Source organism: Vanacampus margaritifer, chromosome 15 (assembly GCF_051991255.1).
Source record: "Vanacampus margaritifer isolate UIUO_Vmar chromosome 15, RoL_Vmar_1.0, whole genome shotgun sequence".
NCBI lineage: Eukaryota > Metazoa > Chordata > Actinopteri > Syngnathiformes > Syngnathidae > Vanacampus > Vanacampus margaritifer.
Window position 1 is genome coordinate 16,366,576 of NC_135446.1, and position 1,138,852 is coordinate 17,505,427.

The 1,138,852-nt window shown below is 41.8% G+C and overlaps 63 protein-coding genes, 2 long non-coding RNA genes and 2 other non-coding genes across 121 annotated transcripts in view; 24 read left to right on the forward strand and 43 right to left on the reverse strand.

Moving 5' to 3' along the window:
* Positions 1-31,506, reverse strand: part of LOC144034819 (dachshund homolog 2-like) — a 34,425-nt gene extending 2,919 nt beyond the window's left edge. Inside the window, exons 1-11 of the mRNA XM_077543893.1 lie at positions 30,766-31,506; positions 13,482-13,591; positions 8,738-8,845; positions 6,707-6,910; positions 5,957-6,120; positions 5,721-5,826; positions 4,685-4,759; positions 3,033-3,136; positions 2,815-2,962; positions 2,550-2,711; positions 1,346-1,405 (exon numbers count right to left, since the gene is read on the reverse strand). Coding sequence (XP_077400019.1) covers positions 1,346-1,405; positions 2,550-2,711; positions 2,815-2,962; positions 3,033-3,136; positions 4,685-4,759; positions 5,721-5,826; positions 5,957-6,120; positions 6,707-6,910; positions 8,738-8,845; positions 13,482-13,591; positions 30,766-31,364 — 1,840 coding nt within the window. The 5' untranslated portion in view covers positions 31,365-31,506. The remainder of the gene's footprint in view (positions 1-1,345; positions 1,406-2,549; positions 2,712-2,814; positions 2,963-3,032; positions 3,137-4,684; positions 4,760-5,720; positions 5,827-5,956; positions 6,121-6,706; positions 6,911-8,737; positions 8,846-13,481; positions 13,592-30,765) is intronic.
* A 7,009-nt stretch (positions 31,507-38,515) lies between these two features.
* On the reverse strand, positions 38,516-64,651 carry dennd4c (DENN/MADD domain containing 4C). 4 transcript variants are annotated; one of them, XM_077543890.1, is made up of 34 exons: positions 64,345-64,651; positions 55,272-55,584; positions 54,344-54,596; positions 54,192-54,261; positions 53,929-54,098; positions 53,196-53,437; positions 53,036-53,102; positions 52,892-52,950; positions 52,309-52,453; positions 51,796-51,971; positions 51,610-51,710; positions 51,320-51,544; positions 50,580-50,725; positions 50,355-50,393; positions 50,052-50,182; positions 48,528-48,660; positions 48,233-48,439; positions 48,004-48,132; positions 47,763-47,910; positions 47,571-47,684; positions 47,360-47,479; positions 46,102-46,233; positions 44,974-46,034; positions 44,463-44,655; positions 43,586-43,683; positions 43,331-43,506; positions 43,111-43,266; positions 42,838-43,033; positions 42,642-42,752; positions 41,246-41,383; positions 41,051-41,168; positions 40,261-40,417; positions 40,134-40,198; positions 38,516-40,038 (listed from the first exon to the last, which is right to left on the reverse strand). In XM_077543890.1, the coding sequence occupies exons 2-34, from the start codon at positions 55,568-55,570 to the stop codon at positions 39,902-39,904; spliced, it is 5,712 nt and encodes a 1,903-aa protein (XP_077400016.1). In that variant the 5' UTR covers positions 55,571-55,584; positions 64,345-64,651; the 3' UTR covers positions 38,516-39,901. The 4 variants fall into 4 exon arrangements, with proteins under 4 accessions (XP_077400016.1, XP_077400017.1, XP_077400015.1 ...); XM_077543891.1 differs by having other exon boundaries at positions 42,844-43,033; positions 47,571-47,687; XM_077543889.1 differs by having other exon boundaries at positions 47,571-47,687.
* A 243-nt stretch (positions 64,652-64,894) lies between these two features.
* Positions 64,895-71,780, reverse strand: haus6 (HAUS augmin-like complex, subunit 6). The gene is made up of 16 exons (XM_077545673.1): positions 71,451-71,780; positions 70,394-70,489; positions 70,245-70,323; positions 70,043-70,175; positions 69,838-69,982; positions 69,529-69,591; positions 69,401-69,452; positions 69,161-69,334; positions 68,905-69,089; positions 68,190-68,319; positions 68,003-68,105; positions 67,864-67,924; positions 67,460-67,589; positions 67,299-67,385; positions 67,096-67,231; positions 64,895-65,652 (listed from the first exon to the last, which is right to left on the reverse strand). Exons 1-16 carry the CDS (start codon positions 71,573-71,575, stop codon positions 65,159-65,161), a joined length of 2,193 nt encoding a protein of 730 aa, XP_077401799.1. The 5' UTR covers positions 71,576-71,780; the 3' UTR covers positions 64,895-65,158.
* Positions 67,699-67,829, reverse strand: LOC144035739 (small Cajal body-specific RNA 8). The gene has a single exon (XR_013288496.1).
* A 295-nt stretch (positions 71,781-72,075) lies between the features above and the next one.
* plaa (phospholipase A2-activating protein) lies at positions 72,076-78,242 on the reverse strand. Its single transcript, XM_077545446.1, has 13 exons — positions 78,009-78,242; positions 77,045-77,238; positions 76,593-76,814; positions 76,280-76,447; positions 75,872-76,007; positions 75,622-75,791; positions 74,635-74,786; positions 74,330-74,549; positions 74,135-74,200; positions 73,995-74,066; positions 73,807-73,914; positions 73,552-73,716; positions 72,076-72,747 (listed from the first exon to the last, which is right to left on the reverse strand). The coding sequence occupies exons 1-13, from the start codon at positions 78,167-78,169 to the stop codon at positions 72,179-72,181; spliced, it is 2,403 nt and encodes an 800-aa protein (XP_077401572.1). The 5' UTR covers positions 78,170-78,242; the 3' UTR covers positions 72,076-72,178.
* An 801-nt stretch (positions 78,243-79,043) lies between these two features.
* rcor2 (REST corepressor 2) lies at positions 79,044-85,792 on the reverse strand. Its single transcript, XM_077545286.1, has 14 exons — positions 85,572-85,792; positions 84,231-84,377; positions 83,283-83,339; positions 82,931-83,005; positions 82,803-82,855; positions 82,559-82,720; positions 81,978-82,102; positions 81,849-81,915; positions 81,538-81,777; positions 81,390-81,467; positions 81,245-81,302; positions 81,012-81,079; positions 80,764-80,913; positions 79,044-80,636 (listed from the first exon to the last, which is right to left on the reverse strand). Exons 2-14 carry the CDS (start codon positions 84,352-84,354, stop codon positions 80,298-80,300), a joined length of 1,596 nt encoding a protein of 531 aa, XP_077401412.1. The 5' UTR covers positions 84,355-84,377; positions 85,572-85,792; the 3' UTR covers positions 79,044-80,297.
* A 904-nt stretch (positions 85,793-86,696) lies between these two features.
* On the reverse strand, positions 86,697-134,930 carry LOC144034866 (protein phosphatase 3 catalytic subunit alpha). 3 transcript variants are annotated; one of them, XM_077543969.1, is made up of 14 exons: positions 134,576-134,929; positions 114,105-114,305; positions 109,412-109,536; positions 108,016-108,127; positions 107,750-107,895; positions 106,531-106,670; positions 104,690-104,767; positions 103,847-103,941; positions 99,582-99,707; positions 99,426-99,497; positions 96,981-97,065; positions 96,564-96,661; positions 93,133-93,162; positions 86,697-88,357 (listed from the first exon to the last, which is right to left on the reverse strand). In XM_077543969.1, exons 1-14 carry the CDS (start codon positions 134,634-134,636, stop codon positions 88,152-88,154), a joined length of 1,575 nt encoding a protein of 524 aa, XP_077400095.1. In that variant the 5' UTR covers positions 134,637-134,929; the 3' UTR covers positions 86,697-88,151. The 3 variants fall into 3 exon arrangements, with proteins under 3 accessions (XP_077400095.1, XP_077400096.1, XP_077400097.1); XM_077543970.1 differs by lacking the exon at positions 93,133-93,162; XM_077543971.1 differs by lacking the exons at positions 86,697-88,357; positions 93,133-93,162 and adding an exon at positions 93,235-96,327 and having other exon boundaries at positions 134,576-134,930.
* A 9,774-nt stretch (positions 134,931-144,704) lies between these two features.
* LOC144035058 (transmembrane protein 151B-like) lies at positions 144,705-155,054 on the reverse strand. Its single transcript, XM_077544416.1, has 6 exons — positions 153,499-155,054; positions 149,581-149,922; positions 147,360-147,494; positions 147,059-147,198; positions 146,951-146,990; positions 144,705-146,874 (listed from the first exon to the last, which is right to left on the reverse strand). The coding sequence occupies exons 1-6, from the start codon at positions 153,565-153,567 to the stop codon at positions 145,717-145,719; spliced, it is 1,884 nt and encodes a 627-aa protein (XP_077400542.1). The 5' UTR covers positions 153,568-155,054; the 3' UTR covers positions 144,705-145,716.
* Positions 155,055-155,191: 137 nt separating this feature from the next.
* On the reverse strand, positions 155,192-176,050 carry spag17 (sperm associated antigen 17). Its single transcript, XM_077544415.1, has 47 exons — positions 175,830-176,050; positions 175,175-175,315; positions 175,020-175,079; positions 174,820-174,948; positions 174,591-174,723; positions 174,021-174,203; positions 172,767-172,951; positions 172,550-172,702; positions 171,263-171,317; positions 171,062-171,180; positions 170,790-170,984; positions 169,423-169,527; positions 168,537-168,687; positions 168,269-168,475; positions 168,161-168,198; positions 167,991-168,080; positions 167,762-167,916; positions 166,634-166,734; positions 166,488-166,546; positions 166,166-166,405; positions 165,975-166,089; positions 165,494-165,658; positions 164,378-164,583; positions 164,211-164,307; positions 163,998-164,131; positions 163,838-163,922; positions 162,544-162,701; positions 162,185-162,469; positions 161,955-162,110; positions 160,327-160,445; positions 160,136-160,266; positions 159,937-160,070; positions 159,668-159,841; positions 159,495-159,602; positions 159,346-159,397; positions 159,186-159,276; positions 159,067-159,117; positions 157,343-157,436; positions 157,126-157,243; positions 156,748-156,808; positions 156,505-156,560; positions 156,311-156,447; positions 156,059-156,237; positions 155,913-155,973; positions 155,696-155,843; positions 155,373-155,537; positions 155,192-155,286 (listed from the first exon to the last, which is right to left on the reverse strand). Exons 1-47 carry the CDS (start codon positions 175,938-175,940, stop codon positions 155,258-155,260), a joined length of 5,919 nt encoding a protein of 1,972 aa, XP_077400541.1. The 5' UTR covers positions 175,941-176,050; the 3' UTR covers positions 155,192-155,257.
* Positions 176,051-176,510: 460 nt separating this feature from the next.
* Positions 176,511-179,356, reverse strand: LOC144035149 (DNA damage-inducible transcript 4-like protein). Its single transcript, XM_077544620.1, has 3 exons — positions 178,253-179,356; positions 178,038-178,148; positions 176,511-177,652 (listed from the first exon to the last, which is right to left on the reverse strand). The coding sequence occupies exons 2-3, from the start codon at positions 178,126-178,128 to the stop codon at positions 177,162-177,164; spliced, it is 582 nt and encodes a 193-aa protein (XP_077400746.1). The 5' UTR covers positions 178,129-178,148; positions 178,253-179,356; the 3' UTR covers positions 176,511-177,161.
* A 442-nt stretch (positions 179,357-179,798) lies between these two features.
* On the reverse strand, positions 179,799-186,971 carry LOC144035195 (uncharacterized). Its single transcript, XM_077544709.1, has 12 exons — positions 186,771-186,971; positions 184,296-184,373; positions 183,945-184,046; positions 183,783-183,884; positions 183,616-183,699; positions 183,502-183,546; positions 183,382-183,426; positions 181,649-181,690; positions 181,461-181,565; positions 181,363-181,387; positions 181,190-181,272; positions 179,799-180,260 (listed from the first exon to the last, which is right to left on the reverse strand). The coding sequence occupies exons 1-12, from the start codon at positions 186,826-186,828 to the stop codon at positions 180,250-180,252; spliced, it is 780 nt and encodes a 259-aa protein (XP_077400835.1). The 5' UTR covers positions 186,829-186,971; the 3' UTR covers positions 179,799-180,249.
* Positions 186,972-187,300: 329 nt separating this feature from the next.
* krcp (kelch repeat-containing protein) lies at positions 187,301-192,617 on the reverse strand. 2 transcript variants are annotated; one of them, XM_077544705.1, is made up of 13 exons: positions 192,399-192,617; positions 192,018-192,179; positions 191,376-191,457; positions 191,256-191,303; positions 190,886-191,132; positions 189,826-189,951; positions 189,559-189,746; positions 189,288-189,484; positions 189,117-189,211; positions 188,966-189,020; positions 188,776-188,873; positions 187,587-187,662; positions 187,301-187,547 (listed from the first exon to the last, which is right to left on the reverse strand). In XM_077544705.1, the coding sequence occupies exons 1-13, from the start codon at positions 192,536-192,538 to the stop codon at positions 187,451-187,453; spliced, it is 1,611 nt and encodes a 536-aa protein (XP_077400831.1). In that variant the 5' UTR covers positions 192,539-192,617; the 3' UTR covers positions 187,301-187,450. The 2 variants fall into 2 exon arrangements, with proteins under 2 accessions (XP_077400831.1, XP_077400830.1); XM_077544704.1 differs by having other exon boundaries at positions 187,301-187,662.
* Positions 192,173-195,231, forward strand: LOC144035193 (uncharacterized). Of its 2 annotated transcripts, none has more exons than XM_077544708.1 (4): positions 192,173-192,276; positions 193,657-193,830; positions 193,956-194,195; positions 194,279-195,231. In XM_077544708.1, exons 2-4 carry the CDS (start codon positions 193,670-193,672, stop codon positions 194,754-194,756), a joined length of 879 nt encoding a protein of 292 aa, XP_077400834.1. In that variant the 5' UTR covers positions 192,173-192,276; positions 193,657-193,669; the 3' UTR covers positions 194,757-195,231. The 2 variants fall into 2 exon arrangements, with proteins under 2 accessions (XP_077400834.1, XP_077400833.1); XM_077544707.1 differs by lacking the exon at positions 192,173-192,276 and adding an exon at positions 192,605-192,713.
* Positions 195,232-195,490: 259 nt separating this feature from the next.
* On the forward strand, positions 195,491-200,145 carry cct7 (chaperonin containing TCP1, subunit 7 (eta)). Its single transcript, XM_077544703.1, has 12 exons — positions 195,491-195,593; positions 195,883-195,966; positions 196,036-196,105; positions 196,178-196,284; positions 196,958-197,136; positions 197,209-197,380; positions 197,460-197,624; positions 197,696-197,884; positions 198,052-198,149; positions 198,221-198,353; positions 198,431-198,637; positions 199,555-200,145. The coding sequence occupies exons 1-12, from the start codon at positions 195,495-195,497 to the stop codon at positions 199,780-199,782; spliced, it is 1,731 nt and encodes a 576-aa protein (XP_077400829.1). The 5' UTR covers positions 195,491-195,494; the 3' UTR covers positions 199,783-200,145.
* hspa12b (heat shock protein 12B) lies at positions 200,090-212,462 on the reverse strand. 3 transcript variants are annotated; one of them, XM_077544701.1, is made up of 16 exons: positions 209,891-210,012; positions 209,357-209,438; positions 208,980-209,222; positions 208,018-208,081; positions 207,582-207,664; positions 207,344-207,468; positions 207,088-207,274; positions 206,019-206,123; positions 205,836-205,952; positions 203,973-204,150; positions 203,033-203,119; positions 202,470-202,574; positions 201,991-202,249; positions 201,769-201,872; positions 201,125-201,315; positions 200,090-200,900 (listed from the first exon to the last, which is right to left on the reverse strand). In XM_077544701.1, the coding sequence occupies exons 3-16, from the start codon at positions 209,109-209,111 to the stop codon at positions 200,436-200,438; spliced, it is 2,202 nt and encodes a 733-aa protein (XP_077400827.1). In that variant the 5' UTR covers positions 209,112-209,222; positions 209,357-209,438; positions 209,891-210,012; the 3' UTR covers positions 200,090-200,435. The 3 variants fall into 3 exon arrangements, with proteins under 3 accessions (XP_077400827.1, XP_077400826.1, XP_077400828.1); XM_077544700.1 differs by lacking the exons at positions 209,357-209,438; positions 209,891-210,012 and adding an exon at positions 212,302-212,462; XM_077544702.1 differs by lacking the exons at positions 209,357-209,438; positions 209,891-210,012 and having other exon boundaries at positions 208,299-209,101.
* LOC144035197 (uncharacterized) lies at positions 200,783-201,726 on the forward strand. Its single transcript, XR_013288387.1, has 2 exons — positions 200,783-200,902; positions 201,130-201,726. It is a non-coding gene; the product is annotated as an uncharacterized LOC144035197 (long non-coding RNA).
* On the forward strand, positions 210,008-214,412 carry paip2b (poly(A) binding protein interacting protein 2B). Of its 2 annotated transcripts, none has more exons than XM_077544711.1 (4): positions 210,008-210,196; positions 212,447-212,613; positions 212,689-212,868; positions 212,956-214,412. In XM_077544711.1, the coding sequence occupies exons 2-4, from the start codon at positions 212,458-212,460 to the stop codon at positions 213,010-213,012; spliced, it is 393 nt and encodes a 130-aa protein (XP_077400837.1). In that variant the 5' UTR covers positions 210,008-210,196; positions 212,447-212,457; the 3' UTR covers positions 213,013-214,412. The 2 variants fall into 2 exon arrangements, with proteins under 2 accessions (XP_077400837.1, XP_077400836.1); XM_077544710.1 differs by lacking the exon at positions 210,008-210,196 and adding an exon at positions 211,004-211,371.
* nagk (N-acetylglucosamine kinase) lies at positions 214,105-216,877 on the reverse strand. The gene is made up of 10 exons (XM_077544706.1): positions 216,744-216,877; positions 216,429-216,513; positions 216,258-216,356; positions 216,034-216,175; positions 215,766-215,876; positions 215,563-215,675; positions 215,397-215,484; positions 215,220-215,317; positions 215,078-215,156; positions 214,105-214,991 (listed from the first exon to the last, which is right to left on the reverse strand). Exons 1-10 carry the CDS (start codon positions 216,770-216,772, stop codon positions 214,750-214,752), a joined length of 1,086 nt encoding a protein of 361 aa, XP_077400832.1. The 5' UTR covers positions 216,773-216,877; the 3' UTR covers positions 214,105-214,749.
* Positions 216,878-218,467: 1,590 nt separating this feature from the next.
* Positions 218,468-222,977, forward strand: dok1b (docking protein 1b). Its single transcript, XM_077545175.1, has 5 exons — positions 218,468-218,853; positions 219,816-220,133; positions 220,418-220,505; positions 220,583-220,755; positions 221,020-222,977. The coding sequence occupies exons 1-5, from the start codon at positions 218,797-218,799 to the stop codon at positions 222,388-222,390; spliced, it is 2,007 nt and encodes a 668-aa protein (XP_077401301.1). The 5' UTR covers positions 218,468-218,796; the 3' UTR covers positions 222,391-222,977.
* Positions 222,978-224,479: 1,502 nt separating this feature from the next.
* On the reverse strand, positions 224,480-233,955 carry m1ap (meiosis 1 associated protein). Of its 4 annotated transcripts, none has more exons than XM_077545177.1 (12): positions 233,871-233,955; positions 232,480-232,715; positions 232,210-232,401; positions 231,250-231,427; positions 228,554-228,700; positions 228,334-228,466; positions 227,683-227,824; positions 227,300-227,351; positions 226,900-227,054; positions 226,677-226,795; positions 226,502-226,589; positions 224,480-225,989 (listed from the first exon to the last, which is right to left on the reverse strand). In XM_077545177.1, the coding sequence occupies exons 2-12, from the start codon at positions 232,708-232,710 to the stop codon at positions 225,798-225,800; spliced, it is 1,629 nt and encodes a 542-aa protein (XP_077401303.1). In that variant the 5' UTR covers positions 232,711-232,715; positions 233,871-233,955; the 3' UTR covers positions 224,480-225,797. The 4 variants fall into 4 exon arrangements, with proteins under 4 accessions (XP_077401303.1, XP_077401304.1, XP_077401302.1 ...); XM_077545178.1 differs by lacking the exon at positions 233,871-233,955 and adding an exon at positions 233,584-233,854 and having other exon boundaries at positions 226,683-226,795; XM_077545176.1 differs by lacking the exon at positions 233,871-233,955 and adding an exon at positions 233,584-233,854.
* An 11,778-nt stretch (positions 233,956-245,733) lies between these two features.
* sema4f (sema domain, immunoglobulin domain (Ig), transmembrane domain (TM) and short cytoplasmic domain, (semaphorin) 4F) lies at positions 245,734-274,477 on the forward strand. Its single transcript, XM_077544698.1, has 15 exons — positions 245,734-246,407; positions 265,730-265,875; positions 265,959-266,018; positions 267,664-267,765; positions 267,839-267,950; positions 268,032-268,151; positions 268,225-268,379; positions 269,112-269,293; positions 269,480-269,609; positions 270,884-271,097; positions 271,165-271,274; positions 271,367-271,518; positions 271,606-271,661; positions 272,047-272,237; positions 273,374-274,477. Exons 1-15 carry the CDS (start codon positions 246,320-246,322, stop codon positions 273,992-273,994), a joined length of 2,439 nt encoding a protein of 812 aa, XP_077400824.1. The 5' UTR covers positions 245,734-246,319; the 3' UTR covers positions 273,995-274,477.
* A 2,163-nt stretch (positions 274,478-276,640) lies between these two features.
* Positions 276,641-281,215, forward strand: syt4 (synaptotagmin IV). 2 transcript variants are annotated; one of them, XM_077545579.1, is made up of 5 exons: positions 276,641-276,879; positions 278,060-278,652; positions 278,929-279,252; positions 279,324-279,456; positions 279,564-281,215. In XM_077545579.1, exons 1-5 carry the CDS (start codon positions 276,843-276,845, stop codon positions 279,881-279,883), a joined length of 1,407 nt encoding a protein of 468 aa, XP_077401705.1. In that variant the 5' UTR covers positions 276,641-276,842; the 3' UTR covers positions 279,884-281,215. The 2 variants fall into 2 exon arrangements, with proteins under 2 accessions (XP_077401705.1, XP_077401706.1); XM_077545580.1 differs by having other exon boundaries at positions 279,324-279,444.
* A 2,294-nt stretch (positions 281,216-283,509) lies between these two features.
* On the forward strand, positions 283,510-292,152 carry LOC144034789 (urea transporter 1). Its single transcript, XM_077543841.1, has 8 exons — positions 283,510-283,697; positions 285,451-285,640; positions 285,805-285,933; positions 287,636-287,825; positions 288,755-288,902; positions 290,075-290,209; positions 290,296-290,345; positions 291,513-292,152. The coding sequence occupies exons 1-8, from the start codon at positions 283,571-283,573 to the stop codon at positions 291,693-291,695; spliced, it is 1,152 nt and encodes a 383-aa protein (XP_077399967.1). The 5' UTR covers positions 283,510-283,570; the 3' UTR covers positions 291,696-292,152.
* LOC144034787 (protein O-GlcNAcase) lies at positions 291,767-301,297 on the reverse strand. Its single transcript, XM_077543839.1, has 17 exons — positions 301,113-301,297; positions 300,124-300,175; positions 299,271-299,368; positions 299,073-299,203; positions 298,824-298,995; positions 298,232-298,330; positions 297,728-297,997; positions 297,491-297,577; positions 296,970-297,424; positions 296,698-296,872; positions 295,785-295,841; positions 295,625-295,710; positions 295,444-295,548; positions 294,687-294,778; positions 294,420-294,603; positions 292,957-293,116; positions 291,767-292,896 (listed from the first exon to the last, which is right to left on the reverse strand). Exons 1-17 carry the CDS (start codon positions 301,150-301,152, stop codon positions 292,760-292,762), a joined length of 2,400 nt encoding a protein of 799 aa, XP_077399965.1. The 5' UTR covers positions 301,153-301,297; the 3' UTR covers positions 291,767-292,759.
* Positions 299,769-304,924, forward strand: LOC144034788 (zinc-binding protein A33-like). Its single transcript, XM_077543840.1, has 7 exons — positions 299,769-301,692; positions 302,052-302,384; positions 303,349-303,582; positions 303,654-303,795; positions 303,886-303,912; positions 303,987-304,132; positions 304,201-304,924. The coding sequence occupies exons 2-7, from the start codon at positions 302,055-302,057 to the stop codon at positions 304,618-304,620; spliced, it is 1,299 nt and encodes a 432-aa protein (XP_077399966.1). The 5' UTR covers positions 299,769-301,692; positions 302,052-302,054; the 3' UTR covers positions 304,621-304,924.
* A 542-nt stretch (positions 304,925-305,466) lies between these two features.
* Positions 305,467-316,745, forward strand: rpgrip1 (RPGR interacting protein 1). 2 transcript variants are annotated; one of them, XM_077543838.1, is made up of 31 exons: positions 305,467-305,684; positions 305,768-305,936; positions 306,011-306,064; positions 306,883-307,000; positions 307,088-307,293; positions 307,369-307,474; positions 307,546-307,674; positions 308,212-308,317; positions 308,384-308,407; positions 308,477-308,623; positions 308,698-308,771; positions 308,841-309,052; positions 310,200-310,285; positions 310,374-310,424; positions 310,505-310,678; positions 310,758-310,875; positions 310,956-311,119; positions 311,199-311,538; positions 312,759-312,919; positions 312,992-313,224; positions 313,304-313,419; positions 314,423-314,568; positions 314,645-314,701; positions 314,778-314,881; positions 315,264-315,330; positions 315,414-315,498; positions 315,576-315,649; positions 315,717-315,906; positions 315,998-316,082; positions 316,166-316,293; positions 316,396-316,745. In XM_077543838.1, the coding sequence occupies exons 2-31, from the start codon at positions 305,849-305,851 to the stop codon at positions 316,608-316,610; spliced, it is 3,858 nt and encodes a 1,285-aa protein (XP_077399964.1). In that variant the 5' UTR covers positions 305,467-305,684; positions 305,768-305,848; the 3' UTR covers positions 316,611-316,745. The 2 variants fall into 2 exon arrangements, with proteins under 2 accessions (XP_077399964.1, XP_077399963.1); XM_077543837.1 differs by having other exon boundaries at positions 305,788-305,936.
* Positions 316,746-316,891: 146 nt separating this feature from the next.
* Positions 316,892-320,865, forward strand: fam113 (family with sequence similarity 113). 3 transcript variants are annotated; one of them, XM_077543844.1, is made up of 10 exons: positions 316,892-317,109; positions 317,285-317,366; positions 317,505-317,584; positions 317,662-317,894; positions 318,863-319,013; positions 319,078-319,318; positions 319,390-319,443; positions 320,313-320,438; positions 320,531-320,568; positions 320,602-320,865. In XM_077543844.1, exons 2-10 carry the CDS (start codon positions 317,294-317,296, stop codon positions 320,689-320,691), a joined length of 1,086 nt encoding a protein of 361 aa, XP_077399970.1. In that variant the 5' UTR covers positions 316,892-317,109; positions 317,285-317,293; the 3' UTR covers positions 320,692-320,865. The 3 variants fall into 3 exon arrangements, with proteins under 3 accessions (XP_077399970.1, XP_077399969.1, XP_077399971.1); XM_077543843.1 differs by having other exon boundaries at positions 320,531-320,865; XM_077543845.1 differs by lacking the exons at positions 316,892-317,109; positions 317,285-317,366 and having other exon boundaries at positions 317,509-317,588; positions 320,531-320,865.
* Positions 320,866-321,866: 1,001 nt separating this feature from the next.
* On the reverse strand, positions 321,867-330,339 carry dctn1a (dynactin 1a). Of its 6 annotated transcripts, none has more exons than XM_077544151.1 (31): positions 330,220-330,339; positions 328,734-328,799; positions 328,459-328,653; positions 328,280-328,361; positions 328,154-328,185; positions 328,047-328,067; positions 327,606-327,629; positions 327,369-327,455; positions 327,032-327,175; positions 326,710-326,907; positions 326,398-326,602; positions 326,233-326,311; positions 326,009-326,168; positions 325,835-325,939; positions 325,569-325,760; positions 325,378-325,494; positions 325,165-325,317; positions 324,924-325,084; positions 324,670-324,838; positions 324,517-324,585; positions 324,201-324,413; positions 323,960-324,121; positions 323,756-323,887; positions 323,556-323,681; positions 323,348-323,490; positions 323,098-323,264; positions 322,903-323,021; positions 322,630-322,825; positions 322,473-322,546; positions 322,323-322,412; positions 321,867-322,257 (listed from the first exon to the last, which is right to left on the reverse strand). In XM_077544151.1, the coding sequence occupies exons 2-31, from the start codon at positions 328,773-328,775 to the stop codon at positions 322,120-322,122; spliced, it is 3,795 nt and encodes a 1,264-aa protein (XP_077400277.1). In that variant the 5' UTR covers positions 328,776-328,799; positions 330,220-330,339; the 3' UTR covers positions 321,867-322,119. The 6 variants fall into 6 exon arrangements, with proteins under 6 accessions (XP_077400277.1, XP_077400275.1, XP_077400276.1 ...); XM_077544149.1 differs by having other exon boundaries at positions 322,903-323,024; XM_077544150.1 differs by having other exon boundaries at positions 322,903-323,024; positions 328,734-328,794; positions 330,220-330,315.
* A 479-nt stretch (positions 330,340-330,818) lies between these two features.
* On the forward strand, positions 330,819-341,477 carry tdrd7b (tudor domain containing 7 b). Of its 3 annotated transcripts, none has more exons than XM_077544156.1 (20): positions 330,819-330,975; positions 331,754-331,963; positions 332,106-332,250; positions 333,230-333,413; positions 333,916-333,998; positions 334,100-334,302; positions 334,385-334,699; positions 334,799-335,157; positions 335,222-335,405; positions 335,995-336,106; positions 336,201-336,403; positions 336,476-336,610; positions 338,209-338,292; positions 338,377-338,511; positions 338,595-338,705; positions 338,792-338,940; positions 339,030-339,244; positions 340,337-340,520; positions 340,597-340,757; positions 340,839-341,477. In XM_077544156.1, exons 2-20 carry the CDS (start codon positions 331,757-331,759, stop codon positions 341,051-341,053), a joined length of 3,384 nt encoding a protein of 1,127 aa, XP_077400282.1. In that variant the 5' UTR covers positions 330,819-330,975; positions 331,754-331,756; the 3' UTR covers positions 341,054-341,477. The 3 variants fall into 3 exon arrangements, with proteins under 3 accessions (XP_077400282.1, XP_077400283.1, XP_077400284.1); XM_077544157.1 differs by having other exon boundaries at positions 335,222-335,399; XM_077544158.1 differs by lacking the exons at positions 330,819-330,975; positions 331,754-331,963; positions 332,106-332,250 and adding an exon at positions 332,471-332,791.
* Positions 341,478-341,523: 46 nt separating this feature from the next.
* Positions 341,524-343,934, reverse strand: LOC144034947 (calcium-binding protein 5). Its single transcript, XM_077544159.1, has 8 exons — positions 343,767-343,934; positions 343,628-343,690; positions 343,404-343,545; positions 342,709-342,739; positions 342,358-342,501; positions 342,171-342,280; positions 341,793-341,940; positions 341,524-341,722 (listed from the first exon to the last, which is right to left on the reverse strand). Exons 2-8 carry the CDS (start codon positions 343,687-343,689, stop codon positions 341,694-341,696), a joined length of 666 nt encoding a protein of 221 aa, XP_077400285.1. The 5' UTR covers position 343,690; positions 343,767-343,934; the 3' UTR covers positions 341,524-341,693.
* Positions 343,935-346,600: 2,666 nt separating this feature from the next.
* Positions 346,601-709,979, reverse strand: nrxn2b (neurexin 2b). 4 transcript variants are annotated; one of them, XM_077544145.1, is made up of 27 exons: positions 709,703-709,979; positions 709,578-709,631; positions 669,323-669,476; positions 667,313-667,423; positions 663,604-663,831; positions 620,228-621,377; positions 598,031-598,051; positions 569,529-569,558; positions 555,588-555,605; positions 520,720-521,021; positions 513,653-513,676; positions 509,476-509,637; positions 505,078-505,516; positions 502,899-503,282; positions 500,591-500,794; positions 498,093-498,119; positions 487,804-487,923; positions 486,811-487,192; positions 485,115-485,305; positions 478,420-478,593; positions 476,462-476,581; positions 400,878-401,059; positions 372,087-372,258; positions 365,442-365,531; positions 355,844-356,166; positions 353,923-354,001; positions 346,601-348,865 (listed from the first exon to the last, which is right to left on the reverse strand). In XM_077544145.1, the coding sequence occupies exons 6-27, from the start codon at positions 620,937-620,939 to the stop codon at positions 347,985-347,987; spliced, it is 5,037 nt and encodes a 1,678-aa protein (XP_077400271.1). In that variant the 5' UTR covers positions 620,940-621,377; positions 663,604-663,831; positions 667,313-667,423; positions 669,323-669,476; positions 709,578-709,631; positions 709,703-709,979; the 3' UTR covers positions 346,601-347,984. The 4 variants fall into 4 exon arrangements, with proteins under 4 accessions (XP_077400271.1, XP_077400272.1, XP_077400273.1 ...); XM_077544146.1 differs by lacking the exons at positions 498,093-498,119; positions 500,591-500,794; positions 502,899-503,282; ... (11 more) ...; positions 709,578-709,631; positions 709,703-709,979 and adding an exon at positions 491,373-491,431; XM_077544147.1 differs by lacking the exons at positions 476,462-476,581; positions 478,420-478,593; positions 485,115-485,305; ... (16 more) ...; positions 709,578-709,631; positions 709,703-709,979 and adding an exon at positions 443,613-445,089.
* An 8,533-nt stretch (positions 709,980-718,512) lies between these two features.
* On the reverse strand, positions 718,513-736,414 carry LOC144035141 (RAS guanyl-releasing protein 2-like). Of its 3 annotated transcripts, none has more exons than XM_077544607.1 (17): positions 736,077-736,414; positions 729,806-729,916; positions 729,618-729,720; positions 729,479-729,535; positions 729,265-729,396; positions 728,081-728,231; positions 727,829-728,002; positions 726,385-726,501; positions 725,350-725,631; positions 725,199-725,273; positions 724,266-724,388; positions 724,073-724,188; positions 723,846-723,987; positions 722,701-722,737; positions 721,249-721,407; positions 720,063-720,124; positions 718,513-719,198 (listed from the first exon to the last, which is right to left on the reverse strand). In XM_077544607.1, exons 2-16 carry the CDS (start codon positions 729,873-729,875, stop codon positions 720,066-720,068), a joined length of 1,797 nt encoding a protein of 598 aa, XP_077400733.1. In that variant the 5' UTR covers positions 729,876-729,916; positions 736,077-736,414; the 3' UTR covers positions 718,513-719,198; positions 720,063-720,065. The 3 variants fall into 3 exon arrangements, with proteins under 3 accessions (XP_077400733.1, XP_077400734.1, XP_077400732.1); XM_077544608.1 differs by having other exon boundaries at positions 718,513-719,180; positions 724,266-724,385; positions 736,077-736,413; XM_077544606.1 differs by having other exon boundaries at positions 718,513-719,180; positions 736,077-736,413.
* A 236-nt stretch (positions 736,415-736,650) lies between these two features.
* alpk1 (alpha-kinase 1) lies at positions 736,651-744,614 on the forward strand. Its single transcript, XM_077544603.1, has 14 exons — positions 736,651-736,705; positions 736,799-736,908; positions 736,976-737,130; positions 737,238-737,436; positions 737,505-737,564; positions 737,637-737,723; positions 737,800-737,876; positions 737,953-738,048; positions 739,625-739,729; positions 739,797-741,207; positions 741,283-741,430; positions 741,496-741,658; positions 743,760-743,946; positions 744,045-744,614. Exons 2-14 carry the CDS (start codon positions 736,800-736,802, stop codon positions 744,233-744,235), a joined length of 2,988 nt encoding a protein of 995 aa, XP_077400729.1. The 5' UTR covers positions 736,651-736,705; position 736,799; the 3' UTR covers positions 744,236-744,614.
* A 1,597-nt stretch (positions 744,615-746,211) lies between these two features.
* Positions 746,212-749,233, forward strand: epdl1 (ependymin-like 1). The gene is made up of 6 exons (XM_077544616.1): positions 746,212-746,363; positions 746,456-746,490; positions 746,569-746,703; positions 746,775-746,958; positions 747,971-748,058; positions 748,134-749,233. The coding sequence occupies exons 1-6, from the start codon at positions 746,297-746,299 to the stop codon at positions 748,249-748,251; spliced, it is 627 nt and encodes a 208-aa protein (XP_077400742.1). The 5' UTR covers positions 746,212-746,296; the 3' UTR covers positions 748,252-749,233.
* Positions 749,234-749,249: 16 nt separating this feature from the next.
* On the reverse strand, positions 749,250-750,630 carry cskmt (citrate synthase lysine methyltransferase). Its single transcript, XM_077544615.1, has 2 exons — positions 750,379-750,630; positions 749,250-750,002 (listed from the first exon to the last, which is right to left on the reverse strand). Exons 1-2 carry the CDS (start codon positions 750,455-750,457, stop codon positions 749,332-749,334), a joined length of 750 nt encoding a protein of 249 aa, XP_077400741.1. The 5' UTR covers positions 750,458-750,630; the 3' UTR covers positions 749,250-749,331.
* Positions 750,631-750,738: 108 nt separating this feature from the next.
* otub1b (OTU deubiquitinase, ubiquitin aldehyde binding 1b) lies at positions 750,739-752,676 on the reverse strand. Its single transcript, XM_077544614.1, has 7 exons — positions 752,616-752,676; positions 752,114-752,175; positions 751,922-752,020; positions 751,733-751,851; positions 751,575-751,659; positions 751,307-751,501; positions 750,739-751,233 (listed from the first exon to the last, which is right to left on the reverse strand). Exons 1-7 carry the CDS (start codon positions 752,656-752,658, stop codon positions 751,036-751,038), a joined length of 801 nt encoding a protein of 266 aa, XP_077400740.1. The 5' UTR covers positions 752,659-752,676; the 3' UTR covers positions 750,739-751,035.
* On the reverse strand, positions 752,677-765,375 carry LOC144035142 (nectin-4-like). Of its 3 annotated transcripts, none has more exons than XM_077544611.1 (13): positions 765,277-765,375; positions 764,607-764,711; positions 764,350-764,433; positions 762,601-762,792; positions 762,342-762,509; positions 760,408-760,689; positions 760,205-760,322; positions 755,754-755,908; positions 755,384-755,543; positions 755,236-755,311; positions 754,913-754,963; positions 753,974-754,108; positions 752,677-753,901 (listed from the first exon to the last, which is right to left on the reverse strand). In XM_077544611.1, exons 3-13 carry the CDS (start codon positions 764,402-764,404, stop codon positions 753,545-753,547), a joined length of 1,749 nt encoding a protein of 582 aa, XP_077400737.1. In that variant the 5' UTR covers positions 764,405-764,433; positions 764,607-764,711; positions 765,277-765,375; the 3' UTR covers positions 752,677-753,544. The 3 variants fall into 3 exon arrangements, with proteins under 3 accessions (XP_077400737.1, XP_077400736.1, XP_077400738.1); XM_077544610.1 differs by having other exon boundaries at positions 764,579-764,711; XM_077544612.1 differs by lacking the exon at positions 764,607-764,711 and having other exon boundaries at positions 765,277-765,330.
* A 56-nt stretch (positions 765,376-765,431) lies between these two features.
* On the reverse strand, positions 765,432-767,217 carry fcer1g (Fc epsilon receptor IgFc epsilon receptor Ig). The gene is made up of 5 exons (XM_077544618.1): positions 767,051-767,217; positions 766,472-766,563; positions 766,185-766,232; positions 766,089-766,112; positions 765,432-766,011 (listed from the first exon to the last, which is right to left on the reverse strand). Exons 1-5 carry the CDS (start codon positions 767,115-767,117, stop codon positions 765,958-765,960), a joined length of 285 nt encoding a protein of 94 aa, XP_077400744.1. The 5' UTR covers positions 767,118-767,217; the 3' UTR covers positions 765,432-765,957.
* Positions 767,218-767,383: 166 nt separating this feature from the next.
* On the reverse strand, positions 767,384-770,666 carry ndufs2 (NADH:ubiquinone oxidoreductase core subunit S2). Its single transcript, XM_077544613.1, has 14 exons — positions 770,500-770,666; positions 770,087-770,190; positions 769,822-770,012; positions 769,633-769,753; positions 769,452-769,564; positions 769,312-769,386; positions 768,787-768,864; positions 768,620-768,705; positions 768,429-768,548; positions 768,232-768,361; positions 768,067-768,162; positions 767,807-767,890; positions 767,571-767,628; positions 767,384-767,492 (listed from the first exon to the last, which is right to left on the reverse strand). Exons 1-14 carry the CDS (start codon positions 770,613-770,615, stop codon positions 767,455-767,457), a joined length of 1,410 nt encoding a protein of 469 aa, XP_077400739.1. The 5' UTR covers positions 770,616-770,666; the 3' UTR covers positions 767,384-767,454.
* Positions 770,667-770,833: 167 nt separating this feature from the next.
* kirrel1a (kirre like nephrin family adhesion molecule 1a) lies at positions 770,834-796,788 on the reverse strand. 2 transcript variants are annotated; one of them, XM_077544605.1, is made up of 15 exons: positions 796,517-796,788; positions 783,213-783,362; positions 780,778-780,927; positions 780,501-780,658; positions 780,268-780,418; positions 780,023-780,128; positions 778,762-778,910; positions 778,555-778,682; positions 778,345-778,471; positions 778,159-778,259; positions 776,255-776,471; positions 776,059-776,166; positions 774,936-775,063; positions 774,657-774,734; positions 770,834-773,010 (listed from the first exon to the last, which is right to left on the reverse strand). In XM_077544605.1, exons 1-15 carry the CDS (start codon positions 796,563-796,565, stop codon positions 772,327-772,329), a joined length of 2,484 nt encoding a protein of 827 aa, XP_077400731.1. In that variant the 5' UTR covers positions 796,566-796,788; the 3' UTR covers positions 770,834-772,326. The 2 variants fall into 2 exon arrangements, with proteins under 2 accessions (XP_077400731.1, XP_077400730.1); XM_077544604.1 differs by having other exon boundaries at positions 774,657-774,770; positions 796,517-796,787.
* Positions 796,789-797,806: 1,018 nt separating this feature from the next.
* Positions 797,807-802,657, reverse strand: LOC144034627 (uncharacterized). Of its 2 annotated transcripts, none has more exons than XM_077543531.1 (10): positions 801,511-802,657; positions 800,961-801,106; positions 800,662-800,785; positions 800,489-800,588; positions 800,215-800,402; positions 800,002-800,135; positions 799,025-799,148; positions 798,854-798,950; positions 798,704-798,785; positions 797,807-798,583 (listed from the first exon to the last, which is right to left on the reverse strand). In XM_077543531.1, exons 1-10 carry the CDS (start codon positions 801,581-801,583, stop codon positions 798,476-798,478), a joined length of 1,176 nt encoding a protein of 391 aa, XP_077399657.1. In that variant the 5' UTR covers positions 801,584-802,657; the 3' UTR covers positions 797,807-798,475. The 2 variants fall into 2 exon arrangements, with proteins under 2 accessions (XP_077399657.1, XP_077399656.1); XM_077543530.1 differs by lacking the exon at positions 801,511-802,657 and adding an exon at positions 801,257-801,501.
* trnar-ucu (transfer RNA arginine (anticodon UCU)) lies at positions 798,101-798,174 on the reverse strand. The gene has a single exon. It is a non-coding gene; the product is annotated as a tRNA-Arg (tRNA).
* Positions 802,658-808,461: 5,804 nt separating the features above from the next.
* Positions 808,462-841,323, reverse strand: dock11 (dedicator of cytokinesis 11). 3 transcript variants are annotated; one of them, XM_077543527.1, is made up of 54 exons: positions 841,091-841,323; positions 839,343-839,459; positions 838,792-838,881; positions 836,404-836,486; positions 836,246-836,312; positions 834,964-835,059; positions 834,758-834,892; positions 834,268-834,451; positions 833,048-833,127; positions 832,844-832,927; positions 832,616-832,756; positions 831,170-831,430; positions 830,942-831,064; positions 830,775-830,857; positions 830,574-830,696; positions 830,378-830,454; positions 828,179-828,363; positions 828,038-828,103; positions 826,421-826,513; positions 825,950-826,073; positions 825,758-825,870; positions 825,598-825,681; positions 824,490-824,579; positions 824,300-824,421; positions 824,142-824,211; positions 823,455-823,580; positions 823,277-823,348; positions 823,058-823,204; positions 822,905-822,988; positions 822,719-822,830; positions 822,376-822,414; positions 821,533-821,714; positions 819,979-820,080; positions 819,822-819,897; positions 819,606-819,694; positions 819,151-819,274; positions 819,003-819,069; positions 818,867-818,914; positions 818,630-818,775; positions 815,960-816,075; positions 815,747-815,884; positions 815,479-815,661; positions 815,298-815,411; positions 814,083-814,298; positions 813,952-814,009; positions 813,138-813,244; positions 812,938-813,060; positions 812,751-812,864; positions 812,526-812,672; positions 812,239-812,449; positions 810,813-811,003; positions 810,647-810,744; positions 810,401-810,539; positions 808,462-809,280 (listed from the first exon to the last, which is right to left on the reverse strand). In XM_077543527.1, the coding sequence occupies exons 1-54, from the start codon at positions 841,193-841,195 to the stop codon at positions 809,191-809,193; spliced, it is 6,255 nt and encodes a 2,084-aa protein (XP_077399653.1). In that variant the 5' UTR covers positions 841,196-841,323; the 3' UTR covers positions 808,462-809,190. The 3 variants fall into 3 exon arrangements, with proteins under 3 accessions (XP_077399653.1, XP_077399655.1, XP_077399654.1); XM_077543529.1 differs by lacking the exon at positions 822,376-822,414; XM_077543528.1 differs by lacking the exons at positions 808,462-809,280; positions 810,401-810,539; positions 810,647-810,744; positions 810,813-811,003 and having other exon boundaries at positions 812,301-812,449; positions 812,751-812,832.
* A 366-nt stretch (positions 841,324-841,689) lies between these two features.
* haus4 (HAUS augmin-like complex, subunit 4) lies at positions 841,690-844,126 on the reverse strand. Its single transcript, XM_077543532.1, has 9 exons — positions 843,970-844,126; positions 843,742-843,881; positions 843,499-843,630; positions 843,265-843,405; positions 843,076-843,172; positions 842,840-842,985; positions 842,622-842,752; positions 842,460-842,528; positions 841,690-842,362 (listed from the first exon to the last, which is right to left on the reverse strand). The coding sequence occupies exons 1-9, from the start codon at positions 844,034-844,036 to the stop codon at positions 842,179-842,181; spliced, it is 1,107 nt and encodes a 368-aa protein (XP_077399658.1). The 5' UTR covers positions 844,037-844,126; the 3' UTR covers positions 841,690-842,178.
* A 1,908-nt stretch (positions 844,127-846,034) lies between these two features.
* fxr2 (FMR1 autosomal homolog 2) lies at positions 846,035-856,976 on the forward strand. Its single transcript, XM_077544678.1, has 17 exons — positions 846,035-846,700; positions 848,367-848,419; positions 849,155-849,248; positions 849,354-849,425; positions 850,911-851,059; positions 851,155-851,248; positions 851,721-851,837; positions 851,919-852,089; positions 852,185-852,263; positions 852,352-852,509; positions 852,811-852,897; positions 854,299-854,518; positions 854,599-854,778; positions 854,879-855,073; positions 855,157-855,264; positions 855,351-855,439; positions 855,534-856,976. The coding sequence occupies exons 1-17, from the start codon at positions 846,650-846,652 to the stop codon at positions 855,642-855,644; spliced, it is 2,028 nt and encodes a 675-aa protein (XP_077400804.1). The 5' UTR covers positions 846,035-846,649; the 3' UTR covers positions 855,645-856,976.
* Positions 856,977-858,341: 1,365 nt separating this feature from the next.
* LOC144035150 (RNA-binding protein 4.1-like) lies at positions 858,342-862,291 on the forward strand. 2 transcript variants are annotated; one of them, XM_077544622.1, is made up of 4 exons: positions 858,342-858,557; positions 858,919-859,347; positions 859,648-860,328; positions 861,833-862,291. In XM_077544622.1, exons 2-3 carry the CDS (start codon positions 858,939-858,941, stop codon positions 860,319-860,321), a joined length of 1,083 nt encoding a protein of 360 aa, XP_077400748.1. In that variant the 5' UTR covers positions 858,342-858,557; positions 858,919-858,938; the 3' UTR covers positions 860,322-860,328; positions 861,833-862,291. The 2 variants fall into 2 exon arrangements, with proteins under 2 accessions (XP_077400748.1, XP_077400747.1); XM_077544621.1 differs by lacking the exon at positions 861,833-862,291 and adding an exon at positions 860,576-861,239 and having other exon boundaries at positions 858,353-858,557.
* Positions 862,148-863,268, reverse strand: tifa (TRAF interacting protein with forkhead associated domain). The gene is made up of 2 exons (XM_077544623.1): positions 863,138-863,268; positions 862,148-863,065 (listed from the first exon to the last, which is right to left on the reverse strand). The coding sequence occupies exon 2, from the start codon at positions 863,052-863,054 to the stop codon at positions 862,446-862,448; it is 609 nt and encodes a 202-aa protein (XP_077400749.1). The 5' UTR covers positions 863,055-863,065; positions 863,138-863,268; the 3' UTR covers positions 862,148-862,445.
* A 513-nt stretch (positions 863,269-863,781) lies between these two features.
* rbm4.3 (RNA binding motif protein 4.3) lies at positions 863,782-866,270 on the forward strand. The gene is made up of 4 exons (XM_077543344.1): positions 863,782-863,917; positions 864,402-864,820; positions 864,898-865,543; positions 865,789-866,270. Exons 2-3 carry the CDS (start codon positions 864,412-864,414, stop codon positions 865,515-865,517), a joined length of 1,029 nt encoding a protein of 342 aa, XP_077399470.1. The 5' UTR covers positions 863,782-863,917; positions 864,402-864,411; the 3' UTR covers positions 865,518-865,543; positions 865,789-866,270.
* Positions 866,271-867,728: 1,458 nt separating this feature from the next.
* Positions 867,729-870,614, reverse strand: LOC144034526 (uncharacterized). The gene is made up of 6 exons (XM_077543345.1): positions 870,457-870,614; positions 870,052-870,375; positions 868,425-868,748; positions 868,233-868,352; positions 868,110-868,156; positions 867,729-868,041 (listed from the first exon to the last, which is right to left on the reverse strand). The coding sequence occupies exons 1-6, from the start codon at positions 870,497-870,499 to the stop codon at positions 867,916-867,918; spliced, it is 984 nt and encodes a 327-aa protein (XP_077399471.1). The 5' UTR covers positions 870,500-870,614; the 3' UTR covers positions 867,729-867,915.
* Positions 870,615-870,774: 160 nt separating this feature from the next.
* LOC144034527 (G-protein coupled receptor 4) lies at positions 870,775-874,709 on the reverse strand. Its single transcript, XM_077543346.1, has 2 exons — positions 874,120-874,709; positions 870,775-872,761 (listed from the first exon to the last, which is right to left on the reverse strand). Exons 1-2 carry the CDS (start codon positions 874,698-874,700, stop codon positions 872,359-872,361), a joined length of 984 nt encoding a protein of 327 aa, XP_077399472.1. The 5' UTR covers positions 874,701-874,709; the 3' UTR covers positions 870,775-872,358.
* Positions 874,710-875,638: 929 nt separating this feature from the next.
* On the reverse strand, positions 875,639-878,440 carry ugt5g1 (UDP glucuronosyltransferase 5 family, polypeptide G1). Its single transcript, XM_077543343.1, has 2 exons — positions 878,293-878,440; positions 875,639-877,228 (listed from the first exon to the last, which is right to left on the reverse strand). The coding sequence occupies exon 2, from the start codon at positions 877,223-877,225 to the stop codon at positions 875,639-875,641; it is 1,587 nt and encodes a 528-aa protein (XP_077399469.1). The 5' UTR covers positions 877,226-877,228; positions 878,293-878,440.
* Positions 878,441-879,790: 1,350 nt separating this feature from the next.
* On the reverse strand, positions 879,791-883,109 carry ponzr4 (plac8 onzin related protein 4). Its single transcript, XM_077543349.1, has 4 exons — positions 882,963-883,109; positions 882,675-882,833; positions 882,300-882,454; positions 879,791-880,197 (listed from the first exon to the last, which is right to left on the reverse strand). Exons 2-4 carry the CDS (start codon positions 882,781-882,783, stop codon positions 880,078-880,080), a joined length of 384 nt encoding a protein of 127 aa, XP_077399475.1. The 5' UTR covers positions 882,784-882,833; positions 882,963-883,109; the 3' UTR covers positions 879,791-880,077.
* A 671-nt stretch (positions 883,110-883,780) lies between these two features.
* On the reverse strand, positions 883,781-887,179 carry LOC144034528 (cornifelin homolog B-like). Its single transcript, XM_077543348.1, has 4 exons — positions 887,118-887,179; positions 886,455-886,576; positions 886,219-886,373; positions 883,781-883,957 (listed from the first exon to the last, which is right to left on the reverse strand). Exons 2-4 carry the CDS (start codon positions 886,555-886,557, stop codon positions 883,781-883,783), a joined length of 435 nt encoding a protein of 144 aa, XP_077399474.1. The 5' UTR covers positions 886,558-886,576; positions 887,118-887,179.
* Positions 887,180-888,009: 830 nt separating this feature from the next.
* LOC144035493 (uncharacterized) lies at positions 888,010-890,332 on the forward strand. Of its 2 annotated transcripts, none has more exons than XR_013288451.1 (3): positions 888,010-888,301; positions 888,621-888,788; positions 889,280-890,332. It is a non-coding gene; the product is annotated as an uncharacterized LOC144035493 (long non-coding RNA). The 2 variants fall into 2 exon arrangements; XR_013288450.1 differs by having other exon boundaries at positions 888,015-888,301; positions 888,497-888,788.
* A 144-nt stretch (positions 890,333-890,476) lies between these two features.
* cldn7a (claudin 7a) lies at positions 890,477-894,725 on the reverse strand. The gene is given in 5 exon segments (XM_077545224.1): positions 890,477-891,279; positions 891,349-891,433; positions 892,427-892,591; positions 894,216-894,684; positions 894,687-894,725. Coding segments are annotated over 5 exon segments (927 nt in total). The 3' UTR covers positions 890,477-891,110.
* A 2,509-nt stretch (positions 894,726-897,234) lies between these two features.
* Positions 897,235-902,716, reverse strand: chrnb1l (cholinergic receptor, nicotinic, beta 1 (muscle) like). The gene is made up of 11 exons (XM_077543927.1): positions 902,686-902,716; positions 901,653-901,786; positions 901,503-901,547; positions 901,144-901,253; positions 900,956-901,064; positions 900,733-900,880; positions 900,478-900,663; positions 900,172-900,395; positions 899,223-899,401; positions 897,938-898,076; positions 897,235-897,423 (listed from the first exon to the last, which is right to left on the reverse strand). Exons 1-11 carry the CDS (start codon positions 902,714-902,716, stop codon positions 897,283-897,285), a joined length of 1,446 nt encoding a protein of 481 aa, XP_077400053.1. The 3' UTR covers positions 897,235-897,282.
* A 1,008-nt stretch (positions 902,717-903,724) lies between these two features.
* chrnb1 (cholinergic receptor, nicotinic, beta 1 (muscle)) lies at positions 903,725-910,073 on the reverse strand. Its single transcript, XM_077545223.1, has 11 exons — positions 909,892-910,073; positions 908,301-908,434; positions 907,975-908,019; positions 907,796-907,905; positions 907,587-907,695; positions 907,353-907,497; positions 906,375-906,560; positions 906,063-906,286; positions 905,567-905,745; positions 904,520-904,667; positions 903,725-904,427 (listed from the first exon to the last, which is right to left on the reverse strand). Exons 1-11 carry the CDS (start codon positions 909,950-909,952, stop codon positions 904,290-904,292), a joined length of 1,479 nt encoding a protein of 492 aa, XP_077401349.1. The 5' UTR covers positions 909,953-910,073; the 3' UTR covers positions 903,725-904,289.
* Positions 910,074-913,615: 3,542 nt separating this feature from the next.
* Positions 913,616-953,225, reverse strand: fgf11a (fibroblast growth factor 11a). 2 transcript variants are annotated; one of them, XM_077544967.1, is made up of 5 exons: positions 952,127-953,225; positions 928,838-928,948; positions 924,046-924,149; positions 916,567-916,765; positions 913,616-914,874 (listed from the first exon to the last, which is right to left on the reverse strand). In XM_077544967.1, exons 1-5 carry the CDS (start codon positions 952,317-952,319, stop codon positions 914,732-914,734), a joined length of 750 nt encoding a protein of 249 aa, XP_077401093.1. In that variant the 5' UTR covers positions 952,320-953,225; the 3' UTR covers positions 913,616-914,731. The 2 variants fall into 2 exon arrangements, with proteins under 2 accessions (XP_077401093.1, XP_077401094.1); XM_077544968.1 differs by lacking the exon at positions 916,567-916,765.
* A 14,048-nt stretch (positions 953,226-967,273) lies between these two features.
* Positions 967,274-972,608, reverse strand: tmem102 (transmembrane protein 102). 2 transcript variants are annotated; one of them, XM_077545485.1, is made up of 6 exons: positions 972,398-972,608; positions 970,995-971,209; positions 970,574-970,912; positions 970,107-970,300; positions 969,818-970,030; positions 967,274-968,837 (listed from the first exon to the last, which is right to left on the reverse strand). In XM_077545485.1, exons 2-6 carry the CDS (start codon positions 971,197-971,199, stop codon positions 968,244-968,246), a joined length of 1,545 nt encoding a protein of 514 aa, XP_077401611.1. In that variant the 5' UTR covers positions 971,200-971,209; positions 972,398-972,608; the 3' UTR covers positions 967,274-968,243. The 2 variants fall into 2 exon arrangements, with proteins under 2 accessions (XP_077401611.1, XP_077401610.1); XM_077545484.1 differs by having other exon boundaries at positions 972,375-972,608.
* Positions 972,609-973,711: 1,103 nt separating this feature from the next.
* On the reverse strand, positions 973,712-974,906 carry tmem256 (transmembrane protein 256). The gene is made up of 4 exons (XM_077544792.1): positions 974,551-974,906; positions 974,444-974,481; positions 974,270-974,350; positions 973,712-973,966 (listed from the first exon to the last, which is right to left on the reverse strand). The coding sequence occupies exons 1-4, from the start codon at positions 974,627-974,629 to the stop codon at positions 973,823-973,825; spliced, it is 342 nt and encodes a 113-aa protein (XP_077400918.1). The 5' UTR covers positions 974,630-974,906; the 3' UTR covers positions 973,712-973,822.
* A 4,683-nt stretch (positions 974,907-979,589) lies between these two features.
* nlgn2a (neuroligin 2a) lies at positions 979,590-1,048,340 on the forward strand. Of its 5 annotated transcripts, XM_077545221.1 has the most exons (9): positions 979,592-980,262; positions 1,003,960-1,004,656; positions 1,013,809-1,013,862; positions 1,022,908-1,023,057; positions 1,039,465-1,039,650; positions 1,041,671-1,041,936; positions 1,042,006-1,042,159; positions 1,044,329-1,044,695; positions 1,044,811-1,048,340. In XM_077545221.1, exons 2-9 carry the CDS (start codon positions 1,004,194-1,004,196, stop codon positions 1,045,637-1,045,639), a joined length of 2,469 nt encoding a protein of 822 aa, XP_077401347.1. In that variant the 5' UTR covers positions 979,592-980,262; positions 1,003,960-1,004,193; the 3' UTR covers positions 1,045,640-1,048,340. The 5 variants fall into 5 exon arrangements, with proteins under 5 accessions (XP_077401345.1, XP_077401344.1, XP_077401346.1 ...); XM_077545219.1 differs by lacking the exon at positions 1,013,809-1,013,862 and having other exon boundaries at positions 979,590-979,797; positions 980,147-980,262; positions 1,041,671-1,042,159; XM_077545222.1 differs by lacking the exon at positions 1,013,809-1,013,862.
* A 332-nt stretch (positions 1,048,341-1,048,672) lies between these two features.
* pop7 (POP7 homolog, ribonuclease P/MRP subunit) lies at positions 1,048,673-1,050,332 on the forward strand. The gene is made up of 3 exons (XM_077544742.1): positions 1,048,673-1,048,690; positions 1,049,120-1,049,203; positions 1,049,398-1,050,332. Exon 3 carries the CDS (start codon positions 1,049,412-1,049,414, stop codon positions 1,049,868-1,049,870), a length of 459 nt encoding a protein of 152 aa, XP_077400868.1. The 5' UTR covers positions 1,048,673-1,048,690; positions 1,049,120-1,049,203; positions 1,049,398-1,049,411; the 3' UTR covers positions 1,049,871-1,050,332.
* A 70-nt stretch (positions 1,050,333-1,050,402) lies between these two features.
* On the reverse strand, positions 1,050,403-1,062,469 carry epoa (erythropoietin a). 3 transcript variants are annotated; one of them, XM_077544922.1, is made up of 5 exons: positions 1,062,309-1,062,469; positions 1,053,989-1,054,119; positions 1,053,839-1,053,925; positions 1,053,592-1,053,756; positions 1,050,403-1,051,536 (listed from the first exon to the last, which is right to left on the reverse strand). In XM_077544922.1, the coding sequence occupies exons 1-5, from the start codon at positions 1,062,355-1,062,357 to the stop codon at positions 1,051,384-1,051,386; spliced, it is 585 nt and encodes a 194-aa protein (XP_077401048.1). In that variant the 5' UTR covers positions 1,062,358-1,062,469; the 3' UTR covers positions 1,050,403-1,051,383. The 3 variants fall into 3 exon arrangements, with proteins under 3 accessions (XP_077401048.1, XP_077401050.1, XP_077401049.1); XM_077544924.1 differs by lacking the exon at positions 1,062,309-1,062,469 and adding an exon at positions 1,059,379-1,059,672; XM_077544923.1 differs by lacking the exon at positions 1,062,309-1,062,469 and adding an exon at positions 1,059,013-1,059,178.
* Positions 1,059,222-1,067,056, forward strand: ufsp1 (UFM1-specific peptidase 1). Of its 4 annotated transcripts, XM_077544918.1 has the most exons (5): positions 1,059,222-1,059,480; positions 1,061,666-1,061,724; positions 1,064,491-1,064,602; positions 1,064,705-1,064,883; positions 1,065,627-1,067,056. In XM_077544918.1, the coding sequence occupies exon 5, from the start codon at positions 1,065,695-1,065,697 to the stop codon at positions 1,066,514-1,066,516; it is 822 nt and encodes a 273-aa protein (XP_077401044.1). In that variant the 5' UTR covers positions 1,059,222-1,059,480; positions 1,061,666-1,061,724; positions 1,064,491-1,064,602; positions 1,064,705-1,064,883; positions 1,065,627-1,065,694; the 3' UTR covers positions 1,066,517-1,067,056. The 4 variants fall into 4 exon arrangements, with proteins under 4 accessions (XP_077401044.1, XP_077401045.1, XP_077401047.1 ...); XM_077544919.1 differs by lacking the exon at positions 1,064,491-1,064,602; XM_077544920.1 differs by lacking the exons at positions 1,059,222-1,059,480; positions 1,061,666-1,061,724; positions 1,064,491-1,064,602 and adding an exon at positions 1,062,331-1,062,696.
* A 439-nt stretch (positions 1,067,057-1,067,495) lies between these two features.
* gigyf1a (GRB10 interacting GYF protein 1a) lies at positions 1,067,496-1,085,707 on the forward strand. Of its 5 annotated transcripts, none has more exons than XM_077544992.1 (25): positions 1,067,496-1,067,734; positions 1,070,014-1,070,693; positions 1,070,766-1,070,829; positions 1,073,951-1,074,080; positions 1,074,197-1,074,292; positions 1,074,393-1,074,510; positions 1,074,713-1,074,821; positions 1,077,054-1,077,253; positions 1,077,319-1,077,548; positions 1,078,055-1,078,175; positions 1,078,277-1,078,462; positions 1,078,708-1,078,865; positions 1,080,077-1,080,254; positions 1,080,341-1,080,642; positions 1,080,778-1,080,878; positions 1,080,958-1,081,058; positions 1,081,156-1,081,229; positions 1,082,176-1,082,316; positions 1,082,401-1,082,604; positions 1,083,248-1,083,450; positions 1,083,539-1,083,693; positions 1,083,768-1,083,931; positions 1,084,008-1,084,052; positions 1,084,132-1,084,276; positions 1,085,551-1,085,707. In XM_077544992.1, the coding sequence occupies exons 3-25, from the start codon at positions 1,070,795-1,070,797 to the stop codon at positions 1,085,616-1,085,618; spliced, it is 3,264 nt and encodes a 1,087-aa protein (XP_077401118.1). In that variant the 5' UTR covers positions 1,067,496-1,067,734; positions 1,070,014-1,070,693; positions 1,070,766-1,070,794; the 3' UTR covers positions 1,085,619-1,085,707. The 5 variants fall into 5 exon arrangements, with proteins under 5 accessions (XP_077401118.1, XP_077401119.1, XP_077401122.1 ...); XM_077544993.1 differs by having other exon boundaries at positions 1,082,404-1,082,604; XM_077544996.1 differs by having other exon boundaries at positions 1,080,341-1,080,564.
* Positions 1,085,708-1,085,789: 82 nt separating this feature from the next.
* wrap53 (WD repeat containing, antisense to TP53) lies at positions 1,085,790-1,098,949 on the forward strand. 2 transcript variants are annotated; one of them, XM_077544073.1, is made up of 12 exons: positions 1,085,790-1,088,202; positions 1,088,280-1,090,758; positions 1,091,727-1,092,057; positions 1,092,136-1,092,316; positions 1,092,389-1,092,484; positions 1,092,578-1,092,686; positions 1,093,066-1,093,154; positions 1,093,607-1,093,830; positions 1,096,051-1,096,265; positions 1,096,369-1,096,472; positions 1,096,539-1,096,676; positions 1,098,474-1,098,949. In XM_077544073.1, exons 3-12 carry the CDS (start codon positions 1,091,844-1,091,846, stop codon positions 1,098,703-1,098,705), a joined length of 1,602 nt encoding a protein of 533 aa, XP_077400199.1. In that variant the 5' UTR covers positions 1,085,790-1,088,202; positions 1,088,280-1,090,758; positions 1,091,727-1,091,843; the 3' UTR covers positions 1,098,706-1,098,949. The 2 variants fall into 2 exon arrangements, with proteins under 2 accessions (XP_077400199.1, XP_077400200.1); XM_077544074.1 differs by having other exon boundaries at positions 1,091,727-1,091,988.
* A 2,420-nt stretch (positions 1,098,950-1,101,369) lies between these two features.
* Positions 1,101,370-1,138,852, forward strand: part of efnb3b (ephrin-B3b) — a 65,112-nt gene continuing 27,629 nt past the window's right edge. The window contains exons 1-2 of one of the 2 annotated variants that reach the window (XM_077544564.1): positions 1,101,370-1,102,514; positions 1,131,039-1,131,328. In XM_077544564.1, coding sequence (XP_077400690.1) covers positions 1,102,399-1,102,514; positions 1,131,039-1,131,328 — 406 coding nt within the window. In that variant the 5' untranslated portion in view covers positions 1,101,370-1,102,398. The remainder of the gene's footprint in view (positions 1,102,515-1,131,038; positions 1,131,329-1,138,852) is intronic. The other variant, XM_077544563.1, reaches the window with a different exon arrangement.

Consider the following 1,138,852-nt stretch of genomic DNA (forward strand, 5'->3'; position numbering starts at 1 on the left):
GCAGCACCCCTCCCATTCCTCACCTCCCGTCCTCTATCTGTTACGCTCAGGATATTTTTATCCTGACCCGTTCTACCGGCATCTTGCGCCTGGTGTAAAAGGTGTTTGAACGTGCCACATTGTGCGGCGTGACGGTAAAGAACTGAATGGGAGGCGGAGAACACGCTGGCCACATGCATGCATTCTTTATCCTCTACACAAAATGACTAATATTGCGTCATCTTACTGAGGCACGTAAAGTTGTAGTAGTAGAAGAAGTGTATTTGTTGGCGCGCTGCCTCCTGGTGGTCAAGGCGAGAAGTTGCCAGGTTATCGTTTAATGATGACTCCGTGTTGTTCTTAAGTACGAGACTTACAAAGCGCAGTTTCGTTCCTTTTACCGTCACGCCTCGTAATCGTCATTAGCATGCTTGTAGGTGCGCGTGTCGCCCGAGTGAAAAATGGCACTGACCCGCCTTGTTAAAGTCTATCAGCAGGTTGCCGTAAATGTCAGCGGGTCTGGCAACAAGGTCACATTTTTCAACTCCCCCCCACCCCACCCCACCTGCCCTCCTTTGCCTCGACTTCCTCCACTCGCATCTCCTCTTCATCGGTGCATTTTTAGTCGCAACCTTTCCCATAAAAGCTCCTCTTCCTCCCCGCATCTCTTCGGGTTCTAATGCCACATCTTTCTTTGTATTCAGCACTTTTCTCTCCACTCGTTAATTAAGAGTGTGGAAGGTGAGTGGCGAGGGAGGTTTGCGGTGCGCGTGAGCGCGTGTGCGCATTAAAATCACTGTAGGTGCAAAACGCTTTTATGGAAGTAGGCATGATTGTGTGCGTGTGTGCGCGCGTGCGTGTGTACAGCAGCAAACGGGTCCTCGCGGGCCAATCAACATTAATGAAATCAGGTGGGTTTGCGCGTGCGCGTGCGTGTGCGTGCGTGCGCATGTTGGTGAGCGCTGGCAGAAGAGTGGGGATCTAAAGGGGTCTAAAGAGGAGAGAGAGCTAATTAGAGTTTGCTGTCTCACCCAAGTGTGGATCAAACACACACACACACATGTACACACACATGTACACACACACACACAAACACACACACAGGGAGCGTAGCGATTTTATACACACGCAGCGTTTCAAAACGAAGCTTCTCAATGTCAGGCAGGACTGAGCACAGCTGGTGAAAGGAGGACGACACACGCATACTAACGCGCGAGCACACACACACACCTAAATGGCTTAATCCTGTTATGATATCAAATCACCGACAGTGGACTAAAATCTGTTTCCTGTCAACATCGCCAACTTACTAAACACACACATACACAAGTGTGCTTTGTTTTACTGTTTGTGTGTGTGTGTGTACCTTGCACTCCGTTGTCTTCCTGGTTCCCGTTCAGTTCATCCTGCTGGTCGGACGCAGCGTCTGCGTGAGACAGATGGGACAGAATGATGACAAGTAGTCATTTACTCCTTCTGGTGTTAATTCAACATCTACAGAATTGATTGTAACACTTCAAATCCACACTAAATGTAGTTAGAACAACACTGAGAGTGTTAGTAAGCCGGTGTTAATTCAACACCTACAGAGTTAAATTTAACCCTTCAAAAATGTTAATTTTCACACAAACTACAGTTAAAAGAACACCAAAAAATGTTAATCTTTTTACACTGACATGGAGTTAAACAACACAGAAAGTGTTAGGAGTGTTAGAATGCCGGTGTTAATTCAACACCTACAGAGTTGAATTTAACCCTCCAAAAGTGTTGATTTTCACACTAACTTCAGTTAAAAGAATACCAAAAATGTTAATCTTTTTTCACTGGGATGGAGTTAAACAACACAGAAAGTGTTACAATGCCGGTGTTAATTCAACACCTACAGAGTTAAATTTAACCCTTCAAAAGTGTTAATTTTCACACTAACTACAGTTAAAAGAACACCAAAAGTGTGTATCTTTTTACACTGAGATGGAGTTAAACAACACAAAGTGTTAGAAGTGTTAGAATGCCGGTGTTAATTCAACACCTACAGAGTTAAATTTAACCCTCCAAAAGTGTTAAATTTCACACTAACTTCAGTTAAAAGAATACCAAAAATGTTAATCTTTTTTCACTGAGATGGAGTTAAACAACACAGAAAGTGTTAGAAGTGTTACAATGCCGGTGTTAATTCAACACCTACAGAGTTAAATTTAACCCTTCAAAAGTGTTAAATTTCACACTAACCACAGTTAAAAGAACACCAAAAGTGTTAATCTTTTTGCACTGAGATGAAAGTAAACAACACTGATAATCGAAATGTAAGACTAGTCAACACTGGTCGGTGTTGATTTTACACTACACTAGTGTGCCGTGTTAGAATATACTTTTTAACAGAATGAGTGCCTACAAAAAGTTGGACTAGTTCATTGCGTGAGAAGGGTGGGAGAGGAAGTATAATGGATGCATTTTTTTAGGGTGTGAATGAAGACAAAGAATATTAAAATAATTGCTTTGACTAAGAAAACGTAATCGTGCGATGTCAAAATGTCATCCAGGTCTGCCAGATTTTACGAGCGACAAAATACCGGCGCCGTTGTCGTCGGCGGCGTGCAGCGGCTCGGGCGAAGACGAGGACGAGTGTTTCAGGGCGTCCTCCCCCCGCTCCCGCCGCTTGGACTCAAACTCCAGCGCCTCCTGCAGCTTCCTCTTGGCCTTCTTCTCCTTTTTCAGACGTTTCTGGATGGACGCTGCGGGCAGAGGAGGAAGCCGTTTGGGATTGACTACATTTCCCAGAATGCATCTGGGCAGCTTCCAAAACCGGCAAGAACGAAAAGCTTAAGCGCTTAAGACCTCTGCTCTGCAGTTCCGACGTGAGTTGCCGCTCCAGACTCTCTCTCATCTCTCGTTCCCGGTAAAGCTCCATCTTCAGCTCCCGTTTCTCCGCCTGGATCTGCTTGTCCTGCACGCGGGCGTTCTCCACCGCCACCTTCAGCAGGCCCTGAAACACACACGCTTCGTTGAAGGGTGCAACGTAGAAGATAAAGAAAAGGAGCGCCGCGGTCGCGCACCTGTATGTTGGTGAGGAGCGTATCCACCGACGACAGGCCGTCGGCGAATAGGAACGGGGAAGGGAAGCCGGCGGGCAGGCCTTGACCCAGCGAAGCTTCTTCTTCTGCGGACAAAACAAACATGGACTACAGTGAACGATCATTTCTTTTTTTTGACCGTTGTATCTTTTCAAAATGCTGGAAAGACATTTCAACACACTTTTGGGATACTATACTATACTACACAATGTTAGAGAGAAATTCTGTTATTATTTTAGTTGTAAATTTCGCATATCTTAAAAAGTTTATTAGTAGCAGCAGTGGTAATCCCCATTCTTCACATCCCACCTCTTTTTTCGACTTTTTCCCTTTAAGAGCATTGTGGGCCATGTCAAAATAAATTTTTAGCACATACATATATATATATATATATATATATATATATATATATATATATGCCATGGGCCGCCCAAAACGGACGGTGGGCGCCAAATGGCCCCCAGGGTGTAGTTTGGACACCACTGTCTTAAATTAACGCAGCGCTACTTAGCGTTAGCATGAAGCTAGCTAGATGTGGTGATTTGAAATACCCAAGATTTCATTCACTACGTTTTGAGTTGAGTTTATTAGCAACAAACAGCTTGAAGCCTTTTTTTTTCTTTCTTTTTTTTTTGTTAGACGACTCGCTCGCAAGTCAAAGCTAAGTCGTATCTCGAGGCGCTGGCAGTGTTCACTTCTCCCCCCACCCCCCGAACACGCGCCAGTCAGAAGTTGAAGACTGTTGTTTACTAAAGTATAAAAGTCAATGATGCAGCATCGCGGGGATCAATTACGCTCGACACGCCCGCACGTCATTAGTATTCACACAATCATGTGAGGTACTAATTGGCAGGGATTAAAGACACCCTTGATTTAAACGTGTGTGTGTGTGTGTGTGTGTGTGTGTGTGCGTGCGCTCATTGCGAGTGCGTCACAGTGCCTGCTCAGCCCTTAATGCCTAACACACTGACAACTGAGTTAACTCTGCTGTGAAATTAACGCTGATGAAGATGCACTCTACAGCCCTCGCTCGCGTGCGCGCGCGCACACACACACACACACATGCGCGCGCGTGCGTGCGTGTTAATCTCCTATCTGCCTCTTCATCCATACTTCTCCTCCTCTGCCACATGCGCTTATCTTCTGGTTGTTTGGAAGAGGCGGGTATCAGGGATTGCGTCGCCTTTCCAAGGATGGAAAATAACGGGAGGGGCGCAGCGTGCTTTTAGTGGGGCGCCCCTTGACCCCTTTTAGCCCTGCCCCATTCACTTTATCTCGCCCCTCTCTCTCTCTCTCTCTCTCTCTCTCACACACACACACACACACACACACACAACCATCCTCATCGGTCTGATTGATGGCTCAGAGACAGGTGATCAATAGGAGCGGTGGAACATCCTGACACTTCAGTTTGTGAGTGTGAGTGTGTGTGTGTGTGTGTGTGTGTGTGTGTGTGTGTGTGTGTGTGTGTGTGTGTGTGTGTGTGTGCGCGTGTGTGTGTGTAAATACAGGAGATGAAGAAAGTGCGGATGATTTGTCAGTTGTCAAAAGGAAATGGTTGAAGGTTCGGATAAAGGTGCATAATATGCTGAATATTTTGACATGCAAGTGTGTGTGCGTGTGTGCGGTCTAACCTTTGTCCTTTGTGATTTTCTTGATGGGTGTTGCAACGTTGGCCAGTGCGACATCTGCATCAGCCGACAGCAGGCCTGAAAGGGGAAACCATAGTCAGTCTGTGTATGGATTTTTTTTTATTTTATTTTTTTTTATTTTTTTATTTTTATACACAGGGGACAGGTACCGTTACAATTTCCTTAAAAATAAACGGAATAAAAACAACTCACAGGTTCAAGTTAGCTCCTCCCCCTCATACAAAGGTAGCCTCTCTGTCAAGATGTCATTCCAACATGCATCCTATTTATGATAGTTACCATCTAAGCTAAATTGAGTTAGCGTATTAGCTGCGCTTCGCATTATAAGTTAGCATTAAGATAGAGGACGTTTGTTGGATGAAAATATATGGTGTGGTTGAACATTTTGCTGTTTAAACATGTTCATTTGTCTTGGTTTTCAAATGTCAGCTTAGTAGTAAACAAAGAAGCAGCTTGAAGCAAGCACACTTGACCTCTATTTGCAGATGTCGTTTTGTGTGTAAAGAAGGGGTGTGCCCAAAAAAATCGATTCTCATTTAGTACGATTCAGAATCGATTTTATTAAAATTATTTTATGCTGTCTTGCCTTTATTTGTGTGTGTGTGCCTTTATTGGGAGCGCTGTTCATGTTGTACTCGATTTGGCCACTTAGGGGCAGTGTGGTTCCACGCGGTCTAATAATACACTGTTAAGTTGTAGCCACATTAGAGAGTAGAAGGAAAAAGTCACAATCAAGTTATTCCAATAAAAGTTGTTTTTTTGCAGCGTGGAGCCGTTCTTTTGAGTGATAAAAGTGCCGCGAGTAGAGCGCTAATTAGCATTAGCGAGTCAGACTGGAGTAGATCATTACGATTCACATTTATAAATTGAAGCAAAAATCATTGTCAATCAAATCATTTTGAACCAGAAATCGTTCTTAACCGAAAATTGATTCTGAATCTAATCGAAGACCCAAAAATCGGAATCGAATCGTGAGACATTCAAAGATTTTTTTTTTAAATAAATAAAAACTGCATACCGAGTCTTTCCGGCGAGCTGGAGGCCGAGCTACTGGGCTGCGACTGCAAAGGAGTGTTGGTCTCGTCAACAGAGGGCGACAGAGAGGGACTGTCGCACACCCGTTCCTACCCGACACGCACACATAAACGAGTAAAACAAAGCATCTTCGAAAACAAACAACTAACAAACTCACTCTAAAAACAACCAGAATTTAAATAAAAAACAAAACTATTAAAACCACCAAGCGGGTTCTACCTTGATGACGGGCGCCCGGTGCACGTGTATCTGCTGAGCGGCGGCGGCCATGTTGGCGATAGTGCTAAGGTGGTTCATCTGCGACATCGCCATGGCGACGGAGGCGGGCGGCAAGCCCATGGGCAGCAACGGGTGGGGCATCATCATGAAGGGCAGGTCCAGTCCTGGCACAAAAAAACGATGACGCAGGAGAAGAGTCAGGCAAGCTAACGGCTAACCAAGCTAAGCGCATTTCCAAACAAATCTAAGAGGCTGTGTGACCCGCCGTTGACCCTGCCTTGGCGCCCCGGGGTTAAATATGAAAGGTGAACTGTTTGGTTTGGTTTCAGAACGCCCCCCCCACCCCCCTTCGGGAACGCGCGTGTGGCCAACGTGAAACAATAACGCTGATTGCTGTTGTCCTGACGACTCGAGAGATACAATCATCAATGTGAGTGTTTGTCACCTCCCGCCGCGTGCGTGCGTGTGTGCGTGCGTGTCAAACACACGACTTGCAATAAGACGCAACGCTTGCTTGTGTGTGTGTGATGTTGATGAATTGAGTCATTTAGTTGAGTGTCTGCTGATTAATCCAGGCGGAGTGTTAATACAGGAGATGGCAACAGATTAAATGGCGTACATTAACAAATATTGCCTGCCTTTTCGCACGCGCGCGCGCACACACGCGGACCTTTTTCTGTACGCGTTCATGAATGGTCGTTTTCAAAGTTATCTTTGGGTCGGCTGCGAAAGGTGAGTGCGCTCGCTCACTGTTGGCGAGCAGCTGCTGCTGCTGTTGTTGGAGTTGCTGTTGATTGACAGCGCCCAAAACCGGGCCCCGCCCTCCTCCGCCGCCACCGCCGCCGCCGCCGCCTCCCGCCGGGATGGCCCCGCCTCCTCCTCCGGGTCCTCCGCTTTGTGCTCCGGCCGGGGGGCTGCTCAGTCGCTCCTTGTCCCAGGAGCACTCGCTTCCTCCTGGGCACACATGACGAAGGCGTGAAGACGCGGCAACTTCCTGCAAAACTTGTCGCTCACTCTCTCTCTCTCTCTCTCTCTCTCTCTCTCTCTCTCTCTCTCTCGCTGTGTGTAACACTGCCTCGCTCGCCCGCCCGCTCCCTCCGCTCGCCTCTTCTTCCCTCCCTCATCCATCTTCATCTCCCTCCATTAGTTTGAATTAGCAGCCGTCTCTCTCTATTATTGCCCGCTGAATTCTCTGCGCCGTGCACGTACACGTGTGTGCACGTGCGTGTGTGTGTGCGTGTGTGACAGCTGGGCCTCATCCCCTCTGCGCTCACACCAGGAAGACAAGAAATATAAACAGATGGGCAGATGTTCCCCCTCTTTCTCTCCCTCGGTATGTACACCTTGTGGTCGTGGTCACAACGCAGATTTCTTTTCCCGCAAAAAAAAAAAAAAAACGCCACTCCGAGTAGGATTTTTATATTTGCAAGATTTTTTTTTTTCAAAAAATGGTCCTGCCGGCCATTTGGCGGGAATGGCTCGCCTTTCCTTTCTCCATTCTGCTTTTTTGTTTTGTGTTCTTTCAATAATTCACACTGCGATATAATGGACTCTTTGTTGAACGCACGTCAAGCGTAAGCGCACGCACGCTTGACATGTCGTCCGTTGCGATTCCAAAAAAAATACAATCACTCCATAACAGAGGTCTCCAAGTCTGTCTCTTTTCGAGGTCTCCCTGCTCCGACACGCGTGAATCAAATGATCGGGATTGTTATCAGAGCTTGCTGATGAGCGGATCATTTGATTCAGGTGTGTTGGAGGAGGCAAGCGTGGGAAACAGGTCAGATTTGGAGATCCCTGCTCTATAATAAAATAAATAAAATGACGAGGAATGGGCGAGGAGTGCCTTATTTGACGGTATCACTACTCAGAGAGGCTACCGATACAAGTCACTGATACTTAAATCAAACAAAGTCTGACATGGAATAAATCCTACTCTGCGGTAGGTGGAGATGGCTGTTAGTGATGCAAAACGTCACAATATGATAAATATCGCGATATGAACCTCACGATACGATAATTTTCGCGATACTGAGGAGAGGTTGTAACCTGGCAATAGCTAGATTGATAATTGTGATTTACTCATGGGAGTTCTTCACATTATAAATCCGGGACTGCTCCACGGTGATATATAGAAATAAAGGTCACAATACTGTATTGTAAAAAAAATAAAAATAAAAAATTAAAATAAAGCACAATATTGTGTTTTTGTACATAATAAGAGTAGTGACAAAGAAATTGGCTTGGCCATGTCACATGTCATTGTCATGTGCTCCTATTGGCTCAGCTGCCCAAAGCATCATGGTCTATGTAGTTCACAATGCTGTGTTTGGCTGAAACAGGCCAAAAGTGTTGAACAATATTTGCTGCCACGGTATGACTGATTCATGGGAGTGATAACCGCCAAAGTGGCCAAAACATTCCTAATTAAAATTAAACTGCACTCATTAACTAACCACCGGAGGGTGCTAGAACTGCACAAATGGAATGCAACCTCGTCCTTTAGCATGTGCTGCTTTTTTATATCGTAACATGGCGGACGATGATATTGTGGCAATTTTAATATCACGACATCGCCGTTATCGTTACATCCCTAATGGTTGAACATGGATGTAGTCTTTGCAGAGGATAAAGAACATACACCTGTGAGGTTTGTTATATTGTCTCTGTCTACATGTGCTGCTGGAGGATTAAAACGCACATAAATGCTTGTTGAATGTTAGCCCTTTGGCGCGAATTCTTAGCAAGTCGAAATAATGTGCGGGTGCGAGTGTGCGTTACCCGCATTGGAGTGCAGGTCGTCGTCCGACTCGTTTCCGTTCTGCAGACTCATCATCATCTTCATCTTGTGCAGCTTCTGGAGCTCGGCCATGGCGGCTGCTGTCAGGCCTGACGCACACACACACACACACACACACTAGTCATTACGCGCTCCCTCCTGTCGCCTCCAGGGGGCGTCACCGAGGTGCGCCCGAGTGACACACATGCCGACTGCCATTGTTGCGCGCGTCGCCTCCGAGTGGTTTTTGTTCAAGTGTTTCAGACGCCCCGAGGACACATTTGCGGATCGGCGGCGAGACAAAGCGCACACGCATGCATGCACACGCACGCACACGCACGGTGCACACACTCTTTTGTACCGACTAAGATCCCCGGCCCAGCGCGCTGACCTGGAACTGACTTCTATACACAACAACCAGCAGAGTGAGAGAGATGACCCCGAGTGTGTGTCTGAAGGAATGCATGCATGTTTTTCTGTGTGTGTGTGTGTGTGTGTGTGTGTGTGTGTGTGTGTGTGTGTTGATTTTGCCCCAGTCACGGTTGAGGGCCTTGGAGGAATGCTCATTACACACACACACACACACGCACACACACACACACACACACACACACACACACACACACACACACACACACACACACACACACACACACACACACACACACACACACACACACACACACAAACACAACACAAAACAGTACAGTTGTCCGACGGGGACATGCGTGGTTGCAACGTTGTCCGAAATTTGCGGCGCGTCGTCGGTGGTCCAACTTAAACATCGCGGAGACCGATTCGCGGCCGCCGCCGCCGCCGACAGTTGGCCGTTCGGAAGACGATCGATAGAATGGGAGCGCCACGATACTGTTCTCCATCATGACTATCAAACGTGTGCACGCGCGCACGCACGCACGCACACGCTTGCCGAGATCGATGGCTTTCCGCTGTGTCCACGGTTACCGAGCATCGACCCCCGTCGCTAATGGCGACCGAGGAACCTTGGGAATTAGCGCGTGATTGATTGACGGACCGCTTCAAAGACTTGCATCATCACAACCTGCGCGTGCGTGCGTGCGCGCGTGCTCACAATATGGTTACACTTCTCTTTATTAATCGGCAAATACTCTTCATTTTCCATGCTCATAATAATTATCCATGTCAATCATTATGAAATATAGATCTTTTCTAAATGTATTATTAGAGCGTCTGACATTAATATGCGTTTGATTAATCCCTGATCAATGTTTCAGTCTAACGAGAAAGTGTATTTTGTTTTACACCACTCGTTTTTGGACAAAAAACATCCACTGTCAGCATTTTTTTTTATGCTTTTTCACTATTTTGATTCAACAGTATTGTTTAATGGATTACATTGTAGAGCTAATTAGCAAAGCTAAATTCTTTCGAAAATTATTTAAAAACAACAAAAAACGACTTAATATGCTAACATGTTTGACCTTATCGTCTCCTTGTTGTGGCTGACGTCTACCAAATTAAAGCGAATAATGTCCGGTTTTGTACGTGTGTGTTCTGCAACTATGGTGTATACATTTCACATTAGCTTAGCAATTAGCATGGCTTGCCTTTTGACTTTTGTGAGCATGATAATTGTCGCGAGTGTAACTTATTGACGGCCACTTGTTAGCGATTTTGAGGAGTGGATATGAAATGTGGATCAGTATTGTTTAGCTGCCCTAGCAAGCTAGCCACTGTGCTAGAAAGTTAGCTTGGCGCCGCCGCTTAGCTTTTCCCTGGTAGTTGGCGAACACAACGCTAAGTCTCCTTGTTGTGGCTGACGTCTTTATTACCAAAACAAATCATTTCCGTTATGGTGTCTACTTTTCACATTAGCTTAGCAATTAGCATGGCTTCTCTTTTGACTTCTGTGATCATGATAATTGTTGGGAGTGTAACTTATTGACGGCCACTTGTTAGTGATTTTGAGGAGTGCATATGAAATGTGGAACGGTATCGTTTAGCTGCGCTAGCTGCTTCAATAGAAAGTTAGCTTAGCGCTGCCGCCTAGCTTTTCCCGATAGTTGGCAAGAACAATGCAAAGTCTCCTTGTTGTGGCTGACGTCTTTATTACAGAAACAAATCATTTCCGGTTATGGTATCTACATTTCATATTAGCTTAGCAATTAGCATGGCTTCTCTTTTGACTTATGTGATCATGATAATTGTCGGGAGTGTAACTTATTGACGGCCACTTGTTAGCGATTTTGAGGAGTAGATATGAAACGTGGATCAGTATCGTTTAGCTGCACTAGCTGCTTTGATAGAAAGTTAGCTTAGCGCTGTCGCCTAGCTTTTCCCGATAGTTGGCAAGAACAATGCAAAGTCTCCTTGTTGTGGCTGACGTCTTTATTACAGAAACTAATCATTTCCGGTTATGGTATCTACATTTCATATTAGCTTAGCAATTAGCATGGCTTCTCTTTTGACTTATGTGATCATGATAATTGTCGGGAGTGTAACTTATTGACGGCCACTTGTTAGCGATTTTGAGGAGTAGATATGAAACGTGGATCAGTATCGTTTAGCTGCACTAGCTGCTTTGATAGAAAGTTAGCTTAGCGCTGTCGCCTAGCTTTTCCCGATAGTTGGCAAGAACAATGCAAAGTCTCCTTGTTGTGGCTGACGTCTTTATTACAGAAACTAATCATTTCCGGTTATGGTATCTACATTTCATATTAGCTTAGCAATTAGCATGGCTTCTCTTTTGACTTATGTGATCATGATAATTGTCGGGAGTGTAACTTATTGGCCGCCACTGATTAGAGAATTTGAGGAGCGGATATGAAACATGGAACAATATTGTTTAGCTGCGCTAGCAAGCTAGCCTCTGCGCTAGAAAGTTAGCTTAGCGCCGCCGCTTAGCTTTTCCCTGGTAGTTTGCAAGCACAACGCAAAGCAAATACGAACTTTCGAACATTGGGACAGAATATGTTTTTTTTTTTTTTTCATTCAGACGTAGTGGAGCGTCTTCTGGACTCGACCCGCTCCCCCGCGTTAGACCCCACTCGCGTGAAACCCGGCCCATTTGGCTCCTCAATATTTGATGGTGCGCGCCGCCTCCAAGCGAGCGGACGAGCGCACTCTGAGAGACGGAGTGACACTTTGAATAAAACAAACAGCAAAAGAGAGGAATTGCTCTTTGTGTTTCTGGATTTAGAACAGCACTATTCTTTTCTTTTTTTTTTATGCTCCCGTGAGCGCCGAGTCCGACAGGTTTAATGGCCGCGCGCCGGCACTTAAGTCGGCCATCTTTAGCTCGCTCCGGAATGTCCGAGACGCCATATTTTTTTTTTTATCATCGTCGTCGTTCTTTTTTGACCCCTCCCCCAATTCATTTGAATGGAGAAAATTGATTTGACATGTGAAAACAAAGGATGAGCAGAGACGGAAAAAAAAAAACCATTAAAACCACTTTACCCTTTCTTACACCCACTCCTCACGCACACACACACACACACAGTGTCGTCAGATGAGTAAATATTCTTTTCACGAGAAGACCGAAAGCGCCTCACCTGTAATCAACACAACCCTCGTGAGTGCGTTCGTATGAGTGTGTGTGCGTGATTATCGGTGCAATAAGTTGCCGCGAGCATGCGCTGCGGATTTCTGCATTCTAGGAAGTGATGCGCGCTTGTCGACGAGACAAGGCCGAGCATTGAGCGGTTTAGAGCGCACGCGCGCGTGTGTGCGTTGTGCGTTGAATTAACAATTCAAATGAGTGGCACAAAGAGTGCCCTGAAAGGTTAGCACGCACGCACTTAAGCTGACCATCGCTGCGGCGGAAACATTTTCAAATGATCCCACTCCTTGGAAATCACAATGTCCCATCGCTGTCAACTATTTTTAGAACAGGCCTACAGGCTGCCCGTGTGTTTCTCGGGTGCGGAAGGTTGACTTCATAATCAAAACTCTCTCCTGCCCCCCCCCCCCCACCCGCCCCAAACTGCCTCTTTGCGCTCGCCGTTTTCCAGCCGTGTGATAAATGTCCATCTGTGATTGGCCGACGCCTCCCGCGCCCCCACCCCCCCCCCCCCCCCCCGCCGTCGCCGCTGAGCCCGCGAGGTCGTAAACAACAGCTCGTCTCCCCCGGCAACCGGGCGTCTCCATGGACGCGAGGGCCGGGCGGGCGAGGTTGACGTGTGATGGCTGCCAACTGTGCGTGTGTACTAATGAGCGATCATAAGTGAGCAAATGTTTTCTCTGGGATCCGCTAATGTTCGCCAAACACTCTCACTTCTGCACACACACACACACACACCTGACGCGCGCGCGCGTGTGTGTGTGTGTGTGTCATTAGTATGCCACAGTGAGCCGTGTCCATATGTCACTAAACACAAGCATGTTTTATTAATCCTGCGGCGGGGAGGAGGAGGCGCGTCGGAGAACTCCGAGGAAGTTGGAAGGTGGAAGACGAGAGGAGGCGAGGATGTAGAAGAGGGGGGGGGGGGATGGACAGATGGAGGAGTGGGACCCAGGAGACGAGTCATTCATCACACCAGCACGCCGCCTGCACTCGTTCACCTCCTATCTCTCTCTGTCAGGTCTTTCTCTTCCCTTCTTCCATCTCCTCTTACCCCCTCTTTAATCCCTTCCATCTCTCCAGCCACTTGCTTGTTACTCCACACATCTGGTCGAACACCCCCCCCCCCTTCCTCCCCCCCCCTTTAGTCACGTCGTCCTCCTCCTATAAAGAGAGGCAAGAGAATGGAAGGGCGAGATTCTGACCGGTGTGAGACAGCAGGTTGGGGGACAGCAGGCCCGGGTGAAGCAGCCTCGGGCTGTCCTGGATGCCGGCGCCGGAAGAACAACGCTTGGGAGGACGACCCGGACGAGAGCTGCGGGCGGGAAGACAAGGAGAGGACAAATCAGCATCGGTCATTGCAGGAAATAGACACGGTGATCCGTTTTTTGAAAAATAACGTAAATTGCGATTGTGGTCTTTTTTTCCATGTATTATTTAACAAACAATCGCATAGTTATTATACATAAATGTTTTAGTCTCTTTAGGTTAGGCTAAAATACTGTAAATGCAAATGAACCGTGAATATGATGGACGGTTTATTTATCTACTTCAATTACAGTTGTTAACTTACTAAACACTTTGACTTGCAGTCTCAAGCGTTCACCAAGACAACTCGGGCCTTGCCGATTAGTCGGCTGACCAATTTAATATTAGCACTTTTAAAATACCCCAAAAACGGGCGTCATTTTCTTTCACCACGATCACCAAAATCAATAAATAAATAAATAAATAAGCAAGCTGAATTTTGTTTTGTATTAAGTATTGTACAGTTATCGTTAAAAGCATTATTTTATTTTTATTTTTTTCAGGTTAATCAGCTGATTCATGGGTTATTACAATATAACAAAATCCAAATCGGGTGGGCCTGAATGATTAATCGACCGTTTCAATTTGGTCGACATAAGACAAACGATGGCATTCAAACTTTCAAAAAATATATAAATATAAATAAATCATTTGTTTGTTAAAAGTTAAACGAATGCTCAAATACAACGTCGTGTAAAACAGATGTCGATAAAACATAAAAAGGAACAAAAAGTTATTTTATTCATTATATACTTTTTTAGGTTAATCAGCCGATTTCATTGTGTTTCGGAATTATCATACCAAATATTAGAATCTGCAACAGCCCCAAAAAAAAAAAAAAACTGCGTTGATAGGGTCTGAGTGACGAATCGGCTGGCTAATTTAATCAGCCATTATAAAAATCGGCAAAACTTTTTGCAGATTTTTAAAAAAAATTTTTTTAAACACATTTCAACATAAGGCAAAAATAATGACATCCAAACATTCCACTCCGCCTCCCCAAAAAATACTCATCTTAGTATCTTAGGCCTTAATTTTTTTAAAAATTATTATTATTATTTTCTTTGTTATTATTTTTCTTCTGGAGTGGGGGTGGAACAATTTTTAACAGCACTTCCCCTTCATTTCAACCACCACTGAACCTGTCACCCCTTGACCTTGGCCGCACTTTTATTGTGAAAGGAAAAGCGGCTACACGCACTCAAACACGGCCGCGACGCGCTCAGCTGACAACTAAACATAAAACCCAAGCAGGCCAGCTCGCGGCGGGGCGGCTCGCTGTAACAGATGGCTCCGCAAAGTCATTTACACCTCGCGAGGAACCAAAAAAATTATAATAATAATAATAATAATCAGCCAGAGCACCAAGATGCATCCCTGCAAAAGATCGCCGTGGTCATGTGACTCCTTGGAAGGAGGGCCCGCCGGGAGGAGGGTGTGAAAAGATGTGGCACCGTTTTGGGCAAACGCACGCCGTGAGAGCGAAGCAAAGCAGCACGAAGGAGGTGACCACACGAACCTTTACTTTTCATGTGAACTCGGATTCACCTCTCTACGTCATGCTACTCCACGAGCACATGTGCGCGTGTGCGCGTGTGTGTGTATGTGCGTGTGTGTGTGTGTGTACAAAAGACACATGATATCGTCTTCTCATTACAGTTCTTTGTTCTGTGTGTGTCCCGTCGGGTTGCCATATGTCGGGTATTAATCCTTGTCAATGGTCCACTCGCTCTTCCACACAAAGAGCAGGTCACACACACACACACACGCACACACACTGACCTACATTCATTTGTTAACCTTGATTGTAGCGAAAGCCTTAAAAAGACATTTGTCCTCCTTGCCACGGGGGCCGGCAAACTGACTGCAGCCGGCAAACAGTCGCACTCAGGACGCGCGGCTACACCGCTCTCTTTTTTTTTTTTTTGTTGTCTCGAGGTGCGCGCACGCGCACGAGCACACACTGCGGTCTGACGAGCCACCTTGAAGTAAGTCTTCCCACCGTCTCCTGTCCTCCCAAATGGCCGTTTCTATGGCGACGGAGCCGTGATCAATACTTCGTCATCGGCTCTGATGGCCGGTCAGGGTCGGTCGCGCGCACACACACACACATACGCGCACACACGGGCATGGCGGTGAATAGGCACGGATTGGCTCACCCGTTTGACGGATTGATTTAGCAGGAGACGAGCAGAGGTCACACACATGCGCGCGCGCAGACAGCAGTGCAGTTTATCAAAGGCGGGTACGGTCAATATGTTGGGCCGAGTGAGAGGTCGCCCCTCTTTAGCGAGCATCTTTCGTCTTCCTCGCGTCCCGCCGTCTGTCCAGCTTATCTGTCCATTTCCTGTCTGGGGCTCTTCCTCATTCCTCCTCAATTCAAGAGTCAATAAGTGCTAAGATAGACCGATACGCTTTTATCAGGGCCGATACCGAATATCGGTGGTCAAGTAGGCCGATAACCGATGTTTGAAGCCGATTATTCATTTGCACACCAAAAAAAAAGAAAAAGTTGGTGTCAAAATTTTTAGTAATAAAAACTTGCGGGCTAACTGTTAACGCGCACGCTAACTCACAACTAGCCGCTAATTCGCAAGCTAACGGTTAGCTCGCAGGCTAACTGTTCGCCAGCACATTACTCCCAAATAATAGTTAATTCGTAATCTAGTGGCTAGCTCAAGGGCTAACTTAGCCCGCACGCTATTTCCCAAATAGCCGTTAATGCGCGAGCTAGCGGTTAGCTCAAGGGCTAATCATTAGCCTGCACGCTAACTCCCAAATAGACGCTAAATCGCGAGCTAACGCATTGTCAGCTAGCAAGGGGCAACTTTATTTAATACAAATAGTCGAAATTTTAAGTTACCTTTTTAACTGCCCGGTGAGCATCTAGAGAAGAGCCGAGCTTTTGCTGCTTATTGGCTGTTAGCACTGCACGAGCAACCAATCAGATGGTGCTGTGGGCGGGCCAATGCTGAAGGGAGTCAACAGCCACCGACTCAGAGTAGACGAAACAGAAAAGCGCCCGTCGAAGCAAAAAAAAAAAACCTGTTTTTAATTCATCGGCCATCAAAACAAAAAAACAGGCCGACGCCTTTTAAAACCACACACATTCAAAGTCACACATACAAGTGACTAAACGTGAGGATGGAAATGCCAAGTGTTGTTTCGCAAAGCAAAAAATCCATTTTTATCCGATTGATTGACTTGGACTGGACTTTCATCACATTACAGTCGACAACAAAAATATCCCCCACATCATAATCATGGACCCTCGCACGGTAAGAGAGATGGATGTTTACTTTCCTCCGAGCTTCTGCTTCTTTGATTGGACAGATGAATGACTTCATTGTCCGCGTGTGCGCATAAATGGGAAAGGAAGACAGACGGCCGAGGCGGGCCGATAACAAGTATTGATCGCTAAGAGAAGTAGAGCGCAAATAATTTGAGGGGGGGGGGGGGGATAGCACCTTAGAAGAAAGACGAAGAAACAGGAAGTTGAATTGACTGATGATACGCCTCACTTCCTGCCCTTCCCAGAAGATCTATCCATCTATCCACCCTTTCTTATCGAGGAACAGGTGTGCTTCGGGACAGGAGGCAAAAACACTCTTGCATATTTAACTAGAACCCATTAAATATTAAACACCTCACACACACACACACACACACACTCACACACAATTGCTGACGAGACAAGTTATACAGGTCGATGGGCTAACGTGTGTCTGCATGTCGGTACAAACGTGTGCGAATGTGTGTGCTGGCTTCAAGCGTCATTAGCTGACTTCCTCGGCATGTTGGCAAAGGCGCACGCGCGCACACGCGCACAATGCTCTCACATGTTAGCATTTAGGAGGCAAAATTACAACAGACCGCACCCCCACCCCCACCCGCCTTTTGAAGTTCCCCAAAACAAAGTGGGAAGTTTTCATGTTGCGAAGGAAGGGCACACATGGCGGCGGGAGGTCACAGGCGATAATAATGTCATTTTCAAATGCAGCCTTTACGATATGAAAATTGCATTCTATCAAATTACAAAGTCGATTTAAATTCGATTAATTGCTCACCCTTACATAAGATAAACAATAATGACCAAATGAGCCCAGTTCCAAATGAGGTTAGCAACATTTATACCTGAACATATACTACTTCCTGTCTTATGCTCTTATTTTGAAAGACAAAGAGGACCACTTCCGGAGTGGTCCATCCACTAATCTGTATGTATTACTGGATAACCGATAGCCCATCCACGCCCATGCAAGCCGTTGAAGCCACAGGGCGGCCATCTTACCCCTCCCATCTCGCGAGCAGACTACTGTATATAAACTATTCGTACATGTACAGAGAGGACATTTACAGCTCGTAGGCTCTTAGTATAGGGCGGGGGGTGGGTGGGGGTCCGGGGGGTGACTATTTTTTAAAAAGTGCTGCTTTGAACACCCCCTTTTTCTTTTATCGCTCAGTTCCTTAAACCTCAATATTAGATTAGGGAGAGGCATTTTTTGCTGAATTACAGGTATAATTCTTTAATAATAATAAAAAATAGACAGCATATAATTTAGACATGTATTTAAGGCAAGTAGTAAAATGTCCGAAGTCCTCTTGTTTATGTTTAACAAATGTAAAACATAAATCATGCTGTTTATACTAAGTACTGAGAAACGTTTCTTGGGAGGAGCAATATGACGGCCACGCGACTTCAAAATTCTTGGCCTATCGACTACTCAGTAATATATACAGATCAGTAAAGCACCCCAGAAGCACATTCTGGCTAATCGTGCGTCACTGACGCTAACAATTTCAGCAGTGGCTGCCCTCTTGAAATCATGTGACTGGAGGATGCCTTCCAATTGGCCACCTGAATTTCTGCCCTCAGTACGTAGCTCAAGTACACACCAAGTTTGAAAACTAGCGAAAATTACACACACACTGCAAACTAAACCAGAAAATGGATGCTAGTTTCCGTTTGTCGTTTCGCATTTTATGTTAGCATTAAGCTAGTAGCTTGGAATGAAATGTTTTACACTTACTGTACTACGCATTTTATGCTAGCAATTTTTGCCGCATTTTATGCTAGCAATTTTTGCCGTTCAAATATATTTACAATGCTTTTAAAAGTGTGTTTTAACAAGTTTACATCATTGGTCAGTGTAAAACTATATAAAAATGTTTCTATGGTCTCTCTCTGTCAGGGTCCACCCGCGACAAATGGGGGTTCACTGTAGTTAATTTTCAGCCTCTCGCACCCCCTCTCACCTGTCCTCCCCCCTCCTCCCCTGGCCGTTAAGTCAGTGTAATGTAAATGATGTGCCATTGATCGCCCCTGACAGTGCAAGGACGCTCACCTCTCTCCTCTTCCTCCTCCTCTTCCTCATCGTCCTGTCATCTCTTCCCCGAGCCCCCCCGCCGCCGCCCCCCCACCCTCACACACATCTTTCATCTCTCTCTCTCCATCTTCCCTCCCATGAGTCTATGCCTCGCTCGCCCGCCCGTCGCCTGTCATCTTTCATCCCTCCGTGTTCCTCCCTCTTGCCATCACTTAAGTCCTCCTTCACTCCTCGGTGCCGCCATCTTTTATCTCTCAGTCGGCTTGTCAGCCAAGCCAGGTGGGGATGGAGGCGTGGAATTGGCTTTAAATGAAAGGTAAACTTCACGTCGAGCGACATAACGGTCGCACGTGAACAATGTGTCAGCATCGGGAAAGGTTGGAGGGGGGAAAAAAAAAAAAGAAAAAAAAAAAAGAGTAGCCAGCCTATTTTTGACAAAAGTATAGCGGAAAATAAATCGCTGTAAATGGATACAGAACAAAATCTATTCAACCATGTGTCATTCAAAGAGTTTTTTAATGCCCCCCCCCCTTCCCTCTTCCCTACCACCCTATGACATTCCTGTCCGACTCAGAGGGTGTCATCCTTCTTTTCTGCTGAGTCGGTGCTTCACACACATGCGTGCACGCGCACACACCACAGCTGTTGGGAGACAAGTGTGTGTGTGTGTGTGTGTGTATGGGGGGGGGGGGGGCTTTATTGGATTGTCTGTGTCCTCTATTTGGATAAGGAGAAGCGAACGAGGGAGAAAGGCGGTAACAAAGGACGAGAAGAATCAGAGGAGGGCGCAACGAGAGATGAAAAGTCAAATTATTGTGTCGTCAACTTCAGGACGACTACCCAAATTGGAGTATGTGTGAGAGTGTGTGTGTGTGTGTGTGTGTGTGTGTGTGTGTGTGTGTCTTTTAACATGTGCTCTCTGTCCACACGCACGCACTGAGAAGGTAAAGCCTGGATCCTACAATAAGTCCAGTTTTATGACTCGTGTATAACACCAACAGCTGAATCAATATTAGTTTACACTGGGTCACAGTGGACACACACACACACAGATGTCTCTCTCACAGTGCTTTCATGAACACACATCACATCTCCCAGAATATATTATTACTAAATTAAACACTCGCATCATTTTTGGGGTGTGTGGGAATAACGTGCTCATTTAACAGAACACACACACATTCCAAACTTAAGATAAGCACATACACACGCATTAAACTTAGTATGATACACACATGGATCAAACTCAGTACAAAGTGAAGTAATAAAACTAGCCAGAGTTGTAAAGTTTTACAGTCTTAAACTAACACGTCTGGCGAATGAACAGACAAATGGACAAAAATAAACAACAAAAGCCAGGAAATGTAGCGGATCTACATCACAAAATGCTACACATCCAATAAGCTAATCAAGTGGCTTCCAGCAGCGGGCGCTCTCGTCTCTGGTGACCACCCCGTAAGCCGGTGAAAGGTCCCGGAAGGGGAAGTGGAACGTTCCGCTCCAAAAGACAAACGTACATCACGTCAAGTGGCACGGCGTTCCCGCACCAGCAGACGTGTCGTTCCGCATTAAAGGACGCGGCGGCGAGCTGAAAAAAAAACAGGAAGACGACCGTCGAGATGTGTTGTCACTTCCTCCATCGACCTTGGCTTCGAGCTTTAAGTAGCCGGCGCGCTCGGGGGTGGCCCACGTGATCGTTTTTGCCTTTCCGGGCACAGCCACTCGGACCCAACTCCGAGGCTGCTGAGTCAACGTCCGGTCGCTTTAATGGAGTCAGCGTGTCTCCCGTGTTCATTACAGCTGACTGAAAGTCTGAAGTATTTGGTTGAGACGGTGGGCTGTGAATTTGATCGTTGCGCCTTCAGCGGCGAGTCACATGGTCGGAGGTGCGCGGGCTAGCGCTAGCTTGACATGGCAACACGTGTGTGAAATCTGATTGGACGAAAAAAATATAATGCACACAAGAAAAAAAGACAATTGGATGAAAATGAGTAAGCAAGCTCTTTAGCGGTTAGCATGTAGCAGAGGGAGGGCGAATGTGGTGCGCCATTTTGTAGGTCAATCCAAACAACAGCACAAAATCATTTTTGCCGTTTTTATCCACCGCGGCAGGAAACGCTGCTCTTCATGCGTGCGTGCGAATCCAAACACAAACTTTCTCATGTTCGACACGCACGCGCCGATGTCCAAGCGCGCAAAAACAAACGGGGATAATCGCAGGGACACACATTCCATCTCTCTTTACATACCCGTGCGCAAAGGGAGGGAGGGTGTGGGGGGGGGGGGTTAAAAAATCTACAAACATGGCTGAGATTTGTCCAATCCCGAAGGAATGCAAACAACAACAGTGCGCACATAAAGGGAAGGAAGGAAGAGTGGAATAACTCAAAGACGAGGGAGAAAACTAAAAGAAAGACGCTTGGAGAAGGAATGAATCATCTGGCGGAGAAGAGAGGAAGACAAAGATGTGTGACGGGCGAGCTGAATGGTTGAAGGAGAGAAAGAGAAGTGGTGGGAGGGACTGATTAATGAGCAACCACCAGGAGGAAGACATTCAGTCCGGTCAATCGCCACAAAATGCTCCAAAACGCTGACTCTTCCCCCCCCCCCAAATGTCCCAACTTTCTAACCAGGTTAGAGAGTCGCGACAAAGCCGTCAAGTTTCTCCCACGTGTTCGTCTGGGTTCAAAGCCAAGCAGATCGCATTTGGTTTGACCCTGTGGAACTGCGAGCAAAGAAAATAAGCCCGTCTCGTGGGAGCCTCCAGGAAATAGATGGTGCTCTATTTAGGAGATTTGGGTCCACAATTGGAATCACTTCAACAAGGAGGATGTGAACAAAAGCATGAGAAACAGCACATTAGGCTATATTTGACACTGGCGTTCCGCAGGGCTCTTGTTTAAGTCACCTTCTGTAAAGAGGAGCCTTACTCTTGTCTTGGAATCACTTCAAAAAGGAGGATGTGGAAAAAAACGCGTGAGCAACAGCAAATTCGGCAGTGATATCTGACACTGGCGTTCCGCAGGGCTCTTATTTAAGTCAACTACTGAACAGTTTTCCTTTTGTTTTTGTATTCAGATAGCACTGACTGAAAAAAAAAAAAAAAAACGTGAATATGAGCTTCCCCGGGTGGACAATGGAGCTGCTGGAGCATGAAACCACACAGAAAGACGGAAGAAGAAAAATGGATGAGTGAAAATGACACGGCGGGAAAAGTGAGCGAGAGAGCGCCACCAGGTCACCGCCAAGTGGGGGGAGTTTTTTTTTTTTTCAAACCAAAAAGAAACAGACACCAATGTCATTGTTTTCATTGTCTAATTCCAAGCACAGGGAGGAGGTGGAGGAGGATGGAGGGATGGGGGAGGAGGAGGCGGCAACATGAGACCTGAGAGGGATTCACATTCTTGCCTTCACTTTGGACACTCCATGATTCCATGACACAAATCCAAGTTGTCGTTTTTAGACCGTATCACTGGCCGTGCACGTCACACGGTCCTCGCAAAAGTCCCAAACTAAGTCTAAATCTACTCCACAGAGGGTGTGGGGTGTGGGGGGCTTCACAGAAGCAAATATGGCCTACGTCAACAAACGTTATGTCCACGTTAGGCCACATATTTACACCAGAACTTTCCCAAAAACTCTTGCGCCCACCCACTCGCCCCCCCAACAATTCTAAACATTCTAAAGGGGCTGTCAATTATTCACGGCGTTCCGCACAGACCCCCCGGCCGCAATTATTGCCGTGACAAAAGCTACAGCGAGCAGCAACGCTCAACTTTGATATTGAGAAACGAAATCCACAGTGGGTGCCGTTTTTCAAGACAAAACGCGCGCGCACGCACGCACACACACGCGGGCTTGCTTACATAGACGCTCTTGCTGTCTTGTAAACCGCAATAAAGCCAAACACACACACACACATACACACCGTAAATCTCCCAATAATACGTCCTCTGAGTGTAAGTGTGCGTGTGTGTGTGTTTATGCGCGTGTCTTTTATAGGAGTTGTAAATTTGGCTGCCGGCATTGTTTTTATCAGCATATTTGCAAGCTGTTTAGCCAACGGTGCAGATGTCACTATTACGACCGCACACACACACACACACATACGCACACGCTAAACAAAATACACAAGGCATTCGATTTGGTAGTGTACGTGTAATCCTCTATAGGTCCACCTGGCTGACTATTTAATGTTTGGGCAGGTCTCACACGCACACACACAAGTAAGCTAACACTTTTTCTCTCTCTCTCTTTTTAAGCAGATGCGTGTTCAATGTGCACGCAAGCGGGTGTGTGAAGGTCAGCACTAGTGTGTGTGTCTGCGTTATTTGATTAATGCTGAGAACCGCGCAGTGTTTAGAAAGGAGGTCGCAACCTTTCGGCTTCCATTCAATCAGACGGCGAGCGGGCAAAAACCGCCATCTTGCCAGCATGCGCACGCGACATGCTAACCGCGATTAAGCTCAGGTGCGGCCACAGTTCTGATGGTTTGCCCAATTCCAAAGCCTATTTTGCGTCTTTGTGGTTGCAAATAAAGTTGTTGTTTTTTTAGGGCTGTTTGTTTTGTTTGTGTGTGTGGTATCAAATAAAGTTTTTTCTTTAATGACAAACTTTGGCCTCTTTGAGCTGCTGATCTTCACTTTGTCTGAGTCGACACTTTCGTTTTTTTTGGCCCTCCCGCCTCATCTTCGCTCTCTTTCTTCATTTGCTCGCCGCGGCGCTCGGCTCTTTGAAGCCCCCCCCCCCTTTTAGCCCCCGCGGCCCCAGCCAATTACGCTCTGTTTGTCCACCCGTTTTCAATAAAAAACGCTCCCTCCCGCCCCCCCCTTTGCCCTCCGTCCACCCCCGGCTGCTTCCGTCCACTCCAGCCGTCCTCCTCCTCCTCCGCCCGCCGCGCTCCTTTTTCATTTTTAATTAACTTCTTTTGTAACTTGAAAGCGACCCGCCCCCAACACCCCCTCACATACACACACACACTCCTTCACACAGTGCCTCTTGCACACGCACACAAATACACACTCGTGTAAGTGGAGGTTAAACAGGCTATTTACATTTCAGTTACGGGCAGATAGCAAATAAATGATTAATGAGGCCGCAAATTAGCTGTACGGCGATTATTTTAGCCTAGCTTTAGCGTTTAGCCTTTTTATTTTTGAACGTTTAGCATTTGTTCTGAAGACTAACTTGGCTACAGTGCAGGGTTATTATAGTTTTAGAATGTTCATTTTAGATTCGATTTTTTTTTTTTTTAGTTTATTAGTTTTAGTTATTTAATAAATGCTTAGTTTTAGTTTAGTTTTTTTTTTGTTTGTTTGTTTTTTTAAAATGGGTATTACTTGTGCGCAATATTTAAAAAACACCGTGGGAGCGACGCCATCTGAAGGTGCTTTTCTATTGGCTGCTGCTAGATGATGTCACTTCTGTGCGACACACTTTCAAATGTCCTTATTCAGGTTGGTATCTGAATAAATCATTTTTAAAATCAACCCCACAGGCTCATGCATTCAATTTATTACCAAAGACTAAAATGAAGGACATTTTTGCTATAATTTTAGTTAGTTTTGTAAACATAAAATGTAGTTTCAGTTAGTTTTCGTTTCTTAAAAAGTTTTTTAAATTTTAGTTTTTATTTTAGTTTAACGAATTTTTTTTTGAATTTTAGTTTTTAACCTTGCTTCAGTGACTTACATTAGCTTAGCATGTCAGATTTACAGCTCTCACTGAGAATCACATAAAAATACTTTTGTTTTTGGCAGGTCATTGAATTAGCTGTAATTAAAGCGTGTGATGATGTATTTATTGCAAATCAAAAGGATTCTTGGTACATGGATTTACGTTCTTTTTAGTCATCAAATGAACTTTAGTTTCAATTCATTTTCACTATGACGGATCATGACATCAAACTTTTAATACAATCTCTATCAAAATCAAATCAAGCATGAATCCAAAACTATCAGGATGTAAACATGCTTTACTAATAAAAGTTGAGGAGGTTGTTTGTTTATACTACACAAACAGAAATCAGTTAATAGGAAAATATTAAAAAATAGAGTCTGGACATTGATGGCATTTCCAACCATCTTTGCCCGCCCTGCTGCCCGTCGCGCTGATTTATGGGTGACACCAATAAGTCAAAGATGGAGGATTAAAGAGCGCACACACACACAAACACGAGGTAAAAAGCAGGAAGTTACAAACTGAAAAGACGAGGACACATTGTTCACTGTGAGGAGAAAATTATAGTGAGCGTGATGATTCTGTGACAAGCTATCACAAACCACACACGCGCACTTTTTTTTTTTTTTTGCGCTCAGGTAATAAACGTGTGTCTTCATCAAGACCACCACAGCACATTTGTCTTCATGTTGTCGCCCACCGTCTTGGTGGGAAAACAAAAGAAACTACAGAAATAAATGAAGGGGGCTGGACCGTCACATTCAACACACACACACACACACAAATGATGAATTTAACCACTGTTATTATTCTAATCATGATGACATGTTTTTAAATGGATTATTATACGTTTTCATCAATAACACGCTGTCTGGTGGGGGTTCTTGATGGGCACGCACACACCAAATGATAAATAATAACCAAATCTACACTAAGTCAGGAAACAAAAAAAAGAGGAATAAAGTTTGTCAGAACACACACACACACCTCTGTCATGTGTCCACATGCTAATTAAAGTTTATGTTAATGACACGCTGTCTGCAAGTGAGGACACACGCACACGCACACGCAATAATATTTAATTGATTTCGGCTGCAATTATTCCGCAGCAACACTTGGACTGACGTGCGCTTGCTCGTCTGAAGCGGGTGACATCTTTTCAATGTTTTCATTAATAACAACTTGTCTTTCGGACACGCCCGCGCGCTGAATCTGTCGCTTGTGCGGATGTTCGTTTTGAAAGGTGTGCGGGGCGGAGGCCCGATGAAGGAGGGAATAAAAGCAGTGTTTGCGATCAAACAGGAAGTTTGTACGAAAAGGAGGAAACAGGAAGCCCGTCAAAGGAGGAAACAAACAGGAAGTTTGTGAAAAGAGGAAAAGGGATGGAGAGATTACCTGGCGGACGAGAGGAAAAGCCATTGTGACACTCCCTAATGCCATTTCCAAAGCAATCTGCTAAGTGCACCAAAGTGCGCGTGTATGCGTGTGTGCGTGTTCGCGGGCATCCAATAATAATCTTGTTGGCGACGACAACATCCCGCTCCCTGCTCCTCTCCCTCCATCACCTTCAATCCCTCCTTTCGGCCATTTTTAGTGGCGCTGCCAAAGCAGTGTGCTAAAATTTTAACACCAAAACCAGTCGCCTTTCTATTACGTCATGGGGTCATGTATACACGCAGCCAGGTTTTTCGCAAACGGGAGATATTTTTCTGCTGCTTGCCTGTCATCCATACATCCGCGGGGATGTTTTCATTAAAAACGAAGGTTTCTAAAAACTCTGGCCAAAGTGAAGATTTGCGTATTTCTTCAGCTCGGCGGGCGCGTGTTCGGTCGGTTAACTGAAGTTTTTCGTCGTCCTCTACACACGTCACTCAATCGCACACCTCAAGTTGTTAAAAAAAAAAAGAAGAAGAAGAAGACGGGGTGGATTCGCTTCCCTACAGGGGAGACCATGTTTGTATGTGTGTGTGTGGGGGGGGGGGGGGGGGGGGGGGGAGTGAGTGGGAAAAAAAAGTTGTTAAAAAAAGACAAGTGAAGCTTTTTAAGATTTGTATTTGATCCTCTTTGTTTTCCTCTATGCTCCGTTTATGATGTACTCATTTACTGTTTACAAGTATTCTTTAAAAAAATAAAAATAAAAAAGTCTTGTGTGCGCTGACAGCACTGATCCGCATATATACAGATCAGCGGCCAGTCCGTGCTTGTGTGACGTATGGTGAAGTCACGTCAAGACGAGCAGTATTTGGCTGACTACTGCCGTCTAGAGGCTTGGAATGCATCTCATTGTAGGCCCAATTAGTGGAAGTGGCGTTGTCAAACGGAGGCGTACTCTGATTGGGTAGGATTTGGTGAACTGTTTGGTCTGGCATTGTTATGAACGTACACATTAATGCGGTTAGCTGTGAATGTTGACTTTCCAGTCGCAAATAGTGTGAGATAGGGATTGTGCTGGCCCGCGAATAGCAAAAATCTGCGTAGAATTGACACCCATTGAAGTTGAAATTAGAAGGAAAAAATATACAGTATATATTATTTTCTAAAATATTGAAGAAGGAAAAAAAGTCAGTGAAATTGCTGAAATGCAAGTATGGGGGGGGGGGGGGTTTCCACTGTACTTACACAATACTTTGTGGCTTTTTTTTAAAAGTTGCATTTGACAAATACACCATAAAGAAATAAAACTAACATTAAAAATAATAAAAATGAAGCACTTTTGACCAAAATAAATTAAAACGATACACTCTAAAAAAATTTTTTTTTTTTTTAACTAACTGACTTAAAAAAAAAAAAAAAACTATAATGAAAAATCCATAGCTATTATAACACTGCTGCAGTATCGCAATTACAGCTCTAAAATGGATCATTTGGAGAAGTTTGGATAAATAACTTTTTTTTATTGCACACGCTCCGTATGTACATTAATACGAACAGCAGATTGAGAAGAACTGAACAAAAAATACAAATAAAAAAATCATGTATTTAACCAAACCATAAGTTATGAAAGTCCGCTAGTTGAACGCTAACACACCATGCTAAACGGCTTACCGCAATGCTAACGAAATTAGCAACGACGCAATGGCTATTTGGACACAAATGATCAGCAACACATGTAGACAGAAAATTAATCGATTAATCGACAAGTAATCAGTTATCAAATTAGTTGACAACTAATTTAATAATAGAGTAATTGTTTGGAGCCATTTTTTTTTATTTAAAATTGTCCAAATCCTCTGATTTCAGCATATCAACAGTGATTGGTCAATGATTTCTGTAGTCCTTCAAGAAAGAAGACTGATTATATTCTGTGTTTGATCAAAATAAGCCCTTTTAAAAAAAAATCACTATACGATACGAAGTACGAATTAACCACCAATTGAATGGTTAATAAACGGGGGGGAAAACGCTTTTGTAATGCACTTAAATGCAAAATTAAAATGAATACAATTAGTCGATTAATCGATAGAATAATCGATAGATTAATCGATTTAAAAAAATATCCGATAGTGACCGACAATATAAGAATAGCTATAACAAGCATACATTATTTATCCTCAGCGAAAACTCAATATTACTGCAGCTTTTTGAATGTCTGCATTGTAATTTGTTTGAACTCCGATCCGTGCATCCTAAATGTCATCTTCGGACCAAGACTATGTACCATGTAGTTAGCGGCCTACTCAAAAAGTCAAACACACACATGCGCGCGCGCACACACAGACACACACAAAAGCAGAGTGGATCAAGTTATTTTCTACGGTGCAGCGGGTCGGATTTCTTACTTTGATCTCCACCTCTCTACCCATGATCCCTCACTCCCCGCTCATCTAACAATACAGAGTCAACGAGAGAAAGAAAGAAAGAGAGAGAGAGCACCTCGCAAGAATTCCCAGAGAGAAACTGACATCGCTGTTAAATGCCACAAACGGGAAGCGCGGTCGTCGGGTCGCAGCCATCGCGCGCCGTGAGACGAGCGCGTTCGAGATCTCGCGCGAAAGCCGTCGCGCGAGGGCACCTCTACTCGACTGGCAAACGACACATGCAAACTGATAGGTCGCTTTGTACTAGACACACTCACGCATACTGCATGTGCACACTCGGGCAGTTGCGTTGCCTTCTGGCTGAGGTGTGCGTTACCATCCACTCTGCTCCATTAAAGCAACTTAATGCTCCTTGGAAAAGAATGGAAAAAAATGCCAGCTGATCTAAAACTGGTTCAAAGTGAGTCCACTTCGACAGTGATCAATGCTCTAAAATGGGTTATTTTGAAATGTTGGGCTAAATCACTTTTTTCCCCATTGTAAATGTTACTGTATGTAAATTTGTTAACATAAAAAAGAAAATAAAGAGTTGTATTTTTCAAAATAAAATCTAAATGTAGTACAACCTTAAAAGTAGTTCACAGAAAATTAGTAGCAACGACTACTCTTTTCCCCAAACAAAACAAACAAACTGAGGTTAGCCATGCTAGCTCACTAGCTAGCTAGTAATCCGCCTCAGTAGGAGATTCTGTATACGTTTCAGCAAAAACATTGTGGCTGAACCATATGGCAATATTAGCTAAAAAAAAACCTAATATTTTGAATGATTTTAAAAGCGTTTTTACATAGATAAAATCAAAATGGAGCACAACAGTAAAAATAGTACGACGTCATAGTAGAGATGAACTGATGTTAGCCATGCTAGTTAGCTAGCCAGCTCCGCCTCAGTAGCAAGGTTCACAAAACCTATTTGTGAATTGGCAAATTGGTTCATTTTAACAAAGGAAAAATATCTTATCGTTATCTTGAATTTGTCGGCGTGATGGGTAGCGCTCTCGCAAGATGTCACCTCTTCAATGTTAAAGGAATACTTTGACTCATTGAGACATTTTCAGCAGTAGTCGACTGAAGATGACATCACCTGTGCTGAGGAAGTAGGTAACGACCAATCATGGCTCAGTTTGCTGACCAAACCCAGAAAACAGGCGAGCCATGATTGGTCGTTACCTACTTCCTCAGCACAGGTGATGTCATCTTCAGTCGACAGCAAGTGGAAAAGGCATTCATTTCACATAAAAAACATTTTAGTTGTCAAATTAATTCTGGACATTAACAAATTATTAACTTTTTACTGCTGAAAACGGCTCAATGAGTCAAGTATCCCTTTTTTTTTTTTTTTTTTTTTAAAGCTAACCGACTGTCCACAAAAACAACCTCATACCTGGGTCTGAAATTGTGGAAATAAAATAGTTAACTTATACTTAATATTTAACCAAAATTACAACTCGGTCACTTGCAAAATATACAAGTTATCCATTTGCTTCGATGTCTAAATATGTTTTTACGCTCCAAAAAATATCAACGATGTCATCAATTAATTGACTTTGAAACGACATTAGCGGCAACTATGCAAAAAAAAAAAAATCTTTAACCGTGTGTGACCGTGTTGCTTCATCTTCTGAATGTGTGTGTGTGTGTGCGTGTGTGTGTGTTGTCTCTAACAGCCTGTCGTGATAAGAAGAGCCCAGAATAACACTTCGACATCAGTAAGCCCTCTCCTGTCACTCACTATCCATTCACACGTACACACACACACACACACACACACACACACACAGCTTCTTCCTGCTTAAAGGGGAAAACAGGACGTTTTTGTCCCGCCTTTTCAAATGATTTAACAAAATAAGCTCCAATTGTCTTCTGACTGACTCCATTATCCCCCCCCCCCCCCCCCAGTTTTGTCAAACTTTGGTTGAGAAGGTGCACCTGCACTGTGTTGACTGCCAGGCGCAGATGCACGCTCAGTGGCTGAGAAGATGAAGCCCAGTGGGAGTTCATCTTTTTTTTTTTTTTTTTTTTCCTTTCCCAGCTCATGATTTGAAGAGAGGGTGGGTGGATGGATTGGGGGGTGGGGGGGTCACTGGAGGAATGTCAATATGATTTAAAAGGGTAGGGGGAGTGTGTGTTCAGCAACAATGGCCCTCCAGCTGTGTTGTTGCATGTGCATTCGCATGATTCATTATTACCTCTGACATGTACCGCTGTGATTGTGGTGGACGTGAAGAACAAAATGAATAATTGTACATATTTCCAACTGAACGGCGAAAAAGGAGATACATTGGAATAAATCCACACAATTGACTTCTTGAAGTTTAGTTGAGGAAGTTGCTTTGAAATAGTCTACATTGTGAACTCACCTGGCGCTGGTGCAGTCCTGGTACAGGACCTCAAAGTCCTTCCTGGAGATGAGCTTGCAGCGGTTGACCCCGGGCTGGATGGCGCCGAGCCCCCGCAGCACGCGCACCTGCTCCACGGTGCACACCACCGGCGTGATGTCCAGCCTCTTGAGTTTGGTGTAGACCGTGTGCAGGCCGCCCACCAGGTGCTTCAAGAAGAGGTCGAACACCTGCGGCAGGCAGATGAGCTCCTGGCCGTGAACGCCGAAACTGGCCACCTTGACGCCGTGCACTTCCACCAGCTTGCACTCGCCGCACGGCCCCTGCCCGGACGAGCTCAAGGCGGACGAGCCCAGCGAGCCCAGTCCGCCGAGCCCGGACACCAGCGGGGCGGCGGCGCCGTTACCCAAGCCGGGCAGGAAGCCGCCGAGCACGGTGCCGCCGCCGCCGCCGAGCCGCGGGGACAGCGAGTGCGGGTGGGAGTTGATGTGAGCCGGGCTGGAGGTTCCGCTGGGAGCCGCTGAAGTGTGGACCGTCTCCGGAGGCGAGCGGTAAAGCGTGGCCGGAGTTGGGGCGCCCGAGCTCGCCGGGAGGAGTGAAGGGGAGCCGGGGAGCGACATGCTGGAAGTCTCCCGGAGTCTCGTGTTCTATTTTGGTTTGTCCTCTCGTTGAAGTCGTCGCGGGTCTCGCGTTCCACCGTCGCGCACTTGTGCCCTACACGTCCGCTCTGCGAGTACAAACCACTCGCTTGGAAGCAGACGCACAAACTTGGCCCCGCCCCTGCCAGGAGAGCGACATGCGGCTAGGCCAATCAGAGACGTCGCCGTGCAGGACAGCCGCTGCGATTGGTCAGGAGGGGAGAGGGTTGGATTTGTGAGCCAGATGCTCTGGAAGAAAGTTTGTACAGTGGACCCCTGCATACTCGCGGTTAGCCACCCGCGAATTCACAAGATCTTTTTTTTTTTTTGTTCGCTTTTTGGGGGAAGTGGAGCCAACCAACCTCGCATTGTGTAAAACATATTAGAGGTTTATTATTAACATTTATTATTATTATTATTATTATTATTATTATTATCAAATGCATTTCAATTAGTATTAATTATTATGCAGATATTCACTATTCATGGGTCGGCCCCTAGTGGGTTTATGAATTTAATTTGCCACCAGGGGCAGTGTATTGCAGAAATTCATAAAAAAACAAAGAAGAGTTTCACAAGCGACACTGTAAAATGCAGTAATTGATTTGCAGAGGATAAAGAATATATGCCTATAATTATTTAATATTACTGCTACATAGATGCTAATTGTTGTGTCTATTATGTGTTAGCATAAAGATAGTACATTGTGTGGCTTCTCATTTTTTATGTTTTTGACAATAAAAAATAACAGAGGCGCTAGTAAATCACGTTCCTGCTGTATTTGATACTTTTGCTGTGTTGTTAATGAACAAACAGGCTCTTTACATCCATTCCTAATGCACGTGGGCGCGCAGCGCCGCTCACGTTGACCTTTGATTTGCTGAAGGTTGAATATTTGAGGGTGGGGGTTGAAAGCAAACTAATCGACACCAGGAGATGGTAGAAGTGAAAGAAGATTAAAAGCAGCAGCGAGGAGGAATTACTCGTCCGTAAATGGGATTGAGTGGTGTGGATTACAGACCGGCTGCTTTTTGTAATCCCGTGTAATCCCATTACACCGAGACGCTGCGACTGAATGGGGGGAGAAAAAAAAAAAGGAGGGCGCTGTTACCTCACGGAAGATGAAGCGCACGCTTTGGACAACATCAAGCGGCGGCGAGAGAGAGAGCGATGCCACGGCCAAATCGCGAGGAAAGTATCTCATCGCGACGAGAGGTGACAAGAGCAGCAAAAGGAGCAAAGTGGGAAAACCTGTCACAGAAATTGCTCTCGGTCCCAGGGGGGGATGAGGTTGGGAAGGATGTCGAGCTAATGTCACACGCAGCGGTCTGAACATCACTAGAGGCCTTTGCTATTTTTTTATTAATTTTTTTATGTGAGCTTTAAGTCCGACCGTCCGTCTCTCACTCACACACATTGTAGCTTTCATTAGTGTGTGTGCATGTCAGCAAATTTATGATGATCCACCGGAGTTCTGTAATGGCAGTCGGGGTCCGTGGCGAGAAACCAGGGCTAGTTGAATGCTAAATGCTAACGGATGCACAAACTGCCTACGCCCTAATCGCTATGTAAAGATTGTTTGTTGACTTTTTTTTTTTTTTAAGGTCCATTATATAAAAATCCTTATATGGGTCATTCCAGAATTGGAGGACATTTTACGTCCCACCCGTCAAATTTGAACTAATCCACATACAAAATACTAAAACATGCCGTTTGTGGTTTTGTGGCTAGGATCTGATTCCAAAGGTAGCTTCAGTCCCGAAGCTGCGTCTCTACTTCCTGTTCTTAAAATAAGTTGCAACAAAGATGCTTTTTTTCTTCCTTTCCAGAACCTTCCGGCCGTGGGAAACAAACTTTGATCGTCAAAAGCATTCAATACAAATTCCATCACAAACCTCCCGGTGCTTCCTTCCTTCCTTCCATCCCTCCGTCCGTCCTCCACCTCTCCTTCCCGCTCTGCCCTTCATCCCCCGCTCCCCTTCTTTATCACACGCCACATAAAAGCCGCTCATCCAGAAAGAACAGACTTGATAGGAAGCGCGGAGGAAGAGCGCGCCGGGAAAGATGGCGGGATGGGATGATGTCAACGAAAACTCGTTGGAGCTTTTGACCAGTCGTCGTCAGACTTCGTCCTTTACGTCAACTTAACTCACTTTGGTTCGCCTAAATGAAAAACACGACTTTTCTATTCATGATGCCTTTGCCGGCAGCCATGTCGGCACACTGATTGATGACGGTTGCCGTCGGTTACCGGAGTGTCCTGGTTTCCGTTTATACCAGATACTTTCTTTCTTTCTTAAGGTTAAAGGCCTTAAAGGCCTCAAATGAGCTAAACTTGCACTTCCCAAAAGTTGGGTTCGCCACCACATTCCAAATGACAGCTACCATTAGCCACACTGTTTCCAGTACGAGACAAGCGACGCACCGTCTCCAAAAGCAGCCCATGGTTAAGGAGCTTTAGAGGATATTGTGTCATGTTAATTTCATTATTAACGTCTAATCAGCGCCATCCATCACAATGACAGCCCCCTAGTGGCAGCCTGCTGTCAACAGCGATGCCCAACCAGTACTTGGGGAGGGGTCACATGGGTCCACCGAGTGCGCTCAGGCAGTCCTGCTTTAAAGAGGATCGGTGTAATCATATATTTTTTTAAAGATATATTTGTTTTCTTGAGCATTTTTCAACTGACAACTAAGTGGCTCAGTAAACCGCAATCACATTTGTGGTTCTTCGCAGAGGATAAAGAGTATAAGCCTGCTCGTTGATGCTCATCAATGGCATTTTGCATTGTGTGTTAGCATTAGCTGCAACTTCTTGTATCTCGAGTCAAGCTGTCTCTGTACTTTGACTTTTACCTTTCTTTAAACAAGTATTGATTACTTACAGTAAATACGCAGTTTGAATACTTTTTCCACCATTGATTAAATCGGATCCGGCTGATTGGTTGACGGGAATGCTCGTTTGAAGAGTTTCAAAACTATTACCAAAGCCGACATGAGACGACTGAGTCCGAGTGCCTTCAAACAAACAAAAAAAACATGGCGGGCCCAATCGCCGCCGCCAACTCCCGTCAAACTCAACGAGGACGCGGGATGTGGCATGGGAAAAAACTTTATTGATCCGAATGCCAGGCAAAATTACAGACTGGAAGCGGGCGCTTTGAAGAGAAGTTTCACTGTCGTTATCGTATGCCGCTATAATCCATCATATCTGCCAATCAAATTAACATATTTACACACACACACAAGCACACACACACACACACATACACGCTCTGAGGCCAAATGATTAGTGCTAGGTTAATTAGCGTTATAATTAATAAGCCGGCAGACGTGCGTGTGTAACGAGCAGTTAAATCATATTCATTCCAACATTGATAAAGCAATAAAAAGAGACTTTTAACTAGAAGGGTGGATATCACTTCAGCACACAGCCATCACCATTTATATCGATGTATTAATTAAGCGCGTTTGTGTGTGTGGTGTGCGTGGACGGCATCAGACCCGCCGGGTGCGATAAGGCAAGAAAGGGAGGGGGTGGAGCATAGACGCCATTGAAGGAAAACGGAGAGGACGAACGGATTGATGCGATGCAGTAAAGTGTGACCTGTTAGCTTGTGCTTCGGGAGTTTGTTAAAAATATGGCGACACATACACCTCTGGAAATTTTTTATTTTTTTTTATAAAATAATTTTCAAAACAATAATATTTAGTGTAAAAGTAACACTCCATGAAGAAAAAGAAACATTGCAAACAAGGCTTGTTAAAGCGCTATCTTAGAATTGCTAGCGCTGCTATTTTATTGTCGTTTTTATTTATTTGTTGTTGTTGAATCTTGTGAGCCAGTTTTAACACCGCAAACTTCACCTAGAAGTGTACAAAAAGGAGTGGACACTCGTAACTTTTGTTCGTCATCGACTAATTGTCCAATTGTGCCTGCGAAAATGAAACAGCAAAACATGCTTGGTTAGCTTGCTTAGCTAGCATGTCACAGTAATGGCTAACTTTGCTGCTATATCCGATTAAAACGAACAAAATTCTTTTACCGTTAACTAATTAAAAAAGTGGTAACTTCAGTAGAAAACGACCTCATAAGTGCCCAAACTTTTCGCCACGACTCCGAAGCGGTCAATAGGAAGCAGCGTGGAAATGATGGCGTCCCGAGAACCTTGTTGCCGCGCCACCGTGAGTTATTGGCCCGCGTTCGCCCGCCAAGGTCGAGCCGGGACCCCGCGAGGCCTCCGTCAAGGTGAGCTCAATAAAACACTCGGAAGGTGAAACCTGCCGCCGGTCTTATCGGCCACCATCCCTCCCTGCGCTTCTGTCGTCCTAACGACCGCGATGGAAGGCCGGGGTGGGGGGAGGAGGGCGTAATTCTCGCATCTTTATCGGCACAATCACGGACACGGGGAGCCACACAAAGACAAGTTGCTAATGAAAACACATGCGAAAAGTACTACACTGGACCACAAGAGGGCACCAGTGAGAAGGCACCTTTTTCCTGCTGTGCTGTGGGGTGTTGGAGGGCGAAAAATGATGAGAAGATCAATCATGAGCTGTCAACGGCGATTAATAGCGTATGAGGACAACATATTAATGATACACACTCAGAATTTAATTGCTTTTAGGGTCAGAAAGCAACACAAAGTCCTTAACAGGCCGCATAACACGACAAAAATATCAAGTGGGCAACAACAATGAAATTAACGATCTCAATGAATTTTGCTTGTTTCAAACATTTTCTTCCATAAAAATAAATAAAAATCAAGCTATAATGCAGGCTGTCATTGTGATTTTGATACAAATCTACAAAATAGCAACCACATAGATGTATAGAGTTCCATCACAGACCGGAAGTACGTATGGCGTGTGAAGTAAAAAGCAAACAAACCGGGAACAATGTCGTCTGACCTGCTGGAGGATCCGTTGCCGAAGCGCGCGCGCGCGCCTGTGTTATGGCGCGTGCGCGCGTGCTGACCTTTCGCAGCGTTAGCCAGTCTCAGCCATCACAGGAGGTATTAATGCACTAATCACATTAAACGGAGCGTCATTAATCATCTCCGCTCAGCGCTGTCACCGCCACGCAACGCCTAATCAACTCTATTGTTTACGGAATGCACACACACACACGCACACACACGAGTGCGCTGGGAATTGCAGAGTACAATGATAACATCGCATTATAGCAATTAAACAATATAGATAAACAGCAAGAAAATCAGTGACCATCTTTTGGCAATTGCTGGGGACGGCCGGTCACATCTCCTCAGTAAATGAGTTGTTTTCCATAGAGGATGATGAATATACGCCATCGAGTACTTTGGATCGATGGATTTTGTTTCATGTTTTCCACCTTTTAAAACACGAGCAACCTGGCTTCTCTCTTTCTCCCCATCACCCTTCAACTTTCATCCTCTTCACTCTGCAAGCCGGCTGACTCAGCAGCAGCGTCATTAAGTACGGGCAAAGGAAAAGATGTGCACCCACACACACACACACACTGCATCTTTAATGATCACACACACACAGGGTGGTGCCCTCATTACGACAAATATATGCATGCGCATCCGTTGCTCCTCCTAACAGACACCCTCCATCTTTGCAAATTGACTTTATGTTATATATCCAGGTATGGCATTCTGTGTGATAGAAAATATGATTTTTTTCCACGTTGTGTGACTCACGTGACTGTTGATTTGGTCAAACTTTCTTCAAATCGACATGGAACAAACATGGTCTGCGGTGCCCCCTGGTGGCCTAAGGGCGAATGGCTATGACACCCGTGAAAGTGAAATATTAAAAGTAGGCAAGTGGACTATTCTAGTTAATTTTGTGTGTATATTTTCATTTTTATCAATGGAATGCCATAATTCTGCTATTGGTGGAAATGCTAAAACCTTAAATATTAGAACTTAATTTGAGCTGTTTTTGGTTAGCTTGCTTAGCTAGCATGTCACAGTAAGGGCTAACTCTGCTGCTAACCCCACACGTTGCTGCTATAACCGACTAAAACGAACACAATTCAAATTTGTTGTCGCTTATTGTTAACTAATAAAAAATAGTGGTAGCTTCAGTAGAAAACGACCTCATGAGTGCCCAAACTTTTCGCCACGACTCAGAAGCGGTCAAAAGGAAGCAACCTTAAATATTAGAACTTAATTTGAGCTGTTTTTGGTTAGCTTGCTTAGCTAGCATGTCACAGTAACGGCTAACTCCGCTGCTAACCCCACACTTTGCTGCTATAACCGATTAAAACTAACAAAATTCTAATTTGTTGTCGCTTATTACTGTTAACTAATAAAAAAAGAGTGGTAGCTTCAGTAGAAAACGACCTCATGAGTGCCCAAACTTTTCGCCACGACTCAGAAGCGGTCAAAAGGAAGCAACCTTAAATATTAGAACTTAATTTGAGCTGTTTTTGGTTAGCTTGCTTAGCTAGCATGTCACAGTAACGGCTAACTCCGCTGCTAACCCCACACTTTGCTGCTATAACCGATTAAAACTAACACAATTCTAATTTGTTGTCGCTTATTATTGTTAACTAATAAAAAGAGTGGTAGCTTCAGTAGAAAACGACCTCATGAGTGCCCAAACTTTTCGCCACGACTCAGAAGCGGTCAAAAGGAAGCAACCTTAAATATTAGAACTTAATTTGAGCTGTTGTACATTCACAGCCTTGGTTGATGTGTATATCACCATTCTGTCAATGAAGAAGAAAAAAAAACTATCAGGATTTGACTTTTGTTACCCGATTTTTTTTTTGTCCCATCCGACTCCTCGTCCATCCTGCAAACACAAAACGAGTATAAAATCATCAAAATGATACACAAACGCAATACAAAATGATTAAATCATACTCACCAAGTGATGCTGAGTCAAACTTGACTGTAACAAGTTTTGATCTTACCAATCAAACCCAATTGATTAAAGAAACGGTCCCATTGCCAATACAGTTTACGTAAAATGGGCCAGCACTACTAAAAACTGGGCAGATTAGTTTGACATGGCAACACAGAGGATGAAATCTGATTGGACATTTTTTTTGTCCAACAACCCACACTTACTGGAAGCGGTGCCTCCAAGAGAAACAAATACAATTTCATGGTTCCCAATAAAAACACATTTGCTTTCAGTCTGTCACATACTTGTTTATTGCAGCATATTTCTATGTAGACATTCAATTCCTTACCACAGGACGGTGAGAGATCATGTATGACAAATCAGTACAGGTTTCAATCTCTCATTCAGCATTAAAATGCTTATTAGTCATTAAAAAAAAGTAACTAGAATGACTGCAATTCATATGTCAATAATACAAAAATAAATAGAGAAACTCTTTTTTTGAGTTAAGACTCCGAGGTGACGTCGCCTGATCTTCACTACGGCTCGATCAGTTTAGAAAATGGAATGTGTTCGGTTATGTCCGTGCTCCTTCTCCATCGCAGCACACGTGGCGTGGAATGTTTTTAAATTGAGAAATCAGCAGTACTAAAACAGCCCCCCCCCCACCCCAAAACACTTTACTAATGTTGCCATCAAAAGAGTGTGGCAAGCGTAAAAAGGCTACGCGTCAAATACGGGGCAGGGAATAGCACGTGCGAATCAATGTGTTACCGGGAAAACACTTGTGACTTTTAATTAGCGATTGTCTGCCTCTTTTTACAAGTCGACGTGGATTTACTCATCCAACAGGGGCTTGAAAATGCATTAAGACGTGATCAAACAAACCGGAAAGGCAGACACGTGCCCCACATCAAAATATGTTTTCATATATACACACACATGACAAGTGAACTTACAGAGCCCCAGATGTGAAAGTGGAGGGGAAAAAAATTGCTATAACGTGCGCGCAAAAAGATAACTCGTCAGCACGAAATCCTAATTTGTGAACACATATTGCTGTAAATTGCACACAAAATGCTATTTTTTTTTAGCATGAAATCCTAATTTGTGGCTACAACATAAATGCAAACATATTGCTAACGTATGAGTAAGTGTGGCTCCATAATGGACAGTTTTGCCATGTACATGTATTTCATGGATGCATTTTGTTCACACATTTTATGGATATTGTGGCCACAATTTCTTCTTTTTTGCCCCCATGTCATTTCTGGAGCTCCATCTTAATGTGAGCAACTGCTTTTTTTATATATATTTTTTTAGAAAGTGCACTAAGAACAGTCAACGTCTAGATAACCAACACGCACAAATCGGTCACGTTCTGCCCAGTGAATAATCTGTCAGCAGAGAAACAGTGCCACTAACAGGCACTGCTCGGTATTGCATCCTCAGCGGACGAAGTACCGTCAAGGCGTTTCCAGTTCACTATCTGACACCTACAGAAAGCCGATTGAGCATTTATTCCATATCTTTGAGATCAAGCATAACATAACTTTCCTTGTGCACTGAATTGTCTTACTAGTGAGGAAAAAAAGCACACTAGTACGTTAAGATGGATATCAAGGACATAGAATAAATCTCCAAACTGCTTTCCATAAACACCCACTTGTCAAAAGCGTTTAGATGAACGGGGTGCCGAAACATTTGAGGCAGCACTGGACGTTGGCACTGGGCGGCCGATCCATGTGGTGCAGAGACTTGAGCTGCTCTGCGCTAAGCTCTTCATAGGCCAGGTGGTACTCCCTGTCAAAAGCCTCTGCGGACACAGCAAACCAAAAGTCCTAATTAGAACAATGTAAGTAGATAGAAAAAAAAAAAGAAAAAAAAAAAAAAGATGCCGCATCCACTCACCCACGTCGATGTTCTCTCGTCCCAACGCCACAAGGGAGAGGAATAAAATTTCTCTGTAAATACTCCTGAGAAGGAATGGGCAAAATGAGACGACAAGTCATGGACATAAAAGTGAGAAGGGGTTTACCTCTGCCGCTTGACGCCTTCCGGACGGTGTTTGAGCTCTCGGATCAGCAGGTTGATGGGGCCGTAGACGTCGTTGGTCTGGATGTTGCGGACGATGGTGTTGAGGAGCGTGCGGATCTCCTGGTGATCCGTCGGCCCCAATGTACCCTTCTTTTCCACTAATAAGAACCAAAATAAAGCCAAATATGCTTGTTGTTGACATTGCTATTCTTTTCCCTGTTAACTCATTAACTGCCATTGACGGCTTTAGACGTCAAAATTCATTTGAACTATTTCTTATTAGTTTAACATGTTTCCATTTTTGTTAACAAGAGTATGAAAATCTAGAATTGTTTTTTTTTTGTACATTTAGAACAGATCTAACATTTGTGATTAATCGTGAGTTAACTAGTGAAGTCATGTGATTAATTATGATTACAAATTTTAATTGCCTGAAGCCCCTAATTTTTAATGTTTTCTTTTTAAATATTTTCTTTTTTATTTTTAACAATCCTTTTTTTTTGTAAGGAAAAGATTATTAAAAATTAGGGGCGTCAGGCAATTACATTTTTTTATTGTAATTAATTGCATGACTTTACTAGTTAACTCACGATTAATCACAAATTTTATATCTGTTCTAATACAATAAAAAAAATCTAGGTTTTCATACTCTTGTTAACAAAAGTGGGGAAAAATGTTAAACTAATAGAAATAGTTCAAATGAATTTTTGACGTCTATAGCCGTCAATGGCAGTGAATGAGTTAACCTGTTTTTGCTTAAATTCACTTTTTTTTTTTTCACTTTCACCCACATAAGGTCCTCCAAAGCTGGTAAAGGGGATCTCCGGCCTCTTGGTGGAGGTTGATGTTGTCCCACAGGATCTGGATGTATACTTGCTTACTGTCCTGGGACAGCGACGTCAGCGGCAACTACGCACACAAACGCACTTGAACGCCTCACAGGAAAAAAAGACGAAAAGCACAACGACCCCGAGAGAGCGTCCAACCTGCATGCCGTTGTTGCAGTGTTCGGAGGTCAGGATGAGGCCGGGTAGGTGACTGGGCAGGTCCAAGCGGCGGAAATACCACACGAGGTTCCAGAAGATGATGGGATGCTGACTGAGGAACTTGTGGGTGTAAATCACCTGTTAGGACAAAGCAGCAAGGTCACATCTCCATTTTAATTGAATTTTAATCATGATTTAATTTGTTCTTCTGTCGTCACCATATAAAACTAATAAACACACAACAAAAAGAAAATACACACATTTTATATTTAATACATTTTATATCTAAATCCAATTGTTTTAGGTACATTGCCAGCTTAATGCTATCACTCAATGGAAAACCCTTTTAACCAGCTAGCAAAAATTAGCATTCGACATCACGGGAGGGATTTACCTTCACTTATAATATAACAATATTCTCGGCCATATATTCGTCCTAATCTGTGAAACACAAGTTGTATTAACTTATTTGCTCCCAAACACATATAAAAAAGTTCTATTTTAAATATTGTCATGGTCCCAAAAACGTATTTATACATGTTTTGTTTTTCATGCTATAGCATACAGACGGCTTTGATGCAGCCTCTGAACTGAAGTGAACACTTAAAGCAATGGTAGTTATTACAAAAACATCCAGCAGGTGGCAGCAGAGTATAAGAGATCAACTAAGGCCATGTTGCAAAGAGGCTCTTTTTTTCAGTGTTTTAAACAGATTTGGGAATAATGATAAAATGTAACTATATTCTAATGCTAATTGCTGCAAAATGGAAACATGTTTTTTTTTCTTGATGAAAGCAGAGACTCCAATATTTCTTTTGGTAGGTTCCATGTTTTTATAGCAATAGAGCACAAAATTCTGTGGACCTTGCAAAATCAGTCAAAATCCAGTAAAACAGCCAGGAGCAAAGGGGGTTGCGTCAGTGAAAATGGCTGGGAGTGAATGAGTTAATAGTACCCCCCCCCCTAATTGGCCAAGTTTTTTTTACTTTTAATTTGTATTTTTTTTTTTGCTTTTCTATTATTTCAAATGTATTTTTATTTTATTTCTCAGTAGGAATAAAATAGTAGGAAGTTCCTAAAATTTTATTTTCTGGATGTTCTTTTAAGTTATATTTAAAGTTGAGTTTATGGTAGTTGAATAAATACTATACTTTGAAATTATATAGTAATGAACAATTGTGTTTAATATCAATTAAAATAATAGGGAAAGTGAAAAAAAATTAACACTTAAAGCACTATTTTTCTAATTTTTGCTATTTTTCTAATAAAAAAAACTGATTTCAAATTTTTTTGTTTTTTTGGGGGAAGGCTGCACATGGTTAATGGCATTTCCATTCAATGGGAATGATGATGCAAAAAATAATCATATATGACCCGTTTGGAAACTCGGTCTTACCTGGTCTCCCTCATTCTCCAGAAGAGTCTCCAGTTCCTTGCGCAGCACCAAGGGGCTTAGGTACGGCACGGTCACGGGCTTGGGGTTCGGCTTTTTGGCCGCCATTCCATCCTGTTGGTCGATCACAGTGCAGTTTAGCAGCAGGTACTACAAGACATGTTAGGAGAAGCTTTGGAGACATTTTTTTGGTACCGACCGACACCTCGTGCAGGCTGCCGGGGAGGCTGGTGGTGGAGACGCCGTGACCGGGTCGCAGTGGGGAGTCCAGGTTCTGTAGCGGGCCGCCAATGCTGTTGCTGCGTGTCAGCGACGTGCCGCCGCTGCTTCTTCTTGCTGACGCTTGGTGCTCCAATAGACCAAGTGGGTCGGATTGCGCCGGCTCTGGAACCAGACTGCAAACACAACGGGAGAAAGTTGACAATGGTTAAATTTAGTAAATAACAGAGGACATATAAAATTAATTAATTACCTCTTATGTGTTCCGGGACTGTGAGCCAGAGTCTCTCTTGGTTCCTCCACAGGAAAACCGACGTGGTCTTGTGTCTTCACGTCACTTGACGCTGTTGGTTGTCCACCGCTGGAACTGTGAATACTGTCTCCAGAAGCGCTGGGATTCATGTAGAACCTGAACAAAAGAGCGGCTACAAATAACTGCATTCCAATTTGGGATGCACGTCACACATTCATACCCGGTCATAGCGCGCAAGTCATGAAACTCAATGTGCAGCAAGGGAAGGAAGGCCGCGCGACAGAAAGGACAATTTGTGTTGAGGTTGGAATCGTTGGCCGTCCATCCCGACATGATCTCCTCATCGTACACCAGCGCTTCGCAAGAGCGACACTGCGAGCAGCTGGACATCAGCACCTGTTGGGGGAAGACAATCATCAAATGTGAAACGAGCGTGCGCGAGGGAGATGGGAAGCGGCTCGTTTCCGCTTTTCACCTCCAGCGCGTAGTTCTGGAAGATGCTGGAGGAGGAGGCGTGGTGCGAAGAGCCTTGCTCAGAGTCGGGAGCTCTGCCCGCTCGCCCAGGGGTTGCATCTGCAAAAAAATTAAAATAAAACTTAGCCTAGTTGGAATTTACAAATTGGTTCAAGTTCAAAATCAGTTTTGCTATAAAAGATGTGTCATGAAATCATTTCACTTTAAAATGAGTCCTTGAATCATAATGCACCCCGTATCGCGAGATATGTATGAGATCGTCTTTTATTGGCAAGATGCACACTAAAATGTAATTCTTCATTGTCATTACAAATTATTTTCATGTCTTAAAAGTCATAGTTGCAAAAACACATTATTATTATTATTTTTTAAAGGCAATGGAATGGACTGCTATTTAAATAGTGCTTTTTTTTAGCTATACTGCCTGGTCTCTCACTTCTGCATAGCAACTGCCTCAGCCAATCATCTCTCTTACTGTTGAGCTCAACTCATCCCATTTTTGTCTTGGTGTACTCAAGGCTTGGCCTATGTACGGGCGGCCATCTTGGCCAATTGATTAGGTACGCACAGGATTCTCGCCACTCCGCTCGCCCAGGGCGGCGGCCATCTTGGCCATTTGACTACTACTAAAATTACTACAACTACAAGTACTACTACTACTACGAGTACAAGTACTACTTCTTACTATTACTACTACAAGTACTTGCTACTACTATACTACTACTACTATTGCTACAAGTACTACATGCGTCTTTCCACCTTGCAAGAGTCAGCAGTCCCATTCAAAATTTCCGCGGAAATTTTTCTAATTGCATCATTTATTTGCTCCACCATAGTGCAGAAAGCCATTGAAGGCTTCCGTTTGAGTTGCCGCCTACGTGTGTGCTGCGTCCCTCGGCCCGTGTCGCTGCTGCCGCTGCTGCTGCCGATGCTGGTGCAGCTCTGGTTCAGGCCGTTGGCCACCAAACCCGGGTTGGCGCCTCTCTCCGGGCCGTTCTCCACATCGGGCCCGGTCAACATGTGTTCATCCAGGCTGGCGGGGAAGCCTCCTCCGCTTTGACCTTGTTCTTCCTGCAGGAAGATGAGATTCGATTAAGGACGAAAGAACCGGAAGAAGCCAAAGTTTGGGGGTCCGCAATATTTTTTATTTTATTTATTTTATTTTATTTAAAAAATATATATTATTTTTTAATTTTTTATTTTTTTAAATTATTATTATTATTATTATTTTTTTAATTTTGAAATTTTTTCTTTCTCTTATTTGGTAATTTTACCGATTTGACATGTCATCATGGGGGTCCGCAATATAACAGGTGTACATAATGGTAGTTGTCTTTCCAGCATGGGTGTGCATTGACCCCTAAAATATTGACCCCTAAAGATCCTCACCTCATCGTCCGAGTACGAGTAAGCGGTGGCGACGGCCACCCACATTTTGCTGGCTACGTTAGCCGCCTGCTTCATTCCAGACTTGAACACGTCAATTTTAGGCCCCGACAACAAGTTGTCCATCTTGATGGCTGAAATGGAGTTGATGACCGAGCCCAGCGAGCCCCCCTGGGAGGACTTGATAAGCGGCGCCAGGGAAGACGACCGTACGGCCGGGCTGGCGGTCCTTTTGACGGGCGGTTTGGTCTTTGCGGCAAATGTTTTGGAGCGAGTGACGGCGGCGGGGCTGCGTTTGGGGGTGTCGGCCGGCGAATCCGTCGGAGTTTGTGGCGGAGGCGCGGGAAGGCTGGACCTCCGTTCCAGAGACGGTTTGGACTGCGGACCGTCGGTGGAGTCGCCCTGCGCTTGCTTGAGTTCCATGCTGGTGGATTTGGCGCCCAGGGGGCTTCGCAGGCTCATGTACATTTCGATTTCCTCCGCTAAGTTGCGAGACACCACGGGGGGTACGGAGCGTGGGGGCTCTTGGCTATTTACGGAGGTGGACTCTTGGCCCTCTGACACCAGGAGGGAAAGCGGATCCGCGCCCACTTCTACGTCCGCCCTCTCCAGGTTCACGGGCCGCACTCCAGACTCCTCCTCATTTGCTTCGCTCCGTTTCCTTTCCGGCTTCTCGGTCGTTCCTTCATACTCATCCACATCTTTCTCTTCCTCTGCCGTTAGCGTCCCTAAAACCAGGCCCTGAAAGTCTTCAGGTTCTTCCTCCAAGTCCTGAAAAAGAGCTTTGGAAGCACCGGCGGGGCTGTTTGCAGCCTGTCCAGTGGAAAGCGCCGCGGCCAGGATGCGGGCGTCGGCGCCGAGCTGGCCGGCCATGTGGTCGACGCCTTTCTCCGAGAGCATCCCGGCCCGTGTTTCAGCGCTGAAACTTCTGCTGCGCTGGGCAAAGGCTTTCTTCCGCTGCTTGTGCGGCTGATCGGCCGCACGGCCAGCTTTGGGCGAGGCGTCGTCATCGGGAAGAGACACGTCATCTGCCTTGCTGTGCCGTCGGAACAGCTTTCCTTTAACTGCGGAACGTGAATATTTATTGTCATTTCTTGGTTCAACCTCAAGCCCCCCCATCTTCCCTCTTACCTGATTCGTTGCCAGCGTCAAAGCTCCCAGTGGACAATTTCACAATACTGGGGACAGGCGCGTGTGCGTCGATGGGACTGGGAGGTTCTGCCACCGCCACGGCGCTGTCCACTGATCCAGAAATGTCACCTCCTAGTTTAAAATATAAATCCACCAACGCATCAGACAGAAAATAGTATTTGATTTATTTCATTATAGTTTGTTTGTATTTCCTTTTGACTTTGTTTTTGTTTTTAAGTCAGTTCGTTTTTTGAGCAAGTTTGTTCGCTTTTATTTATTTATTTTCAAAAATGCTGTTTTAGTTGAGTTGAGTTTTTTAATTTTATATATATATATACATATATACAGAGAGAAAGAGAGAGAGTATTTGTTGAGTGCAAGATTTGAAAAAAAGTCACTATTACATAATAAAATAAACTAATAACCTTCCTTCTGTACTGAACAGCAATACCAAAATAATTACATAAATAATGTGAAATTAACACCAAAAGCTCATGCATGATAATAACAAAGATGGAAACAAAGGACATTTTCACTATAATTATATTTTGATGTTATTTTATTTTATTTTTTATCTTACTTAGTTAAGGAAAATATTTTTTCAATTTTAGTCTTAGTTATTTTGTACATTTTCGTCAACTATAACTTTGGACAAAATATGAAACGAACTACAGGCTCTTTTTATTAGAAATTTACAACTCACTGCACTAGTTAAAAAAAAAAAAAGGAAATTTACAAGTGAGGACATCTGGTATGCCACAACAAATTATCCAATGTCACTATCGGTCGGTGCAACCCGTTGTGTTCTTCTTGTTTTCATTCTTATGAAAGGACAGCATTTGCGATTCGCATTTACATCCGCGAAGTTGTTCATCAGCAGTTAACATTTTGAATAGCCACAAAAGCCACTCATAAGAACATGTTGCACGACCCTGCACACTGTGCAACAGTTCAATCGCGTTACTCGATAAGCTGCAGGCTTTAATTGGTCGGAAAATTACTGACAGTAATTACTACATGTAATGTATTGCTCATCTACCAATGCCAAAATGTGTGTGCCAGGCAGAACAATTCAAATCTCTTCCACTAGAGGGCAGAAGGTCCATTTAACCAACTTTTGCCATACATGCAACAGAAATATTCCAAGCCAGTTTCAATGGTATGAGAATAGATTTTTTGATTAAGACTACTTTGTGATCAAATGTGCTTTAAAAAAAATATTTGATTAAAAAAAAAAAAAAAAAAACTCGTTAAATACCGTTCTGCTGCGTTCTGCCTTTCCTTCTCTCCTCAGTAGGAGGGTTCACCGAGTGCGACTGGTCAGCAATCTCTTGATGCAGCTCGTCCTTGGAGCCGTAGCCCTGATCGGAGTGTCTACCTGTGGTTGGTGGAAATAAACATTTGTAACAAAGGATTCCTACTTTATTAAATGCCACCCGGTTTTATGACGGAAGTTTGACTCATTTGACCTTTCTTGTGCCCGGCATCTCCTTCGTGCTGGCTCCGAGCAAACAGATGTTCCTCCATGTTCACGTCCCCCGAGCTGTCGGCGCTGCAGTGACTCAAGCGGTCCGATGACGCGCCTTCTAGTGTTAATCAGAACAATTGTGCTAATTTGGTCCGAGGACCTTTACTGGGGACTTATCGCAGACCCAACCCACCTGCGTTTGCCACTGTGGGTTTCTTTCTGGATGAAGATTGGTTCAGTGCCTGCTTGAACTGAGCGACCCCGCGCAGCACATTGCGAAGCTTGGTCCACATAAAGAGGCCGCTGCGGTTCCGGCTGGGCCACGGGCTCTCTAAGGCTGCCTGCGGGGGGGAAAAAAAACGCACACGCTTAGACTTTGGAGCGTTTGTGCGGCGTCTGCTTAGTTTTAACAAGCGAGCGATATCTCACGAGACCTTGTTGTAATATCCGTATGTGATGGCGTTGGGATGAACGCCGGCTTTCTTCATCTCAACCAGAACGCGCACGGCCATGACGGGAAGACCCCAAACGCCGCAGAGCTGCATAACTACTCTGTAACACACCTGAGAAGGAAAAGAAAGGAAAGGATATCTTTAAATGATACCACATAAAAGCTGACAGCAAATTATGTGACGTACCCCAAAGCTACGGTACGATACGAACCTCATCCAACACCTCCACCTCAGTCGTCCTCATTTTCAAGAGGACATTGTAGGCCTGCTGCATGGCGCGGCTTTTGGACTTGGCCAGGCGGACGGCGGCTGGCAGGCAGATGAACCACAGGCTGTAACAGTGACTGAACAGATAGCGGGCCCACAGCTGAGGGTCGCTGTAGAAGCGCTTGGCCATTTTGTATGCCAGCTTGATCTCCTGGTGGGGTTCGAGCACAACACTGTTAGTTTTAACAGCACAGGTGAGAGGGAGGGATGAGGAGCGGGACCGGGAATGTTGAATACACCTGCTTGGTCCGCTTTGCCAGTAGTGCGGGGCTGCTGGAAAGGCTGGCGCCCGCTGCTCTGCTGCTGATTGCGGGCCGTAACTCCCTGGGACGGTCAAATAGCTCCATCTTCAGCCAGGGGAAACCTTTGTAACTGGAGGGCCAACATAATGCGCGGGAAGTTATATGATTCATGATGACATGTCGACTTATGACTGATGTGATGGCACGTCATGTCATTTCTTTATTATTGTAACCCCCTCATGCTAACTCAGTCAAGCAAAAAAAAAAATGGTCGGATGAATATGTGCAATATAAATTCACGTGTATAACGGAAGATATGGTGTTCCACAGGGTTCAATTCTAGGGCCTCTGCTGTTTTTAGTGTATCCGTTTTTTTTTTGGTCACAATTTGATACTGATGGTTAGTCCCTATGTGTTATTTGTTATAGACGCTCCCCTACTTACGAACATTCGAGTTGCGAACAACGGTACATACGAACATTTCTGCGCGTACAGTATGTCGAAAAATGTTTGGAAAGAAATGCTGTAAGTTAGATTTTTGTATTGCGCGTTAGTGCTTCTTTCCGCCGCTAATACCGACGATTGGCGCTGTGAGAGCTCATTGGAGGCTGAGCAACGTGGCGAGGAGGAGGAGGAAGAAAACGCCGGTCCCCATGAAGCAGGAAATAACTTTTGAAGCCGATTCCAGCGACGACGAAGAATCTCTCATGATATAAAATCCTCCTCTTCCTCCTCCTCCATCATCTCCTTAAGCATAGAGTACATCTTCCAAAAGTAAGTTAAACTTCATTTTATTTATCTTATTACGTACATGTACATACTGTGTGTGTGTCTTTCGCTCTCTCTCTCTAACATACGTAGTACAGTACAGTACTGTACGTATTCTCTCCATTTTATTAAAAGTTTTTTTCAGTACAAACCAATGCAGGTTACTTGCACAAGCCTTAAACATACTTATATAAACCTTCAATATACTTATATAGGCTTTAAACATAAATTATAATACAAAATATAGCACTGAAGCAACTTACGAACAAATTCACCTTACGAACGATCGTCCGGAACGTAACTCGTTCGTAAGGTGGGGAGCGTCTGTAAATATTATTATCTGATTGACAGATTGAAACATTGAAGCAAAAAGCTAACAGGTAAATAAATACATTGCACGTAAAATGTGTGTATTTGAGAAATCTGGTTTTCTGATTATGTGCCTACTTAATTGCCTGAAGGCAGAAGGATCTGTGTGTTATGTAACTTGAAATGGCAAACACTGACTTTTTTGACCTCGCTCTCTTTCTCTCTCACATTTTGCTGCTTTATTCACCTCATTCTTCACTTTTATTATTCTAGAATAATATTTGTATCATTTTTCTTTTTAATTTTTGGGAGTCCACTGCGAACAAAACCAAAAGGAGCCGCTGTGTTTTTGTTTCCTTCACAAAGTTGCAGCTGACAAAAGGAACCACTTGAACATTTCGGCTTCAAGGTGTTTGAGTGATGCAGTTCAAAAGTATGTCTCACGTATATTTAGGGTGCGGCTCGTCCCCGTCCTTAGCCGGCGGCTCGGGAGGCATCACGAAGACGGTGTGCTCGCTCTTCTGCGACTCGTCCAGCTCCAACAGTCTGGCGTCCTCCGACAATTCTCCCTCGACCTCAATACGAAATGCCAACTTTTGAAAATGTTGCTCCAGATTAAACCCCCCAAAAAATTATTCATTGTCATTAGGAATTAGGGAAAGAGAAGCAGGAGCGTGAATGCCAAATGATAAGTTTATTTACAGTATTAACGAGAGAAAAATATTTGAATCCAGCATAGGAAATTACCTTGGTGCCCTTGTCGGTGATTTTATACAAGGGAAAGAGCTGCAGGAGGTAGAAAGACAGTAAAAGAAACAGAATGGATCAGAGAAAACTTCCTTAGCCACCCATCAGACCACAGTAATTGAGTTTTGAAAACAATCACAACGTAAAGGTTTTTGTGTAGAAAGACGGATCAGAAAAAGAGTGGAAAAAAAAAGCAGAACACACTGATTGAGGTCTTACAGTCACCTTCTCAACGCAGTCGTCAAAAAATGCCAAACCGGTGTCTTTATCGCTGACAAAAGTGCATTCTTCGATGAAGCGGATAAATATTTGGGTCTTGGTGAGCTGAGAGTAGAACTTCTGGTGAGCACGGTCTCTGCTTTTGAGAAAACCTGCAAGGAGGAAAGAAAGCTGTGTGATGATTTTCTGCTCAGCTTGGACTATAAGAGAGGATGGTCGAAATATGTTGATGAAGGTTACGTTGGTCAGCAGGTTGAAGCAGAGAGCAGCAAGGAACGTTCCTACATTAGCCATTCATTGGATTCATTTGATTATATTTTATTCTTACTTTTTTTTTTTCCACAGGGGTCCCACAATCCATATTTTTTACCCAAAATTTCCATTACCACGATTCAACAAAAATTCACATAATTTTTGTTCAAATTTCTTAATGTTCTGCTCATTCAATTTGCACTAGAAACTATTTTTCAGCATGTGGAAAATGACCGCATTTAAAAAAAATCAATATCATCATCATTCCATTTTTCAGTATTATTCAATATCCTTCAACATTCCATATCTTTCGGTACATTAAATTCATTCTTTCACCATATATTGGACATTTTCACCAATACAATTTCACGTTTCAATAGCATTCAATATCATTCTATAGATGTCCGTTTTTTTTCCCCATTCACACACAATTTCTTCAGAAATGGCAATATTTTATAACAATTTGTTTTTCAACATTTAAGACATTTGTTTACCTTGCAGATCGTACAGGGAGTCGGCAGCCGTGGCCTTCTCAGACGGAGCCTGCGTGATGGGCTTGAGGTAGGAGCGGTAGCCTTTCAAAATGGAGGCCATGAAGCGCAGGAAGGCCTCCTGGATCTCCATCTCCAGGGCGGTCTTCTTCTTGTGCCAGGTGAAGTCGGCCTCGATGGGTGTCATGTCCACCGCAGAGTCCGTCTGCGCCGTTTGACGGACTGAAACTAAGACAGAGGAGAGCCAAAGACATTTTTGATTGTATTTTGGTTCAACCGTGTTCTATTTGTACCTGTCGCCAGCTGGCGGTGCAAGTTGCTCAGGGAGTTGACCAAGCTCTTGCAGGGCTTCTTCGGGAGGTTCTTCCAGTTGTTGTGCTTCTTCTCGTCAGACCTGGAAGTCACCAGGAACAGATATATGTGCACGATGCGCTTTTTTGGAGAAAGAGAAATGGGAGTCAAAAGAAGCTGCGACGCACAAGTAGATGGTGTTGGTGTCCAGGTCTACGCAGACGACATCTGGCGGCGGGTCGTAAAGGTCGAAGTAGCGGGAGTCGACGCCCACGATAAAAGGACATGGGGCGTTGAGGACCCCTGCCAGGGAGAGCGGGCACAGGGGGATGTAGGGACACTGCCACTGGAAGGGGAAGATCATCTGAGGAGAGACATGGGATCAATTTGGTTGACTAACCAAATATTAAAATGAATTTAAAAAATATTTTTGTGCGGCCCACTAAAGCAAATTAAATTCAGTCTACTTCATGTTTTTCCTAAAATTTGTTCGCTAAAATGAGCAATATCATTTATAATTGGTTGTCACCATTTTAAATTTTCCAAATGACCAAATTCAATTTCTTGTTAAAATTATATACTGGTAATAAAGTACATTAAGGGCCAACTGTGTACATGTAATAATAGCCCCAAGTAAAAGCTTGTTTGGATTATATTTCTTCCAAACAATACATATGGCTATCTTTAGCCTAGCTACCCACCGCCACCACAGCCTCCGCCACGCCGGTGAGCACCGCCGGCCTGAGCGAGTGCAGCAGAATCTTGTTCTCCAGCAGCACAAAGTGCAGCAATGTAGCACAGTTTTCAGATCCGAGATTCATCAAGAGGGTGCCATAATCCGCACCGCTGGTGATGAGGAAGAGCAGAGCACAGAGAGAGGTCACCGGGTCAGGAACAGCCAAAGCTTCGTTCTGTAGACTCTTAGGGCTTTTCATCTATGACTTGAGGAACTGATTTCTTTGCAAGTTGTTAAAGGTTCGGAGAGTAAAGAAGCTCCTAAAAGTTGCATGAATGTCTGAGGGAAAACACAGATTTATCGCTGCAATGACACTGGATTGCTAAAAATAAATAAATAAATTAATTAATTAATTGCAATAAATAAATTAGCGAATAGTTGTGGATCGATTCCAAAGGGGGGGAAAAAACTTCAAAGAATTTGTGAATAGTTAAACCCGATTACTGCATCAGAGTGGCCTGGAACCATGACATATTTTGAGCAAATGTTTTACTGTACTTAGGGAAATAACAGGGTTTATTTATTTTCAAAAAAGTTTCCAGACTTACCTGAGGGGTAACGGTGTAGAAACAGGCTGGGAGAGCATCAAGGTGTCATGTGCAGAGAGCTTCAAGACAAAACAGAGGCGATCGGTCAAAAGCAGGTACACTGCTTGGAAAGTCGGATCGATGTGAGGATAAAGAACAGCTCACTTGGACGAGGATTCGAGGCCTTTGTGGTGAAGGGAAGGACACGTTGTGCATGAAGTGTGAAATGTGCCTGTGGACACAAGGGGGGGGGGATATGACAGTGACTACACAGAATGCAATGTCAAAGTGTGTTGAGTTTGTTTGTTTTTAATGAAAAGCTCACTTTTCAATTGGCAGCGGGTGCGGGCCCGAGACGGACAGCTTGTAGAGGAACATCAGGAATTTGCGGAAGGACTCAAAGAAGGGCCAGCGGGAGAGCAGGCAGATGCATTTATTGGCGTTCAAGTGACGGTTGGGGATCATCTTCTTTTCCACGCTGGTGAGCAGGCCCAGGTGGATCTTCTGCTTCTCACTCAGCAGGTCCACCGAGTACGGCTCGTAGAACTGGATGGCCGAACCGTACACCTGAGTGCGACGCGCACGTCCGTGAATATGAAGACCAAATTCAACACACAGTACAGTACAAGTCGTGGATGGGAAAACCAAGTCGAAAATTTACACTCAGGGGTGTAGTCACTTTTGTTGCCGGCGGTTTAGACATGGCTGTGGCACTGACCACTTTATACTACTGTAATCTGTCCAGTTATAAGGGACAATTTCAGAATTTTTTCCCAGCATGTTTTAATCGTCGGATCCCAGATTACGGGACTGCAAGGTGTCATTTGTCAGAAGTGTACTTACACACACACTCGCACGCACATACACATAATCACCCACATACAAATTTTTTTTTAAAAAAAATTAAAAAAATTTAAAAAGGAGAGCAATGATGATGACATGCCAAATCGGTAAAATTACCGAATGAACAATACTGAAAAAAAAGAAAAAAAAAAGAAGTGTACTTACTCACTTTTGTGAGAAACTGTAAAAGAAAAAAAGGAATCAATGTCTCTCACCTTTTCCCCAGAGCCGATGGTCAACACAAATGTAGAGAAGACAGGTAGAGGGTCTCGGGTGTTTGGCGCCCAACATTCGATCTTGGCTCCCATGGGCAAGCAGAAGAGGGGAACCGACTCCGACAGGGGGAAAGACTCGTAATCCTCCTCCGGGTAGCGAAATATGAGACCTGAGGAAAAAGACGAAGCATGATGCCAAAGCGCAGGCAAGCGTGGACCAACAATGACGGATGTTTGTGAACTGGTGTGTGGCTTTGACTCACCAGCTTTGTACGTGATAGAAATGGACGCCGATACTGATTTCTTATAACACAGAAAGACACTTGAGCCCCACTAAAGGACAAAAATAAAAAAATTTTTTTTTTACTTGATTACATTTTGTCCCGTTTGACATTTTTCAACAGCGGTGACCCACCATGCCGCAGTTGAGGTTCTTGTCCACCTTGCAGAAGGTATGCGGCGGCGTCTCGCCCTTGCTGGTCACGATGACGCAGATGTCCGTCACCGCCAGGGAGTTCTGGGGCCGGACGGGCGGGGCGCGGCGGAAAGTGACGAAGATGCGCTGCGAGTTGGCCGAGCTGTTGTTGACGTTGGCGCAGCGGCCGTAGGGCGTGGCCTGGATGACCTCGCAGCCCTGGATCAGGCGCTCTTTGCCCTCGTACAGGACGCTGACGTGACGGGAAAACATCAGCGGGCGTTATCATAGTTTGGGGATTTTTCATTATAAGTTTTGACTTTTGTTTTTGAAATTTAACCCTGGAGAACCCACGGGGTCAAATTTGGCCCCTATAAATTCTGCTACTCAAATAACAAAGAACTTTTTTTTTTATTTTTTTTTTTACAAATTTAACTTCAAAAGTCCAGAGTGCCACTTCTGACCCCTGCATGGGGCCCTCTAGTGGAGGAATATTGCACTTACATGAGCCAGAGTGGTGGTGACAAGATGGCTGTTTTGTTGAGCTGGAAATCAATCCAAACAAAACCATCTTCTCAGCAAACCATCAGATGGTAAAACTGTGTTTTTTTTGTTAATCTATTTCATATCATGTTGCAGAATGCCTAGGAGTATGTTTTATATATATATATATTTTGATAAATTAGCAACTCTGAGCTAGTTAAAAAAAAGGGTTAAAATTGAAAAAACATATTTTGGTGTTCAGTTAATTTATAGCAGTCATTTAATGTATAATTCATAATTTTCCAAAGAAGAAAAGGGTTCTTGGGTTCTCCAGAATTAATTAGCTCGAGTTTTAGAGTGTGTTTGTTCATTTTTATTTCATTCACGAATTAGCTGCAGCTATTTCCTTAGTTTTCATTAACTCTAAAAACTTGAGTTTAAGTACCCGACATCAATGAGCGGCGGCTTCCCACGACTCCGTTTGTAGCACAGGAAGAGCTCGGGGCTCTTGAGGCTGCCGTGGTTGAGGTTGGCCGGCTGGCCGCTGTGGGTGCTGTCGATGCAGGTGAAGCCCTCGGGCACCGCCTCGCCCGCAGACCTGTTGATGATGGCCAGGTCGGTGATGGGGCCTTTGGGCCCGCTGGACTTAGCCTCGGAAAGGTCGTGCTCCAGAGGCGCCGACTTGTCCGTCAGTCCGGCCACCACAAAGTAGTCGGTTACGCGGTGACCTTTGTCCTCGATCATGGCTGGACGTGCGCCTGAATAAGGAATAGACATTTCGTTACTCTCAGTCATTTTGTACAAAGACTTACAAAATCTATAAAACAACAGCATAATCCGCAAAGGTTAAATCGAGGTAAATTGTTGTTTTACAACAAAAAATTACAATTATGTTATTTAGACAAACGATTTGTGACTTCACTTTGCGTGAACATTTTCTGTACATTTCCAGAAATGTGTCTTTGGGGAATTTGGAAATATGCCACATAGAAAACTTTTCATAGGATTTTTTAACTTGGAATTCTGATTAAGCTAAAGGAATGGTATCATATTGTTAGAAAAATATATGCCTTTGCACTTCTAACAGAATCTGAATCTCTTTTTTTTGGGGGGGGGGGGGGGGGCAAGAATGTAAACACACTAGGAATTTGTTATGAGCTAATATTGAAAGCAAGCTTTTAGGTGAGTACCAATATCACGCATCGGTTATTTATTATCATTTACTTATGTGAAGGTGTCGGTTCTTGCAACAGCGGCGGGTGGAGCTGTTTTACGATCAGGAACTAGAAATTAGAAGAATAGAAAAGTGCTGTTAATTTCATGTAACTTAAAGGAAAAATGCCATATTGGAATATACAGGGCTTTCAGTCTGAAAAAAAAAGTGGTATCAACCATCCCGAATTCTACATTAATTATAACATCAGAATTTCTTTGTTTTAGAGCAGGGTTTTTTCTGTATACAAAATTCAGAGGCGGCCACCTCCACCTTATTTGCTCGAAAAAAAAAGAGAAGATTTTTTTTAAAAAGATAATTAAAAATAGTTCAAATGAATTTTTGACGTTTATAGCCGTCAATGGCAGTGAATAAAAAAATTTAAAAAAGATAAAAAATTTGGAGACTTCAGGCGATTAAAATTTTAAAAATTTAAAAAAAAATTAATTTGAACTATTTCTATTAGTTTCACATTTTTTCCACTTTTGTTAACAAGAGTATGAAAACCTAGATTTTTTTTTGTATTAGAACAGATATAAAATTTGTGATTAATCGTGAGTTAACTAGTGAAGTTATGAGATTAATTACGATTAAAAATTTTAATCGCCTGGTGCCCCTAATTTTTAATCATCTTTTCTTTAGAAAAAAAGAAAAGATTATTAAACATTAAACAAAAAATGTGTTTTAAAAAAGAAAAAGAAAAGATTATTAATAATTAGGGACATCAGGCTAGTAATCATAATTAATCGAATGACTTTAATAGTTAACTCATGATTAATCACAAATGTTATATCTGTTCTAAATGTACAATAAAACAATTCTAGGTTTTCATACTCTTGTTAACAAAAGTGGAAAAAAAAGTTAAATAAATAAAAATAGTTAAAAATCGTTTTTGACGTCTATAGCCGTCAACGGCGGTGAATGAGTTAAAATTGCATGAAGTTAATGGCAACTTTGTATTCATAGAACTTCTCATGTCTTGGCCCCGATTGTAAAACGAACGGTATCGATCACCGCCGTGAGTACCGATACCTTAAAATAAGACCGCTATCGGCACCGATACTGTCACCCATCATAGTCAGGATGATACCGCCTCTGCCTCAATTTGAGCCAGGAAAGGCCCTGAAACTTGCGATATAAAAAAAAAGCAGGAAATGATATGACCTTTTTTTGTGCTTATGTGCTAGATGGGATTCTCCATATCTCATATTGCATAACAGCCATCGTGTGATGGAAACTTTTACAAAACATAGCCATGTCACACACACACACTGCAGCCAAAAAGTGACTTTTTATGGAAGCAAAGAAGCCTTGCGACCCCGCTTGGGAAAGCAGGCTGGTCAGAAAATAAAAATGAAAAGGCACCAGTGCAGCACATTTGAGCCATAAGTTCTGGAAACTCAACTCGACAGTGCATTTGAAAAGAGTTCACTTTTTCCAGTGGTGAGTCAACGGAGCGAGGAAGTAACTATTTCAATACCCCTGGAAGTCATGACGCACTGGATTAATACTTTGTTTTAGGAAGCATGCCCAAATGAAATAGCGCTTCATTCTTTAGGTGCGGCTAATCAGAATTATTTATTCATTCAAGCTTGAAAGTTGGCGCCGTGCCCGTCCGTGTCAATCAATGGCTCGTTTGAAGTGCCGCTGCCCGCCCTGCCTGAGAGTCCAGGTAGTTGGAAATGTGCCTGGAATACGCCACATTCCTCGTTCCCGCCTTACAACAATGTCAGGAAAAAGCTCTTGTAAAAAAAGAGAATTGAGTGAAAACAAACCATCAAATCTATGCTAATGTATGTTAGCCTGTTTGGCATTAAGCTAGCGGATGTTCTAGTTGTATGTGTTCAAGTCGCAGTTGTTTGAAAGTCTATTAAGAGGCCGGAGATCCCCTTTACCTGCTTTGGAGGACCTTATGTGGGTGAAAGTGAAAAAAATTCAAGCAAAAACAGGTTAACTCATTCACTGCCATTGACGACTATAGACGTCAAAAATTCATTTGAACTATTTCTATTAGTTTCACATTTTTCCCCCACTTTTGTTAACAAGAGTATGAAAACCTAGAATTTTTTATTGTATTAGAACGGATATAAAATTTGTGATTAATCGTGAGTTAACTAGTGAAGTTATGAGATTAATTACGATTAAAAATTTTAATCGCCTGGTGCCCCTAATTTTTAATCATCTTTTCTTTAAAAAAAAGAAAAGAAAAGATTATTAAACATTAAACAAAAAATGTGTTTTAAAAAAGAAAAGATTATTAATAATTAGGGGCATCAGGCGAGTAATCGTAATTAATCGCATGACTTCACTAGTTAACTCACGATTAATCACAAATTTTATATCTGTTCTAAATGTAAAAAAAAAAAAAAATTCTAGGTTTTCATACTCTTGTTAACAAAAGTGGGAAAAAAATGTTAAACTAATAGAAATAGTTCAAATATTTTTTTTTTAGGTCTATAGCTGTCAATGGCAGTGAATGAGTTAATGACCGTAACGTCGATGCTAATTTCTGTTAGCACATATATGGAGGGAAGTTAACATTAAGTTAATGGACTTTTGTTACATTATGATCATTTTGCCATTATTACAAATTTGTTCAATTCTCTTTTGCTTTATGTATCAAGTTTATATGTGTTTAAAACTTTTCATCCGTTTAAATGTGCTCAAAACGTGGGGAAATGTAACACATTTATATATTTTTTAGATATTATTATATGGCGGATTTTCACCTGGGGGGCGGGGGGGTCGGTGTTATGGAACGGCGATAAACGAGGTTTCGCTATAGAGCACTCCCATGTCAGAGTGACCGTGGACACGCTCGTCATCGCCTCCCTCCGCTTGCCACACAAATGAGTCTTTGTGAGGACCCCCTGATAGTCAGGCATCGCCGCCGCCATGGCGACTGAGCCCCGACAATGCCAGGCTGCCTTGAGGAATAAAATGTGTTGTTTTTTTTCTTGAACCCGTCCACTTTCACATGATTTATATCAACCCCTTGAGTGGAAAACTAATGTAACGGAGGAGAAGTAAGGTCAACCCGCACTGCCACGTGGTATTGAAACAAACACACTCTCAAGAAATCGTTTTCGATACCCTGCATATGTTTTTTTTGAATGGATTACTAAATACAATACAATGGATATAAACTCTGTTATTGAAACTAAAAAAATATAACTAGTAGGGGTGTGCCAAAAAAAAATAGATTCTCATATTCTCATATCGATTCTCGATTCCTTGTCTGTGTGTGCCTTTATTTGGAGCGCTGTTCATGTTGTACGCGATTTGGCCACTTGGGGGCAGTGTGGTTCCATGCGGTCTAATACACTGTTAAGTTGTAGCCACATTAGAGTTTTTTTCTCCCCGAAAAAAAAAAAAAAAAAAAAAAAAGAGAGTAGAAGGAAAAAGTCACGATCAAGTTGTTCCAATAAAAGTTGCTTTTTTGCAGTGTGGAAGCCGTTCTTTTGAGTGATAAAAGTGCCGCGGGTAGCGCGCTAATTAGCATTAGCGAGTCAGGCTGGAGTAGATCATTACAATTCCTTGCACATCTATAGATTGAAGCAAAGGTCATTGTCAATCAAATAATTTTGAATCAAAAATCTTTCTCAATCGAAAATCGATTCTGAATCGAATCGCAGGCCCAAAAATCGGAATCGAATCGTGAGACATTCATAGATTCCCACCCCTAATAACTAGCTGGTCACTGATGAAGAGACTGCCTTATTCTAAAAACAGCGACAATGATATTCATTAGCCCGTCAATGGTGTTTTCAATTGTTTGTTAGCATTGAGCTAACAAAAAAAATATAAGGCAGAGCTACGTGGATGTTTAAAATACGTTGAGTTCATTGCTACCATATAGTGCCAGGGTTTTTCCTGTGTACAAAATTCAGAGGCGGCCACCTCCACCTTATTTGCTCGCCACCTCCAGCCTGGGTGACTGCTAATGAATGAATGCTTTAACATGATAAGTCACATTCTTATTGGAACTATTATTATGATTATGCCGTTGTTTTCTGAAAATGACACAATGGCTCAACTTGCAAATGTCACCTGACCAAACCCAGAAAACAGGTGAGCTGTGGCCATTGTTCCCTGCTGTAATCTAAACCTTCGACCTTCAGGTACTGGCCCTAACTTGCTCGTAAATGCTACGATGGATGCGGGCAAGTCCAGTACATGCTACTTAACGTGTGTGTGTGTGGGTGTGGGGGAGGGGGTGTGGGGGAGGGGGGGGGGTGGTCCACTATGATCTAATCTCTTTCACACAAAAGAGCCAAGCAGCCAGCGTGCCTGTCCACTTGCAACAGCTGAGCGTGGCATTTCACCACGTCACACTTACAAGTGACACTCACATCCCCATTGAGATGGAGCTTCTTTCAAATCGGCGAAAATCTGATGATTTTTTTTCCCTCTACATTGTCAAGTTAAACCAATACGAAAGGAATATGTAATGGCAAACAACTCAAATGCTCTGCCTGTAATTACGTTATTGTATTCATTATATATTAGGGGTGTTAGAAAAAAATTGATTCTGCAATATATCGTGATATTACAGCGCACAATTCTTGAATCGATTCGATATGCGGCCGAATCGATTTTTAAACATCAATTTTTTATGGGAATATTTAACAAAACGTCTTACTTAGGGTTAGGGTTCGATTAGGGTTAATGGAACATTAAGCCTTAATATTTTATTTTAGTGCTGTTCAAACATAAAACAGACTGCAACCTGAATTTTCAGATAAATAAATACATTTCCATACAAATCTTACAGTGTACATGTACAAGTTTACTGATTAGTATTTTCTAAATTTGAGTGTAAAAAAAAAAAATCGCAATAATCAATTTATAGATTCGTATCGGGATTAATCGGTATCGAATCGAATTGTGACCTATGAATCGTGATACAAATCGAATGCTACTAGGCAATTCACACCCCTATTTGTATTTATTTATTTTTTTTAATTAGTCGGCTGACTAATCGGTATCTTAACCCCCCCACCCCCTCACCCCAAAAAAATCCATATCAGTTGGGTCAACTGAGCTCAATATTGACAAGGAGTCCTAACCAAGATGAGACATCTCAAATTGACACAATATACGAAAACACACAGCAACGCTCACCATGCCGCTTGTGTTTACTCAGCTCAGGTGTGTAAAAAGGGTGCACAGGTGTGAGATGTAGGTCACGGGGGTCAACCGTTAAACCAGCAAGAGTTAAGAGTTACTTTCTCGTAACGTTATTATTCACATGAACAAGCAGCTGAGTAAAAAGTCGCTCATGTATCAGCTGACTTATTTGAATACGCGACGGCAGTCCAAAAATGAAATCCTTTGGCAGCCGCCGCGTTGTTCGTCTACTTCCTCTCCTCGGGCCACCTGACATTTGAGCTTTTTCAGGGCGATCGAGTCCGATGAGGGCAACCGCCGCCGACAAATTTTACCCGTAGGTACATGTAGACGCATGTGGCATTCACCGAAAAGATGACTTAAAGCCGTTTTTTTTCTTCTTTTTTCTGATGATGCAAGAGTACACGCACGCTTCTTCCTCCCTCTGCTATTCCAGGTAATGACACGCCTAAGCCAACATGACAACGCTCAACAGGAAGTGGGAGGAAAACAGGGGGACAGAAAAATCGCAAAGCTCTTCCAGGCCGCTTTAAATGCTTTCATAGCATAATAATTTAGAACATTGTTTATTGAACCGCAAAATCATGGTGCGATTGTCAATGAAGAATCAGAATGCCACGATGACAACAAACAGACAAGAATAAAGGAGAGTGTGACTATTTCGGCAACAGAGAACATGAAATTAGAAATATATTTATGAATGATTGTAAAACACTATTTCTGGCACGTGCATAAAACTAAGGTATGCACCGAAATGTCATTTTTGGCGGGACACTTTGAGGTCACTTTGAATGTGAAGCAGTACAATGCGCCTGAGAGCAAACACCTGCCAGGCCACAACGCAATCAGGCGTCACAAGGTGGGCCGGTGGGCTGGCCGGGAGGGGGGGAGCGGAGGTGTTATATTTCCAACCGTTGCATCCGACCACATAACTAGGTCAACGTGGAGACGAGACGTTGCAACAGGACGGGCAATGCAGGCGAGAGGCGAGGGCCGCGATCCAAAGGGGCCCGAGAGAGATGATCGACACTGTTACGTATCAATGACAAAAACAATGGTTCTGCTGTAGTCGCTGCAACTACGGCTAGTCGGGAATTCTCCGTTTTTAATTGAAAATGTAATTTAGTTCTAGTAATAATGTTGCCGTCTACAATCTAGAATGACTGAATTAAATATAATAATAGTAATAATAATTAAGGGTGTTAAAAAAAATCGTTTTGGCGATATATCGCGAAATTACCGTGCACAATTATATCATATCGATTCAATATGCGGCCAAATCAATTTTTAAACATCAATTTTTGATGGGCATAATCAACAAAAGATCTTACTTGAGGTTAGCTTTTAAACCAAGAGTGCCATCTAGAGGAGTCCAAAAATATCACAGGTGCTTCATGAAACTTCATTTGTCCGTCTGTCCGTTTGTCTGTCTGGTTAGCTGTTTAGCTAGCTAGCACCTTTAAACGAAGAGTGCCATCTAGAGGAGTCCAAAAATATCACAGGTGCTTCATGAAACTTCATTTGTCCGTCCGTCTGTCTGTCTGGTTAGCCGTTTAGCTAGCTAGCTAGCTAGCACCTTTAAACCAAGAGTGCCATCTAGAGGAGTTCAAAAATATCACAGGTGCTTCATGAAACTTCATTTGTCCGTCTGTCCGTTTGTCTGTCTGGTTAGCTGTTTAGCTAGCTAGCACCTTTAAACCAAGAGTGCCATCTAGAGGAGTCCAAAAATATCACAGGTGCTTCATGAAACTTCATTTGTCCGTCTGTCTGTCTGGTTAGCTGTTTAGCTAGCTAGCTAGCACCTTTAAACCAAGACTGCCATCTAGAGGAGTCCAAAAATATCACAGGTGCTTCATGAAACTTCATTTGTCCGTCTGTCTGTCTGGTTAGCTGTTTAGCTAGCTAGCTAGCTAGCACCTTTAGAACAAGAGTGCCATCTAGAAGAGTCAAAAAATATCACAGGTGCTTCATAAAGCTTCATTTGTCTGTCTGTCTGTCTGTCTGTCTGGTTAGCTGTTTAGCTAACTAGCTAGCTAGCTAGCTGGCCCGTTTAAACCAAGAGTGCCATCTAGAGGAGTCAAAAAATATCACAAGTGCTTCATAAAGCTTCATTTGTCCGTCTGTCTGGTTAGCTGTTTAGCTAGCTAGCTAGCTGGTCCATTTAAACCAAGAGTGCCATCTAGAAGAGTCAAAAAATATCACAGGTGCTTCATAAAGCTTCATTTGGCTGTCTGTCTGGTTAGCTGTTGAGCTAGCCCATTTAAACCAAGAGTGCCATCTAGAGGAGTCAAACAGTATCACAAGTGTTTCATGACGCTTCATTTGTCTATCACTACTGATTAGTATTTTCAAATATATATTTTTTTAAATCGCAATAATCGACTTATAGATTCATATCATGATTAATCGGTATTGAATCGAATCGTGACCTATGAATCGTGATACGGATCGAATCAGCAGGTACGAGGCAATTCACACCCCTAATAATAATAAAAGAGTGCATGTTTTTGTATTGTACTTCTAAACGTAGAGGCTGATTTGGATGTAAACACCCCCAAATTGAAGCTAGGAGTCGAATGTCTATTTTTTAAGTAACTTACTTATTGAAATGTAAAATCCGGCCAGCATTCTATATCTTCTTTTCGACTGACACGTCATACGTTCAAATTACGGCGGTAGAGAAAAAGGCTAAAGCTATTTACAGTTTTGCCTTCCCAAGTTTGTTTACTAGTGGGGTTACGTCACGGTGAACGACGGGGTTCGGAAATCTCCCACATGGGGCCTCTCTAATAAACGTTTGTTTTGCACATTTCAATTATTATCTGTTATTTACGCAATGGGTGTGAAGTTTGCTTTTCAGTGTTGGTAGACCGGTTATTTTAAAAGTATTTCGTTTGCCCATTTATTGTCTTGTTTTTAGTGTGGTCGGGCTCCAAGGTCCTTCTTGCATGTGACCCCATTCTACCAAGAAACGCCCCTAGGCCAACGTAATTGTAGGAAATAAACAGCATTCAAAGGAATACAATTGTGCACTTGTGGATACGTGGCTGAGTGTCTCCACTTCCAGTCGAACGGTGAAAGTAGCTAAAGAAGCTCAAAAAGTCGTCTCGCCTGTACTTGCATTCGCTAAAGTGTCTCATAAGTAGACGCTCGATAGGAATACGTCGGTACTTACCGGCTGTTTACACCGCCGTGGAAGACAATGTTGACATGTAAGCAAGTTGCTGTTTAGCCCGCTCGCCAAGTTCCGTACTTCGGACGGGCGCGCTTTTAGCTCGACGCTCGGTCCCAAGTGAAAGTTCGCCGGTGGGTGACTTAAGCTTGCCACACTTCTCAACCGCGGCTCTTGCTCGGGCACGCCGGCGCCATGTTTGTGTCTGCGCTGGTAGTTTTTGTCGCTGAGCTTTCTTCCTCGGAAGCTCTCAGCCAGGACGGAACCGCCCAGAGTCGACAGGAGAGGAGACGCGGAGACACACGCAGGCTCCGTCAAGCTAGCGAGTGTGCTTTCTTCCGGTTTAGGATTTCAAAGTAAAGCCTTGCAGCGGAAATACATACTTTTTTTTAACAATAAAAGTGTAATAATTGGCCTCACTTCCCTCAACCGCATTGTCAGTGAAATGTAAAATATCCATGTTAATCTAGCACAAAAAAATGGACACCTTTCAAATATGTAGCATTGAGATTAAACAAATGTTAAACTTTTACTTATTAACTACAAACATGCATTAACCACATGACATCACTTTATTAACTTCTAAATACAAACATTTATAGCATATCTTTACAACTTTTAGTCAAGAAGCAAAACCAACATAAACGGAACTGACATTTCAACTGAGTGATTGGATTACCATCTTTGAAATAATTTGAACTAACAACTTTAAACAAAGGAAAACCGTGTCTTCCATAGTAAATGATGTATATTTAAATTGTGAACGCGAACAAATTTTGACAAACTGAGGTGGAATATGTGAAACTGGAACAATGAGTTAATGCACTTCAGACAACATCTTCTGCTTCTCGTCGTCTATCGGGGAGAACGTAATGAGTTGAGGGAGGCAGTCGTGCTTCTTTAGTGGTGAGATCTTCTCCAGTGCCTCAAGATCCAGTGAAAAAACAACAGGTGGCGACGGCTGCTCACCGCTTGCAGCCGAAACATCACGAGCCAATAGAAGGTGCTCGGGTGAGCCGCCATCGCCTCCTTCTTCCTCGTCGCTATCGAGGCTCAGCGGACTGTCGCAGCTCGGCAATTCGGGCAGCGTTTCTTGCTGCAGGCTGAAAGAGTCTGCTGTGTCCAAGGTGCCCCAAAACGACTGCCGTTTGCTGCGATCTGAAGCGGTGCCGCTGCATGAATCTCCGGGCTGATGCGCGACCTCGCCGCAAGGCTGCGGGTGGGGAGTGAGGCACCTGAGCACGCTCTCCTCGCACGTCTTTGCATCGTCTTCCTCCAGCGCCTTTTGCCAGGAGCTCTTCACATCCAGAACTACAAAAGGGAACAGGAAAAAAAGAATCTGTTTCATGACACTCTTTCGTCTGAATGATTGTATTATACTGCCCCCTTGTGGACACGGCAGGCACACCAGGATGAATTGAAGCATAAAATCATGACACAATGTTTATTTATTTTTTTTACATCACTTTTTTTTAATCAACATAATTGTCAATTAATTTGATAATTGTTTAGAGGCCTTGCGCAACTTAAAATTGCCTAAATAATCCAAATTTCAGCTTATTAACAGTAAATAAAGTGCGGTTTCTAGAGTGACCCATGAAAGTAGTAGTACCTTTGCGTTGGATCCAAATAAGGCATTTGCCAGATGTTGGCAGACAAAAATACTTCAACACTTTTGCTTTTTTCTGACATCAGGGACCAAATCAGAAGCTGAATCCTCGATTGGTTTCAGTTTCAAATGCACCATTTTTTAAGAAAGGATGGATTTTTATTCATTCTAATTTTAAATGGCAGTCCTAATTCTCCCCAAGTACCAAAGTCACTGCCCCCTTGTGGACACGGCAGGCACACCAGGATGAATTGAAGCATAAAATCATGACACAATGTTTATTTTTATTTATCAACATAATTGTCAATTAATTTGATAATTGTTTAGAGGCCTTGCGCAATTTAAAATTGCCTAAATAATCCAAATTTCAGCTTATTAACAGTAAATAAAGTGCGGTTTCTAGAGTGACCCATGAAAGTAGTAGTACTTTTGCGTTGGATCCAAATAAGGCATTTGCCAGATGTTGGCAGACAAAAATACTTCAACACTTTTGCTTTTTTCTGACATCAGGGACCAAATCAGAAGCTGAATCATCGATTAGTTTCAGTTTCAAATGCACCATTTTTTAAGAAAGGGTGGATTTTTATTTATTCAAATTTTAAATGGCAGTCCTAATTCTCCCCAAGTACCAAAGTCACTGCCCCCTTGTGGACACGGCAGGCACACCAGGATGAATTGAAGCATAAAATCATGACACAATGTTTATTTATTTTTTATTTTTTTTAAATCACTTTTTTTTATCAACATAATTGTGAATTAATTTGATAATTGTTTAGAGGCCTTGCGCAACTTAAAATTGCCTAAATAATCCAAATTTCAGCTTATTAACAGTAAATAAAGTGCGGTTTCTAGAGTGACCCATGAAAGTAGTAGTACCTTTGCGTTGGATCCAAATAAGGCATTTGCCAGATGTTGGCAGCCAAAAATACTTCAACACTTTTGCTTTTTTCTGACATCAGGGACCAAATCAGGAGCTGAATCATCGATTGGTTTCAGTTTCAAATGCACCATTTTTTAAGAAAGGATGGATTTTTATTTATTTTTATTTTAAATGGCAGTCCTAATTCTCCCCAAGTGCCAAAGTCACCGAATGAATTCATCTCCCGGCTCTTGGAAAGTGACGGGAACAGCGGCAAGCAACTCACTCAAACTCTCAGGCGTGCGAGGAAGCTGCTTTCTGGTACCGAAGGGATCTCCATGAAGGATGCTGAGAATGTTCTCCAGTTCCAAACCTGCCGGCCTGCCTGCTGTCGGACTGGCTGTGATTACAGCATCTGCAAACTTTTACACAAACGTTATCAGGGCATTGTTGTTGCTTATTTGACCCCCCCCCCCCAAAAAAATATACCTGGTCAGCCAGGTTATCACATTCCATGTCTAATATTGGTTGCATCGTCGCCTCTGAATGACCGCTACCGGTCGCCCCCGCGGTGGCCTGGCGAGACGTCGCGAACGGACAATGAGGATGACACGAAAACAAAAACCGTCAAAACAAAAGTGAAACGGCACCTGCGGCGGCTCGGGTGACGGCGACTCTCGCCGAGCAGATGGAGGAGGCACGTCGAGAAGCCAGTCAAGAGAGGAGTTGAGTTCGGACGGCTCGGCGGCCGGGCTTCCGACTTCTGCTGCTGGATAACTGCTGCTTCAAAACAAGATGGCGGTAAGGAGCGTTTCATGTCTGGAAACGCCAGTGTAGTGAAGAACGATACAAAATTGTGATCTGGGAGGGGGTGGGGGGGGGGGGGGTGTAATGTCTGCTCCGTATCTGTCTGTGGTGATTTCTCTTCACTCACCACAGTCATCAGAGAGCACGGATGCTATGGGGAGGACTAGTGATGGACAGAGCATGGCTTAGGACTGCCCAAGTATCTGCCTCCCGACACAGAAAAAATAAATAAAAAAATAGGCTGTACCTTTTGAGGTCCGAGGAAATATTGCTTTCCTCCTCCGCCGGATGACACTCTGAAGACTTCTCTGGAAGTTGGCACGAGCCACAGGAGACGTTTACAACCCAACCCAAGTGGACGGCAATCGCCGTTGGTCGTCACTCACCGGGAAGCTTTGCGGGAAACTGGGAGAAGACGCAACTGGCGTTGCTGGCGCCGACCGCTGCTCCAAACGACAGGGGAGCCATTGGTGAAAGAAAGCCGAGTGCCTTTGAAGAAGAAGAAGAGGAAAAAAAGGATTTAAAAAAATCATACTTCGTTTGGAAATGTGTCAACTTCAAATGACCACTCACCGGATCGTCCCCGAGCAATGGGACTAAAGATGCGTCTTTAAAAGAGTCGGCCCACTTCCTCTCCGACTCGGCTTCCAGCTCTCCGATGCCACTCATCACCTCAGGAATTTCCTCCTTGGAAAGCTTCAGTCTGTTTTATACCATACAACAAATGACATACGCAACAAAAATAACGACTCCCACCGTATATATAAAAATACTTTTGTTTTAGAAACATTTACCAGAGCTAACGCTGGAGTCAACAAAAAATCCCTTGACGGGCTAATAGAAAATTAGCGTCAATTCCCAGGAGTGATATTCCTTCAAATAACCAATACTATGTTTGTATGTGAATAACATATAAATATACTCAAAGGTATATTCTTGCTAATCTGTGGGGGGGAAAAAAGCCATTCATAAAGTGAAACAGCCACTTCTTCTGCGCATGCACAGAACCACACTGCCCCTATGAGGTCAACAAATGCACAGCAGGTATTTAGTACTATTATTTTACTTTTTTTTCTTTTTTTTTTCCTTCAGGAGAGCTCAGTATTGTTCATTCGATTTGACATCATCATTGCTCTCCTTTTTTTAAAAAAACAAACAAACAAATAAATTTAAAAAAATTAATAAATGTTTTTTTTTTTTTTTTTCTATTATTTTACTTTTGTTACCAATGTCTTTTCTGGCTGATCTGATTGTGTTTATTAATCTTTTTTTCTCCCGCACAGCTTACCTCAGCAGCTCAAGTTCCCGCAGCTGACGGGCCAACTGCTGCTGTTTTTGCTGCAACTGTGGCAGGTTGAGCCGCGGCGCGCCACCGCGCGGCTCCTCCCTCAGGAGGCGCAGGGCGTGGTTCATCAGCTCCAGGGGACACAGGAGGTTCAGCCGGCCCGCCTCGTAGGCTTTCCCCGAGCTCAACTGCCAAACGCACATCGGGCGTCACGCAGCGTGCCGGGCAAGTCGGGAAGAGCGAGCGGCGCCGCGCTCACCTGCTGAGGGCGCTGCTCCACCTTCTCGAGCAGGCTACGGGGAATTTGCAGGGGGCGGCCCGCGCCGTCTAGCGCGTACTGGTCCACTTCTCCCGCCAGCACACTTTCCATCGCCCTTCGGTCCGGCTCGGTCGTCGACATCATTCCGTCCACGGCCGCCCACAGGGATCGAACCTGAACGCAGCGACTTGCTTTCTTATTTCCCGCCGACGCATCTCACATTTTAAACATTGCCTGTACCGTTTCTGGTTTATCAGCAGAATCCTCTTGGACAGAATCACCAACGTGGCGTCTGGAACATCAAACCATGAAACAGACTGACCCAGTATCGTGTAAGAATAACAGCTGAGGGGAGGGGGGGGACCTACTCGAGTAGCTCGTCATACTTCTTACTCTCAGCTGTGAGCTCTTGCAGAGAATTTATGATGCTCCTAAAAGACAAAACACACACTGAACTCATGACGGGAGTGTGAAATATTACACCAAAATATCAATTTATAATAAATCTGAGATAATTTTTTTTATTGCAATACAGATTAATTTATTACCCGTTACCGTTTAAAAAAATACAAAGGGCATTGAAAAAAAAAATTGCATCTTAACTGTCAACTTTTAATAAAATTAAACAATATAATGATTATAAACGTTTGAATTCCGACACTCAAGAAAGGCCTCACTGGGTTTTTTCCTGCTCCTCCAGAAAAACGCGATCCTGATGCGCCACCTCTTTCAAAAAGTTCTTTTTGATCAGGTGGAGTCTCTTCACCGCCATACCGTGCGAAGACGTCGGCTTGGTGACAGCATCGAGAACGCAGCTTTTATCTAAAAGAAACACCCGACGATAAATCCCAAGATTTTTTTTGTCGCTGAATAAGGGCCTACCTGTGGTGAACTTTTTCATTTCCTTCAGCATGACTTGCGTGGCTAAATGGAGCATCAAGCTGATGAATTTGGGGCCTCCGGGCGAGAGTAATAACGACGCGAGAACTTTGCTGCCTGGGTAACCAGTTTCAACCTATAAGAACACACAAATACAAAAAAAACCCAATATGCATCAAGAAGGTCGAGGAAAAAAAGACCTCACCATTATTTCTCGCAACCAATCGCAGGTTGCTTTGCGAAACTCAGCATCTTGCTTAGAACTGTAGGAAGGTAAGCAAAACCTAAAAAAGAAAGAGACTTCATGAAAATGAATCCACAGGGACACGCGTATCCTGAAAGATGTCTCCTTACTTGTATGTCTGCTGAAATCGTGTTGGGTCGAGTTTTTCCAACAGAAATTGGGTAACAATGTGGAATGCATCCTTGTTGGGTTTATCAAACATATTCCTATTAAGCACAAGACAATAAAAGCGTAAAAACAGTAGCTTGAGAGACTATTTAGACACGTTGCTATTAATTATTAGGTTGCAACCTCCTATCCAGTGCGTTTTCAATGTCTCCTTCTTCCAACACACATGAATCAAATAATAAGGATTGCCATCAGGCTTCCGCAGAGCTTGTTGGCGAGCTTATCATTTGATTCAAGGATGATAACACGGAAAACAGGCAGGATAGGCCCTCTTTAGGACCAGACTTGGGCACTCTTGAATACGCTAAGTCGCTAACATAATTGCGGATTGTGGATGCCAGCACATGGCGGCAAATTACTATCGCGGTGGTTATTTTGCCGTGACCGGCATATCACCACACCAAGTACAAATTCTCCGTCTGTGAAATGTGTACAATCTAGTGGTGTTGTGGGGAGCGCTTTATTTAATTTAGTATATTTCCAATTTCTTGCAGTCAGTCGGGAGTTGTAAACGAGCCGTTTTAGTGAACAATTTCGATGTAGCTTGCTTGTGACGAATCTGCCGAGAGGAAACACAAAATGACTGGACTGATATTGCCTTAACGGCCACAGTTGGAATCGGGAGTTGAGAAGTTGAACCGTGAAACACGGCAGCCCACAAACAGCTAACGTTAAGATAACCTATTCACGGCCAATCTACTGTAATCACGGTAAAATAGCAGATTCATGGCTGGCCAATAATTCCTCGCTCTGGCGATTGACCGATCAAAGCCGTTCACGGCAAAATAACGCTAGCAGGAAAGTTGCCGGTCAGGGTAAAATAAGCACGGCCAACTTCTGTCTAAATGAAGCTCCCCAACTCGCTTTGATGCCACCAGATGCAGAATTTTACGGTAAATCTTAAAGCGTTGAACCGCCATAAGTCACAATTTTAACTTGCATAGACATTTACTGGAAAGTTTCAGGAAATATTCTACCAAAGACAAAGGTAAGACTTACGGTCCCAGGTTGATGTGTTTTGAGGCGGTCTTGATGAGATTCTGGTGCTCTTCAGGCTCAAAGCCAAGCTCAAGAAGACTAAACCACAAATATTTGCCGTTGCGTTTTTGCATTTGGCTCGCCATCGTTACTTCGGGGGGAAACGGCACAATAAACAGCTTCGTTTTGCTTCAACAGCCAACAACTTCAATTCAAAAGTAGAATGAGACAATCGTCAATTTATAAGGACTTTCCTACATGTTTGTCAAGAATGCCTTACTGCACGCACAGCGTGAATATCAACCAGTATGTAGGTCCGTGAAAACAACCGCCAAACTTTATATATATTGAAAAAAACCCGGATGTTGTCTTCTTCGGTGGTTGTGTTGTGACGTACTTCCGCTATTACACATTTGACAAGGCGCTCCCAGCGTAGTGGAGCTACAACGCAGTACATAATACACGTACGTACGTTTGTTGTGGAAGAAATGATTTACGTATAAGTTGTTTTAGGAAACGTTTTCAATTGCCAGCGTGATGTTTTAATTTTAGGTTTGATCCCTTGATAACATGTTACATAAACACATACCGTATCATTCATTCAAACATAAGTGAAGGCTATTTGCAAAGGAATATATAGAATACATAACCTTGAAATTTGTCCTTTTATTAACTGCAGAACATACAAGTCAGTGTTTCATCAGTTCATCGATGTCAGAAAGATATTTTTCACAAGATTGTCATTCTTATCATTGCAGTTCTTTTAAAACCAGTTGACAACACTCGCCGAGCTTGGAGGGATCGGACACGGAGGAGTACCGGGAAATCTGTGTGTTGACCCCCAGGGAGCGGGCCAGGTCCTGGGCCGTTTGGTCGGAGGCCACGGTGGTTCCCAACGCGACCAGCAGCCGAAACACAGCTTCCTTATCCTGTACGGTCTCGAGAGCTCGGCTGGCTACAGAGAGGCACTGGGCTTTGGCCTCCAGGTCGGGTTGGTTGTGCAGGCAGCCGGCGTAGTTCAGCACCAGGGTGGCTAGAGCAATGTGGATGTTCTTATTGCACACGGTGGCCAAGTCGGCCGCCCGCGACAAGACGGTTTCGCGCTGGGCCATGAGGAGCGCTTGGCCGTGGCTGCTGCTGAAGCAGTTGCACAGGATCCGCAGCGCCAGCATCTGATTGGCTGCGCGGCCCTCGGGCCTCATCAGGCTCAGGAGGTGGTTGCACAGCTGGACGCCCTCCGCCTCGCCGCACAGGCTCTCATTGACCTGCGGGTGGCGCACAGCCAGCCGTAGAATGTCCAGGACTGGAAATACAATATCTAGAGAAATGGAGAAGAAACACTCATTTTCAGCTCCAAATCAAAACCTGGGCTTTCAGGTGAACTTTCAAGATAAGGCAAAAATGCATCATCAATTTTCTAGTATAGCTACCACAAGTCACTCAGGGGTGTGGGGGGGTATTTTTCAAAACCGTCGCCCCCAGAATCCACGTTCAGTGGGTACGTTCAGTATGTCAGGCAGTACAAGGAAAGGAGACGTTTTTCTTTTTAACATTCTGAAATTAACTCATTCACTGGCAGCCATTTTCACTGAAGCAACTCCCTTCGCTCCCGGCTGTTTTACTGGATTTTGACTGATTTTGCAGGGCCCACAGAATATTGTGTGCTATCGCTCTAAAAACACGGTACCTACCAAAAGAAAAAATAGAGTTTCTTCTTTCATCAGAAAAAAAAAAGGATATTTCTATCTGTTTCCATTTTGCAGCAATTTAGCATTAGAATATAGCTAAGTTTCATCATTATTCACAAATCTGTTTAGAACTGTGGTTAAATGAGCTTTTTTTCAACATGGTCCTGGTTGATCGATTTTGCTCTGCTGCCACCTGCTGGCCGTTTTTGTAATAACTACCATTTCCTCAACTGTTCTCTGCAGTTGAAAGGCCGCATCAAAGCCTTCTGTATGTTCTAGCATAAAAAAATAACATTAAAAAATGCATAAATACGTCTTTGGGACACTTAAAACATTTCAAATAGAACATATTCATACGTTTTTGGGAGCAAATAAGTTAAGCTTCAATTTCCCCCATAAGCCCAACACACTTAAATTTCTTGCAGCTCATGTACCTTCAGGCCAGTGCGAGGCCTTCCAGAGGAGGTTGATTTGTTGAATAGTTGGCGGGCACTCGTTAGGGCCGCAGACGGACGCCAGCAGCCTCTCCAGACTTTCCAGGAAGTCTTCGGAGAGCTTGTGTTCCTGAGGGGCCCCTTCGTTCAGCTCTTTCAGCTTGCCTGGTCAAGAAAGGAACAAATCCAGACTTCTCACAAACATGTCACAAAGGCCAAAGTTTTCATCTGCGGCTAAACATGCTCATTGCTCACCAACGATTTGTGAAATATTGGCTTGCTCAAAGGTCAAGCCATCAGTCATAGGGAAGTAAATGTTGGTGCTTTTCTGTCTTGGTGCTTCTGAAGAATAAGCACCCCCACCTGTCAATGAAATCAATCAAAATCCTCGTCTAAGTTTTGGCTTTTTGTATCCGATTGGGTCAGTTGAGAAAATGGCTAACCTGTGATGGGATCTGCCACGCCTTCAGGAGCAACTAAAGCAGGGTCAGATCCGGGGATGTAACGCCCAGAGCCTAGGAGAGGTTTTCAGGCCATGTCAGTAGCGAACCAAACCTGTCCGTTTTCAAGCCAAATACTGCACCTGTGAAGGGATCGCCTCCGAAATTTGGCCTTCCATCCGTGGACCCTGGGATGTAACGAGCTCCTCCTGCCGGACCAACAAACAAGAACATTTTGACACAAGAACAAGGTACGACGGAAAGTCCTGGACATTTTCCGGCCCACCTCATATGTGACATCGCAACACATCTTTTAACGGAAAAAGTGTCTTCCTCACCAGTGAACGGGTCGCCACCAGCGGGTTGTGAGGGCCCCACTTCGTGTCCTTTGGTGTTCTCGATGATAAAATTAGCAACCTGGTCCAGAAACATGGGGCTGAGGTCGTTCTTCTGCAAAAAGTTGTGCGCCGTCAGCCAGGGGTCCTCTGACACATTGTAAGGCAGCTTCATGGACGGACCGCCCTCGTTCACGTCAATTGTGAAGACGTAATCGTACTCCTGCAGGGTTACAGCAAAACACAATGTTCCTGAAAATAAAGTCTCATGTGTATTAAGCTTGTTATCACCAAGCACAAGGCCTCACCTTTCCTTCATACATGACACTTTTGGAGGTCTGCTGGTTTGAACCACCGACCACATCGCCAATTTTCACCCAGCGACTCTCGCTGACACTCCACTGGTATGCCTCCACTTTCTCCCCATCTTTAATCAGACGTGTCTGTCCATCGCGATTCCCTGGAACAACAAAAATGTCAACAATGTGGCCTCAAAGATATGTCCATAAAAATCAAGATATAGTGCTATGCTTGTCACTATTCAATCTTTTTTTTTAAATCAATGATAATATCGATTATTCAATCAAATAATTGATGAATCTAGTTTTTGGGGTAATCCACTAAGTTGAATTGAGTGGACACAAGCACTCATAATTTATTATTTTCTATACATATGCTTTATTAAACACCAACAAAATTAGTCTATGCTAAACGGTTAGCAACCGCGATTAGCATTAGCGCGCTAGCGATTACCACTTAAGGTAAACAAACACCACCATTTAGCTCACACATACATTATTATATCTACATTACACATGTAACAGTGTTTTAAAAGTGACTTACAGACGACGTTTCAACATTATTCCATGAGTAGACAAGGGTAGAGCTAGCTGTTAGCTGCATGAGGTCAACAACTGCCTGTTTCAGTCTTCTTCTGGCCACGTTTAGTGCAAGACTGCCCCCTACTGGTTAAGTGATGAACACCTCAAACTGAGTGGCAGGTGATATTTTGGAATAATTACAGCCAAAATGCTTTTTAGGAAGTTTAGAACTTCCTCTCCTGTGTTTTGGGTACGCTCAATTTGCTGTATTGTCTTTAATAATAACCCACTAACTAAATAAACAATGTCAGTGAGCGTTTTGAAGTAGACGTCCACCATTTCGGCCACTAGATGGTGCACTAACGGAAGAAATAAAGATCAAATCACAGCCAACCTATTTTTGAAGTCGATTTATCTGACTTTCTCCCTCCAGCCCTACTTTTCAATAAAAAATATTTCCTTTTAAAGCAATACCAGACTCGTTGAGGTGTTCCCTTCCAGGAAGCTCATCGACTTTGATGTCTCCGAGGTCTCCCGTTTTGGGATCGATAATGGCATTCGAGAGCTCATCCTCAAAAGCCTGAAGATCCTGAGCGCTCGCCACACGGTCCTCGGCCTCCGTAAACACTCGAATGATGCCGTCACTTTGGCGGGACAAGACAGTGAGCCAAAAGATGCATTTAAGAAAGAAAGGGGGGGGAAAAAAAGCTTTGGAAAGATTTACCTCGCTCCGACTGCAATGTCGCCGTTGGGTAGGATGCAGCAGCACCACACGGACTGAGCGGGCAGGCGGATGGTCTGCATACACTCCCCGCTCCTCCATATTCGCACGGTTCGGTCCTCTCCTGTGCTCACAAAATCTAGCGCAACGAGCAGGGAAAAAGCCAGATTACAGTCAACACACATTTATTGCAAAGCAGAATTAAAAATTTAACATTTGAGCTTAATGCTAACAGATAATGCAAAACACAATGAAAGGGCTACTAGAAATTAGCATATATGCTCTAATTTTCAAACAATTGACACACATGGGACAGCAATACATACAAACAGATGCATTTTGTCCCAGTAAACTACACTAGTGGGTGTCCATTTTACTGTGTTTTTAAAATCTAATACCAGGCTGACAAACCTTGACTATTGGGGAAGAGGGCAATGCTGTAGATGTAGTTAGTGTGTCCGTAGTACACGTGTGCACATTCGCCTGTCACCAGCCACCTCCTGATGCTGGTGTCATTGCTACAAGAGAAGAACTCAGTGCTGCTGATCACCACAAGTCCTCGTACGCAATCCTCATGACCTAAAACGATACAAAAAGTCATTTCTGGATGATGAACGAGAGCCGGGTGACTATAAGCGATTGCGGTTACATCATCTAGCAAAACTCTTTTTCAAATGTCTTAGAGCCATGACTGATGCTAAGAAGTTGATGTGGTGCCGGCTACCTGTAAATGTCCTCTCGCATCGTCCAGCTTTCCAAAGCTTTATGGTTTTGTCTGCCGATCCAGACAGCATGAGGCCTTGCTCGGGCAACAAGGCAACTGCCCACACCGCTGCGGAATGGCCCTGCAGCGTCATCATGCATTTTTCATTGAGCCAAACTTTGGCAGTGGTGTCCCAAGAGCCACTCAAAAGTGTCCCGAACTTCCCAGAGGAGAGAGTGCAAACTGTGGACATAACATTTGAAAGCTCACACAGTAGATATGACGCTGAGTTATATATTTGCATGATACCCCTAAATAGGGATTAGGGGGTACGGATTGAGCACTTATTCCCTACTCCCGAATATAATGGTGATATTTATATAGTGGACTATAAATTCAATCATTAAGTCAAATGAAAAACATTGGTTTCTCTATTTAATGGATAAGGAGTCATTTAAAATGGCCATGCTCACCTGTGTTTTTGTGACCTTTCAGCGTGTACAAGGGCTGTGGTTGGTCCGGTGTGAATACGCATATGTTATTATCGTTCCCCCCTGTGGCAATGAGTCCTCTGGGGTACATTTCACTCGGGGCGATGACGCACACACATGATACAAAATTTGAGTGGCCGGACATACATTGCATCTCTGTGAAAGCGTTGTCGGGGCTGTCAACAAACAGGAAACAACAAGTGAATTTTAGTGTCATTGGAAGGAGATATGCGCTTCCAGCTGTTGGTTGAATGGGACAAACAGCATACACCTGCAAGGAGCATGGTCAACATATTACTCACGCGTTACTTTAAGGAATTATATATATATATATATATATATATACACAATTCCTTAAAGTCCTTTTGTGCTCTTAAAAAAAAGAGAGACCAAAACAAATAATTTAAAAATGTTTTTCATCATTATTAATCTGAACTGAACTCAACTGACCTTAAAAAAAGAAAGATGAATAGCATTTAAATTAATTAATTGGGAAAATTATAGCTTTTTAAAAACACAGAAGCAGAAAGATTTCATTTTACTTTACTAATTTTATGTTTATTGTGAATTTAACTTTGGAATATATAAGCATAGTACGTGTATTAAAAAAAAAACATGATATATACTTTGTGTTAAAGGCTTTTTTAAAATAATTTACATAAATAGGTAATTGTGCGTTTTGCTGAATTACATATTTATGCAATATAAAGTAAGTACAAATTAAAGTGTATGTGCAGGACAATAACAAGTGCTCCAGCTGAATGAATGACAAAGCTAATTCGGATAGCACTTGTACAAACGCGTTCTAGAAGAAATTAGAGCATTTTAAAGCAGCGAGATGAAAAGCGCTTTATTTGGTTATTCCTCGTAAGATGTTTATGAACTATTAGGACAACACAGTCACTTTATAAGCTGTTTTGTAGGCTAGCAAGCTAACGCTAGATACCTTGAGTTTGGGACCCAGATCCTTCCGGTCCGGTCTCTGGACACAGAAACAAACGCTCCTTCCGGCGAAACAGCAGCCGCAAGTCCCCGAACGTCCATTTCGTGAGCCGGAATGGAACACCTGAGTCTATAAGAGTTGGATGATGCCGTGTTTTCTTCCATTTTGACGGTGAAACCCAGAAGAACCGTGGGAACTCTGACACGATACCGCCAGGGGGACGAAAGCTAGCGGAAGCAGAATGACATCATCCGGGTTCCGCTCATTCACCGAAAATATTTGTATCCAAATCGTTTTTGTTCTTCTTGTTGCTGTTTAAATTAGTAAGATACGAAATTATGCATTCATATAATACATTTTCACAGGTTATATTTATATTGTTTGTAGCGCCTCGCTCAGGGGGTTGGCCCGTTGCTGCGATACGTCAACGCATGCGCCATGTTGGATGGGGCAGAGTCTCGGTAACTCATAACTTGAGAAACCGAACAAACACAACTGGTTGCTTTTGTTGATGTGATGATTATGAACTTTCGTTCTGTCTGATTTCTCAGTCCTATGTAGTGTGATACAAGTTAAACAACTAACAATTAAGGAATTCTAAAAGGTCAAACAAGACATCGTTGGTGCTGAGTCTGAATATCTTCTTCCGTCCTGCCACTTTTGACACATCAAATATGGCGGCGACAACACCGTACATTTTAATGATCCACACGGCATCTGCCTCAACCACTAATCGACGCATTGCCAATTAAAAGCCTACTTGCACGTCATCCGTTTGTTTGGCCGCGTGAGTAAAGCAGACGAGAATCCGTCCAGTTACAAGTGAACCACCCTCCAAATGATAAAAGCATTATAGGCAACGTAAGCGCACTGACGACTTGAGCAGTTGTGAGCAAAGCTCGTCATCTGCAATCGTTAGAGTAGAGCGAGTCTGTAATGTCCGTCTCAAATTCCTCGACTGATTAAAATAGAACTACAGGGTTATATATCGTTTTACATGCAACAAACAAATCCAATGATTACTATTGGAAACTGAACTGTGGTCATTTCTTTATTCTAGAAAAACAAACACATGGAAACGTAGAACAATTTCTCACGAACACGCCGTTTTTTTAAATGAAAAGTAAACTTAAGAAGGGAATCAAAGCCAAACGTGTATAGAATAGAAGCGACTTGAGATCCCAGTAGCGGCCCTTTAACGTGCTCTGGCAGGTTAGTCCTTAGTCGGCCAAACATGCTACCAATAAAAATTAAATGCAACAATTTGGACAAGGTTCCTGTATCAAAACACTTTAGCAGCTGTCATGAGAAAGTCAAAGTCTTTTTTTTCCTTATTTGTGCTTTTAAAGCGAGAACTGACTTTGGCTGAATAAGTTGTAGGAGACGAGGTAAGACGACTCACAACTCAAGTCACACACAAAAGGCTCCTTAGTGCTTAGTCAATAATAATAACAATAATAAACCTAAACTATTATCTACCGAAGAGCTCAGAAGTGAAAGATCCAAATGTCTAGTAAAAAAAATAATAAAATAAAAAATCACTCCAGTTCAGACCAGTAGGACATGGCTGCAAGAAGAGGAAGCTTAACTTCCGTTGCTCTTCTTTTTCTCCACAACCCATTCTGGAAAAGTTTCCCCTCAGCTATTCAAAACTGGTCAACATTGTACCTGCTTTTTTTTTTCCCTCTTTGAGGGTTCGTTCCACTTGTAAAGCAAAAGCTGTTCATACTGCAAGGGGTTAGATAGTGTTTGGTGAGCTATTAAATATGTGTTGAATAACAGTGGTCTGGAGGTAGGTGTAAGAGTGCAGGTATAATACAAACACTTAAGAGCTGACATTTTGGACTACAGTGCTCACAAGATGCTGTGAAAACATTTTGTGTGGCTCAAGGGTTACAAATTTCCAAAGTGGGAAACTTTCCATTGGAACTAATAGGGATAAACCTGGATTTTTTTTTTCAAATTTTTAAAAGGTTGGCTCCAAAGAGGAAATGTCTTCTTCTTTTTTTACATTTTTGCATAATGCTGAGTAAGTACAATATTTACTCAGAAGGGAATTTAAAAAAAACTAAAGAACACCAACTTGTGAAAACAAAAGAGTTCTGTTGTGGTGTGTGTGAGAAAAGAAAATATTTATGCTCTAATGTGAAATCTCTCTCATTCTCAATCCTCATTAATTGCCCATAGAAAGTTTCCAATTTGGAATATTTCCAACGTAACTTCCCGTGTAAAATTCCCAGAAACTTTTCTGGAAATGTACTGAAAATGTCCGACCCGTTTTCGTTTCTTCTCCTAATGCGAGTTGGCCTGCTCCACCTTGATCCCCACCAGTGACGGTGGCATCTGCATGGCGGCGGAAGGCGAAGAGCTCGGCGGAGAAGCCCGGAGGCCGGAGCCACCGGAGGAAGTGACGGCGGGCCGGATGAGGGGCGGCGGCGGGTGGTTGTGAGGGGCCCGGTTCTGCAGTGGGCGGGTCTGCAGCGGCGGGGGCTGGCGCAGGAGGCTGGGTGGCGCGGAGGGCGGCGCCGGGCGCAGCAGCGGGGGAGGCTGGGACAGGGACGAGGGGGTCTGGGTGGAGGAGTGGGGTGAGGAGCTCCCGGTTGCGTCTGGAGGGGAGTCCTCCATCTTGACCTTGAGAAGAAAAGGAGAGGAAACAACAATGAATTTTATGCCTGGTGGGCGTTAAACGCTAGCAATGATGCTATGTGTACTTTTCTTTTTGATGACTTCCCCCCCCCCACCAGTGGCAATTCCTCACCTCTTCCTCCTCTGCTCCCCCTTCTGACGGGGCCACAATCTCCTCACCGCCTCTCCTCAGGTCCTGGGTGGCCACCTGCTCGGCGGCCCACTCCCTCAGCACCTCATCCAGGTTGAACCTGCGGCGGTAGCTCACGAAGAAGGAACTCACCTGCGAGCGTGGGACAGAACAAACAGTGAAGGTTGTGTAGGGTGGAGAACAAGTGTGTGTGCGTGTGTGTGTGTGTGTGGGGGGGGGGGGGGTCTCACCTGAGGGGACGTCTTGTTTCCGATCACTTCAGCAATGGCTGTGAAGTCTTTGCCATAACGGCGGATCGCTGAAAGGGATGCATGAGGAAGAACACCGGAATTGACACTCATTGTTTTTAATGCATGTTTCTACTTGATGCTAACATACAAATGGAAACTCCATCGGCACAAAGGCTAACAGTTAGCATCTATGTGTTGTTGTTCAGATAATACTCATTTCTCCTCATGCTCACCTTGCACAGCCAGCAGCTGCTCCTCTGTAGTCCAGCGAGCGTTCATCTTGGGGGTGGGCTGCAAAAGAGGAGCGCGTCGGTTAGGAGGAAATGGTGACATCCTCTCAGCAGGGTGTGGCGAGGGGGGGGGGGGGGCAAATAGTACCTCGGTAGGTCTGAACGCGTCGACGCTTTCATTCAGACTCAGTTTCAAGCTACTGTTGCTCTGTTTAATACTTTGGACCTGAAAGAGGACGTCAAGAGCCTGTTTAATTGGCGGACAGACGGACACGGACATCCAGGACGCCTGTCACCTGTCGCTTGAGTGACACCAGCTGCGCGTCCAGCTGCCTCGTCGTTAGCACGCCCGAGTCGTGCGAGGCCGACAGGGACGTGATGTCGGCCTGCTCCAGGTGCATGCCCTTCGGCGGCCGGCGGCGCGCTCGGAGCGGGTGGTGGCGGTACTGAGCCCCGATGTTCTCCTTCTTGATCGGGCCCGAGCGACCCGGGATGACCTTGTCCGAGGCGGCGCTGTTGGAGTTTTGTTTGGCCGCCTGTGCGGACGCGGGATCTCGCTTGATATGCTTGCTTGGTGGTTGTGCCATGAGATTTATTTTCTGCTCACCTCCTTCTTAGCGACAAGCTCAAAGTCAGTGTCGCTGCCGGGATCTCCTTCCTCCAGCTCGTCATTGCTACATTTGAAGAAAATTCATTGAGCTTTTTGTTGTTGATCCAAAACGCCGTTTGTTCTCACCTATCATCTTTCTCCCTCTTGCTGACCAGCCTCCTGGCCTGGCGGTCCATAACGGAGGTTCTGGTTCTTGTCTTCTTCCAGCTGTAGTAGTACTTCACCAGACTGGAGATCAGCTTGTCTGGAAGCTAAAAACACAAAATTGTTCAATGTTAATAAGGGAATTCGGCGATTGCAAGTAAATGAATATTAACTCATTCACTGCCATTGACGGCTATAGACGTCAAAAATTAATTTGAACTATTTCTATTAGTTTAACATTTTTTTCCACTTCTGTTAACAAGGGTATGAACACCTATAATTTTTTTTATTGAACATTTAGAACAGATATAAAATGTGTGATTAATTGTGAGTTAACTATTGAAGTCATGCGATTAATTACAATTAAAAAAATTAATCGCCTGACGCCCCTAATTTTTACCAATCTTCTCTTTTTTTCCCTCAAAAAAGATTATTAAAAAAAGTCTAGGTTTTCATACTCTTAACAAAAGTGGAAGAAAATGTTAAACTAATAGAAATCGTTCAAATGAATTTTTGACGTTTATAGGCGTCAATGGCAGTGAATGAGTCACGTGGTGTCTCACCATCTGCTGTATGCGGTGGAAGCTCTTGCCGTGGAAGCTGAAGGCCTGCTCGAACAGCACTTTGTCCTCCACCGTCCATTCGTCGGGGAACGGCGTGAAGTTGGCCAAGTCGGCCAGCGAGCGCTCCACGTCGTGCTTGTGCCACAGCAGCATGCCCAGCGCCTGGCGGCAGCGTTAACGTTTTGCTCTGTGGCGCTCACGCATTCTCCGATACGACGGTTAACCACAGTCCGGTCTACTCTACCTGCTCCATGTTGTAGCCATGTTTCTCCTTGGCCATCAGGATGTATTCGTCCACTGCATGTGACAACGTAATGAGCGTCACCAAAGCGTTACGATCGGGCGGTATTTGGTCAAAGTGCGAGTACGTACGCATTGCATCCGACAGCTGACTGTTGGGACACCAGACCAACATGCTCCTCTGGTCCTTCTCATTATAACGGCTGTCTGAAATTGAGAGCAGATTTCAAGACACTGAGAAAATAGGTTTTTAGCGATCAACGCTCAACACAGTCATGACATCCGTCAGTTTTAGGAATGTAGCCGTACTGGGCAGTTTATCAAATCAATTTTCCCCATTGAAATGAATTGACATGCTATCAATCTTGGCTTCCTTGGCTACTAATCATCTGTTCTGAATACCATTTTTTGGTATCCCTGGTAGCAAGTGATGTCAGGGCTGGGGTAGTATGGTTGGGTGTTTTTTAAAAAAAAAAGTTTTTACCTGGTTTGAACTCCGGGATCTGGGCCTGGTAGTCTCCTCCCACTCGAATCATGCTGTCTGTGGAAAAGTGAGATAACAAAAAGGAAAACCTTAGAGGAAGATGTGGGCGCGTTAGACAACACGACCGCCGTTCAAAAAGTAGCTGGGCGGGACAGACAGGATTGGGACAAGACAGACACGACACAGAAAAACGAATGCATTATAAAACATGACACTGTCTCAGTGGGTCGACTATTTTTGTTTATATCCAAATAAACTCAAATTCTGGTCAAGCCAAGTTTACATTTGTTTTCAGCAGCTGACATCTTTTCCATCCTCTCTATGCCCATTCAAACACAATGTATACGTTATTTATTTATAAGGTTTATATTTATGCTTAGTATGCATTACGGGTGTTAAAATTGCCATTAAAGGGAAATGCCACATTGGGATGTATAGATCTTTCTTTAAAATGTTCCGTCATTGTGTTTTGGGGGTCAATTTTATGTATAAAATGTATTCGTAGTATCAGTGACTATTCAAGACTTTGAGTAAAAAAAGACCTAATCAGGAATTTTCCTGGTTAAATAAATAAATTAAATACTTTTTTTCCATGTTTTTGTAGTTCTCTGTTGCAGTAGTGTCGGCTTGTAATTCATGTCTTTCTTACTGCAAGCATTAAAAGACCATTAAAAAAATCTATTTTATATATATATATATATATATATATATATATATATATATATATATATATATATATATATATTTATTAAATAACCAGCTCAATAATTTGCAATGTCCACAAAAAAAAAAAAAAACTCTAATCAGTCGGCCTCATTTCTTTCTGTGGTCTTTTTTTTTTAATACTAGTATTATGAAGGAATTGCACTTCCCTAACATGGATGACACAATGTGAATTCAAGCCATGGCATCACACGCGTTAGTGTCAGTGTGTGTGTGTGTGTGGACCGTGAGCGTGCTCCTCATCGCTGCTCTCCTCCTCTGAATGCGGCTGGCTGTTGCCGTTGGTTACCGTCTTGGCTCGGCTTCTGGACAGGACGCCGGCCCCAGAGCGCTCCATCACCGAGGGCATGGCTTTGCGAGACACCGCAGACCCTGCACACAACCGCTTGTATTTTAACTCTTTGAAGGTTTAAAACAAATGTTTGAATTGTTGCACTAAATGTTCCTCCCCCTTTTATTTCATTTTTTGGTTCAAAATGTGCATAATGTTACATTGTACTTGGATATTTAGATTTTTTTGAAGTGATACGTCATATTAAGAGTTTTATAACCGTCAGACCAAAACATGTAGACCAGCAGCCACATGACATGTCAAGACGAGGGGAAAAAAGTGCACAATGTGCAGCAGCCTTGTTACACTTTCAAGCCTTCCTCCATCGGTCACATGAGGACACTAGCATCCAAACAACTCAAATTTAGAATGGGTGGGGAATAAGCACTTCTGTGCCTAACTTCCCCCAGTTTGCCTTGCACCTCAAAAAGTGTTTAAAAACGAAATGTAGGACAATGCGAGGCTCTCTGAGGGGGCCTTTGTCTCTCATGATATCCCCCCTCCTTGCGCAATCCCCCAACTGCAACAGCTGTCCTGACGACCCGAGTAATACTTCAAAATCGACATTTACGACGTTTCAGACGATGTTTACGGCTGGGGGAATGACGAATCTAAAGACAATTGTTTCTTCTTTTTTTTTTTTTTAAATGAGTTAATTAGCCTCGGTCATCCCGATGGTAGCCTCGAGCACAATGATCAATACAATATTTATTGAAACGTGATTATTTATATATAAGACGTAATGTCAAGGTTTTAAGTGTTGTTTTAATCGCAATTATGTGTCTTCTTTACCCCCGCAATAACGCCGAATGTACTAATTAGTTAAGATGCCGATAAAGCGAACGATAAACAAATTAAGCCATAAAGCATTTTAACAATAAAAAATGCTTTGTTTTTGTTATTGTGTCAAACACAAATCCGCCCCTTTTGTTTTCAGCAAGCTGAACGTCGCCGCGGCAGCGACCGACTCTCGTGGAAGTCATAAAAAAAAGTATAAATTTTTTCCCTGATACAATAACTCATTTTATTTCCCTTTCGCGGTGTTACGTCGCCTCGTAAAAAGTGGATATATATTTCAAAAGTGGAGCCGCAACCTCCTTCCAAGTGCGGTGTGTGTGCGTATCCAAACATAGTTGGGACGCTAGCGTTAGCCACTTAGCTCGTTGAGGCTAGCAGCACCTCCGCGTTACATTAGTAACGTTTACTCCGAGTTGCGAGTCAACATAACGTTGTACCTTGCGTGCCTCGTTCCTCTGCCGAGCCCCAAACTTATATATATCTCCCTCTTTCACGGTGGCTTTGATAATCTCCTCCGGTGTGCCAAAATAAAGTCTTATTTCCCAAATGACGCTTTAATTCCTCCAATTGAGTACAATGAAGTGAAACGGCGGCGTGGAGCACAAATGGAAGCAGCCGGCGAGCCGTACATCTCCTTAGGAATTGGGAGGTGCGCATCCGCCGCCCGGTGCCTCTCCCAGGCTCCAGCTTCGCCATTTGGACTGAAAAAGTAGTTCGGGAAAAAAGTCGCTAATTGTCGCCCATTCGGCTTGAATGGTGACAGTGTTTATGTATGTTAAAATGCAAAGATGTGCGTTGTAGACTTTTTTGCACACAAACAAAATCATCAACTGGGGACTATTTGCCGGTGTGTCCGCGGAGGGATGCGTCAAGTGTGCATCTCTGTGCCGAGGCAGGCTGTCCAGACTTGCACTGATGTATGCACGGTGGGGGCCGGGGAGTGTGCGTGCGCGAGTGTGAGTATTGAAGGGGGGGTCCACACACTATGAAGCAGCGAGAAGAATAAACTGTTTTATGATTCACGCCTAATTTCAATTAGTGGCTTCTTGCTGCCTTTGTGTTGTCTCACACTTGATGCTGGAACACACACACACACACTCTCTCTCATTTAAGCATGATACACACTTACAGATACTGCCATACTTGTAGACACACTGTCACACTCGTTTATTCTCCATGAGGCCTCTCCCTCTCATCCTCCATCCATGTTCCTGTTGCCTTGTCACTCCCCAGGCCTTCTTTCCCCTCCCCCCCTATTGCAACCCAGTGCTGCTTCTTTCCTCTTCCCTCCATCTCACCTCCTGCTCTCATTAGTCAAGTCCAGGATGCTCCAGCATTCCTCCTCCTCGAACATAGATTCACATGTGACGGATTGAAGTCTTCCTGGTTGCTCTCAGTAAAGTGGGTGTTAAGTGACTTTCGACGTGCAGGTAAATGTGAGTTGTAAATAAGATAAAATTATATTTGGTTTCAGCGCGCCCCCTTGTGGAGAAAGTTGGAATTTATCTCGACTATTAAGAGACCCTTGAGTATGATCAAAATGCAAAACGAGCACAACAGGATTGTTCAAGTTGAAATTCATGCACATTTTTATTGAACAGTTATATAAAATACTAATTTTTCATAGTTGCAAGTGCATGCCTCATCTGCCAACAGTTTCGAAGTTAAATTACAAAAAGCAAGGCTTCATGTTGTGTAGTGAATTACTTGGGCACTTAAGCAGTTTCTTAAAAAAGATCAACATATTTTTGTTTAAAGTATTGAGCAGTATCAAACCTGTAACTGATATACAAAGCAGAGTTCCAAATAATAATAATAATAATAATAATAATGATTAGGATATAAGGACCAAATGACAATTTCTGTGGCACATTTACAAAACTGAACAAAAGCCATAAAAAAAAAAAAGAAAAAGAAAAAAAAATTGAAACCTGTTATATGACACCAATGGCTAATCATGCATTTTTGAGCTCCACATTGTAACCACACACCTCACAAGAATTGTCAAACATGCTTAATTGGACTGTGTGCACGTACAAGCGCCGCTTAAAAACAGGAGTTGTTGTCATCTTAAAAAAGAAGGCATAGCGCATTGTGGTGTTCATTGAAAATATGCAGGTAAATGTTTCCAGTATATGTTCACTAAAGAGCAATATAGTTCAAATATTTATATTTCCGATCTTCTTCTTCAGTTCTTTGACTTTTATAAAACATGCATAGGCAGACACTGTATTCTTTTTTTCTTTTTACACAATATAGGTTTTCTATTCTTACTTTGTTCGTAATACTTAAAAAGAGAAAATGAACACTCATTTCCAGCAAGCCTTAATAAATCTAACCTTCCCTTCCAAAAAAAAGAGACAAACAAATAAACATATTAGCAAATGATAGGTAAATGTAAATTCCAGTTATGAAACTCAAGAAAATAGGTATTCATTATCGAGTTGTTTAGCCATAATACAGAAGAAAAAAATAAATCAGGTCAAAGCACACACCAAAAGAACCTGAGGTAAGCGTAATATGTACATAACCATAAAACGTTCCATTATTTGGCATTTCCACAACATTCTTTTTAAGACTGCCTAATTCATTTCAGAGCTATTTTATAAGAGGAGAAAAAAAAAGAACAAAAAAAAAATGATCAATAAATAGTTCTTACTTAGTTTGTACACCCTTAACATTTTTAAAAACGGCATCTCATGTTCTGTCCTTTTTAGTGCTGTGTTCTTGTAAACGTACAATAGCTAGTAAGAAGATAAATGAGCAAGGGTCAAAAGAAATGAAAGAAATAGCCATCCTTATGCATCTCTCTCTCTCACACACACCGCGTGCGGAGTGGCGTGTGACCGAGCGCGCGCGAGGGCGCGTCCCGCCGCTTTTAGCAATAACTTAGCAGATTCGACTAATAATTCCAAGGCATATCCAAAGACTAGCAAGTGACATGACACCCCCCCCCCTCCCCAGTGTGACCCATACATGCCTGACCCCCGCTTCCCCGTCCGCTCTCTTCCCACCCTCTACTGGATGCCTTCGCCGCCGCCGCTGGTGCTTCCTTTGCTGTCCGTGCCGTTGGTCTCCGAGGACAGCGCCTTGTTGAGGGAGTTGAGGCTGGCGTCGGAGGGCAGCGCGTCCCGCCGCGGCGGCATCCTCTCGTTGATGCGATCCAGGCCCTTGGCCTCCTCGAAACTGGTGATCTTGTGCTGAGGCGAGAAGCCCTTGATGGCTGGGGGAGGAAAAAAAAAAAGACGGTCGGCTGTGACTTCCGGAGAGGGAAAAGTGAAAGGACGCCACAAATTTGACTCAGGGTAGTGACATCGTCCCACCTGCACCGATTGAAACATTCCCTATAGACCTGTTCATAATGTTTTTTTTAACAATACAGGGAGTCCTCGAGTTACGTCGTACGCGACCGACGTCGTTTTGACTTTACGGCACCCGTGCCTCGTCCGTACCACATTATTTTTCGTTAATTTCTCACAGTAATCACGCCATTTTAAAGTTATGTTGTTGTTACCTCCAGCAACGGACATCCATCAGCAGGTCAACTCGCCATCAGGCGCGTCACATTTCCGTGTTTAAGTTCGCCATTAGCTGCGGTTTACCGTCCGTCAGCAATGAATGTCCGTGCGGAAACACGAAATAGTGCTTCCGGTTCTTTGTGGTTGTACGTATGTTTTGAAGAGGGTCTTCTGCCCAGATTTAGTCATAACTGTTTTAATTTCCTTATTTATTTCCTCAGTAGAACTTTTAATTGTGGATGTGTCTTTGTGAGTGCTGTCGCGATTTCTGCTCGTGCCGGCATGTCTGAAGGGCCTCCTCTATTTCCACAACAATAGATCATTTGTCTGTGTTTGAAGTCAATGTGTATTGAATGATGTCTTTAAAAGTCTTATCTCATGTCTGGTGAACTCCGGGCCGGCTGAGGGGCTTGGGGGTTTTGTAGTACCGCCCTTCAAGATAGTATAAGAATGTTGCAAGTCCTCTGAAATCTTCGCACTAGTGAGAGGCTGCAGCCATTGTCTGGATCTCATTTGTGCCCGGAATATTTTGTAGAAATAAAATCTCCAGCCTGCATTCGGATAACCAACATTCTCACTACCCGAAAGAAAACGAACACGCGGAGGAAAAGATCATTTTCTCCAACAGTTTTTTTTTTTTATTACTGTACACAAAATTATAATGTAACTATGGACTTTAACGGTGAAATCCGACTTAAGTCAAAATCCGGGTTACATCGCCAGCGTAGGAACGGAACTCGTCCGCAACTCAAGGACTCACTGTGCATGCCGGGGTAGTTCCCAGTGGCAAAAAGTGATTTTGCCCGTCTTGGCCACCTAAATGTCATGTGACTACGGTGGCCGACAAGAGTAAACGTGCCGCAAAACCCAAAACAGCTTAACACAGAAAACAAATACAACAGAAAAAGGCGGCAGGAGAAAAGTGCTGCAACCACAGAAAGAAAGCACAAGCAAAAAAGTGAATAAAAAGAAAAAATGCCGTAAATCCCCAAAACACGCAAAACCCCAAAACAAGTGAAGGAGAGGCAAAAAAAAAAGGTTGCAAATTTAGTCCGCAAAACGGAAGAACATTTTCCTTGATGAAAAAACACTTTTGTTAACGAAATGAAATAAAAGCAAAAGTACTTTCCAAAAATAATAACAAACTACATTTTATGTTTATAAAACTAAATACAACAAACTAATTAAGTTACAGCCAAAATTACTTTTATTTTTGACCTTTGGGATTTGTTTTTAATTTTATTACACAATACTTATTGACCTTTTTTTTCTTTTTTTTTTTTTTTCTTTTTTTTTTAAATCTTGCACTCCACAAATAATTCATATGTTAAAAAAAACTACAATACAAAGTAATAAAAGCTAAACTAAAAGAAAGCATTTTTGAAAAAAATTAAAACTAGTGTTTTGTAACTAGTGAGCAAGGGACTAGTATCACTGTATTGTAAAAGAAACCAGCCAAGTGTAAAAAAAAAAAGGGGGGGGGGATGTACTTCCATTTTGTGAAGTGAATTTGCAGCACATTTTGGGGTTTTGTGTATTTTCAGCATTTCTCTTTTGCATTTGTTTCATGGGTTTGCGTGTTTTTGGTTTCGCATCAATTCTCTGTTTGCAGCGTTTGGATCTTGTCGGGCACCAAATGGGAAAACCTCGGAATGTTCTGAACTCCTGTTTTCATGCCAGTGTAGAATAAATAATGGCCACAGGTGTCATGTCGTACTTCTCGATGAGACTGAATTGGAATTGACCATGGAGCCCATTTGAAGCGGGTTTGATGCTTGGACAGAAAAAAAAAAAAAAAAACAATTTCAAAAGTGTAACAGGACGGACAAGAGGATTTGGAAATCCCTCTATGAGCGCTACGTCGGAGGCCGTCTGGCGTCAGGGTGAACAGGCTGCCTTTTGTGAGCATTTTGGAGGTGACGCGTGGAGGATTTTGGAGCGCTGCTCATTTCCAAAAAGGCGCCCGAAGACCCCGAAGAGTCCAGACGGAACCCGATACGTCACAGCTTGGAAAAAAAAAAAAAAAAAATGAACAGAAGGGGGGGGTGGGGGTGGCGGGGGCGTCTCAGACAAAGACGAGAGGAAAGAAACGAGTCGTGGAGCCCACTGAGACGTTCACGTCCACAAACTGGAACCACGTTGAGACTTGAGCTCACGTACAAAAGACACTACAGAGGAACTCGGGGTGCTAAACACTTGGCTCGTCTGCTTGGAGCATGCAGCAATTTGGGTTCGTCGGGTGAGGAACAATAACGTGAAATCTTTTACGGGGAAGGGGGTGGGGGAGGAGATGAGTCAAATCATTTTTTTAAAAGTCTAATTTTCTGACGCCCATCATTTGTCAATCCTCCTCAAAGTGTCTAACAATGGAAAGCCGTTTGAGCATTAATTGATGTCTACTCGCTACTAGTACTACTAGTGAAATACTGAATGTTAACTACTAGAATTTTATGTCACTGCCAGTACTAGTAAGCCGCAGTTTTGTCTCACTAATAACTAGAGCTGTCAAACGATTACATTTTTTAATCAGATTAATCACATCTTGGAATTTTGATGAATCACGCTTAATTTAAAAAAGCCTTTTTTTTTTTATCAAAATTTTTTGCTCACCAAATTTAAAGAGCATCTGTTATGTGTCAATTTTTTTGACATTTACCGGTAATGTTATGAGAACGTCTTGATTTTTTTTTTATCACCCTCCTCTTTTTCTAATCAGTTATTTCTTGCAAAATTTTAAATGAAAAAAAAAAATGACCCCAATAATTTGACATGAACAAGTATTCTGAATGTCATACGCAAACATTTATGAAATGCTTTACTTTAATGTATGTAGTTATGCTTATTGCTCAAACGCAACCTGTGCTACCTTTAACGTGACAATCCGCTGTCAGCTAAAGGATCTTCTGCGGTCAAAATTAATAGTGTGAATAATCAGCGTTAATGCATGATTAATGCGATCAATTTTTGTGATTAATTAATTAGTTAATGCTAGTTGTTTTATGAATTGTATAGTTTTAAAATTAATTGGTTATCAGAATTTTATTCTGCCAAAGATTGGAATCAGCATCAGGCACCAAAAAAAATCCATATTGGTACTCCTACACTTCAGGCTCTGACTGTCAATACGCAATGCTGAAGTTGACTAATGAGTCCAAAAAGTAGACAACAACTACATGTTATCAGTTTGGCATACCTACTGGCGGACATTTTGCAGAAACAGAATAAATGCTCAAAAGGCTTTCGCTAGATCTGGAAATCGGCATGTTGGGTAGTTGCGTTGCTGCATAGCACAGGTCAGACGCAGGTTATTAGCACACGACACAGCAGGGCAACAGAGGAACCACATAGAAGAGGAAGCTGAGAAGGGCTCCACTGGGCCAGCGACGAAGTAACCGCGCAAATAGCAGCTTGGCAAACTACTATTTAGCACACAGTTGACATTTGTTCTTGCCCAAGTGGCCAAGCAGGGAGGAAATACGAAAAGTCGTTTGAGCATTTGGCCGATATACTCGGCTCGTGCAACCTTAGCTGGATGACAAGGATGCACAATAGATGCTCAAACGGCGTTTCATAAGGGGACCAGTTGGAACGTTAAAGCAATTACAAGGCACAACTGCTTGAGTGGTTTCAAAGGGGGAAGTTGCGTAAACTGATGGAGGCATCTTATCAGGATGCTGTTTACTTTTTTTTTTTTTTTTTTTTAGTGCAGGGATGTCCAAACTTTGTCCACTAAGAGCCACGTACAAAAAAATTGAAAAGAAGGCAACTTTGTTTTGTGATCACAAAACATGCTTAAACAAATTCAATTAGTTAAGTTAGAGATCCATTTTATTAATTGTTTTTTTTAAAAAGTGATATCTGTTAACATTCTACTTTTGAAAATACAAAACAGTTATGACATAATTAAACAAAGCATTGAGGATTAAACTTTAAAATTTAGCACCTTTTTTCTGCTGCAATTCAATGGCTGTGCTGCTGCTTCTTCTGGTGTGTGCATCTTAGCCACCAGGGGGCAGTATAATATTGACATACAGATTTAGCACATGGAGAAAGTCACAACTAGTTATAAGCTGCAGTAAAATTTGAATATTTTTTTTACTTGCAAGTCAAAACAAAAAATATATATTCCATTTCCCCAAAAATACCGAAAAGAAAAAACAAACATGCTATCCTCCTATCCTTGCTTCAGTTTCTGATCTGACCCCTGAAGTCAGCCCAACCCCCAAAAGTGGCACTTGGACACCCCTGGTTTCTCGCCAATCAAACAGATTTCATCGAAACGTGCGCACTGAGGTGGTTCCCCTTTCAAACCCGCGTGGCCACGGGGCTTCCTACGTCCGCACGACTCTCTCACAGCTACCACGACGCCACACGTGGCTGTAGCCCAGACACCCCAACACACGCTACTCAAGCACCAGCGAGATGGATGAAAATCCTGCACAGCCCCCTGTGCAGTGCAAAACAAGAGCTCGTTATTTACCTTCGTCAGCCTCAATAGCTTCAATAGTAGCTGAAGAGAAGAAGAGGGGGGTTGCAAAACCAATGAGAGAGGTGAGCAAAGAGGAGGTCATTTTGTCAATGAGCACAGCCAATGCTAACAACACTCATTATCTCCACATTTCTCGTCACGTTAGCGAAGAGAAGCAAGAGAGAGACATTGACAGAGAGAGAGAGAGAGAGAAAGAAAGAGTGAGAGAGAGAGAGAGAGAGAGAGAGATGAAGTGCTTTACAGGCCAAAAATATCACAATCACCAAAAAAGTTCTCTCACATACACACAAAACCACCCAGACCAAAACAAAAACAAAAAAAAAACAACTCTTGCACACATCAAAAAACCTCTCATTCTCACACACAAACACTTAACGATCACATAAAAAAAAACATCTCACACATAAAAATAAAAATAAACTCACAGGGATGATAGAAAAATCTGTCACACTCACCGAAAATCCTCTCATACACATTAATAAGATCTCACATAAACCAAATACTCTCTCACTCGCAACAACAACAAAATCTCACCCCAAAAAACATTTACACACATAAAATATGCACACACAATTTTTTTTTGTTAACCCTAAAAAATAACTCACATAAATTTCCCTCTCATGCAAATAAAAAAAGTAAGACATCAAAAAACATTTTGCACACACTCTCACACACACATATACACAAAGCATTAAAAAAATACCAACAAAAAAACACTAATAAACTCACTTATCAAATACGAAATACACTCGCACACCAAAACAATTAAATTTGTAAAAAAAACAACAAACATGCAACAATAAACTTCTAAGACTCATCAAAAATCTTCTCACACATACCAGCAAATCTACTCATCTAAAAAAAACTCTCATTCACCAAAAATCTCAAATTTTTACCTAAAAAATTCTCACTCATACAGAACCTCTCACCTTCGAGGCAAAAATCTTCTCAGTCACAAAAAATATTCATTTAAAAACATTCAACAACAAAAAAAATCTCACAAAAAAACAAACAAAAAAAGAGTGAGTGTGGGACAGTTTTTTTTTTTTTTTTTGAGTTTGTGAGATAAATTATTTTCGGCCTATACGGCACCTCATGGAGGTTTGGAGTACTTCTGTAAAAGGGGAAGGTGACAAGTTAGGGTTGGCCTGGACCTGCCAAATGTTCTCTCATGAAGCACAGATGAACATGAGTGGATGTATTCACACGTGAAGCAGCAGAGCGGGAGGCGGGCCGGCGCCGCATCTTTTGATCGGGCCACATCAAAAGTGCAAGGGCCTCCGCCGCGCGTTCCTCACTTACCGTTCGTCTCGCATCTAAACAAACCGCTCAATGGGTCGGCTTTGGCGCGACACTGAGCCGAGAAATGGCACGAGGGGGACAAATACAGACTGAAGAACGAGGAAGATGATGACGTCGACAATGTAAAGCGGCACGCCGGCGTCCGGTCATGTGATCGTACCGATGTGCGACGGGAATCCGACAACCTCGCTCTGCCTCAAATAGGACTTCTCTTGAACTTCATCGGCTTGATTTACATTTTTTTTAAATTCCATCATCCGAATTTCTGAGTTGGAAGAACCTGCTTCTTCTATACCGGGGTCCTCAAACTTTACAACATAATCAATTAAATCTTTTTTAAAAATTTTAAAACTATAACAAAAGAAGCTAAGCCTTTCCATCTTTTTATTTGATATTCTAAAATATATTTCTACATTATTTTATGAGCCCTCCTATGTATTGGTCAAGTCCACTTTAGCCCCAAGCGAGAAATCAATCCTGTTACTTTCCGTCCTCTGACCCAAGTGAGGAGTTTCACTAAAATAAAATAATAACATAATAACATATTAAAAAAAATGTTTGAGATGTGCCAATACACATTTTAAGTTTAACACTTGGAACTATCAAATTTACAATTGAAAAGAGTCAAATTTAAACATATTTTGAGAATATTACAACAAGGAAATTTAGCCGATTCAGTGAGTTTTTTTTTTTTGAAGAACAGAATACTCCCAGGATAAAAGGTGTACTATTAAAAGAATAAAGATACATTTTTAACCCCTATAACGAGTATATAGGTATATGATATAGGTGCACGTGGTTATGTTTAATTTAGGGACGTCAGGTGATTACATTTTTTTAATTGTAATTAATTGCATGACTTCAATAGTTAACTCATGATTACTCACAAATTTTATATCTGTTCTAAATGTACAATACAAAGTTACATAAAAGTGGGAAAATATTAAACGAATAGAAATAGGGCTGCATCTTTTTAGTCATTAATACAGTAATTGCATAATAATTCATCAAATTGAGTTAAAATTAAAAATGTGTAGTGTGATATTGATTTGTTTTGAGGTCATTTTTCTGCCACTAGATGGCATAATTGCATTTGTAAGACGTTAGTGACAGCTCAGTGCATTTTTCTTTTAAGATTAGGATCTATCCCATCTTTAACATGAAGTAAGTTGTGAAATTCTGCACAATTTTAAAATTGTAAAATACAACTTGACCACAGTCTCCACAAATATATGCATTATTATTACTACATTTATTACTGCTAAATTTTGACGTGGCCGTGTCTGCTGCATTGCGACCGGAATTCCCCCAGTACAGGTTTTCCAAGTAAGGGGCGGTTATTAATCGCGCATTTAAAAAAATGTGTGGCATTAAAGGAACTCTAAATTAACTCAAAATTAACACACTAATTTTGACAAACACAAAAAATCCCTGAAGCAAAAAAAGTTTGAGAACCCCTGTTTTAGACTCTTTTTTTTTTTTCCACGACTACAAATGTATTGACTATTCAGTCATGGAGATCCTGTGAGAGCAGAGCCAAGTGGAGCGGATTCCTGCTTGGATTTGTGGATAAAAAGGCAGTCACCTCCCTTTTCATTCACAACTGCTGGTCCATTCCCAACCATCCACTCACAACAGACATCTAACGTTTGCTTACTGCTGAGATCCAAACTACTACTTGGTCTTTCTTTTTGTTTTTCCTTCAAATAAGAACATGACTGTTTCTTGTGGCAAATTGGTGGTACTGTTTGGAATTCAACATATGAGGGTGAGCGGGACGTCTAAACTGGTCTTACAAAATGAGGAGGGTAGGGAGGTGGAAGTAGGGGTGGGGGGAGGGGGGTGATAGCGGAATACTTGCACAACCAAATATACCTGCAGTTTCTAGGGAGAGAGAAAAAAGAAGAAGAGATAGATGATATTTGAAAGCCAACCAGTAGAACAGACAAGGAGAAGTGCTGTGCTCCTTTGAGACTTTCACATCTTAGCAAAAGACATCTCCACAGACATGGTTAGGGTGTTAATCTAGCTTTTTTCCACAGGTTTTTGCCCGCCGGGCGCCGGGCGTGGGACCTGTCAGTGTGCGAGGATGCCTTCCGGTGGCGCACATGCGAGCTTACCGTTCTGCAGCTTCTCCTTGCCGCCGGACAGCACGCCGCTGGGGAGCATGCCCGTCGGGGTGAGTCCCTTCAGCGTCAACACGCTCTCACTCTCCTCTCTGATGTACACACACATACACAGTATGAAATTTATGATTAAAACGTATGCACCCGCCCCCCCCCCCCCAAAAAAATGATTGAGGCTTGGTTGCTGGTGAGGCCGCTTAAGGCTCATTGCAGAAATATTTTGGCAGATAAATAAAACATTTTAGAGCTGAACAACAAAAATCAAATTATGATTTTTTTCCCCCTCAATATTGCAAATGCAATTTAATATTTATAATCTGGCAGAGAAACCATTTACTGAACTAAAAGCTTTTCATAGCGTGACACCATCTCATCAGAATGCATTCTACCTGTCACCAGAAGGGGTCCTACCTGAGCACAGAGAATACCCGGGCCATCTTCCCAATGGCGCGGATCTTGTTGCGGATGACTTCCTTGCGTGCAGAAGCCGTGGCACCTGCGGGGGCCAGACGTCACAAACGATCAGCCGCTGATGACGTACGCATGCACGCTTCCGAATTGCGGAATGGACCGAACGGTTTTCAAACTGAGCCACACATCACAGCAACGACGCATACATGCCACCGGTGTTACATCATCAATCACAATCCCTGACAATCTTGGTAAGTGTCTTTTAACTCATTCACTCCCAGCCATTTTCACTAACGCAATCCCCTTCACTCCCGGCTGTTTTACTGAATTTTTTATTGATTTTGCAAGGTCCACAGAGAATTGTGTTCTATTGCTATAAAAACATGGAACCTACCAAAAGAAAGATTAAAGTCTTTTCTTTCATCAGGAAAAAAAGTATACTGTATTTCTATCTGTTTTTGCAGCAATTAGAATTAGAATATAGCTAAATGTCATCATTATTCACAAACCTATTTAGATTTGTGCGTAATTGAGTTTTGTTTTCAACATGGCCCTGGTTGATCTCATATACTCTGCTGCCACCTGCTGGCCGTTGTGTAATAACTACCATTTCTTCAACCGTTCTTTGCAGTTGAGAGGCTGCATCAAAGCCTTCTGAATGCTCTAGCATAAAAAACATAAAAACATACAAATACGTCTTTGGGACAGTTAAAGCATTTAAAATAAAACGTATTCATACGTTTTTGGGAGCAAATGAGTTAAACATCGGCGGTATAGATACAGAGGTACCTTGAGTTTTTAGCACCCTATCTTGGAAGTTTTCCACGCCAGTGCTTGATCAATTTTTTCTGTCCTTTGTGTTGAGAGCCAAAATCTGAGCGATGAAACCCTTTTTTAAAATTTGTATTCATTTATTTATTTATGAGCGACGAAACCCAAAGAGACTGAACTGGACAATCGCGAAAAAATACAGTCGGTAAATGGAAAAACTGCGACACATTTTGAGGTACCTCATATATAGGTATACGTACTGACTATATTATCTTCTTCATTGAACAACAAACATGGCACGACTTTCAAGGACGAACCTGATTTCACTTGCCGATGAAACTGTATCATAATAACACAAAAAGAGCAAATGGGAGAGAAAGAAAGGAAAATGTGTGCATAATTGCCTTTCTCACTGACTGCTTTATACACACCGACAGAGACTCTCCACGCTTCACTTTTACAGCCTCAGGTACATGTACAAAATGACAAGTAACCGCTGTTAGCTACAGATACTCCCATTCAGACTAATCTGGTCCAGTTACTGAAATCACTCCCTAGGCCACGCCCCTTAAAAGTAGGACTCAGGAACTTTTCAACCTTAATAAAATATTTCCATAATTCTTCTGATGAAACATTGACTTAAAATTAGTTGAATGGTACCTTCTTTTTTTACTGGCACTAAACAACTGAGGAGGATGGTAGGAACACTGCCACACACAAAAAACTACAAATGTGCTGACTGCTTTACGGCATACGTGACTTCCCCCTTTACCAATTTGTTCCAAAGAGAGAACTCAATTTGACTGTCATGAGCTAAAAAAACGACACAATGTGCTTGTCCTCATGGGAAATGTGGTCTTCCTTCAGGCATAACATTATCGCTTTTGTCCATATGGCCATTGTCCATAATCAACAAAAGTGTTGCTTTAAGGCAGCATGTACAGTATGCTTTGTAAAAGTAGTTTATTTCACATTGTTAAAAAATTAATTCCAATAACGGAAACTGATTAAGTCAATCGATTTTAAAAATTCTTTTCAGGGTACCACTGTAGTTCTAATTGAAGCATTTCCTGATTTTCCTGACAGTAAGGCACAATGACGAACCCCAGACACAGATTAGTTTTCGTGTGAAAAGCAGAGGGCAAGCGCCTGATAAACCTGCTGCACAGACTGCACACACTGGTGTTTGTACCTTTTTGGGGGGGATATATTAGCTGTCCTTCTCATGAAACACCCCCAGAAGAGGAGACAAGAAAAAGGGGATAGAGAGGTCAGTGGATGGCTGCGGCATGAAAGAGGCAGGTGGTGGCGAAGGGGAAGGGGACAGGAAGCAAAGAGAGCACGACAAGCATAAAGAAAAGCGATGCCTTGAACACAAAAACTCTGGAAAACAGAGAAGAGAAATTAGATGAAGTAAAAACAAGGACATCACGGCATGAGAGAGCGAGGAAATGATTACATGAAAGAAACAAAGAGGTTGTGATTTGAAATACACTGCTGTAGCAAACGTGAAAAATGAGTTCATGAGTGACGGAAGCCTCCAGGAGGAGAGGACCATGTCAAAACAAAAGAATGAACTAAGCATGAGTGAAAAGATCAATAAAAAGAGAATAAGGATTCTATCCCTTGACCACCTGTGGGGGCATCACAATACATTCCAACTCTGTCGCTTACCATCCAGCTCCTCATCAGTCGTCAGCTCGTCGTTGGAGCAGATGCTCAGGACGTTCACGAGCATCTCTGTCACTGCAGAGGGGAAGGAGAAGACGTCTTTGGATCTCATCAAGCTGTATGAAAAGAAAGAGTGGGGGAATAGGACAGCTGGCTGACCCTTCTCGCCGACGAAGGGCAGCGACCAGGTGAAGACGTCCATGAAGTTGGGCAGCCAGTAGGGGTGAGGCGAGCAGTTGAACTGTCGGATGTTCATCACGTTGTTCTCGTACTTCAGCACGGCCGCTGCAGAAAACAAACAAGGGCTTTTTTTTACGTCGTAATATGGACCAATTTAAAATGTTGAAATTAGCTTGGAGGGGGGGGGGGGGTATATTTCCTGAATGTTGAAGTGTTGTAAAACTCGGCCTCAACCTTCACTCGTGGATATGTCACCTCAACATTGAAAGTCTGGATGTTTATTTTATTTTATTGGGTCATTTTAGCCGTAAATAGCTCCGATGATAATCTAGTATGCACTATGTGACCTCGGTCATGATTAAGGGAGCACAAGAGGGTGCTAAGGGGACTATGAGAGATGCCAAACGCTGCCGGATGAGCAGTCCAGATCGGGCGTAAACAGACACCGCTGCTGGGTCAACGCAGGGGACTTTCCCACCCCACCCACAAGTCATCAGCTGGCCTCTCAGGAGGCTATCACCTCGCTAGCACGCAAAACGGGGTCAAAATGCATCTTGCCAAGTTGAGCATTGTCTCGTCCGGTGTGTGTCAAATCAATGAACATTACCAAGTGGTCCCTTGCCAAAAACGGTGAACCCCCGTTACAATATATTGAGGTTGATCATTCTCACTCCCAATATAAGTATTGTTTTTAGCAATTTCAATTGTTTACAATTATTTACATTCAAATGTAGGGATGGGCGAGTACCAGGCAAGGTATCGGTACTCACGACGGCAGCCAATACCGTATCACCCGCCCTCTTGTGGCCGTTTTACGACCAGGAACTAGAAATTAGAATAGAAAATTGCCATTAATTTCATGCAATTTTAAGGAAAAAATACTACATTGGGATATATAGGTATTTCTTTAAAATGATCTATAATATTTTTTTTGGGGGGGGGGGGGGGGTTATTGAATGTATCAAAAGTACTAGTGGTACCGGTACTTGGTATCAGTATCTGTGACTACTATGATTACTTGTACTGGTATCAGTCTGAATAAAAGTGGTATGGAACATCGCTATTCAAATGCGAACATCTCCTTAATAATGAAAATAGCTGCATGATGAAAATGGCAAAACCAGGAAAGTGGTTGCTAGCTTTGTTTCGCTTGTGCATTACACGACGGCGTCTGCAAGCACGAAAGCGATCGAACGCGTGGGTAGCCGCTGCATAAACATTACATCGTGCATTAACATCATCAAGGCGGCGTTTGATTGAATGCAGCCATGGACGTTGGCGAGGAGGCAAACGTTAAGGTCAGCGTTCCCTCAAGGCGCATTCCCTTTAAAGGAACACAAACCCGCCGACAACCTGCGTTGTACAAAACAAACATGTCCCGCTGTTTATTTTGGATGTTGTAAAAACAAATGTCACTTCTCGGTAGGAGGGCCCGTCCTGCTAATTTTAACGCCACATGTCAGCCACTAGGGGTCTCTGCTGAGCCGACATTGTGGGGTAGCTGATGCCAAGACCGCTGCCACGGCAACAACGAGAGGCTACGCCTGATCATTAATTATTTATCCGGGAGTGCCTCGTGCCTGTTTCCCCGGTAACGGCTGCTGTTAATACTGCTGCTGTGAGATCCGCGGAGATTCCCAACATCCTGGCCTGACTTAATGCACGTCGCATGTGCCCCAGAGGCCTCCCGGATCAGGTTGCACTGGTTTAGTTTCGCTGTGTTAAAAAGGCAATGGTTCTCAAACTCATTAGGATCTTGACGGATGACATAGTTAAGTAATAGTTATTGCTCACTTGAAAGCAGAATGGCCCCCTTATAATACTGTTGCATCTATAGAACAACATTTCATATTTGATATCATATAACAGTTTTTGTAGCTTAAATAGTTCTTAAACTTGTTGGAGGTACTGAACCCCACCAGTTTCCTATGCGCATTCTTTATTGAAAAATATGATATATGTATTTTTCAAATCCAAGATATATGTATAGGGTTTACTGGTGAACAAAATTAACAGGGGGAGTAGCCCTTTCATCAAATCTGGCTCTCTTCACCTTGAATTCAGAAAGCGTTGTGTTCTTGTATTCCCCATCGTCATGCAGCTTATGGAAGTGTTCCTTTAGCTTTGCTCGATAGCTAGTTGTGCTGGACTAGAATTGCTCTCTATAAGAACACTTCAAAACAACCAACGCTATTTTTTTAAAGATGTAACCCAGTGGCAGCATATGCAATGAAAACAGCAGAGGCTCCAGAACTGAACCCTGTGGAACACCATACGTTCCGTTACGTGACGTCATGGCGAAATGCCCTCCAGGCACGTTAAATATCAATGGGGTGCTGAGACAAAGTTTGATCCAGTCGCTGGTGTCCCCTGTGACACCATTGTTCTTCATTTCTGTGTGACGCGGTGTCAAAGGGGAGAAACATGGCTGCAGGAAACAGAAGGGAAGCCTGCTAATGGCCAGAGTGATAACAGATGGGCAGGCATCTGTAGCAGGGAATACTCCTCTGTCAGGGGGAGGGGGGCTGCCTGGAATGAATCCCCCTTTGAGCATACTTGCCGCCAAGCCAAATGACAACACGCCAGGAAGGGCTCACTTTGACCTAACTTGTGCTCCATCAATCCGTTCTGGCTTCCAAAAAACAAAAGAGAAGGAAGACATTTATTCGCTTATGTAAGCTCTGACAAATTGAGTCCAAAGCCTGTGATAGCGATCCACGAGGCGATGTTTTTATTTTATTTTATTATATATATATATATATATATATATATATATATATATATATATATATATATATATATATATATATATTTTTTTTATTATTATTATCATTGCTATTGGCGCCGGAAACCTTTGTGATATTTCGCTTTTATTACAGCCAAGCAGCAAAACCATTAAGGGTTGTTGGCTTTCGGGTGCACTCAATAACCATGCAGCTGAAAACATTCCATTAATTTGAAACCACAAGCAATATTGCCAACTCCCCCACCTCACTCCCCTACCCTCCAACACACACACACACACATGCGCAACAGCCTACACTCCGCCCCCTCCACTGCAGTTACTTCAGAACTCAGTGAGTGAAAACCACAATGAAAACACAGAGCTACAGTACATTTACAACCTAAATTCTAATATTTGTTCCATTCAATTGTGTTAATTGATTTCCAATAGTCTATTAGAGGGGTGGGCGAGTACCGATACCAAGTATCGGGCCGATACCAAGCCTTATTTTAAGGTATCGTTACTCAGGATGGCGGCTGATAATTAGAAGAATAGAGAATTTAAGGAAAACACTGTATTGAGATATATTTATAACTTTCATTAAAATGATGTATTTTTTTATGCATCAAAAGTACTAGTGGTGTTGGTATTTGGTATCAGTACTATGACTACTCGTGAGTTTAGAATTCATTTTGGTATCAGTCTGAAAACATCCCTCATCTATTCTCGTCATTTGGCAGTGTTAGATTTTTTGTCCAATCAGATTTCAGCCATATCAATGATTTACTTTCAACATCAGCAGCGCTGAATGCTCCATGCAACTTTTACCAAACACAATTTAACCAATCATAATTGGATTTTTTTTTTTTAAAGAAAAGAATTTACCTCACAGCTAGCCCACAACAATGTTAACCTGCGCATATCAATTCATTTAATCTGTGAAATGTGTTGTTTTTGTCACGCTATTAGATAAATACTGATTGCTGCAGAAATGGCTAGCATGCAGAGAAACTGGACTGAGGCCCACCTAACTGTGTGCGTCAGCATATCTACGCAACAGGTTCTCCCCTGCCGCCTGTTCCTTATTGACAGGCGATGCGCCCCCCCACCTCTCATAGAAAAGTCTTATTTCGTGCATCGTGCCGACTCCCAGCGCTGGATTGATGGGACCTACCGATGCCGCCGCCCTCCCCCTCAAGATTTATGTGCACACTTGATTGCCCATCAATCACTGGCTGTGCGAGATGCTCAGAGCAAGAGGACTCATTACTGAGGCTCGCTTTGTTCAACCAGTGGACCCCATTCACATGGCTGATTAGAGGGGCATCAACAGGTCCGACCGACCTGGGGTCTGCGAGATGAAGCTTGGGGTCTAATAAACCATTTGCAATAAATGACGCCGTGTTTTTAAAAAAGTCTTTCCTTAGCATTATGGCAATTAAAAGTTTTTTTTTTTCCCAGGAAAAAAAATCCTACAACAAGGGGGCTGTGCTTCTTATGTTCTAAAACATCTGCCTACCTTTGTTGTTGTAGACATCAAGGTAGTTGGGTGCAGAGAAGATGGTGATAAGGGACGGGAAGCCAGTGGTCTGACTCTTTCTGTACATGCGATATCTGGTGAGGAAAGAAGAACGTGAGGTTGAGTTGACTCGGAATCAAATTGGCCGCTCGCCGCTTCCCCTTCGGGATATGCGGTCTCTTGTTTTTACGGTGACGGTGGCCTGTTTGTCTAGTAAGGTGATGCATAAGGCAAGGGGGGACCTGATGTCACCCCAGGAGATCAAATCCCTGTCCTCACCACAAGCAAACACAAGTGTGGCTCCCTTGCAACTTTCAAGGAGTGTGTGCTGACTGGGCATGGTGCAATGTTTTCTTTAGCTGCGGATGATTTATGCACTCTATCACACCCTTGCAGCAAGTTTATTTTCTTTTTCTTTTTTCCAGATGCAGCGCTTTCAAAGCAAATGCGACTGAACGGTGGGTATGCCCCCCCGGGGCAGCAGCCTCATGTGGCGAGTTGTCCCACGTGACCCATGCTATAGGCGTGAAATGATAAACAAGTGCGCTCGGAGAACGCAGGCCATTTAAAAAAATGACTGAGTGGGTCAAAAGCTTCAATCTTGGATCTTGGACATATCAATAAATGTCACCAAGAAGAAAAAAAAAAAAGAATCCTCCCACCACCGTGAACTTGCTCCACCTCAGTAATCACGATAAAATGTCGTACCGCTTCGCTTCGAGAAAATCTACACGAGGCGCTCTCCTCATTTCGGCCTCGCTCCACACGTTGACTGCATTTTGTTGTCAAACATCACCAAGCAAAGCTGCCATCACATGATGAGGGAAGACGCCCACAACTCACCCAGCATCCTGCGCTTCATGGGCCCGGATGATAGATAATAAATTATTGTGATGTAGGAAGTCACAAACGGCAGGGTAGCTGCAGCAGAGAAAGAGAGAGAGAGAAAAGAAACAAATTCAGTTTATTCTCATATCAAGAAAAGCCAGAATGAGGCACAGCATAGGAAATACAAAACACTGGATAGTAAAAATATAAAGCACAACCAGAGGGGCCACTTTCAAATAGTGACTTTTATTTTAAATGGAAGCTTAAATGTCAAGTGTGACACATGAGTCACAGTTTGGTGAAGTGAGAGAGGGGGAAAAAAAACATTGGCTGGCAGTGTTAAGAGTGTGTTTTATGCTTGCGCTGATGTAGTCAAGAGAGGAGAGAGCTAAAACCTTGATTTAACTTCTCAAATGATAACTATCTGGAATATTTTGCCACATAATGAGTGGATTATTTATCTCAAAATGGAGCAGCCGAAAATGCTGACATCCGTTAAACCTATTTGAGGTGTGAATGACAAAATACTGCATTGCTCAGATCACTTCACGTTTTTAACATTGTTGGAGATACTAAACCGCACCAGTTCCCTATGCGCAGTCACCGAACCCTTCTTTATTGAAAAATAAAATACGATTTTTTTTTTTTCAAATTCAAGACATGGGTATAGGGTTTACTGGTGAATAAAATGAACAGAAATCGAATTTGGCAACCGTTGTGTTCTTATATTCCCCAACTTCATCAACTTTATGGAAGTGTTCCTAAATAGTTTTGCTAGATAGCTAGTTAGCTAAAAAAAAGTACAAGTATTGATTCCTGAACACCATTACTTCGGTAAAAGTAAAAACAAACAAACAAAAAAGACAGTAAGGAGTCGGAAGTGTAGTGTGAAAACTAACAAAAATGACACCTTCACCATCAATAGAAGTGGCATTTTACTTACTTCAGCCAACTGATACAGCGATACGGAGAGACTGGAGTTAAAGAAAAGAATACAAGTGGACCTCAATTGAAGAAGAAAAAAGCATTGTTCATTCATGAATCATGAATCGGGCAAACGTGCAAAAATGACTAAAGCAGTGAACAGTTGGGCATTTTAAAGTTAATAAAAAAATTACCCATAAAAGCTAATAGCACATTTTCAGTTCGTCCCTAAATTGAGTGTACCATTGCCACCGTTGACCATAAACGCGGCATGACATCACCAAAATGGGACTTGGAAAGGCTATCCGCAATATTAGCTCGCTGCAGAAGAAAATGCATGCTTAGCCACTGGAGGCATTTCTGACTGCTTGTGCTGGCTCACCGCAGGCACGCCACAGCCAAGGAAGCATCACTCAGGCCGTAATGAACGGCGGGGACTGCTGAACGCATTAAGAGGGAGGGCTGCGCCTCGTGGCGACGTGCCAGCTCATTACATTCTGTGGCGGCCCCAGCCCGGCCTGCTCCTTGCATTTCCTCTGTTTGTTCAGTTACTTAACTCTATTGAAGCTAATGTGGGCTACATAAATCTTGCCTTACAGTCTCGCGAGCGTCTGTCTGCGACAGCCGACTTTACAGGATCAACAATATGAGGACGCAAGAGATGACAATTTGGCAAGAAGGGTATGTATGAGATGGAGGATGGATGATGTATTTTTTTAATATTTTGCTTTTATTACCTTTATGTAGGCTATTTGATCTGGGTGAAATAAGGTAAAGCGTGACACATGATTAGGATAGCATTAAGCTAGCAGACTTTCCTTAGACAAAATGTAATGGTTTGATTGAACATTTTGTTTTATGCGTCAGCAAGATGTCGCCAAAGCAACAACGTGTCTATGACACTGCATAAATAACCAGCTAGCAATACTGACCTGTAGAAGTAGGAGCAGCCCCGCACTGTGTTATGTGTGAAATGCTCCTGGCTCTTCTCGTTCCCAAAGTCCTCCAGGGGGTCGGACCACAGCAGATCACACATAGGTCCGTACGCTGGAGGCTCTTTGAATCTATCTAGCTGCGGATGGAGACAGTGGACGTCAGCAAATTTGGACATTCGTCATTTAAAGAGCCTGTAACTTGAATTTAGATTTGTTTGTTGTTTGTTAGCTAGCTAGCAACTTGATTTTTCCTGACTTTGAAGCCTCATTTTAAATACTTGCCGATTTTTTTTTTAACCATTCAAATTTGGCAGGGTTGGTGACATTTTTATTTTCACTTACCAGAGACTTTAAAACTGCAGTCGGGAATAATACGTAGCTTTATTTTGAAGTCATTTTAATGTGAAAGGGCATGTTGAGGTGTCCCGGCTTGTCCACTAATTCTACACAAATCTATATTCACCATAACTGCAATAGGAACACACCTACTAATTCCAAGCGTCTAAATTATGGACATGATTAACTCATTCAGTGCCATTGACGGTTATAGATGTCAAATATTCATTTTAACTATTTCTATTAGTTTAACATTTTTTTCCACTTTTGTTACCAAGAGTATGAAAACCTATAATTTTTTATACATTTAGAACAGATATAAAATTTGTGATTTCAATAAATAACTCACGATTAATCATACATTTTATATCTGTTCTAAATGTACAATAAAAAACATTTCTAGGTTTTCATACTCTTGTTAACAAAAGTGGGGAAAAAAATGTTAAACTAATAGAAATAGTTCAAATGAATTTTTGACGTCAATAGCCATCAAAGGCAGTGAATGAGTTAAATAAGATACAATCGCTACATATTGTTGCTTTAAGTTGTTACGTGTTGCTTTGAGCGAATGAGAGGTCCTTCACAAACAAAAGATTGCAGATTACAGCTTGGGTCACATGATGGACACTTGAATATGGTAGAATCTATGACGCATGCTCACTGATTAGACACCCACATCCCATTTGGAATTATTGAATTAGCCTGAGCACGGCATCCAGGTCTTCAAGATGTTTTAATTAGTGCAAAGATTCACTGTGCCTGAGCAGCATATGAGAGCCTTCTTCCCCTAAAGTATGTTTACCACCAAGGTCCACCCACTATTAAAACACACACAGGCAAGAAAAACAAAACAAAACAAAGTCTCACATCGGCCACATACTTTCCTGATGTCGTCAAGATTCGTGATTTCTGGAGAAAGTCCTCCATGTACACAGAGAAACTGCTGGTTCATAAGTGCAGCCAAGGGAAGGCAGTCGAAGGCGTCCATACACGCGTCATACACCCTCTCTGAATACTTAATTCTACCTGGAATATAGATGGGGGCGTGGAGTGGGGGAAAAAAACACACGCCAAGTCAAACAAGCCTGCAGCAAAACGGGACAACAATCATTGTCACAATTAGGAATAAAAAAAAGGGCAACTTACATTCCTGCTTAAATGTGAAATACTCTGTTAAATGTCTACATTCGTGGTTCCCACGCAGCAAAAAAAGGGTTTTGGGGTAGAGGATCTTTAAGGCCCACAAGTACAGCACACACTGTGGACGGACAACAACAACATGCCGTTAAAGACACAAAGCATCGTGGTCTGTTCACCATGAAACATTCACAATACATGTTGCGGTTTGTGGTTGGAAACTTGCTTCCGCGGACGACCGACATATTTTATTAATCAAATCCTAATATGGAAGCAGGAGTCCTATTGAATGCTTGCATTCTAACCCCAGCAGTTTATAAAAAAAAATACACTGTGATACTTGCTATTTAGCCTACATTTATGAAAGAAAAAAAGCCCAGGAGCATACAGCCACTTTTTATTAATTTCACACTATCAGAAGCACTGACCTACATTTACAACCTAAATTAAAAATGTTGTTCCATTTAATTGTTTTAATTTATTCCCAACACCCTATTCTCTTTATTTGGTTGTGTTTCTCCTGATGGTACCAGTTCCATCCAGAATGTGGCTGGTAGATCCCCCCCCAATAATATTTAATGTACATGGCACAGTTGAGTGCTGTCATACTGCGTTTTGGTGTACAGACGCTCCCCTACTTACGAACATTCGAGTTGCGAACAACGGTACATACGAACATTTCTGCGCGTACAGTATGTCGAAAAATGTTCGGAAAGAAATGCTGTAAGTTAGATTTTGTATTGCGCGTAGTGCTTCTTTCCGCCGCTAATACCGACGATTGGCGCTGTGAGAGCTCATTGGAGGCTGAGCAACGTGGCGAGGAGGAGGAGGAAGAAAACGCCGGTCCCCATGAAGCAGGAAATAACTTTTGAAGCCGATTCCAGCGACGACGAAGAATCTCTCATGATATAAAATCCTCCTCCTCCATCATCTCCTTAAGCATCGAGTACATCTTCCAAAAGTAAGTTAAACTTCATTTTATTTATCTTATTACGTACATGTACATACTGTGTGTGTGTGTCTCGCTCTCTCTCTCTCTAACATACGTAGTACAGTACAGTACTGTACGTATTCTCTCCATTTTATTAAGTTTTTTTCAGTACAAACCAATGCAGGTTACTTGTACAAGCCTTAAACATACTTATATAAACCTTCAATATACTTATATAGGCTTTAAACATAAATTATAATACAAAATATAGCACTGAAGCAACTTACGAACAAATTCCCCTTACGAACGATCGTCCGGAACGTAACTCGTTCGTAAGGTGGGGAGCGTCTGTACTATTGATGGCTTCTATAATTGCAATGTGATATTACGATTCGATGAAGTCAGGTAAACCTCAACTGAAGGCCCTGGTATCAACGATAAAGCACAAAAAAAAAAAATCCCCACAGCACTCACTTCAATACTGAAATAACCTCTGTCAACGTAGTCCCCCAGGAAAAGGTAGCGCGTGGATGCCGGTGAGCCTCCCACTTCGAAGAGCTTCATCAGGTCAAAGAACTGCCCGTGGATGTCGCCACACACTGAAAGTTGAACACACATAGTGTATACACGAGGAAGACGGCACATAAAAGCCAACACAACACTGGGAGAAGCCATTTGCTGATTTCCATATTTCCAATCATGAGTGCCGCAGTGCAAGCTACAGGAGAATAATGGAGGCATTGTTTCACATTTTGGACCAACTGTTAACTGGTGCTTAATATTCCAACATTTCAAAACAGTGTGTACAGTGAAATCTACTAAGACTCTAACTTTGGTTAATATCCAGTAGAATGTTCTTATGTATTGTATATGTTCGATTATTCTATGGACTTTGTGAAGCATTTTGAACATTCCTCCCTGTGAAAAGTAAGCATGTGTCTCTCTCGGCCTACTGGAGACCTTGAAGCCATTCAACAGCCTCGCCAGATTTAATCTGAGCACACCAGGCCTTGCCAAACACACTGAAAGTCCATTGGCGGAAAGCGCTGGAAAACATGTCATCGCCTTCACAGACAGATACTCGCTTGGAGAAATCCATCCCGATGGTGCCGAGAGTCTTTTTACCCCCACTTGAATTCCTCGGAATACTTCATCTAGCGCGATTAATCCCAGTGGGCTCCCCTTTGGATTTCTCCGATGCAGCAATTTAACATCGCGCCAAACACGTTGAAATACCTTCTGGTTGGCGAATTGGGACCAACGCCACGAGACGGCAACCGCAAATCATTCAATGCGTATTAGTTTCCTGTAACCTTTGTGACCTCACACTCCATTACTCCCCGGAGAGGAGGTGAAAGGGGTGTCAAAGGCAGGCCTGTGATTTGCGTCAGCTGCCTTTGCTCGTGAGCAGCTCAGATTCAAGCTTCGCGGGTAACTTTCCGTGGAATCTGTAGATTCTTGACTGTTACATTTCACCTGAATAAAACCAAAGCGTATATCCAGTCCTGTATATCCGATCAACAATTGTGTAGAAGAGCAATTAGTAGCCTCAAAATTGGATTTCCGCATCCAAAGTCTACTTAACTGGCAAACAAAAACGTTGGAGCAATAGGTTAATTAAGCGACTAACAACGGGCCGGGTACAGTGAAATGTATTTGCATAGCATTCTGGCTTTTAGTGGCTTTACGAGGCGCATCTACAAATAAAAGGAAAAGGAAACCAATTAGAGTGAGCTGTACGACGGCGTTGAAGAGCAATTAAGTCCTGTTATGAGTCTCACGAGACGGCCGAGAGAATCAACTCTCCTAGAGTGTATTGCAAACCTCCTTGTTACTATTTATCTTTCATTATACCCACACTGTGACACATTTTGAACTTACACCCCAAAAAAAAAAGAAGAAAAACAAACACAAAAATGGAGCCAATTTGTGTCAGATCTCTAAAAATGTCCTCACTCCCTTCTGCAGTCAAGCCAGCACTACGACAATGGCGTCGCGCCGGACTATTTTAGATCGCTTGTTAAGTTCCTGATGGCGCAAAAATGGCTTCAGTGAAACAAATTCAAGCTCAAAAGCAGTTGAGTGCAACCTGCTACTTTTACCGAGGGGCTGGTTACTGTCGCTATGGCGTCAACAGGAAGCGTCACTTCTTCATTTGCGACTGGGCTTGTGAAAGGAGCGGAAACCTTTTACAGGAATCAATAAATGCTCACTCCACGATGTGCATTTAAGACAAGTGAGCTTCTCGATAGTACCGAGGTGCGAGAATAATACCGGAGCATTGACGGGCAAGGAGCCACGATGTACACACACAATGCAGCACAACAAATCAGGGAAGCAATAAAGAATTTCTATTCAGACAAACCACAAGAATTTCCAGGCAGGTGATTCATCTTGGTTCATGTTGTGAAGGATGCTTATTGCTATGGAAACGCCTGAGTAATTGAGTCTTTTGTCATTGAGAAAGAAGTAATCTAAGGGTGGACGAGTGGAGGATGCAATAGTGGCACACTCTTGTGCTTTATCCTTGCAGAGAAACAATCTGTCCGTCACTCGGCTTCAGTCCACCTACAGACGTGCGCCGCCCCCTCCACGTCGCTGCAAACGCGAGGCGAGAAGCGAGCCCACATAAGAAGAACAGGTGGGAGTAAATTAACCGGAGCGAGAAACAATTCGTTCTGACCAGAGCCTGCTTGTTGCGCTAAAAGCGAGCTCCCCGAGAAGCGGCACATCAGCAGGCTGCAGCTACTGTGAGTGGGCGGGCGGGCGGGCATTACACAACGTAGCTTCAGAACCTACACAGGCCACTCCAAGGCCGGCCGGGCTCATTGAGCGGCAGAAGACTGGGCCGTACCCAGGCGCCATCACAACAACAACTGGGTCTTTTATCATGGTGCGCTCCCTCGCTCATATACTGCAAGGTGTGCACTTAAGAGAGCAAAGGTGTACAGTAAATGGCGAGCGATATAAGCCAGACCCACTACTAATTTTCTAGTTTAGAAAACAGTGTTTTAGAACAGCCGTAATATTATGGAAACAAATATTTTTCCATACTCTATTTTTCATATTACATACCTTTTAATACTTGGAAATTGATCAAATTTACTTCAATACTACCATATTTTCCATACTTGCAAGACAATGAGGCGCTCTAAAGCGGACATGTCAGCCCGAAGCCCCAGTCCACTCACTGGCTGTCACCTCACGACACGTCAGACTTAAAAAAAAAAAAAAAAAAAAAAGAAGAAATAAATATTCTGCCTTACTCTGTGTGACCTGCACTCATGGCCAACAATGAGGCATTTTAAAGCGGCCACACCAGCAAACCATCAGTCAATGGAAATAGATGTGTTCCAATTAGAAATATGTGATTAGTGTGGCTTTACTGTCCTGGGGGAAAAAAGAACTTCCCCCACTCTTCCATCTTCTCTCTGTGACGTGCAAACCAGGGTTATTATAGTTGTGGAATTTTTCCTTTTATTTCGTTTTGGTTTTTAAATTTAGGTCGTTTTAATTAGTTTTCAAGGTGGTTCTGTTAGTTTTTATTAGTTTTAGTTATTTCATAAATGCTTAATTTTAGTTTAGTTTTAGTTAGTTTCAGTATTAGTTTTAGTTTTATTTATCTTTTAATGTGTATTACTTTGCGCACTATTTAAAAAACGCCATGAGAGCAACGTCATCAGAAGGTGCTTTTCTTTTGGCTGCTGCTGGATTCAAATGTCCTTATTCCGGTTAATATCAAAAAATAAATCATCCCCAAAGGCTCATTCATTAAATTGACTACCAAAGACTAAAACGAAGGACATTTTTGCTATAATTATAGTTAGTTTTAGTTAGTTTTGTAAACATAAAATGTAGTTTCAGTTTTCGTTTTTTGAAAAGCACCTCCGTTTTTATTTTATTTCGTTATCAAAATTGTTTTTTTGAATTTTAGTTCGTTTTCGTTAACTGAAATAACCTCGGTGCAGACTCATGGCCGACAACAATCAGTGGATAAAAATAGATGTGTTCCAATTAGAAATCCGTGAGTAGTGGGGCATTACTGTACTGTCTGTAAACAAACATGCAGCCTGGTGATGTGGCTCTACAAGCGTTACTGACAGGCAATACTTTGTGTGTGTGTGTGTGACTTGTACTCTAATTGTCAAAGAAAAAACCTCCATCGACCATCTGGCGTGACCAGGAAGTACAAGTGTGAGCGCGACAAGCACAAGAGGAGCGAGAGTGGCTACGTGTCGTGCTTAATATTTACATACTAATTCACAGGCCTTGTGTCATGTGGGAATTGGGTTGTGTTCACGGGAGGAGCTGCAAACAAATACTTCATCGCAGGTAATAATAATAAAAAAAAAGTAATGACTTTTTTTCCCCCACTTAGCACACTTTGTAACATCTCATTGCCCCAACTCAGATCTTACATAAGAAATGCTGTCACTTCTTTTTTGCCTCTGGTGCACTCTATGGTGGCACCCAAAAAGCCTCTAAGGTTCAGTAGCGGGAACCTACTCGGAATATAATGAGTCGGTGGGGGGGGGGGGGGGGGGTAAATAATGAGGGTGTGTGATGGGTTGTTGCCATAGATCCTTTGGTAGATTTGAAAAGCATCAAAGAAGCCTCATTACAAAGTCAAATAGAGGAAAGAGCACTTGACCAGGAAGAAAGGCACCAATAGCAAGCATCATGCGCATCAGTGAGCCTCCTTAAATGTGGCATTGGTTAAAAAAAAAGTGTCCATTTTTAATAAGCTTGTACAGCAGTGATTGATTGCTTAAACATTAGATAGTGCTTGTTTTTGGCTTTGGGTTTCATCTATGAAAAGTGCATTTGCTGTTAAGCAAACATGAAGACCAGAGAGCTGTCTGTTGGAGAAAAGCAAATCATTTTGACTATTAAGTGCACATTTAAAGTTGCACAGACGTTTGTATGTGTTGCTGCTCTGTGTGTGTGAAAAGTGGCAGTTGTTTGAGTGTATATAATTACCGTAACATCTATGCTAAATTACATTAACCCATCTGTGAATAGCCTGAGTATATTTTGATAACATTTTCATCAATTGTGAATTGGTCTGTAAAGTATAAACAGGGGTTCACGATGCTATAATCTGCTGTCCATATTACTTTCATGTCAAATCCAAAACATGAATGAATAATTACCACCCCCCTCTGACCTGTCACTGGGGCCTCAATGTCTAGCAGGTTCTTCTCCGAGCGCAGGATGGCGGCACCCTCCCTGATGAGCCTCAGCGCCACCGCCTCCTCCACGCGTCCCTCCTTGGTCAGGTGGGCTTTCAGCACGTCAACTTTGGGCTTGCCCTCGGCGTCAAACACCTCTTTGGCCGTCAGTCGATGGCTGGGTGGGAATGGAACGGCTGCAGGGGGGGGGGCGAAATGAGAATGTTAGACATCTCTATTTTTAAAACTGCTTGTCATGCCGTCACGAACACTTCATTATTCCATAACTAAATGTTTATTCACTGCTACTGCCGCATGCGTTTAAATGTTGAAAACTCTTCCTGTCTTAAAAATAAGACTTCACTTTGCGCAGGCTTTGCACATTGAACAGGTGTGACGCTTAAGCCAAGACTCGTGCGCTGCGGGCTATGAGTGAGCGCGTATGCTAACATCCATCCTTCCTGAAGGTGACATCAGCAGTAACCAGACCTGTACTTTGGCATCCCCTTGCTAAGTGAAACGATATTTGGTGTCCCAACTGACCCATTTTTAAATCTATGTAACAGCTGTGTGTTAAAACAGCACATTTATATAGATACAGAAACGTGATATTTCTACCGGAACAAATGAATTTCTCCAACCGTGCAGGAAATTGCTAGCTTCTATCTAGAAACTAAAGAGCTCGATCACAGTTTTTTCCCTTTTCACTTAAATCCATGACTGGCAAAATTGAATTCATTCACCACCATGTGTTTGTACTTGTCATCTGGAAACCAACCATTCACTGCCATTGACGACTATAAACGTCAAGTACGGGTAGGAGGGTCTCGCCCAATTTGCCTGTGAATATCAATTTTCTAAACCCCAGTAATGACCAATAGAACCAGATAGATTGCTAATGGTGTGTTTCTTAGTTGTTTATCTGTAAATTAATGATTACTTGGCTCATAAAAATTCCATTCTCAGTCTTGTTTTTTTTTTTTTTTTATCATTTCATAGTTTTAAATTTGAAGAGTCACATTTAGTTTCACAATAAAATGGTTTTCTATGCTTTTTGATAAGGCGGCCACACCAGAACAGCATCTTAGGGAAACAAACTTGTGTTCTACTGCAGATTACTAAAGAAAGGAAAAAGGCTGAAAAACGATTTTCTTGTGTAAAAGGAGAATCTATTCTTTATTTTGGCGTCTCAGTGTACTGTCAAAGAACAAAATATTCTGTAGGTCTTGAAAGATACACTCAAAATGTTCTACAGCGTCTTGTTTGCTCTCTGTCCTTGGCCTGCTTGAAAATGAAGGCTAAGCTTTTGAGATTTATACAAAAGGTTTGAAATTAAATTTAGCCAGCTTTGCTAAAGGACAGAGTACTTGAATGCACCTTTCCCTTTGAATTGGTGAGCTACAATCTGACTGCTTGTCAACATCATGCCTCCCCCTCAGGTATCTGGGGCAATGACAAACCAGCGTCTAATATAGAATTACACAAGGTCCTGGGTCGGCCTCCCCTCAGCACCTGTTGCGCAACTCAAGTCTGAAAGCCCAGGCCTTCTGATCTGAGAGGCCGCAGCCGCTACCGACGCTACTCTTTGACGCAATACTAGAGCATGGGATCGTCAAGTCAGAAATGGTTAACTGTTTGCTGTTTTGCCGCCACTGACACACCCAGTGCAACAATGCGCCCCTTTCAGATGTGGCCACTTTTGCTCGGATGGGAGTTCCCACAAACCTGGGAATAGTGAGCGGGCCGCCGAGGTGACATAACACTTTGTAAAAGAAGAACACTAAACCTCAGCAAGAATAACCCCAGAGAAAGACATGCTTGTTGCCCTTAACACATCCTCCTTTCATTGCCTCCAGTCGAAACAGACAGTGGAAACACTACTTTCCCTTTGCGGAATTTTCAAGCGGCCTCTATTAACGCTTACTTCTACCAAACCATTACGTGATACATCATAATGGTCGGCTGAATGTGTGCTTGTTCAAAACAAAAATGTGATCGCCAGCGTAGCGCTATAAACAAGACATCCGTCCATGTGTTTGTCCATCATTTTCACAGCTGCAAGAGCGTCGAAAAATCTGAAGCGTGACTGTCAATGCTCTATTAGTGCCTTGCTTTTATTAATTCAACCATCCGTCCCTTTGCGGGTGGAGACTGCGAGCTGCATTGCGGGCTTGAATCTGGAGTGAGAGCAGCAGTTGGAATGAACTTGCCGAGGTACATTGCCTCGGATGAAATAAAACGATGTGGACTGGTTGCCAGCGTATTGATCAGAGAGATGAAGCCAGTTACAGACTACAGATAGACAAATGGGAGAACTCATTCCAAAATGAGTCCCGGTGAAAAAGCTGACAGTGCTCGGTGCGGAGCCCCCCCGCAGGATGGGCAAGGCTCGGCTTGTCACTGTCCACCAAACAAGCCGCACCCAACAAAAGGTCCGTTCAGAATTTCAAGAATAAATGGATGAGTGGCTGTACTGTTATTAAGCATGGTCAGCACAATCTGACCTATAGCTTGTGAGAAATTGCCCAATATACTAATTAAATACACTGAGTCACATCTATTCACTGGAAAAGAAACAACTTGAGGAGCTTTTTGATAATGAAACTCTCGGTCCAAAGCCTTGAATAGGCCAACATCAAGTGCCACTTCACTCTCCCGAGATTAATTAATGTTAATTTTCTTAATTGAATAACATAACAATGAATCCCAGCTGGGTATGCTTCATTGTCCAAAAATGTATCATATTCAACATAAACATTTAAATTCAGTTTTTTTTTTTTTTTCAATGATGGGCACACTCCCATGGCCTTCTGCATTTCTGCTCAACATGCAAGTTTATCACCTCTTTTTCAATTTTATTTGATTGCACATTCCCAAAAAATAAAACTTTGTAGCGGCCAGTCAACTTTATAATGGGATGGATGTTTTAATCAAACCCTGGGCGCTGGTGGCAAAAAAGCCACTTTAGAAATTTGCGTGCAGCACTTCATGATGCATTAGTGATGGAAGGCGGCCTGAGCAAAACGCTTAGCAGAGCGAAGCTTTGTAGCTAAGTGTATTTGAGTGAGCTAATTACATCTGTGTGCCGTAAGGGAACGATGCCATGCAGCGGGGGATAGCAGCAGGTGCCTTGCACGGATGGGCTGAGGTAGTAACGGAAAAAGCCCAGAAAAGGGCTGCTGGGAGCATCAGAGGCAATAAAGACGCAAACGGGAAGTGAAGACAAGTGCCGCGAGGGAGCCGTATCAAAGATGACTACCTTTCCCAAGTCATAATACGCCCTCACCACTTTATTTGCCCTTTGCAAGCTTTAATTCATGACTGATAATCATACACCTGGGATTAAATTAGCAATCAGTGGAGCTATAACGTCACAGTCATTTATATTCAACACCCATCAATATGCTAACTGCAATAATAACATAACCAGCGGAGACTTACAGCCCGGTGGTCTTAATTTGCAAAAAGACACTGACAGTTACACAACTCGGGCGGATAAAGAGCCACATTTTTTTTCACCTGGATGCAGACTATTGTGGAAGACGTCAAGTGAGGGATTAGCACTTGGTACTGATGCCTGCTGACGTATGGTAACCGGACGGGCGCCAGATGACGCGTGGATGCTGTGAAATAGAAATGCTCGATTTGATACCACCTTTTTTTTCCTAGACCAATACCAGTGAGAGTATTTGTTGTGCCACACTTTTTACTACAACCCTGTGCTCTTCCAATGCAGCCATTGGCTTGGAATGGACAGGCCGTAGGGGAGTTTTTACGAAATTCCCGATGGCCAACACACCTGTATGTGCGTTTGCGTTACTAGTTGTTGAATGTGTGTCATATTTAACTGTCACGTATGTTTGACTTTTGTTCCGCTATGTTTTTATTGTTAATAAGACTCATATCTGTACTAGCTGATATGTATTGGTCCATACATTAAAGGATAATCATTGCACTCATGAAAACCTTTATCTTGTCAGATTATTTAAAATTACAGAAATTACGTTAAATCACTATTAAAGCTGCAAAACTGTAAATTTGTCGGATGATGAAATAATGTTTGTTTTGCATCCAAGCAGATCCGATTCCTCAGAAAAATTTAGCGCTACACATAACATTGTTATGTTTGAGGCTTTTCAGGGATGTGTTGGCGAGGTGGCAAAAAAACAATAGTCGCTGCCTTCAAATAATTTTTTTTTTCAACGGGGCTAAATGAGGGAGAATCTGATTATGCTCCATGTCAAACTAGAAAACAAGCACCTAAATGTCAAATTTGAAAACAACTTTACTGATGCCCAACCACCAATAGATTACATCATTGCCCCATTCTATAAGAAATAAACACAGTTTGAGAGTCCATGGAAGTAATGGCTGCGTTTTGTGCAACCTACATTTTTCTACTGTCGATTATAAAAGAACGAGACAAGGCAGAAAGGCGAGAGTCTATGCTAGCATTTGTCAGATTTATAATTATTGAACATAATATCGTGTGGGTATTGGAAATATTGAAATGTTCTAAAAATGGATGACAGTGAATGTGTTAAAGAAGGCATACGCAAACGTGCTAATGATCAGGAATCTCTTCCTCCATTTGAACTACGAAAAACCCTGTCTTTATGTCAATTATGCAATTTTCTGTGTAACGCGGTTACAAATTGAAGAGCCTTTCACTTCATTAGAATAACCTGGAGTCAATGTCATAATCAATAACGTTCATTCGCGCCTATTAGTGTGCTGCTAACAGTTCTTGACCATTGCAGCTAACATGCAAGCGCTTTCTGCAGCATCAACAAGCAGGTGAGGAGATATTAGATGAAAGTGAGTAAAGCGTGTTGCCAGGGAAACAGCCCCGTGGAGTCAAAATCTTAATCTTTTATCCATCAAAGCTTATTATGTGACGTACGAAAGAGATCCAAGGCTGAAAAAAAAATGGGAGCAGCAAATGTATGCCACACATTCTCTAATGTTAAATAACAAACAAAAATTGTATTTCCTGGTTAAGATCAAGGCACTGATAATTTGCACATGTGAGTGTCACTGGCTAAAATGAACTCATTTACATCATTGATTTGAAAAGCCCCAAAATGAATGTTTTATGCGTAGGTTTTGCTTTTCTTAAAAATTAAAAATAAAAGACTTCTGTTGTTCCCATCAATGACGGCTATCTAATCGGCTGCTGGTTATTAAGATGGACAAGTGGACAAGTGAACGTGAGCGCCAAGCCCGGCGTCCATTGTGGCACAGCTGTCAGGCCCATCAAGCGCTGACAGAAGCCGTCAGTGCTTTTGAGACCCGTGTGACATGTGAGGGCGAGCGGCGACTGTTAATCCTGCTGTTTGCGCAACAGATTTAACTGCAGCGAGTGCACAGTGGCGGATTGATCAAAAATCCCCTCCATCAATTAGTGCAGCAAGGGGCAGCGGCGTGGGAGGCGCCATGGCTGTTGAGTTGAGTATGTATGCAAAGTAAGGAGGGATGACAGGAAGTAGGTGGAGGATGATGGGGGAGGGTTGGCTGGGGGTGGAGCTGGATGGTCACTGTGTGAGGGAAGTCCCTGCAGTGGATTCCTGCTAGAGATTGGGTGCATGCGGCGTGCCATCATAGTGGCAGCGGATCAATGACACAGTTAGAGGCCGCCAGGGACCCCTGTCACAACTGCCATATACGACAGCAGTGACGCTGGGGTGGAGGGCGCAAGCCTGAGAGCTCAGTCAATGAACTGAAGTGCAGAAAAGGGAACAGAAAGAAAGATCATACGGCACCATGTCCCCCAGCTATGTTGCGGTTCATCATTTGCGCCAGACTTTAAAGCGACATGGGTTCTGGGTTCAAAAATGTCCTGCTTCAGTGTCCGAGAATCATGGGAAAGGTAGTCAGTCAGACCGAACGCGGGCTGAGCGTTTGTGGCAGCACGTATCCAATGTTACAATGTGGGAAAAACGGGACCGAAAATAAAAAGGTTAGATAATGATGAGTGCATTGACTTGTTTAGTGCTGTTGAACGGTCAACCAAGATAGCATTTAGTATTAGCTAAAGTAGTAACATAATTTACCAGTCACCAAATTGACTCCCGATTAAATTTGTTATGAATAGTTCCTGGTGAGACTATATTGCAAACTTGATTTCTGCTCAGCTATTTTGAAATGATGACTTTTAAAACCACTGCACACCTTGAAAGCGGTAACTGGCCCATTCAGTGTACGGAGGAAAATCCCCTGCCATCCCATCCAGGTAGCTATACTACGGTTGGCTTTCTTGGATCCGAATCAGTCAGGACCAGTCTGTAAACATCCAGTTTGTAAACTTTATTCTGAATGAAAAATATTTAAAGGGTCCACTGATCTCACTAGTGAATTGACACATTTAATCAGCCGAGCAAAAGGTCAACATCCATGAAAAAAAGCTCCCAGATTTGCAGGTTTGTAGCCAGTATCGCATTTCCTGCGAAAGCCGTTCTGACAGGTCCTGAAGAAGACGTTCCCTGCTGGTTTCGCCTCGCTGAGGTCTGCACCCGCCCCCTCCCTACACAATGCCGTGACACAGGATTAGCTTTCATTAGAGACGGAGCTGTAATCAGCTTTGGAGCATAGCGGCAGCGGAACAATGGAGGAGGTAGAAAGGATATGGAAGATAGGGAACAGGTTTTTGCCTATATGCTAACAAGAAAACCAGCAGCCCCGAATAGCGAGACCGCTTCACCTTAATAAAACAAGTTTTCAGGACAAACGTGGCAGTTCTCTAACTGCAATTTTGAGGGCATCCAGACACTAACAGTATTGCAGTGTCGCCTGCAGGGTTGGCGCTTGCTGGAAATGATTGGCAGCAGATGATGAGAGAAGAGTTTGGCCCAGTTTGTTTAATTGAATTTCTATTGAGTCGAGAGCTTTTACTCATCCTCAAGCTAAAGGCTACTTCCAGTGGAAAGAAATGCAAATGCAGTTATAAGTGAGCCACGTGGGGAATATATTCCTCATCCACTTGCAAGGGGTGAAAAACTAGCGATTCAGAGAGACCGTATCAAAACAAGCTTCATGGTACTTTGACACACACGTGCAGCGCGACATACAGTCCAAATAGAGCTTACAACGAGAGACACAGCTCAATCTCTTTGCTCTGTGGCAACAATGACTTCTGAAATATAGTGGAAAACCGTCTCGGTCTCTTCTTCTGTCTGTTACTTGTGCTCTTCCAGTAGACCTCAGCGCTGCCTGGCATTTTGAACCGCAACACTGGGGACGCACTGGATAGTGAAGATAAAAGCTGTCTTTCCATCTGATATGACCACAAGCTATCATTTGACAGCTTTAAACACGTATTACATAGCAAGGCAGGAAGGGCGGGATTTATAGGCATGTTTGAATCCCCGTCAGGGCAAAAATAAGGCTATTTATTGCACACGCACAGGCCACCTTTGTGAGTTGGCCCGTCACTCTCTATCAAGCTGTCAACTGGTGCTTGTAGTGGGAGGGACTGACAACACAGTTCTATTGGGAACATATGTCCCCCACTAACCCAGCTAGTGGTCCTTGTTGTTTGAATTACATGCTGATGGGGGACGTGACAGCCTGTTTGCGGTTCAGTTGGATTTCTCATCACTAAATCCACCGACATCAGAAGGTTCTAAGGCAGTGGTCGTAGCTCCGTCCCGTGACAGCTTTCTCTGTCATGTCTTTTTTTTTAAATTCTGCCTTGAAGAGAATGGTTGGCGACAAGAACAGCCAATTTCAAAGAAAACAGGAGTCACTATTTTTTAGACTTACAACTTGACAGACTCGTCCACTATAGACTTGACTCTGACTTCTTTTGGGACTCTCGAGCGGCTCAAATGCCGGCTCGTGAATTATCCTTCTCTCTCTCACCCTACCTTTCTCTATGCCCTAGCAACATCCAATGTTAATAGCGTAGAGTTTTGAAATTCGACAACAACACACAAACAAGTCGAAGTTGACTGGATTTGTGGATCCAAGACTTCAGACTTGACTTGGACTTGTGCCCATTGCTGTGCTCATCTCTTTAAGGCACAGAGAAAGTTGAAGTGTTCAAGAAATCAGAGGTCATTAATCAACTAGAGATGCTGAGGACTATGCAAAGTACGAAAGAGATGACAAAGAGGACCGCGTCACCAATGTTGTTCACATTCGGAAGAACCGTTAATGTTCTGAACTGTTATTAGTGAAGATTGAGAAGATTAGATTAGCTATAGAGTACCTTTTTTTTTTTAAATACTTGAACCCCTTTTTTGTGGAATACTTGATATGGCCCAGACACAGACTATACAGAGTTCCCCATGTAAGTTGAGTTTGAGACCCTTGTCCTAAGGGAAAACTGCATAAGAGAGCGATCAGAGCAAGTAAAGATATCTCTTTGACTGCCAAAAACGTTAAATAACGTTTAGTAAAATCCTATGGAGGAGTGCCAAAGACCTTAAAAGACGTTTGTTTCAAAACAGAGGTGAAACTAACCATTTTCTATTGTTGATTACTGAAAAACGGAATAAGGTAGAAACAAACTTTTTTTTCTGATAAAAGATGAGAGTCCAATCTTTCATTTGGTAGTATGTGTGTTTCCATAGTCCAAACACAAAATTTTCTGTGGACCTTGAAAGATCAGTCAAAATGCTTAAATCGGCTGGCACTGGCAACATCCCGTTTCTGAAAACGTCTGGCAGTCAAAGAGTTAACAACAATTTCACCTGACAGCTTTCTCGGAGTCTCATAGTCCATTCTACAGACATAGTCTAGGAGTTTGGTATGACAAAAGTTTGCATTTCTCTACTCCACTATTTTCTGTATTCACAGTTTGTCTCGAACGTAATATGCTTGAACAGGCGTGATCGCACCTCTTAAGGAAGCCTCGTTGGCCGCTGAGTTGTAGACATTTCTCCACTGCAATTACAATACTCATACAGACAGGGTGAGGTCGGTCTATATTTGCACCCACGCTTACTCAACGGCGCATACCGGACCCAAGGATGACCCAAATTAAACACCAGCCTTGAGCCTGAAGATACACTAACACCTGCTTGTCCGAAGAAAAAATAATAATTAAATACCATTCTCCAACTATCACGCTGGTCTGTTAATTGGTGCAAGCCCTACGAAGGATGCAGGAATAGCACCCTCAGATATGTGAGAAAGCATTTCACCAAGGCACGGCAAAAAAAAAAAAAAAAAAGCCCCAAGAGTGCCATTTGATTGAAATGTGCATTGTGCCTCATCGTAGCATACAGTGCATTTAGAGGTTAGCTTTTATTTCTGGCATAGTGACAGCGGTTTTTCAGAGGACAGGTGGTGAGGCAATGGGATGGCGCAGCCAGCCACCTCCTCCTGCCTCTTGCCAAGACAACAAGAGCTCTAAAAATCCCCTGTCCCTTAACCATGGCTTCCTGATCCGCCTTGCCCACTCCCACTTATCGAGCTCATGGCCATGATTGTGTGGGCGTGGCAGGTTCTCCCTTTCCTGCCAGGAGTACCCAACGGCCAAGAACCAAAAAGGGGGGGGAGCATGACAAGGGTGGCCGATAAAAGACTTGTACCTCTAACAAGCAAAGGAATTCTGAGTCAGCATCGGATTAAGTGAACTCACACACCTTGTCTCGCCATTACCAGCTCCCCAGTGGCGCTACATATAACATGAGAAGCTGTGACGGAGCCCCTGAAGTAGCTGCGATTATGCAAGCCCTGTGGGCTAAAAGGGACTGTAGAGTAAATCATCCTCTTCTGCCGCCAGCCTGACCTCCATACTGCAGCGAGAGCACTTTCCAAATTCACTGGCAGCGTATTATGCAGAAGGCACCATCTGTGCAGGCTTTACCGGCAGCCACGAGATTAAAGGTAGTTAGCGTCACATTCGCGACCCGCCGTTCAGTCAGAGGAAGGCGACGTCACAGAGGGCCAGGGCCTTCTTTCAAAAATCCAGGTTGTGGCTGACCAGGTCATTGCGCTGATCCCTGCAGTGAGCCAGTTAGTTTATCACTGCGATTAGGGTTTTTTTGGGAGGGTCCAAACTCTGTCTCTGCAACTCAGTCGTGTAGGAAGTTGCTAACACCACTAGCTTCCAGGGTTGTAGAACTCGAGTCCGAAACATTTTTTTTGTTGCCTCGGACATGACTCAAACTCCTTGGCATTTGACTCGGACCTGGCCATTGAACTCATAAAATATTTTTATCAACACGACCGAGTGCACCTTTGTTTTATTCCTGAAAACAAAGTTTTTCAGATGATCAAAATAGACCGGCATTGACACTGGCCACCCTGTAACCATAGCTACCGGGCAGCAAGCCATCTGATTGGTTAGCCTGGCCATGAGTGCCAAAGCGCACAGCCTATTTCTTTCATTCATGTCAGCCAACAGTGGGGTTATAAAATAACTCGATAGATATCAATCTGCAGATTCTGTAAGAAGACAATTTCGGTCAAATATGGCACCACGTTTAACTTTGTTCGATACTTCTAAAGTCGCCGCCCATCAGTATTCTTTCTATTAAAACCCGTATCCCACTGAGAGGTAAATGTTTGCGAATTTTGGCAAAGGTAGCGAAAGCGCACTTGTTCGCCAAATGTTTGCCGTTCATTCACCTCGAGTTTTAATGGTTTTTCGCAAGGAATTTTCAAGCGGAGAAAACAATGCAAGCTTCATGTCTTCACATTTTTGTATTTATATTAGGGAAAGTTAAATAACATGTTTACCATGAGAAATTTCTAAATTTTAGGGGTCTTGAAAATAATATTTTTCTGTCTTAAGGTTTACTCGATCTGATCTAGACTTGGACCTTTGTGGCTCCAAGTTGACTTGTATTAGGACCTTTGTAACTCCGACTTGACCTGGACTTGGACCATTGTGCTTTGTGACTCGAACTTGACTTGGACTCAGTAAAAGTGGACTTGACTACAACCCTTCTAGATCCCACTGTTCTTTTGTATTTCATCCATGTGTTTGACAAAATAGGCATTACCTCGACTGAGTCTAACTTACAAGTTTCTCGAGAAGTCGTTGCTTGCTCGGCAAGTGAACTACTTTAATTCCCTCGCATGTGGGCAGGAAGAGCCAAAGTTGCAGATGAACTTTCAGCTGATCAAATGACTCAGTCAAACACAGGGATAGAAAATGAGAGCACTTGCAAGGAGCTGCTGTCTCTCACCCAGACACTCACACTGAAATAACCGACCAACCCGACTCCAGCTCCTGATGTGACTCACTAATTCTTCTTGTAGCTGCTGCAGCATTATTTCGGTCTCCTCTTCTGTCCAAAAATGGCCACTCCGGGATGTCACTTTTACTTCTTCTCTTTCTCGAGTGTCATGTAAACATACTTAGGGACTAGAGCAATGACTTGTTCAAATGGCAAATGTGCTCCCACCTACACCCCCCACCCCCACCCCACCCTTTGTGTGCACATGGATCTACTGGTTGTGTCGGACAAGTCTTTTGACTAATAAAAAGAAGACAATATTGCACAACTGACATTTCAACGTGGTTCTTAAAACAATTTCCTTCACTGGCTTACAGACCATACGGTAGGTGCCCTGGTAGTTTGCTGTTTCACAACACATTTTTATTTATTTTCCTTCAAAGCAAATAAGGCTGAATAGAGACGGCCCTGTATGTATACTCCATCTGTTTGGGCTCAAAAGAAGGGCTGGCTCTAAAACAAACAGAAATGAAAGACAGCTTAATGCAGCTCCCAGATAATGTCACATACTGTCTTTAGAAGAAGTATACAAGATGGAAAATCACCATGAATGCGGTTTTGGGGATGGGGGAGTGTTAGGCGAACTGGATTTTTCCTTAGCTGACTGCAACCCGAGCACTGGCTTCAAATCACTTAGTTACACTATCTCTGAGCGAGCCGGCTGATTTGTACTTCACTTTGGCTGTGCCCAAAACTCACCGCATTCCTCCAGGGGGATCGGATTACATTCTATACAGGGAGACGGGGCCTGAACTGAAGCATCATGGGTGTTCAGGTATTACAACATGGGCTCAGAGTGCAAGTCGTCCACTTGACTTTGCTCATTTTCATAAACGTTTGGGTTCGTGAACGGAGTTTCGGAATGGATCGAGTTTGTGATCCGTGGTTCCAATGCATCTTCATTAAGAGGTCTCATTGCTTGCAGTGATACTCATGAGAGAGGGTGTTCCCTGCCTACAAGCTTGACTGGTTCTACTCTGAAATGGAGTGAGACAGCATCGGGGATCAAACAATTGCTGAGTGCAATGCAGGACTCCCCAGCGATGCTTAGACAGGCAAAGAAGAATAATCAATGAGAGCCGAGGGACATACTAACCTCCACACAATCTGGCTAACGGAGGCTCGCTGTAAGGCGGGCTGATGAGATATGTGATTGCCTGGCAACTGTGGAGGCCAACTCTGAATGAGTGGGCTTCATTTCCAGGGGGGTTGGGACACTCTGCTCCGCCTCGGGCTCACGGCAAAGCGCACTTTATCACACGCAGCTTCAGTGCAAAATTCATTTAACTGCAAAGCAGAGAAATTGAACATACCAGGAGTGAATGAGCGTGTGGCGCTAATGAAATTTCACATCAAGGGCAGAGCAGCAGATAAGCACCAAGTCCTGCCTTGACAACAACAACACACACACACATATATACACACCTCGGTCACGATTCTGCCTCTTTTCAGCCTCTGCAAAGTTTGTTTTGAGCGTGTGGGCCAGGTCCTCATCCCTCTTCCTGCCACGTGGGCAGCAAAGGCTGAGTGGCCTGGCTCAAATGTTCCCAGCCCTCTACCTTTTCTCATCTTACAGGACACTCAAGTCATGAGCACCATCCAAACGATGCCTCAAACGTAGGGCTGAACAATTAATCAAATTTAAATCGACATTGCAATGTGATGGAATGCAATTTTTAAATGGTAAAGGCTGCAATTTAAAAAGAAACTGCCGCTTCATTTCGCTCGGTTTGCAGGCTTTATATTTTAGTCCTTCATTTATATAGTGCCTAGCAGAGGTGCAACGATTAATTGGCAACTCATCGATTATCAAATGAATTGATAACTATTTATGATAATCGATGACTTATGTAGATATATTTTTTAGTTTAAAATTGCCTTGTAATTATTTTCTAATTTCTGTAGCCCTCCATGAAAGTGGACTGATTACCTTTTATTTTGAACCAAAATAAAACAATTACTTTTACTTTGGAAAAAAAAAAAGATCAACAATTTTGCCCATTTTGCTCACATTACAGACCAAATCAGTAAACTGAATCATAATTTTAATTCGCGCACTGTCAATTTGAAACAATGTCCTGATTTTGAAAAAAGGGATGGATTCATCGATTAATAAAAAGAAAAAAATCAGCAGATTAACTCTTTGACTGCCAGACGTTTTCAGAAAAGGGATGCCGTGGGTGCCAGCCGATTTTAAGCATTTTGACTGATCTTTCAAGGTCCATAGAAAATTATGTGTTTGGACTATGGAAACACACATACTACCAAATGAAAGATTGGACTCTCATCTTTCATCAGAAAAAAAAGTTTGTTTCTACCTTATTCCGTTTTTCAGTAATCAACAATAGAAAATGGTTAGTTTCACCTCTGTTTTGAAACAAACGTCTTTTAACGTCTTTGGCACTCCTCCATAGGATTTTACTAAACGTTATTTTAAGTTTTTGGCAGTCAAAGAGTTAACCAATTACCGGAGTAATCGTTAGTTAATCAATTCAATGCTTAAGAAGTGCAGTCCATGTGGAAGTGGATAAAAAAATTGAAGTCATAAAGTCCAGATTTGTTTGCATTATTGTTGTAATCTGATTTATGACTTACTGATTTACGTTTGGTAGAATTTTGTGACAATGTCGTAAGGAACAATTAAAGACTGCAAGTCAAAGTGTTTAGTAAGTTAACACCTGCAATTGAAGTAGATAAACTTCCTTTCATATGAATTTAAGGCTATAATTTGCCTTTATTTTAGCGCAAGCCAAAACTACAAGCCCAAAACATTTATGTTGACAAATGTACATGTGAAAAAAATTATGGTATAGTAAATCGCAATATTAAGGAAAAGCTCTATTGTACTTCAGTGGCCCATAGGTGAGACTTTGGGCTCTTGAGGGTTAGTTAATGGGTCACGTTTATTTGTAATTTTTCTTAGTTTTTTTGTGGCTTCTTTGCAGCATTTACTTCAAAAAGCAAAACAATGTCACGCATGGTGTGTTGCTTTGTTTTTGTTTTTACTGCAGTTAATGCCTGCCTTGGCCATTACAATAAAGAGCGCTTTCTGTTGTTTTCATGTCAAAATATTCATCCCCATCCCACCCAAAAAAATCTAAGAGCTGTCAGCCGGCATCAAGAAATGCAAATGCTAAAAAAAGAAAAGAAAAAAGAAATCCCAAGACCGCATCCCGTCAGGCTGCAACTCTCCAGCACCACGTGGAACAAGAAGCTTCAGCGAATGCCAACCAAAGTAAATAAACCTTGAGGCCTGCACTCACCTCCAGCTGTATTTGTATAGCTGGAGTTTCTCGTGTGTCCACACAATGAGGTTAGTGAGCTAACGACACCTGAAAGACAGGAAAACTTCTCCCTCGGGTTGTCATTTCAAACAGCAGGTGAAGCAGGGAGAGGGAGGGGGTGAAAAAAACACAACAACACTGTAGAATGGTGAGCATTACCCAACTATAATTAGGGCTTTTCTCAATTGGCCACATTTTTTGCTCATTTGCTTAATGGCTGTGAGATATAAAATATACAAAATCCTTGCTGTTAAAAACTGCAGCCTCATCTAAATGCCATTAAAAGCCCTCGATGCCATTAGCAGATTAAAAACAAAACTAGTCAAACTCCAAAGAGAACCTGCAGTGGAATGCGGTGCTACACGCCCCTCCAGGACAAATGGGAATAGCGCTACTTTGACAGCTGATACGCTGTATTTAACAACCTGAAAGGAATGAAATACAGAGGTGGGGGTGAAGAAGGGGGGGGGGTCCGTGGCTTCAAACCTCTGCGTGCTTTCACCGACAGAAATCCAATAACAGGTTTGTCATTTGACATTTCCTCAACACGACTGCGGTGACATGCAAGTGTGAGATCAAAATGAAAATCCGGTTCCAAAGGAGCGTGCAGGGGCTTGCCCATGTTCTGCTCACCATAGAATTACAGGGAAGGTATGTTTTCCCCACATGATAATATGGGCAAAGTCAGAGGTGCGTGTGTTCTGAGATGACATAAACAGTCGGACAACACCAAGGTGTGGCATGTGGTTTGTTAATATTTGAGATTGAAAAGCTCAAGATGGCATGTGTCGAAGAAAGGTGACATACTGACCTAATTCCATCACATTAAACGTTCAGCCTGCTGGTTTGCTTTTGGTGATTGAATCTAAAATGTTCAATAAATTCCCTTTTGTTTTATGTCTTAGTTTGATAGTAAACGCAAGCACGCTTTGTTTATTTTTGTTTGAATTTTGAACAAAAAACAACACAAAAGTTCCCAAGTTTTAAATTGAACTCTTAACTGCTGACTCGCTGTGACGAATGCTTGCAAAGATATTTGTCAAAATGCTAAATATCGGCGCCGCTAATGGGTCTATCCCTCATTCAGCCCCCCCCCCTCCCTACAAAAAAGATCTGTCAATTGATCGATTATCAAAATTGTATTCTGCCAATATCAGAATCAGCTTAAAAATATATATTTCAGCCCACTATAAAATGTGTTAAGTCTGTATTTCAAAGGCAAATTTAACCAATTGTGGTAGAGTGTCCGACCTGAGACTGGGAGGTTGTGGGTTCAATCCCCGGCCGGGTCATACCAAAGACTATAAAAATGGGACCCATTGCCTCCCTGCTTGACATTCAGTATAAAGAGTTGGAATTGGGGGGTTAGATCACCATGTGATTCCCGAGCGCAATCATTGCTGCTCACTGCTCCCTCAGGGGATGGGTCAAATGCGGAGAACGAATTTCGCCCCCACTTAGTTGGGTGCGACAATCAGTGGAATTTACCTTTACCTAACTTACTACAACCCTGAGATTGACAGCCGTAACCCAAAGTGTGAGCGCACAAATCCACACAACCGCATTAAACCAGCGCCTATCCCGTCAGGTGAGGAAACAGATTTACTACTAGGACTTGAACCCGCTAGCCGGCGGTTGACGGGTTAAGCCTCTCCTCTGCCCAAAAGTGCACTTCGGCGTGGTGTACTGTACTGTACTGTACACACACATCGTCTTGATTGACAGGCGGACTACGAGACAGAGGCATCTACTGACACGCCAATATTGTCTCCCTTCTACACGCTCACAAAAAAAAAAAACGAGGCATGTTAATGTCTCGCGGCCATGAGATGAAAGTTGCCGAGGGTTGCGTCTGCGGCGAAGACAATCGCAGATGTCAGAAGCGCGCATTCAATCTTCATCTCGTCATTCCACAAACCGCTCCTTCGGCTTTTTGTCGCCACGCGTTCGTTCATTCACGTGAATTAGCAAGCGTCATGCACAGAGTCGGATTACAACCTCAGAGCCGAGCCGCCTTTATCCCCCTATATGGAGCTTAATCTGGTCAAATCCGTCGCTTTGCCATGCCCTAAATCCACAACAGAGCCTAATTCCTCCTTAATCTAATGAGCGGCAAAGGTTTGAGAAAGATGCACCTTCACAACACATTGACGCAAGTGAGAAGTTGTCAGTGTCTTTCATGTCGGTACCAATTATGGGACACGAGAAGTGTCAAATCCAAAGTCGTATTGATTGAGTCGCATTTCCATTTTCATTATTAAACAAACGCATATCTACGGTTGCTTCCATCCTAATTACTTTAGACCAGTGCTTCTTAATAGGGCCCAACCGATTAAATGGTTAAATTATATAATTGACCTTCAAACATTGGGCCAAATGTCCGATTATTTCCCCCTTAAAACCTTATCGAAGAAAACCAAAGTTTCCGACGCTGTGAAAGTACCATGAATGCACAATTTTTGCTTGCGTAGCATGAGCAATTAGCAAGTGTGTAGCGTATGATATTATTCTGGTTATTCTGTTGCATTCACCGAACCCTTATTTAATTATTGAATAATACCCCCCCCCAAATTCAACATACAATGAAAACAACAGAGGCCCCAGAATTGAGCCCTGTGGAACACCATACCTTCATTTATACTTGTGAATTCATATTGCACATTTGTCCGACCACTTTTTCTTTTTTGCTCGACATAGTTATTAGTATGTAGGATTACAATAATTCAAAATTCACAGCCCCAAGTCAACTACTCAGCAAATTCCCTGCAGCACCTAAACAATGCAGCATGACCACCTGCAGCCAATGAGGGCCAAGTGGGGCGTGTTATCACAAACCATTTGAGTCGGATGTGTGTCTAGAGCTCCGCCGAACCCCTGGGGTACAATGGAACCCAGGTTAAGAACCACTGCTTCCGGGTTAAATGTCAGTACAAAATGCTATGGTAAGCCTCTCTTGGCGGAGGAGGAAAAAAATGGAGGATCAATCGCAATGCGAATACATCCCAAAGTAATCCCAGTCCACTTCTAACTATAAATACACTTTCAGAATCTATTTTAAGCTAAAAGACAGAATACAAATATGCACTAGGTGCTAGACACACAAGTAGAGGCGTCCGCTGATGATGAGGATCAAATACGTGGCTCTCGTTCACGTTCTGGGCTAAAAATGACTGCGGTTGGCTGCCGGTTTTCACTCACTGCTGCAGTCAGCACCGTGAGCTCTCAAACACACGCACCGACACGCACGCGCCAGGTGGGCTCCCGGCAAAAGTCAAATTGTCACATGTGATTTGGCTCTGCTCGTGGTGATGCGGACCCCGGTGCGCCTTAACAGAAAAACACCATTGCTGCCATTTGGAATGCGGCAACTGCCAAATGCGTGTTTAGCATCCAGATTTAGTTGAAGGGAGCAGTTATTAGGATAAAAGTCACTATACATCAGTTAGTTTTGGGTTCTTCATTATAGCGACTTTTTAAATGTTTTGACCTTTGCTTTTGTTTTTATCAGTTTTAATTAGTTTTAGAGCAAGTTTGTTTTCGTGTTTTTTTTATTTTATTTTGGGGGAAATGGTTTTTGTTTTATCAGCTAGTTCTAATTAGTTTTTAGAGGGTTTTTTTAATGAGTTTTTTTTGTATTTATTGAATTTAATTTTTTAATATTTGGTTAAATTATTTTGACTTTTGTTTGTTTTTACCAGCTAGTTCTAATTAGTTTTTAGAGGAGTTTTGTTCATGTTTTTTTTGGGAGGGGGTTAAAATGGTTTGGGTTTTTTTGTTTTTGTTGTTATTTTATTTTATTTTAATATTTGGTAAAAAAAAAAAATTACTTTTATTTTTGTTATTTTAATCAGCTAGTTCTAATTAGTTTTTAGAGCAGGTTTGTTTTTGTTTATTTAGTTAGTTTTTATTTGGGGGGGGATGGTTTGTGGGGTTTTTAGTTTTAGTATTAAAAAAAAAAAAGTTTGGTTAAATTGTTTTGACTTTTTTTGAAATCAGCTAGTTCTAGTTAGTTTTTAGAGCAGCTTTTTTTTTGTTTTTGTTTTTTTTTAAATATTTTGGTTAAATTGTTTTCACTTTTGTTTTTGGTCAGCTAGTTCAAATTAGTTTTTAGAGCAGGTTTGTTTTGGGGTTTTTTTTGGAAAATGTTTTTTTTTGTATTATTTTTATTTTATTTTTAATATTTGGTTAAATTGTTTTGACTTTATTTTGTTTGTTTTTTATCAGATAGTTCTAATTGATTAGAGCAGGGGGGTTTGGGGGGGTTAGTTTTTTTAGTTTTATTATTATTATTGTTATTTTATATTGAGTTTATATATGAGTTTCGCCCCAAACGTAACAATTTTTTCCAAATATAAGATTGGATCTCATCAAAAGCACATCACTGGGAAGGTCAAATTGTGCGGTTTCCTGCGCTCCACCTCATAGTGATGAATACATCTTGAGCAACTCAACTAACAGGAAGGGACACAAGCAAGAAACGAACAGATGATGCAAAAAGCTGCTTGTTGCATTCTCAGTCACGAGGCTACTGAGCAGTGCCAAATGGATTCAGAGTTGGACCGAAAGAAAGCTTGCAGCGGGGCCAGATAGGTGGCGGACAAACAAGGAACTTCACACCTTTAGCCTGGAGGAATTTTGGAGAGCTGCTTTGTACACACAAAGCAAAAGCACCTGTGTTGTCACAATAAACGAAACACACGCTTTTCCAAATGGAGTCAACAATTCCGGGTGCCCAAGTAGCTAGAAAACAAACACGTGACACGGGAAAACATCTCGTCAAAGCATCTTGAATATACTGTTAAATCTCTTCAAAAGCCATACTTGTCACATCTATTTTTAATTAGCTTTCAAGTTGCTGGAGTCTGTCGTGGGGGGTGATCTTTTGAAATATTCACAAGGAAAAAAGCAACCGAGACATGATGTGTCTGTCCCTTTGACGTTCAGAGGTGGAAAAATTTGGAATGTTTTCAACTGAAAAATCCAACACACTTTTCATGACGGGGCTTATTTGTTTTTCTCAAATGAGTCTATCCTATAGAACTTTTTTCCCCCGCGTTTTTTTGTTGTTGCATCAATTCAACTGACATTGTACTGGGGGCAGTATAAGACAGTTGTACTGTGCATGAAGACGTTCAAAGCACCTCAGTATGCTGCTGAAATAACCGTCTTTCTCTGCAGATGATAAAGAATATGCCTTCCATTACCGCAACACAGGTGCTATTCATTAGTGTTTTGCCTTGTTTAGTAGTATGTCAACACACGTTTAATTTAGTCTACTTTGACAACAAACTCAAATTTGGAGTGGAACTAATCAGTTTGAAGCCTCTTTTTTCTTCCCAACTGCTGCTTGTTGTCAAGTGAGCGGGTTAGATACTGTACACACACAATCCCCTCTTGTAGGGCAGATTGTAGCAAAGTGTGGCACGTCACACTCAGTTTGTGGCTAAAAAAACAAGGCAGAAATGGGGAGGGGATGGGGATTGGTGTGTGTGTGTGTGTGTGTGTTAATCCTTGTCAGCATGAGAGGAAAACTCGCATGCAACTGGCTGCATTGCTTCTGTGCGCACAAACCGATTGTGATCTTTATTGCGTTCTTCTGCTAGATTGCAAAGGTGGAATGTCAAACACAGACAGGATCAGTGTAAATATATTTTTTTAAAAAAACAAGCAACGGTAGGGTGAGAAAATAAGCTCTAGTAAAAACTATGGTTGTTGGTGCATGCTAAATGAGCTTCCAACTCGCCCTCAGGTTGAATGCACAATGTGTCGTACTTGCAGGCTGCAATGGTGGCTGGTGAAAAGGTAAATATGGCTCATACGGAGCCCGTTTGTGTCTACCCACTAGGAGTGAGGCTCACTTCCTCGTACGGAGCCGCCGTCACCTCTCGGCTAACACCCTTCTTCCTCCACAGCCAGCCAACCATCTCGAGCGTGAATCCACTCGAGGCGGGGGGTGGGGGGGAAATGTCAAAGAGCAAACAGAGTACTCACATTTCACCACCCTGTCCGTCGTCGATAACTTGGGCTCGTCATTCGGCTTGTTTTCGGACATTTCCAATGTGAAAGAATATTGAGCTCGAGCAGAAAGTAGGCGGAAAACGCTTGGCCGCGTCGCTCTCGCCGGACAAGTCTCTTTCTTGGTGGTTCCAGCCGAGGAAGGAAAGACAGCGCCGGGGTCTCAGTCGCGCCTGTCAGCGGCCAAAAATACAGCGACGAGGTTTACAGGTTTTCGGTTTCACTGCTCCGGCTGCGAGGTCTGATTTACTGTTACTCCGCTTACAGTTGCCTCAACGCAACGCGGAGAGAGACGGAGACAGAGCGGCAGAGGCAAGAGAAGCGCACGCAAACCTGCTGGTCCGTTGAGCCCGCCCACCCGGAAAAATAAACAGCTCCTATTGGTCCTGAGCAAACAACGCCACGCCCATTGTATTGCTTTTGTAAAAGATACGTTTTACATCTTAAAAAAATAACAATTGTTACAAAATAACTTTCTGATAAGCAAAAAATATCTTATTGAGCCACACACACACAATACTACTAAGTATTTCTCTCAATCTGGTTGTTGTTGTTGTTGTGGGATGACATCTTGTAGCATAGCATGATATCGTAGCCAGAGATTTCCGTCTTTAGATATATAGTTAAAAACTATTGTGAAGTGAGACCAATGTCGTGATGTCGTTGATTTTTGTTTAACGAATAAAGTTTTCATTAACGCACAGTTTTTAGCGACAAAGATGGAGCTCCACTTTGCGCCTGTGTAACGGTAGCGCCGTTCAGACAAGGGCTAATAGTCAGAGCTAACATGGCTGACCTTATGCTCTTCCACAATCATCGTAGTCTCAGACCAATGCAGATGTAAGAACACTAAATTAATTAATGCAAAGGGCTACAAGTTTGATACACACTTCCAAAATCACTAACTTACTCAAATTATTTTTAATTATATTTTATTAACAGTGATATTAATCTATGTGAAGACACACTAAAAAAAATTAAAATGCTGCTTGTAATGGGCAAAACTTCACGTTGATTGCATGTTAACGTGGAGTTGATCAAGTCCGCACTCGAGATTCACTTTCAACGTGCAATGTGACTCAATAAGTCATCAGATATGAGAGTTAGAGAAATTAGCCAATTGGCCGTCCCCAAACCTTTGCTTCTAATTGATCTGCTGCACGACTTGGAAAGACGGCCGGTAATTCAATCTGCCTTGTTTATGTGCACCCCGTGGAAATGAAGAGATGGCAGATTCCAGCCACTTGATTTGATTAACTATCTTTTGCTGAAGGGACAAATGCTGGGCAATCCTTTAAACCTATTTTCCGTTCATTCATCTATCCATCCATCCATCCATCCTTATGCAATGACGTGCACCGCGTGGCTCCAAATTGTAATGCATTCTTGTTGCTTCCATTAATTCCTGGCTCATTGTGCTCAAGATTGATGGCTTCATCAGCTTCTGCCATTGATCCTCAACTCTGCTAAAAAGGGCACAGCAATAAGTTCCCATGAGGCCAATAAGTGCCTCCAAGCTCTCTTTAATTTACTTTCCTTTCTTTTTTTCTTTTGAGATTGCTAAACATTGCAGCTGGTCAACTTCATACAGCTCATTGCTCATTCACTTCCTCGCAAGTTTCTAGCTGGCTGACTCCAAATAAAAGTGCAATACTAAAGTTATGTTCAATGGAAATGGGTTTTTTTGTCCAATCAGATTTCAGCCTGTGTTGCCATGCCAATGTAATCTGCCCGGGGCTTTCAGAATCAACAGTGCTTGTCCATGTAATGTTTACTATTTTATCAATATGGGCTGTTCCTTCAATCAGATTTCAGATTTGTCCTCCCAGGGCCAGCAAGCTGGTCTTCAATGATGTTAATACTTTTCCATCACTGAATCACGATTGCAAAGACATAACCGTGTTTACACAACCCAAGTAATTATGAATCTAACTAAAGCTCTAAAGCTATCAGCTGTTCCTGTTGTATAAAAGCCTGCCTTTTCATCCTCATCTTCTCTCCAAACTTTCTCTGAAGCATCGGCTCATTGAGGATTGCCCCTCCGGGGAAATTTGGACAGTGTTGCAGCTGTAGCAGATGTATTTATCTCCCCTAACAACAGTGCTAATTGAGAGCGAGAGTGCAGACGGAGCTGGTTTGATCAGACGGGGAGTCAAAGAAGTGCATAGAGAAGACAGACCAGACATTTTTGGACTGTGGCAGCTCCGGTTGAATGGCCCATTGGCAGGAGTCATCAATGTGGGTGTTTATTTATTTATTTATTTATTTTATCTCTGCAGTTTCATTAACTGATCCGCTAGACTCCAATTAATCAAGCCATGATGCATCTGTGATTTGGGGCGTCAGCGCAGCAGTACTGTCAATAAATACGAGACGGATCGGTCCCCTGCTTCACGCGCCGGCTGAATCACTCACAGAACCTGCGTCACATCCACTAGTGACTAGTGGGCCCTGGCACCACGCTTCTTTGTTAATTAGCTGTGAACTGCTCCAGAGGGGGAAACTGAATTATTCAGTTTAGAGCACAATAAGCATACAAATATAGCAACGGCAACAAAATTGCTTGGCGGTTGATTGCACAGGTGTCAAACTTAAAGCCTGTGGGCGAGAGCAGGCGCGCCGTTTTATTTTAGTTATTGAATTTGATTTTTTTTTTTATTATTATTTTTCAATCAAGAAGAGTGTACCATGTACCACATTTTGAGAATCACTGATGTATTGTAACATGCGGTGGGTAGAGTAGCCCAAAATTTTACTCAAGTTAGAGTAGTGTTACTTCAAAAATAATTTTACTCAAGTAAAAAGTAGTGTGCGGTAAAACTACTCTTGGAAGTTCATTTTTTCTCAAAAAGTTACTCAAGTAAATGTAACAAAGGAATTGGAAGTCCACAGGCTCACTTTATTAAAAGGGAAACAAAAGCAGTGGACATGTCCACGGAGTCAAATACAGTGATGGCCAAAACAAAAAAGTGCTGCATATGCACAACAAAAACAAGGAAGCGCCACCCAGTGGCGCGATGCCACACTACAAATTGTTCCAGTATATATATGAGGTGATTAAACATTTATGATTCAGTCATAAAGACCCTAGAAAGGAAACCCATAACTACAAAGTGAGCCGCCATGAAAATGAGTTTGACACCGTAGCGATTGTGTCCTCTACCCTGTGCTCCTTTGTGTTGATCACCAGTCCAAACACACGTTGTGTCCTTATTTAACATTTCACCGCCTGGCAACAAAAATGGCCGAGTGCCACTTGGCATTTACATGGACTCTGCACTCCTATCAAGATGCTAGCATGTGCTCTCAGTCGCGCAGAGGAGCTTGATAAATACAAATTGGCCCGCCCACGTGACTACAGGGCACTTGTGTACGCTACATTTCAACATTTAGTACTAGACACAGAACTCAATTGGTTTGCCTGTTTTTGCACCATTTGGTCTATCCCTGCTTGTTTGTCGGGAAATTCCAGAGACAGAACAACTAACAGTAAATTTATAGTCGGGAAGTTTTACGTACATTTGGCCCGTCTACTGAAGGAGCTGATGAGCTAATATGCAGAAAGTGTAGTAATGAAAAAAATAATGTTACTAATAAATCAGCAGTTCTACTTGTGAGGGCAAAGAGTGAACTAGAATATGGAAGAAAAGCTCAAATGGCTTATAGCATGGAACACAAAATGGTGGGCGCTTTAATATACAGCCACTGAAAAACAATTGTTGACCATTGCAGTCCCATTGGTCATTTAAGGACAATACATGCTGCGGTTGCCACGGCAACCCAGAAAAACACCGGCGCAGTGCCCGTCAGTCCACCCCCACCTCCTCAAGTCGGCTTCATCCTTGCGCCACTACGTCAAAAAGACACCGACTGACACTCCCCATCCTGGCCAAAACCACTCGGGAGTGCTTGTGCTGCAGACCGGCCGATTGCGCCCGCTGTTCTTTTAATACCAAATCGAATTGATGCGGCACCTGCAAAAAAAGCCATTCAGCAGTTGTGCTGCTCGTAAATAAACATAAGGCGGATAATAGCTCACTGCGCTCCTCTGCTGCATCCACCCATCATCATAATATAAAGCTTTGTGTGTATATATACACAGTACACCTGTTGGGTCTGTTATGGACCTCTGCTGTTCGCTAATGCATTCCTAGCAGCCAAGAAGTAATTCAGAGGACTGGGAACGGTGTAATATTGTAATTCAGCCATGACTGCCTGTGTTGCTTGGAAACTGCACGCAGGGCATGATGGGATTTATCCAGGATGTCTTTACTCACATAAGTGAGCGGCATCTCATCATATCCTACAAAGAAATATTGATGCTGGATTTGGATCTGCATTGATGCTAACGCTGGAATATAAAAGCCACTCTTTGCAAATGTGCGACCACGTGGTTCGTATTGAACCGCTCGTGTGTAAATCAAAGCCATGAGCGTGCAAGGCTGAGATGCGGCTCCGATTACTCCCTAAATGATATGTTTGGTCTGAAAAGGGGAAGATGTCTAATTTCATAATTACCCTGATCTTGCCCCCAGTCTGTCACTCAGTACGCTGTTAGCAAATTGGCCTTGCTCTGACAGAGAGATTACTGTTGTTGGGAGTGTGGATACAAAAGGTAGCACAGTAGGCAAGTGCAGGAATGATGGGAAGTGGCTAAAGCAGGTAATGGAACTCTAACATCATTTGTTCATTTTCCCATCAAGGAAACATTTCCGAGGCGCCCAACAAAAACGTCATATTGTCGCAAATGATGTGTACGGATTGAAATTGCTGTCCACCATGACATTCGGGGGTAATTGTCCCTTTAAGAAACCCACACATGTTTTAGTGATTAGACGAGCATTTTTGTTTTTCCTTCAAGAGAAACACTGATATAAAGAACTCTCAGTCAGCTTTCTAAGTGAATTATATTGCCAAGTCAAGGTCCACCATGTGCTCATATTAGCCCAAAATATCCACCCTGTCATCTCCACCCTGTCAGTAAGTTCACATACAGTATTTTGCTGTTTGTTCATGCCTGTTCATTTTTTTTCCTTCATAATCATAATAAACATTTTAGCATGTGTCTCCGAAATGGTTGTCCACCCTGTCACCCTTTAGTCTCGGATGTTTTCAGTGACATTACAACCGGCATTTTAACTTTGCGCAATGAAGGCTAAAACAGTGGGTAGTTGCAAGAATAAATATCTACGCTTGAATCCATGCGCTTGGATGTTGTCAAGTTTAACGTATCCACCCTGTCATCGTGAAATAGCGTACGAGTTGATATGACATTCAATCGCTGAGATCCACCGTGTGCTTATTTAACTCATTTACTGCTATTGACGGCTATAGACGTCAAAAATTCATTTGGACTATTTCTATTAGTTTAACATTTTTTCCCACTTTTGCTAACAAGGGTATGAAAACCTAGACTTTTTTTATTGCAAATTTAGAACAGATATAAAATTAGTGATTAATCGGATTAGTTACAATTAAAAATTTTAATCGCCTGACGCCCCTAAAAAGGGCGAATTAAATGTTTTAATCGTAATTAATTGCATGACTTTAATAGTTGACTCACAATTAATCATACATTTTATATCTGTTATAAATTTAGTTTTCATAAAAAATGAAATTAAATGGAAAAATATGTTGAACTAATAGAAATAACATAAGTCAAAATGTCCACTCTGTCATTGCCCACCCTGTCAGCAAGTTCAAAGTACTTTGCTGGTTGAATGCTTATTTATATTTAAACAAAAAAAAAAAGTGAACTTGAGAATAAAACAATGTTTACATTTACCTAATGGTGATATTGACTCGTGTACTGTACATACCTTTGTCCACAGAGCGTATGACAGAGTTGATCAGCGCTTTGCTTTTGTCAGCGTGAACACACATCACACAGCCTCTCTCGCTTTCTCCAAACCAGAAACCACATTCACGACTTGTCGCTATAAAACAAACACAAGGGAGGAAGGGGGTTGGGGGGAGGGGGGGGGATTACAATAGGAGCCCGCAGCCTGGAACTGTTCAATTTCAAAGCCATGAATATTTCACAGAGATTAAACTTCCAAAAGTGACTGGCGTTATTAAAGCTTATAAATAATTGAAAAAGCAGTAATTGCCCTATTTTCATCTTGCAAATGCAAACAACCTGCTAAACAGTATCCTACTCTCTGAGCCGCCACTTCAGGTGCATTCAGGCATTTTATTTGCACCTTTTAGTACTGTAACTTGGGAGTCCAGTGGGACTCACAAAGCGAAGGGGGTGGGGGGGGGTCGGGGTGGGGGGAGACTTGCACCAAGGAACTACTGCTTTGCCTGCCATCTGCAACCAATCTGGGACTGGCTAGAGTCAAGCCAGCCGGAATAAGTCATTACACATGTTTTCCACCGTCCTTGTCCCCAAAATGTGCGGGAGACGAGACTATCGAGTGACGGGAGCTTCAAATCGCATCACATGGAGCTTATACGATTCCGTTAAACAACACCAGGGGCAGCCTGTGGATTTTGTAGATTGGCCTTCATGTGGATTTAAACCACCACAATCAATATATATATATATATATATATATTTATTAAGAGTGTGCCAAAAAATCAATTCGCATTAGAATCGCGATTCTCATTTAGTACAATTCAGAATCGATTTTAAATGTCCCAAAATCGCTTTTATTTAAATTATTTTATACTGTCTTACCTTCGTTTGTGTATGCCTTTATTGGGAGCGCTGTTCATGTTGTACCCGATTTGGCCACTTAGGGGGCAGTGTGGTTCCACGTGGTCATTAGAGAGTAGAAGGAAAAAGTCACGATCAAGTTATTCCAATAAAAGTTTTTTTTCCCGGCGTGGAACCGTTCATTTGAGTTATAATTGAGGTATAATTTTTTTGCCAGTTATTTCTTGTCAATTCAAGAGTTAATTCATTAGTGTAAAAGATGCAACCATTTATCTAGTCGTGTAATTTTTTTCCCGCTTTTATGTTAAAAAGAGTATGAAAACTTAGAAAAAATATTTTACTGTACATTTAGAACAGATATAAAATTTGCGATTAATCGTGAATTATATATATATATATACATACACACACACAATCTTGAAATGATAAATAGCATGAACACCAAAGGACGACGTTTTATGAAGCAGACTTTATTTGCATCCTGCACGTTTATTGTCATGATCCGTTAACAGTGTCATGTCACCACCGAATGATCATGTGATCACAAGAACGCCCTCACGGCAATCTTTAGACCATTTAGCGCATATTGCTGCAGGTTATTTGATTCTATTCAATTCCCCCCTTGCTCGTTTTGTGTCTGACTCTTTACAATATGCTAACCTTGCATTGGTCACATAGGTGGCAGTCTCATTCAAGATTATAAAAAATACATCGCTGTGATTTTGAAGAACGCGTCACATGATTGCTTTTTCCGTCAGACCTGCTGTCTTACACCTCAGTGACGTCACAGTGCTTTTTTTTTTATTTTATTTGTGGTGTTGATCAGCTGCCAAAGACAAACGACGTGCTTCATCTTCACTGTGTGCAAAAGAACCGGGCACTAGTTGATGTCTGTGGGCTACTAGTACTACCCCTGAAGTGCCAGTAGGTTATTTATTGTTATTATTTTATATATATAAATATTACTAGTAGTACTAGTAGCATGCAGTTGTCTCACTTATAACTTGTAATTGTCCTACTAGTATGCCAAAGTTGTCCTACTAGTACATGGACTTTAAAATGGATGTCAATGGAAAGCCATTTGAGCATTACAAATCACTTTAATTTGAACAGTTCTTAAAAAAAAACGATTATTCGAGACGTTTATTATTGTTGATCAAAATGAACAGAACATACAACAAAACTTTGCCCTATTTGAGTCTGTTAGCTTAATGCTAACAAACAATGCAAAACATCAAACATACTCCGGAGTTTTGAGCGTCTCCATGTACCGTATGTTTGTATTATACTGTCCCCAGGTGGCCATTTTGAACACTAAAAGGAGCAGCGATAAAAAAAATAAAAAATAAAAAAAAAACAATGCTTCACTTTCTATTTAATTATGTCATTGCTGTTTGTTTTTGTGAGCCTGTTTTGTACATCATGTCATTGAACGGGATCTTTTCTGGGAATTTTAATGGTGAAAATGTTTAATTCTGTCAAGATTGCGCTGAATGATTTAGAATTCAAATGGCGACCTAATGTCGAATGTGCCATTGGAATGAAAGATAAACAATTCTTGGGGGAAATTCGGCGCCATTGGAAATAAACGGGGGGGGGGGGGGTGTAGCAATGATGATGACATGTCAAATCGGTAAAATTACCGAATGAACAATACTGAGCTCTCTCTCTCTCTCTCAAAAAAAAAGAAGGAAATACATGGTGAATTTTGGGGGTAAAAAACAAAATGTTTACTTTTGGGAAAACCGTGAATGTTTGGAATTAGAAAAATACTAGCCCCTATGGCGTGACTTTTTGGAATACGTTTAAATTTGAATTACATGAATCGGCTGAATTATGTGGAAAGAGGTGCATGTCAAAAGTGTGAGGAATGAAAAATAAGCATGTGTGAAGGCTGAAGGGCTACACACACAGAGAGAGAAAAAAATGCTCAAATGACTTTCCATAATGTCAGAATCTGTTCTACCCTGTCTGAGTAACTGCAGCCTCACTCCCCTTAAAAGTGCTTTTTAGATCTTTGCCGCCCTCTAGTGAACACAACTCTCTTTTCACGAGTTTCATCAGCCTCCTCCGTCATGAAATATTTGAGATACCTCAAACATCCTTATGTCTCGTCATGATACAGTGCATCCACTTTTTTTTCCGGGCTTCTTTGGGTGTCAAGAACGGAAGCGGATGTCACAAAAGATGCCAGGTTGAAGCGGTGGCAGACATCAAGGCAACGTAGGAGGACATTTCCATGCTTTCGGAGAGTGCGCGCGAGTGTGCGGAAACACCTGCAAAGGCGTTCGGACGACCTCCACACTGTCGGTAAATAGAAAAGAAGCGCGAACACTGACTGAGTCCATGTTTTGGAGCCGTGGCTCGCATAGAAATGTCAAAGCGTGGTTGCGTTTAAGTGGCCAAGTGGTTACAGCATATGCACAGAATAGATTATAGATAGAATACGGTATTGTATTGTATAAGTGCTTCCCATCAGTACAATCATATAATAATAAAAAATAGTTTGTGTTCTTCTGATGGATGGATGATGCACAGTTGTTAAAAACAAAACAATTCTCATGTCAGATTTCATCTCATAGTGGCTGATTCGAGTCCTTTGTGCAGCTCATCTTCATGTTGCTCATTATTCATTGTGTCCTTTTGCACACGGTGTTACACGCGTGTGTGTGCTTTACATATAGGTGGAGCGGGGGGGACGGAGGGGGGTGATCCAAACAGCTTAGCAGGTGATGTGCTAACTTGTTCTCGAGCGTTCTAAATTTTCCTCCAAATTGAGGAAGGAGGAGTGAGTTTGGAACATTTTTTTCCCCCCAGAAGATGCTTTTGTGTTCCGTCAGTGCACAATGCAAGGTTCATGAAAGGCATGCCTGGATCAGTTTGGTGTGGAAGAACTGGACTGCGGGTCACAATATAGTAGTAGATGGTTTCCCCTCCTACTCCTGTTCTTGCATAGTTTTATCTCTGTGGATGTGTTTGGAATCACTCTCTGCATTTGTTTTTGTTTTTTTTACCCTTTGTGCTATCCACTATTATTTGCTGAAAAAAATGCATTTGTGCTCAGGTGAAATGTAAATAAAAAACTATTGCTTTGGTTATACACTCTTAACCCATTCACTGCCATTGACGGCTATAGACGTCAAAAATTCATTTGAACTATTTATATTAGTTTAACATTTTTTTCCCCATTTTTGTTAACAAGAGTATGAAAACCTAGATTTTTTTTTACTGTACATTTAGAACAGATATAAAATTTGTGATTAATCGTGAGTTAACTAGTGAAGTCATGCGATTAATTATGATTTTAAAAAAATAATCGCCTGACGCCCCCTAATTTTTTAATAATCTTTTCTTTAAAAAAAAAAAAAAGATTAAAAACAAAAAATAAAAATACTTTTTTTTTTTAAAGAAAGAAGAAAAGATTATTAAAAAATAGGGGCGTCAGGCGATTAAATTTGTTCTTAATTTATTGCATGACTTCACTAGTTAACTCACAATTAATCACAAATTTTATATCTGTTCTAAATGTACAATAATTTTTTTCTAGGTTTTCATACTCTTGTTAACAAAAGTGGGGTTAAAGAGGAAGTCAACCCCACACTGTAGTCTAAATGCGGCATTCTGATTAATTGTATATGAATTAAGCAGCTAACCGTACCCATTTTGTTCCATCTCAGAGGGCGACCATTTTGTAACATTCTATCAACTGAAAATGACATCACAGTTGCTCAACGCAGGTAACGACCAATCACAGGTCAGATATGACTGTCACATGTTGACAGCAAGTGACAAAATGGCCGCCCCATGAGATGGATAAAACGGATTTTGCTTCTTAACTCATATTCCACAAACAAATATTAATCACAATGGCGTGTTTACACTAATGGGGGAATATAAAACGTAAAAAAGCACATTTTTGGTTGGCTTACTTTTTAAAAACGCTGGGTTAAAAGTAACCTAAAATAGGTGAAATGGCTAACCCAGCACTCGGTCCAAAAGGGAGAGAAACAATTATTATTATTATTTTTTTTATATCTCATGCACTGGGTTGATTTGACTCAGCACATTGGGTCAAGATTTTGATCCAAAAAGAGGTAAAAACTACCCATAGTGATGAGTTACAACTACAAAGAATTTGATTACCCGGTACCCATCCAAAATGGCGATCAGTTTCAGCTCAACACAATCTGCTGGGTCAAAAATAATTAACCTTACCCAACCTTGGGTAAAAGTAACCCAATCTGCTCTACAACTAGTGGGTTAGGAAAACAACCCAGTTTTTGTGTGTGTATGTTGTTGTCTTAACAAAAAAAAAGTGCTCCTCTGCCACCTGCTGGCATCTATCAGCAACTACAAAACATTTTGTGTGGGGTCAATTTTAATCTCAGCAGATGAAGTAGTGAATGAGTGAGTGATTCCAAACACAACCTGTGCCATCCCAAAATGTTTTGGAGGTTTAGAGGCGGTCGCCGGCATGGCAGCTCTCGTCCCCGTGGATAATAAGCACAGGGAAGAAGAAGGCATCCTGGTAAGAAGGTGGGCGATCCCTCTCAACCACGCCTCCATCTTGCTCGCCGTCTTCGTCCCTCTCTCTGCCGCCATCTTCCCCCCTCCTCTCCTCCACCTCCTCCTCCTGCTCGTCATCCTCATCGCCTTCGCCCTCCAGCACGCCTCGGGTTTCCTCGTCGTCCTGCCTGGATCCCAAACCCAGGAACCCGCCCGCGCCCCCTCCCCCGGCTCCGCTTCCTGCTCCGTCCTCCCGACTTCCCGCCAGGCCTCCGCCCATGCTGCGCGAATGCAGCAGGCTGTTCTGTCTCCCTCCTCCGAGCCTCCCTAAGGAGAACCCGCTTCGGCTGAGCACCAGCCGTCCCCCGATCCCGCCCCCGCCGTGCCCGGCCGCCCTCAAGCCCGCCACGGTGGCGTTGAGCAGGGCCGTGGTTCCCATGGGCGCCCTCAGTCGGGAGGGCAGACTGGAGCTGGAGCTGGTCCGTCGACATCGGGGGCAGCTCTGGAGGAGGTAAGTCGAGTTGAACACCACAGGCAGGGCCAGGGGAGGCCGGTTCCCCTCCAGGTTGGGGGTGGTGCCCGGGGGCCCGGACACGGGCGTGTAAGCGGCCGGGTTCGTCCCCCCGCTCGTGTCCAAGTCCATGAGGATGGCCTCGGAGTAACTGGGAACCATCTGTTGGTTACAGCGGATGTGCCACTCCAGTTCTGTCATGTCCACCGTGTTGACCCGGGAGATGGCTCTGTAGCTGGACCCGGTCATCCCGATTCCCACCCCTCCGTTCTCGGTCTCCCCTTCCCCTCTCCCGCCCGCTCCCGGCCCGCCGGTGCCACAACCGCCCCCTCCGCCGGGATCCTCGTCCTCCCCGAACAGCTTCTCCACGTGGTAGTGCACGTAGGCCGTGCGGTACTCAGAAACCACGCGCAGCGGCCACGAAAGCAGGAAAGCCGAGGCCAGCCAGAACACCCTGTACCTGGAAAACCACGGCTGGTGGGCGGGGTCCGGGAATGCCAGGATGTGTTCGCGGAAATCCACGTTCTTCAGGTGCATGCCCTCCCTGGCCTCCATGTAGTCGTCCAGGCCCTCGTTCTCGCCGAAGAAGCGAGCTCGCTTGGGGCAGAAAGTAGAATTTAAGTCAAGTCACATGACTCCAACCCCCACCTTTGCTTTTCCCCTTGTCACTTACCTGTGTGAGATAGGCAGCTTCAGCACGTGCGCTGGAGAAGCTGAGGGTGCGAAAAATTGGTCAGCATTCACAAGAAATCGCAACAAATGAATAGAAAGCGAGCCTCACCTGAAGCACTTGGTGAAGCGGAGGCGAACCGCCGAGTGCAACTGCAGATCCAGCAGCTCCTTGGACACGTCTTTGACGCCGTAACGGGCGTAGTCAAACTCTGAGCTGGAGGCATGAGTGTTGACCCGTTCATGGTACACCTGGAAAAGAAAAAAGAAAAGTTCCTTAATTGCAAAACAAATAGCAAAGTTAAATACAAATGTACTGTACCGTATAAAATAAAATGTCAAGCCACTGTAACATTATGCAGTTTAATACACGGATTATTTTGGTGACCACTAGAGGGAGCCACATCCCTCACCTGTGTGGTTGTGTACGCGTCTCCGTTGCGGTATCTTGTCACCTGCCTGGTTCTCCTCACATAATGATAACTGATGGCCTTCCACCAGATGCAGGGCGTGGCCTGCTGGAGCCGCTGCACTCGCTCATAGACATCCTGCATGCGGACAAAAAAAAACAAAAACACTTGGTCTTAGTCATTTTTCAGGGAAACGCGATCTCTTCTTTTTACACTAAATACGACGTCAAAAATATAAAAGTACAATAATAATAACCAAAATTAAGTTGTTTTTTTTTAAAGTACACTTAACTCATTCACTGCCATAAATTAATAAAATAAAATGATTATAAAAAAAACTAGGGGCAACAGGCGATTAACATTTTTAATTGTAATTTAACGCATGACTTCACTAATTGACTCATGATTAATCACAAATTCTATATCTGTTCTAAATGTACAATAAATTTTTTTATAGGTTTTCATACTCTTGTTAACAAAAGAGGAAAAAATGTTAAACTAATAAGAAATAGTTACAATTATTTTTGGCCATCTATAGCTGTCAATGGCAATGAATGAATTTAAAAAAAAAAAAGAAAAGAAAACATTATTAAAAATTTGAGGTGTCAGGCGATTAAAATTTGTAATCATAATTAATTGCATGACCACTAGTTAACTCACATCTAATCACAAATTTTATATCTGTTCTAAATGTACAATAAAAAAGTATAGGTTTTCCTACTCTTGTTAACAAAAGTGAAAAAAAAAGTTAAACTAATAGAAATTGTTTAAATGAATTTTTGACATCTATAGCCGTGAATGAGTTAATATTGTTCTAAAAAATTATACACAACTTGAACATTAAAATTAAATACATGTGTGTGTGTGGGGGGGGGGTGTATCACACAGAAATATTTGTAGTACTCAAGTAAAAATTGTGGAAATCAAAATAACATACACATCTTGAACATTTAATTCAGTGATATTTTCATGTACCACTAGAGGGAGCCCCACCTACCCAAGCCAAGTGAAAATGAATAGCAAGTGAGCGATGAGTATTTGAATATCCAATTTTGACCCATTTTTTTGCACATTTACAAGGGTCATACTTCTGCCTCCTTGTCCTAGACGGTTAACCCGATTGACTACAAACTTAAGCTGTACCATCTCAACACCTGGTACAACATCTGGGAAAAAAATATAATTGTTTTGTATACAGTATATTAAAATATTTTTCTTTAATTAAATAAAGTATTTAACATAAATATTTTTTTAAGTAAACCTTATCAACACTCTAAAAAATTAACCCAACTATGGGCCAACAATGGACCGATCCTCTACTTGGGTCAATTTGACTCAACTTTGAGTCAAGAAATGGGTCTTTTAGTGTAAAATAACTCCTAAATATTAGTCAGATTCTTTCCCTGGATCAAAATATTGGGTCATTTTGTATAAAACCTCCATAAAAGTTGGGTCAAATTGACCCATGATGTGGATCAGTCCATTTTGGATCCATAATTGGGTTACTTTTGACCCAACTGTTTTTAGAGTGAATGATTTGGCAGATTATTTTTTTTTACTTAATTCACCGCCATTGACGGCTATAGACGTCAAAAATTCATTTGAACTATTTCTATTAGTTTAACATTTTTTTCCACTTTTGTTAACAAGAGTATGAAAACCTAGAAAAAAAATATTGTACATTTAGAACACATATAAAATGCTTGATTATTCGAGTGTTAACTATTGAAGTCATGCGATTAATTACAATTAAAAATTTTAATCGGCTGACGACCCTAATTTTCAATAATCTTTTTTTTTTCTTAAAAAAAAAAGATTTAAAAAAATGTCTAGGTTTTCATAATCTTGTTAACAAAAGTGGGGAAAAAAAGTTTAAATAATAGAAATAGAATTGAAAATAAATTTTTGACGTTTATAGGCGTCAATGGCAGTAAATGAGTTAATTTACTTTCAACAAGCCTCATTTAATCATATTCAATCAAAATTATTCATATGATTATTTTTACATCTCTGAAAAACGTAGCAATTTTGTTGCAATTTTATTTTTGTGTGCGTGTATTTTATAGATGATATTGTTGTGTCTCAAATGCTAAAACTAACACATTATCCCTTTAAATGAGACTTTTATTTTCTCAATAAAAAAAAAATTGTATACAAACAAACGTCTATCTGGTTTCACTCTTCGCCCATCTTTTAGCAACAAACAGATGTGCCTTGAGCAAACCTGGAATTCGGCGTGAGCCAACATGGCCGTCTTCGAGAAGCAGTGCCAACACTCCACCAGGTAGACCACGTAAAGCATTGCCAAAAAGGCCAGCGGGATGTAGAGGTAGCCGCTGGAGCACGGACTCTCCAAGCGCTGCACGTCATTGTAGTAGGCGGCCGAGGTGGAGTTGCCGTCGGCGGTGGTCACGCGCACCGGCGACGAGCTGAGCACGGGCACGCGGCACAGGGCGCACCAGATGAGCGTGGCGAAGCAGCCGTACATCAGGAGGGTCAGGAGGAGGCACTTCCAGTGGGACTCCCGGCACAGGGACGACGCCACAGACTGCTGGATCGGACGTTGCTGCGGAGACGGAGACACAGACACGCGTTCGTCCAATCACATTTTCGTATGTATCCGTCTCCGTCGGCGGCCATTTTGCCACTTGCTGCTTGGTCATGTGATGTTCGCATGCTCAGCCGTGATTGGTCGTTTACCCGTCCACACAATTTGGTTGAATTTGACACGATTTCAATCAAAACTGATTTCAAACCCGCTTTTGTTACGCCCCTAACAATTATACGACCTTCCTGCTTGGTAAAGGGTGTCACATTTCGTAGGGTGTAAGCGTGTGGTTGTGACCGAAACGGATGCATTACCACCCTGAATGTATCACACACACAATTTACACACACACGTACACAGTTAATGCTTGGCTAAGTGCACACGGCCTCACTTGCACCCTTGGAGTCCGGCATCGCGATGCACGTGAATAATTTAGTCGCTTGAAGGATGCTTCGAGATGTTTTGAGTGGACCGGGCTGCTCTGGAGGACGTCGAGCACAACGCGGCTCTTTAGACACTCGCGTCTGGCGTTTACGAGCGCACTCGAAGGGCACACGCCGACAAGCTATCGTCTCTTGGCTAAGGCCTATTTAAAATCATTCTGTCAGATCCCATTGGACTGACTTGTCTTATCTGTACACCCTCCTACCTTTGCTTATGTAATCACTCTCCTTCCTTCGAATTTCCTTCCTCCTCCTCCTCCTCCCCCCCCCTTCCTTTTTCTTTCTAAGAGTTCACTCTCCCTCCTAGAAGTCCTCACCCATCGCTGCTACATCCTGCTACATCTGTCCTCTAAGTGGATTGGAGTGGGAGTGTCACAGGCAAGATTGAGAGGAATGGTTGTGGGATTTGTCTAAAAAGCCACATTTACAAGCTAAATTAACTTATTTACTGCCACTGACGGCTATTGACGTCAAAAATTAATTTGAACTATTTCTATTAGTTAACCATTTTTTTCCACTTTTGTTAACAAGAGTATGAAAACCTAGAATTTTTTTTTATTATACATTTAGAACAGATATAAAAATTATGATTAATCGTGAGTTAACTATTGAAGTCATGCAATTAATTACAATTAATCGTAATTAATTGCATGACTTCACGAGTTAACTCATGATTTATCACAAATTTTATATCTGTTCTAAATGTATAATAATTGAAGTCATGCGTTTAATTACAATTATTGGAATTAATTGCATGACTTCACGAGTTAACTCATGATTTATCACAAATTTTATATCTGTTCTAAATGTACAATAAAAAAAAGGTTTTCATACTCTTGTTAACAAAAGTGGGAAAAAATGTTAAACTAATAGAAAAAGTTAAAATGAATATTTGACGTCTATAACCGTCAATGGCAGTGAATGAGTTAAAATGATTTTTTTCCTATGAAATTGTGTTACATTTTGAGTCTCTTCTCATTTAGTAACACAACCCAAGTACATTTACGTGGATGTGAGCTATTTCGTCCAATCAGATTTCAGCCTCTGTGCGTTGCCATGTAGCTCTAATCTGCCCAGGGGCTTGAGAATCGGTAGTGCTGGCCCATTTAACTTTTTAACCAATCAGATTTCAAAGTTGTTCTCATAGTGGCCTCAAATGTTCCCATACTTTGGTCGGTCAGAGCAAAACCTGTTCAGGTTCATTTCATAAACACTTCATCGTCATCAGGATCTCTGATGAGTAAGATGCATTTTAGTTCAATGTTTTTGTCAGGTTATTAGATAAAGATTGACTGCTTTGTCCACATAATGTGAGGCCTACACCTGGTTTTCAAGCGTAGTCCACGCGGGCCGTTATTACGGTTAAGCGACATTCACTCTCTCCATCTCCATGCGATTCCGCTGCTGAGGTGTGACTGGCGCGGCTATAATTAGCAAATCCCGGCGTGTGGGCTGCCAATGAAGTGAGGATCTGGAAAATGGGCTGCCGAGGAGGTTTGCAATGCATTGAAAGGGGGGGGGGGGCGAGCGTTGGGTGATTGTTAACCGTTGCGCAAATTGCTAGCGGCGTAGAAGGACGTCATGTTCATTTTTTTGGTTAGAGCGCAACCATGCTTGCAGTCATGACACGAACTGTAATAAAACGAATGAACGACTTTACTGCACTTTAGCAGCTGACTATTGACTAAAGGTAAATGAGATAAGTGCTTGAGTGGAACGTTGGGAGGATGAGGCCATATAGTCCACGCTGCGCCAGCCCAAAACAGGAAGTGAGGGTAATGGCGGCACACTCGATCCGATGCATTACGGCTGCACTCGCAAGATGGTGAGCGAAAGAGTGAATGTACTGAGTGAAATGGAGCATTTAAATATAGGCTACAACGTTTACATTTTACATTTAAAATAAAGCAGCACTTTGACAAATAGTGAACATTTAAAAAAAAAAAAATCTTTCTAGATGTTTACGGCACCTCCCAGTTGAAGTTTACGGTAAAAAAAAACAATTAAAACAAGCAAGCTACATTACTTTGGGACCGGCTAGCTTAATGCTAAAATGAATGGAAAATGCCATTGACACTAGCATCGATATTTGAAATAACAAAATTTACAGGCATATTTTCTTCATTCCCCTTGAAAAATCACTCCTAATACAGCAACTTAATAAGGAGTAGTCGAGTAGAAAAAGTCTATTCTTCTTCATTCACGTCTGCATGACTGTATTACACAGTGCTGCCTCCTGGTGGCCAGAAGGAGCAGCAGACTGAATTGGATGTACGTAGTCAAACCTTGATGGAAAAACTGTTTCATGCTTTAAATCCTATTAATACTATATGTGCAATGACAAATCAATGAATTGACAACTAATTGATTATCAAATTAATCGATAATCAACTAAACGTTTAGATACCTTTTCAATTTAAAATTGTAATTTAAACAGTAACCATTATCAGATTTCTGTAGTCCTCCATGAAAGCAGGCCTTGTGTTGAATCAAATTAAAACATCTGCTTTTACTTTGGAAAACAATAATCAACATTTTTTGCCTATTTTTCTGATTACGGATCAAACTTGAAACTGAATCATAATTAGTTTATGTTTGTGCACTGTCAATTTAAAATAATGTCCTGTTTTTTAATAAAAGGATGGCTATTTACACTTTTTTTTAAAATCCAATACATCGATTAATCCCCAGATTAATCTGTTGTTAAAACTATAGTTAAAGTTGCAGCTCTAGTTATTGTGTTTTATCAAGTAGCCTACTATATGACATTGTGCTGTATTATTCAAAACAAAAACACGACAAATGGGTTTTATGGGGGGGGGGGGGCTGGAACAGATTGAAAAAGGAGGAGAGCATGACCGCTAGCCAATATTCATTTCTTACAGCATAACTATTACTTAATACATTTATGTTTAGCGAAAAAGCTCAAATCTCAACTTTTTGGGCGAATATGTCTCGAAGGCCAAATATGTCAACAACATTGAAGGGTTGATTGCATACGTGAATGTGTTTAATAATCATTTTGTCTGCTGCTGGCATCGACTGCATCATTTACGTGCACGAGTGTCCTTGACCCAGTGACGATCCGCTTCGCTTTTCAATGACACGGCGTCCGCCGAAAGGTGAGTGCGCAACTTATCGGCGTCCTTACCTGCTCTCGTCCTGACCCTTCCTCCAAAATGGGCTCTTGTGCGGCGGCACTCTCCTCCTCCGTCCGCATCTTCCCTCCTGCCGCTCCTCGCCTCCTCCTCCCCCCTTCTACAAGCGGGCACAGGCGGCGGCCGCGTCCGAAGGCAGGGACCTCCTCCCGGGTGGAGCAGCGGGCTCGGTCGCCTCGGTCACCCCATCCGCCGCAAGTCGGTGTCCGGTTACACGATGGCGGCGCCTGCGGCAAACGGGCATCGTCGAGTCCGCCTCTTGGAGCTCACGGTTCCTCGGCCGGCTCCGTCATTCTGCGCGGAGTGAAAAAAAAAAAACACAAAGTCACGCGGCGTCCTTCTTCCTGCTGCTGCCAAAGAGACGGTGGCGCAAAACGGGAGACGCAAATTTGACAGCGCCGTAAAAGCGGAGTCGCCGAAGATGCCAGACAGCGCCGATTCTGCTTTTGCACCTTGTTGGCTTCTCTGATGTCATCGCTGTTACACACGGAGGCGCGCGCTCACTTTGAGCGTGCGCGCGCTCACTTTGAGCGTGCGCGCGCATTGTGCACGTTGGTACGCGAATGACGATTGCGTCTTAATTAGCGACCTTTGCGAATTAGGCCCCTTTAGTTGCTGCTGTACGTCAACCCATTTTCATCCTTTGTCCCTGTGGAAACAGGATGCAATTTGATTAATTAAAAAAGAAAAGAAAGTCATATCATAAAATCATTCTATGAGATAACTACTAAATGTAGAAATACGGAGAAAAGTGATTATTTATTAAAACAGATTCGCATTAGCAATGCTAACTTGGGTGTAGCCTAAAGCAAATAAAAACATGACAAATTGATGTGTGCGCGTACTTGACCATTTAGGCTGTATAAAATGAAAGGTAAATACTGTAAATAAAAGGTTCAGAACATGCTTAAAACTAGCGTAGTGATCATATACAGTATTGCTCAGTAACTTTTAAAATGATATTGGGATGAACCATTAGCACCAGTTAGCCTTAGCTTAGCTGGCATTGTAACTTGGGTTCTCATCACGTTTCTGCAGGTATCATAAAACCTAATTTAATCCTTTTTAATGCAGTTTAAAAAAAAAAATGCAACTTCATACTGCATATACACGTATATACACATACACGCAATCACAGTCCATTACAATTCTAATCACATAATTTTCATCGTTAACTCACGACTAATCGTTAACCGCATGATAAATCTGTTTTGAATGTACAATAAAATATATATTTTCAAGATTTTCATACTTTTATTAGCATATAGGTAGACAAATATGGTTACCACATATATAGGGGTGTGAAACATTGAATCACAAATTTGTATTGAGCTAGTTTTCTGCCTCTAGGTGGCATTAGAGTTTCATGTTGGATGTTGGTGATAGAAACATGACATTTTTCTTTTCAAATTCGGAGCAACATGAAGCAACTCATGGACTCCAGGTCATTTTTTTTTATTGTAAATTACAAGTCACCAGTGACTTGCATAATGTTTTTTTTAATGACCCACAGAAACCCTGCAGTAGCATAACATTAGCATTTGGTTTACGAGATTAACAAAAGAATAGTTTATATGAAGTCAGCAGTTTACCTGGTGTTCCTGTCGATTCGAATAATGACGAGGTGACAACTTTATCCAGACAGCATCCATAAAATGACAATTTAAGCAACTAAATAGACACACACACAGTTGACCGCTTTTTATTTGAAACAGACTTTACAAACAGCTTTTTGGTGGATTGATGCATTCTTCACAGACTAGCTGTGCGTTTATGGTGCCCTGTAAAAAAAAATAAAAATAGAGAACAATACTCTATCTAGCAAATGGTATATTCCAAGTTTTGGTTTAACTTTCCGCACAAGTACCTGCGTTTGCAGTGGCCGCGGGCCCCCGAGAGCCGGGCGGGTTCTGCTCGTGCCCGTGGCACGCTGGGACACTGCGGGACTGTTTAGGGGCTCGGGAACGTCTCCTGCTGTATGAACTGAAGTAATCTCTCATCCAAATGTCATAAAAGATTTCAGGAAGGATGGGTGAATTAGTCAAGGATGTGAACACACCGGACTTTGGGAATAAAGGGGGTACAACAGCCATTTTTTTTTTTTTGTGAAGTCAAATTTATAGCCCGCCACAATTAAATGAACAACTGGCAAACTTACTTGACGCTTGGCCACGCGTATTTGAAGGATATTGGCCGTGACAGGCAGATAGAGGATGTCGGTCTCTGTGGGGATGATGATGTCGTGGGAAATGTACTTGGTGGGATCCATGTAACCCTCGTGTGCCTCGCACATGGCGTACAGCTCAATATTCAGTTCGATGTGCAAACCTGCCGGCACCTAGACAGACAGACGGACAGACAGACGGAACAGACTGAATGTGTTTGTGCAAGCCATCTTTGAACTTACAGGTCCCGGCTGGTACTTGACTCGGAGGCCCGAAGAGATCGGAGGCTGCTTGACGTGGAACCTGGGAGGGAAGCCGAGCGTGAGCCATTAAGTAGCAAACGCGACCTCTACGCCACATCCGGAGGTAAATACCGACGTCATCTCACCTGCAGGTGTCCACACCCACGTTCTTCATGACCACGGTGACGACCGATAACATCCCGTCCCTCTGCAAGCCGAAGTCAACGCTGGACGGGCGCAGCTCAAAGCCCCTGGTGATGACGTTCGGGTCGGCCAGTGAAATGGTGCGACACCGGCGGCGCACTGGTTCCTCCACAGAGCGGAACTGGGGATGGAAATCACGGGTCTGATTCCACACTGGTATGTATAACAAATACGTGCGCGGCCGTCTGTCTTACGTGATGATTGGGCACACTGAAGGGTTTGGAGCTGATAATTGAGGGTGGAAGTCTGACGCTTGTCCGCCTGGGCTGCCCGATTACATTCACGTGGACCGACTTCAGAGGCTTGCGGGGGTCCGTCCCAAAGCTGACCGCTGGTATGGACACTCACGTAAACACACCGCGGGGCAGTCAAATTCATTTTGACGTACCTGCTGCGATTGGAGGAGACATGCCGGGCATCCTGCTGCTCCTCGCTGTTGGGCGACTGAGCATCAACACGGAAGGCTAACGTTAGCTTCTTATTATGATGTGAAAAAATATATACATATTTTAAAAAAAAAAAGAGAGCAATGATGATGACATGTCAAATCGGTAAAATTACCGAATGAACAATACTGAGCTCTCCAGAGAAAAAAAAAAAATGATGTGAGCTGACTGTGCGGTTGACCAACCTGGTAGAATAAGGTGTTGGGTGCAAGGGCGGCGGGGGCGGTTCCACAGTGTCATCTAGAACTGAAATTTCAGAAAGAGTTCACAGTTAGATATATTATACTGTACTATACTTTCCTTTGGTCCTTCCTCTGGTCTCCTGACGGCCTCACGACTCTGGCTGGAAGCGTTCGGTTTAGGTGAACGGTATGGGATTTTTTTAAAATAGGTTTTAGGTGAACTAATGAATACACACACACTCGCACACATACAAAAAAAAAAAATTGAGAGCAAAGATGATGACATGTCAAATCAGTAAAATTACCGAATGAACAATACTGAGTTCTCCAGAAAAAAAAAAATATATATATATATATATATATATTATACTGTATACTTACGGTACTCTTTTGGTAGGACGTCCCTCTGGAAGGCCTCTTCCGTATAATCGGACCCGGAAAATGTTGGGCTGCTGAAGACTGGCCTCGTAATGTCTGGACTTCGACGCAGGAGATAATTCTGGAATACAGTAACGGTAAAAGTAAGCAGTAACGCACACTGTATGAGCAAACGTGGTTATGATCGGATAGTGGTTAACAAGTTTAGGTTAACACTTTCCTGGTGTAATAAGTTGTTCTCTGGGTGAAAGAAAGGCACGATCATCTTCTTCCTCAGCGCTTCGACACAAGCCCTCACTTCAAACAGCTCCTGTCTAAGAGACACACGCATACAGGAAAACAAAAAATCTAAATTATGGCCTGTTTTACTGCCTCTCCCTTCCCCCTCTCTTTTGTAATTACTAGGGACGTCAGGCGATGACATTTTTTTTAGTCGTAATTAACTCATTCACTGTCATTGACGGCTAAAAACGTCCAAAATACATTTGAACTATTTCTATTACTTTAACATTTTTTTCCCCTCTTTTGTTAACAAGAGTATGAAAAGCTAGAGTTTTTTATTGTACATTTAGAACAGATGTAAAACTTGTGATTAATCATGAGTTAACGAGTTAAGTCATGCGATTAATCACGATAAAAATTTTAAATAATCTTTTCTTCTTCTTCCTTTTTTAATTAATTCACTGCCATTGACGGCTAAAAACGTCGAAAATTCATTTGAACTAATTTCTATTAGTTTAATTTTTTTTCCACTTTTGTTAACAGGAGTATGAAAACCTAGAATTTTTTTTCATTGTACATATAGAACAGATATAAAATTTGCGATTAATCGTGAGTTAACTAGTGAAGTCATACGATTAATTACAATTAAAAAATTTAATTGCCTGTCGCCCCTAATTTTTTATATATATATTTAAAAAAAAAAAATGAATTTATGGCAGTGAATGAGTTAATTGCATGACTTCAATAGTTAACTCATGATTAATCTCAAATTCTATACAGTATCTGTTTTAAATGTACGATAAAAAGTTTGCATACCCCTGTTAACATAAAAGTGGGTAAAATATTAAACTAATAGAAATATGGCTGTATTTTTTGTCATTAATACAGTAATTTCATAATAATTCATAAAATTTAGTTAAAATTAAAAATTTAGTTAAAATTAAAAAGATGTACTGCAGTTTCAAAAAAAAAAAAAAAGAAGCTAAAACCCGACAATCTTTACGGTATTTACCTGTAATCCACGTAAATACATGACGAAACATAGTTGCTGTAAAAATTTAAGTATTTGACCGCTAATTATACAGCGAATTACCGTACTTTGTTTTTACCCATAATGCACTTTTTTACCCATAATGAATTGCTGTATACAGTTAAATACTGTAAAATTAAAAAGCAAGAAAATGCTGTAATTTTTTGTATATTTTCCAGAAACTTGTTACATTGTAGTCTTGATACAGTAATTTCATATTAATTCATAAAATTTAGTTTAAAAAAAAAGAAGTACTTATTGTAAAAAAAAAACTAGTGTGATATTGATTTGTGTTGAGGTCATTTTTCTGCCACTAGATGGCATAATTGCATTTGTAAGACATTGGTGACAGCTCAGTCCATTTTTCTCTTCACATTAAGAGCTATCTAATCTTTCACATGAAGTAAGTTGTGAAATTCTGCACATTTTTTAAATTGTAAAATACAACTTGACCCCAGCCTCCACAAATATATGCATTATTATTGCTACATTTATTACTGTTAAATTTTGACGTGGCCTTGTCTGCTGCAGGAATTCCCCCAGTACAGGCTTTCCAAGTACGGGGCTGTCATTAATCGCGCATTAAAAAAAAAAAAAAATAATTAACTCAAAATTAACACACTAATTTTGACACCCCTAGTAATTACACAAAGTATGCTTGACTTGAAAAGCCGAGCGCCATGTCTCCCAACCTGTACTGTTCCAACGTGTCTGTCCACTTTGACTCCTTAAAATGGGTGCAGCTGCAAAAAAAGACCACACAACGATGAGATCCCAAAGACATCACGTTAAGTACCAAAATGGCCTCTACCCGATGCTGGCCGTCATCGTGGTGTCCGTCAAATCATCCAACAGCTCGACTGGAGCTTGCACCGCCTTTCTGTACAGACTGCCAATGTCCCCTGTGGACAGACAGCCGCCAATGAGACAAAGGGACATTCCATTCAGGCATGACTAATGACTCCCTTTACCTGGGGTCCTTTTTATACTGGTGCGGGCTTCATCCGCTTCCTCTGAAAAAGACTTTGTATACAAGAAGCAGTAGTGTAACATATTTGCTCATTTCGGTTAGCCTGCCTATAGGGTTTCACATTATACGTTAGCATCAAGCTAGCGGCACCTGACTAAGCAGAAACCCAGCGTGGGCTCGCTCCACTTCAGTGCGAGGCTCCTTCAGCATCACGTCAGCAGACCATTGCGACTTCTCCATCAAAGTCTCAATATACTCCTACAAGGTGAAGTTATCAAAATCTTTTCATCAGACAAACGCGGCGTGCAACCGTCAGTACTCGCCTTCAGTCGCGTGTCCACCAAGTTTTTGAGCTTTGGGCTTAAATCCCTGTGCTGGTAAATTTCCCGAATCTCCAGGATTTTGGGGCAGTTGCGGACATCGACACTGGCGACCGCCCGCTTTCCCACGCTGTGCCCTTGTCCTGCAGTGGTCACAAATGAAGGACTGCGAGGCTTCTGTGATAAACAAAAGGTCGAGTTTAACCAAGTAAAGGCTGAGAACTAAGTTGAGGTGCTCCGTCAAGGGATCGTCGCGCCATATTGTCCAGTACCTCAACACGAGGGGAATCTTGCGCAATGTGTTTCTGGAGGCGCTGAGGTATGACGTCAGGTTCCAGCTTCACGTGGACCCAATTGGACCGAACGCTCTCAATACTGGGCTTCAGGATGGTGATGCCAAACTCGCCTGGAGCAGCCCCAACACATTTTGTAGCAATAAGTCGTTACAGCGTGGGATGAACAGTCACTCACCTTGTGTGTCTGGCAGCGGGTCTTTCAGCAGAACCACACTGGGGTCCGAGTGGGCCTGGCACAGCAGCTCCTCCACAGCTTGCCTACAAAAGAGCTCGGTACCGGAACCGTCCTCGTGCACCAGGAACAGCCTGCGGACAAACAAGCAGTAAAGTGGAATATCACACTGAGTGTGTGTGTGTGTGTGTCACCTAGGACAATGGTCTTGGGGCTTTGACATCATCTCTTTGTCTTCATCCTCCTGCTCCATTTGCAGCATGCTCGAAGCTGGTCCGACGACGTGCGCGGTCACCTGCCCGTCTTCCAACACCTGAAGAGAATGTGAATCTTTAGTAGTCCATAAAAAGGTCTACGTTGGTGCATCAAAGGGGATAAAGAATCAATGCATTTGTTTTTTTTAATTATGTGTCTACAGGACAGGTGTTGGTGTTGTCATGTTTCAGTTCTGTTGGGTTTTTGTTTGATTTTGGATGTTCATGTTCTTTGTTGTGTGTGTTCAGTGTTCCTTGTCTTTCCCTTTGTCTCGTTATGTGTAACCACGTCCACCTGTGGGTCTTCCCCAGATGTGTCTTGTCAAGTAGTTAGCAGAGGTGTATTTAGTTTGTGGGGCTTGTTAAGTCAGTGTGAGAGCATTGTCGACGTTATGTGTGGAAGTTCGTGTGTCTCGTCACAGCCAAGCTTTTGTCACAGCCACAGCCAAGTCAAGTCACAGTCACAGCTAATCAAGTCAAGGCAAGTCAGGTCACGTCACTGTTATTCACGTCGTCTTGTCTAGTCGCCATGACCTGTCCAGTCCTGACGACCAGTCTAGCCGCGACCAGTCCAGTCTTGACGACCAGTCTAGTCGCGTGCTGACGTGTCCTGACGACCAGTCTAATCGCGTCCTGGTGACCAGTCTAGCCGCGATCAGTCTAGTTGCGTCCTGACGACCAGTCTAGCTGCGATCAGTCTAGTTGTGTCCTGACGACCAGTCTAGCCTCAACCTGTCCAGTTGCGTCATGACGACCAGTCTAGCCTCGACCTATCCGGTCCTGACGACCAGTCTAGCCGCGTCCTACACGGTCCTGACGATCAGTCTAGTCGCATCCTGACGCGTCCTGACGACCAGTCTAGTCGCATCCTGACGACCAGTCTAGCCGCGATCAGTTCAGTCGCGTCCTGACAACCAGTCTAGCCGCGATCAGTCCAGTCGCGTCCTGACAACCAGTCTAGCCACGACCAGTTTAGCCGCGACCAGTCTAGTCGCGTCCTGACGACCAGTCGAGCCGCGACCTGTCCAGTCTTGATGACCAGTCTAGTCGCGTCCTGACGACCAGTCTAGACGCATCCTGACGACCAGTCTAGCCGCCACCAGTCCACTCGCGTCCTGACGACCAGTCTAGCCGCGACCAGTCCACTCGCGTCCTGACGACCAGTCTAGCCACGACCTGTCTAGCCACGACCTGTCCGGTCCTGACGACCAGTCTAGCCGCGTCCTGTCCGGTCCTGACAACCTGTCTGGTCACGTCCTGTCCACTCCTGTCGACCAGTCCAGTCACGATGTCCAATCCTGTCCAGTCACAGCAACCATTGTTGTCTGTTCATCTTTTTTTCCCCTGCGTTTGATTAAAGTTCTACATATTGCACTTCATTCACGTCTCACTGCCTTACTTCTCTGCATTTGGGTCCACCTTCCCCCAACCAATCATGTCCCTCATGACAGCTGTATTTTAATAGCTATTCCTTATTGGGTAACATCTCCACATAGATGCTAATTGCTAGCCCGTGTGCCAATGGAGTGTCCCATAGAGCACCTTTTAAACTCTGAACTGCAGCTCACCTGAAAGTAGCTTCCATCCAAGTCTGTTATGTCACAGGCCACTTTGTCAGTGTGACTCATGACGTAAGAGGGGAGGCCACCCTGAGGGGGTTCACTGGAGTACATACACTTGCCATCACTTTGGATGTGCAGGAGCCCGACGCTGGATGGGACCACCTTTGACAAAAAAATAAAATTAAAATCAGAGTCCATACAAAATAATTGAGGAACTACACAATGATACACGTTACCTCATAAGCTCCCTCGTTGTTCCCGGTGATAACAGTCCCATCCGCTAACCAGATTTCAGCCACGTGTCGTTCTGGGAACATCACCACAGTGGCGCAGGCCTCGTTCTCCACCACCACCACCCTCTCGCTCTCCTCCTCTATCTGGGTTTCACATCCTTCCTCACCCATGCTTGGCGGCCTTTCTTGGTAGAACGTCGTGATTCTCGTTCCATCCGCATGATCCACACTCACAGATCCGTCTGGCTTCTGCACCGTCACCACCAGATCTTCCCGGCTCAGCATCACCTGGAAGTGAAGCGAAGAAACCCGAGACGATCAAGCAAACGAGGCCGCCTGTGTAGCAGCAGTAGCACTCTCACCTCGTGAGTGACCGGGTCTGAAGTCTTGTAGGTTAGAAGAGAGCAGGCGGGGTTCTGTTCGTGTGTGCTACCGACAGTGCAGATGCGAGTACCGCAGGGTGTCGTCGTTGCCCAAAACCCTCGAGGAGGAGACGTAACCTGGTTCTCTGGATTTTGTTCTAGAAGTATATATATATATATATATAGGTCAAAAATTCATAAATTTAACTTAATAATAATTTTGACAGCCCTAATATATATATATATATATATATATATATATATATATATATATATATATATATATATATATAGGTCAAAAATTCATAAATTTAACTTAATAATAATTTTGACAGCCCTAATATATATATATATATATATATATATATATATATATATATATATATATATATATATATATATATATATATATATATATATATATATATATAAGACCCATCCACCCGTTTTAATCCATCTCAGCGGGGGGCCATCTTGCCACTTGCAATCAATTGAAAATAACATCACAGTTGCTCAGGTAACAACCAATCAGGGCCCGCCTGTTTTCTCAGTATGGTCAAGTGACATTCTCAAGCTGATCCATGATTTGCCGTTACCTAAGCCCTGAGCGACTGTGATGTCATTTGGATGATGGCCGCCCCCTGAAATGGCTGACGATGGGTGGATTTTGCTGCTTTGTTCATATTCTACAAGCGCAATATTAACTCATTCACTGCCATAAATTCATAAAAAAAGATTATTAAAAATCAGGGGCAACAGGCGATTACATTTTTTTATTGTAATTAAATTGCATGACTTCACTAGTTAACTCACGATTAATCACAAATTTTATATCTGCTCTATATGTACAATAAAAAAAATCTAGGTTTTCACACTCTTGTTAACAAAAGTGGAAAAAAAATGTTTATATAATAAAAATAGTTTAAATGAATTTTTGACATTTATAGCTGTCAATAGCAATGAATTAATAAAAAAAGAAAAAAAAACATTGTAAAAAATTGGGGGCGTCAGGCGATTACAATTTTTAATCATAATTAATCGCATGACTTCACTAGTTAACTCACAATTAATCACACATTTTATAGCTGTTCTAAATGTACAATAAAACAATTCTAGGTTTTCACTCTTGTTAACAAAAGTGGAAAAAAATGTTAAACTAATAGAAATAGTTCAAATGAATTTTTGACGTCTATAGCCGTCAACGGCAGTGAATGAGTTAACCAGAATACTGTGTTTCGATTATCGGGGCTGCTTAAGAACATATTAGTGTTAATTTTCAGTGCAATTTCCTTGCCATCTGTGGTGTCTTCTTCTATTTCTTGTACCCACACTGGGCCAGAATCTAAGCTGGAACTGACCGCGCCGTCTGCAAAGAGCACCTGCAACACACACACACACAAAAAAAAAAGTGAATTAACAACCACAGAGAAACATGTGCGTGCTGGCGTGTTTACCTCACTGGAGCCATCCCTCATGTATCGGATCACGGCTCCCTGGCTGGTGACAATGCGGGACGCCTCTTTGGCAAAAGAGGGGTCCTGGTCACCCGTGGCGTGAAAACTCAGTCGCACCAGCATATGCTGCTTCTCTGAGGACACACTTTTTGATTTCGGTATGGCAAACAAGTGAAAGTTGAAAGAAAAGAAGAAGACGACGACATCACTAACCATCTTCGCGCATGAACTGCACAAGTAAGCCGCTCGGGATGGACAAGCTGAGGCTGTTTAGTGGACTTGGGGGCACTTGTGGTTGGCTTTCACACGGCTTCACGCAAGAACACGTTCACAGTCAATATATACACGGTCATCTACATCCGATCATATTATGTACCCACCTGCGCCTCCGCAGAGTTGTTTTCGCTTTTCGAATCGTCGACCAGCTCCGCTCCTGCTGACTCTTGCGTTTCCTTGAGATTCTCTACTGGGGCTGCGAACTCGGTTGACTCTTGTGGCTCTTTCTCGGTTTCCTTGAGACCCTCTGCTGGGGCGACCAAGGTTGTCGACTCTTGCGACCCTTTCTCTGTTTCCATGAGAGTCTCTAGTAGGGCAGCAAAGTAGTGGATTTTTTTTTTCTCATCATCATCATTTTTTTTTATCATAGATTGCAATGTATCTCTGAAAATGTTGTCCTTTCTTGTTGTGATTTAAAACCATCTAAAATCGTATTTAAATCGGTATAATGTGTTTTTAATCAGGAAAAAGAGCACTAGGAAATGTATTTAAAACATTGTTACGACATAATTCAATATAATTCTTAGGGGGGCGGCCATTTTGCTACTTGTCAACTGAAAATGACATTCCACTTAACTCATTCACTGCCATTGACGGCTATAGACGTCAAAAATTAATTTGAACTATTTCTATTTAAAAAAAAAAATCCCACTCTTTTGAGAAAACCTAGAAAAAAATGTTTTATTGTACATTTAGAACAGGTATAAAATTGGTGAATATTAACTAGTGAAGTCATGCGATTAATTACAATTAAACATATTAATCACCTGATGCCCCGAATTAAAAAAATAAAAAATAATTAAAAAATTAGGGGCGTCAGACGATTAATTTTTTAAAATCGTAATTAATCGCATGACTTCAATATTAACTCACGATTTATCACAAATTTTATATCCGTTCTAAATGTACAATATTTTTTTCGAGGTTTTCAAAAATTAATCGCCTGATGCCCTTAATTTTTTATAAAGGGTTTTTTTTTTTTAAAGAAAAGTAAAGTTTATTAAAATAAATTAAAAATTCATTTTTTTTAATTAATAAAAAGAAAATTGCCCTTAATTTTTTATAAAGGGTTTTTTTTTTAAAGAAAAGTAAAGTTTATTAAAATAAATAAAAAATTCATTTTTTTAATTAATAAAAAGAAAATTGGGGTCGTCCGATGATTAAAAATGTTCGTAATTAATTGCATGACTTCACTAGTTAACTCACGATTAATCACAAACCTTTGCATTTCTCTGGTGGTGGGTATTCAAAAGTATAAGACAGCCGGATGCCATTATCCAGCAAGGCCGAGAATGAACGCTTGGACGCTGTATGGAGAATATGGTTGATGTGCGTGTAGAAGTGGTGGCCATCTTTCTTCACGGCCACTTTCAGCATGCTGGAACCTACGGTGGTGACATGTCTTTCGTGTGAGTTGCAGTGGCGTCAATTACAGTAAATGCTGCTCATCCCGGTGGTTGTGCCCGCCTTGGCCACCTGGTGGCAGTGTTGCAGCAGCCAATCGCAATGCAGTGTGGTAGGTCCTGCCTAGAACTCTGGGATTCTTTAGACAATTTTTGGGCGGTTTTAAACACACCAAGTGTAATTGTCTTTCAATCAAAGCAACAACAACAACAAAATCAACTCACTCATATCTCAAGGCTGTTAAGTGTCAAATATAATCAAATATAATCAAGCTATAAAATGTGTAAATAACTTTACCTCCAACGTAGCTGATGGTCTCCACGGTAACATGCCCACCGGATGCAGGGAAAATGTACTGGAGACACCCTGACAGATGGACCAACAATCCATCCATGTGGAAGCCTGTGAATCCCTAAAAGTGAGGCACATAAAGCTAAATATCACAAATATTTTTGGAAACACTTTGCACGGCTCGTCCGTGCTCGTACCTCGTCGGCCTCATCTACGTCGTCCCCTTTACTGGAAAACGATTGGTCGGAGCGAGAGCTGTTGGAGCTGTTGGTGGTAGTTCTGCTCCTCCCCGTGTTGCCAGATCGGTCGCTTCTCTTGGCCTCCGCCGACTTTGCGTCCTCCGCCGGCTGCGGCTTTTTGCCCGCCGGCGGCTTTGCCGGTTTCTTGCCTTTCTTGGATTCCTCGTCCTTCAGCCGTTCCTCCTCCAGCTTGGAAGCCTGACAATTGGAATTACTAGTCAATTTATATTTTTTGTACATGCGTGCTCTTTAGTTTTTGTGCGTGCGAGTCGCTACAAACTTTGAGTGAATTTTTGGTGACATACGGCTCCGGGGGCTCATCATCTTCCACTGTTGAATCTGTAATGTTTTTTTTTATCAAATCCAAGAAGATCAATTTATTCATTTATAATGTGACGGTACTCTCGTTTTTATGCTCAGCTGTACTTTCTGAAGATTGCGTAGGATTTATCTCCAACGGCTGCCTCTTCACTTCCTCTTTCTCAATCCAGTCTCTGATTGTGGCGGCCACATGCTCCAAATAAGTCCTATTAAAATAAATAAATAAATAATAATAATAATAAAAAAATACAAATCACACATTTATCTACTCCTCCACGTTGAGAGGAACCAGTTGAGGTGGCTCGGGCATCTGGTTCGGATGCCTCCTGGAGAGGCCCCTGGGGGAGGTGTTCCGGGCATGTCCTTTTTTATTTTTTATTTAAAAAAAAATTCTGGAGAGTTCAGTATTGTTCATTCGGTAATTTTACCGATTTGACATGTCATCATCATTGCTCTCCTTTTTTTTATTTTTTATCTTTTTTATTTTATATATATATATATATATATATATATATATATATTTTTTTTTTTTTTTTTTTTTTTGGGGGGGGGGGTATGTGGGTGAATATGTGTATGTGCGTGCGTGCGTGTGTGCATTCATTAGTTCACCTAAAACCTATTAAAAAAAATTTTTTAAATCCCATACCGTTTCCCTAAACCGAACACTTCCAGCCAGAGTGGTGAGGCCGTCAGGAAACCCGAGGAAGGACCAAAGAAAAGAAAGGAAAGTGAAATCCAGCACCGACCAGACACCACCCACCAGAGTCCTTCACCAACCCCAGAGACATCTAAATTCCAACAAATCAGGGAGACCTCAAGAGACCAAAGGAGAGACTGAGGAAAGGAAGGAAGGACAGACGAAGCGGAGTGAGATCCACAGACATCAGCCTCCACCGATTCAATGACCTGAGGAAGATTGTGTCTGAGTTTCGATAGATGCTGGTGAGGGTGGATCTGGCGTGGATGAAAATCTCCACCAAAGAGGGGAGCCGGCGGGAGGCCCCGGGGACGACCCAGGACACGCTGGAGAGACGACGTCTCTCGGCTGGCCTGGGAACGCCTTGGGATCCCGTCAGCGGAGCTGGCTGAAGTGGCTGGGGAGAGGGAAGTCTGGGCTTCCCTGCTAAAAGCTGCTGCCCCCGCGACCCGACCCCCCCGGATAAGCGGAATTGAAGACGGAACGGAACGAAACATTTATCATGTTGCAAGCAAATCCAACAACTGCACTCTGACCTGAACTTGACATCCGTGTGAATGGCCACATCCCAGAATTCCTTGCACAAGCGATCGGGACTCATAGGATTGTGGCAGAAAATGTACATGACATTATTATGACTTCCTCTGAGTGTGTCCAGACAGCGATATTGCTGGGCAGCTGATTGGAGGGCCTGCGCCAAAAACGAAATGTCACATGTAACCGACAAGTCACGAGATCACGATCTCATCTAAAACCGGAGGTCACCTGAGGTAAGATGGCCGCTTCATAGTGTTCAACATAGTGCCAGTCCTTGAGGGACCTCAGTCGGCAACTCTGAATGTCGGATAGATCCAACTGGGCGGAGAGAGAAAAAAAAAATCTCTTAAAGTGGCACTTAGATCATAAAAGACACGTGATGATTAAAATACAAACACCTCTGTAGAATCAGCGTCGTCTTCTAGAAACTTCGGCCCTATAGCGAAGAAAAGTCAATAATGACAAAAGTGAACCCAAACGGAAAACATTTCACCGAATAAACACACATTTCTTGCGCAGGCCGCGAAGTTTCTGCTTCGCAAAGGACAACGGGTTGTCCCAGGGGTTGACGGGTTGTTTTTTGGAATGATGCACCATTCCCAAAGGTCTGCAGTCTTTTCCCAGAACGCCCTCGTCGTCCAATCCAGTCAGCAGCATGCTCTCAAACACGCTCTGGTGAAAGAAGCGCTCCGCCAGCGGCCATGACACTTCGTCTGCGGAGCAAGATTCAGTTAAAAAAAAAAAAATAAAAATAATAATATTTCTATTTCAGACCATTGGTGCATTGGCGTTGGAGCTGTTGTTTGATGGCCCGCCAGCAGGAGCTGTTGGAACGCCGCTGAGCCACGGAGTTGATGAGCTTCCACTCGGGCGATCGTTTCATCATGGACGCCTCCTCCTGGGCTGGATCCAAACCTTGAACCCCCTCCACAGCAAAAAGTACATTGGCGATAAAATGTCCTTCATTTTAGTCTTTGGTAAGTCATTTAATAAAAAAAATTAAATGTGATTTTATGGTAAACGTTTTAAGGTAAATTTTTTCGATATTAACCAGAATAAGGACGTTTGAAAGTGTCACACAGAAATGACGTCATCTATGTCATATATGTGCAAAAAAAAAAAAAAAATTAAAATAAAAAAAAAATAATAATAATTAAAAAATTAAAAATTAAAAAAAAAAAAACTTTTTTTTTTAATTTTTTTTTTTTTTTAAAAAGGAGAGCAATGATGATGTCAAATCGAATGAACAATACTGAGCGCTAAGGGAAAAAAATTAAATAAAACAAATAAAAAAATTAAATAAATAAAATAAAAAATAAATGACGTCATCTGGCAGCAGCCAATAGAAAAGCATCTTCAGAGGACATCGCTCCTCGGCAACACTAGGTAAGAAATGTGTTACTTTACTTGCACACAAATACTACACTTTTTTTTTAATGAAAACTAATACTGAAAGTAACTTAAACTAAGCATTTTTTTTTAAATAACTAAATGAATACAAACTAATAGAACCGTCCTGAAAACTAATATGAAAACTCCAAAAACTATAACAACCCTGGCTTGCACTTTAAACAATCGGTAATTAGTCATAAAACTCACCTTTTGGCATTTACGCAAAGCCAAGAAAGGCGGACACGTTAAATTTGCACATTTGACTTACAGTTATGCCAATCATGCGCAGTGCCCTTTCATCATGGTGTCTGATAATGACGGGCTGATTGGACCTCCTTGGCGTCGTCTCCACCCCAAACTCCTCCTTAAGCATCTGAATGGAAAATAACCATGGTTTGATATGTCCTCATGTAACCTCTTATATAAGGCTGAACTGTTGGCGGAATCGAGCCTGGGAACTCTTGAGTCGAATGCCTTGTTTATACTGCAGTCCTCCCTATTTCAGAAACATGTTTCCGAGGCAGGACACGACTCATAGAAAGGGTGCCTGGGAGAGGGCTTGGCCAGCCCGGCTTCTCACGCTCATCCCTACTTGTTAAAGAATAAAAGACGGAGCGGCGCGCGGTCTGGGTAGAGTCAGCTGAGGGAAGCGTACGTTCGCCCAGCCGTTAAGCAGCTCGTTCTACCCGGACCGTCGGCTCTCCGAGCCTGGGGACTCTTAAGTTGGATGCCTTGTTTATACTGTAGTCCTTCATATTTCGAAAACATGTTTTCAAGGCAGGACACCTGCAGTCCTCCCTATTTCAGAAACATGTTTCGAAGCAGGACACGACTCATACAAAGGGTGCCTGGGAGAGGGCTTGGCCAGCCCGGCTTCTCACGCTCATCCCTACTTGTTAAAAAATAAAAGACGGAGCGGCGCGCGGTCCGGGTAGAGTCAGCTTAGGGAAGCGTACGTTCGCCCAGCCGTTAAGCAGCTCGTTTTACCCGGACCGTCGGCTCTCCGAGCCTGGGGACTCTTAAGTTGGATGCCTTGTTTATACTGTAGTCCTCCCTATTTCGAAAACATGTTTCTGAGGCAGGACACCCGCAGTCCTTCATATTTCGAAAACATGTTTTCAAGGCAGGACACCTGCAGTCCTCCCTATTTCAGAAACATGTTTCGAAGCAGGACACGACTCATAGAAAGGGTGTCTGGGAGAGGGCTTGGCCAGCCCGGCTTCTCACGCTCATCCCTACTTCTTAAAGAATAAAAGACGGCGCGGCACGCGGTTTGGGTAGAGTCAGCTGAGGGAAGCGTACGTTCGCCCAGCCGTTGAGCAGCTCGTTCTACCTGGACCGTCGGCTCTCCGGTCTAGTGTCAAGGTAAGCACTGATGTGATTATATTATGCTGCTTAGCGTTGAAGTGTGTTGATTGCTGTTTGCGGGGGATAAAGGACACAATTATTCTAGCACAGTATATCAGTCTCTGTGTATTCATTGTTGCCGCCGATCACTCACGATCCTGCATAAAAAATATAAAAGTAAAGTAGTGTTTTCCACAAAACAGCATCTAAGACGGAACGCGAGTGGCAATATGAGGAAGACATCATCGCCGTGTTATTATTTACAATATGTCATCCCCCTTCCTGCACCTCCTTGTCTTCTTCTCTCTCTACTGTGGTCAACAAACAATGCAGCAAGTCTCTCCTCTCATCTTCTGCTTCAACCTGAGGCAGGATGTTGTGCAGCATTTGGGCCACCACGTGATGATCCAGACCGGGAGCGGCCTGAGGCTCAGAGTCGTCCGGAGCTTGCGGTGGAGGGGTCTGCTCGCTTGTCAGCACAACCTGTGGTGAAGGCCCGGGTTCTTAATGCACCACGGCGGCAATGATGGAATCTGTCAAATGTCTGAAGACGCGCAAACCTGCTCCAGCATGCAGTGCAAGATGAGTGGCACCGAGCAGGCCTCGGCCGGGACGTGCTCCAGGAGGCCGCTGTAGTGATTCATGTCCACGTCGGTGGTCAGGGATGACGGCGGCTTTTCTATTTCGTAAATAAAACAACAATCAAGTCGGCTTGTGATGAACATGATGATGATGATGATGATGATGAAGAATGCTCTTACTTGGAGGTGCCGGGCGCCCTGACTTCTTAGAGCGTGGGGACACAGTAGCTCCAGTCTGACAGGAAACAAAATTAAATAAAAAACGTCTGGGAATAGTGTGTGTGTACATCACATTTATAGAAACTAAGAATCGTGATTCTCATTTAATACGATTCAGAATCGATTTTAAATGTCCCAAAATGGATTTTATTTAAATTATTTTATACTCTCTTCCCTTTGTTTGTGTGTGCCTTTATTGGGAGGGCTGTTCATGTTGTACCCGATTTGGCCACTTAGGGGCAGTGTGGTTCCACGCGGTCTAATACACTGTTAAGTTGTAGCCACATTAGAGAGTAGAAGGAAAAAGTCACGAAGTTATTCCAATAAAAGTTGTTTTTTTGCAGCGTGGAGCCGTTCTTTTGAGAGATAAAAGTGCCGCGGGTAGCGCGCTAATGCTAATTAGCGTGTCAGACTGGAGTAGATCTATACGATTCCTTGAACATCTATAAATTGAAGCAAAAATCATTGTCAATCAAACCATTTTGAATCAAAAATTGTTCTTAATCAAAAATCGATTCTGAATCGAATCACAGACCCCAAAAATCGGAATCGAATCGGGAGACATTCAAAGATTCCCACCCCTAATAGAAACCAGCCAATCAGACGACGGAAGGAGCAAAAAATGTAAATCTGAGTCTCATTGCTCTATTTTATGTAACATGTACCGGTAAAACTGATTACACTCTAAAAACAGTTGGGTCAAAAATAACCAAATTATGAGTCACAAATGGACCGGGCCTCTACTTGGGTCAATTTGACCCAACTTTGAGTGAAGAAATGGGTCTTTTAGTGTAAAACAACCCAGAAAATTAGGTCAAATTGATCCTTAAAAACTCTTTGACTGCCAGATGTTTTCAGAAAAGGGATGCCGTGGGTGCCAGCCGATTTAAGCATTTTTGACTGATCTTTCAAGGTCCACAGAAAATTATGTGTTTGGACTATGGAAACACACATACTACCAAATGAAAGATTGGACTCTCATCTTTCATCAGAAAAAAAAGTTTGTTTCTATCTTATTCCGTTCTTCAGTAATCAACAATAGAAAATGGTTAGTTTCACCTCTGTTTTGAAAAAAAAAACGTCTTTTAACGTCTTTGGCACTCCTTCATAGGATTTTACTAAACATTATTTAACGTTTTTGGTAGTCAAAGAGTTAAAGTTGATTGGCCCATTTTTGAACCATAATTGGGTTATTGCCAACTCTTTTTAGAGTGTATGAAGGCCCGCCAGTGGTGTGTGTGTGTGTACCTCTACAGGTGACGGAACATCCTGCCCCGAGAGTACAGAGGGCACACGAACAAAGTTGACGCTGTCCAAATAGTGCTGATGCTGCCTACGCCAATCCAGACAGTCATAGATGAGATTGGCCACGCCGTCAAACATTTGGGTGGCCACGGAAATCTGCGAGCAGACGGCAGCAGACGTCAGCGCCAAAGACTGTCACAGGAAGTGGGCGGTAACGCACCAGAGCATCGGGATCCTGCGGGTCAAAGGGCATCAACGAGTCTGGGACGGAGTACTCCAGCTGAGCCACGTTGTGGAGTCTGGAGTTTGCCCCTCCGTTGTCTAAAACTTGTCTCAGAGCCGACCAGAAGTTGTCTAGAACCTTGGCCTGAGCGGCCTGAGCCTCTTCGGCGGCAATTTCGTCCGCTGATGGAAGACAGAAAAGTAAAAATTCACAAGGTGACGATGAGAAGATGGAGGAAACGTTAGTGTTTTTAGTCAGCATCCAATACTTTGACATTTTCTTTTTACCTCTTTACGTCTTTAGTTTTGGATTTTTGTGTGTGTGTAATTTTTCATACATTTAAGACTTTATTGCCTTTTTGGCAATTTTATGGACAAATTATAGTCATTTTTTCCCCTCTTCTTTCTGTTTTGGACATTTTATGTCTATTTTTTAATACATTTTTTGCTGCCTTTTTGCCAGTAAATTGGATATTTTTGGCAATTTTGTGGACATTTTAATGGAATTTCCAGGATTTCTCCTTTTGTTTTTGAACATTTTATGACTATATTTTTAATACATTTTTTTGCTGCCTTTTTGCCAGTAAATTTGATATTTTGGGCAATTTTGTGGACATTTTAATGGAATTTCCAGGATTTCTCCTTTTGTTTTTGAACATTTTAGAGTTACTTTTTACATTTTTTTCCCCCTGCTTTTTAAAAAATACATTATCTGACTTTTTTTGGTTGCAATTTTATGTACATGCTATGGGAATTTCTTCTTTTGGTTTTGAACATTTTATATTCTGACTTACATATTATACATATATAATATATACATATTCGGACTTTTTGGGTATTTCCAAAAACATTTTATGGTCATTTTCTGCTTTTCTTTTATTTTTAGACATTTTAGGTAATTTATTAACAACTTTTTCCCCACAACTTAAAAATTTTGACTCTGATATTTTGGGTATATTTACGTTTTTTTAACATCTAAATCATTAATTGATTTGAAGAATATTTTATCTAAAAAATATACAAATAAGTAAAAACAATTATTAATTTATAGGTTTTTTTTCCAGATGCACAGGTAGCCACAGGAGAGCCACATGTGGCTCCAGAGCTGCAAGTTGCAGACCCCTGCTCAATTTACTTGTATTTTTAACTTTATTATTATTATTGTTTTACCTTTCACTATCCGTCATTACCATATATACATATAAACAAAAGTCCATCATTTGTAATGAGCAACTCATTTTCTCCCACTCACCGCTGGGCTCAGAGATTTCCTCATCCTGCTCCGGGAGGTCCTCGTCACAGGGTGCGTGCGTGCCGCTCAGCCTGATGACGTTGTCGACGTGGACGCCGGCGCCATCCAGTGTCCCCACCAGCCGGGGCTGGTGGAAGCCCACCAGCAGGACGTAGTGTTGAGGGCCGTCGGCCGGCTCATCATCTTTGCGGCGACACAAGCAAAAACAATGTCAACGTTCAAAGATAAGCACCGATACTTGTTATCCAGCAATCGTTTTAAAACTTTCGAAAAATAATCAATTCTTACGTAATTGGTGCTCGACATTCAGAATGATTTGGGGAACCGACCCTCCTCTGTTATTTACCAAAGCAATAAAAGTAGTGCTTTGCCACCTTTATTTGGCATCTTGGTAGAAGGGACTATGTTGATGTACATTAAGAAGTTTCATTTCAACAAAAGTAGTACTTTGCCACCATCTTGTGGCAACTTGTCAAGTGCTTTGCCTTTGCAGCCATCTTGTGGCATCTTGTCTTCAGTCAATTACCAAATATTTTAGGTAATGATAATAATAATAATAATAATGTTTACTTATGTACTTGGGTGGCTCGACATCATCCCTGCGTTTAAGTTTTGTTTTGGGTTTAGGAGGTGGCTCATCCTTTACATTCTTGTCTTTGCCTTTAGCTGCTGCTTTTTCCTTGGCAGCAGGAGCAGCTGCAACCTTTGATAAAAACAACAACAACAAAAAAAGACATACTGAACAGTCAACAAGAATGTAAAACTAGGGTTAGCACATTTTTGCTCAGGTCTCTCTTACTTGCTCTGCTTTTCGCCTCAGGTGGTCATTGTCTTTAATCTGTAGAAGCATGAATTTGACGATTTGCGCCATGAGCTCAGCGGGGATCTCCTCTCGGGCCTCGAGCAGCTCCCTGGCGGGTTCTGTCACCTGCGGGAGCGCACGGCAAACATTTGCAGAGGCGAAGGAGAGACGACACTTGATGTGTCTTGATCACAAACCTCATAGTACTGAGGAAAGGCGTCACGTTTTTTGGCTTTGGGATTCCCATATTCACGAATCTGTTCAAACACAAACGGACAAAAAACAAACAAAATGGATGCACGGATAGATAAATATACATTCAAATTAATACAATAATTCAAATGTTAGCTACCTTAGCCTCGGTGTCCTCCCAAGCGAGCGAGGTGAAAAGTTTGCGTTGCGGTTGCTGCACAGCCCGAGCCAGCATCCGGATCAGCTCCTCGTCATGTGGATCTCGACCCACCAGCACGCACACACACGCTTTCCAGTTATCCTGCAAGGACATACAACAGTTACAAGTAAAATAAATAAAATAAATAAAGTTATTGGAGACATTGACATGGAACGAGGTGGTTTCTTGGATGTGCACTATGTGGGGGCAGCACAGGGCAACCTGCTGGGGCGTTTTGAAAAGGCTTCGTGAGAATTTGCGCCCCCTTGTGGAGTAGATGACAATTTTCAGGAAGTTTCCTTTGTCCAACGTCTTTTTTTGTTCTACTTATTCTTGGTCATTGCTTATTTCCTTAGAATTCACTGTACGTTATTTTAAATAAATCTTTTTTTGCCTAGCCTATACATATGTATGTTTTGAACACCCTGTACATAAACAAAACAAAAAGCATTATCCTATGTGTTTAATGGATTTATATGAAGTCCACTTCTTGAACTGAACTTTTCCGCCTTATTCTGATTGATTGAGATGTAGCTGAATGAAATAATATACATAATACAAAACGCTTGAACAGGTCCTCCAAGCAATGTTTAGCGTTTAACACTAGCATGCCAACCTCGTCAAATTGCGCATTGGCGAGGCCGCTCTCCCATGTCTGGACCTCCGGGCCCTGTGCGGCGGCGGTCTTCTTGGCTGCTGCGCCTTTTTTGGCAGCCTTGGGTGCCATTTCGCTTCAAACAGTTGCCAGGAATGCAATTTAAACACAAGAATTAGCGTCAAAAGCCCCATGCGCGACCGTCTGGCATCTCCCAGCGTCCGTGTTGCCCATGACAACCACACAGGAAGTCAAACGGCAAGTAAGCGACACACTTCCGGAAGATTTCAAAGTAAAATAAAAAATGAAGCGCTAAAAAAAAAAAAAATGGACTACGTTTGGGTGGCTTAATTACATTCGGCAACCAATCAACGACTCTTTACGTACACCCAGTGACACAAGGACCAAGTTTGTTTTATACAGTACTTAACTAGAGAAGGTGGGTAGGGAAAAAAAAAAGTAAGCAAGGATGCAGGGAAGTTACTATGTAATACTTCATCCGTGCGCTAGCATAATGTGCCAGTGACCTACTTTTGTATTTCAAATATCTCATCTATGTGTCACTTTGCCATTTCATGTTTTAGTATACAAGCTAACTTTTTTCAGTTTCGTAACATATACATCAAGTACTAAGCACTTCTTGTTAAACATGACTCACATGGTGCAATGCAATATTACCTGCAAATAAAAAAGTGCTGTAAATGAAGTTAAAATGTTTTATTGTCTGTGAGACAGCAAAAAGCATTTCAAACAAATGCAAAAGTGGATTTCAAAATGCAAACGTTGGCATAAAACAAGTTTAGCTATAGAGAGAGAGAAAAAATAAAAGCTCACACGGCTGCGATGAGGCCAACAGCTCATATTCATGTTGACAACTGTTGCCAAGCAATCATCGCATTGACAAAGTGAAATTCATCTAGTTTAGCGTACTTGTTAAAATTGCATATTAGAACACTGTTGCTGAATTAAAAAAGCATGAGAACTGCAGACAGTAAAGTGAATTAATGTAACGTACAGCTAGAAAAAGTCTACCCATCTCAGTTCAAATGCTACGGTTTTGTGATATGAAAAATGAAACTGACAAGATTAACCATTACCTAACTTTTCACACCATCAATGTGACCTATAATCTTGTAAAACTCAATATGGGGGGGGGGGGTGTTGTTGCACAATTGCACTGTACACGTCACGATAAAAGGTGGAAACATTTTGAAATAATTTATCATGGTGCCATTTTTTATATCACAAAAACTTTGCATTTGAACGAACACGTGTGTAAAAAATTTTTTTTATATGCATTGTAAACATTTGAGGTAAAGTGCATGTATCTGGAGAGGCAGAACATCCCGTCGTTCAGCACTCCTCGATCACGGTACCAGCCGAGGAGGAGTACAGTTTTTTCTTGACAAGTCGGAAGCCACGACTCAGTTTCAGCACGCGTCCGAAGGCCGGCGCAAAGCAAGTCCCCATGAAAAGCAAGTCCCGCAAGCTGGGCCAGGCTTTGGTGTCCTGCTTCAACACCAGAGTTAGCTCAAAGGTGGGCACCACGCTGGCGTCGTACACCAACCGTTCCAGCCGCTTGCAGCCCTTGTCCACTTCCAGGAGCACGTGCAAGACGCAGCCGCGCAGGCCACACGGCTCGCAGGATGCCAGCTGCAGCACTCGGCCCGCTATCCGCCGCGTGAGCTGCTCCGGGACCAGCACGGCGGAGCAGTGGAGCGTAGACCTTTTGGCCCGGGACAGGCAGCACTCGAGTGTTTTGGCAAGCCGGTGGCAGCTTCCGTCCTTGATGGCTTCCGAATTTCTTGGGGATTCAGCCGAGCAAAGATCCCACAATTCTGGTTCTAAAGAGTCAATGCAAATATTTTATCCAGGACTGGAGGATGTAGTAAAGAGTGTATTTTCTTTTTCCTGTCTGATGTTGCATGATGGCATTTTGAGCAGTGACATTGTGACAAAGGGGTGCTGAACTGTGTAAAACTCATTCAGTCCACTACATACTGTATACATTTTATTAAAATACTCAACCCCATCAAAAACTTTGATAAACAACTCCATACAACTTTACAGGTATCCATTGTTTTGCTTTAGATAGAGGTTGAGGGAATTTATGGCACAATGACGTCACCCAGGTGCGCAGCCTAATTAGCACCAATGGCTGCTAGCGTCTTTTGGCAATTATTATTATTAATAACTATAGGTAGCTAGAAAAAGGGCAACAAAACTCACCCTTTTCGGTGGAAGCCTGGTCGTATCTCCACTCGGCCACGTTGGAGACGCACTCGCTTGGTTTAGGCTTCAGGGTGCTTGTGGCAACCATTTTGACTTTCTTCTTCTCTACTGTTGGAAATTAAAACAACAATAATGGAAATTAGCTCAAAATTAGCTAAGTGGCTAACTAAGCTCATGAACTTGAACATCACACAGAAAAAAAAATAACTCACCTTATGGTTCGTACACAAATAAATTACTTTTGACGGTTTTATTTTTTCATAAATTACGTCACAAATACATAAAGACGTTTATAGGTAATTGAAGACACACACAGACGAAAACAAAAACAAAACCCAACTACAACGGGGAAAACGCCTCCTGAATCAATCCCCGGCCACGGGTGCCGGTTTTATATTCCTCGTGGTCAGCTGACCCTGGGGCTTGACCAATCAGCTGCCGCCGTACTCTTCGCCTTCCTCATTGGCTGCTCAATCAAGCTTGGCATGAAATCATTGGCCAATACTTGATAAGAACACTTTGTATACAGCTAAAATAAAAAGAGCGAACCCAACATAAATAAATGACTTCATTCATTTTTGTCTGGTAAAATATTGTCAATAATTTCTATTTAGTACCCCACCCCCCTAGTGAAAGTTAGCCACACCACAGCGTGATCCCTCAGTAAGTGGAGCTTGTCCCCGAATAACTCAGCTGGCTCGGGGTCAAGGAAATCTGAAAGACCAGAGAGTGTTTCCAGCAGTCACATGCAGCTGCCTTTAAACACATGGACATAAACAGGAGGGGGGGAAAAAAGTCACTGCGTCTACTATGTCATCCGTCTTGAATGATGTTTAACCCAAATTAACGGTGGCTTTACAACCACAACGGCATTGACCTACATTTTATACCTAGTCATAAAATCCTTACAAGCATATTAACTGTACATTATGTGGCCAAATGACATTGCAAACTTTGCTGTTCTACTGTAAGTGAAAAATCATAAAAGCAAGACTGCTCTTTTTTTTTTTTTCACATCAGCCGCCGAGATCTCACTCGCCCATGTCACCAGCCTCACAAAATGCCTGCTGGTAATAAACACTGGCTCATGAAAAGGAGGTCATCCTGCACTTGCGTCCTTGTTTTGGCAGTTCATCTTCACTGAGTGGTCTATAATTTAACTCATTCACTGCCATTGACGGCTAGAGACGTCAAAAATTCATTTGAACTATATCTATTACTTTAACATTTTTTTTCTACTTTTGTTATCAAGAGTATGAAAACCTAGATTTTTTTTTTTAAATACAGATATAAAATATCGTGAGTTAACTATTGAAGTCATGCGATTAATTACAATTACAAAATGTAATCATAATCAATCGCTATAGACGTCAAAAATTCATTTGAACTATATCTATTAGTTTAACATTTTTTTTCACTTTTGTTATCAAGAGTATGAAAACCTAGATTTTTTTAATACAGATATAAAATATCGTGAGTTAACTATTGAAGTCATGCAATTAATTACAATAATTTTTTTTAAATCGTAATTAACCGCATGACTTCAGTAGTTAACTCACAATTAATCACAAATTTTATATCTGTTCTAAAAGTACAATTGAAAAAATATAGGTTTTCATACTCTTGTTAAAAAAAGTAGAAAAAAATGTTAAACTAATAGAAATAGTTCTAATGAATTTTTGACGTCTATAGCCGTCAATGGCAGTGAATGAGTTAATAATACAACATCATTGTAAATATACACCACAGGAAAGAGGGTCAAATTTGGCTTAGATTTATTTGACAACTAATTCCAGCAATTAATTCTACAAATGCCAATATTTCCAAACATAAAACTATGAAATACTGTATTTGCGTTATGTAGCTTATTTTTAAAAAAATTTTTTACAACAAATATGAATTCAGTTCTAAAATAACATCACTATCATTTGTGAACAAAAACATAAATGTTAGAACTCAACTGTAGCATACATGATCATGAGTAAATACATTGCATAAGAGAAGGATGTGCTTCTAATTGGGCTTACCTTTGGTGACGCACCACTAAAATAAATTCACATAAGATTCAAAGAGTCATACAGTCTTTTTTTTTTTATTGTATTCTATTGTGGAAATGAGCTCACGCGGCCATTTTACTTCCTGCATCGTGAACATGAAAAGGTTACTTGAGGTCAAGGGGGCGCTTCACTTTCTTGATGCCTGGGCCTCTTCATCTTGAAGCTGCAACATAAAAGGGAAGAAAACACGAGGATGCGACTTGGTGTAGTTTCTCAAAAAATACACTAGATGGTGATGTTGCACAACACACAGCAAACCCTTTTCAAAATGGACGAAAAGCAATTCAGGCCGTTCTTGTGTCATATAACTGAATTATCTCTTATTGATCTGTCTGGAGTTTGTTGTAGGCAGAATTTCGGAATGTGTTTCCGAAGGAATCCGACATCCAGCCAAGGCATAAACACTTTCTTCCTCTGTTGAATTCCTCAAAAATGTCTCAACTTCCCTGTGACGCTCATGGCCAAGTGTTGTGCACGTAAACCACACAAGATGCATGGATGGGGGCACACACGCACGCACACACACACAAGGTTTGTTTTACTATCTTTGTGGGGCCATCTCATTGACATAATACATTTCCTAGCCCCTTCCCCTAACCCCAACCATGAAAAATGATTGCCTACCCCTATTCCTTACCCTAACCTCAACCATAACTCAATTCAAACCTAAACTCTAAAACCAAATCTTGACCCTCAAAAAGAGGTCTAAACTTGCGGGGCCCAACAAAATGGCCCCACACGGACGGGTGGGCCCCACAACTCTGTGAAATCCCGAAATGTTGGCCTCACTTTGTAACAAAAACGCACGCACACACACACACACATCCGCGCGTCTGGGCCACGGTGACATTTCGTAGGCACACAATAGCCCCTGGCCCAAACAAATCGGTGTTTATGTTAGGAAGTGGCTATCTTTTGGGCCCTGCCGCTGGCCGGAGGGCGGCTGCCCCAAATCACAGGAAACACCTTCTGCGGCTCAGTCAAGGCCCGAAGCCGCGCGCAGCACAATAAGATATTAAAAGTCGGCCACTTCCCGCCTCACCGAAAGGCCGGACGCACGCCACGCACGCACGCACGCAGAAGACGGCTCACCGTTCTCCTCGCCGCCTGACGACTTGACGCCGAGAAGCATGACGCCGTCTTTGGTGCTCTCCGGGCGGCTCTGGAAGGACGCGCTGCGGACACACAGGAGACGAGGGGCGGCGGGTGGCTTTGTTTGTAGGCGTTGCAATCAACACTTACGCACCTTCGCGCTCGCAACTTACTTCTCAGTTCCGGTGTCAATCGTCTCTGTTGAAAAAAATTAATTAATTAACAACATAATTGACGATTTCACAATACGTGAAGATTTTAACATCCGTACCCGTGTGGTCGTGGATCTTCTTGCATTTGAACTTGAGGATGATGATGGCGGCGGAGGCAACCAGCAGGACGAGCAAAGCAATCCACCAAAGTCTTTTGTCTGTACCTGAAACCGAAAAAAAAAAAAAAGATCTTCCTGTAAGCCTGCCGGAGCTGCCTGGCATAGTTGCACGCTGCCCAGTCCCTCACCTGCTTTTGCGACTTCTTTGTCACCGCTGCCAGCCTGAGGACCTTTCAAATCACAATCACAATTGTCTTTTTTTTTGGTTCAAACCCAGCAAGGTTATTAATTAAAGTAAACATATTTCATGCGTTTGAACATACATGCAAATGTAACACAAACACAAATACGTTTAAATGTATTTGTAGGCTAAAGTGCTAAAAAATTAGCATTTTTTCGTTTGTACAGAAATTTAAAAAAAACACACATTTGCGCGATCCGGAAAAGCCGGAAACAATATTTCGTGTTTCCACACGGACGTTCATTGCTGACGGACGGCGTGAAAACCTAAACACGTAAATGGGATGTGCTTGATGGCGAGCCGACCTGCTCGATTGATGTCCGTTGCTGGAGGTTAACAACAACACAACTTTAAATAACTTTACTGTGGGAAATTACAAAAATAATAATAATAATTTAAAAAAAAAAAAGTGCTACGGATGAGGCACGGCGCCGAAAAGTCGAAACGACGTAGGTCGCGTATGACATAACTCGAGGACTCAAACTAAAATTGAAGAGAATATGAAATAAAAAAACAAAAAAAGCCTTTAAAAAAAATAACTAACTAAAAACTTATCTTTATAAAGCTAACAAGCTAACTATAATTACAGCAAAAATATCTTTCTCAATAGCATTAGCTTTTGCGGTGCATTTTAAATTGAGTTATTTTGTCCGTACAGAAGAAGCAATGTCAGTCGCTTGAAATTTAGTAGTTTACTTTATTACACAATATTTATTGATTAAAAAAAAAATCTTTCTCTCTCTTAATACTAATAAAAAAATACAATAAAATGACCCATTAAAAAAAAAAAAAAAAAACTATGATTAAAACTGACTGAATTAAAGCAACTATAATAATAATAATAATAATAATAATAATAATAATAATCCAAAACCACTTGAATCCTGGTCTCCAGTAGTTTAGTAGCAGTGGTTAATGTGAAGAGTTTGTGACACACAAATCCCCTTTCACTATGTTACTACTACGTGAAGACACCGACCAGGCTAATGATTTCCCACAATAGTTATCACAGGGATGTGATTTGACCAAAGTGAAATTATCTGAAAATTTAGCCGGGGGTCTGGGGGCTCATGGGTTTTCCGTGTTTTTAAGTACTTTCAATGCACTCACATGACAAAGAAATAGACAAAACAACAGCATAAATTTTCAATGTATATTGAACTATCCCATATAAAATGGCAGTTTTAGTCAACTCAAAATCAGTCACATTCAAAAACATTGGACTGCCTTTGCTTTTAAAAACTATCACTGAGAATATCATCATATCTAACTCATGTGATTACTAAGTTAACACATAAATAATGTTGAAGAGTTCAAATTTCATGAACAAATAATTGTATCATGACCAAATGAAAAGTAACTCATATTAGAGCATACCACAAATGTCTTTGTTATAGCAGAAGATGTTATCTGTCGGAGTCATGTGCATACACAATGAACTACAAAAAAAAAAAAATCGAAAAAAAAATTTTTTTTTTTGGGGGGGGGGGGATAAAAAAAGCGGAATTAGCGGAAAAATCACATCCCTGTTATCAACAATAAGTGAATCGTTATATCGGGTGTGCAATATCACTGGCGAGCTAGTTTTAGAACAGGCAAAAAAAACAAAAAAACAACAACAAATGTATTTTCATCTTCTGAAAGTGAATTTGCATTAGAACGGCTTCTAAGGCGACCTACCATGACTTTTCTCCGTGGTCTGGCCCGTCTCGTGCCGAGGCATCGCTGAAAGTGCAACGGATAGTTGTTGAAAGGAAAACAACATCATGATGAACCCATGTGGAACATACGCTACAGTACCGTTGTCAGGTTGCAGTGGCGCCAAAGTCGGGCTTGCTCCTATTTCTATTTGAAAAGCATTTAGTCGTCTGTTTTGCTTCAAGTCAATTGTGTGATCTTCTTTGCTCTTTTTACCTCCAGTCTGGTTGGTCACAACGTCCGTCTGGGAGCCGGCGCTCCTCGGCTGAGTGCTGTTATTTGGCGCCGCTTGTGTTGGTGCTGATCATGAACACACAAAATACGAATGTAGGACCAATTCCTTGCTTAAGCGAGGCTCAAATACGGGAGCAAAAAGCTCTAACTTTTTTCGTCCATTCTGGCTGCTGGCGACGTCACGTTGGGCTGCGGCGGCATCAGCGAGGGAGTCGTTGCCGGGGTCGTTGCCACCGCCTGGACTGGTTTCGCTGCGGGAAAAAGGTCAATATTAATATTGCGCAGCCTTTTAAGGTCTTTGAGGCACTCACTGCTCTCAGCAGGTGGCCTGGTGGTTTCTGCCGGAGGCGCGACTGTGGCGGGCGCTCGGCTTGTTGTCGGTGCTGCGCTCGGAGCTGCGGGCGCTGTCGGTGCTGATCAAGGGTACAAAAAAGCAAAATAAACAAGTGGGCAAAACTCAAGCGGTGTAAACAAGTAAGTCATCCAATATGGATTTTTTATTTTTTTTGTGGCAGGTGACAATTTGGCAGACTAAAATTCCCATAAACAATTAATCGGACAATGTGTGTAAAAAAATGGACGATTTTTGATTATTTCAAAATAGCTAATATCAGCTAATTAATAGTTCGGGCCCTCGTAAACAATGCAACATTTCTACTTACCCTGGGGGCTTTTTGTCAACGCTTTGGCCAATGTTGAACTCTCCGCCTGCTGGTTCCCGACAACATCATTTGTTGACACTTTGACCAACATGGAGAATAAACGGCACAAATGAGTTCGACGCCAGGTTAACAACATAGCATTAGAACCCAATTAGTTTTTTTGCACACAGTGGTGCCTTGAGATACAAGTGAGCCAACATAGCATTTTTTTAAGAAACTAACACATAATGGTAAATTAAATAATGATGATAATAATAATAAAATGAATAATTTTTGAAAAAATATATAATAATGATAATTTAAAAAAAACAAAAACTCACAAAATAAATCAAATATTACAGTAAAAATAGTAATAAAAAAAAAATTTAAACAGACATTTGAACACAAACAGTGCATGAAGCAATCATCTCATCGGCGTGTATTCTTTATCCTCTGCGAAGAACGATTACTATTACTGCAATTTGGCTCACATGGCCATGGTGCGCACACCAGAAGGAGCAGCACAAAGTCTTTTGAAGTCAAGTAAAAAATGTAGCAAATATTAAATAATGTCTTGACATTCTGTCTCACAATGTCATAGTTTTATGCTGTGCTATCTTTCTCATTATAAACGAATCACGTTTTTTTGTTGTGTTTTGGGAGGGGGAGGTAAATTAACACTATAAAGCCAAACGTATCATATTAATATACAAGACATTTTGAGCCCTCTATTTCACGAGTATAATATTTTTTTTTTCATTAAAACCCTGACGTATATGATCTGACACATGCATTGCACGGATAATCCATTAGGGGGCAGTAATTACCCATCTGATGGCTTTTCCAGCAAAATTGCAATTAAGAACGTAGAGACACGTATACTTATTAATAGTGGGAAATGTTCTTTCTGATTTTTGGAAATACTAATATGTTCCACATGTCTGCTTATTACTATTACTATATTTTTACTGTTATAAATGTAGAACTAAAGCTTTGTGACCGAATGTATCAAATATGACACAAATCAAGTCATATGTGGACAGAGGTGGCAAATCCAGGTCCAGACAATAAAAACCCTGCCACAGTTTAGCCCTTAGTGCTAGCTAGCTAGCTAGCTAGCTCCCTAGCAGGTAAACGAGCACCATGAGAGCTAGCTAGGGAGCAAGCTAGCTAGCACCTGAGGCTAAAGCCAAACTGTGGCAGGATTTTTACTTTCTGGACCTGGACTTGCCACCTCTGTCCACATATGACTTGATTTGTGTCCTATTTGATACATCCAGTCGCAAAGCTTGAGTTGTTTAGTTGGATTTATAGGGTTAAGTTCACCAGTAAATGTTATAGTGCTTTTTAGGTTCGTCTGGGAATGAATGTTGTGAGTAGCATTTATGCAACAATTGTGTTATTTTCGAATTCTCCATCACTCTTGCCTCCTTGTCAATACAACTGACATCCTCTGCTGGGATCCTCCTCGCAGACTGAAGCTGCATCCTGTCCTCCACGCTATTGTTGTCCCCCTGACCTTTGAATCGGCACTTCCTCCCCTCACACTTGTCAGTTGTGAGGACATCCCCACAAGACACTCGAATCTTGTATTGCTCCAAACATTATTCGCTCGCTTCAAACTCAAAGCCGCAACGTGAGTTGCTAAGGTGATTTCCTCCAGATTTCGCCTGCGGGGACATTTTGATGCCCTGTGAGAGCGCCGGCCCTTTGGTTCCCAACGCTATCTGCCCCTGAATCATTTATCGGACCCGCGCAGAGCAGATAAAAAGCTCTTTTGGCGGCACAAACAGAAGATAAACAAATACATCAAGGGACTTTTTCCTCTACGTCAACCAAACGACTCCCATTGTCGCTCGGTCCCTCGAGGCCTCATTTGTGCGCGCGTCTGCTTTGATGGTTCAAAGCGTGAGCGTTTCCCGGATGGACAAATCAACAAACTTGCATTCATTACATTGGAGACAGTCAAAATTGACCAACGCTGTTTGTTGATTGGCAGACAGTAAATAATTCTTCAAAATGGAGACAAGAAGCTGTTTACTCCTGTTTGATAAGTAGACAAGTAATATAATATTTAAGTGTTTGTTCTTTATCCTCTACAAAGAACAACTAATAGGTGAGCTGCCTATTTTTTGTGACTGCGTTATACTGCCCCCAGGTGGCCAAAGTTAACACACCAGGAGTAGCACAATGTCTGAATTGAAACAAAAAAAATGGGGAAAACACTGTTGGAACTTTTGACATTCTATTTAATTAACTCATGAATATATTTTTTTATAAAGTACATTACAGAGTTCTATTTTTCTTATTAAAAACCTTAGAAAATCCGAAGTCCCCACCGTATGCATCAAAATAAATTTGGGTAGTCCCAATATTAGGTTATTAAATATTTTTCAAACCATAACTCCAATGTGTTCCGCAATAAATTGAGTTTGATACACCAGCTTGTAGATGCTCTGAAAAAGAAAAAAAGAACAATGAAGCTGATTCTCTTACCTGGCGTGAAGACGTGCGCTGATGTTAGCAGGAGGACAAAAACCCTGATGGTCTTCATGGCGACTTTGTGCCTGTGACTCCGTCGGAGTTGCGCGTGGAGAAAAAAAAAAAAATCGGTGTTCAAGCTGGGGTGAGCCGCCGCTCCTGCTTATTTCGGCACTTCCTTCCTTCCTCTCCCACGCTGACGCAAGGCACAGGGGCGGCTGCGGAGACCAGCAGGAGGGACGAAAAAAGTGGAATTTAGAGAGATGGACTATTATACACTGTTCAGGTCAAATGTAACACGTTTTGACATCACTAAAAACTGCTGGAAATTTGGATGCCTTTTTCTCTACTGGTCCTAGACAAAAAGATTCCAAAATGTCAGATGTGTTTGCATGTAAATGACACACCATAGATAAAAAAATAAATAAAAATTAAGTAAACTTATACAGTACCTTTTTTGTGTCATCAAATGACCAGTCAGTGACGCCCAATAAGTAGATTCATTCATTTTTCTTTCCACACACAAAAAATGTCCTTTCAAATTCACCCAATTTATTCATGCAAATTGATATAAAAATACACTTTTTAAAAATGCAACTCAAATATACTACAAACATTTAAAAAAACAACTTTTTTTTTTTTTTTTTTTTTTTTAAAGAGAATGAACCAAAACTTCCGTGCGTGCCGTGAAACCGTCAAAGGAGAGCGAGCAGCTCTTTCACGGCGACGGCGGTCACGTCGGCATAAAAGGCGCCCTCGTTGTCGCCGCCGCCGAACACAAGCAGCGTTTTGTCCGCTCGCTGCTCCGCGCTTTGCCGGGCGATGGGCGTCTCCATGGCGACGATGGAGTGGCCCGCCCGGGCGAGTGACAGCTGCGGGAGCGTCACCTCTGTCCAGATGTTTGTCTCTGACGTCAGGAAATGAAAAGGTTGGAATTTGTGCATTGTGACGTACACTATTAACGACGTATAGTATTTATATAGCCCAGGGGTCGGCAACCTTTAATGTCAAAAGAACCATTTTAGGCCAAATAAATAAACAATAATCTGTCTGGAGCCACAAAACATTTGAAGATTGTGATGAAGGAAACAGTGTTTTAGTGTTAGTTAGTCGAATGTACTGAGGGCCTCAGACAGTGCCAATTTGAACTACCGGTACACCATAACAGAAAAATATGCAGCATCCAATACTTTGAGATTAATTTTCTTCTACCTGTAATCTTCTGTTTTTAGATTTTATCCCCCCCCCCCCCCAGACATTTTTAGACTTTTCTGCCTTTCTGTCAAATTTCTTATTTTTGAACATTTTATGGACATATTGTAATTGTCTGCTTTTTCTTCCTTTTTTTTTTGGACATTTTATGTTTGACATTTTTTCTGCCTTTTTGTGTTAAATTTTCTGACATTTTTTTGGGGGGGCAATTTTGTGGACATTTTATGGTAATTTTATGCTTTTTCGCTTCCTTTTTTCCATCTATCTTTTGTCTATCTTTTTCTGAATTTTTATTTTATTTAATTTTTTTAATAATGCATTTTATTTATAGGCGCCTTTCTGGACACTTTTAATATTTAATTATTCTTTTTTTTCTAAATCATTAATTAATGTAAATAATATTTTATCTAAAAATAAAGATAAATATGTTTGTTTGTTTGTTAAATCTAAGTTTGTTTTTTATTTTTATTTTTTTTAGATCCACCGAAGAGGGACTAAAGAGCCACATGTGGCTCCAGAGCTGCAGGTAGCAGACCCTTGGTATAGCCTACGTACCGATATCACTTTTTTTTCAAACCGATACCAGTACGAGTACTCAATTTGAGTAATCACCGATGCATAAAATTCCACCCCCAAAATAAACAATGACAGATTATCTTAAATCAAGATCTATAAATCCCATAAAGCATTTCCCCTTAAAACTGAATGGAATTAACGCCAATTTTATATTCGTCTAGTTTTGAATTAACTAGTTCCTGATCGTAAAAGAGGGCGGTTGATACTGGTCATGACGGTAATGATCGCTCACCTGTGTCAAAAACAAAGGCGTCGCTGAGCGAGTTGTTTCCGTTGTAGCCGCCGTGAATCAGGAACTTTGTGGCTGAGATGACAGTGCTGCCGTGCCAGCTGTGACGGGGCACACACGAGATAGACAAACACACACTTGGTAAGACACATTAAATGTTTTTAGATCAAGTCAACTATCCAGGTGAGTTTACCATCGAGGGGAGGGGATATGTCCACTTGTTTGAACAGCAGAAAACTCCATCAGACCTGGGGGGGGAGAAAACAAAAACAAAACAAAAAAACGTCATGTTAGTCATGTAGGAAGTCGTAAGTACGGTACAGGAAGTCGGACGCGCGCCTCACCGAGGTCCAACACGAACATGTCGTTGTAGCACACAGGTGTGTCCCACCCGCCGAATAGGTAAATCTTCCCCTCCGGCATCACACAAGCCGAATGACTGCAACGCAAAATGGGACTGAATCGTATATTTCAAACCGAGGTGAGGGCAGCAGACGAAGCGGCGGCGGCCTTACCCTGAGCGTGGGGACGGGATGTCGCCGATCACAATGGGCTGGTACCAGATGGACAGCTGGGGGTCGAAGATGTACAGGGAGTCGCTGCAGCCGTCTGGCTCTGGGTTGGGCCGCGGGAAAACCCCTCCCAGCACGAAGAGCTCCCCGCGAAACAGGCTGCAGCTGTGGTAAGCTAGCGGGGGGACCTTCCCTTGGGCCTGAGATGCACGTTTTGAGTGGAGTTGACCGTGTCACACGAAAGGAGACCTTCAAATTGATCCGGGTTCCTGACCTCCACCATGCTCCACTTCCAGCTTTGCGTATCCAGGATGTGGACGTCGTTGAACCACTTTTTGTTCTTGGAGCCGCCGAACACGAAGATGCGATTGGAGTCCGGGTCGTAGACGGCCGTGTGGCCGATCCTGGCCTCGGGAGTCGGACCCTGCGCCAGAGTCTCGGCCGCCACCCAGGACAGGTCCTCTGCGGGACAAGAACGTAAAAATATTTTGCATCCTGTTTTTCTAAAATTCAAAATCTTGCTTTGATACAAGAAACAGACCTGTGCAGAGCTTCCACAAGGGATCTTTGCAGAACTGCATCCTGGCACCTTGACCTCCAATCAAGATGGCCGTCTGGGCATCGATGGGGCACAGCATTTGTCCCCAACGACCCGACGGTGTCACTGCTGGAACGTCATAAAAACGGTATACTGAAGTTTACTGTCGAACTAAAACAAAGACAATTACAAGTTGTGTATTTCAAACAACCACTTCGCTCCGCCTTTGGAAATTCATCTTAGCTTAATGCTAACAAGAAAAGCATGGTTTCTTTGTTGTTTCCCTGAGAAAAACAACTAATCTTACCGGAGCTGAGCGAGTTGTTGTGACCATCACACTTGGACTTGTACTAGACGTTGAAGCTCAGTCGCTGTAGTATTCTCAATAACCAGTCTTGTATTTATTTATTTAATGTAGCAAACATGGACTTAGCAAAGCGCTATAGCATGACGACACATCAGATTTCTGACTTGTGATTTTGCCACCAAGTTCAGATAAAAAAAATCAACTGGTTCGGTAATTATTCTTAAATGTTACTTGAATCACTCTTCTTGTTTTCCTTATACTTAATGAAAAGAATCATTAAATTATGAATGTCATACTCATACTGCAGCAGGATTGGTAACAGGAATATGCTACCCCTTTGCACCCAAATGAAACTCCATTTTGATTAGCCCTGTGATGTGTGATTAGTATTTTCGTTCTATTTGGTCATTTGGATTCATTTTAATAAGAACACAAGCATCCGCGTAAATGTGACTAGTGGTTATCTTTATGTTACTTGCAAGCAGCTGATTTTACTTGTGGACAATAATGACATGTTACAGACTAAAATAGTGACTGAATCATAATTTGTCAATTTGAAGAAATGTCCTGTTTTTGAATAACGGGATAAAAATGTAACAAAAGTTGTTGTTTTAAACCTGATTAATAAATTATTATATTTTTCAATCAACAAATACAATGGAAAATTTGACACCGAATCCATGCGATCGGTATCGGCTGATCGTATCGACAGCTTAAAACCCTGATCGGAACACCCCCACTTTTCCACAATCTCACCTCCTTGACTTGTGGCTGAGTTGACCCTGCCCAACAAAAGCTTCTGCCTGCCTTTGGTGTGCCGCGGTACTTTTCGCACAGGTGTGATTTGCTCCGGGCCGCTGTTGGGATACACGTTCTCCGTCTCATCCTCCTCACCCACCAACATCCTGGCATCCTTGGCCGCGTCACGCTCTCCGGCAGCGGCTCGCTTTCTCTTCCTCTTGCAGTTGAGCTCCTGGGCTGCAAGGGGAAGGGCAACGGCATCCTCGGAGCAGAAAGAAGAAGAAACTCTCTATTCATATCTTTGGCACCTTGTGCCGTCATCCACAGTGATTTAACAAAATTAAGGAGAAAGTACACAGCTACTTAAATATCACCACTGTATTACCTTTGGTGTTTGCTCCTTGGCGGCCAAAATGAGAGCCGGTTCTTTCACCTGAGGAGAAAAACAATTTCTATTTCTATGGGTTGTGCTTCATGACCGTTTTCCATCAATCCCATTATTTACCATATGTCCTCCTTCCAGTGTAACATTCAGGGTAGCACCATTTGTCCATGTCTCTTCTTCCCGCTGCTCCCAAGACAGACATCTATAGGATTCCCAGAATAAAAACATGATGAATCTATCAGAAAAACTGTTTTACTAGATATTTCTGTACAAGTAAGACAACAATAGTAGGTATAAAAGACACACTTGCTCAAATGCCAGTCTAAAATAAATGAGAAGCTCAGTCAATTTACCATTTATTTTGGGTTCGAGTAGTACTTTCAGTACTTCAGAGTTGTCCAGTATACAGGTGATATGCATGATGGAAAATTTTTTATCTTGTTTTTGAAGTCACAAAAACCTGCGATTTGAATGGGGGTGTGTAGACTTTTTAGTATCCACTGTACACGATACTAGTGAGGCAAAACATTGCACTTGTTCACATCTGCACTGTACTAATACTACTAGTGAAGCTCTAGTAGTTAACTAGTTGACTTTTAGACCGTCACTAGTCATGCTTAAACACCCGGTTGTCGAATTAGTGCGGTTTTGACTCACTTATAATAATACTGGGTAGTCTGAGGACAAAAAGCATACTAGCCCATGAATATTAAGGATATAGAATAATTAAATACCCAAACAGCTTTCAAATAGGCGTCTAACCTGTTATAAGGAGTCAGCTTCCCGATGGTGATGAGGGTCCGATGAGCGTCGTAAAGGTCCGCGTTGACGCAAATCCTCTCGCCCCAAGGCCCGCTGCTGAACAGCACCACCTGGTGGACGGTCGGCGGAACGACAACAGATATCTGGCGGGGACACTCCGCGCTGGCACAAAAAGAGGAGAGAAATGTGAAAAGTTTCAATTTTGGGAAACTCTAGAAGTTCTATTTTTTGGGCTTTTAGAAGAAAACGGCGTAAAATGGTTAGTTCTGAATATAAATCTACGGTGAGCATTAAATAACCATTGTCAGACATTTAGCATGCAATTGTCTTGAAGCTAATTTTAAACAATATTCCTAGAGTTGATGTTAGTATTCGACGTACCTGAGCAGCTGTTGAGGTGACGCATCTACCCCAAATACCGCATAAACTCCAAATTCCTCCATTTCTCTACGCGGAATGTGTATACATATGTTTATTGCAGATTCCGTCTCCCGCCACAGATTCGTGGGTACTACATTCATTGATTTGTTGCTTCATGTGTCTGTCAGGGCGGTGTCTGTAACGCTTTCGAATGTGCTCCGAAGACGTGTAGTTTGTGTGCTGTAGTAAATCGAGCGCTTCTCAAAGATAGTGACGCACGGGTCTCGAACCAATGAGTGGCCTGCATTCGTCCGCGCTGAAAAGACGTCACCAAAGGTGCGTTCACGAACACATTGTCACCTCGAATATTTTGTTACAAGCAACTTTAACAAAAAATACTGTGCATCGTATACAGCTGGGAAATTGTATCTTTATGACCCTATAATCATAGCACAATAAATTCTATGCAATTTGTTACTTGTGAACATTTCACAACAAACTAGTAAACTGGCGCAAAGGCCTCATTCGGACATGGACAACTCCGAGCAAGTCAAAAATGGTGTTCCTACCAAGGACGCTCTCAGCTCATTGAAAAGCATTGGGCTTTGGATTGTTGTAATTTGATTTGTAAAGATTGTTTTGAATTCAAAATGTGTTGAAGTTTGACTACTATAACAATCCGCTTGGTTTGTATTCTAGTTACAGGCAAAAGTAATACAATACGCCGTTTGTTTTCAGTCACCATGTAAAGGACGCGTTGCATTGTGGAAATATCATAAATGCTCGGATATTCAGAATTGTCCATTCCCCTATCGTAGTAATTATATCTGGATTTCACAATTATGAAGAGTTTTTATACCAAACTACAAACTTCCTCCTTACTACTAAGTTAAATTTTTTATGGTTTCTTTTGAAATAAGTAACTACAGCCTAATTCTTCTTAAATGCAGTGTGAGGACTTTCCCATCTCTGCTCACATCACATAAACATTACAAAGTGAATTTTAGGTGCATTCAGGGGCCCATACTTAGCATGAAGCGTGTCTTTTCCTGTTCAAGCTGAAAAGCCACCTGCCCAATATCACGCTGCCATGCAAATCTTTTTGTTGTCAGTCATGCGTGTTTTAAAAAGCTATACCAACAAAACTTTCTGTCCCCAGAGAACACGAGGCGAGGTCTGCCTTTTTGCTATACTGTACTCGTTTCGTTCTGTGATTGTGCTGCTTTGCCAGGGTTCAAACAATATCATCTCCAAATAATTCATACGGTTTTCTCTGCAGGGTTTCCACCACAATGAATGGATCGTTATATTACTGGTATGACTGCGATCCTTACGACGCTGAATCTGGAGAACCGTCTGCGGGCCTTGTCGTTCTCTTCGCCACCCACGTGTGGGAATTTGTCTTCAGCCTCCCATCAAACCTTTGGCTTGCCTGGTTCATCCTCCATAGAAGGTTGCCAAATCTCGAATTGATGGATAATGAGGAGGGGTGATGGAGAGGAGAATGCATAATTAGTATTCTGGGTGATTTGTTTTCCATTCGCACCGACTGTTGAAATGTCTTTTCGTATGTTGAAGGTCCAAGGTTGATGGCATTTTAACTGGAGACTTCTTCCCATTCTGCTTGGTCCTCGTCAAATTGCCTTTCTATGTGATGGTGCCCGCGATACTGGCTAATCACTTCCTTTGGCGAGATTCTTGGCTGATGGCCGTGACGGCAATTGTGTCCTCTTCCATGACCATCGTGAAGCCGATGCTCATGTGTGTGGTGTGTGTGGAGAAGTACTTGGCTGTGGTCCGTCCGTTGGCCTTTCTAAGGTAAAACCACTTGCTCATCTATAAACACATCAAAATCAGCACTTTTCATTATGTGACTTCATTTGATGTCTATTTGCTGGCAGGTTCAAGGCCTTAAAGTACAAATGGAGAGCTCTTGTTATTATGTTGTGCTTGGGCACCTGCATTTCCGCCTCTGCTGTTTTTCAACAATCCATTGTGGCGATCTGTTTAATCTTCCCTCCTGTCCTGGCTGTGGACACCTACTGTTGCGTGGCTGTGCTCAAAGCATTGAGAAAAAGTCCGCCAGGAGAGAGAGAGGAAGTCGGCAAGGAGAAGAGCCATGCGGTGGGAAATACAGAGTTGCACGGCATTAAGAGAAAAGCCTTCATCACTATCCTCGTCATCCAGGTCACGCATGTCGTCAATTACGTGCCCCTCATTGTCACCATTCCGATGTACGGCCGGGTCCCTGCTCGGGTTTTGAAGTGTCAGTATATGCCCTTGGGTTTTGCTGCGGTGATCAGCTGCGGTTATCTGCATCCGCTCTTCTACCTGTGCAACGACCTGCAGTACCACAAGAAAACAAAGACCAAAATATGACCATCTCTTTTTTTCTTTCAGTTTAATGATAAAATTGATAACTTTGTTAGAATATTGCATTGAGTACTGCGATGATTTAGCCAAAGAGTGTACAGTATTCATGTACAGTATGTAAAAAAAAAAAAAGATCCTATCAAAAATGTCTTTGGAATGTGAGGTAGGTTGCTTCACTGATTCTCATTAACATGGATTTCACTTTATTTAAATTAAGTTTTAACATATAAACACGAAAATGCCACATTAAAAAGGTAGTACACATTAGCCCTGAACATACCGTAGAACCAAAATATTTACCTATGACTTCTGGAAAGTACAGTGCCTATGCATGCAAATTCGAATAAATAAGACAAATTTATTTAAGAGGAGAAAAAAAATGCAAATGATTGAGTGACGGGATGCTGTGTTTGCACCACAGTATCCAAATTCTGCCTTAAAACCTATACACTTACTAATACGATTTTTTTTTTAAAGGTAATTGATAATCTTCTTAACATTATTATGTATTTAATATAGGAAACTATTATTAATATGTATAAAATCTTGTCAAGGAATTTATATTTTCTGTTATTTCTATCGTTTTACTTGTGTCTGTTATGTTATGGCTCTCGTGTATCATATTATTGCTTGGCATAATGTAAAGTTTGTTTAATTAAATAAAGTATTTTAAACAAATAGTACGCCTACTATTATCATTATTATTGTTATTGAATATGTCGCCACGGTGATAACTTTATTACAATGAGTCCCATTCCCACATGCTTTGTGAACGCACCACCGCAAAGCATTGTGGGATTTCATGCCGGTCCGAAGCTTCTCGAAGGAACTGCAAAAATGATGGTGAGTTCAGTGGCCACCATGCCGCTTTTTCAAGTACAATCCATCCCCATCGTAGTGTTTCGCGGCGTGGCTTTACACTCCAAATAACCCAAGATGAAACACGAATTCGTTCTCGTTAGCGGGAAGCCATTATTTCAGGAGATGACGATGTAAAACGCCTAAGAATACCGTTAGCATTGGAAGGCTAACATCTGTCAATGGGCGTATACGACGGCTTGTCGGCTTCGTACGATGATAATAACACGACAAAATTGTTGTTCATTGTGATACCGATTCTGCTTGTCCACAGCCCACACCAGTGATCCTGCTGAAGGAAGGGACAGACACGTCTCAGGGAATCCCCCAGCTCATCAGCAACATCAATGCCTGCCAGGTCTGCAAATCTCGACTTTTGTGTGTGCGGGGTTCATCTGAAGTAATCATGCCTACATGCGTCTCTTAGGTTATATCCGAGGCTGTGCGGACAACCCTGGGTCCCAGAGGGATGGACAAACTCATGGTAGACGGCAGAGGTGAGACGGATTGGCAAAGGGAACAGCTTGAGCACGCGGCGCCGGCGTTAAAACGAGCTTTGTGTTTTCCAGGTAAGGCCACCATCTCCAACGACGGGGCCACCATCTTGAAGCTGCTGGATGTGGTCCACCCTGCAGCGAAGACTCTTGTGGACATTGCCCGGTCTCAGGACGCTGAGGTCTTGTTTATATCTAAACCTGCAAGGGTTGCAAAATTCTAGGACTAATAGTTGTTATTTCTTGAATATGATACCTTTGTTTTGAATTAACCTCCCAGTTACAGGGATGTGATTTTTCCGCTAATTCGCGAGTTACTTTTCATTTGGTCATGATACAATTATTTGTTCATGAAATTTGAACTCTTCAACATTATTTATGTGTTAACTTAGTAATCACATTAGTTAGATATGATGATATTCTCAGTGATAGTTTTTAAAAGCAAAGACAGTCCAATGTTTTTGAATGTGACTGATTTTGAGTTGACTAAAACTGCCATTTTATATGGGATAGTTCAATATACATTGAAAATTTATGCTGTTGTTTTGTCTATTTCTTTGTCATGTGAGTGCATTGAAAGTACTTAAAAACACGGAAAACCCATGAGCTCCGGGGGGCTTTGCCCCCCGTGTCCCCCCACCAGGGCACTGCCCTGGACCTAGCTGGGTGCCAGCGGCCCCCAGACCCCCGGCTAAATTTTCAGATAATTTCACTTTGGTCAAATCACATCCCTGCAGTTAGTTCCACTAGAAAATAATACCAATAATTGTTTTAACCCTCGAAGCAAGGTAGTAGCTGTCTCCCATCAGGATTCCAGCCCCCAGTTTGAAAATCTCTTGTGATACCGGAATTCAGGTCGGAGATGGCACCACCTCGGTCACACTCCTGGCCGCAGAGTTCCTGAAGCAGTTGAAGCCGTACGTGGAGGAGGGGCTCCACCCTCAAACCATCATCCGAGCGTTCCGTACCGCAACCAACCTGGCTGTCAACAAGATCAAGGAGATCGCCGTGCCTGTGAAGAAAGGCGATAAACAGTGAGTGCTCGGGTCGACCTTGAAATCCTGCGCAAATGTTTTTTTTTTTTCTCACCTATGCGGTGTCCTCAGAGAGCAACGGCAGTTGTTGGAAAAGTGTGCAGCCACGGCGCTCAACTCCAAGCTGATTGCCGGTCAGAAGGAGTTCTTCTCCAAGATGGTGGTGGATGCCGTCATGTCTCTGGATGAGCTGCTGTCGCTCAAGATGATCGGCATCAAGAAGGTCCAGGGAGGAGGTCTGGAGGTGGGTCTCCTTTCTTTTTCCTCCTCCAAAGCACAACTTTTGACTTTGACTCATGCGTGTCTTGTCCCCCCCCACTCAGGATTCCCAGTTGATTTCCGGGGTGGCCTTCAAGAAGACCTTCTCCTACGCCGGCTTCGAGATGCAGCCCAAGTGTTACGAGAATCCAAAGATTGCGCTGCTCAACGTCGAGCTGGAGCTGAAAGCCGAGAAGGACAACGCGGAGGTTCGGGTGAAGTCTGTGGAGGTATGGAGAACCCCCCGGCGGAGGACAGCCGAGTCCCCTTTTGTTATTCATCCTCTTCCTCGCATCTTCAGGACTATCAAGCCATCGTGGACGCGGAGTGGAACATCCTTTACGACAAGTTGGAGAAAATCCACCAGTCGGGAGCCAAAGTGGTTCTGTCTAAACTGCCCATCGGTGATGTGGCCACGCAATTCTTTGCGGACAGAGACCTGTTCTGTGCCGGGAGGGTCCAGGAGGAAGATTTGAAGAGGACCATGATGGTAGGACACCAGAAATCCTGAAGTGGTTCCCTTCCTAAAATGTTCTGTAACCTTTAAGGTGAAAAGTTTCACTCGAATGCATTTGGTGAGAAAATTGGGCCTGTTTCGTTGAAGACAAACTAATGTTTTATGAATCTGAAAACGACATTGTGCCATGTGCCATCCAGGCCTGCGGGGGCTCCATCCAGACTTCAGTTAGCAATCTGACAGATGAAGTCCTGGGCCTGTGTGAGCTCTTTGAGGAGGTCCAGATGGGAGGAGAAAGGTAAGAATTTTCATCTTCGTAGTTTCTGTTTTGTGCCCAGCTATCAATGACAACTTTTATTTCTGGCGCAGGTATAACTTGTTCAAGGGCTGCCCCAAGGCCACGACGTGCACCATCATCCTGCGAGGCGGCGCCGAACAGTTCACGGAGGAGACGGAGCGCTCGCTGCACGACGCCATCATGATTGTGCGCAGGGCCATCAAGGTAGAAGAAAAATCGGTGTCAATATTTGCCAGGCTTTAGTCAAGAGGCTTGACAGCCTTTGGACTCTTCTTTTGCAGAACAACTCAGTCGTTGCAGGTGGAGGAGCTGTGGAGATGGAGCTGTCAAAGTACTTGAGGTATTATTCCAGAACCATTCCGGGGAAGCAGCAGCTGCTGATCGGCGCCTACGCCAAGGCCCTGGAGATCATCCCCAGACAGCTGTGTGACAACGCCGGCTTCGACGCCACCAACATCCTGAACAAGCTGCGTGCTAAACACGCTCAGGTAGGGAAGCCGTCCAGACCAGGGTACTTGTATATTTGATTACATTACATAAATACATCAGGGTTTCCGTGGGTGATTTAAAAAAAAAAAAAAAAAAAAAAAAAACATGAAAAGTCATTGAATGGATGTTGCCGAAATGAAGGCCCCTAAATAGTATAAGATGTCCAGGGGCATTAAAAATGTAAATACAGTTGTTGTAAAACATTGTTGTTCATGCTTTATTTTGCAAATGTTGTGCAAAGGAGTCACTATAACACAATTTAGCAATAATAAATGTGGAAAAAATATGGATTTGTGGGTGCTAGTGATTAGTTGTATTTAACAAATGAACCAAATGGCCTGGAGTCCACGAGTTGCTTCATGTTCTAAATACCAATTGCTCTGAATTTGAAGAAAAATGTGTGACGCTAAGGCCACCTGAAAAATACCTCAACACAAATCGGACTCAGTTTCACACTCCTTTAACTGTTCATCTTTTTAACTTCAAATAACGTGAACATTTTTTACTTATGAATTACTGGATCAATGAACTAAAGGATACCACCACATTCAATTTGGCAACTATATTTGTTGATTTTTATATTAAAGATTATGAACATCTTGTAACCAATTTTTGTTGTGGTACATTTACAACAGAAATTACGTGCAATTATTTGCAATTAATCGTGACTTAATAATGGAAGTAATTACAAATTTACAATTAAATATTGTAATCGACTGACAGCCCTAACCTATAAACAGTATGCATGTACATGAAGTACAACGTGGGCATTGAATCAGTTTTAGTTTGTATTAAAAACGCCATTAAATTACATTGCCGATACCTGCAGAAACCCTGTACATACACATATTGTAAGCAAATTCATATGTAAGCGTATGGAAGTATTTGTACTATGTTACTTCGCACCACCTCGCAGGGCGGCATGTGGTACGGCGTGGACATCAACAACGAAGACATCGCCGACAACTTCGTGGCCTGCGTGTGGGAGCCGTCAATCGTTCGCATCAATGCGCTGACCGCAGCCTCGGAGGCGGCCTGCCTCATCCTGTCTGTCGACGAGACCATCAAGAACCCGCGCAGCAGCGTCGACGGACCCCCGGGCGGCGGGAGGGGCAGAGGTCGCGGAAGACCTCACGCCCACTAAGGACCCCCCCCCCCTCTTCCATTACTGCATTTGAATTACATTGACACACACACACGCGGGAAACAGCAGGTGTTATTGAAACACAAGTTTCAGATCATTTTCTTTATTTGAAGATGTTTTTTTCCCCCCCACCTGTGAGTTTTAGGCTTCATCGTTTGTGGTGTGACTTACCAAGCACCGCCTTCGTCAGTTGTAGGTCTCTCCTCCATCCTCGGGGGCCTCCTACTGCCGCTCGCATTCTGAAACCACTCATCAGGTTTTGTGTTATGTAAGAAACATTGAATGAAAAGCACTGAAAGGATCTGCGCCGTGTGCATGTATTTATTGGACCAGTCTTTACAATAAATGCACCGCTGAAATCAACTTACCGATGGCTCGCGTGTTACTTTGGGACACGGCAATCCAAAATGGGGCATCATCGAGACATATAACATACTTGTCACGTCGGTGATTAAATCTGTAACGTAAGTCCGTTTCACCATAAAAGTCCATGAATGGCTGATGTTGATACATTCCTCATACATACAATTCCTGCTATTAAAGAGGACAGGTCCTCACATTCTGAGCTTCTCCCAGCTTGATTTCACTTCACGGGGTCTTTAAATGCTTTCTTTGCATCTTCAAACCAATTTATACTTTGGAAATCTTGCCCTTCAGTTAGACAGGAAGTCAATTGAAGCCTTCACGGAGCGTTTGGACAAGACATCCACGGCTGTAACTTTGATTTCTGTATCCCCAAACTGCATGGTTGCCCTGATCTCCCTCCTCCCCGCCGGGCCTCCAGCTCCCGTGTTGGCCGGTGGTAACGGCTCCGGCAGTTCCAACGTGACCATTCCACACTTCCTGACCCCCGGGTCCGAAATGTACGTGACATCGTCAGTGGCGCTGCAGTAGATGTTGATGATGATTTTCCTTTGGCACGGGCGTGCCGGCGTGTAACTCCGCCTCACCACCTCGCCCAGAGCCACTGATTGGTCTACGGACACGAAGCGGTCCAGGATGTCGGTGCACCACTGTCGGTCGTCCTTGATGAGGAGCTTGTCCCGGGGATGGCGTCCCTCCACGAAGCGGTTCAAGACACCCACGCCGTACGTCAGTGGGCATCGACGCACTCGCACCTGTGAGGGCCCAGTCTTGCAATGAACTATTTTAAAGTTTGGAAATATCGTGACCACCCACCACCACTGCAGACTTTTTAAGAGCTATGCTAATTTCTGTTAGCCTCTCTATAGCATTTCACATTCTAGGTTAGCACTAAGCTAGCAAGCTTTCAATAATTATGGATTGATTGAACATTAACTTTTGTCTTTTGTTTCATATGTCACTATTTGTGTGCCCTCACCACAGTGGGGTCCAGCCCAAACAGCACTGCCCCCTTGAGGATGGTCAGGCCTACGTTGTGGGGGATGATGATGCGGCAAGTGCGTCCCAGTGCTTTGTGGATGGCTTTCTGCAGCATGGGCGACTCAGCAAATCCGCCCACCAGGAAGAGGAAACGCACGCCGCGCACATCTGGCTTCGACATCAGCTCCTCTACGACGGTGAAGCAAAAAAAGATGTGTAAAATCAAGTCATCTTTACTATACTTATATAGAAGACATCTGATTCTCGTACAGGTTTTGACTGCTGGATTCATCCAGCAAATGAAAACGTTTGTAATGTGTTTTTATAATATATATTTTAAAATACTCCATATTATTGTAATAAAATAACGCCACACACGGTAAATACATTAATTGAGCAACATTTTTTTTATATTTTCAAATATAGCTTTAATTCAATGAATATTGTGCTGCTGCTTCTCGTATTTACACCTTGGCCACCTGGGGGCAGTATAGTTCAGACATGTCTATGATGTCGTGCATTGCTTGTTAGCATTAAGCTAAACAGATTTATTTGCCTTCTGTATGAACGGTGAATGAATAAACTTGCCTTACCCGTGTACTTTTTTTTATTAATTGTGATTAATAATATCCTTATTCTCACCTATGTGTCGCACTATATTGGCGATTGTGGGCTGGAAGAGCTCGTTCATGGCTTCCTGGGTAAGTCGCAGCATGCCCTGCGATGACCACTTGACGATGTTCATACTAGAACACACAAAAGTTGCTGTCAAGCAAAAAAAAAAAAAAAGGGAACTAAAAATCCCTCTATAGTGATTCAGGAGTACATAGTGGACAGGGAGTGATTTGGAACACAGCCACTGACTTGCTTCTCCTCAGGGCGGCCTCCACACTCTGCCCCTTGTGTCTTTTGTAGTAGTCGATGAAGGAGAAGGGCAGGGAGATGTTGAGGGCGTTGGCCCGGCCCGGTGCCGCCGTCCGCTTCCTGGCCTCGAACGCAATGGTGAGGTCCACCCAGGCGGCCGGCCGCTTGGCTTTGAAGCTCTGGATGAAGTCGTCCCCAAAGATTTGGCTGAGCATGGACTCGAAAGCCAGGTCCACGCCAACGGCGCCGTATGGACCACCTGAGAGGATAAAAAAAAAACTGTTGGAAAGCGTCTGTAGAATCCGTGTATTATTTTGTGCTTTTCATTTTTGCATTTAATGACTCATTTCTTTCGCTTTTTGTGTTGGATTAATCAACAAAATATGGAGTCGCTTCTTCATTGCCAATTGGAAAATGAAAAGAACAAATGACATCATGCAGATTCTGGAGGGACCCCTTCAGAAGTGAGAAAATAGCACCTGAGGCCTTGTAGAGTTCTTTAAGCGTCCCTTGCGGCTGCTCGATTTGATGGACCGTCAGATCCACTGTTCCTCCCCCGCAGTCTGCCACAATGTACTTGTCACCTGCGCGACACGTTAGCCGTCAGTTCAAGTACTATTTGATACAAAGAACGCAATGTTTTTTCCCCTTAATTTGCCTCTTCGACCAGACCAACACAAACAGCCTACAGGAATCTTAGATTACTGCGCTCCTTGTGCCAGTGTTTATGATATATCCCGCGATAAGGCTCGGCTTTTGCTTCAGGTATGCTGAGTGCAGCAGAAAAGAACATTAAAGTGTGTGTGTGTGTGTGTGTGTGGACAGGAAGGGGAGCTATGAGGGTCAGTGGGGGGAGTGAGTGGTTCTGAAAAAGGCATTTAAAAGCAGAAAAATGACACACTCACTTACTTTCCCATTATACAATGCTTTCATTTGAACTGCGGCCATTTTAATCCTCTGAGATCATGCAAATGTTGGGTCCAAAGGCGGAATAGCTGTCTTAACAATCAACCAGCGATGGGGTAACTGTTCAAAACCTTACCGGTCTGCAGCTCGGACCACAGTTCTCCAGTTCCGCTCTCCACTATGAAGGTCCTGCTGTGTCTGGATCGCCTCAACTGCTCCCTGGCTGCGACGCACAAAGACAACAAGGCTCGAACCTGATTGGCATTCATTTATTCAACAATGTTTACCCTCATCATTTTCACACTCTATTCAGTCCACACGTACAGAACAGGCCGAGCAAACGCAATGAGACGTCACGGCTTTGAGACGATTAATAGTTGAGGACGATGTGGAATTACAAAAATAAACATCCAACCCAGTGAAGGGGTGTGCGCGCGTCCAATCAGGTATAGTAGTGTGGAGTGTTTGTGTAAGTTCCCTCCGAACCCCCTCTGGCCTGCGGAGTCGGAGTAATAAAGACCAACATGTGATACGTATGCGATTGAGCACAGTGACTTTTGTGCTTTGAGGTCACGCGTGTGGTCTGCATGTGTGTGTGATGCAAAACAAAGAAAAATGCAATCAGCCCATAAATGTGTGGATGAGGAGTCTGGAAATAATTTAACATAAAAAACAATTGTGCATTTGTGTGTGTACAAATGGCTCCTCTGTGTTGTCCCTGGGGGGGAAACTGAGGTGGAAGGAGAGCTTAAGATAGCAAAATTGTAAAAGTACAGCAAAAAACAACATCATATAGGGAGTGAGAGTGAAGAGAAGGAAAAGAAATGGAGTCAAAATGACAAGCCAGGAGTGGTGAGATCATAGTCTGGCTGCACCTTGTTCCAATTACAATATCCTGTGTTTAGTGTACGTATGTGTGTGTGTGTGTGTGTGTGTGAGATTGAACGGTCTCGCAGCCACTTGTAAGCGGAGCTGAGCCGTGGTTAGGGGAGAGGGGGTCGGCGGTATTTGGGTGAAATATTCTTAACGCTGAATAACGTGTTGCCCCTGTTGTGGAAACACACTTGTCGCTCTACCTTGTCTGAAGCCGGAGTCAAAAGGTCGCAATCCGTTCACATCCACGCCGTTCGCGATCGGCTGCAGGCTCAGGTCGATCACCTGGTGGAGGCGGAGCTTGCGGCAGTAAATGGAGGCGGCCTCCGGTTCGAGAGCGATGAGGAGCTGCTCGGGACAGTCGGGAGACGCCAGACCGGCCTGGTAAGAGGAAGAGGAAGAGGAAGAGGAAGGGTCAGTATTACTAGAAAGTGTCTTTGGCGTCCTTATCACAAGTGGCTTTCGCACACGTAAGTGCAATCATGAGCCTCTTAAAATGACTTTCCTCAATTAGAAACCATTTTCCCCCATTGGATGTATCTTATTGCAGCATGTCCCACACACTATTGTATTCTCCTAACTACACTCTCTGTGGTGAAAGGATTCTCTATTTAAAAAAAGCAAAAGTGTCCACCGTGTCATTGTCCACCCTGTAAGCAAGCTCACCTATTATGCTGTTTGATCGCATATTTCCAGTTTTCATAATCACACTGAAAATCCTGTCCACCCTGTCATTAAGGGGTTACTGCCCCTTTAAGAGACCGTCAGTCTTCAGTGGCATTATAACCAGCATTTTGTCTTTCTTAACTCATTCACTGCCATTGACGGCTATAGACGTCAAAAAATCATTTTAACTATTGCTATTAGTTTAACTTTTTTTCCCCGTTTTTGTTAACGAGAGTATGAAAGCCTTGAAAAAATATTGTACATTTAGAACGGATATAAAATTTGTGATTAGCCATGAGTTAATATTGAAGTCATGCGATTAATTCCGATTTAAAAAAAAAATCGTCTGACGCCCCTAATTTTTTAATTTTCTTTTTTTTTTAAAATTAGGAACATCAGGCGATTAAAATGTTTAATTGTAATTAATCACATGACTTCACTAGTTAACTCAAGAATAATCAAGAATTTTATATCAGTTCTAAATGTACAATACATTTTTTGAGGTTTTCATACTCTTGCTAACAAAAGTGGAAAAAAATGTGAAAGTAATAGAAATAGTTCAAATGAATTTTTGACGTCTATACCCGTCAATGGCAGTGAATGGGTCGATTTTCAATTGAAAAGACTTGAATCAGTACTTGTACAACATTGATGTCAAATTCAGTCGACAGCAAGTGGCAAAATGGCCGCCCCCTCAGATGTATAAAAATTGATGGATTTTGCTTCATTACTCATATTCTACAAATGCAAGATTAATCAGAATGTCATGTTTACACTAGTGAGGTCACATATAACATTATTGTCAAGAAATGTTTAACGTTGACTTCCACTTTAAACAGTACGGCTTGCTAACATGTTGCTAATGTGCTCATTAAATGCTAACATTAGCCAAAAATGTCCACTCTGTCAGCAAGCTCACATATTTTGCTGTTTGCATGTACATAGTCTGCTAGCTATTAATTAATTTTATACAAATACATTTCAAACAGCATCTTTTTAGGGGGGGGGTGAAAAGGGGAACTCTCAAATGCATCCTTATGATGACTGAAATCATAGCAACTTGATGGAGATGAAATGGAGGTCAACAAGGGGTGGCTAAACATACAAGGGTTCATAAACAGGGTGATAGGTAGAGTGGAGTGACGGGCTGAGGAGGCGTGGACATACGAATAATTAGACTGCACTATACTGTACATACTGTAGGTGTGTGTGTGGGTGAGCGCAGGGCGGTAACTGCTCACAACTTCCCGTGTTTGTGTGCCGGTCTCGCTCATTGTTCTGCTGATGACATCGCGACCAGCAGGAAGCACGCGCGCACACGCCCCAAAACCGCTCAGAGCGTGCGTCCAAACGCAGGTGTAGCTATCCAAGTCTTCTGATTGCGAGTTTGTGGCACTAACCAGGTAGGCGGCCTCTCTCATGAACTGCTTGGCAGGTTGTCGCCACACGGCAGGAACGGTGATCACCCATCGGATTTTGTCTCCTCCCAGTACGGAGGTGGTCTGCTCCTTCACTTCCTTAAAACAACACCTGCTCAGCTTCCTTTGTCAGCGCTAATGTTGCGCATTACTAGCGTGTCATACCTTTAGGGCGTGCTCCCTGAAGAAGCGCAGGGCGTGAGCGAACACCTCAATGGCTGTCACCCGCCGGCCGTTCACCGCCTCCAGCTCCGTCTCCATCGTGAGATCCTGCGGCAAACACAGGATTTACAAGAATACGCTTCAAATATGCGTGTAGCAGTACTTAAAAAATATATACATATTTTTTTCTTTGTATGACCAATCACAGCTCAGCTGCTTTCTGAGTTTGTTTATGTGACGTTCGCAAGATGAGCATGATTGGTCATTACCTGGGCCGTGAGCAACTGTGATGTCATTTTTAGTAGACAACAAGTGGCAAAATGGCCGCCCCATGAGACGGATAAAAACGGGTGAATTAAATTAAATTTAATGTAATTCTTCACAATTTTGAAGCTTATTTAATCAATCAAAATGACTAGAGTTGTTTAAATGTCGAATTTACAATACATTAACTCATTCACTGCCATTGACAGCAATAGACGTCAAAAATAAATTTTTAACTATTTCTATTAGTTTAACTTTTTTCCCCGTTTTTGTTAACGAGAGTATGAAAGCCTAGTTTTTTTTGTACATTTAGAACAGATATAAAATTTTGTATTAATCGTGAGTTAACTAGTGAAGTCATGCAAATATTTACAATTACAAATTGTAATTGTCTGCTGCCCCTAATTTTTAATCTTAAAATATATATATATATATATATATTTTTTTTTTTATCTTTTCTTTTCTTTTTTTTAAGAAAAGATTATTAAAATTTGGGGCATCTGGCGATTCCAATTTTTAATCCTAATTAATCGCATGACTTCACTAGTTAACTCACGATTAATCACAAATTTTAAATCTGTTCTAATACAATTTAAAAAAAAATAGGCTTTCATAATCTTGTTAACAAAAATGGAAAAAAATGTTAAACTAATAGAAATAGTTAAAATTTATTTTTGACGTCTATAGCCGTCAATGGCAGTGAATGAGTTAATTTTCAGTTTAAAAGACTTGAATCAGTACTTGTACTTTCATCAGTATTTTTTTCCAGCGTGAGTACTTTTTGCCACTTCTCTCCCAACATGCTCACACAAGTGCTGTGGATCTTCATCTTGAACTTATCAAAGTAGAGCCAGTGCCGGGCCTCGTCTGGATCCAGGTCGTGGTAAAAGTCCCGCGCAGCAAATCCGAAACTGTGGAAGCGCAAGTCGGGGGTCAGCAGCAGACACGTGGGGCTCTTCTGATTGGCCACGCCGGGGTCCCCGCCCTCCCAGCGTCTGCAGGCAACAGATTGGCACAACAGCATTAGGGTGGTCAAATAGATTAAAAGCGAGGAGGTTCCTTACTTCATCATGTGTATGGCTTCTGAGTCCTCCGTGAAGCTGAAAGCGTAGCCGCTCGAGGTCGTGCCAAAGTCTATTGCCACAACGACTGAGAATGGGCAGGCCATCCGTGGTCTTCCTTCCACCCTCTTCGGATCAAAAACATGAAGTTAATAATTATTTAAGTAATGACTCCGTTGTTCAAAGTTTTTCTTTTAACATCTGGTCTTAAATATGACAAAACACTCGTGTGTGTCTTTACAGGTGAGGGAGACGGCGTGAGGGGTGCGATGCTGCAGTCACTTCCCAAAATGGCTGATGACGACGGCACTGATAAACTGTCGCCTATGAAGACAGGAATGGGTGAGAAGTTGATGTGCTGAATGCCTGGAAAAATTCCACATCGGAACATCCATTGAAAAAGCGAGTGGAAAGTCTTATCGCAGGGGAAAAGGAAGGCTGACACGCATGATAAATACTCATTAGCGCTTTAGCATGTAAACACACTTGTCTTGAGATGTGGGATTAAACGAGAAGAAGCCACTGGAATGTCTTCGGAATGTGAATTGAATAATCAGGCATGAGAAGCGCATGCAGAGAGGTCATCGTGTGTTCAAGATACAGCGTGACGTTAATCCCTGTCGGGTTGGTCAGGTTGCCATAGCGATCACAAAGTTCGCTCTGGAAATGTATCTCACGTGACAATGCAAGGCCGCTGGGGTCCGGCTGCTCCGTGTCAGCCATCTTCACAGGTGTCGCGATCTGGGAGGGGAGACAGGAAAAAAAAAAAAGTCATATTACTAAGGAGAGGTGTAATTAACCACATGTGAGATGTGTTTATGTGAGTAAGTAAGCAACATTACATTATATGCACGATTATTTATGAATAAAACGCCTAATAAATAAAAATTTGCATTCACTCATACTGTACTAATTTGAATCCCAAAAACATTCGTAGCTAAAGATTAGAAACCCTCACCCTGCTGCAACTCTTTGCGCCCTTGAGGAGTGAGGATGCCTTTCAAATCCAAAACTGTGGGAGAATTTCTTTCTCTAACAAAAGGTCCACTTTTTTTTTCCCGAAGGGGGGTGGAGGCAATCAGTGAGTGCAGCCTCGAACCCTCCTCTCCACTGGAGGGGCAGAGAAAAGTGGTGAAGCACACACGAGTAACAGGAATGGGAGGACTGTGACAGCACAGTTGAGGGGAGTTACCTCCATTTGAGTGTGTGTGTGTGTGTGTGTGTGTGTGTGTGTGTGTGTGTGTGTGAAATGGAGACTGAGCGTGCTCTATTCTTGAGTGGAGGGGAGGGTTGCATCGCGTATCACGTCGTGTCATTTCGCCCTCTTTGCATTATCTGCCCTTCCTCCGTTGAATTGCTTCTTCCTGTCATCTTTTTGCTTTTGTTTACAAGAATGTAAAGTACAGATGTTTTACATCTCATTTCCCTCCATTAGTTATGAAATACAGTCGCTGGCCAAAGGAATTTGAGGCTCTTGGCTGCACGACACACAGCAGAGTGATTCAATTTCGAAATCTGGAAACCATTACCTGGCATTGCCCCAAATCCAAGGGGCCCCGATACAGACCCCATGTCACATTGCTTTTCTTCTATGTAACCCATGCTCTACTGTGCCTTTGTGAATGTATTTTACGCTTACGTTTGCCGTGTTTTGCATGAGCTGTGATGAAACGAGGGCCGCCAGCCAGCTCCGAGACACAAAAACATAAAACAGATGCCGGCTCTGATGATCTGTGTTGCGCCTTCGAGGTCGACGCAGGAAGCCAAACATAGGAAGTGATGGGAGTCAGGTGACAGGAAGGGACCCATGCACAGCAATCCTCTCATGAATTCCACATTATCTTTGGGACCCTGGAAGTCCTGAGCAAACCGAGGCACACCCCTAACACACACACAAACACACATTCAGTTATGTTTGTAGAAACATTTTGTATGATCAGACAAAATGTAGGAATATGCTTTCATTGCTGAATAAACACTAGGTCAAAAAAAAAAACTCATACAGGAAGTATGCACCTGCTTGATGTGTGGCATTGCAACTAGCAAAAAGTTATCCAAAGTCCAGTTTACACGTTCTGGGTTTTGGTACACCTCAAGCCTGATATAAAAAAAAAGAAGGCCAAACAATCAAACATTGATACGTGTGTTTGCATCATCAGGAAGGTCACGGGAAGGGTCAAGTGATTAAAACTATTTTATTCTCTGCATCAGAGTCCCCCTCTACTGTAGATTTCAGGCACTACATCCCTAAAGAAGATTAAATCCAGATGTTTGCAGAGTTTAGCACCTCTGGAAATCAAACCTATGATCGTACGACTGAAAATCTGCAGCGAAAACCACTACCCCACTTGTTTAAAAAAAACATATTGCATTTTTTGGCCAATTTCTGCAGGTGGTAAAATAGCTATTACAGCATTAATTATAGGGACTAACATGCTAGTTAGAAGCAGTGGCGTAAAGTCTGCTACATAAACATTCACTTTGTCAAATATTAACAAGCCTCATAGATTAAAAATAGCACAACAAGAACATGGGGTATATTTTGTTTACTTATGTGAATGGGAGGAAGGGCGGGGCATATGGAGTGAATTGCCAATTGCATTGCGCCTATGAGTTGATTGACGTCCGTTTCGACCAATGGGAAAATAGTTCCTGCTGGACAAACGCGACACGGTACAAGGCTCGTCTCCCCTGAACGCTGCGCTGAGCTTTCTCTTGCTTTAACGCCAACAAGCTGTCAAAGAAGACGCGTGTTCGTTGAAAAAAAGTTGAAAGTTATCACTGCGTTACGTCCGGGAGCAGAGACGATCGTTTGTCCAAGTGGATTCGCTCCGTGTTTACGTTTCAAGTTGTTCGGTGAGTCCGTTTTGTCTGCTTGTGAGAAGTCAAGTGAGAACTTTGCCACATGGAGGAAAAATGGGGAGAGAATCTGGCTCTTCCAAATGTAGAATAACTACTTCCCTCGTGTGACTGCATAAACTGCAAGACTTTTTAGGGCAATTCCACGGGAGCCGAACAAGTCAACATGTGGCAGCCTCCCTCACACATAATTGTCCTGAAATAGCTTATTGTTTGCTACGTCTGCTGTATTCATTATTAACAAGTCAAATGAAATCTAATCCACTGGGTATTTGGTGATGGTCAAGGTTTTATGAAGCCACGCAGGCATTTGTTTTTGGTGTGTGTAATGCCGCGTTCCCGTTTCCTCGGAATTTTGGGTCATCGTGGCGTCACAACCGAGCCATCAAATGAGCGGGCAAACCAATCCCTTTTAAGAAAACGATCACTCTTATCGACATCATGGTCATGAAAAGCAGTGTCTACATAAAGATCCAAATGATCGCAGTATCACAGCCATAAAAGTCAACGACAAATGTAGGCATCACAGGATCAGATTAGCGTTACGTCACTCATGCGTGAACGTGTACCGGCTTTGAGACATTTAAGTTTCTATAATTATTTCTATAGTTCATCTTCATCCAAACAGTTTTGGTTTTCCATACTTTACCACCCCAAAAACCCAACTAGGACGTATTTAAAACGCGATGTTCAAAGGGGCGTTCTGTTGAAGAAAGCTACTATTAAACGGAATGTGAACGCAGCACGAAGAAAGAGACGGACGGCATGTTTGTTGCATGCTGTATTAAATTCCCCCTCTTGACTCCGTATTTTTTAAAATAAGACTTGTAAGTACAGTATTTTGCTTTATGGCAAGATTGAACCCAATTAGGTAAAATATTACGAACAAACGAATGACCAGTGTTCGAAAACGACAACGTTACAATAGCATTACGCAATAACATTCGAAAAGCAAAAAATGCGAAAAGTCATTTTCACGAAACACGTCAACTAAATACAGATCACGTGACGATCGCAGTTCTCTCGCGCTAGCAAGGCGGCTAACAAGATTTAGCTAACTCGCGCACCATTGCTTTGCTGCGCTGAAAGCCAGACGGAAGCGACGCTCAGCGAGAGAACCGACGTTTGTGTCACGTCACGTTTGGAATCGCACTTGGAGAACACGATGCCAGGTAACTCGGAGGCCCTAACTTGCCGTGGCTGTGTGTGGTTTATGCTTTCGTCGGTGCAAAAGTGACTGCAATCCCGGAACGCTGCCTTGTTTTTGTTGACCTGCCTCGGTGATGCTGCCATGCTGTTAGCATCGTGCTAACACGTAACTGATCACTCGTCTTTTGTTTGCCTCGCACCGCGATCAAGTTTGGCCTACGGTTGTTTGGAGGTGTAGTGACGTTGTGTTAGTTGCGCCGTGTGTGTTTGAGCAACCGCGCGCGATAGTTTGTCCCAGCCTTTTGTTGTGATGGGATGGCGGCCGTCTTAAGGCCTGCTCGCTGACAGCACAGGCACAGCTCAGCGTCTATTTGTAGCTAGCCTCTTAGCACCACCCCCGGCTAGAAGATCGACAATCCCTTTACCAACTTGGCAGGTAGGCCCGGGCGGCACCTGCTTTAGCCCGTTAGCCGTGTGCAGATGCTAGCAGGCTCGAAGCCACGACGACGACCGCGTTATATAACCTGTTATGAAGCCTTGGATGCTATGCGCGGCGAAGGCGTCTGCTATTTATCACTTGAACTCTCCACCGTCCCCCTGACATCACCGTGGCCTGATTTCATTTGTGTTTATCACCTTTTTATTTTAGCACGTACAACAGCGTTTGAGTATAGTATAACCGTTCTGGTACATATTCGAATGCAGTGTTAACAAACCATTGTTTACATGTTTTCATTGGAAGGATTCTATACAAGAATGCTCATTTAACTGTATGTGACATCCTAGTGGAAGAGCATTAAAATGTTCTGTCTGTCTCAATACGTTGCTGACATAGATGAACAATTCAAAATTTGTTGTCAAGTTCCAAACCAATTCAAATAATGCACATTTGTATCACGTGTCAATATGTCGATAGTTGTTTTTGTACAACTCTTAGGACAGATGTTTCTTACCGCCTCGTGACACGACAGGCTGTTGCATGTTTCTTCTTCTGTGACAACTCTGTGTAGGGTGACGCATAATGTCAGGTTTTATAATCTTACTTATTCCACACTAATTTTAACAACTTTGACTGTGTCATCAAACCCCTTGGTGCAGAGCCGGCTGAGATGAGTGGTCCCGAGGTGGCCAAGACACCGGGTGGAGGCGCGCCAGGGAAGGAGGGCAAAGAGCCGGTGGCTAACGGGCATGCGGGCGACAGCAATGACGCCAACCCCTTTGCTGAATACATGTGGATGGAGAATGAGGAGGAATATAACAGACAGGTTTGTATGTAGTGTATTTGTATTGTTTTTTGGTTTTCTTTTAGTTCCACTGACATTGTTTGCCCCTCTCTGCAGGTGGAAGAGGAGCTGCTGGAACAAGAGTTCCTGGACCGCTGCTTCCAGGAGATGCTGGAGGAAGAGGACCAGCACTGGTTCATCCCATCACGTGATCTCAACAATCAGGGGGTGGATCAACTGCAGCAGCAACTCAACGGCCTGTCTGTCAGCGAACACAGCAATCTCGAGGAAGTGGCGGTAAGAAAAAGACAGGCGGGGGGGAGGGAGGGAGGAGAAACACATTCAACATCCGACAACACCAATTTTCTCCCATCCTTTCTACAGAGGAAGAGCATTTTGAACCCCGAAGCAAAGGAGTTCGTCCCTGGGAAGAAATACTAGGAGTCCCCCTCACCCCCATGGAGCCTTCACACATGTGCACACACAAACACATACACCAGTCCTCACATTGTCAGAGACTCTGGCGGCCATGAGTGAGCACACTGATTCTTACACGCACACACACACACACACACTTGAAGTACCACTGTGTGATTAGGCCCAGTTGGGGGGTGGGGGGATTATTTCTTCATTTTTTCCCTTTCTTTTTGTTTCCTGTTTGTTTCTTGTAAACCGAGTGACATTTTGGGGTGGGGGTTGTTATCACATGTCCAGCCCGACAGTGGGCGAAAGTGCGTCACCGCACTTCAGAATACACGTCAAGGCTTCACAGAGCACGCGGAACCCCCACTGACGTCCCCTGAGAAATGAGGCAGCTACCTAGGAGTGATGCCAGAGTCAACTTGAATCCCCCCCAAAGTGTAACAATAAACTTGAAAATTGACCTCACGTACATTTTGTGTTTCTTCAAATTGGGGATAAAAGCCAACGAGGTTGGAGGTTTCCATACCAGCGAGGTGACTTCTACTTGTACTTTTGGGGGACGCAGTGGACGTCTTGCTGCTCTGTCCAGCTATCACAGGCCAATCCGTTCAGGCCTGTGATGTCATGAACTCATTGTGATGTCATAGGCTGCAAATTTGCAGGATGCTACTCGGGTACGCAATAGCGCAGAGCCAAACCAAATACTCGTGCAGGACCGATTTATGTGGAAATCGGGTCATTCCTGCTAAGGGGGAGTGTTTGGTTTGGAATGCAGACATTGCTTATTTGTTTAGCATCCCAACAAGTGTCCATACTCGCATCAGGTTTCCTGTTTGCTTTTTATCCTTCTCATCTGTTTCGAGGACAGAGGTGTTTTGTGTCTACTGGGTACAGTAACCTGGGGTGTCCGCTCAGTCCTGTAACGTGGGGAGCTGTGAGGGCATATTGTCACCGTTTGTCATCCGCCTGGTTTGAATTCCGTTAAGTGGTGGATTGCATGGCCCTCTTGTGTAAACCTGGTTATTTGTATGAGGAAGTTCTTCTCAGGAGCCCGATTTGTTGTAAATCATAGGAAAAGGTTGCACAGGTAAACAAAAATGTCCTATCGGGTTCATTTCTCAATGTTTATTTTCTGTGTCATGAACATGACTGTTAGGTAAAAACATTTCACTTTTGACACTGTCAAGTTTAGTTAACATTCAAGTTCATGCCGCCCGGGTCAAAGCAGAACTTCCTCATGTGGCGTGGAACCCCGGTGAAGTTAATAGGAATGTTTGCCAGGTGGGTTGTGCAACATGAAATCATTTTTGGTGATTTTGTTTCAAGTTAGTTGACAGAAGCCGTAAAAGTAAAGAGGTCCAAAGACACACAGAGTATTAATTTCAATAAAAATAATGAATAAAGATGTTAAAGGCAAATGAGTTTGGAGTTTTCTTATACATGTCAACTGTGAAAGAAGTCTGTTGCATTGGAATTTACTATTACAAAAAGATTCATTCACTGTATATGCCAAAACAAAGTGATTCATTTGGTTTTGTATTTAGCACCGTGCATGAACACTTTTTCACACAGCCGTTCCATCCTGAGTGGCGTGCAACGCTGGAAGACTGGTGTACAAAAGGAATAAGAATTTGTAGGAATTCCTGGAATTATGTTACATTTGAGTCCCTCTTCTGGATGATTTGACATCACAATATTGTAAGTAACGCCTGAGGATCAGAGGTGATTTTGCCACAAATATTGGCACTTCAAAGATCAAAATGTGCTCTTACTGCCAACGTGGATGATATCGCCCTGCTTACTATTATTGCAGGAGTGACGATAGAAGACGTTGACGTTGGCCGCGTAGTCCATCTTTAAAACTGCACCTAAACGCTGAGCTCCCAGACTTGCGCCCCCAAGCGCCGAGGACTGCTTCAACAGCAGGAGGCTGTAGCCGTGGAAACGGCCTTTGAACTCTTCGGACGATGCCGCCTCATCCAGGACCTCAATGAAGCCTGTGAAAAGGCACAATGAGAGGAGAGCTTCAGGCGCTATTCTGATGGCGTTAAAAGGGCAAAGTTGACGTATGTTGGATGCTGACCTGATTTCAGAAGCTCCCAACTCTTCCACACGGAACCCACGCACAGGATGGGCAGGCCGAGGTCTCCGTTCAGTAGAGGCTAAGGGAGAGAAGTGTTAATAAAGGACACCATTAAAGATGCAATGTAACGTGTGTATGTCACCTCCTGTGCTGCAGGTAGGACGGTTCGCACGTGTTTGGCTAGGACTCTGCCAGCTTGAGAGAACACGTATTGACAAAGAGCATCCCCAGCCTCTGCACCTTTGGAAAAACAACCATGGATGGACTTCTTAAAATTTTCTACTAATTCTATTTGAAACTATAGCGACTCATTGCCTACCTTCAGCCAGCTTCTTACAGAAACCAGCAAAATGGGACTTCTGGAAGTTTCTGTAGAGGTGCGGCAGCATTCCCATGAGGTCAGACACCTACGAAGAATCCCTCATGATTTGTAATCTGCTATTTTACAAATCAACGGTGTTTGGCTGATTTGGATCAGGTCTCACCTCAAAATATTCCTCCATGGCCTTTCTCACATAGGTGTCATCGTGAGGAGGTGAAGCCAGCTTGTCTCTGGCATCAAACACAGTCTTTACCGCCAAATGAGCAATCCAGAATGCTGGGGATAAAATGTTACGAGGATTTCTGACCCATCAATTATATTGCATACTGTACAGTACATAAATAAATGCAAAACTGGCCTTCTTACCAGATCCTTCATCACCCATCATGTGACCCCATCCCCCACAGCCAATCTGGGACCCGTCTGGATTAACTAATTTGCAATTGGAGCCGGTTCCTGATATCAAGACAACACCACCTGGTGAAAAAGACAAACCTTTACACTGCAGTTACAGTCTCTTAACGGTGCAGATCTGACCAAGCAGTAAAATTGACAAGAGATAAAGCCACACCTTAAAGGCGCAAAGTATCAAACCTGCTTTGACAAATGTGTATAAAGATGGTGTTTTACGTACCACGATCACTAGCAGTAGCCATGGCACCGATAGCATCAGTCGTGATAAAATAATGTTGGCTAAGATTAGGAAACAGGCCTTTCATGTGAGCAATCAGTTTGTCGATGGCATCCTTCTGTTCGCCCCCACTCAGAGACATGCCCTGCAAACACAAACACACATTGAAAAAGACAAACAAACAAACATCACATTCTGCTGTGTGGAAAAAAACTAATTTGGCAGACCAGCAAACGCAGCGGCATGTTTGGATCCAGTCCTGCCTCCACCTTGGCTCTCTGGACCATTTCGTTGATGGTTTCAATACATTTGTCCACACCCACTAACTGTATAAACACAGGTGAAGTTAATAAAACAATTAGAATACACACAAAGTAATAAGAATTACTCAAACGCACCCAGTGGTTGGTGGAGGGTCCCTCAGTCTCTGCAAGGATTCTTCCATCTTCTGCTACCAGCACCGCCTTGGAGTTTGTGCCCCCACTGACATAGCACCACCAGAAAGCGTTTCTTACACTTTTAAACTAAATAAATACTGTGGTGGCAAAGTCTGACTAAATAGGAGCAGTGGCTATCGAGGAAATTTAACAACCATAATCTATGTCATTAGGAATCAGGAAATAATTCTAAAACTAAACGCTTACAACTAACAATAACAACATTTGTACATTTTTCCCCCAAAGTGTAGTTAGTGTTTTCGTTTTAAATCTCACCCTTCTACGCCGCCGAATACTGATGCCATGGTCCTCTTCCTGTTTCACTCTTCATGACTCCGGTGATCTCGTGAGACTTCCCATACTGGGTTAGATTCTGCGTTGCTCACAAATGACCAATAGGAGGCAGCACGCGCGGACAAAATCAACGCGACGCGTCACGTCGCAACAATAAAGCCATCTCTTAAAGATTATTTAATTTTATTTGACAAATGTTTGAATGGTACTTGTTCGACGTACGTGATCCTGATTGTAAATTGAAATTATTGAATAAAGTTAAAAAAAGGAGAAAAAAAAGCTATCTCTTAAAGAACCAAACAAATAAAATACACCACTTCGTAAACTTATTTTAAATATTTACGTGTCAAAGTGAATTTGAGTTTGTTTTAAAATGATTTACTTATTTTTTCAACCGACTGATTAGACCGCCTCTACTTTCCATGTCGTGATAAATGCAGAGGGTTCACACTGCTTGTTTTGGGTTGGAATCAGGGGAAAACGCTGAGAGCCAACATGAGGCATCTGCAGCTCATTAGAAAGCGATTCTCGCTTCTCCTGCCAGAGTGGCCAGTCCCCCTGCGACTTTTTGTTAAATTATCATAAAAAAGAAACGTATAGAGTGGAAACCACGTCTACTTTGTAGTCGTATTAGTGTTTTTAGTGTGAACACCTTAACATGGTCAATAAGGAGTGCTAAGTGTGGCCATGACAGAAAAAGAGACGTTACGCAAGAGTGAGGAGGTGGGACAAGAGGAAGAGGAGCGCACGTCAAGCGTGAGTGCAAAAGCGGATACGAAGCATGTAACCTTCAAAATAAAACATCATTATCGCATCCATTAGATCAGTGGTGTTCAAACTTTGTCCTCAAGGACAGGTCCCGCAGGTTTGGGATGTTTTCCATTTCCAACACACCTGAAGTTCATCAGCAAGCTCTGCATAAGCCTGTTAATGATCCTGTTCATTGGAGACAGGTTTGTTGGCGCAGGGAATCATCCAAAACCTGCAGGACTCCGGCCCTCAAAGGACCAAGTTTGCACACCACTGCATTAGGTCAATGTTTCACAACCTTCAGTGAGCCATGGCACCTATTTTGCCTAAGAAAAATGACCCATCATCCCCCTCCACACCGTAAAGCGAAATTGCCACAAAAAGTAAATAAACAAAATAACTATTGATTTTATTTCAATATATCCACAACTTGACATTTGCTTACGTAAGTGTGAAAGCCAATAAACACCAAGGAGATATATTTCGCTGGGATCGGGCCGAAACCTCACGTCACAATTTGTTAAATGTAATAATAATAATAAAAAAAAAATCTATACTATTGATCTGTCAACATGACACATGGGTGTTATTTTTTTTTTTACAAATTTTGATCAATCTTAAGTATTGAAAATGGCTTGCTCTCTTTGGTGATGCAATGTTAATGTCTGAACAAACATGTCTCCGGAAAAAAGATGATTTTGGAGGTACAAGGTTTTGGCCTGACGCCAGCAACTTGTAGAACTAAAAAAAAACATGACTTATTCTGTTATATGAATGAAAAGTGGATACACTGGTTTATTATTGTACATTATTGTAATGTAAGAGCATATTGTTGGATATGTCATAATGTCATTGCCATTAAAAAGAACAAAAATTTACACTTTTATATTGAAAGGTTGAGGAGAATATTGATGTCGTTAGTGCTAGCTTTTCCCACTGCCCACTCTCATAGCAGCCGTCAGATGCGTCAAGTAGAGGAGTAACTTAACGGTCAAGGTTTTGGACCTTTCTGATCCTTGACGGGATCACCCCGTGTTTGGTTGGGTCTTTTATTCCTTTGAGCTATGCCGCTTTGCACCGCGCCCCACAGCAACAATTTTCGCCCTTTCACGGCCAGGCAGCGGAAGTGAGAGAAGTGGGGAAGTTGCTCGGGGATGTAGAGGCGCGGGGGGCGGGGGGAGAAAAAAGAACAACAAACTCAAAAGAGGATATTTTTTTCCCCTTGCTGTCAAGTTTAAGTCCAATTTGGGCTAACTGGAGGGAAGAGTCCCTGGAGGCCGCGGGCATGGACACCCACGTTAAAGAGGGACAACTTTATGTACAGCATCTGAAGTTTGGCAAGGTAATCTTTTGCTCTTCTTACCCTAGCCAAACGTTAATAAACCTGTACCACATTAGTCAAATATCCCAAATAAAAACTTAGGTAGGTATTCCTGGGATATTCTAGAGATAGTTCCTAAGCATGTGTGCAACGATTGTTTGATAAGTGGTCTAACTTTAAAGTCCTTGCTATGACGTAGGCAGATGACAAATAAAAAACAAAAACAGAACAATTGCAGCTGGCCTTGTGATGAGCTAAATTTAGTGTGTGAGCTGCACACAGCTACACACGGAAGAGAGTTTTTTTTTAAAAAAAACGTACACCTTTGTTCATTCTTTTCACACCTTCTGCATTTTATCAGGAAACGATACCATTCAGACAGTGTGAGGTACCATGGACGCTCATTACACAAACTTGTGTTTGCTCGTAATGCAACGCTAGATAAGAACACATCTCTCCTCATGGGGATTTGAAAGAGGGTCTTTGTCTTTTACGCGCCTCTTTCTGGTCATATGACAAGCACCAACAAAACATTTGGCCCTGGTCACTACTTCACAATAGACATTAGTAGCAAAACTCAAATGTGAACGCCTGTATATAATCCAAAGTACTTCTCTACGGTGCAGAACTACTTGGAACGAATACATTTTTTTCTGAGATCAACACTGTGACCGCACATGGTTTTTAGCATGTTCCTTAACCCACACAGGCTCCCAAATCTCGCCTGCACATCTCCTTCCCGAGCTAAGCAGATCTGTACAGCGCAGATGTGTTGGGCAACATTTTCAGTTTCAGTTTTGTCCTTTTCCTGTCGCTCATTTCCTGTCTTCCACCCATTTTTTTGTGCCAAATGGACACTCTTCTGGCATTAAACAGAACAGAACAAAACTGCTTTTAGCTCATTGGCATGTCAAATTTAGAAAAAAAAAAATAGATCATGTCGAGGATTTGACAATGGCTCATTATGTTGTTCTGTCCATCAGAAATGGAAGAAGAATTGGTTTGTCCTCTACCCGGCCAGCCAAAATGGCATTGCGCGCCTCGAGTTCTTCGACTCGTCCGGGTCGGGAGGTGTGGGTGGCGGCTCGGGCGGAAATTCAAATGAGAGGACCAGAAAACTGGACAAGAAGATTATCCGCTTGTCCGAGTGCATCTCCATCCTGCCGGCGCTGACGGAAAGCTGTCCCAAAGACAACATGGCGGCGTTCTGTGTGGAGACCAACGACAAGACCCACGTGTTCGCTGCTGAGAAGAATGCCGCCAAGGAGTGGATGAATACCATGTGTGACATTGCATTTCAGGTATCCTTTTTTTCTTTGGCTCCTTTTGGTTTGCTTTTGTGTGCCAATGGCTACAAAAAGTTCCCTTTCACAGTCAAATATTTTTATGACCGACTTTATAACCATCAGAGAGATCCTTTGATATACTGCTGTCATTACCACTTTGGCATTCAAATTAGAAGGTTTGCATTGCACAATGCCCTTCAATTGTTATTCATCATCTACTTTTTCAAAAAAGGGAATTGCCACCAATGTTGCAGTCAACTGAAAAGACAATTCATGAAGACAAATCTGTTTCTCTACAGGGTGGAAGCCGTGGCAACGGGGATTTAGACGGGGAATCCCAAGACCTGAAGATGTCCGAGAACCTCATCTACTACTCCCGAGAGGAGGGTGAGTATGCAACACAACCAGAAAGTTGTAGCACAAACAAATCATTCCTAAACTGTGAACAAAAAAAATGTCTGTAGTGAACGAGTTCTGGGTGAGCGTTCAGCGAACAGAGGCTTCGGACCGCTGCAGGTTGTCGGGCAACTACTGGCTGAAAGCTGAAAGCAACGTCCTGATCTTAAAAGAGCCCAAAACGAAGAGGAAGGTCTTTGTCTGGCCGTACAAGCTGCTAAGGAGATACGGGCGAGACCGGGTGGGTGCAAGAACACGCTAAGTGTGTGCGCATGTGGTCAGACCATCTTCTGCTTCAGAGGCTGTGGTTGCTCTTTGTCACTTTGTTTCTGCAAAGTGTGAAATACACTAAATGGTGTTTAAAATTCCGCGAGCAGACTAGACATCTGTCTGCTCAAGAAAAGGTCGTCAAGGTGTTAAAAACTATTTTGTGGGGATTTTTTTTGAGTTTGGTAACTGGGGTGAAGTAATGACTTGACCTTTTTCTTTGTTGTTGCTTCTCCAGGTGATGTTTTCCTTTGAGTCTGGCCGCCGCTGTGACTCAGGCCCCGGTAACTTCACCTTTGACACAAAGCAAGGTAACGAGATTTTCACCCTCGTGGACCAGGCCATCAAGTCCCAGAAGGCCCTGGCTGAGGAGCGTCCTCTCAGCTGCCCCGTCTACTTCGACCCGGAGTGCCCGCCGTCGCTGCAGCACATACGCAACGCTGGCGCCGTGGCGCCCGGAAGCGGAGACAGCAGCAGCTGTAGCAGCTGGGAGGCCGACGGCGATTCGGGCGGCAGCAAACCGGGCTCTGCCGATGGTGTGCTCGGGAAGCGAGAGGGAGGAGATGGAGGAGGGGGGGCGAGAGGGCAAGCAAGCGGTGGTGCTGAGAGACACAAAGGGAGGAGTTTACCAGAACTGCCTGCCATACTGGGGGTTGCGAGTGGCGGAAACACACCTCCGCGCTCTCCAAGAGGCCAAGGGGCGTCAAAGTGTTCTTCCTCGGCTGACCAACAAGCTGCTCTTTATTCAGAGCCGGCGGATGCCGTTCGTCTGCCTCTGCACACGGCTGATGGCCTCTACTCGGACCCAGTGGACAGCATTACATCCGCGCCACTAGTGCAACCCCCTCGCCTGAGACCCGGGGGTGGCGAGTCCTCTGGAGGTGGGGTCCACACAGAGCATCACCATGGTAACCAAAAGAAAGCCCAGGACCTATATTCACATGTGTATGATCACATCAGCCTGGAGCTGAGCCATAAGATTGATGCAATGAGTCTGAATGGGGCTGGGATTGCAGGAGCAGGTGGGAAATGTGGAGGCAGAGGGGTGAACACTAATAAGCGAACCCCTGCAGTTCAAGCAGAGGGAACTCTGTCGCCCGCTGTTCCTTCTCTGGAGCATATTTACGACGAACCAGAGGGTTGTGCCAAAGGAATTTTGAACTCCAGCAACACGTTGGTGATGAGTATTTACAACGAAGCCCGTTTGGAGCCTTACAGCCAGAAGAGGCAGGAAGAAGTGGCTGCCCCAACAGGACTGGAGGGAAATTACAGCACCCCCACCCACGGAAAGTCTTTAGAGTCTCACAAACATTCTCCCCCGAAGGGAGGACAACACCCGCCGACTCCAAGATGGCCCAAACCGGTCACCGCTCCCAAACCCAGCAGGGGCAATTTAGCTCGGAAGGAGCCCGTACCGTTGCCTCCTGGGAAGCATAGCGAGCCTGACAATAACGTGAACAACAACAACAACATAAGGGGCAGAGAGGGCGGAGGGGAAACGGAGCTGTACAGCAAAGTCTCAAAACCTTCTAAATTGTGGTCAAATCAGTCCAAACCAACACCACTGAGCTCACCTGATATTATCTATGACAACTTGGGAAATATTTGACGGTCGCCATAGATAGGCTGTGAGGGATAAAAAGCAGTTTTTTTAAAGCACATTTTTCATTTCTGTTTATCCATGCTTCGTGTTAGTGCCCGGCTTAAGTGAGAGCCAAGCGAGGGCAAAAGAAGTGCAAAGTGTTTTGGGCGGTCTAATCCATAGATGGCGAAGCAAACTGTGTTTTGCCGCCATGCAACCAGAGATTTTCAATTATGTGAGCGAGGGTTTACTGCAACAAGTCATCATCTTAAATGCTACGAATCCAAGGAGACTTGCACATGTTCAAGCCCACTGAACTAATATGGGAGGTGCTTTATTCAAAGGCTCCATATGGTGGCAAAACCTTTGCACGGATCAATGTTGTGAACTCCAAGTCCACATTTGGGTCAAGGAAATTGACAAAAAGCAGTCACGTGGCTGTTAAACTGCAGGGGGAAGTTGTTCAATGTTATTCCACTCCTTTTTTTTTTGCATCAACATGAGAGACTTTGCAATTACCGGCAATATATATATGTATGTGTAAGAAACAGCTGTGCTGTCTTTAAATATAACTAACAATAAAAAATATATTTAAAAGATTCCTCCATAGTGTACATCTGCCACAAATGTCACAGTTATTCTTGGTAAACAGACTTTCTGTTCTGGGCGGAGCAAGTCTGACCTCATCCTCAACTTCCCCTCCTCTGCCACTGTTTTTGTTGTTTCAGTCCATTTACAACCACTTAAGCGCAACAATAAGGCATGATTGTGGTTTGTGTCTTGCATTTCAAGTGCAAAAGGTAGATCCAACATGAGCTGGAAAGATAAGAAGGGGTCCACCCAAAGCCAAAAGCAGCTAAAAACAGGATAAACAATCTTAAAGACTTTCTCCAGCTCTTACAATAGGCGAGATGAGAAAGACATTGACACGATGAATGCTGGCAAGAAAGCGCTGCATGTGTCAGTTGGCTTGCAAAACAGGGACAGACTGTTCCAGTCGCAGCCCCAGTTCTGTATCCCGTTCATCCCTCTGCTTTCTATTTTCCCAACTGCTGCCGAAGTTGTTTGTGAACAGCTTCAGAAATACATTTTTAAGGTCTTCAACTATACCAGTCCCCCATCTCTGTGCTACATCAGGCGGGGCAAAAAGCAAAAGGAAAAGCAGCAGTAAATTAACCGAACAACAGCAGACTTGACATATTTAGCGCATGTTCGCACATTTACTGATTTCTTTTAGCCTTTGTTTCCTTTTTACATGACTCAACACTTATTTGTTGATATCCAAAGAAGTATATATTTTTTTTCCCCCACCCGGCCCTCACATGGCCACAAAAGTAGGGCCTGTTAGGAAATTTGACCTGGACAGCAGCCACAGTTGACATTTTAATGGATTTATATTGCTCTTGACCAGTTTAAAAAGCAATTTTTAAGAAAAATGTATGTGGAGACAAGTTGGTCAGTATGTGAGATGAGAAGGGCCTAAACAGCTATAACACAACAAACAAAAAGTCCTTGCATACCTTTGCTTGAGCTCAAGGCAAAGTGCAGTATGTGTTAGCGGGGGTTCCTTTTCAGGCGATTCAATGATATCTACATCATTCTATTTTTCAACTTAACTGTTATTTGGTCTGCAAACACACATAAAATGTTCTCATGCAGACCACCAACTTCTATTTTTAGCACTGCGTGGGCAAGTCATTCTATTGGTCTCCGAAGTTGCATTTGCTCTGTCTCGGTTCGTGGTTATAATTTCATTCACTTGCTTGTTTTAAGCATGTACTACTAAAATTAACTCTTTAAAAACAACGTAAGACTAATTAATTGAAATAATCAAATGTATGGTACTTTCAACTGCTTTTCTTCAATTCTCTGACTGCACAGGCATACAACATTTATAAAGATTTGGATTTCTGTACCTCCTTAAAGTAGATGCACTTAATTGTTTTCTTTGACATGTACAGCATATGAAGTGTTTTTACTGCTATTTGTATTGTTTTTATCACTAAGGTCAGAACAGACAACTGCAGGAAAGACACAGCATGTGTCTAAGCCAGAGATAAAAACTAAAAAAGTGTTCTTCCGTGCTGCCAGTGCTAACACAATGAGCTACAGTGTCTTTGAAGTCTCAAGACAATTTATTGACAACCAAATTAGAACACTGTCACAACTACAATAGTTCACATTTAAGGGTAGCAGTTTACAAAACAGCAAAAATAATAAAAGTTGATATGTGAAAGCTGAACAAGAAAACGCTAAATGCTTTCTTTAAATCGCATGTGCGTCAAAAAGTTTCCCAAAAAATTCAGCGGTCTTCAAACTTAACTATGAAGATGCTCTTCAGTAGAATTCAACACACCCACCCACACAAAAATCACACTCTTGCTATCCCGGTTCTCTTTTATGGTTAACGGTATGAAAGAGGAACTTCAGAGTTTTGACCTTTTAGGTTTCAACTCAAACAACAGTTAATTTATCAGAGATACTCAGGGTTTACAAAAAAAAATGTAGCGATGGGGAAAAACAACACGGAGCCAGAGAGAGAAGCAAGTGAAATGGCAGCTAATTTACTCAAATTCTCCTTCAAGACAAAAGAGTCATTGTAGTTGTCATTTCTCAATGCGGAAGTTCTGTGACATCACAACGCCGTGAAGTAATGTGTCACTGGGCTGTCGCTTGTGTTACAAGGTTCAACATGGGAGTGGAATGGCGGGAGACTAATTAAAGTATGATTTTGTGTGTGTGTGTGCGTGTGTGTGAGTGAGAGAGAGAGAGATGAGACTCTGTGTAAGGAATAGATTAATAATAGCGATAATGGATGTGTATCAGAAATATGAGCATGACTCAATCTTACAGTATATGTAATGTATGAACTTCTATTGACTGTATGACAATGTTTTATAAACAAAGAGGGCAATTTTATGTGTTGTTGTCCCAAATCTAGAAAATCTACTTCTCTGATGTTTCCAAAGTTACTACCCTTCTCCGTATGCCACCTTTTAGAGGAGAGCCTTTTGAGGGCCGCTGAAGGAAAACAGAGCCATTTGTCTGCTGTGCATACTTGTCTATACGTTTCAGATTGATATGTAAATGTCATTTTCTCCTTGCTTCTCCCCTTTTTTAAGTGCACAACTGCAAATTTGTCAACACACGCAGACATACAATTGCACACTCAGAATGGTCAGTGTGTGATTGTTATTATTATTTTATTTTATTTGTTACTTCAGAAGGATGTGTTATTATTACTAGAACCTTCAAAGAACACAGCTCTGTATATTGAAAAGGAAACCCTAACTGTAGGAAACGCTTTTAACTGTACGCCAGAACTTTTATCAAGGATGTGCTAGCCAACCACTTGACTATTTGCTACTATATTCCTTTTTTTATCTTTCTTGCTTTCACCACCATGCCCCCATCAGTGCGTTCCCATACCTTTGTCAGAACTTTCTTGATGAGCGGAAAGGGGGTGAGCTATCACGAGGCACTAAGCGCAAAACTCGACGTGGTCTCAAGACAGGCGGGGGTCTCAGCAGAGTGGGATTGGAAGAATTTGGCGGTGTTCTCAGCGAAGAAGAAGGACTGGGGGCCACAGTGGAAGTGACCATGTTGTACATTCCAAGCTGGTGAGCCTGGTTTAGAAGGAAGGCAAAATACCATGCAATAATTAACTAGAATGGTACTACTCAGTGTAGCATAGGTCAAAATTTAGACCAACTTCTAAGTGTGCCACGTATGCTAATAAAATTTGTTAATATATTGCATCATTCACATACTAATAGGAGCGTACAGAAGAGGATTATCTACTTACTGTATGCTTATTTTTAATTGAGTGACTGAATGTATCAATTTGACTTTCAACTTTCCTTAGCATAGGAAGAAATAAAAGCAGTGCGGTTAAGTATTTTTTCCGCCTTTCAAACTATTTGCATGTCAGCAGCCTTATCAGACAGACCCAATGAGTCACACAGCCAGCAGCTAAGCGCTTTTAGGTCACTACAGGCTTCAGCTGACAAAACACAAACTGTACTAAAGTTCCGAACCATCCACTGTGCATAAATAGATTGACAATGGATTTAAGATTTATTACGAGCAACTGATATATTGCCTGAACTCAATTGTATGGAAAAACAAAACTGTTAACCTGATAGGGTTGACTGATGGCTGTGGCTACAGCACTCCCTGGTGGTTGACGTTGGTATGTCTGGGTAGCAGAGTGCACATTTGAAGCACTAAAAACAACAGACACATTTGTCACATGTTCACGACTCACAGCTAAAGCACATATATTTAGCCTGATGAGCCACATTTAATATTACCCTGACCCCAAGGGGTAGTGTAGCTTAGTGACCAGGATGCTCCTGAGATACTCATAGAGGTTGCTCTTCAGACAGCTGGGGCTCAACTCAGCCACATCTTTTATCTGCACGAGGCAACCCTGATAGAAACAGACATGAAGCACGAACCAAACATGCCTCTTTCTGCATCCGACCATCCATTTTGGTTAAAATGTAATTTCAGAGAAGACAAAGGTCCTTTTACCTTTATAAGCTGCATGGCTTCAGGTGGAGGCTCCTGCAGTGGATCAGAGTATGTGGCAGGCATAAACAGTTCCTTGCAGACAATCGGTTTCAGGAGCATGGCGCATTTTGGAGAGGGGTAGAGGGCATAGAAAGAACACAAATCTGTGTCGCATGCTAAAGGAGACACACACAGGACACAGAGCATGAATACACGTTGCATACATTTATGCAGGTTTGCGTTAAAACAAGAATTTCAAAAGCAATTACTCATCATTAGCATATCCCGCAATAATAATTAACCACGTGAAGATATTCTGGTATTGTTGCATCCCTAATACCAAAATCAAGTCAGGTTTTATCCATGTCTGCCTCAAGTCCCTCTTCGGATCATTAAGGCCAGTGTTTAATAAGTCACGCACCTGGGCCTCCATCTGTCAGTGACATCTGCAACAACAAAACCTGGTCATCATTCTGAAAAAGAAAATGAGAAAGAACATCACTTAATTAATACGGAAGCTGAGACAATAGTTGCATTTTGTCACCTTCTTAAAATACCAGCGTAAGTCATTTTGGCAATTTTTTATTATTTTTTGCCTTAACCACAGGGTGCTGGCCAGCTTTGCTAAAACCAGTTACAACACCGGTACATCCTTTGTTCATTCAATTCTACCCCTGAAAATAAATTATTAATAAATATAACGTATTTGCCTCAGTTTTTTGTGTTTTCTGAAACAACTGAAAAAATACCATAGGACATTATTTTAGGATGGTGACAATTTGTATTTACAATGCATTCACACACCATCAGTGTGCAGTTGAGAGCTTGAAATATGTGCTGGTTGGTCTCAATCTCATCCCAGTTCAGCCGCCAGTAGGTGGTTGGGCTGACAGTTAGTGGGAGTCCATATAGCACGGTTTCACACATGGTCGCATTTTCCAGCACCCTAAAGGCAAGCATACACACAGAGTATAAACACAGACACAAGATTATGGTTTGTTTGTTACAGCACGGTTTAACCTTTTGTGCCTTTGTTCTAACCTTGCTCTGCAAGATGAATTCTCGCGGTATTTGTGAGCTCACAAACTCCAGAGAATACATCTTGTGCCGAGCCCCTTGATTTCTACCAATTTGAACCGACTAATCACAGAGCGACGTTGTGTTTGGGGCGTGATATGCAGCTGTGACGAAACCAGGAAGCCAGCGCGGACGCTGGTGGAAACAAACAAACCTAACATGGACAAAATGGACGCTGCAATTAATTCTGTAATTCTTCTAGAATTACTCAGTTTCCTTGTTGAATGTTGAACAGCGAGAGGCGCTTCGTGCATTTTTAGCTGGTAAAAATGTGATGATGTATGTGATGATCAAAAGATGATGAAGGGTGGATATAGGCTACTTCCCCCCCCAGCTACTTGAGTATAAATCAATCACTTGATTAGTCCTCAATCTTACTTGATTGCTCTCAACTTCCGTGGTACTTGAGAGACAGACATGATGTCACAAAGGCTATCTGGCTTCTCTGCGGGATTCAGCGGGAGGAGGCTGGGGCTGATGACACGCTCCTGCATGTCGCACTTTAGGCACACTATAGATAGCAGCAAAAAGCCACAGTCACGTCGCTCACAGCATGGATGACAGTTTTGCCTTGTAATCGGTAGGAGTGGGGACTAACCTGGACTGGTACTTCCCAGTGGGCTTGGCAGGACAAGGTGGATGCGTTCATAGTCCACTCCATATTCTTGAAGCCATTCCTTAAAAACTCCCTCAACTGCAAAAACACAATTGTCCACCTGTTGCAGTTCCACCAGCACCCGACTCTCTGTAAGAGGAATTTCACTGATGTTATTGATCAGAATATTTTTTCTCAATCCAAATTTAAGTTGGACTCCTGTTACTGAATTGTATTCCAGAGGTTAAAAACCAAAAGAGACAATGTTCCATTGTGACCAATAGATGGCGACATATGACCACAGGGATGTAAATTTGGCTTATTTCAACTCCTTATGTAGTTGGTGGATCTCTTCATTGTGGTAATAGAGAGATAGGAGGGAAAACCTTAGGCAGTGGTTGGAGATGAAAAAAAAAACCACCAGTTAAATTAAATCGATTGTCTCCAATAATGTGTGCCTGCCTGGGAGTGGGAAAGCAGAAATGTGGAGCTAGAGTAAGAGTGAGAGAAGAATTATGATAGCAGGAGACCAAGTAATTGTAAATGTCGGCCAAGGAAGGGAGGATAGAGGGCAGAAGGAGAGCTAGATGGCAAAGAAGAAAGAAGGCGGATAGAAGTAGAATAGATTCAAATTAAGGGGGAATTACAGAAGCTTCTGTATGAGATATTCTTTTCACAAAGAACTTTCTTGGTAGGATGGGTGACAGTCATTAATCTCTAATGCACATGCCTTTTGTGCCCAAATCAGCATGCTGTATCTAAGGTACCTGAAAGGACATATACAATAGCCATAGTCTTTTTTTGTGTGGCCTTACGCACATGACCACACTAACAGCACACACCTCGTCCGTTGGCAAGCTGGTCTGCATGAACACTTGTGTAACACAGCCGTGAATAGCCCATTGATGTTGTTTGAGACTGTGACAAATGCCACATTGATCGTCCGGCATGCAACATGGGTGCTCGACACACTAGTGGCAGTGTGACCTAATTGCCTCACAGGCACGTTAGGGCGGATATTTGACAGAGACTTGTAAAGGACACTAGGATAAAGGCGAAGACAACAGCGCTGTGTATTCTCTGAAGAGGAGGACGAGGAAATAGAAAATGACACTCCAAATAAAATGCTAGGGAATCCTTACTTACGACTGTAGGCATCTTACAAATATTGTTTAGCACATAGAAAAGGAAAAAATACAGACAGGATGGGCAGTTGTAACACACAAAAACATACAACTTTAGTGTACGTGTGAGTAGAGGGGGTGTAAAGATGGCCTCAGCGCTTCTGAGGGGGCAAAGTAGGAAACGGGATAAACAATTAAAAATTAAAAAAGAGTGTGAGGCTGTATGCTATTACAAGCAACAGAATGCCCACAATCTTGGGTTTCATCTACAGGATTACCCATGATGTAATCCGATGTTAAATTTCTGACAGGTAACCTCATTTCGACGACTGCTTTTGATCGATTGTCATGTTAAAAGTGCATGCATTGTACTGGGTGGTAGACTCAACATGCTGAACTGGCACATCAAGTTGAAGACTGCCGACAGTCTAAAACCAGGATCTTTTTTGAAATTACATTACAAGTGATCATGGCCGGAGTTTGGCTTAATGCTACATGAATCAGCGATAATACAAGAGATATGGAGAAAGACGATAAAAGCAGATAGGAAATTGACTAGGATGAGATATAAAATGGGAGCATAGGAAAACACAGATGTTCTATTACTCCTCGTATAAAGAGATATATAGAAGGAGAAAAGGAGGCGGAGACAACAATTTAGTCACTGGGGAGAAGAGCAGGAAAAAGGGAAAAGAAGCCCTCTCATGTAAGGCTTTGATGGTGTGAACAAGAGGCCCTGCAGCAGACTTTGATTTAAGTGAAAATGATAAGGTGTAATTACAACTGGTTGGGGCCACACATACATTCCCCTCTGATTAAGATAAAAAGTTGCAAAGAATCAGTCATGACTGCCATCTGTTCATTGCAACTGTAAATTGGAATTCTTCAAGCAGCATGATTGAACGGAAATGACGTAGCCGCAAATAGCACCTACCTTAAGCTTTCAGGGCTGATAGAGCAAACAATGGAGGATTAGGATCCTTTGCTTTAATTGGGACTGACTTGATGACATTACCTGGTCCCCTTAAACAAAGTACACATTTTTTGTTCCTGCTACTTTTCACATTATTTTTTTTTTAACAAAAAACAGACACAATTAAACAATGTTAACATCGCGTCCGAGATTAGTCAGATAAGAGTCCTGTCTTGCTAACTCGACTCCTTCGTTTGTTTGTGTTGCTTTTCCTCTTTTCATGACCCATTTCTGTGTCTTCTCTTCTCCCAAGAGTCCAACAGCACGGAATGCGTACTGAGGCCCCTTAACAAACGCATTTGATCCTTTTTTCTAATTACTGTAAGGGTTGACTGCTGCCTTGTTCTTGTGTTGCGGAACAGCAGAGAGTTTGTTCCAGCAGCGACTTTAGTGGCTTAGAACACAAGAGAGAAATTGGCACAGGTTCTATGGGTGTGTGAGGCAGACACAAATACGAGTGTAGATGGGTCACACATGGTCCTTCCCGATCATGTGGAGCGAGCAGGGTGGGAAAAGTATGTGGAATTTCAGTGGGAGTAAAGTCTGCTCAGGAAAGAGATAGCAAGGAGCCAGTCTGTTTGTGTTTGCATCCTCCTTCCTACCTCCACTATAAGGCTGAGGTGGGTCTTGAGGTGGGAGTAGATCTTCTTGACCCCACTCTACCTCACTGTAGAACTGCACCACCATGAAACTATGGATCGGCAGAAGGTCATCATCCTTGAGCACATTTTTCAAAAGATGAACCATGCCTCTTCCTGGACGGCTGGTTACCACGGTAACCTGTTAATAAAAAAAAGAACATCCACTTGAATCACTGGCACTTTCTTCTGCAAGCTTACAGCTGGTTTCTCTTTCATAAACCACAATTTGAGGCCAAGGTTGCACTTTGGGGACACGAGAAACAATAAAAGACTGTTAGGAAATGTTACGTGTGTGTGTGTGTGAGGATTTTAAGACAAAAACAACAACTATAACTATCTCATGTTGCAACACAAGGAACATAACAGCTGCTGGCGAAGCTCTGCAAGAAAATAGATGTGGTCTCTTGTGCAATTTCCCCTAATGAGAACATCATAAAAATAATTATCTTAACTGGATTATTAAAGGATGTTGCTGATCTCAAAATAGAAGCAGCTGGTAAAACTAGACTCATACCCCCACTCTCCCCAGATGATAGTGTGAGATAATTATTTGCAACAAGTGGGTGTAAACCCAGGAGTTAAGCGTTTGATAGGACATTCTGCCACAAGCTGATAGGATCTTCAGGCAGCAACATCTCTGCAGACAAACAAATCCCCACACACAGAGGGCTCAGCGGCGGATGAAACGAGTCCATTTACTGCACTAAAGTGTACATTAGCAGCCTCGAGGTGCATGACCGTACTGATAGAAAGAGCAAAGGTTTTTTTTAGACCAACACTCACACTAGCTTGATAACCCTTTTTAAAAATTTTAATTTGTATCCCTCACTGGAACAAGCTGCTGAAGAGGTTTTCAACAGCCATTTCAAACTAAAACAATCCGTACATAATAATCTTGTTTGTTGTTCTGCACTGCCTCACCTCAACAGATATGTTGGCCTCGATAGCGACCCCACTGAAATTCCTGTAAAGGTTAAATTGCCGCTGGCTCTCCAGCACGGCCTGTCGCAGCATTTTGCCTACACTGGCCAATTCTGTGGTGACACCTACGCTCGGGATGGACCGTAGCGCTTCCACGCAGGAAAGCAACCTGGGCAGGTTACCCTGAACTCTCTGAAAAGACAAAAACAAAAAAGGATGAGAGTAGGAAAGGTACGAACGGAAGTTTTGATGAGAGAATGTGCCCATTACCACAAAAGGGAGCAGACATTCCTGCTGACTGTTGATGACAAACACGCTGAGATGAGGAAGCCTACAAGGTCCCTTCAGACTACAGACTAGCGTCAGGAAGTTATCAAGAGCATCACAGAGAACGGTGTGGGTCTCGGACCACCAGGGCGGCACTGCCTCAATGATCAAGACCCTGGCTGGTTGTAGCAGAAATGCAATGTTGGAGAAAGCAAAACTCCTTTTGTGATCCATGCCACCTGAAAACATGAAAAAACGTGTTTATATTGACTACTGTGTTCTAACATTGGGTGCATAAAATCTGTAAAAAAAGAAAAGAAAAAAAGGCTGAGTTGAGAAAAAAAAGAAGCTATCGCTATCGGACCACGAGGAGACAATGCAAACTAATCATAAAAAAATATGCAAAAAAAAGCAACAACCCCCACCAGTGCAAAGCAATAGAATAAAAAAATGCAACTAAGAGCTTTGCTAAACATGTAATAAGTAAAAACAGACTCTAGTTTACCAGTGGCTCACGCTTCTTTATTGATGGCTTGACTTGTGAAATGTGTTATTTTTAAATTCACCAGTAAATCAGTGCAGCATGTGTGTTTCACGGATAGACATGGTGCTGTTATTTTTTCATCTTTCTGAGGATTAAATGTTGAATTCCATACAGACACCCGTCCTGTTTACAAGTTTGGGACTTGGACTTGATTTAAGATGCATAGCAGAGTCAACATGTCAACCAATTTAACTGTGACGTCACTTTACAATGGGAAATACTGTCGAATTAAGTACTGTTCTTTTGGCTACTTTATATACACACATACAACACCTTATACTGTATATAAAAATATACATATACCCCCCCAAAAATAATAATATAAATACATAAATAAAATAAATAAATTACTCATTGGATTACTGAAAGCCCTCTTTGTTTCAGAGAAGTTACATATTTTTTGTTTGGTTTGGTTGGTTTATTGAAAATATAAACATAGAAAAACATAAAACACATTACAAGTAAAAAATATAAGTTGAAGGAAAAAAGAAAAAACAAGAATAGGAAGAAAGAAAATAGTTTACATGTTCAAAAGGGAGTAGGAAGAGTTTATATGTACTAACCAGCGGCAACGTCAAGGCAACAGAGTATTGAAGTCTGTTTGGTGTTCCTATCTGTCCTTTTCACAACCCACAACACGTTTTTATGAGGACAAGCGGTCAAAAAAAAAAAAACGGCTGTGTGGATTATCCCACCTTTAGCGTAATGCTAATGACGAATGCTAACGTTCACCCAAACAAGCTCTCCTATATTAACATTACATAATATCAAAAACCGTTTATATTACATTTCTCCACACCTCATTACTGCGATTGAAGACAATATCAGCCATAAAAAAATATTTGTTTACCATTCAGCAGACAAACTTAGGTTAGTAGACTCAGCCAACTCAACCAATGAGTGAATGCCCAAAATGGAGGATTCTTTTCAGATAGGATTGTTCACTCACTCTCCACTAGGGGTGCCAAAATGTCCAGGTAAAATCTACGTTGATGTCAAACCATTAAAGCTACAGTAAATGGAGAACAATTTTAAACGAATAATTAAGAGAACACAGACCAAGTTATAAATAAAATATAATAAATAAATTTACATACTAAAACATGAAATAAGAAAATACATAGACGCATTTATGTATTTCATGAAATATAAGAAGCTGTCGACAAACATTTAATCGCACGTTATAACAATTATCACAGCATGATATTAAATGATAAAACTCTTAACACAACACATACTGCACCTGCAGGTTCACAACAGCATTTTAAAATTTTCTAACGCATTCTTTGGGCTGGATTAAACCCCCGAGCATATGCTTCATACCTATGCTCACTTATATTAATTGGACACTTTCATAAAAGTTGAATTTAACAGTTTAGCGTTTAGAAATTCAGGTGCATATAATGGAATGGAATTGAAGAGTTTAGACTTAGGCAGAGTCATAGGAATACTCTCATGAGCCTTGCCATTTAGTTGTGACGTGCACAAACAATGAGAGCTTTTTAGCAGTGCAGTAATCCGGTATGCTGCGGTAAATATACTTTCGGGGGTTTGAGGGAAAGTTTCGCATGTACTTTAGCTTGTCATTTTACACACCAGCTGCTTCGTTTTAGACTAATGCTATACGATGGAAAGTTTAAGCACGACTCATCTTGTGAGAAATACTTGTTTGCAGTTTGACAGCATTCTTCTCATAAATGCATTGACTTTTACTGTATTACTACAGCAAGATCAAATTTCGGGCGGGGGAAAAAAAATTGTGGATTGTCATTGTGTGTTGAGTTGAGTTGTGTTGTGTTGATTTGAGCCTGTTGGTGATGAATGTTTGTAGTTTTGTGATGAATATTTTGGGAATATGTTTGGATTTATAGCATCCTATTTTAGAGGCTTGTACTAATCCGGGTGAAAGACATTTTAAGCGCAAGACGGTTTAGCTTGGATATTGTATGTGTGTTTCTCACTTAGAGGCAAAGCTGAAGTTGAATAGGCAGGCACACAAACGGATGGGAGCGTTTTAATTTAGGGATGTAACTTAATGGAATAATGGCAAAAGGTGTGTCAGGACTCAGTGTCATTTAGGGGAGCTCATAGTTTTTTTTCCCAAATCAATTGATTATAGTTAAGTCAACATCATGTTTTTTGGGTGTCCATGCATTCTTGTCATGACATAGAAAACAGCACAAAAATAAATAAATAAATAATAATAATAATAAAAAGCAACAGAAAGCAGAAGCCATGTTCCTAATGTGCCATATGAACACAAAATGATTCCTTTATGACTGGGCTTCAACAACCTTACGGTTAATGGCTACTTGTGACATATTTTAACAGTAATAAACCCTGATGTCAGCGGATCGGATGGACACTGTAGCGTTAACTGTACAGCAGATGCTACCGAGCTGAATGGTGTCATGTGATCTGCTCAATCGTCGTCTCAATTGTCCTCCAGGCAGTAGCATCCAAGCTGGGTCAGTTCGTCAAAAAAAACTTCAGAAAGGATTTAACACTTGCAGATAAAAAAAAAAAAAAAAAAGCTTAATTGAAGTATATGGAGAGAGAATTTTAAGAAAATAAAGAGAATGACAGACAGTCTTCGCCTCAACCGTGAAACCTGCTCCCACAAGATCAATTGACTTCCTGGCTGTGCTTTTGGAATTTGTGGGAGGCAATGCTTCTGCCTGAGAAAGATTAGGCCGGGCAGAAAAGAAAACAGCATTAAAAATGTCAAGGTGTTCTTTTAACTTCGCCTCCAGTCATTCAAATGTGGTACCTGCTTCAAATTTGATTTTGCATCCTTAATCTCTCTCACTCTCCAACACAAGTTGTGACTTGTCAACTATTTAGCTCAGACGATTTTTTTTTTTACTCTTACTTGAGTCTTATTCCAAAGTAACAGTTCTCTTACTTGAGTACAAATTGTGGCAACTCTACCCACTTCTGGCTGTTGCCCAAACTACCTCAAATCTTGAGTTTCATCTGACTGCTCCGCTCCATCACTTTGCTCTTCCTTCGCTAATCCTTGGCCCTGTTGTCATGGAAATTAGGCTGCCGCTCTGCACCGATCCTCGTACAAAACAAGAATGATGAATATTGTGTGTGTGCGTATGTGCGGTGGCAGTTTAACAGGCAAACATTGGCAGTTTATCATTCTTGTCATTTCAGCAAAACAGCAAAAAGGGGAATACGGCAAGGAGAAAAGGAGCTGTGAATGAAGAAGAAAAAGCTGAAAAATCTGCCCATTGATTTGATCCTCTATATATTGAACTGCTGGCGGGGCTTATGCGTTATATGTAATTGCATTGGGCTAAATCATGCTCAATCCACAATGAAAAAACAACAACATTTAGGCTTTGGTGCTTAGCTATCTCAAAATAGATGGCACTGAAGGCCCTCTCTGTGTGTTTGGTGCAGATACAAAATGGACTGTTTTAATGAGCGGTATAAAACTGAAAAGCGAAGACTGAGTGTGGAGAGAAAATAAGTCATTACTCTCATTTGTGTTGTCATCATGTTGTGATTCAATCACCCTCCGTATTTAGACGTAGAAGTGACATCTGTGTGGCCCTCTCACAGAAATAATTAATTTCTATATACATTCCTCCTAGGACAACTGAATACATTTTTTATTTTCATCCCTTTCCATTTGACTCCTCATCACTCTTCTCAGCCCCTGCGCCCCCCCTCCCCCTTCCCCGCCGAGTCTATCATAAATGGATCGGTGTGCCCACTTGAAAGGAGTGAAAGAATCCCTCCTGCTAATCCCGCTGTGGGAGAACAAGGGCCAAGGCAAAAAAAAGAACAAGAAAACCACAGTCCACGAGAGCAAGTGACATTATTTCTGTGCGGGGGAAAGAAAAGCTTATTTGAAGAAGGAAGTGACAAGAAGAGAGCCATTGAGGGGTCTTTGTATGTGTCCTGTTAAATCAGGCATGTCACGGCGCCTTTTGTAGCAAAACCTTTTTCGACTGCTGCGATAAGTGGCACAAGACATGAGCAAGGTGGAGAGGGAGGGAAGTATTTGCCCAGCAAAAAGTTGACTTTGCTAGTGTTGAAAATGGTAAAGGGTTACAAAATCCACTTTATCATGCCAACTTTTGGCAGTGGCTAACATGACCACATGTATTTTCTTTTATGAGTCCCTTGAGATAAAAGTGTCTTTATTTACCACTTAAGTTTCCTGTCAAATTAAACATAAAACAACAAGAATCGCGTTTATCTAAAACAACCACCCAGCTCAGCCTTTCAGTCTGCTAGCTTAATACAAAATAGTAGGGGTGTGATTCTCATTTAATATGATTCAGAATCGATCTTAAATGTCCCAAAATTGATTTTATTTAAATTATTTTATACGGTGTGTGCCTTTATTGGGAGCGCTGTTCATGTTGTACCCGATTTGGCCACTTAGGGGCAGTGTGGTTCCACGTGGTCTAATACACTGTTAAATTGTAGCCACATTAGAGAGTAGAAGGAAAAAGTCACAATCAAGTTATTCCAATAAAAGTTTTTTTTTTTGCAGTGGAGCCGTTCTATTGAGTGATAAAAGTGCTAATTAGCATTAGCGAGTCAGACTGGAGTAGATCATTACAATTCCTTGCACATCTATAGATTGAAGCAAAAATCATTGTCAATCAAATCATTTTGATCTTAATCAAAAATCGATTCTGAATCGAATCGCAGGCCCAAAAATCAGAATCAACTCGTGAGACATTCAAAGATTCCCTCCCCTACAAAATAGTGTCTATGTTGCTTTTTGAAACTTCGCCCCTCTTTTCCCTCACACACTCATCACCCAGCAGGCACAAACATGATTCCCTTTCATTGCCTTCACTCCCATTTTAATCTCTTCGCTCCCACCACTCTTCGCCCAGTGGGAGGCTGAAGAAGATTTATACAGACTCAAGTGATACCATTGTGAGCGTCCTCTGTTCTCGCAATGTGCATGAGAGAACATCTGCAAACAGGTGACACATAAATAACACCAAGTGGATGTGTGTGTTCCCACACCCCAGGGTGTGTGTCTCATGGCTGGCCAGCTGTGTGTTAGCGTGTGATTAAACTTGTGTTTGAGACTTGTGGATTTGCACTTGCACACTTGTTGCACAGTATTTTCACATTTTTCGCCAATTCATCGTAAAACACGTTGTATTCAGAAGCAAATCGCTGACTTCACTTCACAGTGTCATTAAGATTTGTTTCACTGGATTTCACTTTGCTTTCTTTTCTTTGGTCCTTCCTCGGGTCTCCTGACGGCCTCACGACTCTGGCTGGAAGTGTTCGGTTTAGGTGAATGGTATGGGATTTTTTTTAAATAGGTTTTAGGTGAACTAATGAATACACACACACTCGCACGCACACGCACGCACGCACGCACATACACATAATCACCCACATACAAAAAATAAAAAATAAAATTAAAAAAATATATATAAAAAAAAAAGGAGAGCAATGATGATGTCAAATCGGTAAAATTACCGAATGAACAATACTGAGCTCTCCAGGAAAAAAAGAAGAAGATTTGTTTCATTTAGAATGTGCAGGTGTACCTAATGAAATGGCTGTCCAGTTTAAATCTGCAACGTTCGTCAGGTTCAGTGAAGTGGAGCAGTCTCATCACCTAAGCTGATTATTTAGGAAGTGTTTTTTTGGAGTGAGTGGAGAAAGATGCTTAAAAAAAAAAGGAGGACAGGGGGTATTAAGTTGTTTTTGTACATGCTACGGCAATCCAATTGTTATGAGACCTTTCAAGGCATCAATGCCATTCTTGTTGTTGGGGTGTTTTGAGGTGATTTGCAATATGGCTATTTGTGTCACATACACTAATACCTTGTGGCCTTGTGGCCTTGTGGCTAGTTGTTGTGTTCTTGATGTTGTTTTGGTTGGGTGTATAATACCATATCCCATTTGGCTCATATTTAGAACATTATATACGTATTAGGTATGGGCGAGTAGCGATTCCAGGTATCCATGTCATTTCCTAGTGAAAGTATTACAGATAGGAATGACATTTTCAGACACAAATCTTGCCCTGGAAAAGCCTTGGGAACATTGTAAAGGACATTGATTTGTGTCAAACTGCTTCAGTGCATCTTGCATTTTCTTCTGCCCATATAACATCTTAACCTTTAGCTGTGAGAGGAGCCTGGAGCAACTACTGCTCGATGATAGTCTGCGATAAAAAAAATAAATGAAAAAAAGTGAGGGTTGCAGATGGTCATTTATCTTTCATGCTTTTTCCAACCCATCTCGATCACTTTACCACAAATTGTCTGAGCTTGTCAATATGCACTTGTGTGTGAGTGCACTGTTGATATCGACAGTATTGCATGTAGAGTGCTTGCCGTTGTATTGACCGATGCGGAGCTCCCATTTGTCCATCAGGCCCGTGCGCAAAACATTTTGCAGATACTTTACAGAGGCATTTATGACATTTATTTTGATTCAAGATATTTAGCGACACATTGTATTGATCCTGTCGTACTGTCGCAATGAATGGGTCAGAGGAGCATTGATTTTGTAAGTGTGGTTTTTTTTTTTACTGCAGCTTTTTTTTGTCCGATTTTCAAGGTTTTTGAAAGATGAAAATGATCATTTTTTACACAAGATGCTACCACTCACCAGTAGAAGACTTTCCCGTCACCTGCCCATCTTTAGGAAGATTTATTTTTCTTACATAGCTGTAAAACTCACTTGAGCGCAACCTCCCTTCCCCCCCACGGCGGGAAATGTCAGAAATCATTGATGCAATGTGAACAGGAAGCTACAAGCAAATTCACGTTGACTGAAAAAAGGAAATGGGTAAAGATTAAAGCTTGTGTGTGCACGTTGCCTTTTTATGAGAATTAAAATGACAAATTGGTTCAATTCATTCATGAACCTCTCACACACGCACGTGCGAATCTCTCTGTTTGCAGGAGGGGCCTTGCTCGCCTCGGTGTTGAATTTAATCTCACTTTAAATCCACTAATCCTGCAGATTAATAAACCCCTCTCTCTGCTCCATGGCACTCACATATTAGCATTTCCACCATTGTTATTGTATACTAGGACCTCCACCTAACACTAGCTGTTACATGAACACATATGAATACATTATCATAATCCGTAGCATTAAACCATGTACTGTATCACATAAGCATCATCACTAGACATGTAACTCCACATTCACCTCACAGGACACACGCATGTCTATAATGATCCTAGTTACGTCTCATCAGCTGCAAATTTAAAACAGAGCTATTGAAGAATGAAATCAGAGTTATAGCGATACACGAGTGTGCCATGTAATCAATCACATGGAATTTGCAGCTACATAGTCAATTTACATGAAAGGGACTCCCTTAATCCTTTTGGCCTGAAATAGAGGCCCAACCATAGATGCAAATTTTGTCATCATCAGTCCAAAATCCAGACAAGGGATTAATATAATCGTATTCATTGGGGATGCGATGCAGTGGGGAAATATTGATCTAAAATGGTCACTTATAATTGAAAACACAGCACCGCGATTGCATGCATATTGTCGACGCAGTGTGTGAAATAGTCTGCTTTTAGACATGAAAAAAAATCAATACAATAAAAAAAGTGAGTGCTTGGACCATGCGTAACCAGGCGGCAATCTGGCTCAGCGCGGCTTCATTGGACTGGAGCCAAGATGGCAGATGGCCGCTCGTCTGCGGGGCTTGGATTCCTACAGGGCCTTGAACACGGCAAACACAGACAACTGGCGGGAGGAAGACTCCGGGATGATGATATTTATTGTTTCCATCCTTGTTTAGCTTGTTTTGACAAAATATGCCCGTCTTGGTTGCAACTTTCAAAGTCAGTCTTAGGTCTCGGCATTCAGTCTAATTGGGGTCCCGTTGTGATGTTTTTGTATTAATTCGGCTGCAAAATTATCACCATCCACCTTCTTTGAAATGCTCCTTATGCTTTCCCATTCTCTTCCCTCTCAAGTGCATCCCATTCCTTTTCACGATTTGTCTCCCTCAATGGTACGTGTGTACACCCGGTTGCCACGGCAACGGGAGCAGGCCGCATGAGCGAGTGGATGAACAAAAGACCCAGAGACCCTCATCAGTAGAGAGAGGGAGGGAGAGAGACATGGATTCAGATTTTATTTTTATTTTTTAAGGGGCTTGGCTGTGTGCAGGAAAGGAAGAGGTGAGGGACAAGGTGGAAGGGGTCGGGGGGGGGGGGGGGGGGGAGGCTGATGTCTTACATAGGTGAGGTGAGTTCATAGTTCTTCATGAACAAAAGGGGGTTGTGATATGTACTCAGCAATGGAGGATTTTGGTCCTGTGATTAAAAACAAAAAAAACAAAAAACATAGTTAACCACATAAGCAGCAAAAAAATGATTGACAACCCCCCCCCCCCCCCCCCACCCACACACACATACACACACAAAAGGCCCTCTATCAATTAATTATTCTTTATTCTTCTGATAAACACATGACCTACTGGCAATTGACAAAATAAACATATAGAGATTCAAGAGAACCCTGAGGGTACTCAGTAGGACAACTACTAAATAATAGAATAATGCATTTTGGTTGCATAACCTATTAAAATTTTGTCATGCGTATGCGTGGTGTGCCCTGCAACAATTTGGCCTTATGCAAATATTATTACACCAATTAAAACGCGGCAGTGGCCTGGAGGGGTTTGGTTGAAAAGACTGGCAGCAGTCGCACGCGCGCGTGTGTGTGTGTGTGCGTGTGTGTGTGCGTGTGCATGAGAGAGAGCGCTTTCACACCTATATCTCTGCTCCGCCCATCAGCATCACTCCCTACCCCCAAAGCCTACTTTGCGTCTGTCTTCAGGGAATCAGAGGAGAAGAGCTTAGGGAAGACCGGAATGAAGATAGAAGCCTGAAATACTTAAATAAATAAATAAATCAAGCACGTACATTTGCACAGAAATGCTTCGAATATAAACAGAAAGCGTTGACGTTAGAACAGGGGGGGGGGGGGGAGTGACTGAACGCTTCAACTCATTTAACGTGTTCTGACATTTATCGGTGATTTTTTTTTCTTTGCTTTATTCTCCAACCCCCGTTTTTGTTAGTACAAATCGGTATTCTGCCATTTTAGCCCAAGGGGAAGCACCAGCATTGTCAGGTTGCATTTAACTACCTGTTTGTAGCGTCTAAAGAAATGTGTCGGAAAAAATGCTTTTCAAACTCATTTTAACAGGAGTTGAGAAGTCGTCACAATGCAGAGGACATGATTGTATTGATTTCATGCCAAAAACGAGCAGTTTATGAGACGTTTCCTTATAAAACAGACAGATTTTAAAGCAGTTTCTATTGCAGTAAACAGGGCAAATATTCAATATTTAATTCCTGTACATTTGTTCTGGAGATGACAGCCCGAGGTTTATTCGAACTGCACAGTGCACCAAATTAGCTCATCAGCGCTTTATCGTGCGCTAAAATCTGTCGTCAAAGACTGCATGAAGTCATGTAATTACTCTGTGTGATTACAATCTCATTTCCTTTCAAGCAGCTTCTGTGTACTGTAATTACGTGATTCCACACAGCTACAGTGTAACGGCATGTCTTTTTCCTGTGCTACAATTTGGTTTCAAACGTTTTAATTTTATTTTAATTTTGAAACTGCCTACAGTAGAACATGAGTTCAATTTCAACTTTGTGCAAACAGTTTGGGGGAAGTTGCTTTTCCGTAGCAGCATGACAAGGAAGGTACACTCGGATGAGTTTGTTGAGAAACTTTAACCAACACTTTCATAAGGAACTAGAACTGAGAGTATTACGAGCCAGGCCTAACATCTGTCTTGAAAAGTGGAAGCTGTACTGTTCAGTGGTGCATTAAATACAAATTGAAATTTTATTAATATGCACCAGCACTCAAAACAATTACCCAATAAGGCAACAACTAAGAATAATATGGTGGTGGATATTTCAGGGTATCAATAAAAGGTAAATGTGAATTTTGGCTAACGATATCAGAACTGGATATTTGCACATTTTGACCGAATATTACGTCACACGGTCGCACATCTCATGGCGCAGTCTCTTCTCCAAAGTGGTAAAATAATACCAAATAGAAAATTTCTAAGGCAATGTTTGGTTGTTTGAGATCCACAACTTGCAGTTCTCTTTGTTTCATGCTAAGGTTTGACAGTAAACTTCATGTGGGAGTGGCGGTACACATCTTAAAATTAAGCCTTTTTTTCCCCCTTAAGACTCAGTTACTGTCTGAGGAACTATTATGAAGTGAGTTGAGCTAATTTTGCTAGCACCAAACAGCGCTAATTCGTAGCGGCCATTCCTTTCTCAAGGCGCCACTGTAATAAAAAGCCTTCATGATTTACTGCAACACTGTCAAGTGTTTTTTCCTCTCACAGGCAGCTGGCTGAAGATCAAAACAAGATATCAAGAACATCTTAAGTGATAGTAAGGAAGACACTTAAATATCTCGTAGCCTATTGACGTCGATATCATTTGGGTAACCCAAATGCTACATATAGTCCATTAGTATACATCACCGAGTTTGATCCTCCATTATCCACTTTTTCAATCCTGTTTTCGGGAACTCCGACCATCTCGGCCAACCCTCTCGGCCTCTTCCACGCTGTCAGGGTGGCCTTATTGGATTAAGGGGACATTTGCATTGGGATCGGTACAAGGTCGACAATTGCTGCATGGTGGGGATGGCACTTGGATTGCTCGCTGCGTGGTGTATTTAGGTCACATTTAAACATCGCATACATTAAATGAGAGCACAAACACCCCCGGGGATGTGAGTGACAGGAGCGAAGGATGGATGGATGGATGGATAGGCTACTGAAGATAGATAGAGAGAGAGAGAGATGACTGAGTGAGTGTGGATGTTAAGGGTGGCGATGTTGGCATAATCTACTTAATCTGATTGAGGCCAGTGTCGTCCTCTCGGGTTCAATAATTGATATCACCATCTGCTGCGGGATCAAATCCCCCGCAACGTGACACATTAGGAATCGGGTTAGAGAATTTCTGGCTAATTTGGATGGAAAGTGGTCAAAAGGGACAATTGGACAGAAAAAGTATATGAGTCTTTTATAGGGGGCCGGAAGTTACATTTTGTAGTGACAAGCAGGATTCCTTTGGGTGGAGAGATTTTTAGGAAGATGCATAACAGCCTATTTGCAATTTCAAGATACATCATCAATCTTTGTGAAAGAAAAATTCATGTGTTGAAGGACGATTTTGTTAATCAAATGCTTTAACCTCAGCACTAATCCAATTTTGAGGGGCTATCTGTGTTTAAAGTTGAGACCTGTTCTATTCACAACACAAGGGAGTTATTGTTAGAGGATTAGAGCCAGGCAAACTTTAGAGCTCCTTGTCCCAGTGACTAAACTGAAGTGCAATTTTGAGGGTTTTTACAAATATAGAAAAAGGAGGTGGAACGTGAGGTCAGAGGACGTTTTCAACTTAATTGATTGCTCTATGTTTGCGACGTTTGTTTTTCGGTGAGGCACAAATCCAAAATTTGTACCAAACACAAACATCCAGTGTATAACACAAATATTCTGTGCCTTTGATAATGCCATTCCCTGATTTATTGTTGTTATACACTCACAATGTATGCTAATGTACAGCAGAAACTCAGTCAACATCTATATAACACACTCTGTCAAAAGTTAGACCTTCAAAATAAAAGCATACATCACAACACAGTTCTACCACACTTTATTTGTCACTTGGGTATCTTATTCAATAGACACACTCAATAAGGAACCAAAAACAAAACAGTGCGAATTTTTGTGTGAATATTTTTTGGGTGTTTGTATCATATTAACTGAATTTACATAATTCTTTATGGGAAACAATTATTGTTTTGGATATCATACGATTCGGTTTTAGTCAGACTTTCTGGGACAGATTACTCAAGGTTCTACTACTACATATTATTTCTGGAAATGCAAAACACTGGTTGTGATGTTTTATCTTTAAAATGTAGCCCTAGATGAGATGTGCTTATTGTGACTTCAATAAGACTTGATTAGAGGGCGCCATTCACATTTTTGGCTTTTCTTCCTCACCTTTGACCTCTCTCGTCCTTGCTCACCATTTTAAAGCCTTGCAAATCCTTTAATCCAGACTCCAACGTGACCCCTATCTTGTGTCCCGGACTATGGGTACATGTCTTCTGCTTTGCCCTATGAAAATGGTCCCTCTGTGTTGGAGGCCCCTTTATCAACGGTAGAAAGAAAGTGCCGGGCAGCACTAAGATGTATTGGAAGAGATGTAACGTAAATAAGAGCAGGAAGAAATGGCAATGATCCCCTAGTAACCTGCAGTAGGCCTAATAGTTCATGAGTTCATTCAAGAGCTGCAATCGGCCACAGCTCGAGTCCAGTCACTTCACACGCTGACTGTCCTCCTTCCCTTTCATCTGAAATGTTCTTTATTCTTTTGCTCTTCCCATCTTCAAAGATACCAAAAACACACTTATGCTAACTCAAATAAAGAGCAACTTTTAATTAGCTTACGGTTATACAACGATTTACTAACATGCTGGGAAGTGTTAATTGCTTCATCACTACAATATAATATATATTTATAATATAATATAAAAATATATATATAATTTTTTTTCAAAAGCGGTGGTAAATATAGAAAGTTTTAGAACTACAAAATAAATGTATGGCTTCTACGTCATCATTTTTACCTGTTGTGCGCTGCCTTTTCCGGGGGGCGGAGTCTCCAATCCCCATGTAGGCGTTCAGTGGTGTGCTGGCTGCTGAGCAGTAGCACCAGCCTGCGCGCAAACCTTTCTGTCAAACGCCGTTTCTATAGTTTCCTATTCAATATCCCCGCGTATCTTTCGAAACAAAACGCGCGAATTGATGTGTGTTCGGCCGGTGGGACTGGCGTCGGCACATCCGGTTGGCCATACGCGCGACTCTTCGCTGTCTCGTCCAGGATGTTACGCGTACCAAGATGACGCCACTTTGGATGACTTTTTGTTGCAGTTAAGTGATACCGCTCGACACCTTGTTTTAACGCGGGGATACAAAACGACACCTGTGCAATGAATGCACCGCGCACTCCTCCTCCGGCTGCTTTTGCGGAGCGCACCGACGCGAGCAATGTGGCGGCAGCTCTGGGCGAAGTCTTCTAACAGGAATCGCGCTCGGCTTGATCATCCTGTGCTATTCTTAACTTGGCCAAGAGTCAACGCGAGGATGCCCTGCAGCTGAAACACAGGCACCACACGTGGAATACATATCCCAAAAAAAAAAAGCGAGTGGACCTCCATCCGACACTTGGACGGGACAGAAGCCGAGTTCGGATGACTCCTGCCGCCGTGATGTTCCTCCTGCCGGTGAGCTGTCTGCTCACCGGAGCCGCTTGGGCAGCGACTGTGAGCGGTCGGCAATGTAAGTAGATGCCTTGACCACAATGTTGGGTGCACCTGCAACAAATACTCTTGTCTTTGCAAAGTTGACTCATGCACAGCTAAACAATATTTGTGCTTTGAAATCTTTATCATATTTTCACTTCACTTTAAAACAGTAGAAACTAGGGACTTATTTCAGACCTAGTATGAGTAGTAGGGGTGTTAATAAAATCGATTGTGCAATATATCGCGATATTACAGTGCGCAATTCTCGAAATGATTCTTTTTTCTTTCTTTTTTTATGGAGTGCTCAGTATTGTTCATTCGATTTGACATGTCATCATTGCTCTCCTTTTTTATTTTTTATTAAAACATTTTTTAATATATATATATATATATATATATATATATATATATATATATATATATATATATATTTTTTTGTATGTGGGTGAGTATGTGTATGTGTGTGTGCGAGCGTGCGTGCGAGCGTGTGTGTATTCATCAGTTCACCTAAAAACCTATTAAAAAAAAATCCCATACTAATAATATAATATAATAATAAATTGCCAAATGCAGAAACATCAATGTAAGTTATCACAATGTGGTGGCTCTCGCTAACAGGCAAAATTAAGTAACCAGAATTAGGTTAAAAAATTCTATATGCGTAGACCATGTTTCTATAAATTTTGATATTTGGTTTTTATTTGAGGCAGATTTTTTTTTTTCTCGAATCGATTCACTATGCGGCCGAATCGATTTTTAAACATCACTTTTTGATGAAAATATTCAACCAAAAAATCTTACTTAGGGTTAGGGTTCACACTTTAAGCATGGGAGAATGTTATATAAATGCAACATTAAGCCATAATATTTTATTTTAATACTGTTCAAACATGAAACAGACTGCAACCTGTTTGTTGTTTCAGGTAAATAAATACATTTTCATACACATCTTACAGTGTACATGTACAAGTTTACTGATTAGTATTTTATAAATTTGAGTTAAAAAACAACAACTAAAAAAATCGATTTATAGATCCGTATCGGGATTAATCGCATCAAAATGAATCGTGACCTATGAATCGTGATACGGATCGACTCGCCAGGCACTACGCAATTCACACCCCTAATGAGTAGTAGGCCTACTTATTTCAGTCCTTGCCAATACATAATAAAGCAGCATCTTGCAATTGTCAACACAAACATGGCATGGCGAAAGTCTCACAAAAAAAAAAATACACATTTTTAAAGCAACAAATTGTCATTATGGACATTTTAATATCCAATAGTATTTCCTAACAATCTTTCCACACATTTCACTTATATGGTGTCTCAGGCTCAACATTAGAGGTTGCAATGCACACGGAAGGCCGATTTAGCCGAAATGATATGAACATGTAAATAAAATGAGAATTTATTAGTACAAATACTAGCAAAATTGTATTGAATCTTGTTAGCAGTCAGTGTATATGATGATGTCCCTGGCAAGTGTGCAGTTGAAAATCCGGAAAAACAGCACACAAGGCGAAGTGAATTCAGCATTTCAGTGCTCCTGTTACACGCTCGGGGCACAGCGCCAGTACTCTGCCTCCTGCTTTTTTTTGGTGGCATGATAAATGGTGATGAAGGAGACATCAACAACCAGTGCACAGACTGGCCAGAAACACCAGAATAAGAAAGAAGTCAAAGGCTTGGATGAAATGTTAAACCAAAAATGCAAGCCTGATCGCAAGACAGGACTAACTCTCAAACAAGCTCCCTCTTTGTGTTGTGACTGGCGAGGTCACACATTTGCCAGGCTTCCTGTTTTCTGGAAAGTGGAAGGACAGTAAGAATGAGAGGAGAACTGCGTGATAACGCAATCATTCATCACAAGTTTGCTGGTAAAAAGGCCGGGGCCATGTGATGGCGTTTGCACCCCGAGGCAGTGATGAGGGAAAAGATGTTGCCTCACTGTGTGTGTGTGTGTGTGTGTGTGTGTCCGCTGAGCAGTCTTCAGCGTTGCTTTTATACTTGTGTTATCATGTCGCTGTAAACACAGTGAGACAAAATAACAACATGTGATGTCACAGAGTCAGCGTTATGTAAGAGTGGTCAGGTGTGTATTTGTTTGTGTGTGTTTTGCCTAGTTTGAGTCCACACTCGTGATGTATCTAACTGTTGCTTTCTTGATGAAACCCATCTTGTCGCAGATTGTAAGCAGTCCAATTTATGGGATTTTAGAGTACAGAACTCCTTTATCTATTTATTTTGTAATTTATAAAAAAAAAAAAAAGTTTTATGCATAATACAAAACGTGTATGTGATGTGATGGGAGATGCAGCTATTGTTTGGTGTTGACTTGGAGTTGCCATCCTCACGATGTAGTATCTGTGACTTTGGATGTGTGTGGCTTTGGATGTGTGTGGCTTCGAATGGTGAGTGACAGAGAAGTCAGCAAATTAGAGTTTAGTGTTGGTTGGCTCTTAACTCTGCTTGTTGAGTACCGCTGGGCGAGCAAGTGCACAAATGGAATTTAAAAAAAACACCCCCAAAAATATATTTCTATCTTCTTCTTTTTTTTTTTTTTACAGTTTAGATACAGTGAGACAGCAAAAAGTGAACTGCTAACTTAGAGCTGCACGCTTTGGCATAGCACTTGTTCATAATCACCATAAATCTAATGCTAATTCCGTTAGCCCTTCTCTGGGAGTTTACATTATATGTTAGCATTAAGCTTGCGGACTTCAAATTTATGACTACAATAATTTGTTGTTTGAATTTGATGATTGTTTCATTCTGTTTTCTGTGTCAGTTTTACAGTTAGCTTAAACTGGGATTGACAAGTGAATCAGATTTGGGTCTGGAATATAAGGCTCGCGTTAAACGGGGTTTGACTGCTCTCTGTTGCTCCAGTGGCTTCCACTACTTGAGCCACCCTTTTAATGCCCCTCACGTGAAACTCGTTAGACCCACAAGTGGGGGGGGGGGGGGTCGGCAGGCTCCCAGCAGGGTGGCGGCTGCACGGATCCATTTACAGTTGAGCTCCAGGCACATACGATTAATGGGCATTATGTTGTTCTTTATGCTATCCTGCGTCTGTCTACTGCCAAGCAGTCATTCTTTTCCCATGTTTATAGTCAAGTGCAGCCTAGTGGACTTTCTATTCAAACAGGAGTCGCTCTAGCAGCTCCCGAGATGCAACATGTATTGCTTCATTTTGCTTCAGTGCCAACATTTTCACTTGGCTAGCGGCGAACTATGTGTTTGTGTGGGCGTGGATGGTGATTCCTTATGAAAAAAAAAGAGGAATTAAGTCCCACTGAAAGAAATGTGCCTTTCAGCATCGTGGTTGGAGATAAAAACAGACACCGGGAGATATTCCAAACAGCAACAAGGAGGATTTGATGCTGCTGTCCAGTGTTTTGTCCAGTTGTGCTCAGATAAATCCTCTTCATGACGTGCTTTGCCTTTGACACACTAAAGACTCAGGCTGAAGGACGCTGGCAGAAACGCATATGGGCTTACAGTGGATTGTGTGTTGTCACACGAGTGGGAATAAAAAGGAAGCCTTATATGTCAAGACAAAAGAAGTGTTTTTCATCCCTGCATCTCATTCTTCTACCCTCCGCCCATTATTTTCCCATCATCGTGATACTGAAAGAGGCCAGTGTGGTTTTAGTTTGAGGGCTTTTATTTCGTGCCTGTTTTAGTTACTTCTGATACGCCTCACTTTTGACCATTTCGCCTTTGAGTGGCCCTCCCTTATCTGAATTTTTTTTTTAAGCGCTAGCAGTGCGAAGCTAGCATTAGCACTGTAAATGAGCAGCGTTAGATAGCCTCGTGTTGGCGAGTGCCAATACCAGGTATCGTTATCGGGCCAATACGAGACGCTCCCCAACTTACGAACGAGTTACGTTCCGAGCGATCGTTCGTAAGGTGAATTTGTTCGTAAGTTGCTTCAGTGCTATATTTTGTATTATAATTTATGTTTAAAGAGAATACGTACAGTACTGTACTACGTATGTTAGAGAGAGAGAGCGAGAGACACACACAGTATGTACATGTACGTAATAAGATAAATAAAATGAAGTTGAACTTACTTTTGGAAGATGTACTCGATGCTTAAGGATTTGATGGAGGAGGAGGAGGAGGAAGAGGAGGATTTTATATCATGAGAGGTTCTTCGTCGTCGCTGGAATGGGCTTCAAAAGTTACTTCCTCCTCCGTAACTTCAATGTAGGAAGAAGTTGAGGGTCGCGGAGAAGAAGATGAGGGTTGATGAGTATCTTCCTTGGAGGATTTACTAGAAACTGGCCGAAAGAAGCGATTTAACGACGATTGCACAGTTTTCTTCTTTTTTCATCATAAATGATGCGGTAGCACTGTATGGCATCATTCAATTGATTTGCAACCTTTGTGCAACATTCAATATTTGGGTCTTGCTGCTCGAAGAGTGCGATGGCTTTATCTATGAGCGACAGGCGTTTCTTGTTCTTCCTCCTCCTCGACACGTTGCTGAGCCTCCAATGCTGGGTGAGCTCTCACAGCGCCAAGCGTCGGTATTAGCGGCGGAAAGAAGCACTACAGTACTCGGAAAAAGGTGCGCAATACAAAATCTAACTTACAGCATCTCTTTCCGAACATTTTTTGACATGCGCGCAGACATGTTCGTATGTACCGTTGTTCGTAACTCGAATGTTCGTAAGTAGGGGAGCGTCTGTACTGGCCATATTTCTTAAAAACAATGACAGATATTTTTTAAAGAAAGCCATAAATATATATCCCAGTATAGCATTAACATTGAATGAAATCAATGGCAATTTTTGTGTCTTTTAATTTGTAATTTCTAGTTCCTGATTGTAAAAGGGCCACAAGTGGTGGCCATACTGGTATCGTCCATTGTCATGTGTACCAATACCTTGAAAAAAAGGCTAGTATCACCGATACCGATACCTGGTAATGATATACGGATCACGATGCACCACATATATGAAGAATACACTTATTATGTTTTAATGTTTTAAACACAGTGGACATTAATCCCACCCCGTCCAAGAACAACACACTGCGTAGTGCGTCCATGTCCCTGTGAGCGGGTCCAAGTGAAGGTCACCTCGAGCCAGACGTAAATAAGGCTGCTCGGTCTAAAAAAAATCCAGTAGATCTTGTGTCGCTTGTTGATGTTTATCTACTGTCTTCACCCCCCCACCCCCCACCCCTATGTAAGAGCCACAGCGGGTTTCAGAAGATTGCACCAAAAATCATTATTCATCCGCTCATTGGAATTCCTTCCTAGCAACCCCCCGGCCCTCCCATCAGATAGAAGTTGAAACCAATTATTATTCATAGAGAGCCATTTTTGAACATTTAGACACAGTCAGGTACACTCAAGCGGAAGAGCGTCTTTTTTTTAATCTAACTTTGTGAAAGTGTAGCATCTTTTTCAAGCCATCCCAGAAACATTAGTGATTTAAGGTGTAGTTGTGGCGCTTATGGACTTTTGGCATCATCAATCATGCTAATCGTGTTTTGTGTTTGTTTTTATAGCCTCTTGGCAGTGGTGTAGTCCAGTGTATTAACGGATATACCCACTTTTTTTTTTCTTCCAATCAGCATGCGTACACACCCACTTGTAAATCATCCCTGACGCACACTGTTCAGTAATATATGTGAGTCAGACTACCCATTTTTTTACCCTCCTCTGCCTCTAATTGGCTCATACTTGTTGCCTTCTCTGATTAGATTGGCTTACTAAAAGTCTACGTATATAGAATTTTTTAACCTAATTGCGGTTACTTAATTCTGTCTGTTAGCGAGAGCCACTACATCGTGATAACTTACATTGATGTTTCTGCATTTGGCAATTTATTATTATATTATATTATTAGTATGGGATTTTTTTTAATGGGCTTTAGGTGAACTGATGAGTGCACACACGCTCGCACGCACACACACACACACACGCACATACATATACTCACCCACATACAAAAAAAAAAGTATATATATATATATATATATATATATATATATATATATATTTATGTGTGTTTTAAAAAAAAAAAAAGAAAAAAAAACATTTATTAAATTTTTTTTAATTGATTTGTTGTTGGGTTTTTAAAAAAAAAAAAAAAAGGAGAGCAATGATGATGTCAAATCGAATGAACAATACTGAGCTCTCCTGAAAAGAAAAAAAAAAAAAAAGATTGGCTAACTTTAGGCATGAGGACTAATTAACCAATCGGAGGCAGAGTAAGGTGGGACAAGCTTGCAATCACTTCAAACGGCTCTTAATCATGTCATGATAATTTTATCATCATAAGCAAGCACAATTAACGGATTTATCTTGTGTCACCATTTCTAGAACGGGACGGTTTTCTACTTTAAAAAAAAAAAAAAAGGCCACAGCACTGCTCTCAAGGTGCCGCAAAGGAGAACAGTGATTGTCCAACATGGTGCAATCAATAACTAAAGCAGAAACATGAAATGTGTCACAAGTGTTCAATATTGCTAAAAATGACCTACACAAGATGTTTCTACATTCTGAATTTGCCTCATTCTTCCTAGACTCTTTGCTTTTTGCGAAACAATTCCAGACAAATGCCCTCTTACAAGCGCCACCTTGACGCAAGCGCACACTTTCACTCTCCGGTCAGGTCGAACCTGTTCGCAGCTGACCCGCAAGCGCCTTTGGCTGAACCGGTTTGGAAAGAAAACAAGAGATGCACTTGAACTCATTTGCAGCTCAACGAAGCGCACACTCACACACACACACCCAAAGCGCAGGCGCTCCCCGCCGCCATGAGTAATGGATCCTCGACAGTAAACTGGCGTTATTGTGCAAAGGCTGGAGGGGTGTTGATAGGTGGTTGTTGGTGGTAAGGAAATCCTTAAAGACAGGAAACTGGCAGAAGCTGACACAAAGGAAAAGCCATAGAAAGAGAGAGCTGTAGAGTAAAAAAAAAACAAAAAAAAACATGTTGCTGTTAATTCCTGCTTGTGCTAGCAAGAGTGGTCTTTAAGTGTGTGCATGTGTGGGCACACCTCTCATTAAATACCACCTTCTGTGCCTCCCATTCCGAATCCCCCATTGTCCCTACCCGCTCACCATATAAGCTTTCTTTACTGTGGTTGCTTTTAATTGGAGCGTCAGGTGGAAATGAAAGGCACCAAGGGAGAAATGATCCTAAACTGTTTTTCTCAGATCAGCACTGGTGGTAGGAACACTCCCACTGTTTAGGGCTTTGCGTTTTCATATCGTTTGCATTGCAATGTTAGGCAGGTGTGTTTCCTAAATAAATGACCCCACCGATGTGTTTCAAAACAAGACGCGCAACTTGCGGGCAAAACATGGTCAAGTGACGTGTGTTTGACTTTGGAGTAATATTCCGCTGCCCGCCGGCACTGTGACGTCAAGGAGCATCTTGAGCAACCTCATCAGTTTAAGTGCTTTCTATATAACAACCCCCCCCTCCCCCCCAACCCTCATTTCCCACTACACCATTGACCCAAATGGGATCCCAGCAGTCCAGATGAGATTAAAATGCTTCTTGTCGTGATGACTCACAACGGATGCAACGCAAGATTAGTTGGTGTACATTACAAGCATGGATTCATCTTCTTACATAATGAATGTCGACCAATGAGATGCTTGCGGAGGGCAAAATGTCACAGCCGGGCACGGTCACTAATTTTATGACATTTGCTGAATTCAAATCCATGTAAAGTGAATTGTAGCCATGCCTATCCCCTGAAAAAACGGCCTCCCTTCGGATAGTCCACTAGTGTGGCCACTTTAGAGTGCCTCGTTGTCGAGTTGTGTGCACAAGTACTCTACTTTTGAGTATTCACTGATACCGATACCAAGTACTGATACCACTAGGGCTTTTGATACACAAAATTTCTAGGGATGTTCAACACTCCTTTTTTTTAGGCCGATACCACTACGAGTATTCAACTTTTAAGTAGCCACCGATACCGACTCAAGTACCAATAACCACTAGTACTTTTGATACATAAAATGTCCCCCCCCCAAAAAAAAAAACAATGACAGATTATTTTAAAGAAAGACTCATATATCCCATTATAGCATTTTCTCTTAAAATTGCATAAAATTAATGGCAATTTTTTTTTTCTAATTTCTAGCTCCTGATCGTAAAACAGCCACATATAAGGCTGGTATCTGCCTTGTATACCAGATATCGGTACTTTCCCCATCTAAAAAAATTTCCCCTACAAACCAGTGACTGGTAATTTTAAGTACTAAGAACTGACACCACTAATACTTGTAATACATAAAATGTACAGATAATTTTAAAGAAAGATCTATTTTTCCCAATATACACTAAAAACTGTTTATTCAAAAATAACCCAACTATGGGTCAAAAATGGACCGATCCCCTACTTGGGTCGATTTGACCCAACTTTGAGTCAAGAAATGGGTCTTTTAGTGTAAAACAACACATAAATATTGGTCAGATCCTTTACTTGGGTCCAAAAATTGGGTAATTTTGTATAAAACAACCCAAAAAGTTGTGTCAAATTGACCCATAAAGTGGATCGGTCCATTTTTGATGCATAATTGGGTTACTTTTGACCCAACAGTTTTTAGAGTGAGCATTTTTCATTAAGATTGCATGAAATGAATGCCATTTATCTTTTCTTCAAATTTCTATTTTCTGATCGTAAAACGGCCTCAAGACCGCCACGAGTACTGCTACCTTGAAATAAGACCAGGTATTGACCTGATATCGAAAGCTGATATCTGTACTCGGCCGTCCCTAATATGAGAGATGTTTGAAGTAGTGGCCTCCATTTTTCCTGGTTTCAGTATTTGTAGTTTCAACATACACAACCACAGTGCTTGAACAATTATCCATCCATTTTTCACTATACTTATATAACATACACTAAAGGAATGAATGCAAAACAATCTGCTAATGAGACTGTTTGTGAATTTTATTTTGAAAGCCTGTCTTAAGCGTGAGTGATGTATAGTAGCTAATGCGTTACACTTTGGGGCGATGTGGATTTATCTTCCTAAACATATGGGTCAGCTCATGCTGTGTGTGTTTGTGTGGACTTAAGAGTTAATTTCTGGGCGTGGCGGCCACTAATAGGCTTTTAGTTTGAAACATGATGTCCGTTAAAGTAAGCCTGGTTTCCTGACGTGTGAGTGCTGCTTTTGATGATGTCATTGCGCACACACGACAGACAGCATTGTTCAAGCCTGATACCGAACTTTTTTTTTTTTTTTTTTTTTCCTGGAGAGCTACCCGGATACCGAACTTGTTTGACAAATGATTAACAGCGTTAATGGCTTACCGACAGGGCAAGCGCGCACCTCGCAGATTTCCTAGTGTGCTGCTTCCCTTTGTTCACTCGCATGCAGCTGCGCGTCCAAAACGTTTTGTCACTCAGCAGTGACAGTTGCGCTCACGGTGTGTTTCGCTGCAATACGTGATTGATGCATCAACTCCATGGGCCGACTTTCCCATGAGTCATTTAGTGCGAACGCTATACACGCACGATTGCGGCGTTGATGGCAAATATAAGGTGGGGTCGTCATTTCGTCAGTCTAGTTCTCGTATTCGTGTACGGGTGTCGGATGCGTGCGGTGTAGCTTGCGTGAGACACAGCGACATTGGAGCTGACTGACCTTTTATGTGTCAACACAGAACGCACTGGCAGGAAGCTTTTGTTAGTTCTCCGCCTTTGTGCTTATGCTCACCTGTGTCTGTGTGTGTGTGCCAGCCAGGGTTATAAAGCAGTTAGTTGTGTTAATCAACCTAAGGTAAACATAATATCCACACAAGGTGAGGATGGTTATCTAACAAGCACAACATGTTCCATCTGAGCATTATTTATATGCCCCTCCCATAAAACCACACTACCATGTGTGTGCGTGCACGCTGTGTTGTGACACTTAAACCGGCTTCGCCACTGAAATTCCACATTGTCCAAGGATGTCCTCAGCTGCACTTGTTTTTGTGGCGAGCAAGTGTGTACTACATACACACACTCACACGTGCTTGTTTGGGTGGAGGAGCAGTTTTTTTTTTTTGTTTTTTTTAGTTTAGATCTGAGGCCTTTTAGCGCTGTTGACAGCAGGGGGTAGAGCAGATTAAATGCGGCTTGACCTTGTTCAAACAGCAGAAGAAAGGCTTGTTATTTAATTAAACAATGTGTTGCTGTGTAATGCGCTTTATCACACTTTAATTACACAATTTGTTACACAAGCTCTTCTCAACTCATCAGTACGGCACTAATATTAGTCATTCTATGCAAAGGATAAAGAATGTATGACCTTGAGTGCTGGTATATTGTCTGTCTAGATATGTTAAGACCATGAATGAGGGGCGAAGATTTGCAAAGTATTGAATGTTTATTTCTCGTCAGGGTTCGTTGAAGGTTGCTAAACGTTCACCAGATGTTCGCCAACAGTTTTTTTCTTTTCTTGACGCAAGGCGATTTTGAGCGTGCTCAAGACAACAACAAGAAAAAACATTAAAGCATTAGAAAATCTGATGAATGTTAAGAGTACGTTTGGCGAACATTCGCTAGCTTTGCAAATGTCGCGTCCCCTTCAGCGGGATACGGGCCTTAACGGCCCACCATTTGGGTTCAGCTCGTTGCTTAAAGGGTTAAAAAAAAACATATGCTAATTAGCGCTAGCATTAAGCTAGCAGACTGAAAAGCTATGTGGTTGTTTTAAATAAAACAAAACAAATAGAGTTACACCTTGCTATTTGTTTATTTGACAGTCAAACTAACAGGGTTCAACATTAACAGTGACTCACTGGGCCAATAATATGTAAATGATAATAATAATAATAATAATAAATAAATATGATAAAATAAACATTTCTTTCTTTTCATTTTTTTTAATATTGTAAGTTTTTTCACCTTAAATTGATCAATCATCATTGATATATTTACTACAGTTTTTTTTTTTTGAATGCCATGTTAAATCCTTCTATAATAAAAGGAATGAACATAATATAAAGCCCAGAGAATGGCAAAGCTTAAATATTCAGTTTGATCTTATACTGCAAAAAAAAAAAAAAGCGAGAGGGACGGGGGGGGGAAAAGCATGCAAAAAAAAAAAAACTGTAACTGCACATGACAAAAGTCCCATTTTCCAGGCTAGCATAACATGGCTCAAAAGCTTAATGTAGCACCCTGATTTAAATGTTTCAACTCCTCTATTATCTCATTAGTGCAGCACTAATATTACTTGTTCTATGCAGAGGATAAAGAATATATGAGAGATTTTGATCACGCGAAAGCAGTTTGTGCTCAGTCTGTTCCTTAAAGGGTTAATGAACCCCAATTTAGATGCTAACTAGCATTAGCATTAAGCTAGTGCACTTGTCTTTAAACTGGAAACTGGATGAGCAAAGCAGGCTTCAGTGCTCTTCAGGTTGAAATAAATAATGTCAGCTGAAGTGGAGATGAGCTGTCACCTCGGCCCGAGAGGAGATGAAAAGGGAGGTCCATCTCTCCCGCTTTAGGTTTAATCGAGCAGACAGTTGGTTTGAGCGGTTGGCGGGGGCGAAATTTATCATGGGTGGTGGTTAATCTCGGCGACGGGGGCTTATTAGACGAGAGTGACCACCCCGGCCGACCCACGGGGCGCTTGTCGCTGAGGAACACGGAGAGAAGTGGCCGAGGGGAAAGTCACAACACTGCGAGGTGGCGCAAAGAAACGGACGCGATACGCGGCGGTCAACATCTTGATTTGCGAGGGAGGGAATAAACATCCGTGCGTGTGTGCGTGCGGATTATTTCGAGTGTTCCAGCTTTTACACATGAATGACAGATCTGATTACGTAATGGAACAGCCGCTCACAGCCGGGTAAAGAGATGGCAAAATAAGACTCATCCTTTCAATACTTTATTAAGGCCAGGCTTTTTCTTTTTTTTGTTTTTGTTTTGCTGTGTGGTCTGGCCTTTCTGATGTGGAGGGACTTAAAGCACACGTGTTGCGGTTACTCAGCGTCCTGTGAGATGTGCTGACGATGCTAAAAATATGCTGGACGACAGTACTTACATGTTCACACTGTTGTAAAAAAAAAAAAAATTCACGCTGCAATGACATAATTAAATAGAACGAACGTAAAGAAGTTAAACATGCCTTGGCCACCTGGGGGCAGTATACTTCAGTTCTAGTGTATGTGTCCATGGAGACAGTCTCAGTTCCTCAATAGGCCGCGGTATTATTTTATTAATAGTTTACTTTGTATTTCATTCAAATATACATTGACACAAATGGTATTTGTGAACGCGTCAATGTTTGTTAGCCTTAAGCTAAAAGGACTTTTCTAAAACTCCAAGTTGATGATTCATACTTCAACGGTATTTTTAAAAATAAATCCTCTCTACGGCATTTATTTCTAATGGTAACAATACACGATAATACAATTACAGATGCAACCATTAACTCATTCACTGTCTATAGACGTCAAAAATTCATTTGAACTATTTCTATTAGTTTAACATTGTTTCTACTTTTGTTAACAAGAGTATGAAAACCTATATTTTGTTGTTGTACATTTAGAACAGATATAAAATGTGTGATTAATTGTGAGCTAACTAGTGAAGTCATGCGATTATTTACGATTTAAAAAATTGAATCGCTTGACGTCCCGAATTTTTTAATAATCTTTAAGTTGCGTCAGGCGATGAACATTTTTAATTGTAATTAATTGCAAGACTTCAGTAGTTAACTCACGATTAATCACACATTTTATATCTGGATTTCTAAAAAATAAAAAAAGGTTTTCATACTCTTGTTAACAAAAGTGGAAAAAAAAATTCAACTTATAGAAATACTTCAAATGAATTTTTGACATCTATAGCCGTCAATGGCAGTGAATGAGTTAATTGATGACGAACCAAATTAATTGATAATTATTTTTTTGATAATTAAATAATCCTTCATATATCTTTTTTTAAATTTAAAAAGGTCCAAATGCTCAAAATTTCTGACGTCCTTCATGAATACAGACGAGTTGTTTTGAAGCAAAATAAAGCAATTACATTTGCCTCCTATTTTCCTCACATTACAGACCAAACCAGTAACTGAATCATAATTAATTTATGTTGTGCACTGTCAATTTAAAATAATGTCTTGTTTTTAGGGAAAAAAAGTACATAAATGTTAATCTTATTTTAAAAAAATCAGCTTCATTTATTAATAGAAAAAATTATTGCCAGATTAATCGATTACTGAAGTCATTAGTTGCAGCCCAAGATACTTTGTTTTGGAATCATAGTTTGTGGTGTATTTACGGTTTGAATGTTGGCGATTATAAATATTTATCTACTTGTATCACCAACTGTTAATTTCTACCTCCGAATCAAATCTTGCTGCGCTGCCACATGCTTATGAATGCACACGTGCACTTGTGAGACAGGTCGTGCAAGGTGTTTGTCACTGGCGGGAAAGTGAGAGTGGGCAGATCGCACCTTGGGGATGGGAGGTTCGCCGTTTCATCCTCTTGGCAAGTGTTCTCATAAAACGGCAGAGCCGCTTTATGTTTAAGTTTATGTTCCAGGCCTCTATTGTATTGACCAGGAAGGGAAAGCCACGCCTCCTTTTTCCTCCTGCCGTAGTGCAGGGTGTTGATGGCATCACAGGAGGCATCGTGGGAAATGCCCTTTTGACCTCTCTCCAAATAAAGTCACATGTATGTGTATTTAATGCGAATGTGAGTCTGTCTACAGACCTAATGCAGCCAATGAATAAATAACAGCATCGGCGCTGATCTATCGTGTGCGACAGATGATCACGCATGCAGACGCACACCCTGATCTCTTGGCACATGTTTTATTCATACGTGAATGCGTGTGTGTGTGCGCAAGTGTAAAAGAGGTGCGGCACTCAGGGTGTTTCAAATAGATGCAGAGGGAGACGATGATTCCGGGCCAGGGAGTCGTGACATAACACGTGCATGCACATACTCTCATGCAATATGTGTTTATCTCTGACGTGACTGTGTTTGTGTCACACTCTCTCCAGGGATGCTTGAAGTTCACACAGTGCATCGGCGTCGTCTTTCCCGTGCAATTTGAGTGGCAGTATTTTTTGTCGTAATAAAACATACACACATACGTTATAAACATATACATGCATACTTATACAGTATATATATACAAATATATTAGGGATGTGTGAGTACCTGTACCAGGTATCGTTATTAGATGGCCTTATTTTAAGGTATCGGGTACTCGTGGAGGCTGCTGATACCAGCCACCGATACCTTTATGGAGAGAGATTTGTCTCAAAATTATTCACAGAAATATATTGGTGATTTTCACGTTTTTGAGATCCTCATATATTCGCGTGTCTAAAAGCCTGTTCCTCCTCCGTCCAGTAGGAGGCAGTGTTGCCGTCTCCATTGAACAGGAAGTTTCCTTGTTTAAAATTGGAAATTGAAAAATGGAAAACAAGCCTTTATTTGATCTCCTATTTTGTGTTTATTCAACACACCTCGGGAAACGAAATACGACTCTTACAAACATTTACAACATGTGAAAATCACGGATATATTTGTGGATCTCAAAAACATGTAAAAATTATATATATATATATATTGACACATTGGTGAATCATCAGCGGCATCGGAAGTATGTCTCCAGACCTAAACCCTATTGAACATCTCTGGGACCAGGGATGTGATTTTTCCGCAAATTCGCGGAATTCCGCTTTTTTTATCTCCCCCCCAAAAAAAAATTTTTTTTTTTTTTTTTTTTTTTTTAGTAGTTCATTGTGTATGCACATGACTCCGACAGATAACATCTTCTGCTATAACAAAGACATTTGTGGTATGCTCTAATATGAGTTACTTTTCATTTGGTCATGATACAATTATTTGTTCATGAAATTTGAACTCTTCAACATTATTTATGTGTTAACTTAGTAATCACATTAGTTAGATATGATGATATTCTCAGTGATAGTTTTTAAAAGCAAAGGCAGTCCAATGTTTTTGAATGTGACTGATTTTGAGTTGACTAAGACTGCCATTTTATATGGGATAGTTCAATATACATTGAAAATTTATGCCCAAATGGACCTAGCTGGGTGCCAGCGGCCCCCAGACCCCCGGCTAAATTTTCAGATAATTTCACTTTGGTCAAATCACATCCCTGTGGGACATCCTCAGTGGGAAGGCCAGTGGCAACCTGTGTAGCTCTAGTGAACTCAATGCCGAAGAGAGTTAAAGCAGTGCTGGAAAAATAATGGCGGCCACACACACTTTGGGCATTTTCACTTAGGGGTGTGCTCACTTTTGTTGCCTGGGGGTTTGGTTATTAATAGCTGCATTTTGAATTATTTTGAAGGAATGGTAAATTTACAGTACACTGTTAGCTGTGCACTGACTAGATTGCATTGTGTCAGTGTCATTTGTTCAGTGTTGTCCCACGAAAAGATATCATTAAATATGCAGAAAATGTGAGGGGTGTGATTACTTTTATGAGATACTGCATACAGCATCTGCTGATGTACAGCTATTTAGCATTTATTTTTTTTTCATCGACCCATGTATCACCCACTGGTAATAATAAAGCCGTTAATCCCCCTTGACTTCATTCGGTCGAGACTGATGAAGTCCTTCCAGCATTTCTCGTGTAAACTACAGTGTGACATTTAATTAAAATATAGAGGTGAAAGGTCAACACTGTAAATGTGCTATAAGCTAAACATTTCTCCTGCATCTTATTTAATCTCAGCAGATGTTTTTATTACGCAACAGGGGGGGGGATGTGTACTATAAAGATACAAGTAGCGGGATTCTCATTCACTGAGAAAGTTGGTCATGCACGAGTACACATTATATGCGCGTACCGCCCTCGCGAGGGCCGCTGCGGGCTCCCACGCGCGCGCACACACAATCCTGGCGGCCATGGGTGAATTTAGGGCAAGCCTGATTAGTAGTGCTACTGCTTATCAGCGCGAGCCAGTCACCCGCTGGCCTGGAGAGAGTAGAGTGTCGGGGGAGGAGGAGGAGGAGGAGGAGGAGGAGGAATTGGGAAGCGGAAAATGACAGGCGAGGTTGGAAGCTGGGATTTGTTATGTGAAAAAGAAAATGCAGCGCAGGGAAGAGCTCTCTCATCCTTGACCTTGTCGTCCACTTTCTGCTTAAAACGCAAGGACCTCTTCTAAAAAGAGTTATCGTGATCATTTGAAAACGTGATATTGATTAAAAAAAATTCCATGTTTATCAGTTTCCCAATTATAAATAATCATAATTATATTTTACACAGAAGTAATGACTGTATTTTATTTTGAAATTTGCATGGTCAATTTTGACTTCCTGTTTTCGACACACTTCCCGTTTAACACAGTTTGCACATTAGCAGCTTAAGTATGGTGAAAAGTTTGCTTTTCCTATTTTAAACTGTGTGTTTTGTGTGATGATTTGATGTTTATTAGCACTTGTGTTTCAAAATGTGAACGATAGTTGCGAATGAGTTGTATGTGTTTTGAAATGTGTTTTAGCTCTTACGGTGATTAAGCCACGAGTCTTGTATGAAGTTAAAAAGTTGCTCAAAATAAAAGACAAAAATCATCAGTTTCTTATGCCATACTTATCCTTGTTCGGAGGGCACACGACACCAATTATGAGAAATCATTAACATGGTCACTGAATATCATTAATTTATAATAATAAACTGATATGGATTTATTTTTTTGGCGTGTGGCGATTCCGATATTAACTCATTCACTAGCAGCCATTTTCCCTGAAGCAATCCTTCGCCTCTTTACTAGATTTTGACTGATTTTGCAAGGCCCACAGAATATTATATATACCAAAAGAAAGATTATAATCTCTTCTTTCACCAGGAAAAAATATATATTCAAATTAGCATTAGAATATAGCTAAGTTTTACCTATTATTTACAAATCTGTTTAAAACTGTGAGTAAAAGTGCTTTTTGTAACATGGTTGATCTCTTATACTCTGCTGGCACCTGCTGGCCGTTTTTGTAATAACTACCATTGCTTCAACCATTCTCTTCAGTTCAGAGGCTGCATCAAAGCCTTCTGTATGCTCTAGCATTAAAAAAAGAAAAAAAAAACTAAAAACATATAAATACGTCTTTGGGAGCATGGTAATATTTTAAATAAAACATATTTATTTTATTAGACTAATTAAAAATATATAATGAATAAAATCAATAATTTTTTGCTCCCTTAATTTCCTCCCTTACAACAATAAAATATGGGACCAACATTCAGAATATTTGACTGTTTTACTTTGCTGAGGGGAGAATATCGGCATGTGCGTGCGTGCGTGTTTCACAGCTGTGTCCTGTCTCACCTCAGGGCTTCGTTGTGTGTGTTTCTAGTGCACGTGCGCGCTACTCCGACTCTCCTGTCTCCATGCCGTCACTCTTGATTGACACACGAAGCAGGCAGGCTGTATAATGATCACTTCCTGGTTGGTGCAGGCCTGCGATGCCCTGCAGACAGAAACACGCTCTGCATGTGTTGATTATCTCAAATGATAGGCTTCAATTGAAATGAATGAAAACGCCAGTAATCCATTGCAGCATCGACAAAAACGTGTTTTTAATTCTAAAATGCCACTCTCTTTTTTATTTATTTTCTGAGGTACATAAACACATGAACGCTGACTCCCACCCTGCTGGCCCGAGTCATGTTTAATGTATGATGAATGAATGATTAATGCCAGGGAAGCGAATGTTTATATTTTAAGACTACTGATTCATTTATTCACTCAGCAGTGTGATTTTTTTTTTTTTTTAAGGTCGCAGCTACGTTATCGTTAAAATGCCGCATATGGTTGTTTTAACGCTCTTATTGTCACAAGCGATGCTTTTTTTAGTTAAAGTTTGCACGAGCAAGTGTGCGCGCAAAGGGCAGACGGTGTCGCCCGAGGATTGCGGTCGAGGGGGAAGTTTCGCAGGTTCGACGACCGGCTCCAAAGGACGTTCCGGAAGACCTTGCCTTTGGCCTCTGTCACCAGCACTCACGTCACCTTTGCGCATTATTGCGTGTGCTTGGAGTGGTTGAGGAAAGACAAATCACACCGATTGAATGAATTAATGATACTTTTGTATTTTCTTCATTGCGATTCCCTCGCAGCCCATTATATGCAATATTGCTGCCTGACAGTGTGTGTGTGTGTGTGTGTGTGTGTGTGTCTGGTTGCGAGGATCCGTCTGAGCGCTGGTGGCTTTTAAAGTGCCAGGAGGCTTTTAGTTAAACAGATGGCTCCTTGGTGAATGAGAAATGACATTTTTGCAAATGGAAACAGACACACACTGACTGGGTGGTAGATTGTGTGTGTGTGTGTGTGAGTATGCTTTTGTCTTTGCTAGAAATTGTGGGGACATTTTGGTGGTCCCCACAAGTTCAAATCTCTTTTTGAGGGTCAAGACTTGGTTTTAGAGTTTAGGTTTGAATTTGGTTATGGTTGAGGTAAGGGTAAGGAATGGAGGTAGGTCATTATTTTTGATGGTTGGGGTTATGCATCATGTCAATGAGATGTCCCCACGATGATGCAAAGACAAGTGTGTGTGTGTGTGTGTGTGTGTTATAATTTACCATTTTTCTCTTTCAAAAATGACTTTGGTTCATCATCTTCCCGAACTATTTTTCAAAGGTCTTAGAGCCATGAGTGTTTCTGTATTGTCTAAAAAAAAAAACATCCAGAGATTCAAACTTGAGGAGTCGTAAAACCACAAGGCTCCCACAAAGTGACGAAAGAGGCGGAGTTTCTCAGTTGACTGTTGAAGAGAGTTAATTGATTTGTTTGTCATCACTTTATATTGTTTTTTTTTTTTTTTTTTTTTCTTTTTACAGGAGAGCTCAGTATTGTTCATTCGATTTGACATCATCATTGCTCTCCTTTTTTTTTTTTTTTTTTTTAAAATCCAACAAATCAATTAAAAAATTTAATAAATATTTTTTTATTTTATTTTTTTTAAATACATATACATATATATATATACACATATACACACATATATATATATATATATATATATATATATATATGGGTGAGTATGTGAGTATGTGTATGTGCGTGTGTGTGTGTGCGTGTGTGTGCGTGTGTGTGTGCGTGCGTGCGAGCGTGTGTGTATTCATCAGTTCACCTAAAGCCCATTAAAAAAAAATCCCATACTAATAATATAATATAATAATAAATTGCCAGATGCAGAAACATCAATGTAAGTTATCACGATGTAGTGGCTCTCGCTAACATCACTTTATATTGGTTAATAAAGCGTCAACATTACTGGCAACGTAGGGATAGAAAAATAGTATCAATTTGTGAAAAATGTGAAAATGACCATATTTGGACATACAAAGGTTTCAGTTAGCTTTTTTTTTTACCCACAGATACTCTTTTGGGTGAGCGAGAGTTTGGGTCCGTGTCCAACTTCAGCGCATTCCTGTTGGATCCCGCGTCAGGTGTCCTCTTCCTCGGCGCCAGGGACACCATCGTGGCAGTGGACACCAACAAGCTGAATGAGACACCGCGCGCGGTGATTGAACAATAACGATCAATTCGTAGAGTCATGGCAGTGATGTGAAAATGATTGCAATTTGATGGTTTTGGCCGTTTTAGGTGATTTGGGACGTGCCGCAGGAGAACAGAAATACTTGTATGACGAAAGGAAAGACAGAGGTGAGAGACCCTTGATGTTTTGCATGCGTGACAATCAAAAGACAGACGGGAAGTGGCACGGTGGCGGCTTGAGCCGAATGATGCCAAACAGGAACTGCTGAGTCATTCTTCATCTCACCACATCTTGCACTTCTGCTATCTGTTGAAGCAGAGGTGCATCTTAATACATTTGTGTTTGCACATTTGTATATTACACAAATTCTTGCGTCCTACGAAGTGGCGGATTTGCTTTGTTTTTTTTGCTTCATTTCCTGTACATTTTACGTAACATATTACAGCATTTTAACGTCAAATCTTGATGAAATTAACAAAGATATACTGTATGCAACTGTTAAGTCATGTCCACAGTTATCGAATATGGTGAACATTTTACACTCCTATGTTGACACTTGAAGTTTCTTAATTTAATTAAGTATTGTTCCGCTTCTTTGCCTTGTACTGTACAGTGTATATCAATGTTTTTATTTCATATTGGCCGATATATTAGATTTTAGCAACCTTAAACGTTTCTTGACAATAATATGTTATATGTGACCTCACTAGTCTAAACATGACATTATGATTAATATTACATTTGTGGAATATGATTTATGAAGCAAAATCCAGCCGTTTTTATCCATCTCAGGGGGCGGCCATTTTGCCACTTGCTGTCGACTGAAGATGACATCACAGTTGCTCCGGGCTCAGGCAACAGCCAATCACAGATCACCTGTTTTCCGAAGCTGCGCGGTGATTGGTTGTTCCCTGAGACCTGAGCAACTGTGATGTCATTTTCACTCGACAGCAAGTGGCAAAATGGCCGCCCCCTGAGATGGCTCAAAACAAATGGATTTAGCTGTTTAATCATATTCCGCTAACGCAACATTAACTCATTCACTGCCATTGACGGCTAAAAACGTAAAAAAATAATTTGAACTATTTCTATTAGCTTAACATTTTTTCCCACTTTTGTTAACAAGTGTATGAAAATGTACATTTAGAACATATATAAAAATTGTGATTAATTGTGAGTTAACTAGTGAAGTCATGCAATTAATTACGATTAAAAACTTTAATCGCCTGACGCCCAAAAATTTTAATAATATTTTCTTTCTTCTTTTTTTTTTTTATTAAAAAATATTTATTTTTTTTATTTTTTATTTAAAAATCCTATAATTATATAATAATATATAATAATATAATAATATATATAATATAATATAATAATAATTGTACATTTAGAACAGATATAAAATTTGTGAATAATCGTGAGTTAACTAGTGAAGTCATGCGATTAATTACAATTTAAAAAAATGAATCGCCTCATGCCCATAATTTTTAATAATCTTTTTTTTAAATGAATTTATGGCAGTGAATGAGTTAACCAGAATATCATGTTTAGACTAGTGGGGCTGCGTGGAACATATTATTGTTCCCCAAAATTTTGGGGTTGACTTCCCCTTTTCTATCAACCCCCAAAATCCCAAATTCACCCAATAATTTATTGACAAGACTTTGAACATAATTCTTAATTGAAATGACTCAAGAGGTTATCTTGTCAGTGTTGCTGAGGTTAATTAAGCTACTGTAACCACAAAATGATGCGACTGTGAGCAGACGGCACTCACGTCTGTACTTATTGATTGTTGTTTGTCTCTCTCTGCAGGGTGAGTGCCGCAACTACATCCTGCTTTTGGAGTTTCACCCGGACGGACGGCACATCTACGTGTGTGGCACGTACGCCTTCGACCCAAAGTGTGCCTTCCTGGTGCGTATGTTTTTTTTGTCAATATTTGTAATTTTTGGTCATTTGGTTAAACATGTCAATGCCACCGTCGCAGGAGATGTCCACCTTCACCCTGAAGAAGGATGCCGATGGGCAGGTTACCAAGGAGATAGGGAGGAAGAAGGTCCCCTTTGACCCCAGGAAGCGATTCACAGCTGTGATGACGGGTGAGTCGCTGCGGGTCGTGATGCCATTGATTTTGTTTTCGTAGCAAAACCGCTTTCTTTATCCTACTGTCGTTTGTTAAGGTGACGTCCTGTATGCCGCCACCTCCATCAACTTCCGCGGGACGGAGTTCGATATCACCCGGGCAACGGGGCCGGAGCCGAAGCAGGTCCGAAGTGAGCAGAAAGTCCACTGGCTTGATGGTGAGACCTTTGTGCAATCGGACGAGCCAATGTGGAGAGCTTCTCTGATTTTTTGATTTTTTTTGCCATGCAGAGCCCGACTTTGTGAGCTCAGCTGTCGTGGAGCTGTCGGCTGACAACAACGTGACGGGAGAGGATGACAGGATTTATTTCTTTTTCAATGAGGCAGCTATGGAGTACAACTTCTATTCCAAAGTTCGAGTGCCCAGAGTGGCACGGGTGTGCAAGGTGAGGCTCCAACTTGGGTTTTAGCGATTCTTGGTGTGAATGGATTCCTGGAGGCACTTGGCTCGTGAGCACTTACTTTACGTATTTGATATGCCACTTAGCTTTTTAGTTGGCTAGCTTAATGCTAATTAGCATCTGTGGATAGTAGGGTTATAATAGTTCAGGATTTTTTTTTTTAACTTACTTTATTATAAATAGTTTTTAGAGCATGTTTGTTAGTTTTTATTCTTTTTTTTTTTTTAAATGCTTTCATTCAGTTTAGGTTTTGTTTTGGTATTAATTTTAGTTTCGCATATTTGTTGAGTGACTAATACAAGGGGCATTTTCGCTATAATAGTTTTAAGAAAAAAGCATTCTCACTTATTTTTATTTAATCAATACGTTTATTCAATTTTAGTTTTAGATTTTTTTTTGTTAACTATGATAACCTTGGAAGACAGACAACATAACAGTACATTCTCACATTCATTTATTTTTGATCCTCTGCGTAGATCAACAAATATTAGTGCCGCACAGGTGAACTGAGAGAGAAGTTAATGCGTCTCACTCAACCGTTATTTTGAATTCCACTTGAGTTCTAAGCAGGACATGCCCCACCGTGTGCGATCAGGACAGCGGGTTAAATAATGACGTCTCAATGAACAGCATATCCATCGTTTTATACTGCCCCCAGCTGGCCAAAGCGAGCACACCAGAAGGAGCAGCATTGAGTTGCATTTTGCTTCCTTTCAGTCTGACGTGGGAGGTCTCAGGACCCTGCAGCAGCATTGGACCACCTTTCTCAAGGCGGAGCTGGTGTGTGAGGACAAACTCCAACATCAGCGTTTTGACATTTTGGTGGACGTTTTCACATTGCGACATTCACCCCAAGAAGCCACCAGCACACACTTCTATGGACTTTTCACCACACAGTGGTAAGATGAAAGGGGGTACACAAATCATCTGTATCAATTTAGCCATTGTTTCTTCTCGTGCCTGTTTTTTTTCCAGGTTCAGATGGAGTTGGTCATTGTTATTTTTCTGTTTTTTGGACGAGCTGTGAAATTAAATTTTTTTTTACGTATTTGGCCAATAACGACGATTCTGATTTTGTGCTCTAGGGAACCCAAGCAGTCAGCAGTGTGTGTTTTCAGTGTGTCAGACATCATCAGAGCAATGAACGGCCCCTTCAAGAAGCGCAATGACAAAATTGACACGCCCACACCGGTGGCCTCGCCGAGGCCTGGCCAGGTACTGACCTCTCCACATAATGTAACCCAACTGTTATTATTTTTAGGGATGTCAAAATTAGTGCGTTAATTTGAGTTAATTTTAAGTTCCTTTTACACCACACATTATTTTAACGCACGATTAATGACCGTTCCTTACTTGGAAAGCCTGTACTGGGGGAATTCCAATCGCAACACAAAATTTAGGAATAATCAATTGAATAATAATGCATACATTTGTGGAGACTGGGGTCAAGTTGTATTTGACAATTTTAAAAAAATGTGCAGAATTTCACAAGTTATTTCATGTTAATATATCTCTTAACTCGTTTGCTCCCAAAAACGAATAAATACGTTCTATTTTAAATGTTTTAATTTATACGTTTTTTATGGGTTTTTTTTATGCTAGGGCATACGAAGGCTTTGATGCAGCCTCTCAACTACAAAGAACGGTTGAAGAAATTGTAATTATTACACAAACGGCCAGCAGGTGGCAGCAGAGCAAAAGAGATCAACCAAGGGCCATGTTAGAAAAAAAAAGCTCATGTACTCACAGTTTTAAATAGATTTGTGAATAATGATGAAACTTAGTTATATTCTAATGCTAATAGCTGCAAAACGGAAACAGATAGAAATACAGTATACTTTTTTCCCTGATGAAAGAAGATACTCTAATCTTTCTTTTGGTAGGTTCCACGTTTTTATAGCAATAGAACACAATATTCTGTGGACCAGTCAAAATCCAGTAAAACAGCCAGGAGTGAAGGGGATTGCTTCAGTGAAAATGGCTGGGATTGAATGAGTTCATAAGAAAACAAATGCACTGAGCTGTCACCAACGTCTCACATATGCAGTTATGCCATCTAGTGGCCGACAAATGACCTCAACACATATCAATATCATACTCATTTTTTTTACAATACTGTACTTTTTAATCTAACTTAATTTTATGAAATATTATGTAATTACTTTATCAATGACTAAAAAGATGCAGCCATATTTCTATTAGTTTAACATTCCCCCAAACACACTTTTGTTAACAAGAGTATGAAAAAAAATTTTTTTTTTATTGTACATTTAGAATAGATATGAAATTTGCGATTAATCGTGAGTTAACTATTGAAGTCATGCGATTAATTATGATAAAAAATATGAATCACCTGACACCCCTTATAAAAAAAAACAACACTATGCAGTATCACTAATGGATGGATGGATATTGGCCAATGCTTGTCTTCACGTGACACAGTCACTTGAAATGTCTCATGGACTTTTATTACCTCCCCCAACATTTAGTGTCTGAATAATGCGCTGAAGTCAGAGGGCATTGACTCCTCCCTGAAAATGCCTGACAACCTGTTGGCGTACGTAAGGAATCACCCCCTCATGCAGCAGAGTGTTGATGCGGCGCCCCTACTGGTCAGAAAAGGAGTCACGTACACCAAACTGGCTGTCACGCTGATAGGCCGCAAGGAGGGCCAAAGGGAAGCAATGTTGCACCTCGGTACAGGTAAAAGCTCTCAATATTTGAGAAAAGTCGAAATGTAGAGATGAGTTGATGCGTGTTGCCTCACCAGACTATGGAGAGCTCCATCAGGTGGCAGTAATAGGCGAGAACGCCACTTTACTCCGCGAGCTTCCTTTATTTGAGCCGACAGAGCCGGTCAACAATATTTTGCTGCACCAAGTAAGTGGCGTGCGTTGCATCTTCACCAGCACGCACACTGCATGTCATGCGCTAATCAACTGGCTGGTATCTTGCCGTTTCCTGTTTGTCAGGGTTGGGTTGTGGCGGGCAGCCCGCTGTCGCTAGCTCGCATCCAATCTGAAGAATGCACGCTCTATTTGAGCTGTAAATTGTGCGGCCAATTCCGAGAACTGGGCTGCGAGTGGGATGCCGGCAAGGAACGCTGCGTTCGCTCCACAGTGGCGTAAGTGTGGCCAGTCACTATCCAAATCCAGCTGCCTCGCTAATATGCAATGATAATGCTATGTGTGTGTGTGATGTGTGGGTTCAGGCCTGCCAGTGGAGATATAATAGAAGAAGCATTAAGGAAATGTGACACCCAGGAAGGTATATTTATCACACTCATACTTGATAGAAATTTGTCATGTCCGTCCGTCCGTCTTCTTCCGCTTATCCGGGGTCGGGTCGCGGGGGCAGCAGCTTTAGCAGGGAAGCCCAGACTTCCCTCTCCCCAGCCACTTCAGCCAGCTCATCCGACGGGACCCCAAGGCGTTCCCAGGACAGCCGAGAGACATAGTCTCTCCAGCGTGTCCTGGGTCGTCCCCGGGGCCTCCTGCCGGTAGGACATGCCCGGAACACCTCCCCAGGGAGGCGTCCAGGAGGCATCCGAACCAGATGCCCGAGCCAATTTGTCATGTGTTGCTAAAAATCATTTCCATTTCATTTAAAACTTTCTGTCAAACTAAAGTCCCATACAATTCTCTATCCCCAGAGCGCTGTTCTCCGCCCATTAAGGAGCTACGTGTGTCCCTGGGTCTGCGTCTCCTGTTGCCGTGTGCTCAGCTGTCTCCCAGGCGCTGCAGCTGGGAGCAACCCCACAACAGTCTCACCAAGCTGCACCACCCTGACCTGGAGGTGACCGTCACCAAAGACGGACTGGGGAGTTACATCTGTGCATGCCAGGTACCTTGATAGAAAATGAACACACAAGCATAGAGGTGTCATCATTTTTTTTTATCATAATTAATCGCATGACTTCAATAGTTAACTCACGATTAATCGCAAGTTTTATATCTGTTCTCGTTGTACAATGAAATGGAAAAATTGGAAAAAAGGTTAAACTAATAGAAACATGGCTGCATCTTTTAGACATTGATACGGTCATTTCATAATAATTCATAACATTGAGTTAAAATTAAAAAGATGTGGTGTTATATTGATTTGTGTTGAGGTTATTTTTCTGCCACTAGATGGCATAATTGCATTTGTAAGACATTGGTGACCGATCAGTGCAGTTTTCTTTTCATATTAGGAGCTATCAAATCTTTAACATGAAGTAACTTGTAAAATTCTGCAATTTTTTTAAATTAAAAAAATACAACTTGACCCCAAATATATGCATTATTATTGAATTTTATTACTGCTAAATCTTGACTTGGACGTATCTGCTGTGTTGCGACTGGAATTCCCCCAGTACAGGTTTTCCAATAAGGGGCGGTCATTAACTCATTCACCCCCAGCAATTTTCACTGAAGCAACCCCCTTTGCTCTCAGCTGTTTTACTGAAAATAAAGATTAGAGTCTCTTCTTTCATCAGGAAAAAAAGTTTATTTGTATCTGTTTCCGTTTTGCAGCTATTGGCATTAGAATATAGCTAAGTTTCATCATTATTTACAAATCTGTTTAAAACAGTGGGGAAAGAGCTTTTTGCAACATGGCCCTGGTTGATCTCTTATACTCTGCTGCCGTTTTTTGTAATAACTACCATTGCTTTAAGACACCTCTTCAGGTCAGAGGCTGCATAAAAGCCTTCTGTAAGCTCTAGCATAAAAAACTAAACAAAAAACTTATGAATATGTTTTGGGGTCCATAGCAAAAATAAAAACGTTTATAATAGAACGTTTTAATACGTTTTTGGGAGCAAATGAGTTAAAAGAAAGAAACTTTAAATTTACTCAAAATTAGCGCACTGATTTTGACACCCCTAATAGATACATTTCTATAGATAGATTCTAGACACACACAGATACATACAGAAATGCTACTAATCCTCTAGTCACTCACAAAGGAGCCAATAAACGTCTCTCTTCCCTGAACAGGAAGGCCAAATCCATGACCCCACTCCTTGCCGTCGAGCGGCCTATCAGCTGACACTCGAGGGCCCGAGCACTGCGGGATCCGTGGCGGGATGCACTCGTCACGTGGTGGCCTTCTACGTCCTCTTTTTCTTCGCGGGGTTGCTTTTCGGCCTGATGATCTTCCACTTTGTCAAACGTCGGCATGCCAGCGGTCTACGGGAAGGGGTGGGGCGGAACTTGCTGGGCTCTTCCTCCGACGCCCCGCAACCAGGGTTCTGTTTGACGGAGAAGCGCAACGGGATCGCGGCCACGGCCGGCGATGCCAGCCAAGTCCGGAAGCAGGGAAACGGCAGTCACCACGGCAACAGTGTGAGTGCCTCGACTGCCGGCAACAAAGCCAGAAACGGAAGCGGGACCACTTCGTATGCTAACTACAACATTTTATCTGTAGACGTTCTGGACGGACGAACTGCCAGAAGGGAGGGAGGAGGTTCCGAGGGGGGGGAGAGGGAGTCAATCGAGGGGAATGAAATGGATGACGGCCTAGGGGAAGTGATGACAGGACTAGAGGAAGAATTTGCCAACTTCCCCGTGTTTAAATCACCAGCGCCCCTCGCGCCATGTGAAGAAAGCTCCATTTGAGACGCATATTCTGCATCTGGAAGCCACTGGGAGCTAAAATAGCCCACAAAGTTGTCACTGCCGTTGGATGGTGTCATGAAGAGATGCCACACGGATTGAAAAGAGAAACTCTTTATTGGAGCGGACTGTGCAATCGGAGCGTGTCTGAAGGACTCAAAGACATGCAAAAGCCATACTGTCCTCCCTCATCCCGCTTTCATTCTTTCCTCCAAAGAGTAATGCACTGCAAAACACAACTTCTCTCAATCTGGGACCCTCGCCGATCCGAAAGGCGCCAAAGGACTGCCGAGCTGTAAAGTGACCACGTCGGTATTCGCTTTTCGGGAACTGAAAGGTCTTGCGATTTCGATGGCGTCCTCCCGGTCGGGTTTGAACCGGTGTCCGAGACGCAAGGAGTAACTTTGTTCTGTGGAATCCTATGTATTGTTTTGTCTTGTTTTTTTTTGTAATAAATCTTATTTGGAAACCCAAAGACAAGGCAAATGCGGAAGGATTCTCTTTTTTAGCCAATTATGCATTAGAAAAAATCTCATAGTATCCCACCAAACATTGTGGAAACAGATCACTGTCATTGAATGGAAGAGCATTTACAGTAATTGTTCTGCTTGTCACAATACGTCACCGGCATAGATACTAGATAGATGACAAAGATACTTTTTTTTTTTTTGTAAATGTAATTTTTAGTCTACGCCTTTTTCCTATTCTTATGGTTCTGACGTGCTTCTACTTCGACATTTATAGAATGATTGTCCTCTTTCCAGCTTCAACATATTAAAAAAAAATATTATAATTATTACTATTACTATTACTTTTTTCATTCCAAAAATTCAGTTTTCCCACAATTCCACATTTTCAGCCCCCCCAAAAATAAAAATAAATCCCCATTCATTCCCAATGACACATTCAAAAACATGATAAATTCACATCAGTCCTGTTTATAGTACAAAATGTTCAGCTCATTTACTTCACATGGGAATGATTTTCAACAACTAAATTTCCACATTTTTCATCAACATGCGTTTTTTATTTTTATTTTTTACCAAAATCAGTAAATATAATTCAATATTAGTGTATTTTTAATATCATTCCACATCATTGCACATTTCCCCCAGTATCATTCTACATCATTACATATATTTTAATAACATTCCACATATTTGGATATCATTCCACATTTATCACAAATATATTGCACATTTTTCATCAATATTCCACCAACATATTGCAGTTTTTTTTTTTGTTTTACATACAGTATGAGTCCATATTATTTCATTCCATTAATTAACATTTAACTCAATAGCATATTATTCTATATTTCAATTTCTTAAGAAATTCTAATAGTTTCTCACAGTAGACCAACAGAAATACTGAGCAAGAAGAATCATTTCCTTGTTTTCATTTCTATGACCGCACTGGTTATTTTGTAACACAGCACGCACAGCTGAAAGAATAGATTAGACTCATCACTTCACCCTGCTGACAAATAGGCAGCAACTTAACACACCTGAGTACATGTCATTACTAAAAGCAGCATCAGATTTATTGTCTTATGATAAAATATTCCATGAACCCTTTAAGTTAACTCTTTTACTGCCAATAACGTCAATTGACGTCAACTACGTTTCGTTTTCGTTTTGTCAATGTGCAGCGCTGGTACATCTTGCCAAGTGATCCAGATTTACCAAGCCCTTTTTATGTTTTGGTTTCAACAAAATCCTATCAGCAAAAGCAGTAGGACAGGCTCTGAAAATATTTTTGGTTCAAGTCCAGTCAGTGAAGAGAAGAGATATTACTCACAAATTTTTTTTTTTAACTAATTAATCCCACAAGATTCCGTAATTTTCGCAATTAATCACAATTTTCTGCTACTATTTTCTAAAAAGCTAGTAATGGATATTATATGGAGGCAAATTGTGGAATGAATGTAAAAATCACCAAATAAAAAGCATATTTAGGTTCAAAGACTTGTGTTTCTTTGGTCCTTGAATAGCCCACAATTCTTCTGTAAAATACAACTGATCAAAACAGACTCGCTTTACAAATCAGGCATCTTCTCTTATATATTCTTCTCATACGAAACAGTTCTCAAAACATCTCGCTGCAGGTTTAATTCCGCCCACGTGCATTACTCTCTCCAGCATTGGTTTGCGAGACCCCACGGAGGTAACTTGAGCAGGGGATTTGCTCCGAGACCATGCACGTAGTTAGCCATAACCACGCATATACATGAAATGAGTCATAGTGAAACACAATAACAAACCCACTGGCACTGGCAATTTGGAAAATTCCATTGAAGACTGCTTTCTACTTGATGAACACCAGATGTCAGCAAGGACATTGTAATAAAACTGCCTGTCTACGTCCGTTCGTCCCAATCATTTATTGTAGCAAAGTCCACAGTCACACATTATTTCTGCCCCCTGGTGGAAAAGAAGAAAAAAAAAGAGTTTCGTTTGTTATTATATGTCTCTTTCCTAGGTAGATAATAATAATAATAATAACGAATATGCATTGCTTGGAGTAAATAAATCATTTTAGGGCCACAACAATGACGGAACCAATGCGAGGCAGGCTCCGTCACCACTGCGTCAGCACGCGCATGAGCTCATGACGATGTAGGGAGGAGGACGGGTGGGGTGTGGGACGCACACATAAACGCACACACACACAGAGGACAGTAGCAGCAGAGCGGCGAGATTACAACAAACAACAACCGTCTTCATCTTGCTTTCAATTATTGACTTGCAACCTCATTCATTATTTAGTGGAGTCAAAGCTCCCACTCGGCTGCTTCCAAGGGGGGGAGAAGAAGAAGAAAAAAAGAATTCCAGCACCTCGGATAGCGACCATGGCGCCGATGACGCTGGAGGATGGAGCCCAGCCTGGTGAGTCTGCATCCTTTTGGACTTTTTGCCACACCCCGAACACCGTTGATTCCTCGTACGAGAACACTTTGTTTGGATGTCAAAATGGCCGTGGCCTGCCCCCCACCCCACCCCTCCTCCGTAATAACTATATCAGTCATGTATACCGCACGCGAGGTTGATTAACTTTCATTTGTCTGACTTAAATCGACTAAATGAAGCAAACTCCAAGTGGAGTGCTTAAAAATGTCCGTCCCGTTTATAATCGATGATTGTTGGGCTTTAATTGTGCGCTCTACGCATATTAGGGCGGGGCAGCTAATCAACAAACAATCAAAGGACCAAATATCAATCAAGACAAGTCGTGGTAAAATAAACATGTTCAGTAGTCAGTACTATATGGCCACTATTTCTTTCTGGAGAGTGGAGAGCAAGAAACAGCCATTGAAATTGAGCCATCAGGACCCGAGGAATGCGTGTTAAGGCCTGGCTGTCGTTCTGTTGAGTCACACCCGAAGACAAGAAGCTCACCAGTCACAAAATATGGATAGAATGATGACATTTAATATGAAAAAAAAAAAAAAATGCTGGTTAAAACGTTGACCGGCTCATCCTTAGCTTGAACAAGTGCACTCAGATGTGTAATTAAATCCCCATTGTGTATTACATAAAACGCTGCTTTTTTTTTCTTTTATCATGCATCCAAACAGCTGTCCAAAAACATGCCTGTTGTTGTCTTTACTAGTAGCAGTATTAGCGACTCTGGGATAACAACAATTGAAGCCCCCTTTTCATTCCAAAATCCCAAATGGTTATCAAATGGCTAAAAGTTTAGCAAAACCAAGCTGGATCCAAGTAAGACTTTTGAAGAATGCGAGACATGGAATTTGTTTAAAATGGCTGCTTCAAACCAAAATGGCCGGCAACTCCACTCTTTTGCTGTTATGGATAATAACATTAATCAACATTTAACATACTTCATAATTTCCACTGCCTTAAAACATGCACATTAAGAAGATGTAAGATTGCATGAGAATCACAATATGTCAATATAAATACTGAATGGTATGAGAAATGTCTAAATCTAATCTGTGTCGATTGTCCATTTTAGTCGCTTCGCTCGGTGGTCGGCGGACTTTAGTTTTATAACGGCCGATATGCACCATTTTTCATGTTTTTTATTCCCTTTGCTGCTCTCCAGTGGTGGTCCCAGCAAGTGTTGCGGTTGTGAGCGTCTTCGGCCTGATCTTCACCGCGTCCGCCTTTGCGTGGATCTGCTGCCAGCGCAAAAACACCAAAGGCCAGAAGACGCCCCCGTACAAGTTTGTGCACATGCTCAAAGGTGTCGACATCTATCCAGAGAGCCTCAGTGGCAAGATGAAGTTTGCCTCCACCACCGGCATGACAACCAATGAAGCCAGTAAAACGGACGTTAATGGAAACTGCCACACAGCCATGACGCCCACGGCCAGTCCGAAGCTGCCGTCGAGTCCCAGCGGCTCCAGACCGGCCCTGCATCTGGACCTGGAGCAACGGGACCTCAACGGCAACTTCCCGACCAAACCTTTTCACCACCACAAGGTGCGCAGTTCACCCGACTTGGAGCTGCCCTCGCCACATGCCGACTTCACCCAGCCTGGCGTGATGGACCGTCGGGAACCCGCTTCACCGTCTAGCGCCACATCCAGCCAGGCCCAGACTCCGGCTGCGGACGAGAGAGAGGGGAGGCTTGGCACCCTCCATTTTGCCTTGGAGTACCAACCAGAGAAGAAGGCCTTCATTGTCCACATTAAGGTAAGCCTTTCCCAGCTGGATTACTGTAATGCACTTTGGAGTCAGCCAGCACTAAGATTCTATTTGTTTTCAAATCTCCAAATGGTCTAGTTCTGCCGTCATCGCTGAGCTGCTCTATTCCAATATTCCTAAATGGTGCCATGACAATCCTCAGTCCGTTTTAAAACACAATTTTTATTCCTTGGCGTTCCGCAAAGCACAAGACTTGAGCCCTTATTTTTGTGTCTTATTTGTTGTTATTGTTTTTAATTGCAATGTTTATATTTCTGACTCCAGGAAGCTCATGGCCTGAGCCCAACTGATGAGCAGTCCTTGACCTCGGACCCATACATCAAGCTGACCCTACTACCAGAGAAGAAGCACCGGGTGAAAACCAGAGTGCTGAGGAAGACTCTGGACCCGACTTTTGATGAAACCTTCAGCTTCTACGGGATCCCGCTGCCCAGAGTGTCGGAACTGGCTCTGCAGTTTATGGTGCTCAGCTTTGACAGATTCTCCCGGGATGAGATCATCGGCGAGACCCTCGTCCCGCTTTCAGGAATCGACCTGTCTGAAGGCCGCGTGTTGATGAGCCGGGAGATCATCAAGAAGAATCTCAAGGTGAGGAATGCATGGTTCAAGTGTCATATTTAGCAACTTTAAATAACTTGATCTTGTTTGTGTCGTCACAGAAGTCGCCAGGCCGAGGCGAGTTGCTGCTCTCCTTGTGTTACCAGTCTACCACCAACACTCTGACCGTGGTGGTCCTCAAGGCCCGTCACCTGCCTAAGAATGACAACAAGGGACCGTCAGGTGCAGTAGCTGGTATTTTGTACTCTTGACACTTACACGCAAACTCATCGAAACATAATGTAATTTCTGCTGAGTCATCGTGTTATAAGTTCCATGGTTTTCTCCTATTCCTTCCATAGATCAATACGTCAAAGTCAACCTGTATCATGGGAAGAAGCGTGTGTGCAAGAAAAAGACCCACGTGAAGAAATGTGCCCCCAACCCCGTCTTTAATGAGCCCTTCACCTTTGACCTGCCCTCCAACGAGGGCCTGAGAGACACCAGCGTGGAGCTGCTGCTGATGGACTCGGACGTGGGCAACTCCCGCTGCCCGAAACCGGTCCGCGGGCGCCTGCGGATGGGCACGACGGCGGCGGGCACCGCCGGTGAGCATTGGCGGGAGATCTGCGAGCACCCGCGGCGCCAGATCGCCAAGTGGCACGCCATGTCTGAGGATTAAGATGGCGGGAATGCGTGCTCAAGGTCCCAAATGGTTCAACCGCGAGAGCGACTGAATGATGAAAGCGCGATCTGGCGTCCGGCTAGCCATTGGACAGTTGAGGGAGGGGGGGGTGTCATAAATCAATCAATCAATTAACCGATCAATCAATCACTCGCTCATCTTGGAAGTGACAGTGGTACTTCGACTTACTACTTTTTAAGTTACAAGGCGTCGCTTGGTAGAGTTCTTCTTTTTTTTTTTTTTTTTTTTTTGCTGTCTGTCGCGAGCCAAAATCAACCATATTTAAACAATACTGCCAAAAGTAGAAGTATCTTTGCTGTCAGGCGGATTCTTCACATCTCCCAAAATGACTACTTTTTAGAAAATTTACCGCAAAAGAAAAAAAAAAATCATCGTCTTCACAAACTCTTTTTTCAAAGGTCTTTGAGCCACGAGTGACGACGTAAAACTGACTAAGCAGTTTGATAGGTGGAAATGAATCTGGAGATTTTGCTTTCATGGCCGACAAGTTCCTTAGATCGATTTGCTCAAATGTATCCAACCTAGCTCTTTTCATTAAAAAAAAAAAAAAAAAACATATAGAATTACAATCTTAAGGCGACATAATGACACACGGCTCTCGCGAAGTGTGTGTGTTGGGGGGTGGACGAGGTCTTACAACACTTCTATTAATTCCATAGAGTTAATAAATTTGTTCTCAAGCTATTTTCAAATGAAATTGGTTCATAATATATAAAAAAATAACAGACCAATAGTATGGATTTGTTAAGAAAAATAGATGAAATTGACCATATTTGGATGTATAAATAGCACGTTTGGCAATATAATGTATCTTTAAATAATCCAAAAGACTGTCGCCTAACATCACCTGGTTACATCATTCAGGTTGTCATGGTTACCGTGTGCTTAAACATCATCTTAATTTCTTCCTCTTTAAATTGAGCTTTGCCTTTTGACCAATATCCCCCCCCCCCCCCAAAAAAAAATCTCTTAAAAAAAAAAATACATTTATTATTTAGAATGAACAATTACGTTATTTCTGTTTCTTATCTTTTTTTTTTTTTGTATTTCTCTGGTTGGACTTGTGGAATATGTTTTGTAAGTGCTATTTCATATAAAGCCTAAATTAGGTGATTTGAGCTTGGACTGCAGTGAGGACGCGCCACGATGGTGAGAATGTTGCGCAACTGTGAGTGTATGTGTGTGTGTGCACATTACAATGTTTACTGTCTGTGTTTTGTCCCCTTAACTGTGAGCACAAAGACAGCTGAAATGAAATATAAAATGTAAGCACCCTCAAATTAAACAGATCACGGTATGACAAAATAATCCGTTTGTGTTTATTTCTCTGCTCTGCTACACTCAGTGGGATTATAGAAACTGTCCATACATACTCGATACAAGTTTGAATCATTCCAAATCCAATTTGTATCTCAAATCATCTTTAGTCATAGAAATGAATGGAAATGCAATTAATCTGTTACAGCCCCGCCCAAATGATGTTGATTGTGTGCTATAGATGTGTTTTGCTAGTGGCACTACTTGTTGTATTTTTTTTTTAGATTTTAACGACAGAAACCACCTATCATGATTCTGAAGGCTTTGGGCAGATTAGATTCACATGGCAACACATAGGATCTGAAATCTGATTGGATGAAAAAAAAGCTCCTTCCACATTCATTTGTATTTAATCTCCCCTTGTGCACCGACTCCGAACCATTTATCACGTCTGCCTGCACAAAGTTGGTGCATGCTGAGTGCAGAGGGGATGAGTCATCATGGAAATGCTCTTCACGCTGGCAGACGGTTTCTATGCCCCCCTCGCACCCACACGCTGCACAGCCAACCCTGAACGTCTTTTAGCAACGCGACAGCCGCCATCCATCTCCACGCGGCGATTTATTGGTGACGCAAGGCCGCATGTTTATCAGGAAGTGAGCAATACTTCCCAATGGGGGCCCACCCGGTGCAGGATCATACTGGTTGCCATGGTTACAGCATGTAGGCCACAAGTGCCGATCTATGGGCAAACCGACAGACACAAACATCTTATTTTGTTGTCGAGAAATCATCTGAGTGAGCATGTGTGTGTGTGTGTGTGTGCGTGTGTTGGCAGTGCACAAACAAGCAAGGCCCTTACCTCTGGCGCCATGGCAACAGAGGCTTTCAGTGGGAGGGAGTGAAGTGAAAGAGAGGATAACAAATGGAGGAAGCTTCTCCGGTTCTTTACAATGTTGAGCCCATTTTGAACATTTATCGAGCGCAGGAGGGAAGTCAAGAAAAGAGTCCGAGTCCAGTGTGGAAATCTTCGGAACACTCATGGAGCCTGGGGGGTTGGGGGGTGGTTTTATTAAACGGCGTCCATCATGCCATGTCACTTCCAATCCTCTTCCTCACCCTTGGCCTTTAAACCGAGCCAGCATACATTCATCACCCCCTCTGTTATTGATTTGTTCTCACTTGGCATGCTTCTCCTGACCTCTGGATGTGGAACACACACACACACACACACACACACTCTGTAACAATGCAGTGTGGCACCGCGCCACCGGGTGGCGCTTCTTTGTTTTGTGTGTGCATGTGTAGCACTTTTTTTTGGGGTGGTGAATGTTTTCTTTTGATGCCATGGAAGCAACCATTGTAATGCGTGGTGGCGCCGAGCCGATTGTCTTTCTTTCGGCTTAATAAACTGAATCCGTGGACTGCCAATGCTTTTGTGGCTCTCCCGTTTTTTTTTGCTGACCCGCTGCGCTATCCATGGCCGATCGGCCCGCGCGCGTTCCAACACATGCATACTTGTATTTGAATCCATCAGGGGAAAGAAAAGAAGGCTCGGTCCCACTTGATCCTTTAACTCATTTGCTCCCAAAAATGTATAAATACCTTCTGTTTTAAATGTCCCAAAAGTGTATTTCCACTTTTTATTTATTTATTTATATTTATTTTATTTGCTAGAGCATAAAGAAGGCTTTGATGCAGCCTCTCATCTGCAAAGAACGGTTGAAGAAATGGTAGTTATTACATAAACGGCCATCAGGTGGCAGCAGATCAAAAGAGATCAACCAGGGCCATGTTGAAAAAAAAAGCAGTAAAACAGCTGGGAGTGAAGGGGATTGCTTCAGTGAAAATGGCTGGGAGTGAATGCGGTAAAAATGAAGTATTATACAAAATGGAAATAGGCTTCGCTATTGGTCAGCTCAATCCTGCAAATGTTGTTTGTTGGCTTCGCAGTCACCCGTGTTTCCATCGAAGAAGCTTCCCTAAGATAAACCAAGATGTGGTTGTGGTGTCGAATGTTCATTACCGTGGAAACGAAGTCAGACGAGTCATCGTCCTCGGGTGCAACAGAAGCGTAGGGTTACATATTACACCTTTTTGAATAAACATTGCACACTAATAGCTTTGCAAATGAAGCAAAGAGAGAAACATTGAGGAAGGTGCTGCCATAAAAAAAGGTGGATGAGTAGCCTGAATAAGTAATAGGTGACGAGATGATAGTGACATGCACGGCCTCATCTCGCTTGAACTTTGCTCCTCTCGGGCTCATCCAAAGCGGAGTCAATGCGTTACCCGGTCTACCAGTTTATAAGTCAACAGCAAGGCAGCGATGGGAGAGCGGATGGGGAGGTCCTCGGAGGCAGACGCAGAAGACAACATTTCAACTTTTCACCAGAGACTCCCGCCATGTGGACGGACGGTAAAACAGACATGCAGGACGCCGGCAGGAAACGAGCCAGCAGCACCGGGCGTGTCATCAAAAGTCTGATGGCACTAAATGGGGACATGGCGCACTTGGATAAGTACATGCAAGGTATGGGAAACTCGCCGACGTATCTGTATTGCAGTGGTGGGTAGTATCCAAGTACAGATTTTAGGTGTCATGTGTCCCTTGTGTCTTCCAATCTGCAGCTTTTAATGTCCAGGTGTTTGTCATTATCTCATTAGTTTTCTATTTAGCTCCCCCTCCCCCCTTCCCAGCAGTATTTATTTGATAGATAGCCTACAGTGTTCTTTTGTTACTTATTTTGCTACTTTAGTAGTTCCTTGTTTGCCTCTAGGTTTTTTCTTTTAGAGATAAAATCCATTTTTGTTCTGAAATCCTGCTACCTAGCCTCCTCGTCTCCCTGCGTCCTGCATTTGCCCCCCCCCCCACCCCCCTTACACACACACACAACCTAACAGGATGAGCGTTAATAAACTTCCATTCACAGACACTTATGTTCATGCTTTATGGTTATGTACTCCGGTTATGTATTTCTGGACTAAAGTCTTAGAAAAACTTTCCGCTATTTTGGACTGTAGGATACCTTTATCTCCAAACTTGTGTTTGCTAGGTGACCTAACAACAACTGACTTACCACATAAACAATTTCAATCTACACTTGTAACCCTTACTATCGCTAAAAAAACAATTCTTGTTAACTGGAAAAATAAACAAACTCTGAATATCGACCAATGGTCTAACCTCCTCATGAATCACATTTTAATGGAAAAAATATCTGCCTCAAATAAAAACCAAATATCAAAATTTATAGAAACATGGTCTACGTATATAGAATTTTTTAACCTAATTCTGGTTACTTAATTCTGTCTGTTAGCGAGAGCCACTACATCGTGATAACTTACATTGATGTTTCTGCATTTGGCAATTTATTATTATATTATATTATTAGTATGGGATTTTTTTTAATGGGCTTTAGGTGAACTGATGAATACACACACGCTCGCACGCACGCACGCACGCACACACACACACACACACGCACATACACATACTCACCCACATACAAAAAAAAAATATATATATATATATATATATATATATATATATATATATATATATATATATATATGTGTGTATATGTATATATATATGTATGTATATATATTAAAAAAAAACAAAACATTTATTAAATTTTTTTTAATTGATTTGTTTGTTTGTTTTTTTTAAAAAAAAGGAGAGCAATGATGATGTCAAATCGAATGAACAATACTGAGCTCTCCTGAAAAAAAAATAAAAAATAAACTTCCATTCATCCATTATCTGAACGCCTTATTGAATGACTAAAAAACAAACAAACAAGTATTTGGAAGGAGGCTTTAAAAATCACGAAAAATCAATCACTCTTGCCGCAACAACGAGGCACTCTAATGTGTCTAAATATATATACAGTCGGTACGTTAAGGGGTTAAAAAAAAAAATTCTCCTCTTTGCTATCCTGCTGTTCTCTGCGTGACCTGTGCACACTCAGGGCTGACAACGAGGCGCTCTGTCAGACTATTCAAAGGCAAGATGTATTTATGGAGTGGAGTGTAGACAAAGCTAAGGAGTTAAATACAAAAAAAAAAATGGTTCAAGATCATAACTAGTGTGTCACACGGCGCCATTTTAGAAATAATATTCCTCAGCTTTTGTATGTTTTCAAAAATTATATTCAAACATGTGTAATGTATTTCAAAACAAATACATCACTTTACAGTTTCTCTTTAACAATGTCAACAGCTTTGAAGCTAACCAAAATGACTGCTACATTTTCTTCGTGATCGTTCACGTGTTTTTCCAGACAAGTGGTTTGTGCTGCAGCTGGCCGTGTGGGCCCTCCGAGGGGTGACGCGGGTGATTCTAGCCAACAACCCGCTGAGTGGTGCTGTCATGCTGCTTGCACTCTACTGGGCCTCCCCCTGGCAAGGCCTGCTGGGAACGCTGGGCGTGCTGACCGCCACGCTCGTCGCGGTCATCTTGGGACAAGACAGGTTGAAGCCAGTCTGCTGACACGACAAGCTTTTTTTAAAAAAAAATAAATATTCCAATCATATTTCATATGACTGGATGGTCTCCCACCTCTGGGATATTTTGAAGTAAGCCTTGATTCCGTGACAGTTTTGGCCATTAAATGTCACTGTTTATGTGTATGCAGTGCAGAAGTGTGGGGAGGACTCCACGGCTTTAATGGAATGTTGGTTTCCCTGCTCATGGGCGCGTTCAACAGCGCCGGGGACTGGTACTTGTGGCTGATGCTGCCCGTTTGTTTGGGATCGGCTACAAGGCGAGACACACGCACACGTCAATAATTGTGTTTATCATTAGAGCCTCACCGATGAAATTTTTTTTAGACTGATGCCAAGATTTGACGGGAAAAAAAATCTGTTAGCAAAAAACTGTAACTTGAAAACTTAAACTTAGTTTAGAACTCTATTTTTAAACTTTGCGCCTCGTTTTAAACCCTGACTTGAAAGCCCAACCCTAGTTTGAAACCCTAATTTGAAATACTAACCCGAGTTTATAAAACTACTTTGAAACCCTACTTTAGAAACCTTGGCCTTACTTTAACCCCTAATTTGAAAGCCAAGTACAATTTTTAAACACTAACTTCAAACCCGAAATCTGATTTAACCCCTCCCCCTTTTTTTCCTTAAACTACTACTTGTTTGAAACCCTAATTTGAAACCTTTAAGAGGATTCTGGTTAATATTACATTTGTGGAATATGAGTTACGCAGCAAAATCCAGCCGTTAGCTAGCATTAGCGCTGTAAAGAAGCTGATGTTAGCCGCAGTTGCTACATTGGTAGCATGACGTATTTGTAATGACAGTTATGGTAATGCTAAATGGTACTGCTGTGAGGTTTTATTTTTGGAATTTCCAATCAATAGGTAATAAATAATACCTGTTGGATGTTGCTAATTCCGTGTCGTGCCAATGAAACCCCCAAAAAATTCTTGACAATAATATTATATGTGACCTCACTAGTGTAAACATGACATTCTGATTAATATTACATTTGTGGAATATTAATGTTAAGCAGCAAAATCCAGCCGTTTTTATCCATCTCATGGGGGCGGCCATTTTGCCACATGATGTCGACTGAAGATGACATCAGTGTTGCTCAGGTCTCAGGTAGCAACCAATCATAGCTCAGCTACAGCATGAGCTGTGATTGGTCGTTGCCTGAGTCCAGAGCAACTGTGACCGTCTGTGGCAAAATGGCCCGACCCTAAGATGGATGAAAATGGCTGGATTTTGCTTCATAACTTATGCATATATAATATTGATCAAAATGTCACGTTTAGACTAGTGAGGTCCCATATAACATATTATTGTCAAGAATTTTTTAAGTTTGACTTCCACGTTAAACCTATTTTAAAACACAGTGACTTTTTTTGTGCTAAGTTTGGTTGGGCAGGGAAAGCTTGAATATTGTTACGTTTTCCCTGAGTGTAATGTGTTAAGGCTGATAACAATTAATCATTCAAGCCGAATTAACTCATTCACTGCCATTTGACGACTATAGGCGTCAAAAATGCATTTGAATTATTTCTATTAGTTTCACATTTTTTCCCACTTTTGTCAACAAGAGTATGAAAACCTAGAAAAAACATTTATTGTACATTTAGAACAGATACAAAATGTGTGATTAATCATGATTTAACTAGTGAAATCATGTGATTAATTAAAATCAAAAATTTTAATCACCTGATGCCCCTAATTTAAAAAAAAGATTATTAAAAATTAGGGGCGTCGGACAATTTAAAATTTTTATTGTAATTAATCGCATGATTTCAAAAGTTAACGCACGATTAATCACAAATTTTTATATCTGTTCTAAATGTCCAATTAAAAATATATAGTTTTTTTATACTCTTGTGAAACAAATAGAAATAGTTCAAATGAATTTTTGACGTCTATACCCGTCAATGGCAGTGAATGAGTTAATCATATCACTTCCTTTGTTTTCCTTTTCCACCTTAGTGTCTTCTTCTTCAGTGGTCTCTCGCCAGTGCTGGACCGCTGGGACTTGCCAGTTGCGGTCTTTCCCTTCAACATGGTCATCGTCCTCTACTTCCTGTGCACTGGCCCTGATAACCCGCATTTCCCACACCACCTCGCCGTACCGCCGAGCTCGGCGCCGCCCAACGTCACAGCGCTCAGTGCAGCGCAGGTATCATTTTCGGGGTTGGCTCGCTCTGACCAACTAATCAGAAGATGGGAAAATGCTGATGTTATTGGACTGGATAAAGAAGCAGTCTCATCGCTTTTGTAGTTCTAACTTAAATGGGCCAGTAGTACACATTGACATAGAGTAGCGACACACAGCGGGTGAAATGGGATTGGACAAAAAAAGTCACATGCATGTATCATTGGTGACCTAAAATAGTGTTCATCCAGTCTATCTTTTTTTTTTTTTTTAGCATCAATTGAGGATTCATGTTTACTTCTTCATTTCCTTCCTGTAGTTCCTCAATTCCCTTCAAAGCATCTGAATGCTGAATCTCCCTGCTCATATTCCTCGTCCCCTCTCCATCACTTCATCACCACCTCACCACCACTCTCCCCCCCCCCCCCCCCCTTTCCATTTCTCATTTCCATTTCCTGGTAGCCGAGATGATGATGACGCGGGTCCTATTTATATTTCATGTCTTCATCTCGCACTCTAGCCAAGATGGTTGCTCAACAGCGCATCACACCGAAAATGCATTGAGCGGAGTCTGGTCGTGGCAGCTGCCATGGAAACAGGGCATTTCCAGAGGGTTGCAAGTGATCAAAATATTACATTGTATATAATTAAATGACAGTCAACAAATTTTATTCATTAAAAAAAATGCCATGTGGACTATATGAGGCTTCAAAATACACACCACGCCATTTTTTTTATCTGTTAACTCTCAACAAATACAACTAGTAGTCCTGGAAAAATGTGACATATCATTCTAATGCATATAGTCCACCCAGTGGCTGTGGGACAAAAAATATATAATAATAACAATCACACCTCCTCGCTCTTCCATCTTTCCCCACAAGACATGCATACTTTTGGTCTACGAGGCACTCTAAATATATTATATCCCCCGGATACTCTCTGGTGCACAGGTGTTACAAGGTATCCCCCTCGGCGTGGGCCAGATATTCGCTTGCGGCTCCCTGGGTCCCTCGCTGCTCATCCTGGCCGGACTCTGCCTTTACTCCCCGCTGCAGGCCGTCCACGCTCTGCTGGGCTCGGCAGTTGGAACGCTGGCTGGTGAGTGTCAGCCGCCAAAATAGAGTCGAAGGCAATTGAAAGGAGGGGAAATGGGGGGATATTTGGGATCCTGAGTTTGGATTCTCTTAAATTGGGTTTTTCATTGCAGGTTTATTAGGTTGCTTAAGCTGACACCCACATCACTCACCAGGCCAGGCCCCTCCTTTTAAAACCATACGCATTTACAAGATAATACAGTTATAAAGTAAGGATGGCGACACCAAGTGGACAAACATAGCACCTGTATGATTGTGTTTAATAATCCAAAACACATCTTGATCTGAATACTCAAAGTATTTGTTGGCTATGGGTTGAGCGACTAAGAGAAGAAGGCAAAAGGTCTTTGGCCTCCTTCTCTGGTGCACCTGTGTCAACATGTCCCCATGTGGATTTTGTCTCCTGTGGACACGTGTCAGATGGCAGACGGGTATCTGAGGAGCCATGAGGGACATGCAGTAATTCAGGATTAGGCTACCTCTAATATACACTATGAAATGCTCTAACCCGAAATGAAATTATTTTGCACGTTTATGCTCTTTATACAGTACGTGGACATTCTCATGCAATTTCACAAAATTACTTCAGCTGAATAGCCTTGCTAGCAAGCTGAATTATGTCGGTATTTGTGAGTTCACAAACTCTTGCACCGCTCCCGACCTTTTTTTAGGTTGGTCCAATCAGGCGTTGTTTAGGGCGGGACGAAACCAATATGCGCCCAAGCTCGGGGGGTCGGGAAGACAAGCCTAACAGACGAATGGACGCTGCAATTAATTCTGTTCTTACAGAATAACTCATCGTTTCCTTGTTGAAATTTAGTGGCGCTTCGTGCATTTTTATCTGGTAAAAATGTTCGTGCTTCCCCCCTCCCTAAACCGAGACGGAAGACATTCTCATCCGTTGCCTTGATTGGTCAAAACAAATATGCCGCATCCTCCAATCAGCTCAACGTATTGTACAGCAAGTCCCTCCTTTCCAGAACGGATCTACCGAGTGAAGTCCCAGATTGATAATGTGAAGAACTCCCTTGTGTGAATCACAAAATAGGCATTGGTAGAAAAATGCTGTTGTTTTGTGTGAAATGCTGCCACCGTGTGGATTGTTTTATTACTGACAATTGAGCTATGTGAGTGGCAGTGAGTTGGAACCATGATGCATGTTTGTTGTTTGTGCAGGGTTGTCCATGTCCGTGCGCCACGAGTGTCTTTATACCGGCCTGTCCGGCTTTAATGGAGCTCTGGGCTGCATGGCTGTGGGAGGGCTTTTCTTCACCTTCAGCTGGAGGACCCACCTGTTGGCCATCGCTTGTGGTAAAATACACACACACACGTGCATGCTTAGGGCCTGTGGTATTAAGTTCTCCTTGAGGCCTTCACGCGTGGTGTGTCCTCCACAGCGTTCCTCTCTGCTTTTGTCGACATCGCTTTGAGCAATCTGCTTGGATCTGTAAGTACTATTCAATGTATTTGAAGTTTGAGTGTCTTAAAGGGGTTTATGCATAGCCTATATCGCTATTGATTTTTAGGAGGAAAAAATGGACATGCAATAGATGGAAAAAATTGGCGCGTGTGTTTACTCAACTGTATGTTGTGAAAATTGAATATCGAAAGAAATTAAGTGAAATTATGACATGCCATATGACATATAGGCCGATAACATTCCCGTCACACACCAAAAAAACATTCTTACAAACATAAAAAAAAAACAAAAAAAAACTCACATTCACCAGAAAACTTCTCGCAATCACACATATCAAAATAACCTCTCTGAAAAAAAAAACTTTCAACCAAAAATACCTCTTTCATTCACATTGTCGCACTCACACAAAAAAAAACTCTCATTACCAAAAACCCTTCATACAAATAAAAAACTCATTCTTGAAACCATCAGTTACTCCACAAACTCTCATGCTCTGATCCCCCCCCCTCCCCAAAAAAAACCTGTCACTCACCCCAAAACTTCTCACGCTAATCAAGACACTCACCTCTGTAAAAAACAAAACTCTTATCTCTCACAAAACTCTTACAAATCCGTCGTCACACTTACACCAAAAAAACTTTCACACTCACAAAAAAAACCTCTCACTCAGACAAACAAAACAAACAAAAAAAAACACTCACAGGAACTCTTCTGCACCCCCCCCCCCAAAAAAAAAAACTGTCACTCAAAAAATAGCCCCAAAATAACACTCACTCACCCCAAAATTCCCACATTAATCAAAGCAAACTATCACACAAGCCAAAACACCTCTCTCAGTAAAAAAACTTTATCACACACAAAAGCCTCACTCACAAATAAACTCGCACGCTCCCAAAAACCTTTGTGATGCCAAAAACTCACACTAAAACAAACAAAAAATGTCAGACCAAAAAACTCTCACAAAAAATATCTCCCACAAAAAAAACCTCTCACACATACACACCAAAAACATCTCATTTACACTCAGCAAAAGACTTCTCTCATGCACATACCAAAAAAAACTCATTTTTTGAAAAAAAAACAACCTCCCTCTAAATACCAACATTTACACATTGATCAGAACAAAGATAAAAAACATTTTTTTGTGTGTGTAAAATGTTGTTGTTGTTATTGAAACACGCCTTCACTTTTTAGATAGGCCTGCCGGCGTGCAGTTGGGCAGCCACGCTGAGCGCTACGCTGATGTTGCTGCTAAGGGGCAGTTTATCGACGTACCGAATCCCCCTGGCTCGGGTCAAGGCCCCCGAGCGGAACCTGTGCTCCCGCAGCCGCTGGGAAGCTGGCAGCACTGTGGAAAGAGATAGCACCGACGTGTAGCGCCGGGCACTTTCGCCATAAATCGGGTCGAGGGGATGAATTGGAGTTTCACAGTGAAGGCAACTCACAGGTGACAACTGAAGGCAACTTTTATTATTACTGTGCACAAGTGAAGGAATAAGTGTGTGTTCCTTTCACACAATGTTACCATTGAGGAAGATTTTCAACATATTTCACAGCATTATTCCCTTAAACACTCATTTTAAATTGCTTCTATGATGCTAATGAGCTTTTCTGCCACAGTGCTTTTATATTTTATTTTTGAAGTCAACATGCTATCAAATGACTCGATTCTCTTCTGACAGACGGCGGTGACGTGTTTGGTCATAAGAAACATACAAAAGTGCTTTTCGTTTTCAGTCTGTTATTGATTGATTGGTGGAGTGTGAATTGTGTAAAAAAAAAAAAAAACAACAACAACCAAAAGCAAAGTATAAATATAAAATACTTGCACAAACGTTTTGTCTCTTGAATGAATGAACATTCTTAGTGTGTACTTTCAGTTGAAGGGTGACGTGTGAGTGCTGTTGTGCTTCTTGTCGCGTTTTTGCTCATTTGGTTAACTTATGTTATTTTACGAAAATGGTAGAACAAATGGCAGACCTACACACATATACAGGAAACATACTGTATGTGTGTGTGTGTGTGTTCCTGTTGTAATTTTTATGCACATGCACTAGCATTTGGAGTGTTCTCTCCTAAATCTACATCAAAGCTTTTTCTACATTTCATGAATAGCCACAAACGTTTCATGCATGTAAACACCATCTAAACTAAGCACGTGTAAAATCCTCGCCCTATTTTGGATGTACCATTTCACCGGTCGGGTGTAATTAAAGTAATTTTCATTCCGGATTCTTCTCCCACGACGTCTAAAGATGAAAACATTCTGCAGTGTTTGATTTTGAAAATACACCAGGAAGTACATCAGTTGCACTGCCAAATTACTGATTACAGTTCCTCTGTGTATCCACTGCATACGTGCAAATATTACATGTCGCTGTGCGCGTGAGTGTGTTTTGAAAGTGACTTTTTTTTTTTTTTTGCGTGCCAGTGGCGACGTCCTAAAGCAGCCTGGCCATCACCACCCCCTCTCTGCTCCTGGCTTCCCCTCTGAGAATCTCCAGGAAGCCCAGTTTAGTCAAGAACTCCAACCTCTGGCTGTCCGTCGGCTGAACCTCGCAGAAAACACCCTGAGAACCTGCACAAATGCACCCGAGTTAGTGGGAGGGTTTACAAATTTGGGACATATCGTCCTCACCGTTGGCCTTGAGGGCCACCAGGAGGGTGACGAGCAGGGTGCGGCTAACGCTGACATCCACCAACTCGGGCAGGGTGTCAAGACGTAGCTGAGAGGGGAAGTGATAGAGGAGCGAGTCCGGATATTCGCCCTGGTCCTCCTCCATTAGCTTAATTAAGTCCTGTGAGGGGGGAAAAAAAGGGGGTGTTTACTTACTCACTTACTACTTACAACCAGCCAATACATTTCTTGGCTCAATTATTGTGTGTTTTTAGTTTAGCATAAAGACACTCTCTCTCTCTCTCTCTCTCTCTCTCTCTCTCTCTCTCTCTCTCTCTCTCTCTCTCTCTCTCTCTCTCTCTCTCTCTCTCTCTCTCTCTCTCTCCTCTCTCTCTCTCTCTATCTATCTATCTATCTATCTACACAATTGCTGCTCCACTTCCTTCCTTCCTTGTTTTGGTCACTTTGTCAGTATGCTTCAGCTAACCCTTGAAAATTTTGACAGCAGTCACAATTTTGTTAAAGTGGAAGTCAACCTTAAACATTTCTTGACAATAATATGTTATATGTGACATCATTAGTCTAAACATGACATTCTGATGTGTGGAATATGAGTTATGAAGCAAAATCCACACGTTTTTGTCCATCAGGGGCGGCCATTTTGAGACAGTTGCTCAGGGATCAGGTAACAAGCAAAGTGAATGCAAAATCCGTCAGCCAAAGCCGTTTTCATCCATGACAGAGGGCGGCCATTTTGCCACTTGCTGTCAAGATTGAAGGTGACATCCAATCATAGCTCGGCTTCAGAAAACAGGTGAGCTGTGATTGGTCGTTGCCTGAGGCCTGACCAACATTGATGTCATCTTCAGTCGACACTAAGTGGCAAAATGGCCACCCCCTGAGATGGATAAAAACAGCTGTATTTTGCTGCTTAACATTAATATTCCACAAATGTAATATTAATCAGAATGTCATGTTTACACTAGTGAGGTCACATATAATATTATTGTCAAGAATATTTGGGGGGTTTCATTGGCACGACACGGAATTAGCAACATCCAACAGGTATTATTTATTACCTATTGATTGGAAATTCCATAAATAAAACCTCACAGCAGTACCATTTAGCATTACCATAACTGTCATTACAAATAGGTCATGCGACCAATGTAGCAACTGCGGCTAACCTCAGCTTCTTTACAGCGCTAATGCTAGCATTGTTTTGCTAGTGCTGCTCTTTTGTTGACGCTGGATTGAATCTGACTGTCCAGTAAAAAAAAAAAAAAAAATCTCCTCCAGATCCATATTTGTAGCGTAGAGGACATAAAGGACAATCAGCATGTGCTTTGACGCACAGTGTGGGCAGCGACGATGAAGCCAAGTCATCTTTTAGCTCGGCGTTCTGCCCATGTCTAACCTACTTGTGTTCTATTTTTTGCTCCCATTCAGCATCCAACCTTTTCAGCACCCACACATGTACGCACCTGTGTGTTTGAGTGCCCCCCGTTGGGTAGGTACTTGTCCCTCATTGCGGGCAACCAGCTGGCCTGACACCTCTTGGCAAAAGAGCGCACGTCCAGGATGCCCAAAATGCAACCGCACACGCCCAGTTCATCCTCCAAGATGAAGCTGTATTCGGGGCACAAGGCCAGGCATGGTCCCAGACACCTGAGCAAGCAAAATGAAATCTTGTGGCTCTTATCGGGGTCTGTGCAGGGAATCTGAGGAGATCAAGACCTTTTGATACGCACCTGTCTCCGACAACATCCGGATGAGACGCACCAGAATCTTTGCCACAATGAGACCTTAAGTGAAGCTGACGCACCATTCGGTACAACTCCACCTGTGAGAGATCAAATTGTGATGTTTGTAAACAATGAGTGTGAATTTTGTTCAAAAAGAACTAAATCCAGGATGTTACCGTAATACTAGGATATCAATATTATATTAGTATACCATTTTTTAATCAGTTGATTTTTGCAGTTTTTTTTCTTTTCCACTTATACACCGTACAACATAATAAAAAAAAAAAGACTTTTAAACATTACCCATCCACAAAAAATTGGTCGATTTTTTTGCCAATTTATCAAAATGGGAAAACTACAATAGGACAAAGTACTGTAAAACAGCCAAATGTTCTGTCAATTATTTCATTCATTTTATTTTTTTAAATTAATCGGTTATGAAGATTTTATTTTGGCAAATATTGGAATCGGCATTGGCCTAAAAAAAGTATTCTTTCTAAAAAATAAGATTAAAATCAATACATCGCCCCAAAAATTTGTACGCAAAAAAAAAAAAAAGGTTATGTCATCTTCCCAAAATCTTTTTCAAAGATCTTAGAGCATTGAGTGATGCAATAAATAAAACAATGATGAAAATAAAATGATGAGCTAAGTATTTTAATCTGCACGCTATTGTACCTTCATGGCGGACCAGTTCCCCCTGCACTGAAGACATCGTTATATCCCTGGTGGGATCACATAACCAGCCGCATTAGCTCCCTACCTTGTCCTTACTGTGGTAGGGCCTGATGTTGTAGAGACGTGAGGTGGGGAAGAGAGGAGGCGGGTGAGTGAAGAATTCGTTGTTGCTGCCTATCGGGAGAAGCATCTGCACGAAATGTACGTGAGCTGAGTATAGGAACAAAGCGAGTCATCTCGTGAGAAAAAAAACCCCGATGACAAACCTGCACTTCCCCGGACACGCCTCCTTTAAACGCCCATGGCTCCGACTCGTCTCCCAGAAGCTCCGTTCCGGTCGTCTTTCCGCACACTATCTCAAATCAATAGCACTTTTTGGTCAGACAATGGGAATAATAATAATAATTGAAAGATGTGATTACTCACACTGGAAGCAATTCCTCCAGGAAGCCAAGGTGGCGCTGTCGTTGAGGACACGACCGTCTGAGTGACAGATGAGGGGTGTGTGAGAGCAGCTTATTATTACCGAACCACCCAAATCATGTAAAAATCGAGTGAAACACAAAAGTGGTGCCTTGACATACGAGTGACTAACGAGTTTTTCAAAATACGATCTGTTGTTTGGACTGTTTCTGGCTTTGACAAGTTTACTGCCATTCTGAATTGATGCTTACTATCAAAGTAAACCTAACATAAGCCAAATGACATGTTGTGTATTTTAGCAACCACATAAGGGCTTTAAGTCCGCTAGCTTGATGCTAACACATAATGGGAAACATCATACACAGGCTACAAATAGCATCAATGTCTCAGTGTTTTAACGCTTTCAGCAACAGATATGTGACCACTGTGTATATCCATATGTCTAAATTGTACTGCCCCAAGTGGCCAAAATTATTATTGTTTTTTTAGGGAGGGAGGCTAGTAAAGATCCATGGCATTTCCATTCATTTCAATAGGGAAAGATGATTAATTATTAAAGTAGAAGTCAACCCACCACATTTTTTTGACAATATATTCTATGCAGCCCCATGGTATGGTATTCTGGATAATATTGCGTTAGTGGAATATGAGTTAAGCCGCTAAATCCGTCAGCCAAAGCCGTTTTCATCCATCTCACAGGGCGGCCATTTTGCCACTTGCTGTCGACTGAAGGTGACATCAATGTTGCTCAGGTCTCAGGTAACATCCAATCATAGCTCAGCTTCAGAAAACAGGTGAGCTGTGATTGGTCGTTGCCTGAGCCCTGAGCAACTGTGATGTCAATGTTTAAGGTTGACTTCCACTTTAAACTTGGATATCAAGGCACCATTGTCTTCTTCTTATGTACATTCCTCACCCAGCCAGTATACGAAGGCCTTGGCCACAAGTGCCATGTTCCTCAGATCCCACACATACGGGTAAAGGTCATACAGCACAGCCCGGTTGGCCCCGCCCACCACGCTACAGTGCAGCTGTGCAATGTCGTCGCACAGAGACAGGAACCCGGCGGCTCGGTCCCGCCATTCATCCACCTGTGGACACATGCCACAATCACACACTGGGTCCAAACAGAAGACGGGACGGGCCCTATCAACGACCCTTTTCTCAATGCAGAGAAGTTTTTTGGACCTTGTGAGGTGAGTTCTTCTTGCTGTTGGCGCTGACCAGGTGGCAGTTGCTTTTGAGCCAGGTCAGATCCTGGAGAAGTTTGTGGGCCGATGGGCCGTGCTCGTGAGGCAGATAATAGAGGCCCACCAGCAGCCGCACCTGGGCCTCACTCAGTAGACCCTTGCCACCGCAGAGGCCTCGACCCTGGGCCTTAGGTCCACGGCCTCCCCCTGATGGAGCCGCAGGCCTGGGGGCCGGAACCTGGCGGCTGGCTTGACCGGGCTGCCGTTTCTCGCCCTCTCGGACCGCACTCTCCCCTTTGCCCTTGGTGGGTGAGGGAGGGGGGGAGCTTGAGTTCAGGGGGAAGACGGGGAGTTTAGCCACCGCCACCGTGGAGGTCCCTCGAAAAGTGCTGTCGGATCTATCTGGGGTTTTGGATCGAGAACTGCGATGATCTGATCGTGCACTCTGCCGACCTGAGAACAAAGTCATATGTGTAGAGTGGAAACTTTCGCAGTTATACTATATTTACTAATATTTACCTGCTTGTAGAGGTTGGTTGAGTTCTTCCATCCAGTCATGCAATGCAGCAGACAAAGCTCTGTCGGGACAATAATCTGTCTCCTCATCTAAAGGATCAATATTACTGCGTTATTATACTTTGTTCACAGATACATCCCTCACTTTTTAATCACAGCCGCTGCCGAACGGTGCAGTTAATCACTTGGGAAATATACTACAGGATATTCTATTTTCGCCTTGTATCCATGCAACGTCACCTTTTCTCTCCTGGCTTCCAGCTCGGTACCAGTTTGCCAGCGTGTGAAGCGGGATGTAGTTGGCCTCAAACTCGCAGTTGGGATTGAGGAGGAGGCCCCTGAGGTGGCCCCTCAGCCACGGCTCGCGGCCCTTGAAAGGACCCAGGAAGAGCCGGCGGGAGTCGTAGTCGTTGGCGTGAAGGTTGTCCCAGATGAGCGGCGGCCGTTGAAGGACGGACTCCACCTCAGCCAGGCGGTCCACGGAGAGTTTTCTCGAGATGACCTTGGTACCTGCAAAGCCACGCATCTGAAGTTTTTAAAAATGTTCCAAGAATTCTGGATGCTGTAGACTTTCAAAGACTGTATCATTAATGATCCCCAGTTAGCACAAGGACTTAAACCAGTCGTTCCTAATATGGGTTCGATCAGACCCCAGGGGTTCGGTGTTGGGATCCCCGTCCGCCAGAGTTGCTTCCGAATCACCCTGGCGATGTCTAAAAAGTGTTAATAAAAACAGCACCTCACCTGTCCATATTACTGTGATGTTGGGAAGCAAGTCCTCGCCAACAGTCTGCAGGTAAGGAGACTTCTGCACGCTGGGGGAACACAGAGAACCGCAGTACTCTGAAAAAGAGAGGAAGTTAATTGTTAGAATAAATGTACTTAAGTTATCCCATATTTACTCATAAGCATTTTAGTCAGCGGTATAAACTGTTTGTACCTTGTACTTGTTTGCAGCTGCAGGGCAGGAACTGTGCATTATCATAAAATAGCGGCTGAAACACTTTGTGAATGAACTGTTGAAACCTTCAGTGCTGTATTATTATCTGCATAATGACTCATATCCTTGAAGGTTGCTGCTATGTGTGCCCCCTCCCCTTTAAAGCAGCAACATCTGCGTAAACTAGGGAAAATCCTATTAAAAAGAGAGGACTCGGCGGAGTGTGCTCAGAACGGGTAGGAGATTATAATCTGTGCACATCTCTGTCCGCTCTCCTGGCCAGCAAAAATAATCTAAATCTCTTGTCTTCCTTCCTTGTCTATTGCTTATTAAATATTCTAGGTTGACTGAATCTGACATTACTGAAGCTTTGAAAGAGTTTTGCAGGACGCGTACCTGTAGGGCAGAACAGGAAGACTGGCGGCTCCCCCAAGAAGCGATAAATCTCATTGGTTACGGTGACCTGAGCATGTGCGAATGAAGAGAAGGCCTCGCTGTCAGCCTGACACAAGGAGTGATCGATGTCGTCGAACAGGATGGCAAACGCCTGGCAACCGAGGTCGGACACCTGCACGCAATCCGCGAGAACGCAAGTTGGTGGAGTCAAAGTGTGCGAAGCATTGTGAAGTCTAAAGTGTTACCAACTTGTCTCAGTTTGCGTTTCAGGAGAGTCAGGTCACAGGGGGACGAGAAGACGATGTCTTGACCCGGGGAGAGGGCGTAAACGAACCTCAGGCCTCTCGATTGGGCCTCCGTGATGAGAGTGCGCAATTGCCCTGTGAGGGCGGCATTTGAACATGAAGAAGAAGAATCTAGACACACGGATGAATGCGATGCTCTTACCTTCCTCTTCAGGTGAGTAGACTTCTCTCCACAACAATCTGTGCTTCAGGTCATCTTTTGGACCATACAGGTAAGTGTTCAAACCCCAGTTCTGCATCCTAGCACAGATAACACAGATCTAACACAGATTTTGATCTACAAATATGTAAAAAAGAATTTGTATCTGAAGTCACAAATGCGTAACGAGAATCTACAAGACTTTTCCTGGTGTGACCGGGAAATTGTTAATTGATTGCCACAATGAATCAGAGGGATTGCCCAATGTTGTTGTCATATTTTTTTTTATTTAATAGATTACATCAACCACACACGTCCGCAGAGCGCCAAATTTGTCTGCCATAATCGCGTTACACCACTTGCGCCGCTTGATAGACCTGGTTTTTGCAAGTCTAAAATCTAACCTGTTTTAATGCCAAGTCTATGAAAATAGAGCCCAATATCTGTCGCAGGTAAACCATATTGATGTTGTGGGTAATTTACTGGAAATTACCTCCCTAATTATGAATAGCATGGTTCTATCACAGGAGAAACATTCATACAAACAATCATGTTTGTTTCTATTGTGGGCGCATCTCATTTCCTGAACAGATGCTACGTATTGTGCAGTCATCCACCATCTCCTCTCGGTCCCCACTGTGCCAAACTTACGCAACCCTGAACACCGCCTCCGTTTGAGCCTAAAGAATTGGATCTATAAATAACCGCAGTGCCCACACTCCACGCTCGGATGCCGCTACGCCAACACGGTGACGGAAGTCTTTCTAAGTTTGTGTCCACACACCAAGGGCGAGTAAACATGACTTTATGTAGAACAAATGGAAAATGTAACAACACATGATGGTGGCTTGCTTACCACTGGAAGAGAAATCTCCTCTGGTCCATAGACCATGGTCTCCCATAGAAACCTGGAGAAGGTAGATAGGTCATAATGTACAGTAGTTTTCTGTTTGTTTGGGTTCCTAGACAGGATATTGAGTCTCATTTATGCACAATCAATGAAACTGCGTCATTTCACACCACCATAGCTTAATGCTGCTGTGCTATTATTCTCTTTAGCAATATAGTAATTCAACCTTATGTGGTCAAACTCATCCATCCTCTCATATCATGTTTACCAGAGTGATCATCCCTGGCTACGCTCTCCATCATGCCCGCTATTTTTAGAAATTGGAGCATATCCAGTGTTTCCCTCCTCCATTTGTAATGTCTGAATATGTGTGTGAACATGGAATGTTGCCTAGTGGCGATCGGATATACAACCGTGCTTCTCAGTTCCTTTCCTTTCTTCGGAAGTTCCTTTCTTTCTGATCTGTGGGGAGTGGTGTGTGTGCAATGTGCATGTGCAGACCTAATTACCGACAGTACAGGGCACCACAAAGGAAAGTAGTAGTATTTATTTAGTACATGCAAAAGCCTAAATTTGCAATGATAGAGATTGAGACTTGTTCACCTCCATCATGCTGAGAGCTATTTTTATTCTCCGCTCATGGAACTCCATGAGGCAATTAGAAACCCACCTCACGATCAATACTTATCTTTAATTGTACACATCAGCATCATCATTATTATCACCTCAATACATTTGCAACATCACTATCCCTATTTCTATCACAACCATGGCTACCAGCGCCTTTTCTTGCCTGAGCCTGCATACTGAGACCGTCCACATCACAGGTAGGATGATCATCCCATGTCTTGGTGCATGCATGCGGACTGGAGTCAAGGGAGCCACACACAAAATGTAGGTCAAACGAATGGAGATGGTTAGAGAAAAGGGGGAGGGGGAAGAAAGAAGTAAATCACCCGATGTGACGGGTCAAGGATGCTGATTACCGCGCTTACCTTCCACCACCCCGCAAAGAAAGTGCTGCTTCTCCTCCATCCTGCCTCCCTTCCCGCGTCCAAGGCAACCAGGGAAGCCGCCGTTAGAGTCTAATTGATGCTTGAACGCTGCATGCTTCTTCCATCCTGCTCCTCCTCCTTCATCCTCTCCTCACTGCCGCCGTGCTCACGACTGGATCTTGGTGATGCGTTCAGGTGCACAGCAAAAGCTCGTTCTTTCTAGATGCCTCAATCGCCTTGCTTTTTGCCCGTTTCCACACTTTTTTTTTTTTGTATTTAAACGCGCATATTTTTGAAAAAATACCTGAATAAAAGTCTTAATCAGGCTTAGTCAACCCGTCAGTCCTTTTTCTTTTCGGATATTGATGATGTGGGTAAATGATGTGTTGGAGGTCTGTTGTAATAACATGTCCGAAAATAAAAATAAACAAATAACCTGAACTAAACGTATTTACTCCTCCCTGTGTGGAGTGAAACGTTCGAGATCGGTGGGCGTGGCTGGGCTGAACAGTGGAAAAGTGCAAGACTTTACAACTACAAGTGTTTGCTACAAGGGTGTATTTTCCTTTCGAACGTCAAGGTAGGACCACTGCAAAACCTCATTTACTTCTGTCCTAACTTCAACTAAATAAAAATAACTCGCTTATGAATGCCAGCAGGCAGGTGAAATGCAAATTCAACAACATTAGAGAGCAAACTTTCACATTTCACGTTCATGCGAACATGCTGGACTTTGAACAGCTTTGAATGTTAGTTAATGATAAGGAAGTTGTGTTTTGTGGCTCGGTAAATGCATCTAGTTTGAGTTTCTTGTTCCAGTTAAAAGTCTCTTGTAATCCCACTCAATTAACACCAGTGGGCCCCCAAAAGCAATTAAGAACACTTATCTAAGAGATTTCATTTGTTGTTGCAAGTTATTGTTCATTAATATTTGTCAAGGTCATGGCCTCCCCCAGCACTCTCTTGTCAGAAGCGCTGCTCCAGTGTGGCATCTGTCAGGATGTGTTCTCCGATCCAGTGTCCATTCCCTGCGGCCACAGCTTCTGCCTCGGCTGCATCACATCCCGCTGGAACCGAAGCACCGCCTCCAGCTGCCCCAAATGCAACACGCTCTTTGCCAGCCCGCCAGAACTCTGCGAGAACTCTTTCGCCAGGGAAATGTCCGAGCGTGTCCGAGCCAGAAGGAAGCAGATGGACTCGGCGGTTCAAGAGATGATCCAGGACAGACTACAGAAGGTGGATGAGATCAAACACTGTGTGAAACTCAGCAAAGTGAGTTGGCCGAACACAGAAGATGGTGCTACAGCTCAGAAACTAGGAAAGTAGTAATTGCCTTCCAGGAGGTACTGTATGTTGAAGTCAAAGTGGCACATTTTATCTGTTTAAAGGCGAAGTGAACCCATAATTTATTTATAATAATATGTTATAATAACACAGTGTTGATATTATTATGCATTCTAAATTTTACACACCACAAGAGAAGATTTGTAAACAATCTTTGTCTCAGATCTTCACAGAGGATAAAGAAAATGTCTGGATGTCTTGTGTAGAGCTGCAGTTATTGAATATTTTGGTAATCAGATATCCTACTGAAAATTATTTTAGTAGTAGTAGCCGGATAAAAATACAAATATTTATTTTTGCTTTGTGAAAGGAAATAACATTTCAATTAATGAGCGACCAAATGGTTTTAATTTTTAATCAACATGTTCCTAATCAAAATTTAAACTTCCTTAGAAGCGTGAGATTTTGGGCTATGAGATGGTGTGATGACAGAACCAGGGTAGCAATAATGCTGGCTAAAGCAACACATTAGAGTAAGCATGATTTGTTAAAAATGTGATCAGTAGGAAGTGCAACTGTGTCAGGCTGTCAGCAAAAAATGTGCAGTCATTTACGCTTATTAAATTAACCTGCCTTTGAAAAGAAATCAAATATTTCTTGCTAGCCTTAGCGGCTAAGTGCTAGCCACTAGACGCTAACACTGGCAACAGGTGTCATATGTCAATGTCAGCATATAAATATATATTTTTTTTTAGCGTCCATAATTAGCAATTGAACATGATAGATTTCAGGATAATGTTGGTGGCAACTGTTTGTGACAATATAAACTAGTCAAGAAGGTGAATAAAGATACTCAAAGTATTAAGTTAACAATAGCATTAAGATAGCGGACTAAAAGTTAATCTATCTCATTTTAAATTTAAATTACAACTACTTTCATTTATGTGTACAGGAAAATGCCAAGTTGGAAATGGACCACAGTGCAGAGATCTTCTCTGCTCTGTTCCAGGCTCTTGAGAGAAGCCGGTCCGAGCTGCTGGAGACCATCCAGAGGCGGCAGGCCGCGATGGAGCACATAGCCCAGAGGCTCACGGCGCAGCTGGAGATGGAGGTCGACGAGCTGGAGAGGAGAAGGAAGGAGATGGAGCAGTTCCTCCACACAGATGACCGCATCCTTCTTCTGCAGGTCAGCGGCGAGCCCAGCTGGAAGTGGTTTGCTTTTCAAATCTTGCATACATTTCAATTTGTGTGTGTCAGAGGTCTTCAGCGTTGCCTTCAGTGTCCGAGTCCTGTTGGGACGGGGTCATCCACTCAGATCCGTGTCTGGGGATTGTGAGGAGAGCTTTGGCCCACGTTGATGAACAACTTTGCTCTTTTTTAAAAACGCTTTCAATTCAAGGTCAGGCGAGTTGCACGTTTTTTTTAAAGAAACTTCTTAACACAGGACTGCTCTCTTTCAACTTTTTTTTTTTTTTTTTATAACTTGCAGAGCATGACATGATGTTGCAGTATTCAGGTAGGCAAACATTAAAGGTAAAATAATGTTCATGTCCCAGAAATGATAATATCAATTATTGTGCTCTTTTGTAGCTGATGTTTATTTAGACCCTAGGACAGCCAACCCGTGGCTCACTCTGTCTGAGGACGGGAGACAGGTTCGGGATGGAGATGTTGAGTGGGACCTACCGGACCTGCCGGAGCGCTTTGACACCGCTCCATGCGTGCTGGCCACCAAGGTAACACCAGACTGAATGGAAGGAGCAGGAGGGACGAGTTACAGGAGACAATCTGTCTTTTTACGCAGGGTTTCACCACAGGGAGGCACTATTGGGAGGTGGAGGTGGGGGACAAAACGTCTTGGGACCTGGGGGTGGCTCAGGCGTCCGTCAACCGGAAGGGCTTGGTGACACTCAGTCCACAAGACGGATACTGGGCAGTGTGTCTGCGACGGGCCTCAGAGTACCGGGCCTGTGCGGCACAAGCACAGCTTTTATATCTCCCCCAGAGGCCGAAGGTCATCGGCATATTTCTGGATGTAACGGATGGAACGGTGTCCTTCTATGACGCTGAGGCCAAATCGCACATCTATTCTTTTACACACGTTCACTTCACAGAGGCCACATTTCCACTTTTCAACCCGGATGTGAGTGACAACGGAAGGAATGGCTCACCGCTCATCATCCGATCTGCGGAAGGAAGCATGAATATAGATGTCACAATATAATTGAGCTAATACAGACAGCGCAGAAACATTTGATTAATATTTAGTTTAAAACCCGCAGTCCATATTAATTAACAATTAAAATAGCGGCCCCATTATTGGTCGTTTAAAAAAGTAACGAAATGCTTGATGGGAAAATTGTGCCTGCTTATTGCAATGGCTGAAAAATATTACATGATTTTTCCATGCCGGGACAACGAGGCGCTCTAACATGGCCACACCGGTGACAAGCCCCAGTTCATACGCCTGTCTTGACAGATAGCTTTTTTTTTAACTCCCATTTATGGCTGTCATCTAATATTTTTAGAATTGTTGATTTTATCATTTTTCAAGTGATTGGATATACAGTTTGTTTGTTTTTATAAAAAAAAATTCATGATTACTGTTTATCAACCAATTGTTCTTTGGTATTGCTTAGTGATGAAAATAAATCTGAAAAGCAATTGAGCAGTATGAGGAAATCTGATTCAGTGGCTGGTTCAGTTGTTATTTTCCAAAGTAAAAGCAGATATTTGCAAATGTCTTATCTTATATGATGTCAGTCAATAATCAGTCTAATCAGGCTGAAATCAGACGATTTGGACAATTTTAACTTAAACAATGGCTCTCTAAACGATTACTTGATTATTAAAATAGTTGTCCATTCATTTCACAATCAATTAGTTGTTGATTTTTTTAAAATTCTAATTATTACTAACCTCTGATGTAGTTTACAGTGGCTGTTGTTTCCTTTGTTTATAGTATATACTGTATATTTTCATATCAAAAGTGGAATGCCTGTCATATATGTGATTACTTCCAATCAAACCTGTTTTGCAAGTCTCACCTTGAACACAGGCCCCAGACCAGCGTTCGACTAAAAATGTCTCTGCCCGCCGCTGCTAAACTGACCTGGGAGCACACATTGTAATCTGATTAGTGCACAGGCAGGATTACCCACAGAAGCAGATGGAGCCGTGAGGTGGTCTTCGGGTTTACTTAGCCAATGAGAGCAGGATGAAGATGGATTAAAACTCGCCTTGTCCAAGCGGAATGTTCACATGTCTCGGAATTGTTGCAGAAGGAAGGTAAGTTCCAATATATCCACTTTGGTATGATTCTGTCGCGTGAACTTAATGAAGTGTCCTACGTAATAAAATGACATGAGCAGATACACTCATGTTTTAATAGTGCTCTCGTTGGTCACGGCCTTTTAAAACCCCATCCTGGTACCATATGCTGAGTTGGTGTGATGTCGCCCATGGTGGACGAGACTGCGGGGGATCTCCCAGTAAGAGACGTGGGTCTGACGAAGGGAGGACTCATGCCCACTCTCCCAGGTATGTCCTGACCTGTCCAGTTGAGAGGTTTAAAATACCAGGATTGCATTTGTGAACATGTCTTGTCTGAGCAGATGCCATAAGTGATGTGAAGCCATGGAAGAAGCATCATATCATGATTACAAAAGGTGAGGGCATCTTAACTCTAAAAACATTTGGGTAAAAAAATAGCCCAATTTAGGTAAAAAAAAAGAAAAAAGGACTGATCCAGTACTTTGATCAATTTGATCCAACTTACTCGGTTGTTTTGTACAAGACGACCCATTTTTGTGTTATTATTATTTTTTTATATATACAAAATTACTTTATATATATATATATATATATATATATATATATATATATATTTCATAAAAAGACACATTTTTGTGGGTTGTTATATAGAAAGTGACCTATTTGTTTTTTGTTTTGTTTGTGTTTGTTGGTTATACATAAAAACCCAATGTTGTGGTTGTTTTATTCAAAATGACACCCCTTTCTTTATTCTTTTCTCTTTAAAAAATAAAATAAAATAAAATAACCCAATTTATTATGTTGTCTGGTACAAAACGACCCATTTTTTTTTGTTGTATGAAATGACCCAATTTTGTATTTGTTTACTGTATTTTAAATGCAAAAGACCCAAATTATTATGGGTGGTCTTATACAAAACGAGCCAATATTGGGGTTGTTTTATACAAAATTTGCTAATTTTTTGGAGAGTTGTCTTGCACAAAACAACCTACCGGTAATTTTGGGGGGATTGTCTTGTGCAGAATGACCCAAGTTTTTTTTTTTTTTTTTTTTTAAATAAATAAATACACAATTTACCCAGAAAGTTGATTCAAATTAACTTAAATATTGAATCAGTCAATTTTTCACCCAAATTGCATTATTTTTGACCAAATCTTTTTCTTTATGTTTTTGTTTTTTTTTTATCAAGTGATGTTCTCTCCCGTCATTCCAGATCCTCAGCGGTTATTTCGCCTCCCCAGGGAGCAACTGGAGGATCTATGCTTTAACATGCAAGAAGAAAATGTTGTCCTAAGAAAGCACACACGAGCTCAGGAGCAGAAGATGCGCAGGTGATAGTCAAACACAAAGCAACACTTAAAAAGTCTTGAAAAAATGAAACTCTCAAGTGTTCTGAGTAGTTAATTTTCTCTCCAAAGAATGTCTACTAGACTGATGCGTCTCCGTCAGGCGGGGCCGGGGTCCGGCAGTACTAAGGAGAAAGACATGGAGGACGCGCTGCAGGAGTTGGAAAGTCGCGTGGCCTCACTGGAGAGCCAGAAAGTCATTTTACAAAACAAACTCGGCCTGGCCAAGCAGCACATTCTGGATCTTGGGGGTCGCACACCATACAAGTTCAGCAAAGGTGTGCTATTTTTCTATACAGAGGTGCTCCCATCTCTTCAGAGTAACAAGACACTTTCTTTCTTCTCCTCCAAAGGTACAAAAGGTACGGAAGTGTATGGGGGAGTCAATAGGGTGGCCCACACAGCCCCGCCCCGCTACTGTCCCCCAATGGAGGACACCAGAGGAGACATGGACAAATTGTAAGTGAGAAATAAAATGAGAAAGTTTCAAGATCATTTCCAAATCTCCGTTCCGCATCCTTTCCTCCCAGCAACGTAAGCGAGCAGATGAGGGTGACGGAGCTCGAGCTGACCGCCCAGACCCTCCGGGAAACACTCCGAGATAAAGAGATGGAGGGAACCGTGAGAGAGATGAAGAGGCAACAGGTGGAAAAGCACAGGTGAGGAGGCCATAAATATGCAAGAAGATTTTGCAAAGGTTGAATGGAGATGTGAAAATTCCACACAAAAAAAATTTGGGATTAAAGGTGAAACGCCTTCAAGTGACTAGAGAAATTGGAATGGAACCATTGTTGCAATGATGTGGAATGATACCGAATGATGTGGAATGGGATTTTTTTTGTGTGACTTGGAAATGTTGAAAATCGTTCTCAAGGTGATTTGAATGAGCTAAAAGTTGTTATGTGAATCTGTTATGTTGAATGTCCCATTGGGAATGAGCGGGGAATTGTTGGTGGAAAATGTTGAATATTTGAAAAACTGTGCATCTTTGCAATGAAAAAAAGTAATAGCCCGCAAGGCGTGAACTTTTGGAATATGTTGAAATTAGAATGATGTGAATCGAATGAATTATGTAGAAGTAGATGGATGTCAAAATAATGGGCGAAAGAAATTCAAAATTTGCAGATTGCCGTGACCTGGATGACTGAAAATCGACACGACTGTACTAAAATTTTACATTCTACTTATCTGCTCAGGATTAACATCAGAGAGAACGTGGACGTCATCTGTCTCCAAAAGCAGCTTTCTGAAAAGAGCGCCACCTTGAGGGTCACACAGGAGAAGATTGTCGATCTACAACAGGTGCGGCGCTTTCGGACACAACATTCAGTGACAATATCAGTACATCATCATGTTCTTTCTTTCCAGGCCTATGAGAACCAGCTGGAGGAGGTAAACACACACTTCACCATCTCACCGAGTCCTGGTATTCATTATTTAAGCATTTCCTTTCCGTTCCAGAGTCAGAGGTCTCTTCAGGAAAGTCAGACACTTCTTCTGGAGAAAGTGGAAGAACTGAGCGAGCAGCTCAAGCAGGAGAGGCACCGAGCACTGACGTTGGAGGCTGAACTGACGACTGCCGGCCTGTCTCTACAGAACCTGGACACGGTCCGCAGCCACCAATGACCAGGTACGATTTTTATTGCAGGTGCCGTTCAACAACAGGATTGTTTATATTCCAGCTACAAGAGCGTATAGCAGACCTGGAGGGAGAGAAGGATCGGATCAAAGAAAACTATGACTCCTTACTTGAGAGGTAACACTACAAAATATATCCAGTGCACTTCAAATGCTTCATTCAAATTAGTTTCTCTCGCTCCCTTAGCACGTTATCGACTTACACCAGCCATGACGGCCACATGGACAAACACAAGGAGGTCAACGTGCAGAGGGATGAGCCAGAGGACGACGTCTGCAGGATGGACAACCAGATCCTGGCGGCAACGCTGCAAATCGAGAGGGAGGAGCGAGGCAGACTGCAGTCAGAGGCGGAGAAGCTCAGACAAGAGAAGAAGACGCTGGAGGGGAAACATAATGGTATACTGACCATTTAGTGTTCATCGTTGTTTAACTCATTCACTGCCATTGACGGCTATAGACGTCATCAATTCATTTGAGCTATTTCTATTAGTTTAACATTTTTTTTCCACTTTTGCTAACAAGAGTATGAAAACCTAGAGAAAAAAAAATATTGTAAATTTAGAACAGATTAATAGTTAGTTAACTAGTGAAGTCATGTGATTAATTACAATTAAAAATTGTAATCGCCTGATGGGCCTAATTTAAAAAATATATATATTAAAAATAAGGGCCATTTAAATTGTTATTAATCGCATGATAATTTTATATCTGTTTTAAATGTACAATAAAAAAAATCGCGGTTTTCATAAAAAATTAAATGAAATGTTTTTTTTTGAACTAATAGAAATACTTCACATGAATTTTTGATGTCTATAGTCGTCAATGGCAGTGAATGAGTTAATATAGTAAGCTATGTAAGGATTCACATATCAAAGCTCAAAATAAGTTTTGATAATGAATGACTTTTACTTGGGGAGCAATTTTGTAATTTTACACAACAGTTCTCAGGTTAATTACAGAAACCTGAAGCAAGGCAGCAAAATGTCAGTTTAAACTTAATAGTTCTGAATGGGTTCATTTCCGTTTGCAGTCCTGTTAGCTGTGTGGCGTAGTGAATAAGACAAAGTCGTATACTCCGCACTTCTGCGCAAATTGTAGTTGATCACCCAAAGATTTAATTCCAGTATTTTGCGATTATACGTCAGTCTTCGATTAGCTTAGCAATTAGCATAGCTTCTCCATTTTTCTTCGTCATCCTTTGGTGACGATACTTGTCAGCAGTGTTGCTTATTCTCTGCCATGGACACAATGACTTAGGAACAAGTCCACAACATGTTTAGCTGCACTAGTAGCTAGCTGAAGCTCGTGGTTAGCTAGCTGGTGCGGCTTAAGTGGTACCTAGCTTGCCTTGATCTCCAACTACTCGCACATAGGTGGTGTGCGTCCAGCTCAGCGAAACTTTTTGGTTTAGTCTCGGCGGTTCTTTTTCTGGAAAAAAAAAATCTGTGATTCCCAGTTTTGCTATTCATTGTTTTTTGACGAGGTGCAAAATGCTCATTTTCACATGCAAACTCCTCTCGATAGCGTCTTTGTTTTTGTGTAGTTGAACTAAAACATCTGGAAGAGGAGATTCTTCATCACAAGGAACAAATATCCTGCCTGCAGAGCAGATTGGACTCGGTCACCAAGGTTAAGAAACACAGAAATGACGCACTACACACTAGCATGTCATTGTTTGACTTCTCTGAAATGATTCATTCTCAATCTCGTCATCAAGGATTTCGACATGAGCGATGAAGAGCTCAGCGAAACACTTTTACAGATCAAGGTGGGGAAGCGAGGAATATCTGTTTTTATCTAAATGTTGGACTTTTCCAGAAGCTGTCTTGTCTTCCCACAATGGGGCAGGCCTTCCGGATGCAGCAGGAGAGCAGGGAGGGTTTGCGTTTCCTTGGGCCTGACGGCGGGAAGGAGGACCCCGAGCTGACCAACATCCAAGCATCACATGCTGAGACCGTGCTGGAGTTGCAGAAAACCAGGAGCCTCCTTTTACTGGAGCACCGCATCAGCAAAGACCTTCAGGTGCCTTCACGCCCTCAATATGAGTAAGACACAAAACTCACTCTTGCCCTCTTTAAAAAAAAAGCATTTCTACCTGAAGGGGGAGTTGGACACAGTCAAGGAGAGGTTTGAGACAGAGAGGAAGCATGTGAGGATGGCAATGGCAGAGAAAGACAAAGTTTTAGCCAAAAGAGCTCTTCAAGTTAACACTTTACAAGGTAGGAATCACCCAATGGGTCACCTTCAAACATTCATTTCATGGAAAGAAAAATTCATTTGACCTGTTTGTGTCCTAAAGCCCAGTTGAAAGTATTTGCATACGGTACCAAAAATCACAAAGGGACCATGCCAATACAATACACGTGGCCATCGGGAGACCAGGAAGTAGTCCAGGGCTTTGAGGACGACATTTCGTGTGCTCCTCTGAGGCTTGGAGAGTCCCTACTGGAACTTCATATAAAGGTAAAATCATATTTGTAGGATTGTGTTAATGGTTGGATGGAAGCCGTGTGTTATCTAATCTGCTGTCCTTCTACTTCAGGCTGCCACCTTTACTCCAGGCGGCCTTCGGAATATGAGCAACCTTCACGCCGGCCAAGCTGAAGACATGGTGACCTTTTGCACCTACAGCCTTTTGGACTTTGAAGTTCACTCCACGCCTATGGTGGCGGGAAGCCAGCCCAAGTTTGGCTTCACCTCCCATTACGCTTTGACAGCCCGCGATCTGGGCAGGCTGCGGGTTCAGGGTGCAAGGGTCAGAGTGGAGCTACACCAGGCAATTGGGGGTGTCCGCTTTGTGACGCACGGAAGTGGCCACTTGTCCCTCACGGGGGCCATGGAGAGGAGAGGGGAGCGCACGAATGGCCGTGTCAACATCACAGGTACACAACAAGGTTATCAGAATTAACTACGGCTGTTCAATAACACTTTTTTTCAGACCGACACCGATTCAAGTACACAACTTACTCGTTGATATCGATAGTACTTTTGATACATACAATTTCCTTTTTTTCCTTTTTTTTTGAGAAAATTTCCTAAAAAACAATGACTTATCATTTTAAAGAATACCCTATATATCCCAATATAGCATTTTCCCTTGCATTAAATTAATTGGCAATTTTCTATTATCTTTTTTCCGTTTGTTCATAAAATAAAATATTTTGTAAAGAACACACAGTAAAATTAATTTTAAATAAATAAAATGAAACTAACAATCCAGTGTCCAGAAAGTGTAAAATATGTGGTTGTATATCTTAATGGGCGTCTGTCATACAGTACATGTGCCTTTAGTTCCTGATTGTAAAACGGCCACAAGAGGGCGGCCATTGCTGGTAACGGCTGCCGTCATGAGTATGGGCTTGCTTGTACTTGACAAACACTAAAATGAATAAAAACTACAATCAAATAAAGGATTTTAGAAAGTTTCAAATAAAGATAGAATAACAAAATAAACAAATAAAGCATTTTATAACAAAAAACTTGGTTTAGATGGGAGGTTAGGTTGGGGAATTTTCTGGAAAACTTTATTCCAAATTAGATTTGCGCAAAATGTTTGACTTTTAATTCATTCACTCCCAGCCATTTTCACTGAAGCAACCCCCTTCGCTCCCGGCTGGTTTACTGTATTTTTACAGATTTTGCAAGGCCCACAGAGTATTTTGTTCTATTGCAATAAAAACATGAAACCTACCAAAAGAAAGATTAGAGTCTCTTCTTTCATCTGGAAAAAAATATGTGTTTCCGTTTTGCAGCAACTAGCATTAGAATATAACTAAGTTTCATCATTATTCATAAATCAGTTTAAAACAGTGGATGAAAGAGCTTGTTTGAAACATGGCCCTGGTTGATCTCTTATACTTTTCTGCCACCTGCTGGCCGTTTTTGCAATAACGGACATTGCTTCAAGCATTCTCTTCAGTTCAGAGGTTGCATCAAAGCCTTCTGTATGCTGTAGCATAAAAAAAACACACACACATGAAAATCATATAAATACGTTTTTGGGAGCATGGCAATATTTAAACTAGCACATATTTATACGTTTTTGGAGCAAATGAGTTAAGCAGGGAATTTTGCAACCCTACATTCTTGTCTCTCTGTCAAGGTCCTGAGGGGGAAGTAGTCGGTGTTATGGATTTCTGGGTGCGATTGTTCCGGCCTGCAGAGCCCATGGAAAGCATGGCGGCGAGAGACAGTGATAGGATCACAGCAACACAGACGATACCTACTCACATCACCCTGGGCTGGCGAGAAGGCGGACACGAAGTGAATATTATCGTTTAACTTCAACAAAACAAAAAATCCCATCTCTGACTTGTCACTTTCTACCCCCAACAGGAGTTGTACGACTACGGCGGCGGGATCCCCAATGAGCTGCTGCTGCTGCTGGACCGCTGTGAGGGTCTCAGTGGGCGATGGCCCGGGCTACTTCCTGATGCATACCTGACCTACAGGCTCTACGACCTGCAGCCACACGTGTCCAAAACTGTCCCGGGCGCTGCGGACCCAGTCTTCCATGACACTGCCAGATATCCACTTGCAGTCACAGCAGATGTGTTGCGATACCTGCGGTACGCTGTGAGAATGACATTTCATATTTAAGATGCTTTTTGGCGAAGTGTAAAAACGCGCATTCATTTATTCGCGCAGGTCGAGCAGTCTTTGGGTGTATGTGTTTGATGATAGCGATGACCAGATCCCTCCAGCCTACTTGGCTAAAACACCCATCCCACTGAGAGCGCTGGCTACGGGCAAGGAGATCACAGGTGTGTTCTCTTTGAAAGCAAAAAATACTCAGGAAATTAATTCAGAAATACAAAGGGGTCTTGTTCTTTTCATTATATAGTAGTACCTTGACATGCCAGTGAGTTTTTAGAGCTCTAAGCTGACAATTAGCAGCAATATGACCCTTTAATCATCAGGTATTTGAAGAAAAAATTGTCCAGAAACACATGCAGGCAATAACAATATTTACAGGAATATGTTCTTTATCCTCTGCGAAGAACAGCTAGTATTATTGCTGTACTGAGAATCCAAGAGAGGAGCTAAGGCTCTATTAAAGTCTATCTTTATTTATCTACTTTACAACGCAAAACAGAGATGATGACGTTCAACCCCAATAAACAAAAATCACCCAAATTTAAACAAATACTAAAGGAGTCGAACATTCTGCCTGTAATTAACTCATTCACGCGCAGCCATTTTCACTGAAGCAATCCCCTTCGCTCCCGGCTGTTTTACTGAATTTCGATTGATTTTGCAAGGCCCACAGAATATTGCTATAAAAACCTGGAACCTACCAAAAGAAAGATTAGAGTCTCTTCTTTCATCAGGGATTTTTTAAAATATTTTATCTGTTTCCATTTTACAGCAATTAGCTTCAGAATATAGCTAAGTTTAATCATTATTCACAAATCTGTTTAAAACTGTTGGGAAAAAGAGCTTTTTGCGACATGTCCCTGGCCCTCTGCTGATACTCTGCTGACACCTGCTGGTCGTTTTTGTAATAACTACCATTGCTTCAAGCATTCTCTTCTGTTCAGAGGCTGCATAAAAAAAACATTTAAGAAATTTATAAATACGTCTTTGGGACACTTCAAACATTTAAAATAGAACTTATTTATACATTTTTGGGATCAAATTAGTTAATATCTATATTGTTGTAACCATAAAGGGAATGGAAATCAGTTATCAGTTTTATTGTGCCAAATATCGGAACCAGCCTCAAAAAATCCAAATCAGTAGGACCTAAGCCTTCCTCTTTTCCAGGCGACTACGTGCTACGTGATCCAGCCGGGGGTCCTCGGGGCACGGTCAGGGTGCTGATTAAATGGAAATACCCATTTCAACCGCCAGCGAACGCCAGTGAACTGAGGCGGGAAGAAGAACAAGGGTCACTAAGGCCCAGAGTCAAGGTATTGTTCACTTTCTTTCTGCTAAATTTGCCAAATGGCTGCGATTATGCCATGATTTACTCGTTTCCCCCCCCAGACGCAGCAACTTGGGCCAGGAGAACCCAAAAGAAGACAAAAGAAGACAAAAGCTTGTGTGAGGTTTTATAAGCATGACATCAGGGTACACTAACGGATAATGCTCAAGTTCTGAATACTCTTGTGTGTGACAGCCTGCATCCGACTACATAAAACCATTCGACGCCAAGCGATCTGGCCTACGCGATAAGGGACCCCCAATTGCGCTGACCATGTGGTCTGATCTACCGATGACAAAGTAAGTTACACCTACAAGAGCTAAAGGGGACGTCAATCCAAATGTGTTTTATGCAGCCCCACTAGTCTTAACACGGTGTTCTGATTTATATGGCGTTTGTGGAATATGAGCAGTAAAATCCACTCGGTTTTATCTGTCTCGGAGGGCGGCCATTTTTCCACTTACTGAAAATGACATCACAGTTGCTCAGGTTGAGAAAACAGGTGAGCTGAGTGACAAAATGGCTGCCCCCTGAGATGGATATAAACGGGTGTATTTTGCTTCTTAACTTATATTCCACAAACGCAGTTTTCATCAGAATGCCGTGTTCACCGGGTTCACTTCCTCTATAAGTTTATGGACACCTCAGCATAACACAACTCTCTTCATTCAACCCTTAAAGAGCTCCAGAAACCACTTCCAGAGAGTCTCCGGCGAGAAAGAGATCTGCTCGTGAGGGTGCTACTCTGGTAGGAAGCCACGGGAATTTGGTCAAACAACATCATCGTCATGTATCGGAGAAAAGTTATATGCGCTGCGGTTTGATTTTCAGAATATTCCCTCTGTGGATGTGGTGTCAGTGGATGAAGTGGAGGAGCTCCCGGAGGAAGAGAAAAAGGAGGATAGGAGTGAGAGTGGTAGGAACAGTCTGACTTTGCATATTGATCTCATCAACAGAATAGTGGAAAGCATTTTTATTTTTACTGTGGAGCAGCTGAAGAACCGTCAGAGTCTTCGGATACCTCAACAAGCGACCTCATCATCCCATCCAAACCAAAGAACAGACAGGTCAAATTAATCGATATGAATCCTTTTAAAAGCATCCCATGGTAAAAATCCATTTACCTCCCTTCAGGGAAACAAACTGAGAGTGGAGATCCTATCCTTGACCTTTGAACCCTCCTCGCACGTGGCGCTGGACGACTCGGTGCAGCGCGTCTACGTGGAATATCGACTGCTGGGCGTCCCCATGGAGACCACCGAGACGCCCGTGTCCCTCCGCAAGCCCGCGGCCGGGGAGGAGATTTACTACAACTTCACACGAGGTGAGAGCAGAGAAAAATAATGCCTTTGTGTGTGTGTGTGGTTTCAAAATGTTCTTTTCGCTGATGGTCAAATCCCTCTTTTGCTCTGAAGTCATCTACGTGGATGGTTCACAGTCAGCGCCACTCAGACGGTATCTGTACGCCATGGTGGATGGCGGTGACCCTAATAGGCGCCGGTATAGTATCTCACGTTGTTTGAAAACTGTCAATTTTCTTCATGTATTCCTTCCTTCACACAAATTTTGGCGTGCTCGTGCAGGTTAAAGTTCACAATTGTCAGCGAGCCGATGGATGACGACGAGGAATGTGCCGATGTCGGCTATGCTTTTCTGGATCTTCAGGAGCTGCTGTTGACAGGAAATGATGTCATTGAACGGCAAATTGACAGTAGGCGTTTCTTTGGCAGTTTATCGCTGTGAAATGATGAAGCGCATTTGGCGTTGGATTGCTCGGGGAGGTCTCACTGTTTCATTTGCATGTTTTCTCCAGTTGTGCGTGTGGATGAAGAGCAGGAGGTGATTGGATTCTTGAAGGTTTCACTTGAGGCAGCGAAAGCCCTGAGTGGTATTTACAAGGAGTTTCACCAGCCAGAGGATGCTGAGGAGGACAGCGAACAGGAAGCAGAAGAAGAAGAGGAGGAGGAAAAGGAGCAGAACGAGAAAAATCACATTAAAATCATTGAAGATGGTGACAGTGACTTCTAAGCAAAAAAAAAAAAAAAGTCAGAGTATTGTACAGATTTTGTAAACCCTGTGTGCAATTTTGATTCCTGTTGGTTAGTGTACTGTGTATGTGACTGAACAGCAACTGTTGAAGCCTTTGTATTTGTCATTTTACTGTTACATAATAAATCCTTAAATTTTAGAGCTAAAGCTCAAACTCTTTCTTTTAGTGATTGTGTGGCTGTGCTTCTGAATATACAATTATAAAAATGTTACGAATTTTCAGATGAGACAACGTCGTTTGATTTCCAACGACCCCTGAACGCTTCACTCGTCAGGACAATTTTTAAATCAGAGTCGTACCTGCTGTGTTTTTTCCACCACGATAAGGCGTTTAAGTAATAGTGGTAACATTTTGTGTACTTTTAGATGTTTGTTTTTTTCTAAAACTGAAGTGCGGGTAAATTTTAGACTACCTAGAAACTTAACTCTCGTTTGGGGTCACCTGAAACAGAAAAAAACTACGAAACTATTTGCGACGGTACGTATCATTTATACTACGTTAGCATTTAAGCTAATAGCAGTGATAAACAATAACAATCCATTCCATTTTGCATATTTTTTGCTGCATAGGCCTATCTGTAATTATGGTCATGAATATTAAAATGATGAAAAGTCTTTAATGAAAGAAATCTGGGTTATTTTTAATGATGAAGAAGCACGAAATGAAGTTTGTGAGCCACCAGCAAGTCCGCCAGCTTTTCCACAACAAGTTCATTGTGGTGTTGGGAGACTCTAGTAAGTATTTTACTCAATATTCATAGATTTCTTCACATATAAGGGTGACAAACATGAGCATAAAAAGCCCAAGACTGAGAGGCTTGGCCTTACCAAATTAATCTTGAAGAATGTCGTTTGTGTCCCTATAATCACCAGTTCAGCGGTCTGTCTACAAAGACCTTGTCAAGCTTCTACAGAAGGACGAATACCTCTACGTGGAACAACTGAAAAGAAAAGCAAGTAATCATAAGAGATGTACAGTATAACTTGTCCTCATTGTTTCAGTTTCTCTCTCATATCTGTCTTTCTGCAGGGTGAAAGGAGCTTTGAAGAGGACTACCTGGTGGAAGGGGGTTGTCTGAGCCGCATGACCAATGGGACGGGATACCGAGAGGTCCGGCAGTACCAGTCCCGCCACCACCTGGTCCGCTTCTACTTTGTGACCAGCATCTACTCCGACTACATGAAGAGCATCATGGAAGACTTCCGCCATGGGTTTAAACCAGATTTGGTCATAGTCAACTCCTGTGTTTGGGACATTTCAAGGTAAGTAACAAATCCAAATCTTCAGTTTCCACTTGCCACTTAATAGCACAGTTTCACAATTTGCAATAAACAATCAAATCTCAACACCAGTTGAAAAATAGCTAGAATTTACTCTTTGCACATTTGGATCTTAATGAGGTTTTAAGTAGAGCTACAATATGCAAAAGCAAGAAATGGGAGTGTGACAAAAAACACTTTGAAAAATAATTTATTAAAAACAAACTCAAATAGGCTGTTCATCAGCTAATCAAAAATTTAAGACCATGGCCCAAAAAATTAAAAAACCTCTCTAAACCCCAAAAATTTATAAAAATCTCAGTAGGGCTCAATAATGAGTAGCTCCACCGTTCTTCAAAAAATAATTTGGGCATGCTTGATAAGATTGTTTCCAGTAGGCTAGTGCGATCATTGTTCCAAGTGGTGAAGATGGCTTCACAAAGGGCATCAACTGTTTGGAACTGAAAAAATTTCACTTGCCATCCATCCCCAAATGTTCGTAACCAGCCGCCGTTTGACGACCCTCCACCAGCATCAAACATTGGACATTAAAAGGTTGAAAAAAGTTGTATTCTCTGATGGGAAAAGAATAACCTTGATGGTCCAGATGGCTTCCAACGTTACTGGCATGATAAGGAGATCCAACCTGAGATGTTTTTTACCCGGCACAGTGCAGATGTTGCAGCGAGCATCCCTCATGACTGAGGGGCCTTGAGGGTCTGTGTTTTTTTGTTCTGGTTTGGAGAGGCATGATCTTAAACATTTGATCAGCAGATAAACAGCCTATTTCGGTTTGTTGTTTTCAATAAACTTTTTCAGAGTGCTCCCGCTTCTTACTTTTGCATATTGCAGCTCTACTTAAAACCTCATTAAGATCCAAATTGTAGCTATTTTTCCAACTGGTCTTAAGATTTTGAACAGGTCTCTATATCTCAGCCATGCTACCACTTGCTTTCATTGAATCTCTGTAGGTACGATTTAAAATGGGTGGACAGGTACAAGGACAACCTCAAGAGTTTCTTTGAAGAACTACTTGGGATCCTGCCAAAAGAAAGCTTGGTCTTATGGAACCTCACAATGCCCCTGGGAGCTCGCATCAAAGGGGGGTTTCTGGTTCCTGAGGTACAGTAAAACATAATGAAATGATGTGAAGGGCAACCGCTGTTGTCGCTCTCCTCCGAAGCAGATCTCGCACAAGGAGGCCCACTTGCGTCACGACGTGATCGAAGCCAACTTCTACAGCAGAGTCCTGGCCGAAGCCTACAAGGTGGACGTGCTGGATCTCCATTTCCGTTTCCGCTTCTCCTTGCAGAATCGCACCAGCGACGGCGTCCACTGGAACGCTCTGGCCCACCGCCAGATAAGCACCCTGCTGTCGCTGCACGCCGCAGACGCCTGGGGCGTGGAGCTGCCACTTAATTCTCTTGGTGATGACAAAGACACATTGTGAAGGGGGCTGGTCTTATTCGTGCTGACTCCTTTCACTTTGTTCTTTTAGCGGACGTTTCTGATGCTCATCAGCTGCCAGGCCTGAAAAGCACTAGACCTGTTGGTAAGATACACTGGAGTCAAATTAGCATTTTATTCTATTAATTAACTCATTCACTGCCATTGATGGCTATAAAATTCATTTGAACTATTTTTATTAGTTTAACTTTTTTTCCCCACTTTTGTTAACAAGAGTATGAAAACCTAGAATTTTGTATTGTACATTTAGAACAGATATGAAATTTGTAATCAATCGCGAGTTAACTACTGAAGTCATGCGATTAATTACAATTAAAACTTTAATCGCCTGACGCCCCGAAATTTTTATAATATTTTCTTTCTTTTTTTATTTTTTATTTATTCACTCCGTTGACGGCTATTAACGTCAAAAATGCATTTTAACTATTTCTATTAGTTTAACATTTTTTTCCCACTTTTGTTAACAAGAGTATGAAAACCTAGAATTTTGTATTGTACATGTAGAACAGATATGAAATTTGTAATCAATCAATCAATCGCGAGTTAACTACTGAAGTCATGCGATTAATTACAATGAAATCTTTAATCGCCTGACGCCCCGAAATTTTTATAATATTTTCTTTATTTTTTTATTTTAATATATTCACTCCGTTGACGTGCATTTTAACTATTTCTATTAGTTTAACATTTTTTCCACTTTTGTTTACAAGAGTATGATTTTTTTTTTATTTTTTATAATCTTTTTTTATTTTTATGAATTTATGGCAGTAAATGAGTTAATACAGCATATATGTTAAATGGTGGCTTCCGCTTGATTATGGAGGAAAATCAAATTTGCAGTTCACGTTTTACAAATTCACCTGTCTGCGTTTTTTCCTGTGGAACCTATCCTCAGCTGTTTGTGTTTTTTTTTTGTTTTTTTTAATGAATGTTTGCTGTGATTCCCTTCCACAGTGAGGCCTCCAAGAGTCAACTGTTTGCCTTATCATCCCCATAATGGCTATATAAAATCACCAAATAGGCACGAGAATGCTGCTTCTTACCACATGCCTTACTCTCCTCATTACTCACGTCCAACTGGTATGTAACACCTGACAATGACACTCTGCTAATGCCTGCTTGACGGGTGTGCTCGTGTGTCCACTCAAAAGCCCGGGTTCTACATGTTGCAGATTACAACAGGTCCAACCCAAACATGATGAAGATGAGGCACGCCAGATACCAGGACATGCCATACACTCGTCACGCCAGATACCAGGACATGCCGTACACTCGTCACGCCAGATACCAGTACATGCCGTACACTCGTCACAGGTCCTATCAGCATTACTAGACTTCTACGAGGTGGACCTTTTTCTTATCCGCGTGAAGTTTCTGCACATAAAGGGAGCAGAAGATGTTCATTCTGTGGTCAGTTCTCCACTTGTAAGTGTAAGTTTTATATTGTTAATATTGTTCATTCGCTTTTAAATTCATGTTTCATATTAAAGGTGCCTTTCTATCATAAGCCATTTTTTTCAGTTTTATAAGCAACATGTCAAAATGAGTCTGTGACCTGACACACATAAAACGAGAAAACAGATGCTCATTTCGAACCCAAATTATCTTGCAAAACAGATGAAAAGATGTCCACGATTAAAAAACAATTGCATTTTGAATGTTAATTTTTGCTATGTTCAAATTCTGAAATTCAGAATGTTAATTTTAGCTATGTTCAAATTCCAATCACGTGACCGGAAATCTGGCCCTGATCACGTCATTTTCAGCTAATCGGAATCCAGGGTAAAAGATCGTTTTTAAATATATTATTTTTATTTTCAAAATATTTTTAAGGGCTACAAAACAACAAAAGTACGACATTCCCAAAAGAAAAAAAATACACTACTCAAAAAGTTAGGGATATTTTGGCTTTCAGGTGAAATTTAATGATGAGCCTAAAATGCATTGAAATCTTTACAGGCAAATTTAATGTGACCTTCTCTAAGCTTTTGAGTGCACATGTCCAACTGTTAAATGTTTTAGTACTTTTTGCACAAGTTGCTGTTCTCTAACGAGGAGCTTAACGGCAAAATTCACAAACGACAATGCTGCAGCTCATGGAGGTGGCATCATTATTATTAAAAACCCGTGAGATCAGCAGAGTCGCCGTGTAGAGGTACAAAACTGCACCCCAGAACCTCAATAACCTGAGTGCTGGCCCTTTAGGAAGAGTGGAATGCAGTCAATTAGTCAACTTGTGAACACTGCATGAGACGTCATCAAGCTGTAATTGATGCTCAAGGGCTTATGACGTTGACAATTTTTTGTTGTGGTGTACCCACCATTGTTAGCTTGTTTCAATGAATTGTTTGAGATGAGGAAATCACGATGCATGAACATTTAAAAGTACTACCAAGTGAATTGAATACTACACATTATCAACAGCAGTCATAATAAGTCATGTGAATAACATTTTCCCCCTTTTTTTTTTTAAGGCTCAGTAGAAACAGGCAAAAAAACTGCCAGTGGTTCGTTGAACAAGTGGTTACTTTTTATTATAGGATTTGTACATGCAGTACAAATATTTGGTACAAGAAGAGTATAAATGCTAAATGATCTAACATCCCCTGTAAAGTGAAAGAGTGAAAAAAATGTTGACGTGTGTAATCATTTGGTGCTTGTCCAAATGATCACGTCTTTATTAGTGCCATTAGTGCTAACCACGTCTTAACAATACAAAAATTTAAAGTAGGAGCAGGAATACAAGAAGCAACAAGCTGCCTCAGACCATGAGGAGGCGGTGCACTTGTTGCAGTTGCTGCTGCGACAGGACCACGCGGTGGACTTGTTCTTGTCCACGAGTGCAAGGGATGGCGACGCGGCCCACAAACACGGTCTCGCCCTTCTTCTCTTCTCTTGCCTAAGAGAGAACACGATGATTCGTTAGTTTGTGCGCGCGTGAGTATGTCGAACTTTTGATCTCACCTTGACGAAAGAAGAGACTGGGAAGGTTGCGAAGTCGGAAGCAGCTTTCGCTCCAGGTTGATGGGACACAACGTGCTCAGCTACTTCACCCTATAAGAAGATAAATATTCAGATGCGCATTCAAGTGTTGCTCATCCAAATGCATTTTACCTTGAGTTTGACGAGAGCGTTGCTGAGATTTTGCAGTCTTGCAGTCTGCTCCAGCAGCTGGGCACTGGCGCTGACTGGAGGAAGACATACTTGGGCATTATGAAGGAAGAAAAACAACAACAACAACAACAAAAAGCAATCAGATGTATCCACACACCTGGCGTCTTCCCAGTGATGTCCACCACTTTGACTTCTGCGCTCAGCTTGAGAAGGGTCGTCAGCAGCTGGTCTGTCCGGCGGTAGATGCCCACATTCAGGCCCTCTGGCGGCATGGAGCTGTCCTTGGACACCTGGCGCAGTTTGGCGGGGCGAAGTGGCGGCAGGGAGGCCAGCTGGGCACTCATCTTCTCCGCCTGAATATGGCAAACACACTCTTGGTCAAGCGAAGAGAAGATGGATTCTAAAATGAAAACACTGATCTCAGTTCTACCTTAAGTCTGACGTTTTCGGTCTTGAGGTGTTTAATGCTCAGCCTCTGAGCGTCAAGCTGCTGCTGGAGGAGAGGCGAGTCCACGACTTGCATTGGTCCTGCGAGTGATGCAGACATGCCTACTGGAGGAGGACACAGTCCCAGTGACTCCAAGTTGAAGTGATCCAGCCTTCATCTCAGATATTACAAACGTACCTCCTGCTGGCCCTTGAGCAACGGAAGCCATTCCTGAAGCAGGCGCACCTCGCAAGCCCTCGATGGTCATCTTTGATTGGTTATTGATGCGCTGTTTCAGCTCGGCTTTCTCCGCTTCCAGCTGGTCGATGTCGGCTTGCAGAGCGTCCATCGTCTCCTCAAATTCCCTGCGTTGTAAAAGGCGAGGGAGCGAGTTAGTGACTGAGCGTGAGTGCACATGGTGGCACCCGAGACAAAATGTTCATCTCACTTTTCTTTTTTCTTCAGCAGGTCGAGATTCTTGTCTAGTTTGGTTTGGATTTTCTCCACACGTTCATCTGCGTCCTTGGTGGACGTGTCCAGCTTCTTCTCCAGCATGCTCAGGCGGACACTGGCCTCACTCAGCTCTTCTCCCTGCAAGAAAGAAATGTTTATTCTTGAACTTGTGCACCAAACGAGCCTTTTCGACCTCCTCCCACCTTAATCTTGAGGGACTTTTTGAGCTCCTTGATGGCTGCTTCTCTGTCCTCCAGCTTCACTCCGAGACCCTCGGCATCAGTCATCTCAGCTCTAACCGTGGCTGCTCTCATTTCCACTGGAGGATTCTGACGGGAGAATCACAGGACGAAAATGACTACAATGTCCTGGCTCATAAAAGACACGAGGGACACACAAATACCTTTCCCTGTGGTTTGTCTGCATCATACTCTCCTTCCTGCATGGCGGTGGCCATCTTGTTCATAGTTGCAACAATAGCGCTGCATGATTGACGCAGGCACTCGGTGCCATTAAGACCATGAGCGCCATACACCTGTGTGAAGGACAAAAGAACTTCTTGAACCCACTTCCTGGTTGAAAGTGAATCTTTGAAATGTTTCCCTACTTGCTCCACAGCCTGACACATCGTATCCTCCAGTTTGAGCGCATTCAGTCCTTCCTGCTCAGTCAGCGGTGCGATCATCTGAGCGCCGGCTGCCGCCACCTCCTGGAGCACCGCCACCACGCGGGTCAGCTGCCGTCTGCAATCGGTCAGCGCCTCAGACATCTGATAAACAAAAAAGCCACACACGTTCTGGCTTCAGTATTGTAATTAAGCCTCATTTTGAGTTTGTGTATTTTCTTACCTGTAGTCCAAAACTGAGCGCAGCTGGGGTCCCGACGGCATCGGTTCCAGGCATTCGACGGCGGATCTTCTTACAAAACTGCTTGATGTCTGAGCAGGACGTGTCGAGGTCCTTCAGGACGACAGCCAGAGTCGAGTTCTGCTGACCCGGTGCGAGGAACGCGCGCAGACGGGCTACCTCCACTCCCATACAGTCCAGGGCGCTCTGGGTAAACTGAGGGTGAGAAGGTGAATTGACTTGGCATGCTTTGAAACCTGCTTTTAAAATTTCTTCAAGGATCACATGTTGAATTGTGCCACTAAAGACCGACTGGTACCTTAATGTGGTCCGACAGCTGCACTGTGCACTCCTCTTTGTGGTCCGTCAGATGAACACTGTACAATTGCTAGGGCGCACAGCAAAACGGACTTGTTAAGATTCTATTATCAAGGAAGAGGATGCTTCTAAAACGTAGAGCAAGTTTTGTTACCTGATAATACTTGATGGCTTTAGTCAGCGGTTCCACCTGAACGGTCTCATCCAACTGGTCTTTGTGCAGCAGGTCGATGAAGTAATCCAGAGAGCGCTCGTGAAAGCTCATTTCCGAGTAGAGCGTGCCCATGCGCTTGAAAACCTCCACTGAGCACATATTCAAAGCTCTGGAACCAGACGGGACAGACTCCATTCATAAGCGCTTTCGGTTTTGATGCAGAAATGTTGTGACGTGACGACTTTGTGGCTTACTGTTCATATTTGTGCAAGGTGGCCTGCAACAAGCTAAGGGAGTACACGAGTCCAGAGGCAAAACTGCGTTGTTCTCCTGGTGGGCCTTTCAGTGTCGCGCCTTGGGCCACGTTCCCGTTCAAATCAAACTTCTCCTGCGCCTGTTTGCTGATGAGCTCGGCCTATGAGGGTTCAAGTGCGTATGCTACGTAAACGGGATGGACACGGCAAACAGTGTGAAGGTGCGCTTGTTTTAAATGACCTTGCAAATGATCCTGGGGATGAGCAGGAGCACCAGTATGCAGTCGTGGTCTCCGCCGTGACGAAGGAAGGAGTCCGGCATGAAGGATTTAAGAAGAGCCACTTCCCGGTTCAGCTGAGCCACTTCCATACTCCTCAGCTCCATCTCGATGGCCTGAAAGACGCAGATAATTGTTTAGCGCAAGCAACTTTCCTTCAGCTTTCCTTCACCTACCTTGGCGTATGCCTTTGTCTCTGCAAACTTGATCTTGAAGTCAAACAGCTCCGCGGGAGCTTGTTGCACTTGTTCACTACTTTCATTCTGCTGGGTCATCAGCTCTTTGTTGGCCTCCTGGTGTACAAAACCAAATCAAGGTCGGAGCGGCCACGGTACGGTAAGTGCGCCCATCTGTGATGCGCACCCACCTGCAGTCTGTTGGTGAGCTCTCTGTATTTGTTGATGGTCTGCTGGTAATCAGCCACTGTCTCCTGGGCAGCCTCCACCCTCTTGTCCGCCTCTCGGACCTTCGCTCCACTCATGTCCAGCTGCTCCCTCAGTTCCATTTCCGTCTCCCTGGCGTTCTCCTGAAGCTCGTCATTCATTTCGTTGATCGCCTCCTAACGAAGCAGAACAATGACTTGATGACACGGAACGATTGGCTGTGAATGCTATCCGTAAAATCCAGACTGACCAGATCGGTAACGGTTTCTCTCAGCTCTCTGACTTTCTCTTCTAAGTCGAGGTTCCTCTCCGTCAGCGTCTCGACCATCTCCTCTGATCCCAGGGCGGCGTCCACCTGGTAAACGACACCAACACTCAAGACACGGAACATTTTCACATTTTGGAATCTCTTCGCGAGCTTCACCTGCTCCTTCAGTTCATCGACTGTGGCCTCGGCCTGCTTGATCTCCTCCTGCAGTTTTTCCCTTTGAGTCCTCAGGGTCTCCATCTCGGAGTTCTTCTTCTCCATCTGCTTCTGCAGTTTCACGTGCTCCTGTTTCTCAGAGGCAGACAGGTCGCGCATCCTGAGGAAGAAAGTTGTTTAGGAAAAAGATCATTTGGAACTGTTGTTTCTGCGTACCTACTCACCTGACCAAGGCCTCCTTTAGTTTGCTGTTCTGCTCCTCGAGCTGTTTAACATGGTAACTGGAGGCCGCACCATCTGAGCCTGCAGGAGAAACAGACACAGACCGCGTTATCTTTGTGTCACCCCACGATGAGACATTTGCGTGACGGAGCTTGTAGAGAACAGACCTTTCTCTGAAATGTCATGTCTAAGGATCTCCAGGTCCATAGAGAGCTCCTCCACTTTCTCCTTTAGCGTGTCCACCTCCACCTGCAGCGACTCTGCTCGCTCTTCGGCCATCTCTTTATCCAGAGTGGCCATCTCAATGGCATCTGCTGTGTCGGACATCTCTTCCATGTAGCGGTCCTTCGCCTCCTGAGCATCACGTGCTTCCTGGAGGAACAAGAACGGAGCGATTGTCGATCCTCTTAGGTTTAAAAATCCACATTTTCATTATTTGCACGCCAAAGTCAACCAATATTTGTCATAATTGATGTCACCCTCTTGGCTTCTTTGAGATTTTTCTGTAGCTCGGCCTGCTGCTCCTGCATTTTGGTCTTCCACTCATGCAGCTGCTCCAGTTGGATCTTGTGCTTCTCCAGCTCCTTCAGCTTGGCCTTGTCCTCCGTGCGCTTGATTTTCAGTGTCTCCAGCTTCTCCTCCAAGTCCTTGACCTGCACGCGCAGTGATTCCTCCTCCTGGAAGAAGCACACAGGTAAGGAAGATGCACAAGACTTAGTGTGAATAAAATGGTTGGGATCGTTTCCGATGAACCTAAAAGAAAATTAAACAAATCTTGACCAGCGTAATTCTGTGACCCACCTTGCCCGGTGTAGCCGGAGCCGAAGTTGCGGTTACCTCTGTCAGAGGCCCAAGTTGAGGAGTAATAGGAGCACCAAGCGCACCCTGGTGGGGGGATAGGCCCACTTCACTGACATCACCAGATGACAGATTCTCACGAGATGCCTGACAAAACAAGGTGTGTTCGAAAAATCATTACATTCGTCATTTTATTTGGATATAGTCTCAATATTTCACCACCCCTCCGTGCCCTCTACATGAGTAAATCGCACCACTGAGCCAAACAGGCCAAATACACCCGTGTCCATGGACCATACACTTCACCACTTCCCGTGATACGTGACGTGGCGGAGCATACCATGAGCGGCAGCCTGGAGCGGCTCGGGGGATGTACCAAGAGGGAGGGGAGCGAAATGGCTGATGCCAGACGCTTTGGTGTGGTCCACTGCCACAGTACCATCATAAAGAACGTGTTACTACATGTATCAAAAAGGTAGCCTGCTATATGTCGTGTACAATGCATGGAGACAAATCAGTGTCACTTCCTCCCTTCAAAGTGAATCCTTGAAAAGATATAGTTCCACCATTATCTCACCTTGGCAGAACGACGGGTAGAGGACTGGAGGAGAGTAGGAACGCGCACACACAGCCAGCGTCGCAAGATAAGAGATTAGCAACACAGGAACAGCAAACCATAAGAGTGTATATTGAATGTTAGTTAAAAAAAAAAAAAGACCCAGTCACTGCCACAACTTAGAAGAATAGTAACATGTCACCTCATGCAACTTGCCAAAGTGCGAGGAACGCCTCACAATCTCGCACAGAATGCGTGCATGCGTTCACAAAAACACAACAAAACGTGCACATGCAAAAACAATGCAGTTCTGTGCAAGACTGAGTGACCAAAGAAAAATATGTTGCGTTTGCCTTTTTTTTTTTTTTTTTTAAAGGGAGGAGATTAAGAATGTTAAAAGTTATATAAATGCAGTTTACACAAAGTGAAACAGAAAAATAAGGCTGTCAAGAACATGTCTACCTTCTTTGCGCTTATTGGGGCCTAGAAAAAAAAATGAAACCAAGTGCTTTGTGTTTAATTGTTAAATGATGGACTTCTAAATCTTGCTCTTTATGATGATCACATACCAGTTTTGTTGTTTTGGGGGTCTCTGATATATCTGGTGAAAAAAAAAACAAAATCAAATTTCAAGAGATGATTTTACTATAACTTGTAAGGCTCTATGAATGAATGCATGAACACAAAATGGCCACCTTTTTGTTTAGGGATCCTGGAAGCGCCGGACTCAGGAGTGTCTGGAGATGTTGCACTCGAGCCATCGTCCACCACCTGGATCTGCACGTGACATATGGAGCGATGCAAACACACGGCAAATCAATACTAATGTTCACTTTTTATCAGGCATAAATTGCAGAATCTACATTTTACAAACCTGAGTCTGTCTGACAAATATTCCATGGTTTTCCTCACAGGTGAAATAGCGTTTCCCCTGCACAGTGCCGTCATTCTTGCCTTTGGGTTCGTTGAGGATGACACCCACCCATTTCCCGGAGGCAAAGAGGGTCGCTCCAATGAAGGCGACAGTGCCACGCTGACCCTTTCCTATCACTTCCACTACAGAACCAATCTAAGAGAGGGCGGCAGGTATTAAGATGGAATGCTTTATCGTTCCTTATTAAAATATTTTTTTCTGTCAATGTTTGCAACCTTTGGAGGTTTTCCACTTTCTATAGTTCCCCCGCTGCTCATTCTGCTTATCAATGGGCTGCTGAACTGATGGATTTTGGAAAAGGAGAACAGAAAGCAAACAGACACCAATGTAGTTAATATACATTTCGCATCATTAGAAGTGATGAAATTAGTGATATTGGTTAGTTTCATACTATTGATATCATTTTGATCCATTGCCTTCAAAAGTTTGGTCAGAAAAAGATGTGCAAACATCTTTTCCTAGTCACATGTTACGGACCACAGAAGACGGCATACAATTTTGTCTTTTACTTGCCCCAGCTCATACAAAGACTCCCATTCACAACAAAGCAAGTCATGTTAACTCATGGCGCCGGATGACTTTAACCACAGGGGAGAAAATAGGATAGAAAAGGGTTTTCTTCATAAAAACAGGAGCAAAAACATAGTTAACTATTATTCATAAACTTGTATGAATTAAATTTGGGTAAAGTTGCTTAATTTTCTCTTTCTCTACAGTAACCAGATTTACGTTCTCACACACATGAAGACATACAGCGAGCTGACTCGCACTTCAATACGGTAAGTTTCCCAAATTAAATATTTCAATTCTAAATTATGAAATGTTGTGTTTTAGTCAGGGCTGATGTTATGTAGTCAATAGATTGATGTTAGCATTGAAGTAACTTACCTGGGGCGTATAAGAATGTCTCCTTCCCATAGCCATTGTTATGAAAATTAAATTAAACAAATAGTGGTTCCAGAAACAAAACAAAAAAACTCCAAGTGTTGTTTTTTTTGCTCTTAATGCTTTTCCTTTCTACGGAAAAGGACAAGCATTTAAAGGAGGGGCCTATGTTATGCATCACTAAACGTCACAACTGAGAGTAACAGGGAAAGGGAGGGAGAGATATTTATTTCCCATGTCAATATTGAAACAGCTGTTGAAAAGGTTAGGTGACAGTACTAGAGGATGCCACTTTTAATTCAAGATTATTTATACAGGGCCAACGGAAGTTATAGTTATAGAAACCAATAATACCGTTATGGCAATGACCATTATTGTAGCCCATTGGTTGATCCACCCCCGTTTTGTCCCGTTTATCCATGCTCGGTGGATTTGGTGTCATTTTATTTTCTGTCTGTCTGTTAGGTCAGCTGACAACGCTTTCACGAAATTAAAAATGAAGTGACAGACTTACCGACAGCGAAAAACACATGTTCTGGCAGATATTCCAGGCAAGCTAGGTTGTGTTACTAACCCGTCATGAACCAAAGTGCCGGTTTACATTAAATATAGCTCAAATCCAATTTACACACACAATACGACAGCTGCCATGTCTGTTGACGTTCAGAATCACATTTCTAATCATATCCCTCTCCTCGATTAGTATTTATCCTTGTTATGCTAATGTCAAGTTAATGTAACGCATGACTATTGTTTAATTAAATAAGGATGTATTCGAGACGCTAGCAGTTTTAAATTACGCCTCTTCACACTTACGCTTAAAATACAACCTTTAGGTGTATCTCCTCGGAATGTTGATTCAGCTTCTTGTTGCTATTTTTCCTTCTTTTCCTTGGTCTTTTCCTTGCTCGTCTTCTTCTGTGGCCCTTCTTTTTAACTGATGGGTTTGGTGCGCATTACTGCCACCTGCTGGCATGGAGTGCCAATCAAGGAACTGCAGTACTGTTACTGACTGGTTTGTTTGTGGGCGCTGTATTTCTTTATTTTCTTTTTTTAAAGAGAGATATAACGACAGTTTTCCTGGTCTATTACCACTACATGTTATTTTATGTAATTGTGAAATTATGATTTATTTAACAAGAGTTAAATGTCTTCTTTACTGGTGGCCTGACTGACTAGCACAGTTTGAAAACGCGCCCTCTTGCAGTCAGTAGAGGTACTATGCACATTTATGACATTATTTTTCAATGGTGTATCCGTTTCCTCAAACCAATAAGCATTATAATTACAATTGTGATTTAAACTATAATAATTTGTTTTCGTCAGTAGTAGATGTGTTGTGCGCTATGCACGTCCATTTGTCATGGTCCCGAGGCCCAGGCTGAACTGACCAATCAGGCTGCGGAGGAGAGGCAGTGCTTGTTGCGGTTGGCAGCCACACACACCGGCTCAACAGCTCCAGACAGAGCTTCGGCCGGGCAGCTCCGTGGTGGTGACATCGCGTCACGACAGCGGCTGGACCTGAGCTGTCAAACTTGGAACTGTTGGGCGAAAGGTGGAAACACTTTGAAAGTGAGTTACGGTGACTTTTTGTTGTTGTTGAAAGTGCTTTTGGTTCTCTGTTTACTCTTTTTTTTTAACATTATAAGGGTGGTATTTTCAAGCTAACAAAGTTAGAATTTAACTTCCTGTTTTGATTTCAAAATAAAGTTACGTGGATTCAAACCGGAAGAAAAAGAAGAGCCGTTTTAAGTTTTCTTTTGAAGGAAAGATCTGGTTGGTTCCGGTTTTCTGAACAATTCCCAAAGTAACTTGCCACTGTACCATTTGTGGCAGGAAGAATTTAAATTCCCTGCCATTTAAGCGTTCCGGTATTATGTTATAATAATGTTTATCGTGAACGAGGCAGACCATGCATAAATATTTGCGACTAATTTAAGTTGTTTTAGACTCGCACAAAAACAAAATTTAGGAAAACGTATCCAAATCCTGTAGTTTTTTTAGTGTCTAATCTAGGGCGTGGAGCTGAAGTGTGACACGTTACGTCATTCTCAAAGTTTCATTTTCGCGTGCACAACAGTATGATCGAAGTTCTAATTTCTTCCTATAGCCACACAAGCGTAAATGTGGAAAGTTATTAGTTTTTCCCATTACGTTCTTGAAAATGCTTTCATAAAAAGCACCACCTTAAATAGGCTTCCACCTCATGTAATTCTAATAGTGTTCAAATAAAAAAAGAATACAGTATATATATATATATATATATGTATATGTGAAACGCTAACATTTAACCTTTCATGGACCGGTTTGAACATTTTCTGCTTGTGTATTTTTGCACTTGTTAATTTAGACCATGTCTGACGGCGAGCTGGTGAAAAAAATGCTGAGGGTCATCCTCCAAGCCAACAAGGGTGGACTGTCGCTATCCCGTCTGCAGTCTGAGTACAAGGAACTGACCGGTGAACAGATTCCACATAAACAGATGGGACACAACCATCTGGACACCCTCCTGACCAGCATGCCCTCGGTCGTTCGCGTGGAACGCAGCCGCTCAGGAGAGGTGTGAGGTTGCTTGCAAACGGTCTAATCCGGTCGTAGGAGAACACTTAGAAGATTTAGAAAACTGAGCCTTGAAGCTCAGTCACATCCTCACAGATCAAAGTAGCCAGTCATTACTAATAGCGTTTGTCGTATGTCTACAGATAGTGTATTTTGCCTCTGTGGACAAAGAGACGGCCCATGTTGCCAAGGTGATGACTCGCCAGCGTGGTTCCAAGAAGACCGGGCGACCCCACATGGTGAACACCCAGATGAGGGTTAAACCAACAGCTCTGCTTGTCTTTAATGGTATAATCCAAGTTTTTTTTTTTTAGGTTTATGGTTAAACTTCAGATCAGATCCGAGCTTTTTATATTGTGGACAGAACAAAAACAGAAGGCATTGTGTAACTTAAAATCAAGTGTTTGTGTGATATTTGTTAATTATACACACAAAAATTAATATGCTTCATAACCACCACCCCCCCCCCCCCCCGAAAAAAACCTCTAATATCTGTGGTAGCGCAGTCAGATCCATAACCATGCGACACAGACGTTCCTTTGGTCCTATCGTTTGCAGCGCCTCCACTAGAGTGTGTGAGTCTGCAGAATATTCTCGGAGTCAGAGAAGCTGGTGGTGGGGAGAGGACGAGACAGCAATTCAAGGAAAAAAAAAAGAAACGCAGCACAATGCCGGTGTAGGGCTTGAGCATGTGGTCGAAAAGGAGCCAGTGAGCCTAAAAGGCTGAGAATTCCCCGCGAGACCACCGCAGCTGATTCATGCATCAGCCTCTCCATCGCTCCTTCAGCACCTGCGATTTTGTTATTCAGGGAGAGTAAGACCTCAGACTGTGAGTTTGCTGACGTGATTCCCGTCTGTAAGGATTGAACAATTTGCTTTACGTATGCGTGCCTGATGATTGATTGACTCTAGAAGCATTTGGAAAAGATGCTAAATGAGATCAAATGGAGAAGCAGATTGTGTTTATTGATCACGGTGACTCGATTGCGGGCTCCCTAGATTGGTCGAATAAGACTCGCATGCACACCTACAGTCACTGAACAGGAATGAATAAATCTAGGTGAGGAATATGGGCAATATATGTTAAGGCGGGGGTGGGGGGGGGTATTGTAATATATAGGAGGAAGAGCTTTAAATGAAAAGTGTACTGTTGATAGTTAACCTCCGGTGTCTCCTGTTTGACACGTGCCCTCCAATCCAATACTATCTCGTCTCAGCATTCTGTGTGTGTGTGTGTGTGTGTGTGCGCGCGTGTGCTTCGACGCAGCGAAACCTCAAACCTCCCTGAGGCAACCGAGCTACCGCGGACGAGGCGGCGGCAGAGGCGGCGGTGGCGGCCGAGGCTCCGGACATGGAGACTTCAGACAGTCAAGGGACGTGAGGGACGGACAGACGGAGGGCAGGACGGGGACACAACAGCCGAAGATGTCCAATCAGAACACCGCCAACAGGTAAATACACACGCGGCTCTCTGGAATCGGCTCCAGCCACAGTTTCCTATTCATTGGGGAAAAAAACAACTGACATCACCACGGCCCTCGGCGGCACAATGGGGCGTCCTGGTCCCAGCCCAATGCATTGTCGGGGTGGGGTGGGGGGGGGGGGGGTAAACCTTCCTAATCCCCTTCTATTCTCTGGTAGATTAAAGCATCTAAACCAATACAGAGTGAATCAGCAAATCTAATGGAGCCTTCTCGATCTTTCATTGAGACAGCGGGCGAGTTCTATCATGCATTTGGTTCTGTCGCAGGAAGTACTAAATTCATCACCATAGAAACGTAGTATGAAAAAAAATGCAACTTGATGTTGATGCTGTCCTGCATCTGTAAATTAAAATTTTGTGCGCTAAAACCGTACTGACTTTTAGGTGTGGGCTCCTCACGATGTGACACGTAGCCAGTACTAGCTAATTTTGGAAGACTAAGACTAAGACTAAGGTGCCGTCCCGTCCAGGTCGGAAAAGAGGATGACACTCCCATCACGCTTTCAGAAGGAGGTACAAGCTCACCTTTCCAGAAACTCCCAGCTGACAAGTCGTAAGTCTGATCACCAATCACTTTGTTTGATCTCACCAAGAACAAAAAAAACATCATCATCATAAACCAGTTTTATCCTCTTGTGCACTTGCATCCTCCAGCACCTTCACATTTAAATGCGAATTTGGATTCTGGCAAAGTCTACAACCCTCAGCAGGTCCAGAGCTGCATCAAGGACATCTTGTCCCAGTACAGCAACGGCTTCTGGGTTTCCAAGCTGCCTCAGATCTACCAAGAGCTTTATAAACAGAACCTGCCAGCCGAGGCCCTCCGAGATCTGGAGACCTGGAAACACATATGCACTGTAAGTTCTCTGAAAATGTCATCCCACAATATAATCAGCCTAATATCGTCTAATCATTTTTTATTTTTTTATTTTTTTCCAGGTAGAGCGAACATGCAGCAGCAACCCATCCGAGCTGCTCCTCTACCCCGCCAAGGAGCAGACCAGCGCATCCGCCCCCGCTTCCGCTCGCCCCCCATCAAACAAGCCCTTGCAGTCCCCCGACCGCCAGAGACCCCAACTCAAACGCTCCGGCTCGCACCCTCCTCCCTCAACGTCCTCGTCGTCCCCCAGCCCCCCTTCTTCGCCCGCTTCTCTCAGCCCCGAGTTGAAGCATAAGCTGGAGGAACTGCTGCTGAAGTACCCCAACGGCTTGTGGGCTCACGCGCTGCCTAAACTCTTTCAGGACACCTACAAAGTCAGTAGAGAAAAAAAACAAAAGTCAGTAGAGAGAAAAAAAAACAAAACACCATGAAGCTTGCATTCATGTATCGTTTTGCTTTTTTTGTTCGATCAGACCAAACTTCCCGGCCACGTCCTCGATAACCTTCACCTCCTCTCTGACATCTGCACCGTCGACTACCCGATGCCCGACAACCCCAAGAGGGCCATCATGTACAGGAGGAGCAGCAGCAGCAGTGGCGGAGGAGGAGGAGGAGGAGGAGGAGGAGGAGGAGGAGGAAGAGGAGGAGGAGGAGGAGAAGATGAGAACTATAACAGGAGAGGCTCGTTGGCCAGCGAAGAAGAGCAGAGAGTGAAGCAGGAGGCGGGGAAGAAACCATGTGATCACTCGGTACCTCCCCTGCAGATCCCCAAAGAGGAGTATCCCTCTGTGCTGGTGGTGGAAGCCGCAAACACCAACGAAGTCGTCTTGAGGTACATGAGAAGGTTCGAGGCAGATTTCATTGACAGCTCACACGGTGTCCTCCTGTGTTTGAAGGTACATCGGTGAGAGCTACTCGCGGGCTCAGGAGCGCATGGAGGATGAAATGAGGGAATTTTACAGCAAGCAGAAATCGATGCCTTGCTCATCTCCGTCGCCGGGCCAACTTGTGGCCGTCAAAACCGAGGAGGAGGAAGTTCTGAGGACGCAGGTGTGCGAGCTCGTGGCAGATAAGGTGAAGGTGAGAGCTTCTCCAGCGCTGTTTTCCAGCACATTAACCCTGGAGAACCCAAGAACCCTTTTCTCCTTTGGAAAATTATGAATTATACATTAAATGACTGCTATAAGTTCACTGAACACCAAAATATATGTTTTTTCAATTTTAACCCTTTTTTTTGAACTAGCTCAGAGTTGCTAATTTATCAAAATATATATATAAAACATACTCTTAAGCATTTTGCAACATGATATGAAATAGATTAACAAAAAAAAACAGAATTTTACCATCTGATGGTTTGCTGAGAAGATGGTTTTGTTTGGATTGATTTCCAGCTCAACAAAACAGCATGTTTGTTGCCAGCCATCTTGTCACCACCACTCTGGCTCATGTAAGTGCAATATTCATCCACTAGATGGCCCCATGCAGGGGTCAGAAGTGGCACTGTGGACTTTTGAAGTTAAATTTGTAAAAAAAAAAAAAAAGGTCTTTGCTATTTGAGTGGCAGAATTTATAGGGGCCAAATTTGACCCCGTGGGTTCTCCAGGGTTTTAATGTCACTTTGAAGAGTTTACATCCCAATTTTTTTAATCGCCCCCCTGTGGATTTATAGGTTCACTTTGTGGATCATGGCTTCTCAGAAGCTGTCAGCAAAGCCAAACTTTTTGAGCTGCACGAGAACTTCTTAAAACTACCTTTCCAAGCCACCAAGAGCAGACTGGCAGGTGAGACGAAATCATAAGGACAAGGAACAGAAAATGCACCCCTTCCATTGCTAATCAATATCCAGCATCCATTATGGATTTTTTATGTGTCCAGGCCTGGAGCCCTTCAGTCGGGAGCCCGCCGTGCTGAAGACATTGGAGTCGATGGCGAGCGGCCGGATCCTTTTGGCGGAAATCCTGCAAAGAGGGCAGACGCCTTTGATGGTGTTGTACGACACGTCGCAGGATGACGACGTCAACATCAACGCCGCCTGCATGAAAGCCCTGCAGGACAAGAGCCTCAGCAGCCCCCTGCAGGTCAAAGGAAGAATTTGTACGCGCTCTGTATGGAAGTACAACACGCTAAGGCTCATTGGTCGCATCCCTCAGGTTGACAGCGCTTACATGAACGTGACCGTCACCAGCGTCTGCTCCGATGGGACCATCTACTGCCAGATACCCTCCAGAGGTCTCGCCAAACTCAAAGAGATCCTCGAGAACATCGAGACATATTTCCACTCGCAGGTTAACATGATGTTTAACATCTTGGCCAAATGATGATACTTTTATAAAGTTAAAGAATACTTTGTTCATGTATTCCTGTGGAACTGCCAATGTGGAGCAAACATTTTTGACTGGCAAATATTGTTTGAACATAATTGCAAATACATTTAAACGTAATTGTAGGCTAAATGCTATAAACATTATTTTTTTTTGCATTTGGCCTACTATATACAGAAGTGTATAACATTCACTTGAAAAAAAAAAGTCCTGTTTTTCTGAATAATTTTTGGGGCTAGCTTTGTTTTTTTGAGTATTTTTTGTTTTATTGAATTTTTTTCCCTTTTTTTTTTTAGTATTTTTTATTTTTTTTAAAAAGATATATATTTTCCTCTGTTTTTCTGACTATTTTTTTCAGTTTTTCTGAGTAATTTTTCCCTGTTTTATAAAATAATTATTTTTTTAAAGGGGTTTTCCCTCAGAGATTAGAGAATAAACCACAGTACAGTATACACATTCATTCCTTTATTGAGAGCCAGTAAGCAAACATGACCATCTTATTGCATATGGAGGTATGCGGGAAAGTGTCTGTTTCCGCTATTAGCGAATCTGCAACAAGTCACTTGGAGTTCAGATGTAAAAAAATAAATAAAATAAAATTACTCTAAAAAACAGAACACCAGCTCTGTTTTTCGGATTTTTTTTTTCTGTTTTTTTGAATATTTTTTTTTCAGCCTGTTTTTCGGATTTTTTTTCCCCAGTTTTTTTGAATATTTTTTTTCACCCTGTTTTTCAGAATTTTTTTTGGACAGAAAAAAAAATTCAATAAAAAAGAAAAGAAAATTCAGAAAAACAGAACATTAAAATAAAATACTCCAAAAAAACCAAAGCTCCCTAAAAAAATTAGTCAGAAAAACAGGAGTTGTTTTTTTTTTTTTCAAGTGAATGCAATACGCTTCCGTAACTATATACTAATACATTCGAAAATGACAAATAAACATTGTTTATTCGTATAGTGCGTGATATCAGTTCAGCATTTTTTTCCCATGATGCCACTGGTTGTACTCAAGTCAATAACTAATGGTATTATGGGAAAAAATGCTGAATGGAAATCATGCACTGCAGACATAACAAATTTCAATCAAACATTGTTTACTTGTTAATTGCAAATGCAAAAAAAAAAAAGCGCATGCCTAAATCAATATCCCGTGGCATTATGGGAAAAAATACTTTTTTTTAGCATTTAGCCTACAAGTACATTGAAACGCATTTGCGAATACATCCAAATGTTGTTTGCTAATAAAAAATATTTGCCAGTCAAAAATGTTGACTCCACTACGGCTCGTTCCAGGCTTTAAAGGCGTTCCAGCCTCGGAAGTCTTTTGTGAATGTGTCTTTGCCGTCTCAAATTAGTGGACAGATTGAGATTAGTTTGATAATCTGGATTTGATGCTTCGCCAAAGCCACTTAGGATGTGAGCGGTGCATTGCCACCGCCAGTGTTTAGGTAAACACGGCTTTAACCATGCGGAGGCATTGCAAAGAAAACATAACGCCCGGATCACTTCCACATCTTGAGTAGCATATATTATAATTATAATTATAATTCGAATTTTCTCCCAGGTAACGTCAGAGTTCTTGGTGTCCAGGCCATTCTGCGGCAAAGGATGCGTGGCTCGATACAAAGGCAAATGGTCCCGCGTGGAAGTAAGATTTATTTATAAGAAATTGGGCACTCTGAAGATATTAAAAAAAACTGCATTCCATTTATTATTTGCTTTATCTATTTAGATAACAAATCTACACGGTAGCAGAGTGTTGGACATCCTCTTCCTCGACGTGGGAGTCCAGGCTTCCGTCGAAGTGTTTGAGCTCAGGGAGATTCCGCAAAAGTTCCTTCGTGACATCATGGCCATCCCACCACAGGTTGGCATGAATAATAATAATAATAATAATAATAAAAAAAAACAGTGATGGGGGAATAAGCAATTCCCTTAATCTGTGTTTAGGCTGTCAAGTGTTGCCTGGCAGAACTTTCTGTCAGCGTCGGATCCTGGACTCCAGATACTGTCCAGTGGCTTCGGGAGAAAGTTCTCAACACCACCGACTGCAGCATAAAGGTCATTCTTTAGTCTTAATTAGCTTATGAAAATGTTCATGCTTTGTCTATAAAATCTCTCTTCGCACGCTAAATCTGCACCTCAAGGTGGCCGAGGTGGACAAAAGCAAACAGTGCGTCTACGTTCACCTTTTCACCGACAAGAACTTCCACGACCCAGCCTGTAGTCTCAACCACCAGATGGCCCGCTCGGACTTGTTCAAACAGAAACCCGACGTCTACCTGACAAGCCACAGGTCAACTTTAACATTTTTGAAAAAAAAAACAAAAAAAACTTTTCTTCCACTTAAATTTATTCCTGTTATTTTGGTTATTACTCTCGCAGTCCCATCAAGATCTCCACACTCACCGCACCCACCAAGACATCGAGCGGCGGTGACATCACCAACGGCAGTCCCAAGTCGGCTTCGGTCGCAGCCAAGCCTCATCTTCGAAAAGTTCCTTCCGGACCCAAAGGAACCGCCAGCAGCCCACCTGGGGCACAGTCAGTCCCCTCGTTCACTTACCAGCTGCCGCCACTGTTAACACTGCCCCCTGCAGGTCATCATCTCCATTCACTTTTGAGTTCAGAATTTCCCGACTTGATACAAGAGTATGAAAAGCTAGAAGTTTTTTTAGATTGTACAATTAGAACAAATATAAAATTTGTGATTAATTGTGTGTTAACTAGTGAAGTCATGCGATTAATTATGATTAAAAATTTTAATCGCTTGATGTCCCTAATTTTTTATAATCTTTTCTTCGTTTAAAAAAAAAAAATTGTAATTATTTTTTAAAACATTTTTAATAATCTTTTCTTAAAAAAAAAAAAAAAATATATATTAAAAATGTTTAAAAAATAATTTAAAATGTCTTTAAAAAAAACGAAGAAAAGATTATTAAAAATTAGAGGCGTGAGGCGATTAAATTTCTCATTAAATTACACTTAATCACCTCACGCCCCTAATTTTTAATAATCTTTTCTTTGTTTTTTAAAAAAAAAAATTTTGATTATTTTTTAAAACATTTTTAATAATCTTTTCTTTAAAAAAATATATATATTAAAAATGTTTAAAAAAGAATTTAAAATGTCTTTAAAAAAAACGAAGAAAAGATTATTAAAAATTAGGGGCGTGAGGCGATTAAATTTCTCATTAAATTAAACTTAATCGCCTCACACCCCTAATTTTTAATAATCTTTTCTTCGTTTTTTAAAAAAAAAAATTTTGATTATTTTTTAAAACATTTTTAATAATCTTTCTTTAAAAAAAAAGAAAAAAGAAAATATAAAAAATGTTTAAAAAATTATTTAAAATGTCTTTAAAAAAAACGAAGAAAAGATTATTAAAAATTAGGGGCGCGAGGTAATTAAATTTCTCATTAAATTACACTTAATCACCTCACGGCCCTAATTTTTAATAATCTTTTCTTCGTTTAAATTATTATTTTTTTAATTATATTTTAAAACATTTTTAATAATCTTTTCTTTAAAAAAAAAATATTAAAAATGTTTAAAAAATTATTTTAAATGTCAAAAAAAACGAATAAAAGATTATTAAAAATTAGGGGCGTGAGGTGATTAAATTTCTCATTAAATTACACTTAATCACCTCACTCCGACTTGATGCAGATTTTTTTTTTTCTCACTTCCAGGAAACAACATGGACGTATACATATCAGTGGCGTGCCATCCAGGCCATTTTGTCCTCCAGCCCTGGAGGGATATGTACAAACTGGTGGTGCTGATGGGGGAGATGATCCTCTATTACAACCAAAGCGAAGAAAAACCTTTGAACGTGCAGAACAATCATATCTACGCTGCTAAGGTGGAGAACAAGTGAGTTGAAGAGCTCGACAACTCAGGCCTAACGCTAGAACTCTCTCTAAATGTGTGCGCTCCTCCGATTGTGCAGCTGGTATCGGGTTTTAGTGAAGGGGGTTCTCACCAACGGGCTGGTGTCCATTTACGAGTTGGACTACGGTAAGCATGAGCTTGTCAACTGTACGCAGCTCCGAGCGCTTAACAAGGAGTTCCGACAGCTTCCCTTCCAGGGAATCACCGCTCAGCTGGCCGGTGAGTGTCAAGGCCAAAACCTGACGTAAGCGCCAAGCGGCCACGTTCCCTTTTACCCAAATAGATCATCTCGGCCCTCAGGAGTGAAGACGAGGCAGTGGTCCGAGGAGGCCGCCATGGTCTTCAGGAACCACGTGGAGAAGAAGCCCCTGGTGGCCCAACTTGAGGCGGCGCAGGAAGCGGCGAACGCCTGGGACAGGAAGCTGACCGTCTTCCTGGTGGACACCTCGCAGCAAGATAGCGACATTTGGGTGCATGACATCATGGCGGAGTTTGTTGACGAACTCCCCGACTAATGTTTTGATCCATTTTTCAAACAATTCCCGGGACTGAAAGTAGAATGGAAAAGAGAGACCAAGGGCAAAGTGGAACAAAAACAGCGTGGGTAAAATATTGCCCCCTGCTGCCCTTATTTGAAACTACAACTAGGACTTGACCTTTAATGTGATTTGAGTGACTGCAGTGCCACAGAAATAGTGTGAAACGCTGCTTAGCCTTGTTGTTTTAAATATTTGCATTCTTTCCAGGCATTATGCAGATATTATTTGGAGCTGATGAATGCATGTCGATTTGGAAGTATGCGCCACATTCCACTGTTGACCGGACAAAGCTCTGAGCTGCACTATGAACTAATTTATTGAATGAAATCTTACACTGCTATTTGCATTTTTATTTAACAATAAGATATAAAGAGTTGTGGAATAAAGATTCATGCGAGAAGAGTAGAATCTTGTGTTCTTTTCTTCATGAAGTCAAAATGGAAAAAGACTGTTTGGATTTCTTTATTAAAATAGCAAAACATACTAAACCTTCTTTAACTTTATTTACACGTTACATCAAATTGCATTCCATTCTTTCAGTTATCACAATTAGGCACACGATACTGTGTATGTTGCACTATGAACAGTTGATCAATTATTGTTGCAGAAGTGGATTCTAGCGGATGGAGAGCATCATGACAAACTCTGAGGAAGAGCAGAGAAACAACTTGATGTAAGTGAAAAGCAAAAAAGGGTCAACTTGTGCTACTTTCACCTTCAAAGTCAATATTTCCATCGGCGTTTATGTCCAACTCTTTCAAGATCTCCTCCAGCTCTCCTTTCTTCAGCTTCTCCCCCAGGAGGCCTTTGGCCGCCTCCTTCATCTCGTCCTGAGTGATCTTCCCGTCTCCGTCCAGGTCAAACTTTTTGCAAGACGGCAACAAGATGGCGTAAGTGACATGAAGCGATATTTGGCTGATGTTGCGGTTTATTATTATTATTTTTATTTTTTTTGCCCTTTTCTTTCCCTTTTTTTTAATGTTGCGGTTTATTATTATTTATTTATTTATTTTTCATGATTTTTCCCCTCCCCCCCCCTTTTTTTATTATTATTATTCTTTTTTTTATGTTGCGGTTTATGATAGAAGGCCACCTGTAAGAATGCTGACTGGAGCTCTTTAAGTCCCAGCATGCCCGCAGTCTCGCCCATCATTCTGGGTCCCATTAGTTCAGTAAAGTCTTCAAAGTCCATGAGCCCGCCCACTAAGGAGGAACACAGCAGTATAAAACCCGCTACATGTCATCGTGCTCAAGTGTGCCAAGCGCATTTGTGGCCTTACTCCTCATTTTGATCTGCTGCACGATCTCCAGCAGTTCCATCTCGGTGGGCATGTACCCCATGGTCCTCATGCATTCAGCCACGTCTTTGTAGTTCAGGTAGCCGTCCTGGTCGTAGTCGAACTCCTTGAAGGCTTCTTGCAGCTCTGCAAAAAAAAAAAAACAAGGCGATAACCTTGAGAGCGCTTCCAGGAACGACGGATTAGCGCCGCTAAAACTTTAATTGGGCCGGTGATGCGGGAGAACTTCCAAAATACAGCGGCCCTGGATAACCTTTCACGTGACATTCAGGTAGCAACCAGATTATTAAAAAAAAAAAAAAGTTTTTGTATATTTGATTAAGTGAGACTTACCATCTAATTCGCCTTGTGCTAATTCTCTCTCCTGTAGGAAGAAATCAACACCATTTTTCAACATTTTTCACATGCTTATACATTCAGTGGCATAGATCACGCGCATATACTCCTCACAGCAACTTGAAATCACCTTTCACTGAAGCTAACCAAGTGTGGCGTTAAGCGGCAGCTAATGCTGCAGACAGCAGTCTTACACGGATCAGCCCGCGCGCTGCTTGCTTGACACCACCCTGATGTCTGATATTTGTGCACAGGTGGCGAAAATACTCATACAGTTACTTAAATACAAGTTTCTGATAAAAAAAAGAAAGAAAAAGAAGAATGGTAACAATAATACTGATTTAAAGATGTAGCTAAATGCATCATGGTATAAGGTTTGCTAATGTGAACTGACAAAAAGAAGAAGAAGCTAAATTAGCTAATGAAAACAGCAGGGAAAAAATACCTAATTTGAGTTTTTTTTTTCTTCAGATTAGACAGTTTTTAGTTCTTGGTTTATTTTTCCCCCGTTTTGCAGTCATCTTCTAAATAATTAGCCTAATTTGACAAGGTCAGGATTAGAAAACTCTAAAGTATTTGTACTTGGTTACTTCACATGACTAATCTGTGCGCATGTTTAAAACAATCGAATCATACACCAACAGTCATATACATTTATGTGCATGAATATAAAGACAACGTCGTCTACTCACAGCGCCGAAAACACTGTTCAGCACAGAGTTGTAGACTTTGTTCATACTCTCGTTGTTTTTCTTGGACTTTTTGGAGGACTTCTTCGGCGTCCCGGACACCGAGCCCGATGGGGACGCATGAGACGAGGCCGTTTCACTATTGCTGGACCAAAACACAACTAGGGGTGACCGCTCATGTTTTTTGCGTGCGTGCACATCATTTGAACGTCACGAATGAAACGTACCCATCAGTTGCAGTGGAGTCTGCGGAAGTAGTGGATGTAGTTCTCTCTCCTGCCTTGGACATGCTGAATCAAAAGAGATTTATTTTTTATTTTTTTAAATGTGTTACCTGTAGCTTACACTTGTCTAAAATGTCCTTACCTTTATGTGCCCCCCCGCCAGTGTGAGAAAAGGAAGCAGGACTGTGTCCAGTGTTGTTTCTCTTTTCCTACTCTTGATCTCTTGTGCACGTCTTCTGCTCTTGACCCGCTTCCTTAGGAGAGGCTTAACAGGTAATTACCGGGTTGAACGTGCTGCCAAATAAAGCAAAACATGGGATAGCCGTGTGACTGGCTTGGCTCGGAGGATGCCACTTCACCCAGCGGAAGTGTTTCCAACGTGGTGAATCGCGATATAACAATAACCACAGATAAATGAGTCAGACCTCTTATTTGATTTCAAATCTTGTAACGTCCCGCGTAGAACGACTTGAAGAAGTTGAGCCAAAGAACAATGTGTAGTTATTATTGATCTGATTATTAATATTACTACTACTACTACATGCCATTATCCACAAACCAACATTATTATGGCATTTTTCCCAGTAAATGTGTAGAAAGTTTTTTTTTTGGTATTATTATTATAATTTAAAGAAAAATACATGTACTGTGTAAGGCATTATTTAGTAGAAAGTGGACATGATGCGAGGAAATATATTTTTTAAGATAAACATGTAGATGAATGCATTTACAAAAAAAAACATGTATAAGGCGTTCTTAAAATAACAATTTAACCCCAGTTAATGCAATGGCGTATTTTTTAACAAGTCTTTTTATCGCTCAGTTCCTTAGACCCCAATATTAGAGCTGCCAGAGGCATCTTTTGTTGAATTACAGATATAACCCTTTAATAAAGATATCCAAGTTTCCCCCTGTAAACATCATTAAGCATATCATTTATACATGTATTTAAGGCAAGTTATAAAATGTCTGAAGTCCTCTTGTTTAACAAATTTAAAACATCATAAATCATGCTGTTTCTAGTAATATGGCGGCTTCAAAAGTCTTGGCCTATCGGCTATCCAATAATATATACATATCAGTGCGTGTCCCTTAAGTGCAAATCTTGTAACAAGCAAAAATGATGTCCTAGAAACGGTGTCAACGGCAAGACAAACATTTGTTCGTGTGTTCACTTGCCGGTTGAGTTTACTTACTTTGCACACTAGCGCCATCTGCTGACAGGTCATGATGACTGCTTTGGCTCACCGCGGGAATTGTTGCTTTTTATTCCAGTCAAGCAAGCTTCACCCACTGCTGTTTGGCGACGTCGCAACCCTTTTAGACTTAAAGGCATCTATTGAGGACTTTTGATTATCTAAGTATCATGTTGTCATGAAGTCATGCTGACTTGGTGTATTGCCTACTTAAATTGCATTGAAGCAACTGCTGATTATAAATTAGTAATTCAGAGAAGCTTTTTCACACTACGTGGAATAAGTGCATTTCCCTAAAGAGAAAGGCTGAAAAATACATTAGAATTTTTGCATCTTTTTCACGGTATAGATGTCAAAAATTCATTTGAACTATTTCTATTAGTTTAAAATCCCCCCCCCCCCCCGTTTTTGTTTACAAGAGTATGAAAACCTAGATTTTTTTTAATTGTACATTTAGAACAAACATAAAATTTGTGATTAATTGTGATTTAACTAGTGAAGTCATGCGATTAATTATGATTAAAAATTGGAATCGCCTGACGCCCCTAATTTTTAATCTTTTCTTGGTTTAAAAAAAAAGAAATTGTAATTATTTTTTTTAAAACATTTTTAATAATCTTTTTTTTTTTTTTTTTTTAAAAAAAATAAGATTATTAAAAATGTTTAAAAAATAATTTAAATTTCTATAATTTTTTTTGAAAAGATTATTAAAAATTAGGGGCGTGAAATTTAATGAGAAATTTAATCGTCTCACGCCCCTAATTTAAAAAAAAAATTCTTTGTTTTTTTAAAATAAATTTTAATTATTATTTTTTTTAAATAATTTTTAATTAAAAAAAGAAAAAAATATTACAAATGCTAATTTTAAATGTTAAAAACAATATTTTCTTTTTTTTAAAGAAAAGATTATTAAAAATGTTTAAAAAATAATTAAAATTTATTTTAAAAAAAAAACGAAAAAAAAAAGATTATTAAAAATTAGGGGCGTCAGGCGATTTTTTCTTTCTTTTCGTAATTGCATGACTGCACTAGCTAACTTACGATTAATCACAAATGTTATATCTGTTCTAAATGTACAATCATTTTTCTCTAGGTTTTCATACTCTTGTTAACAAAAGTAGAAAAAATGTTAAACTAATAAAAATACTTCAAATTAATTTTTGACGTCTATAGCCGTCAATGGCAGTGAATCAGTTGACACTGATGTGCTTATTATTTTTTGGTATTGTTCTTCATGTATCGTTTCATAATAGTATTCTGTGGAGTGTGAGTTATCTGCTGGCCCTGTTTGTATCGAATGGGTCTTTGCACAGGGCTTAGGCAGCTCTTCATCTTTGGGGTGTGGACAATACTGCGTCTGTATTTGCATTCATCCAAAACATTCTCACGAGGACGAGGATGGTGGTCGCCATGGTAACTAGGCCAAAATAGTCCAGGGATGACCTAGACGCAAACCCTCTCTCATCTCTGCTCGCAGCACTCGTTTTTCTACTGCTTTGAAAAAAACTATACGCCAACAATGTGACTATTCACGGGCGTTATTTTACATTCTGCATATGCTTTATTATTAGACCTGCAAGTTGCACTTTGCCCAAGCGGCGTTGCCAAAATGATAATAAAAATCAGTTAGATTATTTAAAATTAGCAAAAAATGACCTTGAACTCACTCACTGCCAGCCCAGTAAAAAATAGAACCTCGTTATTACAACCTACCTTGATAGCAAACTATTGTGTTTATATTGCATTGAATGGGGGGGAAAAAAGTGCACCACACAGGAAGTAAGAAGTATATAACCAAGTGTATTCCCTCTGTTAATGTACACATATTTAGAGTCATCTCACTGGAACACTTTACAATAACATTTAGAAAGAACGGGGGAGATATCGGGGGGGGAGTATGAGGTGAGGCGGAGAGTACGGAAATAAAAAGTGGCAGCGGAATGATGGCGCAGGTCTGTCAGTATACAGACACAAAGAGATAGAAAAGCAATCATTAGAAAACAGTAGGGTGGAGAAAGGGACATACAATCTGCCACACACGGAGAAAAGAAACAAATCGCAGGACCCAAAAAAAAATAGATTTGACTAAGCATGATGAACAAGTACATACCCCAAATTTACCAAAGGCAAACCCAAAAACAAGAAAAAAAGATTTTCCTCATTTTTTTTCTTCTTTTAGCAAACAGGAATGATCGTCAGGAAGGGAACACATTTCTCTTTGTGATGGCAAATATTTAGACATTTCACAAACTTTTTTCGGCTTTTTTTTTCTTATCTTGGTACATTTGTCTTCTTTTAATAGAGCTGAGAAAATTGGAACACTAGAGTACTTGATAACTCCCGTCTTCCGGGGAGCTGACAAAGAACCGCAAAGGCTGCTCTTCAGTCCGTTCAGGCTCCGGGGAGGCCCTTCGGGGCTCGCTCTCCGCCGCAGAATTCCCATTCGGTCCTTTCTCAAAACCAAGAGAGTGACCGCCGCGCGGTTCCTGACCTGGGCAGCCTCTGCGGATTTCAGGCGGTGAAATGGTTCGGACGTCAACAGAGTCAAAGCTACACTGTCTCGGCCAACTCTCCGTGTCTGTCCCTAGAGAGCAGAGGTCGACTGGTTGGCGAGCTTTTTCTCCCCCCCTCGCTTTGATGGTTGCTGTAGAGACAGTTTTTCCACTGGCCCACCAGGGGGTGCCAGAAACACGACACAGACGTCCGAGGGGAATTTTGGCCATCCTAGTCTGAAATCTTCCGCGGCGGCATCGCACGTGAATTGCTACTATGTTTTAGTTTTTTTTTTTTTTTTTTTTAATCTCACAACTCCACGGAAAGAAAAAGTTAATTTCTTTGTCCTCGATGAATACTACATGCTTGAAACACGGCAGAGTTCGCGTGGCGCCATCTGCTGAGCGCCGTAGACATGGCAGGAGGGCGAGCGAGAGAGAGGAGAGAGATGGCGAGGACGTGGCACTGGATACTGATATCGAGGATACTGATGGTGTTTCTATACAGTACTGGAGAAGTAACTGAACCCAATCGGTTGTTGGCACAGGAAACGTCGAGAGGTGACTGAGCTCTGCCGTCGGTTAAGATGGTAGCGATGTGGCATTTCCCGCCTCTCTCGTTCTCTCTCTCCCAAACGCGAGCGGCCTCCGCGTGTCGTGGCCGGCGCTCCCTCAAACGTAGTACTCTTTGTCTTTGTTCTTCTTGTTCTTTGGAGCCGTCTTGGCGGTGCTCGGCGGCTTCTCCTTCACCAGCGTGCCGTTGCTCTGCGTGGCCGAGTTGCTGATGTAGTTGCGGCTCTGGTCCACCTGGTAGGAGCCCTCGTCCCGGTTGCGGTACTTGTACATGGCGTAGAGCAGGATGAGGATGCAGAGGGCGGCGGCCGCCACGATGCCCACCACCATCCCGGTGGTGCTGCTGGACTGCTGCACCTCCACTGCGCCCGGTAGACCTCTCTCGGGGGACGTGGGGTCTGGAGTGGGAACGTGGGGGAAATCGGGAGGGTAGGTTATTCCCGACGCTCTGCGGTGGCCCGGGTCGGACGAGGGCTGGGCTGGCGGCAGCAGCACCTGATCCCGAGTGTTCATTTTCCCGGCCGGGATGTTGTTGCCGCTGCCGCCGCCGGCCGCCCCCTTGACGCGGGGGCTGAGCTGATCGGGGTCGGCCGTGGGGGTGGAGGAGGCGGGCGGGCGGTGGTCGTAAGGGAGGCGCGAGAAATGGCGGTCTCGGGGGTTTTGGCCCTCCGCCCCCGGGGGAGGCGGCAGGACGGTCCTGTCGGTGACCAAGGGCGAGTTTTTATAATAGTCCTCGTCGTCCGACTCGGTCATCTCGCCCGAGCCGTACGCGGACACCTCCACGTTTTCCTCGCAGTCCTCCTGTTCCATGGGGCAGGGGGGGCGCATGTTGGGCAAGGGGAGGGACTCTTTGGTGGTATCGAGTAAGGTGAGGAAGGGGCGGTAAGTGGTGAGGGGTGGAGGGATTACTGGGTAGCGGGTGGCCATGGAGGGGGGGTTTATCGAGTCCACCGTTATAATGGGCAAGACTATGTCACCTCCTAGGACAAGAAAGAGAGAGCGGAGGGGGCAACGGGTCAGAAGTCGAGACGCAACTTGAACACGCCATGAAAACAGAAGCAGTATTAGTACAGCACTACAACTTGACATGATGTTAGTTCTACTCATTAAGGCTAAGCTAGCTCATGAGTTGACTGACTGAGCTAAGCTACAAGATGTCGCTACAACATTGTCTATCCTAAACCTGGCTAACGCTACATGCTATGTCAGTCATACAGTTTAAAAAGCAGACTACAAATTACACTGAACAATTATCAAATGCTAAACTAGAAATGAGGCTGAGCTAGCACTCTGATGTGTCTGCTGTGATTGGTTGAGAAAGAGAGCAAACCACGAGGTTCAGGTCACTTACATCAACAAATTGGCCGCATGATTTTTGCATGAAAAAAAAAAATTACAAAAAGAAAGCTGTGTAAGATTGTTCTTGGATAGTGATCAACATCCCCCCTCCCTTCTTTACCTCCACTTTTACCTTCAGCGTCCCTCCGCCAAACTATCGTGCAAAAAAAAAAAAATCGCTATAGTTCGGCCTTAAGGGCTTGCGTGTGTGGCTCGTCTATAATTAGCTTCATTTAAAGATATATCAAACTGATCAATAACGTGCAAACACAGCCCCGCTCTTCCCTCCCAAAAGCACACGTAAAACAGGTCAATGACATTCCTAATTAGCATTCACTAAATAACAATTTCTTAATCATCCAATTTATCGTTAAGCCACTGTTACGTCATTAGACTTTAGCTCTCCGTCTAATGCCCATTAAAGCGCAAGTAAAGCAAGTGTGGTTAGAACAGAAGTCAACATGAGAACAGCACATTTTGGAGGGAGTGTTGGGGTGGGGGGCGGGTCATGGGAAGGGGGGGGGGGGTTGTTGAAGTTCATAGCAACACATGATCAGAAGAAGAAAAAGCATCAAATCACGATTTCACGGCTTGGTTTTTACTTGGGGTGAATCGGGGGCCGCTCAGAAGGGAGAAGGGGACGGGACGCCCGCCTCGGGTCAGCTCAGCCCCCGCCCGAAAACAAACATTTTTCAAATCATAAATTATCAGAGTTGATGCATTCACAGCCACAGAAATGTCAGCACACAACCCCCCCCCCCCCTCCACCCCCACCCTACCCCAAGGCCTTGAAGAGAAGAGACATGTGAGAGCTGTGAAAGAAACAAACTTCAAGCATATTTTTCCCCTCATACTTTTCACTTGCGGAAAAAGATCGTTTCCATGGCAACGACGTTCATTTCGCCCGTTTGCGTTCCTTTTGCTCTTGTGTGTTTGCGGGCTGCGTTTCACCTTGACGCCTGAGAGGACACACGATCACCTCGGAGGAACAAAAAGACGAGCGGCACAAAGTAAAAGTCGGCTGGATTAGTTGAGACTTTTTTCCTTCTTTTTTTTTTTTTTTTTTTTTTAAGTCAGCCGCGTTCCCCGAACGAGGCGGTGCAAGTCGCTCGACCATTTTGGTCCTGCTGCTTCGCTTTGGAATGAGCTGAAGCGGCGAAATGGCGACTTCACCCTCAAACACACTGAGAGCAAACTCATAGCCCACCCCTCCCGTCTCCTCCCCCCCGGCCCCAAAACGACTGCGCCCGAGGGCAGTTCGCACCCTCGTCCCTCGTTATGCACCTCGGACAGGCCAGGAAACCCAACGGCGGACTTTCTACATCGTTCATCAGGAATAATAACGTGCGATTGTCTCTGTCTAACGCCGGCACATAAGCGATAAAACAGGAGAGACGGCGGGATATTCAGGCTGATTGATTGGGCTCGACTCCCGTGATTGGACGGCGGTGGAGCCGCCGCGTTAAGGCCGCACGATGAAACATTTTTCTTTATCTCCAGCGCGCACGGCGATGAGTCACCCGCGCTTCTGTTTACTCGGGAACGGCGCGCGGGGCAGATGGGCGCTGATGCGGCCGTGTCGTCCTCCTGACAAACATCGTTAGCCCGCCCGTCACGTCGGGGCCGCTGGCGGCCGTTTCAAATATTTACAGCGAAAAGGTTGTCGGGAGTGCGAGGCGCTCGGTAATTCGGCTGTGATTGGGCTGCAGATGGGAAAAAAATACGCAGCGGCTGCACGCCGGCTTCGTATCGTCGGCGCGATGGCGCTCTTCATGAGATGTTTACAAATGCGGCGGGATGACGGTGTGCCGTTTTATTGAGGAGCTCCTCAAAGCTCTTCTCTTCCCGTCATGCTGAGGACTTACGAGTGCCTCGGAGATAAGCGAGATGAGGTCATCCCGAAGTAGGGACTGTTGAGATTAAAATGGCAAATCCAGGTCCGGAAAGTAGAAATGCTGCCACGGTTTGGCCTTCTACTCGACCGGGAATGGATCTCATCAGACCGCAGATGGAGTATATTAGCAGATATTAGAGCATTGGTTCTTCACCCGGGTTTGATCCAACTCCCAGGGGTTGGGTGACAGACTTGGGCCAAATAGTGGAACCCAGAGTTTGAAGTAAACACGGTGAAGCTGCATATAGCTGTTGTGCTGCACACAAATGGCATAAGTTGCCAACAAAAGTGAAGTCAGCCCCGAGTGTAAATACTTTTAAATCCAGGTTAAAACTTTGCTTTTTCACATAACTTTGATTAAGTTCTTTTAACTCATTCACTGCCATTGACGGCAAAAATGTATTTGAACTATTTCTATTAGTTTAACATTTTTTCCCCCCACTTTTGTTAACAAGAGTATGAAAACCAAATGTTTTTTTTATTGTACATTCAGAACATATATAAAATGTGTGGTTAATCATGAGTTAACTAGTGAAGACATGCAATTAATTACAATTAAAAATTTGAATCGCCTGACTAGATGATTGTTAAAAATTAGGGGCGTCAGGCAATTACAATTTTTAATCGTAATTAATTGCATGACTTCAATAGTTCTATCGATCTGTTCTTAATGTACAATAAAAAAAGTCTACGTTTTCATACTCTTGTTCACAAAAAAAAAAGTTCAACTAATAGAAATAGTTAAAATGATTTTAAATGTACGTTTATAAGCGTCAATGGCAGTAAATGAGTTAAACATTTTTAAATCATGTTATTTTTTAAAACTTCCATACGCTAAATGTTTTTAAAGTTTTCTGTCATAAATTGTCAATGTATGTTTTAAGTCAATTTAGTAATTTAAGAAGGGTTTTCATATTCTGGACCCCCCTTCACACACCACACACACACACTCGTTAACATTAAGCCAAGGTTTAATTGGCTGATGTAATTACAGCTGCCCAACAAAGTCAAAGTTTAAATAACCTTCCGGGGAAGGCGGGAATTTCCACCTCTCGGTCTCGCCTGTCTTCTATCGCGAGCCGTGCTTCTCCGCAATTAATGAGGCTTAGTGGTTAGCAACGTAGCGCTTTTTATGCTTCCCCTCCTCCGATCTGCATCGGCTGCTTCAACCTATTAGCATCCACTGAACTTTTTTTTTTTTTCTTCCTCTTCGGTAGCGCCTTTCTTTCGGCTTCTATGGACTGCGAAAATGTTGAGCTGTGGCTAAATTATTCACGGTAAATTCCAATGCAGATATCCGCCATGTGGACGTAACGTACTATAAGATACATTCATGACTTTCAATCTCAGTAGAGCCGATCGGACTCGTTTGGCTTTTGCCTGGCTGGCGCCGGTTTTAGCGTCTGGAGGGCGCGATAGTGAGCAGGTTTGGTATTTCGCCATTAAAACTTCCAAACACCCACAAAGGGATCTTGAAAGAGAGAGACATGCAGGTGTCTTTCCGCGTAAAGGAGCAGCCTGTCTGCCAATCACCGTGTGCAAGCACCTGTGTGGGCATATCTGAGAGTTAGTTGAGCTTCTCCACGGGAGATTAAGCCCGGGCGTAGCATCCACCTCCAAAAGAAGAAGAAAAAAAAAAAAAATCATTCCTGCCTTCGATAAGGAGAGAATCGAGTCTCTATTTCTGTCTCAGCCACCTACGGAGCATGTTACACTTTGAGCTTCCCAGATCCCTTTTACCCTCTATATATGCATCTCCAAGGGCAAGATGTAGAAACAATGTTTAGGTGGGACGAGGTGCATGGTGAGTATGCTCGTCTTTATTTGGAAAGGCGCAGCACACATTATGGGACTTCTTTGCGTTTCGATTGGCAAAAGTTGGGACTAAAATAAGGGAGCGGTGTGATCCTTTATGAACCGCAGCAGGAAACTGAAATTAACTCATTTGCTGCCATTGACGGTTATAAACGTCAAAAAATCATTTGAACAATTAGTTGAACATTTTTTTTTCTACTTTTGTTAACAAGAGTATGAAAACCTAGACTTTTTTTTTTTTTAGAACAGATATAAAATTCGTGATTAATGGTGAAGTTAACTATTGAAGTCACGCGATTAATTACGATTAAAACTTTAATCGCCTGACGCCCGAATTTTTTATAATATTTTCTTTCTTATTTTTTTTTAATTCATTCACTGCCGTTGACGGCTATTAACGTCAAAAATTCATTTGAACTATTTCTATTAGTTTAACATTTTTTTCACTTTTGTTTACAAGAGTATGAAAACTTATAATTTTTTTTATTGTACATTTAGAACAGATATAAAATTAGTGATTAACCATTAAGTTAACTATTGAAGTAATGCGATTAATTACGATAAATTTTTTTAATTATTAATTATTTTTTTAAAATTGTAATTAATCGCATGACTTCACTAATTAACTCACGATTAATCACAAATTTTATATCTGTTCTAAATGTACAATATTTTCTCCCCTAGGTTTTCATACTCTTGTTAACAAAAGTGGGGGGGGGGGAAAGTAATAGAAATAGGTCAAATAAATTTTTGACGTTTATAGCCGTCAATGGCAGTGAATGAGTTAATTAGCTAAACCAGACATGACTTTTGACTTCACCATATCATAATGTTAGAAAAGTCACCGGAACCGACGGGCTGGACCTTGGGTCCACATCTGGCCAGTCCCAGCTGCATAACGAGAGTAGCGCAGTCGCGTACAAGAATCCCCAAGCCGTACAAGCTCACTTGGTAGAACGAGCGTCACAACCCCCCACCGAGTCGACTCACCGTTTCCAGGCTCGCACTCCTCCAAATCTTCGTCATCGCTCGGACACTCGGCGGAAGCTACCAAAAGTTCATCCGCATTCTGCAAATACACAAACACAAAGAAAAGAAAAACGGTTGCCCATTGAAATGTTTCTATTCCATCAAAACGACTCAGAGGATGACTTTTTTTTTTTCTCTTAACTCAGGCCCACAATAAATCATTGTGCACTTCTTACAAGTAAGCAATAAATATCCTTGACTCTTTGTTTTAAAACCTGTTTTTCTTTTTCCAGCTTCTGGCGTCTTGCTGGCTGCATAACAAAAGCCTTGTCAAAAAGCACTTTCAAAGACCCCAATGCAGTCCCCTTAAAACATCTTGCATTGGAATTGTGTTTCCTGTGTTTCTGGCTTTTGTCACAAATGAGGCCGAAAGGAAACAAGTTTGCCTCAGAAAGCTCTTGTGACAGTTATTTAGGCCAGGATCTTAGTTGTCCAAGGTTCTGATAGCATATCCAGGTCACATCTCTCTCATTTTGATTCAAAGTGTCAGAGCGTATTATTTCACCTGTGATCAAAGCTATCAGGGTGGAAAGCCGCTCAGAGCTCGTGGAGGAATTGAAATTTGGGTTGGCCCCGAATACGCTCACGCTTTCTTTAGCAGCCCGTGCTCCATCAGCGATAAAGTCAGAACATGAATTTCAACACGCAGGAATATCAACCTATGGGGCACACCTGTGCTGTGCCGTGAGACACTTTCTGTTCCTTAGCCAATTTAAAATGCATCAGCAACTGATACAGATTTTTTCAGGTCCGATACTGATGGCGAGTATTAGTAGTCAAGGACGCCGATAACCGCTATTTGGAGCCAATATTTATTTTCTAAAAGGGAAAATAATGGCATCAAAATTTCTAACTCCAGCTCTTAAATTTCTTCGAATTTTTTAAAAACGATTTTCCTCCCAAAAAACGCATAAATCCGTTCTATTTTAAATGTTTTAAGTGTCCCAAAGACGTATGTATACATTTTTATTTTTATGCTAGAGCATACAGAAGGCTTTGATGCAGCCTCTCAACTGCAGAGAACGGCTGAAGAAATGGTAGTTACAAAAACAGCCAGCAGGTGGAAGCAGAGCAAAAAAGGGCCATGTTGAAAAAAGCTAATTTACCAACAGTTATAAACAGATTTGTGAGTAATGATGAAACTTAGCTATATTTTAATGCTAATTGCTGCAAAACGGAAACAAATAGGAATATACTTTTTTTTTTTCAAAAGAAGAGACTCTAATCTTTCTTTTTAGGTTCCATGTTTTTATAGTAATAGAACACAATATTCTGAGAATAGAAAAAAAAAATCTTAGTCAATAGACATTTTTGTTTGAAAAAATTAACAAAAAGTTCAGGAATCTCCCTGGGGTAGTACCATGTTTTCAAAAGTTAAATAAAAACTTAATAGCTCCCTATTGTTTTTACAGTAAATACATTTTTCCACAATTTAAAAATATCTCAAGTACTGTATTAAAATTCTACTTATCTTAGTTTTAATTTCAAACAAAAACAGAGGGTGCAGGGCCAGCAAGATCTCTGGAAATTTAAATAGTTCCCTATATAGTTAACACTTTTTTTATTTTTTTTTAAATAAATTTATCTATTATCGGGCATATGATTATTCAAAATGGCCGAAGCCAATATTTGTCAAAATGCTGAATACCAGCGCCAATAATCAGCCCAGGCGATAATCGGTCTAACCCTAGTTGACATGTATTGTAGACCTTTCCATGTGCATTTATGACAACAGCCACTAACGATACTAACACACAGGGCCAAATCAAAGTGTGGTAGCTACTCTATAAATTACATATTGTTAATATTTCCGGGAGCCTGGAACAGATTCATTGGATTTACATTATTTCCTATGGCAAATATTGGTTTGGGTTTGACCCACCTGCGTGACACTGTCCCTGATAGTGGGCGAGCGCTGTTTGCGGGTGGTGGTGGTGGCCATGGTGGTGGTGGTCTCCATGATGGTGGTGGACATGTCAGCCAGCGGCGTGGTGGAGGTGGTGTCGGTGGCGAGCACCGAGGGCACGTCGCCCACCAAGCGCAGGCTTCCCTGCGTCTGCACGTTGGCGTCGCCCTCGGCGGCCAGTTTGAGCACCTGCAGGCCGTTGTAGTACAGGCCCGAGATCTGGCCCTGGAAGTGGCGGCCTTTCTCGCCGCCGCCGATTTTGATGAACGCTTGGCTGTTAAAGATGGTCAGCTGTCGACCTGAGAGGATGCGAGGAGGAGGAAAGGGAGTGAAAGTGGGGGGGGGGGTGGACATGAAGAAGAGAGAGGAGAGAAAGTGTCGAGAAAGGAGAGCGCAAATAAGTCACAAACACCCAAAGTGGCAAACATACACTCGAGCAAAGACATCAAAACTCTTCCACCAAGCAGCATAATTTGTGTTAATCAAAAATAACAGCTGAACTGGACTGCTTGGTGGAGGTTCTGTCCAAATAAACAGGGGGCTTTGCTGATAACACTTAAGGGCCACTGTGTGGTGGTTGTTGGGTGGACAGTCGACTTTGATTAGGGGTGGGCCGCTGCGTGTCGACCTTACTTGAATTTACGCAAGGGAATGGATCTCATCAGACCGCAGCTGGAATATATTACAACAACTCCGGCTCGGTGTTATTGACCTCCAATACAATGGAGCTGCGCAATGATAAAGCACTTCTGCCACTGGGGGAAAAAAATATGGTCAGGCCGGTTGTAGGTCATGTTTAATTCAGCAGGGCTTGCTCATTACCCTTAATCGGGATGGATGGATGAAGAGGGAAGGAGCCTGAATGCTTAACCGTCACTAGCACTAACGTGACACCAGGAAAAGGTGAGGCCAATCGCAGGATTCTGTCATATTCTCCCTCGAATACCAATAATATAGAGCTCGTGGGAGGGAGATGAGGCATAATCAAGGTGGGTTAAAAAAACAGCGTTGACGAGGTGGACGAGCCATTGTGCTTTCTCATGAAATCAATCCGTGCAAGGGAAGAGCAAAACGCATCCAATACCGAAGGGAGGCTGTAATATTTATAGATGATGCAGACTGCTGAAATGAGAGAAGCTTTGGGAGCGAGTACCGCCGTCATTTTACACCCCGTGCAGACGGCGAACATTAGCGTTTAATAAAGACTAATTAATTGTTTAAACACAGTTGCAATATTGCTTTCCGGTGGCGTTGGAAGCGGACGCACACACAGCAACACCAGGAACAAGACGTCTAATGAGAACAGTGGGCACGGAAATGTCGATGACTCTGTATAATCTTGATTCTTTGGAAAAGCACAATTTTCTGATAGGAGTCTTAGAAAAAATTCAATTTCCATATAGTTTAACATCAGCCCCCCAAAAAATTCTTGAAAAACATGTTCTATGTAGCCCCACTAGTCTAAATACAGTATTTTGGTTAATTATTGCGTTGGTGGAACATGAGTTAAGCAGCAAAACCAGCAGTTCTTATCAAGATCAGAAGGCGGCCATTTTGACACTTGCTGTTGAGTGAAAATGACATCACAGTTGCTCAGATCTCTGGTAACAACCAATCATATAGCTCAGCTTCAAAAAAACAGGTGAGGTGTGATTGGTCGTTGCTTGAGCCCTGAGCAACATTGATGTCATCTTCAGTCGACAGCAAATGGCAAAATGGCCGCCCCCCCGAGATAGATAAAAAAGGCTAGATTTGACTGCATAACTCATATTCCACAAATGTAATATTAATCAGAATGTTATGTTTAGACTAGTGAGGTCACTTATAACATATTATTGTCAAAAAATAATTAACGCTGACTTCCTCTTTAACTCATCCAAATCCAAAAACGTATAAATACGTTTTTCAAATACTTTGTCCTTCACTCAAAAAACATTTCTAAGTTTTTATGATTTTTATTTTTTAATGCTAGAGCATACAGAAGGCTTTGATACAGCTTCCGACATGAAGAGGTCGCTTAAAGCAATGGTAGTTATTACAAAAAACGGCAGCAGCGTATTAGAGATCAACCAGGGCAATGTTGCAACCACCTCTTTTTGCCAGTGTTTTCAACAGGTTTGTGAATAATGATGAAACTTAGCTTTATTTTAAAGCTAATTGCTGCAAAACGAAAAAAAAAAAAAGTGTTTTTATAGCAATAGAACAAAACATTCGGTGGACCTTGCAAGATCAGTAAAACAGCCGGGAGCGAAGGGAGTTGCTTCAGTGAAAATGGCTGGGAGTGTTTTAAGTTTTAAGAAGGAAACACAAACATCACAAGAGAGAGGACCATTTTTGTGCAGGGTCCTCGTTAAGAGGACAGCCTGGAGGGTCTTTCATTTCATGCAATCAGGCCCAAGTGGTCCCCAATACTCTCAAGTGGAAGGCACCCAGAGGGTGGCGGTTGGCTCCGTTTCGTTGAAGTTGCTCTCATAAAGAGACAGCTTTGTGTATCGCATGTTCGGTTGCACTGCGAGCCAAAGTCCGGTAATCAATATTGCAAAGAGCTTAATTATTATAATTCATTTAAAGGTGAGTATCCATCGTTGCATATAAAGTAGCTCTCTTTTGTTTTTTTGTTTTTTTTTGGAATAGGGCCCCAGTCTCTTTGGGGGTGACCTACTTACACACATGTCATGGAACGCGCTTGATGATTCTGGAAAGCGTTTGTTTTGATTGAGGCTCCGATGAAGCGATCTTTTTTGTGGGTCAAGTCAAAAGTGAAACCGCAGCATTATGAGCCAATTTGTGGTTTGGGCTGGTGCATTTTTGAGCAGCCCTGGCCCGAAATGGCTAGACGGCGTGCGGTGAATAGTGGATGAAAAATGCCAATGAGATGACCTTTCGGGTGTGATATCTGCCCTTTGCGACGTAATGTTTATTTACACCCTTTACCTTTGTGTGTACATGAGTGCGTGTCGCGCGCTAACAAGGAGCAGTTTCATGGGTTTCGGGCTACTCCTCCCTCTCTCCGTCCCTCCCTCCCAAATCTTCGCCAGGCGAGGGCAGCAGGCAGCCACGGCTCTCATTATAGCAGACATCCATTGCTGTGCACAAAGCTTTAATTAACTGTAGTGACGGTCGGCCTGGTGCTATGAGCCACCAAAGGCTATTGGAAATGGTGTCGTAAAAAATCTTTACAAAGATAATTGTCATTTTTTGAATGACTTGGGTCAGAGATATTACGTTTGCTATATGTTTGAGTTTGCTGCACTGCATCAGACTGAGAACTAATATTATGGCAAGGCAGTATGGTAGACTCCAGCTCACCAAAGAGCCCAACGAGGACATCGTTCCTGTCAATAAATCGAAATGTAAATATAACATCCGACCCAAATTAGCTTTGTCACAATACCAAAATTTTGACTTTGATACTACAGTTTACCTGCATAAAATACCTCGATACTGAAACGGTACCTCGACAAAAATCTAAAACATCAGCAAAATTAAAACTGATGAAAGAACTTGTAATTATTTATTTATTCAAAAATATTAGGATGTATACATGTTAATTTATGTAAATACTGTATATTTATGTATACAGACGCTCCCCTACTTACGAACATTCGAGTTACGAACAACGGTACATACGAACATTTCTGCGCGTACAGTATGTCGAAAAATGTTTGGAAAGAGATGCTGCTGTAAGTTCGATTTTGTATTGCGCGTAGTGCTTCTTTCCGCCGCTAATACCGACGCTTGGCGCTGTGAGAGCTCATTGGAGGCTCAGCAACGTGTCGAGGAGGAGGAGGAGGAGGAAGAAACGCCGGTCCCCGTGAAGGAGGAAATAACTTTTGAAGCCGATTCCAGCGACGACGAAGAATCTCTCATGATATAAAATCCTCCTCCATCATCTCCTTAAGCATCGAGTACATCTTCCAAAAGTAAGTTAAACTTCATTTTATTTATCTTATTACGTGCATGTACATACTGTGTGTGTGTCTCTCGCTCTCTCTCTCTAACATACGTAGTACAGTACAGTACTGTACGTATTCTCTCCATTTTATTAAGTTTTTTTCAGTACAAACCAATGCAGGTTACTTGTACAAGCCTTAAACATACTTATATAAACCTTCAACATACATGTCAACCCTAATTTGGTCCCACCTGTATTACAAACCCATAAAATCCTTATTTTCCCATAAAAATCCTTATGTCAGTTTTATCAATACTAAAGCTGTTTCATGCAATAACATTAATCTTACCTTACTTTCTTTCTTATATGAAGACATTGACAGTATCTTGTTCCAAATGACATTTTATTGCACAAAGAAAAAACAGATTTCTAAATATCACAGGGACGGTTGACTTTTTTGTTGCTTCACATTTCTCTCGTGCAACTTTGATTTCAAATGTTCTTTGACATCGTAAATGCCAGATGCCGCAACCTTAATGTCCCGTGAACAAAGCGAACATGATGCATACTCTTCTCCAAGTTTTGACGGACCAATTACCTTAAATAAATCCGTCCATTCCGAACGAAAACGTCCGGTGTATCTTGTTTTTTTGGCCGGCCTGTCCCCCCCATTTTCTCAACCACTGCGAACGACTCGCAATTTTCGCGCTAACACAAATTTCTTAACTGCGCATGTCAGGAAACTGTTAGAAGTCTCGCGCGATAGACGAGATTTTGTTGTTTAAATCGAGCTTATGCACACGTGTAGCACGTAGCCGACAGTAAATACTAAATAAATTTAAAAAGGGTAAGCAATATATACTAATATTATTATTTTCATGAAAACAGTTAAATCCGTATTCATTTCCAAATACGCCCGTATGCTTTTGCAACACTTAAAAATCCGTAAGAAATACGGACAAACCTTATGGGTTGACATGTATGCTTCAATATACTTATATAGGCTTTAAACATAAATTATAATACAAAATATAGCACTGAAGCAACTTTACGAACAAATTCACCTTACGAACGATCGTCCGGAACGTAACTCGTTCGTAAGGTGGGGAGCGTCTGTATACTACATCACATTGCATGCCATATTCTTGAAGTACTGTATTTGACTGCATCCGTTTGAAATATTGGTAATACAGTGGCACTCCCATGACTCAATGTAACGTTGCTCGAGTGTGCGTGCATGTTTTGCTCTTCTCCATTACGCTCCCAATTAGTCAAATGCGTAATCAAGTACTACAAACTGGGAAGAAAATAATTCACACTCGGCTTATTTCCAAATGTCCAAAAATGCGTCACAACCTGTCGCTCCGTCTGGGCTTTTTCTATGCATACCTGCGATTTCCTACTGCGTGCCCGTTCTTGGAACGCACCTTGAGCCCACTGCAGGAGTGATTGTTACTTTTTCTTCTGCTTTTCCGCGAAAAACATTTGCTCTTGTTACAAAGCGTCATGTCGGTTGGCTTGCTGTGGCTGTCGGCCATGTAAAAAAAAAAAAAAAAAGCTCCATATGACACGTTGCGCGTCATACTTCTCAACGAAGGAGTGGACGGTCAGCAGCGCTTCAGTGTTCAGTGCGTGAAGCCAACTTCCTGCGCCGTCTCGCAGGCAAGCTGAAAAGAGGCGTGCCGTTGACTTAAGGCGTTTTTCCGCATATGGGTAGACAGGCGGCCATGCATGTTTTTGACGCCAAAACATTTAGGGGCGGTACTGGTACGGGTATCCCGTGCAACACTAACCCAAATAGAGGACAAACTAACCTCCCGTACCCTGAAGCCAAGCGTATATCAAGGAAATGACGACTTCTTTCAGACGAAAGGGTGACAGGACGCATGAGGGAGGACATTGTAAACGGAAAGTCCTGCTTTCCCCTCTTTATGTCTCAAATCCCGAATGCAGCCTCCGAAGCGTGTCGGAATAATGACATACTTAACCTTGGGGAAATGGCAGGATTGCTTTGTGTTGAAGCAGACCACACAGGCATATATTGTGAAGGATTTTTACATTCAGCTGTCCGCAATATTTGGCACACGGGTGCAGAATACAAGAGCTGCATCAGATAATAATGCTCAATCTCAGATAAGAGGAATTAGTGTGCCAGGCCAAGGGGGCTGACTCGCTTTGCTAATGCATGGATAGCTTTTTCAGAGGGTGTCGAATACCGGCTGCGGATGTACGCTCCGTACTTTAACCCTCCACGATCTGGCATGAGGGATTATTTGTGGGAGGTTGGAGCGAGGGATTGATGCTCTAAATGGTTGGTGTTGCGCGTCACTTCCTCCTTCCTTACCATATAACAGCAAGGAGATTTTCACTCTTTAAAGTTGGCCCCATACTTAATGGCTTTGTGTTTACTAGTAACGCTGCAGCCTGAAGGGTTCCATATAAACAAATGTGAACTTCCTCCTTAGATGAAAAAAATCAGTCAGAAGAGAGTACAACGGAGGCGGGGTGGAGTTCTGACACAACCCATTACGAAGTGTTCCCAAGTTATTCCCAAAGCGCAACACTCTGGTAATTAAGAGTGTGTGTTTTTTTTTTAACTCCACAAAAGTGGGGCGGATTTCGTGGTCGAGCACCGTGGATAAATTGTGTCTGACAACGGAGACAAGTGGCTAAACACAGCATGAAGTTAAGATTGAAAGCCCCTGCGAGGTGGCGGCCGGTCCCCGAAGGAGGGGACCGAGGGTGCTGCGGATGAGATGACCAATCGCATAAAGTCCCCCCCCGGGAGAGGAACGATTGAATCCGATGTAATCTTATTTGATCGACATACCCCGACGTCTGCCGGACGGCCAACGCTGTCGGGAGAGCGTCATAGAAGAGACAATGCTGGTTGGTTCAAGAAATGGACTTTGAACGCAAAAAGAATGGAATTGTAATGGAAAACGTTAGTGTAACTTGTGTTCCTTGGCCCTCAACACTCAATTCAGGGATGTGATTTGACCAAAGTGAAATTATCTGAAAATTTAGCCGGGGGTCTGGGGGCCGCTGGCACCCAGCTAGGCTAGCTAGCGAGTACTTTAAGTACTTTCAATGCACTCACATGACAAAGAAATAGACAAAATAACAGCATAAATTTACAATGTATATTGAACTATCCCATATAAAATGGCAGTTTTAGTCAACTCAAAATCAGTCACATTCAAAAACATTGGACTGCCTTTGCTTTTAAAAACTATCACTGAGAATATCATCATATCTAACTCATGTGATTACTAAGTTAACACATAAATAATGTTGAAGAGTTCAAATTTCATGAACAAATAATTGTATCATGACCAAATGAAAAGTAACTCATATTAGAGCATACCACAAATGTCTTTGTTATAGCAGAAGATGTTATCTGTCGGAGTCATGTGCATACACAATGAACTACAAAAAAAAAAAAAAAAAAAAAATTTTTGGGGGGGGGGGAGATAAAAAAAGCGGAATTCCGCGAATTAGCGGAAAAATCACATCCCTGTCAATTGGAAGGAAGACGCGAGACCCCCCTCGATGTTCTACCAAAGTGCTGCCATGCTGTTTCCTCCCATGCTGTTTTATTGGCTGTCTTCTTACTATGTTTATTCTTCCAGCCCATTTACACGAGGGCAGGTATAAAATCTGTGCCTGAAATCCCCTCTGGGCAGATACTGACATACTGCCAGTCACTATTTTTACTCTGTTGTCTGACCTATTTGCAAAAACCTTTAAGTCATTTTGTCTGCTTTTGATTTATTTTAGGTTTTCACTGTATCAGGTGTTTTTTCCCGCCCCAAACAAATGATGTCATGGCATCGTCTCAAAGCACTTCTATGTCATCCCGACGCTGCTTACCACACTTGCTTTCATTTGGCTTTCATATACTGTACACGCAATTCCTAAAAGAATGCCAATTATTTGCTATTATTGTAATTTTCTACTCAAGGGAAAACGATACCGGGAGCGGAGCTGCGATTGTCTGAGAGGATCTGAGGAGGAAATGTAGAGGGCAGATAAGGATGACTGATCCATCACCGCGCTACAGAGAGATGCAAAGAAGAGAGGACTGAAAGTTTCAGACGGAACTTTGGAGGCTCTGATTTGTTCCCTTCATTACTTCCCCGCAATGGCTGCCGCTTTGGATTTAGTCAGCTGGCAGGGAATAGGAAGGAGATGCTCACTGCGATCTGGATCAGGCTCGACAGGGATGAGATTGGGAAGATGTGCGACTCGGGTCGCTGTTCAGTGGGCCGAGCGGGATTGGGTCTTTTTTTTCCTAATGTGGGGCTAATGGTTTTGGGCACCCGGGGTCAAAAGGTTGAGGCACTGATATAATGACAACAAAGCCAGGTGGTACCAAAACCTGGACCATTTGGGAATGATCCAAGCTCTTTACCAGCATCATTCAAAAGAATCCAAACAATGATACACAAAACATGCTCCATTTTCTCAGTGTTGAAAACAATAAATGTTAAAGGGACAGGAGTTGAAAAGTCGCCGTCGAATTCGGAGCTGCTTTTGTTTTAACCCTCTGAGTCTTCGCACGGGAGGATGATTAAAGAGAAGTGCGTCGCCACTTGAAGGTGTTCATCTTTAGAGTCAGTTAGAACTTTGTTAGCTTTTTCTCGAGCAATCGCTGTAGCTCGTCCAATGAGGTTTATAAGAATTTATAATAAGGTTAAAACTGAGGGCTTTCAGGGCAAAGGTGTCAAATCGTTCCTACTTGTCATTGGAGACGCCCTCAGTGGTTAGTGTGTTAGGTGGTTAGATTCTGCTCGAGACTTTAATAACCCTTTGAGCGCGGACGTAGCCCCCCCCCCCCCCCTTACTCCCGCGATCGTATACAATCAAGTTCACAAATAAGCGAACACCTCTACCAATAGGCATGTCATGCTAAATAAAGGGGGGGGGGGGGGGGCGATGATTCATTTAGTCCTCACGTAATCCCAACGCATCCTCTTGAAGATGAAAGGGAATAATGCATGCGCATTTGGTGGCACGCACAAATCATTCGGGAAGTGGGCGGCTCATCTCTTATTGATCCGCCGTTTCGCTCGACTTTCATCTCCCGGGCCACCTCTGATTGGGATTTGTGTCGGAAGCAGTCAGAGCGGAGGTGACGCGGGGCGACAAAGAACCGCTTTTGTTTCTGTGAAATAAACATGCGGGCCTTCATCTTGTTTGCTCGACGCACGAAGCTTATGATTCTGGTTCGAGCACCTTCGTTGTGGTGGTGGGCGGGCGGGACGTTCGGCACTCAAAGGGTTAAACGAGCATCACTTTGGACAGTCCCTTTAACTTTTAGTGACTTTCTCGTGTTATTTCCCCCCTAATAATATATTGATAGTCACATTCATCCAACAAAAGACACAGGAATAACACAAAAAGTTTTTTTTTGTAAGGGGAAGGTGGGGTTATGTCAGGTTATTTGGGGGTTAGTTCTCTGAAGAGATGCAGTCCAAGTTTAAGGATTTGCTCACCTGGGCGCTAACAGAGAAACTTGAAATCCCGATTGCATCACTTTGGAAGACTTTAAAAACTTGACTCATTGGTTAGATATGAGTAGGGGAGGGGGCGGAGCTCCAGGTCACATGGTTCTGCATCTCTTCCAGAGCAGCGGTTAGCGGTAGATCATTAGTGGAGTTAAAGTGATTTTATTACCTTTGTCGAGTAGCCACTCGTCAACTACCCGACCGAGGCGGTATGGGATTCTTTGTCTAGCAATAGCCAGGCGCTCATTATCAAAGTTCCCTTTAAGAAATTTGGAGAAAAATTAAGAGAGGTTACAAATAATCATAATAAGACAAAGGAAATCTGGAAGTTAAAAGGTTAGAGGTTAGAAGGGCAACATGGCAAATGTTTAGCATAAAAGTTATGTGCGTTAAAGGTTTTAGTTAGGACATCAAGAGCTTGAGGTTTTGGGGCTGCTTTGTTTGCTTGGTTAGTAACACTCTAGTTACCATGTATTTATATGCTTTTAACTCACGAAGACCTAAGACAGTTTTATAAAGGATTTAGACAGATTGCATTTATAGAAGTGCCCCCACACAGTATTAAACCTGTCCCACATTTAGTACACTTAAATGCATTTGCAGTCACGTAAATAAAGCCAAGCAATCATTAGGATAGCAGGATAATTGCACTCAGTGAATAAAACTGCAAATTAAACAGTTCACATTCAGCAATAAAACATCTTTCATGGTTGTTTCAAGGAAGACATTTTGTTAGTTCAATACCTTGCGGTCACTCACTCGCCCCCCGTTTTAGAAATGAACTGAGAGCGCACGACAATTAGCATCTCTCAAACAAGTTTCGCTCCTAAAGCGCAAACTTCTCCGACAGTTCACTCACGTATGCGGCGACCGGGTCAGAGGTGGGCGTTGCTGTAAATAATTAAGAATTGTGCGAATGCAAATCGAACCCTTCAAATGCTCACATTTCAATTACTAAATCAGACCCGTTTTCTTATTACATATGCACTGAGTGCATCTTCCACTGAAAACTGCTGCGCTGCCGCAGTGATCCAAAGTAGGCTGCTTCACCATTCTGCACTTCCCGCTTCCGCTCCCCAGGGGGCTCTCTATCTCCGCCAGCACAATCCGACAGGAAGCCCGTCCGAGCTCACACACATTGAGAAAGAGGAGCAGAGAAGAATGAAGCTCGGATGGATTGAAGAAAGGTGGAGGCACACGCGAATGGCCGGAAGACACAGAAAGTGATACGGAGCCCTGGAAATCGTTCAGTGTGTTGCTGTGTCCTGTTGACATATAATGGTCACTTCCAGTTCCCATTTGGGCAGCAAACTAATTGGGCATGAATTAATTGCGCCTCCTGTTGGTTTCTGACAAATAGCGGAAAAAAGTCCGACCTCAGTTTTGTTGAACAGTTGCAATTAGGAACTTGTCTCGACAGGATACTGGATACTAAAATCTGCCTTATCAGTGCGGATGCATTTCTTCACAGAGGCTTAAGTCCTAGAATCGTCCTCTTCCCAGCTGAAGTGCACTTTTCGAAATCCACGTTGCCTTCTTCTGGGGGATCTTTTCTCTTTCAATTGTGTCCTTGTCCTCGCCAAAGAATCTGTCCTTTTAGTCTTTTCTCATGGAGACGAGGGTGTTTTGATCTCAGGATGAGTCATGAACCATCGCCTAAGTCAGGGTTAGGAATACAGACGCTCCCCTACTTACGAACATTCGAGTTACGAACAACGGTACATACGAACATGTCTGTGCGCATGTCAAAAAATGTTCGGAAAGAGATGTTGTAAGTTAGATTTTGTATTGCGCACCTTTTTCCGAGTACTGTAGTGCTTCTTTCCGCCGCTAATACCGACGCTTGGCGCTGTGAGAGCTCACCCAGCATTGGAGGCTCAGCAACGTGTCGAGGAGGAGGAGGAAGAAGAAACGCCTGTCGCTCATAGATAAAGCCATCGCACTCTTCGAGCAGCAAGACCCAAATATTGAACGTTGCACAAAGGTTGCAAATCAATTGAATGATGCCATACAGTGCTACCGCATCATTTATGATGAAAAAAGAAGAAAACTGTGCAATCGTAGTTAGATCGCTTCTTTCGGCCAGTTTCTAGTAAATCCTCCAAGGAAGATACTCATCAACCCTCATCTTCTTCTCCGCGACCCTCAACTTCTTCCTACATTGAAGTTACGGAGGAGGAAGTAACTTTTGAAGCCCATTCCAGCGACGACGAAGAACCTCTCATGATATAGAATCCTCCTCTTCCTCCTCCTCCTCCTCCATCAAATCCTTAAGCATCGAGTACATCTTCCAAAAGTAAGTTAAACTTCATTTTATTTATCTTATTACGTACATGTACATACTGTGTGTGTCTCTCGCTCTCTCTCTCTAACATACGTAGTACAGTACTGTACGTATTCTCTTTAAACATAAATTATAATACAAAATATAGCACTGAAGCAACTTACGAACAAATTCACCTTACGAACGATCGCTCGGAACGTAACTCGTTCGTAAGTTGGAGAGCGTCTGTAGGTGCATGTGTTTACGGAATTTTTGAGATCTCGCCAACACAAGTCCTGCTGTCATATCCGTTTTAGGAGCCAGAGCAGAAACTCAAACCCTCCCAATCTCCCTTATGCTGGTCGCCCGGAGCAATAGCAGGATTTACCGCCGTGATGGGCCCATATCCCAGATGCGGATGCTGGGGGGCAGGGCAAGGGCATGCTGATTGACTGGCACCTATGGGAGGCACAAAGCAAGGTGGAGGACAGGAAAGAGACTTTTCCCACAAGGCGGAAATTGCTTTTCTGGGATCAGGAAAATGGGTTTGCCAGGTGGCGCTCTAACAGCTAACTGTAGAGCAAATCCAGTGGAGCCTTGATAGTTCAAATCATTTCCCCAATGAAATGCCACCACTATAGAAGGTATCAAAAAAAAAACTAAAATTACAATGATTCAACCAAGGATTGAGAAGCGTAGTAAAGCAAACTTCCTCCTCATTCCATAATCTAACAATGATTTCAGCCTTTATGCACCCCCTTAAAAAAGATCCCAGTGCACATCCACGGATGTGCTGAGGCTCTCCAAGGCTGTATATCATGTAGCTCTGCAGGCTGCCAGGTGTCCTTGTGCAGGACACCCACATCGGAAATCCATCAAGAAGGGCGGAGATTACATTGTAGACGATTGGCCGGCAGCCATCCGGCTCTCTCCTTGGCTGTCACAGCAGCCTCTCTCTCCTTGTCAGGCCGGCCCTCCTTGCCTTCAAGATTTTGGTAACTTTAGATGGATCGCTTTCATCCTCCACTACAGGAATAGAGCAGAGGCTCCGGCGCTTTGCGTCTCTGCATGAAGAAGTCAAATCGTGCAAACAAACTAAATGATTCTGAAGCACAGGAAATTTGGCTTTCAGGGCTCAAAATGGATGAAAAGGTTCCAGGCAAGGCGCTGTTTTGCACAGTGTAAACACTGCGCCCATTCCGGCTCCGCCGGTGCATGCCTTCAACACACACGTCTTCTTAACGACATGCTCATCTTTCATCCGTGCCGCCGCTCTGAAGCCTGCGGGGAGTTTGATTTTTCTTTTCTTCAACGGGATCCTTGCCACCTTTAATCTCGCCCTCCTGCGGTGGGCACCCCTGCGACTCGTCTAATTTGACCCAAAGCTATCGTTTCCCAGTCCGTCGCGTTCCCTCCCCGTCCTCAACGCCACCTTCCAGTCTCTGTGTCTCCATCATCCATGGGCCACAGGCCAGTAATTGGATAAATCTTTCAAGTGTGTAAGAGACCATCAGAACAAGTTGCGAGAAAACCAAATAAATAACCTTCTGAATTCTGACCCTTTGCCCAAAATACACACACTATCTTTTTAATGTTTTTTTTCCATGCATGGTTGGAGAGGGTTCACCAAGATACCTCTTAATGAACTCTTCAGATATTTGGATTAGTCCCTTGAAGACATTTTGGACAAATGCATGCTTCCTCCCGAAGTTTGTGGGGAAAGCTTTTTTCCCCAGTGACCCATAAAGAAATGCTTGCTTGAATTTGTTGTGCAAGGATCTGTTGAACGGACCAAAAAACAAAGCGGAAGCAACCAGCTCCATATTTTTCATCCTAGTACTTTGCGTCCAAACTGTGTCCCTGCAGCATCACCCTGTTGTTTTTACCATTTAATTTGCACTGCTGAGTAGTGCTTTTACAGGAAGTATGTCCCCAGGGTTGCCTGCACCTCCCCTTATAAGGTCAATGGACATAATGGAAAAAAAAAAAACAGCAGAGAATGGGAGAGTGCATAAAACAAAAACTTCCAAATGATTAGAGGATGACCAACTTCTTCTCCACAAAGCTGCAAACTGCACATTTCAGCATGGAAATGAAGTAGTAAAGATTGTGTAGGGGGAGGGGTGACACCAAGACTCTGCTTCTGTCACTTTGGGTTTGCAGGAAGTTAAAAAAGAAAAAGAGGTTGTGAAGGAGCCACCAATGACACCTGACACGCTGGATTAACTGGCCAGCTGCTCCTGTGACACTTTTTCCCCGCTTTCTGGCTACACACACACACACACACACTTTGCCACAGATAAATGTTGACACACATCATGTCGTGCGGGGCCATCAGGAGATGTGTGGCTATGCCCTTAAAAGTGCTTGAAGTGTAGAGGCTATGTTGGCTGTCATCCTCCTTTCTGTCGCTCCAAATCATGGCCTCGGAGCAATCTTCAAAATATTTTTGATTAAAGTGCAGGTTACAGTGAGTGGCAGGGGAAAAAAAAAAAGACCGTGTCAGCGTCTTTCTTGTGAAGGATAACAGGTGTACCTTTTTCCCTCTGGGAGCTTGTACAACTCTTAGGATGTGGTCTGCGAAAGGAAAAGGATCCCAAAAGTGACTTCCTGAGAGCACAACGCATTCGGCTGGGCTCACGACTGCCTCGGCATCCCAATGCGGGAGCCTTCCGCAGGTCAGAATAGCCCAGAGGGACGGCAAATTCACCACAACTTTTGTTTAGATTGATGGGAACAGTCATTCCTCATGGCGGCATCTTGCACTCAATCTGGCAACATGGACATTTTGATTCAGGCGTTCCACAAGGACCAAAAATTACTCTGATCAAGATGGAGGAAATCAAATAGTCATGCATGTGTTCCCAAAAGTGTCGACTTTGAATGTTTTGTTCCACTTAGAGAATCAAATGATCTGATGTGGGTTACAGGAACTTGTTTCATTCGCTCTCCGTCGCCACGCATTTCCTGTCTTGGCGAGGGAGATGAGCCTTCATCCGTCGCTCGTCTTCCTCCGCCCCATCGCACCTCAGCCCCCCGGTGTGAGGTGTTTGCTCCCTCAATGCTGCTTCTCAAGCAACAGTCTGAAAATAGATTGGAGTGTGAATGAGAGAAGCACCCCGCCCCTTTCCAATCCTCCTTTTTCTATTTTGTTTCCTTGCATCTTCCAAAAGCTCCAGGCGGGCTGCGGCCTCCTTATGCGGGCAAAAGACTCATCTTGCCAACCAACAAACAACTAAAAGCACAATTTTTGATCAGCAGAGGAACACGGAGAGTAGAATCTGACAACAACAACCAAAAGTAACTTGCTCAAGGACACTTGGACAAGGTAACGAGCCAGAGATCTAACCCACAACCTCTGGGTTGGGAGACGACCACTTTACTACTGAGCCATGCCACCCCCCAACATGACTGCTCTCTCGCCAATGCTAACAGGCCTTTTAGCCATCCGCTGATATTTTTTTTGTGGCAGGCTATAGATTCCATTAGTAAAAACAACCGAGAAGAGTGAGCTGTCTCCGTCTTCTGTCGGGCCGCTCAACGCTGATGGATGAGCGAGTCTCCACACTTTTGTCAATGTCAAAACAAAGGCTAAAAATACAGGATTGCTGGTGTGATGGAGAATTTCACATCAATGCATTATAACTCAAAATCTACATGACTAATTGCACTGCATTATGAAAAGTAGGGCTAATTCCTTACATAGAGCCAGAATCTGATACATGGTGGTCAAAATATCCAGGTCACTTGAACAATAAGGTTGATCATAACGCCAAATGTTTCCATACAGTGAAGATCTGCCGAGTGACCTTCCCCCTCTTGTTTTGGATTTGATTAATTCGATTATTGACAGGATACTAGGAGGATCCCGCCCACTTTACAGGTGAACAAGACGGGAGCGCACAATGTCTTCCTTTAAACAAGCATGCCAAGCAGCGGTAAACACAATTGTGAGAGAAATGCGGCATGCACCCAAAATAGCCTTGCAAGCGAGGCCTAAATAGAATAGCACTGCTCGTAGTGACTCATCATGGATGTGAAATGATCTGCTTTCATCTTTCGGAACCAGCGTGTTCTAAAAGCATCAAGTGCACTTCCTCTGTATACCTCTCCAGGTGCACCAAATGGTGGGCACACATGCACGTGTCGCCGATCTAGGTTCAGCTCTGAATTTCAAGAGAGCCAGGAGCTAACTACAGAGCAATATAGCATCAGCCAAAAATGGGATAGTGCTTGCCTCAGGAGTGCTGCTTGCTTCTCTTTAAAGTTATGATGCAAGCATGACCTGGATACGAACATCTCACGAGCACATCTCAGCAGCATAATCAACTGATTTCTCCTGGTCAGTTCAGAAATGTAACGAGGGGGGAGAATAACAATAAAAGGCTTTGAAGAATAATCTGTCATCTAATTTGTCGGAGTCTAAGGGGGTGAACTATTAAATTAAGCTCCACCATTTCTCTCTCCATTGTGTTTCTTACAAAGTAAAAGAATCCTCTTCATGTGTAATCTTTTATAAGGTCCCCCCCGCATGATGGGTTATGTCCCTACCTGAGGGGAAGCGCTCAATGACTGGCTGGTTGTCCACCTGTAGCGTGGCGTTACCACCACTGCGCGTGAAGCGCACCACGTGGTACTTGCCGTCGCTCACCATCACCGCACTCTCCTCAATGGAGATGTCGTCCGTTCCCACGTTGAAGATCACGCCGATCCTTCCTCTCTCCTGCGGATAGAGAAGGACAGGGGAACGTGTTGAGAAGGAGAAAGAACCAACAATTGTCAACCTAAACCGGGTGATTGCCAATGCCATGGGAAATTATACAATCTGGCAATTTATTATTATATTATATTATTAGTATGGGATTTTTTTTTAATGGGCTTTAGGTGAACTGATGAATACACACACGCTCGCACGCACGCACGCACGCACGCACACACACACACACACACACACACACACACACGCACATACACATACTCACCCAAATACAAAAAAAAGGGTATATATATATATATATATATATATATATATATATATATATGTGTATATGTGTATATATAGATGTATATGTATTTAAAAAAAAAAAAAAAAAAAACATTTATTAAATTTTTTTTAATTGATTTGTTGGATTTTTAAAAAAAAGAAAAAAAAAGAAAAGGAGAGCAATGATGATGTCAAATCGAATGAACAATACTGAGCTCTCCTGTAAAAAAAAAAAAAAAAAAAAAAAAAAAAAAAAAAAAAGGGAAATTATACAATCTCACAAAAATGGTCCTAACATCTGTGTGTGTCTTTCTTAAGACTAGTGAGTATATCAGCTAGTGTTGTCGTTCTCGAAATCGGCCTTGGTTTCGAGACTGGTCTTGACTACTTTTTAGTGCAGGGGTTAGAAAACTCGGTCCTCAAGGGCCGGAGTCCTGCAGGTTTTGGATGTTTCCCTTCTCCAAAACAGCTGATGTATGATCAGCTCATCAGCAAGCTCTGCATAAGCCTGATAACGAACCTGTTGATTGGAATCTGCTGCGTTGGAGCAGGGAAACAGCCAAAGCCTGCAGGACTCCGGCCCTTGAGGACCGAGTTTGCCCTTCGCTGTTTTAAGGTATCTGGCTTTTCTCGAAATATTGAAGGTATTTTTACTCTGTCTTGTCTCAGTCTCAGACAGGGCATATTTGGGATTTAAAATGACAGGCGCTGCGCTGCCTTGCAGGTGTTGCCTGGAGTGCCACGACCCCTAGATTTGAGATTTGTTTCAAATCACTATTTAAAAAAAACCATACCAAGTATAATTTTTTTGTTGTTGAAAACTTAACTCTTTGACTGCCAGACGTTTTCGGAAAAGGGATGCCGTGGGTGCCAGCCGATTTAAGCATTTTGACTGATCTTTCAAGGTCCACAGAAAATGTTGTGTTTGGACTATGGAAACACACATACTACCAAATGAAAGATTGGAATCTCATCTTTCATCAGAAAAAAAAAGTATGTTTCTACCTTATTCTGTTTTTCAGTAATCAACAATAGAAAATGGTTAGTTTCACCTCTGTTTTGAAACAAACGTCTTTTAACGTCTTTGGCACTCCTCCATAAGATTTTACTAAACGTTATTTAACGTTTTTGGCAGTCAAAGAGATAATGGGGAAGAAAAGATACCGGTCATTATGTTCAGGTTTTTTTTTAATGTTTTTTTCATATATACACAATCTTTGTCTCATCTCTGTCTCAACCTCGAAAAGTCTTGGTCTTGTCTCGGACCTGACCTCGAAAAGTCTTGGTCTTACTAGGTCTCGAGCTCCAAAAGTCTGGGTCCTGTCTTGTTCTCGACCTCCAAGTCTCTGTCTCGATACTCTCTAGTCTCGATGATCTCTTTTCACGCCGAGTCAGGTGAATTTGGTTTAGGAACTCTGTGCCAGACTCAAGAAATGACACCAAATGCTTTTGAGCTGCGTTAGGCCTCACTGCCTTCAACACAGTAGGAAAATCGGATTTGCAGCACAAATCTGATCCCAAAATTCTCAAGTCCGTGATCAAATTGGTTTTGTTGCATCTGCACATCAGCAGGAGATCCAATTTGAGAAACCAGAGTGGACTTGTTGAGACTCCGAGTATTCATCAGGCGGCTGACCTGTGCCCTACCCTCGCCATCTATTAGCACTTACAGCTGCGCACTGCTTTGAGTCTCTCGCAACTGACTGCCTACTCTGCGCCCCCCCTAACCCACAAACAATCCCATCTCCTCATCATTTGCTGTCGTGAGTCGGACCAAAGGTCAAAGCCGTTTACGGCGCTTCAGAAGCGGAACAGCATCTCAGTTGCACGGGTGTAAGATTATGAGCAATATTACTGCACTTTTGCACGCTTAAGGTCAAGCTCAATTGCAGATGGGGTCATCTTCCGGAAACAACCCAACATCATTGATTTCATGTCCCATGTACTTGTACATTTGCTGCTTTTGATATGATCATATTCCAAGGTGAATTATGTGACTGCTTCCTTGCAGCTCTTTCCCATTATTCGCGGCTTATTAGCTATTTTTAAAGAAAGGGAAAATAAACCAGCGTGATGCTAACAGAACCATAATGAGTAAGTTAATTGAGTAAACAAGCACAGAGGTTGTACAGTAAGTTAATGGACAGTAACATCACAGTTGGAATTACGGGCATCCTAATCCCCATTTGCTGCTAAAAGTGTATTATTCAGTCAAGGTCGAAGTATTCAAAAGATGCAGTGGCAGTCTTCCATTATATGGATCCGCTTAAGAGGTCAGCTGATGCTGGGAACCTTGCCAACACATCCACTGAATGCCTCAGTAGAATCTATGATAGAGAGCTCAAGAGCTTTCTAGACATTTTCTTGTTCAAATAAGAGCCGGTCAGGAAAATATACCAACACTGCAAAGGAATCCTAAAGGAACATCGAATCTCCTGCAATGCTCATTGGTCTTTACAGCTTGCGGCTGAGGAAAACATTCACAATATTTGAGCATGTTTAACTCTTTGACTGCCAGACGTTTTCCGAAACGGGATGTCGCCAGTGCCAGCCGATTTAAGCATTTTGACTGATCTTTCAAGGTCCACAGAAAAGTATGTGTTTGGACTATGGAAACACACATACTACCAAATGAAAGATTGGACTCTCATCTTTCATCAGAAAAGAAAGTTTGTTTCTACCTTATTCCATTTTTGAGTAATCAACAATAGAAAATGGTTAGTTTCACCTCTGTTTTGAAACAAACGTCTTTTAACGTCTTTGGCACTCCTCCATAGGATTTTACTAAACGTTATTTAACGTTTTTGGCAGTCAAAGAGTTAAGATTTGCTCGATCTCCAACAACTGTTTGGGCCTAATAAAATTAGATCCCAAATAGCGGATGCTAAACTGCATATTATATGAGTTTTGTGTTTTGTTGGTATGGCATGACTCCAAAGAAACTCCAAAATATACCACATTTATTTTTATTGGCTACTCAAAAATGTTCTCCTATTTCGTGCACTTGTTTGCACCTGCTTTGCATAGACGTAATGCTAAGTCCAACTGTGGATGTTTAGGGTTATACAGAAACCGAAGACTTTGTGATGGTACTGTATTTTGATAGGGTGAAGAGATAGTACAGTGATCTGTAGAGCACACATTAAGCAATGGGCATTGAATCAATTATTCAACCAAAGCCCACCAAGATGGCTCTCCATTTGGCGGTGCTTGACGGGCACAAATGATCTCACTCCATAATGAGGGTTGAACGTCTCAAATGGCAAAGTGCTCTTCCCTTACAGTCGGGAGCCACTTAATCAATAGACTCATGTTATGAACTCACCAACCGCAGTCTCTCTACCCATGCACAGTGAAACTCAATACTGATCCAGGGACATGAATATGAATACTATCAGCAGGGGTGAGGGTGGGGGGCAGCAAGAGACACGCAGGTCCAAGTTGAATGACACCTATTGATACCTTTTAGATGCAAGAATGAAGAAAAAAAAAGACAACATGGGAGTGGGAATGCCATGGGATCATCTCCATTACAGCCCCTCACGCTAGGCAGCTTAGAATAATCACAACACCCTTGGCAGGAGAATTAATTCAATCCGTGCTATTAAAACTGTAAATATTAGTCAAACTCACTCTCACGTCAGCTTTGTGGCAGATGAGCATTTGTGTTCTGCAACATTAGCGTTGTTCCCGGTGCGGGCGGGAAGTGTGCGCGGTTGTGGGTGGGTGGGTGTCGGAATATTACTACAGTGGCAAGCCGGTGCTTCTTTGAGACAGGGGACCGCTATGCAAGCGTCTCAACTACTTTTGAGTACCCACTTAATGGGCTGGAGGTGTCAGCTAATGCTTACAAGGAAATGTTATATCCTTCATCCAAATATGTTCCAAATGTAGAATGAAATGGAAAACTAGTTACTAGGGTTTTTCGGCAATCTTCCTTGCATCTTTTCCATCAAAAACGGTCAAATATGACCTTGCAAAAATCACTGCTCGAGATGGAATAGGAATGTGTAGGCTATGGGCTTTTGTATGTGCCCTCAGAGAGTTCTCGCTGATTGCACAAAGCAGAAAGAGGAGTGTGGGGTTGGGGAAGTGAAAATGGTCCAAGGGTTAGATAGAAACATGTTCTGATTAAAAGGATGTTCAGAAACCTTGATGATCCTGCAGGGCTTTTTGGTGCTTTGGGATAACGGCGTCCGCCTGGCGGTGTTGAAATTTGTTTTAATAAGGAGGTTGCAAGGACAAAAGAATAAATACTCTATATTGTCATTAGTGTGATTCCTGGTTATGTTTTCGCACGGACCTGATTTTCCTCACTAATTAGTGTGAGTGCCACAAACAAGTGAATTGGAAAAGAAACTAACAGAGATGAAGATTGATAAATGTTCAGTCTCCTCTGAAAAACATAAATATGAGCCTATGGAGCAAACTAACTAATCAGTTCCATGCCGGCTTTCTGATTAAATGCTATTCTTAGTGAGGGATTAATATTTTTTGTCAGACGTCCCAACCGCACTCACTGAACTTGACGTCTTAGTGCCATATCGCTACGGCGCATCTCCTCTGCGAGGGTAATTCTGGCCTCGTGCGCCTTATCCTGTCAGTACGCACCCACCATGCCTCGCAGCACACAACAGCTGCGGCATCGGCTGCAGGCTTAACAGTATGGGGGCTAATCCTCCATTCTGGAACCACGGCGTTACGTAAGAAACCAAAGCGACGGCCGTGCGGCCTCCTTGTCGGTGCGATCACCTGATGTCTCCTGATGGGAAAACGATGACCTCCTGTTGCAAGGGTAAAGATGCAGACGAGCGGACGCTTGTTATCCATCTCCATTTTTCAAGCCAGCCAACTCATTTGTATGTGTTTGTGATCTGTGCCAGTCACCTTGACGCTGCCCGACATCTCCACATCTTAATAGCACGTTATCCATCTGTCTGCCTTCCGTCCTACTGTGCATAACAGCTGCAGTTTGTGCCCGGACCACTCTCGCAATACCAAATTCGCTTACATGCAAACTTTTGGAGCATGGGTGCAGCAAAGAAAACAGAACCCAATCTAGGAATAAAGGCAACGATAGGATCTCTAGCAGTCTTTCACACACTTGGCCACCCGGGATCAATAAAGATACATAGCTTGATATACTGTACATGGACATCTGTACATTACAGAACTCTCATCTGTCTTAGCTACTGTTTTAGTTTCTCGAGATTGGTCTTGTCCAAGTCTCGGACAGGGCGGACTCTGGATTTTTTTGATCAAGATCAGTCAAGACTACACCAGTGCTACTGTGATCAGTGAGAAATGTAGAATCTCTGTGTCACCTCGGGTGATAGCCACTGGACACAGAGAGTGGATGAAGACGACGAGCAATGCAATGCCTTCGAAATTTTTTTTTTTTTTTTTGGGCAAGTAGTTTGGTTTCCAAAACCACAAGGAGTTCATTTGTAAGTGAAAACACTCAAAAACAACATAGCAGAATTTCCGTTGTTGATATATAATTTGATTTGGTATATACAGCATTGATCTTGTCTCGGTCTCAACCTCCAAAAGTTTTGGTCTTGTCTCGGTCTCGACCTCCAAAAGTCTCGGTCTTGTCTTGGTCTCGCCCTCCAAAAGTCTTGGTCTTGTCTCGGTCTCGATCTCCAAAAGTCTTGGTCTCGACCTCCAAAAGTCTTGGTCTCGCCCTTCAAAAGTCTTGGTCTTGTCTCGGTCTCGATCTCCAAAAGTCTTGGTCTCGACCTCCAAAAGTCTTGGTTTTGTCTCGGTCTCAACCTTGAAAAGTCTTGGTCTTGCCTCGGTCTCAATCTCCAAAAGTCTTGGTCTTGTCTCGGTTTTGGTCTCCAAAAGTCTTGGTCTTGTCTCTGTCTCAATCTCCAAAAGTCTTGGTCTTGGTCTCAATACTTGTTGAACTGCACTCCATTCATTGGCCAAAACTAGCTACACACTGATCCACTGCGCAGGTGTACCTACTATTATGAACTGTGAAACCAAAGTGTGAGAACAATGACAAGTCGTCACACACCAGAGAGATTAGACACACGAACACCCACACGCCCCCTGGAGTTCTCTCTTTATCTTGTTCATAATCCCATGTAATTAATTTGCAGTTCAGAACTCAACAGCCTCAGCGAGCATTCCCGAATTCCATTTTTATTTGCGACGACTGCCAAGAGTCATCGCTACCTTCAGGTTGCGTACAATCCCATTCTAAATAATTACTCACTATCACTGTGTGAGTGTGTGTGTGTTTCAACTTGTATTGCAGGTGCCTCGTGGGAGTCAACACAAGACGAAGAACAGGCTTTGATTGCGTAAACAGTGGTGCTATTTTGTTTTGGGGAGTGCGGCACATGTGGAGATAAAGTCTGCTTCCCTGTCACGTTTCATCTCCAGTTTGCACGAAGCGTTTGTCAGGCGGGTGGAAGCACGTTGAGGGAATCCAAAAAATAAATAAACTTAAACCGGAGATTACTTCTTCATTCTCCTTTTTCCATTTGATGTTTTTACACTTTGATGGTGTAACAGTGCATGTAGCTAAAGGCGAGCTGTGCGTTTTGAACTCTGGCGTGTGGCTGAAATGGAAAGGGAACGACTGTGACCTTTGCAGGAAATCAAGAGGAAAGTGTTTTCTGTCTCCATTGTTTTCCGCTCCTTGCCTCATTTCCCTTTGCCTGCTCCATCTCCCTTCCTGTCACTCCGCGGCGGATACAACAACAACAGCACAAATCCTTTTAAACTTTAAAAACTTTCTTCTCTGGCGTATGTGATCTGGACTTAATAAAGAGTCCACTGGAGTGCTTGCATCAAAACAAAGATCACGAAAGGAAGCAACATGCACATCGGTTCCTTTTGCACGTCGGACGTTTGCGCTCACATTTTCCTCCCCGTGGTCAAGCCCAGTGGAGAGGCCGCCAAACAAAAAGGGGCTAATATTTGCGCTGCGCTAAACTGAGCAAACACGGATAAAGAGAACACAATCGCGGGCCGCCCGCCGGGTTGGCCTTTCATCTCTCCTGACAACATCACACCTCCACACAGGAAGAGGGATATATATATATATATATATATATATATATATATATATATATATATACATACACACAATCTTGAGGCGACTTAATGCAGCATAGCTACAATGCAGAAAACGGATCCGCCCGTACAGCAATGTTATGCAAATCGTGTGTCATTGAGGAAATGAATGAAATACACAATATTCCCGTTGGAAGTCATTATTTCATTTTTACAGCTTGACAACCTTCCCAGCATGCATCATGATTCCTCTCGCAAACGCAATTGCATCATCTTCTGTTCGAGCCTTGTGCACACGACACCTGTGTCTCGTACCACCACCTGCTGTCGGTTTGACTTAACTCTTTGACTGCCAGACGTTTTCAGAACCGGGTTGTCGCCAGTGCCAGCCGATTTAAGCATTTTGAGTGATCTTTCAAGGTCCACAGAAAATGTTGTGTTTGGACTATGGAAACACACATCCGACCAAATGAAAGATTGGACTCTCATCTTTCATCAGAAAAAAAAAGTTTGTTTCTACCTTATTCCGTTCTTCAGTAATCAAAAATAGAAAATGGTTACTTTCACCGAAATTCTCTGTTTTGAAACAAAAAACGGAGAAAAAGAGCTTTTTGTGAAACGATGTTATTTCATGCACTCTAGTGAATTGTACACTTCTTTTTGTCCATGAATGATGCCACAAACACCTAAATAGTGCTTTACTTCTGCAAAACGCTTTCACCAACAATGAAAAAGTGTTTTTTGATTGCAAAATACGTTTATTTCCATTCAACAGTGTAACAATTTGACAAAACAATTTCGCAAACTATTTACAAATGTGTGCAACTGTGGTACTAATTACAATTATGTGGATGTTTCAAATACAGTTTTTCCTTTTGTAACGCTCTCCTGCGTGCAAGGAGACGCCAGGACTCGCACAACAGTTTACTTTCACTTTCACATTGGTCCGTTTTGCGTGCAAACGTTACACTTTCTTGACGGCCTTTTTTTCCGGGGAATAAAAAGCAAGTAGCAGATTGTACACACTTCCTCCGATGAATATGCATTGGACTCGGGGCACTCTCCGTCGTCCGATCGACCGTCCGCCTGTGCGTGCTCGGTTGCGCTCCGCGTTACGACACCGTCATAGCCGCCGCGTCAGCGGTTCCAATTTCGCCGTCAAGCTCGGATTCACCTTCATCATCATCGATGATGATCATCGTCGTCATCAATGTACTATTTTAGCGTTGGTCGATGCCTTTCGTCTTGTAAGTGTAGAGCTGCTTGCAAACGCTCGCCATTGCCCGTTCCCTCCTCCATCTAGCTCCATCTAACGTCTTCTACTGCCGCGTCAATGCTTCCCAACCACGGAGTCACCACCCTCATCTTCATCATCGATGATGATCATCGTCGTCAACAATGTGCTCTTTCAGCGATGCTTTTGGTCTTTGAAAAAAACGGCTCGGGCGTGAGCTCCTCGCGACCGGCCGCCATTTTTTCCTTTGTCTTCCATTCTCATCTCCTGCTCGACGCTCTAGCTCCGCCTCTACTGACGCCCACCCGATCTTGTCAAAAGAGAGTCATCGCTGCCCTCTAGGGGCCAAAAATAGTCATTAGGCACAACAGACAGGCTGGAAACTTTCACCAGACATGCGGAAGGGTTTCCTCTACCCGTTTAAAAAAAAATAAAATAAAAATCATTGGATGACGTCTTTTGACGTCATTGGCAGTGCTCCGTAGGTTTTTACTTGACGTCTTTAAACGTCAGTGGCAGTGAAAGAGTTAATAGGTGAGGATTTTTGTTGTTGTTTTATCCAAATGCTGCACAGTCAATTCCAGGACTCGCACACAACACGCTGAGAAAAGATTTGGGGGCAAACCTCCCCAAAAAGTCGTGTAAATGCTAATAATGTCGGTGTTAATTAGTTGACAGCGTGCATCAGTGTAAATGTTAGCACTCGACAAAGATCACACTCAAACAGTTGATGCAGTGTTGCATTCTGGGTAACAATTAAGCTAATTGGGGAGTGTGTCAGGATGTGCTGTCTAAAAAATCTCAACGGTGCGAGAGACAAGACAAGAAAATGATGACTGTCCCTTGCTAGAAAAGAACAATAAACTTTCCCTCCACCAAGTTAATTAATCACTTAATTAGAGAGCGGTAGGACTCTTGAAATTTGTGTGCCTCGATTTCTTTGCCATTTTCTTAGCCTTAGTCTTTTGCAAGCACCAACACAGTGAAGCAGTAAGTGCCTCATTTGCATATCTCACCACCAACAGTACAAATTAAAGAATTGGGGCGGGGGCGGTCATCTGCAATTAATTGACAAATGAAAGCTCCCCCAGCGTGGGGTCACATTGTTGCTGTCAAAACAAAAACACAACTCCAATTAATTGTTTTTCTCATGTGATGCTGACAATGAATTACTCAAAAGGTCTCCATTTCTTCATAATTGCAAAATCCCAATTAGCATAAATAATAGCTGGCCCCTGTTGATTGTCATCGCCTGCCCCGTCTGCCGTTTGTCTCCCCTTTGCCATTTTGCGCCCTTCCTGCTCCGCATCTGTGCAATGTGAAGCGACGTCGGGACGGATGACATCCTGCTTGGGTGTATAAATAACAGCGCGGCGCGGTTAATGGCTCTTCACGTGGCAGATAAATGTCTACATTTATATTCATTGCGCTCTGTGTAGCTTGTGTTTGTCTGCATGCGTCAACATGCATCGTACAGTAACAAGCTTGTGCAACACAAACACAACGGTAATATAGCTGACTTAATACGACAGTATATGTCACGTTAGGGGGGGGGGGTGTATGGTAAGAGTAAGAGGAGGTACAGTCACTATTTTTTTAATTGAAATAATTATGGTGAGTCAAAAAAAGTCTTTATTTTTAATAGAAACAAACTTTGTTCTTTATTGTTACTGTTAAAAACATACTTCCAATTAACTCATTCACTCCCAGCCATTTTCACTGAAGCAACCCCCTTTCGCTCTCGGCTGTTTTACAGGATTTTGACTGATTTTGCAAAGCCCACAGAATATTGTGTTCTACTGCTATAAAAACATGTAACCTACCAAAATAAATATTAGAGTCTCTTCTTTCATCAGGAAAACAAAGTATATTTGTATCTGCTTAATCATTATTTACAAATCTGTTTAGAACTGTGGGTAAATTAGCTTTTTTCAACATGGCCCTGGTTAATCTCTTTTACTCTGCTGCCATCTGCTGGTTGTTTTTGTAATTACTACAATTTCGTTAACCGTTCTCTGCAGTTCAGAGGCTGCATCAAAGCCTTCGTTATGCTCTAGCATACCCCCTCCATCAAAAACATATACATACGTCTTTGGGACACTTGAAACAGTTAATTTAGTAGAACGTATTTATACGTTTTTGGGAACAAATGAATTAAGTAGCAAAACAGTATTTTTTTTAAAGTAACAAGTAATTTAACTTAGTTACTTTTTAGAGCAAATTCTGAATTAGTAACTAAGTTACTTTTTGAAAGGAAGTAATCAGTAATGCTACTTTTTGATTTTTTTACCGTAACCGCTCCACACTGATTAAGACGCACACACACACACACAAAATAAAAATGTGCGTGCACTATTACTCCCCAATATCAAACATTATCAAACCAGACACAAGCAATAGAAAAGAATCTGGAAGAGTTAATGGTCCATAGATTGCTTCATGTTCACCCTCCAAGCTGCCAAAACGGGACCATTGGGGGCCTCATTGTGATCATGGCAGTGAAGAGGAACAATTTGCAGCGCGTGATAACTTGCCGCAGCTGGTGATCTGACAAGGCTGCGCGCACGCCAACAAGACGACCGTTAAAAATGTGGATGAGTTCATCTTACTCTCTCGTTTGTCTGTGTTAAACGTTTGACTTTCTGGACACCTCGGGGTCAATGTTTAAGAAAGTAAAAAATGAAAAATTCCTTGTCGTGTGATTGTGGCCTTCGTTGATACAGTAGTGAACATCAAAATGATTATTTAATGCCAAATGTTAGACCTGTCCTGCAAACAATCCACACATTCTCCTGTATTATCATTTGTTTCCTCTCTTTGCAACATTCCTCCATGACAATCGCACCATGTTTTTGCGGTTCAATAAAGATGAACACAGTACAGTATATCAGTACATAAATTGAGCCTCAAAGTCTGATACAGGGTCACAATTTTGCATTGTAATGCGACAAACTAGTGCTGTCACTACCTAATATTTTTAGAATAGATTATTCAGTCGATTAATTGCATTTCTGAGATGCATTTCTATTTTGAATTGAAGTTTATCACCAAAACATTATTTTTAACCCCCGAATTTCTATTTATTAACTAATGTTTGTTGTTTAATTTGTATTTTTTTTTGTGATTAAAATGTACTCGAAACTGATTCAGTCACCAGTTTGGCTATTGTAAGTCAAAACAGATGTTTGCAAATGTCTTTTTGGATTAAACGCAAAAGCGAATAATTACTGTTGAGAGGCTGTAATCAGAGCATTTTTTTTTCCCACTATACCAACGCTAGGTGAGGCTGTCATAAAGCACAAAATAGATTTTCTATAGGAGCCATATCGGATCGGACTCTCAGTTCTGCCCACCCACGTCGAGCCAAAAGCTGCTTGTCAGGTTTTGTCTTACAATAGATAGCCTTTTGCTACCACACCTGCAACCTGACCCTTTTATCAATATTTGAACACGCCGGCTGTAAACAAATAGATTTGAAGACGGGAGGTTGAAAAACACCAATTTCACATCCTGTGCTACTTTTTAGAGAGAGAAAATACAACAGTGAGATGCTCTCAATGGGATGTGTCCTGTGTATGTTTTCTGGGCTACAACTTTCTTTCTATTTGGATAAAATTGACTCATCGACAAAAACCCTCGTCATTTCCAGACGAAATCCAGGACCAGTGCAGCTGCCAAGCACACAGGAAGTACTCGAGCAAAGCAAGACAAAATGCACAGCGCGACTTCCTGCAGAGCTGATTGGCCATTAATGGGAAGATGGATGCTTTTTTTTATTTTTTAATCCCCTTTCCTCCCACCTCTCTCCGTCAACATTACGATGCTCACAGGAGGCCAGCAAATCCGATGATACATGAATGCTCATCTGGGGAACATTAACGCCAATGGTAACCATTTTGGTGCCATTATTCTCCATAAAGCACAGGTCAGCGCGCCTCGAATGCTCGCAACACTGTGCGCCATGCATCGATAAAAAAAAGAAAAAAGAAGTGTTGCTAGCTGAGATGAAGGAGAGGCCGCAGCCTCCTGAAGAGAACTAAATATACACCAAATTGAAAATCCAGACCAGAGTTGTAATAGTTTTGGATTTTTCATCATAGTTTTATTTAGTTTGGACTCTTTTTCCTAATTAAGTTGGAGTTTTTTTTCCTGAAAAGGCTTCATTTTAATTTTGATTATAATTTGAGTATTAGTTTTAGCTTTTTTAAAATTTCCTATATATATATATATATATATATATATATATATATATATAAAGCTCACTAAGTATTGTGTAATAAAGAAAATTACAATTCTCAAACAACTGTTTGACCTTCCTTCTTCTATAAAGATGTACAGCAATGTTGTACCAAAAATAAATATATAAAAAAGGAACCTGAAAGGTCATGCATGAAAGGAAAAAGACTAGTTAATTTTAGGTTTAATTAATTTTATAAGCCTATTTTAATTTGTTCGTTTTCTAAATTTTAGTTTCAGGTGTTTCAAAATAAATACCATATATTTAAAAAATAATCCCAAAGCTAATGTATAACAGTAATCGAAAAAGGCAAAAAGGTAGCTTTAGTCAATTTGATAAACAATTTTAGTTTGCGTTTCAAGGTATCGGTACTCGCTCGATCAAGAAAGAGAAATTTTAGAAATGAAAAGAAAAGAAAACCGCCATTCATTTCTTGCAATATTGGGATATACAGTATAGATCTTTCTTTAAAATGTTTTTTGGGGGATAATTTTACAGCTCAAAAATACCAGTGGTATCAGTCCTTGGTATCAGTATCTGTGACTACTCAAGTACTCATACTGGTATCCATCTGAAGTACACTGTTGAAGTATTTGTACTTAGTCCCATCACCATGCAGGGTGGGCGTCTGAGACTCCTTTCCATCAGCGTCACATCAATGCGTTCAATTGTTTCTCCTGCCGCCGCTGGGCTGTGGCTGGGGATTGGAGTCCTGACCCGATGTGTGCAGAAGCTTCTCTATCTCCCGCTGGCATCCGACAGCCCATAATGAAAGCATTTGAGGTCTTCATCCCCATCCTGAATTTTAAGCCCGGCCTTGTACGTCTTCTTCTTCTTCTCCGGCTGTCTTCGCTCGTGTTTGCCAATCAGTCTGCTGGACCCCGAAGTGCAATCTTGCCCAAAGCGGGGTCCGTCTTGCTAAATTGTAGCCTCTTAATGAGCTGGCTGCATGGTGGACAAGTGATGAAGGGCATTTTAAGCACCGATGGGTGCTCTACTCCATTCCTGTCCACTTTGTGTATCACTGATGTCGCCAAGCAGTTCATTTTTTCCCCTTTTGTAAAATACACTTAAGGCAGGGTCATAAATCTTGCCGCAGTAATATTATGCACACAAGGTAGCTGACAAAAAAAGTCTCCCCTGTGTCCGTGGATTGTGCTGGCAATGAATGAGATGGGCTGGCAGGATTTGGGAAAAGACAGATCGCCTGGCAGCAACAATTCCAAACGTGGACGATGCGCACCTGTCTGTACTCCAGCACTCCAGGGATCGAGCTATCTTGTAATGTCATAAACGGGATATCAAAAAAAGCCGCAGAAGAGTTTGCTCCCGGGTACGGTTCGAATCGAACAGCGCAATAACATCCTGCCCAACTCAAGGAACGCATCACAGTGGAACATAAAGTTCTGATAATGGTTGACTGCCAAATATGAATAAGGGGCAAATTGTGACACTTAAACACAATAATTGCAAGTTGAAACCCTGTAACAATTAAATTGTATCATAATTTCATGCTGCAACCCAATAAATACTGTGTGGTGCTACTAGTGTGCCAATGTTGGCCACCAGGAGGCAATATTATAAAATACAGCCATGAATACAAACGAAGAATAGAGTTCTACTACTTGGTAAGGTGCTGTAATATTAAGCCATTTTTCATAGATAATAAAGAATGTATGCACGTGACTATTGTGTCCACGTGTTCACAACTATCAATGCTAACCATTAGCATGTCAAACATCTCCATTTACAGTATGTTGGCATTGCTAATATCATACAGTTTTAAAACCTTTATGCCCAGACGACCCTCCAACCTTGTGTGTCCCACAGAGATTGAATCAAGAAAAAGAAAAGAAAAAAAAGCTATTGTTTATTTTTTTGAACCTGTGCTCTGGCATAGAAGAGGCACAGGATTAAATTAAAGTGCAGCAATGCGGCTCATAAAATCTCCCAATACCGCCTTCTTCCTATGGGCCTTTTTTTCAATATCTATGTCCACATTGATGTTAGTATCTAGCTTCTTTGTACTTTAACTTTGGAACTTTCACTGTGGCACTGCACCAATGGAGGAATAATGCACACACGAAGCATGCTTGAAGAAAGGATATTGTAAATTGAGATTTACTTGAAAGGTTAAGATAGTGTATTTTAACCAAGGTTCAATCAAAACCCTTGGGTTTGGTGAGCCAGTCTCAGGGGTTTGGCGGAGGTCAAGACACACACTTGACTCAAATGATACGTGATGATATGCTCCGCTTGGCCATCATTGCTTGGCCTATATGTGCTGCGGGGAATTTGGTGCGCTCAGTAGTCGACTTGCGGCTGTTTTGATGCACATCGTGTTATTTCTTTATTATTGTAATCCAGTTGGACGAATATGTGCATATGAATTTACATGTATAAGTGAACGTATGGTGTTCCACAGGGTTAAGTTCTGGGGCCTCTGCTGTTTTTTATTGTATCTGTTGACCCTGCTGCTGCCGACTGCATGATTTGCAATGCCAAGTTGAGCAATTCTACTTTTAATGTCTCAACTTTGAAAAAAAAAAAAAAATTATATTCAGGGATGTGATTTGACCAAAGTGAAATGATCTGAAAATTTAGCCGGGGGTCTGGGAGGAGTTAGCAGAGTACTGTTTCAAGTCGTATCATCGGGAAAGAGCGGCTCGGTTTCTGACTACTTTCTGCGATGGTACATAATTAAAAACAGAACTTTGCCAAATAAAGCAGATTTATGCATGACAATGCACCTTCTTATGAAATTCAGGGATGTGATTTGACCAAAGTGAAATTATCTGAAAATTTAGCCGGGGGTCTGGGGGCCGCTGGCACCCAGCTAGGTCCAGGGCTCATGGGTTTTCCGTGTTTTTAAGTACTTTCAATGCACTCACATGACAAAGAAATAGACAAAACAACAGCATAAATTTTCAATGTATATTGAACTATCCCATATAAAATGGCAGTTTTAGTCAACTCAAAATCAGTCACATTCAAAAACATTGGACTGCCTTTGCTTTTAAAAATTATCACTGAGAATATCATCATATCTAACTAATGTGATTACTAAGTTAACACATAAATAATGTTGAAGAGTTCAAATTTCATGAACAAATAATTGTATCATGACCAAATGAAAAGTAACTCATATTAGAGCATACCACAAAAGTCTTTGTTATAGCAGAAGATGTTATCTGTCGGAGTCATGTGCATACACAATGAACTACTAAAAAAAAAAAAAAAAAAAAAATCTGAATTTTTTTTTGGGGGGGGAGATAAAAAAAGCGGAATTCCGCGAATTAGCGGAAAAATCACATCCCTGTATATTTTATTTTTCAAAGGGTTCGGCGAGGTGGTGGGGTTCAGTACCTCCAACAAGGTTACAAACCACTGGGTTGATTACAGTAATGCTGTCGTGCCACCAAGGCGCGGCGTGACGGAGCACGGCCCGGCCATGTTCGCTTGGCCACGTTTCAACGGCACCTCTGTGTGATGGCGCCAAGCCTCCACTCATGTTTTGCTTATGTAATGAGCTCCCGCCACCGCTCAAACGCAATCATCACTGGGCCTGACATTCAAATGCGTTTTCTCGCCTTTGGCCACTGATGATGCTATTTAAAATTTGGGCAGGAGGAACACTTTGGAAAAAGAAGAAGAAGAAAAAAAAAAGCTTGATTTCTCTCTCTCTATCTGCTGTTGTCCTACTTTTTGGGCGGGTGAGCCGGAAAGGCGCAGAGGAGGAAGAGCTAGACGGAGATGGGCGATGGAGGTGGGGGAATGAGAGGGAGGAAAAAAAAGCGAGTGTCTGCGAGGATGCGATAATGAAGACAGTTAATTCGGAAGGAGGCAGCGATTACGCCGCGAGCGGCGAGATGCAGTCGGCAGATTTTCTGCTCTGCATGGCTGTCACCCAGGCTGAGGGGTTCGGGACCCGAGCAGGACAGGAGCGACACTTTTAATTAAGGAGGGAAAATACACTCACTCACTTTTTTTTCAGGTCAACTTGTACTGCGTGGGAGATGCACAAGAGGAGAAACATGGTGCGTTGAAAGCTTCTCCTGTGCTCAAAACAGATTGTACACAAATAGAACTTCATTTGGCTCCTCTTTGTGGATTTTTCATCGAGGGATTAAAGAAAATTACATTTATGCGTAAACGTTATTGCAAACATGCATTGTCACGGAAAGTTTTACTTGTGAAACTGACCACATCTCACTCATTTCAGATCATTATCTCTCAGCACTGGCCCAAAACCCCTCTTGCTGCCTTTTGGTTTGCTCTGTTCCTAAACACTACGCTTTTATCTTCATTTTTTTTTTTTTACTTTATCTGTCAAATCAGCGAAACACAAGTCACACTCCTCAAACTGAAAAAAAAAAATATAAAGTTAGAAAGTCTCTCGAATCGGGCCAGATCAATGGATAAGGCTTGGCAGGCAGAGTTAATGGAATGCAGCTCGTGACCTAGATTAGGATGTTTTCTTTTTCACTTGGCGGTCCTCACACCACCAGTCGGTATATATATATATATATAAAAATCAGCTTACTTGTTGAGAGTCTGAAACAAGCAGGGACGATGGCTTTTTAATGGGCAGACTAGATTCGCTTTTGGTATTTGTGCTTATTTAGAGGTGAAACAAAATGTGTTTCTCTAAAGAATAAACACGAAATGCTTAGCAAAATTTGGCACAAATCTCAAAATGTGCCAGTATGAATAGCAACCATTCAGTCTTAACTCAAAACTCATCACAATCAAAGTGATTAAAAAGACATCATGGAAATGTCACCGTGCTCATAAAAATAATCAACATTTTTGGTCTGGCTAATGACCTAAATTCAGGATAGCCACCCATAACTTTCCTTCAAATTGGCCAGCGGGTGCCCGGTGAGATTCCGAGATTAGATAGGTAGTCACATTTGGAGAAAGTCATTCGTGTCTCCCACAGGAAAGGTGGCAGAGTGGGGTGGGGGCCAAAAGTGAGCAGCCAAATTCCATTTTAGGAGCATATACACAGGAGCACTTTCAGAGATTAGCTGCCCAATTTGATCCCGAAAACGACTTTATAAGTGCGCATGCAACGGTGCCAATCAAACACCTAATTACTGGCTATTAATCACAGTTAAGGGATGTGGATTCTGTAGGTTGATGAGGCTAATGTAGCCGCAGTGACAGAGCACAGGCACTCGCCGGAATGGACTTGACAGATCTGGAGCACATAGATATAGGTTGGGTAATAATAGAAAAGAAAAGAATGGAGTGAAATGTTACAGAACGCAGAAGAGCGGCATATAATAAAAGATGGCCAGCTGGGCTAAAAATACATAAGCGATAAGAGAGGTCGCATGTCATGTTAGCATTTGGTGTGATAAATTGGGCCAAATGATTTTATTGATGTGGGACACTCACCCTTGGAATATATATATTTTTTTTACATGAGTATTGTTCACTCAAATTTTGGCCAATTTAAATGAGTTAAGGCGGCTTAACGCCTCTAAACTCATCAGCATGGAACTAATTAATACTGGTCGTTCTTTGCAAAGGATAAATAATGCATGACTGATTACTGTTAGATCAGTGGTTCGTAACATTGTTGGGGGTACTGAACCCACCAGTTTCCTATGCGCATTCATTGAACCATTTTTTTTAAATTGACAAATAAAATGTAACTTTTTTTCAAATTCGAGACATAAATATAGGGTTTACTGGTGTACAAATTGTAGAAAAAGGTGAGTAGCCTTTTCATCGAGTGTGGCTCCCGTTGTGTTCTTGTATTCCCCATCTCCATGCTAGTGTTCCGGTTGTTTTGCTAATTGTGCTTGTACTAGAATTGCTCAACTTGGCATTGTCAATCATGCGGTTAGGACGCTGACTCCCATCACTCAACTCAACTCTATATTTTCAGAGCACTTTAAAACAACCACCGATGTTTTCTTAAGATGGAGTCAGCAGATACAATAAAAATAGCAGAGGCCCCGGAGTTGAACCCTGTGGAACACCATACGTTCTATTATACATGTGAATTCATATTGCACATATTCGTCCTACCATTTTCTGTTTTTGCTCAACAATGGACTGCAATAGTAAAGAAATCACACAACGTACCATCACAACAGCCACAAATCGACTATTGAGCACACTGAATTCCCTGCAGCACAGATAGGCCAGGCAATGTAGCTAATCATGGCCAAGCAGGGCGTATCATGTGTGTGTCTTGTCGTCCTCCGCCGAATCCCTGAGACTGACTTACCGAACCCCCTGTGGTTTGATTGAACCCAGGTTGAGAACCACTGGACTAAAGCAAAGACCAAGTCAAAGCGGTTGAATTCTCATCCCAGCAATAGTGACAATATCGCTTGTACAGAAAAAAAGCTATATCCATGACTTCTTGGGAGTTCAAACCCTTTCAAAAGTAGTTCAGCTCTACCAGGGTCCACACATGTGAATGGTAATCAAGACACATGGCCCTTTAGACACGCGCCGACATTTATACTTAAGAATACGATTGCTAAATCTGTGATGTGAATGTTTGGGAAATTCAATGAGCGCTCCATCGCCAGCACTTCCAGGCAGGATGTGCACTGTAAGCGTTCTTGGAAGCAATAAAGGCTCATCCATCATCGAAAACTCACTTTAGGTCCACGCTCTTTCCTCTTCTCTCCTTTACCGCGCTGCACCTGTCGACTCGCATGTGCTAGTATTCCGATCCGGATCTACGCATCGGTGATCCCTGCCTACGGTATCCGCCGTCTCTTCTACATGCTGGTTTTACATTGCACTTGTGTTTGCCTTGCTGTGAGGAAACCTGAATTCTGCGCACACTCACACACAAACGGTAAAACCAATTTGTGCCACAAGCCAACCAAGAATCCATTTACTGAAAGTGGCTAAAATGAAAGCCGGGATTAACTGCAGCCCAATTAAAAGAGTGGACTCAACCCTGTCTAACCGGAACAAATAATTCGACTTTAATTGAACATGCTTGAGGCTCATTGACTTGCGATGGCGCGGAGGACAAGCTTTCATCGGTCCAACATGGTGACCTCTCAAGAAGTGGAAGTTTTTGTAGCCACAAAGGTAGCAAGACAGTTTAAACTAACTGCATTTCTTCACTTTTGTCCTTGCACTTATTGTTATGTATGACCGGAGAACATTGAGTTGGTTGTTGAATGTGAAATGCGGTGGGCTGACCTTTAAGGGGGTTTGACTCGGAAGGTGCAAACAAGTAAAAACATGGCTTGTTCCAGTTGGCGCTAATTAACTCTTTGACTGCCAGACGTTTTCAGAAACGGGATGTCGCCAGTGCCAGCCGATTTAAGCATTTTGAGTGATCTTTCAAGGTCCACAGAAAATGTTGTGTTTGGACTATGGAAACACACATCCGACCAAATGAAAGATTGGACTCTCATCTTTCATCAGAAAAAAAAAAATTGTTTCTACCTTATTCCGTTCTTCAGTAATCAACAATAGAAAATGGTTACTTTCGCCGAAATTCTCTCTTTTGAAACAAAAAACGGAGAAAAAGAGCTTTTTGTGAAACTATGTTATTTCATGCACTCTAGTGAATTGTACACTTCTTTTTGTCCATGAATGATGCCACAAACACCTAAATAGTGCTTTACTTCTGTAAAACGCTTTCACCAACAATGAAAAAGTGTTTTTTGATTGCAAAATACGTTTATTTCCCTTTCACTTTCACATTGGTCCGTTTTGCGTGCAAACGTTACACTTTCTTGACGGCCTTTTTTTCCGGGGAATAAAAAGCAAGTAGCAGACTGTACACACTTCCTCCGATGAATATGCATTGGACTCGGGGCACTCTCCGTAGTCCGATCGAACGTCCGCCTGTGCGTGCTCGGTTGCGCTCCGCGTTACGACACCGTCATAGCCGCCGCGTCAGCGGTTCCAATTTCGCCGTCAAGCTCGGATTCACCTTCATCATCATCGTCATCAATGTACTCTTTTAGCGTTGGTCGATGCCTTTCGTCTTGTAAGTGTAGAGCTGCTTGCAAACGCTCGCCATTGCCCGTTCCCTCCTCCATCTAGCTCCATCTAACGTCTTCTACTGCTAATTTTCAGGAGAGCTCCGCAAGCCTTCCCAGCACCCGTTTCAAAAAAAAAAAATAAAAAAAAAATGGGAGGACGTCTTTTAACGTCTTTGGCGCTCCTCCGTAGGTTTTTGCAGAACGTCATTTAACGTCTTTGGCAGTAAAAGAGTTAACAAGAACCCATGTGACCTCCCTGTGACAAGCTGCTACCTGGATGTTGTCTAATTGCTGGTTGCTAAGGCCAGTATAAAAGCGTAGGTCGGATAAACGAAGAGTGGCGAGGGAAGTCGATGACTTGACCTCTCGCCCAGAGATACCACAAAACTACAAACGTCTCAACATCGAAATCATTCTGTCTGGATGCAGAATCACGTCAAGTCATTACACAGTTCCCCGTCTGAGTCAAAGCGGACTCTTGACATTTTTCTCCCTCTCATTTCAGTCCGTAGAATGAAAGCTGTGAACAGGCTCCAAAATGTGCGGCCGTGCAACCTACAGGATGTAAATACGGCCCAGTTGGGAAGTTCTAAAACCAGACAACTTTGGCCCAATGCCAACGTCACATAATTCCGTCGCATTGCCAAGAACATGAGTGGAAGAACATGAGTGGAAGTACAGTCGTGTCTGTAACTCAAATTCAAGGAACAAGCATTCCCAAACCAAATTTGCACATTAACTCTTTGACTGCCAAAAACGTTAAATAACGTTTAGTAAAATCCTATGGAGGAGTGCCAAAGACGTTAAAAGACGTTTGTTTCAAAACAGAGGTGAAACTAACCATTTTCTATTGTGGATTACTGAAAAACGGAATAAGGTAGAAACAAACTTTTTTTTTTCTGATGAAAGATGAGAGTCCAATCTTTTTTTGGTAGTATGTGTGTTTCCATAGTCAAAACACATAATTTTCTATGGACCTTGAAAGATCAGTCAAAATGCTTAAAATCGGCTGGCACCCACGGCATCCCTTTTCTGAAAACGTCTGGCAGTCAAAGAGTTAAACACTGGCATCGACATAATATCTGGCCGAGCCTCTCGATCATTGGGCCAGATGCGCAGATAATTGTCCAATTTGTGAAGCAGAAAAACACCTGCGATCCTCTCCAAGTCGAGATGTCATCAATGGGGATGTAACGTCCATTTTTTACATGTCGTGCATCTTCTGGGTCACACATACATCACAGTTACGCAGGAAAAATTAACACACAGAACACATTATACTATTTTTCAGCAATCTTTTATCCGCTCCACTATTTGGCGCCTCGAAACGGCAACATTCTGACGAGATGCAGACATTTATAAGCCTCTTTCGCAAGTGCGATTTTGTATTGGCGGTGCCTCGGCCATCATAAAATTGGGTCTTTTGAACGCTTTCACCTCACCAACCTTTTACGCTGCCGGGAACACAGAGACACACACTAAAATAAGATAAATACATAAAAAAAAGTCTCTGAAGATTTATGAGAGCAATACAAGCGATGCTGCGAGTAAACATTATTTGAACCTTATTGGTAGGATGATAGTGCATGAAAGGTTTAACTTTGGTGGGGTTGTACGGCACAACTGGTCAATGTGATTACAGCTTATGTCCATGCATCAGTAGTGTAATTCAGAGATTTATTTCATAAATATGTTATACATGTTTGAATATAACTGCTGAAAACGTGTAAGGACTGAGAACAATGTAGTTCTCGATTGTGGAGATTTTGTGTTAAATTGTTTTTCACCATTTCAGTTTTCACAATTATGATGAGCGTGGTTAAAATGGCGCTCGGCAACATGCAGTCATTTTGCTAGCTATAACTACAGTCTGAAAATACACAGTCCCTTTGGAGAGTCTGGTGGCATGGCTGCTTATAAGTGCCTCGTTGTTGGCCCTCAGTGTGTGGAAGCCGCAGAGATAATGCGAAAGAGTGAGGGGGAAAACAAATTGTCAGACTTGACAGGTGGTGTGTGGATCGTGGCTTCAGTATGGCAATAACTGCTTTAGAGTGCCTCGTTGTTGCAGCATGGAATTGGCAGTTGACAGTTGAGTGTGTGTGATTTTTGTGCTTCTTTTTGAAGCCTCATTTTATTGTATACTGTACACTGATTTTCTTAATAATTCAAATTTGTGAACACTTATGTGGTGTGCCAAATTTAATTTACTTTACTTCACATCATGTCTCATCTGTAAACAGGCCCTAACAACACATTTTAGATGCATCACACTTCAAAACATATGAAATCTGCAGTCAGTGTGATTTATATATAACAATTCTCAGGACAAGAGACAACAAACATGCAGGCTTTCTCGTGGCTGTGAAAAAGTGAAAAAAAAAAAAAAAAGATAAAAAATGAAAAAATGGTTTGGTTTGCCTTTCACGGGTGATTATTAGAGGCATATTTGGATCCATACAGTTCTTGTCTATGACCTTAATAGCTTATTGATTCAGAACCACTTTGCTCTCACAGGATATATCAAGAGTTTGAGCAAGGTGAACAGTGACCTACAAGCATCTTGTTCACTAAACTATTGTGATGGATTCAGCAACAATTTTAGGGATTCTCTAACTTTCTTTGGCAAATTGTAAGGTTTGCTTTTTCGGGGGTCTTACGTGCAGGTTGAAATTGCACACAGGTTGTGTTGTATTGGTATGCGACTTATACTGTTGCTGCTCCATCAGAAACAGCAGCAGCTGCCCTTCTCTGCATAAATGGAGGTTTTTAATCATGGTGCACGTCTGGTGTCAGCAAGGCTGCTTTTTTTTCAAGGTAACTTAAGGCCGCAATATGCTAAACAGGGTTGGGAGGGTTACTTTAAAAAACATATTCCGATAAAGTTACTACTTTATCCTAGTTTCCTGTAAAAAAAAATGCAGTGAGTAACGCAATCCAAGTACCATAATATGAAAGTAATGTAACTTGATTACTTTTGAATTACTCAAATACCAAAGATATTGGCCAACAAGTTTGAGAGTGGGCGGACTCGACTAAATATAATCCTGCAAAATAATGTATATTTTATTAAATGTAAGCGACCTGTTATCGTTTTTTTTTTCTCCACATAACGTGAGGTGAGAAAGTGGAAATGGAGGAATCGGTGGTCCTTTTGCAAACTGGAAAAGAATATGACTGGAAATAGAAGACAGTGTCGCGTGTGTTCATTAATGACCCTGTTCACGAACAAATCATAAATGTCTGGGGTTTACTAAGTATACTTTTTGGTCTCCATCCCTGAAACTCAATTGTCTTTACTCTTCCACAGCATAAACGTCATTCTCAGGTACTTGGCTTTTGCTGAAAATGAGCTCTCGGAACGACTCCAAAGTGAATAGTGCAAGTGATTGTGCTATTAGGAAGCCTAATTGTATTACTGTTGAAAAAAAAAGACGGCGATAACAGTAAACATGACAATGACCCGTAACGTACTTTCGATTTTGTTAGTGATTATCAAATTAGTTTAACATTAGCTTCTTGCTCCATTCAAAATGAAGGGACATACAAACTCTAGTCACTATTCTAAGGCTTGTCACATGCTGGAGGAAGGCTGAGGGGGTCAAAACGATTCAATAAAGTCATGTTTACCCCTTCCCAACTGTGCCCTGCCCAAAATGGGCCGTTGCAGAGAACAATTGCTCCCTGATTGACAATCAGGGGCAGCCCTTATTTAAGGTTATGAGCAGGAAGTGGACAGGAAGTGATAGTTACTCTAAGAGGCTTCCCGTGCGCTGGCCCATAACGGCAGATGAGACACTTCCAGAAAGGCATTTAATGCAACACCTTGCCTTGCAATAAACATAATGACCGGCAAGTGTGAGGGGCTGCTGCCTTCATTAGCAGCAAACAGACAAGTCCAAAAACATAAAGAACCCAGAGAACGCTACGCTAGTTTGCAAAGTACGAGGAGAATCTAGCATAAGTACCTCAACTTTATTCAGTCCATCTATCAAGTCTTTTACAAAGTTTATTAGTGCTTCATAAAGTGAATGACTCTGATACTTGCTTCTTTTCATCAATGACTCATCTCTCTATGCATAGCAAATAACCCACATTGGCTGCCCTATTACTTGGACTCGGAGTGAAAACAACTAAATAAAACACTCCATGTCAACTGTTCCCCGGCAAGTAGGAGTACTCCCGCTCATATTAAAAAGCCAGCATGGCCTATTTATTGCTTATAAGCCATGAAGCCACAAATAGGCCCCTCTAGTAAGGTATTGCGTGTATTGTAATAGTGCAGAGTAGTTTATGCACAGCAAGAGGGCTTCTAGTAACTTCCCTAGTGGGCCGGTTGGAAGTGAAAAATCATAAAATGTAGCAGCATTTTTTTTTTCTTTTTGGCTTCAGGGCTCCCCTACAGTAATGAAGTATAAATGGTGGATAAAACTAACTCAATAACCAAATATGATAACACAAAAACACATTCATGAGTGTCCTGGCTGGTCCATAAATATTACAGACAGTGAAGCAGGGTTGTTATGGTAACAATAAGCTGTAAAACAACATCTTTCAAACACATCTACCATTTCCTGAAATTTCACTGTCCCTCTGGCGTAAATGTCCACAGCAATTTGCATTTGTAGATCCTCCCACCCGAGGCCAAGAACATGAAAACGTCAACGAGATTTTATAAAGATAAAATAAACAATCGCAAAACTGAGGCGCTGCTTGCCCCAGAGGGGTGCGTACCGTCGTGTGAAGGATAGAGTGAAATAAAAAACGGACAAGAGTGCTATCACCTGTCGCTTTCTGTTTAACTGACAATCTGGAATTACACGGACTGTTGTGGCACGATTATGCGAAGTGTGACACTTAACCGAGAAACAACAACGCTCTTTTGGTTTACTCATACTTGTTATCATCTGGTGCGGCTGGTTGGTCGTCAGGGGGCAGTGCTCCAGAATTTACTCAGGAGTGACTCATTCCTTATGGCCTTTTCGGGTAACGATTTAAAAACAACAACAACAAAAATAGGCCTTTTCATCAGAGAGCATCCCAAACTTTGCCACACTTCTATACACACCCATAGTCAATAATTAGTGCACACAAGGATATATTGTGAGGATAACGTGAGTTTACACAAGCATTATACGCCCTGTCCACCTGCTGTGGTCCTATCCCCCTGGTCATGATGACGGTGAGTGTCGCTGTGTCAGGTAAATGGACGGCAATGGAAAGAGAGAGTGACAGGAAAGAGGATAAAGGCAAAGGAAGAAGGGAAAATAATGAGAACGAGATAAGAAGAATTCTCTCGCTGTGGCATGCTACTATCAGCTCTGCACACCCGTGGTCATATTTCGATCACCACGGGAAGGGATCTATCTTTGAGGTAACACACCCTCTCCTGACTAGAAGTGGATTGTCGTCCATAGGCGTCAGGGCATCCGAGAAGCACTTATGTCAATTGCCATTGGACCACAGCTACTACAATACGTTTACATTATGTTCCCGGCAGCCCGTCAACCACGTTTGCTGAGTCCCGGAGGCCAAAATGCGCAGTATGCAGGGATGTGTTTTGACCAAAGTGAAATTATCTGAAAATTTAGCCGGGGGTCTGGGGGCCGCTGGCACCCAGCTAGGCTAGCTAGCGAAGCCCCCCGGAGCTCATGGGTTTTCCGTGTGTTTAAGTACTTTCAATGCACTCACATGACAAAGAAATAGACAAAACAACAGCATAAATTTTCAATGTATATTGAACTATCCCATATAAAATGGCAGTTTTAGTCAACTCAAAATCAGTCACATTCAAAAACATTGGACTGCCTTTGCTTTTAAAAACTATCACTGAGAATATCATCATATCTAACTAATGTGATTACTAAGTTAACACATAAATAATGTTGAAGAGTTCAAATTTCATGAACAAATAATTGTATCATGACCAAATGAAAAGTAACTCATATTAGAGCATACCACAAATGTCTTTGTTATAGCAGAAGATGTTATCTGTCGGAGTCATGTGCATACACAATGAACTACTAAAAAAAAAAAAAAAAAAAGAAATCGGAATTTTTTTTTTTTGGGGGGGAAATAAAATAAGCGGAATTCCGCGAATTAGCGGAAAAATCACATCCCTGAGTATGTTTCGGACAATGGCTTATCACAGATGCCAGTATGTTCCTTCCGATGACGTTCCTCACTGCCTCTGAACTTCAGAGATCTCTGCTGTTGCATGCTCTAATAGTTGTGAACAGGGTTGAGGTCAGGGGCCCGATATGGACCACACAATTGAGTTTCTTCCCAGAGGTAGTCCTTACAGAATGAGATTGTTCACTAATGAGCGCCATACAACTCTGGACGGTCCAAGACTGCAACGTCAGCAAGGAGTTAGCAGAGTAATGTTTCAAGTCGTATCATCGGGAAAGAGCGGCTCGGTTTCTGACTACTTTCTGCGATGGTACATAATTAAAAACAGAACTTTGCCAAATAAAGCAGATTTATGCATGACAATGCACCTTCTTATGAAATTCCGCTGCAACATGGGCTGCTATGGGCATAAAAGAAGAGAAACTTGTGTGTGGCTCCCATCCTCTCGTGACGATCAAGCATATTGAGAACCTTTGAAACATCCTTTAAGCACAACATTTTACGATGGTAGGAGGTAGTAGCAAAAGATCTATGAGGTTGGGAGGCAGTTTGCATCCAAACAGACGCTCTGAGAAGCTATTCTGACATCAAGCAGAAGACTAGCCTCCAATTGCGAGGTAGGCTTTGTAATCAAATGGAATTTTCAGAACTTCGTTAGTATGCAAAGGGGGCCATTTCTATGTTTGCTGTCTCTCCTGACAAACAAGGAGAAAACAATCATACCGAAGAAAATTCATTAAAATGTCCCCAAGAAGTTTATGCCACGCGCTGGTATGACAATGTAAAATGTCTACTTTTCTTCCCTAGCTACTCTACGTAGAAACCTCTGGAGGCTGAGGTGCTCTCGCTGCAAGTCACTGGTGCTTTTAAAAGAGAAGTGCAGCATAATTAAGAGGACCCAAATACCCGGCGCCGGCTGAAAGGAGTCATTTAGGGGAATGGCTCAGGAGGAACGGCTGCAAATGAAACGTAATTGCAGTGGGAGCAGAGGAGGCGGGCCGTTGCATCCGAGGCACTCGTGTGTAGAAGACTGAGCGGCAGGAGGGAACGAAGGGATAAATGAGTCTTCCCTACGTTTGACAGAGGATCCACTCCTGTAAAACAGGGAGGGAGGCGAACGACTAATGAGGGAAAATAAAACGGGACCTCACCTGTACCTTTTTTTTTTTTAATGGCAATCAAGAGGAAAAAGTTGCATTCTGATCACAAGCATCAACTCACTTGAGCAATGTCTGCAACGCCTCTAGTTGACTTTCCCCATTATCGCCTGCACTAAGTATTATTTATCACCCAGCATTCAAATTGGCCTTGATGTTCCATCAGGGGTCAAAGAGACAATCAGAGCCGGTGATGGTGCATTTAATGTGACTGCCGTCTCTCCCTTTAATTGTCATTTAAAGTTGTCATTAGCGCTGCTTTTTAAATGACCTTTAAGCGTAACATATGAAAGCAATAAAGCCAGATGAACGAGACTAATTGCTGCACATGGAATGAGGTGTTAATAAGCTTGGACTCCTGCCAGTCAGTAATACATAAATGCCACTAATGATACCTTTTTTTCCCCCACATCCGTAGCAATTTCTACAGACTTAATCTATCTGCAATGTTTCAAATTCAGTGGATCTAAAAAAAAATGAAACAACCAAAAAGCCTCCAAAGTCACGCCCACCGCAACCCTTGCCCCTCCGGCACTAAATAGTACATGTTCACATGTTCATTCATCAACAACATGAAGGTTTGTTCTTACAACGTGCAGCTCCAGGTAGTCGCCCAGTCCCTTGGCGCTTTCTACCCTGACCAAGATGGCCTCCTTCAGCTGCGTGCTGAAGCCTACCGCCAGCCGGTCTGCCCGTGTGCTCGGCCGGTCGTTGGGCGGCCACGTGTATGTGATGAGGGCCCCACCTCTGCCAAAGATGTATGTCGTCCCAGCTGTAACACACAGAGCAGAAACAGGAACATTTACAATACAGCAACAACAGACGAATTACGATAAGACACTGGAAAAAAAATGCTTTAGTGTATTTCGGTGTGTTCTTTGGTTCCCAATAGTTAACTCTTTGACTGCCAGACGTTTTCACAAAAGGGATGCCGTGAGTGCCAGCCGATTTTAAGCATTTTTGACTGATCTTTCAAGGTCCATAGAAAATTATGTGTTTGGACTATGGAAACACACATAGTACCAAATGAAAGAGTGGACTCTCATCTTTCATCAGAAAAAAAAGTTTGTTTCTACCTTGTTCCGTTTTTCAGTAATCAACAATAGAAAATGGTTAGTTTCACCTCTGTTTTAAAAAAAACGTCTTTTAACGTCTTTGGCACTCCTCCATAGGATTTCACTTAACGTTATTTAACATTTTTGGCAGTCAAAGAGTTAATCGTAACACTGGATTACAGGAAAAATTTATTTCAAACAACCGTTGACATCTTACTTAAAAGGAAGTGCTATGGAAAAATTATTGACCAGTATGGCCTAAGGTCTAAGATCATGTGACAGTGTTTTCTGCTTTCCTTGGATTTTCTTTTTGGCCATTGACTGATTCAAGGTAAAAAAAAAAAAACTGAAAGTCAACAGGAATCCAGTAGACCTCGTTAACTCCGCTCCAAGATCATGAGGTTAAACCTAAAAACAGATGATCCAACCACACTCAGGTCATAGATCAGTGTTTCCAAACCTTTATTGAGCCAAAGCACATGGTGATATTTGCAAAATCCGACAAATAAAAACAGAGGATAAGCGGCAGTAAAAATCCAGATGTAAGGCATTAAAAAAAGCACGAGTTGCATATCATTTGTGGTTTCACCAAACGTGACTTGAAATGTGAAATAAGTCTGAAGTCCAGAGTTAAACATTTCTGTAGAGGAAGCCATTCTAATTTCTGTGGTGAGGGCGCTCTAGGGTATACCAGCCTGAATAGAGAATTCTTTAGAACCAACTTCTGTTTTAGCTCACCAAAAGACCAGAATGTTGTAAGCAAATGTCTCGGAATGTAGTCATTGGTAAACGTATAATTTCTTGTGGCACATCTGATGATCTCTCATGGTATACCAATGTGCCACAGCACAGTTGTTGGGAATCACCGCCATCGAGGGACTGAGAGACAGACAGGGACATAGAGCAATTACGATACCCGAGCCAGACCGATTATCTCCAACGACACCAAGCTACGGCTCTTCAACACCAATGTTAAGACTAACCTACTCTACAGCTCTGAAACGTTAAAGACTACCATAGTTCTCACAAACAAGAGTTAGGTCGCTGCTTTACATTCTTCTTTTTTTTTTTTTTTTTTTCCGGGAGAGCTCAGTATTGTTCATTCGATTTGATCATCATTGCTCTCCTTTTTTTTTTTTTTTTTTTTTTTAAAAATCCAACAAATCAATTAAAAAAAATTTAATAAATGTTTTTTTTTTTTTTAAATACATATACATATATATATATACACATATACACACATATATATATATATATATATATATACCCTTTTTTTTTGTATGTGGGTGAGTATGTGTATGTGCGTGTGTGTGTGTGCGTGCGTGCGAGCGTGTGTGTATTCATCAGTTCACCTAAAGCCCATTAAAAAAAAATCCCATACTAATAATATAATATAATAATAAATTGCCAGATGCAGAAACATCAATGTAAGTTATCACGCTTTGCTATTATGCTTTACATTCTTCTAAAGGGTAAAGAGTCATGATGACAGTCAGTCAGATTGTAGGAGAGTAGTTTCCATTATTTCTGGTCAGAGCAAAAAACAGCAGCTGTAAAGATGTGAAAAATCTGCAAGCATATCCAATGAGGAAGGAAACCCCTACCCATTACCCTTAGAAATAAGCATCTTAAAGATGATTTTATTTTGAAAACATGCACAGAAAGAGCCCATGTATATACACATTTCGCAAAGACTTTGTTGTGACTTCAACTAACAACCTGTGCTAAACTTAGCTCCTACCCTACATACAACGCTCACCTCTCAGTCAAGATTTATCACTTCATTATTCCTCCTTGATACACTCTTATTTAGACAGGGTTTTGAAGGCATCTTTAGCACCTTAGGGTGTTTCAGAAAGAGCACAAAAACATGAATAGGTGATGATGTGACTAGTGAACTGTGAATATGCAGGGGATTGCAATACAATTTCTGCCAACAAATTCTATAGCAAGTTGCTCTTTGAATTGTTAATCTGGCCATCCGGCCGCTGCGAGGCTCAAGTTGTAGTCGGGCTGCGTTCAAACAGGGGTGAGCAGACACACTTTTTTGCTGTTGACGATGCTGTCGGTGAAACGGGCACGTCTTAACGTCAACGGCACACGTTTTCTTAGATCTCGCTGTGAAAGGAACTCCGCATCAGCATTCCGAATCCTGAGCCTTAATGAGCTTGGTCCACAGATTTCACACAGATTTAAAAGCGTCTCGACAGCGCCATTGCTGCAATGCTTCGACAGGAAGTGGAGTTATGGCACCCTAGTCAATCGCATGCTCGCTTTTGTGTATTTTTGTGTGATGATTACAGAATTCACTTCACAACAATGAAGGCTTGATAGACTGTCCCGAATATTTTTCACATTTCCCTCCGAAATCTAGAGAAAGCTGACCGATTCAACTATGGCTGATGGAGGTCTGTGTTCTCATGAATGCAACTGGAATTGTTAGCAAAATAAGCGCCTAAAGTTCACTACTAAAGCATACACACACACACCCTTGTTATCTCCTAGGTGGGCTGCAATCAGAGAACAAAGAAGTAACTGGCTGTGATAGCCGCAGGGCCAGTAAGCCATCAAACAATGGACACACCAACATACACAGCCACCTGACACTTTCACGATCCAACATTTGTCTGATAACAATTTGAAACACGCTGACACATCCTCTCCCCTCTCTGGAATGCTCCTTTTTCTTCCTCCTCGTCATTCTCCTTCATCACGGCGCGGGCTCAGCCCTTTGCTCGCCTCTTGTTATTCTCTGGCGGCTGTATTATTTCAGTGCTGACTAATTATCGCAGCATGACAGCGGGGGCTTCGAAGCAGGGAGGAGGAGGTGTGCCAGAGGAGGGCAGCCATGCAGGAGAGGATGATGAAAGGCAACAAGGTGTGAAAACGGCGAGCGAGTGGTAACGTGATGGCATGGGAGCAAACTGCAAGGGGGACAAGCGGGGGAAAAAAACTACAAAGTAGACGGAAGGGGAAGAGGACACGATTGGGTCAAAAAAAAAAAGGCTAAAGTAAAGCTAAAGTAGCATTAGTAGTGCAGAAATGCTGAAGAGCACTTACTGTACTGTATGCTCTTCTGCACCTACATTCTTTATTTGTATAACTCCATAAATTTCTAATTCAAGTTTGTTTGTGTTCCTCCACTGTTTGGAAGCTTAAGATGTTTGGTTCTTTTAAATGCAAATCAAGTATTTCTCTGAAGGTATATTTTGCATTCATTCTCGAACAAACTAGAGCTGGGTATTGCTAACAATTTCACAATACAATGCGTATTATATATACGTACGATATGTATCACGATAAAAACAATACGTATCACGATACACATGCATCCCGATATCGATGTGATATGTATCCCAATATTTTATATTACTTTACATGGATTTTTAGGAAAACTGTCATGTATACGAAAACTATGTTTTTTTTTTATAGTGGACGGCAAAAATGTTTTCTTCTTCTAATGTTAGCAGCACTTCCTGTTTATGCTAGCGCCGTGCCACGTTGAAAAGTGTGCACGCTCACTGCATGGCGAGGAGCAGCTTTCACAGATGCGCTGGGAAACTTTATGAATGAATGTGCAATGTCGATTTTGACACCTCAATATACTGATATGTATATTGTAAAGAGGCCCGTAACGATATATTCTCGTATCAATTTATTGAGCGCCCCACTACAACAAGCTGTTACATTTTGCTCATTTTCTAGTAGAGATCCACAAAATGAGTCACTGGGCTGAAAGTAGGTCTTGTGCACATGTCACTTGCACGTGCTGAGCACCAACAGGGAAGTCAATTTAGTCAATTAACACCCTGCATGCTCGGCATCTGCCGTATGTCCCGTGCCTGTCACAGTCACCGTTTTGTGCGTCTTCATCTTCAACATCATCACTTTGCTGCGAGGGAAACGGGAATTGGAATCCCATCGCCTCCCTGCGTCCAGCCACCTGCTTTGTTCAGATGATTTTTGCTCCCTGCTATTCTACGATCATGTGTGTGCGTGTTCACTTCTTAATGAAGCGTGGCGTCCCCAATGAGTAGTGTCTGATGGGGGCATCCATGTGACACTGTTCTCTCCCAGCAAAACACCTGCTGCTCGGCTTCTGACAACATCCACCTTACGCTTGGAGGTGGAGGCGGAGACAAAGTGGGGGTACATATCTTTATTCCCTGTGGTGCCGTAGCTGGATTATTTCATCACAGAAAATCTACAGTATGCACTCTGGCTGGTCGTCAAACAAAGAAAGCCCTATAATTTGTGACTCTTCCAACTGACAAAAGTAGGGATTTCCACGCAGAATTTGATTAGTTATCAACCATAATTTGAGATTGAGGATGGAGGTTGGTTTAGAAATAGCTGGGGATGCCATTTTGTGACAATAAGGCCACACATGCAGGTAAACAATGTATGGCAAAACATCAAGCAGAATTGCACATTGTGTATTAAAAACACCCACAGTTTATCCTTTAGTACGGTAGCGTAATGCTAATGCTAACAAATGGTGGGAACTGCATATATAACCCTTAAAGCAACTGATATTTGAACATAATGGCATTGCCATATTCATACAATTAAGATAACAGCCATACATTCTTTATCCTCTACAAAGAGCTGAGTGGAGCCAAGCTTACACTGCCCCCAGGTGGCCAAGGCGGACAATTTATTTTCTTTCTATTTAATAATGATATTATTGTACATTTTTTTGTATAAAGTACAATATTATACAGTACTATTTTTCTTGTTAAAAAAAATGAATTTATTACGCATGAATTAAAATAGCGATTGAAACAAATTAAGAAAGCTTATGCATCCACATGGTGTTTAAGTCAGATAGAAAAAAAAAAGGAGAGAAATTGACCTTTCTTTCATGACTTTACTAAAAAAAAGACCAATTCCAAAGTGAATTTGTGCTGCATCACCTTGCAAATAAAGCAAGTATAGATCTGTCTGACCTTTAGTCTAACCAATAACCATGCTGGCCTTTTGCTCATATAATGATGGATATTTCACACCCACCACGTCTCCAACTGCCTCCACCCGCTAAAAACGGTCAAAATATTTATTGCTCAAGCTCAATTAGCTCCGGCGCCATCGACCAGACCAATCAATTTTACCTGCTGTGCCGCAGGATGCCGGATTAATAGTTCGATGATGATTTCCCTTTATAGATGAGGGGAAATTAGAAATAGATACCAGTAATAGTTGTGACGAGCTCACAATCACGACAGTGATGAATTCCAACGCACACGCAACACATTAATGCCTTTTTTCTTGCCATGCTAAATATAACCACTGAGTGTATGTAATTAAAAATGAAAGGCACTCGTCAACACAACACCTTTCAGTTTTTTTCTTTACAAGTAATCATCAACCTGCATTCAAGCTCAAGTTTTGGTTTGTGCAGTTTTACACACTGTGGGGGGTTTGCAGTGGTGTTAGAAATGTGTGGCATCCTGCTGAGAGCTGTTTCCAATATTACTTCCATCCATCATGTAGCTAAATAAGCCAACCAAAATACTAGCAACTACCGCAATATTAAACATATCATAAAGGCAGACGAGCTCTTATATTATGTAGCATACACGACTGCAGCATTAGCACCTTAAGTGCGTAATATGCACTCATTTGCATTATCTTTCAACATGCATGCAAAATATAGTCTATGTGTGGGAAGCCACTGTGCGACTGCGTATTAGAGCTGTCATGCTACTGGTAATGCATAAACGCCAAAGAGGAGGCTATGATACCGCAAGTTACGTGCAATAACAAGCAACAGCCACACACACATTTTCAATTAAGTCTTCTAATAACATGCCAATCAAGTGGCCGACTGGCAACATTTACATGAATATTTCAGCAGTGCAACGTCATGGCTTGATTATTCATTAAGTCTTTCGGTTCCACGTCGCCATATTGACCCATTAACTGATGCTAAAAATGCTCTCAGTTCAGTTTCCTATGTACAGGGATGTGATTTGACCAAAGTGAAATTATCGGAAAATTTAGCCGGGGGTCTGGGGGCCGCTGGCACCCAGCTAGGTCCAGGGAGCTCATGGGTTTTCTGTGTTTTTAAGTACTTTCAATGCACTCACATGACAAAGAAATAGACAAAACAACAGCATAAATTTTCAATGTATATTGAACTATCCTTTTTTTACCCTGTTTTAGTCAACTCAAAATCAGTCACATTCAAAAACATTGGACTGCCTTTGCTTTTAAAAACTATCACTGAGAATATCATCATATCTAACTAATGTGATTACTAAGTTAACACATAAATAATGTTGAAGAGTTCAAATTTCATGAACAAATAATTGTATCATGACCAAATGAAAAGTAACTCATATTAGAGCATACCACAAATGTCTTTGTTATAGCAGAAGATGTTATCTGTCGTAGTCATGTGCATACACAATGAACTCCCCAAAAAAAATAAAATAAATAAATAAAAATAATCAGATTTTTTTTGGGGGGGGGGGGGGATAAAAAAAAGAGGAATTCCGCGAATTAGCCGAAAAATCACATCCCTGTATGTACATTCACCGAATCCTTCCTTATTGAAAAATAAAAATTGTTTTAAAATTCAAGGCCAAGAGTCGGTCGGGTGTGTGTTGACCTCCACCGAACCGCTCAAACTAATTCACCCATCGAAACCCTGGTAAAAAAAAAAGTAAAAGATATTTAGGACAGTAAAGTTGCCATTGCTGTAATGGACCTTGGGTACAAGCAGATTGAATTAAGAGCGTTTAAGCCAACACTTCTACAATTAGTTTGTCCAAGGCTGATATTTGGCAAGTCAGAAAATGAAGCCCCTGAGACCGCAGGTTAGAGCAACACAGTTTACTCCAAATGTGTTCTGCTTTGATGAAATGAACAGATTGTGCCTCAGAGCGCTTGGCAGAATAAAGAGTTTACAGCGCAGATGAGCGGGCATACAGAGGGAAATGGAGAACAGAAAATGCAAAGTGTGGAGTCGGATGGGGAGGATCTATGTGAAGCCTCTTCCACAGAGTGAGAACTTCGTTGACATTCCCCAGGACTGTGGTCTTCCACATCAAAAAGTGGAGGCGGATCAAGTGGGGAGATGAAAGACGGACATGTCTGTGGTGGATGAGCAAAGTGAATACATCACATGGCGTATGCGGTGCATGTGCAGTGTCAGATCAATCCGGTTGGGATTAATGTTGCACCAGTGAACAGCCAACATAATAGATCCATTTCCTCAGGGATGATGGACTTGTAGCATCAGGTAAGTAAAAAGACCACAAGCCAGAAGTAAAAACAGCAGTGGTCCAGCTTCCTTTCATGTCATTCTTTGCCTTGCTGGTTATTGTGCAGTCGACTGCTTAACACTTACAGCGCACGGGGAGTCTTCAAAGTGAATTTTTGGGGTCAAGAAAACCTGTGGGAAATCAGATTACGGGGAAAAACGTTATTGGTAGGAAAAGGCGCTATGAAAACTATTTGAACGTGGATAACAAGGCCAAAGCATTTATAAACATACCTGCTTTGAAATATTCAGTTGCCGTGTTCCTAAAGAGGTGGCTAATAGTGCAAAGCCAAACCAAAAATGGATATGTGCCTCAAGTACTCTCAAATGTCTGAATGAATAAAATCCAGTTTATTGTACTCCTTTTATCGCTCCCCACTCATTGTACTGACCCCAAGCGATTCCTGGATCCGGTCTGGGTGGCCTGCCACTGTGATGATATCTAAGGGGAGCAGGGAGAAGCCTGAATCCAAATAAATGACTTTTCTGCTGAGAGTTCTTCATTGAAAAACAAATCAAGCTGAAGCAGTGATGTGAAGAGACAAAAACCCAAAGTCGAGGACAGGGAGGGGATATTTGCTATGCGCCTTGTCGAGACCCCAAACTTTTTAGCCAAAGGCTACTTAGTGTGTCTGTTTCGCCAGCCTCCCGCCTCATTTCCTCACCTCCTTTAATCTTCGTTCGTATCCACTCAGCCCATCTTTTTTTCTATTGCTCTTACATGACCGACTACTATGTGAGAGGTTCTCAGAGAAGAATCTGTCGCCAGAGCACGAGCACTGAAAAGGTGCCCTAATGAACGGAAAATGAGAATCCACAGATGCGTGGAAGTCCCCTCAAATGGGAGGATAGCAAAAAGCATGTTGCTGGTAGTTGTCGTTATTTAAGAAACCTGACTTTTAAATATGTGCTTCATTCGAGGGCATTTACCACATGTGGCCCAACTGGCAGAATTGTGGCACTGAGTCGTTCCGCCAAGATTCTTCCTTTAAAAGGTAGGATCAGAGCCGTAAAAAAAGCCGGGACGATTTACGCTTCTTAAATGTCATGACAGCTCAGTTCTGCGCGGGGAAAGAATTTGATCAGTACTGAAAAGAGCGAGTCGCGCTACACCATTGTGATGACATAATCTAAACGCTCATTCAAGTACAAAAGAGCTACAACGCGTTCTCCCAAAAACGATAAGATGTGTTCCAGCGGAGTGGTAGCAGAGCTTGACTAAAAGATACGCTGAGAGGTAAATAAAGTGCATTCATATCTCGTCTTGGCAATGGTAGCGAGCAGATAAGAGCACAATAAAGGTTGTCCATAAAGGTTGCTCACAAAGATGGCAACCATCCAAATGTTGCTGCTCCCAAAAACTAAATACAAAAACTTATTTGTGGATGTCATGAAAGAAGAGAAGACAATGATTTTAAGGTTAGTGCCACCAAAAAGTTTGGTCGCTATGTGTTCAACAAATGGCAAACAAAAGCAAAACTAATAAGATCAAGCAATTTCGTACTTCCTCTGCCCCCTTTTTCTTCCCCATCATTGCAGTCAACAGATTTAGGAAAGTTTCACAGATGTCAAGAAGCATTAGCTTCTCGCGTGAGGCGATGAAGATGAAGGGAACGACCTGCTAATCCTTTCTTTTCCCTCCACAACGCTCAATTGGAGCTCCCCGCACTGGGCATGAGCTACAACAAGAAACATTAAAGCAGGAGAAAACAGGTTAAACGAGAATAGTAAAAAGAGGTGAAAAGAGAAAAATTAAGAATCTAACGAATAAGACAATTGAGTGGGATTTTTGTTGTCGTCGATTGACCGCAAAGTTCCAGAAAACCACACCATGAAACCTAAAATGAAGCGAAAGGCATTGCTGCTTTGAGGAATTGAACATAGAGGACGTGAGATGCATCAATTGCACCCAAGGCTCAACGATATATGAAACACTAGAAATTCCTCATTCTGTGTTGCACATGCGAACGAATGAGATGACAGCAGGTGTGAAGCTGGCATGTTGGGGAGCAGGCTGACATTTTGCTCCTTGTTTCCTCTCACAGCTGTTTCTGACAAGATGGAGAGCAGAGAGGGAACCCGAGCAAGAGGTGGAGAGCTGGGAAAAAAACAAGATTGCTAGGCGCCACCTTCTTTTTGTTGTGCATCGCCTCGCTGCTCTCCTTATTCTCTCTGTACTTTGCCACCGTGGACAGAGACTGCTCTGCAAGAGGATTTTCTGTAGGAGGCGGCTGAAGCCTTTCTTTCCTAATGAGGTACCATAGATGTGGTTTCAAACAATCCCCTCACCTTTGGAACACTGGCAGAGTAGCATGAAGTGAGGAGATGGAGTAAATGAGGGGGGATCTAAGAATCAGGCAGACCAAGGAAGTAGGATGCAGCTTTCAAAAAGGCTTGGCAAGGTATTGATACAGTACAGTCTTCTAACAGGTTTTATCTAACATGGAAGAATTGTCCTCAATTTATTTGGGGGGGGGGGGGGGGGGTAGAAATGTCAACCGTAGAGAAATAACGCAAAATATTGTCAACACTTAGTTCTGTACATGAAAATAAATTTGACATTTGTCTGAGGAAACAATTCTCTTATAAGCGGACTACTTAAAATCAGGAAAAACAAGAAAAGAAAAAGATGAAAAGAAAACTGAATAATTCATTTGATAACTGCTTTTCCAGCATTTTTGATGAATTGTATAATATAATAATTACCTCCGTAAATGCTCCAGAGTAATACGGTCACTTTGCCACCATTGTGTAACTGTACAAAAACATGTTTACACAGTGAGCTTCTTTTTAACTCCTTTGACTGCCAGACGTTTTCAGAAACGGGATGTCGCCAGTGCCAGCCGATTTAAGCATTTTGACTGATCTTTCAAGGGCCACAGAAAATTATGTGTTTGGACTATGGAACACACACATACTACCAAATGAAAGATTGGACTCTCATCTTTCATCAGAAAAAAAAGTTTGTTTCTACTTTTTTCAGTAATCAACAATAGAAAATGGTTAGTTTCACCTGTTTTAAAAAAAAAACGTCTTTTAACGTCTTTGGCAATCCTCCATAGGATTCTACTAAGCGTTATTTAACGTTTTTGGCAGTCAAAGAGTTAAGTGGACAACTCCCTTCATAGACTAGAGCAGTGGTGCCCAAGTCCGGTCCCTCAAGACACGCCTATCCAGCCTGTTTTCCATGTTTCCCCTTCTGCAGCACAGCTGAATCTAATGATCAGCTAATCAGCAAGCTTTACAGAAGCCTGTTCATGAATCAGGTGTGTTAGTGGAGAGAAACATGGAAAACAGGCAGGATAGGGGCTCTCGAGGACCAAACTTGGGCACCCCTGGACTAGAGTGTCCAGGACTTGTCAGGTTTCCAAGATTGCAAGAATAGGAGTGGGGGGTCCTCCAATTGTTTCAACATTGAACATGGATTAAAAAGTGTGTTCGGTAAATATCACATTGTTACCTGCAATCGCCTGTGTCTACATTACTGCGCCATTTATTCATGACATATTGACATTGCAAGCAGGATGTGCTTGTTGCAGGAGCAGAGATTAAAGTAGGTGAACCATTTTTTGGCCAGTGCAAATGGAAGGGGATGATAACCTCGCCAGCCAGATTGATAATTGTGACTCACTCGAGGGAATTCTTCTCATTATCAATCTGGTACTTCACTAGGCAGGCTCGTTCGGAAAAGGCGGGGCTTGCTGTACATGAATGGATGATGCGGGATCTTTGCACATTTTGTTTTGCCCAATCAAGGCAACACATGAAAATTCGTCTTAGGGAGGGGGGGTGGAAGCATGAATATCTTTACCAGATAAAAATGCACGAAATTCCTCCCGTTGTTCAAATTCAACAAGGAAACGGTGAATAATTCTGCGAGAACATAATTAATTGCAGCATCCATTTGTGTGTTAGGTTTGTTTGTTTCCCCCCCGCCATCGGTGCTTATTGGTTTCGTCCTGCCTAAACAACACCCGATTGGTCCGATCTAAAAAAAAGGTTGGCTGCGAACGTATCAGGGGTAGCGGTACAAGATGTATTCTCCGGAGTTTGTGAACTCACAAATACCGCGAGAATTCATCTTGCTGGCAAGGTTAAGGGGATGATGCCCACTCATCAAATCATCTCGATGAAAGAACCCCCTCCATCAAAAAGGTTGGATGTGGTGGTGGTGCTGGGGGCTTGGCTTCATGGTAGAATTAACTAAGGCACACCAAAGAGTTAAAGTTGCTTTGTCTCACTGAGCAACTATACAAAAACATGTTTCCATAGTGAAGTTACTTTTAACAGAAACGCCTCTCTCTCATCGGTCCTAAACCTGATAGGGTTTCAAGATTCCAAGAATCAGAGTGGGTGTATAAAAATAGTCTCTGTGTATTGAGTAAAGATCAAGTCATGACCCGTAACATCTGTCTTATTGAGCCGTTTATTCACAACACTTACAAATAGTCAACGCAGTCATGGCCATTACTCTTTGACTGCCAAAAACGTTAAATAACGTTTAGTAAAATCCTATGGAGGAGTGCCAAAGACGTTAAAATACGTTTTTTCAAAACAGAGGTGAAACTAACCATTTTCTATTGTTGATTACTGAAAAACGGAATAAGGTAGAAACAAACTTTTTTTTTCTGATGAAAGATGAGAGTCCAATCTTTCATTTGGTAGTATGTGTGTTTCCATAGTCCAAACACATAATTTTCTGTGGACCTTGAAAGATCAGTCAAAAATGCTTAAATCGGCTGGCACCCATGGCATCCCTTTTCTGAAAACGTCTGGCAGTCACAGAGTTAACTATTGTGGCTCACATGGCATTCCAACCCCATTTAGGGCTTTTCCTACTTCAAAAAAGTGTGAATTTTGACACAGTACATAAGGCTCAATAATGAAAGCATAGCGCAAACAAAAAAATGTACAAGCTAAACGGCGAAAACATCGCCTTAATCTCATTAGTTGCTACCGCCATGGTTAATTTAACCAGCAACTATGGCCTAACATGATAACATTTTCAAATGTCCCTGCAGCTTTCTGCTGCTGCTGCTGATTTCGGCCTCAGTATGTCGTCTGAGATGTAAACAATACACTTGCGTGCCAACAACATTAGGGATGCCTGCTCAATCCGATACGAGACGATAACGCTCACTTTTTGATTGACGCAACCTCGAGCTATCTCACATAGGAATGCGACAGCAGCATTTATAATGCATTCTTCCTTGAGAGGAAGCAGAGGAGGCAAAGCAATGACAAACATTGGCCTTAATAAGAAACACAGTGTTGGCTTCCTTAAAAAAAGAGAGCAAAAGGGGTGATAAGGGGACAAGCCGACATTAACTCTTTGACTGCCAGACGTTTTCAGAAAAGGGATGCCGTGGGTGCCAGCCGATTTTAAGCATTTTGACTGATCTTTCAAGGTCCATGGAAAATTATGTGTTTGGACTATGGAAACACACATACTACCAAATGAAAGATTGGACTCTCATCTTTCATCAGAAAAAAAAGTTTGTTTCTACCTTATTCCGTTTTTCAGTAATCAACAATAGAAAATGGTTAGTTTCACCTCTGTTTTGAAACAAACGTCTTTTAACGTCTTTGGCACTCCTCCATAGGATTTTACGAAACGTTATTTAACGTTTTTGGCAGTCAAAGAGTTAAACACAAAACAAAAACAACCTTGACAAATTGGGGGGAATGGGTGATGCAACTGAGTCCGTACTGCAGGTCACTATACTTTACTGTACTGTGAGAGCAGTGAAAGCAGCAGGCATTTTGTGCACCAATTCCAAGATTAAAAGTCAAGACAAGGGAGTAAGAAGGTGGACGCATGACAAATGACTGTGCCTGCACAGCTTACCCTTAAAAAATGTCAATTTGCACCCACCCCCCCTCTTTTTTAATTTCAAATGTTTGCCATCTTGCCCCCTGACTTGTTTAATATTCTCATGTTATGCAAAATCATCTGCGATATGCATTCGGTGTGGTGTCCCTCGCTCTCGCCGCGCCCATAAATCATCGCCTCCTGACTCCTTTATGCTCAGCCGGGCGTCGCCGTCGACAGCACTTGCCTGGCCCCGCCCCTGGCTTGCTCTACCACTGGACAGACTTGAGGGCTAATCATCAAACATGGAAACTTTCAGTTGCAATTACATCTGGCTTGAGCACTTGACGACTTGTGTAAAAAAAAAAAAAAAAAAATGCTAATGAGCACTTTCTTGCTGCTGTAAATAAAACATCCCCAAATCTTGCTAAGATGCCGTTTGCTGTCTACTTAACTGCACATGAAAGGATTTGGAGGTAATAAAGTCATGGGAAAAAAATGCATCTATGCCTGGTCAATGGCTCACTTAGCTGCAACACTCCTATCAAAAGTTTCAGCATGAGGACAACCCTTCAGGAAAGTTAATTAAAAAAAAAAAAAAATTGCCGGCCGCATTACATGTTTCTCCTCCACTCGCCACCGGCGAAGAGTGAAAAAGCAAAGCGCTAATTTGAAGCTATTGGGGGGTAAGCGGATTGCACAGAGTGAGGCTCGGGGCTTAGTGCAGATTTCAGGCCAGTGTGTTTAACGCCGGAGAGATAGCGGGGGAAGCGCCACCGAAACTGGCCGACCGGGCCCCTGCGGCGACGGACCCTCCCGCCAAGTCTCCTTCCCGCTCATCTGTCCATCTTTACGCTCTTTTCCTCTCATGTCGACATGCTTTGGCTGTACAACATTTACCTTCTAGGAAGATGGAATGCAATGAGAACTACTGGGAATCCTAACAAAACAGACTTACCTTGTTATGGTTGTATTCCGGGCATCAGCGAGAGCAGAAGAGAAAAGGATCTTAGCTCCCGCACGCTTCTACACAATGTACAAACATTCCACCAGTGATAAGCGTGACACTCATTTGTCATACTTAGTCGTGGCCTGGCTCTCTTTAAAGCACATAATAGCCGGCGTCCTTTGCACAAAGTCGATCATATGAGACAAAGAGTGTTTGGAAGCACCACACATAACTGTGGATAGCAATGTTAGCTCCAGTGCTAACTCAAAGCCGGAGTATTTGATGCGGCTCCAACGATATGATAGACAGCAGTTTCTGTAGGGTTGCCATGACAACAAGAGTTATTCTTTTTAGGAAAACCAGCGCGCAAGAAGACACTGAAGCAACATCGTCAAAGATTTGACGTTTTGAAAATATAAATTTAGATGATACGGCGCATCCACGTCTGAAGCCCTTTGGTCACCTGACCTCTGAACAGATGAAAAGAACAAGAAGGACCACCTCTCGATTGCAATAATCCCACACTTATCATCGGGGGTTACGTCCTACATGTTCCACACTTAAGTAACTACGACTGTGAAATCCTTTAAAAAAAATGGGTGTGGTCAATTGAGTGATGTAGAGGTGAATGTATGAGGATGTATGACGAGGGCATTAGATGCTGTGGTGTTCAGTGACGATGTCAATTGAGGCTAGCATCAGGTGTGCTAATGAAGTACTTTTGACTACTGTTATTTTGTCGTTTGTTTGAGTCTGTTTCCATCTTTCCTCTTTATCAACCACCTATCGTGCGTTACAATTTGTTCTAAATAGAGGTGGGTTATTATTAGGGCCTGACCAATTAATCAGCCAATGGCTTACATTCATTTACTCTAACCATCTACAGCATTTGTACACAAGTAAAACTAGTCTGATTATTTATTGTATTACACGGAAATATATACAATAACCTTGCATCCCTAAAAATCGAATATATACTGTAATGACATTTGTTGATAAGGTCATTCTATAGACCTGACATTCAAAATAAAAGAAATTTAAATTTTTACAAGCAATGCTTCGGTGGGCAATGAAACTGACCTGGATATCACTATTTTACACAAAACCTAAAGTCATGGTTTGCTTGAATAAAATAATAATAAATTAAAACATCAAACATAAATGTGTTCAATAAAACACACATTCAACTATTGGTAACATAAACACAATATTGTTGGGATGAAACCAAAATAGTCACCCAAAATTGTATGTCAATATCATTATCGTATTCAATATATATATTAAAAAAAAAAAATCAGCCAATTAATCTGTGATCTATATTTTTTTTATGCCCAAAATCTGCATTGGCTTAAAAAAAAAAATCCAGATCGGTCAGGCCCTAGTTATTTCGGTTATTATTATGAAAATTTAGTAGGAGTTAATACACAAAGTTTATTGGCGGAAATCATTTGACCCTTTTTTCATCAGCCTGTTGGCATTGCGGAGGCAATGAAGGATGTAGTCCATAAGTAACACTCAGGCTTCCCCCCACAGTGTGATGACCTAGTTTGCAAGTGCTGGGGTGCTTCCTTCATGTCCAAATATTTGTAGCGCAACATGCCAAAGAGGGTGCGATAGCTGGACTAAATCAACGTTTCACTCATTCGCAATTAAAATTGATAATATATTTCATCCCGGAGACCATAACGATATATTCTCCTACAATTGTGAACATTAGATACGCCTCCATAGTTTTCTGTTGTTGTATGCAAATGCCCATTGCAGCTGTCTATTTATGCAGAATCCATTTTTTTTTTTTTGCTCGTGTAATGTTTTTCCCCTCATTTATCCCCACTTCTCATTTTCTAGGTCAGTGATGGCGGACACTCGGAAGTAGGGAATAAAAAGAAGGGTAGGGGTTTATTGGTGTTTGTAACTGCTGATTGCCTCCCATTTTTTCCCACAAAATATGGCAGGTGTTGCGCATCGCCCTTTTGTTTATTAGAGGCCAGCGTCAGGATTCTCACATCAAACGTGACCGCGCTGTGTTATAAAAAGACTACGGCGGCAAATTTACGAGCTAATTCTAGCAAGAGCGGATAAATAGCGTCACTTTAGCTGCACTGCTAGTCCAGCTCACTCGCAGACAATTGACATTTTGCATTTCTTTCCCTGCACACACACCCTCCATCACCACGTCCTCGCTTTTCGCCCTCTAAATGTCAGGTGGAGCCTCACGGGGAGTAATAGTGTTTGTAGTCCATAGACATAATCATAACCATAAAACCATAACAATGGGGGCTTTAAAAAAAAAAATGGTGCATCGTGCTGCTCTCTCGGGGCACTGGAAATACAATTAAATGCTAAATGAGAATAGCAAATGCACATATAATTCAGAGTACTTGCCAAGCTTGGGGGGGGTCTATCAGGACCTGTGATGAGAGCCAATTATCAAAGAATAGCTACACTTAGTCTTGCTTGGCTTGCCCTCTTGCTTACCTTTTAAGTCAACAAAGGACATTGTAATTTCTAAAATATTTTCTTCAGGTAAAATAGTTGCTATGCTCGCCAACGGATCCTTAAAACACACACACACAGGGCTTCATATTCCGCTTGTAGGTTGCAGTGGTTGCGCTGTGATTAGCTGGGAAAGGCTGCAGTCTCAACTCAACTTTATTTATAGAGCACTTTAACAAGAACCGCAGCTGTAACAAAGTCTCTACTGAGAGCTGTCCATAATATTGTCCCTCTTCTGTAGCGAAATAAGGTCATATTCTATTTTCTCAATGTTACACTATAAAAATAAACCAAACCTTTTGTGGTAATGACTGTATAATTCTTGATATCGAAGCAGATCACCTAAGGGAGGGCATCTACTAGGGGTGTGCCCAAAAAAAATCGATTCTCATAGGAATCGTGATTCTCATTTAGTACGATTCAGAATCGATTTTAAATGTCCCAAAATCGATTTTATTTAAATTATTTTATACTGTCTTGCCTTTGTCTGTGTGTGCCTTTATTTGGAGCGCTGTTCATGTTGTACCCAATTTGGCCACTTAGGGGCAGTGTGGCTCCACACGGTCTAATACACTGTTAAGTTGTAGCCACAATAGAGAGTAAAAGGAAAAAGTCACGAGTTATTCCAATAAAAGTTTTTTTTTTCCCCGCGTGGTGTCGTTGGAGTGATAAAAGTGCCGCGAGTAGCGCGCTAATTAGCATCAGCGAGTCAGACTGGATTCCTTGCACATCTATAGATTGAAGCAAAAATCATTGTCAATCAAATCATTTTGAAAAAATAAATAAATATAAAAATATTGTTCTTAATCAAAAATCGATTCTGAATCGAATCGCAGCCCCAAAAATCGGAATCCAATCGTGAGACATTCAAAGATTCCCACCCCTAGCATCTACTGCCATACCGTGCTGTTTTTTTGTATTTAAAAACACACATGAAACACCTTTTTTTTTTTTTAAAGCAACACTAAGGAACTTTTCAACCATCATAAAATCTTTTCATAACTCTTCTGATGAAACATATACTTACAACTAATTGAATGGTACCTATGTCATGGCCAGAGACGGTCTGTATCACGTTTACTGGCACTAAGCAACATTGAGGAGGGTGGCTGCCACACAAAAAAAAAAACTTTCAAATTTGCTGACAGCTTTACGGTATATGTCACTTCCTCCAAAACACTACTGCTTTTGTCCAAATGGTGCCGCCATGATCAACAAAAAAAGTTCTTAAGTGTTACTTTAACATTAAGGGAAAGTTAGTCGACCCAATTATTTTTTTTTTTAAATAATATGCTGTTTGCACACCCACTCATCTAAGCATGACTTTCTGATTATAATAATATTGCGTTTGTGGAATAATGAATTAATCAGCAAAATCCACCTGTTGTTATCCATCCATTTTGCTACTTGGTGTCGACTGAAAATGACCAATCACAGCTCAGCTGGCGAACATCACATGACTAAACTGTATCTCGTGACCAAACTCAGAAAACAGGTTAGCCGTGATTGGTTGTTACTTGAGCCCTGAGTAGCTGTGTTGTCATTTTCAGCCGACAGCAAGTAGTAAAATGGCCGCCCTCTGATGGGAGTTGGGGGTTTCAGCAGCACATCAACAGTGATGATCATGATTAAAAACACCAGCAAATCCCAGTGTGACTCCTCTGATGTATTTCTTGATCTCCCATTTGATCTACATGCGATCCTGTACATTTAGCCGTAGGAAACACGTGGAGGAACATGTGTTTTTTTTTTTTTCATTAAACACTCCGCTGACGGGGTATGACAAGCTCACCCTGCTTTTTAATTTAGCACCCGCAGATGACAAGACAATTAATTGTGTTTTACCAGCACACGGCCCAACTCTTTGGGGACCAGGATGGACTTGGGTCTCGCATTTAAAACATCCACGTGTGAGTGACGCATCATGGTTTAACAAATGTAGCTATTGTTTTGGTGCTCATAAAATGGCTTGCAGACCTTCTCTTTGCCCCAAATTAAATGATTTAAGTTTTGCTGCTGCTGCACCACAGGCTGATTTACATGCATAGTGCTTTGCGCTGGCTTGTTCTCTGCTGCCTCCCCTCGCTCTGATCTCCACGCAAGCACACATAATCACAGATAATCTCACCTCTTCTCTCAATCACTGTGATCTGCTCTGTTTCGGTGTCGTTAGATCGCCCGACTCAAGCGCAACCCCTCGCGCCCACCTCCTCGCGACGCCTCCTGTCACTCTTTGCATTCCAATTTTCTTTCCCCCCCCTTCCCGCTCGGCATGCTATCTCCCTGTGAGCATCTCTGGAGTCAGGTTCAAGTGGCCTCTTCCTCTTGAATTCGTCTCTCCAATTCACTCGTGTGTTTGTTTGAGAGAGAGAGAAAAAAAAAGAAGCTGCATCCAGGCTGACATATTGTATTTAGGCACAGCAATAATAAGTTGCGAGTGGAAGGAGATGGGGGTGGGGTGTGGGGGGGGGGGGGGGGGGCAGGCTGGGGGGGGGGCGTTGGCGAGCAATGTCAGTAATATTGAAATATCAAACAAGCGCGTCAGCCTCCAGTGAGGCGAGCGCACAATGAAAGCAAATAGTGCTGGCCGCATCTGCTTTACATCAAAGGCCAAAGCGCCAAGACGGTCATTACTGGCACAAATCCTCCACCCTCCAGCATCCATCCGTCCTCCTCCCATCCCATCGCTTTCATCCCCAGGCCAACCACCTCCCCAAAGCAGAAAGCAAAGACGCCGCAAAGATCACTTCCAAAAGGGAGCTGCTTAAAGCTCCGATGGGTGTAAAATAATTAAGGCGTGCGTGGCAGATAATGAGTTTCGAGCATCAGTGGCTGCGCAGTATTCCCCCATCTTATCACCTGCTACTGTCACTCACTAATGAAGTTGCCTTTTCTAATTACTGCTTCGTATTAGAAGTTTTTTTTGTAATTATTTTTTTACTGTTTATTGTGACTGCTGCCGAACTGCAAAAATGATGCACAAACTCATGATCCATCATTAAAAATAATTACTGCTTTGATCTGGAAGAAAAATAAGGATACAATGTTGTGTGAACAATACAGTCCTCTTTAATGAAATAGTATGAGTACATGTACTTAGAGGTGATGAAAATGATTTAGTTTAATCAAATATTGTGAAAAACAAACTTATGTTGAACATGGCAAGAACTTCAATGTAGATTTGATAAAAAAGTTTTGTTTTTCCAGAATAGATGTGTCTGCGTGTATTGTTACATAGTTTAGAGGAGGTTCAAGACACACCTTTTTAGTTTGGCTTTTAAATGAACTATTTAATTAAATAATCTTACTCACTTTTAGTTTTTTTTTTATCTCCTTTTATCGTATTGTCCTTTAGCTTTACTGTCAGCCTTTTATTTAGTTGTCTTTCAGAGGGGGGGGGATCGGAGGTCTCTGGGATGGAGGTGGATGAGCTCCACTTGGGTGCTTTTCCTCACATTGTTTCTCTGTGCCTCGCTATGTCTTTTTGCATAGTCCTCAGGTTGTGTGTGTGCTCATGGGGATGTTGGGGTTTTCTTTTTACATTGAACTATGGGTGTTTTTTTTTTTTTTTAAATTACACAACACTTTTGAGTTGCATTTTAATGTCTGAAAAGTGCTATATAAATAAAGTTTGATTTGATTCTTTCTGTGCTGTACATGTTGCTGTGACTTTTGTGTTCAATTACTCATTATTTAAATGTTTATACTGATCTGTTAGCCTGCCTATGGCCTTTTGCATAATAATAATAATTATAATTGTGGTCAAAGGCAGAGCTATTACTCAAACAACCCCAGAAATAGGCAATAGACACTTTTACAACTACTCTGTATTTTCTCATTTCATGCCCAGTTTTACTGCCTTAATGACATGTAAGGTACAAAACTCCTATTTGACTCTCAACCCCTTTCTCGTCGTTTCATCGTCCTCACGTCTGACAGCACACAGTATTTACGATTCAATCCATTCTTTTTCTTGAAATCTTTCCGCTGAGGAAGTGTTTATAAAAAATAATTGGTAAATCTTGAGATGGTATAAGATTATGATAATTACAGCAGTCAGCCTCCAGATAACAACATCAGAGGGGGATCAGATTTACTAAATGCAACGTTGGATTAGCCAGTGGCTACTCGCTGCTCGTTGCTCGTTTACTCTATAGAGGCAACTGCATGCTTCTTTGTGGCAGCTTTGGCATTTCGTGCATTATGACTACAATATAGTGCTTGAAATTTTGTACATTTTCCAACAAAAAAAAAGCTAAATTGTACAATGCTCCGATCGATCATATGTTTGTTTGTAAGCTGCTAATTACCGCACAGACCATGTTTGTCAACAATTGCCTGTTATTGACTTCACGCTAGGCAGGATTTTTGTCTTATCATTTTCAGAGCAGCACGATATATCCTTTGTCTTCCACTGCAGCTATCAATAATCAATTAATAATCATGCATAGCATTGATTGTGTCAGTCTTGGGAAGCTATTAACTGAAGGATGTCAATGCATGCTCCCAACACAAAGCAGCCGCACGCTGGACGCTAAAATCAATGCTATGCAGGTGCGCTTGTTGGAGCCCGCCGGGACCAGACCACTGCATCGCAATTCATACTTTGTACTTGCAGTATAGCTCGCTGAGTGACCTGATTTGTAAACAGGCCTGGAAAAGGTTTTGCCTCCTCCTTGGAGGGTTTCATTCATGGGCCAGTGGCTGCCCATAAATTACAGTTTGGATTAGAATACAAACATTCTCTCTTATGGCCTTTAAGCTTCTCAGCACACATCGGCATGATACAGCTGTAAAGGTTTGCTAATACACAAGCCTGCGAGCATATTGTTGTTGTTTTTTTGCTAACTGAGAGCAGAATTGATCAGTGGTCTAATTAGTATACACTAGCACTCAGGGGCGGGCTGTGTATTTGGTACCTGGGCCTTCAGTAGGGATTTACCCGACTTAATCCACCTCTTAATACCACCACTACCACACCAGTATTATGAAAATATACTATGTACATGATCTTGAAATAATCATACTCACCTGAGATGATTACCAAATATATCAATTTGTGCAGATCACTACAGATATGTTTTGCTATAGAACATATGGAGCAGAACAACTGATTCTGAAGGCCCTGGGCAGATTACATTGACATGGTAACACAGAGGCTCAAATGTGGTTGGATGAAAAATCTAATACGTACTGGAAGCACTGCTGTCAAGGAAAATGAAGACACAGCTGGGAAAAAAATATAAGTAAGAGCTATTTGCATTGTCGTCAATGTATTACTGTATTTGGTAAACTTTATTTTGAAGTTTGGTTTTAGCCTGTTACGTTGAGTATGTTTCAGCTTCCTTGACATGTCGTATCACAATGTTATCGACTGTGAATGTGCACTTTATTTTTGTTTTGTTTTCCCCCCACCAACCAATCTGCAGATCGGGCGTGAAACGAACCGTTGGGGCCTGATCTGAACCGTCCACGGATCAATGATGATCCGTTGCATCACTACAATTAACTGCCAGAAATATCAACATCTCTAAACCTAGAGGCAATTCAAAGAAACAGATGGGGGACCGTATTATACACAAGTACCGAAAAAAAAAAAAAATGCTATTTAAGGATGATTTTGAGGGGGCGTATTATACACGGGATTTTACGGTAATGCAATTTTAGGCGTCAATATTACAATTGAATCATAAATGTAGGTCAGTGTTCCTGATAACGACTAAGTCTTGCTGCTATCACTACAAGAAAAAAAAAAAGAAGCAAATTAGGACCAAAGAGGAAGGTCACGGTACGAATGTGACTGTTTGGGAAGTGTAAGCATATTCATCTTAAATACTGGGGCCATGTGTTGTGCTTTCTCAGCACCAGTACCTTGGGGAACCTCCCAGCAGTGGGCATGGAAGGGGACGTGAAAGCCTTGTCTCCAGTGTTTACAACACAAAGACAACTGAATTGTTGTACTCGTGTGTAGTGCTGTGTAGTGTTGCACATCCCCTCAGAAGCACTCAGCACTGTCAATTAAAAGTGTCTTCTAAGTGCATTTATGCAAGTTATTCTTCGTGTCACGCATGTTATCATCACTAAAACCATCCCCGCATGTGGTTTAAAACTAATATGGATTGTGTAATTAACGCAAATGCAATCCCAGTGGGCAAAGACATTTTTTCATTTTGTATGCACCCTCAGGCGAGGAAAAGGGCTGGGGGGCAGTCGAGTGAATAATTCATGCAGTGGCCGCAGTTGAGAGTTGAAGGCAACACTTTTGCGTCCACATGGCCAAGGGTCAGGCCGCTTTACCCAAAACTGAAATAAAAAAATAAACAGGGATGTGATTTGACCAAAGTGAAATTATCTGAAAATTTAGCCGGGGGTCTGGGGGCCGCTGGCACCCAGCTAGGTCCAGGGCGAAGCCCCCCGGAGCTCATGGGTTTTCCGTGTTTTTAAGTACTTTCAATGCACTCACATGACAAAGAAATAGACAAAACAACAGCATAAATTTTCAATGTATATTGAACTATCCCATATAAAATGGCAGTTTTAGTCAACTCAAAATCAGTCACATTCAAAAACATTGGACTGCCTTTGCTTTTAAAAACTATCACTGAGAATATCATCATATCTAACTAATGTGATTACTAAGTTAACACATAAATAATGTTGAAGAGTTCAAATTTCATGAACAAATAATTGTATCATGACCAAATGAAAAGTAACTCATATTAGAGCATACCACAAATGTCTTTGTTATAGCAGAAGATGTTATCTGTCGGAGTCATGTGCATACACAATGAACTACAAAAAAAAAAAAAAAAATAAATAAATAAAAAAAAAAAAAAAAATCAGAATTTTTTTTTTTGGGGGGACATAAAAAAAGCGGAATTCCGCGAATTTGCGGAAAAATCACATCCCTGAATAAAAATAAAAAACAGCCAGGGCTTTACATGTGGTTTCAAACTGTGTTTCTCCCACTCACGGTCAATTTGGCGTTACTTACTCCCGGTTAGACAGAATCAGGGGCGTGGTCCTTGGATGAAAATACAGCCATCGGAATGCACGCGAAGTGACAATACAACAGTTTATGTCTCCAATTACAGCCATTGACAGGCAATTTTGTGTGGAGCCGGCAGCCATTAGCGAGCCTTCACCTCCCGCAAGCGAGCCGGCGACCCCGCCCACCCCACCCGGGGAGAGGGAGTCAGCACACAATGACCTCTGGCACACTCAATTATGGAATCATAATCCAGGCAGCGCTGGGCACGCCTGACTAACTTCTAATTGGTGGCTTTTTTTTTTTATGTATGAGGTTGACTTAAAGATGGAGCGATGGCGCTGTGGGGAAATCAAGGCCCTTCGCCAGGCCTGTCACTCAAACGCAATTGCTTAGGACTGAATTCATTTCCATCTTTAAACAGACCGGGTCATCGCCGCGCATTCCCTCAAACTCCCGCTTCCGGATTTTACAAACAGGCACTCTCTGGCACCCATATTAACTTTGATGCATGTAAGTCACCACAACCACCATGCCTGACCCCAAACCTCGTGAAGGAAAGGAAAAGTTCTCTGCATGTGGATCCAGACTTATCTCAACTAACGCAGGTCTAAATATTTTTTGTAGGAGCAGCATTGGAAAGGTCAGGCTGTGCCATTCAGTCTCTGTGGATGCCAATTTTCTGTATGTACAACTATCGTTGTTCCCTATGAAATGTATTTTTTGTTCATATGCTTTGGTTTTCATACCATTTGGTTTTAGTCCTAATCACAAAATCAGAGGTTCCACTATATCGTTTTTTTGTCAAACAAAGCAGTTACACAAACTTGGTTGCTTTTTAATGAAAAGACCCGCAAAGTTACATGAGGTCAATCAAGATGTCGAGGCACAGCCACCATAGTCGGGAAGGGGGGGGGGGGGGGGGGGGGGTTCAGGGCAGTGATAGTTGGAGGTATCCTCTCTAAAACCTGTCAGCCTGACACAGACAGACGGTAAACACTGTGATTCAAATCTAGTCAAGTGTCCAACAAATGAAAACTATGGAAACTGGGGAATGATTCGGGGGAGCGGCAAAACTAGTGGAATGTCAGCTTCAATCAAATGTGAATGACAGCCTTCGGTGCTGCACTGAAAGCTTTATCCATCCACTCAAGTCTGTTTCCAAGAAAAACTCCCTTCGCCACAGGTTATTTTTTCTTTTTCTTTCATTACGGTCTTATACTCTTATTTTCCACTTTGCTACAGGCCAGCTCGAGTGTAGACACTGAATAATGTGTCAAGTGGCGCCAGTAACCAACCAACTACTTGACGATGGCCACTTCAAGCTCAGCTTTGCTGAGTACAGCATCCTAACAGAGAACACTTTGAAATTTATACTATTACTACTAAAAGAGAGAAGTAAAAACAATGGAAGTAGAGCTTCTGGTGTCATCTTGATTCTGGGACCTCAAGTCCATACTTGGTACTGATGCTGCTGTACACTATTCCTGCTACCTGGTTGTGACGATCCATGTATGCCTTGCTTATCAGCATCTTACACCCTGCTCCGATATGCTGCACCATCTCTGGGGCTTCTTTGCATAGCCTTGATTGATGTGTTTAGGGTCTGTTCCTGTGCTGCCATGATTAGTGCCTCCGTGCTGTTTTTGAGTCCAGCAACTTCTTCAGACTTGTCTATCTATGGCAGCCCATCTGGCTCCTTCTCCATATATTCGGACAATATTATCAATATTATCAATATTTTCTCTCTCTCTCTCTCTCTCTCTCTCTGATAAAATCTTGATTTTTTTATTGATTCAGGATGATTAGGATTTTAATCAATTTTAATCTAATAAACACTACAAACTTTAATTAAAGGTTTCATTTATTCAAAAATAATTCTTAATGTTCAGACAACAATAATGTATACTGTTTTTAAATCAGTTTTAACTTAACTTTAACTTAATATTCCTAGTTTGTGCTTAAATGCCACAGTTAAGTAGTTGGTAGGCTATCTCCTTCCTCAAAGCATATCGCGCTTGCATCTGTGATGTCACTTATAAGCATGGCCTAAATTATTGTTCATTAGCAATGTGATGAAGTCGATTCTATTAGCTGGAGCAGCTTGTTTATCAAATAGCATGCTGTGCTAAATGAGTCCAAATAGTTCAGCCTACAGGAAGCGCGCGTAGCATTAAGCCACAGGGGTGAGTCCTCCTCATCCTTCTTAAACGTGATAGATCTGGGTGAAGCTTAGCACTACAAAGGCCATTACAAACTGTATATTTTAGGGCAAGCGTACGCCATTGCAGTCGATGCACATTAAATGTGGAGAGCTTTAAGGCTTGTGACGTGCACGGCAAAACGTGTAATTAAATGCGCCCACATGCAAATGCATGAAGTCGTCACTATGCTCCTCGGAAACACATTGCCTTTGGGTTAGCTGCATATGCAGAGAGATGCAAAGAGGTATGAAGGGTGTCCTACATACCGTGGATATAAAAAGTCTACACACCCCAGTTTAAATGGCATGTTTTTGTGATTATACCAAGATCAATCATTTCACAACTTTTTTCACCACTAATGTGAACTATAACCTGTCCAGTGAAATAAAAGCGTGAAATAAACAGGTGTGATTGCACAAGTGTACACACCCCCTTGTATAATTGGGTATGTGGCTGTGTTCAGGAACAAGCAATGACATTCAATTATTCATGCATTCATTATTATGATTTTATTTTGTTGCCGTTTGGGTTTTTAAAATGATTTTTTCGTCTCATTTCTATATATCACAAAACCCTGACATTGAAGTCGTCTTGATATACAGTATATATATATATATATATTTTTTTTTAAATATATCCATAGTCCATGTCAGTACATGTACAACAAGGACGTGTACTTCATGCTCAATATGCAAAGGTTAATCAGCCCTTATGTTACTTCCTCATTCAGGCTGACTCGGGCATTCCATTTGTATCCTTCAGAATAACATAATCATCAGTACCTCTGCCATGGAGGTTATCTCCACTGAAGCCATTTTGTGGTTTGTTTGCATAATTACTAATTGAAGTGCAACAAAGGGTCACACCTGCTAGCCTGATTGCACCTCATTTGCAAACTGTTTTGCAGGTTTGCGCTAAAGCTATTGTTACCAGGTAATATAAAGTCTTAGCTGCAACGGGACAATACAGATTCCAAAGAGGCTAAATAATGGGGGAAGCCAGGTGGAAAGTCAGCAGCGCTAAATGCTGCCCAGGGACGGGATGAATTTAGAGCTTGATTTCATTCACCGCGGGGTGTTGCATAGGCCATTAGGCTTCGCAAGCAGCTTTTTGCCCTCTGCAGCCATTCCATCTCGTCAACTAGACGGCCACACAGGGTAACCGGCAGTCTTCCCTCTCCATGTACCCTTGCAGGTAACGCCGTCCACATCAGTAGGGCTCCTTTGGACAGGAAACATTTGTCTTGCACTCCGGATGCCCCGTGGAGACCCGGCGGTCAAGTCAAGCATCTGATAGTGTTTGTGCGAGGGGATGAGGTCAACAAGAACATGTTCCTCTTTTCAGTGACCCCAGAAAAATGCCAAGGACGGTCGGCAAGTTGTTTGGTCAAACAATTTTTAACGGGACATTTTTCACTATATGATTCAACTGTACTCACCCCTCTCAATAAGGATGATATTGCACGGTTACACACAACTGCAAATTACAACCACTAAAATATTCACTTAATTAAGCAACATTTTCCATGATAAATGAATTTCAACCTCACTTCATTAAAGTGTTTTGTTGAATGTGGTACATCAAAACAAGTGCAATAAATCATATGCTAGCATATTACAGTCCAATGAACAACAATATTAGTAAAGCTTTATCATGGCATTATGAGTTGCTTTTAGGTGCAAATTCTGCCTTTTCCAGAATTTAAGCAGAAATATTTTTGCAGCTCAAATACTAATTCCATGTAGATATAAGAAATACACTGGCCTTATTTTCCAAAATTGGTTTGTGTATTTCCATTTGGTATCACAAATAGACACGTATGACTTATGGAGAAATGAAGGTAAAAGTATTTCTAATGGGCTTCATAGTTAATGACAGCGATTAGGGAGTCCGTGCAATTCATACAATTCACTTAACGCCAGCACCTTAATTGCAATTGTTCTCTTTCTAATCTCCATAGTGCCTTCACTTCCTTCTTCCTCACAGTAATCACCTCCTGTCTTTGTGCGTCTCTTTCTTTACATCTCTTTTCTTCATTCCACTTGACGCGCCCTCCTTGCCGGCCCCTCGAATCTCATGAATATGCAAGCGGAGAGCTACTGTAACTGCGTTAAGCACAGCTCAGGAAATTAATGGCCCCCTTGCGATGTAACAGTACTGACTACTGTAATCTATGCGTGCACGCCTCGATAGAGATGCTGATGTCGTTAAGCTGCTACTACCGCTCCATTTCATCGATTAATTTGCTATTTTTTTTTAACGATGTACCTAAAGAAAGACAACTCGCGTTCCTTGGTTTTTAATTGGGGGAAACCTTTGTCATGATTGCGAGCCCATTTTTTCAACTAAAATGCCACTCAGGAATACACCAATTAAACACCTGTGACTATTTGAGGTACACTTGCACCTGTCAAACAACAGCCAAATCAAAAACTGTAAAAAGCTATTCGTAATGCCAAATTTGTTTAAAAAAAAAAAAAAAAAAAAAAAGCTCCAGCCTTCAGTCCAGCGAAATGCAGTTCTACAGCCAGAGCTATATTGCGAAGAAGACAACGTAGGAGGTGGCACGAACAAACAGACTTGATGCCATATGCATGCCTAATGCACGAAGCTGTGTGGAATGTGTAAATTGTGCATTAGGTCCATCATTTTTTTCATCCACTCCACTGAAATTCTCTTCATTTATTTTAAACACATCATGAATTGATGAAATGATGTAAAAAATTGATCCAAATGATATTTTCTGAGTGAAAGAGTGCCCACAGCAACCATCACTCTTTTCCAAGCTCCTCCATTTTTCCCCACGAGAGCCTTTTGAATCTGTCGAGGCGGGCTCGTGATTTATACATTTTAGCGTGAATAATTACGCCGTCGCCAATTTCCTCTCCATCACCAGCTATGAATTCCCTCGTTTGTGTCTGCTTCCACGCCGTTTCTCCGTCGTGTTCCTCCAACCTTGTCTCCTCCGCCTCCTTCATGCTTCTTTATCTCCGCTTTCTAGACACATCTGTCTTTCTCTCAACCAAGCCTGAAGAGCAACATATCTTGGAAGGAACAAGCCAAGCAAGCAATAGGGGTGGCAGTCAATCACATAACATGCTGCAATCCCCACAAACATCCGCACGCTGAGATACTGGCCTGAAAAGTGGGGCTCTTTATTACATGATTAGACTATTTTACAGCAACATGAGTATGTCTTTTCAACTCCAGAAAAAAAAAAAATCGACAGAAAAAAGGGTTAATCTTGCTATCCAAAATCCAACACATGAATACTTGATTGATGGGTTCATCCATTAAAACCCGAGCTTACGTCTTTACTTATCCATTATGGAAGCAAAATTCTCCAGTAAGGTGGTAATGGCTGTCTGTCACTGGAATCAGCCTACTTTTGAAAGCCCAAAATGCTTTTATAGATATACACACACGCACATGCAAAATTTGCTTTAATACTTACACACTCCCACCTGACACACATTTGACAGGTCTTACACTGTGAACGTCAAATGTTGCCTGCGCTAAGAGGATTGGCTGACTAGGACTTTGAAGGTCCTGCATGTGGGCCAAGGAGGCGGCGCAAGCAAGCCAAGAAAGAACCTCAACCAGGTGTAACAATCACACAAAAGAGTTGGCTAGGAAAATAAAAGCGGGTTTATCTGCCACAAGGGATATGACGGTTAGCCTTTATCTTCATAAGGCGTTGGGCAGTATTATTATTATTATTTATTTATTTTATTTTTTTTTATTTTTTCAGGAGAGCTCAGTATTGTTCATTCGATTTGACATCATCATTGCTCTCCTTTTTTTTTTTTTTTTTTTTTTTAAATCCAACAAATCAATTAATAAAATTTAATAAATGTTTTTTTTTAAATACATATACATATATATATATACACATATACACATATATATATATATATATATATATATATATATATACCCTTTTTTTTTGTATGTGGGTGAGTATGTGTATGTGCGTGTGCGTGTGTGTGCGTGCGTGCGTGCGTGCGAGCGTGTGTGTATTCATCAGTTCACCTAAAGCCTATTAAAAAAAAATCCCATACTAATAATATAATATAAAAATAAATTGCCAGATGCAGAAACATCAATGTAAGTTATCACGATGTAGTGGCTCTCGCTAACAGACAGAATTAAGTAACCGGAATTAGGTTAAAAAATTCTATATACGTAGACCATGTTTCTATAAATTTTGATATTTGGTTTTTATTTGAGGCAGATATTTTTTCCATTAAAATGTGATTTATGAGGAGGTTAGACCATTGGTCGATAATCAGAGTTTGTTTATTTTTCCAGTTAACAAGAATTGTTTTTTTAGCGATAGTAAGGGCTACAAGTGTAGATTGAAATTGTTTATGTTAATGTTGGGCAGTATTATGATATAATTGATAACATGTTTTCTTTTAAGATTTGAAAATTGATTTCGTACTATGACTACGTCCGATGATATCATAGAAGGCTGGACAGAATGCTAAACATGCTAAAACTGTCATACTTCATATCTCACCTTTGTAGAAAGTCTTCCCAAAAGTGTGCAAGTGGACCAACTCCACACTACGGTTATAATATTTTTTGGCCCATATGGAGAAAATGCTCTCACTCGATCAATAAAACGGGGCTTGTACTCAGGTCACATCTTTGTTTCCAGCACTTGTGACAGATGAGTGCTTAGAGCAGCCAAGCATACCGGCAAAGGAGACAGGTATAGATGCATTCACATTCCTTCGTGCTACGCTCTGCTGAGCTAACATTTCTTTCAGCGCAAATGCACAGCCATCTTATTTAGGTCTACCTAAGAACCTGCTTTAAAAATCTCTATTTTCATGTTTTGGTTAGTATTTTGTCTCATTGGGTTATGCAGGTGGACCTCAATTTGAGTCAGCGTTGTGACTATTTCTTGACCTGTCATCACTCAGATATCTCTGCCATTTGTCTTTTGGGCGTGACAAACATTTCAGCGGCAACGTTGGTGCCAAAGTCGTGATTACAAGGTTAGAGTGTTCTGTCACTGTCAGTGGCGGCAAACAACAGCGGGCGCCGATAAGCTAGAACAAGAGTGAGACTCGTCAAATCGTCTAAAAGTAAATGTGATGTGAAGGAATACGCTTCAAACGTGTCCGCGAATAACCGCGGGTTGTTTTGTGGCAAGTCATAGGTCCATTTGTGGTCGCATCAAGCCCAGCATGCCAAGCATTTTCCACACGCCCGTATTTATTATTCAGTAGAGAATAAGCAAGTAGACATGAAGTCCATAGATTTTGGCAGTAAATTCCTCAACCTCTAACCTCTTTCCATCAACCTCAGCTTTGCTTTCTTGTCTGTCTGCCTTTCAAGTCATACACATAAAACATCCTGAATGGTACACTGTGCGTCAGACAAAGGCGTGCTGAATGGAAAATCAATTAGTGACTATGGAGAGTGAGAGGAGGCTATGACTGGGATGATCTATACCGCTTGCTTGGGCCGCCGATCAGTATTTAGTTTCAGATCTAGAAGCTAGCAAGAAGCTAATGTAGCAGTCTTCAAGTCTGCTTGAAAGTTCGAATGCCATTTATAAGATGAATGTATTTCTCCTGTCAATCGCCCAGGCATGATCATCAGTACAAACATCTTTGACTTTAGGCTACCCCAAGGATGCAGCCCACCACTGCTAGGAGAAAACAAGTGAGGTAAAAGGTCAATCACCACTCTAAGGCCGTCTGCCTTTAACCAAGAAATTCACTGGAAATGCCAGGCTGCCAGCAGCTATGAGAAAAAAAAATTACATTGTCATCAACATGCTCTAATTGGCAACAAGTAGAGCGGCTTTAAGTTCTATTTATGTTTGCTTCTAGTAGAGAAATCAGTGACTACGTTTACATGCAGTCAATAACCATTTCAAAACTCAAATACTTAAAAAAAAATGGAAAAAGTCCCTTGGGATACCCTTTTTCCAACCTGAATACTGTAATTGGTCATATAAACACGTATCTGGTACCTAATTTGAACCAAACTTTGGTTTATGTTCTGCGCATGCTCGATTTGCAAGATATCTTTGTCAAAACTACAGTACTTGCATGCACAGCGGCCATCTTACGTTGCCACTCGCTAAATGATCCTCACTTGAATACATTGATTTGTCTGCGGTGTTTTCACATTATTTTCTGTCTCCACTGCGAAAATGCCACACTGTGTGTGTGTAAATCTATGCATCGGAATATGTATGTGGGAGTAACTCTGTCCACTCACGAATGTAACATGTTATCCCAAATGTTTCCGAAAATGGAATTTTAACTTTAACTCTTTGACTGCCAGACGTTTTCAGAAACGGGATGTCGCCAGTGCCAGCCGATTTAAGCATTTTAACTGATCTTTCAAGGTCCACAGAAAAGTATGTGTTTGGACTATGGAAACACACATACTACCAAATGAAAGATTGGACTCTCATCTTTCATCAGAAAAGAAAGTTTGTTTCTACCTTATTCCATTTTTGAGTAATCAACAATAGAAAATGGTTAGTTTCACCTCTGTTTTGAAACAAACGTCTTTTAACGTCTTTGGCACTCCTCCATAGGATTTTACTCAACGTTATTTAACGTTTTTGGCAGTCAAAGAGTTAACCAGTATATTGACGGCATGTAAATTAGGGATGTAACGATAACGGCAATACCGTGATATTGTGATATTAAAACTGCCAGACTATCGTCGTCGTCACGCCACTATATTAAAAGCAGCAAATATGTTTAAAAAGTCAGCTTGTTTTCCATTTGTGCAGTTCTAGCACCCTCTGGCGGCTAGTGTTTCAGTGCGGTTTAATTTTTACAAGACATGTTTTGGGCCCTTCTATGTTTAAAATCCACGCTACTGGTCAGATGAAGAGGAAAGTAATATGAGTCAATAAGTATAGGAGCTCAATGTGTGTGTGCATTAGCAAGTAAGTGCTTGAATGTTAAGCGTTATTAGAGATTGTAAGTTGTTTATATGTACACAATCACAATATTGTTTTTTTTTATTTTTTTTAGTATGAGCTCAGTTTTTTTTTTTTTTTTTACAATATTGTGACATTTTTATTATATCGCCAACCTCCCCACAATATTGTGATAATTATCGTATCATGACCTTCATATTGTATCGTGATGTTTGGATATTGTTACATCCCTAATATAAATGTAGTCAATGTCAAATGTAGGAAGGGAGGACACCATTAAAATAAGGCCTTGCTGACTCTACTGAATCAAAATAAAGTCATAAAAGTGTGCCAGAGAGAGGGAATCTCTCTGCATTCTGCTGAGACACCATCATTATTTTGGTCGCGTTGGACCTACTTGAAATGTTATGAATTATTCCTCCGCCTATTTCATCTCAAGTCAGCTCACGTTTCAATTAACAGCAGCATAGAAACAAATCACACAGAACTCCCCCCCCCCTCCCCGCCCCAAAAATTCCTATTTTTTTCCGCACCCGTTAACAATGGCATCCAATAAGTCTGGGCTCAAGTAGGACAAGAGGCGGAGAAAACACAACACAAGTGCTGCGATTGCATTCGACTCTAATGAGGGAACCGGAGAACAAAGATAAAGCCTCTTTAATGCAGCAGTGGGCAGAGAGAGGGAGAGAGAAAAGCAAAGCAAAATGAAAGGAGGAGAAGGTAAGGAAATAGGATGCAAGGATGAAATCTCCAAAATTTTGTAGAGAACACGCAAATCCGCCCATTCCGTAATTTGTATGTAAAGTAATAACCAGACCGCAATACAGACAGGTTTCCAGCTCAGATGATGCCTTCATTATTGTTTTATTTCAAAGTGGACTCCGCTCATCTCTGCACTGGCAGTCCGGTTCTGCATTGCTGGAGGGCCCAGGAGAGCCAATTACCAGTGACCACTGCATTGGTTGTCGTGATGAGGGAATACTGCGGATCTGGCTTTGAAGCGCACTGTATGCTCTTTGGAGGAAATTTGGGACTTTTGGCTTTGTGCGCAGTTTAATCAGTAAACATACATTTGGTGATAACCAGCACAGGTCTATTAATTCTGTCAGTGAACTGAATTGAACATTGATTTTAGTTGTTTTCGAGATTATTACAAGGTGATGGCAGTAGTGTGTTTTATCTTTATTTATGTGCTATTTTGTGTAAAATCTAGAAAGTGCTGGACTAGAGGGGGTCCAGCTTCGGCTCAGCTGGCTCCAGAGTCGGTTACTATGGCAACTGCTTTTAGTCTGCCAGTTGGATGAAAGCTGCCTGTGTTAAATGTACGGTATACATTGTTCATGCAATAGAGAAACATAACTTTGTTTCTCATTTATACTGATGACATCACTTTTTTTTTTTTTTTTACGTCTCAATATGTTATTATTCCGGCTGTAGGAGAAAATGGCATGTACACAGGTGTACTTTTCACTCGGCGTGTTTGCAAGATGTGGAATAAGCAGCATCAATTCAGGTGCTACAGTAATCCCTGAATCCTGAGCAAACACGAGCAAAATGAATTATTATGTATGTATCACAGAACAGGGCTTAGTGCCTTATCACATGATGAAATGAAAATATGGCGTGCACATCTTGCTTGCGAGCGGCGGCGCAGTTCTATTTCAAACGAAACTTGACCTTTCTCGATGCTCGGAGGAGAGCAACACATCAACACTCCCATGCAGCTCACCATGTGATAAACCTCAGGTTCCGTATGGACCCGAGACGGCATCTGACAGCGCATGTCATTGCACAACACACACAGAGCGTGTGGCATGACACGATCACATCCAAAACAGATGCACCTGCACGCTGCAGACATGCTCTCTCTCGCCTCCGTGCTTCTCTTCAACAAAGGAAAAACAGTGCAGCACTGAGGGAGCAGTTGGAAATATCCCTTTGTGCCGGTTTGCTTATCAGCCATTCAGAATCCAAGTCAAGTCTGGCCCAACTGCACTTGCACAAATACGACTGAGAAATGAGTGTCATTCGGAGGTGTGATTTCAAAGCGCCATACGAGCTTCAAATGGCACGTCGCTGCTCAAGTGAGAGTACAGAGACGAATTCATCCCAACTACAAAGTATCATGTCAGGTGTTACAAATAATATCTCACGATTAACTCGACTGTGAACGCTAATGGTGCGGTCGGAGACACAAGAGCAAGAACGCTCAAAGTTAATCGCGCGGCTCGATGGTCCACTTGAGAAGGAGGTTATGCAGCTGGTTGTGTTGACCTTGCAAGCTCTCATTTTGCTGCGAAACAACAAGGGTCTGCTAATTCCAAAAGGAAGAAGAATAGACTCGACTTCATAGGGGCACAACAATCCTTTCTCTACTGCACCGCACTGCACACCCACGCTGCAGACATTAATCAAGGGAAGGAATTGTTTTGTCTCCACAGAACGGCACAAAAAAATAAAACTTCATCTGAGGCAAAGGGGGAGAACAAGGGGGGGGGGGCTGGGGTGGTAATGTTGCGTGACATTCTCTTCATATCGTCGAGCTAGAGGTCACCTCCCCGCGCTGAGAGGAAACGACGAGCGAGGAGGGAAATGACACACCCCGTCTCTCAACGGCAAGCATCAATTTAAACTCCTGTCCTTTCGACTGGGTCTCTTTGGGAAATGAGCTTGAAAATGCTAAATTATGAGCAGGAACTGTGATGTAGATGATTGCAGCTAAGCCATAACGATCACAGCAAACTAATTTAAAAAAATGGCACATTTAACCTGAGTGTTGGGACACACAGCAATTAGCTGATTTGCAATAACCGTGTGAAGGCTAATTTCAATATATTCCAAAAATTCACACCATGAGGGCTTCCCTTTTGATTTGTTCCAAAAATTCACAGTTTTACCAACATTTTTCTCCAGAAAATTCCCCATTCATTGCAATTGAAGCCGGAATTTCCCTCAAAACATATTCACCGCTCAATTTCATTGACAAAAAAAATAATAACAGAAAAGAAGATCCCATTTGAAATTTAAATCATTCTTCTCATTAAATTAACTTTATGAAGGATTTTCAACGTGTAAAAATTTTCCCCCTTTTTCAGCCAATTCATTTTGATTCAGTTCGATTCCATGCACTCGGCTTTTAAAAGAAAAAACGATTTCCCGTTCAAACGGATTTTTGTCACACCCTTATACTTCCACTTTTTACATATATTGACTGATTAAAACCATTCCAACTTCAACATATTCAGCTTATTTCATGTCATTCAATATCATTCCACATCATTCCAAATAATTTCACATGCTTTAATGTTTTTTTTATTCAGCCTTCAGACACAATTTCTCCCAAAATTGCAAATGTCTGGTTAATCACATGTTTTCCGATAATAACAGTTGAATTATAAACTGCCTTTCACCCTCGACAGTGTAGGGATTTGTGATGCTTGCGTCTAATGTTATGGTCATTGCATACATGCATGGCCAATATTGGACACAATAGGCAATATCTGAATGCTACTAAAAGACAAAGCGCAATAAAGAATCCATTAACTTCCACTCAAGCGCTAGGAGCCAGTTGTTTATTACTCATCAATAGCACTGACCTTTGCATTGTCTTAGTAATTCTCGTGGAGAAAAGTGTTGGGGAGCGCCAAGCTATGACAGTGAAATACAATTATTACCTGGAGAGAGCACTCTGGGAGAGAGAGCATTCAGGAAAGGGAAATGGGGCTATGATGGAGGAAGGCAGATGAATGACTGAGACGGGAGAGAACACTCAGCTGCCTCAGCGACCAGCATAAGATGTCTATAAATTAACCCGTCCACTCGTAGTAAACAGACTCTCTAACAAAAGCAATTGATGCATTGGAATAAATAAATAAAAAACCTGCTGAACTGAATAAAACTCTGGGAAGAAAATTGTTCAGAGAAAATACAAACTAAAATGGAAATGAAAAAGTTAGACTGGATAAACTTGGATCCAGCCTGACAGAAAATTTTGCTCCTCGAATGAAGCATCTGTAAACAGGATGTGCAGGCGTAGGTTGACGCTTGTACTAGTGTCGGCGGGTGGTTGAGCTATTCGCCTTCCATAAAGGCCACAAGATAAGCCTCTTGGTTGGCAGATAAAGGGCCCCCATGTTACGGTTATCATCACAGACAGATTATACCACCCCAGCTTCAGCTTTCCGATCTGTAAATCCAAGATCTGTGTTCGTCCATGATTGTCCATCCCTCTCTCTCTGCTGCCGCCATTAAGAATGCACCGGGTTGCGCTGTGATCAATCTCGTTTACGGCCGCTCCGAGTTATCGCTCTCACTTGACTCCCTCTGAGCCGATATTGACCCGAGCTTTCCCTCAATCCTAAAATGGAACAGGCTGTGACCTTGTCCTCACCAAACCCAAAGACTCGAATCTACGGATCTGATAAAGGCAATTGCGCAATACATAATGTTGTCCCCAGTTCCCATCAAGCTGACTGCTCAGTTACATAGTACGGACCCCCCACACACACTCTATTGTAATGCTGTACACAGAATGCATACATGGATGTGCAGCAAGTGAAGACAATTTCTTTTCCCAAAGAATGGTTCCAAAGAGGAATATTCTACGGTGCTCTGATTACGGCTAAGGGAAATCAACACGTAAATAAAGTGCCTAATTGCATCCTGAACTGCTGATCATTTAGTGCCACAACGAGGCTGAATGTGTCCTTGGTTTGCGCCACTTACCAGGCACGTAGCATGTCCTGGCACACACTTATCCCTGCAGTGAAATGATGAAAGGGTTCATAGGAGATGGCAGCGGTGGAGCAGAGTGGCAAGTAGCAGGGATTTGCCTTTATTTCTTCCTGGTTCCGTTCCAGTCATGCCTTGACTCATGTCTCCAGCTTCTCCCAAGACCCCTGGGAGAATTTTCAAGTGTGTCAAGGCAACATCAGTTACAACCTCAAGTGCATTCCTTCCTGCACAGCTTTGCCTTCATCCCAATTAATTTCAACCTCTCTATTTTTTTCTTTGCGCCACATCTTCTCCATCTTCTTCCTGCTTACAAATCTCTCTGGTACAGAGGCAGCATAGAGGGACGGAAGATCGGTTGCGGCAGAAATTGAGGCGACGGAAGAAGCATCTGTCATTCACGGGAGTCTTGACACAGATGTGTCAGCTCAAGACTCAAAGATCCCTGAGGTAAACACAAGCTATGCAAAGTGATTTTTTTTTCTCTCATCGTAAAACTTGTGTTGGAAACCCGTGGTGAACAAGCTAGCTTTATATGACGGAATATAAGCGGCAGCGAGGAATAATTAAGAAAATAAATCATCAGAGCCACTTGAGGGCATTAAAAAGATCTTGGATATGATATGTACACTTGGACAACATACCGCACCATCGCATCCTATCCCATGGGATAGTCGAGCCTCCCTTCTTGCAGATGGAATAAACAAAATTCAACATGGAGAGTCTTGTTGTGACGTCTGGCTCGCAGCGAGTGTTCTGTCAAGGAATTTGCATTTTGTAGTGAATAATTGATGTCAACACAAAGCGAAGGAAAAGCTTTTTTAAATACAATGAAGTGCTACGCAGAGCAGAGCGGAAAGGCCAGCTGAACGAAACCACTTCTTTGGATGAATGATTAATGACCCTCGCTGTGTGCACACAATAGGTAGGAAGAAATAGGACAAACAACACTGATGGGGAATATCTGAAATCCTTACTTGCCCTTATGTGAAGAGCCTGCTTATTACTTTGCAACTGAAAATGCCATGCTTGTGCGCGGCAGCGGTTCATGATATTTTATAATGGTGAGCTCGGGCACTCGGATGCCTTATATGAGCCCGCCACGTCCTCCTTGAGAAGTACCCTGAGCTTCAATAATTCACACATCACAGAGCCCTCTGTAGTCGAGGCACCCTCGTCTACAAAGCCAAGGTGCAACTCCAACTGAAGTCTTTCATGACAGTTGGTGAGGTAAGCTAGGCTGAGGCAAGCTAGGCTGAGGCATCAACCTGGCCATGGCCTCCCTAAACAAAGTGAAGCTTCAGCCAACAAACTTCCATCGCGAATTACTGCCCACCCGATGATAAATATACAGACGACTAATCGGTGCTTTGTCAAGAACAAGCGATTGAATGGCATTGCGATTCATATCCATTGGTTTGTGACAAATAGTTTGTGACTCATTGTGCATCTACAGGGGGATTAAGCAACCTGATGCGGGGGAGAATCAACAACGCCTCGTGGTGTGCTATCAGCCCCCTTTGCGCTCTTTTGACAGATTGCAACCATTAGACAGAAGAAATCCATTTGCCTCTTAAAACAATCACTTATTGAGGGGTTGGCTTTCAGATCTTGACTGTCAGCACAAATAATAAAAACCGAAGCATTCAGCCGACTTTGGACACATCTTCAATCTGTTTTCTCATAATGTCGCACAGGTGTTGAAGGAGGTAGGGTGCGAGGAGGTGGCGTAACGGGAAATGAAAAAAATGTCAAGACAGCAAGCTTATCTCAACTGTCCAGGACACCTGAGGCATCCTTTTTGCTTCTCATCAGCGCGCAGGTGTCCATGCATTCGCTTGTGCGCCTTTGCACGTTGTGTGGGGCCCGCAATCATGAATACTAATGGCGCCCTGTGAAAGACTGGGGCTGTGACTTGACTTTAAAAAGGAGACAGTTCAACGTCCACACACACAAACACACTGCAGGCGGGAGATAAAGCGGCAATTATCAAATACAGCAGCTTGTTACGCAGACAGTAACATCGTGATCGAGTACCATTTTAGATTTGAGGGCTGAAAACTTAAAAGGAGAGTGAGTGCTGGTATTCTTATTTTCCATGTTCGGGACCAGGGTACAGAAGCATGTAGTTGCTGACGTCATTAGTATTCATGTGTGGTTAGGCAAAACAAAGCAGAGATGCGGAAATCGCAAGCCGAAACTGTTCTCTCAAAATGGCAATCAATGCTTCAAAAGACGGCAGACAAAGGCAGAGAAATAGAAAAAAAGGATCATAACACCTGCAGAAGGAAAGTAAGAGGCAAATAAAAGCACAACGGTGACAGTTAAGCGAGCATAGCATCTCGAACACCGGTGTTTTAGCTAATTGGTGTGAATCAATGTGAAAATTTTTCTACAATTACCTTGAGAGCATGGAGACGCGTTGCCATGATTATGGCAGCGAGCCTGCAATTAACATCAACACCGTGCAAAGCAAAATATAGAACAAGGATGATTTCACAGCTTGGTTTGATGTGTTGTTACTGTCATCCGGTTGCATTTTAGCACAAAATATTACACGTTTATGTCGTGATTATAGTTATTAAGTGTTGGACGCAGTTGTCCTTGCCTGTTTTTTTTTCCATTTTATTTCGACTCATTTCGATGAAAGTCGAATTTTCCATTCATTCCAATTGGGGACGAACACAAAACAGGACGAGGAAGGGTTGTTTTTTAATAATACATTAGTTTGGCTTGTATCTGATTGGTAATGGCTACCCTAATGTTCAGATTACCCCCCCACCGGTACTGTGCTTTCATATCCTGTCCACTACCAAGGACAAACTGATGCAGCCGGCAGTGAAATGGCTTGGAAGTGGTCCATGGGAAAACATCAAAGAGTTCCTGAATTCAAATGAGCTATTTAATCTCTTTAGTCCGATGCAATGGGGCGTTCAAGTCGGATTACCTCGACATGGCAAATATTTCGCTCGGCATCTTCCAATTGAACCATGGAAATTATGGCATAAGTAAGTGTGTTTGTGCGTCCAAACGAAGATGTGTTGATAAATGAAAACCAGTGAATAAACGCAAACAAAGCAGGCAAGCCAATAGTCAATAAAAGCAACGTATAAACCTCGGCCTAGTGATGTTCTGATCCGATATTCGGTAGCTTATTGTCTCTCGATCCAGCTCATTTTTTGAGTATCAGAGACAATCAGACCAATTTGAGATTTACAAGCACAAAGTGGCAAAAGCCACAGCAGCAAACACTTGTAGAGGCATTTCAAAATTGTGACAAGTACAAGAAAATAACAGATTGTCAAATTCATTGCTTTAGACGATCGACCACTGTCTGTCGTGGGAAACACTGGCTTTTGTTTCTTTTGTTTCTATTGGACTTTTGGAGCAAAGGTCATAACTACATTCTCCACTCATTAGGGTTGAAGTAAAAAAAATAATAAAAATAAAAAAGGATCGGTAACGTATCTCTATCGGAAAGAGCACGCCTTAAAAAATCAGATTGGAAGCCAAAACGTCTTGACCTGGGACATCTCCAACCTTGGCAGTGCGTATTGATTTACATTTGGTATTAGAATAAGAGCCCATTGTGGCAGGAAGCGCCCCCTGATATTGAAATACAAGTCACACTGCTTGCGCCAAGCTTAAAATAGACATCATTACTACCCCATTGTATGTGTTTCTATGTGGTGGCAGTGTGGGCATCCCACTAATCACCAAGCAGACTCCCAGAAATGCCACAGTTCAGTGGTCAAGACTCTTCAATTAGCTGTAATCTGCAAGCAATGTGGGTGAGGCACTCTAAATAAACTGCAGTGACAGCAGCTCTGTGCACTAAACAGTCTCAATACAATACACGACATTGGGCTACAGTCTTGTATAATGGGACCGTATTCTTTTGGTAAACCAACGTTGTAAGAAGCAATTAGGCTCTGATTTCCGATTGTGACATTAGTGTTGGTAATATATTGTTGACACCAGAGAAATCGGACATTTTACCCAAAGAAGCGTTCTAAAACGACAGGTGTCCACTGGCAGTAACACATCTGGCACAAGGATTCAATTTTTGTGTAAGTTATGTGCACTGACATAACTAATATCAAGACATGAGAGGAGCAATCCAATTATACAAGCTTGTCAAAGGAGAATGATAACAGGTGATGCTGCTTACGCAGCAACACACATGACAAAACACTTACATCCACTCACTTCCATTCCCCGAGTCAAGTAGGACCCTCATTTGTGTGCGCCGTCACACCGCTGTAGGGCTGGTGTTGAATATGAAAACCATAAATCTGATGCGGCAGGCAGTGGGAAACAGCAAAGAGGTCACGCACTGATGCCTCTGGAAGCTCACCCCAACCAATTGACCTCAGAGAGCGCAGTGGTGCTCGTCGCACCAGCCAATGCCAACCTTACAAGCCTTCCATGACAACAAACTGATTGATAATGATTGGACATAAAGTGAAGAGAGAGAGGAAGAACACTACATGAGCATGAAGATGGCTGGTTAAAAGACTGATGCAACGTGCAGTCCCCAGTTGTGATGTCTCTTTTGCGATTGAAACTGCAACCACAGTCAGTCATCATACTTCGACTGCACGTAGCTGCTGAACTGTTTGGGTTGTATAAAAAGAAACGCTAGCCCATCGGGAGCAGAGGCGGCAAGGTCGGCCTCCTCTCAGCCTTTGCAAAAATAACAAGGATCAATAGATGGATGAAGCAATTGCCTGGTCTTATGTGCTCAACTTAGAACTCATTGCCACCATACATTAACCCTTTGAAGGCAATTAACTCCCTCTGACCCACTAAATCCACAAAGTTCCGAGTCTAGCATCCACATGTCTCACTGAGCAAACTCCCTGTGCTCAAGTGTTGGCCAAAAAACAAAATGGTCTTACCATGGCCCCCACGTGTCAGAAAGGGCATCCGGTTGATGGCAATGGGCACGGTGCCGTGCTTGTTGTGGAAGTGGTGGACGTGGTGGGTGGTGCTGAGGGAGGAGGAGACTCTGGCGGCCACGGCCGGGCACGGGAACACCAGCAGGGCCAGCGAGAGCACCAGCCTGAGCAGGAAGGCCGGACTGGCCCAGACTGCGGGCGAAGCCGCCCCGGGCCTGGGTACCACCAAGAGCCCTCCGTCCACCTGCACTTCCACCTCCTGCTCCATGAGGGTACGGCCTGAGTGGAAGAGGAGGCCCCTCCCTCGCACACGACACAAACAAGGAAAGAACATCTCAATGGGATCCGGGCCCCACCATCTCCTGCTCTTGAGCCCGGGCAGGTTGGGAAATTAAAAAAATAAAGGAAAAAGCCAAAAATGAAAAAAATCCTCCAAAAAAAAAAATCCTTGAAAAAAAAAATCCTTCCTGAGCCTCCAAATCCCCAGTCTTGTATCGATATCCAAATGTTATATCCCGCCAATGTCCTCCCTAATTTAAATGAAATCCAACATTTTTCTTATAAGTAAACCTCCATTTGTTATCCTTTCCAATTTTGTTGTCTACATTGACTTAGTTGTTTGACGCCGTCTCCTCCACCCACAAGTCAAGCCTACATAATGAGGAGAAACACTCCTGCCATCCCTTTGGAACTTTTGTCTGCAGATGAATGAATCTAACGCTGGATGCTGGCAGAATACCCTCGATGGACACCGGGGTGCGATGGTTACGTAGAAGGACGCCGATAAAAAAAGGAAGAATCCAGATGTCGGGTTAAGAATCCCACAAGAAGCTCAGAACCAGTTTTTGTGAGAGAATTAAAAAAAAAAAAAAGAAGCAGGACAAAATGGTTGGTTGCTGCCTCCTTGTGCTGTCCTTTTCAACTAAGAAGAAACCAATCAATATTAGTAACGGAATGCTCAGCAGCACCAAGAAAAGAACGGCATCAAATCATCACCAGGAGTCGGGCACAACAAAAATCGGCCGATGCTGAGTCTCCGGACGAGGCTCTGTCCTTCCACTTGCTGAGAGAATAATTCCTGCGTTTCCGCTCCTGGCTGTTCCCTCCTGCCGCTTGAGCTCTCCAGACGAGTCGAGACTGGTGTTTGTCTCGCTGGAGCTCCCAGTTAGACTGCCGCAACTGCTGCATTTGCTGTGAAATTCATGCTAATCGAATCAAAAGCTGCAGCGGCGAGAGCATCCTTCCCTTTCCTGCCTGCACACTTCGTCAGTCTCCCTTTTCCCCCCCCAGCTCCTCTGGTCAGCTCATCTCCCCCCCCCCACCTCGACGGCTGAATTGCAGGCGGCTCCTCCGCACAGAGCGGGGCAAGAAAGCGAGCGAAAGGTAGATGGGTGGCGGTCTGGGGGAGGGGGGCAGGTTGGCGAGGTGAACACACACTCAGCCTTTGAAAACACAAGCAATGACTGTCAGGCAGAGCGCTGTGTGCGTGCGTGTGCGTCTACAGTGGTGGGAGGAGGAGAGGGAGGGCGGGAAGAGAGAGAGTGGAGATCGAGTGAAAAGAATCAGAACGTAACAGGAAGATGGGAGGCACCCATTCTTGAACACACACACAAGCCAAAACATTGGGTCCAATACAATCAAGGGCTCACTTAATTCTAACATTTCACATTTTAATTGTGAATGTGCATCATAATGGAACCACTCAATATTTTGGTTTATTGCCTGATATAGCCTAAATAAGGAAATGGGTTTACATATGTGTGGACAATATATAGATGTAATTAGGTAAATTTATGCTGTAAAAGTGATTAAATGGTTTTCTTAAAAGAATAGCCTTCAGACTTGCCTCCCTCCCCTATCGCCCAGATATCGTACATATAAAGAAGACATATCCGGTACTTGCTAGAAATTCCTGCAGCTCCTCTTAAAATCGCCCTGATGATTTTTCCTTTCATATTTGAATCAATTAGGGAGAGACAGACATTTATTTACAGGGATGTGATTTGACCAAAGTGAAATTATCTGAAAATTTAGCCGGGGGTCTGGGGGCCGCTGGCACCCAGCTAGGTCCAGGGCAGTGCCCTGGTGGGGGGACAAGGGGGAGCTCATGGGTTTTCCGTGTTTTTAAGTACTTTCAATGCACTCACATGACAAAGAAATAGACAAAACAACAGCATAAATTTTCAATGTATATTGAACTATCCCATATAAAATGGCAGTTTTAGTCAACTCAAAATCAGTCACATTCAAAAACATTGGACTGCCTTTGCTTTTAAAAACTATCACTGAGAATATCATCATATCTAACTCATGTGATTACTAAGTTAACACGTAAATAATGTTGAAGAGTTCAAATTTCATGAACAAATAATTGTATCATGACCAAATGAAAAGTAACTCATATTAGAGCATACCACAAATGTCTTTGTTATAGCAGAAGATGTTATCTGTCGGAGTCATGTGCATACACAATGAACTACAAAAAAAATAAAAAAAAAAAAATAAAAAAAAAAATCGGAATTTTTTTTTGGGGGGGGAGATAAAAAAAGCGGAATTCCGCGAATTAGCGGAAAAATCACATGCCTGTATTTATCACTGTGTTGTGCCAAATTATTTCCACTCCATGATCACTGTCTTCACTCTGTTTGATGTTATAGTTAATGCCTTGGGGTGTCCAAGCTACGACCCCAGGGCTATTTGCGGCCCGCCGTCCATTTTCTAGCAGCCCTCAGCATGTATAGAAATAACTTTTAAAACGGCCTGTAACTGTGTTAAATGTGAGTGTTGAAAAAGTGTGTATCCGTGTGTGCTACTAATAAATTTGATTTAAATAGCTTTTCGAGCTATGCAAAGAAACTAAAATAACATTTATTTTTATTATGCCTCATGAATGAACATTTGAGTTTCAGAAGCAAAAATATATTTCTGTTTAAATGTCTGATTTGTGAACATATATAATGAGCAATTTCCTTAATTAGTTAATCTGGCATTAAAAATTGTCATCTTATTAGCAATTTCTTTAGTTCTGAATGTGGAGATCTGCGCTAACCTCACAAGCCAGATTGATAATTGTGATTCACTCAAGGGAGTTCTCCACATTATCAATCTGGAACTTCACTTGGGAGGGACATTCTGTACAATATTTCGAGCTGATTGGACGATGCAGCATCTTGTGCATGCTTGTTTTGACCAGTCACGGCAACGGATGAAAATGTCGTCTTCGGTCTCGTCTTAGGAAAATTTGAATTAATTCTTGTTTTCGTCCCGCCTTAAACAACGCCTGATTGGTCCGACCTAAAAAAGGTCGGTTGCGAACGTGTCAGCGGGAGCGGTACAAGATGTAATCTCGTAGTATTTGTGAACAAATACCGCGAGAATTCAGCTTGCTGGCAAGGTTAGAGCTGCTCAGGGCAGGGGCGGATCTGTTTTAGTGGGATACAGGGCTGTGGACCACCTCAAAATCATGAAAAATCCCAAACTGTTTTCCTTTCAACATAAATAAATTAAACTGCTAAACTAAATATAATGAAATTGCTCGCCCGATTGGTTTTAGCGTGTTTAATAAAGTCGGACAATGTCAACGGATCCTGCAATATGTGGACACCCCTAATCAATACAATTACATCAATTAGATACAGAAATAGTAGTGATTTAAAATCGAGGGGGAACAAACCATGCAAGAAGTAAGATGTACGTGGCGTGGAATGTCGATGTTTAAAAGATTAGATACAGGATTAGAAAAAGAGCTACAATGCAAATGAGCTGAAGTGTGTGTGTGTGTGTGTGTGTGTTGGTGGTGTGAGAGGGGGGCGTGCAGCAGAGCAGAGCAGAGATGGAGTGAGATTGCGTATCAGATGAATCATGGCCGATAGAGATCTAAAATGAGACCCGGGGAGGAAGAGCAACAGAGAGAAAAATTGCCCCAAAACAGAAAAAAGCCAGCAAACGTCATCCGCAATGATGGAGGGAAGAAGACTCCAGAATGCAAATAATCACGCGCACGAGCACACGCGCGCACGCACGCACCAACTGACAGCAGATGAAACATCCCAGGGGAGACCCGGGGTGCTTGCTCCCGTCAGGGAGAGCATGAAGTGACACCCAAGGGTGATGGCGCCGCATCCTCATTTTGCACCAACACTGAACTGCTGAACTCAGACAAAGGATTATACTATCTTCAAAAATACACACACACACACACACACACACATATACCCTCCAATAAAAAAAATTAAGTTGAAAAAGGTTGCAGCTTTCTGGAAGAAGCGCGCCTGCTGTGATTTAGCAAAAAGCGAGGAATGAAAGTCCAAATATACAGATACAAAAGGATCATATAAATGCAATATGATAAATGGGCCTCAAGCGATGCCAACTTAATTATCAACCCTGGCAGAATTTAACGTATTTTAAAGGGCCCTCAAGTGAACACATCATAGGCTTCACACTGACCATCCTTAATGCAGATCAGCATGGAAAATATGTTTTTAAAAGTTTTGACTGAATGTGCTTTTAGGTTTACTGTGTTACCAGAGTGCTTTAGGCAAATTCATTTTATGCAAAGTAATTGACAAAAGAGTCTCTTATCCTTATCTTAACTGCTTCATAAAAACTGGGCTGTATTGCTTTTCATAAAAACAGCCCTGGCATTATTTTAGTATAAAAAAAAAAAAAAGCCTCTCTCATTATTCTGCAAATACATGCAGGTAAAATGTGCTTTTGTTTTATTATGAGGCTGTCACTGACACTGTAGAGGTTTCATTCAGGGGACTGAGTGTAGTGGGACCTCATTATTGGAGAGCTAAACACCTGCTGCCGCAAAGAAAAACAAGCAGCATACACACACACACGCACACGCGCACACACACAAATCTTCAGCGGCGTGATGCAACAGCCATCATCCAAAGGCCACGGGTCGTGCACCCAAGACTCCAAATACTCACTCAAGTCCACAGGGAGAAATGTCAAAAGAGGATGCCATCCAGAACTTCACGTCATCACCGTAACCACGAAGAAATTTCCATTGTAGCCGTATTTATACGTACCGCAAAGACAGCACAAATTCCGTCTTTCGCATTGGGGCTCAAATACGAAGGCGGGTTTTGGGGCTTGAAAGTCAGGTCAGGAACCTGAGATGAGCTAAGTAAGTGATTATTTTTTGGTCTTTGGAAGCAACTTGACAACGTGATTCAAATGCAGCACGATGCTTCTTGACTGGGCTGGTAATTAGTAAACAGAATATTGTGTTCTATTGCTATAAAAACATGGAGCCTACCAAAACAAAGATTAGAGTCTCTTTCATCAGGAAAAAAAACAAACATTTGCATCTGTTTCCGTTTTGCAGAAATTAACATTAAAATATAGCTAAGTTTCATGATTATTCACAAATCTGTTGAAAACACTGGGAAAAAGAGCTTGTTCCAAAATGGTCCTGACTGATCTCGTACACTCTGCTGCCACCTGCTGGACGTTTTTTTGTAATAACTACCATTGCTTCAAACGATCTCTGCATCAAAGCCTTCTGTATACACTGGCATAAAAAAAAACATAAAAATGGTATAAATATGTTTTTGGGACCATGGTAATATTTAAAATAGCATGTTTCTATACGTTTTTGGGAGCAAATGAGTTCAAAACACCTGAAAATCCCGTAAAAAATGTGTGGATCTATAGAACACGTGAAAATCTCACATATTTTTGTGGGTCTGAGAAAAACTTGAAAATCAAGGATAACACGTGGATCTCAAAAACACTTGAAAACCGCGCATATATTTGTGGCTCTAAAGAACATGTGAAAATGACAAATGTATTTGTGTGAATAATTTTGAGACAAATCTCTCCCCAAAGGGGACCAATGCACTACCAGACATTGCAGCAACATGAATGGGAAGCTACGGTTGAATTAACGTGCATTTTAGGAGTTCAACATAGAATGACAGAACAATAAGACTTTATGGTGAAAAAAGCAGCCTGGAAATTTGCTTTAGGTTACGTTTTAAGGACTTGAATTCTCATTCTGATTCATTCAGAGAAAGGCCGAGATCCAAGTGAATGGGATGAGTTGAGAATAGGAGAGAGGGAGAACATAGCATCAATCACTCCCCTCCTCTCATCGCCATGTCTGCCATTCCTCGAAGATTCCATTAACTAACACGCTCAGAATGGCATTGCCAATCGTGTGTCAGTTTGGCCTGTTCCTCCCTAATTGTCTTTCCGTAATTACACCAATCTGATACATGTCAGAGCGCAGGTTAGAATTGCTGAATTTTTAAGTAGGACAGGCAGGTGGTGATTAAGATGCCTCATCAGCTCTTTTTGCTCAGCCATGCTTGAAGTCATGTGCTCAAGAAGCAATGAAGTGGTTTAGCCGGGAGGTATTCGTGGCACGCGTTCCATTTTAAGACGTCCCCATGGCCAAATGCATGGGAGTGGACCTGTCTCCATTCCGTTCTTCCCGCCCCTCCAGCCATCCATCCATCCATCTCTGCGGTAGAGACTAGTCACTACCCGCAGCTGCGGACAGCGGTGGACAGATGTAGACAGCTGTGGACAGCTCACCCTCCAACATCTATTAAATTCTATGTGGCCGTTAACTATAAGACCCTGAAGCTGATCACAGAGAAACAAAATGTCATCGCGGCGTCACGTTTCTCTGACGAAAAACACACACAAAAAAAAAAAGAAAAGGAAAAAAAGATTTACACTTAGCCTGGGACCTGAGACTATTTTCTTTTGCTTTCCATTGTGAAGGTAATAATCAGGATAAATGCTGGTGGGCAGGGAAGGAGCGCGCCTGCTTAAGCCATCCCATAATAATACTGGTTTCACAGTAATCTCCTGCACACAGGGAGACATTTTGACATGGATTGCAGGATTTTAAATACAATTTTTAAAGTGTCAAGGCCCAAAAATGGTGCTGAGGAGAGCTGGAGACAGAATGTTCGAAGAAGGACAGCATCTTAAGGGACTAGGGAAAAAAGTCATCCTCTTTCTCAGGGATACGTTCCAGCATTTATGAGAAAAAAAAATAAATCATCGAATACAAGAGAAAAAAAAGACAATGGGAGTGCTGTGCGTATTTGAAGAGAATGTATGGTGGTGTCCTTGCAGATAAGCAGCACAGCATCCATCCTCACTCTTAGGCAGATTTCCAAGCAACAACAATATGAATTTTGCAGGTAGACCATTGGGGAGAAAATTGCCTTCATGCAATTCCAGAGTCCGAGCGATTATACCGCCAACTGATTTTATCAGTCTTTATTAGCCCTTTTCAAAATAATCACAATCAGCTGGACCTTGTCTATTAAACGCCGATATTATTGGAGTCGCTCGGAATGATGCTCGGGTGCCGTTTGTTCACTAGATGGTGCTTTCAATCCATTTAACTCTTTGACTGCCAAAAACGTTAAATAACGTTTAGTAAAATCCTATGGAGGAGTGCCAAAGACGTTAAAAGACGTTTGTGTCAAAACACAGGTGAAACTAACCATTTTCTATTGTTGATTACTCAAAAACGGAATAAGCTAGAAACAAACTTTTTTTTCTGATGAAAGGTGAGAGTCCAATCTTTCATTTGGTAGTATGTGTGTTTCCATAGTCCAAACACATAATTTTCTGTGGACCTTGAAAGATCAGTCAAAAGATCAGTCAAAATGCTTAAATCGGCTGGCACCCACGGCATCCCTTTTCTGAAAACGTCTGGCAGTCAAAGAGTTAATGTAGCACACATTGTTCCTGAGAATACATGTTTTTTGTGTGTCAACTCCACCGACATTTACAACAAGCACAGGAAAAATCCCCCTTTGACCATCAGCAATAAAATCTGAAAAGTCATCGGCCTAAAATAAATAGATAAATAAATCCATATCGGTGTCCGTGCCTCTTTTTCTCCATCTAAGAAACTCAGGGCGCTGATTAGCGACATGCCAGGCTTCCCGTTCTGTCTCCCTTTGTTGGCCATTGTTTTTTTCATGTTAATTGGACGAGTTATGACTGCTTAGGTGAATTTTCGTTGCTCTGTACTTCTGCATGTTGTGCAATGATGACGTTTTCATTCAATTTGTTCAATTGTCTTTTTTGTTTCTTGTTTTCACGTAACCTTAAAGAATTCAGGCTGTAAGCTAATGATGCTTATGTGAGAGCAGCTGCTTGCTGGTGTGATAAGCATGCGAGTTATGTACAGTATGATCCAACTAGTCGACTATTGGAAAAAATAATTGTGTGAAATTTTAATTTTAATCTGTGCCCTCCCAACTGAATCTCCCTGCCACCCCAAGTAAAATTGTGTCGAGCCGCCACTGGTCGTGCACTAATTCACCAATGTAGATGGTTTAAAATGTAGTCAAAATTGACTAATGTTTTCGACAGCTTTTGCCATTTTGGCACAAAATAAAACGTGTAAAACATCATTTCGGACAGCTCAACTGGGGTGTGTTTGTAAATCAATATGGGACTCGCCTTTCCTCCCCTCTGCCACGTCCCACTTCTTTCTTGATATATATACAATTTTAATCCTCAAGGCTACCATGAACAGCAGCTTTTAAACCTCTAGACTTTATCATTCGCTACCTCTGGGAGGCACTTTCGTCATAATCCCTCTTTGGAATGTCTGTGGCTTCTTCCCGTGTCATGTCTTATCAATCGGAACCCTCCGAAAACACTTTGCCGGTCTGTGCTTCATGTGTGGCTGAAAATGCTCCTGCTGCCGCTGCTACACAAGGAAGGCAATACAGTCAAGTCATCCTAAATGCACAGGGGGGCTCTACAATGTCTGATGACATTGGTACACGTTTTTTGTTTTTTTTATTGTCCTCCATGAACTGGTTTACACTTGTTCCAGAGCCCTTATGACATTTACGTGTCCTCTGTGTTTGTCCTGCTGCCTTGAGTTAAAAGAAGAAATCCATGGTGCCGCTATGTGTATGCGGGCTTTTTCTATTTGCTTTTGTGAGGAAAGCTCTGCGCTGTTTGATAGCTTGCGGATGGATGCAGTCCGTCGAGTGGGGCCTTTACAAACATACAATTGGTTTCTTCATAGCAGTGATTAAGGGTCACTATGAGCTTTTTTTCTCACTAGTATATATATATTTTTCCTTTTTAAGTGTAACCCTCCAAATTGGAGGCTTTCCACTTATTATTTTAGATCCTAATATATCCAATGTACCAGGGAATTTAGCATATAGACAGACGTTACACAGGGGAAATTAACTAGTCAACATATTATGTGCTATTTACATAAAAACATTTTCGCTGTGTCGTACAGTAAGTAAGAAGTACATTATGCCACTAAAGTTCCCATGGGAATTTAAGCAAAAAAAAAATCTAAGCAATTGCGACAAGGAAACCATGGAAAGATATTTCAATGAGTGCCTCACATAAATAAGTTAATGAAAAGTAGGCATATTGTGTGGAATGTATAATTGTGAAAAATCCCAAGTCACAAAGATGGGATGTTGGAAATCAAATATGCGAGCACATTGCCACATACATAAATTCTGATTGTTCCCTTCAATTTCTTGTTCATTTTAATGTCTGGTGTGACTTAGCTGACAAAACATGGAATGTCCAAAAGCATCGATTTTGGCAGTACAATGCTATACCTATTAATGTTAAACTGATTTTGGTTATCAAGAAAATGTCTTGATTAGCTATTAAAGGGGAAGTCAACCCCAAAATTTTCTTTAGAATATGTTCTACGCGACCCCACTCGTGTAAACACACATTCTGATTAATATTGTGTTTCTGAAACATGAACACTAAGCACCAAAAATGACTTTCCATTTTCTGTTGCCTGAAAATGACATCACAGTTGCTCAGGGCTCAATCGTATGATTGGTGGTTACCTGAACCCTAAGCAACTGGGATGCCATTTTCAGCCAACACCAAGTGGCAAAATGGCCGTCCCCTGAGATGGTCAAAAATGGGTGAATTTTGCTGCATAATTCATATTCTTCAAATGCAATATTAATCAGAACACCATGTTTATACTAGTTGGGCTGCATAGATATAGCGTAAAAAAAAATTGGGGGGGTTGACTTCCTCTTTAAATTCAACTCCTATGAGCTGTTTTTGTTGTCAATTAATATATTGGTCCAAACAAATATACCACCAATATATATAAACCAAGACCCCACCCCATGGCTGTATTACCTAAAATGATCTTGGAGCATGAGAATCACCTGAAGCGATGAAGAAGCTCTCCAAAGACGGTTGTTTTGGCTATTTTGTTACCTGTTATTTTGTTCTTTCAGACTCTGATGATAAATATGTTTTGCCCAGTCTGTTTGCAGGTGTAGCCTGATGGATGCAAAACATCAATCTTTTTGGCTCCTCCTCCTTGCTTTGATGGCCAACGCTCAATAGAGGACATTAGCAATCTGACCGCCAGCTGCCGATCGAGCTCCGATAGCAGAAGCTCATCGGGCAGGGGGAGGGGAGGGGAGGGAGAGGAGGTTTGATGAAGACATCAAGTTGGTGAGCTTGCCAAGACACAAGGTCGAAGGGTTAACATGTCGGGGTGATCAACAGCATCAGTGGGCGGCCTACTCAAAATACACGCGCATCGCCCGCCGCCATCACGCCTTCGACTGCGCCTGTCAATCAGGAAAAAAATGCTACGCTGTGCATTTGAATGTCGAAGAAGGAAAAAATTTGTAAGTATATTCCACAGTTACTCTGGCCACAAAATAACACTTATCAAATGCGTGTGCAGCTTGTGGGATTCCCATCTACAGCTGCCACCATTCAGCAAACTACTGCATTTCCACATGGAAGAAGCAACTCCGAGTGCAATTGTTTGACTCGCACGACTGAACGCAAGACTCTGAGAAAACACTTTCACAGCAACACCCCTATTCGTTCCCTGCTTCCTTCCGTCCGTCATATCCTCTTACATGTGCCGTGCATGACACGACATCATTTATTGATGGGGAATGCTGGACAAGTAAACACATCACATGTACGCGCTCAATAATTTAGACCCGCTAAGAGGGCTGTGTGAGCATTTTCGAGGTGCGATCCATATTTGGAGATTACCTCGGGTAAAGTCATCCATCTTGGCTCTGAGATACTCTGGTGTTATCTGTCAGCGTCATGTGCGAGGAATTTGAATTCGAGGATCACTAATCTGAGATAACTAGTGGAGACTAGAGCAACACTTGAAATTAAAGTTAAAATTATAGCAGGAGCTGAACATGGCTAAGACCTAAAAGGGGAAATTCTTTTTATGATGTTGACATCTGAGTGTACTTTTAATTTGTTGTCTCAACACCTCAGAGGAGGCGGACTGTTCTCGCATATCAAACAACTTTATTGAAATAAATAGAGGAGACTTGTGTGGCCTGTTCTGTCTCATTAGGTTATTTTCACTGTCTCGGCTGCCAAGATTCTAGTTAGTATGTTTAAATTATTCAATTTGTGATACCTAGCTAAAAAATGGTCTTACTCGCCTCCCTTCTCAGTGTGAGATCTCTTTTTTTCACTCCATCTGTCTCTACTCATTAAAAACAGCAGATACCTCGGATTTGTTTGGTGGTGATCTGAAATCTGAGAACAGGCTACAATTAACGGCCAACATCCTCGATATAATGCACAATGTCTGCTCACTGAAAAGTCATTTTTCTTGCACATAGGAGATGCAACCCTGTGCAAGGACAAAGGGGTGGCAGCTAAATCAGAGCAACGGTGATTTACTGCTCAAGCACCCGCCAGGGGCATTTACATCTCTGCAGCCTCATAGGTCAAAACAATGAATAAATCCATGTTATTTTTCATTCATTAGTGGTTTCCGGACGACAGCTTGTGAAAAAGGCAAATATGGACGTCAGGTTGAGGGGCTGGCGTAGCTTCACTACCATGATGACCAATTAACAGCTAGACGCAAGCAGGTGAAAGTGCACCTTTATTGCTCCATCCTGTGATGCCATCCCATTCGCGCTCTCCTCCCCGTCAAGGGCCAATCATCTCGCAGGGATTTCCCTCCGAGGGCCCGCCCGCCTCCTGTAAGTCGCCAGATGGTGTTTGCGTCTGTGTTTGTCTGTATGAGTGCGTCCGCCGGAGCTGCAGGGCGGCTTTGGTGCATGGAGCCACTGGCTCTCACGAGAGGACATGCTGGAACATGCCAGAAATTTCATGCATGCTTGCAGACAAACAAACACAATTCTCTCATAATGGCTTCATTAAGTGTGGTTCGATGGCAAGCAAACACCGGGAGAACAAGGCAGCAACGATTGGCAGATTCCCTCTGTGATTGGTCACCTGTATATAGCTGGCCTTTTGGGACTGGCACAGCATAGCCTTAAGACGAGGTGAGATTTTAATGAGGACACTGGCAAACTGAGATGAATGCTAATATTTAGCCCTGATCAAAGCTGATTCACCCTTGTGGAGTGTAATTAAAGACGCGCGTGCCCTTGAGTGAAAGTTCCCCGCTATTTGTCCACCAGTAGAGTTTTATTGTTAATTTCCTATCATGTCTTAGGTTACACAAGTCATTTAAGGCTGCGATGGTGAACGATTAATTACAGGTGCGAGCGGCACCCGAGGTTATTTTTCACTCCTGTGTGGCTTCTTGGCAATCATTGGTCATCTTCAGTAACTCTACCACCTCAGCCCAATCTACTATTATTATTTATCTTCCAGTGCAGCATAACTAAAGCTTTGGTGCAACCAATGACTAAGTTTACATGCAGTCAATAACCCTTTCAAAACCTGATTATGGTGTAATAAAATAATTATTTTTTGTGTGTTTTAAAGTAGCGACTTTTATGGTGGTGTTGTTCTGATGTTGCACAAGGGTAAATTATAGCAAAATAAGGTGTAATATGGACTTGAACGATGTGTTGTTGAGTATCTGCAGCAAGATGGCAGTTCTTTTAATTTTTTTATTTCCGCTCGACGATGATACGTAGCTCGTCGTCACTGAATATTTGCTAAGGCTGTCAGAATTAGCAAATACATATCATCTACCTCACTTTCTTACTCACATACTAACTACAAGACGTCAACGAGTACAAGCTTTTTATTGCCTTCCGCTTCCTTGATTCCAGCCGCTTGATCCCTTCTCCAACTTTAAACCAGTGGACCAAGAGATCCATGCTTTTTTCCTTATCGGGCACACAGAGAAATCTGACTAAGCAGATACTTTCTCAGCATGAATTATTCAATGCAGACGGAGAATACTGTGATTCACAGTCATAATAGGAGGTCCTGAAATGGCACACAGTCGCGCACTGCCTCATATATATTTCAGACCTAGGCATCGAGGCCCTCTCATGCAAGAAACCACTGATGGGAAAAGCCGCCGCAATGGAAAATGACTTGGTTTTAACTACAAAGATTCCCACTGACACAAAGCCAAGTTCCTGATGATCTTTGTGTGCTCAGTTGGATGCGCATTAGTCCTGACGGTTGAGATTCATATGATATGGAAATGGCTAAGTGTGGAGTGTGTATCAGGCCTCACAAGGTGAGAAATATCACTAAATTTTCTATTAACTTTTTTACTGCCAAAGACGTTAAATGACGTTCTGCAAAAACCTACGGAGGAGCGCCAAAGACGTTAAAAGACGTCCTCCCATTTTTTAAAATTTTTTTTTTTGAAACGGGTGCTGGGAAGGCTTGCGGAGCTCTCCTGAAAGTTTTAAGCAGGTCTCGTGAGCCTAATGACTATTTTTGGCCCCTAGAGGGCAGCGATGACTCTCTTTTGACAAGATCGGGTGGGCGTCAGTAGAGGCGGAGCTAGAGCGTCGAGCAGGAGATCAGAATGGAAAACAAAGGAAAAATGGCGGCCGGTCGCGAGGAGCTAACGCCAGAGCCGTTTTTTTCAAAGACCAAAAGCATCGCTAAAAGAGCACATTGTTGATGACGATGATCATCATCGATGATGAAGATGATGGTGACTCCGTGGTTGGAAAGCATTGACGCGGCAGTAGAAGACGTTAGATGGAGCTAGATGGAGGAGGGAACGGGCAATGGCGAGCGTTTGCAAGAAGCTCTACACTTACAAGACAAAAAGCATCGACCAACGCTAAAACAGTACATTGATGACGATGATGATGAAGGTGAATCCGAGCTTGACGGCGAAATTGGAACCGCTGACGCGGCGGCTATGACGGTGTCGTAACGCGGAGCGCAACCGAACACGCACAGGCGGACGTTCGATCGGACGACGGAGAGTGCCCCGAGTCCAATGCATATTCATCGGAGGAAGTGTGTACAGTCTGCTACTTGCTTTTTATTCCCCGGAAAAAAAGGCCGTCAAGAAAGTGTAACGTTTGCACGCAAAACGGACCAATGTGAAAGTGAAAGGGAAATAAACGTATTTTGCAATCAAAAAACACTTTTTCATTGTTGGTGAAAGCGTTTTACAGAAGTAAAGCACTATTTAGGTGTTTGTGGCATCATTAATGGACAAAAAGAAGTGTACAATTCACTAGAGTGCATGAAATAACATCGTTTCACAAAAAGCTCTTTTTCTTCGTTTTTTGTTTCAAAACAGAGAATTTCGGCGAAAGTAACCATTTTCTATTGTTGATTACTGAAGAACGGAATAAGGTAGAAACAAACTTTTTTTTTCTGATGAAAGATGAGAGTCCAATCTTTCATTTGGTCGGATGTGTGTTTCCATAGTCCAAACACAACATTTTCTGTGGACCTTGAAAGATCACTCAAAATGCTTAAATCGGCTGGCACTGGCGACAACCCGTTTTTGAAAACGTCTGGCAGTCAAAGAGTTAAGGGGGTACAAAAATAAAATGGAAAAAAGGCAGGCCGAGAGAGACTTCTCCAAAAACAGATCATATAATGTGACACCAAGCTGGCCTTGGCTATTGGTAGAGTGATACATCAGAAAGCAAAACCTCCCTCTTTTCCACCCACACGCCAAACACTCTCAGCCTATTAAGTCGCCCCTGTTAGTGTCTTCTCTCTCATTGCGCAGGCAGACCAAATTGTCACCGAGAGGTTTGCACTCAAAAGCGGGAACAAGATGTTGTCTATGTCGACATGCCTTCTTCCGCTGTGCAATTTTGCCTGCTTGCGGATAATTGCCGTATGGATGGAAGACGCCTCTGACTCGTAACGAGCAAAAAGTTTGTGTGCTTCGGGTACAATTGTGTGAATGCTGAGTGGGCAAGAGCAGACAATAACAGTCGACTGCGACCATACTGATTGTTTGCAAGCTGGGGGACAATGTTTATTTATGTATTTTTTTTAAAGGAATTTAGTATGACCGACTTCTAAATAGACTTTACGCACAATACTGAATCTTGCTCTACTTACACAGTATATAAGCAAAGTAACAAGCTTATGATTGTAAATGCAAAGTTTGTAAAGTAGTATTTGACCTTTTGTCACAATCCTCTAGAGGACAAAATCTAATATAATGCCAATGCCTACAGTACATGAAGACAATGCAGTCGCGCCAGGATGGTGGCAGAGGTGCACAGTGGTGTTTCCATGGTTACTACGCAGGGAGCATTTTGTCTGCCAGTCTATTCAGTGAGATTCAATCAGGTTTGCCCGCCGCTCTCAGCCAGAAAAGATTGTTTGTGATTAACACCTATGATTGCTGTGATCTGCATTCCACTTTACTGTTACAAAAGGCACGTATGCAATAGCTGCAACTTCATTTGTCTCTATCTGCACATGGGTCCTCTCATTGAAGCTTTGTCCATTAGCCCAACGCATTACATGTGGCCAGCTAATAGCAGATTGATTAATGGTGAGGAGGTGAAGCCATTAGCAACATGAGCCCTCTTAGGAAGAATCTACGAGGGGGTGAATGCTTTTGAAACAGGAAGCATCTATGGGACGATGAAAAGAGCAAGCAGTGAGAACGGGACTTTTTACGTAAAAATCCCTGCTTTTACGTGAGGGCATTATTAAAATTCACAACATCCAAGATAGTTCTCTAAGAATCGCATCACTCTCAGAGGTCATAATCAAATGTATCAAAATCGGCTTCAACACTAGCGTGAGGGAAGTGCAATTCATCACGGCTTCAGCTGCACTGTATCAGCACTTCTACTGACACACACTCATTTCAGCAACTGCCCATAGGCCCGAACAGATGCCCTAATCAGATCAAGTCACGGTTCTGTTCTCTTGACTTCTCAAATTCCAGTTATGAGATCCATCATTTAATGAGCACGCCTCCGAAAAAAAAAAAAAAAAGGGTTGGTGTTCCATGAACTTGCAATCTCTGCGCAGAGGGCAAAGAGTTGCGCTGTTGGGGTACAAAAGACTTAGTGTGGTACAAGTGCATCATTAAATGAACTGAATACTAATAACCACAAGAGTTTAACAAGGAAACAGGCAACTGCAAGAAAAAAAAAAAATAGGAGTCATGCGATGGCAAGAAGAGTGCCTCAGTGTTTTCTGTAGCATCATCCACCCATCCATCCACTTTACTTTTAAAATTCTCCATCAGTTTCTCCCTCCAATTCAGACAGATTAAGATTCAACGGCCAAGGCTCTGATTCACAGCACCCTGTCATTAAACCCTGACGTCTACATTTTGTCCTGTTTTTCTGCCACCTCTCCTATTTCCTCCCCCGTTCCTCTACTGCTTAAGAGGGACAATCAAAGCGAGGTTGTTTCTGTAAGGATTCTGCACTGACCAACCGGAACCAGATCTGAGGTGGACCACTACCCCATAGCTGTTGCTGGGGAGGATTCTGCACTGACCGACCGGGGAACAGAAGCTACCTGTGTCACTTCATTTGACAAAACGGACTCTTACGCTGGTTTAACTAACATTGGAAGGGGGGATCCCTTCATCTTTTATGCTTTCCTTTCCTTTTTTTCCCCTCCTTGCCCGGATGCCAGATTTAGACCAAGGACTATCATCGCTAATTTTGAAAATTTGACTATGTGAATCCCTTTGACTTTTGTACTGTATAAAACTTGGCTTAAAAAAACAAACATTTTACAGAAGGTTTAAAGGAAAGCCGAAACGCCTATGCAAATATAAAACCTTTAAAAATGTGGTATCTTGCCTTTTCCCACAAGCAAATAGTCAGTTGCTGAGGTTGCTAGGCAACAAGAGTAGTGTTTAGGATTGACCAACTTGCTCATCCATGCTTGCTTTTGCCTATCCTGGCTAAAAAGAAAGATAAAACACACAACCTTCCAATGACACGATTGCTGAAGCTCAGCGCAGCTTTTGCAAGGCAGATAGATGATTTGTATTCTAAAACAAAACAGAAAGCTCGCGTCATTACACTGAGGCGAGAGCACAGCTGTCATCACTCTTGGAGGAGAGTGTTCATAGCACTTCAGAGTGACAATTCTTCAATGACAGCCAGGTGCTGACATTGATTGAAGAGCTGTTACCGTCTAAATAAATCCCATTACCCATCCCACGCATGACTCCACTATTGACAAACATATGATGGGAACACAAGAGCTGAGGCATCCTGGAAAAAAATAAGAACAAGCGTAAAAGCTACTTTTTGTTGTTTGTTGGTGAAGAATGAAGGACTAAAAAACAAAGTAAATGGAAATACGCACAGAGAACTGCACCATCTATTAATCCTTTCATTTATCAGTTCATAGGGCATCTTGAGCCAATCTCATCCAACATCGGGCAGAGGGAACCTGCGCATGCACTGCTTTACACAGGGATGTGATTTGACCAAAGTGAAATTATCTGAAAATTTAGCCGGGGGTCTGGGGGCCGCCGGCACCCAGCTAGGTCCAGGGCTTAAGTACTTTCAATGCACTCACATGACAAAGAAATAGACAAAACAACAGCATAAATTTTCAATGTATATTGAACTATCCCATATAAAATGGCAGTTTTAGTCAACTCAAAATCAGTCACATTCAAAAACATTGGACTGCCTTTGCTTTTAAAAACTATCACTGAGAATATCATCATATCTAACTAATGTGATTACTAAGTTAACACATAAATAATGTTGAAGAGTTCAAATTTCATAAACAAATAATTGTATCATGACCAAATGAAAAGTAACTCATATTAGAGCATACCACAAATGTCTTTGTTATAGCAGAAGATGTTATCTGTCGGAGTCATGTGCATACACAATGAACTACTAAAAAAAAAATATATATTTTTTTTTTTTTGGGGGGAGATAAAAAAAAAAGCGGAATTCCGCGAATTAGCGGAAAAATCACATCCCTGTTTACAATCATTTAGCTGAACAATGTTTTGTAACCTAACCTAATGAGTCAATATTACAATTTAACGTCACTTCAGGGCACATTTAGCTAAATATCACCACATCTCAAAAACACCGTTATGACAATCATACCACGACAGCCTGCGTAATGGCAACGACTGCGTAATGGCTGTACAATGGCCTCCAAGGGTCACTGATTGCTGAGGCACAGGAAAAAATTTCATGAGTAGCACATTAAAACAGATGTAGCTTGCCAGCTAGTCGCAAGGAGACGGTCTAGCTTGTTATTTAGCCAGCGATGGCAAGGCAACAGTAGGAGGAGAGAAATCATTGCAAACAAACAGTCCTGCTGAGAAGCCATTAGAGGATGGGAAGAGAAATTACAATGTTCAAGTAAAACTGAGTACACAGCTTGTATAATGGTCGGCAGGCATCTTATTTCATTATAGCAGTCTGATATTTTTGTATCTAACTGCAGACATCAGCGTTGACAATCAAGTTCATTGTAGTGTCAACACCAAAAGAGATGATTACTCACAGAGTGTTAAAAACCAAGATGGTACTCTTGGAGCTGTAGGCTCTTCTGGGCTTAAGGCAGAGATTTACGATGTTGACATCCGACTCAATTTATGCCCTTAGTCACGTAGAAGTAAGTCGGAAAAGTTTCCGTGATAATGCCATACATATCCAAATGGAAAGCTCTCAGGCAGATATAGTGGGATTTTGAATAGCTTAACTCTGAACTACTATATGAGAGAGTTCTCTTCAGTCAGCCTTCCACACGATTGATTGTGCATGGACACAGGAAGAAATAAGAGGAATGAAAAACGTTTCTCTCAATTAACATCCACATCCATTTTTTCTCTACACTGTAGATTCAGTCTTTTGTGAGTAAAAAACTAAAAAACGCAAAAGGAAAAAAGGGCCAATTGACTGCCACCTCAGCCCTCCTACGTTCAAAGCAATAATCGTGGATTGGCCTGGGTAAGTCGAAGTCAGTTGAGCTGAAGCCTTGGATATGACTAATGAAGTTATTACAGGAAGCCGTGGGAAAGGGAGATTGAGTTGGGCTTCTGTGAGTGAACATTGACTCCTCATTTGTATCTCAGCATATCAGTGACGGGGGAACTAAGCTAAAGCTGGAACCTGTGAGTATGTTGGGCTGTGACAGGCCACTGAATACTTAACAGAGTTCTCAGGCGAGGCGTTTAAGGTGACCCGGGGGTGCTTTGCAGTAGGCAAAATTCAAATATGGAAGAAGTTCACCACACATCTCAGCTCAAAACTGTTTAGATGGCCTCAAGTGAATTTGTTTCACTGAAAGACTGATTTCTGAAGAACCACTGCATCAGCCGGTGTGAACTCTTGGTTAGGCTCACCATCATTTGTCAAGCATAGATCCTTTTGGCTCATCAAATCGACTACCTAAATTGGCGGGATCATGCTGGGAATGCCAAATAAGCGAAAACAAGTGGGAACTACACAATGACATGCTCCAAATGCATTGACCAATAACAAGCTGTGAAGGGAAGTCAAAGACTCCTTAAAAGTGGTAATGGTGATATTCCACCTTAACTCTTTTACTGCCAAAGACGTTAAATGACGTTCTGCAAAAACCTACGGAGGAGCGCCAAAGACGTTAAAAGACGTCCTCCGATTTTTTTTTTTTTTTGAAACGGGTGCTGGGAAGGCTTGCGGAGCTCTCCTGAAAGTTTTAAGCAGGTCTCGTGAGCCTAATGACTATTTTTGGCCCCTAGAGGGCAGCGATGACTCAGTAGAGGCGGAGCTAGAGCGTTAAGCAGGAGATCAGAATGGAAAACAAAGGAAAAATGGCGGCCGGTCGCGAGGAGCTAACGCCAGAGCCGTTTTTTTCAAAGACCAAAAGCATCGCTAAAAAAGCACATTGTTGATGACGATGATCATCATTGATGATGAAGATGATGGTGACTCCGTGGTTGGAAAGCATTGACGCGGCAGTAGAAGACGTTAGATGGAGCTGTGGAGGAGGGAACGGGCAATGGCGAGCGTTTGCAAGCAGCTCTACACTTACAAGACAAAAGGCATCGACCAACGCTAAAAGAGTACATTGATGACGATGATGATGAAGGTGAATCCGAGCTTGACGGCGAAATTGGAACCGCTGACGCGGCGGCTATGACGGTGTCGTAACGCGGAGCGCAACCGAGCACGCACAGGCGGACGTTCGATCGGACGACGGAGAGTGCCCCGAGTCCAATGCATATTCATCGGAGGAAGTGTGTACAGTCTGCTACTTGCTTTTTATTCCCCGGAAAAAAAGGCCGTCAAGAAAGTGTAACGTTTGCACGCAAAACGGACCAATGCGAAAGTGAAAGTAAACTGTGTGCGAGTCCTGGCGTCTCCTTGTACGCAGGAGAGCGTTACAAAAATTAAAACTGTATTTGAAACATCCACATAATTGTAAGTAGTACCCCAGTTGCACACATTTGTAAATAGTTTGCGAAATTGTTTTGTCAAATTGTTACACTGTTGAATGGAAATAAACGCATTTTGCAATCAAAAAACACTTTTTCATTGTTGGTGAAAGCGTTTTACAGAAGTAAAGCACTATTTAGGTGTTTGTGGCATCATTCATGGACAAAAAGAAGTGTACAATTCACTAGAGTGCATGAAATAACATCGTTTCACAAAAAGCTCTTTTTCTCCGTTTTTTGTTTCAAAACAGAGAATTTCGGTGAAAGTAACCATTTTCTATTGTTGATTACTGAAGAACGGAATAAGGTAGAAACAAACTTTTTTTTCTGATGAAAGATGAGAGTCCAATCTTTCATTTGGTCGGATGTGTGTTTCCATAGTCCAAACACAACATTTTCTGTGGACCTTGAAAGATCACACAAAATGCTTAAATCGGCTGGCACTGGCGACAACCCGTTTTTGAAAACGTCTGGCAGTCAAAGAGTTAATGAAGTTTGATATTGGATGTCACTGATGCCAATGTCACCCTTTATGTTGTATTAGGCAACATTTTACATCTTGTCTTCGGACCATAGTGCCATATACTGTATAAAAAAAAAATAAGCACAGGCTGAATCTATATTCTTTCTTGCATTAAATAACGCATAGCATTAAACATTAAAGGGCCCTCGACAACCAAGACAAGGTTTCTCGAGTAAACATGAATTGCGGATCAGAATAATGTGAACGACTGAAACATGAGACTGTAAATGCGACGGCTGTGTGATGCCACTCTATTTGTGTTGAGTGCAACAGTATTATGTTACTCAAAGAAAGTCGATCGTAAAGGTTCGGCTGGTGGAGGCCATTGATCCAAAGCAGAGGAAAGGAGGAAAGGAAATGAGAGAAGAGAGCAGAGAGCTTTGTGACCAGAAGTTGTCATCCTCAATAGAATTACTCATCTCATTAACATATTAATGGGGATGTTTTTGTATATATGAGTTGCTTTCTCTGATTAAAAAAAATGAGTGATGACAATTTAATGTGATGCTTGGAACTGCTTTCGGGCTGAGATGAAACACTCTAAAGTTGCCTTGAAATAATGTTGGCCGTGATGCGTTTTCATTTCAGTATGACCTCATGCATGTACAGACGCTCCCCTACTTACGAACATTCGAGTTACGAACAACGGTACTTACGAACATGTCTGCGCGCATGTCAAAAAATGTTCGTGAAGAGATGCCGTAAGTTAGATTTTTTATTGCGCACCTTTTTCCGAGTACTGTAGTGCTTCTTTCCGCCGCTAATACCGACGCTTGGCGCTGTGAGAGCTCACCCAGCATTGGAGGCTCAGCAACGTGTCGAGGAGGGGGAAGAAGAAGAAACGCCTGTCGCTCATAGATAAAGCCATCGCACTCTTCGAGCAGCAAGACCCAAATATTGAACGTTGCACAAAGGTTGCAAATCAATTGAATGATGCCATACAGTGCTACCGCATCATTTATGATGAAAAAAGAAGAAAACTGTGCAATCGTCGTTAGATCGCTTCTTTCGGCCAGTTTCTAGTAAATCCTCCAAGGAAGATACTCATCAACCCTCATCTTCTTCTCCGCGACCCTCAACTTCTTCCTACATTGAAGTTACGGAGGAGGAAGTAACTTTTGAAGCCCATTCCAGCGACGACGAAGAACCTCTCATGATATAAAATCCTCCTCTTCCTCCTCCTCCATCAAATCCTTAAGCATCGAGTACATCTTCCAAAAGTAAGTTCAACTTCATTTTATTTATCTTATTACGTACATGTACATACTGTGTGTGTCTGTCGCTCTCTCTCTCTAACATACGTAGTACAGTACTGTACGTATTCTCTTTAAACATAAATTATAATACAAAATATAGCACTGAAGCAACTTACGAACAAATTCACCATACGAACGATCGCTCGGAACGTAACTCGTTGGTAAGTTGGGGAGCGTCTGTATATTTGACTGAATGTGTAAACCAGGATTCCCATTCCTGGTCTTGGAAGACCAGGAATGGGAAGCCTGATGTAAACAGACACAAGTAGATGAGGTGGACTTTTCATAATTTTACCTAATCAGAAGCTTGAAATAGTTTCCAGAAAAGCCCACTACCATGAAGAATGGTGAATAGAACAAAAATGGCGACCATGAATATAAAAGCCTGACACCAGACTATTTAGTTGCACATTGCACCCCCAGGTTGTATTAGTATTCTATGTGAGGAATAAAAGAAGAATCGTGAATGCAGGAGGGAACGTGGAATGTCTGCCTTCAACCGCTCACAAATTGTTTAGTGCCCTCGCGTTCATCGCGTCTCCTTCTCTCACGCTCGTCTTGTTTACTCTCTGACAGCCTAATTGGCATGCAATCAATGCCTTACCTGCACCTCCACAACATACAAAGCCCTGGGAAAATTGTACGATGAGCACAGATCCACCTCCAGTGGTATTGATTCGGAGTCATCATACCTTCAACATATGACAATTAGCTCCCGTCAGTTATGAATGTTATTTTCTCATGTCCGTGGTTGGAGTCATATGGGGAAGGAATGTGTTTTTGTGAACTGCGAGGGAGCTCCAGAGTGGGACATATTCTGCAGGGATCTTTGCAAACCCAAAGACGTGTTTTCGATTTATTTTTTCCAACCAGCAAACATGATTCCCAGAATGTCTCCAGAGTGTCTTAAAACTCAAAGAAACAAACTTCAGCGCCCTGATTACATGGACTTGTAAAAATAACATAAAAGCGGCGATGTAGTTGCTGTGTCTTACTAGCAATAACGTGTATGCTCAGTTCAAAGCTTCAGCTTTGAATGCACATTTAATTCCATCTCCTTCCACTTAGATCCAATCAAATCGTCGCAACCTCACGTTGTAAACGTACATCACTATCCATCCTCGAACCCATCAACGAGTCGTGCCACGGCCGAGATACAAATCAGAATGGGTGATTAGTACGATCTGGCCTGCTGTTGCCTGAGGGGTAGATTGTGGGGACGTTGCCGAGCTGAGGGAGGTGTGAGAAGGGAGGTGGTTGTTTTCTAGTTAGCCTTCAAGGTGGCAACTGTCAGTAGTTTATCTGACAGTTACTCATTACATGTGACTCTGATTGATAAAATGGCAGTTAGAGGTAATTAGCATTTCCTTTGATGCCAGGATACATTACAAGGAGGGAAGTCAACGGGCTTACTAGTTGTCATTCATTGACGCGGGAAGTCAATGTGCACAAATTAAAAATTATTATTTGGGGGGGGGGGGGGCTTAGCCTGGTGGGGGGCAAGGAAAGCCTGGTAGGCCACGGGGCTAATAAAATGCTGGAGGAAAGCCTGGGAATGACCAGAGAGTGGCAAGGCGTGGCCAAGGCTCACCGTGTAGCTCCGGCACTGATAAACTACAGTGATCGTGCTGCAGTAATATTTGTATGTCAATGACTGATTATGCTTTATATATTTTTGAAAAAGATTTTGTCTGCTAACATAATTAGTAGCAGTAGTAGTGGCAGTTGTAGATTTATTATTGCTTGTTATGTTCCATCTTATGTACAGCATTTGGCTTCAGCTACGCTTGTTTTTCCAAAGTGCTAAATTAATTAATTGGGTTGAGTAAATTTGTGAAATGCAGCATTAAGAGCATAATTGTATTGTAGAGGTGGTAAAAGAAAAACGCTCGCCTCTTGACACATTAAAATGAGTGTGACAAGCTTCAGTAATTACTCCTCTCTGCTGTAGTTTTGTCAGCAGTCTTTTGTTGCCCCTCACTCTTTATTGTTTATCTAATTTAATGGGACAAAGTAATTCCACATTTGTAACCATATCAAAAAGCAATTAGAGTGCGACTATAAGCCGCTGAACAATGTCGGCAATCTATCACGGCTGAGGAAAAAGGCACAAAAATGAGGTATGGGGATATTTTAGCCTGCTTATTTCCCCAATGTGCTGCTCAGCTGGACATGTCATCAGGTTAACAGCTGATTGGCATCAGTAAAAAAAAGAGCACCAGCAAAAAAAAAAAGAAAGAGCAAAAGTCCATTGTCTTATTTACAAACTTAAAATGGCATCATGTTACTACGTTCATAGGTCTTAGTATTCACTCCTGCTTTCCACTTTGGAGATGAGAGCAAGAAGCAGCGCCTAAGGTGTCATTTTCATTTTCGATCGACTTTCCTCTCACGCAATATAGAGATGAATGTGCGTCCGCGTGGGCAACGTCTGAAAATGTAATTCATGTGCATGTAAGTGATTGATCGTTTCCACCTTAGGCATGTATTGGCAACTGCATAACACGGTGGACGCTGATTTTGGCCATTATTACACTCGGCATTACAAATACAAAACATGCCTACGGAGTGGACATACTTGTGGTTGTGATTGGACAAAAAAAAAGGTCGGCTTTTAATAGGCAAGTAGCATTTTCAAAATGCAACACTTGACTTTGAAGCAACGATGACCGAAGGCTATTCTGGATCGATTTCAGAGGCAGGACGCCGTGAAGAGCGCATCAAGCGCCTCTCAATCTGCCTGCCTGCCTCTGACATTTTCTCAGGTTAGGGCATGTATTGACAGTCTATTCCTCCCTTTTTTCCCCTCGCTCTGCTATGTTTCCATCTGCTCTGTCTCGCACATTATTGTACAGGCCATCAGTAGGAGGGAGGCGGGGGGGGGGGGTGGAGGCTGAAGGCCCTGGTGTCCTTCTGCAGGCTTTGTCTCAAAGAGGTGACACTCCCAAACTGCCTCTTTAAGATTCCAGGCACGAAAACAACAGCATGTATGGATGGGTGAGCAGGGAGCAGGTAGCCTGGGATTTACCTCAGGGATTGAGGCCAGCTCCAAGCTTTACGATGAGGAAAAAGTGACAGATCCCTAAACATGAGGGCGGAGATGCTCAGGCACACCCCTGTGGTCCTACAGGTGCAATGCTAAGAACCTCAAGCTGCAGCATCTTTTCTGCTCGACAGTGAGCTTCATGGGAAGTGGCAAGGGCAGCCATGCATTTTAACACGCTGTCTCTTTGCAGTCTTTTTCGCTCATTGCCACTCTTCCTCGCCTTTGTTTTTGGTTGGTATGAACACAAAGACACATGAGCGTCACTGTTAAATTGAACTGAAACAAGCCAGAAACCGCGAGCAAAATAAAATGAAGGAACGCCAAACACTGCGGCTCTCTGCAGGCTTATTTATTATTCATATTCAGTTATTTGTATGATATTGAATCAATGTTTCTTGAGATTCTTTTTCATTTTCAAGTTTTGCGACCATCTTCATTTGGAGCTTGTAACATATTTTTGTATATTGGATTTTTTTTCCAAGGGCAAATCTTTTGCCTCTGCTATAGAAGTGCTTCTAAAGTGTTTCAAAAGAGCACCCATTATCCATGCTATGGCCATTGCTCACTTTGGCTTCACTCTCTGGACACTGACTCAAGCATCCTGTCCATAGATGCGTGCGATCAATATGCTGGATACATTTTTTTCTTTTCAGATTCACCATCTCCACACTGGTTTGTCTGCCCCAAGTCTCTCATTCCTCCATTTCTTCTTTATTAATAAGGATCCTGTGTGAGCTACAGCAAACAGAGCCGATGACTAACATTCCCCCTTTAAGCCTATCATTAATAATTTACTGTATTTTTGCCAGGCAGGCATTGGCATCCCGCTGCCACTTAACTGCCTCCAGGACTGATTGCCACACACAAATAAAGCCTCCCAGGAAGTCCTTAATGTTTTTAGAAACAATAGTAAAACATGCAACAAAGTGAACTCAACAATTAGAGAAACAAAAAGTAAATGTGGAGACAGGGTTTATGAGCTAAGCAGGATGTGAATTCCGTCTTAATCATGTGATTTGACCAGAAGACGTAAAGCTATTTAAAGAGTAAAGAGTTGTTTTTCCTTTCAAGGACATCTAGCTCAAGAGATAATACTCACGCTAACTACCTAACGAAATACACTCCTGCAACCATGGTCAGCAACAGGAGGGTTCTGTAGGGTCAGCTCGGTCTAATCCAGCGGTTCTTAACCTTGTTGGAGGTACTGAACCCCACCAATTTCATCATTCACCAAAACAAAATGTGATTTTTGACTGCTGTGCGCACCAAAAATCCCCTGCAGCACAGATAGGCCAATCAAGTACATCATGAATCACACGAGTCGGGTCCCTGAGAAACCCCTGAGAGTGACTCACCAAACCTCTGGGGTTCGATAGACCCCAGGTTAAGAACCACTGGTTGCCTATCTGAACCCAACATGCTCTTTACGGGTTAAGCTCCACATTAAAAGGTCCACAGAAGAAAGTGGAGATGTAGGTGGAAAGGCTCAACTTTCATCTTGAAGTGTAATATATGAACACTCCTGACTCTGCTGTGGGCTGAAAACGGTGTCAATATTTTATAAGAGCAATATAGGCCAGGCAAATACATTTTGATGTTGTTTTTGTCTTCTTCCTCTGGTCCTTGAAGGCCTAAATGCCGGTAATGAAAAACAAGGATGTGCTAGGAAATGCTGTGTGGTATTTTAGTTGTTTCACACCACATTTTCATCTTTCGCAAAAGTGTTTCCTGCAAAAATAGCAAGCAGGGGGGTTGCACAACATTCTTTAGCCGACGGATCTTAGCCTGGTTCAATTAGCACATCTTTTTTTAAATGCAGCAGACAATCCCTGGCGTGCGATGACTTTAAAGGGCAGCGCATGGTGGAAACAAGGAGACATTCCATTCCTAAGGACGCCTTTTGTTTTTGTCTTCCCTTCTTTCTATTGCCTTTCTACAAGATTGGAAATATGGACTCTGAATTGTTTTGGTGGACTCAAATTAAAAGTCAGTTACTTGCACCCAACTCAGATGCGATGAAGGCAGCCTTGTTTCATTACAACTTAACTGTCGAATTGATTCGAGCTGCAGTGGCTGTCGATGCAAAGCCAACACACACCAAACAGAACACAGCAAATGTTCGCAAGAAAGGGCGTGTGTATCTCACAATTCTAAAATGAAGAGAAGGACAAGTTTACCCTTTGAAATGAATCAAATTTAAACTGACCTTCACACAAGGTCCCAAACATACTCTTTAATGGATAACACACAGTGTGTTGCAGTCCAGCTGTCCATCAATGAAAACGAGCCATTCATAAAATATCAATATATTTTTCAATCAATCCAAATCAAACAAAGATTAAAACGGTGCAGATATGCTAGAAAGGCCTTCAATTTAGCTACACAAGTGACACAGCATTAAGGTCCCCTGAGCCTCAACATGCCATCACGGGCAAGCGACCCGCCCCGCTTCGCCTCTTGTTCTCCCCACATGCTTCTGAAATGGCGTATGTTGATCAAAAGTGAAAAGCTAATGAGATGGAAGTAAAATTGCCACCCGATGCAAACATATGGGCAAAGCATGTGAGGAAACAAGACTGAGGGACAGAACGGGACTATTGATCAAAGTGGTGGGCGGTGTGGCTGTCCATATTGGCACCATTCCTGGAAGAGTCACGGCAGAAAACAGGGGAAGCAATATTTATTACTCATACACGTTTTGTCTTTTTTAGACCAAAATACACATTTCAGGAATCTAAGCAAATCTTTTAGATTAATAGAGTAAAAAAAAAAAAATGCACAGAAAAAAGGAGCACAGATTATGCCGTTTTTCCCCCCCCTCCCTCGTTCCATTTTTTCTGTCTAGAATCTCGAGGCGCTACCTAGCAAACTGCCAGGCTTCCCGTTCTGTTTTTTTTTAATTTTTTCGTGTTTCTTGAACGGGTTGTGACCGTGAAGACAAATTCCTTGTATGTTTTTACATACTTAGCCAATAAATCTGATTCTGAAAAAAATATGTTGCTTCTAATATTTAGAATGTGCATGCAGATTAACCTGACCATAGATATCCTCCTTTCTCTCTGCCAGGCTAATTTGCGCATATGCTGAGGCTATCGTTTACAGCACAACTACAGTACTGTATAATCAGATGAGCTGCGTTTGGATTGCAGCATTCCCATTCTCCCTAAAGGATGTGCGACATGACTGGCAAAATTAATTAATCAAATGTGCATGGGGAAAGGAACTCAAACATAATATAATATAGTCATAAAATGCAGCATATAAAAGAAAATCCTTCTCCCTGTTGTGTTGGAGTGGAAGTGCTGTAGGGGGGAAACGTCTGCCTTGACTTTTATGTTACAGTCGAACGTTCCCATGATGGATGAGGAAGAAAGTCTTTGAAAGAGCCCTGTTTATCCCCTCACGCGCCTTCCACAGATACTTGAGTGCATGTAGAATGTCGATCGTTAGCAAGAAAAGGTGAAGGCTACCAAATAAACCGATCTGAACCATGCAATGAAGAGGCGGAGCTAGACACAAGGCAGCTGAGTGGTGGGTAGAGATTGGAAGAGGAAGACAACCAGAAACTCCCATGTTCACTGTGTCACATTCTTACACTGACGGTAAGGTTGTATAATTCCATCTGGGAGACTTAAGCCCAATAAAATCCTTCCCAGGAAACTCGAATCACCACGAGGACGCATGATATTCCATACAGGGTTTTGGCAGAAGAATCTATTAGAACGACTCCGCGATGGGGAATGAAAGATTATCGCCCTCTTGGAAAGTCACCATTTATCACCTCATTGGCCTCCGTGTTCACGCCCGCCTCAGCGTCGCTGTGCTCATGCTACGGAAAATCCATTACTGATCTCAGCACAGGGCGGAAGATAGTTTTAACAAGCAGGAAATATAGGGAGAGCTGTGATTCCATGGGTAAGAAAATGGTTTTCTCACAGGCCTAAAATATGACTACCTTCCACTAATTACTGCAAATTATTTTGTGGACAACAAAGCCGTTATATTTACATGAGCTCTCAAAATGTTACTACCTCAAAGCAATTGTTCATTAGCCAGTAGCATTCATGCTTTTTTTAGAGAAAAAGATCCGCTAGCATTGCCCATTGTTCCGTGTTAATGGCTCTTTTTTTTTTAAAAAGAGATAATAGGCACGTCTTCGTGTGGATATTTCCACCACCACTGCGGGTTTCTAGGTAACACAATCAATTTGGGCTTCTGGAAAGCACGCAAGGCCACGCTGAAGGACGAGTATCTGCCGACTGAATCTTTCAACTTAAAAACTCAGGGGAGCTGATTGGATTGCTTTGGAGAATCACGATTGATGAATGCCATCCCAAAGCTATAATTAGCATTATGTTGTGGACAAAATGTGCTTGGATTAGCCCATAAAAGTCTGGTGCAGGTACAGACGGTATTGGGATATTTCCCCCCTCCCCAAAAAACAATACCAACAGTTCTTCCATATTGTCTTATGCTCTTTTCAGTCTTTGCAAGCAAGAGTAATAGGAGTAAGTAGAGAGATGAAGGCAGAAGAGGACACGGGGAAGTGGAAACAGCAAGCTCTACTTTATCAGCACCCACGGGATCAAATCTGAGGAAGTCATACAGTGTCAGTCAGGATTTTACTGATAAGACACACCTGAGATATAATTCAACCTCAAATTCAAACCTCTATTATATTTGTATTCTTCTTCTCTCTTCCTCTACGCCTCGTGTTCTCGTTCCAAAGTGGAGCCGAGGGCTTTGATGATGTTTGCATTTGTCTTGAGTGGTCTCAAAGCAATTAGTAAGCCTTGTTAGTTGTCCTTTAATGCACATTGTGGCTTAAAAGCCATCCCGTTCTTTAATTAAACCCAGGAAAGCAGTCGAGGCACTGCGCTGGATCGACATTGAAGCAGAAACTCATCAAGAGAAAAGCTAAAGTTTCAGGCGAAAGAATTCCTTGTCTGTCTACGATACAAGAATGATGGTACAATGGATGTACAACATTGAAGGGATTTCGGTGCTGCAGACATCCATCTTGACATGTTGACTTTTAACATCTAGTGCAGGGGTGGCCAAGTTCGGTCCTCGAGAGCCACTATCCAGCCTGTTTTCCATGTTTCTCTTCACTAACACACCTGATTCATGATCAGGATCGTTGTCAGGCTTCTGCAAAGCTTGCTGGTGAGCTGATCATTAGAATCAGCTGCGCTGAAGGAGGAAGACATGGAAAACAGGCTGGATAGTGGCTCTCGAGGACCGAACTTGGCCACCCCTGATCTAGTGGGTTGATTTTTGGGGAAAGCCAACATTTCCTTCCCAGTCAAGTGTCCTTTCATAGGCTTGCCCATGCTTTTGCTCAAACGTCTGCATGCGGATGATAAAAGCATGCCAGGCAATTATGCACGCATTCGCACCGGGTTCGGCTAACGAGGGGGCCGATAATTGCAGGGCCGCTTGGCAAATGGTGGAGAGAGGCAAGACGAGGTTTCAGGAGGGAGAATCACTCATCAGAAAACACACACAAAAAACGAAGCTCGCCAACAAGATGAGTAGTTTAGTTTATTTTTACCAGTTGAATGATCTGGCTTAAGAGTGTTACAGCTTTCCTTCTCGGAATTGGTGCGCAAGAATATTGTGGCTAGCCTACACTGTGTGCATTACCCTAATCAGTGAGGGCATGATGAAAAACGGTTACAAATACATTCAATTAGCATGGCCAGCAGCTGGCTTCACTGTAAATGGGCACATGCCTGGCAGACCCCAACATCTTAAAAGAAAAAGGGAGAATTGCCCAAATCGGCTTTCCCTGTCTCCTTCACTCCCTCCCCCTCACTTACAGCCTTCCCGTGAGGCCAGCATCTCCCTCTGCTTCCACTGGCTCACAGAAAAACAAGAAAGAGAAACAAAGGTGTATGTTTGTGCACCATTTCCATTGAAGTGGCTTTCAGATTAATAAGGCACAACACAAATGGACGAGTCAATGATAATCATTGCAGACCGCTATTAAATAACAAATGCTTTGTATGAGTGACGGCACATGTGAACTAACTGCAGGATGCCTCACATCATTTTCCCCTAATTTATTCTTTCAAAAAATGTGAGCATAAAACAACTGAATTTCATTGGAAACGCATTTCGACCATTGACGACTGCATAATGTACTTCTGTGCAGTCTAATCCAACAAAGAAATTGCTCACATTTATTCCAATGTTTTGACATTAACTAATTAGCACCATTGTTATTTTTCAATCAGTATCCCAATAACAATAAATATTACGCTGTCTCATCATCCCTGCTCACCATGCATACCACCACCCACACTCACCATTCCAGCATCTTTGTTAACTGTCTGGTGCCTGGCCAGCATTGCAATGAGAATATGTTTTTGATTGCCTTATCTGGGTAAAAAAATAATAATTCTCTCTCTCTTTCGCTCTCGCTCTCTCTCTCTATATACATCACACACATTTACAATGCTCGGTAAAAAATGCTTGTTATTGAGTTGTTATCTTGTCTGTGGTACAGTATATGTCCAGTTTAAAAGACATTTATTTTGACTTTTCAGAGACTAAGTTTTCAACTTACCACTTATCATTTTGGACAACGGGAAGCTGCAGCAGAACGCCTCATATCCCGTTAGTTTCGCAGGGAGGTTTCTGTGATTTATGTGGGCAGGCCTGCTTCTCTGCTCATGAACAACCACAAGCTCGGCGTGCAACCAACAGTGTTTATTAAGTCATAAAGCACAGCTGCTGTGTTTGCCCGCAGTAAGACAAACAGAAATATGATTTAAGGTAGAATACCAGAGTGCAATTAAGTGTTTCTTAAGAGACAAATAGGACAAAAATAGAAGAGGTGATGACAAAGATGACGCAGAACCATTCTGATTTGCACACACACACAGATTGAATACCCTACCTTGGTTTCCAGAGAAGGACAAATCTTCGATAGCTGTATGACTCAGACACAATTTGTCATGAGTCAGCTGACGCCAAGGACAAAAGGCCAATCATTTGGCTGGGAAAGTAAAGAAGGCCAGGAAAAAGAAAGGGGCGGCTATAAAGAGAACAAGGTGATGGATTAACCCAGCTCCATTTGGGGTCAAGTGGATGAGATATTGGTAGTGAGGGATCCAAGCTGGCATGGAGGACACCAAAAGACCCCAAAGATGTGACGACTTCACAAGGGAGGAGAATGTGTACTCCGATACACACATGAAAAGTGTGTGTTCTTTCTCATCTTAAGGGATGATGAAACTTACCTGGGTGGTCCGCATAAGTCTATAACTTGCTGTTCACTTGTAGTTAAAACATTCATGCGATAAATCACAACTTAAACGTTTTCCTGTGGATGTTTATCAGAAGCCAGCAATACCGTACATTCCCTGCAGGGCATTCACACGCACACGCACGCACACACACAGTAAAAAGTCAGAGACTCACGGTCATTGCAAAATGAGCCACCATAGGACGTCAAGGTGCAGTCACAGGTGAAGCCCTCCCACTGCTGGAGACAAACCCCTTGATGGTAGCAGGAGTCCTCCGTACAGGTGGTACTTGGTCCTAAAGAGAGAGGAGTTTCAGGTTTGCAGGTGAGAAGATTACTCATTAAACAGCTCATTATGATTTAAGCAGGGATAGACTGATTACTGGCCGGCCCAATTTTGGGCATTTATTGTGACAAATATCGGCATTTGCCCTTTTTTTTTATAAATCTGAAGGCCGATAAAGCTGGTATCTGAGCAGCAAATGCTTGTGAACACGGAAATTTTTGGGTTTCCATTAGGGTTTGTAAAAGGATGTAGATTGTCGTGAAACCCGCAACATAAGACAAACACGCACGCATGTACGCACATGCTTCAGTGCCGGGACTAATTGGCTAACAAGTAGAACAGATATCTTCCTGTGAATAGATTATTCATTACAAATAAATCAATACATGGTGCAGGAGATGTGTTTATGCTAGATAATACTTAAAGGCAATTTGTTTAGTTTTTCAAATTGCGCTGCTGTTGGAGCAGGCTAATTACCCGGCACACTAATAAAAGGTTGCCTTAGGGAGTTAATTAAACATTGTGTCATATTAAATAAGGGTTGACTATTGATCAGCTGCCTGAAAAGTCACAGTCAGTCCACATTCCCAAGATGAGCACACGGTGTAAATCTTGCTAAAAAAAAAAAACAGAATAAACAATATGGCTGTCCTGATAAAAGATAGTGGGCTGAAAATTATGACTTGGGTAATTTTGGTCTTACATGTCTATTGACATCTATTTACTTTGCAAGGCTGCTAATAAAGTAGCACAGAATCAGAACCAGGGACAGAAAAACCTTGATTTAGAACCACATTTGGGAAAACATTTGCTGCCAAAGAACATTTCAAGGGAAATGGTAAAACTTCTACAGGTTTACGTGCACAAAAGAAAGAACCGTCTTTTTCGTTCTATCATTGGCTGGCAAGGAAACAAAGTCAAGAGAGGACAACGGTGCTTGCCGGGAAACAAACAGTCGTAAAGTAAGAGATCTGTTATCTTCATCAAGGCACTGTGCAGTTTGAGTTGGACTGCACAAATCTCAAATCTCGCTGAAGGCCGTTCAGGGCTAAGCTGGTTGGAGTACAGCGGCTCAGCTCTCTGGCACATCCGAATATATGCTAATATTAGCACTCGGCAGCATTTTGGCACAGGTGGGAGTTAGCGTGACGTCTTCAAGGCGTGTTTAACTGTGTATGAAGTCAGGTAAATGTGTTGTATACCTGTAGGCAGGTAATAAGTCTGTCTGGCAACAAAAAAGTTGGATCAGAGCCTCATTGTGTCAGCCAGTGTGGCCCTGGGGGAAATCAAGCCTGTGCTCTTTGACGCTTAGCACACCGTTGAGATGCGTTGGAGGGATAAAGGAGGAGGACGGTGGGGCAGGAGCGTGGGGCGCGATTGCCAAAATCCAGTGATATATCCCGGATTTAACCGGCCTGACTCTACGGGCGCATGAGGCTAGAGACTGCGGCGAGGAAAGTATGAGCAAAAGCAGAGGTAAACACGCAGGAAATGCAAGATTAATGAGGCACGCGGCGAGGAGGGCGGGGGCATCGCTGAGATTAGCTACACTGAAAGATTCTTCGCTCATGCAGGTTTTATGGTGCAATAGAGAGGATTTACAGATGACAGGGGCTTAGACTGCAAAGGCTGCCCGGGGGTTGTGAGAGCATGGGCGTGGCCACTGGTGTATATCAGTAAATAACATCCACACAAGCGTACGCTGATGCCAGGCTCGGGGGATACGGCTCGGGCAGGGAAAATAAAAACATTTACTTGGATTTAGGACGGAATAGGGCTGGGCCGGTGATTTCAAACATATCAAATCATGCACGTTGCCTCTCTTTTATGCAAAGGCAACCCACTTACCATCGCAGCCTCGGTCCACCTGGCCCACCCTGTGGAGGGCATCTGCAATCATGTCAGGGAGTCTCCCGTTCAAGTCGACAGAGGCCAGGCAGCCCTGGTAACCGTCCCGGGACGCAATTAGCTTGGGCAGATTACTGTACATGTTCTTTATCACGCCACCGATGTACAGCTCTCCTGCAAAACACAGTACATTACATCAACATAAGCAAAACAAATGACCCCACTTACGTGTTTTTCACACTTTTCACACTCCCTGTTGATTTTTTTTATTTTGTCAAACTAAACATAAAAAAAACTACGGATCCCCTAAGGTGACAAGCTAGGGAAAGAATAATAATTTGCGTTCCCTCGCAAAAAACTTTGACAACAAGATAACGGCAAAAAAACTTTGCGATAGGACACTTTTTTAAAAAAATTTTTAAACAAGCTGATGTGCTTCCGGGTCATCTTCCGTGTGACCAAAAACGACGAGGATGCAGCGGGTACTGGTGACACGCTCCACCCTCGTCACTTTTGGTCACACTAAAGATGACTCAGAAGTACATTGACTCGTTTTAAAAGAAAAAATTGTGTCCTCTCACAAAAAAACGTTTGCGTTATCTCGCAATCATTGCGAGGGAACGCAAATTTTTTTGGGGAGGGAACGCAATCTTTGCGAGAAAAGTTTTTTGTGAGGGAACGCAAAGTATTTTTTTTCCCCTACCATGTCACCTTAGGGGCTCCGTATAAAACTATGGATGCGTATTGCATTCACTTGGGGCTGTTTTTTTTGTGTATTATTTTTTTTTTCTGAATATTTTTTTATGACAGAAAAAAAATATTCAGAAAAACAGGAGGAAAAATTACTCTGAAAAACTGGGGCAAAATTCGGAAAAATGGGAGGAAAAAAAATTGAAAACAAGAAAAAAAAAAAGAAGAAGCCAGTGCTCTGTTTTCGGAGTGAATGCAATACGCTTCCGTATAAAACAATTAGAAATACCGTACACATTATTTAAGACAATAAAATCAACATTGTCTAAAAATGTCCCTCTCTTACTTAATGCTAACATATAACGGAAATTGCCACGCCATTTTTTCAACTTTTTGTAGATTTTTATATCATTGGAAAAATTGACGTTTATCCAAATTAGAAATGCTTGGCTTTGGATGAGATCTGCGCTGCAAATCCTGCCACCGCCATAAGACAAGATGTCTCCCGGGAGACATCCATGTGACAAAATACTCATGGCAGAGGTGCTGAGAACATGATCTCATGGCTCCACAATCCAGCGAGGGAAGCTTTCTGCTCGACATGAGCTGATTGTACCACGACCAGCTACATTTTTGTAAGTGACATGTAATGCTTTGAAAGATTCATATCCATACCTCTGGGGTAAGCCATATTTCATGAGCGGTATTTGTCAATCCTGAGCAAAATAATGTTTTAGTAAAACCTAGAAATTAGGTAGTCTTAACTCGTGTATATATAAATTTGGTCAAACCTTCCAAAATTTTAGTGCCACAAAGGCTGTGTGCCAAACTTCAACTTACAGCCTGTTGGAAGCAATGAGCCAAAAGGTCAATTATGCGTGGACTTTGTGTAATGGAATAAGTCAATGATGTTTGCAAACTTCTCTCCAGAATTAATGAGGACTTGACACTTCATGTTTCCCCGCCTGGGCCTTACAATCAATATAATGAATTCATTAGTCTGACAGAGTGATGCGGTGAACTCGCAGCTGGGAGAACCATTTAGCAAATATGAAATTATCTGTATGGAGTTAATCTCCAAAGAGCAAATGGCGCGCTTTGTTTGAGACGCCGCCGGTTGAATGCACCGCTGCGGAAAGAGGGATTTGCAAGGCGTAGTGCGCACTGCAAAAATGACTTTGGCAAGCTGTTTTGCTCTTTTTTTTTTTTAATGATTTGTGCAAAGGATTCTTTTGTGGTAACTGTATTCCACTGCATTTTTTCAACAATGAAAAACACTTTTCACTAAGTCCTTCTATGTTAATAAATAAACCAATCCTGCCTTTGCAATGGCTCAACCTTGTTGGAGTTAACAAAAACGGTCGAGGCCCCAGAATTGAACCCTGTGGAACACCATACGTTCCCTTATACATGTGAATTCATATTGCACAATTTCGTCCGACATAGTAGGAAGGGATTACAATAATAAAGAAATCACACAACGTACTATCACAACAATCACAAGTCGACTACTGGGCGCACCAAATTCCCTGCAGCCAAGCAATGTACAGTAGCATGATTACCTGCAGCCAATGATGGTCAAATGGGGCGTATCATCACAAATTATTTGAGTCGGGTGTGTGTCTTGACCTCTGCCGAACCCCTGGGGTTCGATCGAACCCAGGTTAAGAACCACTGGTTTAAGGTAATCCGCATTCTTCGGGAAGATTGCGTATCATAAGAATTGCTATCCAAATGTGATATTTTACCTGAGCGGACAAACTTTTTGCTCCACATTATGTACTGTGTGTTACAGTGATGAGTAACCACTTTCCCGAGTGCCCTGGCCTGACTCTGCTGTCCGAGCGGTGATGAATGCTTGTGCTGCAGAACAGCACGGAGCGATCCAAAAGGCACGAGCAATTATAGCCGTGCAGACATCACCAGAGACCGAACACCTCCGCGTCTCCATGGTTACCGTAATGACCTCTCATGGGCCAGCGGAGGGAGTCGGGGAAACTAAGATGCTGAGCTCAAACAGGCCCCTGACAGCAGAACGTGCGGGACCGTGCTGACATAACATTTATGGAGGCCAATCAAGAGTTTTGGGAGGTAGCTTTCTGCACGTCTTGTTTATCGCAACTTTAAGACGAGACAATTTTGTCCACTGAACTTTCATCAGTTCGGTGGCAGCCAAAAGATGACCCTTATAAGATATCCTTGGCCTGTAAATGGGATCTCCATGTAGAATCAAAGCAAATGCATTCGTTCTTGTTTGTTGAAGATGTTTGACGACAGGTGATGCCGCAAACCTCCTCTGTTTAGGGAGGGCTTTTCTAATTTGACATAGTTTGACATCTAGTCCTCCATATCCAGAATTTGGACATCGTCATTCGTAAAAGGACTAAAGGAATGTCCCTCCCTGAAACAGAAAGGAACCACTGACTCTGGACCCGAAGAATCTGCATGCCGTTGTTACTCTATATGCCTGCTTAGTCTCTCCAATTTACTTTATTTTACATTTTACTTACAAAAATGCATAGATATGGCTTTCATGGACATGCTCTGAAGTGGCTTAGTAATGATATACATAATAGATTGGAATATGTCAGTATAAAAGGTATAGAGTCTGAGAGGCATATGATACAATGCGGGGTACCACAAGTTTCCATTTTAGGGCCATTTTTTATTTTTATATATAATCTTGCTGCGGTATTAAACACTATATGTCCAATATTATTTGAAGACAATCCGATTTTTTTCTGCTCTCATGAAGTTAACAATGGCCTTGATGCATTTTCAAAATGTTTTCAAACAAATAAGTTGGCATTAAATGTGAACAAATATAACTTTATGGTATTTTCAGGGAAAATGAATTATAATTTGGATTCAGTGAAAGGGCATATTGCCTGCACAAAGAAACCAAGAACTCAATTCCAACAGAATGCTGAGCGGCAAATGCGTGATGCCCCGACCACTGTGCTCATTTTGCATGACTGTTTTTGCATTCCGGGGGATTGCGCGACAAATTGGTATCAAGTATTTAACATGCACACTTTACCACCCACAAAAAGAGCAGAATAGAGAGTGGAAATTAGATTGGCTACTAGTAGCTATTGATCAGTTAGGTAGTTGGCATTCATTGACCAAGAAGCAGTTTAGTCTTTCACCTTTCAGGGGAATCTTCAAGTTACTGCTAACTAATGATGCGTTTCTTCCTTGTCAAGGCGGTCAAGAGGGTTGAAATATGTGGCGAGGAAGGAAAATTAGTTATCCTGCATGGGCTTTATACTAGACAGTGTAATCATGTGACATGTGCCATGGCACTTATTTTGGCATTAGCCAATCAAGTGGCTGGAATAATGATGCCGCAGTGTGTTTTGTAAGCCTCCATTTAGTCAGACTGGAGTGCGGCTTTGGTTCCAGATTGTGTCCTCGGCTGGTGTCACCATGTTTTTGTAGCCAAGACTGAATTTATTCTCCATAAACACAAACACTATTCATTTAAAAATATATATATTTTATTTCCGCCCATTCAGCGTCTTCATAGAGTCAAACCCCCTGCGGGCTGTTGTGTTAAAACTGTTCAAGCTGTGCCTTACTTCTGCAGAGGGGAGTGTATATGCAGACAGAGAAAAAAAAACCCACATAGAGTAATATAAACAATATACAGTACATAGAGGTATTTTATTAGAACATTTCAGTGAGTCTTTCAGGGGTTTTAAAATGGTTCAACGCTCCCTCTATCAAGGTTATTACTGTTAATAAAAACAAAACAAAGCAAAACCTAAAAATAAAATAGTTTTGCTACCGAAATAGATTAAATCATTCACTCACAGCCATTTTCACTGAAGCAATCCCCTTCACTCCTTACTGGATTTTGACAAATTTTGCAAGGCCCACAGAAAATTGTGTTTCAATCTGTTTCCGTTGTGTAGCAATTAGCATTAGACTATGGCTAAGTTTCATCATTATTCACAAATCTATTTAAAATTGTGAGTAAGTGAGTTTTTGGCCAGTGGCCCTGGTTAATCTCTTTCGCTCTGCTGCCACCTGCCGGCCGTTTGTGTATTAACTACCATTTCTTCAACGGTTCTTTGCAGTTGGGAGGCTGCATCAAAGCCTTCTGTATGCTCTAGCATAAAAAAACATAGAAAACATATAAATACGTCTTTGGGACACTTAAAACATTTAAAATAGAACGGAATTATACGTTTTTTGGGAGCGAATGAGTTAAAAATGATACTGCTTCAGAAAACTAACAAACTGGAACTAGATTTTATGTTGATGAAACTAACAAAAATTATAGTGAAATTAATTAATCAATTAATATGAGGTTGGGTTCAAAACAAACATGGTGAATCAGCATTTTGATGTTATGCTGCACGCAAATGGAATAGGTTGACATCGGAAGTTAAGTTAGCTCAGAGTAGAAAGGTTAAGAGCATTCTCCCATTCCTTTGATTAAGGTGTGTTAAGCATTTTTAAAATCAATTTCACTAAACGGTCTTCAGGAATTTCAGAAAGATACTTTTTATTGATTTCTTCTGCTTTTAAATCTCTTTAAATCTTTTGTTATGTATGTTAATGCCTTGATGTTGTGCTTGTGACTGTTGCCTTGCATGAAAGTGCTCTAAAAAAAAAAAGACACTGTGCCTTTCTTGTGTGGTTCATTTTGAACACATTTATTTTGGTATTGCTGTAACGCCGTACAGAAGAACAAAGGCAAATAAACAAAATAACTACTACTACTACTATTGCCCTCGATATGAGATGTCTATCTGGTTCAGTGTCTTTTGCTTTTGCCTTGGCTGAGGCCCCTCAAGTGCTTCATTTGACCCGTCATTCCGCTTGCCCATATTTATCATAGTTGACCCTGTTGTCATACATCTCCATACTTCACACTTTCCTTTACTTGATTCTTTTCCTACCAGTTTTATATCCACCATCGCGGCTCATTAGCTCTAAAGATCCCCCAGTAGATATAAAGTAGCCTGTAATTGACTTTTCTCATGAGTGCACTAAAAGATACATTTGTCACAGGAGGATGAAAAATGACATTCATATGTGAAATAAGACTCATTGTCAAGTTTCCTCGATGATGAACACGACGGTGGCCGTTCAAACCATAATTGATAAGATCGACCGTCAGCGATCAAACCGAACTCGACGGCGGCACGTGACGTCAACATATCTCGCATGGTCTCCTCGCCACCCGCGAAGTCTCCGATTACGCCAGGCTGGAGTTGAGACGTTCATACTATCTGACGTGAGGCACTAATCCAGTTACGTTGCGTGCGATTTGTTTGGCTATTATCATGCAAATGCATACGAGGCCTGCTTTGACAGGGCTTCATTACAAAGCCTTCACCTGCGTCATTTGCGATTCTACACCAGGTGCAAATTGAAGCGCTGTTCAAAAGGAAATTATTCAGAGGTTGTATTGCATATCCAGTGCAGGCATCACACTCATGTAATGCTTATTTATTCAGCCCACAACCAGATGTAAACAATGTTCGGTTTATTTATTTATTTTAATGAACGACTGCACTTGAATCACTTGTATGTTCAATATGACTATGGCTTGTTCTCCATAGCCTTTTTTTTTTTTTTTTTTTTTAAAGAAAGATAGCTGGAAGGTTCTTTTTGTTTTTATTTTGTAAACACACACAAAGAGACTTTCTACAGGCAAGATAAAGCTCGGAGAATTGTTTCTTTTCTTTGATACACAGGTAGAAGCATGCCTGGGAGATTGTGGGAATTGCTATATCTGTGTTTCAGTCCCAGACTGCGCTGTGTGCATTGAGCATATTTCTATAAACGTACAAATTGCTAGAATATGCGCCGACACATTTGTCAAGAGGATTCCTCGAGCTGTGTTTATTCTGCAGTGTAATTCCAGTGGACGTTAATACTGATGGGCTAATTAAATCCTTGTACAAACAGGATAGATATTTCAAATGGTTCCAATTGAGCTGCCATTAAGAGGCCAGATGCCGGCCAGCTGGCAGGAACCGACTTGTTACCTTTGAGGTCCAGGTTGCGGGCTCCATTGGAGTGCTGCGTCACGGTGCGCGAGTCGATCTTGAGCGTGTGGATGTTGTTGGCGTCCCGGGACACCACCACATTGTGCCACTGGTTGTCGTTGAGCGGCTTGTCCGAGTTGCCCTTCATTAGCGACGGGCCGTTGCCAAGGTCAAAGACGTAGTGGACGTATCTGGGGAGGGAGGCGGTAACAATGACAAAGATGATGATGATGCCCGTGTGTGTGTGTGTTCCAAATGTAATTCAGCTGCCGTGCTCTGTGCCCCTTCACGCCACACCAATTTGTCTGGAGGTGCTTTAAGATGGATGACACGTCGCTCGCAATGCCTAATGGCTCCATATTTTCCATGTCACCAATTTGTTTGTATTTTATTTTAAGTGTACATCACCTGCTCATTGGCATGCACATGAGTACTCAGCCTTAAAAAGGAAATCAAGCCCAAAATGTTCTTTACTTTTTTTATTTTTTATTTTTTTTTAAGTCCAGCCCATGGGGGCGACCATTTTGTCACTTGATGTCAACCCAAAATGACATCACAGGTGCTCAGCGGTTAGGAAAAGACCAATATCAGCTGACCTGTTTTTTTTTTGTTTTGGTTTTTGAGTTTGGTCACGTGACGTTTACAAGATGAGTTGTGATTGGTTGTTACTAGAGAAAGACCGATGTGGGTTTTTTTTCTGGGCCGATACCAATTATTAGTAGTCAAGGATGCCGGTAACCAATATTTGGAGCCGATATTAATTTTCACGAAAAGAAAAAATATTGGCATCAAAATAAAAAATAAAAAACGAAATCCAGCGCTTAAATATTTAGAATTTTTAAGAATATACTTATTGAACAACTTTTAGAGTTCGTAAAACATTGGTGTAAAAAAACAAAAAAATCTCAATAAATAGACATCTCCGTTTTAAAAATCGAACAAAAAGTTCAGGGATCTCCCACAGGCAGTAACATGTCTTCAAAAGTTAAATAAAAACCTAAGTAAATAGCTCCCTATTGTTTTCTACAGCAAATAAAGGTTATTAAAATTTAAAAGGTGTAAGGAGTTCCCAGGGTCCGCGGCATCACTGAAAATTGAAATAATTAGTTCCCTGAAGTCCCTGAACACTTTTTTAAATGGATCTATTATCACCCGTATGATTCTTCAAAATGGCCAATGTCGATATTAGTCAAAATGCTAAATATCGGTGCCGATAATCGGCCCAGCTGATAATCGGTCTATCCCGAGTTGTTACCTGAGCACTGAGCAACTGCGATTTTCAATCAGCAGCAAGTAGAAAAATGGCCGCCCCCTGAGATGGATTAAAGCAACTTGATTTTGCTACTATATTAATTTTTCACAAACACAATATTAATCAGAATATTGTGTTTAGACTAGTGGGGCTGCATAGAAAATATTATTTTTACGGAATTTTTAGGGTTGACTAGCCCTTTAAGATTAGTGTCATTCCCCAACTAGCTGTGTTTTTTTTTTTCAGACATAATTTGGGTTTTGGGCCGATGCTATTTTGGCTGTTGCATTCAAAACGAGCGCAGCACCAAATCCTTGGCTTTGTCTTCATAACACTGCTAAATAGGGAACACGAGGAAGCAAAAGCCTCTTTTCTCGTATCATTATAAAGAGCTTTTAGGGGAAAATAGGTTTCTACTGAATTCGTCCTTGAATGCACGCTCACCCTTTGACAAGCTCCACAACAATGAAGTCGCTCCCATCACCAGAGTTGAAGAGCATCAGCCCGTCGGGCGTGGTGGTTTTAAACTGGAAAAACAGGTGCATGGACGCGTATGCCTGCAGCGTGGCCAGCGCCAAGTAGCTGCCTTTGGTCCGGAATGCCACCGGGTCGGCGATGATGTGGCGCATGCCGAAGCGGGCGTTGAGCTCGCAGTAGGAGATGTCGCCGTTCTTGCACTGGTCGAGGTAGGGCACGCCGTTGAAGGTCAGGCCCTGGAGGTGGCCGATGAAGTTTGACGGCACCACCGAGATGAAACGGCGCTCCGTCATGATGCCCGTCTCGATGTTGTGGAACTCCAGACGTGTGTGGGCACCAGTCATCTGGCCTGGAATGATGATGATGATGATGAGGGACTGATAAACATCGTTCATTTAGAGAGGGCGAATAATGACGCCGCGCTGCTCTGCTTCAGGCAAACGGAATGTTTCGAGGGAAATATTGAGCTTGACGTTAGGCGAACATGATTACAAGTTCCATCAGGGTGCAAATTAGATATTTAGTTTCATTTGCAGTGCAGGAAATGAGACAAACATTACATAAAGCATGGATGTGATTATTAGTTTACTTGGATTTCGGAGTGTTGTGGCTGCACAGGATGGCAATTAAAAGTTCCAGGATTCCTTTTTTTGCCTCATAAAGCAGGCCGTCCTTGACAGGGTCATCCGTTGCTCCCGGACGCACCGCACCCACTCCATTCCCTCCATCCAACTCGCACCTTTTTCTTCGCCTCTGTCCTTATCCTCAGCTACAGTCCTTTGCCCAGGGCCACATTATGTGACTCCGCCTCATCTTTTGACCGTTCATCCTTCCACTGGCTCTTTTGTTCGCAGTCCTACCGCCGCATACACCTCAGAGCTTTCAATACAGCCGAGACCGATTTAAAAATAAATGTGTTCTTTCTCCGCCGTCAAGCGCTTTTGATAATACACAACTAACCTTCCACTGTGACGTTGTCCACAGACAGCTGCAGGCTCTTGCCTCTTCGCACCACCTTCACCGTGTGCCACTCGTTATCGTTCAGCTTCTGGCCCGCAAACAGTGTCTCGGGTCCTTTGCCTGTGGATGAGCGAGGAAGTGAAATCACGGCATAGCAGTAATTGTGTGTACGTGTGTGTGTGTGTGTGTGCGCACGTGTGTGAGAATGTGAGTGCTCCATTAACGCGCATGTTTTTTTCTGCACAGTCGGTGACAAAGCAAGTAGAGAAAACCCAGAAAAGTTGATGCGAGTTTTTCCAACATACATACTGGAACATGCTGCTAATTAAAAATAAGTAAATACTTTAAGCATATAAAAGGGCTACAAAAATGATGAAAAATCACGTTTTTCTCTCCGCTCTGGGATGTATCTGCTAAATGCGCTGAAATCCCGCCCCCCACTCAACGGTTAATCAAGTATGACTTGAGACCAGGGGTGGGAATCTTTGAATGTCTCACGATTCGATTTGATTCCGATTTTGGGTGTGCGATTCGATTCAGAATCGATTAAGAATGATTTTTGATTCAAATGATTTGATTGACAATGATTTTTGCTCCAATTTATAGATGTTCAAGGAATCGTAATGATCTACTCCAGTCTGACTCGCTAATGCTAATTAGTGCTCTACTCGTGGCACTTTTATCACTCAAAAGAACGGCTTCACGCTGCAAAAAAACATTTATTGGAATAACTTGATCATGACTTTTTCCTTCTACTCTCTAATGTGGCTACAACTTCAGACTGCGTGGAACCACACTGCCCCTAAGTGGCCAAATCGGGTAGAACATGAACAGCGCTCCCAATAAAGGCACATACAAACAAAGGGAAGACAGTATAAAATAATTTAAATAAAATAGATTTTGGGACATTTAAAATCGATTCTGAATCGTACTAAATGAGAATCGCAATTCTTATGAGAATCAATTTTTAGGCACACCCCTACTTGAGACCCTTACAGAAAACAATACTACTTCTAGCACAGTGATTCTTAACCTTACTGAACCCCACAAGTTTGCAAAATAAAATGTGTATTTTTTGAATTCTCTTCACCATGAATTTAGAAAGTATTGGGTTATTGTATTCCCTATCTCCATGCAGCTTAAGGAAGTGTTCCTTTAATTTTGCTTGATAGCTAGTTGTCTCAACGATTTATAGAGCACTTTAAAACAACCACCCCCGTTTTTTTTAAGATGGAACCCTGGAGCAGCAGATACAATGAAAACAGCAGAGGCCCCATAATTGAGTGCGATGATGCCGTATGAGTTTGCTTTTGTTGTTCTTAAAAAAACGTAGCGTTTCTTTGCTCTTTTCCATCTAAAATTACATTAATATTCGCTTCTTTAATTCCAAAATTATTTCTGTTTCGTCGTCCCCCCAAACATTCCTTACTTTATCGTCCGACATTGCTTTGGGACTACAAACGTTCATGTGACGAAATATCCCGTCAAAACGTGCGCAGTGTATGCGGTCTTGCTAGCGGTTATTCGCAAAACCTGTTTCCATAGCCAAAATTTTTCGATATGCTTCCAAATCCACCCATCTAAGCGTAAAAACTTTTTGGGCGAATTTTGGGCCCTTTTTGAATTTCTAGTGTTTCCATTTAGTTTTATTCTCGCATTTCTTGAAAATTCCAATACAAATGGGTGAATGGAAACCCAACTTGCGTAACATGCACACACACTCAGCCGGTAACAAGACACTCTAAAGCAGTCTTCATTGAATCACTTCATCCACCAGATTGGGAGTGACAAACATCCAAATGTGCTTATAAAGATGTTTTCAATCAAAAAATAGGGATGTTCGATATCACTATTTTTTTTCAGAACAATACCAGTATGAGTACTCAACTCTTGACTAGTCACCGATACCAGTAGTACTTTTGATACCTAAAATTTGCCAATAATTTTAAAGAAAGACATACATCCCAAAATAGGATTTTCTTTTTTTAATTGCCAATACCTTGAAGTGAGGCCTGGAATCGGCCCGATACCACTAGCCCATCCCTAGAAGAGACCTTAAGCATTGTGTGCTCTGCTGAACATATTGTCAACTAAATGTGCCAAAATCACACGTGGACCACGAGGGCTGGCAGCCAGGCTGAGAGTAATGATCAAAACAACAATGGCACACAACAAGAGGGGCCCTGGGCACTTCCTGGCAAGACGGCAGCTGAGCCAGCCGTGTGACTCACGGTCACACATGGTGGCGGGAAGGAGGTGGTGGTGGTGTAGACATTTGTCAGGGTCACTCAAGCATATGCAGGCAGCATGTCGAGAAGCGGAGGAGTCACGGGTAACTGTGGGGGGGCGGCGCCAAGTCAAAAGGTCGACGTTTGCTTGGAGGAATATTTTGAGGCTGCTAAGCTAACACGACAGTTTGGAAAACAAATAAGTGGTTCAAACAAGAGGAACAGACCTTAATCTTGGTCAACAGGCTGGAAATAGGGCATCTCTGGAAATGTACACATGCCGCTTTGGGGTTTATTTTTGTTCATCATTAACATCACCTGGTGATGAACCTCAGGCAGACAACCCCCAACACTAGATTACGGATTTGATGGTTTATATATGATTATCTGCTTGTTGCAAACACAAATGCATTTTTTATTCTGTTGGTAAATGTACATTGTCCCAAAAAAATAAAATAAAATACAAATATATGCCAACAGGCACTAGTAAGCCCCAAGGACAACATGAGTAGCCCACGGTTCTGAAAAATGGTAACATTTTTTATTTATTTTTTTAAACATAACAAGGTACAATTTTTTTCTGTACCAAATATTTTGTTTACAAATGAAATAGATTGTGTTTATATTTACCCAAATATTTAAAAAAAGATCATTTTAGAGCTGCCATTAGAGCTAAGAATTCTGCTCCCGCTTTTTATACCGTCAGAATCTAATATCGTGCCATGCCTACTTTGCATACACCTGGAAAAGTTTGTGCACACACAAAATGCTTCGATTGCAATTTGCAATAGAAGAACCATGCGCACTATTGGCAAAGTATAATCAGAGCAATCCGATTTTCGATTCACCAAACTTGGACATCACCTAGTTTTAGAGTGACGTCGGTATTTTTCCACAATTGGTTGATCAACGCTAAATAGTCTTGCAATTTGGGTGGAGGAAGACAAAAATTGGATGACATTAAAAATGTGTTTCAAGGCCGACTGGACATGTTGGCCAACATTGTACCTGGCTGCCTTGTTTCAACCAGAAAAAGATTTATCCATCACTTAGCTAGTTTTTGTCAGCTTAATGTTTTTGTCATATTAGAAAAATATTTATTGTGAACTACTCCAACTTATTGTAAAGTTTCGGGGTCATTTGGATGACATTAAAGGGGTAAATATGTTGCTTTTAAAGGATAGCAAGATAGCTACTACTTATGTCCTTGTACACAATTCACACAAACTTCTAACAAGCACCATCAAGCACATGAGTGTTCGCAGCCTAATCAGCATTAATATTAACAATGACTGCTGTAATGATAAGTGAATTAACCCGCAGGCATGCACTTAGCGTCACCTTGTTTGTTGTGCATCCCCCTCATGGCGGCGGTGACTTCCTGCTTGCTGCAAACGAGCAGATACTCATTCACTCGTTTCGTTTCATCGCCCCCTAGTGGCGCCAAGTTGATCAGCCACTGGCTCTGCTTGGCTATGTGGGCACCCAAGTGCCAAGTCCACTTACGGCAGATGGGCTGGTTCTGCATGGTATCGTGCTGGGCGACCTGGCAGCATATTAAACAGGAGACTCCGAGCGGGCCCGAGCATGCCAGGCACATACGCACTGTACTGCAATTTAGGAATATTCAAATTGGATGGGCAGACGGTGAGCGCATGAACACACGCACGCGCGCACAGCCCTCTGTTTCTAAATTTGGGAGGTTAATGGCCGTTTAGTCCTCACAACCTTCACGCATGATTACGCGGGGTCGGCTGGTGGCGAGGCTGAGGCCAAAACATCTCCATGCTAATTTTGGAGTGAATAATGTTAACTTCTTAAGAAGTGTGTACACAGGGCAGCAGTGACTAATACATACATGTCCAAAAATTTCTTTACAATAGTAAGTTATTTGCGCCCCACTAGTCTAAACAAAGCATTCGGATTCATATTGCGTTTGTAGAATATGAATAAATTAGCAAAATCCACCAATTTTTTTTATCTCGGGGGCGGCCATTTTGCCATTTGCTGTCGACTGAAAATGAAAATAGGTGGCTTTTGCTGCTTAATCCATATTCCACAAATGCAATATTAATCAGAATACCATGTTTAAACTAGTGGGGCCGCCGCCACATAGACCATATTAAAGAAAGAAAATTTGAATAATTCATTTCTGCATATTAATACCCTAAATGCACCAAATGACAATCTAGTCCAATCTCCTAAAAAAATACTTCTATTACGACTAGTGATGATGATGATGATAATAATAATAATAAAGATATATCACTGTATAGTGTATAATATTGTACTTGCTAAAAATGAGGTAATGACAAAAATAATGTAATCTGGGGGCAGTAAAAATACAGACAAACCGGCTGCAGAGGATAAAGAATATATGCCTGTAAAGGTTGTTATAGGATCTGTCTTTGTTAATCCTCCATTTGTCTTCAAATATTTGTTGCTTCAAGGATTACAACACCGCAACACTATCCGTTAGCCCGTCTTTTATTTTGTTAGCATATAGCTGGAAAGATTTTTCCAAGGTAAAGTGATGTGGCTGTTTTAAATACCAGTGAAATTTACTAAACATGAACTCTGAGTGGGAAAAAAATCAGTTTGATGTCTCTTTTTTGGATTTTTTTTTTTTTGCTGTCTGCTGACCTGTTGCTTGTTGTGATGTGCGCTTGCATAATTTCCTTTATTTAAGCAGGTAAGAAACTCATTTAGATTAATAATAATTAAAAAAAAGAGTGACCTGGCCACAGGGGCAACAGCGACGCACAATTGTTACAACAATTTAAAATAGACAACAACATACATACAAAATCCTAATCATTATGTCAATAAATTCAACAAGTTTGCTCAATTTTAAAAACAGTTACTAAAACTAAAAACTTTTTTTTTTTTAAACAATGCTCCATCTTTCACAGAAAACTCACACATCCCTATGGGTGGTAAACAAACACACGCACAAAACAACATTTGTGAAATTAAATGAGTCTCCTTCCAGGCAAACACCTGCTCGGCTAAAATGGAACGTCAGCATGGTCTATGAAAATAAATTTAGAAACCCCAGTGGTCAAACGTTTGCATTAATGGCCAGCCACTCTGTGAACTGACTGCAAGATTTTAATGTGCCCTGTTTAAAAAGTTGGGCAGTTAGAAATACATGTGTTTGAGTCAGGCTAGATCGAACCAAATGGCGCGCACACTAGGGGTGTGCCAAAAAAATCGATTCTCATAAGAATCGCGATTCTCATTTAGTACAATTCAGAATCGATTTTAAATGTCCCAAAATCGATTTTATTTAAATGATTTTATACTGCCTTGCCTTTGTTTGTGTGTGCCTTTATTTGGAGTGCAGTTCATGTTGTACCTGGTTTGGCCACTGAGGGGCAGTGTGGTTCCACGCGGTCTAATACACTGTTAAGTTGTAGCCACATTAGAGAGTAGAAGGAAAGTCACGATCAAGTTATTCCAATAAAAGTTTGTTTTTTCAGTGTGGAACCGTTCTTTTGAGTGATTAAAGTGCTGCGAGTAGCACGCTAAATAGCATTAGCGAGTCAGACTGGAGTAGATCATTACAATTCCTTGCACATCTATAGATTGAAGCAAAAATCATTGTCAATCAAATCATTTTGAATAAAAAAAAAATCGTCCGCAATCGAAAATCGATTCCAAATCGAATCGCAGACCCAAAAATCGGAATCGAATCGTGAGACATTCAAAGATTCCCACCCCTAGCACACACACACACACACACACACAAACAAACACAAGCATACATTTTTCGCTGACTTTTTACTGCTGTGCACAAGCCGCTTCGAGGGGGTTGAGAGTACAGCCAAGTGACCCATGAGGACTTGTTACATGTGTTTCTCCCCCCCCCCCCCTCCTCCTCCTCTTCTGCCACTAAAAGCAGAGGCCTGCAATGGTTATATAAGGCTGCACAAGTTAATGCGCTGTTGTCTTAACAAAAGACAGGATTTACTCTCCGCAGCTAGAAGGCCTCCTTTTTGATGATGATGCCATTTGGCTCCTATCTTAAGATATCACATTTTCCATCTCGGGCACATTGCCGCCGGTCTAATGAAAAGCTGTGTGCTCGATGTGTGTGTGTGTGTGTGTGTGTGTATGTGTGCGTGTGCAGAAAAGCCATCCAAAAACCACTCTGTCAGGAAAGACATGGGAATAAAAAGATGTGTTCATCATTAATTATAGAGGTGGTCCCTGGAAAAACTGGGGCATATTGTATGTGGTCATGATTGAATTGGAGGGGGTTGTATATACTGGCAAACATCATTGATTTAGCATCCCTTGGCTAAATAACTGCCGCCGATATCTCCTGCATGCAAATGGCTGCCGCCGGAAGACATTCTCGGCACTGCTCAGTGAAAGCAGGGTATTAATCCTACTTCACACGCTGCATAAATCCTAGTTGATTCATGATTTCAACCACATTTCCTCGGCCATCTTGTCCCGCCAGATGAGATGGGTCTCGACAGCTCCCTCGTTACACCCACTGTGATCAAATCAACCTGTTTGCGATGCCATGTAACATAGTAGTGATTGATTGATTGACTTGGCCGTTGCATAGAATTAGACTTTTTTTGCTGGAAAAAAAAACTTACTGTTTGGTTGCTTTCAGAATATGCTTCGGGTCATTGTCCATCAGTACTGTGAAGCGCCATCCAATAAGTTCTAACCATTTGACTCATTTTTACCTATTAACTATTATTACCTAACATCTTGAGTCTAATTTTTGGCCACTCCAGGTGTGCCTTATGATGTGGCCAGGATCGTAGGAAAAGAAACTTTATCCTGTACGTCTGTTGTTGAAAATATTGATCTGAGTATCACATTAGTGCTTTTCCAGTCACCAGTGGAAGCAAAAGGCAGTAAATAGCGACCAAAAGCTCCTTTTACACTGACCCAACAATGACCTATGACCCATTTTTTTTTACCTTTACAATAGTGTTAAAGCTTAGTAGTTGACTGCAGGTGCACTTAAATGTCTTGTAAAATAGATTTAAAAATTCTGCTACTGGCTAATAAATCAATGAATGGTTTTGGTCGTGGGTACATTAAAGAATGCTGATTGAATAAAAAAATCAAGTATGGTTCTGAGTCTGCAGACTCGGATCAATTAGTAGTGCCTACTAGGGGTGGGAATTTTTGAATGTCTCACGATTCGATTCTGATTTTTGGGCCTGCGATTCGATTCAGAATCGATTTCCGATTAAGGACGATTTTAGATTCACAATGATTTGATTGACAATGATTTTTGTTTAAATCTATAGTTGTGCAAGGAATTGTAATGATCTACTCCAGTCTGACTCGCTAATCCTAATTAGCACGCTACTCGCGGCACCTTTTATCACTCAAAAGAACGGCTCCACGCTGAAAAAACTAATTTTTATTAGAATAACTTGATTGTGACTTTTTCCTTCTACTCTCCAATGTGGCTACAACTTAACAGTGTATCAGACCGCGTGGAACCACACTGCCCCTATGTGGCCAAATCGGGTACAACATGAACAGCGCTCCAAATAAAGGCACACACAAAGGCAAGACAGTATAAAATAATTTAAATAAAATCGATTTTGGGACACTTAAAATTGATTCTGAATCGTACAAAATGAGAACCGCGATTCTTATGAGAATCGATTTTTTGCCACACCCCTAGTGCCTACAGTTTAAAGCAAATATGGTGAAGAGGCATTTTGCTTTTATGTTGCGCAGAAAAGGAATAAGCTACCAACAGAAGTGAAATTAGCCCAGAGCATAAATGGTTTTCAAATCCAAGTTTACTTTTCCCATACCTTTGATTAAGGTATTTAAAAAATATATATATTTTCCACTGTATGGCATTTTACTAATTATAGAAAAAGTTCTTTAGAAAGTCTTCTGTTAACTTGCTCAAATGCTGTCAATGTACATTATTTTTAGTACATTTGGTAAACTACTTTTATTTTCTCCCCGCTTTGCTTTTAAATGTCGTGAGCTGTTGTGTTTGAAAATGCTTTTAGGTGTTTCTTTGCATATTTCCTTGAAATGTCCTATATAAAGGCAGCGGTAGAGTTTTACCTGTTATCCGTAAATCAAAACAATATACAGTTTAATTAACTGAAAAACAAGTGATGTTGATGTCTCTCATTCTGATCCTGGTGATTATTTTTGACATCAATCTAAATATTTTCAAAAAGGTTCAGTCTCCTCTGCTGGCGCATAGATGTGAGAGTTATTATGCAAGGAGAATATTATTGGCCAACTCCATCGTATGTGGCCTGGAGTGGTGGGAGATCAAATGAAAATTAAATTAAAAATGTCTGGCCTCCATTTGAGCGTTAAATTGCCTTAACAAATCAAAACCCAATTCAAGCGTTTTCAAAATACATTACATACAAGTTGAAATCTAACACTAATGGGTGATCTGTTCTCAGTGCAACTTTTGCACATTTTTGGCAAAGATATCTATTGGACATGATCCGTCCCCAAGAAGATCACCATGGCAACAAATTAACTTATTCTGGTCTCCAAATCCTTGTAAAATTGTGACTATCGACCTTAGAAAGACATTTTATAGACTTGATTTAATGGCGCTGATGAATGACGCAATGAAAACAGAAAAAGGTGAGAGCATGAGAATATAATAAATATTAATGGAACAGCGGCCACGACAAATTTGCACTCACTCCAAATTACATTCAGCAAAGCACTATTACAATGCAAAAAGGCTGCAGAACACGCAATGCGCCATCACTGAATAAATGATACATGGATTGTGCTACGTGTGTTGTGAGCACATAGTGGAGGAACATCACGCCGATGTGAAGAAGGTATCACATCACGCCTGTATTGCAATATACAGTGGATCTTCGTTTTTCCTGATTTTTCAAATCCAGAATGGTCTGACTAAATCCAAAGTACTTCCCAACTGAAGGTAGTGACAAGCCTCCTGTCAAAATAGAAGGCCTTCAAAATAAAAGTATGGCTTGTATAGCAGCCACACGCAAACTACTGTATTTGGCGCTTGTTTATTTAAATACGCCCCCACGTTCCTCAAGAAAGTGATGTGAAATGAACAGCCATTGTGTTAAAAAAAAAAAAATGAAAGCCAACAAAATGCAGATGGAAAAAAATCCTCTAAAATCGAATCATACGAAAAATTTAAATAAAAAAACGGTCACATGGCAGCCATATGTCATACAATAAGAAAGGGCTGCAAAACTGATACTATCACACCCTGACCCGACTCTGAAATTAGGTCTTTGAGGTGATTTATTTTTCACTTTCAGAGCCCCTTCCTCGCACACAGTTCTTTTACAGCGCACGACTGACTGACCATAAAAAAGTTGCTCAGTCAAGTTGGGAGATACATAACATCAATTAGTCTGTCCTGTAAAGTAATTAAATGACCACGCAATTTCCAAACGTGCACGTTGATGGTTCCTTGCACCCGCAAAAAAACAGTAAAATCTGTTCTCTGTCATTGCCTGACATCTAGTGGTCAACCCGAGTGGTGCATCCTATGAGTAGTGCACTTCAGGGCCTTCAATAGACATTTGACTTCATCGATTATCACCGAGGAAAGGTTAAAAAAAAGAAAAGAGAAAAAAAAGAAATGCAACGATTATGTATGTGGATTTTTTCCCCACTCTTTGTCACCGAGCTGACTGCCACCACTTACCTGCTTCACAAACATAAACACTTCTACCCATGAGAGGCCAAAAACAACGCCTGAGAGATAATTTAGCAGTGTGTGTGTGTGTGTGTGTGTGTTACATCTTGCATAGTCGTGTCAAGTTGCCCTTTTCTGAAACAATGAGGGACGTTAAGGGATGAATTGAATTTATTTGACTGATTAATCGTTGTAATTGTGTTTGGATATCTATAATAGAAATGAGGCAGAGAGACAATGCATGCGGTTAAGAAGAAAGTCTGCAGAGTAATTGGGGGGGGGGGGGACATAATGAGGTGTCACTGATAATTAGATCAGGAGGGAGCAGAAAAGGGCCACCGCACTGATTTTGTATAAGATGATACATTTGAGTCATAAAAATGGATAGAACAACTTACTGAGGCTACAGTCTATCCTGATACAATCTGGCGGGAAGAGAGAGCGTAATGGTGAGATCAAATCAAAAGAGTAAGAGAGAGAGAGAGACAGAGAGAGAGAGAGAGAGAGAGAGAGAAAAGACATTTTACATCCTTCAAGGTACATTCTGCAGACAACCAAGTATTGCTCTGGGCCACCATCCGGGGACGGCTCTGAGTCAGGATCACCCTTTCACTTCATCAGCCCCCGTTGCACCCCCTCAACGTTTCCGGCCACCGACGTGCAGCAGAAGGCAAAATTGCACCACAGGGTCCAAGTTTGTCGGTCCCAATGTATGTACTATATGTAAATGTGCGGTGTGTGCGCACCTCAGCTGCAGCTGAGATCTTTCCTGTTACTGAAAGTTCTAATATCTTGGTATTCTGATATCCTGCTGCAAATTCTATTGAATAATCGGGCATTCAGATTAAAAAAAAAAAATACATATACATATATCTCTCTAAGAATTCTCCCCATAGATTTTAGTCTATGGGGCGAGGTGGCGCCAGAACTATTGTAGCAATTTTGACGGCTAAATCACCACATTTGAGTAAGCCTGAACAAAAAAAAAAGATCAGCACAGCAACTGTATCGCAGCTAGCGCATTAGCAGCTAGCGCATTAGCAGCTAGCAGCATTAGCATTTAGCGGCAGCTCTGCTAAAACTGATAGCTGCTAAATGCTGTCAACAGGCACCATTCCAATACAATATCAGTTTAATTAAGTCCAGTGAGCTTGATTTTGAGATGTGTTGACATGTATGGCATGCTAAGGTTTATTCTGAAGTTGCCTTCTCACCGCGCGTTACTGACAAAGTGTTACTGCAGCTGGTTTGACTGTCTTCCTGACAGTGTATGCTAATTAAGCGAATACTAGAGTCATTAAAAAAAAAAAAAGCCTTGAGCATTTTTTTAACCGAGGTACTCGAATCACTGAAGGACTCGTTTCACCTCCAATTGCATTTCTGGCACAACAAGCCAAAAAAAAAAAAAAAACAGCCAAAAGAAAATAGATCTTGTGAGATCTCAACACATCACACTATTTTGCCATAAAAATCTGTTTCTCAGTCTTGCTTTGTTTTATAGTTTTTTAGTTCGAGGTGTCACAAATGCAAAACACTTTAGCTGTTAGTTTTTAATCTTTTATTTAGGTGCATATAACTTCAATGTGTCTTAATGATACAACAAAATAATGTTAAATATACCTTTTTTAAATCAGCATTTAGGCCTACTGAACTACTGTAATTTCATTTTGGTCATTATGATTGTCCTCGAAAAAATGTAAGTATTAATTTAGGTATGGTGAAAAAAGTTTGACAACCGCTACACTGACGTTTCCATGCGAACAATGTAATTCTATTACAAGCCACAGCTACATGAAAATAAACATCGCATATAAAAAAAAAAAAGAAGAAGACATTGTTGCTTTTAGGTGTCGTGTTGTATTCTGTCATCCGTATACAAGTAGAAAGTGGTGCATTTGCCTCCTGCAGCACTTTTGGAGACCCAAAACAAACAGTGACAAGAAAGGGTGATCTGCACACCCCAGCCACTTCTTTCCTGCTGCACATATGACAAAAGACTAATTGTAAAAATGCTATAAATATCATTTTAAATTCAGCGTTAAAGGTCATTTTCTGTGTTACTACTAGTGTATAACAATACATCATCTACGAATTGTGCGTGCAGGTGAAAGCAGCTGAGTTGTGGTCTCGAGCTGTCAACCGCGACAGAATAGTGGACACAAACAGCCGGGGACCAGCATCACAGCATAGTGGGTGTGACCTAAATAAAGGTAATTAAAAGCCGCATTCAGATTTCATGTTAACATGTCCTGGAGGTACTTCATTCTCACGAAATGACGTATCCTTTGGAAGCAATACTTATAAAGTGATCGGGCTGTGAGCAGGTCTCCCTGACCGTTTGATCCGAGGCCGCAGAAACACAAGCCATTGAAGGGATGAAAAGTTCCGTGGATGGGATGGGTGGGCGGTTCGATGCGTATGGGCAGCAGAAAAGAGAAGGAAAATAATGTCCTCGCTTGTTGTTTCTCCCTTATGTGGTGGTCAACTGAAAAAGTTGCAACATCATCACAAAAGAAACTGAAAATGTTGCACCTTTTGGTTGTGTTACTATAACACCTAGTGGGATGACGCTTTGGAACATCCGAATATTTATAATACAAACCGGAGGAGCTGTGATGTGATAAGAGAAAATAAAAAGGAGAAGGTGAGAGCAAGAGGCAAAAGTGGCCTGAGCAGCTTTCCGTCAGGAAATCGCTTCCAATAGACAATTCCGGTTTTTGCCGACATCTAGTGGTCAAAAGAGGGAGTACGTCTTCCCCTCATGTGAGCACTAGTACCATTAGATAGAAAGGTATATATATATAAAAAAATAAAAATAAATAATCATCGAAATATGAAGACGAGAAGGTCAAGAATGGAAGGATGGTGAGGTCAATGAGGAATGACGGCGGCCTACCGAGGTTGACGGTGAGCTTGACGCGGCCCCCGTCCAGCTCCAGCCGCAGCGTGTCCGCCGACTCCTTGGAGGTGCTGGCCACAAGCAGGCCGTAGGCACGCTGAGACATGAAGCGAAGCGCCAAGTCCTCGGCCTCCGTGTGCATGGTGACGGGCATGATGATCTTCAGGTACATGCTGCCGTCGTAGCTCAGCACTGTCGCCTCTGCGAGGTGAGAAAGCCTAAATTAGTCTCTAGTATATGAGAAAAATGTCAGTTAGACGTGATAAACACTAGATGCTACAAAACAAATAAATATGATAAAAAATGACACTTGCCTTGATAAAAATCAAACAAAACAGAACATTTTGATCATTTGAGCATGTCTGTCTGATCCTGCAGTAACAAACATCACCACTGGATGGCAGAAAAACTTCACTAAAACAATAATCCATCCTTTCAAAAATGAAGACATTTCATCCTGACATGAATATAAACCTTGCTCAACACACTCAAACCGCTAAGCTGATCGGGCCTCAAATGTGCCATCCCTTGTAACCTTATGCACGCGTGTTATTCCATAACTAGTATTGTAGTAAAATATCGATGGAAGATAAAGGTCAAGGGTAAAAAATAAAAAGGTAAATGTAACCGTAACCAAACCACTGTATATGATCAGCCCAGTCATTTCCAGCCACAGTAAATTTTAAGTTATATTTATTACACCAATCATCTCAACTCATGTAGTGAGCAACTAAATAGCAATAATTGAATTTACTATGGGACACAACATTACTGCAACTATATTACACCTTGTCTGAACAAAAAAAAATAAAAAAAAATAAATACAAATACTGTTCTTCTGTATCTAAGAATTATGGGAAATGTAGTCCTACTAGCCCAATGCTGCGGTCTCCAGTCAGAGCCAACTCAAGCTGAACTTTTCTGGTGACATATTTCCAATTTAACAATGCGGGACCAGTGCGAGGTAAACGGCACAGCCTCATTCCAATAGCTGTCCGGGCAGAGCAGAAAAGGTAGGATAACGGTGAGTGCATTGCATGTTTACAACAATTGAGCTGTCACCCAAGATAGCATTTAGCACCAGCTAAAGTAATACGTTAACACAACCAAATTGACTACCCATTTATAGTTACTAATGAGAATTTAGTGAATGTTTGATTTTTAGGTAAATTGTAGTTCACCCTACATTAAGAGCTACTTGTAACAGCAACAAGCATGCTGGGTATATGTGATTATAAAGTTAGCATTAGTCCGCTAAGTAGTGCACTGCAAGTGGTGTAAATAGGTTTCATATAAGAGCGCTAACAGGAAGTACCGTGTTAGCTAGCCAAAATATTGCTGACTAAACAGTGTTTGATAAGTGTGCCGTATAGTGTCTTATCACATTGTATACACTTTACTCTATTGGCTCATTTTAGTCTTGTTGTCCATTATGATCTTATACTTGTTCAATTAAACAGTGATTGTGATCTTGTAAGCACATTCACTGTAATTTTGATCATAGTTTTGATCAAATACATTATGAATATATTATTAAGCTACCAGATTTTCAAAATGAAAAACCTAGGTGCTACAATTTGGCTGAAAATCGAATATACAATAAATTTGTCGCGTATTACTTTAGCTAATGCTAAATGCTATCTTGGTTGACAGTTCAACAGTGCTTAATAAGTCAATGCACTCATCATTATCCAACCTTTTTTTGATAGCTGGTTGTGCTGTTTACCACATGCCACTCCCACTGTACCGGTCAATCCATTTGAGACATTTGATCACACTATTTTAGATAGATCAACTAATGAATGGGCAAAATTGTCTATTTTAATAAAAAACTAAAATGGGCTGGTCTAGCGATGAAACGGAAAATGAGTTCCACTCCAGCCCTGACTGACAGAACAATTATGCTCTGTGCTACACAAACACAAAATTACCTTGTTAGCATTATCAATTATAATTATATATATATATATATATATTATAATTATATTAATAATTATATTTGCTGTACCAGAATGCGTCATTAGTGTGTACGTGACCTGTCTGATCTTGATAATCAAACCTCCTGAAAAAAAAATAAAAAAAATAAAAAAATAAATAAAAAACCTCATTGAAAAGAGTATTTGTGGCCCTTTAGGGTTTCTATTATTATAGTACTATTTTGGGGACATTTTAGTTTGGTGGTGTGCCATGAGCTTTTAGTTAAACATAAATGCTAAGTCAGAGCCCAACTAAATTGTCCAGTATTTTAGGATGATTTCATATTAATTTAGGTGACTGAGTCTCTCTCAATATCCCCGAAACACACCTATCTCGCAGTTGATGCCAAGGAATCCTGTGCTGGTGCAATCGCATATGTAGCGGTTCCAGCCCTCCTTGCACAACCCGCCGTTACCACAGGGGGTGCTGCTGCATCGCTTCTGCAGCTCGCGCGTGCAGAAGCTGCTAACGCCCAGCGCGCTCTGGATCTCGGCCAAGCGTCGAACGTCGCGGCTCTTGCCGTCAATGAAGAGGTCGCGGACGCAGCCCACGTAGCCGTAGTTGAGCAGCGCCGTCCACACCTCAGGCGGCAGAATGAGCGCCGTCTTGGCCTCGGGAAGGCCGCCCAGGTACATGTCGCTGTCCAAGTCCAGGATCTCGCTGCCCTCTGGCGAGCTGAAGGGCATATTGCGGCTGTTGACCGAGATGGACCCTGAAACGGGATGAAATCGGGTTTGCGTGAATGTGACGGTGCAAAAACAAGCAGTGAGCGTGAGACGGTGCATCTGTCTAATGTGTTGCTCACGAGCTAAATGGAGGAGAAAGAAAGCAGAATGCAGCAGGGAGCGGGTGAAGCAAAGCCCCCCACCTCTCTTTCGAGCTCTCTTTCTGTGATTAACGGCTCTGTCTTCATTTTCTATTAAAAGCCAATTACAGCGGGTGCAGCAGTGAGATCACATGCCGACAGACGCACACGCTTCGTCACACACTTTCTCGTTTACAGCGTGCCATTAGAAGGAAGACCACATGGACGCTGTTCATCAGTCACACATGCAGATGTTCACATTTGCGCCCACAGACGGAACGAGGCCTCGCAAGATGAGCTTAAGGCATGGAAATAAACAAATATGCACAGTCGATGTGGCGCCCTAGGCGAGATTTTATATGGTGCCAAAGTCAGATAGCATCATTAACTTTTTAGTTTAGCATTAAATAATAATAAAAATTAATTGGAATTATTTTACTTTCATATAACAAATATAGGAGTATGAATTTCAAAAGAAAGGTTTCAAAGTAGGGTTTAGCTTTAATGGAAGGTCAATTTTTAACCATTGTTCTAGAATTGAGTCTCAAAATTCAGCTGTCAGAATGTGTGACTTCAGGTTTTAAAGGAGTCAGCGTTTGGAGTCAGGATTTGGCTACCATGCAAGGTCATGGTTTTTAAGTGAAGGTTTTAAAGTGAGGTTTCAAACGAGAGTTTGGCTCAGGGTCACAATTTTTCACAGTTGTCACAAAATTGCGTTGAAAAATTCAGCTGTAAGAATGTAGGACCTCGGGTTTTAAAAGTAAGGTTCCAAAAGAGAGTTTGGCTTCCATGCAGGGTCACAATTTTTAACAGATGTTCCAAAATTGAGTCTCAAAATTCAGCTGTCAGAATGTGTGACTTCAGGTTTTAAAGGAGTCAGAGTTTCAAAGTAAGGTTTAGCTTCCATGCAAGGTCAAATTTTTGTATTTTTTTTTTTTTACAGTTGTTCCAAAATTGCATCTCAGAATTGAAGTGAAGAGGGTCCCGATTTTTATCCAATGTTCCAAAATGGAGTCTGTCGGAATGTGTGAAATCAGGTTTTAAAGGAGTCATCATTTGTAGTCAGGATTTGGTTTCCATGCAGGTTCATGGTTTTTAAATGTTGTTCCAGAATTGAGATGACAAATTCAGCTCTCTGGTTTCAGTGAAGGTTTCAAAGTCAGATTTCAAATTAGGGTTTGGCTCAGGGTCACAATTTTTTTACATCTATCACAAATTTGAGTTGTAAGAATGTGTGAACTTGGGTTTAAAGGAGTCCGTGTTTCCAAATAAGGTTTCAAAGGAGGGTTTACGATTTTTAACAGATGTTCCAAAATCGGATCTCAAAATTCAGCTGTCAGAATGTGTGACGTCAAGTTTTAAAGGAGTCAACAATTCAAAGAAAGATTTGGCTTCTGTGCAAGGTCACAATTTTCAACAGAAATTGAGTTGCAGAATTCAGCTGTCACAATGCGTGAGATCAGTTTTTAACTGAGTCAAGGTTTCAAATGAGGGTTTGACCTTGGGTTTTTACACCATCATAAATATAGAACCACATAGAAACTAACCTCAAGAGTTAATTCAATGCTTTATAGTTTATAGTAATATTTTGAATAGAATTATATTGAAGGTTAATTTTCACTGGATTTTTGGTGTGACGACGCCAAATGGGCGATCCGGCCCTGCCGGCGTGTGGCATCCAGATCAAGATGACACTCCTTACCTTTCCTTCCTTCTCTTTGGAAGTCCACATGACACCATTCCCCGTCGTTGACCTTCTTGTTGTTGGCCTTCAGCTTGGTTTTGCCAGAGCCCATGTCAATCAGCAAGTACAAATAGCCGTCCAGAAGCTCCAAGGCGAAGTAATCCGTTTTCAACTCCCTCCCGGGCTTCTGCTCTTTGGAAGCCTGTGGCCGGCCGTGACTGAAGATCAGAAGGCCGCTGGGCTCCGTGGTGCGGAAGTCGAAGGAGATGGAGCCCGTCTTCTTCGTGTTCCACTTGGGTAACGAGATGAAGGATTCGGGGGTCTCGAAGGTGACCGGGTCCAGGGCTGCCACATCCTCGCAGCGGAACACCAGGTCGCCGTTCAGGCTGATTTTTGGGTCACGCTGGATGGCCGAGCGAGAGAGCTCCAACTTGAAGTCATTGTTCTTGTACACCACCTTGAGGGGAACAATTTTCGGATGAATGAAATATTGAAATATGACCTTGTGAGAATTTAGCTTCAGCACAGAACTACACCAGAGATCCACATAATGTTCCATTTTGCCAAACGCTTTGCAGAGAATGCCCTTCACGCGTTGGACGACTCCCACTTGGGATGTCAGTGTTGCTCGGGGGCCTGCCTAATAACGATGACAATAAGCACACAAGCGCAGCGGAAAAAAGAAAACAGCTCAGGAATGTCAGTGCGGATGCCATAATAGGCTTCTAGGGAGCCGCAGACACACGGTGACGTTCTCCAAATGTTGCCTGCAGCCTTGACGCAGGCAGCCTTTGATGAAAGGTGGCTCTATTGTTCCCACTCAAATTGTGTCTTTGCATTCATCATAGATTCCCAGCCACGGGCAAAGTAAATTATCCCTGCTTCTTGTTGTTTTCTTATATTTGTTGAACACCTTCCAGACAGCATTCAGAGGCGCCGACTGTCCTCCAGGTAATGGTGCGAGGCGGCGTTCGCGCGGTTGCACGTGTGTTTTCCTCCCGAGCTGCTTCATGCTCCCTCAACACACAAGTAGGCACACACACACACAGGCAATGGGCTCACTCAATGCATCTGTTTTCCTCAGCTGCTGCAGATCTGAGTTTGGAACGGTTGACTTTTAAAAAATATATATTTTTGAACTTTTTGGTGTTAAAAAACAAGTGATCAATGTGACACCTGTTGCAAAAGGAGGTAAAATACTTACATTGATGTTTCTGCATTTGCCAATTTATTATTATATTATATTATTAGTATGGGATTTTTTTTAATGGGCTTTAGGTGAACTGATGAATACATACACACTCGCACGCATGCACGCACACACACACACACGCACATACACATACTCACCCACATACAAAAAAAAATAAATATATATATATATATATATATATATATGTGTGTATATGTATATATATGTATATATATTTAAAAAAAAAAAACAACAACATTTATTAATTTTTTTTAATTTATTTGTTTTTTAAAAAAAAAGGAGAGCAATGATGATGTCAAATCGAATGAACAATACTGAGCTCTCCTGGAAAAAAAAAAAAAAAGGAGGTAAAATACTTCATGGTGCACCTGCATTTGACCAATGTCATTATTATCAATGAAAACAAAATAAATAATAAAAAAATAACTGAATACCTACTAGTACTTTTGATATATAAATAAAAAAAATAAAAAACATTGACAATATAGCCATTTTTTAAGCCCGTATCCCACAGAGCATTTTCTAGCGACAAGAATTTTTTTTTTTAAACTGTTCCAAGCACCATTAAAACGGTTTAAAGAACGTTTAGAGAACATTTAGTCCCTGAACGAACTAGACGTGGAATCTACATTCGCTAGTGTCGCAAACGTGCGCCCCCTCAGTGGGATGCGGGCTTTAACATTGCATGAAATTAATAGCGATTTTCTATTCATCTAATTTCTACCTCCTGGTTGTAAAACGGCTACAATAGGCAAGTACCGATTTCTTGAAATAGGGCCAAGTATCGGCTTGAGATTTGGTATCTGTGCTCGCCCATCCCTAATAACAACAACAACAATAATAATCAGTCTGTCCTTCATTTTTACCTTTGACAGTTAATTCCATACATCATTTTAAATGTATTTACTTTACTTCAGTATTACTGTTTGGCCATATAGTCATTTGGGAATTGTAGTTTAAATTTGTTTATTACACATTGCTTATTGTGAACTTTAGAAAAAAAATAGGTTGCACTCAACAAATACTCCATAGTTAAAAAAAAAAAACTAAAACTAATATTAAAACTAATCTAAAGTAAACTAAAAAGAAGCATTTTGAAAAACTAACTGAATTTGAAGAAAAAAAAGTATAATGAAAAATCCAAAACCATTATAACTCGCTCTTCAAATGACATATTTGAATGTGTAATTGGTTTCAGTGTGTACTTACTGAACTGCAAGTCTGCAACCGTTACTTTAACAAAAAGTGATTCCAGTCTGCCTGCTTAAGAAGAATATTAAAAGGAACTCAGAGAGCTCTGATATTATTTTATTTCTAACAACATGAATCTATGTACCAAATAAACTGTCCAACAAGTGGAAAGGCTGAAGGACTGAGGATTGAGTGAGCGTAACCCTAAAAAGATGTTATCACACACACGCATTCAAAAAAAAAAGGTGACACTGGGAGGAGGCTGTCAGAACATCAATATGAAGTTGAACGGGCGGGGTTGCGGCAGTCAGGGAGGTGAGCAAATTCATCCAGTGTGAGGAATCAGTCAAAGAAATCAATTCTTAATTTAGGCCGCGCCGCAGCCGGGATGGCAAAGCTGGCATAGCGACTGCATCGCTTATACCGGGGACTTAATTACACAAAAGTGCCTCCAAGAAAGGCAAACAATGAGTGATGGAGAGGCGGATGGTAGAAAAGGAAGGGGGTTGGGGGGGGGGGGGTGCGAAATGGGAGATAGCAAGGTCACAGTCTCGGGCGGGCGGGTAAAGGCTGCGGCAGATGGTGCAGAAAAAGAGAAAAACGTGTTGCATGGCATAAAACGCACAACTTGTGACCACACACACACTGCAGTGTGCCCATCACTTCCGTTAAATTGGAGACTGATCAGAAGCATGAACACCGACCGTAACGTCGGCTTATCTTCACACTCGCAAACTCATTGATGCACATTATGAGGTCATGCATTGTGTGGCTTTGTGTCCCCCACGCACACACTAACACACACACATTCAAGCCATTCAGTGCCCTCCTTTTTTCTTTTTTTTTTTGGACCTCCGCAGCCCGCAGGGTGCTGCCGAAGCGTGTCAAAGGCGTTTGACCACGGCGTCTGCATGAAAGCCTCGCCACGGGCCGGAGCCGCCGATAAGCCGAGCTGAAACACACGCACTGACACCCCCTCCTCCACAGACACGACTCACACAGACAAAGTGATGTGTTTGTTAGAGCTTGACTGAAGCCAAGATGTTGAGCCGACTCGGAAAAAAAACGATTTGTGTCTCTTACTTTGCCAATTTGCTCATTTAGAACTAAACTGCTGATAAATGTGCTTCCTCTTATAAAATGTTGAAATGAAATGTGAAACTTTGCTAACATTTCCTTTGACCCCTTCCACGCCGCCGAATGTTGCTTTGAAGGGGTGGCTAAATTCCTCCTAAGGGGGGATCCTTCCGCTAAGCGAAGCGAATGCTAAAAAGTGTCTTTTCTACAAGCATAATTAAGTTAGAGAGGGCGATTACGGCGAGATCCATTAAAAGCGATGGCAAAAGTAATTACTTATTCAATCAGCGCAGCTTTATGAGAAAATGCGGTGGCACCATGTTGCCGTGCCTCTACACAAGTCATTACCTTTACAAGGGCATAATACGTTCAACTGTGATTGTGCCTCTTGATAGCTTGTTAAACACTGATGTAAAACCTAGAAAGGGAAAAAACATATACTTTATTTTCTTCTGCGTGGGTGTGTTGGTGTGCATCTCTCTTGGGTGAGACAAACAATGTGAAAGAAAAAAAGAAATGCTAATGTTTGTAATGGATGTAATATATCACACCCACCAGGAGACAACGATGCACTCTAAAGCCAACCAACAGGTCCTGTCATCTCCCACCTCAAATGAGACTCACCAAAACCATCTGCGCTACCGTCTTTCGCACAGTGGCTGCATGCGAACACTCATGGCTGACAACGAGGCGCTCTAAAACAGCCATATCAGTGGAAGCCCTGGCCCTAATGCTGGCTGTCACATCTGACTATTCTGTCTTTTGACCCCTTCTTGCCCTTTTGCATTTTTGCGTGATGTGCATGCACTCAGGGCCCACAACGAGGCACTCTACACTAACTAGTTTTTGAGGGTTGGCATAGCTAGTGAGAGAACTTCAATCAGAACTTATTTATTTTTATTTTTTTACATTTGCCGCCTGCCGCTGAGACTCACATCTTTGAGGCAGCCCATGAAGTTGTTGCTGACGGGCGAGCCCGGCAGGTCGGCGGTGTTGGGGCTCCCGCCGATGTAAAAGAAGTCGTCGGAGCCCAGCATGGTGTAGTCCTCCTGCGTGTAGCCGGTGGTGGTCAGGATGCCGTCCACCGAGATGGTTACCTGGCAACAGGCGTGACAGCAGAACAGATAAAGAGAGGGAGGGGCATGGAATAGACGGGAGAAAAATTAGAGCATTGAAGACAAAACAGTGGAGGACAAACAGTTGAGTGATTGGCTGGTTTGTGCCCTATGTGCGGGTACATGCTTGTTTTTAGTTTTGACAAAATGTCCGCTTCCCTTTAGAGTGCAGTATTACACTTGTTCAATTATCTTGTTTATTTTATATTTAGAGTTCCTTTCACGCATGGTTGCATATTGTGGTTTGCAATTTTTAATGCTGACAAAGCAAAAAGCGCAGATTACTTCCCCTAACACATCTGGAAAAAATGTCTTACATGGTTCAGTAACAATTTGTTTGTAATGTACAATTACAGTTGTGTTATTATTTCTTCTTTTCCTGTACAGTATTTCATATCTTTTTCTCCGCGACTGCACTCTACAGGTTCTTCTCAGCTGAAGGTCACATTTCTTTATTCTTGTTGTTGTTGTGCTTCCCTTCTAAACAAAGCAACTCATTTTTATGTCTGCTGTTGCTCCCCCTTTTTTTTTTCTCCCTTTCTTCATTTTTCTTTTCTTTTTGAAGCTTGCAGTGAAGATTTGAGCTTCACTCCTTGGCTGCACATTGTGATGTTTTGTTTGTGAATGAAGTTGCTGAATGATAAAACTGCCAGACACCTATGAAGGTCTCCATACAAGGAGGAATATTCAATCAAATGGACAAAAAAGAAGCAATCAACAGTCAGCAGAAATGCTACATATTGACATGTGCAAAAATGCTGCAGTTATTATTTCAACAACATTTAAGAGTTAGGGCATGTTATTTTTCAAAGCAATGCATTTTCAAATAAATCCTCAAAATATGATGTTCGATGAAACTCCACACCTGCAGGGGGTGCCAGTGGACAAACTACATTTGTAATCAATGCAAGAATGAACAAGCTCTAAAAACAGGTGGGTCAGAAATAGCTCAATTATAGGTCAAAAAGGGCCCCACCCCACTTAGGTAAAATTGACCACATTTTTTGGGTTAAAATCGTGTCAAATGAAAACCTTTTTGGGTCAAATAAATAATGTACAAAACAACACCAACATAAACCTTAAAAAAAAGTTGTTAGGTAAAACCCCCCTGCATAATTGGGTTGTTTTTTAGGTTATTAATTTGAAACAAAAAGTTGTGTCAAATGAATGATTGCACAAAAAAGTTTTTAGATTAAATGAATGCATAATCCACTAAAGAACCCAAAATAGTGGGTGTAGTTTGGGTTATTCATTTGACCCAAAATTTTGGATTAAATGTAAAATCCAAAATATTGGGTCGAATGAATAACGCCCAAAAAAATTGTTAAAAGTGGCAACTGGTCTCTTTTTGTGTCATATTTAAGTTATTCTTGACCCAACTGGGCTATGAATTTGACCCAACTGTTTGGGTCAAACCAATAACCTACAAAACAACCCATTTTGTAAGTTGCTTTGTAGAAAATTACCCACTTTTTGTTTTATAAGTTATTCATTTGACTCAACATTTTGTGTCAAAATAATGAATAACCCACACAAAATTACCCCAACATATTGGAAGTGATTTGGGTAATTCATTTGACTCAACATTTTGGGTTAATTGAATAAGCAAAAAGTTGTGTCAAAACAACCCAAGTGGCGTTTAGTCCCTTTTTGACACATAGTTGGGTTGTTATTGAGCTAACTGTTTTTTGGGCATACACGTAAAAAGGTTAACTTACCTTCTCTGGCACATCTGCAGAAAAACTCAATGTCATATAAATAACATCCACGTTATTAATAGGCAAAGCCAGAGTCAAAGAGAGTGATAGGGGAGATTCAATAGATGTCTGGCAGATTAGAATTTTGTGTTTATGCGTGCGTGTCAGCCCCACAGGTGTGTTAGTAGAGGTCCAAAGTGCAGGGGCAGGTTAGGGTTTGTTTGGTTGTGAACACAATCGGTTAGTACTGTGGTCAGTAAGGGGAAGGCAGACACAAAAATGGTTGTTAGTACACTTGCAACAACGTACGTTAGATTAGTAGCACATTTGTGTGTTTTTATTTCTAGTTTTCGGTTAAATCTTAATTTAATTAGTCGAGAGAATGGGTTACGGATTCTTTGCTCAAACCAAAGCCAAGTTTGGACTTAAGGTGTTTGAATTTAATAATAAAATATGAATAAAAGAATCCATTCAAGTTGTGAAAAGGTGATGCACAAGCCATGCACTTAATATGGAAATATGCATAAATATGGAACTGGACAGGACACGTATGGGGAGAATCATTCATGATCTGATTAAAACACAGTGAGGATGTACACCAGACATAGACGCATTCAAAGAATACAGGATGGGAACCACGTCACGGATTAACTCAGCAAATATGATTTATTATTATTTATAGGAAGGGGGGACAAGAGCGAGGAGCGCAAGGACGTCACCGTGTATTGTATCATCACGCCAATTTTTATTTTTTTTGTAACTAGTGATTTAGCATTTGTTACTCTCAATGCAACACAATGCAAAGTGGGAAGTGTCGGTCCTCTCTCCCCCAGCTCCTAGCCCCCCTCCCTTTGTTTCCATGTGCGAGGTCGTTATTGGTTTTAGTTGGTTAATTTAAAAAAGAACCAAACAAGAGGGGGGAAAAAAAACAGCACAAGAGGGGGAGTGTTGCGGCTAAAGTGTCGTGTGGCCGGATTGATTATATTAGAAGTATTGATATATGCATGTATATATCTTAGCCATGATATATACATATACATATATACTTAATGTAATCTTTTGAGAAAAGGGGTGTCATGCAGAAGTGCACGTTAGTGTTAGTATTAATGACTGCTCGCTTGCACACAGTCCAGCTCTTGCAGCGCAGATCACTAAAATTGATTGATGGCATCCCCAGTGAAAGACTATCTATCGATCCATCTATCCACCATAACAGGAAGTTTACTAGACTTGCTGATCATTGGCGATCAATTAATTTCCGCTTTAGAGTGCCTCATTGTTGCCTGCGAGTGTGCACAGATCACACAGAGACAAGCAGAAGAGAAAACAGTTTTTGAAAGTTCAATTCAAAAGTCCAATGTGACAGCCAGCGTTTAGACCGGGCTTCACGTTGGTGTGGCCGCTTTAGAGCGCCTCGTTGTACACGGCGTGAAAAAGCCCTTGGAAGAAGACACAGTGGGAAATATTCTAGAAAGGCTTTAAGACACGTTGTGTGTCAAATATACAATTGTATTTTTTACTTTACTTTACTTTAATATAAGCTATGCTGTTGTATGAATAGCAACAGCTGGACACATGCGTAAACTGCCATCTAGTGGAACAGCATCTCTTTGTTTTGCCTATTATACTATACATCCATTTTATCCAATTTCTGGCACATGGATGGATCATGGAGATCATGGAGACATGGCACAGTGCTCTAGTCGAAAGCAATCTTTCAAATGAATATATCAACGTGAGAGAATGTTTGTGCTATGCTGACATTCACTGGAGGCACCATCAGAGGATGTTTGTTCACCCGCTTTACAAGTCTGCTGTGTGCGCTCACGTCTTGGGGCTTGTTCTTGGAAAAAGAAATCAGGAGGGGGAAGTAAAAGGAAAAATAACCCAAAACGAAACACTTTTCTAAAGCTTAATTGAGGTATATTGGAGTAAAATTCTTTATTTCTTCATAGGGATAAGTATAGGAAGTAGAAAAAAATAAAGATTTAAAGGGGAAAAGGGGGTATAAAAAAAAGAGCGGGGGAAAAAAAAGTCTGGAAAATACATATTAGAATTTTGATGTAGACCTCTTTGGATGTGTGTTTAAAAAGGTAGGGGAGTACTGGATGGCAAAAAAAAAAAATAAATAAAAACATGTATCAAAATATAAAGGAGGCAGAGTTTGGCAGCTACCTGATGGCGGATTGAACGTTGAAAAGCAAACAGAAGAGAAACGGGGAAAAAAACAAAACCCAGAAGGACAAACCAAACTATAAGACAGTTAGAATGATAACTACCATATAATGCAGTTTGTTTACCATAGCGTGTCCAATGCCTGCGTGCTACGGGAGAAAACAGGGAGGGGGGAGGAAGGGGAAAAAAAATGACCAACCTTAAACTCAGGAGAACACATTTTAAGCCCCGCTCCCAAAAAGTGGAGACTGAAGAAAAGCCATCTTCTCTCAAAAGGTACACTACAGTATTGTATAAATATAAAATAATGCATCAAGCTCCCTAATGTGGCAATTAATATCCAAATCAAGAAATAAAGAAAGCTGTTGAGCAACTACACTATCTATCTAGAAAAGTAAAGGAAAAAGGGGGGAAAAAGGATAACACATTTGTTAGTATGTTACGTTGTAGGTTAAGTAGAATGGTTGACATTCCGTGGATGACACAGTGTTAGTTAGTGGAAATCATAACTGGAGAGGCCAAACCAAAGCACCAATGAACAGAATCAAACTGGAACAAATTTAGACTTTGTTGTTAGTAAAAGAGACAAGAGTTAGCAAAATTTAGACACAGGGACTTGTGGCTTGTCGTGATTGGCTAATTGGTGTGTGTATGTATGTGTGTGTGACATTTTTTTTTTGCGGATCCTTGATACGAGAGACATTCATTGGAAATTGCTGCAATTGGACACAAATCAGCCCAAATTCAGATTGAAAGGTAATCAATCAAATCAGTAATATGTAGATTAATAAAAAAAGGAAGCTTTAGTATTTGCTGCACACCCTGAAAAACGGGGGAAAGAAAAACACTGTAGTAGAGTTAGTACATTTCCAATTTTGACAGCATTGCCAGGATACCCTATAGGGAAAGATGGTCAATCATCATACGTCAAAAAGATGAATATATAAGATGGATGTGTCACACAGAGGATATAAAAAATATTCACACCCGTGTTCAGATGCTTAGTTTTTCTGTAATAGAAAAACAGACTAAGACTAAGAAAACTTTTTTCCACCATTAATGTGTACCCCTCAATTGAAAAATTGGACAAATATTCCCACACGTTTGGGAAATTCTTATGAACGTATTGGCCATAACTGTAATTCCAAAATTGGCACTTACAACAGCATAAAAAAAAAAAACAGTGATTAAAGTAATTGAAAAGAGGTGGTGGAGGGAATTATGAGCTTTATTTGGGGTTTATCAGAGGCACTTGAAAGGGTGGCAGGTGTATGCTGACTCCCATTTAACACAATTGAGAATGTAATTGGTTATTTCTGAATAGGCACAATTTTGAGAGGGTGTGCACACTTTTGCTATCACATTATCTCAGTAGTTTTTTTCTTATACAGGTTTTTCCCATACCTGTGGCCTATTGGAAAAAAAAGTTTATCTTGGTTTCATTAAAAAAAATATATATATAAACCTGTCATTTGAACAGGGGTGTGTAGACTTTTTAGATCCACTGTTTGTTGCAAATATAATTTCCCCTTTTTAGTTTCCTTACCTGAGGCACATTCTCAGACTTTATCGCCTCATTGTGGTTTCCTTAATCACTGAGTGTGCTTTTGTGCCACAAACGATCGATATGTTATCTGATTACAGGTGGAAAAGTCATGCAAACGAGCCTTGCGTCGATGTTTAAAAGGCGAGAAATCCAAGCGATATGAGTTGGGCGGCCTGTCTCTTCAGACGCTGGCTAAAAAGCGACTGGCCCAGTTCTGTCACTTGCATGTTGAATCTCCGGCTTGTAAAGTCACATCGGGGATTACAAGTCGGCTCTGTTGTGTTTCGCTTAGATGAGGAACAAACTGTTGTCTCTCTTTTTCTCCTTTTGCTTTCGTCTAGCGCCGCTAAAGCTGTCTCTACTCTTATTCTCTCCGCCTCCCACCGGAAAAACAAACCACGTGTCCATAAGTGGACAAGCGTCAATGGAAAATTCCCCTTTCCAGCTTTCCCGTTTGGGGGGTTTGGTGTGGAAGAACCACCACAACATCACAATTATCACGTCACTTGTGGTGCACCCGCTCACCACCAGGCGGCGCTCCGACCATGTGGTCATCTGGTAGACCTTAATTTTTCCCCTCAAACCCCTCCCATATCCTGAGATTCACCTCATTGTGCACTTTGCTGACAGCGACATTATGCTTATGCAAAGTAATTAATTACAAAAACAGACGAAAAAGGCGGAGAACTGGGCCTGATGACAAGTTATCTCCTCTTGGATGAGAACGTGGAGACATTTATTCAGCAGTGGAATACATGAGCAACATACAGAAATGTAAAGCAGATTAAAACACGCACGGGGAGTAGAGTTAGGGTCAAAGGGCGCTTGCGCCATCTGCTAGAAAGCACCACGAGAGATTCACACTTTTATTGACACGGATTGGCTGATATAGTTTGCTAGTTCTGGCTCCAAATCTGCACTCCATCGCAATTATTACGTTCCAAAACACCCCCGCTTTAAGTGAAATCCATGATAGAAATACCCTCTTTAAATACTCCCAAGCCATATTTTTTTTAAAGTCTTTACGGCACTATTTTTAAAGGACCTTTAAAGACACTTTTGGATTAAAACAAAACATAATCTATTGAGAGGGAACAAGCGCAACGGATAACAAAACAATATTGTACAAAATACAAATAGTGTAACAGGTTACCAATCCCTCTAAGTAGTAAACAAAATCCAGTTTTTCCATACTAACCAACTTATCATCTCACAAACGACATCAACAATCATGCCCAAAGACGTACGTTATAACATTAAACTACAGCTGTCACTTCGTGTAGGCGTAAAAAGCAGGATTGAAAATATTTTGATATTCAATGATCTACAAAATTAGGCTGAACATGAACAACTTCATGTTTTCATTCTTCTTCTTTCAAAATTACAGTGTTAAGCAATCTTGTGTCAGCAGTGGAATTACACACCAAATAAACGCGAGATAAAGTATCTCACTGAGCATTTACATTAATTTGCTCCCAAAAGTGTATAAATTCATTCTATTTTAAATGTTTTAAGTGTCCCAAAGACATATTTATAAGTTTTATTTTATTTTATTTATTATTTTATGCTAGAGCATACACAAGGCTTTGCTGCAGCCTCTCAACTGCAGAGAACGCTTGAAGAAATGCTAGTTATTACAAAAACGGGCAGCAGGTGGCAGCGGAGCAAAACAGATCAACCAGGGCCATGTCGAAAAAAAAAGCTAATTTACCCACAGTTCTAAACAGACATACCAATACTCTGTCATATTTTCTTTATCCTCTACACAGTGATTATTATGGGACTGCTGAAAGCAGCACATATTACTCTCCACCCTAGAAAAGATTTTTCCGCAAAAATGCAGCCCGTACCGTAGATCGCACCGGGGCAAATGAGGTATCAAACGATGCGGCTCGATCTGACTCGGTGCGGCATTACTTTTCTAGGAATTTCGAGTTACCATGGCGACGCAATTCCCCAAAAACTCCCAAAAAACTCCCATAGGAAATGAATGGAGAAAGGGGGAACAAATTACAGATCAAGCACTTTTTCCCATCTTTAGCTCAGTGTCGAAATCTTTTTTTAAGGAATGAAAGCTCTCCCCCCTGTACTGTAAAAGAAAAGACTACTTCTAGTTGCAAAAGTTTCACTTCAACTCATCACCATGGCCACAATCTTTGCTCACTAGACATCAAATTCTCACATTTTGTAGTCACGAGTGTCTTCTTTCAGACAAACTAACTTTTATTTGGCTAAGGTGTCATTTAGTACCTTTATTTTCACTTTAAGCTAGGACAAGTCGGACGAACTCGCCTATCTCTTCCATGTTAAATTCAGGCGCCTTTCGCTCTTCATTTCTGATAAATCATAAGTTTTCAACCTGCTCTCATTTGGTCATCAAAATGAGAACATGCTCGTGTTCCCCAAACCCTTGCCGTTCTAACGAGCCATTTCTTGAATCTGTATCTTGAACCGTTAAGTCGTGAGAGGCTTTTGTTCAAGGGGTGCGTCTCTCATACAATCTCAATGGAATGTGGGGCGCGTGACGGCTCCAAGTCAAAAATGGGTGTGCGTTCTTAAAGTGACAGTGACATATTTTTAGATTATGGTTAACTTCCACATTTCTTGACCGATTCCAGTCATTTAAATCTTAAACTGTTCAGCTCATTTACATTTTTTTAAATACATTTTCAGGGACAGTGAGATACTTTTAGTTGATGTTGATTATGGTTAACTTCCACATTTCTTGAGCGATTCCAGTCATTTAAATTTTAAACTGTTCAGCTCATTTACAAGAGTCAGCAGTCCCATTCAAAATTTCCGCGGGAATTTTTCTAGTTATTATTACTATCTTACTGAGGAGCTGAGAGCATTTCCACGTACTGTTTATCTGTATTATACTGCACCAAATGGCAAAGACGCACACACCAGAAGGAGCAGCACAATTCCACTGAATTGAAGCAAAAAATGTGGTTGAAATCTTTACATTAGATTTAAATATGTCATGACTGTATTTTTCTAATTAATCATGTACATAGAGTGTTTTATCTTATTAAAAACACATTTTTGTTGTTTTATTTAAAAATGAATGCTTAGTTTGTTAAAAATATTTTATACGTAATGGAACGATATATGACCTCGTCCTCATGTCCGTTTAAATTCAAATGTGACCCTCGTCCACGAAAGTTAGTTCACCTCTGATTTATTAAAAAAATAAAAATCTTAAGCAAAAAGAAAGCGTCAACTAATCTGATCCAATATAATCCTCAATTTCAAGTGAATCCACGTAGGATTAACAGATGTATAAAGTTTCTAAATGTTTGAAGCTATGCGTTCCTTTGAAATGAAAGTAGTGGAGAGAGACAATATGTGCGTGTGCACGTGTTGCTCATTATGGTGCACTCGGTGGGTAGGTGGCTCGCTTAATGCCGCAAAGCTTTCAAACTCGTGACGGCTTTTCAAAGTCATTAGGCTGGTCTCGCTCTGCTGATTTGACACGCAAGCTGCACAGCGCCGCACGTTGGTAAATTGCGTGGCTCGTCACTTGGAGATGGGGTGAGGGTTCATCGAGTTTGCCACAACTTCACTCTCAGGAACCCTGTTTGGCTTTAATGCACGTTGGCCTGTTTTGGCATTCTGAGCCACCCGCACTGGCCATTATTAGCTCTGACAAGCCATTCGTTCCAATTATAATTAGCCTCCAAAATGTGAGCTAGTAAGCACGGCGAGTGTAAGTGAAATTGATTGTGTCTCACCGAGGCACTCGGCAAGTGCCAAGTGATGATCTCAGCACCTACGAGATGTGCAGGTACTTGCTACACACAGGCATGAAGGCCAGAAAACCTGGTGAACGCTCCCAACCAATCTTCATCATTAAATAGAAGTGTGAGAAACGCACTGAGGCCGTCCTGCATTATGTGTATTGGTCTGAACTTGGGGTGTGAATTGCCTAGTACCTGGCGATTCGATTCGTATCACGATTCATAGGTCACGATTCGATTCGATACCGATTAATCCCGATACGGATCTATAAATTGGTTATTGCTATTTTTTTTTACTCAAATTTAGAAGATACAAATCAGTAAACTTGTACATGTACACTGTAAGATTTGTATGAAAATTTATTTATCTGAAAATTCAGGCTTGTAACTGAGCCTAACAGGTTTTCGTCTGTTTCATGTTTGAACAGCACTGAAATAAAATATTAAGGCTTAATGTTCCATTAACTCTTTGACTGCCAGACGTTTTCAGAAAAGGGATGCCGTGGGTGCCAGCCGATTTAAGCATTTTGACTGATCTTTCAAGGTCCACATAAAATTATGTGTTTGGACAAATGGAAACACACGTACTACCAAATGAAAAATTGGACTCTCATCTTTCATCAGAAAAAAAAGTTTGTTTCTACCTTATTCCGTTTTTCAGTAATCAACAATAGAAAATGGTTAGTTTCACCTCTGTTTTGAAACAAACGTCTTTTAACGTCTTTGGCACTCCTCTGTAGGATTTTACTAAATGTTATTTAACATTTTTGTCAGTCAAAGAGTTAATATAACATTCTTCCATGCTTAATGTGTGAATGCTAACCCTAAGTAAGACGTTTTGTTGAACATTTCCATAAAAAATTTGTTTAAAAATCGGTTCGGCCGCATTGAATCGATTCGAGAATTGCGTGATGTAATATTGCGATAGATTAACGAATCGATTTTTTCTAACACCCCTAGTCTGAACCAACTTAGATATACTGTACATATTAGTGTTGAAGACGTCCTCATAACATTAAATGTCAAAATAATTAACACATAACAGTTACTCGTCAAATTTGGCGGGCAAAATACAGTACATTGATAAAAAAATAAAAATAATATTAAGCGATTAATCGTGATTAATCAAAATTCTAAAATATGATGATCTCATTAAAAAATGTAACCGTATGACAGTTCTGTTTTTGAGCTAACTGTTTTTAGAGTGCAAATCTTAAGACAACATTGTTCTTAAAATTGCATGAAATGAATGACAATTTTCTATTCTTTTAATTTCAAAACAGCCACAACACGATTACCGATACCTTGAAATAAGGGCGGGTACCGGCCCAATACTGACACCCCCAATCGGTACTCGCCCATCTCTACAAAAGATAAACTTTACAAATTACTTTGTCTTTAAATATTTGTTCCATGTAGTCACTGTTAGAACATATGTATTTGTGTGTTGCATGTGTGCCTTTAAGGGGCGTGGCCTAGTGAAGGACATCAGGAGATGGGTAAATTGCTAGCATTGTCATTTTGCATTTGCGTGTTCTACTGTTTGTCTTGTTTAAATTGAAAAAAAAAAAAATGCAAAAATATGGACCAAGTCAGGGTTCCATTCTCCTCCAGTCATGTTCTGGAAGCAAAAAGTATAATTTCAATGAGGGCCTAATGAAATGATAAAGAGCCTTGAACTAAATGGTGAAAGAACTCTTGTTAGTTTCTTAGAGGAAAAAGAAAGGAAATAGCAGACTGTCAACCCTGAAAAACAAATTTTGCTTAAAGTGAGAGATGATCACACAAGCAAAGATATTAATAGGTAGGAAGGAAACATCCGTTCTACTGTGAGTGCAGTAAATCAGCTAGCATACATAAGCTAGCCATCCAAAAGCGCCGGATTTTACGGGCGCTGCGTGTTTACCTGGCGCAGGTTGCGGGTGACGCGCACGTCGTGCCAGCCGTTGTCGTTGAACTTGCCGTTGACGGGCTCCACCAGGGCCTCGAAGGCCCCGGAGCCCAAATTGATGACCAGCCAGACGGCGCCGCTCTTCAGCGACAGGTTGACGTAGTCGGCCGACTTGCCCGTGTGCAGCATGAGGCCGTTGCGCTGCAGCGTACGGAACGACAGCGTGATCTCGTCCGTGCTGCTCTGGATCGGCGTCAGCGACAGGTCGTAGCAGAAGAACTCGTTGCCCTTGAAGGTTGCTACGGATTCTTCCTTTCCTGTGAGGGGGGTGGGGGGGGGTGACAACATCAAAACATGAAATGAGAAACACCACCAGCATCATAGAAGAAGAAACTGAACTCTGACCTGAAGACACTTTCATTTTAAACTTATCGTCCAACATTACACTTAAAAATGAATGCTCACATATTACAGATATCACATATTCACTCTCTGGACCTGGATTTGCACCCTCCCCATTCAGTTGCTTCTCCGCACATTCGTTAGTGCACACCTCCGATCTATATTGCCGGATGAAACCAATTAGCTGTGCTTATTGACTGCGATGATGCAGCTCGTATAAAAATGTCTCCACCGAAATGTGTTTCGGGTGATAAATCAGCGAGATATTCGGCAGTGTTTCATCTGTCAGATGAATTGATTTGCATCACAGAAAAAGTAGGATACAAGAAACAAAGTGAGGTGAATACATAATGGGGGGATCAAAAATCCTGTGAGGAGAACGCCACTTGCTTCCGCAAAACATCACTGCAAAATTGGCAGTGTTAATTCAACACCTACAGAGTTATATTTGACACCTCAAAAGTGTTAAAACAACATTTTTGAAAGTGTTTTTTTTTTTTTTTTACGCTAGGATAAAAACAACTCTGACGGTAGTTAAAATTTTATACTATTCAACACTGGTCAGTGTTAAACAGCAATTACTCTTCGTCGTTCATTGACAGGTGCAAAGGCAGGGATGAGTTATATCTCTTCAGAGTTAATCTAACACTGGGTGATCAACTCTGTAAAATAACACCAATTAACTCTGAAAATATTACAAAATTACACTTCAGGAGTTAAAATAAACTCCCAAAAATTTCACTCTGAAATGTTAACACTCCAATTTTTTTGCTGTGAGGACTGGGTTCAAGTGGTGGATCATCAAATCTGGTTCCATTCCAGCAAAATTACAGGTGATACACAAAACTACATAAAGGTATTGCCACAAGCAGACATGCCAGATGCGACACCCACTTGTCGTGGCGGTGCACATTCACAACGTGTGATGGTTAAGGATGAGTAAGTGTCATCATCGCCTGGAGGGCAAGCCCAACACACAAACAAAAACGCGTACATGCGCTCACATCGAGCCGACGGTTTTATGATGGCTGAGATGGAGAAACGGCTCTCAAAGGCGCATTTTCTCTCAAAATTGACATTCTGAGCAACCGCAAGTGAAGTGTGAATTGACACAGAAAAGAGCTATTAAAGAAGAAACAGAACGAGATCGACGGAACGGTGCGAGAAGGGGGAAGGCGGGGCCGCGCCTGAAACAAATAAAAAAAGTAAATCCCCTTGAGGGAAGCCTTGTGGCGATGCTGATGTTGGCAGCGCAAAAGCAGCCATTTTCAATTATGTTATTATTATTACAATTATGTTTCAATTATGGACAAGCTAAGTATGTTAACAGTGAGTGGCGTGTGATTTGCCTCTGTGAGCTGACTGCACACTTTCTTTTGTTTACGCCTCTTTAGTAAACACAAGGCTGAGAGTGCCAGATAAGCCGAAAAGGAGACCGCCACCAGCTCAGATACTGTCCACTGGTATCGCCAACACCAGGAAGGTTACGTCTCCATTGGCAATTATTTGCTAATAGTGATGAGATGTCACTTCAGCTTTCGTAAAATCTCATTAGAACCAGCAATTACCTCCACCTTCTTAGCTGTCTTTAAACATCGTGCGCCGCCGTGGAGACGTAGGCTTAACGTGATAGCTTGATGGAAGTCAGGACCTACACATGAACCTGAGACTTAAGTGCCGGCAAGGTCTCAATTAGCCTCACAGTAAGACTTGGCTACATGGAGGAGAGTGGCCATTTGAAACGGAGCTACACATAATAGCCTCTTTATTATTCATTTACTGTCTGCTTTCTGATTGCTGCACCTTTGGGTCATGGGAAGTCTGTTTAAGGAGGGGTGAGGATATGATTCCACACACAACCAACAATGGCTAAGTTATGTGAAGAAGATTCACTCATTTTCTCCCTTCACTGTAACATCTTTTTACACTAGAACACACTGGCGAGCGAGGCCACAATGCCCCCACCTGCCGCAAACGAGGATCCCCGGCTGCCTCGCTAAGTTTCTGAAGGAGCACTTCACTTTCAAAGAGAGAAGATACAGCGGAGGACAAAATGCCCGCCCACGTAGTGAACCTTCGCGCACACAAGCGCTCGCTTGTCTATCGTGGCCAACAACATGACACGTGTGATCTGCGGATATTTACAACATATCTCCACTTGACACGCACACTGCGCTACAAATGGCGGTGATAAAAAAGGCACAAGGAGGCGCACATAAAATGTTTTATATCAATGTCGTTGTCAGCTCCTCTAGCGGATGTTACAGTCATAAAGGGGGAACGTGTCCTAGCTTGATTAGCGCCCTATGCGAGACCCCCTTTGGTGAAGATGTCCTACTTCCTTGACATCATAACCTCTTATTTCAATGTTTATTAACATTATTTAATATTATTTAAAACTAGAAAAATTCCCGCGGAAATTTTGAATGGGACTGCTGACTCTTGTAAATGAGCAGAACAGTTTAAAATTTAAACGACTGGAATCGCTCAAGAAATGTGGAAGTTAACCATAATCAACATCAACTAAAAGTATCTCACTGTCCCTGAAAATGTATTTAAAAAAATGTAAATGAGCTGAACAGTTTAAAATTTAAATGACTGGAATCGGTCAAGAAATGTGGAAGTTAACCATAATCTAAAAATATGTCACTGTCACTTTAAGAACGCACACCCATTTTTGACTTGGAGCCGTCACGCGCCCCACATTCCATTGAGATTGTATGAGAGACGCACCCCTTGAACAAAAGCCTCTCACAACTCAACGGTTCAAGATACAGATTCAAGAAATGGCTCGTTAGAACGGCAAGGGTTTGGGGAACACGAGCATGTTCTCATTTTTTTTAATCGGATGAAAAATGACCAAATGAGAGCAGGTTGAAAACTTATGATTTATCAGAAATGAAGCGCGAAAGGCGCCTGAATTTAACATGGAAGAGATAGGCGAGTTGGTCCGACTTGTCCTAGCTTAAAGTGAAAATAAAGGTACTAAATGACACCTTAGCCAAATAAAAGTTAGTTTGTCTGAAAGAAGACACTCGTGACTACAAAATGTGAGAATTTGATGTCTAGTGAGCAAAGATTGTGGCCATGGTGACGAGTTGAAGTGAAACTTTTGCAAATAGAAGTAGACTTTTCTTTTTTCCTGCCACTCTAAAGTTAATTGGTCAACAGAGTGCGGTAAAAGCCTAATTCACTCACTGTCTTTGAACCCGCACAGGGGGGAGAGCTTTCATTCCTTAAAAAAAGATTTCGACACTGAGCTAAAGATGGGAAAAATTCCTACAAAATGAGCTAAAATTCGTATCAGTCGGATAACGTATGAGTGCGCAGCGTGTCTTGGAAAAAGGTGCTTGATCTGTAATTTGTTCCCCCTTTCTCCATTCATTTCCTATGGGAGTTTTTGGGGAATTGCGTCGCCATGGTAACTCGGAATTCCTAGAAAAGTAATGCCGCACCGAGTCAGATCGAGCCGCATCGTTTGATACCTCATTTGTCCCGGTGCGATCTACGGTACGGGCCGCATTTTTGCGGAAAAATCTTGGGATTTTCTAGGGTGGAGAGTAATATGTGCTGCTTTCAGCAGTCCCATAATAAAGATGACTTAACTTAAAATCATTGAAAGCACCTTGGGGCAACAAATTTCCCGTACAAATGGCAATGGTTTAAATTTTAGGCACCAATAGAAAACAATTGTGATTGTTTATTATTGAGTCATAGAGGCCTTGTTGGTTTTTAATGTAATGGTTTTGTTGTAATGTTGTATTTTCATTGAGTGTATGTTGTTTATTAGCATCCTCCAGTGGTCAAATGTGTAGTGTGTATCAGATTGTGTACTCATTGCCTACATAAGGCTGTGGTAAAATGTGTAATTTGCCAATAAAAAAAAAATATGTTAACAAGAAAATTCATGTGTTCAAGATGAGTAATTTAAGACGTTAGCATTTTATGCTAGCAGACGTGAGTTTTGCTAATCATTAAGCTCCTGTAACTACGTTAGCATACCTTTGTTGTTTATTTTAATTCATGTTTTATAGTATAATTCATGTTCTGAACACTGTAAAAACTGCACTTTACGGTGTGTTAATTGAAACTTTTTCTTCACATTTTGACACAGATGTATGCTAATATAGCAACCACACCTCACAGTTAGCTAGCTAGCAGACAGACAGACAGACAGACAGATAGATAGATAGATAGATAGATAGATAGATAGACATCCATCCATCCAATTATGATGACGATGTGTGACAATTGCAAAATGAACTTTTATCCCAGTCACAAGTTTAGCTGTGTATATTTTGTGTATGATGTTAAAATAGTGAACTGGTGGGAGGAAGATTTGTTTGGAAGGTGTAACTCACATTATGGTTGTAGGCTAGCGGGCTAGCTAGCAAGAAGCTACAGCGCGTAGCATGCCGCTGGACTCTCAGCTCAAATTTTCGCTCCGAGTAAGTTCCAGTGAATACCGGTCGCCATTTCCCCCTCCCGTCCGTGAAGCTTTTTCAAACTGCCCGCGTGTGGAGGACACGACTAGTCAATTCGTTTGTCCCCACCTCCCCCGATATACCGGTCCCAATCGCGGGGGCGGGGCGTTCTCTCTCTCTCTCTCTCTCTCTCTCTCTCTCTCTCTCTCTCTCTCTCTCTCTCTCTCTCTCTCTCTCTCTCTCTCTCTCTCTCTCTCTCTCTCTCTCTCTCTCTCTCTTTGATAAAATCTTGATTTTTTATCATAGAAATTGTAATACCCATTTTTAATAAATGTACCTGTAATCTGATAACATGTTTTTCCCTGTAACTGGAATGGAATACAATTCCCATCAATGTCATCTGATTACGTAACGGCAGTACATGTATTGCGTTACTCCCCAAACCTGAAGGTAGACATAATAAACATTGTTCTAATGTTGTACTGTATTTCTACTTTGTCGATTACAGTTTTACAAAAACAAAAGAAAAGATCATATCAAAACATCCCCTACGTTAACTGTCTAGCTGGGTAGAGCAGTAATTAATGCATCTGGAACAGCTAATGAAGTGTCCATGTGTGAGTGATGAATCTTTTGGACATGGAACAGTAGATGCAGCGATGCTTATGATCAAGCACTTGACTTAATTGCTAAAAGCGAAGTCAACTCGGCATTGTGATGCTTTATTCAAAGCGGTGACTAAGTGCGGTGGCGGATGTCATGTGTTTAAAGAGCCCTTGGTGTTTGAGGACTCTTGATTGGATTCAGTTTTTTATTACATTATTTTCCTCCTCCACCTTTCAATGTTGCTCCAGGTCAAATTTTGAGTATGCGTTTGTGTTAATTTAATCTGCTGATTGACAGCATTTGAAGGTCTTTGCATACTGGTTTTAATACTGCGGTGCGCATATTAAATTGGCGGACTGGCCATTGAGAACATCTAAGATAAAAATACACGTTTTGGCCCTAGTGCCAAAGGTTTATCACATGGAATTTTAATGACAAACCTTCACCTCCACTGTCTTACACCACACGCTCACTCTTGAGGAAATTTGCAGTGGAAGCGCATACGACACTTGATGCAGGTGAAACAGTTACCTTTAATTGTCTGTCACCAGCAAGCACAATAGCACGGCGTGGCAGTGTTTATGACCCTGCATCTATTTGGTGCTCTAATTTCATCTTTTTTTTGTTTTTTTTCCCCCCTCCACAAGTCTTTGCAGCATTATGAGATACAAGTAACTTATGGTTATATACCGTATGTGTAAAATCAAGGGCGGCTTGTCAAATGTGCTCGGCTGTGTTAAGAAAAAGTGCATTGTGCCAAATGAACTACAGCGATCACTTGACAAGCCATTTCAACAGCAGACATTTTATTTTCCAGATACACACAACCCAGTGAGACTGCAGTGAGAATCTCTAATGAAGACCAATTTAAAATGAATACATAAATACAACAATATCTAAATAAAGGAGCACTGTGTGTGTGTCTGAAAGTGTGGAGGAGGGAATTAAAGAGAAATAACAAGGAATTAAAAGAGTTGGAATATAATCCTTTTTTGATTGTGATTGCAGAGGGTATGATCCTTTTTTGTTTGTCTGGCGGTTCATTTACCGGCAAATCATGTAAAAATGTAACTAACACTAGGACATCTGTTTATTTGCATGTTGTGCTGGGGCTCGCAAATTATGTCTGTGTATAATTATTGTTTGATTTTTTTTTACCAATTTTCAACAAAATGTAACATTTTTTCATTTGTAAGCCTATATAAATCACCAATGGAGGAAACCCCATATAAAATCTCACCTCTGGGTCCCCACATCGAGTAGGGCCCACCACGCTCTGGTATCGCATCTCCGATTATGTTAAGGTTCATTTACACACACACACACACACAGACAAAAAAATACACACACAACGCTGCAATAACCGGCTGGTGCGATCGGACAAATGAGCTGTTAGTTGCTTACTCTTGGGGGTTATTGACAAGAGAAGCAGCAGTTGTGCCGGTGCACTGTTTGTCTAATAACCAAGGCTACGTTTCAATTTCACATCTCACTGAACAGCCTGCTTAGACTCGTGAGATTGATATGACATCAGGCTCTGCAAGAGATTTTTTTGTGTGTGCGCGTGTGTGGTTGAGGAAAGACTCACAGTCAACACGAGTCAAACAGGCTGAAACTGACAGTACTCTGGCACTCTGGTATTGAATTCCATGCCGTCACATTGGCTGCAAGTTTTAGTTTGAATGTAAACAAACAACTGCAGTTTTAGTTTGAATGCAAACAAACAACTGCAGTTTTCCTGACAGCTTGTCGTCGTAATTCCAATAACAATTAATGTCACCTCTAAAATGTTGTTATAATGCAATTTAGCTGATAGAATAAAGGGTTGAAACTACAAAAAAAACAGAATGTGAACAGAGCGGTTGTAAAATGCTTGAAACGGGATAGCATGACGCAAAAGAAACACTAAATGGTAAATTTCGAAAATCATTAGGCTATTTACAACAGAATGAATGGCGCATTTCGCATTTGAATTTTTTATTATTGGTTGCCATTACACCATCTATTACAGTTTAAAACCTGGGGGGAGAGAAAAACGTCCATATGGGTTTAAACAATCCCTCTCTTCTAGTTACTGATGGGATGATGATTAAAAAAAAAAAAAATCTGATTCTAGGCCATTGGCACATCAAGCCTAGTTTGTCATGATCGAAGCAAAGCGGCAGTAAAGAGTTTCATCCTTGCTTGCATCTGGAGATGACACATGGAGAAAAAAGGTGGCGTATGGGATGGCAGAGGCGAAGAGGAAGAGGAGGAGACAATGTCACAGTGTCAGCTATTCCCTGGAACAAGGCAGGGCTGAAGAAGAGAGGAAAGTGTGTTAACCTTCCATCACTCCTCGCTTCCTCTGATCCCAACGTCGAGCAACACAATTCCCTCAAGAAGTATTTCTATCATTTTTGTACATCCCCCGCCATGAATATTTGAGAAGGAAGTCTCTACACACACACACACACATCCACGCGCACACGCACACGCACTATTTGAACCAAAGCATCCCTGACAAGCACAATTAAAGAGTTACTGAAACGAACATTGACTGGTCACCGATTTGCTTTGAGCCCCATCCGTTTTGTGATTTTATTCAATTATAGCTCGCTCTTGTGACTCTCATACACAGAACCAGAAAATATTATCACCGCACAAACACACACAAGCTACAAAGCACAGTTAAAAGTAATAGGCCTCTGCACTAAAAATGTAAACGTTTTATATATATATATATATATATATATATATATATATATATATATATATATATATATATATATATATATATATATATATATATTTATATATTTTAGGGGTTACTGTGTTCATTTTGAGTTAATCTGAAGTTCCATTAACGCCACAATTTTTTTAACGCGCAATTAATAACCGCCACTTAATTGGGAAGACTGTACTAGGGGAATTCCAGTCACAACGCAGCAGATACATCCACATCAAAATTTAGCAGCAAAATAAATTTAATAAAAATGCATATATTTGTGGAGACTGGGGTCAAGTTGTATTTTACAGTTTTTAAAAAATGTGCTTCATGGTAAAGATTAGGTAACGATTACAGACGCTCGCCACCTTACGAACGAGTTACGTTCCGGACGATCGTTCGTAAGGTGAATTTGTTCGTAAGTTGCTTCAGTGCTATATTTTATATTATAATTTATGTTTAAAGCCTATATAAGTATATTGAAGGTTTATATAAGTATGTTTAAGGCTTGTACAAGTAACCTGCATTGGTTTGTACTGAAAAAAACTTTTAATAAAATGGAGAGAATACGTACAGTACTGTACTGTACTACGTATGTTAGAGAGAGAGAGCGAAAGACACACACACAGTATGTACATGTACGTAATAAGATAAATAAAATGAAGTTTAACTTACTTTTGGAAGATGTACTCGATGCTTAAGGAGATGATGGAGGAGGAGGAAGAAGAGGATTTTATATCATGAGAGATTCTTCGTCGTCGCTGGAATCGGCTTCAAAAGTTATTTCCTGCTTCATGGGGACCGGCGTTTTCTTCCTCCTCCTCCTCGCCACGTTGCTCAGCCTCCAATGAGCTCTCACAGCGCCAATCGTCGGTATTAGCGGCGGAAAGAAGCACTACGCGCAATACAAAATCTAACTTACAGCATTTCTTTCCGAACATTTTTCGACATACTGTACGCGCAGAAATGTTCGTATGTACCGTTGTTCGTAACTCGAATGTTCGTAAGTAGGGGAGCGTCTGTAATATGAAAAAAAAAATGCACTGAGCATGTCACCAACATCTGACAAATACAACTATGCCATCTAGTGGCAGAAAAATGACCTCAACACAAATCAATATCACACTCGTTTTTTTACAGTTCGGTACATCTTTTTAATTGCAACTCAATTTGATCAATTATGAAATTACTGTATCAATGATAAAGATGCAACCATATTTCTAACTATATCCCTCCACGGATATCTTTCCATTTCCACCATCCTCCCTCCTCCCGTGCTCCTAATCTTTCCCTATAAGTTTGTTGCCTGCGCTTCTGCACGCCATCCCCGCGCTACCTTTTCTCGCCAGCCCACTTTCTCCCTCCTGTCACAGCTCATTCTCTCCCTCCCACACCAGCTGCGTGAAGAACAGGCCCGCCATGCCAAGTGCCATTTGATTAGCCTCTTTCTGGCAGGCACAGTAATTGTTGGGACAAGTCCTCTCTTTCCTCTTCTTGTACCCGGCCCCCTCCCTCGTCAATGTATCTCTTTCTTTTCTTCATCAACTCCTCATCATTGGATTTTGCATTCACAGTTAATGTCTTTCACATTTATCCAGGATGATTCCTATCCTCCCACATATTCCAGGCTCTCCATACTTAAAACACACACATTGATTCCTCATCACTTTGAGTGTCTTGCATTTATTTTCTTTGGTGTCCCCATTTTACCTCTTTGCATACATTTTTTTATCAAGACGTGTACGAGTTAGATTGTGTAATTGTGAGGTTGTTTACTAGTTAGGCTAATCCTTGCCAGAATGTGTCTGGGTTTCGATCGAACCCAAGTTAAGAATCACTACCATTTTCCTATTGTGCAGCGGACTAGCTAAACAACCAAAGCTAACGGTCATCCTTCAAAGTGGTTAATGACTTTCATGTGCAGCACGCATCAGTTGGAACAAGCTTGACTGACATATGACATCAGTGGTCTTGACAGCGTGGACTGCGGGGGGGGGGGGGGGGGGGGCAGAAGACACAAGGAAGTGACCTGGGGAGACACGATGAGCACTCTTTTTTTGTAGTCATCATTCTCTTACTAATGCACCCCATCTACGACCTTTTGTACGTCCAAAACACACATTGGCACCGACATAAAGTCACGTCTGCCCGCAGGGCGGGGAATTGCTTCACGGTGTTACACCAGACTCCTTTCCGTACAGTGCAGTCAAACCAAATTGATTTGCGTTCACGTTTTGTAAATGTGCTTCTTCACCGTGTGGAGAGTATTTTCATGGTGAAAGCCAGGCAAGCGATGGATAAATAATGCAGGGTTTCAAGCTTTCACAGAGAATAACACATCAAGTACAGCGCAAACAACCTGGGCAATCAAAAAGACAATATGACCTCTTTGGTTATGGGAAAACTCTGAGACCCTCTCCTCGGAAAAGACACCCCATCCATTTTTCAAAGTAGAGCAAGCCTTACATTTTTTTGTGTCCTCTGTGACATCCCAAATAGAAATCGATGTGTCTGGCACAACGTTGCAGCCCGATGCATTAAATGTGGAATCGATAACTAATGTCACAGTCATTTTTCCTCATCCCCCGACCAATGGGATACGATGAAAGTACCTTGCACCACCTGGGAGCTGCTGGGAATTGAGACTACAGAGCAGGGCATGCTGGGATTCCTCACAGAAACTAAAAAGAACCTTAGACTCGCTGGAAATACACAGTTACTTAAAACTTTTACAATTCATTGACATAATCCAGATCAATCACTCAATTTCTTTGTAACTGAATAAAAAAAGGCCCAACCCTTCTCAATATGCATTATAATACAAATGATGTTGCCAGGTATAGCTCTATTCCACATCCTGCAGCAATATAATTTCTAATCCGATATAGTCAGAGTTCATAATTCTCCAGTTGTGAAGAGAAATTGCGTGGTTGAAAAGATATTCCATCATAATAAAGCGGCCCTGCAGGAATTCACATAAACACATCATACACACTATGAGGCCTGGACGTGTGCCGAGATCCTGACAAAGGAATAAACCAAATCATCCACACATATAAATTGGTAAAAATGTATGAGGGCATCCCTTCAAACCACTACAATCATAAACCTCAACCCTGTAATAATCCTCCACTCCTTCAATATTTATGGGCCAACGCTCACAATCTCCCACTTCTCTTTTATTATTTGTCAGCAGAGATGATTCAGCCTCCGGTGGGCTGCTACACGCACACACGGGCGGATTCGGAAAAAAAAACCACAGGGTCGCAGCTTATTACACTCCCTGCATCTCTATAACCAGCCTCGGGTCAACAAACATCTCTCCAAGTGCGGCAGAGGTTGGGTTTGAAGGGAGCTAAGCAGGTCTGGCAAACATGGCTTTCATATAATTTCCTTGAGCTGATCATAATATACCTGAGTGAGAAGAACCACCAACAAACACACTTGGGATGTTGGGGGAAAAAAATGGCGGCAATCGACCCCACAAAAGAGCAGAAGCTTTTTGAACTTTGTAGCAGTGCCGGCTATTCAGGGTAGGGTGACCAGATGTCCCGGCCTGACTGAGACTCGCTTTGAGCTTTGAGCCTTGTGTCCCGAGTCCCAGCGGATTTCGCCAGCCCCATTGATTTGTCCTACTTTTACGCAGGTCCAGTCCTGGTGTCTCGGGTTTTTAAAATTATTTTTTATTAGTCCAGTCAGCCAGCAAGTTGTTTGGTTCATGTGTAGGTCAATCATACAGTTGTCATGGTGATTCATACAATAAACCAATTAAAAAGGAATTTCACTGTTAAATTCCTTCCTATTTACTTTCACATCCACCTTTGCATTCTCATTCACATCCAATCACTTGTAGGCCGTCCCAAGTTTTCGTCATACCGGAACTTGAACTACTTCCTGCTTGCATGCCATGAATCATGAGAAATGGAGTCCTACTAGCCTAATGCTAGCAGTTACTTATTTACGAATTTACGAACGCGAGCTCAGCATTCCTGGCAGCACGTTAGCGCGTGAGTTAAACGACACAGCCAGCTTCCAATAGCTGCCGGGACCGACCCAAAAAAGGTTGCATAATGGTGATTGCATTGACTTGTTAAGCACTGTTGAAACAGTCAACCAAGATAGCATTTAGCATTAGCTGAAGTAATAAAACAACCACCGCCATCACCAGCTTGAATAGGCATTACATTTGTTGCAAGTTGCAAGCGCCAGGTGAGGATTTTTAGTATATTTGATTTTCAGTGAAATTTTAAGGTGCCAGTTTTTGATATATATACAGACGCTCCCCTACTTACGAACATTCGAGTTACGAACAACGGTACATACGAACATGTCTGCGCGCATGTCAAAAAATGTTCGGAAAGAGATGCTGTAAGTTCGATTTTGTATTGCGCACCTTTTTCCGAGTACTGTAGTGCTTCTTTCCGCCGCTAATACCGCCGCTTGGCGCTGTGAGAGCTCACCCAGCATTGGAGGCTCAGCAACGTGTCGAGGAGGAGGAAGAAGAAGAAACGCCTGTCGCTCATAGATAAAGCCATCGCACTCTTCGAGCAGCAAGACCCAAATATTGAACGTTGCACAAAGGTTGCAAATCAATTGAATGATGCCATACAGTGCTACCGCATCATTTATGATGAAAAAAGAAGAAAACTGTGCAATCGTCGTTAGATCGCTTCTTTCGGCCAGTTTCTAGTAAATCCTCCAAGGAAGATACTCATCAACCCTCATCTTCTTCTCCTCGACCCTCAACTTCTTCCTACATTGAAGTTACGGAGGAGGAAGTAACTTTTGAAGCCCATTCCAGCGACGACGAAGAACCTCTCATGATATAAAATCCTCCTCTTCCTCCTCCTCCTCCTCCATCAAATCCTTAAGCATCGAGTACATCTTCCAAAAGTAAGTTCAACTTCATTTTATTTATCTTATTACGTACATGTACATACTGTGTGTGTCTCTCGCTCTCTCTCTCTAACATACGTAGTACAGTACTGTACGTATTCTCTTTAAACATAAATTATAATACAAAATATAGCACTGAAGCAACTTACGAACAAATTCACCTTACGAACGATCGCTCGGAACGTAACTCGTTCGTAAGTTGGGGAGCGTCTGTATATAATATATATAATATATTGATATATTTCTTTGTACAGTAAATCTAATGGTAAATGAACTGCTTTTTATCTACACCATATGGTGCCCAAAACACTCCTGCCATACAGGGCGCTGCCATTTTCAGTGTCTTGCTCAAAGATACTTAAGGGCTGAGGATCGAATCCACAATCTCACGGTTAGGAGACGGCCACTCTATCACTGAGCCATGCCGCCCAAATCTGACAAAATTACACCACGCATCTATGCAAAGTCTGCAATCTTGTGTCCAAAATGATGTCTCTTGAAGTGGCCCTGAGATGAGATTTCTTTCAGAAATGGGTGTTAGGGAAGGATACATTGAGAAACTGATTAAAACGCAATAGGTGGGGGGAAATGATTTTCTTATTCTGAGGGCCTGCCACATTAGATTGAGAAGGCAATGGGGTGACCGCATGCTTATTTGTCTGGTTGGGGCTATAAGCCTGCCTGTTGTAGTTGCTCATTATAGGACATTACCAGTTCGTCCTCCACTATCTCCCCTTGCCACCACAGGCAGGAGGACAGGGACGCCTTGGCCAGATTACCTAAATGAAATAATCCTAATCTCTATTCACAGTTAATTACACCCACAAGAAAACATTCCCCAACAGAATGACATCATGCCCGATGGCGGAATCGGTCCTAAAGTGGTATCCGTCAAATGACCTTGAAGCGTTCAGCGTGAGGATGGCATCACCGTCAACGTGGACTCACTTCTCATGCAAATCAAAGATCCTTGCTGTGAACTTTGTGACACCTTCATGAGCTCTTTATCTCCACATTAACCCTGAGTCAGATTGGCAGCGTTGGCTTGGCGATGGGTCGCACACACTTTTGCTGCCCTCTCCTTGTACCGGGCTGTGCACTCATCACCTTCAAGCCCCCACACCTGCTCACTGTGTTTATTCAGAGCCACCCGGGAGGTGGATGGAACGTCACTCGGTTGACATCCGTTAGGTCCATGTCACCCATAAATCCTTCTCCGCGTGCGCGCACTTTGGCAATCGCCACATAATTACATTTCAAAGACGCAGCTCGCATTGACCTCCAGGAGGAGCTTGCCACCATAAATAACAGGCACGGTAAATCTTCCCTATGAGATTTTATGCACATGTATGCACTAGTTCAGGACCCTCGCACATGTAGATTGAATCAAATCTTGACACCCAAATGTTATCACAAGGTCCTTTGGGGACAGGGTCATTCTGTCGCTCTTCTCCACCAATCAACTGTCAAGAACTGCTCAGCAATTACTTGAACGAAGCGCAAAAGTCACCGTTGTGTGGTTATTTCTGGTTGCTATGACCTGGCTTTGATTCTGAATGCCCTGATTGGGCTTAACTCATTCACTCCCAGTCACTGAAGCAACCCCCTTCGCTCCCGGCTGTTTTACTGGATTGTGAATGATTTTACAAGGCCCACAGAATATTGTGTTCTATTGTTATAGAATAATGGAACCTACACAAAGAAAGATTAAAGTCTCTTCTTTTATTAGGAAAAAAGTATATTTCTATCTGTTTCCGTTTTGTAGCAATTAGCATTAGAATATAGGTAAGTTTCTTCATTATACACAAATGGGTTTAAAACTGTGGAGAAAACAGATTTTTGTAACATGGACCTGTTTGATCTCTTATACTCTACTGCTATAAAAACTACCAAAAGAAAGATTATAGTCTATCTTTCATCTGGAAAAAATAGTATATTTCTCTCTGTTTCCGTTTTGTAGCAATTAGCATTAGAACATAGCTAAGTTTCATCATTATTTACAAATCTGTTTAAAACAGTGGGGGGGGGGGGGGTAGAGCTTTTTGCAACATGGCCCTGGTTGAGCGCTTATACTCTGCTGCCACCTGTTGGCCGTTTTTGTAATAACTACCATTGCTTCAACCGTTCTCTTCAGTTCAGAGGCTGCATCAAAGCCTTTTGTATGCTCTAGCATAAAAAAAAAACATAAACATATAAATATGTTTTTGGGACACTGGTAATATTTAAAATAGAACGCATTTATACGTTTTTGTGAGCAAATGAGTTAATAAAGCAAACTGTAGGTGTGAATGCATCCTGAGAAATGGGTTTAGTTAAGAGTCCCTGTATGTTGAATTATTAACAACACTATGGGCGAGGTAAACAGATGGGAAATCTTTGCTCCGGGAAAAAAAAGAAAAAGAAAATGGTGAGCAATCCCACGGGGGGCGCAGACATGTTGTGCGACTGAGTGAATGCTTCACAGTGGGGAAGGGAGGTGTTATGAGGGCTAAGACTTGTTGGTTAGCGATATTTTTGTATGAAGGCCACAGAGATCATATCCAATTTGTTTCTTCATTCACTTTATTATGATAATTTAAATGCAACCTGCAGGTCAGAATGACCTATTTCAACGTCCAAGCTAACTGCTTGAAATGTGTCTGTTTTTGTGCTTGGAGTAATAGTAGTAGTTCTTGAATGGTGGAGTCTAATACAGACCATAGCGCATAATGAGAAACAGCATGTGAGTGATCTGAGTCTAATTAGTTACCCTTTTGGGTTCATCTATTGGGCCCATTTGTTGGCTCATAGGTTCCCCCGTCTCTGTTCCTGCCCCTCAAATGGTTGCGTTACTTAAACATATTCTTCTATCTTGTAGAACAATCTTGTAATTCATCACACTTGATTAATAACAATAGCAGAAAATTGCACAATTGTATTTCCAATCTGATACAGAACTCTCCCATCTGTTCACCCCATCACTTTTCAAAAAGAGGAAAATGTACCCAAAAATGGAACCGAAAATGGCAGCAGCTGCTCTTGTGGGCTAATGAGTCAAAAAGGGAAAGAGCAGCTCTAATTGAGGGCAAGTTGTTTACCAGAGGCTGTGACAATGAGTGAAAAACAAGCAGACTTTTTTTTTTCCTTGCCCCTTTGGGATCAAACTAAACAAAGCCCAGAAGACATCTGACAACATTGGTTCAATCAGACAGTGGATGATCCATACATAGAATAATTAAGTCTTCAATATGAACAAAACAGTTTCAGTGAGTGAATCAATTTATTGAACTAGCTTTAAAAAAAAAACAAAAAAAAAAAAACAGAGCTCCCTTCAGACACAAAATACAAGCTGTGTTTTGAATAAAAACTGGCTTGAGTAAATGATGGTGGTGAACTCCAAAATGAAAACATGCCAAATGAATGAATGAATACTGAATAGCAGGTGTTTCACATATGATTTCAAATGAATCAAACTTTATGGAAGTCCAGAAATACAAAAAGTTTTGCTTTCATCTGCGAGCAAAACATTGGCACCTGCAGGACTGGATGCATCACTCCCACCCCCGAATAAAATATAAACCGATGCCAGGCAATGGCATGGACGCCACATCACCATGGCGACTGGCTGAATTGCAGGTATTACCACAGCCAAGGAAATGCACGGTGGTGACAGAAAGCGAATGAGAGGGACTTCCCTGGCACATCACAACCAGATCACAATGAACGCAACGAGCTCACTCTCTTCTTCCTCAGTGACTTTGTCTACATGCTGTGCTCAAAGGAAGAGAAGCTTAGCACATTATAAACTCAAGTTCATCCCAACACTAAGAGAAATAGAGGCGGCATCCCAAAGATGGGAGCCAGAGACAAAAGAAAGTATTGATTTATCATCATCGACGCCGCCGCCGAAACCAGATTGGTACCATCAATTATGTATACACCATTCAAACATGATTGCACATTTCTAATTGCCGCCCCGCTGATCTCCATAGCAACAAAGGCTCCGAGCGTCACATCAGAGTTCCCATTCCGTTGTACAATCAGTCTTTCTTCCCCCTCCCCTCGCTCTAATTTCCCTCATTTACTCCGAATCAGATATTGAAAAAAAGTAAGTAATGCCCTCATTCATTTTTAATAACACTCATCTGAGAGTGTCGTTACTCTAACTCGCCCCCGCTTCCCTTTTTCCTTTCCGAAAACCTGCGAAGTGTGTCGACAATCGCTGCCACCGGGTGGATTGTGTTTGGGCATGAAGGCCATCGCGCGTTTTTAGCAACGCTAACGGTTGCCGAACGACTGGTGTGTGTGTTCGTGTTGCATGGAAGTGTGACGGGGAACAAAACCATCCGCTATTCTAACATCCAACCTTGAAGGTACGGCGGATAGGCATGTTGCGGATCATATACTACGACATTAATCATAGAAGGGCCCGACGCAGCCTTGACTCATCTACGTCTGATGTTGGATCCACAGTAGACTACCTCTTGATAATAGTGTTTCCATGGACACCAATAACCTTGACGTTCTTGTTTCACCAAGAATTTTCCATGACATGTTAGAGAGCATGCTTAGTGTTTATTCTGAAACCAATGGCTGAAAAAAAAAAAAGCGAAGAATTGTGTTTATCTACGTTAAAAGTACAGCTTTACTGTGGTATAGGTAAATGGTTGCACAAGTGTGCACACCCTCCCATAACTGGAATGTGGCTGTGTTCAGAACAACTTTGTATAGCGCTTTGCCATTACTATTAAGAAACTCAAAGCGCTTCTGGAGCAACTGGGGTTTCAGTATTTTGCTCAAAGACACTATGACATGGTCACAAGGGTCAGAGATCGAACCCACAGCCTGTGGGTTGGGAGACAACCACTCTACCACTAAGCCATGCTGCCCATAAAGAGCAAATTCTCGAGTTTCAAATTCAGTTAAAAATCTAGAGTTACCTTTTTCTTTTTTTCTTTTTTCTTTTTTTAGTCATTGAGTGTTGTTTTATAACATAAGGATGAAAATATACAGATCTTGAGTTATTTTGCTCATGGGTTAACGTAGAAAAAAACATAAACATAACATAAAACAAAAAGTTGCACGATTTTCATGAGTAGAGTAATTTATGTTCATTATTTTTCTGTAAAACTAAAAACGAAGCAGATATTTTTCGGATTTACCGGGAGTCGTGCGGGAACTAGGCCTACAGAAAGAATTTTGAGAAAATTAACATGTACTATCTCGTGGCGTAATTGTTAGTGTTGTTGCCGCCCCCCCAAAGTGCTAGGTACTCGGTTCGAGTCTCACTGTCTCCATTTGGGTTGGAAAATATAAATTTGTCAAAAAGTAACACTAAAACTGTGAGAAATGAACACCAAAAAAAGAAAGAAAGGAAATAACAATTTTATGTGTTAAGAAATAACACTGACAATATGAAAAAAATAACACTATGTGAAAGTAGATAACACATTAAAGTGTAAAAAATTTACTTTGTTATGTGTCAAATAATCACACTATCGGTGTTGTAATTTTACTCCGCCAAAGAGTTAATTTTTCTTACATTTTTGGAAGTGTAAATTTACCTCCAAACTGGTGAGAACTATATAAACTCAGGCAAAGTGTTAAATTTGACACTATGGGAGTTAAATTTACACTTCCGATTTTACTGCGAGGTTTGAGTCCCACTGTTTCCATTTGGGTTGGAAAATAAAACTTGTCAAAAAGTAACACTAAAACTGTGACAAATGAACACCAAAAAAAGAAAGAAAGGAAATAACAATTTTATGTGTTAAGAAATAACACTGACAATATGAAAAAAATAACACTATGTGAAAGTAGATAACACATTAAAGTGTAAAAAATTTACTTTGTTATGTGCCAAATAATCACACTATGCGTGTTGTAATTTCACTCCAACAAAGAGTTAATTTTTCTTACATTTTTGGTAGTGTAAATTTAACTCCAAACTGGTGAGAACTATATACACTCCGGGAAAGTGTTAAATTTGACACTATGGGAGTTAAATTTACACTTCCGATTTTACTGCGAGGTTTGAGTCCCACTGTTTCTATTTGGGTTGGAAAATAAAACTTGTCAAAAAGTAACACTAAAACACCCCAAAAAAAAAAGGAATTACAATAACACTTCGTGGTTAAAAGCAAGAATAAAATTGTGAAAAATTGAAGTGAAAAAGGAAAGAACATCTATAAGTGTTAAGAAATAACACTGACGATTTGAAAAGTAGATAACACTTTAAAGTGTAAAAAGTTCACTTTTATGTGTCAAATAACACTATGGGTGTTGTAATTTCACTCTACCAAAGAGTTAAAGTTGGGTAGTGTAAATTTAACTCGGACTTGGTGAGAAATATATAAACACAGGGAAAGTGTTACATTTAACACTATAGGAGTTAAATTTACACTTCCAATTTTACTATGTAGTATGTAGCCAACTAAAGTATTCGTTTTTTTTCAACCCCACATGAAATGGTTACCGCATGTACGTATGTTTGCACGCTTGACATTCACCCTTGCTTTCCACTTGAACTCTTCTTGACATCCGCACAGACACCCCCGCGTGCATCATCAGGCCATTCGACCGAAAGTACAGCACTTCTGTAACAACGCTTCCATCGGCTCCAAGTGTTGATTGGGCCAGCCAGTCGATAAAAGCCCCGGCCAGAGCCTCGTCGTCTTATCAGCCTCCCCGCAGCCTTCACCCTCGCCAACAGTCAATAGCTGGAATCCATAAGTGAGTGTCTGACGCAGGCTCGCGTGATTAGGTGTCATGTCGCCCCAGTCGAACCATTAGCGCCAGTTGCCAAGTGCTTGTATGGCTGGATCTGAAGTGTTTTGGATGCAGCTTCAGGTGTCTTCAGTGGTACTCGTGATTTGAAGCGGCTGACCAGCGCCCATGATGTGTTTCTTGGGAGGCGGCCCTCTGAGCACGCCGGCAGCATGTGACCAGAGTGTTGCTATACGTCTGCACATTTGTGCAAAGCACTCTCGGTTGCCCGCGTGATGGATATGCCTCTTTGTCGCACAGGTTAGAAGGCATCCTTGATGGGAGAGGCCGACCGTTCATCACTCGCCGGCTTCCACCTCCCAAGGCCCCCCCGTCCCCCACCCAGCTATCCATTCTCTCCACCCCCCCTTTCTTCTTGCCCCTACATGACGAATTGCTTACACAAGAAATGTGTTCTTGGACTTTTGTGCCATTTTTCGTCCCCCACAAGCCTTTCTTCGTCTTTTCACCTAATTGCTTCTTTTTCTTTCCTCTGCTGTTTTTTTTCTCGGTCTCAGTCTTACAGCTGGTCGGCCATCCTCTCATTGGAAAGCTGGTGGTTAATGATTCGCCATTGTTTTTTTAATTTAGTTTCAATCTCCGACCTATCTTTGCTGAATTAAGACAAATGCTAACTGAGCTAAGCTAAGGTCGAAACTCAATGGCAAATCACAATGCCTCAGCTGGCCGATCATTGTAACAATGGGGCAGAAGAAGACGTTGGCATGTCATGGAACGCCAGTCAGCAGCAATAAAAATGGAGACCACAACCAACCATTAAAAAAAAACAAAAAAAACTACTGCCAATACTACAACTTGGTGTACATAGTGCTTTATGTAACTGTAAAGCCAAGCACTCTTCTGACATGACAAGTTACTTTGATAAATGCGCTCGTTTCAAAGGTAAGCAACATCAGTATTTGAGAAAATGGCACCCGTTACTACCACCAGTGAGAAAGAATTGCCAAGACTTAAATGAAAAGGACACTCTTCTCACCCATAGTGCAATGTTAAACTAATGGATAATAAAATACAAAAAAACACCTGATTCCTAACACTGTGGTACTCACTAAAGTCATATAGAACACATTAAAAAAAATGAAACTCTGGTATTGAACATAGTGAAATGCATTGAGGGAGCATTCAAATTTCACATTTTCATCTGAGGGAGTGACATCGTTTTCAGCACATTGAGATTCGTGCGTCTCGTGTGTTTTAAATTTATTATTATTATTATTATTATTATACATTTTCTGTGCAATTCAACAAAACAAACATTTCACTTTTTTTTATTGAAATAATTACAAGTCAAAATGGTTGCTGTCTTTACTTTTATTTTATTTAAAAAAAAACAATCTGTTCTTAATCTCTTTGACTGCCAAAAACGTTAAATAACGTTTAGTAAAATCCTATGGAGGAGTGCCAAAGACGTTAAAAGACGTTTGTTTCAAAACAGAGGTGAAACTAACCATTTTCTATTGTTGATTACTCAAAAACGGAATAAGGTAGAAACAAACTTTTTTTTCCGATGAAAGATGAGAGTCCAATCTTTCATTTGGTAGTATGTGTGTTTCCATAGTCCAAACACATAATTTTCTGTGGACCTTGAAAGATCAGTCAAAAGATCAGTCAAAATGCTTAAATCGGCTGGCACCCACGGCATCTCTTTTCTGAAAACGTCTGGCAGTCAAAGAGTTAAAAATAACAGTTAACTCATTTGCTCACAAAACGTATAATTACGTTCTACTTTAAATATTACCATGCTCCCAAAGACGTATTTATACGTTTGTTATGCTAGCGCATACTGTACAGAAGGCTTTGATGCAGCCTCTGAACTGAAGAGCACGGTTGAAGCAATGGTAGTTAATACAAAAACGGCCAGCAGATGGCAGCAGAGTATAAGAGCTCAACCAGGGCCATGTTGCAAAAAGCGCTACGCCCCCCCCCCCCCCCTGTTAATTGCTGCAAAACGGAAACAGAGAGAAATATACTATTTTTTCCTGAAAGAAGAGACTATAATCTTTCTTCTGGTAGTTTTTATAGCAATAGAACACAATATTCTCTGAGCCTTGCAAAATCAGTCAAAATCCAGTAAAACAGCTGGGAGCAAAGGGGGTTGCTTCAGTGAAAAGTGGCTTGGAGTGAATAAGTAAACACACTTACAAATTACATTAAGCATAGTGGTTGGTATCTGCTAAATGCAAAAGTTACTTTTTAAAGCAAATAATCAGTAAAGTAACTAAGTTCCTTTTTCAAGGTAACTACATCAATAGCCTACTGTACAAATTACAGAGATGCCGAACCACTAGCATTAATCGAGCACATTTAGCGTTCTTAAGGTAACTTTGTTTGGCTGTTTTAAATATCTGTAATTCTGTTGGCATGAAACAGCTTAAAGCTGACTATCATCCCTGAGTCCTAGTCACCACCCCTTTGACCGACTCTGTCCATTACGGTATGAAAATGTCATTTTCTCGTTTGAGTTACTTAGAAACTTAACTACTTTACTTGAACAGCACCCGCCAAGTGGAATTGCATCTCGGCAGCCTCATAAACAAAGTAGGTGTTGATTATGTACACACACGTCCTTCTTATGAGTGGCTGCACAATCATTTATCTTTGTTTACCCACAGCTGACAGAGAATATACCCTGGGATTTATGCACATCCTTGCTTCGTGTAAGTGCTCCCTCCACCGCAACTCATCTACTTATCTAGTCGACGAGATGTTAAGTGAAATGCAAGTCGGCGGCGGCGGCGCACCTTGCCATCACCGCCGATGCTCGCTGCCACTATTCACTGAGCGGCAAGCAAAAGGAGCCAAATTAGCCTCCCTCGCAGGCAAAGCAAACGACGTCCGGGATGGGAAGCCGGGGCTGTCAATAGGCTCGTTAATGGGGGCAGCTTGATAAACGGACTCATTCATCATCAATTTCCCCAGTAAGGCACAGAAGAAACGAATTCTCTCCTCTTCGGGCACGGGGAGGAGGGTGCTCCGTCCTTGATGATTAATTTGAATATACACAGCTACATCAACATTAATACTGATTGCTGATTAAGTTCCGATCCATTATGCTCACTCAACCAAGACGCTGTCACACCCCCCCAACCCTCTCCCTTCCTCTTAATCCATTTATTCCTCTCCATTTTCCTTTTGTCTCATTTCTCTTGGCTCATCTTACATTCGTGCGCAGCCCCCAAAGGGTGTTGTTACCAGGGTTCCCTTGCACAAGAGGTGAAAAGATCTTGCACATACAAACACATTTGACCGGCCAATCATATCAAAAGCAGACCTGATCTCATGGTCTACGACTTAATTTTAGGATCAGTACTTGAAATGATCAATTTCAAACTCTTCAGACGAGACTGGACAACATCAAAAGCAACTTGTAAAAACTCAAAATGCTGAGTGAGTGAGGATGAATAGCAATAAATAATGGTGATAAAATGCATTATACATATGAATGAAATGGGTCCAAGGACTGAGCCTTGGGGTACAACAGAGGAAACCTAAAGCTAGATTAATTAAATCCCATCCAATATCCTCTACTTTCCTGACCAGGATTATTAGTAGTAAGCATGAAGAGTGCATCGCTCAGAACACCCCCCCCCCCCCCCCGCGTTAACGGTGACGCGAATGTGAGGCGAAATTTAAATCACGCCGACGAGATGCGCTGTCTGAGTTCCCTGTTTATCACGCTGTCATGTGGCAGCGATCACGAGGACCAAAACATGATCTCTTCCCTGGCGCCAACGCTTCCAAAGGGTTCTTAATCTCCGAGGTTAGCCCTCGCCGTGACAGCCCGGCTGTTTCCGTGCATACAAATGGTTGCCCTGCTCTGCTCCCCGTCCCATCAGGTAGACTCGCGGCACGACTCTCATGGCGGCTTCACGGTGGTGACAAGTGGATAAAGAGCCTTGCGCGGGTCAACGGAATCAAGATTACAGATCCAGAGAGCGACATATTTTGCAGCTTGTTCAGGTGGCCCATTTTCTACTGTTGCTATGACGATAGTAGAGTCAATTGGTTTTAATGAGCCGGACAAGTCAAGACAGAGAACAGATCTTGGGTACAGGGATGTGATTTGACCAAAGTGAAATTATCTGAAAATTTAGCCGGGGGTCTGGGGTCACATGACAAAGAAATAGACAAAACAACAGCATAAATTTTCAATGTATATTGAACTGTCCCATATAAAATGGCAGTTTTAGTCAACTCAAAATCAGTCACATTCAAAAACATTGGACTGCCTTTGCTTTTAAAAACTATCACTGAGAATATCATCATATCTAACTAATGTGATTACTAAGTTAACACATAAATAATGTTGAAGAGTTCAAATTTCATGAACAAATAATTGTATCATGACCAAATGAAAAGTAACTCATATTAGAGCATACCACAAATGTCTTTGTTATAGCAGAAGATGTTATCTATCGGAGTCATGTGCATACACAATGAACTACTAAAAAAAATAAATAAAATAAAAAAAAAAATCGGCATTTTTTTTTTGGGGGGGGGGATAAAAAAAGCGGAATTCCGCGAATTAGCGGAAAAATCACATCCCTGTGGGTAACAACAGCCAGGCAAAGTAAAGCAAGTGTATTTCAGAAAAACTGCTTCTAGTTGCCATCTGACTGTAACCCTCAACTTGATAGCCCAGCGTCTACATACAATGTGAAAATTACCCCTCAACTAAAATGGAGTCCAAAAATGAGTCATAGCTTCCGGCTTTGGCCTTGACGAAGCAGGAGGGATGTGATTACGGATCATTATTTGGCCGAAACGAGGAAAACGGATAGCGTTTCTGATCCCAGACCAGCTGCGCTGAGTGAGAAGCTCCAACGCACGCAACATCACAAACTTAACCTGTCAACAACAACACACCTCCAGTCTGGTTGTTTAAATTTCCACTGCCTCCGCCGGCACATAGAAGAAAAGATGCTCTTCGCGCAAGCTATTCTTCTGTTAATGGAAAAGCTACACCAGTAGCAATTACAGCGCATTGTGTTCCCTCTTCATTCATCCAAGCTGGTACGAGGGTTTTGTCTTTACACTTCTGCGGCGGCTAAGAAGAAACATTTGCAGAGGAGACCGACGCTTTTCATGTGTCACTCCTCAGCTTGGATCAATAGCAGAGAGTCCAAGATGGATACGTGATCTCCACATTGCTGGCGTTTTCCACGTCCCCACTGCCAGCTAATTGAAGGCGGTGATAAATCTCTTTTCGCCCCAACTTTAATTAAGTTGCCTCTTTTAATCACTTCTGTAGGCTACTGCAGCGCCTTTCCTTTAACTCCCAATTACTCAAAATGGGAAAAAAAGCTGTAATGCTCTATGATGGAATCCAGAAGGGAATCGGGCTTAAGGGAGCGACACTCATGGTTTTGCGAGCGGAGTGTGGAAACGAAAAAAAAGGTGCCTCGTGTTTGTTGCTGTCAACAACAGGCGACTTGCACACCTGCTGATGAGAGAGGCAGATGAAACCATTCTTCAAATGCATCTGTCTCGCCGCGCCTCAATGTGTTCTCGATGCCAGTCGTGCCTGCCGGGAGGCCTCATTAGTCCGGGAAAACCTCACAACACACGCACACTCGTCGGCACGCACGCATGGACGCACCAACGCCCCGTGCGAAACACGTTGCGCGTCCGCCACTCTGACTGCGCAAAGTCACAAACATACACATGCGTCGCCGCGTTACGGCTGACACGAATTGAGTCGGGAGGTTTGAGATAAGACGCTAAACTCACCGACAGATTAGTGGCAGCGAAGAGACAAAGCGGTGAGCGCTCCGGGGAGCGGCGGCAAGCCAAAGGAGCAGCTGTTTAGGTAAAAAGCGGGGCAGCGTACCTGATGGTAGGCCATTTGTAGTGTGTGTAGTCACACTGACCTGCTCTCATCATGGAAAAAAGGGCCAACAGTCATCCACCACTCAAATGTGCTGCTGCTCGCCTGGCCACATGGGGGCAGTATCGGATCGATATACATTTACATGTACATCTTTGTACAGAAATGGCGTCTACTCTCAGCTCCTTGCGGAGGATAAATAATATTCAATTTGACTCTGAGTATCATAACATTGAATGTTTAATGTGTTTATGGGGTTCTATATGTGTATATGTATGTGTTTCCCATTATGAGTTAGCATTAGCATTCTGAGGGAAAAGCTACAGTATACAGGGATGTGATTTGACCAAAGTGAAATTATCTGAAAATTTAGCCGGGGGTCTGGGGGCCGCTGGCACCCAGCTAGGTCCAGGGCAGTGCCCTGGTGGGGGGACAAGGGGGGCGTAGCCCCCCGAAGCTCATGGGTTTTCCGTGTTTTTAAGTACTTTCAATGCACTCACATGACAAAGAAATAGACAAAACAACAGCATAAATTTTGAAAAGTAACTCATATTAGAGCATACCACAAATGTCTTTGTTATAGCAGAAGATGTTATCTGTCGGAGTCATGCGCATACACAATGAACTACTAAAAAAAAAAAAAAATCTGATTTTTTTTTTGGGGGGGAGATAAAAAAAGCGGAATTCCGCGAATTTGCGGAAAAATCACATCCCTGAGTGTATGTAAATCTCCTAGATTCATGTTTAGTTTGGCAGTAAACTTCAACTTTCATCTTTCTTGATGAATTGTTCACTAAAAAGCGCTGCTGAGTTCAAAGTGAGTTGAGTCTACAGTAAGTAACTAGAGTTTGTAATTTATGGACAATTTGCGTGTGAAGGCTGAGGGGCAGAATGAAAAATTGTGGATTGATTTTGAGTTCTATCGAATGATGTAGAAGGATATTGAATGAATTTAAATTATATACAATGACCTGGAATGAGATGGACATGTTGAAGTTAGAATGGTTTGAAATGGAATCGGTCCAAAAAAGGTAGAAATTAGAGGAGAGAAAAAAATAGTAATTGTGGCTCTTTTTTTGGGGGGGGCGGGGGGGGGCAGTAGGGATAAGATGAACAGTTTAAAGTTAGATTAAATAAGTAAAAAAATAAAAGCTGCTTTTGCTTTTAGTTTGAATCTTTTTTTTAATTATGATTTTGGTTTTGGTGATGAGGGGTCCATTGGGAACGAGTACACACAAGAATCTAGAGCAGAGGTGGGCATCGAGGGCCGGAGTCCTGCAGGTTTTGCATGTTGCCCTTTTCCAAACACAGCTGATATATGATCAGCTCATCAGCAAGCTCTGCATAAGCCTGATAACCATCCTGTTGATTGGAATCAGCGTGTGTTGGAAGTGAGAAATCTCCAAAACCTGCAGGACTCCGGCCCCTCGAGGATCGAGATTGCCCACCTCTGATTTAGAGTGTATCTAATGTTTTGGCCAAAATGGCCACCCCTATTAGGGGCGCCTAAGGACACAACTCTGGAGCGTGCCTAATGTTTTGGCTAACATAGGGGCCGCCTACAGACAAGACTCCCGGGTGTACCTAATATTTTGGCCAACATGGCCGCCCAATAAGTTGTTTGGTTTGCTCCAAGCTATTATCAGTCACCAGGGACTGGAGTTCCACATACACAAGCAAAACAGAGCACCCTATAGTTTCAATCTGGTTTGAAAATGAAATGGATTACAAATGGCATTTTGAGGAAGGAACAACCGCAATCCCCGATGCTGCCCTCCCACAAACAAACACGTCCCGGCAACACAGAGCAGCTCACGTGGAAGATTGTTTACAACATCGCTTGTCATGAATAGCATAAGCAAATCACGGCGCTATTGTTGACTTGAAAATGACAATCAGGGCTCCTTTGTCAGAGAACTTGTTGAGAATGGCAACACACAACAGTGGAAAAAGCCTTTTGGATGAGCCATTGTTGACATAGTACAATACATTTCCTTGCAAATGACACTTTTTTTGGGCGTTCCTCCAATCATATCACAATTTGTAGAAGACAAAAATACAAGCGTGATTTTTGGTTTGTTTGCTTCGGCGCAAAAGTCAAATGTTGACAGTCGTATGTTATTTGATACTGCTAAGATGTGTTCTTCCTAATCAGTGGAATCAAACAAGTGGTCCAAATTCTCCTGTGATTTTTCCTTTTATTTATGTATTTGCTGTGATAGCAAACTGGAAAGGAAGAATAAACCTGAATTGAGGAAATAGTGAGCCTACAGGCTCAGATTCATTTAAGTAATATAAAGTACAAAATACGACTTAACATTGGAGGGTCATAACATGGATGCATAAACTTCAGTATCAAAACACATATAGCTACTATACATATTTTAGCCCTCGTCCTGTGCTTTCTTTCACTCAGCCCTGATCGACAAGGATGCTCATGTCTCTTAAATCCGCCTAATCTTACAACATCAACTCTGTCTCAGTACGAGTGCTGGGCATGGCAATCGTCGCGTTATACACCCGCCACTCCTCCGACTGCCTGCTTTCCTTCAAATCCACATTAAGTCGAGCTCCTGAGTGTGCGCTCAAGTCCGCTGCAAACTAAAAGCACGATAATAAACGCGGTGTTAAGTTAATGCCAAAAGTGCGCTTTATGATCAGCTTCTGTATTGGATCTGTGCAGGTGTCTCTAATAATGTGGCCAGTGAATGTGCGTACAATATTTTCTGCCATAACTAATTTTCCACTCTTAGGCAAACACACAAACATGACATCATTTGGAGTCCCAGCACACGAGTGTGCAGATAAAGATAAGGATGCAATTGGAAAGGGGTGGGGAATATGGATTTATGTCTCAGGAGTAAATCTGCATCCTTCACACTTGAAAATGAGGCGACTGTTGCTGCACAGGATTTACACATGAGGATTTAGACAATTCCCAGCCAGTGACATTATCACCAGCTATTTCTGGACCCATATTTTAATTAAATGCTCTTGTTTGCCTTGTGAAAATAATCTAGCCAAATGCTTTCTTTATTCACACATCGCAAGATTAATGCTAAAAAAGGAAATCATTTCAATACATTTTACACACATATTATATATATATATTGATAGGGGTGTCAAAATTAGTGCATTCATTTTTAGTTGATTTAAAGTTCCTTTAACGCTACTCATTTTTTAAACACGCGATTAATGACCGCCCCTTACTTGGAAAGACTGTACTGCAGGAAGAAATAAATTAAATAATAATGCATATATTGGTGGAGACTGCGGGGTCAAGTTGTATTTCATAATTTGATAAATGTGCAGAATTTCTCAAGTTACTTCATGATAAAAATGCACTGAGCTGTCACCAATGTCTCATAAATGCAATGATGCCATCTAGTGGCAGATAATGACCTCAACACAAATCAATATCACACTCGTGTTTTACAGTTCAGTACATCTTTTTAATTTTAACTCAATTTTATAAATGATTATGAAATTACTGTATCAATCAAAAAAAAATGCAGCTATTAGTTAATTTTTTTCCCACTTTTACAAGAGGATGAAAACTTTGAAAAAATATTTTATTGTACATTTAGAACAGATTAGTGATTAGTGTTGAGTTAACTATTGAAGTTATGCAATTAATTCTGATTAACATTTTTAATCGTCCGACACGAGTAATAAATACATTTCTCCTCCCTTTTCCACACGTCACAACACGGCGGCATCTGTCACGCGATCTCCTTTTGAACTTTTAACCGCAGACCTTTTCTCGCGCTCCGCTGACACGGCGTCGGCAAACAAATACAAACACAGACACAATGAGGCTGAGATGAAGTTGAGGGTGTTACGCAACATTCGTCAGCTTCATTAATTGATGACATGGCTGAGCTCCTACATGGGGGGGCAAATATGCAAAAATAATATCATTAAACTTTTATCATGTTTTGCTTTCAAAGCATCAAGTCGACATAGCGGCATTTTGCTCATGGAGGAAGGAGCGATTTTTTTGTGTGTGTGTGTGTTTTTTTCTTGACACCTTCCCGATTTTTTGGTACTAGATTGTTTATTTGATGCATGTGTATATACATTATGTGAGGCTGCGCTTTTACACTACGGTGTCATCCGTCCCTTGGAACATATTGCATTTAATTGGTTGATCGTGTCACAGATGCCTGCCTTTTTTAACAAGCACATTTGTCAAGCACTTTATCTGCCTTAGGCGTACACGCAGAGTAAAAAGTTCACTCATCACCACAGCCAACACGTTTCAGCTGTTTTAGTGGAAAATGTCCACATGTTGTCTGGTACATATAAGACAAGAGACAATAATACTTTTACTCGCATCGTAAATTCACAAAACTCATTATGCATGGATCATATACAGTTAATTACAATGTGTCATTGTCTTGAACACACGCAAGTGGTCTTCTTCCGCCGTGTTCTACTACGACCTAAAGGTATGAATCCCCGATCTGGCTGAGAGTGACCCCGACCTTGTGTTCTCCGCGTTTGCGCTGATAACACTCGGGGTCCATCGGGCCTCATTAATCACTTCAATGTGTACCACCTGGACATGTACCACGCAGTGAGAACATGGGCCAGGCAAAGACAATTTTCTCTCTTCTCATGTGGAATCTTCTTGTGGAATCTTTATACACTGAAGCAGTGTTTAAAGTATGTTGTTGTTTGTAAAGGAATTTAACTCTTTGACTGCCAGACGTTTTCAGAAAAGGGATGGCCGTGGGTGCCAGCCGATTTAAGCATTTTGACTGATCTTTTGACTGATCTTTCAAGGTCCACAGAAAATTATGTGTTTGGACTATGGAAACACACATACTGTCAAATGAAAGATTGGACTCTCATCTTTCATCAGAAAAAAAAAGTTTGTTTCTACCTTATTCCGTTTTTCAGTAATAGAAAATGGTTAGTTTCACCTCTGTTTTGAAACAAACGTCTTTTAACGTCTTTGGCACTAGGATTTTACTAAACGGTATTTAACGTTTTTGGCAGTCAAAGAGTTAACAATATCGAGGATTTGTACCATCTTATTCTTAACTACTGGAGTTGGGAGCGCCCATGTATGTGGCTAATCGAGCTAATCTGCTACTGATCAATGCCCCATGTCATACTTTAATTTGAATGACGAAAGACATGTGTGCAAGTCTGGAACTCAATTGCTCAGTGCGGAAAAACTCAAAGCGCATTTTTTTTGGGCCACAATAAAAAAATAACTAAAGATACAGTGCTCAAGCCGCACGAAGATGAAGATACACAAGGTTTGCAGGTAGTGAAGAGGGTCTTCTGCCCAGATTTAGTCATAACTGTTTTAATTTACTTATTTCCTCAATAGACCATTTGTCTGTGGTTGAAGTCAATGTGTTAGTATGATCTTTTTGTAAATCTTATCTTATGCCGGGTGTCGGTTTGTCTGGAGGGCCTCCTCTATTTCCACAATAGACCCATTTGTCTGTGGTCGAAGTCAATGTGTATTGAATGATGTCTGTAAAAGTTTAATCTCATGTCTGGTGAACTCCGGGTGGGCTGGGGGCTTCGGGGTTTTATGGTACCGCCCTTCAAGATAGTATAAGAATGTTGTGAGTCAGCTGTAACTCCGCACTAGTGAGAGGCTGCCATTTTCTGGAAACTCACTTGTGCCCGGAATATTCTGTAGAAATAAAAGCTTCGAAGTGACTGTTCATCGATCTCCAGCCTGCATTCGGATAACCAACATTCTCACTACCCGAAAGAAAACAAACACGCGGAAGGAAAGGATTATTTTCTTCAACAGTAGCCTTTCATTTTGCAAGGCAGCTGCACGCTCCGCATATATTGTACTGTATCACTTTTGTTAAACCATAAAAACATAGCGTGATTGTCATAAAAAGAAGAAGTAGGTGAGAAAAAAAAGAAATGAGTGACTGACTGATGTCGCCCGCACATTTTGTGACAAAGACTGCATGATTCACTATTTAATGTACGGGAACAAATTAAATTATAAATATAGTAAAATATCGTATAAAAGACAATATATGTATATTGTATAGAATGCATTTGTATGGCAGAAGTTTGAGATTCAAAGAAGAGACGCATCAAAATTTGAATCATCACAAAACCACTGTCAGCCACTCATGAAAACGAGTTGCCGCATCCACACAGACTGTGCAACGGGATTTGTTTATGCCAAATCATAAAAAAATAAAAATAAAAAGAAAATCTGAAATTGGTAATCAAGCAGCATTTGATTTTAATGTAACTTGGTGTAATTGTTGATAGTGATGTCACAACACTAGATCTCAAATTTTAGGTCAATCGGAGCAGGGGTTTGGGAGCTAGGGGCCACCATATTTGGACTTTTTGGGCGAAAAAATGTACGGCCGCCTTCCTTTCTACAACACAGATTTTGTTGGAACGAGAATTCAAAAAAAACACATTAAATCACACAAATCACAATTATGCAATCATCCGTCTATATTTTAGTACACTTTTGACCTTTTGCTCTAGCTGACCTTGTGGATCACATGACCTTAACAAAAGTTTTTCATGAAACGTAATCTCTCACACTCCAGTTTCATATTTCAATTTTTTTGTTTGTTTAGCAACAATAAGGAGTCAAAATATCCATACCCTCAGACTTTCAATGAATAATCATGTTTGTCCGTTACCATGTAGTAGTTACAGCCTGCAAGTGATTTAAAATGTATATTTTTTTTCTGAGGGAATCGCAATTTTAAGCTCCACTAATAACGACTTTTGCTTTACCATGCATGCCATGCAGCCCAAATGTCCTGGTTCAGATCCCTTGATGAGTCCATTGTAAGACAGAGGGTGCATCGCGTAGCGTAAATAATGCCTTAAATGGTGCAAATGAGCGGCTCTTTAACGTCTTTTTCACAGTCGGAGGGGTTGAGAGCTTAAGACTCCTCCAGCAGTAATTATGTCAGGTAGTTCATTAGCACCCTCCGCTCCGGAAATGTACCACACGCTCGGCTGTTGTCGGCCATTTGGTTGCGGCCCTTTCAGTCCGGGCTGGTTATCAGCTGGCAGGGGAAGATAACGGCTCACATTTGCATGGATAATAGAGCAATTTTATGAGTCCGACAAAAGTGTGCAATGTGATGATCAAGGTGATGAAAGCAGTTCATAAATGAGGAATGTTAGGATTCACAGCAGGGATGTTCCTTGCCATGCACCCGTGTTAGCTCAGAATAAAGCCGCTTACAGAGCAGAATAATGAATTCCCCAACTGTGGATGAATGCATAATACCAGATGTTGGGAGTTTTAAACAAACAGCTCACAGCAGCGCCACTTTTGTTTTTGAGGTTTGTCTGACTGCTGCCGTTCTGTAGGGAGAACGCAGAGGAAAACAATGTGTTCAGCTAAGTGCTGCCCTCCACCCAGCGCGGAGCTCGGATCCCCCCCCCCCCCGCTTTATCTTCCAAATTTGTGGATGCGCGTCTCGGTGAGCGTTCTCCTGGGGCGAGCGGGCCAATCCTATCGCGGCTCTCGCATGGCGTTCAAGGAACGGCAAAGTGGGGAAGAAATAAAAGGGAAAGGAGAGATGCTAATCGTCCACCGGGTTGAGAACGCTGTTTTGGGACGCTGAGACAGGCAGATGCAAAGAAAGATGTTTACATCTCTCTGAAAGTCATTTGATGGAGTGTAAAAGGCATGCAGATGAATATCTCTGCTTTCAGCTTGGCGGACTAGCAATATTTTTGCCCCGTGAGCGAAAGCCTGATATGCTTTGCATCTGGAAGACAACCAAAAGATGCCTGCAATTGCACGCAGTCGCTCCCTCTCTTATTATAGGCCAGCATTAATACCACTACTACGCTCTCCTTTGGTCTCTTGAGGTCTCCCTGATTTGTTGGAATTTAGATGTCTCTGGGGTTGGTGAAGGACTCTGGCTGGTGGTGTCTGGTCGGTGCTGGATTTCACTTTCCTTTCTTTGGTCCTTCCTCGGGTCTCCTGGCGGCCTCACGAATCTGGCTGGAAGTGTTCGGTTTAGGTTGACGGTATGGGATTTTTTTTAATAGGTTTTTGGTGAACTAATGAATACACACACACTCGCACGCACACACACATACTCACCCACATACAAAAAAAAATAAAAAATAAAAATAAAATAAAAAATAAAAAAATAAAAAATAAAAAAATACAAATAAAAAATGATGATGACATGTCAAATCGGTAAAATTACCGAATGAACAATACTGAGCTCTCCAGAAATAAAAAATAAATAAATAAATACCACTACTACGCAAAACTTTCACAATTGTCACCAAAGTAGCAGACAAGAGTGTGAACGGCAAAACTTTCATAACTAAAATAAATCCGAGCAGATGCAAAGATTTTCTTGCCGGCTCACGCAGCCCGCAGACTTGGCCCACTAATCCAACGTGACTTCCATATCCTCATCCTGCACAGCACAGATGTCTGAATTTGCAACTTGTTCGGAAACATGCCTTTGACAGTGTGGAGTACGCATAATAGAATTTGACGTGTTATGTATGTGATGTGTATGACTTTTTGGCTCATTACATGAAGTGAACTGCATTAAGTCACGCTATTATACATTCATAGGGAAGCTGAAGAAGAACCTAATTACCAAAAAAAAAAAAAAAAAAAGGAGGAACACTGACATCAGCAAAAAACGGAATGTGAAAGTGCTGCAGGCAAGAGTTTTGAACTGAGCTCATCTTGTTTCCTCAACATTTTTTGAGTGAGGCGCCGATACGTTTCATTAGTCTGTCCGTCACATCATCCTATCCCGGCCTCCGCAATCCAATCGACGTGCTAATAGAAAGCTAGTCTGCTGTGACGTGTCAGCATATATACCATAACGGAAAAATACAGGACAGACGTTTGGTCTCTGGTTAGTGAAAGCCACACACGGCGCGGCGGCATAAAGACCTTGTAAACAAAATTAATGAAACACATAACGGCGCCCGTGCTCAGACAGTGTGCTCTACGGAAATTTACATTTACATTGGAAAGCTCGAGGCTTGAGGACATCGGAGGGGGATTTAACATTGTCACAGTGCACAGAAAATGGTAAACGCCACCCCAAGTCCAAGACCAGATAAGGAAAGAACAATTAAAAAAAAAAAAAAACAAGATCATTCTTAAAATAGCAGAAAAGGAACCAACACGACATCCAACAAGGACTGCTTGTCATCATTGACGAGGCGCGCGCACATTACAACAACAAGCCAAGGATGGCTCACACAACGGACATGAGTAAGAAATGAGTTGTCTTACCGCTTTGAGATGAGTCCCCTGAAAGAGAAGAGAGGGAAAAAAGATGAGTATGTCACCTCAATTTAAAAAAAAAAAGAAAAAAAAAAGGAGGACATCAGATGCGCAGGCAGAGGTTTGGTGCAAACATTCCACACAGGAAGTCAGTCAATGAGAGCATAAAAAAAACCCATGAAGGCAGCGTTCATATTTTCTATGTTTGCATTTGTATGCAAAAGAAGGTAGAAAAACAAGCTTTGATCTAATTATGGTAGAATCATCAGATAACACAATTGAATCGAGACCACAATTTAATGGCATGGATAATGGTTAAATTATGACAACCCATAATTAGAAACCGCAATTCGGAAAGGTAAATAAATCATCTTGTCCGTTTGCATTATTTCTTAGCAGCTTGGATAATAAATAACTCTTTGAAATAGCGACTGTCAGTCAAAGTCCAATCGACGTTACTCAAGTGGTACTCATCAAAGTGAAAAGAAGCATAGCCCAGTACGGCGCTAACGATCATTAACAATACATCAGATAAGAAGACTTTAGCTGTAACCTTAACAACATAGAAATGAAGTTGACGATTGCCGAAACTTGTAAAGCCAACAGACAATTTTAGGGGATAACTGAGCATTTCCAAGAAAAACAACCGGAATCCCGACCAGAGTAGGTGGATTATTAAGAGTGACAAATAATCTCAATCCAAGATTTGAGATTGACTTTATCTTCTAAGGCAGGGGTGGCCAAGTTCGGTCCTCGAGAGCCACTATCCAGCCTGTTTTCCATGTTTCTCTCCACTAACACACCTGATTCATGATCAGGATCGTTGTCAGGCTTCTGCAAAGCTTGCTGATGAGCTGATCATAAGAATCAGCTGCGCTGAAGGAGGAAGACGTGGAAAACAGGCTGGATAGTGGCTCTCGAGGACCCAACTTGGCCACCCCTGCTCTAAGGAGTCTTTTCTTACTAGGCTGGAATTTGTACTTGCTGTCAATAAACCTTTCTAAACTAAAATTGGCAATATTTGTGTTTTAAGAAGAATGTAAACACGCACAAAAATCCTCCAAATTTTCTTTTTTCTTTTATTATTCATTTATCATTTATAAAAATTTTTTTAATTGATTTGTTTGTTTTTGTTTTTTTTAAAAAAGGAGAGCAATGATGATGTCAAATCGAATGAACAATACTGAGCTCTCCTGAAAAAAATAAAAAATAAAATAAATAAATAAATAAAAATAAACCTTTCTAAACTAAAATTGGCAATATTTGTGTTTTAAGAAGAATGTAAATACGCACAAAAATCCTCCAAATTTTCTTTTTTCTTTTATTATTCATTTATCATTTTATTAAATTTTTTTTAATTGATTTGTTTGTTTGTTTGTTTTTTAAAAAAGGAGAGCAATGATGATGTCAAATCGAATGAACAATACTGAGCTCTCCTGAAAAAAATAAAAAATAAAATAAATAAATAAATAAATAAAAATAAACCTTTCTAAACTAAAATTGGCAATATTTGTGTTTTAAGAAGAATGTAAATACGCACAAAAATCCTCCAAATTTTCTTTTTTCTTTTATTATTCATTTATCATTTATTAAATTTTTTTTAATTGATTTGTTTGTTTTTGTTTGTTTTTTTAAAAAGGAGAGCAATGATGATGTCAAATCGAATGAACAATACTGAGCTCTCCTGAAAAAAATAAAAAATAAAATAAATAAATAAATAAAAATAAACCTTTCTAAACTAAAATTGGCAATATTTGTGTTTTAAGAAGAATGTAAACACGCACAAAAATCCTCCAAATTTTCTTTTTTCTTTTATTATTCATTTATCAATTATTAAATTTTTTTTAATTGATTTGTTTGTTTTTGTTTTTTTTTAAAAAGGAGAGCAATGATGATGTCAAATCGAATGAACAATACTGAGCTCTCCTGAAAAAAATAAAAAATAAAATAAATAAATAAATAAATAAAAATAAACCTTTCTAAACTAAAATTGGCAATATTTGTGTTTTAAGAAGAATGTAAACACGCACAAAAATCCTCCAAATTTTCTTTTTTCTTTTATTATTCATTTATCATTTATTAAAAAATTTTTAATTGATTTGTTTGTTTTTGTTTTTTTTTTAAAAAGGAGAGCAATGATGATGTCAAATCGAATGAACAATACTGAGCTCTCCTGAAAAAAATAAAAAATAAAATAAATAAATAAAAATAAACCTTTCTAAACTAAAATTGGCAATATTTGTGTTTTAAGAAGAATGTAAACACGCACAAAAATCCTCCAAATTTTCATTTTTCTTTTGCTCTGGGATATGATACACAAAAAAACCTATTGACCAAAAAAAAAAATGTAATCATAAAGATTGAGTCCTTCATAACTTTGCATAACAAGACTGTTTGACCATAATTATTGATATTTTTTATGGCTATTTATGACTTTGTTTCTGCAGTGAGAGTCAACTGGAGGAAGCTCTGTTGCCAGGTAACAGCCACAGAGACACAGCTGAGTGGCTGGCCTTGCTGGAGAGAGTGCGCGTCCCACCGTGCGCTGCTTCCCGGCAAGCTTGAGTGGCTCTAGAGATGGAACGGGACGCGCGATCAAAACAGCCAGCGCGGCTTTCGCAAATGGAGTGCAATCGGAGACAGAAAGGCGGAACGGTGGCTGAAAGCCAGAAACTAGTCAGAATTGTGCATGCCGCTAAATGCTGTTTGTTTATATTATGTTACATGAGCGGAGCTGGCGGCCGACTGCTTTTACGACAAGCCCTTTGTGGACTCAGTGGGGTTACACGGTGGGGGGGCGGTTGAGTTTAGGAACCGGCGGAAGTTAACGCCTGTTATGGACGAACAATTCAAATTTGGGATATGAAAGATGGGACTGATTTTTGAATCTGGCCTGGGAACGCTTTGGGATCCCGTCGGAGGAGCTGGGTGAAGTGGCTGGGGGAGAGGGAAGTCTGGGCTTCCCTGCTGCCCCTCCGCGACCCGACCCCGGATAAGCGGAATTGAAGACGGAACGGAACGGACTGATTTTTTTAGGGTGGGGATGGACAGAGGTGGCACCTGCTCAGTGGGCCTAGTGGTACAGTGTCCGCCCTGAGACTGGGAGGTCGTGGGTTCAATCCCCGGCCGGGTCATACCAAAGACTATAAAAATGGGACCCATTGCCGCTCTGCTTGACACTCAGCAATAAGGGTTGGAATTGGGAGGTTAGATCACCATATGATTCCCGAGCGCGGCTGCTGCTGCTGCTGCTCACCGCTCCCTCAGGGGATGGGTCAAATGCGGAGAATGAATTTCGCCCCACTTAGGTGGGTGTGACAATCAGTGAATCTTATCTTATCTTATCTTAAATCCAGGTCAAGAAAGCTGGAACTGAGTAAAAAGCACTTGTGGCAAAATCCAAACTGCGGGGTTTGAAACTCTCTAGATCTGGATTTGCCACCCTCTGCCTGGCACATCTGACGGAAAGACTTTTGTTGGAGTGGACCCGATACATTTGACATCTCTCCTGGACCCTCCCGCTAATCCCCTGGACTCGATGCTGAGGCTGCAACCCGTTAATTCGCCAAATCCCCTTTTGCTGCTCTTCGGTCATACCTCTCCTCCGATATAATGCGGTTCTCAACAGGATGCCAGAGCCGTCATATCTGCATAGAAACTGTCCACAGCAGAATTTTGATACCCAAGCAGTCTGTTTTTCTAAATAAGCTCCTCTTTCCTCGCTTAAAAAAAAAAACATCCATATTTGATAGCTTATTTCATGATATTCTTTGCATCCACAACCTCTACCCTTCCTCACCACCCGCCAGGCCCCTTTTCACAAAAAAGTGCTCTACAATTTGCAGCCAGAAAGCCGATGTGTAATTTGAGCCTGCCACGACCACTGCCCGGGCGTGCCAATCAAACGGAACAACACTAAACACTGGATGTGACAAAATGTTGTTTTTCTTTACAACAAAATGGAAATTGCATGAATAAATATTCAAATTGTCAAAGAGCCGTGCCGCTGAGATTGTGGTATTAAACTGTCAACCTAGTCATGTTTTTATGTCTGTGAGAAAAAAGAGCATTCAAAAGGGGACGCTTGATTTTCGCGTGGTTTAGGCAAAAAGCTTCTAATGGAACCTTGTTTAAATATCTCACAATGAACAACGCACAGTCTTTTTGTTTAAATGTTGTAATTCAGTTTGATGGCCGGTGGTACGATCAACAAATATTCTCACTGGCTAGAACACCTTCTGCTCATAAACACTTCAAGGTGTCGAACCGTGTAAATGAAAACCGTAAGTAATTCCTGACGATGCCTGTCAGAGGCTCCGTGAAAGGTCCTGCCAAGCTATAAATTAATTGAAAAGAATGTAAAGGGAATTTAGTGACATTATAAGCAGAAAAATGAAGGAGACTTTAAAGGTTTCTCCAAAAGGTTCTTTTGTGCTTTAGCTAGAGTGCCCGACTATTAAGGCTCTTGGACCCGTGCATTAACCGGGGTTAATGATGTGTGGTTACAACTCCAATGCTTGATTAAATTACTCATTTGAGGCTGGTATTAGTCGATTAATCTACCAATTAATTGGCTGGGTCAAAGGGATTATAACCGGGTCTCTGAGTTATAGCCCCGGAATGTTGTCGAAAAATTCAGAAACCTCAAACTTCTTTGGTTTCATCGGTAAAACTATTTTTTAAAATTGAGAAGACATCATATTGAAAACAATGCCGTTAATCGGCGAGGATCGGCAACCTGCCCCGTAGATTGCAATTTCCATCAAGGGGCTCTAATGTTATTCCACTTGCCTCATTGGCTCTGCTCGCATGCTCCGGCGAGCACAAAACCACTCACACCTTTTGCAGTGTGTGTTATATATATATATAAATATATAAATAAAAAAATATTAGCGTGCGGTGAGCTGAGTTTACCAAACCTTCACCCGAATCTCCTCTCATTGCTATCAGTTCTGTATTTGCAATTTCTGGAGCTAACTTACAGTATGCTCCTTGGGGTTGAGTAAGACATTTGCTAACGTGAAATGAAAACACAAGCGTAGGACTGACATCCCGCCTCCCTGAGGCGCCGTCTCGCGCTGGTTTATGAGTTTCCTCCATCTCCGCATAGTGTATCTTAATATGCTCGCCCTTCTCGAAATCCCCCTTTATTCAATTAGATGACTCTAATTTGTGCGTCAACGTATTTCATTAGGCCGTCCTCCTCCCTCACTGAGGGGATTAACTTCTCCTTCCTTTTTATTTACTAAATGCAGAAACATGACATTCCTGCAGGAGAGGGGAAATCAGAGCAATTCTTTTTGTGCATGACTTTACATCTCAGTCATCCCTTTAGTGTTCCCCCCTCGGAAGGACAGTATGTTACTTCTGCAGCTATCAATTTAGCTGCAGTCTAAAATCCTTAATTAATTTTAATTTAATTTAAAACCAATTCAGTTCAGTAAGAATATTTCATGCAACTTGTTTATTTTCTATATTGCCAAATGGTAGCCATTGCTCTATTAAAGCTTTAAAATGTGTCAAATTGTACGGAAGTGTATTGCATTCACTTGAAAAAAAAAGTCCTGTTTTTTTGACTCATTTCTTGGGGGAGCTTTTTTTTTGGAGTTATTTTTTTTGTTTAAAAAAAATATATATTTTCCTGTTTTTCTGGAGAAAAAAAAATTCCAAGTAATTTTTTCCCTGTTTTATGAAATTATTTTTCTGTTTTTCTCAATATTTTTTTTTAAAAGGGTTTTCCCTCAGAGATTAGAGAACAAACTACAATACAGTATACACATTCATTCCAAGTCACTTGGAGTTCAGAGGTAAAAAATAATAAAAAATACTCCGAAAAACAGAACATTGGAATATTTTTTTTCAGGTTTTTGAAAAAAAAGAAAATTTTATCAGTTTTTTAAAAAAAAAAATTATCCCGTTTTTCTGAATATTTTTATTTTTTGGGGGGACTAATTTCTTGGGGGAGCTTTGTTTTTTGGAGTATTTTTTTTGTTTAAAAACATATATATTTTCCTGTTTTTCTGAATATTTTTTTTCTAAGTAATTTTTCCCTGTTTTATGAAATTATTTTTCTGTTTTTCTCAATATTTTTTTTTAAAAGGGTTTTCCCTCAGAGATTAGAGAACAAACTACAATACAGTATAAACATTCATTCCAAGTCACTTGGAGTTCAGAGGTAAAAAAAAATAAAAATACTCCGAAAAACAGAACATTGGAATATTTTTTTTCCAGTTTTTGAAAAAAAAAAATGTAATCAGTTTTTTAAAAAAAAAAATTATCCCGTTTTTCTGAATATTTTTATTTTTTTGGGGGACTAATTTCTTGGGGGAGCGTTGTTTTTTGGAGTAATTTTTTTGTTTAAAAACATATATATTTTCCTGTTTTTCTGAATATTTTTTTTTCTAAGTAATTTTTCCCTGTTTTATGAAATTATTTTTCTGTTTTTCTCAATATTTTTTTTTAAAAGGGTTTTCCCTCAGAGATTAGAGAACAAACTACAATACAGTATAAACATTCATTCCAAGTCACTTGGAGTTCAGAGGTAAAAAAAAATAAAAATACTCCGAAAAACAGAACATTGGAATATTTTTTTTCCAGTTTTTGAAAAAAAAAAATGTAATCAGTTTTTTAAAAAAAAAAAATTATCCCGTTTTTCTGAATATTTTTATTTTTTTGGGGGACTAATTTCTTGGGGGAGCGTTGTTTTTTGGAGTAATTTTTTTGTTTAAAAACATATATATTTTCCTGTTTTTCTGAATATTTTTTTTTCTAAGTAATTTTTCCCTGTTTTATGAAATTATTTTTCTGTTTTTCTCAATATTTTTTTTTAAAAGGGTTTTCCCTCAGAGATTAGAGAACAAACTACAATACAGTATACACATTCATTCCTTTATTGAGAGCCAGTAAGTAAACATGACCATCTTATTGCATATGGAGATATGCGGGAAAGTTTCCACTTCCGCTATTAGCGAGTCTACAACAAGTCAGTTGCAGTTCAGAGGTAAAAAAAATATATAAAAATACTCCAAAAAACAGAACATTGGAATATTTTTTTTCCAGTTTTTTAAATAATTTTTTTCTCCCGTTTTTCTGAATATTTTTATTTTATTTTTTATTTTTTTGGGACTAATTTCTTGGGGTCAGTTGGAGTTCAGAGGTTAAAAAAATTTAAAAAAAAATACTCCGAAAAACAGAACACCAGCTCTGTTTTTTGGAAACATTTTTATCCTGTTTAAAAAAAAAAAATCTCTGTTTTTTTACTAATTTTTTTCTCCCGTTTTTCTGAATATTTTTTTGCTCCCGTTTTTCTGAATATTTTTTTGCTCCCGTTTTTCTGAATATTTTTTTTCAGCCTGTTTTTCTGAATATTTTTTTTGACAAAAAAAAAATATTCAGAAAAACAGACAATTAAAAAAAATACTAAAAAATACAAAGCTCCCCCCCAAAATTTGTCGAAAAAACAGGAGTTGTTTTTTTTTCCAAGTGAATGCAATACGCTTCCGTCCCAATTGCTACTGAATATCAGATATTTCTCGAATGTGCATACCACTACAACATACTACCAAGGGACAACACGGTGCCCTTGAAGGTTCACTTAGAAAACACTTTGTAAAATGTTACAATTAATGAAGTGCTAAACCAAACGAGATAAGTTTGAGGTCCCTTTTGTTTTTTTTTGTAAGGCACAAGCAGTTGTTGCTTTTGTATTTATTTATTTCTGAGAGCCATTAGTCATCCAAACAGCTTTCCTCACCTCACCGCCTTATCTGGTATAAACCTCCATCTCCTACTATATGTCACCCATCTCACGCTCCACCCCCCCACTCACCCCCCCGGTGGCCTTAATTACAACTTGTAAAAACCCGACCTGGATCCAATTTCCACACTCCAACCGCACTGCCCCCTAGATGAATGCCCCACTGGCCAAATTTGATTAAGTTCTGTTGAAATTATGCGTGTCGATGTGTGCGTGTGTGTGCGCGCCATTTTTAACATTTGGGGAAATGTTGACATTGTAGTCGGATAGGGAAAAAAAGCAGTATTTATCATTTATTTATTTATTGCTGAAATTAGAATGCATGACCTAAATGCTCAAAGTCAGCCAACAAGTGAATTCAGGGAGCAAATATTCACATTTATTGATTATCTTGTTCCACATTGTGTTTCAGACCACATGTACAATCTGAAATTTATTTTCAACTCTATGAGACAGTGTTTTTATTTATACATGTTCAACTTACACTGGCTCTATAAACTTTGCGTATTTTTTTTTTTTTTTTTTTTTAACAAGATATATATTGTTATAAATCATTTTAAAGGTACATGCTGTAAATTTCCACATCGATCTGGTAGCCTTGACATCCTACAACAGGCTCATCACACCATACAATCTCAATGGGCACTTTTTAGATTGAAGGTGCAGTTGCGCCCCTGCCTTGAAGAAAACATAAAAGGGTTCCCCCAAAACAACCTCTTTTGAACTGAAGTCGTTGATTGACAGTTTGCAAGATTCCGTCTCTGAAAATATTTCTACAATAGTTATTCATTTTCATTTATTCATTCGTTCTTCACAGTGCAAAGGTAGCGCAGCATTTCTAACATTGGCTTTCTTTCTTTCTTTCTTTCTTAGCCTCCAAATCTTGAGCAACTGCCAATTTCAGAATGTCATTTAAGTAAGTGGTCCTTACGGTGGTCGGGGTGGGAATCTTTGAATGTCTCACGATTCTATTCGATTCCAATTTTTGGGTGCGCGATTTGATTCGGAATTGATTTTCGATTAAGAACGATTAGGATTCAAAACGATTTGATTGACAATGATTTTTGCTTCAGTTTATAGATGTTAAAGGAATCGTAATGATCCACTCCAGTCTGACCCGCTAATGCTAATTAGTGCGCTACTCGCGACACTTTTATCGCTCAAAAGAACAACTTCATGCTGCAAAAAAACTACTTTTATTGGAATAACTTGATCGTGACTTTTTCCTTCTACTCTCTAATGTGGCTACAACTTAACAGTGTATCAGACCGCGTGGAACCACACTGCCCCTAAGTGGCCAAATCGGGTACAACATGAACAGCGCTCCCAATAAAGGCACACACAAACAAAGGGAAGACGGTATAAAATGATTTAAATAAAATCGATTTTGGGACATTTAAAATCGATTCTGAATCGTACTAAATGAGAATCGCGATTCTTATGAGAATTGATTTTTTGGCACACCCCTAAACTTCGAGAATTAGCAACAATATTTATTGTTTTTGAAAAATGCCAGATGAATTAGCATATATTTTCCACGTAGTAGCGGAATTTGATTGAGAGTTTACTACCTTTTGTGAATGTGACACAAAACCGCATGTAATTTGCTACCGCCGCTGATGACCATCAAGGAGGGTGTTGTTGTTGTTGTCCTGGACGGTGCCAAAAAAGTGCTAAACGGGGCTCGGTCTTTGAAGAGCGTGCGTGTCGTTTTAAGTGCGTGTTCACCGCACGCATGATTCACGCTGTCACTTTCTCCAAGTGAAGCTGCCAATAACGGCGCGTGCCTCGACTCGGAAACGCCGCGTGCGCTTCCGACTGATCTAAGAGTGGCAGCCCGACGGACCGACAACGACCTTCACACACCTCGCCGCTCAAGGTCCCACAGTGTAGCCTCCGCCCAGCCCTGTCAATCAGCATCAGCCCGGTGACTGTAATTATGGCATTTAAATGGACTACTCGTTTAGCACCGGCTACAATAATGAACTCTTGAGATTGGCGATTAAACGTTGAGTCGGAAATGTAGAAACTTCCGAGTTCACTTTTATGTCTTCATTTTCGAGGAAATTCATTTAAAATGAATGAAGCGCTGTTGGCTCCGTCCTCTTTAAAAAGCAGCTGTGGCCACACAAACGCAGCGAGTCTATAAACTGCCCTCAGTGAGCTCTGAGCTTGATGGCTATCGTGACCTGGACCTAGTCTATTACATTGCAGGTTAGATACAGATCAGGCTCAATACTCCCTTCATTTTCCCTGCGGTATCTTCAAGGAGATCTACATTAGGCCTGCTGGGACACGATCTCCCAGGGCTCGCTTAATTTAATTCTCAGTATGCGTCTACCTGACTTTGGAAATAGGAGAAATTTGGACATCCAGACCAAATGGACCGTGAGTGAAAAAAAAGCATCTGCAATCCAAAAGTGTGGAAACTGCAGCAATTTAGATCCTTTAAGTATTTTTTTATTTTTTATTTTTTTTTTACAAGCAATACCCAGCGTGTTAATTCCAAAAATAGCTTCTAGGCAACTGTTAGGGACGCACATGAGCACCTCAGTCTGCTGACTTCAAACCACAATCAATGGGCAGCGAATTGGAAACAACTATACATTGATTTGACTAAATATACCCGCAGGCCATTTCATTCCATTCAATGAGCTTTGATATCACCAAATATTATAGTTCCCCTTATTTAGCTATGTAAGCATGTTCGCAAACTGCCACGACAATAATAAACACTAGAAAAATTCCCGCGGAAATTTTGAATGGGACTGCTGACTCTTGTAAATGAGCTGAACAGTTTAAAATTTAAACGACTGGAATCGCTCAAGAAATGTGGAAGTTAACCATAATCAACATCAACTAAAAGTATCTCACTGTCCCTGAAAATGTATTTAAAAAAATGTAAATGAGCTGAACAGTTTAAAATTTAAATGACTGGAATCGGTCAAGAAATGTGGAAGTTAACCATAATCTAAAAATATGTCACTGTCACTTTAAGAACGCACACCCATTTTTGACTTGGAGCCGTCACGCGCCCCACATTCCATTGAGATTGTATGAGAGACGCACCCCTTGAACAAAAGCCTCTCACGACTTAACGGTTCAAGATACAGATTCAAGAAATGGCTCGTTAGAACGGCAAGGGTTTGGGGAACACGAGCATGTTCTCATTTTTTTTAATCGGATGAAAAATGACCAAATGAGAGCAGGTTGAAAACTTATGATTTATCAGAAATGAAGAGCGAAAGGCGCCTGAATTTAACATGGAAGAGATAGGCGAGTTCGTCCGACTTGTCCTATCTTAAAGTGAAAATAAAGGTACTAAATGACACCTTAGCCAAATAAAAGTTAGTTTGTCTGAAAGAAGACACTCGTGACTACAAAATGTGAGAATTTGATGTCTAGTGAGCAAAGATTGTGGCCATGATGACGAGTTGAAGTGAAACTTTTGCAAATAGAAGTAGACTTTTCTTTTTTCCCGCCACTCTAAAGTTAATTGGTCAACAGAGTGCGGTAGAAGCCTAATTCACTCACTGTCTTTGAACCTGCACAGGGGGGAGAGCTGTCATTCCTTAAAAAAGATTTTGACACTGAGCTAAAGATGGGAAAAATTCCTACAAAATGAGCTAAAATTCGTATCGGTCGGATAACGTATGCGTGCGCAGCGTGTCTTGGAAAAAGGTGCTTGATCTGTAATTTGTTCCCCCTTTCTCCATTCATTTCCTATGGGAGTTTTTTGGGAGTTTTTGGGGAATTGCGTCGCCATTTTAACTCGGAATTCCTAGAAAAGTAATGCCGCACTGAGTCAGATCGAGCCGCATCGTTTGATACCTCATTTGTCCCGGTGCGATCTACGGTACGGGCCGCATTTTTGCGGAAAAATCTTGGGATTTTCTAGGGTGGAGAGTAATATGTGCTGCTTTCAGCAGTCCCATAATTAATACCAACGCTCTACTTTATATGCAAATGCTCTCTTTTTTGGAAGAGAAATGTCGGCAATTGAATCTAATGTGTTGCCTGCCCAGCGTGCGGCATCTTCCAAACGGCGAGATACAGATCAACGGTGACTGTGGCCTGGGGTTCGTCCTTGCGTCGGCGGTGAAGGACGGCCGCGGCTTTAAGGAGACTTGACATTGATTTTTCTGGCCCTGTTACGTGACGGCTGACGTGACGGCCCGTAGTCGTTAACGGCTACTTTTTTTTTCCACACGTTTGAGGGGAAGCGGGAGATATGTAAAGTAAAAAAATAAATAAATCTGGAAAAAGGACTAGGTAATTTGCGCCAAATGTTTTATTTATTTATTTAATTTTTTCTTCTTTTTTTTTCTTTTCTTCTGGAGAGCTCAGTATTGTTCATTCGGTAATTTTACCGATTTGACATGTCATCATCATTGCTCTCTCTTTTTTATTTATTTATTTTTATTTTTATTATTATTATTTATTTTTCTATGTGGGTGAGCAAGTGTATGTGCGTGTGTGCGTGCGTCAAATGTTTTAAATAAGGTTATTGATTTCCTCCCCCCCCCCCTTTTTTTGTCCATCCACATTGGAGCAAACCATATTAATCGTGGAAACAAGGTGATCAATATAAATGGCTGGCTGGGCAATGTTCGATGAATAATCAGCTGGTTCCCTGCATAACCGATTTGTATTTGCATGCGTCCTTTGTCCGAGTTACCTGCCGTGTGATTTCATGTTGCTTGAAATGAGCCCCACACATGGTGGATACAAACTAAATAGTAAGCCCTTTTGGATCAATAAAGTCCTAATGTGTGATTTCACATTTATCTAGTACTTTCTATTATCTGGACGTGCGCGCGGCTGTTGACAAGATTACGGCTGAAATAAACAGCCGGCACAGACTTTTATGGATTACATTAGGTGCGGAACGTATGGGATGTTGTGGGACGGCGATGTTGTAGGACGGCGAGCTCGGTTGAAGGATAAACTTTTGAGTTTGAAGGGCAAATTCAATGCATGGTATAAAGATACAAGAATATCGGACGAGGAAATACGGTCAAGTGCTTGCCGGCATTATACATCCAACAGGTCCTTTTAGCGCGCTGTCCGACCGATTCAGTGCTTGCGTTTTCACGTCTCGGGGAACGTCTGCTTGAATGAAGCTCGAGTTTGAAGGGTCGGAGTTAAAGCAAAGTGATCTTTGCCCACATGAATCATGCACTGCAATAATAGAAGAGAGGAAGATTTTTTTTTTTTCTTCTCCCGCAAGCAGCTAAGGTCAGAACACTCACTGACTCCTGCTCTTGTTCACTCCTTTTCGATTTTATGAACTCAGCTTTGACACTTTTTCTTTTCCCGCGGACAATTCTGACTGAGCGTCCGGTGGCGTCGAAAGGTCAACAAATGAGGAGAGCAAAAAGTGAGAGAGGAAGACAGTCCTCACTTGGAGGCCAACAGCACAGAAAGGTCAACAGAAGGGAGAGAACAACCAGGAAGTGTAGTCGATGGGGACTTGAGCATGGTGGGAAAAAAAAAAAGTGTATTGAAAGTCAACTGCAAATGATTTGAACACGTCGGACAAACAGCGAGCTGCAGTGCGTGAGAAATGAACTCTGCGAATGAATTGAAAGCAGTTATCAGGAACATCGCAACAGCGGCGGACGCGTTTTCTTCTCAAATCCAGCAGCTGTTACATAAGAACGTGAACGTGAGCCCTTTAAATTCACAGGATTGCCAAACAATAGGAATGTCAGCAGAGTGGTGATAAAAAAAACTCTGCACATTCAACACAAACACTTTCACCTTGAAGTGTCAGTGAATGACCGGCAAACATTCCCAATGAAACCATAGTAGTTTTTTTTTTTTTTTTTTACAATAGCAGAAGAGTGTTACCTTCAGCCCCAGGGTGAAGTCATCGGGGTCAAAGTTGGTCAGGGGGGGTGAAGGTCCAGGACGTTAGCCATAGGACAGGACAAGGGGTGGGACACACATTTGGTGGTCACAGTGGAAAAAAACACAATGACATGGCATAAAAGGAGAGAGGGCGGCGGAGGAGTGAGATGTGGGGAGCATTTAGGGAAGATGTTGAAAAACCAGAGGATTTCAATGATACAGAGGAAAGGTCAGAAAAGGGTAAGAAAAAGAAAAGCTGTTCAAAGGGCTGAGGGCAAGGAGTCAAATCCTCGGGAGTCAAATAAAGAAAAAAAAGAAAAAAAAAAGGAATGAACCCATACCTTGGTCGTTTAACGTCAGGTGCGCCAGACCTTGAAAGGGAACAAATAGACAAAAAGAACAGAAAGAGGAAGAAAAAGAAGGTCATAAAAGGCACGGGAAGAACAAAAGCATTGTCACAACGTTGGACTGCAGTTTGTGACAGACATCCTGGGGCAGACTTGGATGTCAGAGTTCAAACCAAAAACAGAAAAAAGAACAGAGAGAGAGAGCTCGAAAGAGAGAGAGCGAGAGAATACCAACAGAAAACAAGCAAACACTTTTTTTGAGTGAAGTGTGTGAAGGGTTTTGAAAAAAAAGAAGCATTTTTTTATTTGGCGCAACGCCCGAAGGCTGTTGCTCTCACAAATGCTTTTTTTTTTTTCCTCTGGAGTACTTATGGAACACAGAAAAAAAAAACTGTTTGGCAAAAAAAAAAAAAAAAAAAAAGGCTTCAGCTACATTCGCTCTTGCTGTACTCAAATTGTTGGGAGAAGAAAACCAACATGACGCTCTGCAAGGTCCCGCACAGACAAGGTCGGATGTGTTATCTGAAGAAGTCGAAGATTAGTCCGACGCAGATAATAGCCGCGATCGAAAATACTGCCTCGGCTCACCGTAGGCGGCGCATCTCACGAGAACTGCCAGATAACCGGCAACGTTCGGGTCCATAAAGCTCAAAATGCCAAACCAATTCAACTTTCCCAAAATACCAGCCAGGAAACCCCTTCAGTGTCAGCAAAAGGATGGAGTGCTTCAATCTACCACAAGTTGTTGTTCATAATAACTATGGCCTTAAAAATGACCTTTTGTCAACATGTCGACTGCGGCCCAAAAGCAAATACTGAATATTTTAATAGCCATGTCGTGGATGAAGAAAAAACAAACAAACTACTCTAGGCAAGAAAAAGCCTGTCCTGCCGGTTCAATTGTTGGATTCTTAAATCTGACAAAAGCAAACACAAACTCCCCAAACAAAGCAATTGGATTTGACTTCAGGCGGGACATACTTTCAAGAGCCGCTCGGGCAAGTCAACACCATTCGAGTGAACCTGTCTCCACTCAATCGATAAATAAAACTTATAGCTCGTTGGAGGCTCGGCTTTCCTCTTTCCTACCGTTGCCACGGGAGCCGAAATACCTGAGAAATTGAATCCGAGACTCTCAAGAAGATTCAACCGGCAAACGTTTGCTTTGTTTTGGACTGTCTGGCGCTTGGAGATTGACACCAGACAAACAAGACACATCTCAGAATGTAGTTTTTTTTTGTTTTCTCTGGAGAGCTCAGTATTGTTCATTCGGTAATTTTACCGATTTGACATGTCATCATCATTGCTCTCCTTTTTTCTTTTTCTTTTTGTATGTGGGTGATTATGTGTGTGCGTGCGTATTCATTAGTTCTAAAACCTATTAAAAAATCCCATACCGTTCACCTAAACCGAACACTTCCAGCCAGAGTCGTGAGGCCGCCAGGAGACCCGAGGAAGGACCAAAGAAAGGAAAATGAAATCCAGCACCGACCAGACCAGACACCACCAACCAGAGTCCTTCACCAACCCCAGAGACATCTAAATTCCAACAAATCAGGGAGACCTCAAGAGACCAAAGGAGAGACTGAGGAAAGGAAGGAAGCTATTGTAGTTTCTAAAACCCTCTTCCCAAACAGTCGGAATAAATACACCGGTGGGGTGTTTTCTTTATCTGACCGCCGTCCGGTTTTCTGTCGGCCCTATACAAGGACTCCAATCATAGTCACTCCACCACCCTCTGTTTTTGTTCCCTTACTCATAATCCATTAAGTAGATAAGGCAAAGTCTCCTGCGACGAAACAGAGAGGCTGTTCCGCCGCATACCAAAGCGGTGAAATTGTCCAACGCAGGCAGGGAAGCAAAAACAGAGGGACGAGGCAAATATGAAATATGAAGATGTGCATTCGGGGGGAAAAACTACAGTAGGTTGTTAAATGGCATCTATGAGGAAGTGGTGCAGCATGTTCGTCAATGACCTTGCCAGGCATTAATGCATCACAACGTCCCCCCCAGACGTGAAGACGTGATGATGAGCCACACAAACGCACAACAGATGTGTCGGGTCTCAGGGCGGCGACGCTCGGCCGCATCGATCTGTCGCTTCCGCCCCTCCATCCTCTATCAGATGGACACATGGACATATTTTATAAAAAAAAAAAAAAAAAAAGAGAGAGCAATGATGATGACATGTCAAATCGGTAAAATTATCGAATGAACAATACTGAGCTCTCCAGAAAAGAAAAAGAAAAAAAAAGATGGACACATGGACCACGTCTGCGGCGTGTTTACTTCCCAAGACCCACCCCCCCCCCCTCCCCGTGGTGATAGGACGGCATGTTAAATAGCAGCATCCTCTCAGGGCTCTTTGCAGCATATGGCCGCCACACTTTACATACTCGCGCTTCATCTTCCTCTTTATGCCCAAATGGTAGGATGACACACCAGCGGGGGGTGGGTTGGGGGGGGGGGGCGTTCATGATGTATTTCAGCATTTCAAAGCGTGGCCAAAAGCGAGCAATGGCGAGAGTAAGTTTGTAAAAGTCACGTAGAATAACACAAGAAGGGGGAAAAGGAAAGGTTGCTGCACCCTTGGCGTGCGTTATAAAATGAAACGGCATCTACAAATCAGTGGCTCTTACTCAGCCCGGGCACTGTTAAAGTTTCATAGCGTAATCATTGCCGTATGTCTCACGTAACCCAAAGGTGCCGGCAGGGCTCGCACGCCGTTTGTAAGACATTTGTTGAAACATGGTTCTGATTGAAAGTGAATACAAATTCCTCTCAGCAGGCTCATTCATATTGCATATAGTGTCTTTTCACAGCTTAAGTAATATGGAGACGGCTCGAATTTAAAGTGCTGTAATAATTCAAAAGGATGAGATAGTGAGAGGTGAAATATTGAGAGTTATAGAATCGTGTTAAAGGGCTCTGTGGCTCTCGCTCTTTTAAATTATTAATAGAGTGTGCCCACTTTCAAAAGTTACATACTATTCTTCAGAACTACTCACATTTGCCAACACACTTTTTGGGTAAATAAACATTATAACATGTAAGTTCTTTAAACCCTGGAGAACCCATGGGGTCATATTTGGCCCCTATTATTATTATTTTTTTTTTTACAAATTTAACTTCAAAAGTCCAGAGTGCCACTTCTGACCCCTGCATGGGACCATCTAGTGGATGAATATTGCACTTACATGAGCCAGAGTGGTGGTGACAAGATGGCTGGCAACATGCTAGCTCGTTTTGTTGAGCTGGAAATCAATCCAAACAAAACCATCAGATGGTAAAATTGTGTTTTTTTTTGTTAATCTATTTCATATCATGTTGCAGAATACCTAGGAGTATGTTTTATATATATATTTTTTGATAAATTAGCAACTCTGAGCTAGTTAAAAAAAAAAGGGTTAAAATTGAAAAAACATGTATTTTGGTGTTCGGGGAACTTATAGCAGTCATTTAATGTATAATTCATAATTTTCCAAAGAAGAAAATGGTTCTTGGGTTCTCCAGGGTTAAATTGGGCCTCTGTTTTAATTACTTATTTACTTTATTGATTGATACTTGATATTTTTGATAGGTGAATTAATAAATTGAACCAGCACCTCACGTATTAAAAAAACATATTGAATTGTTTTTTTATATATATATATATATATATCCACGTTGAGAGGAACCAGTTGAGGTGGCTCGGGCATCTGGTTCGGATGCCTCCTGGACGCCTCCCTGGGGAGGTGTTCCGGGCATGTCCTAACGGCGGGAGGCTCCGGGGACGAGCCAGGGCACGCTGGAGAGACTACGTCTCTCGGCTGGCCTGGGAACGCCTTGGGATCCCGTCGGAGGAGCTGGCTGAAGTGGCTGGGGAAAGGGAAGTCTGGGCTTCCCTGCTAAAGCTGCTGCCCCCGCGACCCGACCCCGGATAAGCGGAATTGAAGACAGACGGATATATATATATATATATATAAAATCAAAATAAAATTTAAAAGGTAGAATTTGCTTTTGAATAGCATTAGATTGTGCAGGTAAATACTGACGACGTTTTTTGCAAACGTGTCTTAGAGGTATTTTGAACGGTCTTTATTCTAAATAATATTTTTGTTTTAAAGAATATCAGCGGTCGATGTGTTTACGTGCAGTTTTAAAAGCATGCTTCCCTACTCGGGTTCGGTGTAAACACGCATTGTATTTTCCGCGTGTTTTCTCTGAAATTCCAAGGGGAACTATTGACCCCTCCCCCCTGGAAAGACACTTAAGCCCGCGCGCGTGTGAGTCATTAAATCTTTATGGTCACTTTCCACTTTACACAGCAGCGACAGCCATCATCTGTCAGGAGTGATGCACTAAGTTGTTTGGAGACCCTCTCGGCATATGCGCCGCTGTATTTAAAGCTTCTATTAGACAGCGCCGTAATGTGTAATTAAGAATGCATACAGCAACAGAAACATATGACAAATAAATCCAAAACGTCTCAAAATGCCCAAGTGGGAGATATGTCATTAGTGTTTTAAAAAAAAAAAAAAAAGACTTGGAATTAACATGTCAATGTTTGGTGATGAGTTTGAGACCCAAAACAAGAACGAGCATCTCATCTGCTCCCACACATCTCCTAATTAACTGCGCAATGCTGAGTGAATCACTTTGACGCACACATTTTGTTCATTAAAACACAGCTAATATGTCATGGGATCCGTCTGGAAAAATAAACCTCATCACCCGGAGACTGGCGAGGGGGGGGGGGGGGGAGAACCGAGCAGCTGCCTCTCGCGTCGTAATGAAGCAGTTCATAAATAAATAGGACCTCCGTATGTCGAGCCAGGGAGCGAGGACTAATTTCAGGTTTTAGCCGCTGGAAGCTAACACACCGCGGTGATATTGATGATATCGTCACTTAGGATAATTTACGGCAGAAAGGCGGGAGATTCTCAGTGGAACTAACGGCTTAGCACACGTGGGAAATAAAGCGCATGCGTGCGCTTTTCCAGTCAACGTTGTCAGTTTTTTGGCCCGGAGAAGCCACAGTTTATCTTGCAGAAACCAATAAGTTCTCCCCGCGACCTCTATTTTCCTTTCATTTATGAGGTCGCAACTAATCATCGTTTCCCAAGTGAGATCTCGCCAATATGACCCACCTGCACTTCCCTCTCTCCCGTTCCTAATTTTCCACCAGCGGCAGCACAGATGCAGCCCACCAGCGGTCCGGCCGCCCTTTTCTGCACAGGCAATTTCATGGACTGAATGCCTCTGATTGCCACTTCTGGAATGGCGCTCATTAGTGGAGTCTGAGAGCAGAGAGTGGGCAACAAAACACATCCTTCCAGCGTCCATTTTCTGTTTTCCCCTCCTTTGCTCCCTGGAAACGGTAATTGTGGTGTCAGATGTGATGGAGAGGCTGACAGGGTCGTTAGCAGGGAGGACGTTCTTCACACTTTAAATACAAAAGCAATCCATGCATTTCAACTCTATATGAGCGCCGAGGAGGCAAACTTCTTTTCGTGGGGGCTTGACGCCTTCTTACAGGATTTGAAAAAAAAACTACCGCCCAGCATTATATCCACGCTAAATACAGTACCCTGGAGAACCCACGAGGTCAAATTTGGCCCCTATAAATTCTGCTACTCAAATAACAAAGACCTTTTTTTTTTTCTTTTTTTTTACAAATTTAACTTCAAAAGTCCAGAGTGCCACTTCTGACCCCTGCATGGGGCCATCTAGTGGATGAATATTGCACTTACATGAGCCAGAGTGGTGGTGACAAGATGGCTGGCAACAAACATGCAGTTTTGTTGAGCTGGAAATCAATCCAAACAAAACCATCTTCTCAGCCATCCGTCCGTCCGTCTTCTTCCGCTTATCCGGGGTCAGGGTCGCGGGGGCAGCAGCTTTAGCAGGGAAGCCCAGACTTCCCTCTCCCCAGCCACTTCAGCCAGCTCCTCCGACGGGACCCCAAGGCGTTCCCAGGACAGCCAAGAGACATAGTCTCTCCAGTGTCGTCCCCGGGGCCTCCCGCTGGTAGGACATGCCCGGAACACCTCCCCAGGGAGACGTCCAGGAGGCATCCGAACCAGATGCCCGAGCCACCTCGACTGGTTCCTCTCAACGTGGAGGAGTAGCGCAAACCATCAGATGGTAAAATTGTGTTTTTTTTGTTAATCTATTTCATATCATGTTGCAGAATGCCTAGGAGTATGTTTTATATATATATTTTGATAAATTAGCAACTCTGAGCTAGTTAAAAAAAAAAAGGGTTAAAATTGAAAAAACATATTTGGGTGTTCAGTGAACTTATAGCAGTCATTTAATGTATAATTCATAATTTTCCAATGAAGAAAAGGGTTCTTGGGTTCTCCGGGGTTAAACAAAGGATGTGATGACATTTCTCTTGAGTTTTGGCGTCGTGGAAGGTTTCGGCCTCACACACCTATGCAGCAAAAAGCCCGGCCCTCCCTTCAGCCGTGGAAGCTCCAATCAGAGCGACACATTAGTGCACAACAAATCCTCGCCTTGAGCCGCTGCTGATGTTTCATTTTGACAACTCCCTCCCCTCCCCCAGCCAGCGTTTAGTGGCCCGAGTCGCGTTCCCCTCCGCTAGCAGGGACGAAAAAAATCACGTCGAATTTCCTGGAAATGCGGCCTGCCGTGAGGTTTTGGGCTTTTTGTTTATTTATATATTTGATGTCGGGGAGTGGCACGCGGCGGGTAACGACGACGATGTACCGTAATGGAAAATTAATGTCTTCCAGCGGGGAAAATGCACTCAAGTTTGTTGAGCCGAGTGAACGCCAGGAGATCTCCATGTCTGCAGACATGCTGGAGGTTCACTGTGACTGACTCTGTGACTTTAGAAGTATTTATTTTGTATTTATTTTTTAAATTAAATTAGTTCAGATCTGACCGGCTGGATTGTGATCGGCCGATATTTTGCATTTTATGCAAAATTAGTCATCGACCTCTTAGTTCTTGTGCTTTGGATTTGGATTATGGGTGCTCTGGAATACTCTGGAATTACAAATCCATGCATATTAAACAACCATAAGTATGAATAATAATAAGTACAAATATGTCAAAATATCTATCGTATTGATATTTTGGATTACCTTGCCAGTTTGGGTTTGTTACTTTGTATGTTGTTTATTGAACTTGTGTTAATTTATTATTTCAGATTCTGTATCTTGTTATTTTTGTTGTACTGTATTTTTTTAAAATAAATATTTTGTTTTTGAGTACATGCTTTCCTGCATTTGGGTCCTCAACCCTTCCACAATCTTACAAAAAGTTTCTAAAGGAAACGGAACATTTAATGCTACGTGCTAAATATATGTATGTGCTTATAGCACTCTATAATGTAATAAATTCCTGAAAATGTAAATGTAATAAAATTAGCACTTAAATTGCTCAAAAATGTCCTAAAACTAAATTTCACCATAAATGTAATAAAAAAAATCCTGACTGATATTGTAATATTTTTACCGATAATTTAATTCCAGAAGTCTTTGCGAAAGAGCAGTTCCCATCGAGTAGGCGGAGCTTATTTTGATGAACTATCTGCAGAGATGGTTGAACACTAAATAAATTCACTATCAAATAACTCCAACACTGGCCTCTGTTTAAATCAGAAAGTGTTAAAAAATACTCCTTGGGGGTTGAAATCAACTCTAAAACATTTAACAACAACATTATTACACTCTAATTTCTGCTGTGAATGTAAATAACAATCTTCGATTCTCAAAACAAAATGCTGAATGTTGGACTGGAAATGAACATATATATTACATTATCTGTCAAGTTTTAAATTATAAGCTTTGAGAAGAAGCAATAAAAGACCCCCCTGAAAATGAAATACATCCCCAATTATCTAAAAAATTATTTAAAAAAATAATATAAATAAAATAAAATAATAAAATATTTTATATATATATAAACTGTATAAAATAATAAAATATTATATATATATATATATATAAAAAATAATAAAATATTTTATATATATATATATATATAATAAAATAATTTAAAAATTATTACATTATCAGTCTAATTGTTATCACTTGTTATTAAATTATTTACATTATTGGTGAAATTATTACGTGATTGGGTTTTATTGATTTTTTTTAACCTTCGTCTTGTGTTAGGGTCGGCAGCGACCCGTTTTTAGGTTTAACATGCATAAAAGAACCATACAAATTAGTTTATTTCATCAAGGCTTTTTGACTTTGTCAGGAACCCCTATTTCAACAAAATAAAACCAAAAAAAAGTTTTTTACTATATTCTAAAATGCTCTGGTTGAAATTGTTACATTTGTGTTGTTAGGGTCGGTTTCGACCCAGTTATAAAAATAAGATTATAAAGCAATAATTAGAGCCAAAACTGGATTCATAATTGCACTGCCAGCCAACACACTGACAGCCAGCTCCTCTCCCAATCCTGTGAGCTGTAGGGGATTCTCATTTTGCCGTGTTTTCCAGTACACCTGCACAAAAACAAAACTAACAGAGATGGGCATGTCCTGACATGTAAGGTCAATTCATTCATTTGAAAGGTCATTTGACTTGCAGAGCCTTGCAATTGACTGGCAACCAGTTCAGGGTGTACCCTGCCTACTGCCCGAAGCCAGCTGGGATAGGCTCCAGCAACCCCGCGACCCTTGTGAGGACAAGCGGTAAAGAAAATGGATGGATGGATGGAAGGATGGATTTGACTTGCAGAGTGCACATCTCCAATTTGCAGCATACAAACATGAGAAGAAGATTTTCAGCGACCCAAGTTCTGGATAATATTTTTGATGAAAATGAGGAAGAGGACACAGTTTCTGAGGAGGAAGACAATGTGGAGTATCAACCAGAAGACACAGACATATCTGATTAGTCTGATGAGGAGGTCACTGGTGGTGAAGCTCCTCCCACTGAAAGATTCAAATCCAAAAATGATAAGATCTTTTGGAGCTCAGTACCTCATGATTTACATGGCAGGGCAGCTGCTGCAAATGTCATAAAAATGACCCCTGGGATCACAATTTGCTGTGACAAGAGTCAGTGACATCAAGACATGTTTCGAGCTACTCATGCTATTGTCACTAAAAAGAGTCATCATGGCTATGACAAACGTTGAAGGAAAAAAAGTCCATGACGACATGTGGAAAGACATTGATGAGGAATATCTGGATGCTTACATTGGTGTTCTTCTTCTTGCTGGAGTGTACAGATCCTGCAATGAGGCCACTGAGTCTCTGGGACGCATCGACAGGCAGAAATATTTTCCGGGCAACAATGTCACTTCAGACCTTTCGAATGATATCAAGAGTCCTCAGATTTGACAACCGAAATAGCAGAGCAATTTCTGACAAGCTTGCCCCCATCAGGGATGTCTGGGAGAGATGGACGCAACTCCTTCCACTGATGTTCAACCCAGGGCCAGAGGTGACAGTCGATGAACGTCTTGTCCCTTACCGAGGAAAACGCCCCTTCCGGCAATACATACCCAGTAAGCCAGGGAAGTACGGCATAAAAATCTGGGCAGCCTGCGATGCAAAAACCAGCTATGCATGGAAGCTACAGATTTACACAGGCAAAGCGGCGAGTGGCATTCCTGAGAAAAAACAAGGAAAACGTGTGGTCCTTGATATGACTACTGGACTGCAGGGTCACAATATCACTTGCTTTTCATTTTGTGTTTATATTAAAGTTCTACTGCTGAAAAAATACTTTTTTGCATTTTTCTTGAAGTAAATATACATGGGTCGAAATCGACCCGTAACACCATAGATGTTACTATAGTCAATAATATTTAAATTAATAAATAAATAAAGCAAATTAATTTAAAAGATGCGTTCTAATAGCCCCCAGTAATAGTCAGGTAACACAACAACCTTGTATTTATTTATATGATTCTCTTGGTGTTTATTTTATCAATTTTTTTTAATTGAAATCGAGGGGTATACTGACAAAAAAGGTCCAGAAGCCCACACCAACAACATTAAAACTAATATTTTCATGGATAAGGAAGCCTAACAAGCCAACCAAGAGATGAGAAATAAATTGGATGATATCTACTTGTTTTTAGTGTATTTTACAGCTGATTTAAGACACGGGTCGAAACCGACCCGTTAACATAAGGGATGGTAACAGAAAGTTAACACAAGACGAAGGTTAAAGAGTTAAGTGCAAACTGTATTACATTTTCAGGAAATTATAACATTATAAGGCGCTACATCCGTCTCGCAGATGACAGTTTACAATTGTGCGTGAAAATGAAGGTGGCGTCTAACAGCCCTGACATGCTGATGTTGTGCACTAACATTTAGGAGCCAAAATCACATTAACCAGGTAAAATCATTTATTCATTCATTGTTTAATTGGCTAAATAGTAAAGAGGTCATTATTTGTATAGGTGTCATCTCCACATCACACCTCATTTTGGCAATTGAGGTTATTAGCTGCCAATCGCAAAGCACCACGCTGTTGCCTGCTATTTGTTCAGCTTCCCTAATTACTTTCGGGATGAGTGCAAAAAGAGGAGAAAAAAAAGTCCTATGCATATATTCAAACAAATAGGGCCTTGAATTGCAGCCAGCGGCGGCAAAGCAGAAACGAGCGTGAGCTGATCACAAGAAAATTAAGCGGCACTGAACCTTGTAAACAAATATTCCGACACCGCTCGACACAATGGCGGCGACGTCTGGTGCCGCTGTTGTGTGAAATAGGCCAGCTCTGTGCAGAATGGCTTTTCACGTATGACGGGAGCGGAGGAAAAGCAGCGCTGGGAGAAAAGCCGCCAACAAATCCACACTGTCTGTTTGTGTGTGGCTAACAATGAAAAATGCCAGTTCCGAAAAAAAGCTCTGAAAGGTTTAAAGTTACAATTGCAGCGAGCCGCATGGATAGACAACCTGTGCACAACTTGACTACGCTATAGCACCAAGCTGACCCTTGTTGGCATGGCAACAGGACTACGAGCGGCTATGTGGGGACTCTGGGAACTTTTAGTGGGATGATTTACGAAGAATTAATGCAATGTAACTGGGTAAGCAAGATGTCCGATACCACTTTTTCAGACCGATACCAAGCAGTAGTAGTCAATGATACCGATATCAAGTACTGATACCACTAGTAATTTGGATACATAAAATTTACCCCCCCCCCCCCCAAACATGACAGATTATTTTAAAGAAAATATCTAAATATACATGTTTTCTTAAAATTGCATGAAATCTACTTCAATTTTCTATTTTAATTTCTATTTCTAGGCCTATTTCCGTCACACATAATGAAATACAGACATAGGCATTAATGCATTTAAATACTTTGCTTCAAAATTCCTCCACTAGCTTAATGCTAACACATACTGGATAGTGCAATGCACATGCTAATGATTAGCATCACTAGCGGCAATATTACCATACTTATAGGCATATGTTCTTTGTCTTCTGTAAAAAAAATAAAATAAATAAATAAAAAGACAAATATTTTTGCATCATTCAGCAGTCTGGAGTGATGTGGACACCAAGTCAGTAATAGTGAATACGCTACAAAATGTACGTTTGCTGTCACGCTACAGGAGGATTGCTTAATAAGAAAGGGTGGGCCACGCTCAACAAAACTGCTCCCCATCTGTCACAACTTCATCACATCATATCAAGCGTGATGCTTTCAGCCCCATGACAGCTCTTTAAGAAAACCACTCCATCTGCTGTTTCCCTTCTTGCATCCTTCACAGGTTTTCTTCCCATCAAAGCCATTATTTCACCTTCCTGATCACCGATCCCGCCCCTCCTCCGCCACCCCTGCTGTATCTGGCAGGAGATGAGAGGAGCTCGACGCTGCCTCTGTCACCAGCTAGATGGCACCTGCAGCTGGACACCGCACACTCGTCAGTTTATCCCCAAAAATGGCCTCCACCCAACACTGGACTAGTGACGCTAAATACACATGAGAAGAAAACACGCCAAAATATGGATATTTATATTGAAATCGTGAGGTCATAAAGTTTCGGGTACTCCACTTTGATTCACATTACATGGGGGGGGGGGGGGGCTGCACGACGGGCACAATAAGCACAATAATAAATGAATAAAGGCTGTGTGAGGATTAACATTTTAATCCATGATGCTCCGTGAATGCTAATGTGGCGGCTTGTGCTCCCCCCCCCCCCTCCCCGCCTCTTTCCTTTACTTATTAGAAGCTATTATGTGGCCATATAAAAAGATTAATTATGGTCACAAGACAAGAGTTATTACTTTAGGTCTGCCCTAAGATCATAAATCCTCCACTGAGTACGGCCGCAAAGTGTACATCACCTGTGCATCACAATCAATAGCGTTCTAGTTTTAATAGCGAGAAACAAGTTTTTTTTTTTTCCCCCTGACCGACGACCTCGACTACCTGGCTCAGGCATCCCGTCGTGCTACGGCGCTGATGTATAATTACAATGTGCTGAAAAGGCGTGGATTACAGTCAATCAATTCCCACTGACGCTCCTTTAATTAAAACTAATTGTCAGTTAAAGGTCGCAGCTGAAAGCGGGACAGAGATTAATAATAGCTATAGCTTAGAAACCGAGATCCAAATCAATACGTCTTCCGGAATATTTCATTAGCATCAAATAAGGAGCTAATTGTAACTTTGACTTAACGAGCTGGCAGTTTTTCGGACTTATTTGCATTCATCGACTGTTTTCCCTCAAAGCGCGGACGCTCTTGGGAGGGGGCACGGGGAGGGGGTGGGGGCGGTGGGGGGTTGGGGGGGTCTCGTCACGACTTCATCACTACGATCAGCCCCCCAACCCCGGCCTACAGATATGACTACTCCGCGCTTCTGAAAGGGGAGCCCATCTGCCGCCGCCACCGTTCTCCAGGCGCCGTGCCAAGCAGAAAAAAGCCCAAAAATAAATAAAGTGGTAACAGAGTGCGAATGTGTGCGCACTACCACCCGGGGTGACTGGCTGGGGTCATGCATATTAATGAGCATCTGTGGTTGACAGAGAGCATTCTTGTCGAAATACTTTGCGGGAGTGCGATGCAACAGGTGTATGTTTATGCTTGTGAATGTGTATGTGTGTGTGATGTTCTTCATGATAATGACCCCAAAGAGGAGATCTGGGAGGAAAAACGAACAACAATCTGATGTTGCAAAGTGTGCGATGTGATGCAACCTTCTAACATATATTACCAAAGCCAAAGCATATTAGTATGTCCTACTTGCATACCATTTTCAAGTTTTCTTTTCTGCAAACAACTTCACTTAAATTGTTTGCACAATTGCACGCCCCGGCGCATTTCTAGTGGGACGGGCAAGTATCGAGATCGAGATCGAGATAGAGAGAGAGAGAGAGAGAGAGAGAGAGAGAGAGAGAGAGAAGAGAGAGAGAGAGAGAGAGAGAGAGAGAGAGAGAGAGAGAGAGAGAGAGAGAGAGAGAGAGAGAGAGAGCGAGAGAGAGAGAGAGAGAGAGAGAGAGAGAGAGAGAGAAAATATTGGTTTAAAAAAAAAACAGAACATGCAGGGGTCAACTCAATGTTTAAGTTGTAATTTCACTAATCACCACTAAGTGGCAGACATGTCTTAGTTGCACTTTCACCGAGTCTTGTACTGTCCTATACTACAACGCGAGTAGCTTAATAACAATACATCAGTAATATTAACATTTTGAGTGAGTTGATTTTTTTGAGAGAAACTATACAAAACGAGTTATTGCACTCAATGTAGGATTCTTCTTCAGCAGTTTTGTGCCATTCTTAAATGGTCAATTTTATGCAAGAGAGCCCTTTGCACTGGACAAAAAAAATGACACAAAATGATTCTTTTTGTTGTTTCCTTCAAACAGCGTTGTTCATCTTTTATAGATGCATTGAAAAATGTGTCCTAAATTTTTTTTTTTATATATTAACTCTTTGACTGCCAAAAACGTTTAATAACGTTTAGTAAAATCCTACGGAGGAGCGCCAAAGACGTTAAGAGACATATTTTGTCCATATTTAAAATAGCATTCTTGGCTTACATCTGTTTAGGAAGTGTGTGCCTCCCCCAGTAGCACTGATAGAAAATTGTGACTCCTTCCAGCATTTAAGTTGCCCATAATCATATCAAGATAATAATTAGACACCATGATCAGTGCACAGGTGTGCCTTAGACTGCCCACAATTAAAAGACCACTGTGAAAGGTGCAGTTTTGCTTCATTGGGGGTGTGTGGGGGGGAACAAAACAAAACTGCACCTCTCAGAGTGGACTTTCATTGTGGGAAGTCTAAGGCACACCTGTGCACTAATCATCCTGATATGGCACACCAGTGAGGTGGGATGGGTTATCCGGCAAAGGAGAAGTGCTCACTATCACAGATTTAGACTAGTTTGTGAACAATATTTGAGAGGAATGGTGATATTGTGTATGGATTGAGTATATCTCATTGTCACTGTCATCGTGTTTTTTGAAATTTTTGTATCAAAAGTATTAGTGGTATCCGTACTATGTAGTAGCGAGCACTCCAAAGTGAATAAAAAAAAAAGAAGAAGGGTGTATCGAACATCCCTACCCCTTTCTATCCCCCCCCCCAACATGGCTGCCGTGCATGTGAGAGGGCGTGAGCGTGCGCGCGGGAGCGGCCTCCCCTCGTCTTATCTCGCTCCGGCAGGCCACTCTGCCGACACGCACTCCAAAGAGCCCCCTCGTTGTCATTCATGGCTTCACACGACTTCGGAAAATGTCACCGCCGAGGGAAGGGGAAGGCGGGCGAGGAGGAGCGGCAAAGCGCAAAAACACACAAACTCCAAAAAAAAAGCTTTGGGTTTGAAGTCCCACACACAGCCGGCGGTTACCGCGGCGGGGTTTTCGTTATCTCTTCGGCTACGTTGTCCCACCGGCGGCGCCGACGCCGGACATATCAGCAACTACTGTAGAAGAAAATGGGTTCATTACTCAAGTGCTAGCGTATATTCCCCCGTCTTATCCTGTCTTCTGTCTGTTTGAGGCGTGTTGTTGTCATCTTTGATGCGATCCATCACGATGGCCTGATTTTCCAATGGCCATATTTGTATTAATCTTACCAAGTTTATTTCACATTCACTCTTTCAGGGCGGACAATTATAAACCAAAGAATGGAAAATTGACATTCATTTAACGCAGTTTCGGTCTGAAAAATAGGAGTAAAAGTGGTATCAAACATCTCTACTATTAAAAGGAACCCCGACTGTAATGAAAGTTTGCTCTATATTATTTATTTGGTTGTAACTAACATAAGTATGAGATTCATTTTTCAAAAGTCATTTCCAGTTTAATACATTTTGGAGAAACTTTATTTGGACCACCATTATTATTTACGTCGCAATGCTTTTATTTTTTATTTATCTTTATTTACGCCTATAAAGAAAGCAAGGTAAGCCTCCGTAGCGTTCCTAAAGGGACGATTAAAACTCTTAAATGCGTGGGGGAGGTTGACTCTCCCGATCACATGTTTCTTTAGGAACGCTACAAGATGTACCTTGCTTTCTTTATAGGTGTTTCACATTGCTGGCAGGGAGCCAGCCGCCATTTTTTTACGTCACAACGCGCTGAATGAAATAAATAACAATGTCACTTTCCTTTGCTTTCCTTTGGTCCTTCCTCGGGTCTCCTGGCGGCCTCACGACTCTGGCTGGAAGTGTTCGGTTTAGGTGAACGGTATGGGATTTTTTTTAATAGGTTTTAGGTGAACTAATGAATACACACACACTCGCACATACATATACTCACCCACATACAAAAAAAAAAAAAAAAGAGAGCAATGATGATGACATGTCAAATCGGTAAAATTACCGAATGAACAATACTGAGAAAAAAAGAAGAGAAATAAATAATGTATGGCCAAATTTATTCAACTGGATATGATTTTTGAAAAAATAAATAACAAAGGAGTTCTCTTTTAACTCGTGCATTCAACTTTTGCCCACAAATGGGCATAAAACTAGAACACAAGTGGAGAGGAATCTATTTCTATAACTTATCGCCGATAATTTGCATGGTTACTCTCCGGCGCGGCCGACGTATCCATCCGAGCGGCGTTCCGTGCATTAGCGTCAGGTGGCGGCTGACAGCTCGCCAGGGCGGCAACAGGCGGAGGCCATCATAAATAATGAGAGCCGTCCATTGCGGGACGTGCGGCGCCTCATAACAGGCATAAGGGGGGGGGGGGGGAAGCAGCGGGTGGGGTGGGGGGTCGGGGGTGTAACGTCGGGGTGATTTACGAGCCGTTTTTGTGTGTGTGTGTTTTACTTTCAGCGTGCAGTTATTTTAAAACACACGTTGACACTCCTTGCACATAAAAGCCAAAATAGAAATGGCAAAACCTGTAAATAAAACAACTTCTATATTCACTTTTTGGACTAAAGAGATGCACTCAACCCTGAGTAGATGGACTATTACTACAGGCACATCATTTAACGGTTGCCATGGCGACCCTCTTTGCAGCCTCTTTTGTGAATAGATTGAAACGCTGTTCGTGTTTGTCAGCGATTTGAATTGACCGACAGTTCCATTAGCATTTCTGTGTGTGCGTGTTGCGTGACCGTTTCGATGCATCATACATAAAGGAAAACATTAAATGTCAATTTTTGTCAAATGTCAAATCGGTAAAATTACCGAATGAACAATACTGAGCTCTCCAGGAAAAAAAAAGGTCAATTTTTTTTACATATGATTTTCCAGGAGCTAATCAATTGTTATGAAGCATGCATCCATTGTATCCAGCATGTCAATACATGCAGATTATATATATTCGCACCGTCAACCTGCCGCACGCACACCCTTTTGAATAGCAATCAAAAATAAAACAACGGCGCATGCCTGACTTCGTCAAGTGGGAGTCAATGAGAAGCGGCGTGCTGGGTGGAAATCACGCCGCCACTTTTGAGGTGTTCGCAAAGGGCAGCCGTTACAGTCGGCTGATTGCAGCCCCACTTTAAGCAAACAATAAATACGGTTTTCTCTGCATGTCTTTAGGCATTTGACGCACACGCCTCCAAGGAGCAAGTGAAGCAGATTTGATTTAAAAGTATAGCGGCTGATAGGGCACACGCTGTGTGTGATTTTTGCTCTGCTTTTGTATTAGTGTCCATTAGATATTGATTGGTCAGCGTGAGAAAAGGAAATCAAGAGGTACTTGGAATAAATGCTATGAGAGTCCTCAAGTGGTCTTTTTGTGGAAAAGATTAAAAAAAACAGACCAATTGAGACTCCAGCCAGATAAACAAGAAATTTGTAAATTAAAATTAGGTGCAAAACAGGCAACTTTATTCTGTCTAGGCAAGAGTTATTACTGTCTAATATTTAATGGGGTAGTTATTTGGGGTAGTCTTTTTAAAATAAACGTTTGAAAACATGCCCTAGGCCATTTTGATCAACACTCACCATTTTTGTCCATTTAAACCAGAATCTGAAATTTAAATGAATTAACCAATTTTGAGTTTCAAAGGCTGAGGCAAAACATTTCTGTTGCAAATGTTGGCAACTTTACACCAAATAAAAAAAGAAAACGTGTGGGCTGGAATTGGAGATGCGATTATTTTTGGGACATGAATGTCGAATCTAGGGCAAAGAAATATTAATCAAGAAAATATATTTGCTTCATGCAGGAATCTGCCGAAACAATGTCCTTGATAGCGGAAGTACATGCACTGCACTCCTGCTGGTAGGAAATGATGGCTTTTATCGTACCCATTATTTTCACATGGCTAAGGGAGTGACATCAAATATTTAATAGGTGTCTGATGTCACTTCACGTCCGCTTGAAAGAGAAAGTGCAGGAGAAAAAATAGTGGGGGGGAAATATTGATGTTGTGGAAGAATATATTTGTTTAAATAAATTGTGAAGTAAAGAAACAAGCTGTCATTTAATTGATTTATTACAAACAATTCCTAAAAAAAGAAAAGAAAAGAGGCTTGAACACTCTAAAAACAGTTGGGTCAAAAATGGACCGATCCTCTACTTGGGCCGATTTGACCCAACTTTGAGTCAAGAAATGAGTCTTTCAGCGCAAAAAAATTCATAAGAGCCTTTACTTGGGTCAAAATATTGGGTCATTTTGTATAAAACAACCCAGAAAGTTGCATTAAATTGACCCATAAAATGGATTGTTCCATTTTTGATCCATAATTGGGTTACTTTTTTGACCCAACTGTTTTTAGGGTGAAGTTTAGTGTCAAAATAAGCATGTGTAATTTAAAACAAACACACGGTTAGCCTTTTGTCTACTAGCTTAATGCTAATGCTAACACATAATGAGAAACGCATATTAACCCTTTAAGCGACTGATATTGGGACACAAATAATGCACATTTATACATTATTAAAAAAAATTTTTTAGGGTTGTAACAAAAAACGATTTAAACCAGAGAATCATATTTTAATTTAAAAGAAGCAAGCACATCGAAAAGAACCAAATCAAATTGTTCCACTTTGGAATATATCGAGATAGATATCAAATCGTCTTGTTTGGCGAGATATATCATATAAGGAAATGGCACTTTTACAGTGCTTACAAGTGCATTAAAATTTTTGTAAAATGACATAAAAGTCATTGGCCGGAGAGTCATACCATATCAAATCGAATCGTAACCCCACCAAATTAAAACAAATCAAATTGTTCCACTTTCAAATCGAACCGTTCTTGAGTCGTTACTCGCTGTACATATCAAAAAACATATTAACTCTTTGACTGCCAGACGTTTTCAGAAAAGGGATGCCATGGGTGCCAGCCGATTTAAGCATTTTGACTGATCTTTCAAGGTCCACAGAAAATTACGTGTTTGGACTATGGAAACACACATACTACCAAATGAAAGATTGGACTCTCATCTTTCATCAGAAAAAAAAGTTTGTTTCTACCTTATTCCGTTTTTCAGTAATCAACAATAGAAAATGGTTAGTTTCACCTCTGTTTTGAAACAAACGTCTTTTAACGTCTTTGGCACTCCTCCATAGGATTTTACTAAACGTTATATAACGTTTTTGGCAGTCAAAGAGTTAAATTGAAAAAAGTTTGATTGTTTTTTTTTGTGTGTGTGTTTTTAACATCTTTGTATTTATCTTGTTTCATTAAGGATATTTTTTCACTATTTTTTTATTTATTTTTTTTAAATCTTTGTTAACTCTAGTCTAGGCCATTAGTAATATAGAGTCAGTGTTATTATTCCTCATAAAAAGAAACAATGACAATTTTCTTTGTTGTTTTTAGGCAAGCAGGAACAGATTAATGGTGAGGTTACAGAACAAATTAAACTTGTATCTCAAGGCACCGCTGCATTTTACTTTCTTTTAGCCTGACACGTTTTTTCACCATGTCCATTAAAAGGATTATAAAGGAAAGAAAAATGAAAACAAATTGATTCCTGCAAAGTGTATTCCATTGTCTCTTCTTACTTGGATAAGGTGGCGCGTGCACGCACGCACGCACGCGCGCGCCTAACTGCTCCATAATTCAAAAGAGGGACTTTGGGCATCTAAAAGCAGCTGCAACTTTAATGCAGCTCTCTGGCTGCACTCACACATCTCGAGAGCCACACAAGCCGACGACAAAGACGATATACACCAACAGGCGAGATGCCACACAAGCCCACAAAAGGCTCTGCGGCCATCAGGCAAAAGATTTGAAATTCTAACCGGTGGCTTTTTCATTCAATTGAAAAGGTGTTGTTGTTTCTTTGGAGATTCACTCCGCTTGGATGTGCTCATCGCTGTCGCTTGCAAGGAACGCCCACTCCGTGGGAGTTTGGAAACTACAGTATGTGGAAATCCAGACCGCCAAAGAGTTATTATATTTGAAATAAAGCGGCAAACATGGCAGCTCAATCGGGCTTTGAAGTGTGACAGTAAAGACAGGGTGTCCATAAAGTCTCTTTACCATTTAAAAAATGTATTAAAAATGCAATTGATTAGATATTTTATTCAGATTTGTTCTATTGTATTCAGTGTTTATTAAAGTTTTTTTTTATCACACTGCATTTGTGTGTTTCAGGGATCCTGTTTGTCAAAGAGGTGATGTTGAATGAACCCCTACAAAATGGCTACCCCTCAAGAGAAGGCGCAATGTGTCTCATGGTTTGTTGAAACAAAATCGGATAGGCAGACTCAGCGAAACTACAGAACTAAGTATGGAAGAAATCCACCATCACGTCCGTCAATTCGTGCATGGCACAAGAAATTTATGGAGACAGGGACAGTGTTAGATAAAAGAAGGAGTGGGCGAACTTTGACCTTTGACAAACAGGATCCCTGAAACATACAAATGCAGTGTGATAAAAAACTTTAATAAACGCTGAATACAATACAGTAGTACGGTGGTGTATTGCATTCACTTGAAAAAAAAAAGTCCTGTTTTTCTGACTAATTTTTTGGGGGGAGCGTTGTTTTTTTGAAAAAAAATTTTGCCCTGTTTTTTAAAATATTTTTTTTCTGTTTTTTTTTTTTTTTTTTTTTTTAAATCTGTTTTTTTCTATTTTTTTTATTTATTATTTTTCTCTGTTTTTCTGACTAATTGTTTTGGGTTGCTTTATTTTTTTGAGTATTTTTTTTTCTTTCTGTTTTTCTGCATATTTTTTTCAGTTGTACTGATTTTTTTTTCTGTCAAAAAAAATATTCAGAAAAACAGGCTGAAATTTTTTTTTCAGAAGAACAGGAGAAAAAAATATTCAGAAAAACAGGGAAAAAATTATTTGTAAAAAAAAAAAACAGAAAAAAAAATTATTCAAAAAAACAACGCTCCCCCCAAAAAATTAGTCAGAAAAACAGGACTTGTTTTTTTTTTCAAGTGAATGCAATACGCTTCCGTACAATAGAACAAATCTAAATAAAATATCTAATCAATTGCATTTGTAATAAATTTTTGAAATGGTAAAGAGACTTTATGGACACCCTGTACATTTAGAAAGTGCAATGTCATCATTGTACGGAAGTATGGAACTGCTAATGTGGAGTGAACATTTATGACTGGAGATTACGTTTTACGTATTTCAAATACGTTCAAACATACTCGCAAATACGATCAAACATGCTCGCGAGTTTGAGCATAGTTGTAAGCTAAATGCTACAAACATTAGTATTAGTACAAGTATAATATTGCAAAAATGCCCCGGGGTATGACTCAAAAATGTTTACCCCTCGTTTCCCTACGTTACCAGCAGGCTAATGGCTTCCCGATGAACTCCTGACTACCATCCCATTCGAACAAAAAGTTGCCGTGTTTTCCAATGGAGAGCCAGCCTGGTGGCCACGGTTTTAAAAGCATCACTGTAGCCATCAGCCATACGATCGCGCTACTCTTTGCATAGCTAAAGCTCCACCAGGGGAATAAATAAGTTCACAGACAGGACAGCAGACATTTTGCCTGCCACATGAAAAGTGCACCTTTTGCTTTGTTGCATTGCTTACTTCACGCTGGCAAATGACAGATTGCACTTTGCATAAAGAGCGTTTGGACTTTTATCTGCACTACCCAGCTGAGAGAAGCCAAAGGCCTGATATACGCTACTTGACAGCATATAATGAGATCGTTTTAGATTATTATGCAACGCCGCATCCTGCCCGCCATTGGTAGAAAGGAGACTCACGAGATCCTATGAAGTATCGCAACAGTCGGAGTCTGCAGTCCAGAAAACAAGCTAATGGGCTTCTGGATGCTGGATCGGTTCCATATTAGTTTATTTAGGGAGTGGTGACAGACATTCTCAGTGGAAGGAACCAATAACATTAGCTTAACAAATCAGAAGGCTGCCCGAGCAAGCCAAATGATTAAAAACAACATCAGGAAATCAGTCCTGTTATTACCTAATCAGAGGTCTCTTTATCACATAGCTGTAGGGAAGCAAAAACGCAGGGCGTGGATGTGGAGAGAGAGAAAGAGAATCAACCTGTTTCTATGCATGCATAAACACAACAATCTGGGTAAATAATTATTCAGAGTGTTTGTGAATGCTGATTACAAGCATCCCCTGGTTGTGCGTAATGAGCGTGAGACATTGGCTCATCAAATATGGATGAAATGAATGTCGACGCTTTCCACCGTGGCACTCAATCACGGGCCGCAGTCAACTAAAGGTGAACGACGCTCACGGGGAGGCGGGCAAACAGCGGCTTATAGCTTGCTTACCCTGGAGAACCCACGGAGTCAAATTTGGCCCCTATAAATTCTGCTACTCAAATAACAAAGACCTTCTTTTTTTTTTTTTACAAATTTAACTTCAAAAGTCCAGAGTGCCACTTCTGACCCCTGCATGGGACCATCTAGTGGATGAATATTGCACTTACATGAGCCAGAGTGGTGGTGACAAGATGGCTGGCAACAAACATGCTGTTTTGTTGAGCTGGAAATCAATCCAAACAAAATCATCTCAGCAAACCATCAGATGGTAAAATTGTGTTTTTTTTGTTAATCTATTTCATATCATGTTGCAGAATGCCTAGGAGTATGTTTTATATATATTTTTTGATAAATTAGCAACTCTGAGCTAGTTTAAAAAAAAAAGGGTTAAAATTGAAAAAACATATATTTTGGTGTTCAGCGAACTTATAGCAGTCATTTAATGTATAATTCATAATTTTCCAAAGAAGAAAAGGGTTCTTGGATTTTCCAGGGTTAAGAAGAAGAGACTGACATACCATCGAATGGACGGGGATGTACATTGTGCTCATCTCGGGCTAATAAAATTGTGCGTTCAGGCAGAGAGAAAATAAAGGATTTCAAGTAACAGCACTTAAAAGCAGTCTGAATAAACCCTCAATCCATTTTTTATCTTTACTTTTCTTCAAAAGACTTGACGAGCATAAGGCGAAGGTTCACAATCAAACACGGGGAGAGTCCGAAGAGGGAGGAGGTTTGAGTGTTGAGTGAACAAGTCGTGATCTAATTCAGCCTGAGAACGGATTGCCAAGTTGAGGGCGACGTGAGAAATAAGACTTAAGAGAAAGCCAAGAGTTTCGGTTACATTGTGCTAAAGTACTTGCGAGCAACATCGATGGAAATGTAAAAGCCTGGGATCAAGATTTGTGAGTTGACTTTAGTTGAGTAGGAATGACACGTGCTCACAAAACAGTGTTTGCGGGTTATAGTTAGGGTCAAGGATCAGCTGTTGGCAGAGCATGGGACTTGAAAGATTTTAACCATTTGGAACCAGACTTTGGTGGATAAGATAAGTGGATGTCAATGACTGCCAATTCCAAGGTTGAGTTCCAATCTCCAAGTTCCAAATTTTGATTCCAAACTCTAAACTTGGAATTTTTGGAGACCTCCAAAGGACCGACATCACCCAGACGCGTAGCCGAGGACGAACCACCGTCCCCCGGGTATGAGTTTGTCGTGTGTGTCTTTGGCCCTCAGGGACGAGTATATGGTTAGGGCGAACTCTAATGTGGTAGATGCCACGGACGTCCGACTTCCGGGTTTCACACATCAGGGTCGTTTACGGCCACTGACGGGCGCGTTCCAACACTCGCACCCCCACCCGTGTGACCGCACGCTGCCGCCCATTGTTGAGGGTCTTCTGCTCAGATTTAGTTATAACTGTTTTAGTTTAGTCATAACTGTTTAGATTTAGTCATAACTGTTTTAATTTCCTCAGTAGAGCTTGGTGAGTGTTTGAATGAGGTCTGGGGGGCCTCCTCTATTTCCACAACAATAGACCATTTGTCTGTGGTTGAAGTCAATGTGATGTCTTTGTAAGTCTTTGTTATCTTATGCTAGGTGACGTCATGTCTGAGACCTACTATATTTCCACATCAAAGGGCCATTTGTCAATGTGTATTGAATGATGTCTGTTTTAGCTGGTGGCTGGGGGCAGTGGGGGGGGGTATTGGGGGTTTTACGGGATACTGCCTTCAAGATAGTATAAGAATGCTGTGAGTCCACTGTAACGACACACTTGCGAGAGGACTGCAGCCATTTGTCTGTAAACTTGCTTGTGTCCGGAATATTCTGTAAAATAAATCCTTCGAAGGACCTGTTCACCGATCTCCAGTCTGTATTCAGAAAATCAACATTCTCTCTACCCGAACAACAACGAACACGTGGAAGACAAAGATAGTCTTCTAACACCATCTAAATGCTTCGGAAAACTGAGACAGACACACTACACACTCGCATCCGTCAACGGGAACGCGCAACCGAGGGGCACGAAGGTGGAAGCGCAAGAACTGGCCCACACGTCGCGAAAGTCCCGCCTCCTCCGTGGCATATACCCTATTAGGGTTACCCCGGATATGTGTGACTCCGTGTCAGGTCGCAATATTTCTGGTCCGCTCCACTACACAAATGGGGAATGCCAGGTTATTCCACAATGGGAAAGGAGAAAAATAGGCAAGAGGTGCACGGCGGTGCATTCAGGGCTTGGCATGGTTCCCACGTCCGGGGCTCTGGCAACTAATTTGCCCTAACATTTCAGCAAAAAGGTCAAGACAGGTTTATGAATAGTGATGGAGGAAGTAAGCTCTCGGACTTGGAGGTGCCTGTCAGTGCCCAGGTTGGAGTTGTCTGCATTGTCTAACCCTAGAAGTGACTTATTGACCTTTTCTTAGTTGATTGAACTGCATGATAGGCCAAAGCTGCTGAACGGTGGTCAATAATTGCTCTAACAACCAAGGTCCGACACCCTTAAAGCATTTCTTTACTACTGAGAGAGGAGAATGTTGTCGAGAATAAAGCTTTTTTGGTATCTGCTGAACAAGTCCGCCTCATTTCTGATTACTCATCAGAGAAGAAGTGACAGTGGAGAGAGAAAAATAGTGTAGAGAGGGAGGGGGGTGGGGGGTGGCTTGTCCACGGGAGAAAATAGACAGTTCAGCATTTCATTTTCTCAGGAATGTCTACTTTTGTTTATCATGAACTCGCGGGGAGGACAAAACACAAATCAGGTCGACCTTGAAATGAGCTAATGCATAAAAATTGCAGAAAACTCAGCTTGTGCACTTTTAGAACACAGCAAATGTCCACAGTGGTTCTAAACCAAGCTGGGAGCGTTTGAGCTTTTTAACCTGTGATGTTCCTCACACTACAATTCCAGTCATTAAAATTAAGTGAGGCATTCTGATGAAAAGTGTGACATTTTTTTGAGCAAAGAAAAGTGGACAAGTGTGATGCTGTCAAATAAGGACATCACCATGTGTAGGCGGGTGGGCTGCGTGAATGTGGCATTTCCCTCAACCTTTTGGCTCCAAAGCGAGACAGAAGGCGAAGGGACAGGCGGGAGGATGAACTTTTTTCCAGCCAGCACAATCTACCCCCTGTGTCAAGGTCTAAGCTTTGCGGTCTCTGGCATTTTCATGGCATAATTGAATCTGGAAAAGGCTGCAGGTACACAAAAGGAATCGGCTAGCACTCGCGGATGACTGTTTTCCTTTCTGTGTATTTTTGCCTGTGTGAAAAAGCAAGGCAGCAATCGTCTGCATATTGATTGCTCTGTCTGAATAAATCTCCTACCCGTAGGGTGACCAGATGTCCCGGTTTAACCGGGAAATAGTTCGAGCCTTCGTGTCCCGAGTTCCAGAGGATTTAACTAGTGGCATTATTTTTATTTTTATTTTATTTTTTTCTGGAGAAAAAAAAATAGTGGCATTATTTTGTAGGCTCCACCCCGGCGTTCTATTTTTTCCCCAGTCCAGTCAGCAAGGCAATTGTTTGAGCCATGTGCATGTCAATCACACAGTTGTCATAGCGATTCATATAATGAACTAACCAAAAAGGAATGTAACTGTTAAATTGCTAGCAGGCGTGTTTTCATCATACCTGATCTAGAACTAATTCCTGCTTCTGTATATAAATCCGGCGACCTGCGCAACCCTAAGCCGGACGCTGGTTTCTTCGCCTTTTAAAGAAAGTGGCCACCCTAAACAAGACTGGCTAGAGGTTAAATTTGTTATAAGTAGTTTCTGGTGAAAATTTTATGCAGATTTGATTTTCATCAAAACGGTAGTGTCCTGGTTTTTAATTTTAAAAATAAGTTCATCCTCTTTTACATGTTCATTAAGATGAATGTTTGCAAGTTTTGCGTGTTGTTTGCTTAACATTCGCTAAACGTTTTTCTTGTCTTTTTCTTTTGACAAGAAAAAACATTAAAACTGTTTATAGAATATTGACGTGAAATAAACATTCGCTAGCATCGCAAACGTTAGCCACACAGTAGGACACGGACTTTAAAAACTGTTGAAGTCATTGATCAGCAGGTTATTTAAGTGAATGTCATATGAGTTTAATATACAGAATTTTGGCCATTTTTGGACACGTCACAACAGGTGTCACCAATCTTATTGTCCGCCAACATTTGGCTTACAATTGACGATTATCTACATGAGCACAATGTTCTAGAAACAAAGGGGAATCTGGGTTAATACCACAACAACATGAGTGCATTTAATATCCTCACTGCGCTGTTATCTCTTTTTGTTGCTTCTATGCCAAAGTTTTGGCTTTATGATGTTTCTTTCTCACGATAAAATAAGCACAAAATCCTTTGTCTATTCCGGGTGATTCCAAACAATCTCATTTAAATACAGGGCCCCACTCAATCTGTAATCCTGTATCTCCAGCCAAAAGCAAGCCATTTTCTCTATAGAGAGAGGTTGATGATGGTAGGACAATGATAAACTGGTTGCTGTCCTTCCCTGAGGATAGGATTAGGCTGGAGGTCTGATGACTGAGACAGAAAAGATCATTAGCCTTGATCAGATTGATTAAGATCAGCTTGGCTAGGCCGCAACATCGCTCAGCCCAACATTAAATCAGACAAGCTGACCAGGGTCGCATTTAATCTGCCGTTGTCCAATCGTACCAGAGCGAGCGCGCCGGTTTTGACTTCGCCCGCTTGTGCGCTGTCCAATCGTCAGGTGTATAAGGGAGGACATTAAAAATGGCCTACGTGTTTTAGCGCCGTTTAAAATGCATGAATCCCAATCAAGTGCGGAAACCGTTTGCATCGCATTTGAATAATTGCGTAGACAAGCTGAAAAGTCTAACAACTTGGATAAGCAAGGCAAACAGCACCGCGGCTACCAAGTAGGCGGTTAGTTCACGGAGCCATTTCTCAAACCTCCAAGTGACCACAAAGCACATTTCAAGTGTTGAGTAATAACAAGAGGTTATGTGGTGTTTAAATATTGAGACTATGCATCATACATGAGTTTCGTTAGAAGTCAGTTAGGGGGGGTTACACGCTTGCTGTAAGGACACAGATGGCAGCACGCCTTGTTTGCCAATGAAAACGGGTCAGTGTCGCACGAACATCATCAATCCACGAGACGCCGCGCTCACGCACGGCGCAGCGATCACTTTCCAAAAACACCTCCCGGGCTTCTGTAGTTTGCCGTCATCAATCTCACTGCCCCTTTGAACGCATGGTCAGTGACTCTAATTAGCCTAAGGGGGTCAAAGGGAAATCCCTAAAAATAGGGAAGAGGCGTGCTACCAGAATCCAATTAATTGCATCGCCTTCATAAACTCTTGTTCTGAAAATAACTCCAGGAGTAAAATTCATTTACATGTATCGACTTTCCGTTTGGGAATTGTAAAAGTTGTTTACTTCTCTGGTTGGGTGTTTCCTTTTAATGTGCAGTCCAAAAAATTAAAGCACCACATCATGTTGCTTCCTTTTATTTGATTGGACACGACACATAAAAAGCACGAGATTTTCAACATAATCACTGACTGTTTTTTTTTCTCCAAATGGCATGAAAGGCGTGTAGTGTTCTGAAAGTATGATTCACATGAGACGCTTCTACACTATATGACGCAATATAATTTTATAAAAACAGACAAAAATACAACTGTCCTAGCACTCCAAACATAACAATATGACACAAACGCTAGCAGTTTCCTTGAACTCCATCTGACACGCACTCCTACACAAACACTGTCACACACACATGCAAACAATGTCCTAACATCCATTCGCTTTCTCACGTCAGAACTGAATGAAGAAGCAGTAGCTCCAAGCTGCCTACAAGTGCCCGAATTTTACATACAATACCAAGCATTATTCAAATGACAACAAGCAAATGGCCCATTTATTTCTCTTTTTTAAATATGAAAATACAACTCACAATTGGTGCGAGGACTGAGAAATGGTGTTTTTACGACTTGACAGGTAATCCATCATCTGCAACTCGACGGGAATCATATGCATATTTAAGCAGCTGCTTGCCACTCAAGCACAGAGATCATATATTGTTGACGTGACCATGTGGTTTGCGGAGACTATAAGTCTGCACGCAGGGAAGGACAAGCGACACACAAACCGAGCTCTGCTGCCAAGAAACACACAAGTTATCGGCTAGCAAAACAGAATCAAAAGTAAATCCTGGAAGGAAAGAAAATAAACAGGAGAAATAACAGTGGCGGCTGGGGAGTTGCCACTTGTGTCACAAACGGTCAATTTTAGCCCCCTGGAAGTCACTTCAAACCGCAGTCCACCGTGACAATGCACAGAGCATGAACAAGCAGCCGCTGCACAGCTAGCTACTGTACAACATGGTCAAGGAAGCGAGCGTCAGCTTTACCTTCGACAGCGTACTCCTCAGCTTCAGGGAAGAATCCAAAGAGGGAGCAGAGAGAAGACAAAAAAAGATGGAGACGTTAGTTACATGTTTTACATGGGTTAAAACAAAGAAATTAGCAGCTAAAATTAGCTTGCAAGGTAGCTAAGATTAGCCCTAATTTCAAATTAGCTAGATATTTTACAAGGTTAAAACAAAGAAATTAGCAGCTAAAATTAGCTAGCTAGGTAGCTAAGATTAGCCCTAATTTCAAATTAGCTACATATTTTACAAGGTTAAAGCAAAGAAATTAGCGGCTAAAATTAGCTAGCTAGGTAGCTAATATTAGCCCTAATTTCAAATTAGCTACATATTTTACAAGGTTAAAGCAAAGAAATTAGCGGCTAAAATTAGCTAGCTAGGTAGCTAAGATTAGCACTAATTTCAAATTAGCTACATATTTTACAAGGTTAAAACAAAGAAATTAGCGGCTAAGATTAGCTAGCTAGCTAAACCCAGCTCTAATTTCAGTCCCGAAACAAGCTTAAATGGCCACAAAATGTTGTCCATATCATTTCAAGGTTGACTCAAGGTTAATTGGGCAGACCTTGCCTCTAAACACAAGTGAGAACACTTAAAAAAAAAAAAAAAAAAACTAGCCTGAGGAGAAATATCACTGCACACCTATGCCGTTTTATTCTGCTGACAGTTGGAGTTGTCTTTACCACCCATTACCTTTATCCTGGAGGTGTTTGCCATAAGAATGGATCTCACATTGCCCGAGGTTTGAAGCTGTGCTAGGGCTGTACGCAGGAATATGGGGAATGTCTGCTATACGAAATGTGTGTGTGTCGTGTGTGTGTTCACTGCTCTGCTATCAACCAATTAAAATTGAAGTAGCACAGAGCCATCATTTCAAAACTGCCCAAAAACTATACTCATAAAGAACAGCACATCAAGAAAAGCACCTTTTATGTGTATTGGTGATGAAAAAGTATTTATAGAACAGGTGACATAAGAAGACAATTATAGAAAGTGTGCATAAAACTACTGTTGTAACAGAGCAGCAGAAGATTCACTACATTGTCAAGACAGGTTTATATCATTTGATTTTATCAGCCGAGACAAAAAAAAAAAACGCCATTTGTTATCATTTTAGAGAAGAGATGGATGAATTTACTTTCATCAAGCAGAAGCTTTGTCCTGAACTCCATCACACTGTCAAAAACTTTTTTGTGAAAAGTTAATCCGTGAGCGACGGCCTTTGCAGATTTCACATTAAATCTCGACGACAAAGGAAAAAAAGAACAGAAAAACCTGTGCCAGACAAATGGGCCTTTGCAGTTAAGACTTTCTCTTCCAGATAAAGAGAGAAATAAATAAATACACTGACTGATTTGGATCACTGCAACGGAGCACATTCAGGATGAAAGCAGCCAAACGAGATGTGGGGTCAAACGAAGACGATCACACAGATGAGCGTGATATGAAAGCACTTTTTTTTTTTTTTTCATCGGAAGAGGTGTTCTGCACAAGAAAAATGTTGAATAATTGAACAATATGGTATATTTTTACCTGGCAGCTGTCTAAATATTGATCTTTTCTGTGGCAGTTCCAAAGTACGCTTTTTATTTTTCTACAGTAAGTGAAGAGGAATAAATTTATTTGTCCTCTTTGCGTGTTCCAAAATTTGAAGACAGATTTAATGTAAGAAAAAACACCTTTGCAAAAATGATTTAATAAAAAAAAAAAACAGAGATCTCTGGACATCGTGACAGACTCCAAACATCACAGGTGGAATTACAGAGTCCGAATGTGTGTCTTCCGCGTGGAAAACGGCTTCTTATAGTTAAACAGACCGCCTCTCTTTCATTTGTAGACAAAACATACTCTCTGGGTACTTTTCCGTGAGCGATGGCGCAAACAGAGTCAGGGGTGTGTGTTCGAAGCAGCCTCTGTTCTCAAGGACCAAATGTGTTTTCGCACAGAGAAGGAACTTCTAGACCAAATAATAAGTCCCATCTTAAGGTCAAATTATACTGAGCTCAACACTACTTCACATCCACAAAACATTTCAACATGGTCAATAATGTATAACAATGGTTAATATATGAAATAAAGTATTAAAAATGGTAATAATATCTAACATAAGCAGTCAATGAAGTCGACAGTGATCGGAAAGTGACCTGCAGCAGTTCATGAACTCATATTTCTTAACCATTTGCGGTGGACGACATGACTGCAGGATATCCGATACGAATGGCTCTATTGACAGGTTCTGTGGTGGTAATTATCGTTTTTTTTAACCGTAGCAAAGTCCTGCATTTTATTTAGACGTAATGATGGTCTTTTTTTTCCCCCTTACATCCTAAATCTGCTGATCAGTGGGGCTTGAACATTGAAAAAAAACTAATACCACCTTTGGGGAGGATGATAGCGATAAAGGCGGTGGTTTTTAATCAAGAAAGAAAGAAAGAAGGAAAGCAAGAAAGAAAGAGAAGACGTCCCATGGGTGGCAAATGATTGATGGCGGGCAACAGGCTCATAACAGACACTGAGGTGTGCAATGATGTAGAAAAAGATCAAACTAGATTTAATAAAATATTGAAAGGAATATTTTCAGCCGATGAAATGAGGGCTTCATTTTCACTGAATTTGCCCTCAGGCCAGATGGCAGCAAGTGTGTGTTTATTCGAATCTTGAAGGTTTTTTAATCTTGGATTATTAGGAACCCCCACCTTGAGATCAATATGGGGTGATTGATCCCTGATCATTTTGCCCCACATCTGTAAAGCAACTTCAAATGGATTCAAATTCTTTATAATCATTTGCTTTTCTCAGCAGTATTCACATCCATTTACATTTGGCAAGCTTAACACAATACACAATTTATAATCAGATTTATAAAACAAAATACATTTTCCATGTTGTTGTACATTTAGACAAATGCTCTACTGATCTCCATTAAAGTGACCCACAAGCCCTCCTGGAATTTGGCAAATTCATTATAGGACAGAAAGGGGATCATGTTCTTTTGTCCTTTCCTCTTAAATCCTCTTCCAGATCTTCGCTAAATAAATTTGCTCCAATGGGCTCTCAGAGAACAAACAGTTGGGCGGACGGATTTTCTTGCCAGTAAGCACGAATTGCTGTGGATGAAGGACAAGTGAATCTCCGCCATCCTAATGTTTGTTTGCCGCGGTCACTAATGAAGACAACTAAAAAAGCCGTGATTCGAAACACGTCGGTGTGGAATGAAGGTCAAGGGAGGAGACGGGGCAGGCTTGCGTGGAGGCAGTCTGGCAGTTTACTGATGATAGCAGCACATTGGTATCGACACCCGGCACTCACTGGGGACGGCACATCTTATCTTTGCAAAGCCGGGAAGGGAAGACAGGAAAGATGGGAGAATGGGGGAGATAATGGGGAGGTGTGGGGAAGGGGGGGGGGGTATAGATATGAGACGTAAGGCAGCGTCACCGTTAGAAACCTTGGCAAGATGACTTATCTCCTATCCAAGGTAAGAGGCATGATGGCAGCTCCTAAACAAGGGTGCGTCATAAGAAATGTCAAGACTCCAGAAAAAGAAAAAATAAATATATATTTTTTTAAATTAAATTTTTTTTTTCTTTTCCAGGAGAGCTCAGTATTGTTCATTCGATTTGACATCATCATTGCTCTCCTTTTTTTTATAAAAAAAACAAACAAATCAATTTAAAAAAATTATTATTATTTTTTTTTAAAATATATATACATATATATATATACATATACACACACATATATATATATATATATATATTTTTTTTTTTTTTTGTATGTGGGTGAGTATGTGTATGTGCGTGTGTGTGTGTGTGTGTGCGTGCGTGCGTGTGTGCGAGCGTGTGTGTATTCATCAGTTCACCTAAAGCCCATTAAAAAAAAATCCCATACTAATAATATAATATAATAATAAATTGCCAAATGCAGAAACATCAATGTAAGTAATGTAAATTAAAAAAAAAATTTTTAAAAAAAATTGAAATGTCAAGACTCCGCGTTATTTTAGCCCAACTGCTGCTTAATGGGCCGGCGCAGGCAACAATCGTGACTGTCCAGATATTTCAAGGACACCCTAATGGAGTTTCAACCCACCACAAAGAAGCAAGCCACGTGGATTCAAGCCTGTTCCTTGTTATTAGAGCTGGGACGCGCCGCCCAAGGTCAGGGGTAACAGTTTGGTGTCAGAAAAAAAAGCAGTTTTATCCCCGTCAAGACGCTAATGAGACATTCTTACATGTGGTCCCATTTGCTTAATGTGCTCCAACAGACATGGGCTGGTAAATAAAACAGTCGTTCACCCTTGGCTGGAAGGAAACATGTTCTGGTGACCTCCAAGAAAGGATCTTTAATGATCCATTGCAAGTCCACTAATGATAATGTTATGCCCTGCATGCACACATTCATTTGTTGGATATTAATTGAGCTGGAGTCAACAGGGCAAAAGAGCTTAGAAGAAAGTTTGATGTGTTGGATTCATGTTCGTAGGTCAGTGGTTCTTAAGTTGGGTTCGATCGAACCCTAGGGGTGTCGTGCAATTTCTTATTATAATGCCTTCATGCTAACCATGTTGATCAAAAAAAGAAAGTTGTTAGACGGATGTGTGACTATGAATTCCCATGTGTAACGGGACGTATGGTGTTCCACAGGGTTCAGTTCTGGGGCCCCTGCTGTTTGCATTGTATATGCTGCCACTAGGTTCCATCTTAAGAAAATCTTGCTAAAAATAAAGGAATGTTTCATGGAGATGGGGAATACAAGAACACAACACTTTCTGAAATCAAGGTGATGAAAAAGATGTTTTCCCTGTTTATTTTTGTTCACCAGTAAACCTGTGTCTTGAATTTGAAGGGGAAAAAAATGCATTTTATTTTTCTTTAAAGAAGGTTTCTGTGAATGCGCAACTGGTGGGGTTCAGCACCCTCAACAAGGTTAAGAACCACTGTCCTAGGTAGAAAGTCATAAAGCCTCGGCTGGCAGCTGAAAAAGAAGTCTACCCTGGCCGGTGTGTGCCATAAATCAATCAAAATCAATAAGGTTCTTGCTCTGACATGGACAAATAAGCCCTAAAAAAAAAAAAAATCTGATTGAGTCCTGTTGCTTGGCATGGACACGTGTCAAACAATTTGTTGTGAAGATAAGCCAACGAGAAGATCAACAGCCCCTTGGATAAAAGCAGGGGCAAAACAAACAATAATGATAATAAAAAAATGGACCGCCTGACAAATCTCTTGATCTCCCCACTCACTCTTCGCAGCTCTGTTTATTTGGCGTGTTTTTAAACCTGGAGTCATCCGTTGATCCCGCTCGTAAATTGCCTTTGTCGATGCCGCCGTTCAGGGCGGCAGAGTCGGCCAACAAAAGCCCTTTTCAACTTGCAATGAATTGAGAGAGAAGCTAAAGACTAAAGGGGCAGATTTAGTGACAATTATTGACCATCCCCGATTGAGTTAGGATTGAGCTCGCCTGCCTACCCAATGCATCGGCTATTCTATTGTTGAGGATAAAATACAAGAAGAGGAAGCAACCCAATTCCCATTTCTTTTTCAGACATCTCAGGAGCAGACTTGTGGACAGAATTAATGACAACGCCAACCTCTCCTTATATTGTAGCTTCATGTGCGGGGTGCTTAGACGCAACAAAGCCATTGTAAACATAACAAGCTATCACTTGCGCAAAATGTGCAAAATTGTGCAAAAATGGCTATTTTTACACTTTCACAACATTTTTTTATTTTTATTTTTATTTTTAGGTGTGAGAGCCAAAATGAACCTTTTATTGCTTTTTTTTTTTTTTTTTTTGTATGTGGGTGATTATGTGTGTGCGAGTGTGTGTGTATTCATTAGTTCACCTAAAACCTATTAAAAAAAATCCCATACCGTTCACCTAAACCGAACACTTCCAGCCAGAGTCGTGAGGCCGTCAGGAGACCCGAGGAAGGACCAAAGAAAAGAAAGGAACAACATTTCTAAGTGAACTACTTTCCACAAGAGGCACAGTTGCATCACTTTTGACGAATTATCTCTCTCGGGTAAGCTGCTGATGCTGTAATGTCCGAGTAAGCCGCTGTAAACGCTCACATTCCGCATCTCTACTTACACTTGCAAAACTATTAAGGGAGCGAGCACAGCTTATAACGCCACTCACACACACTGACAGAGGCGATTACAGATGCAAGGTCAAGAGGAGCTAATTCGACTGCCTGAACGTGCCGTCAGGGAGATCCTGAAGGTGCTGAGCAGGTCAAGCCGAGATTTGTATAAAAGCACAGCATACAGTCCAGAAAGGAAGTTTGTGATGAATTTGTTTAGTAAAACATCAACATGAGCAAGCAAAAACCTCGGGGAGACAAGTGAGACAGAAATTATTGTTTTGTTTCATCACAGGCACATTGATTTGTTTTGTCGAAGTGTTTGGAGCCAAACAATGAGCGGGAGAGAACGCCTTTTGATTTTCCTCAGCAAAAATTAACTTCCCGCCTCTGCAGCGACAAAATAATAAAATAACCATCCCGTGCTGTTGTTTTTTTTTAAGTCCAATAAATGTTGCAGACAGTTTGTTTGCTCGTTGGGCAACCGCTGGGGTGGCTGCGAGTCGTCTGCAACGCTTTCTACTTCCGACTTTAGGCTAAAGACAATTACAATTATTGAATTTGACAAAACGGGCCCGAGGACGTTGTTTTCATGTTTTCTGCAAGTGAGTCAATGCACTCCAAGAGGCAAATTATACAGTTTCATAGTAACCTGGATTATTTTCTTTGTGTTTACAATGTCAGAAGTTGACTTCCTGGCGCTAAACAAACTGCAGTGTGTTATTTGGTAGACAAAAAAAAAGATTAATTATATCCTGCAACTTGTCCAAATACACCAAATCCAATTTGTTAACACAGTTCAATAAAGCTGGCATGAATCCACCTTTCAGCTACTTTAAGTAGGACAACATGAAAACAAAATTATTTTTTTAAGTCAAGTCAGCAAGTCAATTGTTAGTTGTCATAGTAATTTATACGTTAACCCATTTAGGCCGGGAGCGCATTACCGCATTCCTACCACTAGAGCCGGGAAGCGCTGCAGCGCTCTTCTACCTTTAAAGCCGGGAAAAAGCGGATGCATCATTTTTGTTTTGACGAATTTTCGATCTCTTAGCCAATGAAATGGAATACACGCGTCAATGTAACGTTTTCTAGAATTTTATTCGAGCATTCATGGCTGACAGATTCGCGGGAGTTATGAAATAAATTACGGTGATGGGCGGCGCGCTGAGTACTTCGAACCGGTGGTACCAGTCGACAGTGACATATTGTTAAGACATATGTTTGTAGATAATGAGGATGTTGAAAATTTGTAAATCTTTGAAACGGAATGGACAACGAATAATTACCACTAAATTCCCTGCGCTTATTGAAGGCAAATACACCCGCAGATACGACACAGTTGTTTGTTGATTTTTTTTAAAAAGATATATTGAAGGTTTATAAGAATAAACTTAGGTTTGTGTGCAAGCCACGCTTGTAAGCTCTCAAATGTTTTTGGAATGATGTTTCTATCTGTTTCAGGGGCTGAGATATCAATTATTTAGTATGCATTGAATTTCCAGTTTTGAATTAGCAACCAAGACAGCATTTAGCATTAGCTAAAGTAATAACACAATCACCAGGTTGACTATCGTTTGCATTTGTCAGAAATACCTCTGGTGGGAATTTATTGTAAATGATATTTTCAGGGAAATTGTAGTGTCCCAGATTTAAAAATTTGAAAACCTGATCACACCATCTCCAACACAAATGGCAGAAGCGAGGGAGGAAGTGTGACACGTCGACAAAAAAGCGTGACAATGACACGCTGACCTTTTCGAGACGCATCATCGCCAAAGAAGACGTGCCGGTGACAGTTTGAGCTCATGACTTTGGAGCTGATTAGCAAACGTAAAAACAAAACGGACAAGCCTGTGACGACACACTCGCAGCAGCCACTGAGGCTTCCCGGCAGGTGCAAAGACAACAAAAAAAAAAAAAAATGCAAGCAGGAAGTAAACACTCGGGAATACAATCCTGAGCGCAAACAGCCTGTCTTCCTCGCCACTGTACAGTCTTCATTATGGCGCACGGTGACAAAACAGTATGTCAGCTCATTGTCCGGCCCTTTTCGGACCTGGAAACATTCCAAACAATTAGCCTGTTTTTTTTTTTTTTAACTGGACTAAGACGCATATATCAAACTGCAAACAAAGGGCTTGTATAGGCGTCATTAATCTGGCACGGGACTAGAGCTTTTTTTTTTTTAAATATAGTGTATGTATTCAAAGCCACTTCTGACTTTTATATTTGGAAAAAAAAGAAGGAGAAGAAGAACTGGGTCATTTCCATTAAAGCCTTTGAAGCTCTTATCGTCAAATGGAATACATGGGATGAAATGAGTAGCGCAAGAAAAGGAAACATACTTTTTTATAATGCACTCTTTTTCATCTGTTGAATTAGTCTTTACAATTCAGCTCCTTTTTTTTAATTGACTAGTATTTAACTCAACACCAACGCCGTGCACAACACTACTGTTCATTTGGAGACCGAATGCAGCTTTAACCGGGGAGGATGTGGACAGCGCGATGTTTATTTAAAGCGTTCTGCTTTGCAATCTGATTGGATCTTAATCTGATCCCAGAGCGCAATCTGTGGATGCAAGTCATTCCCATTAAGGAATCCGCTCATCAAATCCTAATCCCGTCAAACCCTGAATCAAATCCATTTAGGTTTTCGCAGAAGAAACGAAAGATACGAGTAAGTAAATGTTCAACTGGGTTTTGGCCGTCAAGAATTTGTGTAAAAGTGAATCCAATTATTAACATGCAGCATTTGCATATTCATCCGTTTTCTGGATTTTATGATCAATTTTAATTAGCACAGACCACTAACATTATTTTTTGATGCTTTGATAGATTTTATAATCAGTGGTACAACAAATATGTGGATTTGGTGATAATATTAGACAGTAAGAACGAGCATGAAGCACTCCAGATTCTTTTTCTAAGAACACCTTTTTAAACATTTGTTTCACTATAGCGCAAATTCCGTCATTGGCATATTACACAGGAGCCTTGCAAACAGTTGTTTTGTTGACAGATGAACGCTTCCTTCGCTTGTATCTGCCAATTAAAATCTGTCCATCTGCCACGCAGGATGACTGGCACTTTGTGTATTAAACACGCAGCATTGGGATGGGTACAGTCTTTGCATCACATCCCACACAGGCAGCTCGGCATAGAGAATTATATTCATGGGCCGGATAAGATTCAGTTCTTCAAAGACGGCCACGTGAATTGTTTCAAAGACTTCCGTAGACCGCATTGATCCGAGAAGCGGGTTGAGACGGCCGCAAGCTCACGCAAGCATACGTTTAAAAAGGTCAGCGCTCTCCAGGAGAAATAAAAAAAAAAAAAAAAAAAGTAATAAAAAAAATAAATAAATAAATAATAATAATAAGAATAATAATAAGAATAAATAAAATAAAATAAAATAAAAATAATGATAAAATAATAATAATAATAAAATAAAAAATAAAATAAAAAATAAAGTAAAATAAAATAAAATAAAATAAAATAAAATAAAATAAAATAAAATAAAATAAATAATAATAATAATAATAAATTAATTAATTAATAAATAAATAAAAATAAATAAATAAAAAATAAAAATAAATAAATAAAAAGGTCAGCGCGGAGATCCTGGCTAAGAGAAGAGGAGCTGAGAGGAGGCATCGTCTTTGACCTAGATTGGCTTCCAGCACACATGGTGGACAAATAAAAGCGCCGTCTCCGGAGCCCAGACAGATAGCTTGTAATATGCTGCTGTTGATGTAATGCAACAATTCAACGTTATTGCTGTCTAGTATCGGCTTTAGCGGCCCTGCGCAGTGACCTCCGCGTGTGAAGGTCAAAGGCAGACATCAGAGCCGGGGGAGGTGATTCAATTGCCTCAGACTTGATTACAGTCTTACAGCACCCTTGCGACTGCATCATCAGGTGTCATCCATCATTCATGACGCTGCTCATCTGCTTAACGACAAACACTGAAAGCTAAACTTGCACCCTGTCAATAATGTATGAGCGCGGAGGTGGCGTCCAATCATCTCAGCGCAGGGCCAAGGAGCGTACACCGAGCAGAACAATCCCCTAATTAGCTTTAACCAAAGCAGCGCTAACACAACTAGCGTAAGTGGACTGAACTGCGCATGAAATGTGCAAACTAACCCCGGAATCACCCCAATCTGTCCTATCCTTATCCTTGTCCAAACCTTGAAAGGGCAGCTGCCAATAATGTGCCGTTATTATTTTTTGGTTCCACTCCACAACTGTTTATTGTATTTTCATTAGCTGGGCTCCGTCATTCTAATTACACCGACATCTTTTGCAGAGGATAAAAGTTAATGAGCTTTTATGAAATAATGACGTGACCTTTTTATTTATTCATTTACACCGACGCCTCCCTCGCCTTGCCTCGCCTACCTTCATGTTTGGCGGAACTTCCCGAGCTGAGTCCAATCAGATTGCAAACTAGCCTTGATAACGCTTCGTCCTCATAAATGGATTTAACAATAAAAATGTGAAATTTAATCAGTGCCAGATACTCCCATCTTGCATCAGCACTTTGGGTGGAGAAACCCTCAAATGTGGGCATTCCCATTCAAATCTGGTCTTCCGAATATTCTCCCGTCGTTTCCTTTTAAAGACTCCAGGGGCTGCAACTGAAGACACTTCCAAAAAGCTACACAGCAAATTCTGTAGAGTAAATTTAAACTGAATCTACACGGTCCCACTCTAAATAGAGTGAAATTTACACTTGGAAGAGAGTTAAAAAAAAAGTTACTCAAGGGTTGAGGAACAATCTCACGACCTTCAGTTTGGGAGATTGCCATTCTACCACCTGCCACTCCTTCTGTTTGTTTATATCCAAGAGGAGATTGTTTTTGGTCTTGGACTTATGAAGATTCCAGCTGTTTGTTCCTCAACCCTTGAGTGACTTTTTTTCTCCCCTAATTTTATTTTACTTTCTTCCAAGTATCAATTTTGCTCTAGAGTGGGACCAAATTGGCCTCAGTTTAGAGTAAAATTGACTCTATAGAATTTACTGTGTATCAAATGTATGTTGAGAGACTGAGCAAAAAAAAAAAGTATCGAGATGATCAAAGGCTCGAGGGTTCAGGGTTCAAAAGATACGCACCTATGCAATGGCCCCTGAGCTCTCAGTGTGCGCGTTTCCTGTTTCGGAAACAGCTACTCGAAGAAAATGAACCAGATGTGAACGCACCCTAATTTTGTTCGTTACAGTACTGGAGCCATTCGACTCTGCTCATTAAGGTTTGCGCTTGAGCACATCTAATGCCCCTTTGGAGGAGTGATATTCACCAGGCACACTTCACAAAAGATGCACTACTGCAAAAGGGTGTGCAGATGAGTCGTGAAACAGTTGAGGTTTTAAACATTCGCAAACAGTTCCATTCCTGGGATCAGACCTGGAAGAAGACATGCACATGCTTCGGTCACAAAATCCATAGTGCAGCGTTTCGCCCGTGGCCATATTGTGGAACTGCAGCTCTTTCTAGGGTTCGAGGGCATTCATTTCTGCTTGAGACGTACACATTATCGACCTAAAGCAGCCCGTGTTCACGTCTGGGGCCCCCATGCTGTTGAACTGAGACATTACTTACTTATGCGGATGTGGCAACAACCGCATCAGCTTTGCAGCTTCTCAATGAGACAGCAGCCAGCGAAGCATAAGGAGGGAATACAGAACCAAGGAGTCGGAACGAGGGCTATAACGACGCAGCTACTTTTTTTTCCGTCTCGTCCGCAAGAGTGAATGTGAAATGGGCTGTAGGCGTCATGCAAAGGGACAGTGTTCAGATGGGTCAGTGAGTCGCCAAATAGGACGTTTCCACAGGATGCGCAGCGGGGAGAAGCCGACATAAATACAGACAGGGAAAAGAAGAAGATTATTGGACCATTCTAACTACAGCAAGTGAAAGGAAGCAAACATTGATGGTCCTCCTTTTTTTCCATTCTTCTCAAGACTTTCTGCAAGGTTTGACAGCTCAAACGTGTGATTGTCTAAAAGGCAACGGGGACAATTTCACATTCAGAAAATTATTTTGAATTTAAACATGCCTGCCAGAGGGTACTAGGTTCTTAGCCTTGTTGGAGGTTCTGAACCCCACCCAATTTTCTCTATAGGGAGAGCAGCCTTTTCATCGAATCTGTCTCTCTTCACCTTGATTTCAGAAAGCGTGTTCTTGTATTCCCCGTCTCAATGCATCTTAAGGAAGAATCCCTTTCGTTTTGCTAGATAGCGAATTTTGCTGGACTAGAATTGCTCAACTTAGCATTACAAATCATGCAGTTAGGATGCTGACTTCCATCACTCAACTCAACTCTATATTTATAGAGCACGTTAAGCAAAAACAAGGAAAACAGTACAGGCCCCAGAATTGAACCCTGTGGAACACCATACGTTCCGTCATATGTCAATTCATATTGCACATATTCGCCCTGCCAGACCCTGTGGAACACCATACGTTCCCTCATATGTCAATTCATATTGCACATATTCGTCCTGCCAGAGGGTACTAGCCTAGCGGTTCTTAGCCTTGTTGGAGGTTCTGAACCCCACCCAATTTTCTCTTTAGGGAGAGCAGCCTTTTCATCGAATCTGGTTCTCTTCACCTTGATTTCAGAAATCGTATTCTTGTATTCCCCGTCTCAATGCATCTTAAGGAAGAATTCCTTTCGTTTTGCTAAATAGCGAATTTTGCTGGACTAGAATTGCTCAACTTAGCATTACAAATCATGCAGTTAGGATGCTGACTTCCATCACTTAACTCAACTCTATATTTATAGAGCACGTTAAGCAAAAACAAGGAAAACAGTACAGGCCCCAGAATTGAACCCTGTGGAACACCATACGTTCTGTCATATGTCAATTCATATTGTACATGTTCGTCCTACCACTTTCTTTTTTGCTTGACATAATACGAAGGGATTACAAATATAAAGAAATCACACGACGTACCATCACAACAGTTACAAGTCAACTACTCAGCGCACTAAATTCCCTGCAGCACAGATAGGCCAAGCAATGTAGTGTGATCACCTGCAGCCAATGAGACAAGAAAAAAACATTTGGGTTTCCTCATTTTGCCTTTGCGGGTTTCCTTCCATCACCAGTGTCGATAATTTAGCAGGATCAAATGCTGCCTCCCTCTCTCCGCACCCGTCTGTGACACCAAATTTACCAAGGGAACTCCGCCTTTGTTTTGACGGGCTGAGCTGACGGCGGACCCTCCAGGAAGCGTGCCCCCACCTCCCTTCAATTTCTTAAAGGAGCGACTCTGAGCGATGGATGTGTCACAGACTTTCACCGCAGTGAAAGTTGACTGGTCGGCGCCTCGCTGCCAAGTAGCAAAAAAAAAAAAAAAAAAAAAAAGGGAACGACGGGCTCTGGAAGACAGACAACAGAAGGGACTTGACTGGTCTGTCACACAACAGGAAGCTTGGTGTCTCTTATATGCAGGTCAGGAAGAGTCAAGCGTATAATGCTATCATGTTTTAGCCACCAAAGCCTTGAGCACAGTCTCCAAACGCGCTTATGCTCGTCTGTCTTCTCTAAGTATCTGACGCAGAAGCCAAGTCCACACAAACACTGCCTAGTTTTTTTAAATGTCCGATTCTATGCTACAGATTAGAAAACCACACTGTACTCGTGCTTTAGTCAGCAGCAATAAGTGAAGATATCACATTCCTGCGCAGTGATTACAAAATTGAACTAATTGTGTTTGTCTTTCTGAATTTTCTTGTTTATGCACTCATTTAGTTCCAGATTGCGCTGCAAGGAGAAGCAACGGCGTCGGCTGCCACATTTCACGCCAGGCCTCTCTGAGCCACTGAGGAGTCCAGACTGTTATTTCCACCTCAGTAGGTATTCTACCTGATTGCTGGCCCGCTTGCTTTTCTGCTGCCTGCCACACACACACACACACAAATATTCACAGGCTGAAAAAAAAGCAGGCCATATCGCAGTAGTAACTTGGCCGGGTGAGAGACAGTGTAAACACTTCCATCTTTAGCACAGGATGAGTGTTTAGTCTCCCGTGTAGCGCGTTAACTTTAGGTTTGTTTCCATGTCACAAATGTGTTGCAGATAGCGATTCTCCTCAGACTTAGTTCAACATTAACACCCCAGTGGAAGAGGATAACAGGATAATGCCAAGGTTGATCCTCCACTAGCGGCTTTGTGGGTGTGGGATTTGTGTGTTATTGTCATGAAAACGCATCATAGTGGATTTAGTTTCGGCCGCTAAACAAGGCCCAAATAGCAAAGTCAAACATGGCGGTATCACGACCACAATGAGTATTAGGAAGAGTAGTGTTGAAAAAGACGGGAGTTCCACCGGGAGGCGGCCTGCAAACACGTATCTGAGCCTACCTTTTATTGATGCTTTTAGCGCTGCAAAGCCAAAGAAGGTTTTTGTGCACCCAGGACTACTGCAGCAATACAACGATCAACGTCAATCAAGCAGGCGTCACGTCGGAATGCAGGGATGATCCCGCCAGGGAAGATAATCCACTCCTTGTCTGCACATGTTCCCGCCATTCTCCGCTTGAAGGGTAATAAGAGGGTCGGCCGTATAGCGATTTCATCACACACCAGTCCTTCTTAGTTATTGCTTCGGTGCGTGATTGTCAGCGCTGAAGATCCAGTCGCAGCGGAAATGAAATGACGCCCATTTTGTTTTTCAGGAAAATGAACGAGGAGTGGTCCGCATTGTTGTCCGGTGGGGAAAGCGGGCCGATGCGATGGCGGTAAGAGGCGTCATTGTTGAAAAAGGCTTGAAATGGTTGGCTTCTTGAACGCTCCAGTGACTGCATTTTAAGCCACATACTTCTTCACAATCACCCAAAAATGTCTACAGTGAATTTCTGGGAACATTACTTACCACTATAATTACTGACTTTGCATGACTTTGTTACTACGACGGAGCTAATTTAATCCATGGCTGCACAACAAGCATTGTTTATTCAAACCCGGAGACGTGCGTGTTGTCTGTCGGCTTAAGAGTCACATCGGAACAACAGCTGGCAGAGGCAACACGAGGAGAAACCGTGTCCATTGTAAAAAAAGAAGAAAAAAAAAAAACTTGGCACCCGCCCCCTAGCATAACAAGATTAACCTTATTTCCGCGTCAACGGCATTTACAGCGGAATCGTGTAATTTCCAGCATCCGGGATGACCTCTCTTTCCCAGACGTATCGCCTGGCAACAAGCTTGCACAGCCAGCGGGAGAAGAAGAAGATAAAGGCTGACCAGCGTCATCTTTAGCGGACAACGCGTCCTTCTCGGTTCAGTTCGCAGGAGAGAAAAAAAAACAAACTGTTTTGATGAGGAGTCAATATTTACCTTTCCTGGCCAGGCATATGTCAATGTTTATGCTAATTTGTGATTAATTGCACTGGCTGTGAAATAACATGTTAGAATTTCTTGGCTGTTGTAAAGGGATAGACAAATATTATGCAAGTAAGGTTTTGACGCAAATACTTTAAAGCATAGGTGTCAAACTCTGGTCCTCGAGGACCGCATTCCTGCAGGTTTTGGAGGTTTCCCTCTTCCAACACAAGCTGATTCCAATCAACAGGATCGTTATTAGGCTTATGATGAGCTGATCATACATCAGCTGTGTTGGAGAAAGAAAACATCCAAAACCTGCAGGCCTGCCGCCCTTGAGGACCGGAGTTTGACACCTATGCTTTAAACAGTATAGTGCCTAAAGTCCCTGTAAAGTAAAAATCTTCTAAATTTGAAGCGTCCAGTGGCTGGAATTGATATAATTTAATGTTGTGTGCCTTTATCAGTCCGCAACAACGAGGCGCTCTAAAGTACCCATGGCAGTGCAAAGTAATTGTCCATGCTCTGGGTGATACATTGGACCAACCACCGCACACACGCTTGTGCTTCCATCTTCTCTGTGACACGCGCACACTCATAGCACACGATGAGGCGCTCTAAGAGCAGCCCCGCCAATGCAGTCAAGTCCCTGTCCACACTTTCATGGCTTTCATGTGATACTTTTTTTTTGTTTTGTTTTCCCTCCATCACTCTTCCACTTTTTCTCCATGACATGCACACACTCATGGCCAACAACAAGGCACTCTAAAGCCACCACGCCAGTGAACTATCCAATGGGAAGATGCATTTTCTGAGTGCAGCCATAAGTATATGTTGGAAAAATCTCTTTACAGGCTCTTAAATAAACTTTAAGCTGCCCTAAATCAACAGCATTCATAATTAACTTTCTTTTTCCAATGAGCCGCTAACCAGCGTGGGATTTGACTGACAGCAGCACAAGCAGGAGGCACTTTGGCAGTCGGCGCTCATTTCCTTTGTAATTCGGTGAATGCGGTGCCGCATTAACTCCATAGGTGGTCCTGTCAGTTTGGAATCACATTGACTGAATATACAAATCTGTGATCAGCTTTGATTCGGGAACAACAAGATCGGAATGCAAACACGACCACGCGAGCGAGGCGACTAATCATGATGAATAACTTGTGCTTTAGATGTTTGTCAGCTTGACCGCCAAGTGGGTGTCAGGCGCCACGCGAGCCAGACCACTTGCTCACTCCTCCACGTGGCGAAGACTGACAGCAGGATTTAATCGCATCTGACGGACGCTCGCCCGGGCGGCCGCGCACCTTGGAGCCAACCGAGGTCTCACCTGACAAACGCGAGAGAGGTGCTGTGTCGGAAAATATTCAATTGACACCCTTGCTGGGGGCCACCTCGTATCCCGCACGGCCGACGTCCTGCACAGCCTGTGCTCATCAGAATTTAGTAAAAATGATAGGAATCAGCACATTGATTGGTAGAATGCTAACATTTTTAACATGAGAATATTCTGTAGCCATTTGTCCAGAAGAAGTTAAACCAACAATTTTCCCTTCCCGCTCTGGAAATGAAAAGACCAAAACACAACATTTTTTTTTGCTCTCAACCCCCTTTGAGAAATACAAGCTGACAAACTTTCTAAAATTGCAGCTGATTATTCATTTCTCAGAAACTTTTAGAGTGCCCTTAAGAATATTTACAAAGTGCCCATTAGAATATTTACAAAGATTTATCCACATTCTTAAGTATACGCAGCCTTATTTTGACAGGAAAATAAGATACACAGTTTTACTTGCCTTCGATGTTTTAGAGTTGGGAAATTTTTTTTCAGTTATGCGCGAGTAGATAGAATAAATTTTGCAACAGTTTTGTAGGACTATGAAAACGCTTTAAATGATACCAACATCAGCTTCCTCTGTGATGTTTCAAAGATATAGATATTTAAATTGCATAGAAATCTCCAATTAGCCACAGAACCACTCTTTGTAATTAAGAGGGTTTGGGAGGCGGAAACAAATGTATTTTCCATCCATATCCGACCACAGTCAAACATTTACACACACACTCGCACGCACACACGCACGCACACGTTATCACCCACATACAAAAAATAAAAAATATATAAATAAAAATATTTTTTTAAAAAATTTAAAAAAGAAATGAACAATACTGAGCTCTCCAGGGAAAAAAAACATTTTAATGAAATCTGAGAGCTGATGGGAAAATTCTCCAATAGTGCACCCGTTTCTGCTGCTTTACGTATTCATTGCAACTAAACTTACAAAAAAAAAAAAAGTCATTAACTCTTTGACTGCCAGACGTTTTCAGAAAAGGGATGCCGTGGGTGCCAGCCGATTTAAGCATTTTTGACTGATCTTTCAAGGTCCACAGAAAATTATGTGTTTGGACTATGGAAACACACATACTACCAAATGAAAGATTGGACTCTCATCTTTCATCAGAAAAAAAGTGTTTGTTTCTACCTTATTCCGTTTTTCAGTAATCAACAATAGAAAATGGTTAGTTTCACCTCGGTTTTGAAAAAAAACGTATTTTAACGTCTTTGGCACTCCTCCATAGGATTTTACTAAACGTTATTTAACGTTTTTGGCAGTCAAAGAGTTAAACACCTGATACTTCAGTTATAAATTGAAATAATATATTTCTTTTATAAGTGGTAACAAGCCATATTATATCAAATTAAAGCTTAGGCATTTGCCGAGCTAAATGTGGATGGATGTGGAACAAAGACCTAAAAAAAACAAGTTAGGGGTCAAAATCAAAAAAATCGCCAAATTTCATTGAGACATTGTCAACACTAAAAAGGCTAATAAACAGGAACAACCACAATAGCAATAACAACAGCTGAAAAGGGACTAATTACGAGTCACCAAACCAGATTCGGTTTTTGGATGAGCCACCTCGGCTCCGAACCGGACCTTCCCATCGTTGATGCATACTCCAGATAAATTGCTGAATTCTCATTTGAGGAATTATGTCTAGTAAATTAACCCTAACCTCACCCTAATTATGTCGCCTAAGCCTAACCTAGCTCACCAGTCTTTAAATGTTGCTGCAAGCATTTTGGACACATTTACAGTGCGAGTGCATTACTTGCCCTGGCAACCTATCAGCCAATTATGGACACAAATAATTTCCAAGTGATTTCTTCATTAAGGTGGTTTGTATTCAAATGAATGTAACAGGAGGCAAAGTCTATCTGGGTTGAAGAAATTTGTGCGAGGGGGATGCGCCGAAGAAAACAATCCAGGATGATAAAATCTCTCCAGGACAATAATTTCCTACTAAATTAGACCACTCTCTGTGGTTTATCACTTCAGTTTTTAATGTGTCCGAGCTGCCAATTTGTCTCTCTCTGTCTTTGTACAATTTTGCTGCAGACATCGTTTTCTCTACTCTGATATAAGGCTACCATTTAATCTTTAATTCCAGAGTAAAGTCTCATTTAGATCACCACATTACCACAGGTATGAAAATCATGTCATATGTGACACGTGGAAAAAAAAAAAGATGAATATTCTGGAGATTTCCACAAAACATGCTTGCACGCATTTGCTTGCCGAGACGTTTGTCTTCAAACCTGCTGTCCACGTTTTTATTCAAAATGAAGAAATACACCACCGGACCAGCATTCCGCCACAATGACCCAATTTACAAGCGAAGAACATTTCTGAAGATAAATGAAGACGGGGGGGGGGCGAATGATTGTCTCCTCGCGGTCGCTCTCTCGCTCTGTTTCAAAAGGACAAATGTTTCCTGCAGTCACTGTAGCGCTGCATTGGTATTCTGCTCTCAATTTAGCTCCTAGCCAGCGCGCAGCAATCTGACACGGAGCACACAGACAGGCGGCGAGGAAGACAGTAAAGTGACGAAGACGAAGAGGAGGAGGAGGAGGAGGAGGAGGAGGAAGCAGGCAGACAGGAATCCACGGCTAGCCAGCGGTGACATCATTTTTTTTTGTGCTGTAAAGGTTGCCTTGAACAACAGTCGTTCATGCGGCAGAAAGAAATGAATTAAACAGCTTTGTGAAGCTACTTATTGCTCAGCACTTCCCAACATGGCAACTTGGAGGCCTTGATCGGAATCAGGGTTACGTGATGATTATGTTCTTGCGACTTTCGGATATGTCCAAAGTAAAAAGAGAAACAGCTGTTTATAAAGTAAAATATACGGAACACACTAATTCACCCTTTTTCAAATCTACACTTTTTTTTTTTTTTAACTTCCGGCTTGTCCCATTAGGGGTTGCCACAGTGTGTCATCCTTTTCCAATTAAGGCTGTCTTCTGCACACGGGTTTCGATATGGGCTAAGTATCTGACATTTGTATTTAATACCAAAGGTAATTTTCTGATATTAAATTACTCAAGTATCAGAAGTAAATGTTAAAATATATACAAAAAAAATGTGTCATTAGAATTGTGATTTTATTATTAGGGGTATCAAAATGAGTGCGTTAATTTTGAGTTAACTAAAAAAATAATAATTTACGTGTGACTTGGAAAGCCTGTACTGGGGGAATTCCAGTCGCAACGCCAGCAGACATGTCCATGTAAAAATTTTGCAGTAATACATTTAATAATAATGCATATATTTGTGGAGCTTGGTGTCAAGTTGTATTTTACAATTTGAAAAATGTGCAGAATTTCCCAAGTTACTTCATGTTAAAGATTACATAGGTCTTAATATGAAAAGAAAAATACACTGCGCTGTCACCGTCTTAAAAATGCAATGATGCCATCTAGGGGCAGAAGAATTATCTCAACACAAATCAATATCACAGGTTTTTAAAATACAGTACATCTTTTTAATTTTAACTTATTTTTTATTAATTATCATGAAATTACTGTATCAATGACAAAAAGATGCAGCCATATTTCTATTAGTTTAACATTTTTCCACTTTTGTTACCGCGAGTATGAAACTTAGAGAAAAATTGTACATTTTATTGTACATTTAGAACAGATATAAAAAATTGTGATTAATAGTGAGTCAACTATTGAAGTTATGCAATTATGTTACAATTAAAAATAATAATAATAATCACCCGACACGCCTATTTAATATATTTAGTTAGTCTAATTCAGTGGTGTAGCTAAAGATCTACGTGTTGGCTCATGAGCAAAGTTAGCCTTTCCTTCATGTTTCCTTTTTATTACATCAATCTTATCTGTATCCTGACCACAATTGTCCAGGCTGGACTATTTAGTGTAGATTAAGGGAACAGTATTGGAGTTCCTCAAGTACAGTATCAACATATTTTTATTCCAGTACCCTATGAGACTCATCAAAAGTGTGCCAAAATACTGTCCATTCATGCCGACACTTTAGTTGCCTTACGAATGATTTTAGGGTAGCAAAATCTATTTCAGAATTTGTCAGCGTGAAACAAACGGGTGGGTAGGGGGTGGTAGATGTAAGCAAGGTGGGAGTTGAAATGCTGACAGCGGTCAAAGGTAAAAAAGAGATAAGTGGAGTGAACGGAGTGAGAGCAACGGAGATAAAGAGCAAGAGAGTCTTGTTGGGGAGGTGAAGAAGAGATGGAGAACCCAGATAGCCTTGAGAATGGAGGGGGTGCTAACCCAGCCAGATTGATGAATGCGCAGCGGAGGCACAAGCACAGAAGATATGGAAATGGGATGTGTCAGTAAGGGAGGAAGGAGGAGGTCTAAAACATAACAGAGTTTGACATGAGCTGACAGCACAGGAGGCACATGAAGGCGGTAGTCGCTGCTAAAGAGACAACGGGCCTGCAAAGAAATAAAGCCAACAATGTTTGATATCTCCAAAATTCCACCATCTGTGCTCTTTCCAAGACTCATCGAGTCACATCTATTTTAACAATTCAATGTAGACGTATCATAAAAAAATAAATAAATAAGAGGCGCTCTGAAAGAGTGTATCCTTCCTCTGGGTCCTAGATGGCTTTAACCAGAGTTTAACCCTGAGTCCTCCTTGTACTCCGTCTCACCGCCTCACACCACGGAAATCAATCAAGCGTGACCTCAGTGCAGGATACCTTCGAAAAGCCAAGAAAATACTTCATGCTGCTCGGGCCCGTCATTTTTCAACAAGATCTTCGAAGAAGCCCGATAAAGAATGAGTAATTTGCCCTTAAACTTTCAGGCAGTGTGTTTATATGACATTATAATACCATTGTCAGGCCTTGCTAAAGGTCTCCAGTTCCATATGTAATCACCGCTACCCAAAAATCCTAAACAGGAATGTAAAGACTCAAATTTTAACCCTGGAGAACCCAAGAACCCTTTTCTTCTTTGGAAAATTATGAATTCTACATTAAATGACTGCTATAAGTTGTTTTTTGAACTAGCTCAGAGTTGCTAATTTATCAAAAAAAAAATATAAAACATACTCCTAGGCATTCTGCAACATGATATGAAATAGATTAACAAAAAAAACCATAATTTTACCATCTGATGGTTTTGTTTGGATTGATTTCCAGCTCAACAAAACAGCATGTTTGTTGCCAGCCATCTTGTCACCACCACTCTGGCTCATGTAAGTGCAATATTCCTCCACTAGATGGCCCCATGCAGGGGTCAGAAGTGGCACTCTGGACTTTTGAAGTTAAATTTGTAAAAAAAAAAAAAAAGGTCTTTGTTATTTGAGTAGCAGAATTTATAGGGGCCAAATTTGACCCCGTGGGTTCTCCAGGGTTAAAATTGTGAATTGCTTATAGGGGATGCTTTTTAAAGGTTGACTGGGTCCCTTACCTTCCTTGCAGTACTTCCCCTTGAAGCGGGTGTGGGTGCAGTCGCATTGAACCTCTCCATACTGGATAGAGCAAAAGCCTCCATTGAAGCAGGGATTCTGTTTGGTGCACAGGTACTCCAGGTCGCTCTGGATGCCCTGGCTGTTCAGCAGGGTGGGCGGGGTCTCCCCCACCTTCAGGTTCGAGATCAAGCCCAAGAAGGGGGGCTCATACTTGACCGTGCTGGAGGTGAGCGCGGAGAGGCGCACGTCGGGCGGTATCCCCCCCACGAACAGGTCGCTGACCACCGCCATCTCCTTCCGCTTGGACTTCACCTCCGCCACTTTGGTCTCGCCGTCCACCATCAGGAGGGTTTCCCGGTAGTTGCGGGTGAGCAAGACCATGTGCCAGCGGTCGTCGTTCACCCGCGTCTCCAAGTGCAAAACGGCCGGCTCGGCGCAGTGGATGGCGAAGCGCAGCTGGAGGCGTCCGCCGGCGATCAGCAGCTCCAGGAAGTCGCAGTTGCCGCCATCGTCCAGGTAGAGGACTAAAGCTTTGCTGATGTTGGTCTTAAGGCTGAAACTCAACTCGCCGACCGAACCGGCCTCCCAGCGCCCGTAGCGGGCCCACTGACCCGGCGCCCCCCCAAACTCCAGCGCCCTCACTCTGGAGAGCAGACTGACGAGGGCCAGTGGCAACAAGGGCCAACACGGGAATCTAAAGCCCCTTATCATGATTTAAGTTCTCAGGGTCTAAATGATGCAGAGGTAGGACCTTTTCTTTTTTTTTTGCTGCCGTCAATATATTTGAAATGTGAGCAACAATTATTCACTCTTGGAGCTACCCGAGAAAAAGCCTAGCAGGGGCCTTTTTTCCTTCCAATTTTCCCAATGACTCAGCAGTTCTTTTTCCAGATCTCCCTGATCTAATTCTTTGTCCTTATCCTAACTCTCCTCCGCCTCTCCATCAGTTGGTGCCTCAAGGATTCTGAGGAATGGAATGAAAAATAATGGAGCATAAACGGAAAGGGGAGGCAAGGCCAAGTTTTTATGAAGCCTCTTGGTCTCTTTAGGACCAAAGCACTCCTGGAGTTCAGTAGACAGCCATTCTTCTCTGGGAACAGGAGGAATTAGGTGCCTATGCGTCGCATCATGACGGGGGCGAGGAAGGATCTGGAGAAGAGACACAAAACACATTTTTTAATGAAATAGACCTGCTTTTTGAGGTGCTACCAACATTATGAAAACAAAGGTCAGGTATATGCAGCAAGTGTGCGTCTATAAAGCTTGATTTTTTTAATTGTTTTTTTTTTACTCTTTTTTTATGTGGGTGAGTATGTGTATGTGTATTCATTAGTTCACCTAAAACCTATTAACTTTGACTGCCAGACGTTTTCAGAAAAGGGATGCCGTGGGTGCCAGCCGATTTTAAGCATTTTGACTGATCTTTCAAGGTCCACAGAAAATTATGTGTTTGGACTATGGAAACACACATACTACCAAATGAAAGATTGGATTGTCATCCTTCATCAGAAAAAAAAAATTGTTTCTACCTTATTCCGTTTTTGAGTAATCAACAATAGAAAATGGTTAGTTTCACCTCTGTTTTGAAAAAAAACGTCTTTTAACGTCTTTGGCACTCCTCCATAGGATTTTACTAAACGTTATTTAACGTTTTTGGCAGTCAAAGAGTTAAAAAAATCCTATACCGTTCACCTAAATCGAACACTTCCAGCTAGAGTCGTGAGGCCGTCAGGAGACCCGAGGAAGGACCAAAGAAAAGAAAGGAAAGTGAAATCCAGCACCGACCAGACACCACCCACCAGGCCACCAACCAGAGTCCTTTCCAACAAATCAGGGAGACCTCAAGAGAGTCTATAAAGCTCGATTTTTTATTTTTTTTATTTTTATTTTTTTTTTACAGGAGAGCTCAGTATTGTTCATTCAATTTGACATCATCATTGCTCTCCTTTTTTAAAAAAAAAAAAAGAATCCAACAAATCAATTTAAAAATTTTTAATAAATGTTTTTTTTTTTATTTTATTTTATTTTTTATTTTTTTTATAAAGCTCGATGATGCAAGTGAGAATTGTTTGGCCTTGGCGGAGGTCTGTCTGAGCACCGTTGATGAATGTGGATCTCGAAGCACGCATCCATGCTTCGGGTCTTTAGTGGCAGCAAACATATGCAAACACGCTGCATTGACTCAAATGGAATTGACGGTAAAGTGCCGGCGACTGAGTGGAAATTTGAATAGATAGCCTTGACCCTGAGATTTGGCTGACGATTCCGACAGTCTTCCCTGACGTCGCTCCACTTTCTGCTCTCCTGACAGTGATGGTGTCGGATTAAAAGCGCAGGCGGGACGGAGAGTGTGTCATCTGCATAATCAACATCCCCGCGGCGTGATGTTGATAGAGGAAGACGAGGGAGGACTGAGAGGCTGGAGAAAATGTTTTCCGGTTTTCTTTTTCATTTGGAATTGTTTTTTTTTTTTAGATTTTGCTTGTATCCAACTATAATATAGATCTTTTTTTTTTCAATTTAATACCACACGACTCTCCGAGTGCCAGACAGACGGCGTTCCAAATGTGTGAAGCATAACAGAGCGATCAAATCTGTTATTTTAGTCACAGTCCGTCTGTGTTTGCTGACGAGACAACCCTCTGACATTTGAAAGCCTCTCCAATTGACGACTCACACTGAATGTTTAACTTTCCCATGTCAGGTTGGCGGCAGTAAGCCTGTTGCTGATTTTGTGACTGCCAAAATTCAAGGACACTGAAGAAGCTTAACAAGACTGGAGGCATGACTACAGTTCTGTGGATGGTGCCCATGTGTGCGTGTGCCAACGCTTTGGTTGCGCTTGCAGCCCTTGTGGAGTTACGGCAGTTCTCATCAGGGAGTTCAATTCATACTTGCTTTTCAAATATTGTTATTTGATCCCAACTGAAGGATTCCGTCTACGTTACCATGTAAAAATGTAAAAACATATGCTCCAGACAGTGTTTCTGCATCAAAAATTCAATAAAATCCATTGCGTTCTGTTTTGTTTCGTTCCCGAATGTGTCTGAGCTTCTTCCTTATGAAAAAGGACAGCTCTCTCACTCGCAGCGCGAGAGGCAAGTTGAGTGAAAGAGCAATCTGCACACCCTGACCCGACTCCTTGTCAAAGCGAAGCTGTGCAACGCCCGGGGATAGCTGCATGGTCATGTGAGCGAGAAGCGACCTATTTCCTCCCACATCAACCCCGTGGGAGACGTTGGCATCAGGATCTTGACACAACTACCCCCCCCCCACACATCACTTGAGGAGTCTGTAGCGCAAAATGTCCCATTTCATATTTTTATATCATCACTCGTGGCAAAGATGGACTTTGAGTTGTGTGGCATGAAGAACGGAATATATAACATATGCAACAGAGCATAAATGCACAAAAATCTTAAAGCTGGAACCCAAGGGCAGCAGATACAATGAAAACAGCAGAGACCCCAGAATTGAACCCTGTGGAACACCGTACCATGCCATTACAGACGCTCCCCTACTTCCGAACATTCGAGTTACGAACAACGGTACATACGAACATGTCTGCGCGCATGTCAAAAAATGTTCGGAAAGAGATGCTGTAAGTTCGATTTTTTATTGCGCACCTTTTTCCGAGTACTGTAGTGCTTCTTTCCGCCGCTAATACCGACGCTTGGCGCTGTGAGAGCTCACCCAGCATTGGAGGCTCAGCAACGTGTCGAGGAGGGGGAAGAAGAAGAAACGCCTGTCGCTCATAGATAAAGCCATCGCACTCTTCGAGCAGCAAGACCCAAATATTGAACGTTGCACAAAGGTTGCAAATCAATTGAATGATGCCATACAGTGCTACCGCATCATTTATGATGAAAAAAGAAGAAAACTGTGCAATCGTCGTTAGATCGCTTCTTTCGGCCAGTTTCTAGTAAATCCTCCAAGGAAGATACTCATCAACCCTCATCTTCTTCTCCGCGACCCTCAACTTCTTGCTACATTGAAGTTACGGAGGAGGAAGTAACTTTTGAAGCCCATTCCAGCGACGAAGAAGAACCTCTCATGATATAAAATCCTCCTCTTCCTCCTCCTCCATCAAATCCTTAAGCATCGAGTACATCTTCCAAAAGTAAGTTAAACTTCATTTTATTTATCTTATTACGTACATGTACATACTGTGTGTGTCTCTCGCTCTCTCTCTCTAACATACGTAGTACAGTACTGTACGTATTCTCTTTAAACATAAATTATAATACAAAATATAGCACTGAAGCAACTTACGAACAAATTCACCTTACGAACGATCGCTCGGAACGTAACTCGTTCGTAAGTTGGGGAGCGTCTGTACATGTGAATTCATATTGCACATACTGTGTCCGTCCAACCACTTTTTTTCTTCTTTTTTTTTGCTCGACATAGTATGAAAGGATTATAATAGTAAAGAAATCACAAGACATACCATCACAAGTCGACTACCGAGTACACCAAATTCCCTGCAGCACAGATAGGCTAAGCAATGTAGCGTTATCACCTGCAGCCAATGATGGCCAAGTCAGGGCGTATCATCATGAATCATTTGAGTCGGGGTTTGTGTCTTGACCTCCACCCTATTCCCCTTGAGACTGACTCACCGAGCCCCTGGGGTTCGGTCGAACCCAGGTTAATCTAGACCTTACCTAGATCCTTCTCTTTCAGGTAAAATACGGAAATTATGTGTCATGACCACTGGCGTGCACAGGTAGACCCCCTAGTGATACTGACACCCTTGCCCCTCTGGGATTATTATTATTATTTTTTTAATAAACAGTTTACTAAGGACAGGTAACAGGTCAATGTTGACACAATCTTTAAGAAAAGCTGCACGATTAAACTCGTGGGGGAGGAAAGCCTCGATCGATATGTGGCTCTCACTCATTCATTCTCACTCTCTCTCTGTCCCCCACCCTCTCTCTCTCCCTTTCTCCCTCTCTACCTCCCTCTCTCCCTCCTTTGACTTTAGCCACACCTGCCAGTTAAGTAGAAGCACCTGTGGCTAAAGCCAATCTGTGGCAGGGTTTTTACTTTCTGGACCTGGATTCCACAACCCTGATAGTAATAACAAATAACGTGTTTTATGTAGAGGCACAAAGTAACTTTCAGGGAGGTTAAGTAATTTATGTAACAGATTACTTTTCTTTCTGTTCTTTGGTCCTTGCATCATCGAGCTTTATAAAAAAAAAAAAAAAAACATTTATTAAATTTTTTTTAATTGATTTGTTGGATTTTTAAAAAAAAAAAAAAAAAAAAAAGGAGAGCAATGATGATGTCAAATTGAATGAACAATACTGAGCTCTCCTGTAAAAAAAAATTAAAAAAAATAAAATAAATCGCGCTTTATAGACTCTCTTGAGGTCTCCCTGATTTGTTGGAAAGGACTCTGGTTGGTGGCCTGGTGGGTGGTGTCTGGTCGGTGCTGGATTTCACTTTCCTTTCTTTTCTTTGGTCCTTCCTCGGGTCTCCTGACGGCCTCACGACTCTGGCGGGAAGTGTTCGGTTTAGGTGAACGGTATGGGATTTTTTTAATAGGTTTTAGGTGAACTAATGAATACACACACACTCGCATACACATACTCACCCACATACAAAAAAAATAAAATAAAATAAAAAGAGAGCAATGATGATGACATGTCAAATTGGTAAAATTACCGAATGAACAATACTGAGCTCTCCAGAAAAAAAAAAAAAAAAAAGATTACTTTTATGGAAAAAGTTACATATTAGATTAGTCATTACTTCAAAATGCACACACACTACTTTGTCACAGGTGGCCTCACCGTCTGTGTTTGTATATTTATTTTGCAGCTCATTTGACATGTTCTCTCAATTCTGACGTCTACAATGGCTTTGAAAAAGTCACACTGTAATAAGCCAGACAAAGAATAAAGGAAGTATAACTCAAACACGTATTTACATATTTCATTCGTTTGCACAAACATCCGTGTGTGTGGATTATACACAGATAATACACACTTACGAGCTAACAAAACACACATACACACTCACGCCGCATATTCAAGTCAGGCAGGAGTCATTAATCCTATCCTGTAAGAAGCTCAGCGGGGAAGCATCCGTCAGCGTGAGGCCGCTGCTGCCGCGCTCTAATTAACCAGAGACTCACGCCGAGAAACTTTTAATATTCAGCATGGGCAACATGCAAAAACCAGAAGTGGCATCATGCAAATTTAGAGGAAAATGTGCCACTTAGTCATTTTGGGGTATCACTTTTGAAATGCACACTAGGGAGCCATGACAGCAAAAAAAAAAAAAAAAAAGGGAGATTTAAGGTTCATTGGCATATTCCATCCAGATTTTGAAACTTTGAACTAACCAAAAACCTCAAGCTAATAAAAACCCATCCACCTTGGCGGAGGTAATAAAAAAAAAAAAAAGGTGCAAATAAAATGCCAAGCTCCCTGATGGAGCCAATCCAGATGCGAGCTCTCCTCGTTGCTTTGATGGGCCTCGTCAGCTCTAAGCCGTCAGTAGAACGGCGGCGCTAACTGCGTTTATCCCCGATGAGGAGATGCTAATGAAGCAGATCAAGAGCTTTAGCCTTGCCGTTAGCTCGGCAGATTAATCTCGACTTTCAGCGGGAGTCCTCGTTGCTTCATCGTTTTGGCTCGGATACCTCGACAAGGTGAATCATCGAGGGGAAAATATGATTGCTGTGCAAGCTGAAATATACTTTCTGATGTTTTGACCCCGAGTCTGTTAGAAATAGTAATTCTCAGTATGACGCATGCAGTTTAGACAGGCTATTATTAACAATACAGCAGCTTGTATTGGATCTTGGGTGTTCTAGACAAGGAATCACCAACCTTTTTGAACCTGAGAGCTATTTCTTCGGCACTGATTAATTTGAAGGGCTAACAGTTTTGAAAATGATCTGCTCAAATTACCTTTAACAAAATGATTGAATTATATAATTTATAATGATTTTTATTATTGCACTGATCATCTTACAACAAGTATATATATCATATAAGACACTTTTCACATTTCTATAATATTTCTGACAGTGTTTACATTTTTTACAAAATGACTTCTATAAAAATCCTAGAAAATCACAATGTTCCATCACAGGAACAGACCTGCGGGCTACTCACGTTGGTCATTAAGGTCACCACGTTGGTGATGCCTTTCGAGTCACCCGCAATAGGTAAAAATCTGTGATAAAGGGAGACAAACGACAATCACGATAATTCCAAGATTTGCCGAATTTAGAGTGGGCACGATAGGAGTGCTGACTTTTGTTTTTTTTAAATTCAGCTAGTTTTAGTTCGATTTTAGATCAAGTTTATAATTTTTAGTAGTTTTAGTATTAGTTTTTAAATATATATATATATATATATATATAAATATAAATATATATATATATATATATATATATATATATATATATAAATATATATATATAAATATAAATATATATATATATATATAAATATAAATATATATATAAATATATAAATATAAATATATATATATATATATATATATAAATAGGAAAAAAAAAAAATATATATATATAAATATGAAGAAAAAAAATATATATATATATATATAAATATGAAAAAAAATATATATATATATATATATAAATATGAAAAAAAAAAATATATATATATATATATATATATATATATTTATTTATTTATTTATATTAGTATTGGCCCGATACCGACAGCTGGTATCTGTACTGTCCCATCTCTCATGTTAATTGAAAAAGACAAAAAATGTTTTCGCTATAATTCTAGTTAGTTCTATATCCATAAGATGTCATTTCGCATTTCAATAAAAAGCTGTTCATTACCTTTTGTTTCCAATTTTAGTTATAGTTACTTTGTAAGTTACCATTAACTCTAATCATCTTGCCGCGATGCAACGGGGGTAACATTTCATCCATTTCTGTTGTGGTGTGACACGTTCAGTGAGGTTTGTATCTGGAATGTTTAAACGGCCATCCAAGGCAGCTGGGGGCAAACTCTCGCATGTTTACAGTATGCAACGTTATCTCTCTGAGTAAGATACTCAACTACTTCCTGTTGAGATGTTGTGCATGCGTGAAAAGCTTGCTATGGGCGCCGAGGGAATATGGCCGATTAGCTTTGAGTGCGTGGGTGGCGCTATGTGTGCGAGCGTGCGTGTGCGTGCATGCCCGCCAGCATGCGTGTGGCTGTCCTGATGCCTGGAGATGTTTTTGGGTAGGAAAGCGCAAGGCTCACTGGCCAGGCCTTGAGACTCTCCCGCTTCCAATTAACCAGCCCAGCAGCCTGCAGCTCCGCCGGCCTTATCTGAGAGAAAAAGAGGCGAGGGTTTCAGGAGCGACCGAGTGAGACAGCACGCAGGAAAAAAGACAGAGAAGGCTGGCGTAGATAACAAGAAGACGAGCAGACAGAGGGGGGGGCAGAGAGGGGAGAAAAAGCGGCTTTCTTGCTCCATATCTTTCAACTCCAAAAACCTCTTTCTTTCGCTCCATCCCTTCATCGTCTCCGCACAAGTATCTGTACAATAGTCGAAAATAGCCACTGAGGTGAGAAAGTACTTTCATTCAACAGCTGGCTTAAAAATAAACCTAACGCCATTCGCACTTGAAGTTCACAGTCATAAACTTCAAACAAAGAATGACATGTGTCATTAAAACAAACAAATTTTGCCCCTGCTAGCTTAATGCTAATACATCATTGAAAACAGCATACACAGGCTAACAATTAGCATCAATAGTCACAGACGCATTCAAATCAACATCTATCCATGAACGTAAATACACTTTATCTCTTTGGCCCCGGAGGCTGCGGCAGGGCAAGCATCCATTTGCAAAAAAATCACCTCATCGGAGGATTTGTGACGCTTTGCCCCTGCTAGCTTAATGCTAATACATCATTGAAAACAGCATACACAGGCTAACAATTAGCATCAAGTCGCAGACGCATTCAAATCAACATCTATCCATGAACGCAAATACGCTTTATCTCTTTGGCCCTCGAAGGCCCCGGAAACTGCGGCAGGGCAAGCATCCATTTGCAAAAAAATCACCACATCGGAGGATTTGTGACGCTTTGCCCCTGCTAGCTTAATGCTAATACATAATTGAAAACAGCATACACAGGCTAACAATTAGCATCAAGTCGCAGACGCATTCAAATCAACATCTATCCATGAACGCAAATACGCGTTATCTCTTTGGCCCTCATAGGCCCCGGAGGCTGCGGCAGGGCAAGCATCCATTTGCAAAAAAATCACCACATCGGAGGATTTGTGACGCTTTGCACCGTCAGCGAATCGCATGGCAAAGAAGAATGAGAGCAAACACTGCAGGCCTGCAAGGAGCAATGACTCAGGGCCTTAATGTTCAACTCAATAGTGCCGCTTCACAGTGTCCATTCAGATTTGCGCACGGGTACGAGACAATGCACCTTGCTGTGTGCACTCCGTGAGCAATGTGTTTAATGTCACCCCCCCCCCCCCCCCCCCCCCCCGGAAGACACTGAGCTCATTACGGGCCTCTCAATTCACTTAGTATCCTTCAAATGGTGGTGTATTGATCCGCTCGCAAACAAAACCTCCCCTTCAGTCTTCAGGTCTTGCATGCAACGCTCGGTATCGCGCCTCCTCCTCCGCCGCATCGTCTGCTCCCACGAGGAGGCCACAAGCGAGCGGAGACGTGATGAAACGCACAAGCGAAGTCTCCCCCCCCCCCCTCCTGGAAAAAAACATTGATTCGGCTCTGCTTTGGCGGGCGCAGCTCTTAATCCGAGCGAGCGGGAACATGCACGGCCATGGCGGTGCCGCTTTGTGACTCACAAGAGGGAAGTAGCACGAACGGGGCTTGAGAAGATGCGAGGTGACACGCAGCTTTGTGTACGCGCGTACACATATGGACAGCGAGACACAAATGGAGAACTAGGAAAAACACAACGCGCGTGCATAATGTGTACATATTTACAAGCCGCCGGGCGGACGTCGTTTGAGAATAACGAAATAGATTATGCAAGCAATGCTCACTCTTTCAGGATTAGAAAAAGGTAATGCAGGAGGAATTCTTTGAGCATCCAACATGAACAAACTGCTTCCTCTTTGGGGATATGGAGATAAAAAAAAAAAAAAAAAGCTGAATAGACAAAGAATGTAGAAGTACAGTATGTTGTCAGAGTTCAGGTACTCTCGAGGGCTCTGATTTCCTTTATTTATAGCTTGGGCTTGGAGACATTTGTTTTTGGACCTGGAAAAGGTACATTTGAGTCCAATAATCATGTCTTTGTGTTTACTGAAAGATGCTCCGATTCTTTGTAGCACAATGCTAGCACCGCTATATTTTTCTGCTGTCAGAAAAGCAAAATGTCACGTTTGCATGTTTTTTGTCTTTAGTCCCACAAAAAAAAAAAAGTGTCACTGTCAAAGTGACTTAAAGAAGATGAAGGCTGATGGATTTCAAAAGTTGCATTGTGTCGGAACAGACAGGATTAGAGGCAGATATACAAAAAAAAAAGAGCAATGGAACGAGGCTGTCACTCACTGCGTCTGTTTGTGTTCGGATGTCTCAAAATTAGGGATGTCATGATGACGGCAATATTAAAATTGCCATGATATCGTCGTCGTCATGTTACGTTATTAAAAGCAGCACGCCTTTTTAAAAGGCCAGGTTTTTTTTTACCCTGTGCAGTTCTAGCACCCTCTGGTGATTAGTTCAGTTTAATTTTTATTAGACATGTTTAAGATCCACATTAATCACCAGATTAACTACATAGGCCATGATGCTCTGCGCCCCTAAAATAGTAGGAGCACATGACAAGATGTTTTTTTTCCTGAATATGAGCTTTTGTTTTTTTATAAAGATGTTTTTTTTTCCTGAATATGAGCTCTTTTTTTTTTTTAATATAAACGTTGGTACGTCGTGTGCTTTTTTTATTACCGTAATGCTGCAGACTATGTTGAGCAAAAATATGTGCAATACCAATTCACAGGTATATAGGAAGGTATATGTTCCACAGGGTTCAATTCTGGGGCCTCTGCTGTTTTTATTGCGTCTGCTGCCCTGGGTTCCCATCTTAAGAAAAATGCGATGTATGTTTTAAAGTGCCCATAGAACCATTGTTCCAGCCAAACCCCGAACCCAATCATTGTTGACGCTGAAAAGTATGGATCAAATGAAGTACAGCTTCTTCTGTCTTGATCTGCTCTGCTGAGTGCTTTTGGTTGAAACGGGAGCACTCACTAGGAGGACAACAACAAGGTAAGTGCACAAATGAGCAAAAAGCAGTGAACAACAATCAAGGAAGAGCAGTGTGCCGGAGCAAAACATGTTTGGAGCAGACATGCAATCATGTGTTTGAACACACCAGCGCACGGAGGATCACGCATTGGCAAGCATGGTGGCAAGGAACAGCGCGCATAATGGCGAGTGGGGGGCGAACGATACAAACGGGAAGGCCAAGAGAAACCGAGCGGGGCCGCAACATCCCGTTCAATTTTGAAGCGGCGCCGGCTCAGAGAACAAACACAAAGGCTTTCATTACAGACGCGTCCCAGGTGAAGGCTGAGACTAAATTCATGGTCTTCGGGCAAGCAGCTCGGGGAGGGATAACTAAAGGAATAGACCCAAAGGCAGTTAAGGCAGGTACGAATGTTCAATACCAGTAGCTCCATCAAGAACCTTTTCTATTACAACGGAGCACAGAGCAGAAGAGAATTGACCTCAGTTGTGACGTCATCAAGCAATGGACAATGTGTTTTCTACCGCTTGAGAGGTAGGTCGTACTAACCGCTAGACTAAAAGCCCTTAAATGGCTACCAGATTTGTTTTCTGAAACAAATTTGATGTAAAATCACCACTGCAGCACTGTACATCCATGGAATATTATTTACCACAAAGGCGCAAATTAAATATTCGCCTTTCTTGAAATGGTTCAATGGCATCAATACGTTTATTTCAAAATAAGGAAAAAAAAAGAGGAACGATACTGAACAAGAAATGTCGCCCAAAGGCAAAGTTGAGTACTTAATCGTTATGTGACCCAACAGGAAGGGTTTATGATGGTTTCCAAGTAAAACCAACTGGCTGATCAATACATCATGAAAATTGATTGGCTGGCTGGTGAGTGAGTGGCCCTCAAAATAGCCTTGTTGGTGGACAAACACACCGTGCATGATCTCTTAGCTAATAGTTTACATCCATCTCCTCGTGTACATCACACGTGAATATTTCATGAAGCTCGTTGTCGCTGATTGATGATGTGGTTGCTTTTATCGAGACCTTGTCCGGCGAGATTGATTCCGCCGCTGTGGTTGCTATTTCAGGTGTAATTGCATTTTTATGGCAGACTTTTTTTTTTTTTCGACCGCCAAAAGGTTGATGTTCTTATTACATATTGTTTGCCAGTCAGCACGATTACACAGGAGTTACTTTACAATACTATAGGACTAAGATTTTCTCTCTTAACAGATTCTAGTCAACAATGAAAGTACCTGTGAAAAGACTCACATTCACCTCAACAGAGAATATCAGCGAGTAAATCCTTTCTTTCTAATCGCAGAAGGTCACCGACAATGGCTGTGCTTACACACATGAATGCAGCAAGTGGAAGGAGAGGGGGAGGGGGCGGTGCTGACTTTTGGCCATCCCAGGTGAAGTGGCTCCCCGCTGGGTTCGACTCAAGCAAGTCGTGGCCGGCGGCTGGGGAAAAGTACGGAGAGGACGAGTGTGTCAGAGCTGGTTAAAAATGTATGGCCTCGCTCTCGGTGGCCCAACAATGAGTGTCCTCATTCCTCGCCTGTCACCTCTGGGAAATTCAAAGGAGGGCGAAGATGAGGGCGGGGCCCAAACTGTAAGCAGTTTTGGAGCGTATGCTAGCACTATGCAGCCTTCTCCAAGGACATTGCAGCCGCTTCCGCAGGTACCGAGACTGGGAAGAAGGAAAAAAAAAAGGCGGCGATGAGGGTGGTTTTCTTGAGAGAAACTAGAAGAGGTGCGGTCTCAGCTCACCTATTAGGCAATATGAGCAAATGCTAATGCTAATGCTAATTATTAGTATTGACGAGTGTTGTAGTCTAGACCAGACTAACCGAGACCAAGACATTATCAGGACTATGGAGTATGGAGACTGAAGAGGAATAATGGAATTTTGTCCTCTTTGCGTGTTCCAAAAATGAGGATAGGTTTAATGCAAGAAAAATACACCTTTGCAAAAATGATTTTTAATCTTTCAGAGATCTCTGGGCATTCCAACAGCTTCCGATTTCCTCACTTAAAGAACGTGGGATTTCAGAGCGTCAAATGTGTCTTCTTCCGGGTGGTGGATGGCTTTTATTGTTTTAGGACCGCCCCTCTTTTTATTTGTAGACAAAACATATCTCAGTACTTTTCCAGAGCAGATGGCGTAAACAAGGTCAGATCTCGGTGTATGTATTCGGGACTGAATATGTTATATAGTTGAAGGATCTATTTTTCCCCATAACAACATCTCACAAACAAGTTGAATCAAATTCACGGTGGCCGTGACTGATGAAGAAAGTAAAAAGTGCGTGTGTGTATTATTTCAAAGCAAGTTCTGTTTTCATGACCGAGATGTGCGCGTACAAATAAAACAAGGAATTTTGGACCAATCAGTGTATACCAGCCTAAGGAGTGTGTGTGTGTGTTTTTGAGACAAATTCTGATTCAAGGGCTAAATGTGCTTTCGCACAAAACGCTGAGAAGGAACTTTTTTAGACTAAATAGTATGTCCCAGCTTAAGGCCAGACCATACGAGGTCGACATCATGCTCAGGACACAAAACATTTCGACAAGGTTAATGTGAAGAATTAAAATGTTCATAATGTGTAACAATAGTTGATATATGAAATTAGGTATTAAAAATGTTATAATATCTTTCAAGACTGACCCCAAGCCTTTTGGGGTTCGAGGACGAGATAAGACCAAAACTTTATGTATCAAAGAAAGAAAAAAAAAAAATCACAAAGAAATTACCATTCTTCGTTTCTCACTGCTTATAATAGTACTGTAAACTGTAAGCAGTTTTGGAGCGTATGCTAGCACTATGCAGCCTTCTCCAAGGACATGCAGCCGCTTCCGCAGGTACCGAGACTGGGTAGAAGGAAAAAAAAAAGGCGACGATGAGGGTGGTTTTCTTGAGAAAAACTAGAAGAGGTGCGGTCTCAGCTCACCTATTAGGCAATATGAGCAAATGCTAATGCTAATGCTAATGCTAATGATTAGTATTGACGAGTGTTGTAGTCTAGACCAGACTAACCGAGACCAAGACATTATCAGGACTATGGAGTATGGAGACTGACCCCCAAGCCTTTTGGGGTTCGAGGACGAGATAAGACCAAAACTTTATGTATCAAAGAAAGAAAAAAAAAAATCACAAACAAATTACCATTCTTCGTTTCTCACTGCTTATAATAGTACTGGCCTAGCCTCAACCGGTCTTGATCAAAAATCCTGAGCCCGCCCTGTCCTGTAAATGACTTTCGATTCCGAGACCCTTAAAAAGTGGTTTCGAGACCAAGACTGATCTCGAGAACTACAACAACAGTATCTCCAACTTGAGGATACAGTAAACAGATGAATGGCTATCCTATCCTTCCTTTTTTTTTTTTTTTTTCAAGCAATGGCTAAGTCGAGCAGCGTCATATGAAGGGTACCCAAGGTCATTTGTAGACAAACAGTGCCTCTTCCTCAAATCAAGTTTTGTCCTTACCCAACAACATTATCCTAGAAACCCTAAGTCTCATTATGACACACGCTTCCCAACATCTTTCTGGACTGTGCAGTGGCATATTTGAGGAGAGAAGTATCAGCGAGGCGTTATAGATCCACAATGTTGATATTCCGCCACTTCACACTTCTTGACATTGTGTGCCAAAGGCTACGCTGATTCCGCTGAGGTGAGGAAGAGTTCAGCCAAGCAGAAGTTGATACGCATTAGTGCCTCCGACTCCAACACATGGCTCCTTTTCATATTTGTTCCCGTCTCGCGCACACACAAAAGACTCCCACTTTGCCGTGTGGAGTTTGCCGCTCCCGTGCCAAGCGTGGCCGCTCCTGATTCCGAACCTCGGGAGTGAAGTGAAGACATCGTGAAATGCAGAACGGAAAGAGCACGCAAGCCGAGGAGCATCGCTGTGAATATTCCATACAGGCCTTAGCAGTCAGGATTCATGTTGACTCATTATGCAAAGCAAAGATAGCATCAAGAGAGGAATCATCTCTTCCATGTTATACAATTATCAGTGTGCCATCTAAATGACTTTCTGCATATCAATATACGTAATGTGTGGAGGCGTTCCTAATTTGCTAATTACAGTATGTCATTAACGTCTCCCTGTGAGATTTTTTCCCACTAAATCTGAGACTGCATGATTGATATTGAGACACAAGGAAGCTGTTCTTTAAAAGGCTTTTTGGCACCTCTCCCACATCCATACATAATGTGTGTTGGATTTATTTCAAGAGGAGGTGAAAGGGGAACAATATTGCATTTGCTATGGCTCCCTAAGTGCGTTTAGCAGCCCTACTCTAACCTCACACCCGATGTAAAAAAAAATAAGTGTCGTAGAAGATTGGACTGAAAGCGAGCCGCCAGACGTAGCAAGAGGGACTTTGAGGTGGTGCGAGAAGATGGAAACGGATTTCGATTTTATAATCATTGCGCATGTCACAAGTACAAAGCAACAAAATTCATTTTACACTTTTAACTGTCCAAGAAGCATGAAAAAACATGACACCTAACAGAGAGGCAGGAATGGGAACGGGTCACTATCCAGCACTTCGATTTCTTAGATGAGAGCGGAATGAAGAGAGAAGGAAAAATGGCAATTTCCAAATTATGCACCTTTTGGGGAGCACAGAGTGGGTCCTGGAAAAAAACATTTTTTTTTTTTTAAATGTAAATGGTTAAAAAAATATATATATCTTGTCTTCAAATCTACACAGTCATTTGTTTTTTTCTTTTTTACGACAAAATGCAGATTAGGGGTGTGCTTTTTTGCTGATTTTTTTTTTTTTTTTTTACATTAATGTACCTATTTTTATTTTTGAAAATTAGGAAGGTTTGAACATAAGATTGTTTAAACAAGAGAGAAATGTGAGAAAATGTAAATGCCTCGATGAGAAAAGTATAAACTGTGTGGTGAGGGTTTTTAGAGCCTTAAAACATTTTTAATAAATGTAAAACATAAAAGATAACTTTGCGGATTTTATTTATTACAGGTATTTTTTGGAACCCCAGCGATAGTCATAAAGTTTCTCTTTATTTTGCAGTGTGCACACATTTCAACCAGGCGATAAAGCGGAAGCGCTGCTAACATTAGAAGAAAGAAACATTTTTGCCATCCGGCATAATAAAAACATCATTTGTGTATACATATGACTTCTTTCATAAAGATGCATGCAAAGTAAAATATTAGGATACGTATCACCTTCAAGACACTGTAACAGGATACATGTGTATCGCGATACGTATCATGATACTCAATGTATCGTGATAGGCCCGTAAACACATAGATGTCATTGGTTCTGACCCTGAGGCCAGGGGGGGTGGGGGTGGGGGGTCTTGACAGGGATAGAGGTCTAAGACAACATCACTATAATCATCATTTCAGTCTCTCACCAAAAAAAGTGGAGCAAATCCATGAGTTTGATTTTATTCATCCTGTCTACAATGTATATAGCGTTAGCGTGCTCCATTCAAAGCACTGCAAGGGGAACGATTAGTGATGTAGGGGAGACGCTCAGTAAGGTTCGACCATTACTGTTTCAAACTGATGGGCTGCATTCATTATTCAACAGGATATTTCAACAAGGTAAACTGAGTGAGAGTGGAGAAGAGCAGGACCAGAAGGCTTTGCACGGGCAGCATGCCAGCGGCAGGAGTAATGGCGACGAAAATGAACGACGTGCACTTTTGGACCGGGGGCTGGCACTGTAGAAAACGTCGGGGTCAGCGCTTGTACTTGCAAACGTTTCATTAACCTTTGTCCTCACGCCGAGCAAATTCATTATGCACTCACTTGCCACTCGATAAGGTCCATTATTAAAAAATTATGCCTTGAGATAAAATGCAATATCGCGAATCACATCTCAAATCAGCTTTCCCCATTGAAATGAATGAAAATGTAATTAATCCGTTCAGTCAATTTCGATAAAAAAGCTCAATACATATTTTATGCATGGGATACCCGCTTATTTATGTGTACGCTGTCAGGAAAAAGTATGCAAGCCAAGCCAAGCAACAGCTGATCATACTTCAAGTTCAAAATAAACCTTTCCTTACCAAAGAGTATATGGACATCAATACCTTCGCACACTTTTATTTTGAAATTGTTCCTGGAAGCGTGTCGCGGTGTAATGGCCGACTTGACTCTTCTTTCTAGACAATGACTGGGGCATTTATATTAGGGCTGGGTGGGTATGGATTCAAATTTCCTCAATCAATTTCAATTCACAAGAGTTCAATTCGAGTTGCTTCCCCCCGATTTGATTCACTTCAATTCAATCCGATATCGATTAATTAAGGTTCATCGTATTCTTCTTAAATGCTAAAGGACATGATTAAAAACTCCCCAAATATTAAATTCCAAAGTTAATTTTGCGGCGGCAGTAACTGTTCAAATAATCTATGAATGAAAGTAACATGTATTATAATCACTTAAGTGTTACACAAATATTGACAACAGCAAGTTGAAAACATTTTCATAATCTAATTCAATAATAATGCTTTATGGTTATGTACTCCGGTTATGTATTTCTGGACTAAAGTCTTAGAAAAACTTTCCGCTATTTTGGACTGTAGGATACCTTTATCTCCAAACTTGTGTTTGCTAGGTGACCTAACAACAACTGACTTACCACATAAATAATTTCAATCTACACTTGTAGCCCTTACTATCGCTAAAAAAACAATTCTTGTTAACTGGAAAAATAAACAAACTCTGAATATCGACCAATGGTCTAACCTCCTCATAAATCACATTTTAATGGAAAAAATATCTGCCTCAAATAAAAACCAAATATCAAAATTTATAGAAACATGGTCTACGTATATAGAATTTTTTAACCTAATTCTGGTTACTTAATTCTGTCTGTTAGCGAGAGCCACTACATCGTGATAACTTACATTGATGTTTCTGCATTTGGCAATTTATTATTATATTATATTATTAGTATGGGATTTTTTTTTTAATGGGCTTTAGGTGAACTGATGAATACACGCACGCACGCACATGCTCAACCACATACAATATATATATATATATATATATATATATATATATATATATATATATATGTGTGTATATATATGTGTGTATATGTATATATATTTTTTTTTTTAAAAAAAAGAGAAAAAAAAACATTTTTAGTATTATTTTTTATTTATTTATTTGTTTTTTAAAAAAAGGAGAGCAATGATGATGTCAAATCGAATGAACAATACTGAGCTCTCCTAAAAAAAAAAGAAAGAAAAAAGAAAAAAAAAAAGAAAAAAAAATCTAATTCAATAATTGTAAATATGAATTAAAAAGATTCTGAAATGTTTTAAGTGCAACAAGTCAGGTCTTTCATTAAGGTAAGAAAATAGGTTTAAAATTCATGGGAACAGTCAAATACAAAAAAAAATTCTAAATTCTATTTTCTTGAGAATTTATGGAAAAATTTATATTGCTCATTGTTTTATAAATCGATATCGGTCTTGAAAAGGAAAATCAATTTGATATTGATCATTCGATTTTTTAAAACCCAGCCCTAATTTATGTTGCTATCACAAACTGTTGCTACCGATGTCAACAACAAGATGTCCTAAAACCACGTTCAATCGTCAATTAAGAGCGCTAAAAAATAACTTCATTGTATTGCTAACATTTAGCGGCGGCTCCGGCATTAGTTGCTAGCAGCGCTATAATGGTTAATTATAATTATTATTTAATAGTCACGTCACTCAAATCTCAAAGCGCCACTTTATGAGGATTTTCAAAAGAGGCTATTACGAAACTACACTGTGGCGTACACTGAAAGCCGTTTCCAATGTTTTGAACCGTTCATGCATATCATTAAGCCAACCAAAATATTGCTGAATACATTTTTATTCAGCTCCCGTGTTGGATTGAAGTATATTCTGGCAGGTGTTGCTAATAAAAAGGCCATCTGAACGGATAATGAAGATCCACCCCCCTAAAATATTACAGATGTCGATCCACAGGGTGGACGTCGAGACGTGGGCATGCCTCACAACGTGTGACTTGGGGAATAAAGAGTGTTTCCCTTGAACGTGAGGTTATTCATTTATGAGAGGTGAGTGGGCAATAAGAAAGCGGGGAGTGAATAGGTGCAGCAATAATCCTGCAGCACGCTGTCAGTAACAGTTGGCATGGTTTTGTGAGTCCCTTGCCGCCCCTACTGGATTACGCACACAAGCACTCTGACGTCCTCGACTAACAATAGCACAATTTTCAATAATCCTTTTTTCCCCTTCCCTTTTTTTTGCCACGCTGTCTGACTCGGTTCTCTTTCACTCCGCTGCTGCTTTGCCATCTCCCGGCTTCTCGTGTATTCCATTTTCTGGTCATATCTAAGGCTCATTGATGCGGGGCCAAGAAATGGATGCCAGACAAAGCACGAAAAAGCAGCATAAGTGAAGAATCAATGTAATTGCCCGGCTAACAAAAGGGGGTTGTGTTTGGCTTTAATGCCACATGGGCTTCTGAGGATAATGAAAACGTTTTCATATGCGTCTCAACACTTTAATTGCGGCAGGCTGCACAATACAAGCACAAATGCTGGTAGATGGCGGAAGACGTGTCAATAAATGAAATATTATTTTGGACATCTTGTTCAGGAGAAAACAAAGACGCTACAAAGTTGCACTTGAGGGTTTGACGAAGTTGTTACTACAGTGTGACTTTTTTGCTCTCTGTGCTTGTTTTTCGCATTTGAAGCGTAAAATGTTTGTTTGCAGTATAATTGCGTGGAAAAAAAATACTAGTAAAAGTACTGATTTGACTCATTCATTGAATGAAATTGACTTCTTAAGAGTCTGTACCTTCTTACTTTTACTTAAGAATTTAAAATGAGACATAGGTAAAAGTGACAGTCGATAAATTGTACTCTGTCATGTACGACCGATGTCAGAGTCTGGTCCGCATTGCCGGCAGTAAGTCGAATTTGTTTCCGGTAAGGGTTGGACTCCGCCAAGGTTGCCCTTTGTCACCGATTCTGTTCATAACTTTTATGGACAGAATTTCTAGGCGTAGCCGAGGCGTTGAGGGGGTCCGGTTTGGTGGCCTCAGCATTGCATCTCTGCTTTTTGCAGATGATGTGGTGCTGTTGGCTTCTTCAAGCCGTGACCTCCAGCTCTCACTGGAGCGGTTCGCAGCCGAGTGTGAAGCGGCTGGGATGAGGATCAGCACCTCCAAATCCAAGACCATGGTCCTCAGTCGGAAAAGGGTGGAGTGCCCTCTCCGGGTCGGGGAGGAGGTCCTGCCCCAAGTGGAGGAGTTCAAGTATCTTGGGGTCTTGTTCACGAGTGAGGGTAGGTTAGAGCGGGAGATCGACAGGCGGATCGGTGCAGCGTCTGCAGTGATGCGGACGCTGTATCGGTCCGTTGTGGTGAAGAAGGAGCTGAGCCGAAAGGCAAAGCTCTCGATTTACCGGTCGATCTACATTCCTACCCTCACCTATGGTCACGAGCTGTGGGTCGTGACCGAAAGAACAAGATCCCGGATACAAGCGGCCGAAATGAGTTTCCTCCGCAGGGTAGCCGGGCTCTCCCTTAGAGATAGGGTGAGAAGCTCGGTCATCCGAGAGGGACTCAGCGTCAAGTCGCTGCTCCTCCACGTTGAGAGGAACCAGTTGAGGTGGCTCGGGCATCTGGTTCGGATGCCTCCTGGACGCCTCCCTGGGGAGGTGTTCCAGGCATGTCCTACCGGCAGGAGGCCCCGGGGACGACCCAGGACACGCTGGAGAGACTATGTCTCTCGGCTGTCCTGGGAACGCCTTGGGGTCCCGTCGGATGAGCTGGCTGAAGTGGCTGGGGAGAGGGAAGTCTGGGCTTCCCTGCTAAAGCTGCTGCCCCCGCGACCCGACCCCGGATAAGCGGAAGAAGACGGACGGACGGACGGACATGTACATAAGTCCAAAGGTAAGTATATAATTTTTTTTTGCTTTTTCTTACGTACGTTAAGGAGTAAAATCTGTACTTCTACTTTTACCTTTAGTGCATTAATAACAGTGGTTCTTTACCTTGTTGGAGGTACTAAACCCCACCAGTTTCCTATATGTATGTCACTAAACTAATTATTATCAAAAGTGATAACTACCTCTCTAGCGCCACCTGGTGGATGATGTCAAAATAACACTCTCAACTCACATTTTTTATTTTCTAGCCTTAGTCGAGTCGCCTTAGCCTTAGTCAACTGAAGGGATAAATTGAGTAGTCGCGGGAAATGCATCAAAAAACATGAAAAATTATGATTTATAAAGGGAGTCAATGGAGCCACATCTTGGACAAATTGCCCATGCGCACTATAAAAAATTGTATCCCACATATAATAATGACAAAGTAACTTTAATCAGATTACTGGTTTGGAAAAATGAACGCGTTAGATTGCTCGTTATTGAAAGAAAGTAATCAGATTACAATAACGCATTACTTAGTTACGCGTTGGTGACAACACTGACGCACATGCACCGCGGTGTTTCCCAATGATACTTAAAAAAAACAAAGCAAGTATTAGAGTTCATTTGCATTCCAAGCAAGGCTGTTAGCTTTGGATGCTCCTCATCTTTACGTCACGCAACTGCCAGAAAAAGATTGAACTCTATTCGCGCGGGCTCGCGGCGAGCTTCCGACCATATGCTACTTGAAAAATCGGAATCTGGGAGATGAGTGCAATTTAACCGTTTGCACCACTGAAGGATTAGTTAGCTAAAAATACAAACGCGCTGGCAAGGAGAAGCAACACATCACTTGCCAAAAGTCCACCCACCTGCCCTCCCATAACATGAAAAACACGGCACCTGTGCCAAACGCGCACGGTGCCGTGAAATTCAACAGTGATAACGCTCAGCCAGATAATACTGCAGAGCACGAGGAGCCCCCCCCCCTGCGGCTACTCTCTTCTCCATGCCGGGAGGCGGAGCTTGATAAGGAGAGGCCCCGGGACCCTCTGACCCCAGATGTGCCGTCTCATCCCGGGCCGTGTACGAGCGAGCATCTCTGGTCATGAATTATTCCCGCGTCCAGGCCTCCCAGAGTAGCTGAGGCACAGTTAAGGGGCTTTGACTGACAAAGCCTTTGATCCCACAACAGCCACGCACTCTATGATCAGAGTTTGCCTGAGACGCGCGCCGCCGCGGCTCTCTTGACACTCTCTCACCAAGAGCTTTTTACCTCGATCCATACATGGCTTTGAGTCGAAGCTACATTTGCCTCTGTACTTTTTTTTTAACACAAAGCCGCAACTTCCTTTTGTCATGTAAACACAGAAGAACTTATCAAGCTCCCGAGAAGCTCAACAAGGACAGACACCGGATCTTTGGAGCTCGAAAGGCTCTAACCGATCTTGTGTATATCCTTCAGATGGATTCTGACTTTATTTTCCAAAGGCAGTGCATCTGTGCCATGATCTTTGGTGCAGCAGAGGGAGGGTCGAGGAGTCTGGGAATCACACCTGACGGAGTGACAATTTGGTGGCCATCTAACCTGTACGCCTCGTCAGACCACATCTACATACTTGCCAACTTTGGATTGTGAAACAAAGGGATGGTGAGCCTGGTTTGTTAAAGTGATCGGTAAGGAACGGCAACTCTTGTCAGTTATTTACGTCGACTAAACTGCCGTTGAAAAGTCACGCTATCTATTGCTGTTAGCGCGGTTAGCGCGGTTAGCGCGGTTAGCGCGGTTAGCGCAGTTAGCGTGGTGAGCCGCCGCTAATTGCTGCTGAAGGTATTATTTGATTACTATATTAAATGTAATCTTTGCGTGTTCGAAATAATTGCAGATGAGATCTGATGAAGAAGCTTCTTTTGCAAAAGATTTATTTTAGGAGCTCCTAAAAGACACAAGACATGCTTACATTCAAAGGTGATGTTAAGCCTCGAGTGTGTCAATATGAAAACACACAGTCGCTTTATAGATGAAAAAAGCATACTCCTCCTCTGAAGCTGGACAAAGGGTTAGTAATTATAATAGACAGACAAGTGATTTACTGACATGTTTACTCCAGTTCCGTCCAAAGCCGGAAATATATGATTAGACAGGTAATGCCATGCGACCTAGACTCCCTCAGACCCACAGTGTTATCTTCCATGAGAACTTGAGAACTTGCCTCCCATGTGCATTCCTATCTCACCAGCTGGAAGGGAGTGAAAAGTGTTATTCATTACAATACAGTTAATATGTCCACTATATTTCACACAAACATTATCACAGTTATATGGCATCTATATACTATAAGTAAATTCATAAACAGTAAAAATATGCATAGAAAATGTTAAATGTCTTCACTGCCAACAGGTGCCGGGCAATACAATGTTAGCGTAACAAAGTCATTTTGTTAGCGCCGTTAATTGGCGATTGGCCGTGATTTCAGGACCGAGTTGTGTTGTTGATGTCGGTCGCAATAATTTGTGACGCCGATATGAACGACATTCGGTAAAACGAGTCCGTTGTTACGCCACGACACGCTGCCAGGAACAATTTCAAAATATAAATGCTCCAAGGCATTAATCTCCATACATTATTTGGTAAGGTAAGGTGTAAGGTGTATTTTGAGCTTGGCCTTCTCCCCGTGTTGCCAGATACGGTGTGAAATATTCCCCACAACGTAAACTGTTACTTCACTGTAAAACCGGGAGATTATTGGGAGAAATGACAAATCGGGAACCACTCGGGAGATAAAATTCAGGAGTCTCCCGCGTCAACCGGGAAAGTTGGCAATATGCATCTTAGTGCCGGTAGCAGGTCTAACTCAACGTATTTCATTCATAAATATTCTCTCACTGGGCAGCTCAGCTATGGGGGGGGGGGGGGTCACGCAAACGATCGGGGTTGGTAGGCGGCCTTAAAGTGCCCATGGTGCAGATGTGCTTCTGCCGTGTCAAGACTCTATGCACAACTAAAATGAAATAAAAGTCTGCTTTGATTGGGCAAAATTTGAAGTCGGCTTTGACCAACCCCCGAAAGAACCCCGCCCCCATCCCTCCCTCCCCTTCCTTTCCAGATCCGCCAACTTGCGCAGGATTTACGCCACTCACAAAAATAGAGCCCTGAACTGGAAAACAATGAACCATCTATTTATCCAACATGATCTTTAGGCCGGAAGGCACATTATTTTTTATAACAATGGTTGGCTCACTGTTATTTAATTGAAATAAAAGACGTTTTTCCAAGTTGTTTTTGTCCGTAGTTCGTTTTCATTGGACGTCGCAATGCAGAAGAGCGCTGTAATAATGTTACAGTACAAACTACAATAACAATGAACTTCCTGGTGGCATTTATGAAGTCAGAGCGGCTTGTATTAATTGACTTCATCATCCGCACAAAGGTTTGGCCACACATGAACGGGAAATGATGGTCTACATTTTGCAGATGAGAAAGGGTCAATTACGGTGTAATGCAGCATCGCAGTGGAGTTATTATGTTTATATTGCTAGTGATAAGTCAGGGGTGATGCTGTCGGTTTTTATGACTCCACGCCCAGCAGTAGTAGCAAAGCAGTAATAAAACCTGCCCTTCTTTTCCAAGTGGCTTTCTACCCCGCGGGGGGAAGCGAGGGGGGGGGAAACAGAAACACAAAGTGCACGAAGGAGATGGGTCCCTAAATGCAGAGCAGCAACAGCCTGAATAATTCATTCACTTTAAATTGAGTGAATATAACGTGCAGGATCGTCTTGTGTTGTTTGTGGCCGCGTTCAAAACAAAGATGGCCCCCGCCGGCGTTCAAAAGGGGAAGCTCGGCGCGGGAACGGAGGGGAAAAAAAACGAAATGGGATTATGACGGCTAACGGGCCAAAAGACAGAAGACGGAGAGGCGCGAGGTCGACCTCTCCCCGGAGAGCGCTAATCTTATTAGCTAATAAATAGGAAGTGGATGTAAGCTAGGCAGAGGTGGTCTAATCAGGTTGGCCTGAGGTGCTGTCAAGGCTTAAATTGTGTCAGCCAAACACCTCGTAACACTTAATTTGACCTCTTCATATACATTTAAGAACCCGCGATGTACAGTATAGAAAAGCTTTTATTTACACGTCCCCGGCGCCGGACACTTAACCGTCTCTCGTGCAGATGACCTTGCAGATGACGTGCCGTTGTATCACGAGACACGAGATATGCATCCGGGATTAAAAATGCATGTCAGCGTCGGGGGCTAAATTGCGTGGCGCGATGCGCTCGATAAGACGCTGCGATCATGAAGCAATTATCCATAAGCAGGGATGTCAGACTGCGAGGAGGGAGGCCATTATGACTCAGCATAATTGATTTAACCGTGAAGTCACTAAAGCGTGACTTGGAGTCTCCGCCCCTCATGCCGTTGTGAGTAGGGATTTGGGGGGGGGGGGGCATGTCATATTGGATCTATAACAGCACCTTGGCACTTGCAGTGAAAACTTACTCTAGCGGGAGGAAGGGGCGAAAAGCAAATTGGACTTTGTCACGACACTTGGGTGCGAGGTGTGTGCGTGCTAGGGGAGGTGGACTACACTTGTCAGAGACGGTGCCGGCAGCTTTGTCAAATATGCGCGGCAAAATCCGGGAGGGAAACCTCCAACGCCGCTCACCGTACAAGTCATTTATCCCCCAAAACGGATGCAAAACAGCAAAACCACAATTAAGGACCTACAGCAGAAGACAAGTGCAAATCCATGCCGGTATTACGAAAGCATAATGATCGAAATGTAGACACTCAAAAGCTTGTCCAATACAAAAAAAAAAAAAAAAAGGAGAGCAATGATGATGACATGTCAAATCGGTAAAATTAACGAATGAACAATACTGAGCTCTCCAGAAAAAAAGAGGGAAAAAAAGAAAAAAAACAAATAAAAAAAAAAGCTTGTCCGAGACCAAAACAAGATACTTTGAGTGCTACTAATTCTGGAGCGCAGGTGTATTAATACACCAACGGAAAAGGGAAGAGAATTACAAGTGGCGCACGACTTCAAGTCGAGTGCTCGCCCATTTCATGCACGGGACGTGAGAAGGCACTCAGGGTTGCATATTTCAACAAGAGATTCTTTGGGCAAATGCCAGCGCCTTCAAAGCGGGACCCCCGCAACCATTTGAGACAAGCCCCTCACTGCTTTGCAGTCTGTTAATAACTTTGAATGAAATAGGGCACGGCGACGAAAGAGCGTTCTTCAGGGTGGTGATTGATTTGAAATAGTCCCTTGAAAGCAGACGGTCATGAAAATTTAACAAGGGTGTGTCTGCGGCGGACGACTCATGTATTATTTCAAGTGGAATGAAGGATTTTTCAAACCACAGCTGGGAATGAATTATGGAGACGCCTGATCCAGCGTCTTCATCCCGAGGTCTAGTTAACCTCCCTTTCACTCTTGTTTTTAAATTAAAACCAATCCAGTCCAAATCCAAAGCACTCACTGATCTGTCACGTTGCACATTCTCTGCTGCTGCCTTTTGTAAAAAAAAAAAAAAAAAAGAGCCTGCGTGAATGTCGACTGCTGTTATCTATCCATCTTTTATCCCTGCCAAACTCTCCTCAAGGAGCACTGAATGCAGATGAAAAGGTGCGCAGATTTCCGCAGGATTCCGACACATTTTCCGAGGGCCCCGGGAGGCAATCGGCGCTCCGCTTTTAAATCGGGCCTGCGCGCGGGGCTTCGCGGCATGCTAAATTTGATGTTGGCATGCTGGGGGATGCTCATTGTCCGCTATCCCGACAACAGCAAACCTCTTGATTTTTAACAATATCATCACAAGGGGGCCAAGGGGAGCTGTAGCTTGTCAACACATTCCCTTCGATTATTCCGGAGCCTGATTCATATCGGTGCGCTACAAACCTTTATTTGATAACAGGACTGGTCCAAGAAGGGTCTCCAAGGTGCCCTGTCCACAAAACATACATGCGCAAGCTAGCTCCCATGACACACACTAATAAAACTAATACTTACATTAGAGAGATGCAGTCAAATGTCGAGCAAAACGACAAAGTGATCAAACGAATACGTGCAATATGAATTCACGTGGATTCAACAGGATGCATGGTGTTCCACAGGGTTCAATTCTGGGGCCTCTGCTGTTTTCATTGTATCTGCTGCCCCTGGGTTACATATTATCTCATTCACTGCCATTGACTGCTATAGACGTCAAAAATTAATTTGAACTATTTCTATTAGTTTAACATTTTTTCCACTTTTGCTAACTAGAGTATGAAAACAGAGAGAATTTTTTTTTTTTGTAAATTTAAAACAGATTAATCGTGAGTTAACTAGTGAAGTCATGTGATTAATTACAATTTGAAAAAAATAATCGCATGATGGGCCTAATTCAAAAAAGATATATATTAAAAAATGTAATCGTTATTAACTCATTCACTGCCATTGACGGCTATAGACGCAAAAATGAATTTGAACTATTTCTATTAATTTAACATTTTTTCCACTTTTGCTAACTAGAGTATGAAAACAGAGAGAATTTTTTTTTTTTGTAAATTTAAAACAGATTAATCGTGAGTTAACTAGTGAAGTCATGTGATTAATTACAATTTGAAAAAATTAATCGCATGATGGGCCTAATTCAAAAAAGATATATATTAAAAAATGTAATCGTTATTAACTCATTCACTGCCATTTACGGCTATAGACGTCAAAAATTAATTTGAACTATTTCTATTAGTTTAACATTTTTTCCACTTTTGCTAACTAGAGGATGAAAACAGAGAGAATTTTTTTTTTTGTAAATTTAAAACAGATTAATCGTGAGTTAACTAGTGAAAGTCATGTGATTAATTACAATTTGAAAAAATTAATCGCATGATGGGCCTAATTCAAAAAAGATATATATTAAAAAATGTAATCGTTATTAACTCATTCACTGCCATTGACGGCTATAGACGCAAAAATGAATTTGAACTATTTCTATTAGTTTAACATTTTTTCCACTTTTGTTAACGAGAGTATGAAAACCTAGAAACATTTTTTGTGTACATTTAGAACAGATATAAAATTTGTGATTAATCGTGAGTTAACTATTGAAGTCATGCAGTTAATTACTATCAAAAATGTAAATCACCTGACACGATTTAAAGAAAAGAAAAAGATTATAAAAAATTAGGGGCATCAGGCGATTAAAATTGTAATCGTAATTAATCGCATGACTTCACTAGTTAACTCACGATTAATCACACATTTTATATCTGTTCTAAATGTACAATAAAAAATATTCTAGGTTTTTATACTGTTGTTAACAAAAGTGGGGAGAAAAAAAGTCAAACAAACAGAAATAGTTCAAATGAATTTTTGACGTCTATAGCCGTCAATGGCAGTGAATGAGTTAATTGCATGATAATTTTATATCTGTTATAAATGTACAATAAAAAAAAATCTCGGTTTTCATAAAAAATTTAATGAAATGATTTTTTTTTTAAACTAATAGAAATACTTCACATGAATTTTTTACGTCTATAGTCGTCAATGGCAGTGAATGAGTTAAGAAAACAGTGTTCATTTTGTTCACCAGTACACCCGACAAGTTTAAGAATCACTGTCTTAAATGTAGTTTTAGCCTGTCGTCGAAGGCTGCGAAATGGCGGGTTACAGTGAGGTTTTAGCAAGGAAGTTTTCTGCTTTCTTCCTCGCTGCATAACAAACATGGCAGAATGCTATTCAGCTGTGTCACTATTCAACATTTCCCCCGACATGAACAGGTCTTGCTTTAGTCCCACTCTCTCTCTTTCTCGTGCGACGTGCACTATACCAAAACAATTCACAAAGGAATAAATATTTAAGCAGAATAGAAAGTAAATATGCACTCAGGCCGATACCCGGCCTTATTTCAAAGTGTCCGAACTCACGAGAAAAAAAGTATAAAAACATTCTATTTTAAATATTGCCATTGTCCCAAAAACGTATTCATACGTTTTATTTTATTTTATGGTAGAGCATATAGAAGGCTTTGAAGCAGCTTCTGACCTGAAGAGGTTGTTTAAAGCAATGGTAGTTATTACAAGAAAATGGCCAGCAAGTGGCAGCAGAGTATAAGAGATCAACCAGTGTTTTCAACAGATTTGTGAATAATGATGAAACTTAGCTATACTCTAATGCTATTTGCTGCAAAACGGAAACAGATACAAATGTACTTTTTCCTGATGAAAGAAGAGACTCCAATCTTTATTTTTGTTTTAAAAGAAATAGAACACACTATTCTGTGGGCCATGCAAAGATCTGTCAAAATCCAGTAAAACCGCCGGGAGCGAAGGGGGTTGCTTCAGTGAAAATGGCTGGGAGTGAATGAGTTAATTAATATAGTTTTTTTTTGTTTGTTGCCTTTTGGGTTTTTTTTTTATCCATCATTATTTTTGGGCAGTAAATTCTTTTTTTCTTTTTTTTCTGGAGAGCTCAGTATTGTTCATTTGGTAATTTTACCGATTTGATATGACATCATCATTGCTCTTTTATTTTATTTTATTTTTTTATTATTTTTTTTTATTATTTTGCATGTGGGTGAGTATGTGTATGTGTATGTGCATGCGCGTGTGTTTTGGCAGTAAATTCTATGTATCAAAAGTACTAGTGGCATCGCCCTACCCCATGTTTTGTTGCTAGCAGTCTCTCAGGCCTCCAAACCTCCAAATGTGAGCGCAAGCCTTTTTCCCGCCACAGTTGGACGGCTGCTCCCTCTCGGGCGAGGCCACGCACATTTGGCGAGTCGCGGCGGGAGGCAAGCGGAAACGGAAGGGAGCTCGTCGGAGGCTCCAAAGCTTCGCTGATGTGCGCCACGCTGCGCCACAGCGAGCATGTCTGATTGAATGAGACCCCAGAGTGCTATTTGAGACTTAACGCGCTCCGACAACAGCGGCTCACACCCTCTTCCAGTCCAAACACGATTCCAAAAGGAAAAATGACTTTCACTACATGCGGGTAAGCTGATAAATTTTGACTCTGGCTGTTGTGTTCCGGACTGACAGACCTTGAGTGGGTCATGGGAAAGGGGGAGGGGCTTTTCCATTAGGCTCCAAAGAAAGGCAATAAGAAGCTATTTCGCAATATGGAGTAACATATGCAAATTGGCCTCCCACTCACCTCCCTAGAAAGTCATTTAAAACCAAAATAGTATCCCGCACATTCTTTGATGCATTTTGCAGCTGGAAAAACACCAAAATGTTCATTTTCATCTTACTGGGTGATTTTTTTTTTTCCCGGTGGCATTGGGAGTAAAAGCAAGAGTTGTTTCCACATCAATTATTCAGCGGAAGCTTGATTAAAGGTCACATTAGACCGACGAGGCTGCGAACGTGAAATCATATTCAGGTAAATCACTGCGCATCACAGATGGATTGCCATCTAACGCAACAGTGTAAGGCGCATAAATTAAAGTAATTGAAATGTTAACCAAGCTAAATGTCTCTCCACCACTGACTGATCAATTCATTGACTGCAAATGCTGATGCAGTGCAGTCACAGCAGTAGCGCTCCAATGATTCTTGTTTTGACTTTTAATGGGAAAGCAACTCGAGTGTCTTTCTATTTCTTTTCTCGTGTCTTCGCGCCAGCAACTGATAGCATCGGCAAATTCCTCTCAACGCCCAACAATGCCAAACAACTCATTTCCAATCATTCATAAAGCATATTTTATCATATTTTCAGAAAATTGAGCCAGGCCATTTCTGCTGAATTTTCTAGTCAAATATAAGCTGAGTCAGTTCCTTTGAGACTCCAACATTTCACCCCCCCCCAAAAAGTTGAGATCAGTTGAGTTCATAAGCATTATATTATTTACATGATCAGCAACTTTTGGTTAGGGTTTTATCAAATAAGTTGTGAAAATGCAAATTTGATTTTGCATCATTTAGCCACTTGATACAAATACTCAGGGATGTGATTTGACCAAAGTGAAATTATCTGAAAATTTAGCCGGGGGTCTGGGGGCCGCTGGCACCCAGCTAGGTCCAGGGCAGTGCCCTGGTGGGGGGACAAGGGGGGCAGAGCCCCCCGGAGCTCATGGGTTTTCCGTGTTTTTAAGTACTTTCAATGCACTCACATGACAAAGAAATAGACAAAACAACAGCATAAATTTTCAATGTATATTACATTCAAAAACATTGGACTGCCTTTGCTTTTAAAAACTATCACTGAGAATATCATCATATCTAACTAATGTGATTACTAAGTTAACACATAAATAATGTTGAAGAGTTCAAATTTCATGAACAAATAATTGTATCATGACCAAATGAAAAGTAACTCATATTAGAGCATACCACAAATGTCTTTGTTATAGCAGAAGATGTTATCTGTCGGAGTCATGTGCATACACAATGAACTACTAAAAAAATAAAAATAAATAAATAAATAAAAATAAAATAAAAATAAAAAATCGGCATTTTTTTGGGGGGTGAGATAAAAAAAGCGGAATTCCGCGAATTAGCGGAAAAATCACATCCCTGAATACTGTAGTTAGCAGTTCCCAAAATCCATCTAAAATAAGACCGCAGAGTTTCATTATTCTGCTACACTTTCATGATGAAGACACCAAAGGCATGTTATGATGATACTGAAATTTTAAACACTGCATGCAGAAAAAGTCTGTCTTCTGGAAACAACACAAATTAGTTGGAGTGTGAGGCCAAGGCCATCAGAACCAGGGACCAATAAGAATCCAATTAGGCTTCCATCTGCACACGCAAACCATACAAGCCTACAGGCCAGTGCCGGCCGCTTTCTGATTTTGGTCATTAGGAATATGATGAACGTGCCCGGGGATGACGTGCAGGGAGGGGCTAGTTGCCAAGCAGCAAACGGCCATAATAACTCGCCACGGAGCCAAAAAACTTAGCGCTCATTGACCAAACTAAACAGACCCAAACGGCAAGCAGTCAGCCCAAAACTCATCCGGAAGAAGCCGTTTTGTCGCCCCCCCCCTTGTAGAGTGAGACAGAAGTTAAGCTGTGGTTGGGATGCGACAAAATTAAACACAGTCTCTGCCCGCTGGAGTCAAAACAGCCCTCAAGCTGCAGTCGAATGGGAGTGGGAGTGTAAAAACATGCTCGGCAGGGGGGGGATCGTGGGGGGGGGGCAGGCGACAGCAAAGATGAGGGAAGATGCCTGATGAAATTATGCCAGAAGGACATCGGGAAGCTTTTAAAGACTATTTAAAAGGGGAAACAAACCACCATACATAATATTGTGATAAAGAGATCTTGGATCAAATAGGTTAAAGTTATGGTCCGGGTTAGGTTTAGGGTTGGTTGATCTCGCCGCATGTGTGTTGCTGCGGCGCGCAGCCTCGGACACCTCGACTGTGAAATAGATGAACTACGACGTAGCGGTGCACTCAGCGACTGCGCCAACCGTACCTCGTGGTTTAATCCTCATTATACACTCCTGTGCAGAACCACCGTAGCGAACCACGGTCTACCAAAACCGATTAGCCAATGAGCACGTTTATCACGTCGGCATTGTGCGAGGAGGGGAACATCTTTTAAGCGTATTTTGTGTGATGCATCACTCAGCTTTAAAGCGGCAAAGGAAAATGGCAGAATATGTTTTAGAAGGAAATGAGATAGAAATGAATGAGCGCCATTTTCTACACTCGGGATTACAGAGAGCGCTAAATGGGAGCTCTGAGAGGCCGGTTTCATCCAGATCCAGAAATTCTTTTGGATCCAAGGGAACTAAATGTAGTCAGTTGCTACAAATTACAAGATGACATAATGAGATTGGATTGAGATTGAAGCATGTGATCATGTCACCTGGGATATACCGCTGGCAAATGCACAGCATACAATACGGTATGTTTTAATGATTCATGTTTCAAATTTTTGATTTGATTGACTTTCAACAAAGTCATTATTGCTTGTATTCCGACCTAAATTTAATGGGAAAATCTTGTCTTTTGGTTTGGGTCATGGGGCCATTGAATTGTTATAGTCCTGTATATTTCCCTTGTAATGATGACATTTCCAGTTGCTATGTACCTTATGATGATGACGATGTTCTCAGTTGCTATGCAGTTGCTATCACCCTTGTGATGATTATTATTTTAGTTGCTATGCAGTTGCTATGTAACGTGCGATGATGACGTTTTCAGTTGCAATGCAGTTGCTTATGTCCCTTGTGATTATGAAGTTTTCAGTTGCTATGTATTTGCTATATACCTTGTGATGTTGTCAGTTGCTATGCAGTTGCTATATCCCTTGTGATGTTGTTGTCAGTTGCTAGAAACCTTGTGATGTTGTCAGTTGCTATGCAGTTGCTATATCCCTTATGTTGTTGTCAGTTGCTATATACCTTGTGATGTTGTCAGTTGCTATGCAGTTGCTATATCCCTTATGATGTTGTTGTCAGTTGCTATGCAGTTGCTATATCCCTTATGATGTTGTTGTCAGTTGCTATGCAGTTGCTATATCCCTTATGATGTTGTTGTCAGTTGCTATCTCAATTGTGATTATGTTGTCAGTTGCTATGCAGTTGCTATCTCCTTTGTGATGATGTCAGTTGCTATCTCCTTTGTGATGATGTCAGTTGCTATGCAGTTGATATCTCCTTTGTGATGATGTCAGTTGCTATGCAGTTGCTATCTCCTTTGTGATGATGTCAGTTGCTATGCAGTTGCTATCGCCTTTGTTATGATGTCAGTTGCTATGCAGTTGCTATCCCTTGTGATGCTGATTTTTTTTGTTGCAATGCAGTTGCTATGTCCCTTATGGTGACGACGATGTCAGTTTTCTATGCAGTTGCTTTGTCCCTTGTGATGATGAATTTTTTATTTGCTATGTAGTTATGTCCCTTGTGATAATAATGACTTTTTCAGAAAACGGGCGACCGTCAGCGACTGACAAAACTGCCCACCTCTGGTGTTTCGTCTGCGTTTGGGTCCTAATTCCGGACCCCATGTTACAAGCTCCATTCACAATTAGGCAGGGTTGGGAATCCAGGTCCAGAAAGTAAAAAAGCCTGCCACAGATTGGCTTTGGCCACAGGTGCTTCTACTTAACTGGCAGGTAAATGAGCTCGTAGAAGCTGTGTGGCTAAAGTCAAACTGTTTCAAGGTTTGTTCTCTCTGGACCTGGAATTCCCCAACCCTGCTATTAGGTTAGCATTGCAGCTAATTGACCGCAATGACGCTAAAGCACGTAGGCTACTTCCCCCGTGCAAAAGTGCAACCGCGCTCCGCTCCGCCGGCTAAATGACAGCATTTATTTCCAGATCGCTGCTCCGAGGGCCTCGGTTGATGGATGCGTCTGACAGCTGTTCAACTTTCTCGAGATTTACACGGCCCGTGATGAGGAGGCAATCATCGCCGCTTCCCGGGATGTGATCTAAATCAAGCGAGATAATGCAGATTGGATACATTCCGGTCTTGTTGAGGGTGGGGGCACATCTTTAATACAGACGCATTTCCTTGACCTCAATTCCCCAATAATGAGCACAAAACAGTGTCGCGTTTGAACTAAACATCAGGCCATAAGCCCTGGGTTAATTCAATTATGAAACATTCACATACCACTGGGCAGAGGCTGTACAAAAGGCAGCTTAGACTGCAGGTCCGGAAACATAATCTTGCCTTGTTTACATGGACAGGGTGTCGTATCCATGATTACTCCCTCATAGCTGCAACTGGGAGAATTAATCCAATAGCTTGCACACATTTGGAGAACGGGAAGACCGCAAACTGTCCACGAAAGGAAACGAAGGAGAGTATGGGACAATCATCCGCCATGGAATATAATCCGTCTTGGAATTGGGACCTTTTGTCGACGGCGCCGAGACACAGCAGAGGCCCAGGGAACTCTCTGTTCTCACATGGTCTCCATTTTTCTTGCCAGAACGCGAGCGACCTTTTATGTGGTCAGCGGGCCAAGAATATTCAATGCTATCATGAAAAAGTGCTGTTGTGTTGTACCATTGGATGGATGGACGGACAGACAGACAGATAGATGCCAATGTTCAGTAAACATTTTTGACTGGCAAGTGTGTTCGAACGTACGTTCAAAAGTATTTATTACAAATACGTTCAAACGAACTCGTGAGTACATTCAAACATACGTAGGCTAAATGCTAAAACCATAGCATGTTAATATCCCATTGGATTATGGGGGAAAAAATGCTGAACCTAAATAATGCACTGCAGACATAATAAATCATAAAAGATACAAATAAAAAAAAAATCTTCAAACGTATTGGTATAATGTGGGCAGGTGTTTTTTTTCCACTCGCGCACACGCAAATAATACCTCGTGGCATTATGAGAAAAATATGCTATGTTTGTTGTATTTAGCCTACAAGTGCGTTTCAAAGTACTCACAAGTATAGATAGATAGTTTCGAGTGTGTTTTAACGTATTTGCGAGTATGGTCCAACATACTCATATATTCCACGCTTGCGTAGTTACACAATCAAGCAGGAAGCATTACAAGCACGTGTTCAGCCTGCAGCTAACGTCTCCGTTTGACTCCGCCCACATCTGGTGACACAAAATGTCTTTCGCCCGCCGAGAGCCTCTGCAGCAAAACTGAATTTTGTTTAGCGTTTGACACTACACTGCAACTTGGCTCCCTGGTTCTCTTCTCGCTTTTGTCATTCGTCCCTGCTCACGGGAGGGGGGGGGGGGGGGGGTCCTCCACTCCCCTCCCCCGCATGGGTTTTGCTACCTCTCTTCTCTCCCTAATCGGAATGGATGATAGCTGCAGTGTCCTCGCTGCTTCATACCTTGTCCCACAACAGACAAGTACAGCCTTTAACACTTATTGAGTGTAACACTTCCACTTACAAAAGTATCAGGACGTTATCATCTACCATTGGGAAAGATGAGGAATGAAGGTGTCGTTCTCGCTGAACCCGCCGTTGATTAATTCATTGATTACCTGGTGTGCCCATGCGAGGTAACACGCTCCCAAAATACATTAGGGAGCCGCTCATTTGCATACACGCAATGTCAAGCCACGCGAGCACCAGGAAATAACACCTAGAGGTGAATGCTATTAGCTAGCAGCTTGTGCACAAACACCCGCAATAGCATTAGCGTGCCCCGGAGGCCAATAAAGTTATTAAGCAGCGAGGGGACAAAAAAAAAAAAAAAAAAAGGATGAGCACTCAAGGTGAGTCAATGTCAAAACACTTTTTTGCTCAACTTTCTCGCTCTCGATTGGAGTCAAGAGGTGGAACAAGTTTTTTTTTCCATTGTAATCATTTTGCTCACTCTTCTATAATATTATTCACTTCTTCTTTTTGGTCTGAGCTAACCGACTAGAAGCAATACACGCTGCTGAATTCTATTCACTTTCACCCTGATTGGTTGGCTTGAGTCAGTACTACTAAACTGCGGAATCAAATATGAATGATAATCCAAATATTCAAAAACTATTTTTGGCCTCGTAAATCACGTCTTCTGTCTCTGATTGGTCATTCAGGTGCAATGGTTTCTTGTACAGTGGTGCCTTTAGACGCAAGTTAAATTTGTTCCGTGACCAAAGTGATATCTCAAAATTAATGGAAATAATCTATTACAGCCTTCCGTAAAAAAAAAACAAAAAAAAAAAACAATGGATTTTTTTTTTTTTAAGGACCTTTGTGCAATTTGTCACTTTTTTACTCGTGACTGCCACCTCTGGCCCAAAGCGCAACTGCAGCATCTGTGTCAGGCTCGTTTCACGGTGCGCGTGCGAGTACGATCTTAAAGCGACAGCCACAGTTGACAAACGAAAACATGACTTCAAATGAGGTAAGAAAAACTCCGCCCACCCCCCCCCCCCCCCCCCCCCCCAAAGAAGCTGTGGAGTGCCAGGGTCCGCACACTCTACTATGAAAGGGAAGATAAAAGCTGATAGGTGCGCTCAGAGTAAAACAGTCAGGGCTCTTCGTACTTATCTGGGCATTGGTGGAGCATGAAATAAGAAAAATAGCACTCAGTAATATTTTTCTTTGTAAAACGTTTTTTGTTTGGCAGTACGACACTAGTATTAGTCATTCTACGCAGAGTATAAAGAATATATGAATGTGACTAGTGTCATATTGTCAGTCTGATTGCGTTGCTATTCTGTGTTCAGATCCATTTCTTAAAGAGCTAACACATAGATGCAATCCGTTAGCCCATCAATGGAGTTTTGCATTGTGTTAGCATTAAGCTAGCAGGGGAATTCCCAAGGCAAAGTTATGTGGTTGTTTTAATGACACAAAGTCAAATTCTCTTTGTTTTATGTTGACACTCGGGGAGACTTATTTTTTTTGAAGAAGTATTAATTCTACCAAACTGCAGTGAAGCTGTTAAAAAAATGGCATTTTCTCTCACAAAGAGCACCTCCAGTATGTTTGCCATTCAAACCCTTCATCCCCCACCACCTCTCTCGCTGTCTTTTTTTTTTTTTTTTTTTTTTCTCCTGTGTGTGTGTAGCAGCTGTCTCTGCTCTGTGCCGTGGCCTATCAGGACCATCTGCACAGCAAAGGTGACACCTCAGCTGCTGCATCAGCAAACAGACTTCACCCTGCTTTGCCTGACAGGTGGGGGGCCCCGGGGACATGTGCCGGGCACTCGATGCATGCATATCCATCGTGCTCATTCTCGAAAGAGTAGATTACCTCCACGAATGCAATGGAACATTTCTTGACGTGATCCTAATAATGTAATATTGAGAACTGTAGCTTTTGATGTACAGGTATGTCAAAACTGTTTATTTATTAAACTGTTTCTGAGCCCTCCGACACACACACACATGACCCGGCGGTAAGAGTAGCAACCAAAACATCAAACAGCGCCAGTCAGCACATTTTTTGCTTCCAGCCTAAATTATTCGGCTCTCACGTCTACCGCTTGATATCAAAAGAATAAGGGAGGAAAGCGAGGTGGGACTGGGGAATGGGAGACGAGTGTGAGAAAGACTGCGTGTGCGTGTGTGTGTGTGTGTGCGTGTGTCTGTGTGGGCTCGTCACAAGGAGGGTTGAGTGCTGTAAATCAGATATAATCATCATAGACTTGTCCCACATGGGCTGTAAGATCTTCCCACCGGCTTCACGAGAGTCAATAAAGAAATAGAAGAAGAACATCATGGTTCTGTCCATGGTCCTGAAGTCTGATGCTCAAACAGTGGTTCTTAACCTTTCTGGGAGTACTGAACCCGCCAGTTTCCAATGCAAATTTGCCAAATCCTTCTTTATTGAAAAATAAAATATTTATTTTTTTAACTTTCTATATAAATAGAGCACTGTTTTTTTTTTTTATGGAAATCAGGGGCGGTAGATACAATGAAAACAGCAGGGCCCCCAGAATTGAACCCTGTGGAACACCATAAGTACCATTATACATGCGATTCGTTCAACCACTTTTTTTTTTTTTTCAACGTAGTTATGAAGGAACAGGGGAAAAATATTTGCTGGCTGGCCCCTATTCAGACAAAAATAAACGACTACGATATGTTGCTAATTTTGTCCAAGCTCAATTGTCAAACATTAATTTGGGTGACAGGCCAATTTCATATGCTGTCAATGGCTGATACATTCCCAGGGATCCATTCTGTCAGAATGGGCCAAAGCATATCTGCCGCCGACACCATCTGCGTGACGCACACACACACACACACACACACACACACACATGCTCCACAGCTTGCCGTACACCAGGCGCCGTGTCAAATCGCTGAATTATTCCAGGAGCTCACCAGGAGAATGGGAAGTGCGTGTCACCCATACGTGCCAATCGCAAATCTCTCTGGCCAAACGGTGCGTCACTGCGGCTTGGAAGAGCGCTGAAAAGAATCTTGGACTGCTCCCTTTTGGAGAGGGAGGGGTGGGGCATAAAAAGAGAAGGGTGGGTGTGAGCTTGGAAACCTGCTACGTGCTAAAGCCCAACAATTAGTACCATTGATTGGGAGAGTGGCTCTGAGCCCAACACAATTTGAGCTCATTTAATTTCCCAGCCATGAATTGAAAAGCATGATCTTGTAACATTATCGCTCCATTGATTTTAGGACACTGATTAACAAAATAAAACACGCCGAGTCCAAAATTAGCTTTGTGTTGCACTTTTTGAACCAGATAATAATACACTGATGAGGACAGACGCTCTCCACATTTTTCGTAAGGCGGTGACTCAGCACAAATGTGGCTCATTTGTCCCTGACAAATGGGGACGGGGCATCGATAAAGACGCTGAGGACACGTAAGGTTGATGTCAGCGATCTGTTTGAAAAGAAATGTGCAAATCAAACTGGGGGTGTACCAATAACAAGTCCCTTAGTTAGAAATGAATGAATTTCAAACATGATGTGCGAACACTCGTGGCTAACAATGAGGCGCTCTAAAGCAGCCGCATCAGCTTGAAGCTCCTGTCGCGTTGGACTTTTTTTTTTTTTTTTTTAAATTACCTTACTCTTCCGCCTCTCTCTCTCCATGATATCCATGCGCTCGCGTGCAACAACGAGGCACTCTAAGGCAGCCACGTTGGACTGTCCGAAGGGGGGATGGATTTTCAGGGTGTAGACATTGCTCGCTAGCTAACTGCATGTTGCCAATGCTTAGAAATTGAGACCTAAAGTGTATAAGATGTGCAGTAAGGGTCAAGTTAATAAAATATAGTGACAAGCAATTAGAGTAAAACTATACTTATGTATGACAGTGCATTTTGGATTTTAGGGTTTAATTTGGTGCAGGCTAAGGAGTCATGCTAGTGTTATGCAAACAAACTGTATGATTATGCAAAACTGGAAATTGTGTGGATGAGTGATATCCCACAGCACACACGGATTAGTTACAAACACCCACTCCTCAATTATGAGCGTAAAATTCTTATGCGTGTCCCATATAGCCGTTACACAACCTGCTCCACTTTGCCGTGAGAAATCTTGGAGCCAATCACAGCTTCCAGATGTCTTTTTACTCACGTTGGACCTGAGCTCGAGATGTGCAAAAAAAAAAAAAAAAAAAAAGGGCCTTCCCCAAAACTGTTGCAAAAAAATTGAAAGCACAAAATGTAGGAGTTCAAAATTATATGAGACGATGGTCGGACTAAGTGTACTTCCAAGAATTTTTATCCCAAAAGTTAAGCAATAAAGTACAGCAAATATTCCATATAAGGGAATTGCTGGAGGCTACAAAGAGCATCTTCATTAATTCATTCATAGTGCCTGCTTTTTGCGGAGTTACTCAGAAATGGAAAAAAAAAAAAAAAAAGGGGTCTGGGATTACATATTTGAAAGAGTAATAAAAAAAAAAATCATCAAACATTCAGATGTACTTGCGCGCCATGCTGAATTAATTCATGACCCAACCTTGGTGGAATACGCTTGGATGCAGAAGCCAGGATTCTCCCGGCGAGTCCCTCAACAGTTCCTCAATTAGGAAAACCAAAGGCACATTATTTAAAGCGGTGGCGCGCTTTGAACTCAAGCGGAGCCATCACACAACAATTTTGCGAGATTTCCTCTGCGGCCCGCGATGGCGAGGAAAAAATTTCAACTCAAAAGGGCATTTGCTGGCTGTCAAGCGCATGCCAAGGCAACAGGTGGTGCTACAGCCGCTAACTGCCAGGTGCTTTTAGCCAAGTAGAAAAAGGAATCCAGGGAAGGGGCTCTTTTCAAGTCTCTTAACGTTTTGTCAAAATATTCAACAAAAATGGCATTAAAAAAAAAAAAACTTTATTAGGCTTTACGCCATCAGAATTTTTGGGGTCAATCAGAATAATTTAAACTCCCAAAAAAATCTTAAAAGGGAAAGCCAACCTTAAACATTTCGCTTTCAAACAGCCTTAGTTGTCACAAAGTGCTTTTAAAAAAACAACACCACGAACATAAAACTACATATGTGAACTCACTAGTCTAAACATGACATTCTGATTAATATTACATTTTTGCCACTTGCTGTCGACTGAAGATGACGTCACAGTTTCTCAGGGCTCAGGCAACGACCAATCACAACTCACCTGTTTTCAGAAGCTGCGCTGTGATTGGCTGTTACCTGACACCTGAGCAACGCTGATGTCATCTTTTGTGGCAAAATGGCCACCCCCTGAGATGGATAAAAACGGCTGTATTTTGCTGCTTAACTCATATTCCATTAACGCAATATTAAACAGAATGCCATATTTAGACTATAGTGGGACTGCATAGTGCATATTATTGTAAAAAAAAAAAAAAAAAAAGGGGGTTAACTTCCCCTTTAACTCATTCACTGCCATTGACGGCTATAGACGTCAAAAATTCATTTGAACTATTTCTATTAGTTTCACTTTTTTTTTCCACTTTTGTTAACAAGAGTATGAAAACCTCGAAATGTTTTTTATTGTACATTTAAAACAGATATAAAATGTGTGATTAATGGTGAGTTAACTAGTGAAGTCATGTGAATAATTACAATTAAAAATTGCCTGATGCCCCTAATTAAAAAAGGAAGAAAATATTATAAAAAATTTGGGGGATCAGGCAATTTTTTTTATTGTAATTAATCGCATTACTTCAATAGTTAACTCACGATTAATCACAAATTTGATATCTGTTTTAAATGTACAATTAAAAAAATCTAGGTTTTCATACTCTTGAAAAAAATGTGAAATGTGAAACTAATAGAAATAGTTAAAATGATTTTTTGGACGTCTCAAGCCGTCAATGGCAGTGAACGAGTTGATAACAAGAAAATATTTCAAAATGCCTCTATTTCCAGTCTGGGGTCACAAATCTTTACTCATTGACTCCCATTAAAAGTCTGACTTGTGCAGTAGCTCCTCTACAAGTAAAACCCAAAACTTTTCAGTGCCCCAACACATAATTTAAAAAAAAACGACGCCGATCTGCTTTACAAGCGGACAAAAGGCCAACATGGATCGCAAAACCATCCGATGTTAAAATTAAACATTTGACCTCAGTCTGGATCTCGCCGCCATGGCAACCTCGAGGAAGGGGAAACCTGATCGGATCAATAAGTCACCACTGAATCCTCGCCCTCGCTTTCTTCCCCCTCGGCCCACCGTCCTCCCTTCCAGATTCACGCATGCGATCATTCAGAAACAACGAGAGGTCCTTCAGTGTGCACGATGGGCCTTCCTCGCCGCTTAATCAAAAAGGAAAAGTGATACAAGTGCGGCAGGAAGAGCAGGGCGGGCACGTCTTCCATCACCGCGCGCTTCAACGCCCAAACGGAGAGTGAGTGGAGTATGGGGGGTGAGAGGGGGGGGGGGGTTCTTCATTTTCCTATTGTGTATATCCTCTCCTTTTGATGCAAGTGTCTGCCTTTATGACTCCCTTAAGCTCCTTTAACCTCTCTCCTCGCTGGCATGCTGGACGGATGAGCGGGGGAGATGGATGAGGGCCAGGCAGGGAGCGGCAGAGGAGGGAGTTAATGAGGCAGACGGCATGTCTCTCGGCCCGCCATGCCAGGGATTACAGGAAGATTACCCAATTCCCATTCTCCATTCCCTCCAATTTTCACACTCTCCGTCGACGTGGATGATGAAAAGATGAGAGACGATGCCTCCATCAGGCATAGGCTGCAACTTCTACCCGTGCACTATTGCACATGCAACACTTTTAAGTTGTTTTTTTTTTTTTATCTAATGTTAAAGTTGGAGAAGATGACCAGACGTCTTCTGAATTGTTCAGGCCAAATTATTAGGAACAGCTAAATGGAATTTTTTTATATACATTTTATCACATTTGCTTTTATTCCATTTAGCTTCTTTTTTCCCCCCAGCCAGAGAAAGAAATGGTTTTAATAAAGCATATATGCAAAAAACGATTTTGTGGAGTGTGCGTGAGGGGCGTGCATAAAAGTTGCACGTAACGCGTGCGTAACTGCAAGCAGACAATATGTAACCTGTTAGAACATTCGCCTGGCTGACATGCGTAAAAAAACACATAAACGCACACGCAGGAGACGAAAGGACACTTTTCTATGTTACAAAGCCACGTGTGTTAGTCACAGGGGCTAAAAATGATATACCGGCGGGGACGAAACCACGTCCGCGCTTTTTTTTTTTTGTCAAAGGTGCAGAAATCGTCACAGTCCCTCCATTCAATCAATCAGCCACTGTCGACCAATTACGCATCGTTTGCGTAAATAGCAACCAAGCTAAATGTCATTGTCGTGCGTGTGTTTGCTGCATTATTACAATGTCTGCCCCCCCCCCCCCCCCCCCCCGGGGAACACTTATCATTAAACCACAGCAAAGACTAGAAATAGAAAAGTCCTTACTTACGTTTCTGCTGCAGTCCTCGCGTTATATTGTCCAGATTTTGAGGATGTGAAAAAAACAACCCCAAAAAAACAAAAACAAATTCCCAGCGTGGATGTGTGTCACGCGTGTCTCTTCTGCGTCTTTATCCACAGCAGATTTCCACAGCACCCCCACCATCACCGAGCAGCACAGCGTCTGTCCTTCAAGACAGATGTGAACGCTCCTGGACGGACGAAGCGCTCCACCTGCAGAGAGAACAGAATGTGGAAAAACGGATGCGAGTTTAGAGTTGGCTTCAAAATAAAAGCTTCCCAGCTGTTGGTGCGCCTGCTGGGTTTTATTGTGTTATCGTTTTGCCGCGCTTTTTCTTGGCAGTATCTGATGCGCGTCCAATTTCTGCCAAGTGGCGGTGCACAGGTACGCCCCTTGCAGGCTTGTTGAGGGTACTGCGACTGCTGTTTCCACCCCATGAATGTCTTTAATAATAATAATAATAATAATATTAATAATAATAATAAAATATGTTATTAAATATAAAAAATAAAATAATATTTTATTAAATTTAATATAGTTTACTTTGTTTAACTCTCTTAAGCGATTTAACACTAAATAAATCAACTCTGTCAAGTAACTCCAACACTGACCTCCATTTAAATCAGACAGTGTCAAAAATACACTTTTGGAGTTGAAATTAACTCTGAAACGTTTAAGACCAAAATTTTAACACTCCAATTTTTGCCGTGGATGTATATGACATAATCTCAACAACAACAAAAAAGTCAGAACTTTGAACTGAAAATGACCATACTGTATAATATACTTGACAGATAATGTAATATATATTGCATTATCTGTCAAGTTTGACATCATTAGTTTTGAGGGGGGGAAAAACCCACCTAAAAAAATAATGACTCAGGTTTTATTATGATTATGATTATTGTTAATTAAAAAAAAAAAAAATCTAAACCAATGTATTTAAATCTTGCATGTAGTGCTCTGAAATGCATTTCGTTAGGAAAAAAATATGCTTTTGCACTTGTATATATATTCTACGTTAGTTTTTAAGTGCCCGAATGAGAAAGTAGACCTTGTTCCTGTCTCTGTATTTGATATTGTATTCTTACTTTATAGTAAGACAAGGCAAAAATACTCGTAGTTATTTTTTCTTTTTTCGGGGGGGGGGGGGGGCATTTTTTTCCTGAAATATGATGTGCACAGCCATTGACAGGTTACTACACTGTGTAAAGTCACATGCCCCTTTATGGCATTGTTAAACTTTCAAAATCAAGTACATAAAAGGCTGCTTTACACTTGAGTGGGAGATCAATCCGAAGCCATCGGGAACCATTGAACACGCCTCCACTATTGATACATTCGTCAATAGGGAGCCTTTGGGGAGCCTTTACATTGCGGAGCAAGCATGCAGGCGACAGTGCTCAATGAACATATGGAGGGGGGCTTCATCAATTATAGTAATGTGTCAGAGAAGCTTTTGGCTTTTTCGAACTTAAATACAGTATAATCAATAAGCGTGTTACAGCTACTCCTCCTCCCCCCTCGGAGAATCAAGGCCTACTGTTTACTTTTCTGTACTGTCGACTGCGACGTGAGGAGCTTCTTTTCGACATGCACGATGACACCAGCGCGACGTGCGCACTGTTGAAGAAACATCTCGTCTGATATCATGTGGCAGGAGGAACAACGGCAGCAAAGAAAACCCACACCTCAAACAAAACAAAAGAGATGAAGCGATAATGTGTCAGGAAAGGCACTTTATTCTATCGGCGTTGTGGATCTGTTGTGTTGCAGATGTGGCGCAAGCAAGTGTGTAACTGCACTGTGAGGTGAAGAGGGGGGAATAAAAGATCCCCCCACCCCCCCTATCCCCCCCTGAAGGAGTCGTCATGATTAGATGATCCGGGATGATGGCTCCCAACATATTTACCCTACAGAGCCTTTTAGACATGCATTTGCGTGCGTGTCCAGCAGTGCAATCATCAGCACATTTTGCACAGGAGCGGAAAGCAAAACGCTGTGGGACTGTTTCGTCGTGTGACGCACTTCCGTTTATTTGATTTGTTCATGAGGAGTGAGAGCAAATAACATGATATTTAATGCCACGCCTTCATGTTTGGGCTTTTTTTTTTTTTTACGTGTTTCACTCCACCAGGTAGTCCCATCGGTGCCTTGTGTTGTGAGAAGAGCCTTGTTGAGCAAAGAGTGTTGCTATCGCCATCATCACAGCAGCTGGCTGTTAGGAGACACTTATCGCGGGGTGTGAGGGTAAGCAATTATTCCCCCTCTCCCTCAACTTCCCCCCCACCCCGAGATGGCAGGAGCACACAAAGCAGAGAGAACAAGCTCACTCACCATGACCACATATTCAAACATGGGATGAAGAAAGACATTCGAAAAAAGATGCTTCTGTCACTGCTATAGCGTATTAGTTCATTTTTACCATCAAAAACAGTACAGACGCATCAGCTCCTTGCAGGGGATAAATAATATATGACTATATACATGTGTTGCACATTTCTATTCAAATCAAGGTTATTATAGGTCAAAAAATCGAACAAAAAAACAAACTAAAATTGAAAATAGGCCTTTTTATCTTTATCAATTTTCAGGGTTTATTTGGAATGCATTTATTTATGAATTACTGTTAGGCCATACAGAAGAAGGAAGTCAAACAGTTAATTGGGAATTTACGTTTACTTTATAACATAACGCTATTCCAACCTTTTTGTTATCTTGCACTCAACAAATACGCCACATGCATATAAAAAAAAACTAAAACTAATACTAGAACTAATAAAAGCTTCACTAAATTATATATATATTTTTTTTTAAACTAACAAACTAAATGAAAAACAAGTCAAAACTAATTAATAAAAACTTAAGTATTGTACTGAAGCCTGACAATGGCCCTAGTGTGAGTGCACGCTAAGTTCCCCCTATGTGTTAGCATTAGCATTAAGCTAGTGGACTAAAGTCTAAAATGTGTAAAACTAGAGTGACCAGATTTTCAGAATTAAAAACCAGGACTCAACAGCTTCGCTGAAAATCAAATATAAAATAAATTCTCGCCAGGAAGTATTTATAAAAAATGTGATCACTAGGCAATCTGGTTGTGTTATTACTTAAGCTAATGCTAAATGCTATTTCGGTTGACAGTTCAACAGCTGTAAATAAGCCTATGCACTCACCATTATCCAACCTTTTTTGCTCAGTCCCGAAAGCTAATGGAAGCTCAGTGTCATTTACCTTGAAAACATGCCGCCACAAAAGCTTCTCTAGCGTTGGGTCTGACCGGCGATCGCGGCATTAGGCTAACAGGATTACATTTCCCATGGTTTTTAGACACGGAAGCAGGAAGTAGTTCTAGTATGCCAAAAAAAACACCCGTTAGCGATTCAAAAGTTAAATCATTTTATCGTATGAATCACTACATGAAAAGTGCGTGATTGACGTAAACATGGCCCAAACAGTTGGCTTGCTGACTGAATTTAAAAATAAATAAATAAATTTAAAAAAATGGACACACCAAGACTGGACCTACGTAATATTGGGATAAAAAAAAACATGTAACACCATTACCTTTTTATTTCACTACCAACAACTTAACGCATGGATTCTCCAAGGAGTGTGTTTTGCAAATGGCTGACAAATAGACAGTAAAAGTGAAGAATGCTCCATTGCATGTTTCTTAAACTGCAACCGACTCACTCGCTCAGCCTCGCACCTCACGTCGCATTCTCTCCCAGCAGCTTCCCCAATTCGCTCCCATTAGTCTGGCTGGTTGCCACAGGGAAGTGTGCATTTATGTCAGCCAGGCATCTGCAAGGGAAAGGGAAGCTTCAATCCCCAGGGGAAAACAAAGCTTTCAAACAGCGGGTGGGGGGGCGGGTGCGGGGAGGTAGGTATCACCATTGGAGCATTAAATAAGGCAGTGTTCAATGTGCCGTGTGACTTTCTTGGAGGGAAATGACTGTCCTTTTTTGTTGGCACCCTAAATGACTCCACTGTCTATAATAGGACTGGAATCTATTGAAACCAACTTGGTCAAATTTTACACCATTAAAGGGAAAGTCTACCAAAAAAATGTCTTGCGTTGGTGGAATACGAATGAAACAGTGAAATCCGCCCATTTCTATCCATCTCAGGGGCGGTCATTTTGCCACTTGCTGTTGACTAAAAAAATGACATCACACTTATTGAGGGCTCAACTTGCGAACATCACATGACCAAACTCAGAAAACAGCTGAGCCGTGATTGGTCGTCACCTGAGCAACTGTGATGTCATTTTCAGTAGACAGCAAGTAACAAAATGGCCGCCCATTTATGGCGTTGTTTGTTAGCATTAGGCTAAACAAACTTTAGGTTCGCCAAACAAACTGGGTGGTCGTTTTAAATACACGGTGTAGCTTCCACTCATCTTCCCTTGAAAAACCTCAAGAAAATAAAAAAGATTATAAACGGAAAAAGGAAGCAAAATGTTTCCAAATATGCATTGAAATTCAGCATATAGTACAGTAGCTAAGTCTTAATTATGTCCAAGGAAAGAAAGACTTCCAGCAGCCCGTGAAAGAAAAAAAATCAATTTAAAGTGGATGATAAAACCTCCCACATTCTATGTGTGTGCAAATGGATGCATGAGAGCGCTTTGCAATGACTCACAAAATGCGGCACAACTTATTTAATAAGCTGTATACACTATCAATTTCAAGTATGGCTCATAAGAGGGAGAAGATCTATTTATTGTTTTTGTACATTTAACATCAATCAACTGTGGATTGATATTGATATATTGTGCATCCTGGTTACTTATCTCATATACAGATAATAATGTGTGCATTTTTATCTTTATGCTCTCATTTTCCTGTTTTCCATATATCTATCTGGTTGTGCACATTTAAACAATTAAATTCCAATTTTGAACTAAAACGTGTCACTGCGGGCAATTTGTGTGCTCTGCCTCGCTATTTCCAAATATCATTTAATTTGTCCATTATTACCCAAATACCATTTCACTTTCTATCCACCAGCTGTGGAGTAAATGAGAAGATGTTTATGTGAGATTGTTAGCGAAAATCACGTCCTTATAATTGGATGCAGCGGAATGTTTACTTCTAATGGAAAAAAAGCAACACGTATGACAATTAGAAATGTATATTTTGCAATCTGGATATTGCGTAACATGTTGTACTTGAATTACTCGATCAACTACGATTCCATTTGATTCATTACTTTCTTCATTTCCTGCACGCATAACGCATTGCAAGAAAACAATTTGTCACAACTTGAGGCTGGAAACTGAAAGTTAATCACTAATTAACAACCGTTGGAGACTAAACTACAATATTTCCATACCACTGACACATTGTACGGTACAAATACTTGAAAGAACAGGACTTGTATCTTCTCGCCATTTGAAGTGTGTTTCATGGTCCAATTTGCAGGAAAATAACGACAACAAATATTTAAATTTTTTTGCTGCCATTTTATTGACAGATTTTGTGACTGTCTGGCTAATATTCTGAAAATATCCTACTAAATTCTGATATTAGAAACCATGTCATTCTCAAAAGTTACACGCTCCGACCCTTGACCGCCAAAATCAGAGGTGCGTTTGTGGCGAGCTCAATTTATTTGAACCCCCACCTCCCCCCCACTACTCTCTTGTGTGTGTGTTTGCGAGAGCTCTGATGTTCACAGCCGACGGGCAAGCTTGTTTACCGCCGCCTCGCTTTGGCCCGGACATCTTCTCGGTGCAGCTTTGTCTCACTTCATCCGGGGAGGATCACCGAGGATTGGACTGAGTGTTGAAGGCCAGCCAAAGACCTTCAAAGCTTACGGGAAACCCACACACACTGAGTCTGGTCACCTTTTCCTGGGGGATTAGCAAAGGAAGAGTTGTTCAGCAATTCGGCCTCTAGGGGATTCTGATGTCTTGACTTGGGTCCAGGGGGGGGGACAGAAGCTAATGTGCCTGAGCCTATCTGCCTGTAGCAACAGTAGTAGTAGCACAACTTTAAATGCACCAATCTTTAGGAAAGTTTTTTCATATTTTTCGACACATCAAAAACCCAAGTGAGGATAAGCCGTTTACCAAATTGATGGATGGGGAAAAAAAGAACCAAGCCAAAAAATATCAGCATTTTAGCCTACAAGAACTCCACTTGGAAATTGAGAAACACACAAGAGGCTGTTTCCGTTTACATTTGCAAAATGTAATACTCGGTGAAAAACAAAACAAGCAGGTCAACCACATCACATTCGCTGTTCATCACTGTCGAAAAGGTTGCGTGCATTCAAAAGAATTCCTGCGCAGCTAATAAAGATAAAGATTTAAGTTGGCAGAACTCAAACTGTTATGAGCAATGAAACTGATGCCAACATTGTTGATTAAAGTGGATGAACTGTATATCTTCATGTGCAATTAAAAAATATATACTGAATGAAATGCCCACTAGTTCTTGAGTAGTTTTTTTCCACTGGAAGTGAATATCTTTGTCATTACACATGCACAAGTACAGTGCAACGAAATTTCACTCAAACCATCTGAGAAACATGAAAACATTGACCAACAGAGGGAGAAATGCCGAAAAGGCCGGTACTCACAAACAAAAAAAAAAAAAAACGTCTCAACTAGCAGTTCAGTCTGCAAGCGCTCCACAGCGCAGGCGACGTTACGATGAAAGAATGTGAGATCCAACTAGGATTGTGGACCTCTCCCTGGATAAAGAACTACGGCTGGACGCTGGGCTTCCTTATGCATCCCCGGTAATTTGTTACAGTTAAAGATTGAGGTTGTCTCCTTGACAACGAGACGATATGCCTGCCACATCTGAAACACTTCCACAAAAATGAATGCTTGGGGGGGGGCAGGCCGACAACAATTTGGTCTGACATTGAGTCTGAACATTTACTCTAGTAATTATGCAAATGACTGACTTATTCTCCCAAGTTGCAGTACTCGCAATTCTGATTGTGTTGCACCTCTGAGAGCTGGAACTGTTTCATTCAGAAAATGTATCAAAATCTGATTTTTAAACTGTTTCAATTATAAATGTACTGTATTGGGTTTAGAGATGATTTGTCACTGTTGGTGCATCAGACAAGCACACTCCAGCCGGCATGCTCATAGATCTCGCCAAGGCAACGGTCTGTGGCAGCCAATGTTTAGCCCGAGCGCTAATAGTCGGCAGTAGCGAGCCTTGGGAAATTAGCCGTGCAACCAAGCATGTTGAAGTAGAAAGCGCAAGGGGGGACTTCGGTCAGTGGGGGAAGAAGAGCAGTCACGGAGAGGTCAGAGGAATCAATGTCCTGTAAGGACCCCTGGGGGCCTTGAGAGATCGTTGTAGTCCGTCTCACCTGACCCATTGGCTATTGCGTAATAGCGATAGAGACGGGAGAGGTGAGAGGTCATCTGCAAAGATAAACCAAAAATTTGGTTTGGAATAACTGAATCTGAATAACTGGACATCAAACTCTCTCTTCTAACTTTTTTTTTTCCTTCTTTTCTGGAGAACTCAGTATTGTTCATTCGGTAATTTTACCGATTTGACATGTCATCATCATTGCTCTCTCTTTTTTATTTATTTTATTTTATTTTTTTGTATGTGTGCGTGTGTGCGTGCGTGCGAGTCTGTGTTCATTAGTTCACCTAAAACCTATTTAAAAAATCCCACACCGTTCACCTAAACACTTCCAGCCAAAGTCGTGAGGCCGTCAGGAGACCCGAGGAAGGACCAAAGAAAAGAAAGGAAAGTGAAATCCAGCACTGACCAGACAACACCCACCAGGCCACCAACCAGAGTCCTTCACCAACCCCAGAGTCATCTAAATTCCAACAAATCAGGGAGACCTCAAGAGACTCTCTTCTAACTAATGTCAACCAACGCATCCACTCGGGAATCCTCCCTCAATCATAGGACCCGAGTTGGACCGGGAGCGGTCATCCAGTCCAGAAACCCCCGCCAAGACTGCCCTCGTTCAGGGAGCAAGAGGCAAAGGGGAGCGGAAGCACCCACAGGACCAGGTCAGGGCTCACAGCCTCAACCAGAAGAGAAAGTATCCCAACCTTTAATAGAAAGTCTTTAGTTACTGTTAGACGACTATCTTTGTCTTCCGCGTGTTCGTTGTTGTTCGGGTCGAGAGATTGTTGATTTTCTGAATACAGACTGGAGATCGGTGAACAGGTCCTTCGAAGGATTTATTTTACAGAATATTCTGGACACAAGCAAGTTTACAGACAAATAAGTGTTCGCAAGTGTGTTATTTCAGCGGACTCGCAGCATTCTTATACTATCTTAAAAAAAACAGGAAACAGCCCCCAGCCCTGATTCCAATACACATGACGACAGTCGGAAGCAGATAAGACTTTTTACACTTTTACAGCATATCATCCAGAGACATCTAAATTCCAACAAATCAGGGAGACCTCAAGAGACTCTCTTCTAACTAATGTCAACCAACGCATCCACTCGGGAATCCTCCCTCAATCATAGGACCCGAGTTGGACCGGGAGCGGTCATCCAGTCCAGAAACCCCCGCCAAGACTGCCCTCGTTCAGGGAGCAAGAGGCAAAGGGGAGCGGAAGCACCCACAGGACCAGGTCAGGGCTCACAGCCTCAACCAGAAGAGAAAGTATCCCAACCTTTAATAGAAAGTCTTTAGTTACTGTTAGAAGACTATCTTTGTCTTCCGCGTGTTCGTTGTTGTTCGGGTCGAGAGATTGTTGATTTTCTGAATACAGACTGGAGATCGGTAAACAGGTCCTTCGAAGGATTTATTTTACAGAATATTCTGGACACAAGCAAGTTTACAGACAAATGGCTGCAGTCCTCTTCGCAAGTGTGTTATTTCAGCGGACTCGCAGCATTCTTATACTATCTTAAAAAAAACAGGAAACAGCCCCCAGCCCTGATTCCAATACACATGACGACAGCCGGAAGCAGATAAGACTTTACACTTTTACAGCATATCATCCAATACACATTGAGTTCAAACCCAAACACTGGCCCATTCATGTGGAAACAGACGAGGTCCTTTAGACATGATGACATGAGCAGAAATTGTGACAGCACTTACAAAGACACATCCACAGATGAAAGTTCTACTGAGGAAATAAGTACATTAAAACAGTTGTGACTAAATATTGGCAGAAGATTCTCAACATTACACAGCTTGTTATCACGCTCCAAAGTGACCTCCCTAACATCACATTTAATGACATCGCCCGATTTGACTATCACACACAAATCCTTCCTTTTAACGGCACTAGATTTAAAGTCAGCCACAGGCCGGCGTCGTTTCCGAGAGACAAACTTCGACGCTCAGCTAAGCACGTCATACTGTTGTTTGGACAACAGGGGTGACATTGGTCTCAGGGGTGCATCCGCTTCCTTTTCACATCCCCGGACGACGCGCCATTACCTACGTCAGGGCGAGTGCTCATTTTGCCGCAAATGCCACCATGATGAGCAGATCTGGGCAAACTTTTGCCAACCTGCGGCACCTTTGTTCTGACACGAGCCGTCTCTTTGCATTATTTCTATGTGACCGAGACTGTTACTCTCAAATTGCCCTTCCACACACGAACACACACATCACCTCTGACTCAACGTTTTGTGTCTGACACACACACACGTACACGCGACTACCCCCCCGCCCAGCTGTCAATCACGGCCCCCGTGGGTGACTTGACACAGACCTAAAAACAAACCCGGACACTCACAAGGACATCGAGCCGTGTACTCCGGTCTCTAGTCTAGGGGATTTATATAGTGCCTTTAAAAGCGTGTTTACAGATTTGAAAGAAGCGCGGGGGTGGAAAAATACCATCATAAATATCACAACCGACATACCGTAGATACCAACTGTCATGATCTCATATAAAACTGATTGAGGAACCCGGGCAAGAACGCAACAGATGCACGATTATCCCTCAGCGAGTTCTACATTGTTGAATAATTTACACCGGATATTTACGTTCGGATTGGCCTGCAGAGGGCTGACGGCGATATTCTACGCGATGCATTTATGGAGTGCTAAAAAAAAAAAAAAAAAGCAGCACAATGTAAAATGTCTACGACGTCCGGGGGAATTGAGAATGCAGGAAGTAGACTATAGACAACACATTACTATCCAATGCAATCACACGTGCTGTATGCATTGAATGTCTCAGTCTCGTCGGTCTCCGAGGACTGGACGCTTCAATCGAAACAGCAGCGAGACCCAACGACAAAACAAGAAACAAAAGGAGTCTTGCCAAGACTTGACGTGATTGACAGGCGCGCAGCCTCTTTGTCTATTTTAAATGTCAACACCTCTTGTGTCATGACACACTTCACGTCAGCCGCCGCCTTAGCGCCATTTTCTCATTAGGCATCCCCTGCATGGCTTCCACTGCCGGGACGCCAAATTCTGACTTGAGGAGCCGAAATTGCAGCGACGTCTTCCTATAGCTCAGGTCTCGCACCTCCGCTCTATATTGACAGCTTGAAATAAGATCGAGTGTGCTCTTTTAACCAGTGGTTTAGTCACATGTTTGTTGCGCCGCCCGCTTCTCACGAGGAGACAAAAGAAAGACGTGTTTTCTGGCTTTAAAGATTCTGAAAGCTCATAAAGAACCCCTAGGGAGAAATTTGACAAAGGGCGAACCTATAGAAAAAAAAGGGAGAAACAGGATCTTGGGATCAATATTTCAGGCTAATATTGACAGTCAAAAGTCTGGCAATAGGCTAATATTGAACGCTAATCCAATTCTAGTGAGCCTCCAACTTTCGAGGTAGCCGATTCTTCTAAAAATAGGCTTCAAGCTATAAAACAAACCCATGTAAACAGTCAAAACAATCCTTACAGGCATATATTCTTTATCCCCTGAGAAGAACTACTAATACTCATGCTACTATGTACTATACCACAAAGGTCTGATTACCAGCCATTGTGACTATCTCCAGTTCGCGACGTGCCGCCCACTCACATGTAATTACGAACCCTTTATACCACTAAAATGAAGAACTAGTTGTTATCAATAAAATAGAAAAATTAAATTATAACAATACAGATTAATCGAGTTCCATGCTATCCATAATGTGACAATACATCGGCAGAAAGACGTTAAGGTTGCTTTATTATTGTGTCCGCGAGGCCAACTGGAACTACTAGTTAAATTGTTCCGAAAATCTTTTTTATTTATTTTTTATTCTTCTGAGAATGAATGGCTGACTGAACTCGCTTTAATTTACACTACAGAAAAGTTCAATTTTGGGCTCACGTCACACTCTTGAACCACTTTTTTTTTTTTTTTTCAAGAACTACCCAAATCCATATTACAGTGCGGTCATCATGTCCACAAGCTGAGTTTTCTCATCTCGTAGAAGATGTTGAAGCCCGAGTTTTTCTTTTATACACATGAATCGGACCCTCAGAGACCAAGCAGAGACTCTGATCATGCCGGACCCCCGCACCCGCGAACAGCTCATGGGGACGGGCTCACATCTTTCCAGTGGTGTGTTTGTGAAACATAAAAATCAGAGCCACCTTGGTGAGGATCACTATTTGATTAGATTTTTTTTTTCCCCCCCCAAGTGAGCTGAACCACCGGTTGGTGTTGCCTCGAGATCGCAATGCTGTCACTCGTCATTTCATTGATTGGGCGCCCTCAAGTACTTGTGTGCTTCAAGGCCACCTCGAGATTGGTAAATGAAATGCTTCGTATGCAGGAATAGTGAGTGTTAATTTTTGAAGGCGAGTTAAAGCATTTACTTCCTGCGCTCTGAAACTGACCTTTTGAAAAAAATGATTTTATAAAGTGGAGGGTTACAATGCGAGCTTATAGAAAGACACCATTGCTATTTAATCACAAGCATGGACTCAAATGAGACATGAAGATTTAAAACCGGTGGTTCTCGATGGTGGTACTGAACCTCACCAATTTCCTATGTGCATTCACCAATATGAAGGGGGTAAAATAATAGAGAAATCACACGATGTACCATCACAAGTCGATTATTGAGCAAATTCCCTGCGGCACAGGAGGGTCAAGCAATGTAGCTTGTAGCCAGAACCAATGATGGGGTTCAATCGAACCCAGGTTATGAACCACACTTTTCTTTTTAATATTCACTTCTTTTTTTTAAATATTCAGCCATGTGATCAAGTCTTTTACACAAAAAGGGGTGCAAGAAATTGCTGGGAAATATTACGGGTAGAACCATAATCACCAAAGTTTTGGTAGAATTTCCGACTCATTTCTTGTTTGAACACGATGCACTTTAAGCGCACAGCAGTGTTTTTTCTTAGAATCCAAATGGCACAGGAAAGAAACGTGTTAATTTTTGAAGGTGAGTTAAAGCATTTCCTGCACCCTGAAGCGGTGACATTTTTTTTTTTTCAAAAAATGATTTTATAAAGTGGAGGGAAATCACACGATGTACCATCACAAGTCGATTATTGAGCAAATTCCCTGCGGCACAGGAGGGCCAAGCAATGTAGCTTGTAGCCAGAACAAATGATGGGGGTTCAATCGAACCCAGGTTATGAACCACACTTTTTTTTTTTAATATTCACTTTTTTTTTTTTTTTTTTATATTCAGCCATGTGATCAAGTCTTTCACACAAAAGGGGTGCAAGAAATTGCTGGGAAATATTGCGGGTAGAACCATAATCACCAAAGTTTTGGTAAAATTTCCGACTCATTTCTTGTTCGAACACGATGCACTTTAAGCGCACAGCAGTGGTTTTTCTTAGAATCCAAATGGCACAGGAAAGAAACGTGTTAATTTTTGAAGGTGAGTTAAAGCATTTCCTGCACCCTGAAGCGGTGACATTTTTTTTTTTTCAAAAAATGATTTTATAAAGTGGAGGGAAATCACACGATGTACCATCACAAGTCGATTATTGAGCAAATTCCCTGCGGCACAGGAGGGCCAAGCAATGTAGCTTGTAGCCAGAACAAATGATGGGGGTTCAATCGAACCCAGGTTATGAACCACACTTTTTTTTTTTTAATATTCACTTTTTTTTTTAAATATTCAGCCATGTGATCAAGTCTTTCACACAAAAGGGGTGCAAGAAATTGCTGGGAAATATTGCGGGTAGAACCATAATCACCAAAGTTTTGGTAGAATTTCCGACTAATTTCTTGTTCCAACACGATGCACTTTAAGCGCACAGCAGTGGTTTTTCTTAGAATCCAAATGGCACAGGAAAGAAACGTGTTAATTTTTGAAGGTGAGTTAAAAAATTTCCTGCACTCTGAAGTGGTAAATTATTTATTTTTTTTAACTGACCTTTTGAAAAAATGATTTTATAAAGTGGAGGGAAATCACACGATGTACCATCACAAGTCGATTATTGAGCAAATTCCCTGCGGCACAGGAGGGTCAAGCAATGTAGCTTGTAGCCAGAACCAATGATGGGGTTCAATCGAACCCAGGTTATGAATCACACCTTTTTTTTTTTAATATTCACTTTTTTTTTTTTTTAATATTCAGCCATGTGATCAAGTCTTTCACACAAAAGGGGTGCAAAAAAATTCTGGGAAATATTGCGGGTAGAACCATAAACACCAAAGTTTTGGTAGAATTTCCGACTAATTTCTTGCTCGAACACGATGCACTCTACGCGCACAGCAGTGTTTTTTCTTAGAATCTAAATGGCACAGGAAAGAAACGTGTTAATTTTTGAAGGTGAGTTAAAAAAATTCCTGCACTCTGAAGTGGTGAATTTTTTTTTTTTTTAACTGACCTTTTGAAAAAATGATTTTATAAAGTGGAGGGAAATCACACGATGTACCATCACAAGTCGATTATTGAGCAAATTCCCTACGGCACAGGAGGGCCAAGCAATGTAGCCAGAACCAATGATGGGGTTCAATCGAACCCAGGTTATGAACCACACTTTTTTTTTTAATATTCACTTCTTTTTTTTTAAATATTGAGCCATGTGATCAAGTCTTTCACACAAAAGGGGTGCAAAAAAATTCTGGGAAATATTGCGGGTAGAACCATAATCACCAAAGTTTTGGAAGAATTTCCGACTAATTTCTTGCTTGAACACGGTGCACTTTAAGCGCACAGCAGTATTTTTTTCCTTCGAATCCAAATGGCACAGGAAAGAAACGTGCAGTGTCTGTCTCATTACACCCAAGCTCCTATTAGCTCACCATGCAGATCAATTTTCTGCTCGACCTAATCGGGTTTAAAGAGGTGAGACTCTCCTCTCAGTCCATTAGGCTCATTAGGAAATGAGTGAGAATGCAACACGAGAAGGTAGTAACCTGAGCGAGTAGCGGGTGCGAAAGCTTACCCTCGCTTTCTCGCTCTCTCTTTTTTCTCTGCGTTCTCATGCATGATATGAAGCCGCTTCATGACTTCACAAGCATGTAACGGTATTCTTTTCATCTTGCGTGGCCGAGACCGGGCCAGAATCTATCTTTTCTACATTCACGGGGCGCGTTCCCGGTTAAAGTCCTATCTGCGATCGCTTTAAATTTAGCACAGGCGCCGAAGCCGCGATGAAAAAGCAGGCTTGCCGTGTCATTACTTGAGCGTGAATTCCATTTAGAAACGATGAAAAGGGGGCTTTAACACTCCGTATTTTTGATCCATCTTTCAAAACAACGGGCGACTTCTAATAATCATCATTGCCACGGCTAAATGTATGAATGTATGAGCGCGGCGGCAAGGAGAGTAGAAACGTATTGCTCATTATTTCCTTACGGTCTGAAATTAGGAAAATAATGTGTTCAAAGTCCTTTCAAACACCTCAATTAAAATACGTTTTTTTTTTTATGATTACTTTAGTCTGGATTGTGGCTTTGAATGTGAGCTTGGCTGTTTAATCACCGCTGACCCAGAATGATGAATAATAAAACAAGTAGCCACTCAACAATAGGTCAAACTGTGCTGCTGTGTCAGGATTATTACCCACACAAAGGCAGCAGAGAATATATAAATGTTTGAATAAAAAGCCCTTCAGTTGCTTCTGTGTTTGCATAACCAATAAATATCATATGTGCAATAGTACTGAAACGTATTGTATTCACTTGAAAAAAAAAAAAACTCCTGTTTTTCTGACAAATTTTTTTGGGTTGCTTTGTTTTTTTTTGAATAATTTTTCCCTGTTTTTTAAAATATATTTTTTTTCCTTTTTTTTTTTACAATTTGTTTTCCCTGTTTTTCAGAATAATTTTTTCAGCCTGTTTTTCTGAATATTTTTTTCAGTTTTACCGATTTTTTTTTCTGTCAAAAAAATATTCAGGAAAAACAGGCTGAAAAAAATTATTCTGAAAAACAGGGGAAAAAAAATTGTAAAAAAAGGAAAAAATATATTTTAAAAAACAGGGAAAAAATTATTCAAAAAAACAACACTCCCCCCAAAAATTTTGTCAGAAAAACAGGACTTTTTTTTTCAAGTGAATGCAATACGCTCCCATACAATGGTTTGAAAAAAAAAACATGAAATTGGTAAGCAAAGCAATTTCTTTTTCCCCCGCAAAAAAAATAAAATAAAAGTAAGCAAAGCAATTTAATTTACACATGGCAAGCGTTGCTCAGTGCTACATCATTGTGGCTCAAGGTTACACGGTGTAAACAAAAGTCGGATTTACCAACTTTCAAGTCGAAAGTAACAATGAGGGAAAACGTTGAACCAGACCGACAGATGAAATGTCATCTAAGAAGGAATCCCACGGCTAAAGTTATTTCTGTAAATATATCAATCTTTGCGGCAGGTGAAAGTATGAACCGTGCATTTGGTAAATGGGCAGAGATGAAAGTATAATGGAGGCATATTGCCGGCCAGGCCGCAGCGTGGACCGGTGCGCGGAAAGGCGAGCTTGCGGGTGAGGTGGCGAGAAGGAAAATTGGGAAGTAAAAGGGCCTGACTACAAAAAGAAGAGAGCAAGAATAGAACTTGAAAGCGGTCCAGAGAAAATGGGATTAGAGTGAAACTGTGAGAACGCGAGATAAGGCCAACAGTAAGTAGATGAACTAAAAACAGGCGGACAAAGTCGGGAAGAAAGAGATAGTGGGATTTGTTGTGGTTCAGAAGTCAGCATGAGCCAATGACCAACACAAAACTCCCACAGACTTTTTAATGGAGAGGGACAGTTACTCTATTGGCTATTCAAATTGCTTTTGTTGGATAAACCGAAGGTGTTGTAGTTCTTGACACCACTCTTTAAGGGAATTTGGATCAAGATCAGTTTAGACCAGATCAGTACTATTGTGATAGTGAGAAACATTCACTTAATTTAATTTAAGCATTATTTTTCCGAAAATTCATTTGAATAAGTATGATTTCATAATAGTTGAGAAGAAGCTAGTGTCAGAGTCAAGTCAATCACAAAAGAGCAGTAAAACAAGTTTTGAGATTTGGTTTGATGTACTATTTCGAAAACAACATAGCAGTGATCTTATTCCTGGAAACGTAATAAAAAAAAAGATGATTATTTTATTATGTTTTTTTGTGATTTTTCTTTAATATGTACAGTATTGGTCTTGTCTTGGTCTCGAACTCCAGAAAAGTCTTGGTCTTGTCTCAGTCTTGACCCTCCAGAAAAGTCTTGGTCTTGTCTCGGTCTCGACCTCTAGAAAAGTATTGGTTTTGTCTCGGTCTTGGACCCTCCAGAAAAGTCTTGGTCTTGTCTCGGTCTTGACCCTCCAGAAAAGTCTTGGTCTTGTGTCGGTTTTGACCCTCCAGAAAAGTCTTGGTCTTGTCTTGGTCTTGTCTCGGTCTCGACCCTCCAGAAAAGTCTTGGTCTTGTCTCGGTCTCGACCCTCCAGAAAAGTCTTGGTCTTGTCTCGGTCTCGATCCTCCAGAAAAGTCTTGGTCTTGTCTCGGTCTCGACCCTCCAGAAAAGTCTTGGTCTTGTCTCGGTCTCGACCTCTAGAAAAGTCTTGGTCTTGTCTCGGTCGCTAGAAAAGTCTTGGTCTCGTCTCGGTCTCGACCTCTAGAAAAGTCTTGGTCTCGTCTCGATCTCGACCTCTAGAAAAGTCTTGGTCTTGTCTCGGTCTCGACCTCCAGAAAAGTCTTGGTCTTGTCTCGTTCTCGACCTCCAGAAAAGTCTTGGTCTTGTCTCGGTCTCGACCTCCAGAAAAGTCTTGGTCTTGTCTCGGTCTCGACCTCCAGAAAAGTCTTGGTCTTGTCTCGGTCTCGACCTCCAGAAAACTCTTGGTCTTGTCTCGGTCTCGACCTCCAGAAAACTCTTGGTCTTGTCTCGGTCTCGACCTCCAGAAAAGTCTTGGTCTTGTCTCGGTCTCGACCTCCAGAAAAGTCTTGGTCTTGTCTCGGTCTCGACCTCCAGAAAAGTCTTGGTCTTGTCTCGGTCTCGACCTCCAACAGTCTTGGTCTTGTCTCGTTCTCGACCTCCAACAGTATTGGTCTTGTCACGGTCTCAACCTCCAGCAGTCTTGGTCTTGGCTCAGCCTCGACCCCCAAAAGTTTTGGTCTTGCCTCGGTCTAGATACTCTCTAGTCTCAATAAGGTCTCGATCTCGGCTGGTATGGTCTTGACTACAACACAATTTTTCTATGAAAGCAACTGTTGTTGCTAATTTCGTCCACCGGAGGGCGCTGTGACAACCATACACCACTTAAATGACATTCCGAAATTGGCTGCTACTCAGGATTAAACACCTGACATTAATGCACTTGTGAGGGCTAAAAGATGCCAAGTGACAGGAGCAATGTAAGCCTACTTCACATAAAATGCTGTGCCGTCTTTGCACTATGAAGAATAAAATTCTGTTACTGTAGAAATATTTCAAGGCAAGTGTCAGCCAAAAGCTTCAGTTCAAAAGAGGTTGGTTCCCACGAATCCCATCTTACCCGTTGAGTATACACAAGTTGAACCACGACTGTTTTTAATCAAATTATTATACAAAGATTTAAAAACAACAACAATTTATTAGCTTGGACAAGGTCCAAGAGAGGAATGTGCGTTAGAGGAAACACTGGAGTCGGGACGAGCGAGAGGATAGAGATAGCGGTGAAAGGCCTTTCCTCGCCCCAAGGAGGCAATGAGTCACCCAATCAAGCATGCTGACTCACTGTGGCCTGGAATCAAACATGGCCGCAAGATGTTATTTGGTCACCGTGGTTACGGGGCACTCAGGTTCCTCCCATGCTTGTGTATCCGTACATACAGCGTACAATATATGACAATATGACGTGCACTGTGAGACAACGTGGAAGCACAGCCGCTGTAATTGGTCAGCGGCCGTCTCTAATTTCGATCCCTTGCCAGCGGCGAGCTCCGCCGCTATTGACGGATAGACCCCGACTGACAACCCAATCATCTGCCTGTTTCGTCATCTCCCTGCGTGCTCCAGCCGCGTTTAATGAAATTCCTTACTGTTACAGTTCGGAGGGATCTGTTAAGAGATCTGCAGGGGCCAACAAAAATCAATCGCGGGCTGTTTTCAGTGTGAGAGAAGCGCTCATCTTTTATGCAGTTCTCTTGGCTAACGTTAATACTCAAACTATTCAATTAAAGTGGTCTAGAAATGTCTGTCAAATGTCAAATCTCAAAATCTGTAATCGTACGCAAATGAACACTCCCGTGAGGCTGCTCCTTGCTATTTTCAGTAAATCTGCAGAATATATTTTTTTAAAATGCACCAATACATCATTATGGAAAATTCTCTAATGCACTCCGCTAGTATCTTGACAGGTGCACTCATTCAGAAGATAACATCTTTAGACAGCTTAATGACCTATTTCGGCATTTACTTTCTGTGCAAAGTAAAGCTTTTACTTGTTTTAATTGAATAATGGTCTTGACTCGTTTCACTGGAGGTCCAGATGAACTCGTTGAACTGGTATCAACTCACAAACAGGCTGATTTGCAGCACATGAATAATTAAGGCTGAACCCAGTGCCGTGCTCTCATTGGAGGGAGAACAAATGATGTTAGACGTGTATTTATCACTAACAGGCATACTTGTTATTCACTCTGTCACCATGGTTTACAATTTGCACAATTTGGCATAGCCATCGGATCAGACTTGTTGATGTAAACAAACTTGTTTGTCCTGTTTTTTTTTATTAGTCCCAAATTGGATGGATGTTGCTACGATAAAGACTCAACTCACATGTTGTCATTAAAAGTCCTTGAAAATCCATTGCGCCCATTTTTTTTTTATATTTCCTCCAAGAACTCAATTTCTGCCAAAAGTGAGAATTGTGACCCTGCTTATCAGCACAGAGGACTTGAGATGTGTTTAATGCTATTCCGTCACCTTCAAGTCGATCAGCGGTCACATACATTGACTATATTCATCTCTCCCAACTTACTGTAGGTCTATTATGATAAGAGTGACAAGTCGGGGCATCTTTCATTGGTCGCCAAGGAGGAAGGGACGAGAATAACCTGAACTGATGTCTTATGAGCAAAGACCTGAGAAAAACAATTAAGAAAATGATCTAAAAATAGCATGTGCAGAAGGCAATCCAATGACAAACAATTCAATCAAGGTATTCCGCATGTGTTCATATGGGCAAGAATTTAGGTCTTATTTAGGTTTTTTAAAAATTCGGGTTTAACCCTGGAGAACCCAAGAACCCTTTTCTTCTTTAGAAAATTATGAATTATACATTAAATGACTGCTATAAGTTCACTGAACACCAGTTTTTTCAATTTTAACCCTTGTTTTTTGAACTAGCTCAGAGTTGCTAATTTATCAAAATATATATATATAAAACAAACTCCTAGGCATTCTGCAACATGATCTGAAATAGATTAACAAAAAAAAAAACACAATTTTACCATCTGATGGTTTGCTGAGAAGATGGTTTTGTTTGGATTGATTTCCAGCTCAACAAAACAGCATGTTTGTTGCCAGCCATCTTGTCACCACCACTTTGGCTCATGTAAGTGCAATATTCATCCACTAGAGGGCCCCATGCAGGGGTCAGAAGTGGCACTCTGGACTTTTGAAGTTAAATTTGTAAAAAAAAAAAAGTAAAAGGGCCCCATGCAGGGGTCAGAAGTGGCACTCTGGACTTTTGAAGTTAAATTTGTAAAAAAAAAAAAAAAAAAAAGTAAAAAAAAAGGTCTTTGCTATTTGAGTGGCAGAATTTATAGGGGCCAAATTTGACCCCGTGGGTTCTCCAGGGTTTTAACTGGCCGTTTCAAAACCCAAATATTGCCAATATACGGGTTGTGAAAGGGTTACTGACTGCATGCAAACGTAGTCAGTGTTCCAAGGAGGAACGTTGAGGCATGAGGGAGGAGTGACACTCATCCATCAGCCTCACTGTTCTTTGTTCCCGCCAGCGTCCTGACATTACAGCCGTACTTACAAAATGGATGTGCCACTCCTGATTTTTTTTTTCTTTACACCGCTTCCTTCCCAAGTTGAAACACTCAAAATAGAGCTCGCACCGTGGGTTAAGATCTATTTTAAATCTGCTGCTGCTGCAGTCAAAAAAGACATGCGCTTTACCTTTTTGTCGTTTGATATCTGGGTCTGGCCTCTAGTGTGAGGATTCCTCCTCTCAAGGCATTTACAGAATGTTGCTTGAATCACAACAGCGGGGGAACAATGGTGCCGTTTCGAGGACGACGGTTGGATGCTCGAGAAAAAAAAAGATCATTGATGGAAAAATAAGATGGAGGTTACACTTTTTAAAAAGGATTCGGAAAAGAAAAACACACTGAAAAACATAGGGAAGTGTTTCTCGTTCTACCTTTCACTATTGTGCTGGGTTCGATTTAGGATGAAGCCGACAGACAAATGATCAAAGTGAATGTCGACGACTTTTGACTGTGTAAATGGAAAATGGGCCGTAGGTGATTCAATGCTACGCGTGGAAGCCTTGGAATTGCCCAAGGCCCTGCCTTCCAGTGGAAGGGTAAAGCTAATAGTGTTAACTCTTTAACTGCCAAAAACGTTTAATAAAATCCTAAGGAGGGCTGCCAAAGACGTTAACTATGTTTTTTGGGGGGTTTTTTGGAAACGGGTGGAGGAAAGCCTTGGTAGTATGTGTGTTTCCATAGTCCAAACACAAAATTTTCTGTGGACCTTGAAAGATCAGTCAAAATGCTTCAATCAGCTGGCACCCACAGCATCCCTTTTCTGAAAACGCTTGGCAGTCAAAGAGTTAAATGTACTAGTCGTCAGGAAACCTACTAAATTGGGTAATCAAGACTCGTCCTTTAATGCAAATCGTTAACATTTATTATGATAAAATACCGAGCGGCCGAAATGAGTTTCCTCCGCAGGGTAGCCGGGCTCTCCCTTAGAGATCGGGTGAGAAGCTCAGTCATCCGGGAGGGACTCAGCGTGGAGCCGCTACTCCTCCACGTTGAGAGGAACCAGTTGAGGTGGCTCGGGCATCTGTTTCGGATGCCTCCTGGACGCCTCCCTGGGGAGGTGTTCCGGGCATGTCCTACCGGCGGGAGGCCCCGGGTGACGGCCCAGGACACGCTGGAGAGACTACGTCTCTTGGCTGGCCTGGGAACGCCTTGGGATCCCGTCGAAGAATTGGGTGAAGTGGCTGGGGAGAGGGAAGCCTGGGCTTCACTGCTAAAGCTGCTGCCCCCGCGACCCCGGATAAGCGGAAGAAGACGGACGGACGGATGGCTGAGAAGATGGTTTTGTTTGGATTGATCTCCAGCTCAACAAAACAGCATGTTTGTTGCCAGCCATCTTGTCACCACCACTCATGGCTCATGTAAGTGCAATATTCATCCACTAGATGGCCCCATGCAGGGTCAGAAGTGGCACTCTGGACTTTTGAAGTTAAATTTGTAAAAAAAAAAAAAAGGTCTTTGTTATTTAAGTAGCAGAATTTATAGGGGCCAAATTTGACCTCGAGGCCCCGGGTGACGGCCCAAGACACGCTGGAGAGACTACGTCTCTCGGCTGGCCTGGGATCGCCTTGGGATCCCGTCGGAGGAGCTGGGTGAAGTGGCTGGGGAGAGGGAAGTCTGGGCTTCCCTGCTAAAGCTGCTGCCCCCGCGACCCGACCCCGGATAAGCGTTATTGAAGACGGAACAGGGAAAAAAAAATGATAAAATACCTTTGAACTCAACGCGAGGATCTTTACGATTCTGTCCTACAACCTCATTTGCGTTTCTGTACTTTCCTCGCCGGAGTTCTGCACTTCTGGTTGAACGCTACAGAGGGAATCTGGATCCCCGGCGGCGCCAGATGGTTGCCAGTTCCTAGTCAGCTGTTCAAACAGCAGCCCGATATACAAGTGCGCGGGGCTCACGCGAGACCCTCGGGCCCTTTTCAGACACTGTCAAAAAGCAGCAGAGTGTAGTACATGCAGTTCGCTTCCAATGGATCAGCACCTATTTCATTATGCGCACCTGCTGTACTCACAAATGAGATCCAATGCTAATGCTGTCTTTACAAAGATCAAACCAAAACTCCGGTGAGCTGTCCAAGCCGGAATCCTCTTTAAAAACTAAATAGGTCTAGTACAGACCGACGTTGATACCGATGTAAGTAGCAAGCATTAGTTGCAGGCATAAAGCCCACTTTCTTGTGAACAGAATCACACAGCAAGAGGCTCATAGTGAAAAACCTTCCAGATTCAGGGCTCCTCTCAGGAGAGACAAACCAATTAATACCGGCAGCTAAAGTCTTATCTTGAGCACTGAGTACGTTTTTGTTGCACTACTATCTCGCTGCCTCATTTCCCCCCCCCCAATCGGCCGTCCGCCATTGCCCTCATTTGTGGGAGCCGGTCCAGTTTTAAGACCAGGGTGGACAGCTTTTGTGTCTTTGTTGCTTCGGATTTTTCGAGTGTAATCGCTGCACTCTGTGCTAATTAACGGTCCGACGGAGATAAGCTGGCAGGACATTGTGAGCTGTATCGGTGTGGATTTGCTGATAAAGGGACATTTTCAGGTGGAAGAGGAAACCAACATGACAGCGAGTCAGACATTGTAACTCGACTTATATTATAATTAGATGCATTCATTTGGAGGGGGTTGGTCATTATGTCAACGCTGAGAGAGTAAAATAGTCCTACTAGGGTTTGTGGTTCTTGGAAAATAAATCCTGGCGTTCAACAATCCTCGGGGCTGTTTATGAAATATGGCATTGCTATTTTCGAAGATAAAAAAATCAGGTCACATTCATCAGTAATTTCTTTTTTTTTTTCTTCTTTTTTTTTTCCTTTTCTGAAGAGCTCAGTATTGTTCATTCGGTAATTTTACCGATTTGACATCATTGCTCTCCTTTTTTTTTTATCAGTAATTTCCAAGGGAATTGCAATTCTTAGTCGGAATTAACTCTTTGACTGCCAGACGTTTTCAGAAAAGGGATGCCGTGGGTGCCAGCCGATTTAAGCATTTTTGACTGATCTTTCAAGGTTCACAGAAAATTATGTGTTTGGACTATGGAAACACACATAATACCAAATGAAAGATTGGACTCTCATCTTTCATCAGAAAAAAAAGTTTGTTTCTACCGTATTCCGTTTTTCAGTAATCAACAATAGAAAATGGTTAGTTTCATCTCTGTTTTGAAAAAAACGTCTTTTAACGTCTTTGGCACTCCTCCATAGGATTTTACTAAACGTTATTTAACGTTTTTGGCAGTCAAAGAGTTAAATGGCTTCTGAGCACCTTAACAAGACAAACATACATGAAATGACATCGCTCATTGGTTTTAGTTCAAAGGACAGATCATAGCTTCTTAGATCTTCCTTTGTAGTCAACAACTGTGTATGCACACACACAACATCCCCCCCCCCTCGCCACCCCCCCAATAGACCATGTTAGCGGATATGGCAGCCAGCAGTGCGCTCACTCTGAATCAGAGAAGCTAATCCGCCAGTGACGACAGAGCCTTAATATGGAGGCCGAGGAGGCGAGGGACTGTGTGCAGAGGGATTATGGGTAAGGAGATGAGCAAACATTAAAATATAACAGTAAACAATAATGGCTAGAGTATTGCCAAAGAAAGCTATTCAGATAGAAAACTGAAAAAGGTTCTGCTGCTTGCAGATGTTCAAACCTTTTTTTCACACCGGTTTTTGATAACAGCAACGGCAGAAGACCCCGTGCCTGGCGGTCATTACCTACCAAATTACAGCCCAATGTCAAGGCAATTTCCAGATAATCACCTGTGTTACAGAGATAGACACTGGTCCTTTTTATTTTGCCGCTCCACTCTGCTCCGCAGTTTGAAACCAAAAAGTAGAGCTGCTTGCTTGCTCTCAGGCAGGGCCCATTATTGCTCGCCGCCGTCCCATCAAAAAGATTCAATTCCACAATCAGTCTGTTGTACTTCAACAAAGATAAGCCTATTGCTTCTAGACTGCTGCTGTCTCCTTGGCTAAAAGCCACTCTGAGGGAATGTTTGCATGTTGCCATGGAAGTCTGGGTTGTTTCTCAGAACCCGCCACTGAATGTGGAGGACAGACGGCTTCTCGAAGGATCTTTCATAAGAATCCAATCACGCTCGCGGGTCATCAAAAAGCAACGCGTCAGTAGCAGATGACGTTGGTGAAGGTTGGTCGGTGCTGGATTTCACTTTCCTTTCTTTTCTTTGATCCTTCCTCGGGTCTCCTGACGGCCTCACGGCTCTGGCTGGAAGTGTTCGGTTTAGGTGAACGGTATGGGATTTTTTTTAATAGGTTTTAGGTGAACTAATGAATACACACACACTCGCACGCACATACAAAAAAATATAAATATATTAAAAAAAAAATTAAAAAAGAGAGCAATGATGATGACGTGGCAAATCGGTAAAATTACCGAATGAACAATACTGAGCTCTCCAGAGAAAAAAAAAAAAAGTATCAGATGGCGTTGACAGAGCGTCGGGATTCGATGACCCGTCGCCTGCACAGCGCTTAAGATCGCAGCGTGAAGAAAGACCGTCGCTCCCCCCCCCCCCCCCACCGCCACCGCCACACCTGCTCCTGCCCCCAGCAGCATTTGTGTTGACTTGTTCTGCGGCAACAGTTTCGCTTTGCTTTCCATCTCCTCGTTCCACTTTCCGAGCCACTGGCTGCGGCCTTTAATCGTCGGTGGCACCTGTCCCCAAGAGCCATAATGTCCCACATCCATCAGCGGGGGACGACGGCTAGTATGGCTCCCAATTGCCTAACCCTCCCCTTTCCCCATCACTGATCCAGGCAGGGGGAAAAGGCTCGTGTTGCCACAGTAGAGAGGTCGGGAAATGTCTGATGAAGAAGCAATCAAGCAGTATTGATCTAGACCAATCTAGGGCTAGACTAGACCAATTGAGAACCAATGTTTGAGCGGTCCAAGAAAACTGTGGACACTTCCTATACATTCAGTCAACCAGCCTAACCAAAAAAGTATTTGGAAATGCGAATCAACTGTACATTTTTTTTTCAGAAACTTAAGTCCAATTGTTATAATGATGAAATTATGAAGAAACTCTCAGCATTTAAATATTTAGTAATAGAATTAAAAGTCCTCCATTGAACAACTGTGTGTAAGATTAGCATATGTACACACATGGGTGAACATTACATTAATTCATTCAAATGAATAGGTCGTTATCAGCAAACTTGAAATGGATCACGTGCGATAAATGAGGAAAAAGTCTATTGAAAAATCTATAGATAGTAAGTAGGTAATGTCTGGTCGGTGCTGGATTTCACTTTCCTTTCTTTTCTTTGATCCTTCCTCGGGTCTCCTGACAACCTCACGACTCTAGCTGGATTCTGAAGTATTCGGTTTAGGTCAACGGTATGGGATTTTTAACTCTTTGACTGCCAGACGTTTTCAGAAAAGGGATGCCGTGGGTGACAGCCGATTTAAGCATTTTGACTGATCTTTCAAGGTCCACAGAAAATTATGTGTTTGGACTATGGAAACACACATACTACCAAATGAAAGATTGGACTCTCATCTTTCATCAGAAAAAATAAATTTGTTTCTACCTTATTCCGTTTTTCAGTAATCAACAATAGAAAATGGTTAGTTTCACCTCTGTTTTGAAACAAACGTCTTTTAACGTCTTTGGCACTCCTCCATAGGATTTTACTAAACGTTATTTAACGTTTTTGGCAGTCAAAGAGTTAATAGGTTTTAGGTGAACTAATGAGTACACACTCACGCACACATATATACAAAATAAAAATAAAAAAGTAGAGCAATGATGATGACGTGTCAAATCGGTAAAATTACAGAATGAACAATACTGAGCTCTAAAGGGAAAAAAAAGAAAAATCTATAGATCTTTTTTTCAAGCATCTGAAATGTGTCTGTTTTTTTTTAACCTGAGATAAAACGCTATTCACAGCAACTGACGTGTCATTTCCCACAGCGGTTGCTATTTAACGTGTGGAAAAGGAGAAGAAAGAAAATAGGTGACGTGCCAGTGTGAGATGCTTTTCCTCTATTTCTCACAAATATTCTTCTTCTTTTTTTTTTTAACGGGCTTTCTATATTTAGACACAAAAGGAAATGTTTGCAGGCGTCATTAAAGAGTTGAAGCTCATGACGTCTCTTTTTACCCATCGTTAGTGTCACCTGTGTCTGTTTGGTCTTCAGTCAGCTGCCTGTCACCACGAGCGCCGTTTAACTTCCTTTTTAACCTCTTCTTTCAAAAAAAAATTTTTTATTGTTCACCGGGTAAAGGCGCTCCCAGGAAAACATTGTCAACGTCTTGGGGATGCCGATGATGATGATGGGAATAGAGTCGGTAAAAGACAGCGAGGTCCGAAGGTCAGCTTCAATCAAACCGGGCCTGACGTGAGCCTGACATCGCCACCTGGCCTAAATACTCTTGCTCGTCCTCGTGGTTCGGACTCTCTCGCCACTTTTGCCGGCAGCCATGAAAAACGCAGTCCCTGCCAAAAAACAGGCTGCCCTCAGCACTGGTGGAAGCATGTCAGCTCTCTCTGACATATGCGCTTGCTTACTCACACATGGTCGAACCCACGTACACTTTGTTATCCCTAAGTGGTTGATTCCCTCTTTTTTTGTCTTGGCCTGTGCATTTAGAGCAACGCCCACGCCCACCGCTACTGTGACCGCGACACGCCCACGCCGCCGCCAACCACCGCACTGCGCCTTGTCTCAGCTTATTCCTTTTGACAGCGGGGTATAAACACAGAGCCCAGGCTGGAGTCAATGGAAATGAATGGTGTGCAGCTCACACAGACTTGATCCGTCTGCAGAGTGCCCTGAAGCTGAACACACCCGTAACACTCGAACCATTTGGACAGGGGATACCTTGTAAAATGTGCTGCAGGGGGCACACAAACACAATTAGTTCATTTCTTAATAATGGAGTAATTCGTCCTATTTATGCATCGTGGGTGAGGGTGGTCAAAATTAACTCTTTGACTGCCAGACGTTTTCAGAAAAGGGATGCCGTGGGTGCCAGCCGATTTAAGCATTTTGACTGATCTTTCAAGGTCCACAGAAAATTATGTGTTTGGACTATGGAAACACACGTACTACCAAATGAAAGATTGGACTCTCATCTTTCATCAGAAAAAAAAGTTTGTTTCTACCTTATTCCGTTTTTCAGTAATCAACAATAGAAAATAGTTAGTTTCACCTCTGTTTTGAAACAAACGTCTTTTAACGTCTTTGGTACTCCATAGGATTTTACTAAACGTTATTTAACGTTTTTGGCAGTCAAAGAGATAGGGTATCGTCGTTGTTTTGACTTCCAATCCAGTCATTTATTCGTCTTGTGGTAAAACAGCTCGTTAGGGTCAATAAATATATAATGTGACTATAAATACACTACATAAATATATAATGTATGGCTGTCAGTCGATTAAAATATTTTGATCATAATTAATCGCATTATTTCCACAGTTACCTGGTGATTAGTCACAAATTATTATTCAAAATTTGTTCTATATGATTTCTCATACTCCTGTTAACATGAAATGGGACAAATATGTTTACCTAATACAAGTATTGTAATTTTATTAAAATTGATACAGTAATTTATAAAATGATTGGAAGTTAATAATACATACTGTACTAGAAAGTTAAAAGGTGTGTAAAACTGAATCGGATTTGTTTTGTTTGATTTGGGGGGGGGGGGGGGTCTGCCACTAGTTGGCATTAATGTTCCATGTTGAACATTGTTGATACGAGCAGTGCATTGCTCTTTACAAATTAAGAGCAAATTAATTGGAAAATGAAGGAACTTGTAGACTCCTGTCCATTTTGTTCATTGTAAATTACAACTAATCCCCGGTCTCTACAAATTTATATAAAATTAATGCTTTCGGATATTGTTATTTTTGCCATTTAAGGTCTTAATTTTCATAAAATCCATTTAATGACTTTCAATGTTTTTTTAATGACCTACAAAAACCCTGTTCTGGACTTGAGGATGCTACCCACCGGTGCAGGGGTTGCATTTGGAAATGCACTTCAAGCACGCACTGGTTCACTTTGTTTGCTCAAATTTGCCATTCAGATATTCAGATTGCACCAAAAATGTGCCAGTACCAGTGCAGATACTTTGGCGCCCAACTTGGAACACGGTGTATATATAAATGTTATAAATTGATTTGAAGTTAGACGAAGTACAAAAATGTAAAACACTGAGTCAGATTTGTTCCAAGATTTTTTTTTTTTTTTTTTTAAATCTGCCACTAGGTGGCATTAGGGTTTCATGTTGGATGTTGGTGACAGGAACAGTACATTTTTCTTTTCAAATTAATTGGAAAAATGAAGGAACTCTGCCCATTTTGTTACTTGTAAATTCCAACTAAACCTGAATCTCCACAAATATTGATAAAATTAATGCTTCTGGTCATAATTTTTAATGCTTCTTAATACCACATTTTTTGCAAAATCCATTTCATGACTTTTAATGCTTTTTTTTTAATGACCTACAAAAACCCTGTCCTGAACTGGAGGACGCAAACCGCCAGTGCTGCACTGTGCGCCTTGTTTTGTCACCGACGACTGATTGTTGTGCAGAATGGTCGCTAACCACACCACCTTATTGTTGACCACCCCCAAGAAAAACGCCCACCAATGTATAAATAGAGGGACGCCAAACCTCGCTATAGAGCTGATGAAGCCTTTTGGATTAAAAATGAAACTTCTTCCAGGAACAAGAAATTTGCCTTCATTCAACCTTTGTGGAGTTTACAAAACAATCATTCAGGCTGAAGTTAATGATGAAAATTCATCCATACAGTCAGAAGGTCCTTGGAGGTTGTAATGCTAAAGGGTAGTATGACTCCAACATTAAGGCACCTCTGGTTTCACTTACTTTTTCTTTCTTTTTTTTCCTCTGGTTTCACTTTCAATCACGTGTTTGTCCCAAAAATGTAAAAGTATGAGCTCCCTTGTTAGAGTCGGTTCTCACAATTACTTATTATTATTATTTTGTACTTAGCGAGGCTCAGTAAAGCACTCTCAATAGGCAATCGCATGTGTCAAGGTGTACTACTTGTTAATAAGATGAAACTAGATGAGAGGTTTTACTTCAGAATTCGGGAGGTTTTAAATGCTGTTCTGTTCCCGTCATTGGATCTCATTGAATTGCTGATGGCGCAAAGTGCGCGGCAATTTCGCCCCGTTACACCATTTCGACCGGCCCCAGTCGAGGCTGCAAATGCACCCTAAGTGGTGTTTTACTCCCAGGCAGAGACACCTGTGATTTCCTCACATTTCCAAATGGATTATTAAAGTCGCGCAAGACACGATGATTAAGGAAAAAGCAGCAAGTGACTGCCTGTTCTACATAATGTTGGCTTCACCCAAGGCTGAACCTGCTGCACTGTTGATGAACCTTTCATGCTCTCCAAACCCCATCATACCTAGTATTAAGACCTGAGGCACTTTCAATTGAAATCATATCTCATATCTGGCAAGTGCATGTGTCGCATAAGAGTGTGCAGTTCCCTTGAATGCACCCGTAGGGCACATCCAGAGAAAATGAAATTCATTTTCGAAAATATGTATTAGAATTCGGGATATGTTTACTTCTTGTTTAACACGTTGAATATTTAGCCACTGAAATAAGCCAGCGTTGAAATATTTTCTGTTTTCTTAACACAAATCCTTCCCTCAACAAAATCGCCAGAGTGTGGACACAGCCTTCCTCGGGGAAGGGCTTAATGAGGAACAAGCTCATTAAAGCACCACCCGAAAGGGATGTTGTGAATTGCCTCGGTGCCCTCTGGCATTCGATGCTCGACCCTTGGACGGAGGAAGCTGCAGCGGCATCGATTTCCTCCGCGCACTTCTCTCTGCGTCCACAATGCCCAGTGAAGAAACTGAGGATGTCGGCCTGAGAATATGCTACCACCACTTAAACAATGGAATAATGCAAAAAGTACAATTTAGACCAAAATGGAGTTGAGTCTCAACTTTTCAGCTCATCAGTACGACATACATTGGTCGTTCTTCGCAGAGGATCAAGAATATATGACTGTTTGTTTTCAAGATGTTGCTTAAAGAGTTATAGCACCGCACCATCGATTCTATTTAGCATTAGCATTTGGCTAGGGGACGGAAAGGCTAGGCTAAGTGGATGTTCATTCTCTTTGTTTTATGTTGCGGTTGACGGTAAACTTACATTCGGAGTGGCAATAAACACCTTGAATCTTCTTTTTGAAGTATTGTTAACTTGAAAATGGAATTTTGAATTATTCTAGTCTGCCTTAAAAAAAAATTTAAATAAAAAAAAATGAAAAATTATGTGGTGCATTAAAAAAAAAAATAGGGAGGGGGGGGGGGGCACTGACAAGGGGACCGCAGCACTGCTCTATACTGCGGTCTGCCCCAACCGATGGCACCACACCCCGACCCCCCCCCCCTCCCACACACACACACACACACACAGTTGTGTGGTGCATTAAAATTGGAGGGGAGTTGTAGGGCGAAGACGGTGTTTCCACCCTAGCCCCCCCCTCCCCTCCCAAGTGTGTTATGTGCCCTATATGTCTATAAAAGTGTATTGTGCAAAACTAGTGCAGTGAGTTAAGCGGAGCGACCAGCTCCCCCCACCCCCAACTTTTAAAAAGTTTTGATTGACACCCTCCGAGAGGTTTCAACTTAATGGCGTGCTTAATTACAATATTAAGTTGTAACCTGTCAACTGTATTGATAATCAGCCGTCAAGCGGCCATCAACTGCGGACAAATACATCAGTGTCTCCAATTTATGAGGATGCAGTCAAGCGGAAACTTTTGGGAGTAAAAATGAAAGTGGCTCAGGAGAAGCAAATAATCAGTTATGTGGCAGAATTTAAATGTAGCAAAAGGAGCAGGTGGGCCAAGGACATGTTTGGAGGGACTAAATAGTTCTACGGTCCGTGCACGGTGAGGTAGAAACGCTTTGATCACACATTGGGGAAAAACTGCTGCCTCACTGCCCCTACAGAGTGCAGGTTCCTTTTTTGAATCCATTTTACAAGGAGCATCATCATAGCACGCCTTTATTGGAGATGCTAAACTATGCTAGATTTCATTTGTCGCCGTATGCACGGAAGAAATAGTTGACTTTTCATTTCCCTGAGCATTCTCAGGCTTCCGTGCACATCCCGGCAGCGAAGCCCATCTGCGGTGATTACGCCGCTCCCGAAAGGTTGGAGCGCCGACTCCAGTCTGCCACTAAGTCAATTGCGTGTGGAGGTAATCTTGTCAAAGTGGTGCACCTGCGCGGGATTCCTTTTTACCTCTAGTCCGGAATAATGCATAGCAGTCCAATGCGCACGATATGGACTTAAATGGAGACATTTAAGTCCATAGCGCTCTACAAGCAGTCTCCAAAAAGAGAGAACTACAATAAAAATGGAAGCAAAAAAGGGCTTTGCAGCAGCGCCGAGAATAAATGAGGCTTATTTAAAACCACCATGTCGCCTCCCAGTGGTCTCCGGACTGACTGGAACATAATGAAGACAGTCCATCAGTCCGTCCTTTGCTTTATTTGACCATTTATTTACACGCTGCCCTCCGTGTGTGCGCACATGTTAAAGAGACAACTCGGAGCCTTGTGTTGTGTGTTTACGACCCTCGTGATAAATACACAAAAACAGGCTTTCTCTTACGTTGTTGCTCGAAAATAAGGCAAAAGAGAAAGAATGTTCGGAAATGGTGCAATGCAGGGAGGAGGCCGCGCTGGGCCTGGCGTCATCATTACAACACTTTTTGTGTTGAAAACAAAACACTTAAGGAGACACCAAAAGCACTCCAAACGTCTGTTTCTGATGTTCGCTGCCACGCTCGCGTATCTAAACTGACTTTGCTTTGCCAGCTCGGCACTCAGACGCACCAGCGACTGTTTGCACATGAAAGCCCCCCCTGCAGGAAAAAAAAAGGAGGGGGAAATGAAAGGCGGCGCAGGCATCAAACGCGGCTCACGGAAGTCGACTCTAAACGACGCGCGCCGGGGTTTTTATCTCGTCTGTCATTCGGGGCGCGTTACAACAAGCACAATTAGCGCTCGTTTCTGACAAATTCTGCATGAGGGAGCCCTGTGGTGACGCGCTAGCAAGGTGGTCGGCCGCATTCCGTCTGGTTAGAAATGATAGTTATAAGACATGATATCAATTTGTTAAAGAGTAAGAGTAGTAGTGGAGTAAAGATTTTTGATTGGCAAGTACGTTCAAATGTACTCGCAAATACGGTCAAACATACTCGCGATTATATTTTGAACGTACTTGTAGGCTAAATGCTAAAAACTTTCCCCTTAATGCCACAGGGTAAAATTAAATACGTTCGAACATACTCGCGAATGCGTATAAGCATTCTTGTAGGCTAAATGCTAAAAACATAGCAAATTTTAGATTTAGATTTTCCTTTTCGAGCCTGTTATCGATTAATAAAACCATGAATTTATTATTTTAATATCTCTTTTTTCTATATATTTACAAGAAAATTGTATCCTTTTTTATCTTACTGTTTTCTTGAAATTTGCTATTCACATTCATTTAAAAGTACTTTCTTACATTCATAAAAGTCCTGAAATATTGCACATTAACTAATTCACTCCCAGCCATTTTCACTGAAGCAATCCCCTTCGCTCACGGCTGTTTTACTGGATTTTGACTGATTTTGCAAGGCCCACAGAATATTGCGTTCTAAAAACATGAAACCTACCAAAAGAAAGATTAGAGTCTCTTCTTACATCAGGAAAAAAAAAAGTATATTTCTAACCATTTCTGTTGTGCAGCAATTAGCATTAGAATATAGCCAAGTGTCATCATTATTCACAAATCTGTTTTAAACTGTGGTGAAAACAGCTTGTTTGCAACATGGCCCTGGTTGATCTCTTATACTATGCTGCCAGCTGCTGGCCGTTTTTGTAATAACTACCATTGCTTCAACTGTGCAGTTCAGAGGCTTCTGTATGCTCTAGCACAGTGGTGTCAAAGTCCTGTCTTCAAGGACCTGAGTCCTGCATGTTTTAGAGGTTTCCCACATCCAACACAGCTGATTCCTATTTAAGCTCATCAGCAAGCGCTGCAGGAGCCTGACAATTATCCTGATCATTGAATCAGGACTCGGGCCCTCGAGGACCGGATCTTGACACATGTGGTCTGGCTTTTTTTTTTTTTTTTATAATTTAACAAATATATTTATTTATTTTTAAAAAACGTATAAATACGTTTTTGCGGACACTGGTAATATTTAAAATAGAAGGTATTTATACAATTTTGGGAGCAAATGAGCTAAGACAATTCAGAATCTGTTTAATGTATGTTTATAATTATTGAATTTGAATTATGAAAATATTTTCATCTCATCCATGTTTGTGTAACACTTAAGTGATTACAACATCTGTTACTTTCATTAAGAGTTAATAAACTAATCCATTTAACCAGTTCCTTTGCCAAATGGAATTTGGAATGTCATGTTTGTGGAGTTTTGATCATGTCCTTGATGTTTAAGAAGAATTGATGTTCAATAATTAATCAATATCGGATTTAAGTGAATAGAATCGAGAGAGAAAAAATCGAAATCGAATTGAACTAAACTCTTGTGAATCGAAATCGAATCGATTGAGGAAATTAGAATCGATGCCCAGCCCTAAAATTATCCCATAATGCCACGGGGTCAACTTTGCGAGTACATTCCAAAACATTTAATTACATTCGAAGGTACTCGAAAATATGACGTATTAAAATTGTAGTTCAAGCTAAAGACAATCATTGACGGCAACATTGTTGAAAATCAACTGCTTGTTCCTGTTGTTCAACAAAAAGAAAAACACACTTGAAGCCCCCCACCACCCCCCAGATACTTTTTAGCTGTTCTACTTCAACCGAGAAATCACTGAATAAAACAAATCAATCTGGCCGAGAGAGCTTCTGTATTTATCGCCGCGTGACAGAGACATATGTCAAGTGAGGGAAGAGTGCACAAAAAAGTCATTATCATACGTCACATTAAGCGTGCGAATCGTGGCGGTCTGGTGGGGAGATTTGCAGCCCGTTAAAAAAAAAAAAAAAAAAAAAAAAAAAAAAAAAAACACGATGGCGTCTTTAAATGTCAAAAGAAAGCCGCGCTCGCAAAGCCAAGTGGACTCGTGAATTGTTGTTTTCTTCGACAGGAGCTTTTTTGCGCGATGACAACGCAAGTGCTGAATTTGGGATCATTTAAAAACATCGCACCGCTGTTTCTTGTCAGCTCTCAGACGGTCGAACGAGGAGCGAGGTTCTTAAACCAGGATCCATGACGGCATGTGCAGAATCATTTGCAATAAATGATGTTGTATATCATTAAAAAGTGCATCTACATATGGGGACTGGCATGCTAATAAAACAAACAAATATGCTGACTCAGCAGAATGCTAAAGTTGAATGTCGGCGACTTTTTTAAATGCCGTTCGTCATTCACTCTTCACTTGTTGGTATTTCCAGAGGTGGGTTTTCATGTTCTGAGACTAAGCTGTATTTACTGCTGTGGACATTTATAATCATCCGGTGGTCTTGAGGAGAAAAAACAAAACAAAAAGGTGATACAAAAGGAATAGACAAGAAGAGTTGGAATACTATGGAAGGGTATTGCATTCACTGGAAAATAAAAAGTATTGTTTTTCTGACAAATTTTTGGGGGAGCTTTGTTTTTTTTGAGTATTTTTTCCTGCTTTATTGAATTAAAAAAAAAATTCTGTTTTAAAAAATATATATTTTCTCAGTTTTTCAGAATTTTTTTTCAGTTTTTTGGAGTAATTTTACCCTGTTTTATAAAATAATAATTTTTCTGTTTTTCTGAATATTTTTTTTAAAGGGGTTTTCCCTCAGAGATTAGAGAACAAACCACAATACAGTATACACATTAATTCCTTTAATGAGAGCAAGTCAGTAAACATGCGGGAAAGTGTCCGCTTCCGCTATTAGTGAGTCTGCAACAAGTCACTTGGAGTTCAGAGGTAAAAAAATAATAATAATTACTCAAAAAAACAGAACAGCGGCTCTGGGTTTTTTTGAATACTTTTTTCCAGTTTTTTTTAAAAAAAAAATTATTTATTTTTTAAAATAATTTCCCCCCGTTTTCCTGAAAAAAAAATTTCAGCCTGTTTTTTTGACAGAAAAAAATATTTAGTAAAACAGAAAAATATATTTACTAACACAGAAAAAAAAATTCCGAAAACTAGCTCTCGAAAAAAAATTGTCAGAAAAAAAAGAGATTTTTTTTTCCAAGTGGATGCAATACGCTTCCGTGGAATACATCTGCAAAGAGTTTGTTGTGGCATTTGGATATTTGGCAGATCGGGGCAGGGTGAGGGTGCTTGCCAGTCGCATCAGCCACTTTGAAGTGTCGCGCCGCATGTGGCGATGTCGAATCTTGCGAGTCTTGATGAGCCGGGAAGCAATTCGCACCCCCTGCTGCTGCACGTCGGCTGTGAAAGTCTCAGCAAGTGGCTCTTGCGTGCGTGCGTGTGTGCGCGTGTGTGGTCCTTGTCGTGAAGAGGGTTGGGAAGTGTGTCGCCGTTGTGTGTCAGTGGGTCAAACCGTCAACGTAATTGGAGTGACAGCTCCCACAGCGGCACGTTGGAGTCAAATGTTTCTTTTGTTTTTGGTTTTCACCGCAACGTTTGCTCCACTTCTCTCGACCAATCAGAGCCGTGGGGTTTCCAGCTCTGCCTTTTTGATACCATGGCTGGTTTATATTACAGTACAAACGAGCTATTTTTGCTCTTTTTCACACACCTTGTTGGAGGTACCGAACCCTACCAGTTTCCAATGCGCATTTACGGAACATATAGATTTTTTCAAATTCAAGACATGACATAGGGTTTACTGGTAGCTTTTTCATAGAATCTGGCTCTCTTTGCCTTGAATTCAGAAAGCGCTGTGTTCTTGTATTCACCATCTCCATGCAGCTTACGGAAGTGTTGCTCTAGTTTTGCTCAATAGCTGATTGTGCCGCATTGGAAAAGCTCAACTTAGCATTGCAAATCGAAATCACACGGCGAACCATCACAACAGTCACAAGTCGACTACTAAGCGCACCAAAATCCCAGCAGCCGATTATTTAACCTCCAGCAATCCCCTGAGACAGATTCACCAAACCCAGGTTAACTCATTCACTGCCATTGATGGCTATAAATGTAAAAAAAATATTTGAACTATTTCTATTAGTTTAACATTTTTTCTCCACTTTTTTTAACAAGAGAATGAAAACCTAGAATTTTTTTTATTGTACATTTAGAACAGATATAAAATTTGTGATTAATCATGAGTTAACTAGTGAAGTCATGCAATTAACTAAGTTTTTTTTTTTTTATCACATCAGGCGATTAATTTGTTTTAATTGTAATTAATCGCATGACTTCAATTGTTAACTCACGATTATCATAAATGTTATATCTGTTCTAAATGTAAAATAAAATAAAAAAATGTGTAGAGTATGAAAACCTAGACTTTTTTGATTGTACATTTAGAACCAATATAAAATTTGTGACTAATTGTTGAGTTAACTATTGAAGTCATGCGATTAATTACAATTAAAAATTTGAATCGCTTGACTAGATGATTGTTAAAAATTTGGGGCATCAGGCGATTACAATTTTTAATCGTAATTAATCGCATGTATTCAATAGTTAACTCAACAATTAGTCGCAAATTTTATATCGGTTCTAAATGTACAATAAAAAAAAAAAGTCTAGGTTTTCATACTCTTGTTGACAAAAGTAGAAAAAAAAAAGTTAAACTAATAGAAATAGCTTAAAAGATTTTTTGGACGTTTATAACCGTCAATGGCAGTAAACGAGTTAAGAACAACTGCCTTGGATACATCTGCAGAAAAGAAGCAAAATCAATATCCTTGAGTGACCCTCCATTTTATCTTATTCTATGCAATATTGAACAAAAAATCCAATCAGGAATTTGTCCAGCAGATTCTTTCCAAAATCAAAATATTTTTTTTAGATTGACTACAAGAGGTGGAACGTTAAAGTTATACGTATTCACTTTCAGTCCTTTGTCATCAGCATGAATCATGACCCACTTTGGGATGAGGGTTCGTGTTTTCCTAGAAAGCGAGGGGGGAAACGCCAACATACGTTAAAGGAGACGAAAAGCGGAACTACGATATTTGCTCATTCATCTTCATTTTTTGCGACTGTGTTAGCTCATTAGCATGTTCCACGCGCGCGGAAGTGCGTATATGTGTGTGTGCGCTCATTCCTGACAGTCACCTATCTGTGGCAGATTTTCCACTTAACATGATAGAAAACGCCTTTGGCCATGAATAACACATTCATTCTCAACCTCAGGCGGAGTATTACATGATCATTTTCCTGTGCTGGAATATGATGATAATAAAAAAAAAAGTAAAAAAAAAAGAAGGTAAAATTACCCTTCGGGAAGTTGAGATGTGGTATGAATTTAAGGACTCTGAAGAGATAGAGAAAAGGAGGGAAAAAAAAAAAAAAGCTGCAGCAGTCAGTTGTGATTTGTGTTCCCTCCAGAATTGTGAGGGCCGGGAGAGAAGTGAGAAGAGCTTATTTGTGTGTGTGTGTGTGTGTGTGTGTGTGTGTCTGTGTGTGTGCGTGTGTCATATGCACATCAGGCTAATGGAGAGTTGATTGCCCGGCAGTGCGCAGGCGTCAATGCAGCTCTGCAGTTTAAGAGCTCTAAAACCAAGACCAAGTCCTCTAACCTGCCTCTACACGAACCAAGCGAGACGCTCTGGTGGGCGTGGCCTCTCCGTCCACGGCTCGCTTTTTTTTTCCTGGTTCCGTCACACTCACACAGCATCATTTAGGCTTAGAATGGCGCTAACAAAGCGGATGTTAAGAAGAGACTTTGAGAAGACGCGCTCTCCCCCCTTTGGTGAACCTCACGCGCGTTGCCTGGCGACAAGGTTGCCAGGGAGCAAAGTTTGGAAGAAAAGTCACAGCACGATAGCGCAAATCCTACCTTTTCTTAACAGTCAAGAACACATTGTTGAGTATCGAATGGGGAGTATTTTAGTGGACAAAGAAACTAAATGAAATCTTCATTTTTAGTACATCGTGCTAGTTGTAGCAAAGCAGGCCCAAAACAAAACCAATGATCACTTTGAAGTTCTTTCTATGGAGTCCTATTGTTTCCGAGTTTGGATCCAATCCTCTACAATTCCACCCTTTGGATTTTATTTTATCATCACTACATGCTTTTTTTTTTGCCTCCGAGACCGCAGGTCAGAAAAAAAATATCAGCACCGCAGGTTTGCAGCCTGGACTAATGCATTCAGCGAGTTACATTCAAAGCATTTTCCAATTCAAAGAGGGAATAGGCCGCGAAATTTCCTTCCACATGCCTCAAAGCCGATGACCCGCTGCCTCGCTCCATTACGAACGGCGGCGCGCTCGAGATCAAGCGCGGACTTAACAAGTCCAAAAAAAAGGCGGCGCGGAGAACGCAAAGGCTTCCGCCGAGGCTAATAGGCCGCTCGTCAAGTTGCGCATACGCTAGCGTGCTATTAAATGAGGGAAGCAACATGGATGAACGTGTTTGCGAAAAAGGTTAGAAAAGGATGCTGCTTTGAGGAACTGAAAGAAATATGCATGACTGTACATGAACTGAATATATATATATATATTAACTTTTTTTAAGACCATTTTGAGCGCCCATTCCAAACATCCGCCCGTAGCGGCGAGAAGAGTTTGTTGCATACAGAGAGGTTGTTTTGCTAATGCCAGACGCTCCCCCAGGAGGCCTCGCAATTCAAACTGATGTTCCTCTTGTCTCAAATCTGCATTTTTCATCTGCTGTAGGCCCCGCCGGATGATCCATCGCCACCTCCCTGCCTCCCCCCATCCGTCCCTCGCTCCTCCACTCCAACAGTATTTATTTCTCCTCCCTAGGCCAGACAGATGGGAGTGTTGGGGAATAAAAGCGTCAGTATTTACTATATTATTTACTAGCCGTGGTGTTTGCCCCTTTAGCAGGACAAAAAAAAAAAAAAAAAACCTTCCTCCACCTTGTCCTCATCTTACCTGTGCCGTTTAGGATTTATGTTCAACAGCGATCCTGTTCGAGACGTTTATGAGATCGATCAAACGTGTGTGAGTGCTGCAATGCATCACGCCAGTCATAAAAGTGCATCGAATGCTTGGTTTTCTACTGATACTAATCATTCCATTGTGTCCTCAAATATAAATATCTCTCTCTCTCACACACACACATACATACATACATACATACATACATATATATATATATATATATATACACACATACATACATACACATATACATACATACATACATATATACACACACACACACACACGGGCTGTTAGAAGAAATTGATTCGGCAATATATCGCGATATTACAGCGCGCAATTCTCAAATCAATTCGATATGTGGCCGAATCGATTTTTAAACATCTTTTTTTTTTTTTATGGGAATAGTCAACAAAACATCTTACTTAGGGTTAGGATTCACACATTAAGCATGGAAGAATGTTATATTAATGGAATATTTAGCCTTAATATTTGATTTCAGTGTTGTTCAAACACGAAACAGACTGCGACCAGAATTTTCAGATCAATAAATACATTTTCATACAAATCTTACAGTGTACATGTATGTACAAGTTTACTGATTAGTATTTTTTTAATTAGATTTTTTATTTTTTTTTTTAAATGGCAATAATCAATTTATAGATTCGTATCGGGATTAATCGGTATCGAATCGTGACCTATAAATCATGATACGAATTGTAAAGTACTAGGCAATGCACACCCCTAATATATATATACACATATACACACACACACACACACACACACACACACACACACTTAATATATATGACAAAATGTCATACTTGTTCGTCACCTCAAGATGAGGTCAACTGTATTTTTTGTGTGTTGGTTGTGTATAATTATAAGCAGATTAAGGGGGATGGGGTAGGGGGGTGGGGCGGGGGTGTGCGGGGGGCTTCCCGAGGATTCTTTGATGGGATTAAGAGCTCATTTATTCCATTAATCTGTAACCACACTGTTCAGGTTCAAAGATGCTAGTCAGGAGCGGAAACTATTTCATTCAAATTATTTGTGTGATTTTTTTGGAGAGTGATCCTCTTCTCTACTGTAACCTATCCTGATTTTGGTGTGGAATTTTATCATTTTGAGTCCCTCCTGTTTGTCAATATGAATTCTGCAATTATATACATTTGCCGTCCACGTCGTCCTATTCCGCACACCCTCCAATACCGGCGCCAGTCTTCTTGGTGAGACAGTGAAACGAATGCAATCATATAAATTGGTGCAGTCGGGAGTTCAGCGCCGGTGTGATCTCTCGCACATTATAACGGCGGGGAAATATCGCCAGCAAGCGGCGACGTTCTTAATTTGCTCTGATTGAGACCTATTACGGCGAAATGAAGTGGAGTTAGCAGCCCAGCGCGTGTGCACTGCAACCATGGCAACCACCAGCCTGCGTAAATAAAATAAAAAAAAGACCTCACCTGAGTGGATGTTTGTGGACGGCAGAATAATTTACAGTGGCAGAGCCATTTTTCAGTATACACAGATTGTAATGCGGCGGCTGGAAGAAGGGAAGGGAAGGAGTCCGTCGCCAAGCCCGGGTCGTTTAAGGGTGGCCAATCATCCAATTATCTGGATAAAACAGGTGGCACCTCATTGGGAAAGCTCATTAAAATGGCATTCAATCACGGCTCTTTGCTGCCACTGCAAATGAAAGCACATTTGCCGCTTGCTCTGTTGAGATTCTTCAAATAGAGTCCACCTTGGTGGAGGAGAGGCTTTTCCCTGACACGAAATAATTAGATGGTAGCATCTCATCCAGTCGCCATTCGCTTGCTCTCCCCTCCCGCAGAATCCTTGGTGGGCCGCATAAATGGACCGAGTCCAGGCTTTGTCAACAGAGCACAACATCCCATCTGTTCTGCCGCCATCTTTTAATGTGCGTCTTTTCTTCAAGCTTACAAAACGGCACTGTCCACATTGTGGTCGTTTATGGTGTGTGAAAGTTCAGATGGATTTTATGGACAAAAAGGTAGTAGCTGAAACAAAGGCTGGGTTTTTTTTTTGTTGTTTTTTTTTTTACTACTGAGAATGATGGATAAAAACAAAGGTCAAATTGTTGCTTTATCTTGTCAGGCACGATAAGTCATGATAGCCGCCTGGTGCAGTGCAACACTTATTTAGCTGCTACGGCCCTCGCCGCAAAAAAAAAAGGATTGATGGCGCTGCGCACCAACCTGGTCTACTCAATGAAAAAACGGAAATTGTCTGTTTCGGGGCCCTCAAACATTTGAATAACAATCAATGGCATATCGAAAACGTCATCATCGAGGCGTGGTTGACTTCTTGTGGGAGGTTCACAACGGTCTTACTCACGCAAAAGGCAGGAAGCGGGCAGCCCTTTTCGTTTGCCAGAATGTCGAGTAATTCCCCGAGACAGCAGCGAGCCGACGCCGTCGTGGCCCGTCACAAACACTCTGCGCTGAGGCCGTCGCAACCCAAAGTAGATTCTCGCCAAAAAAGAAACGAGGGTGGAGGAGGAGGGCAGATGTGATTCAAATGTAAATGAATTGTATTTGTTCTTTATTTTTTTTAAGGGTCATGCATATATATATATATATATATATATATATATATATATATATATATATATATATATATATATATATATATATATATATATATATATATATATATATTATTTATTTTTTACATGTCATCATCATTGCTCTCTTTTTTTTTGTGTGTGTGTGGGGTGAGTAAGTGTATGTGCGTGCGTGCGTGCGAGTGTGTGTGTATTCATTAGTTCACCTAAAACCTATTAAAAAAATCCCAGACCGTTCACCAAAACCGAACACTTCCAGCCAGAGTCATGAGGTCGTCAGGAGACCCGAGGAAGGACCAAAGAAAAGATTTCTAAACGTGGCATTCTGGTTAGTATTGCATTTGAGAAATTTGAATTAAGCAGCAAAATACATGTTTTTTTTCCCCCAATCTCAGCGGGCGGCCATTTTGCAACTTGCTGACGGCTCAGAATGACATCACAGTTGGAGGTAACAACCGATCACGGCTCAGCTTCAGAAAATGTGAGCAGTGATTGGTCGCTGCCTGAGCCCTGACAACTGTGACAAAATGGCCGCCACCTGAAATGAGAAAATAGGTGGGTTTTGCTGCTTAATTCAAATTCACTAATTCAATATTGATCAGTTTGCCGTGTTTAGACTAGTGGGGCTGCATAGAACATAACATACTACTGTAAAAAAAAAAATAAAAAATGCTCACAATTTCCTGAGCTGAGCATCTCACACTTCCTGATTTTTTATTTTTTTATTTTTTTACTCAAAGCACCTGTGTCTTAAATCACACTGTAATTAATACAAATGTAATTCCCCCAAAAATAAATAAATAAAAAATTGTGCCCACCATGGCCACTGGGAGGCAGTATAATACAGTCATGCTGACACCAAAAATATCCACAAAGGACATCAGTCAAGAGGATAAAGAATCAACTTGGGTGTGTATTACGATATTATCTGTCTACATGCGTTACTCCATTATTGAAATATTCGTTGTTCTAAAATCAAATATTGATGCTAACATTAGCATTACCAATGCCGCGAGCCTCAAGACACCACTGTATATCTTTTGTGACGCCAGTCCTGGAACTTTTCTGACACCGTTTGTATCACTCTGCCTGCACTGAAGAGAAAATAGATGACATCTTGGGAGCGATGCATTAAAGGCTGTCATTGTTATACATTTTCTCCTCACGGTTAACTTCTCTCTAGCCTGCCTCCCCATTTGAAATTCCATCAGCTTGTGGCATCAAAAAGCAGAAACAGTTTTAGGATGGGATGGCAGGTTGGAACCAAGCGGAGAAAAATAGATCAATACTTAATTTTCTAGCCAGGAGATATGTTCAGGTGCTAATCGGGAGCGACTGAAAAAGATGACATGTGGAATAGCAAGCAGCTGTCAGCAGTAGCAGTAGTTTTTCATATATCAGATGATCCATCACTCTAGAGATGTAAGGATTTGCTTTAAAAATAATAATAATAATAAATGTTAACGCTTATCCCGTTGAGAATTTTTCAACAAGACACACTGTAATGTCCACCTTCCGCACTGATGCAAACAAGAGAATAAGAAGGTGCACGGAAAGGTTATTCAAGGACTGCTCCGTCAGGACGGCCAGCTAATCAAGCTGTCCTGGCGCCACTCGGGGGGGGGGGGGGGGACGGGGGGGTCATGCGTGCATTGGGCTCGCACGCACGGCCAGAACGTAGCAGACAAGACACCCCCCTGATTCTTACAGTCAAGTTAAACCTCCACTCAGACACACAAGTGCATATGCGGCTCCTCCAGAGTGGGAATTAATTAATACTGACATCACAGCCAGTGCTGTGTGTGTGCGTGTGGGTGTGGGTGCGTGGAGCGCGGAGCATGAGTGGTCATTAAATATTATGCAAAGCTTATACCCACACAGTGAAGCCAATCTCCCTCTCAATGTCACCTAGAAAATCTTAAGAAGCCCTCAATTATCTTATTCGCCGGAGCTTATGGGCGCTAATGAAGGAAGCATGCAGAGGAAATTAGCTTTGTCGCAGGAAATGAGAAAATGGGCGCAGATTCATGGGAGAGCGGTCAAAGAGCGGCGTCAACATTATTTGTCTTTCTCCGTCAAAGTTCACATAATCGTTTGTAAAATAAGATTTCGTGGATCTCGAGTGTAGGTGATGTCGGGTCGCCATGGCAACGACAGGGGCGCTATTGTCCTGGCGTCAAAGTAGTTGCGAGTGACTCGTATCGCCGCGGACGGCCTTGAATGGATTTAAGTTTCCGAATCATCCTTTTCCTCCTGCAGGCAGCCGCGGTCTTGAACAAAGTGACGTGATGGTTATAATTGGCTGCCCTCTGCCACGAATCAGATCACACAACCGACGCTAGGGAGTACTCCGGCCATTACCCATAATCCCCTGCTCCGCAAATCAGGGACGAGAGACGCACAAAAAAGCGGTTGCAAGTTGATATTTGAGTCAATGAAGATGTTCCGCCAAGCGCAAAAAAGGTTGAAAGATGAACATTAAGCGTCAAATATTGTTCTCCGCTTTACCGAGCGCGCTTGTGTCCATCATGCCGATGGGATCTTTGGACCTGTGAGCAATTGACTTGAGATTGCACAGACCAGTCAGACAATCCATCGACCCTTCATTCCGCAGCAGGGGTCACGCTTGACGTGGTCTTTTATTACCTCAAATTAGGCCTGCCTGCGCGTGTGTCCCACAGAGGAGCGCATCCATTTCTTTGTCCATTTGTTGCTCTCGTCTCGTTAATTGACTTATTTGGCCTTGAAGCGGGTTGTTTGGGCAGAGAGTGTTGCCTCTGGCAGGGGCACAAATAACTTCTTATGCACATTAGTTACAAATCACCAATGCGGGGTGAGGTCAGAGAACAGGATAGAAATCAGCAGGCCAATAAATGTGGAGTGTACATTTGAATGTAGCTCCATTTGCTAATCTTTTTTTGCAGTCCTAAAAAAGGACATTATGAAAGTGTGCAGTGATAAATTGTCACAGAAAACACATTTCCAGCTTCAACAAAATAGCAGTGCTAACAATAATGAGCTAGCATTAGCACTGTAACCAAGCAAACGCGGGTTGTAGCGAGGTTGGTAGCACAACTTATAATGTGGTGTTACCATAACACTAAATGTTACAAATCACCGATGCGAGGTGAGGTCAAAGAACAGGAAGTAAATCAGCAGTCCAATAAATTGGGAATCTACTGTGCTAAAACTGCTAGTAAGATTTGAACGTAGCCTCTCTTTGCTAATCCCATTTTGTCAATCTCAACATTCATAATACTTTATGAAAGTTATGAAATAAAACACATTTCCAGCTTCAAGAAAATAGCAGCACTAGCAAAGATAAGCTAGCATTAGCACTGTAAACAAGCCAACGTTAGTCACTGTTGCTAGTTTGGTAGACTTAATGTCTGGTGTTACTATAGCACTAAATGTTTCAAATCACCAATGCGGGGTGCCAGGAAATAAATCAGCAGTCCAATAGTTACACGACAGTGTTTTAACTGCTAGCATCATTCGGCAAACATGGACATTATGCTGCATTGGAGGATGGAAGTCGGATACAGTATATCCCGGTTGTTTTTTTACAGTTCCGACCTGAAAGCGTTCGAGGCTAAAGTAAACAACGAAAATGGCAGATGGTGATAAATTGTTTTATATCTTGGTCCTCAAAACTCATTTTGACCCCCAGCAAATTTGCCTTCTCGTAATTTTGCTTAATTTGTTAATTTTTTTATCTTATTTCATAAGCATTTCATACAGTTCAGTAGTTCACCGTATAATTTCATGCAGCGAGATAGCGGCATACTGTCACGTACATTGTGATACGTGGAGTTATGTCGAATATAATCACGATTATTATGAAAGTGTGTAATGGTAAACTGTCACAGAATACGCATGTGCAGCTTAAACAAATTAGCAGTGTAAATAAGCCAATGTTAGCCACGGTTGCTAATTAGCATGATTTATTTGTAATGTGTGTAGTTTTTGGGAACATACAGTCAATGAAAAATCCAAGAGAGGTAACAAACATACCTGTCAAGCCGAAATGTTGCCAATTCCATGTTGCTTCTGATTCCTTTCCTCTGCCTGCAACAGTTCACTATCAATATTTGTCTGACAAAATGACAAAAACTTAAAACACAATACATGGTACTCACCAGAGGTGCTTATTATTCACAGGAAAAATGCATCCGCTTCTGCAAAGTGTCGGTTAATCTGAGCTTGCTAGTTGCTGCAGCCCAGGAAGTGCAAAATTAAATAATGTCTAGTCACTCTTGAAGATTCTGCCTTGAAAATAAATGTTTTTCGTGAATGCCCCCATTCAAAGGAGGGGAACTTTATATATGAACTTGCTTTGTTTGTTTTCTGTGCCTTTGCTTTGCCCACACAATCAATTTCACCTGGTGCTAGCAAGCCCCGCCCATTTCCTGTTGTGCCTGTTGCTCTGCTCACCTGCATCCAGGGCAGATGCCCAGTGGGCCTGCGTCTTTTATTATTATTATTTATTTTTTATTTTTATTTTTTTTCCTCCATTTTATCCCAAGAGACTGGCTCACAATTTAGAGAGAGCAGCTTATTCATTCATTTACCATTGAAACAGCAAACGGAACCAATCAACATCATTTCTCCTTGATAACCTGTCAATAACTGTGGACACATAGGATTTATAGCTCCATTAATGGGCCTTTAAATCAATTTATTGATAGACGGACATGAAGTGGAGCTGTGAGGCAGTGTGGGGTCGACTCAAAAATAGATTTCAAGCGCCCCGCAGCTCATTTGCAACGATAGAGTGACATTGACGATCATGATGACAAAACACAGTAACAAGCCCGAAAGCTGCAATTTGTCATGGGGCTGCACTCGTTCTCCCATTGCAAATTTGAATGTGATCAGCTAATTAAATGGTCATCATTATCAGTAAATGCCTCCACTCATCCGGCCATTTCATTAGGTACACAAGTGACAACGTGAAAGAGGTATTAGTCTAAAATTATGGTGTTGTTTAAAAAAAATAAAAATGTAAGAGTGTGGATCTGAACTGTACTGTTTGGCCCCAATGTTGATCCAATGAATTGACATAGAAGTGGAAGGTGTGCGTGCTCGGGGGCTGATGCCAGCTGACAGAAGCACGGAGGTCAACGTCGGACAGAAAGAGCTCCTCTCCTCTGCTTATCTCGCTTTTTCCTCTGATAGCAAATCATAGTTCAACTCAAGCGAAAGGAGGGAAGAAGCCTGAAAGCTGTCTTCATTCGGTACACACTCTCTCCACTGACTTGGGGGAGGCGGAGCAAAAGGGGGGGGGGGGGGGGGGGGGGGGAGTGTGCTGGCCTTTGGAAAGGCAAACTTGTAATCTGATAATTAACAATCTGCTAAATTTCTCAAAAGGAAAACAGTCATGAGAAATGTCTGCCTCGTGCCTGTGAGTCGGATGACCTTTTGCCGAGGCAGCGATGGCAGGCGAGGCGACTCACTTAGAAGCATTTAATTAGCTCCGCTCACGGCTGTGTGTGCTGCCAACGAGCAGCGGTGGGAGATGCGGCGGGAGATAGCGGCGGGAGGAGGGGGGCAGTCGCTGAAAAGTCTACATTCGATCACTCAAACTCCCTGCAAATGTTGGATTATTGGAAATTGACAAACACACAGTGTTTATCACATTGTCAACAAATTGTAATGATTATTAGCTTAGCAATATATATACATTCATAAACAGAAGCAAAAATCTCTTTCATCGACTCCCATATCACTCACCAGACTAGGCTCCGCCTTTTAAAGCCGCACAGGTTCAAAGTCACAGATACTACAGTGAAGAATAATGGATTAAAAAATATTTGACAGCCCAGTTTTAACAACAGGAAGTTATTTTAGAGTATGAGAAAGGAAAGAGCGTATGTATGTCTAAGCTTTACAATAAATATACAAAACAAGAAAATAAATCCATAACGTATAATTTGCTACTTCATGAATTTCCTATTATTGCAAGAGGTTCTTGGCTGACTGTTTAAATTGGACGGGCTCTATATTTTTTATTTGTACTTAAACTATACCATGCTCATATAACTTGAGGCGCCAGGAGAAAAAAATAATAATAAAAAAATAACTTGAGGCGCCATGTCTCAACAATCCATACGAGACCAAAAGAATTGACCGAACAATCAGCCGTGTCAATAAAGCATCATTAAATTAGCACATGTTCCCCTCGTGACAAGCTGGGAATGATATGTCGGCACTGGGAGGGTTAATGGCGGCATTTGTATGCAAATATGTGTTTAAGTGTGTCTGCCCTTGTGGGAAGGTTTAATGAAGGAAGCAAGCTCAGGCAGTAGGTGACATTCAGTGACTGCGTAACCTCGGCGGATCGTTTCCGTGACGCCATTTGTGAATGTTAATTGCTTTTCAGCCTCCTCGCTCTCCAACCTTGCCCAAGTCGCAGCAAACATGGCAATCTTGTAGCCGATGCACCCAAATGTTGCGCGGCTGGTGATTTAAAGGGATTTAAAAAAAAAAAAAGGTAAACGTAATCAAGCGGTGTTAGTAAAAAAGGACAGAATGACGTCTCGTCTTCCCATTTCCGCGTTTCCGAGGCCGGCGAGGGAAGAGCACTGGCAGATTAGCATATCCAATTGAACAGAAAGCTAATCCGTCCAAATATAATTTAGCACGAGGGGATCCGGCATGAAAGGCGACAACCTTCTGCGCGTGAATTTGGATGAGGTGAGATGAATGAAGGAATGTCTGCGATAGACATCTCTTCCATTTTGGGCAGCCGCTTTGAATTGAGCTAATCCGACAAAAGTGTGCAAATGAAAACCTTGTTGCTTATGAAAAATCTTTTAATAATAATCTTTTTAAAAAAAACACAGATATAGACCTTTTTGATTCGGCTGTGGAAGGAAATTTGCCCAAATCAAGGAGATTAGCGCCCAGAGATATGGATTATGTTTGACTTTCATGCTCAGTCGCTCTCTTTTCCTCCACATCACGATGTTAAGAACTCACAGTTTCACACGGGAGATGCAGATAAGAGGCACATGGCGCTCAGTCAAATCCACCTGGAATCTAAATTCAGCTTGCAACCGCTTTGTGTTTCTCAGGCCTATTAAAAAAGGATTCACATTTCCAAATGAAACGCTTCAAGATGGCGTAAACATCATCAGGCGTTACGACTGATTATGCCGTCTGCATGTTTTGTCGGGAATCCAGCGATAGGATCTCCCGGCTCGTGATTGGCCGGAAGGTGGCGATAAAGCATTTATGATTGTTGTGAATGTGTGTTAATGCAAGAGGCCATTTAGCGCCGGAATGATGTTTAATGGCCTTTGCTAAGTGGACAACATTGCTTCGTCGGCTTCATCGCTATCAGCTGTAACAGCTAACACCCTCTGTGCTTTTATTAGGCTTTGCAGGCACTCTCTCGGCTATAGCCAAGCAAAAGCCATATAAATGCTAACAAAAGACCATTGATTTTGCTTTTCTCTGCGTGTGTGTGCGTGTGTGATACATCAATCTCATTAACATGGTGCGTGCGGGGCAAACGCTCCTATCCAAATGGCCTCCTGTGCAAAATAACGCAGTGCAGTGAGCGCCGGTGTCCATGATATGCAATCATTCGAGCCTATTACGGCACTAAAGCAAGACCCTCGTAAACAAAGCGAGGGGAGATGGGAAGAACGCGCTTTACAACGTTAGAAACAAACGATGCCACCAGTTGAGATCAAGAAACCTATTAAAAGAAGTTTATTTTAGGAAGACTACTATTCGGTGTCGTTAGCCTAACAGCATAATTGCCTATATATGTAATTTTTTTTACAAGGGAAAAAAATCAAAAAAATCAGGCATTGCTGATTACCCTGACCTGGAATTACGAAGACACTTAAAAAACAAAACAAAAAAAAACCACACACACACACACACTTTTCAGCTAGCATATTAGCATTTTTATATCGCTAGTCTGACAGTAAGTTAAAATTTACTCGGGCAATTGTGCTATAGGTTAACAATATCCTATTCATTATAAGTTAGGTACAGAAGTGCGGTACTGCCAACGTGGAGTAAACATTCTTGATTGGCGAGTTCTTTGAACATACTCGCAAATATATTTGAACATACTTTTGTAGAGTAAATGCTACCAACAAAGCATATTTTCCCATAATGCCACGGGGTGTGAGTGAATTGCATTATGGGAATGCTGAACCTAAATCATGCACAACAGACATATTAATCATAAAGAGTTTATGATGTTTTCTGGCGTCTTCCTGCTAAATTAACCAGACACGGCAGGACAGGATTCAAGCATAAGTCTCTCTTTAATTTTACTCTCTCCGAACGAGGCTCGCTCAGTTACACCTCTCTCTCTCTCTCTCTCTCTCTCTCTCTCTCTCTCGCTCTTGCGCTCATGACATGCGCAGTACACAAAAACACTTCCGCATGTAAACTAAAATACAAAAACAAAAGTAATAATTCACAAGACAAATATAAGTCAATAACAAGTACATAAAAATACAAATTGGCAAACAACGTGTTACATAAGCAATGCGTTTTACTTAATTTTCAAACATATTTGGTATAATATGGGCTAAAGGCTTAAAAAGAGTGTTGTTTTTTCACTGGCACATGTGCAAATAATACCCCATGGCATTACGGGGAAAATATGCTACGTTTGTTAGCCTACAAGCACGTTGCACGTATTTGCGAGTACGTTTGAACATACTCACTAGTCAAAAATGTTTACTCCACATTTGCAGATCTGTAATCTGCAACGCATGTCTTTGTTGCTATGGCGACCAAACCAGTTACTCAGTTAATATGTCCATCCATCCAAAAAGACCTTCTTTTAAAAAAAATTGAAAATAAATAAAAACAGACTGAGCGAGCGATTGCTCGCATACCTTCTAATTCCATCCAGCTATCCGTCCTCATTAGGCAATGTTATCACAGTTGTTCCTCTGCCACGTGCACCCGTGATCAATTTCTCTATCACTCATCCAGGACCGGATCAATCTTACCCTACTTTTTTGTGTGTTACAACATCTAATTGGTCACATTGCCTGCCAATTGTTCATGAAAGGAACAAATCCCGTGGAGTCAGTTTGCAAGCTATGCCGCTAGCCATAGGCAGCTTCGGCGCACAAAGCGTACTTCACCGTAACTCTTCTTTTTGGCAGAAAAGCAAACGTGGGGAGAAGGATTTTCTGGTTTCCTCAGATGAAAATATATATTTATTAATTTTTTTAGCTCTATGGTACGGAAGCGTATTGCATTCACTTGGAAAAAAAAAACCTCCTGTTTTTCTGACAAATTTTTTGGGGTTGCTTTGTTTTTTTGAGTATTATTTTTCTTTCTTTCTGTTTTTCTGAATATTTTTTTCAGTTTTACAGATTTTTTTTTCTGTCAAAAAAATATTCAGAAAAACAGGCTGAAAAAAAATTATTCAGAAAAACAGGTAAAAAAATATTTGTAAAAAAAAACAGAAAAAAAATATTTAAAAAAAAACAGAAAAAAAAATATTTTAAAAAACAGGGGAAATTTTTTTCAAAAAAACAACGCTCCCCAAAAAAAATTGTCAGAAAAACAGGCCTTTTTTTTTTTCAAGTGAATGCAATACGCTTCCGTACTATAGTACTTTGCACAAAGAGCTATCTTGTTTCACTTATTTCCAATATTACCTTTAGCTTTTTCTTTTTCTTTTTTATGATTTGGAATTTAAACCACTGCTCCCCCCTCCCATCTATTGTAGTAGTGTGGACAGGCAGACTTTCAGTGCAGTGACCCAATGTTTTCACTCAGTGTGTTTAGCTCCGTGATAAGGTCAATAGAACTATGAAAGCTTTGGAAACAAAGTACACCTGAATGTTGACTCCTAAAACTAGAAGCATATTATGTATTGAAACTACCAGACAAAAGTCTCTGGTTCAAATGCTTCCCGCGTGGATTTAAAATACTGCGTGAAACCATGTCGCTAGGCTATTTCGGAGCGCTAATTGGTTTAATCAAGCCTATTTGACTGCAACTTTCCCCCGTTTAGTGCTACGTGGTGACATGTATAAAAAGCTGTACTACAGTCTATGCTTTGCAGGGTGTTGTCTTTCGCAACATGATTGTCTGAAGGCGTTAATTAGAATAATAGTATGTGCATTTCATGACCATTTTATCACACCTGTCAACGCTGCGCTACCGAAGTGTATCGCAAGTGACCGCAAACCTTTTGTACCCTTTCAGCCGACACAGATTCTCAGCTGTCACAGTTTGTCATGAGGAATGTGTGGGAAGAAGACAAGGGAGGTATTATTTATGAATAGTCGGGCTCCCCAAAGCTCTGTAAAACATCTTGTTGAGCTCCCCGAGGTGGGCGCTTCGCTTCAAAGCAATTAAAAGCAAGGCTGCGAGCAGAGGGGGGAGGCTAGTGAAAGAGACACAAGACCTGGGGTCGAGTCTTGCTTTATTAAAGGCCCAGGAAAGCCTGAGGATAAGCTAACACATCTCAGGAGGCTTTAAGAGTAAATGTCCATACTGCCGAATTGCAAAGAGGCGATCACTCAGGTGGACTCTTTGTCAAATACCAGTGTTTTCTGTATTCTATATTCAGGGTGGCGGCCATTTTGCCACTTGCTCTAGAGTGTCGACTGAAGATGACGTCAATGCTGCTTTAGGGAACGACCGATCGCAGCTCACCGGTATTCTGAAGCTACGCTGTGATTGGTCATTAAAAGAGACCTGAGCAACAATGATGTCATCTTCAGTCGACAGCAAGTGGCAAAATGGCCGCCCTCTTAGATGGATAAAAAAACGGCCGGATTTTGCTGCTTAGCTGATATTCCACTAACGAAGCAATATTAAACAGAATACCATATTTTGACTAGTGGGGGCTGCAGAAAACTGCAGAGGCCCCAGAATTGAACCCTGTGGAACACCATACTACGCACATTTGTCAGACCACTGTTTTTTTTGGGGGGGGGGGGGCTTAACATAGTATGAAGTGTTTACAACAATCGACTACTGAGCGCACCAAATTCCCAGCGTGATCACCTGCAGCCAATGAGAGTCAGACCTCCACCGAACCCTTGGGGTTGGATCGAACCCAGGACCACTGCCCTGCAACCACATCATCACCAAATACAAAGGAACCGGCAACATATACCTGGATCTACTGTTCCTCCATCATTACCATCATTTTTCTGCACTCCACAGTTTTAGTCATTTTCTTGATAAGCGGGCATGAAGCAAGGTTATGCTTACATAAAGCAGCAATTGCTGTTGGGTATAAAGGCAGCTTAAGAGGCCTTCATAAAGGTAGGTTTTACATGCCTTTCAGACGTTTTCCCATAAAAACCTGATAGAGGTTGGTGAGTAATCCTGGCTTATGAGCTTGTAAAAACCCCAATGTCCTCCTCTGACCACAACGATATATATAGATCAATGGGGTGCGTTTCACACCCGCTTTTCGTCTAGCCCTTGTGAGGCGAAGATCCGTCTCCCATTTTTCACCTTTTCCTGCCACTCATCGTGTGTGATTATGTTTGATCGGAGAAAAGGACCTTTTGGATCACTTCTGAGTGTGCCCGCCTTCAAATTGAGCCATTATGAGGCGTCTATTAGTTCCACTGCTCCAACTCTTCTATTGGCTTTGTGATTTTTTTTTTTTTTGTATGTGAATACAGAACATGTTGTCCCAACATGTCCCAAATCCCTAATGTGCATAGTCGGCAATGTAGCTTTGTGCAAAGACCTCACAGGTCTTGCGAAGAATGCCTTTTGTCGAGTTTAAAATTGAACAAGGCATGAAGGTCATGCTGGAAACAGAATTTTGCTCATTCAAAAAAAAAAAAAAATGCTGTCATTTTATAGAAAGCACTCCAGAAAAAAAGGGGAAAAAAAAAAAAAAGAAAGCACGTATGATATGTGCAGCATGTTTGCGTGTATATGTTTGTTGTGATTTGACTGAGCACTTACTGGTCCCCTTGCAGTGGCTGTCACAGCTCAACATTGCCACCAAGTGGTCATCCTTAGTCATTACCTGGTTTTGGCGTCAAGGCTCTCCTGTCAAACATTTGTTGCGCAATATGAACAATCACACTATTCACCTGTTCCCATGTTTTTCATTGCCAATATAGGCAGCACAAATAGCAAATTTACTTGTAATATTCCACCACCAACTGTTCAGCGGGCAAACGACATATTTGCTAAAGTGCATTTGCGCCATTAGGGCCTAAATCTTTCCTTTCCTCGCAATCAAGGTCTCAGCGAGAGGCAGCTAACAATGTGAGGTTATTTCCATCCTGCTGTCATCAGGGCGTAATTAGCTGCCACACTATTCAATTTCCCTCATTTCAGAATCATTACTTTTTTTTTTTTCTGGATCAATATCACTCTGCAGGCTGTGAACGGCAGTGGCGCGAGGAGGGCCTTGATGCAGCTGAATGGGGGGGGGGTCTATCAATCAACAAGCTAAAAGAGATGCTGGATGTGCTAGTTGGAGGTGGCCGCATACTTACAAGTACAAAGGAGATCAATCAAAGCGAGTATTAGGTCAGAGGCAGCTTTACAACATCCGTCATTAATCTTATTACTAATACATATATATAAATAAATATATAAATATATATATATATATATATATATATATATATATATATATATATATATATAAATAAATATATATATATAAATATATATATATATATATAAATATAAATAAATATATAAATATATATAAATATATATAAATATATATAAATATAAATAAATATATAAATATATATATATATAAATATAAATAAATATATATATATATATATATATATATATATATATATATATAAATAAATATATATATATATATATATAAATAAATATATATATATATATATATAAATATAAATATAAATATATATATATATATATATAAAATTATATATAAAAATATAGATATATATAGTGCTTGATGAAAACCAACCTGTGCTTCAGATCATTATGACATCAGCATTCCTTTTTATTCATCTGCACTAACAGGCAGTTGACAAAGCAGTGTTGCACAGGCAAGGAGAGGAACACCAAAAGAAAAAGAGAAAGAAGAATTTGACTGAGTCGCTTGCCATGGAAGATAAATGAACAGAAATACTCATTACAAACATTCTTCATCAAGGCAGCAGCAGCAGCTTTTTAAGCTATTCACACAGGAAACAGCATACCAGATGTTCACAATATGGCACTCGACGACTGAAAGCGTCGCTCTGCGGGAAAACAAAAATACGCTTCTTTGCTGATTTCTTTTGTGCGCTTCCCACCGAAAATAATCATTTGCCGTTCAACAACAAAGACGCAGCAACATACAAGTTGCATCAAAAGTGGTTCTCCAGAAAATGTTTTTTTTTTTGTTTTTCTGCAAGGAAGTGAATCACTGCACCGCTACAAGCACTGGGTACACATGACGCAAATATAACATTGTTCATGGGCCTCACACTTGCACAAGCCCCAACGCAGACATTTTGTACTTATATTCCACTAACGCTGGCGTGTCTAGGCAGGCCAGTAGAAGTGCTGTTGCAAGTGTTGCAGGAGCAGTGGGCCACCACTGTGTGGCAGCAGTGAATTTTGTCTCCGAGCTTTTGGGGAGCTGAAAGCCTTACTTCAACGTGCCTGAAAAAGAATGAGACACTAACTTCAAAATTAAGCAAATTCAGGGTCGTGCTATTTAAGAGCTTTATCAAATGTGAAACATACTATAGTAATGCTCATTTCTGAACCTCCAAAAATGTGTTTAAATTAAGAAAAATTGCATTGTTTTGTACAGAAGCTTATTGCTTTCACTTGAAAGAAAAGAAAAAAACTCCTCTTTTTCTGACTAATTTTTGGGGGGAGCTTTGTTTTTGTGTGTATTTTTTTTCAGATTTTTTTTCCTGAAAAAAAATGTTTTTCGTTTTACAGATTTTTTTCTGTTATAAAAAAATCTGAAAACGGGGGAATATTCAGCGAAACAAGAGGAAAAATTACTCCTTATTTCCAGAAAAACTGAAAAAAAATCAGTAAAACAGAAAAAAAAAAATACCCAGAAAAACAGAAGCTGGTGCTCTGTTTGTCAGAATATTTTTTTTTCAGTTTTTCTGAATCTTTTTTGGAGTAGTTTTTCCTCCTGCTGTATTTTTGAATATCCACCCCCCCCCACCACTATTTGGGAAAAAATGTATGACAGAAAAAATATTCAGAAAAATAAAAATTGTAAAAAAAATACACAGAAAAACAAAAATTGTAAAAAAACAAAGCTCCCCCTAAAAATTTGTAGGAAAAACAGGATTTATTTTTACAAGTGAATAAAATATGCTCCCGTAGTTTTGTAATAGAATATAAAGAAATAAACTGGGTGATTCATGTGTACTTTTAAAGGGGTGTGGCCTAGTGAGTGACGTCAGTTAGTTGAGCTTCATCGTCTTCTCCAAGTCGCTCGCCAGTGTTTTCATTCTAAATGGCTGTGTTTGACAGTTTGTCACATTGAATCAAACAATGGTGAATTCATCTCCTCACCTGTTATAGGTGAACATCAAACACGCCTTCTTCCACCGCCTCTAACTCCTCCTCGGCGATTACTGGATAAAACAAAGACACAGCAGAAACATGAGGTTGTTTGGTCTATCAAATTTGGGTTAAAAAAAAAAAAAAAAAAAGCCAATGAATTGTGGAGCTTTCGTGTGTTTATCTTGTCACTTTGTTGTGGTGGCCCGGCAGCGGCGCTTAACCCGTCGACTTAAAAGCTGCCAGCTGGCGGATGCCAGAGGAAGGCATCAGATGAAAAAAAAAAAAAAAAAAAAACGCGTCGCGTCGCGTCTGTGTGTTGGTGGCATCACTGCAGTGGGCCAATTACATTTCCATTGCAAATGAACCGCCATTGTTCTTTAGGACTATATCTTCCAAATGCGCCATACGCTGAGAGGGAGACTAAAGCGCTATGACATGAAAGGGACGCAGCAGACGAATTCCACTTAAGCACGGTGAGGTCTTTTTTTCCGTAAGAGTGGTGACTTCGTTTGAATAAGCCAATGGCCAAAAGTCGTGTCTCGTGTCTCATCGTCGGTAATTAGCTAACTAAGAAAAATTTTAAAAAATTAAAATTAAAAATACAGGGTGTCCATAAAGTCTCTTTACCATTTCAAAAAATTATTAAAAATGCAATTGATTAGATATTTTATTTAGATTTGTTCTATTGTATTCAGCGTATTAAAGTTTTTTTTATCACACTGCATTTGTGTGTTTCAGGGATCCTGTTTGTCAAAGGTCAAAGGTCGGCCACTCCTTCCTTTATCTAACACTGTCCCCTGTCTCCATAAATTTCTTGTGCCATGCACGAATTGACGGACGTGATGGTGGATTTCTTCCATAATTAGTTCTGTAGTTTCGCTGAGTCTGCCTATCCGATTTTGTACATATATATTTTTTTTTTTTTTTTTGTTAAAATTTTATAAAAAATAAATATATAATAATAATAATAATAATAATAATAAATATTTATTTATTATTATTATTTTTTTAAATAGCTAACTAAGGAGGACTTGTTGACAGATCACTCAAATCGGTACATTTTATGAAAAACACTTAAAAGTCCCCCCCCCCCCAAAAAAAAAATCTAATTTAGAGTCTCTGCTTCTTACCCTAAATCCTCTAGAATCGGCTTTATCGTGAACCTGATCAGGAAAGGCAATGGTGGAGGTCTTACCCGTGCTCTGGAGGTTAGATGGAGGATTGGCAGGTGGCGGGAAGCTGTAGGATCTGGCCTGGAGAGCCGGCGGCGTCTCGTGGCTGATGCTCTTGGTTCTCTTCCGGCACTCGACGGCCAGGCGGCTCCGGCAGGCCTTGTGGCAGTTGACCCCGCAGGCTGAGTCGGCGGAAGGGAGGGACGGCGGCAGGGAGAGGTTCCGGAGGAGGAGCGCCGGACGGGCCGTTCGGAGGAGAGGCAGGGAGAGCCGGCGGCGGCGGCGGCGAGTGGAAGCATGCCAGGAAGACGAGGGGCGGGGTGGAGAGAGAGGGTCAGACAGAGGGTCGAGCGGCAAAGGGAGGAAGTTGCTGCTACACGCCATGCAGACACAAGAGCACTCGCACAAACACACGGCGAGGCCGACTGGGCCTGACAACAATTCTGCAAACCGGGGGGAGTCTGAATGACGGGGAGGGACATTTGAACATGTCCTTCATGTGTTCATTGAAAATCAATCTTTTCCGTGTGTGCTCAAGTTTCTGGATGTAACAAGAGAGGCTATATCTGGCCAAATATGATGGTTGATGGTCAAACGATAAAAATTGTGATTAATGGCCTTTCGACTTCTCTGATTAACTCATTCACTGCCATTGATGGCTATAAACATCAAAAATTCATTTGAACTATTTCTATTAGTTTAACATTTTTTTCCACTTTTTAAAACATAATAGTATAATGAATAAATAAGTAACTAATAAATGAGTAAAATGTGTTAACTAGTGAAGTCATGCGATTAATTACAATTAAAAAATGTAATCGCCTGACGAGATGATTATTAAAAATTAGGGGCGTCAGGCGATTAATAATTATTTTTTTTTTTTACTTCAATAGTTAACTCACGATTAATCACAAATTTTATATCTGTTCTAAATGTACAATAAAAAAAATCTAGGTTTTCACACTCTTGTTAACAAAAGTAGAAAAAAATGTTAAACTAATAGAAATAGTTAAAATTTCTGGATTTGGTAAAAGACTGAGTTGGTAACCCGGTGGGTAGTAGGTAATGTCTGGTCGGTGCTGGATTTCACTTTCCTTTGATCCTTCCTTGGGTCTCCTGACAACCTCCCGACTCTAGCTGGATTCTAACTATTCGGTTTAGGTGAACGTTATGGAATTTTTAATAGGTTTTAGGTGAACTAATGAGTACACACTCACACACAAAATAAAAATAAAAATTAAAATTAAAAAAGAGAGCGCAATGATGATGACATGCCGAATCGGTAAAATTACCGAATGAACAATACTGAGCTCTCTCAGAAAAAAAAGGAATAGTTAAAATTATGTTTTGACGTTTATAACCGTCAATGGCAGTGAATGAGTTAATTTGATCTTGTTTCCTTGAGATATCGCAACCAGGCAATGTGGATGGGTGCATTTGTGTACATTTGTCAATCTTGGCTTTGACTGCCTTACCTTTGCACTTGTAGCCCTGCTTGTAGAAACCCCATATCTTCAAAGAAGAAGAAAAATATATAGATGGTTAAAGTTCACGACCTCTCTCAAGGCTGAGTATTATCATAGCACAGACAAAAGTTCTTGTATTGGATCCTGTTGGCTTTTAGATGTAACCGTTTTCCCTACGCTTCATCAAAGCACCACTTGATTCCCGTTTCGCCGTCTTATTCCCTGCATTTGGGTCCACCTTCCCCCTCAACCCCTCCTCACGTTCCACCCTGACAGTTGAGGGAACTGCCGTTGAAAGGATTAGCGACATCCTGAATTGATCCGAGATTGCAAAACGGAGCGCGACATGAGAACGAAGCTCGGAGGTGGACGACATCAAGGGGGGGATGCCGGTGGGGAGGTGTTGGTGTGTGTGGGGGGGAGGGGGGGGGGGCAATGACATGAAAGCGAGATCACACACGGCGGCCCTTGGAAACATCTGAGGAGGCAGAAAATATCCTGACCTCTTCACACACAGACGCATAAACACACGCAGTGGGCAACAAAGTGAGGAGGGTTCGCTCTGCCTACACTCGCTGACCTTTACTGTCTGCACACCATGAGACAATACAACTCTCTTTTTTTTTTTTTTTTACGTCTTTTATCTTATCCTCTCAATGAAGTGCCATTTTGTTCCGACGCTTCCTGAATTGTTTTTTTTTGTTTTTTTTTGCAACATGCAGACAGATGATAAGACGGTTCCCTGCGTGTACTTTTAGGGGTGTAGAATTGCACGTGACGTCACGCAGCCATCAAATAATTATCATCGTTTGGCCGAAAAGGAAAGCACGCGGAGGAGGATGTGTCGCTGACATGTACTTGAGTCCTTATCTCGCCCCGCTTCTGTGTTGAGAACCGCATTCTCCTTCTGGCGTTTGCACGGCAAATTCAAAATATGCCCTTTTATAATACAATGCTCTTGTTATATGCCCACTCACATCTACGGGAAATGTCAAGGGCCACACACACACACACACACAATTATCTTTCTTTCCCAGGTTGTGGATTCGAAAAATTGGGGCCGACCTGGCAGCAGATGAGCGCAGAAAAAAAGATGATTTTCTGAATGGAGAAGAATGAAAACAAAAGATAGAACGTCATCAATAATATCTTACAAAGCCGGCGCAGTGCTCGCAGAAGGTGGGCTTGACGTAGGTGGCCTCGGTGAAGGTGTGGATGAAGCCCATCTTGCAGTTGAGAAGCGAGCTGGCCCTCATGAAGTAGTCGATCATCTCCTCTCGGCTGATTTTGCCATCTCTGCGGACGGAAGTGCGCGGAACGCCGCTCGGATTATTAGCGCGCCTCGCTTTTTAACGGCTGCGAACGGGCGAATGACCCTCACTGGTTCTTGTCCAGTTCTCCGAACTTGCTGAGGTAGGGAAAGTTGTTCCTGATGGCCTCAAATTCATCCCTGGATATGTGGCCGTCACCATCCGCGTCGAAGTTCTTGAAGACGGACTGCGAGGAGCAACGGGTGTTGGATGGCTTGATTTGACGAGCAAAGACGATATCAATGATCCGTGAGTTGTCGTTACCTCCACCATCTTCTCAATGTGCTTCTTAATGACTGTCGGGTCAGCGTTGGGCTTCACCGACCCGGCCCACTCATCGATCACGCCGGACTTGGCGTCTGGAGCTGGAGCGGGATTGGAGTTCTGCTGCAGACGCAAACATTGCCGTCAGTTTTCCACACTCTAGAAGTAGAAGTGTCATTTCTTTTTCTTCTTCTTTTTTTCTATTTTATTTTCTGGAGAAGTGTCTTTTTTTTTCTTTTTTTCTATTTTTCTTTTTTTTCTTTCCTTTTTTCTGGAGAAGTGTCATTTCTTTTTTCTTCTTCTTTTTTTCTATTTTATTTTCTGGAGAAGTGTCATTTCTTTTTTTTCAATTTTTCTTTTTTTTCTTTCCTTTTTTCTGGAGAAGTGTCATTTCTTTTTATTTTCTTATTTTTTATTTTTTAATTTTTTTTATTTTTTCTATTTTTTCCTTTTTTTCTGGAGAAGTGTCATTTATTTTTCTTTTCTTCTATTTTTTTCTTTTTTTCTATTTTTTTCCTTTTTTTTCCTGGACAAGTGTCATTTCTTTTTCTTTCTTTTTTTCTATTTTTTTCCTTTTTTTCTGGAGAAGTGTCATTTCTTTTTCTTTCTTTTTTCTATTTTTTCACTTTTTTCTGGAGAAGTGTCATTTATTTTTCTTTTTTTTCCTTTTTTCTATTTTTTCCTGGACAAGTGTCATTTCTTTTTCTTTCTTTTTTTCTATTTTTTTCCTTTTTTTCTGGAGAAGTGTCATTTCTTTTTCTTTCTTTTTTCTATTTTTTCCCTTTTTTCTGGAGAAGTGTCATTTATTTTTCTTTTTTTCTATTTTTTCCTTTTTTTCTATTTTTTCCTTTTTTTCCTGGACAAGTGTCATTTATTTTTCTTTATTTTTTTCTATTTTTTTCCTTTTTTTTCTGGAGAAGTGTCATTTCTTACCGTTGACTTGCGAGGCTCCCTCTGCAAAGACATCTGGTAGATCTCTTCCTCTGTATGGTACTGATCCAGAGACACCTGCGCACATTTCTGCTTATTACAACCCGATTAAGGCAAATGGCGGCTTTTTCATCCAACATCCCCAGCAACCCACCGTCAACAGGTTCAGGAGGTCCGTGTTGGCGTCCACATTGGGCGGCGTGTTCTGTATCATCGCCAGCTCCTGCAGGATGACGTAAAGCTGTTGGGTTTTGGCCAAGTTGACCCGCGTCTTCTCCTTGTCGGTCCAGTCCGGCAGCGCCACGTGTACGGCGATCAGATCCTTCAGGTGCACGCCCAGGATGGGAAATCGGAAGCCGGAGCTTTCGCAGAAGCGCTTTCGGTACTGGCTGTAGTTGCCGCACGACGTCACCAGCTCGATGAGACTGTTAAAAACCTGGGAAAGGTCGGATGGCGATTGAAAGCGGTGACAAACACGTACATTTGGGGAAAGCTACTCAGTAAATTCTGTACGGTAAATTGTACTCTTAACACAGTCTATTGGTCCTACTAAGTCAAATTTACACTTGGAAGAGAGTAAAATAAAGAATTGATAATAAAATAAAAGTCACTCAAGGGTTGAGGAACAAACTCACGACCTTTAGTTTGGAAGGCTGCCATACTACCACCTAAGCTATGCCCTTCCTACTGTTTGCTTATATCCAAGAGGAGACCAAAACGATGCTTTTTGGTCATTTTTGGTTACGAAGATTCCATCTAACACACAGCAGGAGCTGCGTGGCTCAGGGAGTAGATCGGCTGTCCCCCAAGCTGAAGGTCATGAGTTAGTTCCTCAATGAGCGACTTTTTTATTATTTATTTATTTTCAATTCTTTATTTTACTCTCTTCCAAGTGTAAATATTACTCTAAAACTGAGGTCCCGCTCTAAATAGAGTCAAATTTACTCTACAGAATTTATTGTGTAGTTAACTAAAAAAAAAAATAATGAAATTACACAAGGGTCGGGGAACGAACTCACGACCTTCAGCTTAACTAAGATTGACTGAAGTTGTGGGCTTGTTCCTCAACCCTTGAGCGACTTTTATTCATTTGAAATCTTCCAAGTGTAGAGGAAATTTTAAATTTACAGACTTTACTGTGTCCCCAATCTAGTGAGGCCTATCAAACAACCGGCAAATCTCCGGTCACCTTATTAGTTTCGGCACTGACGTGCGCCTGTGTGTCTTTGAGGCGCGAAATGGAGCTGTTGCTCAGGCCGCCCACCACCGCCATCAGCGTGTTGAAGTTCTGGAGCTGCAGGAGTTTCTGTTGAAGAGCAAAAGTAAACAATGGTTAAGCATAGAAGGTTATGCACAGTTAGCGCTTTAACCGGATGGCATAGAAGTTGAAACGAGTCGTGAATGGCCCGCCGCGGGGGACCCGTGATGCCCTTCAGCCTGTGCGGCGTCACCCTGAAAATATCGATCTGGTCGCAGCTGTGTGGGAGGGCCGCCTGAGGGGGATCGTCTCATTCAGGTCGCCTGTTTGCAATCGGCAGACTGGAAGCAGTCCGCTGTTTGCGGAGCAACTACTACCCAAAAGGTTCCATTTTAAAGTGGAAGTCGACCTTAAACATTTATTGACAAGAATATATGTGACCTCACTAGTCTAAACGTGGCATTCTGATTCATATTATATTTGTGGAATATGATTTAACTCATTCTGTGCCATTGATGGCTAAAGACGTCAAAAATTCATTTAAACTATTTCTAGTAATTTTAAAAAAAAATCCACCTTTGTTAACAAGAGTATGAAAAACTAGACTTTTTTATTTTATTTTACATTTAGAAAAGATAAAATTTAAGTGAGTTAAGAATTTAAGTTGTTTTTTTTTAGAGAGCTCAGTATTGTTCATTCGGTAATTTTACTGATTCGACATGTCGTCATCTCTCAAAAAAAAGGGGGGGAGGGGTGAAAAGAAAATAAACAATTGAAGTCGTGCGATTAATTATAATAAAAGAATTTAATCGCCTGACGCCATTTACAAAAAAAAGGCGATTAAAGTTTCTAATCGTAAATAATTGCATGACTTCACTAGTTAACTCACGATTCATCATAAATTTCATATCTGTTCTAAATGTACAATAAAAAAATTCTAGGTTTTCATACTCTCGTTAACAAAAGTGGGAAAAAAAAATTTACTAATAGAAATAGTTCAAATGAATTGTTGACGTCTATAGTTAAGCAGCAAAAAATCCAGACGTTTTTTTATCCATCTCAGGGGGCGGCCATTTTGCCACTTGCTGTCGACTGTCGATGACATCATTGTTGCTCAGGCCTCAGGTAACAACCAATCACAGCTCAGCTTCAGAAAACAGGTGAGCTGTGATTGGTCATTGCCTCAGCCCTGAGAGCAACATTGACGTCATCTTGGTGTTTATATCTATAAATAGAACAAAGGAAGTGACAGCATCAGCTGGAACAATATCATTTACAGCAAAGTTGAAAGGATAACGAGGTTCCACCATATAAGGCAGTAAAGTGGACCAGAGATAGCTGGCGTGCTGACTAGAAAATGACTAATGATTTAAGATGTGTTTACAAAAGAAGTACTGGCAAATGAAAGAACTACCGAGTCGAGGCAAAGACAGACCTGCGCAACTCTGATAAAGTGCGAGATGACCGAGGCTCTCTGAGGCGCCGTCGGTTTACTGAGCACCATGAGCTGAATCCACTGCGAGACGCTATTAAAGAGCGTGATGAAGCGTTCCAGCACGGGGTTGTCCACCGTGCAGCCGTGCATCACAAAGCTGTGGTAATCCTGAAACTAAAAAAAAACAACAATCGAAATCAATCCGAGGTTCGTTGATGAATTCTACCTCACGACGCCGGCGGCGCTGCTGACCAAAATCTTGCAGAAGGATTTGTACTCCAAGTAGGTCAGGTGCTCAGCCAGTTCACACGAGTCAAGGTGGTCAAAGAGCAAAGACATTTTCCTCTTTTTGGAGACGGACGGGACGCGCTGAGTCACCTGACGCTTCCATTCGTAAGACGGCCTAAGGGCAGCGACAAGGATTTCATGCAAAGGCAAAAGATGGGAAGTCAACAATAACATGGATGCAGAGAGGCTAGAGAAACGGCGTATAATTGTTGCTTGCTGCTGTCGTCAATCTGCAACATCCGCTCCAAGCTCGTCCTTCAGGACCCTTAACTCATTCACTGCCATTGATGGTTATAGACGTCAAAATTCATTTGAACTATTATGATTAGTTTAAAAAAAAAATTCCACTTTTGGTAACAAAAGTATTGAAAACCTAGATTTTTTATTTTATTGTACATTTAGAACAGATATAAAATTTGTGATTTATCGTGAGTTAACTAGTGAAATCATGCAATTATTTACGATAACAAATTTCAATCGCTTGACTCCCCAAATTTTTTATAATATTTTCAATTTTAAAAAATGTAAATATTTTTTTAATTAATATTTAAAAAATATATATATAGTTTTTAAAAAAAAAAATAATTTTTAATAATCTGTTCTTTAAAAAAATATTTTTTTCTTTTTTTAAAATAATTGTAATTAATATTTTTTATCTTTTTTTAATTATTTGAATTATTTATTTATTTTTTATCATCTTTTCTTTGAACATTTATTTTAATTATTATTTTTAAAATTTTCAATAATCATTTCTATTTTTTTTTTTAATTTATAAGTTTTTTAAATTTTTAATCTTTTCTTTATTTTTTATTTTTTTTAATAATCTTTAACAAAAAAAATTATTAAAAATGAGGGGCGTCCGGCGATTAAAATGTTTAATCATAATTAATCAGATGACTTCTCTAGTTAACTTTATATCTGTTCTAAATGTACAATAAAACATTTTTTTTCTAGGTTTTCATACTTTTGTTAACAAAAGTGGAAAAAAAATGTTAGAAATAAAGTGAATTTTTGACATCTATAGCCGTCAATGGCAGTGAATGAGTTCAAGGGCCGCTGAGGTGGCGCCAATTTTTTTACGAGCGTTTTACGAGCCAGGGATGATAAAAGAAAGCCGACAGACGGAGAGAACTTTTTGGGCGGCTTACACGCTCTCTATGTCAATGAGTTGGCTCTGCCGCTCGTTGCCCTCCGTGCTCAGGAGGTCTTTAAAGCCCTTCATCTGCTCGGCCAGCTCCGGGTTCAGGTCGAACTCGGCGGGAAACTCGGAGATCCAATATCTGTGGAGTGTAAACGCCGTGTGACTCTTTTTTTTTTTTTTGTAAAAAGCTGACCTGTGTGAATGGAAAAACTGTTTATTACTTGACAAGGTGGCATATCCTGCTTCGGCGCTCTGCCGTGCAATCGTCCTCTTGAGATCTAAGAAAAGAGTCAAGGAGAAACCTTCCGCCATTAAAGCTTTGAAGATTTCTGATACCACTTCAATCGCATTTAAGGATACTTGTGCACCAACTTGGCAGCCATGTCAGTCGAAGGGATGTACCAAGGGTGCATCATGAGGAACATACGCACCGGGGAAGGGTCCGCCAACGCCCCCTTTTCATCTACAAAAAAAAAAAAACAAGAGCGGAATGTTTAACATGTTCACAAAGAAAGCCAGTAAAAAAATTAGGGATTAAAATGCCAAACCGAAAGCTCGGATGCACGACTCCACCAAGTCGTCCACTGTGGTCGGCTGCTCACACGTTGTGGGCTCCATAACTTGTCCCCTGCTGCGGTTCCTTCCCGTACGGTCTCGCACTATACACAAAAAGAGTTTCAATGACTTCCTGGACCTGGATTTGGCACCTCTATAATTATTGATATAGTGTTTGGTTGTTTTTCAGGGTCAAAATCGATACCGATTATTAGCAGGCAAGAAGGCTGATAACCGATATTTGGAGCCAATATTCTTTTCCAGTAGGAGAATAATTAGCATCAAAGTTAAAAAAAATTAAAAATAAATCAAGCATGTTTGTTAAAACATTTTTTTTTAGGTGAACTGATGAATACACACGCTCGCACGCACGCACGCACGCACACACACATACTCACCCACATACAAAAAAAAATAAAATAAAAAAAATATATATATATATGTGTGTATATGTATATATATATATGTATATGTATTTAAAAAAAAACATTTATTAAATTTTTTTTTAATTGATTTGTCTGTTTTTTTAAAAAAAAAAAAAGGAGAGCAATGATGATGTCAAATCGAATGAACAATACTGAGCTCTCCTGAAAAAAAAAAAAAAAACTTTTTTTTTTAAAGCATTTTTTTTTTCATTTCAACATACAGCAAATAGACATCTTTGTTTTAAAATTCTAACAAAAAAGTAAATACTTATCAAAAATAAAAATAAAAATCCAAAATGAAATGTTAGACTTTCACTTATTTTTCGTTTTAACCCAATTCGGACCCATAGATGATACTTTGGATGATGACTTCTGGTACATGATTGGCTCCTCGCTAACCAATCACGACCGCAAGTCGATTTGCATGATGTTCATGTTAAAAATGTTACATATAAGTTTTTGGTAAGTTTGCAACACATTACAGTCATATTATCCTGGCTTCCATTAGAACAAATAAAAACATGAGATAACCCCTAAAAAAAAAATGCCATGTTGTTCTTGTGTGAGAAAAAAGTCGAAATCAACAACAAAAATAAAATAAAAAAATTGCCCGGCAAAAAAATTAGGGGTCTGAAGGGGTTAATTTTAACAAAAAGATCTCTAGCAAATTTGGGGTTCTCGTCAGAGTTCGCCAAAGGTTTTCCAAATATGTTGGCAAAGAGTGAAAATTTCTCAGGACATGTTTCAAAATTTCTGACAATTTGTGACAAGCTGCAAACATCATTGCAACCTTTTGCAACAGGTTACAAACCCTAAAGAAAAAAAATGGCTGACGCCGATAGTCGTAAAAATGTTAAATATTGTCACGTGTTTTGCGTGTGGCGCAACGAAGACTTCCATTGTGCCATCGTCTGCTGCAGAGCGGTGGGCGGACACACTCGATTACAAGCTTCACCGGCTCCCGAGCTCGCGCATGTACACACACGTGCACACGCCTATGCGGTGGGGGGGGGGGGGGGGGGGGGGTTGGTCGCTAAAGGAAGGAGTTGATTGTCCTATAAGAGACACAAAATTAACAGAACCCATATGGATGGTACTTCTTTTTTTTTTTTTCTTCTTCCTGGAGAGCTCAGTATTGTTCATTCGGTAATTTTACCGATTTGACATGACATCATCATTGCTCTCCTTTTTTTCTTTTTTTTTTTGTACGTGGGTGATTATGTGTGTGTGTGTGTGCGTGCGTATTCATTAGTTCACCTAAAACCTATTTTTTAAAAATCCCATAGCGTTCACCTAAACCGAACACTTCCAGCCAGAGTCGTGAGGCCGCCAGGAGACCCGAGGAAGGACCAAAGAAAGGAAAATGAAATCCAGCACCGACCTGACCAGACACCACCAACCAGAGTCCTTCACCAACCCCAGAGACATCTAAATTCCAACAAATCAGGGAGACCTCAAGAGACCTTTTTTTTTTTTTTTGCGGCCGGGTATGTTGCCAAGGTGCGACAACTTTTCAAGACAGGAAATCGGAGCTGTAATTTGTCATCAAATCAGAACAAATCGTCCTAAAAATGAGCGCATTCAACGAGCCTTCTTTTTCCTCAGTTGCTGTTCTTCGGCTGTGTCAGGTTGCACACATTGATGGGGGACGGGGGGGTGATTAGGGGAGGGGGGGGGGGGTATGTCATGCGTGGTTGCCTGGTGACGGCAAGTCAAGCCCTTCGATCCGGCAGATTATAGAGAGCAACGGGATGGGGAGGAAACGGAGCTTGACAGGTCAGTTCTGACTGTGCGCCATCTGCGACGTGGCTGGAAAATGTCACTTCAGCTCGGGATTGCTGCTTTTACCCCAAAATGCTTTTCAATCCATTTGTATTATCCCCGCCCCCCTCCGCCCCCAAAGACACCAACTAATGGCATACTAGCTCCGCGAGACAGATCGAAACCAGCGTTGATTGATGACACTATCGATCACCCCGTAATGGGCTCATTTCGATGCTAGTAAATACTTTGAGGCCGCGCATGCTCACGCGTGCGGCCACCGATTTGCCTCAGCTCCCTCCGAGTCGAACCTTCAAATTCAGATGTTGATCTTCCGGCGGGGGTTGGATGACAAAGACGTTCTTCGGTGCGTACCTGCCTTTAAAAGGCAGCAAATGAGGGCGCCGTTGTGGCCGTCGACAAGAACATTTAGTCATTTATTTTATTATTATTATGAAATATTAAATTGGTATTTTTAATGATTACTAGGGGTGATTAAAATGTTTAATCAATGAATTGCATGGCTTCTATTGTTAACTCAGGATTCATTGCAATTATTTTATCTGTTCTAAATGTACAATAAAAAAAATAAAAATAATAATTTAAAATGTAAAATAAAAGTTTTTCTTGTTAACAAAAAAAGGGGAAAATGCTTAAAATAAATATGGCTGCATCTTTTAGTTATTGATACAGTAATTTAATAATAATTCATAAAATTCAGTTAAAAAAAAAAGATGTACTGTAAAAAAAATAAGTGCGATATTGATTTGTGTTGTGTCATTTTTCTGCCACTAGATGGCATAATTCCATTTGTAAGATGGTGACAGCTCAGTGCATTATTATTATTTTCATATCAAGAAGCTATCTAATCTTTAACATGAATTAACTTGTGAAATTCTGCACATTTTTAAAAATTGTAAAACACAACTTAACCCCATTATTATTAAATTTATTAATGCTCAATTTTGACGTGGACGCGTCTGCTGCGTTGCGACTGGAATTCCGCCATTAAAAAAAAATGGTGGCTTTAACGCACTAATTTCTACACCCCTATTTATTACATTATTCTATTTATTTGTATTTTTTTTCTTGCCTCTATCTAGGCTATGTTCAATTAGCGCCTGATGTTCCTGCTGAATGAGTAACTTTGTCTGAGAATAAACATCACAAAATGGAGCTCATGCCCACAAATCCAAAGTGTGAAACCCGTGACAACGCGCCGCTAAATTGGATCACGGTGTCAGACTTTTGCTTTCCGCTTCCCGTTCAAACTTCTGTCCTTTGTCCAGATGTGACCGTTTGCCCCGCAACAAACACAGGAAAGGTGTGTCGTGTCGCGGGTGCGTGTGTTGACACACTTAGAATGGATGCAATGTAAAGACTTGCGTTCTCACTTCCTCTTTTTAAATCGCACAACTTCCTTTGTGAAACCCGGACTGCTCGGGAAATTGTGCATAAGAACAAACGCTTAAGTTTCTTATTTGATGTTTTACTCTCGTCGAGATTTCGCTCATCTTCTGCTCGCTCTGCAATGCCGAAGCCGTAAAAGTCACTTCTCTGTTTATGCTGGCATCCACAAATTTCCGCATACAGATGTGAGCGGAAATGTTGGCCGTTGCCTTTTTCTGACAGCCTTTAAGAGTTATGGATCCCTGGCGAATTGCAAAGCAGGCCGGCGGTTGTTTTTTTGCTTATCTCGGTTGCTCTCTGTTTCCTCGCCGGGTTTATGCTCGGCTCCTCTTCTAGTCGTCGCACAGAAAAGTGACATCAAGCGGGTTCTATATGCTTATTGGTGGTGCTGAACCTCACCGGTTGACGATGCACATTCATTGAACCCTTTTTTATTGAAAAATAAAATTGTAAAAAAAAATGGAGGGTTTCCTGGTGAACTAAATGAACATTGAATGGCTCGCCAAGTCATTCTGGGGCTAGTTCTTTTTGTTTTCTTTGAATTCTTAGTTTCATTTCACCCAGCCCACCTGCTCGCAGCCCGAAAAGGTCGTTCCAGCTCCAGCTAGTTCCCGTTTACGTTATAAACCGAGGTGACCACAATCTGTCAAGATGGGGGGAGCTTGAGGACCCAAATGCGGGAAGACAGGGCGAGGAGGCAGAGGTTCAATCAAAAGAGGGATTTTAATTTCTACAAACAAAAAGCGAGCTTCCAAATTTCAAGATAAACCAAAACATGGGGGGGAACAACAAGGCAAAAACGAGCAGCATGACACGAGGAAAGACAATGAACCGACACAGACAGCAGACTAAACACACAGACGCTAACGACACAACAAGACACACCTGGGGCAAGACACAAGTGGCTGAGGGCACTGATTGGATCACACGAGGAAGCGCAGGATCACACTTAACAAGACCAAGGAAGACACACACGGAAAACAGAATCCAAACATGACACAAACCCCCAAAATTGCCTGCCATCATACATTTGCATCAGTAGCAGTCAGACTTTTTTTTTTTTTAGTTCACTGAACTCAGCCTGTGCGATTCCAACCAATCCAGCAATCAAGCTAATCTTTCTTGACCATGGCTAGCTTTTGTGGCTCCTCAAGTTCCCACCCCTTCCCCTCGCCTCGTCGACGGCGAGGAGGCGGAGCGCGTTGATTAAACAATTCCACAGCATGTGCCCTTTGGACAAAAGGCGAAAATGAAAGCGAGAGATCCCATAAGGTCAAGAAACCAGCTGATTGCGCCTTCTGTCCTTCTCTAATATTTTCTGGCGTCTTCAACAATGGAGCCAATTGAGCCACCCCGAGCGCCTGATAAGTGCGACGTGGGCTCAGCCGGAGGCGATATTAATATCAAAGGTGGCCTGAAGTAATTGCGCTGCAGCACACGACCGGAGGTAGAAGAAAAGAAGAAGAGTGGAGATGGCGCCAATTCAACTATATTGAGATTGCATTGATGGAAATGCTTAATTAAATCAATTTGTGATTGAGTTCTTAACCCTGGAGAACCCAAGAACCCTTTTTCGTCTTTGGAAAATTATGAATTATACATTAAATGACTGCTTGAAGTTCACTGAACACCAAAATATGTTTTTTTCAATTTTACCCCTTTTTTTTAAACTAGCTCAGAGTTGCTAATTTATCAAAATATATATATATAAAACATACTCCTAGGCATTCTGCAACATGATATGAAATTGATTAACAAAAAAAAACACAATTTTACCATCTGATGGTTTGCTGAGAAGATGGTTTTGTTTGGATTAATTTCCAGCTCAACAAAACAGCCATCTTGTCACCACCACTCTGGCTCATGTAAGTGCAATATTCATCCACTAGATTGCCCCATGCAGGGGTCAGAAGTGGCACTCTGGACTTTTGGAGTTAAATTTGTAAAAAAAAAAATAATAATTTAAAAGGTCTTTGTTATTTGAGTAGCAGAATTTATAGGGGCCAAATTTGACCCCGTGGGTTCTCCAGGGTTAATCTTTGTCAGTTCACGATGACACATGGCCTCATTTTGATCATTCTCCGAAATAAGAGCATCTTATGAATAAAATTCAAAAAGGTCTTCTTCTTCTTTATGCCTCTTGACAACTGCTAAGACTTTAAGACTCCAGATTAGTGCCTAAATCCCACTGCTCTGCCAGCCAATAAACACACGTGCGTACAAAGATGTTGCAAGGGAAGTAATCATAATCATCAGGCCTGGCACCCAAATATGCTTCGAAATCACCACTGAGTCACGACACCTGCAGCCTGTTTCACACAGCGGTCATGAGGGGGAGGGAGGGGGGGTCAAATGAATGACAACTTTAAGGGCTTCCCAGACATAAAGCAAGTCACTTTTGCACATCACGTCTATTTTAGGATAAGGCATTCCTCCATCCTCTCGAGTATTTGTGGAATGTCGATGTGTTTATCACCAGTTGTGCTTCTGTGCACACGACACGGTTGTTGAGTTAAATGTAGCAAGACTGCTTTATTAGGTATCATTACGCGTGCCTAATGCACACACAATTTCTTCACACTGTATCTGATGTTGCAGCTCAAATTTAGTAAATCGCCAAAAGTGACTTAAGTAGGTTAAGGGGGCGGAGAGCCTCATATTGTCTTACCTTTAGAAGAGGACGGTTCCCATGCCCTTCGTATGCAGCTGGAACACTGATACCAACAGTGGAGCGAGCAGAAACATTTGCGTCCCCCCCCCCAAAAAAAAAAGGGGAGAAAAACGTCTTTTAAATGGCGCTTGAAATGACAACTTATCAGAAGTCCCAGCAGCGCGTGTGTTTTAATTGCCGAAGCAGATATTGTTCCATTTTACTGCATGCCGTCCCGAGGTGCAAAAAAAAAAGCGGCGAGTTATCACGAGGCTGCGTGTCGGTCGTTGCAGTTATCTGGTCAGCATGCCAGCCAGGTCTTCTTCTCTTCCAGCTGTGTGCGGCTCGCACTGCAGCTCCGCGGTCCCGCCTCTTGGTGGCGTCACGGTAACACCCCGCGAAGAGCGGCCACTGCGTGTTTGTGCGTCACGTGACACCGTCTAGCTTATCAAGTCATAAAAGATGAATGCAATACAAAAAAAATACGTTTATATCTAGCAAAGAAGCCCTTAAGTCTAAATGCAGGCTGACTTGTTTTTCAAACGCTCCTTGTGATGCGTGGTAATATTTCCTATTTCCCTGAACGCAGCATGCTAAAGTCCGCCCTTAAACCAGAAAGTGAAAGAAAACTTGAAACCTACTGTAAGGTAGGTGTTCCATTAACTTATGTAGATTAATGACTTTGACCATACGAGCAGTAAGATGGCTTTATTTATTATTTATTTACTGATTTTTAACAGAATGACCAGCCAGGAAGTGGGAAATTTGTTGAAGAAATGCTTCACGGCAGCAGCAAAAAGCTCCTCGCAACTCACTGAGGCCGAGATGCACAACTACTGCAGTGTCAGAGGTCTGACACAAGAGGGCGCTATTGCAACAGGACCGACACTGATTCTATGCTTGTCCTAATGTTCCAGATATCCTATGTGTGGAGCTGGCTTCGCTTCTGCAGGAGGCCGTGGAAATGAGGTGGCCTTTTGTGCCCGAAAAGTGGCAGTACAAGCAGGCCATCAGCTCCGATGACAAGAGCAACTTGAGCGAGCTCATTGGCCGGCATCTACCTCAACTCCTGGTGATGGCCGCTCATTGTGACCTTCTGGAGAAGTCTCAGGAAAAAAAATCGAACATGTTTAGTCTCCAGTGAGACAGGTCATTTACTTTTCACGTGTCTATCGGCAGATTGTCCTGGAGGCCGCCATCGTGGCCCAGGAAGCGCACGTGGCGCTCGCTTTGATTTTCTTGGTGGACCGCTTCCTCTACTGGACCGACGAGTCTGAGCAGTTGTTGAAGATCAGCAAGCTGCTTCACAAGCGCCATCCAGGCGCCCCCGTAGCCCCTCAGCTGGTCATACGACAGGCCCGCGTGTACCTGAATTCAGGTGACTTGAGACTCGGCTTCTTTACGAGTAAACAAATACATTGAAATCAATCGCCATCTCTCCTGTAGGTAAACTGCAAAAAGCTGAGTACATACTGAGCCATCTCATTATCAATAGCGGGGCCACAGGTGAACACACGTTTAACATCTTATAACAGCGCCCTGTAACCTGAATAAATCACATTTCTTATCTTTTGACAGGATGTTGGGTGTACCATTCGGAAAGTGAGCGCGCTCTTGTACAGGCTGTTAGCCTGCAAGTTCGTGGAATGGTTTTGCAAAAACTAGGTCTGATTCTTTTTTTTCCCTATTGAGTGAAGTCACTCATCATTTTGACACCTCTCTACTTTAAATGTGCTCGCAGGCTTGTGGCTGGAGGCCGCGCAGCTCATCTGGGCTTCTCTGGTCGGTTACTACGCGCTGCCCCAGCCAGATAAAAAGGTGAAAGGGGCTTTTTTTTTTTGGTGGGTTTTAGAAGCCACCTGAATTAACTTCTTCACTGGTGTTGACCTCACAGGGTATCGGGACCTCCCTTGGCATTCTAGCTAACATCCTACTGTCCATGAATGATGAGGACTTCCATGCTTTTAGGACCACCCCAGACATTGATTTAGTGAGTGGAACTCCTGACTAATCTTAAAAGAGAAGTCACCCCCCCCCACCCGAAAAAAAAAACAAAATAATAAATAAATAAATTGTTGACATTAACTCATTCACTGCCATTGACGGCTATAGACGTCAAAAATTCATTTGAACTATTTCTGTTAGTTAAATTGTTTTCCCACTTTTGTTAACAAGAGTGTGAAAACCTAGAATTTTTTTATTGTACATTTAGAAAAGATATCAAATTTGTTATTAATCGTGAGTTAACTAGAAGTCATGCGATTAATTACAATTAAAATTTTAATCGCCTGACGCCCCTAATTTTTTATAATCTTTTCTTTTTTTTTTAATCACGTCAGTTTAATACATTTTTTTATTGTAATTAATCACGACTTCAATAATTAACTCACGATTAATCACAAATTTTATATCTGTTCTAAATGTACAATATATATATATTTTTTTTAATTAAATTTCTTATTAACAAAAGTGGAAAAAGTGGAAAACTAATAGAAATAGTTCAAATTAGTTTTTGACGTCTATAGCCGTTAATGGCAGTGAATGAGTTAATGTGTTCTATGCAGCCCCACTAGTCTAAATACAGTATTCTGGTTAATATTGCGTTAGTCAAATATAAGTTACGCAGCACAATCCAGCAGTTCTGATCAAAATGCAGAACTTAGAAGGCAGCCATTTTGCCACTTTGCTGTTGCTCACGCATTACTTACCTAAAATTGAGTTTCGGACAGTTAAATGAAAAAGCAGGCAAGGCGAGCCATTGGAGCCAAGAGTCAAACATGCAAAATTGTCTCCTAGGAGCGACGTCATCTGAAGGTACTTTTCTAGTGACTGCTACTAGATGAGGTCACTTCCATGAGACTTGTCAAATTTGAAATAAATATACTTAAATCACATTTAAAATCAATCAAAGGACATTTTCACTAATTATAGTTAGTTTTGTAAATTTAAAATGTAGTTCCAGTTTTTTAAAAAGCTATTTTTATTTTATTTTGTTGACGAAAATGAATTTTTCGAATTTTAGTTTTGGTTATCGCTAGTTTTAGTTTTGGATAAGTCGTTGCCTAAGCCATGAGCAACTGTGATGTCATCTTCAGTCGACAGCAAGTGGCAAAATGGCCGCCCCCTGAGATGGATAAAAATGTCATGTTTAGATGAGGTCACTTCCATGAGACTTGTTAAATTTTAAATAAATATACAGTACTTAAATCATATTTAAAATCAGGACATTTTCACTAATTATAGTTAGTTGTAGTTAGTTTTGTAAATTTAAAATGCAGTTCCAGTTTTTTAAAAAGCTATTTTTATTTTATTTTGTTGACGAAAATGAATTTTTCGAATTTTAGTTTTGGTTATTTCGCTAGTTTTAGTTTTGGATAAGTCGTTGCCTAAGCCATGAGCAACTGTGATGTCATCTTCAGTCGACAGCAAGTGGCAAAATGGCCGCCCCCTGAGATGGATAAAAATGTCATGTTTAGATGAGTGAAGTCCCATATAATATATTATTGTCAGAAATGTTTAAAGTTAAGAATCCGTACCATTTTTAATTGATTTATCTTTGCGTGCAGTCTTTGCTCGGTGACGCAACCCATCGTCTCCTGTCGGCAGCCGAGGCAGCCAAAATGGCGGTTGTATACAGCCAGTACACGTCGCTTTATGTGCTGACCAATGTGGTATGTTTGATTTACATGATGTATCAAACGACGTGGCCGGCGAGTCTTACCCTTTGTTCTCTCGTAGACAGCCCAAGGGACCTGCTTGTTGTCGTACAGCTTCTCAATGGCGTGCCCCCCCGCAAAGAGGACCTTCTTCCTCTTACAGGCCAAGGAGGCGTTTGAAGTGGGCCTCCTCAGCAAAATGGCGGGCGAGGCGGTCGCCAGCAAGCAGGAGCTGCACACCTTCATCAAGGCAGCTTACTCGCTCGCCGTCACCCACAAATGGCTCGACGGACCCTCTGCGGCCGCCACGCGGGCGACGGAGGCTTGCCGAGAGGCTTTGGCTCGTTTTTACGATTACCGCCGCGCGGACGTCGGCGACAGGGGCGGATTTTGCGCTAAAATCATGCAAATGGTGGCTCGGGTCAAGCTGGAGTTGCGCGTGGAGCCGTTTGTCAATTCCGACAGCCGCTCTTTTATCCCGGATGGCTTCGGAGATGTGAATGACGGGTGGGGCGGGTTCACTTTGGATGGCTTCTCCAGGTCGCTGCGGAGATTTCAGAAGTATCACGTGTCGCTGTGTGAGACGACTGACGCCAAATGTGAGGGCGGGAAGGAGGAGGTAGATGGAGCAAAGATGTGTATTACAGCATTCGGGACCACAGTGGATGTTCTCAGCACTGAATGCGGCACGGGGGCCTGTAAAGCTCCAAGCGAGGGACCCGCTGATGTTTCTGGACTGCCGAGTGCAAGCAGCCTCGGCTCTTCCTGGAAGAAGCTGTCTTTGACGAGTTCCGGGTCCGGGAGGTGCGCCGTTACCACACCTCACAGACCCGCCGCCCACTTCTCCTCCAGTGCAAGTAAAAGATCGGACAAATTTGAATTAGTCGAAGCTGATATAGCAACAGCGGGCTCCGATGCCCCCGATGATGACCCAATAGACCCATCAGCCGATGGACCGCCGCAGTCTTTATCCCAGCTGATACTCAGATCAAGCTCTCTTAGCAACAGTTTTGGCTCCAAGTCGTCGTGGGAAAACATTTCAGCAGGCTCGAGATCATCCAAGTATGCGGGAAGTCGCCAGAGCAGCAAATCATCCGAGTCAAGCGGGAGCTTCTTCCTCATGAGAACGCAAGACGGCGACGCGAGCGATCCCGGGTATGACCCCGCTTCTGGGTGGGAATTCTTAAACCTGCCCAAATCGCCGGAGAACCCTAAAGCAGATGCCGCCGGGAGTTGTCGCACCACCGAACCTTCTACGGAAGATTCTCACGGGACGCCAGAGGAGTTGATGCTTGGTCCTCAAACGTCGAACCCTTGCTGCAACAGCTGCTTCAAGAGCAACACCGTGGCTCATGTTGGTCCAGCACGGCAGTACTCCTTGACCCAGGAGGACTACCGCAGCCTCCTGGCTGGGGTTTGCCACGAATGTCTGCTGAAGAGACTGAGCAGCGACAAAGACAAGTTCAAACTTGAGACGTACGGGACGGTCCACAGTAAGATTCAAGTCCGCACTTCATATGTTTCTCAATGCATACCACACCACTGATGGAAATTATCACCTCTGCCAGATGCCCTACATTTAAAGTTCTCCAAAGCCTCGGGACTGTGGACGGCGAGGGAGACCTGCGTCTATATCGGCGAGTCAATGGGCTTGCACGGCACACACAGAACCGCCATCTGGGTCCAGTTCTTACACCAGGAAGAAAGACTGAGCAGGTACACCGAGAAAATAAAACAGCGGGAACCTCAGCAATGGTTTCTGACTTTGCACCGATACGCAGTTACGTCGGGAAGGACTACCGGAAACCGACGCAGATCCAGTTTCACCTGAGAGATGTGGAGAGGCAAATGACGGCCCAGTATTATGTGACGGAATTCAACAAGAGCCTCTACGACAAAGAGGTCATGGCCCAGATGTTCTTCCTGCCCTCAGAGGCGCTGTTGGTAAGCTGCAGTAACGCCACACTGTAAAAAATGTTTTATTTTTTCTAAACAGTAATGTTCCGGCAGCTGGGACGCCAGAAAAATACTGTGAAATAACAGAAAATTACTTTCTCGTAAAAATATAAATAAAATAGAAAATCAGTATTTTTCCGGCATCTGGGGTGCCAGAAAAATACTGTGAAACAACAGAAAATTACTTTCTGGTTAAAAAAATAAAATATATTTTTTTTTAAACGGAAAAATACTGTGAAATAACTGAAAATTACTTTCTCGTAAAAAAAAAAAATAAAAATAAAATAAAAATCTGTATTTTTCCAGCAGCTGGGGTGCCAGAAAAATACTGTGAAATAACAGAAAATTACTTTCTCGTAAAAATATAAATAAAATAGAAAATCAGTATTTTTCCGGCATCTGGGGTGCCAGAAAAAAACTGTGAAACAACAGAAAATTACTTTCTGGTTAAAAAAATAAAATATATTTTTTTTTAAACGGAAAAATACTGTGAAATAACTGAAAATTACTTTCTCGTAAAAAAATAAATAAATAAATAAAAATCTGTATTTTTCCGGCAGCTGGGGTGCCAGAAAAATATTGTGAAATAACAGAAAATTACTTTCTGGTTAAAAAAATAAAATATATATTTTTTTAAACGGAAAAATACTGTGAAATAACTGAAAATTACTTTCTGGTTAAAAAAATAAAATATATATTTTTTTAAACGGAAAAATACTGTGAAATAATTGAAAATTACTTTCTCGTAAAAAAAATAAAAAATAAATAAAAATCTGTATTTTTCCGGCAGCTGCGGTGCCAGAAAAATACTGTGAAATAACAGAAAATTACTTTCTGGTTAAAAAAATAAAAATTATTTTTTTTATACGGAAAAATACTGTGAAATAACAGAAAATTACTTTCTGGTTAAAAAAATATAAAATATATATTTTTAAACGGAAAAATACTGTGAAATAACAGAAAATTACTTTCTCGTAAAAATATAAATAAAATAGAAAATCAGTATTTTTCCAGCATCTGGGGTGCCAGAAAAATACTGTGAAATAACAGAAAATTACTTTCTGGTTAAAAAAATGAAAGAAAAAAAAATTAAAACGGAAAAATACTGTGAAATAACTGAAAATTACTTTCTCATAAAAAAATAATAAATAAAAAAAATCTGTATTTTTCCAGCAGCTGGGGTGCAAGAAAGATACTGTGAAATAACAGAAAATTACTTTCTGGTTAAAAAAATAAAATAAATTTAAAAAACGGAAAAATACTGTGAAATAACTGAAAATTACTTTCTCGTAAAAAAAAATAAATAAATAAAAATCTGTATTTTTCCGGCAGCTGGGGTGCCAGAAAAAATACTGTGAAATAACAGAAAATTACTTTCTCTTAAAAAATTAAATAAAATAAAAATTTTAAAAAGTGTCATTTTTGGCAGCTAGGGCGCCACAAAAATACTGTGAAATCTCATAAAAACACGTTTTTTCCCCCCAATAATTAAAGTAGTTTGCTGATGCCTCAGCAGAGGCAGCATCCGTAAGTAAGTCCAGTTGTTTGCTTTGCGTATTATTCACCCTCTCAAGTTTTTCCCTTTACTTATATCTCATTAGATGTCCTTTCAAAATAAATGTTAATACGATGAACGCTACCATCCAGGACATAACAGAAATTGTCAATTTTCAATTTTTGACTATAGATTTCTCAGTAAATATAAATGGGATGTTGTTGTTTTTTCATTTTTAACGGTTTTAAAGTAGAATTTTACATTTTATTCCATTAAATAACAGACAAATATTTGTTAAATTACAATACATTTGTGAAAGTATTTTAACAATCAATATATATTTTTACATTTACAATGATTTAAGTTATTTTACATTTGAAATTGAAGTTTATTTTTGTAAATTAAATGATATTTTTACAATACAGAAAACAACTGTAAAATAAAAAGTAATATTCTGTTATATTACAGTTTTGTTTTTTAACAGTGCAGAACTAGAGGTGGCAAATCCAGGTCCAGAAAGTCTTTCTTTTCTGGACCTGGATTTGCCACTTAACACCAAACAAGATGCATTCTCATCTGTGTGCCGTTGAGCAGATTTTAGATGGAGATATAATCACGGGCTGCATCACCGTGGAGCCGTACATGCTAGGCCAATTTGTCAAACTCACCAACAACATCAAAAGGAAGAACAACACCCTCCCTGCCACCGAATACGGCCTCGCCTTCGGACATTTCACCTACCTGCACTCCAACTGCCAGGACGTCGTCGTGGACTTGCAAGGTGCGTGTCCGAAAGCAGGACGTGTGAAATTAAGATTTTTTTTATTTATTTTTCCCTGGAAATGAAGAAATGACAAATACATGTTGCTGTCCTCACAGGGTGGGTGACGGCCAATGGCAAAGGGCTGACTTACCTCACCGACCCCCAGATACACTCCACTCGAACCCCCCGCGGCCCGGCCAACCTCGCCCACGGCGGTATTGCCTCTTTCCTGCGGGAGCAACACGGACCGGAGTGCAACAGCGTTTGCCGGCTACTCAACCTGCCGCCAGTGCCCAAACAGTCATAATATAATGTATCAATAATTTGTGTTGACTTTAAATCTTGATGCTGGAATCAAAAATAATGGTGATCACAGATTATCCAGGTCTGCTAGAATTATTGTTTTCATTGTGGTATAATACAAATACATGAGTGAGTTCCGGTCTGACTGGTTTGAGCCTGCAGGAATCTCTTGGCTGACACAACAAAAAAAATCACCTGAATGTGACCTGAATACATGTTCAGTGTACGACATAACACACACGAGTTGTCAGGTGATTTCTTTATCAGTGATGATTAACCTTCATAGTGTCGTGCTTCTTGCTAGTCATGTGATAGCCGACTAATAAAGGAAGACTGCTGCGCAAGTGGTATTGTGGAAAAAAATATCCAACTTCTCCCTTAAACCGTCCTGTGTTGTTTGCCTTGACCTCGGATGTGTTGTATTTAAATAAATCAGGTGCAGGCAATCTATTTAGCACAGCGTGTTCTAACGTGCATGTAGTGCGTATCGGCGGCGGTTTCCGAGATGTGTCTAGCGTGCGTGTGTTGTGATACGCCGGAGCTGATACTAAGTGCGCCGTGAGAGTGTTGTGTCTTTTCTTGTCAAAGAATTGTCAGAATTTAGTCAAAGAATTGCCAGAGGGGAAAATACTGTACCTTATTCACAATGAAAAGAATAGCCACCAGACCAACTAGCTAGCTAGTTGCTAGCTAGTTGCTAGCTAGCCAGCTAGCAATGCAAGAAAGGTAACAATAACATTCATAACATGTTATGGTTTCATTCATAGATGTACTTTGTTCACCAATTGTGACAACTTAACTTTTTACTGTGATGTCACCACTGGTTTTATTGGCCTCCCATGACCCACTAAGTCACTCAACCTCAAAATACTTACTTAGCTTGATGTTGAGAGTGTTGTGTCTTTTCTTGTCAAAGAATTGTCACAATTTAGTCAAAGAATTGTCAGAGGGGAAAATACTGTACCTTATTCACAATGAAAAGAATAGCCACCAGACCAACTAGCTAGCTAGCTAGTTGCTAGCTAGCCAGCTAGCAATGCAAGAAAGGTAACAATAACATTCATAACATGTTATGGTTTCATTCATAGATGTACTTTGTTCACCAATTGTGACACCTTAACTTTTTACTGTGATGTCACCACTGGCTTTATTGGCCTCCCATGACCCACTAAGTCACTCAACCTCAAAATACTTACTTAGCTTGATGTTGAGAGTGTTGTGTCTTTTCTTGTCAAAAAATTGTCACAATTTAGTCAAAGAATTGTCAGAGGGGAAAATACTGTACCTTATTCACAATGAAAAGAATAGCCACCAGACCAACTAGCTAGCTAGTTGCTAGCTAGCCAGCTAGCAATGCAAGAAAGGTAACAATAATATTCATAACATGTTATGGTTTCATTCATAGATGTACTTTGTTCACCAATTGTGACACCTTAACTTTTTACTGTGATGTCACCACTGGCTTTATTGGCCTCCCATGACCCACTAAGTCACTCAACCTCAAAATACTTACTTAGCTTGATGTTGAGAGTGTTGTGTCTTTTCTTGTCAAAAAATTGTCACAATTTAGTCAAAGAATTGTCAGAGGGGAAAATACTGTACCTTATTCACAATGAAAAGAAAAGCCACCAGACCGTAGCTAGCCAGCTAGCTAGTTGCTAGCTAGGCAGCTAGCAATGCAAGAAAGGTAACAATAACGTTCATAACATGTTATGGTTTCATTCATAGATGTACTTTGTTCACCAATTGTGACACCTTAACTTTTTACTGTGATGTCACTACTGGCTTTATTGGCATCCCATGACCCACTAAGTCACTCAACCTCAAAATACTTACTTAGCTTGATGTTACCTATGAAGTTAAATATGCATCATCACGTGCTGTCTTATCTCAGTTGAAATCCAATACACACAATATAGTGAACGACTCGGTGGACTGTTTTTACAAGGCAGTGGTCATTAAACAGCGTAAAGAGGATGAACCTTATCCTAGTTATGTGTGTGCTTATAAGGAAGTGACTCCACCTCGCTCACTTGTTGCCTGTGAGCAGTGGTGGCGTGCAAACATGAAACTTTTAGTTGCGCTCGTGTGCTTTCTGGCAGCATGCGTGGCCCAAAAGCCTCACCCGTGCTGTAAGTATGCATCCATTCCTCGGATTGATTCCTTTTGATCTCCTTTTTTTTTTTTTTTACTGTATTAACTTGGCTTTGCTTCTTCCAAACAGCGAGTCCTGCACTTCTGAGTGGCCAACTCACTTTGGTACGTTTTTTTTTTTTTCTCACTCACTGTTGTAATCACGGAGCCACTGAACTCTGAGATTTTATCTTTTTTGTGCAGTCCACACAGAATGAGCAGCTGTGGGCTTTCGCCCGCTACCTCTACGACGCACTGGGACACCGGATAAGACTCCAGGAAATGGGATTTTACCAGAATAAATCTTTCACCTATGATGCTCTTCTTCTCTACAGAGAGGTGAGCCACGTGCTATCACTGAATCCAAGATCTGAAAACTGAGATTGTTTTGCATGTCTTGTGTCCACCAGGCCGTCATGTACGAGATTAACCAACAAGATCACACGTGCAGGAAAAGAGCCCTGCGGGTGGATTTCCACCCGATGGCAGTCCCGAGAAACGCCACTCTTATGGGCCAGGCCGTTGTGGGGAGCTCCTCGGGCCCGGGTCAGGGTCTTCTCGTCAACACGTGGACGGGCAAGCTTCTTGACAACGGTGAGTGGGCGAGTGGGGATGAAAGCACTTCAAAATAATCTTTAATTTTTTTTTTTTTTTTCAGGAGAGCTCAGTATTGTTCATTCGATTTGACATCATCATTGCTCTCCTTTTTTTAAAAATAAAATAAAAATAAATTTAAAAAAAAATTAATAAATGTTTTTTTTAATATATATACATATATATACATATACACACATATATATATATATATATATATATATATATATATATATATATATATATATATATATATATATATATATATATATATATATATATATATTTTGTATGTGGGTGAGCATGTGCGTGCGTGCGTGTGTGCGTGTGTGTATTCATCAGTTCACCTAAAGCCCATTAAAAAAAATCCCATACTAATAATATAATATAATAATAAATTGCCAAATGCAGAAACATCAATGTAAGTTATCACGATGTGGTGGCTCTCGCTAACAGACAGAATTAAGTAACCAGAATTAGGTTAAAAATTTCTATATACGTAGACCATGTTTCTATAAATTTTGATATTTGGTTTTTATTTGAGGCAGATATTTTTTCCATTAAAATGTGATTTATGAGGAGGTTAGACCATTGGTCGATATTCAGAGTTTGTTTATTTTTCCAGTTAACAAGAATTGTTTTTTTAGCGATAGTAAGGGCTACAAGTGTAGATTGAAATTGTTTATGTGGTAAGTCAGTTGTTGTTAGGTCACCTAGCAAACACAAGTTTGGAGATAAAGGTATCCTACAGTCCAAAAATAGCGGAAAGTTTTTCTCAGACTTTAGTCCAGAAATACATAACCGGAGTACATAACCATAAAGCATGAACATAAGTGTCTGTAGTGTTTTGTAAGCATTGGAGACAAATGTCGGAGTCTGAGAGTCCCATTTTCTTCATCATATATTGAGTAATGTATGCTCTGTGAATAATTTTATATTGGATAAATTAAAATAATCTTTAATAATCCCACACATGGTCACTCTTATTTCATCTTTTTTTTTTATCCCACAGCACCGTACTTGGTTACCGTTACTGAGTTTGGATGCATTCCCGTGTCCACAGCCTACAGAACTCAGTCGTTTGGGTGGATGGTGACCAGGTGAGTCATTATTTATGTTCTATGCTTCGTTTTGATGACAGGATTTCCTATTATGGTTTATTTTTGGTTCAACAGCTTCTTCAACAATGTCATTGGCATTTCCGACCCCAATCAGCTAAACCCGCCGGCCTTCTGCCAAGACGCGCTGGATGAGGAGCCGGTGGATTTCTTCAGCTTGTTCCATATGAAATGAATACATACACAAGTGAATCCCTCGCCGTATCGGTAATCATCTTATGTTACACTGTGATGCTAATTTAGTCGACCAGAAAGAAGCAGCTGGCTTGAGAATAGTGGTTTTGTGTTTGCCGCCTGTTGATCTGACCCTAAGTGTCTATTTTATTTTATTTTTTAGTGAAAGTCAAACTTAACTCTTTGACTGCCAAAAACGTTAAATAACGTTTAGTAAAATCCTATGGAGGGGTGCCAAAGACGTTAAAAGACGTTTTTTTCCAAAACAGAGGTGAAACTAACCATTTTCTATTGTTGATTGCTGAAAAACGGAATAAGGTAGAAACAAACTTTTTTTTCTGATGAAAGATGAGAGTCCAATCTTCATCTATCATTTGGTAGTATGTGTGTTTCCATAGTCCAAACACATCATTTTCTGTGGACCTTGAAAGATCAGTCAAAATGCTTAAATCGGCTGGCACCCACGGCATCCCTTTTCTGAAAACGTCTGGCAGTCAAAGAGTTAAACATTTCCTGACAATAATAGACTAAACATGACATTTTCATTAATATTATTACATTTGAGGAATATGAGTTTGGAAGCAAAATCCAGCAATTTTTGTCCATCGCAGGGGGGCGGCCATTTTGCCACTTGCTGTCGACTGAAGATGACATCACAGTTGCTCACCTGTTTTCTGAAGCTGAGTTGTGATTGGTTGTTACCGGAGACGTGCGTAACATTGATGTCATCTGCAGCAAGTGGCAAAATGGCCGCCCCCCCCCCACTGAGATGGGGAAAAAAAAGGGCTGGTTTTGCTGCTTAACTCATATTCCACAAATTTAATATTAATCAGAATGTTATGTTTAGACTAGTGAGGTCACATATAACATATAATTGTCAAGATTTTTGCGGGAGTTGAATTCCTCTTTAATTCACATTTGTGATAATCAATTATTTGTCTGCTGTTTGCTTGTGCTGACTCAATAAAATAATGTCAAAACAATGAATTTCCATCAATAATCCATCCAAAAAATGCTTTATGACTAAACTGATATTTTCATTATTTTTGCACTGCAAAATCTGACAGTCACATAGAAATATTCACTCAGTCGGTGTTTCACATTTGGGAGAGGGGGTCACTTGATAGCAGTAGTAACAGACACCCCTCAACTCACCAACTTCATGTACCGCAACACGAGCAGTCCGCGCTTCCGACTCCAGCCACAGCAGCCTGGCATCTGGATCCTCATCCGAGAACTGCAACAGAGACCCCGAGTGGCACAGCACCGTTAGACACTGCTTCAGCACCAGGCCGGCGCTCCTCTTCCCTTCCTTGGACTTCAACAGGGCATCCGTGGTGCCTTTGTCCACGATGAGATCCACGCTGGCGGGAGCAAAGTGTTTATGCAGCTGCGTACAGTCCAGTTCCACAAAGTCCAGCTGTGAAGAACAGTTGCCAGGTTGGACAGCTTTGGCCCGCACGTGCTCCTGCATGAGCCGTACAGCCACAGGAGAAATGTCCCCGCACGTGACCCGAACCGGTACGGGGCAGTGTCGATAAACCGACGGACCCAAAGCAGAAGTTCCGCAGCCCATATCCAGGACTTCAAGTCTGGTATCAGGGCTCACCTTGGTTTGTAATACAGGCATGATGAAGTTTTGCACTGCTTCAAATCCAAAGAACCACTCAAAGTTCTTAAAAGTTTTGTTGCTGCTTTCAGAATAGAAGCGGTCCCAGGTGGCTTTCTTGTCCATGTTTTCAATCATTTCAACTAGACAGACACACAAAAGGAGACACAGGTTAGCCTCTGCACCATAAAAACACCTGAATAAGCATCCAGTTTATATTTTCACATGCAATCTGGGTAGCTATTCATATCTAAGAATACGTTCTTACATTCACTATTAACTTAATACAATTTTACTGAACAGTCCTTAAAGTGTATAGTGTATATAACTCATTAAATGGACATAATACGCATTGAAGTAAAACAGGAATTAAACTGTGCTGCACTTCCATCAAAAACAAGCTAGTTAGCATTCGAGCTAAAAGAGCACAACACTAGCACGAGGTGCCGTGACCGCATAAAAAACGACACAACCCTCCGCAAAAGAACAAAATTGATACCAATCTGGCGTGAAACTCACAGCTAAGAGAAGAGTGAAGTCGTAAACATGCTGAAAATATCCTCGGACTTGTCAATAATGACTTTGACAGCGGAGCCATTGCTGTTTGTTAGCTGAGTAGCAGAGCTTAGTGCGACAGGAGCGCTTACTCTGACTTGAAAACACCATGGACTACAAAAACCCGCCATTTTCATTTTGGGCATTGAATAGACGATCATTGTTGCGCTTGTGACGATTTTTTTTCTTCTTCCTTTATGATGACGATCTCTCCGGTCCAAATATATATACAGTATTTGCACAACAAACAAATTAAACTACTGCAACTTTTTTTTTTCATTTTCTAGTTTCTGTTTTGGACCAAAATGCACACACCACAAGAAATAAGATGTAAATCCCTTTAATAAAACTTAAATGAAACGCAGTGTAACAAAGGAAAATAATCCATCAAAGCAAGTAGATAACATTTACAACCACAAAAGAAACCTGTACAACTCTAAAAGCCTGGAGTCACTTCTATTTTCTCAAACATGATTTTATATATTTGGTGATAAACGGGGGGTGGGTCGGGGGTACCATGTACTGTACTTGGAACTATTTGAGTGTCATCTCACATGCCGACTGACATTCTGCTTCATCCACGTGGCTGGTGGGGAGTGATGGGGTAGGCTGGGGGGGGGCCTATTTATACAGGATGTCGTAATGGCCTGGTCTGTACAAGAGGAAGATGCGAGGATCGCCGCCTTCAGGGAAGACGTGATGATTGACCGTCCCACCCTCGCCTCTATCCATGTACTCCACAAGGATGGATAAGTTCAGGGCCTGGGCTAAGGCGATGATGTGAATGTGGTCGCTTTCTTTCGACATGGGCTCCACCTCCTTGGGAAAGAAAGCGCAGTCATGAGCCGGCATTTTGTAGACACATTCCCACAAAAGCTCAAGTTCAAGGTACCTGCTGGCAAAACTCCTTGACCGAGCGTCCTCCCTCGATGAAGTGCTGGAAGAAACCGTGCTCCCGCTGCAGGTACCCCGAAGTGAGCAGCCGCAAATACACCACCACGTAGTCCGACACGTTCTGGTCGTTGAAGGATCTCAGTAGCTCCTTTAAGCTCGGCTGCTTCTCGCACAGCTCGATCAGGCCCATGAACTAGCGGGATAGTGGTGAAGTGACGGGGGGGAGGGAATTCCAAAACGGAAGACAAATGTTTCGTCAAACTCACAGTGTGATGGAAGTCCTCTATGGTGAACTCGGTGAATCCCTCATTAACAAGGTCCAGCTTGCTTTTCGCCGCAACCGCTTTGAACCTGAGCAGAGAGTCAACAATGCGTATTGCGTACACGTCTATACTGCTTAAGCTTAGTAACAACTAGCACTCACCTCTGCAGCTCTTTGCTGTCATCTAGTAGAGACTCGAGATGCGCAAAGCCAAAGGCTCTGTAGAAACAGTTGCCGTCCGGTCTTGTCTTGCGTATGCATGAATATTTTTTGTACAAATCCTGTGACGAAGCAGCAGAAAAATATTGCCATGGTTGGAATGCGGAGCAAATTGATTGAGGTTTCACTAACCTTGATCTTGAGCTGATAAACGGTGTCTTCTTCGGAGTACTCCCTCTGCAGCACTGACAGTTCCTTTCTTTCTGACACTAACGGGTTACTGTTGGCTATCTACACGGCCACCCATGGACGATTAGAGGAAGGATCAGTTTATTAGAATCTTAACTTCAAATAGAGGGCAGGCCCGTAAGGTAAAATTCTCACCTCCTGTTGAATTCTGTCCTGCTGTGCAATTATGGCCTCATCGTACGCCAAGCAATTCACTCCTGTTAAAGAGGGCAGAGTCATGTCATATGTAGATGAACTTCTGGGTGAATGCTCGAATCAATAAAGCAGGTGAAATGAGAATGACGTGACGTGGTAGTATTTACAACGTCTGCGAGTTCGAAAACAAAACACATCGCCCTCTACGTCATTTACGCTTAACGTCTACTATATCGCTTTAACATTCATTTTATGTCAAAAAATCCCAGGACTGTAAGTCGCCTGACAAAGTGGTCAAACAAGCGTTTTCTTTGTGCAGCAATGTTAGCATTAGCCAACAAGCTATGGCCCCTTTCTCTATTTGGGCGCTGCGTGTCAACCGCTTCGTCTCAGGGAAGGACACAGGCCCTAAACTGACAGAACCACTCGGGTTCGAAGTGACTTGAACCTCCAGAATTGAGTGGCCTCGCTGCGTGTTGTGTTTCCACTTTGCTTTTCTCACCCTCCATCTCCCCCTGTGATGCTTCTTGCTGCTCCTCCGCCATCTTAGCTGTCCAGATCTGTTTCCTGTTTTTTTCCCCATAACTTTATTGCTCATTGACAAACGTACAAAAACAATGACGTACGCCGAACAGCGTGGTACAAGAAAAAAGTCGTACACAGAAAATAAAACGTATCGTACACAACTTTGAATATGTTTACATCATATTCACCCTTATCACACATAAAAGTGCAATTTAACTGGGTCAAAACAAAGACACATTCTCAAGTCTTATAACGCAGTAACAGTTGTTAAACGGCGATCCAAACCTGTTAAATCTGCTTCTTCAATATTTATATACACGTTTGTAAACTCTAACTAATCCACCTGCAGGCATTTGTAGTGTCACACTTTCTGCACTTTCCAATATCGCCACTAAAGGACGCTGAAGACAACGAGTAAAAAAAAAAATGCAAATTGCTTTCCACTGCGGAGATACCAAAACAACCGTTTTTAGCCAAATTGTATTCAAATGATTTTCAAAGTTGTGAGAAAAAAACATTAGGTTGGAGAACTGGAAATAAATGATAATACATGTCAGATTTGCCATATTTGGGGTTCTTGCTATGCAACAATTATTTGTAACAAAAGGAGCTTACCAAAGTAAGAAAGTGCCACGTGGAAATATCCTCCCCCAAAAAAGTTTTGTAGTAAAAAAAAAAGCATTCAAATATATTCTTAGTGTTGAGGGAAACAAATCCTAATGTTAGTGAAACTAAAGTAGAGATGTGAGACAGAATAATACTTCATATTTGCCATATTTGGAGTTCTTGTTATGGCACATATTTGGAACAGAAGGAGCACATCAAAAAATCCAAAGTTTGTTCCCTTTTAAACACTTTGCATCATTGCCGTTTTTAAGAGCAAACTTGTTTGTGAGCAGCTTCCTGCTACACAATCTGGGCCCTGTGCACCAAGGAGGCATGAGGGCTAACAACGTCGGGGCTCGTCTTTGGTTTGAACGTCTTGGTGCCATTTATCAGCTGGCTCCCCGGACTGTGCTCCTCAGACACTTGGGAGTGCGTGCTCTGGCTTTCCCGGTCATCGCGATGCTCCCGGCTAGCGGGACCCCCGAGGCCTTCATCCACCTCGTCGTCGTTGTCGGTCACGGACGGAGAGCTGCAGCTCAGGGAGGGGTGACGACGCAGAGATCTGACGGAGCTCCCTGGCCTTGACCATTCCTCATTTAGTGGCACGATGGGCTTGATAGGCAACGGTGTTGGGACGCGGCCTGGAAGGAGAGTTCCCTGCTCCACACAGTCACAAAACACACAGTTATTTAATGTAACTGTAAAACGGGGGGGGGGGGGGGATGGTACCTCATCGCGGTCTAGCAGGCTTTCTCTGCCCTTCTGCGAGTTGAGCAGGACCGGTCGACCCATGTTGTCGTACGCTCCCCCTCCTCCCGACCTCCCATAGATCGTCGAGTTGCTCTCGCGGCTGGGAGCCAGCTCCTATCAGCACAGGAAACAGACGCAGATCACAAGGGGCTGATGCTGAGAAGTTCCTCTTTTCAGGGATGTGATTTGACCAAAGTGAAATTATCTGAAAATTTAGCCGGGGGTCTGGGGGCCGCTGGCACCCAGCTAGGTCCAGGGCTCATGGGTTTTCCGTGTTTTTAAGTACTTTCAATGCACTCACATGACAAAGAAATAGACAAAACAACAGCATAAATTTTCAATGTATATTGAACAATCCCATATAAAATGGCAGTTTTAGTCAACTCAAAATCAGTCACATTCAAAAACATTGGACTGCCTTTGCTTTTAAAAACTATCACTGAGAATATCATCATATCTAACTAATGTGATTACTAAGTTAACACATAAATAATGTTGAAGAGTTCAAATTTCATGAACAAATAATTGTATCATGACCAAATGAAAAGTAACTCATATTAGAGCATACCACAAATGTCTTTGTTATAGCAGAAGATGTTATCTGTCGGAGTCATGTGCATACACAATGAACTACTACTACTTTAAAAAAAAAAAAAAATCTGAATTTTTTTTTTTTGGGGGGGAGATAAAAAAAAAAGCGGAATTCCGCGAATTAGCGGAAAAATCACATCCCTGTCTTTTGCACCAAGCTGAGTGACTTGATGATTTGGTAACTGTGTTTTATTCAATGGCACCACAGGAAGGGAACAGAACCAGGAGCTCTTTGTCAGGCAATTTATTTTTTTTTGTCTACACTCAAGAGTCAGAGAGAGGAATAAAACAAGCATCAAGTTTGATCATTGCAGTGAGCAGACTAACCCCGAGGGAGGACAAGGTTCCCTCCACCCTCAGCGGGATGCTCTCCTCCGTCTGCAATGACAGGAAACAGACAGATTTTTATACTCGCATGCAAACTTACTGCAACTTCTTACGTCAAACTTTCCCGTTTCCTCGAGAGAGAGGCAAAGCAATGCTTTCCTGTCTCATTCCGAGTGCTTCATTATGTCTTCGTTTCATGTCTGACAAAGAATCACTGACTAAATCGGATGGTTGTGCCTCATAGGCAGAAGTGGGTCGCGCAGACGGATGAGAAAACGGGATGTTTGTTCTGTGTCGTGGGGGAAGAGAGAATCATTCGGTACCGCTCCTCTTGCATCGGTGCTGACCGAGTTGATCCTCCTCAAAGACGCATGCCAGGACAGAGTGCTGATTTCCTCCCTGTGCGAAATAAAAGATGAGATTGACGGTTCTATAAAACTCACTGAACAACGTATTTGTCGCATTTCGTACTTCTTCTCGCTCAGTTCCCTCTTCAGCCTCTTGCTCTTCTTCTTGTGGTGACAGGTGACAGTGATGATGATGGCCAACATGAAGAGGAGCAGCCCCACAGCTACCACCCCCACGATGACCATCGTCATGTTCTCCGTCATCATCTGTCTCTTGGGAAACTCTACGGTAGGGAAAGCAGGAAGTGGTTAGGACTATGCCCAGTTGTCTGTTGTATTATGTTTATCCAGGTTCGTACTGTGCCCCCCTTTAAAGGGGCAGGGCTTGGGCTTTGTTTGTTTTCATGTTTCTTGGACTTTTAGGGATCAATAAAGTCATCTGAATGTGAATGTATGGGCAGAGGGGTGTCAAAGTCTCAACTTTTGACATCTACCTGACACGGTAATCTCCACCTCCGCAGTGCCCACGCCAACCTCATTCCTCGCCACACATTGGTAGGTGCCGCTGTCCGATAGGCTGAGAGGGCGCCCAAACTCCAGGGTTCCATTCGGGTGAGGAATCAAACCCTCGGGCAAATCGTCTCCGTGTCTATAACACAATATGACACAAAATAAGTCGTTAAAAAAAGCATTGTGCTTCTTCACCTGCTACAAAATTCAATTCTTTAAATGTTTCTGATCCTTTAAAGGAAAAAAAAAGCCACCATTAACTCATTCACTGCCATGAATTAATTTTTTAAAAATTTATTAAAAATTAGGGGCGACAGGCAATTAAATATTTTAATTGCAATTAATTGTATGACTTCACTAGTTAACTCACGATTAATTGCAAATTTGATATCTGTTCTAAATGAACAATGAAAAAAAATCTAGGTTTTCATACTCATGTTAACAAAAGTGGAAAAAATGTTAAACTAATAGAAATTAGTCAAAATTAATTTTCGACGTTTATAGCCGTCAATGGCAGCGAATGAATAAAAAAAAAGATTTTTACAAATTTGGGGCGTCAGGTGATTAAAATTTTAATCGTAATTATTCGCATGGCTTTAAATGTACAATAAAAAAATATATAGCTTTTCATACTCATGTTAACAAAAGAGGGGAAACAAATTAAACTAATAGGAATAGTTCAAATGTATTTTTGACGTTTTTAGCCGTCAATGGCAGTGAATGAGTTAATATGACTTATGGCCTTAACCATTGAAATGAAAAAAAAAAGTTAATCTTTTCAAGAGGAAGTAATAGTAAGGAATGAAGATTATGCAATTTCAAAAGTGTGCACATGCTCTTAAAACTGGAATGTGGATGTGTTTAGAGTTAACCAATCACATTCAAACTCATAAGTTTACAAATATAGTAAGCCCCCCCCCAAAAAAAAATTCCATTACAGCTTAAATTGAGTTATGCAGAAAAAGTATTGTCTTGGTCTCATTTCTTTACATTACCAACCACGTTTGAGAAGGGGTGTGTATACTTTTTATACCCACTGTCCCCCCCTCGAAAATTGTACCTGTGCTTGTTCTTTGACTCAGATTTAGGTTCAATCAATGCATTTATTCACATAAATACAAGAGTTAAAGTGAACAAAATAACATTAAATTCAAGATTTTTCATGGCATGAAAGCAAACTGGACCCTAACGCAGGAAAGCAAGACTGGCAAGCCAAGAGAGAAGGCGGGATCTCCCAAAAAGTTTGTATTCAAAATAAAAATAATAAGGTCACAATAAATCAAGATTCAAAGCAACAAAAGGAACCAAAACACACTCAGACATGACAAAAGCTACATGACTTATGCCGGCAACAACAATGACACAACACGAACCAAAAGAAACCAGAGAATTAAATACAAGCAGACTGACGAGACAATGAGGCACACATGGACAAGCTGGAGGCAGCTGATAGGTTGACGAGAACAGGTGGCAACAGAACCCAAACGAGCGGACGACATTCACAAGAGACAACAATAACGTGAAATAATATGAAGCAATTGCGCCATTTTGAGGCAGCCAAACATTGAATGACTTCATCCATTCTGTTCCTCTTCCTCATCGGCCGTCTTGCTCAAACTCTTTCAGTTCCTTCTGTAATCTTGGCTACCTTTCCCTTTTCCGTCAACTTACATTTTGCGCAAGCACAAACACGACGGCGCGCCACCAACGATTGCATCACCCAGACGCCTGTTATTGACAATACCAACAGGTTTGGCCCGCCACGTGTGTTTGTGCGTGTGCGTGTTGCTGATGGTTACAATCAACATAAAAAATTTAAAAAAACACTTGGGTCAGACTGCAAGTTCAAGCCATTCCGCCCCACCACAGGTAGGGTTAAGCGATATGACAACAAAACGTGCTCCACGTTACACAAACTAAAGTTTGGCAGGAAAAGGTCGACCCTGATTGGCACACATTTGCGCCATGTTTGATCTAGTGTATGTTCACAGTCACACCTGAAACTTATTACACTCACTAATCGCCCAGCCCTACGCAACGAGGTCATCTAAGCTAACTATGCCAAGCTAGCTAAGGAAAAACTAGTGAAATAGCTCAAACTAAAACTGCAACGTTCATTTTTCGTTAAGTTTTAAAAAGCGAAAATTAACTGAAGCTACGTCTTTATATAGCTAGTTTATAAAGCTAACAAAAACTAACTATAAATGTAGCAAAACTGTCCTTTGTTTTTGTCTTTCTCAATATCATACATGAGCTTTTTTTGTTCATCCAAGCTAACTATGCCAAGCTAGCTAAGGAAAAACTAATGAAATAGCTCAAACTAAAACTGCAACGTTCATTTTTCGTTAAGTTTTAAAAAGCGAAAATTAACTGAAGCTACGTCTTTATATAGCTAGTTTATAAAGCTAACTAAAACTAACTATAAATGTAGCAAAACTGTCCTTTGTTTTTGTCTTTCTCAATATCATACATGATCTTTTTTTGTTAATCTAAGCTAACTATGCCAAGCTAGCTAAGGAAAAACTAATGAAATAGCTCAAACCAAAACTGCAACGTTCATTTTTCGTTAAGTTTTAAAAAGCGAAAATTAACTGAAGCTACGTCTTTATATAGCTAGTTTATAAAGCTAACAAAAACTAACTATAAATGTAGCAAAACTGTCCTTTGTTTTTGTCTTTCTCAATATCATACATGAGCTTTTTTTGTTAATCTAAGATAACTATGCCAAGCTAGCTAAGGAAAAACTAATGAAATAGCTCAAACTAAAACTGCAACGTTCATTTTTCGTTAAGTTTTAAAAAGCGAAAATTAACTGAAGCTATGTCTTTATATAGCTAGTTTATAAAGCTAACTAAAACTAACTATAAATGTAGCAAAACTATCCTTTGTTTTCGTCTTTCTCAATATCACACATGAGCTTTTTTTGTTAATCTAAGCTAACTATACCAAGCTAGCTAAGGAAAAACTAATGAAATAGCTCAAACTAAAACTGCAACGTTCATTTTTTGTTAAGTTTTAAAAAGCGAAAATCAACTGAAGCTACATCTTTATATAGCTAGTTTATAAAGCTAACTAAAACTAACTATAAATGTAGCAAAACTGTCCTTTGTTTTCGTCTTTCTCAATATCACATATGAGCTTTTTTTGTTAATCTAAGCTAACTATGCCAAGCCAGCTAAGGAAAAACGAATGAAAATAGCTCAAACTAAAACTGCAACGTTCATTTTTCTCTAAGTTTTAAAAAGCGAATATCAACTGAAGCTACATCTTTATATAGCTAGTTTATAAAGCTAACAAAAACTAACTATAAATGTAGCAAAACTGTCCTTTGTTTTTGTCTTTCTCAATATCATACATGAGCTTTTTTTGTTAATCTAAGATAACTATGCCAAGCTAGCTAAGGAAAAACTAATGAAATAGCTCAAACTAAAACTGCAACGTTCATTTTTCGTTAAGTTTTAAAAAGCGAAAATTAACTGAAGCTATGTCTTTATATAGCTAGTTTATAAAGCTAACTAAAACTAACTATAAATGTAGCAAAACTATCCTTTGTTTTCGTCTTTCTCAATATCACACATGAGCTTTTTTTGTTAATCTAAGCTAACTATGCCAAGCTAGCTAAGGAAAAACGAATGAAAATAGCTCAAACTAAAACTGCAACGTTCATTTTTCGCTCAGTTTTAAAAAGCGAATATCAACTGAAGCTACATCTTTATATAGCTAGTTTATAAAGCTAACTAAAACTAACTATAAATGTAGCAAAACTGTCCTTTGTTTTCGTCTTTCTCAATTAATATCATACATGGGCTTTTTGTTGTTGTCTTGCCCTCGACAAATACTCAATTTATTAAAAAAAAAATAAAACTAACACTAATCAAACTAACTTCAAACGAAGCATTTCAATATATAATAATAATAATAATAATAATTAACAAACTAGCTAGCTATGAAAACTAACTGAACTTAAAAAAAATTAAAAATAACTATAATGAAAAGTTCAAAACTATTATAGGTATCAAAGTAGAGGTATCAAATTAAAGACACACTATCATGTATCCTTAACGTAAATGTAGTTTTAAAGCAGACTTCTCACCTGTTTCTATTATAAGCAAGGTTTTCTTTCATTCATTGTACTAATGTGAATCTCAAAACCCAAAGCACACACAAAACCGTGATTGCCCCCCCAAGCAATAACCACGATGTTGCCCGAGATAAAAATAAGTCGACACATGTTGTTTTTCCTCTAAAACTCTTCTGCCTCGCCCCGATGACTGATTTTAATCCGCCAAATTGAGCATGCACACGATGACTCCAGCACGGCGGGTTCAACGCAAAGGCAATATGCCAATGTTGTAATCACACTCGCAGTTACTGGAAAAGTAACACCAGACACTTAGTCAACAGACAGTCATTCATTTGTCAGGTCTTACTGTACCTGGCCCAGGTGAATTGCTTTGGTTTGGGGTTTCCTCCACTCACGCACGTCAGGGCCGCGTGCTCCAGGCCCACATACCAGTCCCCATTGTAGCCCGATATCTCGGAATCGGGAGGAACTTGGGAGAGACGCACACAAGCCAGTTAAGCGCGTACGCAATGTTTGGAAGCGGATTTGCTCATCCAATTTGGGATCCCACTCACAGTGTACAACCAGCTTGTTTTGGTGCCTGCGCGGGCCCGCCGTGAGCGTCGGATGCCACACCAGGCAATCCAGCTTCTTCCCGTTCATTTTCCTCAGCGGGTGCAAGGAGAAGTGGGTGGTGACGGCCCCGTTGACCCATGAACGGTTGATGGACTGGCCGTGCAGCTCGGTGTCCCACGACAGCTGCGGCGGCGGGCGGGCCAGAGAGCGGCACGACGCCGCCTGCCGATACGACTGCCCCTCCACCAGGATCACAGGATCCACGGAGGAGATCGGGATGGCTGCAGGACAAGCATGATGTCAAATATCTCAGAAGTTTGGAATCACAATAACAATAGCCTATTTCAGTGGAACTGGACAATTGGGACACTATTTGAAAAATGTGTCAGCGATGGTTGTCAATCATCCAAACTACAGTTGTTAAGAATAAATAAATAAATATGAACATGCTCATTGTGATCGACTGTTTCATCAATTCCTCAAATATAATCTGATACAGATGTATTTAGCATGCAAGCAACAAAAGGATTTGTTTCTGATTACTTTTCATTAACCAGATTGTTATTGATTATTTGGTATTACCAAAATAAACACTGTTACCAAATAAACAACAATTAAGCAATATCAGCCTAGAGCAGGGGTCTCCTGTGGCTCCCTGGTTATCTCTGAATAAAATTTGTAGAAATTAATAATTTTACATATTCACTTTTAATTTTTAGATCAAATATTATTTAAATAAACTAATTTAGATAAGAAATGAATAAATATTCAAAAATGGTCAGAGTCCAAATTTGAGAGAAAAGGTAGATGGAAAGGCTTTAAAAAAATACCTAAACTGTCAAAAAAGTGACCATAAAATGTCCAAAGAGGAAGAGGAAAATCAGAAATCTACCATAAAATGACTGCAAAATTGCCCCCAAAAAATGTCACAGATTTGAATAAAAAAAGTGGAAAAGAAAATGTGCAAAAAGTAACCATAAATTGTCCAAAAACAAAAGAACAAATCCAAAAAAATCTTTGGAATTGCCACCAAAAAAAAGTCAGAAAAAAAATGTTCAAAAAGTAACTGTAAACTGTAATTGTAAAATGTTCAGGGAAAAAAAATCCCAAAAATGAAGACAAAAATTTTGGAATTGACAAAAAAAAGTCAGAAAAGAAACATTCAAAAAGTAACTATAAAATATCCAAAAACAAAAGAAGAAATCCTGAAAATTACCATATACATACACAAAATTGCCAAAATGTCATAAAATTGATAGCAAAAAAAGTCAGAAAAAAATGTCCCAAAATAGCCATAAAATGTCCAAAAAAGGAATAAGAGAGCCAGAAAATGACCCCATGTCCATAAAATGGCTAAAATGTCAGAAATTTGTCAAAAAGACAAAAAAGTCTCAAAGTGTATGAGAAATGAAGTATGAAAAATTACAAAAACAAATCCAAAAAGGGAAGAGGAAAGGTCGAAAAAAATGGGTATACGTGATGGATTCTGCTGTCATATTTTTGTGTTGTGGTGCAGCTCTAATTAGGGCCTTCTTGGGCCCTCAGTACGTTAGACTAACACTAACACGCTGTTTCCTTCATCACAATCTGAAAAATGTTTTGCGGCTCCACACACATTTTTGGTTATTTAAATTATTTGACCTTAAAATGCCTCTAAAGACAGGAAAGGTTGCTGACCGCTGGCCTAGAGGAAGTTAAACGTTACAAATAATTCATCAATTTATTTTTAAACCTCTACTGCCTGTAATACAATAAGTTAAAAATAATAATAATAATTTACTGTTGATTTGTGAGTGGATGGATGTTTTTCTATCCATCTCATCAACCGACTGACGAGCTTCACCTGTGTCATCATTCCTCTCGGCCGCTACTCGTTAGCCGCTCTTTATTTGATTCTGTCTTTTGCAACAAAAAAAAAAGATGAGAAACTCACTCCAGACAATGAGAGTCACTATTTGGTCAAAGTTTCCCATCGGGTAGGAGTTGACGTGACACTTGTAGCGCCCCTCGTGCGAGACGTCCGTGCTGAAGAGCACCAAAGACGAGTCCTCAGTGGGGACGCTGCTGTTGAATCGCACCCGGCCAGACCACGCCCCAAAAGCTGTCAACAATACATCATATTTGACTTAATTGTGGGAAAAAAAATATTTATTTATTTATAGATTATTTACACGATTTGTACATGTAACTACCAGTCTGGCCGTCAATGTGGTGAGCTGTGATGATCTGCTCCCAGTCGTCCCACGTCTCCTTGTACCATGTGACCTGCACCACCAACTCCATCATTTCCTTAGGACGGAAGTGGCAGGGCAGGACCGTCTCCTTTTCAGCCAGGGAGTAGATGGAGTCATCCGGCGGCCGATCGACAAATTCTCCTCGAGTCACTGCGACCAAACAGCGACAGTGGAAAAAATGCTACGAAATGGTGACAATGGTGAAGGATTTCAAATTCAGTGTCCCGATATTTTTGTCCTTTTCGAAACAAGGGGAGCTGTGTTGAACGGGTAGGCGGAGATATGTGGCTTGACGAGTTACGCGAGGCGACCTGTCATAGCGCCTCGTGTCTGGACACGGCAGGAATTAACGATGTAAGGTACGCAGTAAATGACAGTTACAATGTGTCGTGTATGCGGCCTGTTGACAAATGACTTTGCTGTACAGATAAGCAGTCACATGACCCTCAAACCGCAAACACACTTCAGACATCCTGTTACATTTATCTTAAGAGTAAGGAAGAAAAATATGAATCAACCTTGATTAGGCTAAAAGTATCCGTACTGATTATGCTGACCTTGCATTTACTTGGTTTCATATTTTCATATCACTACAACAAATGCAAGTCTTTCGTCACAGTAACAAAGGCAATGATTCACAATGATTCACTGGACGGGACTGCATGCGTTACGTGATTCATGCATTTTCCCATCAACACCAGCTTGCCCCCATAAGATGGAACCCAGGGGCGTAAATTACAATAAAACAGCAGGGGGTCCAAAAGGGAACCCTGTGGAACACCATACGACATTCAAACATCACCCCCAAAAAACTTTTGCTGATTTTTTTTGGTCTGTTGTAAGCAAAAGGACACATTTAAACAGTCAAATGTTCTGCCTGTAATTCATATCTGTCAACTTTCAAGCGATTAATAAATCATTAAATCTATATGAGTCAGGGCCTTAAAAAAAAGTCAAATTTAACCACATATCTTTGCTCATGTGTCTATGCTAGCGACATATAGTGAAAGACCACAAAATGCCATTCATACAAACAGAAAAAGTATTGGCACGTGCAAACAGGATAAGATCATTATTCCGATCCAAAATACTTTATTAATTGCAGTTTTATAGTCAGCCTAGCAAGTCTAACAGGCTTCTTACCCATTTTGGGACGACATTGGATTTCCTGAAATATATGCTCATTTCCTGAACACTTTTAAGTCAATCACAAGCAACAGCAAGAAAAACTGCAGAATACGACAAGATGGCTGTTTTGAATTTGACAAATGTTTTTACTTTTTTTGTTTGGCCACGCAATGCACGCCTTTGTAGCCTGATTTTGATCGTGTTAGTCCCTAAGGAATAAAGATTAAAAAAAAAATACATATATAAACACACAAATATGTATATAATGTGTGATGTGAGGTTATTACACTATAAAAAAACATTTTATCAACAGCAACCTGTTTTTCCTGATACGTCAGGCAACAGCACGCCACTTTTGTTTTTTCTCGGCCTGTTTTGAAAGGCTGCTCCGCTTAAGTGTGTTTTCTTCCGGACTTTCAAAATATATGGTACTTTATTGAGAATCCTACATGATCAGGGGAAACGAGCTTTTGTTGACATACTCAAATTTGGTGTGCGTATAATAGTATTAGGAGTGTATGTTCAATAGCCTAGAGGAAGACGGATAGATCCCACGATAAAAAATAAAAGTCTCCTTACCAGCGATCCATGGGACGAGGAGACACGGCAAGAGTCCTCTGAGCCAGGATGACATCCTCCCAACAGTTGCTTCACCTCTGGAGCCTACAAATCATCAGCCTAGGCTGTTTAACATACTGGTGTCTAGAGTCCTAAATACTGCGTAAAGCCAAAATCCTAACATTCTGTCTTTTTTCTGTGGTGGTTCATCACACACATGGTGAGAGCAAAAACAAAAAAAAAAGCTCACCTGTCAGGGATACACCTGTTTGCGTTACCTGTACACTTGCTTCCACCTCCCTTTCCACAAGCTAACTTTCCGGTTTGGCGGAGGCCGGGCGACAGTTTTTTCTTTTCTTGTCTTTACTTGCTACTGCCTGTGGCTGCAGACAAGACAAATCCTCCAGGCACACAAAAACTGACTGCCAGAAAAGCCACCAAATCTGCCACTTTTTTTGTGTATTTGAGCTAGTGCTTTGTACAGTTATAACAAGTAAAAGTGAACTCTTGCGCACTCGCGGTTCGGCACTTGCGGAGCCCCCAATTTTTTTAAACACCCTTATACAAGAATGTTTAGGGTTTAAAAAAATGGATGCATTTCGAGATATAATGCAAATGCAAATCCAAAAAACAAACGACGCCTTTGCCTAAGTGACTGGGCAGGTTGTTATAGTAGTCAAACGACATTTCAGCACATTTTGAAAATCTAAATAATCCTCAAAAATCCAATTACAATGATCAAAAGTCAATTTTTTTTTCCAACAAACGAAGAGGGCCATTTCACCGAGCAAGGCCGCCATTTTGACTTGACGGAATTGTCAATTAAATTTAAAAACAACCGTGCTAATTTAGCATAGATTCTACAATATTTAGCACTGCTAAATGTTATAGAATCTATATTGCGGTAACAATGTAATCACCAGAATGGTGTAAAAACACTTTACTCACAGGTATTTTATTCTTCGTACTCAACGAAGCATACTCTTGTGACTTAGTTTTATCATACATTAACCTACGTGACTGTTTATACTGCCCCCGAGTGGCTAAAACGTGCACACCAGAAAGAGCCCGTGTCAAAATAAAGCAAAAACGTTTACAATCTATTCAGCCTCTCCTTTTTATTTGCAACTGTTCAATACGGAAAAGTGAGTAACACAACATTCTTCCGGCTGAAATAAGCATAGCATAAGTTTAAAAAAAATAAAATAATAATTAAGTGCTTTTCTTCTTCTTTGCCGATCCAATTTAAAATATTTTTAAATCTTTTTGCCCAGCGGGACATAGTTCTGGTTATCATCCGCATTGCAGTGAAAGGAAATACCATACTTTGTTAAGAAGGAACCCAGGGAATGAAAATAGCAGGGGCTCCAAAATAGAAACCTGTGGAACACCATATTCCATAATATCCATATTCTTTCTGTAATTCATATTGTTGTAGTTGTTACATTCATGTCTCTCCTTGTTATGTGTAACTTCTCAATAAAATAATCAAGAACATAAGTCATAAAAGTAACATATCTCTATAATTCTTTTTGTTGTTGTCATATTTGCATTGCACTCAAAGCCGGCTAGAAAAAAGCATAGCATAAAAATAATAATAAAAAACGGTGCTTGTGTTCTCCTTCCTTGTCACTTTTTGGTCTCAATTGTTGCATATGTGTCCTGGGCATGAGGAGTCAAACCCTGAGAAGACAATACGCAACACACAAGTCAGTCATTTTGATGGGTCCCAATCACTAAAAAGTGTGTCAAAGACTTACCATGTAGATACGTTCTGGAGCACCCTATCAGAGGAGGTGAAAAAAAAAAAAAGTTGTTTAAAATATTAAGAATCAAACATGTGCACTGCATTTTACCTTCTGGCCATTTGTCTTCCCCTCTGCAGACTTCCTAGCACTGCGAATCTGGAGGTAGCGCATATTGGTATTTATTCTTTGGTGGTTATCTTTTATAAGGCATCAAACAGCATCTTCTGCTCTTATTTCTATGTAATGACACTTTTTTTTCCCCCCCCTTCAAGCTTCTTTCACAAGCGCACAGGAAGTGAAGCCACATCCACTGACACACTGCATTCAAGTGATGTTTACTGTATCATTAAGGATTTGTAGTGTGTCAAACGTTGGGGTGGGAAAAAGATGCTAACCATGAGTCTGCAGTAGAGAGCGGTCAGGATGATGCCATACAAAAACAGAATACCATCCAGCACGTAACAGATCTCGGGTTCGGCGAGAGCGGCTACAGAGAGAAGATAAATGGAATTGTGACTTCTTAAAAATGTACATATGAATTCATTATGATTACTCAAAACGTTATGATACAGGGGTACCTAATGAAGTGTCCAGTCACTCTTAAAGTCTTGTGCTCAAATTGAAAGGAAATGAATCACATGACGGTAGTGACATTTGTGTCCAGTCGCTACTTTTGGCTGGTGGGTGGCTCCAAAAATCGAAAATCAATCAGTCGGACAGATTAACAGAAGACAATCACCAACTTTCATTTCACTTCAAGTTAAAAGTGTTTTTTTTTTAGTTTTTTCCTAACGCAGCATCAGAGCCGCTCGCGACAGGCAACGCCTTAGAAAGTCAACTTCTCTTTTCACAGGAGAAAAAATAGCACAAATGGAAACTTGAACACGTTTAGCAAATGCTCGATTCTTACAAAAAAAAAGAAAAAAAAATTTGTCTCCTTCAGTGTCCCAAGTGTCCCACCCTCCAAAACTCACCAACTGGACCGAAACTCATCCACAGAGGAAGGGCCGCAAGTAACGGGCTCCTGCGCCACAAGGCCATGGTTCTACCGGGTCCACGACACGGGATGACCAAACTGCTTTTCTGTACTTTCAAGAATGACTAAGTGCAAAAAAAAAAAAAAAAACCCTGCCAAAAAAGTTACAGCTGAGAGGGGGAAGTTGTGGTGTGAGCTCGATTGAGGTCCATCTGCCTCAGATCTGCTCAGGCCACTCCCTCTTTTGACGACCAAACCACAGCCGAGTCAAACCATTTTGCTCTCTTGTCGCCTTGTTTTCCACTCGCACTACAAATAAATGACAGTCCGCTTTTTGAGTCTGACCATAAAATATTTATTCGGCATAATACATCACAGAATATCAGGTGGGCAATATCATGCTTAGCGGTCCACCTCCCCAAACACGATGTCCTGCGTGCCTATTGGAAGAAAAACATTTTTTTTTTTACCATAACAACAGGAAAAAGGAGGACGGCCATTTTGATGATGTCACTCACCAATGATAGCCACTACGTCTGCTAGCATGTGTCCTTGGGCCATTTTGTCCAAGCCGGCCTAGAAAAGTGAAAACAACTATCACTTAATAAGCCACTTTGAAGAACTCAATTTAAAACAATCCAGGAAGGAAGCAGACGGTGTATAAATAAAAACAGCACTGTCGGTGCTTTATGAAGTCAGAGTAGCCTCGAGGACGTTGACGCGCGGCTGTGTTTTTAATATTTCAGTGTCGTACCAGGTGGGCGAATCCGGGCGCTTTGATCTTGCAGCGGTAGGGTCTGCTGGAACCGTCCGACACCAAGTAAACACCAAACTCCCCCTGGGGGCAAAAACACGCAAATAAACACGAGTAAGCAATTTGCATCACAACAAGCCTAAATGTTTTTCTTCATCAACTAAGTCAACGGAGAAGACACATAATTGCTCATTTTAGATTTTTTTCCAAATTTTACTAACATAGCAAGACAATTTTTTGGGTCATTTTCACATCCTCACCTTGGGGGCCTCCACTGCGGTGTATGTGGCCCCTGGAGGGACCTGGTAGCCCTCAGTGTACAACTTAAAGTGGTGGATCAACGACTCCATGGACATCTGGCAAAAAAAAAAAAAAAAAGTGTCAGGGTACCGTAGTTCATTTCCGCTGTTTTGCGTTGGACTCACCTTCATCTCAGACCTCTTCGGTGGCGCCACCTTGGCGTCGTCCACCTTGATCTCACCTTCCGGCATCTTGTTAAGGGCCTGGTGCATGATCAGCAGCGACTGCCTCATCTCCTCCAGCCGACACAGATACCTGCGCGAGGCCAGGTTGAGCTGAGGAGGGTGCGAGGGAGAAGTAGAGCGCCCCGTCGTTTACGCACCGGTCGTAGCAGTCGCCGTTACTTCCGATCGGGACGTCGAAGTCCACCTCGTCGTACTTGTCGTACGGCTGGGACTTGCGCAGGTCCCACTTGATGCCGGAACCTCTCAGCATCACACCGCTGTGGGAGGAACACGGGCATGGGAATATATGGCGGAAAAATAAAAAAAATAAAAATCGTTCAACCCTGACCTGAAGCCATAGTTGAGGGCTTCCTCTGCGGTCACCACACCGATGTCCACAGTGCGATTCTTCCAGATGCGGTTATTAGTCAACATCTGTCAAAAGGTCAAAGGGGACAGAAAACGGCTCAGAGTTGTCGCTGGTGTCTCATCACATCGCCCGACGCAAGAACGTACCTCTTCAACCTCGTCGATTCGAATGGAGAAGTTCTTGCACCACTCGTAGATGTCATCCATCAGACCCAAGGGAAGATCCTGTGACACGGCGGAAGAGTTGGCCAATCAGCACTCACGCACTGATTCCACTTTGATTTGCTATTCAGATTACTTTATCGATTCCCCCAGTCACTCGCAAAAACAACGACCAACAGGGGGAGACAAAACGGGAAGCCGGACTTGACAACAGAAACATTGAAACATTTTATGCAAATTAATGTGCATTGTCTTAAAAAAAAGAAGCCAGTTCATACTAGTTAGGCCCAAGGACAACCTGAGTAGCCTAAAAACAGCTTACCAGTGATAGGACACTGTTACTTACTAAGAAAAATGAACATTCTTTATTGTGTTTAAAAAATACAGAAGGAAGACGGAGGGAAAAAAACAAGGCTCAAGTTTTGCCTCTAAAAGGTGGACACAGTATGAACCCGGAAAAACCCCTCAGCACATAAACCCACATAATAAAAACAAGACAACTTTGGTTACCTGATGAACGCCGCCAGGTCGGATGTAGGCGGCGTGCATTCTGGCTCCGGACACTCGTTCGTAGAACTCAAACATCTAAGAAATAAAAGACGGAATGTCAAGTCTCTTGGTGTCAACCCCAGTGTGTTTTTAGCCATCACCTTCTCTCTCTCCTCGAACATCCAGAAGAACGGGGTCATGGCGCCGATGTCAAGAGCGTGAGTGGTGATAGCCATGATGTGGTTGAGGATGCGGGTCATTTCTCCATACAGAACTAGCATTTCGCAATAGAGGAGTTACAGGGTTGCAAATCTTGCACGTGTCCGTCTTGTAATATGTTACCTCTTATCCATTCGGCACGGGGTGGCGCCCTGATGTTGAGCAGCCTTTCCACAGCCAGCGAGTAGGCCTCCTCATTACACATCATGGAAACGTAGTCCAAGCGGTCAAAGTAGGGTAGAGCCTTTGGTACAAGAAGGATGTCAAGTGTTTCTACTGTAAGTACATTTTGTTTACATTATTTTGTCGTACCTGCAAGTAAGTCTTGTACTCGATGAGTTTCTCCGTGCCACGGTGAAGCAAGCCAATGTGAGGGTCGCATTTTTTAACGGACTCGCCACTGAGCTCCATCACCAGACGCAGCACCCCGTGAGCGGCAGGATGCTGCGGCCCAAAGTTGAGGGTCAGGTTGGATACGTCCTTCACGGCCGGAGGATCTTTGTCTGGCCAAACAAATGGAATGATTGAAAATATGCAGTGAACAAATGTAGTATTTCGGAGAGAGTGGAAATGCTACCATTCCATGGGGGTGGTTTCCAGTTCTTATTCAGAGCACTGGGGTACATCACTGCGCCGGCAAATTGATCAGTCCACTCCACATCTGGCTGCCACTGCTTCTTCCTAATAATCAACAGAATAGTCAACCACCTTACAGTAAAATGAATAGCTGCTCTTATTCTCATAATGTGGCCGTAAAAGTCGATGAGTCATCATACCAATTGGATTTCTATTGAGGCTACTTGCATGCATTCGTTCTATCATAATGTCATAAGAACTTAAAATATATTTTACGCATTACAGGTCAAATGCTGCGTAATTTGGCATTCTGCTAACATTAGCTTTTGCGTGTGCATCCAGTTTTGCAGCTCAGACTAACGCGACAGACAGTACGAAACCGATGTAACATTTCAACCTTGCTACAAAGCTTACCTGCTTTGAAAGACAGCGCAGCAAGGGCTCCCTATATGATTATTTATTGGATTTAAGATTAATTTTGTTGAAGGACGTCCTAGTTTGGTAAGCGACCTCAACATTTGGGCCGCCATCTTGGTTGACAAGCCGGCCCAGCTCTGGCGAGTGACGTCATCGAGTCTTCTTCGCTGGTCTCATGAGGGGAAGTAACGCACGCGAATGCCGCCAACTGGTAATGTCCATTAGTACAAGTACAAGTGAAGTACAAGTAGTACTTTTATACGTTAATGTTTGTGATATATACTGTATGATAGACTAAAAAGGAAGACACAATACTTTGTTTTTATTTAAAAAAAACAGTGCTTTTATTTATGTAATACTGTGGAAAAATAATTACATACGTTTTTAAAAAATATTGAAGGTAGAGAAATAAAAAACAAAAGTTCGATAACATATTTTAAACAGTTTTTTTTTTTATCCTGCTACGGAACAGTACAATAACATAAACATTGTGATTTCCTAAATTCAAAGACACAATAATACAGGATACAGTCCTACCAGAGGTATAAAAGTACTAGATCGTGAGAGAAATGATACAGACGTATATTGAAACACACACTCACATACACATACACGCGTATTGTATACATATGGACATGCATACAACAGTCCCACGCACACATGAGTCAGACGCGGCACGTTTGGAGTATGCATGTATCCATTCACACATCTATACAAACACGCTGTACAAATTGGTGTGCGTGCCAAAGCCCACACACTCCATCTTGACTTTTCTCTCTCTCTCTCTCATACACACGCACACACACACTCACTACTACATGTCAATATTGGAGACAGCCTTCATGGAATCTATCCATACACATTCTCTTCCGGCCCTTTTGGCAGGCAGACGATGAGAAACGATAATGTTCTCCCGATAAGGCCACTCAGTTCTAAACCCCGCGTCTGTGTTTCTCTCACCGTCTCGCACCAGTCTTTTAGTTTAGAGCTCGGGCAGGGAACAAAAGGCCCAAGCTGAGGAAAAAGTCTGACCCAAGGTCTCTCACCTGGTTTGTAAAGCAACAGTCGCTAATAGAAGGAGCTTCTACTGCATCTACTGTACATGGTCTACGCTGAAGAACAATATGAACACTTGGCACTAGGTTTCTTTTTATACACTGGTATACCCTTTTTGATGGCACGACCCCTCCAACTTTTGGTCCAATACATACACATTATTTCATGTTTGACATTGACAAAAATAATTCTGTAATGTTAAAAAATAGAATACAAAGCTCTAGTCAGGTGTGCAAAATAAAAAGACGACAGATATAGATGAGAGACGTCCGAGCATGAATACTGTTGATGCAGTGCAAAAGGATGATGACCTTCATACCAACAACCGCTTTCCCTTGGCTAAGCATGGCGGGAAAAGTTGAAAGAAAAAATGGCAGCCACCAGGGTTCACAACCCTGCCCGGTCCTTTTGTCTTGGTGATCACTACTCTTGACTGCCAATCAAATGACCGCAGTTTGTCTTGACTTTTAGTGGAAACCAAAGTGGCTCCGGTCTCTGCGTTGGTTCCTCGTCGTCCTCGTCGTGATTGTGACTTGCGCCGTCTGTTCTCTCCGAGCTCCCGTTTCCAAACACGTTGGCCAGTGTGCAGCGTGCTCGCACTTTTGTCTCCGTTTTCCTCCTGCCCCATCTCACGGGCACGCTCCTCTATAACTGTGCGTGTGCCATATCTCGTCACTGGGGCGTGTTGGTGTGTGCGTGTAAATATGTGTGTGTTGGTTGTAGCTGCAATGCAATATCTAAGACACTCCTCATGTTGTCAGGTCGGTTTCACACGTGAGTCTGCATCCGCTGTGTGTGTCGGCTGTGGGAATAGTCAGAGTGTTGCGACGTGTAGGAGAAGCGAGTGGAGCTGCCGTACTTTCCGAGTCCCGTGTCTGAGCCCGAAGGTGCGGCGCCCCCGGGACCCACGGGACCCACGGGACCCACGCCGACCCCTGGCCCGGCCACGCCCGATCCCACCCCGTACATCTCATACGAGGGGCCGGCCTCCAGCGGGGCAAGGCTGGATGGTGCAAAGCCCATCCGGTAGGTCTGGTAGTGCGACGGGTATCCGTAGTTGTCGTACGCCAGCTGGGAGGTGGAGTCCAGCAGGCTGCAATCGCCCGGGAACTCACCCGCGGTGGGGGCGGGGTTGCTCGGCGCTTGCTGGCTCTGGCCCCCGCGGGTGAATGTGTTGAACTGCGCGTAGCTGATGTGGGACAGTCTGGACGGGGGGCGCGGGTCGTAACAGGCCTGGGGGCGGCCCGGGGAGGTGAGAGGGCCCGGCGGGCCGGGTCCTCCGCCACTTGCCGTGGCCCCCGAACCTCCTGCGCTGCTGCCGCTAATGGACGTGGCCCCGCCTGGGGTCCCGGTGGGGGATCGGTAGTCGGAGTAGTGCATGGTAGAGCGGGAGGCGGGACGGCCCTCGTCAAGCGTGGAAGCTCGTACGTTGTAGTAGCCGTTGGTGGGATCCTGGATAAACACAATAAAGAATGTTCATTTTTCTTAGTAAGTAACAGTGTCCTATCACTGGTAAGCTGTTTTTAGGCTACTCAGGTTGTCCTTGGGCCTAACTAGTATGAACTGGCTTCTTTTTTTTAAGACAATGCACATTAATTTGCATAAAATGTTTCAATGTTTCTTTCGTCTTGCTCCCTCCCTCCTCCTTCATGTGTAACTGCACTGTGAAAATGAATTTGAGGCAATAAACTCATTCACTCCCAGCCATTTTCCCTGAAGCAACCCCCTTCGCTCCGGGCTGGTTTACTGTATTTTGACTGATTTTGCAAGGCCCAGAGAATATTGAGTTCTATTGCTATACAAACATGGAACTTACAAAAAGAAAGATTAGAGTCTCATCGTTTTTTTGTTGTTGCAGCAATTAGCATTAGAATATAGCTAAGTTTCACATTACTCACAAATCTGTTAAGAACTATGGGTAAATTAGCTTTTTTCAACATGGCCCTGGTTGATCTCTTATACTCTGCTGCCACCTGCTGGCCGTTTTTTGTAATTACTACCATTGCTTCACCTGTTCTCTGCAGTTCAGAGTTTGCATCAAAGCTTTCTGTATGTTCTAGCATAAAAAAAAACATTTTAAAAACGTATAAATACATCTTTGGGACACGTAAAACATTTTAAATAGAACATATTTATACGTTTTTGGGAGCAAATGAGTTTATTCGTTTACTCAACTCCAGTAGCCAATCGTGCCCTGCTTAGACATCACCTCCCAAAAAAAATGACATGAAGAACACGTGACAGCCAGTATTAGCAGTTATTGAAACTTTTACTTTTTAAAACCTCGGTCTTGCCTGTTAGGGGAGAAAAGAGAGGATTTGACATTTTAATATTCAAAGTATATTGTGTTTACATATCCAAGGTAAATTTTTTAATTTTTTTTATACTCACTATAGGGGGCTTGTTTACTAAAAGATTAAAATGCTGTATCAAAATGAGTTGTTTCCCCCCAGAATTAAGAGATAAATATGTCTGTTTTATAAATCAATCCACATTTAAATAATCTTGATCAGATTTGATGCTTTGGACACAGACTTCCTCAAAAAGTGTTATGGTACTCCTTCATAGTAATTGTGTTAAAATGTACAAAACATGATCATTTAACTTCCCTGGCCCCAGCCGGGGCTGAGCACCCTTAAACCTCTGGTCCTAGAACCGCCCCTGGCTCAGAGCCTTGCTATGGTTCAAGTGCATGAATCAGAGTGGAATTTTGCCAACAAACTGGGTGCAGGAAGACTTGACTATTCCTGACACGAATCTTCCATCCCATCATCTCTCACGTAACCAGACGCCTCACTCGGCCATTGTTTCACAGCGCTGGTGCTTAAGGCAGCGGAGGGAGGAGGGTGGCTCATCTAACCACCTCCCGGGGTTGATTCATGTCTGCGTTCCTTTAAAATGATCTGACTCGTCCTCAGACTGGAGGCTTGGCAGGGCGCGGGGCAACATTTTGACAGCTTCATGAAAATCAAGTAGATTCATTACCTCGGTCCAACCCCACAGGAGTCAAAATGCAGAAAACATCATGCATGTCTTTGCATTGGCTTGTTTTTACATCTGCTCTACGCATGGGTGCCAAAAAAATGGGGAGCGCTCACCTTCAGGTCGTACTCCTGGCGGGTGTCCAGGGTGTCGCTGCGGAGGTCCGACTTGAGCTCGATGTCGTCCTTAAAGGGCTGATTGGAGGGAGAGAAAGACACAGAGGGGAGAAACTAAACAGTCAAAGAGGAGAACCAAACCAAAAAGGAGACAAGGAAATGAGGGAAGGATGCAACGAAACGTGACACAAAAGAAGAAAATGGAATTCAAGGTGTTAATAAAGGAGAACTCACAGGGAAACGAGGTTACACGCACACACACACACACACACAGCTCACCGAGTACATGGCCTTCACCATGCGCGAGGCCGTGGACACGCTGCCCGAGTCCTCCTCCAAGCTGTGGCTCTCCTTGTTTATCGTTTCCACCTTAATGTCCGGCTTTCCCAGCGTGACCCCTCGCCGACCTGGAAGCACAACATGCAAAGGTCACACACACACACACATGCACGTCTTGCGCTGCGTGTTTTGACAAGTGCAATTCAGCAGGGGCCTCCATCCCTCCAAAGGAGTTTATTTTGAGCATGACGCATACAGTTTCTGTTTGAATTTGTCAACCTGAAACATTTCGTGACAATAATATGTTATATGTGACCTCGCTAGTCTAAACATGACATTCTGATTAATATTACATTTTTGGAATCTGAGTTATTAAGCAAAATCCAGCTGTTTTTATCCATCTGAGGCGGCGGCCATTTTGCCACATCAATGTTGCTCAGGGCTCAGGCAACAACCAATCAGAGCTCACCTGTTTTCTGAAGCTATGCTGTGATTTGTCGACAGCAAGTGTCAAAATGGCCGCCTCTTGAGATGGATAAAAACGTCTGGATTTTGCTGCTTAACTCACAAATGCAATATTAAACAAAATATCATATTAAGACTAGTGGAGCTGCATAGAACATCTTATTTTTTAAAGATATTTTCAGAGTTTGTTTAACCCTGGAGAACCCAAGAACCCTTTTCTTCTTTGGAAAATTATGAATTATACATTAAATGACTGCTATAAATTCACTGAACACCCAAAATATATGTTTTTTCAATTTCAACCCTTTATTCCCTAATTTAGGATTAGGGCGAAATTTGACCCTTTTGGGATTTAGGGGTATCATTTCGAAAAATCAGAATAACAAAAACTGTCAGTAAACTATTTAGAATTTAAGAAAATAATCAATCAAATATACAGCTACATTGAACAATATAATTTTTTTGTTTTATTTGTTGCATTTTAGAACTGGATTTTGAATGTACAAACACACTTTGGCCAATGGAAACAAGAACACAGGGACAAAATCACTGCTGGAAAAAAAAAAAGGTCTTTGTTATTTGAGTAGCAGAATTTATAGGGGCCGAATTTGACCCCGTGGGTTCTCCAGGGTTTAATGATGTTGAAGGTGTAACTCACTGCCTTTGCGTTGCCGGTAGAAGATGAGTACAAGGATCAGGAGGAAGATGAACAAGAGGATGGTGGATCCGACTGTCCCAGCAGCTATTATCCCCACTGGCACCTCCTCTGAAAAAAAGGAAAACAGCGGTGATTATTTTACAAACACAAGCACTACATTTTCAACAAACCGCAACATTTTTATTCTTCAACGCACCGGTCTCCTCCAGGGTGATGATCATGGTGCCGGGGCCGAAGGCGTTGGAGGCCGTGCAGTTGTACGAGGTCAGGAAGTCGGACTCCATCACGTTGTTGATGGTGAGGGTGGAGAGGACGCCGCCACCCTCGGCCGACGATCTGCTTTGCTCCACCGTGTAGCGCTCCAGGAGCGTGCCCTTCTCCTCCTCCCACACGTTCTCCTTCCACGCCCACACCTGCACGCATACTCGGGTTTATGTGTCGGGGACGCAAAATCTCACCCGGCATGTCGGCCGTTTCATCATGCTAGAGTGACCGTAACCTCCTTATCTAATGACATGCATGCACATGCCACAAATATGGCACGCAGAGGGGCGAGCTTGGGCTGGGGTGACTTGTGCACATCCTCCATCTTTAAAGCCACTAAAAGCAGCTGTATTATTCAGCATATACTGTACCGAGGCCAGTTAATTATGCATAAGCCCACATGTTCCCATAATGTGCCCACTTGTTCCGTAGAAGGAGGTTCTCCCGGCAGTGGCGTTTACCGGGACAACTGTTCCTCCCTCCGTCCTTTTATATTTTATAAATCTTTTCATGTCCCAAGCTGCGGCGGCTGCATTAGGGGAAGCGCATCGCCAGTCAGGACGCATCCGTCAACGAACCGCGATGCCCGTGTGATGCAGCTGAGCGGAGAAAGCATCCGGGACGCTTTTCTGACGCACGAGCTAAAAGTGGACCGGCTTAGTGTTGGTTTGTTGATATATGGGATGGAGGAGAAATCCTTTTTTTTTTTTTTCCCCACAGAAGAAGGGACGGCGGCTAAAAGCAGAAGTGTGTAATGGTACAAGACGGCACTTTGTAGGGCACAGACATCCCCCGAGGTCAAACAATCTGGATTTGGCTCAGCACCAAATTGTTCACCTTCACCTGGCTTTTTTTTGTGCATGCGTTGGTTGGGTCAGAAAAAAAGGTACGGAAGGGGATTTTTGTTCTCCAATGTACAACGTTTTGTGAAACACTTCACGTGCTTTCAACGAACTGTCAACAGTTCTCTTCGGTTCCTAGGACACATTGCAGCACGCAATGCTGAATTTTTTTTGTCATTAATCATTATTGTTTAGGTGTGTTTACATTACCCGCAAATGATTGAATGTATTGTATGTCTTAACTCTTTGACTGCCAGACGTTTTCAGAAAAGGGATGCCGTGGGTGCCAGCCGATTTAAGCATTTTGACTGATCTTTCAAGGTCCACAGAAAATGTTGTGTTTGGACTATGGGAACACACATACTACCAAATGAAAGATTGGACTCTCATCTTTCATCAGAAAAAAAGAGTTTGTTTCTACCTTATTCCGTTTTTCAGTAATCAACAATAGAAAATGGTTAGTTTCACCTCTGTTTTGAAACAAACGTCTTTTAACGTCTTTGGCACTCCTCCCTAGGATTTTACTAAACGTTATTTAACGTTTTTGGCAGTCAAAGAGTTAATTCACTGCAATTAAAAATTTAATTGCACATTGTTAACATGAAACCTCGACTGTGATTGTGTACGAAACATCCCGGTTTAGTTTTGTCTCAGTGATAAAAGAGCTTCCGGTAACTTGAGTGACTCTAAAATGCCACAAAATCAATCATGGCTGGCCACTTGTCTATGCTCTTTTTCTCAAATGGAGACAAAGAGGTAGAAGTGCTACTAAGTGATGTCTGCCATCTAGTGGTAGACGGTGTTATTACAACTCAAATCTGATCAATGTTCCCCATCTCTGCCTACATAGGATACCAATATGTACCCTTAGGGTGACACATTTGACAGTGTAGGTCTTATTAAAAGTGACCAACATGCATTTAAAAAAAACTCTGACGACGAGACTTTCAATTAAATTAAATTTGTAAGGTTGTCAAAGTTCGGTGCTACTTACAATCTTATCTGGAGGAGGTGTGCTCGCAATGTAGCATTTCACCTCACCCCGCTCCCCTCGCACTGCATACTGTATGGGGTCGCTGGAGATGATGGGTGGGCCTGTGCGGGGGAAAGGGAAAAGGTCAAAGTTTAAATCCACAAAAAGGCTGATTTGGACTTGAAAATGCTTTTATCATTTCCTGACCGTTGACAGTGAGGGTGACCTCGGTCTCTCCGACGCCGATCCGCGGCACAATGGCCTTGCATACGTACTGGCCCGCGTCGGCCTGGCTCACGGACTTCAGGTAGAGTTGGTTGCCGTTACTCAGAACCTGCGTGCGAGTTGATGTCAGATTCCTCCATTACAATTAAATGCCGTAAGTTTTCCTTTCAAGAGTTGAACATTTCTTCCTACCATGTTGGAACCTTTCTTGAACCAGGTGAGAGTAAGCGGAGGGTTCCCGGCCCATTTGCAGTTGAGGGTGACGTCGGAGTCGACGTCCACCGTTTTGGGCTGGGGCTCCAGCAAGAGAATTGGGCCGACTGGAAAAGGGAAAAAGGGAGGTCGTGTATGGAGGGCACAATAGAAGCAAGCATAAGCGGACCCCGTTAAGACACTCACAGTGAACATCCACGAGGATGCTGACGTTGGTCTTTCCCACGGCGTTGAAAACCAAGCACGAGACCGGCTCGGTGAAGAAGGAGTGATCCGCCTTGGTGGTGAACACGCTCTCCCTGGCACCTTGCAGTACCACGCCACCCTTGGCCCACCTATGGGAGAGAAGGAGGGACCATCATCACTTGTTTACAACCATACTACTTTCAACCCCTTACTTGGCTTGCTACTTTTTTTTTTTTTTTAAACCTCCGTAAATGAGGTAAATAAATAAATATTGATGGCTTAAGTCAACCACAGTTAAGATTTTGATTAAATACCTTGGGGATTTATGAATTGAGTTTAAGTAAAGTAGTTGAATCAGTATTTCCACTTGTACATTATTTTTCTACAGTATCTTCAATACGTAAAGCAGAAGATTGAATTTCGAATCGCTACTGCCACCTGTGGACGAAAAATGAAACTGCATTTTCCCTTCTTCACATACACAACGCGCACATGACGTCACATCCGCAGACAGAGGGCAGGAAAATCGAACCCGAATCCAGTCTGAAAACTATTGGCCAGAGGCTTACAGGAGTACCCATTGTGAACAGCAATTTAATCTACTAATTAGAATATGTTTTAGTCATAAATGGTCAAATAAAAATATTTTACAGATTAGGGGTGTCAATTAGTGCGTTAATTTAGATTTTTTTATTTTTTATTTTAAAGCACAATTAATGACCGCCCCTTACTTGGAAACGCAGCAGACACGTCCACGTCAAAATTTAGCAGTAATAAATATAATAATAATGCGTAGAGACTGGTTTCAAGTTGTATTTTACAATTGTAAAAATGTGCAGAATTTCACAAGTTACTTTGCGTTAAAGATTAGAAAGCTCTTAACATGAAATGAAAAATGCACTGATTATGCCCTCTAGTGGCAGAAAAATGACATCAACACAATTCAATATCACACAATTTTTTTTTACAGTACGGTACATATTTTTAATTTTAAGTTAATTATTTCAATGACTAAACAATGTTTCCATTAGTTTTACATTTTTTCCACTTTTATGCTAACAAGAGTACGAAAACTCAAATATTTTCTATTGTACATTTAGAACAGATATAAAATGTGCGATTAATCGGGAGGTAACTATTGAAGTCATGCGATTGATTACAATACACCCCTAGTAAAGGTATTTTTGGGCAGCTTTAAGTACAGAGTGTGAGGACTTAATGTCTCTCTCTTGGCCCTCTTATATGTGCAAAAGTGACTGACCTGTAGCCCATAATAGGAGGATTGGCATGGGCTTGACAAGTGAAGGTAACCCTGTCGCCTTCCAGGACAGAGCGAGGTTCAATGGACAAAGTCACTGTTGGTGGATCTGTGGGACACGGATGGCAAAATAAGATCCAAAATTCATATTCCCTACTTGGCTGAAAATCAGCCGAACGAAACAGTTTATTTTTGTTTTGCTTGTCAAGTTTTTTTTTTTTGCTGAAAAGGAATGTTAACGTGCTTACGGTGCACATTGAGGGTAACTGTTGTGCTCTTTCCCGCGGGGGCCGCTAGGTTGGAGGCCACGCAGCTGTAGTTCCTCCCTGTGTCCGTGTCGATTGGGTGGATGGGAAGGAAGCTGCGTGTGGTCACCCTCTTACGGTCTGGAAGAACCTCCTGGAATCATTACAGAGCGGGTCAAAGACCATATTCGTGTGCGCGTGTTTTACTTTTTTTTATTTTTATTATTAGGACTCACAGTGGCGCCGACAGCCCCATCTATAGGCAGTCCATCTTTTAGCCATTCGATCATGGAAGGCGGTTTAGCACCCCGAGACACACAGCTGAGGTTGTACGACTCCCCCGCATTGAGCAGAACCTCGGGACCGCCGTCGATCACCGGGTCATCTGGGGGGACTAAAAAGAGGGTTGAAAAAAATAGGAAGTTATGGATAATGTGAAAAAAACGATATCGGTAAAACTGTGGATGGAAACTAATGACGGCATAAGAAATGATAATGAGATTATTTAAGTACTGAGGACGGTGAGCTTGGCCCTCCTGGACCTCAAGGCGGCATCAGGGGCCTGGCACTCATACAAGGAGTCATCAGACAGGTCAGCCGACAGGATCTCAAGGTTGTACTGGCCCAGCTCCTGGACCCGCAATACTCGGTACCTAGGCCAGGCTGGGGAAAACAAACAGAGTAAGCAGTTTTGAGAATTCATTTAATTTCAAATGAAAATGGTTGTCAGTTCTCAGCAAGGGGAACAGAATGCTTGGCCCACATGATGCATATTTATCTAACCAAGGTGAAATAGTTCAAATCAATCAAAAATATTCTTGTCCTCTGTCTGTCGAGATATATTTCCACAGTGACAAAGTGGCAGACAACGAGGCGCTCTAAATCAGTCTTTTTACAGGGTCTTAACCCTCATTTCATTATTTCTTTTCTTGCATTTTTTAAAGCTCACTTTTTGCAGTGTGTGCGCCACCACACCATCACCTCCCCCGGCACAAAATCCACAACCCCCACCCCCTCCTCATATCCGCCAGCTGTGCCACTGCTGCGCATTCTCACCAAGAGGTGGCATTCACGCACTCAGTGACCAGGCGGTAATGTACGCGTATTTATTTACTGTTTTTGGAGCACTCAAATTGAGTCCACGGCGTGGTGCACACAATTTGCTGTTCAGACGGTGCGAGAGCCAGAGTTGGGCCTGGCTGTTCGGCTGCTCGCCTCCTAACCTTGTGTGTCCTTGCTTGTGCTCGCACGTGCATGTGCGCTTTGTTTATACATGCATTTGCATGTGTAATGTGGAGGGCAAGAAAGCGTATGAAAAGCACAGAGGAGCCACACATACACGCAACTACACAAACACAAGTCTGTTTTATGCACAAAAACGACAATGGTGGTTGTGTGCTATACTTAAGCATAGCGCATTTGACGAACATTTTGTACGGTACCTGAATGTGCAGCTTTGCCCGTTTGGATATTTTCACTAAAAACTACAACTAGCAATAGTAATGTACAGGGATGTGATTTGACCAAAGTGAAATTATCTGAAAATTTAGCCGGGGGTCTGGGGGCCGCTGGCACCCAGCTAGGTCCAGGGAAGCCCCCCGGAGCTCATGGGTTTTCCGTGTTTTTAAGTACTTTCAATGCACTCACATGACAAAGAAATAGACAAAACAACAGCATAAATTTTCAATGTATATTGAACTATCCCATATAAAATGGCAGTTTTAGTCAACTCAAAATCAGTCACATTCAAAAACATTGGACTGCCTTTGCTTTTAAAAACTATCACTGAGAATATCATCATATCTAACTAATGTGATTGCTAAGTTAACACATAAATAATGTTGAAGAGTTCAAATTTCATGAACAAATAATTGTATCATGACCAAATGAAAAGTAACTCATATTAGAGCATACCACAAATGTCTTTGTTATAGCAGAAGATGTTATCTGTCGGAGTCATGTGCATACACAATGAACTACTAAAAAAAAAATAATAATAATAATCTGATTTTTTTGGGGGGGGGGGGGGAGATAAAAAAAGCGGAATTCCGCGAATTAGCGGAAAAATCACATCCCTGTAATGTATTTGATTCTTGACCCAATTTCTGGGCCAGAAACATAACTTTGACATTTAAAGACAATTATTTTTTAAATGGATTAAACATAGTTGGTGTGGCCGCGTTAGAGTGCCTCATTGTCACCCATGAGTGTGCGCATGTCATGGAGAAGGCGAAAGAGTGAGTCGATTTTTTTTTCTTCCTGAAGTCTGATGCGACAGCCAACATGTGGCTAGGCCACATTAGAGTGCCTTGTTGTCAGCTGGGCGTGCATACACCTCAGAAAGACAAAGGCCGAAAAGGGAGGACTGGTTTTTTTTGTGTTTGTGTTTCTGTTTGTGTTTCTTGACTTGACGGCTAGCGTCAGGCTGTCGTTGTTGCTTTAGAGCGCCTCGTTGTGGCATGGAAAAGACCCGCAATGAGGTGCAGCCACTGCGAGTTGTGTTGGCGGAAGAAAGACGTGTGGTATTTGATTGACAGTTGACAGTTTAGCAGGGCGGGGCTTAAGTGGATTCAACAGAGAGAACAGCTTGATTTTTCCCGATTTTACCGATTTTTTCCCCCAATCATTCCAATTTAGCAGGGTTGTTAACAACACTCTCCTGTGTGGTGTGCCAAATTTACAAAACATAGTTTTCATGTCCTGATAATTTGATGGCAAAAAGAAAGCGGCGTGAGCTTACAAGGGTGACTTTGAAAAGTATATAAAAATGGGTTTGGGCCAGATGCAACACTTCTCATGGGCTTTTTAAGTGTGTGGGGTTTATGTCTTTGCAATCAAGTTGATTGACTGCCACAAAGGTCCCGAGAGCGTCCCCGGATTCCAAACGATTTCTTGTGAGAGACTTCTCATTTACATGCGGCCCGCGCACAGCACGCTTGACGTCTCACCCCGCAGGTCCTCGCCGATGCCCAGCGCCAGGCCATCTTTGGTCCACTGAACAATCCCCGAGTAGTTGAAGACAACACAGGACAGGATCACCCTCTGGCCTCGCACCACCGACTGGTCTGCCGGCTCCTGGGAGAACCTGGCGGTCCACACTTTGAAGAGAGGAGGAAAAAACAAGAGTGAGTCGTCAATGAGGACAGACGAGCAGTAAAAACCTCCCTTAAGGAAATGCATATTTCGCCTGTGGTTTTATTCCGGGCTAATTGACTGCGCTGCAATGGAATGTCGTGATTGCAATCTTTGATCGCACGCTGGCTTTCGGCCATTTTGAGAGGAAATCAGTCAGGAGAAGGAGGACGAAGCGTCTCATGCTGACTCAGTCGAGAGGATATCAAAAGGCAATTTCAGCCTTGGGTCTCGCTCTCATCCCCCTTTTCCTTATTTCTTACCAAAGTCTCGGAAGCCCGCCCCCCTCATGCGCCTCCATCCCCCGACCTCGCTCCCTCTTGCTCATTCCTCCCTGTGAGTCATCTCGCAGGCTTCCCAAGCTACAGTGGCCATCATTGTGTGCGCGCCTGGACCCCACTATTATGAACCCGTGTGGCGCTGTTTAGCGGTGACCGCCTCATGTGGAAAATGGAGCAAATGAAGAAAAAAAAAGAGAGAAAGAGACGCCATTGTGTGTCTCTCTTTATGATGACAAGTTGTAATTAGTTGTCCCTCCGAGACAGGACTCCCGCACAGCGTGGCGGATGAGCATCTCGTTATTATTGACTCATCATGATCATATTCTACACACAATTTAATGCCATGTTAAAATTCTGCCTTTATGCTGTATTCTTTGTTTTTTAATGGACTCTTTTGGTGACCTCATTTAGCTACAAGAAAAAAATGTCTGTGTGCTGCGGTGAACCTCTACCCCGCAGTTCATGCTAAATGAATAGGAGCAGATTGTTTTGGATGCCATTAGATGTGATCTGCAGCTGTACCTACTGGCTCGTCTCCCTGCCGCCTAAAACTGAGTAGGCCAGCATGACAGTAGTTAGTATTAGTTAGTAGTAGTGATGCTGTGCGCCTCCCATATATGTACATACATCAAACTGAAAATCATGTTTCTGATTGATTTTAACTCTTTGACTGCCAAAAACGTTAAATAACGTTTAGTAAAATCCTATGGAGGAGTGCCAAAGACGTTAAAAGACGTTTGTTTCAAAACTGAGGTGAAACTAACCATTTTCTATGGTTGATTACTGAAAAACGGAATAAGGTAGAAACAAACTTTTTTTTCTGATGAAAGATGAGAGTTCAATCTTTCATTTGGTAGTATGTGTGTTTCCATAGTCCAAACACATAATTTTCTGTGGACCTTGAAAGATCAGTCAAAATGCTTAAATCGGCTGGCACCCACGGCATCCCTTTTCCGAAAACGTCTGGCAGTCAAAGAGTTAATATGTACTGTATAGTGCCATGTATGACGTTTTTAGTCATAACGCCTTCTATTTCTGTGTTCCTCCTCCTTGCTGGGTGGAAGGGGGTTCGAGGCGCACTGTCACAATTCGTTCATCACATTAAATATCAGCCCTCCGGCACTTTGTCTCTCCCTCCTTCAGTCGTTCTCGTCGCCTCCCACTGTTGCCGTTTCACTTTATTTGAACGCCCAACCAAATATATCCCCCCCTCCTCCCCACCCCAACCGGTTCTCTCCTTCTCCTTCTCTCCGGCCCATTCCCTCACGCTTCTCCCTCCGAGGCCTCCAGCTCTTTTCTGAAGGCTCCCATCCCTCTCACTTTTCACTATTTTTTAACCAACTCCCATATGCCTCGCCCAACCGCAGTCATGACCCTCAGTCCTTATTCTCCTCGTCCGCTCTCTTATTGCATATTCGAGTGGACTGGGTGTGATTTGCCGAGGTACATTATGCCCACTAATGCTAAGAAGGCAGTCGTGCAAAAAAAAAAAAAGAGAGAGAAAGAATCCCGCACCAATCACAACAATAGCTTCTGACAGTGCTGCACATTAATATTCTGAAGATAAAGAAGATGTGCGAGGCTGCACGGAGGACGGAGAGGAGGGAATCAGATGCAGATGGAGCTCTGCGGCATGCATACCTAGAATAATTCAACACTGAGCCCAAAAAAAGAGAACAGAAATAAAAACCTAATAAGAGCCGTTCATTTGCTCCCTGAAACAATGCACAATGTCAAGCAAGCACGCATCGCAATCTGATGTTAATTAACAGCACGTGTATGGAGGCTTCTTCTTAACAAAAAAAAAGCTGGTTTTACACAAGCGCGGGCTGTTTTTTTCCCCCTTCCTTTTTTAACGAAGCCGCAAAGTCGACGGCGGCCCGAGGCCAAGCAAATCCTCCCTTCAGCTACCTCGGCGAGGCCAGTTGGAGGTATTCCCTGAACAGTAAACCACAAATGTAATCCAAAATGAATGCGCCCCGGCAGAGGATGAACAATCTGCAGAGAAAAAATACTGACTCATTTAAACATGTGCTCCTCGCCTTCTGATTTCCATATTATCCACTTAACACTTGTCAACACCACAGAGTGAGTATCTGTTTGTGTGTGATTAAAGGTGTTAAAGACAAAAATCGAAGCACAGAGAGCAGTGCGAGGGAACGAACTTGCATTCTTTCATTATGTGGGTTATGCTGCAGTGACAAATATAGAGTGTGTCCTGATTTCCTTGAGTCACTCATCCCCAAGATACCGCCGGAGCTCCCCGTCCACACAAAGAGGTCGCGCTTAACTACGACCGTGACCGCGTGTACACAAAAAACACGCCGCCGCCGCCGCGAGCTGGCGAGCCACTTCCTGTGGACACGCGCAAACACCACCGCAATCCCGCCCAAACGTATAATCGACACGTTGAGGCGGTTTGCTGCTCCTTACTTCCATCAAACGCGGACATTTCAGTATTAAATGACGTAGGCTGACAAGCATTAAAAACATGGCAATGTAATTAATGAGCAATTGTTTGTCCTTTTAAAGAATCAAGAGTTTTCATTTCATAAATTCTCAGTTTGTGTAGCTAGGTTGACTAGACGTCCCATTTTTAGTAGGACAGTCCTGATTTTGAGCCTTGCTTCCCACATCCGTTATTTTGTCCCGTTATTACGCATGCCCCGTTTTTTTCCCATGTACGTCAATCACACAGTTGTCATAAATATTCAAACGATAAACCGATTCAAAGGGAATTCAACTATTGGATTGCCTTCCTTTAACTTGCGTTCTCATTCGTATCCACGTCTGATAGGTGTGTTTTCGTTGTACCGGAACTTGCAGTACTTCCTGCTTCCGTGTCTAGGAATCATGGGAAATGTAGTCATCCCGCTGCTGAGCCAACGCAAACGGAGATTTTCTGGCGGCATGTTCCAATGCGGGACTAGCGTGAGATAAACTACACTACACCACACATTGATTATTATCGTATTGCATAATCTGAAAATGGTTGGGCAAAAAAAATTGCATAATTTTTTTTTGGGGGGGGATCAAATCCTGAGTAACAGCCATATTTCAGAATGTAATTTAAGTAGTTGTCAGTACGCCCTCCAGTGGACAATATTAGCAACAACAGTTCATTTAAGCGAAAAAGTGACTGGTCCCGCGTGCCGTGTATTTGACACCATTGAGTTGGCCATTTCATCAAATCAAATTTCGGCATCATTTTTGACACCAGCCACAGCTGGTCAAATCAACCCGACCCAACGCTAGCACGCCATCACCAGGTGACTCACATTAGTGAGACGCCACGGGCGGTTTGGCCTTCCGAGGGTCTCTCGCACCGTGGTGCTTCAACAGCGAGATAACAGTGCGTCCGTTTGTGCCGGAAAACTAACAAGAGGGTACAGCAGATGCATGCAAAGACATCTGGAGCTATTTATAGCGAGCGTGCTGCCGATTTGCCCCCGCATACCCCGACTGACGCTATGCTGCAAATGTCAACGCTCGCTTGATTTCAGCATTTCTCTCCAGGCTTGCGTCACCTCTCTCTCTCTCCATGAACCCGTTCAGTCTTAAGAGTCAAACGCCGCTCGCGTGGATTCCAACACATCCGTCTTTGTCTCTGGCCACCTCGCTGCTGCCGTCCAACAAAGTCCCCCTGCCTGTCTCTCACTTGCACCTCCCCATCCAATCCCACGCCTTGGCTGAATTACAGGCTGGGGTCACCATAGCAACAGATGACGTTGGCAATTAGCCGGCCCCAAAAAGTTTTGCGCACCGGTGTGTTCACAAGCGCATCTGGTGGTCTGATGGACCCCCGCCAAATGTGTCTGGAATGAATATAACAACTGAGTCAGACACTCGGCCCTCCGTCCAAATCCTTCCGCTCGTCAATACACTCCAAATCAATTCTGTGATCTGCCCCGATTCCATGCAGCGGTGGCGCTGTGGAAAACAGAGAACAAAGAGACGCGGAGGTCTGCTGGCGGAGCCGTGGAGGAGGATGACATCATGGTTTTAGGACAAAGTTGCATTCCTCGTCGTCGGGCGCCTCTGAATCACCCCCTCGCTGTGTACGTGTAGATTGAAAGCACCGCATCGTCAGGATGACAAGTCGATTGACGTGCTGTGGAATCATCGGGAATCGTCACATGGCCCACGTGCACTAATACATAAACAAAGCAACTTGTTTTGGGGTCAGGAAAAATAACTGGGCGATTTTTCTTCTGTTGTAAAGTTAAACAAATTCTAAATGACAAAGTAACGTAAAAGTGATATTTGCCTGTGAGTCATATCTTTATTGTTGTAAGCATTAAGAGACCACAAAGGATCATTTTATTCATTACATTTAAAAAAAATGAATCAGTTATCGGACTTTTATTCTGCCAAATATTGGAATACTGCCTCAAGAAATCCGTATCGGTCGGCCCTAAAATTCTCTTCTATTAGATGCAGAAAGTACCATAAACAAATATATGCATCATTATTTTTAATCGATACAAAAATAAGAGTTTCGTCTCTCAGATCATCTTTGCCCATTGATATGAATGGAAATGCCATTAATCCGTTCCAGCCTCCCCTAAAGAACCAACAATTGTTCTTATTATTATGAAAAATAGCATGCTATAATATTGTACTTTATAAAGAATATAGCGTAATAATAAACTGTCACAAGTTACTGCTCTGTAAGCCACAATTGTATGCTAATTGTACGTATGTTTTCCATAAATTCACATGAAGCTAGCACGAAGTTTATGGTTGTTTTCGATACACAATGTGTAATTCGTTTTGTTTTGTTTTGTTTAATTTGACAGTCAACTTCAACTGGGAGTGGCATCCAATAGTTTGAAGCCTCTTTTTTTTTTTGAAGAATTGTTCCAGCTAATTTCACAGCTAGCAAAGTGAGTTTACCATTTCTCTCGTAAAACTGATGTTTTGGATTTACAAGGATACACAAGGCATGCACTTTCTGCTCTTGTTAATCCGGCTACGCGAACTCTACCACATGTGTCCTCAACAATATGGCCGCCCGCCTGGATGGCCCATAATAACTCATCGCCATGGTGACGCTATATGGGGACACAATAATAGGGAGCCTATGATGTGGAGTGGGGGGGGGCAGTGAAAGAAGGCGACCTACTGAGCACACTCAAAACACAAAGGTGACTCTTGGGATGTGTGTGTGTGTGTGTGTGTGTAATTTTTGGGGGGGGGGGGCAGGTTTTGGACAAAGACGATGTCTTTTGTTTGCCGCATTGTCCGCCTGCTCGCTCCTTTCCTCTGTCATCTTACCTCGCAGCCCTCCCCTTTACAAGCAGCCAGCGACCTCTCTCTCTTTGTCTTTTTGTCAACGACTCCATTCCCGTTTCATTTCTTTTTGTCCCCCAAAACTCACTTTCCGTTTTCGCTACCTTTCCACTGTTAACTACCAAAATGGTTCCCGTCGAACCTGCAAGGGAGAAAACGTGCATTTTAATGTCATGACGGCACGTTTGGCCCCCACCCATTCGTTAGGGCTCCTCTCATACGTGCACCCGAAGAGCGCTACAGTATGTGTGCGTGGCAAACCTCTGTAGCCGCTGTCGTTGCCATGGCGACAGCCCATAAGAACCACTGACACAATGATAGAAAGTGTGGCCATGGCAACTCCGGGATCACTGGAGGATAATATGATAATTTGGCGACGATGCATCTGACACATTACGGCCGCATGAATATGCCGGAGCTCAGGAAAAAAGACGGCCAGGCGCTGGTAATCCGCGAGCGCTTCGCAACCAGCGTGGCTGTCGACTGACAAAGACGACTCGGCGGTAACCAAGGGCAACCCTAAGTAACAATGACCGTTCTCTGGACACGCTTAAACGAGACAGGCGTATACACAGTAAGCGCTGTGAGTAAAAACGCGCCGGATTCAGCGGCCAGAGTTGATGTCATCATGAATCAATAGCTTGCAGCGGTGGTTCCCGATTGATTTTGGGCAGCGACCCGGTGCTAACGTCACTTTAGAGCAGGGGGCAGGAAAATGGTACCCACAAGGAGCCCGTAGAGGTTGAATGATTGAATCTTTTTTTTTGCAATTAAAATGTGATGAAGGTCATTCGATATCCCTGCCCTGAACCCATCCGAAAGGACGAAAATAAGCTAATTGAGGACGCAACAGTAGTTAGCCTAGCTAGCTTTGGCTATTCCGATCGCCGGCGTCCTGGACGATTCATAACGCGTCGGAAGTCCTCTGTAAATTGGCTGATTGGAAGACGATTTGCCGAAAACACTTTAACTTAAAAAGAGGAGTAATTAGTCGACTTACCGACTAGCGGACAGCTCGGCTCAACTTGTAGTAGCCACGCCTATAGGCTTGTTCTAAAATTAGCTCACTGGTGATAGGACACCATTTGAAAATGTAAACACGTGTTGATTTTTCATAAGGAATGAAAGTGCTGCATATTACGATTGCGTTTTCTACCTTGTTAAAGGGGAAGTCAATGTTAAACATTTCTGGACAATAATATGTTATATGTGACCTCACTAGTCTAAACATGATATTCTGATCAGTGATTACTATTACATTTGTTGAATATGTGTAAAGAAGCAGTTTTTAACAATATCATAAGGCGGCCATTTTGCCACTTACTGTCGATTGAAGATGACATCACAGTTGCTCAGGGCTCAGACAACGACCGATCTGTGATTGGTGGTTACCTGAGACCTGAGCAACTGTGATGTCATTTTCACTCGACAGCAAGTGGCAAAATGGCCGCCATATTGATTTAAAAAATGCGTGATTTTACTGCTTAACTCATATTCCACGAATGCAATATTAACCAGAATACCATATTTGGACTAGTGGGGCTGCATAGAACATATTATTGTCAAGACATATTTTGGGGGGTTGGCTTTCCCTTTAAATCATTGTTGATGTCTTTGTTCACATACATGAATTCAGAAGTGTGTATGTAACTGGTAGCCCGTAATTAATCACTGTACCTTCATGTGATGCAGAAATGACTAAATTTACTTGCCGTCCATACTCGGGTTAAGATCAAAATTCCAGTTACTGACAGATCGTGAATAACCAGTTGACGTACATGTGTGAGGAGCCAGCATTACTCCCGTGTACATGCTAGCATGATCGATGCCCATCCGAACCGCGACATGCGAACGCCATGACACAAATAGACATCATTTTCTACCGTTGATAAAAGACATTATTTTTGTGTCTGTATTCAAAAGATTCCTTGCGGAAAGAGCATTCGCAGAAGACAAACTAATGATCCTTTCAAACAAGGTATTTGCGTTTATCTGACCAACTGTTCGGGCTAGAATAGGAACGTTGTTGTTTTTTTTTAACCCTGGAGAACCCAAGAACCCTTTTCTTCTTTGGAAAATTTGGAATTATACATTAAATGACTGCTATAAGTTCACTGAACACCAAAATATATGTTTTTTTCAATCTTAACCCTTTTTTTTTAACTAGCTCAGAGTTGCTAATTTATCAAAATATATATATCAAACATACTCCTAGGCATTCTGCAACATGATATGAAATAGATTAACAAAAAAAACACAATTTTACCATCTGATGGTTTGCTGAGAAGATGGTTTTGTTTGGATTGATTTCCAGCTCAACAAAACAGCATGTTGCCAGCCATCTTGTCACCACCACTTTGGCTCATGTAAGTGCAATATTCATCCACTAGATGGCCCCATACAGGGGTCAGAAGTGGCACTCTGGACTTTTGAAGTTAAATTTGTAAAAAAAAAAGAAAGAAGGTCTTTGTTATTTGAGTAGCAGAATTTATAGGGGCCAAATTTGACCCCGTGGGTTCTCCAGGGTAAACAGAATAAGAGCATATTCAGGTTTTTGCATGTTTACACGGCTTTTCAAAGCTCAAATATCGGTAGTATTTGGGTTTTAAAAGGGTTACTGACTGCATATAATTGTAGTCGGTGTAAACATCACTGATTGACGCGACATGGAGTACAGTGTGACTATTTTACAAGCGACATCCCATCAATAAATGATCTCTTCCAAGATCCACTTTAATTGAATCCAGTGCAATCTAATTTCATTGGTATGTACTGTCGCTCGTTGCAATGTCATCCGTCACGGGGCAGCCAATAAAAGCCCCGGGCCTTGACCTCCCCACCCTTTGGAGCGGAGCAATAGTATTCGTATGGAGAGTCTTGCCAACATCACGCACAAGCTTTCTTCAAGGTGAGAGCCTCTTTGCTGATGGAAGCGGGCTCAAAGTCAAAAATGGCGCTCGCTTTCTACACTCCACGTCTTGTGACGCCCCAGGAATTAAATTAGCGGCATAAACTTCACTTATTGCGGCAAGGATCTGTGCAGAGAAGATTTTTGTGGCCAGGACGTAGACTAATCAACAACAGGGGGTGAAACTCAAGATTAGAACAGGATCAGTTGTAGGAACAGAAACAGCTTGTGCATTTTGGGTCTGGTGATAATCCTGTAATGTGACACTCTAGGGATGACCAACAGTATGGGGGAGGCCACTTCCTGTTTCCCATTCCCATCCAGAAACGGTTCCCCTGGATTCCTAACCACATCCAGTAAGTTTTGAGATGATCTGGAGTTGAATTTTATCATAAGTCTGATTCCCCCGCAGCCAGCGGCGTCGGGAAGGCCGTCGTGAGGTCAACGTACTTCCGATGGCATGCGGTCTTTTCAACAAAATGAAGTTGACTTGCAAAGCACGTAAGAATAGATTAATCAGGAAGTTAGAGTCAAGGTAAGCGCGACCTCCAGGGCATGATTAGGTCGGCGAGGGCCGCATCTGACGGGAAAAATAATAAAGCATGTGCACGCCATCGTTTTAATGACCGCCGATGATGGGAGCGCTCGCTCGTTATTAGTTGCGCAATCATCGACCCCCCCCCCCCCCGTGGGCTGTTGTGATACGCGGCGGCCGAGTGTGGAACTGATTTGGGTGGACGGCTGACCCTAATGTTATCGTCAAGGAAAGATGGATGGAGCGAGACAAATCCGCGACTCCCTCCCGCTCTCGACCCTCCAACCTCTCTCCCTCCCCTCCGTCCCTGGTGAGGAGCAGAAAGTGGGAGAGCGCCGAAATGAAGTGACATCATCAGTGACAACCGCATTCCTGCGGAGGGAGGGGGTGAAGAGAAGGAGGAGACGAGGACGAGGGAGAGAACAACTTTTGAGGTTACAGGACCATTATCCCCCCCCTTCCACCCAATCCCCTGTTCTCCTTTTTAACACGTACTTTTATCCATTCTCGAACCCTACACTCCACCACACAATGTGTGTGCTCGAGTAGCACAAGCTGTTTCTCATCATGTGCTCCTAGATTTAATTCATATGCTTCGGCTCTGGACTCGCCAATCCCCCTCCCCATCTCATAACCCCACTGCCTCCCCTCCCCTCCCTTCTCCTCTTTCCCCTCTCCACCGACCAAAGGAATGCAAGAAACACATCTGGAACGTATTAAGAGAGCCAAAGAGAGGAAGGGGTAGATGGAAAGAGAAGTGGGGGCGTAGGAGAAAGAAAGAAGCCAAAGTGAAAAAACGGGAATGTTACAAGTAACTCGTGCTAATCGGGCCGGGGCCCATCTTGGCGATCACGGCGCAAAGCCGCGTTTGAAGCAGCAATCGCAACATGTTCTATGTGAATGAGCAGCCTCACTGAGGGGGCAGTTGAGCTCGAGTAATGGTCCCTTTCTCTTTACAGACCCCCCCCCCCCCCCCCACACACACCACCAACCACACAACTCACTTCTCTTTGCTCTTCCACCCCCCTCACAATGGAGCCCTCCACTAAACCTCAACCACCTCGCTCTCAATCAGGCTTCAACCCACCTGCCCATCAATAATCATCCTCTTCCCAAAATGGGGTTCTCGCTCCAGAATGTGACTTCGTACGGCCGATAGGTTCAGTCAGATGTGATTAAGTGCACCTCTCTTGCTTGGGGGACTCTGCATAAAGAAACCTTTTTAAGGGGAAGTGTTGTTTTTCTTCGCCTCTTTCTTTTTATAACTCCGATAGCCTGCAGCCTGTCAAACACAATCACATTATTGGGGCTTTGAAACCCAAGGGCCTTAGAGCTGTTGGTTTACCCTTGACCACACATTTGATAATCGGTTACTTAACCAAAGTTTTCTGCTGAATCGTCACAAATCGACACAATTGGTGTCACAGTTAGTTCAGAGACAGATTTGGGTAAGCGGGCATGATTCCCATCCATCGGGATGGAATATGCAAAGGACCCAGATGTGGGCCATACTGATTTGAAATTTTTGTATTATTTTTTTATTATTTTTATTAATCTTTTTTTTTTGTTAAACCACTATGGGTGAATTTGAGTGGATATAACTATTTATTATCATCTGCATTATGACGCACCAACAAAATTAGCCTATGCTAAACGGTTAGCAATCGCGATTAGCATTAGCGTACCAGCGATTACCATTTAAGGTAAACAAACACTAACCACCATTTATTTCGCACATACATCATTATATCTACATGAGTTGAATTGAGTGGATATAATTACTAATTATTTGTTATCTTCTGTGCATGAGTATTATTAAACACTCATAAAATTAGCCTATGCTAAACGGTTAGCAATCGCGATTAGCATTAGCGCGCTAGCGATTGCCATTCAATTTAAACAAACACTGACTACCATCACACATACATCATATCTACATTACACAAATAATAGTGTCTTAAAAGCCACTTACAGATGATGCTTCAACAAAAGTCCACGAGCAAACGACTGGAGCTGGCTGTATTAGCAGCAATGAGCTCAATAACTTCCTGTCCACTGTGTGCGTCTGCAAAAAAAGGTCTGTGTGTAGAAACAAACATACACAAACATGGTACTGCCGGAGCTTCGAGGCAGACATTTTCAGTCGACCTATTTTTAAAGTCGACTTATGCGACTTGGTCGACTTTTTTCCCCAGTCTCATGTGTGTTTGTTCGCAGAGTCAAGTTTAGCTATTGCTCGTCAATCTGGTGACCGATGGTTGTGTGAAGAAGCGATGACGGAAGTGTGGTTAAAATAACAATGACATACTGATGAACTGGCTCATGGTCTTAAAATTGTGGTGACGAATTGTAATTTAGCGTTGACAGAAGCGTGGTTAAAACAATTATGACAGACTAGCGATGTTGGACGGGTGGCAAATGACCCCTAGATTTGCTTACATTACTTCATATCCAGACCCTTTGATATATCTAAAAATAAATAAATAAATAAAAACAGACACTAATGTTCAAACTGCTTATAAGCCCCTTGTTTGGCCTTTGCCACCTCAACCTTCATCTTACTTCTCATCAACTTGTATTATTGTCTCCTCTCCTCAGTCTTCTGTTTTCCACTTCTTCTTAGCTAACTTCTTTGCTTGTAGTCTATTTCTCTCCTTTCCTACCAGATTCCTGCCTGTCTCTGATTACTTTGTCTGTAGTGGTCCAGTTTCACCTTTTCACCAAAAAACACATACAACGCTCTACTTTTCTCAGCTTCAACCACTTTATTACATGCCTTTGTCTTCACAAGCATCCACGCTAAACTAAAATCAGAAACAGGACACGTGAGACTAACAAAAAAAGCATACCTGCACTTTCGAACCTTTTGTCAGCATTTCAGTGCACCCTCGGTGCAGTGCCACGGGTCAAACCTCCTAGTGCTTAAAAGTGTTCTACACAAGTGTGTTTTGCCCTGATTGATTATGCAGTAACGCATTAATGGCTCCTCACCTTGTATGTCGTTTCAAGGCCGGCGACGCCGAATCAATCACGGCTGTATCATCGCATCGTAACAACTTCAAAAATAACTACGCTATCATTAATAAAAGCCCCATGAGGAAGCCTTTTTTTCCCTTGCATGTGGGTTCAAATCGCAGACAATGAAATATTGTTTATTTGAAAGCAGAAAAAACAGCCGGGCACGACGTTGACCCTGCAACGTTCGGCTATCGCAGGAGGGCAAACGTGTGTGTTTGGAGAGAGATAATGGATGACATGCTTGCAGACAATGTGTGTGTGTGTGTGTGTGATTGTCATGTGGACTTAAGGGCGGAAAAACATGTGATGTGAACAAAGAGGCGCGTGTGTAGCACTGTTGAAAAGGATTGTGTCCAAATGTGGATTCAATGGCATGGGTGGCTGCTGCACCTAACCCACCCTCCACAATTCAGGTGGCAGACACAGTGACATCATCCCTTACCAGAACATGCCCCCCCCCCCCCCCTCCTTCCCCACTCGTCCTCTACCTATAACAGTAGACAATGGCACACACATTGGTACCTCCATCAAACAGGTTGCAATTTACATGCCCCCCATCCTCGCAGCCTTTGTCTCCTAGCAACTGTAATTATCAAATACCTGCTACCACCACAGGTACCCCACCCCCCACCCCCCCACCCAACCCCAAAAAAAGGCAAGGGGCTGGTTCGGATGGCTTCTCGGTGGATGCTGAGGCTGTCAGCGGGGCGCGTTCAGAGGTGCACGCAGGTAAGGACACGGCGAAGGAGAGGAGAAGGCAGTGACAAGCCAAGCACAGCTGATCAATCACACTCATTCCCGTCACGTTCACGATCAGTCCCGGCATTGAGGTGGTGGGCTTGCATCATTCACACATCTGCAAAGGTCATTTACGCAACGTGGGAGCATCGGTATGCATGGTTTTAAAAAAAAGAAAAGAAAGAAAGGGTAAAAAAAAATTCGGAAAAGGACGAGTGGTCTTTTTCTTTCCCCACAACCTCCCCAACTCGCCCCCCTACCTACGTCACACTCGATACCAAGACAGCCCTTCATCCGTGTGTACATTTGTCCTCATTTCCATTCGACACGGCCCAAAATCATCCTTACCAGTTTGTAAAGTCAGCAGCAAAGTGAGGAGCAGCAGCAGCCTCTGCATGGTTCAGCCCACCAGTAATAATAAGTCCAGTATCGGCCCAAAACTCCGTGAGGACGGCATCAAAAAGGCAGGGCTGGACGGGACATTTAGAGAAAGAAAAAGACGAAGAGCAGCAGTCGCCCGTCCTCGGTGTTTTCCTACACCATTCCACTGCTTTTTTTCCCCCCTCCACCTCTGCCCCCCTCTCCTCTTTCCTCTGTGGCGGCAGTCCGCTTTCTGCTGCGCACGGATAGACGTCAAGTAAAATGATTAATAATTAGTTTCCGGTTATAGCCTTCAAAATAAATCAACAAACCACAAACATGGAATTGGAGAGAATGGATATAAATGTGATTGTTGGAATGTAAACCTTCCATAAATATAATATGGAACTATTCTTATTGTAAAAAGAAAAAGTGACGCGATAAAACGTGATCGTTAAAAGATGTCTTATTCTTGAATTATGAGCAGTCACTTCCTGCTTTGCAATCACTGCAGATGCCCAACTTGACGTCATATCCAGTCCACATTAGAGGCGCATTCCTCTCTCTCGTCTCTGTTCTCACTTTCTCCCTCTTCCTCTTTTTCTCTCGGTCTCACTCTTGTGTCTTCTGTGTCCACTCTCTCGTTTTTAGATGCCTTTGCCACTTTACGCAAAAATCTGATCAAATCCCGATTATTGATTGATTCGAGTATTTATTATAATTTAGCAGGCTATTAAAAACAAGAAAAAACATATCTGGTTAGTTTGTGTTGCCCTAGCAACATATGCAGATGACCTTTTGTTATATTTTTGGGAATGGGTTGGGGGGGGGGGGTAATTAGGCATTTACTTTCACAGTAGCCTATACAGTGTAAAAAAGAATGACTAATAAAGTTTAATTCAAAATCACCCCCCCCCCCTTCGCTTTCTGTTCCAGTGACGTCATCAGAACCACATCTGAAATAGCCCTCTCGTAGCCAAAATGCAAAGTTGATGTCGAAACTTGGGGAAATCTCGGAGGTTTACAAGATAAATCCAATGACGGCTGAGCAAAACAAATACACAAGCGTGGGTGATTGTGCTCACATCAAGAAGGTTACTTGCACAATTTGGCCAGGCAGCTGACTGGAGAACGTAATCCTCGGTCGCCCTCTGCCGTCGTCTTGCTGCTCATGTGAAGACAGCACATTTTTGTGGATTTTTTTCCTTCTCCCACCCGAACGAAACTTGGGTATTTTGCTCGGATGTTGTCATTTATTGAGATAAGAAGGCACTGGTATAAATCTAAATGTTCATTCTATGGTAAGAACAAACGACAAAACATAATTTTATTGAAATTGTAATCTTTGAATCTATTGTCGTATTTTTAATTGCTTTAGCTGAATGTGTAATTAAAATATATATTGTCTGATATATATATTTTTTAAATGAAAAAAAAAATGGATGTGGCATCAGTCATGTCCACCACGGCAGTCTAATGTATTCAAACATGTTCCCTGCCTGCCAAAGCACCAAAAATTGTATCCCATGCAAAATAACCACCGAAATACAATTAAGGCGGTTCCGAGTGACTCATCTCTGCCGGGACTCGAACCCGGAGCCTCTGGATTAGAAGTCCAGCGCGCTATTCCATTGCGCCACAGAGACTGCGTCAAAACCATGGCGTAGAGTCACAATTTGTACGCAAGCGCATCCGCGACATCACCGGGGCTCGTTCTCCATCCGTGCAGCATCAGGACCAGTCTGAGCCGCCGTATTTGTAGTACCGCAAACAGCCACTTGAGGGCACTGTGGCGTTCACAACCGTTGACACCTCCCAAAAATGCAGTTTGCTTTTGCTGTAAATGGAAGCCGGTTCTACAAAAAACAACTTAAAAAAAAAAGTATAGGCTAAAAAGTATAGGCTAAAATACATTTTAGACCCGTAAAAAATGAAATGCAACCCAATTCAGTATAGATGACTCAAACGTGTGGCGTATGTTTGTTGCTGTTTCTCTGTCACCACACTGATTTGGCACTCCACTTCCTCCTTTTCCACGTTGTAAAGTTTCTCATTCTAAAAAGAGAGACAGAGATGACGAAAAATTTTATTCTATTTAATCATGTCAATACTGAATGTTTTATAGAGTGGTGGAACGACTTTCATTGTGCTGTTCATATTTGAACATTACTGTACCATGTTGTTGTTGTTGTTGTTACAAATATCGCTGATGAGATCCCGAGGTTTTGGCCCAGAGTTAAAGATGTGTTCCTGATTCCTGCACAGAGAACAAAGATGTAGGCCCATGTCGGGTTTAAAGTCTCGAAAGACGATGCCTTCACCCACCTTCTGCAGCACACACACATCAGGAATGCGAGGACAGCACACAGTAGAGGGATGATGATGGCAGCGTACAACATGACGTTTGCATCTTGGTCTGCCTCTGCGGAGGAAGCGCATGTAAACCAGCACGGATGAGCTTTCCCAAAAAAGCTCCTTGTTTTCCCTACAACGTACCAAAACACTTGACGTCACTCCATTCCGTGTCCCCGCGATCGCTGTTTGCTTTAAGAGTCATACAGTACTGACAGTGAGGCACCCGGTCCATTAGTTCCCACGTCTTTCCCTGGACCCTTTTAACCTAAAATGAGATTAGAAAGGGGGAAATTAACACTGCCATTGACAGCTAAAGATGTAAAAAAAATCATTTTAACTATTTTTATTAGGTTAACTTTTTTTTCCCCGTTTTTGTTAACAAGAGTTTTTGTACATTTAGAACAGATATAAAATTTGTGATTAATCATGAGTTAACTAGTGAAATCATGTGATTAATTACAACTATACATTTTAATCGGCCGACGCCCCTAATTTTTTAATGATTTTTTTTCTTTAAAAAATTAACTTTTTTTTCCCGTTTTTGTTAACAAGAGTTTTTGTACATTTAGAACAGATATAAAATTTGTGATTAATCATGAGTTAACTAGTGAAATCAATTAATTACTAATTAAAAATAAATTAATAAATATAAATAAATTACAACTACACATTTTAATCGCCTGATGCCCCTAATTTTTAATAACCTTTTCTTTAAAAAATATTTTTAATTTTTTTTTTAAAGAAAAAAAAAATCATAAAAAAATTAGGGGCGTCGGCCGATTACAATTACAAAACTAGTTAACTCACGAATAATCACAAATTATATATATATATATGTTCCAATACAAAAATAAATTCTAGGTTTTCATACTTTTGCTAACAAAAGTGGGGAAAAAAATGTTAAACTAGAAATTGTTAAAATGAATTTTTGACGTCTATAGCCGTCAATGGCAGTGAATGAGTTAAGCACATGGCAATGTTTTTTTTTTTGTGCTATTCTTTTTGTTGATATTTTGCTTTTTATATTCATAAAGGAACATTTTGGGCTGTGACAACTTGGTCATTTGTTTTAAATCTCCAGATTTTGTCAAAGCAGTCGCAACAGCAACATTTCTTACCTTTTCATAATCACACTCAGTGTAATTTATGATGAAATTCCAAAGAGGCAGACGTAAGACATCAGGAGGGCTCCAGCTCAGGTTGAATTTGCCTGCAACTTTGCTAGCGTTCCATTTTAGAGCATGCGGCGTCACTGAGCAGGAAAGGTCGTCAAAGGGTCAAATATTGACACATTGAATAACGTGGAGGAGATGTGAGACCGTGTACTCCACCTAGCACGAGATTCTCCTTAAAGGTGTTCCTGACGAGGTCATCGTTCAGGGTGGCGTTAAACAACATGTGAATGGACTCGTGGGCTTTGGACTGCAGATGGCAGCCCGTCCTCACGCCTTCGGTGAGTGTGTACCGCGAACACTCTGACAAGGCACCGGAAGGCACATCCTCCACCTCATTGTCTAATCTTACACGGATGACAAATAACGGAACCGTTACTATAATCACAGCATGCTTACTCAGCAAAGAGGAGGGGGAAAAAAAAAGTCATACCGATAATAGAAAGCGAAATCTGGAGGAGAGCTGAGCGGAACCCAGGAGCAACGAGTCAGCACGGACGAGATGATGCCGCACTGCACATTACTAACCAGCTCTTGAGTGGAAGGAAGTGAATAATAATCATAAGGGGAAGTCAAAAAAATATCTCTTGAAGGCTTGCACTCTACCTGGATATGTAACATTGAGGTAGGTGGGATCGCTATTTGTGTGGTTACAGGTAGTCTGAACAGAGAAAATAAGGGACCCCCCCTCCATTGCAAGGTTGTAACACGAAGGAGGTGTTTGATGCGTCTGAAACAACAACAAATCAATATAGGAGTCATCAGGCTACACCTCCAGGACAATCACGGTAAGTCATTTTTGCATTTTGGCCGGGTCAAAAGGCCTCCCGATAGGAGATTTGAGTGTTGTACGCCATTTTGGCTTGTGAACAACAAACTGCTGCCTCGGACTTTCATTTACTTACACTCTCTTCCTTACTGTTCGGCTCTGCTGTTCTCATCACCACTGTATATTTACAGTTAGGCGGCAAATGCTCGTGGCCCCACCACAGTTGGGGCTCAAAGTTGCTCAGCCATCGAAGGGTTAAGTTGTGTGGTGGCAAAGGTTTGCCTAAAATGAGATGACAGGATCAAGGAAATAAAATACAAAAAAAAATAAACCATCCCCTTAATACATAGGCGTCAACCTCAAGTGTGATGTGGATGAAAATGGGATTGATTGCATTCTTATTTAAAAGAACTTAATTTGGATGTGACTGACTGCGAAATTGGGAAACTATGAGTCTCCAAAGTTTTGAAACTTCCTCTCTTCCTTTCCTTGGCGGTTGGGCCCCTTTGCGTCGATATGTAGACATGAAGAGCAACGAACAAATAAGCAAACAACCAAAAGACAGTTAAACCACGGCGGCTGTTCAGGTAAACTGGTGTGACGTCACCCAGGCTGTCGGCAAAACATAATAAAGATGTTGACATACGCAGACGCAGAGAAACAGATATTAAAGTACAAATTCTTACCTATTTGTGTTTGAGGCTCGACTTCAACCAAGAAGCAAACTGCTACGGATAAAAGCAAACTTTTCAAAAACATCGTCTTCGTGACAAAAAACAACAACGATCTTTTAAAGTCTCATAACACTGATTTTTGGTTTTGGTTTTTAACACAGTAATCCAGCCGCGTCGACAATGAAACTTTTCAGGACGAGTTGTCATGTCGCTGACTCGCTACTCGCTCAACGTATCCGTTTGTGTTTCAGAGGAAAGGAAAAGAGTAAGCAGGAGAAATGGGCGGAGTTTTCCCCCCACTCTTGCCCTCAGCGCAGTGCTGACCATTTGTCACTGTTCCCCATTAAAGATAAGTAAATGATATAGAAAATATAATTTATAACAGAGATTATGCATCATATTAGGATTTGGCCAGAGACAGTTGTGCGTAAAATTAGCGTTAACGGCATTGGAATAATAAGGTTTCTACATCCGAATTACGAGTGTCTTTGAAGTTAACTTGTACTCGAGCGTGCTGTGTGATTGGTGGAAAATAAGGAAGCGAAAGAGGGCCTCTGGGCCTACGTGCCGGCCATGTTAGTGGGGCAACGTTCCCATTAAAGGCAATGCACGTACATTGAAAATGAATCAAAACTCATGTCTCAACCGATTTTTAACAGGTTCACTTTTTTTTTTAAACCTCAAAGCATGTGCTATTGATACAGAACATTTGGAAAACGAGCCCCTATTCAAAAAATAATAATCTTCTTGTTGATCACAAGTTTCTAGAAGAGTGGGTCGTGTAGTGTATATATAGTGTAATAAAGACAACCAGGTTATTACAGCTCTGTTAATTTTGAACGACGTAGAGTTTGTAACGACAATAAAAGCTTTCCTGAGTTGAACAAATTAAGTCAAAGTGCAAGTTGAACAGATACAGAAAAAATATATCGTGTGCGTGTGTGTGTGTGTGTGTGTGTGTATGTGTGTGTTTCATCCATATGTAAACTCTTCCGGCAGCTTTTTGCTTCTTCCTACAACAGCAGTCACAACTCTACTTGAAGGAGAATGAGGAAAAAAAAAAGGCCGCCGTTCTATGCCCTGACTGGCAGTAGTCTTTGTGAATGATAAGGTCCATTTCCTTGTCCTAATATTGGACCATTTGAGCTGCTCATCATCATGGTAGGTCATCCTGCGGGTTGTGTTTTATTCGCTCAGCAGGGGTGATGAGTTCATGAGCTCCCATAATTTTGCAGGGTTGTATGGATTCTGGCACAGGCGTGTAAAAATTGGTGGAAGCCTTTAAAAAAAAAAAGAAAAAAAAAGTTAGTGCTTTGGTTCGTCAGAGAATAATTGACTCAAATCATTTTATTTACTTTAATTTCCGTGCTTCCACTCATCATCATGTCCTTTAATATTGCTGATGGATCGGGTATGTCAGGGAAAAGAATGGCGCTGTGTTGACAAAGACACCACAACATGACAGTTTTAGATATGACCTCAAAAGTAGAGTGGTGTACGTATACTTATACAACCCACCTCCTGAAGCAATAGCAGGCCAAAAGGATGCCGACAGACATGATGATGGCGACGGCAACAGCCACAGCTGCCAGTGGCACTCTGGCCTTATTAACTCCTGTGAGAGAAAGACGACAATCTATATAATAATCTTTATGTACTTCAATGGAGAAAAACACACGGTCTGAGCACCGACTGAAGAAGTTTTACGCCCATCTATCCGGGTCAGGGCAGGCGGTCCTTCTCAGTTTATGTATTTAAAAAAAAATTAAAATAATCAATATCTGTCCGCTAATTTAACGGCAAATTGGTCACTCTGTTTGGCTGATAAATTTGTCAATCTGACAGTTGGTTCCTTACCATAAACTACAACTGCACTGAAGTCACTCTGTACTTCATTGCAGTAGTGGCCACTTGTGACCCGGGAACGGAACACATAACGGCAGTTTTTATCATAGGCAATCTGTCTCTGCTCTCCATGTGGAATGACGCGCTGGCATTCCTAGGAAATCAAGATGAGCAAATTCACGAATCAATTTAGCGTGTGCAGATTTTTTTTTTCTTCAAAAAAAAAAAATAAAATACCTCGTTGTTATTGCATTTGCTGTAACACAACTCATAGGTCCAACTGCAGTCTGGTCCCACCTCCGAGGGCACCCAACTCAGGTTTAGCTTGTCACCTTCCTCACTAACATGCAGGTTTGGAGGATCAACCACTGAGGAAAAGCAGCACACGACTTCAGAACATTTCCATTGTGTACTTTGACATCAGAACAGACCTTTCTATTATCTACAAGTTAAAAATATGATAAAGAAAAAAAATCCAACACTTCGGGGTACGCTCCAACCGCCTGTTTTAGCTAAAGAGATTAACAAGCTTTCTCCGACAACAACAAAAAAACTTTCAAAAATATATAAGTTACTTTCATATACTGATAAAATGTCTTTACCCATCTCGAAATGGGAGACAGACTTGTCTACAGCACCGGAATCTGACTTTTGGATTCAAGTTTGTGAAAACGCATTTAAAATGACAAAACACACAAATTTACAACTTATCCAATATAAAATTATTCACAGAACATACATTACTCAATATATGATTAAGAAAATGAGACTCTCAGACTCCGACATTTGTCTCCAATGCTTACAAAACACTACAGACACTTATGTTCATGCTTTATGGTTATGTACTCCGGTTATGTATTTCTGGACTAAAGTCTTAGAAAAACTTTCCGCTATTTTGGACTGTAGGATACCTTTATCTCCAAACTTGTGTTTGCCAGGTGACCTAACAACAACTGACTTACCACATAAACAATTTCAATCTACACTTGTAGCCCTTACTATCGCTAAAAAAACAATTCTTGTTAACTGGAAAAATAAACAAACTCTGAATATCGACCAATGGTCTAACCTCCTCATAAATCACATTTTAATGGAAAAAATATCTGCCTCAAATAAAAACCAAATATCAAAATTTATAGAAACATGGTCTACGTATATAGAATTTTTTAACCTAATTCTGGTTACTTAATTCTGTCTGTTAGCGAGAGCCACCACATCGTGATAACTTACATTGATGTTTCTGCATTTGGCAATTTATTATTATATTATATTATTAGTATGGGATTTTTTTTTAATGGGCTTTAGGTGAACTGATGAATACACACACGCACGCACGCACATGCACATGCTCACCCACATACAAAAAAAAAAAATATATATATATATATATATGTGTATATGTATATATATTTAAAAAAAAAATTATATATATATATGTGTGTATATGTATATATATTTTAAAAAAAATTATTTAAAAAAAAAAAGGTTTTTTTTGTATATATATTTTTTATTTTTTATTTTTTAAAAAGGAGAGCAATGATGATGTCAAATCAAATGAACAATACTGAGCTCTCCTGGGAAAAAAAAAGAGAAAAAAAAAGAAGAAAAAAAAAGAAAAAAAAAAAAAAAAGAACAGACCTTTCTTAGGTTGAAACGTTCTCATCGAAGCATTGCTTCTCATGAGCATGCAGACGTTTTCGTTGAGTAAGTTAGCGCTCAGGTAGCAGCCGTCCCTGACCCCGTGGCGAAAAGACTCCTTGCATTCCTTCAAACTTTGTCTGATTTCTGCAGCGCTGCCACAAAACCTGCGCCGACCAGAAAAAGGCATCAAGGCATGCGTACACGATCCAAATACATGTTTACTCAACTTACATACATGTTGTCTTTTTTCCTCACCTGTAAAAGAGAGTCAATTTAACGGAGGGATCGCTCGGGATCCAGGAACAATCCATCCTCGTTGCTCGGAGAAAACATTTGAAGTCAGTCACCAGATGAGCTGTCAAGTCCAAAAAACAACCAGTGACGGGAAGGAATCGATTCAAGGTGCCGTGGCGTCGTCTTGAATACATTAGTTTACTCGTCAACATCATAAATTGATGTGGACTAAGTGCTAATCACATAGCATTATGCTACAAACGAGGAAAATACTTGACCAAAAATGATAACAGTAACAGCGTCACATGAAAAACAAAACAAAAATATCAATGACATCTTTTATCTCAATGAGGTCGACTAAGCTTGTCATTCACAGCCGCGTGTAGCTCTTTCACCCTCCTGTTATTTTCCAAATTCACAGAGGTGGCAAATCTGGTTCCAGACAGTTTGGCTTTAGCCCCAAGTGCTAGCTAGCTAGCTCCCTAGCAGGTAAACGAGCTCTCTGGGAGCTAGCTCGGGCGCTAGCTAGCTAGGGCCTGGTCCTAAAGCCAAAGAACTGTGGCAGGCTTTTTACTTTCCGGACCTGGATTTGCCACCTATGAAAATAAATATTCAATTTCATTTAAATTTGAATGAAAATTAGTTATTTAGTCTTTCAATTGTAATTTGAAATTACAACCGCCCTGGTGTCCTGTACCTGGAGGTTGGAGGGGGTCAATGACGATGGAAGCAGACACGCTCTCGCCCTTTCCGCAGTTCCGCCGTTCGGCAGTTCGGACTTTGACGGTCCAGCTAGAAGAGCCGGCATCATCCGTCAGAAGAGTCGTTATGAAGTTTGTCCACACTGTGCTATGCTATAATAAAAAAAACAACAACAACACATGGCTACATTTGAGTCATGTAACACCTCAAAGTGTCTAAATCGTTTCTGTTTGTGTCTCCTACATTATTCGGCCCATATCTGTACTTTACGTCGCAGCGGTCCGGCAGCTCGTTAGGCCTCTGCCAAGACACGTTCACCGTAAACGGGTCGAGCCACTCGTATGATAGCTCCGTTGGTGGAGGAAGACGATCTTTTGGGAAAGAACATTAAAAAAAGGAGGAACCTGTTAACGAACATTTGACTCATGATGAACAACTTGGTTGGGAAGGAGAAGGGAAATGGCCTGAGGTCAGGTGACTTAGGAGGTTTCTAGCGATGTTCTTCTTGGCCAGGAAGTATCAGATGCTCAGGGCATTGTGAGCTGCCAAAATACTTCCTACAGTAAGCCAATCACTTCTTGCCTCTATCAATTTATATCCTTTCAATATATGTTGTACATAGTAGTACCAGTGGTTCTTAACATTGTTGGAGGTAATGAAACCCACCATTATCAAATGTGCATTAACCACACCCTTTAAAAATAATGTTTTTTTTTTTTCTCTAATTCAAGAAGACATACTGTGGTAAAGGGTTTACTGCCTTTTCATCAAATCTGGCTTTCTTCACCTTGAATTTAGAAAGCATCGTGTTATTGTATTCTCCATCTCCATGCAGTTGAAGAAAGTGTTTTATGAATTTAGATAGATAGCTAGTTGTGCTGGACTAGAATTGTTCAATTTGGCATTGCAAATCCTGCAGTTAGGACGCCGATTCCAACTCAACTCTATATTTTAAGAGCACTTTAAAATAACCACCGCTGTTTTCTAAGATGCAACCTGGGTAGAGCAGATCCCTGAACCCTGTGGGACACCATACCATCTTGCAGTAGTTATTATTCTGCTAAACTCGATCCAAATCTGTGGATTGCCCTTAGAATTGCTTTTGGAAAGTCAAGCTGTTTACTTTGATCCGCTCATCATTGGCAGCAGTGTGTCAATTAATAACCCTGGAGAACCCAAGAACCCTTTTCGCCTTTGGAAAATTATGAATTATACATTAAATGACTGCTATAAATTCACTGAACACCAAAATATATGTTTTTTTTTTCAATTTTAACCCTTTATTCCCTAATTTAGGATCAGGGCGAAATTTGACCCTTTTGGGATTTAGGGGTATCATTTCGAAAAATCAGAATAACAAAAACTGTCAGCAAACTATTTAGAATTTAAGAAAATAATCAATCAAATACACAGCTACATTGAACAATATAATTTTTTTGTTTTATTTGTTGCATTTTAGAACTGGATTTTGAATGTACAGACACGCTTTGGCCAATGGAAACAAGAACACAGGGACAAAATCACTGCTGAAAAAAAAAGAAGGTCTTAGTTATTTGAGTAGCAGAATTTATAAGGGCCAAATTTGACCCCGTGGGTTCTCCAGGGTTAAGACATTGCACATAGCATTTGTCTAATCATGACTTAAAAGTACATTTACATGTTCAGGATTCATTTATTTCAGTTTTTAAAAGCTATCTTTCCTATTTATTTCATTTAAATGTATTCATTTTTGTAAACCGTTTACTGTTACGTCAAATGACATGACATGTTGTTGCGGTATGGTCAAGATCCGCCGCGGACCTTCTCAAACAGCTGTAACTGTGTTGCACTTCTTTCAAACGACAGAATTATTCATTTGGCACGTTTACTGACATTCGGTGAAAATACATGCGTTTCAGGTTTTATAGCAGTGATAGCCAACAGTCGAGTATTTGTTTTCGGTCAGCGGAAAAAGTGCGCAGTAAGGCGTCGATTTGTACTTTGGTTGCCATAAACGCAGATCGCCTCTTTCAGAAGGAGCAAAACAAAGTCAAGATTTCGCTTTAAAGTGTTTTTGCTTGACATAAATAACACTTTGTATGTCTTACCTTCTTCGCCGTGGAGCGTAAACGGCAGGGACGAGTGGAAAAAAAGAGCCAGAATTAAACACATACTCTCCGCTTGTTTCCGCATGTTTTGCAGGGTTGACGTCTTCGGTCCAAGTAATGTTGACGGGTTTTAAATTTGTCGAGGGACAATAGTAGGGAAACGGGAACAGGAGGTGGGAAAAAAAAAAGTACACAAGTCCTGTAACCTGTGTGCCGGGAACTTATGTGGGTGGAGAGAGTGTGGAAAGTGACGAGTGTCCATCCTTGCAATTTCACAACACACGATCCCCGCCCACAATGCAAACGAGCAAAATGCACGCACACTTCGTTAACATTAAGACACAACACGTTTGTGATTATGGACGCACTGCATTGTTTCCTTAGCTTTTAAATGTATTTCATTTGATATTGAATTAGTATTATTTGAGACACCATTTAAAAAGCTGAAATAAAATCAAAATAAAAACTTGACTTGCTTTAATAAGGGGAGGGGGCGGGGGGGGGGGGGGCTGTACAAGGAAGTGCAGGTGACAAGTAACTACTGTATAGAATGCAAAAAAAGTAAACCACCGCACATTCAGCTTCCAAAGTCCAACGTGACGCATATAAATAAACCTAGTACTTACAAGCATGAACACATGAAATACACATAGAGTGATAATGACCAATATGTACATCAGCTTGGCAATTATTCAGTGTAGCACTTGTGAAATACTCTATAAGAATAGCAACAAAAAAAAAATCCAAGCGCTTCTGTAACTCAACAGCTGCAACACAGGCCTTGCCTTGCCTGAATTCTTGTTGACATTTGAAGCAACTTGACACTCTTTAAACACGACCCGTGTGTTTACGTTATCGGCTGGAAAATCAAACCTGTGGAGTCCTTGTTTAACAGCCGTGCAGGCGCGTTTGCAGCTTTGTCGCTGTGAAAGAAAATAGTACGCTGCATAGTACGCTAAATGGCGAACACAAGTCAGTCCCCGCAATATGTCGTCATTTGAAAAGAAGAAAAATCCCCCCAAAAGCAGTGCACCTGAGCATGACTCGAAACCCGACATGCTGCTTTTACATTCTTCCCGTTACGGCTTGACTCCCAAACGTGCACATCCGGTCGAGACGCAGCCTCGCGTCGTCCTCTTGTCTTGTAGGGGTTAAGAGAGGCGCCCCCCTCTTATTAGGAGCGTCAGCAGAGGTCAGCCGAAGTCCCGCTGATGGCGCGGAACACGTTGAGGGAGTTTTGCAGAAGCGAGCGCATCATGCCCTCCTGGTAGATCTGCAGCCAAAGAGAAATAATGTGGATACTATACTGAGTGAAATACATACAGAGTTATATTCTGTTTGATTTTATTGTGTTGTTCGCATTGCCATTGTGTTTATCTGTCAACCGTATGATTAGCTCCGGTTAATTAGCACAACTGTAGGATGCCATTCAATGTTTTGTTGCACTTTTTTTTTTTTTTTATACCTTATTTCCTTAAAGCTGAGGGCCAGCATAGTTGGAAAAAGAAAAAAGTCGAGTTAGACCAGTTAGTTTGAACGCAAAGAGAGGATGCAATATCACAATCACGCACACACACTTGACATGTCTGACTTTCGTGACATTGCGATACATTTTCGGGAATCCAGAGGGGAAAAGGAAATGATGTTGCCAAATATCTTTTTCACTTCGAAAGTACTGTAACAGCGACAGTGACACTTTCACAAACACACACTATACAGGGATGTGATTTGACCAAAGTGAAATTATCTGAAAATTTAGCCGGGGGTCTGGGGGCCGCTGGCACCCAGCTAGGTCCAGGGCAGTGCCCTGGTGGGGGGACACGGGGGGCAAAGCCCCCCGAAGCTCATGGGTTTTCCGTGTTTTTAAGTACTTTCAATGCACTCACATGACAAAGAAATAGACAAAACAACAGCATAAATTTTCAATGTATATTGAACTATCCCATATAAAATGGCAACATTTTTTAGTTTAGTTTTTATTTTTAACATTTAGTCAACTCAAAATCAGTCACATTCAAAAACATTTGACTGTCTTTGCTTTTAAAAACTATCACTGAGAATATCATCATATCTAACTAATGTGATTACTAAGTTAACACATAAATAATGTTGAAGAGTTCAAATTTCATGAACAAATAATTGTATCATGACCAAATGAAAAGTAACTCATATTAGAGCATACCACAAATGTCTTTGTTATCGCAGAAGATGTTATCTGTCGGAGTCATGTGCATACACAATGAACTACAAAAAAAAAAAAATTTTTTTTTTGGGGGGGAGATAAAAAAAGCGGAATTCCGCGAATTAGCGGAAAAATCACATCCCTGACTATAGGCCTGCTTAGGTGCTAAGTGATTTTTGGAATGGAAACACAAGGCGATCGATCGCGTTACCTGCTCATGGATGATGTCAGAGAGCTCCTTCACCATGTCTTTGAAATTGGCCTTGAGGCCCTCGTGGTACTCAAACTGGTCTTCTTTGATCAGACGCTCGTTGATATCCAAAGCCATGCTGCACGCCTCCACAAAACGTCTACCAAAAGATGCAACATATAACTAACCGCGCTTAACACATTCACTGCCGTAGACGGCTATAGACGTCAAAGATTTTTTTCACTGGGCCGGCAGAGGACGACTTGCCTGAAAATCTCTTTAAGCTCTTTCACTTTCTTGCCAGACTGGTTGGACTTGCTGTCATCCAGGAAGGCGCGAGCGTAGGCCATGGGCCCGGCGTTCACCTGCGACCACAAACACATTCGGCAACTCGCAGCGACCCGCTTTGACGTGACATCGGGAGACGTCTGACCTGCACGGAGACGCAGCCCTGAAGTTTGAGCTGCAGCTGGATCATGTCCACTTCCGCACTGGAGCACAGTTTGTGCAGCTCGGCCGTGCGAGACCTCATCTCGTCGATGGCCACCTCCACCGGCCGCAGGTCCACGTGCTTCTCCCCGACCACCTCCACGCGCTTTTTTACGTAGGGGAAGGTGTTGGCCGCTGAGGGAAGTCGAGAGAAAGTCAATATATCACATCTGTGACTCGGTCAGGGTGTACCCCGCCCTCCCGCCCGATGCCAGCTGAGATAGGTTCCAGCAAGCGGTTCAGAAAATGGATGGATGGCTGGACGGATAAATGGATGCCTTGGCTTTATAAAGCTTGACAACAGCATAGTTCAGGGGTCAACAAACTTTACTGTCAAAAGAGCCATTTTAGGCCAAATAAATTTTTAAATAATCAGTCTGGAGCCGCAAAACATTTGAACAATGTGATGTGTGTTACTGTGTTAGTCTAATGTACTGAAGGTCCAAGAGCTAATTAGAGCTGCACAATAATTATAAAAAAACATGCAGCATCCAATACTTTGAGATTCATTTTCTTCTACCTTTCACCTTTTGTTTTTTGATTTTTTTTCTCTCTCATTTTCATACATTTTTAGACTTTTCTATCTTTTAGTCAAATTTCTGACATTTTGGGCAATTTTTTGGTCATTTTCTGCCTCTCTTTTTTGGGCAATTTATTGCCATTAATAAAAAAAAACGGCCTTTTTTGCTGTCAATTTTCTGACAAATTTCTGGCAGTTTTGTGGAAATTTTATGGTAATTTTGGGAATTAATTTTTTTGAAATTTTTTGGTTACTTCTTGAACATTTTTCCGTTGCCTTTTCTTAAATACATTTTCTGACCTTTTTTTTTGGGGGGGGGGGGTGTCGGTGGTGGTTGCGTAAATTCTATGTTATTTTTCTGGATTTCTTCTTTTCATTTTGGACATTTTATAATTACTTTTTTAACAATTTCATTTCTGACTTCTTTTTGGCAATTTTCTGTATATTTTATGACATTTTTGATATTTAATTATAAACGTAAAAAAATAAAAAGAAATTAATTTAAAGAATATTTTATCTAAAAAATAATAATAAATACGTAAAAAACATTTCTACTCTTTTTTTTTTTTTTTTTTTTTTTTTAAAGATCCACAGGGAGCCACGGGAGAGGTACTAAAGAGCCACGTGTGGCTCCAGAGCCGCGGGTTGCAGACCCCTGGCATAGTTGAATGCTGATGAAAGAGGCAGACAGGAAGGAGGAAAGTATCTGAGAAAAAGATAATTAGATTGAAATTACAGACATAATGGCCAGCCATTTGTGCACTTAAATGAAACGGATACGCCCTGAAATGCATTCTGTGTGTTCATCATTTGACTGCTGATGATCCAAGTTGATGTTTGTTCCCCTTACTTGCTAGCACGGTCTTCCTTTTGCACTGTTCCTCCACGCCGCCGTGCTTCTTGCCCGACAACGTGTACGGCGTCTCAAACACGAAGCGATTAATGTTGTGGCACTTCTCAAAATCCGTCTTCTTCTCCGGCGCCTCCTTCTCCTCAAAGTAGGGCTTGACAAAGGTCACCTGCACGTAGGCGAACTTGGGGTCCAGATCTTTAGGGTTCACCTGAGGGGGGGGGGGACGCAAGCTCAGGTATGACTTGTTTTCGGCGTGACTGAATTGGTAACAAACTACAACGCACTTTATTGGAGTCTTGAATGCTCTTGACGTTTTCAGGTCCAAACTTATCCCCGTAGAGCGTCAGCAGGCGCTGGGAGATTTCGGAAAGGCCGGTGAGTTTGGGCTCTTTGTAGATGTACTCCTTTCCGTCCTCCTCCTCGAAGAAACCCTACACAAAACACACACTTGCTTGAAGATGTGATGAAATCAAAAGTTGTAGTAGTAGTAGTGGAACACACACACACACCTGTCCATAGAAGGCGACTCTGAAGTAGGTCCCGAGTAGCCTGCGACCCGATTGGATCACCTCCATGACTTTGTTGTAGGCTCTGTGCAGTGTGTTGTACAGTCGGCTCAGTTTCTGCAAGGATGCGATGGCGTTGTATGGAGAGATGCACACGACCACATGCGATAATTGTTGCGGTTCCACTTACCTCGTACTCGTGGCGCTTCTCGTAGCAGGGGATCACCAGTTTGGCGATGTGCGTGATGAGCTCGTAGCGCTCGGCTTTCCACAGAGCCTCCACGCAAACCTCCAGGTGCTCCACGAGGACCTCCTGAAGAGAAGCGCGGGGAAAAATCAAAATGGTTGAATTCATGACAATCAACACTTTGCGCGAGGGCTTCAAAGAACCTCGGTGTAATAGACGTCTTGCATCCCCGTGTCTTCCTTCATGGCGGCTTCCTCCTCAATATTAAGCGTGACCTTCTTAAATGCGGCGAGCCCGCTCGGGAACAACTCTGTCCGTTAGGAAGCAAAGGCAAAAAAAAAAAACAACCAAAAAAACTGTGAAAATACAGTATGCAGGGATGTGATTTGACCAAAGTGAAATTATCGGAAAATTTAGCCGGGGGTCTGGGGGCCGCTGGCACCCAGCTAGGTCCAGGGCAGCGCCGTGGTGGGGGGACAAGGGGGCTTGGAGCTCATGGGTTTTCCGTGTTTTTAAGTACTTTCAATGCACTGACATGACAAAGAAATAGACAAAACAACAGCATAAATTTTCAATGTATATTGAACTATCCCATATAAAATGGCAGTTTTAGTCAACTCAAAATCAGTCACATTCAAAAACATTGGACTGCCTTTGCTCTTAAAAACTATCACTGAGAATATCATCATATCTAACTAATGTGATTACTAAGTTAACACATAAATAATGTTGAAGAGTTCAAATTTCATGAACAAATAATTGTATCGTGACCAAATGAAAAGTAACTCATATTAGAGCATACCACAAATGTCTTTGTTATAGCAGAAGATGTTATCTGTCGGAGTCATGTGCATACACAATGAACTACAAAAAAAAAAATCAAATAAAATAAAAAAAAAAAAATCAATTTTTTTTTTTGGGGGGGGGGGAGATAAAAAAAAAGCGGAATTCCGTGAATTAGCGGAAAAATCACATCCCTGAGTATGTTGGATATTTTCAGTGGGCATTCCATCTTACTTTTCCTGTGCAGGTATTCAGCAACCAGCGCAGCCACATGAACGTGACACATGGCGGCCTATGAAAACAATCACAATCACGATGAGCGGCAATGCAAACGCTACAGTCAATTTGCAGAAAGCAAATTCTACCTCGGAAAGATCGTTATTCTTGAGGTGCGCGCGAGCCATGCTGTCGAGCCAGGTGCGCCTCAGCTCGGGGGTGCTGGCATAGGACCGGGCCAGGCTGTACTGCAGGTCCAGCAACATTTCCGGGTCTTTCTCATGCTCCCTCATCTGGGCTGTGGCCATCAGCACCGTACGGATGCGCTTGGTTAGACCCTTGACCTCTGAAGGGAAGCCTGTTGACTAAAGAAGAAAGATGTTTTTTGTCATGAATGAGTGATGCCACAGTTATCTTTAAAAAAAAAAAGTAACCTAGTTATTTTACTAATGCCCTGACTTTAAAAGTAACTTATAACTAGTTACTTTTAAAATTAATTAATTAGTAACTAAGTTAGATTACAAGTTACATTCTAAATGATGTTAAACAGTTGCTGACAAGCCAGCTAACCATAAATTTGACAACCGTTTTGGCCAAATTGGCAGAACATTTTTAATAGTGATGTTTAAGAATAAATGAAAATAACCATGTTTTTAAATGAACATGAGTAATTATTTATGGATTACTTTTATTTTTTTTAAGTATTTATAGGCTTCACTTAACAAATATATATTTGTTTAGGCCGTCTGTTTTAGCCTGACATTTAAATGTTTATATTGTCATGGCAAAATTGATATATAATTTTTTATATTTTTAGAATGTACACCCCCATTTTTGAATTTTTTTTTATTACGGTAATATGTTCTATGCAGTCCCTCTAATATGGTATTCTGGTTAATATTGCGTTGAGTTTCATCCATCTCAGGGGCGGCCATTTTGCCACTTGCTGTCAACTGAAGATGACATCAATGTTGCTCAGGTCTGAGGTAACAACCAATCCGAGCGCAGCTTCAGAAAACAGGTCAGCTGCGATTGGTTGCTGCTGAGCCCTGAGCAACTGTGATGTCATCTTCAGTTGACAGCAAGTGGCAAAATGGCCGCCCCCTGAGATGGATAAAAACAGCTGGATTTGGTTTCACAACTCATATTCCACAAATGTAATATTAATCAGAATGTCATGTTCAGACTAGTGAGGTCACATATAACATATTATTGGTAAGAAATGTTTAAGGTGGACTTCCACTTTAAGCTTGAAAGTGTTCCTATTCATATATTATTTTTTTATTTCACCAATTGTGCTTCTTTAGCCGACAAACTCAAAATAGCGACTGGATTTTAATCTTTGGACATGAACCTGCCAATACCTTCATAGCCTTGTCGCTGTTTGCAAAGTTGTTGATAATGGAAAGCGATTCTTGGAAGCGCGAGCTTCCACTGAGCGCCACGTCGGAGATCAGCTGGCTCACCGCGATGATGATCTGGCGAGAAAGACGAAAGAAGGAGAAATATCGCCGGGCTAAAAGCAAAACTGGGCTTGGATTTTACCTGCAGGTGCGTGCGCAGGAAGGTCTTCCTCTTGGTGTACTCGTAGTTGTTCCTCATGAGCAGGTAGAGCAGCCCCGAGGCTTCGGCCCTCAGGGAGGCCATCTTGGACACGCAGCACTTGAGCACTTCGCAGCACAGAAGCTCGCAAAGGGTTACGCGACCTTTGAACAGCACTGATGGGAACTAAGAGAGAGCACTTTGGTCAATGTTTTTCTTCTCAGACTGACAGCAACATTTTTGATCTTTGCATTTCTGCAGCTGCACCGACCTTGCTCATGAACGCCCGCAGCGCAGCAAACACGTGCCTGAGGGCGGCTTCTGATTGGCTCACTTTGAGGAAGGTCAGGTAAACGTCAAACACCTTCCTCATCAGCGGGTTGTGGCCGTCGCTGTCCGTCAGCTGGGTCTGACAACAACACAAGTGAAATATTAGACACAGCTCTCACGCAGTTAACATGAGTGTGTGACTGTGTGTGTTCACCTTAAAGCACTGGATGAAAAGTGAAAGGACATCCAGGACACTTAAGCAGACCTCAGTGGAAATGTTGCCCTCGAGCAGGGCTTGGTGATGGATTTCTGCTTCGGATGCCCCCATCCCTGAACCCCCACCAGACAAACAGACACACACACACTAACTAAATTTGACTAATCCAAGCAGACAAATAAACTGTCTTTCATATGAATCCATGGTTCATTTGCCTGAATTTAAGTGTAAGCCTAACCTATAAAAACAAAACGTTTATATATACTGTAATAAATCTGATATTTCTTATTGTAGGCATGTTTGATATCACTTTTTTCACACCGATTTTAATACATAACATTTCCAAAAAGGAAAACAACTATAGTTCATTTGAAAAGAAAGATCCATATTTCCCAACATAGTATTTCCACCTAAAATTGCATGAAATTAATGCCAATTTTCTATTCTTCTAATGACTACTTCCTGCTTGTAAAATAATTATGGAGGACCAAAAATGCTCAAATAAAATCAATGAATAAAAGTTAAAAATAAAAACAGATATGACACACTTGAGACCGCCCCCTCATTTGAATAACATTTCATGCTGACATTGTCTGCAGCATAAAATAAATAAATATTTTCTATTTATATATTTATTTATTTCCACATTTATTTGTATTTCTTGAATCCCGTTTTTAATTTATGTATTTATTTTTACTTGTATATTGTTTTTATGTCCTTTTATATTGTTGTTTTGTATTTAATCTTAAAATTATATTTTTTATATCCGTTTTTATTTTCACTTACAGTCATTTCTGGCCTATAAGGCGCACCTGACTATAAGCCGCGCTAGCTAAATTTGGGGAATACTGCCGCAGGTGTTTTAATGTTGCCGCACCGGGTTCCCGCTACTTTCTTTTCCATAATGAGGGTGCAAATTGTCTCGCTCTTGTTCTGTCTCTTCTACTGTATTTGGGCTCACTTGGTTTGTTTTGCTCTGCTCGACGTTCTTGCGCTTCCCTTACAGTGCACCCCCACTTGTGATCTAATGGATACCTTTGTATTAGCCGCGGGGTCGAATGCAAGTGAAAAAAAGTAGCGGCTTATAGTCCAGAAATTACTGTTTTTATTTTGGCAGTTTTGGTCCTCCATAGCCAAGTACCAATACCTTGAAATAAGGCCTGGTATCGGCCCTCTTCCATCTCTAATTGTAATACAGACGCTCCCCTACTTACGAACATTCGAGTTACGAACAACGGTACATACGAACATGTCTGCGCGTACAGTATGTCGAAAAATGTTCGGAAAGAGATGCTGTAAGTTCGATTTTGTATTGCGCGTAGTGCTTCTTTCCGCCGCTAATACCGACGCTTGGCGCTGTGAGAGCTCATTGGAGGCTCAGCAACGTGTCGAGGAGGAGGAGGAAGAAAACGCCGGTCCCCATGAAGGAGGAAATAACTTTTGAAGCCGATTCCAGCGACGACGAAGAATCTCTCATGATATAAAATCCTCCTCTTCCTCCTCCTCCATCATCTCCTTAAGCATCGAGTACATCTTCCAAAAGTAAGTTAAACTTCATTTTATTTATCTTAATACGTACATGTACATACTGTGTGTGTGTCTTTCGCTCTCTCTCTCTAACATACGTAGTACAGTACAGTACTGTACGTATTCTCTCCATTTTATTAAAAGTTTTTTTCAGTACAAACCAATGCAGGTTACTTGTACAAGCCTTAAACATACTTATATAAACCTTCAATATACTTATATAGGCTTTAAACATAAATTATAATGCAAAATATAGCACTGAAGCAACTTACGAACAAATTCACCTTACGAACGATGGTCCGGAACGTAACTCGTTCGTAAGGTGGGGAGCGTCTGTATAGTTAATTTTAAAGAAAGATCCATATTTCCCAACATAATACTTTCACCTAAAATTGCATGAAATTAATGCCAATTTTCTATTCTTCTAATGTCTAGTTCCTGCTTGTAAAATAATTATGGAGGACCAAAAATGCTCAAATAAAATCAATGAATAAAAGTTAAAAATAAAAACAGATATGACACACTTGAGACCGCCCCCTCATTTGAATAACATTTCATGCTGACATTGTCTGCAGCATAAAATAAATAAATATTTTCTAATTATATATTTATTTATTTCCACATTTATTTGTATTCCTTGAATCCCATTTTTAATTTATGTATTTATTTTTACTTGTATATTGTTTTTATGTCCGTTTATATTGTTGTTTTGTATTTAATCTTAAAATTATATTTTTTATATCCGTTTTTATTTCCACTTACAGTCATTTCTGGCCTATAAGGCGCACCTGACTATAAGCCGCGCTAGCTAAATTTGGGGAATACTGCCGCAGGTGTTTTAATGTTACCGCACCGGGTTCCCGCTACTTTCTTTTCCATAATCGTACGGAATGTAACTCGCTCGTAAGGTGGGGAGCGTCTGTACAAATTTAAAATAATTTTTAAAAATCGCAATTAGGTTATTTTTCTAAATCGTTCAATCCGACTTTAAAAGCTCCATACAAATGCCAAGCATAGCCGATAAAGGTGAAACCACTATTAGTCATGAGCATGGAATGTATGATAAACATGAGTCAGTGCGGACATGCAGATGTAACTTGTTAAATTAGCCAACAAAAGTGAGTACAGCGTGTGTCCCACCTATGTTGAAAGTGAGCGAGGCCTCCAGGGTGCCGAACTGGTTGATTTTGGTCTGAATGGTGCTGGCTCGGTTGCATCGCATGGCCGGCATTGTCTGAGACTTCCTGTCTGGGGAAAACAACTTTGAAGCGCACACCTCCTGATTCCTTGATAGCACGCGCACGAAAGGGAAACAAAAAACAGAAATCAGCCACGTTACAAACAGGTTTAGAGGTTAACACTGCTAGGACAACTCACCTGCCGATGTTCCTTTTCCCAATGTACCGAAACTGAACCAGACAGATCCTGTCAATCAAATGCAAGCAGCTTAGCTTAGCATTGCGATTTCATTCTGTTTTCATTGGCGACATCTGCACATTTAAAAGTGACTCACTCAAGCAAACTGAGAAAATTCATAACATCTTGAGGGTTAAGTTTGTTCCAGTATGCAATGAGAGTGTCTGTGGACAAAAAGCATTTTTAATACAGTTTAATGATCATTTTCAGCGTGTGATTTGTGCAGCGTGTTGCTGGTCACCGACCCTCTGACAACGTCTTGGCGACGTGTAAGAAGGTGAGCAGGAGGCCCCTGATCTCATAAGGGCCCAGTCTGCTCTTGGGGGGCCCGGCGGGACTGCTGCTCATGGTGGAGCCCCGCCTCTGCAGCTGCACATGCAAAAAAACAGCATCATTCAGTCTTTGTATAAATAATGATTTATTTCTTTATTACATTATTAGATGATAAACTAAGGCGGTGTCTTGTTGACGTTATATATTTGTACCAGCGTCTTTGCAATGTGAAGTTGAAAGGTGAAACTGTATCAAGTAAATCATTAAGCTGTGCTCGAAACAGAAGCTAAGATGCAAATGAAAAATACAGCATTATTCAAAACGGTGTGTGTATTCGACACGTGTGTGCGTTCCATTGATGATTAACTAGTCAATCTAGGTTAGATGTTGCCAGGGGAACGCCATATAGCTATTAAACAAGTCTCACGTCAATGCTATCCGGTGTCCCAGGATCCATAAAGAGAGATCCTCGGGAGTCTTCCCTTCTCACGACATGGCCATTAAGCACGGGCAGGCCTGATAACAACAAAAATATTATCACCACCAAAATCAACGACACCTTCTCAAAACAGATTTGACTGAATGCCTTCAAATGGTTTCCCTGGAAAAAAGGTTGGAAGGTGCCTTGGGGCAAAAAACTCACCGTGGTCTTTCTCCATGGCTGTGCTTATTCTTTTGCTGTCTGCAGAACTGCATGACATGAGGTCGTCTCTCGAGCCCTGCAAGCAACAAGTCCACTTTGTAGAATTAAGTCCGATAAAAAAGGTTCTGATTAGAAGTCCAATTCGAGGGGGGCTCACGTTGAGATTGGAAATGTATGGCTGGGCAGACAGTTGCTTCAAGTTCTGGAAAAGCAACTCAAACAGTGGCAGGTAGAGCAAACAGATCCTGGCTTGTTGGTTCTAAAATAACAAATAGAAAAAAATCAATCACAGTAGTACAGAAACTACAAGTCTGGACCTACCAATGTGGAGTCAAACATTTTTGACTGGAAAATAGATGCAAATATATATGTATTCAAATACGTTCATATTTGGAAGTACATTTGAACAACTTCTGCTTGCGCATTATGGGAAAAAACGGCAAACGGAAATTTGCATTGGAAAAAGCCCAGCAGAAATAATAATAAATCATAAAAATGACCAATAAACAATGAAAAAAAATAATCATACGTATTATGAATACTCGGGAAAAAATGCGGAAGAAAATGCTACTTTTTTTACCTTTTAGCCGAAATACATGTACCGCCGTTATGTAATCAGATTTAAAAAAAATAAAACCGTATTCCGTTACAGTACAGGAAAAAACATGTAATCAGATTATAGGTACATTTATTAAAAATGGGGATTATTTCAAGGGATTACAATTCCTACGACGAGAGTGAGTGAGAAAGAGAGAGAGAGAGAGACTTTTTGACGTAGTGTCAGGCACGCGGCCTGTTTAAAAGGGTTCACGGACGAAAAGGAGGAAGTAAGTGGCGAACGGTAGCCTATTTACGGTTTGGAACATGACTTGTTGAAGGACTGATTTAGCTTTAACAATGAAAAGTCGATCCTGCGGCATGCTAGCTTTTTTTTTTTCATAATGTGAGTTACATCTTCCGAACAAATATCCCTCCCACCAATTCACCGTAAAGTTCATTTTGCCTTTAATGTCACGCATGGTCATCCTCATAGCATTATTAGTGCATGCGTGCGTGTGGGTGAAATGAGCTACCATGGGAAATGTGCTTTTATAAGCATAAAATCTATCTATCTATCAAACTGTGAGGTGTGGTTGCTTCTCAGTGATCAATCAATCAATCAATCAATACTGTACATGCATTTAAATGGTTGCCAATTATACAAGGATTTTTGCTATTGGTAGGCTGCAAATAGCAAGGGCGCACTGTATAGAAATATAAATTGTGGTGATATTTATTTTTATTTTGACTTCATGAGCGTACTTGGTATTGGAGTAATCCAAAAGTAATCCAAAGTAGTTACATTACTTTAATATTATGGTATATGGACTACATTTTTTAGCAGGTAACTGACTGGCATGTCATCATCATTGCTCTCTTTTTTTTTGTATGTGGGTGTGTGTGTGCGTGCGTGCGAGCGAGTGTGTGTGTATTCATTAGTTCACCTAAAACCTATTAAAAAATCCCATACCGTTCACCTAAACCGAACACTTCCAGCCAGAGTCGTGAGGCCGTCAGGAGACCCGAGGAAGGACCAAAGAAAAGAAAGGAAAGTGAAATCCAGGAATACATTTTAAAAGTAACCCTACCAACCCTGCCTTCAAGTACGTTCGAACATATTTGCCAGTCAAAAATGTTTACTTCACATTGTCAGACCTCCCGCCACCCTCACCTTAAATGCCGTGTAGCGATCATCCATGGCATGTTTGATCAGCAGGTTCTTGAGCGTGCTCACGGCTAGTTGCCGTACCTCGGGCCCTTGCTGCAGGGCCGCCGCCACGTCTCGGAGGAGCAGGCCCACTAAAAAGTGGTTGCGGCAGTAGTCTTCGGTCAGGCTGAATTCCAGACTTTGCTCTGCGGTTAGTCCAAGAGAGTAAGCGGCAGGTCAGTGCCAAGCAATAAAATGAGGAGTTCAGAACTGGTAATGAAATAATATAAGGACGAGGTGAAAAGTACAAAACATGATTAACTTTGAAAAAGCTAAATAGTAAATAAATCCCTATGTGCAAGTGGTCATGATGTAAGCAAACATTTTTCTTCACACAAATTGAACAATTCAATAAGAAAAATTCAGCTTGATTATATATTTCCTGAAGCAGGAAATGCACAATTCCATATGTTTGCGCTGTGCAAGCAGCATAAATGAGCAGAAATCTAAAGAAAGAAACCAAATGTGTGCAAAGCCATTATGCTGTGTTAATATCATAACAGGCAGTTTATCCCAGAAAACCCAGAGTTATACCCAGTGGAAATGATTAGCTCTAACGAGAGTGACAGAGCTCGATCCCTCACTTGAACATGTATAGAGAAATATTTCCATTAAGAGTGTGAGTGGATTCCCGCAGAAGCAAAGCTCATCTCCTCTACGGCACAAAAGCATCAATTCAGCATCGGCCCCGTGCACTTGGCGAGCGAGGGTTAATGGAGGCGAGAGTGCAGAGAGCCGGAGGAGGTGCCGGTGTTGGCGCGAGGCGGGAGGCAGCGGTAAAAGGACGGCGCGGTGAGCATCACCTACCTACTGGGCCAAAAAGCTCCGTCGCATACGGAATAAAATCTGACCACAAGCAAGAAAAAAAAAACAGACGGGAAGGGTTTTGGGTACAAATAAATAAATCGGGGAAGCTGGTCACAATCCATGCAGCGTTTCCATAAAATGCTTTAACATGACGATTGTGATGACACGCTGTGGTCCAATCAAATGTAATTTAAGATTTTTTTTTTTTTAAATAAACAAGTGTTCCTCAAGAAATGTCCAGAGAGAGTAGAACTGTTAATAGAGGATGATTGTGGGGGATGCAGGTGAGAAAGTGGGCGTGGCAGACCCGCGGTCTTCGATTGGGAGAGTGCAGCTCGCTCACCTTGCACCCTCTGCAGCTTGGTGCGCCCGAAGGCCATGGGCAGGTTGAGTGGAATGAAGTGCTCATGATTGCACACCGCCATCAGAAAGTCAAACTTCATTTCAGTCAGCACCTGCCAGAGAGACACGCATGCACGTTGAGTGTTCCGCGCATTTGCTGTGAGAGATTCCGTGCACGTGTGTGTACCTTGGGATCTTTGAAACTGAAGTGGCACATGTAGTGATTGATCAAACCAAAAGTAAATCCCCGGTTCATGAAGGTCAAACACCTCTGAGGAGAAGGAGGGGCAATTATGAAGTGAAACTGCGCTCTGGATAAGATTGGAATTAGCGTGCGCACCTTGATAAAATTGGCCAAGCTCAGGTTGATGCAGCGGGCTTCCTCGGGGATCTCCGTGTGGCGAATGGTGATGTGAGGCATGATGGACAGCACCAGGGACTGCAGCGCCTGATGGAAAGTGTCCGGGAAACGCTGGGCCCGTGGCATCTGAAAGCATGTTTTCATCAATATTACATCAGATTGTTGATTTATCATTTATGAGATTAACCGAGTACCAACCTTCATGCGGTGGTCCTCTTGCAGGTACAGGGCCATTGATTTGGCCATTGTTTCAAAGAAGAACCAAGAATACTACGGATAAAAATGATGAAGATGTTTAAATATGACAAAGGTATCCAAAGTGATTCTATTGGCAAGTGTGCCACCTGCTGTTCAATGTTCCGACAACAACTAGCACCTTGAGCAGTTTGTTGCTGGTGTTAAAATCCGCCGTCTGCTTGAGAATGGCTGTGACCGCCGTGGCCAATACGTCGTGGGCACACGCTGCGTTCCCGGGTGCAAGGATTTTGGATACAAACACATACTGTGAAGAAGGCAAAAAAAAATTACATTATGTGGCATATACACTCTAAAAACAGTTGGGTCAAAAATAACCCAAATTGGGCCAAAAAGTGGCCAAACAACGATGAACCCAATGACCCATTTTTTTTTTCAATAGAAGAAGTAAATTTGTGGGTTGTGCATGAAAAACAAAAATTTTGGTAAAAAAAACAACAACCCCAAATTGGGTCAAAAAGGGACCGATCCAAAGTTTTGGTTTACTTATTTAAACCAAAAACAAACCCAAATTTTGGGTGGATGAACCCATTGTTTTGGCTTATTTATTTACTTTGTAAACCATAAAGTTAGTCGAATGAATAACCCACAAACAACTTTTTTTTTTTTTTTTTAGACCGACCAAACTTTTTGGGTTATGCATGGAAATGAAAAAATTGGGTCAAAAGCATAACCCAACCCAATTTTTGCGTTGTTTTGTGTGTTATTCATTTGACCTATATTTTTGGTTGAAATGGTTAACCCAAGCATTTGGTCCTTTTTTGACCCAACTGTTTTTTAGAGTGTAAAAACCACAGAGCAACCATACCTTTAGAAAAGAGCGCAGGTAGTTTTCTAGCCCTTCCTCGTGACACCGAGATACGATATGTATGATAACACTGCAGGGACAGAAAAGGGGATTGACTCGTGACTATCAAATGCAAACGATGGATGGACACATTTCGCACAAATAACCGATTAACAGACCGAAGCGAGTTGACAGCAATCTCCTGGCCTTCCTTGGTGGCTGCCAAGAGAACCTCAAACAGCTGCATGAGCACAGTGGGCAGGAAGTGGACCATGACGTGCATCTCCATGGCGTGCAGGCACTGAGGATGGAGGGATGAAAATAGAACCCAGAGCACATATTTCAAAACATCTTCATCCAGAGTCTGACCTTCAGGTATCTGATCAACTCTGCCCGGTTGTCCTCTGAGGTGTTCCTCATTAGTTGGCAGTGCAGGAAGAACTTGTGGAGATGGAGGTCCTGTAGACGAAACGGCAAACTATCAAATATCCATAATACCACAATCTAAAAAACAGTTGGGTGAAATAATAACATTATTTGGGTTCATTTTAAACCAACTAGTTGGTCAAAAAGGGGGCAAACTGCCACGTCAATATGACCCAAATAATTGGGTTATTCATTTAACCCAACACGCAAAAAGTGCAGTATGTACCATGTATGTATGTCAATGGCTGTTATGGCCGCCCATCGTACAAGTTTTTCAGATTTGACCTGATTACTCAACTATGGGTTCATTTAACCCAACAATTTGGCTACGCTCATAAAATGTGCCTCAAATAATATGACATATCACAAACAATACAGGAATGGTGCCGTTTGAGCCATATTGTCCAATAAATGGTTATCTGACCCAAATAATTGGGTTATTCATTTAACCCAACACGCAAAAAGTGCAGTATGTACCATGTATGTATGTCAATGGCTGTTATGGCCACCCATCGTACAAGTTTTTCAGATTTGTCCCGATTACTCAACTATGGGTTAATTTAACCCAACAATTTGGCTACTCTGATGAAATGTGTCTCAAATAATATGACATATCACAAACAATACAGGAATAGTGCCGTTTCAGCCATATTGTCCAATAAATGGTTAATGGTCAATCTGACCCAAATAATTGGGTTATTCATTTAACCCAACACGCAAAAAGTGCAGCATGTACCATGTATGTATGTCAATGGCTGTTATGACCGCCCATTGTACAAGTTTTTCAGATTTGGCCCGATTACTCAACTATGGGTTAATTAAACCCAACAATTTGGCTACTCTCATAAAATGTGTCTCAAATAATTTGACATATCACAAACAATACAGGAATTGTGCCGTTTGAGCCATATTGTCCAATAAATGGTTAATTTGGCCCAACAATTTGGTTACTCACAGAAAAAATAACCCAGAAATTTGACCCAACCCATGAATTGGGTTGACAAAATAGCAACTCTTTTTAGAGTGCATGAAGAAGAAGCAAGTCTTTCACCTGAGCATATATCGTCGATACAACACGGCTCCTCATTTTGAATAGCGGCTTTGCATTTTCCACCCACTTGATATCTGGCTGGGACTGCGTATGGGAATGTTGACATTTTTAAGCAAGTAACAAAGCATGAGAAAAATGCGGTGACGTGCTTTTCACAAACCTTTTTGGTGTCCTGACCCAGATATCCAGAAGGCAGGGACGCAGCGACGGGCAGCTGGAGTTCTGTTGAGTGCATCCTGCCGTCTTTCAGCAGAGGCAACCAGGAGTAACCAACTGACAAAAAATGAGCAAGAAAGTGAAGAACAATACTTATAGGCATTAACTACAAAATAGTATTTTTTTTAAAACATACCCAGAGACTCCACAGCCTCTCTCTTCTTACTGCTGGTTTTGCTACTAGATTCGCAGCTAATATGGTAAAAGGTAAAGAGGATGTGGTGCCTCTCGTGCAAGTGGACGGGTAACTCCATTTTAACCTGTAAGGTCCACAAGGGGGCAGCAAATCAGCTAAATAATATATAAAAATACTACAAAAGGCATGTCAGTGTAAGAAGGTGCAGGGGGTGGGGATGCGTGTGTCTGGTCTTAAATTCCTAATCCACTTAATTTTCAGACCATATGGGAGGCCTTCTGCCTTATCCTGACTAACTCTTTCACTCTATGCGCGTGCGTGTGTGTGTGTGTTCACACTAAAACAGATTAATTGGATCATCTCAGCAATAGCATGGCAGTCCCAAGGGAATTTGAGGCTCAAGGATCCTTATGAATTCGTCATACGATGGCATAAGAAATTGTTGGGATTTTTTTTTCGGAAGTATCTCACCTCATCATAGAATTCTGGACTTTGGTTGTGGTGCAAGACAGCTGCGTAAGCGCCGCTGGTGAAGAGTGAGTCTCCTGGCTTGCCGTAGATGCACTGAAGCAAAGAAATACATTAGAGAGAGAATTTACAACTCATACTGAACGTATCTTCTAAATTAGGAGAGAGGAAGAGAAGTCTCGGGAACATGCTGCCTCGTACCATCATAGAAAAACTGCAAGACTGGATTGGTGATAAAGGGTCTGATGGGAGGCCAGATTACCTGCTTGAGTATGAGGGCGGGGGCGGGGCTCCAGGTGCTGGCTCATATCTTATGTGCCAGTGTTTTCATACTATCATGGTACAACATGAGGTTAAAAAAAAAAAATAATTCAAGTTTAGGTGTCACTGGTCAAATTTGAGCTTGTAAAAGGTATATACATTGAAAAAGGGATTATCCAAGGCTGCTAAAGGCGGGAAATACAATGTCTCCTGTCAGCACTGCACCGATTCCACCAGAATGCCTTGATCAAAAGCATTTAGGAATGTCTAGACGGAGCGAGTTCAAACAACAATCCACTGTGCTTTGATGGCAGTTTCCACCCACAAATAACAGTGGGGAACGGTTTTGGAGAAAGAAAAAAATCTGTCGAGTTTTATGCTGATTTTTTTGCTGGTTAAAACTAAAATTGGCATGCTGATTACAAAATTGCGGCAATTCCGTTTTTTTTTTTTAGCATGTCACCCTCCCGATAGGCCAAATTGCACTGGTTAGTTGTAGTAAGACTGTAGTAAGAAAAGCTGATTACGATTGGACTCATTTAGAGCTCTAGATGTTTGCTATCAATATCTGCAAACAGAAAATTGTATAACAGGAATTAAGGGGCTTTCCTCTTAACCTTGTAACCATGGGCATACCGTCATACCGTTGTTGTAAGTTATATTTTGTTTTATGTTATTGTTCAAAGCTTGTCATTACGACTTTGTGTTTGATTTACTTACATACACATTTATGTTGAATTTTTAAGAAAACTGGGATCCTATTAGCTAAAAAAAAAAAAAAAAAAACTCGACGTGTCTGAGAAAAACTGAGATCCGTTTTGGATACCACACCTAAAAATTGGTTGCAAACAGCCGTCAGACCTAATTCAACAAAAATTGTGTTTCCTAGTGTTTTCTCTTAGCTCTCAGTTTTCCCTTTCCTGCCCCCCCAAGGACTGATTTGACACTTTTTCATTGACATCATTCTTACCTTTTTCAACCCCTAAAATTTCTTTGACATATGTTGTATGTGCCCCCACTATTGCGTTTGTGGAATATGAACCGAGCAGCAAAATCCACCCATTTTTATCCATATTAATGGGCGGCCATTTTGCCACTTGCCGTCAACTGAAAATGACATCGCAGTCGCTCGGGTAACAACCAATCAGAGCTCGCCTGTTTTCTGAGTTTGGTCATGTGACATTCGCAAGCTGAGCCGTGATTGGTAACTACCTGAGTCCTGAGCAGGTGGATTTTGCTGCTTAATTAATATTCCACAAATGCAATATTAATCAAAATGCCGTATTTAAGTTTTTGTTTTGTCTTCCCTTTTACTACTCTAACAACTAAGCCAGCGAAGTTGCTTTCCGTGCCTCTCACCTTTAAAGGGGTTGCACCTTCGTCGTCCGAATCCCGGAACTGTATGCAGACGGCAATGTTTCTAGCCTAGCAGATGCAAAGCATTCACATGCATTAGCACATACACAAATAAATCCTCAATGCTATGTGAAATGCACACACCTTGGTGAAGCTTTTCTGGTTATCATATTTGAGTTGCAGAGGGTAGACGTAGAGTTGGTTCTTGTAGGTGGTGAAGGGGTAGTTGTACTTGGCCTCCTCGGGCAGGAACTCCTCAACTTCCGCGGATACACGCTCGCAGCTTTCTTCGAAGGGCTTCACAGGAATGTAAGAGGACGTCACCGTGTCTGGGGAGAGAAGCGTACACACCATGTTTTGTGCGTTTACAGCAACCTTTTTTCTATCTCGCAAATGTTTTGTTTGCATTCCAACGGCAGGAATCGTGTACTATTCTTTGATGTAAATCGCACAGATCTGAGCATATTCTCAGCGTGAAACCTTTTCTCTGACGTATTAAGAGATCAGAGCAAAGCTTGGCACAGCATAATTACTGGTTATCGTGACTCTGTCCTCCACAACATGATGGATGGACACATTTTTTTGGTTCAGACATTCCAATTTAACCACATTTTCTGTGGCAAAAAAAAAAAAGCAGGATAGAAAAAAAATGCATTCTAACGGAAGCGTATTGCATTCACTTGGAAAAAAAAAAGTCCTGTTTTTCTGACTAATTTTTGGGGGTAGTTTTGTTTTTTTGAGTATTTTTTCTGTTTTATTGAATATTTTTTCCGTGTTTTTTTTTTTTCAGTTTTAAAAAATATTTTTTTCACCCTGTTTTTCAGAATATTTTTTTTCTGTTTTTCTGAGTAATTTTCCGCTGTTTTTTAAAATAATTATTTTTCAGTTTTTCTGAGTATTTTTTAAAAGGGGTTTTCCCTCAGAGATTAGAGCATAAACCACAATACAGTATATGCATTCATTCCTTTATTGAGAGCCAGTAAGTAAACATGACCATCTTATTGCATATGGAGATATGCGGGAAAGTGTCCGTTTCCGCTATTAGCGAATCTGCAACAAGTCACTTGGAGTTCAGATGTAAAAATAATAAAAATAAAATTACTCTGAAAAACAGAACACCAGCTCTGTTTTTCGGAATATTTTTTTTAATATTTTTTTTTCTGTTTTTTTGAATACTTTTTTTCAGCCTGTTTTTCAGAAAAAAATTTTGACAGGAAAAAAATATTCATTAAAACAGAAAAGAATATTCAGAAAAACAGAAAATTAAATTAAAATACTCAAAAAAAACAAAGCTCCCTAAAAAAAATTGTCAGAAAAACAGGAGTTGTTTTTTTTTTCTCAAGTGAATGCAATACGCTTCCGTACATTCTAAATAATAAAAACCATTTAAACAACTTTCCTCCCAAGACAAGATGTAAAAATAATAAAAATAATAAAAATAAAATTACTCTGAAAAACAGAACACCAGCTCTGTTTTTCGGAATATTTTTTTGAATATTTTTTTTTCTGTTTTTTTGAATACTTTTTTTCAGCCTGTTTTTCAGAAAAAAATTTTGACAGGAAATAAATATTCATTAAAACAGAAAAGAATATTCAGAAAAACAGAAAATTAAATTAAAATACTCAAAAAAAACAAAGCTCCCTAAAAAAAATTGTCAGAAAAACAGGAGTTGTTTTTTTTTTCTCAAGTGAATGCAATACGCTTCCGTACATTCTAAATAATAAAAACCATTTAAACAACTTTCCTCCCAAGACAAGCTGTAAAAATAATAAAAATAATAAAAATAAAATTACTCTGAAAAACAGAACACCAGCTCTGTTTTTCGGAATATTTTTTTGAATATTTTTTTTTAATACTTTTTTTCAGCCTGTTTTTCAGAAAAAAATTTGGACAGAAAAAAATATTCATTAAAACAGAAAAGAATATTCAGAAAAACAGAAAATTAAATTAAAATACTCAAAAAAACCAAAGCTCCCTAAAAAAAAATTGTCAGAAAAACAGGAGTTTTTTTTTTTTTTCAAGTGAATGCAATACGCTTCCGTACATTCTAAATAATAAAAACCATTTAAACAACTTTCCTCCCAAGACAAGAGATTGCACAATGCTGCTGTGTAAGAGACAAAATAACACAACAGCAGTGCAACCGGTGCCCCAATGTGTGATTTTTAGATAGTGTTGCACCATTCCGGGCAAGGGTGTGACAATAACCACTACTGACTTCAATACACCGTCTTATCTGCAAATCTTTTTGATAAGCCTGTTGCCTTGGATAGAACAGTGAGATATGCAGCATTTATGTTGAAAGAGTCTGCTTGTGGCGCGTGGAGAAAGGAAAAACATACTTGAAAAGTCAGGTGGGACACACTCAATGGTGACATTTAGCTGTCCAGGGATGGTCTGAAGCTTGCTTTTCTCAGGTCTGAAATCAAGATAAGCATTCAAATAAATGTAGAAAAGAGCATATATCCATGGGGGGTTGAGAAAGACATTTTCGAAAGCATAAAAAGTTAAAATAATTCAGGAGTGTCCGTGACTCACTTCCTAGCGTCAGCCAGCAACTTGATGATGTCATCTGTGGAGATTTTTCCGCTGTCTTGGCGGTAAAGGGGAGAAAACTTGCCATCCATGTCGAGACTCCCTTGAGCATCCTTGAACACCTGCCTGGTGAGGTGACACATGAAATTCATTGGCGGGCCTCATGTTCGTTTTGGCCAGGTTACATTTTTGTTGGGGTCTTACTTAGCAGCCCAAGCAAAAGGCATCCTGTACTGGCCCAGGCGTTGGCATGTCTGTTTAGCCGCCTTGAGGACTTTCTGAGCGGTCTGGGATGACATGGAGGCCGACATGCAAGCCGATCAGTGGCGAGCATAATGTTAAGTATATTATATTTGAGGGCAAACAAAGACCTTGTTGGCGTCCGAAGTCTTTATGTATGGCTCGGCACAATTGGTGATGCCATTTTGCAACACCTTCTCCACACGGGCCACCAGAAAGATATCAGCGTGGGGGTTGGTTACTGAAAAAATGGCCTAGAGTAGAAAAGAAGACTTGAATAGGAAATCTGAGGTTGACTGTTACGAGTTTCAGATTTGTTTGGAACTATTGTTGATAAGAGATTACAGGCATGTATGTACCTGTGTAGGGGAATGCAGCAGAGCCTCGGACACTCTCTGAAGAACAGGCAGGCAGTCCCCTCTTCCGGAGTCCCTGCTCATTAAAAGCCTGCCTCCTCCTCCGCTGCCTCCCTCGGAATCTGAGCAAGGCGAGAGCTGGCCCGCGGTGTCGGTCAGCATCTCCTTCACGCAGGGTGGGTTGAGGTCCACGTGGAAGTCGGCAGAGATCTTACAATTTTTGGAGATGTCAAAAAGTGCCAGACTGATGAAGAAGGGCTCCACCTGAAAATGAGCAGAGGGAAGGCACAGGATTGTTCATATCAACTCATTCACTGCCATTGACGGTTATAGACGTCAAAAATTAATTTGAACTATTTCTATTAGTTAAACATTTTTTTCCACTTTTGTTAACAAGAGTATGAAAACCTAGATTTTCTATTATTGTACATTTAGAACAAGTATCAAATATGTGATTAATCGTGAGTTAACTCATGAAGTCATGCAATTAACTCATTCACTGCCATTGACGGCTATATACGTCAAAAATTCATTTGAGCTATTTCTATTAGTTTAACATTTTTCCCCACTTTTGTTAACAAGAGTATGAAAACCTACGAGAGAAAAAACAGCATTCAGAACAGATATCAAATTTGTGATTAATCATGAGTTAACTAGTGAAGCCATGCGATTAATTACGCTTTGAAAAATGTAATCGCCTGATGCTCCTAATGTTTAATAAACTAATTAACTAAAAATTAATTAAAATTACTTTTTTTTTAAGATGAAGAAGAAAAGATTATAAAAAATTAGCTGCGTCAGGCGATTAAAAATGTTCGTAATTAATCACATGACTTGACTAGTTAACTCACGATTAATCACAAATTCTAAATCTGTTCTAAATGTTCAATCATTTTTTTCTAGGTTTTCATACTCTTGTTAACAAAAGTGGAAACAATGTTAAACTAATAGAAATAGTTCAAATGAATTTTTGACGTCTATAGCCGTCAATGGCAGTGAATGAGTTAATTACAATCCTATTTTTTTATTGTAATTAATCGCATGACTTCAATAGTTAACTCACAATTAATCATAAATTTGATATCAGTTCTAAATGTACAATACAATTTTTTTCTAGGTTTTCATACATTTTTTTATATATATATATATATATATATATTTTTTTTTTTTTTTTTTTTGTATGTGGGTGAATATGTGTTTTCAAACTCTTGTCAACACAAGTAGAAAAAAATGTTAAAAAACATAGTTAACGTCTTTTAACGTTTTTGGCGGCACTCATTTGGATTTTACTAAACGTTATTAAACGTTTTTGGCGGTCAAAGAGTTAAACTAATAGAAATAGTTCAAATTAATTTTTGACGTCAATAGCCGTCAATGGCAGTGAATGAGTTAATAATTCACACATTTATAAGGAGGGGCCTATAGTAAAACATAAGAGTGATGGCGTACGTTGGTAAGGACGGCGTCACCCTTTTCACTGACGCAGCCCTGGAGACTGAAGGTGAGATCGTGGCAGCCAACCACGATACGGCGGCCGAAGCGCTCCTCAAACGGCTTCACGTCCGGTTCGATGCCGGAGAAGTCAAGTCTCTGGGGAGTGGGTGAGAAAAGGTCAAATGGTCAGACCATCAATACATGAATAAATAAATAAAAAAAGGGGACAAGCGTTCTCGCTACCTGTGTCTCAGGGTCCAGAGAGAAAAGCTTTTGCCTGCCTTCGTTCCGGTTCATCTTATTGAGCTGGTCTGTTTCCCTCGCATACTACACACACACACACACACACACAAAGAGATTGAGAGGTGTTATTCCTCCCTTATGCCATAAAACAAAATGGGAGCAGTTCTGGGATATATTTCAATGAAAGCAGCACAATTTCTGTACTTTTGTGAGTTCAGGTTGTAGGTTCCTCCCTAGACCTTCTGGCTGGCTCTCACTTTTACCTTGGCAGCTCGTGACATCATCTGATTGGACAGAACAGTTGTCGGGAAAGAATCATTAATAACGCAGACGACGTATCTGAACCAGTTTTAATTGAACCAGTTCAAAAGACTTGTTTGCATTGTTTTTGTAATCTGACCTATGACAGGTTTGGTAGAATTTTGCGAAGTTGTCGTATTGAGTGCTTTAAGAAACGGCAAGTCAACCGAAAAATGTTCTTTACAATATGTTGTATGCGCCCCAACTCGTCTAAACACGACATTCGGATTATTATTGTATTTGTGGAATGTGAATAAATTAGCAAAATCCCCAAAATTTTATCTATCTCAGGGGGCGGCCATTTTGCCACTCGCTGGCAAAATGGCTGCCCCGTGAGATGGATAAAACGGGAGAACAAATTATTGTAAATAAATTGTTTGGGTTGATTTCTCTTTTAACAACTTTAAATGAAGTAGATAAATAAATTGTCTTACATATTAATTCATGCTTCATTTGCCTTTATTTTGCGTAAGACTAACCTATAAAACCAAAAAATAATAATTGTTACATTTAGGGGTGTTAGAAAAAAATCGATTCTGCAAAATATCGCGATATTACAGCGCGCAATTCTCGAATCTATTCAATATGTGGCCGAATCGATTTTTAAACATCAATTTTTTATGGGAATATTTAACAAAACGTCTTACTTAGGGTTAGGATTCACACATTAAGCATGGAATAATGTTATATTAATGGAATATTAAGCCTTAATATTTTATTTGAGTGCTGTCCAAACATGAAACAGACTGCAACCTGAATTTTCAGATAAATAAATACATTTTCATTCAAATCTTACAGTGTACATGTACAAGTTTACTGATTAATATTTTCTAAATTTGAGTAAAAAAAAAAAAAATCTATTTATAGATTTGTATCGGGATTAATCGGTATCAAATCGAATCGTGACACGAATCGAAAGGTACTAGACAATTCACACCCCTAGTGATATTGTTTATTTTAATAATGTATTCCCTGTGTTTGTTCAAAATTACACGAGACGAGGACCTTGACAAAATATTCACATATCAAATCGCAATTATATTATTGAGGGGGGGAAAAAAATCTAATTTTGACTATTTTTCAAAACTGTTCAGCCCTAATTTCTTGTGTTTTCGTCATCTCACCCAAGGAGCCGTCCAGGGACTCCCCTCCGTTCCTCCTCTCCTGGCAGGCCTCGGTACTGTTCTGCAAGGCCTGTTTGAGCGTAGCCACCCACTCCTCCATCTCTGCTTCACTGTCAGCCGCCAAAAAGTGGCTGTAGCGGTCCTGCATCTTTAGCTCAAAGCCATTCCGCCGCATTTTAGGGCTCTGGAGGAGGGGGAGAGATTTATAGACTTTTAACAGGTAGAGAAGGCCAGGCCAGCTCATAATATCGATGAGCAGCTCAAATGAAAGATGGGGGTTTTAATCCACGTGCGCAGGAATGAATTACAAGCTTTCACACCAGAGCCATTAGCCAGAATGAGTCTCCTCCCATTCATCTTGTGAGTAGCCTCATCTAACAAAAAGCTTTCCGGGAGCAGGCAGCCACACACGTGGCAGGATGAGAAGCAAACCGAATGGCCCCTTGTGTTAAAGTACAACATTTAGCATATGCTGCTAGCTCCATCTAACCTGAATGACATCAATGCATGAATCCAGATAGATGGAGCCTTTGGTTTCCTTGCAGTGTTTCTCATCCTTGTACGAGTTGAGGATGTAGGAACCGTCCGGGAGCTGGGACAGGAAGAAGTACCTCCTCTTGAACACCTGCGGTGACGATGATCGCAATGAGAGGTCTGTTGTGTTTTTTTTTGTGCGGATGGTGGCCGGTGACTCACCCTCATGGAGACAGACAGACTGCTGTTAATGTTGGCTTTCTGAAGCCAGCCCTGCTTCATGATGCCGGCCCTCTGGGAGCACAGCGACGACGTGTCCTGACGCAAACAAACATACTATTATTATATTGATCACACTTCGAGGTTGAATTTCAGTGTTGCTTACCATATACGATCAGGAACGACAGACTAGAAATTATGATAACAGAAAATGGACATTAATTTCATGCAATTTTAATATCTAATATATATAATTATCTGTCATTTTTTGGGGGGAATTTTTATGTATCAAAAATACTAGTGGTATTGGTACCGGTGACTACTCATCGGTCTGAAAATCTCTAATTTTCATTTCCAAAAACAATTAAAACAAACTAAAAATTTTTTTTAAAGTAACTCACTATAATTACAGCGAAAATCTCCTTTGTTTTCATTTATATTAATAAATAAAATGCATGAGCTTCTGGGGATCGATTGAAAATTTAAAATGATGAATATATACATTTAAAATTGAAATGTTTTTATTTTAGTATTGCTGTAGGTCCGAATAGTAATTTGAGAATTGTAGTACTTTATTACACAATACTTAAGTGACTTTTTTTGTTACAATTGCCAAATATTTAAAAAATAAAACTAGGATGAATAAAAGGCATATTTATTTTATCTCAACATTCGGATTTTTTTTCTTTTTCCCTTTTTTTTTTTTAAATTGGGATTGTATTACGCATTTTGATAATCGGGATAGACATATGGCTCTACCTTTTAAAATGTAACTTGCAGTATTCTATTATCACTTCATGTTGGCCGTTGGGCTTTGTTTGAAAAAGGTTTAATAAGCAACATTTGAAAAAAATTTATACCATAAAACTCTAAAATAAAAAAATAAAAAATAAAACTGAAGCATTAAAAAAATCCTAATAAGAACTAACAAATCTGCTCTAAAAATTTGTTAAAACTTAATTTTAAAAAAAACTACATTCAAAACGACTTATTGTATGTAGTTTACAGTTTCACGAAGCAACAGAGCCATTTGAGCATCAGCCTTGCCATCCCCTTATTTTCTCCAATTGAAACCCTTTCTCCGTTTGAATCCATCTGGCCGGATGACAACAAGGGAAGAATCAATAGAGGAGCTATTTATAGAACGTTAACAGAGGGTTTCTGGTTTTACGGCCCTGTGTGACTGCATTGCTTCCTGGATTCAAGGGCCACAAATCAGTAAAAAAAAAAAGCTTGTGTGTATAATATATGTATGATGATGGAAAGCTTGGTGACCTCCTCGTACCTCGTCTTTGGCGTCTTCATCGACCTCGAACACGTGAGCCGCTAGCTTGTCTGCCTTCGAGCCTTTGCTATGGAAAAATATAAGAGAGAGGCTGAGATTTATTAGAAGGAGCTCTCAGCTTCTCGCTTCTACTCAACACAACTTCCTCCCCACCTTACCTGGGTAACATGCGGAAGTCGCCAGAATAGGCCTCGTATTTGTAGTTGATGACATGCCAGTCGGTCTTGTACATGTTGATGCACTGCCAGACACATAAACACACACATAATAACAGGAGCACGCCAGTGAGGGAAATTTCTGTCCTCTGACTCTGACTCACAGGCCTGGACTAAATTTGAGTTGTATCTGGGACATTGTTGGAAAAAGGCCTCCCTTGCACATGTTGGGAAGTTTTAACTCATTCACTGCCATTGACGGCTATAGACGTCAAAAAGTCATTTGAACTATTTCTAGTTTAACATTTTTTCCCACTTTTGTTAACAAAAGTATAAAAACCTAGATTTTTTTTTTGTATTAGGACAGATATAAAATTTGTGATTAATCGTGAGTTAACTAGTGAAGTCATGCGATTAATTACGTTTAAAAAATTTAATCGCCCGGCGCCCCTAATTTTTTAAATAATTTTTTCTTAAAAAAAAAACATTATTAAAAATTAAAAAGATTTTTATTTTTTTCAAAGAAAAGGTTATTAAAAATTAGGGGCATCAGGCGATTAAAATTTGTAATCGGAATTAATCGCATGACTTTAATCGCCCGGCGCCCCTAATTTTTTTAATAATTTTTTCTTAAAAAAAAAAACATTATTAAAAATTAAAAAGATTTTTATTTTTTTTCAAAGAAAAGGTTATTAAAAATTAAGGGCATCAGGCGATTAAAATTTGTAATCGTAATTAATCGCATGACTTTAATCGCCCGGCGCCCCTAATTTTTTAAATATTTTTTTCTTAAAAAAAAACATTATTAAAAATTTAAAAGATTTTTATTTTTTTCAAAGAAAAGGTTATTAAAAATTAGGGGCATCAGGCGATTAAAATTTGTAATCGTAATTAATCGCATGACTTTAATCGCCCGGCGCCCCTAATTTTTTAAATAATTTTTTCCTAAAAAAAAAAAACATTATTAAAAATTAAAAAGATTTTTATTTTTTTCAAAGAAAAGGTTATTAAAAATTAGGGGCATCAGGCGATTAAAATTTGTAATCGGAATTAATCGCATGACTTTAATCGCCCGGTGCCCCTAATTTTTTAAATAATTTTTTCTTAAAAAAAAAAAACATTATTAAAAATTAAAAAGATTTTGATGATTTTTTTCAAAGAAAAGGTTATTAAAAATTAGGGGCATCAGGTGATTAAAATTTGTAATCGTAATTAATCGCATGACTTTAATCGCCCGGCGCCCCTAATTTTTTTAATAATTTTTTCTTAAAAAAAAAACATTATTAAAAATTAAAAAGATTTTTATTTTTTTCAAAGAAAAGGTTATTAAAAATTAGGGGCATCAGGCGATTAAAATTTGTAATCGTAATTAATCGTATGACTTTAATCGCCCGGAGCCCCTAATTTTTTAAATATTTTTTTCTTAAAAAAAAAAACATTATTAAAAATTAAAAAGATTTTTATTTTTTTCAAAGAAAAGGTTATTAAAAATTAAGGGCATCAGGCGATTAAAATTTGTAATCGTAATTAATCGCATGACTTTAATCGCCCGGCGCCCCTAATTTTTTAAGTATTTTTTTCTTAAAAAAAAACATTATTAAAAATTAAAAAGATTTTTTTTTTTTCAAAGAAAAGGTTATTAAAAATTAGGGGCATCAGGCGATTAAAATTTGTAATCGTAATTAAATGCATGACTTTAATCGCCCGGCGCCCCTAATTTTTTAAATATTTTTTTCTTAAAAAAAAACATTATTAAAAATTAAAAAGATTTTTATTTTTTTCAAGAAAAGGTTATTAAAAATTAGGGGCATCAGGCGATTGAAATTTGTAATCGTAATTAATCGCATGACTTTAATCGCCCGGCGCCCCTAATTTTTTAAATATTTTTTTCTTAAAAAAAAAAAAAAAATTATTAAAAATTAAAAGGATTTTTATTTTTTTCAAAGAAAAGGTTATTAAAAATTAGGGGCATCAGGCGATTAAAATTTGTAATCGTAATTAATCGCATGACTTCACTAGTTAACTCGCGATTAATCACAAATTGTATATCTGTTCTAAATGTACAAACAAAATCTAGGTTTTCATACTCTTGTTAACAAAAATGGGAAAAAATGTTAAACTAAAAAATAGAATGATTTTTTAATGTCTATAGCTGTCAAAGGCAGTGAATGAGTTAATAGCTCTTAGTCAAGCAGATGACAAGGAAGCACGGGTCTGTTAAACAGAACCTGGCCGAAGTCTGCAAAAACTTAAAATCCTGCCCCACATGACTAATAAACCTTCGCTAATGCTGAATGTTGGCCTTGAATCCCATTCTCGAAACTAAAGCAATGTTCTTCTACTTCCTGACCTTCAACCACCACCACATTTTACGAGTTAGCGTCGTAGTACCTTTTTGGCAAACAGACTCCTGGCTTCCCGCTCTGCATTCTGGGGCACAGAGGGGACCACGGTCCGCCTCTGTCGGGATATTTGGGACTCCTGCATGTGAGCACGCACACACACACACGTTGAGAAGCAAAGCCCAAAAAAACTGAGTGGAATACATACTAGCGTCACAGGGTTAAAGCAGTTCTCTAAATAAATCAAAACACATGTGCTGTCTGGCTGGGTTTGCATTGGAGCTTATCATAGGGAAAGTTTGGAAAAATCTTGCCTCAAAAAGTACTGGAGCAAAAAAAAAAAATGTCATTGGTAGACTTAATACTTGCACAATTGTACACTATGGATCCAAAATGTTATTATGAATGGAAATGTGCTTTCCATTTATCCAGTTCATGACAGTTTTTTGTGGTGTATCCCTACAAAGTCAGATGGCTGGTTGCCACCCCCCCCCCCCCTTTCGTATCAGCCAATCAGCTCCCAGCTCCCTCCCCAGCTGTCTCTTTCACCAGATTCGTAAAACTGCGCCCTCATCTAAGCTCAAAGAAACACAACATCACCGAAACATCGTCGACGGGGCAGAGCAGCAGGTCTCGTTGAGGGTCGCTGTGGATCTGAGACTTCCTCTGGAACACCACCGCCTCGTAGTCCAAAGGCTCAATGAACTTGGGCTGCTCCTGAGATGGGGGAAAGAAGATTCAAATAAGACAGTTGTGTTGTGATCTGGAGTCCAGGCAATGTGCCATGGTATTATAACTTCCACTTTTTGAGTTTCCTAAGGAAGTGAGGCTCATTTGAAATCGCTAGTCTAAGCATTTTGGCTGAAAGTTAACAGAAGATGAGAAAACATTACTATCATACATTTATTTGGTTGGGAAGTTTAGACAGTCATGCTAAAAAAGCCCAACGCTTCCACGCCTTTTCACATGTGAGCCCCCGGCCACATGCAAGCAACGTTTACAGCGATAGTCTGCTGAGGTCGGCGCACACGCTCGGGCCCAAAAAGCAGCAGTTCTCCTTCCTGTCATGTGCAATGAGCTCAACCGCAGAGCCACAAGTCACGGGCCAGCTTTGAGCAGCACCAGCGGGCCGGATCATGTTACACACAAGAAGCGGACAAGGGGGAGGGCGAGGCGGTCCAAAAAAAATGACTTTTCTACTTTTACTTGAATATATAAAAAAAAAGTGAAATATAAGAACTGCTTTGTAAAGCATGCACTCATTCCTTGCACAGGGTTTGAAAATGATGCCAGTGAGGTTTCCGGAGGGCGGCAACATGTGTGTTCATGCAAGCGAGCCGATGAGCACACCAAACAAACCTCCGCCACGACAAGCCCAATAGTGTTTCAGTATATGACACAACAACATAAAAAAAAAAAAATGCAAATCCTCATTTGTTGCATTTTGCGGAGTTAGGATTATTATTTTTTTTGTCTAACCAATCCAGGGATATTTCTGACACACGTACAATGAAACTCATTGTGCGTGTGTAAGTATCCAGTGAATGTAATGATTGTTGTTAATAGTTCATCTTAATTTTGCCGCACTTTAGGCTATGCTTATATAGAAACACTGCATATAGCATGTCATACAAACATACAAATGACGTCAACAAGGCCTCTACAATGTCCTAGAGAGGCACCAAAAAGAGGACATTGATGAACCCACAGGAAGGACGCTTGAGGGAATTCCCACAAAATCTCCTCAAAACAGCATCCAGGCATGTCAAATCAAAAGAGTAAACGCTACCTTATGACACCAGTACTGCTCACACTTTCAACCTGAACACCGATTTAAGTAAGTCATGCAGTGTTTCTGACACATAGGAACTAAATCCACACACACAGCCACAATGCTGGGTCAGCAGGGTTCTTCTACGACTGCCTCAAAACCACTGACCGCCTATAATCCCCTCATGACTCCAGGCAGCTATGGTTGCTATTAACACATGAAAAAAAAAAACTACTTATGAATGAATGAGGGCATGTTACACTGTGCTTTACTGCACCATGTGGCTGAGTCCATCAGACATGACGAGGCAAGAATGTCCTGTCCAAAGTGACAGACAAAAGGAGCTGCGGAAGATTGAAGGACATTCTGCTTTCAACGCACTTTTATCAATGCATGCCTAACAGTTCTTTTTTCGAGCATTTTGATGGTACTTGAACGCAATTTTTATTTCAACGTCAGAAAGAACAGACAAAAACATACGTGCATGGGGGTCTGCTTATGGAGAAAGGATTTCTCTGACTCTTAAAGCACATTAGCTCGGCAAAAAAAAAAAAGACAACAAGATCTCCTTGCTCACCACCGGGTCCACTGAGGTCCTCACCGCCTCCGACACGCTCTGTCGGACTTCCGCCGCCGTCCCGGGCTTGCTCAGCCTCTTGGTGAATTTGCGAACCTCAGACATAGCGCTCCAAAAAGATTTAGAGATGTATATATCCACAACGCGTGTCCCGGCGGCCAGATGTGGGCCGCGTTTAGAGGTGGGGGGCCGGCCAGCCAGCCAGCCAACGCCAGCGGTTTGACGTCGCGAGGCGGGGCGGGCGCTTCTCGTGATGCTGATGAGAGGAGGCCAAAGGGGAGTGACAAAGCGCTCGCTCACTTCCGGGTCTCATGACACGCACTTCTGGTCGTCACTGCCAAATCTATTGATATACAAGAGCTGATTGACAAAATGAGAAAACAGTTTTATTTACTAACCGACGACCCTAATGCGTCGAAAATATGTCGGGTTTATATCAACAAATATTCCCCTGGATGTTCTCTTGCTGCCCTCTAGTGGGGGTTATTGTGCACGGCACGCACTTCAAATTCCCAGTCTTTCCTATAGTCTCACGTTTGTCCACTTTTTCTGCATACGTTAGCAGTATAAGGCACAACATTGAACAAACATGTCATTCGTGTAATTTATATTCAGATTCAGAATATTTATTGCATTGTCACAAGGGAACAACGAAACTTCTAATGGAGCATCCATACAGCAGAGTGGATATACACTGAAATTAAAAGAGAATATCACTCACTAATGTATTTTATGTGAAATCTGACATGTTTAGTTGAATAAAGTGGCAGCTATTCTTTAATTGTATGACATCGGTCAGTTGAACAGTCTGCTATCCAGTGGATTTTATTGCTGTGGCTCTGTCAGATGGATGATCTATCATGGGACACTAATATACAGTATACCTGTACCACAATACATCAAATTTAAAGGCAATCAACCCTTGCTCACTGCTCATTTTGTACATAAGGGGAACAAATAGCAAGTATGCAGTGTAAACCCAAGAACAAAAATGGAATCAAATATTCAAAAAACCTACGTCCTGAAAGGTTGATCATTCAAGCCTTATCATTCAATGCACGTCAATCCCAGGTCAGGTAGGAGCATCCCTAGGAATTATATTTGGTAAATTCCTTCAGAGCCCACTTTTTCATTTCAATTTCCTCTCGCAATTTGCCATACTCCTCAGCCAGGGCCTCAAATTCCTTGCCCAAGATCTCAAAGGAGGACAACTCTGACTCCACCGACTGTTTCTCCACCTGACAGGCTCTAAGCTCTGACTCCAGAGTTTTTCTGCAATTCAGACACAATAAAAATTACACCAAAAAAAAAAGGTAAATGTTTTTCAAGCTGTAATATACAAAGCTCAATATCCCAAAACTCATCTTGCCTTATTTCTTTGTGGGTAGAAATGGAGTCAGGTGTGTACGTTTCCAGCTTTATCGCAACCATCTCAGCCCTAAAAATGGACGAAAGAATAAACAGACTAATATTTAAAAGCAATATATACTGGAAACACACTGATAAATGTATTAAGAGTTAAACTCCTTACTCGATTTTTTGCATGACTAATACGCATTTGCCTTCAAAGTAGTCCAACTTCTTTCTGTCCAAATCAGCCTGCATCGTCAAGCGGTTCTCCAGGATGAAAGACTGAAGGAGCTGGACACACGCTGTCATCTCCTGCAAGTGGTTTCAATTGAGCTCTTTTCCAAACTATATGCACTGAGTGAGTCTGTAAAGAACACAAATGTACTGTATGCAGCTTACAGAAAGGTACAGCTGTGTCTGCCTTTGGAGGAGCACCCTCTTTTCCCGGGAGATTTCCTTCAGAGCTTCAACCTTTTTTTTGTCTTTAACCAGTTGTGCAGACATATGGGACAACTTGCACCTCTTCAGAGATTCACTGTCATTCTCTATTTATATATATATATATAAAACATTGTTAACAGCTACACAAGAACATGATGACACAACTTAATTATGTGTGGAAAAAGGAAACACACCCCATTCAGGTTGATAGTAGGAAAGTAAACTAAAACATTTTTTCTTGAGGTGTTGCTCCAGCGCTCCAGGTAACATCTGTTTCATTTTTTGTATGTTCTGTGAATTACAAGCAGAATTGGCACAAGGTAAATTAGTTGAAATGAAAGAAATAAAAATTTGTCTTCACTAAGTACGTTTTGATCACATACATTCTCAGAAGGCATGAGCTCCATGACATCTTGAGGGGTCAAACCCAGAATGGACGGCTGATCCTTTTTGGTGGTGTTGCTAGGATCCAGCTTTCTTGCACACTTGGCCACAAGAAGGCATTTCTCCATTGTTTCGTAAAACTAGGATCATGTCACAAAGTTGACAGGTTAACGTCACATAAGAAACCGGCAGGAATTGACTGACAGAAGTTTGTTCAAATCTGGGAGGCCCACCATGTTCTCGTCAGGTGGTACAGCGGCATGATGCTTCCTGACCCTGTGGTCCTGAATCATCTCCTGCAGCGCTCTGTGGATGCTCTCAGACTGCAGCCAGGCTCGCCGCTGGCTCAGTAGTTTCTGCTGAGCCTGAAGAAAAGGGGGAAAAAAAGCAAAAAAACTGAGGAGGACATAAACTAACACTTTGCAGGAACTAAAACACATTGCAACGTATATTACGGTATAAATGCTTGTTTATACCGTCTCTAACTCCTTTTTCAGTGAATTAGTGAGTCCAGTTTTATCCACATAATGAGCCAGACTGGTTAAGAGTTTACAGAATTGGGGGTTTTGCCTCAGGTCCTCTTCTGTCAGGTCACATAGTGGAAACGAGGCCAAAACTGTGCGGGAGTCCAACGACATACATCATGTTAGTAAGCACGACCGCATTTTATAACAACGGCAAACAAAACACGTTTGTTTTCTCACCCTGTTGATGCACTTTGTCTTCGTTTCCAAGCACCAATCCACCAGTGGCGCCAGGTTCAGCAGTCATTTTGGCTGAGATTAACTGCTTTTTCTCCTGTTTTACGCGGAGCGAAGAAACTTCCTGACTCAAGTTGCGCGCCTGAGGGAAACCATTTTATTGGCCAAATAGATACACGTGGTACAAAACGCTTGTGAAAGGTGCTTGCCTCTCGCGAGAAAACGCGAAAACACAACATTGTGACGCGTGAGAAGTGTTTGTATTTTCAATGTTTAATTATTATTCTTTATTCAGAAGTAAAGTATATTTAAAAAAAAACCTGTATACAACATTGAACATATAATACATGCCAGAGGGTACATTAAAGTTGGTTTGTTTTTTACTCTATTTTTTTTACATTTATGGAGATATAATTTAGCTAGGATGAGTAACAAGTATACAATTATAAAATTATATATATATATATCTTCTAAAATAACCAAATTAAAGCATAAAACATTTCTCCATTTTCAAGTGAAGTCCTTGTAGATCTGTCTAGTAATAAATGTGTGTGTGAAGTATTTTTCAGTTTGTGTCACGTTGGAAAAATAAGCGATTAAGAAAATGGATGGATGGATGGACACACACATACACACACACACACACACGTGTGTTGAGTGACCAAAAGTGTAGATTTTTGAAAGAAGAAGAAGAAAAAATAATTTTCCCAAATTGTGACTTATGAGGTTTTGGCCCGACGCCAGTGAAATCTCTCACACCGCACGTCTGGTGAACCATAATATACAATCTGCACCCCCAGTGTACATGTGTTCTTCAGTGTCAGTGAGGTCTTCCCCCCTCAGGCGTGAGCTTCTCCACAGCTGCTTCCTTACATCAGCCCTTTTCCATATCTGGTTTGGTTGGTGCTGCATTTATGGTGCTACTGTATGTGTGATCATACCTTGCCTAAACATGTTCAGTCAAAGGCATTTCTAGCCATTTTAAGGGGTGTTAAAGCACCTTAATGGAGCTTTTGAGCACGCAATCTGCACAAAGCAGTGCAATACACTACCTTCAAATGATATACAGATGTGGTGTAAGTAGTATACCACTTAAACCAGCGAACAAATGTGGAACATTTCTTTAACAAAACATGACTATTATCATTACGATTACTCTATTTTTTTTTGCTAATTATTTATGTTGATAGCTACGGGTTAGCTGATGTATTTTACATCTAGGAAATGTTTGAGGTGGTCAGCACCTCTGCAGCCAAGTCATCCTTGAAGGGGGATCCCAATCTTTGGTCCCTTCTCAAGGTTTCTTCTTTTTAACCCATATGTTGTTTTTTTCCCATTGTCCTCCAGGGGGGTTTAGACCAGAGGGTGTCATTAGTATGTGTCAAACGTGGGCCTGACTATCGTCTTTTAATAATTTTAGAAACATATCTTTATTTTTTACTTTACTTTTAAATGTCTTTTTAAGTCTTCTATTAATGTGTTTAAATGTTGTCATTGTATGTTAATTTAGCAATTTTAGTAAGCTGCTTTTATTTTCCTCTGCTTTGCTATTGAATGTCAATAGCTACTGTGTTAGTAAATGCTTTTAGGAACTGTGTCTTTTGTGAAGCACATTATGTATGAAATGTGCTGTATAGAGGGAAATAAAGCTGTCAGAAGTCCCAGAAATAAGTCCATTTGATCCACTTTTGGTATTGTTAGTTCTGGTTTATTCCAGGGAAATTCCTATTTAGCAATTAGTACCCCTAAACCTATAATCCTAGACTCTTCTCTGTTTTAAAATATTACAAAAACAGTAGCTAAAGTGAGTCAACATGGTGCAACTTATTGTAATTTTTTTTAAATGAACCAGCCTAGTTAGTAACATATTTCAGTGGCTAAATGGTATATTAAAATTATCCTTATTTGTGTAGGCAGTGATGTAGCAAAATGTAAATCGGGAAAATACGGGGATACCTTGTTTACCTTTTCATAATATAAAGCCTTTGAATCCTTGAATCATCTGATTCAAAGGCTCTCGACCAATCACAGAGCAGACTTCCGTAATGGGCGGGGCTTCGTTGGGGGGTTGAGGTCATTCAGACCCTCACTGATTCACTCTATCGGCGTGCATTGGAGTGGGCTGCTAGCTCGTGGAAGGTGTCGCCCGCCGCTCAGTGCACCGCAGACGTTTCTTTCGGAGGGGAACGTCCGTGAATGTCACACGGCAGGCTGAAGACTGGCTTTCCCTCGGCTATTCAGCACCACGACTGCGCCACACTTGAGGCACGGAGGCTATCCGCGGCTAGCTCGCTATACCGACTGGATCAAGGTGTTGATAGTAGCTAGCCTCGCAGCTAATTAACCGTCCTGCCGGAGCGTCGTCACCGTGCTTCCCAACAGCAAGTCGACACATACGCAGCCGTTTGTCCGTGCTCTTTGTGCCGCCGGCGGCATTGAGACGAGAGCAGACCAGGGCACGGTGCTCCGTAATTTAGTGGCGCCTGCGTTGATTTAGTTGACACCATCACACCCATCTCCCCCAACCCCTTCACCTCCTGCCCCTCCACCCGAAACACTGGACATCCACAAGCGGCCGGGGAGCGGCGAACTGCCGGCGAAGCTGGGGGTCCTCACGTTACCCGACGGCCACGGGGTCGTAGCGGCTTCAGACGAGCTCACCCGTGGGGAGCTACCGACGAGTATGGACGGGCTGGCCGTGGAAGTTCGCGGCTCGAATGGGGCCTTCTATAAGGTAACCTGGCTCCGGTGTAGCTTATTGCTCGCCCCAAGCAAACTTTTGCTCTTTCCAATAACTTGACATGTTGCTAGTTGAACCATAGCGCTGGCAAACCCATCATGCGATCACTTCGTCGATATTAACCCGAGTCGAGTGTTTTTTTTTTTTTTTTTTTGTCAGATGAGGATGCTTTGGCGTCCCGGCACGATTGGTCATTGTGGGGTGGGCAGCTAGCACGAGCTAGCTGCGCCTAGCTCGTGCTAGTTGCAATTCTCATCATGCTTTTCAATGTGATTTCTGCCCAGTTTCGATACGGCTTTACGACGATCCCCCATTACGTGCGCCTAAAAAGTAGCATTTCGTGTTACATGTTTCAACTGCGATGGTGGAGCATGCATGAGGGGATGCTACAGTTCAAGCTAACGAAATGAAACTCTTTCAGTTTCAATTCTGCCAAACGATTAATACACATGGCTGTGGTCACGTGTTTTGATTTGGCTGCAAGAGCTTTCTGAGTGGAAGCACAATTGGACACATTGATGCCATTCGGGAGGTCATTTTAAAATGTGTTTGCGAAGTGATTTAGATCCCTTTTGGAGACAGGAATAGTGGCAACATTATCCCCTCATTGATTTAATTTTGTAGTCGTAACTTTTAGGACTTCTCTTATTTTAGTCCTCAGTCAGTGTATGTCTCTCCATTCTTCCTCCCATGTGCTCTCCAGCACCTCTGCGTTGTGGGTGTACTGCAGGCCCCTAGCCTAAATTTACTCTCATTCTGCAGCCTCACCTGTCATTGGCTTTTACCAAGTGACAGCTTGGCCCTGATTAGATTGAGCACAATTTCGTGGCTGATGAATCAGGTCTTGATATCACAATGACTTTTTATGTTAATACATCTTGGTATACAGTATTTTGTTACAAGAGCAACAATAGGTTGCCCGTCAACACGTCTCTGTCCCATTTGATGATTTACAGTCTTGATGACCACGTGGACTGAACACGTGGCCGCTGACTTGAGGACGTGGTGTCATCCTGGCATAGCCCCCACCTTTCGAGTCAAGTCAGGATGACGGTCTGTCCGGTGCATCTTGACAGCAGTCAATCTGACACGTGCACCTGTCTCCTGAAGTAACATCCGTAAATGAACATATAATATGTTTGAACCTTGTCACTCACTTCGGGCTGTCAGAAAATGGCAAGTAATTTGCCTCCTGAAGTAAACAACGTGCATTTTCCAGCAGGTGAATCCACGACTTCCCAACACGGACACCGCCTATATCCTTTATAGGGTCGTGTCACAATGAGAGGCACGCCACACCTACCACTTTGCTTCTGTCTCGCCTTTCTCAGCATGCAAGAGTATCTGCTGAGGTTTTCCACTGCAAACGTAACTCTCGTCACAATGGCAGTCTATTAAAATATCCGGATTGTACAGTAGACCTGCAATCCCCACAAAGAGAGTATGTTGTTTGGCTCGTGACATTTCCACGCTGACAAAAATCACAGCCAGGGAGGTTGTGTCACGGCTATGTCTCGGCTTTCTATAAAAAGACCCCCCACCCTTGCGCTTATTCTTACAAGTCAAATGTTTTATAGAATCAAAACATCGCCCACTCTATCTTTGCAACTGTTTGCGCCAATAAAAATACACTCCCGTGTCTGTTTTTCCCCTCTCTTAGGGGTACATCAAGGATGTCCACGATGACTCGCTCACCATTGTGTTTGAAAACAAGTAAGTTTGAATCTCCCGAGCGTGCGTGTTGTGATTGAGTTACTACTACTTCTGGTTCTGGCTGGTTCTGTACGCGCTCACTACAAAATGTTCCTCTTGGACACCTGTGCTTAGAATGCAGCTGTCCACACACATCTCTAACAGCCCTTAAGCCACCCCCCTTCTCTTAGTGGTTGCCTTCGGTCTTTGCCCCACCCGCGTCACCAACATCCTACCAGCGCACACTCCGGAGTCTTTTTATCTACTTGGCTCAGAGTGCAGCGCAGCGCAGGGTGCCCCTAAAAATAGTGGTCCGCCCAAGGTATGCGGGGTTGGCAGGAGGGGCATGGCAGGCCTGTGCTGTTTTTGGGATGCCCCCACCCCCACCCCCAACCTCCCCACCCTTCTACTTTCTCTGAGAGCATGCTAACGCAGCTCAGGCTTGAATGAAACACGTGGCGGTTGTTATTCAGACCTTTGCTTATTTTTTTTTAGGAATTATGCCTTAAAGTAATGAGACACAGCTCAATCTCCTTCCAGAGTAATTAATTGAACTTTATGGCAGCCAGGTACTTTTCAACCCTATTTCATGTGAAGGCCATGATCCAATAAAGAATGTCACTCGCGGTGTAATCGCACAACTTTGAACGTGGCTCGGTATTTTTTCATTTTAAAATTGATAAGGCTTTTTATGGAGCCTGGAGGAAAATGTGTGGATAAGTGGCTATTTTTTTTTTTATTTTTGTCTCATTGAAGCTGGCAACCAGAGCGGCAGTTACCCTTCAGCGACGTGCGGTTGCCACCTCCAGCCGACTACAACAAGGATATTGGGGAAGGAGAGGAGGTGGAGGTAAGGCCTCTACCGCCTCAAGTTTTTCCTCCTGCGGCGTCAACATCTGATGAACATTCACAAGTGGATGCGATGTCATTATTCATTCTTTGTCTCTCTTCACAGGTTTACTCCCGAGCTAATGAACAGGAGCCATGCGGCTGGTGGCTGGCCCGGGTCCGAATGATGAAAGGCGAGGTAAATAAAGTGAACCTTGCCTTTTTATATTAAAGGGGAAAAAAATAGCGCATCCTCTTTGAATGTAGGCACAATATTTCACGTTGGCTTTAGAATATTTCTACATTAATGCTCCTCCTTTTCTGTCCGTTTTTTTTTTGTTTCCTCTTAAATAGGGATGGGCAAGTACGATACCAGGTATAGGGAGGGCCAATGGGCATTTCTGATTTTAGCGTAATGCAAACAAACTGCTTATTGTATTGCTTTTGTCTGTAACTATCAGACAAATCAGATAGATTGTTATAGTAGTCAAACAACATTTCATCAAATTTTTAAATCAAAATAACCCACACAAATCAAATTAGAATCCTCCAAAGTCCAATGCTTTTCAGTGAGCGGAGAGCTTCCTTTCAGAGTTGACGGCCATTTTGACTTGTGACGTAAGCTTGGAATTGTCCACAGCAGGTATCAGTAACGGGCAGTTAAAGAGTTAACTCTTTGACTGCCAAAAACGTTAAATAACGTTTAGTAAAATCCTATGGAGGAGTGCCAAAGACGTTAAAAGACGTTTTTTTTCAAAACTGAGGTGAAACTAACCATTTTCTATTGTTGATTACTGAAAAACGGAATAAGGTAGAAACCCCAAAAAAATTCTGATGAAAGATGAGAGTCCAATCTTTCATTTGGTAGTATGTGTGTTTCCATAGTCCAAACACATAATTTTCTGTGGACCTTGAAAGATCAGTCAAAAATGGTTAAATCGGCTGGCACCCACGGCATCCCTTTTCTGAAAACGTCTGGCAGTCAAAGAGTTAATCAGGCCTTATTTCAAGGTACCAGCGCTCACGATGCCACTTCACGATCAGGAACTAGAAATTAGAAGAATAGAAAATTGTTTCATGTATATTTAAAAAAAAAACAAAAAAAACCCCACTTATAACTCATTTTCCAGTATTGGATTATGCATTGTGTGTAACGAATAAAAGTGCAAAACTGCAAATATCTCTGGCATCTTATTCCCTGAATTTTCTTTTAAGCCGATTAATTATCAAAATAAAAACATAGCGTGTGCAACGGGAGTTTGCTGACGTAATGGGCAAGAAAAAGACCGTCTTCCACCCCAAATACTGCGACAAATTCTGATCAGAGTAAAATCCTCCGCACATCAGATTTCATGTCATTCCGTGTGGCGGTGGGAGTGGCCTCTCTTAATGTGGGCTTAAGCGTGCTTATTTAGCACACGCCATGTAGCGTAAAAGTCACCCGGATGTTTACCGTCCAGGTTAGATGATCACGTGACTGTCCAAAATGGCCGATACTGTACTTAATGCAAAAGTGCGGTATACATAAAAAGTGCTATAAAATCATAATTGCTCAAATTGACCATTTCACAGAATAGCTGGTTAGTTTTTGATAAGTCTTGTATTCCTTTAAGGATTTTTTTTTTATTTATTTGAAGCTGATTTAAGTGTCATTAATAATGCAAAATGTGATTTGTTATTTCAGTTCTACGTGATTGAATACGCGGCATGCGACGCCACCTACAACGAGATTGTCACAGCAGAACGCATCAGGCCCCTCAACCCCAACAGCCCTTCCTCGCGAAATTCCTTCCACAAAGTCACCATCCCTGTCCCGGAGGACCTGAGGGACATGTGAGTGTCCTAACTGCTTTTTTTTTTGGTTGCCGGAAGGGATGCTGATGTCTTCTCGGCGATGCTGAGCCTCTCGTTCCTTTTGTCATCAACAGCTGCGCAGGCGACAACATGCATAAAGACTTTAGAAAAGCTATCGGCGCCAACTGCATCTTCTTCAGTGCCCAAACGCATGAGCTCATAGTTCTGGTTAGTACCTCATATCTTTTTTACATGGTGACTTTTCTAATTACAGGGATGTGATTTTTCCGCTAATTCGCGGAATTCCGCTTTTTTTATCCCCCCCCCCCCCCACCAAAAAAAAAAAATCAATTTTTTTTTTATTATTTTTTTTTAGTAGTAGTAGTTCATTGTGTATGCACATGACTCCGACAGATAACATCTTCTGCTATAACAAAGACATTTGTGGTATGCTCTAATATGAGTTACTTTTCATTTGGTCATGATATAATTATTTGTTCATGCCCCCCCCCCCCCCCACTGGGCACTGCCCTGGACCTAGCTGGGTGCCAGCGGCCCCCAGACCCCCGGCTAAATTTTCAGATAATTTCACTTTGGTCAAATCACATCCCTGTAATTATCTTAAAATCCAAGCGTCGTTGTCACATACTGTATATGCAACGTACACACCTTGAAGCTCTGTAATCCTTTTTGTCTGCAGTCTACAAATGAAACCACGACAAAGCGTGCCACCATTCTCAGCGACATGCATTTCCGCAGCATCCGCACAAAGCTTATGCTCATGTCCCGTAACGAAGAAGCCACCAAACATTTGGAGGTAAACCGTTGACCTTAAGACATGCTCTCTGCGCGAGCTGTCCAGCATTTTGTTCATTTTCTTCCAACCGCTCTCTTTCAGACAAGTAAACAGTTAGCGTCAGCATACCAGGAGGAGGTTTGCGTCAGAGAGGACCTGATGGGTCTCGCCATAGGCTCTCACGGGGCCAACATTCAGCAGGCCCGCAAAGTACCCGGTGTCACCGCTATCGAGCTGGAAGAAGAGAGTTGTACCTTCAGGATCTATGGAGAGGTGCGCTTATGCTTCGTTTTGTGGTCAATATTGCTTGCAGAGTTGCAGTTTGGCTTTTTTTTTTTAAAAAAAAAACGTTTGTGCTGTTTTGGCAGACTCCAGAGGCAGTAAAGCAGGCAAGGGAATATCTTGAATTTAAAGAAGACTACTTCCAGGTACCCAGGGACCTCGTAGGTGAGTGAGAGCACATTCCCAGAGGCACTCCTATTCCTGGCGGCATCTTCACCACCAGACGGCCCATGATCTCATCTCTCTTGCGCAGGCAAAGTCATCGGCAAGAACGGTAAAGTCATCCAGGAGATCGTGGACAAGTCGGGCGTGGTCCGCGTCCGGATCGAGGGAGACAATGACAAAAAGCTCCCCCGCGAGGAGATGGGCAGGCAGGGGGCAGCCAGGGACGACACTGCCGGCAGCAAAGAGGTGCATGGACCGTAAAATAACAAATGTCTTCTGTGCAACAGGGTAGAGATGTTCCATGTGCTTTCTGCTTTGACACTGGCATTGTTGTCAATGCACACAGTTTATGTTGGCTATTGGCACTTGGCTGTGAGCTCATTTTTGTAGATTACTTATTATTATTTCACTGATACTTCATCTTACAGTTTTTTAATGTTTTTTTTTTTTTACAAAGTGTCCCCATGTGTTTGTTTATTTACATCATCAGGAAAAAGACACATACTTATCAATGTTTCTCTTTGTGTTTACCTTTCTGTCTTATCAGGGCTTGGTTCCCTTCGTGTTTGTGGGTACAAAGGAGAACATCAGCAACGCTCAGGCGCTGCTGGAGTACCACGTGTCTTACCTTCAGGTGAGTGACTGCCCTCTACTGGTGATTTGAATCTGCAACGTGTGAGGGTGGCTTTTTTTTGTTACTTTTTTTTTTTTTTTTAAGTTGGAGGGTAGGGGGATTTGTGGACTGGGTAATTTTATATCGTATCACTGGTTGGTTTGACCACCCCTCAAACACCAAACCTGCTGAGTGTGCCACGTTTTGCCCTTACCTCATGTGCTTTTTATAAATAGCCCTTCTCTCTGGGATTGGGTGACCGGCATGCTGAGAGTTTAGATTACACCTATCTGGACCCTCAGCGTCCAAAATTAGCAGCCGACACCCCCCCCCCCCCAAGCCCCTCTTTGTGCCTCATTCCCTTCCCAGCCGCCTCATCCACCTCCCTTAAGGTACAGCTGTCGTTGGCAGACAGCTGTCATCGTAGACATACGCTCGACGCCACGTTGCCTCTGTCCGCCCGCTACTTGGATGAATCGGAGCGGCGGCCATATTGCAGCAGTCATGACCGTCCTGTCGTCCGTAGAACTAACATTTATGTTTTTGTTTTACCAGTGCCGTGCCGTGAATTTTAGAGATCAAATATGACAGAATACCATGATTTCCTAAATCTGGTACTTGTGGGTTGGGGGCAAAAGAAAGTCTGGTAAATGATCTCCAGCTATCCAGCTGTCTTAAACGGTGTCCAAATTTATAGGCCAGGTCCTCCAAAGGACCATTCGCTAGGAGCGGAAATGTAAATGAGTAGTCTGTCATATGGGAGTCTTTGCGAACGACCAATCGGCAGCCAGTGTCAGGCGGGGGAGGGACTTTCCTGAATATACTGTCATGCTATTGGCGTTCACGAACAAGTCAGCATAGAAGAAGAGCAGAGCGATGTAGCTTGAAAAAGTGTGCTCCGACGCAGCCTTCGCTCACAGCTTGCATGGAAACAAAGCCCAGATTTGAAGGCTTACATGTAAGTCCATGACACAAATAGGAAAAGTAATACATTTACATTCAAAGTTACATTTATGTACAATGAATGCAAACTGAATTGGTGTTTGTCTTATCATGGCCATGTGATGGAATCTAATTTGTGGAAAACTATAACTATCATTACCATTAACCCAAAATGGTGGTTTTCAAAGCCATGCTGTGTGCTCTATGAGAAAAAAAAATGTCCTGTCTAATCCAATAAACCAATTGAGAGATGGACATGTGCATGTTTTTACTCTGGTTCACACCTACAAATGAAACATTCCATTGATGTGATGACACTCATTGTACCCTAAAGGCACTTCCCTTACAAGTTATGTGCTTAACATTAAGATTTTGAAAATGTCTACAAAGCAGTGGGGAGAATACTGTCTCCTCACAAACAGGCACCTCAACTCACCTTTTTTTTTTTTTTTTTTTTTTTACTGCTCCACATGCTTCCAGGAAGTGGAGCAGCTGCGCCTCGAGCGTCTCCAAATTGACGAGCAGCTCCGCCAGATTGGGGTGGGCTACCGCACGGCTCAGAATCGAACCGGACCTGCTGGAGGAGAACGAGAGAAAGGCTACCAGACTGATGAGAGCAGCAACTCGCTCCACAATTCTCGCACCTACGGGGGTCGCGGCAGGGGACGCAGAGCCTCCAACAGCATGCACTCTGGATATGGTATGGGGTGTGGGGGGGGGCATGACTTCAGTCAATTTTCTTTTTTGGGAGGAGAAAGTAAGAGCACCGTTCCTCTGCAGGCACAAACTCTGAGCTGTCCAATGCCTCAGAGTCAGAGGAAGTAAACGAGCGCGACCAGCGGCCCCGCGGTATCGGCGGGGAGGAGCGAAGCTCCAGGCGGGGCGGCCGGGGCCGGGCCTCCAATTCTGGACGAGGACGCGGCGGGCCAGGGTCCAAACCGTCCAACTCAATCAGCTCAGGTAGCATTTTATCAATTGTGAAGGAGCAATGGTAGGCTGCAAAAGTGTTTTAAATGTGGATTGTGCATAATTGCAAACCGCTGTACTTTGGCGTCTCCAGTGCTGAGGGACCCCGACAGTAATCCTTACTCCCTACTGGACGGCGAAGGAGAGCTGGCCGACACGGATGTCAGCGAAGGCACGGGAGGAGAGCGCCGGAGACGCTCCCGTCGCCGCCGTAACGACCAGGAGCCCAGTGTGATGGATGCCGCGACCGAGTCCGACAGCCAGGCGGGACCCAGTGAGAACGGGCTGGGTGAGAAACTTACTACTAGCGTTCTTGCAACCCCGCAGAGACTTCAAGTCCAAAAACTCAGTATGCCCTCATGGGACTTTTAGATGAAGAGGCCCGACCCCAGCGCCGCAACCGAAGCCGCCGCCGCCGCAACCGTGGCGGCCGCCCCGAGGGAGGCTCAGTCAGCCGTGATCGGCAGCCAACTGATAGCGGTGAGCTGACGTTTTTTTCAGTTCATGTCGGCACAAGCACAAATAGACCCCAGCATTTGTTCTAAGCTATTATTTTAATGATTTAGTGACCGTCGCTGACTACATATCCCGTCCGGAGTCCCAGAGCAGACAGAACCTTCCCTCGAAGGAGAACCACACCGATCCCGAGCCCAAGGTACAGGCAGACGAGGTTTATAAAATACGGGTGTGAAACGATTATTCAAACATGATCAGCTTGGTATCTTCTTTTTTTTTTCCCCTCCACACAGGAGAACGGGACCAGCAGCAAAATGGACGAGCAAACCCCTTCTAAGCGATCACCCAGCAAAGGCGTGACACCAGCCACTGAGACTGTAACGTTGGTCAACGGCGTCTCTTAATGAGTCCGTCTCACCCCTCGCGAATCCAAGTCTCGAGCAAGACTCCATGGCAAACTGTCCCTGCTTGCATTAACGTAAACCTTAAACAGATGAGTGAAAAGTTACCTGACAAAATTCCTGAATCCATACTATGAGAGTGGAGAAAAAAAAAAAAACGACGCATCTACTTAAAAACCCACGGTGTATGCTATATCCTATCTATCAGTACTTAGTGCTTATTTAAAAAGAAAAAAAGAAAAAAAAAAGTAGCTTGCCAAAAAAAAAGAACTGGTGGGATATGACTTGAGTTATAAGGAAAATACCGAGACTCAACAAAAAGGACTAGATTTTCTTGTCTCTTATGTTGGTTTCCTTCATTGTTTATCACTGGTTTGGACTCTTAACAGCGTTGAAGTACTTGGCGTGAGAGGTGTAAACTGTGGCGAGTGACGCACAAGCAGATAGTCCAATGCGTCGCAATGTTCATACTCAGAGGCTGGAATATTGATAGACATTGTGCCTTGAATTCGAAAAAAAAAAAAAAAAAAAAACTTTTTGTTTTGTTTTCATCGTGGGAGGTGGTGTTGTTTTTATTTTGGTCGAAAGGAGAGAACTGACAGAGGGAGTGCTAGTCACAAGAGTGAGGAAGATACAGTATGAGGGGAAGCTGCTGGGGGGGGAGGAGGAGGAGGGCAAGTTAGGTCCTAAACGACCTGATTTCAAGGCACTTTCCTCATTCCAAATAGAAGTGACAACATGGCCGTTCCAAGCGTAGAAACAGGTGGGCTGAAAATGTAACACAGCCGGGCCTTTTTCGCATCCTTATTTATCAGCAAACGGGGGTTTGAGGTGACGCGTCACCCCCTCCTCACCCGTTTTGACGTCCCAAGCGGTGGCTGGGTCGCCTTTCTTAAAACGTGACGAACTGCAGACTTCAACAGTAGACTAAAAGAGAAAGTAGCTCTAGCTTCCAGCCACAATCTCGACAAACCACAGCAGCCCGTGGCTCTGGCCGCACACGTGGGGGGCGACCACCTTCTTGGGGACGTACGCTGCCGTTGGGCAAGGCCCGGGGGGGGATGAAGAACTGTGGGATTGGGACAGCTTCAAATGAGATGAGCCACATATGCGAACACACACACAACAAACCAGGCACGAGAACAGGCGATTTCCTGCCTGGCGCAAAAGTAGAGGGCCCACAACACAAGGTGTCCGTTTTGGGTTGGCGAGTGGAGTGAGACCCCTCAATGGCTCTCTGCTCATGTTACTGTTGTCTTGGTTACCGCTCTTTTTTTTTTTGTTGCTATTTCCACATCTTAGAAAATATGAAATAAAAAATGGAAGTGAAATCAACCCCTAATCTGGAGATGAACTTTTGATTTCTCTGTCTTGTGGGTTTGCAGTCTATTTTTCTAACTTGCATGACACTTAGGCTAACCATTAGGTGGTGCCTGTCCTGTGCATGATGAAAGAGGGTGTTGTAAATCTGACTTACAAAGCCATTGGTTTCATCCAATAGAATCGCTGCTAATGTACACACTGAATGTCTGAGTAGAGCGAGAGAAGGGCAGTTGTTGGTTCCTTGGCTCGCAACTTCCAGAGCCTCCCGTACAGCATTGGCCGGGCAACATTTGGGCATAAAAGGCAAGCATCCACATGACCAAAGGTTTTAAGAGGCAGATGAACGGGGGAGCGTGGTTGAATCGAGACGACTCCAATGCTGCTTGTTAGACATTACGGCTCACCTGTGTGTTGTGTTTTTAAGAGTGTGTGAGAGAGCACCTGTACCTTTTTTGTTTCAGTTGTATGAGTGCGAGTTTGTGTACATTTATACCTCATTGTGTGAGTACTGTATTCCCTCATGTATCTGTAACCCTCACGTCCTGTTGAAAGACTGCTGGCTGCACTTTGTGTGTGTGCGTGTGTGTGTGCTGGTTGTACAGTTCACTTCTCTGTCAGATTTTGTCTCTGCATTCGTGTACTGATGGCAATAAAGGACTTTTCATTATTTGGTATAAAAGTTTGGCAAACACGCTTTCTTCCTGGGTCTGGAGTTTTAATTAATGTAGCAATTAATTATTTTAATATGTATGAAAGACACTGGTCGTATGAAATTTCAATTTCCAACACTTAATTTCTGTAAATCATAGCAAGTGTTATATCATTTATACGTTGCTAGGAAATCATGACCCATCCCTGGTGAGCATTTTCAGGAGTTGCTTTGGGGTGAAACCAAACCATTTTCATCCCAGTTGCCTGTGGCAGTCTTTTTTTGGAAATCAACCGAAGCAGAAGAGTGGTATGAATAATGCAATATAACATTTTATACTTATTTCATATTCAGCAGGCTGTTGCAGCAGCTCTGACACTCCGTTCTCGTTTATTTTCTAGTTTTATTGGTCGTGTGTGTGTGTATATATATATAGTTGTGATTACTAATTTAATTTCTGAAGATTAATAAAGGACATTTTACCTTATTACACACTACTGTGACTAAGACGTTCAAAGAATTTAAAGACATCCAACAACAAAGGGTTAAGGCTGTTGACGTGCAGACGTGAGAGGACCTTGTGTCTTAACTGCGGTTACGTTATGAGAGAATAATGCGTTTAACGTTATCGCAGGCGTGTATGTTTTACATATTGCGGCTTTGCAAGTCACCTTTGAAATGATAATTAGTCAGAATAATGTGTAGGGCTACAGTACTTTTATTGCTAACGTGCTACGTCGTCTCTCTAAAATCGGAAATGACGCAAATCCAAGCGGACAATAAGGCTTGCTGCTTGACCAATTGCGTACGAGATACTTTAAGCGACACTTTGACCTGCCAATAGGATTTAAGAATTTCATTCCGTCGCCGGTGTGCGCCATTGAGTTACGTATTCCAGCAGTTTCGACTCGGCGGTAACGCGGGCTGTCGAAGACGACAGGAAAGTACGTTCTGTTTAAATCGTTTTACACTTCTTCCGCATTTAAAGTGTATCATATCCTAACCCATTTAACATAACCGTAATAAATCCTCTGGAGTAATATAGCATGTAGCCACATCTTGCGCGATGCTAATGTTACCTTGCCACTAGCAACCGTTGATAGCTTGCTAATCAGGAAGTGGCTAACATCTTAGCTTCTTTGTACTAGCATGATCTCTTTCGTGTGAATCGGATTGTTTTGCAGGCAACCATACGTAAACGCCCTCATTGAAATTTTAAAATACTTATTCCGTGGCCTCTTGGTCTGCAACCTGTTAGTTTTTCGCGGTTAATATTTACTTTTTTTCCGTCTGTACCACGTGTAGGACCAAACCCCGGTGCAACAATGGTGAAGCTGTTCATCGGAAACCTGACCGAGGAGACGGGGAGGGACGAAATCGAAGCTCTGTTCACACCGTACGGCACAGTAACAGAATGTGCCAAGTACAAAAATTACGCCTTTGTCCACATGGATGACCGCAAGGCAGCCACGAAAGCCATCCGGGAGCTCAATCTCTATCAACTAAACGGCAGACCAATGAACGTGGAGCCCAGCCGAGGGAACAACCAAGGCCCGGTGAAGATCCATATCGCCAATGTGGAAAGGGGCTTCGAGAAAGAGCTGAGAGAGCTGTTTGAAGAATATGGCACAGTGTCCGAGTGTGCTATTGTAAAGAATTTTGCGTTTGTTCACATGGTCAACTCTGACGAAGCCATGGATGCCATCAAGGGCCTGGATAACACAAGGTTTCAAGGTAAGCTTAGTCGATTCTGCAAATAAAATATATATTAATTTGTAGAATAGTTTTTTTCCTCTGAGAGGTCCAGATGAAGCTGGGGTGTAAATGATTCACTCCCTCCAAATGGCCCGTGACACCTAGTGGTCAGTCGCAGTTATAGCTAAAGATTTTGCATGATGGTAACAGGTTTGTACTTTGAACTCGTCAAGTATTTCAATTAAATACAGTGTAACATTGCAGAAAAACAACAACACATTCATGATCCAAATATGAAGCCTCCGTGTTAATATATCTTCTGTCTTCTCTCTCGTCCAGGACAAAACATCCATGTTCAGCTATCAAAAAGCAAGCCTGCATGGGCTTCAGGAGAAGAGGAGTATGGGCCACCACCACCACCTGGTCGAGGAGGCTTTTACCCCCCTCATCCTCCGCATCCTCCGCGCTTCCATCCCGAGCCTCCCTACGGAGGTCGCATGTCTTCTTACCCGCCTCCACCCCCACCGCCACCTCCACCCAGGCGACCAATGTATCCCGAGCGCAGCTACGGCGAACGCGAAGCCTACGGCGGCGGCGGGGTGGTGGATTATTATGAGAAATTCCGTGCTCGTCCTTACGGCGCACCGGGTTACGAAGACAGGCGCCCCGGGGCCATCCCTCCACCACCACCGCCGCCCCCACCTTCAGCGATGCCAAGAGAACGCGTCGGGATGGGTGCCCACGAAGGCTACGACCGACGGCCTATGCCCCATCCGCCTGCGCCCTACATGCAACGGGACCGCAGTCCCATTAGGCGAGCCCCCCACCCTCCTCCCCCGCCCGCCCCGGCAGCCGGAAACGGGTACTCGTACGAGCGCACCCGCTTCACCCCGCAGATGAAACCTCAGCCGTATGCGCCGCCACCGTACGCCAGGAACAACTATGCACAAGGTGGTCCCATTCCTGCGCCGCCGCAGCCTAGCTACGGCGGCTATCAGGCCCACGGAGTTTAACACGGAGGTGAGTACAAATCCTTGACCTCACAAGTTCCTCCGGGCAAAACGGGGTTTATGTGAGACTCATCCGAACCAAACTAGTAGATAAGACTCGTATGAAGTAGAATGGCGCTTTAGACCATCACTCGTCTCCCTCAGATCTAATAGAGCCATCCATGCAGTGCTAGCGAGCGGAAAACTATGCTGTTATAAAAACAAGCAGTCTTGCGTGAAACCCCTTCCTTGACGTGTGATATGCTCTCTCTCTCCAGGTTTAGAATATGTCAAGAACGCCGTCTGCTGATGCGCATGGTGCTATACGCCCCCCCCGCTCCCGCACGTCTTTGGTGGATTGCGTTGCGTTCGCCGGAGACTTACTGGAAGATACTCGATTGCGGACAGCGACGTTCTTATACAAAAACCAAACAGAAAAATCATGCGATTCCTTGTTGCATTCACGTACATTTCTGAGTTGTCAATGCCTTTTCTGTTGCTGTGTTACTCTTCAAATTATTCGTGTTTGGGTTTCAGTGCTCAGTTCGGTGTGACGCATTACAACACTGCTTTTCAATCTTTTTCAGTTTTCATGGCCTCTAGAATTACGTCATTAATACCATTCTTTAAAATGTTATATTCAATCTTTGTAAACAAGTATTGTAGCCTTTGTGTAGACTGATTTTGGTTTCCCAATAAGTTTATAAAAAAAAAAAGGCGTCGGAGTGTTTATACACATACGCTTGTGTGGCGTTTAATAAAATAGTGGATTACTTGTACGCATGTAAAATCAAAATTTTTAGTTTTCTCTTTATGCTTTGTTCGTGTGTTTTTGTTTTCTCTCGCTGATATAGCAAGGTTGTGTATGGTTCTAGTTAGATTGCCTTTTTTTTTTCCCCCTCTCGTTTGAAGGATTTTTAATAAACAGATGAACAAACGTGACGAGTTTTAACTGTCAAGTCATTGCTCGTCGCAAGCGGAGATCATAATCGCTGCGTGGAGATGCTATCACTATCCTCATCGTTTTGAAGCTCGACAGTGGGTAGGTGTGGTCCAGCCCCGGTGCTGAGAATTGACATTCATTTTGTTTACACTCAATTCTGATCGCACGCTTTCCAAACTCCCTGCTTTTGGCGCTTCAAAAAGTAAAATAAGCATGCGATTAGAAGAGGCTCTTTTATGATCTTTAGGCATCTATTTATTAAATAAGATGACATTTATAGCCAGTTAGCCAAACTTAAGTATTCCTCTGCACGTGGTCACAGTCAGCGCTTTCAATGACTTTCTGATCAATAGATGAAGCAGTCTTATGAATTGGTGTTCTCAGTCTTTGCTCTTTTTAGGTTGTTAGACTCGCCCAGAGACCTCAAGCTCATGGTAGGTGCGACTTGAATGATGAGCCACACATGCCGGAGAGAGATCGGTTTCAGTTTAGTCCCAACTCTACTGTTTGCTGTTTTTTGTTGTTGTGTGGTGTTAGCTGTTTGAAAATGTTATTTTCATTTTTGTAAATGGTCGTTTCCTTTTGTCTGCAGGCCCGACTACTGCCGGGAGTCGATTCGAGGTCTGCCGTTTTTGAGGGATGTGCACTGAAAGAAACCTGGGGACCCGATGACCTCGCAATTGAAGCTTTTGGAGAATTTTTTGATGTTCTTCACTCAGGGACACCAACACTACACATTTCAAGTTCATACATAGATTTTGCCACAGCGACGTGCCCTTTTTTATGAGGAAATATCCACTCGAGACCTTTTTTTTCTACCCTTTTCATCGACTGCAGTTTTTGTGCCTCACCTACAGGGTGAAATACTTGACCATGAAGTAGTATTCATCCTGGACAAACTTGGATCTTTCAAATTAGACACTTCCGTATTTTATTGGATCGCTTGGAGGTTGATGGACAATGTTCACATTTTTAGCTTTGATAAGATCTTTTTTTTATGACTGCTCTTTGTCCTCTTCCTTTGTGTAGATAAAGATGCTGTTAAATTCAATACTGGTTGTGATTTTTTTTTTAATGCAAGATTTGAATGTCAAGACATGAATGACGAGTGTCAAAACATGGACATACCTGATTATAAAACACGAGTACAGTACTGTAACAATGCAATTTTTGGTTAGTAAAAATACCGGAGTGATAAAAAAAAACTACAGCAAATCAGAAACTCCAGAAGATGGGGGGTTGTCAAGTGAGGTGGACATGAGCGTCTCATCATTCTCCAGAGGGACCTGAACTTGTGGTATCGAATGTGCGCCCGTGTCCATGACTGGTAAAGTGGTGGGCTCGCATGTGCACGTTTCCCTGGAAGGAGGCACAGGCAGCAGCTCGAGCTCCACCTCAAAGCTCTGCTTGGCCTCACCGGCCTCCCTGATGATCAATATCTCGTACTCGCCGAACCGGACCAGGGCCTTACTCGGGAGATCCGCCCTTTCCAAGAAGTCCAGGCTTGTGCCGTTCACGTACACTTTGACCGTCTGAGACAGGTTCTGGATGCTGAACAGCATCTCGGGGCTGTCGGGTGTGCGGTAAGCTTGAAGGGTCAGCTGTTTGCGAGACACCCGGCGGTCAGCGAGGGCGAAGGTACAAGACTGGGCGTCACGTCCCAAGCGGAGAGACTCATCAGCCTGAAGTTTGATTCTGTTGCCCAGTGGAAGCAGACTGTAAAGACCTTTGCAACTCTGCTGTGAGTGGTAGAACTTGATGCGGAGACATGTCAGGAGGTCCTCTTCTGTCTCCATTGTCTGGGACACATCCATTGCGAAGAAATCTGAGACGAGAGATGAGTTAAAAAATAAATAAATCATAAAACACATTTGTACGCAGCAGGTGCTGCTCTTACCTTATGTTGGCACTTATGTGTCGAGGTTTGTTGAAACGAGAACCAGGAAAACTGCTGCACAACGCAACTTTCTTTTTTCCTTTTTAAGGGGAGGTTGTCGTTCCTCCCTATGTCGTCACTCACGAGACGGGAGGGGTTTGGTGGGTTATGCTGCGTTCCAAGACGATTTGAAGGGGCGGGGGGGGGGGGGGGGAGTTGCAGGAAAGCAGTGCCCTGAGGGTGACTTCAAGTCTGCCACATTTTTTTTGTTAGTAATATATTTAGCGGAAGTAGAATTGAAAATATGTTTAAGTGTCTCTTTAAATGTTATTGCACTGAAACAGTATTAATTGTTTTGTTACATAAGACATACAACTCTAACTTCTCCCTCGAACTTACCGCATATAACAGGATCAAATAGTATTAGACTGGTACCGTTTATTACTGTGCCTGTGAAACCAGCGGGGGGAAAAGGAAATTCCGTGATGGCGCAATTTGTTGCAAGGAAGTAACAGTAGTCTACACATTAATCCAACGAGAAGTCGTGCGTATCTGGTTTCTATAAGTACCACCAGATACCTCGAATTGAAATACACATGACATGACCACGACAAACGACACGTTGCTGATTAAGACTTAAACATTGATTGCATTATTATTATTATTTTTAAATACCGTTACATTGAATAGCCCATTTATATCACCCGAACAATAGGGGGCAGTGTAAGTAAGATGCTTCAGCAGGAAGCGGAAGTAGGGTTGTCATTCTTCTCGGACGCCGGATGCTGCACCAAACAAAAGGTAGGCAAGATCCCTTTTTCTTATATTTTAAAAAGTATATTGCAATGCCTTTGCATATATCTTTTTTTAAGTAAAGGGGGCTTTTAGTTTGTGTTCCAGTCGGTCGTACATGCTTTGTTTAAAATACATGGCACAATTTGCACGCTAGCCGAAGCTAACAGATTCGGCTAACGTGAGTGGCTTACTATTTCTAAGAACATGTAACATAAATAAAAATGACCCAACTGTTGCACAACAAGCCGGACTGTTGTTTTAAACAATCGCTATGTGAATGGCAGAAATTTCGCATTATATATAGTGTAATATTGGTGTAAAAAAAGTAGCGCCGGGTTAAATGAATGGCAGCCATTTTGCGGAGACAAAGGGTCCATTTACCACCGCCATTCATCGAAAACGCCTCTTAAAGTGTTTACGTTGTCCACTGGCACACACAAGCTGCAAAGATGGCACGGTTTGTTTTCATTTGTTTTCAATTTTGAAACAGATCGTTTAACATGGTGAAGATTTTTGTCGGGAACCTGCCCCAAGAGGCAACTGAGGAGGAAATCCAGGCCCTCTTCACGGAGCACGGCACAGTCACGGAATGCTCCATCGTCAAAAACTTCGCTTTCGTCCACATGGATGACCGCAGGGCTGCAACGAAAGCCATCAAGGCCCTGCATCTCCACAAGCTCCACGGCTCTGCGATCAACGTTGAGGCCAGCCACGGGAAGAACTACGGCGCGGTCAAGCTGCATGTGGCCAATGTGGAAAGGGGAATGGATGAAGAGCTCCGTACATTGTTTGAAGAGTATGGCAGGGTCACGGAATGTGCCATTATCAAGAATTTTGCTTTTGTGCATATGTCTAATTCTGATGAGGCCATGGATGCCATCCAGGGAATCGACAATACTGAATTTCATGGTAAGTGCTCCACATGGCGTGTCTGTGTCACAGTGTCGGCTATCCGTGTTTAACGCTTTCCCCCCTGTTGCATCCAGGTAAACGCATCCACGTGCAGATTTCCAAAAGTCGTCCTCGCGACGAGCAGGAGGAGTACCCTCCTCCCCCAGACGGTGGCTTTTGGCCCCCGCCTTTCCCAGGAAACAGGCCTGAGCCCCCCCCACCGGGCTTCATGAGAGGTCGCCCCATGGGTCCAGGTTACCCCGCCCCGCCTTTGCCACCCCCTCCCCCCAGGCGAGCTGTGTACCCCGAGCGTCCTTACGAGGGCGATCGGAGCGGTTACGGCGTGGTTGATTACTATGAAAAGTACAGAGCCCGCCCTTACGGGATGGGTCCGGGCGGTCCGCCGCCGCCACCTCCGCCGCCTCCTCCCCCTCCCGGCGTTGCGCGAGACCGTCTCATGAACCCGCCGCTCGACCCGTACGAGCGTCGGCCGCCTCCGCCCCCTCCTCCGTCGGCGTACTATGCCCGAGATCGCAGCCCTCACCGCCGAGCGCCAAACGAGGCCGTTCCTCCTAACGGTAACGGCTACGCCTACGAGCGCTCCCGTATCGCTCCCGTTACCCGGGTCCCGCCGTACGGAATTCCTCGACCCAGGGACCCCTATGCACCGCGACTGCCGCCTCCACCACCGCCGCCTGCACGCTACGCTTATTAAGCGCGGGCCCAGCATTTGAAGTTAAGGTGAGAATAGTCGGGAATGTAGAAGCCGAAATGTAAACGTGTCCCCACGCGATGTCGATGCAGGAAGAGCCGCATGTGGAGGGCGTAAACTAAACTCTTGGAATGAGTTGCTCTTGTCCGTGTGTACGGTTAAACGTCACGACGAAGCCACACGATTCTGGATCGTATGTGCGGAAGTGAAGCCAAAGCACACGGCGCTTCAGGCTCTGTGCCAACACCCTTCACTCTTATTTGCTCTTTTTCAGGATCGTCGTTCGTCTTCGTCGCCTCTCGCCACCATCGGATGTTCGTGACGCTTTCCACTTCCTGTCTGCGGCGGAGCGCGTTAATGTTCCCCTGCAATGCAAAGGAACTGAAATGCCGACGTCCACGTCTTGTTTTTTTTTTTTTTATTGTTTTTGGTCCAGTATTTACACAAATCCCTCCTTGATTGTTTCATTGTGATGTAGAAAATGTAATCTTTAAGCGTTTTTAAAATTAGATTTTAATTTGTGACTTTTTAATAGCAGGTCTTAGTCAAACCTGTGAGTGTAAATGTCGACGCACTTTGGTATTAAACGCGGAGCATCACTTTGCGCTCAACAAAAACGACCCTGTTGAACGTGACTTGTGAAAACTGAACGTGCTTAAACCGTTGCTCGGGGCGCTCTTGTACCAACATATACCCTGTCTCCAAATGACTTACTTGTGCAGTCTTTTAAAATAAACCCAGCGGGAAAAACACCAATTGTGGCCCTTTTAAAAATTTGATACAAGTAATCTCGACGAGCCATGTCCTCCTAAAAATGTCGTACGAGCTGTTGTCATAAACAAACAAACAAACAAAATAGTCAAACAATGGCCTCGCCTCCGTTTGTAGCTCCTGCGCAGCCCAGTCACCGACCTTTAGTGTGGGGGAGGGCATGGAAAAGATGAGAACCTCCGAAATCAACAGGTAAGTCGAAGGTGGATCCACATCTGTTGTGAGTTCAAACCATTACTATTATTTGTATTGTTTTCATACTGTTTTCCAGTTGAGGTATTTATGGCAGTTAAGTATTTTGTGTGTGTGTGTTGGAATCATGTTTGGAATTGATTGCTTGGGCTCAATTTTAAACAACTACAATGGATTAATCACTCATTTTCATATAGGAAATGTTTCATTAGAAGGAGAAATGTTTTGTAGTATGACCCGCATGAATAAAGTTTTTTTTTTTTATACTAAAAAAAGTTATTTTTGTTATTGTTCCACACACAAACGGCATAGTTTAGATTCTGCATTTACATAGTGTAGTTTTTTTTCCTAATACAGTTAAATTAAATATAGTGCCATAAATACTTTGATTGTAGATGCTATTTTTTTGAACAGCAATTATTTTTTAATGAATTTGTAAAACGTGAAATGCTTGAAAAAGGTTACAGTATAATAATAAAAAGTCTAATCGAAAGAATTATCTTTGGAAACCCAACCGTGTTTGCTCCATGGATGCAATGCTGCCATATGTCCAAAAGGCGGCAGAGCAACCTCTCATTTGCAACACACTAAAATGACGTCACGAGTTTCAAGTCGCAAACACACGAAGGTTGTCGTCACTAACGTGAAATTTATGGCGGCTCCCAAGACTCAACACGACTCAAAAATTGGGATTTATATCTGGTGAAATTTAAAAATGCAACGGGTGAACTTAAACGTTTCTGTTCAATGTTTCAGTTGTGAATTTTGCCATCCCCGTTGTTACAGGTAATCAAGCTGTGCATGTGCTGAAACGTTCAACAGTCGAACATACAAATGTTTAAAGTCAGATCAAGATCACATATAGGTTGCGTTTTAGGTTCATCCTGAAATTACACCCAATATCCTTAAACTTTCGTGATGTGGTGGTTTCTGGCCATGTGCATTATGTGAGGCCACACAGGCCAGCGTCGTGTCAACGTGCCCTAAAATCTGAAGTGGTTTTAATATGTCAGGCAGGGCTGCGAGCTGACCACCCGAGTGCCACTTTTGGCCACAGAGGTGTGTTGTAACTTTCCACTGCTTCAACCGAGCAAGCTTTGAAATGAATGTACTTCCTGTACGCAAAAAAAAAAAAAAAGGGCCGCATATGTTATTTGTTTGACCCTTGCAAACAATGTTGCAAAATGGAGCAGGCTAAACCGCATCAACATCCTGTTAGGGGGCCAAGACGGAGAACCACACGGGTTTAATGTGAGACATTAACCACTGTTTATTTCAAAACAAAATGCCTCACCAAAAAATACATAAAATCCTCTTCGCAAATGTCCATTTTTAGCAATGAAGGCCAAAAAATGTTCAACATGATATATATATATATATATCGGTGTTTTTTTTGTGTGTGGTTTTTTTTTTACATTCTTGACGTCGCCGATGTTGATCAATCCAAATTATTGAGTCGCACTCCGGAGTAAAGGCTGTCCTCCGGCTCTCTGTGTCTCCTGCTGTTGGACTGTCTCTTTTTGAAGTCCAGAGCCACGTACGGCAAAGCGTCGTCATCCACGCTCTGTAGAAAACGCCATTTCGGACATGAAAAGTGTGCGGGAGGGTGCGTAAAGTAATTAGTGGACCAACCTCGTCGCCCGCACGATCTTCTGGAGAATCTGGCTGTGGCGTTTTCCCTGTTAATAGAATCAAATGATATTTTTTTTCTCCTCCTTGTGCAAGTAAAAGAACGAAAAGAAGCGAAAGTATCACCTGAAAGGCGGTCATCTCTCCGGCTCTTTTTGCAAAGGAGACGCGTTAGAAAGACATTGACGATGACGGACGCGAGCAGAGATGCAAGCAGACAATACGTTAACACGTGTTTCCTTGCACCTGTGAGAAAACACACAATATAAGTTTTTTTCTCCCCCAGAATAACTTCCCTAGGTCAAATTTAGCGTCCACCTCCTATGTCCATCCTCGACCCATTTCCGAACACGATCTCCCCACAGGAGGCCACGGCGCAGTAGTACGTCCCGGCGTCAGTTAGCGCGGCGTCCCGCTTGGACAGCATGTAATCGCAACTCCCCTTTGACGCCGTCGCGCAGCCGCTGCCGTTCTCCGAGTGGACGTACAACAAGTGGGAGTCGCCCGGGGCCTTTCGGAACCAGTAGACGGTGTGCCCCCCGTCGCTGCTTCCGGGGTGCATGGTGCAGCTCAGGGTGGCGGAGCCCCCCGGGGGCACCGTGATTGATGTTGGATGCTGGATGACGGACAGGCGGCTGGATTCTGAAACAGAACTGAAATGAACTCACCGAGGAGCCACGTTTGGTCATTTGAGGGCTCGCAAATAGCTGGAAAATTATTGACACCAAAAAGTACAGAATAAAATGGGCAATGTGAAAATTAGGGGTGTCAAAATTAGTGTTTTAATTTTGAGTTAATTTAAAGTTGCTTTAACGCCACTATTTTTTTTTAACACTCGATTATTGGAAAGCCTGTACTGGGGGAATTCCAGTCGCAACGCAGCAGACACGGCCACGTCAACATCTAGCAGTAATAAATGTAATAATAATTAGAGCTGTCAAACGATTACATTTTTTAATCAGATTAATCACATTTTAGAATTTTGATTAACTCTTTGACTGCCAAAAACGTTAAATAACGTTTAGTAAAAACCTATGGAGGAGTGCCAAAGACGTCAAAAGACGTTTGTTTCAAAACAGAGGTGAAACTAACCATTTTCTATTGTTGATTACTGAAAAACGGAATAAGGTAGAAACAAACTTTATTTTCTGATGAAAGATGAGAGTCCAATCTTTCATTTGGTAGTATGTGTGTTTCCATAGTCCAAACACATAATTTTCTGTGGACCTTGAAAGATCAGTCAAAATGCTTAAAATCGGCTGGCACTGGGGACAACCCGTTTCTGAAAACGTCTGGCAGTCAAAGAGTTAATCATGATTAATTGCTTAGTAAAAAGCCTTTTTTATTTACTACCCCCCCCCCAAAAAAAAATACATTTAGAACAGATATAACATTTGCGATTAATAATGAGTTAACTACTGAAGTCATGCGATTAATTGCCATTATAAATTTAATCGCCTGACTATTAGTTTTTTTTTTTTTTGAACCAATGCCAGTCAGCACAAGGACTCAACTCTTGAGTAGTCACCGATACCAAGTATCGATACCACTAGTACTTTCGATACAAAAAATTCCCAACGATATATCCCAACGTAGCATTGAAGCAAATTAATGGCAATTATATATTCTTATAATTTCTCATTGCTGATTGGTAAAATGGCCACCAGTATCAACCACCGTCGCGAGTACCGATACCTCTGAAATTAGGTTCTGGTAACTGTCCGATACTCATACTCATCCCTAATTTTTGGCACCAAAAAAAAGCAGTTACATCGTTTCAGAGAAATCCTCTAAAAAAATTAAGTGGTGAGCTATCGATTATTAAACCTGGTGTGTTTTTAATGCTACTTTTTTTGTATTTCAAAATGGCCACCGACGCAGTGCACTATTCGACTTGACCGGGTGATTATTTTGTCATTATTATAAAAGAAAAGAGGCGGTATACCTTTCACAAGCAAAAAGATCCCACTTTCAAAGCTCATGATGTTGAGGATGCTCTGGCCGCAGTAGTACATGGCCGTGTCTGAGACCTGCACGTTAGAAATGTTCAGATGGAAGAAGTCTTCCCCGGGGTGGAGCGTCATCCGCTTGCTGAACTCCGTCGCTATCTGGCGGCCGTGGGAGTTTTGCCCGTAGACGTAAAGGCACGACACTATTTGGGGTTTGTCGCCCGCGACCTGCTTGTACCAGCACAGATATTTACCGCCCGAGTCAAAGTAGCAGGGGAGGCTGATGTTATCTCCCAGCTTGGCAAAAAGCACACTAGCGTCTGAAATGCATACAAAGGGACGTTACAAAGTTTTTGCTTCATTTTCTGGAGATAAAAAAAGTTGTGAACGACATAACTTACGGGCTCTCAAAAGAGCGACCAAGAGTATGCAGAGCTTGAACATCCCGTTCGCCGTTGAGACTTCTACCTTAATGGAGGTTCCGCAAAGAAGGGGGTTGAGGTCAAAAGCACACGCCTCCCTCCACCAGTGGAAAAAAAAAAAAATTGTCTTCTTGTCACAAAAGGCGGAGATTTGTGTCGTATGAGCTTGTGCAACAATGTTTAAAATTCTCTCGTGTGCTTTTTTCTCTCTCTCTCGCGCGACATTTGAGTTGTTTGGTGTCATGTTGTACTTGACTTGTTCACCCCAGTGATGACCCGCATGACACTCAGTTGAAATTATCTTGCAACGCAACGTTTATTCATCCAAAATGTTTTTCAGTACACACAAAACATAATGCTGTCCATTTTCCATTTGCAACAAAGTTAATCGTTAGCATTGCTAATGGTTGTTACTTTTGCCAAAATTGTATTTAGTTGGCCTGACACCCGGGGATCTGGATCAAAATAATTTACAATACAGGATTTAAAGTCAACCAAAAACATTTTGTTTACAATAGCATGTTCTATAGCCCCACTAGTCTAAACACGGCATTTCTGATTAACTCATTCACTGCCATTGAGGGCTATAGACGTCAAAAATTAATTTGAACTATTTCTATTAGTTAAATATTTGTTTCCACTTTTGTTAACAAGAGTGTGAAAACCTCAAAAATTTTTATTGTACATTTAGAACAGATATAAAATTTGTGATTAATCGTGAGTTAACTAGTGAAGTCATGCGATTAACTCTTTGACTGCCAGACGTTTTCAGAAAAGGGATGCCGTGGGTGCCAGCCGATTTAAGCATTTTGACTGATCTTTTGACTGATCTTTCAAGGTCCACAGAAAATTATGTGTTTGGACTATGGAAACACACATACTACCAAATGAAAGATTGGACTCTCATCTTTCATCAGAAAAAAAGTTTGTTTCTACCTTATTCCCTTTTTGAGTAATCAACAATAGAAAATGGTTTGTTTCACCTCTGTTTTGAAACAAACGTCTTTTAACGTCTTTGGCACTCCTCCATAGGATTTTACTAAACGTTATTTAACGTTTTTGGCAGTCAAAGAGTTAATTACAATTAAAATTTTAATCGCCTTCATTTTTTATAAACTTTTCTTCTTTTTTTTTTAATCGTGTCAGGTGAATAACATTTTTCATTGTAATTAATCACATGACTTCAATAATTAACTCACGATTAATCACAAATTTTATATCTATTCTGAATGTACAATATATTTTTTTAGGTTTTCATAGTCGTTTTAACAAATAGTTAAAATGAATTTTTGACGTCTAGAGCCGTCAATGGCAGTTAATATTGAGTTTGTGGAATATGAATTAAGCAACAAAATCAACCCGTTTTTATCCATCTCAGGAGGCAGCCATTTTGTCACTTGCTGTCGACTCGAAATTACATCGCAGTTGCTCAGGGCTCAAGTAACGACCAATCATGGCTTAGCTCAGAACGAAACATAAACAGAATCAGAAAACAGATGAGTCGTCAGCCGACAGCAAGTGGCAAAATGGCCGCCCCATGAGATGAATAAAAAACGGCTGGATTTTGCTGCTTTATTCATTCGTGTTTAGATTAGTTGGGCTGCATAGAAAATATTGTTGTAAAGAACATTTTTTGGTTGACTTCTTTTTTTTTTTTAAGTGCATTACTTGTCCCTACCTTAGCCAATTAAAAGCCTTTGACATAAATGTGACATCATCACATACGTCTCAAATCGAAAAGTACTGGTACTGTATACAAAGTACTGATTCCCTCCGTCCTGATGAGAGTATCGATTATTTCGAGAATGAAAGACGTAAATCAGGATTTCAAAGGGGTCTTTGGAATCTTTTCCCCCTGGATGCAAAGTCTCTTTGAAAAGATCATTTTTGTCCACTTTCCTTGTCTGCATCCGGATGAGCTCTGGTGCTCCCGACTGCCTCTTTGCCAGCGTTTTGACCTCGACCGGAGCAAGGCAGCGACCTTCGCAGCTCCAGCCGGGCGTCTGCGCACAGGAAGATGTAGAAGAGGGGATCGAGCATCGTGTTGAGGCTGGTCAGCCCGTAGCACAGGCGGTAGAGCAAGAAGATGGAGCGCTCCAGCGTGCACGGCTCGTCCGCCTGCAGCAAGGACACAAATCTGTATCCGCCCACTAGGTGGTAGGGTCCGAACACAGCGATGAAGTTGACCGTGATGACCACAAGGATGCCCACGATCTTGCGACGCTCGTGGGCTGACAGGGAGGGGGAGTGTCGCAGTGTGACCCAGATGTGGGCTGAGGTGTAGCTGAAATTATGAAAAAGGAATTAATATAGTTGATTATGGGATGCAACAATCTTGGGTCAGAAGTAACCCAATTATGGATCGAAAATGGACCGATCTACTTTATGGGTCAATCTGACCCAACTTTCTGGGTTGTTAGGCAAAAAACAAAACAGTTATCTATGTATAAAACAACACAAAAAGTTGGATCAGCTCCACTACTGGGTCAATTTGACCCAAATTGTTGGGTTGTTTTGCAAAAAAAAAAAAAAAAAGGTAATTATATATTTAAAAAAAAAACATGGAAACTTTTGTATAATACATCCGAGAAAGTCAGCTCCACTACTGGGTCAATTTGACCCAACATTCTGGTTTGTATTATACAAAATTTCGCTTTTTTTTTTTTTTGCGAAACAACACAGAAAGTCTACCTGGGTGAATTTGACCCAACTCCATGGGTTGTCTTATACAAATTTTTGACCCAAAGTTGAGTCAAAGGAATCCAAGTGGAGGATCTGACCCAACTGTATGGGTTGTTTTATATAAAATGTCCTCTATTTATAATTTTTTTTTGCAAAACAACCCCGAAAGTTGGGTCAAATTGACCCAGTAGTGGAGGATCTGCCCCAACTTTCTGGGTTGTTTTATACAAAATGACCCAATTTTTTAAATTAAAAGTTGGTCAAATTGACCCAAGTAGAAGATCTGACCCAACTTTCTGGGTTGTTTTTTTACAAAATGACCCAATTTTTGAACAAAGTTGAGTCAAATTAATCCAAGTGGAAGATCTGACCCAACTTTATGGTTTGTTTTATATAAAATGTCCTCTATTTATAATTTTTTTTTGCAAAACAACCCCAAAAGTTGGGTCAAATTGACCCAGTAGTGGAGGATCTGACCCAACGTTCTGGGTTGTTTTATACAAAATGACCCAATTTTTTAATTAAAAGTTGGGTCAAATTGGCCCAAGTAGAGGATCTGACCCAACTTTCTGGGTTGTTTTATACAAAATGACCCAATTTTTTACCAAAGTTGAGTCAAATTAATCCAAGTGGAGGATCTGACCCAACTTTATGGTTTGTTTTATATAAAATGTCCTCTTTTTTTTTTTTTTTTGCAAAACAACCCCGAAAGTTGGGTCAAATTGACCCAGTAGTGGATGATCTGACCCAACGTTCTGGGTTGTTTTATACAAAATTACCCAATTTTTAATTAAAAGTTGGGTCAAATTGACCCAAGTAGAGCATCTGACCCAACTTTCTGGGTTGTTTTATACAAAATGACCCAAATTGACCCAAGTAGAGGATCTGTCCATTTTGGACCCATAATTGGGTTATTTCTGACCCAACTTTTTAGAGTGAACTGTTTGCGGTGTAACTTACCCGAGTATGGCGCACGGCAACAGGAAGCCCAGAGCCACAGTGGCGATCTTGAAGTGAGCATATCTGGGGCTGACAGGATACTGCTCCAGACACAGTAGTTGCTCCGAGTGAAAAACGGATGGCAAGAGTCCGAAAAGGCAGAAGAGAAAAGTGAGCGTCCACACCGCCAAGCCCGACACGGCAGCCACCCGGATCGTCCTCACCCTGCGGCTGCTCAGCGGGAACACGATGGCCAGGCAGCGGTCCAACGCTATCAGGCACAGGAACATGACACTGGCGTAGACATTGACGTAAAAGACGTAGCCCACCAGCTCGCAGGTGAGCCCACCGTAGGGCCAGCGGTGGGCACCCTGGAGGTACAGGATCCACAGGGGCAAGGTGAGCAGCTGCAGGAGGTCGGACAGAAGCAAGTTGAGGATGTAGACCAGCTGGCAGCCACCGCTACCGGATCGGCCCAGGTGGTACAACCCCCACAGGGACAGCAGGTTACAGGGCAGGCCCACAGTGAAGACCAGGCCGTAAATGCAAGTCAGACCCAGTATGTCCGTGTCCAGGGGGAGACCGCAGCTGTCATTGGACATGTCGAACGCCGGACGCCTTGGCGTGATGCGCAGCTAGCCATTCAAGACGTGGAAAAAGCCAAGCTAAGGGCACAAATAACACCGGCAGCACGGAGAGAAAGAACCAAAAGCGTACTGCTACTTCATCTCGACCTTGTTGCTGACGGGCCCGCGCTCAACAAGTGCTGGGAACGCAGCGTCTGGACCGACTTTTGTCCATTCTTTGATCGTTTCCTCCACAGGAAGCCAACTTCTTGGGTTTTAAGGGCAACATCCTGAGACAAGAGAACGCCTTTCGGGCTTGAACAAAAACATACAGATGATGCGGTCACGCTGCAAATCCGCAATAATTAACACTTTGTGGTGTGATACATTATGGATTCGTATTATTTGTTGCTATTTTTTATTTTATTTTTTTTAAATTGGCTTTATCAGACCATGGCTGTAATTAGTACAAAATAGAAGAGATGATTCTGATATGGACGTACAGCTCAAAAAGACCTCACAGGAGAAACGACCTTTCACGTACAGGTTTTACAATATTGCGGAAATCAGACCAAGATTTGCAATGTCAAGGATTCCATGTCGTTAAGTGTTATGTACTTTGCTCCGGCACAACTGGGAGGGAAAACACAATTGGAATTGTCTTGGGGAAAGAATGGCTGCTGGAGACAATTGGCTTCAGGAAGTATTTTTAAAAAAGGGAAAGCTTGTTCGTATCCAATCCTTTATTTTGTTCCCCTTGAAAAATATCACCAGACTGATTTATTGATAATAAAAAAAAAACATACATGCATACTACATAATGACTAACGAACCAACCCAAGACACTCCCACCACACACAAACGAGCTTGACCTGGCCACCTTTTGTACCCTTTGATTCCCAGGCTGCGCTAATTATGAGTTCAGTGGTCATGTATTTTGGCAACAAAGCGCCCTCAGTCAACCAGAGAACATTTCATTCCCGTTTCATCTTTCTCCCGAACCTCCGACAGCAGACGGCCTTACAGATAAAAATGGCCGCCCACACAAAAACTCCAACAACACCGGAGATGAGAAGAAACACGTCCACGCAAAAGTAGGAGTACCAGGTGAGACTGTAAGCAACCGGCCGCAGATGCGACGCTCCCTTGTGCCTGGTGACGTACTCGATCCAGTAGACGGCGGTTTCCAAAGGAGGCGTCGGCCGATCATGATGGAGGCGAGAGAGTCGCCGCATGTTATCGCGGTAGCTTGGAGTCTCCAGAATATCCTTGAGAGCCTCCAGGAAGCCTTCCTTGGTGAGCGAGTTGACCTCCACCACCCGGGCTGCCCCGCGCACCTTCAACCGGAGAAGATTGTCAAACTGGTCGAAGAGCAACGGCAAGCCGAGGACTGGAACGCCGTGGTAGATGGCCTCGTACATCCCGTTGGTGCCCCCGTGAGCGACAAACGCACGGGTTTTGGGGTGTCCCAAGAGGTCTTTCTGAGGCAACCAATCCACCAGCAGGGTGTTGTTGCCCAAGGATGAAGGCTTTTCTCCCTTGATCCTCCAGATCACCTTCTGGGGGAGCTGAGCGAAGGCCGCCGCGATGGCCTCGGTGACCTCACGGGGCAGGGCGGACACCAGCGTTCCCAAAGTCATCACCACCAGCCCGTGCTCTCCTGAGCTCTCCGCGAAGGCTTCCAGATCGGGAGGCAAGGGCCGGGCCGTCTGGCACTGGAAGCCCCCGATGTAGACCACGTTGGGCATGGTCGGCCGCGGGAGCTCGAAGACAAAGTCTGACCTCACCAACCAGATATCCGCCGCGTGCTCCAAGGTCAGCAAGTCTGTTTTGGGAGGAAAGTGGCGCTGGAAGAGATCTGCGTAGGCTGGGTTGATGTAAAAGTGGAATTCGATGAGGCTGTAAATGTAATGTAGCGTGTTCTTAAGCCGTCCCTGAAAATCCATCTGGTCGTGGAGCTCACTTCCTGACACAGGGACGTAAGAGAGTGGGGAGGGGGCGATGGCAGAGTGGGTCTCGCCATTGTTCATCCATCGTACGTTGAAAACCATCGGCAGCTTGAGGTAATTCCCGAGAAGCACCCCCACCGTCAAGCCCGGGTCGGTTAACATCAGATCAAACTTGGCCTCTCGTAGCTTCTTCATGAAAACCGGGTTGTCAATCATTGCCGCGGCTGCTTCGGCGAGTATCCTATGACCCATCGCCAACATGTTTGTGAGTAAGCGCTGCTGGTAGAAGGTCCTCAAAAAAACGGCGGACTTGCGGACCTCAATAACATCTGTGAGGATTTTATTGTAATGGTCCTTTTTGGTGCCGTCCTCGAACATGGTGGCGGTGATAGAAGTGTAAAAGGAGGCATTGGTCGGGATGTACCAGCTGTTGGGGGAATGCAGCACCGTGAGCTGGTGGCCTCGGGAGTGTAGTTCTTTCAGGATCACCGCCATGTTGAGCCAGTGGCTGCCGTCCACCGGCACCACCAGGATCCTGCTGCTGTCGCATCCAGCCGGCCATAGCCACAGGAAGCCCAATGAGGCAAGGAGCGCTGCCAGGACCTTGGGCATTTCCTGGGAGAGACGATAAGTGGCATGAGGAAGTGTTATGTTGACTTTATTTCAAGTCGTTAAATCACAACTACTATGTGCATATATACATGTATGGATACATGCAGACGCTAGTATGTATGTATGTACAGGCTTGGGGAGTAACGGAATACATGTACCGCCGTTACGTAATCGGATTACAAAAAAAAATAAAAAATAACTGTATTCCATTACAGTTACAGGAAAAAACATGTAATCAGATTATAGGTATATTTTTAAAAAATGGGGATTACTTCGAGGGATTACATTTTCTACGATGAGAGAGAGTGTGAAAGAGGGCGAGAAAGAGAGAGAGACAGAGAGAGAGGACTGTGTGTGAGAGAGCGTTGCTACATGTCGGGGAGGTGGGAACGAACAAACTGACTAGTCGTGTCCTCCACCAAAGCTTCACGGACGGGAGGAGGAAATGGCGAACGGTATTCACTGGAACTTACTCGGAGCGAAAGTTTGAGCTGAGAGTCCAGCGGCATGCTACGCGCTGTAGCTTCTTGCTAGCTAGCCCGCTAGCCTACAACCATAATGCGAGTTACACCTTCCAAACAAATCTTCCTATCTATCTATCTATCTATCTATCTATCTATCTATCTATCTATCTATCTATCTATCTATCTATCTATCTATCTATCTATCTATCTATCTATCTATCTATCTATCTATCTAACTAACTAACTAACTGTGAGGTGTGGTTGCTTTCAGTGACAGTTCGAAAGCAGCAAATGGCATATATTGTGGTGATCTATTTTTTTTATTATTATTATTTTTTTCTTCATGAGCATACTCAATATTGGAGTAATCCAAAAGTAATCCAGTTACATTACTTTATTATTATGGTACTTGGATTACATTACTAACTGCATTTTTTAGCAGGTAACTTGTAACTGTAATGGATTACATTTGAAAAGTAACCCTCCTAACTCTGAGCACTTGACCCTCCAAAGGTCCCTCCCTTTTATTCTTTCCGAATATTTAAATCCTCATATAATAATGGTGACAAGCGGATAAATAGTGCAAACTGTTAATTAGCTCACCTCAGTTGTGTTTGTTGTTTTAAAATCCACAAATTTGCCTGCTAACGCTGTGATTCTCTGTGGCACTGAATAAACCAGCTGCCGGTCGGGTCAGAGTCCAACTTTGAGTTAATGATCGTGTGGCGAAACGTTCAAGCCAGGAAGTAATTTCTGAAGCACAGACTGAAATGCAAATCATTGTAGGCAGACCAATTTTTTGTCACACTCCTTAAAGCAACACTAAGCAACCTTCAGTTTATGTTGATTATGGCGACGCCATATGGACAAAAGCGGTAATGTTATGCCTGAAGGAAGACCACATTTCCCATGAGGACAAGCGCATTGTGTCGTTTTTGAGCTCACGCCAGTCAAATTGTTTTTCGACTTTGTAACGAATGGGGAAAAGAGGAAATGACATATGCCATAAAGCACATTTGTAGTTTTTTGTGTGGCAGTGTTCCTACCATCCTTCTCATAGTTGTTTAGTGCCAGTAAATATGATATAGACCTCCTCAGGCCATGGCAAAGGGGGCAGCCATTTTGCCACTTGCAGTCGACTGAAGATGACATCACAGTTTCTCAGGGCTCAGGCAACGACCAATCGTAGCTCACCTGTTTCCTGAAGCTGAGCTGTGATTGGTTGTTACCTGAGACCTGAGCAACTGTGATGTCATTTTCACTGGACAGCAAGTGGCAAAATGGCCTCCTTCTGATATTGATGATATTGCTCAACTCATATTTCACTAGCACGATATTAACCAGAATACTGTATTTAGACTAGTGGGGCTGCTTAGAACATATTATTGTCAAGATTTTTTGGGGGGGGTTGACTTTGGTTGACACTGCCACATTGAAGCTAATTGTTAGCCCCCCTAATGGAGTTTCCCATTGTATGTTAGCATTAAAGTAGCAGAGGCTATGTAGTGGCAGAAAATAAACGTGATTGACAGTAACCTTCATCTGAAAGTATCCTAGTATCGTAAGCCTACTAGAACATCAAAACATTTTAACAGGTGGTGTGTGCTTAATCCTATTTAACATAAATTGAAGCAAGATGTTGAGGTTGAGTTTCTGGAAAATTCCTTGCAGTTTCTTGAGTCCTTAATCAACCCAGGAGAGAGTGTGACGGGAAGGGCAGTGACGCCAAGGTCACACAAAGCACAGGGAAAATCACGTGCTCCAGTGAAGTAACCAAAGACCTGAATAGAGGAAGAACAATAATAATAATCACATTTATTTGCACCTTCTCAAGGTCCATCTGGAAGCCAAACGCGGATAAAAACTCTCGGGACGCTCGCTGGCCTTACGAAGGCTTCCTTCCTGCAATTGTCCCCGCAACTCGTGATCGCGGCACATTTGATTCCCAGTGTACTCGTCCGACAGCCGCTTTTGTTTGTTTTCTCAGCGGCGTTTTATGGTGCAGTCATTTTGCAGGGATTTCACACGAAGCTCGGCGTTCGTGTAAATCACTGGAGACAGCTTTGGAAAGTTTCGCGCACGCTGTGAAAAGACTTCTCACTTGAATTTAAAAACATTTTATTTTATTTATTTTTTTAATTCTATCACCATACTAATACAGGAGCAGTTTAGGTGGAATTATTTGACAAACTTAATTATGATATCATCATAAATTAGTGACATGAGGTGACGAATGTAGAAGTTTAATCAGCTGTTTGGCGACATTCCACGAGTGGCGACGTCCTCGGACCAGATCGGATATCAGCGCCTTGACGTCTGAACAAGACACAAAGTCCCAGAATGTTGCTCTCAGCTTCAGCGATGACGCAAAGGGGTGAAGAAGGTTTCTCAGGGCGCCATATTGACGAATGTGATGGGATTTTTTCGGGCTTGGATTTCGCGAGATATTTGGCACCAGGTGCACGGACCGCAGCAGCAAGCGTAGATGCAGTCGTGGCAAACTGTACCCTGTGGACAGAATGCATACAAGACTCATTCGAATTGAAGCAGGGCATTTGTTGGTCGGTTCATGTGGATATAAAAAGTCTACACAACCCTGTTAAAATGCTAGGTTTGAAAAAATAATAAAAATCGGAACAAAAATATGTTTCCCATCATTAACGTGATCTATTACCACTATAATTTATTCATTTTTCAAAAAACATTTTTCCAGAATTTAAATAACTGGGTTTGCAAAAGTATGCACACCCTCTCATAATTGGAATATAGTGCACCAATCAGGGCATTTATTGGTTGGTTCATGTGGATATAAAAAGTCTACACAACCCTGTTTGAATGCTAGGTTTAAAAAATAAAAATAAAAAATCTGAACAAAAATATGTTTCCCATCATTAACGTGATCTATTACCACTATAATTCATTCATTTTTCAAAATACATTTTTCAAAAATTTAAATAACTGGGTTTGCAAAAGTATGCACACCCTCTCATAATTGGAATATAGTGCACCAATCAGGGCATTTATTGGTTGGTTCATGTGGATATAAAAAGTCTACACAACCCTGTTTGAATGCTAGGTTTAAAAAATAAAAATAAAAAATCTGAACAAAAATATGTTTCCCATCATTAACGTGATCTATTACCACTATAATTCATTCATTTTTCAAAATACATTTTTCAAAAATTTAAATAACTTTCAAAAATTTAAATAACTGGGTTTGCAAAAGTATGCACACCCTCTCATAATTGGAATATAGTGCACCAATCAGGGCATTTATTGGTCGGTTCATGTGGATATAAAAAGTCTACACAACCCTGTTTGAATGCTAGGTTTAAAAAAAATAATAAAAAAAATCTGAACAAAAATATGTTTCCCATCATTAACGTGATCTATTACCACTATAATTCATTCATTTTTCAAAATACATTTTTCAAAAATTTAAATAACTGGGTTTGCAAAAGTATGCACACCCTCTCATAATTGGAATATAGTGCACCAATCAGGGCATTTATTGGTCGGTTCATGTGGATGTAAAAAGTCTACACAACCCTGTTTGAATGCTAGGTTTAAAAAATAAATAATAATAATCTGAACAAAAATATGTTTCCCATCATTAACGTGATCTATTACCACTATAATTCATTCATTTTTCAAAATACATTTTTCAAAAATTTAAATAACTGGGTTTGCAAAAGTATGCACACCCTCTCATAATTGGAATATAGTGCACCAATCAGGGCATTTATTGGTCGGTTCATGTGGATATAAAAAGTCTACACAACCCTGTTTGAATGCTAGGTTTAAAAAAAATAAAAATAAAAATCTGAACAAAAATATGTTTCCCAACATTAACGTGATCTATTACCACTATAATTCATTTATTTTTCAAAATACATTTTTCAAAAATTTAAATAACTGGGTTTGCAAAAGTATGCACACCCTCTCATAATTGGAATATAGTGCACCAATCAGGGCATTTATTGGTCGGTTCATGTGGATATAAAAAGTCTACACAACCCTGTTTGAATGCTAGGTTTAAAAAAATAAATAAAATAAATCTGAACAAAAATATGTTTCCCATCATTAACGTGATCTATTACCACTATAATTCATTCATTTTTCAAAATACATTTTTCAAAAATTAAAATAACTGGGTTTGCAAAAGTATGCACACCCTCTCATAATTGGAATATAGAAAAACACTGATTGTTATTTTGAATTGTTCATAAGTCTGTTCCAGCTGGAAAAAAAATATTTTGGTGATGAGCAGTGTTATGTTTGTGCCCTTTGGAATGAAGAACAAAAGGTTCATGCATGCTTTCATCAGATTTTTAACATCTCCCAAACTTATGTAGGTAAATGCGTCCTGTTCTGATGAAACCAAGGATCACAATTCCAAAAGGCATATTTAGGTCTGTTTTTCTTTTCAGCTAGAACTGAGACACAAGTGGAAAGGAATTATGAACAGTTCAAAATAGCAAGTCAGCTTGTCATAAAAACCTTGTATTTGAACAGGGGTGTGTAGACTTTTTTTTTATTTTTAAATCCACTGTACATCTCTATCAGTGAGGTGGAACAATCCAATTATCAATTTTTCCCATTTTGTGTACCTGTATGCCATAGCGCTGGCGTACGGACACCCTGAGGGCGGTGGTCATGGGTGGGATGACCCCAAAGGCGTCCAGCAACGGCAGACAAAGGCACTCGCCGGCGTCGTGCGACGTTTTACACGTGAAGCACGGAAGGCACCAGCAGGCGAAACAACCTGCAAAGAGGGAATATTGGAATGCCGTACCCGCATCACGTCGTGACGTTATCACATAAAACATCAAGTGCAGCTGAACTAACCGTCCCTTAACCCTCCGTGCAACGCCTCATCTCCAATATGAAGCTTCTGATAGCATTTCCCTCACACTAAATCATGTCTAGCCATCATTTGCACCCTGGCATGGAAATTGCTGTAGCACAGGAGAAAGCTTGCTCACATTGGGGCAGGTCGTCGAAGCAGTCGCAGATGTCCGAGCTCCACTGGTTGTTCAGGCTGGTCATGGTGGTTAAGGTGAAGGGCTTGGGTTGGTTCAACTGATGAGACATCGCTGCGGTTTCGGAGGGGGGGGGGGTGTGATGAAATATGGGAGTCAAAGCTGAGGAAGGCCAAACAGACGTCCACAATCATGAAATGAACCAAGCCATTAATCAAAAGGCAAAAACATGACTGAAGACGTCATGCGTATGCAAACATTCAAAAAAGATGACAAACAGGACATACTTACATGAGTGGAACTCGTTTATGATCCGGTCAGAAGAGACAGTCAGTGAGTGATGCACGAGCCTCCATTTTATAGCCGTACGGCCTGGTCGCACGAACTAGTCGGGCCGGTCCAATAGCGTGCGACAACGAAATTCGACAGTGACTGATTAGATTAGATCATCGTGATGCAAAAAAAATGAATGTTCAGTGCTGTCCTGTTGTACGCACATGCCTAATGCATTGCAACATGTGTGTGTGTGTGTGTGTGTGTTTTTTTTGTAGCTGGCCTCATTGTTTTTATTGCAATATTTTAGTTCAGGATCAGAGACTTCTGCTGACATTTTGATGACTTCAATCAAGCGATATATTATTTTTTGTTTTTAATTTAGATTTGTAAATATACCTTTAAAAATCCATGGCTAACATTTTTTTTCACAACAATTATTTTTAACTTCTGGACACATAGTTACATTCATTTGGGTTCAATTCCATTGAGCATTAAAAAAGGGAAACATTTGTGTTTTTCATTGTATTATATTTATAAAGAAACACAATAAATTTCATGGTGGCACACGACTTTTGTACTATGTAAACATTTTCAATACAACCTGTCGGACAGCAAACAGGCAGTTCTATCCTTTTTTATCCGATTATGTCAATAACGTACTAAATTTATGCAGAAATATAAAAATCTAATCATAAACTGTATTAAACTGGCATTCCAATTTCAGTATATTTGTGATTACATCGAGACGAATTCATCATAATTCATCAGTGTTGACTTTTTTGGGGTGTAACTTGGAACAAAACTGCCTCGTCAAGATAGCCAGGCCCCGTGGGTCAGACCAAGTGCGCCCCCTGCAGGCGAGTCAATGCTGCGTATTCGTCCGAGGTAGAGGAGGAGGACGAAGAGGAGGAGGCGTGAGCTGCAGCTCTTCTTTTCAGCTCTCTGGAGATCTGGAGCCAAGATAGCGGGTAGCAGCAGCATCCGTACAGGCAGTCACCCCACACACTCCCCTGGAAGAGAGCACGAGTGGGAAGCTCCAACCAAAGGTGAACATTTTTTTACATACACTCACAACTCCATACCGTGCTGCCAACATTCGAAAATCATCACACAAAATGGTTGGAAGAGTCTCCACTGACGAAAGAAGGGGAGCTAAACGATGCAAAGGAGTAACACGCTTCAAGTAGATGAAATTCTACAGTGGAGTACACACCTGAATCGTTGTCATTAAGTTGGCTGCATTTCACACTGGAAAATGTTTTTGAAAAGAAATCTCAGTTTTGCGCAATCTGAGCGCTTGCTCCGCGGCCCACTCCGCCTCCGGAGGAGCCAACATTACCAACCACCTCCTTCTTTCATGGCAGTGCTCCAACTACAGTAACAGCCGCCCCCACCTGGATCTTTGTTTTTCAATACTTACCCATGCAGTCTCCAAAAGTCACCGTAATGCCTTTTAGTATTACCAAGGTCTCAGATTTCAATCATAATTTATGTAGTTGGGCTGCTTAGGGTGGAACATGCTGATGTGGGTACTATTGTTCCATGTGGGTAATATCAAGACTGGAAAGGTAGTCTCTGAAATATGTCTTCTAAATTTGAGTGTTGTTGAGAACCCTGCAAAATTAAATCATTAAAAAAAAAAAAAGAAAGACAATGAGGCGCTCTAAAGTGGCCAGGTAAGTGCATAGCCCCTATTCACAAAGTGGCTGTCAAGTTGAGCTTTATGTTAATGTTAACACTGGAAAGGTAGTCCCAGAAATATGTCCTCTAAATGGAGTGTTGTTGAGAACCCTGCAAAATTAAATCATAAAAAAAAGGAGAGACAATGAGGCGCTCTAAAGTGGCCAGGTAAGTGCATAGCCCCTATTCACAAAGTGGCTGTCAAGTCGAGCTTTATGTTAATGTTAACACTGGAAAGGTAGTCCCAGAAATATGTCTTCTAAAAAGAAAAAAAAGAGGGACAATGAGGCACTCTAAAGTGGCCAGGTAAGTGCATAGCCCCTATTCACAAAGTGGCTGTCAAGTCGAGCTTTATGTTAATGTTAACACTGGAAAGGTAGTCCCAGAAATATGTCTTCTAAAAAGAAAAAAAGAGGGACAATGAGGCACTCTAAAGTGGCCAGGTAAGTGCATAGCCCCTATTTACAAAGTGGCTGTCAAGTCGAAATTTATATTAATGTTAACACTGCAAAGGTAGTCCCAAAAATATGTCCTCTAAATGGAGTGTTGTTGAGAACCCTGCAAAATTGAATCATAAATAAAAAAAAAGAGAGAGACAATGAGGCGCTCTAAAGTGGCCAGGTAAGTGCATAGCCCCTATTCACAAAGTGGCTGTCAAGTCGAGCTTTATGTTAATGTTAACACTGGAAAGGTAGTCCCAGAAATATGTCTTCTAAAAAGAAAAAAAAGAGGGACAATGAGGCACTCTAAAGTGGCCAGGTAAGTGCATAGCCCCTATTTACAAAGTGGCTGTCAAGTTGAACTTTATATTAATGTTAACACTGCAAAGGTAGTCCCAAAAATATGTCCTCTAAATGGAGTGTTGTTGAGAACCCTGCAAAATTGAATCATAAAAAGAAAAAAAAAAGAGAGACAATGAGGCGCTCTAAAGTGGCCAGGTAAGTGCATAGCCCCTATTCACAAAGTGGCTGTCAAGTTGAGCTTTATGTTAATGTTAACACTGGAAAGGTAGTCCCAGAAATATGTCTTCTAAAAAGAAAAAAAAGAGGGACAATGAGGCACTCTAAAGTGGCCATGTAAGTGCATAGCCCCTATTTACAAAGTGGCTGTCAAGTCGAGCTTTATATTAATGTTAACACTGCAAAGGTAGTCCCAAATATATGTCCTCTAAATAGAGTGTTGTTGAGAACCCTGCAAAATTGAATCATAAAAAGAAAAAAAAAAGAGAGACAATGAGGCGCTCTAAAGTGGCCAGGTAAGTGCATAGCCCCTATTCACAAAGTGGCTGTCAAGTCGAGCTTTATGTTAATGTTAACACTGGAAAGGTAGTCCCAGAAATATGTCTTCTAAAAAGAAAAAAAAAGAGGGACAATGAGGCGCTCTAAAGTGGCCAGGTAAGTGCATAGCCCCTGTCAAGTCAAGCTTTATGTTAATGTTAACACTGGAAAGGTAGTCCCTGAAATATGTCCTCTAAATGTAGTGTTGTTGAGAACCCTGCAAAATTGAATGATCAAAAAAGAGAGAGAGAGACAATGAGGCACTCTAAACCAGCCAGGTAAGCGCCTAGCCCCTGGCTGTCTACTGGGCGTACCTGTATGCCGTATCTTTCCCTGACAGAGGCTCTCACCGCGAGGGAGGCCGGGGGCACGCACCCAAGACAGTCCAGCAGTGGCAGAAGGGGACACACGCCCGCCTTCCTCGCCACTTTGCAGGTGAACACCGGGAGGCAGCACAGGGCAAAGCAGCCTGCACAAACAAATCCGATGAGGTCATCACATATGATGTCATCAGACCCCCCCCCCCCCCCCCCCCACCGGGTACACCTACAGTCTCCCACGTCTTGATGGCAAGCACACAAGCCTGTGCTCCATTGAGCCCCCTCCTGGATGCGCCTCCTTTGCGGCTGGGCCACGATCACATGACGAGACATCTCAAAAATAATGCCCAGCCTAATCACACACAAAAAAAAAAAAAATACAAATGTTTGTAATTATTTCTAGAATAAGGAAACATTCTACTTTATAAAACAGTTTGCGCATCAGGATTTAATGCTTCAATTCAATTCATTGTGCTGACCTTACTGAAGTGCCCACCTTGGCCAATGGGGGCAGTATAATACAGTTATGCAGTCGACAACGAAGAAGACTCACGAGTCATTTTTCACAGAAGATAATGGCTGGTGTCAAAATGTCAACAATGGGATACATTTGATCCTTTTTCACAAATTGATGCTGTTAGTCAGTCCCCAATGACTCAGCAAACCACCACTTTGCGCACACGCTAACTATTTTTTTTTACTCATTAACATTAAAGCACTTCCTTTTGTTAGTCCTCCAGTAACATCGTAGCTTTGGCAACTCCGTAGACTGGATACGACCTTGCTGACTTTAGTCAGTCTTTAGCTCAGGAGTCCTCAATCAGTGATCTTTTGGTGAAGACAAAGCAATTAAAGTGGATGTTTAATGAAGAAGAAAAAAAAACACAACTTACCTGACTTGCAAACTCCTTGAAAGTCCACTTCAACTTTTTGTGCTTGGTTCTTTTCAACACAGTGTTTTGGTGTCAACACGACTTGACACTGTTTTGGAGTAAACACGTCCCGTTCCCGTGTGATTTTGCTGACACAAACACTTTATCACTTGTTTCTTGTGAAGTTGAAAAACATAAAAAGTCTACAAAAAAATGTCAGAAAAATCGGTTTTGATGATGCTTGTTCTTGTTTTTCTAATGTTAAACAACGGTAAGCTATTCTCTATGGAGATCATCTAATGATAGGAAACGCCTTAAATGTCCATAAAATAAAAAATATCAGGGTAATCCTTCTTATGTCAGAGTTTCAAGTGGGCTTTAGGAATCTCTATTTATGCCCACTTAAAACTTAAATTCAAATTTTTTGGGGGGACAATTTAAAGCAGTTTGAACTTATTTGCGAGTAAGTAATTTTTTTTTACTCCACATTGGCATGCACTTCCATGCTTCTGTATTACGGAATCTTTTTTTTTTTTTTAGACCATCCCTGCAAATGTTCAACCAAATTATTCACACATTCCGATGTGACCTTTGGTCACATGATGCTGGATGGAACACTGGGGGATGATTTAGTCAAACATTCATTGTCAAGTGAAATGAATCATTGGAAGTGGAACTTCTTTATTATTATTATTATTATTTTTTTATTGTTTTTATACAAATTTATATACACCTTTTGATGCAGATTGAGTGACACGTTATTTGGGTGGGTCTTTAAGAGCTGCAGGTCAGGTGACAATAAAGCATCTCATAATTTATGGATGAGGATTATCGAGGTGTGTCACTCATTGGCTGAGGCTGAGTCACGATCGGTACCGTGTGACGTGCGCAATTACGCACCACCCCCCCCCCCCCCCCCAGTTAAAGTTTGGAGAATGACAGCAGGCGTCAGCAGCATTGTGGCTCGCATCGGCCGCTGGGCGACGCGCACGATTCGGAGCAGGTGGGAGATAAAACGGCAGGAAAAGCCCACGGCGGAGCGGAGAGGCTCCTTTAAATAAAACCCACTCGCCTTCTGTGGCGCGTCGAGTGAGAGAGCGAGAAAGTGAGGGAGGGAGAGAGCGTCAGTAAACAACAACACGGTTGTGGTGAGGCTCGTTGCTTTTTTTCCGCGTTTCGTCATTCCCCAGCTGAGGAGGATTAAGGTAATATTCGCCATTGAACCTTTGTACACTGACAAATGTACTGATGGAGATTTGAACCAAGCATTTAGAGTAATGTCGACACGAGGGTGTTTTCGGTTTGGTAAACTGTGCGTTCATAACTTTATGTTCCGTTAGTTCGATAGACTCGATAGTGTTTGCTACATTTATTTAAACGTGTTTTTTTCACATTCACAGCCCTCAATTGTTATTATTGAACCGTAAGAGGCATTCCGGAAGTGAAGCGCAACAACAGCAGAGCTCGTCTTCTTTGACTGTGGGGACATCTAGCGGCCAAAATAGGCACTGCGCCTCCTTGCAGACATGTACGGCGCTTCTGGCGTCCCCGAGCTGATCCCGCCCGCGGGGCCGCCTCTGCAGCCCGGACCCGGGGCCCAACACGGCCAAGGCAGCGGGCCCAGCGGTCATAACCCTCAAAGGCTCGGCCAAAGGGCCCCGAAACTGGGACAGATTGGTCGCTCCAAGAAAGGTGAGAGTCTAAATAAATGAATTGCACTTTGTCAATTTCAAACCAACACATAAAAAAGATTAATGCTAACACATAATAGGAAACGTCGCCCACAGGCTAACAAATAGCATCAGCATTGCAGTCTTTGAAGTGAAGTCAACAACCCCAAAAATCTTAAGGGGTTTTATTCAGTTAATTGTGTTGTATTCTGTTAAATATATATATTAAATTAAATACATGGAGAAAATATCACAGAAAATATTTCATGTAATTATCACGGTATTCAAATTTTGACCATCTCCATGTATTATACTGCCCCCAGGAGGTCAAGTGTGCACACTAGAAGGAGCAGCATTTTAAAAAAGTGACAGATTATTTTTAATTTAATTATGTTATATGTTTTTCATATACAATATAATAGAGTGCTATTTGGAAGAGAACTCCACAGTCCTGAGCCTCTGGGTTTGAATCTTGAACTTTCCCTCTCTTTTTTTTTTTAAATTTAATTTTAGTGGACTTGGATGACGAAGTATTGGATGACATCATGAACAACAACGGCCAGTGTCCCGTGTCCCTCCCCATGTCTTGAACAGGGAGACGTCCTTCCCCAGTGTCTCCATCTCGGCCTGTGCTCGTGTCCAAGTAATGGCATGATGAGGCCTGCAGAGGGCGCCGGCGGGAGCCTTTGCCTTCAATGTAAAATACAAGCTGTTGATTTCACCTCATTTCAGACCTTAGATGGGTTCGCATGTCGTGGGAGGTCCACGCCGACCTGCCGACTGAGCTTCTGAACGAGCGCCAGTGAGAGGATAGTGGTTGAGCCCCTCGCTCGTATCCCCCCCCCCCCCCCCCCCCAGAGGGTCGCACCCTCTTGTGATGGCTTTACGGCATCTTGTTGTCTAACGGCTATCCTCCATACTGCTGATACTGGTAGTGTGCTTACTGTACTGTATAATCCAGTGGACGAAAGCTTGTAATTTATAACATCAAAAAAGTACATATTTTGGTTGTTTGTAAAATGTGAAGAACAAATCATTTCCAGTTGCTATTGTGTCAACTATGAAGTTGTTTGCACTTTGTGGGGATGCCCGTCACGCGTGATCTTTGCATGGAGTCTGTGCGAGCATATCCCAAAGTTTGGTACGCCACCTTTTTGAAGGGCTACGTCGTCGTACTTTTGACACTGCACCGCTGTTGCCTGCATGCTGCGGAGGAAGTGGCAGGATGATCCTGTACAGTTTTGAATGTCTTTAGAGTCCGTTGCCATGTGTTAGTAAAATAAACTGGAGGTTACAATTTACACAATGCGCTTGTGCAAACAAGCTTGCGATTTGCAGAGGCAATCACACCCTGACAAGAAGCACTCATTTTATTGTTATTGTCCTGAGATGCATATAAATGTGACTTGTTTTCAATTTTTTTGTGGGGGCTGTGAAATTGTAACTTGTATTTTGTTTTGGTTTTAAAATGATTTTTTATTTGATGTGGGTTGTCGACCGTTTGCATGAAAGTGGACAACTTTTCAAATGTGCATCCAGGGAAATAAACACATCTTTGTAGAGGAAGTGATGGAAATAATTGATGTATTTTGATTTTTTTTTTAACACAGTTAAGAATGTCTTAACACATTTGTATGAATTTTGTCTTTTTTTTTTAATCTTTAGCATCAGCTTGTATTTTTCCCTCCTAATTACATAATGGACAAAAAATACAGTTACAATGCCTTTATTTCTACATTATCAGCTACATGCACCAGCAGTATTTCTTGTATGTATAAAAAAAACAACTCTCAAAAATATGACAAAATTCTACAAACATGGAATTTATAGGTCATCCTACATTTGGCCAAATAAATATACCAACCTAATGGCTGATGTGTGACTATAAAATAGGTGCTAGGTCTGACATGTATGTGCAGGTGTGGACAATTTTGTATTCACTATTCGCTGCAGCAGCTTGTAGGCTTGCCCGTTTCTTAGATCTAATAGTGAATAGCGCTTGTGTAAACACGTCGAACACTAGGCCTGTGTCCAAACTCACAAGGCCGGGTCCTCCGAAGGCCGAATTTGTCGGCTGCATGACGTCACTCCCGGCGCGACACGAAGCATGCACGGACGGTATGACCGATTTAAATATGAATGGATTGTCAATGTGTTACCGACAAGCAGTAATGACAAACCATTCGTACGTAAGTCCGTGCGTGCTGTCGCGTCGCGCTATGAGTGACGTCACGCAGCCGACAAATAAATTCACAAGCGAGGACTGGGTAAGACTGCGTCATTAGCAAGCAATTTTTCAATGCATACATTTTCACTTGGATATTTATGTACACACTGATGAGCGTCAGACATATTCCTTATTGCTGCTGTCAGGTCCACAGCGGGAACTGGCCATGGACGGGTACTTGGACACCTGCTTCTTTCGCGGGCAAGAGGCGGCCAACATGGCCCCGCCCAGGACATCCAGGAGGGAACCACCCCATGCGATGAAGATGGCGGCGCCAAACTCAAACCTGCAGCATCAACCACAAAGGTAAGCCCAAACCCAAGTGATTTAAATAAAACGACAAAACGTAGCTTACTTGGTGTTGACAGGAGTGTAGGGGTTGTAGAACGCTCGGATGACGTTGTGAGCAAACCAGGAGCAAGCCACGATGGCACACAGCCCTAAAAGTAAGATTAGTTTTTAGTTGCAGGTTGGCCTTGTGTTGGCTAATGTGTTTTTAGGTTAGGGGATAAAATAAAATACAAAATAATAATTTTGTACTGTACTTAATGCATTAAAAAACTTTTCCAGTGAGCAAAAATTAAGATTATAGTAAATAACCCCCCTCTCCATCTCAGGTTACAAGTTAGTCCTGCTATTTTTCAGATTTCTTTTGGTACTGGTTGTAACTATTTTTGTTTTGCCTACCGTTTTGGGTGCAATTCTACTACTGTCCACAAGACAGAGCACTATTTTGTTTGACACAGTGTAAATATAAAAGAAGAAGAATGAAAACAGGAAGTATTTCAGTTCTGCCTAGCTTTTGGTGAAGATCTTACAAGTCCGCTTTTTACGCCTACAGAAGTATGTTCATTTTATAATCTTTGGGCACGATTATTGATTTATATTGTGCAAAGTTTTTTTTAGTTGGGGAAAAAAGGGATTTGTTTACTGTAAACGTAAACAAAGATGTTATCTAATTCCCTTGCCATAATTTACGTGTTTTCATGTGTTTGCATAATTTTAAGAGTTTGTTTGAATGTGTTAAAAAATTAAGTAACAAATGCGATAAACACAAACCTAGGGAGTATTTAAATGGGGGTGTTTCTACATTGCGCATACTAGTTAGTTGCAGGTGAGGAATTTAATCCCCACAATGGAGAGGGTATTGGTGCACTGTGTTACTGTACGTTCCAGAACAAATCCGAAAAGTAGCGCCCATGCATTTATTTTATTATTTGTGTACTGTATATAATTTAACAACCAATACAAAATATGCATGCGAGGTTCACCTATTATTTTTGTCCATATGGGGTCGCCATTCTGACATTCTACACTGTAGTATCCATGACTCTAAATGTGTGTGCCTTCTTATTAGATACGGCGTGTGAGTACTTAGGCAGTTTTTTGCGGTTCTTGTATTGGCGTTCATTGGATGGTGCCTTCCAACTCACCTCCTACTAACAGGATGATTCCCCCCGTCATGGCGACGCGGGCCTTGCGCAGCTTGTCGCCCCCTCCACATGTGGTGCACTTCATGCCCATGCAGGCCACGCCCAGGCCCGCCACTGACACAATGATGCCCACGATCATCAGTGCCCGGGTGGCCTGAAGAGAACCTGGAGAGGATCCAATTCTGTTATGATGAGGAGGCGCTCAATGAATACACTTCGAGAATAGCCACGTAGACGCTACACAAAAGAATGGATTCAAAAGCTGCCTTTATTTATTATCTGTGTGCTCATTGAGGTTCAGTGCCAGTTGGGTCGCTCAGTGTCAACTCTTCCTGGAAGAGAAACCCTGGGTTACAACGCCGTGGCGCCACACTTTGAAATACGACAGTCCGCTCCTCATCTGTCAGCCCCCCCCCCCCACTCCACCTCCTATAAACCCATCACATGGCGAACCTTCCTTTGTCTCAGTCCACCTAGAACCAGTCTGTGCCAGTCCGACCCGGCCCGGCCCGCACAAAAAGCCCCCTCCTGCAGCGAGGGGAGCCATGGTGCTGTTGCGGGACCTCTATTGTTTGAGAAGGTCCTGTGGAACCTTTTAGAAGTGGGGAAGCGCTTAGTCATGTGCCTGCACCAGCTTCCATCTGCCAGAAAGCTATTTATTGAAGTATATATATATTTTTTTATTGTACTAGCATATGTACATAGTTGAACGAAGTATGAGGGGAAATTTAATTTATAACTGGCTTAGAATCGCAACACTTGATTTAATTAGAATACAGAAGAAGTGACTTGACTAACCACTTAACTCATTTTCTCCCCAAAACGTATAAATACATTCTATTTTAAATATGACTATGCTCCCAAAGACGTATTTATACTTTTTTATGAGTTTTTTTTTTTAAATGCTAGAGCATACAGAAGGCTTTGATGCAGCCTCTGAACTGAAGAGAATGCATGAAGCAAAAACGACCAGCAGGTGGCAGCAGAGTATAAGAGATCAACCAGGGCCACAAGTTGCAACAAAATGTTTTGAACAGGTTTGTGAATAGTGATGAAACTTAACTATATTCTAATGCTAATTGCTGCAAAATGGAAACAGATAGAAATAGACATTAATCTTTCTTTTGGTAGGTTCCATGTTTTTTTTTTTATAGCAATAGAACACATAATTCTGTGGGCATTGCAAAAACTGCCGGGCTAATAAAATTCTGGGGGAAAGCCTGTATACATATTAGGAATGGGCGAGTACCGATACCAGGAATCCATATTGGGCTGATACCTGGCCGATCAGGAACTAGAAGAATAGAACATTGATATTAATTGCATGACATTTTAAGGAAATATGAGTGTATAATGTTAAGTGAGATATAGAGGTCTACCATCTTAATATTATCTGTAATTGCTTTTTTGGGGAAAGTTTATGTATATCAAAGGTCATGTATCAAACATCCCATGTACTCGTATGGTATCGGTCTGGAAAAAAAAAAAAAGTATATATATATACGATGACAAACAATTTTAAGGAAAGACCCATGTATCCCAAATATAACATTTTCCCTTAAAATTGCATGAAATTAATGGCAATTTTCTATTCTTTTAATTCCTACTTTCTCGTTTCTGATAGAGGACTCGGCCGCCGTCGCGAATGCCGATACCTTAAAATAAGGCCGGTATCGGCACTTGACCATCCCTATATCCCATCCATGATCTTTATATAAATATATATATATATATATAATAAACAAGTCATTTCCTACGACATCAAATTCTGGTAAGCGTAGCGACTTACTGTCAAGCTGCAGGATGGAATCATAGATCTTGCACTGGAGTTGTCCTGTACTCTGGAAGGCGCAGGACATCCACAATCCCTGATACATGGCCACGGCCGTGATGATGTTGTCCCCGATGTAGGCGGACATCTTCCACTGAGGCAGAATGGTCCCGATGATCAGGCCCACGATGCCAGTCAGCGACATGAAGAATCCCAAAAGTTGAATACCGGAGTTTGCCATTTGTCTTTCCCGAAAGGAAACAAGGCCTCCTTTCCAGAAAGTATTAAAAGTCTTGTTATTGTGTGCAAGCTCTATGCAAAAAAAGCTCTTGTATGGGAGTATGTGTGTGCGCTCAGAGGGATCTTCTTGGGGATGGGCATGCAAGATGTGGGTGTGTGTTGTCATGTGTTGAGTGGCTGCCGGGAAATGTTCCCTCCACTTGCAAGCAAAGCGACAGGTTGCCCCGATGGATTCTTTTTTTTTTTTTTTTTTTTGTCCGCACAGACGTTCTCATGCTCATGAGGCATTTCAGAGGGTTTGTTTTTGCATAGTTTGCCCCCCCCCTATGAGTGTGTAAAATGTGTACTGACCCAGATCGAGGCTCTCCCACCCCCTCATGGACAATCAAACAGCTCGGAGCTGATTTGCAGCACATCTCTGGCAGTGATATTCTAATGAGGGGCTGGAAAAACTATTGGTGAAAAGGATGTTAGGAAAATGCACATTTCAGGCATTCTCGTGAGCCAAGGCAACACATTTGAAACGAATAGGCCCCAAATAATGGTTTTCAATTTACGGACAAATTACTCACTATGAAATGTTGGCCTGTTTAGTATAGCAACAATCTCCCTGTCTGTTTGTGCATAAATAGTTTAATTGTATCTTATGACATCTAGTGGAAGAACATTTAATTGTTTTTGCAGTTATTATATGTTATCAAAATAGATAGCTGAACAGAGATGCACTATTTGTTGTAAAATAAATAATATTTTGTGACCGCCATTTTCACGGAAGCAATTAGCATTAGAATATAGGTAAGTTTCATCATTATTCACATTTCTGTTTAGAACAGTGGGGAAAACTGTGGTTGATCTTTTATACTCTGCTGACACCTGCTGGCCGTTTTTTTTTGTAATAACTACAATTGCTTCAAACATTCTCTTGATTTCAGAGGCTGCAAATGAGTTAAAGACTGTAATGTGAGTTAAGAGATAGTTTAATTGTATCTTCTGACATCTAGTGGAAGAACATTTAATTGTTTTTGCAGTTATTATGTGTTATCAAAATAGATAGCTGAACAGAGATGCACTATTTGTTGTAAAATAAATAATATTTTGTGATCAATTGACTCATTCACGCCCAGCCATTTTCACGGAAGCAATTAGCATTAGAATATAGGTAAGTTTCATCATTATTCACAATTCTGTTTAAAACAGCTTGTTGCAACATGGCTATGGTTGATCTTTTATACTCTGCTGCCACCTGCTGGCCGTTTTTTTTTGTAATAACTACAATTGCTTCAAACATTCTCTTGATTTCAGAGGCTGCAAATGAGTTAAAGACTGTAATGTGAGTTAAGAGATTTGGGGTTGCTTCATGCTGGCGTGGATGCTTTAGAGTGCCTCGTTGTTCAACGTGAGTGCACGCATGTCACAAACAAAAAGACGGATGAGGAAGAATCGTTTTTTTTTTAAATCCAATTTGGCGGTCATGTGGCTTTGGGCTCGCAAGTCCGTTTTAGAGCGCCCCGTTGCCTGCTGGGATATAATCCAGCTAGTGGAGGTTTCAAACAGACATAGTTTATGCATAGACAACCTGCATAAAAAAATATCTTCAAATTTGGCAGGGTTGTTGACACTCTTTTCTGTGAATGTCAATTTTAAGAGACCTTTAGTGAAATTGTACTATTTCCCGCGGCACAGTGGTTGGGGAAGCATTGTTTTCACATTAGAAGGTTTGCCACCATCTTATTTTGCCTTCCAGTGTCTTGTCCTGACCTTTTGTCTTGCTTTCTTCTTCACCTCTGACAAGAAATACCTTATTGTTACCCTGGACTTCCCCTATTTGATGTATCTTTTCCATGTTACAGAAGAGGGAGAGGAGGTGGGATTGTGGACAGTCTGGGGCCTACCGATGTTGTCGCCATTGGTAACCTGATTTATTTGATGATCTTGCCTTGCAAAGAACACAAAAACAGTGCATTGCTCTATGAAGCCGCCCCCTCCCTGACTTCTTCTTGCACTCGACGTTTCCCTTCTTTATTAGAGCAGTAAAGACACATTTGACTCGCTGGTTCAGCCGTTACTCAATGGCCAAGAGAAGAAAAGCCAAATCAGCCCACAGACGAGCACTTACAACATTCTCACATGCACAGGGGCAGGGGCAGGGGCAGGGGCACCCCCCCCCCCCCACACATTTCTGAGGCCTCCTCCTGGTCTGAAGTGCACGAGAAGGAGGGCTAATCCAACGATTGAAGTCCCACAAGTGTCCCTGGAAGTTAGCGAGGCATTAGCAATAAAGCGCCCACGCATGGCTTTTCCCTGAAAAACGAGGGGGACGGCGCCCTTTCCTTCATGCCGTTGTTTTGCTTCTGAAAGCTTCTTATGCAACAGGGCCCAAGTTGAGTAGAGTAGCAGCAGGACGGTGACCATCGGACTGCAGTGTTGTCCTGTGTGCTCATTCTCCCCCTGTCTGGAAATAGCAAGGGGCCTTCTTTTGTCCGTGGCGAAAATAACACATTTGCCACATTTGTGTGTGCGCGGCGCAGTGTGTCTCGGACCTCTCGCTGCACACCAGTAAGCCTGAAAATAGGTCACTGACATCACAACCATTCTGTAAGCCAATTATGTTCCTGGAGTGTGTTGTTGTGCACCAGAACTGATTGCAAAACAAAGACATTTTTTTAATACAAATACCGAACAAATAGCATAGTTTGCCAATTCAATGATGTTGACAAAGGGAAATACAGTAGCTACCTGTGAACTAATCATCAGAAAGTCACATAATATGTATCTTGAGTTGCGTTGGAAATGTATGACGACTCAGGATGCTGCGGTCGTATGGATGCTTGACAAGGGCGCCCTTTTATGGGAAGGGGTTGTCGGGCGTGTAGTTAAAACTGGCGTCCAAGAACATCGCCAAAGTGCCCAGAGTGGTGATTATGACAAAAAGCCACAGGAAGAGACGATCCACCACCAGGGCAATGAACTGCCAGTCCTCTGTTATCTGCGGACACACACACACACACACACACACACACACACAATCATAAAAAACATCAACACTACGTACAATACTACCAGGAATAGGTCATCCAGATCCATAAAGTAAAAATCCTGAAACAGTTTAGCTTCAGCAACATGTGCTTCTACTCAACATGTTGATGAGCTTGTTTACCTACCAGTGGAGTAGAAGCACCTGTGGCAATTGCCAATCTGCGGCAGAATTTTTACTTTAGGGACCTGGATTCCACCAACCCTGAATACTACTAACGCAACAAAACAGTTGCAACTGTGTACCATGTACTTGCTAATACGGTATAGTTGGAGTTACGTAGGCCAGCGCTACTGATTCTGAAGGCCTTGGGCAGATTAAACTGACATGGCTTGACAGAGACTGAAAAAAGTCATCGACAAGAACGTACTGGATAGAATTAGACTGTTGGGAATCAATTCATACAAAATCCTAGAATTGCGGTTGTAAATACAGAACGTGATGGGCCACCAGCCACGTTTCTCACCGAATCGTCGGTATCTTGCTTCTTCAGCTGCTCGGCCATGTACGTGACGGCGGCGATGGCCGACTTCAGGTTGGGAGGAAGGATCAGACAGAATCCATCCGTCTCTGGAAGCCTTTGAAGCCGCACCGGAGTCTCGCACCTAAATGATGCAGAGGTGTTTGCGCTATGGGAGCATTTTATACGTTCAAAGGCACTTTCAAACTAGGCAAAAGTTAAACCGTTTTCAATATGGCTTGTTGTTGACCCTTGTATCCGGCGGAGGGCACAAATGCGTGTTCGTCACTCATCTTGGTGATGAGTGACAGCAGCAGTGAGCTCCTAAAGCCAGGGATGTGATTTTTCCGCTAATTCGCGGAATTCCGCTTTTTTTATCCCCCCCCCCCAAAAAAAATCCTATTTTTTTATTTATTTTATTTTTTTTTTAGTAGTTCATTGTGTATGCACATGACTCCGACAGATAACATCTTCTGCTATAACAAAGACATTTGTGGTATGCTCTAATATGAGTTACTTTTCATTTGGTCATGATACAATTATTTGTTCATGAAATTTGAACCCCTCAACATTATTTATGTGTTAACTTAGTAATCACATTAGTTAGATATGATGATATTCTCAGTGATAGTTTTTAAAAGCAAAGGCAGTCCAATGTTTTTGAATGTGACTGATTTTGAGTTGACTAAAACTGCCATTTTATATGGGATAGTTCAATATACATTGAAAATTTATGCTGTTGTTTTGTCTATTTCTTTGTCATGTGAGTGCATTGAAAGTACTTAAAAACACGGAAAACCCATGAGCTCCGGGGGGCTTTGCCCCCCTTGTTCCCCCACCAGGGCACTGGACCTAGCTGGGTGCCAGCGGCCCCCAGACCCCCGGCTAAATTTTCAGATAATTTCACTTTGGTCAAATCACATCCCTGTAAAGCACAAGGTCGATTGTGAACCTTTGACCTCTACATAGAAATGCAGTCGGAAGTTGTGCGAGTGGCTTAGGAATGGAGCAACAACACGAGCTGCAAGACAACAGAATAAGTAATTGACACCTCACTTTAAACAGCCCTCCGAGATGAAGAGGACGAAGGAATAGACTTGAGTGTGACACGGATCGCCGCCACACAAATCTTCACACGTCTTCAACAGGATTAGACCCTGATGCCCAACCAAAATAGTGGTTTAGGAGCTGGTGGTTTTGCCGTGGGGCTTAGTTTAACTGACCCAGGATGTTGTCGGTACTGAATGAGGCTGTGAGTAGTGTGTTGCATTCACGTTTTTTATGACTTTACCTGCCTCTCCAAGGTATGACAAGATCAGGATTGATCTTGCGGAAGAAGTACTCCCCTCCGGGCTGTCGTCCGTTGAAACTTGTGTCGGGTGTTTGGTCACAAGAATCCTCTTTCAAAAGACACTCCTCTTGCTCGGGCCGGGTCATGCCGATATACTTGGGCAGGAAATTTATGAAGAACTGGAAGGTCAAAGTCAGAAATCAAGATTGTGTTTTTTTTTTTTTAGAGCAGGTGGAAAGTTCTGGTAAATTTCTAGTGGCAAGTTTGGAAATAATCCAAATTGGAAACGTCCAACTTGAAACCCAAATCTTTCTGGATGGTCTGGATTTTCATCCATCCATCCATTTTCTTGACCGCTTTTCCTCACAAGGGTCGCGGGGGTGCTGGAGCCTATCCCAGCTGGCTTCGGGCAGTAGGCAGGGTACACCCTGAACTGGTTGCCAGCCAATCACAGGGCACACAGAGACAAACAACCATACTCACAATCACACCTATGGACAATTTGGAGTGTTCAATTAACCTGCCATACATGTCTTTGGAATGTGGGAGGAAACCGGAGTACCCGGTGAAAACCCACGCAAGCACGGGGAGAACATGCAAACTCCACCCAGGAAGGCCGAAGCCCGGACTCGATCTCACGTCCTCAGCACCCGGGAGGCGGACGTGCTAACCAGTCAGCCACCGTGCTGCCCCTGGATTTTCATCATATAGCCAATTAGTTTTAGAGACAAAACTAGAGAGATTGAGAAGGTTTGGTCATGTGCAGAGGAAGCGCAGTGGATTTATCGGTAGGCGGATACTAGAAATGGATCTGATAGGTAGGAGGACAAGAGGAAAACCAAAAAGGAGATTTATGGATGTTGTTTGGAAAGACGTAGAGCAGGAGATGTTTTGAAAGGGATCTTTTGCTGTGGACACCTTTTAAATAAGATGAATCCGAAAGACTCACACTGCGAACCCAGCTGGGCATGATGTGCGTGCTGGGTGTACGGTGGTGTAAGTTGAGGACGACCACGCTCAGGATGACCGAGAATGTGACCAGGATCATGGTGAACATCACGTAGTTGACGATAATGGGGATGGCCAGTGAAGTCTCCGGGACCCTGTCCGCCAGCAGCAGCATGAAAACGGTCAAGGCGATGAGAACCGAAATAGAGAGGGTCATCTTCTCTCCTAGGAACAAAAAATATGACGGATGATAACGCACTCTGACATATTGTTTTTTGTGAACAAGGAAAATATTTCAGTTTCATACCTGCGCCAGGGGGAAGGTAGAAGACAAAAATAGCCAAGACACTCGTGAGGATGCAGGGAACAATGATGTTGATGATATAGAAAAGAGGCTTCCTCTCGATGATCAGGTAGAAGGTGATGTCCTCATACAGATCCTCCTTGACGTTCTTTCTTGAGGGTTTGTGGCATATGTTCCACTCACCGTTCTCTGTTGTGTGACAAGAAATGAAGAGAAAGAACCGCAAAATGACTCAGGGCACGCATGTCCGTCACCCACCGGTGAACGCGTTCTCGTCTATGACGATCTCCCGGATCTCCTTTCCCTCGTCGTCCAGATAATACTGCAGATCCACTTCCGAGGCATCGTAGGTGTACGACCTGAAAACCATGCTGCAGTTTTGCCAGTCGAAGGGAAAGTATGCAACCTGTGGAAGAGTTCGGTTTTGTGAAAAGAGCAATGAGACGTGTGCACTGCGGCGATCTTTACAATCAGACCGCACCTCGATAGAGCAAGAACTGCGGTAGATGGCCGGCGGAAGCCAGTTGACCGTCCCGTCATTGTACACCAAGACGTTGACATATAAAGCTACGTCAAATTGACCATCATTGCTGAAGAGATGACAAAAGACTTGTGAGGTTTTCTAAAACGTATGGAAAGTTATTTGAAATTAATAGAGCGGACACTCACTTGTTTATGAGGTAGACATCAGGGCGCCACACCTTATTCGCAGGAATCCTCAAAACATTTATGTTGTCGTAATTTTTCGGGTCCCACGACAGGCGGTAGTCTTTCCACTCCTGCCGACATGCCATACTTTGACCTTCATCATACAGTTTCATTTACCACAGTCTATTATTATTGAAATCACGATTCTTCATTCGTACTGCTTTAAAATTCAAGGCCCCCCGATTTCAAATTGTCATTACCGCCAAGCAAAAAGACTGAGTGAGAATGAAGGTAAAACTGAGGCGGGAAATCATTTGCGGTGCATGAAAAGTGACAAGTGAACTTGGCTGGAGTGATAATGCGCGTTTGTACCCTCATACCAGATTCATGAACACGTTGGTCGTCATCTCGCCGTTCTTCTGATTCTGCAGTCAGGTAGTCACACGCATCCAAGGTCATCCATTAGTCATTTACGGCTGCATTTGCATGTTTGAGTGTGCATGCCTGTATGATTCTGTTTGTGTGCTCACCAAGCTGACAAGCTGGGACAGAGTCATTCCCACCCGCACCATCACTCTCTCCTCCCAGTACTGAGCGGGTCTCACCTTCAAGTTGTAGGTCTTAAATATCTTCTGATGGAGCTTCCGCTCTATTTCTGATGCTCCTGGGCCAACACACACAATCAAGTACTGATGCTAATGCTAATTAGCGATGATGACCGAAAAATGGGACTGAAGGATGTTAGCCACACAGCGTCGGCGACTGTTTGCCACACAGCACAATACAGGAGAACGTGTGAATAGCAAAATATGCCCTCTGATGACAAACTGGACCTTCCTACCAAATATGTACCGTAACAAGACAAGGGGGCGGACAAAGAAGGGCAACCAGGGCATGCAGAGCGAGTGGTCAGCGGGCCAGGTGCTGGTTGGTGTGCGGCGAGTCGCAAAGGTGACTGAGCTAATGTAATTGATATGCAGCAGGGGAGCGGGATCAAAGGGATGTCTGGGATACCAGCGCCACGTGGGCCCCGAATAGACTGATTATCAAACAATGATGTGTTAATAGGTTTGATTGAATGTACCGTAGTGGACAGTCTGAAGTTGTTTTGAATGTGAAAAAACACTGTTTTTGAAATCTGCGGAGAACCACTAAAGTGCTTCTTGTCGATGTCAGAGCGCTGTGCAGCGCCGTTTGTGCCGGGTCAAATGCAGCCATCTATTTATCGTTGACAATGAGCGTGTCAATGACATAGCCTCTCTTGCCCATTACAATCATACAGCGAGTATAAAAAATGATCGCTTCATCAATCAATTAGGAAGTGGATGAGCTGATTCAACATTAAGCAAATAGTTTGGCTAAGGCCGAAGCACTTCGTCAAACATCTTTGCGAAGGTCTAGAGCGGAGATATTGCCGCGTCCTTGCATCCAATTCTATTCTAAATTACGCTAAAGGAATATTATAGAAAGCAGTTATGTCCTTACCAGTAAAAGAGAGACAAAGGCATATGATAACGAGTTGGTTGACTTTCAGGTGAACGTTCATCCTGTTATTTTTTCCACCCATCTTCTTGTGGTAGTCCAAAGACCCCATGAACCCCCAGAGGTCACACCTCTGCACCTTCACCCCGACGGATGCTGCTCTCCGGTATCTCCAGCTCAGAAAGTCGACACTTCCACTCATCTATTTGGCACCTTTTGGCAGCTCTTCATCCAACAAAGAATCTCCCTTTCTGCTGTCTTTGCCTGCTTCGGATCATACCTCAACGCTGGGGAACCACGGCCTGATTGGGTACTGGTGCTGGGAGTGACGAGAGGGTGGAATTTGTTTGTACTGGGAAGCCTTTGGAGGAGACACCTGTTGGTGCGCACCAATCTGAGAATGTTGGGACTGTGGGGACAGTGGGTGGAGAACAAAGAGGAAGTGGAGGGGCGGTAGTAGTCCGATGGCAATAAAGGACTAGCAGTGTGTTATGTGCTATGACAATGGAGATATTTTTGGAGATGTGTGCACGTGGGTTGGGTGTACCAAATATTTGTTATTTCCTGACCTGACTTCAAGCGCGTTCTACTCTCATTTAGTGAATCAGACTTCAAGGTGCCTTTTGTAAGGCCAAAAAAGTACAGAACCTTTACTCGTACAGTGATTACAATGCATCACTGTGTTTTCTCTCAGGGAGGCCTCAGTAGAATGCGTTCCACAAAATAAGCAGCTACTGTGTATTGGGTCAGAGTCTCACGTTTACCTTGCAATGGTCAGAGTCTCCGGAGGGAAAACATAAACAGGTCATTAATCAGCCACAAGTTGATGGTGGCTAAAGGGAAAATGTCTCCAACTCGAACGGCTGCCAGCGGGTTAAATGCTTCAATGACACAGCACTCGCATGGTCTTTACTGCCTCAGTTTTAGGATGCCGCGATAAACAAGCTCAATGATCCTGATGTGGCTTATGGCGGCTACTTTCTTCTTCTTTGTCCAACTTTGGAGTATGTTACATCTTTGTGAATCCGGGCAAGGTATAAACCCATGAAGGCCAGGGAAGTCCATGAACCGGTGCCCGAAACAGATGACGCTTTATGCATTATTTTACCTCAGATCTTTATTGAAAGTAATGTGAAAAAGAAAGTGTATACTGTATTGACATCCAGACTGGAAAAAAAACAACATACTAAAAGGTCGCCTATACAGTGGGAATTCCACAGGCTATTCACAGCTGCAATGTAAGAATAGCCTCCCTGTACAAACATACATAAGTGCTTTAAATACAAAGAGGATTAGTTTAGGCACAGGAATATCCATACAGCATGTGACACACTGCGGCACATTGTGACACATGGAAATGAAAAGCATACAGCTGGGTCATTATGGCATCTGTTGTGCCTCGTGTTTATTTGTTGACACCGCTTCGAAATATTTATGCCACGCTGGATCCACGCTCTGGCGCAGATGAACACGCATGAATATTTTTAGCATTGAAATGAACTAGTGTTAGCACGTCTGCCTCACAGTTTTGAGGTTCCGTGTTTGAATCTGGGCTCAGGCTTTTTTGTGCGCGATGTTTGTGTGTTCTCAAGCCTGGCCACCTACAACAGTTGTCCGACCAACCGAAACTTTCACAACATTTCCACGAGCCCAAAGTTTATTTGCATTTTCTTTCAAACACCGGATTAGAAAGGGTCGGTGGGCGCGCGATTGAGGCTGGCCTTAATAAAAATAGCCAAGGTGCCAACGGTGGTGAAGATGACAAATATCACGAGGAACATGCGGTCCACCACCATGGCCACGTACTGCCAGTCCTCCTTCAGCTGGGATGCAGGGGAAGCAGAATCAGAGAGGCACAGTTAAAAAATAAAAAATAAATTTGCATCAAATTAATTGCGAATGGTGAAAATCTCACAGCTTCGTAGTCCTTCTCGGCCTGCAGTGCTTCAGCGATGTACGAGATCGCCTCGATGGCGGACTTGAGTTCGGGGGGCAGTGAAAGGTAGCTACTGGGCCCGTCAATGAATTTCCTTAGGTCGGATGGTTTGCCCTCTGCTTGGAATCTGCATACAAATGAACAGTACTGACAGTGAGAGGATTTTCTAGCGTTGAGAGACTGAAGAGACTTATATATATGTCCGTCCATCCGTCCGTCTTCTTCCGCTTATCCGGGGTCGGGACGCGGGGGCAGCAGCTATAGCAGGGAAGCCCAGACTTCCCTCTCCCCAGCCACTTCAGCCAGCTCCTCCGACGGGACCCCAAGGCGTTCCCAGGACAGCCGAGAGACATAGTTCTCTCCAGCGTGTCCTGGGTCGTCCCCGGGGTGTCCTGGGTCGTCCCATATATTTGTGTGTATACATAATTACTTATGTACTTAAGTGTATTTCAAAAACTGTAGTCAAGAGTGGAATAGTTCATGCTCAGATTCTCCTTTTTGAGAACTGACCACCAGAGGACAGTGTGGCTCTGCATCCCGGACCGACCTGGGTGTGGAACAACCTGCTTGGTATTCACTTCAAACACTAGGTGAGTTTACAATGCAGTGGTGGTCCTGGCAAAGAAGCTTTGACCTCTGTAAAGGGGGCTCCTTAGTTGGGGAGACAGAGATAAGGGAAAAGGGAAAAAAGAGAGAAGAGACTTGTTGGCCTCGTAAGTTTTTTCTCTTCTGGTTCCCCCCATCAGTGCTCAAAGTAGCACCACAGCGAGGAGTAAATTACAATTCATTAGACTAATTCAACTAAAACTGGCTGTGTCTGGTGCCAAGACATGCACTAAATCCAATTAAGTGTGTGTGAGTGTGTGTGTGTCTTGGGACATACTGCGGCCTCATCAAATTGCTCTTCTAGACCCTTACCGGGTTGACTTTTTGCTCTTCACACTCATTATAATTCTTTTTTTCTTCAATAATGAAGAGGTATGCAGAAAATGCCGGTGACCTCATGACTAATGGGCGTGGCCTCACCTGTTGGGTTTAGGGAACAAAATGGAGGAGTCCGGCTTGCGGATGAAGTACTCGTCGGCCGCCTTGTTGATGGCAAACACCTTTTTCTCTCGTTGGACAGGCATCATTTTGAGGGCCAGGGGCACCTCCACTTTGGGGCGCAGGATGCAGAGGTATTGTGGCAGCATGTGGATGAAGATCTATGGAAAAGGAGGGAAGTTTAGTTTAATTTGGATCTCGATTTATGGTCAAAATGAGATTTAGTATTTGGTCTGCTTTCGCCTGTTTAGGCTGAACACGTCATCAAAATGCTGAATTTGTGGGGAGAACGAGCGTGCTGGGTAACGTGATCCATCTCCTCGGCAGTTGGCTCTCATGATGACCTTGAGTGACATTTAGCGGATCTTCTCATTAAAGGACAAATGTCGAAGTGGATTTTTTTTGGGGGGAAAGACACCTGTCGGAATTTGATGGGGAAAATGGCTTTCCTACGGTTGGTCATATGGCATGTTCTCACCCTGCGGACCCACAAGGGCATCATGTGGGTGTTGGGCGAGCGGTGGTGCAGGTTGAGCACGACCACACTGAGGATGACTGAGCACGTGACCAGGATCATGGTGAACATGATGTACTTGACGATGATGGGAACGCCCAGCGAGGTCTCTGGAATTTTGTCCGCCAGCAGCAGCAGGAAGACGGTCAGGGTGAGCAATACGTTGATGGAAAGTCCCATCTTTTCACCTTAGGTGGAGAGCAAAGTAAACGCGAAGGTGTTGGTCCGATAACCTCAGCAAATTCATAATGTCATTTGGACTCGTCAGACTCGTACCTGCATCCGGCGGCAGGTAGAAGTTGAAGATGGCGATGATGGTGATGAGGATGCAAGGGATGATGATGTTCACTACGTAGTAGAGCGGCTTCCTCTCGATGATCAGGTAGAAGCTCATGTCCTCGTACAGATCTTTGTTCATGTTCTTTCTGCACGGCTTGTGTCTGATGTGCCACTCGCCGCTCTCTGGGGACGCATGGCCAATATGTTAATTGAACTCATCAGCGTTTAAGGAATAGCTGAACAAAAAGTGCTGTACAGAAATGCAAGGGTTGTTCCATATTTTGGACCAACTGGAGATATTTAAGGGAGGGCTGGCTGACTCCAAAATATAATTAGAAATGGTATTTAACCCTGGAGAACCCACGGGGTCAAATTTGGCCCCTATAAATTCTGCTACTCGAATAACAATGACCTTTTTTTTTTTTTTTACAAATTTAACTTCAAAACTCCAGAGTGCCACTTCTGACCCCTGCATGGGGCCCTTTTACTTTTTATTTTATTTTATTTTTTTACAAATTTAACTTCAAAAGTCCAGAGTGCCACTTCTGACCCCTGCATGGGGCCCTCTAGTGGATGAATATTGCACTTACATGAGCCAGAGTGGTGGTGACAAGATGGCTGGCAACAAACATGCTGTTTTGTTGAGCTGGAAATCAATCCAAACAAAACCATCTTCTCAGCAAACCATCAGATGGTAAAATTGTGGTTTTTTTTTTGTTAATCTATTTCATATCATGCTGCAGAATGCCTAGGAGTATGTTTTATATATATATATTGATAAATTAGCAACTCTGAGCTAGAAAAAACGTATATTTTGGTGTTCAGTGAACTTATAGCAGTCATTTAATGTATTATTCATAATTTTCCAAAGAAGAAAAGGGTTCTTGGGTTCTCCAGGGTTAAGTTGTCATCTTTATGTCTTAAACAAGATGCTCTGAGGTCGAAGTGTCCCCTTAGTGTTGTACATCCCCTCACCGCTGAAGGCCTCGTCCAGCAGGATTTCCCGTATCTCTTTGCCGTTTGCATCCAGAGCGTACTGGAGCTCGATCTCGGTGGAGTCGTACGTGTACGAGCGGAACTGCATGCTGCAGTTCTGCCAGTCGAAGGGGAAATATGTCACCTGAGTGTGGGGGAAAAGGAAAGCTTTGAAGTCCAGTCGAGGAGTGTGAAAGCAGAAAGGTGTTGTTTAGTAAAGAACGATATCCGCACCCTAACGCCACAGGAACTCAGGTAAAGTGCAGGTGGGGTCCATGTCACCCTGCCGTTGCTATAAACCTGTACGTGAACGTGGAGCGCCACATCAAATACGCCATCATTGCTGCAAAAGAGAACAAACGGATATGTGTTTTGTTTTTAATTCATTCACTTCCAGCCCAGTAAAATTGACTGAGTTCAATTTTTTAACACAGTCGCCTTACTTGTTGATCAGATAAATGTCCGGCAGCCACACTTTTGAAGCGGGAATACGCAACACCTCAATCCCGTCATGCTCTTTGGGATCCCATGACAAATTGTAATCTCGCCACTCCTGTTTGCAAACTTCCTTTTAAAAAAAAAAAGTGTCTCGATGGAAGGAAGGCTTTGAACAAGTGCTTACCAAATTCATGACGACGACCGTGCTCATTTCTTCATTTTTCATATTCTGAAGGATGCGGGAAAAGAAAATAGAAGTCAATGTATTGTTTGGTTCGGAAAGGTTTTTGGATAGCGAAACTTGATTCAAGATGAGTATTCATGTGTGCATTCATGTGTGTTTCTTTTGACTGAGCCCGACTGGCTATTTAAAACCCAGTTCGGAATGTCAGGCAGACAGCTGGGGCGGGTAGCGAACAGGGGGACACTTACTGGAACAACAAAACTTCTATAGCGACGTAACTGGGGACAAAATACGAGCCAATGTCGCATACGTTCACTTGAACTCACCATTCCAACAAACGAGGAGAGGGTCATGCCCACTCGGACCACCAGTCGCTCCGTGGGGGAGCGCGCAGGCCGGACCTTGAGGTTATAGTTAGCGAAGACCTGCTTGGTTAGCGCCTGCTCGACATCCCCTGCTCCTGAACAAATCAAAGTCACACAAAAAAGGTCATACATGCTGTTTGTAATGTTTAATTTGAACCAAATGCTGCCGGTTTTGCGTAGAGTATCAAGTGCTGGCTTTCTTTTCCAATCACGTCAAACACAGTGGTAGGTTCGAAACGCCATGGATCAAAAATGTTGTCATGTTATGTCACCAGCCAATCGGAGAGCCTCGTATCTGTTCAGTTTAAAATGTTATTCTCCCAACATGCAATGCCGTCCAGTTTACCCCGCTTATCTTCATTTTGAACTTTTTGGGCAATCCTTGGTTGCTTGTATGAGGTCAAAGCAAATCACCATATTTGACAGCAATTAACTAACTTCCACACTGATACTTGCTTGACAGGAATGCCGTAATGTGACGGGAAAGACCTCTACTTGATGAGTCTGGGCTACCATCCGACCTGAACCCTTTGAGCAAAAAAGTCAACCAGTCGTGCAGTTCTGGTGGTTCTAGATCAGAGTAACCTAACGGTGCCAACAACTGGTCTGGATCCAACCAGTAAGTAAGTTACACAAATTTCTAGCGCTGGACATAGAATTCAAGGCAATCCACTAGAGAGATAATGTCTAATTGTTGAGGTTGTTTACATTTCATTATAAACATCATGCTTGAGATTCCAAACGCGAATGATTTTCTCCATGGTTCATTTAATTTCATACGATATATATATTTATTTAACCCTGGAAAACCCACGGGGTCAAATTTGGCCCCTATAAATTCTGCTACTCAAGTAACAAAGACCTTTATTTTTTTTTCCAGCAGTGATTTTGTCCCTGTGTTCTTGTTTCCATTGGCCAAAGCGTGTTTGTTAAATAAAACAAAAAAATTATATAGTTCAATGTAGCTGTGTATTTGATTGATTATTTTCTTAAATTCTAAATAGTTTACTGACAGTTTTTGTTATTCTGATTTTTCGAAAATGATACCCCTAAATCCCAAAAGGGTCAAATTTCGCCCTAATCCTAAATTAGGGAATAAAGGGTTAAAATTGAAAAAACATATATTTTGGTGTTCAGTGAATTTATAGCAGTCATTTAATGTATAATTCATAATTTTACAAAGAAGAAAAGGGTTCTTGGGTTCTCCAGGGTTAAAATATTTTTTTTCATACTCTTGTTAACATACGTTATAAGTGGAAAGGTCATTGATACAGTAATTTCATAATTCATAAAATTCAGTTAAAAATAAAAAGATGTAGTTTACTGTAAAAACAAGTGTGATATTGATTTGTGTTGAGGTCATTTTTTTTTTCTGCCACTAGATGGAATAATTGCATTTTGTATGATGTTGGTGACAGCTCAGTACATTTTTCTTTCATTTTAAGAGCTATATATATATATATATATATATATATATATATATATATATATATATATATCTATATATATACAGTATATATGCATACACGTGACTACTGTTGCTGTTACTTACCTCCCAGTGAACTCAGGCTGCATATGCAACACAGCAGCAGGAACAGATCGGGGCTTTTCATCGTGACAAAAACAACACAACTCCAAATCAAAGCATATGTTTTTTCCCCATTAGTCTGTCGTCTTTCTTTCGTCTTCTTTTGCTGCCGTAGGAGATCTTTAGTGTGACTTCTAGTCCGAGTAGACCGTTGTTGTCTGTCAGTCAGGTCGGACGGGCCAACTGCCGACTGCTCCAATTACATCGGACATGGGGGGGGGGCAGTTGTGTGTGTGTGTGTGTGTGTGTGTGTGTGTGTGTGGGTGTCCCCTTCCCGGGACGTAGCTGCTTGCATGTATAGCTCATTTGGCCTCTCCTTTATGGCTGTAGTTTCCGCTTATCCAGGAAGATATTCGACAAGCTATTTGAGCAAGATTTTCTATTTTTGATGGCTTTTATCACCGGTTCGGGCCTTCCTCTCCAAGTTGACAGCCAGTAAATAAATGAGAGATGTGGCGCTTAGCGGCAACCAACAACATGCCAGCATCATTTATGATCCGCTCCCGCCGCCATTTGGTCCGCGGCCAATTTAATTAGCATAGAAGCAAAGTGTTAACAGTGAACCGGCGAGGAGTGCATCAACGATAGATCACTCGCATTTTATCGGTGGAGTTAAATTGGATTGTTTTCCCCGGGATCATACGCATCAGCAACAAGTGTTGACGTTATCAGTGGAAAATCAATTTGACGGCACTAGACACACTTAATTCAATTAAGAAGGCTTGAGCCTTATTACCTTCTTTTATTTTGATGAACTCAATCTTAACCCTGGAGAACCCTTTTCTTCTTTGGAAAATTATGAATTATACATTAAATGACTGCTATAAGTTCACTGAACACCAAAATATGTTTTTTCAATTTTAACCCTTTTTTTTTTTAACTAGCTCAGAATTGCTAATGTATCAAAATATATATATATAAAACATACTCCTAGGCATTCTGCAACATGATATGAAATAGATTAACAAAAAAAAAAACACAATTTTACCATCTGATGGTTTGCTGAGAAGATGGTTTTGTTTGGATTGATTTCCAGCTCAACAAAACAGCCATCTTGTCACCACCACTCTGGCTCATGTAAGTACAATATTCAGCCACTAGATGGCCCCATCCAGGGGTCAGAAGTGGCACTCTGGACTTTTGAAGTTACAGTACATTTGTAAAAAAAAAAAAAAAAAAAAAAGGTCTTTATTTGAGTAGCAGAATTTATAGGGGCCAAGTTTGACCCCGTGGGTTCTCCAGGGTTAAATTCACTTGCTCCACTTCTATCAGAATAGAAAAAAAAAACACTCTGACCACCAGTGTTACAATCATACAAATATATTAGTTTGTTTTATTCAATTATATCCTTGACTTTGTGTAAGTAGTTATAGAAATAAATGCATATTATATTGCAAATGCAGGGTGAAGATTTGGAGGGGTTAGCAACAGGTTGAGGGAGGCCATTAAGGTCTTCAAGAGTAAATAGAGGGCAAAGTTCCTTTGTGTCCAGTAAATGATTTGGCGCATGCAAGCTTGTCGTCCCGTCTTGGCGAGTTTGGAAATCCTTCACACACCCGCTTGTGTGTCGTTCCATTCCCAAGCTCCCGTGTCGCTCTCACATGGGTATACTTCTACACAGAGATATTGGATATATTGCCTTGCCCCTTTTTGTTTTACAAAAATAGTGTCATTGTAGCTTTGACAGCTGGAAGACGAAGCAGATCGATTTTGGAAGACGATGATTTTCCGGAAGAACGTGCCACCAGAAGTGTCCATGTAGTGCAAAGAACGGCAAACAAAAATAAATCCTTTTGTGGATGGATGTGAGACGTTACCAAGGAAGACGGCGTGTGAGAGGGAGGTGTGCGGTTTAAGTCCCGTGACGGCGGTCGGTCAGTTGTTCTGCGCTTGTTCCGGCAGATCGGGAGAGGGCGAGGAAGAGGGAGGGACGAGAAAGGCCTGGCAATTTTTACGAAACACTCAATCGGAAAAAAACGAAAATCTGTGCTGCATTTGCTTTGGGGGAAGAAATTTATCTTGTGTGTGTGTGTGTGTGTGTATACAATAAAGGTCATTGTATATAAAGTATGTAAGCTGGCACAGTGTAATGCAATATGTCCCATCACAATCTCTTCATTTCAGTCTATATTGAGTTACAATGATAATAATAATTTGCATTATAATCATAATTTTGCTACCTATGGCGGCTGGAAGAAGAAGAAAAAAGGACAGTGTCACTCTTTTGTCAGAGCTCCCCCTCCCTCGCACCCCCCCCCCCACTAACTCTTTTTTTTTTTTTTTTTGTGGTGTTTTCTGCTGCATTGCAGATGTGGCGAAGGGACTCCACCGCAAAGTAACACACACACACACACTCGCGCACGCACACAAGGGCACATACAAATCAAGGCCTATACACGTGAGCTTGCAATATCAATATTACCCCCCCCCCCCCCTGCATTTCCCATCTCAGACATGGTGGTGGCTGCACCTTGTTAATAGTGTTTATTGCTTCTTCTTTTTTTTTTTGCACTCATTGATCTTCCTCCACTGACTCACTCACTCTCTCTCTCTCTCTCTCTCTCTCTCTCTCTCTCGCTCTCTCTCTCATGCACATACATATTATGTCCCCCCCCCCCGCTACATAAAGTATCCACATATATGGCACATCCAGGTTAAGTGTTAGGGATGTGGAAGTTTCTCTCTCAGCCTGGAATGACCCTCACTGCAGGCTGCGAGGGACTCCCCAGGGATGCGAGTACAGTACGTCTAATCGAATTCTAGCGTTTAACCCCTGTCCGTATTTGCGAGCGCGCAGACCATCCCGATATCGATAATTTAAAGCAAACACATAAAGGCAGATATGCAAACCTTGTGCGCTATATTTGTTTTACAGAGGTGCCTTGGGATACATTGGTTAATTTGTTCTGTGAAGTCTCGAATCATTTCCCCCCCCATTGTAATGAATAGAAATGCCATTAATCCGCCTTGGCCACCTGGGGGCAGTATAAAGGCTGTTTCATACTCGACTTTAATGCCTGAATGCAGCAGCCAATCATATTAAAGTGGAACCTGTTCTGTCTAGAACTCAAGTGGGATTCATTTAGTTCTTTGCAGAAGATAAAGAAAATGGTATGGCTGTCCATTCCTTAAAGGGGAAGTTAACCCAAAATCTAGCAGTTTTTATCAAAATTAGAAGGCAGCCATTTTGCCACTTGCTGATGAGTGAAAATGACCTCACAGTTGCTCAGGGCTCAGGTAACAACCAATCACAGCTCAGCTTCAGAAAACAGGTGAGCTGTGATTGGACCATTGCCTGACCTCTAAGCAACTGTGATGTCATCTTCAGTTGACAGCAAGTGGCAAAAATGGCCGCCCCCTAAAATGGATAAAAACGGCTTGATTTTGCATCATAACTCTTATACCAAAAAGTGTAATATTAATCAGAACGTCATGTTTAGACTAGTCAGGTCACATATAACGTTATTGCCAAGAAATGTTTAAGGTTTACTTCCCCTTTTAACCACATAGATGCTAATCATTGACTATGTTAGCATTAGCCTTAAGCTAGCGGACTCATGGCTAAGCTACATGTGTAATTCCCTAACCCTAACCCTGTTAAAAATATTTACTAATTCTACCTGACAAGTAGGTCAGAAGTCCAGTCACTTGTATCTCAAGGCACCACTGCATTCTTTTTTTTTTGGGGGGGGGGGCTTCGAAACCAAGAGGTAATGTTTTAGCTACTATGTCATACAAAGTACGCATAAAGTTACGCATACTCTATTTCAAAACAACCTTGCCTCTTCATTTAACCCTGACAACAAACATTCTCCCCCAAAATATTGCAACATAGAAATGTCCCAGCCCTTAAAATGAAGTAGTTATCAAAGTTTTTTTTCTCCCCCCCACTTTCTGTTTCACAGTTAAATCTTCCGCACCTCCACCCAAGCACTATCTGCCCCATAGTCGTACTTCTGTTCTCGCAGCGGCAGCGTTTAATTAAACATTTGTGTAATTACTTCGTGAAGAATAGTCAAACATTTAATGGACTTAGTGATCCGTAGGGGATGACTGGTCAAACATGGCAACCTGAAGGTCTATTTAGCGATTTAATTAAGGTCTTAAGCGCTTCCGCCGAGTGTGAAAATGGTGTTTTTAACAATTACCGTCTCGGAACAAATCTAACAATAATGGCAATATTAAATGGGTTAATTTAATTGCAAGTTTGTGGTCTTTATGTTCACTCCTCTTTTGCTTAAAAATGAGACAATACTTGTGTAAAGAGCAACATAATTATTGGTATTGCTGGATTGACTGCCATTTTTGATGGCGATATTAATTTGGTGTGTGTATGTTTTTTTTTTAGTTTTTTTTTAGGGGTTGACAGATTGTGATCAACGTCATACAAATAGTGTAAAATTGAGTACAAGTCAAAAACTAATGAAATCACACCACTGGTAATGGAAGATCTCACACATCTCGCACACTCATACAGGCTTTTTAAAAAAATGGCCGACATGCATGGAATATGCTCATGTAACCATTCAACTCAAAACCGCATTCCACCCACTATGGTAAATGCCAGGAAGACTTTTTGCTCGGCTGCTGGACTGACTGAAAAAAAAAAACGAAAAAAAAAAAAACTGCGCTTATGGCAAGAAGGCCACACCTCTTGTTGGAGTTATTGCTTCCCAAATTGTAGTCACATAGAGGTTAGGACGTGAAGGTAGACGGGGGGAGGATGTTATCTTCAGTGTCCAACCCTGTTCAGGCGTCCTCCAGGGGGGGTCCCCTTTCCCACCCGCCCCCGTTTCTCACAGCGCTAGGACGACGAGGTTTTGGTTTTGCTTTGAGGGTCTTTCTTGCCGTTCTGGTGTACGGGCGAGTCACTGGAGGTCTTGGGCGTTTTCCGAGGCGGGCTCTGCTCAGCGACGTCATGCAGGGACGGCTCCCTGTACATGGCCACTGTATATAGGGAGTAAGAAAAACAATAAGTCATCCGTGGCGGGATTTCAATTGTATTTGGTCCGTTAAATTGTAATAATGAAGTTTGATGAATGTTTGACCTTTTTGTCCAATCAAATTTCTGACTCTGTGTGTTGTCATGTCACTCGAATCTGCCCGGAGGTTTAAAGGGAAGTCAACCCAAATGTTAAGTTTTATTTTTTAAATAATACGTTCTGCAGCCCCACTAGTCTAAATATGGTATTCTGGTTAATATTGTGTTAGTGGAATTTGAGTTAACCAGCAAAATCTAGCCGATTTTATTTATCTCAGGTGGCGGCCATTTTGCCACTTACTGTCAACTGAAGATGACATCAGTGTTGCTCAGGCAACGACCAATCACAGCTCACCTGTTTTCTGAAGCTAAGTTGTGATTGGCCGCCCCCTGAGATGGATAAAAAATGGCTGGATTTTGCTTCATAACTCTTATTCCGCAAATGTAATATTAATCCGAATGTCATGCTTAGACTAGTGAGATCACTTTATTGTCAAGAAATGTTTAAGATTGACTTCCTCTTTAAGAATCAATAGTGCATGCCAAATCAGGGTTATTGGTAAATGGTGCATTTTATAATTATTATTATCATTATTATTAGTTTTTAATTTTTATTTGACTAGTAAATTTAGTTGGTTTTGATTTGGGTTTTTTTGAGTGTGTTTGTTAGTTATTATTATTATTATTATTTTAGAAAATGCTTTGTTTTAGTTTGTCTTTTATTAGTTTCAGCATTAGTTTTTTTTGTGTATGGAGAGAAAAAAAAAAAAAAAGGTCACTAAGTATTGTGTGATAAATTAAGGTAAACGACTTCCGGACCTTATTACTTCTATACAGTCGTACAGTAATACCGAAATAAATAGGATAAACCATGAATGCTCCTGAATGTACAGAAGCGTTTAACTGCCTATTTGGAGTCAATATTTTTGACTGGCGAGTATGTTCGAATGTATTTGCGAGTACGTTCGAAAAAAATGCCGAACCTAAATCATTCACTTCAGACATAATAATAAATCATAAACTCTTGTTTACTTAATTTTCCAACGTATTGGTGTAATGTGGGCCAAATGCTTAACTCTTTGACTGCCAGACGTTTTCAGAAAAGGGATGCCGTGGGTGCCAGCCGATTTAAGCATTTTTTGACTGATCTTTCAAGGTCCACAGAAAATTATGTGTTTGGACTATGGAAACACACATACTACCAAATGAAATATTGGACTCTCATCTTTCATCAGAAAAAAAAGTTTGTTTCTACCTTATTCCGTTTTTCAGTAATCAACAATAGAAAATGGTTAGTTTCACCTCTGTTTTGAAAAAAACGTCTTTTAACGTCTTTGGCACTCCGCCATATGATTTTACTAAACGTTATATAACGTTTTTGGCAGTCAAAGAGTTAAAAAATGTGTTAGTTTTTTCACTTATGCATGCGCAAGTAATACCCTGTGGCATTATGGGAAAACGTTTGCAGCAATCCGCACACACTAATCAGCATCTCTCGTGTGTGTGTGATGCATTTTATTTAAACGCTGAACAGCTGCAATTTTGTATGATTTTTATAATTACCGAGTGTTAACGATGCTAGATTGTCCCCCTTGAAGGCCCTGATGGCAAATGACTCGCCGCGGAAACTACGCGAGAGCTTTCCGATTTCGATCTACCTTCAATGAGTTTGGGTAGAAAATGTGCGGCGCCTTTCGTCTTCTTGACGCGGTTTCCCTTCATGACCTGCCCGTCCCGGTTGATGCCGATGTACCAGGCCCGGCCCGACTGCGTCTGTCTGTACAGGATGGACGAGTAGGTGACGTAGTAGTTCTCAAACACGCACTCTTTGAACTTGCACTCTGGCGTGAAGTGTTCCTGGAAGACACACACGCGCAGGTGATAGGTGAGGAATAACACATTTGGGATAAGAGAACGTGGGGGAAATGGAGCCCACATTTCATCATGACAGGGTTACTGGAGCGGGATCTTGATGCCTGGATGCCATTATTTATAGCAGGCTTTACCTGTAACAAACAACAATGGGCTGAGCCCGCCCCTCCTTCCCCCTATATGGTCCAGCGACCCCGCTTTTGGCCTTCAGTACACAAACACATTCACACGCTTGTATTCGACAATATGTCAACAGCGGGACATCCGGCGCAAACCTTCCTAACTCTTCCTCCTCCAGCAGCTCCCCAATTTTTCCTCTCGACACCACATTCTGCCTCTCCTTGTTCACGCCGTACCCCCCCCCCCCTCCCCTCGCATCCCTCCGTCATGTTGTAACCTTGTCGGGGAACAAACCAATTTGCAGGATTGATTTGGAGCCTTGATGTGACGGGTGAGAAGAAAAGGCCTGAATAAGGACTTTGCTCTCTCTCTTTTCCCTCGCATTCCTTCAGATCTCCGTCTGCGTCGCGAGCGTTTCCTGAAGCTTTGGCAGAATAATCCCCCCCCCCCCCACCAAAAAAAAAAGTCCATCCTTGTTTCAGTTGTTTGCCAACAACTGGGCATTAGATTAGCAAACAGAAGCGGAGATTCATCACAATCCTCCTCCCCCCGTCCCTCCAGGGTGCCGTCAGCTGTGCTACTTTGTGTGACAACGCACTCATTTAAGTCGCCGCATTATTCATCGGGCACGCACACGCAGGGGGCAGACGCGCATCTGTCTGCCGGGCTTTTTACTCTGACGAGCCGTCACGACGATCTCATCATTTCCTTCTCTGCAAACGATGAAGGGTCTCCTCGTCACCCCCCCGTCACCTTGAGCGTAGCTTCTGCACTGTCTCCTTAACCTGCTGTACTTCCTTGACTCCTCAGTAGGGGGTGCTCTAAACACGCATCCCTCCACCACACAGTCATTCTGCCCAGGCTTGTTTCTGTGCAAAGCGTGCAGGTGTTTTGTTCAAGCCTCCCCTCAAGTTGCACCTGTTTGGGAACACGCACATCGTTACGCAACTCCGCTCGCGAGGCAGCCATGTGACCGGCGATCACTCGAGGGGACGAGAAAAAGAAGGGGAGATGAAATCATTTTCAATGAGGCTTCCCGTGCACTCTGCCGGGAAATTGATTCAATGTAAGACCTCTGTGAAAAGTCAATAAGCATTAGGTAAGAAAAAAACCCTGCATTACTCTTTGATTGGACGCGAGAAAATGTGAGGAACTTAACTTGGAAGTCACAGACGTCTATTGACCACGTTCAAGAGGACGAATGTATTTCCTGGAGTCAATGCGGTTTGTCGTGTCATGCTGACACCTAGCGTACATACTTCTATCTCATGCATTTGATCGCTAACAGCCAATCAGAGCTGACACCATTTTGCACACTGCGATTAATGGCCCGTTTAATCAAATCTAAAAAGGAACGATGACACAAAAATCTCTCAATTCTAAACATTGCTTATTATTTGTTAGACATGACTCCTGACCACCCCTGGCTACCATGTAGCACTGCCGCTAATATTGATTAGTTCAGCTTTTTTTTCTCCTATATTGTAAATAATAATTAAATAGCACCGCATTGGCCCCAAAAGATGCCCACTGGGCAACGGCCCTGTATGTCAGAAGGCCAGTCCAGCCCTAGAACAAGGTGGGAAAATCTTCAAGTCATTCCTAAAAGTTACAAAAATATGTACTTGAAATAGTAGAAAACTTTTTTTTTTGTAGCAGTTGAACCCCTCTATACACATGAACAGCTGGAGAGGTGCACAGCGGCCACTGCGTCTCACCTTGACTAGGAGACCCTCGTTGAGCATTTGGGGATTTTCCAAAGGGAACACAAAATATCCACTTTCTCACTCCCTCACGTCATCCATTTTCTTCCTTTTGCCACCTTTCCTCCATCCGTCACATTGCATTCTCATTCACTTCCTGCAGGTCACGTGTCCGCCACTTGAGAGGTGACACATTAGAAACAAGACGGCGTGCCTTTTTTTTTTTAATTTATTTTTTTTAATTATTTTTTTTTCTGGAGAGCTCAGTATTGTTCATTCGGTAATTTTACCAATTTGACATGTCATCATCATTGCTCTCTTTTTTTTATATATATTTTTTGTGCCTATTGGGGGTCTTGGTGGTGGAGGGGGGATCGTAGCGTGACTCTTGTTAATTTGCTTAATACTTTTGTATGGATTTATCTTCAGGTCTGATTATTGACTCCCTCCACAAGCTTATCAACAACATTTGCGCGTGTGCACCTTGATTATTGGACGTGGGGGATGGAAACGGGACCCCGAGTGGCTTACTTGCCAGGCAGCTCTCAACAATTTTTCCCGACATTCGGGTTTCTTCTTGAAGAGAGTCAAAGTGAAAGGAAGGAGAGCAGAGGGAGTGAAAAACAAGGGTGCTGACTCAAGGGAAAAAGAGACTAGCGGTTTGTGATTTGATGGCAGGGATGAGGAGGAAGGTCAGCAAAGGGGGAGGGGATGTATAGTAATATACCGTATATGTGTGTGCAAGGCTCTAAATAAATTTTCTTTGAGGAGCAGTTTTACGAATCAAAGACTTCAGTTGAGAAGCAATTTTCAAATTTTGAGGAGCAATTTTCAAATTTTGAGGAGCAATTTGCCCCCCACCCTTCCCCCCGGTTAACCCCAAAAATTTGGCTAAAGTGCAATATATTTTTGCTTTGTTAAAGAGCTATATGAATATAAAAGAGAAAATGAAACATTTCACTTAAAGGGAGGGACAATGGTGTAAAAAAAAAAGAAGATTTTTCAGTGTTTATTGAAAAAAACTATTTCAATAATATGCAAAAAAATATGTTCTATGACATCAACATAATTTTTTTTTTTAATATAAGGGCTAGTAAGCGCTAATTATATTACATGGGTCGCACTGCACCTTACAAGAGGCCGCCATCTTTCTGCTACAGATACCTGAAGGAGACAAACTTAGCAAACATAGTAATTGATGCTCGTCAAGTGTGGTCTCTCTGAGGCACCGTCGTGCGTGTGCTTGGATCGTTGCATTTTATTAGTTCAACACTAGTAGAATTTACTTCTTCTTTTTTTTTTATTACATCAAGAACAATAGCATGGGATGGTTGTTGCAGTATATCATGCAATAGGATAAAAGGAATTCTGAATAGTGTAAATCATTGCGCAATAATCATAATTGTTCATCAATTATCTCTTCAATTTTATTTTTATTTCATAATATTAAAATGTGATAAAGTGGGTGAATGACATGAATCACGATGTGGTTAATTATATTAAAGGGTAAACTATATTAAATGTTAATTAAGTTATTCTCAATTACATTACATTTTTTGATGTGTTTCACTAATTCGATAATAATAATCATCAAGAATGATTTTAAGGACTTTACCCAAGTTTTTTTTTTTGTCAAATTAATAATTTTTAAATGATGATATAACATTAATGTTAAATATAAGTAGGCTAACTTAAGCTGTCAAAGTGGCCTAAATTATAAAACTCTCCATTTGCCACAATTAAAATTAAAAGTACAGGGGGCCGGGGGGGGGGGGGGGGGGGTGGGTGGTCTGATTATGTCTACCTTTGGCATCCAAAAGACTAGCTAAAGCCCTGGACTGAGCTGTGTATAGAGTTTAGAATTTTACAACATTTTCCCCCTGTGGGGAGGATGGTGGATGCCCCGGTATGGGTTCGGCCCAATTATGTCTTCCCGCCTTTCTGTGTTTATACCTGACTGCACGTGTGTCTTTGCTGAGGGCATGTGGTGGGAAGCCAAATTGGCCATGGGAGAAAGCGTGTGTGTTCGTGTGTGTGTTCGTGTGTGTCTTTATCATACAGTTTAACACAGCATGACCCGCCCCCCCCTCCGCTGTCCTCTACTCACACACTAGCAGCAGCCACACATAATTTCCCTCTTGTGGCTTCCCAGGAGGCTTTTCCGCACCGCATGTCTAATAAAATGGGCCACCATGTCCTCAGCTGAGCGCTATTTCTTTAGTTTTTCCACCAACACAAGTTATTTTGCCGTGTCGGAGCAAGAACGCTACTGTTTTTAATTGTTTTAACATTGTAGTCAGGGTTGAATGATTTTGAAAAATAATTATTAATAATAAATAAAATAATTTTTAATAAATACAATTTAATTATTTACAATTATTTATTATAATAATAAATAATTTTATTTAATTATTAATAATAAATAAAATTATTTTTAATAAATAAAAATGTTTTTGCCCTTAATATTGCGATTTAATATGCGATTATTTATACAAGGTCATCGTCCCATGTATTGTTTTTTTTTTTTAACAAAGCAATAAATTAATTTGTATTACAATAAACAATATCACATTGTTTTGGTCTTGTAGGTTAGGCTTGCATTTATATCAAAGTAAATAACTCAATAAGAAAATTGTATTTATCTACAATTAGCGCTCTTAACTTTATTAACACTTGCAATCTTTTAAGTGTTCACTACAACAACTTGACAATCGTTCCCATGTCAAATGAATAAAAAAATCTGGCAGGACATTGAGTGCGACATGACAAGATGGCAGAGCAGAGAACAAGGACAGCAGTTAAGTGGGATACGGAGATAGCGATGCACTCATGGGTGGGGAAAAAAATGAACCACAAGACAATGCAGCTTATGCCAATAGTTGGCCAGTTAAGACTTATACAAAGCGAAACGGACAGCTGGTAAAGGGAGATAGGGAACCAAAGTCAAGACAAATCCACGACATGTACTGTTAGCAATGTGGTGGTCTTCTTATACGTCCCACTTGACAACAAATGGGCGCAAAAAAGGGAGTCACTTGGATATGGTTGTCATCCAACCTCTCCAAGCTAAAGTGCTTGTTTTGAGAGGCTATTGGAAAGGGAAGTGTTCAATGATTTACACAGTGTTTGCGAGCGGTGACACAAAATATGCGGTCATGATTAATTAAGCAGGGTCACTGACATGTGACTGAGGGCACATTTACTACTGTCCGTTTATTTTATTTATTTTTTTAAATACTTTACTTGAGTTCACCACAAGCGAAAGCACAATTATTCCTGAGTTCTGTTTTAAGTAATTTTTTTTTCAAGTAATACTGAATGACTTAAAAATTGTCAACACTTTTTTTTTTTTTTTTTGCTCTCCTTTTTTAAAAAAAAAAATATATATATATATATATATATATTTATTATTATTTTTTTAATTGATTTGTTTGTTTGTTTGTTTTTTTAAAAAAAGGAGAGCAAAAAAAAAAAAATTGTTAACACTTCTGGTGTACACAACCTGACCACTGGGGGGCAGTATAATACAGTCATACAAGCACAAATAAAAACAAGTTTCACTACTACTGTAAGTAACTTAGTAAATTGCAGTATTATGAGTAGTTTTTCGCAGAAGATCAAGAAAATATGCTAGCTTGTCTGTCTACATGTGTTGCTGTTGTCTAGATGCTATTCATTAGCCCGTGTTTGATGTTTCCCATTGAATTTTGTAAGGCAAAAAATGTGCGCTTTGGTTGAATACATGTCTTAGTTTTTTGTTTAGTTTGACTGTAAGCTTTTTTTTTTTTAAATTAATGTTCATATTTTTTATTGTATATTTTTAAATGTCCCAGTTTAAACGGTCTGAAATATTTTCTTCAGCGTCTCTACACTTTCTTGTTGTATTTAAGATATTGAGTGTGCCAGTTGATCAACAGAACACAGCAAGTTTTAGCAGCGTAACCTTTCCCTTAATGAGGTTGCACTGCTCGGATGGTCACCCCTTGCAGCCCGGACCGATCACTCCTCTTCCCGCATTGCAGAGCCAGCGCTCACTGAGGCTCTTTTTAGATTCATCTTGGGGCGGGGGACACCCTGCTACTTGACTTGCACGTTTCCAGCCACATTGCCGCTCTAAGGTGGGAAAAAATGCCTCCCTCCTCAATTTCTTTCCTGCAGATTTGCCCTCTACCTTTTCATTTGGAGGCTTACACTCAAAGAATAAAAGCCGAGCAGGTTGTTTAAGGTCGGGACGGGAAACAAAAGCCTCCCCTTCCCCCCCACACACACATCCGGCTACTCGCCTTTCCCTGTCATCTCACAGGGATTTTCTCAAACTTTTTCTGCAGGGGTGCTTTCCCCTGTGTTAAAGAGAAGTGGGTCACCTTGTCTCTGTTAGAATAAAGCCTACAGCCGTGTTCAACTGTTTAAAATTGAGTATAGTACAAAATAAATATCACAGTTGCTCAAAATGTACCCATAAAATTTTATCTGCTGTAATTGATCACTTGCACTTTTTGATTCATCTTTGTTTAGAAAAATAAAAATAAGAACCAGTGCTCTAACTGAAGTTGTGCCACTTCATTTGTTTACTGTGACCACTGACATCCAATGCTACATCTGTGCCTGGTAGAATAAATGTGCATAAGTTATCCCATATTTACTCGTATAGTATTGCAAAACATGACTCATGATCTTACAACTGTTGAACTTTGACTGTTGAAACCTTCAATGCCGGAGAAAGATACATCTGTATTATAATAATGACTCATATCCTTGAAGGTTGCTGCTGTGTGTTCCCCCTCCCCTTTAGAGCAGCAACATTTGTGAAAACTCGCGAAAATGCTGTTAAAAAGAGATGACTCGGCGGGGTGTGCTTAGAACGGGTAGGAGATTTTAACTGAGCACATCTCTGTCCATTCTCCTCACGAGTAAAAATAATCTAAGTCTCTTGTCTTCCTTCCATGTCTATTAAATATTCTAGGTTGACTGAATCTGACAGTCCCACATTGTTGCAGCCAAGTTTTTTTTTTTTAAATCAGTGGTTCTTAACTTTGTCGGAGGAATTGAACCTCACCAGTTTCCTATGCACATTCACAAAACCCTTCTTTATCAAAAATAAAATATGACTTTTCTCAAATTCAAGACATAGGTTTACATTGGGTTTACTGGTGAACAAAGCGAACAGGGAGAGTAGTCTTTTCATCAAATCTGGCTCGCTTCACATTGAATCCAGAGATTTCTAGTATTCCCCATAAATAAGATAAAAATCACATGACACCATCACAGCAGTTACAAGTCGACTACTGAGCACGCCAAATTCCGTGCGGGGCGTATCATCACAAATCATACAAGTCGGGTGTGTGTCTTGACTTCAGCCAACTCACCAAACCCCTGGGGTTTTGATCGAACCCAGGTTGAGAACCACTGTTTTAAATTCACTGATCTGTGAGCAGTCCATACCGAAGTGTAGAGGTAGCCCTCGCTGTTCATGGCCACGTAGAGCCCCGTCTTGGTGCTTTGGATCGCCACAATGCGGAGGCCCACAGGAATCAAGTTGAACTGCACTGTTGAAAACACACAAAGAAGGATACAAAATCGGTTCAAGAATCGTGAAAATTGGAGGAATTACCTAAACTTCAGATTGGGTGAACACGCAGCTAAAAGACACCAGCCCACAATGTGTGACACAAAATCCTCATTTTGACGCTCCGCTGTTTTTTCCCCCCCCTATTTTTGGATCGTTCAAAGGCCACCTTGGAATTAGGCAGGCACGTGCGAACATTGATAGCAGCAGCGACGCCATGCATTTTGTCAATGACCTCAATTACGTGTGTGCATTCTCAAGTGATGGATGGATGAAGGATTTTTCCTGGAAATGAAAAATGTAATACTCGCAAGTTTCCAATCAATTTCAACTCCCGAGTTGTGCCGGTATAATGAATGGAGACAGAAAGTCAATCGCGGCCACAATGGGGACAAGGAAAGTTTAGGAGTCGGTGCAACTTATTCGGGAGGCGTTTTGCGGGAACGTGAAGGGAAATGCGTCAAACTTTTTCCGTGAAGCGAAATAAACCGCCTCACTGTGGTCATGTCGGTTCTGTTCGGAACACAGAGCCCCTCACCCACTGCACGTGCTCCTCCTTGTCTTTCCGGAGGGGCTCTGCTTCTATTTGCCTCATCGATCTCTGCATCTCAAAGAGGCGCTCTCGCAAATGAGCCAAGTGTCACAATGGGAGGACAAATAGAGGAGAGAGCGCATGACTGGAAAAAAAAAAATCCAATGTGGGGATCCGGGGTTTCTTTGTACTGTAGCCTCCTGCCTGCCTTTCAAGTCTTTTGCATTATTTTCTCCTTCAAACTGGCAAATCATTTGCTTTCTTTCGCAGCCCCCCCCCGCTAAATAAGGCCTTGCTATCACATCCATCATCATCATCATCACGTTTCCTGAATAATACAAGTGGCCCATCAGTGTCTTGTTTTCCCACAAGCCTTCACTCGTCCTCCGTTTTATTCAATTTGACTCAGAAAAAAATAATGAACAAAAAAAAAAAAAAAAGTTCTTGTTTACTTTTTATTTGTTGTCCTCCGGGGAGGGGAAATGAGAGGGACGGGAGGAAGGTGTTGCCAAATCAATCCCGCCAGTCAATTTGAGGCCTGGAGATCATAGAGACAGTAAATAAGCAAGAAGAACGTTGAGGTAGATTGGATGCGGGAGGGGGAGGAAGAGGAGGAGGAGGAGGAGGAGGAGGAGGAGGGTCAGTGGCAGCTAGACACAAAGTTAAGCGATGCAAATGGCGGGATTGTGCGACCTTGCCATTGCTTTGTGCTGCACATCTCCGAGATTTCCATTGGATGATGTCAACAGCCAACAGTATTTCAGTGACAATATGGATACAGTAGTACCTGGAGAGAATTACACATCGTGCATTTGACTTACAAATGTATGCTAGCTTAATGCTAACATTAAATGGGAAACAACATAGACAGGCTAACAAAACTAGCATTATTATCACAGTATTATTTTTAAGAGAAACGGTACAGTAGTAACGTACAGAATTTGAGTCCTCAAATAAAAACCAAATATCAAAATTTATAGAAACATGGTCTACGTATATAGAATTTTTTAACCTAATTCCGGTTACTTAATTCTGTCTGTAAGCGAGAGCCACTACATCGTGATAACTTACATTGATGTTTCTGCAATTGGCAATTTATTATTATATTATATTATTAGTGTGGGATTTTTTTTAATGGGCTTTAGGTGAACTGATGAATACACACACGCTCGCACGCACGCACGCACACACACACACACACACACGCACATACACGTTCTCACCCACATACAAAAAAAAGTGTATATATATATATATATATATATATATATATATATATATATATATATATATATATATATATATATATGTGTATATGTATATATGTATATATATATATATGTATTTAAAAAAAAAACATTTATTAAAATTTTTTTAATTGATTTGTTGTTGTTTTTTTTTAAAAAAAAAAAAAGGAGAGCAATGATGATGTCAAATCGAATGAACAATACTGAGCTCTCCTGTAAAAAAAAAAAAAGAAAAAAAAAAAGAAAGAAAAACAGAATTTGAGTCCTGCACTGCCCCACTGTCGTATGGTGTTCCACAGGGTTTGATTCTGGGCTCTCTGCTGTTTTCTTGTATCTTTTCCTACTGGGATCCATCTTAAGAAAACATGGTATTTACTTCCACTGATATGCGGATGGCTGTCACTTAAATATGATTTGAGGTACAGAGTTCTGAGTTCTACCTCTGTATTGTGTTCGATTCCCCGAGACACGCCAGCTACCCCATCTCACTTCTCGTCGTTTGCTATTCCTCAAGCGCTCACTCTCACGGTCCTCGTCTTGTTCCTCGCAGTTCTCAAAGCCTTTGATTTCTCTTCTTTTGCTGAATGATATCAAGCACGGGGAAAGTCAGACAAAGAGATTCAGATGGGGGGGGTGAGAGCGAGCGAGACATGTTGCAGAGCAAAGACGCAGATAAATAACATTTCCTTCCAACAGCGGGAGATGCTAATTAAAGAGGATAAAAGTCAGAGGATGACGCCGCTCCTTGTGGCTTTCTGATCTACACGCTGAGAGTCAATATGGCTTTCATCACCCCAATCTCGCTTTCCTCTCTTCTTTCTTCTTTTCCCCTCCTTTTGTCTTACCGCATCGTCAACCCGCTTCTTTACTTCCGCAACAGAGTCGTCCGGGGTCAAATTAAGTAGAAAGCTTAATTGGGCGTGGACAAACATTTTGAATACGATTATAGTATTATACACGTTTTAAATGGGGGTGTCTGGTGCAAAGTCCGACCTTGGCGTCCTTGGCCACTGTGCGGAAACAGGATCATTTAAATCAGAAACCCAAACAAATGCAGCACTGATGGACTAACTGTTTAGGTCAAGAATCTGCTGTCTCTTGCATCTCAAAGAGAAACAGTAGAAAAATTGACATTTACTGGACAGAGAAGAAAAACGGTGTCAAGGAGGTCTTACGATAATGTCGATCTCACACATACAAAGCAGTCCCTTCTAAAGAGACTCATCAATTTAGCCTACTTTTAGGCTGTCTTTAGTTGGTTTTCCACACAACACTTAGGCTAGAACTCTCCAGTCTAGCCCTGAACTGATGAAGCCTGTTCAGATGAGAGGTGAGACTAAATCCAAAATAGCCAAAACGTTCCAGTTGCGATCGATTCAATCCCGTGAGAGTGAAATGACCTGGATGAATGACATTGATAGGAAATATTTCTTATAAAATAGATATATCGTACTCTATTAAATCATTCACTGCCATTGACGGCTATAGACGTCATTTTTTTTTTTTTTTACTGGGCTAGAGGTAGAGAATGCTGCTTCTTGTGTGTGCTTTTAGCCTTGTGTCTATATCTTTGTTGTCTATTTACAGATTCTTCTATGGAAGGGCATCACTGTCCCTCTGGGCTTTTTTTTTTTTTTGTCCATGTCTTGCCTGCACTGGCCAGGCAGTCCATGAGGGTGGGTGACAAATAGAGTCCGACAGGTGTCCTCATGTTTTTGGCCCGTGAAGAAAGGATTGCCTGTGTCACGGCCAGGCAGCGGCACAATATAAAGTGACACCGTCCCAAGTCTCATCTTGCAGTGTTGCTCGATACCCGCTTGCGGTGTCCGTTGCTTAGTAATTCTTGCCATAGGTAACACTCAGAGAGGGTCAAATTTGGCCCCTATAAATTCTGCTACTCAAATAACAAAGACCTTTTTTTTTTTTTTTTTTTACAAATTTAACTTCAAATGTCCAGAGTGCCACTTCTGACCCCTGCATGGGGCCATCTAGCGGATGAATATTGCACTTACATGAGCCAGAGTGGTGGTGACAAGATGGCTAAAATGCAACAAATAAAACAAAAAAATGATATTGTTCAATGTAGCTGTGAATTTGATTGATTATTTTCTTAAATTCTAAATAGTTTACTGACAGTTTTTGTTATTCTGATTTTTCGAAATGATACCCCTAAATCCCAAAGGGTCAAATTTCGCCCTAATCCTAAATTAGGGAATAAATTGAAAAAACATATATTTTGGTGTTCAGTGAATTTATAGCAGTCATTTAATGTATAATTCATAATTTTCCAAAGAAGAAAAGGGTTCTTGGGTTCTCCAGGGTTAAGGCCATCGAAGGCATCTTCCTCAGACGTCAGGAATAAATCGTAATTTGAAACATCAAAGCAAACAAAGTCCCCACTCAGCAAATGCCAGCCTGCCAATGTTTACGTCATAAAAAAGGACAAACCGCGGCCCCGCAGCCAAAAAAGTCTTAATGAATTGCTGGAATGTAAATTCCACCCAGGCAGCCCAATTGCCCCTCCCCGCCGGGCCGTAAATCTCACAATTGTGCTAACTTCATGTTTTCCCGTGTAAATCGGTGTTGTGACAGAAAAATGCTGTGTTGCCACATCGGCGACATCCCATAACGCAACCGTAATCCGGCTGGGAGGCTTGGAGGGAGAACAGGAATGTTTTGGTCATGTTTCCTTAATGCACTGTTGCGATTCTCACTCTGAATGGGGAAGGTTGTCTGATGTGAATCAAGCCAGGAGGCCTTCATGCATTGATTGATTGAGATCTTGAGACGCGGCAGCAACTGCTCGAACCTATCATTGTTATCGAGTGTGTTCTCCAACCGGAGTAACAAACAGGCTCTCGCAAACATCTCCAACACGTGTTGACTTACAGAAGGAGCTGCTTTCGTCCTTTGTGCCTTCCATGGTGCCATCCGGCAGCATTTGAAGGTAGAACCCGTGTCGGCAGTAGAGCCGCGTGACGATTCCCTTCAGCTGCGGCTCTGCGAAGCAAACACAAGAGGAAAGGGTTAAACGGGCACACGTGCGTGAGAAGGAACGGCAGAGTCCTGATATTTGCACTGGAAACTGCTCAAACAGTAAAGACGTGGCCATGTGTGCGACTGTGACCTTCTATGGGATTTTCGAGACGACACGTTGTTTGCTCTGCGTGAGCGCTGATGCGCTCCTCGGCCAAGCTGATCCATCAGTTTCATATGTACCTGTGGCTAGAAAGCAAAGCGTGAGGAGTCTCTGTAGACGGGCGCCGTTTGTGAATGTGCCGATCGATCATTGCCAATAATATCGCCATGTCCTCTCATTGTTGACAATCACGCCAATTCAGTTGAGTTGTCAACTATACATATTCGCCTAACTCCTTTGCTCCCAAAAAACATAAAAATATGTTCTATTTTAAATATTACAGGTGACCCAAAGACGTATTTATACGTTTTAAATGGTTTTTTAATTTTTTTATGCTAGAGCATACAGAAGGCTTTGATGCAGCCTCTGAACTGAAGAAAACGGATGTACCAATGGTAGTTATTACAAAAACGGCCAGCAGGTGGCAGCAGTGTACAAGAGATCAACCAGGGCCATGTGGCTAAAAAGCTGTTTTCCCCACAGATTTGTGAATGATGAAACTTAGCTGTATTCTAATGCTAATTACTGCAAAATGGAAACAGGTAGAAATATACTTTTTTTCCCTGATGAGAGAAGAGACTCTAATCTTTCTTTAGGTAGGTTTCATGTTTTTATAGCAATAGGACACAATATTCTGCCGGCCTGGCAAAATCAGTCATAATCCAGTAAAACAGCCAGGAGCGAAGAGGCTTGCTTCAGTGAAAATGGCTGGGAGTCAATGTGTTGATGTCACTCCACAATGACGGTAGCAGCACCGCTCACATCGAGTGCCTGTTTTACCATTGAGCCAATTTGTGGCCGAAATATGAGCTCTGTGTGTGTAGCATGCAGTCTTACGGCGCTGCAAACTAAAGAGTAGAAGACGACGACTTAGAAGAAGCGTCAGTGCGCAAGTGTTCCCGCGATCAACTTTTAATGAGGAGCATCAACTATGAATGAGAACAGAGAAATACGGGAGCAGCTGGCAGTTTGCCCTCAGCCGACAGTCGGGTTGTGTGTGTACGTATGTGTGTGTGTGTGTGAGTCTTTACTCAACCCGTACCTTCATGTTAAAATAAAGTCTCGGTCTTCTAACTGCACATCTCTTTAAATCATTTACAGCAGCAATATGTAATCATTTAAACACACTGTTTCACATTGCTTTCAAAGTCACATAGTACTCTTTGCCTGCCAAAAACGTTAAATAACGTTTAGTAAAATCCTATGGAGGAGTGCCAAAGACGTTAAAAGACGTTTGTTTCAAAACAGAGGTGAAACTAACCATTTTCTATTGTTGATTACTGAAGAACGGAATAAGGTAGAAACAAACTTTTTTTTTTCTGATGAAAGATGAGAGTCCAATCTTTCATTTGGTAGTATGTGTGTTTCCATAGTCCAAACACATAATTTTCTGTGGACCTTGAAAGATCAGTCAAAATGCTTAAATCGGCTGGCACCCACGGCATCCCTTTTCTGAAAACGTCTGGCAGTCAAAGAGTTAATAACAGTTGTCAATAAATTGTTGCACTCATTCACTGCCATTGTCGACTATAGACGTCAAAAATTCATGTGAACTATTTCTATTAGTTTTACATTTTTTCATTTAATTACATTTTTTATGAAAACCTAGAATTTTTTTACTGTGCATTTATAACAGATAAAATTATCATGCGATTAATTACGATTAAACGCCCCTTATTTTTTATTTATTTTTCTAAATTAGGCCCCTCAGGCGATTAAAATTATTAATTGTAATTATCACATGACTACACAATTAATCACAAATTTTATATCTGTTTTAAATCTACAATATTTTTTTCTAGGTTTTTATATTCTTCTTAGCAAAAGGGGAAAAAAATGTTAAACCAATAGAAATAGTTGAAATGAATTTTTGACGTCTATAGCCGTCAATGGCAGTTAATGAGTTAAAAAAAATAATAATTCATGTCGAATCTGTCCGGCAACACGCATAACATCATGGCCTCTGATTGGACACCACAACCTCGACCAGTCGTTCTGGAAACCGCCACAGATAAAAGCTCATCCATCCGTGATTGGCTGGCCTGACACAGAAGGTCAAACTGGAGTGTAGTAATCTGTAATATCCTGAGTGTTAATCCCAAATTAAGCCTCAAACCACACATGTGGCCATGTGCCGCTTAGCTCATCTGCCTTGGTGTAGCCCCAAGTGGTGGGAGGGAGGCAGTTGTTGACCTTCAGAAAAGACAGTAATTCCGTTTTTCTCCCTCAGCATCTCAAAGGGGATATCAATTCAAAATGAATACAACACTTGATAAAATCTGTTCCTAGCAACAGAAAGCGCAGTATCTCCTAGAGCAGGCGTTTGCGCAAAGCCAGAGAAAGTCTATCCAGGTGCCTACACTGGACACGGAGAGCAAACGGTTTGGGGCTGGCCTTTGAATGAAAACGGATTGATTGAGAATTATTCGTGTCACCTGCCTGACTTGTAAAGTCAAAATCCTTAAAGGATAAATTCATAATAAGCCACGCTAATTGCTTGTCGCAAGCACAGAGCTGATGTCTCCCTGCAGCCGAGTCCCGCCCTTCCCAATTGTGCGTTCAATATGCATATCGCAACGCACCCTCCTCAGTCAGCGCCTGACATGTTGTTGTTGTTGTTGCTGCTGTTGGCACCGACTGACAGCTGGAGACAAAACACCGTCAAGTAATAACTCTCCAAGGCAGCTTTAATTTACACCTGCCAGGATGCAGAACCGCTACATGTGCTTTTTATGTTCGTATTGTTTAAGTCAAACTGGGCCAATCCGCCGTCTTTTGTCGCCGCCGCAAAGGTCAACGTCATTTACTAGTGAAGCATTTTGGGGAAAGTCCTGCTTGACTGCAGTCAGGCGCCGCTTCCAACAACCACTTCCTGCCTCTTTTTCACAGTTAATAAGCTTGTTACTCCCTACTGACTCCAATATTCTCTCTCTCTCTCTCGCTCACTCTCGCTCTGTCTCGCTCTCTCACCATAAGCACGAGAGGCCCCGGGGCTATTAATCTGTGGATATACAGTATGGATTTTACAACCGCTAATATTTCAACTCTCAGCATTTATGGCGTCTAATGGTAAACACTTGATGCAAAAAAAAAAAAAAAAAAAATCTCCCTTAGAGATAGGGTGAGAAGCTCGGTCATCCGAGAGGGACTCAGCGTCGAGTCGCTGCTCCTCCACGTTGAGAGGAACCAGTTGAGGTGGCTCGGGCATCTGGTTCGGATGCCTCCTGGACGCCTCCCTGGGGAGGTGTTCCGGGCATGTCCTACCGGCAGGAGGCCCCGGGGACGACCCAGGACACGCTGGAGAGACTATGTCTCTCGGCTGTCCTGGGAACGCCTTGGGGTCCCGTCGGATGAGCTGGCTGAAGTGGCTGGGGAGGGGGAAGTCTGGGCTTCCCTGCTAAAGCTGCTGCCCCCGCGACCCGACCCCGGATAAGCGGAAGAAGACGGACGGACGGACGGATATATATGTGGAACATGTGGAGGGATGGTGACAGAACAATGGCGTGAATCATTTTGACAGCAAGAAGAGTGAATCAACCCCTCCCTCCCTTTTGCTTAACACTTTTCGGAGGATCAATAGGGATGAAAGTGATGAAGTGCAGTCAAAGCCCAAAGTTTGCACCTTCGAGAATGATTGGGGGGAAAAAGTACAAAGCCATATGAACGACGACACATGCACACAAGACGTGAATTCCGCTAAAGCCGACTAAAGAAAAGAAATAGGCCGCAAAGCAGGTAAAGTTGACTTATAAAAAGATCGGAAAAAAAATAAATAAATAAACACCACCAAAGCTCTCACCAGAGGCTATTAGGATGTTGTTATTTATCTAATAGGATTATGATGATCGCATTTAACTGGGAGTACTTCTTTTCAATTTCCATTTCATCTTTGTCCGTCCGATTGTTTGCAGGAAACGTTTCGTTGTGTTTTTCTGCATTTTAAAGGTCCTTAAGTTTGAAAAAAATCAAATCTGTCCGTTTTTTGCAAATTTCCTTATGCGAGTGATTTTATTACCTGCGTCATGGCCTGATCTGAAACTGAAACTTGGAAGTTTGAGACTTACTCCAACTTCGGCTGATCAACGCTGAGCTGATTGTCGTCTTAAGAAACCCAAGAATTGTTTAATGAATGAGCAGTTCAAGCAAAGGTCTAAAGTGAATGGACTCTTCCTTAAAAAAAAAAAAAAAAAAAGTCCTGAAAAGGTGAAGACAAATGTACAGACGATGAGGTCAAACTGTACTCAGAGAGACAATGATTTAAAGCTTAAAAACAAAAAAAAAGGGTCTAATGATCGAGTCTGAGGGACAAAAGAAGCCGCTGGGGACGAAAGCGCCAGAGAGTGCATGTGGGGAGGAAGATAAGCGCACGGGATAAAGAGCCAGATAGAAAACGGGATGAGAGAGAAAAGACAAAAGCGTACATCAAGAGAGCAGCCAAGAACGCCGTTGGTGACGGCAGCGGGGGCCGGAGTGGGGGTACGAGATGAAGGAAGTGTGTGGAAATAGCTTTCAATGGCAAGTGTGACGTCACATGAACTTGGTTCTGGAACTGGGGTCAGAAATTTGAGTCACATTTCTTGTCACGGGCACAAAAAATGGCATACAGAGCACAAAGTATGGTAGCGGCAGAGCCAAGATGTTCTTGCTTCCTTGTCAAATGACGCCACATCAGGATCTACCCTTCCAGCCAGTGCCGGCCGGTGCTGTAGAGGTTTCCCATCAATCAAGTTGAAAAGCGGGCATTTTCTTCAGAGGCACCAGATATACCAAATAGGCTAGAAATGGATTTTGCATGTGATTAGATAAATCCGGAATCGAGGGCGAAGGGGGAGATGATATCTGAAGGTGGCAAGGGGGGGGGGGGGGGTGACACGGAGCCAAGGACGAGGATGAAGGTCGAGGAGGTCCGAGGGAGGCAACGATGAAAGCGGCGTGGGGGAGATCGATCACCTCACTGTTGCAACACTCAAAGGATTCGATGAACAGGAACCACAATTCCCACCCACGCGCCTTTTTCTGTCCTCTCTTCTTTCTTTATCGCTTTTTGGCCCCTCCTCCTTCGGTATCCTCCATCTTTCAGCTGTTTAATGCGGTGTTGTACGTCTCCTCTTCATGCTAAGTGTGGCTCCTACCAAGATGGATGGCAATATTCCCCCAAGAGCCATTAAGGGGGAAATCCAAACCAATTTCCTGTCTATAGATGCTCTCCAGATGACACTTGAAGCGTACGACGCCATCACTCACAAGCGCAAGCGACGGAGACAAAGTGGCGCAATAACCGTGCTGATACAACTCGTACGTTGTTCTAGACCAGGAGGGTGCAGCATCATGTGGACCTGTAAGGGCATTAGGTCTTAACTAGTTCCTGCATTAACACATACTTACACAGTACGAAGACATTTATGAAGGACCAAAACTGCCAAAATTCTAAATAAACAAATGACTAAATAAATAAATAAATGATTGAAAGTGAAAATAAAAACGGATATTAAAAAATGTCATTCAAAAATGAAATCCAGTTGTATTTGTAATATATATATATATATATATATATATATATATATATATATATATATATATATATATATATATATATCTTTGACTGCCAAGCGTTTTCAGAAAAGGGATGCCGTGGGTGCCAGCCGATTTAAGCATTTTGACTGATCTTTCAAGGTCCACAGAAAATTATGTGTTTGGACTATGGAAACACACATACTACCAAATGAAAGATTGGACTCTCATCTTTCATGAGAAAAAAAAACGTTTGTTTCTACCTTCTTCCGTTTTTCAGTAATCAACAATAGAAAATGGTTAGTTTCACCTCTGTTTTGAAAAAAACGTCTTTTAACGTCTTTGGCACTCCTCCATAGGTTATTTAACGTTTTTGGCAGTCAAAGAGTTAAATATATATATATATATATATATATATATATATATATATATATATATATATATATATATATATATATATATATATATATATATATATATATATATATAGTGGTACCTCGGCTCACGAACGCTTCAGCTCACAAACTTTTCGCCTCACGAACATTAAATTCGCGAGCATTTTGTCTCGGCTGACGAACTCGTTTTCGGCGGACGAACCAAATCTCGCGACACGAGAAATCACGAGAAGCCGACGCACGCTCACGGCGTCCCGGTTCGTTGCCCCCTTTGTTTGAGTGCGGACGTGGTTTGTGTTCGGTAGACATTTTGGATCATTTTGGAGTGTACTTTTGCTACCATGGGACCGAAAAAGACCCCACAAAAGGCTAGTGTTAAGCCTAAGAAGACATTGAAGAAAATTACCGGTCGAGCAGAAGAAGGAGATCATCGACAAACACGAACGAGGTGCGCGTTTGTCAGCATCAAGTGAGAGCATCAAGACCATGTTAGCAAAGTGAAGTGATGTGCAGGCTTTTGTCGAACAGTACCATTCAGAAAAAACTGTGGCTATGAGAATCATCAACATGATGAATGATAATGTGATGCCTCAGTTTCGTAAGACCTTACAACTCAGAAAGCAACAGGTGTCAATTAAGAGGTTTTTAGTCAGCAACAAGGATAAAGAGTCTCCTAAGAAGCAAAGAAGAGAAGCCACACCGGAGGACTCTCCTTCCAAACAGTAACTCCCTCCCAACCCTCCCTCCCTCCCTCCTCCTCCCACTCCATTCCATCAAGCCTTCAACTACTGTACCATCACAAAGGCAAGTTGCAAGTTTTGCAAATAAAAACACTTTATTATACAGTACAGTGTATTTCTTTAATTACAATACAATAGCACATTTATTATACATAAAATAAGGTATATTTTGTGTCGTTTTAAGGCTTTTTTAGTAGAAAATTGTGTTTTATGGGGACCTGGGAACGGATTATTCTCATTTCAATGGTTCCCTATGGGAAATACTTGTTTGGAAGACGAACTTTTCGGCTCACATACTCTCCGTGGGAACCAATTAAGTTCGTGAGCCAAGGTACCACTATATATATATATATATATATATATATATATATATATATATATATATATATATAACTGGAAATAAAAACAAAAAACTATATATATATATATATATATATATATATATATATATATAGTTTTTTGTTTTTATTTCCATTATTTTCACTTTCAGTCATTTATATATATATATATATATATATATATATATATACACTTTTGTATTTAATTTTTTTATTCTATTTTTTACATTTGTTTTTATTTCCACTTTTAATAAGTTAGTCATTTTATTTATTTTGAATTTGGGCAGTTTTGGTCCATATAAATAACATTTCGTACTGGCAGTATGGACCAAAAATGCCAAAATTCTAAATAAATAAATGACTAAATAAATAAATGACTAAAAGTGAAAATAAAAACAGATATAAAAAGTGTAATTCAAAAATTTAATCAAATTGTATTTATTTATGTATATATACATTTATACCTTTTGTTGTTGTTTTTATTTCCATTTATATTTATTTTTTTGATTTCATTTTTGATTTTTTTTTTCTATCCGTTTTTATTTTCACTTTTAGTCATTTATTTATTTAGTCATGTAATTATTTAGAATTTTGGCAGTTTTGGTCCTCCATAGACATTAGGGCAATTCTACACTGCTATAGAAAACTTTTATGTCCAAATATGGTCAATTTGAGATTTTTTTTCCCACAAATTGATACTACTAGTCGGTCCCTACGTAAAAAAGTGAAATAGTTGGACAACAAATCTATCAACTGTCTGAGAAGTATCTTATAACTCCACCTTTTTTTTTTCCCTCTGCGGGAACTGTGCAGCATTATGTTGCCTCAAGATTGGAAGTCTGGATGATGTTTAGACGAATACTGAAAATCGATTAGATACAGTGTAATTTGCTTTTGTGATGATTTATTTAGTTATTTTTATCTGGTCCAGTATGTCAACATGATTTGACGGCGGACGTGCTAACCAGTCAGCCGCCGCGATTAACATGATTTTTTAAAATTATTTTAGTGCGCAATATATGATAGCATTGTAAGAAATGATACCTTCTTGAGCAATGCCAAATGCCGTTTTTTTTGGTTTCACCCAGCAGTGACGATATGAGAAGAGCTCTTTGATGGAGCTAATGAGACGTGCGCTTGTACCTAATGTTTTGGCCGCCAAGTGTTCAGCGTCGCTCACCTCCCACCTCACTTTTCCTTCCACTCTGCATGGCACAATGCTGAGCCAGCATTTCTTCCTCCTTCATGTCTCTCTCTTTCTCTGTCTCTCTCTCTTTCTCTTTCACTCTCTCTCATTCTTCTGCATGCTCGCTCTGTCATAGCCTCTCTCTCAGAAGCCACAGCAGTGAAACATGGGGCACAATGCTAATCAGGCACATACACACACACACACACACACACACACACACACGCACACACACACACACACACACACTCAGGAGACCGAAAATGCAGTCTTAACGAGTGTCAGGAGTCATCACAAAAAAAAAAGAGGCGACACTTTCTCTCCTCTCTCCCAAATGAGGCAATTAAGAGATGCCTAACGAGAACTTTTTGTTGTTTCGTTGTTGTTGTTGCTTTTTGCCGCAGGTCACATCACTTTCATCACTTTCATTTGCAAAGTGAACACCGGCCCCAAACGCCCGGTTCTGCCGAGTGATGTGCCGCAACACATCAGTCAAACCAACGCAAATGTCAGTCACGTCGCGCACGGAAGTGTCTCATCGCTTCCCTCTGGTTAATTGCGCACATATTAGATTGCGTGATTAGGATCTTTGGCTCATTTGTCTTAATTTGTCTTTTTTTTTTTGCCACCTCTTGCTCTCTGTTCATTAATTTTTCTTGTTTTAAAGGCTTCACTTGTGACCCACAAATTGTTGCAATCCTTGAATTGCAAAATTGGAAAACATGGACTCCATATTTCACTTTAGCTTAGCGGTTAGCATGGCTTCTCATCTTTTCCTGTTATTTATTCATTTAATTTTTACTAGTAAGCTACTCATTCGTTTAGTGATAATAATATTGTTGGAGAAAATGATCTTTTCCTCCGCGTGTTCGTTTTCTTTCGGGTAGTGAGAATGTTGGTTATTTCTACAGAATATTCCGGGCACAAGCGAGTTCCCAGACAATAGCTGCAGCCTCTCGCAAGTGCGAAGATTTCTTAGGACTTACAACATTCTTATACTATCTTGAAGGGCGGTACCACAAAACCCCCAAGCTCCCAGAGTTCACCAGACATGAAATAAGACTTTTACAGACATCATTCAATACACATTGACTTCAAACACAGACAAATGTTGTGAAAATAGAGGAGGCCCTACAGACATCATTCAGTACACATTGACTTCGACCACACATAAAAGTTCTACCGAGGAAATAAGTAAATTAAAACAGTTATGACTAAATCTGGGCAGAAGACCCCCTTCAAGATTCATCAGAAATGTAACTTATTCGCCACCGTGGAGGCAAGAATTGGTGCTTTAGACGTGATAGCTAGCCGGCCGCAGCTCATGCGAAACAAGTTAGCTTAGCACCTAGCCTTCCCTCATTAGTTCCGAAGCATTGAGAATGGTACACTGTTCAAGATGGACATTTTTTTTGTTTGCTTAATTTAGGCTATCAGCGATCATGATTTGTTGGTAAAGTCCAATTCTGTACCATCGGCTAAACCCACTAGAATTTTTGTTTTCAGATTGTGTTTGTCCTCCCAAGAATACGACCCGGTTCACACACCTCCTGACGACCGTATTAATTAGCCACCTGGCTCCAGGTGGGGACCACAGCAGGGAAACAACCCCTCGTTTCTTGTCCCCTCCAAAAAAAATCTCGCTGCAGAATCATCTAGCATGTTTCTTTTTTTGTGTCCCCCCAATCTGTGTGTGCCTGCCTGTGTAATCATATCCTTTGCACCATAGGCTCCCAGCGCAATCTCATGCATCACTACTCTTTAATTAAACTGATTTGCAGAGAATTTCTCCTCCGGTTTGACCCAGCTTCGTTCGAATCCATGCAGCACTGCACAGGTGGTAAACTCAAGGCCCGGGGGCCAGAGCAGGCCCGCCCCATCGTTTTGTGTGGGCCACAAATGGTATGTTTACTTAATGTTTTTTTTGCGAAAAAGGCTTTAATTAGGAGTGTCAAAATTAGTGCGTTAATTTAAAGTTCCTTTAACGCCACCATTTTTTTTTTAACGTGCGATTTAATAACCGCCCCGCACTTGGAAAGACTGTACTGGGGGAATTCCAGTTACAATGCAGCAGACACGTTCATGTCAAAATTGAGCAGTAATACATTTAATAATAATGCATTCATTTGTGGGGACTGGGGTGAAGTTATATTTTACAATTTTAAAAATGGGCAGAATTTCACAAGTTACTTCATGTTAAAGATTAGATAGCTTTAAATATGAAAAGAAGAATGCACTAAGCTGTTACGGAAGTCTTTCAAATGCAATTATGCCATCTAGTGGCAGAAAAATGACCAACACAAATCAATATCACACTCATATTTTTACAGTACATAATTTTAATTTTAACAAAATTTTATGAATGAATATGAAATTACAGACTTATAGATGCAGCCATATTTTTATTAGTTTAACAAATATTTCCCACTTTAATGTTAAAAAGAGTATGAAAAATATTTTGTACATTTTATTGTACATTTAGAACAGATATAAAATTTGCGATTAATCATGAGTTAACTATTGAAGTCATGCGATTAATTATGATTAAAAAAATTAATCGCATTAATTTTTAACAGTAGTTATAACAATAAATTGCAAGGGGAATTATGTAATTCAGTTTTTATTTTCCAACTGAAGGTTTGAAGAGAATCTTCTGTTTCAATTTAATTATAAGAGGAAGAGGAAGAGGGGGGGCTTTTTGGAATGCTGGGAGTATAATGGCAACTGCGAGTGGGAGGAGCCACACACACATGGGGAATCAAAATGGCGTTTGGCTGTCCTTTCTGTGTGTCTCAAAAGCTTCTGATAATAAATCCTTCGAAGGAAACCTGATTCACCGATCCCAAGTCTGATTCTGAAAACAACATTACGAACACGCGGAAAACATAAGGATTGTTTTCCAACAGGTTCTTATGAGATGAACAGATAAAGTTTCGTCAGGGTCTCCCCACATTAATAATTCGATCAAAACTGTCCTCTGTATTGGCCAAGTAAATGGATTAGTCCATTGCACGAGAAGGAAATCAGGACACTCGAAACAATTATGCTAGAGAATTTGAATTAGGATGAATAATCAAAACAATACACGGAACTAATGCATTGAGGGAGTGAAAGCCGACTAAACATTTGAAACGTCCCACTCTGCACCTCATGTGCGCACTTGTCACAACTCCAGTCATGCACGCACAGCCGGGGATCGATGTTTCCCCTCGGCGATGTGCCAGCAAACGCTCCTCCCGACTCTTCCCGAGTGTTTCCCGGTGCCGCACGCAAACCGGCCGCAATCGGACGTCAGCGCCGAGGCACACGCGCTCCCATGACCGTCCTTGCCTTTCATTAGTATTCCCCGCCTTCCCTCAATGACATTAATCTTACATGTATACTTCCGCAGGAAACCACAACATGACCCTGAGGGTGTGTGTGTGTGCGTGTGTGTGTGCACGTGTGTGTGTGTGGGGGGGAGAGAGGTAGTTAATATTTCAAGCTGCTGTGTCTCAAGCCTGCAGGTTCCAGTCACATTGAGATGTCGCAGTAACATCACTTCCTTCTTATATAATATTGGACAGAAGCGTAAAGTGAAGTACGGATCAGTAACATGTTACAGTGTTTAAATTTAAATTAAGCACATTATGGAGTAACAACTAATTGAACGTGTTTTCTTTTTTTTTTTACCCACAAAAACTGTTTCAATTCAGTTGAAGCCAAGTCGCTGCTTTTGTTCGCTTGCACTGCTGACACGCATGCACATCAAAATAGCTTTAGTTTGACTTCCTGGATGTGGCCCGTGGGCCCTCATTTTCCCAGATATGATGGGAAAGAAAATGAGCTCCAAACAACAGCCTGTGATGCTCATTTGAGAACCACACCGATATTTTTTATGTGCACCCTTGATTGTAGAACACTTAAGAATGGGGAGAAACTCTGGTACTGAACATTGTGAAATGCATTGTGGGAGTGTTCAAAAATAACATTCATTTTCAGCGCATTGAGACTCACATGTCCATTATCAGAGATTTTTCAGATGTTTTCAAGATGAGGACAGTCACTATTTTAAGATTGTGTGACAGCAGGAGTTTCCTAAATTCAATTGTCATATGTATAAACAATGTACAATAGTTTTGTTAAATACTGTAAGTCAAGTAAATAAGAATTATTTTACTAATTCTATAAAAAAATGAAAATAATTTTAGTCTTGATTATTTTTTTAATTAAAAACTAGTAGCAAATTTGTTAAATAGAATCCTGAAAAGACTCACTATTTTTAAAATTATATAATTGCACGTCAAAAAGGTTGCTGTGTTTATTTATTTTTAATAGAATTTTTTTAATATCACTTAAAAACAGGCTTCCAATTAAGTGGCAAAACCATGTGTAATTAAAGTATTAAAGTAACTTGTAATCTAACTTAGTTGCTCTTTAAACCAAGTGATCAGTAAAGTAACTAAGTTACTTTTTTAAAGCCAGTCATCTGTAAAGTAACTAAGTTACATTTTCAAGGTAAGTTTGGCAAAACTGACACTTTACAGTCATGTCAAAAATAATATTAGCGTTATTTTCTTCCAGCTCTGCAGATGACAACATGAAATTATAGGGTCAGAATAAATTTTCCTTCTCAGCAAGATCACTATGCAATTAATTAAAAAAAAAAAACATTTTGTTGTGCCGAGTCATCAAAATGTGTGTTGTTAATCATAGTAATAATTATTTTGGACTTTTAGATTTCAGTTTGTGTGGTACTTGTTTGCTTTGACTTTCTCCTTGCAAGTGAGCTTTTCTGCGATCTTCAACTTCATCCCTCCGTGAATGTCCCCCCCCCCCCCCCCCTTTGGCCAGCTAACTCCTGGTGTCTCCCCCCCAATCGCCGCCATCTCGTCCTCACTACTATCGAGCGGCTTTTAGCTCGCACTTCCTCTTCGCTATCGGCCCATCTGGGCAAGACGCATCTCCGTTCCTTCCCACCTTGGACGCCTCTGTTGCTATGTCTCTCTCGCTCGCTAAGGTCAATACTGCGGAGAACATCAGTCAAGAGCTCCCGGGGTCAATACTTGGGCTTTTTAGAAGGACCGTAGATGTGTAGTTTCCGACACGCAATGCAAAAATTAAAAATGTTCTTTTTTTTTTTTTTTTTTCTTAAAATGGGTTTTTCGTAGATCCCACCCGTCTTATTGCATATTACGTCTTATTACATTACATCTTCAGTTTTATTATGAGAATTTAATGCGCCCCCCCCCCCCCCCCCTCCTTATGTGAAACACACTAAACATGAATATATATGTTAATATTTCCGTTTATGCACGGGACATGAATCAAAGGGGCGGTGTGTCGATGTGAGGTGTTTTCTTTTCTTTACGCCCACGTGACCTTTGCTGAATGTCAGCACCCGAGCGCCGGAGGGGGGGGGGCGGGCCGGGCCGTCGCGTCCCACTTCAAAACGGCCAATAAAGCCGAAACGCTTGAAAAAATAATGATGATACATTTCAGGGAAGGGCTGTCCTTCATGACCCAATGTTCCCGTGGGGCCTCGCAGCAGCTCCGTCTCTCTTTGCCCTTTTGTCGTCGCCTCAATTTTCCCATCTGGCCTGAAAATGCCTCCTAGTTTGATTTAAGAAAAGAATGATACGCATATAAAAGGCTCGTCTAACTTTAAGCCTCCTCACCAGCACGGAGCTTAATGAACGGCTAAGGGGGGAGCTTCTTCGTCCGCCGTCCACTTTCCCCTCGCCGGGTCTAATTGCATGATGGATAATTTAATGGCGGAGGCCCCAGTTTTGGAAAAACTTCTGCTGCGCTCTCACTCTCATCTGCACGCAAACGAACTTCTGAGCGAGAGCCTTGCAGATATTTTCTGTGTGTTTGCGTGTGTGTGCCATCAGACGGCTGCCACAGTCTGTCAAGTGAAGGACATGTCACGCACCTGTGCGCTTGCCCATCACGGGGCACAACTTGTCCGCGTGAGAATTTAGCGGATTTTAAGAGTTTAGTTTTTCTCGTCAACATAATACTGCTTTACAGTAGAAATTAGACATGTTTTGTCAAAATAGAAAGTTCGGCCATATTTTTTGTCATGTTTCGGTTTTGTAGGGGTTGGGCTTTGTTTATTATGGGTGTGTTTGTTGTTTTTGTCTGTGGTTGGTGTCTGTCATGTGTTCCTGATTTCTCCCCTTGACTCGTTATGTCTGATCACGTCCACCTGTGTGTTTCTTCCCTTTCCTGTGTGTGTGTGTGACCAATCAGTGCCCTCGGCCTATTGTGTTCCCCAGGTGTGTCTCATTAGTGTGGGTGTATTTAGTCCGTGTGGGAGCATCGTCGATGTCATGTGTGGAAGTAGCACGGCTAGTCTCAATTAAGTCTTCTTAGTCCTCGCCGCCAAGCAGCCTTCGTCGTCAACGCTAAGAATTTTGAGATGGGACAATGAAGCCTTGTGAAGCTTTTGAGGCTTTCGGCTGATTGATTTGGAAAAAGAGTCGAAGTTTCAAAGCCCCATAAGATAGATCGTACCGGTGACATCTGGTGGTCAGCTGGAGTCATAGCAGCTATAATCTACAAAGTGATTCGCCTGATTGATTTATATTCCAACATAACACCAGTACATTCAGTCTTACATTTGTGTCTGTCTAATGATCATCAGGTACACATGGAAGTGTTGCAATATTTTGACACTGTACCCGTACTTTGGTTCAATGTGATGTCCTGTTACTCATTCGATTTTTATAAACATGATTTGGATATGACACAAGGGCGCTGTAAAGCCAGATGACAAGTATTTCAACATCAGTCTTTGGGAGATGTGACTGAGGGTCTTGGAGAAGCGCTTATAGCAACTCAGTGGAAAATACTTGGGTCAAGCCTGTATCTTCTACACACGATTTAAAAAGAATGCATAATTGGAAACTTTAAATGCATCATTGTGGGAATACTTTTGTTGGAAACATACCGAATAACTAACTTTTCCAGGTGAACATAAAGTGAAGCAAATATCTACATGAGGCAATATTTGCTCTATTGTGTTCGTTTGGTGTCTCCTTTTGACAGCTGACACCGCGCCGAAATGTTTGAATCAGTTACGTAATTTCCGGTATCTCATTAGCGCGCATAAAGCCGCATACGTCATCGGCACGTGATCACGGAGGTTTGATCGGGGGGTTTTTGAGACATTGTTTCGAGCAGTCTGTCTCACTTGGCTGACACATGCTCCGGAGTCTCAGTGTCAAACGTCCCATCTCTACTAAGAATTCCTCGTCACCGGCCAAATGGCCGCCATCGCCACTGCTGACCAAGTCGTCCACGTCACAGTTTAGTCACTCCCGTCCAGTCCTGTCATGGCGGCCAGCCTCCTCTCATCCACTCACATGTCTCTATATTCCTGTCTCCCTCTGCCGTTTCTCCTCGCGTTTTGGGTCCTTTCCTCATCCACGCACACCTTATGACAACTTTGAGTGATTGGGAGTTTCTAAGTATCAGTGTTAAAAAAAATCCCAACAAAAAATGTTTGTAATGTGCTTTTTAAAGCATACTATGATGTTGGACTTGATTAAAAAAAAAAAAGTGGTCAAACGTAAAAGTGGAATATGATTTCACATGTATAACAGAACGTATGGTGTTCCACAGGGTTCCATTCTGGGGCCTCTGCTCCTTTCCTTGTATCTGCTGCGCCTGGCTTCCATTTTAAGAAAACAGCGCTGGTTGTTTGAAAGTGCTAGAGTTGAATTGATGGAGAGGCAACTTTACCTGTCAATTTTGTTCATGTGTCATATGTCTTGAATTTAAAGAGAGAAAAAAAATAATTTTACTTTTCAACAAAGAAGGGTTCAGTGAATGCACACAGGAAACTGGTGGGGTTTCAGTACCTCCAAGTTAAGGAAAACGGATTTACTTTGCTTTGCGTTGCTCCTTTTGGTGTGCTTGTTTTGGCCACCGGGGGGCAGTCTATGAGGAAGAGTAAAGAGGATAAAGAATATATGCCTGTGAATATTGTTATATTGTCTGTCTACATGCGCTGTTCTACCAAATACGAAAGTTATAAAAGATTTTTTTTTTAATGGGGGTTGTCTGTATCGTGAATTGCAGGAACCTAGTGATAAGCTTTGTACAGCATTTTGTGTAGTTCTCATTAAAATGCACTTACATGCACTCAACTAATACACGAAGGTCCAGAACCAACATTGATACACGTTTAAAGCGCGCACATGCCTACAGTGAAGCTACATTATTCAGAGCGATGCATGTATTCACTTGGCAGCTGCGCTTTAAGTGCAGAGATGCATGCGTGCATGTTTAAATGTTCCACAGGGAAGGAAAACAAGGCGAAGGAAAGTCAAAGAAATGGAAGGCTGATTAGGAAAAGAAGCACCGAAATGTGTTAAATATGACACAATCCAACTGGGATGTGCATGCTTTTTTCAGGGCTTTTCTTCACTTCTTCAAGTGGAAATTCTAATCTTCGTAATCACCTTCTAAAATGTTGCGATCCATTCGGGGCTTCGGTCAGAAAGCGCCGGCTGTCAGCAAATCCGACACCGCCCTTGGGGTGCCACAGTCTTTGCGTGATCAAAGTAAATGAACACGTACACAAGCAGGCACGCATCCATTTGTGGTCAGGACAGTTTATTCTGGCAAGATAATGAGTGACAGGGCAGCGTGTGTGCGTTTGTGTGAGAAGTAAACACACACTCGAGTGGACAAAAGATGACGTACGACTTAATGAGTTTGACAGCGTCAGCCTGGCCAGGGACAATGTCACGCTCATGACCACCAGGTGCGTGTTGACATATATGTGTGTTGATGTGTGCGCGCCGCTGAAGTGGCATCGCTATGTGACCCACGTCTCGCTCGCTTCCGCGCACAAACCATGCGGCAAATTGATTGCACATAAAATGCTAATGCAGGCTTTACTATCCCGATCTTGAACTGTCAGCATTGTTTAAAGAGACGATGACGCTAGGGAACTTTTGGGTCAGACGTGGCCTTAATTGGGGGTCCAAAAGGGACGGAGCCAATGCTGGGTTACCGTATACCTAAAGTTTTAAGTTGAGGATTTGACCCAACGTGAGAGATCCATACTGATGAATTAAAGCTACCGATATTCTGTAGCCTACAATACTTGAATACGGTAGTCCAATATATATATATATATATATATATATATATATATATATATATATATATATATATATATATATATATATATATATATTTTTTTTTTTTTTGCACTAACAAGACTATTACTACTGTTGAACTCAAATACACTATCCTTTTAGTTTTTTCAAATTTCAAACTTTTTTTTCCCTTCCCTTTTTCATCCTTTATATACGCATTGTATAAGTGGAGGGGGACTAGCAAAGTAATAATTTCTTTCCTCAGTGCTCCAGTTCTTTGGGTTGAGCATCCTTGTCATGTTCTATACGTCAGTATCTGTGACTTTGAATGTGTGTGGTCTTAAAAGGCGGGGCCTGGCCTGTTGGTAGTATTTATTTGATTTTGACTTTTTTTTGTTTTTTATTCAATTAGTTTGAATTTGTTTTTAGAGCAGGTTTGCTAGTTTTTGTTAGTTTTTTTGTTCATAAATTAATAAATAGATATAATAATATAATATAACATAATTATTATAAATAAATACATATATTTGTTCATCAATATTTATTTATAAATATAAGGAGTATTCATTGAGTGCAAGATTTAAATTAAAAAAAAATCACTTATTAGTGTGTATTAAAGACAATTTAGATCTTACTTTCTTTTTTTTTTTTCTCAGGAGAGCTCAGTATTGTTCATTCGATTTGACATCATCATTGCTCTCCTTTTTTTTTAAAAAAAACAAATCAATTAAAAAAATTTAATATATATTTTTTTAAATATATATACATATATATACATATTACACATATATATATATATATATATTTTTTGTATGTGTATGTGCGTGCGTGTGTGTGTGTGTGTGTGTGTGTGTGTGTGTGCGTGCGAGCGAGCGCGTGTGTATTCATCAGTTCACCTAAAGCCCATTAAAAAAAATCCCATACTAATAATATAATATAATAATAAATTGCCAAATGCAGAAACATCAATGTAAGTTATCAATTTAGATCTTCCTTTTGTATAGACGTAAACATTTTTGGTATGATTATAGTTACTTTGAGTTAGTTAACGAACGTAAGATGTAGCTGTAGATGAAGCATTTTTGTTTTTATTTTTTATTTCTTTCACGAAGATATTTTTCTTCCAATTATAGCTTTAGTTATTTCATTCGTTTTCATTAACTATAATAACCTTGGTGGAGAGGTGGCTAGTTAGAGAAAATCTGTAATATAAAACTAAAGGGGGATACTTGACTCATTGAGCCATTTTCAGCAGAAAATAGTTAATATTTTGTTACCTGAGCCATGATTGGTCGTTATCTACTTCCTCGGCACAGGTTAGGTCATCTTCAGTAGACAGTAAGTGGAAATATTTATTTTTAAAGGTATTAATTGTACATGAAAAATAATGAAGTTATCAAATTCATTCTGGACAAAATATTAACTTTTTACTACTGAAAATGGCTCAATGAGTCAAATATACCTTTAAATATGTATGATTTCAAATTCTGCAATCCAGTGAAACGGCAAAGACGGAACTCCGATGTAACCTAAATAACACGCCTGTATCTAATGCATTGTCCTTTCTTGTTCTTCTTCTATGGTTTCTATTGGCAGTTGCAAACCATCTTAATGGCGCATTACCACCACCAACTGATATTGTCCTTCCACTGCAAGGAAACCAATGTGAAATAATGGCGGCGTGCTGTGATGTTTGCTACCGCCATCTATCTTTCGGAGTCTGAAGTGCAACTCAATGCTCTCCGAGTTAAAGATTCTGGCGCAAGGTTTTTTTTGAGGAAAAGTAGCAGAAATCTTTCTGTCTGATAACGATGATTGATACACTTCCTGGCCGCTTCCCTACAAACACTCTGCGGCAAAACAAACCATCAATCAATAAGCCAGAAGTCGCTGGTGGGGGAGGCGCGTTCATCATCACAAACGCTAAACAGTCGCATCAAATGCAACCTTTAACAAGGTAGCGGGGTTTGTTACACAACAGAAAGCAGTGGCCATTGTTTTTCAGAATTGGATGCTATTATTACATTGTGCAGGTGTACCTAATATTGTGACGCATTTCCATGCCGTTTTGTACAACATTCAGCTCGCCACACATTGTACTGATCCGTTAACAATGGCACTGCCATGATGTAACACAGCAGCACAATAGCTGCGGGCTCGATGACGTCGGGCCCAAAACAAAATGATTTAGCGAGAAAACATGGCGGGGAGGGCGAAAGGCCCGATGTCCTTGAGAAGATAAGCTAATAGAGAGGGCCATTTGTTCCCTGGTGTGGTCCTGTCCGGCGGGCCGCTCTATAGAGGCAGTAAATAGGACTGGTTCAATGTGTGCTCTCCAAACGCGGCCGCGCATTATCGATCGATCGATGTGCGTTAACGACACAACATTATGAATCGAGCGAGCAGGAACTACTCAGCGACGGACCGACCCGACCCGGCTCGGCTCGGATCGGATCGGATCGGATCAGAACCGGAGCTGTTATCCTGGAGGCTGCGTTTGCACGGCGACTTCAGAGGACAACGCAAGCTATTTCGGTTTGGCTTTGATATCCAATAGGCGGCTTAACGTCCTCATTAGATCGTATCGGACGCACGCGCGCGCGCACGGGGAGGGGCGACATTTATCTCCCCTCTGCACCCGCTTCCTCAATTATCATGGCATCCCATCGTTTGTTTGTGTAAGCGCATCAATCTGCTGATGTGTTAGTCTGCGTGGGTGCGTGCGCTCATCGGAATGTCTGTTTGCACGTAGGGGCTTCATTTGGGTGTCCGTGTAGGTCAAGTTGACCTTGGGATAAGACGGGTGGGCTGTGGTGCGGGGGGGGTCATCGTTTGCACGGTTAGATGTGGTTACTTGCGTAATGGGAGAAGGTATGTGGGTCAGACCAGGACGCAGGAGCACGCGGCCCACACGCATCCATCATTTCGGAGCAGGTATAAGCACTCAATGTTAAGGTAGACGTGGGGAAAGTACGGCCCAATGAGTACATATGTTATTAAGAGGCCTGTATAATTTGTGGCATTAATTTGAATAACATGCACCTGTGTATAATACGCCCCCCCCAAAATCATCCTTAAAAAACATTAGTTCATCAATACTCGTGTAAAATACGGTCACCCGATTTGCAGGTATACTTTATTATTAGAGTGAATATTATAGGGTAAATGAATATATATTGTAAACAAACTATATATTTTTAAATTTATTTGTATATTTTTATATATATATTTTTTTAATATTTTTTTTTAATTTATTTCCCCCCCTTTTGAATCTCTTTGTTCTCTGTTTGTAACTGCTTTTAAATTTGTTGTACTTTTAATGACAGTATGTGAAGCACATTGCTACGTTGTGTATTATAACTCAGTGAATCTATTTATTTATCTATCTGTAGAAACATCCAATAAAAAATAGCTTAAATTACTGAGTATTTTACAATCATTAGGTTTATTTCATTGTTAGTTTAAAAAATTATATAATATACAAAATATATTTTTTTAATTATTTTGCATTACTTTATCTCACTATTTAATTGTTTTATTTTTAAATAATAATCATAGAAAACATTGGTAAATTATGGTTTTATTGTATTCAATTGTTGGTTGTTTTTTTTAATTAATGAGCTTTTAAGTTGAATTAATTATTAAATAAAATATATATGATCTGAAAATACAGATATTTCTAATTTTTATTTTAATAATTTATAGTAATCATTTTTACTTGATTTTCTATTCATTTATCTCATTCAGTAATTGATTTATTAGAAGTAATAATAATAAGAAACAGTACTAGTAAAAGTGGAAAATTAAATAGAAAGTACTTTCAATTATTATTATTTTTATTACTGTTATTTAAAAATATACAGTAGGCCTATACACCCTAAAAACTGGGTCAAGACAGGTTGAATCATTTTTAACTCATATTGGCTTAGTTTTACCCCTGCAGTTTTATAATGTTAATTACCATATTTTACATCCACAATTTAACTCACTTTTTTTTTTTTTTTTTTTTACTTTATCGATGTATGAGGTTTGCCAAAAATCTAATGGTACGCAAAAGTTGGATTTTCAGGAACAAGCTGGCTCGCACGCACACACACACACACACACACACAAACCAACAAATCTGAAATGGCCTTCAGTGAAACAACGGCCGCCCTAACTTTCCACGTACAAGGCAGTGACGCAGAAGCAAACCACTTCGGATGCGTGACAGCATCTCCGACAGCTCCACGAGGCAACCATAATATTAGAAACAGCTGTCGGTACGATGCGCCACAATAACACGCATTCTCTCAGCTGTCATTCAGCTGCTGCGAAGCCTTGAAAAGGGTCAAGCCGTACCCTCAGGCCCCGGGGCTTCAAGCGGGAGGGAGGACACGCAAACGACGACATGCGTGCGCTGCCTCCTTGAGAGAATGATGAAGATGCACATTGCCATACATGGTACTTAACACAGACCCCATCAGTGAAACGGTGAACCCGATAATGTCACCCCAGCCTCCATACTCAGGTCTCGCCATTACCATAATAAATCCATAAGCGTGTGAAAAGCGTCGGGGCCACGCCGATAGCGACGCTCCCCCCCGCAACAATGGCTCGATGTCGCCGCTTTCCCGGCACTGCTGCGACCTATTCCCACATATTTTACGACCGTAATCGCGCAAGCGGGCGACTTCCCGCGCGGCAGATGCTGCTTGCCGTTAGAGGTTGCCCGCGTAATTATCGCCGTGAACTTTGCACATAAACACGTCCGAGAGCAGCAGATGCATAACAACCGCAGTCGCCGCACACCTTTGCACGAAGACGTTGGGGAAAAAAAAAAAAAACTCCATCATCATTAAATCCATAAAGGCGAAGAATACTAATCGCAACATTGACATAACATGCACACAAAATGCTAATTTGTGACAATGGGAAAACTCATGTCATTCCCATGAATAGCTTGGACGCCGAGATGGGCGAAAGGAGCACACCTCGGATGGAAACTGCAATGCCTGATGTCCTTAAGGTCATACATGCACTGGTAAAGCAAGCTGGCATCCATTTTTAAACATCTTTTGGTAATAATGATTCCTTTCAATCATTATATTCCCGTCCATTGCGTAACCTAAAATCTGACCTTTACCTGTATTTTACCGTTTCCTTGTGAAGGTGCGCTGACTTTGATTTTAAACTGGAGCCAGAGCTACTTCGTGGCCACAAATTAGCATTGCCGTCAATCAAGATAATCCTTCAATGCTCCTTTAGTATGAAATCTAGTCCAAGTATATAATCCAATAAATCTGAGGAGGATGTTGAAGATAAGCAAAATGTAGCATTTATCTTGTTGAGCTACGGTGGCTAATCGTGCAATTAGCATGCTAACGCACAAGACGATGTAAAGATGACCTGCAACTTGCCTCAAGGGGTGTAAAAGTAGAACACAAAGTCATCGGGCCCCCGCGCAAAGGGGTGTGACGTGCTGCTCGCTTCTATAACAGCAATTGTCATGATATTGCTTCGCTTTTGAGTCGAACCAAACGGCATGCAAAGCAGACACAACACGGGTTGGGACGGTGGATTTGCAGACCAGACTGGAAATGATCCCATTGAAGCTTGTGTGCAGCCAAAAGAAATAGAGGTTGGAAGGATTCCCAGATTGGGATTAAGATCTGGATTGGAAATTATGTCCTCTGCATTTGGGATTAATTTGTAATCTGGCCTGAGACCATCACCAACAGGCAGACATGGACCAGAGGAGGCGAAAATCAAAAAGAAAAAAATGTGGATCTCACCTGGTCTTTTTTCCATTTTTCTCCCTCGACTGCCGCATAATCGGACCTTGGATATCAAAATGAGGATTTGCTTCTGGCAGAGCGACTTGTTGCTTTTCGGGCACGGCTTTCGCTTGCTGGCAATCTGACGGTTGGCCTGGGGGTCCTTGACCTCCCGACGCTGCCGAATGAGGGAGCTGGCGAGGGCGGCCATCTTGCCAGCACAGGGCCCGCTGGCGGCCCGGCGGCGCCCAGATCTCGGGGGGTACCGTGGGCCACCCCCCTGCCCGTTCACCCAGGGCGATGGAACAACGCTACGGTTGTCTTGAGCCGATCAGATGAGGGGGAAATGGATGAAAGGCAAGGAAGGGGGTGAACCCTCAAAAACCACAAAACTGAAACGGAGGCTTGTTGAAGATCACAATTTGGCGAGCCCTGAATTGATTAGTTTGCGTTCTGTTGTTTGGACAGCTCATGTTCTCATCCAAATAAATACATCAGTTCCACTCCGGTCCAGTCTCCTTGAACTCTGGCGAAGTTTGATACAACCATTCGCCCAATTGTGGAATTCTTCAATCTTGACTGTCCACCGTCACTGCGCAAGTCCCAAAAGTGCACAAGCAGATCAAACCTGAGGTATCAGCTCGAAAGGGGGACGCTTGCCCGACTTACTCCTCCTGTCCGAGTCCTTCATGCCGTCCTGCGTTCCTGAGCAGACAAGTGAGCAGACGTGGGAGCGCTCCATCCGAGCATCCTTCCAGAGGTGACATTCAACGAGCAGAAGCGCGAGGGCGAGGAAGGGGTTGGGAAGAGTAGCGCCGATTGGTATCTACCCCCCCCATGTCGGATCCAGCTCTCCAAGTCCCTCCGCCGGGTGCGAGCGGCGCGCCGTGTCCTTCAGCCACGCTCGCTGCCTTGCAGCTGGCAGAACGAGGGATGAATGAGTGGAATGAGACAGACGGAGAGGGCGAGAGAGACACACAGAGAGAGAGAGAGATATTGGGGAGGGAGTGGCTAGCTGGCAGGTATGCAGTTCATACAGCGGCTTGGAGAAGTCCGACCTGCTTCTGGATGGGTCCTTTTCATGAGCAGAAGAAAAGGTTTTTGTATGAGCGAGAGAGACGAAACCTCCAACCTCTCTCTCTCTCTCTCGCTTGCTCTCTCCCGCTCTCTCTCTCTTTCTCGCTTGCTCTCTCTCGCTCTCTCTCACCAAAAAGGAAAATACCATCCCTGTTGCAGCCACCGTGACCCTGCAACTCCCAACACAGCACTTTTCTTTCGACTGTATTTTCCAAAGTCATTCACGTGTGAGAGCCAAAGCAACAGGTACGGCGAGGCGAGGCAATCGTTTTTTTTTTAACCTGGATTTAAAAGCGTTCAAACTTGGGTCTTACTTCACTCCTGTTTACTCCGGCTTTTTTTTCCCCATTTGCGTGCAGCATAACGGCGAAATGCTGCTTCACCGTGCCTGCTTTGAACTCTCGGGTCCATTGATTCACCCGAGTCTGCAGACCTCAGAACCCTACTGGGTTTATATTCCATTTGGAAGGTGGCGCTATAACCTCTTTCCAAAATTATCAATTTTTGCAAACATTTCATAGTCATTTCATTGGGAGACTACATGATGCCATGTTTTTGTTATGCGTCGTCACACGGGATCTCATACAAAAAAAAAAAAAACAAGAAAAGAAAGTCCCGAATATGTGCCGCTGTTTACCGAGTATTTCTGAAAACAACCGGGGGTGAGAACGTTGTTAAATGGCGAAAAATACTTTCTAAGGGGGACTCACTTTTATACAAAAAAAATGACATGATTGTTTTTATTTACGGTAATTTCCTGGCTCCACTGCCCATTCCGGACACTATTATTAGGACAAATGAACTGGGAGGGGGCCGCCATGTTTCTCAGTTACAGATTACATACATTGGAATGAAAATACACTTTTTTTTTTTGCAATACAATGAGACAAGAGTTTGTCCATCCCTTGGACCAACGTATAAGGATTTAGAATGAAATAGTGGCCAGTCCACCATCCCACCTTACCCGTGTACCTCTTTTGATCAACATTGGGATTGCGGAAAGCCAAAAAAAGTGCCATAACTCAGATGCCAAGCATGCGTTTTATAGCTGAGTTTTCGGCAGTGCTGCTTCCACTATATATGATAGATGATGATATTCCGCTATCTTCCAAGCTCATGCTTGCTTAGCCCTCTAGACATAAAAAAAAAAAAAAAAGGCAGACAACTACATTTAATTGCGGCAAAAACAGGGCGCCGGGTTGCTACGACATGCCCAATGAGGACTATTCATTTGTGCTTTTATTTAAATTTTTTATTTTATTAAAAAAAAAATTCTACAGAGCTCAGTATTGTTCATTCGGTAATTTTACCGATTTGACATGTCATCATCATTGCTCTTCTTTTTTAATTTTTTAATTTATTTTTTTTTATTTGTATGTGCGTGCGTGCGAGTGTGTGTATATTCATTAGTTCACCTAAAACCTTTTTCTTTTTTTTTTTGAGATGTATGGTTTAATAATTTACAATATGTTTCAATTAAATAAAGAAAGTAACAAAACAAACAGAGTTAGTTATATCAAAATTGGTAGCTACACAGAAAGCAAAAGCACTTAAATACTTTCATCAATATTCATAATTAGCCTACTATTCAGAAGAAAAATATATTTGGGCTAAAAACAATTCAATTTGTCTGCTTGTGGTATTTTGGGGTTTTGTTGAATCAAATATTAAAATGTTTTTTTCACCGAGTTCACCTAAAACCTATTAAAAAAAATCCCATACCGTTCACCTAAACCGAACACTTCCAGCCAGAGTCGTGAGGCCGTCAGGAGACCCGAGGAAGGACCAAAGGAAATTTTGTGCTTTTAAATGAAACCACGTCAGAGCTTAAGGAGAGGTTGACGACGCCGTGTTTGTTGTCCTGCTTTGAGGTGAGCTGGTTTTTATTTGTGGGTCGTCGAAACTGACACTGGTGCAATCGTCCAATTTTAAACATTGTAACGTTTACTGGACGCTCATATGTGAATTTGTGATCTAGTCTAGAGTGACACAACTAGACACATTCTCTGTTTAAAAAATATAATCGAGACAGCTTTTCACCCTCCCAGTCTTATTTACTGCTGTGTACTGATAGCGTAAGCGCACACAATGTCATCTGGAGAGTCCATTAAAACACTCCTCTGTCATTCGCCTCGCTGCGGAACAAGACAAGTACAGGCCTGCGGGAAACGCATCGCAGAGCCCGATGAATGTCGCTACGCGCTCGCGTGACGCAAACTGCCAACAAAATGATCATTAACAAGAATTTGTCAAAGTAGAAAGCCCAGGGTCCAAATAGGGCTTTATATAAGGCATACGCTCCCGCACAGTGTTTTGTTTGCGTGTACTTCCCTATTGACGCGACATGAAGGGACATGCGGGGCGGTCGACACAGATTTGATGCGAGTTGAAAAAAAAGACGAGTTTGTGACATCATGACCAGAGACAGGAAACGTCCTGGTGAAGAGAGGATGACATAAGAGGAAATGAAAGGCGGAGATGCGGGCGACTTAGAGAGTCGCAGTCACAGGCAGTCACAGGAACCCTACGCTTGTTTTGGTCTTCAACGAGTCGGTCACATTTTTTGGGTAAAGGGAGACGATGTCACCCCAAGTGTGTTACTCATGGCCAGTTATTATTTATTTATTTTTAATATTTTTTTAAATATTTTTTTAAATATTTTTTTAATATTTTTTTAAATATTTTTTAAATATTTTTTAATATTTTTATTTTATTTTATTTATTTATTTATTTATTTTTCCCCTACTAATGGCCAGTTAATGGGGGAGTATTCAGTCCTTATTTTAGCAGTTTTAAAAGGCTTCTTTGCCCCAAATTGTATCAAAAAGTGGGGTCGTTGCAGGGCAGCTTAGCACTAGCACGCTGGAGAGAGAGAGAGAGAGAGAGAGAGAGAGAGAGAGAGAGAGAGAGAGAGAGAGAGAGAGAGAGAGAGAGAGAGAGAGAGAGAGAGAGAGAGAGAGAGAGAGAGAGAGAGAGAGAGAGAGAGAGAGAGAGAGAGAGAGAGAGATGAGAGAGAGAGAGAGAGAGAGAGAGAGAGAGAGAGAGAGAGAGAGAGAGAGAGAGAGAGAGAGAGAGAGAGAGAGAGAGAGAGAGAGAGAGAGAGAGAGAGAGAGAGAGAGAGAGAGAGAGAAGAGAGAGAGAGAGAGAGAGAGAGAGAGAGAGAGAGAGAAAAAAAAAAACCTGGAAAGAATGGGGGGGCTGCTTGCTTCCACACTGGAGCTGTGGCGTGATATCGCAGTGAAACAAATTGAGATTAGCTTTCCGTGAGCCGCCGAGGAGAAAAGCGGGATGTAGGAAAGGAGTGCGCCCTGGAGATTGGAGCAGGAAAAGTGCTTCTTATTATTCGGAAGAGGCATCTTCTGCTTGGGAATGTTTTTTTTTTTTTAACACGCAGTTGACTTTTTTTTTTTATAGCCCAAACTTAATGACTGAATCATTTTTAGCTACATTTAACTCTCTTCCATACTGCAAAGTTAAATATGGAAATCAGGCATTGGCAATTATCACTGCAGAATTGCACATCCGTTAGGCTAGACATCGGGCTCCAGTTTGGCAGCGGAATGTCATGATCGGATTCCGGGTCAATATCTAATCTAGTTGTTTGTCGTCTGACTGGTCATCCATGTGCATCCAAATCCTGCCATGAACACCCATCAGTCATTATTGGTTATTTAATACCAGTCCACTGTGGCCCCCCTCCACCAGTCCACTGTGGCAAATTTAAGAGAAAAAAATCGTAAATTTGTGTCTTTATAAAGTGGCAAATTTGTGACTTTACAAAGTGGCAAATTTGCGATTTTGTAAAGTGGCAGATTTGTACAACAGCGTATAAATATATTTTTTAGAGGGTGGGGGCAATGTTACGAGAAAAAAACTACAAAATGTGCGACTTTATATAGTGGCAAATTTGAGAGAAAAAAACTCGTAAATTTGTGTCTTTATAAAGTGGCAAATTTGCGATTTTATAAAGTGGCAGATTTGTACAACAGCGTATAAATATATTTTTTAGAGGGTGGGGGCAATGTTACGAGAAAAAAACTACAAAATGTGCGACTTTATATAGTGGCAAATTTGAGAGAGAAAAACTCGTAAATTTGTGTCTTTATAAAGTGGCAAATTTGCGATTTTATAAAGTGGCAGATTTGTACAACAGCGTATAAATATATTTTTTAGAGGGTGGGGGCAATGTTACGAGAAAAAAACTACAAAATGTGCGACTTTATATAGTGGCAAATTTGAGAGAAAAAAACTCGTAAATTTGTGTCTTTATAAAGTGGCAAATTTGCGATTTTATAAAGTGGCAGATTTGTACAACAGCGTATAAATATATTTTTTAGAAAGTGGGGGCAATGTTACGAGAAAAAAACTACAAAATGTGCGACTTTATATAGTGGCAAATTTGAGAGAGAAAAACTCGTAAATTTGTGTCTTTCTAAAGTGGCAAATTTGTGACTTTACAAAGTGGCTAATTTGCGATTTTATAAAGTGGCAGATTTGTACAACAGCGTATAAATATACTTTTTAGAGGGTGGGGCAATTTTACGAGAAAAACACAAAAAAATGTGCGACTTTATATAGTGGCAAATTTGAGAGAGAAAAACTCGTAAATTTGTGTCTTTATAAAGTGGCAAATTCGCAATTTTATAAAGTGGCAGATTTGTACAACAGCGTATAAATATATTTTTTAGAAAGTGGGGGCAATGTTACGAGAAAAAAACTACAAAATGTGCGACTTTATATAGTGGCAAATTTGAGAGAGAAAAACTCATAAATTTGTGTCTTTCTAAAGTGGCAAATTTGTGACTTTACAAAGTGGCTAATTTGCGATTTTATAAAGTGGCAGATTTGTACAATAGCGTATAAATATATTTTTTAGAGGGTGAGGCAATTTTACGAGAAAAACACAAAAAAATGTGCGACTTTATATAGTGGCAAATTTGAGAGAGAAAAAACTCGTAAATTTGGGTCTTTACAAAGTGGCAAATTTGCGATTTTATAAAGTGGCAGATTTGTACAATAGCGTATAAATATATTTTTTAGAGGGTGGGGGCAATGTTACGAGAAAAAAACTACAAAATGTGCGACTTTATATAGTGGCAAATTTGAGAGAGAAAAACGCGTAAATTTGTGTCTTTATAAAGTGGCAAATTTGTGACTTTACAAAGTTGCAAATTTGCGATTTTATTAAGTGGCAGATTTGTACAACAGCGTATAAATATATTTTTTAGAGGGTGGGGGCAATGTTACGAGAAAAAAACTACAAAATGTGCGACTTTATATAGTGGCAAATTTGAGAGAGAAAAACTCGTAAATTTGCGTCTTAATAAAGTGGCAAAGTTGCGATTTTATAAAGTGGCAGATTTGCGAGAAAAAACACTAATAATAGAAAATACACGTAGCGTACGCTCGGATGTTTGTGCCAATACTTTTTGGTCGGCTTTTCCAATAAGGAGAGAGTAATTGCTTTAGCAGGGATTAACCATATCATGTTAAGCATTTGCAGTTTGAAGCGTTGGGTACTGCCAGCAACAAAGACGCCTTTCTTTGCAAAGGTCCCGCAGCATGAGGATCAGGCATTTACGTTAATTTGTTAAAATGTATATTTACTTGTACATTTATGTTTCCAGAATTATTATTTACACATTCATACATTTTGGTGTTTTTTTTTTTTTTTTTGTACAAGTAGCTAAGTCAATGTGTCAAATCTGCTGCTCATTTGCATTTCCCTAATGTATCCTAGCTTCTGATTGGTTATTGTTAGTCAGCTGATAGGGAATCAGGAAGTGTTGTCTCTCTAGCTGCCGTGTATGATCCTTATCCATCCTGCCTTTTTATTTTATAAACCGTGTCCCATTAACCACCAACGAATCCTCACATTACACTATAGCTACACTACGTGTATTTGTAGTAAGTTTCTGAGTTTTTTTCTGGCAAATTAGCCACTTTATAAAAAGGCAAATTTGCAATGTGGCCCTAATACGCGTCGTAAAGAAGCAAGTGTATTATTCAAGGTCAAATTTGAATGATATTTGAGGATTAACTTTATTCTACTTAACTATAGTAACTACTTAACTAACTTAATAGTTACTTGACTGAAAAATGTTACTAGCATCACTGCCTGTGCATGTGTACCTAATGTTGTGGCTACTGTAGAGGCGATAAAGGCTAACGAGGGGAGCCTCAAATCACCCCCAATTATTTTCCACTTTGCCCATAATGACACGCGCTTGGATGTGCACGCCATTACGCCGCCATAAATCTCCCTCCCCACTTGGCATTCTTCAAGTGCAAGCGCGGCAGCTGTGGCAGCCGCCACGCAGCAAGCGAGGAGCATCTGTTTTATGACGCCGCACGTTCGAGTCAAAAACACATTTTTAATCATTAGCGTTCTATTGCGTCGCTTGTTCATATTTCTGCTTTTGCACTTCGCCAGCTGATCAATGTTGAAGTCACGGAGCCACGTTGCCGAGGGAAGGTCATCAAGACCACTGTTTTGGTTTTCTCCCATTTCCTCTTCGCGCCTTTTTATTTATGTCGGCCTAACCTTTTGGCGAATGTAGAATAAAAGCGCCATCCTTCTCGCCGCGCTCCTGTGTGATTGTTTGCTGCGGGCGTGTAGATTTAATTAAACCCTGCATAAATGTATGAACACGTGGCAGCGGGACGCCACATGCTCGACACGCGACTAACACGGCAAGATGTGAAATGCAAAGAGGTGCGAGGATCGCACAGCTCGGCAACTTTCAGTTTGACATTATCTTTGAAATGAAGTCGTTTTAAATCAAAACGGGCAAGCGGCGCAAAGGATGCTCATTTGGATCAGCGCCACCTTTTGAATAAATCTGAATTCTCATTATCATCCAAGTATTATTTACTTTTTTTTTTTTTTTTTATTCCTTCAGGAGAGCTCAGTATTGTTCATTCGATTTGACATCATCATTGCTCTCCTTTTTTTTTTAAAAAAAAAACAAAAAAATTAAAAAAAATTAATAAATGTTTTTTTTTTAAAAAAAAAATATATATATATATATATATATATATATATATATATATATACATATACACACATATATATATATTATTTTTTTTTGTATGTGGGTGAGTATGTGCGTGTGTGTGTGTGCGTGCGTGCGTGTGAGCGAGCGTGTATTCATCAGTTCGCCTAAAGCCCATTAAAAAAAAATCCCATACTAATAATATAATATAATAATAAATTGCCAAATGCAGAAACATCAATGCAAGTTATCACGATGTAGTGGCTCTCGCTAACAGACAGAATTAAGTAACCAGAATTAGGTTAAAAAATTCTATATACGTAGACCATGTTTCTATAAATTTTGATATTTGGTTTTTATTTGAGGCAGACATTTTTTCCATTAAAATGTGATTTATGAGGAGGTTAGACCATTGGTCGATATTCAGAGTTTGTTTATTTTTCCAGTTAACAAGAATTTTCTTGTTAAGTATTATTTACTTTAAAAACATCACAATGTCTTTCGTGAAGGCTTCTGAGAAGCTTAGTGGAGTTTGGTTTTGGAGTTTCTGCACAATCCTGCTGACAAATAATATAAAATAATTTGGTCTGGTGGGTGGTGTCTGGTCGGTGCTGGATTTCACTTTGCTTTCTTTTCTTTGGTCCTTCCTCGGGTCTCCTGACGGCCTCACGACTCTGGCTGGAAGTGTTTGGTTTAGGTGAACGGCATGGGATTTTTTTAAATAGGTTTTAGGTGAACTAGTGAATACACACTCACACGCACATACAAAAAAAAAAAAAAATAATAAAAAATAAAATAAAATTACAAAAAAAATAATAATAATAAAATAATTTGAGAAAAGGTAAATGTGTACTGTAGGGGAGACCGCGGGGCAAGTTGTATCACTGGTAAGTTGTCACGTTGTAATTTTCTTCTCCACCAGAGGGCGCAACGAAAAAGTGGAATACTAGTTTTCTTCGTATAAATGTACTGTCTGAGAAGAGAATTGCACTTTGTGAGCTGGGATGAGTGCCAGTTATCCGTTTGGCACAACCCAAAGTACAAATGTTCAACTTCATATGTTTTGAAACAGGCGTCGTACATAGACAAATTCGAGCAGCAAATCTAACTCTTTGACTGCCAAAAACGTTAAATAACGTTAAGTAAAATCCTATGGAGGAGTGCCAAAGACGTTAAAAGACGTTTTTTTCAAAACAGAGATGAAACTAACCATTTTCTATTGTTGATTACTGAAAAACGGAATACGGTAGAAACAAACTTTTTTTTCTGATGAAAGATGAGAGTCCAATCTTTCATTTGGTAGTATGTGTGTTTCCATAGTCCAAACACATAATTTTCTGTGAACCTTGAAAGATCAGTCAAAAATGCTTAAATCGGCTGGCACCCACGGCATCCCTTTTCTGAAAACGTCTGGCAGTCAAAGAGCTAACTGTCCATGGATGCTTGTCCAAAAAGAAAGTGGGTGTGGCTTGCCAGGCTAGCAACATGTCACATATTCACTCCCTGTATTTGATGGCTTATAACTCTGCACTGACACAAAGTAGGAAAACGAAATGAATACAAAAAATATGCCTAAGGCTTTGGTCTTTCATCTGGTGTACATTTTGTTTATATATGATGTATTGATTCCAAGAAATATATAAAAGTATAAAAAGTGATACAACTAGCCCCGATCTCTGCCGTGGTCTGCCGCGGTGGGCCTGCGTGCGTCCAAGGTCTTCCGTGATTGATGTCCCACCTCAGGCCTGTGGGGCTTTGGGGGGGATGTGACCTCTGCAGACGCGAGTACATCAGCAACTCTCGCCCCACCTGGTGGCAGGCTTGCGTGTGACCTTCTCCTGCACCGGGAGGACTCCTGGCACACTAACCGACGAGCACATCCCGTGCTTATCTTCCAAGGAGGCTAATGGACTGATAGCTGGTCTCCCGATATTATACGTATAAGTGAAAATAAAGAATGTTAACAACCCTGACAAATTTGAATGCTTTAAAAAAAAAAAAAAAATCGCCAAGTCAATAACATTAGCAAATTTTTACTCGATGTACAATTCAACACTAAAAAAAAATGCTGGTTTGTTTTCTAACCCACTTGCTGGGTAGCTGCGGATTTTGAGTATATTGGGTTACTTTTACCCAACACCCTTAAAAAAAAATCGGGAACAAAAATAATTTGTGGGAGAGACGAACGCGCCACTTGAGTCAATTTGGGCCACAAAACAAACAAACTATTTTGGGGTTGTTTTGTACAAAAAAAAAATTGTACAAAACATCCCAGAAAGTTGGGTCAAATTGAACCAAGTAGCAGGTCGGGTCTTTTTTTTCTTTTTCTTCTAAAATTTGGTTATTTTTGACCCAGCTGTTTTAAGAGTGATGGTTGGGTCAATTGTATTGACCTAGCAGATTGGGTTGAAGATTGGATTTGGGCAGGCGGAAGAACTGAAACAGTTTTTTTTTTGCAAAATTTTGACCCAGCACATTGTGCCAAACGCTCAACCCAATGCACTTGATCAAATCATCATCCTAATGCACTGCATATAAATAACCCAGAATGGGCTTGGTCCCTTTTTGGAGTCCGACCCAGCCCTGGGTTAGCTATTTCACCCAATATGTGCTAGTTTGAACCCGTCAGAATTAAGAGTGTATACGATGCCAAGAACAACCCAAGGCAATACTCTCTTTGAAATGCTGGGTCAAAAATAACCCAATTTTGGGCGTGAGATAGACCGACCTGCTACTTGGGTCAATTTGACCCAACTTTCTGTGTGTGTGTGTTTTTTTTTTTTAAATCAAAACAACCCAGTTGGACGCCTCCCTGGGGAGGTGTTCCGGGCATGTCCTACCGGCAGGAGGCCCCGGGGACGACCCAGGACACGCTGGAGAGACTATGTCTCTCGGCTGTCCTGGGAACGCCTTGGGGTCCCGTCGGATGAGCTAGCTGAAGTGGCTGGGGAGAGGGAAGTCTGGGCTTCCCTGCTAAAGCTGCTGCCCCCCGCGACCCGACCCAGGATAAGCGGAAGAAGACGGACGGACGGACGGACAACCCAGTTGTTGAGTTGTTTTGTGTTTTAAAAAATGGGATGTTTTGTACAAAACAACCCAAAAAGTTGGGTTAAATTGACCCAAGTAGCAGGGCAGTCAGATTTGTTTTTTTCATACCAAAATTAGGTTATCGTGCATTCTTAATGGCATCAGAGCGAAATGGTAACCGCGTAAATTCATTGTAACCTACCTCAATCAACGCTGCCCCCCCCCCTCCCCATTTGAATATAAATAGAATTTTGTAGAGGTTGATGGACCGACGTGTACGTTCACAGCCGTGTGGATGTCCAGGATGCCGTTGCAGGGATTAGCCACAAACTGATGAGGACAGCACGCCGTGGTTAAACAAATCCGGGACAAGATGATGATGCGTACGCACACGCGCTCATTTATTACCTCACGTGCTGTCACACAGCTGCTTTCCCCACAGCTTTGCCTTAAGGAAAGAAAAAAAAAAAAAAAGCTCAAGAGTGTGCTGTCATTTTCGCTTCATCGGGACTGTAGCATCTCTGTTGCTATGGCAACCCAGCATCGGTCATCATGTTAGTTGTGATGTCATGACACCAATTCTGTCAAGTGACACTAAGATGGATAATGTTCATGAAATGAATTAGTTCAACGGCTCAAGCTGTCCGTCCGCGTGAAACTGGACGCATCTGCATGCACGACGGAGCCGCCGCTCGTCTCTTTCACCCTGAGGCGTATTACGACACCCCCCCCCCCCCCCTCCTCCTCACCCCCTAGAGAGCTCGCAAGCTGTGACAAATGACTTTACAAGTGATTGGGGTGTAATCATTGATTAAGGGCATGATTGATCCAGTCATTGACCTCTAATTAAAAGAGGTGCTTAAGGTGACAGATAACTGAATTAAAGCGTGCGGAAAATATCCAATTTTCGACACCAGAACTTGGCCTTTGTTTTGGTTTGTCCATGCTTAACATCATCATTCAGCACGCTTGAGCGCGAGCATGCGTGAAATAAATATTTTACACTGAATGTGCCTTCTTGAGTTTTTTTTTTTTCCCGAGAATAGGACATGAGGGCCGCACATGTATGTGCGAACAGCATTGTGCACTTAAAGCTCTGTTGCCCTGTAATTGTGTTGGTGCGCGCTCATGTGTGACACTTGGAAAATGCGGGAACGCGTGCTCTCGCACAAACGCACGTGCTGCAGATTTCTAACAATTATGCAAAAAAAAAAACGTCACTACTTCATTCATTGAAGTTGGCATCCATCGACGTTTTGTCATCGGCGTAAAAAAAAAAAAACAACACGTCTTAACTTTGCTGCTTACCCTAGTTCGATGTCAATAAAAGCTGGAAGGGTGTGTGTGTGTGTGTGTGTGTGTGTGTGTGTGGTCTTGTTTTTGTTACATATTTGGGCCAATCGGGATTTCTTTCACAGAGTTGTGGGGCCATTTTGTTTAGACCTCTTTTTGAGGGTCAAGACTTGGTTTTAGAGTTTAGGTTTGAATTGGGTTGAGGTTAGGGTAAGGAATGGGGGTAGGCAATCATTTTTGATGGTTGAGGTGTGTGTGTGTTTGTACTGTACACATTTTTATTAGGGGTGTAAGGCAATTACATTTTTTTTATAGTAATTAATCGCATGACTTCAATAGTTAACTCACGCTTACCATTAATCGCACATTTTATATACAGTATGTTCTAAACGGACAATAAAATATTTATTTTCTAAGTTGTCATACTCTTAACATAAAAGTGGACCAAATGCTAACGCAATAGAAATATGGCAGCATCTTTTAGTCATTGATAGTTATTTCATAATAATTCATAAAATTGAGTTAAAATTTAAAAGATATACTGTACTGTAAAAAAAACAAGAGAGCTATTGATTTGTGTTGAGGTCATTTTTCTGCCACTAGATGGCATAATTGCACTTGTAAGACATTGGTGACAGCTCAGTGCATTTTCTTTTCATATTCAGAGCTATGTAATCTTTAACGTGAAATAACCTGTAAAATTCTGCACATTTAATTTTTTTTTATAATACTACTTGACCCCAGTCCCCACAAATCTTTGCATTATTATTAAATTTATTACTACAAAATTTTGATGTGGACGTGTCTGCTGCGTTGCGACTGAAATCCCCCCAGTACAGGATTTCCAAGTAAGGGGCTGACATTAATTGTCCGCTAAAAAAAAAGGATTAGCATTAAAGCAGAGGTGGGCATCAAGGGCCGGAGTCCTGCAGGTTTTGGATGTTTGCCTTCTCCAACACAGCTGATATATGATCCGCTCATCAGCAAGCTCTGCATAAGCCTGATAACGATCCTGTTGATTGGAATCGGCTTGCGTTGGAAGTGAGAAACCTCCAAAATTCGAGGACCGAAATTGCCCACCTCTGCATTAAAGAAACTTGAAATGAACTCAAAATGACCGCACTAATTATGACACCCCTAATATTTATATGTATACACACAACCTTCATCTACGCAAATGTGTTCGACACCCCTGTATTATTGAGAAGTGGAGCCTCTGCCGTCAAATTATTCATGTCTTCAGCCTTTCTTGTCCACTCGCGTGTAACTGATGGCAGAGCTACTGGGGCCCAGACCCGGATCCAGGTGGTGCCACAGGCTCTTAACACATTTCAACACGCAGGAGTGACGGGGTCCGCCCTGGGGGTAAAAGTTTCGCAAAAGTCATTTGACTTGAAAGATACGCAGGCCGTGACCAATCTCCAACATTGGCCTCCGATTCTCAACGACCGTAATTACACGCAGATTTAATTAATGTGGGAACAGGGGGGGGGGGGGGGTGAGATTAGAGCACAGAGGCTGAATTTCTTCTCATTGGCAAATGTTGACTCCCAGGAATCTCTGGTGGATCCCCAAATATGTCTTCCGCTTTTTTGCCACTTCTCCATCCATCTGTTCCTTCCGTCTCATTAGTTTTCTTGCTGGCGGTTTAATGCGTCCCTCTCCGCCGCCTCTCTCCGCTCGCCTCTCCATCATTTCGATGACGCCACATTCATCCCGAGACTATTTTTGCAAGCTATTTGGCGGGAATCTTCCACACCAAAACCCATCCAAAAACAAAAAGCATCCAACAACCGCAACGTCTTCATTAATGCAGCACGTAATTTAGACGTGGTAACCTATATTGTTCGGACCCAGTTTCTCAACAGACAGCCGATCCCAGCCGATCTCACACACGGGGGCTTAGGTTACCAGAACAGTTCTTCTTCTTCAAAAAAAAAAGAGGCTTCAAGTTGTTATTTAGTTCTCTCAGTTGAAGTTTACTGTCAAACTAAACACAATAATTTAGCATATTGTGTGCTTAAAAACAACCACGCACTGTATTGTTGCGGAACACTTCTGCCCCCAGGTGGCCAAGACGGGCACACCAGAAGGAGAAGCACAATGTCCATTGAATTGAAGGAGAAAAAAAATGTGGCTTAAAGCCTTCTTTTTTACATTCTATTTTACAGTATTTTTTTTATTACAATATTATGGCATGAGCACAAATATTTGATTGATGTTTTTATTTATTCACGGCAAATTTTTTTAACGTTATTCTACCCGGCTGCCATTTAATGGGCAAACAGCAAGTTCATCTCTTTCTCGTTAGAAGTTTGGTTTCTCCCTGCTCTTGACGTGTGCGAGGACGTTTTAGTATGCAGCTCCATCTGCCCACAATCAGCTCCAAAGCCGGCTGAATTTCACAGAGCTTGTCTCAGTAGGACCCTTTAAAGACCCGGAAGCGGCTTAATGCGCTTGTAAATGCTTTATGCTGATTTATCAGATCACCGACTATAATGGCTGGGGACACATTTGGGAACTTTTTTTTTTTTTAATGGGTTGTATTATGAATCTGTACTTATTGACATAAAGAATTGTAACACACATTTTTAAACAATGTTTTAATATATTTTCCAACATTTTGATTTGGATTACCAGCTCAAGTTATGTTCCAACTGTTCTGGCGCTACTGTACCTTGTGTAGTCTTGGGGCGCCCTCTATTGACTATAATATGTACTGCAGTCCTGCTATTATCATCGTTGTCAATGATGACACTTGAAAACATTGTGAATCAATCAATCATTTTATTTGGTCGTCATTTATTGAATGAATTAAGCTCAAACTGACCAATAGAAAGCCCTCAGAATCAAGTGATAAGAATAAATACATTAAATCAGTCGTGTTACAGCCCAAAATGAGAACAATAATAATCAGCACTTAAGTATTGAAATGAACGTATTGTGAGTCTAAAAAGCAGCAAGATGACAAAGAAAATAGCGCCGAGTAGACGCCGCACTATTTTTTGTCTTTTGACTTTAAATGCACCGCAGTCGACATTCTGAACACTTTGGTAGTCACCACACACACACACACACACACACACACACACACACACACACGCACGCACGCGCGCGCACCAAGATTAGCTTAAACAATTCAGCAGTTAACACATCCAACTTTTAGAGAAACAGCAGCTTTGTTCAAAGAAAACAGACGCAGTCACTTTGCATGTAAACTTGCTTCACATACCAGATAAAGCCATAAAAGAGAAATTCTTAAATCTAAGCCAGGATGAGTAAAGAGAGAAATGTCTTTCTTTTTTTTTTTTAAATCTGCGATTGCTGTGGTCGCTTCCTGTGCATGTGTTTCTCTTTGGTTACATTCCGTAGTCCAATGAAGCTTCCGTTTCGCAATATAAGGATTCGTGGGTACCTGAGAAAGACGACCAGAACGCTTACATTCAGTTCCATCATCCTCACGTCGTTGTCGCGTTCCGATTGTGAACATCACACGCTGATCATGAAACGGGGAAAAAGATCGAGAAAAATCTGACATCGGGGAAGATTTTTTTTTTGGAGTGTGTGAAATGTAATCAGCCTGAGGCGTTCACTGACGCTGTGTTCACGCCTTCACTTGACGAAAGCCAGCCCTCGTCTGCGTACGCTCGTCAGCGTCGTTAAGGCCAGCTCGTTAGGAGTCGGCAATCTCCTTGGCAACAACCCGCCGGCGTTGACGGTGTTTGGGTTTCTTCCTCCACTCGTCAGTAGAACTTGTCATCGATGCGGAAGTGCGGCCGGGTGACGTCGTCCGGGTTGAGGAAGACCGAGATGGACTTCCCGGGGTTCTCGGTGACCAGTTGCTGCAGACGCTGGGCCAGCTTGTCCTCGCAAGGCGAGATGATGCCGTTGACGGGGTGGTGCCCCGGAGAGCCGTTGGTGCTGCTCGCCAGCTCTTTCTTGAGCTGGCCCGCCTGCTGGGCTTGGTCCAGAGCGGCCCGCAGGTGCTCGCTGGGGTCGGAGCGCACGTGGGCGAGTTTCCGGGCCACGAGGAGAGCCTGGCTGTCCGTCAGGTGCTCCAGCATGTTGCACTGCGGCAGGAAGTAGTTTGGGCAGTTTTTACCCAGGATGCAATGCGCCAGGTCATCGAGGAGACCCAGGAGGAGACGGCCGGGGGTGTCGGAGTCGGGGCAGGACAGGTAGGCGGCGGGAAGTCGATCGCAGGCCCAAAAGAGGAGCGTGCGCAGGTGGTAGAGGCTGAGGCCCGCACGGGGACGGGCCAGGATACGAGACAGCACCGCCTTGGCGGCTTGGAAAGCCTGCGCCATTGGGAACGGGATGCACTTCTTCAACTGGACCTGGTTGAAAGAAGTCACCAGGATCCTTTAACCCCCCGTTTTGACATTTGGGTCGTTCCATGCCAAATGTGAGTTAAACCAAGCAGGTTTAAATTTGAATGGAACTCAAGGTGGTTCTTTAATTAGTTTTAGATATTTAAAAAAAATGCTTAGTTTGAGTTAGTTTCAGTTTTTTTTGTTTTTTAAAGTGCATTACTTGTGCCCAATATTTAACTCATTCACTGCCATTGATGTAAAAAAATTCTATATTAATACCATTTCTATTTGTTTCCCATTTTTTTCTACTTTTGTTAACAAGAGTATAAAGACCTAGAATTTTTTATTGTACATTTAAACCAGATATAAAATACAGAATACAGCTAAGTTTCATCATTATTCACAAATCTATTTAGAATTCTGAGTAATTGAGGGTTTTTTTCAACATGGTCCTGGTTCATTTCTTATGCTCTGCTGCCACCTGCTGGCCGTTTGTGTAATAACTACAATTTCTTCAACTGTTCTTTGCAGTTGATAGGCTGCATCAAAATCTTCTGTATGCTCTAGCATAAAAATAAAACATAAAAAACGTATAAATATGTCTTTCGGACATTTAAGACAGAAGGTATTTTATACGTTTGTGGGAGCAAATTAGTTAAAAAGCATGTTTTTGTGAGTTTTTTTGTTAGTTTTCATCCACTAAAATAACCTTGGATAGCACAACACTAAATCTTACATTTTTTAAATCGTAGTAAGAGTTTGGGACCTACCGAAGATGACCACGCCCCTTTTTGCCAAAAATGTCAAAATTCGCCAGGCCATAGCTCGCCAACCCCTGCTTCGATTGAGCTCAAATTTGAGATTTAGTGTTGTGACATCACTATCAACAAGTCCACCAAGTTTCATTCAAATCAGGTTGGTTAAGCTCACTGCATGATTTGGCATGGAAAGACCTGAGTTTGATGAGACGCTATGAATGTGATGGGACACGGACAATAAAGTACCTCGCTGCGGGAGAAGGCAAGTCTCCACTCCCTGTCGGGCCGCCCACCCAGCGGCGAGCAGCATGGCAGCAGGTAGAACCCCGATATGGCCTCCTCCTCCGTGATTTTCCCATCCCAAAAGTGATTCGCCGTCAGCCAGCCCTGCGCCACGGCAGGCCAGCCCCGAAACGACACCACGGGTAGCAAATCGTACAGCACCCTGCTGGAGCCCGCCTGCAGCGGCGTGGAGGACCAAGGTTTAAAAAAATCGCAGAGTCATTTTAAGGAGCCTGAATGCGTCCGACTGTACCTGAAGGATGATGGTCGTGATTGGCCCGTTCCTCTCCAGTCGCTCCGGGATGGGAATGCCTCGCTGGGGGCTTCGGCGCAGGTCGTCCACCGCCTCGCTCACCACCCCCCAGAACCAGTCTGTCACCAGGCTAGGGGAGAAGTAGCACCCATCGAGGGGCTGAGGGGAGTCTAGCGACGGGATGGAACCGTTCCCTGAACCGGCAAAGGAAAAGGAAGGAGCGGTGAATGCTTAATTCCCACAGGGATAACATCTAGAACAGGGGTCACCAACTCCGGTCCTCGAGGACCTCTATCCTGCATGTTTTAGATGTTCCCCTCCTCCTACACACCTGATTCAAATGATCAGATCATCATCAAGATCGGCAGAAGCCTAAAAACAATCCTGATCATTTGAATCAGGTGTGTTGGAGGAGGGAAACATCTCAAACAAACAGGCCCTCTAATCTAGAAGAACCTATTTTTTACCAATCTCCGCCTCTTCTTCCTCGTCTTCCTCAACAGGAAGTCCGCTCTCCTCCCGACAGCAGATGCTCCAGCGGGACAGGATGTTGGAGTCGCACAAACGCAGGCTGAGCCACGAGTGGCAAGGCGGCGAGTGTCTCATGTCCAGGGTGACGGGCTGGTTGCGGTCGTGGAGCTTGAGGGCCGGCACCAGCAGGGTAAAGTCGAGGTCAAAATCGGCACCTTTGGCGTAGTCGCCCAAATCCTCCGGGTTCAGGTCCAAGACGCCTTCTCGGGCGCCTCCGGACAGAAGTAGGTACTCGTTGGCCACTGGGAGGCGCTGGTCCACTTTCTGGACTAAACCTGGAAGAGAGATTTTTTTTTGGGTTGCCATTTTAGAAGCATCTAAATCGGTTGACTATCCGACACCATGAATTTGACGCACCTAACATGTTGAAAATGAAATCCTTGGCCGTGTGGACCTCCAAGGCGGTCTGGTCCCCGAAGCTGCCCTGCTCCAGTAGGACCAGCTCGGAAACTTGAGTGGACAGCTGCTCCAGGGTAGCGCCCGAGCGGAAGTCCACCTCGGAGTGTTTCTTGCCGGGCGCCGGGGAGCGAGGCGACGACACGGCGCTCATCAGGGACTCCATCGAGACAGCACTGTGGGTTTAAAAATAATAAAAGAGCCCATTGGAAAGGTTAGAAATGATCTTAATCAAGTTAATGATTATTTTAATAATTTAGTCATCTGTTGATTATATTTTGATCAATCAAGGACTTTGAAATTTGCAAATGTGAAATCATTATTACAGTATTCAGTTACTGGTTTGTCCCATAGCATGTCAGAAAATAGGTCAATATATTGATTACTCTTTTCCAAAGTAAAAACAGATGTTTGCAAATGTATTTAACCACAAAGATTAGTCTGCTTCAATGGAAGACTGCAGCAATCTGACAATATTTACTTTTGAGAGGCTGGAATTCTGAAGTTAAACAAGGTCTCTAAAAAAGCTATTGAAAATTTGATAATCAATTAGTTGTGGATTTATTGTTACAACTCTCCTTGACATTTAGTATGTATGACGCAAAAATACGTGGTTGTGGTAGAACTCCTTTCCTAATTGCTTCCAAACACGTCTAGCAATGACCAGACTAGTAAAATAATAATAATAATAATAAACATGAGCAAATTAACGTACAACATGCCATATGTTGTACAATTGGTTCTCTGGTGCATTTATTAGATACTGTAACGTGAAATATCTCCAACCTTTTTATATATATATATATAACGGTGATTACTTTGCTAATTAAAACGCATGTCATTTTTAAATTCATTATTATTTGTTTACTCAGCAGTGATTTGCAATGATTGTCATGACATCAAGCTACCCCAGCATCGTAACATTTGAGTGAGGTAACACGCTGAGTAACGGAAGTTTAAAAAGACAGAAGTGCAACGTAAACAACACGATTCGACTTAACAACACTATGGCCTCTGCCCCTCTTAACCTGCTAAATTAGCAAGACGGCTAAGCTAATCGCAGAGCTAATTATCCTTCTTGGCATTAGTGCACTCTAGCTAATTTGGCTACTTGCTAATAGAGGCGTAATATGCGTGACGCGTTTGAAGAAGTGTCGAAGAAATCACAGACTACTTTTGGCTTGCCCCTGGGCTGCTCATTTCTTTTATTAGCCAACTTAGCCACCTAGCATGCTAGCTAACTTGACAGGTGTGGTGTCACGGGTGGGGGCGGGGGGGCCAAGTGGGCAGTGGAAACCCTCCAAGCCACAGAATCACGCAAGAGCAAAACAAGATCGAAACCTAAAGCTGGGAGGGAAGCACACCGGTCACACGGCAACTTCCTCGGCGTTGGGTGCTTCGCTGCATGCGGTTCAGTCCGCCCTGGTCAGCTGTCATCTCCAACAGGTCCTCGATCAGCGCCGCCTGGCTGGAAAAACGGCGTCCTGCTCGCGGGGAGGATCCAGGGATTAGCGGCGGAGGGTGGCACGCACGCAAGCAAGCTTCTGCTACTGCTGCTGCTGCTTCAGGCGTTAGAAGAGGCGAGGCAACTTCGTGTGCAGGAATGCATGGATTGGCTGCTACGAGCCTACCACTATACTGTTAAAAATGCGTATACAGTATGCAAATATTTAGGGATGGGCAATTTAAATGATGGAAGAGGCCACATTTATGTCGACAGCACTTGCATGACAAAAATGCAGTTTTAAATATGCACTTAAAAAAAAAGTGCGTCAATCTCACTGTCTAATAAAGTAAAGCTAAACGCTTCCGACAACTAAGGGTTTAACGCAGTAAAAAACAAAACAACAAAAAAAACATTCAAACAAACTGTCAACGGATCGTACGAAAAAAAACCGTCACTTTAACTGTCGATTTATCTCATTAATGTTCCTTCCCAGCATGCATTGCCCCTTACAATGTTTATATTTATGGAGACATTAAATAAATCACGTGATTAAGAAACTGACTGACTAACATAATAACTGCGTGGACAAACTAAATAAATAAATGAGTTTTCCCCTCATTCGGCACCCATCCAAAAACTGTAATTGCCGATCCATGCCACAAGATGGCAGCAAAAAAAATATATCAGACATGGCTATAAACTGACGAAATGAAGCTCCTACCCTTATTTGTATACATGGCATGCGTAAATCGATGAGCTAAGTTATACATGTGAATTCATAGTGCACATATACGGAGTTCAGTTAACAACCACCGGTCTAGAGACAGGCACGATAAGTACGATTCCACCACTGCCTCGACCGAACATGTGGAGTGGATTTATTTGTCATTCATTGCTGGCGCGCGCACACTTTGTCATCATCCCTGAGCTGCAGTAGACTGAGGCAAGATGATTGGGAATAAAAGAGCTCACATCGGTGTCCACTCAAGTGAGGAATCATCTATTTGGGAATTTGCTGGCGCTGGCCATCATCTAAGTGGCTGCATGGGAGGAGCTCATACTCACAATTTTTAAGAGAGAGAGAAAAAAAAATGCAGTATGTGCACACGAGCTATCGGGCTGCATTTGGGTGCCCGTGCATCTTATCTTAAAAACCACCTTGGAGGAGGGAAAGGCTCACTTTAAATGTGGATGATAACATTCATTTAGAAATTGACATGAGCACATGCAGTTGAATTGTTCCAATTACGTAAGTTGTATTTTTATTCCAAAACGTAGATAAGCAAAGACTTGTAAAATCTATACATGCATTATTACAACATAAACACACACACACAGTTGGTCAGAGGACAAGCGCCAGCCAGCCCACGATCATCGCCATGCCTCCCACCGGGGCTATTTTGCGAAGGCCGGGGTCCCCCGTCATGGCCTGGTGGTACAGCGATCCGCAGAACATCCCCATGCCGGCGATCAAAAGCGTGCCGGCCTTTGTTATGACAGGAGAGAGGATGCGTTAGGATGGCACAGACAGACCAAAAGGATTTTGACAGCTCCCACGTTTGCAATATTTATAACCAAAGCCAAATATACGCTTTAATACATCCGGAGCTTTTTTTTTTTTTTCTGTGCAAAAACAAAACATTTGGATGATGCCACACGTTGTAATCCCCGCTGAGGAGCTGCCACTATATTCAACTAGAATCATTGTGAAGTACACCTGAATTTTTCACCACCAACTTTGCACACAGGAGCCATATTGTATTTTCATTTCCTTGAAAATTCCACTCACCACAGCAGGTTTGCTGGAGTGGGCAGCACCCAGTAAGGCCAAGCTATGGTAGAAATGGTACTTGTTGGCTGTTTCAAATAGCTGCACAAACGCACAGAAAAAAAAACGGTCAGAATTGTGTCCCCTGCACACACGCACAAAAAAAAAGTCTCATTATCAATACTAAAGTCATACCACTCTCTGGTAATCATCGGGGTCGCTGTTTTTAAAACCTGTAAAGAGAAAATGAAACATGAAATCGCAACAACAGCAGAAAACAAATTGCAATATGGGATTCCTACCATGCGCTCCGTAGCCTCCGAGTGCCACCGCCGAAGCCCCGGAAAGAGCAGCAAGCCGGCGGACAACAACAGCGGTCATGGTCGCTTTGCTTGAACCTCCAGACCACCGGAAGACAGCCAAAGATGTTGCCTTTACGTACTCCTGTTTTGCCGCTCTAGAGCTGCACGACCTCGTTACATTTCGGCATATTATTTAATATTTTAAACTTAACGTTCTACGTTAAATATTTCTTAAAAGATAGATTTATAGCCCCGACATATGAAAACTACCAAGAGTCGTATATTAACATTAAAAGAGAGTATTTGACAAGGACTTTGAACGCAACAGAATGACGTTGTGAGTACTCACTTCTGCTTCCGGTGTTAAGATACCGTTTCAGGAAGTGACTACCATAATGGGCGTTTCAAATTAAAACCAAAGCTTTCAAATTAAAATTAATATTTTAAACAATCAGCTCGCGTTTTAGCAAGTTAGTTTTAAATATTAATTTTAAAGTTTTAAAATTTTAAGTTTAATGTATTTTTTAGTGTACTGGTGCCTACTTTAAATCACAAAACAACAAAGTCTAACATTATTTATTTTATTTTATTTGACGTCACCAAGTGATAAGTATATCTGACCTAGATAGCTGGGGAAATGAAATCATCACATTAATCACACCGTATGCTTTGTTTCAGGACTCACATTTAAAATGTATTATTCATATAATGGCTGCATTATAGTACCGCACTTTCTTCTGTATGAATAATTAATTTCCCAAATTGCCACAGTACCAAAGGAGCGATGCAGAGGGGTTATCATTGTGCATCTGTTTGCAAATTGTGGGAAATGGTGAGAGGCTGAAATTATATTTGTTGCTCGGGATGTGTTATTTGTTCTTACTGTTTGTTTGTAACATTTTAATGAAGCACTAATTCCTGGAGAGAGCTTGCCACAGGGGGGCGCTGTCGTGCTTGTGTGTGTATCAGGACGTGTGAGGCCTCCAATATTTCCAAATTCCCACCAAGCCTCGTCCTCAGGTGACATTGAAGCAGCATTAAGACAAAGCAATTTAATTAACACATTTTAATGAGTGCGGGATTAGAATCAAGCCCGGTATGAGTCACAGGCCGTCACTGTTGACTGTTAGCTAAACTTGAAAAAAAAAAAGGGTTCCTTTTCCATCTATTCATTTTCTATACTGTTTATCCTATTCTGGCCTCACACAAAAATAAACTATATTATACTTTTCTTTTAACCTAATGAACAGCCTGGGGTTATTTTGAAAATTCATTTCCCATGTCGTTGTGAGCTAAAGCATATAGCGATGTTGAGATTTTGACAACGCATTTGTTCTCCAAACTAATTTAAAACACAAGGCTGGTGTGAAAAAATAATAATCCCTGGCCTTGTTTTTTTTTGTTTTTCTTCCAACCACGCACGTCAATAAGAACATTCTTTGCGTGTTTTGACTCACTTTTGAGAAGCTTATTATCCGATTGTGCGTTATAATGACTTGGAGACGTTCAACTCGGGGGAAGAAAAAAAAAAATGGAGGCACCGCGTGCCCGCGTGTCACAGCTTTTCACGTCAGCGGCTCGTGTCGTCCCTTCGCTCTCAGCCAAGAAGGAATTCGGAGGGGATGCTGGAAGAGGCAGCAGAGACGAGCCTGTCCACTGACATTTTGTCTTGGTATGCAGGCTGTTGTGTGCAAAGGGAGGCGACACCAGTTATTGGCATAAACACGCACACACCGGAACAAAACAGCCTCAGGAATGCAGTCTTGTCAACAAAATGATATTCTTTTCACTGCAATACAGCCATTTTGTGCGTTGACCTCAACATACAGATATCGTTACTTATTGCACCATAAACACTCCAAAATATTTCTTATTGTATATTCATATATTTCATTCTGTACGCTTCAAACAACTGCTGTGCACGCGCGATAATCACACACTCCGGTTGCGGTTCCAGCAAACTCCCCACGTCGCGGTGCGAGCATAATAATTAGCACCCTGCTTAAGATCATCTGCATGGCTCTTCAAAGGAGATCAATGCAAATAAATGCGATTTGGCCACTGGCACCAATTAAGCCCAAATGTTTGTCTCCTTGCTTTGGAAACTTGCTTACAGTGAGGAAGGGGGGGAGGGGGGTTGTATTTTCGAAATAACTCAGTTCAGTGTTTCATTTCATGACGTTTACCCAACAATTGCTCATTCCTGGGCATACCTTGTGAGAAGCCTGAGCCCAAAATAACGTTTGATGGTTCCTAAGTTCACAAATGAGCCGAGATATTGATGAGGCGTGTCTTGACTAGCGCGGCTCCCTCATTTAACGCCGCGCTGCTCAGTCGGGGTAATGGAGGCGAAAATGAGGGGAAGTTTTACATTTCTAGCCACAAGCTTTCTATACATCCAGAGTGCTTCAATTAACCGTGTACTCGGGCTGAGTATTTATTTTTTATTTTTCCTTTATTTCCTTGTGGAAATTAACGCGGCCTCGGATTGGTTTTGGCTGCACTTTTGCAAGGCGGCAATAAAAACAAAAGGAAATGAAAGCGTCCAGCCAATTTAATACATTAAAAGTCATTCTTCAACTATGCTAAGCCTGCCTGTTGAGCTGGAATGATTTGCTCACAAGCTTGGGAGTAGAAGTTCAGTTAAATCTAGAAGATGCGGAGGAGATGGGGGGGGGGGGGGGGGTGATTATGCAAGCGGGCGTGCTGTCTAACTGCCTTAATAAACATCTTCAACAGGCCGGCCTCTTGCGTGATGACAACACGCAAGGTGTTGGTGGGGACGTTGGCGTCTCTTAGGAGGGAGGGGGGGGGGGGCGTTAATTCAGCTCAGGGAAAGGCAAATTAGGCTGAGAGAAAACCAGCTTTCTTGTATACTCAAGGCACCTCCGACTGAAAGGTTAATGGGTTTTAGAAGATTGCGGTGACGAGCATTTGCAAACACACATTACACAATGGAGGGTCCAAATTGACCTGTCGGGGAGGGTGGGGGGGGGGGGGGGTCGATTCTCGGAGGAGCTGAGCGAAACAACAGCGGGTTGCAGACTAGGGCCTGGGGGGCCCCTGAGGATCCACAAGCTTGCTGGTCCCTGATATGATTCACAATACTGTGTCGTATTTATCATTGACAAAAGTGCTTACCTATATTTATACACAGCAAAATCACCAGTGTTAGATTAACACTGAGAGTGTTAAATCTAACACTAGAAAAGTGTCAATCTTACCATTTTGAAAATGTTACCTTTTTTTTTCCTATACTTACCAGTGCTATTCCAACACTGTAAAGGGTTAATCATCTACACTGGTAAAAACTGAGTAGTGTTGAAAGTACTCTACGCGAGTGTCAATGTTAACTCATTCACTGCCATTGGCGGCTATAGAGGTAAAACATTCATTTGAACTACTTCTATTAATTTCACTTTTTTTTTTCACTTTTGTTAACAAGAGTATGAAAACCTAGAAAAAAATGTATTGTACATTTAGAACAGATATCAAATTTGTGATTAATCGTGAGTTAACTATTGAAGTCATGCGATAAATTACAATAAAAAAAATAATTTTATTAATTAATTAATTATTTAAACTCAAGATTAATTACAAATTGTATATCTGTTCTAAATGTACAATACATTGTTTCCCCAGGTTTTCACACTCTTGTTACCAAAATTGGAAAAAAAATTGAAACTGAATTTTTTTTATTGAACATTTAGAACAGATTTAAAATTTGTGATTAATCGTGAGTTAACTAGTGAAGTCATGCGATTAATTAAAATTAAAAATTTTAATCGCCGGGCGGCCCTAATTTTTAATAATCTTTTCTTTCTTTTTTTTATCGCGCCAGGCGATTAAGTTTTTTTAATTGTAATTAATCACATGACTTTAATAATTAACTCACGATTAATCACAAATTTTATATCTGTTCTAAATGTTCAATATATATATATATTTTTTTTTAGGTTTTCATACTCTTATTAACAAAAGTGGGGGAAAAAAATTGAAACTAATAGAAATAGTTCAAATGATTTTTTGACGTCTATAGCCGTCAATGGCAGCGAATGAGTTATAACATTTCATTCTGCCAAACTACACTTCATTCTGGTGTTTAAACACTTATGAGTGTTTTGCACTTGTGTGAGTGTTAAAAATGGAACTCGGATGGGCGGCGGGGCCGTTGGACTCAGCTGTCGGGTCTCCCAGGCGACTCATTACTAGCATTGTGATGCTCGGCCCGATTCTATCACGTGGAAACACATCAACACATGCTCCGATGGGATCTCTCTTCTTCATAGGCGGGATTTTCTCCGGTTTCTGGAGTTGATGTGCTGTGAGGCGTTAAACAGGTGCATCGCAATACATTCAATTGAATCTCATTATTCACAAAAAAAAGCTTAATGATTTGTTACTGGACTTGTCATAGTTCATATTAGGTATAAATGATAGCAGGTGCGGAATTGAGCATGTTTTTGCACCCGCAACCCTTGACGACGGGGGAAGTCTGTGTCAGGGTTGTAAACCCGCCGACTGGTGGCGGGGGCCGACGCTTGGCTGCACCGCCGCCTGTGTAATCACACATGTGGTTGTGTTGCATCCAGAGGCGCAGGTGCTGCCAACAGGCAGCTTTTACCATCTGCAGTGATGAGTTCAGGGACTGAACAGCGCCGAAAGCGATATGATTATCAACCCTTGAAGAGGAAGATGTAGAACCGGGTTGGGGGGGAAGTAGAGTGAATTATTATTATTTTTTTAGGTGGTTCTTGTAAAAAAAAAAGAAGAAGTTTGAAAACAACGGATTTGGTGACGATGACGAAACAAAACAGACATCTGTTCCTTTAACGTCCTGTGATGTCACACTGCTTCAACTCTGACCAATTGATGGCGCTAAAAAGAAGAAAAAAAAAAACAAAACAAATCGACTCCTCGGCCCGAATGGTTTCCATCATCCAAAGGATGCTGAGGCTGAATCACGCGCCGTCGTATTGAGGTCATAGGCAAGCGTTGCCATGGCGACCTGCTCTCGCTCGGGAGGAGGACACTGCGGCGCGTGCACCGTGCGGCGGGGGCGTGCCGGCAGAGACGCGCACGTCACGGGGGCGCGCGCGCCGAGGCGGTTCACCTCAGCGGCAGACGAGCACAGTTGCTTAGTTAACTGCGCCCGGTTCTTTTGGACCCTCCCGGCGTTCCGTTTGGAGGAATTTAGCGACGACGACGACGACGCGGAGGGCGAACAAAGCCGAGCTGCAATCACAGGTGACCGCTCGGCGATGTCGTATCCGCAGACGCGTCCACGCCGCTCGGACGTTCTGTTCGGGCCTCGAATTGCGCCCGAGGTGGACCCAGCTGCCAGGCGATGAAATAATGAGTGAATGTGTTGCCGTCTTCCTGGAGACGAGGGAGGCTGAGCGCGCACGGATGCGGCTCGGGCTGCTTTAGAGCCCCCTGCTGAGTACCCCCCCTCCCCTTTTTTTTTTAAAGACGCATTTTCATGCTTGTTTGTGGGTTCGGTCTCCCGTGTCATTGGCCCGGTTCGACCCAAGAAGGGAGTGACTGCTGTCATTTTTTTTTCTTTTTTTGTATTTTTTTTTCTTTGTTTTTATAGTCATTGCTGCTTGAATGGGCTTTTTTGGCAAGTGGAGGACACAATCCGAGTAGACAAGAAAGGACATTAGTGGGAACCTGGCTCTCCACCAGCACCTGGGGATCCCAAATTAACAGGTAGGATGAAGTGTTTCACACATATGTGTTCTCTTTGCTGCTTCACACTGTTAAATGAATGCACGTGTGATATGCAAATAGCAGAAATACACATTGTCCAAATCATATTTGTTCATATTTTGTCTCTACTCATTTCCTGAACACCTCATGTGACTTAAACAGGCTTCCATTAATTTACGCCAATGCAAATTGCTCTCAGTCCTCATCCCAAGTGTGCACACTGCGGTGTCGTGCGTGTGCCATGTAGTCCCCTTCGCGTTCTTAAACTGGTTTGTGAGAAACCCCAAAACAGGAAACACCATAGCTATGAGCGCATGCACGTTTCCAGATGCACGGCACAAAAAGAATGGGCCGCATTGATATGCCGCGCAGGCTGCTGTCTGTTGTGGCCCGCTCGGATCAACGGGGGCCTGCTAGATGACAGGATTCAGCGGGGACAAGAAGACCACTGTTCTCATCCGCAGCCTGGCTCGGCTCGGCTTCTTTTTTTCTTCTTAATGCAGCTCCTGCGCGGTCGCTGTGGATATGTGACGGACAGAAAGAAAACATCTGCTAATCGGGAAAAAAAAAAAAAAAAAGATCATATGCTAAATGGCATGATTGAGGGGTAAAAAAAAAAAGGAATTTCAGACATATTTGGCATGCTAATTTCAGGACCTCACGAGTAGTAACTTGTTCTAAAAATAACTCACCGGTGATGGGACATTGTGATTTCCTAGCAAGGTTGTAGAAATGATCGTTTGAAAATGTAAACAGTTTCCTACCTTGTTAAAGCATTAACATAATCAGTATCTTTACTTAGATTAATACCATAAATATTAATAATAACATCATTTAAGGTATTTGGACGTTTCCAGGAGCGTGCATGAAACTGCTAGCCCTTTGCGCTAATCAGTGCTCAAGATGTAGCTCTCACTTCCCAAATCAACAGTTTTGTTGTTTATTGCTTTATTTTACCCCCCCCCCCCTCCAATAAGCCACCATGTTTATTTGATTGCTCAGCAAAGGCAAGGGCAGTCTGTCCTGTCATGTAAACACTTGACATGCTCGCTAACACTTAACCCGTTAAATGAAAACCGCCTTGTTTCTTCACCCGTCAAGACAATATGGATTTGTGAGACTTAAGTGTGCAAGCCAGCAAGCGCCTCTCTCTCTGTTTATTGCCTTTGGTCATCATTTCTGTATGCGGTGCTTTCTGTGCTTACTGTGTATTTGTCCGGGGCTTTCTTTGTCGAGAACTGGCTGGCTCCAATGTGCCTCGTTGCACTGCAGCAACCGAAATGAAATGTAGGAGAGACTGGAGTTTTGTCAGTTTTTTTTTTTTTTTGCTGGAGTACACATAGAAGGTGTTATTGGAAACAAAATACATATCGGATGCTACTATGCTCGAAGTTCTTTGGTTGCTTTCCTTACAAAGGAGAAAGAACCACAATCTACAAGAACAATAAATTGTGCGTTTCCAGGAAACTCCCATGTGAATGAAACGGCTCCAGTTTCCATTTGCCTTATCCGTGTCTTCGGACCTCACTCATCCTGTTAGCGGCGGCTTCGTTAAGAAGGTGAGAGCTCGGGTTGAACTCTCCGCTGCTCTCTTCTTGGCACTTGTGGGCCCGCCACACTGGTTCAGAGCGGGTGACACCGGCCGGGATCAATGAACATTTGTTGGTCTTCTCGAAGAGATAAAAAGCTAATGGAGGCACAGCCGAGATTTTAAATAAACCCAACAAACGTTTATTTGAATGTATACTGATTCAAAATCAGTTTTAACGTTATATTAGCATTCCTAGATTGTGCTTAACTCATTCACTGCCATTGACGGCTATAGACGTCAAAAATTCATTTGAACTATTTCTATTAGTTTTCCACTTTTTCCCCTTTTGTTAATAAGAGTATGAAAACCTAAATACAAAAAAAAAAGTTGAACATTTCGAACAGATATAAAATTTGTGATTAATCGTGAGTTAATTATTAAAGTCATGTGATGAATTACAATTAAAAAAATTAATCGCCTGGCGCGATAAAAAAAGAAAGAAAAGATAATTAAAAATTAGGGCCGCCAGGCGATTAAAAATTTTAATTGTAATTAATCACATGACTTCACTAGTTAACTCACGATTAATCACAAATTTTATATCTGTTCTAAATGTTCAATAAAAAAATCTAGGTTTTCACACTCTTGTTAACAAAAGTGGAAAAATAAAGTTAAACTAACAGAAATAGTTCAAATTAATTTTTGACGTCTATAGCCGTCAATGGCAGTGAATGAGTTAACTGCCACAATTAAGTCGTTGGCAGCTATTGTAAACATTTCCTGTAAACCGCCCATCCTGCATTCTGCCACTTGTGCAAAATGACAACTCACAAAAACAGAACATAAGAACAACTGCTTTTAATAATCCAAATGATGATTAATCAAATTAATTTCATTTATTGCCCAGCGCAGGTGAAAAAAACAAACAAAACATAAGGAAGGGAAATGGATGTATCGTATTGGTATTTTTACGATTGCTGTCCTAAATGCACGTTGACATACATGAAGCCGTTTCCATTGAACGATTAGATCATTCCAATCCCACATTATCGCATTGTCGGGCTGCCAGACTTTCACCGTCAGCACGTCAGACATTAATGAAACCAAGAGTCCGCTTTCTCACGTGGCGACTTCGCGAGCCTCCTTTCGGGCCGGCAAATTTGTGTGCGTGCGCCGACGTTTTTTTTTTTTTCCGCCGGGCAAGTCGGGCGGCGGCTGACAGTGACGAACGAGCGCCTCGGTGTCAGCGTCGGACTTTCACGCTCAGCTGGTGCCGAGCAGCCCATGATGGTTGTTGTCACTGTCACAATCGGCGGAGGATGAACAAGTGACACGTGTGTGTGTGTGAGAATACACAAACACACAAGTGATGACGCCGCCTCGGAATTTTGGGCTGCTTTTTTGCACCGATTTGTTGTTTTGGCGTTGATATTTGCTGCGTGTGTCCTCCATCCCTGAGAGGGGAAAAAAAAAAATCGTGAACCATTAATCCGTGGCGATTCAAGGCCGGAGCATGTCCTTTGGTGACAAATGTTACCCAATGCGAGACCCCCTTTTCAGCCCTGAATCTGTTTTGCAAAGGTAGCAGTCGGCACGTAAATGTCAGCGGCTCGCGCTGAACTTTACGGCACGCACCTATCTACTTGGCCTGCAGCTTTATCATCCTGGTGGGAAAAATAAAGCCCGCGCGGCGCCCTTCGTGAGTCACATACGCACAATCTTTAACTACCTGAGGTTGGGGAAAAAAAAAAAAAAAGAAATGCGGATTTTAATGCAGGGAAGCTAAAAGATGCATGAACGTACAAGACACGCAGTTCAGCTTTAGAGGAAGAAAGATGGCCGTCGTCGTCTGCCTAATTAGCCCCGCTAAGGGAGTGTAACCTTGATCACATGCTAGTGGCAAAGCAGATTGCCTCGCTGGGATGCGTGTTAGTGCGTATCACTTGGAAAAACAGCTGGCGGGATTGGACGGGGGGTGCCGGGGCCCGGTCGGGTGGAGGGTTTGTTGCTTGCTGTTGAGGGCGAAGAAAGCGGCGCGGCGCTCCCCCGGCGCCCACATAAAACGTTCTCGGCCCACTCCAGGGACTTGGAAGCAAGGGATGGAAGAGGCGATTTCAAAGCCTGCAAATCAGCAGGATTATTTTATTTTTTTTCCCACTTCCACCTCCCACACATGCGCTCTTGTGCGGAGTAAACATTTTCAAGTAGAGGCTCGGACCGCGGACCGGAGTCGACATCCTGGACCTAGCTTGACACGTCCTCTTCCTTCCCATTACGAATTTTGGTTGATGAGTAAATATCGGAATCGATTTGTTCCAAAGGTCTCCCCAAGACCGCCCCACGGATTGCCTCTTTGACAACTTATTTTTTTTACGAGACTTTGACAAATCCGAAGGAGGGCAACGTTTGTATTGATCCTCGAGCAGAGATCATCACTAACATAAACAAATTCCCCCGAGAGAATGATTGGGTGGCACTCGTCCATTTCATTACGGTTTGAAGCCTCCATGTTGGACTCGATGTGCTCCAGATCTAAACGGTTTACCCCCCCCCCCCCCCTCCCTTGCGCCCCCGGCCCTCCCTATTTCTCCCCTCTCCACTTAATTAACCCATTGATCAGGGCGCACATAAATTACCCTTCCAGAAAGGCCTTTAAAGAAGACTCTGCCGTCTCTTCACGCCTCTCACTCTCCGCAATTTGCTGCCGCCCGTGCCAGCGAGGTCCCTCGGCCAAACTCGAACCTCAGTTGTCTCGTGATTTGCGGCAGAAGATATTTCAAGTCTGTCAGTTGTTTTTTTCTTTTCTTCTTCCCAAATTCACTGTCGATAAACGGGGACGGTGGACACGGGATTGGAAGTAGCTCGGAAGTTGGGTGCAGGTCAATGCTGCTCTTGTACAACCCCCTCGATTCATTAGACTCACATAGCGCAACCTTTTCATGGCAGCCCTCTTGTGGCTCAAAAGCTCTCCCCCCCTCCCTCTCTTCCTTCCTCTCTATCTTTTTCTTTTGGCCTGTGCCTGACTCGAGTGGGACGCCGTGTCTCTGCTGGGAGATTTGCTCAATTAGGAGGATCTCGGAGGTCATTGTCGTCAAGGACCCGCCACTGTTTGCTCCATCCTGCCTCTCCTCTTTTTTTTTTTTCCTGTTTACATCCAAATCCCAATTGCAGTGAATTGGATTAGTCCGAGACGTATCAAATTCGGAAATAGTAAAATAATCATTGGACTGGCGAAGACGTGTAGTAGTTGACGGTGAATCGGAGCTGACGTTAGCTAGCAGACTAGCCGACATGTTTTGCGATATTACTCAAAGAAAACACAGCTAAACATTTTATACATAGATGTGAGAAAATGTCTTCCACTTCCTGATAAAAGAAGTTTGGCTCATTAATCTCAGCTGTAACACAGTTCTCGTCAGGTTCTACATTCACTGTAGGTTAGCAGTTAGCATCACTGTTTTCTTTTCGCGCTTGGTGTTTCCCTTGATTTTCTTGTCCTCCTTTAGCGACTTAGTCAATTGTAGCTTGTTAGCTAGTTTAGCCACGCCAGCCACCGCGACTCTCAGCTGACGAAGAGTGAGTTAGTTTAGCACCTAGCAATTAGCTAAACCTAGCTAATTGTAGGTTAGCAATTAGCATCCCTGTTTTCTTTTCGCGCTCGGTGTTCCTCTTGATTTCCTTGTCCTCCTCTAGCGATTTAGTCAATTGTAGCTCGTTAGCTAGTTTAGCCACGCTAGCCACCGCGACTCTCAGCTGACGAAGAGTGAGTTAGTTTAGCACCTAGCAATTAGCTAAACCTAGCTAATTGTAGGTTAGCAATTAGCATCACTGTTTTCTTTTCGCGCTTGCTGTTTCCCTTGATTTCGTTGTCCTCCTTTAGCGATTTAGTCAATTTTAGCTTGTTAGCTATTTTAGCCACGCTAGCCACCGCGACTCTCAGCTGACGAAGAGTGAGTTAGTTTAGCACCTAGCAATTAGCTAAACCTAGCTAATTGTAGGTTAGTAATTAGCATCACTGTTTTCTTTTCGCGCTTGGTGTTTCCCTTGATTTCCTTGTCCTCCTTTAGCAACTTAGTCAATTGTAGCTTGTTAGCTAGTTTAGCCACGCCAGCCACCGCGACTCTGAGCTGACGAAGAGTGAGTTAGCTTAGCACCTAGCAATTAGCTAGGTGCTAAACCTAGCTAATTGTAGGTTAGCAATTAGCATCCCTGTTTTCTTTTTGCGCTCGGTGTTTCTCTTGATTTCCTTGCCCTCCTTTAGCGATTTAGTCAATTGTAGCTCGTTAGCTAGTTTAGCCACGCCAGCCACCGCGACTCTCAGCTGACGAAGAGTGAGTTAGTTTAGCACCTAGCAATTAGCTAAACCTAGCTAATTGTAGGTTAGCAATTAGCATCCCTGTTTTCTTTTCGCGCTCGGTGTTCCTCTTGATTTCCTTGTCCTCCTTTAGCGACTTAGTCAATTGTAGCTCGTTAGCTAGTTTAGCCACGCTAGCCACCGCGACTCTCAGCTGACAAAGAGTGAGTTAGTTTAGCACCTAGCATTCCCCCGGTAGCGTTGTCAGTAGAGTCCAAATCTCCAACTGCATATACGCACACCCGTAAATTATGCCAACTGTTTACAAATATGATGAAAATGGTTAATATGTTAAAATAACTCCTCTTTTATAGCTTTAAAGCTTCTTTGCTTCGACGCTGGTGTCAATTTGTTTACCCACGCGGATGATAATTCAAACCTCTGTGTTGTTGTGGATTCCGTCGATATTTCTCAACTCAGCACTAGGCTGTCTGATAGCATGAAAATACACACAAAGCCGCGTGCGTCCCATGCGGTCCCTAATATAAAAGCGAGTGAAGATTTAACGATACGGAATGCCTGCAGGGCTGAGGAAAGCAGAGCATGCCCAGGAGGTGCTGGATGTATTCCGCCTTGCGCACGCAGTGTACCGCTGTTGCTATGGCTCCTGGGAAACCATTTTTATGCCTTTCGACATTGTAAAAATGTTAAAGTATGTTTTCTTGTACTCTGAGCATTTTGTGTCACCTGCTGCTGTTGTGTGGATGATAGCGCAAATGTTCTGGGGGGTGAAGCGCGCTCTTCTTTGGGCGTCTGGGCACATTAAGTCGCCTAAGTGGCTCTCCCGGCTCCCGCGGCTCGGCCTGTCATGCGCACGCAGGTTTACTAGCCTCGGGTGCATTTCACTGTCGCTGTCACTGCGGCGTGAGGGTAAATATGTTTTGGGGAATAATCGGCTCTGCCAAGTGCCTCCGTTACCCCCGGAGTCTTGCCCTGCGCAACAGTTGTGACGCTGTTACATTTGGTCATGTCAAAGCTTGAATTCAAGGTCAGTCACGGCAGATGCGGATTCGCAGGCCCAGCGCCGAGAACAAGTTAAATATGACTCTTCCGGAGAGGAAAATGCTCCCTTGGGGGTTCCACCAGCCCAGGTGAGCGATAAGACTATCAAGCAGGCAGTGGGGCTTTTCTATGGTGAAAAATGGAGCGCCAACAACTTTAGAGAGGCTGTACCAAACTGCATTGATCCTGCTTACTGTCTCTTTCTTTTTTTTCTTCTTTTTTTTTTGGAGAGCTCAGTATTGTTCATTCGTTAATTTTACCGATTTGACATGTCATCATCATTGCTCTCTCTTTTTCTTTTTTTTTTTGTATGTGGGTGAGTTACTGTATGTGCGTGTGTGCGTATTCATTGGTTCACCTAAAACCTATTTTAAAAAATCCCATACCGTTCACCTAAACCGAACACTTCCGGCCAGAGTCGTGAGGCCGTCAGGAGACCCGAGGAAGGACCAAAGAAAAGAAAGGAAAAGTGAAATCCAGCACCGACCAGACACCACCTACCAGGCCACCAACCAGAGTACTGTCTCTTTCAAAGCCAAGCTGCACGGACACATGTACTACTTACCTAACCGTCAATTGCAGAAATGTGGATCAAAAGAGTCAATCCTTTCCCTGACATGCTTTATTTCCGGGTACTTGTTGCTGGGTAGCATTTGGGGAGCGCAATCACAATCAATAACAGTACTCGCATTCATATATTCTTTATCCTCTGTGATGAGCTTAGAGGAGGCAGGTCCTAGAGGCAGATTAGGTTAGCGTGTAGCTGCACAGAACTGCTTCGTCCTGCTACTGCAACACCTAAATGCTCCCTCGGGACCATCCCGTAATCCTAAAGCCGGGAGGACGCCACTCATTTGAAGCTCTTTAACCTGAGGGGGAAAAAAAATGCAAATGAGAATGATCCTATAGCTACATACGCGCCAACATGCGTGCTACCGAAAAGATACATGTTATATATTTTATTTTTTATTTATTTATTTTTTCTTCTGGAGAGCTCAGTATTGTTCATTCGGTAATTTTACCGATTTGACATGTCATCATCATTGCTCTCTTTTTTATTTATTTTTATTTTTATTTTTTAATTATTATTATTTTTTTTTAGTATGTGCGTGTGAGCGTGTGTGTATTCATTAGTTCACCTAAAACCTATTTAAAAAATCCCATACCGTTCACCTAAACCGAACACTTCCAGCCAGAGTCGTGAGGCCGACAGGAGACCCGAGGAAGGATCAAAGAAAAGAAAGGAAAGATACATGTTATAGATGACATGGATGTGGTGGCGAGCGATGACTTTTAGCGGCCCGACCCTCCCATCGCTAGCCCCTGTGCATTAGCGCTCGGCCCCTCACCTCGGAGAATGCCGGAGACGGAGGATGGAAGGAGATGACGAGGTGGGCGAAAAACGAGCATGTGTGGGATGGCGAAGGGAATGCAGGATGAGGGGGAGCGTAAAAGCGAAAGAGCTGAAAGGGAGAGTTTTGGTGCATGGGGGGAAATGTGTGTGGGGTGGGGGGGGGGGGGGGGGGTTGGAGGCTGCGGCAACAAGATGAGACTCTTAAAGCAAGAGGGAATGGACAAAGCTGCAACGCTGGATAAAAGCCCACGATGGAGATTTGATACTGTGAAAGAGACAGAGAGAGTGCATTAGGGAACAAAACCATGAATGATGCATCAAAGGTTCCACTGTTTGAGTTATTGGGGCTGAGACGGTGCAGGTCGCTTGAAAGGAATATAATAAAAACAATTTTTAAAAAAGACGAGTGTCAACACGAGAGAAATGGAGGATTAGAGAGAGAGAGAGAGAGAATATATGAGAGAGAAAATGAGAGATAATCTGATTAAAATTGAAGATAGGTCATTACTCCAGTTCTCCACACATGCACCTGGACACTACATTTCATTTGATTGGACTCTTCTTCACTGCCGACTCACATCCACTCATGTCTTTGAGTTTGAAATTTGACTGAGATAAGATTATTTTTTGTCCGCCCCACGATAATCTTTCACTCTGGCCACCCGGTGACGCCGCTCGCTCCACTACGCGGCTAGCAATTATTATATATATATATATATATATATATAAAATACATTATGATGAGGTTAGGGCCTTGTTTTCCCTGTGAGATTTTGGCCATCCCCGTTGGAAAGATTAGCCAGGATGGGAAGCAGCAAGTGAGCCTTTCAGCCTGATCAGCTCGGAGGTGCTGGTGCGTGGATAAACATTTGACAGCATCCTCTTTTCGTTCCTTGTGAGCAGAAAGTAGGGCTGATTAGACACTGCAACCAAAAACTTCCGGATGAACCTCAATTGCTTTATAACCTACTTCTCTAAACTTTGAAAGCAGATATCAAACTATTTAATATTTCAGTAATTTGCACATCTTTAAAACAAGTTTCACTTCTTTCTGGCCCCTTTCATTTTTTTTTAAAGAATGAAATAAAAGTTTAAATGGAATTGCATTTGTCTTTTACAATGGAACATCAGTTTTACTGATTAATCTATCCCATAAAATCAAACTAAAACCGCATGGTACGCAAACCAAAGCAGTATTACCCATAGAAAATAATGGTAATCCAGTTAATCCGTTCCAGACATTCGAAATACTCTTGATGGTGTTTACAGCGAGGATGGCAAATAAATAAAGGGAGCCATTTTTGTGCTTTGCTACAAGATCTTTCTTGAATTCTATTGTTGCTCGTTTTTTCATCAAATTGCTGACACTCAAAACTTTCTGTCGTATTGTGTAAAAAGGGTTCAACAAATGGCAGCTTTAATGAACAATTTAAGGCAATAACAAGTCTCCCGGTCTACTGGTCCGACTGATTTAATCAGATGACACATATAACTGCCAATTTGTCATTTCTTTCAACATAAGATGAAATAATAAATCAAAGCAGCTACTTTATTTCTCCCTGATTAATTTCTCCGGTTTTAAGTTCGACAAAGTATTATGAAACAGTCAAAAATTCTGCCTGTAATTCATATTTTATAATCTCGTAATTGTTAAGGACCAAAAAACCCAAAACAGTTATTTTATTTATTATATGTTTTTTTTTTTTTAATCAATCAACCTGTTAATCGCTTGCCAAATATCGGAATTAGCATCGGCTTCAAAAAGTGGATAGTTTGTGCTTTATTATTATTATTATTATTACGTTTGACTGTTAAAATGCCTCCATGTGGCCAAAAAAAGTGGAATTCTACTGTGTGGTTTTAATTTAAAAGTCTAACTTTAATCAGGATGTGCTACACCGACCTTGACTTAACACTTGCCACTTAACACATTTTTTTTGTATCAAAACAGAGCCAAAAATGTGTTTAAAAAAATAAAAAGCTTCCACTGTATTTATTATTATCCCATCGTCCTGTATCCTTCCATTTTTGATTGTCCGGGAGAACTTCACTTTCAGAAAGATTGAAAGAGACGAACTCAAGCATGCAAATGCAAATGGAGGATCCTTTAAGACCCCGTGCGTCCCTATTTTTAAACACCGCCGGTACATAACACAAGAGCACAGTAGACCCCCCCCCCCCCTCCGTCTTAGCTCAAGGGCACCATACAAGGACATATTGAACATGCACTTAAGCATGCTATTTGCTAGCACGCTAACATGCGGTAAGGACGCACAAAGATTTTGACAGCACAAGCTGGGCTATTCTCAGCCTCGCATACACAAGTTTGCTCAAATCGGAGAACAGCCCAATTCCTCTTACTATGACTGTTACTATTCCCGCCATTTTCTTTCTATCATAAGCACACAGTGTGTGCACTCGCACGTCATTGCAGCTGCTCTGCATATTCATCAGTGAGTCGTGTGCCAAAGCGGTGGCAGCACTCCACGTCTAACAGCAGGCTAATGCAGCCATTTAAATACTGCTTCGACCCCCCCCCTCCACCCCCACCCCCTCCCTCTCCACTGCACCACCCTCTGCTTTCTGTCTGCTCCAATTTACTATACATAGACATGTAATGTGCATTTAATGTCATTTGGAGGCAGACAGACCTAAACAGACGGAGAGCGGCGCAAAGGCCAATTGGGAGTCGTTCCCTGCCAAAACTAAGGGCGCGCAAGGTCGCCGGTGGGGGGGGGGGAGCTGATGATGAGGACGAGGAGGAGGAGGAGGAGGAAAATTCCCGGGGGGAGCAGAGGTGAGGCTCCGCAGCCCGTGGCGGCCTTGATGACTCAGCGGTGGAAGCCTGCATAATTGGAGGCGCGCTCTGGGTCCCCGCCATGGTTCGAGCGCCGTGCGCATGAAATATTCAATGAGACATTTTGGGCCGACTTGTACCGGGGACAGGCGAAAAAGGGCATCTGTGTCCAAATATATGAAACTCCACTTTGCAGTGACGGCGGCCGTCTGTATTGTATTGACGCGTATTAAGGATTAGAAACGGGTTGGTCGATGGTGGGGGGGGATATAAAATTTATATGATAAAGCTAAATGCTAACAAAGCTAACTTCACTTGCTCTGGCCAACCAATCAGAGTAAAGATTAATGTGGTTTATGTATACTGTAAGTAGACGTTTACAATGTTTGTAGAAATTGCGCCTGAAGGCCGAAAGGCAACATTGATGCTTGTGGAATGACTTTGAATGATAGAATGACCTTGTATGATGACCTGGTATGATCTGAATCTGAGCATGTGAAAAATGCATTTGGTCAAATATAGTTGGAAACTAGAGGTGAATATGTACAAGTTTTGATCTTTAGAAAATTTTGTCTTTTTGTTAATGGAATAATAAATTAGATGGCCTGAATTGATTGGTCATATTGAGGGAGGAATGAATAATGTAGAATGTGTCCTAATAATGGGATTTTTTTTTTGCATGTGCAAAATTTTGGCATGTTGAAAATCACTCAATGGTGAATTGACTGACCTAAATGATGTCAATTTCAAATGGGAACGATGTGAATCTGTTTTGTTCAATATCTCATTAGGAATGAATAGGGATTTTTTTTTTTTGGGGGGGGGGGGGGGGGGGTAAAATATTGAAAGTGGATTTTTTGGCATGTTGAAAAAGGGTTCTCCGAGTGAATTAAAATTTCGGATGGAAATGAGTAATAAATGCACCATTGTTAATGACTGGTTAACAAGCTTTGGGGAAAACTGTTCCTCAATGGAAATGAATGGTGAATTTTTGGGTGAAAAATGTTGAATTTCGGAAAAAGTGTGACTATTTGGAATGAGAAAAATAATAGCCCCCGTGGCGTGATTTTTCGGAATATGTTCAAATTGGAACGATGTGAATGTAGTGAATTATATAGGAGGAGATGCACTGGTTAACAAGCTTTGGGGAAAACTGTTCGTCATTGGAATGAATGTTGAATTTGGGAAAAAGTGTGACTATTTGGAATGAGAAAAATAATAGCCCCCGTGGCGTGATTTTTTTGGAATATGTTCAAATTGGAACGATGTGAATGTGGTGAATTATATAGGAGGAGATGCACTGGTTAACAAGCTTTGGGGAAAACTGTTCGTCATTGGAAATGAATGGTGAATTTTTGGGTGAAAAATGTTGAATTTCGGGAAAAGTGTGACTATTTGGAATGAGAAAAATAATAGCCCCCGTGGCGAGATTTTTTGGAATATGTTCAAATTGGAACGATGTGAATGTGGTGAATTATATAGGAGGAGATGCACTGGTTAACAAGCTTTGGGGAAAACTGTTCCTCAATGGAAATGAATGGTGAATTTTTGGGTGAAAAATGTTGAATTCTGGAAAAAGTGGGACTATTTGGAATGAGAAAAATAATAGCCCCCGTGGCGTGATTTTTTGGAATATTTTCAAATTGGAACGATGTGAATGTGGTGAATTATATAGGAGGAGATGCACTGGTTAACAAGCTTTGGGGAAAACTGTTCCTCAATGGAAATGAATGGTGAATTTTTGGGTGAAAAATGTTGAATTCTGGAAAAAGTGGGACTATTTGGAATGAGAAAAATAATAGCCCCCGTGGCGTGATTTTTTGGAATATTTTCAAATTGGAACGATGTGAATGTGGTGAATTATATAGGAGGAGATGCACGTCAAAAAAAAAAATTGGATATCGTGACCAAATGTGTGTGGGTTCACTGTGATGCAGATGTCAAAAAAGTCCATTGTGGGGGGAAAAAAAAAGCCTAACCAAATCACAATGGCAGGATTACACTATTCAGATTGGAGTTGTCGGTCAGTGCTTCGAGTTGCTTGCAACAAGTAGTGTCATATTTCTGTAACGTCGATGGAGCAGTCTTGGACGCCTTGTCAACAATTTGTTCACATAAATGAACTTTATTTTAAAGTTGAAAGAAATCTAAAGGCACTTTGTTCAGGGTTACAGCCTCCGCGCTCGTCTTGTGTTTACTTCACCGACAGGCTATTTTGTGATCCCGCTGGGCTCTTTTTGAAAAAATTTCGGGATGGAGAACAAAGTCGACTTTACCTACGACGATCGGTCTTTATTTATAGAAGCGCGGCGCCGGCCCGTTTTGGGAGCCTCGCTCGCTCAGACGTGTTGGGGGTGCTCCGGCGTGAATAGTAAAGAGCGCATTGGAAGGAGAGGACAAAATGCAAACGCTATTTGCTCCATCAATCGTCCTCGTCTGCCGCTCCGGGCTGATGCATCGCCGCCGCGCGTTGATCGCTCCCTCGCCATTTATCTCAATCAGCGCGCTTGTCTGTTAGCCATCCGGCTTAAGAAACCTCGGCGAGCCAGACAAACGAGGAAGACACAGCAGGTTTATTAGGATAATAAAACACCGGGCGTGCGCGTTACAAGCGCCTTGTTTTACAAATGGTTCGCGGTGGTGGTTTTAAAAGTAGCAGACAAACAAAGCCTCGTTTGTAAAGTGGAAAAAAAAAGAAAAAGAAAGGAAATCTTTGTCATTTGACAGAGATGAGTGCTGTTAACTTGCCAGATTTGAATGATTGAAGAGATGAAGCTTCATGAAACTGGAACATATCCTACGGGATCGTTTCCAGGCCATGACAACGAGGCGCTCTAAAGCAGCCATGCCAGCCCAAAGCCGCATGCTGGTTGTCGAGTCAGACGTAAAATAAATTAGTACCCCCCCCCCCCCCCCCCCGTTTTGTTCATCAGTCTTTCTTGTGTGATGTGAGTGCACTCACGGCCGACAATGAGGCGTTCTAATGCCTGCAGTGAATAGACAGTATCCAACTGAGTTATCATAGTTTTTTAATTTTTTAATTACAGTTAGTTTTTCTGTCATTTAGACTTTTGTTTCTTTAAATTCAGGTAATTTTTGTTAGCTTTTATATTTTTTCAAAAGTTTTTCATTTTTAGTTTTTATTAGTGTCAATATTAATTAGAATTGTTTTCTCTATATATGTGTGCAAGATGTAGTTTTATTTTTTTTAAAGCATTTTTATTTCATTTCGTTTCCCTTTATTTCAATTTTAGTTTCAGTTATATTGTTAGTTTTCTTTAACTATGATAACCTTGGTGACAATGTGGCGCTCTTAAGCTGCCACACCTGCGTGAAGCCTCGGTCCACAACCTGGCTGTCAAGTCAGTCTGAAAAAAAAAAAATTGTCCCCTAGCTCATCCGTCTTTCTCTGTGTAACATGCGTGCACTCACAGCCGACAACGAGGCACTCTAATGCGGCCACGCCAAGGTGAAGCACCTATCTACATATTGTCTGTCATGTCGAAATTTCCTCGCTCTTCCGCCTACTCTCTGTAACCTGCAAACACTCACAGCTAACAACGAGGCACTCTAATGAGACTACTACATACTTTGCACATGTTTCCAGCAATAACTTTCTAACGTCTTGAGAAACAACTCTCTCGCAGTCTTGTTGACGCTCCACTGGCTTTAAGTATGCCTCTACGTTAATGCCACCGCCATATTGGATGTGGCAACGCGGAGCAATGGCTGAAAGACGTCTCATTCATTTGCCGCTCTGCGACGTAGCAACCCTTTGAAACTCAAAAGCCCGCGCGTGCGCCTGCGCGTGCGGCACAGTCACAGTGACTGCACTCATCCCAAGCGTCAAGCATCATGTGTCTGCTGAACCGCGACGCTGCGGAAATAGAAGAGGAAGGAAGGGATGAAGCGGGGGGGGGGGGGTGCAGGGGGTAGCGCTGCGGCGTTCAGGTGGTGCGGGCTGACAGATTAGCGGCGAATGATGAAAGTGCTCACACAAGATTTAAAGCCGCACTCCAAGGTGAGCTCTTGTAGGACAAAAAGGAGGAATGACAAGGATTTCGAGGGGATGAGACGCCAAGATAGGAGTGTGATACAAGATGACACATACAAGAACCCCACTAAGTCCCTCCATTTTTATGTTACTTGTCAGTGGGTTTGGAGTAAATGCATTTGCCTTTGTTAAATGCCCCTTTTGGGAGAAATCTCAAAGTAAAAGCGCACGCTACGGTGCTCAACTCATTAACTGTCACAGTTGTATTTTGGCGGCCATTTTAGAGCATTTGACTGATCTTCTAAAACCAACAGGATATTTTTTATTTATTTATTTCCATCCATCCATTTTCTTAACCGCCTGTCCTCGAAAGGGTCGCGGGGGTTGCTGGAGCCAATCCCAGCTGGTTTTGGGATTTTTTATTTAATTTTTTAAAATTAATTCACTGCCAGAACGTCAAAAATTTCATTTGAACTATTTATATTAGTTTAACAGTTTTTCCACTTTTGCTAAAAAAATGACTGTACATTTAGAACAGACATAAAATTTGTGATTAATCGTGAGTTAACTAGTGAAGTCATGCGATTAATTACGAAAAAAAATAATCATTTGACCCCCCTAATTTTTAATAATTTTTTCTTCCTTTTTTATTAATTAAAAAAAATATATTTCAAATTTTTTTAATACACTTTTTATTTTAAAGAAAAAAAAAAGATTTAAAAAATTAGGGGCATCAGGCATGACTTCACTAGTTAACTCACGATTATTCACCAATTTTATACCTGTTCTAAATGTACAATAAAAAAAATTCTAGGTTTTCTCACAAAAGTGGGGAAAAAAAATGTTAAAGTAATAAAAATAGTTAAAATGAATTTTTGACGTCTATAGCCGTCAATGGCAGTGAATGAGTTAACATCACAACAGTATACAACACAATCAACCATATATATATATATATATTTTTTTTTAAATAACAACAAAAAAGGCAATTGTATATCTTTTTATAAAAATAAAAAATAATCAATAAAATCAGTTTTGCCACTTGCTGTCGAGTGAAAATTAAAAATGTTCAGGGCTCGGGTAACAACCAATCACAGCGCAGCTTCAGAAAACAGGTGAGCTGTGACGTCATCGTCAGTCGACAGCAAGTGGCAAAAAGGTCGCCCCTGAGATGGATTTTAAAAAAAAGGCTGGATTTTGCTTCATATCTCATATTCCACAAATGTAATATGAATCAGAATGTCATGTTTACACTAGTGAGGTCACATATGACATATTATTGACTTCCCCTTTAATTCAAAACGTTCCTAATATTCGTAACTTAAGTCTCTCGACAGCAAAAATTGTCCGATTTGCGTAGTCATCCCTGAAGACAGACTGTTAATCCTTCTGGCTTTTACTTTGGAAAACGATGATGAACATTTTTTTAATTAAGTTTAATAATGTATGTTTTTGAATAAAGGGGCGGAGATAAAAGCCAAAATAAATAAATAAAATACCAAAACCAACCAAGAAAAACCTGGAATGTAAGAATAAGATGGATGGACGGTGGGTGCGTTAGCAGCTTTGAACGCCAAGCGTTGGTCCGAGCAGCGGCCCGCCAAGTGGGGCTGATACTGGTCCGTGTGCGTGTGCGTGCGCGTTCGCAGGTTATGTAACACGTCACGCAGCGTAGCTTGGCACGTTGCGGCCTATTTATAGGAACACTTTGAAGGAAGTGTGACACACAGACACACACAAAAAAAAAAAAGCATCAGCCAGGCTGTGTGGGCGGCGCGCAATCAGACAGCAGCTTTGTATTCATGTCTTGTGATCGTGTACTCTCAACGGACATAACATTAGGTACGCTTGCTTGGATTCAACGCCGGAGATGTGTTGTAAACTCTGCCTTTGTGAAGATGATAATAATAATTTTTTTTTTAATGTAGTGTCTTTCAAGGGATAATTAGCGACAATAATTTACTAAGGTATTCATTTAACATTACCTGCAAACTTGAGATGCTAATAGCTTAGCCTACCCTAACTCATTCACTGCCATTGACGGCTATACACGTCAAAAATTCATTTGAACTATTTGTATTAGTTAAACATTATTTCCCACTTTTGTTAACAAGACTATGAAAACCTAGATTTTTTTAAAATTTGTGATTAATCGTGAGTTAACTAGTGAAGTTATGCGATTAATTACGATTAAAAAAATTTAATCGCCTGGCGCCCCTAATTTTTAATAATCTTTTCTTTTAAAAAAAATAAAAAGATTAGTAAAAAAATAAAAAATAATTTTGGGGGTGGGGGTTTAAAAAAAAAGATTATTAAAAATAAGGGGCATCAGGCGATTAAAATTTGTAATCGTAATTAATTGCATGACTTATAATTTTTAATAATGTTTTCTTAAAAAAATTAAAAAAGATTCGTAAAAAGAAAAATGTTCGTTTTTGGGGGGGTTTAAAGGAAAAGATTAGCAAAAATTAGGGGCATCGGGCGACTAAAATTTGTAATCGTAATTAATCGCATGATTTCACTAGTTAACTCACGATTAATCACAAATTTTATATCTGTTCTAAATGCACCCCCCAAAAATTCTAGGTTTCCATACTATTGTTAACAAAAATGTTAAACTAATAGAAATAGTTCAAATGAATGTTTTTAAAGTCTATAGCTGTCAATGGCAGTGAATAAGTTAATGCTAATGCTAGTTTTAGCGCTTGCATGGACCCAAAGCAGGAGCTGTGTTATAAACTCTACCTTTGTGAAGATGATAATAATAATAATAATAATAATAATACGTTTTTTTATATCGTGTCTTTCAAGGGATAATTAGTAACAATAATTTACTAAGCTATTCATTTAACATTACCTGCCCACTTGAGATGCTCATAGCTTAGCCTACCTTAATGCTAATGCTCGTTTTAGCGCCGCGCTGATTCTTGCACGTCCGACTTAGCTTGTCATTTTCATAAACACCGCCGATGTCACAGCTGGCGTCTGTTCTGTGTGTGCATGTTTGTGCGCGCGTGTGACTTTCACTCTCCTTCGAAACCGTGAGCCCGAGATGACGCTCGCCGCCACCCTTCCCCGTTCACACTTCCACTCACATAAAGGAGTCAATTCGTCAGACGCGTCAGGGGTGCTAACGAACAGCCGCGCTCGCGTGTGAAGAGATATTTTACAGGCGGGTGACGGGAAGTGTGTTGTGTCTATTCAACATGTAGAGGTGCTACATTTAAATCAAGACCAGAAAGCTTAAGCCAATGCAAGGGGGAGGTCCTTATAATGGGCCGGCCTAGTCGACAGCCGGCCCTGTCACAGCGGCTGCAGCTGTCGCCGTGGCGACCGGGTCATCCGAGTTAATTGTTCTCAGTGACAGTCGGCCTCGCACACACACACACACACACACACGCGCACAAAGTCATCCACGGTTAGCCCGCCGAGCACAATTTGAACCTTTTAATCGGCGACCCGGCGCGCGCAGTTCTGCCGCGGATGTCATCGGACTCGCTCTTTATCCCCGCAGAACCCGGCACGGCATGCATATGCGTCTCCACGGCGACGTCTCAGTCTTAGAGAGGCGGTGACTAATGCGAGGCAGCCTCCGCGCTAATTAAAGTCTGCTCACGCATTAATTACTGCAGCGTTCGGGGGTTCTAATTGACTACGGGATGACGCATCCAACCTTTGCTCGGCCCAAATGATTTGATCTTCATCCAAGTAATTGCGGCACTTCCTGTAAATTTGTGGGTTTTGTGGGACTATTTACGCAACCTGTTTCAACAAGGATTTAATTGGTGGTTTGGGGTCAGGGTATGTTTTATTTAGTTTTTTTTTATATATTGTATATTTGAGAAGCTTTATGGCTTTGCGCAAACGCCTGCTCCAAGAGTTCATGACCTGAAAATTGAAAATAGAAAAAAAAAGGATGCATGTTGTGATTTTTGGGCCACCTTGTATTCTTATAAAGTCACCGTTTCGGGGACCGCCCCCCCCCCCCCCTCCCGCTAATTTGGTAAAACCCCACCCCCCACGACTATGAAACGCGACGCAAACGAGGCCTCGATGTGCCTTTGAGCAAGCTTGCCAGATGCCGCTGAGCTTGCGCGTCTGAAGGAGGAGAGAGAGGGAGAGAGGGAGGGAGGGGCAAAAACAGCAGGAGAGTAAAAAATGTTGTGTGATTAACGTTGTGAAGTTCGCCAACTGGCTCGCTTTGCCTTGAGGTGTGGATGGTGCAGTAATTGGAAAGAGGAGGCGACGCGTTCTAAACCATGAAATGGAATATGTCCTTTGTAAAGAGGAGGCTTGCGTGTAATTATATATGTTAAATATTCTACTTTATAAAAATGCGCAGTGGTTTAGCAGTGATGCTGATTTTGTGCCTCCCTGTCATTACAAATATTCAACATCAAAACGTGGAGTAGAATAACCAAATACAATATATATATATATATATATATATATATATATATATATATATATATATAAGTGGGAAGTAACAAAATGCAAATACGTAGCAGGGCCTGATCAATAGGGATTTTTTGAGGCTCGTGTCGATTCCGATATTTGGCAGAATGACATTTTGATAATGATTAATTGGCCGATTAATAATAATAATTAAAAAAAAAACATATTTTTGGTTCCTCAATGCTAACCAACCATAAAGACATGAATTGCCGGACTGTCTTAAAATGCTTCGTCTAAGTATTTGTTTAATTATACAATAAACAGAAGAATCGGTAAAAATAAGTAATTTTTTGTTGTTTGTTTTTTTTGCATTTTTTTTTTGTTGAGGGTGTTTCACTGTCATTATTTTTATCTTGTAATGTAATATGAGAATGTGGGGGGGAAATCGGCCAATTTTTGCAGGTTTTTAGAAAAACTAATATCAGCCGATTAATCGGTCGGGCCCTAATTGTGTACATGTGCTTTTTCAAGTATTTGTACTGGTCTTGGTTATTTACTTTTCTGCTGCCTTTTTTTTTTTTTTTTTACTTTTCCTTCCTGCATTTGAAAACTTTTCGAACCTCCACTGGTAACGAAAAATCGGATGTTGTGGTTAAAGGCACAATATGTAATAATTTCACTTGAACTATTGTATGGTTAATGTGTGGCTACATTTTGCAGATTAATGGGATGATGTGTCGAAATTTTTGATTTTTCACTGTTCATTTGGTTTTAAAACACATTAATACACACACAAAAAAAATTCAATCACATCAACGGACATATTTTCGATAATCGTAGGTCTAGTGCTCGCTAATTATATGACACTGCTTGCGCCTCACCTTACATGTTTCGGTTCCAGGAGACACATTTAGCAAACGTACAAATTTGTGGACATACTTTTCGAGTGCACAATCTTCTTTCAAAATCTTTCCTGTTGGGATTTGGCGCCAAAAGGATCCCCGGTCCGCCAGCTTCGTCCCTGCATCCCTGCCTCATCTATCACTTATGCTTGCCCACTGCGAGCACACAAGCTGGATCAATTATGCCCGCTAAATTGAGCCCATTTGCATTGAAACCCTCAGATGCACCCTGCAAGTCTGGAGTACGGCGCGTAATATATCATCAAATATAGGCCTCACTCATTTTCTTTTTGCCGGCGTCTTCTTTCCGCTAGAGTGTGAAAATGCTCAGATAAACAAAACATTTGGCCGACGTCGGATTGGTGTATTTATTTTTGCTGGATTAGAATTGCTGTCACTTTATTTATAGAGCACTTTAAAACAACCAGCTTTTTTTTTAAGATGGAACTCAGGGGCAGCAGATACAATGGAAACAACCAGGGCCCCATAATTGAACCTTGTGGAACCCCATACGTTCCGTTATACATGCGAATTGATATTGCTCATATTTGTCCGACCATTTTCTTTTTTTCGTCAACATAGTATGAAAGGATTACAACATTTGAGTCGGGTGTGGGTCTTGACCTCCCCCGAACCCCTTAGAGTAACTCAACGAACCCTTGGGGCAGCAGCAGATACAATGGAAACAACAAGGGCCCCATCATTGAACCTTGTGGAACCCCATACGTTCCGTTACACATGCAAATTGATATTGCTCATATTTGTCCGACCATTTTCTTTTTTTCGTCAACATAGTATGAAAGGATTACAACATTTGAGTCGGGTGTGGGTCGTGACCTCCCTCGAACCCCTTAGAGCAGTGGTCCTCAACCCTGATCCTCAGGGACCGGTATCCAGCCTGTTTTCCATGTCTCCCACAGGTGGAGATCGTTATCAGCCTTCTCCAGAGTTTGCTGATTAGCTGATGATATGAATCACCTGTGTTGGCTGTGGGAGGCATGGAAAACAGGCTGGATAACGGTCCTCGAGGACCAGGGTTGAGGACCACTGCCTTAGAGTAACTCAACAAACCCTTGGGGCAGCAGCAGCAGATACAATGGAAACAACAAGTTTCCCATCATTGAACCTTGTGGAACCCCATACGTTCCGTTACACATGCAAATTGATATTGCTCATATTTGCCCGACCATTTTCTTTTTTTCGTCAACATAGTATGAAGGGATTACAACATTTGAGTCGAGTGTGGGTCGTGACCTCCCTCGAACCCCTTAGAGTAACTCAATGAACCCTTGGGGCAGCAGCAGATACAATGGAAACAACAAGGGCCCCATCATTGAACCTTGTGGAACCCCATACGTTCCGTTACACATGCAAATTGATATTGCTCATATTTGCCCGACCATTTTCTTTTTTTCGTCAACATAGTATGAAGGGATTACAACATTTGAGTCGAGTGTGGGTCGTGACCTCCCTCGAACCCCTTAGAGTAACTCAATGAACCCTTGGGGCAGCAGCAGATACAATGGAAACAACAAGGGCCCCATCATTGAACCTTGTGGAACCCCATACGTTCCGTTATACATGCGAATTGATATTGCTCATATTTGTCCGACCATTTTCTTTTTTTCGTCAACATAGTATGAAAGGATTACAACATTTGAGTCGGCTGTGGGTCTTGACCTCCCTCGAACCCCTTAGAGTAACTCAACGAACCCTTGGGGCAGCAGCAGATACAATGGAAACAACAAGGGCCCCATCATTGAACCTTGTGGAACCCCATACGTTCCGTTACACATGCAAATTGATATTGCTCATATTTGGCCGACCATTTTCTTTTTTTTTGTTCAACACAGTATGAAGGGATTACAACATTTGAGTCGGGAGTGGGTCGTGACCTCCCTCGAACCCAAGTAAATCACGGATCCAGTCCGACCGCACAGCGCCAAAAGAATGAGCCACCCCGAGTGGGTGAGAGGAATTAAATGATCGGCCGTCTAGCCTCAGGACATTTCACTTTGAAATGCAAAATGTTGGATTGGCTGTGGGGAAACGGGCGAGAGGACGGAAGAGGACGGCGCGAAGTCGCTCCTGTGGGTACGAGTGATGCAATTATGCGCTTAATGGCAACTTTAAAGTGGGCAATTAAAGTCGGATGATAAAGCAAAGAGAGACGATTGGAAAAGAACTGTGTAAACATTGCGAATGGCTGCTCCCGCATTCCCGCGCCCGTTACGTAACCCGCCCAACAATGTTATTATGACACTGTAATCTCCTCCATGCTTTTGTGACGAGCCATGTCACATGAGGATTTGCGGCCCAAGATTACGTGAATGGATGTGCGGCTCCGAGGCGCTCGTTTGCATGCGCTTTTGCGTTCGCGAGTGCGTTGACCTCAACTCGACGGCGAAGGGTTAACAATGCCGGGATCTTTTGTGTTCTATTTACTTTTTTTTTTTTTTTTTTTTCTGGAGAGCTCAGTATTGTTCATTCGCTAATTTTACCGATTTGACATGTCATGTGTTCTGTTTACTTTCGGGCGGTTTAAAATAGTTCCGGTCCTCGTGCAGGTTACACCGGGACGAGTTGAAATGAGTCCAAATTAGGGCTGCGGCGCATAAAGCACGTGCAGCGGCAGCGAAACTCACCCTGCAGGAGGTTCACCGGGTCACATGACACCATACAAATGTCCGGTTTTATTTCAGTCGTTCGAGGCGTGCGCCTCTCATACAATATCAATGGAATGTGTGTGCGTGACGTCCCCAGTATGTTTAAGTTCCAATGTGTGTGCGTGAATGTGCATGTTTCTTAAAGAGACAGTAAGATGATTTTAGGTTATGTTGATTATGGTTAACTTCCACATTTCTTGACCGATTTCAATCTTTTGAATTTTAAAACTGTTCAGCTCATTTAAATTAAATTAAAAAATACATTAAAAAAAAAAACAACATTTTTTTTTTTTAAGTCAATGGAATGGACTGCTATTTAAAAAGAGCTTTTTTTAGCTATGCTGCCTGGTCTGTCACTTCTGCATAGCAACTGCCTCAGCCAATCATCTCTCTTACTGTTGAGCTCAACTCACCCCCCTTTTTTCTTGGTGTACTTGGTGTATGTACGGGCGGCCATCTTGGCCATTTGACTACTACTAAAATTATTACTACAACTACAAGTACTACTAATACTACTACTACTACGAGTACAAGTACTACTACTACTTACTACTACGAAGTACTACATGCAATTTTTCTAGTTTAAGTCATCGCAGCGTTGTGAACCAAACGGATTTTCCTTAAATGAACCCGGGCGGGGATGTGCTACTTTCCAGATCCGAGCTAACGGCTCCTTTTTATTTTCTCGCTCTTCTATCTCAGCGCAGGTGCGGACGTCGATGAAATCGCCAGGACGGGACCCCGAGGGATGGAACGTAACAGAACCATGGCTGGGGAAGCGATCGGGACCGCCTCGGTTCGTATTCAGCACTGACCTGCCACCCCCCCGCAGAGGCCCGCCCTCCGATTCCCTCCACATGACCTTGGCGGGTCGCCGCTCCTCGTTTTAGTCGTTCACCTTTGGACGACTACCTTTTGATTATTCCCCAAGCAGCCATGCAGCGATTTCTACTCGCAAGTGAACGAAAAAGACAAAAGTCCCTGATGGTGGACTGGTGCGTGCGGCTGGGCCTGGCCCTCCTCTTAAATGTGGCGTCCGCTCAAAAGGCGGAGCCCTTAAAGCAGCCCGTCGTCACCACCAACTACGGCAAGCTGCGAGGGATCAAGAAGGACCTGAACAACGAGATCCTGGGCCCGGTGGAGCAGTACCTGGGCGTGCCGTACGCCACCGCGCCCATCGGCGACCGCCGCTTCCAGCCGCCCGAAGCCCCGGGCTCGTGGCAGGAGATCCGCAACGCCAGCCAGTTCGCACCCGTGTGCCCCCAAAACGTGCACGGGGTGCTGCCCGAGATCATGCTGCCCGTGTGGTTCACGGACAACCTGGACGTGGCGGCCGGGTACATCCAGAACCAAAGCGAGGATTGCCTCTATCTCAACGTCTACGTGCCCACGGAGGATGGTGAGTGCCGGGCTGCTGGGTGGGAGGGGCGAGAGGTAACGGGAGGAGTGACTCTGTGCTAAACCCTCCCCCCCCTGGCAGTCGCTCCAATCACCGTTTCGTACACGCGCGGCCCTTGAATGGGATTGAAATGACTGCAAAGCTATGATTGGCCCGATCATTCCTTAAGGGGAGGGGCTTAGCAAATTGTCATAAATGAATGACGTTTCTTATTCCTCACCTTAAAGTTTAAGAACAGTCGTACCTTGACATACAAGGAAAGGAATTCACTGATGTCAAGGGATTTTTTGTGCAGTTCCACAACCAGGTCGGAATAATCACATTACTTAATTCTACAATAATTAACCGATCGAATGGTTCATGTTTTCATTCTGTTCCAAAATGAGAAGATGGTGATGATGATTTTCTTTGGTGGAGTTCTGATAATGTTGTCGCATGTTCTTACTTGCTTACTTGTTGAGTCTTGTCGGGTGTCATCCCGGGTGTCGGGTTCGATTGAACCCCAAGGGTTCGTTTTTTTTTAAAAATATATATACATTCATTGCAGAGCCTTTTTTCTTCTCTCTCTTTTTGGGAGCTAACGGGAAATTTGATTAAATTGACTTCCCAGCTTGGTCACGGGATGAATTAAACTTGTAAGTCAAGGTACCACTGTTTGTGGACAAAAATCTTGATTTTTTTTTTTTGCTTGAAAAGTCAACGGAAAGTCATTTTCTGTCTCTTTCTATCGGTCCCTAAATGCAGAAACTGCTCACCACAATAGTTTATTTAGTCACTAGTTGAACTTCAATTTTCATTCTGTCATTCTTATTTCTTGTAGGTGTTGCAAATTAGTCCTCTTTTGACTCCTTTCTTTGGAGTGCAGAGACGCTCTCTGAACAATAACACGCATGCCGTTGTGGTCTTTTTCAAAAATATTTGATCATAAATTGTATTTGTTATTTAGTTGTATATTCTTGTATTCGCATTCATACAGCAGGCGATTGCTAATCTCGCTTCATTCCCCGGAAGACGATAACGTCAGGGATCTATTAGGACTCCGTGTCGGTTCTGAAGAACAGAGTGGGAGGCTTTTTTTTCATAAATCATAGCGAGAGCTGTTCATCTGGCTCCTGCAGAGTCACGCTGGATCGATGGGAGGGAGGCGTCGAGGGGGGGGGGGGTTGTCTATGGGGGCGGGGGGGGTCATTCCCAGCTAGCCTGGAGCACAAAGACAAAGTGCATGCTTCACCCTGCATTCTACTTGGGGACTCGACCTGCACCGGAGACTGCTCGGAAGTCGGGAATTACCTACAACAGCAGCGGCGAAAAAAGGCGCTGTAGATTGTAGAAAGTGTGTATTGTGATCGTGAGAAAACATGATGCAGCTCAACGGCAAACGCCATGTAAGGAGGCGAGCCTTGCGATGAGTCAGCGTTTCTTAGTTGTATATCTGTAAATAGATGAGATCATGAGTTAATTAGTGTTTACAGTAGTTCGGTATGGCGGACCAAAAATGCCAAAATAAAAAAATAAATACAGATATAAAATATTTATTTTATAATTTTTTTAATAATTTTTTTTATATATTTTTTATGTGTCTTTTATTTAAAAAAGTTTTATTAAAAATATTTCTTTAAATATTTATTTTATTTTATTTCTATTTAATAATTAAAAAATGTAATACAAAAAATACTTGTAAATTGAAATAACAACAACAAGATTATATGTTCATAAATAAATAAATAAAAGTAAAAATAAATACAAAAATTAAAAATAAGACTCAAAAAATAAATATAAAAATAAACGTGGAAAGAAATACAAAATAAAATATATACAAATAGATTTAAATATCAATCCATACATAAAAAGACTCTCATATTTATTTATTTCATGTTGCAGACGCTGTCGGCATGAAATGCGTTTCAAATGAGGGGGCGGTCCTAATTGTGTCTTGGGTTGGACTCTGCCATTGCAAATCTGCCTTTTGATGGTGGAGTGTTCTCTCATTCACGCCAAAGCAGGAAGTGTTGACAGCTTGCATGGAGATCTCCAGCAACGGACGACGATATCTTGTCCACTGTCAGCACAACTTGCGACTCGAGTTGCTCGACAACTTCACACGAGTTCCTGTGTCCGACATAGACTGACATGTTGATCAACCAATAGGGAAATAGTTGAACCCAAGACACACTTAGGACCTTCCCCTCATTTGCATAATATTTCATGACGCATTTCATGCTGAGAGCAGTGTTTTTTTGTATTGATTGACATTTAATTTTATTTATATATTAATTTTTGCATTTATTTCCACCTTCATTTTTTTTTATTTCTGTTTATATATATATAATATCATTTGTTGTTGTTTTTATTTCCATTTATTTCATGAATTAAATTTTGGAATTTTTTTCTATCCATTTTTTATTTCACTTTTATTATTTTTATTTATTTATTATTTTTATTATTTTTAATTATATATATTAATTTTTGCATTTATTTCCACCTTCATTTTTGTTTGTTTTTTTATCTCATTTTTTATTTTTAATTTTTTTATTTATTATTTACTCTTATTTATTTATGTGTCGGTGCATATATAATTTGTTGTTGTTTTTATTTCCATTCATTTCATGAATTTAATTTTAGAATTTTTTTCTATCCATTTTTAATTTCACTTTTATTATTTAATTAATTATTTTTTTTTGCATTTTCGGTCCTCCACAGTTCTGCCAGGCGACGCTCCAGCACGCCAACGGCTCATCTCAGCCTCGTTAGCGACGGGCTTCCTGGGCGTGGTCGCCGCCCGCGCGCTCGTAATTATTCCATCCGCAGCGCCATCCATCTCCGCGCGTCAGCCCGGATCACACACACACGCGCGCGCGCGCACACACACCTCGCAATATTTCAATTTCCTTTCGAAAAAACCCATCGGGAGCAGCTCGACGCTAACGCGGTAACGGAGCCGCGACGTCGGCACGGAGATGTTGATAAGATGATGACCGATAAATGAGACCAAGAGAAGGAAAAAATACAAATAAGGGAATAATGGAAGGGAAACAACTGCAATAAAATGTGATATATGACTGCTGATGCCCCTACCCCCCCCACCCCCCTCCACTCGGAAAAATCACTTTTATTGTCGCGCTCATCATTTCGCCTCTTGCCAGCCTCTGTGGCTTCTCTAAAAAGAACAAAAATGCACAAGAAGCATTTCAGGTGTGTGCGTTTTCCAGCCAAATCAAGAGAGCAAATGAATAGCATTTTGCCCCGGGACAATTTGATTAATTGTAGAAATCAATCCACTAACCGAACCCCACATCTTGAGAATTTCTTAGTGAGACTTCATTTACTTTTTGAGACCTTCTCATCTCCCGCGTGTCTTCCCGTATCACGCCAGACGCGACTTCCTAATCCCGCCCCCTCATCCGTTTAACGATGAGATTTTCGTGGAGATAGAATTCAATCAAGCGTGGGGGGGAGAAATACCTTCACAAGTGGACTTCATTTGAATATTAGCTAACAGCTTGATTGTGTCTGGTTCTCTTTTTGTAGCCAACTGGACTCTTCTCATTTGTGAAAGTTCAAATACTAAAACTTCCAATTCCGTTCCGTACTAAGCAATCATCTCCTTCAGTGTAACGTTCCACTTCTTTGCCTTCAGAAACTCTTTGGTTGCTTTTGGGGGTCATTGTCCATCAGCACTGCGAAGCGCCGTCCGATGCGTTCCGAAGCATTTTTGTCTGAATACGAGCAAATAATCTCACCCGAAACGTAATCTCGCTCACTTCCCATCCGCCAAATTCCGCCGTCGGATGAGCAATGGAGACAGTAATAGGACTTGGTTTGCTCATTTCAATGATCCATTTAGACTCGGCGGAGTGAATTGACTTTTCAACGGCACTTAAATAATCACACAATCTGGGAGCGCGTCTGATTTAAGTGCCGGGTGTAAGAAGTGCCTCTGATTGTGTTCTATTAACGATCACAGGAGTGTTAGCGGCCGCGTCGCACGCTCCGTTTGTCTCAGTGACTGAATGTACCTCCTTAAAGCTACGTTTCAGGGCTGAATTGATGAGAATAATAACGCTCAGGTTTGATTGAGTCTGCCGGAGCGCCGTTTGCTTTCAAAAAAACGTGTTTATTATTGGGTCCGCCGATCGCAATGGCGGCAAACGCTTTCGATAGACGCTAGCGTTTATGAGCTTTGTCAAGGCGGGATTTGTCATGCGGGGGGGTCCCGTGTTCCGTCTCATGGAGATGGCGCGGGTGTCGTTTTGGAGCTGCCGGGTCAGCAGTTTTCAAGCGAGTGCAGTCGGCCATCTTGTCGCGAGGACTGTTGATTCAGCATGGATACAGAAAGGAATGGAATTGGACAAAAGGAAAGTTTATTGTGACGTTTTTGCAAGCTTGAGTGGGAAACGTGCCCAAAACGTCTTCCTGTGGAAATCTTTGTCCTCACTCGTGACTTTGATGCTCATATTTTCTACTTTCTGTGGCAGCTCCAACTATAAAAACGGCTTTTGATAGCAAAACAATATAGCGCACGCTAACTAGTACATGGTCCTCAAACTGAATATCATTGATAACAAAAAAATGCTTGAACAGCTCTAACAGTGACACACGCTGTCGTCACAGCCCATTGAGGCAAGCGTATATTATGGGATGCTGCGCTGCTCTAATGTACATACTGTATACCGCTACTATTCCACACTCGACAGGCACCTCAAAGGGCCATCTCTTCTTCCCGTCAGGCTTTTTGAAGCTGAGCATGACACTGGCGGTGAATGCAAATCGACGCCCTCCCTTCGCACCCACCACCACTTCCTCCCTTCCTGCTCACATGCCCACACACACACACACACACACACACAAATAGTCCCTGCCTCCCACACTGCTCAATGCGGGGGAGCCTGTAAATCATTTAAACCCACATTTCAGCACCACGGATAGCGCCGACCCATATACAGTACATGCACACACAACTATATATAAATATATATATATATATATATATATATATATGCCAAATCTGCGGGGGGGGGCGTTGCGGAGGAGCGATGTCATTATTCACAGAGTCACTCAATAATTACATAAGACAACAAAAGTGGCTGATTAAGGGGGCACAGGTGAGAAAAAAAAAAAGTTAATTTGATGAAATGGATGAAAATAACTAAGAAAATCATCTGTTTATTTGACGCTCTAAGAAAGAAAATGACGACAAATGAGTTACTGTATGAAACAAAACAATCTTCTTAAGGTCTCTATATTCATTTCCCAGCAGCACAAAAAATACAATTTTTTGGTCTAGTTTTATTTTAATAAATGATTTTTAGTCTGCGCTTTGTGAACTAGTTGCATGTCTTTAGCCACGCTGCTAGCTTGCGCGTCTCGGGAACTTGCTCCAAAAATAAACCGGGGTTTACAAAATTTTGCGAAACCAAAAAGTTGTTCAAAAACCACATGCTTCAACACATTTCAATATATTTAGGAGTTCTTAAAATTTTGATGGTAATATTTTTTTTTCCCCTTTTACTGAAATTAAGATCGGCTATTGGCTTCCTTGACTACTAATTATCGGTATCGTATCGACCACCCCCCCCCCAAAAAAAAAAAAAATATATATATATATATATATATATATATATTAGGGGTGTGAATTTCCCAGTACCTGGCGATTCGATTCGTATCACAATTCATAGGTCACCATTCGATTCAAAACCGATTAATCCCGGTACAAATCGTTGGTTATAGCAAAAAAATATATATATATCTAAAACTTCAGACTTATAACTGTGAATCACTGTATTTAACAGCTGCGACTGGAATTCCCCCAGTGCAGGCTTTCCAACAAAGGGGCGGTCATTAATCGCGCGTTAAAAAAATGAGCAGCGTTTTTTTTAAATTAACTCAAAATGAACACACCAATTTTGACGCCCCTAATATATATCATTCTACGCGTGTACGGTGTTCACCAGTTGCCGTCTCCCACACGTTCGTTTATACGCTTGTAGCTTTGGGATGAATCAAGTGCCAAAAGTGCAGCTGTGTGCATCTATTCAGGATGAGAGAACACGGAGCATCTGTGAGAATGATTCGGCATGATGTCTTCAAAGCCTTCCCAGAAAATGTAAACATCCTTTTTGGAATTTCAGTGCCTTTTGTAACCCTTTTCACACAGAAGCGAGCGACAAGAAATCACTCCAAAGTGAATGGAATGCGTCGAGGCTGTTTTTCATTAAGAAGCCGCAAGTGTAACGTTTACTCACGGGAGTGGACGGACCAAATAAAGTTGTCCAACTATTGAATTATTTTTGGTCCGCTTTATGAGAAACGTCTATGTGCTACTCTTATTATTGCTTTTAAGTATATCTCATCCAAGGCCCAAATGGTCCAAATTTGGGTCAATCCCACCGAGAAATGAAGGAATAAAAAAAAAAAAAAAAAGCTCCTCATTTTTTACATTATAGAATCTGGACACAAACGATATATATTATTTGCCTCCACTGATTAAAAATGTGAATCCTCTTTTGCCATTGAAATGAATGGAAAATGCCATTAGTCTGTGCTTTGGTTTGCCGGCAAGTGATCCTATTTGTAAATCAGTTTTGGCAGCGGTGAATGCATGAATACTTAATCCGACAAGTGTGCGCTGGTGTGTGTTCGGTGTTCAACGTGCGGCCGCCGCCGCTCCATGGGTAGAAAATGGCTTTAACCTTCACGCCTACTTGATAATTACCACTCTGTAAATGTCATTCCGTCGGCTTCCCCGTCACTCGCCGCGTCTCCCTTGTTTGCTTCCCGTTCACACCCGGCTTCACATGACATGGCCGCCAACATCATCTGTTTACATTTTGGCTTTTTTTTTTTTTTCCTCCTCATTTGACCAGGCCAGGATTTTGACCTCCCGTCTCCTTTCTCTTCCCCGGTGCAGATTGGCTGCACGTCTTGACCCCAATTTTAATGGTCTGGTCTTTAGGCTTATGTTGTGAAATTGGTCTTGGCGCGTGTTTTTCATAATCCTGCAGATAGACAGGCAAAGCTAGAGGGCATCGTTCCATTAAATCCATTGTAAGGAAAACGACAAGACAAAGCAGTTTATCACTCCATTAAACGGATTTGCTCCCCCAATTGAAAGGTGCATATTACATTCCGTTGCCGTGTGAACCAGTAAAACCAAAAATGAAAGTTCCTACATTGAACACTCTATTTCAGCATTTGTGTGTTGTGTGCATTAAAGGGGGGGGGGGGGGGGGGGTTTGTTGAAGCCACACATGCTTTCCAGCTCCTTTGATTGGACTCCATGAAACTGCGTCATCTTCTCCCTCTCTGTTTTTTTCCCCCCCTCGATTCCCACCGCTCGCCGTCTCGGCCTGTTATCGCGACGTCAATCAAACGCCATCAAGTGCTCCTCTTGTCGACGTGTCACCAAAACCAGTGAATGTTGCTTGATTGAAAGACTCCCTGCGCTACACGCCCCCCCCCCTTTTTGTTGAAAGGAATAACAAATAGCTAGACAATTTTCAGTAACTGATATTTTGGGACGATATTTCAGTAAAAAAAGTGGGCGGAGGGTAATATTACCGTCAAAATTTTAAGAAGTGCAAACCCCAATTCCTAAATATATTGAAATGTCTTAAAGCATGTAGTTTTTGAACAACTTTTTAGATTTGCAAGCTAGCAGCGTGGCTAAAGACATGCACTAGTTTACAAAGTACAGACTAAAAAAACATTTATTTTAATAAAACTAGACCAAAAATTCCATTTTTGTGCTCCTGGGAAATTAATATAGAGACCTTAACTCATTTGCTCCCCAAAACGTATAAATACGTATTTTAAATGTTTTAAGTGTCCCAAAGATGTTTATTTATGTTTTTTTATTTTTATGCTAGAGCATACAGAAGGCTTTGATGAAGCCTTTCAACTGCAGAGAACCGTTGAGGAAATGGTAGTTATTACAAAAACGACCAGCAGGTGGCGGCAGAGCAAATGATATCAACCAGGGCCATGTTGAAAAAAAAACAACCTAATTTACCCACAGTTCTTAACAGATTTGTGAATAATGATGAAACTTAGCTATATTCCAATGCTAATTGCAACAGAACGGAAACAGATAATAAAAAAAAAAAGAGACTCTAATCTTTCTTTTTGGTTTTCATGTTTTTATAGCACCATATTCTGTGGGCCTCGCAAAATCAGTCAAAATCCAGTAAAACGGCCAAGAGCGAAGGGGATTGCTTCAGTGAAAATGGCTTTGTAATGAGTGAATGGAGTAACTCAGTCATTTGCCGTCATTTTCTTTCTTAGCGCGTCAAATAAACAATTGATTTTCTCGGTCCTTTTCTTCCTAAAAGCAGCCAGTGGGCAGACAGGTATCAAATTAACTTGTCTTCTTTTTTTTTTCCCCCACCTGTGCCCCTCAATCAGCCACTTTTGTTGTGTTATGTAATTATTGCGTGACTCTGTGAATAACGATATCGCTCCCCCCCCGCAACGCCTCCGCAGACGCGGCTTTCTTTGGACGCGGGTATAACGGCGACAGGCATATTGTCCCACACTGCAGCAGTGTAATTGAAGGTTGTTGTTCTTTTTTTTGGGGGGGGGGGGGGGGCGTGTGGTACTGCGGTGGCCTAATTGACTATTGTTTTCTTCTTTGAGGATGTGCTTTCACCGCTGTGCGATTTAAAAGGGGGGAGGGGGGGGGGTCAATTTAGCTAATTTTCTGCTACACGTTTTTTTTTTTTGAGGGGGTGGGGGGGTATTATTTTTTTATTGGGGGGGGGGGGGGTTACAACTGGAAGCACCTGAGCTAGTAGATGCAGCCACTCAGATGCACCAATAAGAGGTCGGAGGGCAAAGGGCTAGGGCGCATTTCCCCCGCAGGAGGACAGAAGCGAAAGAGGAGATGACGACATCATCAGCTTTCTTGATCTTGTGTCTTTTCTTGTGATAAATGTGTCTGTGATGCATTTTGTTTTTGTCCTCTTTTTAAACAACAAAATCGCAGAGAAAAAAAAACAACAACAACTCTTACTGCTTTGTCCTTTTTGCTCTTGCTTCTTTTCTTAATTTTTGGTATTCTTTTTTTGTCTTTTCATTTTTTTTAAACGTTTTTTGCCAGTAATCTTTTTTGAATTTTCTCTTTTCTCTTTTTCCCCCCCTTTTTTTCTGAACCCTAGGTCCGCTCACAAAAAAACACGATGAATCTGCAGCCAACAAGCCTCGAGACGAAGGTATTTTTGATGCATGTTTTGCCTTTTTTCTTGTTTTCCAGTCTTTTTTGGGGGTGTGTATGGAAAACACACACGCACACGCACACGCACGCACACGTCACAAGGTGGCCATGTTCCGCACACACGCGCATCAATGTGCTGACTTTTGAATTAAAAACCATCGCCAGGATGAACAATCTTCATCTGGAAGTCATCGTGTGTGTTTTCCATCCTCATCACCGCTTTCCGAAGCGACCTTGAACGCATCGCACCCAATTTGTCCCCCAAAATGTAGATGAGCCCAACGATGATTGGGCCTCAAACCCTCAGCTCGAGGTTGAAATTGTTACGGAGCCCGCAAATATATCGCCAGCCAATAATATCAGGTTGGTTCGAGGAGGGGGGGGGGCATCCAAGGACACTTGTGGCCCCCGTTAGAGGATGTTAGTCGTTTATCTCCTCGCTGCAGCAGTGCAGCTGATTTTATCATCCCTCCTGTTTCTTGGAGGCACTTATTTTTTCTCTCGGGGGGTTTTGTGAGCGGGGATTTTTTTTCTTCTTGGGCAAGTTTGAGGCTTTTTTTTTCCACAGGCATCAAAACTGATTCAAAACACAATTTTAACCCCGAAAGTGGACTTGCGGGGACAGACGATATTTTCAGTGTCGAAACGTTGTTATTGTCATCCGCTGTTGTTTGGGAATAATAAGCAGAACAATAGAAATGGTTGGAGCCCGACATTATTTTGCAGTGGATCGAAAGATAGAGCGCAAGCAGTGAGGTGTGTGGGCCAGGTCAAAGGTTATCATAAGGCTGGTCAGGGGTTGTCGTAGATGGATGAGGTGTGCGTGGCGCTTCTTACTGGATCTCCTGCGGCTTCCTCACGTTCTGATTCCTATCTGCGTCTTTAAATGAGCAACCTTATCGAGCGTTAGCAACATCCAAGCTCGTGCGTCTTCCATCCAACAGAAATAATGACAGCCCGGCGAAGTGTGGGAGGTTAGCATTTAGGAATTAATTAAAGTGCAGAAACTAATGACCTACTCCATCTGCTAATCTGCAAGCTGTCAACTCGGACTCCCCGAGGTATGGATCCCAACAACATGGAAATCCCCCGGCAAAAATAAATAGGAAATAAAAAGGGCCTTTGATTAATTTGTTTTGCTTTTAATATTGTAAACGAGTTTGCTTCACAGCCTGATTATTTTATTTACAAGCGCGCGGCAGGCCCCGGGCGTCGACTCTCTTGTGATGCATTCGAGAGGGCTTTGGATTATTCCAATAACGACTGCCGGTGATAAGAATATGACGCAGGCAACCAGAGTTTTAATTACAGTGTGATATATCGAGGGTCTTTAAGACATGGCTCCATTTCTAATAATAATGATTTGATCAAATCCTGTTAAGCAAGCCAAGTTTATTTGTATCACAACACTCTTACCTTACACTAAATAATGAGCTAAATATATATATATACTGTATATATATATATATATATATATATTGTTGCTAATGCTAGCTAGCATATAACCTAACCTGCGATATTGTTGCTAATGCTAGCTAGCATATAACCTAATAATAATGATTTGATCAAATCCTGTTAAGCAAGCCAAGTTTATTTGTATCACAACACTCTTACCGTATTATGTGACAAGAGGCAAAGAAATAATGAGCTAAATATATATATATATACTGTATATATATATATATATATTGTTGCTAATGTTAGCTAGCATATAACCTAACCTGCGATATTGTTGCTAATGCTAGCTAGCATATAACCTAACCTGCGAAACGAAACACCCCACGGGCAAACACAAATGATGGTAATTATAACATTTCAAGCCAAATCTATTTATGTTAAAACTATATCTGCAACGTGTTGAACGCTTTTGAGCTTTTCTAAATCCTTTTTACTAGCCCATGTCGCATCTGTGTGATTTTCAAGCAACAAATGTTGACATAATGTTTGCATTGAGAGTTAGGGATGTTCGTTACCACTTTTTTTCCCCCTCAACTCTTGAGTAGTCAGGGGTCACTGATACCGATACCAAGTACTGATACCACTAGCACTTTGGAAACATAACATTTTAGATAGATAGATAGATAGATAGATAGATTTGGATTGTGTTATTGTTGTTGCTTTCTCCTTGTTTTCTCCGGATTGCATAGTAACTGTCGCAGGAGCGTTCCAATTAAGGCCGCATTGTTGCATTCGAGAGGGAGAACTCTGAGAGCCTCTCCTAAGGAAGGCTGGCGCTGACAGCCAAGACTCCCTTTTCAGCTAAATCGAAAATACATGAAAAAGCCGCAATGTGGGAAAACACGCTAATCAGCATTTAGAATGTAAATGCAGACACACTCTACCGCTACTATACATTAGAGACAAAAGATTTATGCATTACTCCCGGAGAAGTTCATGGAAGGCTTGCAATGTTCATAAAAGTCAAGTCCTTTCCACGTATGAACTCACACGCTTACTGGTTCTCTGCTTCTTTGGAACTCAGACAGCCGGTTAAATGCTGGCTAAGGGCGGAAACGTGTGGGAAAAGAGTGAAGCGTGAGGTGCAAGGGGAGGGGAAGAGGAGGTTGCATGAGGACGGTGTCACGCTTCATTGCGTTGTCTGCATGTAGACAGAAGCAAAAGAGCACAGAAAGAAGAAACCTGTTCATGTGCTCCCCCTCATTTCATTCCAAACCTGCCAGTGGTATAATCGTCATGCCGCTGCCTCCATCTTGCTACGTAAGCACGATGTCAAATCCACCATAACGCTGTTTAGATGTACTCTTTACCGTTTCCAGTCCTCACTTTGCACTTACACAAAGCTGTACTCATGTTTTTCCATAACATAAAGTAAGAAATAATAATACGTACAATCAGAGGTGGCAAAGAAAGTAAAAAACCCTGCCACAGTTTGGCTTTAGCCCCTGATGCTAGCTAGCTCCCTAGCTAGCTCCCATAGTGCTTGTTTACCAGGAGCTAAAGCAGGTAAACGAGCACCATGCAAGCTAGCTAGCTAGCACCTGGGACAAACTATGGCAGGGTTTTTACTTTCTGGACCTGGATTTGCCACCTCTTATTGTACGTATTATTATTTCTTACTCCAGTGAGTCCAGCTTTGTTAAAGTGCAAAGTGAGGACTGATGCTAGCTCGCTAGCTAGCTCCAAGCTTGTTTACCAGGGGCTAAAGCAGGTAAATGAGCACCATGGGAGCTAGCTAGGGAGCTAGCTAGCTAGCTAGCACCTGGGGCTAAAGCCAAACTGGCAGGGTTTTTACTTTCTGGACCTGGATTTGCCACCTCTGCGTACAATAATGTAAATAGTGTGTTTGGGAATGTAATAGCGATTCCGTATTTGTGTCGTTTTGCACTAAATCCTCGTGGGAACTGCTTCCCGGATTTAAATGAATGCAGCAATTAATTAAATAGCATTTTCATCCCTCCTTATTGACCGATAAGCAACAAGCCAAGAATCTCATTTTCACGCATTTGGGAATATTTTCCACTTCGGGCGAAAATGTGTCTTAACTCGGTTGTCACGCATACTTAAAAAGGCAGAATCCATGGATGTCATATTTTGTGCCTTAACAAAAGCAAGCGGGCGGACGTGAACACTCGGGAGAGGAGCAGCGGGGATCAACACGAGTCCAAGAGGGTTAAGGCTAAAAGAAAGCGACGTGGGACATGGAAGGAAAAGGAGGTTAAAGGCGGGAAAACAAGCCAGAATGCCTTCGCCTGTGCCGTCTTTGTCTCATGCGGCACTTGCGAGGACAGAGCGGGGCTGCGTCGCCCGAAAACTCGGATCTGCCTCCCCATCCGCTCAATTTGTGGAATTCCATGAGGAGTGAGAGCGCCCCGAAAAATAATCCGCCGTCTTCAGTGGAAGGGAGATGAGGGAGTGGGACGCCAATTAGGTTGGAGTGGAAAAACATCAACAGTGCCAATTTAAAACATACTTTCCGCATTTATTGTCAAAGTATTCATCAGTAATTTAGTGACATTTTTTTGCTTGTGCCCCTAAAATTTTAAGTTATATTTATCAATTAACAAGATTTTTTTAATCAATTACATTACAGTCACCTGAGATGCTGTGCACTCTAAAAACTGTTGGGTCAAAAGTAACCCAATTATGGATCAAAAATGGACCGATCCACTTACTGGGTCAATTTGACCAAATGACCCAATTTTTTGACCCAAGTAAAGGATCTGACCAATATTTATGAGTTGTTTTGCAGTAAAAGACACATTTCTCGACTCAAAATTGGGTTAAATTGACCCAAATAGAGGATTGGTCCATTTTTTACCCCTAGTTGGGTTATTTTTGACCCAACTGTTTTTTAGAGTGTGGCTAGACCCAAGTGCTCTAGTATTCGTAGACTTCTGACATCTAGCAAAAAATAAATAAAATGCACATATTTGAGAAACGTGGCATAAAAATATTTTGCATATGTTTTGAATGGAGGAGTTTCTAAGACAGAAACAGAAAAATGTAAAGGGTTAAAAAAAAAATTGGATTAGTTTAAAAAAAGTTTTATCGAAGATCCATAGCCTATGTTTAACTCATTCACTGCCATTGACGTCTATAGGCGTCAAAAATTTATTTGAACTATTTCTATTACGTAGTTTAAAAAAAAAAATCCACTTTTTTACAAAATTATGAAAAAAAATTACTCACCTACACCCCTCATTTTTAATCATCTTTTCTTCTTAAAAAAAAAACAAAAAAAATATTTTTAATAAGCTTTTCTTTTTAAAAAAGAAAATTTAAAAAATAGGGGCGTCAGGCAATTAAATTTTTCAATCGTAATTAATCCCATGACTTCACCAGTTAACTCACGATTAATCACAAATTTGATATCTGTTCTAAATGTACAATAAAAAAAGGTTTTCATACTCTTGTTAACAAATGTTAAACTATTAGAAATCGTTAAAATGAATTTTTCACGTCTATAGCCGTCAATGGCAGTGAATGAGTTAATTGTAAATTATTGAGTACAAATTGGATGCCGCCAGATTTGCGCTTTGTGACACTTTGCCTTACACTTTTTTGAGTGTTGATCAACTAATGATGATGTCATTGACCCAATGTGGACGAAAATGAAATCTGATCGCTTCAAGAAACACTCCCGTTGCTTATATAATTTAAATTAAATGAACCAGCACAAGGGACTCTAAAAGCCCTGGGCAGATATGATTGACATGGCGACAAATAGAAGCTGAAATCTAATTGGACAAAAACAAAACTTAAATGCACATCCATTTTGTGAAAGCAGTGCAGCCAACAGAAATGCATCCAAATGAAGAGAATTGACTATTTGGAATATATAAACACAATTTCTTGGAGCAAATAGTTGAATTTAGTTTGTAAATGTAGTGCTTCGGCAAGCACACTTCGCACTACTGCCTATTTGTTTGGCCTAAATGAACAAAGACAGGGAGGAGACGAGACAGCCGGAGGCTCCGTAAATAACAAGATATGGATCCAGCACGATGGGAGGCCAGCGAGGCAGAGGAGCAAACACTTCAGCGCCGAGGTGCAGGAGCACTTGTGTTGTTGAAGATGTTATTGAACCTCATCGGGGCGGGATGCTCGGGATGCTGTTCTTTCCTGCCTCTCCATCTCGCCACATCTGCTCCTGCTTTTTATACAGTTTTGTTTGACCTAGCCCACACCTTATGTGGCAAATGCAGCGGCAGCGACAGAAGCACAAAATAGATGAATAAATGCTTCAAAACTGAGTATTTTTATTCGGGTATACACAGGTTTATATATATAGTGGATACTTTTCAACACCACATTTGGTTGTTTTTTGTTTTTGCATTCAACCAGAGTGTGCATCAGTGTGTTTAAAAAAAAAAAAAAAACAACTTCCTGGATCCTGGCTAACGGTAGAATCCAGAATGTTTTTCTTGCTTTGGTCCAGTAAATCCATCTGTATTATGTTGTACTAGCTAGCTAGCGCTAAGCTAACCTGTCGTCTCTAGTCCGGCGTCCACGTGGCTAAACGCTGTGATGGCGTGAGAGGCTTTGATAGCCTAGCCGGGCTTCACTGACTGCTAAACAGGTGAATTTGATACGAGCTAGCCGGCTAACACACAAAAACTCAATACCTACTTTGTATATATTTTACATTGTGCATGTGTGTTTGATTTTTAAAGGCCAAGTTGGTTTATATGCCGATTAAACACAGTCACATCCAGGTCCAGTAATTCTCTGTATTATGTTGTACTAGCTAGCTAGCTAACCTGTCGTCTCCCGTACGGCGCCCAGGTGGCTAAACGCTGTGATAAGAGGCGTTGATAGCCTAGCCGGGCTTCACTGACTGCTAAACAGGTGAATTTGATACGAGCTAGCCGGCTAACACACAAAAACTCAATATCTACTTTGTATATATTTTACATTGTGCATGTGTGTTTGATTTTTAAAGGCCAAGTCAATTTATATTCCCATTAAACACAGTCACATCCAGGTCCAGTAATTCTCTGTATTATGTTGTACTAGCTAGCTAGCGCTAAGCTAACCTGTGGTCTCTCGTCCGGCGTCCACGTGGCTAAACGCTGTGATAAGAGGCGTTGATAGCCTAGCCGGGCTTCACTAACTGCTTAACAGGTGAATTTAATACGAGCTAGCCGGCTAACACACAAAAACTCAATACCTACTTTGTATATGTTTTACATTGTGCATGTGTGATTGATGTTTAAAGGCCAAGTCAGTTTATATGTCAATTAAACACAGTCACATCCATTTAACCTTACCTTAGCTGGCAGTGTATCTAAAAATGCACCCTAGGCGTATCCGCACACACATACACATCTCCGATGCAATCAGTCCGGCCCCGTGATCCATTGTTCTCTAACGATTGGTCTTTAGGCCAGCTCGGCGGCCTGTGGGCCAGCTCTGCCACTGTGCATCTCATCAGGGCCCATTCATCACTTCACGTCTCTCTCCACCTCTGGTCCTCCATCACGGTGGCCTCCCAATAACCTGCATGCACGTGACGCCGGTACCGCTGCTGACACACATGAATATACATCACTCACAATTTTCATGCTGACCTGAAAATGCGCTGTAACTTTTAGAGTTGATCTTGGTTTGACCTTCTCTAAATTTGCTTTTCCCCAAGGCCGAATTTACACTCGACTCGTCTTTTAGCTCATCAGTACAGCACTAATATTAGTCATTCTATGCGGGGGATAAAGACTATATGACTGTGACTAGTGTTTTATTGTGTTGTTGCTGTTCCGTTTGTTTCTTTAAGGGTTAAAGTGCTGCAACATAGATGCTAAATGGCATTAGCATTCAGGTAGCAGACAGGCGAAGCTTTGCGGTTGTGTCTCAAGACTCGATGTTCATCAGTCACCAGTCAAGCAGCAGGATGGCGAGGGGAGCAGAAGGTGGCGTCCTGGGTGTTGTCGGTGGGTGATGTGCTGAACACGAGTGCAGGCCTAATAGTGCCATTGTCTGCCGTTCTGCTTGAGAGCATCTGCAGCCGAGCTGCGGCTCCTCGGGGTACCCGCCTTCTGCCGGCTTGCGCCTTCGCCACTGCTCTCGTTCAAGTTTGCCGAACGGAGTCGGCGTGTTCAGCCTCGTTGCTTCCTGTTTACTGTGCTCCTTTTGGACCGCTTTCATCTGGTGATGGTCCAATTTTCACTCTTCGTACCATTAAGTCCCAGGTCAATTCCCTCAGACTGCCTTGTTGAAATGCCAAGTTTTGGGGATATCCCAAAAATGAGACCACGATAAATTATTTAAAAACTTTTACTGATATAACCTTTAAAATGTTCAACAGAATTGAGAAAGAAAAAAAATCTAAAAGGGAAGTGAATTTGAGATAGTTGCAAAAGTGTACACACCCTCAAGAATTCTAAATCCCATTAAGTTCAGATCTTATTTAACATTAGTAAGAATTTGATTGGCTATTTCTAAACGCATCCCCTGTTATATATTTTTGCTTGCACTCAGTATTTCTTTCATTTCTTTGACGCAATCGTGCTTGGCTCGAGCAGCTCAAATGCAGCTGCAAGGGAGCCGTCGGTCAACGAAGGGGATCAATCGTATTGATTTGCAAACAGGTACTTGGGATGCATTGTTTCCAGAGAACAATATGTCACCGTGTACTGTGAGTCCAAAGGGTAAAGTAGATACTTTAGTCTAAAGCTCAATGCAAAGAAAAGGCATTTTCACTATACTGGCTTAGTAGGTGATGCCAGGTCACCATGGCAACAACAGCTGATATCATCCTCATTACGAGCCGCGATAGCACTGACAGGATTCCTAAAGTACAATTATGATGTGTTGTTGTTGATGCAAAACACTTTTGCGTCATCTTTCCATTGTTGCCGTCCTGCCAGCCAGCGCTCAACAATAGCATCCGAGAGAATACATTTCCTGGAAATGGAGCGCTGGGGAATTGACCCAGAAAGATGTTGATGCAACTGTCCTTGCAGCTCAGCGCCGACCGACTGATTTTCACATTTGTGAGAGAGCCGAGGCGCGAGCCAAGGTGGCGGAGGGGGGTGGGATTTATGGAAATTTAGGATGGAAAAACAGCTGGTGACCTGTCATGAGCAAGGACAACAATGGACAGAGGACACCCAACATTTCATGTTTGATGGTGGTGCCCCCCCCCCCCGCCCCCCTTCAACTTGTAACGCTACTTTTTCCTGCCTCTATTCTGATTTTCGCACATTTTCGTGTTTCTGCATTCATGTCTGGCTGGCCTTGAAATCATTTTGAGACAAAAAGAAATATATCAACTTAAATACGCTTTCAGGAGAAGCTCGAAATGAACAGTTGTTATCGACAACCTAAATGATCTTAAGCTATTTTTTTTCTCCCCCCGCAAGCAAGAGTGAGGAGTAAATGCGTGTAAAAAAAAATTCTAATTTGTGTTTCTCCCCAGCATCTCCACATCACTTGACAATCAGCAACACTGCTTGCACCGTGTTATTTTAAATTGCCTTAAAAGTACTCATCCGACTACTTTCTAGTACTCCTCAATCAAGTGTTACCATTTGTTCTTATCATTAAAAGCAACATCTAACCCAAAATGACGCTCCTTCTGCAGATATTCGCGACCGCAGGAAGAAGCCGGTGATGCTGTTCATTCATGGCGGCTCGTACATGGAAGGCACCGGAAACATGTTTGACGCCAGCGTCCTCGCCGCCTACGGCAACGTCATCGTTGTGACCATGAATTATCGTCTGGGCGTGCTGGGTGAGTCGTGGAGCTTTTGGATTTTTTTTTTGTCACTCTGCAATTTGGGAGACGGGCGCCGCTTTCCAAACAAGAGGCCGAGTGTGCTTGCTAAACGTAAAATAGCTAAACCAGTGGTTGTTGTTTACAAAGTGAAGGTTTTTCTAAATTTAGTCAAGTCTTCATTTCAAGTGAATTCTTTATTTATGTGTGAAGCCCGATCCTTTTTCAGTTATCTCTTTGACTGCCAAAAACGTTAAATAATGTTTAGTAAAATCCTATGGAGGACTGCCAAAGACGTTAAAATACGTTTTTTCAAAACACAGGTGAAATTAACCATTTTTTATTGTTGATTACTGAAAAACGGAATAAGGTAGAAACAAACTTTTTTTTCTGATGAAAGATGAGAGTCCAATCTTTCATTTGGTAGTATGTGTGTTTCCATAGTCCAAACACATAATTTTCTGTGGACCTTGAAAGATCAGTCAAAAATGCTTAAATCGGCTGGCACCCATGGCATCCCTTTTCTGAAAACGTCTGGCAGTCAAAGAGTTAATATTTGATTTATTCAAAAGGATGTTTGTGTTTTCTCTATGAAGCTGAAATCATTCATTAATTTATTATTATTTTTTTTTTATTATTATTTTTTTTCCCTCGCGAGAGCTCAGTATTGTTCATTCGGTAATTTTACCAATTTGACATGTCATCATCATTGCTCTCTCTTTTTTTATTTTTTTTATTTTGGATGTGGGTGAGTGTGTATTCATTAGTTCACCTAAAGCCTATTTAAAAAATCCCATACCGTTCACCTAAACCGAACACTTCCAGCCAGAGTCGTGAGGCCGTCAGGAGACCCGAGGAAGGATCAAAGAAAGGAAATTCATTCAAACGGAGCAGCAATACATACAAAGAGCATACAACAATTCTCCGCAGCGTTAAATACGTAACGGGCCGCTCGACTTCAGGCCGCTCGGCCACAGCCGTCATAAAAACCCAAGGAAGGGAGATGAAAGTCAGACGAGGCATCCATTCGCACGTGATCAATGGCTGAGGGAGCAGAGGGCATGGAAGCGCGCACACACAAAGATGAGGGTGAGAGATGAGAGAAGTGATGGCAGGAGAGAGATGAGAGGGAGGCCAGAGAGCAGGAAGGGGGAGGCGGGGGGGGGGGCGGATTTGCCTGCCATGCTAAAAATAAAACCCGCAGAGCCGCTTCAGTGTGCGGCAGAGCCCGTGTTGTTGCACACTCTTGAGACGTGTGTGTGCGTGCGTCTCGCTGCAGATATGGCATCCTCGCGTCCCCGAGGAGTGCAACGTGCAAAATGTCGGCTGGAGAATTGCTTGTTTAAAATTGCTCTTAAACACACACACACACGCAAGGAGTTGCTATCAAGCCGGTTGGTGGGACGAGCAGGGCCAGCAAGGCCTTTTCTCTTTATTCCCAAGTTTAGTCCTCGAGAGCCCCCGTTTTCCATGTTTCTCACCACTAACACACCTGATCATTAGATTCAGCTGCGCTGGATGAGGGAGACTCTCGAGGACTCTCGAGGACCCAACTTGGCCACCCCTGGTCTATTGTCTTCATTTGCCAGCGTTTCCATTGACTGCACTGCTTCTAGTATGTAAATGTGAATATTCCATTTTTTTTTTATCCAATCAGATTTCAGCGTCCATGTGTTGCCATGCCGATCTAATCTGCCCAGGGCCCTCAGAATCAGGAGTGTTAGTTATAAATGGGAACGTTTTTTTTTTTTTTTTTATTATCAGATTTCATATTCATCCTTACAGGGCTAGATCACCGACTCCTGATGACATCATCATTTTCCTGTCCTGTGATTGGTTAATCAGAGCAAAACTTTGTCCGGCGAGCGTGTATGTGCGCGTGTGGTATCAGGCAGCGGTGTGAGAGCAACCTGACATGACCAGAGGGACAATTTCCAGACGCGCAGGCAGAACAACTCAAGCACGTTGGCCATGATACACACACACACACACACACACACCCAATGGATCAATACACTCACACAAACACACACACACATACACACACACGAAACTCTCAGTTTCCATAGTTACCCCCTCAAGAATTGATGCGCAAAGTCCCCTCCACTCAATATACAGTATGAGACTTGAGTTTGGTGCCACGCACATACATAATACATATGCAAATCATCTAGAGCAGTTCAAAATCAATATTTATCAAACATCATACTCACCCAGAGATGGCCTGTTTCAAGGTATCAGCACTCACGGTATCAGCCGTCATCTCGTGGCCGTTTTGCAATCAGGAACTAGAAATGAGAAGAATAGAAAAAAAAAAGACGTATCGGACATCCTGAATACTAATTTAGATACTAGACAAAAGTGCAATTTCGGGAGGAATTCCATGGGAATGCCGGATAGCGGAATGTAAGCTGAATGCGTAAATTGAAAGATAAATGATGTGAAAGTTACAAAGCATTAATTGTAGAACACTTGAACTGCAATCTGTCTAAGGTGGGATTGGAACCGTCGACTCCTGTTTAGTGGTCTCAGGTCCGCCACTTGCTGTCATCGTGAATGTCATCGAAAATGAATGGAGATTTAGTGGGTTTATAATGTCAAAAACACTTCATGTCAAAAGACATTAAAAAAAAATAAAAAATTGAACAATGACTATTTTAGAAATTGAAGTGAAAAAATGTGTTCCATCCTGGATTTGAACCCATGGAATGGCAGGCAAGTTTTTTTCTCCATGTGCACTAACTGACTCCGCTGTATTATGAGGGAGTTTGTGCACATCAAAAATATTTGGAGAATAAAAAGTACCTGAAATAATAAAACTTAGAAGCAACATTTGGCGGGAATGCTGTCCAGCAGTTTTGCTCTGACTAGCCAATCACAGGACAGATGTCATTAGGAGCCATTGATCTGCCCCTGTAAAGACAAATTTGAACTCCTAGGCAGATTAGATTGGCATGGCAACACATAGATGCTGAAATCTGATTGGATAAAAAAAATGCAACATTCACATGCAGACAAGAAGACACAGTCGTACTTTGTCCAGTTTGACGTTTTCCTCACCGCCAATCAGTGATCTCCGCCGGTATCGAGTCAAAGGCACGTTCGCTAGTTGACTGTTTACGACTCGGGGTTACCTGCGGCGCTCCTTCATCTCCGTCCCTCCTCATTGTGGCCCACTTTTGCTACGGGCGCGCCGCAAAAAGTGGGAGTTATGGGACCGATTAGGCGGATGCGTGTTTCCCGTGTCAAGAGCGTCGTCGGCGGGGAGCTGCGGGCCGCTAATAGCCGGGATTGATCATCATTACGCCGAGATGACAGCGCTTTGAGTCATCACGCTGCGCTCCCGGGATAACCGCCAGACGACGGCGTTCTCCCCGTGGGGATGGCGCCGCTATTTGGGGAATATTTTCAGAAGGCTGTAATCTAATGTAAACAACCAGAATGAGTACAGTCGACCGTCAAACTCCAGAGAGGGAGCCGAGATTAGAACAGGCAACCTCAAAACCGAGAGGCGGACGTGCTAAACCGTCGGAGCGCCGCGCTGCCGCTCTCTATTTGAGTTCATCCCGAGGGTGATTGATGAGGTTCGTCCACCCAAGCGCGTCTTCATGGACGAGCGACTCGCGCAACTTGACTTCTTCCCGGCAAGGATTGTCTGCTGGCTTCGGCGCAGGTAAACAACATATGGCAATCAAGATGCTTGAGTGCGGCCCAGGTAATGTCTCGCCACAGGACGGGACTTGCTTTCTGCTGTGTTTGGCATTGGGTTCGTCGGTACCACGGCGTGGGCATTTATGGGCTGCCGATGGAACTGCCTCACTTTGTTTTCAATATCTGCTGACAAAAGCAACAGGAGGAATTCTGGCTACTCGCGTCCTGTGCTCCGAGTTCCATAAACGCAAGTGTCGTTTTCCGACATTGACGTCCAGGTGACTTTTTGGAGGGTTCCGAATGGCCCTTGAGCAGATGCGAGTGGCGGAAGAAGCAAAACGGGACTTGGCGCCCGATCAAACTGCTTGGCAGTCTTTCCTTTTCCTTCCCGCCCTCCAGATTAGGCCATTGGATGTGGTGCGGGACGACAATATATAGGAATTCTTGGAATTCTTCTCCTGCTTAGGTTTAAGAAGTCTACACACCTCTGTTCGGATGAGACCAAGATCAAGCGTTTTAACTCTTTGACTGCCAAAAACGTTAAATAACGTTTAGTAAAATCCTATGGAGGAGTGCCAAAGACGTTAAAAGACGTTTGTTTCAAAGCAGAGGTGAAACTAACCATTTTCTATTGTTGATTACTCAAAAACGGAATAAGGTAGAAACAAACTTTTTTTTCTGATGAAAGATGAGAGTCCAATCTTTCATTTGATAGTATGTGTGTTTCCATAGTCCAAACACAACGTTTTCTGTGGACCTTGAAAGATCAGTCAAAATGCTTAAATCGGCTGGCACCCACGGCATCCCTTTTCTGAAAACGTCGGTCAGTCAAAGAGTTAAAAATTGGTGGTGATGCTGACTGCTATTTGGAAGATTTGGAGAATTATGAACAGTAGGCGTTCACAGTTTTTTTTGTTTTGAAGAATTATCGAGTTTCATAAAAACAACATTCAGTGTTACCACAAAATCTTCAGACTTTTGCTATGGAGCCCAAAAAAAGCCAGTGAAAGCCTACTGCAACATCTGAACTTTATTTTGTGTTAATCAGGGGTATTTTACTGAAGCAACCTCCTTCGCTCCGGGCTGTTTTACTGGATTGTGACTGATTTTGCAAGGCCCACAGAATATTGTGTCCTATTGCTATAAAAACATGAAACCTACCAAAAGAAAAGAAGATCTGTTTCCGTTTTGCAGCAATTAGCATTAGCATATAGCCACGTTTCAGCATTATTCACAAACCTGTTGAAAACAGTCAAAAGAGCTTTTTTGCAACATGGCCCTGGTTGATCTCTTATACTCCGCTGCCACCTGCTGGCCGTTTTTGTAATAACTGCCATTGATTCAACCGTTCCCGTCAGTTCCGAGGCTGCATCAAAGCCTTCTGTATCCTCTAGCATTAAAAACGACATAAATGTGTCTTTGAGCGCATGGTAATATTTAACATGGAACGTATTTATACGTTTTGGGGAGCAAATGAGTTAAATGGTGGCAGGTGTGAACTCATTTGAATTCTGAACACAGCCACATTCCAGTTATGGGAGGGTGTGCACACTTGTGCAACCACATTGGTCGATTGATTTCTCTATCAAAAAAGACTCCATCGAATTCAATAACGATCTACAGATGATAAAACTTTGAAAAGATTTGTGATCTGTTTTTAGAACACCAAAAAACTGGCATTTGAACAGCGACGTGTAGACTTCTTATACCCACCGTATCCAACATGAGCAACCTCATCTTCTGTTTCCTGACAATTGCAGATTAGCACCCGCTGTTGATTAATGCATAAGATCCACCGTATGGATAATGCATGAAGTGAATGCAGCCAAACACTGCAAGGAGCCCTGCAGCATTCTTGCTATCATACAGACGCGTCAAGTGCTGAAATTCCTTGCGGCATGCTCTTGATTTTCTTCCGCCATCTTTGGAAGACTTCTTAGCAAGTCAATGATCATGTGCAGGTGGAAACGGAGATCTCCGAGGGGAATTCTGTTGATATAATGTAAAAGAAGCATAATCGTCCGATTAATTGGTTATCGGATTTTTTCTGCTTAATACCGGAATTCCGAAAATGCATATCAGTCGGGCCCTAGTTTGAATTGTGATTTATGCATATGCAACAGGTTAGTATATCCATCCTTTAGCGCTTGGGTCAGGCTGGTTCAGAACCTCGGGCCACCTCCTCGCCTTCAAAACCTTGAAAAAAAAAATCCGTAAAGGATTCAACTTTTCAAATGTTCAAATTTCACTCGCAATTCTGAACTGATTGTCCTCGTGGACGGAATGAAAGATAAGGGGACTAAGCATTCCCAGTGAGCCGAGGCGAGGGTTCTGTCGGCGGTTGGATGCGTGCCGAGCGACCTGCCCGGTGAGATTGGAAAAGGAGGGACGTGGGAAGAAAACGGGACAGCAATCAGCTCTTCCTGATTGCCTGAGGTGTCCCGCGGGAGACATCGATCCGTAGCGGAACTGGCACGGAGAGACCAAGACGCGCATTCATGAATGCAGAGGAGGAGGCAAAGCCGTGATGGAACCCGAGTCCAATCATTTGTGGTGCAGTCCATTTCAGCTTGGGAACTGTAAATCCTGGTTTGTTCCAGCACAGGATGTGTAGGCGGATAGAAAGACAATGGAGGACATTTAGCTTTTTTTTTTCTTTTCTCTTTTTCTGGAGAGCTCAGTATTGTTCATTCGGTAATTTTACAGATTTGACATGTCATCATCATTGCTCTTTTTTTTCTTTTTCTTTTTTGTATGTGGGTGAGTGTGTGTGTATTTATTAGTTCACCTAAAACCTATTAAAAAAATCCCATACCGTTCACCTAAACCGAACGCTTCCAGCCAGAGTCGTGAGGCCGTCAGGAGACCCGAGGAAGGACCAAAGAAAGGAAAGTGAAATCATTTAGCATTTAGCATTTTGTGTTCAATGCTAACACTGTTGTGCATTAAGAAGCCATTTGGAGTTAGATACCAACATAGCTACTGGACCGACTCTTTATGGGAGTGGTGGGCTACCGAAAGTTTGGTGCTATAAATTAGCATCAAGTAAAACACTAAGTGACGAACAAAAGAGGCTGAGTCGCACCCAGCATGATCCACATCACGCCACCATCCCAACAACGCCTGTTCTGCTTGTAGCTTCTAATCAATGAGACGAGCCTGTGACGCGAGCTCAAGCAGCCGCAGCCGAGTCACGTTCGTGTGCGGCTGACCCCAACATGACGGAAATCGATGTTCTGGAGCCCCCCCCCCCTTCCCTCCCCTCCCCTCCATCTCCCCTTGTCAAGGTTGCTAATGAATTATGAAGCAGTCTAATTCGAATCCTCAACCCCCACATCTACGGCTTCCCATGTCGCGGGGGTTTGAGTGGCGTGCGCGGCGAGGCGGCGTGGTTCAAGGGAAAAGCCAAGGTTACTTTATTGTTGTTTCCTCCCACTCGATGTAAACACAGCTGCAGGTAATAATTGTGTGGATCAGTGGATGAAGACCGCCATCATTCAGCATGTCTTTTGCATTCTTGGGAAACATTGCTTTAGAGCAGCGGCGCTCAAACTCAAAGTACCCCCCCCCCCCAAAAAAAAAAATCAGCACAGACCAACATTTTTTAACAGGGTTTCCACAGGTCATTAACTCAGTCACTGAAGCAACCCCCTTTGCTCCCGGCTGTTTTACTTGGATTTTGACTGATTTTGCAAGGCCCACAGAATGTTATGGTCTATTGCTATAAAACATGGAACCTACCAAAAGTAAGATTAGAGTCTTTTATCAGAAAAAAAAGTGTATTTCTATCTGTTTCTTTTTTGCAGCAATTAGCATTAGAATATAGCCACGTTTCATTATTATTCACAAACCTGTTAAAAACATTGGTGAATATAACTTTTTGCAAAATGGCCCTTGTTGATCTCTTATACTCTGCTGCCGCCAGCTGGCCGTAACTACCATTGCTAAGAGCGTTCTCTTCAGTTCAGAGGCTGCATCAAAGCCTTCTGTATGCTATAGCATAAAAAAACATAAAAAAAAACAAAAAACGTTTATATATGCTTTTGGGACACTGGTAATATATATTTTTTAAAGTGTATTTATACGTTTTGGGGAGCAAATTAGTTAAAAAGTCATTAAAAACAAGGCCTTAAATAGTATTAAATACAATGTTCAAAGGCATTCATCATTTAAATAGTATTTAAATTCTTGCTTTATTTTTAATACAACATTGTGTAAATGAATCACGGTAAGATAATTTAGCAATAATTAATGTGATAAAAATATATTTATTTGTGGGAACTGCTCATTCGTAAACTTCCAAATACCAATTCATCTGGATTTAAAAAAAAAAATGTAGTGTTCCTTTCACCAACGTCCAACATGAAACACTAATACCACCTAGTGGCAGAAAATTATTTCGACCCCAAATCTATGACTCAATTTTTCCACACTCCTTTTAACCATCAACTATAAAGATTAACTTACTATTAAGTTACTGTATCAATGAACTAAATAATACAACCACAATTGTTTTTCGTAACCATATTTATCCACTTTTATGTTCATTAACAAGAGAATGATAAACTTGAAAAATGCCTTTTATTGTTCATTTAGAACAGATTTGTTTGGAAAACACTAATGTAAGGTTTACCCTGCTTAATAGTCACCAGATATTTACTCTGCCTAAAAATAGATGCATAGGATGGTAATTTAATTACACAAGAGGGTGTTGCGTGTGCAAATGCAAATTATGTAACCGCCTCTAAATGGAAGCTTTGCAAATGCCAAGCAAGCACATGTGTTGTGTCCTGCCAGTAGTCTGCCTGTCTACGATGCTTCCCATCAATCCAGTGTGGCGTGGGAAAATTAAACTCCTGGAATAAATAGTTTCACACCATATTCCAATTTACTAATGTGCCGCTGTATTTGGTGCCGGCGTGTGCAATGTTAGGAGACGGCGCGCATCATCTGTCAAACTTTCATCAGCATGTGTCCTCAGAAACCCTGAGCGACGCAGCACGTCTTTGACAAATGGCGTCTGCCTTTTATCCAGATGTTTACAACTCAGGCGCTGATATAAACCACGCCTCGGGAAGCGTTTGGAAAAGAGCCTCTCGGGCAGGTTCTTGCTCAAAGTGATAACAAAGCATTTCTGCTCGGACATCCTGGAGCTGATAGAGGAAATCTTTCAGGTCGTTAATTATCCTAATGTGGCATCCTGGAGATGTTTCGGAAAATAAAAATGGCACATGCCCAACGTTTCCTAATGAGACACCCTGAGTTCCTCCATCTCCCTCCTGAGGCCGCTTACACTTCGACTTATATATATATATATATATATATATAGACCCCCCCCCCCCCCCCCGCCGGAGTAAACCCACCCAAATTGATTTGAAATCTGTGGGAAACACTGCAATCCCCTATTCTAATCAGCAATAGGCCCCCTTGTCATTTTCTCTTTATAATCAGAGAAAAAATGCATTCTGAGGGTAAATGAGGGATAGCGAGAGGTAATTAGCAGACTAATAACTCCAGAGACACCGAAAGAAGAGACAGAAGGAGGGGACTGGTGAACAAGAGGAAGAGTCGAGGGGAAACGACAGCAGCGGGAAAAAAACGCAATTGTCGTTAAAAATGGAAGGATAAACATATCTATATTGTTAATGTCAAAACACAGCATTATTTATCATCCTTTATTTTTTTACCCTGTTTGTAAATATAGCTATCGTCACAAATCTTTATCCTCTACGTAGAACGGAACACATTATAGTGTTATACTGCCCCCATGTGGCTAAGGCGGGCACACCAGAAGGAGCAGCGCAATGTGCATCGCAGGAGAGACCGTGACAAAAACTGTTTTATTATTTTTTTTTTTTTTTTTTTTTCCTGGAGAGCTCAGTATTGTTCATTCGGTAATTTTACCGATTTGACATGTCATCATCATTGCTCTCTTTTTTTATTCTTTATTTTTTTATTTTGTATGTGTATATGTTTTATTATTTTTAATACGCTTGTTTTGGGACGGTTGGAACAAATGAATGGCATTTCCATTCATTTCAATGAGAAAAGATCCCAGTGCTTATTTCACCCTAATTTTAAAACCAGTACTTGCAATGATGTATTTATTAATCTGGCAGGCTGAGTTGTGGCACATCCCCCCTCTGCCTGCCAAATAGGGAGCCAGCTTCCCCATTGATCACTTTAATCAGTGCCGTGAGGCTGCCAAATAGCGAGCAACTCTGGCTAGGATGAGTCCAATTGTCCCGGGCGGGAGACTTTCTCTCTTTTTCTTTTCGGTTGTTGGTTTAAACGAGAAGGAAGTCCAAATTCAAGATTTCAATAACTTTGCTCTTCTGTCTCCGACCATTTCAGAACTTTGGGCAAAAAGAAAAACACTCATGGGTCCGGTGAAGATGAAACCCCTCCGCTCCGGCCCCGAATGTGATTAATCCTTTACGCCGCAGCATCAGACTGGAATCTATAAAAAAACATTTCTCTTCAAGTTCAACATCTTTTATCAACTTTTAAGGCAGCTCCCTTGATTTAAATTCTAAATCTGAACATTGTATATTTTCGTCTGAGCTGCCTCCCCTCCCATCTTTTCATGCCGCGTTATGAATTATTCATCAAGGCCTTTCCGACGTCTTTGATGGCAGTCGGCGTGTCAGCCTCTCGCTACCTTTCAATATTTCACCAAAGTCTTTTTGACTCGGCACGTTACTTTCATTCACAGTCATATTTATAACACTTCCTCACCCCTGGGTGCGACTCGAAGTGGCGTTGCGACACAGCGGTCCGGACCCTGCGTTTATACGCTACCCAATCCATGTAATTCCATTCATTCGCCATGAATAAAAAAGCGGCCCGGCCGACCCGCGTTCTGATTTCTTGTTCTCCCGTTTGGCGACGACCGGCCGATCGATTGCACTTGAACTCACGTTTACAGCCTGACGATGCATTTAATATCCTTTACGGTGAAGGCGACTGATTTACAGCGCAAGCTTTGGCATGGTTTATTCGCCCCCCCGAACTGTACACCGGCCAGCTGAATTGACATGAATAGCGGTTGGTCGGGAAAGGCGGCGTATTCGGACCCATTCAGACGTGGTCTAATTCCTTACAAAAAAGGGTGCGCTCGTAGATAAATGCCGTACAAGATGTCTGACAGGTGCTCTCGCTTTGTGCCCTGCAAATTGCTCGCTTCATTGTCCGTTGTCCTCCGCCAGAAGACACCTTTGTTATCATTGCTTTGTCCTCGCTCGCTCAGGACTTTGGTCTGTCATCGCGGGTCGTCATTTCAACACTAATTCGGCAACGATTAATTGTCTAGGTCACGGGAAACTGTCTAAAAGAGATTATGTTAGTAGTGTTTAAAGCAATGGGGTGTGCAGTTTTATTTATCACAAGCCGCATGTAGCACAATTCTAAGGTTGGTCATTTTTTGGTGGAGTTCTAAAAAAGAACGTAGTTGCTAGTCAAGTATGTATATTTAATAATAATTTTTAAAAATTACATTTATATTTTAACTATATTATTATGCATTATTTTCCATTTCCAGATTCTAGAAACATTAGTGAAATTTTTACCTAAATCGCTCCCCATAGATTTTAGTCTGAGACGAAGCGACGTCAGAACCACAGTCGCGATTTTGCCGGCTAAAACGGCACATTTGAGGAACGGCAGCTGTTCAGGCTGTGAGCGTCAAAAGTGTACAGTCATGTATGTCTATTACACTGCCTTTGCAACGATGGATCTGCCAGCCACTAGCGCTGCTAGCCGCTAGCACTGCTAGTCACTAGCACTGCTAGCCACTAGCACTGCTAGCCGCCGCTAAACGCTGACAACAGGCATCAAAATAAAAACAATATTTCGTTTTGCTTGGTTAAAGAACAATTATAAATTGTCAATGAATAATGAAAGCCCAACTGTTTTTCATTTTTAGATGGCTGGTTGAACAATCAACATTTTTTAAGTATTATTTATTTGAGTTGCTTAAATTTAAACTGTGCTTAGCAGCAGTTATTTTCCTTTCTAAAACATTAGTGACATTTTATACAAATTTCCCAGAGATTTTGGTCCGTCTTCGGTTTTTGGTCTTTTCCCCCACTAAAACAGCTCATTTCAGTAAGCTAGCCTGTTTCGTTTAAAACCGATCAGTCAGAAAGGCAAAAGTGTCAGACTGCCAGCAAACAAGTGTTCAGTCATTTACGTCTACTGAACTGCCTTTGAAAAGTAATCTGACGGCTCTCGCCAGCCTACAGTTTATGGGGCACTAACGCTGTAAGCCGCTAACACTGTTAGCCGCTAACACTGTTAGCCGCTAAGACTGCTAGCTGCTAACACGGGAGCCGCCGCTAAACCAAGATAGGTGGCGTATAATACAATATCAGCGCAATGATGTTTTTTTAGCACCCCTGACAGTGTACAAGTACATTTTCGATACATTAAATTGGTTATTAATACATTAAAATAACAGATAACTGAGATTAATATGCAAAAAAAACAAAAAGTGATGGGGGTTCAATGAGCCAAGGCTTTAACCCATAAGTCCTTTTTTTTCAGATGTTGTTGATGTAAATGAGTTGTGAGCGGTGAAGTCTGTTGTAATGACACGTCCGAAAGAAAGAAAATAAAAATTAATAAAATCGGACAAACTCAGGGTTGCAGTTTTTAGTCACTATTAATTATTTTGTTCATGATTGTCTAGTTAAGTCTCGTTCCGCCGTATGTGTGGTGGGTTTTATGACACTTCCTTTTTTCTTTTTTTTTTTACAGGAGGCGGACTATAAATGATCGGGCAATAATTAATGCACAGCAGATTGGACCGGCATGTGTGATTCATGTCTTTGTTTTGTTTGGACAGCAACACAAAAGCCGTTGATCATGCGCTGGCACGCTTGGGTGATGTATATGCGAGGAGAGAGAGCCGTCGACTCGTCACGCTTATTGTGCTTTTGAAACAAAATGTGGCAACAAGCATGAATGACACAAGCTGAACAAGCTCCAAGCTCAGCTAAACTGCACCGTGCTGCAGCCAAGGAGGAGGGGGGAGGGGGGGGGGGTGGAGGAGTCCCAAAATCTAGGCCAGCTCTGTTTCAAGTATTGCAGCATTTTGCAGCACAATATCAACGCTCGACTTTTAGCTCCCACGCGCACTAACCATTCAAAAAAAAAAAAAACAACGTACATCTGCACAACCTGATGAGGTCAATTTGAGCTTTTTGCCAATCTTGATGCGATGACGGTTCACATCACTTGTAGTGATGATGCGGAATGTCCACCTGGGAAGCCAAGCTCACAGGGAGCGAGCGCAGTGCATGTTAAACACACTCAAACATGCGTATGTGCTCTGCTGGGAGCTGGCCTGCTTTCGCTTGCGTCCACACACACACACACACACACACACACACACACACACACACACACACACAGCTTGTGAAGACATCAAAACAATATTGAAAAAGCTTAAAAGGAAATCCATTGAGAGAAAACACATAGCAGAAGAATGGGCCAGCATTTTTACAATCCTGTCTCCTCTCTGTGGTTTATTTTTTCCTGAGAGATACTTCCAGAGCAATTTTGAAAAATAGTCTTTAATTGTGACTTTTTTTTCCCACTAACTCATTCACTTCCATTGACGGCTATAGACGTCAAAAATTCATTTGAACTATTTCTATTAGTTTCACATTTATTTCCACTTTTGTTAGCAAGAGTATGAAAACCTGAAAAAAAAATTATGTTGTCCATTTAGAACAGATATAAAATTTGTAATTAATCGTGAGTTAACTCTTGAAGTCATGCGATAAATTACAATTAAAACATTTAATTATCTGACACCCCTAATTTTTAATAATCTTTTCTTCTCTTTTTTTTTAATTAGGGGCACCAGGCGATTTTTAATTTTTTTTATTGTAATTAATCACATGACTTCACTAGTTAACTCAAGATTAATCACAAATTTGATATGTTCCAAATGTACAATACATTTTTTTTTTAGGTTTTCATACTCTTGTTAACAAAAGTGGAAAAAAATGTAAAACTAACAGAAATTGTTTTTGACGTCTATAGCCGTCAATGGCAGTGAATGAGTTAATATTGCGATGCTGATTTAATAGGCCATTTTTTTCTAGGTCAGCTTCCCATGCCAGTTTTGTACAAACACAAGCAAATTGTTAAGTGATTTGAAAATGGCATTCTACTGCATTATGATGTCACAGCAGCAGGGGAAGGGTCATCACTGTGCGTGTATACAGCCTGCGTGTTCAAGAGTGCAAATGGGGGGAAGGTTCAAGAGGCAAAAGTGTATTTGCATGGCACAGGAGGTCCGGCCTTTGTGCCCGGTATCTTGGAGTCAGATGAAACAGTGTTCCTCTGTCCGGGCTTCACAGAACATCCACTATCCTCCCCTCAGCCCCCCCCCTTTTTTTTTAACCACAGCCATTTTAAAGCCTATTCACGCTCCGCTTTCATCTCTCGCACCGCACACCGTCACTTTTGTCCGAGCATCTTGTCAGATTAGGATGAATGTGCTCGGTGAGATGGACTCAAGCGGGTTGCTGCAGTTGTACTCTCGTGCTGCTTCAACCGTCAAAGGAAAATTGGAATGCATCTCTTTATTGATGTTTCATTTTATGAACCTGCGTGATTGCAGTCAGCTTTGTCCGTGTGATCGACCTTCACTGTATGGATTTAATGGGCGACCTTTTCACGCTCACCTAATGGAGAGTCTAATTAGGATCAATAGAACATATTGGCTTGCTTTGGTGGAACAATCGAAGATATTAAGCAGCAATTATGAAGGCAAATGTCAACAGACGAACTTTCAGGACTGTTAGATATTATATATCAACCCCAAAAATGTATTTGCCAATAATATGTTCTATGCAGCTCCACTAGTTATGGGACTGCTGAAAGCAGCACATATTACTCTCCACCCTAGAAAATCCTGAGATTTTTCCGCAAAAATGCGGCCTGTACCGTAGATCGCACCGGGACAAATGAGGTATCAAACGATGCGGCTCGATCTGACTCGGTGCGGCATTACTTTTCTAGGAATTCCGAGTTACCATGGCGACGCAATTCCCCAAAAACTCCCAAAAAACTCCCATAGGAAATGAATGGAGAAAGGAGGAACAAATTACAGATCAAGCACCTTTTTCCAAGACACGCTGCGCACGCATACGTTATCCGACCGATACGAATTTTAGCTCATTTTGTAGGAATTTTTCCCATCTTTAGCTCAGTGTCGAAATCTTTTTTAAGGAATGAAAGCTCTCCCCCCTGTGCGGGTTCAAAGACAGTGAGTGAATTAGGCTTCTACCGCACTCTGTTGACCAATTAACTTTAGAGTGGCGGGAAAAAAGAAAAGTCTACTTCTATTTGCAAAAGTTTCACTTCAACTCGTCACCATGGCCACAATCTTTGCTCACTAGACATCAAATTCTCACATTTTGTAGTCACGTGAGATACTTTTAGTTGATGTTGATTATGGTTAACTTCCACATTTCTTGAGCGATTCCAGTCGTTTAAATTTTAAACTGTTCAGCTCATTTACAAAGTCAAATGTGTGTGCGTGAAAGTGCATTTTTCTTAAAGGGACAGTGAGATATTTTTAGTTGATGTTGATTATGGTTAACTTCCACATTTCTTGAGTGATTCCAGTGGTTTAAATTTTAAACTGTTCAGCTCATTTACAAGAGTCAGCAGTCCCATTCAAAATTTACGCGGGAATTTTTCTAGTCTAAATATGGTATTCTGGTTAATATTGCGTTAGTGGAGCAAAATCCATCCGTTTTTATCCATCTCAGGGGGCGGCCATTTTGTCACTCTCATGTAACAACCAATCACAGCACAGCTTCAAAAAAAACTCTCATTGGTTGTTGTCTGAGCCCTGAGCAACATTGATGTCATCTTTAGCCGACAGCAAGTGGCAAAATGGCTGCCGCCTGAGATGGATTTTGCTTCATAACTCATATTCCACAAATGTAATATTAATCAGAATGTCATGTTTAGACTAGTGAGGTCACATATAACATGTTATTGTCAAGAAATGTTTAAGGTGGACTTCCACTTTAAAGCTGCATTATTTAGTCTTGGATACGCTAGCAAGATTTGAATGTAGCCAAAGCTGCTACATTGCTAGCAGGATTTATTTGTGATGGAGTATTGGCAAAAACATAATGTTACCGGTTTATTGTTATTGTATTTTTTAAGTTCACACTCTTTTTTTCAGTTTATTTGTTTGAAACTATATTTGTGTTTTCTTTTTCTGTACTATGTACCGAAATAAACTATTAATTTATTCATTCATTCATTCAATGTACAATAACAATGGTCATGGATAGTTTTACAATTCCTTTTTTTATGCTAACCGGCGTTAAACAACCAAGAAACTATAACAGTCTCCTTTGTGAGAGCCTGTGAGCTTTAGTGTGCGTGAGCAAATGATTGACACTTCCCTCGGTCGCCCCGTTTGAACTATTTTGTAACAGCAATTTGAAGTCAGGGCCAGATGGTCTCGAGATAAAAGCTGGAATTTCCTCACACTTTGTACCAACGTAGGCAACTTGAAAATGGGTTTTAAAAAAAGGGGAGGGGGGGGGGGGTTCAAAGAGCTTTGCTTAATACAAAATTTGAAATCGCTCCTTCCAAGGAGCTTATAAAAAAAAAAAAAAACGGGAAAACAACTGGACTCTTTTATGTTCTAAATGCACAAACAATACACTTGTTAGGACAAAAGGGACTTTCTGTGAAAGGTTGGCGTCATGCTGCATTGTCTCCGTCTGCACGCAGGTTTCCTCAGCACCGGCGATCAATCGGCCAAGGGCAACTACGGCCTCCTGGACCAGATTCAGGCGCTGCGCTGGCTCAACGAAAACATCGGTCACTTCGGCGGAGACCCGGAGAGGATCACCATTTTCGGATCGGGAGCTGGGGCGTCCTGTGTCAACCTCCTCATCCTCTCGCACCACTCGGAGGGTAAAAATCGTCGGACTGCTTTTTATCTGCTGCAAGAAAAAAATTATTTGGATTCATTGGCATTGCTACCATGTAGGACATTTCTAATGCAGAAACTAAAAAAAGTGCAAGAAGTTGTTGTACAGCCAACTGTATAGAATTTCAACTCAAAGCAGTGGCCATGTTTGATCCGGTGGAGTGACAGGGGACGTTAGCGCACATTACCTGGCCCATGCTTCTGTTAATGGTCCGCTGCACTGCTGCATTGAGTTCCGCCCAAAAAACCCACATCCATCTAACCTCCTGCTCCCCATTAGTGACTACACACACACACCCAGAGGCGCTGTGTGTTATAGAGGCCCGCGGAGCAATCTACTTTGTTCTGCAGTCAGATCTGAGCGGTCGATGACCCGCAGCCAAACGCTCACACGCTCGCCGGGTTTCAAGATTTTTGAGCTAACCGCCCCCAAAACATTATATTTTTTTTGTGTGTGTATGATGTCCTGCTTTACGTCTTAAATGCACCTACTAACTAATTATGCCATGATCTTTTTTTGTACAAAATCCAACTAAATTAGTTGAACTAGCTCCTGTAAGACTTATTTTACCAGCCGATGTTCTTTCTCTTGCTTCTGAGCTGTGCTAAGCTAATTGCTATATGAACAGGTAGTGCTCAATATACAAGAATGACTACAGTTCAGGAGTCTTAAGATGCGAGCAACCTAAATTTAAAAAAAAAATCCAGATACAAGCTGTGGTTCGGTTGATTTTATTTTTTGGGGGGAACTGACAGTAAGCAACAAAAGTTTACTGTCAGACTAAACCTAAAGACAAAGATAATTACACCTTTTCTTAAAAAAAAAGTAATATTCTTTATCATCTGCGTAGAACGGATTTAAGTGCCGTACTGATGAGAGGTGATGATGCGTTATTATGAATCGGGCCCTGCCAAACAGTACTGCCTAGAACTCAAGTTGAATTCATAACAACACTAAACTTGTATCTCAAGGCACCACTGCACTTGATGACTTGACTTCTTCACACTGACTTGCGTTTTTTCCCAACCCTAATTGAGCCAGGCGCATTTTTTAAATGAGAAAAATCTCACAGCACAACACCGACATAAATGTCTGAAATAATGAAAATAAATCTAAAATCATTCTGTTGTCTGAATATATATATAGATAAAGATACGTTATTTGTCGAAATTATTTCGACTAAATGTGCCATGACAGTGATTGGGACTGGACCGGAAGACTTGTCTTCAATGTTGATTCCTCCGGTCTGCAACAGTTGAACGCTAACATGTATTAACCCATTGTCTCTTTTTGCTACCCCCTTTTCCTGGAAAAAAAAAAAGTCTTCTTCATTGTCATCATGTCATCGCTGCCATTGTCCTTCGTCTCCATCATCAGCATCAGCCCCTTTCGATGCTATGTGTCTGTCATACCCCAGTTTCCTCCGCCAGGGTTCCAGGTAAGGAGTCCGTCAACCATCCGCCATCTTGTCGTGAATCATTGGAGGGAGAATGAGTAAAGGATGTTGGATGAAAGCAGTAGTGGTTAAACTGGTGCGATAACGGCAGCTAAATGAAGGATGGCGGCTCACCAAAAAACTGTTTTTGAAGAAAAGCTCCCATTTCAGTCTCCCTCTATACTTCCCTCGGTGTGTAGTAATTGATTTCTGAGGGAAAGGGGGCTCTGCAGCTGGTCTTAATAATTTAGCGGCCGGTACTGAGACGCGACGAGGCGAGGAGACGAAGAAGAAGAAAAAGAGTGTTAAGAAAACGAGTGATGCAGGCAGCCCCCCTAACGAGCCACTTGGGCAGTCGGAGTGACAGAACTCGAGTCAGACAGACTTAAGGAAGAGGAGGGAGACCGCCGCATTCCAAATCCTCTCGTTAGCATCCCTTACATTATGCCACGTGTGAGGCTCCATCTGGCAGCTTTGCAGAAGATTTTCAAATAAATGCAAATGGACGGATAATTCCACTCAATATGTTAGTGAAGTCGACAACACTTAGGGTGTCTTTTCTTCCCAGGCCTCTTCCACAGGGCCATCGCCCAAAGTGGAACAGCCATTTCCAGCTGGTCTGTCAACTATCAGCCACTTAAGTATACCAAGATCCTGGCGCGCAAGGTGGGCTGCACTTACAGCGAGACGGCGGACCTGGTAGACTGCCTGAGGCGGAAGAACTTCAGGGAGCTTGTGGATCAGGACATCCAGCCGGCTCGCTACCACATCGCCTTCGGCCCCGTGGTGGACGGAGACGTGGTGCCCGACGATCCCGAGATCCTCATGCAGCAGGTAATTCATATCATTCGGATTATGATGATGTCCAGCACTGATGATTTCCTTCCTGCTCTCTGTGTCCAGGGGGAGTTCCTTAACTACGACATGCTGATTGGCGTCAATCAGGGAGAGGGGCTGAAGTTTGTCGACGACAGTGAGGACAACGACGGCATCTCGGCTGCGGCGTTTGACTACACCATTTCCAACTTTGTTGACAACCTCTATGGATACCCCGAGGGTAAGAAAGAAAATTTATTTTTCAATAAAACCGCAATGAAACCTCATACCAACATTGTGTGTGTGGGGGGGTGGGGGGGGACGAGTGACTAAAACGACTAAACTTTAGTCGCTTTTGTCACTAAAGCGACTAAAGCAGTTAGGCATACAAAGGAGATACCCTGTCATGAGGATTATTTTTCACCGTGGTGGGTCTGTGCTTTGGCCTTTGAATTTCTGTGGGTGCTACGAAACCTCATACAGACGCTCCCCTACTTACGAACATTCGAGTTACGAACAACGGTACATACGAACATTTCTGCGCGTACAGTATATCGAAAAATGTTCGGAAAGAGATGCTGTAAGTTAGATTTTGTATTGCGCGTAGTGCTTCTTTCCGCCGCTAATACCGACGCTTGGCGCTGTGAGAGCTCATTGGAGGCTCAGCAACGTGTCGAGGAGGAGGAGGAAGAAACGCCGGTCCCCATAAAGGAGGAAATAAGCCGATTCCAGCGACGACGAAGAATCTCTCATGATATAAAATCCTCCTCTTCCTCCTCCTCCATCATCTCCTTAAGCATCGAGTACATCTTCCAAAAGTAAGTTAAACTTCATTTAATTTATCTTATTACGTACATGTACATACTGTGTGTGTGTCTTTCGCTCTCTCTCTCTCTAACATACGTAGTACAGTACAGTACTGTACGTATTCTCTCCATTTTATTAAAAGTTTTTTTCAGTACAAACATACTTATATAAACCTTCAATACACTTATATAGGCTTTAAACATAAATTATAATACAAAATATAGCACTGAAGCAACTTACGAACAAATTCACCTTATGAACGATTGTCCGGAACGTAACTCGTTCATAAGGTGGGGAGCGTCTGTACCAATATTGTGTGAAGTAAAGACGAGCAACTAAAAAAGCGACTAAACTTAAGTCACTTTAGTGACTAAAGCGACTAAAGCGGTCTGGCATCGAAAGTAGCTACCCTGTCTTGAAGATTATCTTTCACCATGTGGGTACGATGAAACCTTATACAATCGTGTGGGGAAAAGATGAGAGACTAAAGCGACTAAACTTTAGTCTTTTTAATCACCTTAGTCACTAAAGCGACTAAAGCGGCCTGGCATAGAAAGGAGCTATCCTATCATGAGGATGATCTTTCTCCGTGGTGGGTCCATGCTTTGGTCTTTTGGGGCTCTGTGTAGGTACTATGAAAGCTCATACCAAAATTGTGTGGGGAAGAGAGGAGTGGCTAAAGCGACTAAAGTTTAGTCACATTAGTCACTAAAATGAATAACGCGACTAAAGCACTCTGGCATACAAAGAAGCTACCCTGTCATCAGGATGCTCTTTCAATGTGGTGGTTACGTGCTTTGGACGCCGAGGCTCTGTGGGTGCGATGAAACATCATACAAACATTGTGTGGGGAAAAGATGAGAGACAAAAGCGACTAAACTTTAGTCTTTTTAATTACCTTAGTCACTAAAGCGACTAAAGCGGTCTGGCATAGAAAGTAGCTACCCTGTCTTGAAGATTATCTTTCACCATGTGGGTACGATGAAACCTCATACAATCGTGTGGGGAAAAGATGAGAGACTAAAGCGACTAAACTTTAGTCTTTTTAATCACCTTAGTCACTAAAGCGACTAAAGCGGCCTGGCATACAAAGGAGCTATCCTATCATGAGGATGATCTTTCACCGTGGTGAGTCCATGTGTTGGTCTTTGAGGCTCTGTGGGTACTATGGAACCTCATACCAACATTGTGCGGGGAAGAGACGAGCGGCTAAAGCGACTAAACTTTAGTCGCATTAGTCACTTAAGTGAATGTGACTAAAGCGGTCTAGCATACAAAGGAGCTACCATGTCATGAGGATTATCTTTCACCGTGGTGGGTCCATGCTCTGGCCTTTGAGGCTGTGTGGGTGCTGATGCCGTCTCCCGCCGTCCCACAGTGTGACATCTTCAAATCACAACGCCGTCTCTCAACGGATCCAACTGCCAGCGGCGCAAGCCTCGGTCAAACAAACAAACCCGTTGGATAACGCTGTCGCGCTACCTGTCACTCTTGGAGAGACCTTTTGGCCTTGAGTGCATCTCTGCCACAGTTGTGTCTGCGATGCTATGACAGCTTGCTTTACTGATGATTAATCCGTTACTCTTTCTTCCTTGTCCTCCAGGCAAAGACATCCTGAGGGAGACCATTAAGTTCATGTACACAGACTGGGCGGACAGGGACAATGGCGACATGCGGCGCAAGACCTTGCTGGCGCTGTTTACAGACCACCAGTGGGTGGCGCCAGCAGTGGCCACCGCCAAGCTCCACGCCGAGTTCCAGTCGCCCGTTTACTTTTACACCTTCTACCACCACTGCCAGACCGAGACGCGGCCCGAGTGGGCCGACGCCGCCCACGGGGACGAGATACCGTATGTTTTCGGGGTGCCCATGATCGGCGCCACCGACTTGTTTCCGTGCAACTTCTCCAAGAATGATGTCATGCTCAGTGCTGTCGTCATGACCTACTGGACCAACTTTGCCAAGACTGGGTAAGCATTTTTGGTTTTCAAATTCTTACGTCTTTAGATGGTAGAACCGAACTGACTTGTAGACTTACCAAGCCAGGTATTCAGTGAAGTAATCTTAACATTGGTTTTTCGCTAGGGATCCCAACTTGCCTGTCCCCCAGGACACCAAATTCATCCACACCAAGCCCAACCGCTTTGAAGAAGTCATCTGGACCAAGTTCAACTCCAAGGACAAGCAGTACCTCCACATTGGCTTGAAACCTCGCGTCAGAGACAACTACAGGGCCAACAAGGTGGCCTTCTGGTTGGAGTTGGTCCCGCATCTCCACAATCTGCACGATGAGCTTTTTTCAACCACCACTCGCTCTCCGCCCGGCCCCGGCCCCGGCACCCCCAGAACCAGAACTACAGGCACCCGCACCACCCATCGCCCCTACCCCACCTTCTCGTACGACCCGGATCCCGACGGTTCGGAGCGTCCGGCTATTGTTCTTTTCCCCGGCGACACCCGCGACTACTCCACGGAGCTGAGCGTGACGGTCGCCGTGGGGGCGTCCCTCCTCTTCCTCAACATCCTGGCCTTCGCCGCCCTCTACTACAAGCGCGACAAGAGGCACGAGATGCGGCGCCACCGGCTCTCTCCCCAGCGGGGCGGCCCCGCCAACGACCTGGCCCACAGCCAGGAGGAGGAGATCATGTCCCTGCAGATGAAGCATTCCGAGCACGACGCTCACCACGACATGGAGCCCCTGCGACCCCACGACATCCTGCGGCCCGCCTGCCCGCCCGACTACACGCTGGCGCTGCGCCGCGCCCCGGACGACGTACCTCTGATGACGCCCAACACCATCACCATGATCCCCAGCACCATCACAAGCATGCAGCCCCTTCATGCCTTTAATACCTTCCCCACCACCGGCCACAACAACACTCTGCCCCACCCCCACTCCACCACCAGGGTATAGTAGCCGACGCAACAGCACCACCTAGGGACCAGGAAGACTGGTTGTGCTACTAGAAACCTACAATCTGAGGTTTGGTGACTGTCTGAGAACATCATAACCGCCTCCATGTTGTGAGCGAAACAGAGTGCGGCGTGGCAACTGAGAAGCGCGTTTGGGAGAAATGGCTCTTCTCAAAAAGTATCGGGACGTCTTTCCAAGCAACTCCTTGACATTTCTTGAAGGGAACTCTCGCCTTTTTTTTCCGAACTATTAAAAATGTTATGGTGTCGCTTACTGTTTCATTCCCTTTTGTGCCATTCTTTTTTTTCTACATCTGTATCTGAACCCTGCTTTTTCCTGACCCCTTTTTCCAGTGTTTGCAAAAGGGAGTGCGGTCCGCTATGAAAAGTATCTTGTATCTTATACTTTCATCCAACCAGCATTCTCGGTGCCAAGTTCGTGTTTGCATTCTCATGAAGGGCAAAAATCCTCAAGAAAATATTTATTGTCCACTAACAAATGTGTTCTCATGACAAAGTGCCAAACTGGCCCTTGATTGTGCTTTTCTTTTCTTTCACAGCTTGTCTCTTGTTCAGTTGTTGTTTTGTATGTGCAACTGCATTTTGTTGAGTTGAAAATATAGATATAGAGAAAGTATATATAAAAATATATAGTTGTATATGTGTACAAAGGAGAAAGTCTATAATTGGGTATTTTGCAGCAGGGGATCTATGCATGTTTTTTTTTGTTTTGTTTTTTTAAGAAGGCTCATTGGGGAGTGGGCGGAGCCACACATTTTCCCCAAACCAACAAAATCGCTTCACCTCCCAGCATCAGTTCAGGAAAAACAAAAGAAAAGAAAAGCGTCATCTCTCATGAGGATTTTTTGACGCAACCGACAGTAAGCTTCGTCTTTCTAGCCATCTGCGCAGCGCTTTCACAAGCTACCAATTGCCGTACCCGTGGCTTGTTTTTTTCTATCCGGCACGTCCATTGTTTGCTTCAAGTGTGCTAGGTCCAACCCAAAGAGTGTGTGTATTATCATGCGAGTTGATCTTTCCATCTGTTTTCATCATCATTTGGTTCTTCTATTTCTATAAGGTAAAGTAGGATTTGAAATGGCGACTCTTAAGCACACACACACACACACACACACACACAGGTGGGTTGGCCTGCTGGGAGTCAGGGACCCTTTAAAACAGCTGTCCCCAATTGTGCCCGTTTTTTTTATTTATTTTTTTTATTTTGTCACTGGTACTGTTGTTGCTCGTGCGCTAGCTTTTAGCCTGTTTAATTTCTTTCTTCGTTGTATTCCGATCCACGAAAAGGGGGCCAAAGGTGGGGGGAGGCCGCCGCATCACTGAGCCCTCAATCTGAGAGTTTTGCAAGTCGAGACGCGTGCACAATGTACAAGACAAAAACAGCCTTTGTGGTGGAGCTCTGCAGAGTCGACGATGACCGCCATGAGAAAAGAGACTTTGGAGAAAGCCTTAAATCACAAAGGGGACACAATGAGCTGACATTTCAAGGCATGGCCAGCTTTGTATTCTTCTCTGTTTGCCAAGATGAAACCTTTGCTATTCCGTCCTATGGAAGATGTCCGATCCACGCTTTGGGGGGCCGTGAGGTGAAGGGACTGTGACACTACCTGAAGCAGAATACCGCAAGCACTACGCGCTGGGCTGTTCTTCTTTCTTGTCTATTTTATAAACTGCCACTGGAAGAGGATGTGAGATGGCTGAAGACTTCCACAGACACAAACCTGCAAACAAATCAGTAGTGTACATTTTTAAGTGTAAGAATCAACCAGATGAAATATTTGTAAATATTCAGTTTCTTGATAGTTTTTCCTTCTTCTTTTTTTTTGAGCGAATGAACGAGATGCCCGAATTTTGTGATGACCTCTGACAACAGGTGCAGTTTGCAAAGAAAGGGCAACCGTGCTGATTATTTTTTCTCGTTCTCATCGTACTTAGGACCATGTGGAAATTCTGTAGCATACATACACTGTAGCAGAAATTCATCATGCTGATTTCTAAATAAATGCTACTCTTGATTTAAAAAAAAAAAAATCTTGTTTCATGCCACCCTATGTAATATTTTCATTCTTTCACTTCTAAAGTACACCTTGTTATTAAAGCATACATGATTTGCTTAATTAGGCATAGACGTTAAAGTTAGCCTACCTTTTGTGCGCCACAAAATGGGAGGTGAAGATTCATGGTGAGAGGCCGTCGATGAGCTCACTTCACATGTAGCCATGTTTACATGAAGCCACTTTAATGTGGGTCCGACATGAGGGCTTTGATACCATAAGATGCCTCGCACACACACATGAATAAGATCTTACAGTTGTTTCGATACTGTCCGAGTGTCCGCACACTGTGTTCCCTGTGTTATGTTTATTCTGAAGAGCAAACAAGGTCATCTGTTTAAGGTCAATGGCACATGCAAGCACATAATAGTAAACACATGCGCATGAACTTCCTGCTCAGATTCCGACGCAAAGTTGCACCTGTTGTCTACTTTTTTCTTTATTTTTAATGGAAACCCGAGAGATTTGAGAAGAAATTTGTTAAAGAGTGGCATTTTGGAGAAAAAAAAGGTGCTAAAAATGTAGAAAAAACTATTAAGGTGATGATCTTTATGTTTACTTTAAAAGTTATTATCCACTGTATGCTGTGATACTGATCTGGGAAACATTAAAGACATTCATAGCCAAGTGTGTGCAGCTGGTGTCTTTATTGAAGATGCTATAATAACACCAATAATAAACGTGCAAAAGTGCACACAGCTATCAATATCAATGCACTGGGATAAAAAGAATGATAATAATACCCCCCCCCCCAACCCTAAAATGGCCCTCCTGCATACATAAGAAAAATATCAGAAAATAATAATCGCTTTTTTGCCATTGTTTGACATAACTGACCACGAGGTGGTGCCAGACCCCGGCGTTTGGCCCACAGCCGGGGTGTACAGTAGTTTCTTTTTTACTTTGATTTATGTTTATTATTTGGAAGTCTTTTGAGGAGGATGCCGACCGACCTACTGTGACGTCACCCTTTATAGGTACACGACACACGCGTTTGTGGCACAGTGGGTCCAATTCGTATGTTTATGCTGTTTGAGCTCGGTTTGCTTTCATTTGATCACCTCCATAGAATTTTCCCACTTTCTTTTTTTTCTCCTCATTGTGTTATTGTTAATTTGCTCCGTTTTTGTTTGTTTTTTTAAACACATTTTCGGTGGATTATAAAACGTGTGCGAAATAAATATGGTGTAGAATTTTACTCTACTTCCGGGTTACGGCCGGCCAGTTTTTTGCCAAGATGCTACTATGCTAAGCGAGTTGACAACTAAAGGCTAATTAAATATATAATTATCTACCGCTGGTAACATTTGCGGGAATGTGTCTTTAATTTAATTTTGATTTTGTAATCACATTTGCGATCGTTAGCGTTGCTACAGTTCCTGTTCTGTTCTACTTCCGGGTCACAGCTGCATCCAGGACGGCTTGTGATAGGATGCTACTGTGCTAAGCGACGTGGAAAGACGAAACTATCCTCCAGTTATCAGCCGGAGGTAAGCATTGCTGCAATTACTATTTGATTTAATGTGCAATTGTTGCTCGAGAATATAAATAATAAGGTATTTGCCTGGGATCATAAACCTATTTTCAACGCCTCAATTAGCTTTCAGTGCGATAATGTGTCGCGGGAGTGACATCAAATGGGAGATATTTAGTCAGCGGTGATTCAACTTTTGTCCCAATGCAGCATTTCGGTGGCACATGACCGAGCCTCGCAATTCAGGGATGTCGTCACTCCCCGCGGTCGCCCCCGTGAAACCCTCCGACAGCCCCTGCGCCGTCGACATAGACCCGGTGGAGTACACCCTCCGGAAGCGACTCCCCCGAAAGCTCCCCAAAAGGCGAAACGACGTATACGTCAACATGAAGACGGACTTCCGGGCGCAGCTCGCCCGCTGCCAGAAGCTGCTGGACGGCGGCAGCGGCCACCGGGAGATCTGCGTGCACGGCCTGGGCTTGGCCATCAACCGGGCCATCAACATCGCGCTGCAGCTGCAGGCCAGCAGCCAGGGGGCGCTGCAGCTGGCCGCCAACACCTCTACGGTGGAGCTGGTGGACGACCTGGAGCCGGAGGACCCGGACGAGGCCGCAGAGCCCATGACGCGAACGCGCAACAACTCGGCTATCCACATCAAGGTTTTTTATCCGGATCCGCAGTGAGGCACCGAGAAGCAGCGGGAAGAATCTTTCTTAATTTGCATGCATGTGTGTGAATTATGTTATTTTTTTGGGGGGGGGGGGGGGTACCCAAAGTATTACTGCCACTGTCCCCAAAAAATCTGAAAAATTTGACTTCCACATTCTGCAAAACAACTCCAGTTGATGTCACTCTCTTATTTATTTATTTTTTTTTGGGGGGGTGGGGGGGTCTAAAGCCAAATTAAAACGTGATACTGAGTGGCAGCAATATTATTTTATGCCTTTTTGAGCATAAATTGCTTTCCATAAACACAGAATATTGTTTACATCTTCAGTGTAATTTTTATATTGTACCTAAAGTTGTGTTTAATGACCACTAGGTGTCAGTAGTGGGTAAGCTTCCCTTAACCTTGGTTTCTCATCAAGTCTCAAAAGTCTTGTGTCCGTAAAGTACAAATAAAATTGAGCTGTAAAATACAGTAATTTGTGAGTTTTATTCATCATCCTCACACCAACTGTTGATTCACAAGCAAGAAAGACGAGGACAAACTCCTTGTTTCTATCATTTCTTTATCCAAGAATAATATTTTGTATTTAAATAGCAACTTTTACAGTGATTGGACTCAAAGTGAAAACAGGAAAAGGGAACATGTGCAAACATCCTCAAAAAGCATCTTGCACTTGCGCAACAAGTAAAAAAAAATGAAGGAAACAACAAGGAAGAAAAGTCGACTAGTTTGGAATAGCTCAACATCCATTTTGACCAAATGACGCAGATTCTGGGGACAGACTGCTTTCGTTTGCAGGATGTTTTTGTTTCTTTTAGCAGGCTATCACAGTGCAGGCTCTGCTTGATTGTTTGCTGGACAGATAATGATGGAGCAGTTTCAAGTTCTCATGTCCTCCTAACTGAACTCTGGCTGCCCCGTTCACTGCATCCTCTCTTTGGAAGAATGCAACGGTAGCTTTTCCAAACGTCTGTGAGCCACTCAAAAGATGAACATTGACAAATACAAAGCTAAAAAGTAGAAAATCTGTATAAATAGTCATTACGCAATGTTTACAAAAAAATATGCAACCTGGTCACTGAGTAAAAATGTCAACCACGAGACAGAAAGTATTGTAGGTAATCAATTATCCTCTGGGTCCCGTTCCGTGTTTCACTTTCAAAAGGTTAAACTGTCAGGGAAGAGAAAAACACACCCACGTGCAGTCCGAACTGGCACATACACCAGTGCATTGACACGCAAAGTGCAAGAGCCATGCTACTTCCAAAAGGCTTATTTTGGTCAGCGTATGTCCACGAGGACATTCCAAGGTGCGATTCTCTCCAGCTGTGACTGTTCTTTGCCCTCACATAGCTTAGTTTAAAAAAAAAAAAGAAAAAAGGATGGTTGTGGCTTTGTGCTTTTGTTTTTTTCTTCTTAATTCCACACCACTTCTAGCAGCTAGCAAGTAGGTCAACAGAGGGGAGGCCTTTCTTTCGCCTTGCCAGCACAAAGCGGCTAAAGCTTGGAGTGGGGAGACGGGCCGATCAGCTGACGTCTTGCTGACAGGCCTTCGCATCGGTGAGAAGGAGGCGCACTTTTCCTCGCAGGAAGTTGACGTGCACTTGAAGCAGGTCGGCCGCCGTGGATGCCCGCCATGTGCTCTCCAGGCCCGCCGAGCTCGCTGGAGGCGTGTATTCCTTGAATAACGGAGCCAGAAACATGAATAGACACGTGTAAATAAATCTTCCAAAACAAATGTGTTGTACTACGGAAGCATATCGTATTCACTTGAAGTTTTTATAAATATATAATTTATTCTATTTTTCTTAGTCTTTTCCCCCGTTCTTCTTTTTTTGGGGCAATATTTTTCAGATTTTTTTTTTTTTTTTTTTTAAATTCCCATTTTTTTCGGAATGTTTTTTTTTTTCCTGTTTTTGGGGAGTATTTTTTTTTTGTTCGCATTTTTCCCTGTTTTTTCCCCCAGCAAGCTTGTTTTTGTGTATATATTTATGGGGGGGTAGTTTTTTTTTGTTTTTTTTTAATTGTGTTTTTTGCAATTTGTTTCTGTTTTTGAGATTTTTTTCCCCTTTCCGGAATATATATATTAATGACAGAAAGAAATACAAAAAAAATGAAAGAATTTTTTTTTCTGAAAAACAGAAAAAAAATAAATGTTTACAAAAGCAAAGCCACCAAATACGTAAACATTGCATTCAATTGGGGAAAATACTTTTTCTGAGTTTTTTTGTTAATTTTTTTATGTCATAAAATATATGTATTTAAAAAAGACAATTTATTAAGAAAGAATAGGAAAAAATAATCTGAAAACCCAAATATTTTAAAAAGAAAAACAGTTCTGAAAAACACAAAAACATTGCGAAAAAAAAATCTAAATATAAACAATTCCGAAAAACAAAAAAAATATTTTAAAAAGCAAAAGCAAAGCCCCCCCCCCCAAAAAAAAACACAGAAAAAGCAACTTTTTATCCTCAAGTGAATGCAACATTTCAAAGTTAAATACAACTGAACTGTACTCGGGCTGTGATTCTTTCGTGTCCAACTAGAGAGCATGTGGAGCACATGTGGTAAACATAAAACATGGAGCATGTCCCTTTTTTGTGCAGCTAAAACAGCTCCCAGTCTTCTGGGAAGACATCTGTGGGAAATCTGGAGCATTTTTCAGGTCCAAGATCACTGGAGTAGGTACCGCTCTGTGTTTGGTATTTGCCGGGATTCTTCCACCCGTTCCAAGCAGGCCTCCATGGAGCTCATTTTGTTTGTTCCCTGGGGCGCAGTCATGCCTTCCCCAAACTTTTCCCACAAAGGATACAGACGGTTGTTCAAAATGTCAGTAAGACTAATAACGAGCCCCCCAAACTAATAGGATGATGTTTACGTAGCTTAAAGTCCTAAATTCTAGAGCCTGGCATCATCAATGAAACTGCTATCAGGCAGAACTGAGGCATGTTTGAAAAGCAGTCTGTGTTCCAGAGCACATCAACTAATTTCATCGAAAAGGAGAACAGTTTGGCTCTTGTTTTGGAACACACACAAAAAAAGCTCAGTTTGGTCAAATTGCAAAGGTCGTTGCGCATTCTAATTCCTATTTGTACTAGTAACATTTAGATCAGGGCTCAACAACATTATACATTGTACAGTATATTAATAACCTGACTAAAACAAGGTCCTAATAAAATGTTATTTTTCTAAATTTATTGCCCCAGTAGGGCTCTGAGATATGTAGACCAGAGTACAAACTAAACACGGCGATGCAGCATTTAGCTGCTATGCTGCAAATGATTTGAAAACATTGTTAAAAAAACAAAAAACAACTATGCTTTATCTCCCATACCTATGATTAATTTTTTTTTTTTTTTACAAAATGTTGTTCTTGTGCTTTACAGTCTATTAGTTATAAGCCCATGCCTTTACTTTAAAAAAAAAAAGTTCTTTGTTACCTCACTGGTCTGAACAGAGTCTGATTAATATTGTGTTTGTGTAATTAGAATTGAGATGAGTCCATTACTCTGAAAACAGGTGAGCTGTGGCATTCGCAATGCGAGCCCGAGTGCAGTTGACGAATGCCATGGATGAAAATGGGTTTACCTGCTTCATTCTAATTCAACAAACACAATATTAATCCGACGGTTGCACAGGTGGGGGGGGATCAAACAAAAAACTATTGCCAAAGATTCCCCTTTAAAGCCACGCTCGGTTGACCGCTCAAAGATCAGAAGCGTGTCCCAACTCACCGGAATGTTGAGGCTGCGCAGCACGGCCTTGATGCTGAGCACGTTCCTAACCAAGTTGTCGATGTGGCCGTGCAGCGCCGCGTTGGTGACGGAGCTGCGCAGCAAACTGAGACCCTGCTGCAGAAGCCACAGGCCGCACTGCACTTCCTGGGCTTTCTCCATGGCCTGGACAAAAAAAAAAAAAACGTAAGTAGCACGCTTAAAGTACACGTCGGGAAGAACTGGAGGCAAAAAAAAAATGTCTTACGTTTTTCTTCTCCCAGACATCAAAGTCTACTCTGGTTTGAGGAATGCTGACGGACTGGGACAGGGTGCATCCATCCCGGCATGACTTCTAAGGAGACAAGTGCAGGGTTGATGCAATGGCACGGTCCGAATTGGCAATCAATCGCCTCACCATGGCCGCTTCGGCGTCTTGCGCTTCCTTGATGAAATGGTTCAGGACCCTCAGGTCGCAGATGGGCCTCAGCGGGGATGGTAGGCTTGGGCAGGTCCACTCCAACACCATCAACAGCAAGGCAAGTAGTCCTGGAAGAAAACGCTCGGTCGTGATGCTTCTTAACTCATTCACTGCCATAATTCATAAAAAAAAAAAAAATTAAAAAAAGATTATTAAATAAAAATTAGGGGGGACAGGCAATTACATTTTTTAATCATAATTAATTGCATGAGTTAACTCACGATTAATCACAAATTTTATATATATGTTCTAAATGTACAATATTTATTTTCTAGGTTTTCATACTCTTGTTAACAAAAGTAGGGGGAAAAAAGTTAAATAGAAATAGTTCAAATACATTTTTGACGTTTATAGCCGTCAATGGCAGTGAATGAATAAAAAATAAAGATTAATACAAATTTGGGGGACAGGTGATTCGCCTGCTGCTAATGATGGCCAAGCGGGGCGTATCACGACGAAACATTTGAGTCTGGTGTGTGCCTTGACCTCCACTGAACCCTCTGAGACCGACTCACAGAACCCCTACGCTCTAAAAAAACGATCTTCTACTTGGTTCAATTTGACCCAACTTTGAGTCAAGAAATTGGTCTTTTAGTGTAAAACAACTCATAAATATTGATCAGATCATTTTGTATAAAACAACCCAGAAAGTTGGATCAAATTGACGCATAAAGTGGATCGGTCCATTTTTGATCCATAATTGGGTTACTTTTGACCCAACTGTTTTTAGAGTGTAGGGTTCGATTGAACCCAAGTTAAGAACCACTGCAGCATTCACGCAAATTACGATTCTTGAGCCGTCATTCGGGTGATTTATTTCCTGTGACTACTTGAGATACTGGACCCCCCCCCCCATTATAGACAGCATTTACAGTACATACACATCTAATCATCTTGGTGGGTGGGAACGGACCCCTATGGCCCGCCTATGGCGATGGATGTGCGATGTAGCTACATTTCGACAGACAATATAGCAGTCCTCACAGTCTTATATTATTTATCCTCTGTGAAGAGCGACTAATATTAGTCCCGTACAGATGAACGGAGAGGAATTTAGACATCTCAGTGAAACATTTGGTGGACAAACTAGAAAGATTGATGCAGTGTTTTTTCTCTAATGTCCTATTTATTTATAGATTTGCTGTATTTCCTTATGAAATACAATATAAGAATGCAATTTTTTTTGTTTTTACTTAGGGAAATTTTGGAATGTATTAATGGCTAATTTTGGTTGGGAACATCTTAATATAAAAACAACTTAGCTGATTTCCATGAAATGCTTTGGCATTTAGACGATTGTAGTGCAGATAAAGCGGCCGTCTATGGAGCTATTCAATTTGGGTCCGATGATTTAAGCCTTGGCAGAGGTCTCGGCTGTACGGCTGCCATGAAATTGTGCAGGGTATCCCCCATGAGAACCACATCAAAAAGATTATCCTGACAAATTGAGACGGGACCCTTCTCAATGATATGATGATTTTTTTTTTTTCAAGATCCTCTTGATGTTGATTTGAATGATCATCTTTCATCTCTTTGCCGTTTACATCATAAACGAACTCCCGGCGTTGCGCGCACGCCGGAGCATTGTGTTCATTCGAGGTCAGTTCAGCGGGTGTGCTTGGCAAATGATAGCGGGTCTCCTGGTGTGTTGTCATGTGGGCACGCCGCCTGGCCCTTGTGCACCCTTGAGCTGAATGCACTCTTTCACTGCAGCCCCAGTGTGACGCAGGACGGGGACGATACAAAAGATCATCAGATGAAGGCGAGATTAAGTTCTACAGACTTGCAGCATCATTTGCCTGGAGTAGCCAGAAATACAACCACTGGGTGCACCTCTGAATATACATTACAAGATGTCACAGAGGTCATTGTCTGGGATTTTTCATTCGTTTTTATGTAGGGTTTTAATTATTCATTTTTTTCCAGAAATGTATTCTATAAGTTTAGTTCTTATCCGTTTAAATATTCAAGCTCGAGTCCTCTAGTCTGCACTTTATGTCCCATCTGTATAAAATTCAGCGTCAAGTCAACTAGTTTGCGCCACATGTGCATCCGTGTAAAATTTGAAGTGCAATCATCGCAGTGCATAATAATACTGCTTCATTAAAGGCACAGTGTGTAATAAGGGACCACTAAATGAAGCACGCAAACTACGGTGGCTCAGCTGGGGTGAATCAGCCCAGCGAGCGACGGAAAAAAAAATAACAACGAGCGAGCTGGATTTAGCCGTAGCGGCTAACAAAAGCCTCTCGTGGGAGTTAGCCTGAACCATAGGCTGGGATAGCTAACAAGAACGGCTAGCAGAAGAAGCTAGTTGCAGGGATGTGATTTTTCCGCTAATTCGCGGAATTACGGTTTTTTTATCTCCCTCCAAAAAGAAAAAAATTCCAATTTTTATTTTTTTTTTAGTAGTTCATTGTGTATGCACATGACTCCGACAGATAACATCTTCTGCTATAACAAAGACATTTGTGGTATGCTCTAATATGAGTTACTTTTCATTTGGTCATGATACAATTATTTGTTCATGAAATTTGAACTCTTCAACATTATTTATGTGTTAACTTAGTAATCACATTAGTTAGATATGATGATATTCTCAGTGATAGTTTTTAAAAGCAAAGGCAGTCCAATGTTTTTGAATGTGACTGATTTTGAGTTGACTAAAACTGCCATTTTATATGGGATAGTTCAATATACATTGAAAATTTATGCTGTTGTTTTGTCTATTTCTTTGTCATGTGAGTGCATTGAAAGTACTTAAAAACACGGAAAACCCATGAGCTCCCCCTTGTCCCCCCACCAGGGCACTGCCCTGGATCTAGCTGGGTGCCAGCGGCCCCAAGACCCCCGGCTAAATTTTCAGATAATTTCACTTTGGTCAAATCACATCCCTGTAGTTGAGAAAAAAAAAAGAAAAGCTTGTGAGAGCAAAGCAGAAGGTGACCGAATCATGAGACTCAGCGATGACCATGTGGGAGGTGGTCGAAAATGTTCACAAACTTTTCCTTTGGGCATCTGTAGCAGGAAGATGGTGGCGAAACATAGCAGCCTCTCGTCAGATGAGGCTACAGCCATGTAAAATAGCGATTGCTTTACCTACTATTATATTATTATTTTTTATTAAGTTTATGCGGTACATTTTTTTTCATACTATTATCATAGTTAATTATTAATTCACCACTAGAGGGCGCTCGGGATCACTGACTGTACCTTTAAATGAATGGCTAGATAGATAGTTTCATCTATTTTGTTTTGTTTTTATTAACTCATACTCTACAATCTTGATTCAAACTCATCCAGAAAAGGAACTTTCCATCAAAGTTGGGTCTGAGAAGGAAGGCACCCATTCCCACTCTTAATGATTGATGAATTCATTCAGAGGGTCAACACTTTCTTGAACGTATACTCTGGCGCAAATCATTAGCCTCCTTTGCAAACAAGTGTGTGACTCCACCATGAGGATTAACTTTGACCTCTGCACCTCCGCCGTTGCCTACGTGAGAATGTGCGGACCCGCGTTATCACCTCACACGACGGAGGGATTTAAACGGCTATGTCTGCCAACTAGTCTATTTTAAATTGAAGCCGTGTTGTCCACAAGTGGCTTCGGTGCTGGGATGTGCACGTGAGGTTCTGATGCAGCGGGTTCACACACTCCAACATGGCAGCGGGCTAAATGTGGGAGCGAGCGCTGAGGAAGAGATGCCATTTTAAGGAGCGTTGCCTCCTGACCTCCTTCACCGAGGATGGCGGTCTGGTAGGCGTGACGTCGCTTCCTCCTGGGCTGAGCTGGAACCCCGAGCATAACCTCTGCACGCCCTGAGTACGTGACAACGTTGCTGTAATCCGCAGTGTCCACATTAGGCGCAACTTTTAGGACCTAGATATTCCCTTTTCCACAAAAAAAAAAAAAAAATGTAGCGGGCACGTGACTGAACCTTGAGGGACTCCAACTGCACAGTTTCTGCTTGTAGGATTATTGCTACTTAAAAGATTGCAGCTTTTCACAAGTAGTCAAATTCCATAGACTTTGCAGTGGTGGAATGTGTCGAGGTAGACACATTTTAGGAATAATGTCACTTTGCACTTCAGTGTGTGCACGTAACCTCCAGTCCTATCAGTCCTTAACTGCAATAATTAGCCTCATTCAATGTAGGATTGCAGGTCTGCAATGGATCAGATCATCTCCTTGCTCCACAGTAACACATTTAGTTCCATTTCTTCTTTCTACTTTGTCAAGGAGAATTATATCAAGAAAGCATATTCACGTCAAATCAATTAAATTACAAAATTGTAGACTGATCTGATCAGCCTCCCGGGCAATTCATTTGAACTTGAAGAGTTTTCCTGATGAGCAGGATGCGCTTGGTTACCTAATTGTCATTTTGTTTTCCCTCTTGAGATGCCCAAAAAATAACTGTTCATCCAAGAAGCTCAAATTGAAATTTTGCTCTGCTCCACAACTTCAGATGAATACAATCAATTAACATATTTATTATTGATATTACTGTGGAAATTCTAAGAACTCTTCAAAGGTCCGGACCGCCGGGAATAATCGTTATATTCAGTATTTACCAATGCAATTTCACTCCCACAAAGAGTACATCATAACTGACTTCAACAACTCGGGAGCCTCATGCTCAAAGGACCTGGAGAAAGTTCCATTGTGTTTCCAGTAATTGCTTACATTAAGAATGCTGAACAAATCGGAACTCAGCCCTTCTGCTATTGCACACATTTGTACACAAGAGTTCAGCAGGAAAAAAAAAAAGAACAGATCTACACGCAAACATTTTTCGTTTTCTTTTGTAACGGTGATCTCGTTTTTAAGCACGAACGTGTGTCCAAACCCTGCAAGCGGCAATGTCAATATCCCCCCTATTTGCGCACACATGCTGGCTCATGCTTTGTCAGCACATGACGCACCTAATCAGACAACGTGACAAGGCTCTTCTTACCTCTACCGGTGTTCTGCAACATTCGCACACGGCTGCCTCATCTTTCAACAACATGCCAGCAAATGCGCATCAATCGAAGGCAGAAAAAGTCGCCCCACAACAAAAAAAAAGCTCCGCGGCTCCGAGGAAGTCTGCCGAGACCCCCTCCCTCCCCCAGCAGACTGCGTTTGCATCACCGCTCGGCTTTGGCCAAAGCTTTTTATTTGGCTCACCACCCCCGCCCCCGCCAGCCACCCGCGCCCTCCCAGAGAGGCGCGAACTGACGCGGTCTCGGCGAGGGCCAGGACGCGCGTGTTTTTTTTTTGGGGGGGGGGTTATTTTTTCTCGCAGCGCGTGGAGGGGACAAAAAGTGTCCGTAAAACTCACCAGGGAAGTCCATGGCGGTGTCCGCATCGCTCGCACCGTCTGCGCCCCTCGGTCCGTTAATTGGAAACGAGACCCTTTTTGAGGATCCACGCCACTTTTCCGGTAGGTGTTTCTAAAAAGTGATCCTTTTTGTTTTTTTTAAATAATTGATGCCCAGGGGGATAAGGTCGCATTGTCCGCGTGGTGACAACCCCACTGCTGCACCCAAAGATGTTTTCTCTCATTGTTATCCCAACGAAAGGCTTTCGCTGTTTATAAAGAATGGGTCCCAAAAGGTAAATAGTGTCTCGCTAAAGAGGTGCGGAGACTTCCGATCCATTGTTTGGGTGCGTTCCATTTGCTTACGTGTTTTTCCCTCCAATTTATTTTTCAGATGACTCTATGTCGGAGGGAGGCCATTTTAAATTGGTCCATTCAACATTTGACGTCACAAATACAAGTCTATTGTTTATGTAGCCACCAAATGCGTTTTACTGTAGTACTTTTTATGGAGGTAAATATGGTGCAAAACTAACTTGTAAAAAAAAAAATGTACCTGTAGAAAAAAAAGTCTAAATTTGTATCTGTAAAAGTCGTGATTTGTACCTGTAAAAAAAAGTGTACCTGTAAAAAAAAAGAAAAATTGTATCTGTAAAAACAATTTTGTACCTGTAAAAGTCATGATTTGTACCTGTAAATATGGTGCAAAACTAACTTGTAAAAAAAAATTGTACCTGTAGAAAAAAAGTCTAAATTTGTATCTGTAAAAGTCGTGATTTGTACTTGGAAAAAAAAGTGTACCTGTAAAAAAAATAAAATTGTATCTGGACAAACAAATTCGTACCTGTAAAAGTCATGATTTGTACCTGTAAATATGGTGCAAAACTAACTTGTAAAAAAAAATTGTACCTGTAGAAAAAAAGTCTAAATTTGTATCTGTAAAAGTCGTGATTTGTACCTGGAAAAAAAAGTGTAGCTGTAAAAAAAAAAAATTGGTATCTGCAAAAAAAATTTTGTATCTGTAAAAACAATTTTGTACCTGGAAAAGTCATGATTTGTACCTGTACAAAAAAGTGTAAATTTGTATCTGTAAAAGTTGTGATTTGTACCTGTAGAAATGACAACCTGTAGTCAAAGAAGTCGCCACTAGGAGTCACAAGTGTTTTTTCTGCTGCTGTCCAGCGCGTGAGTTTTGCACCAAATATCTCGCTACAAATGGTGCAAAACTGATTCGTACTCGTAGAGCACCGTGATTTGTACTCGTAGAAGAAGAGGGCGGGCTCTGGAGGATTTGGGCGGGCTAAGGCTCAACCTCATTGGTTGAGCGAACGACAGTGGGTTGAACTTAAATGAACTGGTGTGGCTACTCCGTTTGCTTGGAATTTCGGATTTGTGCATATTAATGATAAAAACGTGGCGTCATTTGCACCATTTGTAGCGAGATATTTGGTGCAAAACTCACGTGCTGGTGGACAGCAGCGGAAAAAAACACTTGTGACTCCTAGTGGCGACTTCTTTGACTACAAGTTGTCATTTCTACAGGTACAAATCACAACTTTTCCAGATACAAATTTACACTTTTTTGTACAGGTACAAATCATGACTTTTACAGGTACAAATGTGTTTTTACAGATACAATTTTTTTTTTACACATACAGATTTTTTTTTTTTACAGGTAAATCTTTTTACAGATACAATTTTTTTTTTTTTACCGATACAATTTTTTTTTATAGTTACAAATAACGACTTTTACAGATACAAATTTAGACTTTTTTGTACAGGTACAAAAAAAATTTTTGTACAGGTACAAATCATGACTTTTACAGGTACAAATGTGTTTTTACAGATACAATTTTTTTTTACACATACAATTTTTTTTTTACAGGTAAATCTTTTTTACAGATACAATTTTTTTTTTTTTTACCGATACAATTTTTTTTTTTTCATAGTTACAAATAACGACTTTTACAGATACAAATTTAGACTTTTTTGTACAGGTACAAATTTTTTTTTGTACAGGTATAAATGTGTTTTTACAGATACATTTTTTTTTCACATACAAAAATTTTTTTTACAGGTAAAACGTTTTTTTAGAGATACTATTTTTTTTTTACAGATACTATTTTTTTACAAGTACAAATAACGACTTTTACAGATACAAATTTTGACTTTTTTCTACATGTACCAATTTTTTTTACAAGTTAGTTTTGCACCATATTTACCTCCATAACCTTTCCATGTCCACAAAAACAGCAATGTGTGTGTGTTTAACATTATATTGACCTGTATTGCATTTTTCCAATTCCAGATTAATCCAGTGACCACCCATGGGAATAACTGGATAAGAAACAAAGATGATGCTGAACGGTAAGAAAAGATGACTAATGATGACATCACAGCTGGTCTCTTGGTTCCTGCAGCAAAGAAATCGGTGGTTTTCCTATCTCATATATCACTTTATAGAACTCTTCAGTGTTCAATTGTGGGTTTTCTGCTTTGGAGGCCACAGACAAGCCTCCTTTCCCGAGCTTGCTTCTATAACTAAAATCCAATCTGAACGACCGAAACCAAGTTTCCGCTATACAGGAAGACACGGGGGCTTCCAAGAATCCTGTCTGTGGCGGCCGCGCTAGTGTGAGCGGGCAGTGTTTCTAAAATAGGCGAGACATGATATAGCCTTGTGACACGATGACACGAATGGCCTTCAGTCACACACAGCAGACAGGATGGCTGCTCGCTTTATATGCATGTGATGGAAACAGTAAAGCTGAACGTTGACTGCATGCGTGAGAATCACATACACACGCCGGATGGGAAAGCCGACGTCAAACATTCTCGCCGCGACCCCCGTCAGAGGCATCGATCCTTCCTGGAAGTTTCCTTTGTGTGGTAAATAGGATGCTGCTATGCAGGAGGGGAGGAGTGTGTACGGGTAATGCAATGTCACATACCTGAGTGACGCAAGTCCTCCACGGCATGACGCTCTGCCGTTCGATTCATATAGATTCGCAGAGACAGTTGACTTTGCCAATGATTTCAATGCTCACATTTGATTGACACTGCTCACACTTGAGGGCTGTTCCGAACATGTTGCTGACCTTCAGCTTCACGGCAAGGTCATAGCCCCTCAGTCTGGCGCGGTTGAATCGAAACAATACCGAGTTTCCCGATCATCCTTCAAATTCCTGTTAGTGGAAGCGCACACGTGCCTCCGCACGACGGATCGCGGCTTTAAAGCTCGACCGCCGCTGTGTCCAAGTTAAAGAGACAATGTTGACAGATTGTTGCAGTGTTTGCTCTGGCAGTGGGCTGTTTGCTTTTGTCTGCGAGGGAGACAAGGTACGTGCTGCGGGCCATGCTTTGCGATCAGAGGGATCGGGGTGGGGGTTCAGTGTGTGCGTGTAGTAAAGGGGGCTGGGGCGGGAGTGCCGTCGTCACGACGCATTGTCCTGCAGTCATTGCGTTAATTGGACTGAAGTTCGTCAAGGTTGAACCTGAACACATATAGAGACCACCACCGGCCCCTCTGTCGCCGTTTGCTTGCGTCTCCGTGTCATGTTTGTGGGCTTGTGGCCAGCTAGGTCTGCTCCTCTGGCGCGACACCAGACGGGAAGTTGACATAAAAGGATGGAGGCGAGGGGAGGGGAGGGGAGAGGAGAGGGGAGGGGAGCGGGGGTGCTGTTAGGGACACCGGAACCGAGGTAGGAGCCACCGACTGGGGGACAGAATTCCTTGTTTGGGCTTGTATGTGTCCGCGGTGACAAGAATATGGTGACCTTGCTGTGATCCCGCGTCAATGACATGTGACTGGGCGGGGGGCATACCAGGACAGGAACCAGGTCACTGAGAGTCTTGCCCTATCTACCCACATATATCACGAGTCGGTCAACTTTTTTTTTTTTTTTTTTTTCCTGGAGAGCTCAGTATTGTTCATTGGGTAATTTCACCGATTTGACATGTCATCATCATTGCTCTCTCTTTTTTTTTTTTTTTTTATATATATATTTTTAATTCATTTTTATTTTGTATGTGGGTGAGTATGTGTATGTGCGTGCGTGTGTGTATTCATTAGTTCACCTAAAATATCCCATACCAACTATTGACGAATGTGTAATGAGTGCTGTTGTCAAAATGTGTCTTTATGTAACAGGTTCATGGCGCTAAAGACGTTGGGGGGGGGGGGGGGTCACTGACACCATTAACTAATCGACTTTGACTCAGCTTTCATCACATTTAGTGGCGACGGCAAAAAATAGTCATGCAACTCTTCACCAGAAAAAAAATGATTGCTTTTTTTGTTCATTTAGTAAAATACGCTCATTTTAAAAAGATATAGGCCCAAAATGTTGTTACAATTTATTTATTTGTTCAATAGCTTTTACGGGAAATCCACCAGCTGACATTGACTCGGTATGGAGTAATTCTGCAACAACAGTGATGTAATTAGTGGCGCCCGAGTTGTGTTCCCAAACATCCTTGGCATCCATGCGATGTGCACAGATTAGACTAGCTGCACTTCCTAAGTGGTGGAAGTTTGTCAAATGTCACACTGTGATCTATCTGTATTCTTCAGATCCCCGGAGTGGCTGTTGACAAAATATGGCGCTGAGATTAAATTATTGTGTACACATCATGAGAAAGTTCTATTTAACATGGTTGGACCTCGGCGCCAAATAGCAAACAAAAAACTATTTGGTGAACCGTGCCCAAGCTTATTTGTCCATGCGGAGTCAATCGTGGCAATGATTGACTTGCATCTTTTTTATGGCCAATTCAAAAGAGCCCCAAGCCCCACAATAACAATAATGAAAAAAAAAATATTCATTGCTTTTATGAATTACTGCTTTATATGTTTTACCTCAACTATGATTTGCAATAAATGCTCACTCACTTATTAGTGCTCCAACAATGCTATATAAACTAGAGAAGTCATTTTTTTTTGTGTGTGCGAGTGTCTATTATGAGACTATTCTGTCAGTCAATCTTTTGCAGTCAAGCCGAACAGCTCAATAGCAGCTCGGATTGATTTCATTCTTTCAAAGAGCAACGAGTTGAATGAATTTGAATGACAGGCCGACCTATTATGACCATCCGGATTTGACCATGTAATACTGTTTTTTTTCTCCCACCAAGGAAGAATTTCAGAATTAAAGGGATTTTAAGACTGTGCCGTGAGGAATGCCCATTTAGTTGGAGAAGCTCTCCCTCTCCAGACAGGACATACGTTGACGCATAAATCACATAGGTGTCTTATTCAGCATTAATTTTTTATGCACCTCTTGTTTTTTGTCACAATAGAAATTTTTACTTTTGATGCCATCTTTTTTATTTTATTTTATTTTTTTAGAAAGCAATGCAACGGAACCTTCATGAGTCAGTTTGTCATGCATGAACCCATGAAGCCTGGTGATGAACTAAGGTGCAGAGAGGCCGCCACGATGTCCTCTAGGTGCACTGCTCCCCCCTGCTGGAGCTCTAGAGAACTGCCTGGCGAGTTGCAACCCCTTGCACAAGAGAAGATTACCGGTACTGTACTCAAATTTAATTTAACTTCAAAGACAGTCATGATAGCTGGAGGGTTGTGTGTGTGCATTAATGCTAAGTTGTTACGGTTAAGCATATTATTATTATATGAGACTTTATCTTCCTCAAGGATACTTACACTAACTCTTTATATAAAAAAGTAGAAACTGTACCAGATGGACTCTATTGATAATTATTTTTATGTAGCCTACAGTATGTTTTTTTGTTATGTACAGTCTTGCTATTTTAGGTTGCTGTTTTATTTATGTAATTTCATTTTATGGAATGCAGGGCAGCACAAGCTTAGTAAATAGTAGGTCTCCGAGTTCCAATCTCTTTATTTTTCTTCTCTCTTTTTTCTGTTTTTATACTTTCAAATTTCCTGTAAAATTGTTTTCCTTGCTCATTTTAGTTCTCTCTCTATATAAAAAAGTTATCTTTAATGTTATATAAATCATAGTTGCATGTGGTGTAAATTCCACTTTATTATACATGGTCACGTTATGTATGTATTTTTTCACATTTTAATGATAGCGTTTGTTATTTTAAAGTGCTTTATACATACGGTTCATCAGTTAGTCACCAATTAATCCCAAATTCTTGCTTTATGGCATATAGTCGTGAGATTTTTCTGATGTAAAAAAGGTTGGGAAACTGACTTGACAATGCGCATTCAACTGTTCCATAAAAGGTGTGATCGTATAGAAGATAATAATGGCCGATAATAACTTTTTTTTCCCCTTCAGTTTTTTTTGGACGTCATTGGTAGGAACACACTTCCACCGGAAAGTCACTACCAGCACACGGAAGAATTATGGGGTTGTACCAAAACAGGAAGTCGACGCAAAGCTTATCATTACAGACGGAATCGACGTACAATGAATTACTTTTAAACATGAACCAAAGCGATCTCACGTCGGGAGGCGAGATGGTGATTGATTGGGGTGAAAGCGCCGTTGGAAACGTCAATGTTATGGCGAGGGTGACAACTCTTTTGACGAACGTCCACACTGGTCTGCCGCCCCCAGTTACAGAACCTCTGAAAACGAGCCTCGTCGAAGGGGAGTATCAGTATTACCATTATGGCTGCGACGGACAAGATGACAGAGGATGGGGGTGTGGATACCGTACCATCCAAACTATGGCTTCCTGGCTGGGATATAATTGTACAACTCTGATCCAAAACAAACCTCCACCAAACATCCCAGAGATCCAACAAGCCTTGGTGTCCATGATGGACAAGCCGAGCTCATTTCTGGGTTCCAAGGAGTGGATTGGGACATTTGAAGCCTCTCTGGTGCTCTCCTATTTTTATGATGTCCCCTGTAGGTTGGTGCACGTCAGAAGCGGAGGAGCGGAGCTGGAGCAGGTTGCGGTGGAAGAGCTCCATCAGCACTTTGACAGACATAGATGCCCCGTCATGATGGGTGGAGACAGGGACAACTCATCAAAGGGGATCTTTGGGGTGTGCAGTGGGACCGCTGGAAGCTACCTGCTTATCGTGGACCCCCACTACTATGGAAGTCGGATGGAGAGGGGCGAGGCCCAAAAGCGAGGCTGGGCAGTGTGGAAAAGATTGGCGTCTTTCAATCAGTCCTCTTTTTATAATCTGTGCTTGCCTCAGATTGGCAGATAATTCATTTGAACTAGAAAATGAACATCATGTCGTAAAAAGGGGAAGTTACCACAATTCCAATCGCACATTTCGTGTATTTTGCCTTGACTACCCCACTTTAAATGAAAGCAGCGGTGGGAACTGGGAAGTAATGAAATACAAACACTTTGTTACTCTCACGTATCTGTTTTTTACTTGAGTGTTTATTATTATTATTATGACTGTTTAATTTGCTCCCCACATATGTATTTCTATTTGAGCTCTAATTAAAGCTGGAATCTGTTATGTGTGTGTATCAAACAGTTGTATACTGTCTATTTTTTATTGTACTTAAGTACATTCAAGAAGCTGCACTATTTTTACTTTTATTCAAGGACTTGAATCATATGGCAGCGTATTGCTGCCACCCCCCAAAAAAACTAATTCAATTTCACATTAAATCACAACAGTTTTAATGTGACACGTTTTCACATTTCAACGTGGTAAATTATCACATTAAAAGTTTCAAATGTGATAAGTTTGATTTAAAAATAAAAAAAAGTTTGACTTCAAACACGGCAATTATTACGAGACTCTTTTTTTTTTTTAAATGTTACATTGACTTGAGAGACTACAATCATAAAATCCCACTTAGCATGTGCAAACATTTTTGACTGATTCAAGACAGTTGAATTCCAATTAAAAAGGCCTTATTTGTAGATTTATGGAATCAATGCTGTTGCCCCTACCAACATGGCCGTCTGTTAGCCTCGCTTACTAGTCTTCATATCTGCTACTTATCACGTTAAAACGTCAAATTCATCACGTTATATTGTGACACTGAACTTTTTTTCTGATGTGGCAGGAACATGCTTTCATAGAATCAATACTTTTGCTTTAAATATTTTTTTACGCAAGCATTTGATTACAGACCGGAGCGTGAGTACTTTCGCCACCTCTGGTTGGCCCGCCGCTTGTCAGTGTGCAGTCACGTGGTATCACACGGACGGCCATGTTTCCGAAACACAAACAACAAGACTAGCAGGCAGCACACACACACACATACACACACTGATGCGACCGTTGGAGGAAGGCGAGGAAGAACAAAAATACGACATTGGCCACGGAGCACGGATTCCCGGGAGTACCATCGTGTCGAATGAACGCGTTGACGAATGTTCAGAGAGCGATGCGTGCAGTAGATCGGCTGTAGGCGACACAGCCCGGCTGGTGGTTGCGATTCGAAACAAGTGAAGGAAGGTAAGCCGTGCTCGCAGCGCTCCTGGTTCCTCGTCGCGAGCTAGCAGGCTAGCGCTAGCCGCCGTGCTAACATGGCGTCGCGCGGGTGACTTTTCGTACTCCACGCGGTTGTTTATTTTTGCTCCTTTTCTCGCCCTCGTCGTGGACTTTGCATGCGATTGCTCGCAGTTGCCGATCTGGTGTACGAGCAGGCCCGATGATCCTGACACTCCACCCCCCTTTCCGCCATCATAGCTGCTGGTGTCATTTGAACCTTAGAGGCCTCGGCCATTGACGCGGAGCTTCGATGCTACTAGCTACGCACAAATGGGATCTTGCGCGACAAACCCAGCGCGATCTGTGCCATCGATTCTTTCAACCAACCCCCTCCAACAAATTCAAATAGTTTCACACCACCAAACAATGTGGATCGCGTGAGGTATTTTGCGGACGCTGCAGCTAGCTGTTTATTTTGCCGCTATCGCATTTAAGTGCACCAGCTAGGGAGTGAAATCGGCTTTTAGCGCTGTATTGTTTTGAAATCAAAGTGATTTGCAGAACAATCACGATCAAATAAGATCGAAAATGCAGAAAAGGCCGAGGTGTGTTAGTTGTTGAATTGTTGCTGTGTTGTCCAACATTTTCACCCGCTCATGGAGATATAGCCAACTATTCTAAACAGCTCTGTGTGATGCAATGCAGCAGTGCATCAGTGTAAAGTCAGTGCAACAATTAATTTAATTGAATACATCATCCATTCCCAATATCACTTTTGATAATCGTTTCAATAATCTACCATTGGTTCAAATGCTCGCAATTGCAGCCGCTAAACAGTACACGTTCTGATTTCTCCAGTCCCCGGTGAAGGTTATTTTACCGTGATCGCCAACTCGCCACCTATTGTTATTTTACCGTGAATCGCGCGAGAACTATAGGTATGTGTATCAGTCTATGGACTAGTGGTTGGAGCGCTCAAAAGTCTGGAGTGACGGCTTCAAATACTATGCTTAGAATTTCTTGCAGCCAGCTGGGAGTTAGTTGTAAATGAGCCGTTTTATGTGTTTATTTAAGATTTGAACAGTTCTTTACCGTGAATTGCGCGAGTACGATGCCATATTTGCCACATTTGACTGTTGATGCTGCCGTGATAGTTTGATTCGCTCTGCATTGATGAATTTTCCACATTTAATGATGGTTAGGGTTAGGCAAGGTATTGGCGATAACAGCCTGTTTTTGGTGACAAAATAAAATGAAAATTTCGTGACGTGAGGCAGTAACCAAAATAGCAGATTCACGCCAGGCCAAGAATGTATCGCTCCGGCAATTGGCCAATCAGAGCTGTTCACGGCACAATAACGCAAGTAGGAGAGTTGCCGGCCACAACAAAATAACCACTACCCAAGCGAAAGCACATTATTTGCAAACATGTTTTTATTTTGCATCAATAATCAACTTTTTTGCCCATTTTCTGGCATGTTACAGACCAAACCAGTAGCTGAATCATAACCAATTTGTGTGTTCTGTAGCCGGAATCGAAAAAATAAAAATAATCAAGACTTAGACTTACATTGTTATCAACAGACATGTTTAAAATTTATAATTAATTTCATATTTTTCACCAATCAATAATGTTGGTCAGTCTAATTATTATCCAATCGAAAGTTTTGAAAATAGGTTGGTCTTTCTCAATACAATGTCTAATTAAAAATATATATTTTTTGCTGAAAAATAATGATTTTGGAGACCTGGCGATATGAACCCCAAGCACTTAATACACCCACGACAATAAATCACTTCAAGGGGGCATAGTCCTGTATTGCCTGTTCTCATTATCAGCAAAGCTAATAAAACAGGACTACTTCTTCATCAGGATTATCACAACAAAAGTTCTGTTGGCTTGAACCATACAATTGTGCAACCAAGGCCATATTACGGCTGATTTAGAGAAGTGAAGTGCAAAACGTGTCAAAGATCGGATCAGGTACAACCTACGCAAAGTAGCTGCACACCATCAACAATCCATTATTTGGTTTTTGATTTTAGCTCTCACCTGCAAATAGTTTGCTGACTCGTTTATTTGGGGAAAATGTGTTTTGTGTATTTTCTCCAGATCAGCAAGATGTGATAGATTAACAGATGTGTTCCATTTAGCTGTTTAAAATTTTTTTACATCACTGCTTTTTTAATATATATATAAAATTATAATAATAATAAATTAAATAACAAACTGCCAGGTTGTGAACTTGTGATGCATCAGGGCGTTCTCATCAGTTATTTGTTTTCTTTGATCTGGTTTCCAGTGGCGCAAGAGGAAAGGAGGACAGGAAGTCAAGGCGTTACCTGGAGGGACTCCGCCAGTCCACATTTTAGTCGGAGCGAGCAAGAACGGCGCCGAGAAAAGGGAAGGAAAGGAGGGAGAGCACGGAGAAGAGGAGTGCGGGTCGCGTCTGCTCTCGGCAGCTGTTCCAGCAGCCTGTTATTTTGTTCAGTTTTTTTTTTTGTTGTTTTTTTTTTGTCAGCTGTGACTTTTTAAATGTTCCTTTTTTTTGATGAACTGGTTCAGGTTATGAATACAAATGTGAGATCTAACTGCTGTAAAAACTAAACAAAAACGAAGAGAGGAAACAAAATACTAGCAATGAGTATTTCTTTGTTCCATTGATCATTTCCAAAGTTCCATTTTTTTTCCTCTCTCAATGTTTTACAACCTTAATCGGCTGTGAGTAGCAGGAGCTTCCATTCTCCAATCTGTCGTCAAAAGCCCTTCCTTTTACCAAGCACGGACTGATAACCTGGTACCCCTCAAGCACCTACAACTGGCAGCTATTCTTGTGGATGTGTATTTTTTTGAGAAGGGGGGAGCGCCCTGTGACCACAGCTTAAGCACCACTCAGCCTTCTAGTCACCCAAGCCTAACTCAATCTAGCCAGCTCTAGCCTGGTCCTGCCCAGTCCAGCCTGCTCCGATATCTCTGGACAGGGTAAGCTTGTATATGTGACGCAAATATGTAAACGGCACAAACGAATGACTTAAGAATACGTTGGCTTCGCAGATACTCACATCTGTGTGGACGTGAGGAATATGACTGCTGAGACTCTCAACTTCGGCCCAGAATGGTGAGGGACTGCACATATATGCTTTTTTTTTTTTTTTTTGGTTATATTTGTGTCAAGAACGAGCCATGGATACTTCATGAATGGCAAAAGGTGAATTAAGGATTGATTTCGAGTTGCCACTTCCATTTCCTCTCCCGTCCTCCTTGCCAGCGGTTGTTTATGCAGCGATTAACGGGAGGTGCGGCCTGCCGTTTGGTCACACTCCATTTCCAACAGGCCGGGCCTGCTGCGAACGTTCTTGGTGCGCAGCCAGCCGGGGAGAATGTGTCTCTCGCTCGGCACATCTGCAGCCGCTTGCCTCTCACTCTGCTCCCCGTTTCCATAGTTAAATATATATATATATTTTTAACTCATTTACGGCCATAAATTCCTTTAAAAAAAAAAGATGATTAAAAATTTGGAGCAAGAGGCGATTACATTTTTTAATTGTAATTAATCGCATGACTTCTCTATTAATCACAAATTTTACATCTCTTCTAAATGTACAATCAAACAATTCTAGGTTTTCATAGTCTTGTTAACAAAAGGGGGGGGGGGTAAACTAATAGAAATAGTTCAAATGAATTTTTGACGTTTATAGCCGTCAATGGCAATGAATCAAAAAAAATAATAAGAAAAGATTATTGCAAAATTCGGGGCGTCAGGCGATTAAAGTATTTAATCGTAATTAATCGCATGACTTCACTAGTTAACTCGCGATTAATCACAAATTTCATTACTGTTCTAAGTGTACAATAAATTAAAACAATCTAGGTTTTCATACTATTGTTAACAAAAGGGGGGATGGTAAACTAATAGAAATAGTTCAAATGAATTTTTGACGTTTATAGCCGTCATTGGCAATGAATCTTTTTTATTTATTTATAAAAAAAAATTAGAAGAAGAAAATATTATAAGATTCGAGGCGTCCGGCGATGAAAGTTTTTAATCGTAATTAATCGCATGACTTCACTAGTTAACTCGCGATTAATCACAAATTTCATAACGGTTCTAAGTGTACAATAAAAATAAATTCTAGGTTTTCATACTATTGTTAACAATGAATTTTTGACGTTTATAGCCGTCAATGGCAATGAATCTTTTTTTTTTAAAGGAGAAAATATTACAAGATTCGAGGCGTCTGGCGATGAAAGTTTTTAATCGCATGACTTCACTAGTTAACTCGCGATTAATCACAAATTTCATAACGGTTCTAAGTGTACAATAAAAAAAATCTAGGTTTTCATACTATTGTTAACAAAAGGGGGGATGGTAAACTAATAGAAATAGTTCAAATGAATTTTTGACGTTTATAGCCGTCAATGGCAATGAATCTTTTTTTTTTTTTTTTTAAGGAGAAAATATTACAAGATTCAAGGCGTCTGGCGATGAAAGTTTTTAATCGTAATTAATCGCATGACTTCACTAGTTAACTCGCGATTAATCACAAATTTCATAACGGTTCTAAGTGTACAATAAATAAAAAAATCTAGGTTTTCATACTATTGTTAACAATGAATTTTTGACGTTTATAGCCGTCAATGGCAATGAATCTTTTTTTTTTTAAAGGAGAAAATATTACAAGATTCGAGGCGTCTGGCGATGAAAGTTTTTAATCGTAATTAATCACATGACTTCACTAGTTAACTCGCGATTAATCACGACTTTCATAACGGTTCTAAGTGTACAATAAATAAAAAAATCTAGGTTTTCATACTATTGTTAACAATGAATTTTTGACGTTTATAGCCGTCAATGGCAATGAATCTTTTTTTTTTTAAAGGAGAAAATATTACAAGATTCGAGGCGTCTGGCGATGAAAGTTTTTAATCGTAATTAATCACATGACTTCACTAGTTAACTCGCGATTAATCACGACTTTCATAACGGTTCTAAGTGTACAATAAATAAAAAAATCTAGGTTTTCATACTATTGTTAATAATGAATTTTTGACATTTATAGCCATCAATGGCAGTGAATGACATAATGATTTGAATAAATTGCAAACGTGGGAGAAAAATCCCAATGAGGAGATATAAAGTATTTACCCAATTGGCTTAGTTCTCTCTCCCTCACTCCGTAGCGCTCTTGCTAACACCCTACACCCACCTCCTCTCAGAGGTACATATGGTTTAGATGTGGGCCTGTGAGTCAATAACGTTCCTCTGGGAGGCAAGTGAATGGAGCCATTGTTCAGCTCCCGGCCTCGGAAGCTGGTCCTTCTTGTAACAGCTTTTTTTTGCCGTCAAATTGGAAAGCTAATGTATTACGAAGCAGAGTGCATTCAGTGTGGAGGCGACAGTTGATTTGTTAGAGAATGTGAAGTCGGTGATTTTTCTTCTTAGATGTGTGTTTTGTTTTGATAATTCAGATGACAATTTTGCAGTTACATAATAGTGCTATTCTTGCTTCCTGTGTAATTACCTAATCTGTTTATTGCCGGGATGTTCGGTACGAGTACTTCCACTAGTACTTTTGATACATAAAATTTCCTGCAAACAATGACATCATTTTAAAGACAGGCCAACAAATCCCAATATGGCAAAAGGGAAGTCAATCCAAAAACGTTCTTGACAATAATACATTGTATCTCAACATGCCATTCTGATTAATATTGCATTTGTGGAAAGTGTTAAGCAGCAAAATCCACCCTTTTTTTGCTGCTTAACTCATATTCCACAAATGCATTAACTCTTTGACTGCCAAAAAACGTTAAATAACGTTTAGTAAAATCCTATGGAGGAGTGCCAAAGACGTTAAAAGACGTTTTTTTTTTCAAAACAGAGGTGGAACTAACCATTTTCTATTGTTGATTACTCAAAAACGGAATAAGGTAGAAACAAACTCTTTTTTTCTGATGAAAGATGAGAGTCCAATCTTTCATTTGGTAGTATGTGTGTTTCCATAGTCCAAACACATAATTTTCTGTGGACCTTGAAAGATCAGTCAAAAATGCTTAAATCGGCTGGCACCCACGGCATCCCTTTTCTGAAAACGTCTGGCAGTCAAAGAGTTAACGATATTGAGATGGGGGATGAATAAATCACAATTATATTTCAACTACTTCAACTTTTTTTTTTTTTTTTTGTCACTCAAATAACAAGCGAATGCTAACATTTAGCTTTGCCCGTCCCAACCCAGGCTCCGTGCACTGTCCAGTGGGGGGAGTGTGACGTCCCCCCCTCCCTCCCCCGCCATGCCAAAGTACAAGCTGGCCGACTACCGCTACGGCCGAGAGGAGATGTTAGCACTTTATATCAAAGACAACAAGGTAGGTTGCGCCGCGCGGAGCTCGCGAAACGTCGCCCTCTTTCACAGTAACCCGCTTCGTATTATTACGAGTAGTTCTGTTATGTTCCCTGAAGGCCCCATTGTTGTTTATCTTAGGTCCCGGAGGACATGCAGGATAAGGAATTTGCTGCTATTCTGCAAGATGAGCCCATGCAGCCGCTGGCACTGGTGCCTCTCACTGAGGAGGAGCAGGTCAGCCTCTTAACTCGAACCACAGTGACACGCCAAGGTGAGCCCTTTCCATTGGCTGACATTCCTCACATTCCTCCCCCCCCTGCTCTCGCCCTGGCAGAGGAACTTCTCCATGTCTGTGAATAGTGTGGCTGTACTGCGGCTCATGGGAAAGGGGGTGGGCGGAGCCGCCCCGGCCGGAGCGGTGCGAGGGCGGGGCGCCACTCGAGGCAGCCGAGGTAAGGGAAAGTAGAGAATGACTTCATAGACAACAAAGAAATGTTGCCCAAAGTGCAACGGTGTGGCCGCTATTTAGGGGAATAGTCAAGTGTTCACTTCCTCCTTTTTTTCTCCACCATCTTGGTGGAGCTCACTTCCTATTGGCCTCCCTTTGTCAAGCCGCACATGCTTCAGTGTGCGCGCGTGTTTGTGCGTGAACAGGCCGGGGCCGCGGGGAAGGTGGATTCTACCAAAGAAGTATTGAAGATGCTGAGGTTGGTTTCGGTCGAAGCTCCAGAGAGATACACCGTAGCCAGAGCTGGGACGACCGGTAAGGAAGTCAACAACATCATACATGATTTATTTTAGGGGTGTCGGGCGATTTTAAAATTTGTAAGCGCAATTAATCGCATGACTTCAATTGTTAACTGACGATTAATCGCAAATTTTATATCGGTTCTAAATGTACAATAAAATGTAAAAATAAAAAAAAATCCCCGAAGTTTTAAAATCTTGTTTAACTCATTCACCGCAGCCATTTTCACTGAAGCAACCCCCTTTGCTCCCATCTCTTTTACTGGATTTTGACAGTGTATTAAGTAGATATTTTTGCGCCGTTTTTAGCCTCTTGTGTCATTGTTGGGTCCATATTTAACATAATAGAAGAGCAAACAATGTTTAAATATATTTAACTCATTCACTGCCATTGACAACTATAGACGTCAAAAATTCATGCGAACTATTTCTATTAGTTTAACAATTTTTCATTTAATTTCATTTTTTATGAAAACCTATTTTCACAAATTTTATATCTGTTCTAAGTGTACAATAATTTTTATTTTATTTTTTAAATCTAAAATTCTTAATAAAAATGGGAAACTAATAGAAATAGTTCAAATGAATTTTTGACGTCCGTAGCCGTCATTGGCAGTGAATGAGTTAATAACAGATATAAAATGATCATTATTTTTTTTTAATTAGGCCCGTCAGGCGATAATTTTTTTTTAAATTGTAATTAATCACATGACTTCACTAGTTAACTATCGATTAATCACACATTTTATATCTGTTCTAAATTTACAATAAAAGCAATTCTAGGTTTTCATACTCTTGTTAGTAAAAGTGGATATTTTTTTTTTAGATTATAGAAATAGTTAAAAGGAATTTTTGACGTCTCTAGCCGTCAATGGCAGTGAATGAGTTAATATAGTAGAATGATTTACGTACAAGGTCGCCGTAAGTTCGATATTTTCTACACATTTGATTTTTTTAAATAGGGTTTGCTTCGAGCCGTTTTGAGCTTATTTGCCACCATGTTTACAAGCATAAACGGATTTTCCCTCGGATATCAAGAACAGTTCAAAATTTGTGTATGTTTTGTTTACTGGTGTTTTTTCTTTTTGCCACAGACATAATTTCAATTATTATTATTTTTAATAGTAAATAGGGAAAGTACAGTTCTTTCACCCTCTTGCCAAAGCACTTGTCTTGTCTAATCAGTGGCACAGGTGAGTTGTCGCGCAAGAGGATATCGACTTCACCACTGTGGGTGAGATGGCAGTTCAAACCCGTGTCTGCTGTCTCAATCAGTGATGAGACAATCTTTCCGTCCACCAATATAGCAGTGGTTGCTTTAAAGTTTCATTCAATTTGTCTGCCATTAATCAATTCCGGTTGTTAATAGGGATGGGTTGCTTTCACATTTGAACCGGTTCTGTTCCAATTCTCGGTACCTGGAAATCGATACCGGTACTCAACGGTACCAAATAAATCCTACTTTCATCAGAAAAAAAGGATATTTCTATCTGTTTCAGTTTTGCAGCAATTAGCATTAGAATATAGCTAAACTTCATTATTATTCACAAACCTCTTGAAAACACAGGCAAAAGAGCTTGTTGCAACATGGCTGATCTCTTATACTCTGCTGCCACCTGCTGGCCGTTTTTTTGTAATAACGACCATTGCTTTAAGCGATCTGTCAGAAGCTGTATCAAAGCCTTCCGCAAATTCTACCACGAAAAAAAACCCAAAACGAGTGAAGGACAAAGTATTAAAAATTATATTTATATGTTTTTGGGTTTGAATGAGTTAACATGAATGTGGAATTTGTTTTTAACTATTAGAAATAGGGCTGCATCTTTTAGTCATTGATACAATTATTTCATAATAATTAATACCATTTAGATGTACTGAAAAAAAGGGTGATATTAATTTGTTTTGAGGTATTTTTTCTGCCACTAGATGGCATAATTGCATTTGTAAGACATTGGTGCCAGCTCAGTGCATTTTTCTTTTCATAATAAGAGCTGTCTAATCTTTAACATAAAGTAACATGTGAAATTCTGCACATTTTTAAAATGGTAAAACACAACTTGACAAATATATGCATTATTAAATTTATTACTGCTAAATTTTGCTGTGTTGCGACTGGAATTCCCCCAGTACAAACTTTCCAAGTAAGGGACGGTCATTAACCGTGCGTTTAAAAAAAAGAAAAAAAAGAATGGCGTTAAAGGAACTTTAAATTAACTCGAAATTAACACACTAATTTTGACCCCCCCAGAGGCGAGCGTCGATTTGAGAAGCCGCTCCGTCGCGAGGTGGTCCGCCCCGGCTTTGAGGAGTCTGCCGGTCCCGGTGGCTCCGGGAGGAAGGATTACACAAGGGCTGACAGCGAAAACTGGCGCACCCTCCGGGAGGAGCAGGAGGGGGAGGAGGGCGAGCCGGGAAGCAATTGGAGAGTTGCTGGACCCCGCAGGGACGGTATGATAAACACAACCGCTTTCTATTTTGAGTTGTTTGTGCTCACGAGTGGGTTATTTTGTCAGATGGCGGCCCCCGCTCAGCAGGCTGGCGGGATCACGGCTGTCCGGGTGAGAGTCGTCGTCGCAAGTTCGATTTTGACTTCGGGGGATCCGAGAACGCGGGCGGTAGCCGGCGGCGCGCCGGCAGCGAGGGGCCGGAAGACGACAGGGACGGCCTGCCTGAGTGGTGTATGGATGAGGAGGATGGCGGGATGGGAACTTTTGACTCCTCGGGCGCGTTCATGCCTATGAAGGTGAGTTTTGGTGGACGTTTACTTTGAATGGCATTTAACCCTGGAGAAGCCACGGGGTCAAATTTGGCCCCTATAAATTCTGCTACTTTTTTTTTTCAGCAGTGATTTTGTCCCTGTGTTCTTGTTTCCATTGGCCAAAGTGTGTTCAAAATCCAGTTCTAAAATGCAACAAATAAAACAAAAAATATATATTGTTCAATGTAGCTGTGTATTTGATTTTGTTTTCTTAAATTCTAAATAGTTTACTGACAGTTTTTGTTATTCAGATTTTTTTCGAAATGATACCCCTAAATCCAAAAAGGGTCAAATTTCGCCCTAATCCTAAATTAGAGAATAAAGGGTTAAAATTGAAAAAACATCTATTTTGGTGTTCAGTGAAGTTATAGCAGTCATTTAATGTATAATTCATAATTTTCCAAAGAAGAAAAGGGCTCTTGGGTTCTCCAGGGTTAAATACATTTTCAAAAGGCGAGTACGATTTTACTCCTCTGGTCGTCATCTCTCAGAAGGGCGGCAAGGAGACAATCCTGGAGGAGGAGTTGGAGTTCAAGGGCATTGAGGAGGAGGAAGAAGAGGAGAGTCTTCCTGAGCCAGAGAGGAACTCTGGCGATGGAGACAAAGACAAAGGTTAGTGGATTCCTTCCAGTGCTCTGGGGGGGGGCGAATTACCTGCACTTTGTTGCTTGTAATCCATTTCCTGTTGATCACTTTTGATCTCGTTCCTTCAGAGAGTAAGGAAACCACATCAGCTGCAGTTGACGGGGAGGCAAAGCCAGCGGCGCCTTCCAGCTCCCCTCCTGCCCATTGTGCCCCCCCATCCCTGGAGCCCCAGCCCAGCAATGGTGGCCCGATAGCGGACGCCGCTCAGCTCAGCAACAGCCACCCTTTAAAGGACAGTAGCCCACCAAGTGAAGGTACGAAGCTGTTTTGTGAGCACCGTTCTTAGCCAATCAAAGATAGGAGCAGTGAGAGCGGCTCCTGTTGACGTTTTAGTTTTGATATACAATATGTTTAGCCACAGCTATCAAATATCTTGTTTACTGAAGCAGCTGCTCCCACTTGGTCACATGGCTGCACTGCACCTCGCAACTCACTTTTCCATCTTGAGCTAAAATAAAAAAAAAGAAAGAAAAAAAACTCGCTTTTATTTGTGTATCAGATGTGGCTCTGATTGTAGGATCCAAGAACCAAGTGAGCCCAAACACTGCCTCCTCCTCAGTGCTGCCTCCACCACCGCCATCTTCTGCCGCGCCTCCCCTCCCTACGTCCGGGGTTGGAGACGCGGAGGACGACGAGGGCATGAAACACCTGCAACAGGTATGTATTAATGATAGACAGATGGGTTTTTTTCAAGGCTGGTACTGATACCGATTATTAGTAGTGAAGGAGTCCGATGACCAATATTTCAAAAGCCGATATTCATTTACAGTAAGACAGAAAATATTTGCGGCAAAATAAAAAACAAAAAACTAAATGTTTTCTTTTAATTTGAAAGAATTGACGAAGATTTGTTTAAAAATTATTTTTAAAAATTGCAGGGAGCTTCCAGGGTCATCAGCATGTGTTAAGCTAAACAAAGCAAGTAAATAGTTCCTTAAAGTTTTCCAAAATGTCAACATATTTTAATTTTGTTTTATTTTATGTTTTTACTAAAAAGTGTAGGGAGTTCTCAGTGTCGGCATCATTTTTTATTAAGTGGAAATTTAAATAGATCCATAAATGAAAAGTTCCTGTATCTCGTGACAAATGTATGTGAATGTTGCTACTTTGGGGTTTTCGTCATGAATATGTAAAAACTGTCTCTGAATATCTTTTCTAATCCTGATGAAAACCCTAAATTTGCTACGTTCACAAGCATTCACCGCACAGATTTATCGGCCTTTAGATTCGTGAAAAGGCAGATGCCGATTTTTGGCATTTAATCGGCCTGGCCGATAATCGTATGCATCTTTTCTCATTCTTTACCGGTGGTTCTTAACTCCTTGACTGCCAAAAACGTTTAATAACGTTTAGTAAAATCCAAATGAGGGCTGCCAAAAACGTTAAAAGACGTTAACTATGTTTTTTTGTTTTTTGTTTTGGGGGGGGTGGGGCGGTTTGAGGAAAGCCTTGGCCAGCTGTGCTGATGAAAGATGAGAGTTCAATCTTTCATTTGGTAGTATGTGTGTTTCCATAGTGCAAACACAAAATTTTCTGTGGACCTTGAAAGATCAGTCAAAATGCTTAAATCAGCTGGCACCCACAGCATCCCTTTTCTGAAAACGGTTGGCAGTCAAAGAGTTAAACTTGTTGAGGGGTACAGAACTAGAAAGTGCTTGAGTAGAATTGCTCAATTTGGCATTGCAAGTGCAATATTAACCAGAGAACTGCGTTTAGACTAGTGGGGCCACACGATATATAATTTAATAATTTAAAGAAAAAATTTGCTTTGAATTTGCCTTTTAAGAAATTAAAAAGTCAGCCAGTCACCCCCTGTAAGGCACAGTTGCACGAGTAGCTAAAATATCTTTTTATGTGTACGTGTACAGGAGGCAGAGAAGATGGTGGCATCGCTGCAGGACACATCTTTAGAAGAGGAGTGCTTCACGCAAGCTCTTCAACAGCAGCAGCAGCAGCAGGAGAGCAGGAACACTGCAGCCGCTCTGCCTCTGTCGCACGAGGCCGCCATGAAGTGGTTCTACAAGGACCCGCAGGGAGAGATTCAGGGTATCGCTAAGGCGACACGGATTTGTACAGGTGTTTGTGCGGTCGTTAAGTGATAATATAATGATAGAGTCTGGCTTTCCGCTCAGGTCCGTTCACCACGGTGGAGATGTGCGAGTGGTTCCAAGCCGGCTACTTCACCATGACCCTCCTGGTCAAGCGGGGCTGCGACGAGGGCTTCCAACCCCTGGGCGACGTCATCAAGATGTGGGGCCGCGTGCCCTTCGCCCCGGGGCCCTCACCGCCGCCCCTGCTGGTGAGACAGCCACCACCGACGCAGCGCCCGCAGCCCACCCGGGGGTCCGCCGGGACTGTGAGTCAGAGCTCAGCCAACATAGACGATGGGAAGGGGTGGATGCAGAAGGGAGGGAAGATGCATAGACAGGCAACGGTAATAGAATTTCATATTTTAAGGATTAACAGACGTCTGTGCATGCAGAAAAGACACCTTGCTCTGTGTTTGTAGCAAGAGATGTTTGGTGTGGAGGTTTGCTACTAACTAACAGCCCTCTGACCGACTCCTCAGGGAAACCTTGACCAGGAGCGTCTGAAAAAACAACAGGAGCTGGCAGCGGCATCTCTTTATCAGCAGCTCCAACAGCAGCAGTTATTCCAGCTCATTAACAGGTGAGTGCCGACATCCGTCTGTCAGCATGCGCTCGGAGCGTTTGTGGGTTTTAGTCGGCCTTTGGTTTGCAACTTGCAGGTGCAGTGAGCAGGGTATGATGCCTTCGATGAACAGGTCGATGTCAGTGCCAGATACAGGGTCCATGTGGGACATGCATACCTCAGCTTCACAGCCGTCAGGTGCGGGCTCATCCGCTATTGCAGGATAAAAACAAGCCAAATGCAAAAAATGGGGACGATGCTATTTTTTTTAAATGCTCTTGTTATGTTTTTGTAGGTGGTGAAGCCAGTCTTTGGGACATAACAATGAATCCTTCTACTCAGGGTCCAACTCTGGAACAGCTTCAAAAGGTTTGACTTTGTTGTTCAAATATTTTTCACTCACTCACTCTTGGTCTGTCTGTCTGTCTCGCTAGCTAGCTATCTCTAGCTAGCTATCTCTATCTAGCCAGCTGCAAGCTATCTCTAGCTAGCTAGCTAGCGCTATCTCTTTCTGGCTGGCTGGCTAATGTATATATCTCTATCTAGCTGGCTATGTATCTATCTCTAACTATCTAGCTAGCTGGCTGGCTGGCTATGTATCTATCTCTATCTCTAGCTAGCCTGCTGGCTATGTATCGATCTCTATCTCAAGCTAGCCGGCTGGCTATGTATCTATCTCTATCTTTAGCTAGCCTGCTGGCTATGTATCGATCTCTATCTCTAGCTAGCTGGCTGGCTATGTATCTATCGCTATCTCTAGCTAGCTGGCTGGCTATGTATCGCTATCTCTAGCTAGCTGGCTGGCTGGCTATGTATCTGTCTCTGTCTCTAGCTAGCTGGCTGGCTATGTATCTATCTCTATCTCTAGCTAGCTGGCTGGCTATGTATCTATCTCTATCTCTAGCTAGCTGGCTGGCTATGTATCTATCTCTAGCTAGCTGGCTGGCTATGTCTCTATCTCTAGCTAGCTGGCTGGCTATGTATCTGTCTCTATCTCTAGCTAGCTGGCTGGCTATGTATCTGTCTCTGTCTCTAGCTAGCTGGCTGGCTATGTATCTATCTCTGTCTCTAGCTAGCTGGCTGGCTATGTATCTATCTATCTCTAGCTAGCTGGCTGGCTATGTATCTATCTCTGTCTCTAGCTAGCTGGCTGGCTATGTATCTATCTATCTCTAGCTAGCTGGCTGGCTATGTATCTATCTCTATCTCGCTAGTTGGCTATCTATCTATTTATATCTCCATCCCTCTATCTATCTATCTCTCTGGCTGTCTACCTTTAGTTAATGCTGTAGTCGTACTATGGTATTCCTTCCAGCTCCAGCAGGAGAGGCGAGACGCTGAACTCAGGGCGAAGCGGGAGGAGGAGGAGCAGCAACGCAAAAGGAGGGAGGAGAAAAGGAGGCAACAAGAGGAGCAGAAGAGAAGAGAGGACGAGGAACTCTACAGACGCAAGCAGGTGTGAAGAGTTTCTGTTCCTGCCTCATCCATTGTTCGCGGCTTACAAGCCATTCCAACTTTTGCCCGCCTTCAACGTTGTCAGCAGCACGAGATGCTTTTGAAGTTACTGCAGCAGGCCCCCCAGCAGCAAGGGCCAGTGGCAGGCAGCTCCAGCTGGAGTGGGGCTTCTTCGTCCGGGCTCTCGAAAACGGGGAAGCACCTGTCTCTGCTGGACATGCAGGAGACTGAAAGACTTCTGAAGCAGCAGCAGCATCAACAGCAGAGAGCCCAGCAGCAGAGGGAGCGGGTAGGCTTCTGAAACTAGCATTATACATTCATTTTATTTTGTCGGCCCGACCAATATGGATTATTTTTTTTTTTGAAGCAGATGTAAATTTTTGACAGAAAAAAATACAGTGAATAATGCAGAAAAAAACAATAAGGAAAATGCTATTTTGGGATGTATAGAGCTTTCTTTAAAATTCTGTCATTGTTTTCTTTTGGGGGAGGGGAATTTTATTAATTGGTGTCGGTGACTACTGTACTCGTACTGGTATCAATTTGAAGGAGAAAAAAAAGTGGTATAAAATATCCCCAGTATATGTAAAAATAATGGTTAATATTTTTTGGCCGATGTTCCGTAATCGACAAATTCAATCAGCCCAAGTCTGAACGCTTTCATATGGTTAAAGCCAAGTCTGGTAACAGGAAAACAACATGGAGTTTTATTTCTATGCTTGTGAGTACAGCCAGGTGTGCGATATAGACACAATTTTATGCCCATATAAATGATGCATTTGATATAACATTTTTCCTTGAAATCCATGGCAACTTTATAACATTCTTCTTTTTGTATAGAAGACAATAAAATGTGGGGGAGAAAAATACAGTGGCCCAAAAAATCCAATTCGATGCGAAGAGTTGTTGCTCTTTTTGTTTCTGATTTGCAGCACTCGGGCATGTCGATGGGGAGTTCCTCCATGGGAGGTCAATGGGGAGACGCCATTGGCATCTGGGGAGGGCCTGGCGGCATGGAGGGCAAAAGTGGCGGCATGGGCATGTGGGAAGAGGCTGTGAAGAACCAGGCCAGCCTGCGCGGCAACGGCAACAATAATTTGGGCTTGAAGAACAGTCGCAGCAGCCCTTCACTCAGGTGCGTACGTTGCGGCGCTTTCCTTTCCGTACCATTCCACTTGTTTAGTTAGCTTGAACCTGTACGTGCGTGTGGGGGTTCCCTGCAGTGAGCAGTACATGTTGCGTCGCAAGCGCACAGATGAGGAGGAGAAGCTGCTGAAGCTGTTGCAGGGTATGAAGCCTCAGGACGGCTTCACCACCTGGTGCGAGCAGATGCTGCACGCCCTCAACACCTCTGCCAGCAACTCCTCTTCCCTGGATGGTAAGATTGGAAAAGGGATCGTCACAATTTGGATTGGGCAATTCGATTCCAACGCTTTGCACCCGTTGTCACAGTTGCTACGATTGTGGCCTACCTGAAGGAGGTGGAGTCTCCCTTTGCAGTGTTGGACTTCATCCGGTCCTACCTGGGGGACACAGTGGAAGCCAAAGAGTTCACCAAACAGTTTCTGGAGCGACGTGCCAAACAGAAAGCCAACCAACAGAGACAGCAGCAGCAGGTAAACTTTTGAACTAACGACAAATTCTACTTTGCTGTCTTGGTCACAATCACGTGACATGTTTTTTTTCTTGCAGCTATCAAAGGAAGTGGCTGGCTTGAACATGAACTTCCCTCTGCAGGTAAACACAAAGCCTTGTTATGAGCCGTCGCTTGGTATTAGTGCACTTATATTGACGTGAACGCGCCCACTCTTAACAGGACACCATGCGAGGTATGAGCGCTAGTGCCCTGCAGTCTATGTTCCAGGCCAATCACATGGGCAAGGCTGGTCTCTATGACAACCAAGGAGGGAAGATGAAAAAAAAACAGCCCATGATGCTGCACTCTGATCCCAGCATCTTAGGTATGTCATCTCACAACTCTACTCTGCTTCTGTACTTTTTTTTTTTTTTTGTTTATAATAGCTGTGGTTTAAAAAAAATATTTAAAGGGGAAGTCAATCCCCCAAAAATCAACGCCATATTTTGATTAACATTGTATTTGTGAAATATGTTTAAAACAGAAAACCCCACATTTTTATTCATCTCTAGGGGCGGCCATTTTGCCCCTTGTTGTCGACTGAAAAAGACATCACAGTTGTTCAGGTAACAGCCAATCACGGCTCACCTGTTTTCTGCGTTTGCTTAGGTGACATTCGCAAGCTGAGCCATGATTGGTCGTTACCTGAGCCCTGAGCAACTGTGATGTCATTTTGAGTCAACAGCAAGTTTCAAAATAACTGCCCCCTGAGATTGATTTAACTCTTTGACTGCCAAACTTTATCCAAAAAACAATGCCAGACGATTTAGAGTATTTTAACAAACAGAATATTGTGTGTTTTCTCTACATATACATGGTGGGTACCAAATGGAAAATCGCGTTCCATTCTTTCATCAGAGAACAAAAAAGGATATGTTTCTACCTTATTCCGTTCTTGAGTAATTACCATATGAAAATAGGTAATTTGATGACATTGAGAGAAAATTAAAAAGATAAGGAGAAAACGAGCTTTTTGTGAAAAGATACATTTTCTGCACAACAGTGACTTTGACACTAATATTTTTTGTTTAGTGAAGCTCTATGAATTAGATTTAATGTGGAAAAAGGCTTTAATCATTCACGTCATCCTTGAAAAGATTCTATTTCATCAGAGCCGTCATGTTTCGTTGTAATTCCATACACCGGGAGCCCATTAAAAAGAGACACAATGCTGCCCTCTGCTGGCCATAGTTAGTGGCTGTTTTGGGATTTTACAACCCCTATGACAAGGCAGTGCTGCACAAGACATTGCACTGCTCATTGAGAAAAAAAACTTAGTTGACGTCAATTGACGTTATAGGCGGCATTTATTAGGATTTTAGCATACGTCATTAAACGTTTTTGGCGGTCAAAGAGTTAAAAACGACAGCATTTTTGCTAACACAATTATTACTCAGAATACGTGTTTAGACTGCGTAGAACATATTTTTGTAAAGCAATTTTTTTGTGTTTACTCCCCCTGGGGAAAAAGAATACACCGATTAGCCAGTAGCTGCGACAGCGCTAAAGGGAATTAGCATTCTTAACGCGTTAATTTCGACAGCCCTACTTGCTCCTTTGACGCTACTCCTGCTTCCCTGTGCCTTCTGCCGCCTGCAGGCTACTCATTCCACAGTACGGCCGAGTGTCTGAGCCTGAATGAGATGGAGATGGTGGAGGATTACTGATGTGACGCAGCGCAGCAGCAATAGCTACCTGAGGCCTTCTTGTCTTTTAATCAGACAAACCTGATGATGAATGTGCACTGCTAGGGGAACCCGGGGGTGGGGGGGCGGGTGGGGGAGCAGCCCTAAGAGGAGGTACGAGGCGGTCTTGGGGGAGGGAGGGTTGTGGACGCCACTCCTCTTGTGGTTGTGACAAAAAGGGGCTCCCTGCCGCACCAGTGGAGCAGGGGCAAGGGGGGGGGGCATGTGTTTCAAAGAAACATGGGTATCCTCTGGCACTCAACATTTTAAGCACCTTATAATGAACTAATGCACTTTATTGAGATGGGATTTGAATATTTCTTTTTTGTCTGTGTGTTTGTGAGTGTGTGCGTGCTCAGAATCAGCGTGTATGCGGTATGTGTGCATCACAACTGGAAGTGTTAACACGGGCGGGGTTCGGTGGGGTGGGGGTGGGTGGGGGTTGTCGTTTCAAAGTCGGGGACCTTTACGTTGCGAGCAAATCCTTTTTCTCGAAAGACAAACACTGTTGATATTTCTGTTTTGCATTTTTTTACGTTTATATAAAAAAAAAAGTAAAGCTATTGAAAAGTGGATTATAAAAACTTGAAGATTTGCACTTGCCTAAAAAAAAAAAAAAAAATCCTAAAAAAAAAAAAGGAGCTTAGTCGTAGAAGTGGATATTTTTGTGAATGTGTGATTGGTTCTTGTCAGTAATACACCAGTGTGCACAATGTCTTTTTTTTTTCTTTTTTTTTTTAAGTTGCTTACCAATATGTGTGAGACGAAAGTGGCCATTCATGTTTATTTTGTACTTTGTGAGTGTGTTGAGTAAGAGAGGGTAATTGCACAACACATCCTTTCTCTTAGCAGCTCTTTCTTCCCACTTAGGTGATGAACTCCCTCGGTTGTGTTTTTAATTTTTTTGGATATCACATGAGTTGAAGATTGCGGTCTGGTGCGTGCGTGCGAGATTGTTCATTTACTGTTGAAAGAAATGAGTCAAGACTACAGGTACTCATTTTCAATAATGTGCTTTTTTTTTTTGTGTATGAATGCACATTTGTGCCTAAGAACTTGGATCGGGTGCGTGGCCATTGAGACATTAGCTCTTTTTCAGAGTGAGTGCGATGTGTGTCAGTGCTCAGCACAGTGTATGTCAAGTGTATGTTTTTTTTATATATATATATAAATATATCGTTGATGTTTCTAGTTCGGTCTGGGGGTGATCCATCGGAAGGTTCGTGGGGTGCGATCACGTTGCCTTTTGTTAGCTCGAACTTATGAATGAAATATTGAGAAAAAAAATACAATTGCAGCATCTTAACGATGCATGTAAGGTTAGCATTGTTACTTGTTCGTTGTTGCAATTTGATAATGATGTTTTCTTTTTTTATGAGAAATATATACAAATATATACATTATATACAAAGTTTAAAAAGTATTTGGACTAAGATAACGAGCACTTGGGGCTGCTATTTTTGTTGTGGTTTTTTTTCTTAAGTTGTGATACTTTTTTTTTTTTTTGTTTCATTCTCGCCATGTGAAGTGTATTTCTTTCTTAAGAAAATATTGAATGTATTCCAAAAAAATGACAAGAAACCCGTGCTGATTTTTTTTTTTTTCCTCTGAAGATTTCAAAAATGGAAACAAAATACAAGAAAGCTTCAAAGAGGTGTTTTTTTTTTTTGTGTGTGTGTGTGTGGAGGAGAAAAAACTGTGGATAGAGAGAGTTGAACACACTGCCTCTACAATCCTGATCGTACAAATGGTGACTATGAATTCAAAGAAAGGACTATTTCTATTCCATACTGGAGCTTTGGTTGTTTACAAACCACATGGATATCAGTGGGTGCATTTCCCCCCCCCCCCAAATGTCTTTTTGTTTTGTTTCCCATATAAAATGGGCAGGGTCTGCAAGTGCGCTTCTGCCATTAATGGACATTGAGTGGTGTTATTGATGAAAGATGGACAATACCTCTGCCTAACTGGAGCTTTTTTTGAGACTGTGGTGCAGAGTGGAGATATCCAAGGATTGGCCTCCATTGTTTTTGTTTTTGTGCGTGGAATGGAGTGCAGGGCGACGCCAGTCGGAAAAGGAACTGAGAGGCAATACGAGTCCCGGGCTCAGTCCTTGCCAGCACTCACCCTGCCCTAACCGACTCACCTATGCACTTTTGTTCAATTCAAGCTGTGAGGTACCATTTTTTGGGGGGGGTGGGAGCACAACAGGAGGATGGCGGCATCACTGAAAAGAAATTCCTAAAATGAACTGAAAGACTGGAGGCCTCCTGTACTTAACCATATTTTTCTATCACCTTTCAGAGTAGACTGCAAGATGGCTTGTGAATGGATGAAGGAAAACTCATGATGCGCCATTAATGTCGGAGTGAATGATTTTTTTTATTTTTAAGAAAAACAAAAACTTTTTTTAGGACTTTTTTTTTTTTCCTTCCTCCCTGGAGTTTGACAGGTTGGAAAGGAAAACAAAAAAGTGTGTAGCTCCAGCAGGACTCTTAGCAAATGGATGTTGCCGTGTCTACGAGATTGCTCAGAAACAACCACGGGGTCCGAACCTTTGGCACTGGTAAGACATATGAGCCCAAATTGGCTTGTTGACATCTTGCTCAGTTTACTCATGTCCCCGTTCTTGTCTTCTCGCAGGACTTTTCCCTCTTCTGTGTGCCGCAATCATCTGTCAACCAGATGAAACCAACCCAGCGAACTCAAAACTTTTGCAGCTTCCTGGATGTGATGAGGGACAGCGTAATCCCATCAGTGAGCCATGACCATCATCATCATCATCCACCTCGGACGGGCTGCTCCGAAAGGGTGTCCCGACTCCTAACCTACCAGCAGGATTTTTTCGGGATTGGCAAGGACAAAAATGCCGGTTTGGCTTTTGATTGGATACGGGGCCACCACGACGCCCTGCAGCTGTGGATTAGGCTGAACTGAAGACTTGTACAAATAGCAAACAAGACTTTTGACACAATTTAACAATTTGCGCCATGTCACATGCAGTCACACACATACCAATAAACACAAACACACACACACACACACACACACACACACGCATCAGTTAAATTGGTGCTTTGTAAATACTGTACATTTGTATGTTGATGTTTTTGAGTTTCCCATAAGGAATTTTGCTTTAATTCTCCACTTCAACATGCCTTAAAAACTGTACAATTGAGTCCGAGATGGCTTCACCGACAAATGAATTTGAGTCGGACAGAACTGCTCAAGAAACCTGCGTTTTTGTACCGGGCTTTCTGGTTATCTTTACAGGGATGTGATTTTTCCGCTAATTCGCGGAATTCCGCTTTTTTTTTTTTTTATCCCCCCCCCCAAAAAAAAAAAAGATTATTTATTATTATTTTTTTTAGTAGTTCATTGTGTATGCACATGACTCCGACATAACATCTTCTGCTATAACAAAGACATTTGTGGTATGCTCTAATATGAGTTACTTTTCATTTGGTCATGATACAATTATTTGTTCATGAAATTTGAACTCTTCAACATTATTTATGTGTTAACTTAGTAATCACATTAGTTAGATATGATGATATTCTCAGTGATAGTTTTTAAAAGCAAAGGCAGTCCAATGTTTTTGAATGTGACTGATTTTGAGTTGACTAAAACTGCCATTTTATATGGGATAGTTCAATATACATTGAAAATTTATGCTAAATATAGCCCCCCTTGTCCCCCCACCAGGGCACTGCCCTGGACCTAGCTGGGTGCCAGCGGCCCCAAGACCCCCGGCTAAATTTTCAGATAATTTCACTTTGGTCAAATCACATCCCTGTCTTTAGAACGGAGCAGCAAGCTTTTCTTGACATCCTTGTAATGTACATATATTTTTGGGGCTGGTGGTTGGCTTTTTCCTTTTTTGGGGTTTGCCATTTTTTTCTTCTTTTTTTCAGTGGAGTTGTAGTGTTTTATGCACAGACTGAATAAAAGTGTTGAAGTTTGGAGCTGAGCTGAAAGGAAGGAAGGAAGGAAAGGATGGAATCAGATGTGTTGCTGCGTGACCAAATATCAATAAGCGACTTGTAAGCTTTGAAGCCAAATTAAGCCAGATCATCATTCACTTAAGATACAGTAAAGGGTTTGGTGGTTTATGGATTTGTATTCTTACTGTATGTATCATATTTGATGCATGCCTTGGAGCTATTAGGTTTTGGTGTCCATTTGTGATCTCAGCTGACACCAAATGGACAACAATCTCATTGATCAGAATTCATAAATTGATGCTGCCATTTCCAGCGATTACACATTTTTGAATCAACAGTAATGCAACTTGGCCGTAACATCTGATTTGACTTATCTTGTTTATCAAGATAAAGCACAGCGTTTCTTGTTGGTCGTCTTCAGTAAATTGTTGCAGTTAGATACGATGCACTGCCGATTTGATGTCAAGATAAACGATTGCATTGTACTGTAATGTGCATATCTGATCATCTGGTTGTATTTGGCAGTTCGAAAAACATTGACACTAACATTACATAACCCAATCAGCTCAGCTCCGAAAATTGTTGAAGCAGAAGTCAAGTTAAAAAAATAAATCTTTGCAGCAATATATCTATGTGCTCCCTCCCCTTTAACGAATAGACCGCCCGTTTAACTTGTGACGTTATCTCGGATTTGGCAATTGACGGTAATTAATATATTATTGCGTCAGAAACGATACCGTGTTTTGATTGGTGGGGACCAAATAGAAAAAATTGCAAACATGTATTTTCGACTTGACTTCTTCTTTAAAGAGCGTATATTCATTTGAGGAAAAGGAACAACTAAACGATATGTAAATAAATTGGATTGTTTTGTTTGAAGAACAAAATAAATACTAGCAGTTAGCAACTGACTTGTGCATTCGCTTGTTTGAGAAATCACGCACACCAACGGGGTCTCGCGAGACTTACTGAACACATTGCTTTCTCACCACAAATGGCCTTACTCGTTCCCAAAAACAACATACTCCGATATAGAATATCTGCACCATTTCAGTGAACGAGTGGAGGCTACACAAGCGTCACTACTCTCCGGTGAATTTTCGCCTCAACCAGGATTATGGAAGGTGAATATAAACGGCATTTCACGAGACTGAAGGGCTGGAAGAGCCAGAAGTCGGGTGAGTAACAAAGCGTTAGCATGCTAATGCTAACGTGACGTGCAATTTGCGTCAACGTTTGAAATTTATAGAAGCGAGGGACTTTCGGTCAGTTTAAGTATGTGCACAGCATGCTTGACAGACTAGATTAGCTAGATTTTGTGGAAAACGTACATAGTGTTACGTATACGTATCAAAGCAAACAGTACCACTCAAATTGAATGGTTTTGGAATAACTACTCGGGCGCTTTTAAATACGCCATTGTTGTCAAAATTTCGACGTACAGCTGGTATTTTTTTCTTCTGTAATAAATGCATTTTAACAGTTTTTTTCCTTTTCTTAAAGCTGAGTGTAATATATTTATATATATATATTTTCCATCTGGTGGGTAAAGTAGCCCAAAATTATACTCCTGGGTATTATTTTTTGTGTCTTTGTTTTTTCTTTAGAATTATGAACGCAAGTGAAAGTAAAAAATAGCCCTCTAACTTACTTGAGTTGGAGTAAATGTGTACTCAAGTACTGAGTAACTACTGAGTAGCATTTTTTTTAATCAGGGACTTCAAATAGAAAAAAAAATATACAGTATACATGAATAATAGGAATGTGCAACTTCTTGTCTTCCAACAATAACACTTTAACAAAAACAATACATCAAGACTTAATAAAAGAACAAGGTAAATTTAGCAACAATAAATGATCTTAAACGAACTTCAGTTGTTTACACTTTAAACCTCGACTTAAAGCTTGACAATGAGGTCTAAAACTGATTCTTGGTTGTGCAACACTTTATGTTGCATTCGTTCCTAATAAAAATACATGACTATGAGTAAAAATTGCATTGCACTGAAACTACCCTGAGTACAATGCAAGTGTAGCTTGTTACTAGTACCCACGTCTGATTTACAAAATGATTGCAAAAAAACAACAACAACAACACTTCAAGTTGATACATGTTGTGATGAGTGTGTGTTCTCTTTGTTTGCAGGCCTGTGTGTGCTGTAATGTCCTCGCCCGCCATCAAATTTAGAAAGTCACACTGCAGAAAGAAGGAAGATCGCAGCTGTGCATTTTTGACAGCCCTTCGCCAGGGAGGAACAAAGTCATGGCTGACGTGGGTATGGGCCCTGAAACTGCAGTGATCGAGGGGCAGGACACAGAGTCGGACCGTGATCCACCTCAAGAGGCGGCAGCCGTCCAGGAGGATCAGGATGAAGCTGGCCTCACCCCCGCCAAACGTCCCTGCCTGGGTGAGGACGGTCAGGGGCTGCGTGGGGAAATTGACCCAACACAAGCAGACATGGAACAGGAAGACCAAAGTAGAGAATCGTTTCTCATTCATGACGTCATGGCAATTGGGGTTCTTTTTTACCAGGAAATGTGATTTCTGGTCATAGCAACAGGAGCCATCCTGCACGCCAAAGACAATGGAGACAAAGATGAAGAGGGGGCGACTGTTGGTGGGAGCACAGAAGAAGAGCAGTACCAGCAGAATACCAATGGGAGCCATGATGGAGAGATGCACCCAGAGGAGGAGAAGCCGGATGAGTCTGCAGACAGTCCTAATGAAGAACAGCAGTAAGTTGAACCTACTTTTAAATGGAATTGCATTAACGCGACTCACTTTGACTTTTCCCTCCCCCCCTGCAGCCTTGCCTTAGACTTTTCCCAGACTCCCCAAGTCCTGACAAGTTCCTGGAACGAATACTCCAATTTTCCTGAGAATTACCTCAAAGGTTGCAAATGGTAATTAAAAATACATCAGAGGATAAATCAACATACTTCTTTGTGCATTTGTGTACTGGATGAAATCAGAGCCACTTTTCCGCCCCGCGTCAGGGCTCCGGATGGTTCATGTATCCTGACTAACAGTGCGGACAATGTGCTCCGCGTCTACAACCTTCCTCCCGAGGTTTACACGTACAACTGGAATGGGCTGCCAGAGATGGTGAGCCTTACGTAGGTTAGCATTCACCAAGTGCAGTTACATTGTATATTTTTTCTTGTAAATTCAGTATATTTACATGTAATCTGTAAGAATTAGTTTTTTTTTTTTAATATTTATTTAGGTATTTATTTTTTAAAATAATATTATAGTGGCTTAAAAAAATAATAAGGAAATTGCATTATGTAGAGCCTCATTAGAATTCCTCTGGTGCCCCCATCAGGCCAATGTTGATATTGCCACTTCAAGAAACCATCATTATGTAGAATGAATCAACATTATAGTCTTTGTAAAAGCAGAATAGATAATACAATTTCGTTTTAGATATTTAAGTGTACATTGATCCGCTTATTTTTATTATTTATTTTTTTTTATGCGCCAGAGTCCAGTCCTAAAGATGGCTGAAGGAGACACCGTGTATGATTACTGTTGGTACCCCAAAATGAACTCGCTGGAGCCTCCCTCGTGCTTGTGAGTATTCGTCTGGTTGAATCTCCGACCTTTGCAATGAAACGCAAACGGCGTGTTTGTGTGCTCTTAACGCCTTTTCTGATGCCTCCGCCCCCGGATCCTAATAAGCGGGGCCCGGGGGTCCCGTTATAGCTGAACATTTCAGGCATCGCTTCAGGCTAACAGCAGTGGAGCGATATAATTGGCCACTTTCTGGCGCTGAATTAAAGCGGCGGTGTCGTCGCGGCTAATTTGCTTTCTGCTAATTAAGCGGCAGTGATGTTGTTTTGGGCTTTGCGTGATTAGATTCAGGCGGTTGCCAGACCTTCTGGAATAAGATTTTAATTCAAGCCTGTCCAAAAATATTTTTTTGTTTTGCTGATTATGTAGCCCACTATATTCCAATATAGTGATTAGTGAGTAGGTTATGAATGAACACAGCCCAAGGCGTCTTCATTATCTGTCGGTCACAGCTTTGCTAGCAGTAGCCGCGACAACCCGGTGCACATCTGGGACGCCTTCCACGGGGAGGTGCGGGCCAGCTTCCGTCCCTACAACCACCTGGACGAGCTGACAGCCGCCCACTCGCTCTGCTTCTCACCCGACGGCTCGCAGCTCTACTGCGGCTTCGACAAAACCGTCAGGGTCTTCTACACGGAGCGGCCCGGCAGAGACTGCGAGGAGCGGCCCACCACAGGTCAGCCATAAAACAATATTAAAGGTTGGTTCTTAATATGCAGCTTAGTGTGTATGAGTTGGGGAAAGTAAATTTTGCATAATCCTGTAGCTGTAAACGCATCGTATCCGGAACCAATTGTCTTCAGTCAATCAACGGCGACAGCTTTGTGTAGTTGAAGGACAAAAACAAACAACAAAATCAGAAGTGGAGTCGAGTCAACAGACGGCCCCGGCAAGGATCGTTTCGACAGCCGCTCATCACATTTTGCATCTCGTCGCCTTGAGCGGGCCAAGAAGAAGAACGCAATCAAAACAGTGCGGCTGCATTCAAATTGTCTCTTATGCACTACAAACAACATTTGAGTCATTCTAGCTTCTAATGATGTGCGCCTCTTTGTTTACAGCCTTTTTTGTTTTTGATAATGATGGCAGTTGCTGGCGCTCTTCTTGACTGATGACTGCACATTTGGGCCAAAACATTCTAAAGGCCTCTTTATGTAACTCTGAAACAATAATTAGCATAAATTGCTCTGCAATAGCAAGTCTGTGTACTTGCCTGCATTTGTATGTGACAGAAAAGGTGTGTGAGGGGGGGATGTGTGAGAGCATATATGAGGGTCCGTGACAAAAACTGTTTTTGTGTGTGTATGAGAAAATGTGAGTTGTCGTGTATGTGGTATGCGAAGAAATATGGTGTGGGAGAGTGAGAATGTGTGACAAACAAATGTGTTTGTGTGAAAATGTGTGAGTTGGCGTGAGAAAAAGCAGTAGAGAAAATGGGATGTGTGTGTGGTGTGAGATGAAATATAAAAACATGAGATAGGTGTGTGAGATTTTTGTGTGTGAAACAAAATACAAGTGTGTGAGAGTGTGTTCTAAGATGGAGCCTAAAGTGTGGGTGACAGATAATGTATGAGCGTGAGTTTGGCGTGAGAAAAAGCAGTAGAGAAAATGGGATGTGTGTGTTGTGTGAGATGAAATATATAATGCATGTGTGAGAATATGTTAGTGTGAGACAAAATGTGTAATTTAGAGAGAGGCTATGTGTGAGAGCAAATTAATGTGTGTGTGTGTTGGAGAAATGTGCAAGAGTGGAAAAAAGGTATGTGTGAGAGTGGAATAATAACTGAGTTTGAATGTGAATGGGAGAGAGAAAATGTGCGAGAGTCAGAAAATGTGTGTGTGAGAAAAAAACATGAGATAGGTGTGTGAGATTTTTGTGTGTCAAACAAAATACAAGAGTGTGATAGTGTGTTCTAAGATGGAGACTGAAGTGTGGGTGACAGCGAAGAAATATGGTGTGTGGGAGAGAAAAATGTGGGAGAGTGAGAATGTGTGACAAACAATGTGTTAGTGAAAATGTGTGAGTTGGCGTGAGAAAAAGCAGTAGAGAAAATGGGATGTGTGTGTGGTGTGAGATAAAATATATAATGCATGTGTGAGAATATGTTAGTGTGAGACAAAATGTGTAATTTAGAGAGAGGCTATGTGTGAGAGCAAATTAATGTGTGTGTGTTGGAGAAATGTGCAAGAGTGGAAAAAGGTATGTGTGAGAGTGGAATAACTGAGTTTGAATGTGAATGGGAGAGAGAAAATGTGCGAGAGTCAGAAAATGTGTGTGTGAGACAAAACTATGAGATAGGTGTGTGAGAAAATGTGAGATTTTTGTGTGTGAAACAAAATACAAGTGTGTGAGAGTGTGTTCTAAGATGGAGCCTAAAGTGTGGGTGACAGATAATGTATGAGCGTGAGTTTGGCGTGAGAAAAAGCAGTAGAGAAAATGGGATGTGTGTGTTGTGTGAGATGAAATATATAATGCATGTGTGAGAATATGTTAGTGTGAGACAAAATGTGTAATTTAGAGAGAGGCTATGTGTGAGAGCAAATTAATGTGTGTGTGTTGGATAAATGTGCAAGAGTGGAAAAAAGGTATGTGTGAGTGGAATAATAACTGAGTTTGCATGTGAATGGGAGAGAGAAAAATGTGCGAGAGTCAGAAAATGTGTGTGTGAGACAAAAACATGAGATAGGTGTGTGAGATTTTTGTGTGTGAAACAAAATACAAGTGTGTGAGAGTGTGTTCTAAGATGGAGCCTAAAGTGTGGGTGACAGATAATGTATGAGCGTGAGTTTGCGTGTGAGATTATATGCGTGGGAAAGAAAATGTAAATGTGAGACAAAATGGTAAAATGAAGTGTCCCTTTTCAAACCTTTTCCCTTTTTTGTCATCAAACGGCAGCGAAGAAGCAAAGCGGCCAGAGCGGCATCATCTCCTGCTTGGGCTTCAGCCCGTGCCAGTCTCTGTACGCTTGCGGCTCCTACTCGCGCAACGCCGGCCTCTACTCGTGCCAGGACGGCGCCCTGCTGGCGCTGCTGCCCGCCCGCCACCACGGTGGCCTCACCCACCTTATCTTCTCACCCGACGGCTACTACCTGTACACGGGCGGCCGGAAGGTACGAGAGAGAGCAAAACGAAACGCAAAATGGTATCGAAAAATAGGTTTATGATGCTAAAAAAAATGTGAAACACAGTAATTGAAGCGTGCCGCATGTGCAGGATCCCGAGATCCTGTGCTGGGACCTTCGAGAGCCTGGTCAAGTCGTGTTCTCCCTCAAGAGGAATGTGGAAACCAATCAGCGCATCTACTTTGATTTGGACCCGTAAGTGTCCACCGTCGCTCTCCAACCACAAGAGGTTTCTGCCAATGCGTGTTTGTGCTCTGCCAGATCGGGCCGGTACCTGCTGAGTGGGGACACGGAGGGAGGGGTGTCGGTGTGGGACACCCAGACCCCCGCGGGCGGCGAGGAGCTGCTGGAGCCTCATGTCAAGTTTCAGGCCCATTGGGACTGCACCAATGGCATCAGGTATGGGCTCATTAACTAACACAGGTGGGCCAAATGTTGTGCACATTTTAAAAATTGATAGATAAGCCACGCCGTTTGGAGGGAAAACGTTCAACCTCGAACCTCACAAATGCTTTTTTCTCATAAATATGCAACTGTGTTTTTGTAAAATTGTAGTTTTTGACTCAAAAATAGCTTTTTTTTTTACTGAAATATGCAACTATTCTTGTAATATGACAACTTTTTGTCTTGCAACTTTATTCCTGTAAAATTTATTTAATTTCAAAAATAGGGAATTTTACTTTTCAACTTTTTTTCTGGAAAATATGTAACTTTACTTTTGGAGAATTACTCAGCGTTATCTGACGTCACATAACTGCGACAAGTCTCGCGAGACTTCCAAACCCCCACCAACCCAAACACGGTCTCCCGGGCGAAGTCTTACGTGACTTAGAGTCAAGGAAATTTCATTCTCATGGCATTGAACTGATCGCAACTGGACTGTTTTGTGGTTGTTTTATAAAGCAGTTTTGAGCAGTATCAGCAACATAAAAAACGATTTATAACGTCTTGACTGGGCCATCGGCCGGTTCAAGCTATTTTTAGACAGATTCATTAGTCCGTGTGCCGTTAAACCTGAAACTGGTTCAAATCGGTTTTGGTTTTACCCCTAATAAAAAAAAATTGTAATAAAATAAATAAATAATAATAATAAATAAATAAATATATATGTATATTCTCCATTTTTGTTGAATTTTTAAGGTAATCTTAAATGCTTTTTTCTCATAAATATGCAACTGTGTTTTTGTAAAATTTTAGTTTTTGACTCAAAAATAGCTTCTTCTTTTTTTTACTGAAATATGCAACTATTCTTGTAATATGACAACTTTTTGTCTTGCAACTTTATTCCTGTAAAATTTATTTAATTTCAAAAATAGGGAATTTAACTTTTCAACTTTTTTCTCGCAAATATGTAACTTTACTTTTGCAGAATTACTCAGCGTTATCTGACGTCACATAACTGCAACAAGTCTCGCGAGACTTCCAACCCCACACACACACACACACACACACACACACACACACACACACACAAACACGGTCTCTCGGACGAAGTCTCACGTGACTTAGAGTCAAGGAAATTTCATTCTCATGGCATTGAACTGATCGCAACTGGACTGTTTTGTGGTTGTTTTATAAAGCAGTTTTGAGCAGTATCAGCAACATAAAAAACGATTTATAACGTCTTGACTGGGCCATCGGCCGGTTCAAGCTATTTTTAGACAGATTCATTAGTCCGTGTGCCGTTAAACCTGAAACTGGTTCAAATCGGTTTTGGTTTTACCCCTAATAAAAAAATAAAATAATAATAATAATAAAAAAAAAAATATATATATATATATATATATATATATTCTCCATTTTTGTTGAATTTTTAAGGTCATCTTAAATGCCTTTTTCTCAAAAATATGCAACTTTATTCCTCTAAAATTGGCTTTATTCTTGAAAATATACAACTTATTTTTAAAAAAAATATACCACTTTATTCTCATACAATAAAATTATGGTATTAATTACATATCTCTGCAATATGCAATTTAAGTCACTTAAAATGTCAATTTACTAATTCAGAACCGTGAGGCACACACTAACCCCTGTGCTTTAAATATTTATATGTTTTATCAAAAATATTGAAATAAAAATGGCTATTACTTCCTATCATGTGTTGTGTGCTGCCCTAGATTATTTTGAATGAAAAAATGTTTGTATATTTGGATCCGAATAAACAAACTAACGGTTGCCATTTTGGGTGTGCAGCATTCATCCGTTCATGCCGCTGGTCGCCACCTCCAGCGGCCAGCGGCAGTTCCCGTGGCCCGGCGAGGGCGACTCCGCGTCATCTTGCTCGGACGACGAGGAAGGCGATGGGGTCGCGACCCCAATCGGGGCCGCATCCCGCGGCGACAACGGGCTGAGCTTGTGGTGGGCCGGACCCTGCGGACCCCCTGCCGAGGAGCAGAGTGAGGAGGTTTCAAACATGCGGAGTTGAACTCAAAAATTTGACGAGGCGAGACTGTGCCAATCATAAAACCTTTTCTTCGACAAGGATGCAAATGAGGACTACTGTGCGAGAAGCTTCATATTTTTTTACGTCTTTTTTTTTTATTGTATGTAGTGCCTAAAGTCTGCACCTAATCATGTGAGATTCACCTTTTTTTTTTTAATTTGCTAGTGATTATGTCTACATATGCAACACACTTTTAAAACAAATAAATTTGAATTTGTGAGGCAAATGTGTGCTAATCACAATTTTTCCCATACTGCCTAAATAACTTCCATGTTTTTTTCTCTCTCTCTCTCTCTCTCTCTCTCTCTCTCTCTCAATAATGTGACTTTTATTTCTTGTATTACAACTTAAATCTCAAATATGCCATTTTTATTCTAAAACTATGCAACTTTATTATTACAAATTTTATATAAAGTAAAATATACAACTTCTCATAATATCACGACAAATCTTAAAATTCTAAACTTTATTCTAATTAAAATATCCAACCTTCTCAAAAATATTCAACTTTATTTTTGTAAAATTATGACATTAAAATCCCCCCCCCCCCCCTCAAAGTATGCTGCTAGGCCTACATTCTGTAATGTCACGTGACTATTTTCAATGTTAATCTAAAATTTGCTCAATTTGCAATTTTAGTCTGGTAAAATTATAATTTATCGTGAAAATATATATTTTTTAATTCTCAAAACGATGTCTGCTCACGTAACGTTACATTCATCTTGAACGTACACAACTTATTTCCTAAAAATAAATAGGCGACTTCATTCTTGTACAATGGTGACTATTTTGTTCTACAAAAATGTGACTATTCTTATACTGCAATTTTAATTTCATGAGTATAATGCTTTATTTTTGAAAAATGATGACAAATATCAAAACACTTTTCTTAAAAATATGCAACTTTTTCTCGAAAGTATGTGACTATTTTTGCCGACTTTAATCTCGATAATGTGTTCTAAAAATATATGCGACTATTCTTATCATGAATTCAACCTTGAAAATGCAACTCCAATCTCACATTTATTAATTATTTTATCTTTTCGGCGTGGCCAACTACTTGATGTTTGACATCAAACATCCGGTTGTCGCACGGCGAGACAACCTGACTTTTCTCCTCTCCTGAGCTTTGAAAGCAATTAAAGAGCATCACATTAATGAACTCCGTGCGGTCCGTATCTGAGCATCTGTCGACCTTTTGCTTTTGGAAATGTTAACCGACCACTCGATGCTTTCACCTTTTGCCCGGCACGTGATAGTCGAGGTCCTCTGGAGACACAGGCTCGGATGGGGAGTGATGTTTTGAGTAGGGGGTGGAGGGGAGGGGGGAATGCGGGGGTGGGGGGGGGTCTGTTCTGCTGCTCTCCGGCGGCTGTTGCTTAGCAACCGTCACCGCCTCAGGGGATGATAGTAGGTACAAAGACAACAGGGAGGACAAGAAAAACGAAGAGAGGTGTAATCAAGGAGGAATCCAGAGTTGACGAGGTCACGCACTCGCTGGCCACATAATTGGGTACACACAACAATTTGGTAGAGGCTCATATTTTAAGAATTGCCTCAACTGTTCTTGGGAAATATAAAATGCTAACTTTTGCAGCTTTCGTGTTGATTCCGTGGCACCGTTGTCGCTAGCGTGCACGTGTGCGTGTGTGCGTGAGCGAGATGAAGCTCACAAATACACGCAGGAACAGACTGATGCTGAAGGATAAAGACGTGCAGCTGAGATCTGTCGGCTACGAGGCGGGCGAGGGTGCTGCGCGCTGACACTGACTCACACACGCGCACGTACACGCGGGTTCGTGTAGCAATCTCAGTGTGAGTTTCATTCCCATCACGGTGTGTTTTCCCGTTTGAGCTCTTTGTGTTGCTGCTCTCATCTTGCTGTGGATGGTAGTCAGCAGGAGACATTCCTGATTGTGTGTTTGTGTGTGTATGTTTTTTTTTGTGTGTACAAGGTACAAGGCCCTGCAGCCACAGTCTCCAGGGAAGGGATGAAGTCATTGAGGAGAGTTGAAGGTCGGCCTGCTAAATGAGGCCAAGGCAGACGGAAACACGGAGAACAAACATTTGTTTGTGTTTAAAAAAAAAGTCAGGGTGAGTTCATTTCTGTTTAAATTATTTAACAAATATACTACAGGAAATTTGAGGGGGGTGGGGGGCTAAATATATACAAACATTTCCATCTCCTATCTGTCTGCCTGTTCGGCTGTTGTTTTGCAGTACTCGCTTTGACCACATGATGGCAGTAGAATCCCTAATTTGAGGGAATATACAACTTTAACCCCGAGCGGGTTCATTGCGATGAATTGGCGACCTTGCAGGCCCCCCAAAATAAACAAGGGTGTTTTGTTTTGTTTTGTTTGTGTGGTGTTTATCAAGCGTGTTCATCACACTCCTTGCTTTTAGCCTCTTGGCACATTTCACTTCTTCAACAACACGCACGGATTATAGTTAATGTCACTTTTTCTAGAGATAACTAAAAAGCATTGGAGTGTCTTTTTAGGTTTTGTGGTGGAGGGGGCGCTCTTGCTCTTCTATCGAAGATAAATGTTCGTTTTTTTTTTTTTTGATAAAGCGCACCCGAGTCCAGAGGTCCGAATCAGGAGGTGTGTGCGAGCAAGCCATAAAGGTACTTTTACGACAACCCTCCGTTTTTCCTTTCCTTTCTTTTCTTCTTTTTTCATTACGCCTGCACGTATTGTGTTGGCTCTGTGCGTCCCGCCTCCCAGTCAAAGAACGGGGTTTTTTTTTTTTTTTTGCTCCCAAGTGCTGCGTCTCCACTCGCCCCCTCCCCTCTCGTTTCTGGTGTTCCGGCCCGGGTCTCGGCGGTTCTGCCAGTACGCGGCGAGCCTCCGTGCAGGTCGGACCGGTGTTGGGATCGTGACGTGGTCGTGTTGTTGTGCCAGCCAGTCGGACCGGATCTCACACGCGTATATTGGACCCAGGCTCGCTTTTATCCTTTTTTTGGTCTTCTTCTTTTAATTAAAGCACTTCACAAGTTTTTTTTTTTCCCCAAGCAGAGTGTGGATGCTTTTTTTTTTTTTTAACTCTTGAAATTGACGCTCCCAGCTGACCACATTTGGATTCTTCGTATTTCATTCAATTCTCAAATTGAGAATTGTGCATTTGTGGATGTATGAGCTGTCTGGAATTGTGATGTGCACCGACGGGACTTGACAAATGTGGAGTCCGGTGGCACATTTTAACCTTTAGTGGGAGATTTTTTTTTTAATTTTAATTTAATTTTTTTTACAATTGTGCATTTTGGTCGTACCGTGTGTTGCATGAGGCATCGGGGCAAGGTAATGGGAGAAGGTGCACACACAACAAGGGAGCGTTGTTCGAAACTGAGACAATTGAGGCACAACAAGAGAATCGCTGCTGGCTTGTGATTCATTTGACAACATTGGATTCGCTGGAGTTCTATTTGCGTCCTGGACCAACGCCATTTTTTTTTGTCTTGTGTGCAAAAGGAGCACGAATGGCACATTAGTGTGGAAGTCATGGGAATGCTGCTGAAATAGTCCAGAAAGTTTGCCCCCCCCCAACCCCCACCCCTTCCCATTTATCTCAATGTATCCTGGCCCCATGAGGTTCTGACTCACCTCCAGTTTTGGAAGTCTTCTTTTTCTTTTTATTTTTTATTTTTACCCACTTGTGGTTCTGAATTTGGAGATGGCGCGTCTATGGAGTGTGAATAGATTGTGGGTCTTGCTGGCTTTTGTACTGGATTTACTGGGAACCACAACCAGCAACATGGAGCCCATCTACTGGAATTCTCTCAACGAGAGGTAAGGATACAAAGATGTATTTTTTTTTTTAAGAGTCAAACGTTTTTTCTTCTAGTTTGAGTCTGCCACCTGTGGTGACAGAAGTGGGATCAAAAGTATTTTTTTTTCCTGTCATGTCAGCGAGTCCAAATATCATGTTTATCCTTTAAAAGCCGTCCGCGGACGGTTGCTTTGAGGGTCCGAAATAGACTCCCGCTGTATTTTCCAAGAGCTTGTTTGGCTGCATACGCCGAGAGAGGAAAAAGTGTCCCCTCTGGCAGTTGAAATTCCTTTTGAATGCAACAAGTCAGCAGCGGAAGTAAAAAAAAAAAACATAAATGGCCACACACCTTTTTTTGCTCGACAAACATTCTTGCTTTTTTTGTTTGCCTTCGAGACAGTCCAATGCACAGCAGCTGCTCGGAACACCTGCACAATCTAATAATGACAAATCCAGCACAATAGCTTTTGTTGGAGGTGTTTCTAATCATTTGGCTTTAATATCCGCTCTCTGAAAAGTGTCCAGCAAAGCCGTAGTCGTTTTTAGACTGATTTGGCAGATACAATTAGTGGACAAATTCTTAAAAAAAAAAGAAGAAGAAAAAAAAGGTGTTGAAGTCTACTAAGCCTTCCTGTAAGCTAGCTTGATGCTAAAGCTAACTTTAAGCGATATGATTGAATAGCGACACGTTCACACAATTCTTTCATCTAGTAAGTAATACTCGCACCGTACTAGTAGTGGCGTTCCGTCCATCTGTCTGTCCAAGGTGGAATTTTCATTTTCATTTTCAATGGAAAAAGATGATTTGATTGAACTTTTTTTTCTTTTCTCTCTCTTCTGGAGAGCTCAGTATTGTTCATTCTGTAATTTTACCGATTTGACATGTCATCATCATTGCTCTCTCTTTTTTTCATTTTTTTTCAATTTCTAAAAACTGAGCGGCACTACCTCCCTTTAAGGCATTTTGTGCTCACGGGCCAAGGAGTAACCAAGATGTGGGAATTTGTTAGAAATGCACTTCTCGTCTTTGCATTACAAATTCACACTCAGGCGCTCTCTCTTTTTTTCATTTTTTTTCATTACATTTATTTATTATTATTTTTTTAGTATTGCGTTGGTGTGCTGGAGGCTACGGCCAGCCTGGCTTCTCCTCTTCCCGTGCGGGACGCAACAGTGTATGGGAGCCCCCCCCCCCTGCCCCCCCTCCCGTTGTGGAGCCAGGCGTGAAGCCTCTAATGAGGGTTTTTGTTGTCAGCAGTGGGTGGATTCAGCCCACAGGGTTGGACGTGGAGCCAAAAGAAGGGCGGCGGGGGGGGGTTCATTCCTAGATTTGTGGCCAAGCTAACTGCTAGCAGGCTTGGTTTTGGGGCCCTTACAGGTGTCTTCGTGCTCTACTCCCTAATGGAGTTTAGCGTATGGTGGCCTGAAAGGCAATTAGTGGGGATGCGAGGCTTTGACGCCGCACTCTGAGTCATCTGCAAAGGGGTTGCTCATATATGCAAAGTACAAAGCCTGTTGTACGCCATTGTGTGCCTTCACAAAGCTTAGCATTCATACTTTAATCAGCTTAGTCCGTCCTTCACTTTATTTCTTTTTTTTACACACATCCATGCACTTTCTGCTTTTCCCTTTCTATGCTGCCGTGTGTTGCAGCTCCAGGATTGAGGCAGGCACTTTTACAGCCAGCGGTGGGAGGTACAAATATTTAGTTGCGAATTTTGAGTTGACATTACTTTTACTTTGTACGCTTGAACGCACAGATATGTGCTTTTTACTCCTTGCATTGTCAAAATAGACGTTTTTCTTTTTTATTTTTAAACACAGTGGATAATATGACACAAACATCGTAAAAAAAAAAAAAAGAGATGGAAAGTAAACCAGGTGAAGATACTGCCAGCTGGGAGTTTAAAATTGTCATCATTTAGCTAACGCAGCTAGCGTTTTGAACGCATAAAAGTTGAGCTAGCAGACCTCTGCTTCTGGCATTCAAAAATTAGCCGCCCAATCTGAAAAAACACATTAGGAAGCTGAACTTTTTTCAGTTATGATCATTAGCTAGTTTAGCATTTTTTTGTTTATTAGTTTACAGCGTTTGCAAAGCCATCGTTTGGCTAACGAAGCTAGCGTTTTGAACGCATAAAAGTTGAGCTAACGGACCTCTGCTTCTGGCATTCAAAAATTGTCCGCCCAATCTGAAAAAACACACACAAGGCAGCTGAACTTTTTTCAGTTGTGATCATTAGCTAGTTTAGCATTTTTTTGTTTATTAGTTTACAGCGTTAGCAAAGCCATCGTTTGGCTAACAAAGCTAGCGTTTTGAACGCATAAAAGTTGAGATAACAGACCTCTGCTTCTGGCATTCAAAAATTAGCCGCCCAATCTGAAAAAACACATTAGGAAGCTGAACTTTTTTCAGTTATGATCATTAGCTAGTTTAGCATTTTTTTGTTTATTAGTTTACAGCGTTAGCAAAGCCATCGTTTGGCTAAAGAAGCTAGCGTTTTGAACGCATACAAGTTGAGCTAACAAACCTCTGCTTCTGGCATTCAAAAATTAGCTGCCCAATCTGAAAAAACACATTAGGAAGCTGAACTTTTTTCAGTTATTTTTTCAGTTATGATCATTAGCTAGTTTAGCATTTTTTTGTTTATTAGTTTACAGCGTTAGCAAAGCCATCGTTTGGCTAACGAAGCTAGCGTTTTGAACGCATAAAAGTTGAGCTAACAGACCTCTGCTTCTGGCATTCAAAAATTGTCCGCCCAATCTGAAAAAACACACACAAGGCAGCTGAACTTCTTTCAGTTGTGATCATTAGCATTAGTTTAGCATTTTTTGTTTTTTCAGTTTACAGCGTTAGCAAAGCCATCGTTTGGCTAACGAAGCTAACGTTTTGAACGCATACAAGTTGAGCTAGCAGACCTCTGCTTCTGGCATTCAAAAATTAGCCGACCAATTTGAAAAAACACACACAAGGCAGCTGAACTTTTTTCAGTTGTGATCATCAGCTAGTTTAGCGTTTTTGTTTTGTTTTTTCAGTTTACATCGTTAGCAAAGCCATCGTTTGGCTAACGAAGCTAACGTTTTGAATGTATAAAAGTTGAGATAACAGACCTCTTCTTCTGGCATTCAAAAATTAGCCGCCCAATCTGAAAAAAACACATTAGGCAGCTGAACTTTTTTCAGTTGTGATCATTAGCTAGTTTAGCGTTTTTGTTTTGTTTTTCAGTTTACATCGTTAGCAAAGCCATTGTTTGGCTAGCGAAGCTAGCGTTTTGAACGCATAAAAGTTGAGATAACAGACCTCTGCTTCTGGCATTCAAAAATTAGCCGCCCAATCTGAAAAAACACATTAGGAAGCTGAACTTTTTTCAGTTATGATCATTAGCTAGTTTAGCATTTTTTTGTTTATTAGTTTACAGCGTTAGCAAAGCCATCGTTTGGCTAACGAAGCTAGCGTTTTGAACGCATAAAAGTTGAGCTAACAGACCTCTGCTTCTGGCATTCAAAAATTAGCCGCCCAATCTGAAAAAACGCACACAAGGCAGCTGAACTTTTTTCAGTTATGATCATTAGCTAGTTTAGCATTTTTTTGTTTATTAGTTTACAGCGTTAGCAAAGCCATCGTTTGGCTAACGAAGCTAATGTTTTGAACGCATAAAAGTTGAGATAACAGACCTCTGCTTCTGGCATTCAAAAATTAGCCGACCAATTTAAAAAAAACACACACAAGGCAGCTGAACTTTTTTCAGTTGTGATCATTAGCATTAGTTTAGCATTTTTTGGTTTTTCAGTTTACAGCGTTAGCAAAGCCATCGTTTGGCTAACGAAGCTAGCGTTTTTGATTGCATCAAAGTTGAGCCCACACACGCTAGCTTGTATTGTATTTAGTTGACAGTAAAATAATAATTATTCTTTTGTACTTAGGTTTATTTCATTATGTCCCTTTTTTTTTTTTTTTTTTAAACACAAGTATCTGTTGTTGTAGTAAAGTACTACATGTGAGTACTTCTGCCGCCTTTCCTTTCTTTGCTTTGGACTTGTGAACTCGAGGCGAGTGGACGCAGTCGTCCGACTCCATCACGTGCGCCTCACGTCAAGTCGGTGTAGCAAATGGACTGTCACGTTGTTAACCTCCAAGACCTCCTGATGCGCCGCTTTGAAGTTCGCTCTGTCCACCTATGGAACCCTCACCGTCCCACACCAGCACCCGCCTTTCTTCTAGTCTTGTTTTATTTATGGACAATGATTGCGCTGGTGAGAATAGTAAACAATGAAGCTACTAAGCTATGAAGTATATTTTATATTTATATTGATTGTGGGTTGGTCTGGAATCTAACAGAGCGATGACATCACACCGGGTAGACTTTTATGACTCATTCAGATGAATTAATGTGCATAAATATGATTGTTGAGATGACGTGACGTTGCTTCTCGTTGCCCCCTGACTTGATGTGACGTTCTTAACAGAGGTGGGAGGTCACTACTTTCTTAAATGGATGCTAGAGGGGATCTTTTTTTGAAGGGGTGGTCTCCTCACGCATGTTGTAGTACAACGATCCCCTTCCTGGAGACGTTAATCCCCCCCCCCCCCCCCCTTCCTTCCAGTGCCTCAATAATTCATTAATCGCCTGCTAATTGGCACCGGATAAAAGACAAGCTAACTAGGCTAAGTGTTTCTGTTATAAACAACAACGGGGGGAAAAATGAGAGTGAGAAAATGTTACTAGAAATCTTTTTGTCTGAGTTTTTTATTTTGTTTGTGAGTTGTTTTTTTTAAAAAATTTAGTTTTCAGGGTGGTTCTGTTAGCTCATTCACTGCCATAAATTCATTAAAAAAATATTTAAAATTAGGGACAAGAGGCGATTCATTTTTTAAAAATTGTAATTAATCACATGACTTTGCTAGTTAACTCATGATTAATCACAAATTCTATATGTTTTAAATGTACAATAAAAAAATCTAGGTTTTCATACTCTTGCTAACAAAAGTGGAAAAAAAATGTTAAACGAATAGAAATAGTTCAAATGAATTTTTGACGTTTATAGCCGTCAATAGCAGTGAATGAGTTTGAATGAATTTTCTTTTTTTAAAGTGTATTACTTGTGCGCAATATTTAATAAACACCCTGGTAAAATTAAAAAAAATTACTAGTTTCTTACCTAGCGTTGCATTTCGAGTGAGTTACCGGTAAACGATTCAGAATCGATTTTAAATGTCCCCAAATCGATTTTATTTTAATTATTTTATACTGTCTTCCCTTTGTTTGGGTGTGCCTTTATTGGGAGCGCTGTTCATGTTGTACCCGATTTGGCCACTTAGGGGCAGTGTGGTTCCACGCGGTCTAATACACTGTTAAGTTGTAGCCACGTTGGAGAGTAGAAGGAAAAAGTCACAATGAAGTTATTCCAATAAAAGTTTTTTTTTGCAGTGTGGAGCCGTTCTTTTGAGTGATAAAAGTGTCGCGAGTAGCGCGCTAATTAGCATTAGCGAGTCAGACTGGAGTAGATCATTACAATTCCTTGCACATCCATAGATTGAAGCAAAAATCATTGTCAATCAAGTCATTTAGAATAAAAACAATCTTTCATAATCGAAAATCGATTCTGAATCGAATCGCAGACCCAAAAATCGGAATTGAATCGTGAGACATTCAAAGATTCCCACCCCTACTCTATAATCATGTAGTTTATGAAAAGATAGAACATAACATAATAATATAAAGATTTAGTAGTATGTAAAGAATTTAACTGTTTTTTAAATCCTGCAAACCAACTGTGACTATCGATGCTAACCGTTAGCATGCCAATGGCATGTTGCGTTGTTTGTTTACACCAAGATAAGCAGATTGTTTCAAATACACGACTTGACAGTAAACTTTAATTTTTTTTTTTGAGGTACCACTTAACGGTTCTGTAATATTTAGAGGTGTGGTGTATGTGAAGCGCGCCAGTCGAGTCACAGGAGAAGAGATAGTGCGGTCGGGTAGTTCTGCTCGGTTCAGATGGAGCAGACAGACAGAGTGACTGATTGTCTTCGGGTCAGAACCGCAGCGAGCCGCTTCCTGGCCACATGCGAGTGGGTAAAACCTCCCATTCCTCATCGCTGACACCTCCCGCCACGTTCAGCCGCAGGAGGTCCAACCGGGTGGAATCCGGTAAGCTTTTAAAGAAACTTTTTGGGCCCAACCGGCACTTTGATCAGCTCGGCATGAAACCCTCAGAAAACTGGCAGATCTGTGGTTCCTGTAATAAGTTGGAGGGAAAGAAAAGAGTTTAAAAGCTTCAACCCACGTGTCTCGTACTCAGACTTGTAATGGGGAGAGAAGTTGTTGCCATGGCGACCCATCATCTGTAATGGACCTTTACTTCACACGATCACCTTTTTCAATGTTGTCTATTTGACCCAGCCGCCCTGTTGCGCGAACCGATGCAGGCTACTCTGATGAGAGGCCACATTCACTGCCATTGACGGCTATAGACGTCAAAAAATCCTTTCAACTATTTTTATGAGTTTAACATTTTTTTTCCCATTTTTGTTAACAAGTATGAAAACCTAGAATTATTAGAATATAATTTTTTTTTGTACATTTAGAACAGATATAAAATTTGGGATTAATCGTGAGTTAACTAGTGAAGTCATGCAATTAATTAAAATTAAAAAAAATTAATAGCCTCTTGCCCCTAATTTTTAATAAGCTTTTCTTTTTTCTTTTTTTTTTAAACAAATTTTTTTTTTAAAGAAAAGAATATAAAAAAATGGTTGTCAGGCAATAATTTTTAATTGATCGCATGACTTCACTAGTTAACTCACGATTAATCACAAATTTTATATTTGTTCTAATACAAAAAAAATCGATGTTTTCATACTTTTGTTAACAAAAGTGGGAAAAAATGTTAAACTAATAGAAATAGTTACAATTATTTTTTTATGTGTATAGCCGTCAATGAGTTAAAGTAATGGAATTTGATTACTTTCAAATGCGCTCTCTCTTTCTCTCTCTCTCTCACACTCTCACACAAATTGTAATCCCCATTTTTAATAAATGTACCTGTAATGTTTTTTCCCCCCTGTAACTGTAACGGAATACAGTTACCCTTGTGTTGTAATCTGATTACGTAACGGCAGTACATGCATTCCGTTACCCCCCCAAGCCTGCTCGCGGGCCCGGTTTCCCTCGCAGCCCTTCTCATGAGCTCCGCAGGTTTTGTACTTTCTCCTTGTGTGCGCGCACAGTCGTAATTAGCGCTCAAAAGAGCGCGGCCCATCTGGCTTTGGCGTTAACCCACCGTTGTTGCGCCGCGACCTCGGAAAACTCACGCTCCATTTCCTGTACTAAATATAACTTGGATGGGGGCTCGTGTCATAAATGCGATATTATGTTTTGGAGGTTGCTGAGGAAAGTGCCGACTTTTCAATTTTTTTTCACCCTCTGTTTTGTTGTGTAATTTGACGCGCGACAATAACGACCTCCGATTGGTCGGTTGACACATTTCTTCTTCTACTACTTGAACTGCGGTTACAAAGTCATCACTGCAGCGTCCCAGACTGGCTTTGTTCACCATTTTTCTCTTTGCTTGAAGAATGCTGATACAAAGGGTGAGAGTGGGCGGGGTTATTAGCGCTCTCCTTCTTTGGTGTGTGGAGTTGATGAATGTGCGGTGCCGAGTTACAAGCATGCCCGAATCTCATTTGGTTGCAAATCCTGACCTTATTTGCGTGAACTGGGGACCGAAAATGAACTTTTCACAAACTTTTCTTTTTCCACACGATGCCAGCTGCAGCGGCCTGATAATCAAACAACCTTTTCGGAGTGGTAGTTTGAGTGCTCGTCAGGCGTGGGTGCGAGGACTTGTATACGAGCCTGCGTGGGCTGTTTGTGTCCCCCCCCCCCGCCCCCAACCCCCAAAACACATGCCTGCTCGCTCCCCCGCCGCTGCCGCCACTGCTGTCATTACTCCTGCCTTTATTTGCAAAACAAGGCAGACAAAGGCCGTTTTTGGGCGTGAAAACAACAGAAAGCGACCGCTACCACTTGACCCTATCAAGCGGTGATGAGGTGATGTGGAGTGGGGGTGGGGGTAGGGGGGGGCGGTTGTAAAGCCAGGGGAGAGATAATCCCTCTAGTAATGGTCACCCTCCCTTCTCTTCCTCCCCCGCCATGTCCTGCGCGCTAACATGGTGCGCTAGGCTGTCAATCACTCAACAAAGCTGTCTGTAAGGGGATTAGGAATCATTGGACTGGCCCCTACACACCACATCACCCCCCACACACCCCTCCCCCTTTTGCCTTTTCACCCCTTCATTCCACCTCTACTTCATTTGCCGCCCCACTTTTTTGGGGGGGTTTGCATTTCCTGCTTGGTTCCTTTTTGGTTTCCATGGAAACGATATCAAATGCCGTCGGAAGATCGTTATTCCCTGCCCGCCTATCTCGCCATCTTTGTTGTGTTTAGTGCTTTTTTTTTTTAACCTGAACCGGTTGGCCCGCCCGCATACTGATTATTTACTTTTGGGGCGTTTTTTTTTTTTTTTTGCATCTCATTTGCTTCAATCTGACCAGTTTGACTGGTCGTCGGATGGCAAGAGGTTAATCTGCATCGTGTAATCTTGCCGCTTTAATCCTTGCTCAAAGTTGTCATTGTGGTTTGATGACAATTTTTTTCCTCAAAGATGCTGTCATGAGGCCATTTTGTAGTCAAGGCATGTTTTCCCAACATGTATTGAGCTAATACACATACTGTGGTACCTTGTTTTACGAGTGACCCGATTTACGAGTTTTTAACAGGACGGGTTGTCCTTGTCTTGATTTGCATTATATGGTGGCAGGGAACTTCACAACAAGCGGCTTCAAGCTGTTAGTTGCCATTCCAAGGTGAATTTTTAACATAAAACTAAGAGAATTAGGCAACCGCATAACTTGCGTAATTCTCCTAGCTTAATGCTAATACACAATGCAAAACGCCATAGATGGGTTAAGGAAACTAGCATTGATATAAAAGTAATTATAACGTGGGGTGGGAATCTTTGAATGTCTCACAATTCGATTCCGATTTTTTTGGTCTGTGATTCGATTCAGAATCGATTTTCGATTAGGAACGATTTTTGATTCAAAATGATTTGATTGACAATGATTTTTGCTTCAATCTATAGATGTGCAAGGAATTGTAACGATCCACAGTCTGACTCGCTAATGCTAATTAGCGCCCTACTCGCGGCACTTTTATCACTCAAAAGAACGGCTCCACTCTGAAAAAAAAAAAAAAAAACTTTTATTGGAATAACTTGATCGGGACGTTTCCCTTCTACTCTCTAACGTGGCTACAACTTAACAGTGTATTGGACAGCATGGAACCACATTGCCCCTCAGTGGTCAAACCCGGTAAAACATGAATAGCGCTCCAAATAAAGGCACAGACAAGACAGTATAAAATAATTTCAATAAAATCGATTCTGAATCGTACTAAATGAGAATCGCGATTCTTATGAGAATCGATTTTTTTGGGCACACCCCTAATTATAACCCTTTAAACTAACTCTTTGACTGCCAGACGTTTTAAAAAAAGGGATGCCGTGGGTGCCAGCCGATTTAAGCATTTTGACTGATCTTTCAAGGTCCATAGAAAATTATGTGTTTGGACTATGGAAACACACATACTACCAAATGAAAGATTGGACTCTCATCTTTCATCAGAAAAAAAAGTTTGTTTCTACCTTATTCCGTTCTTCAGTAATCAACAGTAGAAAATGGTTAGTTTCACCTCTGTTTTGAAACAAACGTCTTTTAACGTCTTTGGCACTCCTCCATAGGATTTTACTAAACGTTATTTAACGTTTTTGGCAGTCAAAGAGCTAAGAATGGACAACTGCATGCGGCACAAGAGCATATATATATATATATATATATATATATATATATATATATATATATATATATATATATGGACTCTTTTAATCCGTCAGTTATTGATTTCAATGGGCAAAGATGAATTCCCGTGGTTGAAAATCACTGCTCTGTAACATGAGAAGATCATCATCTAATTAAAAGGCGCATAACGCAAGTAATGATGTCATGTTTCAGTTCAGGCACTTTTTGAAGGCAAGCAAGGGATGCTGGGAAAAGGGGTTATGCTTTGCAAAAGTCCAAAAGATGCGCCCATGGGGGTTCCTATGACCCCCCCGCCCCCCCGATACTCCATCCCTCTCACCGATCCCTTTGTCACACTTGTGTCCATCTCTCATCTGCCCTCCCTCCTCCTCCTCCCTTTTCAAAGCCAGTCGTGCTTTCTTTGAATGCACACATGCAGGCAGGCATCCACTCCCATAACTCATATAGCCAAAGGAATAATAGAAGCCGGGAATACTGAGATAAAGCGTCAAAGTGGGGGAATAAAAGGATACAGCAAGCTGAGAGGGATCCAGAATCCAGAGACTTCATATTATTAATTTAGGTGGAGAAAGAACGGGGAATTTCTCCCACCCTCCTTCTTCACTCCCATAGTGGGACACAATGGAGTGATTGGAGAAGGGGTGCAGGGAGGTATAATCCATTCCCGTGCTATAAACTGTGGGGTTAACCGTTTGGTAGCCGTCTTTTCCGTACACGCCTCGCCGTCTTTCCCTAATCTTTGTCCATCTCCTCGCTTCCCACCTCCCGCCATCTACCTCCCTGCAGGCCTCGCCGCTAATCCGCCAGCATTGCTTCCAGACCCCTAGGCTGGAATAAACCTGCGCTTAGCTTCCGTGTGTGTGTGTTTAGCGCGGTTGTGTGAATTTAGTAGGAAACGGTACGCACTCATTTTCATGCTAGCTCCTTATTTTGCGGCAACAAAAGCAGTGCTGTGATATGCTATGATATATTAGCATCTGTTCAATTGAGACGGTTGTTGTTACTTGTGAACAGACCTAAAAAATAATATAGCTAGCTAAACCATACTACGTGTAGGAGTGAGTTCCGCTATAGATTTGTGATTGACATGGCAAAAAAGTCCTTAATTTCTTTTTGGGTGTGTGTGTCAAAAGTATGTATTTAAATACTTGTCAGATTCTTGTGCAATCACAACATTACCATGAACAAAAGTATCACCAATATGCCATTGAACAGGCGTAGTATTTATTTTGCACACCGATGTTAGCCATGCTAGTTATAGCTTGTGAGCTAATCTTTCTCACTAGCATGTCGTGTCTTATTCTTGTAGTATCATAACCATGAACAAAAGTATCACCAATATTCCATTGAACATGCGCTAGTATTTCTTGAACAAACTCATGTTAGCTATGCTAGTTAGCTTGTTAGCTAATCTTTCTCACTAGCGAGACATGTTTTATTCTTGTAGTATCATAACCATGAACAAAAGTATCGCCAATATTCCATTGAACAGGCACTAGTATTTCTTGCACAAACTCATGTTAGCTATGCTAGTTAGCTTGTTAGCTAATCTTTCTCACTAGCGAGACATGTCTTATTCTTGTAGTATCATAACCACGAACAAAAGTATCGCCAATATTCCATTGAACAGGCGCTAGCATTTCTTGCACAAACTCATGTTAGCTATGCTAGTTAGCTTGTTAGCTAATCTTTCTCACTAGCGAGAAATGTCTTATTCTTGTAGTATCATAACCATGAACAAAAGTATCACCAATATTCTATTGAACATGCGCTAGTATTTCTTGAACAAACTCATGTTAGCCATGCTAGTTAGCTTGTTAGCTAATCTTTCTCACTAGCGAGTCTATAGTACTTATTTCCCCGTTTGTAGACATGCTAACCAACATAGCTGATTTCAATCAGCTAATCAAGACAGCGTTATCATGAACGTTAGCATCAACATTATTTAGAATTTGTCGGAGTGACGGGTGGCGCACGCTGTGTGTCCCACAGGGGCGACATCACATGGCAGCCCATGACGGCGTGTTTGCGCTTGGCAGCGTGCTCCCCTGTTGAAATTGGCCGCGTATCCCCCCCTCATCTGGCACGGGAAGAAGGGAGGGCATCCCACGGCGAGGGATTACGCTGACTTACACCGACACACGCACACACACACACGCACGTCTTGTTGGCGCGTCTCGAAGAAATGCAAAGCGCTTTTGCGCCTGTGCACACGAGCTTCTGGCAGCGCCGGCACATTGGACTGGGTTCTCAATTTTTTGGGGGTCCGGAGATCTATTTAACACATTCACTGCCTTTGACGTTCATTTTCGTCATCCAACAGTTTACTGCAAATTTTATTGGTGCACCTCATATGTAAATCTCCACTTTGTTAAATGATACCTATTAATTATGTATTGCAATTTATTTATTTCATGGACTCTTAAGTTATGTCCCAAAGACCCCCAAGGGAGCCCAGTTTCGTGTGTGTACTGGCCGTGTGAAATTGGTCGGTGTCACGATCCCTGCTGACACTGCAGCAGCTCCTGCGTGGCCGCAAATGCGTGTTGCACACTGTGTCTTTGTCCTGGAAGGTGGAAGGCGAGGAGGGAGGAGGAGGAGGAGGGGGGGGGGGGCGGCCCGGCCTGGCCCGGCGCATTGTACCAACCTGATTGAAAGGTGTGTCTGGCCTTTAGCCCCTCATCTGGTCGACCTGCACACGCACACACTTTCACACACCGGGCGGGCGCGGAAACCCAATTCTGTCTTTTCTTTTCTCGCCTTTTCAAAAAAAAAAAAACTACAGCCAATTACGGCCCCCGCCATTCTCCCCGTACTCTCCACCTTCCTTAACAAGCAATCTTGTTAATGTCACTGCTTCTATTTCTCCTCCCATTTTCTCCTCCTTCTTTTCTCTCACTTTCAGGAAAATGAGAACAAATGTTGAGGTGCACAGAAAAGCCCGAGTGTCCGTCACAAAGATGGAATACGCCGCAAATAGCGAAAATCAGCATATATCGTAATTGATGCCTATTATAAATGTGGTGGGGGTATCTATCTATCTATCTATCTATCTATCTATCTATCTATCTATCTATCTATATATATATATATCAGAACCATGAACAAAAGTATCACCAATATTCCATTGCCACAAACTCATGTTAGCAATGCTAGTTAGCTTGTTAGCTAATCTTTCTCACTAGAGAGAGAGAGAGAGGAGAGAGAGAGAGAGAGAGAGAGAGAGAGAGAGAGAGAGAGAGAGAGAGAGAGAGAGAGAGAGAGAGAGAGAGAGAGAGAGAGAGAGAGAGAGGAGAGAGAGAGAGAGAGAGGAGAGAGAGAGAGAGAGAGAGAGAGAGAGAGAGAGAGAGAGAGAGAGAGAGAGAGAGAGAGAGAGAGAGAGAGAGAGAGAGAGAGAGAGAGAGAGAGAGAGAAGAGAGAGAGAGAGAGAGAGAGAGAGACCCAAAATTATTGCATTAATCATGTATTAACACAAATTAATCGCACGATTAATTTTATTAACAAAAATTAATCGCACAATTAATTCTACCCGCAAAAAAGACGATTTGATACGTATCTCGATATATTTCAAATTGGGACGATTCGATTTGGTTCGATTCGATGCACTCGCATATTTTAAATCAAATAACGACTTCCCAGAAAAATGCACCTTAAAATTAAAATTATTAAAATAAAAGATTAATTAAAATTAATTAAAGCAAAACTTCAAAAAATTTTTGTTTAAAAATATAATAATTCAAGCCTTCATATACATTTATATATAACATAAATTTTCGGGGCGGCTGTATTGGCATTTTAATACATTTAAATGAGTCTAAACTAATTGAGTTACCGCAGCACTGACCTGGTTGCTGATTGAGCGCTACACCGCTGAGGAGCTGGCGAGGCGGCGGGCGAATCTGCGCCGCAGCCCAGACGCTTCCCGCCATTTATGTGTGCGCCGAATGAATAATGTCCAGCCATTGAGTGCCGTAAATTATTCAGAGACTTCATGCGTGGAAACATTATAATTCCATGTAGAGTGTGAATTAGCCTCCGTTTTGCCCTCAGGCGCATTTCTCACTCAACCTCAAGGCCTCATGGGAGATTAAAAATGCCAAATGCCATTGAAGACGGACCCGTGATTTCCATCCGAGCCATGTTGAGTGGCCGGCAGCACCTGATTTGTGTGACTGTGATGTGTCGACGGGTGAATTTGTTCCCGTTGAATACCGCTGTTCCTTTTCAAGTCCGATCTGAAATGATCGTATTTACACTCACGGAACATAAAACATACGCAAGCTGCCAATCGTGTTACCTCATCTCGTATCTGCTCCTCTTTTTTCTTATTGACTTTTCGGTCTTCAAATTGAGTTGGCAAAAGGCATTAAGGAGTTTGTCGTGTCGCAGCGAACTTTGAACTCTGTGATAAGAGTGCACTGGGGAGGACGGAGGTGTCAACTCAAAAAAACAAATCAAAAGTCGGAGGAATGCGCCCCAGGCTTAACCTGCAATTAGCGGGCTATGAATGCTAACTCTGCCGCGACATCGCCGACTGCCGCACGATACCGTTTTGACCGCGGACTGCACGCACAGTCGGGGCCTCCGCATCTCATTGGCGCCGCCGGCAACAGATGACGCCATCTCGGCCAATCGGGCGGCGGATGAGGGGTGACAAAGCGCTGACCCCCCCCCCCCCCCTCTTGCCCCCCTCCCGCATTTGTGAGTGTTAATCTTCTTTGTGTGCCTGCACGCAGCATCAGCACTTAAGCGAGACCCGTGACCTCTCGCACCCAATGGTGGGTGGGGATGGGCCGGGAGAGGCCATCTTGAAAGCCAATCGGGGGTTCAAGCCTTCCCACTCTCTCAGATGGACAACATTAGGGCTGGGGAAAAAGTCGACCAAGTCGGATAAGTCGACTTTAGAAATCGGTCGAGTAAAATTTTTGGCCTCGAACCTACACCGGAACCTTTGATCTGATCTTTATTTATTCTGTTAATGCACCACCTAGTGGACGGATTGGCGGATGTCTGCTTAAAAACGCTCACCGACTTAGTGGGTTTTTATTAAAGACAATGCAGCACATCGAGCTTCCCCAGAACAAGAGAGAGAAAGTTCTGAACTGCCTAAATTAATTATTCCAAAATTTGGTGTTCATCACTTAACCAGTAGAGGGCAGTCAATGGTTGACGTCATGTAGCTGTCAGCTAGCTCTACCCTTCTTTACTCGTGGAATAATGTTGAAGCACCGTTTGTAAATGACTTTTAAGACACTATTACATGTGTATTATAAATATAATGTTGTATATGTGAACTTAAAGGTAGTTAGTGCTCGTTTACTTTAAGTGGTAATCACTAGCGCGCTAATGCTAATCGCGATACGTTTGGCATAGGCTATGCATACCTATAGAAGATAATAAATTTATGAGTACTGTACTTGCATCCATTCAATTCAATTTATGTCCAATTTTAGTGGATTAACAAAAAATATTCGATATGATTATCGATTAAAATGTTTGTTTTTTTGACAGTGACAGCACTAGTCACCATAGTAAGTATATAGCTTGAAATAGGTCCAGGTATTAACCCATTCACTGCCATTGACGGCTATAGATGTCAACAATTCATTCGAACTATTTCTATTAGTTTGAAATTGTTTCCACTTTTGTTAAACAAGAGTATGAAAACAAATATTTTTTTTATTGTATATTCAGAACAGATATAAAATCCTGAGTTAACTAGTGAAGTCATACGATTAATTACAACAAAAAAATGTAATCGCCTCTTGCCTTTAATTTGTCGTCTTTAAAAAAAAATAAAATAAAATGTATGGCAGTAAATGAGTTAATATTGCAATTATGACTCAATATGTGATTTTTTTTCTTCCTTTCTTTTTTTCTTTTAACAAACAATCAATACGATATGCGATTAATTACAATAAATTAAAACAAAATAATCACCCGACGCCCCTAATTTATAATCTTTTCTTTTTTTTAATCGTGAGTTAACTAGTAAAGTCATGCAACTAATTACAATTTAAAAAAAATAGTCACCCGACCCCCCCTAATTTTTAAATCATATTTTCTTAAAAAAAAAAAAAAAAAATTAACTCACAATTTTATATCTGTTCTGAATATACAATAATTTTTTTTTTTTTAATATCTGTTCTAAATGATTTTTTTGCTAGGTTTTCATACCTTAACAAAAGTGGAAAAAAATGTTAAACTAATAGAAATTGTTCAAATGAATTTTTTGACGTCTATAGGCGTCAATGGCAGTTAAAGAGTTAAGTAACTATTTATACAAAAACTGACTATATTACCACAATTTATTGATCAGTTGGACTTGCGACCGTCTTCTCCATCAATACACGAATGTACTACAAACTGTACCTTCGACTGCAGCCATCTCGGCCATCCTTTTTTCCCGCCTCCTCCGCAACGTTGCATCAAGTGGCATCCGTCGCTCTCGGCTGTCAATCGGCTATTTCAAAACAGATCAGCTCGTTCTCCTGTCAAACCCCCCCCCCCAAAAAAATAAAAAAAATAAATGCTAGCGGGTAGGCAACAACCTCCTGGGAGAGCCCGTCAAACAAAGGGAGGACTTTTTTTTACATTTCATCTCCATCATGATTTGGGCTTTTACGCTCTTTTCATGTATATTTGACTGTGTGTTTGTGCGCGAGCTCAACTGAGGGTTTCTTTTTTTTTTTTTTTTTGCAACACTCATCGCTCGGGAGCCCAGAGGTTGGGAATGAAGCCCCACCCCCCCCACCCCCATCTGCGCACGTCTCCCCAGCAGAGCCTCCTGTCTATTTATTCCTCGATTCATCCGATTCTTTATTTATTTTACACGGCCCTTCCGAATGCAAATAGGGTTTGTATGCTCCCTGCCGAAATGGGGTGCAGCGCGGGACCCGGGGTGTGCGCGTCTATGCGTGTGTGTGTGTGTGGCGTGTGGGAACCAGTGAGTAATAGAGCCAAAGTCCTTATCTGTCGCCAGAGAGCTGCCTGGCTCTCTCTCAGCTGTCAATCATCCAACCCTGGAGACAAACAGTCAGCTTCAAACAGAGGCAGAGAGGTTTGTGGGGGAGGCGTCGAGGATGAGGAGATGAAGCGGCATAGGGAGGGGAGGTGCGGATGAAGGAGCGGGGAGGCAGGTGTGTGCGACGAGGGGAGTTTCGGATTGGTCCAAAGAGGCCTCGGTGGGGACCCGCCGACCTGTGGAGCGCTCCGTGAATTAAGACAGCCTCCATCAGTCACAAGCGCGGCTGACTTTTTCACACCGCTCTTTAGGAGCTAAAGTGGGTGAGAAGTGGCAGGAGCGCACTCCCACGCTATGCCCGGCACACGTGCGCGCGCACACATTCCGACACCGATAGCACTCGGCTATATCTTGACAGGAGCGGATGGTATTTTTCATGACCTGAAGCCGCTCACTTTGATATTTTCTCTCTGCTGATCGCACACTCATTAAATGACACGACTGAATCAAGTCTGCGCACAAGACAATGGTAGAGATCAACTGATTGGGTTAGAATACAATCCTGTGTTTAGCTGCCATTGACGGCTATAAACGTCCAAAATTCATTTGAACTATTTCTATTAGTTTAACATTTTTTTCCACTTTTTTTATCAAGAGTTCGAAAACCTATAATTTTTTTTTTATTGTTCATTTAGAACAGATATCATTTTTGGGGATTAATCGTGAGTTAACTAGTGAAGTCATCCAATTAATTAAGATTACAAATTTGAATCGCCTGATGCCCCGAATTTTTAATAATCTTTTCTTTTAAATTTATTCACTGCCATTGATGGCTATAAACGTCAAAAAAAAACATTTGAACTATTTCTATTAGTTTAACATTTTTTTCCACTTTTTTTATCAAGAGTTCGAAAACCTATAATTTTTTTTTTATTGTTCATTTAGAACAGATATAGTTTTTGGGGATTAATCGTGAGTTAACTAGTGAAGTCATGCGATTAATTAAGATTACAAATTTGATGCCCCGAATTTTTAATAATCTTTTCTTTTTTTTCCTTTTTTTTATTCACTACCATTGACGGCTATAAACGTCAAAAAAAACATTTGAACTATTTCTATTAGTTTAACATTTTGTTTCCACTTTTGTTAACAAGAGTATGAAAACCTAAAAAACATTTTTTAATTGTACATTTAGAACAGATATAATTTGTTTTGATTAATCGCGAGTTAACTAGTGAAGTCATGCGATTAATTAAGATTACAAATTTGAATCGCCTGATGCCCCGAATTTTTAATAATCTCTTCTTTTTTTTTAAATTTATTCACTGCCATTGACGGCTATAAACGTCAAAAAAACATTTGAACTCTTTCTATTAGTTTAACATTTTTTTTTCCACTTTTGTTAACAAGAGTATGAAAACCTAAAAAACATTTTTTAATTGTACATTTAGAACAGATATAATTTTTTTTGATTAATCGCGAGTTAACTAGTGAAGTCATGCGATTAATTAAGATTACAAATTTGAATCGCCTGATGCCCCGAATTTTTAATAATCTCTTCTTTTTTTTTTATTTATTCACTGCCATTGACGGCTATAAACGTCAAAATTCATTTTAACTCTTTCTATTAGTTTAACATTTTTTCCACTTTTGTTAACAAGAGTTCGAAAACCTAGACATTTTTTAATTGTACATTTAGAACAGATATCATTTTTTTTGATTAATCGTGAGTTAACTAGTGAAGTCATCCGATTAATTAAGATTACAAATTTTAATCGCCTGATGCCCTGAATTTTTAATAATCTTTTCTTTTTTTATTTATTTATTCACTGCCATTGATGGCTATAAACGTAAAAAAAAATCTTTTGAACTACTTCTATTAGTTTAACATTTTTTTCCACTTTTGTTAACAAGAGTATGAAAACCTAAAAAACATTTTTTAATTGTACATTTAGAACAGATATAATTTTTTTTGATTAATCGCGAGTTAACTAGTGAAGTCATGCGATTAATTAAGATTACAAATTTGAATCGCCTGATGCCCCGAATTTTTAATAATCTCTTCTTTTTTTATTTATTTATTCACTGGCATTGATGGCTATAAACGTCAAAAATTTGTTAACTTTTGTTAACTAGAGTATGAAAACCTCAATTTTTTTTATTGTACATTTAGAACAGATTTGTGATTAATCGTGAGTTAACTAGTGAAGTCATGCGATTAATTCCGATGACAAATTTTACTTGCCTGACGCCCCTAATTGTTATTATTTTTTTTCTTTTTTAAATCTTTTTTTTTTTTTAAAGAAAAGATTATTTAAAAATTAGGGGCGTCGGGTGACAATTTTTAAAAAATTGGAATTAATCGCATGACTTTACGAGTTAACTCACGATTAAAAAAAGAAAAGATTATTCTAAATTAGGGGCATCAGGTGATTTTTTTTAAAAATGTAATTAATCGCATATCGTATTGATTGTTTGTTAAAAGAAAAAAAAAGATGCCCCAAATTTTTAATAATCTTTTCTTTTTTTAAATTCATTCACTGCCATTGACGGCTATAAACTTAAAAAAAACATTTTAACTATTTCTATTAGTTTAACATTTTTTTTCACTTCTGTTAAAACGAGTATGAAAACCTAGTTTTTTTTTTATTGTACATTTTACTTTTAAGTTTTTAGTTTTAAATTTGAAAAAAAAGTGCCATTCACGGGATTTTACCCAAGGTTGGGTTGGTTATTTTGACCAAGCAGATTTTGTTGAGTGCATACCCTGATACACAATGTATATTATATAGGAATGGACATAGTATAGCGACAACAGGTATCGGTAATGGGCCGATACCCAACCTTATTTCAAGACATCGGTACTTGTGAATAGAAACTTGCCATTCATTTTGTGCATGTAATTATAAAAAAAAAAAATCGGGATGTAGAGGAAATTATCTTTGTATGTACGTTTTTTTTTTGGGGGTGGAAATTTTATTCATCAAAACTACCAGTGGTATCAGTACTTGGTATTGGCGTTGGCGACTACTCAAGAGAGGCTTTTGGGACTTGGGGGTTGGTTGAAGTGGAAAAAAGAAGGCAGCCGAGGCTTTGAGGCCCAAATGGCTTCAAGATGCCGGCGTCTGACTAGCATGAGAAAGCGGGATGGCGGCTTTAGCGCCGTACCCCTGCTAGGATGCAAACACAATCAGCGGGTTCGGGGTACCTAATGAAGTGGCCTTGAGTGGAGAAAAGAGCTTAAAAGGGAATTTATGAAATTGCATCTGTGGATTAAGAATTAAACGGAATAATTAGCACGTGGTAAATAGCCAATCCGAGCTGGAGCTGCCACTTGGCCCCGCCCCTTTAAAGGCCCTTAACACTTAAATGCGTGTGACTTCTGGCTTCATTACATTTTCTAAAACCGTAGTCGAGGGAACCACTTGCATTTCTTCTCCCTTTCAAGTCCAAAAGTGCTCTTTTTTGCCAGTTTATTCAGCGCGCTCGGGTTCAAGTCGACATCCCACCCACGAGTCTCCTGGCGCATATTTCGTGGTCCCGTGGGACCTCCGATGGATTACAGCGCTCCCCCGACATCGTGGCCCCCCGACTGAGTCGGAGCTGAGGCGTCCTTAGCTAAAGTTTCAAACTCTTTGCACCCTGTGGCCTCTGAGGGGCACTGGCAGGATCAACATCTCACCTCACAGACGATTGGACGGTTCCTGTGTGTGTGTGTGTGTGTGTGCGTGTCCGTGTGTCCACGTATGTACTGGCGAGCACAGTGTGACCTAATTAAATTAGCGAGGTGGTCGGCCTGAACGAGCTGAAGCTCAAAGACTCTTCACACGCCAGCTGCCGCCATCCATTTAAGTGTGTGCGTGCGTGTGTGTGTGTGTGTGTGTGTGTGTGTGTCGTCCTCAGCTACACATTTCAACTGGTAAAAACCTCAGTGGGGCTTTTAAGTATGTGACACACACACACATGCATGTCAGGACCTGCAGTGCTCCATCAACACACACCTCCACTAGAGCGTCTTAATGGGACCAATCCAGACTTATATAAATCAACCACAGGAAGATGGGAAAAAAATGGCAAGCACAACAACCAAAAAAGCAGATGTGAGTTGTGTGAACGGCAGGGAGATGTAGTGCGGCTTCACCACGCACCGGGCAGGTCACCTCCAGGCTATAGACATCAAAAATTCATTTGAACTATTTCTATTATTTCCCTCTTTTTTTTTTTTCATTTTTTGAAAACCTAGATTTTTTTATTGTACATTTAGAACAGATATAAAATTTGTGATTAATTGTGAGTTAACTATTAAAGTCATGCGATTAATTACAATTTTAAAAAAATTATTACCTGAAGCCCCTAATTTTTAACTCATTCACTGCCATTGACGGCTATAAACGTCAAAAAATCATTTTAACTATTTTTCTTAGTTTTTGTTAACAATTGTATGAAACCTATAATTTTTTATTGTATATTTAGAACAGATATGAAATTTGTGATTAATTGCGGGTTAACTAGTGAAGTCATGCGATTAATTATGATTAAAAACTTTAATCTTTTCTTTTTCTTTTTTTATTCATTCACTGCCATTGACGGCTATAAACGTCAAAAATTCATTTGAACTATTTCTTAGTTTAAAAAAAAATCCACTTTTGTTAACAATTGTATGAAACCTATAATTTTTTTATTGTATATTTAGAACAGATATGAAATTTGTGAATAATCGCGGGTTAACTAGTGAAGTCATGCGATTAATTATGATTAAAAACTTTAATATTTTCTTTTTTTTATTCATTCACTGCCATTGACGGCTATAAATGTCAAAAATTCATTTGAACTATTTCTTAGTTTAAAAAAAATTCCACTTTTGTTAACAATTGTATGAAACCTATAATTTTTTTATTGTATATTTAGAACAGATATGAAATTTGTGATTAATCGCGGGTTAACTAGTGAAGTCATGCGATTAATTATGATTAAAAACTTTAATCTTTTCTTTTTTTTATTCATTCACTGCCATTGACGGCTATAAACGTCAAAAATTCATTTGAACTATTTCTTAGTTTAAAAAAAATTCCACTTTTGTTAACAATTGTATGAAACCTATAATTTTTTTTATTGTATATTTAGAACAGATATGAAATTTGTGATTAATCGCGGGTTAACTAGTGAAGTCATGCGATTAATTATGATTAAAAACTTTAATCTTTTCTTTTTCTTTTTTTATTCATTCACTGCCATTGACGGCTATAAACGTCAAAAAATCATTTGAACTATTTTTCTTAGTTTAAAAAAAAATCCACTTTTGTTAACAATTGTATGAAACCTATAATTTTTTTATTGTATATTTAGAACAGATATGAAATTTGTGATTAATCGCGGGTTAACTAGTGAAGTCATGCGATTAATTAGGATTACAAACTTTAATCTTTTTTTTTTTTTTATTCCATGCCATTAACGGCTATAAACGTCAAAAATTCATTTGAACTATTTCTTAGTTTAAAAAAAATTCCACTTTTGTTAACAATTGTATGAAACCTAGAATTTTTTTTATTGTATATTTAGAACAGATATGAAATTTGTGATTAATCGCGGGTTAACTAGTGAAGTCATGCGATTAATTATGATTAAAAACTTTAATCTTTTCTTCTTCTTTTTTTATTCATTCACTGCCATTGATGGCTATGTCAAAAATTCATTTTAATAATTTTCTATTAGTTTAACATTTTTTTCGACTTTTGTTAAGAGTACGAAAACCTCAATTTTTTTTATTGTACATTTAGAACGGATGTAAAATTTGTGATTAATCGTGAGTTAACTAGTGAAGTCATGCGATTAATTACAATTAAAAAAAATTATTACCTGAGGCCCCTAATTTTTAACTCATTCACTGCCATTGACGGCTATAAACGTCAAAAAATCATTTTAACTATTTTTCTTAGTTTAAAAAAATTCCACTTTTGTTAACAATTGTATGAAACCTAGAATTTTTTTATTGTATATTTAGAACAGATATGAAATTTGTGATTAATCGCGGGTTAACTAGTGAAGTCATGCAATTAATTATGATTAAAAACTTTAATCTTTTCTTTTTCTTTTTTTATTCATTCACTGCCATTGACGGCTATAAACGTCAAAAATTCATTTGAACTATTTCTTAGTTTAAAAAAAATTCCACTTTTGTTAACAATTGTATGAAACCTAGAATTTTTTTTATTGTATATTTAGAACAGATATGAAATTTGTGATTAATCGCGGGTTAACTAGTGAAGTCATGCGATTAATTATGATTAAAAACTTTAATCTTTTTTTTTTTTATTCATTCACTGCCATTGACGGCTATGTCAAAAATTCATTTTAATAATTTTCTATTAGTTTAACATTTTTTTCGACTTTTGTTAAGAGTACGAAAACCTCGAATTTTTTTATTGTACATTTAGAACAGATGTAAAATTTGTGATTAATCGTGAGTTAACTAGTGAAGTCATGCGATTAATTACAATTTAAAAAATTAATCGCCCCTTGTCTTTAATTTGTAATCTTTTTTTAAAAATAAATTTATGGCAGTAAATAAGTTAATATTGCAATTAATATGTGATTTTAATACGTTAATTTGCATTACAAAAAAAATCTGATTTATTATACAAAATACTTTGGGTCTCATAAGTTAAAAAGAAATTGCAAATTGCATTCTACCACATTGTGATGTCGATTTGAATTTCCTGAATTGCTCAACCCTAACACTAGTCATGGAAGCAAGTTGCCCAACAGGACAGGTAGAAAAGAAAATAAAAAAAAAAGTGATATGGCGCCCAGGGACTTTGAAGGTAACTGTGCCCTTGTCATCACACACACATTTCTGTGACTGGAGGCGGTTGGGAACGCTGCAGCGTCTGTGTCACATCCAGTAAAAATCACAGCACAGTTGCAGGTTGGAGCCATGCTGGATGCTTTGGCATTTGCGAAGAGCATGGGTGCGCGCACGCACACACACATTGTGTACCTCACGCCCTTCAGCTCCCATGTCGCGGTGCCCCCGCTGAGGGGGGGGGGGGGGGGGGGGGCGCACGACGTCCGACACAATGCGGCAGATGAGCGCATCGCATTAAGATGAAGCGGCGTCAAGCTAACTAAGCAAAGTATGGAGGAGGATGTCTTCTTTCTCTCTCTCTCTTTTTCAATGAGAACGGCAGCCATATTCAGGTCAGGAGGAACTTTTTCCTGCTGTCTGCTTCTGTCGTTGCCATCATCATCCTCATTTGCATTCTTCCCCTTCCTGACTTAATTTTCGCGGGTGTGTGTTTTCATGTTCCCGCTGCCGCATCTGCAGCTCAGAACTTTTGTTCACGGCTTCTTTGCGACTCTCGGCGTTGCAGACGCTCCGTGCTCGGCATCTCATCAACACCCCCCCCACCCGCAGCACACGCCGACACCTTTACTTCATCTTTTAAAATTCAAGCTGGGGGGGGGGGGGGGGGGTTGACGAGAATCAGTCAACAGCCGTGATGTAGGAAGACGGCTTGAAAACTGGAATTGACAGAAAAGTGTTAAAGGGGAAGTAAAAAAAAAAACTTGCTGTCGGCTGAGCTCACAGTTGCTCAGGGCTCAGGTAACGACCAATCAACCAATTAAAGAAAAAAAATTCCAATAAAATTTTTATTTTATCTATTACTGTTTTAGAGCATTTTGGCGTAAATAATTTACAGAAAAAAAGTAGACTATTCTTTCACCTGGAAATAAAAAAGTTTGCTTCTGGATTTTTCTGAGTGGCGATACCAGGTATCGATAATCGTGATGGGGGGGGGGGGGGGGGTGACGAGAATCAGTCAACAGCCGTGATGTAGGAAGACGGCTTGAAAACTGGAATTGACAGAAAAGTGTTAAAGGGGAAGTAAAAAAAAAAAAAACTTGCTGTCGACTGAGCTCACAGTTGCTCAGTGCTCAGGTAACGACCAATCAACCAATTAAAGAAAAAAAATTGCAATAAAAATTTTATTTTATCTATTACTGTTTTAGAGCATTTTGGCGTAAATAATTTACAGAAAAAAAGTAGACTATTCTTTCACCTGGAAATAAAAAAGTTTGCTTCTGGATTTTTCTGAGTGTCGATACCAGGTATCGATAATCGTGATGGGGCCGTTTTATGATTCAGCAACTAGAATTGACCTTAATTTCATGCAATTTTAGGAAAAAATGCTGTATTGTGATGAATGGATCTTTCTTTAAAATGATCTGTCATTGTTTTATTTATGTATCAAAAGTACTAGTGGTATCTGTACTCAGTATCAGTATAAGACTACTCAAGAGTTGAGTACTTGTGCTGGCATCGGTCTGGAAAAAAAAGTTTATTGAACATCTCTAATTGCGACAATAATTTTTTTTTGCATTTGTGGTACCTCATACTGTAAAAACTAGAATGAAAAATCACTAACATTTTTACAGCTATATAACCAAGAAACATGCATTGAGTACATAAGTTGCTTTTTTTTCACATTGCGCCTCATCTTTTCTCACACTAGCGATGCAAACTAACCTATGGCGACTTACCATACATCTCTTGCGTCACCTCCCCGTTTTTTTTTCTCGCCGCTCTCGCCTTCTCGCTGGCTCGCCCGCCACATGGAAGCTGTTAACGCCGCTGTCGTTGCCTCGCGCTCACCACCAACATTCCTGCGGGCTTCGCAGCGCTGGCTGACTTTTGCGTCAACCTCTCGCGCCTCTCGCGCCCGCCGGCCTGGTCGCAAGCAAGACCCCTCTCGACGCGCCACTTTTCTCACTTGATGAAACTGCTTTGGATCTTTTCATGTGAAGTGCATTTTATCAGAGCAAAGTCATTTTTACGACTACTGTTCGCGGACACCCACGTCACTCACCAGATTCACCTTTTTCAGCCTCACAGATACTACACTCATGACACGGGACAGGTAAATTAAACATCATTACTGACACATGCAAAGCACAAATACTTGACTTTGAAAACCACACACACACCGAATCGATGTTGTTGTTGACATTTTTATCTCTTGCGTAATCGTGTTCATAGACGTGCTCATCATACAATAGAACTGTTCTGAGGGATCTGGGCCAAGCTTTTACCCGCAACTCTCATCAATTTCCACGACAAGTCTCTCGTTCCCGCTGCACCAAATGTTGGTCCATCACACTCAAAGAGCACTTGTGCTCTTCTTCTCCAGGGTATATGCTTCTTTAATGAAGACACTAATAACCATTATGGATATTTAAAGCCGTCGATCCGACCCGCTCGCTAATGGACGGCGGTCTGTCCATCCGGAATAAAAGGGCATTATCATCATGGATTATTTATATATATATATATATTGCTTCATATCACGCAGTCAGGTAAAAGCCACATTTGCGAAGAAGTAGCGACTGTTGTGTCAAAGCGGGAGGAATTGAACCCGTGTTCCTATGTATTACATATTCCCCAGCATCTGTTCCCCATTACACTTCTCTGATTGCCGCAGCAAAACATTGGAAAATGCTAGCAGCTGCTTCTTGCTTCGTGCCTTTTCTCCGCTCCAGCCAGTTGATTCAAGCCAGCGCGCTCAGACCTGGAATAATATTTTCTCTTCAAAGTTGCTTTTTTTTTTTTTTTTTACATTTCCCCTCTTCACCCTTAACGCAGACATTTTATTATTAGTATTATTATTATTCCAGGAGATGGTGAAACATGTCAGGAAGTTAATTTAAGGATGTTTGCTTGTGTCAGCCTAAGCTAGCTTTGCTGTAAATGAGCCTACACATTAGCGTGAAAGAAAAACAAAACAAAACGGGAGAAAATATTTGTTTAATTATTTTTTTTGTAATGTAACGGGAAAAAAATGCCATATTTTCCATATTTTCTCTCATTTATTTAAGTTATACTCGACGAATGGACATGTTATACATTTGTACTCATTTCTCACGTAGCCGATCCCTTTCCTGCCCTCAACTCCCCTGCTGTGCATTTGACATTGTGTGTACATTAAAGTGTGCGTGTATGTGTGTCTGAAATTACACCATGAGATTAGAGTGGACAGCTTTATGTAGACGGGACGCCATAACTCTAACCCGCCACAAGAAAATGCCGCGGTCATTTATTGTTCCCTACTTTGTTGGCTCCGCCTCCTGCCAGGCTGTGATGCGTTCAAGGATGAGGAAGTTTGACGTGGCATTTGAGGTCACGCAAGTGTGGAAAAAATGGAATTTGATCGTATCCATTTTTTAAGTGCCAGATATTTACTGAAAAGTCTGGCTTTTATATTTGTATTTTTTCAAATGTACAGGAGCCCTGTCATTGTGCCTTGTGGATCTCCTTCTCTTTCGGCCCATGAGACACACACACACACGCATATGTGGACGCACACACAGCCGGTGCCACCTGCGTACCCGGCTCGGGATCCACAATGGGCTCAGATTGCCGCTGTGGAATTTTGGAAATGTTCAAGCTGTCCGTCACGCTGTTATGCCGAGAAGACACACGCGTCCACCTTGCTTTTCAAACGTGTCGAGTGGACGGTCGGGGAGGGGCAGCCGGAACGCATGAGGCGGGTTCTGGTGGGGGGGGTGCTAGGAGACACTCAAGGGGTCCTAGAGGTCGACGCTTGGGTGAAAAAATGATGTTTCTGCCTGGGGAAAAAAAGCAAGCCCCTCCCTCCTTTCTAACACCCCCCCCCCCAAAACTCCATCAGTGTCACCTCTGCCCCCCCAACCCTTCCCACCACACCACGTTTCAAAGTGTGGCCACATGAATGGCTCCATTGTTGACTGCTCGGGGTAGAGGGGGGGAAAAAAAACGGCGAGATGCAGAGTGAAAGGAAGCCCAAATGTTGCTCAGGATTCCACTGAGACTGCAAAGTTAAGATCCGACACAATTTTGTTTGAAATCACCTGTTTTTAATCTATATGCAGGGTTGGGAGGGTTACTTTTAAAATGTAATCCATTACAGTTATAAGTTGCCTGCTAAAAATGTAGTTGGTAAAATAATCCAAGTACCATAATATTAAATTAATGTAACTGGATTACTTTTGGATTACTTCAATATTTAGTACAAATAGCAAAAATCCTAGTGATTAAAAAGCATGTAGGATTGATTGATTGATCTGTCCTCCTCTCTCTCTTGCACTCTTTCGTACTCTCTCTCATCGTAGAAATTGTAATCCCCATTTTTAATAAATGTACCTGTAATCTGATTACATATTTTTTCCTGTAACTGTAATGAAATAGTTCCTATTTTTTTTTTGCAATCTTATTACTGTCTATATGTTGATCTACAACCTGCAAAAGGCTGTTATTCGCATACACACTGCACCAGTCAAAACGATTCACACAAGTGCGAGGGAAACACACGGCTCGGTTTTCGAAGCGGTCTATTCGGCTTTCGTCATGAAATTGTGCCATCTTTTTCCTCGAAGAGCTCAAATTTTGAGGATCTGGCGGCTCCTCTATGTTATTAAAATCTTTTGTGACAGACGTGAAGTGCATGCTTTGTGATGGTGTATATTTAATGCGCAAGGCACCACAACAGAAGGAATGCGAGAAGAGTTCGGGCTCCCGTCGGCGCTCCCGTCATGCGGCGTCACGTTTTTGCCTTTTGACGTTTTCCTTTCGATAAAGTCACTTCATTATGAAATTGTCGATACGTTTTCAACAAGGGAATCTCACTCGACTTCCTCCTCCCCCCCCCCTCCCCTCGCAGGTTCCGAGACGATAAGGGCTACATCCTGTACCCTCAGATCGGGGACCGGCTGGACCTGATCTGCCCTCCGCTGGACACGGCCCGCTCCACGCCGGAGTACGAGTTCTACAAGCTGTACTTGGTGTCGTCGCGGGACCAGGCGGACCGCTGCGAGGTGATGGGCTCGCCCAACATCGTGCTGACGTGCGACGAGCCCACGCGGGAGCGGCGCTTCACCATCAAGTTCCAGGAGTTCTCGCCCAACCTGTGGGGTCACGAGTTCAAGAGCATGCATGACTACTACATCATCGGTAAGCGCGCTTGTGTGTGTGTGTGTGTGTGTGAAGGGTTATTATTCTTGCACGCTTGATTTCTGATTGAGCCCGACTATGTTTGTTTATCATGCTGATGGCCGTTGAGATTGTGAGGGCTTGTTTGGCAGAGGTGGGAGTCCCGTAAGTCGCATACGCGCAACCTTCACATTACATACAGTATATATTTTATTTATGTTTTTTTTTTTTTTTAACTCATTCACTGCCATTGACGGTTATAGACGTCCAAAATTCATTTGAAGTATTTCTATTAGTTTGACTTTTTTTTCCACCTCTGTTAACAAGAGTATGAAAACCTAGAATTTTTTATTTAGAGCAGATATAAATTTTGTGATTAATCGTGAGTTAACTAGTGAAGTCATGCGATTAATTACGATTAAAAATTATAATTTTTTTGACGCCCCTGATTTTGAATAATCTTTTCTTAAAAATAATATTTAAAATAAAATAAAAAATAATTACTATTTATTAAATTTTTAATATTTAATTAATCGCATGACTTCACTAGTTAACTCACGATTAATCACAAATTTTATATATGTTCTAATACAATTTAAAAAAAAATCTAGGTTTTCATACTCTTGTTAACAAAAGTAGGAAAAAATGTTAAACTAATAGAAATAGTTCAAATGAATTTTTGACGTCTATAGCCGTCAATGGCAGTGAATGAGTTAATCAAGATGAGTTCAGTGCTTAAAAAGTGCAGTCCACATGTTTATATTCAAATCTTTTATGAAAATTTGGAGGGATAATAGTGAGCAGTCAAAATGTATTTGTGATATTTATTCTTTTTTGAAGGGAAATTACTCACGGAAGTCTATGCTAATATCATTAGCATATCAATGGGATTTTACATTCACTTTAGCATTAGCATTGGCAATGTTTATAAAACTAAGATTGGCTTGTATTTACTTCCAATGTGTGTAATTATTATTGTCATTTAACAGCTTAACGCACGCTCAAGGACGGCAGAAGCACACGCTAAATGCTTGCGACGCTAGCAACACGCTGCATTCAGGGTACTTTCACAATGTCAGGAACTTGCAAACCCACCGCGCTGTTTGACACATTTATCGCTTTTCTTTGATTAGAACGCTTTTAAAGGGATACTTGACTCTTTGAGCCATTTTCAGCAGCAATACAATGAATACCTTAAAACACAAAATTTTCCACTCGCTGTCGACTAAGATGACATCACCTGTGCCGAGGAAGTAGGTAACGACCAATCATGGCTCAGTTTGCTGACCTAACCCAGAAATCAGGTGAGCCATGATTGGTCGTTACATACTTCCTCAGCAACAAGTGGAAAAAATTAGCTGTTAAAGTTGCTAATTGCGAAAGAAAAATAATCAGGTGATCAAATTCATTCTGGACAAAATATGAACTGCTGAAAAAGGCTCAATTAGTTAAGTAACCCTTTAAAAGCATTCTAATCAAAGAAAAGCGATTAATGTGTCAAATGGTTTGCAAGTTCCCGACATTGTGAAAGTACCCTGAACGCAGCGTGTGGCTAGCGTCGCAAGCGTGTAGCGTGTGTGCTTCTGCCGTCCTTGTGCGCGCTTTAAGCCGTTCAATGACAGTAATAATTACACACATTGTAAGTCAATACAAGACAATCTTAGTTTTATAAACATTGCCAATGCTAATGCTATAGTGAATGTCAAAATCCCATTGATATGCTAACAGGTATTAGCATAGACTTGAGTGAGTAATTTCCCTTCAAAAAACAATAAATAAATAAATAACTATGAGCTCAGTAAGTCACAAGACTTGAAAAAAATTATTTATAATAACAAAATAATATAAAATAAATATGATAAAGTTATAAGGGAGGTTTGATTATGTGCAATATATGTTGTAACAAAGTGAAAATGCAAGAGGCGTAAATTTAGTATAAAAAAAAGTCATTTTGTCCTCGACGAAGAGAATAGCGTTCAAAAATAAAGTGTTGAACGTGCAGGGATCAATGGGCGTTAGGGTATTATTGTAGTTTTGAGTAGGTGAGTTGTAGTAATTGAATAAATCCTAAATTTTGAAATCAATGAATAATCAGTTCATTAATCACAATTTCAATCGCAATCAAAATAATTGTGATTATGTTTTTTATTCATAATCGCCTTTTCCTTTGTTTTTTGTGGCAACCTGCTTCTTCCTGTACATTTGCACCATGTTTTTGTGGTTCAAGAAAATGAATACAGTGCAATGTTGTGATGTGGAGCCTTAGAACCCGATTCGGGGTCGCAGTTTGCTTCGCAGGGGGTCAGTCGGCAACTTTTTTTCACGATGGTCCATTCCAGGCGGGTTTCTCCACATTGCGTGGCTTGCGGCCGGCCCCAGGTCAAGCGGCGTCGGTAATGCAAAGTCAAAGTTGCGACACGACTGACTCGAGTCAAGTCAGTTGGTGTCCAGCGTATCGGCGCCGTTTATTGTTATTCTCGGACTCCGCAGTCACCGCCAAAGATGAAAACACGCTTTGCTTTCAATTCGGAGCAGATTGTTGCCGCCCCCTCGGGGACCTGCTTATGAGGTCATCAAGGCAAGTCGGGCCCAGCGCGATCATCAGGGGATGGAACATTCCGGAAGCCGAAGGGGGGCTTTGTTTTACTCCGTTTCATTTTCACACACAATGGAAAAACACCTCAGGAGTGAGAGTGAGTTGTTTGGTTCTCGCCTCCTACGCACCTCGCAGGCGGGATGCACTCAGGTGCGCACAAGCTATGTCTGCTCACTTCCTCTCATCCGTGGTGAGAAAAATCATAGAGGAGGAAAGGAATTTTACTCCAGTTGTTGTTTTTAATCATTGGTGCCTGACGGTTTTTATGCCAGATGCCAATTGCGATATTTGGCAAAATAAAATTCCGATCACCGACTGATTTCGTGTTTGCACAAGTATGTCGTGTTTGAGTCCATTTGATGAAGTGATTAATTTTTTATGGAATGCCTTGTAAGGATGATCCTAAAATGTAGCTTCACCGTACAATAACTAGAGCTGCAGCTAGCAAATATTTGCTAATTCTATCGATTATTTGAGTGCGTCGATAATCATTGATTTTGATATATTAGATGCAACATGTAAGTGTGAAATGCAGGTATAATTTTTGTGGCCATCCTCACATTCTACTGTAGTATCTGTGACTTTTGAGTTTATATGGCAAGGCCTGGCCTGGTGAGTGACGTGGGTGTCAGCATATTTGTAATATTCAAGTGCTCCACAATAAAAGGCAATAAAAGATGTGATTAAAAAAATATATCATGACTACAATAATGTCTTTTGGGGTCCCTTAATTCTTGTTTGACTTGACAGCGGAGAGAAAAACTAGCAAAAGCCAGACAATATATTTATTTAACTTACACTAGCAACATGGCTGCAAATAGAGACGGGCTAGTTTGCGAAAGCAGAGTGTTGCCAACTCAGCGATTTTCTGGCTATATTTAGTGACTATTTCTCAAACAAGCGACAAGTGAGTTTAATTTATTTCTGTGGAAGTTGAGGCTGGGGGAAAAACTTGACGGAAAAAATAGTTTCAAAGCTTGTTTGGTATCAGGAGAAATAAAGTAAATCCCACAAGGGGGAAGAAAAACAAAAGCAGATCTTGTTTTGAATAATGTCATTTTCTTTTGTTCCCCCCCTATAAGCCAAGGGGAGCAATGGCTGGGAATCAGAAATCGGATTTTGTGAAAAGGATTGGCGATTTCATTTGAAGGCCATATCACCACAGCCCTGGTGTGTGATTTAAAAATCAATTTTTTCTTACTATAGCTTGATTTGGTCTTTCCCTGAGCAGGTGAGTCGACATTCGACACCTTTATCACCTACGCACGCACACACACAGTGCTCAGGCGGATCAATCGGCAGCTCCGGACTGATCGATGGAGGCAGGAGGTCACGCGCGCGTGCACACACACGCACACATTCACACACACTGATTCATGTGGATAGGTGTGGAAGTAGGCAGCAGGCGGAGTAGCTTAAAGCACAGAGCATCTGGCGCTGATAACTTATTGATAACGATATGTGCGCTTTTAATTGGGTTGGTTCTTAACAAAGAACGGCGTTTATGGTGTCTCGTTTAATGAAGCTGCCACATCGTTAATAAGTGGCTCATTAAACGTGCGTGTTTAGGGGCCTTAGCTACTTCCTTAGCCATTAGAGAAGGATACGCGCCTGACATATAACATGCTTTCATTTACAGACTGTGGAATCCTCATGTCCTGAATGTCACTAATTTTCAGGAAATCATCTTCCCAAATTATTTTTCAAAGGTCTTAGAGCCACGAGTGATGCAAAAAAATAAAAAATAAAAAAATCGAATGATGAGGCTGACTAAGCAATGTAGAAGGCACACAGCCTACGTATTCTCACTCGTCATTGTCTAAAAATCAAGTAGACTTTAAATCTTGAGGCGCCATAGCGCTGCACGGCTCCCGCGGATGGGAAAAGCGAAGCTTGCTCACACTACATTTGCTGCGGAAACATGCACTTGTTGGTTTTTGAAGGGTCCTGAAAAGAATCTCGGAACAGTGAAGGAGTAAAGCTGTAGACGGATAATCATGCCTGCTGAATATAAAGAACAGAAGCTATACAGGGGTCAAAGGTCGCCTCGACACAGACGTGGGATTTGATTTTTAATCAAGAACCCGCTATGTAGCAAACAGAAACACACTCTCTTTAATCTGAATAGTTGATTGAGGATTAATGACATTTCAAAAAGATGTATAGTCCATAATTTAATATATTTGAAAAGTGCCGCATGAAAAATGAACAGTGTGTACGGGTCAACTACTTTAAACTCACGAGTATGCTATGGCATCACTGACAAGTACTAATGGCTTCATTTACAAATCTAGTGCTGGTCGTGGCGGTGGAGGATTCTCATCTAATGACTTTGTTTTGGAAGGTCACTAATGTATTACAGATGCCACTGCTTTGTAATCAGATTACTCGAATCCCATTAAAAGTGATTCTTTTCTTCCTGCACCCCGGGGAGGGGAGAGAAAGAGCGGCAAAATTGATTAGTCATACTCACTGATGGATGTTTTCATTCGTAACATGAGGTCAGAGTTTATGTAAGCCTGTGTCCTCATCACACACACACACACACACACACACACACACACACACGCGCACACACACACACACACACACACACTCGGAGAAATGCTAGATGTCACACACTGCGTCTTTTACTGCCTGACTTTGTGTAACACTTGAACTTAGCACGAATACACTCTAAAAACAGTTGGGTCAAAAGTAACCCAATTATGGATCAAAAATGGACCGATCCTCTACTTGGGTCGATTTAACCCAACTTTGAGTAAAAAAAAATGCTCAGATGCTTTACTTGGGTCAAAAAATTGGGTCATTTTGTAGAAAACAACCCAGAAAGTTGGGTCAAATTGACCCAAGTAGAGGATTGGTCCTTTTTTTGACCCAACTGTTTTGAGAGTGATGATGACGTCCACGTCACTCACCAGGCCTGGCCCAGCATTTCAATGCCACATTTACTCAAAAGTCAGTAGAATGTGAGGATGGTGCCTAAAATGACACCTCAATGATAAAATCAATTCTTGTCGAAGTACTGGAATAATCAATAGGATTAGCAAATATTTGCTAACTGCAGCTCTAGTTATTGAGTTCAATGATGCCGTATTTTATGCTCATCCTGAAAAAGCAATCCATAAAAATATATCACTTCTCTTCAAATGGATTCAAACGCGACACACTCTCATGTGTATGCAAACGCACACCTCGCAGTGAATGATGGCCGCCTCACAGTCAACATACATTTGACCTTGTGTGTGTGTGTGTGTGTGTGCATATATGTGTGTGTGTGTGTGTGAGCTCCTTCACTCCCTCAACCTGGCTGTCACTCTCCCACGCACAGTTATCTCCGCCACCGCTAACGAATGCACACTCACATCGGCACACACGGGGGGACCTTCTCTGATTATATGCGCACACACACACACACACACACACACACACACACATGCATGCGCGCACACACCAAGACGCACGGGTAACTGTAAACATCCTCAGAATAGCTCTAAAAGTTTGGTGACTTGTTGTAGTGAGCAGGTCACCCACTGCGGGACTGCAGTGTTGTTGCATGCTGAGACAGATGGTGTATGTGAGAGTGTGTGTGTGTGAGAGTGTGTGTGTGTATGCGTGTGTTTGCGCACACAGGTTTCGTTGACACGTTTCGTGAGTGCGCACGAATGCGGACGCCGCTGTCTCCCCGCGTGGGCGTGAATGAACGAGCAAAGCGAAAGGACTCCCAGCCGGGCTTTTATGCAGCAGGACCCCCGGGGCTTTGCGGAGAGCCCGGTTCTCGCCGTCTCACACGGATCCACGTAAACAACAACCTTAAAATGAATAATAGAAGCGTGAGTGGACTCTAAAAGTCGTATGTTTGCATGTGTGTGTGTTTTTTTTTTTAAAGTGATTAATTGTGGGCGTGTGCGGTCTAATTGTTTGTGGTTTGTCGGAGTGTTCAATAATGCAGGGGTGCGCGCTGGTTTATTTATCAGGGTTAAGCTGAAATAAATGACACAAGCGGCGGCTGCGGATCCGGTTAGGAGGGTGAAGGTGAGCGGCAGATGAAGACGCGCGAGGGGTGGAGAGTGCGGTTCCAATAGACAAAAGAGGAGATGATGCGGCGGGAGGAAATCTGCACTGCGCACTAAATGAGCTGCGCCCACCACCTCCACCGCCGCGCTCGCTGTTTGCTGTGAAGAGCGCTCAGGTGTGTTTTGTGGAGTGCGGACAAATCTATAGCTGCTGAATATTTGATCGCGCAGAAAGCCTTTTGATTTGTAGACGCTTAAGTGCAAGGGGAAGGGCGGAATGGAAAGGGAAGGACAAAATGACCTCAGTGCGGAAGTGAAATCGTGTCGAAATGTTTTTACGACTTTGTTTGTGTCGTTTAAGGACATTTTGGTTAGAATTCACATGTTTGAAATGACACTGCTAGTTTTGTCATCATCATCATCATCATCACTAAACAAGAATATCACAAAAAGTAGTGAGACTGGCTAACGAATAGCATCGGTGTCTGTTGTTTCATAAGCAACACCGGGTAAATAGATCATAAAAGCAGCACGCACGGGAACATATTCCTTATCCTCTGCAAAGAATGACAAAAAATACAGCAGAGTTGAGGAGTAGCTCAATTTCCATTAAAATGAAGCCAAAAATGTGGCCAAACCAGTTTTAAGAAAATATACAGGGTGTCCATAAAGTCTCTTAACCATTTAAAAAAAATATTAAAAATGCAATTGATTAGATATTTTATTCAGATTTGTATTCAGTGTTTAAAAAAACACAGTGTTTATCATTACTGACCTTAAACAAAGGATTACTGATGCCGTTGCCACAATTGATGAGGCTATGCTACAGCGAACATGGCAAGAAATCGAGGACCGTCTTGATGTGATTCGTGCATCTAATGGTGCCCATGTAGAAGTGTATTAAAATAGGTGAAAAAAAAACAAACTTTAATA

What these genes read in the sequence shown, in the direction of transcription:
- dennd4c (XM_077543889.1), bottom strand. Translation starts at nt 55,570, where the DNA reads ATGATCGAGGACAAAGGTCACCGCGTAACCGACTACTTTGTGGTGGCC. An exon ending in GACACCAACACCATCTACTT is followed by an intron (nt 51,711 to 51,795) that starts GTGCGTCGCAGC and finishes GGTGACTTCCAG; the next exon opens with GTCTGACGAGAAGAAGCACA. An exon ending in ACTGCAACAACGGCATGCAG is followed by an intron (nt 41,169 to 41,245) that starts GTTGGACGCTCT and finishes TTGTGTGCGTAG; the next exon opens with TTGCCGCTGACGTCGCTGTC.
- haus6 (XM_077545673.1), bottom strand. Translation starts at nt 71,575, where the DNA reads ATGGCGAGCCAAATGCAAAAACGCAACGGCAAATATTTGTGGTTTAGT. An exon ending in CGATTTCAGCAGACATACAA is followed by an intron (nt 70,324 to 70,393) that starts GTAAGGAGACAT and finishes TTTCTTTTTTAG; the next exon opens with GTTTTGCTTACCTTCCTACA. An exon ending in TCGCACGCCTGAGAGTTTGA is followed by an intron (nt 65,653 to 67,095) that starts GTGAGTTGCTTG and finishes TCCCTTTTGTAG; the next exon opens with TTCTGGATGTGAAGAGCTCC.
- plaa (XM_077545446.1), bottom strand. Translation starts at nt 78,169, where the DNA reads ATGGAAGAAAACACGGCATCATCCAACTCTTATAGACTCAGGTGTTCC. An exon ending in ATCTGGGTCCCAAACTCAAG is followed by an intron (nt 77,239 to 78,008) that starts GTATCTAGCGTT and finishes GTTTGTTGACAG; the next exon opens with CCCCGACAACGCTTTCACAG. An exon ending in CGTGGCAGATCCCATCACAG is followed by an intron (nt 73,915 to 73,994) that starts GTTAGCCATTTT and finishes TTTCATTGACAG; the next exon opens with GTGGGGGTGCTTATTCTTCA.
- rcor2 (XM_077545286.1), bottom strand. Translation starts at nt 84,354, where the DNA reads ATGCCCTCGGTGATGGAGCGCTCTGGGGCCGGCGTCCTGTCCAGAAGC. An exon ending in GCAGCTGCTGGCTGTGCAAG is followed by an intron (nt 81,080 to 81,244) that starts GTGAGCATGAGG and finishes CATCCCTTTCAG; the next exon opens with CGATCCGCCGTTATGGCAAA. An exon ending in GAAACAAGACGTCCCCTCAG is followed by an intron (nt 80,914 to 81,011) that starts GTGAGACCCCCC and finishes CCACGCTCGCAG; the next exon opens with GTGAGTTCCTTCTTCGTGAG.
- LOC144034866 (XM_077543969.1), bottom strand. Translation starts at nt 134,636, where the DNA reads ATGTCCGAAAACAAGCCGAATGACGAGCCCAAGTTATCGACGACGGAC. An exon ending in CATGAAGCGCAGGATGCTGG is followed by an intron (nt 103,942 to 104,689) that starts GTGAGTTGTGGG and finishes TTTCCTCACCAG; the next exon opens with ATATCGCATGTACAGAAAGA. An exon ending in CAAGGAGAAGCTGCAGAACG is followed by an intron (nt 93,163 to 96,563) that starts GTAAGCTCGCAT and finishes TCTTCTCTTCAG; the next exon opens with CTACTATTGAAGCTATTGAG.
- LOC144035058 (XM_077544416.1), bottom strand. Translation starts at nt 153,567, where the DNA reads ATGCGGACGGAGGAGGAGAGTGCCGCCGCACAAGAGCCCATTTTGGAG. An exon ending in ACGCGTACACAACCACACAG is followed by an intron (nt 147,199 to 147,359) that starts GTGAGGGATGTG and finishes TTTCTTTTCCAG; the next exon opens with GTGTACCATGAACGGGTCAA. An exon ending in AAGCTGCCTATCTCACACAG is followed by an intron (nt 146,875 to 146,950) that starts GTAAGTGACAAG and finishes TTCTGCCCCAAG; the next exon opens with CGAGCTCGCTTCTTCGGCGA.
- spag17 (XM_077544415.1), bottom strand. Translation starts at nt 175,940, where the DNA reads ATGGCACCCAAGGCTGCCAAAAAAGGCGCAGCAGCCAAGAAGACCGCC. An exon ending in GGGAGGACACCGAGGCTAAG is followed by an intron (nt 175,080 to 175,174) that starts GTAGCTAACATT and finishes GTGTTTGAACAG; the next exon opens with ATTCGTGAATATGGGAATCC. An exon ending in CAGTATAAAAAGGACCCCAG is followed by an intron (nt 159,277 to 159,345) that starts GTAAAGGGAGTC and finishes GTCTGTCCACAG; the next exon opens with GGGACATTGGCAGTCTGTAC.
- LOC144035149 (XM_077544620.1), bottom strand. Translation starts at nt 178,128, where the DNA reads ATGGTTGCCACAAGCACCCTGAAGCCTAAACCAAGCGAGTGCGTCTCC. An exon ending in CCAGGCTTCCACCGAAAAGG is followed by an intron (nt 177,653 to 178,037) that starts GTGAGTTTTGTT and finishes TTGACTCTTTAG; the next exon opens with AACCAGAATTGTGGGATCTT.
- LOC144035195 (XM_077544709.1), bottom strand. Translation starts at nt 186,828, where the DNA reads ATGAAGACCATCAGGGTTTTTGTCCTCCTGCTAACATCAGCGCACGTC. An exon ending in CAGGCCACCTGCTGAGAGCA is followed by an intron (nt 183,885 to 183,944) that starts GTGAGTGCCTCA and finishes TTTTTCCCGCAG; the next exon opens with CGAAACCAGTCCAGGCGGTG. An exon ending in AGCCAGAATGGACGAAAAAA is followed by an intron (nt 183,700 to 183,782) that starts GTTAGAGCTTTT and finishes GTTCATGATCAG; the next exon opens with CACCAACACAAGCGGCGCCA.
- krcp (XM_077544704.1), bottom strand. Translation starts at nt 192,538, where the DNA reads ATGAATGTAGTACCCACGAATCTGTGGCGGGAGACGGAATCTGCAATA. An exon ending in TCACCTCAACAGCTGCTCAG is followed by an intron (nt 192,180 to 192,398) that starts GTACGTCGAATA and finishes TTTTTGTGCCAG; the next exon opens with CGCGGAGTGTCCCCGCCAGA. An exon ending in AAGCTGACTCCTTATAACAG is followed by an intron (nt 191,458 to 192,017) that starts GTTAGACGCCTA and finishes GGAATCCTATAG; the next exon opens with ATGTCTGTCTTGGGAGCAGC.
- LOC144035193 (XM_077544707.1), top strand. Translation starts at nt 192,670, where the DNA reads ATGAGTGGCCTGCATTCGTCCGCGCTGAAAAGACGTCACCAAAG. An exon ending in TGGTTCATCCTCCATAGAAG is followed by an intron (nt 193,831 to 193,955) that starts GTTGCCAAATCT and finishes CGTATGTTGAAG; the next exon opens with GTCCAAGGTTGATGGCATTT. An exon ending in CGTCCGTTGGCCTTTCTAAG is followed by an intron (nt 194,196 to 194,278) that starts GTAAAACCACTT and finishes ATTTGCTGGCAG; the next exon opens with GTTCAAGGCCTTAAAGTACA.
- cct7 (XM_077544703.1), top strand. Translation starts at nt 195,495, where the DNA reads ATGAGTCCCATTCCCACATGCTTTGTGAACGCACCACCGCAAAGCATT. An exon ending in GTCCAGATGGGAGGAGAAAG is followed by an intron (nt 198,150 to 198,220) that starts GTAAGAATTTTC and finishes TTTCTGGCGCAG; the next exon opens with GTATAACTTGTTCAAGGGCT. An exon ending in TTGTGCGCAGGGCCATCAAG is followed by an intron (nt 198,354 to 198,430) that starts GTAGAAGAAAAA and finishes CTTCTTTTGCAG; the next exon opens with AACAACTCAGTCGTTGCAGG.
- hspa12b (XM_077544700.1), bottom strand. Translation starts at nt 209,111, where the DNA reads ATGTTTGGCTTCCTGCGTCGACCTCGAAGGCGCAACACAGATCATCAG. An exon ending in TCACGCCGTCTCCCTCACCT is followed by an intron (nt 207,469 to 207,581) that starts GTAAAGACACAC and finishes TTTGATCCGAAG; the next exon opens with AGGGTGGAAGGAAGACCACG. An exon ending in TGACTCCGGCTTCAGACAAG is followed by an intron (nt 203,120 to 203,972) that starts GTAGAGCGACAA and finishes TGTGCGTCGCAG; the next exon opens with CCAGGGAGCAGTTGAGGCGA.
- paip2b (XM_077544710.1), top strand. An exon ending in AGGAGGAATATAACAGACAG is followed by an intron (nt 212,614 to 212,688) that starts GTTTGTATGTAG and finishes CCCTCTCTGCAG; the next exon opens with GTGGAAGAGGAGCTGCTGGA. An exon ending in GCAATCTCGAGGAAGTGGCG is followed by an intron (nt 212,869 to 212,955) that starts GTAAGAAAAAGA and finishes TCCTTTCTACAG; the next exon opens with AGGAAGAGCATTTTGAACCC.
- nagk (XM_077544706.1), bottom strand. Translation starts at nt 216,772, where the DNA reads ATGGCATCAGTATTCGGCGGCGTAGAAGG. An exon ending in GGCTACTGCTAGTGATCGTG is followed by an intron (nt 215,877 to 216,033) that starts GTACGTAAAACA and finishes CTTTTTCACCAG; the next exon opens with GTGGTGTTGTCTTGATATCA. An exon ending in TCCTACCTGCAGCACAGGAG is followed by an intron (nt 215,157 to 215,219) that starts GTGACATACACA and finishes TCTCTCCCTTAG; the next exon opens with CCTCTACTGAACGGAGACCT.
- dok1b (XM_077545175.1), top strand. Translation starts at nt 218,797, where the DNA reads ATGGACACCCACGTTAAAGAGGGACAACTTTATGTACAGCATCTGAAG. An exon ending in TGTGTGACATTGCATTTCAG is followed by an intron (nt 220,134 to 220,417) that starts GTATCCTTTTTT and finishes GTTTCTCTACAG; the next exon opens with GGTGGAAGCCGTGGCAACGG. An exon ending in GGAGATACGGGCGAGACCGG is followed by an intron (nt 220,756 to 221,019) that starts GTGGGTGCAAGA and finishes TTGCTTCTCCAG; the next exon opens with GTGATGTTTTCCTTTGAGTC.
- m1ap (XM_077545177.1), bottom strand. Translation starts at nt 232,710, where the DNA reads ATGGATCACAAAAGGAGTTTTGCTTTCTCCAACATTGCATTTCTGCTA. An exon ending in AATGTCTGCTCCCTTTTGTG is followed by an intron (nt 232,402 to 232,479) that starts GTAATGGGCACA and finishes TTGTCTTTTCAG; the next exon opens with AGAGTTCAGGGTAACCTGCC. An exon ending in ACTGGGAAGTACCAGTCCAG is followed by an intron (nt 228,467 to 228,553) that starts GTTAGTCCCCAC and finishes TGCTATCTATAG; the next exon opens with TGTGCCTAAAGTGCGACATG.
- sema4f (XM_077544698.1), top strand. Translation starts at nt 246,320, where the DNA reads ATGACTCCTGCCGCCGTGATGTTCCTCCTGCCGGTGAGCTGTCTGCTC. An exon ending in GACTGTGAGCGGTCGGCAAT is followed by an intron (nt 246,408 to 265,729) that starts GTAAGTAGATGC and finishes TTTTACCCACAG; the next exon opens with ATACTCTTTTGGGTGAGCGA. An exon ending in TGCGTTCGCTCCACAGTGGC is followed by an intron (nt 271,519 to 271,605) that starts GTAAGTGTGGCC and finishes GTGTGGGTTCAG; the next exon opens with GCCTGCCAGTGGAGATATAA.
- syt4 (XM_077545579.1), top strand. Translation starts at nt 276,843, where the DNA reads ATGGCGCCGATGACGCTGGAGGATGGAGCCCAGCCTG. An exon ending in CCTTCATTGTCCACATTAAG is followed by an intron (nt 278,653 to 278,928) that starts GTAAGCCTTTCC and finishes TTCTGACTCCAG; the next exon opens with GAAGCTCATGGCCTGAGCCC. An exon ending in ACCGTCAGGTGCAGTAGCTG is followed by an intron (nt 279,457 to 279,563) that starts GTATTTTGTACT and finishes TTCCTTCCATAG; the next exon opens with ATCAATACGTCAAAGTCAAC.
- LOC144034789 (XM_077543841.1), top strand. Translation starts at nt 283,571, where the DNA reads ATGTGGACGGACGGTAAAACAGACATGCAGGACGCCGGCAGGAAACGA. An exon ending in CTTGGATAAGTACATGCAAG is followed by an intron (nt 283,698 to 285,450) that starts GTATGGGAAACT and finishes GTGTTTTTCCAG; the next exon opens with ACAAGTGGTTTGTGCTGCAG. An exon ending in GGCAGTTGGAACGCTGGCTG is followed by an intron (nt 288,903 to 290,074) that starts GTGAGTGTCAGC and finishes TTGTTTGTGCAG; the next exon opens with GGTTGTCCATGTCCGTGCGC.
- LOC144034787 (XM_077543839.1), bottom strand. Translation starts at nt 301,152, where the DNA reads ATGGAGGAGAAGCAGCACTTTCTTTGCGGGGTGGTGGAAG. An exon ending in AGAAGAACTCACCTCACAAG is followed by an intron (nt 296,873 to 296,969) that starts GTCCAAAAAACT and finishes ATGTGTCCACAG; the next exon opens with GTGGATGAATGGCGGGACCG. An exon ending in GGTGGCCCTCAAGGCCAACG is followed by an intron (nt 292,897 to 292,956) that starts GTGAGGACGATA and finishes GCATTTGTGCAG; the next exon opens with GTTCTCAGGGTGTTTTCTGC.
- LOC144034788 (XM_077543840.1), top strand. Translation starts at nt 302,055, where the DNA reads ATGGCCTCCCCCAGCACTCTCTTGTCAGAAGCGCTGCTCCAGTGTGGC. An exon ending in CATGATGTTGCAGTATTCAG is followed by an intron (nt 303,913 to 303,986) that starts GTAGGCAAACAT and finishes GCTCTTTTGTAG; the next exon opens with CTGATGTTTATTTAGACCCT. An exon ending in CATGCGTGCTGGCCACCAAG is followed by an intron (nt 304,133 to 304,200) that starts GTAACACCAGAC and finishes CTTTTTACGCAG; the next exon opens with GGTTTCACCACAGGGAGGCA.
- rpgrip1 (XM_077543838.1), top strand. Translation starts at nt 305,849, where the DNA reads ATGTCGCCCATGGTGGACGAGACTGCGGGGGATCTCCCAGTAAGAGAC. An exon ending in ACTCATGCCCACTCTCCCAG is followed by an intron (nt 305,937 to 306,010) that starts GTATGTCCTGAC and finishes TTGTCTGAGCAG; the next exon opens with ATGCCATAAGTGATGTGAAG. An exon ending in TACTGGAACTTCATATAAAG is followed by an intron (nt 311,120 to 311,198) that starts GTAAAATCATAT and finishes CTTCTACTTCAG; the next exon opens with GCTGCCACCTTTACTCCAGG.
- fam113 (XM_077543843.1), top strand. Translation starts at nt 317,294, where the DNA reads ATGAAGTTTGTGAGCCACCAGCAAGTCCGCCAGCTTTTCCACAACAAG. An exon ending in TGTGGTGTTGGGAGACTCTA is followed by an intron (nt 317,367 to 317,504) that starts GTAAGTATTTTA and finishes TATAATCACCAG; the next exon opens with TTCAGCGGTCTGTCTACAAA. An exon ending in TGTGTTTGGGACATTTCAAG is followed by an intron (nt 317,895 to 318,862) that starts GTAAGTAACAAA and finishes GAATCTCTGTAG; the next exon opens with GTACGATTTAAAATGGGTGG.
- dctn1a (XM_077544149.1), bottom strand. Translation starts at nt 328,775, where the DNA reads ATGAGCAGCGGGGGAACTATAGAAAGTGGAAAACCTCCAAAG. An exon ending in ATCTCAAAGAAGCCAAGAGG is followed by an intron (nt 326,603 to 326,709) that starts GTGACATCAATT and finishes TTGTTCCTCCAG; the next exon opens with GAAGCACGTGATGCTCAGGA. An exon ending in GAGAAACCGTTACCGATCTG is followed by an intron (nt 325,761 to 325,834) that starts GTCAGTCTGGAT and finishes CTGCTTCGTTAG; the next exon opens with GAGGCGATCAACGAAATGAA.
- tdrd7b (XM_077544156.1), top strand. Translation starts at nt 331,757, where the DNA reads ATGTCTGACGGCGAGCTGGTGAAAAAAATGCTGAGGGTCATCCTCCAA. An exon ending in GCTGCTAAGGTGGAGAACAA is followed by an intron (nt 340,521 to 340,596) that starts GTGAGTTGAAGA and finishes CCGATTGTGCAG; the next exon opens with CTGGTATCGGGTTTTAGTGA. An exon ending in AATCACCGCTCAGCTGGCCG is followed by an intron (nt 340,758 to 340,838) that starts GTGAGTGTCAAG and finishes CTCGGCCCTCAG; the next exon opens with GAGTGAAGACGAGGCAGTGG.
- LOC144034947 (XM_077544159.1), bottom strand. Translation starts at nt 343,689, where the DNA reads ATGTCCAAGGCAGGAGAGAGAACTACATCCACTACTTCCGCAGACTCC. An exon ending in AGCACAAGGCGAATTAGATG is followed by an intron (nt 342,502 to 342,708) that starts GTAAGTCTCACT and finishes TTTTTTTTGCAG; the next exon opens with AGCTGCAAGAAGCCTTCAAG. An exon ending in GCAGCAGATCAAAATGAGGA is followed by an intron (nt 342,281 to 342,357) that starts GTAAGGCCACAA and finishes GTTCCTCCTTAG; the next exon opens with TGGGCGGGCTCATGGACTTT.
- nrxn2b (XM_077544145.1), bottom strand. Translation starts at nt 620,939, where the DNA reads ATGATAAGGGGCTTTAGATTCCCGTGTTGGCCCTTGTTGCCACTGGCC. An exon ending in TCACCCGCAACCTGCGCCAG is followed by an intron (nt 513,677 to 520,719) that starts GTAAACACGCAG and finishes TTTCTCCCGTAG; the next exon opens with CACGCAGGCATTGGACACGC. An exon ending in CCGCAACCTGGACCTCAAAG is followed by an intron (nt 478,594 to 485,114) that starts GTAACAAGTCGG and finishes TGTGTTTTGCAG; the next exon opens with GAGAGCTGTACATCGGTGGC.
- LOC144035141 (XM_077544607.1), bottom strand. Translation starts at nt 729,875, where the DNA reads ATGGAGCCCACAACGTGTGAGCAGCCGACCACAGTGGACGACTTGGTG. An exon ending in GCTGCCAAGTTGGTGCACAA is followed by an intron (nt 729,536 to 729,617) that starts GTATCCTTAAAT and finishes CTCTTTTCTTAG; the next exon opens with ATCTCAAGAGGACGATTGCA. An exon ending in GGAGAACTGGACAAGAACCA is followed by an intron (nt 723,988 to 724,072) that starts GTGAGGGTCATT and finishes TTCCGTCCGCAG; the next exon opens with AGATGGCAAAATCAGCCGAG.
- alpk1 (XM_077544603.1), top strand. Translation starts at nt 736,800, where the DNA reads ATGACCAGCCAGGAAGTGGGAAATTTGTTGAAGAAATGCTTCACGGCA. An exon ending in GGCATCTACCTCAACTCCTG is followed by an intron (nt 737,131 to 737,237) that starts GTGATGGCCGCT and finishes GTCTATCGGCAG; the next exon opens with ATTGTCCTGGAGGCCGCCAT. An exon ending in TTTATGTGCTGACCAATGTG is followed by an intron (nt 739,730 to 739,796) that starts GTATGTTTGATT and finishes GTTCTCTCGTAG; the next exon opens with ACAGCCCAAGGGACCTGCTT.
- epdl1 (XM_077544616.1), top strand. Translation starts at nt 746,297, where the DNA reads ATGAAACTTTTAGTTGCGCTCGTGTGCTTTCTGGCAGCATGCGTGGCC. An exon ending in GGGCAAGCTTCTTGACAACG is followed by an intron (nt 746,959 to 747,970) that starts GTGAGTGGGCGA and finishes TTTATCCCACAG; the next exon opens with CACCGTACTTGGTTACCGTT. An exon ending in TTTGGGTGGATGGTGACCAG is followed by an intron (nt 748,059 to 748,133) that starts GTGAGTCATTAT and finishes TTGGTTCAACAG; the next exon opens with CTTCTTCAACAATGTCATTG.
- cskmt (XM_077544615.1), bottom strand. Translation starts at nt 750,457, where the DNA reads ATGGCTCCGCTGTCAAAGTCATTATTGACAAGTCCGAGGATATTTTCA. An exon ending in ACTTCACTCTTCTCTTAGCT is followed by an intron (nt 750,003 to 750,378) that starts GTGAGTTTCACG and finishes GTGTCTGTCTAG; the next exon opens with TTGAAATGATTGAAAACATG.
- otub1b (XM_077544614.1), bottom strand. Translation starts at nt 752,658, where the DNA reads ATGGCGGAGGAGCAGCAAGAAGCATCACAGGGGGAGATGGAGG. An exon ending in AGGACAGAATTCAACAGGAG is followed by an intron (nt 752,021 to 752,113) that starts GTGAGAATTTTA and finishes GTGGCCGTGTAG; the next exon opens with ATAGCCAACAGTAACCCGTT. An exon ending in TTTATCAGCTCAAGATCAAG is followed by an intron (nt 751,852 to 751,921) that starts GTTAGTGAAACC and finishes GCTTCGTCACAG; the next exon opens with GATTTGTACAAAAAATATTC.
- LOC144035142 (XM_077544611.1), bottom strand. Translation starts at nt 764,404, where the DNA reads ATGTCATCCTGGCTCAGAGGACTCTTGCCGTGTCTCCTCGTCCCATGG. An exon ending in AAACAAGCTGGTTGTACACT is followed by an intron (nt 760,323 to 760,407) that starts GTGAGTGGGATC and finishes GTCTCTCCCAAG; the next exon opens with TTCCTCCCGATTCCGAGATA. An exon ending in GCACCGATGCAAGAGGAGCG is followed by an intron (nt 754,964 to 755,235) that starts GTACCGAATGAT and finishes CTGTCATTGCAG; the next exon opens with ACGGAGGAGAGCATCCCGCT.
- fcer1g (XM_077544618.1), bottom strand. Translation starts at nt 767,117, where the DNA reads ATGGCCTTGTGGCGCAGGAGCCCGTTACTTGCGGCCCTTCCTCTGTGG. An exon ending in CTCTCTACTGCAGACTCATG is followed by an intron (nt 766,233 to 766,471) that starts GTTAGCATCTTT and finishes CGCTACCTCCAG; the next exon opens with ATTCGCAGTGCTAGGAAGTC. An exon ending in CTCCAGAACGTATCTACATG is followed by an intron (nt 766,012 to 766,088) that starts GTAAGTCTTTGA and finishes TTGTCTTCTCAG; the next exon opens with GGTTTGACTCCTCATGCCCA.
- ndufs2 (XM_077544613.1), bottom strand. Translation starts at nt 770,615, where the DNA reads ATGGCGGCCCAAATGTTGAGGTCGCTTACCAAACTAGGACGTCCTTCA. An exon ending in GACCTGGCGGCGTTCATCAG is followed by an intron (nt 768,865 to 769,311) that starts GTAACCAAAGTT and finishes GCCGTGTCACAG; the next exon opens with GATCTTCCCTTGGGTCTGAT. An exon ending in AACGGCGACTGCTACGACCG is followed by an intron (nt 768,362 to 768,428) that starts GTGCGTAAACGA and finishes GGCCTCGCGCAG; the next exon opens with GTATCTGTGTCGGCTGGAGG.
- kirrel1a (XM_077544604.1), bottom strand. Translation starts at nt 796,565, where the DNA reads ATGCAGAGGCTGCTGCTGCTCCTCACTTTGCTGCTGACTTTACAAACT. An exon ending in GGCCAAGCTCACCGTCCTCA is followed by an intron (nt 780,659 to 780,777) that starts GTACTTAAATAA and finishes CCCTCTTTTTAG; the next exon opens with TCCCCCCAGATGACCCGGTG. An exon ending in GGTCACCCTCACTGTCAACG is followed by an intron (nt 778,260 to 778,344) that starts GTCAGGAAATGA and finishes TCCCCCGCACAG; the next exon opens with GCCCACCCATCATCTCCAGC.
- LOC144034627 (XM_077543530.1), bottom strand. Translation starts at nt 801,350, where the DNA reads ATGTCTACATATCGACGCAAAGGGGCCCAACCGCCAAGGAAAGGAAGA. An exon ending in GATTTCGCTTTCTATTATCG is followed by an intron (nt 800,403 to 800,488) that starts GTATGACTTTTT and finishes CATCCGTGTAAG; the next exon opens with ATTAGACAATGAGGTGGAGG. An exon ending in ATGTGTGTGTGCTGCAGAAG is followed by an intron (nt 798,786 to 798,853) that starts GTGGGTGAAGGC and finishes TTCTCTGTGCAG; the next exon opens with GAATCAGGAACACATCTTTA.
- dock11 (XM_077543527.1), bottom strand. Translation starts at nt 841,195, where the DNA reads ATGTCTGAGGTTCGCAAATTCACCAAGAGGCTGAGCAAGCCCGGGACG. An exon ending in CATGCATTGATGTCATTCAG is followed by an intron (nt 834,452 to 834,757) that starts GTTAGATGGAGC and finishes CCCCTCCTCCAG; the next exon opens with AGCCCTAAAATGCGGCGGAA. An exon ending in CCAGCAACAAACTGCTCAAG is followed by an intron (nt 823,349 to 823,454) that starts GTGCTAGTTGTT and finishes TTTTATCCGTAG; the next exon opens with TATTCTTGGTTCTTCTTTGA.
- haus4 (XM_077543532.1), bottom strand. Translation starts at nt 844,036, where the DNA reads ATGACTGCTGAACCTGGCGCCACTGGTGGATTGGTGCTTGGAAACGAA. An exon ending in TACCACCTGACGAGAACATG is followed by an intron (nt 843,406 to 843,498) that starts GTGGGCCTCCCA and finishes ACATGATCCTAG; the next exon opens with TTTTACGAAACAATGGAGAA. An exon ending in TCTACCCACAAAGAAATAAG is followed by an intron (nt 842,363 to 842,459) that starts GCAAGATGAGTT and finishes TCTGAATTGCAG; the next exon opens with AAAAACTCTGGAGTCAGAGC.
- fxr2 (XM_077544678.1), top strand. Translation starts at nt 846,650, where the DNA reads ATGGACGGGCTGGCCGTGGAAGTTCGCGGCTCGAATGGGGCCTTCTAT. An exon ending in CGAATGGGGCCTTCTATAAG is followed by an intron (nt 846,701 to 848,366) that starts GTAACCTGGCTC and finishes CCCCTCTCTTAG; the next exon opens with GGGTACATCAAGGATGTCCA. An exon ending in GGTACCCAGGGACCTCGTAG is followed by an intron (nt 852,264 to 852,351) that starts GTGAGTGAGAGC and finishes TCTCTTGCGCAG; the next exon opens with GCAAAGTCATCGGCAAGAAC.
- LOC144035150 (XM_077544622.1), top strand. Translation starts at nt 858,939, where the DNA reads ATGGTGAAGCTGTTCATCGGAAACCTGACCGAGGAGACGGGGAGGGAC. An exon ending in GGATAACACAAGGTTTCAAG is followed by an intron (nt 859,348 to 859,647) that starts GTAAGCTTAGTC and finishes TCTCTCGTCCAG; the next exon opens with GACAAAACATCCATGTTCAG.
- tifa (XM_077544623.1), bottom strand. Translation starts at nt 863,054, where the DNA reads ATGGATGTGTCCCAGACAATGGAGACAGAAGAGGACCTCCTGACATGT.
- rbm4.3 (XM_077543344.1), top strand. Translation starts at nt 864,412, where the DNA reads ATGGTGAAGATTTTTGTCGGGAACCTGCCCCAAGAGGCAACTGAGGAG. An exon ending in CGACAATACTGAATTTCATG is followed by an intron (nt 864,821 to 864,897) that starts GTAAGTGCTCCA and finishes TGTTGCATCCAG; the next exon opens with GTAAACGCATCCACGTGCAG.
- LOC144034526 (XM_077543345.1), bottom strand. Translation starts at nt 870,499, where the DNA reads ATGTTCAAGCTCTGCATACTCTTGGTCGCTCTTTTGAGAGCCC. An exon ending in GGTCGCTCTTTTGAGAGCCC is followed by an intron (nt 870,376 to 870,456) that starts GTAAGTTATGTC and finishes TATGCATTTCAG; the next exon opens with ACGCTAGTGTGCTTTTTGCC. An exon ending in GATCTTTTTGCTTGTGAAAG is followed by an intron (nt 868,749 to 870,051) that starts GTATACCGCCTC and finishes GTTCTGTTTCAG; the next exon opens with AATCCAGCCGCCTGTCCGTC.
- LOC144034527 (XM_077543346.1), bottom strand. Translation starts at nt 874,700, where the DNA reads ATGTCCAATGACAGCTGCGGTCTCCCCCTGGACACGGACATACTGGGT. An exon ending in TTGCCGTGCGCCATACTCGG is followed by an intron (nt 872,762 to 874,119) that starts GTAAGTTACACC and finishes TCATAATTTCAG; the next exon opens with CTACACCTCAGCCCACATCT.
- ugt5g1 (XM_077543343.1), bottom strand. Translation starts at nt 877,225, where the DNA reads ATGCCCAAGGTCCTGGCAGCGCTCCTTGCCTCATTGGGCTTCCTGTGG.
- ponzr4 (XM_077543349.1), bottom strand. Translation starts at nt 882,783, where the DNA reads ATGTCTCATCAGTTGAACCAACCCAAGCCCTTCACCTTAACCACCATG. An exon ending in CTTCGACGACCTGCCCCAAT is followed by an intron (nt 882,455 to 882,674) that starts GTGAGCAAGCTT and finishes CCCTCTTTGCAG; the next exon opens with GTTGTTTCGCCTGCTGGTGC. An exon ending in GCCAGCGCTATGGCATACAG is followed by an intron (nt 880,198 to 882,299) that starts GTACACAAAATG and finishes TTCTGTCCACAG; the next exon opens with GGTACAGTTTGCCACGACTG.
- LOC144034528 (XM_077543348.1), bottom strand. Translation starts at nt 886,557, where the DNA reads ATGTCTCGTCATGTGATCGTGGCCCAGCCGCAAAGGAGGCGCATCCAG. An exon ending in CCATCAAGACGTGGGAGACT is followed by an intron (nt 886,374 to 886,454) that starts GTAGGTGTACCC and finishes TTGTTTGTGCAG; the next exon opens with GCTGCTTTGCCCTGTGCTGC. An exon ending in GGGAAAGATACGGCATACAG is followed by an intron (nt 883,958 to 886,218) that starts GTACGCCCAGTA and finishes GCTCTCTTCCAG; the next exon opens with GGGAGTGTGTGGGGTGACTG.
- chrnb1l (XM_077543927.1), bottom strand. Translation starts at nt 902,716, where the DNA reads ATGGGGTCTTTGGACTACCACAAGAAGATGG. An exon ending in GCAGTTCTTGCTCTATCGAG is followed by an intron (nt 900,881 to 900,955) that starts GTGCGGTCTGAT and finishes ACTCTTCCACAG; the next exon opens with GTTGCATACTTTCCCTTCGA. An exon ending in TGCCCAGCTGGGTTCGCAGT is followed by an intron (nt 899,402 to 900,171) that starts GTGAGTCTTTCG and finishes TTGACCTTCCAG; the next exon opens with TTCTTCATAAATTTCCTGCC.
- chrnb1 (XM_077545223.1), bottom strand. Translation starts at nt 909,952, where the DNA reads ATGAAAAGCCCCGATCTGTTCCTGCTGCTGTGTTGCATATGCAGCCTG. An exon ending in GACATTTATCTGATCAACAA is followed by an intron (nt 907,696 to 907,795) that starts GTAAGGCGACTG and finishes TCTCTTTTGCAG; the next exon opens with CAATGATGGCGTATTTGATG. An exon ending in CTACCTGCCGCCGGATGCAG is followed by an intron (nt 906,287 to 906,374) that starts GTACGAGTCTGA and finishes TCTCCACCTAAG; the next exon opens with GTGAAAAGATGGGACTTTCC.
- fgf11a (XM_077544967.1), bottom strand. Translation starts at nt 952,319, where the DNA reads ATGGCCGCCCTCGCCAGCTCCCTCATTCGGCAGCGTCGGGAGGTCAAG. An exon ending in AAAAATGGAAAAAAGACCAG is followed by an intron (nt 928,949 to 952,126) that starts GTGAGATCCACA and finishes TTTGCTTCGCAG; the next exon opens with AGCCGCAGCTGAAGGGAATC. An exon ending in AGGGCTACCTCTACACTTCG is followed by an intron (nt 916,766 to 924,045) that starts GTATGGACTGCT and finishes TGTGTCTTCCAG; the next exon opens with GAACACTTCACGCCAGAGTG.
- tmem102 (XM_077545485.1), bottom strand. Translation starts at nt 971,199, where the DNA reads ATGGAGTCCCTGATGAGCGCCGTGTCGTCGCCTCGCTCCCCGGCGCCC. An exon ending in GGAAGAAGAGGCGGAGATTG is followed by an intron (nt 970,301 to 970,573) that starts GTAAAAAATAGG and finishes TTGCCGGTTCAG; the next exon opens with GGAACGGTTCCATCCCGTCG. An exon ending in TCACGACCATCATCCTTCAG is followed by an intron (nt 970,031 to 970,106) that starts GTACAGTCGGAC and finishes ACGCCGCTGCAG; the next exon opens with GCGGGCTCCAGCAGGGTGCT.
- tmem256 (XM_077544792.1), bottom strand. Translation starts at nt 974,629, where the DNA reads ATGACCGCTGTTGTTGTCCGCCGGCTTGCTGCTCTTTCCGGGGCTTCG. An exon ending in CGGAGGCTACGGAGCGCATG is followed by an intron (nt 974,482 to 974,550) that starts GTAGGAATCCCA and finishes TTCTCTTTACAG; the next exon opens with GTTTTAAAAACAGCGACCCC. An exon ending in ACTCCAGCAAACCTGCTGTG is followed by an intron (nt 973,967 to 974,269) that starts GTGAGTGGAATT and finishes GTCATAACAAAG; the next exon opens with GCCGGCACGCTTTTGATCGC.
- nlgn2a (XM_077545218.1), top strand. Translation starts at nt 1,004,194, where the DNA reads ATGCAGCGATTTCTACTCGCAAGTGAACGAAAAAGACAAAAGTCCCTG. An exon ending in TTATCGTCTGGGCGTGCTGG is followed by an intron (nt 1,023,058 to 1,039,464) that starts GTGAGTCGTGGA and finishes GTCTGCACGCAG; the next exon opens with GTTTCCTCAGCACCGGCGAT. An exon ending in CCTCTATGGATACCCCGAGG is followed by an intron (nt 1,042,160 to 1,044,328) that starts GTAAGAAAGAAA and finishes CTTGTCCTCCAG; the next exon opens with GCAAAGACATCCTGAGGGAG.
- pop7 (XM_077544742.1), top strand. Translation starts at nt 1,049,412, where the DNA reads ATGACCGAGCCTCGCAATTCAGGGATGTCGTCACTCCCCGCGGTCGCC.
- epoa (XM_077544922.1), bottom strand. Translation starts at nt 1,062,357, where the DNA reads ATGAATCGAACGGCAGAGCGTCATGCCGTGGAGGACTTGCGTCACTCA. An exon ending in AAGACGCCGAAGCGGCCATG is followed by an intron (nt 1,053,926 to 1,053,988) that starts GTGAGGCGATTG and finishes TTGTCTCCTTAG; the next exon opens with AAGTCATGCCGGGATGGATG. An exon ending in TGCGCAGCCTCAACATTCCG is followed by an intron (nt 1,051,537 to 1,053,591) that starts GTGAGTTGGGAC and finishes CCGTTATTCAAG; the next exon opens with GAATACACGCCTCCAGCGAG.
- ufsp1 (XM_077544918.1), top strand. Translation starts at nt 1,065,695, where the DNA reads ATGGGGTTGTACCAAAACAGGAAGTCGACGCAAAGCTTATCATTACAG.
- gigyf1a (XM_077544992.1), top strand. Translation starts at nt 1,070,795, where the DNA reads ATGACTGCTGAGACTCTCAACTTCGGCCCAGAATG. An exon ending in GCATGAAACACCTGCAACAG is followed by an intron (nt 1,078,866 to 1,080,076) that starts GTATGTATTAAT and finishes GTACGTGTACAG; the next exon opens with GAGGCAGAGAAGATGGTGGC. An exon ending in AACTCTACAGACGCAAGCAG is followed by an intron (nt 1,082,317 to 1,082,400) that starts GTGTGAAGAGTT and finishes CAACGTTGTCAG; the next exon opens with CAGCACGAGATGCTTTTGAA.
- wrap53 (XM_077544073.1), top strand. Translation starts at nt 1,091,844, where the DNA reads ATGGCTGACGTGGGTATGGGCCCTGAAACTGCAGTGATCGAGGGGCAG. An exon ending in AGTCCTAATGAAGAACAGCA is followed by an intron (nt 1,092,317 to 1,092,388) that starts GTAAGTTGAACC and finishes CCCCCCCTGCAG; the next exon opens with CCTTGCCTTAGACTTTTCCC. An exon ending in CGAGGAGCGGCCCACCACAG is followed by an intron (nt 1,093,831 to 1,096,050) that starts GTCAGCCATAAA and finishes ATCAAACGGCAG; the next exon opens with CGAAGAAGCAAAGCGGCCAG.